Source organism: Ovis canadensis, chromosome 24 (assembly GCF_042477335.2).
Source record: "Ovis canadensis isolate MfBH-ARS-UI-01 breed Bighorn chromosome 24, ARS-UI_OviCan_v2, whole genome shotgun sequence".
Classification (NCBI taxonomy): Eukaryota; Metazoa; Chordata; class Mammalia; order Artiodactyla; family Bovidae; genus Ovis; species Ovis canadensis.
This window is the reverse complement of record NC_091268.1, coordinates 38160819-39314251: the sequence shown is the minus strand read 5'-3', so window position 1 is coordinate 39314251 and position 1153433 is coordinate 38160819. Positions and strand designations below refer to the sequence as shown.

Below are 1153433 nucleotides of genomic sequence, written 5' to 3'. Positions count from 1 at the left end.
CAATCTTCATCAGCCCTCCGTGCTATCTCTGGGACATCCCCCAGGTGAAAGCGCCTGGGTTTGATCCCTGCTCAGGGAGCTAGATTTTACATGCTGCAACTAAGAGAGTGCACGCCACAACTAAAGATCCTTCTTGCCACAAGGAAGATACTGCATGTGGCAACAAGGATCCCACGTGCTGCAGCTAAGATCCAGAACAGCCAAATAAATAAAGCTGTTGTTTTCTTGTTCAGTCACCAGGTCACATCCGACTCTCTGCGATCCCATTGACGGCAGCACACCAGGCTTCCCTATCCTTTACTATCTCTTGGAGTTTACTCAAATTCATGTCCATTGAGTCAATTAATATTAAAAAAAAAAGTGTGCTTTCATGGAGTAAATCTAAGGGAGACTCTGTCTAGGATATCAGCCCCTTAAGTGTGGGGATCTTCTCTGTCTTACTCACTGGTATCTCTCCAGGGTAGAATAACCCTCACTAATGATTTAGTATTAAATAAGTCCATCCACCCCTTCTTCCATTATTTCATCAGCCTCATGCCTTGTGACAATGTCTGCCTTGTTGAACCTTATCATAAATTTAGACCTGGCATTTATTATTGCTCATGGCCATTCAAACCCTCTAGAAGACATTGCTAAGACTCAGATATTGGCTAGTACTGATGGTCTTTCTCCCAGAGAATGAGAAGAGTGGATCGCCATGGCCCCCTGAACAGGCCAAATGGAAGAGGACCCCCAGCCTCTCCTCACTTGGCCTCCTGCCTCTTCCTGGAAGCTCACAGGGCCAGCATTGGACAGGACTAAGATTTGATTTGACACCACACTGGGGCACCGTTCAGGAGCTCAATTGTGCTGAGCAATGGAGTAGCACTTATTGGTTTCAGAGGGGATGGAAAACAATTTAAGCAACCTCTGTTCTCTTCAGCCCAGATACACACCATTGCTCTGTTGACTTAGGAGCAGCTGCTAATACTGAGCAGAGACGGGAGCTCTTTATGAAACCCATCCCTCATCTGTCTTCAGCACATCAAGGGAAAAGCTGCCTGCCCAGATCAGTCAAAATCCTTTCTTCGGACTATCCTGCTAATTCAAGTCCTGGCTGCTTTTCTCCAGGAAGGCAGGGTGAGGCTGGGTGATAGCAGAAGTCCTTGAGCCTTGAGGGGATGAAAGGCAGAGAGAATGTCAGAGTTTTTTTTTTTTTTTTCTTCTTCTTCTTTAAGGATATGAGTTAGGCTACAGGGAAAGCTGAAAAAAAAAATCTAGAGAAGTAAAGGGAGTGAAGAGATGACAGAGGGATTTTAACTTAGACTCAGTGGGTGATGTCTTTATTGCAAGCAGGAAGACACTCTGGCTCTCATTTATTTTCCAAAGTCCAAAGAGCAAAAGAAAAACAAAAAAAGCAAACAACAAAAACCAGTTCAATGCAGGCCAGAATAATATTCAGGTTGTGATAATTTTTTGTGTCAACTTGACTGAATGAAATGATGATCAGACAAATAGTAAAACATTATTTCTGGGTGTGTGTAAGGGAGTGTTTCCAGAAGTGATTAGCCCTGGAATCAGTTGATGAGAAAAGATCACCCTCACCCATGCAGGCGGGCATCGTCCAATCCATTGCGAGGAGGATAGAACCTAAAGATGGAGGCTGGGCAGATTTGCTCCTTTTTGTCTTGAGCTGGGACATCTACCTTCTCTTATCCTTAGACGTCAGTGCTGCAGGTCTATAATGAATCTGGTCCTGTCCATGTTGTCAGGAGTTCACGGTCTAGTGGAAAGAAAATAAGCTCTGATGACAAAGTGAGCTATGGGATGTATAGTGATGAAGAGGCATGGGGTGTGGTGAGTGGAGATCAGGTATGTTTACTTGAGGCTTTGAGCAGGACTTATCACAGCAAAGGCAAGCATATTTGTGTTGTTTATAACATCCTAAAAAAAAGATGACAATTTGAACGAGGGCATAGAAATAATATACCTTAAGGTCCAGGTGAGAAACTACAGCTTTCAGGGGAGGCAGAGGTTCAGTTCAGTTCAGTTGCTCAGTCGTGTCCGACTCTTTGCAACCCCATGAATTGCAGCACGCCAGGCCTCCCTGATCATCACCATCTCCCGGAGTTCACTCAGACTGACGTCCATCGAGTCCGTGATGCCATCCAGCCATCTCATTCTCGGTCGTCCCCTTCTCCTCCTGACCCCAATCCCTCCCAGCATCAGAGTCTTTTCCAATGAATCAACTGTTTTCATGAGGTGGCCAAAGTACTGGAGTTTCAGCTTCAGCATCATTCCTTCCAAAGAAATCCCAAGGTTGACCTCCTTCAGAATGGACTGGTTGGATCTCCTTGCAGTCCAAGGGACTCTCAAGAGTCTTCTCCAACACCACAGTTCAAATGCATCAATTCTTTGGTGCTCAGCCTTCTTCACAGTCCAACTCTCACATCCATGCATGACCACTGGAAAAACCATAGCCTGGACTAGACGGACCTTAGTCAGCAAAGTAATGTCTCTGCTTTTGAATATGCTATCTAGGTTGGTCATAACTTTTCTTCCAAGGAGTAAGTGTCTTTTAATTTCATGGCTGCAGTCACCATCTGCAGTGATTCTGGAGTCCAAAAAAATAAAGTCTGACACCGTTTTCACTGTTTCCCCATCTATTTCCCATGAAGTGATGGGACCAGATGCCATGATCTTCATTTTCTGAATGTTGAGCTTTAAGCCAACTTTTTCACTCTCCTCTTTCACTTTCATCAAGAAGTTTTTAGCTCCTCTTCACTTTCTGCCGTAGGAGTGGTGTCATCTGCATATCTGAGGTTATTGATATTTCTCCCGGCAATCTTGATTCCAGCTTGTGTTTCTTCCAGTCCAGCGTTTCTCATGATATATTCTGCATAGAAGTTAAATAAGCAGGGTGACAATATACAGCCTTGATGTACTCCTTTTCCTATTTAGAACCAGTCTGTTGTTTCATGTCCAGTTCTAACTGTTGCTTCCTGACCTGCATATAGGTTTCTCAAGAGGCAGGTCAGGTGATCTGGTATTCCCATCTCTTTCAGAATTTTCCACAGTTAATTGTGATCCACACAGTCAAAGGAGATCCAACAACACAGGAGAAGACTCTACACATGGACATTACCAGATGGTCAACACCGAAATCAGATTGATTATATTCTATGTAGCCAAAGATGGAGAAGCTCTATTCAGTCAACAAAAACAAGACCAGGAGCTGACTGTGGCTCAGACCATGAACTCCTTATTACCAAATTCAGACTTAAATTGAAGAAAGTAGGGAAAACCGCTAGACCACTCAGGTATGACCTAAATCAAATCCCTTATGATTATACAGTGAAAGTGAGAAATAGATTTAAGGGCCTAGATCTGATAGATAGAGTGCCTGATGAACCATGGAATGATGTTTGTGACATTGTGCAGGAAACAGGGATCAAGACCATCCCCATGGAAAAGAAATGCAAAAAAGCAAAATGGCTGTCTGGGGAGGCCTTACAAATAGCTGTGAAGAGAAGAGAGGTGAAAAGCAAAGGAGAAAAGGAAAGATATAGGCATCTAAATGCATAGTTCCAAAGAATAGCAAGAAGAGATAAGAAAGCCTTCTTCAGTGATCAGTGCAAAGAAATAGAGGAAAACAACAGATTGGGAAAGACTAGAGATCTCTTCAAGAAAATTAGAGATACCAAGGGAACATTTCATGCAAAGATGAGCTCGATAAAGGACAGAAATGGTATGGACCTAACAGAAGCAGAAGATATTAAGAAGAGGTGGCAAGAATACATGGAAGAATTGTACAGAAAAGATCTTCATGACCCAGATAGTCATGATGATGTGATCACTAATCTAGAACCAGACATCTTGGAATGTGAAGTCAAGCGGGCCTTAGAAAGCATCACTATGAACAAAGCTGGTGGAGGTGATGGAATTCCAGTTGAGCTGTTTCAAATCCTGAAAGATGATGCTGTGAAAGTGCTGCACTCAATATGCCAGCAAATTTGGAAAAGTCAGCAGTGTCCACAGGACTGGAAAAGGTCCGTTTTCATCCCAATCCCAAAGAAAGGCAATGCCAAAGAATGCTCAAACTACCGCACAATTGCACTCATCTCACATGCTAGTAAAGTAATGCTCAAAATTCTCCAAGCCAGGCTTCAGCAATACGTGAACTGTGAACTCCCTGACATTTAAGCTGGTTTTAGAAAAGGCAGAGGAACCAGAGATCAAATTGTCAACATCCGCTGGATCATGGAAAAAGCAAGAGAGTTCCAGAAAAACATCTATTTCTGCTTTATTGACTATGCCAAAGCCTTTGACTGTGTGGATCACAATAAACTGTGGAAAATTCTGAAAGAGATAGGCAAAGGTTAGAGCAGTGGTTTTCAAACCTGGCAGCAGTTTGGAATCACCGAGGATGCTTCAAAATACTGATGCTCAGTTGCCACCCCCAGAGATACTGATTTCATTGGTTTTGGAAAGGATTTTAGAATTTGAATATTGGTAAATTTCCCTGGTAGTTCAGTCAGTAAAGAGGCCGCCTACAATACAGGAGACCCAGGTTTGATCCCTGGGTTGGAGAGATCCTCTGGTGAAGGAAATGGAAACCCACTCCAGTATTCTTGCCTGGAGAATTCCGTGGACAGAGGAGCCCAGTAGGCTACAGCCCACGGAATCACAGAATCGGACGTGACGGAGCCACCAAAAGCAAAGCTCATCAGATGACTCTATGTACAGTCTGAGTTGAGAGACACTGGATGAAAAGAGCTGGTAGACATTAATGGATTTATTTATGTATGTATTTGGCCAGTCAGCACAGACTCTCAATTCTTTCATGACAGCCCTTAATTCTATTTTAAGGAATTACATCTCCCCACTGGTGGGCAATCCTGACTAGGCGGCCACATGTGGTTGAACAGGTTGTGTATTGCACACAGGAACAGGCCGAGGCTGACCTGGAGGCTAAAATCGACCCCTGGTTCTGTTCACCAACCATGGCTAAGGGAACAGAGCTGTGCCTATCTCAAACAAGGGCATTTCCCCCAAACTGACACCAGAGTACCATCCAGGCTGACAACCATTCTGATTATCAATCAAGATACCCTGCTCTCCCTTAGCCAAGAACGAGGTAAACAATCAGGTATGGCACAAGGAATCTAACTCTCCTTGGAATTTGCTTCAAGGATGGAAAGATTGTGAGAGTTGATTTGCCCTGGTGACCTGACACAATCCTATGAGCTCCTGTTACAAGAACCTCCCAAACTCCATCATCCCTGCTCTTTTCAAGCATTTCCCTCCTACCTTCCTGTTGATTTAGTACTTAGAGAAAACAGATGCAGTTTAGGGAAGTAATATGGAAAAGGAGAAAAGTACTAGTTTAGGTAGCATGGCAAACTTATTGGTAGAGGTGATACAGGAAACTACACAATTCATTTTTTATTTTATTTTTTTTGAAACCTAAGTAAAGAAAATATGTCACTGATTCCACTTTTCTCTCTTCTGTTTGCCATGAAGTGATGGGACTGGATGCCATGATCTCATTTATTTATTTATTTAATTTTAATTGGAGGCTAATTACTTTACAATATTGTAGTGGTTTTTGCCATACATTCACATGAATCAGCCATGGGTGTACATGTGTTCCCCATCCTGAATCTCTCTCCTACCTCCCTCCCCATCCCATCCCTCAGGGTCATCCCAGTGCACCAGCCCTGAGCACCCTGCCTCATGCATTGAACCTGGACTGGCGATCTCTTTCACACATGATAATATACATGTGTCAATGCTATTCTCTCAAATCATCCCACCGTCGCCTTCTCCCGCAGCGTCCAACAGTCTGTTCTTTACATCTGTGTCTCTTTTGCTGTCTCGCATATAGGGTCATCGTTACCATCTTTCTAAATTCCATATAGATGCATTAATGTATTGGTGTTTTTCTTCCTGACTTACTTCGCTCTGTAGTAAAAAATAAACCTTTTATTTTGTGTTGGGGTATAGCCAATTAACAATGTTGTGATAGGTTCAGGTGAACAGCAAAGGAACTCAGTCATGTATATACATGTATCCATTCTCCCCCAAACTCCCCTCCTCTCCAGGCCGCTATATAACATTGAGCAGAGTTCCCTGTGCTCTACAGTAGGTCTTTATTGGTTGTCCATCTTAAGTATAGCAGTGTGTACAGGCAACCATGAGTTCATTCTCTAAGTCTGCGGGTCTCTTTCTATTTTGTAAGTAAATCCATTTGTATCATTTCTTTTTAGATTCCACCTATAAGGGATACAATGCGGGAGACCCGGGTTTGATCCCTGGGTTGGGAAGATCCCCTGGAGAAGGAAATGGCAACCCACTCCAGTACTCTTGCCTGGAAAAATCCCATGGATGCAGAAGCCTGGTAGACTACAGTCCGTGGGGTCGCAAAGAGTTGGACATGACTGAGCCAGTTCACTTTCCTTTCCTTTCCTTTCACATGATCCAGTATAAGGGATATCATGCGATGTTTTTCCTTCTCAAAGCCACACAGAATTCTGATGGAGGAAAGTTCCAGGGAGGTGGGACAGCAGGAGAAAAGGCCTTGAGGTTGAATGCAACACATTTGAAAAACAGTCTCAATGACAGCAGTGAGCCTAGAGCAGGGTGAACGAGAAGGACAGGGTTAGGAGGCCCCAGACAGCATTATGGTGTGGGAGAGGATGAGACTGTGGGCCCAACCATGCTGAATTCACCGCCTTCCACCATCGTTCACATTACTTAACCTCTCTATTTTGCAGTGGGCTTTGCTCGTGTCTCAGTTGGTAAAGAATCCACCTGCAATTCAGGAGACCTGGGTTTGATCCCTGGGTTGGGAAGGTTCCCTGGAGAAGGGAAAGGCTACCCAGTCCAGTATTCTGGCCTGGAGAATTCCATGGACTGTATAGTTCATTGGGTGGCAAAGAGTCGGACATGACTGAGTGACTTTCACTTCACTTCATCTGCTAAAGGGGGCCAATAAGAGAACTTGCCCCACAAGGTTGTTGTGGCATGTTAATGCATGTCAATTGCTTAGAGAAACGTCTGGTACATAAGCACTCCATAAATGTCAGTTATCGTTGCAAATTGTGATGGAGATTTCATTTTTATTCTCAATGAAATGAAAGAATCCTTGGAGGATTTTAAACAAGGGTGAGGCACCGACTGATTCAAGGTTAAAAAGATCACTTTGGCTATTATATTAAAAACAACCTTGCGACTTCCCTGGCGGTCTGGTGGTCAGGACTTAATGCGTTCACAGCTGTGGCCTCGGGTTTCAATCCCTGGTCGAGAAACTAAAATCCCACAAGCTGAGCAATGCAGCCAAAAAAAAAGAAAAGAAGAACAGGGAGAGAACAGCCTGAATGGGGCATGTGGAGAAACAGAGATGCAGGCAAAGTGGCAGCTTACAGTCAGGTGACAGCAGTCTTTATTGTTCTGCCGCAGTTAGTGGGACCCGCTTCCTGCTGCTTCCAAAGATCCCTAGCTACAAAGGAATGCGAGGCCAAAGGTCAGGGGAGATGAGGCAGGAGAGCTAAGCACTGGTCAGATTACATAAGATCTTCACTGTGATTCTAAGGAGGCTGATCTTTTTAGGAAGGCAATGGATCCTCTTCAGAGGGCAGATGAATGACATGGTCAGATCTGCATTTCCTGAAAATCCCACTGACACTGTGTGGAAGAGGAATAGGAGAGGTAAGATTTAGAGATCAGAGATCCAGAAATGAGCATCATTAGCCAGGAGACTAGAGAGAGAATGTTCTGATCGTGACATGAAGGCGTTGGAAATAATAGCTATTTCTTGCTCCTCCTGGTGGTGGGTTAGGACTTTTAACAGGAACTTTAGGTTCCAGGTTTGCAATGGGCTGGGGCCACTAGAGTCTGGAGAATACCATCACCCATTGATTGCTTTTAAGTCAATGCTGGAAGAATTCTATAAGGAAAAAACAGCAGGACTTAATGCGTGTGGAACTAACCTCAGATTCCAGCCTCCTGGCCAGAGGTTATGACAAAGCAGCAGGTGGGCCCAAATGACTCAGACATGTTTTCTTGGCCCTCTCGTACTTTACAAATGTTGTTATGGGAATTTCATAATTATATTTGAATTTGCTATACCCCAAAATCTGGCTGACCAGGCAGGGGTCCCCATTTCCTCTGGTGGGATGGATTGAAGGCAAGGCATGGGGGTACCTGGCCTCCAGTCTGTCCCAGCCTCCATCTGGCCCATCAGTGGATTTACCCTTCTGCCCAGCCCCTGTAAGCCTTTGGGTTTGTGACCCCTGCAATGACCTGCTTTGCCTATATTCTGCGCTGAAGGGTACAACGGAAGCTGTGGTGAAGCTCAGAGCCTACCTGTAAATAGAAGTGCCTGGGGTGAGTTAACCTGTTCACTCCACCAGATAAGCCCAGCCCCCATCGCCAGTCTATGCTTTATCCCCAGCTATATTCTGGCAGTTGTCCCCAGAGCCCACTTCCCTTGGCAGCCTCATTCCCTTTCTTCACTCTACGCACCACTTGTGCCTGGCTTCTAGGCCCTCAAAATAATTGGGTCTGAGCAAGCAGTCCCTCTATAAATATTAATCTGGATATGCTTGGGATATTCTGTCTCTTTCAGATGAATTGTTAACTAGATTTCTAATCGGGAGCTTCTTGACAAGCAAAGCAAGATCTCTCTGCTGGTTTGTTCCTTTATTGGGAGTGGGGGAAGGTGGGATTCGCTAGAAATGGCAAGGATTTATTTAGGAGAGATGGAGAAGGCAATGGCACCCCACTCCAGTATTCCTGCCTGGAAAATCCCACGGACAGAGGAGCCTGGTAGGCTGCAGTCCATGGGGTCACTAACAGTCGGACATGACTGAGCGACTTCACTTTCACTTTTCACTTTCATGCATTGAAGAAGGAAATGCAACCCACTCCAGTGTTCTTGCCTGGAGAATCCCAGGGACAGCGGAGCCTGGTGGGCTGCCGTCTATGGGGTTGCACAGAGTCGGACACAACTGAAGTGACTTAGCAGCAGCAGCATTTAGGAGAGAGGAGTTATGCATGGTCCAGTTCCCTGAAGCCATAAGCACCCTGAGATTCTTCTGAACAATCTCAAGAAGACCACCCTGGCCAGAAAACCAGTGCTGGTTAGAAGGTGAAGGTGAAGTGAAAGTGTTAGTCGCTCAGTTGTGAATGACTCTTTGTGACTCCACGGACTGTAGCCACCAGGCTCCTGTGTCCGTGGGATTCTCCAGGCAAGAATGCTGGCGTGGGTTGCCATCTCCTCCTCCAGGGAATCTTCCTGACCCAGGGATCAAACCTTGGTCTCCTGCATTGCAGGCAGCTATGTTTTAGCAACTGTCAGATCATGATGGGAATTTCAGCTCTGCCACTGGATGAATTTGAGCAAGCTACTTACCTCTCTGGCCCTTGGTTTGCTCATCTATAAAGTGGGGGTGATACGATGGGTGTAACATGGCTGTAATGGGGATTTAATTAGGCAGCGTGTGGGTTGGATAATGGATAGATAAGATAAATCTTAGACCTAAGTTTCTCAGAAGAAAAAGATATATTAATGAAGGAACAGAGGATTTTAGAGCAACTTCAGGGAGGTCACTTCTGGCCACTTGTACAAACTTCAGAGCTGCACAGTTTTCCATTTTCCTGGATCCTAATTAGAGTGTGGAGGTGGTCCTGCCACACAATTGACACGTCTAGGTCACAAGTGTGTCTCACGGGAGCAAATACACCCACCCGTTCATTCTGTGAACAGTAGCTGAGTCCCCACTATGTGCCTTGCTTGGTGACAGTCCCGAAGACACGATGAGAAAGGGATGCAGAGATGGGGTCTGACAACAGGAGGGTGTTTGGGGCTGGGAGACAGGGGTTCTGGTGGTTCGCAGCACAGATCTCTCTAGAGACTACTGGGTCCACTGTGTGCGGCTGTGTGATCGTGAGCTCACAGAGGACCCCAGCTCACCAAAGCTCACCTTCTTTGATCTGTCGTGTGGAGACTGTATCTCCCACCAGAGTTGGGGATTATAGTTTCTGCTTCTATTGCTTGTCAGAGCTTTTTTTTTTAAGGTTCAAATTCAATGAGTCAATGAGCATGAACCCACTCTGCATGCTGCAAAAATGCAAATGAATGTATAGTGTTCCTCTTCGGAAAGGAAATTCACCACATTCCAGCTTTCTCAGGATTTGGACCGGGCTCACATCACTGTCGTGGGCAGCCTGCCTTGGACTGACCAGCTAGCCAGGGACCCATCCACTCTGTCCCAGCTGCTGATCAGTTTCATTTCCTAACAGGATGGGGAGGCAAGGGAGGTGGTTTGGACCAATAGGCTCCCTTAATAAGCGGTCATGTCGGAGTGCTTTCCCAAAAGGCAGAGGACTAGAGTTCAGGCATCTTCCAGGAACCCTCCCCATCTACACAGAGTGGAATTACACTCCTTAGTGAAATTCCAGGCCTTGCTACAGCACTGCCTTCCTGCGCAAAATGGCATTGGCTTGGTAACCCTTCAGGAGAAAATTCTAGACTAGCACCCCCCCACCCCCGGCAGTACAGCATAGTGTTCAGTTGCATAGGCTCTGATACCAGGCTGCTGTGCTCAATGCCTGCTCTGCCATATCTTTGGCCGTGCAACCTTTGGCACGTTACTTACCCTTTCTGGACTTCAGTTTCTTTGCATCATGGAAATACTAATGAAACCTAACAGTTATCCCACAAAGTCCGGAGAGGTAACACAGTTACCATGGCATCTGACACATAGCAATTACTCAGTTAATCCTATTATTACTTAAATGTCTACATTCCTGTTGTTTCATAGTGCCAACAATGCAGACTGGGCCTTCAGTAAGTGTAATATTAAGGTATAAAGAACTAATATAAAGTGACTGATGGTAGACAGGCCTCAATAGCTGGTGTTTCCTGTTATCATTAATATCATTTGTCATTACTCTTACTAGGAATGAAGACAAAGCTGGTGCTTGGGTGGGGAGCCTCTGTTTTTCTTTTTTCTTTTTTTCTTTTTTTTTTTTTCTTGGAGGCTAATTACTTTACAATATTGTATTGGTTTTGCCATACATCAACATGAATCTGCCACGGGTGTATACGTATTCCCAATCCTGAAGCCCTCTCCCACCTCCCTCCCCATACCATCCCTCTGGGTCATCCCAGTGCACCAGCCCTTCATCCATAGGGTGGTGAGTACTGGTTAGACTGCATCAGACAGCTCAGGGAAGGAAGGCTTCAGAGAAAACTGGCCTGGCCCAGGGGGCTGTCATCATTTCCATTTGTTTATCATCCTAGGAGGAGTTTTTATCTGAGTTTATAACAGCTTCCACTGAGGATTGCTATCCCTTCTTTGGCCAGGTCTCAGATGGACAATGCAAAGGCATCTCTCGTAAGCAGACAGAGATCACACTAAAAGTGTATTCTGCCTCCAGGGGTGTGATTAGGGGCCATCCTTAAGGTAACTGGCGATAACCCTGGCAGGAACAGCCCCTGAGGCTAAGAGCTGCTCCTCCTGCCTGCTGAGGTTAAACTTGCTTCTTCCTCTAATTGCTAAGAGCAACCTGGGCCAGCTGTGTCCAAACAGCCTCCAAGATGAGTTTTCAAGGTAAACGAAGCCACAAGGTTCTCTCTATATGAAGAGTTGACCTGAGAATAAGATACTAGTCACTCCCTCTCATCTCACTAGTCTTTGCGCTCCAAGAAGGCAGGGCCCAAGTCTGTCTATTTGTCCTCTGCATCCACGATGCTCAGCACATAGCAGAGTAGGTGTTGAGAAGTCCTGGATGGACGGGTGGATGCATAGGTGGAAGGGATGAGGGGGGAGATAGGTGGATGAGTGAATGGATGAATGAGTGGAGGGATAGATGGGGGTACATGGATGGATGGGTGGATGAATGAAAAAATAGGTGGAATGGGTGGATGGGTAGATGCATGGGTGGATGGATAGATGGGTGAGTGGGTAGATGGGGGATGGATATATGCAGGGTAGATGGGTGATGGGTGAGTGGATGAATGAGTGGGAGGATATATGGGTGGGTAGATGGAAGGATGGGTGGAAGAATGAATGAATGGGTAGCTGGGTAGATGGATGGGTGGATGCGTACATGGGTGGGTGGGTGGGAGGATGGGTAGCTGGGTAGATGGATGGGTGGGTGGGAGGGGGGTGGATGGGTGGATGAATGGATACATGGGGGTAGATGTGTGGATGGATGAGTGGAAGTGTAGACTGGTGGATAAACAGACAGGTTAATGAACCAATGTGTTTCTATACATCTCTTAGTTGCAGCACACCCAGAGCTGTGCTCCCCAACATCCACAGCCTAGCTCCCAACTCTTCCCCATAGCAGAGGCTTCATAGTCCCATCATTGCTTGGTATTTCCATAAGAGGAGCTCAGCCTCACCTGTCTTCACTGCATTGGCTGACTCCACTCCAGGCTCCTCAGGGCTAATCAGATCTTACAGATCCAATATATACTCTTTGGCAGCCCTCACCCTTATATTCCAAACACAGGTGTATTAATCAGGGTAATTTCAGTCTTAAGTTGGATCTTCATGCTCTGAATAAAGAGGGTGAACCAGGAATCTAGACCTCGATATCCATTTGCTTGCTTGCTTTGTTGCTCAGTCATGTCCAAGTCTTACAGGAGCCTGCCAGGCCCCTCTGTTCATGGGATTCTCCAGGCAGAATTACTGGAGTGGGTAGCCATTCCCTTCCCTAGGTGGTCTTCCCAACCCAGGGCTGTAACACAGGTCTCCTGCATTGCAGAGAGATTCATTACCTTCTGAGCCACCAGGGAAGCCCTCAGTATCCACTGTAAACGGCAAATGATGGCCAAGACCCTTAGTTGACCTTCCTTGCCCACCTGGATATCTAGCGTTCCATCTTGCAATACCATCTACCCAACCAATGAAGCCAGAAACCCAAGAGAAATACTTGGCTCATCTCTTTCTTTCTCAGCATACGTCAAATCTATCAGCAGGTTCTATTGGATTTTTGGATCTACCTCCAAAACATACCTTCATTTCTGTTAACTTTGTCATTTATACAGATATAACTTATACCCAAAATGTAAGTATGAAACTCCATTTCATTTTTACATATGAATGAAAAATAGTGTATACAATTTACACACAAAATTGTATATAAGTATTACACTCCTCTCATTCTTACATATGAATGCACCCGTGCTACCATTTGCAAAATACACATTTCCTGCATCTGAGATGTTTCCCCCATGTCCTTTCCAATGAATATTCTTCTAAGGTGACCACTGTGCTGACCTCTATCCCCTCTTCTTGACTCACATGTTAACAAAGGCATACAGCCTGCACTCTTTTGCAGCCGACATTCTTTTGCTCACGATGGTCTGTGTGAGTCGCATGCACGTTGTTGGGTGGCTCAGTAGTTTGTTTACTTCTTTTCCTGCTGATGGACGTTTGGTTCTCCAGTTTGGGGTTTCCATGAATAAAGCTGTTATACTTTTTTTGGTTTTGTTTTTCATTTTTCTGTGAATGTGAACATGAGCACTCATTCTTGTTGAACATATTCCCAGGAGTCAATTTCTGGGTCTGAAGATAGATGTATCTTGAGCTCCAGAAGATACCTTCAGGTAATATTTTAAATATTTACATCAGTTCGTACTCCCACCAGCAGTATGTGAGGGTCCCAGTTGTTCTACTTTTTTTTTCCATCACTTGTTATGTTACTCTCTTTGACTTTAGCCATTCTGGTGCATGTGGAGACCACCACCTTTCATCACCTCCGTTACTATCACCCTAATCCAAGGCACCACGCTCTGATGCTGCAGTAGACTTCTAACTGGCCCCTTTCTCTTCTGCTCATCAAACCTCCTTCAATCCATTTTCTACTTAGCACCCAGAGTCCTTCACTTCCCTACTCAAACCTTTCAATGGCTCCTGGTTGCCCTTAGAAAAAATCTATGATCTCACGGTAACTTTCAAGCTTCTACATCTCCTCTCTCATCATTGAGATTGTATCCCAAATGTCTCCTCAGGGACCTTTCTTGATGAACGTACATAATGTGCCCCAGGGAATCACCACCTATCAGATCCATTGCTGTTTCTTCTGCTGCTGCTGCTGCTAAGTTGCTTCAGTCGTGTCCGACTCTGTGCGGCCCCATAGACGGCAGCCCACCAGGCTGCCCCGTCCCTGGGATTCTCCAGGCAAGAACACTGGAGTGGGTTGCCATTTCCTTCTCCAATGCACGAAAGTGAAAAATGAAAGTGAAGTCACTCAGTCGTGTCCACCTCTTCGCGACCCCCTGGACTGCAGCCCACCAGGCTCCTCCATCCATGGGATTTTCCAGGCAAGAGTACTGGAGTGGGGTGCCATTGCCGTCTCCAGCTGTTTCTTCTACACATCTCTTATCACTGCCTCCGTCATTGAAGGGTTGGCTCAACTCTGAACTATTTCTTCTCACTCACCTTTAATCCCTATGAGAGCAGGACCTGGTGTTCCCTGCTGTACCCCAGCACCCAGCCCAGTGCTGGGCACACTGGAAGCCCACCAGAAATGTTTTCTGGGTGCATTTGCCTCTATCTGGGGGTGAGGTGTTAGGAGGCCCCCAGTGCATGCTCTTGTAGCTGCTTCTGTTGTCATCAAGCCACTATATTTCTCAAATCAATCTCAAATTGTGGTAAATGATATAAAAGCATCAGGACCAGATGTTCAATTCCAGGCAGGTGGCTCTGATTGGAATTCAGCTCAGCAAGAAGTTTCTGACTCAGACGGACCAGACCCACAACTCGGCAGCCCAACCACCCTCACTCAAGGCTTTTGACTTGTGCCTCCTTGAAACATTCACTGACTCCCCAGTCTAAATATCTTCCCATCTCTGAACATGCCAGCCCTCTCCCTCCCCGGCACCCTCCCCCACAGCTTCTGTAAAATCCGCCTTCCAGGGGAACTCTTGGAGATTTACTCTCCCCTTCCAGAGTCACCTGTGAGGGCAAGAAAGGCATTATTATTTGCTCCATTTTTCACTTGAGCAACCTGAGGCATGATCTAATGGAATCTCTCTCTGTTCCCTGCTCCCTCCTTCCCAGGATAACCTGGAGGCCTGGCCACCTCGCTGCAGAATTGAGATGGGCTGTGGAGTATCCTCCTACCTCTCCGACACCGCGTTTGAGAGAGCAGAAACAGAGAAGAGCTGCTTTTAGTGGTTTGGGGAAAAAAAATGAGGTCTTTTCCTAAGCAATTTCTAGTTGTGTGGAGGACTGACGTACCATAAAACAGGTAAGGTAATCACAGCTCTCAGGATTAAAAACCCCTGCCAGGAGAGCACAGATCCCCTGGGGTGATGGGGGTGCTAAGAGCTGCAGGAGCCTCTGTGCTGGGCGGTACTCCCCCGCCGCCTCTCTCTACCTCTCTCTCTGTCTCCTCTGTCTCTCTCGGACTCACTTTCTCTTTCTGACTCTTCTTCCATCCCGATTTCTCCCTCCTCACTAGCCCCAGCAACCACTGCATGCCCACGTGGACCTAAAGTCCAAAACCCAGAAATCGTGTCTCTATCCCCCTTTGCCTTAAGTGCATAGGTACCTCTGAAAGGAGAATTTTCAGAGACAGCTCGCAAATGTTTCTCTCCTACACAGATTCACAGATAAACATACATGCACACAACAGCTGGTGCACACCCACTTGCATGCACACAAACATACCCACACATGTACCACACCCGCTCTTATGCCCCCTCTGCCCATATGGAGCACCTCAGTCTCTTTCACTTATTCCTTTCCTTTCTAACCTCCAGTCTCCTGTCTCCTTCCAGTACCTTAGATGTACACAGACCCCTGAAACAACCTGCCTTGGAATCCTCATTCTGGATGCCTTGGTTTCACTCTGTCTCTAGATGTAGATGTTCATGTATTTAGACACGCCCCTCTCTTCTCCTCCTCCTGCTCGCAGGTACTTACTCAAGCATCTGTGCACAAGCAGCCTTCACATTCCTGCCCCACTTTGCTCCTGAGTGGAGCATCAGTGAATTCTTTCCTCAGTATAGCTCTTCCCTGGACGGACCATGCACGGTGGTGACTTTCATTAGCTTCTTTGCATGGTGTCACCATGATTGATGGCAGTAACAGATGGTCCTGGTGTCTCTCCTTAGCGAGAAAGGATGCACAGCAGCATGGCAACAGCCACCTGCAGAGGCGCAAGGACCCCTGCAACTGAGATCAGCGGAGTGGGGCCTTAGTTTAGCCCCCAGTCTCCTCTCGCTGTGCATCCATAGGCCAGCTGTTCTCCTTTAAGGACGCCAGTCTCTTCCACAACTTGAGGGTAGCACAGAAGTTATTTTTTATATTCACCAATGGCCTATTGTTTATCTTTTTTTTTTAACTTGTTTGGTATTGACTAAGAAAAGCTTAAATAATCAATGATCTTCTTACAGAAAATCAATTAATCCTCTCTGAGTTCAAACAGCAAGAAATCAAGGACAAAGGGCCTAAACTGTGCATGCTTTGTCCTTGAATTATCATCTATCTATACATCCATCCAACCATCCATTCATCTACCCATCCACCCATCTATCCAACCATCCAGTCAACCACCCACCCATCTATCCATCTACCCATCCATCCTTTCATCCATCCATCCACCTCTTTCCGTTTCCACATTCATCATCCTGGTAAAAAGCTAATATCGTCTCTATCTTGCACTACTACAGTGTCCTTCCAGCTGTCACCTGCTTCCATTCTTTGCCACCCTTCTTGCAATCTAGTTTCCAATTTTAGCCAGAGTGATCTTTAAAGGATATATAAACTGATTCAACTCACTTGCTATCTAAAACTCTCTAACGACTACCCTTTGTTCTTAGCATATAATTCAAACTCCTTATTTAATTCAGGGTTCAGAAGGATCTATCTTCTCCCCACTTATTTGATGTCCTTTAGATCCCTATCCCTCGGTGTCACTATGCTTTAGCTACTTGAGAATTCTTTCAGTTCTTTTCTCACCAAGATCCCACTCACATAAGGTGTTTCTATTGCCACTTAGATTTCTGTGTCCCGGGAGCTGTCCCATAGTCTTTCTGCACATCTATAAATGCCAATACCTGACGAAATCAGAGTTAACCTTAGTTCTGGGATGCCCTGCTGGGCCATGTCATAGCTGGGTGCCATTCTCAGCTGTGATCATACACAAATTCTCTCCGTTTTCTCCTTTCATTAGCCCAGGTTAATGAACTTCCATCTGACATAATATATTCATATTATGACACTCTTTGATTCAAATTCAAGTCACACTAAACCCTTTTGGACTCAGAGCTCAACAGACAAGATATGACATCCAGTACCTCTTCTTAATATAAATAATGGTGTGATTCTATAACTAGTCTCCAAGGATGACAAGGTCTTCTATATGAAGGGCAACTGGCTTTTCTTCTAAGTGAAGTACATCTGGCCTTGACCTGGCCAAAGCCAGGGGCTTGGACTCTGTGTCCTTGCTGATTTTAGAATTCCATCACTAATTCTCAGCTGCATGTTCAGCTTTTCATATCAATACCTCGGATGTAACTTCTCAGCTCCACCTAAGCTTATTAAACCGCTGTTCCTGCAAAGTAACTGGGTGATTTTCAGTCCATTCACGTGGAGATTTAGTGCAGCATGCAAGCGGCTGGGCGGCTGTCAACTTCTGAATCGTGAGCAGCCATCTGGCCCCAGCTTCCCCTGCCCCTGCCTCACCCAAGGGCTTCCCCTGTCTTGGTTTGATGGCTGAGATGTCTTCGAGGGCTGCTGGACCCTGTGCTTTTCTGACTCCTGAGAATAAGGTACACAGGAAGATCAGAGGTGGCTGAAGAGGGGCAAAGGGGAAAGATTTTTCTCCTGATCCTCTCCATCATGTGGAAAAAAAAAAAAAAAGCCTGGGAGTTAGGAAACCTGGGTCCTACATGAAGCTCTGCCCCTCCCTTCCTGGATGATGGCTCAAACTGTAAAGAATCTGCCTGCAACGCGGGAGATCTAGTTTCTATCCCTGGGTCAGGAAGATCCCCTGGAGAAGGGAATGGCTACCCACTCCAAAATTCTTGCCTAGAGAATCCCATGAACAGAAGAGCCTGGCGGGCTATAGTCCATGGGGTCGCAGATTGCTGGACATGACACCTCACTTCCTGGGTGAAAGCCAGCTCACCTTCTGTCTCTGGGCCTCAGCTGGGCCCCAGTCTCCTCACTTGTGAGAAGATGATTTGAAAGAGCAGTTCTGAGTCTATTGTACTTAAAGGTGGATCAAGTCCTTGAGCCTATGACCTGCCAGCTGCCCAGTTCAAGACTATGGCAAGTCTGACAAGCTAACCAAATAGTGTGTAGTGTGTGTGTGTGTGTGTGTGTGTGTGTGATTTTTTTTTTTGCTAACTCAAAGAGGGACAGAATCAGCTTCTAAAAAATTGTCTGCAGGGTGTTGGGTTATTAAAAATACACATAAAGGGACTTCCCTGGGGTTCCAGTGGTTCAGACTTCACCTTCATCTTACACCTTTCCAGTGTAAGGGGTGCAGGTACTATCCTTGGTCAAGAAACTAAAATCCCACATGCCTCAGGGCCAAAATAATCTAGAAACATAAAACAGAAGTGACATTGTAGCAAATTTAATAAAGCCTTTACAAATGGCCCACATTAAAACATATACATATTATTCCTCCTCAACGCACAGAACTAGTGTGTTCTCTCTCTGTCTAGTTTTCTGTCCTTCTTCCTTCTTTCATTTCCTCTCAACAGATATTTATTGAGCAGTAATTCCATCCCAGGATGCTTTTTATAGGCACTAGTAACGTAATGGTGAGCCAGATGCAGCAATGGGTGCTCATGATAATGGGTAGAACATGGCAAGTGGAGGGGCTAGGAGGTGCCCCAGGTTTACTGGTTATTAGCAGTACATAGGTCTAAGTAAATTCAGATGCCTCAGCATGCCCTTATGATTGGAAGTCTGGGGGACAATGAGAGTCATTTCCTTTTGTCAAGCTCAAGCAATATGAGAGGCTCAATCATTTGTAGATCTTTGCACCAGGATGATGTTATAACCTGGTTGTCTGAAGAATGGGCTCTGGAGGCAAACTGCCCAGGTTCAAATCCAGGCTCTGATGTCCACTAGCTGTGTGACATCAGGGAGGTTGTTTAACCTTTGCACGTCTGTAAAACAATAACAATAATAGAAAACCTCCCTCCTATGATTATGAGTATTTAATGTGTCAATCGTTAAAAGTGCCAAGAGCTGGACCTAGTCAACTGCATATGCTGTTAGTGCTGGTAAACTGAATTTCTCTAACTTTTATGTCTAAAAGCAAGCACACTATCATTTTATATATAACAATCTCTTTCATCTGTCTTCCCTCTTTCCACTAATGATACCACCTTGGTCCCAAACTCCCAAGTTCATTTGGAATCCACACTGGGTATGTTCCAGCCCTGTCCTGCTGGGTCTTTGATGAAACAGAGTGATGGAAACGCAACTCTCTGGCGAGACTCTCAAGATCCCCAAGGCTCACCTCTGTAATGAATCAACTTCTTTCCACCACTTGGAGGCTGAAGATATTCAGTGACTCCTAATCAACAATTCTCCAGCTTAGCATTTTACATGTGTTTGGTTCTAGCTACCTGTTAAGCCTCCTGGAACACCTCTTAGAGAGATTCCTGATCGTCTTATCTTCCTGAACTAAGTCATTCCTTCCTCTGTCATTCCCAGGCCTTTGCTTGCATTATCATTCTTATCAAGCAGGTGTCCTCTTCTTTCTCTATCCAACTAAGTGCATCCTTTCCTTCAAGGGCCAACACGCTGTCCCTTCCGCTTTGTAGCCTGTCCTGAGTATGAAGTCACCCCCAGCAGTGGTTTGCTCCCTCTCTGAACCTCCAGGTGGAAATATTTGAACCATGTTCAGTAAAGATCACATTCTGGTTTTGACTCTGGTTATCAAGGAGATAATTGATCACAGGCATTACTGGCAGAGATTCTGGGGTCAGAACATCCTGGCTTCGTCCTCTCGTTTTCCCACTTACTAGGGTTGAAACTTGGAGAAGGCGATGGCACCCCACTCCAGTACTCTTGCCTGGAGAATCCCAGGGACGGGGGAGCCTGGTGGGCTGCCGTCTATGGAGTCGCACAGAGTTGGACACGACTGAAGCAGCTTAGCAGCAGCAGCAGCAGGATTGAAACTGGGCTTCCTCGGTGGCTCAGCAGGAAAGAATTGAACCTCAGGAGACACAGGTATGATACCTGTGTCAGGAAGATCCCCTGGAGTAAGGCAAGGCAACCCACTGCAGTATTCTTGCCTGGAGAATTCCATGGACAGAAGAGCCTGGAGGGCTACAGTCCATAGGGTCATGTCGCACAGAGTCAGACATTACTGAAACGACTTAGCATGCATACAGGCACAGAGTTGAAACCATAGATGAATTTTAGCTTCAAGCCTCAGTTTTTCTGCCTTTGGAATAGTAAGACTAGTGCCTGACCCTCCAGACCTCCTATCTAGTTCTCTGTACTTCCTGGTCCTTGCAGTTCATCCCCCTCTCTGCAGCTACCATAATTCTTTGCAAACTTAATGTGACCCCTCTGATTTGAAATCCTCCAAAAAAAATTTTGTTTATTGTCATAAGAATTAAATCCCAAGCCTTTCCCTGGGCCCATAAGACTTCTCTGGCTTCATTTCCCACCCCTCCCTCCCTCTGCTTCAGCCTCCTGACTGTGTTCCTTGGACCATGCAAACATGCCCAGGGCCTTTACACTTGCTGTGTCCCCAGTTTAGAAGCTTCTTCCCCCAGTTAACCTTATCACTCAGTTCTCTTTCGTTCATTCTTTGGGGAGACTTTCTCCGAGCTACTCACTGTAAAATGTCACTTTCCCCTTACTCTGCATTTTATCAAGTTACTACCTCCAGAACTTATTACATGCTTTGTTGTCTATCTATTTCTTATTTGTCTGTCCTCAACACCACCACGGAGTATCTAAACCCCATGAAGGTAGGGGACCGTGGTTCACTAATTTATTCCAGGTCCTGGAAACAAACAAACAAAAAGGGTCTTGGCCTACACTTGGCACTCAAGTAACAATTAGTCAATAAATGAGTGAGGCTCAGCCCCCTGCCAGGATCCAGGTGGGCTCTCAACCTGCACCCACCATTATTGTTGCTAACTCTGTCTTCCTGCTGCTTTGCAAGATCTTCAAGGGCAGTGACTGTCTCATTCATCTCTCTATTCCCCCAGAACCTAGCACAGAGCAGGAGCCAACCCGTGCATGTTAATGTCAAACACCTCTGCAGACATCAGCAGGCAAAACTCACACACACAAAAAAAGAGTGAAAGTCAGGGTGAACAGGACCGGGGAACACTGCATCACTCTTTTATCTGGCAGCAAAGACAGATGGATGGAATGGAACAGGAAGAGCTTCAAGGATGACGCTGGGTCCGGGCTGTCTCCTGCGGGGTCTCACACCTTCCAGGAGGAGCCCACGCAGGAGTAGCCTCAGCCCTTACCCCGCCTACCTCCTTGCCTTCCTTTCCTTCCTTCCTGCAGGAGTTGTTTCCTGACACTCAGCACCTGGTTCTGCTGTCCCAGACTCTGCTGGAACAAAAACAGACTCCTTCCTACATACGCCTGAGTCCCTCTCCAGGAAAGAACCGTGGCAACGTCCCATCTCAGAGTGTCAGGAACCCAACACCTGGAGAGCCTGGGGTATTTTCCCCTAATTCTGTGTTGAGCTGTGAATGTTATTAAAGTGCCCTATTTATCAGAGTGGAAAAAAAAATCCCAGCTTAAACCACACACATACAGGATTTCAAAATACAGGCTGTGAAAGCAATTTCCACGGGAGCCTGATGAACTAGTAAAGGGAGGTGATTTATGATTCTCCCGGGGGAAAAACAGAAGGCAGGCAGACACTCAGAGGTGATTCTTTGCTCTCCTCCAGTCCAGCCCATACCACCCCCCTTCCCTGTTCCCTGTAGTTTTTGGAGCAATGAAGTTCCCAGCAGAGAGCTCAGCTGGTGATGCTGCCGATTGAGGGGGGTGATGATCCTGCCAGCTTCAAACATCTGGAGCATCCCCAGGTGTGTTTACTAAAGAGAGAAGGAGCACCAGGTAATAAGTAAGTAAGTATAAGGCTGCTGATTTAAAAAGAAAAAAAGATAGATAATGTGCATCCCTGTCCCAAACTTGTCATCCATGCAATGGAACTAAGCAGAACTCAGCATAATGAAAATAGCCCCCCTCTATGACTATTTTCTTGGAGAAGGCAACGGCACCCCACTCCAGCACTCTTGCCTGGAAAATCCCATGGACGGAGGAGCCTGCTTGGCTGCAGTCCATGGGGTCGCGAAGAGTCAGACATGACTGAGCGATTTCACTTTCACTTTTCACTTTCATGCATTGGAGAAGGCAATGGCAACCCACTCCAGCGTTCTTGCCTGGAGAATCCCAGGGGTGGGGGAGCCTGGTGGGCTGCCGTCTATGGGGTCGCAGAGTCGGACGCGACTGAAGTGACTTAGCAGCATGACTATTTGGTATGTTCCATGTGTTGGACTCTGCCCTATATGCTTCTTTTGTGTTACTTTATTTAATCCTCACAACCAGCCTGAGGCAGACATTATTATTAGTCTCCTTTTCTAGATAAGAAAACTGAGGCTCAGAGAGGTTAAGAACTTACTCAAGGCCACACAGCCTCCAGGTGGCAGGTGGATTTGAAGGCAGACAGATTTCTTTGATGGAGGGGAATGCCTGGATCCCACTGCTGCTCTAAACGTCACCCTACATTTGAACATTTGTTTTGCACTTTCTTATAATACTCAGAATAATGATGTGCCATGTGTTCAGTCATGTCCGACTCTTTGCATCCTCATGGACTGCAGCCCGCCTCTTCTCTGTCCATAGAATTTTTCAGGCAAGAATACTGGAGTGGGTCGCCATTTCCTACTCCAGGAGATCTTCCTGACCCAGGCATCTTCCTGAATCTGTGTCTCCTGTGTCTCCTGCATTGCAGGAGGATTCTTTACCCACTGAGCCATCGGGGAAGCCCCAATGATAATAATTAATATTCACTGGTGCCCAGCAAGTGCTGGCCATAGCACTTCTCTTGTGCTGCCTCATTGATTCCTCACAACCCCATCTTTCAGATACAAAGACTGAGGATCAGGAATGTGGAAGGATGAGCCTAGCATCTCATGGCTGAAAGAGAAAGAGCCAGAGGCAAACCCAGGCAGTCTGACCCCAGAGCACATGTTCCTGTTACAGTCTGTGCTCTCACAAGCACTTCAGACACAAGAAGAGATTCTAATTCAAAAGGCAAAGCTTGTCCCTTTACAGACAGTTTCAGAATAGCTCCAAGAGTGATGTATGTGTTGGAGGTATGCATTAGGTGGCACACGGAGGAATCCTCTTCATTTCCCCATGATTGTATTATTTTGACTGTGCAATTCAGGGGAAAGGTGCAGGCTCAGGCACACACTGGTCATGTGAACCTGTGCAAGTCATTTATTTTCTCCAAGCTTCAGCCTCTTCAGTTTCATGCATGAAATGGGAACATTAAGACCTACCATGTATAGAAAAGAGTTTGAACAAGTGTCTGAGGGATAGGAGGACTTCTGTGTGGAGGGGAAGAAGGCAAGATCCAGGGAAGGAGGAGGAATTAAGGGAGACAGAGGGAAGAAAAGGACAGAGAGGAGAAGGGAGGGGGTTAGGGAGAGGAAGAGGGGAGGAGGGAGGAAAGGAAGGAAGAAAAGGAAGAAATGAAAGCAGAGAAGGAAGAAATGGAAGGAAGGAAGGAAAGAAGACAGGGAGAGAGGGAACAAGGAAGAAAGCAAGGGAGAGGAAAGGCAAGATGGACTACAAACTGATGTGCAGTCCTGTGCATTTAAAAAATATCTTTAAGTCCTAATAACCCTTTCAATGGGTACTTGCTCTGAACCAGGCACCATTTGAAGGTGTTCACGTGTTCTCATCCTTATCCTATGATGTAACTAACTTTCTCTCCATCTTGTAGATGGAGACACTGAGGCCCAGAGCATTAGATATCTGCTGACGGTGGCTTTGCTAATACCTGGTACAGCTGAGACTTGAGCTCAAGCAGCCTGGCTGGAGTCCATGCTGTTGACATATGGCTGTTCCATCCAGGGGTGAGAGGCAGTTGTGGTCAGCCTTTGCCAACAGAAAAGCTGACTCTGTTCCCTTCCGGTGGCTGAGTTGGCCCATGGCCTCCACACTGGGCACTTGGCAGGGACCTTCAATTAATTCTGCCATGTTAAGATCTTCATCACCTGTGAGCCTCGCATTGAGAAAAGAAGAGGATGAGACAAGTAAGTCCCGACTATCTCCTGTGCTGTGCTCAGCTCTGGCCATACCCTCTTCCATGCAGATTGCCTGCAAGTGCAGTCCGAGTACCACTGAAGTAGCATATGGAGGGATCAATCAGTCTTTAAAGTTATCAACTATTTTAACGTGTGTTAGGAAAGACATTGTTGGTGAGATTTGCAGGATGTGCTTCATAAGGTCATGGATAAATGATATTCAAGTTAAGAATAGAATAAGGTCAATTTAAAGTGAGAAAATTAAGGAACCCTTCTCCCTAGAGGTGCAAGTACATGAAGGCAAAATAAGAATGATGGAATTTGCTTTGTTTCATCAAATTCTCTCTATAACACTGCTTTGTTGTTTTGGTGTTTAGTCACGAAGTCATGTTCGACTCTACTGCAACCCCATAGACTGTGGCCTGCCAGCCTCCTCTGTCCATGGAATTTCCAGACAAGAAAACTGAAGTGGGTTGCCATTTCCTTCTCCAGGGGATCTTTCCACCCAGGGATTGAACCTGTATCGTTTGCATTGGCATACAGATTTTTTTTTTTTTTTTTTTTTTTTTTTTACTGCTGAGCCACCAGGAAAGCCATGACCCTGTGGTATGAGTTGGTTATTCCCATTTTATAGATGGGGTTTAAATCAACCAAATAGCTTGTCTAAGGTCTCAATACATGAAATCAGCAAAGTGGAGCTTGGAATGCATGTGCCAGACCCTTTGGGGATTCTCTCCATGCCCTCTCAATGGTTTATTCTTTCTGCTACACTTGCCCTTGAGATCCAGACCAGACAGCCTCTCTCCCACCTCCATCCCTGACTTCCCTTTCTGTCTCTTTCTGCTACACTTGCCCTTGAGATCCAGACCAGACAGCCTCTCTCCCACCTCCATCCCTGACTTCCCTTTCCGTCAAAGAACCCACTGAAACTTGGAAGAGTCACTACAGCCAAGAGAAGTGTGTTTATTTAAACTGTCAGGATAAATTAACTTTTAGAGTCCCGTTGGAGGAGTCCTGCAAGCCTGGGCTGGGGGTTGGGAGCCGTGAATATGCAAGTACACACAGCCATTGAATTAGGCGGCTGCAAACATGTTTGGAGGCAGCTGCTCATTTAATAATCTGGGACAACCACAGGAATAGACAACTGGTCGCTCTGGCCCATTTGCGTGGGTGAAGTGATAATTTTATAACACATTTGCAGCAATTAGATTTCCCCAGACAAAGCCAGGGGAACACCAGTCGGGAGCAATCTTGGGTGTAGTCAGCCAAAGCTGGCTGCATCCTCACCCCAGCTGTCAGACAGAGCAACCTGTTTCTGTAGAGGCAGACTGGTGAAGGGGTAGGGAGCAGGGTGCAGGAGCCAGACAGAGTCAGGTTTTGACTCTGCTACCTGTGAACCATGTGGCCCCTATGCTTGCTAAGTTGCTTTAGTCATGTCCGACTCTTTGCGACCCTAAGAACTGTAGCTCACCAGGCCCCACTGTCCATGGGATCCTCCAGGCAAGAGTACTACAGTGGGTTGCCGTGTCCTCCTCCAGGGGACCTTCCTGACTCAGGGATCGAACCCACATCTCTTATGTCTCCAGCAATGGCAGATTATTTACCGCTAGTGCCACCTGGGAAGCCCTAGCTGATTGCCTAATCTCTCTGGATCCCAGTTCATTCATCTCTGAAAGGAGATACATTGGTACGTTCCTTTAACAGGTCACTATAAGGATTAAAAATGATCAGGTATATAAAGTCTTAGAAACACTGTCTAGAACAATGAGTCTCAAACCTCTCTGAATACCAGATCACTGAGAACTTTCCAAAAATTTATTGATGTCTGGAACCCACTCTAGAGATTCTAATTTGAGTATGACTCTTCTATTCTTTTAAAATATTCCACCAGGGGAGGGATAAATTAGGAATTTGGGATTGACATACACATACTACTATATATAAAATGGATAATAAATACCTACTATATAGCAAAGGGAACTCTACTCAATATTCTGTAATAACCTATATGGGAAAAGAATCTGAAAAAGAATGAATATATGTTTATGTTAACTGAATCCCTATGCTGTACACCTGAAACTAACACTATAAATCAATTATACTTCAACAAAAATTTTAAAATAAAATATTCCAGGTAATTCCAGTGCATTGCCAAGACTTAAAAATCACTTTCCAAGTACAAAAGTGATGCTTACTTGCCAGAAGCTAGAGTTATTTCCTCATCATTATACTTGCACTCATGGGACAAATACAAAGCTCCTTTCTCACTTCTAAGGGGAATTGAAATTTATTGGCAATTCGTCCCTTGTCCTCATCCCAGATCTGGTCAATGTCTGCTCTTCTTAGAAGGGGAGAAAAGTGGGATATGGTTGGGATAGGGAAGCATAGCTTTGAGGAGAACTGGGTGATAATGAGTCATTACCTCTCAGTACATTTTCTAAAAGTAGAGTTTTTAAATAGTCACTAAATACAGCCACTGGGGCTTCTCAGGTAGCACTAGTGGTAAAGAATCTGCCTGCCAATGCAGGCAACAAGAGACACAGGGTCAATCCCTGGCTCAGGAAGATCCCCTGGAGGAGGGCATGGCAACCCATGCCTGAAGAATCCCATGGACGGAGGACCATGGCGGGCTACAGTCCATAGGGTCACAAAGAGCCTGACATGACTGAAGCAACTTAGCACGCACACACACAACCACGATGGGGTACAGTGTGGAGGTTACTTTAAAAACTAAAAACAGAGTTATCACTGTTGTGGTTGTTCAGTTAGTCAATCATGTCCTACTCTTTGTGACCCCATGAACTGTAGTACACCAGGCCCTCACTAACTCCCGAAGGTTGCCCAAGTTCATGTCCATTGCATTGGTGATGCCATCCAGCCATCTCATCCTCTGACACCCTTTTCTCCTCCTGCCCTCAATCTTTCCCAGCATCAGAGATTTTTCCAATGAGTCAGCTGTTCTCATCAGGTGACCAAAATACTGGAGCTTCCGCTTCAGCATCAGTCCCTCCAGTGTGTATCCTGGGGTTGATTTCCCTTAAGATTGACTGATTTGATCTCCTTGCTGTCCAAGGGACTTTCAGGAGTCTTCTCAGCACCACAGCTCAAAGGCATCAATTCTTCGGTGCTCTGCCTTCTTTACAGTCCAGCTCTCACAACCATACATGACCACTGGGAAGACCATAGCCTTGACTATACACACTTTTGTCTGCAGAGCCATGTCTCTGCTTTTCAACACACTGTCTAGCTTTGTCATAGCTTTCTTGTCAAGAAGAAACGGTCTTCTGATTTCATGGCTTATCATATGAGTTATCGTATTTCATGAGTGATCGTATGATCTAGTAATCCCACTCCTGGGCATATATCTGGAGAAAACTATGGTTTGAAAGGATACATTCACCTCAATATTCACGGCAATGCTGTTTGTAATCGTTAAGACATGGAAGCCACTTAAATGTCCATTGAGAGAAAAATGGATAAAGAAAATGTGGCACATATATAAAATGAAATACTATTCAGCCATAAAGAAGAATGCAATCATGCCGTCTGCACCAACATGAATGGACCTAGAGATTGTCGTACTGAGTGAAGTAGCTCAGAGAAAGACAATATTGTGTCACTTATATGCAGAATCTAAAAAAGATGATACAAATGAACTTATATACAAAACAGAAATAGACTCACAGACATGGAAAACAAACTATGGCTGCCAAACGGGAACGGTAGAATGGAGGGATATACTGGAATTGACATATACATACTATTATATTTAAAGTAGACAAGCAACAGGGACCTGCTGTATAGCATAGGGAACTCTGCTCAATGTTCTATAGTAACCTAAATGGGAAAAGAATCTGAAACAGATCAGATATTTGTATACGCACAGCTGAATCACTTCGCTATAACCTGAAGCTAGTACATCGTTGTAAATCAACTATGTATGTGCCGGCTCAGTCGCTTCAGTTGTGTCCAGCTCTTTGCCACCCCATGGACTATAGCCCACCAGGCTCCTCATTCCGTGGGATTCTCCAGGCAAGAATACTTCAGTGGGTTTCCATGCCCTCCTCCAGGGCATGTTCCTGACCCAGTCTCCTGCATCTCCTGCACTGCAGGTGAATTCTTTACTACTGAGGAAAAGAGGAAGCCCAAAGTGACTATCAGTTCAGTCAGTCAGTTCAGTCGCTCAGTCGTGTCTGACTCTTTGCGACCCCATGAATCGCAGCATGCCAGGCCTCCCTGTCCATCACCAATTCCCAGAGTTTACTCAAACTCATGTCCACCGAGTCGGTGATGCCATCCAGCCATCTCATCCTCTGTCATCCCCTTCTCCTCCTGCCCCCAATCCCTCCCAGCATCAGAGTTTTTTCCAATGAGTCAACTCTTTGCATGAGGTGGCCAAAGTACTGGAGTTTCAGCTTTAGCATGAGTCCTTCCAAAGAAATCCCAGGGCAGATCTCCTTCAGAATGGACTGGTTGGATCTCCTTGCAGTCCAAGGGACTCTCAAGAGTCTTCTCCAATACCACAGTTCAAAAGCACCAATTCTTCGGTGCTCAGCCTTCTTCACAGTCCAACTCTCACATCCATACATGACTACTGGAAAAACCATAGCCTTGACTAGATGGACCTTTGTTGGCAAAGTAATGTCTCTGCTTTTGAATATGCTATCTAGGTTGGTCATAACTTTTCTTCCAAGGAGTAAGTGTCTTTTAATTTCATGGCTGCAGTCACCCTCTGCAGTGATCTTGGAGCCCCCCAAAATAAAGTCTGACACCGTTTCCACTGTTTCCCCATCTATTTCCCATGAAGTGATGAGAGCAAATGCCATGATCTTCGTTTTCTGAATGTTGAGCTTTAAGCCAATTTTTTCACTTTCCTCTTTCGCTTTCGTCAAGAGGCTTTTTAGCTCCTCTTCACTTTCTGCCATCAGGGTGGTGTCATCTGCATATCTGAGGTTACTGATATTTCTCCCGGCAGTCTTGATTCCAGCTTGTGTTTCTTCCAGCCCAGCGTTTCTCATGATGTACTCTGCATAGAAGTTCAATAAGCAGGGTGACCATATACAGCCTTGATGCACTCCTTTTCCTGTTTGGAACCAGTCTGTGGTTCCATGTCCAGTTCTAACTGTTGCTTCCTGACCTGCATACAGGTTTCTCAAGAGGCAGGTCAGGTGGTCTGGTGTTCCCATCTCTCTCAGAATTTTCCACAGTCGATTGTGATCCACCCAGTCAACTATAGTCAAATGTGCAATGAAACTTTTGAATTATAAAAAAGCACCAGAGACAATGCATAGAACTGTTAAGGGTGTGGTGGACAGTCACTGGAGAAAGCTGCTCAAGCAAGACCATGGGACACATAGACAAAGTGGTCGAAGTATGTTATCTTTTTTATAGAAATTTATTCATTTTAATTGGAGGCTAATTACTTTACAATATTGTATTGGTTTTGCCATGCATTGATATGAATCCACCACAGGTGTACACTTGTTCCCCATCCTGAACCCCCTCCCACCTCCCTCCCCATCTCATCCCTCTGGGTCATCCCAGTGCACCAGCCCTGAGCATCCTGTATCATGTATCGACCTGGACTGGAGATTCATTTCACATATGTTAGTATACATGTTTCAATGCCATTCTCCCAAATCATCCCACCCTCTCCCTCTCCCTCAGAGTCCAAAAGACTGTTCTATACATCTGTGACTCTTTTGCTGTCTCACATACAGGGTTATCATTAACATCTTTCTAAATTCCATATATATGTATTAGTATACTATATTGGTGTTTTTCTTTCTGGCTTACTTCACTCTGTATAATAGGATCCAGTTTCATCTACCTCATTACAACCGATTCAAATGCATTCATTTTAATGGCTGAGTAATACTCCATTGTGTATATGTACCACAGCTTTCTTATCCATTCATCTGCTGATGGACATCTAGGTTGTTTCCATGTCCTGGCTATTATAAACAGTGCTGCAATGAACACTGAGGTACATGTGTCTCTTTTGATTATGGTTTCCTTGGTGTGTATGCCCAGCAGTGGGATTGCTGAGTCATAAGGCAGTTCTATTTCCAGTTTTTTAAGGAATCTCCACACTGTTCTCCATAGTGGCTGTACTAGTTTGCATTCCCACCAACAGTGTAAGAGGGTTCCCTTTTCTCCATACCCTCTCCAGCATTTATTGCTTGTAGACTTTTGGATCGCAGCCATTCTGACTGGCGTGAAATGGTACCTCATTGTGGTTTTGATTTGCATTTCTGTGATAATGAGTGATGCTGAGCATCTTTTCATGTGTTTTAGCCATCTGTATGTCTTCTTTGGAGAAATGTCTGTTTAGTTCTTTGGCCCATTTTTTGATTGGGTCATTTATTTTTCTGGAATTGAGCTGCAGGAGTTGCTTGTATATTTTTGAGATTAGTTGTTTGTCAGTTTCTTCATTTGGTATTATTTTCTCCCATTCTGAAGGCTGTCTTTTCATTTGAAAGTATGTTATCTTTTAAGAAGCTCATCCCCATGCTCCCCGCTCCCCCTAAACAAACAATGCTGCTGAACCAAACTTCTTACAAGGTCTTCAGCCAGTGCTGTGGCTTGTTCTTCTGGGAGAGGCATGAAGCGTGACCCTAACCCCTGGGCATCTACGTAAGAAACAAGCTGTAGCACCCTGTCCATGGCCTTTGTTCTGGCCCTCTGTGTTTCCTGCTGCATTTCCCTGATAAGACTCAAATCCACCCCAAATCTAACCTTATTGACTGAGTCATTCACCTCATGCCCAACCCTACCCTCTCCTGCCTCTGACATCTTCCTTTTCATCTGGGCTGTTCAGAGTCGTGGTCACATGTTGGTAGAATACCCGAGAGCCATTCTCAGCTGCTTTTGCTGGCAGGACCCCCTTCTTATCCTGGAAAGCCAGATGCACTCCCAGACTTCTTTGCTGTCAGTGATGGCCAAGTGGCCAAGTGCTGTCCAATGCCATAATAGGGAAAGCATCTTCTGGGAGACTTTGAGTTTCAGAAAGCAGTGAAGTTACTGATCAGCACAGCCTTATTTCACAAAGAATCAGCCTTCCAAGTCTTTGAAACTATCATAAGGGTCTTAGGAAGTCTCCCGTCTGACCATAAAATAATAATGGACTCCAAAATGCCCACTAGTGATCTCATGATCTGACAGTTAAGCGTGGTGATAATGGATTATTGCCCATGGTTCATGACCTGACCATGTGACTACTCCTTGCCTTTGAAAACATTAAGACGGGAATTCTCTATTCTCTGATCTAAAGATAGCAATGACGCACAACCAGAGCTGGCTCCCTGTTGGTGGAATCTGGGATTCTTAGCTGATGACTAGGGTGGCCTAGTGAAAGCTCTCTGGAACCCCTGGAGCACTGATAGGGAATATTATGAACATCCAGTTGGATTATTGAATTAGAAAGCGCAGATGCTTGAATATGGGGCTGGATTACTCCTAAGAATATCTCTTGAAATATTTCTGTTTGGAGAAAAATAAGACCTACAGATGATTAAGGTCACTGCTACGGATTGAATTGTGTGCCCCAAAAATTCATACGCTGAAGATTCTTATGATAGTTTCAGATGTAGAGCACCTGCTCTCTCTTTCCTTCACTTTCTTTTTTAAAATACTCATTTATTTCTTTGGCTGTGCCAGGTCTTAGCTGTGGTGCACAGGATCTTCAGTCTTGGATGTGACATGAGGGATCTTCTGCAGCAGGCCAGCCCTAGTTGCGGCATGCGGGATCTAGTTCTGGGACCAGGGATCAAACCCAGGCCCCCTGCACTGGGAGTGTGGAGGGAAGTCCCCCTTCTCTCCTTTTTTTTCTCTCTCTCTATCATGTGAGGACACAGCAAGCAGGTAACCATCTATAAAACAGATGGTTTACACATTTTTAAAAATTTGTTTCTACTTATTTTTAATTGGAGGATAATTGCTTTATGATGTTGTGCTGGTTTCTGCTGTATGGCAACGTGAATTGGCCGTATGTATACATATATCCCCTTCCTCGTAAGCCTCCCTCCCCCCACTCCATCCCACCCCTTCTAGGTCATCACAGAACACCAGGTTGAGCTCCTTGTGCTATATGGCAACTTCCCACTAGCTATTTTACAAACTTCCCACACTATTTTACTCATGGTAGTGTATATATGACAGTGCTACTCTCCAATTCGTCCCACTCTCTCCTCCCCCACTGTGTCCGTAAGACTGTTCTCTATGTTGTGTCTCTATTCCTGTCTTGCAAGTATGTTAATCAGTACCATTTTTTCTAGATTCCATATATATATATATATATATGTATATATATATATGTTAATATATGGTATTTGTTGTTCTAGAAAGAGAGCTCTTATCAGGAGTCAAATGGACGGGCACCTGACCTAGGATATCTATCCTCCCGATCTATGCAAAACTAAGTTTCGGTGTCTAGGGATGCCAGTCTGTGGCATTTTGTTATGGCAGACTAGCATAGCTACATGCCAAATCATTCTGTTTACTTACTTACAGAAAGATCTAATGGCCTAAAAGAAGGACAGGCCCTTCTCTATGTTAAGGAGAACATGTCCAGCGGGCAGCTGATAAATGCCTGAGCTGACTCTCTGAGGGCCCACTTCCCTGGGCTGTGGTCTAGTAAGTTGCCATCTCCTTGTACACTTTTTGATGTGCTGGACAGAAAAGATACAGAGCATTTTCTAAGAAGTTTAACTGGTATCTCCAGGCCTCTAATGTTCTCTTCTATCTGCTGAGACCAGAATTAGTGGAATCTTCATCACACATCTGTCAGCCCCCTAAGAATCCCTTCTGTCTTTTTGCGGGTGTGATTTTCTACACAGTCTGGAGAAGTACGCAGAAGTCCTATGTGGGTGTGCTCCACTACACTGTGGCAAAAGCAAATTAAAGAAGTCTGGATTTTACATGCAGGAAAAAGAAACTCATAGAGGTTATTTAACTCATCCAAATAAGTGGTGGAACTAAGACATTAAATCTAAGCCCTGGCATAGTCTTAATCACTACTCAGTGCTGGAAATGAAGTGCAGTGTCAGTGAGGAAGTAAAATTACCCTTCCTCCTATAACCCAAAATGATCATAATTGTTAACACTCTAGTCTATTTTTCTCCAGCTTTACAACTTAGGATCATATCATATATATTCTCTATTTATTTTTCACTCAACCTAATATAAATATTTCCTATGTCATTAAATCAGTCCATGGGGTTGCAAAGAGTTGGATACAACCGAGTGACTGAACTGGACTGATGACATTAAATATTTTTCTAAAACATGAAAATAAGAGAACTGAATGGAAGCTTCTTTTTCAGGGATATGTGTAAATATTTTATGTTCCATTTGATGAAGAGAATCCTGTGCACAAATCTGGAAACTGATTCATGTTGATGATCAAGGGCTGTGTTTCACATGTAGACACATACCTTAGGAAATCACCATGAAATGGGTCTTTATCTTAAGAGGATGGGACAATATGTAACACCTGTTCAGTTCAGTCACTCAGTCGTGTCCAACTCTTTGTGACCCCATGAACCATAGCACTCCAGGCCTCCCTGTCTGTCACCAACTCCCAGAGTTTACCCAAATTCATGTCCATTGAGTCAGTGATGCCATCCAGCCATCTCATCCTCTGCTGTCCCCTTCTCCTCCTGCCCTCAATATTTCCCAGCATCAGGGTCTTTTCAAATGAGTCAGCCCTTTGCATCAGGTAGCCAAAGTACACAGGCCTAAATCTCATCACTTTCAGCTATGATTGCCACTGTGTTTCTGAGAAAGAACATATCCCCTGCCCTTAGGGGGACCTACACGCCACAGACTAACTGGATGGTTGGCTTGACTTCATCTGCTAACATCACTCTTCCCTCATCAGTTGAAACCAAACTCCACCAAACTCCAGTCTGGAGTGGAAGTGAGAGAAGAGGTCTGTCTATCATCCACTATGGCATAGGAATTTCTGTCTAGCTGCATGCCTACCTTGTAAGGTAGTTTCACATTCTTTGATGTTCTTTTACATTCAGTAAAATATGCATAGTTTTTTTAAAGAAAGAATAATAAGCTTTCTTATTATCAGTTGTGTTTTCTGTTATTTGTAGCCAAATAAATACAGCACCAGTTAATATAGACAATAAGGACCTTTCTTATTTTCTCTAAGGAGTCCTCACATCCATTCAGCCAATCTCAGCTACTCCTGATTTTCTCCATCATGGATTTCTAGGATCACAGGAACATAAACTTATTTGACTAGAATAAGAAATCCATGATAAAAGGGACCAGAATAATGCCTGGCACATGCAAGTGCTCACTGGTGTTCACTGAAGGGAAGGTCTTCTTAGACCCCTTCTACCGGAGTGTCTGTTTTCTTGACTGAGAGTCAACCATTCCTCATCATTCTTCCATCCTTCATCCTTATTTGCACTCCTGAGAGAAGTGAAGAGAGGCTAAGGAAGTGGACAGGCAAGAGAAAGAGCACCGAGCTAAGAACCAGAGGAACTGAAGGTCCAGTTACCAGTTGGGTAAGTTGCTTAATTCTATTGAGCCTCTTCTGCTAAATAATAATGATGATAATGACCATTGATAATCTTTGAACTGATTCATTCAATGCTAAATCATTGAGTTGATGACCCGCAGATGACTAGTGTGATGTTTTGCTAAATACCCTCTTTGGAGCTAGCACTCTTTCACCAGGTTCTGGGAATATTGGCTGTCAATGGCTCAGCTCTCTGCACTAGGGATCTGACTTCCTTGCCAAGACGATGCCCCTTCTCTGGGGTGAGCCCAGCCCATGAGTGACAGATTTGCAGACACAAAGGACCAGCCCCCTTGTGTCAGTTAGGGATAACTCTGAAGGACTTCCCATTCCTGAGTTCCCTGTGGGAGTGTCGGAGTCATCAGTTGCAGCCACGTGGCAGGTCAGTTTCCTCTTCCGCCCAATCCCAGCATCTCCACTTTCTCCTAGGTGTGTCTCCAGAGAGTAACCCCAAGTAAACCTTCTGCCTGCAATTGTCCATCTCAGAGTGTGTTTCCAGGAAACCTTCTCTAAAACAATGCTAAGGACAGGGAGGATAATGATGATAGTTTATCCAACAGAACTGTGGGAGTCTGGGATGATTTAATGAGTGCTGAGAGGGCTTGGGAGCTTCCAAGTTAGTGCAGTGGCAAAGAACCTGCCGGCAAATGTGCATACATAAGATATGTGGGTTCGATCCCTGGGCCGGGAAGATCCCCTGGAGTAGGAGATGGCAACCTGCTCCAGTATTCTTGCCTGGGAAATTCCATGGACCAAGGGAACCTGGTGGGCTACAGCCCATGGGGTCGCAGAGTCAGGCACGACTGAGCGACTGAGAGCGAGCATGAGGGTGAGAGGGCTTGGAGTTGCTGCTCTCCGAAATACACGAGAGTTAAATCTGAACCTGAAGTTTTTCTCCAGCAGAAAAAAGATGCCCGATTCCCTCGAGAGGCATTCGGTGTGATTTATTTATCCCTGTGCTGTCGTCCCAGGAGGCAATCCATTAGTCTTTCTTTTCTAGCCGTTACTGTCCTGGGTGCCCATGGGGAGTTTCTCCACAGGGTGGGGCCATACCCTGTAATATGCTCTGAGTATTTGGTGTTCTGTATGCTGTAAATGCCTCACTCCCTCTGGGTGCCTCCGTCAGAATCCATCCCCACAAGCTACCGACATCCCCTATCACCTCCTCTCTTAGCTTCCAAGAGAGCTAATCCCCTGTCTAGTGCTTTATCTGTCTATTGAGAAACACCCGGAGAAACCTGCCAGTCTAAACAGAATATAGTGTGGGAAATCGTATTAGACCTCCCTGTAATTCACCAAACATTGCAGGCAGTAAAGTTCTAATACCACACTGATTCCTTTATTGTAATGAGAATAGAAATTGATGCAATGTCAATCCATCCTTATTGCAGTGTTAAGATTCTCCTAAAATACTACTCTGAATTCCAACTCTGGGGAAATCCCCTGCTAACCTACTCAAAACTGCCCTAGAATCAGCCGTAGATTGTTCGGAATTTTCAGTCTGATGATACCAAGAGAGAATTGCGGTTCTTAAAAAAAAAAAAAAATCTTCCCCACTGAGATCTCGAAAGAGACTCCTAGAAAATTCAGTAACGGAAGAGGGACTGATGAGATAGACATGCAGACTGACAACTCGAGACATCGCCCATGTGAAGGGATGTTGGTCTATTTTTATTATTTTCCCCGGATAGCATCTTCAGGCCTTCCTGCCAAAGAAGAGCTCAGTTATGGCTCCAGAAAAATACACAATCAGAGATAGAACCTGGGTGGGGGAGGCAGGTAGATGGTGATAGGAAAAAGAACACACTTCCAGGCAAGGTGAAGTAAATGGAAAGATGTCCAGGACAGTGACACCTGTATGACTTCAGACACATTCACATTTCATAGAAGAACCCGAGAGAATAATCAAGGGAAGGTGGCAGCGTGTGATGGTACCCACTTGACATCAGTCCTGTTTCTTTTTGGTTTCAAGAAGCCTCGTTGTGATCAAGTAGCAAAGTCCTGAGCACCAGGGAATGTGTCAAATCTCTAAGCCAGTCAGAGTGATCTGTGGCTGGTGGACTGTTTCAGGGCAAGTCTGTAATGAGCCAATTAAATGAAACAGAGATGTTGCTGAGGCTTGTGGGAGAGACATTGTTCCATGGAAAGACAAAGGAGATCCCTATTACCCTGCTATTCCACTCTCAAGTTATTCCAACACATGTGCATTTTACACATAGGCACTAAAATACACACATGGGGAAGCATAGCAGCAGTATCCATGATCTACACAACTTGGAAGCAACTCAGATAACTATAAACAACAGAATGAATACGTTCTCGTATATTTATGCAATGGAACGCCATGCAGCAATGACTGTGAACAAAATATGCTCTCAACTAAGTAGATGAATCTGTCATAGCAAAAGAAAACAGCTGCCTGAAAGCACATGCTGCAGGGTTCCCTTTATATGAAGATTTTAAAGGAAGGCAAACCTTGTCTATAGAGTTTGAGGTCAGATTAGCGATTTACCTCGGGTACCAGCTGAGATTGGAAAGTAGCCAAGGGTGCTTATAGGTGCTGGTGATATTTTGTATCATGGTTTGTGTGCTTTGTTTCATGCCTGGATTTACTACCTGAAAAGTCATCCAATGCACACTCTTGACTTATGTACTGTCCGTTGATTTCAGTTAAATATCAGCGGACATTTAAAGTTAAAGGGGGGGGGGGACTTTGGAGAGAACACTCTGTTACTGCTACCCACCCCCTTGCTTCCTCCTTTGATGCTGTTGGGTGAAGAGGCAATGGCTGGAGCAGCAACAGCCATTTCATAACCACAAGGAAACACTCATAAGGGCGAAAACCCAATAGCCAAAGAGGGTGGAGAAGAAAGATTAAACGCTCCAGTCTTGGATGGTATGTCTGAAGTATGGAATTATCCTTAGCACTGTTCACCTCTGGACTGGGATTTAAGAGTAAAACAAACATCTTTGTGGTTCATGCCACATTGTTGAGCTTTCTGTTACTTGTAGCCCACAGAAGTCTGATTCTAAGAGTGGAAGATATATTATATAAAACCCTTTAGGCAAAAGGGACTTGGCAGGATCAGAGAGAGGTTTGGGGTAGTAGCTTTGTAATCTGAGCTCTAAATCCAGTTGATACTGGGCTTGGTGGGAAACGAAGGGAATACTGAGATTCACTGGTGCCACCTCTTTCAGATTAAATCATAATTCTCCAGCACAATCCTCACTCAGACCAAGTTCTTTGTATTGAGGCTATGACTGGACTTCTTGTCTTTGTTCAGAACTGGCTCAGGGATTAGAATAAAACCTCTAAGGCTGGGGGTAGGGGGTAGGATATCAGTGACCATTCTTGGGAGGGACTTAGACAGGGTCTACACACAAAGCTGCATTTATTTTCTCTCACTTTGCATGTTAGGTTTCATTTTCTTTTCACCATGAAAGTGTGATTTTTTGGAAAATCCTGTGTCTTTACTCTTCATCTTCATCCCTAAAAATCCCAACCATCATGTATGAGTTCATTGCTTGGCAGAAGTTCCCCTCCAAAGATCTTACTAGAAAAGCTTACAAAGGCAGGTCACCTTCTCTTCCCAGGGCTTTTGAACAAGGTAAGCACCTTTCCCTGCTGACCTGATAATTAAGCTCCCGGAGCTTCAGGAAGGAAGGGGCCCTGCAGACATGGCTCAATCCTGATGTCACAGCCTCAGTGAGCTACAAAGACTTCCCCCTCCCACCTGTTTTGGAAAGTGCAGGTCAGCCAAGGGGTGAGGGAGAACCCCACTGGCTCCTGTGTAAATCTCACCTGTGGTTCAAACTGGGTTCTGGCAATAGCCGGGAGGCAGAATTTGTAAAGGGGTGTGAAGGTCATTATCCCTGGGAAGGTAGCAGCTACAAGGTCACCTGATGTCCTATCCTCTCTGCCTGGCTCATCCTCTCCTAAACATAACCTTTCTGCAATCCAGAGCTAGATTCTCACACAACAATGGGCACCAGGCTTGGAGACCTTACGAAGTGAGGGGCTTCCTTGGTGGTGCAGTGGTTAAAAATCCACCTGCTAATGCGGGGGTCACAGGTTCAATCCCTGGTCTCTGGAGATTCTGTATGCCGTGGGGCAACTAAAACCTGTGTGCCACAACTGCTGAGCCCGAGTGCTACAACTACCCAAGCCTGTGTGCCCTAGAGCCTGTGTCCTGCAACAAAAGAGGCCGCTGCAGTGAGAGGCCCGCGCTGCAGCTAGAGAGTGGCCCTCGCTTGTCACAACTTGAGAATGCCTGCCTGCACGCAGTAACCAATACTCACTGCAGCCAAAAATAAATAAATAATGATAATAAAAAAGAAACCTGGACCTCTGTCCTTCCTCCAGGAATGGCTTAAGGACCCACCGCAAGGCACAATACTGATGATGGCAGCGATTTTCATAGCACACACACCATGTGCCAGTTACTGCGGGAAGCCTTCTTATTATGGCATGCATTGCCCATGACCACCCTTTTGTCACCTCTTATTTACAGAGGCATCATTCAAGGTCATGGCCTAACTTTCCCAAACTCACACAATTTAGTAGCAGAGCTGGGGTGTAAGGTGAGAGGAGAGAACTAGGGACTGCAACAGCAGTGGGAGTGTTGACCTACTTCTGGGCCATTTTTCTGTAAGGAACTCAGCAAATGTCTTTCTCTTTTAACCACTCAGCCCCTACCTGGGAAATAAGGGCTCTAAATAAGGCCCTTGTTGGGGAGCTTTTTAGCTCAATCTCCTAGAAACCAATGATTTGATAGTGGAGAGTGTGCTCAGGACCACACAGAGGGGAGCGTAGAGTGTTACAACAGGGAGACCAGAAAGTCAATAGGAAAAAAAGTCAATAGGAAGTGTAGGGTCAAGAAAGAAACTTGCATCCATTAGCTGTATTGTAGCCTGAATGATGCCCCCCTCCCCCGGTGTATTCTTTCCATTTCTTCTCAATCTCCTCTATTTCTATTAGGTCTGGGTGAGAGCCAGACATCCTGGAGTGTGAAGTCAAGTGGGCCTTAGGAGGCTCTGCTGTCAATACAGCTAGTGGAGGTGATGGAATTCCAGCAGAGCTATTTAAAGTCCTGAAAGATGCTGCTATCAAAGTGCTGCACTCAGTATTTCAGCAAGTTAGAAAAACCTAGCAGTGGCCACAGGACTGGAAAAAGCCAATCCTCATCCTAATCCCCAAGAAGGGCAATGCTAAAGAATGTTCTAACCACAAACAATTGCACTCATCTCTCTTGCTAGTAAGGTTGTGCTCAAAATTCTGCATGCTAGGCTTCAGTGTCGCATGAACTGAGAAATTCCAGATATCCAAGCTGGGTTTAGAAAAGGTAGACAAACCAGAAGTCAAATTGCCAGCGTTCACTGGATCATAGAGAAAGCGGGGGAATGCCAGAAAAACATCTACGGCTTTTTCATTGACAACACTAAAGCCTTGACTGTGTGAATCATAACAAACTGTGGAAAACTCTTAAAGAGATGGGAATATCAGACCATCTTACCTGTCTCCTGAGAAACCTGTATCCAGGTCAACAAGCAACAGTTAGAACCTGACGTGCAACAACTGACTGGCTCAGGACTGAGAAAGGAGTGCGACAAGGCTGCTTATTGACACTCTGTTTATGTAACTTATACACAGAACACATCATGTGAAATGCCAGGCTCGATGAGTTACAAGCTGGAATCAAGATTGCCAGGAGAAACATCAATAACCTCACACATGTGGATGATACCACTCAAATGGCAGAAAGCAAAGAGGAACTAAAGAACCTCTTGACCAGGGTGAAGGAGAAGAGTGGAAAAGCCGGCTTAAAGCTAAATATTAAAAAAAACTAAGATCATGGCATCTGGCCCATCATTTTATGGCAAATGGATGAGGGAAAAGGTGGAAGCAGTGACAGGTTTCCTCTTCTTGGGCTCTAAAATCACAGCAGGTGGTGATTGCAGCCATGAAGTTAGAAGGCAATTGCCTCTTAACAGGAAAGCTATGACAAACCTAGCTGCTGCTGCTAAGTCACTTCTGTCGTGTCTGACCCTGTGCGACCCCATAGACAGCAGCCCACCAGGCTCCCTCATCCCTGTGTTAAAAAACAAAAACATCACTTTGCTTACAAAGGTCTGTATAGTCAAGGCTATGGTCTTTCCATAGCCTTGTATGGTTGTGAGAGCTGGACCATAAGCAAGGCAGAGCACTGAAGAACTGATGCTTTCAAACAATGGTGCTGGAGAAGACTCTTGAGAGTCCCTTGGACAGCGAGGAGATCAAACCTGTCAATCTTAAAGGAAATCAAACCTGAGTACTCATCAGAAGGACTGATGCTGAAAAAGAAGCTCCAACACTTTGGCCACCAGCTGTGAACAGCCAACTCATTGGAAAAGATCTTAATGCTGGGAGAGATTGAAGGCAGAAGGAGAAGAGGGGGACAGAGGATGAAATGGTTGGATGGCCTCACTGATGCAATGGACATAAACTCGGGCAAACTCCGGGAGATGGTGAGGGACAGAGAGGCCTGGCATGCTGCAGCCCTTGGGATCATGAAGAGTCGGACACGAGTGGTAAAGAACCCACCTGACAATGCAGGAGATCCAAGAGACACAGGTTTGATCCCTGGGTTGGACGATCCCCTGGAGAAGGAAATGGCAATCCACTCCAGTATTCTTGCCTAGAGAATTCTATGGACAGAGGAGTCTGGCAGGCTACAGTCCATGGGGCTGCAAAGAACTGTACATGACTGAGTACCTCACAGCCCCAACTGACATGATGAAATCCTAATCCCCATTCCTCAAATGTGACTGTTTGAAGACAGGACTGTTACATAGATGATTAAGGTGAAATGAGAAGGAATGGCAACCCACTCCAGTGTTCTTGCCTGGAGAATCCCAGGGACAGAGGAGCCTGGTGGGCTGACATCTATGGGGTCTCAGAGAGTCGGACACGACTGAGCGACTTTGCAGCAGCAGAGATCCTGCAGGAAGCAGACGACACAGACCAAGGGGAGGGCATGTAAAGACACCATGAGAAGGTTGCCCTCTTCAAGCCAAGGAGAAGGCCTCAAGAAGAAGCAAATCTGCCAGCGCTTTGCTCTTAGACTTCCAGCCTCCGGAACTGTGAGAAAATCAATTTCGACTGATTAAATCCCCAAGGACATGGTATTTTGCCTCAACAAGCCGAAAAGACAAATACAAGATGCTACCAGATGTTGGGAAATACATCTTCGCTATACCATCTTGCATATTTTATCTGTGTAGTCATTTCCAGCCTTCCTTATGCATCAGAGTCACTTGGGACATTAAACAATGCATGTGTTCAAGGCTTACTCCCCAAGGCCCTCATTCCTGGGCTGGAGGTGATCCCCAGGTGATGCCAGTGAGCAGCTAGGGCCTAGAAGCATCTCCCCAGATTATCAAGTCATTGTCTTAGCATTCAGGTCTGGGCTACACGGTCACAGGGAGCCCTTCCCTACACCCTGTGAACACCTCATCCAAGGCAGTCACTCTCTCCAAACTGTTCCACTTTCTTCAGAGCACACGTCACTCTGTAAAATGACTTTGGACTTTTATGTTTATTCCTGTCTCTCTCTATTTCTCTAGAAACATAACTTTCATAAGATCAGAGACCTAGACCATCTTCTCTTTTAATTCTGACAACACTTCTGTTAGTTACATCCTACAATGCCTATTTGTGGACAAGGAAAGTAAGATACAGAGAAATTACTGACTCACCTCCTTGCTCCATCACACAGAAGTGGTAGAATTTGGGTTTGTTCCCCAAAAGGACTGAATTCAGAGCCACCCCACCAGCCCACTTACACATGAATGATTTCCTTATATAATATTTTATAAACTGTTTCTCCCACCAGAGAATCTCATTTACTCTCACAGTGGAACGCCAATGTAGGAACTATCACTAACCCCATTTTACAGATGAGAAAACTGAGGTCTACAGGGGGTTAAGTGATTCACTCATGATCATAAAAGCTCAGAGTGGGAGGGATCACACTCTGTCCACAAATTCCATGGTTTTCTGTGGTCTTCCCTCACCTGCCTGTCAAATTTTCTTTCCTTCGTGAAGAAGTAGCAGCTCTCCTGGGCAGACACATCAGGACAAGGAACAGCCCTCCAAGGAGCCTCCCAGCAGAACTGCTCCCAGCAGCGAGCTGTGCCTGGCTTCTCCCTGGCAGGTCCACCAAGCCAAAGCCACGTGCTGCCATGTCACTGCTGAATTAGAAAATGGTAAGTTTCGGGGAATGGAATTCACTGTTGGCCCCGTGGTTAGGACATGGAACTTTCACGCCCATGGCCCAGGTTCAACCCCTGGTTGGGGGACTAAGATCCCACAAGCCGTACAGTGTGGCCAAAATAATAATAATACTGTTAGAACATTCTAGAAGGTAAAAGGGATTACAGTCTCAGTTCTCCAGGTCTGCAAAAACATCAGTGGGAATCAAATGGCAGAGAGCTTGTGAAAACAGAGGGACGAGAACTGGCATTTACTGGGCACCTGTGGTGTGCCAGACACTCGCCACACATGAGTTCATTTCATCCTGAAGTGGCTCCGGGGGGTCTGAACAGGACGTGTGGGAGTTGCCATTGATGGCTTCCTCTCCCCACTGCCCAGATTCTGCTCAGCAAATCATGTGACAACCCCCTCTCACGTTGTCTTCTGCCCCCATCCTAGGGCATGCTTCCATCATTTCCTCACAAGTTGCTTTTGACCCGGTCTCTCAGCATCCTCTCCCCTCCAGTTTAGTACCCTGGCTATAGCCAGAGGGATCGCTTCAAAGTGCAAATGGGAGCGAGTTTTTCCTCTGCTTACAGCCTTTGATAGCTTTAGCTTTTGCCTAAGATAAAGACCAAATCCTGAACAAGGTCCTTGGTACAAACTCCTGGAGGATCCACTGTCCCCCAGCCTTCCCAGATTCCCCTCGGTGGGCTGGTCCTCTTGCCTGTCTTTCCTTTACCCTGACACTAGCACCTTCCAGTTACCAGCCTTTGCACCTGCTCCCTCTCCCGGGCACACTCGCCCCCTCCCCCTGCCCTTGTGATAAACACCTGCTCACCTTCAGACCCTGGGCCAGTCTTCCCTCTCTTGAAGCCCCTGGACCAACACATGGCCCTTTGTCACCCTGCTTCCTAGCCTGACATGCATTCAGGAGAGCCACTGAGTTTTTTGTTGTTGTTGTTAACGTTTAGTTTGGTTTTATTCTTTATAACAACGTTCTTGAAAACAGAGACTCCACCTGCTTCTGCCCCCCGATCCTCTTCCCACGCCTGGAAACTAGCATACTTCTGGGCACAGAAAAGGCTCCTGGTTAGTGTCAAAATGCAGCAAATGTATGGTTTCATTTTCCAAGAGAAAATAGGGGCTCAGAAAGCCTGGATCACTTGCCTAAGGATGCCCAGCAGAGCTGATTCACCAACTCCTCAGCGTCAGAGACAGAGCCTGGCTCAACCTGCAAATATGTCAGTCGAGGAGGAGGGGTCTCTGCTGGGGGTAAGAAGGGAAAGGCGGCTGGGCATTTCAGCTCCTGGGAAAACAAATGGGTGTGGAAGCCCATCTCCACTCCATCACCGGCTACTTAAGAGGTCGGGCTCCTCAGAGCCACCCTCAGCTGTGAGGGAGAGACTGATGGTCCCTAAAGACCCATCTCATTATCCCAGGGGCCAAACTGGCACCCGGTGAAAGGCTAACAGGCTCATAAATAAACCCCACTAATTTTGCTGCTGCACAGGGCAGAGACACTGACCAAAGGCCCACGGATGCGGCCTCTCTGCACCCTCCCATCTGGGCTGATGGTAATTCTCAGAAAATAAATCGAGCCCTTCCCCAGCGCCCAGAAGCCATTTGCTATAATGTGGCGTGACCGTCTTAAGTGAGCGCCTGATGAACTAACGGGCCTGGTAAGCACAGTTCATTGTGCTTCTCGGTTCACAGGCGGTGCGCGCCGGTCGGGCGACGGGCGACGGAGGTGTTTGACAGACCGGCCGGCAGCTGTTAAATCTGGACTAAAGCAGGGCGCGGCCACGTGTGCGCGCACATCTGCGCATGGAGCCCCGTCTGCAGCTGGCCTGCGCCTCTGCAGGCATGTGCGTCTGCGTATGCACGTGCATGCAAGCATGTTAGAGCGTATGTCGGCATGTGGTGCCTGCGTTGCCTGTTCTGAGCCATACACCTGTACGATCACACCAGTCACGCCGCCCTGCTTTATTAAGCAGTGTTTCTCCACACTCCATGGCATGGTTCATAGGAGTTACTCAATAAATACGGGTTGTTTTAAAGAATAACAAAGACTACTTACTACTACCATTATACTAATAATGCTACTACTAATAACAATAACATAATAAACAGAGAGAATGAAGTATTTCTAGACAGCATGAGAAAGTTGGAACATTCTCAAAGCCATTAGCTAGCTATGGCTATATGTCGGAGAAGAACATTTTTCTCCTCTGATCCTCGGTTTCTTACCTGTCAAAGGAAGGCTTCAATTAACATAGCGAGCAGAAAGTTGAGAGAACTGATGCCTACAAACCTATCTTTTCTTGTAAGAGGCAAAGCCATTCCTCGAGAAAGGGATGGCTAGAGGTCCATGGAAGGGGATTTGAGGACAAGTGGCTAAATCTTGGAGGATTTTCCCAAGATAAATAAAAAGATGAGATGGCCCAGGTCTACGAGAATAGTCCTGAGACGCTCTGGGGACCTGGGTGAAATTTTACTCTATGAACTAGGGAGTGGGGGCACCATCGTGCATTTTCAGGCGCATTTGTAGGTCTGCATAAAGGACAATACAGGGCAGTGAGGATGCTGGGGGAGGGGGTGAAGTGATTGCCCTCGGGGTCTAGACTAAATGAGGTAGGAAGCCAGACCAGGAGAACAGAGAAAGGAAAGGCTTAGGAGCTTTCAACCTGCTGGTGAAGCAGAATTGGCATAAAGAAGTGAAGAAACTATTTGGACAAAAAGTTGTGGGCAGGGAGGTCAGAGGTGATGGTTTCAGAGGTAGGGCCAGTGGGGTTGATGCTGGGCTAGTCCTCGGTGAAAGTGGATGTCACTGAAGGAGAGGGGTTAGAGCTGGAGGCCTAGGGCAGTGACTGGTTCTTTCTAGGGGAACTGAGGATCCTGCAGCTCTTTGATAATCTTATAAAAATTATAGGCCTTTTCCCTGTGGAAATGCCATTTTCTCACATAACACGCAAAGACCTCTGAAGCTGCTGGATCAGCCAGACCCCTGGTCCATAGTATATACTAGCTGGCTGGCTGAACCCAGCAGCATGAAGGCAGGGCTTGGAGGGTAAGGGGAGACCGGGAAGCAGGAGTCCAAGTCCGTGTGGAAGGCAAGGCAGTGATGAGGAAGTGAAGTGACAAGGAGGTGGAGGGTGCTGCCGCAGGGGCCGCGGCTGAGACGCCTGGGTGGTCAATGGGCCTCACGGTTCCGCATGGAGCTCTGACACAGTTTCCCTGGTGGAGTTACAAAGAGGCACTCTTGGGCCTGACTTACTTACAGCTGCCATCTCTTGGTCCATGTGTCTCGGACAGAAAGAATGAGAATCGCAAGAATGGTCCCAAGATCTCTTTCCCACAGCTGCTGCTTTCTCATTTCCTTTTTTCCTTTGAGCATGACTTATTGCTACTTTCTTAAAAAAAAAAAAAATTCCTGCTACTTCTATTCCAAGATCTGCCTCCAGCTGTCTGTCTGTCACCTCTGAGTGCTTTGGTGTCCTTACCCAGCTCCCTTGGCAGTGCTCCCAGCCTGCCCATCTTCCCTGGGGTCACTGAGCATCTCTCCTTCTAGGAGCTCCTTCTTTGCTCACCTCGTACCTGGGGGGCCCTGGCTACATTCGCAGCTTCAAGCCCCTCTGCCCTCCTTCCCTACTGGACTTCGGTTTGCTCCTTCCACCTTCCCAGAGCACATCCTGACACACTTTAGAATCTATAGAAATAAATAGTGGTTCATTTTCCCTCTCACTGCTTCGAGCAGTACCAGGCTGCTCAGTGAGCTTGCTCAGGACTCAGAAAAGTCAAACCTTGGCCATTCACCAATGATGCGCATGAGAAAAACACAGAGGACTGCTCTACAGCCAGCCTGACCACAGGAAGCATATAACCAAGACTTTGCCACTGAATGGATGGCGTCAGTGTCCATTAACCATCATCCTGAGTTTCCTTGCTGCTCCATCAGAGACCTCACTCAGCCCAAGGGTGGGGAGGAGCCAAGAGCTGAAACAGACAAGAAGGACAAACTAGGAATCTGTGGGTACAACCGAGCCAGGCCTGGCAAAGCATTTCTGGAGGAGTCTGAAAAATTTTTTATTCTCTAAAAGGTAAGGATGAGGGAGGTTCAAGAGGGAAGGGAAGTCTGTATATCTATAGCTGATTCATGTTGATGGATGGCAAAAAACAACATGATATTGTAAAGCAGTTATCCTTCAATTAAAAATAAATACATTAAAAACAAGTGAAGATGAGGATCCCAAGGATGTCTGGGTTTCTTGTCTTTGTCCCAAGAAGATGTTAAGGATGCAAAGATGGGTCATGAACCCCCAATAGCTCAGGCACAGTCCTGGGAGCCCCTACACTTGCCAGCACTACTTTATACATGGTTCACACCCTAGATGTCCCATTCTGTTTTAGAATTGCCTGTTGACCAGTCAATTTTCTCATTAGACCCTGATCCCCTCTTGAGAATATATTTTGTTCACTATTGTACCTCTAGAGTCCAACACAGGGCATGGTGGATAGCACGTTCTCAGTGAGTGTTTGTTGATTGAATAATGAAAGGCAGCTATGCTCACCACTCTACCGCCAATGCCATGGATGGATTAATGAGTGGAACAAATGATGGAGGCTCTAATCCATAATTCATATCCTGATAATGCACTCAGGAAGAATTCGATGTTGCGGACCACTTCATTTAAAATCTGCAAATGGCTAGAATTCAGTGGTGAGAGAATGGTCAACATTGTTCCCAATTAGAGTTTATGTATTCAGTATCTACTATATGCCAAGTTCAAGGTGCTGAATTGCACAATGAGTCGACCAAAGTTTGGAGCATATAAGAGCTCTGCATGGGAAAATGGCGGAACATTTGCAAAGTTTATCTCAAGAACTTCCAGAAAAGTCTGAAGTTCAAGTCTGAATTTCCATGACACCTATCAGACCCAAGGCTGGCATACAGGACTGAACTGGAGTTCATGAATTATAGAACACAGCTTGGATTAAAAACTTGTGCCATAGTCGACAAGCTGATAGGAAGCATTAAGCCTTTATCTTCCTAGAGAAATGTTTTTTTCATTCTTCCGACTATATCTCAAATGCAGAAGTCAAGGAAAGTGGAGTTGAGAGACAGCTTTACAAAAACAGTAGGGGCATTTTTGCCACCTTGCTGGGCAGAATAATTCAGTGTTAAGACAGAGCCAATCAAGACAACGAGACCAGGGGCATCACTGCCAGTTTTTCAATTTACATAGCAAGGGATGGTGTCAGGATCAAGGAGGAGGTGTTCTTCTCTGTGAAATTTCCTTTTGTTACTCCTGGTTGAGGGTCATCAGCGGCTGCTCAGAAAGAGGCCAGGATTAACAGGCCTGAGTGGCAAATGCTTGTACAGGAGCAGGTGAAATGAAATTGTTAGTCATTCAGTCATATTTGACTCTTTACAACCCTGTGGACTGTAGCTCACCAGGCTCCTCTGTCCATGGAATTCTCCAGGCGAGAATACTGGAGTGGGTTGCTGATCCCTTCTCCAGGGGATCTTCCCAACCCAGGGATCGAACCCAAGTCTCCTGCTTGGCAGGTGGATTCTTTACCATCTGAGCCAAAGACAAGATACAAGGTGACACCAGATAATGAGGTGTGGGAAACTGAGGTGTCAAGGTCATTGTTCGTGGTGCAAGGCTAAGACACAACATGAAGACAGATGACGACGCAGGACAGGAGAGCAATAGAAAGCGGGCTTGATGCAGTAGGTGAGTGCCTGGAATCTCGAATCAGGTGGTACTTTGGCCACCTCATGCCAAGAGCTGACTCATTGGAAAGACTCTGATGCTGGGAGGGATTGGGAGCAGGAGAAGGGGACGACAGACGATGAGATGGCTGGATGGCATCACCGACTCGATGGGCGTGAGTTTGAATGAACTCCAGGAGTTGGTGATGGACAGGGAGGCCTGGCGTGCTGCGATTCATGGGGTCGCAAAGAGTCGGACACGACTGAGCGACTGGACTGAACTGAACTGGGACTTCCATGGCATTCTCACTCTGAAAACACAGGTCATCTTCTTTGTCTCTTATTTTAATATTTATTTATTTGTGGCTGTGCCAGGTCTTAGTCGCAGCACTTGGGGACCTCTCCAGTTACGGCACGTGGGCTCCAGTGCACACGGGCTCTGTAGGCTATGGCACATGGCTTCTCTACTTGAGGCGTGTGGGCTCAGTAGCCCTATGGGAATGTGTGATCTTACTTTCCTGACCAGGAATCGACCCCACAGCCCCTGCATTGGAAGGTGGATTCCACTGGACCACCAGGGAAGTCCCTCCCCCCACCCCCGCAGGTTATTTTCTTAACATCACTTATAAAATGGATACAAGCACATTTGCCATGTGAAGGAAATGCCATCTATATGAAAAAAATGCCCAATTCATTCATTCCTTCATTCAACACAGTTGCAATCAAGGATGATAAACTAGCGCTTGTCGGGTGCTTACTATGCACCAGGTAATGTTTAAAGCACTTTATATGTATTAGCTCTTTCAATCTTTAGAATAACCCTATGAAGTAAGAATTACTATCATTATCACCATTTTAGAAATGAGAAAAATGAGGCACAGAGAGGTTTAGTAACAGAAGAAAGGTCCCACAGCAATGAACTTCACATCTACAATCTGAACCCAGGACAGGTATCTATGAAGACCATGTCATTTTTTGTTAATTGAAGTATAGTTGATTTATAATATTGCGTTAGTTTCAGATTTATAGCAAAGGGATTTGGTTATCCATATGTCTATATTATTTTTATTCTTTTCCACTACCATTTATTATAAGATATTGACTATAGTTTCCTGTAGTATACACTAAGTCCTCATTTATTTCATTTGTGTATGGTGGTCTGCATCTGTGAATCCCATACTCCCAATTTATTCACCCTCCCCACTCCCCTTTGGTAACCAAAAGTTTGTTTTCTATGCTGCTGTTTTATGAATAAGGCCACACTCTTAACCACTATGCTTACTAATGATGGGAATGACTCTAAGCATAGGAGATACAGTAATGCATAAGACAGTCAGTGCCCCTATTGTTAATAGCACAAATGTTACAGCGGGGGAGAGAGATGGCGAACAAATAAATGAAGGAAGTAACCGCACCTAATGCTGAGAGCCATAAAGAAAATATTAGTAAAACAAGCTGAAGCGATTGGTGACAAGAAGGGCTATTTGCGATAAGTCAGGTTCTCTGAGTAAATGAAATTTGAGTTAAGTTGAGATTCCAAAGGCTAGAAGGAGCCAATCGGATAACGACTTACAAGAGAAGTGTCCCCAACAAAAGGAACAGAGGGAACGAGTCCCCTAAGTGGGAACAAGTTGAGAAATGCCAAGAAACAGAAAGAAAAAAAAAATCACAGCCATCCTACCATCCTAATAGATGTGAGGTGAAATCTCACTGTGGTTTTGATTTGCATTTCCTTGATGATTAGTTATTTTGAGCACTTATCCATGCACCCGTTGGTCATTTTTACATATTCTTTGGAGAAATGTCTATTCAAATCCTGTTGGTAAGGATATGGAGAAAACTCGATTCCTTGTATACTGTTGGTGGGAATTCAAAATGGTCTGCCACTGTTGGAAACCAGGTGCATGTATGCGAAGTCTCTTCAGTCATGTCTGACTCTGTGCAGTCCTCTGAACCCACCAGGCTCCTCTGTCCATGGGACTCTCCAGGCAAGAATACTAGAGTGGGTTGCCAGGTCCTCCCCCAGGGAAACTTCCTGACCCAGGGATCAAACCCACATCTCCTATCTCCTGCCTTGCAGCGGATTCTTTACCACTGAGCCACTGGGGAAGCCCAGAAAACAAAATACGTTAAAATTTTTTTTTTTAAAGTGTGGGTATGACATCAGCTCAGCTCAGGCCAGTTCAGTCACTCAGCTGTGCTGACTTTTTGCGACCCCCATGAATTGCAGCATGCCAGGCCTCTCTGTCCATCACCAGCTCCCGGAGTTCACTCAGACTCACGTCCATCGAGTCAGTGATGCCATACAGCCATCTCATCTTCTGTCGTCCCCTTCTCCTCCTGCCCCCAATCCCTCCCAGCATCAGAGTCTTTTCCAATGAGTCAGCTCTTCACATGAGGTGGCCAAAGTACTGGAGTTTCAGCTTTAGCATCATTCCTTCCAAAGAAATCCCAGGGCTGATCTTCAGAATGGACTGGTTGGATCTCCTTGCAGTCCACGGGACTCTCAAGAGTCTTCTCCAACACCACAGTTCATAAGCATCAAATCTTTGGCACTCGGCTTTCTTCACAGTCCAACTCTCACATCCATACATGACCACTGGAAAAACCATAGCCTTGACTAGATGGACCTCAGTTGGCAAAATAAGGTCTCTGTTTTTCAATATGCTCTCTAGGTTGGTCATAACTTTTCTTCCAAGGAGTAAGCATCTTTTAATTTCATGGCTGCAGTCACCATCTGCAGTGATTTTGGAGCCCCAAAAAATAAAGTCCGACACTGTTTCCACTGTTTCCCCATCTATTTCCCATGAAGTGATGGGACCAGATGACATGATCTTCGTTTTCTGAATGTTGAGCTTTAGGCCAACTTTTTCGCTCTCCTCTTTCACTTTCATCAAGAGGATTTTTAGTTCCTCTTCACTTTCTGCCATAAGGGTGGTGTCATCTGCATATCTGAGGTTATTGATATTTTTCCCAGCAATCTTGACTCCAGCTTGTGCTTCTTCCAGTCCAGCGTTTCTCATGATGTACTCTGCATAGAAGTTAAATAAGCAGGGTAACAGTATACAGCCTTGAGGTACTCCTTTTCCTATTTGGAACCAGTCTGTTGTTCCATGTCCAGTTCTAACTGTTGCTTCCTGACCTGCATACAGATTTCTCAAGAGGCAGGTTAGGTGGTCTGGTATTCCCATCTCTTGAAGAATTTTCCACAGTTTCTTGTGATCCACACAGTCAAAGGCTTTGGCATAGTCAATGAAGCAGAAATAGATGTTTTTCTGGAACTCTCTTGCTTTTTCCATGATCCAGTGGATGTTGGCAACTGGATCTCTGGTTCCTCTGCCTTTTCTAAAACCAGCTTGAACATCTGGACATTCACGGTTCATGTATTGCTAGGATCCAGCAAATCCACTTCTAGGCATTTATCCAAAAGCACTGAAATCAGGTCTCCAGGAGACAGTGGCACGCCCATGCTCACTGCATGATGCACCACAACCAGGGTGCGGAGGCGACCTAAGGCCGGTTAGCAAAGGAATGAGTGAGAAACGCATGCTATATATTCATAATGGAACATTAACCTTCAAAAGGGAGGAGATCCTGCCATACTCCACAACATGGATGAACCTTAAGGGCATTGTGCTAAGTGAAATACGCCAGTCATAGATGAGAAATGCTACATGAAACTCATCTGAGATGTCTTAGACACTCAAACTCACAGAGGCAGAGACCAGAATAGGGACTTCCCTGACGGGCCAGTGGTAATGACTCTGCCTTCCAATGCAGGAGAGCTGGAATTGCTCCCTGGTCAGGGAATTAAATCTCATGAGCCTCGGAGCAACTAAGCTGGCAAGCCACACCTACAGAGCCTACACAGCTAGAGACGCCTGCACTCCGCAACAAAGACCCAGCACAGCCAAATTTAAAAAAGAGCAGGAAAGTGATTGCCAGCATCTTGGGGAAGGGGGAAATGTAGCGCTGTTAAAGTTTCAGTTATGCAAGATGGCTAAGTTCCAGAGATCTGCTGTTTGACATTGTGTCTGCAGTCAACAAAGTTGAACTGTCCACTTAAAAATTGTTAAAAGCTAGATCTACTAGGTGTTGTTGCCACTGCTGCTGCTAAGTCGCTTCAGTCGTGTCCGACTCTGCGCAACCCCATAGACGGCAGCCCACCAGGCTCCACTGTCCCTGGGATTCTCCAGGCAAGAACACTGGAGTGGATTGCCATTTCCTTCTCCAGTGCATGAAAGTAAAAAGTGAAAGTGAAGTCTCCCAGTCGTGTCTGACTCTTAGTGACCCCATGGACTGCAGCCCTCCAGGCTTCTCCATCCATGGGGTTTTCCAGGCAAGAGTACTGGAGTGGGTTGCCATTGCCTTCTCTGTTTTTACCACTAATGGGAAGGGAAAAAAAAAAAAAAGATAGAAACTGAAATGTAGTGAGCATACGTAAGAAAACAATAGTCAGATCAAGTAGGTCAGGACAGGAAGTTGGATGGACAGGATAAGAAGTCAGATTTTTCTGAATGCAAAGGAAATACCACTTGAATAGTCTTTAACAGAGAAAAAAGAAAAATAGGATGCTACTTTTAAAAAGATCACTCTGTCAGATGTGTCAAGAACGGATCAAGCTCCTGCCTGGCAGAGTTAAGCACTCAGTAAACAAACGTTCCCTCTGCAGGCTGGAAGGTGTCTGGAGGAAAGACTGGGATGCCAGTGCAGCGCAGTAAGTGTGTCTCTCAAAACCCTTTCTCCTCCAAGAATCAAGGATCCGATAGACTCCTGTAGGGGAAAAGGGCTGTGAAACTATTTTGTTTTGTCCTGTACTTCAGACACGATATCTTGCAGAGAAATGAGGCGTAACCTTTGCCCAGCTCTATCTGTTCAAAAACCTCTTTCCTTACCCATCTTGGCCTTGTGTGGTGAGTATCTGCTAATGTTACCCAAACTATCCAGTCCTTTCAGAGCAATATTCTTGCACCAGTATCCCAAATAGACCAATCAATTTGGCAGAGGGCAAAGGCAGTAACTTTATGCCCACTGACCATTCAAGGCACCTCTAATCAAAAGAATATTTCCTCAGATTGGCTGCTGAGACATTAATCCCTAATATTGATGCTTGAAACTGTTTTCTTCTTCCTCTGGACCAAGAAGGCTGACTCATTCTTCTGGTTGCCAAAAACAAGGATGACAAAACCAGTTTCTTGTTTATAAAGACAGAGAGGCCATGGATTTTATAGGAAACAGTTCACTCCAACAGGAAAATAAAGTGTGTTAGAGGTGGTCAACCCAGAGATTCTGGACCCTCTACTTCACGTACAACATCTTCACACCATTTTCTTTTATCTTATTTTTGAATAGCTCCCCACAGAACCAGATGGATCCATAAAGGTCGGAGCTCAACTATATGCTCAGAAGCCACGCACAGATGTTAGTTCTTCTAACAAGTAATGCCCAGAGTATTCTCTCAATTTCATCAAGTCTATGCAGTATCCATATGGAGACCTGGCATCCTGCCTGGTAAAAGAATCCATAATGGCTACCCTCACACACCTGGATGATGTCACAAGCTTAAAAGCGGTAACAAACAGCTGGTGACAGAAGGCAGGCATTGAATGTCAGTGCAGTTCTCCTGGTGAACAGAGTGAAACAAAACCATTGCTCAAAGCCCTGTTTTCCTCTACTTGAAACCATTACATTTCTAGATAAAATAATTTCAAACAAATAAGATAAAATCTGTTATCCAAGCCAAGAAAGGTGATCCCCGGGTAATCTAAGGATGGTGAGGGACAATAAGGGCTCAGTGGAGAGGGGGATCTGTACCTCTAAAGTGGAATGTTGATGCTGTCAGAGAAACTGTGGTCCAGGGAACACTGTAAGGAATAGGAATGGGGAGGCTTGGAGACATTAGGGTGCCGGGAAAGATGCTAAGTCTGTAAACAAGTAGGAGAAATTACCTTCCAGCCCCATGGCAAAGCCCAGAAGTGTACGTGTTCCCCGGTTGCTGAGAGACAATGAATTACTGATGAAGTGTTAGGACCGTGGATGTGCATGGGATGTAGATGATAAACCTGAGTTCTAAATCCTCACACAGACATATCAAGTAAACCTGAGAGCTAGCCAGGAACTGCAGAGTCTCTGGCAGAGGCAACTCTGAAACCAGACTGTGGTATTCCTCCCAAATGTGCGTGTGCACAGCCCCTGTGGTGACAACTCCTACTGAAAGTGGCATCATGGGCAAAAGAATTACAAAATAAACTCTGCTAAAAGCTATACAAGAACTAGGGGAATTTACTACCAGAGAGAATACTTGCTGAAAGAAACTCTAAACACTATAACCTAGCAATAGAATAATTGAATCCAGGTGGAAGAAGACAGATGCAAGAAGCAATACAGAGCAAAGAAACAGAAATGAAGGGAAAGAAAAAAAGCAAAGTCAATATGGTTCCTTCTTGGCCAGACAACTGCCAAATTAGCAAGCGAGCACAGATCTGGCTTGAGGGTGCTCCCTGATAGATAGGGGAATACCACAGAAAGCAAAGCTATGCCAAATCTAGACAGCATATTAAAAGGCAGAGATGTTACTTTGCTGATAAAGGTCCATATAGTCAGAGCTATGGTTTTTCCAGTAGTCATGTACGGATGTGAGAGCTGGACCGTAAAAGAAGGCTGAATGCCAAAGAACCGATGTTTTTGATTTGTGCTGGAGAAGACTCTTGAGAGTCCCTTGGACTACAAGGAAATCAAACCCATCAATCCTAAAGGAAATCAACCCTGAATATTCATTGGAAGGACTGATGCTGAAGCTGAAGCTCCAATACTCTGGTCACCTGAGGCGAATAAGTGATTCACTGGAAAAGACCCTGATGCTGGGAAAGATTGAAGGCAGAAAGAGAAGGAGGTGACAGAGGATGAGGTGGTTGGATGGCATCACCAACTCAATGGATATAAGTTTGAGCAAATTCAAGGAGACAGAGAAAGACAGGGAAGCCTGGCCCACTGCAGTCCATGGGGTGGCAAAGAGTTGGACACCACTTAGGGGCTGAACAACAACAACAAGAAGCAAGAGGAGCTAGGTTTCCAGCTATTCATACATTTTCTCTTGGACTGCTGGCTGCTCATTGTCTCTGGAGCCAGGAGCTAGTCCTGGTTTTCCAGCTCCTAAGTTTACTCACAACCTCAGTAAGTACGTTTTCACCAGAATGAATAAGTAGAAGAAAGCAAGATTTCCCTGACCAATGTAACATTTCGAAGTGTGGCTTGATGCATCCACCTGCTCCTCTGAACAGACCTAAGTACATCATTGTGTTTGGTCCATTAAGAAACTTAAGTAAAGAGCCGTTTTCTTTTTTCTTGGTTTTCACTGCAGTATCTGCTGAACTAAGCATGACCTCTCATGCAGCACGTGTGAGCCAGCGATGGCAATGGTAGACAAACCACATGATGTCAGCACTCACCTATGCATTTGGATGTGAACCTGTTGGCAAATTACAGCCTGTCACTCTCCAATGAGTGAGCTGAGATGGAAAATGTCAATTTGAACAGATGCCTTTATTCCTTTTTGAGCTACAATTTAAGGAGGTGGCACGAATATCAGAAAGTGCATGTCTAGTGGATGAGCTTGAAATTCAATAGTGAAAGAGGGAAGAGGTCGAAAGGGGGTGACAAAAGGATTTTTATGAGCAATAAACATGGGTAAGAGGAATAACACAGACTGACAAGATCAGCTCTTTTCCTTTACTTAGGGAAGATGCAATGGAAAGGACCAGAGCTTGGTTTCAAAGGCAACCTAGCCAGGACAGAAGAGAGATCTTAGCAACGTGTCTGCAGGAAGCTCACCCCAAGTTAACGAAGTGTCGTGGTGCCTGGGGCTACCCCAGTGACCTTGAGAGCACAAGCGAGTTTCCAACACGGCAATATGTCTGCAGGGGGGACCATGGTATGTGGTGAGGATAAAGTCCTTTTGGGTCCCTTTCGAATCCTATGATATTAAGACTTAAGGAAAAGCAAATTCTGTATGTTGAACTCCTCAGAGCTTTTCAAAGTAAAGAAGCTAGGTTCTGTTTACAGTTTCTAGCAAGCGGAGCGTAAGACAACAATGTTGTTTATTTTCTGAAAGGATTATTTCTCCCTGCCGTGGGCTCCAGGCATGTGGAGCAAAATATAAACTTCAAAAGACAGCACAGTAAGCAATCACTGCATTGAGGTTCTTACTTCTCCTTGGTTCTGGTTCAAGAAGTGGAAGGTTCAGGGCAGGGGTCAGAGAACATTTGAGGTGAAGTGAAGTCTCAGACTTCGTCACTATTTTTTGCCCAGGAAAGCACAGAGTTAGGGACAAGTTTACAAAAGGGGACTATGAAGGGGATTTGGGGTGAACTATATTGGGTACCCAGATAAAGAGCAGAGGATATTTCAGATTGTTTTGACCTGCATTTTTCTCCTTTTCCCCCTCTCTGGACAGTGTTTCCACAGCTTTCGAGCATCCTATCTCGGCTTCTCTTTTATACACTTTGACAGCCCCAAAGTACTCTGAGCTGGAATCTTTTATCTTTCCCCTATTTGATGTGAGTGTTGGTAAGACATATAAAGAAGAAAAACAGCAGCTCACATTTATTAAACAGTTACTAGGAACCAGAGGTTAGCTTACTTCATCCTCACAACAGTCTTCATAGGGAGTGCTAACATTTCTCCGAATTAGTTGTTGAAACTCAGATTCATAAGCTCAGCAAGAGGTTGGGCAGACTCTGGAAATGTAGGCTTACCCATTGCTCCATAAGGTAGGCCGTCTAAACAGTATACAGACAGTCAAGCAAGTCTTTATTTGAGACTTGTGGCACCCTCTCGTGGGGGGCAGGTCCAGAGGTCAGACTGGAGGGGTGGCTTACACAGCCTACTCACCCTTTTGGTGGTGCTGTGCCCAAGGCGTGTACGCAGGGCCTGTTTTTGCTGTTAGCTTCTCAGAAGTGGCAGGTGGGATTTTGGTCATTTTGCTTGAATTTCTTGTCTGGCCTCACCAATTTCTAAACAAGAACCCTGGTTGTTACCAACAACTTCCTTCAAATTCATTAGTATTTCTGCTCAAAGATTTCATTTGATGACTGAATCATCATCACTTTTTTATAGTTTTTGTCACCTGCCAACAAAAGAGTTGCCGTTGTCATTGTGATCAACTTTTGCTGATAATTTGCCCCAATATTGCTGCATGCGTGCAGTTATTTTTAGTCCCTTATAGTTTCTTTGTATTTTGTTGCTCAAGAAGACGTTTGTCCAGATGCAAGCATTGCAGAGTTCTAGAACCTAGGTCCCAGTTGGTCTCAGTTTCATTTCCAAGGTCTCTCTGTCCCTACCTGATGGCATCCTGGGCTAGGAATAAGCTATGGATTATCTTAGTACTTATCACAAACTTAAAATTTAAAAAACTAATAGATTTCATTTTTAGTACAGTTTTAGTTCCACAGGAAAACTGAACAGGGTTCCATATACACACTTCACCTCCCTGCCACCATCTCAGAGCGTCAATTCCCCTACCATGAATACTTTGGTGCACTTGTGTGTTGCATTTGTTACAATTACTACACATTATTATTTACTAAAATCCTTAGTTTACTACCTTAGTTTAAGGTTCTTTCTTTCTGTCGTACAGTTCTATGAGATTTGATAAATGTGTGTACCTACCACTATGGTATCATACAGAATAGTTTTATCACCCTCTAAATTTTCTATGCTTCATCTCTTCATCCTCCTCTAACCTCCTTCTGAACCTCTGGCAACCACTGATCTTTTGACTGTCTCTGTTCAGTTCAGTCACTCAGTCGTGTCCGACTCTTTGCAGTGCTGTAGACTGCTCCATGCCAGGCTTCCTTGTCCATCACCCATTCCCAGAGCTTGCTTAAACTCATGTCCATCACCAAGTCCCAGAGCTTGCTTAAACTCATGTCCATTGAATAGGTGATGCCATCCAACCATCTCATTCTCTGTCATCCCCTTCTCTTCTTGCCTTCAATCTTTCCCGGCATCAGGGTCTTTTTCAATGAGTAAGTTATCATCAGGTGGCCAAAGTATTGGAGTTTCAGTTTCAGCATCAGTCCTTCCAATGAATATTCAGGACCGATTTCCTTTAGGACTGACTGGTTTGATCTCCTTGTTTTATCTTTTTCCAAAATGCTATCTAGTTAGAATCATATCCAGACTAGTTTCTTCCACCAAGAAAAATGTATTTAAGTTTCTTTAAGTCTTTTCAAGGCTTGACAGCTTACTTCTTTTTATTGCTGAATAATATTCTCTTATACAGATACATCATGGATTGCTCATTCGCTTGTTGAAGAGCATCTTGGTTGCTTCCAGATTTGGGCTATTATAAATAAAGCTGCTATAAAGCTGTGTGCAGGGTTTTCTGTGTACGTAAGTTTTCAACTATTTTGGGTAAATACCTGTGAGCATGACTGCTGCCGCATATGGTAAGACTATGTTTAGCTTTGTATGAAAATGCCATTCTGTGTTCCAAAGTCACTGTACCAGTTAGCATTCTTATCAGCGGTGAAAAATCTTTCCTGTTGCTCTGCATCTTTGTCAGCATTTGGTATTGTCAGGTTTTTTTGTTTGTTTTCCCTTTTGGGATTTTAATCATTCTAATAATTGTGTAGTAATACTTCACTGTTGTCTTAATTTGTGATTCCCTAACATATGATGTTCAACATATTATCATATGCTTATTTTTCACTTGTGTATGTTTTATGAAGATGTATATATCAGATCTTTTGCCCATTTTTAAAAAATTGGGTTGTTATTCTTCTTAATGTTGGGTTCTAAGAGTTCTTTGTAAATTTGGGATAAAAGTCTTTATCAGATATGTGTTTTGCAGATATGTTCTCCCAGCCTCTGGTTTGTCTCTTAATTATCTTAAGAGTGTCTTTCACAAAGAAAAGTTTTTTATTTTAATAAGGTCCCACTTATCATTTTTTTCTTCTATAGAGAGTCCTTTTTTTTGTTGTATCTAAAAACTTATCAACAATCTCAAGATCACCTAGATTCTCTCCTATATTACCTTCTGGAAATTTTTGATCTGCAATTTATACTTAAGATCTATTTTAAATTAATTTCTGTGAAACATTTTTTAAACATGCAGATGTCCAAATGTTTCAGCACCATTTGTTTGAAAGGCTATTCTTCCTCTACTGAATTGTTTTTGCTCCTTTGTCAGAGATCAGTTGGCTATATCTGTGGGGGTCTATCTCTTGTTCTCCATGCTATTCTATTGATCATTTTCTATACTTTCGCCAATCAGGTGTGTCATAATTATTGCACATTTATAGTAGGTCTTAAAGTCAGCTGGTGTCAGTCCTCCGACTTTGTTCTTCTTCAGTGCTGTGTTGACGACTCTCTTGCCTTTCCGTACAAACTTTAGAATCAGTTTTTCAATATCTACAAAATGAAATTGGGATTGCTTTGAATCCATAGATTAAGTTGGGAAGAATTGGTATTGTAACAATTCTTAGTCTTCTTATTATGAATATGGAATAGCATTTATTTAGCTCTCTTTGATTTTTTCTTTCTTTTTGGTGTTGAACCAGCATTATATTTTGTTTTTTATTTCAAATTACAATTGTTAATTTTTGATAGCCAGGGAAATTGACTTTTATGTATTAATCTCATATCTTATAACCTTGCTATAACTGCTTATTAGTTACAGAAGTTTTTTGTTTTTGAGTCTGCTTATTCTTTGGGACATTCCTCTGAGACAATCATGTCATATGCAAACAGAGATAGTTTTATTTCTTCCTCCCTATACATTTAATTTCCCTTTCTTGTGTTATTGCATTGGCCAGAACTTCCAGTACATGGTTGAAGAGGAGAGGTGATGGGGGAAATCAGTTCCTAGTTTATGATCTGAGGGAAAAGAATTTACTTTCTCACCATTAAGTGTCATTTTAGCTGTAGGATTTTTTAAAATAATTTTTAAATTAGTTTGGATTCCTGTTTTCTGAGGTTTTTTTATGAGTGGGTGTTGGATTTTGTCAAATGCTGTTTATTTTATTGGTATTATCATATGATTTTTCTGTTCTTTTTTTTAACCTGTTGGTATAATCAATTACATTACTTGATTTTCAATGTTGAACCTCTCTTGTAATCCCAGAATAAATCCTGCTTGGTCATGCTATATAATTCATTCCCTACCCTGTTGAATTCTGTTTTCTAATGTGTTGTTGAGGACTTTTGCTTCCGTATCCATGAGATATATTGATATGCAATTTTCCTTTTGGATAATGACATTACCTGGGTTTTGTATTAAGCTGATGCTGGCCTCATAAAATGAGTTATGAAGTGTTCCCTCCACTTCTATCTTTTGGAATGTATTGTATAGAATAGCTATCATTTGTTCTTTTAAATTCTTGGTAGAATTCACCAGTGAAACCATTTGTGTGGTTCTTTCTTTCTGAGGAGACTGTCAACAATAACTTCATTTTATCTATAGATATAGGACTATTTATATTTTCTATTTTTTTTTTTTGCATGAGCTTTGGCGGTTTATGTCTTTCAAGGAGTTTATTTAATCTAATCTAGAGACACAGAGATATTCATAATATTTATTTATTCTCCTTTCAATGTTGCTGGAACCAGTAGTGATGTCTCCTTTCATTTCTGATATTAGTAATTTGTGTCTTCTCTGCTTTTTTTCTTGGTTACAGGAGGCCCAGGGTCAGGAAGATCTCCCAGAGAAAGGAATGGCTACCCACTCCAATATTCTTGCCTGGAGAATTCAATGGACAGAGGAACCTGGTGGGCTACAGTCCATGCAGTCACAAGAGTCAGACACAGCTGAGAGAGGAACACACTGCTGTTTCTTGGTTACCCTAACTAGAGGTCTGTCAATTTCACTGACCTTTCCAAAAATCGACTTTTCATTTCATTGATTTTCTCTATCGATTTCTTTGTTTTCAATTCTACTAATTTTTGCTCCAACTTTCATTATTTCTTTCTTTCTGTTTTAGGCTTGAATTGCTCTTCTTTATCTAGTTTTTTTTCTTTTAATGAAAGCTTAGACTCTTAACCTTTTTTGTTTTCTTTTCTAAAGTATACATTCCATGCTATATATTATGCTCTACACTGGCTGGGTGTGGAGGTTGGAGGACCCCAGCATTCTTGGTTAGATTCTGATATTGATTCTGCTTTTCTGTAATACTAACATAATAGGAAATTTCAAAAACAGGAAAATTCAGCTGGAATCCTTCTCTCCTAAAAACACTGCGGTTACATTTTGGTTAGCTTTTTGGGTACTTTCTTTCCTTTTTCATCCTTTGGCACATCTTTTTGTGTGTGTTTGTGTGATAGGTACACAAAACATAAGGATTCCCTTTGTAACCATTTTAAGGTGTACAACTCAAGGATGGTACATTCACAATGTTGTGCAACCACCACCAGTATCGTGTTTTAGAACATTTTCATCCCCCCCAAAAAGAAACCCCATATCCATGAGCAGTTGCTTCATCTTCTCCCATTTCCTCTAGCCCCTAATAACCATGATGTCTGTCTTTCTGTCACTAGTAATTTGCCTATTCTGGTTATTTCATGCTGAATAGCATGTTTTTAAGCTAAGCTTACTTGTAGAATATAGGATATTTAGTTTTATTTTCAATTTACTATTATATGTTACATAGTCTTCCATATAGTCATTGCAATCATCATGTTTGGTCCTGCATAATATTCTACTGAGAAAATTTCATTACTGACTTAATCCTTTCTTATTTTGGTTTTGTTGCAAAATTTCTTTGGGGTTGAGGTTTGCTGCTATAGCTATCATCATAATGAACATCCTTATGCATATAGTTTCTTTCCAGGTTGTAGTTATTTCTTTAGATTTGATCCATTTGTGGAATTCCTAAATGGAGGCATGAAGCATGTTGGTATTTTTAAAGTTCTCTTTGAACATCTCCAATTTATTTTTCAATAAGATTATTTTAATTTGAAATATTACTGGCTATATCTGAGATACTTGTTTCATCATACCCTTGCTACAAGTAGCCACAAATAATTTTTTGCTGAATCTCCCTGGCTTGTGACATATAACTTTAAAAACAAAGATTTTTTAGCTCCTCCATTCCCTCACCACTGGCAGAGTGATTTTCTCCAAAAAACTGGCATATCAAGCCAGATAACATTTCCAATTTATCGCTCCCATGAAAGTGGCTGCAGGATAAGAACAAATACAGTCTGTGTTCAATCTATTCAATTAGAACAGAACAAGGAATTTATTTCAACACACACAAATCAGCATATCCCATTCTGGTTGAATCCCATTTAGCATTTATGTAAGCTTAATTAAATCACCAATGGGGTTTCTTACAAGGAGAACAGCCTTCAGGAAATATGCTTGCTAAATACTCTTCAATAATGGTTGGGGGTAATAAATAAGTGATATGGTCTGGTTCTCAGAGATCCTCACATCTCTTCCAAGTTTCAGATCTCTGCTGGAGCCCTGAGCTTGTAAACAAAGGAGTTAAAGCTCGGGTATGGGGTAAGGGAGCATTGTGTAGCTAGATTTATAAGCATCAGGCTCTCTGCCAGCCCCTTTGGGAGTAAGCATGTATTCTAACACAGGGTTATTCCTACATAAGCAACCCAGCACCCATCAAAGTGAAGGGTCAGGCAGGAGGGAGGGAGAAGGAGGCCACTGGCTTACTCAGTGCCTATTACCTGGCTGGCTTTGCAACCAAGTACATTTTTCAAATGCTCTCTCTCTGTCTCTGCTCTTGGGAAGCACCCAGTACAAAGTGGTGAATGACACAACTTGTAGGTGACGTTTCCTGTGCTTCTACCATGCAAGCCGGGATGATAACATTCTGAGAAATTCAAGCGGTTCTTGGCCCTGTGGATTTCATCCTTGGTCAGCTGAGCATCTCACTGTCTTTCAGGCATGCAGCTAAATTGACATGGATGTGTTGGGTCACACTGAAGAAGGGAAGTGCAGTAATTACCTTCATTTTAGAGGAAGAAACAGGGTCAGAAAGGTTAAGGGATAGAAATTAGAGACAGACCTTTCTTGTCTGGTTTCTGAGGTCAAGTTTTTAACTAGTAAACTCAGATTACATGGAAGGGAAACTGAAAGATGCCTTTCTCAAGTGCAAGTCTCCTGTGTGGAGCTCCAGGAATGAACCAACATAATTGCCCATGACTGTTCTTTTCTGATAAAGCTTGGGTTTCTGTGTCGTAAAGCATTTGGAGAACCCAGCAGCTAATTAGACTGGAGGGTGACATTCAACATATTAATAGGTAGGCAGAAAATGAGTATTTTTTAAATTGTTTCGATTAGTCATACCTTCTCTCCCAAATTTCTTTTTATCAAACTTTCAAGTTCTAAGAATTTTGAGGTCTATTTGGGGAAAATTACTGTAAATAGATCCCATCCCAAGAAGGCTAGCGGGGCCTTGGAAGCACCTCAACAATTCCCCTCAATTTATAGATTAGGACCCCAGAAAGGAAGTCATCTTGTCAGGATCACACAGAGCCAGAGCCAGCTCTTCGGTCTATATATACCCTCTGCTCACTGTTCCTTGAAGGAAAGCAATGTCACTTGTCTTCTCTTTGAAAGGCAGGGGATGGCATTTCCCTGGGATGGATGAGTTCCAACTCCAGCAATGCTTATATACAAAGATGCTAACTCCATTTGCTTTGCTTTTCAGGCCTCAGGTGGTAGTGATGGGATAAGTTAATAGCCTTTTTGAATATGAAGAGATGTGAATTGGAAAGCAGCTGAGTGTAATAGAAAAATAAATTTGAGAGCTGAAGACTAGGGTTGGGATTCTGGTTCTGCTGCTTGCTACTTGTTAGATCTGGAGGAGCTCTATGATCTCGCTCCAGCTGTACTATTCACCATGGTACCCAGGGTGTCTATGGTGGAGCCTCACATATATTAGGTGACACCCACATACACGCAAACATAACTAATCCTTTTTTAAAAACGTCATTGAATAATTATTAACTTGGCCTCGGTTACCCAGCTGCCTGGCTCATCTTTATGCTAAATCTGTGACCCTAGGTAGAACATCATTTTTATTGTTTGAAAAATAAGGGTGGATCATAGGATCTATTCCAAAGGCTTGTTGAGAAGACTAAATGAGAGTGCAGGCAGCGAACCTGGCAGCTAATAAACTCTCAATTATCTTTCTAGGTACATGCGGGGAGAGATGGCCAGAGATGAGAGTTCAGAAGGGACTCTGTTTTGAATGACCTTGAATGTTACACTTGGAATCGAACTTAAGAACATCAAATTTTATGGAACTAATTCCAAATTGTGCATTTCTATCATGCTAGAGATGTGTTCAAGACAAGCGTATCAGAAAGGTTTCCTTCCCTCCTTCTTTCTTCATTCTCCTTCTCTCCTTCCCACCCCCTCTTCCTTCTTCAGCCTGGACATCAGATCATTGTTGTTGTTCAGTCACCAAGCCATATCTGACTTGTTGCCACCCCATGGACTGCAGCATGCCAGGTCTCCTTATTCCTCACCATCTCTTGGAGTTTGCCCAAGTTCATGTCCATTGAACTGGTGATGCCATCCAACCATCTCATCCTCTGTCACCCTCTTCTCCTCTTGCCCTCAATCTTTCCCAGCATCAGGGTCTTTTGCAATGAGTCAGCTCTTCACATCAGGTGGCCAAGTATTGGAGCTTCAGCTTCAGCATCAGTCTTTCCAATGAATATTCTGGGTAGATGTCTTTTAGGATTGACTGGTCAGATTTTCTTGCTGTCCAAGGGACTCGCAAGAGTCTTGTCTGACACCACAGCTTGAAAACATAAATTCTTTGGTGCTCAGCCTTCTTTATGGATATCAGATGGCAGGTCTCACTTGCAAACTTTTCTCTTTTGGTTGCCAAATCCCCAGTTGGCTGCCCCTCCCAGAAGCAAATTACCTAACCCTGAGTGGGTGGTGAACACAAGGAGAAGTTTAAATCCATCCCAGTTAGCAGAAAAGCAAAACCCCCAAATCTTATTATAATCTCCTGTTCTCTCTTTCTGTTCCTTGTCACCAAGGTAGTTGGAACCTCTGTCTTCAGCCTCCTCCTCCTTCTCCTCCTCTCATCCTGTCTGATTCATGTGTTGATGTCTCGATTCTGAGCCAGCTGCTGCAATGAACTGTGATATCATAGGCAGGATTTATTAGTAGCAAAAGCATCTGTCAGGAGAAAGCAAGAGAGGCTGGAGAATGCACCACAGGGAGACAGATGGGCCGAGCATAGACTGGACAATGAGTGAGGCCTCTGTACACTGTCATTTACTACTAATAAAGAATAACCTATGTACTAAATGCTTTTAAACACATTAGCTTCCGTTTTCTAAATATCTTAATACTATGAAGTATGTACTGCCATACCTGTTTTATAGATGAGAAAACTAAGATTCAGAGGCATTTAGTGGCTTGCCCAAATTTGCATATCTAGTCATTGATAAAGCTAGGGTTAAATGTAGGTCTGAGGGAGTATGGGCTTCCCAGATGGCTCAGTGGTGTCTCTGACAAGTAGGAGACATGGATTTGATCCCTGGGTCAGGAAGACCCCCTGGAGGAGGACATGGCAACACACTCCACTATTCTTGCCTGGGAAGTCCCATGGACAGAGGAGCCTGGCAGGTTACAGTCCATGAGGTCACAAAGAGTCAGACACAACTCAGTGACTAAACAACAGCTGAGGCAGTATAAAGTCTGTCTCTAACTTGAACTTTCTCCCACTTGAAGTCCTTCCTCTAGCAGGAAAAAAAAAAAAAAGTGAGGGACTATTTTCTGCAGGGTAAGAACAAGGATCATATATTAAGACCAGGAGAGAAATGTGTCAGAATAAGCACGTGGTTTATGCAGGAAGCAGATAAAATGCACTGGCTGGGATTAGGCAGAAGATTTACCCTATAGGTTAGAACAGGTACTGATAAATCAATCTGGCTGCAAACACTGACCTCAGAGGTGCAAGTAAGCAAGTAAAGTCTGGTGTTAATGCATAAACTTAATTCCACACATCTGTAGATTGTAGCAGGCCCTAGTAGTACAGAAGTCAAGTGAGCAAGCAGGTAACCCCACATGGTGACTCAGTTCTGGGAACAGCAGCAAAAAGATTAGACTTTAGCTTTGATAAGGAAGGCTGGCTAGAGGCAGGCAGGGCAAGGAAGTCAGCACCATGCACAGCGGTAAGGGCCATGAGGTAAACATGGCAAAACTTAGGAGCAGGGCTCAATAATGTTCAGGGCCAGTCCTGTACAAAACAAAAGAGGATCAAGGGTGACATCCATGTACTTGAGGGTTAGTCCACAATCCACTAGTAGATAATTGCAATGTAGCATGACACATGCTAGCTATCATGCGGAAGCATGTATTCCCATGAAGGGGCAAATACCTCAGCTTGAAGCGGTGATATCAAAGAAGGCTTCATGGAGTGAGTGCATACTGCCATCTAAGCCAGGAGAAGAAAGCGATGGGAGGTAGAGGGGAGTCTGAGCAGAAGGAGCAGCAGATGCAAAAGCTTGAAGGTGGGAAACTTCCTGGTGCATACTGAAAATCAGAGTCAGATTCCCATGACTGGAAGGTGAAATGCAGATAGGGGTGAGAAGAGAGAGTTTGGAAAGATACAGAAACACAACCTAAAAGAGCTTTGAAAAACCTGATGAGGAGTTTGAGAAATTATAAATACCAAGGAACCCTAGATATCTGGCTTTTCTTTCAAAAAGAGAAGAAAAGAGCTTTTAACACCTAGACCCATTCTGCTGCATAACTTGGAGATGAAGAATAGCTGTCCCATGTAGGATGTTGAATGTACCCCCATTTCCCATATCTTCCTTCTCCATACTCTAGCAAGCTTGGTAGGACAGTTTTATTTTGAGTCTTTATTTCAAACAGGAGAAGAATGTGATCTGATCTCTACAAACATCAGGCTTCCCTGGTGGCTCAATGGTAAAGAATCCACCTACCAATACAGGAGACGCAGGTTCAATCCCTGGGTTGGGAAAATCCCCTGAAGAAGGAAGTGGTAACCCACTCCAGTATTCTTGCCTGGGGAAATCCGTGGGCAGAGGAGCCTGGTGGGCTACAGTTCATGAGGCTGCAAAGAGTTGGACACAACTTAGCAACTAAACAACAGCAAATTATAAACACCACCTTTACCTCTTGAGGAAGGAGGGCATGAAGGGAGAATTATCAATTAGCTAACCACATTCTGTAGGTGACAGATAATGGTGACCTGGATCATGATGGTGATGGAGATGGAGACAAGGGTGGACGGAGCGATAGGTAGGTAGACAGATAAATGGAAGGAAGGAAGGAGGAAGGGAGAAAGAAAATGAGAAGGGGAGAGGGAGAGGGAGTTTTTAAGGAGGTAGCCCACTTGCACAACAGCTGAGAGTGGAAAGTCCAAAAGTTGCAGAGTAGACCTGCAGGCGGAAGACTCGGGGAAAAGTTGCAGTTTGAGTCTGAAGGCATATTGGCATATTACCTCCTCCTGGGAGGTAAAGCCCTTTTCTTTTTTCTTTTTACTTAAATCTTTAAGTGATTGGTTTAAGCCCACTCACACTCTGGAGGGTTCTTTGATTGACTTAAATTCTACAGCTTTAAATGTTAATTTCATCTAAAAACACTTTCATGGAAATGTCTAGAATAATGTTTGACCAAATACCTAGGTATTGAGACTGTTGCCTCGCCAGACTGATACATAAATTTTACCACCACAAAGAGGAATTCTTCAAGCGTGTCAACATCACTTGCTAAAAATTCAAGTGGAAAAGGAAATGACAACCCACTCCAGCACTTCAGTATTCTTGCCTGGGAAATTCTATGGACAGAAGAGCCTGGTGGGCTACAGTCCATGGTGTTGAAAAGAGTTGAACATGACTTAATGACTTAATGACTAAACAACAACAGAAATTCAAGACTGAGTATCATATAGGTTAGTGACCAGTGGTATATACGACCCCTGAGCCAAATCTTGCCTGCCATCTGCTTTGGTAAATAAAGTTTTATTGAAATACAGTCACATTATTCATTTATGTACTGTCCACGGCTGCTTTCATGCTGCTGCTAAGTCATTTCAGTCGTGTCCGACTCTGTGCGACCCCATAGATGGCAGCCCACCAGGCTCCCCCATCCCTGGGATTCTCCAGGCAAGAACACTGGAGTGGGTTGCCATCCTTTCATGTTAGAATGACAGTTTAGTATTTGTGACCAAAACCACATGTGTGTGTTAGTCACTCAGTCGTGTCTCACTCTGTCCATGGAATTCTCCAGGCAAGAATACTGGAGTGGGCTGCCATTCCCTCCTCCAGAGGATCTTTCCAATCCAGGGATCGAACCCAGGTTTCCTGCATTTCAGGCCGATTCTTTACCATCTGAGCCACCGGGGAAGCTCAGACAAAAACCATGTGGCCTTCAAAATTGAAAATATTTACCACCTGGCACTTTATAGGGAAAGTGTGCTGTTTCCTGACAAAAAAACAATCAAAGAGACGTGTCTGGAGTTCAACTTTCAGAAATGAATTAAAGATGGGGAGGTAGAAGAGAGTGTAGATTGGAAATGGGAGGACTATCTGGACAGGTTTCTGAGGTGCCCTAACATTTCGAGGTCAAGCAGAGAACTGTGAATGCAGAAAGGAATCTGAAAAGTGAGACTGAAGGAAAACCGGAAGAATGCAGTGTTACAACAGCTCAGAGAGAAAGCAGCCTCAAGAAGGAGGTGAGCTATGTCAAATTCTCCCTAAATACAAAGTAAGATGTGGATCCCTGGACTTGACAACATGGTGAGGAGGAGGACATTGATGGTTGTTTGGTTATATCAATGAATTTATGAAAAAGACACTAGATTGGAATAAAATGAAAAGGAAAGGAAACATGGGCAAGTTGATCTATCAAGAATAGACAGCGTTTCCAAGAAGTTGTGCCATGAAAGTAGAGAAATAAGATGTTATAGAAAGGGGGTCATGTATTTAAAATTACATATTTTTGTTAAATTATTACTCAGCCACTAAAAAGAATGAAATAATGCCATTAGCAGCAACATGGATGTACCTAGAGACTGTGATACTAAGTGAAGTAAGTCAGACAAAGAGAAAAGTTGTATGATATCCCTTATATGTGGAATCTAAAAAGGAAATGATACAAATGAACTTATTTATAAAACAGAAACAGACTCACAGACTTAGAGAATGAACTTATGGTTAGTAGCAGGGAAGGGTGGGAGGAAGGGATAATTAGGGAGTTTGGGATGGATATGTACACATTGATATATTTTAAATGGATAACCAGCAAGGACCTCCCGTGTAACACAGGGAACTCTGCTCAACCATTATGTGTCAGCCTGAATGGGAGTGTAGTTTGGGGGAAGAATGGATAGATGTATGGCTGGGTCACCCTTCTATGCACTTTAAACTATCACAACATTGTTAACTGGCTATACTCCAACATAAAATAAAAAGCTTAAAATTTTAAAAAGTATAACTTACACAGAAGGAAGCATAAATCATAGACATGCAGATCAAACATTTTACAAAAAGTGAACATACTGTGTAAAAGACTTCTTAGATCATTAAGCAGAACATTAGCAGCATTTCAGAAGCCGTCTGTTAAAGACTCTGTGTTGGTGTCTCCCGAAAATTTATATGCTGAAATCCCAACCCCCAATGCGATGGTGCTTGGAAATGAGACTTTGGAGATATAATTAGGTCATGAGGATGGAGTCCTCATGATGGGATAATTGCCCTTGTGAGAAGAGAAAGAAGAGAACTTGCTTCTTCCTCTGCCATGCAAGGAAACAAGAAGATAGCCACCTGCAAGCTAGGAAGAGAGCGGACCAGAATGCACCCATTCTTTCACCCTGAACTTGAACTTCCCAGCTTCCAGAAGTGTGAGAGATGTATTTCTGTTGTTTAAGCCATTCAGTCTGTGAACTTCTGTGATGGCAGTCAGAGCAGAATAAGATGCCTTCATTGTGCACCTTACAGTCTCTGGTGTGACCTGCTCTCGAGATGAATTTGCAGGTTTTGTTTGCTTGATGTGTCTTTATTTCACCTTCATTTTCAAAGGACATTTTCATAAGGATTACAATTCTTTTCTGTCAACACTCAGAATAAATCATTATATTTGCTTCTGGATTCCATCATTTCAGCTGGGAACCGGACCATCGTGTTACTGTTCCTCCTTTTAATGTGACCTCCCCCACCATGCTCTCTGCTAGCTGCTTTTACAGTTTCCTCTCTGTATTTGTTTTTGAGCAGTTGTCTACAATGTGCTTGGGTTTTATGTTTGTTTGCTTTGTTATCCTGCTTGGAGTCTGTAGTGATTCCTGAATCTGTGGGTTTCATTGATTTTGAAAAAAAAAAAAAAATATATATATATATATATATATATATATATATATATAATCTGTTTTCTCTCTAATTTCAGTTTGTGTCTCTGTCTTGATCATTTTTCTCCTTCGGAGATTCCGGTTACACACATGTTAAAAGCATTTCATTTTGCCCAATATGTCTCTTCAGCTGTTTTCTTTATTTTGAGTCTTTTTCTCTCCTTTTTTTTGTTACTCCATGGTGGAGCATGTGGGATCTTAGTTCCCCCACCAGTGATTGAACCCACTCCTCCTACAGCGGAAGTGCAGAGTCCTAGGCCCTAGATTGCCCGGGAATTCCCTTTTTCTCTCTTCTTAATATAGTCTGTATTTTTTTTAAGTCCTATTTTCTAGTTCAATGGTTTTTTTTCCTTCCATTGGTTCTGATCTATTATGAAACCTTTCCATTGAATTCACAAAACTAAGATCATGGCATCTGATCCCATCACTTCATGGCAAATAGACAGGGAAAAAATGGAAAAAGTGACAGACTTTATTTTCTTGGGCTCCAAAATCACTGTGAATGATGACTGCAGGCACAAAATTTTTTAAAATGTTTGCTCCTTGGAAGAAAAGCTATGACAAACCTAGGCAGAGTAAGAAAAAACTGAGACATCACTTTGCCAACAAAGGTCCATATAATCAAAGCTATAGTTTTTCCAGTAGTCATGTATGGATATGAGAGTTGGACCATAAAGAAGGCTGAGCATCAAAGAATTTATACTTTTGAATTTTGGTGTTGGAAAAGACTGTTGAGACATCAAGGAGATCCAACCCATCAATCCTAAAGGAAATCAACCCTGAATATTCATTGGGAGGACTGATGCTGAAGCTGAAGCTCCAATACCTTGGCCACCTGATGCAAAGAGCCAGCTCATTGGAACATACCCTAATGTTGGGAAAGATTGAAGGGGAGGAGGAGAAAGGTGTGACAGAGGATGAGATGGTTGAATGGCATCATCGATTCAATGAACATGAGTTTGAGCAAACTGTGGGAGATAGTGAATGACAGGGAAGCCCGTTGCGCTTCAGTCCACGGGACTGCAAAGAGTTGGACACAACTGAGTAACTGAACAAGATTGAATTCTTAAGGGCTTCCATGGTGACTCAGAATCTGCATGCAATGGAGGAGACTCAGGTTCTATCCTTGGGTCAGCTGGAGAAGGAAACGGTAACCTACTCCAGTATTCTTGCCTGACAAATCCCATGAACAAAGGAGCATGGCAGGCTACACTCCATGGGGTCAGAAAAGAGTTGGATATGAGTTAGGGACTAAGTGACAACGACAATTGAATTCTTAAACTTAGCTTATTTTCTTTCTTATAAATTTCTTTATAAATTTTTCAATTTATGATTTAAAACGTTTAAAATATATATGTCAGTTCTCTGGTAAAGTTCTCCACCTTCTCGCTTATTCAATTAAACCTACTGACCTACCAAGTTATTTTAACGTCTGTGCCCCAAGATCCAATATCTGAATCATCTATAGGTCTGTTTCTACATAGCTCTTTCTTTGGTTTGGTGTCTCTTTATTTATTTGGTAATTTTTTATTGTATGCTGGACATTAGATATGAAAAATTATGAGTCTATGAATGAAGTTATTTTCCTCCAGAGTATTTAGTTTAGCTACTCTAACAGATTGAGGTAGATCACCTTAATCCAATCAGGTATTGAGGTAATTTAAGACTGGGTATCAGAATTTGTAAGGTCCTAAGCCCTTGGACTGCAAGAAGATCCAACCAGTCCATTCTGAAGGAGATCAGCCCTGGGTGCTCTTTGGAAGGAATGATGCTAAAGCTGAAACTCCAGTACTCTGGCCACCTCATGCGAAGAGTTGACTCATTGGAAAAGACTCTGATGCTGGGAGGGAATGGGGGCAGGAGAAGAAGGGGACGACAGAGGATGAGATGGCTGGATGGCATCACGGACTCAATGGACACGAGTCTGAATGAACTCCGGGAGTTGGTGATGGACAGGGAGGCCTGGCGTGCTGCGATTCATGGGGTCACAAAGACTCGGACACGACTTAGTGACTGAACTGAACTGAACTGAAAGTCTACCTTTATTCCCAGAGTATAGCTCTTTAGGAGTGCCTACTAGACTCCTGAGTGTTTTTAGGGCCCTGAAAACAAAAGCCTTACTTAGATTCTAAGCCTCTTAAGAGTAACTTATATTAAGTTTCTTAATCTTATCCTGTGATGTTTCTGAACTGGCAAATGCCTTTGGGGTGAAAGTGTCACACAGTTTAAGGCTTACTTCTCACTGGCATCTTGTCCCCTCAATTTCTGGCTGCCTTAGGAACTTAGAATATAAATTTTCATTTTCCTAGTTCCAAAAGACTACTGGAAGTCTGTTTTCTGATTCTCCAGTTATTGACATCTTGACCCTTGGTAATTAAGAAATATTTTCCTTTTTCTTTTTTTCCAATGTTGTCCTCAGAGGCTCTTTATTGATGATTACATCCAAGTGGAATGTGAGTCTATTCATAAACATGTTTTGTTCAGGCAACAAACATTTTTCTTATGATAAACTATATATAGCATAAAATTTTCCATTTTAACTACGTTAAAGTGTACAGTTCAGAGTAGCACTGACATATATGCCTACTGTGTGCAAAATGGATAGTGAATGGGAAGCTTCTGTATAGCGCAGGGAGCTCAGCTCAGTGTTTTGTGATGACCTAGATGGGTGGATGGGAGTGGGGAGGAGGGGCAGCTCCAGAGAGAAGGGTATATGTATCCATGTAACTGATTCACACTGTTGTACAGCGGAAACTGACACAACATTGTAAAGCAATTATATGCCCATTAAAAATGAGTAAAATAAAGTTTACAGCTCAATGTATTAGGTACACTCACAATGTTACAAAACCATTACCAACATTCATCTCCCCCAATTTTTTATTATCCCAAACTGAAACTCTATACCCATCAAACTTTAACTCCCCATACCCGCCTTCCCCCCCGTTTCCTCCATCTTTACAGGAGGAAAGTCTAAGAAGAGTATGAATATGAGTAGATTAGTGGTGAGGTAATGGAAAATTTCCACCATTGACTTTTATTTTCTCAAAACACATGAAATCTGATCAGTGTGAGAGAATAGCATAGAAGGCATGGAGAATTAGAATGAAGTGTGTGAAGAGACCAGAGAAATGAAGTGGTTCTCTAGAAGATAGGAAGAAGTCTTGCTGGAGAAACCCTGTAGAAGGGTGGAGCATCCGTGTGAGGTGTGTGGTCATGAGTTTTAAGCAGAACTGGTTGGTCTGTCTCTTTCAGATTTTTCCTCAGCGATATTTAGCTAGTTAGAAGAATTTAGTCATCTGAATGAATGAGATGAAAGGAAAGAGAGAGAAGGGAGTTGCCATGTTTTCAAGGGAGTATTTCTAAAAATGGGTCATGACATCTCACCCACATAAGGAGACAAGCAAAGATAGGAGAAGACTGATGAACAGTGGAAAGATAATTGGGGTAATGGACTGGAGGATTGTGAACAGGGAAGAATTGTTACATTGAGGGTTCTGGCAAAGGTGAACAGAACTATTCAGTGATTATTTAAGACTGAGTCCTTTTAAATATGTTTTAGATGTGCAGAAGGGGTACCATTACTGGTAGTGCAAAGTTCAGGGTATGAACCCTGGAGTGAATGATAGAGGTGCATAGAATGAAAGGTTATTGGAGGACAGTAAGTCAAAGAATGAAGTGACTTAATTACATGAATTTTTTGACCACTGAGAATGATAAAAACAAGTTGGATTATGAAGAAATGTTGTGAGCCAGGAGTTAAAATACACAGTGAATACAGAAATCCAAGGGATAGCTGCCTCCACTTTTGGACATACAACCTCTCTCTCTCTCTCTCTCTCTCTCTCTCTCTCTCTCTCTCTCTCTCTCTCTTCAATCAACTCTGTCAGAAGTCATCCAGTGGGGACTTCCCTGGTGGTCCAGTGGTTACGAATCTGCCTTGCAGTGCAGGGAATGAGGGTTCCATCCCTGGTCAGGGAACTAAGATCCCACGTGCTGTGGAGCACCTAAGCCCATGTGCTGAAGATTGTGGGGTGCACCCAAATTAATTAGTTAATTAAAAAAGAAGGCATCTGATGAACAGCAGATCAAACCTCCTACACTTTATAATAGCTTTATTCCACCCTGAGATACCATTTCTGTCCTTTATTGAGCCCATCTTTGCATGAAATGTTCCCTTCGTATCTCCAATTTTTTTGAAGAGATCTCTAGTCTTTCCCATTCTGTTCTTTTCCTCTATTTCTTTGCATTGATCCCTGAGGAAGGCTTTCTTATCTCTCCTTATTATTCTTTGGAACTCTGCATTCAGACGCTTATATCTTTCCTTTTCTCCTTTGCTTTTCACTTCTCTTCTTTTCACAGCTATTTGTAAGGCCTCCTCAGACAGCCATTTTCCTTTTATGCATTTCTTTTCCATGTGGTATAGACCTAACAGAAGCAAAAGATATTAAAAATAGGTGGCAAGAATACACAGAAGAACTGTACAAAAAAGAGCTTCACAACCCAGATAATCATGATGGTGTGATCACTCACCTAGAGCCAGACATCCTGGAATGTGAAGTCAAGTGGGCCTTAGAAACCATCACTATAAGCAAAGTTAGTGGAGGTGATGGAATTCCAGTTGAGCTATTTCAAATACTGAAAGATGATGCTGTGAAAGTGCTGCACTCAATATGCCAGCAAATTTGGAAAACTCAGCAGTGGCCACAGGACTAGAAAAGGTCAGTTTTCATTCCAATTCCAAAGAAAGGCAATGCCATAGAATGCTCAAACTACCGCACAATTGCACTCATCTCACACGCTAGTAAAATAACGCTTAAAATTCGGCAAGCCAGGCTTCAGCAGTATGTAAACTGTGAACTTCCAGATGTTCCAGCTGGTTTTAGAACAGGCAGAGGAACCAGAGATCAAATTGTCAACATCTGCTGGATCATGGAAAAAGCAAGAGAGTTCCAGAAAAACATCTATTTCAGCTTTTGCTCAGAGATTAAAGCGTCTGCCTGCAATGCGGGAGATTTGGGTTCAATTCCTGGGTTGGGAAGATCCCCTGGAGAAGGAAATGGCAACCCACTCCAGTATTCTTGCCTGGAGAATCGCATGGATGGAGGAGCCTGGTGGGCTACAGTCCACGGGGTCGCAAAGAGTCGGACAAGACTGAGAGACTTCACTTTCACTTTCACTTTCTGCTGTCTTGACTATGCCAAAGCCTTTGACTGTGTGAACCACAATAAGCTGTGGAAAATTATGAAAGAGATGGGAATACAAGACCACCTGACCTGCCTCTTGAGAAATCTGTATGCAGGTCAGGAAGCAACAATTAGAACTGGACATGGAACAACAGACTGGTTCCAAATAGGAAAAGGAGTACGTCAAGGCTGTATATTGTCACCCTGCTTATTTAACTTATATGCAGAGTACATCATGAGAAACGCTGGACTGGAAGAAACACAAGCTGGAATCAAGATTACTGGGAGAAATATCAATAACCTCAGATATGCAGATGACACCACCCTTATGGTAGGACATGAAGAGGAACTAAAAAGCCTCTTGATGAAACTGAAAGAGGAGAGTGGAGAAGTTGGCTTAAAGCTCAAAGTTCAGAAAATGAAGATCATGGCATCTGGTCCCATCACTTCATGGCAGATAGATATGAAAACAGTGGAGACAGTGTCAGACTTTATTTTTTGGGCTCCAAAATCACTGCAGATGGTGACTGCAGCCATGAAATTAAAAGACGCTTACTCCTTGGAAGGAAAGTTATGACCAACCTAGATAGCATATTCAAAAGCAGAGATATTACTTTGCCAACAACGGTCCGTCTAGTCAATGCTATGGTTTTTCCAGTGGTCATGTATGGATGTGAGAGTTGGACTGTGAAGAAAGCTGAGCACTGAAGAATTGATGCTTTTGAAGTGTGGTGTTGGAGAAGACTCTTGAGAGTCCCTTGGACTACAAGGAGATCCAACCAGTCTATCCTAAAGGAGATCAATCTTGGATGTTCATTGGAGGGACTGATGCTGAAGCTGAAACTCCAATATTTTAGGCACCTCATGTGAAGAGTTGACTCACTTCAAAAGACTCTGATGCTGGGAGGGATTGAGGGAAAGAGGAGAAGGGGACAACAGAGGATGAGATGGCTGAATGGCCTCACTGACTCAATGGACATGGGTTTGAGTGAACGCTGGGAGATGGTGATGGACAGGGAGGCCTGGCGTTCTGCGATTCATGGGGTCGCAAAGAGTTGGACACGACTGAGCGACTGAACTTGATCTGAACCCTGAGATAACCTTCAGAAATTTACCTGGATTTCCATGTGTCTCACTTTGAGAAGAGATTATACATACTGGAAAAGGCAACATTAAAGTACTTTTGGAATTTAGTTTGTACCTGCTCAAGTTCTCTCACATTAAAAAAAAAAGAAAGAAAGAAAAGAACTATTAAGGCCTGGAGAGAAAATAACTATATAGGAAGTGTTGGCTCCTTCCCCAATATCCATTTATCTTATTAAGAAGTAGCTATGTGGTTTGGGTGGAATTATTCTCCTCTTTGGAGAAGGAAATTGCAACCCACTCCAGTACTCTTGCCTGGAAAATCCCACGGATGGAGGCGCCTGGTAGGCTGCAGTCCATGGTGTGGTGCAGAGTCGGACATGACTGAGCGACTTCACTCTCTGTCTATCTACCTATCTATTCTCCTCTTGTGAGGTCTAGAGTGGCTCAGAGGTTAAAGTGTCTGCCTGCAATGTGGGAGACCTGGGTTCAATCCCTGGGTTGGGAAGATCCCCTGTGGAAGGAAATGGCAACCCACTCCAGTATTCTTGCCTGGAGAATCCCATGGACGGAGGATCCTGGTGGGCTAGAATCCCATGGATGGAGGAGCCTAGTGGGCTACAGTGTACAGGGGTGCAAAGAGTCGGAAACAACCGAGCGACTTCATTTCACTTCACTTCATTTCATTCTCCTCTTAGTTTAATCAGCCTAATGTCATTCCCACGGACATGATTGACTTAGTGTTAGGCAAACAAACTAAGTTTTACCGATCAGAAAGAAGCTCAGAGTTTTGTATGGTTGTGAAGAGGAGCTTTGGCAGGGTCTGGAATGAACTCTACACCCACTTTCAGCTATTTGACTCTCATGAGGACAAAGCTGAGTGGGCAAGCCTGGAGACTGACAGAAATTGAAGAAGAATCCTGATCAAACAGTGACTGAAACCTAATGACCCTAGACTTCTTTTTTTTTTTTTAATGTGAACCCGTAAAATTCTATTTAATCCAGTTTGTTTAGGTGTTCAGTAAATTGCACTTGAAAGCATCCTTACTAATACAGAAATACTTGACACGCTCCCTTCTGCGCCTATACGAAATACAGCCGAAATCACAGCATCTTCGGATGGATGCTCATATTTAACCAGGGCGGAAGCGTGACCAAGGCCCACACTGATAAGCTCACGCTTTGTTTTCTGCCACACTTTTGGCGAAAGTTTTCCATTGGGAGCTCTCCAGTGAAATAACCAAATGCTGAGTGACCTGAAGATTTCATCTGAATTCAGATGCACGTGTTCACAGGAACACCATTCGCATGCCCACAGGGTCTCTGGCTTGGTTCCAGACAAGGAGCAGATACTGTGCTAACACACTTGCCACCATCACAAACATTCTTCTCTGCATACGCAAGCTTCCTCCAACATTATTTTTTTCTTCAAGTCTTTGCTCCTTGATATCGGAGCCGGTTTAAGCTGTTAGATTGTAAAATACAGTTTGCTCTGATGCCCTGAGGGAACTCAGCAGAGAGACCCCTGGCAGCTGATTAGGTCCAAAATTCAGCCGTATCAAACATGCCTATCGACAATCTAACTTGAAAGCCAAGAGTCTCCCTTGCCCATCAGGCTGCTATGGTTGGCCTCATCGCTGTGTGCACATAATGAGGAAAAAGACTCAGAAAGTGTTTGTGGAAGAACAGTACTTCCTCCTGAACTGGCAGCCGCGCTTGTCATTGCATAAAGAACCATCTGATTTACCTACTGGAGGGAAAGTTGGTGTTTAAACAGCTTGCAGAATCCAGGGAAGAAAACAGTCTATATAGGCTCTCTTTTAGAAACCTGGGCTTATTGGACTGAGGAGCAAGCAGAAGCCAGGAGAGAATGTGTTAGCCTCTTTGCCAGGGTTTTACTTAATAAGAAATAATTCTGATTTCCTCAGCTCCATTTGGCTGCAGGTGTTTTTTTCAACTTTGCCATGCAGAACAGACCTTCCAAGAAACTAAGACACTAGGTAAGGAGTACATCGGCATCTTCAATTGCATCCTTTGTCCAGGAGTAGTATTTTTGACACAGGTCTATTTTACAGACTAGGAGCTAAAGCTGTAAACTTATCCAAGGTCACAGATCCAATAAATGTTGCAGATTAAATCTGACTTTAGCCCCTCTGCGAGCAAACCTTTTCTTTATCAGAGATTCTCAACTTAGGTTGCACATTAGAATCACCTAAGGACCTTTTTAAAAATTATCAATAATAAGATCCTACCCAAGTTTCCACCCAATTTGTCAGAATATTTTGGAGTGGGGCTTGGACACCAGTGGGCTTCCTTGGTGGCTCAGAGGGTAAAGAAGCTGCCTACAATGCAGGAGACGTTGGTTTGATCTCTGGGTCAGGAAGATCCCCAGGAGAAGGGAACGGCAACCAGCTCCAGTATTCTTGCCCAGAGAATCCCATGAACAGAGGAGCCTGGTGGGTCGCAGTCCATGGAGTCGCAAAGAGTCAGACATGACTGAGAGACTAACGCTTTCACTTTTACTTTTCTTGGATATCAATATTTTATAGTATCATCCCCAAAGAGTTTAAGTTGCTGGTGGAGATAAGGAAAACTAGGGCTATCATGGAGTATCTTAAACTTTAAAATGCAAATCATGCGGGTTATCAGTAATATGTAGATCCTGATTCAATAGGTCTGGGGTGGGACCTGAGATACTACGTTTCTAAGAAGCTCCCAGGTGATGTTGATGTTAATAGTTGGGGACAACACTTTTAGTAGGAAGGCTCTGCAACAATGTTCCTCAAACTTTAATGTGTATAAAAATCTAGAACCCTAAGAATAAATACATAAGCTCAGATTTGTTGCTATAGAATAGGACCTGGGCCTCTGTATTTGTAATAAGTTCCCCAGAGTCAGTTCAGTTCAGTCCAGTTCAGTCGCTCAGTCGTGTCCGACTCATTGCGACCCCATGAATCGCAGCACGCCAGGCCTCCCTGTCCATCACCATCTCCCAGAGTTCACTTAGACTCACATCCATCAAGTCCATGATGCCATCCAGCCATCTCATCCTCCGTTGCCCCCTTCTCCTCCTGCCCCCAATCCCTCACAGCATCAGAGTCTTTTCCAATGAGTCAATTCTTCTCATGAAGTGGCCAAAGGACTGGAGTTTCAGCTTCAGCATCATTCCTTCCAAAGGACACCCAGGGCTGATCTCCTTCAGAATGGACTCGTTGGATCTCCTTGCAGTCCAAGGGACTCTCAAGAGTCTTCTCCAACACCACAATCCAAAAGCATCAATTCTTTGATGCTCAGCCTTCTTCACAGTCCAACTCTCACATCCATACATGACCACTGGAAAAACCATAGCCTTGACTAGATGGACCTTAGTCAGCAAGGTAATGTCTCTGCTTTTGAATATACTATCTAGGTTGGTCATAACTTTTCCTCCAAGGAGTAAGCGTCTTTTAATTTCATGGCTGCAATCACCATCTGCAATGATTTTGGAGCCCAAAAAATAAAGTCTGACACTGTTTCTACTGTTTCCACATCTATTTCCCATGAAGTGATGGGACTCGATGCCATGATCTTCATTTTCTGAATGGTGAGCTTTAAGCCAACTTTTTCGCTCTCCTCTTTCACTTTCATCAAGAGGCTTTTTAGTTCCTCTTCACTTTCTGCCATAAGGGTGGTGTCATCTGCATATCTGAGGTTATTGATATTTCTCCCAGCAATCTTGATTCCAGCTTGTGTTTCTTCCAGCCCAGCATTTCTCATGATGTACTCTGCATAGAAGTTCAATGAGCAGGGTGACAATATACAGCCTTGACGTACTTCTTTTCCTATTTGGAACCAGTCTGTTGTTCCATGGCCAGTTCTAACTGTTGCTTGCTGACCTGCATACAGATTTCTCAAGAGGCAGGTTAGGTGGTCTAGTATTCCAATCTCTTTCAGAATTTTCCACAGTTTATTGTGATCCACACAGTCAAAGGATTTGGCATAGTCAATAAAGCAGAAATAGATAATCATGATATTGTGATCACTAATCTCGAGTCAGCCATCTTGGAATGTGAAGTCAAGTAGGCCTTAGAAAGCATCACTACAAACAAAGCTAGTGGTGGTGATGGAATTCCAGTTGAGCTGTTTCGAATCCTGAAAGATGATGCTGTCAAAGTGCTGCACTCAATATGCCAGCAAATTTGGAAAACTCAGCAGTGGCCACAGGACTGGAAAAGGTCAGTTTTCATTCCAATTCCAAAGAAAGGCAATGCAATAGAATGCTCAAACTACTGCACAGTTGCACTCATCTCACATGCTAGTAAAGTAATACTCAAAATTCTGCAAGCCAGGCTTCAGCAATATGTGAACCGTGAATTTCCAGATGTTCAAGCTGGTTTTAGAAAAGGCAGAGGAACCAGAGATCAAATTGCCAACATCCGCTGGATCATGGAAAAAGCAACAGAGTTCCAGAAAAACATCTATTTCCCAAGAGTTAATGATCCATCATATAATGCATTTGATTCTCAAACTTTCTGCACATTGGAATCAGCAGGGAACTTACAAAAAATGATGCCAGGTCTCACCCACAGTGGTTCTGCTTAGGTGATTTGGGTTGAGAATACCACCAGTTGTGCAACATTCTACAAACTTGCCTTCTATAAGAAGAACTGGGTCCCTTGGCCACATTCCAGGCGTTCCTTGCAAATTTAAACCCATGGAAGGTGAACCTGAGAAACTATATTTTTAGCAGTCATTGCAGGGTCTCTTTCATTCAAGTAAGGTTTAAAAAGAAACACTAGATATGATCAAATGACTGCAAGAATGTATAAAGAAAACATTTTTCATTTTTCTTTGGAATGAATCACATCACTCTTGCTGAATCTCAGAAATTTAGATTACGTCTTCTTAAACTTTCTTTCTTTCTCAAAGAGAGCTTGCTTGGGTCATTGAGCTTGAGAATAAAACCAGCATTATACTAGAACTGGAAGTTCAACAAAGAAACCAAATTCTGGATATATTGTTTAGCCCCTGGATTCAGCCATGCCTGAAGAAGCCCCCAGCTGATTTTCTGTAATGTGAGCCAATCTAGATTTTGCACAAGCCAGCTTGTTGGAATCAAAGGAGAGTTTACTGATGTAGTTGGTATTTAGAAGGTGACTCAGGTATACTGCACAAGAATAAGGAAGCTGACCTAAAACCGCAAAGATTATACATTAAAAACTGGTATGTTAACAGAAAAAGCTATCTCTGATGGATTTTTTTTACCACTTAATAAGGTATTAAGAGGCAAATAAGAGAGCGGTTTGCAAAGGTAGCTGCATTACATAGTAAGAGACAATTTCCTTTATCCATTATTAGAATATTTGAAAAACCCAGAGACCTCTCCCTAGAATGGTACTGACTCAGTACCTTAAATCAGATCACTTAATGGTCATCTGATGACTGCAAGAACTGTGAATTTTTCATATTTTTTAAAAGATTCATCACAATTTTTTCAAATAATAGAACTAGCATATACCATTTTACCAGTTATTAATAAGGACAAAGCTCTCCCCAGGTGGTTCAGTGGTAAAGAATCCACCTGCCAATGCAGGAGATGCAAGAGATGTGGGCTTGATTCCTGGGTCAGGAAGAACCCCTGGAGAAAGAAATGGCAACCCATTCCACTATTCTTGCCTGGAAAAGTCCATGGACAGAGGAGCCTAGTGGGCTACAGTCTATGTAGTCATAAAGCAACAGACTTGACTGAGGGACTGAACACACACACACACACTCACACACAAACACACATAATAAGGACAAACGTGTTTTTTCCCACTAGAGCAATGGTTCTTAATCAAGGGCTATTTTTCCCCTAGGAGAATTTCAGAAATATTCGGACTTCATGGGTTGTCACATGGTGGAAAGGAGGTGTTGCTTGCATCTAGTGGACCAAGACAACTAAAAATGCTGCTAAATATTCTATCCTGTACATAAAAGCCTTCAAATACAGAGCTATTTAGCACCAAATTACCATAGAACTGAGGCTGAGGACCCTCAGTCAGCTTGAGGTCTGATTATGTTTGCAATCTTTCACCTAGGTTAATCATGGTTGAATCAGCATAGGAGAGGCTCAATATCCAAATTTGTTTTTATTTTCTACCAAATTAGAGAATCCCAATGCACTATTAAATATTGCTGAAAAGCGTGTAAAATATTCAGTAGCTTTGTTACATACCAAGATGTCTTGACTGCAAATAGACCAAAAAAGCTGTTCAAGAACCAAAACAAATCAGGATACTGTTTGCTTTCTCTAATCCATATGCCTTTGGTTGAATATTTTTCATGGCACTTGTCTTTTGTCTTCACCTGTTCCAGTCCTCTCTCCTGTTGGCTGGCTAATTCCCAACTGAGACTGATATATATACAGTACTGTATATGATGAATGAGGACCTATTGTATAGCACAGAGAGCTCTTCTCAGTGCTCTGTGATGATCTCAATGGGAAAGAAATCTAAAAAACTATACGTGTATATATAACTGATTCATTCCACCATCTTAAATGTCCTTAAGATGAGAAAATTCCAAAATTACAACTCATTGCTGAATAACCATCAACAGGAGACTGTTGGATCCCACAAAAAATATACCCCAAGGGCAAAGGAGAAACCCCAGCAAGATGGCAGGAGGGGCACGATCTCATTTAGAATCAAACCCCATATCCACCTGAGATGCTCAGAGGGCTCAAACAAAACCTTGTGCACACCAGGAGACTCCACAGAGACTGAGCCAGACCTGCCCTTGAGTGTCTGAGTGTCTCCTGTGTAGCTGCAGGTCGGCAGTGGCCTACTGCAGGGGCAGGGGCTCTGGGTAGAGCAGACCTGGATATGGCATAAGCCCTCTTGGAGGAGGTGGCCATTAACCCCACCATAGAGCTGCCAGAACTTACACAGGACTGGGGAAACAGACGCTTGGAGGGCACAAACAAAACTTTGTGTGCACCAGGACCCAGGAGAAAGGAGCAGTGACCCCACAAAAGACAGACCCAGACTTGCTGGTGAGCATCCGGGAGTCTCCAGCGGAGGCATGGGTCAGTACAGCGGTGGCCTGGCACGGGATCAGGGGCACTGAGTGCAGCAGTGCATGCATGGGACCTTTTGAAGGAGGTCACCATTATCTTCATCACCTCCACCATACTTCGGCCTCAGGTCAAAAAACAGGGAGGGAACACAGCCCTGCCCATTAACAGAAAATTGGATTAAAGATTTACTGAGCATGGCCCTGCCCATCAGAACAAGGCCTAGTTTCCCCCTCAGTCAGTCTCTCCCATCAAGAAGCTTCCATGAGTCTCTTATCATTATCCATCAAAGGGCAAACAGAATGAAAACCACAAATACAGGAAACTAATCAAACTGATCACATGGACTATAGCCTTGTCTAATTCAGTGAAACCATGAGCCATGCCGTGTAGGGCCACCCAAGACAGACGGGTCGTGGTGGAGAGGTCTGACAAACTGTGGTCCACTGGAGAAGGGAATGGCAAACCACTTCAGTATTCTTGGCTTGAGAACCCCATGAACAGTATGAAAAGGCAAAAAGATAGGACACTGAAAGATGAACTTCCCAGGTCAGTAGGTGTCCAAAATGCTACTGGAGATCAATGGAGAAATAACTCCAGAAACAATTAAGAGATGGAGCCAAAGCAAAAACAACACCCAGTTGTGGATGTGACTGATGATGGAAGTAATGTTCGATACTGTAAAAAACAATATTACATAGTGAACAATCTAAGCTACTCCATTTTGTTAACAGAAAAACTCCATTTTGTAAGGTTCCAGGAAAAGAGCCTTTGGAAATCCCCTGACCTCACCCCACCACCCACAAGCCATTTGGACCCCAGACCAGAATCTCCTGACTCAACGTTCAGGAACTTGTGGTCTACCTAGGTAATAGGGACCAATAAAAAACCAACACACAACCCTTCGTAGGAAAGTGACCAATCAGACATCCCCCTACCTAGAAATTCTTTTTTTCATAAACACTCCCTATATAAGCAATGTAATCCAAAACCTGGGGCTCCTCCCTATAGCCGCTGCGTCGGTAACGGTGGGAGCCCCAGCTCGAGCTTGGTAATAAAAACTCTCTTGCTTTTGCATCCGATATCAGCTCCCTGATGGTCATTGGGAGATTTTGCGACTTGGGCATAACAATAGGAACCTGGAAGGTTAGGTCCATGAATCAAGGTAAATTGGAAGTGGTCAAACAGGAGATGGCAAGAGTGAACGTCGACATTTTAGGAATCAGCAAATTGAAATGGACTGGAATGGGTGAATTTAACTGAGATGACCATTATATCTACTACTGTGGGCCAGAATCCCTTAGAAGAAATGGAGTAGCCATCATAGTCAACGAAAGAGGCTGAAATGCAATACTTGGGGGCAATCTCAAAATCGACAGAATAATCTCTGTTCGTTTCCAAGGCAAACCATTCAATATCACAGTTATCCAAGTCTATGCCCCAACCAGTAATGCTGAAGAAGCTGAAGTTGAATGGCTTTATGAAGACCTACAAGACCTTCTAGAACTAACACCCCCAAAAAAAAAGATGTCCTCCTCATTATAGGGGACTGGAATGCAAAAGTAGGAAGTCAATAGATACCTGGAGTAACAGGAAAATTTGGCCTTGGAGTACAGAATGAAGAAGGGCAAAGGCTAACAGAGTTTGGCCAAGAGAATGCACTGGTTATAGCAAACACCCTCTTCCAACAACACAAGAGAAGACTCTACACATGGACATCACCAGATGCTCAACACTGAAATCAGATTGATTATATTCTTTGCAGCCAAAGATGGAGAAGCTCTATACAGTCAACAAAAATAAGACTGGGAGCTGACTGAGACTCAGATCATGAACTCCTTATTGCCAAATTCAGACTTAAATTGAAGAAAGTGCAGAAAACTGCTAAACCATTCAGGTATGACCCAAATCAAATCCCTTATGATTATATAGTGGAAGTGAGAAATAGATTCAAGGGATTATATCTGATAGACAGAGTGCCTGAAGAACTGTGGATGAAGGTTCATGACATAGTACAGGAGGCAAGGATCAAAATCATCTCCAAGAAAAAGAAATGCAAAAAGGCAAAAATGATTGTCTGAGGAGATCTTACAAATAGCTGAGAAAATAAGAGAAGCTAAAGGCAAAGGAGAAAAGGAAAGATATACTCATGTGAATGCAGAGTTCCAAAGAATAGCAAGGAGAGATAAGAAAGCCTTGTTCAGTGATCAATGCCAAGAAATAGAGAAAAATAATAGAATAGGAGAAACTAGAGATCTCTTTAAGAAAATTAGAGATACCAAGGGAACATCTCATGCAAAGATGGGCTCGATAAAGGACAGAAATAGTATGGACCTAACAGAAGCAGAAGATATTAAGAAGAGGTAGCAAGAATACACAGAAGAACTATACAAAAAAGAGCTTCACAACCCAGATAATCACGATGGTGTGATCACTCACCTAGAGCCAGACATCCTGGAATGCAAAGTCAAGTGGACCTTAGGAAGCATCACTAGGAACAAAGTTAGTGCAGGTGATGGAATTCCAGTTGAGCTATTTGAAATCCTGAAAGATGATGCTGTGAAAGTGCTGCACTCAATATGCCAGCGAATTTGGAAAACTCAGCAATGGCCGCAGGACTGGAAAAGGTCAGGTTTAATTCCAGTGCCAAAGAATGTTCAAACTACTGCACAATTGTACTCATCTCACATGCTAGCAAAGTAATGCTCAAAATCCTCCAAGCCAGGCCTCAACAGTACGTGAACTGTGAACTTCCAGATGTTTAAGCTGGATTTAGAAAATGCAGAGGAACAAGAGATCAAATTGCCAACATCCATTGGATCATCTAAAAAGCAAGAGAGTTCCAGAAAAATATCTATTTCTGCTTTATTGACTACACCTAAGCCTTTGACTGTGTAGATCACAACAAACTTGAAAATTCTTCGAGATGGGAATAGCAGACCACCTGACCTGCCTCCTGAGAAATCTGTATGCAGGTCAGGAAGCAACAGTTAGAACTGGACATGGAACAACAGAACGGTTACAAATAGGAAAAGGAGTACATCAAGGCTGCATATTGTCACCTTGCTTATTTAAATTATATGCAGAGTACATCATGCAAAATGCTGGGCTGCATGAAGCACAAGGTGGAATCTAGATTGCTATGAGAAATATCAGTAACCTCAGATATGCGGATGATACCACCCTTATAGCAGAAAGTGAAGAACTAAAGAGCCTCTTGATGAAAGTGAAAGAGGAGAGAGAAAAAGTTGGCTTAAAACTCAACATTCAGAAAACGAAGATCATGGCATTTGATCCCATCACTTCATGGGAAATAGACAGGGGAACAATGGAAACAGTGACAGACTTTATTTTTCTGGACTCCAAAATCACTGCATATGGTGACTGCAGCCATGAAATTAAAAGATACTTGCTCCTTGGAAGAACAGTTATGACCAACCTAGACAGCATATTAAAAAGCAGAGATGTTACTTTGCCAACAAAGGTCCATCTAGTCAAAGCTATGGTTTTTCCAGTAGTGATGTATGGATGTGAGAGTTGGACTATAAAGAAAGCTGAGCGCTGAAAAATCGATGCTTTTGAACTGTGGTGTTGGAGAAGACTCTTGAGAGTCCCTTGGACTGCGAGGAGATCCAACCAGTCCATCCTAAAGGAAATCAGTCCTGAATATTCATTGGAATATTATGTATAACTATTATGTGTGTGTGTGTAGATAGATTATGAGATAAATAATAATTGTAAGTGTGTTATACATGGGTTATGCACATATATTTCCCAGTTCTGTCTTTTGAGATGCATCAGAAATAATGACACCTATGTAGCACTGAGAAAATTGTAAAAATTTTAAAAAGAAAGGTGATCGTCCACATCAGTCTCCATGAGTATATACATACAAACACATAAATACATGCTTGGAAAATCACTAGTGTTTGCTTTAAATAGATTATACTAAACACATCTCTTTGCATATTCTTGTCATTTAGTTGCATAATATCCTATGAAAATATGCATATGGCACCATTTAACTGAACATTCTTTTCTTGATAGACATTCAGTGTATCATACTCTGTTTTCAGTATGTCCCACTGTCTCGCTCCATAAACCATGTCTGTGATGTCCATGTTGATGCTTTGGGCTAGAAATTTTCGTGGATGGTTTTGTGATCCCCTCCTGACAAAAGGTATATCTTCTCTTTTTGTCTGTTGCAAATCCTTTTCTCTTTCCTTCCGAACAATGGCACATTCTGAAGGGTTGCCCACATCTCTGGTTTTGGATTCACTCTTTACCCTCTCAAGCCCTCATCTGAAAAACCATTGTCCCTTGTGCGCTGAGGCAAGAGGCATTGTACGTTGCTCAGCAACACAGGGGCAGTGAGAATAAAAAATAGGAGAGTGAGTGGAGATTGGTCAGAAACACATTCACAGGCCAGGAGGATGGGATGAGGGGAAATTTGGAGCAGGTCTGGAAGAGACAGTGGATAGTCCAGGTTCATCATATTAAGTGGTACCATACAGTATTTGTTCTTCTGTGTTTGGCTTACATCACTTAGCATAATGTCCTCCAGATTCATCCATGTTGTCACAAATGATAGGATTTCCTTAATAAAGAGGTTAAACAAAGAACTGTCTCCTAATAGAAAGGATGGATATTTCATTTCAGGGTTGAAGACTCATCTATCCTGAACTGTTTAAACAGATGTGGCAAAATAATAGTTAATCCAGTATTTAGTGTTTCCCCAAAATCTTACATATTCTGTAGAATTCTCAGAGCAGGTATGGAAGTAGGAGGCAGTCTCACTGCCTGGGTGCTTTGCAAAGCACCGGGGCCCTGCCATGTGGTCTAGAATTCAAGATGAAGTTCTTGGGAAGTAGGCAGGCAATAGTGTGTATGAAGTACAGAAGCCCAGTGTGGACCTTTGATTCTATGAACTGGGCAATCGCAGAGATATGAAGCTCTGTGGGTTCCTTTTGTTGCTGTTGTTTTGTTTTGGGGGGGGCATTGGGGGTCTGTTTGTCTGGTTTTGGCTGTGCCACACAGCATGTAGCATCTTAGTTCCCTAACCAGGGATTAAACCTAAGCCCTCTGCATTGAAAGTGCAGTCTTAACCACTGGACCACCAAGGAAGTCCCCAAAGGTCTGTGGGGATGGGGACAGCATTCATCTGGCTCATCCTTGTGTCTCCAACACCTGTACTGCTCCTACACAAATAAATCTCTCAATTATTTGTTGAATTAAGAACTGGATATTGGAATGAATAAATAAACCAGTACATGCATGCATGCTAAGTCCCTTCAGTCTTGTTTGACTCTTTATGACCCTATGGACTGTAGCCCACCTAGTTCCTCTGTCCCACAGGAATTCTCCCAGCAAGAATACTGGAATGGGTCGCCATGCCCTCCTCCAGGAGATCTTTCCAACCTAAGGATCAAACCTGTGTCTGTTTTGTCTCCTGTACCGATCACTCCTGCTACCTGGGAAGCCCAAATAAACCAGAGGGGAAGTTTTTGCTTTTGCTTCTAAACAAACATGTAGTTTTCATCTTGAAGGAAAGGGGCCACCTGTCCTAGAAATCTCAACAGCTATACTTCACCTCCTGATTCCCAGGCTTCAGTGTGGAGAATAAGAATTAACATCCCGTTTTTCCTACCTTTTCCTGAGAACAGCAACAACAAAAACACCCTGAACCTGGACTTTAGTAGTCTTAGCTGGGTATGAGTGAAACCTGTAGGCACAAAGCCACCTTAGGGTAGTTAACTCCTATAGCAAGTTACAGAGAAGCACTCATACTTCTACCCATAGATTGGCAAGTATTAATGCCTTAAAAAAATTTAAATTATGAAAAACAGTGGTGAGACTATGAAGAAACAGTGACTTTCAAGTACTGCTGTTACGAAAGTAATTTGGCAATACTTTTTAAAATCAGAAGTGCTCTAAATGATTCCATGATTGCTACCTGCCCTGGAGACACCCTCCCATATGCACTACAGCATAACTTACTTTAGTGAAAAGGTAGGAGCAAGTTAATATCTATTAGGAGGGGAATAGTCAAATTAAATCAAATAAAATGGCATAGAGCTATGAAATGGGATATGTTTGAATGAAATAAAAAATCTTCAAGAATGATGCAGAATGATAGCATTAATTTAAGACACACAGAGAGACTCTGTTTGTATAATTATAGCAAATTCTTCCCAGGCTGATGGTAACCACTACCTTTGGGTATGGGAAGAAGAGACAGAGATTGGGTTAGTGATCTAAGGAAACATTTCCTTTATATGAAAAATTTTAACTTACTGGGAGAGTGAATATAAGTTCAGTGTAGACAGTGGTTAACTAGGGGCATCAACTTTTTAAAATTTGATTTTTTGAATCCTGTCTTTGCCACTTACTGGAGAAGGCAATGGCAACCCACTCCAGTATTCTTGCCTGGAAAATCCCATGGACGGAGGAGCCTGGCAGGCTACAGTCCATGGGGTCGCTAAGAGTCGGACACAACTGAGTGACTTCACTTTCACTTCTCTTATTTTTTTTTTCAGCTGTGTGACCTTAGGCACCTTGGTTAACCTCTCTGTGCCCCCATTTTCCTCATCTGTAACATGGTCTCATCATCATATCTGCCTTCTAGCGCATTAAGGAGATTTACAATGTTAATACAAATAAAATAATTAGAAAGGTGCCCAGCACATAGTAAGCTATCAGTAAATGTTACTCATATAGTTAAAGTCAGCTAAAATATTTTTCAGGCTATAAAAGAAGGAAAGAAGAAAAGAAGGAAGGAAGAAGAGTTTATGCTACTCTTTCCAAAGTAAAGACAGCCTTTGAGCAAAACAGTGTGTTTGCAAAACAAAATGTCCTCTTGAATCATTCAGAAATGTCATCCTCTTCCTCCCACAATCGGGGTAATTATCACGGCTGGGAGCTATTTCTTTAACACATACCCAATCATGATGCGGCAGCCCAAGAGTTCAGAGACAGGGAAATGTCTTTCTCTCTCTTTTTCTTTTTAACATAATCTAAATTTAACAAGCCCATTAAAGCAAATGTTTCAACAGTCGACATTGAACTGATTACAATATTTAATAAATCCTACTCCCAAATGAGGGCTTTTAACCGCCAACCAGAAACCAAAGTTGTACTAAGTTCATCCCTTTTGTGCCAAGATTTTGTGGGAGTGTGCTATGGGGAACCCCCTTTGTGCTCCATCAAAGCGATGGAAGTAATTATGATCACCTTTTAAAGTGCCATTTATAGGTCCCAATTGACTTCACAATGCTTCAGAAAGCTGGGATCTAGGTGTTTTTTTCCCCCCCATACAGCAGAGTAAGATGCTATTTTGATGGAAAGGAAACAAAATCTCACCATTCTGAGACCCTAAAACATGGCCAAGGATATTTAGTTCCCACCCTGGATCTGTGATGTGAGGGGAGCCACCTTGTCTTTCTAGACTTGGCTCAGCTGTAAAACAAAAGGATTTGATCAGATGAGGATTTTGCTTTGCTAGTTTATGCTTCTGTGGTTACAGTTCCAGAGTCACTGCCTTTTGCTAAGTGACTGAAGAAAGACACATTCCCCATGGAGCTTGATTCATAGCCTCTCTTTCCCCTATGCAGATATCTTCCTGCACACCGAGGTCCTTGCGTCATCATTAAGCTGCTTCCTGCTGGGATCTGCAAGGGAGAAGCCTGGCTCAAAATTAGTGTGGCAGATGGGGTGGGGTCTCCATGCTGAAGGAAAGGGGGTGCTTTCCTTCCAAGGCCCAAGAGTGGGTTCTTGTCTATCACCCGGAAATTAATTTTTTGAGGAGACACACATGCTGGCCATGGAAGAGACTTTATCAGGAAGGGGTTCCCAGAGGAGAGAAAGAGAACTGCTCTGCCACGTGGCTCACAGTCTTGGGCGCTATGGTAATTGGGTGCATTTCCAACCCTGGCCAATCGTTCTGACTCAGGGTCCTTCCTGGTGGCTGTGCGCATCTCTTCCAGGATGGATTTCCACGAGGAGGATTCTGGGAGATTGCTTGGACATTTGGACTGGAGTTTCCTCTCTCCTTTTGACTGTTCTTGAATTCTTCCAATTGGCGGTAGCGTGTTAGCTCTGCATTCTTTACCACAACCTCCGATTTAAGGTCTCTCATGCAGGTGTTTACAATGGTGTCTGGCCAGGGCAAGTGCTTTTGGTCAATGGTTCCCCTAACACCCCCATTCGGGAAAGGTCAGTCCTGCTTTGAGGAAAAGTGGAGTGTCTGCAGACCGGAAACAAGAAGCGAGGGAAAGGGGGATCCCAGAGGCATCTGGGACTGTCCTGGAAAAGAATTGCATCTCTCAGATCATCTTTCTCTCACAGCACTTGAGGGTATCAGTGTCACCAAGCCTCTGAGCATCTTAGTTTCTGACTCTTGCCCACATCATTTTCAGGTAAGACCCGATCCTCTCAGGTATGTATGTCTATCTCCAGTTTTGGTTTTTTTTTTTTGTCTCCCAAGGGGCAGCTTTTTGCTTTTCCTTGGGGGCATTTATCCCTTGACTGTTAGTGCCTCGGTCTCTCTCTACATTTCCTTCTCTTTTCTGTCTTTTTTTTTTTTTTTTTTTCTTTTTGGCCTGAAATTGACTGACCTTTGTGGCTTTTGGGCTTGTGTCTAGAATAGTTGAGGCTGTTAAAGATTCAAAATTTACAGCCAGATAAAAGAAAAAGGCAGCCTCTGAACATTCCAGTACGAGGTACCAGCCCAAGGGTAAGTGCCCTTGACAGCCAGCATTCGCAGCCTTAGGGGAATCCTTCTCTCAGAGGCTCTCAGCTGCAGGCCCGATGGGAAACACTAAGATGAATCAGCCTAGCCCCAGGTTCCCCAGGGGGAGGGAGAGAAAGCCGGAGAACTGTGTATAATCTGTATTTTCCTGACTCATAGCTGTGGGCTGCTTAGAAAAACACCCAGGGAGGTCCTTATATCAGATGGGCTGCTGGCCTCACGCCCCTCTGATTCCCAGGGAAATCATGCTTTGGCTGATTGTAGGATATTTTTTGGAACACTAGCCTGGGCATCAATACACACCAGAAAGGCGTGTGTCCTCCTGGAAGATGGACAGGATGTTCTAGAGGCTGGCAGCCAAGGAGATCTCTCCTTCCCCTTCCCTCCTCCAGCACCTGGCTGCATCAGGGAAGGGCAGGAGGCTGAGACACAGAAGGATGGTGCCTGCTTAGGCCATGTGGTCCTCCCAATTAGCCACGGCTGCACTGTGCCCGGGCCCAAGGTCACATGAGGGTATGATCTGGTTTGTACTATAGGGTCTAATATGATGCTTGGCACGCAGTCAGGAAAAATATCTATTGGCTGAATTTGTAAAAGATGGTTTAGGCCCTTGAAGCAGGTCTCAATTCTAGCAGAATATTTTACAGCGACCCACCCCCAACCCCACACCCATCACCCCCCACCCCAATGCACCCCCCAACACACACACTGTTCCCAGCCAGGGCTGCCTCTTCTTGACTCCCCTCGTTTTTCCACCATGAAAAAAGCAGAATGATAGATGGGAGAAAAGTAAAGTGGCTGCTTCCAAGGAGGAGCTGGGACACACTGATGAGGGAATTGTAGCCTCTGTGAACCAGTGCCGAATCGAATCTCAAAGACAGAGTTTTAGGGAGAGTCGAAAAGACTAGCTTTACTGCTCTGCCAAGCAAAGGGGGAGCAGAGCAGACTCACGCTCTCAAAACTGTGTGTCCCAACAGGGGATGGGGGAGCAGGAGGCTTGGTGAGGAGTTTTATAGCAATGGTTTAGGAACTCAAGGGAGGGGCTGCTGATAAGGATCAGGGTGTGTGCAGGGCCTGAATTCCTTTAATCTGGCCTCAGGTGGTCTTTTCATGAGCTGTGGTTTTCCAGGTTATCAAACTGTGAACTTCTGTCTGGAATGAGGAATGCTTCATTAAGTAGTTAACATCTTCCCTTTACTGGGGGTTTTAGTTCTGCACAGAGCTCAGTTCAGTTCAGTTTAGGTCAGTCTCTCGGTCGTGTCCAACTCTTTGCGACCCCATAAATCGCAGCATGCCAGGCCTCCCTGTCCATCACCGACTCCCGGAGTTCACTCAGACTCACGTCCATCGAGTCAGTGATACCATCCAGCCATCTCATCCTTGGTCGTCCCCTTCTCCTCCTGCCCCCAATCCCTCCCAGCATCAGAGTCTTTTCTAATGAGTCAACTCTTCACGTGAGGTGGCCAAAGTACTGGAGTTTCAGCTTTAGCGTCGTTCCCTTCAAAGAAATCCCAGGGCTGATCTCCTTCAGAATGGACTGGTTGGATCTCCTTGCAGTCCAAGGGACTCTCAAGAGTCTTCTCCAAAACCACAATCCAAAAGCATCAATTCTTCGGTGCTCAGCCTTCTTCACAGTCCAACTCTCACATCCATACATGACTACTGGAAATACCATAGCTTTGACTAGATGGACCTCTGTCAGCAAAGTAATGTCTCTGCTTTTGAATATGCTATCTAGGTTGGTCATAACTTTTCTTCCAGGGAGTAAGCGTCTTTTAATTTCATGGCTGCAGTCACCATTTGCAGTGATTTTGGAGCCCCCCAAAATAAAGTCTGACACTGTTTCCACTGTTTCCCCATCTATTTCCCATGAAGTGATGGGACCAGAAGCCATGATCTTCGTTTTCTGAATGTTGAGCTTTAAGCCAACTTTTTCGCTCTCCTCTTTCATCAAGAGGCTTTTCAGTTCCTCTTCACTTTCTGCCATAAGGGTGGTGTCATCTGCATATCTGAGGTTATTGATATTTCTCCCAGCAATCTTGATTCCAGCTTGTGCTTCTTCCAGTCCAGCATTTCTCATGATGTACTCTGCATAGAAGTTAAATAAGCAGGGTGACAATATACAGCCTTGACGTACTCCTTTTCCTATTTGGAACCAGTCTGTTGTTCCATGTCCAGTTCTAGCTGTTTCTTCCTGACCTGCATATAGGTTTCTCAAGAGGCAGGTCAGGTGGTCTGGTATTCCCATCTCTTTCAGAATTTTCCACAGTTATTGTGGTCCACACAGTCAAAGGCTTTGTCATAATCAATAAAGCAAAAATTGATGTTTTTCTGGAACTCTCTTGCTTTTTTGATGATCCAGCAGATGTTGGCAATTTGATCTTTGGTTCCTCTGCCTTTGCTAAAACCAGCTTGAACATCAGGAAGTTCACGGTTCACATATTGCTGAAGCCTGGCTTGGAGAATTTTGAGCATTACTTTACTAGCGTGTGAGATGAGTGCAATTGTGTGGTAGTTTGAGCATTCTTTGGCATTGCCTTTCTTTGGGATTGGAATGAAAACTGACCTTTTCCAGTCCTGTGGCCACTGCTGAGTTTTCCAAATTTGCTGGCATATTGAGTGCAGCACTTTGACAGCATCATCTTTCAGGATTTGAAACAGCTCAACTGGAATTCCATCACCTCCACTAGCTTTGTTCATAGTCATGCTTTCTAAGGCCCACTTGACTTCACATTCCAGGATGTCTGGCTCTAGGTGAGTGATCATAGCATCATGATTATCTTGGTCGTGAAGATCTTTTTTGTATACTTCTCCTGTGTATTCTTGCCACCTCTTCTTAATATCTTCTGCTTCTGTTAGGTCCATACCATTTCTGTCCTTTATCGAGCCCATCTTTGCATGAAATGTTCCCTTGGTGTCTCTAATTTTCTTGAAGAGATCTCTACTCTTTCCCATTTTGTTGTTTTCCTCTATTTCTTTGCATTGATTGCTGAGCAAGGCTTTCTTATCTCTTCTTGCTGTTCTTTGGAACTCTGCATTCAGATGTTTATATCTTTCCTTTTTTCCTTTGCTTTTCACTTCTCTTCTTTTCACAGCTATTTGTAAGGCCTCCTCAGACAGCCATTTTGGTTTTTTTGCATTTCTTTTTCTTGGGGATGGTCTTGATCCCTGTCTCCTGTACAATGTCACAAACCTCATTCCATAGTTCATCAGGCACTCTGCCCATCAGATCTAGTCCCTTAAATCTATTTCTCACTTTCACTGTATAATCATGAGAGCTCAGAGATATTTTTATATATGTCTCTTGAGGGGAATCAGGACCCTGCCCCAAGGCTGCACTATTGTTTGTTGACTGCTCCTTCTTCTTCTCTGCATCCCCTCTCTTCCCTGATTAGCAACTGTGTGAACCTTTAGAACTCAGGGAATGTCAGGAAATGGGGGACACAGAAAGTCTCTTGTGCCCAAGAGCCCCATGGGGTCCTGCTCAGCCTCAACATCAGGGGTCGAAAGGAGACTTAATTTAACCTGTATAAAAATTATCTTTGACTTAAAAAAAATCATATACAGGAATTGTCCTATCAAATATTAATATTAGTTTAAATTTTGAATACATAATATAATACTGCACATGGCAAAGCATTTGAAAAGTACCATGTGTGTATGTTTTAGTTGCTTAGTCATGTCTGAGGCTTTGCAACCCCATGGACTGTAGCCCACCAGGCTCCTTTGCTCATGGAATTCTCCAGGCAAGAATACTGGAGTGGGGAGCCATTCCTTTCTCCAGGGGATCTGGCTGACCCAGGGACTGAGCTCAGGTCTCCTGCATTGCAGGCAGATTTTTACCTTCTGAGCCACCAGGGAAGCCCTTAAAAGTACTATATCCATTGACAATGAAGTTTCCCATTGACCCTTGCAGTTGACCTCCCAAGAGAGGTCAACGTCCTGCTTCTTGCAACCTGTGACTGTGTCACCTTCCATGGAAAATGGGACTCTTCTGGTGTGATTAAGCTCAGGATTTTGAGTTGGGAAGGTTTTCCTGGATTATCCAAATGGATCCAGTGTAAACACAAGCGTCCTTTTCAGAAGGAAGAAGGAGGGTGACAAGCAGAGTCTGAAAAAGAGATGTGATGACAGAAACAGAGGTAGAGAGATGCAGGGCCATGAGCAAAGCAATGTGGCATCTCTGGAAGATGGAAAAGGCAACTGCATAGGTTCTGCCCTAGAGCTTTCCAAAAGAATGCAGCGCTCCCCACTGATTTGAGGACTTCTGACATTGAGAACTGTAAGATAAAGTGTGTTGTCTTAAACCGCTGAATGATGATTTGTTAAAGCAGCAGTAGGTAATTAAAACAACCTCTGACTACTTAGATCCTCTTCCCAGAGGCAATTTATGCCCCCCTGTACCCCTGTCTCCTTCAAGAAACAAGATACACTTGACCCTTGAGCAAGGTAATGGTTCAGTTCAATTCAGTTCAGTCGCTCAGTCGTGTCCGACTCTTTGCGACCCCATGAATCGCAGCACGCCAAGCCCCCCTGTCCATCACCAACTCCCGGAGTTCACTCACAGTCCATCGAGTCCGTGATGCCATCCAGCCATCTCATCCTCGGTCGTCCCCTTCTCCTCCTGCCCCCAATCCCTCCCAGCATCAGAGTCTTTTCCAATGAGTCAACTCTTCACATGAGGTGTCCAAAGTACTGGAGCTTCAGCTTTAGCATCATTCCTTCCAAAGAAACCCAGGGTTGATCTCCTTCAGAATGGACTGGTTGGATCTCCTTGCAGTCCAAGGGACTCTCAAGAGTCTTCTCCAACACCACACTTCAAAAGCATCAATTCTTCGGCACTCAGCCTTCTTCACTGTCCAACTCTCACATCCATACATGACCACAGGAAAAACCATAGCCTTGACTAGGCTGACCTTAGTCGGCAAAGTAATGTCTCTGCTTTTGAATATACTATCTAGGCTGGTCATAACTTTTCTTCCAAGGAGTAAGCATCTTTTAATTTCATGGCTGCAGTCACATCTGCAGTGATTTTGGAGCCCCTAAAAATAAAGTCTGACACTGTCTCTACTGTTTCTCCACCTATTTCCTATGGAGTGATGGGACCGGATGCCATGATCTTCGTTTTCAGAATGTGGAGCTTTAGGCCAACTTTTTCACTCTCCTCTTTCACTTTCATCAAGAGGCTTTTTAGCTCCTCTTCACTTTCTGCCATAATCTGAGGTTATTGATATTTCTCCTGGCAATCTTGATTCCAGCTTGTGTTTCTCCCAGTCCAGTGTTTCTCGTGATGTATTCTCCATAGAAGTTAAATAAGCAGGGTGACAATATACAGCCTTGACGTACTCCTTTTTTATTTGGAACCAGTCTGTTGTTCCATGTCCAGTTCTAACTGTTGCTTCCTGACCTGCATACAGATTTCTCAAGAGGCAGGTTAGGTGGCCTGGTATTCTCATCTCTTTCAGAATTTTCCACAGTTTATTGTGATCCACACAGTCAAAGGCTTTGCCATAGTCAATAAAGCAGAAATAGATGTTTTTCTGGAACTCTCTTGCTTTTTCCATGATCTAGCGGATGTTGGCAATTTGATCTGGTTCAATTCCTGGGTCAGGAAGATCTGCTGGAGAAGGGATAGGCTACCCACTCCAGTATTCTTGGGCTTCCCTTGTGGCACAGCTGGTAAAGAATCCGCCTGCCATGCAGAAGACCTGGGTTTGATCCCTGGGTTGGGAGGATCCCCTGGAGAAGGGAAAGGCTGACCACTCCAGTATTCGGGCCTGGAGAATTCCAGGGACTGTATAATCCATGGAGTTGCAAAGCATTGGACACAACTGAGCAACTTTCACTATTCACTGTTCATTAATATAGATAATATACATGTCATATCTATGAAATACAGATATTTATTAAATATATGCATCCAGATATTAAATATAAAAGCCATAAGAATCCATGCTCAGATACATATGTATGCTTGCTTTATCTTACACGGAGTTTGTACCATACGTCTTTCCTCATCTTGCTTTCTTCTCCTAACAGTGTAGCTTGGAGACTTTTCAATATCAGTGCACACAGATATGCTTTGTTTCTCCAAATAAATATTTTAATAGAAAAAAATCAGCAAGAAATTCCTTGAGACTGGTGTTTTGATTTCTAGATTCTCGCTCCATGGATCAGCTTCCTAGGTGCTCCTTCTTTAGTTCCCTGAAGGGCTTTAGTGATGATTCAGTGGGTGGTGATGGAGAGGAAGAAAGCTGTCTTTTTTCTGATATCCTATCCACTTATTTCTCTCTGCCTCCCCCCACCCCCACTCTTCTCATAGGGAAGTGCCTTCTTCTAACAGAAAGAAAACACAGTCAGGCCAGAAGAATTGATGTAAGTGGTGCCAGAACACAGTGTGTTTATCCCATAAATGGATTTAGTCCATTTCAAAATCACCAGCTACTTATTTCTCTGAAACCAGGGAGTCCTGGTTTCAAATTCTGTCTGAGCACTTACTACGGTTGTGAACGTGCCCTGCTGTTTCATCTTGGAAGACAACCTCTGTGCATATCAGGTTCAGCTCTTAGTGGCATTGAATATCAAATTAAATGAGACACCACAAATAAAGAACCCAGCACTATGCCTGTTTTGGAGGTTCCCAAGACTACCTTTGGTTTTCAGGATTCTATAGAAAAACTCAGAAAAGCTGTTATACTCACAGTTATGGTTTATGACAGTGAAGTGAAAGTCGCTCAGTCGTGTCCAACTCTTTGCGACCCCATGAACTATACAGTACATGGAATTCTCCAGGCCAGAATACTGGAGTGGGTAGCCTTTCCCTTCTCCAGGGGATCTTCCCAACCCAGGAATCGAACCCAGGTCTCTCGCATTGCAGGCAGATTCTTTACCAGCTGAGCCACAAGGGAAGCCCATGACAGTGAAAGGATGCATATTAAAGGCAGCAAAAGGAATAGATATGGAGAGTAGAATCCTTCCATTTGTGTTCTCCATAAGGAGAGAGCTTAATGCTCCCAGCAATGACATGTGACAATACTCGTGAAGTATTACCAACTAGGGAAGCTCACACAAGCTTTGGTGTGCAGGGTTTTTGTCAGGGGTCAGTTACATAAGATGGAGCATCCCCACATTTCAATGTCAAATTGATACATCATGCTCCAAAGCTCCAGGCATAAAAAGTGATAATTTGCCCTACATCACATTGCTAGTATAAACAACCAGGCATGACCCAAAGTTCAGATGTCCAAAGATTCTTTTATCAGGCAGACTATTTCAAGGATATTCACAGGTCATCTCCCAGGCACTGATCAAGGACCAGTCTTGAAAAGCTCTGTAACACACTGGTTTTGGGCAAACAGTGTCTGCTGAGTTAAACCTTTCTGCACAATAGTCATCATCACAGTAAATAAAGGCTTGTTTCTCTCTCCAAATCCCTACCTTCCTTTCAACTCAAAGACACCAAGTTCTATTGTCGCACAAAACAGTTTGTTCAGCATCATTCTATTGACGTCCACAGTGGTTTTCAGTGGTATCATTTGTTTTCTATTTTACAGAAGATGAAACCAAGCCCAGGGAGCTTGAGTACTGTTTCTAACCTCACATGCCTACTGTGTTCAGGGAGAGGATTCAAGTCAAGCCTCTGACAACACAGCCTATACTATAATCACTTCTGCTTTACCCACATTTACTAAAATGGAGACCAAACAGGTGACTGACATGGCACTTTGCATGGAGGCTCAGCAAATTCATGATGTTTTCTTCATCTTCTTCTTAAACATCATTTCCCCGAGAAAGACTTCTGTGGATCGTCAAACTTAATTCAATCTACCCATCAGTACAGTCATAAGCAATTTGTACTAAGGACAATCAGGAAGAAATGGAGTTTAAGTCATGAAAAGAAGTGGATGAAGACAGGATATCTCATTTGCTGCCACGGGTCATTGTTCACCCTGTCCTTGGCCGAGAGGGTAGGGACCACTTCCTCTGTCAGTTGTCAAGGAAGCTCATCCTGGACAAACACCTGATTGCTCCCATGGCAGGGGAAGTAGCAGACTTTGATGTTTGTAAGAGAGGCATTTGCCGAGGGAGAAAGGGCATGACATTTGTACAGTCTTTTAAACCATTATTTTAAATGTTAAATGTTTCCATTTCTTGGCCTCTGGGCCAGATTCCCAAATCACACCATTATTTAAAAGCTTGCATAGTGGTGCATTTTAACGCGGCTTTGAAGTACACAGGAAAACTGTAATAACAATTATTTTAAATTCATAATAGCTATTTTTCCTATTATGTATTGTAAGTTGCTTGCAAGCAAGAATCCTTTCTGACATATTCATCAGTACTATCAATGTCTACAACAATGCAGGATGCTTAGACTTTCAAGAAATACTTGATGAATAAGTACATGAATAAATTAATACAGTGTAATAAGAAGTATGTTCTCCTTATAGATAGTTTCTTACACCCTCTGGGAGCACTGACCTCTTGGGGATAAAATGCTCTTTTGTTAGTATAGGCAGAAGGGCATATAGATTGAATTGTGTATCCCAAGAATTCTTATATTTAAGTCCTAATCCCCGGTGCAACTGTATTTAGAGACAGTATCTTTATGGAGGTAATTTATGTTAAATGAGGTCATAAGGGGGCTTCCCTAACGACTCAGCAGGTAAAATATCTGCCTGCAATGCAGGAGACACAGTAGACAAGGGTTTGATCTCTGGATCAGGAAGATCTTCTGGAGTAGCAAATGGCAAACCACTCTAGTATGCTTGCCTGAAAAATCCCATGGACAGAAGAGCCTCGTGGGCTATTGTCCACAGGGTTGCAAAGAGTCAGACATGACTGAATGGCTAAGCACAGATGCACGCGTGAAGCATAAGGAAAGAGCTCTGATCCGATAGAATTAGTGCACTTGTGAGAGGAGGCCCCGGAGTTCTCTCTCTCGCCAGCATGTGAGGACAAAGTGAGAGGGAGGCCATCAGCAAGCAAGAGAGCTCTCACTAGAAACCACACTGGTCAGCACCTTGATCTTGGACTTCCCAACATTTGCAATTTTAAGGAAAAAAATGTCTGTCATCTAAGCCACTCAGTCTATGTTATTTTATTATGGCATCCTGGGTAGAATAATACAAAGGCTGTAGAAGTTAAGGGTACCTGCCTAGAATACAGATTTGCCTGAATTCAATGCCTATCTCTGCAACTTTCTACCTCTGTAAGTCTTATCTTATTAATGATCCTCTCCGTGCCTCTATTTCCCTACCTATATGATGGTGATAATAGCATTAATCTATCTCACAAGGTTTAGAGGATTAAAGCACTCGCTGTTACATTGCAAGCACTTAGAACAGAACCCAGACATGACATGAGCTATATGAACAAGGCAGGTTGTGTTTCCAGAGATGGTCGGAGCAAGGTCTCATTCCACACGCTCCTTTGTCACGAGATCTCATAACTCATTCATGAAGAAAGAGGTGGAGTTTGTGTTCTCTTTGCTTAAATCTGGGTTTCCCCATGACCTGCTTGAACCAACTCAATGTGGCAGGGGAAGGTGGTTTAATTTTAGGCTTTAAAAGATCAGCTTCCATCCTCATCTCTCGGAACATGACTTTTTGGAACCCAGTCACTATGCTATGAGGAAATAAGCCATGAGGAGGCCCAGATGCAACAAAACCAAGACCCCAGCTCTAAGTGGTATCTGACACCAAGTGTCAGCCATGTGAATGAGGTCATCTCAGCTTTTCCAGAACCTCAGTCATACCATCTGAAGCAAGAATACCACCACCCAGTTCAGTTCAGTTCAGTCGTTCAGTCGTGTCCGACTCTTTGTGACCCCATGAATCGAAGCATGCCAGGCCTCCCTGTCAATCACCATCTCCCGGAGTTCACTCAGACTCACGTCCATTGAGTCCGTGATGCGACCCAGCCATCTCATCCTCAGTCGTCCCCTTCTCCTCCTGCCCCCAATCCCTCCTAGCATCAAAGTCTTTTCCAATGAGTCAGCTCTTCACATGAGGTGGCCAAAGTATTGGAATTTCAGCTTTAGCATCAATCCTTCCAAAGAATACCCAGGACTGATCTCCTTTAGAATGGACTGGTTGGATCTCCTTGCAGTCCAAGGGACTCTCAAGAGTCTTCTCCAACACTACACTTCAAAAGCATCAATTCTTCAGTGCTCAGCTTTCTTCACAGTCCAACTCTCACATCCATATATGACCACAGGAAAAACCATAGCCTTGACTAGACAGACCTTAGTTGGCAAAGTAATGTCTCTGCTTTTGAATATACTATCTAGGTTGGTCATAACTTTTCTTCCAAGGAGTGAGTGTCTTTTAATTTCATGGCTGCAGTCACCATCTGCAGTGATTTTGGAGCCCCCCAAAATGAAGTCTGACACTGTTTCCACTGTTTCCCCATCAATTTCCCATGAAGTGATGGGACCAGATGCCATGATTTTCATTTTCTGAATGTTGAGCTTTAAGCCAACTTTTTCACTCTCCTCTTTCACTTTCATCAAGAGGCTTTTTAGGTCCTCTTCACTTTCTGCCATAAGGGTGGTGTCATCTGCATATCTGAGGTTATTGATATTTCTCCCGGCAATGTTGATTCCAGCTTGTGTTTCTTCCAGTCCAGCATTTCAGATGACCATTATATCTACTACTGCAGGCAGGAATCCCTCAGAAGAAATGGAGTAGCCACCATGGTCAACAAAAGAGTCCAAAATGCAGTACTTGGATGCAGTCTCAAAAATGACAGAATGATCTCTGTTCATGTCCAAGGCAAACCATTCAATATCACAGTAATCCAAGTCTATGCCCCAACCAGTAACGCTGAAGAAGCTGACGTTGAACGGTTCTATGAAGACCTACAAGACCTTTTAGAACTAACACCCAAAAAAGATGTCCTTTTCATTATAGGGGACTGAAATGCAAAAGTAGGAAGTCAAGAAACACCTGGAGTAACAGGTAAATTTTCCCTTGGAATGTGGAATGAAGCAGGGCAAAGACTAGTAGAGTTTTTCCAAGAGAATGCACTGGTCATAGCAAACACCCTCTTCCAACAACACAAGAGAAGACCACCACCCAAAACCCCACAAAGTCATGAAAATAATACAGTGTTATTGTTTCAAGACCTAAAATTTGGAGTAGATTTAACACAAGAGGTAATCAAAACAAAAATTAGTACCAAAAGCTGTGTCCTGTGCAAAAACAAACAAAAAAACAAACAAAAAAACCTAAAGGTATGGCACTAGCTTGGCATTGGAAGACAGCATAAATTGAAGGACAGTGAGGAGACAGTTAATAGGGGCTGGAAAGGTGGTGAGAAAATAGTTATTGGTGGTTTGAGAAAGGGAGACCCATGGTAGGTAATAGCACAGTATTTGGCAACACTTTACCTATAGCAGAGACTTCCCTGATGGCTTAGATGGTAAAGCGTCTGCCTGCAATGCGGGAGACCCAGGTTCAATCCCTGGGTTGGGAAGATCCCCTGGAGAAGGAAATGGCAACCCACTCTGGTACTGTTGCCTGGAACATTCCATGAACTGAGAAGCCTGGTAGGCTTCAGTCCATGGGGTCGCAAAGAGTTGGGCACGACTGAGCAATTTCGCTTTACCTATAGCAAGGTGACAGATAGAAGATATACCTAATAAATCTATGGATATGACTAAGATGGTTTTCTGAATAGTATTGAGATTACCAAATGTTTTTTTTCCCCCAGATGCCTATAATAAAGTATGGGCTTCCCTGATGACTCAGCATATAAAGAATCCACCTGCAATGCAGGAGACCCAGGAATGTGGATTCACTCCCTGGGTCAGGAAGGTCCCCTGGAGGAGGAAGTGGTAACCCGCTTCAGTATCCTTGCCTGGAAAATCCCATGGACAGCAGAGCCTGGCAGGCTACAGTCCAAAGATTTGCAAAGAGCTGGACACGACTGAGCAACTGAGCATCCTGCCCACCAGAATAAAGTATGTGTGTGTGGCAGGGGGAAGATAACCTAAGGAAAGAAATTGTCAATATTCAAGCAGAAATTAGAGAACATTTAGACTTGCATATTTAGAAAATAAAATTGTTTCTATTTCTCAGGTTCTCTATGCAATCAATCCTAAGTTAAAAAAAACAACAACAACAGAAATCTTCAGGTAAAGATCAAATCTAGGATACTGTCACTGAAGCATGCTGCTGCTGCTGCTACGTCACTTCAGTCGTGTCCGACTCTGTGTGACCCCATAGACAGCAGCCCACCAGGCTCCCCATCCCTGGGATTCTCCAGGCAAGAACACTGGAGTGGGTTGCCATTTCCTTCTCCAATGCATGAAAGTGAAACGTGAAAGTGAAGTCGCTCAGTTGTGTCTGACTCTTAGCGACCCCATGGACTGCAGCCTACAAGGCTCCTCCGTCCATGGGATTTTCCAGGCAAGAGTACAGGAGTGGGTTGCCATTGCCTTCTTCGGTCACTGAAGCATAGCCTCAGGTCAAGATTAAGCAAATGGTTTGGCTATAACATTCTTTGTTAAAGCCTCAGAAAAATGTGAAGAGGTACGTCCCAGACCTCATCACTAGACAAAAGGACTTCAAATAGCACTGTTACAAGTTCTTGCCTACACCTCAAGGTAGAGAGATGTCTTTGCCACAGAGATCTGTGGAGGGTTTTTTTGTTTGTTTTGTTTTGTTTTTTGGTCTGATATTATGAACCTCAACAAGATTCATAGAAAACAACAAAGTTTTACAGAGAATTGCGTTAATGGGAGTGACATCAACTTGAATTAAAGAGACAGAGACAATTCAAAAGGAACAAAAAAGACCTCTGGGCTCCCAAATTTCTATAAATAGGGAGCCATAGGCAGCATGATGCTAAAGCTGAAACTCCAGTACTTTGGCCACCTCATGCAAAGAGTTGACTCATTGGAAAAGACTCTGATGCTGGGAGGGATTGGGGACAGGAGGAAAAGGTGATGACAGAGGATGAGATGGCTGGATGGCATCACTGACTCGATGGACATGAGTCTGAGTGAACTCTGGGAGTTGGTGATGGACAGGGATGCCTGGCGTGCTGCGATTCATGGGGTCGCAAAGTCGGACACAACTGAGCGACTGAACTGACTGACTGACTTACTGATAGACAGCAAGCAACTCAGCTATAAAAATACTTAATGGAAAGGAAAACAGTTACTCAGAAGGAAAACACTAGAGGTCAGAGACCACAGTCAAAAGCAACTGAGAATGATTCCAGGAGGCAGAAGTGGATCTTAATGATTATATATTCTCTGCCTGCAGAGTAAGGAGAACTGGCCACAGGCACAATGGATTTCAGAAATGCTATGGACCAGCGGCAACCATGAGCCTCTCAGTCACACTGCTTTCGTTGTTCTGTTTTTGCTGAACTTGTGGAATCAGATGGGTTGTCTTTTTGGCTCATGGGCCTCATCATCTGAGGAACTATACTCAAAGAACTGAATCCAAGAATCTTCATTCAGGTTTAGGTGACTAGATCTTGAACCTCGAGACTGAGCCTGAGGCCATAATGAAATGGAAATATTAGTGGTCTTGGGAGGAAATGAATGTAAGTTGCATACCAGAGGAATACCGATTGTGGCCATAGGGTAGACTGTGCTGGACCTTTTTTAATAGGTTCAGCCCTGCCTTTCATTCCACGTGCCCTTTTTTAACGAAGGAAGTTGGGACAGTGACAAATCAGAAACAACCTAAGTGTCCGGCATCTGGGGATGGGCACATTGCAGCACAAGGCATCAAAATAAAGGAACAGTTGCATATTTCATGGCATAGAGCAAATAATGCTCATGACAAAGTTTTTAAATAAAAAGGGCAGAGTACAAGTCAAGTGTATATGTAATATATATTGCACTGGGTCAGCCAAAAAATATGTTTTTTCATAAGATGTTATAGAAAACCCTGAGCAAACTTTTTGGCCACTCCAATCACATATTATATGTGTGTGCTAAGTCACTTCAGTCACATCTGACTCTTTGCATCCTTATGGACTATAGCCTGCCAGGTTCCTCTGTCCATGAGATTCTCCAGGCAACCATACCAGAGTAGGTTGCCATGCCCTCTTCCAAGGGATCTTCCAGACCCAGGGATTAAGCCCACGTCTCATTACGTCTCCTGCATTGGCAGATGGGTTCTTTACCACTGTGGAGCCCAATAATGCATTACATATGTGTATACACACACACACACACACACACACACACATATGCAAAAGCAGCACCCTGACACTGTCATGCTTCCTGGATTTTTGGATTTCACAGCTCATCTCCTTCTAGTGGAAGTTCTGAGGGGTCAAGGGTGCAAATTCCTGTCACTGAGCCTTTATTTCTTCATCTGAAAAATCTGAGCTGACCCTATGACCAATGGAGTTTGGTGGGAGAGGGCCATGCAACTTCTAAGGCTGGACCTGAAGAGTGCTGTGGGCTCTGCCAATGTCTCTTGGAACACTGACCTTGGTGCTCAGGTGCCATACTGTAAGGAAGGCAAGGGGCCATGTGGAGAGGCCCCCATGGAGGAGAACAGAGGGCGATGTGCCAGCTGAACTCCCAGACATCAGCCACCACCACCTGCTCACAACATGCATGAGGCCATTTTTGACCTAATTTGTCTGTGCTGCCCCCATCAACATCGCATGAAGCAGAGGAACCACCTAATCAAATCTCAGAATTGTGAGACATCGTCAGTTGCTGTTTTATGCAACTATGCTTTGCTGTGATTAATTACCAAATAAGCAATGCTTACTTTTACTCTCATTTAAAAATATATATATATTTCCAGGGCTTCCCTGGTGGCTCAGTGGTAAAGAATCCACCTGCCAATGCAGGAGACATGGCTTTGAGTCTTGATCTGGGAGGATCCCACATGTCACAGAGCAACTACGCCCATGAGCCACAGCAGTGGAGTCTGTGCTCTAGGGCCTGGGAGTCGCAACTATGGAGCCCACATACCCCAGCTACCAAAGCGCACATGTCCTAGCGCTGAGGCTCTGCAAGAAGAGAAGCCGACACAACGAGGAGCCCGGGCACCACAGCTGGAGAGTAGCCCCCACTTGCCGCAAAGAGAGAAAAGCCTGCAGAGCAAGAAGGAACCAGCGCAGCCTAAAAGGAAAAAAAAAAAATATATATATATATATACGTATATATATATATATATATAATTCCACGTTGTCCCATTGTTGCTTGCCTTGGTTTAGGCCCGTACTGGATTTAGTGGAGAAATAGGCACTCACTGGATGCAGCTGTCACTCAGTCTTTGCTTGCAATGAAGCAACTTCTCAAATCACCTCTTAACACAGCCTGCTGGAACCCAAATAATGTCACCGATCGGGATATGCCAGCATGACACAGATACCTGTCAGACAATATGATGAAGTTTAACAACGATGAATGCCAGGCCTTGAATTTGTATGAAGAAGCCAGGTGCCCAAGGTCATGTGGCTTAGCAGAAACACACATACAAAAACTCAACCTTTTTGTGTGTGTGCATTAAGCTTATAAGTATTGCAAGAGTGATGAAGCTGCCAAAAACCCTGCTGTGATTGTAGACTCTCTTAATAGAAGTAAAGCACCCAGAATAAGGAAGGCTATACACTTACTGTAATGGGGTCAGACTATGTGTAAAAGATTCAGTGCTGCCCAAAGCTTAAAAAGCGAGATGGACAAACTTGAGTAAATTCAGGAGAGAGTGGCAAGACAGTCTGCAGTACTCAAGGAGACACATCTTACTCTCAATTTCAAAAATACCTTGAATTAATGCGTGTAGAGATGAATAAGTAAATGAGTAAGTGAATAAGTTTTAAACACTGAAAACTAGCAACACCATGTCTAGATTTCACCTATGCATTGAACAAATACTTACTAAATAGAAACTGAATTATGAGCATTCTTCTAAGAATTAGAGAGAGAGCAGTGAGTTCCCTGCCATCTTAACCAAGTAAACCAACAAGGTTATTTGGGAGCAGTATGTGTGGATTGGGTAAAAGAGAGAAAAAAAAAAAAATCCCCATGGGACCAAACATCTCTATGTTGGTTATTTAAAGAAAATCTCTCCAAGGAAATGACATTTGAAATGAGATTTAACTAATAAGAAGAAAGTTGTGTAAAAGAACTGAAAAGTATCTTTCCAGACAGTAGGAATAGGGATACGAAGTGGAAATACCCTAGCTGGCATGTTAAAAAGAGACAAAAAGTCAGTGTGGTTGGAGCCTAGAGAGAAGAGGAAAGTTGTGTGAGCTGAGATTAATCAAGTGGGCATGTCCATCTTTCTTGAACTCAAATATTGTTCCACTGTCCCAAAGAACTGTTGACCCACCCGTATTTTGGGGCTTGAAGTCAGATCTGAGGCTTGACTAATACAGAAAAGATATATATAGTACCTAATACAGAGAAACAGCCAGAGGAACAGTCTAGTTCCCATAAAAGCCATCATCAGCTCTCTGGAAGGCGGGCATGCAGAATTCAGGTAGGAGTTGGGTCAGAGTTTGTATGTCCCTGAGAGGTAGCACTGTGATGTCAGTCGATGGAAACTACAGGGGGTGGTTCAGCTCAGCAAAGGCAGCATTTTCAAACTCATACCCATACCCAATGACAGACTCTGCCTTGGTGGGTGATGGGTTTCTTATCACAGGAAAATTCCAAGTGAAGCCTGGATATGCACTGCCTTGAGGTTACAGTAGCTGTAAATCAGTAATTGATGTTAGACTGAAATTAGCATTTCCAAAGGGTGGGGTGCATGCCAGAGTTGGCAACATAGATGTTACGCATACATACAATTAAATAACAGAAAATCAAGCAGTAAAGAGATTATTCCTTTTCCATTTACTTTCAATTATTCCAATTTTGTCAAGGAGAACATCTCATTTGTCTTTAATACCCAATGCTTGCTTTGTAGCCCTCTTTTTAAAAAGGAAATAAATCCTTAGATGAAGACTCTTTTGCAGGCAATAGTATCTTGCAAGACTTTTTAAACATGATCTTGTCCTCATTATAATTATTTATGTAAGCGTTTATATATGCTTCCCTTATGGCTCAGTGGTAAAGAATCTGCTTGCAATGCAGGAGACCTAGGAGATGCGGGTTTGATCCCTGGGTTGGGAAGATCCCCTGGAGTAGAAAATGGCAACCAGCTCTAGCCTTCTTGCCTGAAAGATCCCATGGACAGAAGAACGGTGGGCTATAGACCAAGGAGTCACAAAGAGTCGGACACAACGGAGCATGCACACACACACAAGCATTTATATTTTTAAGGTAAGTGATGTGGGATTTATATTTATGGGAATATAAAGATTGGGACTGGATGCCATGACCTTAGTTTTTTGAATGTTGTATTTTAAGCCAGATTTTTCACTCTTCTCTTTCACCTTCATCGAGAAGCTTTTTAGTTCCTCTTCACTTTCTGCCATATTATCTGCATATGACTCAATGGACATGCATTTGAGCAAACTCTGAGAGACAGTGAAAGACAAGGAAGCCAGCCTGCTGTGCTGTGTTCCATGGGGTTGTAAAGAGTCAGACACAACTTAGTGACAAGCAACTGAGCAACAACAACGTAAATATTACTTTTAAAAGTAAATGATGTTAGTAAAAGATAATATTTATTTAAAGAAGAACACCATGCATACTAGCATGGATATTTTATATGATGGACTGTAACTATGGGAAAAGTCATTAAAGTGTTTAGAAAATAATTGAAATTTAGAAAACTCTGGTTAGACTTTGAAGTCTTTCTCAATCCTAAACTCTTTAGGAGGGAATAAAATTGGGCTTAAACTGCTTTGCTAATTTTGTTGAACAAAGGCAGCCCTTTTTAAGCAGGCACAAAGCCAGTTTACAATTATGCGTGCTCAGTTAAGGGGAGGAGTCACCTCTAAGGATTATTAGCCCCATGTCAACCTTTTTCAATTGCAAGGTTCAGAAACCCAAGTACGATAGTTAAATTTGCGTCAACTTGGCTAGATTATAGTAACTGGTTGTTTGGTCAAACATCAGTCTAGATGTTGCTGTCAGGGTATTTTTCAGATGTGATTAACATTTGTAATCAGTTGACTGTAGGTAAAGCAGATTAGCGTCCATAATGTGGTGGGCCTCATCCAATCAGCTGAAGGTCTTATGAGCAAAGATTGAGGTTAGCACCCACCCTACCCCCTGCACATGCACACAAAGACATTCTGCCTCCAAGACTGAAATACGAGAAATACGACTGAGTTTCAGCTTTCAAACTCAAGACTGCAACATCAACTTTTACCTGATGTCCAGGCTGCCAGCTGGCCCTATAGACTTCAGATTTGCCACCCGCCACCCCCCCCCCCATAATCATGTGAGCCAATACCTTAAAATAAAATTTTCTAGATGGATAGAAAGATAAATAAATGTTAGGTAGACATAGGTAGCTAGCTAGTCAAATAGATATAGTATTTATCTCATAATTTTTGCTTTATATATATACATACATATCTCTAGATAGATACATATATACTTACAAAAATAGACATATCTTTGTATCTATATTAGATAGATATGGCTAGCCAGTTAGCTAGCCAAATAGATACAATATCTGTTATATAATTGCCTCTTTATGTATATTTCCAGATAGACAGATGGACAGATAGATAGATATAGATGTGACTGTAACAAAAACATTAGGGGTATTCACTGTTTTGTGTTATTGATAATACAGAGCTGGAATCTCCAGGCAACACTTGATCCAGGGCCTCAAATGATAGTGTGAAGATTTACCCACTTCTTGGCTTCTAATTGTAGTTTTATCAGCAGGCTTTACAAGATGGTCTTTGGCAGCTCCAGGCTTGCATCCTTCAAAGGTCAACTACAAAATGAAGACAGTATCTCACCTCCCAACTGTTCAAACAATTGTCACAGTCCTCAGGCCTATGCCCTCAATTATCACACATTGCCTCACTCATAGGCCTGAGGGTAGAATGGGTTGCCTCCCAAAAAGAAAGAATTAAGGGCATTATCAGAACTAAGGTGAGAGGATTTGAAACAGGAATAACAGAGCTCCATTGCAGCATTGCTTCTCAAACATTAATGTATGCCAGAATCACCTGGGGATTGGTTAAAACAAAGATTGTGATTCATTAGGCCAGTGATAGGGCTGGAAAATGGCATCTCTAATAAACTCCAGATAAATCTGATACCACTGGTCCAGGGACCACACTTTGAGTCCTAAGCCATTATAATATATGTTAATACATCCCAGAGGCTGGCTGAAAACCATTCCTAATTACAGTAACTAATTGCTGTAAGCAAGGAGGGAGATTCTGCTTCAACACAGCATATTGTCAACCACTGCTCACTACTGCAATAAAGACCTTGGCTTTCACTTCTAGTGGGAGCCTGCTCTTCCTTAGCTGCTGGAGGCATGAACAGAAAGGTGGTCAGATACATACATCATGTAACATGAGCCCCTGAGGCTGCTCAGTCATGCACAGGGTACATGAGGACAGATAGAGATATCCCTGTTACCTGGATGCCTTTGTATAGAAGCCTGAAATCCTCGGGATTTACACAATTCACCAGTTGGATCAGAGAAACAGCCCAGAGCTGCTGTTTGTATTCTATGAGTGAGATTCACTGGAGAAAACCAGAGGTCAAGGTAGAGTCATATAATTTCATGGTTGAAGACTTTAGCCCATACTGCATACTTCTCAGATAAGGTGTTTATTGCTGTAGGGGAAATTTGAACTTTGTTGGACAAAGGAGACCAAAGTCTTTTACTTTTTAAATACCATGTTAGTCTTTCAGCCAAAGGCTTACAGTCAGCCTTCTCTGTCTGAGTTTTAAAGAGGGTAGGATTGGGGAGGGATCTGACATGACAGAGCCTCTGAGCCTGAGAGAAGATGTCTACAATCGGATCAACCAACTGTTCCAAGGTATATGCCAGATAATCAAGAGCTGATTCAATCACAGATTTTAACTATAATGAGAAATAGTTATGTTTGTCATTAGGGGGCATCTGATTAATCTTTTCATAGCTGGTGCAATATCAGATTCAGATATTGGCCGCAATGTTTATCAAGCCGATAATCAAAACAAACACACACAAAAATTTCAGTATTCTTCAAGAAGTTGTGATTATATCACACAGGATGGTGATATGACTTGTAATAGTCATTTCTTGAAATAGCCACATTTCATAGAGAGGCAAAATATTGCTCAGCCAGGTCAAGGAAACTTGAGTTCATGGTATGAGATAGAAGCTGAGTTTCAAGCCATATATCCCAGCTTCTTTGCACATCTGAATGAGTCTGAAAGCAATCTCCCATGTTGAAAATAAATTTGAAATGATGGAGATTTATTTCTAAAGTATCTTACTTCATTTCATCTAATCATTTGATTTTTAAATTCATCCTTGTGTTCCTATATTGCTTTCCAAGATAAAATCAAATCTATAATGGAAAAAATAACCAGGAATATGTGAGTATTTTCCTTAACTGAATAGACTTCCCATGAGGACAGAGAAAGTAGGTCTTGTCCAACATAGATCTCTATCACCCAGCACAGTGCCTGGCATGTATAGGGTGTTTGACTGTGTTAGTAAATGAATGATACAATATCTAACTGGATTAAAGCATCTAGAAAGATGCGTTTTTCCTCTCACAGGGTTGAATCTGGTGGGAAGATGAAACTGTGTAAGGAAATGAAAATGTGTGTGCAGAGAAACAGAGGCATAAAATTGCATGGGTGCTTCAAAATAGGCAAAGATTTTGATACAAATAATATGAATGGCATGGTAGGGAAAGGATAAAGGTTAAGTAAAAAGTAAAAAGGGAAGGGGAGAAGATTATGATGTTTCTTTGCCATGTTCTTTCAGCTGCAAGTGGCAAAATACAATTAAAATTGGCTTAAGCATAAACTAAATTATATTGGCATATGTAACTGAAAAATCCAGAATATCTGGATTTAAACATGGTTAGATCTAGATGTTCAAATGATGTCATTAGTTATCTCTCCTCTATAACGCTCTCTCTCTGTATATATATCAGTTCAGTTCAGTTGCTCAGTCATGTCCGACTATTTGCGACCCCATGAATCGCAGCACGCCAGGCCTCCCTGTTCATCACCATTTCCCGGAGTTCACTCAGACTCACGTCCATCGAGTCCGTGATGCCACCCAGCCATCTCATCCTCGGTCGTCCCTTTCTCCTCCTGTCCCCAATCTCTCCCAGCATCAGAGTCTTTTCCAATGAGTCAACTCTTCACATGAGGTGGCCAAAGTACTGGAGCTTCAGCTTTAGCATCATTCCTTCCAAAGAAATTCCAGGGTTGATCTCCTTCAAAATGGACTGGTTGGATCTCCTTGCAGTCAAGGGACCCTCAAGAGTCTTTTCCAACACCACAGTTCAAACACATCAATTCTTCGGCACTCAGCCTTCTTCACAGTCCAACTCTCACATCCACACATGACCACAGGAAAAACCATAGCCTTGACTAGACAGACCTTAGTCGGCAAAGCAATGTCTCTGCTCTTGAATATACTATCTAGGTTGGTCATAACTTTTCTTCCAAGGAGTAAGCGTCTTTTAATTTTTATATATATATTATATATATAAATATATATATAATATATATATAATATATATAATATATAATGTATATATATATATATATACACTCACACACATATATATGAGTATATATACATATATATGTGTACATGTGTATTAAGTTGCTTCAGTCATGTCCGACTCTTTGTGATTCTATGCACTGTAGCCCGCCAGGCTCCTCTGTCCATGGGATTCTCCAGGCAAGAATACAGGAGTGGATAACCCTTCTCGAGGGGATCCTCCCAACTATATGTTTAAATCAACTATACTCCAATTGGATGGCATCACCAACTCAGTGGACATGAATTTGAGTAAGCTCTGGGAGTTGGTGATGGACCGGGAAGCCTGGCATACTGCAGTCCGTGGAGTCACAGAGTCAGACACGACTGAGTGGCTGAACTGAACTGAACTGAATTGAACTGATACTCCAAATATATCTACATATAATTGGTGTATAGTTGATTTACAATGTTGTGTTACTTTCAAGTGTACAGTGAAGTGATTCTATTTGTAGCAACAGGAACTGACCTAGAGGTTATCATACTAAGTGAAGTAAGTCAGACAGAGAAAGAGAAATATATGATATTGCTCATACATAGAATCTAATTTTTTAAATGATGCAAATGAACTTATTTACAAAACAGAAATAGACTCACAGATATCGAAAACAAACTTATGGCTGCCAAAGGGGAGGTGTGGTGGGGAGGGATAAATCAGGATATTGGGATTAATATACACATACTACTATATATAAAATAGATAACAAAGGCATACTCTCTTTGTAAATATTTTGGTTCAGTTTTTGTTTTCATTTTCATTCCGGCTCTCTCTTAGGGTTAAAAGGGTGAGCTTCAGTGGCCTCAAGCTTTCATCCTCTTGGTTAAGGAATCCCACTGCAAACAGATACCCCCTTACTCATGGTTCAAAGAAGACGCCAGAGTCTGATGCTTGTTAGCTTTGGTCCAAGAGGTTAGGCCACAGGCTCATTCTTTAGGCAATCAACGGAACCCAAGGAATATGATATTCTCATTGGTCATCCTGAATCATGGTCTTATCTCTGTCTCCTGGAAGTATGATCTATCCAATCCAAATGTCATGGATTAAATTTGGAAGAAATAAGAATTTTTAAAGAAATACTAGATCAAGTTGAGAGTACCAGACCAATAAAAAAAATAGCACATTGTATAACCTGAATTATAAATTCTGCAAAATGCAAACTATTAAATAATCTAGAGTGATATAAAGAAGATCAGTTGATTACATAGAGGAGGAGTAGACGAGAGGAATTACAAAAAGGTCAGGGGAAACACTTTTGAGGCGATGGATATATCCATGATCTTGAATGATTCTTAGGTATATCCACATGTCAAAATTTATCAAATAGTACACTTTGAATGTATTATTGTATGTCATTTATACTTACATGAAGGTATAACACATTTTTTTTTTTCAAAAAGGAAAGGATAAGGGCCAGGCAAAACAGCCGACTATGATAGTAGACCACAAAGCAATAAGGAGTGGAGCAAATCTTTAATCAGAAGAGTAATATATTTGTGACTTTTGAGATCTTTATGGAAACTGATGAGAAACTGTTAGAGTGACAATGGTTAGGAGAGGAACAAGAAGATCCATTAAGAGGTATGTTGGATATTTCTCATGTCCTGTCTTATATCTCTCACGGCTTCTTGTACTTGAAGCTTTGGTTTTGCAGCCAACTTAGCGCAAGTGTAGCCTGACAGCCCCTCACCTCAGCTGTACCGTATCTCTCATGTTCTGCCCTACATCTGTTACGTGGCCAAGGCTAGCCAGCCTGCAGCATCCATCCTGGCATTCAAGTATGATTCTACCCTGGAAGTATATGGGAGCCAATGCCCCATAGAGGGCGAAAGTCAAATGAAAAATGCTCCCTCTTCTGTCACCTGGATGGATCGTTTCTTGTCATGTTTTAATCACCTCCTCAGAAGGCTTTGGGCTTCCCCAGTGGCTCAGCGGTAAAGAATTTGCCTGCAATGCAGATGCAAGAGATGCAGGTTCAATCCCTGGGTTGGGAAGATCCCTTGGAGAAGGAAATGGCAACCCACTCCAGTATTCTTGCCTGGGAAATCCCATGGAGAGAGGAGCCTGGCGGGCTACAGTCCTTGGGGTCAAAAGAGTAGGAAATGACTGAGCATGCATACATGCATCAGTAGGCTTCAGCGGGACCAAGCCCGAGTTGCCTACAGTGATGACCAGCTTATCAAGTGCCCTCTTCTGCTGGTTTCTCTGTCACCTCTTTCACTCTCCCCAAATTGCTTCCAATGCTGAAGTACCTGCATGAAAATTGCAATCTCTGCTTTCCAGGGCTTTATAAAACTCGGACAGGATGATAGGTGAATGGGATGATCTAAGTGAAGCTGGGAGTCTGAACTAGGGCACTGGTTTGAATGGAGAAGCAGGGAAATATGTACCAAAGCGGAAGTGATAGGACGCAGTGATTAGACTTAAGGACAGTTGGCGAAATTGTATGCATCTGTCTTAATTCATCCAGGAAGTCAGTGAAAACCAGAGGAAACCCTATGAAAAGAATGATCATTTCAAGAAGAAAAATACAGTGTCAGAATTATCTAGGATCTATGATTCCAAGAAGGAGTTAATATTTCAATCTGATGAACATTTAAATTGTGGATAATTTGATTAGATTATTTTTGCAACACTACAGTGATTGGTTATCAATGACCCCAAGACATTAAACAAGATGCCTTTTTGAACTGACTGGTTCAAAATTGGGAAAGGATTATGACAAAGCTGTATATTGTCACACTGCTTGTTTAACTCATATGCAGAGTACATGTGAAATGCCAGATTGGATGAATCACAAGCTGGAATCAAGATCATGGGGAGGAATATTAACAACCTCAGTTATGCAAATGATACAGCTCTAATGGCAGAAAGTGAAGAGGAACCAAAGAGCCTCTTGATGGGGGTGAAAGAGGAGAGTGAAAAAGCTGGCTTAAAGCTCAACATTCAAATAACAAAGATCATAACATCTGGTCCCATTACTTCATAGCAAATATAAGGGGAAAAAGTAGAAACAGTGACAGATTTTATTTTCTTGGGTTCCAAAATCTCTGTGGACAGTGTATTGGAGAAGACTTTTGAGAGTCCCTTGGACTGCAAGGAGAACAAATCAGTCAATCCTAAAGGAAATTGGTCCTGAATATTCGTTGGAAGGGCTGATGCTGAAGCTGAAGCTCCAAAACTCTGGCCACTGATGTGAAGAGGTGACTCACTGGAGAAGTTCCTGATGCTGGGAAAGACTGAGTGCAAGAGGAGAAGGAGACAACAGAAGATGAGATTGTTAGACAGCATCACTGACTCAATGGACATGAGTTTGAGCAAACTCTGCACTGCAGTCCATGGAGTCACAAAGAGTGGAACATGACTTAGTGAATGAACATCAACAAAAACTATACTGAAAAAGGATTCCCAGGGAGAAGTAACATTCGTGTTCAGGTCAAGAAGGTATGAGCCAGGAATTTTCAAGTAGCTAGAATAGGAAGAACTTTCAGGGAAAGGACATATGTTCTGTGCTGTGAGTGTGGAAAAGGACTCAACTATCCAGAACTCATCTTTTCCTGGGGTAGGATCAATTATGTTGACATTGTTCGGGGTCCCTGGAGCAGTAGGAAAGTTGATAAGTGAGACAAAGGATATTAAAGGAAGGCTGTGTCCATCTATCTACTTGCTGGGGACCCGCCCTTCAGGAATTGATATTGTGGCCAGCACCAGAGGAAGAAAGAAGGAATTAAATTTTATTTTTTTTAGGACCAAGTCAATACCATTGCATTCAATTGTCTATTCCCAAGGCAGCTGGCTACTATAGAGAGCAGAATTGGGAAGAGTGGCAAAATTTAAGGCAAATGATTGAAGATCAGCAAGTCTGCCTGCAATAGCTTACTATTCCCTCTATTGCACCCTTGACCCTACTTCTGATTCGTTAGAAGAATGCAGAAGTTAGAACTGAATTCTCTGTGGGAGGTGAGGTCTTGGCATTTGGCTGTATGTGATATCAGCCTATTATTTAGACTTTTAGAGTTTGCCATCAGAAGAGCTTCAAAGATAGTTACACAGTCTGATTGCCCGTCTAATAATATGGTTATTAGGAACATTTAAGTTACCTATGTGGATTGCATTGTATTTCTACTGGAACACATTGAACATAGGATTAAAGATGTATCACTTTTAAACTGCCACATTTGTGACAATCTGTTATTGCAGTAATAAAAAATTAACACACAATTCCATATGTAGTGTGACATTGATAAACCTCTATCAAAATACAGGGTCTATGGCCCCTTGATTTGACTACAAACAGATTTCTGTGGCTCTTTCAATCAATAGAATGATACTTCATGACTTACTGTCTCCCTCTAAGGCTGTGGGACCCAGCCATGGTGGGGGGAGACCCCCAGCTGATAGCCAGTATCAACCGCAGACATGTAAGTAAATGAGCAAACAGATGATCACAGGCCCTGGCCTTGGAGTCTTTCAGATGCGGCCCCAGCTAACATGGTACAAAGACAAGCCATCACCAGTGTGCTTGTCCAGATCCCTCCATCAGAGCCCATTTTGCTATGATCGTTTACTCCTTTTTCTTCCACCCTAAGATATTACTACATTTTCCAGAGAAAAGACTATGCCATTCATCTCTTTATTCTCTGCGATTATCACAAAGCTTTTGTTTTCCATAGTAGACATTCAGTCATGGGGGCTTCTTTGGTTCACTGAATAGAGGGAAGCTAATTGGCCCATATGGGCAAATAAATGTGCGACGTTGGCTTTATCTCCTTGAGCTTGGAGACGAGATTTGCATGCTTTTGTTGTCCCAGGTCAAGGGAGCCACATGCACTTCAAAGGACTAGGGTTGACTACAGGGATATTTGACTATATAGCTCTATAGCTAGATAAAGGGGACCTATTTGTATACTGTGAGATGGGAATCAATGAAGTTCCTGGCCTCTTTGACTTTCACAATAGTCTTTCCCAGCAGAAAGAGAGAGCCTCTGGGAAGGTGATTAATGTGAGATCCTGCTGAGGACTTCAAATTGATCTTGGCAAACAAAATGCCATTTCTCTGCCTGTCCCTTGGGTTCAGAGAGAAAATATGGAGAGTTTGAAACAGACAGGAGAGGATACACAAGATACCTTCAAGGGAAGCAGTGAGGCTATCCTAGGGTAAAATCAAATGCATTCATCAACTCAATAATTAAGGTCCGTTCCAAACTACACTGCCTCCATCCACATCGAGTTGCCCTGTTGATTATTATCATTGTTGACAATGACACACCTGACCTTCTATGTGATTTCTGTTCATTTTTTCATGTACTAATAACGTGCACGCTATTTGCCTGACAGTCCTTGGTTTTGAGGAAGGAGAAATAAATGAGACATGGTCCCAACACTGAAAAGTTTGTATTCTAGTACAGAAACATATATCAAAACAAGAAATTATCATCTCCTGTCAGATATGTTCTAATAGCTTTAACAATGAAACACATCAATGATAGAAAAAAAAGTATTTACTTTTTTTGGTCACTTTGTTCACTCAAAGCATGTATATTAGCAATGACTAGGTGGTGTAGCAGGCTGTGAGATTAGAGCAGTGAAAAGAACTAAGTTGCTAGTTTGAAATGTCCCTAAGATGATAAATGGGTTTCCCAGGTGGCGTTTGTGGTTAAAACAAAACAAAACACACCTGCCTGCCAGTGCAGGTAGATGTAAGAGATGCAGGTTCAAACCCTGGGTCTAGAAGATCCCCTGGAGGAGGGCATGGCAATGCACTCTAGTATTCTTGCCTGGAGAATCCCATGGACAGAGGAACCCGGCAGGGTCGCAAAAAGTCAGACATGACTTAGTCAACTTATCATGCACACAAGTTGAAAAACACTTGGATTGTTCAAAGATCTGAAGAGATAAGAGTGTGGCTAGAGCTTAGAGGTCAAAGGGCAGAGTAACACAAAGTGAGGCTGCAGAGCTGGGTCCTGTCCTGAAGGGTTTTATAGGAAATGCTAATAAATTTGCTTTTCATGGGTTTTTTTTCCTAGATGAAGGTAAACAGGGAGTAACAGAATATGATTTTTACTTTTCCATGATCATTCTGACTGCCAGACGGAGAATGGATTTAGGGTGGTTGAGGATAGAAGAAGTCAAACTTTGAAGCAGAGAGATCAGTTGGGCAGTAGTGGTAGTTGTTTAGGTGAGAAATCATGGCACATTAGACTTGGAAATGACAGTGAAGATGGAGAGAAGTAAACGGGTGGGAAGACATTGTTCAGACATACAGAAAGGCAGGGATGAGCAAGAGGAAGCCAGGAAAAGGGGGAAATGTGCAAAAAATATGGAGGCAGGACATAGCTCAGGGAACTTGATCTTTTCCAGCGTCATCGATAAGGGTGTAATCACACCAGGAACATCACGGCCACCACCACCGTCATCCCCTCATCACCACCAATCACAATCATTACCATTATTCCCATCACCTTCATCAGCTTCTTGCAGAATACCATCATAAGCACATATGTGGAATTTAGAAAAATGATGCAGATAAATCTGTTCCCAGGGCAGGATTGAAACGCAGAGGCGCAGAAGGGATATGTGGCCATTGACGGGTGCAGGGGCTGGAGGGGAGGGTGGGATAAATTGGGAGACTGGGATTGACATATATACAGTTCCATGTGTAAAACAGACAGCTAGTGGAGGCCTGCTGTAACACAGGAAGTTCAGCCCACTGCTCTGTGAATAATAATTTGTAATGCACAACTGATTTAGTTTAAAAAATGAATTTTCGTCTTGCGTGAATTCATTTGGATTTCTCAAGTTGGCGCATCAGTTTTGAGTTCCCAGTCTCCAGCTGCAACTTCCTTATTTGAAACCTCTTTTCCCAGCGCTCCATCCCTTGTCACTGGCTGTTCAGTTCCTATACACCTCTCCTTTGTCCTAGAGCTCCTCTCCTCTATCTTCTTCTGCCTTCCTTCCTAGTTTTATCATTTGGTCAGACATTCCAAAATAGTCTGTTACAGCCCTGTAGGTTTAATCATTTGCTTGAGATCTCTCACATACTCACCAAGTTCTTAAACTTGGATTACACGAGTATTCAATTTTTCTAATCATGAATATCACAAAATATTGAAGAAGGAATTATAATTCAAGTTTCTTTTTTTAATCTCCTCAGGAAATACCTTTCACTTTTGAAATCATCTCCACATCATCCAAGCCTTGATATCATCTTGATCCCTCTCTATGCAGCAGTCAACTCCATGGAGAAAATCACCCCATACGTCAAAGAAAAGACAGAGAAAACCTTCAGGCAGGTCCCTGGACCTCCTCTACCCTGCACCTTAAACTCTTTCTTTAGATCATTCTTTCTGTGATTTTGACTTATCTTTGTGTCCAACTGTATCTTTTCTCAATGTCACTAATAATAGGTAACAAACTAGTTACCTGATTTAGTTCAGTTGAAACTCTATGAGCTGCTCATCAGAACAAACTGTCTTTTGAGGGCTTTGAGTTCTATTTTGACCAAATCTTATATCTAGATAACATCTGCCTTAATGACAGTTCAGATCACCATTATTTTATTCTCTCTACACGGAGTAGAATATAAGGACTTGATTGCTCACTCAGTTCTCAGCTCTGAAGTGAATGGAATATTGAGCTGTCCTTTTAGGTTATCACAGAAAAAAGTGGGATGCCCTTTTAGTCAGGGATGTGTCCTGTTAGATCTCCCTGCATCTCTGCATCCCAGAAACCTAAGTGCTCCCCCTGCAACCTGGACATTGGCCTGTTAAATCAAAACAATGTGATTTCAAATGACACCAAAAGGAGCTGATCTGTTTTCTCATTGCCACCATAAAATACTCTTGAACTCAACTCAGTAATTTCTGTTAAGAGAAATCCCATATAGAAGGTTGTTTAAAAGCTATAGTCCATGATGTTGGAAATTTCAAAATATCTTTTTGGACAAAACCAAGTCACTAGACTGCTGAGAACCTAGATGACAGATTCCTGAAAAATTGCTTCTTGCAAAATTATACTCTGATGAGATAACCTCAAACTCCATTGACAATCATTATTAATAATGATTAATCAAAAGTGTTGCTGAGTTCTCTGTTCTTGACATCACAAAGATCTTTTTTTATGAAGGGTAACAAAAATAAACTGTAGTTATCATATAGTTAGCATGACTAAATCAAAATTCCCCTTGGAAATGGGAAAATAGTTTCCAAAGAATGTTAAGCCCGCTGTTGTTGTTCAGTTGCTAAGTTGTGTCTGACTTCTCGTGACCCCATGGACTGCAGCACGCCAGGCTCCTCTGTCCTCCACTATCTCCTAGAATTTCCTCAGATTCGTGTCCATTGAATCAGTGAGCTATCTAACCAACTCCTTCTCTGCCACCCTCTTCTCCACCTTCAATATTTCCCAGCATCAGAGTCTCTCCCAATGAGTCGACTCTTCATATCAGGTGGCCAAAGTTTTGGAGCTTCAGCATCAGTCCTTCCAGTGAATATTCAGGATTCCTTTAGGTTTGACTGATTTCCTTTAGGTTTGACTAGTTTGATCTCCTTACTGTTCAAGGGACTCTCCAGTATCACAATTTGAAAGCATCAATTCTTTGGTGCCCAGCCTTCTTTATACTCGCCTAATGCCATGCTTATCCATTATAAACAGAAGTTCTGGGGCACAGAGCACAGGATTTGGGTTCCCTGCAGCGGGAGGTTCAAGAGGGAGAAGACACGTGTATAGCTATGGCTGATTCATGTTGATGTATGGCAGAAACCTGCACAATCTTGTAAAGTAATTATCCTCTAATTAAAAATAAGTGATTTTTTTTTTAAACTGGGGCAGGACAGTGTGGGTTTGAATTTTAGTTTCTGTTTTAGTTCAGTCTCTAAGTCATGTCTGACTCTTTGCGATCCCATGGACTGCAGCATGCCAGGCTGAATTTCAGTTTAGCCACTTACTAACACTGTAACATTGGAGACCTTATTTGACTCTTTCATTCTTCGACATCATCATTTCTGAAATGGGAACATAATACTACCTGCCTTATTGGGAAGCCCCTCCGTGGCTCAGTGGTTAAGACTCTGCATTTCCAGTGCAGGGAGCATGGGTTTGATCCCTAGTCATGGAAGTTCTGCATGGCTTGTGTACACGGAGGGGGCGGGGTTTAAAAAGTGCATAAATGGACGGTAGAATAGTATCTGCCGCATACTCAGCATGTAGTAAGTTTCTGTTGCTAGAATATTGGGATACAATTTATAATTCCTTTTCACAAGTAAATAAAGTGAGAAAGTTGACACATTTGACATTTAACACATGCTCAAATTCAAATGACACGTGATCCAATGTTGACATATGTTCAACATTCAACACAGGTTGACATTTGACACGTGTTCCCTATAGCTGGTGATGTTTCCGTTATGCATGCCTGTGTGGTGTGAGCAGTCATTCCTTACAGATGTCGCCCCTAGGTCATCTATGTCCTTACTATACAACTCCGAATACTATAAAGTACTCCTTTAAGGGTTTTCATTAACATGGTTAATAGGTCTTCCTTTGACCTCCAAAGCACCAATAGGTGGCGGTTACTAGAAATCAATTTCAGAAGAGCAAAAGCTGGAGGGAGTTAGTATTTTTAAGACTAGTTCTTTCTAGTTGAGATAGTCAGTTTCCAGTGCTCAAATAGTAAACCACCTAGAAGAAGTGAGAGAGAATGGGGAGTGCAGAGCTGAAAATGTGCCATAAAACCCAGGTAGACCTAAGGGGATTAGTGGGAGATGAGGTACAGAGCTGAACAGGCATCAGAGGACCTCTAGTCTTAAGGGGAAAGACCAGAGGACTATATAATTTTGCAAAAGTTATTTAATCTCTTCTAAACCCAGTAAGGGCTTCCCTGGTGGCTCAGGTAAAGTGGTAAAGACTCCACCTGCCAATGCTGGAGACGTTGGTTCACTCTCTGTGTTGGGAAGACCCCCTGGCATAGGAAATGTCAACCCACTCCACTATTCTTGCCTGGAAAATCCCGTGAACATAGGAGCCTGGTGGGCTACAGTCCAGGGAGTCACAAAAGAATTGGACATGACTTAGTGACTGAACAACAACAAACACAATGAAATGCAAATGAAACAAAAGCGCACGTAACCCGAAGAGATTATATTCAAATTATGCACTTACCCACATTTTTAGAAAAGGGAACACTCCCGACACTGTCGGTAGGAATGTGTTTGTAAAGTCACTAGGGAGGTTCTTCATAACACTAAAATTAGAATTGCCACGTGATCCAGCATTCCTACTCTCGGACATATATGCAGATAAAAATCTAATTCAAAAAGATACATCCACCCCTATGTTCATAGCAGCGCTATTCACAATAACCAAGAAATGGAAACAACGTAAATGTCTATCGACAGACGAATAGATAAAGATGTGGCACGTATATGCAATACTCTATACACACACACATACACATCAGCCATTTAAAAAGAATGACATAATACCATTTGCAGCAGCGTGGATGAACCTAGAGATTATCATACTAAATTAAGTCAAAAAGGGAAAGACAAATACTATATGATATGACTTGTATGTGGAATCTGAAGTATGACACAAAGGTCCCTATCTATAAAACAGAACAGACTTGTGGTTGCCAAGGGAGAGAGGATTACAAGAGGGGATGTAGTAGAAGGCTGGAGTTAGCCGATGTAAGCTATTATATATGGGCTGGATAGACAACGAAGTCCTACTGTATAGCAAAGGGAAACATATTCAAATATCCTGTGATAAACCATATGGAAAAGAATATTTTAAAAGAATGTATATAACACTTTGCTGGACAGCAGAAATTAAGAAAACATTGTAAATCAACCACATTTCAATAAACAAAATTATCCACATTTTGCTTGTTTTTATTCTTATATTTTTGCCATTGCATACAAATCAATGAGTTTGGGGATAAGTACACACTCTTGAAACCATCACCACTATCAAAGCCATAAGCATATCCATCTCTTCCTAAGGGTTCCTTCTGTCCCCTTAATTATTATGATTGTGATTATTGCTACTGCCACTAATTTTTTAGGTGGTGAGAGTGCTTAGCGTAAGATCTACTCTCTTGGAAATTTTAAGTATATAATACAGTATTGTTAGCTATAGACACCTTGCTGTATATTAGCTTTCCAGTATTTGCTTTTCTTGCACCCTTCAACCGTTCACCTCCATATTTTCCCCTTTCCCCAGTCCCTGGCTACCACCATGTTACTCTCTGCCACTTTAGATTTCACACATAAGTGAGACAATGTAGTGTTAGTCTTTCCGTGTCCAGATTATTTCGTTTAGAATCATGTCGCCCAGGTACATCCATGTTGTCACAAATTTCCATGGCCACTTCTTGGCACCCCTACTAATCTGCTCATCTCTCCCTCAGCTTCATTCATTTTTCCTTTGAAAATGTCTATTCTTCCCTGTTTCAGAACCTTGCATTTGTTTTTCTGTCCTAAGCTCTCTTTCTCCACCTGTCCCTGGCTGGCTTCTTCTCATCACTCAGATCTCAGCTAAAGACTGTCCTTGTCATCTGCCCTCTACATCTCCCCGTTGCTTTCCTTCACTGCTCTCCTAGAATCAGTGGTGGTGGTTGGTGGTTTGGTTGCTAAGTCATGTCCAGCTCTTGCGACCCCATGGACTGTAGCCTGCCAGACTCTTCTCTCCATGGGATTTAAGGCAAGAGTACTGGAGTGGAGTGCCATTTCCTCCTCCAGGGGATCTTCCCGATCCAGGAATAGAACCCCAGTCTCCTACATTGCAGGCAGATTCTTTACCAACTGAGCTAACTATGGAAGCCCCAAAACTTGTATTTTATCCCTTTATTTCCTTGCTCAATGAGCACTCTTCTTCTAAAGAATGTGAACTTTATGAGGGCCAGGTCATTTTACATTTGGTTTCTCATGGCCTGTCTACTCCCTATCATGGAGTCTGGAACACAGTGAAATCTTAACGTATAGCAAAAATAAAAATAATAAACATTAATGGCGTCTTTGTTGTTGTTCACTTGCTAAGTAATGTTCCACTCTTTGCGATCCCATGGACTGCAGCACAACAGGCTCCTCTGTCCTTCACTACCCCCTGGAGTTTGTTCCAACTCACATCCATTGAGTTGGTGATGCTATCTGACCATCTCATCCTCTGCCATCCCCTTCTCCTTTTGCCTTAAATCTTTACCAGTTTCAGGGTCTTTTCCAGTGAGTCAGCTCTTCACATCAGGTGGCCAAAGTATTGGAACTTCGGCGTCAGTCCTTGCAATGAATATTCAGGGTTGATTTCCTTTCGGGTTGACTGATTTGATCTCCTTGCTGTCAAAGGGACTATCAAGAGCCTTCTCCTGCACCACAATTCAAAAGCATCAATTCTTCAGCTCTCAGACTTCTTTATGGTACAACTGTCACATATGTATATGACTACTGGAAAAACCATAGATTTGACTATGCGGACCTTCGTCAGCAAAGCGATGCCTCTGCTTTGTAATATGCTGTCTAGTTTTGTCATAGTGTTACTTTCATGAAGCAAACATCTTTTAATTTCATGGCTGCATGGAGTCCTTATACCTGCATGATTCTAAGTGGCTTTCACATATTTATCCTCACCAAAATCCAAGGAGTTTGTTGTTGTTGTTAGTATCATCATTCCTATTTTATAGATGAGATAGCAAGCTCGGGTAAGTCAAATGCCTCGCCCAGAGTCACACTGCCATGGAGGGGCAGAACTGGAATTCTGCCTCAAGATGTATAGTTCTAGAGCCCAAGCTCTTGGCTGCTGCCACTCATATCCTCAATCAGGTTGATATAAGGAAAAAAATTAATGATTATCCTCAAGATTATTGGGTGTCCTAGGACTCAGATGGTCTTTTCTGACTTCTCAGCCATGGTTTGCACAGGTTAGAAAAACTCACTAAAAGGAATTGAACTGGGGAGGCTCAGCACCAAGTGGACTCAAGGCTTTGGGTCCATTTATTTTTCTAGGGAAGCACACCCACCATGGCAAGCTGACTCATCAAGCTGAATCCACATCGTGTGATGGGAGGATTACACTTCCTACAACTATTGTTGTTATTAATGACTGGGTTCAATCCTCAGGGGCTTGACAAAGTGTTAAAATCAGAGTTGCCCTTTGAAACTCTCAGTCCTTGCTTGCTCCTCTGAAGTGTGAGAGCAGAGTCAGAAACAGCCCCCAGACTTTCTTCTTGTTTCTTTTGCCTTCTAGACAGTCTCTTAACATAGCAAGAATGAAGGACGAGGTGAATTTTTGTGTCCACGTGTGGGACGGTCTGTTTTATCATCTTGTCATAGCACTTTCCTAAATGTTTCCCGAACACAAGTCTAAACACTGTGGTCGGGCGGGCCCCAGGAAAAAATGAGCTCCTTCCATTTTCAGGTCTTAGCAATCTTATTCCAATAGTGTCATCAATATTGATTATGCATCTACTCTCTGCACAATGAAAATACTAATGACTTGTATTTAGATAGTCTTTGTAAATCCTCAAGGTTTCAAAGAAGCTTGAGGTCATCAACTTTAACACAGCAGCCCCTGCAACCCCCCTTGCCATTTACTCTCAGCATTGATTTTATCTTTTTCAATCCTCACAACTGTGAGAGGTAAGTTACATTTTTGGTTCTCCTTTAAAGATGGAGGGAGGCAGCAGGAATGACTTACCTGAGGTCACACAGGCATCAGTGACAGAGCTGCTGCTCAAACCACTGTCCTTGTAAAGTGACATGATGTGACGGACATGACCATCTTCTGACTCTACCTGGCATGTATTGGCTAGCTTTTGCTATCTGACAAACCTCCCCTAAATGTAGCGGCTTAAACAGCAGTCTTTTGATTACCATGAATTGACAAATTAGCCTGAGATCAATCAACAGGGTGGCATTTTGGGCCTCGCTTGGGCTCTCTCAGGCAACTGTAGTCAGCTATTGAGTCAGCTGAGAGCTGCCGGCCTACAATGGCCTCAGCTGAGATGGCTCATCTCTAACGGTTTCATCCTTCAGCAACCTAGCCCAGGCTTTCAAGAATGACTGGCAGAGTTCCAAAATGCAAACTTAAACTGCAAAATCTCTCTTGGCCTTTAAGTACAAATATAAGAAAATAATGTTAAAAAGTTGAATTTAATGTATGTAAATGATACCTTAATAAAATATGTAAACACAGAGAGACTGATCATTCTCATCTATAAATATTTTAATATTTATCTTACTAGAAAACTTGTGTTTTAATGTATTTAATAACAGATCTAATTAGTCCAGCTGGAAAAAAAGTCAGTGGTTTTATTCTCAAAAGGGTCTAAAAAGCCATCAACTTTGGAATGCTAGTGAGTTTTAAAATGTTATATTCAACTCATGACTAATTTTTCTCAATAACAAAAGCTATAAGATCTCTGTTTGCATATTTCTGCTTGTGAATATATATATAGATATATGTACTTTTTAGATGTGTGGTATTTTTCTGCCTCTGGATGGTATAACCAAAATTAATTTTAAAAGAGCTGTATTTAATTGGTTTAGAATTAAGCACGTATAAATTAAGTATTCCTAAAGTTCTCAGAAATACAATGAAAGACAACCCAAATGGTTTCCATGAGGTTTACATGAGCTGGGAAAATACTAATTATTAAAGCTAACAAATTTGTCAGTTTCATTAAAATAGGCATGTCTTAGAGTTATCAGCATTAAGTATAAAACTTTTAATCTATCAGGTTTTCTAGTCAAATAAGTTCACGTTATCTCACTTACAAAATCTGTCAGCAAGAAAAATAACCTGGTATGATAAAATTTTTATGTCATAATTTTTTTAAAACAAATTATTTAAATGTAACTGAGAAAAGAGTTCTTAGGTGTAATAATTATGCCTTATAATATGTGTACTTAAGCTTTCAAAATCTTCTGGTAACTTAACTCTTTAGGGTTTTGCCAAGTTAATGATAACAACATACTGATATCTAGATTATTTTCAAATGGTATAAAATATTAAACACTTCAGTTCAGTCATTCGGTCATGTCTGACTCTTTGTGACCCAATGGACTGCAGCACGCCAGGCTTCCCTGTCCATCACCAACTCCTGGAGTTTACTCAAACTCAGGTCCACTAAGTCAGTGATGCCATCACACCATCTCATCCTCTGTCATCCCCTTCTCCTCCTGCCTTCAATCTTTCTCAGCATCAGGGTCTTTTCCAATGAGTCAGTTCTTTGCATCAGGTGGCCAAAGGATTGGAGTTTCAGCCTCAGTATCAGTCCTTTCAATGAATATTCAGGATTGATTTTCTTTAGGATGGACTGGTTGGATCTCCCTGCTGTCCAAGGGACTCTCAAGAGTCTTCTCCAACACCACAGTTCAAAAACATCAATTCTTCAGCACTCAGCTTTCTTTACAGTCCAACTGTCACATCCATACATGATTCCTGGAAAAACCATAGCTTTGTCTAGACGGACCTTTGTTGGCAAAGTAATGTCTCTGCTTTTTAATACACCATCTAGGTTGGTCATAACTTTTCTCCAAGGAGCAAGCATCTTTTAATTTCATGGCTGCAGTTACCATCTGCAGTGATTTTGGATCCCCCAAAATTAAGTCTGTCACTGTTTCCAATGTTTCCCTATCTATTTCCCACGAAGTGATGGGATCAGATGCCATGATCTTAGCTTTTTGAATGTTGAGTTTTAAGCCAACTTTTTCACTCTTCTCTTTCATTTTCATCAAGAAGCTCTTTAGTGCTTCTTGGCTCTCTGCCATAAGGGTGGTGTCATCCGCATATCTGAGGTTATTGATATTTCTCCCAGCAATCTTAATTCCAGCTTGTGCTTCATCCAGCCCAGCATTTCTCATGATGTACTCTGTCTGTAAATTAAATAAGCAGGGTGACAATATGCAGCCTTGACATGCCCCTTTCCTTATTTGGAACCAGTCTGTTGTTCCATGTCCAGTTCTAATTGTTGCTTCCTGACTTGCATACGAATTTCTCAGGAGACAGGTCAGGTGGTCTGGTATGCCCATCTCTTGATTAATTTTCCTCAATTTGTTGTGATCCACACAGTCAAAGGCTTTGGTATAGTCAATAAAGCAGAAGTAGATGTTTTTCTGGAACTCTATTGCTTTTTTGATGATCCAATGGATGTTGGCAATTTGATCTCTGGTTTCTCTGCCTTTTCTAAAACCAGCTTGAACATCTAGAAGTTCATGGTTCATGTACTGTTGAAGCCTGGTTTGGAGAATTTTGATCATTACTTTGCTAGCATGTGAGACGAGTGCAGTTGTGCGGTACTGTGAGCATTCTTTGTCATTGTCTTTCTTTGGGATTGGAATGAAAACTGACCTTTTCCAGTCCTGTGGCCATTGCTGAGTTTTCCAAATTTGCTGGCATATTGAGTACAGCACTTTCAAAGCATCAAAAAATGTCACTTCATTATAGGGGACTGGAATGCAAAAGTAAGAAGTCAAGAAACACCTGGAGTAACGGGCAAATTTGGCCTTGGAGTACAGAATGAAGCAGGGCAAAGACTAATAGAGTTTTGCCAAGTGAACACACTGGTCAAAGCAAATACCCTCTTCTAACAACACAACAGAAGATTCTACACATGGACATTCCCAGATGGTCAATACTGAAATCAGATTGATTATATTCTTTGCAGCCAAAGATGGAAAAGCTCTATACAATCAGCAAAAACAAGACTGGGAGCTGACTGTGGCTCAGATCATGAACTCCTTATTGCCATATTCAGACTTAAATCGAAGAAAGTAGGGGAAATAAACCACTAGACCATTCAGGTATGACCCAAATCAATTTCCTTATGATTATACAGTGGAAGTGAGAAATAGACTTAAGGGATTCGATCTGATAGAGTGCCTGAAGAACTATGGACAGAGGTTCATGACATAGTACAGGAGGCAGTGATCAAGACCATCCCCAAGAAAAAGAAATGCAAAAAGGCAAAATGGTTGTCTGAGGAGGCCGTACAAATAGCTGAGAAAAGAAGAGAAGCTAAAGGCAAAGGAGAAAAGGAAAGATATACCCATTTGAATGCAGAGTCCCAAAGAATAGCAAGAAGAGATAAGAAAGCTTCCTCAGGGATCAATGCAAAGAAATAGAAGAAAACAGTAGAATGGGAAAGACTAGAGATCTCTTTAAGAAAATTAGAGATACCAAGGGAACAGTTCATGCAAAGATGGGCACAATAAAGGACAGCAATGGTATAGACCTAATAGAAGCAGAAGATATTAAGAAGAGGTGGCAAGAATACACAAAAGAACTGTACAAAAAAGAGCTTCACGACCCAGATAACCACAATGGTGTGATCACTCACCTAGAGCCAGACATTCTGGAATGTGAAGTCAAGTGGGCCTTAGGAAGCATCACTAGGAACAAAACTAGTGGAGGTGATAGAATTCCAGTTGAGCTATTTCAAATCCTAATTGGACACTAATTATGGAAAATAGGTTAATCTGCTTTTGGCTTCTTATTACAGAGGGTTTGGGTTTGGGTTAAAGATAAACTTGTGTTTGTTAGTGACCATGTCTTGTGCTTTATGGAAAAATTGTACCATGAGAAACATGTGTGTCTAGAAATTATTTTAAAAATACTTATGAATCTGCCAAAATGCTAAATTAAAAGTCAGGTTTTAATTGCTTACTTCTTAGCTTTTACTAAAAATTAAGATTTTTAAGGGTTAAGAATTCTAATTAATGTGTACAATTAAAACTACTGAATTTAATAAGAGAAACATCTTGATATACAAGAAAAATAAAATACACATTTTTGGTAAAAGAAGGAGTAAAAAATAGAAATGCATTTTTTTAAGGGAAAATAATTTTGTCTCAGAAAGAGGCTAAAAGGAAGGAAAGCTTTCGACAAAATCTGAATGTGTATAGGAAATTATAAAGATGTGTGGGAAAGGAGTCTTGAGAAAAGAGCTTTAGACATAGTAATGCTGACTATTTGAAATAAGTTTAATTAAGTAAATGAGTTTTAATACCAAAAGTAAGCTGCTGCAAAATTATTCAATAGAATCTGAGTTTTCTATCTGCTAAAAGGACAAACTATAAACATAAAAAGTTGAAGAGAGAAAGTAAAAGAGAAAATCTTGCATAGTCAAGTTGACTAAAATGGAATTAACATATGCATTTTTTAAATTAAGCTTTAATACCAATAGAGTATTTCTGTAAAACTAAGAACTCAATTTCTTTCGTCTGCTAAAAGAACCAAGTTTCTTTGGTTGCTCTTAATAAAGAGATTATAAAATCTTTCTATTTATTTTTGAGAACTCTGTCTAAAAAGCAAAGATTTTGTGTTTTATCAAAGTAACTTCCTGTGTTGTTTATATCAGATCTTTTAATTACCAAAGAAAACTTGACCTTCTCTGTTATAAGAGCTAAGTTTTACTTATAATTACTTGACCTTCTGTATTTACCTGTGAAGTTTCTAATTGTTACCACAGTTAAATGAATAAGTAAATATTGTTTTATAGTCAGTAAAGCATCTGCCTAAAATGTGGGAGAACTGGGTTCAATCCCTGGGTCGGAAAGATCCTCTGGAGAAGGAAATGGTAACCCACTCCAGTACTCTTGCCTGGAAAATCCCATGGATAGAGCAGGCTGGAAGGCTACAGTCCATGGGGTCACAATGAGTTGGACACGACTGAGTGACTTCACTTACTGACTTAGTCACCTATAAACCAATTTGACCAAGTGTTTAAAAACTTTTTGATATTTCTGATGAAGTGAAGTAGTGTGAAGTATAAGTCACTCAGTTGTATCTGACTCTTTGTGACCCCATGGACTGTAGCCTGGCAGGCTCCTCTGTTCATGTAGTTCTCCAGGCCAGAGCGCTGAAGTGGGTAGCCATTCCCTTCTCCAGGGGATCTTCCGAAACCGGGGATTGAACCCAGGTCTTGCACATTAGAGGTGGATTCTTTACTCACTGAGCCACCAGGGAAGCCCAATATTTCTGATAAAATTCCTCAAAATAAAATTCTAAATAAAGTCTTTTTGACTTGAATATATTTGTAGGATTTTCCCATTTAACTTACATGCAGAGTGTATCATGCAAAATGCCAGGCTGGATGACTCACAAGCTGGAATCAAGATTGCTGGGGAAAATACCAACAACCTCAGATATTCAGATGATGCTACTTTAATAGCAGAAAGTGAAGAGGAACTAAAGAGCCTCTTGATGAAGGTGAAAGACAAGAGTAAATAGGCTGGCTTAAAACTCAACATTCAAAAAAACCCTAAGATCATGGCATCCATTCCCATCACTTCATGGCAAAGAGAAGGGGAAAAAGTAGAAACAGTGACAGATTTTATTTTCTTCAGCTCCAAAATTACTGCAGATGGTGACTGCAGCCATGAAAGTAAAAGACACCTGCTTGTTGGAAGAAATCTGTAACAAACCTAGACAGCGTGTTAAGAAAACAGAGACCTCACTTTGCAGATAAAGGTCCATGTAGTCAAAGGTATGGTTTTTCCAGGAGTCATGTATGGCTGTGAGAGTTGGACCAGAAAGAAGGCTGAGTGCTGAAGAATTGATGCCTTAGAGCTGTGGTGCTGGAGAAAACTCTTGAGAGTCCCTTGGACAGCAAGGAGATCAAACCAGTCAATCCTAAAGGAAACCAGTCCTGAGTATTCATTGGAAGGACTGATGCTGAAGCTGAAGCTCCAATACTTTGACCACCTGATGCAAAGGGCTGACATTGGAAAAGCCCCTGATGCTGGGAAAAATGAGGGCAAGAGGAGAAGGGGTCGACAGAGGGTGAGATGGCTGGATGGCATCACTGACTCAATGGACATGAGTTTGAGCAAACTCCAGGACATAGTGAAGGACAGGGAAGCCTGGCTTGTTGCAGTTTATGGGATCACAAAGAGTGGGACACAATTTAGCGACTGAACAATAGTGCTCCTGGAAAAATCTCAAAAATATTTTCTCTCTCCCTTCGTAGAACAAAAATATTAACCTAATCACACATATATGGTATGTTGAATTATGCAGGAAGCTCTGTCAATTAAGAAGTAGTGCTGCTGCTGCTGCTGCTAAGTCACTTCAGTCGTGTCCGACTCTGTGCGACCCCACAGACGGCAGCCCACCAGGCTCTCTCCCTGGGATTCTCCAGGCGAGAACACTGGAGTGGGTTGCCATTTCCTTCTCCAATGCATGAAAGTGAAAGTGAAGTCACTCAGTAAGTGTCCGACTCTTCGTGACTCCATGGACTACATGGCCTACTAGGCTCCTCCATCCATGGGATTTTCCAGGCAAGAGTACTGGAGTGGGTTGCCATTGCCTTCTCCAGAAGTAGTGCTAAACTTTCATATTTTTATATTTTAGGCATGTACTTATTCTAGAAATTATATGAAATTCCTAAAAATCTGATAGGTTTTAACATAATGTTGTCATCATTTTTATCTTAAAATGTTGTACATCACAAAATAACTATACTTCCTTATGAAATAAGCTCTAACAATGGACATTTTTTAGTCTTTCATCATTTGCCAACAGTTATTGTGGCTGAGCTGGTAAAGAATCTGCCTGCAATGCGGGAGACTTGGGTTTGATCCCTGGGTTGGGAAGATCCCCTGGAGAAAGGAATAGCAGCTACCCACTCCAGTTTTCCGGAGAAGGCAATGGCACCCCACTCCAGTACTCTTGCCTGTTAAATCCCATGGACGGAGGAGCCTGGTAGGCTGCAGTCCATGGGGTCGCTAGGAGTCGGACACGACTGAGCGACTTCTCTTTCACTTTTCACTTTCATGCATTGGAGAAGGAAACGGCAACCCACTCCAGTGTTCTTGCCCGGAGAATCCCAGGGACGGGGGAGCCTGGTGGGCTGCTGTCTCTGGGGTCGCACAGAGTCGGACACGACTGAAGCAACTTATCAGCAGCAGCACTCCAGTTTTCTGGCCTGGAGAATTCCATGGACTATATAGTCCACGGAGTGGCAAAGAGTCAGAGACGACTGAGCTACTTTCACTATTGCTTTACTCAGATGCTTTTACAAAAGCTTCCTGCAAATTTGTTTCATATTTAGAGAATTTCATGGAAAGAAATCTAATAAATACTCTAGAATAAAAGTTTCTGATAACCTTTAAGCTATACCACTGAGCTGGGTAAGAATTTACATAATTCTAATGGAAAAACGCATGGCTTCATAAACCTTCTAAGAAAAGAAGACTTAATTACATAGGACTAAATGAACAAAGAGGATGATTATAATCTTTATGACATTTATTTAAAATATTTCTGATTCTTTAATTTCTTGTTTTCCAGATATAAAGAGGCCTTTCCTCTTAAACTAATTAAACTGTAAGAATTTGGTAAATTATACCTTCATAAGTAGAATTAATACATGTAAATTTTTCTCCCTACCTGATCCCTCCAGAACTTGCAAACTTGTAGTGAGTATTCTTATTTTTGCGGTAACATGCTTATTTACACAAGTCAGTAAGACTCTCTTCTCTATATAACAGAACACAATTAGAAATACTGACTGTATTACCAAAGTTTAGGGATGTAATATTTGCAAGAGACACGGGTTCCCTGGAAGCTCAGTTGGTAAAGAATCCACCTGCAATGCAGCAAAGCCTAGTTTGATTCCTGGTTTGGGAAGATTCCCAGCAGAAGGGAACAGCAACCCACTCCAGTATTCCGGCCTGGAGTATTCCATGGACGGAGGAGCTGGGCAGGCTACAGTACATGGTGTCACAGAGTTGAACATGACTGGGCGACTTTCACTTTCTTCACTTGCACTTTTCTTTGTATAGATTCAGATATGACCAAACAAATTTAACAAACTAAAGTTGACTTATAGAGAAAAGAAAAGTCCTTTGAAAAACAGCCTGGTAGCTTGCTCACAGGATTCCCAGCAGCCTTATCAGGTGAATAAGGGAGGTCACGTCCTGGCAGGTACAGAAACCTCAAGATATTTTAGGGACCTTAAGAAGGAAGGAATTCCCACAAACGTAGAGATATTGCAGATGGTTCTCATGAATAATTCTTGACTTGGCTTCCTGGCCTCAAGATGTATTTAAAATTTCTATTTGAAATTCTTTATGAAAAATTCCACAAAGCAGATTTAAAGAGCCTATATGTTCAATCACTAATGTGATGTAAATAAAACGTCAAAATTCTTTGAAACTAAACTTCTTTTGTAAGCAAATTACACTTAAGTTGGTTATCTTTGGTAAAAATGAGGGAAAGAGAGAATGATTATGTATTCACCTGTATGGATATTAGATTCTAGTGCTTAGGACTGGCTTTTAAGGTTCTGTTTTCTACCTGTAAACTAGACCGGATACTGCATCCTTCTAATTTTCTCCTGTATTTGGCTACAACTCTTCAAAATAAAGTTTCCAATTTATTTTCTCACCCTTTTGACTTGGAATCACTAAGAACTACAAGTACCCTTTTTTTCTGAAACCTTGCAAACCAAACTGGAACAACTTGATATGAACTGGAGAAAAATCACCACAATTGTTCATGTACACATAATCTTCATGGGTTTGCTATATTGGGCCACTCAGAAAAGATCACCAGGTACCTTTGAACCCAAGTCTAGGAAGATCTATTAGTTTGCCACTCCTGCCTCACTCCATCTAAAGATGTTTCAAGCTGGACATCTAGAAATCTTCTCAACTGCCTCTCTTCAGACCTCAGAACCTAGGATTATGGTTCGCTTCAATCATTAACAGCTTATTAAACACCTGATTGCTTGCATCATAGTAATACCAAAAACGGCCTCTGCACCAGTGCTGAGTCAAACTTGGAGACAGAGTTTTGGGTGAGGTAGAAAAGAATAGCTCTATTGCTTTACCAGGCAAAGAGAGACACAGTGGGCTCAGGTCCTCAAAATGATGTCCCCCAACCTGGGGTATTTGATGAGGAGCTTTATAGTAATTGGAGAAGGAAATGGCGACCCACTGCAGTATTCCTGCCTGGAGAATCCCAGGAATGGAGGAGCCTGGTGGGCTACAGTCCATGGGGTCGCTAAGAGTCGGACACGACTGAGCGACTTCACTTCACTTCACTTCACTTCACTTCACTTCACTTCACTTCACTTCACTTCACTTCATAGTAAGGGGCTTCCCTGGTGGCTTAGCTAGTAAAGAATCTGCCTGAAATGTGGGAGACCTGGGTTCAATCCCTGGGTTAGGAAGATTCCCTGGAGAAGGGAACAGGGAATGGCTACCGTTTCCAGTATTCTGGCCCTGGAGAATTCCATGGGCTATATAATCCATGGGGTGGCAAAGAGTAGGACATGACTTTCATTTTCATTTTACTTTCACTTCATAGCAATGGTTCAAGGACTCAAGGGAGGGGTTGCTGATAAGGATCCGGTGTGCACAGGGCCTCCATTTCTTTAATCTGGCCTCGGGTGGTCTCCTGATGAGCTTGTGTTGTTCGTCCTTCATTTATTAGGGATTTTAGTTCTGCAGAAGAGCTCAAAGGCATTGTTGTACGTATTCCTTGAGGAGGAATCAGAACATCGCCCCAATTTACACTATGGTTTCTTGGCTGCTCCTCCCTTGTCTCTGCATCTCCTTCCTTCCCTGATTAGCCACTGTTTGAACCTGCCATTTGGAACTCAGGGGAGGTCATGGAAGCTGGAAACTTCCTTACAACAAGGGAGGGACACAGTAAGGCTTCTGTGCCTCGGAGCCCCACACCACCCTGCTCAGTTTCACCTACGATACTATCACATCAAATGAGATTAAATAAATTGGCCTACTGTGAGGAATGTGGTCCACTGGAGAAGGGAATGGCAAACCACTTCAGTATTCTTGCCTTGAGAACCCCATGAACAGTATGAAAAGGCAAAATGGTAGGATACTGAAAGAGGAACTCCCCAGGTCAGTAGGTACTCAATATGCTACTGGAGATCAGTGGAGAAATAACTCCACAAAGAATGAAGGGATGAAGCAAAAACAATACCCAGTTGTGAATGTGACTGGTGCTAGAAACAAGGTAAAGAGCAATATTGCATAGGAACCTGGAATGTCAGGTCCATGAATCAAGGCAAATTGGAAGTGGTCAAACAGGAGATGGCAAGAGTGAACATTGACATTCTAGGAATCAGCGAACTAAAATGGACTGGAATGGGTGAATTTAACTCAGATGACCATTATATCTACTACTGTGGGCAGGAATCCCTCAGAAGAAATGGAGTACCCATCATGGTCAACTAAAGAGTCCAAAATGCAGTACTTGGATGCAATCTCAAAAACGACAGAATGATCTCTGTTTGTGTCCAAGGTAAACAATTCAATATCACTGTAATCCAAGTCTATGCCCCAACCAGTAACGCTGAAGAAGCTAAACTTGAACGGTTCTATGAAGACCTACAAGACCTTTTAGAACTAACACCCCAAAAAGATGTCCTATTCATTATAGGGGACTGGAATGCAAAAGTAGGAAGTCAAGAAACACCTGGAGTAAGAGGCAAATTTACCCTTGGAATACGGAATGAAGCAGGGCAAAGGTTAATAGAGTTTTGCCAAGAGAACGCACTGGTCATAGCAAACACCCTCTTCCAACAACACAAGAGAAGACTCTACACATGGACATCACCAGATGGTCAACACCAAAATCAGATTGATTATATTCTTTGCAGCCAAAGAGGGAGAAGCTCTATACAGTCAGCAAAAACAAGACCAGGAGCTGACTGAGACTCAGGTCATGAACTCCTTATTGCCAAATTCAGACTCAAATTGAAGAAATTGTGGAAAACTGCTAGACCATTCAGGTATGACCTAAATCAAATCCCTTATGATTATACAGTGGAAGTGAGAAATAGATTTAAGGGACTAGATTTGATAAATAGAGTGCCTGATGAACTATGGAATGAGGTTCATGACATGGTACAGGAGACAGGTACCAAGATCATCCCCATGGAAAAGAAATGCAAAAAAGCAAAATGGCTGTCTGGAGAGGCCTTACAAATAGCTGTGAAAAGAAGAGAAGTGGAAAAAGCAAAGGAGAAAAGGGAAGATATACCCATCTGAATGCAGAGTTCCAAAGAAAAGCAAGGAGAGACAAGAAAGCCTTCCTCAGCGATCAATGCAAAGAAATAGAGGAAAACAACAAAATGGGAAAGACTAGAGATCTCTTTAAGAAAATTAGAGACGTCAAGGGAACATTTCATGCAAAGACGGGCTCAATAAAGGACAGAAATGGTCTGGACCTAACAGAAGCAGAAGATATTAAGAAAGAGTGGCGAGAATACACAGAAGAACTGTACAAAAAAGACCTTCATGACCCAAATACTCATGATGGGATGATCACTCACCTAGAGCCAGACATCCTGGAATGTGAAGTCAAGTGGGCCTTAGAAAGCATCACTACAAACAAAGCTAGTGGAGGTGATGGAATTCCAGTTGAGCTATTTCAAATTCTGGAAGATGATACTGTGAAAGTGCTGCACTCAATATGCCAGCAAATTTGGAAAACTCAGCAGTGTCCACAGGACTGGAAAAGGTCAGTTTTCATTCCAACCCCAAAGAAAGGCAATGCCAAAGAATGCTCAAACTACCGCACAATTGCACTCATCTCACACGCTAGTAAAGTAATGCTCAAAATTCTTCAAGCCAGGCTTCAGCAATATGTGAACCGTGAACTTCCAGATGTTCAAGCTGGTTTTAGCAAAGGCAGAGGAACCAGAGATCAAACTGCCAACATCCGCTGGATCATGGAAAAAGCAAGAGAGTTCCAGAAAAGCATCTATTTCTGCTTTACTGACTATGTCAAAGCCTTTGACTGTGTGGATCACAATAAACTGTGGAAAATTCTGAAAGAGATGGGAATGCCAGACCACCTGACCTGCCTACTGAGAAACCTATATGCAGGTCAGGAAGCAACAGTTAGAACTGGACATGGAACAACAGACTGGTTCCAAATAGGAAAAGGAGTACGTCAAGGCTGTATATTGTCACCCTGCTTATTTAACTTCTATGCAGAATACATCATGAGAAACGCTGGACTGGAAGAAACACAAGCTGGAATCAAGATTGCCAGGAGAAATATCAATAATCTCAGATATGTAGATGACACCACCCTTATGGCAGAAAGTGAAGAGGAACTGAAAAGCCTGTTGATAAAAGTGAAAGAGGAGAGTGAAAAAGTTGGCTTAAAACTCAACATTCAGAAAATGAAGATCATGGCATCCTGTCCTATCACTTCATGGGAAATAGATGGAGAAACATTGGAAACAGTGTCAGACTCTATTTTCTGGGACTCCAAAATCACTGCAGATGGTGACTGCAGCCATGGAATTAAAAGACACTTACTCCTTGGAAGAAAAGTTATGACCAACCTAGATAGCATATTGAAAAGCAGAGACATTACTTTGCCAACAAAGGTCCCTCTAGTCAAGGCTATGGTTTTTCCAGTGGTCACGTATGGATGTGAGAGTTGGACTGTGAAGAAAGCTGAGCACTGAGGAATTGATGCTTTTGAACTGTGGTGTTGGAGAAGACTCTTAAGAGTCCCTTGGACTGCAAGAAGATCCAACCAGTCCATTCTAAAGGAGATCAGCCTTTGGTGTTCTTTGGAAGGAATGATGCTAAAGCTGAAACTCCAGTACTTTGGCCACCTCATGCGAAGAGTTGACTCATTGGAAAAGACTCTGATGCTGGGAGGGATTGGGGGCAGGAGGAGAAGGGGACGACAGAGGATGAGATGGCTGGATGGCATCACTGACTCGATGGATGTGAGTCTGAGTGAACTCCAGGAGCTGGTGATGGACAGGGATGACAGGACAGGCATGCTGTGATTCATGGGGTTGCAGAGAGTCAGACACAACTGAGCGACTGAACTGAACTGAACACACCGAACAGTGCTATTTGTGGGAAAGCCACTTGGACTTGCTTAGTCTTAGTGTTCTAAAGCAAGACAGGATGCTAGCTCTTATGTAACTAGGAAAATTGCCTGAATTTTATTACTGGTCTTAGTAATAAAATCTTGCCGAACTCTGTGGGGCTCCTGGACACAGAAATTTTTCTGTGTCCCCGTATCTTGTTTGTAGGTCAAGGGGTACAGATAACAGTATATTTGACCTTTTCTGCACAACTAAAACCTCCAACAAATGGAAGATGCTAACTACTTGATGAAGCATTCTTCAGAGAAGATCAGGAGAGCACTTGAGGCCAGAATAAAGGAGCCACAGAAGCTCCTCAGGACATCACCTGAGGCCAGACCAAAATAATACAAGCCCTGAACGCAACCTGATCCTTATCACCTGCCCTTGAATCAATCATTGCTACAGAACTCCTCACCAATTCCTCCCTCTCCCCCCACCAAGTTGGGACACACAGGTTTTGAGGCATGAGCTGACTGTGTCCCCCTTTGCCTGGCAAAGCAATACTCTCTTCTACTTCAACCCAAACTCTGTCTCTGAGATTTAATTAGGCATGGTGCACAGTCACCTAGCTTCTGGAATCTGCATCAGCTCTTTTCCAGTGTTGACACACAACTCATGATCAATAGAAGGTAGTGATTATTGTTAGGTTGCCTGTTCTGAGCTTGCTTATTCTTAGATGGGTTTCTTGCCCATCCTTTGCTCTGTTCTACGTTTCAGGGGGGACTTCCTGTATGCAGCTGCATTTCCTAGGCTTCTGAAGGTGAGCAGAATGTGACACCCCAAAATACGCTTCTTTAGCATAAGAATTATTTTGAGCTGGTTATTTTTAAGACAGCAGAAAAGCTCTAAAATCCAAGTAAAAGTTACCCTTTTATAAAAGATATTTACATTCATAATGATAATTTCTATTTATAAGAGTGTTGTTACCTAAAAACTGGGCTTGCCTCTTGGTAGTGTTATGCACCGAGCCCGTATCTCCGAACCGATCGAGAGAAAGCAAGTCCTCCACAGTAATGCAAAAAGGCAGGTAAGGGAGTTTATTTCTAGCGCGCTAGGGTCCGAGTCTCATCTGACACAGCGGAATCCGACAGGGACCCCGAACAAAGGGATATGGCAGTTTATATACAGTCAGTTCTTTGTCTCAGTTACAGGAGTAGCTGGCGTTACATGATTGGCTAGACAGGATGAGCGCATGTCCTGTCTCTTTCTGGTTGGTGTGTACGGGAAGTCTTCCTAATTTGGTCAAGGAATGCTGTTTTTTCTTCCCAGCTAAAAGGAAACATGACTCAGGTCTCTGGTGCTATGCACCTCACTGAGCTGTCCAGCCTGCCTGACAGTAGGTGTTAAGCTGATCAACTTGATCAATCCAAAGTGTGGGAGAAGGAAAAATGTATTATGACTTGCAGCAAGAAAGAACACTTTCCCAAAGCAGTGTCTCCCCAGCAGCAAAATTAAGGAAGTTTTAAGGGAGTGGCATGGGCTTCCCTAGTAGCTCAGTCGGTAAAGAATCAGCCTGCAGTGAAGGAGATCCAGGTTCGATCCCTGGGTTGGGGAGATCCCCTGGAGAAGGAAGTGGCAAACCACCGTAGTATCCCTCCTTGGAAAATCCCATGGAGAGAGGAGCCTGGTGGGCTACAGTCCATTGGGTTGCAAAGAGTAAGGCACTACTGGGTGACTAACACTTGATGGGAAGAAAAGGAAAAAGTGGAGGAGAATTCAGCTTAGAATTGGGGCAAAGGTCAGAAGATTGGAGTTAGGAGGGTCAACATCCTCATTCCATTTGCCATCTGGGTGGGGGTCTCAGTTCCTGCAGAGCTCAAACATGCATATTCCTTGAGGAACCAGGGCCCTGTACCAAGGCTGCACTGCTGTTTCCTGATTGCCTCCTCCTTCTCTGCTTTCTCTCTCTTCCCTGATTAGCACCTGTTTGAATCTGCCCTTTGGAATTCAGGAAAGGTCTAGGACTCTGACTGTAACTTATTTCCTACAAAGAAGAAACAGGGGACTCAGAGAGTATTTGTACTGGGAGCCCCTCAGGGTCCTGCTTGTTTTCAATGTCTCTTTTTCTGTATCACTGGAGAGGAAGATGATCAAATCTCTAGCAACTTATCAATAAAGATGGAAGTAAATTAAATCTGATTAACAACCTTTCCCTTGTTTATTGTGCTTTTCCTGGTCACCTCCCATTTCTTCCCTTCAAGTGTTAGTCACCCAGTAGTGCCTAACTCTGCAACCTTTTGCCTGCATCATATTTTGGTATTTAAGGTGATGGCCTTTGGCCATTTCAACTAAAAAGATGCACAACATGAGAGTTGTGAATTAAGTTTTACTGGGGGCAAAATGAGGACCGCAGCCTGTATGACAACACCTAAAACAGCTCTGAGAGACTGCTCCAAAGAGGCAGTGAGGGGAAGGCCAATCTATGATTTTGGTGAAGTGCAATCAAAAACTTGCTTTACAAAAGGTTTTCTGCTCTTCACGTGGAGCTGATGTCATCATGAAAGGATTTAGTGATTTTCTAGATGTGAAGAGATACAAGGATTGGGATCATGAAATCAGTGCCTGAAAATACCTATCTAAAAGCGTATTCCACCAGTTTCCCTGGAGCACAGAGTGCCTCACTCTCCACCCTGAATTCCCCTCAGTGGGTGTTGAAGGTTGGCAGTTACAGGAGCACAGAGTTCCATCTCCGGCAGAGGCAGATGGCAAACGTCCTTGTTGTCGTTGTTCATGGCAAATGTTCTTGGCAAGTGCCAATTTGTCACTGACAGCCATTTGGGGGAGTTACTATTTTTCTGGATATCTCCCAAGTATACATGTTATTAAACTTCTTTTTGTTTTTCTCTACTTAATCTGTCTTGTATTACAGCAGGTGTCTCAATCAGGAACCTAGGTAAGATGGAAAATTATTTTTCCTCCTCTGTGCTTCTAATGCAGCTGAATTCCTGTTCAGCTTGGTCAAAGACAGGCGCTGGCAGGATATGGGGAAAGGAGACGCAGGTTGCTTCCCCGTATCTGCTCTGTGTAGATGGCTTCTGAGACAGGAGCTGTGTACCTTCCATGGCTTCCTCTCTTCCCAGGCAGATCCATCATGGTTCTGGATTCTGCCAGGTGCCCCTAAATTCTGGTAACACCACCTCTTCTTTTTGCCTCTCTGGCCTAGAGTTAGGAGCAACATCCTGCTGTCTCTCATCTCTGGGTCGCTTCACCATCTTATGTTCGGTCTCAGCATCTCTCGTCTGCATAAATCCCTCCATCTTATTCCTTCTGTTTTAAATGCTTCAAGTCATTTCTGTCTTCCTGCTTAAACACAGACTAATAATTGTATTATCATCCTTGAGTTTTTAGGACTCTCAGTTCAAAAAATATGGATCCAATTTCTGACCCCTAGTTCATCATGGATTTACTTGTGTGGCCTTGGCCGAGGCAATGAATAGTACTGTTCTCCCAGTTGTAAGAAAGAGGTGTGCAGAGGGCTGCTATTGCACTAGAAGCCTGCTCCCAAGACTTGGACTCATTCTTTTTTTTCATCATTAGTCTTGCTAACATATATCTCCATTCTCTGTACCACCGGCATCTGCTTGCATAGTTTCTCTAGGTGGCTAAGCCAATTACAGAATAAGCTGGACTGGATCCAGGTTGTGGAGAATGAATGGAGTGGCTGAGCAAGGCGGAGGCGGCCTCCTCATCCCATGCCTAGGGGAAGACCAGACAGAGAGGGTCCTCAGACCACACACACAAGGCTTGCCCCGCACTTGGAGAGGTTGCCGGCTCTTCGTTCCGCTACCCTAAGGCGCACAGCCAGCAGCCCTGCTGGCTCCGTGAACAACACAAGTTGAAAATCCTAGAAATAGGAACACTCCCGCCTGAGTTAATTAAGATTTCAGCCTCCAGCAGATGCTTCTGTGACTATGGAAAAAAAAACCCCAAAACCCAGTTTTCTTATTCCTGAACTCTTCCTTCCCTTCCTGTAGATACACTGTCTTGAGACTCTAGTGGAAGGAACACTGATTCTGACTCAGCTTTCACCGACCATCATAACAAGCATGGACCACTTATAATCATAACAATAACATTATTAACAACAATAATAATCCAAGCTGTCACTTCCTAAATGTCTCCTATGTTGCAGGCACCTGGTCAGGTTCAGTCAAACTAAACACCTCATTTAATGCTCACTACAACCTAAAAGCAAAAGGAATCCCATGTTCCGCACTTTCAGGAGAAACTCATCTTAGGAGTAGTTATGACACTGCTCAAATGCTTGTCACCTTATCAAGGAGAATTCCCCTGACCCACCTTGTCTGAAATAGAATGCACTCACATAGAAGCACATGTACACAGAGGTAGTTTTCACCTCATCTGTTCTATTTCTTGTCAAAATTTTCATCATTAACCAACACTTACGTTCATTTTTTATTGTCCATCTTTTTCCATTGGAATACAGATTCTGAGAAGCATGGGGTCCAGGCACAGACCTGATGGAATCAAACAAGAGGAGAGCTGTCTATTCAGAAATGTTTACTGAGCACTGACTCAGTGGTAAGGTTTGTCAGCTACAAATTGGCACTTGCCATGCACACTTGCCATCTACCTCTACAAGGATTAAATCCAATGCTGCTGCAGCCGCTGGCGTGCAACACCCCCTGAACAGAGTTCAGAGTGGAGATAAGGAATGAGGGCACTGTTTGTGCTCTGGAAAAACTGGCAGAGCAGGTCTTCAGCTAGTTATCTTCAGGAGCTGATTTTATGAGCCCAGTTCTGGCATCTCTTCATATCTAGAAAAGCACTAAATTCCTTTGTGGGGACGTCTGCTTCTCATGACTTAGCAGAAACTTTCTGCAAAAATATGTACGTGATTACACGCATTCCCTCTTCACTAAAATCACATATATACTGAACTTCGCTTACGTCTTAGGAGCAGTTTCTCAGACCTATCTGAGATGCTATCTCCCAGGCTATAGTCCTCATTGTGCCCCATGTAAAACTTAACTTGCAGCTCTTACATTGTGCTTTTTTCTTTTCTTTTCTTTTCTTTTCTTTTTTTTTTTTTTACCTCAGCAGTCTTATTTCAGGTGCTAGAGATCAGCAGGTAAAAGGAAGATGACATCGTCCCTGACTTCACCAAACTCTCACACTGTGCCCAAGGTCCTGAAGCCAGGACGTTAATACAAGCCCATTTGAGCTCCAAGCCCATGTATTTCCAAGGACATCAAAAGAGGAACTCCCCAGGTCATTAGGTGCCCAATATGCTACTGGAGATCAGTGGAGAAATAACTCCAGAAAGAATGAAGGGATGGAGCCTAAGCAAAAACAATACCCAGTTGTGGATGCGACTGGTGATAGAAGCAAGATCCGATGCTGTAAAGAGCAATATTGCATAGGAACCTGGAATGTCAGGTCCATGAATCAAGGCAAATTGGAAGTGGTCAAACAGGAGATGGCAAGAGTGAACGTCGACATTCTAGAAATCAGCAAACTGAAATGGACTGGAATGGGTGAATTTAACTCAGATGTCAAGAAGTCAAGAAACACCTGGAGTAAGAGGCAAATTTAGCTTTGGAATGCGGAATGAAACAGGGCAAAGACTAATAGAGTTTTGCCAAAAAAATGCACTGGTCATAGCAAAACACCCTCTTCCAACAACACAAGAGAAGACTCTACACTTGGACATCACCAGACAGTCAATACCAAAATCAGACTGATTATATTCTATGCAGCCAAAGATGGAGAAGCTGTATACAGTCAACAAAAACAAGACCAGGAGCTGACTGTGGCTCAGATCATGAACTCCTTATTACCAAATTCAGACTTAAATTGAAGAAAATAGGGAAAACTACTAGACCATTCAGGTATGACCTAAATCAAATCCCTTATGATTATACAGTGGAAGTGAGGAATAGATATAAGGGACTAGATCTGATAAATAGAGTGCCTGATGAACTATGGAATGAGGTTCATGATATTGTACAGGAGACAGGGATCAAGACCATCCCCATGGAAAAGAAATGCAAAAAAGCAAAATAGCTGTCTGGGCAGGCCTTACAAATAGCTGTGAAAAGAAGAGAAGTGAAAAGCAAAGGAGAAAAGGAAAGATATAAGCATACGAATGCAGAGTTCCAAAGAATAGCAAGAAGAGATAAGAAAGCCTTCCTCAGAGATCAATGCAAAGAAACAGAGGAAAACAACAGAATTAGAAAGACAAGATCTCTTCAAGAAAATTAGAGACACCAAGGGAACATTTCATGCAAAGATGGGCTCGATAAAGGACAGAAATGGTATGGACCTAACAGAAGCAGAAGATATTAAGAAGTAGTGGCAAGAATACACAGAAGAACTGTACAAAAAAGATCTTCACGATGCAGATAATCATGATGATGTGATCACTAATCTAGAGCCAGACATCTTGAATGTGAAGTCAAGTGGGCCTTAGAAAGCATCACTACAAACAACGCTAGTGGAGGTGATGGAATTCCAGTAGAGCTGTTTCAAATCCTGAAAGATGATGCTGTGAAAGTGCTGCACTCAATATGCCAGCAAATTTGGAAAACTCAGCAGTGGCCACAGGACTGGAAAAGGTCAGTTTTCATCCCAATTCCAAAGAAAGGCAATGCCAAAGAATGCCCAAACTACCGCACAATTGCACTCATCTCACATGCTAGTAAAGTAATGCTCAAAATTCTCCAAGCCAGGCTTCAGCAATACGTGAACCGTGAACTCCCTGATGTTTAAGCTGGTTTTCGAAAAGGCGGAGGAACCAGAGATCAAATTGCCAACATCGGCTGGATCATGGAAAAAGCAAGAGAGTTCCAGAAAAACATCTATTTCTGTTTTATTGACTATGCCAAAGCCTTTGATTGAGTGGATCACAATAAACTGTGGAAAATTCTGAAAGAGACGGGAACACCAGACCACCTAACCTGCCTCTTGAGAAATCAGTGTGCAGGTCAGGAAGCAACAATTAGAACTGGACATGGAACAACAGACTGGTTCCAAATAGGAAAAGGAGTACGTCAAGGATGTGTATTGTCACCCTGCTTATTTAACTTCTATGCAGAGTACATCATGAGAAATGCTGGGCTGGAAGAAACACAAGCTGGAATCAAGATTGCTGGGAGAAATATCAATAACCTCAGATATGCAAATGACACCACCCTTATGGCAGAAAGTGAAGAGGAACTGAAAAGCCTCTTGATGAAAGTGAAAGAGGAGAGTGAAAAAGTTGGCTTAAAGCTCAACATTCTGAAAACGAAGATCATGGCATCCGGTCCCATCACTTCGTGGGAAATAGATGGGGAAACATTGGAAACAGTGTCAGACTTTATTTTTTGGGGGCTCCAAAATCACTGCAGATGGTGACTGCAGCCATGAAATTAACAGACCCTTACTCCTTGGAGGAAAAGTTATGACCATCCTAGATAGTATATTCAAAAGCAGAGACATTACTTTGCCGACTAAGGTCCATCTAGTCAAGGCTATAGTTTTTCCTGTGGTCATGTATGGATGTGAGAGTTGGACTGTGAAGAAGGCTGAGCGCCGAAGAATTGATGCTTTTGAAGTGTAGTGTTGGAGAAGACTCTTGAGAGTCCCTTGGACTGCAAGGAGATCCAACCAGTCCATTCTGAAGGAGATCAACCTTGGGATATCTTTGGAAGGAATGATGCTAAAGCTGAAATTCCAGTACTTTGGCCACTTCATGAGAAGAGTTGACTCATTGGAAAAGACTCTGATGCTGGGAAGGATTGGGGGCAGGAGAAGAAGGGGACGACCGAGGATGAGTTGGCTGGATGGCATCACGGACTCGATGGATGTGAGTCTGAGTGAACTCCGAGAGATGGTTATGAACGGGGAGGCCTGGGGTTGCAAAGAGTCGGACACGACTGAGCGACTGAACTGAACTGAATATAGATGGCAGCACACATGTACATACTTTTGGACAACAGTGCCATCTGAGGATCTGAAAGACTAAAAGATGTATGCAACTTCACACAGCTCATCAGTGCCCCATCCAGCTTCAAGATGACAAGTGGTTATAGTGAGCTAGTATGTGGTTTTCACTGAGTTAACACTTCAGACATAGGGAAGAACAAGGCAGGTGTGGTTCCTCGAGGAGAAAACAAGCCATCTCCGCCTCTCCCCCTCCTCCTTTCTACTCACTGAACCAAAACAATTCATTCCTGGGGTTCTATCCTTGACAATCTGGAGGCATATCTACCACTTTCTTCTCTTCTTGAAATTGGAGTGGACCATTTTGTGGGTATTTACATTCAAATATATAAGTGTGTGTATATATATATATATATGTGTGTGTGTGTATATATGTGTATATATATATGTGTGTATATATATATGTGTGTGTGTGTGTATATATATATGTGTGTGTATATATATGTATATATTAGGGCCTTGCTCTTGAGACAGTCTCTCAGAGTGCTGCTGCTCTCGTTCATATTGCATTTCTCCATAAATCAGAGAAGCCAGAATTGCTCCTGAGGAAGAGGGCTCTCTGCTGGAAACCTCAGCCTCCAAGTCCCCCACTTCTTAAGCTGAAGTCCACTTTCATGACCCCTGCCCCAACACCTCAGTTTAGATCAGCCCTGAAATTCATTCAAGTCATGGCCTCTTTCTTCCAGGCTTTAGGACTTAGACTCTGTAAAGCCTGCTTGTTCTACCACACCCTGGAACCTTCCTCTAAGTCAGACTTGACTCATTCTTCCCATTTTTCAGGTAGGTAAACTAAGGATCCCTGCAGTTTCCTGGCTGAGCCATGGTCAATCATCCAAGAAGCTGGACTCTGATTCTGATCCATGCTTAACTTTGTCCTAAAAGTATTTTTTCTCGTTCACTCACTAAGTCATGTCCAGCTCTTTGCGACCCCATGGACTGCAGCATGCCAGGCTCCTCTGTCCTCCACTATCTCCCAGAGTTTGCTCAAATTTGTGTCCATTGAATCAGTGATGTTATCTAACCATGTCATCCTTGCCATCCATTTTTCCTTTTGCCTTCAGTCTTTCCTAGTATCAGGGTCTTTTCTAATGAGTCAGCTCTTCCCATCAGGTGACCAAAATCCTGGAGCTTCAGCTTTAGCATCAGTCCTTCCAATGAATATTCATGGTTGATTTCCTATAGGATTGATTGGTTTGCTCTCCTTGGTGTCCAAGGGACTCTCAAGAGTCTCCAAGATTTTCAAGAGTCTTCTCCAACACCACAGTTCAAAAGCATCAATTCTTCAGTGCTCACCCTTCTTTATGGTCCATCTCTCACATCAGTACATGACTGCCCCAATAAAACCCATAGCTTTGACTATACAGACCTTTGTTGGCAAAGTGATGTCTCTGCTTTTAAACATGCTATTGAGATTTGTCATAATTTTTCTTCCCAGGAGCAAGCGGCTTTTAATTTCATGGCTGCAGTCACTGTCCACAGTGATTTTGGAGCCCTCCAAAACAAAATCTGTCACTATTTCCACTTTTTCCCCTTCTATTTGCTGTGAAGTAATGGGACCGAATGCCATGATCTTTGTTTTTCTGAATGTTGAATTTCAAGCCTGCTTTTTCACTCCCTTCATTCACCCTCATCAAGAGACTCTTTAGTTCCTCTTCACTTTCTGCCATTAGAGCGGTATCATCTCCGTATCTAAATTGCTGATATTTCTCCCAGCAATCTTGATTCTGGCTTGTGATTCATCCACCCTAACATTTTGCTTAATGGACACTGAATATAAGTTTAAAAAGCAGGGTAACAATATACAGCCTTTCCCCAATTTTGAACTAGTCTGTTGTTCTATGTCTGATTCTAACTGTTGCTTCTTGACCTGCATACAGGTTTCTCAGGAGACAGATAATGTGGTCTGATATTCCCATCTCTTTTAGAATTTCCCACAGTTTGTTGTGATCCACATAGTCAAAGGCTTTTAGTGTGGTCAAGGAAGCAGAAGTGGATGTTTTTCTGAAATTCTCTTGCCTTCTCTATGATCCAGTGAATGTTGACAATTTGGTCTCTGATTTCTCTGCCTTTTCTAAACCCAGTTCATACGTCTGGTAGTTCTCGGTTCACATACTGTTGAAGCTTAACCTGAAGGATTTTGAGCATCACCTTGCTAGCACGAGAAATGAGTGAAATGGTAGTCTTTTGAACATTCTTTATCCTTGTCCTTCTTTGGGATTGGAATGAAAACTAAACTTTTCCAGTCCTGTGGCCACTGTTGAGTTTTCCAGATTTGCTGACATATTGAGTGCAGTACTTTAACAGCATCATCTTTTAGGATTTGAAATAGCTCAGCTGGAATTTCATCACCTCCACTAGCTTTGTTCATAGTAATGCTTCATAAGGCTCACTTGGCTTACACTCCAGGATGTTCCGCTCTAGGTGAGTGACCAGACCATCATGGTTATCCAAGTCGTTAAGACTTTTTTGTACAGTTCTTCTGTGCATTCTTGCCACTGCTTCTTAATCTCTTTTGCTTCTGTTAGGTTCTTATTGTTTCTGACCTTCATTGTGCCCATCCTCACATGAAATGTTCTCTTGGTATCTCTAATTTTCTTGAAGAAATCTCTATCTTTCCCTTTCTTTTCCTTTCCTTTATTTCTTTGTAATGTTCACTTAGTAAGGCTTTCTTATCTCTCCTTGCTCTTCTCTGGAACTCTGAGTTCAGTTGGGTGTCTTTCCCTTTATCCCTTGCCTTTCACTTCTTTTCTTTCCTCAGCTATTTGTAAAGCCTCCTAAGACAACCATTTTGCCTTCTTGCATTTCTTTTTCTTTGAGATGATTTTGGACACAGCCTCCTGTGCAATATTACAAACCTCCATCTGTAGGGCTTCAGGCCCTCTGTCTACCAGATCAAATCCCTTGAATCTATTCATCACCTCCACTGTATCATCACAAAGGGATTTGATCTAGGTTTTTGACTAGAAAGAGGGCTTTTGTTGGGGCTAAATCCCTAGATGTTTTCAGGTTGCTGGATGCTTCAATCCCAAATCTGGGATACATGAATCATTTAAAAAGCATTAATAAAAACAAAAATTAGGACTTCATCTAGCTGAGATACCTAGCCAGTCTGTCTGGGCTTTTAGCTGTAGATCACGGGAGGAATAAAAGAAATATCTACTTTACATCCCCCAAAGTGGAAGTCTTTTTAACCCTTTAAATTAAGTACTAACTCAAGTCCTGACTCTCAAATTCTTCAATAATCTGATCCCTACTCACCGTTTCCAATATTATCCTCCACTCTTCTTTATATGTACGCTTCACTCTCTATGTAAAACTACTTACTTGCGGGTGGGGAGCTGGGTTTCGAGTCACATCATATCACTTCTTTTAGATAAGATATTTGTAAATATCTTATCTAAACTCCTTTGTAAAATATTCTGCTTATGTGTGACATGTGCTCGCTCAGCCATGTCCATCTCTTTGTGACCCCATGGACGGCAGCCTGCCAGGCTCCTCTGTCCATGCTGTTTTCTCAGCAAGAATTCTGGAGTGGGGTGCCATTTCCTACTCCAGAGGATCTTCCCAACCCAGGGATCGAACTCAAATCTCTTGCACCTCCTGAACTGCAGGTGGATTCTTTACCACTGTACCATCTGGGAAGCGCAATTTTGCTTATAAGCTGATTTAAACTGGAGTTGAAGGAACTTCTGAAAGCGTCCTGGTACTATGAAACAGAAACCAACAACAATGCATCAGAACCATAGTGTGACTCTTGCTTGTGTTCAGTCCTGGTTCCTACATTACCATTCAGGTAACTTGTGCACGTTATATGACGATAATAGGAGCACTTACCTTTTAGGGTTGTTATGAAAATTAAATGAGTCAATTTGTATATGTACTTAGAACAGTACATGACATAGTAAATGGTATATATTAGATTGCTAAAGTAAAAGAAAAATCCTAAGTTAGACCCCCAAATCAGAATTTCTGGGAGCAGTCTTGGAAACATGCCTTTTAACCTTGTGCACATTCAAGACCGGGAGCTCTTGTACTAGCCCACCTTACCTTGCCCTTCAAGGCAAGCCCATCATTCTACATGCTATTTTGTTTTGGTTGTGATTTCTAGAGAAAGCCTTTATGGAGTTTACTCTGTTAACATTTTCTATCCCAGACTAATCAATTTTCTTGCAGTCTGATTAAAACTTCATTTGTTGCAAATTTACCCTTTTTTTAAATGCCTAAAGTTGGTGCTTTATAGGGAAAGACCAGTGAGAATTATCTGTATGTTCACTGTGTATGCTCATTCTTTTATTCATTCATTCACTCACCCAGCAGCTATCTAATGAATCATATCCTGTTCCAGAGCTTCCCTGGTGGCTCAGAGGTAAACAGTCAGCCTACCGATGCAGGAGACTAGGGTTGGATCCCTGGGTCAGGAAGATTCCCCTGGAGAAGAAAAAAGCAACCCACTCCAGTATTCTTGCCTGAGAAATACAATGAACTGAGGAGTCTAGCTGGCTGGGCAGTCTAGCTGGGGTTGCAAAAGAGACAGACATGACTTAGTGACTAAATGATAACAATAACTCTGTTCTAGATATATATGTGTGCATGCAAGTGTGTGTAATTACATTTCTTTCTGGAGTAGGCAAAGTCTTTAATAACAAATAGAGTGAGTGAAAGTTGTTCAGTCATGTCTGACTGTTTGTCTGACCCCTTGGACTGTAGACTGCCAGGCTCCTGTCCCTGGAATTCTCCAAGCAAGAATACTGGAGTGGGTTGCTGTTTCCTTCTACAGGGGATCTTCCCAACCCAGGGTTCGAACCCAGGTCTGTTGCATTTCAGGCGGCTTCTTCACAGTCTGAGCTATCAGTACTCACAGGAGTACAGAGAAAAAAAAAGGAAAGCCAGGCAGGACTTCCCTGGTGGTCCAGGGGTTAAGAATCTCCCTGCCAGGGCTGGGAACACAGGTTTGATCTCTGGTCCAGAAGTTCCCACAATGCTAGGGGGCAACTAAGCCCGTGCACCACAGCTACTGAAACCTGAGCTCTCTAGAGTCTGTGAGTCTCGAGTCTTCTCTGCAACAAGGAAGTCACTGCCATGGGAAGTCTGGTGCCCCACGAGGAAGAGGAGAAAGCCCAGGCAAAACAAGGAAGACCCAGTGCAGCCAGACATTGAATTAAGTATCCCAAGTAACTAAAGACAGTCTTCCATTCAGAAAACCTTCCAGCCTCAACTCTTCTCTGCTACGGGTGAGGAGAAAAACTGCCTTATCCCTCAATTCAGTGCTGCAGCATAGTGCATGACTAGGCTATAGTCACAGATGCTGGTTCCTTAGGAAACAGAAATTCCATGTCAAAATTCATTTATGCTGCAGGGTGGAGCTGAGTGGAGGAGGCAAGAGTCAACAGGAGGCAGAAGGACGGGGGACAAAGTGTACCCTTTAGCCATGTACCGAGGTGACTAACATCCTGGGGCAGGGAGCCAGACAGACTTGTGTTCAGATCCTTATTCTGCCAACTACTGGCTGTGTGAACTTGGGCAATTCCTCCGTAAAATACAGGTGTAGAGTCAAGATGTAAAATAAAGTACAAGTAAAATTGCACTTCCCTGAAGGGATCTGGGGAGATTACTGACATGATGCTTATAAATATTTGGGCTTCCCAGGTGGCTCAGTGGTAAAGAAGCTTGCTGCCAGTGCAAGAGATGCAAGAGATGCAGGTTGAATCCCTGGGTCAGGAAGATCCCCTGGAGAAGGAAATGACAACCCATCCAGTATTCTTGCCTGGAGAATTCCATGGATGGAAGAGCCTGGCAGGCTACAGTTCATGGGATCACAAAGAGTTGGACAGGACTGAGCACACACAACTTGTAATTTTCTATAACTTCAGGGAGAAATCCTGTCCAAGGCTAAAGTGAAATTTTGCCTAATTCAATGATTTCTAAGTTCTCAATGATGAGTTCTAAGGGATCTGGGAAGATTACTGATATAATGCTTATAAATATTTAGCCCAACATCTGGCATCTCATTTTTTAAAGAAAAGTAGCTGACATGGGTGGGTTTTCTGACTGATAATGGTAGAGCCGGGTATTTTTGTTTGTATCTGTTTTGTTTTTATTTTTTATTATCAGAGTAATGAATGTAATACAAGTTCATTAGCAGGCAAGAGAATACCAACTGCTTATGTTTCTCCTGGGCCCCTTCACCTGCCCATTGAAGGTACCATCACAACCTACCTAGGACTCTACTGACACAGCTGAAAACCAGTAATGTAGACAAATGAGGCCTTCATGATTGAGTCAAGAAGATTCTGAAGTCTCTCAAACAAGTCCCTCCCTTCTTCCTGTCCCCTGAGGAAGGAATGGCCTAAGAGCCTCATGATGGAATTTGCTGTTTGTCACTAAGTCATGCCTGACTCTTTGCGACTCCATGGACTGCAGCACATCAGGGTTCTCTGTCCTCCACTATCTCCCAGAATTTGCTCAAATTCATGTCACGTCAGTGTTGCTATCTAACCATCTCATTCTCTGCTGCCCACTTCTTCTCCAGCCCTCAATCTTTCCCAGCATCGGGGTCTTTTCCAATGAGTTGGCTCTTAGCATAGATGGTCAAAATATTGGGATGAAACTTAATTAGGAGGTGATTGCTCTTCCAATCAACCAGGAATATATCCTGGTTCAAGGACAAGGTGTTTCTTGGGATTGGGCAGAATGTGAAGATCCTGCTTGACCGGTCTCTCTTGAGCTTTCAGTGCAAGGCAAGCCTTTCTCTATCAAGTCCTGGAGAATGCGTAAGCCCTTTTTAGAGCTCTATAAAACACCAGCAGTTCATAAACTGTGGTCTCAGAGGCAGCTGAGTGCCATCACTTTCCATTCTTCAAGTCTGCTCCATTCTTTCTGCCCCAAGCAACATATACAACATTAGGAGTGATTAGGGCACTGGAAGGCTCTCGGTGTATCAAGCAACAACTGATCACTGAGCACCTACCATTTATCATTTTCTCAACAGATATGCAGTGTGTGTGTGTGTGTTAGTCGCTCAGTCGTGTCCAACTCTTTGTGACCCCATGGGCTTTAGCCTGCCAGCCTCCTCTGTCCTTGGGATTCTCCAGTCAAGAATACTGGAGTGGGTTGCCATTCCCTTCTCCAAGGGATCTTCCCAACCCAGGGATCAAACCCAGGTCTCCTGCAACAGATAAGTTGTGATGGGTGGGAATTAACCAAAAGCAGCAAATCTTTCTACAGAATAGAATGCGCATACGTAAAGATCAGAGAGGAAGTGTAGTGTCAAGGTTAAGGTCAAGGACCAGCATCAGAGCATTTGGCTCAAATTCTAGCTCATCCATGGGCTTCCCAGGTGGCACTAGTGGTAAAGAAGCCACCTGCCAATGCAGGAGACCTAAGAGATGCAGGTTCCATCCCTGGTCGGGAAGACCCCTTGGAGGAGGGCATGGCAACCCACTCTAGTATTTTTGCCTGGAGAATCCCATGGACAGAGGAGCCTGGTGGACAGCAGTCCATAGAGTCACATAGAGTCAGACATGAGTGAAACAACTCAGCACACACACACACGCTAGCTTATCCTCTCACTACCTGGATGCCTGGGTAACCTTAGGATGCTGACAACCTCCATGTGGCTTATCCTCCTCAGCTATAAACACAGATCACATTATTATCATGAAATAATTCTGTATATTTCACCAGGGTGTTGTGAAGACCAAATTAAGTTCCTTTTTGCATCTACCTGTTTAATTTTTATAAACTCAGCTCACAATTGCCCTGATACAAGATATCTCTGGCAACAGTGCATTTCTTTGTGAAAGTTTTAGCCACATGGACCCCCACAGGTTCTTGAGCCTCAGACTTGGGGACAAAAGAAACAGGGCAAAGAATTACAGAAGACGAGAAGAAAGATCTCTTGGAGTCTATTTAGGAGTTTCCACATATAGCAAAGAAATTGGTATTTGGAAAAACAAGAAATCAATGTGCTGACTGAATCACTCGATCGGTTCACTCACTTATTAGCGCACCGTCTTGCCTCTTGGCATTTGGGAGGGGAATGGATTTTTATTGCTTAATTCCCTGTGAGTGAAGGACTAGTGGATTGTAAAATACTGTTGCTTAACATGTAACATTAAGTATTGAACTAGCAAAGAAAAATCAATTCCAGGTTTGGTTGCTGATTAGCTTTTCTCAGGGAATTGAGAGTAAAGTGCCATTATTGCTCTTCTCTTTAATTCATAAAACACTGTGTGTGAGACACCTTAGCAAATGCTTGCTATCCTAGAGCACAGTTTGAACTCAGTGGCCAGCATGCTACAGGCGGTTCACAGGCTCCCTGATGACGGGGGTCCCAGCAGCTGCTCTGGATGACCCAGAGTTTTGGAGAAGAGGGGCTGCTCAGTGTGCCTGTGCAGGGATTCCAAAACTTTAGACATTCTTCGCAGGGGCTCTCCTTTGAGCATCAGTTCCCTGCTGTCCTCAGGCTCATTTAACTGGTTGTCTAACCACTGGATGCAGGCATTCAAGGCAATAAAACCCCTATCCCCGAGGGGATGAGGGGATAAATGTATACATATAACTGACTCCTGTTGTACAGCAGAAACCAACGCAACATTGTAAAGCAATTATATTTCAGTAAGAAAATTAAAACAAACTGGAATTCTATGAGTCAAACAACTACGTAGCCTCTTACTCCCTACTTGTAATAAAGACTAAAAGCTGGCTTAAAAAAATAAAGAAAAGAAAAAACCTACCTCTGCCTGCAGGTGGTATCTACAATCAGGTTTGTCTCCATCAATCCTGTGTTGTCATACTGGAACTGTCTGACTCCTGCCTGCCACTGGGCCTGGAGTCCAGCTGTATGGCAACCCATTTGGTCTACTTCACTTGGGAAATGTTTCATTTCTTATTCAGCCATCTATATCAAGAGAAAGCAAAAATCAATATTTCTGTGATATTGTTTATTTTCACTTGTTTACATGGATACAGCAACAATTTGGAGCCAAACAGTCCAAATTCAATCAGAGTAGTGTAGCTTTTGAGATAAGACATCCTGCCAGCCAAGAGTTTTTTCTTTCCTTCTTTCACAGACCCTTCTCCATTCTTGAAGCATCTCTTCTGTAATTTTACTGATTCAATTCATTTTTGAGAGACTCTACTTTTCCAGCTTTCTCGTTTTAAATTGCTCGCACAATTTCTGAGTTACTGCAGCCAAATTGCTGCTTGCGCTAGTCTGTCCTAGAGAATCCTTCTTTTTCCTCCTTTCTACCTTTTTCAAAAAGAATAATAATGTGTTGAGTATATCCTAGGCCCTGAGTTTGGAAAATGAGCCAGAAAGCAGAACTCACAGGCGAGTGGAGTGGATGGACAGATGATCAGGATGTTATGATACAGCCTGGAAAGCATCATAGGATTCAAAACCAGAAAAGGACTCTCCAACTCTACCCTAGGCAGGGTGAAGAAGGCTTTTCAGAGAAGGTAAACATCGTGGTAAGTCTTGACAGATGAGAGGGAGGAGACAAGGGCTTAGAAGAAGTCATTAAGGAAGGTAAGATACATTCAGGAGATTACAAGTCACTCATCGTGGGATATGACCTAGAAATTGACCAACAGGAGGCGAGGGAAGTAGGCAGAGCAGTGCCCAGCTCTAAAGGGGGCTTGTTTTCCACACTGATGCTTGATCCTGCTGTGACTGGGCCATGCAAGATTCCCAAGTTGAGAACGAACATGTTTGGGTTTGCTTTGAAGAAAGTTGTTGGACTGCCCTGCCGGCTCAGTGGTAACGAATCCAGCTGCCAAAGAAGGAGACACAGGTTCAATCCCTGATGCAGGAAAATCCCACGTGCCATGTAGCAGCTAAACCTGCGCCCCGCAACTGTTGAGCCTGTGCTCTAGAGCCTGGGAGCCCCAACTATTGAGCTCATGTGCCGCAGCTACTGAAGTCTGCACACCCTAGAGCCTGTGCTCCAAAACAAGAGAAGCCATCTCAATAAGAACCCTACTCAGCTGGAGAGTAGCCCCTGCTGGCCGCAACTAGAGAAAAAAACGACAGCAACAAAGACCCAGCGCAGCCAACAAACAAACAAATATATATATATTTTTAATAGAGAGTTCTTTTGGCAACAGCATAGAGAATGGATGGAAGAAAGGGGACAGGCTAGAGGCAAGTAGAGAAGGTGGGGAATTAACAGGGTGGTCTGAACCAGGACACCAGCTGTAGCGATGGAGAGGAGGCAGTGGATCTGAGATGAAGGTAGAGGGAAGAGTGTCCTCCCGGTGCCTAATCCAAGCTGTCCTCCTTTCTCACCTGGGTCACTGCAGCAGCCTCCTTCGTCATCACCCTGCCTCCAGTCTCTCCCTTTCCAATCTATCTTCTACCAGAAAGGTTACTCTATGAATCAGCATGGATCCAGTTTACTCAAGTCCTTCAAAAACTATGCCATATTAAGGCTTAGGGCTTCCCTTGCGGCTCAGCTGGTAAAGAATCCTCCTGCAATGCGGGAGACCTGGGTTCGATCCCTGGGTTGGGAAGATTCCCTGGAGAAGGGAAAGGCTATCCACTCCAGTATTCTGGCCTGGAGAATTCCAGTCCATGGGGTCACAAGGAGTCTGACATGACTGAGCAACTTTCACTTCACTTCACTTCACTTCAGCTATATCGTGCATGTGTGCATGCTGTCTCACTTGAGCCGTGTCTGACTCTTTGTGACCCCATGTTCTGTAGCCCTCTAGGCTCCTCTGTCCATGGGATTCTCCAGGTAAATAAACTGGAGTGGGTTGCCACGCCCTCCTCCAGGGGATTTTCCCCACCCAGGGATTCAACTCAAGTCTCTTAAGCCTCCTGCATTGGCAGGTGGGTTCTTTACTACTAGCGCCACTTGGGAAGTCCATCAGCTATATCAGTGATTCTCATCTTGTCCCCATTGTGACACTTAATACATCTGGAGATGCACTTGGTTTTCACAACTGGGGGCAGGGTGCTGCCACTACCATCTAATGAATGGAGATCCAGGATGCTGCTAAATATCCTAGAACTTCCTACAACAGACTTATCTGGCCCAAAATGTCAATGATCTTGAGATTCAAATATATTGAGCTGTAGTGTAAAACCCCAAGGTCTCTGTATGATATGATAGAGTCCCAAATTACTTATTTCTCTCCAGTCTCATTTAATTTTTAGGGGATTTTTTTAAGATCTTACTGTCCTTGCTCACGCTCTGTGCTTTATATGAAATGCCTTACTTTTCTACCTGAGGAATTTGTTCTCTTCTTCCAAGATCTGTTTCAGACAGCCTCCTCTCTGAGATCATCCCGGTTTCCCTTGGGCGATGTTAATATCTACATTCTTATACACCTGAGACATAGCCCTATCATAGGCCATCCATTTTTTTTCTCTTTTTCCTGTGTATGCTTTAAAAAATACATTAAACTTTTTCATGTTATTCAAGTGCTTTGATTGAAATAATCCAATGCAAAATTGTATCTATGCAATCCGTCATTTCTGTTTTCCCACTTCTCTGATCTCTCCTTTTCACTTTCACAACCCTTGACATGATAGAATGTGTCAACTTTTCTTCTAAGTTATACAGCTATACATCATCATATGTATATGACTGATCTAAAATTTTTTTTGCTGTTTATTTATATGTTACTGTGCATAGTAACATATAAATAAACAGCAAAAAAAATTTTATGCTTGACAATCTTAAAAGTCAATAGATATAATCTTTTTACTAATTTGCTTATGCATATATATGCAGATATCTGTAGCAAACCAGAAAGGATCATATAGTGAGTGGGGAGTTCTATTTTTCTCTCAGAATTGTTCTTTTCTGTCCCACTCCCAAGTCCCATAATTGTATAATCTGCACTAAAAAAACACCTGAGAATTCTTCTCTGCCTTTCTCTATTTCATGTAACTATTTGAAAACTTACAAACACACACACACCTTTTTTGCCATTGTTAGCTTAATAAAATAGTATCATAAACTCATTTCTATATCTTTCTTTTCTTACTCAACAATACCTCATGGAAATCCTTCTGCTACACCTGTAATTCACTTTTTTAAGCAGTTGCAAAATGTTCGATAGAATTATACAGATTTTTCAACTCTTTCTTTGTTATTGGCACTTATTTTTTGCCACTCCACACAATGCTGCTATAAATATCCTGGTATCTGTGTCCTAATATATTGATGTTTTTATTATTAAGGGTGAGATTCTCAGAAGTGGAATGGCTGGGTTGAACAGCATGTTATCCTTTTAACTTCAAAAGATATTGCCATTTTACTTTCTAAAAGGAGTGTAAAAATTTATACTTTTTTCAGTAACCCTTGAGACAATAGTTTGCCCCTTATGCCTACCAGGAATATGCTAGATTTTCCAATTTTCTCCAAACTATTGAGAGCAGAGTGATATTTTTTATTACATAGACTTAAAATTTTCTGGCTATAAATGAGTCCAAACCCCTACCTCGCATCATATAAAAAATAAATTCTATACCCATACCAAGACTTCACAGGAGCATTCTTAACAACATTCTTCATAATGGCCAAAAATTATCCATCAACTGGAAAATCAATCAATTTATAAATGATTTCATTTATAAGATGAAATATTAGAAAAAAGTTGAAGAGACTACACCTACAAATTCTTAGGATAGTAAAGCCTTATGAAATGGGACAGGCAGGACTAGTTTCCCTGGTGGCCCAGTTGGTAAAGAATCTGCCTGCAATGCAGGAGACCTGGGTTTGATCTCTGAGTAGGGAAGATCCCCTGGAGAAGGGAATGGCTACCCAGTCCAGTATTCCTTCCTGGAGAATTCCATGGGCAGAGGAACCTGGTGGGCTACAGTCCATGGGGTTGCAAAGAGTCAGACATGACTGAGTGACTAACACTTTTACTTTTGACACAAGGACTATGGAAGGATATATAAGCAATTTGATTGAGTATAATTTTATGATGTTTACATATTAAAACAAATTTTAAACAGAGTCAAAAGGCAAATACAGGTTTCAAGGACATTTGCAACAGAGATGATGATGTGTGCTCAGCTGCTAAGTCATTTTCGACTCTCTTGTAATCCCATGGATTGTAGAGCATCAGGCTCCTCTGTCCATGGGATTTTCTAGGCAAGAATACTGGAGTGGGTTGCCATGCCCTTCTCCAGGGAACAGAGATGATATGCAATGGCTAAAAATCTACATTAGTGAATGAACTCTTCCATGTTGAAATAAAGAGGCCAATAATAACAGAAAAAATGGCAATGTCTGTCAAATCATAGAAAAGCAAATACAAGTGGCCAGGGAAAACAAGTATTTTTACTAAGTTGGCTTAAAGCTCAACATTCAGAAAACGAAGATCATGGCATCTGGTCCCATCACTTCGTGGGAAATAGATGGGGAAACAGTGGAAACAGTGTCAGACTTTATTTTTGGGGGCTCCAAAATCACTGCAGATGGTGATTGCAGCCATGAAATTAAAAGACGCTTACTCCTTGGAAGAAAAGTTATGACCAACCTAGATAGTATATTCAAAAGCAGAGACATTACTTTGTCGACTAAGGTCCGTCTAGTCAAGGCTATGGTTTTTCCAGTGGTCATGTATGGATGTGAGAGTTGGACTGTGAAGAAGGCTGAGCGCTGAAGAATGGATGCATTTGAACTGTGGTGTTGGAGAAGACTCTTGAGAGTCCCTTGGACTGCAAGGAGATCCAACCAGTCCATTCTGAGGGAGATCAACCCTGGTATTTCTTTGGAGGGAATGATGCTAAAGCTGAAGTTCCAGTACTTCGGATACCTCATGCGAAGAGTTGACTCACTGGAAAAGACTTTGATGCTGGGAGGGATTGGGGGCAGGAGGAGAAGGGGATGACAGAGGATGAGATGGCTGGATGGCATCACTGACTCGATGGACGTGAGTCTGAGTGAACTCCGGGAGATGGTGATGGACAGGGAGGCCTGGCGTGCTGCGATTCATGGGGTCTCAAAGAGTTGGACACGACTGAGCGACTGAACTGAACTGAATCTATTTTTGACTGTGCTGGGTCTTTGCTGCCGCATAGGTTTTTCTCTAGTTGCAGAGAGCAGGGGTGACTCTAGTTTCCACGCACAGCCTTCTCTTTGCAGTGACTTTTCTTATTGTGGAGAACAGACTCGAGGTGCATGGGCTTCAGTAGCTGCAATTCCCCGGCTCTAGAGCACAGGCTTGGTCGTTGTGGTACACAGGCTTAGTAGATACACGGCATGTGGAATCTTCCAAAACAGGGATCAAACCCGTGTCTCCTGCATTGGCAGGCAGATTCTTTATCACTGAGCCCCCAGGTAAGCCCGAAAACAAGGATTTTTAGTTAATCACAAAATGAATGCATGATTATTATTGTGGACAATGAAAACAATGACCACTAGGAAATGTTCATAATGAAAAGTTAAGCACCTCTTGATGAGACAGGGTGGTGGCAGAAATCAGAAGAGCCGCTCCAGGGGTTTAACTGGAAAGAATTCAATTACGGTGCAGTATGCGGAGCATGTGGGCAGGGAGAAGGAATTGCCAAGGCATGGTGAAGGACTAGGCCCCACCAGCAGCCCGAGGCTCTTGACGCATGAGGTTGAAAGTGGCCAGGAAGAGTTTTAGGTCAACAGTCGGACCTGTGGCATCAAGGCCAAGCTGACGGACAGAAGCTGTGACCGCAGAGGAAGGCAGGCTCTACAAGAACCACAGCAAGGCAGGCAGGGTTGGGGAGGACACACCCATTCTCCTCTCTCCTCCTGCCCTCTGATCTAATGTTGCTGATGCCCATTTGCCAAAACCAACTGGAAAACAGAAGGCAAGAGTATCCTAAGAATCCGTTGCATAGAGTCCAACCTCCTGAGGCACAGAGCAGGATAGGAAAGGGTGGAAATTGGTCAGGTGAGGGAGGCAAGCAGAATAAGTAGATTGCTTTGTACCACTTATCCTGATGTCCAGAGTTGGAATAATGATTACTGATGAGCTAGAGTTTATTCTACCAGCCTGTTTTCTATGCACATTGTTTAATTTTTTATTTTGTATTGGGATGTAGCCAATTAACAATGTTGTGATAGTTTCAGGTTTACAGCCCATAGACTCAGCCATTCATATACAGGTATCCATTTTCCCACAAACCAACCCTCCCATCCAGGTTGCACATTCTTATCACTAGTTTTTTAATGTATTTGATATGTAAACAAACTTTGTGGGTCGATAAAGAAATGAAAACAAGAACACCCAATAGAAAAGAAGGAACATAAACTGACTCTTCACAAATGAAAAAATACATATGGATCATATAAGGCTAAAAGAATCATCTGATTTTGTAATCAAATACATGCAAATTAAAACAACAATAAGATGCCATTATTCATCTATCAAACTGACAAAGAGTGAGATTATATATGGAATGCCTCTTGTTGTTGAGTGTGGTGAAATAATACATTCACTGATGGTAGGAGAATAAATTGTTTTATCCTTTCTTGAGGGTAATTTGGCAAGATATATCAAAAGGCTTATGCAGGTGTTTAGATTCTCTCCCTTAGTAATTCTGTTTCCCGGAATGTATCCAAAGAAAATATTCAGAAATGCACATGTGATATTATCACAGCAGTATTTATCATAGTGATAAATTTTAAAATTATTCACAATAGGAGATTTGTGAAATAAATTATGGTATGGACATACAATGAAATATTATTAAGGCATTAAAAGCACATTGCAGAGAATATTTAGTAACACGAGGTAATGCATATGGTATTTTATTGTGCAAAATATCTGAATGTAAGCTAGGATATATTGTATATTCTATAATCTTAATTGTGTTAAAAACAAAAAGTGTGTGTGTATATGTGTATATACTTATGTATATATATGGATACTCATGTCTATTATATCTGTATCTACATGCAGAGAGAGGAAGGTTAGACCCTATAGGGAAATATACTAAATATTGACAGAGTTTCTGTTTGTGGAGTAAGATTTTAGAAATTTTTGTATTCTGTATACTTGGTTTTCCACAATGAACACGTTTTATTACCTATATAAATTATGTGGAGGTAAGCATGGGCATTCCACCAAGTCACCTTCTATTTGGGCAACATCCATTTCTCCCATATATGTCTACTGAGTTGAGTTATGTTAAATGTCCAAATAAGATCTATGAAGTTCCTAGAATTTTTTTTTTACATAATTACTTTTATTTAGTTAGTTAGTTTTGGTGAAAACATTTAAGTTCTACTCTTAGCAACTTTTGATTGTACAGTATAATGTTATCTATCAACTTTGAGTCACTTTGTTAGACTTCAGGTTGGCAGACCTTTTTCATCTCACTACTGATTGTATCTTTTTTATCAACCTCTCTCTACTTCCCACATTCCTGAGAGCCACTTTTCTTTTGTTTCTGAGTTTGTAAAGTTCCTAGAATTTGAAGAAGAATTGTCAGTGCTCTTCAAAATCGGTTGGGATGCCAAACTCTATCAGGTTAACTGTTTGGATGATTTTCCTATTGATACAAAACTAAGCAGTTGGATTTTTAAATATTTATACTCTGAAAGATTAAAAAAAAAAAACTTCCCTTTGCATGTAATTCAACCTCAGATTTCTGTGTTCTCCTGGCTCTCTAAACTGTGGTTGCTAATGAATAAACTGTCCCTAACAGAAAGGATTTGTAGGAGAGAACTTGGATGAGAGCATCCCTCTGTGAAACCAGTTTTAACTTTGTGGATCTTGGTTTGCAAGAACACAGTAAGTCTGTGTGCTACAGCATGTACCTGGGGGAGGCCATATCTCCCAAGCTCGAGTAGTATGCTGCACATAAGGCAAAGTTTTCCATCGAAACATATTTATTTCTACCATGATAAGGTCAAAAAGAAAGTTAGAGTTCCTGCAAAAGAAAAGTCTAGTCATTACAGTGGCAGAGCTCCTACCATACATTTTTTGAGACCCCAGGTCTGATGACAGCCAAGTAGGCACCAACCACTAATCGAGTATCACAAAGGCTTCTTTCTGGCCACTGAAGGACCAAATCATGGGAATCAGTGGGTGGGACTGAGATCAGGTGTCTTTAGACTTTCAGTTAGAGAACTGAGCTGGGCCAATATGCCTCAGCAGGCATATTGCCTGAAATGCAGGATATACAGGAGATTCCGGTTCAATCCTTGGATCGGGAAGATCTCCTGGAAGAGGAAATGGCAACCCACTCCAGTATCCTTGCCTGGCAAATCCCATGGACAGAGAGGCCTGGTGAGCTACAGTCCATGAGATGACACAGAGTCGAACACAGCTGAATGACTAAGCTCATGCATAATCAGAGCAAAATCTGCCAATACCAGGTTTGGAAAAGGGAGCTACTCAAATTACTATAGGCTTAGGGAGCAGAGTAGCTCTCGCTCTGTATGAGCTGAGCTGCACGGACCACCTTCTGTGAGAGGGCCATATACCCAGCACATGTCTTCATCCACAGCTGGTTTCCTTGCTGCCATTCTCAAGCCCCTGACAGCTTTCACCCCGAAGCTGATGAGCAAGGAGACAGGCAACAGTAGGAAGAGGTGTGTCATCTCAAAATATGTGCATATGGCGGTGCACAGTCCCCAGCTTAGCTGCTAACCTGGGAATGTGACCATCTTACAAGTTAATATGATGCCCTGATCAAGGAAGTACTCCTGATGCCTGGATCCCACATACTGGTGAAAAAGAAAAGTGAAAGTGTGAGTTGTTCAGTTGTGTCCAACTCTTTGCAACTCCATGGACTGTAGCCCGCCAAGCTCCTCTGTGCGTGGGATTTCCCAGGCAAGAATACTGGAGTGGCTTGCTATTTCCTTCTCTGGGGGATCTTTCTGACCCAGGGATTGAATCTGTGTCTCTTTCATTGGCAGGCAGGTTCTTTTACCTCTGAGTCACCAGAAAACTCCTGTCTTTTGATACTATTCCCTAAATACATTGGAGTTTTTTTCAACATCTTTTTCTAGCAATGCTTGAAGAGTTATATTATTATTTTAGTCATTTCTATGAAATAGATTTATTTTCAATAGTTTCTTAGTGTTGAAAACTTATAGGTATTTTAATCTGAAAACTATCACTAGAATAAGAACAAAAGATCCATATAGTCAAAGCTATGATTTTTCCAGTAGTCATGTATGGATGTGAGAATTGGATCATAAAGAAGGCTGTGCTGTGCTCAGTTGCAGGCTGAGTGCTGAAGAACTGATGCTTTCGAATTGTGGTACTGAAGAAGGCTCTTGAGAATCCCTTGGGTTGCAAGGAGATCAAACTAGTCAATCCATAAAGGAAATCAACCCTGACTATTCATTGGAAGGGCTGATGCTGAATTTGAAGCTCTAATACTTTTGTCAGCTGATGCAAAGCGCTGAATCATTGGAAAAGACCTTGATGCTGAAAGATTGAAGGCAAAAGGAGAAGAGGGCGGCAGAGGATAAGATGGTTAGACAGCATCACCAACTCAATGGACATAAGATCGAGCAAACTCTGGGAAATCGTGGAGGACAAGGAAGCCCGGTGTGCTGCAGTTCATGGAGTCACAAAGAGTGGGACATGACTTAGTGGCTGAACAACACAACAAGAACAAATGTTAAGATAACCCCCTTCACTTCTTTAAAAAGAGTAAAAATCCATTCAGCTGTCATTGAACACTTGGGTCTCACAGGTGGAATCTCGGTTTTGAGGGATGCCGTAGCCTACAAATTCTAGTCTGCACTATAGCTTCTGTGTCACTCAGGCCTCAAGGTCATTCTCTTTGATATGACTCCCTTCTTTCCAAGGTATTACTTTTCTGAGAATAATCTGAAATGGCCACCTTCCCCCTCATCCTCTAAGCTTTGGCAAGATAGTATCTGTGTATCATTTTCTTTTTCTCCTTTTATGTAGCCAACAAGCGTGAATGCTCACTCTGTGCCAACAAAGAATTTTACAAATGTACAAATGTATCCTCATAACAACTTTATAATGTAAATTTCAAATGTGGGGCAACTAAGAATCAGAGAAGTTACTTTGCCCAAAGTTAGAAAGTAACAGAATCAAGATAAGAAGACAGTAAAGTTCTTTTCCTTTCCATGTACTTTCACTGATGGAAAAGTGTGAAAATTATCATATAAAAATAGCATAAACCATAGACTCTGAGGTGTGTGTGTGTGTGTGTGTGTGTGTGTGTGTGGTGTTTCCATAAGAGAGTGATTTTTTTTAAAGATATGAGAACCTCTTCATCCTTATTTTCTGGAATGAAATAATCACCAGCCAAGACAGTGATGGAACCTAAGGGGCCAGCAAGGTGTGACTCTAATAGTCTTGCTTCATTTAAAGGAACCATATCCTTTCTGTTACAGTATCCAAACAAATTAGGACTTAACCTTTCAAGCCTGAGAGAAAAGGTCAGCTTTAACTGGAGAATAAAAAAGAGCCTGCATTTGAAGGGGGTGCAGACTTTCCCAGTCTCAGCTCCCCCATTTTCCCCTCAGTGCTGAAAATTCAGCTGCCCTTGGAGGAATCCAATTCCTTCCGCAGATTACACAGAGATTATCAAAATTGTAAACAGCAGAGTATTTGCAGAGATCGATGGAGTACAACAAGGCTCATATATAATGAGAGAAATAAAAGGATAGGAGCTTCTGCAGCCAGTGACCGAGAAGTATAATGTCACATCGTCAGGCTGAAGGTGAAGATGTAATTGGAATCAACATGATAGTACAATGAGATGATGTGTCCTCCAGCTCCCCTGCACTTTGAGAGTGCAATTCTGATTTCATATCTGAGCAATTCATTTGCCTTAAGCAGCAAGATTAGAAGGGTTTGTTTACTATATTGCCTCTCCCTGATGTTTGAATTCAGTTAGATAGTGGCAAATTAGGCCATCTTTCAGGAAGCCAGATGATGACAGATTGTTCACAAAATCACTGCATCCTCATACTCCCAGCCAGAGATTTAGGAGTTGAGGCCAGAGGCAGGATTCTATAGAAGCGGCAGGCATGGACTTTGATGCAGTCAAGAGGTGGCCTCTGGCTTCATTCCCCCATGTGCTCCTTGGGTAACCCTAGGCAACTCACTTGTCATCTAGATGTAGGCTGTTGTTGTTAGTTGCTAAGTCCTGCCTGACTCTTCTGCTACCCCAGGACTGTAGCACACCAAGCTCCTCCGTCCATGGGATTTTCCAGTCAAGAATACTGGAGCGGGCTGCCATTTCCTTCTCCAGGGGATCTTCCTGACTCAGAGATTGAACCCACTTCTCCTGCATTAGCAGGCAAATTCTTCACTGCTGAGCCACCAGGGAAGCCCAGATATAAGCTACTTCATCTGTAAAACTGGGTCTTCTTGGCAATTAAGTGGGTAACACATGATTGGCTTATAGCAGGCACTGATCCACGTTATCTAGATCTTGTTCCAATACAATGTATCAAACCATCATCCATGACATCTCTTTCAGGAAGCCTTACTTAATATTCAAAGCCAGAAATGATTTTCCGACTCTGAGTGCTCTTCGCACTTAATTGTTTTTATTAGCAATTTTATTGAGGTATGGCTTACATATCATAAAATTAATTGGTGTTAAGTATATACTTTAATAGGTTTTAATAAACTTTCTGGGTTGTGAAAGCATCACAATAATCCAACTTTAAAGCACTTTTACTAACATCCCAATAGCATTCCTTATGTCTGGTTAGAGTTCAACTCCATCCCACTCGCAGACCCATGGTATGTCCATACAGCAAAATACTATTTGACCATAAAAAGGAGCATAATATTGATATGTGCAACAACATGGAAGAAACTTGGAAACATAATGTTAAGTTAAAGACATACATTGTATGATTCCACTTATAAAATATGTCCAGAAAGGGCAATTTCCATTTTACCCTCTTTTGATCTTTGATAAATTTGAGTCTCTTTTTCCTTTTAATTGACCTGAAGGAGGAAATCAAACCCATCACTATTCCCCCCATGATGTATAATGAAATGCCTGGTAAGGTGCTCAGTTAACTTTTAACATCTGTTGAAAACTTAGATCAACAGGAAACTAGCTAAGCTTTGTTGCCTACAAATGCAGCATTAGTGTTGAAGGTATTTCCTTTTAACATTAAGAAAGCACACTGATTTTCCAGGGCTGGTCAGTTCCTGGAGGAAGGACCAGCAGTGGGACCACTGGCCCAGAAGGTGGGAGCTATGCCCATTTTGGGGTACCACTGCTTCAAGTAACTATTTCCTGAGGTTCTCCCATGTATTAGGAAGCATTGGGTGATTTCCTTTCTGTTTTAACTCTTATGGAAGCCTATGAAGGTGAGCATTACTACTGCTGTTACTGCTATTATTGCTGGTGAGGAAAGCAAGATTTCGAGAGGATAAGGCATTTGTGCAACATCACACAGTCAGTAAGGATGGAGATAGACACACGTCTTAACCAAAACTGTGGCAGCCATGGTTACCTTAACTCTGCACAAAAAAGGTAAGAAAATGGTGCTGGACTATTCACAGTAGTCAAGACATGGAAGCAACCTGGATGTCCATCCACAGATGGATGGATAAACATGTGGAACATATACAAAATGTAACACTACTCAGCCAGAAAAATGAATGAAATAATGTTATTTGCAGCACAGATGGACTTGGAGATTATCATACTGAATCAAGTGAGTCTGAAAGACCATGCCATATATCACTTATATGTGGAGACTAAAATATGATATAAATGAACTTATCTATGAAACAGACTCAGAGACACTGAGAATAGACTTGTGGTTGTCAAGGAGGAGGTGGGGATGAGGGAGGATGGAGAGGGAGTTTGGGATTAGCAGATGAAAACTGATAAACAACAAGGTCCTAGTCTACAGCACAGAGAACCATAGTCTATATCCTGTGATAAACCATGATGAAATGACTCAGGACTCTGCAAAAGAATGTATCTGTGTATAACTGAATCACTTTGCTGTACAGCAGAAATTAACACAACATTGTAAACCAACTATACTTAAAGTAATGTTTAATACATTTGAACATTATTGATGTTAAATACATTTAAACGTTATTGATCTTGATGTTATTTTTTGGGCTCCAAAATCACTGCAGATGGTGACTGTAGCCATGATATTAAAAGATATTTGTTCCTTGGAAGAAAAGTTATGACCAACCTAGACAGCTTATTAAAAAGCAGAGACATTACTTTGCCAACAAAGGTGTGTTTACTCAAAGCTATGGTTTTTCCAGTAGTCATGTATGGATATGAGAGTTGGACTATAAAGAAAGCTGAGTGCCAAAGAACTGATGCTTTTGAACTGTGGTGTTGGAGAAGACTCTTGAGAGTCCCTTGGACTGCAAGGAGATCCAACCAGTCCATCCTAAAGGAAATCAGTCCTGAATATTCATTGGAAGGACTGATGCTGAAGCTGAAACTCCAATACTTTGGCCACCTGATGAAAAGAGCTGACTCATTGGAAAAGACCCTGATGCTGGGAAAGCTTGAAGGCAGGAGGAAAAGGGGACGACAAGGGATGAGATGGTTGGATGGCATCACCAATGCGATGGACCTGAGTTTGACCAGGCTCCAGGAGGTGGTGATGGACAGGGAGGCCTGGCATGCTGCAGTCCATGGGGTCGCAAAGTGTTGGACATGACTGAGCGACTGAACTGAACTGAACAAAAGAAGAAAGAAAATCATACTGGAGTAAGCACACTTTCCTAGAATTACATTTCTATCCATAACTTTTTTGTAAAAGACAAAAGCAAACCAAAAGGCAATAGTAATGCCTAATATTCATGTAGTGTTTACCACAAACACCCATCATTCTAATGCTTTACAAATACTAACTGTTTGATTCTCATGGCAACTCTATGAGGTAGGCACTGTTATTATCTACACTTTACAGATAAGGAAACCGAGGCAGAGAGATGTTAAATCTCTTACTCAAGTTTCTCCATCTAGTAAATGAGGGACTTGAGGTTTGAACCCAAGCAGTCCGGTTCTAGAGTGTGTATCCTATCTTGTCCTCTTAAAGAAGAAGCAGTTTAAGAGTGGCATTCACACCCCTTGTTCCTCAATCCATGCATATGGCATGTCCCAAAGAGGCAAAAAATAAATGGGAAATTTTCCCAGAAAATCATTGTGAAAGGGCAGTTATTCACGTGGGAAGTGAGGAAATGGAATCCTCTGGGCATCCCTAAATAGAGCCTGTGTGTGCTAAGTCACTTCAGTCGTGTCTGACTCTTTGCAACCCCATGGACTGTAGCCCACTAAGCTCCTCTGTCCATGGGATTCTCCAGGCAAGAATACTGGAGTGGGTTGCCATCCCCTCCTCTAGGGGATCTTCCCAAGCTAGGGACTGAACCCACATCTCTTATGTCTCCTGCATTGGGAGCCAGGTTCTTCATCACTGGTGTCACCTCAGAGGCCCTAAATAGAGTTTAGAGGCTGAAATGAGTATAGGGGGTAGCAAGAATGTGTTAATCCTGAAAATCAGAAGACTCAGTTTCTTTTTTTTAATATAAATTTATTTATTTTAATTGGAGGCTAATTACTTTATAATACTGTAGTGGTTTTGCCATTCATTGACGTGAATCTGCCACAGGCATACATGCATTCCCCATCCTGAACCCCCCTCCCACCACCCTCCCCATCCTCCCCATCCATGACCCCTCTGGGTCATCCCAGTGCACCAGGCCTGAGCACCCTGTCTCACGCATCGAACCTGGATTGGCGATCCGTTTCACATATGATAATATACATGTTACAATGCTGTTCTCCCAAATCATCCCACCCTCACCCTCTCCCACAGAGTCCAAAAGACTGTTCTATACATCTGTGTCTCTTTTGCTGAGAAGACTCAGTTTCTATGTTCAGTCTTGGCACTAACTTGCTTTTCATCCTTCATTTACCCATTGTTTTATTCAACACACACTAACTCAGCACCTACTATGTTCTAGGCACTGATTTGTGTCCTGGGAATACAGTAGTGTGCAAGCCAGGCCTGATCTCTGCTAGTTGCAAAGGAAGAACATGATCATAAAGATGATGAAGGTTATGAGAGGGCAAGTGTATGATGTCAAGTGTGTATGAAGCAAGTGAATCTCCCTGGTCAAGGGGTCCAGCATAGGGCTTCATGAGGAAGTGGCTTTCAGATGAGGCCTGAATGAGAGCAAAAGAGGACCAGAGGGAGAGATGAAGGGAATTTAGTCCAAGCTCAGAAAATCAAAGGAGCCCCATGCCAGTGTTTATGTTCAAATGGCAACCGACTTGAGTATTCTTGCTTGGAGAATCCCATGGACAGAGGAGCCTGGCAGGCTACAGTCCACGAGGTGGCAAGAGTTGGACGTGAATTAGCAACTAAACCATCAACAATATTGCTGGTCAGTAAGTGGAAACATACAGAAAGGATTGAGCATATGTTTATTCTCTGAATAACTGAAGAAATAAATGATCTTTCCTTTATTATCTGCACATACAGATATTAGCAAGCTTCAAATTACAGAAGTTGAAACCTTCAACTTGGGTTTGAATTTCACTTCTTAACATGACCACTTTTCTTCTCTAAGCTTCTCTATGACAACTGCAATCTGGAAGCCAGGCTAGAACTGTGTGGTTTCTTCCACTTTGGTAAGTTTAAAAATCTTATGTCTCTAATTACTTAACTGCAGCCTATGGTATCTCTCTTGGATCCACAGATCAGGTTTCACTATCACCTGGCTGATCTCAAATCAGTGATTTGAGATATTTTACCTAAATTGGCTACAAATCTAAGCAACATCTAAGCACGAAAGTGTGGTTTGTAGGTTAGTCCTCCATCTTGAAGCAACACGGTGCCTAATCAGTAGAGCCATTACCTGTAATTCCCTAATGGCCTTATCTTCTACGATTCCCACCATATTGAAATGGACTCTGAAACAAGGACAGAGGTTACACAAATATAGATAGATAACCACTCTGGATGGCGACTGCAGCCCTGAAATTAAAAGACAGTTGCTTCTTGAAAGGAAAGCTATGACAAGTTCAGTTCAGTTCAGTTCAGTCACTCAGTCGTGTCCAACTCTTTGCGACCCCATGAATCACAGCACGCCAGGCCTCCTTGTCCATCACCAACTCCCGGAGTTCACTCAGACTCATGTCCATCGAGTCCGTGGTGCCATCCAGCCATCTCATCCTCGGTCATCCCTTTCTCCTAATGCTCCCAATCCCTCCCAAACCTAGACATTATTTGCCAACAAAGGTCTATTTAATCAAAGCTATGATTTTTCCACCAGTCATGTATGGATGTGAGAGTTGGACCACAAAAAAGGCTGAGGACCGAAGAATTGATTCTTTCAAATTGTGGTGCTGGAGAAGACTCTTGAGAGTCTCTTGGAATGCAAGGAGATCAAGCCAGTCAATCCTCAAGAAATTAACCCTCAATATACATTGGAAGGACTGATGCTGAAGCTCCAATACTTTGGCCACCTGATGTGAAGAGCCGACTCATTGGAAAAGACCCAGATGCTGGGAAAGAGTGAAGGCAGAAGGAGAAGGGGTGGCAGAGGATGAGATGGTTATGTGGCATCACCGACTCAATGGACACCACTTTGAGCAAACTCTGGGAGATAGCAGAGGACCAAGGAGCCTGGCATGCTGCAGTCTACGGAGTGGTGAAGAGTCGGTCATGACTTAGCAACTGAGCATCAGCAATAATACACACATACATACATATCTCCATATACATGTACACACACACACATATACATTACATGTATAAAATGGGAACTAAATGTATTTTCATATATATTATATATATAGGTTTATATTGTTATGATTCTCTAACTTATAGAGTTAATAAACCACTTTAATTTTTCAGCCATTCTGTCTATGAAGATCCAACCATGTTTTGTAAGTGGGGTCAGGAAGATCCCCTGGAAGAGGAAATGGCAACCCACTCCAGTACTCTTGCCTGGAGAGTCCCATGGACAGAGGAGTCTGGCGGGCTGCAGTCCATGGGGTCACACAGAGTTGGACAGGACTGAAGTGACTTAGCACAGCACTCAGATGAGGCTTAGACAGTGGCAAAAGATATATTTCAAAGAAATTTATATGAGTCCAAGCTATAGGTTTCTCATGGTCAACCTGAGAAGTTCCAGATTACCCACACCTATGTGTTTGGATCGTGGAAATCTTCCTCTATGTTCAGCAAGTAAGATGCTTGGAATTTGGGATACTCGAAGTCAGGCAAGCAGTAGAGCTGGGCTCCGGGTTTTTGTACAAAACAAAGGGTTCAGGCCAATAATAAGAAGTAGGACCTGATTCTTAGGTCCAAAGTTCCAGGTAAGTGGAGATAAAGATATGTAAGAAAACGATTTAATGAGACACCATTCTATCTCATCAGACTGGCAATATTGAAAGAAAAAGTCTAAAATTCTAGTGGGTGGTGAGGATGTAGCAGAACAAGATGTCTTGTTCGTGGCTTTTGGCTGTATAAACCGTTACACCCACTTAGGAAAGGGTCTGTCACTTACATGATAGAGTTAAGCATGCATACCGTCAGGGTCAAGTGATTCCATTCACGGGTATACATTCTAGAGAAACTTTTCACGTGTGTCCTGGGAAACAAGTTCAATAGTGTTTTACAGCAGCAGCATTTGTAATAACAAAAGAATAGTATTCCAAGTGCCCATCTTCAAAGGAATTATAAATAAATTAAGGTGCAGTTGTATAGTAGAATGCTATGCAGCAATCAGAACGAATGAACTACAAAGCCACATGTATGGATCTTTAAAAAAAATTTTTAAGCACAAACAGTAAGCTATGAAAGACTGATTTACCTATGATTCTTTGTATATTATCTAAACCAGGTAAAACTAGTGTTTGGGAATGCATACTTCTGTGGAAAATCTATAAAGTAAAGCAAGTAATGAATAACACAAAATCTGAGGAGCATTTGCCTCTAAAAAAAAAGAGGACGTGATCAGAAAGGGACACAGGGATGACTCTCAAAATTCTGATGTTTAATACTCTACTTCTCAAGCAACAGCACAGATACATAGATATTCGTCTCAATGTTATTTCAAATTACTTTCATTAAACATATATTTTTATTAAACTTTTTATTTTGTATTGAAGTATGGCTGATTAGCAATGTAGTGATAGTTTCAGTAGGACAGCAAAGGGACTCAGCCATACATACGCATATATCTGTTCTCCCCAAACCCCGCTCCCATCCAGGCTGCCACATGACTTTGAGCAGAGTCCCACGTGCGATATTGTTGGTCCTTGTTGGTTATCCATTTTAAACATAGCAGTGTGTTCCTGTCCATCCCAAACTCCCTAACTGTCATTTCCCCCCATTTTCCCCTCTGACAACCATAAGTTTGTTCTCTAAGTCTGTGAGTATGTTTCTGTTTAATAAGTAAAAACTAATTAAAAATAAAGTGCAGTTATGTATCTGTGAAGGAAGGAGGTTGGCTTTCAAATATCTCTCATAGCACCAACCAGGAGAAGATGGGAAAGGTAAGATTTATTCCACAGTGTTAGGAGAACATCCAGCCATTCCTTCATAGCCATAAGTTTTCTAGCACAGTTTTTCAAATCCAATATTTGCTGATAGTGGTGGGAAATAGTAGAGAATCTTGCATTCTTTTAGGAAGAACTGAAGCCATTTCATTCCACTAGTAATAAAAGTAAGAGCTAATTAGTTGAGCACTTGCTGTAATCCAACCACTCTCCTAAATGTCCTAATCTGTATAAGAATTACTTCCTTTAATCTTCACAATAGTTTGCTAGACATATTTTTCCAATGAGGAAACTGAAACTAAGATGGTTGTTTGAAATGAAGAAGCTTGAAAGGGATAGAGCCTGATTTAAAACCAGATACCATTTGGACCCAAATCCTTTGTTCTAAACAGTGATGCCAAACTGTCTCCCTGAGTTTCATATGATTGTATTTAAACATAAGAATCTGAGTTCAGGACTTCCCTGGTGGGTCAATGGTAACGAATCTGCCTGCTAATGCAGGGGACATGTATTCAATCCCTGGTGCAGAAAGATTCCACATGCTACGGGGCAGCTAAGCACATACATCACAGCTACTGTGCATGCGCTCTGGGGTCTGACACCTGCCACTACCAAGCCCATGCCCCCGCCAGCGCCCATGGTGCCCTAGAGCCCAGTGCTCCCCAGCAAGGGAAGCCACTGCAGTGAGAAGCCCTGCCCCACAGCTGGAGAGTATCTCCTTCTCGCCACAACTAGAGAAAGTCCCTGCTCAGCAGCAAAGACCCCATACAGCCACAATGATCAGTACATTAAAAAAAAAAGAATTTGATTTCAGAAGTTTCCATTTAGTCCTCTCTCTTTCTCTCTTTATTTTTACAAAGAAATAAATGCATTCACCCTCCACTCTTTTGGACCTTTTACTTTAATCACTAGCTATATGTTGCATAGAACAAAGAGTGATGGATTTTGGTGTATGATTCCACTCATGTTCACTCTATTTTTGATGGTAATTCTTAGATGTAACAGGAAAGGCCGACTGAGAGAGGCCTTCTGGGATTTCTTCTAACAACCTATTACTAAATCTATTATTATGAGTAATAACTTTCTCTCTATTAGCTTTTCAACAGGCATTTTTTTTTGCATTATTTAGAAGATTTAAAAAATAAGTCTATATCCCCTAATTAGTTTTATTTCTAGGTATTTAATCAAAGAAATAGCCAGACAGGGGTATTATGGCGTCATTTTGAGTTGTCCAGCATCCTTTCCTTTATTTCTAATTGAAATTCTTGATTTTTAATTTGGGAAATGATTCTGTCTCTTTGTGACTTTGGTAGGACTGTAGATAAAGATGCCAGGTGCTCTTTTTGGCCAAATGGTGGATTTGGAGCAAAGTAAACTTTATGGTAGAGAAGGAAATGGCACCCCACTCCAGTACTCTTGCCTGGAAAATCCCATGGATGGAGGAGCTGGTAGGCTGCAGTCCATGGGATCACTAAGAGTCGGACACGACTGAGTGACTTCACTTTCACTTTTCACTTTCATGCGTTGGAGACCGAAATGGCAACCCACTCCAGTGTTCTTGCCTGGAGAATCCCAGGGACGACAGAGGAGCCTGGTGGGCTGCCGTCTATGGGGTCGCACAGAGTCAGACACGACTGAAGAGACTTAGCAGCAGACTTTATACACCTTATTCCCTAGACTTCAGTGGAGGTGACTCAAGGTCAGAAAATACTTGAAGTTGATTCATGTCCATGGCCATGGCCTCAATAGCCTTTCCTGCTGCTTTGATCTTCAGAGTTTCCCAGATATATCTCCTTTCTGATGTCTAGTCATTTAGTTTGTGATGCAAATTTGTAAGTCTGTAAATTTGTAAGTTACAAATCATTCCAGCAAATGCTTCATGCTTTCCAGCTAGCCATGATTGACTTCTGTTCCTTAAAGCTGAAGGATCTTGGTTGAAATATCAAAAAATACATTGCAGGAGACTTATCACTGTATTGTTCATAATAGTGAAAAAAAAAAGAAAAAAAGGAAATGTCTTACTGTTAGGGAATGCTGGCCAAGACTGTCCACCTTGGCCAGGCACAGTGATAAATCCTTGCTTGAGTTGTTTCATAATAGGAGGTTCTGATAAAGAACACAGCTCTGTGTTCTTTAACTCCCTGTGCAGGTAAATTTGCATTTTCACTGTGAACACATTCACGGTGTTCTGAAAACTAACCAGGAAAATTTGGGCAAAAAGGAGGAAGGAGACACCAGTTCATAGTTTTGTAAAACTAACCTGAAAAATTCAGGAAAAGCCAAAACGAGGGGGGAGGAGATGGTATGTCCTGGCAACCTCCTAGAAGCCCTCACACTGGTATCCATCTAGGCTGAGAGATACATGTGCCATCAGGAAGGACCCTGAGTCAGACAAAATAGGAGCCAAGAAAGGTGACTGGCCAGAGAAAACCCAGAAACTAACCCCATTACCATAAACCCTGATACTGCGAGCCACATGGCAGAGCGGTTCTCCTGGGTTCCCTCACCCTGTTTCTCTTCCCCCGGGGCTTCCCTTTCCAGTACTGTCTCTTGCTTTTTCAGTATGAATGTCTCCTCAGATAATTCATTTCTGAGTGTTAGTCAAAAGCCCCCTTCCTGGCCCTAGAAGGTGTCCCCTTTCTTGAAATACCTCAACATGAGAATAGTTAAATAAATAAGGATTTATTCAAATAATGAAACGTTCTATACTCAAACTGATGATGTAGTTACATAATTGTTGACTCGAAAAATGTTTGCAACATATTGTTAAGTGAAAAGGCAAGTTATAGAACAGTATTTATAATATAATTCATTGCACAACATCGTTATACACCAATGTATTAATGGTAATCATTCCTGGGTAGTGAGGTTATGAAGGTTATATTGCTTCACTATATTTGCTAATAGTTCTTAGGTGTATTTGCATCTCTCAAGAGGAAAAATATATTTTAATTTATGCTCATTTGAACAAATACATTTTTCTAGAGGAATTTTCAAGCTACAGATCTAAGAAATAAAAATGAAATTCCCAAATATATTATTGCTAAGTGTTCCAATGAAACACTACAGATTTTCATAGAACTAGATTCCTGCCCCATGTTTTTGACAGTCTAAGTGATGCACCAAATCAGAAACAGTGAAAATTACTTGAGAGAATAGTATCAGTGGCTTAAAGAAGGGAAAGAGACTACTGGTCAGCTTTATCACAAATCGGAGTGTGATTAGTTATCCTTTAAAATGAGTCAGAGCTATGTAGTGGGAAAGGCACTGAACTGGAGACAAAAGAAATGGGTTTCACCCTGGATGTGTCACTAACTAGCTCGATATCATTGGACAAGTCGCTTAACCTTTTAGTCCTACTCATACATAAAATGAGAGGCAGAAATAGATTATCTGTGTAGTTTCTCTAGAGCCCGAGTCCTCAATTTATAAAAGGGTATAGAAACTCATTTTTATGTCCAACCTGTTGCATTATTTATCTAGCATCTTCTCTGGTTATAGGATCTGATGTTGAAATGGGAAGCCAATTCAATCAAAACCCATCAGGTGTTAATCAATCAGACATTGTCAGTAAGCTTGTTCTGGCTAGTGGCAAGATAGTGGTTGGTTCATGTATCGCTATAAGCCCCAAATATCCCCACTGACATTTCCAAGGTGGGTTGAAAAAGAAACAGTTCCTTTCTTCCAGGATGGATAAAATTGCAAAATAGTGTCCCTTGGATTCATCTTTGTTACCAGAAGAGGAGACCATAGATAAAAATTATATCCGTAGAGAAGGAATTAAATCAAAGATGAGAAAAAGCAGAAAATCCTAATATTATCACTTGAACAACTGAATCCAACCTTTCCTGAAATCATTCTGATAGCTAATCAATTAACTTCCCTTTTAAAAGCTTCAGTTCAGTTCAGTTCAGTCGCTCAGTCGTGTCCGACTCTTTGCGACCCCATGAATCGCAGCACGCCAGGCCTCCCTATCCATCACCATTTCCCGGGGTTCATTCAGACTCACGTCCATCGAGTCAGTGATGCCATCCAGCCATCTCATCCTCTGTTGTCCCCTTCTCCTCCTGCCCCCAATCCCTCCCAGCATCAGAGTCTTTTCCAGTGAGTCAACTCTTCGCATGAGGTGGCCAAAGTACTGGAGCTTCAGCTTCAGCATCATTCCTTCCAAAGAAATCCCAGGGCTGATCTTCAGAATGGACTGGTTGGATCTCCTTGCAGTCCAAGGGACTCTTAAGAGTCTTCTCCAACACCACAGTTCAAAAGCATCAATTCTTCAGCACTCAGCCTTCTTCACAGTCCAACTCTCACATCCATACATGACCACTGGAAAAACCATAGCCTTGACCAGACAGATCTTTGTTGGCAAAATAATGTCTCTGCTTTTGAATATGCTATCTAGGTTGGTCATACCTTTCTTCCAAGGAGTAAGCATCTTTTAATTTCATGGCTGTAGTCACCATCTGCAGTGATTTTGTAGCCCAAAAAAGTAAAGTCTGACACCTTTTCCACTGTTTCCCCATCTATTTCCCATGAAGTGATGGAACCAGATGCCATGATCTTCATTTTCTGAATGTTGAGCTTTAAGCCAACTTTTTTACTCTCCTCTTTCACTTTCATCAAGAGGCTTTTTAGTTCCTCTTCACTTTATGCCATAAGGGTGGGATCGTCTGCATATCTGAGGTTATTGATATTTCTCCCAGCAATCTTGATTCCAGCTTGTGTTTCTTCCAGTCCAGCATTTCTTATGATGTACTCTGCATATAAGTTCAATAAGCAGGGTGACAATATACAGCCTTAATGTACTCCTTTTCCTATTTGGAACCAGTCTGTTGTTCCATGTCCAGTTCTAACTGCTGCTTCCTGACCTGCATACAGGTTTCTCAAGAGGCAGGTCAGGTGGTCTGGTATGCCCATCTCTTTCAGGATTTTTGGCAGTTTATTGTGATCCACACAGTCAAAGGCTTTGGCATAGTCAATAAAGCAGAAATAGATGTTTTTCTGGAACTCTCTTGCTTTTTTGATGATCCAGCAGATGTTGGCAATTTGATCTCTGGTTCCTCCGCCTTTTCGAAAACCAGCTTGAACATCTGGAAGTTCACGGTTCACGTACTGCTGAAGCCTGGCTTGGAGAATTTTGAGCATTACTTTACTAGCATGTGAGATGAGTGCAACTGTGCTGTAGTTTGAGCATTCTTTGGCATTGCCTTTCTTTGGGATTGGAATGAAAACTGACCTTTTCCAGTCCTGTGGCCACTGCTGAGTTTTCCAAATTTGCTGGCATGTTGAGTGCAGCACTTTCACAGCATCATCTTTCAGGATTTGAAATAGCTCAACTGGAATTCCATCACCTCCACTAGCTTTGTTTGTAGTGATGCTTTCTAAGGCCCACTTGTCTTCACATTCCAGGATGTCTGGCTCTAGATGAGTGATCACACCATTGTGATTATCTGGGTCGTGAAGATCTCTTTTGTACAGTTCTTTTGTGTATTCTTGCCACCTCTTCTTAATATCTTCTGCTTCTGTGAGGTCCATACCATTTCTGTCCTTTATCAAGCTCATCTTTGCATGAAATGTCCCTTGGTATCTCTAATTTTCTTAAAGAGATCTCTAGTCTTTCCCATTCTGTTCTTTTCCTCTATTTCTTTGCATTGATCTCTGAAGAAGGCTTTCTTATCTCTTCTTGCTATTCTTTGGAATTCTGCATTCAGATGCTTGAATCTTTCCTTTTCTCCTTTGCTTTTCACTTCTCTTCTTTTCACAGCTATTTGTAAGGCCTCCCCAGACAGCCATTTTGCTTTTTTGCATTTCTTTTCCATGGGGATGGTCTTGATCCCTGTCTCCTGTACAATGTCATGAACCTCATTCCATAGTTCATCAGGCACTCTATTTATCAGATCTAGGCCCTTAAGTCTATTTCTCACTTTCACTGCATAATCATAAGGGATTTGATTTAGGTCATACCTGAGTGGTCTAGCGGTTTTCCCTACTTTCTTCAATTTAAGTCTGAATTTAGCAATAAGGAGTTCATGATCTGAGCCACAGTCAGCTCCCGGTCTTCTTTTTGTTGACTGTATCGAGCTTCTCCATCTTTGGCTGCAAAGATCATAATCAATCTGATTTTGGTGTTGACCATCTGGTGATGTCCATGTATAGAGTCTTCTCTTGTGTTGTTGGAAGCAGGTGTTTGCTATGACCAGCACATTTTCTTGGCAAAACTCCACTAGTCTTTGCCCTGCTTCATTCCGCATTCCAAGGCCAAATTTGCCTGTTACTCCAGGTGTTTCTTGACTTCCTACTTTTGCATTCCAGTCCCCTAGAATGAAAAGGACATCTTTTTTCGGTGTTAGTTACAATAGGTCTTGTAGGTCTTCATAGAACCATTCAACTTCAGCTTCTTCAGCATTACTGGTTGGGGCATAGACTTGGATTACTGTGATACTGAATGGTTTGCCTTGGAGACGAACAGAGATCATTCTATCATTTTTGAGCATCCAAGTACTGCATTTCAGACTCTTTTGTTGACCATGATGGCTACTCCATTTCTTCTGAGGGATTCCTGCTCACAGTAGTAGATATAATGGTCATCTGAGTTAAATTCACCCATTCCAGTCCATTTTAGTTCGCTGATTCCTAGAATGTTGACATTCAGTCTTGCCATCTCTTGTTTGACCACTTCCAATTTGCCTTGATTCATGGACCTGACATTCCAGGTTCCTATGAAATATTTCTCCTTACAGCATCAGACCTTGTTTTTATCACCAGTCACATCCACAGTGGGGTATTGTCTCTGCTTTGGCTCCATCCCTTCATTCTTTCTGGAATTATTTCTCCACTGATCTCCAGTAGCATATTGGACACCTACTGACCTGGGGATTTCCTTGTTCAGTATCCTATTATTTTGCCTTTTCATACTGTTCATGGGGTTCTCAAGGCAAGAATACTGAAGTGGTTTGCCATTCCCTTCTCCAGTGGACCACATTCTGTCAGACCTCTCCACCATGACCCCCCCGTCTTGGGTTGCCTCAAGGGCATGGCTTAGTTTCATTGAGTTAGACAAGACTGTGATCCTAGTGTGATTAGATTGACTAGTTTTCTGCGAGTATGGTTTCAGTGTGTCTGCCCTCTGATGCCCTCTTGCAACACCCACCATCTTACTTGGGTTTCTCTTACCTGGACGTGAAGTATGTCTTCACGGCTGATCCAGCAAAGCACAGCCGCTGCTCCTTACCTTGGACAAAGGGTATCTCCTCACCGCCACCCTTCCTGACCTTCAAAATGGGATAGCTCCTCTAGGCCCTCCCGTGCCAGCGCAGCCACCACTCCTTGGATATGAGTTGCTCTTCCCAGCTGCCGTCCCCGTCCTCGGGCACCGGCTGGCTCCTCCAGACCGTCTCCCCTGACCTCAGACGTGGGGTGGCTCCTCCCGGCTGCCACCCCGACCTCGGACGTCTTAAGCCCTTTTAAATTGAGTTGCTATAATGATTAATTTTATGTGCCAACTTGATTGGGCTAAGGGATGCCCTGATAGCTGGTAAAACATCATTTCTGAATGTGTCCGTGAGGGTGCTTCCAGAAGATTAGCATTAGAATTGGTGAACTGAGTAAAGCAGATTGCCCTCCCCAGTGTGAGTGGGCACCATCCAGCTCTCTGAGGATCCAGACAGAATAGAATAGGGACAAAGGGTTAATTTGCTCTCTCCTACTTGAACTGAGACATCCATCTTCTCTTCTCCTGCCCTGGGACAGTGATGCTCTTGTTTTTAGGCTTTCAGATTCAGATAGAGACTTACATCACTGGTTCTAGCCTCTGCCCCCTCCTTGCTCCCATTCCAGACCTTAAACCACCAGCTTTCCTGGGTCTCCAACTTGCAAATGGCAGACTGTGGGACTTCTCAGACTCTATGAGCATGTGAACTAATTCCTATAATTAATTAATTAGTTAATTTATTATCTTGTTGGTTCTGTTTCTCTGGAGAACCCTGATACCATTGCCATACCAAAAGGGTCATGCTGCTGCTTCTGCTAAGTCACTTCAGTCGTGTCCAACTCTGTGCGACCCCATAGACGGCAGCCCACCAGGCTCCCCCGTTCCTGGGATTCTCCAGGGAAGAACATTGGAGTGGGTTGCCATCTCCTTCTCCAATGCATGAAAGTGAAAAGTGAAAGTGAAGTCGCTCAGTCGTGTCCGACTCTTAGCAACCCCATGGACTGCAGCCTACCAGGCTCCTCCATCCATGGGATTTTCCAGGCAAGAGTACTGGAGTGGGGTGCCATTGCCTTCTCCAAAAAGGGTCCTATTTTATACTATTTATTTCTAGGTTTACAAACTTCTTTATGAAGTAAAACTGCATAATATTTATTCTAAAAACCAAATCTGTAACAACAAATTTGCCTGCATCAGTTCAGTTCAGTTCAGTTGCTCAGCCGTGTCCAACTCTTTGAGACCCCATGAACCGCAGCACGCCAGGCCTCCATATCCATCACCAACTGCTGGAGTCTACCCAAACCCATGTCCATTGAGTCAGTGATGCCATTCAACCATTTCATCCTTTGTTGCCCCCTTCTCTTCCTGACCTCAATCTTTCCCAGTATTAGGGTCTTTTCAAATGAGTCAGCTCTTTGCGTCAGGTTGCCAAAGTTTTGGAGTTTCAGCTTCAACATAGGGAATCACTAATTGTGTCCTCGTTCTCACAAAAATCTGAGAAAGTAGCTATTATCTTTGTTTTATGGACACGGACTATGAGGTTTAATGAAATATTAATAGTTTGCCCAAGATAAGGGAATCAGTTTGTCTTCCTCTGAGAAGAATAAAGAATCACTAGTTACTGAAAATTTTTGGATTACTTATTTCTCATGGGATTTGTTTACAAAACTGAAATATAGTTTCCCTTTCCTTTGGGCTATCATCTAACATTTATATTGCATTCTGGCAAAAATGTTGCTTAGTTTCAACAATCTATTCTATACAAACAAGTGTGTGTGTTAAATGTCAATAGTTGACCCCACTCTTTCTTCTCCCACCTCACTGGTAATGGAAACACAATCACATGGAGGAAGGAAACGAAATTTCCCAGCTTTCTTTGCAATTAAGTGTGGTCATTTGACTAAGTCCTAATTAATGGAATGTGATGTATCAGTGTCATGTGGCAGCTTTCTTAAAATAAAGTGATAATTTACCTTCATTTATCCATTTGCTGCTTGAAACATGAATATGCTGTGTGGAGATCTAGGCATCATCTTGGGTCACAGTGGATATGCAAGAGGAAGAGACTTGGGTCCCTGAAGATTTTGTGGGACAGAAGTACCATACCAGCCTTGAACGGCCTTCCTCTTCATTTTACACAAGAGAGAGAAACTTCATTGTTTCTCTTTGGCTGCACCAAGCAGCTTGTGGGATCTTAGTTCCCACAACCAGGGACTGAACCTGGGCCCCTGCAGTGAAAGTGCCAAGTCCCAGCCACTGAACCACCAGAGAATTCCCAAACTTCCATTTTTAAAGCTACTTAAAAAAAAAAAAAATCTTTGTCACTTTCTATCAAGCCTAATGCAAAGTGATCCAGTTTATTTGATGGGACAATTGACATACCATAGAACTGTAAGATTTCAGTGCTGTAAGGAAGCTTTCAGGTCATTAAGTTCTCTATCTACATTTCAGAAACAGGGACCTCAAGCCTTTAAAACAGGGGAGTGCTCTTTCTTTAAAAGAGGGGTGTGCTCTTTCAAAGATGATTCAATAATCATTTTAGTTCTCGTTCCCTTGATATGAAAAATGCACCTACCATTTTAATCCAGTGGCATACATTTCATGGCACCCAAATTTCTCTGAGTATTTAGCCAGTATGGTTTTATCTTCCTTAAGGAATAAATTTTTGTTATTGTTCAGTTGCTAAGGCATGTGTGACTCTACGCGACCCCATTTACTGTAACTCACAGGCTCTTCTGTCCTCTACTATCTCCCAGAGTTTGCTCAAATTCATGTTCATGGAGTTGTTGATGTTATCTAACCATCTCATCCTCTGCCACCACCTTCTCTTTTTGCCTTCAGATCTTTTCCAGTGAGTTGGCTCTTCACATCAGGTGGCCAAAGTGTTGGAGCTTCAGCTTCAGCATCAGTCCTTCCAATAAATATTCAGGATTGATTTCCTTTAGGATTGACTGGTTTGATCTCCTTGCAGTCTGGGGAACTCTCAAGAGTCTTCCCCAGTACCACAAATAATCAAAAAAAAAAAAAATAAAACATAAGCTTTGATTTCATATACTCATGAATTTAGATCCCAATATTAGCCACTTTTTGACTCTGGAACTTCCTAGTCCTTACTCAGTTCAATTACTTGTACATTTCGGTTGATAATACCTACTTTATATGATTTTTTTAAAAGATGAAATAAGATGATTTAATGTCTATGGAAACACCAGTGTCTAATGCATAGTAGGAGATCAATCAGTCTTATTTTATTCTTTCATATTATTCCTTATATTTTATTCTTTCACAGTTTCACTTTATGGTTTGAATAGTGTGTTATGATGTAATAACTATTTATTTGAAATGGAGACACAATCTGGGTTTGATTCTATTGCCTCATCCATTAGGTATATGAGTCTGATGATACTTAACTTCCTAGATTCTTATTTTTCAAGATTCAAAATAGGTTTACTTATCATGTGAGATGTGACAATGATTAGATGTAATTGGTCCAAAGAATCTAATATATAGTCAGTGTTCAATAAACAGAAGCTGTTATTAATATTGTGGTCCCATGGGACTCCCTGAAACGTACATATCTTAATATAACAGAAGTTTCTGGATTCATTGTGTTAATGAGAGGAAGATTAACCATAGTCTTACTTGGGGGTCTTCAAAAATTTTTATTGAATGATGACACGATGAGATAACTCAAGTTCTTTTTAAATACATTTAGAGGTGCATCATTCATGTGAATGCATGGCAAAAACCACCACAATATTGTAATTAGCCTCCAATTAAAATTAAAAAAAAATTTTAAGTAATTTGAATTAGCGTGAGCCCTTTTGGTTATAATGAACACGTACATGATCACACACCCCAGAAAACTTATTGTTACATAATTGAGAAATTCAAGGAAGCCCTAGCCATAGCTGAATCTACATATTTAATCTGCACGTCATTAAGATGCCATTACGCACATTCTCTCCCTTCCCCTCCTCCTAATCATAGCCCTGCCTACATCTATTTTGGCTTTTTTGCTAGTTAAGCTTTCCCCACATGATGGAAAAGATGTCAACCAATAGCTATAAACTTCCATTCTCTCAACTTAGCCATCTAGTAAAAAGAGAATGTCACTCCCTAACAGTGTTTGAAAATTAAGTTAGTAGAAAAGAAGTAGATTATGAAGACCTTTGTGTGCATATCAAGGAGTGTTGACTTCACCATGAAAGCCACTGAAACCACTGAAAGTTTTCGAACTGGAAATATTATTTCTCCATAATGGCTTCCCAAGTGGCTCAGTGGTAAAGATCTGCCTGCCAGTGTAGGAGATGCTGGAGATGTGTATTTGACCCCTGGGTCAGGAAGAGCCCCTGGAGGAGGAAGTGGCAACCTATTCCGATATTCTTGCCTGGGTCACTTCCATGGACAGAGGAGCCTGGCGGGTTATAGTCCATGGGGTCACAACGAGTCAGACATGACTCAGAAAGCACACACAATTTCTCCAGAATAGAGAATGTAAGAAGGTGAAAAGGGAAACAGAAAGTGTTAGTCATTCAGTCATGTCCAACTCTGTGACTCCATTGGTGGAAGCCCACCAGGCTCCTCTGTCCATGGATTTCTCCAGGCAAGAATAGTGGAGTGGGTAGCCATTCCCTTCTCCAGGGGATCATCCCAACCCAAGGACTGAACTTGGATCTCCTGCACTGCAGGTAGATTCTGTACCGTCTGAGCCACCAGGGGAGCCGAGAGGATAGCAGGAGTAAAAGCATGGACATGAGTTAGAAGGTAGTTGCATAAATTAAAGTTGGGCATTATGTCATGAGTTATAACCATGGCAAGGGAGGCAGAGAAGGTGATTCTGAATCCAGAAATAGTTCTGAGGTCAAATGATAGAATGTGGTAACTTCTACAAGAAGGAGAAATAGAGAGAGTGATTCAGGGTATTTCTAAGTTGAGAAAATTAGATCCTAGTGGAGTTTCCTGAAACTGATCATCTAAGAAGAATGTTGGTAGGAGGAAGTGAGGAGTTCAATAGACAGTTTGAGTATGACATGTCTCCATAAGCAGAGATGTTTATAAATAGAAATATGTCCAGAGCACTGTAGAAATATGAAGACCAGAGATGTAATGTGATAAAGAATTGAAGACAATTCTGAGTCACACTTCAAGCGGATAATTGACAAAGTAGAACAAATTCAGGGAAGAAAGACATGACAATTGGGTGCATGAAAGTTATTAGTAGGTGGCCAGATGCTTTATGTATCTGCTTCTTAGTATTATAGTGAATGATTAAAGTATTTCAATGAGTCCAGGACTTTCTCAACATTACTAAATACTAAGTGAAAGAAAACTGTTATTAAGAATCAAAGAATGAAAGAGTTGCTAAAGTTTAAAAGCAGATAATAAAGCTACTAAAGGATTAAGTGATACACAATTACATGTATAGGGTTTCTCTCATGGCTTAGTCGGTAAAGAATCCACCTGCAACTTGCGGGAGACCTGGGTTTGATTCCTGGGTTGGGAAGATCCCCTGGAGGAGGGCGTGGCAATCCACTCCAGTATTGTTGTCTGGAGAATCCCCATGGACAGAGGAGCCTGGCAGGCTGCAGTACATGGGGTTGCAGAGTCGGACACAACTGAATGACTAAGCACAGCACATTACATATATATGTATATCAAATCATTGTACTGTACACTTCAAATATGTTATAATTTTCTCAATTAGGCTCCAAGAAAGCTAGGAAAATTAGAAGTCATTAACAACTATTTTCAAGGATTAGAAAAAGAAATTCTCTGCCTATAGGTAAAGAGCATCCTGAGAACACTCCCCATGACTCAAGAAACCCTGCTCATGACCTTTGGGACTTTGTAGAAATACATTTCAGAGGTAAAAGAAAAGCAATGTCTAACAATGTGCATTAGACCCAGAGAGAATTGAAAAATATAATGTCAATTGTCCTCTATTTGCAATTGAATACCTTCTGCGTATGCCTAGTGAGGCTTGTCAGGCTAATGAAATTTGGCACTTAATCGCATTTCGATGGGAAATGAATCAGAAATTAGACTCACAGAAATTTTAGTACTGTGAAGTGCCTTAGAGATGTTTGGTACAACCCACTTACTTATAAATGTGAAAGTGAAGCCCAGAGAATTCAAACGGCATCCTCAAAGCCTTGAAGCTAGTTTTAGTGAAAGAGTTAAGTGTCAGAACCAAGTCATCTGGAAGACGTCTGTTCTCTTTCACGCTGTAGAAAATATATAGATGTTAGTGCCAGTCCATGGGAATGATTTACCTTCCCATGAGGACACACATAAAAAAGAAAATAATGAGTTGATTTATTTGTAAAGGGATAGCTTTCCTTTGCTTTTTTTTAAGTTTGCAGAAATGTGAAACATTCAACTTTTCTCTAAAAATCAGTAATAGGAAACACTCTTTTCACCAAGTAAGAATTAAAGAGCTTGTTTGGAACATTCAAACAAGCTTGTTTGGAACCCTGAGAAAGAAAGGCAGAGACCAAAAAGAAAAGACAGAGAATCAGAGAAAGAAAAAGACATTTGCTAGGGTGTAATAAGGAATAGGGAAGGTAGAAGATGAAGAGAGAAAAAGCTCAGAAAAGAAGCAGAGAAGAACAATAAGGGAAGAAGAGAGGAAGCAATTGAGAGGAAAATTTGAAAACCCAAATGGAAACCATGAAACTTAATATTAGGAAGAAAATGAGCAAGTAAGGGGAAGGATACTCCAAAATCAGAGAAAGACCACAGCGGGTATAAAATGAACTTACTGGATCCTGCAATATTGTATTAAGAGTTATTTTCTGGCCATACACCCAGGAGACTACATTAGAGAAAATCATGGCCAATTAACAGTATCTTTTGGATTCAACCCACTTGTATTTTATATCTATCTGTTTTAGTATTTCCTATTTATCATTAATAAGTATAGTATTTCCTATTTATCAATAATAAAGATTAATATCTACCATTTTAAAGCTCCTACTGTGTACCAGGTGCTCTACAAGGGTCAGTGCTAACCCTCAAAACAGGATGCCAAGCATTATCATGTTTCCTGATCAGAAAGCCAAGGTCTTGAGAAGTTAAGTAACTTGCCCAAACTCATCAGAAAACAACTTTCTTCTTTTAAAGTGTTATTATATGAGGGATAAAGCTAGTTTCTTCTCCAAATGGTAACAAGAAGATTTTACAAATTACAAAGGAAGAACTTTGATTTTAAAACTCTTTTCAGCCTGTAATTTAGCACCAAAAATTATTTTTGGAATATTTTGGGTATTCAAGCCACATTTGTTGAATGAATAAACCAGTGGATGGATGGATGGATTCACCAGTATTTGTTGAGAATTATGCATCCCATACTAGACATTGATGATTCAGACACGACTACGTATATAAGCGGGCTTCCCAGGTGGTGCTAGTGATAAAGAACCTGCCCACCAATGCAGGAGACACAGGAGACTTGGGTTTAATCCCTGGGTCAGGAAGATTCCCTGGAGAAGGAAACTGCAACCCACTCCAGTATTCTTGCCTGGAGAATCCCATGGACAGAGGAACCTGGCAGGCTACAGTCCATAATGTCACACAGAGTCAGACATGACAGGCACAATATATAAGCAATTCAAAGGTAGTGTGATGACAATTGAGATTGTGATTAGAAAACCCACATAAACCAAACAGAGCAGTTTTTAGGGTTCTAGACCCTGAATTTTAATTTCTTAGAGATGAGAGGATTATAGTGTAAAATTTTCCCCAGGTAACTCTTATACACATTGTTGATAACCACCACAGATTCAGGATTTCTTTGTCCAATCATACAATCCCTGAAGAATAAGTATACAAGTTCAGTGTCCCAGCCCAGACCAAGAGAATCAGCATATCTGGGGTTACTGTCAGTATCTTCGTATCTTGGTCAGCTGGGGCTTGCTGAACATTTGATAAATTGCAGAAAGCCAATGAAATATTGTGGGAGTGAGTATCTCTCAGTTATACTGAGGACAGCCCTGATTGCAATTTTCTTCTTCAAAATGACGTCTGAACAAGAATTCCTAATACAATCATGATAATCTTTAATTAGAAACTTTCTCTCTGCAGGGCACTGGGCTAAGATCGTTCATTTCAAACAGCATCTCATTACACTCTCACCACAACAGGAAGAGGTCAACATTCTTAGCATACACTTGTTAGAAATGGGGAAACTGAGAACTTGGGAAACATTTCCAAGATTATCTAGCTAGGTCTGAGAGAGACAGAATTCAAATTCAGGTCTGACTCAATGGAACTCTCCATCAGCAATGAATACAATCCTCTATTGACCACAGTTTTGTTTATTCTGCTCCCAACCTCTCATCTGCCTGGGTTTCCACATTTTCCCTGGCTTTCATAAAACCAACCTCCCTAGGAACATTTTTTCCCCCAGGCTAACCATGACCTTTAGCTCCTGATGAAATCTGCTAGGCTATGTTTGCTTTGGGGTGAAGCTGGACTAACAGCGGAAGTTGGGAGGCTAATTAGGAAGTTGTAGGATCATAGGTAAGTCTTGTAACTGCAGGCAAGTCCCTGGTTATTTTATCTGTCAAGTACGGATATTGAAGTATACCTTGCTAGGGTGCTGTGGGAATGAACCAAATAACATAAATAAAGAAACTGGCACATGTCTGGCAGGGCTGTGACAGATATTAATTCCCTCCCCTTCTCCAACTGCTGGAGCTGAACTTCACACTAAATCTGAGTGGCAGAAAGTTCTATTGTCACCGGGAATTAGCTTGTGAGTGCAAGAAGGCTCACGCTCACAGAATGCTTGAGGTCTATTTTAAGTGTGTTAAAGACTATGACCTTCCTCTCATCCATCTATATTCCACTCCCCTCCCAGTACGTGGAGCTGTGTCTGGCATACAGCAAGTATCAAATGAATATTTGAATGAAAGACTTTGCAATGAACACATGGCAAGTCTGGTTACATCCACCATCTATCTTAAGTTTTCTTGCAAGTGTGGAGAGCTTAGCCTCGAGGTTTAAAGCACACGGAGGCTTGAGTCAGAACACCTGAGATTAAATCCTGCCTCCTCCATTCACTATCTGTGTCACCTGGAAAAAGTCACATAATGCCTCCGTGTCTCAGTTTCCTCATCTGCAGCAAGGGGATAAAATACCAACATCTTAGTGTTGTCATGACAACATAATGAATTAATATTATTTAGAACAATGCCTGGCAAGCGGTACATGTGATAAACAATCAGTTCTTGTTATAATCTCTGCATCTTATGGACAAGAAAGCTAATGCTCAGAATGTTCCTATGACTCGTCTGCAGTCATAAAGTGGGTCTGTGACAAAAACAACCATCTTGGACATCTGGCACTAGGCTCTGGCCAATAATCTGGGCATCTCAAGTTTTCCCTTGGGATTGGAGAAGTGCTGTGGAGAGTGGAAGGCAGGAGAGGAAAGCAAAAGTCAAGCATTTTCCAGGAGGGAGCAAGCCCCCTTACCCCTTATCCCTGGGGAGTTTTTAGCTCTCCCCCATCTTCCTCGACCTCCTGCCCCCATAGGCACATCACAAGCTGCTATTCTCACAGTTGGCAAGTGATGGGATGCTCAACACCCACTGAAAGAAGTGACCTGTACTAAGCACCCATGGTCTTAACACAGCTTTATTAAAAACTAAGTTGCAAATTATCACACTCACAGGGAAAGACTTGCTTTCCTCCCAATTACAGCTAATAGAAGAAATTTAATGTAGCAATTAATGTGGCTGTTCTTGCAGTCCAAAGTAAAGTGTGCAGGGCCGGAGTCCCCTTTCTAACCATAGCCTGATGGAAGAACGAGAGCCTGGAGCTTAATAAAGTTTTGCTTTGCCTGCGTTTAAACTCTCAGGCCATAACTTACTTAAGAAACACACAAAAGAAGAGATTATTTAACATTTTTAGAGGTTCCCGTGAGCCATAAATCATTTTCACACATGCCATATTTGTTGAAAAGGACAGAATACATTCAATTTTACAGTATATTAAGCTTCATCTAATTTGAACGTAAGAAGAGACCAGCAAAATAAATGACCAATTTCTGAAGCAGAAATTACCATTTGGTTGGTGCCATTACAGAGCTGCTGGTATTTTATCATGTTCTTAACATAATATTGCTTGTCTAGCGATGCATAGTTATAATGCTATTCCAAATTAGAAGGCGGTGAAAGAGAAGAGCATGCTTTTTTTTTTTTTAATAGGCGTCATTTGTCAGATGTTATTCTGAGGGCTTTGTGCTGATGATAATATGCAGATTAAAGAAGAAGTAAGTCAGGAAGAAGGAGCCACCACCAGGAGGAAAGAAGTCCCATCTTTTGGGCTTCTAGGAGCCTCAGGTATCCGGGAGAGAGGGGTGGCCGCAGTGCCATTCACAGATAGCAGTAATTAATTTGCCCTGATGATGTCCAGGAAAAGGAGGCTCATGCTGCTGGACCAAAAAAAAAAAATGCCCCCCAGAATTCCACCATGGGGGTCTTAGCTTGGGCAGTAGCGATTGTAATAACTACTGGCAGGGTGGCAGGTCATTTTGAGATGTTTCACATTCGTTATCAGGCTGGATGGTCAAAGAAAGCTCCAGAGGTTATCACTTCATTCCCTAATTAAAGCTGGGAAAAGCTTTATTTTCTTGGGCTCCAAAATCACTGCAGATGTTGACTGTAGCCAGGAAATTACAAGATGCTTGTTCCTTGAAAGAAAAGCTATGACCAACCCAAACAGCATATTAAAAAGCAGAGACATTACTTTACCAACAAAAGTCCATACAGTCAAAACTATGACTTTTTTCTGTAGTCATGTATGGATGTGAGAGTTGGACCATAAAGAAGGCTGAGTGCCGAAGAATTTATGATTTTTAACTGTGGTGTTGGAGAAGGCTCTCGAGAGATCCTTGGACAGCAAGGAGATCCAACCAGTCAATCCTAAAGGAAATCAGTCCTGAATATTCATTGGAAGGACTGATGCTGAAGCTGAAACTCCAGTACTTTGGCCACCTGATGTGAAGAACTGACTCATCGGAAAAGACCCTGATGCTGGGAAAGATTGAAGGCAGTAGGAGAAAGGGACAACAGAGGGTGAGATGGTTGGTTGGCATCACCAACTCAATGGACATGCATTTGATCAAACTCCAGGAGTTGGTGATGGACAGGGAAGCCTGGTGTGCTGCAGTCCATGGGGCGGCAAAGAGTCAGACATGACTAAGTGACTGAACTGAACTGAACTTGGCAAGAGAAAAGAACTTGCTGGAGTGGTCACAGCTAGGAAAGGCAGGGCAGGGAGGCAAAGCCTGGCTGCTCAAGTTCTATTCATCAGTTCAGTCATTCATTTGACAAATGGTAAGGTGCCAGGCTCCATGCCAAGTTCTATGAATAATAACAGAGTTTGGACTCCAATTTTCTGAAAAGGTCATGGTTTAAAGAGATCTAAACTAAGCACATAAATTAAATGCATGTGTTTGGAATTAAACTGCCTGGATTTGAATCCCAGGTTGTCATTTACAGCTGTGTGATCTTAAGGGGATTACTTAACCTCTCTGTGCATCACTAGTCTTATTCAAAGAGAACTTACTATTACTACTGAGTACTATTAGTACTACTAAGAACTTACTAGCGCCACTTATAATAGACTTGTAGAAGTGAAATCAGCTAAGTTGTGCTTGGACGGTGCCCAGCTCACTGTTATCTGCTTTATATCACACCAGTAAACTCTTTGTCACTGGCTAATCCAGGTCACATCATCTCTCACCTGGAGTTTCCTGCATGCAACCTGGTCTTCCAGGCTCCTCCAGTCAATTTTGCATAGAGAAATTCTCTGGAACTTTGTAGAGAAAAAATTCAATCTTGTTGTGCCCTCTTCCCATTTGCCTTTGGATGAAGTCCAAAATCCTTTATCCTAGCTGGAAAAGGTCTCTACTGCCAGACCCCTGCTCAACTCGCCAGCATCTTCTCTTACCACCCACCCCCACCAATCTATGGTACTCCCACCATACCAAATGATTAACCACTCCAGAGTTTTCTAACTTCTCTCTCTGATTTCTTTGATTTTTGAAAAGGATAATCCTTCTTCCTAAAAGTCTCATTCATGTTTAAGGTTAAAAAGCCCTCCTCTGGAAAGCTAACACTCATGTTCAAGACTAGCTTAGATGCTGCCTCTTTCCCCACCTTGGGCTTCCCTTGTGGCTCAGCTGGTAAAGAATCCACCTGCAATGTGGGAGACCTAGGTTCAATCCCTGGGTTGGGAAGATTGGGAGAAGGGAATGCCTACCCACTCTAGTATTCAGTCCATGGAGTCACAAAGAGTCAGACATGACTGAGCAACTTTCACTTTTACTTCCCCACCTTGAATTTAGTTCCTGGACCTAATTCCCACATGTATGCACAGGCTTCATACTAGCAGAAACCAGCAGAGTGTCCAAGAATTCAACTCAACTCAATTCTGACACTATTTACCCAGAGGTAGAAGCAGATTCCCTGGTGGCTCAGACAGTAAAGAATCTGCCTGCAATGCAGGAGATCCAGGTTCATTCCCTGGGTCAGGAAGTTTCCCTGGAGAAGGGAGTGGCTACCACTCCAGTATTCTTGCCTGAAGAATTCGATGGAAAGAGGAGCCTGGCGGGCTACAGTCCATGGGGTCTCAAAGAGTCAGACATTACTGAGTGACACACAATTTCAGAAGCAGATTCTACAGGTTAAGGACTCAATCCCCTAGTCCACTCTCAACTTCAGATGCCAATCAAAAACCCAGCTTGTCACCTGTAATTGATCCCTTTCTTGAGTTCCATTAATTTACTAGAATGACTCACAGAACTCAGGAAACCCAGTTGCTCACTAGAGTATTGAATTATTACAAAGGATATTAAATGATAGAAATCAACAGCCAGAAAAAGAGATACACAAGGCGAGGTCCTAGACAAAGGAGCCTCTGTCCTCGTGGACTTGGGGGCTTGATACAGTGGCACTGAGGCAGAGAGATCAATGAGCCCCAGGCTGAGCAGCTAGAGCCTGTCCTCTGTGGACAGACACTTCAAAATAGCAGGAGCAAGAGAGGAACTGACCCCTGCCCAGATATAAGTTGTTGTCATTGTTCAGTTGCTAAGTCATGTCCAACTCTGTGATCCCATGGACTGCAGCACGCCAGGTTCCTCTGTCTTTCATTATCTCCTGGAGTTTGCTCAAACTCATGTCTATTGAGTCAGTGATGCCATCGAGCCATCTCATCCTCTGTCACCCCCTTCTCCTTTTGCCCTCAATCTTTCCCAGCATTGGGGTCTTTTCTAATGAGTCAGCTCTTCGCATCAGGTGGCCAAGGTATTGGAGCTTCAGCTTCAGCATCAGTCTTTCCAATGAATTCATAGTTGATTTCCTTTAGGATAGACTGGTTGGATCTCCTTGCCATCTAGGGGGCTCTCAAGAGTCTTCTCCAAGATAAAACTTAGAAACCACATAGTTCTCATTTTCAAGGGTCAAGAAGCCCTTCCTGACTCTACATATGTAGAAAGTCTCCTTGGAGGTCAAAAAAGCAGTGATGTCAACCTACCCATAGGCCTCTTCACTAGAATCCATCTTGGCTAGGAGATGCTCATGAACACATGGGAGGATCCTTTGCCAGGCAAAGCAAGATGATTGGTCACAGGAAATCTGGAAGAAATGCCCCGTATAAGTGATTTAGACTGCCATGAGGGCACGACTCCCTCTCCGAGTCTGCTCATGTGTCTATCCAAATGTACTCTTTTTCCTTCTAATAAACACTTCACTTGTTCACTTCATTTGTCCACCATTTCTTAGTGGAAATTCATTTTCTTCAAAGGCAAAAGGCCAGAGCCTTTCTCACTGGTCACTGTTCCTGGTGATCTAGAGGCTAGGGTTCAGTACTCTCAGCCTGATTTCAATCTCTGGCCAAAATCCCGCTTCAAGCTACTGCCAACTGAGGCCACCGGAGATCAGCACATGGAAGGGTTCTGGTTGCCCAACATGGAAACTCTCAGAACCCCTTCTTTTGTATGTCTATGGAGGCTTCATCATATAGACATGATTGATTCACTCATTGACCATTGATGACTGGTTCAACACTTTACCCCTTTCCCTTCCTGGAAATGAGGGAGTAGACTGAAACTTCCAACCCTGTATTCACAGTTGGTTCCCCTGGCAACTAGCCCCCAACCTCAGGTGCTTTTCAAAAGTCACCTTCATGACATAAACCCAGCTGTGGTGCAAAGGGGCTTATTATGAACATTCATTTCACCTTTATGGCTCTAAAGTGTTTTCAGCAATTGAGGACAAGAGAGCAAATATTATAACAGATACCCCCATTGTTCTTACCACCCAGGAAATTCTAAGGGCTTTGGGAGCTGTAAGCCAGGAACTGTGGGTGAAAAGTAACTACATATGAGAAACACCTGTTGGTCATCTGCATGACCAAATATGTGTATTTCTTAAAATCACAATATTGCACTCCCAAGGCACCTTGTATAAATGCTAAGTCACTTATATCCCAAGAACCAAGCACAGAACCTGACACAAGGAAGGTTCTCAATACTTGTTGGTTGAATAAATGATTGAATGAATGAGACCCCAGCAGCCTCTGAGCTTGGACCTTGATCTTATCCTTTGTAACATCCACAGTAAAGTGAGAAGGGGCTCAGGGCTGGTGCTGTGCCAAGGTGTGCCAGGCTGAATCAGAGCTCCCCGCAAGCCTCAGATTTATGCCCTACGCTCCTGTCTGTGGGGCCAGCCTCCCAGATCACATAAATCACCAGGCAGCAATCTGGCTTCTGAGCTGGGGAGCCTCCTAAGCTCATAGCACTTTGCAGAGGAGCTGCTGGAATTAGGCATAAATCCACCTCTTGATTGAATAAGCAAACACCCTACTGCTCAAAATGATTTACTAAATTACAGTGTACAATGGTAGGCTTGGGGGATTCGAGCATGGACCAGCCTTGCAATCAGACCTCTTAATGCTATGGCTTCTCCCAGCTCTGCTCCTCTCTGGCACCACCTGTGACTTCTCTCCACCCACTTGCATGATCAACATTCATGGAGCCCTGACATCTCACCAGGTTAGCTGCTTACATATGAATTAGTTCATTTAAGTTTAATCTATGCAGTGAACCCCTGAAATTTGGTATCATTTTTTTCTCCCTCTTTTCAGCTGAAGGAACCAAGATTCAGAAAGGTTAACCAACACTCAATATCACGCAGCTAGTAAGAGGCAGAATTGAGATTCAACCAGCAAGACATTCATCAACAAACCCAAGAATATGTCTTCTGCAGACTGGATTCTGTTGTCCTGTTTCTTCTTCTTTGTTCACAAATGCCTCTTTTCACTTCCTCTTTTTTAAATATTTTTTCTGTTTCTTGTTTTTCCCCATCTTTACTGGGAAAATTATCATTGCTCTACAAAAAAATTGTGCAGAATTAATGTGTACACTTTGAAGAGTTTGGACAGAGGTATATAGTTGTATTACCACTGCTGCAATCAAGGTAATAAAAATAGCCACCCCCTTCAAAAGTTCCCTTTATTGTTTTTTTAATTGTTTGGGTTGTTTGTCTGTTTCAGGTGGTAAGAACATTCAGAATGAGATCTACCTCAAGAACATTTTAAATGTCCAATAGTCTATTATTAACTATGTATGTGCATGTGTGTGTAGTTGTGTCTGACTCTTTGCAACCTCATGGATTGTAGCCCTCCAGGCTCCTCTGTCCAGGCGATTTTTCTGGCAAGAATACTGAAGTGAGTTGCCATTTCCTTCTCCAGGGGATCTCCCCAACCCAGGAATCGAACCTGCATCTCCTGCCTGCCTCCTGCATTGCAGGCAGATTCTTTACTGCTGAGCCACCCGGGGAAGTATGCCCCTCATACCGACTAGGGGCACTATGTTATACAGCAGATTTCTGGAACTCACCCATCTGTTTAACTGTAACTTCATATCCTTTGAACAATAACCTTTCATACCTCCTCTCTTATCCCCCAGTAACCACCATTGCATTAGCTACTTTTGTATGTTAGATTATTTTGGACCTTTTATGTACGCAGAATTACGCAGTGTCTGTCCCTCTGTGACTGACTTATTTCACGTGGCATAATGGCTTCCAGTCTATCGTGTTGTTATTTTCCTTTCTCTTCTACGTGCCTATGTCAGGATAGGATAGGTTATGCCGAAGTGACAGTATGTCCGCATCTTAGAGGCTTAATATAACAGAGGCTGTTCTATTTCTTGCTTAAACTCCACGTTTAATGCAGCAAGCTCTGAGTCTTTGTTCCATATAGCCACTCAGACACGTGGGCTGACAGTCTCTGCCCCTCCGGAGGGCATCATTTGGAACACATTATCGTATTGGCCACTAGACAGAAAAAGAGAAAGAGTGAAAAGCGCAGCACTGGCACCCAATGGCTCTGACTGAAAGATGCGGCCAACCCTTCTGTCCTAGAGCCACTTGGCATAACTAGTCACGTGGCCCCACATCCCCACAACAGGATTCAGACGTGGTCTTCCATGTGCCTTAAAGGGTATGATAACCCCTTATGGATGAGCACTATACAACATGCTTCTTCCCCTCCTCTTGTTCTCATTCACTTACAAGGTGAAGCAAAGCAGACATATCCCTGCACCCAAGAGGCTTACTTTATGACTAGGGACACATATACTAATTCAATAAGCATGCAGGTAAACCAGTGTCCAGTTCTGTGCAAGATAAACAAATGGTTTTATGGAAATCTCTAACAGTATTGTGATCTAACCTAGGAATAAGGGGAAGCTTTTTGTTCCAGTAAAATTTTTGATGACAAGCTTCCCTGATAGCTCAGTTGGTAAAGAATCCACCTGCAATGCAGGAGACCCTGGTTCAATTCCTGGGTCGGGAAGACCCACTGGAGAAGGGATGGGCTACCCACTCCAGTATTCTTGGGCTTCCCTGGTGGCTCAGCTGGTAAAGAATCTGCCTGCAAGGCAGGAGATCTGGGTTCAATCCCTGGGTTGGGAAGATCCCCTGGAGAAGGGAGTGGCTACCCACTCCAATATTCTGGCCTATATGGTTTGCATAGTCCATGGGGTCACAAAGAGTCAGACACAGCTGAGTGATTTTCATTTTCACTTTCATCTCTGGCCAAATTAAATAGACAAGAAATGTAATCAGAGGATATTGGGTAGATCATAGACTTAAATCTACACAAGTCCTCATTCTCTCAATTTGAAATCTGGGACACGGACTTTTGTTTGGTGAAGTGATGTCTCTTTTCTGGCTCAAAGAAATCCTGGAAACAAAAGTATCTGGCTTCTACAGATGCCAAAAAAGAATGACTAATGTCCACTGCAGCTCCCCTGACAGTGTAACAGTGGAGCTGAGACTTAAAGGAACAGCAGGAACTAACGAAAGGATTGGAAAGGGAGCAATAATCTTATACTTACTGCTCCCATCCGAAGAAAGTCAAATGCATGCAAAAGCAGAGAAGATAATATAGTGAAACTCCATGTACCAATCACTTTGCTTCAACATTTATGAACTTCATATGGTTTTATTTATACCCTTACTCTCTTTCCCTTATGAATTGCCTGAATTCTGCAGTTAGGGAGGTCATGGGAAAAAGTAATTTCCAAATATTAGATAGGGCTTAGAGTCAGAAAGATTTAGACAATGGTGAGATTTTGTTGGAATTGCTGCTTTTGTTATCGTTTTTTTAATCAAAGTCTTGTTGACATACTCGCCTAGAGCCAGACATCCTGGAATGTGAAGTCAAGTGGGCCTTAGAAAGCATCACTGTGTGAACGCATATACACCCGTGCTGGATTCATGTCAATGTATAGCAAAACCAATACAGTATTGTAAAGTAAAATAAAGTAAAAATAAAAATTAAAAAAAAAGAAAATTAGGGGGAAATATCCCATTAAATTGAAAAAAAAAAAAAGAAAGCATCACTATGAACAAAGCTAGTGGAGGTGATGGAATTCCAGTTGAGCTATTTCAAATCCAAAAAGATGATGCTGTGAAAGTGCTGCACGCAATATGCCAGCAAATTTGGAAAACTCAGCAGTGGCCACAGGACTGGAAAAGGTCAGTTTTCATTCCAATCCCAAAGAAGGACAATGCCAAAGAATGCTCAAACTACTGCACAATTGCACTCATCTCGCACGCTAGTAAAGTAATGCTCAAAATTCTCCAAGCGAGGCTTCAGCAATACGTGAACCATGAACTTCCAGATGTTCAAGCTGGTTTTAGAAAAGGCGGAGGAACCAGAGATCAAATTGCCAACATTTGCTGGATCATGGAAAAAGCAAGAGAGTTCCAGAAAAATATCTATTTCTGTTTTATTGACTATGCCAAAGCCTTTGACTGTGTGGATCACAATAAACTGCCACAAATCCTGAAAGAGATGGGAATACCAGACCACCTGACCTGCCTTTTGATAAACCTGTATGCAAGTTAGGAAGCAACAGTTAGAACTGGACATGGAACAACAGACTGGTTCCAAATAGGAAAAGGAGTAGGTCAAGGCTGTATATTGTCACCCTGCTTATTTAACTTCTCTGCAGAGTACATCATGAGAAACACTGGGCTGGAAGAAACACAAGCTGGAATCAAGATTGCTGGGAGAAATATCAATAACCTCAGATATGCAGATGACACCACCCTTATGGCAGAAAGTGAAGAAGAACTAAAGAGCCTGTTGATAAAAGTGGAAGAGGAGAGTGGAAAGGTTGGCTTAAAGCTCAACATTCAGAAAACTAAGATCATGGCATCTGGTCCCATCACTTCATGGGAAATAGATGGGGAAACAATGGAAACAGTGGCTGACTTTATTTTTTGGGCTCCAAAATCACTGCAGATGGTGATTGCAGCCTTGAAATTAAAACACGCTTACTCCTTGGTAGGAAAGTTATAACCAACCTAAGTAGCATATTCAAAAGCAGAGACATTACTTTGCCAACTAAGGTCCATCTAGTGAAGGCTATGGTTTTTCCAGTGGTCATGTATGGATGTGAGAGTTGGACTAAAGAAAGCTGAGTGCTGAAGAATTGATGCTTTTGAACTGTGGTGTTGGAGAAGACTCTTGAGAGTCCCTTGGACTGCAAGGAGATCCAATCAGTCCATTCTGAAGGAGATCGGTCCTGGGATTTCTTTGGAAGGAATGATGCTAAAGCTGAAACTCCAATACTTTGGCCATCTCATGCGAAGAGTTGACTCATTTGAAATGACCCTGATGCTGAGAAAGATTTAGGGCAGGAGGAGAAGGGGATGACAGAGGATGAGATAGTTGGATGACATCACCGACTCAATGGACACGGGTTTGGTAGAATCCAGGAGTTGGTGATGGACAGGGAGGCCTGATGTGCTGCGGTTCATGGGGTCTCAAAGAGTCGGACATGACTGAGCAATTGAACTGAACTGAACTGAGTTGACATTCAATGTTGTGTTGGTTTCTGCCATACAGCAAAGTGATTCAGTTTTATATATGTATGTTGTTGTTTAGTTGCTAAGTCCGTGTCTGATCTTGTGACCTCATGAACTGCAGCCCACCAGACTCCTCTGTCCATGAGATTTCCCAGGCAAGAATACTAGAGTGGGTTGCCATTTCCACATATATATTGTCTTTCATATTCTTTTCCATTATTGTTTATCCCAAGATTTTGAATATGGTTCCTTGTGTTGTACAATAGGACCTTGTTTATCCATTCTATACATAAAGGTTTGCACCTGCTAGTCCCAGACTGTCAGTCCAGCCCTCCCTTCCTCCCTGCCCCTGGCAACCACAAGCCTGTTCTCTGCAGACACTGATGTGAATGTGCTCTCATTTGTAATCACAGAATAGCAAACCCAGGGCATGTTGTTGCTCATGCTTTCCCTGTGTCCTTAGACTTAATGCCCTCTCTCTACAAGTTTCCTTTCTTTGTGACTATAGTGAACCTAATCAACATCATTAAAGGAAATGAAACTATAGATCTGACAGTCACTGGCAGTCTATACTGCTGCTAAGTCACTTCAGTCGTGTCCGACTCTGTGCGACCCCATAGACGGCAGCCCACCAGGCTCCCCCATCCCTGGCATTCTCCAAGCAAGAACACTGGAGTGGGCTGCCCTTTCCTTCTCCAATGCATGAAATTGAAAAGTGAAAGTGAAGTCACTCAGTCATGTGTGACTCTTGGCGACTCCATGGACTGCAGCCTACCAGGCTCCTCTGTCCATGGGATTTTCCAGGCAAGAGTACTGGAGTGGGGTGCCATTGCCTTCTCCATGGCAGTCTATAGGTGACAGCTAAAATATTTTGCATTTAACCCCTTCCTCAGTTCAGTTCAGTTCAGTTGCTCAGTTGTGTCCGACTCTTTGAGACCCCATGAATAGCAGCACACCAGGCTTCCCTGTCCATCACCGTCTCCTGGAGTTCACTCAAACTCACATCCATCAAGTCCATGATGCCATCCAGCCATCTCATCCTCTGTTGTCCCCTTCTCCTCCTGCTCCCAATCCCTCACAGCATCAGGGTCTTTTCCAATGAGTCAACTCTTCGCATGAGATGGCCAAGGTACTGGAGTTTCAGCTTTAACATCATTCCTTCCGAAGAATACCCAGGACTGATCTCCTTTAGAATGGACTGGTTGGATCTCCTTGCAGTCCAAGGGACTCTCAAGAGTCTTCTCCAACACCACAGTTCAAAAGCATCAATTCTTCAGTGCTCAGCTTTCTTCACAGTCCAACTCTCACATCCATACATGACCACGGGAAAAACCATAGCCTTGACTAGATGGACCTTTGTTGGCAAAGTAATGTCTTTGCTTTTCAGTATGCTATCTAGGTTTGTCCCCTTCCTACCTGATATTTAATTGAATTTGGGCTCTGTCAACAGCTCAGAATCTGGCAGTTTAATTTATTAGACATCTACATAGTAAGAATTGCCCTCAAGCAATTGATGTGGCAGTCTTTATCCTTTCTCTTGCAATCTCAATGATGGTAGTGATTAGACCGATTCTTTTCATATCTTTATTTTCCCATAAGGTTGCTAGAACAGTAGCAGACCCGAGAAGATGCTCCATAAATACTTCTTGTTGATAATAGGGTTTAATTTTTTTTTCCTGTATCCTATGCCTTTTTAAAAGTCAAATAACCAGTCAAGGACCAGGTGCATGTAGAAAAGCATAAAAGTGCAAGCGTTAGTTGCTCAGTCATGTCAGACTCTTTGAGCCCATGGACTGTAGCCTGCCAGTCTCCTCTGTTCATGGAATTCTCCAGGCAGGAATACTGGAGTGGGTAGCCAATACCATCTCCAGGGGATCTTCCCAACCCCGGGATCAAACCCTGGTCTCCCACAATGCAGGTGCATTCTTTATCATCTTGTTGCAGGGAGAAAGCCAATTCTGACTCCATGTTGGAAACTGTTTCTTTGACTTGCTTTTCACTGTTTTTATTATTATAATCATCCTTAGTGGCTTGCCTGGAGGACCCTGCCCCCTGCTTGACTGTAAACTAAAGTGCCTTGGTTCATCTGGTGCAGAGATAGTTTGTCTCTGCCCACCTGTGAACAGAAGAGATTAATACACCTCTTGTGAAGGCTGGACATTCCCTTGGAGATGTTTTGCAAACCTGAAGACCCTTTCACTTTACTTTCCCACTGCATCTCCCTCTCTATTCTGCCTTTTGACTTTAGTCCTCGTTGCTTCTTTCTCTCTGATCTAGAAAAGAAGCTGACATCCAGACCCCAATATGATGGTTATTTTGAGGCACTAGCCTGCCATCTTCTCAGTCTGCTGGCTCCTCAATTAAAGTCACTTCCTTGCCTCAATACCTTGTCTCTCAGATTTACTGGAGTATGGTGCAGCGAGCAGAGTGAGTTTGGACTTGGTAATAATCTGAGCCATAGAAAAGTATGGTCTCAAGTAATTCACTGTAAATTCAGCGTCTTTCCCACCTGCACAGAGAATTTGCTTACTCAGCATTTTGGTCTAGAACACAGGGATTTGCTGGGACATTTCCACCAGTGCTGGTGGCACTGGCCAAAGCAGATGAGAAGCACAGACTTTCTTCTATTTTATGTAATTTTTCTTGTCCCCACTTGACCTCTTTGACACATTGCGATCTACTACTCTGAGTAGCATGGCAGCTCCATTAAGCTGCAGCTGGATTTTCATTCTGTGCCCTTGGGGAAGAAGCGGTAGGGGTGAGAAGCGGTCATCCCCACCTGGAAAAACTGCCAACATGTTTGTGGTTTTCCTTATATTAGTCCAAGCTCTCATCGTCACAGTCAAATGGAAGGAATAGAGACAGACTGTCAGAACAAGGCCAAATTATTCAGTGGCTCAGATGGTAAAGCAATCTTCCTGCAATGCGGGAGACCTGAGTTCATTGCCTGGGTCAGGAAGATTCCCTGGAGAAGGGAATGGCTATCCACTGCAGTATTCTTGCCTGGAGAATCCCATAGACAGAAGAGCTACTGTCCATGGGATTGCAAACACTCAGACACGACTGAGAAGATTAACACTTTCACTTTTCAGCAGTTTCTTTCCAACAAGACTTTCACTTTATTTTTATTTGGTTCCCAAATTAGCCTGGCATTTCAACATTGTTACCCCCATTGCTCAGTTCAGTTCAGTTCAGTCACTCAGTTGTGTCCGGCTCTTTGCGATCCCATGAATCACAGCATGCCAGGCCTCCCTGTCCATCACCATCTCCCGGAGTTCACTCAGACTCACATCCATCGAGTCCGTGATGCCATCTAGCCATCTCATCCTCTGTCATCCCCTTCTCCTCCTGCCCCCAATCCCTCCCAGCATCAGAGTCTTTTCCAATGAGTCAACTCTTCACATGAGGTGTCCGAAGTACTGGAGCTTCAGCTTTAGCATCATTCCTTCCAAAGAAATCCCAGGGTTGATCTCCTTCAGAATGGACTGGTTGGATCTCCTTGCAGTCCAAGGGACTCTCAAGAGTCTTCTCCAACACCACAGTTCAAAAGCATCAATTCTTCGGCACTCAGCCTTCTTCACAGTCCAACTCTCACATCCATACATGACCACAGGAAAAACCGTAGCCTTGACTAGATGGACCTTAGACCCCCATTGTGCAGATAAGAAAATAAAGCTTATCCAGGCAGTGATCATACAGTTCCATTCCAGATCCTCTTGACATCAAAGACTGTGAGCAGGGTCTTCCCTGGTGGTTGAGTGGCTAAGAATCTGCCTGTCAATGCAGGGGACACGGGTTCAATCCCTGGTCAGGGAAGATCCCACATGCCTCAGGGAAACTAAGTTCATGTTTTAGAGCCCATGAGCCACAGCTTCTGAAGGCTGCATGTTCTAGAACCCATGCTCTACAACAAGAGAAGCCAGCGTGTTGAGAAGTCTGTGCACCACAAGGAAGAGTAGCCCCTGTTCACCACAACTAGGGAACACCTGTGCACAGCAACGAAGACTCATCTCAGCCAAAAAGGACTGTGTACTTTTACCACCATGAATGCAGCTCTTCCCTGTTTGTGCATTTCTAATCCCCTCTAACCTTCAGTTCAATTCAGTTCAGTCACTCAGTTGTGTCCACCTGTTTGCAACCCCATGGACAGCAGCACACCAGGCCTCCCTGTCCATCACCAACTCCCAGAGTTTACCCAAACTCATGTCCATTGAGTCGGTGATGCCATCTAACCATCTCATCCTCTGTCATCCCCTTCTCCTCCCACCTTCAATCTCTCCCAGCATCAGGGAGTCAGCTCTTCGCATCAGGTGGCCAAAGTATTGGAGTGTCAGCTTCAACATCAGTCCTTCCAATGAACACTCAGAACTGATCTCCTTTGGGATGGACCTCTAACCTTAAATTAACTTAATTACAGGAATGAGATCACTAAGCATGCATGCTTGCATGCTGTCACTCAGTCCTTTCAGACTGGCTCTTTGCGACCCCATGAACTGTTGCCCACCAGGCTCCTCTGTCCAGGAAATTCTCCAGGCAAGAATACTGGAATGGGTTGCTATGCCCTCCTCCAGGAGTTCTTCCCCACCCTGGGATCAAACCCCTTCTCTTAAGTCTCTTGCTTTGGGAGGTGTGTTCTTTACCACTAGCACCATCTGTTTAAGCTAACTCCTGACTATGCTTTCCTGAATGCCCACCATGCCTTGTCTATCTAACCTGTGGATTCTTTTCCTAGATAAAAAGAAGAATGAAGGATTAAATAATTAAACAATGACTACCTCTCTAAGCCCTCTCTATGAGGGCTTCTCTCATAGCTCAGTTGGTAAAGAATCTGCCTGCAGTACAAGAGACCTGGGTTCGATTCCTGGGTTGGAAAGATCCCCTGGAGAAGGAAATGGCAACCCACTCCAGTATTCTTGCCTGGAAAATCCCATGGACAGAGGAGCCTGGAAGGCTACAGTCCATGGGGTCACAAGAGTCGGACGCAACATAGTGACTCAAGCAGTAAAGCAAGCACCTCTCTATACCAACAGCCTCCAAAGGAGTCCTGCAGGCAGATCACACAGGCAAGATGAGATCAGAAGAGAGAGACTGAGAACCAATCTGCAAGCACTGAAGACTGATGCAGATCCCAGCCTCCTGCCTCAATGACTCACTAAGCTTCTTGCCTCATTGTTTTTCCTTTAAAGTGTCCTGGCTGAGCAGAATCATGGGAACTGGTCTCTAGACATGAGTCCACCTCTTCCCCAGATGGCTGGCTTTTCTGATTAAAGCAGCTTTCCTTTCTACTGACACTTGCTTCTTGAGTTACTGGCTTTTGAGTGGCGAGCAGCCAAACCTGAGTTCAGTAACAACCTCTTGTTGCTGCGATCCAAGCTCCAATGACACTTCCTCCTTCTCCGAGTAAAGCCAAAGTCCTCAAGGTGACATCCATGGCTGCTCATTGTCAGCATGACCCCCTCCCTAGAGCTTGCTTTACTGCTGTATCCCAAGTGCCTGCCATGTAGAGAACACTCAATAAACATTTGTCCGGTGAAGAGTAAATGAAGAAGTCCCTTGCAGGAAGGTAGGCTGAGATTAACATGATAAGGAATAGTTTTCAGTGATTCTTGCCTCCTGATGTTCACATCTTTGTATAATCTCTTCCCCTGGAGTGTATGTGAGGCTGTGACTTGCTTCAAACCATTAGAATACGGCAAGGGTTGAAAGGTTGTTGCTGAATCATGCAAAGATGCCGGGATCCTTGGCCTCTGGAGGAGAAGAATTCAATCTGGGGCCAGAGATGAGGCTTGATCACACAGAGCTTTTGTGCAGTAAAGTTTTAGTAAAGTATAAAGGAGATAGAGAAAGCGTCTGACATAGACATCAGAAGGAGGTAGAAACAGTACCCACTTGCTAGTGTTAGCAATGGAGTTATATACTCTCCAATGAATAAGATAACGGGATTAGACAGAAGGTTTAATCCAGAGACTGTCCTCAGGCAGGATACATAATCTTAAGGAATGTATAGGAAAGAAAAGTTTGTCCTTTCCTCCTCCTTGAGAATCCCAGACCCCTCTCTCCTTGGGGACCCCTAGACTTCTTATCAACCTGCCTAGGAAATGATTCTCTCAGGGTGATGAAATGTATGTGATGGTGTGTACGTGATTATATACTGAGATTTTAGTGTTCACCTTGCTGAAGGTCTCTCTCTTTCTCATACCCTGTTGACTTTGAATAGCAAATTGTTATGTGGTGGATTACCAGTGTTGAGAGGTTCACATGCCAGGAACTGAAAGTGGCTTCTAGGAACTGAAGGCGACCCTGGTAATTAGCTAGCTTCTAATCAGTCTCATAATCATGAAGAATCACAACAGCCCAACAGAGGCAGTTCTTTGCTGACTGAAGCCCCAGCAGACACCTTGTCTGCAGCATTATAAGCATCTTTATGAGCAGGGGATGCCCCTAAGTCATGCCCAGCTCACAGAGCTATAAGATGAGAAATGCATGTTGTTTTCAGCCACTGAATTTTTGATATAGTGTTTGCAGGAAGAGAAAACCAACACAAATCGATTGATGCTCATGGTCTATTATTCATCATATGAAGGATTCTAGGTCTGAGATAATGTATCAGTTAGCTTTCACTGTGTAACAAGCCATTGCAAGAACTCAGTGTCTCAAAGTAACAGCATAGTTAGTTTATGACTCTGGGTTAACTGAGGGTTTCTTATGGTCTGGCCAATAGGATTAATTTCTGTTTAATTTCTGATTAATTTCTGTTCAACTCTCCCATGCATCTCTGGGCAGCTGGCATTCAGTAATAATTTGATTTCTTACAATGAACCAGAACTGAAATAATTAATTCTTTCATTTATCCAAACCATTCTTTCTTATATATAATCTTTTTAATACATCTAGCACAGACATACAGAAGCATGTACCTGTGTATACAAACATACGTGTTCTTATAGACCTCCCTCTTATTCTTCTAGAGTTTCTTCATGCTAGTCAAGTGGATCTTAAGTAAAAGAAGCCTTTCAAAACTTGCTATTCACGTCCAAACTTGCTCTGTGGGAGAGAAGGAAGCACTAGCAAAAGAAAACATTCTGGAAGCCAGACTTCAGGGGGCAAAGGTAAGGTGTCCACTGTCAGCCACCCTTTGTAACATCCAATGTAGAGAAGTCTGTGCTATGTCCCTTTTCATGGCAATATGAAGAAGAAAGAGATGAGATTTTAGTAGGGTCTTAAATTTTTTATTTTCTCTGGAAAAACTGAGATTTTGGTTTCCCACAAGACTTTTTTGAAGGAAATAACCATTGAGATTAATAAATAAATCTTTTCAACACAGAGGTACTCTGTACCTCCTACATGCCTGGCACTGGGCTGGCATCCCAGGTACTGAGAGTGGGTGGAGGAAAGAAAAGATCTGCCCTTGTGATACTCACACTCTAGTGAAAAGAGATCCATATCTCACTAGTAAACACATAGATGCATAAGATACTCTCAGTAAGTGTTATTTGGACTTTCCTAGTGACTCATACAGTAAAGAATCCACTTGCAAAGCAGGATACCCAGGTTTGATCCCAGGGGTGGGAAGATCCTCTGGAGAAGAAAATGGCAACCCCCTCCAGTATTCTTGCCTGGAGAATCCCATGGACAAAAGAGCCTGGTGGACTATAGTCCATAGGGTCACAAAAATTCAGACACAACTAAAGTGACTTAGCATCCATACGCACACAAGTCTTATTTTGGACAGAAAGTAGGATAAAGGGGTAGAGTGTGAAAAAAGGAGAGGCTGGTGTGGCTGGTTTTGGTAGGAGGTGCCTTCCATGTTTCTGGAACCTACCCAGAACCTGCTTGTGAAGTAGGACAACCCAAGCAAGGAGACTAGAGGCTGTCAGGTGGGATCCACAGTGAGAAGAAAGGCAAGAGTGAAAGAGATAGAGCTAAGACATGTGGCTAAACAAAGTCCAAAGTCAAGGATTAAAGTTTGAGGGGTGATGGGGGATTGGGAAATAGAGGAATCTCAGCAGAGATTGTCAGTGCTGGTTTCCTACTGGAATCACTGGGAAACTTTAAAATATAATAATATTTGAGCTCCCAGCCCCAGTGAAGCTGATGCCATTCGTCTCAAGTGGGGCCAGGGTATCAACTTGTAATCAATGCTCCTCTGGGGATCTTACTAGGCAGTCATGGGCAAGAAACACTGGGTGAAGGAACACCCCAAAGGTTTTTTTCTTTCATGACACAACCCACAAAATTTTGAATTCTCAGCTTTCTTCCCACAGTTTTTTTTTTTTTTAGTTAATTTTTATTGAAGTAGAGTTGATTTACAATATTGTGTTACTTTCTACTGGACAGCAAAATGAATCAGCCATGTTGCTGTTGTTCAGTCACTAAGTCATGTCTGACTCTTTGCGACCCCTTGGGCTGCAGCATGCCAGGCTTCCCTGCCCTTCATCATCTCCTACAGTTTGCTCAAATTTGTGTCCATTGAGTTGGTGATGCCATCTAACCATCTCATCCTCTGCCACCTGTCATATATCTCCTCCCTTTTGGACTTTCTTCCCATTCAGGTCAACACTGCATTAAGTTTAGAAAAATGGTATCAGTTCAGTCATTCAGTCATGTCTGACTCTCTGCGACCCCATGAATCGCAGCATGCCAGGCCTCCCTGTCCATCACCAACTCCCAGAGTTCACTCAGACTCACGTCCATCGAGTCAGTGATGCCATCCAGCCATCTCATCCCCTGTTGTTCCCTTCTCCTCCTGCCCTCAATCCCTCCCAGCATCAGAGTCTTTTCCAATGAGTCAACTCTTTGCATCAGGTGGCCAAAGTACTGGAGTTTCAGCTTTAGATGACCATATTCACAAAGCAGAAATAGAGATACAGATGTAGAGAACAAATATATGCATACCCAGGGGGAATGAGGTGGTGGTGGGAGGAATTGGGAGATTGAAATTGACACAAATACACTTTGATAATACTTATAAAAGAGACAACTACTGAGAACTTACTGTATAGCATAGGAAACCCTACTTAACCCACATCCTTTTCTTAATTATCCTGTTATTGATCTTGTTTCCCTGACTCCAGCATTGACAGTCCATCCTAGCCTCTGCTCTCGGTAAGTTTTACCCATGTACTGCAGGCAAGGGTCCCAGCTTTCATGCATAATGCAAGGTTGAAATACAAGGAAGAATCACAACATGATGGAAAGAATACACGATCTAGTGTCACAGAATAAGAATGCAACAAGGCGATGGAAAAGCCAGCAGGGGGATTCGAATGATGCAGTGCTATAGAGATATTTGGTCCAGGGACGACAAGGCTACCCATTTCAAAGACCTGAACTAGAGTAATTTATTCCAGTACAGTAGTTCTCATAGTGCCATTCCCAGACCAGCAGCAGCGTCAGCATCACCTGGGAGCTTGTTAGAAATACAGATTTCATACCCTTTTAGATCTACCAAATTAGCATCTCTGTGTGGGAAAGGTAGATTGCAGGAATCTGTGTTTAGCCATCCTCCAGATAATTCTCAGGCAGATGCAAGACTGAGAATCATTGTCCTAGTGGCTGTTCAAAATAATGGCCATGCAAATAATTAAATTATGCGTTGAGAAGGTGATGCATGCATGATGCAGGTTAAACAGATTTCCACCAACATATATTCAGTCTATGGGCTCCCAAGGCAGCTCAGTGGTAAAGAATCAGCCCACCAAGCAGGAGACATGGGTTTGATCCTTGGGTTGGGAAGATCCCCTGGAGAAAGAAAGAGCAACCCACTGCAGTATTCTTGCCTGGGAAATCTCATGGACAGAGGCACCTGATGGGCTACAGTCCATGGGGTCACAGAGTCAGACATGACTGAGCAACTAAACAACAATCTTCAGTCTACAATCCCAAGACAGTGATAAAGATTCTCTCCTGTTTACTTGACCTATACTCAGTTCTGTTAATTCATTCAGTCAGAAATTACTGAGCACTGACTTCGTCCCAAGCACTCAGTGATTGCCCTCTCTTGGTGGGGAAGATGTGGATAAGTCATGATGGCACAGGACTGCAGAAGTCACTAGACCTTGACCATGTCTTTGAAGCCCAGAGGAGGGAGGAGCTGCCTGGAACACCACAGTTCCCAGACAAAGTCTGCTTGACCTGGGTCTTGCAAGGGGGCAGTCATTCCCCAAACTCAGAGTGGGGACTGGGAGCCCAGGCAACAAAGGGCAGAGACAGAACAGAACGCTGCATCTCAAGGCATCCCTGGCCCCTCGAATGTCAAGGGTTGCCACCTTCAGAAATGGGATGGGGAGGCTAGAATTCTGGGATCTGGTGAACACAAGAAAATGTTTTTAATCAAGATTCTGCTGCAGTAGAATTTTGCAGAGGTAAAGTATAAACTTTTCTATCTGGGTTCACCCTCTCCTACCATTGGATCCTTCAGCAAAAACCTGTCAGCTCCTGAGATCAATATTTCTGTTTCTTCTCCTTAGCCTGTCTCCCAGTTTCTCTTATCACTGTGCTTCAAACAGGGCCTGTATCTTTCTCAGCTCACGCTTGTCAGTGCTTGCTAGAGAAGCATGAGTCTGTTATGGAAAGTGGGCCAAGGCCTCAGAGGTGCACTTCTTGGACTGTGTGTGCGTGTGTGTATGTGTGTGTGCATGTTTTTATGTGTGTGTATGTATATGTGTGTGGGGGTGGATGCACACACGTGCACAAATATGGAACAGAGAAGAGGCCCTGACAATTCCAGTGACTGTCATCATGGCAAATTTTACAGCAAGAAAGTCACATAAAAAGCATCTTTCTGCAGTAAGTTAAAAATATGTATATATATATACACACATTAAAGAATGTTTGTGTATCTATAAATGAATTACTTTACTGTACAGCGGAAATTAACACAACCTTTTAAATCAACTGTACCTCAATTTAAAATTTTTTAAAATAAATATATAAAGGACCCTAGTGAGTTCAGTGATTTTCCAAAGTCAAACAACAATAATCAAGTGGGTAAACAGCATGGAATAACACTAATCACTATGTTAGTATTAATAATAATACTAACAACTATGGTCTCCCATTTAACTGTGTGTTAAAAAGTCCTGGGAATCTTTTAAAAAATAGATTGTTAGGCCTCTTACACTGGTGTAATTAAAAGTGTTAAGAAAATCTGTGTTTTTTATGAAGAAGCTCTCTAGATATTCTAGAAAGCCAGGTCTGGGAGCCAGGATATGGGAGAGAAAGCAAAGGAATTGGAATGTGGTATATTAGGATTATTTTCTTTCCAAGTTCTTAATTCATACTGGCAAAAGTCAACACTGAGATTTATTATTCATAAAACTAATTTCGAGATTAACAGTTTCAGGCATGGCTGGATCCAGGGGCTTTGAATAAAGTCATTTGTGATCTCTCATCATCTCTTAGCTCTGCTTCATTCTCAGCTCTGTTCTTTTCCTACAGTGACAGAGACCATCACTAATGTCTCAGAGTTTGAGTTTTATCTTTTTAGTAACCCTAGCAGAACAAGAGCATCTCTTTCACAATTCCATCGAAACTATCTGGATTAGGTCTCATGGCCCGGCCAGTCTGATGCCATATGCCCCTTCCTAAATCAATCACTGTGTTGGTGAAATGCTCTAATGTTCAGGACTAAACCACATTCCCAATCCTGGATCCGAAGATTTGTGGACCATGTTCTATATATTATCAAAGAAAAAACTGAGGCTACTGGAGAAAGGAAGGTAAGACTCAGATCAATAAAATAATAAGATATTCACTACCCTTGTGTCCAAGTTTGGGGGCCATAAATTCTAGAAATGGGACTGGAACTCAGGTTTCCTGAGTAGGATCTTTCGCTACAATATCAGGAGGTAAAATGCTTAAATATCACTTTCTATCATCATCACACAAATGATTATAATAATCATTTCTATCATCAGCAGCTCTAAGTGTTGTCCAAGTGATTGATTCCTGACCACTTGAAATAGATTGGAGCACAAGCCTCAGAAAATTCCAGTTGTAGGTGCTGCTTCATAGCTTTGTTTGAAACAGATTGTTGGTTGTTTCCCACTATCCAATCTGTTTTACAATGCCATTTCTGCTGGACATATTTTCCAGATTCCCTTGCAGCTATGTGTAGTCATGTGCCAATAAATTAGCCACTACTAAACTAATTGGCTCCCCTGATCTCCTCCTTTTTAGATGGGGGGAGGGCAGAATGGAGAAGCTGATCTGAACCACAAGAGGAAGTTTCATGTTAAGGATGTCACGTCAGCCTGCTCAGTCTTTCTGCCACATATACCTCTGAACTGTTCTGTGAGAGAGAAATGAAACTCCATTTTTTTAAGACACTTGAGCTTGGAATTTCTCCACTATAGCAACTCAGCCTTCTCCTTACTAATAAATCATCCTTGTAGTTCATCCAAATCATTTCCCTTTTCCTTTCAGCTTACTGATCTCCATTCCATCCTTCTCTGACTTTCTAATCCACTTACCATTTCTTTACCTTAACTCACAATATGTGCCTCAGGACCTTGGCACTGAAGGTTCATTTTCCGCATGGGGATAATGACCAAAGTCATATAAACATTTGGTGTTAGACTGAGGAACAAGACATAGATTCCCTGTCTCCTACTAGTTCTTGGAATTCAGAATTCAATTCTAAATAAGTTCCCCAAGACATGGCATTCACAGACACAGGTGTCACATGCTCATCAGGAATCCTCAAAACATAGATAAAATCTCTCCCTACTTAACACACAGGGAGGGCATGTACACCCCAAGGCAAAATCAGCTGATTTAGCCAATGTTCTCTTTCAAGGCTTTTCCACGCAGTGGTTCAGAGCGTGGAGTATATCAGCTGGGTCTAAGGGATTTCATGAACAAAAAAAGAAGAGAGAAGAGAGGAGGGGAGGAGAGAGGGTAGGGAAGGGAGGAGAGAGGAGGGAAAAGGGGAGGGAGCAGAAGAAGAAAGGCTATTACAGATAACAGTCTAGAGAAAAATCTTTGTACATAAAGATATTTTCTTTTTCTGGATTACATTTAGAGAAGTTTTTGAGGACATATATGTAGATATATACATATATATGTGTTTGTTAGATCGTAAAGAAGGTTGAATGCTTAAGAACTGATGCTTTTGAGCTGTGGTGCTGGAGAAGATTCTTGGGAGTCCCTTGGACTGCAAGGAGATCCAACCAGTCCATCCTAAAGAAAATCAATCTTGAAGATTCACTGGAAGGACTCATGCTGAAGCTGAATCTCCAATATTTTGGCCACCTGATGTGAAGAGCTGATCATTGGAAAAGACCCTGATACTAGGAAAGACTGAGGGCAGGAAGAGAAGGGAACAACAGAGGATGAAATAGTTGGATGGCATCACCAACTCGATGGACATCTCTGGGAGATAGTGAAGGACAGGGAAGTCTGGCACGCTGTAGTCCATGGGGTTGCAAAGAGTCCAACAGGACTGAGCAACTGAATACAAAAAAAAATATATATATATATATATATAAATATATATATACTTTTTACTTTCTTGAAGGAAAATATTAATTTCTATTGCCTTTGAACATATTATACAAAATATATTTTAGTATCCATAAACAATGTGTCTATGTACATGTGTGTGTGCATGTGTACACACACACATAAATACATACATGTAGGTAAGTCATCAGTTCAGCTCAGTTCAGTTCAGTCGCTCAGTCATGTCCGACTCTTTGCGACCCCATGAATTGCAGCACGCCAGGCCTCCCTGTCCATCACCAACTCCCTGAGTTCACTCAGATTCATGTCCATTGAGTCAGTGATGCCATCCAGCCATCTCATCCTCTGTCGTCCCCTTCTCCTCCTGCCCTCAATCCCTCCCAGCATCACAGTCTTTTCCAATGAGTCAACACTTCACATGAGGTGGCCAAAGTACTGGAGTTTCAGCTTTAGCATCATTCCTTCCAAAGAAATCCCAGGGCTGATCTCCTTCAGAATGGACTGGTTGGATCTCCTTGCAGTCCAAGGGACTCTCAAGAGTCTTCTCCAACACCATCATTCAAAAGCATCAATTCTTCAGTACTCAGCCTTCTTCACAGTCCAACTCATATCCACACATGACCACAGGAAAAACCATATAAAGCTGACTAATTGGATATCTTTTTATTCTGTTGAGAAAGAACCTTTGTCTCCCATGTTCATTACAGTTTATGTTCCCTGTCCTAATGACAACGATGATTGTAAAACCCACAATAACCATAACAGATTAGATGGATTGAGAGCTTACTGACATATATTAGGTTCGACGCTAAGTTCTTTTTAGACACAGTCAAGGAGGTACAATTATTAATTCCAGTTTAAAAATCTAGAGACTTGAAATAAATAGAAGTTGAGTAACTTGCTAAACTGGCAAGAGTAGAGCCAGAATAGTGCCCCATGTCTGAGGCGAAAGCTCTACCATGGGAAACAAAGAATAAAAGAAAGAGTCTTGGCCAGGTTTCTTCCACACAGACAAATTTGCAGACACCTCTCTGGTGACTTAGATGGTAAAGATCCTGCAAGGCAGGATACCCGGTTCAGTCCCTGGGTCAGGAAGATCCCCTAGAGAAGGAAATGGCTACCCACTCCAGTATATTCTTGCCTGGAGAACTCTGTGGACAGAGGAGCCTGGAGGGCTACAGTCCATAGGTTCACGACTAACACTTCCATTTACTTTTTTCAGGGCCACTGTGGAGATGCTTCGTTGGCATTCTTTTATGAAGCCAATACTTCCTCTGCCAGAGGGCACTCCTTAGGTTATTAAGGGGGTAATATATCTTCTTCAACATTGGGGTACCCATTGTTTGTATGCCCTGGGCTAAGTTACTTTCTTGGTTATCCCTTTTCCTACTGTTTTTTATCAGTTGAAGTACTGGAAGCTTTAACGCAGTAGTTCTCCAGTTTCAGCTGTTTCTTGCATATCCCCAGTATGATTTAGCCTAACTATGCAGTATCTGTTCTGTAATATTAATATTACATTAGTTAAATTAACTATGTAATATAAATGTTAGTAGAACATGGATGCCACTTATTGAATGCTTATCAAGCTTACCATGTATTAACTCACTTCAAATTCACCACAATCCCATACGATAAGTACTGCCCATCCCTATTTCTAATATGAAGAAACTAGAGGCACAGAGTTTAAGTCACTTGTCACAAGCCACAGGGCTGAGACATGGTAGGGCCTTGTCCTTGATTGTTAAACCCAGTTATGATCATCTACTCCATTTGTCCTAAAGTAACTTTTTTTTTCATTTTTAGTTATCTATCTCCCTCAATCTCACACTGAACTCAAGATTCATGAACCACTGGTTTGATAGGTTGGTTATATATTTTTTAAAAACACATTAAAATAAATGCATAATTATGACAATAAAAATTACCTCCATAAAGTCAATTCATCCACCTGCAGAAGTGTGAGTGCCCACTTTAGAGAATTCCGTTGAGCAGAGAGAGACCTCAACCTTACCTTAACATCCCACATTGAAGCCCCGAATTTTCTACCTGCTGAGTGAGTGAATATGGGGGCCTCTTCACCTTCCTGTACTTGAGGCTCCCTGAAGATTTTCTTCTATAAAACGGGAATTGGATCACTTACCTTTGTGAGTGGGGACTAGGAGTGATAATATTTATACGAGAACCATGAAAACAGCCAATACCATGCTTAGTGCGTAGTGATTAAGAAAAAAATGTTAGCGTGTAGAGTGTCTGTTCTGTGCCCAGAACTAAGGAAGGCATATAAATGCCTTTTACTTTGTTTTCATGTGGACCATTTTTAAAGTCTTTATTGAATTTATTACAATATGCTTCCGCTTTATGTTTTGGTTTTTTGGCTTGTGGGATCTTAGCCCCCTGACTGGGGATTGAACTTGTACCCCTCAACTGGAACACAAATTCCAGGAAAGTCCCATGCCTTTTGAACACACACACACACACACACACACACACACACACACACGTATTCACATCCTCATTCTCATAGCAGACCTTCAAGATATACATTGCATTTTAAAAACAGAAAAATAGAATCTAAGAAGCTAAGAAACTCATCTATAATGACACAGCCAGTGAATAAGGTAGTCAGGACTTGAATCTGAGTCTGCTTGTATCCAGAGTCTGTATTCTTTATTATTTCCAAATTACATTCTGTTCGTCTTTTAGATATTTTTTTAAACAGCACAAATGAGCATAATTGAGCTGTGTTCCAGACGCCAAACTAGGCACTGAACAGAAAATAATAAGATATGTACTTTGCCACTGGGGAGTGCAAAATTTGATGTCCGAGACAGAAGGATAATCAAATAAGCACAGTGTCGAGTGGTAAGTCTTGTAAATGAGATTTTCACAGGATGTTTTGGGGCCCAGAGGTAATAGCTGGGCTATTGGAACTCAACAGAGACAGGAGGTGGAAAACACTGCTCGGGGTTTTAGCTGTTTCCTAGACTGGACCCCAGATGGTCTTTACTGGGGTGGGGAACAGGGGCAAGGGGTCTCTTTCGGCCGGTGGAGGCTGGATCCAGTACAGGTTGACAGACACTGGAATCCTCAGCTCTGCTTCTGTTTAGCATCTAACTGAGGAGGATCCATTCAGCAAACAATATGATACTGATCACCTGCCAGTGGAGAAGCAACCTCTTCCAGTGAACAGAACATTGCAGTCCTCCTGGTCCCCACATTCACTGCTGGCCTCCATGTGCCTGGCCCTGTGCTGGACCCTGGGGTCTCAGAGATGCTCTGGGAGCTTGTGGGAAAATGTAGTACAGCCAACCCTGAAAAACTGCAGTGTCACCTGGGGTCAGGATGTAAATGTCCGGAGAGCCACACTGTGGAGTAAGGTGGGGGGAAGGGGTGCATATCTTCCAGATAAAGGGAGCTCTCAGAGGGTATTTTTTTAAAAAGATTTCTTGATGTGGACCACTTTTAAAGTCTTTTGAATTTGTTACAATATTGCTTCTGTATTACATTTTGTGTTTTCTTTGATATTTTGACCATGAGGCATGCGGGATCTTGGCTCCCAACCAGGTATCAAACCTGTACCCCCTGCCCTGGAAGATAAATTAAAAATATATATTTATTTATTTATTTATTTTTGGCTGTGCTTGGTCTTCGATGACGCAAGGGTGTTTCTCTAGTTGCGGCGAGAAGGGGCTACTCTGTAGTTGCCACACATCGGCTTTTCATTGCAGAGGCTCCCCTGTTGCGCAGCACGGGTGCTAGGCCACTCGGGCTCCCATAGCCGCGGCTCCCGGGCTCTAGAGCACAGGCTCAGTAGCTGCGGAAACAGGCTTAGTCGCTCCAGATCAGGGATCCAACCCAGGCACCCTGCACTGGCCAGTAGATTCTTTACCACTGAGCCACCAGGGAAGCCCGGAAGGCAAAGTCTTAACCACTGGACCACCAGGAAGTCCCCTGAAAGGCTATTAAATAGAAAGAGGCAGAATCTCCATGCTTTATAAAGACCCTTCCGGGAGAATTTTGGGGAATGGAGACACATGGTTGGGAGCCCAGGGGTCAGGGAACCTGGAGAGTTCACCTGTTTCAATTTACTTTCAAACACCAGCAAAGTTGGCAAGAGACCAGATTCAAGTTTTCTTTACTCTGAGAAAGAACTAGAAGTTGAAAAAATATAGCTGGAAAAAGTCAGGTATTTTTCCAGTTGCAAGTGGTGGAAAGCCAATCCAAATGGACTGCAGCCAAAAGATAGTTCTTAAAATGTGCAGGAATAAGGGACTTTCCTGCTGATCCAGTGGTTACGACTCCATGCTTCCAGTGAAAGGAGTGCAGGTTCAATCCCAGGTCAGGGAACCAAGATCCCACATAGCTTGGGCACGTGTCCCCCACCCCCCAAAAAATTTAAATTAAAAAAAATTTTTTTTTAATGTGCAGGAATGATTGAGCCTTGGGCAAAGCTTCATCCAAAGGGTCAGACAATGTCTCCAGGAATCTAACTGTGTCAGCACCGTTTTCCTCTGCACTAGACCTATTTCAGGCAAACTTTTTCCTCATGTCAACAAGATGGTCAAAAAGAAAGACCTCCACCTTTTTTTTCTTTTTTCTGAGCCCCCAGCAGATTTTGGAATTCTGCTTTCTAGTGCCTCAAAGATAGTTTTCTTTGGTGTAATTGACCCACCTAAACCAAATATTCCGGGAGAATGGGTGAAAAGTAGTTACAGAAGGAAAATGAGGGTAGTGATTTTTTTGTTTATTTTGGATTTTTTTGTTTTGCTCTGTTTGCTTTGCTTAAAAGAAAAATGGATCCTACCTGATCAAAATCAATAGATGTAGCACTGTAATAGTGCCCCTATTCTATAGATAAGATGGCTCTAAGTCAGTGATTCTCAACCAAGTGCAATTTTTCCCATCCCAGGAGGACATGAAGCAATGTCTGAAGACAATATTGGTTATCACAGTCTAGGAAGGGGGTGGTATCACTAGTATTCAGAAGTAGAGACCAAGGATGCTGCTAAACATTCAGTGATATATTGTGCAGTCCCCTGCGACAAAGCATTATCCAGCTCAGAGGGGTAATAAGATGTTAACCTAAAAATAACACGCCATGAGATAGCCATCATTGCAAAGGGAGAAAGAGTAGCGTTACGCTGAACAAACCTGGCAGGCCCAGCCTTCAGCACATGATCAAAGTCAACATCACCAGCAGGGAGATGAGTAGACCTCTTGTGCCTCTGAATACGATGCACCGAAGAGAACATTATGGCCCCTGGATGGCATTTCTGCCAAAAGCACAATGTCTGAATCTGCCATGAAGAAACATCAAACAAACCCAAGTTCAAGGACATTCTAGGTAGTAATGGACGAGTACTCTTCAAAAATGTCTGTGACATGAAATGCAAAGAAAAAGTGAGAAATGATTCTTGGTAAAGGAGACTGGATTTAAGGTATAATCAAGGATTTTCTTATTGTAAGGACATCTGGGGGATAATTGATGGAATCTGATGACTAAGGTTTGTACTTAAACAATTTTGTGGCACCAGTGTTAGTTTCCTCATTTTGTAAAAGATTAAGCAATAAAAAAGGAGGGGAAAAGTAAGTTGAATATATACATGTAAGCTGATATATATATTACATATATATATAAGTTGCAGACTATATAAAAGTAAGTTGTATATTATATATATATTCTACAACTTACTTTTTCTCCTCCTTAATTATTGTTTGGGGCTTCCCAGGTGGCACAATGGTAAAGAATCTGCTTGCCACTTGCAGGAGATACAAGAGATACAAATTAGATCCCCAGGTCAGGAAGATCCCCTGGAAGGGAGCATGGCACCCCACTCCAGTATTCTTGCCTGCAGAATCCCATGGACAGAGGAGCCTGGCGGGCTTTCAGTCCACAGGGTTGCACAGAGTGGGACATGACTAAAGTAACTTAGCATGCGTGCATGTATAGAGATATACAAGGTAAGAAGCATTAAAAATGGAATCATCCAACCCAAAATATCAACAGTGCTAAGATGGAAAAGCCCTGAGATAAGTGATAAGTGATAAGCCTTGGCATGTAGAGAGCTCCCCAGCAGGAAAGGTAACCAAACAGAAACTGTTTGGCTCTTCATCTGGAGATGCTGCATTAAAAAAGTAAGGTCTGATGGTCAGACTACACCAGAATGTCTCATCTCTTAGTTCCTCTTTGGCATAGCATACAGGCTGCAGGGATCCTTCAAGTGGCAAATAACATAGAATTCCTATGGAACTACCCTTAATTTTCCCCTCTCGCTCCCACTAAAGAAAGCATAGCCTACGGACTTCCCTGGTGGTCCAGTGGTAAAGTATTCATCTTGCAATGCAGAGGATGTGGGTTCGATCCCTGGTCGGGAGACTAAGATCCCACGTGCCAGCTAGCAACTAAGTCCACAGGCCACAACTAGAGAGTCCATGCACCACATTGAAAGCTCTCCCCCTGCCCCATAAGGCAATGAAGATTCTGTGTGCTTTAGCGAAGACCCAACACAGCCAGATAAATAAATTTTTTTAAAGACAGTGTAGCCTATGCCTATCTGGACAGCACTTTATCCTCTTCTCGTCCTTATATACAGCTATAGATTGGTTCTTCCTCACAAAGAAAGCATCTTCCCAACCAGACTTGGGAATCACTGACATTCTTATTATAAGATGCCTCTAGTCCTGACATATCATTATTTGAGGCATTGAAGCCTTCAAAAACGAAAGCAGTCCTGGGGGAACAAGCTAAACAAGGGGAGACTGTAGGACTTATTTATACATATATTCCTTCATCAAAAAACTTACCAAGCACTATTCTAGGTGCTGAGAAAGAAAAATAGGAAATAAGATATGTATTTACCCAGCTCTCATGAATATCCAGGTTTCATAGGAGAAGAATATAAACAAATAGAACAGTAATTATAAAATAGGATGATGAGTATTTTGATAAAGTTATATAGAATATGTTCCAGAAGCACAAAGCAGGGTCATCTGAGCCAAACTTGGGTTTAGGGAAGGCTTTCGGGGAGGTGACATTTAAGTGAAGGATATGAAAGAGGCTTCCAGTGAGAGTGCGGGAGAAGGGCCAGGCAGAGGAAGCAGCTTGAGAAAGGGCTCGGAGGTGAAAAAGATCCCAGCAGTAAGCGTTTGCCAGCTTGAAAATCTGCACCACCATGCATAGGCTGGGCAGGACAAGGTGCTGGATTTGATGGTTCTCTGGGTGAATTGTCCAGGAATTCGGTTTGGGGCCTGACCCATCTGTCTTGACATTTCCATCCCTCAAGAAGTGAATCATTTCCCACTCACTTCTGGGGTGACATTTTTCCTCGCAGACCACAAACTGTAAAATGAAATGTCTCATGCAGCCGTGCTCTCTGAAAGGAAGGCAGCGTGTTCTGAGCCTGGGCTGGAAGACGTGTGTGTTTCTGTCTTCTTCCAGGAGAGCTGGACGGAACCCAGACATGGCAACTGCCAGAGACATTTGGGAGGAAATAAGAGGGTGTGAAAGATGCTGGGGTTTTTGTACGGGATAGGCTTACAGCTCTGATGCCTTGGGTATGAGAACATTCAGAAGGCTAGTGAGGAATTAGAAAGCTAATAATGAGAATCCTGCATATTTCATAAATTTAATATGGCAAACACGACCCTTGATGATCCAACTTCTCTTTGCTTCTTCTTCCTGCTGTCATGTCACTTTCACGGCCCCCAGTCACACTGAAATCCTTTTACTTCCTTCAAGCCACCATGCTGTCTCTTGATCCCAAACCTTGTTCTCCCTGTTTAAAGAATAACGGAATAGTCTTCCTCTGTGTGACTTTACCAAACCAGCTCTCCTCACTCAAATGGCCTTTTCTGTACCAGCCTACCTTTCAAAAGGAGATTATATTTCATAGTATAATTATTTATCCTGAAAGAAAGTGAAACTGTTAGTCACTGAGCTGTGTCCAACTCTTTGCAACACCATGGACTGTAGCCTGCCAGGCTCCTCTGTCCGTGGGATTCTCCAGGCAAGAATACTGGAGTGGATTGCCATTTCCTTCTCTCGGGGATCTTTCTGACCTAGGGATCGAATCCAGGTCTCTTGCATTGCATGCAGATTCTTTGCCATCTGAACCATCAGGGAAGCCGGCAGCTTATTTATCCGAGCACCATCTTTATTATATAGCACAACGATGTCTTTTAAATTTTCCATCTATCCTTCCAGATTATACATTCCACAGGGACAAGATTATGTGTAACTTGCTAACTACATATAGCTGACAAGAAATAAAGTATCTTATACACATTTTCAATAAATATTTGATGAATAAGTAAGCAACTGAGTGAATATGTGGAGGGAAAATTTAGAGCTAATAAAAAGCACATCCTCTCTTTCCGACTTACTTCACTCTGTATGACAGACCCTAGGTCCATCTACATCACTACAAATCACCCAATTTCATTCTTTTTCATGGCTGAGTAATATTTCATTGTGTGTATATATATCTATATATAGAGATATATATAGATATATACAGATATATATCTCACATCGTCTATATTCACTCATCTGTCATTAGACATTTAGATTGTTTCCAAGTCCTGGCTGTTGTAAAGAGTGCCACAGTGAACACTGGAGTACGTGTGTCATTTTGAGTTATGGTTTTCTCAGGATACATGCCCAGTAGTGGAATTGCTAGGTCACATGAATCCAGACTCCAAAATCACTGCAGGTGGTGACTGCAGGCATGAAATTAAAATATGCTTACTCCCTGAAGAAAAGCTACAACCAACCTAGACAGCATATTAAAAAGGTGAAGAATTGATGCTTTTGAACTGTGGTGCTGGAGAAGACTCTTGAGAGTCCCTTGGACTGCAAGGAGATACAACCAGTCCATCCTAAAGGAAATCAGTCCTGAATATTCATTGGAAGGACTAATGCTGAAATGGAAACTCCAATACTTTGGCCACCTGATGCAAAGAACTGACTCATTGGAAAAGACCTGAAGCTGGGAAATATTGAAGGAGGTAGGAGAAGGAGACAGCAGATGATGAGATGGTTGAATGGCAATCACTGACGTGAGGGACATGAGTTTGAGGAGGCTCCAGGAGTTGGTGATGGATAGGGAAGCCTGGCATGCTGCAGTCCATGGGGTCACAAAGAGTGGGACATGACTGAGTGACTGAACTGAACTGATGAATGCAGAGTTACAAAGAATAGCAAGGAGAGATAAGAATAGTGCAAAGAAATAGAGGAAAGCAATGGAATGGGAAATACGAGAGATCTATTCAAGAAAATTATGGATACCAAGGGAATATTTCATGCAAAAATGGGCACAATAAAGGACAGAAACAGCAAGGACCTAACAGAAGCAAAAGAGAGGAAGAAGAGGAGGAAAGAATACAAAGAAGAACTGTACAAAAAAGCTCTTAATGACCAAATAACCATGATAGTGGACTTCCATGGTGGCTCAGATGGTAAAGCGTCTGCCTACAATGCGGGAGACCTGGGATTAATCCCTTGGTGGGGAAGATCTCCTGGAGAAGGAAATGGCAACCCACTCCAGTATTCTTGCCTGGAAAATCCCATGGACGGAGGTGCCTGGTAGGCTACAGTCCATGGGGTCACAAAGAGTCGGACATGATGGAGCAACTTCACTTCTTTTTCAACCATGATAGTATGGTCACTCACCTAAAGCCAGACATTCTGGAGTGTAAATTCAAGTTGGACTTAGGAAGCATTACTAGAAACAAAGCTAGTGGAGGTGATGGAATTCCAGCTGAGCTATTTCAAATCCTAAAAGATGATGCTGTGAAAGAGCTGCACTCAATATGCCAACAAATCTAGAAAACTCAGCAGTGGCCAGAAGATTGAAAAAGTTTAGTTTTCATTCCAATCCCAAAGAAGGGTAATGCAAAAGGATGTTCAAACTACTGAAAAATTGCACTCACTTGACATGCTAGCAAGGTCATGCTCAAAGTCCTTCAAGCTGGGTGCTTCAACAGTTCATAAACTGAAAACTTCCAGATATTCAAGCTGGTTTAGAAAAGGCAGAGGAACCAGTGATCAAATGGCCAACATCCATTGGATCATAGGAAAGGCAAGAGAATTCCAGAAACACATCTACATTTGCTTCATGGACTATTCAAAAGTGTTGGACTCTGTGGATCACAACAAACTGTGGAAAATTCTTCAAGAGATGGGAATACCAGACCACCTTACCTGCCTCCTGAGAAATCTGTATGCAGGTCGAGAAGCAACAGTTAGAACCCAACATGGAAAAACAGACTGGTTCCAAACTGAGAAAGGAGTATGTCAAGGCTGTCACCATGTTTATTTAGCTTATATGCAGAGTACATTATGCAAAATGCTGGGCTGGATGAATCACAAGCTGCAATCAAGATTGCTGAGAGAAATGTCAATAACCTCAGTTACACAGATGACACCAGCCTAAAGGCAGAAAGTGAAGAGGAACTAAAGAGCCTCTTGATGAAGGTGAAAAAAGAGAGTGAAAAGGCAGGCTTAAATCTCAACATTCCAAAATTAAGATCATGGCATCCAGCCCCATCACTTCATGGCAAATAGATGGGAAACAATGGAAACATTGAGAAAAAGGCTATTACAGAAGAAGGTGTCTGATCAAACACAATGTTAGGTAAGTTAATTTTTGTCAGTTCAGCCTCAGACTCCTTCCTTGTATCTCTGTAAACTTCCCAAACTTCCAGAATAGGTCCATCTCCTGTTTCCTCCCTGGCTTTCTTCACTGTATCTATTTCAGATATAGATAAGTCAGTAGAAACAGTGTCAGCAATTAGTGCCTCAAGTTTAGTTCCAAAAGATTCTATGAGACAAGGTTCCATGTCAGATAAGGAAATCACAATGTAATCAACACTAGTTCTACCATCCAGTATGTTTTTCTGATCTAAAGGTATACTTATGTCTTCTGGATAGTCTAGACTGCTGCCTATTGATGAAGAAATTTCCTGCTTCTTGGGATCCAAAATCATTGCAGGTGGTGACTGCAGCCATGAAATTCAAAGAGGCTTGCTCCTTGAAAGAAAAGCTATGACAAACCTAGACAGCAGAGACATCACTTTGCCAACAAGGTCCATATAGTCAAAACTTCGGTTTTTCCAGTAGTCATGTATACTACTGGATGTGAGAGTCGGACCGTGAAGAAGGCTGAGTGCAAAGAATTAACGATTTCAAACTGTGGTGCTGGAGAAGACTCTCGAGAGTCCCTTGGACAGCAAGGAGATCAAACCAGTCAAACTTAAAAGGAATGAACTCCGAATATTCATTGGAAGGACTGATGCTGAAGTTCCAATACTTTGGCAACCTGAGTTGAAGAGCTGACTCATTGGAAAAAACCCTGATGCTGGGAAAGATTGAAGACAAAAGGAGAAGGAGGCGTCTGAGGGTGAGATGGTTGGATAGCATCATCGGACTCAATGGGCATGAATTTGAGCAAATTCTGGGAGATAGTGGAGGACAGGGAAGTCTAGTGTGTCCATGGAGTCACAAAGAGTTGGACAGGACTTAGGAACTGAACAAAATCAAGCAATGTGCTAAGTGCTATACCAACATCACCTCAATCAATCCTCATCACAATCTTACAAACATGGGAATATTGTCATTACATTTTCTAAATAATGAAGCAAATTCTCAGATTTAAAAATGACACTTGAATAAAGGGTCCAGTGGCTATATGTTAGGGTGTTCTTAGGTAGTGTGCCTTACTGATTTAGTGAACAGAAGGAGGAGGGGATAATTGGAAGGTAGAGGGACTTTCTGGTTGAAGTCTTTTACTCTAAGATAAGAAGTCTGGATCCAATTCCATCAGGAATTAGGGGCCTTTCTAAGGTAAGGAACCATAACCAGATTTGCCAATTTTTCTTGTTATCTTCTAGTGTGCAGATGGATGTGAAGGGTGGAGAGATAAAGTTAGGATAAAGAAATTAAAACGTTTGGAGGAGAGAAGATAGATTTTTTTCAAAAAAAGTGGTAGTAGAGATACAGATTTGAGTAGGGATTTCTGTGATTTGAGGGAGAGGGTTTAGACTCATGAAGAGGACTCAACAGATAGTTGGATAAACAAGAAAATGAACTCCCTAAAAGGGAAAAATAAACATGCTCAGCCTCTAAGAGTCAGACTTTAGCACACAGCATGGAAAAGTACACCCAGGTCTAGTTACCCCTCTTTGTGAAAGGCAGAGCCAAACTGTCACACATCCAGAGGAGCCTGCCAGCCCTGTTATTCCAACTCAGTGAGAGAAGGCATCCACCCGCTTGCTCAAGGCACACTCCCTCTCCTGCCTTCTTCCCACACTCAATTAGTCATAGCGTCCAGCCTCTTCTGTCTCTACTGAAGTCTCCTAAATCCCCCTGCTCATTGCCATGCCCCTGCCATGGGCAGACAGGATCACTTCCTGCTCAGATGGAGGGCTCTTGCATCTTCTCTTGATGGACTTGAAATTAACATCTTTCAAGAGTTTCCGAATGTTCTTACCCTAGATCCGTAAGATGATGAACAAGGGCCTACCTGATCTCTGCATTTAACTCTGCCTTACCTCTCCAGCTACTTTTGATTTTATGTATTTTGGTAGAATTTCAAATTTACAGAAGAGTTGTATGAACTCCCATGTTCTCACTCAGAGCGATCAATTATTTCCATTTTGTCCTATTTGAATTACATTTTCTCTAGATAGGTAGAAGAGAGCTAGCTATCTAGACAGGTGTTAGATAAGTAAATATCTATAGAACTATTTCTGTTCTGGGAAATGATGTGCTTTTCCAGGATCTCTCAGAATGAAAACATTCTCTTACATGGCCAGTTATCAAAATCAAAAATATGTTGATGTTTGGCAGAAACCAACACAATTCTGTAAAGCAATTATCCTTCAATTAAAAACTAAATAAAATTTAAAAATATTAACACTGATCCAACAGTATTATCTAATCCTCAGCCATATTCCAAACTTGTCAATTCCCCCAATATACCCAGTTAAGCTAATTTTTAATCTAGGATCTAATCCAGAATCATGCACAGGATTCAGTTGTCAGGTCTTTTTTCTTCTCCTTTAATCAAGAACAGTTCCATGCCTTTGTGTGTTTTGATCTTGACATTTTTGAAGAGTGCAGCCCATTCTATTTTGTAGAGTGTCTCTAATTTTGAGTTTGCCCCATGTTTCCTCATGACTGGATCTGGGTTAAGAATTTTGTCAAAATTCCACAGAAGCGGTGTTGTGTTTCTCCCAGCACATCATCTCATCAGGAGGCCCATGATTTCAGGTTGCCCATAATCTGCAATGCTAACTTGGATCGACTGATTAAAATGATATCACTAAGTTTATCTATAAAGTTTCTGTTTCCCCCTCCTTTTTTTTAGTTTATCATCTTGTGAGAAAGTATATAAATATCTCATGTCTCAGAAACTTTTACCCACAAATTTTATAATTCATTGATAATCTCCCAAATCCATCATCCCTTCTATATTTATTATCTGTACTTTTCTGTAAGGAGGAGCTGTCCTTTCTTCTAGTGGTTATGTAGATATTTATTCATCAGCTTATGACAGAGTTGACTTACTGATTTGTATTTCACTGGATGGATTACGATCTATTCTATAATAATTTATTTTGATGATCAAATTGTCCCTTATTTGACCAAGGGTAGCCATTTATTTATTTACTTATTTATCTATTTATTCATTTATTTTACTGAAATATAGTTAATTTACAGAGTTGTCTTAGTTTTAGGTGTATAGCACAGTGATTCAGTTATAATAACATATATGTATATTCTTTTTCAGATTCTTTTCCCTTATAGGTTATTACAAAATATTTAGTACAGTTCCTCATGCTATATAGTAGGTCTTTGTTGGTTATCTACTTTATATACAGTATATATTTATATAGAATATATGTTATAGTATATGTTAACATATGTGTGTATGTTAATCCTAAACTCCTAATTGATCCCTGCTTCCCTCCCATTTGGTAACATTCCTGGGCATATATGCAGAAAAAGCTCTAATTTGAAAAGATAAATGCACCCCAATGTTCATAACAGCACCACTTAAAACAGCTAAGACATAGAAGAGACCTAAATGTCCATTGACAGATGAAATGGATAAACAAGATGTGGTACATATATATAATGGAATATTTCTCAGCCATAAAAATGAATGAAATAATGCCATTTGCACCAACATGGATGAACCTAGAGATTATCATACTAACTGAAGTAAGCCAGACAGAGAAATAAATGTTATATAATATCACTTATATCAGTCAGTCCAGTTCAGTCGCTCAATCATATCCAGCTCCTTGTGACCCCATGGACTACAGCACGCCAGGCTTCCCTGTCCATCACCAACTCATGGAGCTTGTTCAAACTCATGTCTATCGAGTTGGTGATGCCATCCAACCATTTCATCCTCTGTTGTCCCTTTCTCCTTCCGCCTTCAATCTTTCCCAGCATCAGGGTCTTTTCCAATGAGTCAGTTCTTTACATCAGGTGGCCAAAATATTGGAGTTTCAGCTTCAGCATCAGTCCTTCCAATGAATATTCAGGATTGATTTCTTAAATGAACCTATTTACAAAATAAACCAACAGATGTAGGAGGTGGCACCTTAGATTTGTTCCTAGACCCTTCAATATCTCCTTATCTTTCTGAGCAACTTATCATTTATGAGGCACAAGATGTCCCAGCTTAGCCAATACTAAACTTCTGTCTAAGATAATCTCTTACCAGGTCATGCTGGGCGTTTTTCCCATTTCTTTAAGCAGTACAAGCTCTTCTTTTTGCTGTATGGCTTTTTGCATGCTTGTCCAGCTATCTACATAGCTTTCCCCCCCAATACGTCTTTCAGATACACAGTAAGAGTATGATAAATGGAATTGACTAAATAAAAGTGTGAAATAAGCACATTTCTTTTTGAGTTCAGAAGACAAAAATATGGACACATGAGCAGCAATTACAGCATCAGGATTCTACTCTGTCCAGCAAGGAACTTGGGAATATATTCAAGCAGGTTCTTTTGACTTCTTGCTGGCAACATCACAGAAAGAAAACTTACTCCATGGGAAAAGAAAGGAGTAGAGCAGATGACCGCTGAGGTTGTTCCGATTTTAAGAATTTGTATTTCCGGTATTCTACAAAATATGCTTAGGCAAACATTTTCAGTGTCTCTTAGAGCCCAGCATGTAGCTGGATTTCTAACCTTCCTTTTCTTCTAGCATTTTCTGAGATTCTTGAGCAGCGTGATGATTTCAAATGCAGATTTTTCCATTGAGGTTGTCATCAGTTAAGAGACATTAACAAGCATACTCAGGAAGAATTCAGTTGTAGCAATTTATTCTTTCCAACTTTGGAAGGCATAATTACATGCCTTTCAACGGGCGGAGGGGGAGGTGGATGCAATCACTAAGAATCTTTTGTCCTAGAAATCAGGGTAGTTTGGAGGGAGGGCAGCTGGACTAGCGATGAAGAAAGTGAATTTGTCTTATAGATTCCATGCCTGCTGGTTAAGATTTTAGGTTGAGTTAAGATGAGAATCTTAGCTTAACTATCCAAGAAGTGTGGAAAATTTATAGTGCTCCAAGTCAGTGAACCTCAATTTCTTCATTTACAAAATGGGCAAATAAAGTCTGTCTTTCTATCAGGAATGCTGTAAAGATAAAGAGATAATATCAGTGAGAACTTCCCTGGTGCTCCATCTGTTAAGAATCCATCTGCCAACGCAGAAGACATGGGTTAGATCCCTAGTCTGGGAAGATTCCACGTGCTTTGATGCTACTGAGCCCATGCACCACAGCTACTGAGCCTGTGCTCTAGAGCCCAGGAACTGCACCTACTGAGCCCAAGGGCCCTAGAGACCACGCTTTGCAATAAGAGAAGCCACCAGAATGAGAAGCCTGCACACCACAACTAGACAGTAGCACCCACTTGCTGTATCTAGAGAAAGTCCTCACACAGCAACGAAGACCCAGTACAGCAAAAGTAAACGAATAAATAATTTTTTTCCAAAAAAGAGACAATACTGGTGAATCAACTGGCAAAGAGCAAAGTACACACAGTAAGGGCCAAAAACATAAATGGTTGCTGCTGTTACATAAATGACATTAAGCAAGTTGCTTAAGCTCTTTGAATTTCACTCTCTGCATCTATTACACTGAATGGTCATTATAGTCAGCCCTCTGTATTCACAGATTCCACTTCCATAGATTCAACCAGCCTTGGATCAGAACTGGTGGATAAAGAGGGCTGACTGTAGTCTACCTTTCTATGTAAGAGACTTGAGAATCTCCAGATTTGGGTATCTGCAGGGGTCCTGGAACCAATTCCTCATGGACACAGAGGAACAGCTGTATGCTTACCTTGTGAAAAGAAAGTGAAAGCATTAGTCGCTCAATGGTGTCCAACTTTAGGTGACCCCAGGGCTTCTCTGTCCATGGGATTCTCCAGGCAAGAATATTGGAGTAGGTAGCCATTCCCTTCTCCACGGGCTCTTCCCAACCCAGGGATCAAACCCAGGTCTCCTGTATTGCAGGCAGATTCTTTACCATCTGAGCCACCACGGGGTTTTATTAAGTCTTCACTGCTCTAGAGTATGTATGAATTCCCAGCATACTGACAGGCTCTAAGCAAATGCTCTGAAATGTTGGTTAAAATTTAATCTGATATATAGCAACCTATACAAGAGGAAAGTTAAGAGTTTAGCAATATGATGTTCTTTAATCAAATTCTCAGACCAAAGATTGGCAAAATATAATTTTTCCATGCAGCCTTTACATTTACAAATTTATACCAGACAGGACTTAATTGAAAAATACCTCTCTCTATTTGGTTTCCAAAATATAAAAGTAGCTGAAAAGGCTATGACATTTTAAAATATTTCACGTCTCCCTGAGAAAATATATTTCAATGCAAAATACTTTGGGCTTCTTACTTTTACTAATGAGACTGTATAGGTGACAGAGATGGGGGGCAAGTCCAGGGCTGGCTGTTCTGATCAACTCCTTTTTAATTTCCTGGTCCTACTCTGTCCACACACAGTGGATAATTCACCAGGAAACCCACAATTAGACTTTGGGTTCTATATAGTGTGGGCGGCATGTGTACTGTAGGTGTGAAATACTCCTCTCTTTGTATCTCACGTTACTTGACTTATCATCCTCTGGAATGTCCATCACCACTGTCTCTCTACTCATCCCAGTCCTCCCAGAAAACCCCTACTTTGGTTTCAAATTCTAGCCCAAACAATTAACAATCTCTGTGTGTGTGCTCAGTTGCTCAGTTGTGTCTGACTCTTTGCGATTCCATGGACTATAGCCCACCAGGCTCCTCTGCCCATGGGATTTCCTAGGCAAAAATACTGGAGTGGCTTGCCATTTCCTCCTCCAGAGGATCTGTCCACCCCAGGGATCAAACCCATGTCTCCTGCATCTCCTGCACTGGCAGGGAGATACTTTGTCACTGAGCCACCTGGGAAGCCCAACAATCACTCCATGGTTCATCAAACTAGAAGAGGTGTTTCAAATAACCTGTTTGAGCAGACAAGAGGCACTAGTAGAATTACCAGGAACTCTGGGATACAGTGAAGGACAGGGAAGCCTGGCATGCTTCAGTCCACGGGGTTGCAAAGAGTCAGACACGACTGAGTGACTGAGCACACACAGAGAGATTGTTAATTGTTTGGTTAGGAGAAAGAAAAGAGGGAAGAAAGTTTATGATAGGTGGCACAAGAAAACAACTCACCATCTACACAATGAGAGGGCAAAAAAAGTATAAAGTTGATAAATAAAAAACTATACAATAAGAATATTACCTTAAAATATAGAGGTTACCACCTAGAGAGCTAAGAATGATACTGGTTAAAAGTGGAGATTAAAAAAGGGGGAAATGATTTAGCAAATGACTGTTGCTTTTTTATAGGTCTATTCTATTCTTTTATACTTTTAAAAATCCATATTCATATATTGTTCTGATACGATAAATTAAATTGCTTTTCTCATGTGCCTGGATAGTCATTCCTGAGTATCTCTGGGATCCCCAAATACAGCAACACATTGTTTACAATTATGTTTTTATATTTAACTCTTTTTATCAAATACATGTTCCTCATTGGCAGGTATTAATACTCTATCTTAATTGTCTCAGTTACCCTAATGAGTCCGGCACACAGGAAGTACATAGAAAAAGATGGTTGAATGAGTTCCAGGGAATTGGGATTGGAGAAGGAAGTATATTGACATGAAGCTTTCCATTTAGAACTTAATTAAATCATCATGTTCAGTTCAGTTCAGTTCAGTCGCTCAGTCGTGTCCGACTCTTTGCGACCCCATGAATTGCAGCACGCCAGGCCTCCCTGTCCATCACCAGCTCCCTGAGTTCACTCAGACTCACGTCCATCGAGTCAGTGATGCCATCCAGCCATCTCATCCTCTGTCGTCCCCTTCTCCTCCTGCCCCCAATTCCTCCCAGCATCACAGTCTTTTCCAATGAGTCAACACTTCGCATGAGGTGTCCAAAGTACTGGAGTTTCAGCTTTAGCATCATTCCTTCCAAAGAAATCCCAGGGTTGATCTCTTTCAGAATGGACTGGTTGGATCTCCTTGCAGTCCAAGGGACTCTCAAAAGTCTTCTCCAACACCACAGTTCAAAAGCATCAATTCTTCAGCACTCAGCCTTCTTCACAGTCCAACTCTCACATCCATACATGACCACTGGAAAAACCATAGCCTTGACTGGACAGACCTTAGTCGGCAAAGTAATGTCTCTGCTTTTGAATATGCTGTCTAGGTTGGTCATAATTTTTCTTCCAAGGAGTAAGCGTCTTTTAATTTCATGGCTGCAGTCACCATCTGCAGTGATATTGGAGCCAAAAAAAAAAAAAAAAGTCTGACACTGTTTCCACTGTTTCCCCATATATTTCCCATGAAGTGATGGGACTGGATGCCATGATCTTCGTTTTCTGAATATTGAGCTTTAAGCCAACTTTTTCACTCTCCTCTTTCTGAAATGTAATATTCAGTCATACTGAATATTTAGTAACTTGGGAAGCTTCCCAGGTGGCACTAGTGGTGAAGGATTCACCTGCCAAAGCAGGAGACATAGGAGAAATGGTTTCCATCCCTGGGTCAGGAAGATCCGTTGGACAAGGGCATGGCAACCCACTCCAGTATTCTCGCCTGGAGAATCCCATGGACAGAGGAGACTGGTGGGCCACACAGTCCATGGGGTCACAAGGAGTCAGACACGGCTGAAATGACTCAGCACACATGCAAGCAATACCAAACTGACAATAGTGCTCTGATGAATAAGGATACAGCTCTGGGAAACGGTGAAACAAGGGACCTGAGTTAGGCTAGTGGGGGTGACGGGGTGGTCAAGGAGGCCATAGAGGTCTTAAAGGATGATGTTCTGAAAACTGGCACTAATGGGTTGAAATAAATCAAGTATAGTCACTTGTAAGAAGGCAACAAAGGATAGTCCAGGCTTTACATTCTGCTTCTGGTCTTATTGCAACTTAATGACTCTGGAGAAAAAAAGGAGCTTTCAGCCAGATGTTTTCAGAGTTCAAGCCAGAGAGAGTTCAGGAGCCACAAATGTTGAAAGAGAAAAGGACTGCCATAGGAAATGGTATAAAACACACCATTCAGTAAAACGGGGAGGGAAATGGTGTTTACAGCTGAATACGTTGTGATTTCTCCCATTAGAAAAATGAAAGTTTTGATGCCCCTTCAACTGCTAGCTTCTGTCCTATTTCTTTTGTCTCTTTGGCAGGAAAATGTATGCTATTCTACGTTTTCTACCTCTAATTCTTCTCTTCCCTTTCTCTTAAATGTGCTCCATAAAAAATTCTCTTTTTTTTTTTGATCAGTAGTGACCTCTAAGTTACCAAATCCTGGTATGAATGATTGGTCTCATTAGACCTGAACTCTCAGGAGTACTTCCCATCATCATTCATTCCATTCATCAGATGTTCTTTCTTCACTTGACTTTTCTGGAGTTTCCTCCCATCTCATTGGTTCTCCTTTTTGGCTTATTCTGTAGATGCTCATCTTTCCTTAACCTCTTAACATTGGAGGATCAAGAACCCAGTCCTCAGATCTCTTCTCTATTTGCACACAAACCCTTGGTTTCATTCAATGTCATGACTATTTCTGGTGACTCTCAGTTTCGTATCTTCGACCCCGAATTCACTCCTAATCTATAGACTCATCAATCAGGCTGCTTAGTCAGTATTTCTGTTAAGATGTCCAAGAGACATCTCAAACTTACCATGTCCAATGCTACACTCTTGGCCTCCCCAAATCCTGCTCCAAATACAACCTTTCCCATCTCATGTTAAGGTTATCAGTGTGGAGGACAATGAGCATGCATCCTTATCTAACACTATTCAAAAAAATAAAATAGATCACGAACCAAAATGTAAAAGATAAAACTAAAACGTCTAGAACAAGAGAGGAAAAAGATACCTGTGATCTTGGGTTAGACAAAGATGTCATAGAATAGAACACAGGAACTCGAAATCTTCAATGATTTGAAGGAACTGCTTCTGTTGCAATTACTCAACAAAAATGCTTTCTAATTCAGTCTCCCAGAAAGCTGAAGATGCAGGTAGGCCTGAGATATGAAGGAGGGGATCGTCAGAAGGCTTTAAAGAAAACATCAGCCCCACTCAACGGTCCTTACCACCTTCATCTTTATCCACTCAGTTCAACTCAACACATACTTAAACATGCCAGCGTAGAGCTGGTACTCTGCCAAAAGGGTAAGCACACATCAGAATCACCTGGAGGGCTGGTTAAAACACAGAGTGCTAGACTCTAGACTCCACCTCAGACTTCCTGATAATGGAACTTTGGGCTGTGGGGCAGGGGTGGGGGGGGTGGGGGGGGAGAATTTGCAATTCCAAAATTCCAACACTCTCCTCTGTGATTCTGTGATGCTAATGGTGCTGTTCCTTCTCTGGGGACTTCACTTCCAGATCTGCTGCTCTAAGCTAGGAATCTGGAATTGAAGATACAGTTTTTAAAAATGAAAAATGCTATTTCAAGAGAAATAAATGTATATAACTTAAAAAACAAAAGAGTTTGTAATTTCTTGTTAGATCGGTGATATGATGGAGCCAGCTTCTACTGGCTTGCAAGAGCTGATTGATGGCTTGAAATCTATTATGATGTGAATATTTACACCAGAGAAATTGTCAGACTCTACAAATGAGGACTTTGGTTTGTTTCCTAGAGAGCTCCTTGTTGACACTGGCCAACATGCTGATGAATCAGACAGAACCACCCAAGGTCAAATTCTAATTATCCTGTGTCTGTTAATATGTGAACCTGTTAGCAAGGCACTTAATGTCACTAAGCCTCAGTTTCCCCATCTACAAACTGGTTTACTTACCTCTACAGTATTGTTGTAAAGATTAACTGAGGATAACATGAAGCATTTAGTACATGGCACATTTCTATGCTCCAATAAAAGAGCCATTATTTCATTATTAGTGGGAGCAGACTGAAATATAAATGCAAATAGGCAAGTTGGATACACGTCCTCACAGAAGGATGCACAGAGGGTCATCAGGGTGGTACGAAAGAAGATTGCAACTTCCAGATTAGAAGGGGATGGTCAGGGGCATCTTCCTTAACCATTTCTTTAAAATCCAGTAGGATGGATGTATGAAGGAAGGAGAAGGGAGGGACCCAAGAATCTGGCTATCGGGGAGGAACCTTATGAAATTAGATAGGACTTGATTCCCACCCAGTGAAATCCAGGTTCTGCACATTGTTAAAAATGTGTAAGATTCAGTTTGCCATCCCTTGATCATGTTGAGAGCCCTGCTCCTGTTAGCCCAAACTTCATTGCTGGTTGCTTTGACATTGGAGCTGTCTGCTCAAGACTTTCATGATGAAAATGAATGGGGTTTATGCAATACTTGACAGTTTACACAGGATCTCCACTTCCTTATTTCATTTTCACAAACAATGTGATAAGAAATACAGGCTTATTTGTTCATTCACCTATTTATTCAGAGACTGTTCAATGGGCACTGATATTGTGCCAGGCACTACACAACACCCTTAACACGTTGTAGTGAATACGACCAATAGGATCCTTGCCAACATAGAAAATGTGGTTTTAACCCACTCTCCATTCATTTCCTAGTTTAATTATCATCAGAAAAATAAAATATGAGCTTATGATTAAGAAACACAAAGTCTGAGAAAGTGACATTTACCTTGATATCTAAAGGATGAAGGGGAATTAGCCAGTGATGTTGGGTAGGAGATACGTAAGAGGACTGCATGCTCAGGGACAACTTTGTACCCAGGAAGCAGCAGAAACCGGGATTGTTGTTGATGTAAAAGAAGGGCAATGTGGCTAGAGATCAGGAAGCAAATAGGAAATGCATGACATCCGCCTGAGAGAAATACCACGGTACCAGTTATGCAGGGCCTTACAAGCCAAGCTAAGGATGTGGGTCTTTATCTTAAAAAAATTAAGGATGCTAAGCAGGAAAGAGCAACATGATCAGATCTGCATCTCTGACAGCTCTCTGTAGAAAAGGGAAAATGTCTGAGACAAAGTTTGGAAGGATATTCTGCAAGATTTCTTGATTCTGTGGATGTAGACGCTGAGAAAGGGGGTAAAGTCAAAGATGAGTCCTAGATTTTAGATGTGGATATCCAGGTGGGTGGGATGCTCTAGATGGAAATGAACACAGGAGGAATTCAGTTTGGGAAACTGGGGTTGCTGTGGGGGAACTTGGGACCATGTGCAGTATCTGGATAATGACCCCAAAGCCAGCAGATATCTGGGAATTGACCTCTGAGAAAAGATCTGGACTGGAATGATAAACATCCAGAAAAGTAAAAGTGTATGTTGCTTGGTTGTGTCTGACTCTTTGTGACTCCATGGACTGTAGCCCACCAGGCCCCTCTGTCCATGGAATTCTCCATGCAAGAATAGTGGAGTGGGTACCCATTCCCTTCTCCTGGGGAATCTTCCCAACCCAGGAATCGAATCCAGGTTTCCCGCTTTGCAGGCAGATTCTTTACTGTCTGAGTCAGCAGGGAAACCCAAACTTCCAGAGTTACCAGCAAATAGATGACAATGAAAGCTGTGAGTGTGAATGTTCTCATCTGGAGGCAGGGAGGCTGGTGGAAGAAACAGGGTCTGGGATCTCGCTCTAAGTAATTACAATGAAAGAGCCAGACAAGGAGAGTCAGAGAAGACAGAGAAACATGATGGGGAATGTGATGAGAAATCAGCCAAAGAAAGAAAATTTTTCTAGAAAGAGAAAGTGGTCAATAGCCCACATCAGTTAACCTGTAAGCAGTAAGCCAAGCCAGGAATGGAAAGAACTCCTTGGACCTAGCCCAACGGAGTAATTAGTAAAGGAAAGAAACATCTGGGGGACTGCTGAAGGCAGGGGGCCAGATTTGAGGAGATGGATCTCAAATGAAAGTGAAGAGGCATCAGTGAATTCACTCAGACATTTCCTTTGAGTTCTTTGCTATGAAAAGGAAGCAAGAGAGGGTCAGTTGCTAGAGTGAGAGGTAGAGGACATTTTTGTCTTACATTCCCATTTTGTGCCCCTGAGGATGCCTCTCTGCATCAAGTAACAATGGCAAATCAATCAGCGAATTGATTTTTTTTTTTTTTTACAGTTTGATTTCAGATGAATTTCAGTAAATTGACCTAGAGCCAAATCCAGAAGTCCAAGTCAACTAAAAAAAAAGTTTTTTTTTAATGGAGTATTTTCTACACAGCAGGCTCCCCACTGGGTCAGTTCTCCACATTATCTCATTAATTTCTCACAGCTCACTAGGAAATCAAGTTATTCCAGTCTCCATTCACCAGCCAGGGAACAGAGGCACAGGAAGGGGTCTGAAACTTGCCTAAAGTCACCCAGCTGGTAAGGGATGGAGTCTAAATTCAAGTTGGACCTGCCTGGCACCAAGCCCAGGGCTCTTCGTTGCCATGCCTGGGCTCACGTCCAGCACACGGGAGAGGTCTGGAGTGCTATGCCAAAAACTGTCATTCTGAACCATTAGCAACAAGGGACAATAATACTTTAGATCCTAGGGTAAGAGTTTGAGCCTCAAAAAGCATTACATAAAGTTTTTCTCTGATAACTGGGAAAGGTGGGCTTAAACTGAGGAGGTCCTTCTTCTTCCCTGGTGGCTCAGATGGTAAAGAATCTGCCTGCCAATGCAAGAAACCCAGGTTCGATCCCTGGGTGGGGAAAACCCACTGGAGGAGGAAACGGCAACCCGCTCCAGTATTCTTGTCTGGAGAACCCTACGGACAGAGGAGCCTGGTGGGCTACAGCCCATAGGGTCGCAAAGAGTCAGACACGACTGAGTGACTAATACATTCACTTTTCCTTCTCACCTTTACTTAAATATGCTATTTCCTCTCTCAGATTTCCATGTAATTGTCGCTTTTCTCACTAAGTGGGGTATTTCTCTTTATGACGTGGCGTCGCATAGCTCTGCATTTCAGTCGCATAGTCGCATTTCACTGCATTTCAGCACTTAGAGTTTTCGTGTGATGTTGAGATGAGTAGCATCTAGCTTCCCCACCACTCTTAGAAGTTAGATTTATGACATCAGGGAGTCTTCTGTTGCTCCAGCACACAGCAGAGTCCTTAAAACGTATCAGTGCTCCATAAACATTCATTGAATTAATGGATTGTGGGAGCATCTCAGCAGGCTAATGGGGATGAGGTATTATCACAACCTGTGCCCTTGTTCTGGATACCCTACAATGCTGAGGTGAGCAAGATGTGTGTTCCCTAGGAGACAGTCATGAGGTTGGGAAAGAAGATGGTGGCTCAGGTACTTAGGTCTAGAGATCTATCTTAGTAAATCAAAGAGGCCAAACAGCTAAGCCATGCTTTAAATCCCATGCTGGGGACTCCTGGCTGATGAAATTTGCCTCTGGATCAAAAGGACATTGAACTGGAATAATCAGATGTTTCTGCTGTGCTTTTTATATGAAAGGCTTTTGGTGTATACGGCAGACTGTGTACAAATGTCAAATCAGTCTTGATGGGTGGGGACACCTTCATCAGGATGTCCAATCAGCTCCTCCATTCATTCTAGAATTCTCCCTGGCCCCGCCATCTCCTCCTTCTGCCTTCCTCTACAACATATGCTCAGACTCATAATTACGGAGTTGTTACTGTTGTTGTTGTTTAGTTGCTCAGTTGTGTCCAACTCTTTGCAACCCCATGGACTGTAGCCCACAAGGCTCCTCTGTCCATGGGATTTCCCAGGAAAGAATACTGGAGTGGGTTGCCATTTCCTTTTCCATAATTATGGAGTCTTCCATATAAATCTCTCCCTAATTTGTCTTCCCCTCTCCAATCTCATTGCCCTAATTCAGGATCTCACTATTTCTTACCTAGACTTTCATTTCAGCCTATTGATATCACCTACCATCCCTTCACTCAGGAGAAATGATCTTTGTCAAACATCAGTCGGCTCATGTTACTCCTTTTGTAAGGCACATCAGCAGCTCTCACCCTACAGTCGGAGTGCATACTCTCCAGGCAGGCGATGATGTCCCCTCCCCAAAACCAAAGTTTCACTGGATCCCTCCCACTCCATCTCTGGCCCTTTCTCCTGAAGGAGAACGTTTGCTTTAGTCATGGGAAGTCCCTGGCATCCCCGATTATGAATATTTAAGTCACCATGCCTGTGAAAAGGCCACTTTCTCCACCCAGAAAGTCAGGGCCATGTGGCAGAGTCCTGCTTGTAAGAGAGTTTGGGGCAAGGCAAAGGTCAAAGACGACCTCAACGGAGACAGGTTACCTTTTCTAAGGCAAGGAGGGGCGACAGTTGGCCTGGCAACCTGACTGAGGCCCCGAGGGAACAGAGAAGCCCTTATGTAAGGAGTGGTTTGCAGAAGTGTGAGCAGCTCAGAAAGTTTAGTCAGGCTTGGTGGTTGGAATGTTCTAACTGATGTGGCAATAACAGTCAAGCTACACCCAGAGGGTGGGAAGGGGGGCGTGGTTATACTGGGTAAGTTCAGGGGATTTTCTGAAATTTCCTCTTCCGGGTCCAGTGGGCACCTCATTCCAGACCCTGAAGTCATAAAAGAGATGGGAGTGGGGGCGTCGTGTCTCTCTGGCTACTTCCTGCTGAACAGGGGCGATGATCTGGGTTCTGGAGCAGAGGATCACCCTAGGGCTCCAGATCCTTCTTATCTAGCAAGGAGGTGAGGTTTGGAGGAGAAGCACTGTCTTAACTTGGTCACGGGAGATGACTCTAACCCGGTCTTGGAGGAACCTCTGAAAGAGATTGAACGTACAGGGTCTGAATAAGAGAAGTAAGATGATGAATACGAGGGGCCGTAAGAGTGGGGCTAGCCAGGTCCATTCTCCCAACTGTTTAGCCCATTAGTCGAGTTAGGGTCTCGGTTACTATGCCTGACTGATTGGCATAGTAGCAGCATTCTTCTGACAGGAAGACACAGGTTCCACCTTGTTGGGCTGTTAACAAGTCTAAAGCCCTTCTGTTATGCAATACCACTGAAGCCAGGGAATTAACCTGTTGTGGGAGAGAGGCTGCCTTTTGGACATCTCAGAAGTCCTGGTCTGTATGTTCAGCTAGGCTCTTTAGGGAAGTCTGTGATATTCCCAATGTGATTGCTCCCAGGGCTGTGCTCCCTGCTCCCAAGACTGTTAGGAAGGTTAGGATCACTGTTGGCGACCACCGTGTCCTATGTGGGTAGGCTGTTCTGACAGGGAGAAGCGTCTTGTCTCCCGGGTATATATTGATGTCTGGGACCAGGACTGCCAGAGGGCAGGGGGTATCAGTGGGCTCTATTACTTTAAAGATTCTCTGGGGGCATAGAAAATGGGTGTTGTTGGGGACCCCTGTGGTTCTGTTCATTGTTAAAGTGTTATTGCAATCCCCTGGGGATGGGGTCTGTTAGGTCATTGGTAGAGTTGGTAGGGTTGATGCAGGTGGCCCGTCCTACCAATTCTATCTGGGTATTGAAGAGGCAGGTAGAATTGGAAGTGAACGTGGACTGATTTAAGTCAGTAATGACATATCCAATGGCCGAATAGCCCCATCCTTGTAAGGGGATGCAGAGCCAGCAGTCCTGGGTAATATTAGATCCTGTTGTCTTGAGCAAGGAATGGATCATATTTGCTATGAGAGCGGGGTGTAGGGGAGGAAAAAGAAGGGGAAGTTGAGGGGGGGCGGTGATGCTGGGATGCTGAGGGCACAATGGTCCCAGGCTATACCGTAACACTGTGTCTTTGGTGGGGGGTGGGAGGTAGGGATGAAGATATTTTTAATGGTAAATTTTTGTCCAGGTCTTGGCCTCTCCTGAATATGTGGATGCTTACCTGGACTCCAGAGAGCCAGCACGTATGGTGAGGGTCTTTAATGGTATACGCTACTGGATTACATTGATTAGTGACACAATTGTGTTTTGGTCTGAAATGGACCAGTGGGGAGCTCAGGTATCCTGAATATGCCATGGTACAGCTCCATGAGGGGCAGAAATAGTGAGGGGGTTCACCACTTGCACAGTCTGAATTGGAGCCCCACTGGAGATCTTTTCAGCACAGATATTTGGGGTTGATAGCATACTGCCTTTCCCACTGGAGGCTCTCACAGGAGCCCCAGGTGTTTCTGAGGTTAATGATTTGGCATGCATCAGAATAAAGGGTTACTTGTGACCCTGGTGGGACTCTGGTGGCTCAGAGGTTAAAGCGTCTGCCCGCAATGCGGGAGACCCAGGTTGGATCCCTGGGTCCGATCCCTTGGTTGGGAAGATCCCCTGGAGAAGGAAATGGCAACCCACTCCAGTATTCTTGCCTGGAAAATTCCATGGACAGAGGAGCCTGGCGGGCTACAGTCTATGGGGTCGCAAAGAGTCGAACACGACTGAACGATTTCACTTTCACTTTGTGACCCTAGTAGGATGGTCTGATTGATGACTTGTTGGTCTTTGGAAACCTGAAACGCCCAGCAATTGGTGCAGGTGAGATTAGTTGGGAGAGGGGTAACAATTGAAACGCACATTAGTATGGAGAGCTGAAAGAGCATGTTAAGAGATGTTGGGGGGGAGAGTGATGTTAAGGGATAGCGCGGAAGGCATAGCACCCCTGGAGTAGGGCACTGCTGAAAAGATAAGAGGCGATGAGGAGGATACGGGTGGTGGGAGACCAGGTTTGAGGGGTTGTGGCTATTAGGCCTATGGCGAAGGCTATTGATAAGAGGATGGCCATGGAGAGGTAGAAGGGGAGGGCCCAACTGAGGTGGGGGTAGGGGCTTTTGGGGTTGGGAGTGACCTTAGCCAGGGAGAGAGGAATGTTCATTAGGGTGTAAGATGATCCAGAGGATGAAAGTATAGAAGTTGATCTCATCTGGGCTTAGGTTATGGAACATCCCCTGAAGCCAGAGTTGGGAGACCAATGTGGTTAGGTCCTTGAAGAAGGTTCCCACTGGGGCGCTAGTCCAGAGGTCCTGTAATAGCTGGGTCAGGAACAGCTGTAGGCTGAGAGTTGTCCAGGTCATTCAGTGTCCTCTTAGATGGTCAGCAAAGGCTGTTTCTGAGTGATTTTTAGAGAGGTGGGCCCTGTGAGGGAAACTTGATAAGAGTTACTTGGGGACGATGGTTTGGGTTCAGTGTTAGCCCTTTTGAGGCACATGAGGTGTATCCAGGAGGCAGTTCCCTCAAGTTTGGCTGCAATGGGGGTGAGGAGAATGATTTTGAAAGGTCTCTGTCATTTTGGAGTTAGACCACTTTGGGGGTTTTCAGATAAGACAGATAACCATGTCTCCAGTTTGTAGGGGAGTCAAAGGGGCTTGAGGATTCCAGAGTGCATTGCAGAGTTCGGCCAACAGTTGGGGGTGTATGGTGGTCAGGAGAATAGAAGGTTCAGGGAGAACCCTGGGTGTGACTATGGGCCTTCCATACATGATCTCAAAGGGACTCAGCTTGAGGGGCTTCCTTGGCAGGGTTGTACTTTAAGAAGAGCAATAGGTAGGAGTTTGGTCCAGTCCAGGTGGATTTTGAGGGTTAATTTGGTAAGGGTTTCTTTGAGTATCCTGTTCATCAGTTCCACCTCTCCTGAGGACTGGGGGTGGTATGGGATATGGAACTTCCAGGGGATCTGTAAGACTTGAACGATCTGTTGTGTGATCCTAGAAGTGAATTCTGGGCCATTGTCTGGAGGGACGAGGGTAGGCCAAATCTGGGGATGATTTCTGCGAGAAGAATTTGAGCTACAGCTCGGGCTCTTCTATTGGCTGTGGGAAATGCTTCTAGCCATCCTGAGAAGGTGTCTATGATGACCAGAGGATAGCTGATCCGTCGAACCAGGGGCATATGAGCAAAGTCTATTTGCCAATCTGCTGCTGGAAGGCTGCCTCGCATCTGATGAGTAGGGAAGGATGTGGGTTTGAAGTTAGGGTTAGTGCGTTGGCAGATCTGTCAGGAGTGGGAGTGATCATCTAGATACTGTCCGTCTGTGGGTGATGTGTGGATGTGGCTTGGGATTAACTGTTGGAGCACCTTGGTGGAGGGGTGGAAGAGAGAGTGTAGATAGGAAGGAATCTGGTTGTGGGTGAATCAGTCAGGGTTAGGGTTAAGACAGCGGGGGATTGGAGGGAGGGATGGGCTAGGGCTACTTCTTTGGCTTTTTGATCTGCAGCATTGTTGTATGTTGATCCTGAGCCTTGGATCAGGACACTTGGTAACCCTAAGGGCCTAAGGCATTAAGGAGTTTGGTCGTATATTGGAGACAGAGTTCTCAGGTCGGACTGCAGAGAAGGAGGTCATCTACATATTGGAGGAGGTGACTGGGTCTAGGTTAAGCGATTGTAGGTCCTTTTGTAAGGGTTGTCCGAAGAAGTGGGGACTATCCCAGAATCCTTTGGGGTCCCCTGCAATGGAGGATGGGGGCTGTCTTAGGTAGGAGTGCAGCCTCTAGGAGCTTATGGATGAGGTCAGAGTTGATGATAGGTGACCCTTTTGGGGTAAGGTATCCCCTTTCTCTCCTAATTAGAAGATTTGAATGGAGTATGTTGCAGGCATATTTAGAGCCAGTGTATATATCGACTTGCAGGCCTTTGGCAAGGGCAAGAGCCCGAGTGAGGGCTGTTAATTTTGCCTGTTGGGAAGTGGCGTGAGGTGGTAGGGGCAAGGCCTTGATGGTCTCTGTCTAGGGGATGAGGTGGAGGTCACCTTGGATTATGGCACATCCTGCTGCAAAGGGTGGGGACTTTGGGGAACTACCATCATTGAACCAGTTAGGGGTATCAGGGTCTAGGATATGTTGGTTTGTTTGGTGTTGGAAGGGGTTTTGACTAAGGTCGACCATTTGGCTACAGTGGTGTGTGGGTTGGCTCCTGTTAGAGGGTGTGGGCAGTAGGCTGGCAGGGTTGAGTGGGGTACCAGGGGAGAAGGAGACCTGGGGGTCAAGAAGAAAAGCACGTAGGATCTGTACCCAAGCTGGAGGAAGGGAGAGAAAAGCCTGGTGTGACAAGAGATCTCAGAGTGCGTGTGGGGAACAGACCATTAGGGGAGCATGTCTAGAGAGGTTATTAGCCTCAGGTACCAGGATCGCAATGGCAGCGATGGCTCATAAGCAGGGGGACCACCTGTTTGTCGCCACGTCAAGCTGTTTCGATAAGTATGCTATTGGAGCCCAGATGTCCCCAGTCTGTCGGCACAGGAGACCCAGAGCTTGGCCTTTGTTGATATGAGTAAAGAGAAAAAATGGCCGGGTGTACTCTGGCAAGTGGAGGGTTGGCACTAGGAGGAGGCTCTGTGTGAGTCAGCATATGGGAAAGGCCAGTGAGGAGGGGCTGGAAAGGGGTTCATCTAAGGGCCCCTCTGTAGCTTTGTACAGTGGCTTAGCGATGAGGGAGAAATTGGGAATCCAGATGCGGAAAAAGTTTAAGAGGTCAAGGAGAGACAGAAGCTCTCGTTTGTCCAGGGAGGAGGAGAGTCAGTTAGGGCCCGAATCCTATTGGGCAGGCTAGTCTGTTGCTGGTGTGTCAGGGAGAGCCCCAAGTAGGTGGCGGTTGTCTGGGCCCCCTGAGCCTTGGATCAGGACACTTGGTAACCCTAGGAGCCTAAGGCATTAAGGAGTTTGGCCGTATATAGGAGACAGAGTTCTCAGGTCAGACTGCAGAGAAGGAGGTCATCTTCATATTGGAGGAGGTGGCTGGGGTCTAGGTTAAGTGATTGTAGGTCCTTTTGTAAGGCTTGTCCGAAGAAGTGGGGACTATCCCGGAATCCTTGGGGGAGAACGGTCCATGTCAGCTGCTAGGACATTTGGTTCTCAGGGTCTTGCCAGGTGAAGACAAAAAGGGGTTGAGACTGGGGCTGAGGGGGATGGTAAAGAAGGCATCCTTAATGTTTAGAACTGTAAAGAAGGTCACAGCCGGAGGAATGGTGGACAGAAGGGTTTAGGGACTGGGGACCACAGGGAATGTGATTACGGTAGCTTCATTGAGTTTTTGGAGATCTTGGACCAATCTCCAGGAACCTCCCTTCCCTACTGCCAGGATAGGGGTGCTGTGAAGTGAATGGGTGGGAACTGTTGGAGAAGGCACATGATGATGGATTTAAGTCCTTTATGGGTTTCTGGGGTAGGAGCATGTGTTGTTGGGTGCCTGTTATCGATGGGTCTTTTAGGGTGACTAGGACGGGGGGGGTGGTCAGCTACGGTGGGGTAATCGGTTTCCTAGACCCTGAATGCATGGTCGGTAGATCATGAGGAAGTTTGGGAGCTGGGGTCTGGGAGGATCCAGGTGCCACCTGCATACAGAGCATTGAGACTGAGTTGAGAGGAGGTATAGTAATGCTGTCCACACCCTTAGTTTGGACAGTAGATCCTTTCCCAGGAATGGGATTGGGCACTGGGGCATTATAAGGAAGGAGTGTATAAGGGTCAGTTTTCTGAATGTGCAGACTAATGGGGGACTTATTTTAGGTCCTATGGGGGCTCCAGAGACTCCGTTTATTGTTACTTCAGATATTTGGGTCAGACCGGAGAAGGAGGTCAAGAGAGAGAAGGCGGCTCCAGTGTCTACTACAAAGGAGATCTTTTGCCCAGCCACCACTCAGGTCTGGGACACAGGCTGGGGGGCTGGAACCTGGGCCCCATCAGTGGAATAGTTCTCACAGGGTTGGACTGGGGGTCCAAGGGCAAGCATGGACCTCCCCAGGGGTGCCAGGGTGTCCCTGTGGGCAGTCCATCTTCCAGCGTCCCCACTGGCTGCAGGTTGGACAGGCTTTGGTGGGTTTGGGGATGCCTTTGTCCAGTGCCCCGGTTGGTTGCATCAGAAAGAGGGTCCAGGAGGGGTCTTAAGCCCAGGTCAGGGAGGGTTTTGGCCGGGTTGATCCTGTTCTCTTATTGCTGCTGCCAGAAAGGCATGCTTGGCCCTTCTCTTATGGTCTTTTTCCTTTTTGGCTTCATCTTCTCCGTTTTTAAATACTTTGAAGACCACCTCTAGGAGGTCCTTTTGGGGAGTCTCGGGTCCCTTCTCCAGTTGTCTAATATCTGGAGCAGACTGGCTATTAAACTGGACACGGAGGCAGAGGATCCCAGTGGGAGTAGTGATACCTAAGTTAGTATAATTTTGGATAGCCTCCATGGCGGGCCAGGAACAAGGCAGGATTTTCATCTTATCCCTGAGTGACCTCTCTTACCTTATTGTAACTGACATGGGTATGGGCGTTTTTCTGCAGGCCCTCGACGGGGCAAGAGGTCATGTGATTGAGCCTCCAGGTACCAGGGTCATCAGGCTGGTATGTGCACTGAGGTTCAGTATGTGGTACCAGCGACTGGACTATGTTGGTCCTGGTTGTATAAGCAATCGGCATGGGCTCAAGCTGCTTGCCACATGCGGTCTTTCTTGGCAGGAGTGAGGGTGGCATTAAGGATACAGTATATATCACTCCATGTGAGATGACAGGCCTGAGTAAGCCTCAGGAATTCCTTTTTATACTTGCTAGAGTTTTCAGAGAAGGATCCCAATTTCTCCTCTATCTGGCTCATGTCCGATAATGAAAATGCTCGTGGACTCGAGTGTGGCCCTCCAGTTCTGCTACCTCTATCAAGGGAAACGTGTGTTGGGTACGTGATCATGTGGTGGGGAGCAAAGGAAGGGGGGAAGGGGGTCTTGGGGAGTGTGGGGAGGGGGCCTCAGAGGAGGCCCCAGAGTTGGGGGAAGAATCAGGGTATGTAGGTCGGCGGCCTGGAGGAGGTGGGGGAGGGAATGAGGGCATGAGCGGTATGGAGGGGGTTCATCTACGGGGTCAGACTCAGGGGGTGCAGAAGGTCATGGTCAGCTGCTAGGTGCGGAGGAGGGTGTCTTTTTGTTTAGGAGGCAAGGTGCATAAGAACCTCGTGAGTGGAGCAGCTTTTGCATAAGGAAGGTCTACTCCGAAGAGCCCCAAAAGCTTGGGCATGACAGACCTCCAACCACTTGCCATTCTGTTTGAGGAAGTTGGTGAGGTCTTGGAGAATGTCGAAATCAAATGTGCCAAATTCAGGCCAGTGGTTTTGGTTATCCAAATGGTATTGAGGCCAGATTTGCATGAGAAGCCGCTCTAGGTGATTGGCCTTGAGTTCAGTGAGTAAGAGCAGTTTGAGATTTTTGAGGACACAGGCCAGGGGAGTCTTTTGGAATAGATTGGCCAGACCCCATGATTGGTAGGCAAATAGAGGTTCCTATTGTGAGTCTGGATCATCACCCATGGTCAGAAGAGGAATGTGTAAGATTTCTGTATCGATATGGGGTGTCCCCCACTGTTGATTACAGAGTGGCCGAAAAGCTGGAGGTCCCTGGGACCCAGAGAGGACCTCTAGAATATGTCTGGATCTTACCTCAATTTGGGGGTCGGTGGGAGTGGAGTGTGGCGTGAAGAGCAGTCAAATGGCAAGAGTTCCCCGTTCCGGGGGTCGTCAGAGGAAGAGGGGGAGAGCAGTGAAGCTGAAAGCCTGGGGGTACGCAAGCCACCGATAAAACCTTAGAACAAGACTTGCACCAGTCACGTAGGCACAGGGCGTCCCCAGAGGGAACTTAGGAGCCCAGGCAAGAAATGAGGTCGCGGGTAGCTGTGCTCACAGGTCTCTGAGTATAGAAAGAAAGGGAGAGGGGAAGAATAAGGGAGGGTGCCTTGCCCCAGTCCTGCATTTCGGCAGCAAAACTGCTGACTTATCAGAACTCAAATCAAACATTTAAATCTCCCTCAAGCCATCCCCCAAAGCCTAGGATAATTCAGCCTTATGCAGCTGACACTCAGACAATAATCCATTGTCTCTGATACCCCTGAAATTTTACAATGATCTCATAACTCTCAACACATTCTGCTGCACTTATCTGCATGTCTGCCTCCCTCACTAGACTCTGGGAAACTTCGGAGGTTTAGGGAAATACAGGCTGTGGTCTCATAAAGTTCTAAGTTTAAATCTTGGTTATGTCACAGCGTGGCCCTGGAGTATTTATTTACCTTTACACTTGAGAAATTTTAGTCTGTTAAATGGGCCCAATAGTTACAAACTTGTGTTCTTTCTGTGATGGGGACTGTGTACAGAATGCTTAGCAACATCACTGCTTGGTTTAGCGTATCGCACATAAAGCCCACAGAGGTAATACGATGAAAATGATCAAGACACGTTTCATGTCCATTCATCTTCTCATCCCTACAACACAATGCTTGGAACAAAGGAGGTATTAAATATTGTGGAATGAACAAAGTAAGCTTTCATAGTGAGGTGTGGGGACATACCCACGTCTTCTGTCTGTACTCATGGACCGGAATTTCACCATCCAACTTTGTGTTCATCCAGGCACAGAAATTGGAGATTTGATATTTTCTCAGTCAACCATCCTTTAATCCTGTCTGTACTTCAGGTTACTGTGTTGTATGCTTTCATGTGTAAGCCCCATATGAGCTCCTCCTTTTGTATTTTTTTTGTTGACCATGTGACATGCGGGAATACTAGTTCCACAACCAAGAATGAAATCTGCGCCCCTTGCATTGGAATTGCAGAGTCTTAACCACTGGTGTTGGAGAAGACCCTTGAGAGTCCCTTGGACTGCAAGGAGATCCAACCAGTCCATTCTGAAGATCAGCCCTGGGATTTCTTTGGAAGGAATGATGCTAAAGCTGAAACTCCAGTACTTTGGCCACCTCATGAGATGAGTTGACTCATTGGAAAAGACTCTGATGCTGGGAGGGATGGGGGGCAGGAGGAGAAGGGGATGACCCAGGATGAGATGGCTGGATGGCATCACGGACTCAATGGACGTGAGTCTGAGTGAACTCCAGGAGTTGGTGATGGACAGGGAGGCCTGGTGACCTGCGATTCATGGGGTCGCAAAGAGTCGGACACGACTGAGCGACTGAAGTGAACTGAACTGAACCACTGGACATCCAGGGAAGTCCCCAAGCATCCCCATTTATAAATAAGAAAATAGATGCAGTGAAGGTAAGTAAGAGGTAAGAAGCACTGGAAGGGCTTAAACCAGGATCTGCCTGATTCCAGATTCTAAACTCCAGCTCCTCTAGTTAGCGGTAGCAGGATTTTTCCCAATTGGAAAGCTCTCCAGGTTTCCCAGGTGGCCCTGGTGTTTCTTTGCAGAAAAAGATTCAGAGCATAGTCCATTATGCCGAGGCTGTTGCCTTGAAACATAAATAGTCACTCACTGTGGAACTGTTTGTTATGAAGAATGTGCAGACTGGAGAGAAGTGAGACATAAAATCATTATTTCATGCAGAAAGACATTGCCAAAAGGATAGAATTACTATATTAATTCTGTCCTTCAGCCCCCAGCTCATCTCTCTGCATAATGTCTTAGTCACAGAATGTATTGTTGGGGACTTTTCCACGCTGATTTTTTTGCAGAAATTGAATCATCTAAGACTTCCCGTTCTATTCCCTTTCTCTCTATCTCTCTTCTGTTGGTCCTTCAAATCATCTCCCTCCACTCCACCCTATTTCACCCTACTTGTTAGTCCCATTTCTTCCCACCAACCTCCCTCCCTTCCTTCTACTACTCACTTCTTTATTCCTCTTTCTCTTCCTCCAAACCCCTCTGTTAACCCTCCATTTCTTCTCTCTCGTTTTTCCATCTGCCAAAGGTCATCTTCTCCAGTAGGCTGGAGAAGCTCCCAGTGGAAATTCCACATTAGCCTTAAAAATGGTACTATGGTGAGGGTGCACGTAGGGATCATTTAGAGACTCATCCTATAGAATCACCCTCTGGAGTCAACCCATATATTCATCACGTAAAGCTATCCTAGAGAACTATCCTAGAAAACCATCATGTAGAGGCTTCATACAGCATCTCAGAGTTAGAATAACAATGACTAAGAGCAGGGAGGTAAACAGCATCTGTTTACCTCTGTGTTTATATATCCATGAATCATTCTTAATCCAAGTCATTCTCTCTCTCTCTTTTTTTTTTTGCCATTTCATTTTTTTTAATTGAAGGATATTTGCTTTATAGAATTTTGTGGTTTTCTGTCATACATCAAGAATCAACCATAGGTACACCCTTGTCCCCTCCCTCTTGAAACTCCCTTCCAATCCCCTCCCCACCCCACCCTTCTAGACTGTCACTGAGCCTTTGTTTGAGTTCCTTGAGTCATACAGCAAATTCCTATTGGCTATCTATTTTATATATGGTATTATAAATTTCCATGTTACTCTTTCCATACATCTCACTTTCTCCCTCCTGCCCTCTCCCTATGTCCTTAGGTCTGTTTTCTCTATCTGTTTCTCCATTGCTTCCCTGAAACTAAATTTATCAGTACCATCTTTCTAGATTCCATATATATGCATCAATATATGATATTTGTATTTCTTTTTCTGAGTTACTTCACTCTGTTTAACAGGCTCTATCATTCTTAATGGCAGAACATGATAGACATTTCCAATTCAGTTAGAAATCCAATAGCTTGAGCTTCCCTGGTGGCTCAATGATAAAGAATCTGCCTGCAATGCAAGAGACCCGGGTTGGATCCCTGGTCTGGGAAGATTCCACATGCCACGAAGCAATTAATTCAGAGTGCCACAATTACTGAGCCATCATTCTAGATCCCGTGAGCTGTGATTACTGAAGCCCATGTGCCTGAGCTCAAGCTCTGCAGCAAGAGAAGCCCCACAATGAAAAGCCCTCGCACCACAACCGGAGAGTAGTCCCTCCACGACTAGGGAAAAGCCTGCCCAGCAACGAAGACCCAGAACAGCCCAAAATAAAGAAGTAACAATAATTTTATAAAAAGAAATCCAGTAGCTTTCATTTGATGTAGTTGGATGGATCTGGCAGGAAGTGTAATGCAGGTCTGAACAATAACAAAAAAAAGAGTTAAAACCATAATATTCCAAGTTGGATGATGTTTGCTGTCCTGTGGCCTCACTTCAAAAGATTTACGGGCTAATTGTACCAGGTGCATAGAGAGTTGTCATGTGGAAGAGGAATTTTCATGGTGGTCTAGCATGATCACGATTATCTAATGCTGTTCTACAATTTCTTTTAAATTAACACCGACTCTTCCCATCACGAGTTGAACACCTGGTGTGTTGGGCACTGCTCTGGGAGTTTTAAATTTACCACCTCATTTAACCGTCACGGCATCTGTGAGAGGCAGGGCTGAGCATGTCCAGTTCAAACATTAGCAGAGGAAGCTCAGAAAGGGGAAGTAATTTTCCCAATGTTACAATGCTATGAAATATAAATAGTAGTTATAACTGTTGCAAGGAGGACACAAAATCGTCAAGATCAATAAAATGAAAATGCTACAAATATTTACTGAGAGTTCATAAAAGTAGACTGAAAAAACTGAGCCTTACTATGTTTTTGTCTCGCAAAATAATATTTTAAAACTATTAACTCTAACTTATGAGTGTAAACAATTTCAACCCAAATCTGAATAATTTTTCATATCTTAACAAAGTGATTCCTAAATTTTAAAAACAAACCTCCTGGAGCAGCTAGAAAAATATTAATAAACAGTGAGAAGAATGAATGTAAGTATAAACTAATAAACCAATTTACTAACAGAATGTGTTGCTGTTAAGTCGCTCAGTCATGTCTGACTCTTTGTGACCCCATGGGCTGCAGTACACCAGGCTTCCCTATCCATCACCATCTCCCAAAGCTTGCTCAAACTCATGTACATTGAGCCAGTGATGCCATCCAAACATCTCATCCTCTGTCATCCCCTTCTCCTGCCTTCAATCTTTTCCAGTGAGTCAGTTCTTTGCATCAGGTGGCCAAGGTATTGGAGCTTCGGCTTCAGCATCAGTCTTTCCATTGAATATTCAAAGTTGATTTCCTTTAGGATTGACTGGTTTGATTCCTTGCAGTCCAAGGGACTCTTAAGAGTCTTAAAAGCATCAGTTCTTCAGCACTGAGCCTTCTTTATGGTCCAATAAAAAATCATTACATATAACAATGTAAAGATATGCTAATGAATAATGTGTATAGATTATAATACTAATAAAACTAATATACTTTTTAAAGCATTATGGAACTGGTTCAAGAATGGATGCTTTGATCAAAGAAAAAGGCAGAGATGGCCCATGAAGAGATCAATATATATATGAATACATACAATATGATAAATATGTCATTTTCCATTCACAAGAGAAGGAAGACTCATTCTATATATGGTCCATCCACGATACATTTTAAAAACTGATAACAGTAAGAAGAAGAAAGAGAAGCAGAAAGGAAACATTGAATGGCTGCTTGAATATATTAAACAAAATAAATAAGTCGATTAAAGCATTGTAATTTTGCAAGCAAAGGAGGAAAGGAGGGAAAGAAGGAAGGAGTGGAAACTAAAAATAATGAAAGATCCTCTGGGTAATCAAATGTGGCATAGATAGGAAGACTTTTTAGTGTAACTCAAAAGGAAAAATAAAAGAATATATTGACAGATTTGATCACCTTAAACATTTTTAAATAAAATACTTATATCAAAATATCATAAAACTGAAAGACTAATTACAAACTGTGATTGTGAGAAAGGTTTTATAAAAGAAGTAAGATAGTTAAGTTTTTTTAACGTTTAGGTTTATTCCATTACCATTTATGTAACATTTTAAATATGCAGAGCTCTTACAAATCAATAAGAAATTATTGATAGGAAATTACTGATAGGAAAAACAGTCAAAGGGTATGAACTAGCTGTTCCCAGGAGGAAAAAAAATACTTAATAAACACATGGAGTGTTGGATTCACAGCAGTTAAACAAAAAGCAAGAAATGATTGTGAACCGTGTTTCACTCATTGACTTGGAAGTGAATTAAAACCACTGTTGATGAGAGTGTAAGGTAAAATACATGTTCATACAATAATGAAAATGGGCAAGGAGCTATGTATCAAAAGCCTTAGGAAACGTACATAACACTTGACCCTGCAGTAGACATACGTGTAGTCCAACTTAATGAGTCTCCTAGAAAATGCATTCCAAATAAGCAACATGTACATCAATATGTACTTGGATGAAGATATCTCCAGCTAAGGGTGTAGATATTCACATCAACCCGTGGTAGGCAGCTTCTGACATTCAATTACTCTATCTTCTACTATTTACATCACTGTATCACCCCTCTAGCCCCTTGCACTTAGCCACTTGCTTCTATAGCAAATAGAATATAGCAAAATGATGGGCTGTATCTTCTGTGGTTAAAGTTACAAAGACTGATGTCTGTCTTGCTGGCACTCCCTTCTCCCTTTTGCTTTCTGGATTGCTCTGATGAAGCAAACTACCAGGCTATGAATTATCCCATGCAGAGGTCTGTGTGAAACACGGACTGAGGGAGGCCTCCAGCCAATGGTGAGGAACTGAGACACTCAGACCACCAACTCGTACAGAACAGAATCCTGCCGACAACCACATGCATCTGTAGGAAGTGGGTCCTTCCCAGTCAAGCCTTTAGATAAGACCAAATCCCCAGTCAAAGAATCAAGGGGTTCCTTGATTATAGTCTATGAGGCCCAGCTAACCCATGCTCAGATTCCTGACCACAGAAACTGTGAGATCATAAATGTAGTTTTAAGCTACTAAACTTGGGGATAATTTGTTATATAGCAATAGATGGAATTATCTATATCTAGACACAGTTTTATTTATAGTGATACAAAACTGGAAACAATAAAAATGTTCCTTGAGAAGAGACTGAGTTAACTATGAAGGATCCAGATAACCATATACTGTGATTATATTAAAATTTTATTTATGGCTACAGGAAAAAGTTTATGACATACAGTCAGTGAAAAAGCAAGCTCCCAAACAGTATATGCGATAGGAAATTATTTTTATAAACTCAATAAATCTGTATGAATGGAAACATACGGAAAGAATACACAAAGCTTCCCTTATCCCTTTTGGTAAGACTATAAATCTGTGGGTGGCTGGAAGGTAGCAAAACATAGACAGCAGGAGTCTCATTCATTCCTTAATTTCCATTTAACAAGCTACTGTGGGTTAAACGGTGAACACAAAAAAAAAAATCCTTATCCTCGTGAGTTTTAGATTTTAGAGAGAGAGACAGTGAACACATCTGTCCATAACATAAAGGCATGGGTTCAGGAAGGGATAAGTTTATGAAGTGGAGTGAATGATATAAATAAAGGGGCAACTTTTCTTGCTGGTTCAGTGGTAAAGAATCCACCTGCCGAGGCAGGAGACACGGATTCGATCCCTGGTCTAGGAAGATCCCCATTTTGACTTCTTGATTTTTTTCCCCTCCTTCCTTCTTATCTCATAGTGTCTGAATTGGGGTGCTTCTTGGTTTTTGGAAACACATCCAGCAGAACTGTTTCCTGACCCTAGAACTCCTCTACACCACCTGCAGTGCTAGCCTCCGAAATGGAATCTGCCCCTCATCCCAACAGCATCCCAGTCAGGCCTGGCCTTCCTCATCCATGCTGTCCCCTGCTAGGAAATGATGGAGGCCAGTTGCAATCAACCTGTAAAGTGATGAGTACCTGAGGGTGACCCTATGGATGACGTGGGATACTCAGGGCCTCTGCTCTGGGTCCCTGTGTACAGCGTGTTCAGTGTATAACCTAGGGAGCTTATGAGGTGGCCCTGCATCTCTTAGTGTAAGTTTTGGTCTAAAATCCACTGGTTTCCCACCCAAACCTAGGCTGCACAGCAGAATCACCTGACATCAGAGAGAGAGAATAGAAAGACAGGGAGAGTGAGCGAGAGATGCAGCAAGGGAGGAGTGCAGAGAGAGAGAGAGAGAGAGAGAGAGAGAGAGCGGGAAATCCCCGAGTTTCACTCCAGACTCAGAGAATGGAAATCGGAGAGCAGAACCTGTAATCTTTATTTTTAATAAGTATTTCACAGAATTTTCAAGAAGCCTCTCTATGTCAGACATTTCCTTTGCCTGAATGGATTGTGGGCTCTCCTGGTGGCTCAGATGGTAAAGAATCTGCCAGCAATGCAGGAGACCCTGGTTCAATCCTTGGGTCGAAGACCCCCTGGAGAAGGGCATGGCAACCCACTCCAGTGTTCTTACCTAGAGAATCCTGTGGACAGAGGAGCCTGTGGCTATAGTCCTTGGGGTCGCAAAGAGTCAGACACAACTGAAGCGACTAGCATGCATGCAAATGTGTTATATCTATAGCACCGTTCAGGTGATCACACAGGTGAATCCCAGGTCCTAGGGCTGATTGTCCAGGAGGTGAATTATCCAGTCTCCCCTTCATCCTCCTGCCTTCATCACAGAGGATGGAATTTCAGACATGGTCAGTGAATCTGTGGGAGGTCGTGTGAAAGACCGTGGAATTTTCTCACTGGGGATGACCACTGAGCAGTCTATTGGCTGCGCTCCTCAGCCACTCTTGTTTTTGAGCCCAGCCAGGCCTGAATTAATTTACTTAATCCATGTAACTCATAGACCGTAACAGTGTGCTAAGTCTGTGTTACAGGCTTCATGATGTTCCCTCAAAATCCATGTTAAAGTCTTTACTCCCATAAGCCCCAGTACTTGGAGATAGTGCCTTCAAAGAGGTGATGAAGTTAAAGTCCAATATGCCAAGGCGTCCCTGGTGGTCCAGAGGTTGAGAATCTGCCTTGCAGTGCAGGGGACACGGGTTCAGTCCGTGGTTCGGAAAGATCCCATGTGCTGCGGGGAAACTAACCCCAGGCCCTGCAGCCTCTGAGCCTGTGATCTAGAGCCCATGTTCCCCAATAAGAGAAGCCACTGCAGTGAGAACTGGGGAGTAGCCCTCACTCGCCAAAGTTAGAGAAACCCTGCGCACAGCAGCAGACCCAGGACAGCCAAAAAATAAAACAAAATCCAATGCGACAGATGTCCTTTTAAGAAGAGAAGACGTAGAGGATGCAGGCACACAGAGAAACGACCCCACAAAGAGGCAGCAAGCGGGTGGCCAGCTGCGAGCCGAGGAGAGAGGCCCAGAGGAAAGCCAGACCTTGTTCAAGCTCCCCTGTCCCTGATTCATTGCCAGGGCACGCTGGGCTCATTGTCTAGGGCTGCCATAGGCAAAATGCCACAGACTGCCATTCCCCTGAGTGTCTGTGTCCTAATCTCACCTCCTTTTAAGGACATAGTGGATCAGGTCCCTTAGGACCTCATTTACCTTAATCACCTCTTTAAAGATACCGTCCTCCAAGTTCTCTCACCTTGTGAGGTCCTGGGGATCAGAACTTCTACATATGAAACTGAAAGGGATACAATTTAGCCCATAACAGAGACCTTAAGAAAGATAAGGAAAAAAACAGGGACTTCCCTGAGGGACCAGTGGTTGAGATGCCACCTCCCAAGGCAGGGGATGTGGGTTTGATTCCTGGTCAGGGAACTAAAATCCCCCATGCTGCAGGGCAAATAAAGGCTGCGCCACAACTACTGAGCCCACATGCTTTTTGCCCGGACACTGCAACTAGAGAGAAGCCAGCAACAAAGATCCCACATGCAGTAAGTAAGACCTGACCCCACCAAATAAATAAATAGTTTAAAAAAGAAAGAAAGAGAAAGAGAAGAATACTGGCTTCTCTGGATAACGTGCTTTGGCCCAAACGCTGTACTGGGTGCATCCAATTCTTGCAAAAGCTCCAGGAGGGAAACCAGATGATCTCCCTTTTAAAAGCGAAAGAGCTGAGTCGTGGAGAGTAAACATCCGCTCACCTCCAACCCCAGGTGGGCAGGGAAGGGCTTGCCTGGTCTGAATTTCTTCACAGGGCAGCCCTGGGTCACCTAACCAGCCTCATCTCTAGGCTTTCACAGCTCCCCACCAGAACCAATTTTTGTAGAACTGGCCAGTCCCAACTGGGAAACTAATGGGACCGAGCTCTTAGGCTCGCAAAGGCCTGAGATTGCCGTGCAGAGCACTCAGCGAAGTGCTCAGACCTGGCAAATGCTCTAAACAGTGATGGCTCTGCTCATCACGATGATTATTTTGTAGCCTCGAAAACTCTGAGTGCAAGAAAAGAGGTCATCCAATTGGTGATTTTACCATCTGCCTCTAGGTACCTCGGCCGACACAGAGAAACTGAACTAAGGATGTTTTCACACACATTAGCAGCCCTGGGATTGCAGTCCCTGGGGTCTCAAAGAGACGGACACAACTGAGTGACTGAACTGAACTGAACAGCCCTGGGAAGGAGGCATCGTTATTATATTCTGTGTAGCGATATCCCTAAAGAGGCCCAGATGAAAGTGCAGAAGTCCAAGCTTTGTCAGCTCACTTGAAGGGGCTCATCTCAGTGGGACTGACCACCAGTCTCAGCCGCTGCCACACCTCCACCCCTTACGCCTCACTGTGCTTACGCTCTGAGCATCCACATCCCTGAGATGTAAACCCCAGCAAGTCTCTTCTCAGCCAGGGAACACAGGACCTCATCCTGTGTCGCACCTGACTCCTCCTTCCAGTCTTCGCTAGTCAAAGCTTCTCGGTCTTAAAAGGTCATCCCTGCAGGTCCGTTCCTGGGTCTTTTCTAGTCCCCTGAGGAATCTTCCATGTTGAAGGGTAGAGGAGAAATATTTAGTGGATATTAGCGCTGAGGATGGACCCTTCACACCCCATATTCTTTACTGCTCCTAACTGGGCCAGACTTTAGGGATGAGGGAGGTCATAAAAATGTTCATATATTTTTTTCTGTGTTTAATTCGTAAGCCTCCAACCCACCATTACCAATAAGGAAACCGAGAGTGGTCTGGTGAGATGCTAAGGTCAATTAGCTCCTGAGATGAAGCCAGGATCAGAAATGAGTTCTTCTAAGTCCAGAGGTCCAATCAAGGATCATTTATGTATTCAACATAAATGAATGGAGCTGAAACAAAGAAGCAACCTCAATCCATTGATGGATAAATAGATAAGCAAAATGTGTTCTATACATGGGACAGCATATTATCCAGGCTTAAAAAGAAATCCTAACATATGCTGCGACATGGAGGGACCTTGAGGACATTATGCAAATGAAATAAGCCAGTCATAACTGGAAAAATACTGTGTGATTCCACTTGTATGAGGTACATAGATTAGTCCAACTCATTAGAGACAGTAAGTAGAATGGTGGCTGCCAGAGTTTGGGGAAGTGGGTGATGGGGAGTTCCTATTTAATGGGCCCAGAGTTTCAATTTTGAAAGTTGAAAAGAGCTATAGAGATGGAGGGTGATAACGCTTGGATGACATCATGAGTGCATTTAATACCAGTGAACTATACATGTAAACACAGTCTAGATGACAAATTTTATGTTATGTGTATTTACCAGAATTAAAATATCAGAAAAATACATGGACTAAGCCCCTGCTGTGCCCTAGGTCACCTTCTAGTCACTGAGCATTTGGTCTCATCCCTGCCTTTCTAGTGGGGGGGGTGGGGGGTGGGGGAGGGTAATGTGAATACTATGTTAAGAGGTAGGGAATGTTAAAAAGTTGGGGTGAATGGTGGAAATTTTATTTTTTTGTTTTTTGAGATTTTTTTAAAATCTTTTTAAAGTCTTTTAACCTTTTTTAAAGTCTTTGTTGAATTTGTGATGATATTGTTCGCTTTATGTTTTGGGTTTTTGGCAGTGAGGTACATGGGATCTTAGTTCCCAAACCAGGGACTGAACCTGCACCCCTTGCATTGGAAGGTGAAGTCTTAACCACTGGACCACCAGGCAAGTCCCATGGCAGTTTAAATGTTTTGTTTCTGGCTATACTGGGTCTTCAGATGCTGCTTGAGCTTCTCTCTAGTTGTGCACAGGCTTCTTATTGCAGTGATTTCTCTTGGTGTGGGGCGCCGGCTCTGGGGCGCACGGGCTTCAGTCAGTGTAGTTCCTGGGATCTAGAGCACAGGCTCAACACTTGTGGCACACAGACGCCATTGCTCGGGGCCACTTGGGATCTTCCCAGATCAGGGATAGAACCTGTGTCTCCTGCATTGGCAGGTGGGTTCTTTACCACTGAGCCTCCAGGGAAGCCCCCATGGGGCTTCCTTCCCGGCATGAATAAGAAGGCAACCTTTGAGCTTGAAGGAGGAAGAAGAGCGAGGCTGTGGTTACCAGCATGAAGAGCATCCCAGACAGAGCAAAGACAGAGGATGAACAGGGCATCGGGGCACACTAGCTTGACACACAGCAAGAGGGGCAACAAGAGTAAAGCAGAGGCTGGAATAGATGATGACAGAGAGGATGATGAGTCATGAAAACCACTGGAAAGACAAGGCTTTCTAATATGAGAAAGACAGGAAAGTCCATATCACAGACTCCATTGTCCCCATGGACCAAGCTGGTGATGTCCCCCCAGGATGGCGCAGGTGGGACTGTAGCAAACCAGAGTGCTTCCTCATCTGAATGGTGGAGCCCCTACTCATATTCATTACAAATGTCCCCAAAGGAGAAGGCGAGCCTGGTGTTGCCTGGTCTGCTTTTCAAAAGAAGCCAGAAATCTGGATTTTTATATGAAGACTCCTGATTTTTTTTTTTTAATGTTAGCAATGAGTTCCTTTTTGTCAGAGCACCGTGTCTCCCCCTGAGAAACCTTTGATTATAGAATTGCAACAAATTGACCCAGTTTGAGGTCTTTGCATTATACAGGGTTGCCATGTGACCCTCCATCACCAGACCTGTCTGATAGATTTTAAAGCATTAGAGAAGAATCAGGCCATTATACTCATCTGTATTCAGACATGAGATTTAACCTCTGTCCATGCAGCTACCGGAGAAGGCAATGGCAACCCACTCCAGTACCCTTCCTTGCCTGGAAAATCTCATGGATGGAGGAGCCTGGTAGGCTGCAGTCCATGGGGTCACTAAGAGTCGGACATGACTGAGCGACTTCACTTTCACTTTTTACTTTCATGCATTGGAAAAGGAAATGGCAACCCACTCCAGCGTTCTTGCCTGGAGAATCCCAGGCATGGGAGAGCCTGCTGGGCTGCCGTCTATGGGGTCGCACAGAGTCGGACATGACTGAAGCGACTTAGCAGCAGGAGCAGCATGCAGCTATCTCCCTGTGTTGCAATGATCTGTGTATATGTCTGTTTCTTGTACTAATTTGTGAGCTTGTCAATGTCAGATACTGGGCTTTCCTTGGTTTTGCACTGCTAGAGGAAAGCCACACCCATAACAGGAGTCCAGTAGAATTTTTTGAATAAAACCATAACGGTGAACGTAAAAATAGCTTGCATAGGTATTGAGCATAGAATGGAAAGAAAAGACACAAAAATAAAATGTGGATTGTGTTAGAGGTTGGCACGCAAGGAATTTATTTTCTTTTGTTTCCCAAATTCCTCACAATGTTATTACACTGATTTTGGAACTGTTAAGGGGGGAAACTGAGATGGTTGGATAGCATGACTGACTCGATGGACTTGAGTTGGAGCAAACTCTGGGAGATAGTGAAGGACTGGGAAGCCTGGCATGCTTCAGTCCATGGGGTTGCAAAGTCAGACACAACTTAGCAACTGAATGACAATAACAATGACAATGAGAGAAAATGTTACCAAAAAAAAAAAAAAATCAATTAGTCTTCCAGGCCTCTCCTTCCAGAACTGCTTGCCTTGGGATACAGATTCTACTGGGGAGAGTTCTCTACAACATCATCCTTGCTGGCTTTAAGCACTTGCTCACATCACTGAGCTCAGAACCAGTACAACATTATAGTTGTATGTATAGAATTCATAATCCAGCCCAGCCCAGATAATTCTCACTAAATTTCAGGGATCTTTCTAAGAGAGGTTGTATGTAAGAACTACTGGTGTTTCTGCAGTGAGGACAAGCCTGGAGAGAAGCAGGGTCTGGGTGATGGGACATAAAGAGATGACATGTTGACCTCATAGATCATAGTGGATGACCCGCATACCATTTCTTAAGAGGTGCGAGTAACTGTGTGGGAAATCAATTCAGCAGGCAAGGCATCAAAGAGCAGAAGCCAAGTGACAATTGAACACTGGGGACAAAATACATAATAAACATCCATCCACTTCTTTTTGAGTCTACCACTCCATGTACTCCATTTTGGGAAAGGGATGTGATTTGGGTATTTATAAATGTGCCATCATAGGCAGATCGATGCACTGTGCCTGGGCGGGGGGAGGAGGGGGTCCATGTAGGCTCTGAAGTGTAAACAAAACACTGGTATAAGAGGCAGCAGAACTGATCAGTCCTAATTGAAAGGACCTGTTTACTAAATTGTCCTGTGGATTAAACCAATAGAGTGAAGAGGAAAATGGAAACAACTGGTTACGATGGATTCTGGTACTGAAGACTCAGCTCAATCCTGCTGATCAGGTCTGACTACAGAGAATAAAGAAACTAGTAGTCAGGTGAGAACTCAGCCAACGGCTTTATGAAAAGCCAAGTCCCTCCTTGACCCCCTTTTCTCCACAGTGGGAGGGCATGGTTTGAGACTGATCCTAGAGAGGAGGTTTTCAATTCTACTCCTGATGTTTAGGGATGATGTTGTTCTGTATAGCAGACCCAGAGATTTCCATTCCATGACTGAATGGAAGGATGCTGGGGAACTGAGTTAACTCCTCCTCCAATAAGAGGCAGGTCCAAGAGATCAAGATCCAAGATTCATGTGAGCAGCGACTAAATCGATAGGCAAGTACTTTTCAGCACATGATATGCTCTCAACAGTTACAGTGGCTACTCTACCTCCCATGAGAAAAAAACAAGGAAGATGGGTGGAAGCTCTCCTTATATCCTTTCTTGAAAGGTTGGAAGCTTTAAACAAACATTCCTCTTTCTGTAGAGACACAACAAATGAGGAGGAACATACCTACTGTGGATTAGACAGTGTCCTCTCTGCTTTGCAGGAATGCTACCATGTATCGAGGGGCCTCCCTGGTGGCTCAGCAGTAAAGAGTCTGCCAATGCAAGAGACATAAGAGATGTGGGTTTGACCCCTGTGTTGGGAAAATCCACTGGAGGAGGGCATGGCAATCTACTCTAATATTCTTGGCTGGAGAATCCCATGAACAGAGGAGCCTGGCAGGCTACAGCCCAGGGTCACAAAGAGCTGGACCCTACTGAAGCAATTTAGCATGCATGCACCACGGATCAAGTCCTTTCCAGTGCTCCAATGTCTTTCCATATATTCTCTCATTTAACCCTCCAAACAATCTTATGAGGTAACTAAAATGAGATGAGTCCCAGAGAGACCAAATGATGCAGTTAGGAAGTGACCAAGCCAAACCAAGAACCAAGGACGTCACACCAGAGTGTGGACCCTGCTTTGGAGCTGACGCATGCAACCCTACACCAGCCCTTTGTCCTGTTTGACAGGTTAAACTTGAGGTTTGTCCCAGATGCCAAAGAAAGCTGGGTCTAAACTATATGCCTGCTTGAACCCAGAGCATGTTCAAATACATCGTAAAAAGATTGCTGCATGTAAACAGGCATAAAACCTTGACAGTCTTGTTTTGGATGGACAGGTCAAAACTCACTCGAGAAGATCCCACAATTCCAGTTGAGACAATGCATCATGGTTCAGGCCTGTTATTTAATCTTAAACTCCAGTCAACTGATTGCACATGAGACCAGAGGAAGGCAGAAACTAATGTGCTGTCTACCTCTCTGGTCTGGAAGGTGTGAGTCTGCAGTTGGTGAGGGTACAGGCTGTCCTGTCACCCACAGTTGCACATTAGAACCACCTGGGATAAATGTTTAAAAGCATTTTTTTCCCACATTTCTTTAAATTTATTTATTTTTAATTGAAGGATATTTGCTTTACAGTCTTATGTTGGTTTCTGTGTGTGTGTGTTTGTCGTTCAGTCGTCTCCTACTCTTTGTGACCCCATGGACTGCAGCCCCCCAGGCTCCCCTGTCCCTGGGATTCTCCAGGCAAGAACACTGGAGTGGGTTCCCATTCCCTTCTCCAGTGTTGGTTTCTACCAAATATCAGAATGAATCAGCCATATGTCTGCAGGTTCCAATGTAACTGAGCTGAAGTAGAGCCCTGGCATAAAGGCGTTTTTTATTTAAGTTCCCCCATGGGATTCTAATGCACAGCAATTGTAGAGAAACACTGGGCTGGGAAATACATCCTAAACTGACAATTAGAATTAAAATCTTTCCCTAACCTAAACTTCATCTAGGATACCTGGGGCTTGACTGAGCAATGACACTTGAAATGGAAACCATCTGCCATTATTTATGGAGTTTAATTTCAGCTCATGATACTAATGCTGGAATCTGGGAGGAGGGCTTGGGAAGGGGAACTTGGGGGGAGGGTGAAATTGAAGGATGAGGCCATACATATGGGAAGAGAACCAGCAATGCACTGCCCTTGTTTAGCAAACACACCCAGTGCTTAATGGTGCCTAATGGTGCCTGTAATTGATGTCTAAAGTTATTTAAAAATAAATTTACTAGAAAATAATTAGCAATTTTATAGTTCACTACTTCCTCATTTTGTGGATAAAAATTTCAGTGGTTTTGAAAAATCAGGCACCACGATACTGCAGTGCTGTGAAAACAGTTGCCCAAATGGAGGGAGACATGGATCCCCTAAAGAGATAAATACACTTAAAAATTGCTTGATTAGCTATTTTCATTCATTGGAATGTAAGCCTATCTTTCCCCCCACCACCACTCCTACCCTGCCAATCTCCCATTTAAATCTGTAATGAATTATCCTTAATCAACATCCAGGGAAAGTTGTAGGAAGGCTGTTTGGGGATGGCTTAGCTTTGACCTTGGGAGTTCTTAACCTTAGCAGAGGGAGTAGAGAAGAAAATTGTTTTCTCATTAGGCCAGACACATCTTTCCTTAATGAGCTTGTAGGAATGTTCATTACCCCCCATTAGCTTACCTCGTCTTCTTTCTGCCCAGCTAGCCCAGGGCTGCAAATAGAAATGGAAAGACAGAAATAAATCTACTAAAGATTTTGTTAAACATTTTACTAAAGACTTTTCCTGGACATCTCTTTCTGGAGCCTTCTGCTCCCAGCCAATGGGGAAAGGAGTTGCTATTATTTTCAGTTCAGATAGAGGCTCTCCATGTCTTTTACAGACTTTCTGTGAGTACCACTTTCCACATCTGTGAAATGGGTGAGATAAGTCTTTCTTCTGCTTGTTCCTAAAAGTTTGGTCCATGGATCTGCAGTGTCAACATCCCTGGAAGCTTGTTAGAAATGCAGAATTTCATACTCCTCAAACTACTGAAAAAGCATCTCCAGAGATGTGGACTAGATATTCACATCTTGGTAAGTTCTCAGGTACTTACGCATGCTTGAGTTTAAGAACCAGTGCTTTACAGGAATGCTGTGAACAACAAATAAGATAAATGAGAATATACTCTTGAAAAAAAATTGAAAGATGCTCTCAAGATTCTAGTTATTACTGTTTCTGCTCATATTACAAAGTGTAAATGTCAAAAAAATATTAGGAGGTTTAGGTCTAGAAGATTTATTCTGTAGCTTCTTCAAAATCCTCTATGTTGTTAAACTGAAACTTTTAGAGGTAGATGCACACCCTAAAGCAGGCTAATGCAAGACTCTAAGGACAAGTGGGGAATGGGATGAAGTAGGGACACATACCCTTCCCAGGAGCACTCCAATTCTGTATAGAAACCATGGAATTGTATAGGCCAGAGACAGTGGTTCTGCAAGCTGAATTTGGTCTGAGGACTAGTGATTTGCATGGGATAAATGTTTGAACTGTGCAAGAAACCTGTGTTCCCATTATTCTTTTTATTGCTTTTCTTCAATTTTTGATATTATAGAAATCACATGTTTAGGAATCTAGTGGGTGTCAGTCCAAAAGGTTCTGCCTCGTATTAGGTTTCCCGATCATTTAGTTTTATTTTCATATGACTGTTGGTTAGCTGTGTTTCACTGAATATTTTCATTTGTTGGATATCAGTTGTTGGAAAAACAGTTAAATATGACACTTTTTTACTGAATGTATTGTGTTTATGTCTGGGTATTTACTTATGACTTATTTTTGTTAGGAAAATATTATGGCTGCAATATTAACTTCTTTCAGCATTAACATTGTGTTTGAAATGTGAACTAAACTGTTTTAAAGTATTTTTTTCCTATTTTAAAATCCACTACGGTATAATGTAGCAGTTAAGATTTGAGTTTTAGAGTAAGACAAGCTTGGGCTCAAGTAGTAGTTCTGTATACAGTAGTTCTGTATCTGGTTGTGTAACTCCGGAAAAATAACAACTCTTTATGCTCAGTTGTATTATCTGTAAAATGAGGTCAGTAATTGCTACCTTACAATGCTGTTTTAAGAATCAATGAAACCATGTCCCTTGCCAAAAAATAAATAAATAAATAATCAGTGAGATAGGAGGGACTTTCTTCTCAGTCTGGTGGTTTTTGCCTTCCAATGCAGAGGGTGTGGGTTCAATACCTGGTTGGGGAGCTAAGATCTCGCATACCTTGTGATCAAAAAACTAAAACATAAAACACAGAAGCAATATTGTAACAAATTCAATAAAGACTTTAAAACTGGTCCACATCCAAAAAAAATCTTTTAAAAAAAGAATAAATGAGATGAAAAATGAGTTCAGTTCAGTTCAGTTCAGTCGCTCGGTCGTGTCCCACTCTTTGCGACCCCATGGACAGCAGTACGCCAGGCCTCCCTGTCCATCACCAACTCCTGGAGCTTACTCAAACTCATGTCCATTGAGTCGGTGATGCCATTCAACCATCTCATCCTCTGTTGTCCCCTTCTCCTCCACCTTCATTCCCAGCATCAGAGTCTTTTCAAATGAGTCAGTTCTTCCCATGAGGTGGCCAAAGTAGTGAAGTTTCAGCTTCAGCATCAGTCCTTCCAATGAATATTCAGGACTGAATTCCTTTAGGATGGACTGGTTGGATCTCCTTGCAATCCAAGGGACTCTCAAGAGTTTTCTCCAACACCACAGTTCAAAAGCATTAATTCTTGGGCCCTCAGCTTTGTTTATAATCCAGATCCCACATCCATACGTGACCACTGGACTAGACAGACCTTGTTTGGCAAAGTAATGTCTCTGCTTTTTAATATGCTATCTAGGGTGGTCATAACTTTTCTTCCAAGGAGCAAGCATCTTTTAATGAGTTAGTATCATGCTATATGTGTCATTTGTTAGTATCATTATTAATTTTAAAATTTACATAGTATAATATCGCTGCTATGTTTGTTCTAGGAACAGTATATTGTATCGGCAGATGATATCTGGTAGGAGAATGGTTCCTTATGAAATAAACCAATTTTGAAAAAGAAGCTAGTGGAGTCCAATAGTTTTCCTAAGTGACAGATCATTTGAGGCATCTCCTCATGGTCTAATAAGATCACCTGGGAGAAGATGTTATCATTTCCCTCTGAGGAAGGGGGCTCTGTTTATTCTTTCTAGACACAAAGTACTTTGTAAGATCAAAAATGCAAAGGGGTGAGGGGGCTGACTAGAGTAAGGTCATCTGGGGGAGGCTTTCCTCAAGGTCATCCTTAGTAACACTGGTTAACCATGAAGAATAGTCTTTTTATTTGTATGAAATATAATAATACAATGGCCATTTAAAAAAATAAAAAGAAAAAAGGAGGGATTTTGCAAATAGAATAATCCGTACCCAGCAAGTTGGAGAACTATGAGGAAATTCATTTCTAGCAAAAATGACAAGTAGCCTTGCATACTCTGGGGGGCGGAAGGCCTTGGTGTAAGTTCCTGTGCTTCCTGCCTGCTTCCTATGTGGCTATAAGCTGTTCACTGCCTGCGGAGGCAAGCTGGGAAAAGGAAACTAGACAGAGTTGGAAAACTTCCTCTGCGGCGGATCGCTTAACCTCTCTATCTTTTGTTTCTTTCTCTGCAGAATGGGAATCATAACTGAAATCTGAGTCCGTGGATGGAAAAACAATCTATAACCTGTGAAGACAAGAAGTCAGCCCCATAACTCATCTGTGTCAGTCCAGCAATAGCTCAGTAAATCTCTTTCCTCTGGGGTCCACATGGTGACAGAGAATGGTTGGTCTGGGAAAATGTTGCAGTAAGAACTTGAATGTAAAATCTCATCTTGGCTTTTCTAGAGGAGCCTAGAGATTCTCCAGAGGGAGATGCTCAACTGGATCCTGGGTGGGATTCTGGCACTGCCACCTATTAGTTACATGATCTTAAAGTGACCTCTTAACCCCTCTAGGCTCCAACTTCCTCATCTATAAAATGGAACGATATGACTACCTACGTTATAGGGTTGTTTCAAGTACAGAATGGCAACCCATTCCAATATTCTTGCCTGGAAAATTCCATGGACAGTCCAGGTGGGCTACAGTCCATGGAATGTGCCGGTCGCAAAGAGCTGGGCATGACTGAACATGCACGAGCTTAGGGTTGTTAGGTAAAGTTAAGTACAGTAATCTATGTGAGGTGCTAGATATGTCTTCATTGGCTTGGTGAATATTTATTGAGTGCTTACTGTATGCAAAGCACTCCTGTATTTCCAGGCGCTCAGGACAGAGTGGTAGACCACATCCAGGAGGGTCTTTGCCCACCTTCAACGCCACCCCCCACCACTGGGTTAGGTTCCAGCGGACGAGACAGAGAGTGAGCAATCATGATTGTTCATCATCACCAATCATGGTGATGTACACTGTCATGTAACAACAGGCACTGAAAAGTGCTATGTACAAAAATAGTACAGGTTAAAGGCACACAACCCCGAGGTGGAGGGGTTGTGACTTTAGATAGACTGGTCAGGGATGGTCTTTCTAAGCTAGGGATCTTTGAGCAAAGACCTGGTGGAATGATGCCATGGGTCACGCAGACATCAGGCTAACGAGCATTCCAGGTGGCGGCAACAGCACTTGACACTTAGTACTCAATGAACACTAGTTTAAAATAAAGGGAACAGATGGCATCTCATGCTTGTGCTCAGTTGCTAAGCCAAGGACTGGAGCCCGCCAGGCTCCTCTGTCCATGGGATTTCCCAGGCAAGTATACCAGAGAGGGTTGCCATTTCCTACTCCAGGGGATCTGCCTGACCCCGAGATCAGACTCACATCTCCTGCATTTTGGCAGGTGGATTCTTTACCACTGAGCCACCTAGATGGCATTTTGTCAGACATAAATGTGGGGATTTTTATCCATGATGATAACATGCTGAAAGGAACATTGATTGAGGTCTGGCGTCTCCAGGGCCTTGTCTCCAAAGAGATAAAAACTGTCTGGACAGTTTACCTTACCTTTTGGAGTCCTTAATGATGTTTTCAGAGGGAAAATCAGATGCCCATCCAAACCTGGCAAAATACACAGTGGAGATGTGCATAGCTCTGCTCTTTCATTTTTTTCACCCCTTCACAAGAGAGCAGTACGCTCAGTGGATAAAGAAGCAGCAATAGGAAAGTGAGATTAAGAGAAGGTAATGGGCCTGTTCAAAGTCAAATATTGCATATTAACACACATGCATGGGATCTAGAAAAACGGTACAGACGAAACTGTTTTCAGGGTGGGAACAGAAACAGAGATGTAGAGAAAGGACACGTGGATGCAGGGGACAAAAGGGAGGATGAGACGAGCTGGAAGATCAGGTGTAACGTAAATACACCAGGCTTCTCAGGTGGCACCAGTGGTAAAACACTGGCCTGCAAATGCAGGAGACCTAAGGGACATGGGTTCGATACCTGAGTTGGGAAGATCCCCTGGAGGAGGGCATGACAATCCACTCCAGTAGTCTTGCCTGGAGAATCCCAAGGACAGAGAAGCCTGGTGAGCTACGATCCATAGGGTCACAAAAGGTGGTATGCAACTGCAGCAGCTTAGCATGCCTGCACAGGACCATGTGTAAAATGGAGAGCAAGTGGTAACCTGCTGTAAAGCACAGGGAGCTCAGCTTGGTGTTCTGTGATGACCTAGAGAGTTAGGACGGAGGGTGTGGGAGGGAGGTCCCAGAGGGAAGAGATGTACGTATACATATAATTGATTCACTGCATCGTACAGCAGAAACTAACACAGCATTGTAAAGCAATTATATTCCAATAAAAAAGCCCCCCCCAATAGATAATTGTGGCAGGGAGTGCACTCAAGTGAACTCAGACGAAGGCTGAAATCTCTTTGCCTGGTGCTCTCCTCAGTAAATAACATGTTTACTCACTCATTACACTCTTCATTCATCCCTGTGTTCAGTATTCACTATATCAATCCTAAGATGCGGCATCAGTGGAAAAGAGCTGAATGAGACATTCCTACCCTATCCCCCCAAATGATGGCTCAGAGAAATAAATGATGGGCTCTCCATGGCATTGTAGAGCATTTAAAATGCAGAAGATGGTATGGCCAATTCAGCAAGGGACTCATGGAAGGAACATTTCCATCAGGTCTTTAAGCATGCATACCATTTTGTAGGAAAAGAAAGAATCGTTGTAGGGAAACTATCACAAGTCCACGTAGAGCAGAAACTGTGTGGGATGATGACAGATCAGTGTGGCAAGACCACTGAGCAAGCAGTAGCCGCCGAGCAGCAGACTGGAGGGCATGGTTTGGGAACAGACTGTAAAAATCTTTATGTGCTAATGAGGAACTTGGAATCTATCATGAAAATGAGGCACCAATAGGGAACCATGAAAAACATTTTATCGACTCGCCCGAATCTCCTTTTGGAATAATTCTCCCCCTTTCAATAATTATGTTTTCCTAATCATAAGGGCCAGGGGCTGGCTCTGTTTGGTCCCCAGGTGGGACTTAAGCCAGGCTAGGAGAGCGCTTTAGGTCCTTCGTCACAGTGATTGGTTCCCGAGTGGCCATGTGACCCATTTTTGATGGCGTTCTTAGGAAAATATGTTTTCTGGGGAATCGTTAAGTGTTATGTAGGTTGGACTGCAAGCAGTCATAGTCATATAATGTGAAAAGACTCTGAGAATAAGACTCTTAGAAGAGATCCGTGAAGGTGAAGGCAAAATATCAGAAAACAGAGTGAGTGAAGGAGAAAGGGTTGAAAATGGTGAAACTCACTGATATTATTCAACCCTTGAATCTCTACCTTAAGCCAACACATTTTAGAAATCTCAGGTTCAATGAGCCAGTAAGTTCCCCTTAGTCTCTAATCTCATTCGAGTCATGCTGTCTGTCACTGCCAGTAAAAGAGGACTGACTAATGTAAGAGGCAGGAGTAGTTTATTAGTTGTTGTTCAGTTGCTAAGTCATGTCCAACCCTTTGTGACCCCATGGACAGCAGCATGCCAGGCTTCCCTGTCCTTCACCATCTCCCGCAGTTTGATCAAACTTACGTCCAGTGAGTCGGTGATGCCACCCAACCATCTCATCCTCCACTGTCCCCTTCTCCTCCTGTCTTCAGTCTTTCCTAGCATCAGGGTCTTTTCCAGTGAGTCAGCTCTTCGCATCAGGTGGCCAAATTATTGGAATAGGATGTTATCATTGGTTTCCCTTGTCAGCTTACATAGCTCCAGATTCAGAACTGATTATAAATAAGAAAGGGACTAAATTAGTGGAGGGGTGACCACTGATGAGAAGACTTCAGAAGACCATAAGGGAAATGTAAATTTTGAGTATAAATATGTCTTATGCAATTATTTGCTAAATCTGATAGTCCTAAGTGGAGGTGATGAGAAGCAGCTGAATTCTGGATATACTTGCTTTTAAAGTATATGCAAAGGATAGAAGGAAGAGAAAAATGAGGATGAATATAAGTTTGGGGCTTGGAAAGACCAAGAAGCCATTTACTCAGATGGAAAGACATTGGGGGGAACGGTAGCGGCTGGGTTAAAACATCTGGAATTTGACTTGAGTGCATTATGACTGAAACACCTTTTGTAATCCCCAAATGGGCAAGTCAAGGGTTTGTTTGATGTAAGAATGTGGAGTTTGATAGAGAGATCTGGGCTTAAAGTGTGGGATTGAGAGTCACCAGCATAGGGATGGTGTTTGAAACCATGAAAATATATGAGATCATCTGGAATAAATGTAGATGGAGAAAGACTAAACCCTGGAAAATGAGGAACCAGAAAGTAAATGTGAAAAGCAGCCAGCACTGTAGAGGGAAAACATAGAAAGTCAGTGATGTGAGACCCGATGAGGAAGGTGCTGTATGGACAGATGAGTGATCAGCTACTGAACACTGCTTATAGGTGTAAAGGGATGAATATACAATTACTCAAAATACATTAACTATCACTATTCTCAATATTTGTCCTTAACTCAGGATAGAGATTTTGGGAGTTGTTTACCCTAATGGGGGTTGTTGACATCCTGACTGGGATTTAATAGGATTCCTCTAACTTAGAACTAGAAAAATTGATGCTTTTGAACTGTGGTGTTGGAGAAGACTCTTGAGAGTCCCTTGGACTGCAAGGAGATCCAACAAGTCCATCCTAAAAGAGATCAGTCTGAGTGTTCATTGGAAGGACTGATATTGAAGCTGAAACTCCAATACTTTGGCCACCTGATATGAACAGCTGACTCATTTGAAAAGACCCTGATGCTGGGAAAGATTGAAGGCAGGAGGAGAAGGGGACAACAGAGGATGAGATGGTTGGATGGCATCACTGACTCAATGGACATGAGTTTGGGTAGACTTCAGGAGTTGGTGATGGACAGGGAGGCCTGGCATGGTGCAGTCTATGGGGTCGCAAAGAGTCAGACATGACTGAGCAACTGAACTGAACTGAATATGCAAAAAAAAAAAATTATTTATAACTACAAGTGTCTCAAGCCCCAGTGATGTTTGGAGGTAGGTAGTTACAGGGTTACATGATTCATCAGATCAATAATGCCAAGAAAGAGCCAGGCTCTTTTCTTGAGTCCTACTCCAACGTCCACATGTTGGCTATGCTTGTACTCATGGTAACAGTATGGCTGCCACGACTCTAAATCTACCATCCTTTTACAATAACAGTCAAAAGAAGAAAAAAATAAATTGCTATCCTTCCTTATCCTATCACTGGCCACTTTTTATTTTTAATCTTTAGAGATTATATTTCTCAAAAGCCCTGAGCTGTCCACTGCTCAGTTCTCACTGGCCATAAGTCTCCTTGCAATGGGGAATTAAATGAGCATAATTGCTTATATTGGTCATGGTTCATTCCTTGAACCATGTTGCGGAAGAGGTCCACTTTCTATATGTATATTGTCACATCTTTCCAGAACAAAACCAGGGTTCTATTATCAAGAAAAAGGGGACTAGAGAGTTGTTGAATAAGCTATCAACAATGTCTGTCAAAATAATTATGGCCATTGGCCCCATAGGTTTGGGAGCTAGCTTATGACATAGTTGGAACAATGGGAGTAAATGAAACCATGCAGAACATCCACATAATGAGAAATGGACCAAGGATAGCAACCTCCACCATTAATGGGGGAAAAAGAAAGAAGAGGAGGCACCTATGAAGGAGAAAAAGAAAGAGGCGGGAGAAGTTTGAGAGAGACAATATGGAAGATAAAGCAGGAGTGCTCATGGAGCAAAGGGATAATCAACAGTGTCAAATATTAAAGAGAGATTGAGTAGATAAAGGTTGAAAATACCCTCTAAACGTGGCAATTGCAAATTTTACTTTTGCTCTTTATGGGTTGCAAAGAGTCAGACATGACTTGGTGACTGGACAACAACAACAGAAGCTGATAGCAGAGCTCAGGTCAGGGGTGTGAGAAGAGGAAAGTGCGAGAATGCAGAGGGTAGAATCTACTTTCCAAAACTTGAGCTCCAAAGGTAGGATGGTGCATGGGGTCTTAAAAAAGTGCTACAGAATGTTTTTGCCTTTAAATTAATGATGGTACCATCTGTTTTAGATTGACATTAAATGTAAAGACCAGGGAAGAGGGGGGTGAATAAATAAGGTACATGATCCCAGAGGTTAAGAACTGGGAATTCCAAGGAACTTCCCTGGTGGTCCACTGGTTAAGACTCCAAGCTTCCACTGCAGGGGGTGCAGGTTCAAACCCTGGTTAGGGAACTAGATCCCACATGTCACGTGGAGCAGCCAAAAAATTAAATAAATAAATAAATGAAATTAACAAAGGAAAAAAAAAAGCTTTTAAAAATTGAACAATAAAATAGAAAAAGAGTTAGGGATTCAAGGTAAAAGTAGGACATGAGTCTGGAGAAGGCAGTGGCACCCCACTCCAATAGTCTTGCCTGGAAAATCCCATGGACGGAGAAGCCTGGTAAGCTGCAGTCCATGGGGTCACTAAGAGTTGGACATGACTGAGCGACTTCACTTTCACTTTTCACTTTCATGCATTGGAGAAGGAAATGGCAACCCACTCCAGTGTTCTTGCCTGGAGAATCCCAGGGACGGGGAAGCTTGGGCTGTCGTCTATGGGGTCGCACAGAGTCAGACACGACTGAAGCAACTTAGCAGCAGGACATGAGTCATGGGTGGAGGAATTAAGAATTCATACCGTAGCTAGCAATCATAATGATAATAATAGCTGGCTTACTGAGCTCTTTCTTCCCTCCAGTCCCTCTTTTAAGTCCCTTAACCGTGTCATCTCTTAGTCTTCACTCTCTCCTTTGAGGTAGGCACAACTGTTGTTTCCATGTGATGGATGAGGGAAGGCAAGACCAAGAAGAGGCAGGGAAAGATGACCTTGACTTTCTCCATGACATCCACTTTCTTGACCAATCGAACACAGGGGAGGGGAATAGATAGGGAATAGAAAGTTTGAAAAAAGGTGGAAATCTCTGAAACAAATACAAGGAGCCTGGGGGAAAAAAAGTTATCCAGGGAGAAATAAAGAAATGAGTAACAGAACTGAGAACCTAACTGAGATTAGAAACCGGGAGTTATAGAGACCCCCCATCTGCATTCTTTGCCAAGAGCTCCAGAGCAGAATATATAGGTGGTGGGATTCATCCTGGCTGGAGGACTGGTCTGTGAGTCTATGATTTAGACTCAGTGCTCAGATGTGCTGCCTGTGGCATAAACAGTTCCCATTTCATTTTTTTTTTTTTTTTTTTTGCTTTTTCTTTCCTCTCAGCAGGATGGCCAGAGTAATGAAAGCTCTTATTTCCAGAGCCCTTCCCCCAAGCATTCCCAGAAGCAGATCCTCTCCCCTGGCACCCTTTAGAAGCCCTTCTACTGGGATAAAAATGAAGAAATCTTTTCTTCCTGAAATGACAGAAGAGAAGCTATCTCCTGCTCCATCACACAGTCTTGCCTTTGATCGTTGAAGCCACGGTAGAATCTGTAGCCATCATCTCGAATGTTACTTGCTCTTTCCTCTTGGGATAGAAGGAAGCAAAGTGATTGCTAAATATGGCTTTTTCCATGAGTTATCAAAAAGAACACACACAACTTTTTAAAAAAATACCATTTGTTGGAGTTTTTAAAAATTTTTTTATCATTCCCAAGGCTGTTCCCATGATCTTAGAAACAAAAGCTCATCCCCTAAAGACATGTACATTGAAGGGGAAATATCCTTTATTACACAGACACTGGTGTAATCGAGTTGCTAGTAAAGATATGGCAGAGGCAGGACTGCCAAGGGGATTGGGGTTCTTGAATTTTTTTAGGGAAAAAATGACTAACTCCTTCTATCCAGCACAGAGCTGAGTGAAGGCTCCTCTGTACTGTCCCGTTTTTGCCTTGGTGAATCCACTCTCAGGGTGTGCAGGACATGAAGTGAGAGGCTTTTAACCTTTCAAGAACTGCCATCTGTCATTTTTCCAACCTGGTTCTAACCTAATCCTGCAATTCCAGCTCTTCTCATTCTCTTTTCTCCACCAGGATATTTTGTGTTTCTTCCAGGCAGGGAAAAGTTAAAAAAAAAAAAAAAAGTTAAACATGTCCAAAAAGCTTCATACCAGCTCCTCTCTTGAGTTGAAGTTTAAAGGAAGGACATATCCAACATCTTCTATAGCCCCAGAGGCCCTTAATAATCAAATTCCAGAACTTAACGTCCCCCGGGAAGCCATTCCAGCCCTTCTCACTTATTGACTGGGTGGCTCTTGTATCTTTCCAGACAGATGGACTTCTCCTTCTCCTATTAAAGCTTCATGAGGATAGGTCACCAGACTTCCTGTTCACAACCTTTCTCTTAACAGCTAGCACAGCTATGAAACAAATTCCTGCCAAGGGATGGAATGGAATAAGTGGCGGGGATCTCTCAGCCTACTTGGCTTGCTTTTTTCAGTTTTTAAATTTTATTTTTTTTAATGTTTACAGTGTTGTGTTGGTTTCTGCCATACAGCAACGTGAATCAGCCATAATTATACATATATCCCCTCCCTCTTGAGCCTCCCTCCCTTCCCCCATCCACCCCTTCTAGGTCATCACAGAGTGCCAGACTGAGCTCCCTGCGTTATACAGCAACTTGGTTTACTTTAACAACTATCACTGCCTAAAACTCCCCTCTTGAGACTAATTCAGTGGATTGGAGATAAAGCTGATTCCCTGTGGTCTCCTTGGGACTTCATCTTGCTCCTTATCCAGAGGTGCCTCTCCTGGTTGACAGATGAAACGTAGACTTGACAAAGAGCAGTGGAAAGATGTGTGCACTGGTAAAACACACACAGGTCTAGGTCCACACAAAGGTGTGTTCTTTGCAGAACTCTAGAACACTCTCATCCCTGCATCATTAGTATCTTGGAAGGTAGGGCCTCTTACTTTGGCAAAACCATTAAGAAAGTTTGGACTGTATCCCAACAAGGCAAGGTGGGGGCACATTCAGAATCAAGCACAAACTCAACCCTTGCTTCCTGAAAAAGTCTCCCTGTTAATATCTGTAGAAGCACCCACTTCTGAGAGTCATCTGTCAGACAAAGCTACTTTTAGTACCCTTGGTTGGTCTCCTTAATCTCTAATGTGAGGGTGTGGAAAGTGCATTGGGCTACAAGTCAGTACATCCAGGTTGGGAGAGTGGCTCTTCTGTTACCCTAAGTTAAGCAATGCTTGCATGCATGCTAAGTTGCTTCAGTCATGTCTGACTCTGCGACCCTATGGACCATAGCCTGCCAGAATCCTCTGTCCATGGGATTCTCCAGGCAAGAATCCTGGAGTGGGTTGCCCATTTCCTCCTCCAGGGGATCTTCCCAACTCAGGGAATGGACCCTTATCTCTTACATCTCCTGCATTGGCAGGTGGGTTCTTTACCACTAGCGCCACCTGGAAAGCCCCAAGTGAGACAGGATGCTCCTTAATTTTGCATTGATAAAGTGAAGACTTAAGACAAGATTCTCCACAAATTCTCTCCAGAGAATTCTCTCCAAATTTTCTCCAGAAATAGAGACAAATTTCTCTGTTGGCCTGTACCTGGAGTCCCACATTACCTTATTCTAGTTCTCAGAGAACCCTAAAGGTTTTTCCTAACTTTCTATTGCCTTTCTTCTCAGAATAACCTGTCCTGCAGCTCCAGGATCCAGGTTCCCCAGGCACATGGAATAGATAATCTGGCATCTCTGCAAGGGAAGGCTTCTCTCAGTAGAGACAGTGAGATATAAGGGTGCTGGAAGATGAGAGCCAAGGATGAAAAATTAATTAGGGGAATAAGCTGTCCAGGAAGGAGCCATTCAGGACACCTGCTAGATAGTACTTCCTGGGGCCAGGCAGCTGAGAGGGGGATCAGCTGCTCTGGGTGTCACTGGGAATACAGATCATGTTTTCCCTTAAAGTCACCATCAAACCTGTTTCAATATTGCTTCTGTTTTATGTTTAGGTTCTTTGGTCCCAAGGTAGGCAGAATCTTAGCTCCCCGACCAGGGATCAAACCCACACCCAGGGAAATCCCTAGATCTTTGCTTGATCTTGGACCAAGGGGTGGGAAATGAGTTCATGATGCTTGAGACTGGCTAGAGAGGTGTTAACCCAAACGAACTCTTTGTCTCACATTCAGCCCTACTTATATCCCACAACTGTCATAATAGCAGGATGTCATGGGTCCACTCAGAGCCAGAAAGAAGCTGTGATGAAGAGCTTCCTGACCCCCAAACACACAGATTGTTCTAACTCTTGTCTACTCACGGCCTCAAGGATGAGCACTGACTGGTCATTCATTTTAAAATCATCCTTTTCCAAGTTGTCCAGAATGATTAGATGGAATCAGAGCTATTCAAGGAAAGCTGCTCAAGCCCAGGAGAGGTCTTTGAGAAGAGATTACAAAAATACGCTTTGAAACATTTCCTGCTTTTCTTTAGAACAGGCTGTGCTGACACCTTCTCTCCCATAACCCACCAGGGCAGCAGCCTGTGTTGTGGTCTTACTGCAGTCATTACGTTGATATGCAACTTTGGGAATGTCCCTTAAATTCCCAAACCATCATAATTCCCATCTGCAAATTATAAGGTAAGACTTGTTGGTCATCCCCAACCTAGAGGACAAGTCTGTATCTAACTTAAAATGTGTGAATGTGTGTGTCTTCATTTTCACTATAATTGATTAACACATTTTCAGAAAAGTTGGATTTCTACTGATTTGAAGTCTTTCTTCCTATGTGAATCCACAAGTAGCCAATATCCCAGGAAAGAGGGGCACCATTTGACCTTGGACTTAGGCAATGCCAAGGTGGTGGTGGTGGTGGTGGTGGGGTCTCTGGAAGGACTTGTGTTCCCTATTAACGGCTTGGTTATGGTCACTTAGAGATACACAACTTTTCTTCTACCAAAGATTATCTTTCATAGCAATGTTCCTCATGCATACTTTTCTCTTTTTCCCCCTGGCCCCCCAACCCCTGCCAATATCTGCCTTGTAGCTTTCTTAATTATCCAATCTTGTATTTTTTACATTTTATTTTGCTAGTGTTACCTCTTAGTGTGTTAGCCTAACTCTAAAGCATAAGAATAGTTTTACAATTTGAGATGAGGCAAAATGCTGCCAAGTAGGGTCTTAGATGGCATGAACTTAGTGGTCTTTCCTTTGCCTTAGTTATCACCACTACCCCTATTTCAGATTTCCATAGCACCGTGTGTACCCCCTTGCAACAGTACAAACCTATGTATTTCATTTTTCCCATATCCATCTTCCCCACTAGGCTGGGATCACTGTCAAGGCAAGTCAGCTCTGCTATCAACTGCCCCTTGGTTACTCTACACATATTTGTGGAATAAAATCTGAGTGAAACATGGTTGTCTCCGGACCACAATTGGTTTCCTGAATCCAGGAACACTCAGGATGGTTGGCCATCTTCCATTCTGGGACTCACATTTCATGCATTTTCTTGGCCTTTATTTTTTGCCCTGATGGTGGATGATGTACTATTATTACCTTGAAATAACATATTTTCACAATTTAAATAAGTGGTTTCCAGTATCTCTTATGTGTGGAAATGACACATCTTCACTCCCTTGATAACCTGGAAATCACATGAGCTCATCTCCCCCCCACCAGCACCCTAGTTTGTTACACAAAGAAACCGAGGAGGTCTCCCAAGCCCGCTTTCTTATGAGGCTTGCTCCCAAGCCTCTGCCCTGATTCTCAGCCATCTTCATCTTCCAGGTAAAGTCTTAGGAGTCAGAGTTCTAGGCACAGAATTCATAGCTTGGAAGCTTGAAAATGTCACCCCCATTTCCATCTCAAAAGGATCTGTGTGGCCCTTTGTGAATGAGCCTAGGAGTCTTGAAGCATCTAAAAGAACCTTTTAGAGTGAAGAGCAAGAGAAAGGCCAGAGTGAGGTGGCCCCATCTGGGTATGGAGTGGTGGCAGAAGGGGCCTGACCTGGGTAGGGGGAAGGTTTCTCATTTAATTGCCTGAAATTCAACCAGTTCTGAGCTATTTATAGAGGATTTTTTTTTTCTTTTGACCTCAGCTCACAGCAAAATCAGTGGTGGTTCTCTTCCTCCTAACATTCTTGTAATTTTCCCGTCTAAGTAAAGATACACCCTTGAAGCACTTGTTGTTCTAGAAGGGCTATCAGGAATCCCCTTTCTCTTCCTCTTCCTGCTCTTCCATATTCTTCATCTTCTTCATAATTATCATCATCACTACGATCAGTATCCAGTGTTGCCAAGGAAGCATTTTATTCTTTTCAAATACCTTCCCAGCTGTTGATTCAATTTGGCCCTCACAGTCACTCTAGATGATATTCCAGTAGGGATTCAATATGCCCATTTTCAAGGTAGGAAAACTAGAGTTCAGATGGGGAAGGCTACTTGTCCAAGATAGAGGCAAGGATAAAACCTGGCTACCTCTCTTCTGAAAGTAGTGAGACAGAAGTTTTTTTTTGTGGGGGTGGGATGGTGAATAAGGAGGTGGAGGATGGGCAAACGAGAAGGGGCAGGTCAGACCAGGAAGATCTAGAAGGCAGAACCAAGGGACTGGAGTTTTAAAGATGTGAAACTCAGATGAAGACTCCTAGTACCATGGAACTGAGAGGACCACTCTTTACAGAACTTAAAATTGGGTCTTGTTTAGTTGTTAAGTCATATCCAACTTTTTTGCAACCTCAGGACTATAGATTACCAGGCTCCTCTGTTCATGGGATTTCCTAGGCAAGGAAACTGGAGTGGGTTGCCATTTCCTAATCCAAGGGATCTTCCCAACCCAGGGATTGAACCTGAGTTTCCTGCTTGGGAGGTGGATTCTTTGCTGCTCAACCACCTGCGAAGCCCTAAAATTGGGTCTGAGAGGCTCATAATGGTGCAGGGAATTTCCATCAAATGGCCACATCCTTCCAACTTTGAAGTGAGGGCTTCCATAGACAGTCTTCAGATAAATGGGGCTCTTGAACGTTTTTGTTATTACTGCTGTTGTGTTTTGAGCTGGGAGGTATCAGTTAAAAGGTCAAGGCATTCATACCTTTCAGGTACAAACTATTATGTGCAAAAAGCAATGAACACGAGAACAATGCCAGCCGCACTATTTGGAAGGATGGATTCTCCCTTTCTCATCTCTGAACCACTCGCAGCCCCCTTTCCAGAGCTGTGAATCATCCATTCAAGGGAAGGGAGGAGAATAGAATGTTAAATACAATTTATGCTTTGCTAATTGAAACCAAATGCAAAATTCAGTCTCCCGTGAGTTGCCATGCTCATGTTTAAGTAGGGTGGAAGTGTCATTAACCTGAGACCGTTTTCATAGGCTGACTTAGCTTTGATGGATAGGAAGCAACTCCTTTGTCAAGTTTCCCCACCAACGAAGGGGATGTGGCTTGGTGACTTGTTCCGAGTCACAAGAATCAAGCTTGAGCAGACACTGCCGAAAAGAGAACTCAAACGTGCCAAGTTGGCATTTCTCTTCAGAACCACGAGCTTTCACCCATATCATCAAACAGACGCTTAAAACAAAAATTCTCCAAATATCAAGGCTTAGGCCTCTGCCTAGTTCTCCAGAGAACTTAAGCCTGCTGCTCTATGCAAGAGGGATAAATACTTAGGAAGAGTTTCCTACTTTGATTTCCCAGGTCAGAATGGTTTAACCATGGCTAACCATTTAAAAAATGGATTTGCTTTTCCTAGCTAAGTGAGGATGCATACTCACTAGATTTCTTTTTTAAGCAGCATTTGAGGGCTTCCCTGGTGGCTCAGACAGTAAAGAACCTGCCTGCAATGTGAGAGACCTGGGTTCAGTCCCTGAGTCGGGAAGATTCCCCTGGAGGAGGAAATGGCAACCCACTCCAGTATTCTTCCCTTGGGAATGTCATGGACAGAGGATCCTGGTGGGCTACAGTCTATGGGGTCAGAAAGCATTGGACACGACTGAGCGACTAACGCTTTAAGGTCTTGACATTCTGGGTTTATAGGGATAGGTAGACAGCCAGGGAGGTGGGACATGGACAGCGGTGTGACTGAGGGGCTGAGCTAATGTGTGGCCATCCACTATTATAAGAGGTGCAGTGGGCTAGAGCAGTGGGCATTCTCGTGGGCATGCATGCACAGGCTTAGTCATGTTTGACTCTTTGTGACCTTATGGACTGCAGCCTGCAAATCTCCTCTATCCATGAGATTTTCCAAGCAAGAATATGGGCGTGGGTTGCCATTTCCTTCTCTAGGGGATCTTCCTGATCCAGGGTTTCCTGAATTGGCAGGTAGATTCTTTATTGCTGAGCCACCGGGGAAGCCCACTGGTCATTCTTAGCTCATGGAAAAATATCTTTAAAGTTTTCCTACCATGAGCTGCTCCTTTGACCTCCTAAGTTATAAGATTGCCCCTTACTTAGTTGTCATTGAACTCCAAAAGAGACCTATTCCTCCAAGGAAGCCATCAGTCCTAGGCACCATTTCATTCAGAAGTGATCCTCACAAAGGCATGAAAGCAGAGGAGGAAGGAGGATGAGAGGGACAAAGAAATACACAGGTGAGACTTCCCTCATTCTCAATCCCAGCTTCCATAACACTATTTTTGAAAGGGTAGATGTCTGAGCCCCACCCGAGAGAGTCTAACCCTTTAAAAATTCTGCAATGCAGCTTAGGACGTTGTAGCTTGAATATACCCCCCACAGCTGCCTCTAATACATAATCAGAACCACTCCTTGCTTTGCTCATGAAGTTAGTTACTCAGTGTTACTCAGTTTTGTTGGACTCTGCAATCTCATGGACTGCAGCCCACCAGGCTCCTCTGTGCACGGAATTCTCCAGGCAAGAATACCGGAGTGGGTTGCCATTCCCTACTGCAGGGAGATCTTCCCGACCCAGGGACTGAAAACTGCATCTCCTGCGTTGCAGGCAGCTTCTTTACTATCTGAGCCCCCCGGGAAGCCCTTGCTCATAAAACAAGGCTCCAAATCAGTCATCCCACAGTACACTCTTCTGATCAAGCAGGCCCTGTCTTCTTTCAAATAGGTGTGGATGTGTACGTGCGGCACAGTTTTATTTGTATCTTCTTTTACTTTGGTGGTTTAATCACTAAGTCATGTCTGACTCTTGTGACCCCATGGACTGTAGCCCACCGGGCTTCTCTGTCCATGGAATTTTTCAGGCAAGAATACTTGAGTGGGTAGCCATTCTCTTCTCCAGGGCATCTTCCCGACCCGGGGATGGAACCCGCCTCTTCAGCATGGCAGGCAGATTCTTTGCCACTGAGCCACCAGGGAAATCCTTTTTACTTTTGTAGTAAAGGGATATATGCTGCCTTCAACTCAATAACTATTTTTTTAATCTGGAAAAAAATTGTCAGATTGTTTCTGAATCTTGCACATCAGTCTGTTCCTTGCCAGGATGGGTTAAGAGGGGAGGACACTGCACCCTTTACAGAAACTGCTTCCTTTGTGCTATTTCAAGAATCATCCTGCCTCTGCAGATAGGATTCCCTAGCAGAGTCGATAACCTGGGCCGTCCTGGCTATCCCAGAGAAGGGATACTCCCAGAATTCAGGGGAGTGGAGGTGGGAATGGAGGTAACCAATTCAAACACACCATGAAAATCCATCAATCAGATTGCATTAAGCTTTATAACAACACAGTTTCCAGTTAGTGGGAGAAATGACAGTTTAATAACAGTTGAACAGATTTCACTCCCTCCCCCCACTCATACATATTTCCAATTTTGCTAGAACAGTTCCTGGTTCTGAAGATCTGTGAAGAGTGTTTTATGTCGAATGCTGCATTTTAATGGAATCAAACTAATGGGAAGGGACATTTGACGCAGCAGCCCTTGATGGGGGTGTCCGCAGACAGCCCTTACCCTCCCCTAGCCCCTGACACTGGGTCTGACAAAAGGAGTCAGCCTTCTTGTTGCTGCCCCAATATATGCCATCTCTGAATCGAGCAAACGAAGCATGAGACGACCACGAAGGGGAGATGGTGGGACAAAGAGAGAGATGGTGATCAATCCCCTGTGGGTTGGGTTGCTAAAGGTTATTCATGACAAAAGACATGCCAGCTCTCTGGTCCCTGCCCCTCTGGGGACCCTAAAAGACAGAGTCCCTCCAATAGCTTGTCTCACATCCATGCTGCTGAGGGTCTCAGAGATGGAGACCTCCCACCAAGAAGACTGGTTTTCTTTTTTCACTCCCAGAGATGGCTTCATCTTTCCCAACCTCAGAGCTCTGGGCTCGGCTGCAACTCCCTTGTTCTAGAGCAGTCCTGTGAGCCTGATTCTAAGGAGGGCCTAGGCTAAGCTTCTTTACCACCCAGGATACTCATGAAGAGAGGGACCCAACTGCCCTTCGAAGGCTCTTAGAAGGAAGGCTTCCAGGGATGTCAGCTTTTTTTTTTTTTTTTTTTTTTGGTGAGGAACGTGCATGCCTCTGCCTTCATCAGATGAGGAGTGAGGAAGTCAAAGGGTTGTAGGATGAGACCTTTAAGGAGAAGGCTTGAGACACCTTAAGAGGGAGGGTCTTGCTCCCTAGGAGTTCTGGAGCAAGCAGCCACAATTAGTATTCTGGCGAAATGCCAAAGCAGAGGTTGATCGAGCAAGGGGCCTTTGCCAGATATGGGGCTAGAACTTGGGCTTCTCAAATTAAAGTGAGAGGCCCCTGCCCAAAGTAGACCTTCCCTTCTTCCTTATCATTTAAACAAACATTCATGGCACTGTATCTGACCTTGACAGCTATTTATCCTGTCTTCAGACTGGATTAACCAGCAGAAGACAAGAATTAGCAGTGGATTCTGGTGGCCAGCTGGTCAACCAGATGCTGCTACCCAGGCAGGCCTGGTACCCTATCAGCATGCCAGGGGATCCATCTCTCTGCTTAAGCCAACAGCCTTGGAAGCAATCCTGACTGGACAAAGAAGGAGATCTACTTGGCACCCCAGCAAGGCTGAGGCTGCAGACCCTGGGGGATTCAGGACTCGGGTCAGGAGCCTCCCTAGCCACTTGCCAGCCTTCCCACCACATCGTGAGCCTCATTTATCACCCTCTTCCTGTTCCCACTGGAAATCTTGACCAGTCATTTGGTAAAACATCATGTTGAAGGGTTTGTAGAACTTCCGCAGTCTGTGGATCACATCCGGGTCAATGCGAGGATGAGTCCGACCCTTGCTCTTGCCTAAGCACCTGGGGGCACTGCTGTCTTCTGGCTTCTTTAAGCAAGGGAACCCCTTGGTTTTGTTGAAATAGAAATGTTTCTCAGTCACAACACGCTTGAGGCCTAGAAAATCCTGTACTTTGGCCATTTCCCCGGCGGGGTCCACTATGAGTCGCTCACCGCTGACGAAGAGGATCTGAGAGAGGGGGAAATACTGGAGCCAGTTTTCCAGATGCAGAGCATAGATCCCTATTCGAATGGCGCTCCAGGAGGCGTCGATCAGCCCTAGGGTCCGATTTTTGAAGGCCAGCACTTCGAAGGTGGGGATCTCGGGTTTCTTTGACAGTGTCTGGGTGTAGTCGGAGATGGCCCTGGTCACGGGGTTCCTCACCACCACGATGAGTTTGATGTCCTTGGCCATGGAGTGGATGCGCTTGGGAGCCTCGTTTGTCACAAAGTAACTTGGCGTCTTCTCCATGGTTAACTGTCCATCCAAAGTCTTGGGCATCACATTTCTAGAAGAAGAAGGAAAACAAAAGAGTGGTTATTCGTATCCAGAAATAACTGAACTTGTCCCGTGAAACATATATAAACAGCTCAATGGGGGAGCTACCAAATAAAATTCATATACACTCGGAAGTTCTTTTTAGACATGTTATTTGCTCAGTTGTGTCTGACTCTTTGCGACCCCATGGACTATAGACCCCCGAGCTCCTCTGTCCATGGAATTCTCCAGGCAAAAATATTGGAGTGGGTAGCCATTCCCTTCTGCAGGAGATCTTCCTGCCCCAGAAATTGAAGATGGGTCTTCTACACTGCAGGCAGATTCTTTACCATCTGAACCACCAGAAAAGCCCTTTTTAGACTATATGTCCCACTACAGTTCTGATTAAAGTATTTTCATAAAAGGCAGCAAAAAGCTTGTGCATTCATCCTTGGGAATGTTACACACCTGGCGTTTAAATTGCAGCTCTATCTCTTGCCAGTTATGTTTAACCTAGTTGGACTCTTAATTTCTCTGTGTATTAGTTTTATAATCTCTGAAATAAAGATAATGATAGCACCTACTTCACATGGTTGTAAAAGGATTAAAGGAGATAATGCTTTTAAAGCATTTAGCACAGAAGCTGGCATGTGTAAGAGCTTAATAAATCAAGGATAGGATTGTTGTAGTGGCTTTCAGAAAGTGTCTGAGCTCAGCAAGATCTCAGAGGTGATCTAGCCTAAGGGTGGGCAAACTACTACCTGCCTGCTGTTTTTGTATGGCCCACAGGTAAGAATGACTTCTCATCTTTAAAGTGAAGTGAAAGTGAAAGTCACTCAGTCATATCCTACTCTTTGCAACCCCGTTGACTGTAGTTCAGATGGGGGAAAAGCAAAAATAATAAGACTAATGCTTTGTGGCACATGAAAATTGTATGTTCACATTTCAATGCTCATATATAAATTGTCATTGGAACATGGCCACTCATTCCTTTCTGTAAAGTCTGTGGCTGCTTTCTGCATCTACATCAGCAGAGCTGAATAGCTGCAAACAGAGACCATATCACATGCAAATCTGAACATATTTTCTAACTGGCCCTTTAAGATGTCATCTGCTGACCCCTAACCTAGATGAAAAGGTCCATCTCGTCAAAGCCATGGTTTTTGCAGTAGTCACATATGGATGTGAGAGTTGGACTATAAAGAAGGCTGGGTGCCAAAGAATTGGTGCTTTCAAACTGTGGTTTTGGAGAAGACGATTGAGAGTCCCTTGGACTGCAAGGAGATCAAACCAATCAATCCTAAAGGAAATCGACCCTGAATATTCACTGGAAGGACTGATGCTGAAGCTGAAGCTCCAATACTTTGGCCACCTGATGTGAAGAGTTGACTCACTGGAAAAGACCCTGATGCTGGGGAAGATAGAAGGCAGGAGGAGAAGGAGACAATAGAGGATGAGATGGTTGAATGGTATCACCGACTCAATGGACGTGAGTTTGAGCAAGCTCTGGGAAATGGTGAAGGACAGGGAAGCCAGGTGTGCTGTAGTCCGTGGGGTTGCAAAGAGTCAGATATAACTGAGCAACTGAACAACAACAAACCTAGCCAAAGGGTTTCCGTGGTGGTTCCGTGGTAAAGAATCTGCCTGAAATGCAGGAGACTCGAGTTCAATTCCCAGGTCAGGAAGATTCCCTGGAGAAGGAAATGGCAACCCACTTGAGTATTCTTGCCTGGGAAATCCCATGGACAGAGGAGCCTGATGGGCTACAGTTCGCGGGGTAGCAAGTGAGTTGTATACGGCTGAGCGACTAAACACACAATCGTCCAACCTAGTCCAAAGGTGTCTTTATGCAAATGCGGAAAATGAAGCCCAGAGACTGGGAATCAGGCAGGTTTTGTGACTTCAGCAAGTTGAATCACATCCCTGAGCCTTACTATCTTCATCTTCAAAATCCTGAAACTTACCTCAAGTTCAGCTGAGAATGAAATGAATGACATATATCATTATTGTGACATAGAGTGTGACAACATCTGGCACAGACTGGTTTCATACATGGGATTTCTTCCTTCTTGGCTCCCAAGTTTGCTCAGTAAGGCCACGATAGGTCCCACGAGTGTGTGCTCAGTTGCTTCAGACGTGTCTGACTCTTTGTGCATTGGACTGCAGCCCACCAGTCCCCTCTATCCATGGGATTCTCCAGGCAAGAATACTGGAGTGGGTTGCCATGGCCTCCTCCAGGGGATATTTCCAACCCAGGGATTGAACCCACATCTCCTGTGTTTCCTGCATTGCAGGGGGATTCTTTACCGCTGAGCCACTGGAGAAGCCCGATAGATCGCACACCAGGTCCCATATCTCTTGGTTTCCTTCCCAGGGTTGCTTCTCAAACCCATCCCTCCATCCCTGTTCACCTTCACAGTGGCCTTGTCTTACTTGGGAGCTTCAAGGGACTAAAGGAGTTTGATGCTATTGGTCCTCCAATACCAATGTGGCCGGTGTATCAATGAGAAAATGAGGCTCAAGATCCTATTATACAGTCAATTTTCTGTAGGCGTATGTGGACTAAAGTTAATTGACGATAAACCCGTTCTATACCTGTTGGTACAGCAGGCCATCTGCCATCTTGTACTCCATTAAAGTCTATTCACTTCTGAGCCTTGCACCAAAGTGGTACATTTAGGATTACACAAGACCTCTTTGTTATGATGACACGCTTTTAAATGTCTCAGCTAATAAAACTTAATACAGACGAAGATCCCTCAGCTTCCCCTACCATAATTAAATTTATTTACTATCGCCTGTGTGGAGAAAGAATGACTTTTCTTTTATCTCTAATTCACATGCTCTGTCAATAATTAATTGCTACTGGGTTTTGAGCTTTCTCGGCAAGCACTTTTATTAGGCAAGAGGAATGTGCCTCTTGTCTAATGCAGAGATAGTCACACGGAGTTTGATGTCGTTTGGGTATCATGATTGGGCAGTGAGCAGTTTTCAGATCAAAGCAATAGCTCTGGCCATAAGTAATCATACTCATCTCGAACAGACATCATCTCCCCAGTGTTTCAAACGTCTTCACACTTGTGTGTCTCTTTGGTTTTCGTCAGACTTAATTATGTTGCTTGGAGGGACAGTGCTAAGGAACATAGTTTTGGGGGAGTCACACTTGTCTGATTTCAGAGTTCTGACTACCCATATTGCCTTGATGAAGTGACTAAACCAACCAGTATTCTTGGGCTTCCCTTGTGGCTCAGCTGGTAAAGAATCTGCCGACAATGAGGGAGACTTGGGTTTGACCCCTGGGTTGGGAAGATCCCCTGGAGAAGGGAAAGGCTACTCACTCCAGTATTCTGGGCTGGAGAATTCCATGAACTGCATGGTCCCTGGGGTCACAAAGAGTCAAATACAACTGAGCCACTTTCACTTTCACAAACCACTCTGACTCTCCATTTCCTCATCCAAAATATAGGGTTAATAAGTGAAAGTGTTAGTCACTTACTCATGACTGACTCTTTGTGACCCTATGGACTGTAGCCCCCCAGGCTCCTCTGTCCGTGGAATTCTCCAGGCAAGAATACTGGAGTGGGTAGCCATTCCCTTCTCCAGGGGAATCATCCTGACCTAAGGAGTGAACTTGGATCTCCTGCATTGCAGGCAGAGTCATTACTGTCCGAACCACCAGGGAAGCCCAGGGTTAATAAGAGTCCCTCTTTTATAGGACTGTCGAGAAGATAATACAGGTGATTCACTTTGAATTGTGTCCAACGAATGCCAGAATTTTAAAAGCTTAAGCCAGGGGCACACTATCATTGGGACAGCAATTATTAGAGAAGAGTAAGGAGAAAATATTTATGTTTAACCAAATGGAAAAGTTGAACAACATGGAAACTAAGGAACTGATATAGAAAAATAAAAAAGAATATTCTGATTCAAGCCCATATCGTCATACTTCCTGATCAGGGGAGCTGCTATTAGCTTAGCTGGAGGTAAAGGAATATACTGATATCCCACTTTTATTCCAATTAAAGAGATTCTCTTAATTATGAAACTCATGTCATAGTATAAAAATACTAAATAAATGTTGATGTAAAAAATACTAAAGATAGATATTTTTAATACATGGCCTTTTCAGAATTTTGCCCCTCAGTATACATACATTGCTCTTTTATTTTGTTGCTTTTTTTTTATTATTAAGCTGCTAGGGTTTTCTTCTCATCTGGTCTCTGCTGTTGACTTCTTAGAGCTCAGTGTTTATCTTTACACTGACCTCGTTCAAATTCATCTCCTTCACTTCAGCTAATTGCTGCAGTCTGTCAAGATCTTTGTGGATCTTGAGTTTTTTATCTGAAGCATCTGAGATAAATGGTATCCATCCTGTAAGCCAGTGTATATAGGGGAGTAAGTGTGTGCCTAGTTCAGTGATCAATGCAAAAAGAAAAACAAAACGGTATCCAGTCCTTATGGCTGAGATGGTAAAGAATCTGCCTGCAAAGCGGGAGACCTGGGTTTGATCCCTGAATTGAGAAGATCCCCTGGAAGAGAGAATGGCAACCCACTCCAGTATTCTTGCCTAGAGAATTCCACGGACAGAGGAGCCTGGCAGGCTACAGTCCATGGGGTCGAAAAGAGTTGGACACAACTGAGCGACTCACTTTTCTTTTTCAAGCCAGTGTGTATATAGGGAAGGAAGTGTGTGCCTAGCTCAGTGATCGATGCAAACAGCCATGAGAGGAGGGGGCTAGAGAAGGCAACAGAGAGAGGAGTGGGGAACAGAGATGCCTAAATGGCTTTGATTGTCATGTTACAGATGGATACCACCATGCATTTGAGAGTTCCCGCATTTGGGGCATACATGGGAAAACCGTCTCATTTGTGGAATCTAGAAAAAGGGTACAGATGAACCTATTCCCAGGGCAGGAATAGTTACACAGACATAGAGGACTGATATATGGACAGGGGGTGGGGGGAGGGGACGGTGGGATGAATTGGGAGGTTGGAATTGACATATATACACTGTTACGCGTAAAAGAGCTAGCTAGTGGGAAGCAGCTGCGTAGCACAGGCAGCTCCGCCCAGCGCGCTGTGACGACTCTAGAGGGGTGAGATGGGGGTGGGAGGTGGGTCCGAGAGGGAGGGGATATAGGTATACTTACAGCTGAGTCACTGCAGAAACTAACACAGCGTTGTAAAGCAATTATACTCCAATTTTTTAAAAAGATACAACTATTGTTTGTGAGATATACAGGAATTTTTGCCAGTAACAAGGTATCCAGTAGATGCTCAAAATCAATGAAGTAGCATCCCCCCTTTCCAAAAAAGATTCTGAATCAGTTATATTCATTCATTCATTCCGTAAATGCTCGCATCCATAAATGGCAATATACTAGTGAACACAACAGACGAGGCCCTTCCCCCCACAGAGCTTCCAGTATAACTGCTACCTCCGATAAAAGGAGAGTTCTCTATAGTATCACGTAAATAACTATTTTGATCAAAAGAGCAGGTATTATTACTTTTCACTTTTACAAGGAAGGAACCAGACTCAGAACCTGAAGATACTTTTTCAAAGTCTCACTGGGTGAGCTTATTCTTGGCTCCTAAGCTCAACGGCCAAGCAAATATCTACCCCAGCTCCTGACAAATAGCATGTGCTCGGTAAATATCTGTTGAGTGAATAGATGAGTAAGCCATTAGGCTCCTGTTCTAAGGCTTTGTTGTGATAGGTTTTGCTGCCCTAATCTCACCAATTCTCAGCCCTTATCCCCTCATCAATCTACTCACCTGGGTCCTTATTTCAGCAGCAATTTCTTTACCTAGAAATAGCTAGATATTTCTAGATATCTGTCTGTCTATCTATCTAGGTATTTCTAGATACCAGCTATTTCTCCATCTAGAAATAGAGCCTCCCTCTTCCTAAAAAAAGAAAATAAAAAAACAACTAAAGGAGACAGCTCTCTAAGGTGTGAGACCAACCCCTCCCCACATGGGCTTTGAAAATTATCTCAGGATAATTTGAAAATTCTACCTTCTCAGGAATTTTTCATCCCAACTTTCCTTCTCTCTCCTGGTTTTAGGTAAGTTCTTTTCGACTGGATCTGACATTTCACTCTGCCCTTGCTCTCATATCTTTATGTGCTTGAGGAATGGGGAGGTGACCAGTCGTGCCAGAGGGGAGTGAGCAAAGGTAAGGAAGTAAGAAAAAAAGGCCAGGGGGTGTGGAGGAAAAGACCATGAGGTTGGGGGTGCTGGTTCTTATGGGCCACGGGCAAGACACTGGGTTTTATTCCATATGTGACGAGAAACCATTGCAGAACATGAAATAGGAGAACATAAGCTTTACATTTTCAGAGATCTTTCTCCAGCTGCTTTGCTGAGAACACACAGGTATGTAGCAAGAGCAGTAGGAAGACTGCCTGCTAAGAGGCCATTGCTGGAGGGCAGGTCGGAGATGAGGGTACAGGGCCGCAGATGGAGAGGGCAACCTGGGAAGTAGCGTTCAGAATTGGGATGTCTTTAAGAAGTAGGGCCAACAGTCCTTTAGGATGGGTGGGATGTGTGTGAAAAGAGAGTGTCATAGAAGACTCCAAGACTGTCGGCCTGAGCTGATGATTAAGTAGTAGTTTATCAAAGTGGAGAACACTGGAAAACAAGCCAGTTTCAGGGGAAGAAACCACGTCTAATTTTGGACTTGTAATCTGAGATACTCACATGGAGGAGTGGATACTGGAGTCTGAAACTCAAGGGAGGTTCCAGTTGGAGGTGGACATTTACATGACATGTTCACAATCTACTTGCCTGAAAAGCAGGGTGAAGGGATGTCAGAGTCTCTTCACCTTCACTAGGAGAAGGTGGGACATGACCTTTGCCTATCTGGGGTGTCCTTCTGAAGAGACACAGGAGACACGGGTTTGATCCCTGAGTCGGGAATATCCACCGGAGGAGGAAATGGCAACCCACTCCAGGATTCTAGCCTGAAGAATTCTACGGACAGAGAAGCCTCGTAAGCTACAGTTCAAAAGGCTTGCAAAGAGTCGGACATGACTGAGTGACTAAGCATGCACCTGAATAGGAAGTGTTTAGACACTGATGTGCAAAAATAAATTTAGCTCCATCACCAAGATTTTCACCAACTCCTTTGAATTTCCAGGGTCCCTGATAACTTTCTGTGTTACACAGCTTAAAATAATGTCATCATATGGTTAGGATAATGTCATAATGAGAGAAGGAAATGGCAACCCACTCCAGTATTCTAGCCTGGAAAATTCCAGGGACAGAGGAGCTTGGTGGACTACAGCCCCAGGGGTCCCAAAAGAATTAGACATGACTAAGCAGCTGAACCACAAACACCATAATATGGTTGGTTCCCATGCCCTCCATGGCTAAGCTCAGTTTCTGGAAGACTTGGGCAATGTGTCATTCACCTGTCTATCCCCAGTGCTTGACACAGTCCCTACTGCACAGCAGCTGCCCCATAATGATGTGTGGTTGTTGGACAAATGAATGAATGACATACGAATGGAAAGATGATCCTTGGAAGTCAGGAGAACTGGGGCAGTTTGGAGGGCTCCTCTAAGTGGGTTTCTGGTACATGGGGTTCAGTGTTTCTGAATTCCACGTCATCTCCTGTCTGAAGCACCCTGCACTGCAGCATGGCCCATATGGTGAGGAAACACTGCATCTGTGCTTGGAACGGCTTGTTAACAGTATCTGGGGTGCCCAGAGCAGCCGTGACATTGGCATCAACACACCATCCGGAAGCCGAGAATCATCCCGCAAGATCACGCAGTTGCTCTCACAGGGCCAAATGTTTATGAGACACGAGCCAACACGCTCTCCAAGCTCCTCCACCTCCGCTCTGCTGGTGGGGGGACTGGGCTGAGCACAAGCCCCATCTGGATGCAGGTCACCATCTGGGACAACAACTTTAACAACAGAGATCCCACAGTAGTTATCAGATGCTGTTTACTAAGTGCTGTTTGGAGGCTGAGAGTTCAAATTCTGACACCAGATCGAGGTCTCCAAGCACTTTCAGACACTGGGCTCTACAGCCTGGTGGTTAAAAAGCACAGACTCCAGATGAACCGAATCTGGATTCACTTACTATGACAGAGCAGACCCTTCCCAGGACAGACCCTCCCAATATCCTTTGCTTTAGCTCTTCTCTGAAGTCCCTAGATAATAGTAACTGATGCACATTTCCTGAGTTGTTTTACAGATGCTAAAATTCCCGCCAAATTAGATGTTAACTATCAATACTAGTTATCTAGTTATCAATACTAGATAACCATGAGCACACAGCCCCCAGGCTTCTCAGAGCCTAAGGCCTGGTAACATTAACGCCTGTGATGCCACCATCTGACTGGCTGATACTTTACCATCAATCAGAGAATTGTGCACAAGCGATCACATACCCTGTGGTCTCCTTCCTTCTCTTGGCCTTTAGAAATGCTTTCCTGAAACCTCTCTGGGAGCTTGGGTGTTTGGGGCTCTAGCTCTCATGGACTCCCTGTGTGCTGCTGTGCAATAAGCGTTGCATTTTCCTTCCCCACAACTAGCAGCACCTGGTGTCAGTAAGTCAGTTTTATTTTTGGTGGGCAAGCGGACCTAAGTTTGGTTCAGTAACGTTATTAGCTGTACGACTCTGGGCAAATTACTAACCTAATATTTTGTGGCTCCGTAGCATAATCTGGGGGGGAAAAAAAAAGCCGTCATACTGATAACACCTATTTCTTAGGGATTTGGGGAAGGTTATATGAGTTAATGGGCTTCCCCGGTAGGGCTAGTGGTGAAGAACCTGCCTGCCAATGCCGGAGATGTAAGAGACACAGGTTTGATCCCTGGGTCGGGAAGTTCCCCTGGAGGAGGTCATGGTAACCCAGTATTCTTGTCTGGAGAATCCCATGGACAGAGGAAACTGCAAGGTTACAGTCCCTAGGTTTGCAGTCTGAACGACTGAAGCGACTTAGCACCCACGCATATGAGTTAATATCTGAAAGAGTGCCTCACAGATAGCAGATTCTCAATACATTAGTTGTGAATTTTTATTTTTATTATTTTTTTTCCATGTACAATTGATTTTTATTTATTTTTTATTTTTATTTTTATTTTTTTTATTTTTTTAATAGTTTTTTATTTTTTAAATTTTAAAATCTTTAATTCTTACATGCGTTCCCAAAGTTGTGAATTTTTAAAACAACTTTCTCAAAAAGGTACTACTATCCTCCCCACTTCAGAGGTCAGGAAACTGAGACTCAGCGAAATTAATCTGTTAGTCCAAAATCACAAGAGGTGGAACTGCAATTCAAATCCCAGGTCCATCCTGCACATTAGCCCAAGCTCTTAGTTACTGCCTAGCAATGTTTCACCAAACAACAGAGGCTCAGCAAAGTTACACGACTGGCCCAAGGTCACACTGCTGGTAGATGGCAAAGCTGGATTTTAAGCCTCATTGTATGTGTTGTAAAGGTGGGCTGTCACTGACTCACCACTGGGAGTTGCAAAAACCCAGGCCAGAAGCCCCAGAAATTCTTGCCAGATCAAACTCCATCGTTTAATTTGTGATATCTCTCTCTGGGGTGTCATCAATTGAAGCAAATGGACACCATCATGGATGCCGAGGGAGAAGGTGATCACCCGTTAAGATGTAGAGTCCATTCTCTCTGGAAGGGTCAGCAGCTGAGCCTGCTTGTGCCTTGCCTGAATCAGATGTACACAGGCACCTCACATTTTCCCAAATGCATTATCCAGTGGGATAAATGGTGCATAAATGAGCAATATGTTCTGAGCCCTCCTGATAAACTGTAACTCAAGAGAATGCTTGTTAGAGCAAGGGCATGAGGCAGGGCTGTCTCCTCTGCAATGAAGAAAGAAACTTAGAAAGTCAATCAGGTACCTGCTACTTGCCCAGCACTGAGCCAGGCAATTTCACATATTATGCTGGCCCAACCTCATCAGTGCCATATGAATCCCTGAGCCCATTACAGAGATGTGGAAACTGAGTCCAAGAGACAATAAACCCTGCTCCGGACCACAGAACTAGACCCTTTTCTGCCTCATCCTGTTGAAGTTCATGCTACTTTTCAAAGTCAACTTTTAGGAATCTTGAAGATAAAAAGTCAAACCCTTGGGAAACCACATTTCTTATAAAGAAGACCCAAGAAAAGCAGCCTTTGCCAGGGCCATGTGGCTAAGGGCCAAATTGAAGCTGAGAAAGAAGGGATCCTGAGTGGCAGCTCTGACTTAAGAACTAACTTGCCAAGTGGGCTTAAGACAGGGATTTTTCTGTTTCTGGACCTGTAACATGAAAGGGCTTTGCTAATACAAATGCTCTCATTGATTACATCCAGCTTTGCTGGTGCTTAATATGTCAAGTATACAGTGATGATAAAGCAGGCACAGTACCTGCTTGGCAACAGACCACGAGTTCCTTGAGGGATACACATGAATTTTCCACTTAAAAAAAAATTATTTATTTATTTATTTATTATTTTTGGCGGCTCTAGGTCTTCATTGCTGCACACGGAATTTCTGTAGTTGCAACAAGCGGGGACTCCTTTCCAATTGTGGTGCACGGGCTTTTCACTGTGGTGGCTTCTCTTGTTGTGAACCTCAGGCTCTAGGTGCACAGGCTTAGTTGCCCCGCGGTGTGTGGAATCTTCCCAGACCAGGGGTGGAACCCATGTCCCCTGCATTGGCAGGCAGATTCCCAGCCACTGGACCGCCAGGGAAGTCTGAGTTTCCCATTTTTGTAAAGTGACCTGTGGTTCAGACGCAGCATCTCTGTTGTGGGCAGAAGTCTCTTTTTAGACAAAATTGCATCTGCCTCCAAGAGAGAGAAGGGGCTGAGAGAAACAGTGTGGGTAGAGGGGAGGAGACGGGGTAGAGAGGAGAAGGGAAGGATGAAGGTGATTAGGAAGGAGAAGAAAGAGAAAGAAAGACAAGAGAAAGGGAAGGAGTGGGGAAGGAGGAGGAGGAGGTGCCTAGGCGGCGAGGAAAGGCAAAGAATGTAACTAATTGGAGAAGAAAGAGGAAAGCGTTCCAGTTTTGAATGACACACAACCCCCATGGTGGGACACAATAGCATACCCAGATCTCAGGAATATTTGTGGTTTCAAAGCTAGTGCCAGTCAGATACAGATATGTTAGGATTTATGAAAGAAAAAGACAGGAAACCATTTCATTAATTTGGCCACTTCTTGTGCCAACTCTGTGCCGAGATCAAGAGAGAAAGTGAAGATCGAGATCTTGTCCTGAAGAAGCCTTCGTCTTCTAAAATAGCCAAGACAGTCTAGGAGGCCAATCCTTGCGTCTCAGGATTCACAGAGGTCCACGAGTTTCAGAGAGGGGAATCATTGATGGAGGGCTGACTTGATTCCAGAGTCCACAATCACCGTCTTCAGACGCTCGTCAGCAGGTGGGCATCCTGACAAAGGTGGGTGACTCAGTGTTCAACTTTGGGGTTCCATCTCTGAACCACAACTCACTTTGAGCAACATGTTTCATGTCTTTGAACCTCAGTTTCATCATCTGTGAAATGGGTGTAATAACACCTCTTCCTCGTTCACAGGAAAAGGTGCCCAGCACAGTGCAAATACTGGTCAGTGTTCCCCCTTGTTATTACTGCTAGCATAACATAGCACATGGTAGATGCCAACAAGCCTGTGTGTTGAGTGAGTGAAGAAGACGAGTCCTGCTTAAATTCCGAATCTAAACACCTATAATTGGTTGCCTAATACATATGTTGTTGTTTAGTCGCTAAGTTGTGTCCGACTCTGCGACCCCATGGACTGTAGCGTGCCAGACTCCCCTGTCCATGGGATCTCCCAGGCAAGCAAACTGGAGTGGGTTGCCATTTCCTTCTCTAGGGGATCTTCTTGATCTAGGGATCGAACTTACGTCTCTTGTATTGCAGGTAGATTCTTCACTATTGAACCACCTGGGAAGACTCCATAACACATATACTACTCTGTATATAATGACCTTCATCACACAAACTGACTTCTCCAATGGGCATTGATACGACCCATTCTGAGAGCAACAAAAAGCTTCTGTTTGGCATAGAATCCAGGGAATTTGTAGAAATCTCATTTGCTGTGCCATCCCAGGGTGCCCAAGCACTTGGGAAGCTTCAGTGATAGACAGAGCTTGGCCACTTCATAGGGCCCATGCCTCAAACTGCACGAATCACAGGCTTGCTTCCATTTCTCCTTGTCATCTCTCCCAGTTCGCCCACTGGGCTTTAGCATCAACAGACCATCATATGACAGAAGTTGAATCGCTCACATGGTCTGATTTCAGAAAACACATATGGACAAAAAGCAACTAAGAAGTCAACAATCCCTTAAAATGAATTTGTGACAGAGTCTTCACCAGTGAATCTACATTTTTAAAAATTGGCTATATGTGTGCCTATGGGGTTTTTAGATTAAGTTGACACTTACTGATTAAGTGTTTGGTATCTCCAGGGATGTGAAGGTCCTGTGCAATAATTTCCGAGCCCACAGGTTAGGAAGCAGGGCTCTACAACCTAAGCCTTTGCTTACTGACAACCTCAGTTCCATCAGCGTCTTCTTATCCACAATGCTCCCTCCAATCCCTCCTCTTTCGTTAGTGGCCCATCTCACTCCAGAGATTCGAAAGCAAGATGCTTCCTGATTTTAAAGGAACAGGATTATGGCTCAGTTCACCTGCCCCTGCCTGGGGACGCCACCCAGAATGTACTTCTCTGCTACTTTACTCACACACATTCAAAGAGGGCCCCGCCGCAGAACGTCACACACCAACTTCTATCAGCTGTTTTATTGTGGCTTCTTTCCTCGGGCTCAGCGTTTCCAAGGGCAGGTGCCACGATTCACTGATGATTACACAGATGTCAGCATTGCCTGTCCGGGCACGGTGTGCTCACGATTTAGCAGACGGTGACGGGAGAAGGCTCCTCTCAGGAAGGCGGCATTCCAGGTCTCTGCACCTCACACTCCCAGCTGTGTGTCAGCTCAGCACTGCCTCGGGGATTCTGCCAGCACTGCTTCCTTCTCACCAGCATCCTGTGGCTGAGCCAAGCCCTGCTTGCTCCAGCTGAGTCCGCCTCCCTCACCCTTATTTATGCACGTCTGAGCCCTGCTGCCTGGCTCTGCCATCCTCACACTAAAGGACTTTGGGCTGAGACTTCCCTGGCAGTTCAGTGGTTAAGACTCCACACTTCCAATGCAGGGATGCTGGGGATGTAGGTTCCATCCCCGGTCTGGGAACTAAGATTCCATGTGCTGCATGGCGTGGCCAAATAAATAAATCAATGATAAAAATAAATACAGGACTTGGGAAACCTATTTTACCACCTCCAGCCTCATTTTCCTCAGATGATGAGGATCCCAAGCAAGATCTATCTCAGAACATGTCAGGTTGAAAGGGCTGGTGCTTATGATACTGCAGTAGAAGGAGCGTTTGGGCCCCGCCCAAATCACATGTTAAGTCCTCACTCGAATTGGGATGGAATATGGGAGTGTGGCCTTTCAGAGGGGATTAAGTCATAGGGTGGTGCTCTCATGGATAGGATTAGTGCCCTTGTAAAAGAGACCCCAGAAAGCTCCCTCCCTACTTCTGCCAGGTAAGTACATAGTGAAAAGATAGCCCTCTCTAAACCTGGAAACAGGTCCTCAGCATACAGTGAATCTGCCAACACCTTGATCTTGAAAGTCCTAACCTTCAGAACTATAAGAAAGAAATGCTTAAGCCACCCAGTCCATGGTACTTTTGTTACAGCAGCTCAAACAAATGAAGGCTTAGCACAGTGCCTGGAAGGAATCAGCTGATCAGTACACGTGTTCATTACTGTTTCTGTATTTATGAACCCTGTTTATTCACTGTGCATTCACAGAGAATGCCATCTTTGGGACTTGTGCTGACGGTAAGGTTATTTCATGTTTACCTCAGGTGCACCTTAAAACAAACTTTGTTTTTGTAAATAATTTGTACACATCTCTTCCTTGTTGATGCAAGGAACCAGATCAGCTAGAGGGATAAGGCTCAGTCAAAGCACTCGATGTTTTATTGGTGGAGATGTTGCTCAGGTCAACTCATGCCTGGCCATGGACATTTGTAAATAACTTGATCAAGATAGAAGCGTCCATCCTTACTTGACAGGTGTGAATTGTGCTGGGAAGAAGAGTGCTTCATCACATGGCCAGGCACCAGCTCTAGTCTTGAAGGAAACTATTCCCTGTGATGAGAGACTGCAGCCCAGAAACCCTTTTTCTCTACGTTTGGCCAGAATGGCAGGACCTCCTATCCTACACACTGCCCAGGTAAGAACCTTCCATGAATGTCCTTCAGATATGTCCTTCATAGAGTTGCATCCCCAAATCAAGATCTCTAGCTTCAGTGATGCACAGCACAATCATTAATTAATCAGTGCACCCTACCAGGCCTGTACTTAGACCCGACTTTCACAGCTTGGGGTGCATGAAATACTAAACAGATTTTCAAACCCATCCATCCGATCATATAACAGATGGAGAAATGACAGATAGGAAAGAAGATCAGTGCACATCTAGAAAGATATACACAAACACACACACAATGCCTCAAAGATTCTAATATTAGATCATCAGATATTCATGCACACCCATCCCTTACAGAGTGTTTCTCTCTGTTTCTCTCTCTCTCCCTGGCCCCCACCACCCGCCCCCCGCCACACACACACCCCTGCTTTTCCCATGACTGGCCCCTTCCCATTATTCAAGTCTTGGCTCAAACATCCCCAACTCAGAGGGCAATCCCCTTACCCAGGCACCATCTAAATCACTCTGCTTCACACTGGCCTCTTTTGTTCACTTCCTAGGGCTCCTTGTTATCTGACATTATCTTGTTTATGTGTTCATTTTCATGTGTTTGGTATGCCCGTCCTAAAGGAAAGTGAAATGAAAGTCACTCAGTCGTGTCCAACTCTTTTCGGCCGTATGGACTATACAGTTCATGGAATTCTCCAGGCCAGAATACTGGAGTGGGTAGCCTTTCCCTTCTCCAAGGGATCTTCCCACCCATGGGTCGACCAGGTCTCCTGCGTTTCAGGGGGATTCTTTACCAGCAAGCTCCAAAGAAGGAAGACAGCCTGGCACTCGTTTATATTGCTGAATCACTCAGCATCTCACTTAGTGCCTAGAATTGAGACACAGGTCACAATAAATATTTGCCCAAGAATTGGAAGAGATAAAGAAAGGAAGGAAAAGACAGAGCCCAGTTGGAAAGATGAGAAGGGAGAATAAAGGAAAAGAGGAAGGAAGAAAGGAGGTTCGGAGAGAGGGAGGAAGAAGGGATGGGAGGTAAGAATGGAGAGTTGGCTTCTTGTCATCATTCAGATCTTATATTAAATGCATGACTTTGGGCTGTTGTGAAAGCCATGAGTCACATGGAAATATTTAAATGTAAATTAATTAAAATTAAATTGAATTAAAGATTTAATTTCTCAGGGACAGTAGCTGTATCTCAAGTGCTCAATAGCCACAAATGGCCAATAGCAACCGTGTTCGAAGGACAGCTCTAGTACATTCCATCATCACCTAATTGGTATTGGATGACACAGGTCTGGTCCATCAGCTATAATTTTTGTGACATCACATAGCACATAAAATTCATCTCTCAGAGAGGCTCTTCCTGATCATTCTACCCCAAATCATGCCTGCTCCATGTCACTCTCTATCCCATTGTTCTGCTTTCTCTTCTTCGTCACACTTTGTGGCATTGGTCAAGATTTGGAATTATCTCCTTTACTTTTTATTGGTTCACATGATTTCTGATGCCTTTCTATCTGAAACTGAACTCTTCAATGGCAGAACTTTGTCTTGTTCGCTAGGTATTATCTTTAATAAAGCACGGTATATAATAGGTACTTAATAAATAACAGGGAATAAATGGGTGGCCCCTCTGAATCGGCACATTCGCTTTCTCACACCCTTTACACTCATTTCATGCATCCACACAGCGGGACAAGGGAGGTGAAGTAAGGGCTAAGTTGGTGGCAGGTGGGCCTCCATCTCTTCACCACTAGTTAATGCGTCCATGCTTATTTGCTCAGTAGTGTCTGACCCTTTGTAATCCCACAGACTATAACCCGCCAGGCCCCTCTGTCTGTTGGATTTTGCAGGCAAGAATACTGGAGTGGGTTGCCATTTCCTCCTCCATGGATCTTCCCAACCCAAGGATCAAACCCTTATCTCTTGCATCTCCCACATCTCCTGCATTGGCAGGTGGATTCTTTACCACTGAGCCACCCGGGAAAGTGAGAAGGTAGAAAAGGCTGAGTGCTCATACCTGCTCTTGTCCACAGCCCAACTTCCTTCACTGAGGCTCTACACAGCTTGCCAGACTCTTCAGGGGCCGGACTCAAAGAGTCCTCACCAGGCTCTAGCACCTGGGGGAGGGAATCTTGGGATGATCCAGGTCCAGGGTGTGGAATCTGTGCTGCTGGCTGGACAAGGAGGGGCATACACAATGTCACAGCCTTCATTTCACGTCTGATCAATTGCCTGCAAACTTCTTCCTCTCATATCTATCTACCATGATCAGGCAGTCACTATATCAATGTGTTAAGATAGCTCCAGTTTTGGAGAATGTTCTCAGGGGGAATAAATATTCCCTTGCTGTTCTCTTTCTATGCACCTACCGAGACCCTCTCACGAAAGTCCCAGCAGAGTAAGAGTCTGCTTTTGCCGAAAGATCCCAGCGAAGCACGGCATGGCCCTCAGATAATTGTGAATCTCATCTTCTGCTTGGACTCACTCTGCCTGGTCTACAGAATTTCTGGTCCCACTCTGGAGCTCAGCACACACTTGGTATGCTGCCTGGGGAAACAGGCTTCCCTTTTGCTTGTCAACCTCTCTGGATATGTTCTTTTTCAAAAATTTTTATTTAGTATTGGGGAATAGACAAGTAACAAAGTTGTGATAGATTCAGGTGTGCAGCAAAGGGACTCGGGCGTATATATACATGTATCCATTCACTCCCCAACTCCCCTCACATCCAGGCTACCACACAACATTGAGCAGAGGTCCATGTCCTGTACAGTAGATCCTTGCTGGCTGTCCATTTTAAATGTAGCCGTGTGTACATGTCCATTCCAAAGTTCCTAATTATCCCTTCCCCATAAGTTCTTCTTTTCTAATAACTGTATTTATTTATTTATTTATTTATTTATTTATTTATGGCCATCTGGGCCTTCGTTGTGGCATGGGCTTTTCCCTAGTTGTGTCAAGCAGGCGCTACTTTCCAGCTGTGGTGAGCAGGCTTCTTTTTGTGGCGGCCTCTCTTGTTGCGGAGCTTGAGCTCCAGGGCATGTAGGTTTCAGTAGTTGCGGGTCCTGAGCTCTAGCGCACAGGCTCAGTAGCTGTGGCACATGGGATAAACTGTTCCACGGCACGCGGATCTTCCCAGACCAGGGATCAGATTCATGTCTGCTGCACTGGCAGGCATATTCTTTACCACTGAGCCACCAGGGAAGCCACCCTTATGTTCTTGTGACAGTATTAGTTGCTTGGTCCTGTCTGACTCTTTGTGACCCTGTGGATGGTATCCTGCCAGGCTCCTCTGTCTGTGGAATTCTCCAGGCAAGAATACTGAAGTGGGTGGCCATTCCCTTCTCTGGGGATCTTCCTGACTCAGGGATCGAATCCAGGTCTCCTGCACTGCAGGCAGATTCTTTACCACCTGAGCCACCAGGTAACAAGCCGCAAACCAGGGTGCCTTGAGCTGGGATATGTACGCTACTCTGATTCCAAGGGAATCAAATGTCTCCCTGTCCAGACCCAAATGTCTGACTTGAGAAATATAAACACCATTGCCTCCTTTCTGGATAGATGCTTCCCACCCCCTAGCACTCCCCATCTGCCTGCAGCCACCCCTGACCCTCTTGCATCATTTGTCTCATAGCTTAGCCCTCCTGCACAGACCCCTGTGTCTCCAGGTGAGCATGTACACACGTGGGAGTATGCTGACACAAACAGTATCCCACCCTACGTAGCATTCTAGAATTTAGGCTTTCTACTCAAGAATACTTCTTGAGATCCTCCTTTATCAGTTCACATCCCATTTTTCAACGGATGTTGCATTCTGTAGCATATGCAAACCACAACGTGCAAACAAAACACGTTTACTTCGCCATTTCCCTGTACAGGGTCTTAAATTTTCATCAATTTTCCACAACAACAAATAAGGCTAAAGTGAGTACCCCTCTGCACATGCCTCTCTTTCCATGTACTTGTATATTTTCCTAACAACAGCCCTACAGAAGTCGGATTGCTGAGTCATGGGAGTTTGAGTCTAAAGGTCTTCATAGATACTGGCACATTGCCCTCCATAATGGTCATGTCAAATCATGCTTTCAAATTCTGTGTAAGGGCCTCCCGGATGGCTCAGTGGTCAACACTCTGCAGTGCAGGAAGTGTGGATTTGATCCCTGGGTTGGGAAGATCCCCTGGAGAAGGAGCTGGCAATCCACTCCAGTATCCTTGCCTGGAGTATCCCGTGGACAAGGAGCCTGGTGGGCTACAGTCCATACAGTCATACAGAGTCTAACACGACTGGGCACACACACACAAACTGTGTAAGAGTACCCTGTCCCCTCACCTAATTTCCAATTCATTTTCACACAAAGGAAAACTGAAAGTCAATGTTTTTGGATTAAAGCTCATGGGTTCATTTTTTTTTTCTTTTGTATGTGTCCAGATTCTAAATACTCCTGATGTGCACGCTGACCATCTTTATTTCCACCATCCTGGTGGAAACTACCCTTCAGGACTCAGCTCATACGTGATGAGACATCTCCCTGCTCTGGACTCAGCTGCCTGGTCTGTTTCTACCATTGACCCATCACACCATATGGCATGTATGTATTTCCTTGTCTTCTTTATCAGACTCTGAGTAACTTGGGGAAAATGCCAAAATAGGCTCTCAGGAAAAGATTAACACCCTGCTCTGTCCAGATGCTACAATAGGTCTTTGCCAGGAATACGTGTGCCCCTGGCGGCACCAGGAACAGGTGGAGTGTCATGTGAACTTTGAGCATTAAGGAATATTGATGGGAAAAGAATTCTTTGCAAGAATGAATGTGACTGGATATAAGTGAGCAGAAACAGGACTTCCCTGGGGGCTCAGACGGTAAAGCATCCACCTGCAATGCAGAAGACCCAGGTTTGATCCTTGGGTTGGGAAGATCCCCTGGGAGCTCAGCAGGTCAAGAATCTGTCTGCAATGCAAGAGACCCTAGTTCGATTGCTGGGTTAGAAGATCCCCTGGAGAAGGGAAAGGCTACCCACTCCAGTGTAGAAATGTCCCACATATATGTATATATCTATATACGGGAAATAAAGAAACAAAGCATGCAGCTCTCTGTCCTAAGCACAGGAAACTTAGCGTAGAGGTCCTGGGGTAGGAGTGTTCTTGGTGTGCACAGAGTCAAGGCGGAGGCCAGTGGGGCTGGAGACCACAGCAGATGAGATCAGAGAGGGAATGGGAGGTCCAAAGATGAAAATTCATTCTAAGTGTGACAGTAAGTCCTTGAAGTTTTTTGAGCAGAAGTATCACGATCTGAATTGTAATCTTCCAGGACCACGTGACCCGATGCATTGGAAGGGACTAAACAAAGATACAGAAGCTGGGTAGCTCTGAGGAAGTGACTGCAGCAGGCCAGATAAGAGATGGTGGTGGGGGTGATGCAGTGGGAAGACTCTGGGCATCCTTGGAAGAAAGAGCTAATACAATTTTGTAGATGGATGATACTTGGATTGTTAGGGAAAGGGAGGTATCAAAGTCAACAGTCCTAAACAGTGGGGCTGGAGGATTGAGAGAAGATTTGGATATGGAGTGGGGGGAGATCAGGAGCTCTGCTTCAGATATGTTATCCTCAAGATGCTTTGTAGACATCCAGATGGAAATGTCAGGTAAGCAGTGAGTCCAGAAGAGATCTGGGTGGAGAAATATTTAAAAGTTGCCATATACAGATGGTATACACTAAAGTATATACAGAGATGAGAAAAGGTCCAAGACTGCTCTGGGACATTTCTACACTGACCTCACAGGTTGGGGGTGTGGGGAGATGGACATGCCAGGAGATAAGCCTGGGAGGTGTCTCCAAAGGGACAGGGCATTTCTCCCCCAGCTCTCCGCCAATTTTTGCCTCCCAGAACTGTGATCCACTGCCAGGGTACCAGAACCATGCCCGGTTGCTCCCTCCCCTCTCATCCTCTACCCTGAAACGAATTACTGGCATCAGTTAATGTTTGCTCTGGCTCATAAATGCATAATGCCTACCACACGAACCTCAACTGCCTGTAATTGAGACTCACACACATGCAGAAAAGATTGTGTGCATGGAAGATATAAATGACGCTGTCGCCCGAGGTGGCTGCAGGAAACAGGGCCACTGACATGGAAATTGCATTCCGCATTTACTACCTAAACAGCCTGCCTCCCTTTGCCACTGCCACCCTGGAAGGTGGAAGGAATTAGTTGTAAATATTTTACAGTTGGTAATTTGCAGGAGTAAATCACAGTTCGTTTTGCCAGAGAGTGAAGGGAACAAGCATGAAATTTTTTTCCTTTTAGGGGTTATTTGTGATGTCATCGTCCTGATTTCATCCTGCATTTAATTTAGTCCTCGGCATGTTTATGTCTTTTTTAGGGCTTCCCAGGTGGTGCAGTGGAAAAGAATCTGCCTGCCAATGGCACCCCACTCCAGTACTCTTTCCTGTTAAATCCCATGGATGGAGGAGCCTGGTGGGCTGCAGTCCATGGGGTTGCTAAGAGTCGGACATGACTAAGAGACTTCACTTTCACCTTTCACTTTCATGCATTGGAGAAGGAAACGGCAACCCACTCCAGTGTTCTTGCCTGGAGAATCCCAGGGACGGGGGAGCCTGGTGGGCTGCCGTCTATGGGGTCGCACAGAGTCGAACACGACTGAAGCGACTTAGCAGCAGCAGCTAACGCAGGAGAGGCAAGAGATGTGGGTTCAATCCTTGGATCAGGAAGATCCCCTGAAGTAGGAAATGGCAACCCATTTCTTGCCTGGAGAATTTCACGGGCAGAGGAATCTGGTGGGCTACAATCGATGGGGTTGCAGAGAGTCAGACACAACTGGGCGTGCGTGCACACACATGCACACATGTGCACATACACACATAGTGTGAGTTATTCTGTTTCTTTTTTATGAGCAGGAGGGGTAAGGTAGGGGTGGGGTGGGGACGGAAGCAGGATTTCTCTTAGTGCACCAAGACTGAGCCCCACTGGGTACCAATGCTCATCACCGAGCAATTTATTCATTCATTTACTAAGCGATTTCTCATTGATCACTAGATGGTCTGCTAAGTCCTAGAAGATGAAGATCAATACTACTGGTCCCTGTCATCAAGGAGTTCACAGTCTATTTGGGAAATCCCTGGTAATACCTAAAACTTACTCATACCCACAATTGTTCAGTGTTACTATTTATTGAGATCTTACTGTAAGTTCCAAGTGCTTTACAATATTAAACCCATTTCACCCTTACAACAGTCCTCTGGAGTGAAAATTACTTTTATCCCTATTTTACAGATAAGAAAATTGAGGCTCCGGACAGTTCAGTGACTGGTCTGAGGTCACACAACGAGCAGGATTCCAACAAGGCAGCTCCCTTAACCCCATCAATGTTTCCATTTGATATGTAAACAAGTAAGAGGAGGAGGTTAATTATGATTAAGCATTCATTTCATTTGCTTTATGATGTAGATCTGTGCTTGGTGATTTCTACAACAAATTATTTAATTTCTAATTCTGGAAAATAAGCTCTATGATTTTATCCATCTTACCAAAAATGAGGCTCAGAGAGTAACCCCCAAGGATATCCAAACAACATGCCACCAGGCTGAGATTTGAAGCCAGAACTTTCTGACTCTACACTAGGCTCTTTTCATTCTTCCGTGGGATGAGGGCTGCCGTAGACAAAGATCTTCAAGGCACCGTGGAGCAGGGAATAACTAACCCGTGAGAGTCTGGGGGGATGGTGAAGAGCAGTGACCTAGTCTAAACTCTGAAGACAAAAAAAAAAATTAGATAATCAAGGCTGTAATGGCAAAAGAGGCAGTGACCAGCAGGAGAGCAGCACATACCGAAGTGAAACATCCTTGCTGGCTTTCTTTGCCTAAGTTCTTGCACACGAGGCACTTCAAATCCTTCTGCCCCCAGCAGAGGAGATGACACAGTGAAGGCTCAGGAGAGAGGCTTGGGAACAGTTCCCATGAGATCTCTCTCTCCCTTCACATCTGTGCTGGGGGACCAGCACCTGAACAAAGTTAGCCGGTATCTGGTGCTATTCTTTTCTGCTTACATTTTTGTTGTTTCTGAGCAGGTCATTGGTCTGGATTTTTACCTGCCGTCACTGTTGTTAACTGTTGTTTCTGTTCAGTCACTCAGTCGTGTTTGACTCTGCGACCACATGGACTACAGCACAACAGGCTTCCCTGTCCTTCACCATCTCCCAGAGCTTGCTCAAACTCATGTCCCTTGATCAGTGATGCTATCCAACCATCTTGTCCACTGTCCTCCCCTTCTCCTCCTGCCCTCACTCTTTCCCAGCATCAGGGTCTTTTCCAATGAGTCGGCTGTTTGCATAAGGTGGCCAAAATATTGGAGCTTCAGCTTCACCATCAGTCCCTCCAAAGACCACTCAGGGTTGATTTCCTTTAGGATGGACTGGTTTGTTGTTAATTATATTCCCGAAATTATCCAAAGGCAGGGGCTGAATGCACTGTCCTTGCTCTAAACAGAGTCTTGGTCTGAGTTTCATGATCATGAATGAAGCCCCTTCGGTTATTTAAACTTCACACCCTTCAACATTCAACTCTTGGCTTTTCCTTCAAGTTATGTAGACTTTTTGGTTTATCATTTAGAACACTTATTTTCAACAGGAGAAGTTTCTGGCTAGCTATCATAAATAGGAAATTTACTCAAAGTATGTATGAGGTGATTCATAAATAATAGCTTGTGAATAGGCTTGGAAATGGTAGGAAATGGGGAAATTTGAGAACACAGGCTATAGGACCTGATCTATAGTTTTTGTGTTTTTTTTTTAAGGCATCACCATAGGCTTGGGATAGATTCAACTGTCTCCCTTTCTCTATTTGATTCTCCTTTTGTTCCTTATTTATCTCCTCTCCTTCTTCAAAACAAAAATCTTCTTTTTAGGCTTCACCACAGAGCCCCTGGGATTTTAGTTCCTTGACTAGGAATCAAACCCCAGGCTCTTGGCAGTGAAAGCCCCGAGGCCTAACCACTGAACGGCCAGGGACTTCCCTTGTTCTTTATCTTCCTCTTCTTCTCCTTTTATATACCAACCCACTAAAGATCCAAAGTCCTGGTAGAAAACATCTGTTGGCTCCAGTTTATCATTCAAATGGGTGACGGTCCCAAACCACATACAATGCAATAGAGGCAATCCTCTGAGCGCAACCTGAGATCCCTTAAAGCATATGACAGGTCAGAGGCAGTATCTGAATAGGGTTACAGAAGAAGCCTGGTTGTAAGCCACATAGAGGAAGGTAGAGGAAACAGACCTTGCAAAATTCTGGGGTGAACGTGTGTCTGGTGTGTTCAAGGAGGGAGGGGGCAGAGTGACTAAAAAGAAGTGTGAGATTGAAAGAGTGGGAGAGGATCAGGGCAGGAAAGCAGCGGGGTCCCGATAATGTAGAGCCTTTAAGGCCTTTGTAAGATCTTTGGATTTTGAGTAAGCGAGGAGCCTGGACCTTGAACTGCAAAAAGCTCAAACCAATCAACCCTAAAGGAAATCAGTCTTGAATACTCACTGGAAGAACTGATGCTGAAGCTGAAACTCCAATACTTTGGCCACCTGATGCGAAGAACTGACTCAATGGAAAAGACCCTAATGCTGGGAAAGACTGAAGGCAGGAGGAGAAGGGGGTGACAGAGGATGAGATGGTTGGATGGCATCACCGACTTGATGGACAGGAGTTTTAGCAAGCTCTGGGAGTTGATGATGGGCAGGGAAGCCTGGCACGCTGCAGTCCAAAGTCAGACATGACTGAGCAAGTGAACTGACCTGGACTGAACTGAGGAGCCTGGAGGAGGGCATGGCAACCCAGTCCAGTGTTCTTGCCTGGAGAATCCTGTGGACAGAGGAGCCTGGTTGGCTACAGTCCACAGAGTCACAAAGAGTCGGACATGACTGAAGCGACTTAGTACACATGTACGCAAGCGGGGAGCCAGTACATGGCTTTGAGGAGAAGGACTTGGTCAGCCTTACACATTGGGAAGATCATGGGGATTCCTGTGTTGGGAAGAGGTTCTGGGGTAAGTACTGAAGGAAGACCAATTAAGAGGCTATGGAAATCATCACAGTGAAAGGCAATAGAGGCTTGGGCAAAAGAGTTGTGAAGACATGTGGCCACAACATCAGCCTTCACTTATAGATTGAATTGAAGGCATGCAAGAAAGAGAAGAACCAAGGATGACTCTAAGATTCTTGTCCTGAATAAAAGGAAGAACAGAGCCAAGGTTTTCTAAAAAGAGGAAGAAGACTCAAGAGGAGTGGAGTTTGAAGAGTTGAGAAACAAAGAACTTGCTTTTGGACATGTTAATTTTGAGGTGCTTCTTAGATATCCAAGTGTGAATGTTGAAGAGGCAGTTGGATTTACAAATCAAGAATTAATATATCTGGATTGAGAGCTGTCGGGTGAAAACCAGCATACAGGAAATGCTTAAAGCTTTGAAAGTGGCTGAGCTCATAAAGGGAGCGGTGAAAACAGAGAAAAGTTCTGAGAACTGAGTCCTGGGTTCTCCATGAGCTCTGACTGAGCTTTCAAAAAAAGAGATCAGCTAATTCTTTAACAAGTGCTCCCAGCCCCCAAAACAGTCATGTCTCAGTCATTTATAGAGTCAAAAGAGTGAGGCTAGGGAGACTTCATCTTACTGGCATATTGACCTTTGTCAACCAAGTCAATCATGAACAGCGTTAAACCTGGAGACATGTAGAGACTGGAATGGGTTGAGAGAAAGTTCTCAGGCTTTCATGAAGACAGTCTGGTCCCTGACATATTTAGGGAGGGTGACTGGTTGCAGTTAGGGTACCAGAAGAAGGGACACCTTCATACAAGATAATGCTTAGGTCTACAGATGGTTTAACTGAAGCTAGTTCATCTAAATCTTAATGAGCAACCCACCTAGTGGTCAGGTCATAAAATTCATACTTCCTTTGAGGAGTTCTAAAGCTAGTCAAACGTATTAAAAAAAAACAAAAACCCAAAACCCTCATTAACAGTGCTTTAAGGTCTAAACGATATACTTAAAAGCATTCCAATTTAGCTTTGTGTTTGTAGTATATGTTTGTGTGTGTGTATGTATTTATCAAATTTGCACATTATATGAAAGTTGGGCTTTCTCTCTATTGGTGTGGGCACTGTCTTATATTTTATCTACTTTCAAACACTTCACGTAGTTTTTAATGACACTGATAAAAACTCAATTTTTAAAATTTGGCTTCCAGGGTAAAGAGTATAGGATACACAAATGGATGCCCAACACTCAAAGGTCTTGAGTTTTAAAGGATATGGTCGTTAGGTGAACTGATTGCTTCATAAAATAGCATTAGATTAATTGAGCTGGGAAGGTTTGGGTTAATCATGTACCAAAGGTCTCATTCATGGAGATCAAATAAAGTAGTCAGACAGATTGTTTGAAGGAATAAAGTGAATGTATTTACAGAGACAACATCTGGGGATATAGGAGGTAGGGTAGGTAGATAAGAACTTCCTAACCAAGACGGCAAATGAAACTCCTGTCTATCTGTCCAATGAAGCCAATGGGGGGGGAGGCGGGGGAGATTACTCTCCATTACAGCTCTTGTGGCAATTTCAGTGAGAGCCAGAGTGAGATCTGTAATTCCTGAGAAGAAAACTGAGGTGGAGTCACACAGATCTAAGTTCAGATCTAGATCCTACATCATATTAATGGTAGCAGCGGTGTGCTCTCTTGCAGTTTACATCTTGGGCCTCAGTTTCTTCACTGATGATGGTGATGATCAGATTTCTTTGCTATTGTGAGGATTAAACAAGGCAATTATGTAAAAACAGCCAACTTTGGGTGGCGCAGTTAGGCTAGCTACTGCCCCAAACTCATTTTCTCTTTCTTCTGGGCAGATAACTAGGGTGCACTTCTCAGCTCCCCTGACAGTTAACTGTGGTCATATGACTGAGTTCTGGCCAAGAGGATATAAGCTCAAGTGGTATACTCACTGCCAGGTCTGCCCCCATAACAGTTCCCCACTCATGATGTCCATGGTCCTTCTTCTCCTGCCTGGCGGATGTTTACATCCTAGACTAGTCTTAGCAGCTACATGTTTACCGCATCAGAGCCTCTATGAGCCTGAGCTCCTGAATCACTGTGTGGAGGAAACCTTTTCCCCTCTCGCCCAGTAATCTACAATCCCTTGACTGCTGTTGTAAGTATAAAATAAACTCCTATTGTATTAGCCTGCCCAAACAGAAACAGACAGATTCTGACACCTAGTAAGAAAGAACACAAGCAAATGAGCAAAAACCCAGAGAGAGTAAATCACCGAACATTATACAACAGAGATGGCAGGTTGACATAACGCATGGCGATTGTCGGGTGGAGGTGCGGTGTATTTGTTTCGTTTGTACCAGATCTTGAATGGGATAATGAGCCTCATGCTGCCCAAGGGACAGCTGTTTCAAGGAATGGTATTTTGCTTTGCTTGATTTGTTACCATGTGAGGAAATGGATAGGAAGAAAATGGTAACAGCAGGGGATAAAGAAAGAAAGAGGAATGGTGGTGGGACCCACAAGAAACCCAGAGGCTTTTCCCTGCAGCAACACAGAGAATTCAAAGAACCACCATGTGTGAGCCTGGAGGATCAGTGACAAATACCCCAGCAGGTAGGGAATATCAGAACTCAGGATCCTAGGTGATGATGATGTCAAATACCTTGGAGGCCTTCTTGACAGAAAAATCCTTGCAAGACTGAGCCAAGATTATACAAACTGGATTTTTGCATGACTTTTGGCTTTCAAGTGTCATAGGCCAGTTTCAGAATTGTATATTGACCCATTCACCCTGAATTGAACCACTGTATGTAAACTAAGAGCGCTCATAGATGCAATATGCATTTGTACTACACAACTGGTTTTACTTATATCCTTGGAAGAAGGGAGCAGATACCCAAAAAAGGTAATACTTTCCAAAAAACCCATGGTATTGTGGTAGAGCCCCTCCAGTAGGGGTCACAGAAGAATCTCTGGCTTGTTAAGAGAATACAGTCTTGAGACACATTTCAAAAGGTGATAGAATATTGCAAAAAGGAAAAGGGGCAATCACATAAAGAATATAGCTTGGGGACTTCCCTCGTGGTCCATTGGTTAAGAATTCACCTTCCAATGCAGAGGATGTAGGTTCAATCCCTGGTCAGGGAACTAAGATCACACATGCCTTGGGACAACTAAGCTTGGGTGCTGCAACTCCTGAGCCTACACACCACAACTAGAGAGAAGCCTGTGTGATCTAACAAAGAGCCTGCACACCGTAACAAAAGATCCCGTGTGCCACAAGGAAGATCTCACCTGCCACAGCTAAGACTTGATGAAGCCATAAATTAAGTAATTAAAAAACAATATAGCTTGTTCTACACGTGTATACCTGTGGCGGATTCATGTTGATGTATGGCAAAACCAATACAATATTGTAAAGTAATTAACCTCCAATTAAAATAAATAAATTTATATTAAAAAAATAAACTGGAGGAAAATCTGAAAACAAATAATATAGCTTGGTTATTTGGTTATAAAAAAAGAAAAAAAATCTATGAGATCACAAAGTAAAAAGTATATATCCATCTTTCTATCCATCCATGCATGCCTCCATCCCCACATCCATCCAATAACCATTAATTGAAGAACTTCAATACCTAAAATGGGCTTCCTTGGTGGCTCAGTTGGTAAAAAAAAAAATCCACCTGAAATGCAGGAGAGTGCCTGCAATGCAGGGAACCTGGGTTCCATCCCTGGGTTGGGAAGATCCCCTGGAAAAGCAAATGGCAACCCACTCCAGTATTCTTGCCTGGGAAATCCATAGACCGAGGAGCCTGGTAGGCTGCAAGATCGGGGTTCAAGATTGGACACGACTTAGTGACTAAACCATCAATACTTAAATACTATGCATATAATCACAAAAAGTATCAGGACAACTAACCAGGAATCCTATGGAAAAGAAGACAATGGGACATAATGATTAATAATATAAGTAACCAACATAATGCTTCATTTCACCTATATGTTTGAATTCATGCATGTATTCCACAAGCGTTTACTAAGCACTACCCAGATTCTGGGCAGTGTGATGACAGCCACATTCTCACCGCCACCGAACCTACTCTCCAGAGGTGATAGGATGCGTGCGTTTCAGACCACAAACACAGGTAAACACATCACAAAATAAAAGACTAACGAATTATAAATTTTAATGAGGGAGGGGTCAGGAAACCTATCTGCAAAGGTGACATATTTAAGTTGAGATCTAAAGGAAGAGAAAGGGGGTCACAAAGAGCTAGACACAACTAAGTAACTGAACTGAACTGAAAGGAAGAGAAAACAAAGCCCAAGAACAGTCAGAGGCAGTAGCATTCCAGGTATAAGGAGTAGCATGTGTTTGGGCCCTGAGTCAAGGATATAAAAAGTAGCCAACTGGCCACAGCATAACCAGCAGGAGAAAGGGTTGTGACGCAAGGCTGGAGGGGAAGGTGGGGTCCAGGTAGGGCCCAGGAGTCTGGATTTCATTATGATTTGGGGGCGAGTTCACTGGAAGCAAGACCCCAGTCCTTGTCTTCTTTGAAGGAAGAATTCAGCAAAAAATCCCAAGACTGTGAAACAGAAAAAGGGTTTATCAGAAGCAAAGACAGGCTTCCCTGGTAGCTCAGCTGGTAAAGAATCTGCCTGCAATGCAGGAGACCTGGGTTCGATTCCTGGGTTGGGAGGATCCCCTGGAGAAGGGATAGGCTACCCACTCCAGTATTCATGGCTTCCCTGGCGGCTCAGCTGGTAAAGAATCTGCCCACAACGTGGGAGACCTGGTTTCGATCCCTAGGTGGGAAGAATCCCTGGAGGAGGGCATGGCAACCCATTCCAGTATTCTTGCCTCGGGAATCCCCATGGACAGAGGAGCCTGGCAGGTTACAGTCCATGGGGTGACAAAGAGTCGGACACGACTAAGCGACTAAATGCAGAAGCAAAGAACGTGTGGAAGGGCACTCGGGTGAACTCAGAGGGCACTGTGCCCAATAGAAGTGGGCTGGGTTGCTTGCAGGGGTTGTCTTCTGGGCTGTCTTTGGCCAATCACCTTGCTTGTGCCCATATCTGGCCTGACTCAGAGACCCTTCCTGAATGTTCCTGTATATCTCTCAGCCGAGATGAATTCCAGCATGAATGTTTCCACGAGGTTGGCAGGACATAGTATGGGCTGGCAGCTCCTCCCTCCTTTGGCCCCTTACCTCCTCTGAGGACCTTTTTTTGCATGAATGTGGGCTGAGAAATCCCCTGGACCACAAGAATGAGAAAAATGTGATCACTTTGTCTTTGACCCAATCAGCGCTCTGCTGCTGCTGGTCTCCTATCTCAAGGGTCAGCGGGAGACTGGATGCAGCAGCTCAGCCTGGGATCCATCTATCTCCCACTTCAAACAGAAAGCCCTTAAAGTAAAAGGATGCCTTGAAGTGGGTCAATTTTGAAGAGTCCACTCAAGCTTCAGTTGTGGAAATGGACTGGAGACGTGGGGGAATTTGAAAATAGAAGTGAGAGGCTATCTAAGGAGAAAGATGGCAGCTTGATCTTGGTGGTGCTGTTTACACAACTGGAAGATGGTTAGACCCAGCCCTCATCTCTTGCCTTTAGCCCTGACTGAGCTGGGGAGCTCCTGCTGCCCTATCTGCAAAATGGGGATAATTATATCTCCTTAAATAGCTCCTAAAACTAGTAAGAAGCTCTCAAGAAATAATGGGGTAACAATGAGAAGGCTAATGTAGCAGTTGTGGGAAGAATGAGGCTCTCCACAATGCCGCGTGGTGGTTCAAGTACATTTTTTTCAAGACCTGTCCAGATGATTCCAGTCTAGTTGCGGAAATTTATGAGGCATGAAAATAACACAAGGGGATTCATTTTCAAAATCAGAGAGGAAAAGTTTTCTCCTTGTTGTATGGTTGGACCACGCATTGGGAAGAAGTGGAAGTGAAGTGAACGTTTGTGACCGCATGGACTTTATAGTCCATGGAATCCTCCAGGCCAGGATACCAGAGTGGGTAGCCTATCCCTTCTCCAGGGGATCTTACCAACCCAGGAATCAAACCGGGATCTCCTGCATTGCAGGCAGATTCTTTGCCAACTGAGCTATTAGGGAAGAGGTGGGAGGGAAGGTGAAAATGGGTGACTCAAACATACCATAATGAGCCCTGCTCTCCTCAAAATCTAGGGCAACTAAGTCATGTTTAGATGCCTTGGGGAACCATGCACTTGCTCATGGGCATGGATCTGGAGCATCTGAGAGGGCATTTGCGGCTGAGGGTAACCAGACTCTTCCCAAATGTGCTGCCACTCTGTGGGCTTGGAGCAAGCACCCACTGTTAAGTAATCACACCTTTTCACACATAACACTGGGGACGATAATGTGTTATGGGTACCGTTGTGGTGAAGATGACATGATATAATAGATGGGAATGTCCTTCCCCCAGATATCTACCTGGCCCCTCCATAGTCTTTGCTCTTTCCACTCAGGGACACCCCATTCCTTTCTCCACTGAATTGTTGTTGAGTCCCTAAGTCATGTCTGACTCTTTTGCGACTCCACGGACTGTAGCCCACCACTCCTCTGTCCATGGGATTTCCCAGGCAAGAATACTGGAGTGAGTTTCCACAACCCAGGGACTGAACCTGCATCTCCTGCATTGGCAGGCACTGAACCACCAGGGAAGCTCTTTTTCACTTTCACTTTCCATCACAGGTTCTAGAGTCAGCACCTAGAGCTTCTACCCCACTAGACCTACTGATAATCAGGTAAGATACCCTGGGGTAATGGTGATTCACAAAGAGCAGTGGGAGTCACTCTGCTTAGCTGTGGCTGCTCTCCTAGTGATAGCCCCATGCTTATTGGTTGATCCAATTCACATCACTTCACTCTGTAAGCCAAATAGAGCTGGGAATTGTCCTGTGGAGAAACTTCTTATGGCCAATTCTCCACCACATTTTTGTTTTTGGTTTTTTTTTTCCCTGCCAAGGGAAATGCAGCCATGAATAGGATCAAGAACAGGACAAAGATGTCCCTGAACAATAATATCTCAGGAGGAGGGAGGAACCCAGAGGTCCAAAAGTATAATGTCCTGTGCCTACCCTATTCTGTTGAATTTTGAGAAGACTCTGGTTTCCCCATGCAATGATGCTCAGAACATGTAAATAATCATCAAGGACCTCAACTCAGCATTTCCAGATTTTATCCAAAACCTTTGACCTCCCACGGCTCTATCACTTCTAATTCTATAACATGCGTGCATGCAAAGTCACTTCAGTTGTGTCCAACTCTTTGTGGACTGTAGCCCACCAGGCTTCTCTGTCCATGGAATTCTCTAGATAAGAATACTGGAGTGGATTGCTATGTCCTCCTCCAGGGGATCTTCCTGATCCAGGGATCAAACCCGTGTCTTCTGCACCTCTTCCATTGTAGGTGGATTCTTTTACCACTGAGACATCAGGGAAGCCCTGTCTAACATGGACCCTCCAGTAGAATTTAAGCTCCATGAGGGCAGGGGTTTTCATCTCTTTGTTCACGACTGTGTCCCCAAACCCAGAGTGGTACTTCTGGCAGATGCTCAACACACGTTTCTTGAAAATGAATTCTTGAAATGTTTGCTTTCTGGGTCTCGCTTAGATTTGGAGTCCTTGGTTTGAATTCTATAAAATTCTTGGCGCATGATGGAAACTTTGTCAACACTAATGCCTTCTCTCCTTCCTTTCTACCTATTCTTGATATTGGAATTACTGGCTGGGATTACTGCAGTTACTCGTTGGGTAGCAACCCAAATATTCCATTATTACCTTCATTTTGGCATCTCCTTAGGACATGCTATCTTTCTTTTGCACCCATATCTGTGGCTTAGTAGCACCTCCTTCAGTTTGTTCTTTGCACAGGGGTCCCCAACAGCAAAGTGGAACAAAGGCTGGTCATCATGTGCACCTAAGGTGTCAGGAAACCAATGCCCAAGGACATGAACGATGGGCTTCAATAACAAACACCACCTTGGAAAGGCTAGAAGCAGGTGGCCATGTTCTCTGCTGCTCTAAGAACAAAACTGTATGTGGATCTGATCAGGTATGATTTCTATCCAGCAAGCGTTCATTGAATATCTCTGTGTGCCAGGTCCTATGCTAGAGGTTTTCATATCTGTTGATTAATCCACACAACAACACACCTGACAACATCTACTGAAGTTATAGAGGCTTAATATGACCATAGATCAAGAGAAACATTTCATACTTCCCGTCTATTCCTCTTCTTTATTAGGAATTGGTTAATTATCCAGAAGGCAGAGTGATTTAAATGTGCAGACATCTGCATATAGACATTGCTTTTGCTTCTTTCTTTAGTTAGTTTTGTGGTTCTCAAACTTTAATGTGCCTAAGAAAAACTTTACAGGGTTGTATAATAAAACCTCATAGACTGTGCTTTAAGGGTGATTTAAGGAATTCTCCAGGGTAATGCTCACTCTGGATGTTGAGCGAGTCTCACGTGCTCACACTAGAAGCTAGCCTAATAAATGCAACTTGACTCCATTCTGTGACCTCATCTTTAACACAGGCTCCTCACAAGTTCCCTGATGCATTCTTAGGGCCAGGGGAAGGGGGCCCAGGCTGGCGGAGGATCCATCAGCTCTTTCTGGCACCATTCCACTATTCTTATAACTCAGTGTAACTGATTCTTTTTGTTGTTGCTTGGAGGTCTGGCATCTCCAAATTAAGATCTTTTACGACTATGATTGCACACTTTTTGGATGGTGGTACCAATCTTCTACACTGCTCCCCAGGCTCTCCATGGGGAGGGATGCCATGTGGCAGTGCAGGACCCTCAGGTTCCTTTTATGAATCTTGCCACTTTTATGTCTTTATGTTGGCATTTTGGGTGTCTTTTTACTGATTCTCGAGGATGCTTCTTTTCCTGGAGGAAATTAGATGCACCCTTTCCATGTTCCTCTGCAGAATGAAAAGAATGGGCTGTTCTCTAGGTAGGGCCCTGAAGGCTTTATAAACAATCATACCCAATATCTTTCAGCCCATATACCTCGGGGAATCCTGGCCAACGTGGACACAGCTCAATGACTAATGACTCCTCCAGGATGGATGAAAGGATCATAAACATCCAAATGCTGGGAGGTTTCATGTGATTTATTCAGTTCTTCTTTTCAAGGAGAACTCTGGAACTGCAAATGGCTTCTAGGCAAGTCTTGCTCTCTGCATGCTCCAGTTGTGTGATCTAGGGAAAGTTTCTCAACTAACCCAACTCTCAGTTTCATTTTCTGTAAAATTATCCATAAGAGAGTTGTGAAAATTTGGAGAAAGGAAAAGAAGGGACTGACATTCAGTGATTTCAGTGTGCCTGCTACTCAGATAGAATTTCATGGAAGGACTATTAATAAAATTATGAAAGTAGAATTAATAATAATAATGAGAGGGGGGATATTTACAATGAACCTAGTACTAGGCCAACTGTTCTCTGTGCATTTTCTCATAGGGTTCACAGGGTCCTATCAAGTAGGCAGGGCTATTTGTCTGCAGAGAAACTGAAGCACAGAGAGGTTAGGCAACTTGCTCCAAGTTGCACAGTCCAAACCGTGGGGATCCAGGATGCAAACTACCAACACACTGGCACAAAAGCCCACATGTGCTATCTTCTCTCCGAGTATCATTGTTCCAATTTTTTTGCATGTGGAAAATAAAACCATGAGAGACAAAACAACTGGCCTCCAGCGACACGGCTTGTAAAAGGCCTATCCAGGGTCTGCCTGATCCTGAAACATGCTGCCTCTAGGATTTTCTGAATGGTTTTTATTTATCTTTGGCTGTGCTGGGTCTTCATCGCTGCACAGGCTTTTCTCCAGTTGCAGCAAGTGGGGGCTACTCTCCAGTTGTGGAGTGTGGGTTTCTCATTGTGGTGGCCTCTCCTTGCAGAGCACAGGCCCTACAGGGAGTCGGCTTCAGTAGTTGCAGTTTCCGGGCTCTGGAGCACAGGTGAAATAGTTACGGCACATGGACTTATCGCTCTGTGGCATGTGGGATCTTTCCGGACCAGGGATTGAACTCGTGTCTCCTGCATTGGCAGGCGGATTCTTTACCTGTGAGCCACCAGGGAGGCCTGCCTCTAGGATTAATACACCCATATTGTCAAAGCCAGTGAAGAAGGAATTCATAGGGCCTGGACTCCATCTTAGGCCTGTTCATGCTGATCATGCTCAGCCACCTTTCCAGTGGACTCTGAACTCTGTGTTTAGTGCCTATGAAAACAACAACAGAAGGGTAACAGCCCCTCCAGACAGGGGAACCTTGAAGATCGTATCTAGGTTACTCATCGCCTAAGAGAAAACATACACTATCACCCCTTCCTCCAGACAGGCCATAAATTTTTCTGTATCTATCGGAGTGTAACCTCGGGTTTATTGATTATTGGCTAATTGTTTGACTGTTTGAGCACATGAGCACATTGCACGTGAATGATGGGGTTATTGGGATTGTATTTTCCTTGGTTTATGTTAAGTCTCAAGGAATTTGGAGTGGTGGGTTCAGACACGTACACAGGGGGTATAAAAGATTTTCACAAATGCTGGTTGGGGTCCTTGGCTAAGAGGAGACTCTGCCTTGGGCCCGCCGGTGTAATAAACTGCACTCCACTATCTGCACTGTCCTTCTGAATGAGTTTGTTTCCCGGAACGCGTGGCTACAGCACCAGCAGACCAATCCCCGGCATGAAGGAAGCAGTCAGCACATGCGAGCAGCCTTGCCACTTCCCTTCAAGTGTCCTTGTCCTTCTAGCTGCTCTTCAGACACTCTCTGCAATGACACTTGGTGAGCTGTCCCTCTTCACAGACCTGCCGTAACCTCTCTGGCTTGGTCATCAAGCCCTCATCCTCCACCAGGCTTGACAACAGCTTGCAGAATCAGGCTGGATACACCTTCCGTCAGGTCTGACAGGTGGTACCTGCTCCGCTCTCAGCTGCCGCAGGCTGGGAGCTGCCCTTCCACCTTTCAGCTGAAAGAAGTCACCCTGCACCATCTGGAGATGCAGACGGTCCTGCTCTGATTTCTAGGGGTCCTTAGGCTGCTTCCTCATGTGCACCTTCTCTGAGAGGTGCTGAGAGGTTTGGATAAAGGTCTTCTAGGATGGAGAGTGGGGCTAGGACCACTCTGTTATACCTGCTGAGAAAAACTCCCAATTCTAGGGACATGTGTGTGTAGGTGTGCATGTTTGTGCACACACACACACACATTTACACAGACCACACACATAGACACGGAGCCTCTGCAGAAACCCTGGAGGAAATCTCCAAGCAGGCAACAAACAAGAGAAGACAGATCCTCAGGGCAGACCCATTCAGAAACAATTTGGCTTCCATTACTGGTGTGTCTTGACTACACCAGAAGAAAATGGCTGGATGTATTTTGTGGATTTACAGGATGTGTTTTGGATGGTTTGACATGAATTGTAGCCTACATGGCCTAAGAATAATTTATGATTTGGGGATGCTTGTAGAGATCCCAAATAGAAAGAGAGTTTTGCTCCAGAGCAACTGAAACAGAGAAAGTGAGAGGCATGTGTGATGGCTAATTGGAGAAGGCGTGGCATCCCGGCTCACCCACCCAGGATGGATGAAAGTGCGATTCCCCATCTGATCTGAAGCCCCTAACCACAGGGGCTGGTTTTTCATGTGCAGCCTCCGCCATGATGACCTCACACTGTAAACTCCTCCCTCATTCAGTCATTGAGCATAACTGACATGGATGTGTTTGGGGCGTTGTACCTGAAGTTGGAGTTGAATGAACTCATCAGCCTCCCATTCACAGCACAATCAGCCAGCCAATACCATCACAACCAAACAACCCAAACATAATCCACAGTATCACTAAATACCATCATAACTAACCACACACCTTGACAGCCACTCAATCATGTCATCCAATCAAACAGCACAGCACAAAACCAGCCATCACCACGGTTGGTCACTTCCTCAACCAACCATCTACTACAACCAACTAGACAAGATTGCAAACAATCACAACAATCCATCAACCACAACCATAGTTAATCAAAGATCATCAAAGCTAGTCAATCATCTCAACCAACTTCTAACACAATCAACCACCAACATAAACAACCAATCAAATAGTCACCCTCACAACCCAACACCACCACAGTCAACTGACAGCTAGTACATTCGGCAGCCACCACTATTAGGTAACTTTTATTTAGCATTTATTATATGCCAGGAGGGCTTCCCTGCTGGCTCAGATGGTGAAGAATCTGCCTGCAATGCAGGAGACCTGGGTTCAGTCCCTGGGTTCGAAGATTCCCTGCAGAAGGAAATGGCAACCCGCTCCTGTATTCTTGTCTGGGAAATCCCATGGACAGAGAAGTCTGGCGGGCTACAGCCCATGGGGTCACAAAAAGTCAGACACGACTGAGAGACTAGTGACTAACATTTGTACTTCCCATGCCAGGAACTGTGTTAATTACTTCCTGTGGGTTGACTCATGTTATCCTACCTAACCCAGTAGCTTAGACATTACCGCTGTTGCTGCTACTACTACCACTAGTATGATATTACATCCTAATAGCTATATTATCCCCTGAGGCAGGGATCATCACAACCACTGATGCGGAAGGTGTGCTGGAGAGGTTAAGTAGTTTGCTCAGAGTCACACGGCTAGTAAAGGGCAGATCTGGAGATGGAATTCAGGTGCACTGGCTTGAAGCTGAACACTTCAGCACTAAATAAAATTTCTTTGAATGCTAGGCATTGTAGATAGACTGGGCACCTCCCCAAAGACCAGGGCTATGCACTGCCACTCCACAAGAGGTCTGTCCTCTTGGTGGGGACATCTCTTGTCAACACCATGTGGCTGCTGAGCACTCCGCTAAGTCCTGGGAGAGGCAGCCCATCACGTTCCCTGGTGAACCCTGCATGTTCTTGCTGAGAGTGCCAAACCACCAGACTGCTCTGATACTGCTCAGGTACTGAGCCGTTTCTCCAGCTGGTCACACAGGCAACTTAGTAGGTCAAGGCAACCATGGACCTGCTCGCTCTCAAGGGAGGGCTGAACCTCGTTCACGCTCGCTTCTTATCATGCTGGGCTCTTGGCTCTTGGCTCCTCAGTGGTAAAACTGAACGGGCAGCATTTACTTGGGGAGTGAGGGAGCCAGAAGCATAGGTAGGTCTTGGATTTGGGATTGGATCAGCAGAATGACAGGTGTTCCTTGGTTCCCTTAGGGAGCCTGGGTTCGGCTGAATCCCAATTCTGGTACCAGCTTGTCCCTTATGGGGAAAGGAAGGGTCCCTGGTGAGCAGGTGGTTTATTATGCAACTCTCTGGGGGCAGCATGGGGCTTGTTCTAACCAAATCCAGGGGATTGAAATCATAATCATTGTAAGTAAATACATCTAGCCCCTCAGAGGTGCCCACTCTGCATGGCCAGCATCGTGCCTGCCACTGACTTGAATGGTCCAATCACATAAGCTCGAGCTCGAGCACCATCAGGCATTTGTGAAAGAGACCCTGGCACACCTTTCATGATCCTGGCCCTTCCCAGTGTCACAAAATAAACAAGTGTGGAAACTGGAACCCCCAACTTGTTTAAAGAACAGTTAGTCAACATGTTCCACGTTAAAGGCTTGGGAAAACATGCCTGTACAATTGAGGTGGTCTGGAGCAAGAAACTGGGTGCTTGACAGTGACAGCAGAGGACGAAGAAGGCAGGAGAGAAGGAAGCAGCGGCTGCTCTGCATCTGGTCCAATATGTGCAGATGCCTGAGACCCAGCTAAACTGTGGTCAGGTTATCAGAAAACACAGGGAAGAAAAGCTAAAGACACAACTGAAGATTACTTGATGTAGAGAAAAGTGAAGGAAGGAACCCATATTTTTCAAAGGTCAAGGGCTTCCTGCATTTCATTCATTTGGCTACGAGTCAGGCATTGTTCCAGATGTTTGGAAAACAGATGGCAATCCTTATCCTCACAGTGCCAACGATCCAATGGGTGCATCAGACAACAGAAGAGAAGCAAATAAATGTGATGCACTTGTTTGTAATTATAAGGACTATAAAGAAAGATAAAACAGAGTATCGAGAGGGAGGGTTCAATGAGGGGGTGACATTTGAGCAGAGGCCCTGAGTGACGTGAGGAAACAGGCATTGGAATTAACTGGGGGAGTCAGCATTCCAGGCACGTCTCAGATTAATTCCATTGAAAGTTCACGACCTGTTTTATAAACTCATTTTACAGATGAGAACGTTGAGGGCCAGAGAGATGAGCTGATAGTTCTGGAGTCGGAAAGCTTGTAATTGCCAAAGCTGAGACTTGAACCTGCACTGGTCTGCCTTTCCATCAGCTGCTCTTTCAGCTACACTCAACTGCCTGTCTGCTGTGACATTTCATTGAGGCTTCTATCAGTGTTCAGTTCCTCAAATAACCAAAGATAGATTCTATTTTGTTTGTTCAGTTGCGAAGTTGTGTCCAACTCTTTTGTGACCCTGTAGACTGTAGCCCACCAGGCTCCTCTGTCCACAGGATTTCCCAGGCAAGAATACTGGAGTGGGGCGCCATTGCCTTCTCCAATAAAGGGGAGTAGAGATGGACAAAACATCGATCACAGAAGAGAGGAGAATGGATCTCTATTCCTAATTTGACTTACCCAGAAACCCTCCATGTGCTTCACTTCTCTATATTATGAAATGTAGGTGCCAAGGTTAGGAGAACATTGAGTAGATTGCAGCTGTAAACTAAGAGTTCAATCAGTGACAGCTATGATGACGGCTACAAACCTCCCATGTGTTCTTTGAGACCCAAGGATCACCCGCCTTGTTGAGATTTTCTGGATCCCTCCAAGCAGAATTCATCTCTCGTATTCCTGTTTTACAATTCCTCATTAAAGTATTTATTTATCTTTAAATAGATACATAAAGTATGCTTTTTGGAGGATGAGACTAAAAACTTTTATGTGGCTTTAAAGGCCTCTGCTATACCATGTGGAATTTTAATCATTGTCTTCATGGTTAACATATGATATACACTCTAAGATGCCCTAAGAATTCTCTTGTATCAGCATATATGAAATTCTGAAGAAAAAAAAGAAGTATCTGGAACATGAACTACAGGCTTTAAACACTCATTATAATAATTAAAAAGATTCTGCTCCTACCCCAGAAAAACAAGACCAAATAAAATAAAACCAGTGCTGAATACTCAAACTCTGCCTTCCAAGGTTTTAACCAGAATAAACTTGCTTTCTAACCTGCACAAAGCCATAAGTTACAGCATCTGGAATTCCACCATTCTTTCCGCTGTAATTGAGCAGCATACTTTATTGGTTACGAACATGGTTTTAGAGGCAGGTTGATCCACCTGAGACCCAAATCCTAGCTGCGGTCCAATAGTTGTTTTTCCTTTTCATTAAATATTTTATTCTTCTTCATTTAAAACTATTTGTTAAGTACAAAATTATATAAGAAGTGAAAAATTTTCAAACACAACATACAACAGCAAGAAATACATAGTGGGAAATTCACCATTCCCATAGCAGTTGAGGAGGTAGACTAGTTTCTGTCATTATTAATGTTGAAAGCTGGAAACCACCTTCATTTTCTTTGTGAAAAGGTTCATATGAGAAACTGGGCAGGCAGGAAGAAGAGAAAGGGAAGCTACAAAATTGAGAATTAAAAACTACATTTTTTATGCAATGGATCAAAGAAATTACTACCAGGAAACAAAATCAGACCCCCAAATTATTAAAAAATCAAACTACAGGCAATCCTAGATTGATACAAGGCAAAAAGAAATGGACAGTTTTGGGCAGGATGAAGTTTTAAAAGATGCAACGAAGCTCTGTTAGAAAATGATGAAAGAAATGAATTCAGAAAATACCCAAAATATTAATAACTGGTTAAGTTTAAGAGGAAAAAAATGTCTAAGAAGGAAAGCCAAAGACTTACCGGATTAGAAATCTATTATCTGTTGACCTTGGGTTAGTTGCACAGCTTTTTAGCGTCAATTTTCTGACGTCTAAAGTGATGTCTAAATTAGGACTAATATATATCTTTTTCATAAGGACTAATGAGATCATTTATATATAGCACAATGTGTGGTTAAAATAGCATTCAATAAATGGCAGGATATTATTATTTCTGCCCAGAGTGTGGGCCTCATAAAGGCAGTACCTGGGCCTGGTACTATTCACCAGTAATCTATAACACCGCTAAATCTCTGGATTCCTACACAGGGTCTGGTATATACAATACCCTCAATAAGTGCTTGCTGAATGAATAAATGAATGAAATCACTTTGAAAGATGCTACCTCATCTTTACACAGTCCTGTGAGATGGGTATCACTGATACGGTTCCCATGGTTTGTTGTTGTTCAGTTGCTCAGTTGTGTCTGACTCTTTGTGACCCCAAGGACTGCAGCACACCAGGCTTCCCTGTCCTTCACGTCTCCTGGAACTTGCTCAGACTCATGCCCATTGAGTTGGTGATGCCATCCAACTATGTAAAGAGACAAGATAATAGAGGTTTCCAGACAGGGGGAAGATAACTTGCCCCAATTACAGAATTGCTAGGGAAGAATCAGGACTTGAATCTAATTTTTCTGAAGCTAAACTCTCGCCTCATTTCACCTCACTGAATTCCCTCCAGAAAATGCCAGGATGCTGAATGGGAGAGGAGCTAGTGAAGACAGGATTCTCATTCAAAGAGTCCTATCTGGAAGGCCAGGAGCTGTGTCCCACTGGGTGAGCCACTGATGCAGGGTCTGTAGGGAGTATAGCAAAGGCATTAACAACCGGGACTCAAGGGATTTATAAAGAACACAGAAAACTATGACAAACTCCGGTCCTTTGAATGGCAAAAGGAGGATCTTAGGACATTTTAATAAAGTGATGGAAGCAAGATCCCTGTTCAGACCAGGGAGCATTAAATACTTCAGTCCCAATAATCTTGCAGGAGAAAGAAATGGGAGATTAACTGTGGTGTGAGATTTGAGACTCGACTTCAGAAAGCAAAGCAAAAGGAAGCAGGGCTGGGGAAGTGAATTCCAGTGGAAAGGCTATTTCTAAAGGTCCCTGGTGGCTTGAGAAAGACAAATTCTCTAAAGTCTCCACAGAAAGCTCTTGGCTGGAGGCACTGAAGTAACAGAGAGGGATTAAAGAAATTAAGTCTGCTTAGTTTGGATAAGCTGAAGGGGAAGTATAATCACCACTCACCAACATCTTAAGAAAGGAAATGCCTGGTGGGGATAGGGGCAGATATTGGGGATCTGGCCAGGAACAAAGGAATGAAGCTAAGCCAAGGGAAATTGGAGCATCAGGGCAAAGTTTAAATCTGGCAGGGAAGCCATCACTCCAGGAGCTATTATCCTGAACATACAATGTCTGTTCCTGCCACAGGACCTTTGCACTGTCACTCCTCTGTAATTCTGTATTTCTTTGTAATTCTCTCTTCCCCAGATCTGCAAGCTCATCTTATTTGTTCGCTCTCTCAGAGAGGCCATCCTGACTTCAAATCAAGTTAGCCCTCTATCCTCCTCCCAGCAACCATCAGATGGTTTTCTCTTACTCAGGGCACTTGTCACATGTGAAACTGTTGCCTTTATTTAACTCTCTATGGGATTATTTTTATCTTATCTGCACCAGAATATAAGAATGTAAGCCTCCATCTGTCTAGATCAGAGATTTGGCCAAGTACTGACCATGGGCCATATCTGGCCCTTCACTTGCTTTTGCAAATAAAGTTTTATTGGAACACAGCAACACCCATCCACTTACATATCACCTAAGGCTAGTTTCACTTCATAAAAACCAGGTTGGGAAGTGTGACAGAGACCTTATGGTCTGCAAAGTCTAAAATATTTATTACCCAGCCGGTTACAGAAAAAGTTTGCCAACCCCTGGCCTGGATAGCACTGAATACTCAAGTGCGTGAGACAGATTTTATAGAATTGATGAATAGAATGAAATCAAGGTGGGAAGAGGACAAAAGTCTATGATGCTCAAATCAGAAATATTCAAATTAATGCAGCTCACTCAGTTTAATACTGGAGAAGGCAATGGCACCCCACTCCAGTACTCTTGCCTGGAAAATCCCATGGACGGAGGAGCCTGGTGCGCTGAAGTCTATGAAGTCGCTAAGAGTTGGACATGACTGAGCAACTTCACTTTCACTTTTCACTTTCATGCATTGGAGAATGAAATGGCAACCCACTCCAGTGTTCTTGCCTGGAGAATCCCAGGGGCAGAGGAGCCTGGTAGGAGGCCGTCTATGGGGTCGCACAGAGTCGGACACGACTGAAGCGATTTAGCAGCAGCAGCAGCAGCAGTTTAATACATTTTTCCAAACACCCACTCGAATGCCATGCACTATGCCTATAGCTGGGGAAGAAATAATAGAAATATTAATAGATAGTGTTTGAGGGTTGGAGATTCTAAGAGTTGCTGTTGAGGAGAAACTAACAAATTGGCATGATTCTGCATGGTGCAGAGGTACAGAGGATGTGTGGTCAGAGGGCAGAGGAAGAGTAGGCAATTACTCAGGCAAGGGAACAGAAACAGGTGAGAGAGAGCATCACTGAATCCATGTCCTTTCACCTTGGCCTTGAACATCATGCATAATGGCTTCTATTCACTGAGCATTTCCTTTGTGCCAGGCACTGTATAGAGTCTTATCGCATTCAGTCCTTACAATAGGTTAGGTTATACTGCAGTGACCACCGACGCCATGATTTCAGTGTCTTAAAGTAGCCAAGGTTGATGTATTGTTCATATGACTAATGCAATACTGAGGGGATGGGGCTGGGTTGCAGTGTGAAGTCAGCACATAGGACTCCAGGGTGTCAGACACGCCACCACCTAATGAAGCGACAATTTTAACATGAAGCTCCAGTTTTGCTACCCCAGGGTAGGAGAGGATGGAGAATCACATACCGTTCTTAAAATCTTCTGTCCAGAAGTGGCATGAGCCATGTTTCATTGGTCCAAACAAGTCACATGACTGTGCCTAATGTCAAGGGTGCTTGAAGTGCACCAGAAGGAGAAACGGGAAATAATGGTTGGGCATTAGTGATGTCTGCTGCTGGTGCTGCTAAGTCGCTTCAGTCGTGTCCGACTCTGTGAGACCCCATAGATGGCAGCCCATCAGGCTCCCCCATCCCTGGGATTCTCCAGGGAAGAACACTGGACTGGGTTGCCATTTCCTTCTCCAATGCATGAAAGTGAAAAGTCAAAGCGAAGTTGCTCAGTCATGTCCGACTCTTAGCGACCCCATGGATTGCAGCCTACCAGGCTCCTCTGTCCATGGGATTTTCCAGGCAAGAGTACTACCAAAGTGTTAATCTACAAATGATTAAACCACAGCACAGCGAGGTTCGGTAACTTGCACGAGCAAACACGACTAGCGAGAATGCAGTCTGGATTCAAAACCCAGTCTGTGTGATCCTACCACGTGTGCCCTTGACCAGGATGGCTAAAATGATCCTAAAGGTTGGACAAGAGCTTCTCAGGGACAGAAGGGGAAAGTTAAGACATCTTTAAGTTATCATCATCAAAAAAAAAAGGGTAAAAATCAGCCAGGCACTGAGAACTGATGGAACATGGCATGTGTGCCGAGTCACTTCAGTCGTGTCTGACTCTGCGACGCTATAGACTGTAGCCTGCCAGGTTCCTCAGTCCATGGGGATTCGCCAGGCAAGAATACTGGAGTGGGTTGCCATGCCCTCCTCCGGGGGATCTCCCCAATCCAGGGATCAAACCTTCGTCTCATACCTCTTGCATTGACAGGCAGGTTCTTTTACCACTAGCGCCACCTGGGAAGCCCCAGAACACAGCATAGCCATCACTGAAGCCTGGAAATGAAACTTCATGAAGAACAATGGCAGTGATGTCAAGGCTTAGAGAATTTTAATGGAATATAGAGTGATTAACAGGATGCTCAGAACTCATCTCCTTAAAGGCAATGCTATGCAGACCCTATGGAATACGAGTTCTGCTAGTTTCTACCTCCCTCCCACTTCAAAGAATGCATCCTCTGAGTTAAATGGCGTCTGCTCTACTGGCAGTTCCTAAAAGACTTGGTGTCCACTTCTTGGCTCCCAACTCTTGGTTCATGGCATTTCCCCTCCCTCAGATATTCTTCTGATTGTTTTCACCTGGATCAGTCCCCCTGGCTTCAAGACGCAGTTTGGACACATCCTCCCTTGGAAGCTGAGCAAAGTGTGTGCCCCAGAGTGGACCTCCTATGACACCGTAAACTTACTTTAATCAACAGACCTAGGGCACAGGATCTGCAATGCCTCTTAAGCTCCTCAAGGGCCCAGACTGGGACTTATCCATCCTGGGCTCCTCTGCACCTAGCGGAGTGCTTGGCACTCTTGAGATGCTCAATAAATGTCTACTGAATGAATGACTATATTTGGAAAGAACCCGGTTACCACTGCTTCCCAAACTTTGATGTGTATACTTATTATTTAGGGATATTTTAACACCACATTTTGACTTAATAGGGTTGGGTTGGTGCCTGAGATTGTACATTTCCAATAAGCTCTTAGGTGATGCTACCTGATAGGTGTGGGTCCATAGACACACTTGCATTGGACACTCACACAAGGCTGTAGGGATGCTGAGGGTACCCAACCATATCCTCTCATCTCATTGTTTCCACAGACGCTTAACTGGGCAGAATGCAGCTGCCAGCACCTGCAATTTTTTGCTTGAGGTCTTTCTCTGGCTGCCGGACCCCACTCAGCCACATAGGGGACAGACTGGAAGTGGCTTAGAATGAATACCTCCAGGAGAAGCCATCAATTGGTGACTGATGGGTTGGTGAATAAATACCCCAGCTCTCTCATCCTTGGTTGGAGGAGCCCTGATATGTCCTCCACGGTGTCTCCCAGGGTTGCCCTGTGGAACTGTGCTTGTGTTGCCCACACTGGTCACCTGCCTGATCATGGATTAGCCATTTGCCTGCTTTGCTTCTGTCCTACGCCACTCCTAGTGTTTCCTAGAATAACTGCCCAAATGAACCACTTGTGGGTCTCAAATGAACCCTCATGGTCTCAGGAATGCTTGCAGAGCAAACCAGCTTAACTCAGATCTCTAAAACTCTAGCTATCGGCTCTCTCTGGCCTTGGGCTTCTGTTAGGTACTCATTCATTCATTTATTCCACAAGTAGGCGGTAGTGAAAGATCAATCAGTAGTTGGGGAGAGGGAATAAGTTTGTTTTTTTTCCTCATGTTCCCAATTCCTAGCAGAAAACCAGACAAAAACATGTTTCCAGAAAATGTCGGTTGGTGAGGGAAGGACAAAAGGGAGGAAAGAGCTATTTTGCTCTGACTTCTTGGCCATGGTGGATGGTGCTCTCCAAGTATGAGGAGTGAGGCTGTCAAGTAGATACGTTCAATTTTCTCTTCTGCCAATTTCTCAAAAGGAACTTGAATTCTCTGCTCTTTGGTATCCTCATCTTTAAAAGCAAGTTATCAATAGGATTTATTTCTCATATAGTTATCATTAAGATTAAATGAGATAATGGATGAATATCAACTCCCCAAACCAGACCACCTAACCTGCCTCTTGAGAAATCTGTATGCAGGTCAGGAAGCAACAGTTAGAACTGGACATGGAACAACAGACTGGTTCCAAATAGGAAAAGGAGTAGGTCAAGGCTGTATATTACCACTCTGCTTATTTAACTTCTATGCAGAGTACATCATGAGAAACGTTGGACTGGAAGAAACACAAGCTGGAATCAAATTTGCCAGGAGAAATATTAATAACCTCAGATATGCAGATGACACCACCCTTATGGCAGAAAGTGAAGAGGAGCTAAAAAGCCTCTTGATGAAAGTGAAAGAGGAGAGTGAAAAAGTTGGCTTAAAGCTCAACATTCAGAAAATGAAGATCATGGCAACTGGTCCCATCACTTCATGGGAAATAGATGGGGAAACAGTAGAAACAGTGTCAGACTTTATTTTGGGGGGCTCCAAAATCACTGCAGATGGTGACTGCAGCCATGAAATTAAAAGACACTTACTCCTTGGAAGAAAAGTTATGACCAACCTAGATAGCATATTCAAAAGCAGAGACATTACTTTGCCAACTAAGGTCCATCTAGTCAAGGCTATGGTTTTTCCTGTGGTCATGTATGGATGTGAGAGTTGGACTGTGAAGAAGGCTGAACGCCGAAGAATTGATGCGTTTGAACTGTGGTGTTGGAGAAGACTCTTGAGGGACCCTTGGACTGCAAGGAGATCCAACCAGTCCATTCTGAAGGAGATCGGTCCTGGGATTTCTTTGGAAGGAATGATGCTAAAGCTGAAGCTCCAGTACCTTGGCCACCTCATGCGAAGAGTTGACTCATTGGAAAAGACTCTGATGCTGGGAAGGATTGGGGGCAGGAGAAGAAGGGGACGACCCAGGATGAGATGGCTGGATGGCATCACTGACTTGATGGACTTGAGTCTGAGTGAACTCCGGGAGTTGGTGATGGACAGGGAGGCCTGGCATGCTGCGACCCATGGGGTCACAAAGAGTCAGACACAACTGAGCGACTAAACTGAACTGAACTGAAACATGCCTGACACGGTGCTCAGAAAGCAGTAGATTCCATGATGTCATTATAATTAGCTTCATCCCAAAAGTCAACTCTAGTGCTACAGCCTTTATGCTGACTATATTGTCTGAAAAAGTCCGAACAGAGGCAAGAGGCAAAGCTTGATATGTGGATGCTAAGAGGAAGTTCTCTTCCCTCCACCTGAACATAAATTGCTTTGCCTATCACAGTGGAGGTCCTGGAATTAGATGGACAGACCTGCATTCAAACCCCAGCTCTGCTACTGGTGATTCTGGACAATTACAGAAGCCTCTCTGGACTCAGTTACCTCATCTGTCTAATGGGCATAGTAATAGTACTCACCTTAAAATACTAAGATATTGTGATGTTTAAATGGCGTCAAGCATACGAAGTACCTGATAGATTATAAGAGTTGGTAATGCTGCTTACATTATCATCATTTCTGTTATTCATATCAGACCCCTGGGCGTGACGGGGCTTTTAGTTCAGCCAGCATTTGCTCTTTTGTAAATCCAAGAGTCCAGGCTGGACTGGTTCTCCTTGCCTGCCAGCTTCAAAAGAGCGCTTTATTTTTCAAAGGATAGGTTTGTTATGTTGTGAATTTGCATGCTGCCCAAAGCCCCCTGTGGCGCCTGTAAATCCAGATTATTCTGTTTATTCCTCCAGTCCCAGCTGCCGTTGATCATGTAGCGGTATCTCATTTATTATGTCTCCGGCTTCCCAGGCGCCTGCTCAAGGCAGCCTTTGTGAACTCCAGCTGCCAATGCTGCCACCGAGTGATATGTTGACGGCGGCACCCGCGGTCCTGGTCAAGGGGCCTGAGAAGATGCCAGGGCTGAGACGTTCCCAGGAAAAGCCCCTTCGTTACATCCTGCCGGGCACCAGAAGCCACAGAGCTGCCTATTTCACTATCATTTCTCCGAATTAGTACCAACAGCTGCTTTCATCCTCATACAAGACAAACATAGTCGTTTTCCTGTTTTATTATTAACACATTCTGGCATAATTGCTTGGGCTCTCAACTGTGACCTGTTAGACATGCACTCAGCTGTGGAATTTTCAAGGGGAATACGGCATCGTTGCTAAAGACAGCAATACGCCTGTTTCCCGACCAAATTTATTCGCTTGTAAGCCCCCAAGTCAAATCTCTTGTTGAATTTGTTCAAACATAAATTAATAGTTGAATTTACATAGATTTAATGTCTCATAATCTTTCTGGTCTGGGAATCTATATTCAAGACTTGATGCATCGGCTCAGAGAGATCGCATTTAAGGCTGGAAATAATTTTAATCCCTCCAAAGCCCAATCCTTTTGCACATTACTAAACCAGAATAGCCAATCCTTTCCAACAAGGCGCACAAAACCCGCTGCTGCCGAAAAGTAAATACACATTTCTAGGATTTGGGCCATGTGCATGTATCTGTTTTTTAAAAAAGAAAAAATTAAAGTACAAACAAGTTTTGCAAGGGAAATGTGGTCACTTGTTATTCTTGTTTCCCCCCTGCCCCAGCAAGTGATGCAAACAGTGTTCATCATTGAGGGGCATTCAAAGACACAAATGTCAGCTGAATGAAAATTCATGTGTGCAACCAGTATTCATGGAGTCTGACATGTGCCAGTTCCCGGCCTGGGTGCTGAACGCACAGCAGAGAACAAACCCGATGAAGGCCCTGGTTTCCTGTCAATGGGGGAGGCAGACAAGCAAACCAACACAAATAAATGTGTGAGACGTGGCAGGTGGTGGTAAGTGCTCAGAAAGTAAGTACAGCAGAATAAAGACTAGAGTCTTTATTCTGGTGGGCAGGACATGGTGGCATTACAGCTTATTGGATGAAGGTGGCCAGCCTCCTGCAAAGGCTGCGTGAAATGGGCAGAGAGCCATGCAGACAACCAGAGGTTGCAGGCGCTGATCATCATGGCCCTGCATCAGTCAGGCCTCACAGGGACCACACCGTTGTGTAACATCCATGTTGCTGCTCCTCCCAGCAAGAGGAAGCATCTATGTCCCCTTGCATCTGGCCTTGCAATTTGTCAGAACAAGACATACTTGCAGGCCTGCCTTCATTTACCCTCTTGGAAGCCTGAGACCACCGTGATGCAAAGAAGTCCAAGCTAGCCTCCTGGAGACCTAGGTACCCCAGCAGCTGGACAAATCAGTGAGGTCACCAAGGACCATCAGAGGATTGCAGCTGCATGGATGATCCCAGGTGAGAGGAGCGGAAGAACCACTCAGGTGCCACTCCACCAAAACACAAGAAAGCATAAAGCAGTGTTGTTATGCAGCATTATGTTTTTAGGTATTTGTTATGCAGCAATAGCTTGCTGCAACAATGGAGGGAAAGTATCCCCAGAAGAGGCAGTAGTCATGCAAAGGCCCTGAGGCAAACTCTACTTACTGGTGGTGGTAGGGAGATAGGGGTGGTTCAGAAAACCACAAAACGGCCAGAGTGGCTAGAATGAAAGGTGTAAGGATTCTTAACCATTCTGAGTAATTTCCAAGGAATACAGAGTTCCAATTCTATGAACCTACCTATAAAAGCAGTGGCTACTCCTGCCTCCTGCCATCCTCATATTTCAATAACAAGTGCTGCTTGAATTGAGATACTTTCTTGATAACTCATTTAATTCTCACAGCATCTTATCTGGAAAATCTCATTATGCCCATTTTAGAGAGGAGAAGTTTTATATCCATGTTGGCTTAAAACTCAACATTCAGAAAACTAAGATCATGGCATCCGGTCCCATCACTTCGTGGCAAATAGATGGGAAAACAATGGAAACAGTGAGAGATTTTATTTTCTTGGGGCTCCAAAATCACTGCAGATGGTGATTGCAGCCATGAAATTAAAAGATGCTTGGTCCTTGGAAGGAAAGTTATGACCAACCTAGACAGCCTATTAAAAAGCAGAAACGCTACTTTGCCAACAAAGGTCTATCTACTCAAAGCTATGTTTTTTCCAGTGGTCATGTATGGATGTGAGAGTTGGACTGTGAAGAAAGCTGGGAGCTGAAGAATTGATGCTTTTGAACTGTGGTGTTGGAGAAGACTGTTGAGAGTCCCTTGGACTGCAAGGAGATCCAACCAATCCATCCTAAAGGAAATCAGTCCTGAATATTCATTGGAAGGACTCCAATACACTGACCACCTGATGGGAAGAACTGATTTATTAGAAAAGACCCTGATCCTGGAAAAGATTGAAGGCAGGAGGAAAAGGGGATGGCAGAGGATGAGATGGTTGAATGGTGTCACTGACTCTATGGACATGAGTTTGAGTAAGCTCCTGGAATTGGTGATGGACAGGGAAGCCTGACATGCCATGGTCCATGGGGTCACAAAGAGTCAGACACAACTGAGCAACTGAACTGAACCGAGTGAGTGGAAAAACCCAAAACGGATCTAACTCCAAAGGCTGTGTTTTGAGCACGATGCTTCCCTGGTTCCTAACCAGGCTCAAACAGTAGGGTAACCTCCTCCAAACTCACTGCCTTGACTGCAGCCATTCTTACAGTAGGAGTGAACATGAGATGCTCTTCCTCAATCCAGTACTTCAATTGATGCCAACACCTTTAGCCTATTAGAATGTGATCTCTGGGGTAGAGAAAGCCCATTCAAGCCAGAGTCACTGTTCTAACCATGTAAACCTCAACATTATGCCCTACTGGATTCCTGGGCTACCCCTCTCCTTCCCTAGCAAATCCACACAGATATAAGCACAGACTTCTCTCTGCCAGTTCCTGAGCTTGGTCTCTGCTTGCAAGTGCTATTGTACTTTAACAAAGCTTGCAGTCTTAAGCTACAGCTTCTGATACAACCAAGATTTCTAAGAAGGTACTATAATTTAAAGTAGATCCATAAAACTGGCTGGTCTGGGACCAATAGTAAAGGTTGAAAAGAGGGAGATTTTTGGTCACTGATGGAGAAATAGATTATACTCAGGAATAAGGGCTGAGGATAAACTACTAAATTTCGAGATGACAATATTTAAGCCTTGTGAACATCCCAGGGAGGAGTGTTGGCACCAAACTGAAGATACAGAGAATTATCTCAAAAAAGGAAGTGTCCCACAGGAACACTTCCCAGAGGAAGATAAAACATTCTTTTCCAGTAGCGTAAAACCAAGCTGGCATCAATGAATAACGAGTGTGTGAAATAACCTGAGGATGCCCTTTGGGAATGTATTAGGCAATATATTTAAGAAAAATGAAATTTCAACCACATTTATATCCCAATCAGTTGAGAAAAGTATCCGAGGCTCATGGTATATTGTTTCCTAACCACTTCAGTCCACTTCATTGCCATGTTCCCAGAGGTCCATGGGATATTTGCATAAAACTTCACGAGACCACAACCTGGGATGGGGCATGCAGGTCTCCAGTTAGACTCATAAGTGATAACAACAAATTCCAATTGAAAGTATTCAGTTATTCATTCTTTGTTAAAATTTTATTGGATGAACACCGCTAAGTATTCATTCATTCTTTTAGCAAACCTTTGCTGAGTACCTATCATTGATCAAGCATAGCACTGTGTGCTAGAAATACAATGTCGTCCTTGTTCTCAGGGAACTATTATCTGCCATTAGGGGAGAGAGCATGTTAATGATTGGAATCGAGTGTCCACCTCAATGTTCACTGAGCCCTATTTACTACAGCCAGGACATGTCCATCAACAGAGGAATGGATAAAGAGGATGTGGAACATTCACACAGTGGAATATTACTCAACCATATACAGGAACACAATTATGTACATACACACAGTGGAATATTACTCAACCATATACAGGAACACAATTATGTACATACACACAGTGGAATATTACTCAACCATGTAAAGGAACAAAATTATGTCATCTGCAGAGATGTTAAATGGAACTAGAGATGGTCACATAAAATGAAGTAAGCCAGAAAGAGAGAAAGAAATATCATATATTAATGCATATATGTGGAATCTAGAAAAATGGTATAGATGAACTTATTTGCAAAGCAGAAAGAGAGACACAGATGTAGAGAACAAAATCTGGATACCAAGGAGGTAACAGGGCATGGGATGGATTGGGAGATTGGGATTGACATGTCTATGTGCTGTGCCTAGTTGCTCAGTCATGTCCAACCCTTTGTTTCATGAACTGCAGCCAGCCTGGCTCCTCTGTCCATGGGGATTGTCCAGGTAAGAATACTAGAGTGGGCTGCCATGCCCTCCTCCAGGGGATCTTCCCAAGCCATGGATTGAACCCAGGTCTCCCACATTGCAGGCAGATTCTTTACCATCTGAGCTACCAGGGAAGCCTGTGTGTGTGTGTGTGTGTGTGTGTGTGTGTGTGTGTGTGTGTACATATATATGTATGCATATATATATGTGTGTGTGTGTGTGTGTGTGTGTGTGTGTATATACTATGTATAAAATAGATAACCAGAAAACTAAAAAAATAGATGTGTGTCCCTTTCCTTTCTTGGAAGGAAAGCTATGACAAACATAGACCATGTATTAAAAAGCAGAGACATCCCCTTGTTGACAAAGGTCTGTATAGTCAAAGCTACGGTTTTCCCAGGAGTTACATATGGATGCGAGAGTTGGATCATAAAGAAGGCTGAGTGCAAATAATTGATGTTTTCAAACTGTGGTGCTGGAGAATATTGTTGAGAGTTCCCTGGACAGCAAGGAGATCAAACCAGTCAATCCTAATGGAAGTCAACCCCGACTATTCATTGGAAGGACTGATGCTGAAGCTGAAGCTCTATACTTTGACAATCTGATGCAAAGAGCTGACTCACTGGAAAAGACCCTGATGCTGGGAAAGACTGAAGGCAAAAGGAGATGGGGCGACAGAGGATGAGATGGTTGGATAGTATCACTGCCTCAATGGACCTGAATTTGAGCCAACTCTGGGAGACAGTGGAGGCAGAGGAGCCCAGCGTGCTACAGTCTATGAAGCTGCAAAGAGTCAGACATAACTTAGCAACTGAACAACAGCAGATGAGAACTAACTGTAAACCACAGAGAACTCTACTCAGTGCTCCGTGGTGGCCTGAACAGCAAGAAAACCTAAAAAAGAGTGGACACATGTATATGTGTGGATACATGTATATGTGTGGCTGATCCATTTATACGCATACACGTATACGTATAAACATGTATACGTGTGGCTGTTCATTTGCAGAACAGCAGAAACTAACACAACATTGTAAAGCAACTGTACTCCAATTAAAAAAAAAAAAAATTAAAGAGTATCCTAAGCCCGGGGGCAGAAACAAGCTAGTCTTAGGCAGTCTCCCTGGAAGTCAGCCAGCTCACGCTGTGAGGGAAAGAGTTGGGGGGAAAAGATAAACTGGAGAAGTTTCTTGGACTTGGTAACATGCTTTTTGAATCTTAAACTATAAGAGTTAGTCAGACAAAGGAAATACGGACAGGCATCCTTCCAAGTGAACTCAGAAGCTCCGCATTCTCGCTTGAAGCTCAGAGTCAGCTCTGAGCTGGCAGAATATATATGGGGAACATGATAGTTGATGGACAGTGGGCAGGGGATAATATTAGAAAGTGAGAACACGCACATTACAAACGGCATTATATGCCAAATCTAGGAACTAAAGCTTTTTTTTTTTCTGATTCCAAATGTCAAGAATTCATATAATAACAATTAAAAAAAAAAGATATTCAGCTAATAAACCATGGCTTTTAGGGACCCAGCCTCTTTCTAATTTTCTTCCATCACTCTCAGCCAGTTGGCTTTCACCTTTGTGGGCTCTCATTGTCAGATGGCTACCCAGCTCCAGGCATCACATCAACGTTCAAAATGGGAAGAAGGAGGGAAGGAGGTGGTACCCTTCCTAAGTGTCCTCTTAATCAAAAGCCAAAAGCATTCCGGGAACTGCCTCCACAGATGTCTATTTACATCTCAGTGTCCGGAAAGTGCCACGGGGCCCCTAGCTTGTTGCCACGAAGGATGGAAATGTCTGAGCTTTTCCAGCCACAAAAGTAAACAAGGAGCCGTTTGAGACTGGGCAGGCAGACAGTTGTGTCTGATGAGGAATTTTAAGCAAAAAATTTCATCTGTGGGAGGCAAAAGCAAAAAGTGTTTCAGAAAAGAGAAATCTCTGGTAGTCTAGCAGTTAGGATCTCCTGGTTAGGTTCTCATTGCCAAGGGCTGGGATTCAACCTGTGGTTGGGGAACTAAGATCCCATAAGCTTCTGGGCACAGAAAAAAAAAAAAAAAAGTATTTCTGGAAGATGTGGAGAAGCCACAAGTTTCCTGCCCTTAGGTGGTCCTGAGAAGTGAGGTGGAGTAGGAGAGAGGGGCTACAGTGATACTTCACATTAAGCGAAGGGCATTTAGTTTGGAAACTAGAAGGCTGAGAGGAGACTGCTGAAATATTCAGTAAAAAGAATCAAAATCGAGAAACTAATGCAAGTTGCCTACCAATTTCTATAATTTTTCATAATAATATCCAGACAGTACATGAGCACATACAACGTAAATAGTTACGCTTTATCTTGTGACCCCTCAGAGGGAGAGAAAGCTAGGGAATCAGACTGAAAGTGCCAAAGTATCCATCTCAGGTGATACAAGTAACAACTGGCAGAAGTTGTCTCACCCAGGATTTTGGGCACCACAACCCTGACAACAGCTTATCTCTTCAGAAGACCATTAAAGAAATTTTAATGGTACCTAGAGTATGTGTGCGGAGAAGGCAATGGCAACCCACTCCAGTACTCTTGCCTGGAAAATCCCATGGGCGGAGGAGCCTGGTAGGCTGCAGTCCATGGAGGGGAGTCAGACACGACTGAGTGACTTCACTTTCACTTTTCACTTTCATGCATTGGAGAAGGAAATGGCAACCCACTCCACTTCTTGCCTGGAGAATCCCAGGGACAGAGGAGCCTGGTGGGCTGCCATCTATGAGGTCGTACAGAGTTGGACACGACTGAAGTGACTTAGCAGCAGCAGCAGAGTATGTATGATGCTTTAAAAATAATTTAGATTTTAAGAGCACAGGTTCTAAAGTGAAAAAGCATTGTAAGTCTCCATATCTGTATAATCCTGAAGCATTTGCAAGAATAATTTTGACTCTACACAAATTCCACCCTCGATGTTGACATCAGAACCCACTCTCCCCGTAGAATGGGACTGAACTGTTTCTAATGGCGGCTGTAAAATACAAAATAAAATAGTTCATGTAAAGTCCTCAGCACAGGGTCTGGCATAGATTTAGGGTCCCATAAATGTCTGTTGAATACATAATGAACAAAATAGTAAGAACCTACATAAGTAAGAACTAAGATCTTATAATTGCAGAACTACTAATAGGCACTGAACACTGTTCTAAGTCTTTGCAGATATTAACTCATTTAAGCCTCTGAGATAAGTGGTGGTATTTTGCCCCATTTCATAAAACTGCTTATACAATAGTGCCTCTGATGGACAAGAAAATGATTTATTATCTCTTGGGCGCCATCTTCAATGTCTGAGGACACCATCACACAGATATCCCTTCCAACCATGGCAGGGGCTCTAGAGACCACTGGTTTGATGTGGGTATACATTCTGATGCTCCATGTCCCATACTAAAGACACCACCAGCTCATCAGCCAAGATTCTTCCTGGCAGGTGGAAGAAGAGACATCCATCTTCTAGACCACTCTTCCAAAAGCTAACACCCCCATCATCCAGAATCCCAGGCAGTCAGAATCAGAATGGCTCTGAGAAATAACCCATTCAGGTTTTTTTCTGAGAGTTAGAAACACTGAGCCCCAGAAAGGAAAGGCACTTAGACAAGGTCACACAGTAAGTAGCTGGCCCACCTGCATCCAGAATCCATTCCTTCTGGTGCTGAGGTTTCCACACTGCTCTGTGCTGACTTTCTCAAATGATCCTTTCAGGTTTGATGGTCCTTCCTCCAGTTATGTCAAAACCCAAGGACAGAAGATGGGGCCCCTTGGAGGAAAAGGTGGGAGGGCAATTGGCCCAAGTCACACATCTCTGATTGGGCTTCTGATGAACACTCCAAATGAGATCATGCATTCAGCACTGGTGATATATTAGCATGACTGAAAGAAAGGATGCATTCCAGGAGGGCAAAGATGAGGGTGAGAACCATGAAGTGCCTAAAGCACCAAGCTGAAGGGGGCTCCATCCTGACAGTGGGTTTTTCTTAAATTTTTCCCACTTCAAGCTTCACTTGCATCACCCTAGTTCTGGTACTGGAGCATCCTAAGCTTTAAACCTGAGTCCTGGGACCAGCTTCTGGTGTACTTCTAGGGAACACATTGAAAAATAAATCTAATTACCTTGGGAAGAGTATGACTATGTTGCATCCTATTTTCCTTAACAAAAGTTTTAAATGTAAACATTTGATAAATGTCACCACTCATCACCATTTTGACAGTCCATGTTTTAATGTAGCAAAATCTCAAAAAAAAAAAATGTAAGTGCCCCCAAGGGTCTCAGAAATGGAGACATTTCTAAGTTCAGAAATACTTTCTTTTCGCTCTGAAACCTGTTTTTGGACTCAGACGTCCTGACTCCTGGCTCCCTGTCTGGCCTCCCTTTTCTATTCTGACACATCACTCAAACCATGCCCCTCTCACCTCATCCCCCCACCACGTGACTTCTCTCTCTCCATCCCTTCCCTGACCGCCGCTCTCCCTCACCCCTCATCTAATCCCACTGATGTATCTCTGTTTCATGTGCCTCCTCCTCAGATCACAAAGAATTTCATCCCCAGGGTTTGTGGAGCTGTGTGTAGGGACGCCTATGGGGCTTCATGCATAATTAATGACGATTCAGCTACACATGTTTTCTATTAGCAATTCAGGCTCTTTTAGGACTTTTTAAAACATACTTTGCAATTCACCAAAATTCTGAGAGGCATTTAAATAGGAAAAATCCATAAAAGCACAGAATGTTGGAGGGCTCTGGAAGGAGGCTTTAATGAAGAATTTCTCCCCAGAGGGACATTTCCTGAAATGCTTTTTGCTCTGTACCACAAGTTTCTCCAGACGAGTACAAGACTAAATCGCAGATCTTCTCAAAAACAATGTCAATGGAATGCATTTTTTTAAAAAAATGGTCCCAGGTTACCATAACAACCAAGGTTCCAACATCCTGTTGACTAACTGCAAAGTGATATGATCAGGAAGACCAGAGCAGAGAACAAAAGTATCAGGTTGCTATAGCAACTGGATATACAGAAAATGGAGTTGTTTCAATAGGGAAGTTTTCAGTGCCAAAGTAAATGTACAGCCTCCTTCCAGGGTGAATGATCACCCAGGCAATTTTTAAATTAGTCAAGTGTTAGTCCATCATTTTGTTTGGCTACCAAAGCTGTAAGGCAGGAATTTTATCAGCTAGCTATTGCTGCATAACAAATAATCTGAAAACGCGGTGGCATTAAATAATAAACCATTTCTTTTTCCCATGAGTCAATGGGTTGCCTGGGGAGTTCTGCTCATCTAGACTGAGCTCAGGTTATCTGTTTCAGGCTCATCTGATTTCAGCTGGGCTTGTTTAAAAGTCTGCAGTCAGCTAGCAGGCCAGCTGCAGGTTGGTTAGTCTAGGAATGTGTCAACTGGGATGACTTGCTTTGTTCCTTTCTATCTTCACTCTTGAGCAGGCTGTCCTGAATTTGCTCTCATGTTGGAGCCATTCCGAAAGAAAAGCAAATCTTAGAAGACTTCTTGAACCCTTGAGTCAGAACGGGCAGGCTACGCCTTCTACCACGTTGTATTGACTAAAACAAAGCACAAGGGCAGCCAGATGCAAAAAAGTACAGAAACAGATTCCATCTCCTCATGGGAGAGCCTGTAACATCTCATTGTAAAGGGTGTGCATACAGGCAAGAGTGGAGAATTGAAGCCCTTTTTGGAAACAATATACCAAGATGCCAAATTTTACAAATGCGTGCATACTTACTTCTGTCTGACTCTTTGTGACCCCATGGACTGTAGCAGGCCAGGCTCTTCTGTCCGTGAGAATATCCATGCAAGAATACTGGAGTGATTACCATTTCCTCCTCCAGAGGATCTTCCTGACCCAGAGATCCAATCAACATCTCCTGTGTCCCCTGCATTGGCAGGCAGATTCTTTATCAATGAGCCACCTGGGAAGCCGGTCAACTTTTATATATAACATACCCTTAAAATCTGAAGAAGGAAATGGCAAACCACCCCAGTATTCTTGCCTAGAAAATTCCAGGGTCAGTGGAGCCTGGTGGGCTCCAGTTCATGGGGTCACAAAAGTCAGTCACAACTGAGTGCACATGTGCACACACCCACACACCCTTAAAGTCACTCACAAAAGTTGAACATACAAAAGCCAAACAATCCACCTACATATCAAAAGTCATTTAGCTTCCATAGAGCAAAACGATATTATAAAATGCCAAATTATAGCTTGTGCATTTACACAATTTTTGACAATATATTTTTGCTCTTTTATTTCATTCCCTCCCTTCAAAACTGAGGAGAGTCAAGTGACCACCTGAGTCCCAGAGGGCATGTAATTGAAGCTGGGTCTGAGATTGGCTGAAATGTTCATTCATCAGCTGATGGGAAGAGACAGTTTGGTGACGTGATGAACACATGGGCTTTGGAGTCAGATTAGTAGTAGCAGTGTTAGTCACTCAGTCGTGTCTGGCTCTTTGAGATCCCACAGACTGTAGCCTGCCAGGCTCCTCTGTCCATGGGATTCTCCAGGCAAGAATACTAGAGTGGACTGCCATTCCCTTCTCCAGAGGATCTTCCTGACCAGGGACTGAATCTGGATCTCTGCGTTGCAGACAGATTCTTTACCATTTGAGCTATAGGGAAGGCCCTTACAGTCAGATTCAGTTCAGTTCAGTTCAATCGCTCAGTCGTGTCTGACTCTTTGTGACCCCATGAACCACAGCACGCCAGGCCTCCCTGTCCATCACCAACTTCCGGAGTCTACCCAAACCCATGTTCATCAAGTTGGTGATGCCATCCAGCCATCTCATCCTCTGCCGTCCCCTTCTCCTCCTGCCCCCAATCCCTCCCAGCATCAGGGTCTTTTCCAATGAGTCAACTCTTCACATGAGGTGGCCAAAGTACTGGAGTTTCAGCTTCAGCATCAGTCCTTCCAATGTCAGATTGTGTGGGTTCAGATTTTCTCTCAAACTCTGGTTACATGAACTTGGGTAAAATAACGCCATAATTCCCAGTACTCTCAACTGTAAAATGGTAGAATATTTTGTGGGTTCTCAGATACACTTTTCACATATTCAGTTCAGTTCAGTTCAGTCGCTCAGTCATGTCCAACTCTTTGCGACCCCATGAATCGCAGCACGCCAGGCCTCCCTGTCCATCACCAACTCCCGGAGTTCACTCAGACCAACTCCCGGAGTTCACTCAGACTCACGTCCATTGAGTCCATGATGCCATCCAGCCATCTCATCCTGGGTCGTCCCCTTTTCTTCCTGTCCCCAATCCCTCCCAGCATCAGAGTCTTTTCCAATGAGTCAACTCTTCACATGAGGTGTCCAAAGTACTGGAGCTTCAGCTTTAGCATCAGTCCTTCCAAAGAAATCCCAGGGCTGATCTCCTTCAGAATGGACTGGTTGGATCTCCTTGTAGTCCAAGGGACCCTCAAGAGTCTTCTCCAACACCACAGTTCAAACGCATCAATTCTTCGGCGCTCAGCCTTCTTCACAGTCCAACTCTCACTTATCTTTGAAGTTGAAGTCGGGGTGCACCATATAACTGATGCCATGTTAAAATCACACATGAAACTGTTGTGCATCCAACGAATGGCATCTTGGTGGCGGCATGTGAGGATCAATGGCATCATAGTCATCAATGGTGACTATCGTGGTGCCATCTTCAAAGAGTTGAATTAAGCTAAGCTGACTGACCACAACAGTGTCCATCCCCAGTAAAGGCCACTAAATGAGAGTTGCGAGGAGGACGAGGAGAAAAATCCACATCTGGCTAACATGTTGGAGGTTTAGGGAAGCAGACATACAATTATGTACAACCAAGTTGTGCATGGTTTGAGTGCTTGAAAGGGAAGGATGGTCTGAATCTGCTCTTCTGTAGTATCTTTTCAGGAGAAGTGAAGAAACTGAAATTCCCTGATGATGGGGTGGTGCCAGCAGCAGTTTTTCCTGATTGCACAAAACTGTAACATCAGCCCTGGGAGGACAATATCGTCTTCCCATTTTACTGAAGAGGAAACTGAGAATCAGCGAGGTGGGAAGCAATGTGCTTGGGGTCATAAAGTCAATTAGTGGCAGAAAGACATTGAACTGAGATTTCTCTGACTCTAAATTGCCTTCGGTCATCTCCCCCCACTCCACCCCATCCCCGGGACAGAAAAAAGCAGAAAACGGAGAATGGAGGACTCCATTGTTTTGGTGCTTAGAATTACTGTGTTTACTGTCAACTGGGGCAGTAAGTCACTGCGGATTCAGAACCTCTCTCTAGGACTCAGAGGCAATAATTTGGTTGGAAGTGGGGCTGGTGATTTTGTGTTGTGAACTGAATATTTGTGTCCCTCTCAAACATTCCTTTTTAACATTCAAAAAATGAGGATTATAGCATCTGGTCCCAACACTTCATGCAAATAGATGGGGAGACAATGGGGAGACAGTGACAGATTTTATTTTCTTGGGCTCCAAAATCACTGTGGATGGCTACTGCAGCCATGAAATTAAAATATGCCCGCTCCTTGGAAGGAAAGCTATGACCAACCTAGACAGCATATTAGAAAACAGTCATCACTTTGCTGACAAAGATCCACATAGTCAAAGCTATGGTTTTTCCAGCAGTCATGTATGGATGTGAGAGTTGGACCATAAAGAAAGCTGAGTGCCAAAGAATTGATGCTTTTGAACTGTGGTGTTGGAGAAAGCTCTTGAGAGTCCCTTGGACTGCAGTGAGATCAAACCAGTCAATCATAAAGGATATCAGTCCTAAATATTTAGTGGAAGGTCTGATGCTGAAGCTGAAACTCCAGTACTTCAGCCACCTGATGCAAAGAGACAACTCCTTAGAAAAGACCCTGATGCTGGGAAAGATTGAAGGCAAAAGGAGAAGGGGCTGACAGAGGATAAGATGGTTGGATGGCATCACTGACTCAATGGACATGAGTTGGAACAAGCTCTGGAAGATGGAGAAGGACAGGGAAGCCTGGGGTGTTACAGTCCATGGGGTGGCAAAGAGTCGGACACGACTGAGTGACTGAACAAAAACAATGAAAAGTATATGCTGAAATCCCATACAAGGTGAAGACTTTGTGAGGTAATTAGGTCCTAAGGGTGGGCCTGTATTTATTTAACTTAGATGCAGAGTACATCATGCAAAATGCCGGGCTTGATGAAGCACAAGCTGGAATCAAGATTGCCGGGAGAAGTATCAACCACCTCACACTCAGATGACACCATCCTTATGACAGAAAGTGAAGAAGAACTAAAAAGCCTCTTGAGGAAAGTGAAGGAGGAGAGTGAAAAAGCTGGCTTAAAACTCAACATTCAAAAACTAAGATCATGGCATCTGGTCCCATCACTTCATGGCAAATAGATGGGGAAGCAATGGAAACAGTGACAGACTTTATTTTGGGGGGCTCCAAAATCACTGCAGATGGTGACTGCTATCATAAAATTAAAAGATGCTGGCTCCTTGGAAGAAAAGCTATGACCAATCTAGACAGCATATTAAAAAGCAGAGACATCACTTTGCCAACAAAGGTCCATCTAGTCAAAGCTATGGTTTTTCCAGTAGTCATATATGGATGTGAGTTGGACTATACGGAAAGCTGAGTGCTGAAGAATTGATGCTTTCAAACTGTGGTGTTGGAGAAAATTCTTGAGAGTCCCTTGGACTGCAAGGAGATCCAACCAGTCTATCCTAAAGGAAATCAGCCTTGAATATTCATTGGAAGGACTGAAACTGAAGCTGAAACTCCAATACTCTGGCCATCTGATGCAAAGAACTGACTCATTAGAAAAGATGCTGGGTAAGATTGAAGGTAGGAGGAGAAGAGGATGACAGAGGATGAAATGGTTGGATGGCATCACTGGCTTGATGGACATGAGTTTGAGCAAGGTCTGGGAGTTGGTGATGGACAGGGAAGCCTGACATGCCGCAGCCCATGGGGTCACAAAAAGTTGGACGTGACTGAGCGACTGAATTGAACTGAACTGAAGGGTGGGGCCCTCATAAAAAGGATTAGTGCCCTCACAAAAGCAGCCTGAGAAAGCTCCTTGTCTCCTTCCACAATACGAAGTTACAGCAAAAAGACAGCTGGCTGTCTAGGAAGCAGGTCTTTACCAAATACCAAATGTGCTGGCACCTTCATCTTAGACTCCTCAACCTTCAGAACTGTGAAATAAATTTCGGCTGTCTATATGCCACTTGGTCTATGACATTTTGTTACAGAAACCCCAATGGACTAAGAGAGTCCGGAAATAATGTCTTCAGAGAAAACTTGTGATTTTTTACTTAGCTTTTATGTTATTTTCAGGGTGGTTTGGAGGTGTCAGTTAATAGAGATAATGAGGGACAAACTACTCCATCAGAACCATATTTCAGCCTGTCAAATGCTACTCAATACCCTCTACCTGCCAGATCCACGTGCTTACAAGGAGCTTCCTACCATCCCTGGTCCTTAGTACCGACTTTACCACTAACTGTTTACTACATTAAATCTCCTGATGCCCAAGTAATTTTTCTGGCATTCATTCTATCTACAGGCTTGAGGTTGAAGCAACAAATGTCCCTGAAGTTCACACTGCAAAGGAACCTCTTACCTTTGGACACAGAAAGACTGTAGAGTGAGACTCTCATTCCTAAGTGAGAAGCAAGAAATTACTTGCAATTTTGCAGAGCCAGTGAGGCAGGAGGAATTCAGCACTGTACTCCCACTGCACTGATGCAGGTGTACAGACAGTCTTCTGTTCATTAACCTTTCACATGCAGAAACACGGCAGCTGCTGGTGGCGAGTCTCATATTGGCTAGATTTCCATTTATCCGAGGGATAGATTTTTCTGCTGGGAGCCCATCCAGGTTTCTTGCAGATGTTCAGTAAGTAGAAAGAGAGAGACAGGAAAGGACAGAAGGATCCAGGAACAAAAGGGAAGAACCTGAGTGCACCAAAGGAGAATGAGATGAAAACGTTTCCACTTTAGTTCATTTTTAATGTAGGAGAGATTCATTTCCTGTTAACAAAGATAATCCAAAATGACACAAGGATAATATTCTTCCTCTCCAGGGGACTGTCTTGTTCAGTTGGAGCTGCTCTAACAAAGTGCCATAGACTGGGTGGCTTATAAATAACAGAAATCCATTTCTCATAGACCAGAAGTTCAAGATCCAGCATGACTGGTTCCTGGTGAGAAACCTCTCTGGTCACAGACTGCCAGCTTCTCACTTTATCCCCACATGGTAGAAAGACAGTGAGCTAGCTTCTGTTCTCTTCTTTTAAAATAATTTTTTAAAGTCTTTATTGAATTTGTTACAACATTGCTTCTGCTGTTTATGTTCTGTTTTTTCTGTTGTTTGTTGTTGTTGTTTGAGAGGTATGTAGGACCTTAGCCCCCTGATCATGGATAGAACCCACACCCCCTGCATTGAAAGGTAAAGTCTTAACCACTGGACCACCAAGGAAGTTCGAGTCCTCTTCTTTTAAGGGCAGTCATCTCATTTGTGAGGGCTCTACCCTAATTATTTCCTAAGGGCCCCACCTTCCAACTCTGAACATTCATTGGAAGGACTGATGCTCAAGCTCTAATACTTTGGCCACCTGATGCGAAGAGACAACTCACTGGAAAAGACTTTGATGCTGGGAAAGAGTGAGGCAGGAGAAGAAGGGGGCAACAAGAGGAAGAGATGGTTGGATGGCATCATGGACTCAAGGGACATGAGTCTGAGCAAACTCCAGGAGACAGTGAAGGACAGGGAAGCCTGGCATGCTATACTCCATGGGTCACAAAGAATCAGACATAAGTGAGCAACTGAACAACAACCACCTTCTAATGCCATCACATTGGGATTAGTTTCAACCTGGGAATTTTAAGGGGACACAAACATTCAGTTCATCACAAGGATCACATCTGCTAAAATGTTCCCTATCTCTTGCAGAAAGAACACCCTTTGCCCCATCTCCTTTAACAAATTAACTTTGAGGTTTAGGGGCAAGAAAAGGAAGTTTTATATTATGGGCAAGTGTAATTTCCTGATCTCACAAATTTGCTCACTTCTCTCAAATTGTTCATGAGAACCCTTCAACCTCTCTGCCATTGCCCCACACAAAGGTGGTTGTCATAAGCAGCTCACTATTCAAGCAAACCTCCTATTGAGAGGGTCTTCCTTGCATCTTGCATTTTAGGGTTCATAGTGGAGACCACCCTCTATCTTCTTTATGAGATTGTAATGACCTGGCATGTTATACCCAACACTCAATTCGAGTGGTCACATAATATCCTCAGGAAAGTCATCTCAAACACACCCTCCAGACTTTGTGAAATTCCACTCAGCTGTTTACAACGGACAGAAACATATTTTATTAATGTAGATGAGCTATAGATTGTTGTCTTATTTTATTGTCTTATTTTGTCCTTTTGCAACATAATGAAAAAGCTAGAGCAAAGCTTTTTTAGCACTTGGTATCAAACTGACTTCTCTCTGGGCTTCGTTGTATCAGGCTAGGATCTGTATCCTATTTATGTTTGGTCTCCTGTAACTGGGCTTCCCTGGTAGCTCAGCTGGTAAAGAATCTGCCTGCAATGGAGACCCCAGTTCAATTCTTGGGTTGGGAAGATCCGCTGGAGAAGGGATAGGCTACCCACTCCAGTACTCTTGGGCTTCCATCATGGCTCAGCTGGTAAAGAATCCACCTGCAATGCGGGAGACCTGGGTTCGATCTCTGGGTTGGGAAGATCCTATGGAGAATGGAACAGCTATCCAATCCAGTACTCTGGCTTGGAGAATTTCATGGACTACATATAGTCCATGGGGTCCCAGAGTTGGACACAACTGAGCGACTTTCACTTTCACTTCCATATAACTAGGCTGGTGTGTAGAACTTAGAAACTGGGGGTCTTCAAGATCTGTTGAAATACATGGGAAAATTTTTCCCTCGCCTCCTTTTTTATTTCTTGCCTTATGGTTTAGTCTATGCTGACTATCCAATCTTATTGCACTGTTCTTCTTTTACCAGAAAATATGAATTTTATTATTGACAACAAATACTGTCGGTAGTTTTCTTTTAAGCTCAGGGCTCATTTTGTTCAATTTTGATAGGTCATCCTGATAACCAATTCTGAATAATCAGAGTTTATTTCTCAGTTACTCTTTTAGATAAAAATGGGGCTCCAAGAAAACAATGGCTAGTTCAGCTCACAACAGGGAAGAGCCAAACTCAAGGTGAGGTTCATGGAACTCTAGAGTTCCCCGGGACATTTCCGAGAGTTCACAAAATCAAGTCTAATTTCTTTTTTCTTAAATATAAATTTATTTATTTTAACTGGAGGCTAATTACTTTACAATAGTGTATTGGTTTTGCCATACATCAACATGAATCTGCCACGGGTGTACACATGTCCCCCATCCTGAACCCCCCTCCCACCTCCCTCCCCGTACCATCCCTCTGGGTCATCCCAGTGCACCAGCACCGAGCATCCTGTATCCTGCACTGAACCTGGACTGGCGATTCACTTCACATATGATATTATACATGTTTCAAGTCTAATTTAACAACATCATTAAGACGTTATTTCTCCCCCACTGTGTTGGTCTTTTTTACTAATGGTGCAAAAGCATCAGTGGATGAAACTCTCGATAGTTTTGCAGTAGTCACTTGTAGTTATATTTCTCACTTGCAAAAGAAACCTTTAAAAAGCCAGTAAGTTGATAATTTTAATACATGTCCACCCTTGGGTACTCGTCTTCTTAATACTCTTGTGACCAAATGGGAGGTGTGCAAAGAGAACTTAGACTACATACCGATTTTCTCAGGGGAAAAGGCGGGGAAAAACTCGCACACCATGTTTTAAATTCAACCTGAAGTTCCCTTTACTACTGGGCATGAAATAAATTAGCTCAGAGCTCAGCTGTGTCCCATCCGACTCTGTGACCCCGTGGACTGGAGCCCACCAGACTCCTCTGTCCATGGAATTTTGCAGGAAATACTACTGGAGTGGGTTGCCTGCTCCGGGAGGATCTTCCCGATTCAGGGATCAGACTTACATCTCCTGCACTGACATTTATCACTGTACCATCTGGGAAGCCCATGGAATAAACAGCCAAATATATAAGAATATATATATATATATATATAAAATATATTATATATATATATATTCTGGCTGTCATCTCTGTTCCTAGGCTTTCCCTGCTCTTTCCTAACTTACATCCTCCACTGGATTTATTCCCCAGATCCTGATGCTAACATACAAGGATTCCCCACGGCCCATGAATCCTATCTAAACTACTCTGTCTGACTTCAAGCCTCTTTCTTACTTAGCTCTTCTTACCCTGTGTTCTTCCCGTCAGTCCTCAGTCCCTCCAGGCCATCACATGCCTCACTCTGGCTACTGAAACGATGCTCAGTCCTGCTTCTGGGTCTCTGTCCATGGCCCACCCACACCTGGGCTGCCTTCTGTTCTCTCCTATGCACCCTCAAGACCTGCTCTAAACACTAAGACAGGTGTTGGAAACTTTTTTTTTTTTTTTTTCTGCCAGTGATTAAAAATAGCCAGTATTTTAAAACCAAGTTTAGGAACTTCCCTGGTGGTACAGTGGATGGGACTCTGCCTGACAATCAAGGGACATGGGTTCCATTCCTGGTTCACGAAGATCCAACACGCCATGGAGTAACTGCGTCCTGGCATCATAACTACTGAAGCCTGCATGCCTAGAGCAACCAAGAGTCACCCCTACTCGCTGCAACTAGGGAAAGCCCACTTGCAGCAACAAAGACCCAGAGCAGCCAAAAATAATAAATAACGTTTCTAAAAACTGAGTTTAGTTTACAAATCCAGATTTCCATCATCTCTTGGAAGAGTAGGAGATTTGGCTACACTGGTTTTAACTTCCTGTATGACAGCTATTGGTGGGAGCTGAGAAGTGGCTGGTTTCTTAAAAAGAGGACTGCATTGTCTATGGACCACAGCCCCCATCACCCTGATGTGTGCGTAAACAGCAGCCCTGGTTTCCCCATGTACTTTATCCACCTAGCTTCTTATTTATTTCAGTACTGAACCTCACTGAAGCCATAAGACCTAATTTAAGGTCATTATCTCCATAAGGTAAATCTTAATTGTGTTTTGTTTTCCTGTAGAAGTATGGGGTATCAATTGCCAATGGAATATTCTAATTTACTGGGGTTGATTAGTCAGCCAAAGTTTTGTTGGGGTCCAAAATCACTGCAGATGGTGATTGCAGCCATGAAATTAAAAGATGCTTACTCCTTGGAAGGAAAGTTATGACCAACCTAGACAGCATATTAAAAAGCAGAGACGTTACTTTGCCAACAAAGGTCCATCTAGTCAAGGCTATGGTTTTTCAAGTAGTCATGTATGGATGTGAGAGTTGGACTATAAAGAAAGCTGAGCGCTGAAGAATTGATGCTTTTGAACTGTGATGTTGGAGAAGACTCTTGAGAGTCCCTTGGACTGCAAGGAGATCCAACCAGTCCATCCTAAAGGAGACCAGTCCTGGGTGTTCATTGGAAGGACTGATGTTGAACCTGAAATTCCAATACTTTGGCCACCTGATACGAAGTTTTGACTCATTTGAAAAGACCCTGATGCTGGGAGAGATTGAGGGCAGGAGGAGTAAGGGACGACAGAGGATGAGATGGTTGGATGGCATCACTGACTCAATGGACATGGGTTTGGGTGGACTCTGGGAGTTGGTGATGGACAGGGAGGCCTGGTGTGCTGCAGTTCATGGGGTCACAAAGAGTTGGACACAACTGAGCGACTGAACTGAACTAGAGGTTCATAACCGGCTTCCAAACAACCCTCTCTATACCTGGCCCCAATCACACCACTAGCAATTTTCCCATAGGAGTGAAGCCAAATCAGAGGACCTCTAATGTCTTTTCCAGTGCAACTCAATATGGTGCTGTGAACATCTCACCCACTCACTTTCTCCTTATCACATCTCATAACAGGGCTGAGCATGGGCTTGTTAGCCAGAAATGGCTAGGCCACACAGGGAAGAGCCAGGGGCTAGTCAGTGAACTAAAAGGATTGGGGAAGATGTTCCTGTGATGCAGATGGAGCTCTAAGCTATGAGAGGAAGTTAGATTAACGAGAAAGCTCCAGAGAGTATTGATAAATTCATGGGAAAGTTCAGTACGGGGTAGAGGGGAACCCACAGAGCATGATGCGTGGCATGAAGATGATGCAGAGATGGGACAAGTATTGCAGGTAAGTATCAAAAAAAAAAAAGTGGGATAGGGGAAGGGGTAGTTAGGGAGTTTGAGATCGAAATACACAGTCAAAATATACACACTGCTATATTTAAGATGGATAACCAACAAGGACCAACTATATACCACAGGGAACCCTGCTCAACATTACGTGGCAGCCTGGATGGGAGGGGAGTTTGGGGGAGAATGGATACATGTATATGTATGACTGAGTTCCCCTGCTGTTCACCTGAGACTACCACCACATTGTTAATCAGCTATGAAAGTGAAAGACTGCAATATAAAACAAAAAAGTGAAAAACAAGTAGACTTGCAGGTCTGCCGGCACATAGCCAAAGTTCAGGCCTAACAATCTCATCCTTGGAGAGAAAAAGAGACAGATAAGAGCAAAGTAGGTCTTCCCTGGACTGACAGCGCCAAGAAAGCTATCATGATAGAAATCTGGAAAGACCAAGCCAGACCCCCATCTGTTAGAGTTTCCTGTACACCAATGCCTGTGCTAAGCAATGTACAAAAGCCACTACTATCCCCATTTTAAAGATGAGAAGACTAAGTTCCAGAGGCATTAAGCAGCAAATTAGTAGTGAATCCAGCAATTGAACCAAATCTTATTCCTATGCTGTTTTCTGTAACTTCTCTGAACTGGATCTGAGAACTTTAGTGGGATTTGGACTTGAGGATCCAGCTCTGAGACAGAAATCTAACGGTTGGATAATAGACACACGCTCTTTTAGCCACTCAGTGTTCATTAACCTCTGACTCCCACTTTTAGCCCATGTGATTCAAGGAGAATTCCATTATCAATTCCAGAAGGTAGAACACACGAGCCGGCCTACGAAAGTTCGGTCTCCTGGCCACAGGATGATTTGTTCAAGGATGAACGTGTGACGTGAAACAATCCAAATAGGGATGAATCTCAAGAATTATAGAATTTTGAGAGAAAGGGAAAAATGGCACCTTTTTTCCCATGGGACCTGAACCTTGACAGAATTTGAGACTTAAGCCGCTGCTTCCATCTTGTCACCATAAAATCAGAATTGATCAGAGAATAAAGGCAGCACACACAGAGATCTGAGCCCTGAGATGGAAGAAGAAAGAGAAACTGAGAAACAGTTTTGATGACATTGTTTGAGGCTGAGATCAAACTGCATTTGAAACCAGAATGACTCTTACAGTCTTCATATTTCTGAGCCAACAAGCTCCTAGTTGCTTAGAACAATGTGGCCAGATTTTCTGCCACTTACGACAAAAAAGTCCTACCCAAAATCTGGGTATGAAGTTAAGTTAAAAGGATGCCAAGCTCCCAATGATCTGGCCAGGAAGTCTTCAATCCACCCTCCCTCTGGTCATAATTGTTCCCAGCTGCTGGTGTGCAGCCAAGACGGTAGGCGGAGGTCAAGGAGAGCTTGAAGAAGGAAGAGCGGTGTGGAGACCTGGAACTGAGTGAGTGTGGGTATTCTCTACCAGGGACTAGGCGTGCACTCTGAGCCAGGGCCACACCACACGGCTCAGCAATTAAGTACACACTGTGCAATGAACCGCCTCTTATTAGAGAGAGACAGCGCCGTATCTGCAGTCAAGCTCAGCCAATTTATTAGTGTTTTTTGACATGGCAAGTAGGCATCTGGCTAAAGGAGTCTGTGGAAATAATTTAATTAGACCCCAAAAGGAGAAAAGACAAAAACCTTTGGCAAATTCCCACATAGAAAGCTGTTCAAAACACTGCATCACCATGGGACAGGGGTGTGTGTGTGTGTGTGCCTTTTCCATGAATAGAGAATGTGCTCAGAAAATAAAAACAGAGAAGAAAACAGGCTCTTGAGAGGATGGGGACATGTAATAAATGGTGCTCCTCAGGAATCAATGATAGCACTTGTGTTACTGAACATCTTTATGAAACATCGAAGATTCATTGTAGAGTAGAAAACACCATTACATGACTACTAGAGAATTCTTCCAGTTAGCGAGGGGCCAAAGGGAAAGGAGAAAGAATCCCAGTGGAATTCTCAGACACTCAGTAATCAATGACAGATCAGCTCATTACAAATCCAGTCTGATCAGTTGCAGGGGGGGTTTTGAATCTACTCTGCTCTTATGGACTTTTCTAGACTAAAGAGAATTAGAAATTGCCTCCTTGTTTCCAATACAGTATCTGCTAGAAGGCTGAACACATAGCAGGTGCTTAATCAATATGTGTCAGCTGTTATACCAGATCTCAGATAACAAATATGCTGTTACTCTGTGTATCTTCCACCTTGTGGCTAATTAGAGAACCACGTTGAGACAGAGTCCCAGGGCCTGTCAGGGCCAAGCGTCAGTGTTATGATTGATTGGCAATGTCTGCTATGAAGGGAGAAGGAAGCAGAGGGCAGTGCAAATTTGTTGAGTGTCTGAAGACAGTACAACTGAGCAATCTGAGAGCAGGGAGCAAGGTACTCAGGTGAGAATGAATTTCAATGACTCAGTGACCACCAGGAAACTCTCAGAACAAGCATGGAAGATAACAGCAGTTGCGGAGCAGAAGTGGAGTCTACTCAGGTAGAAAAGTTTCCAATTAAGTGCCATTGGGCTTCCCAGGTGGCTCAGTGGTAAAGAGTCTGCCTGACAAGCAGGAGACCCAGTTTGATCTCTGGGTTGGGAAGATCTGGAGAAGGAAGTGTATTCCGGTATTCCAGAAAGGAAATAGATTCCAGTATCTTGCCTGGAAAATCCCATGGACAGAGGAGGCTGGTGGTCTACAGTCCGTGGGGTCATAGAGTCGGACACAACTGAGCAACTAAAGAACAACACTGTGTCACTGGTGTCTACCCCAGGTTACCAGCCACAGCCCCCGCCGAGACTCCAATAGGAGAGCATAGGTTAAATTCAGGCTCCTAGTACCTCTTACAGAGTTTGAGTAGTCATGCAGTCTTTCCATGGAGGGCAGGACGGGGTTTCTCTACATTGGCCATAAGGAAAACCTACTGCACAGACTCAGGGCTCAGACAACAGTCAACACAATCACAAGTAAAAGAACAAGGATAACGGTAGAGCTTTGTGTTTTATGGATTTCAGAATGCAATACGTTCACTTGCCTCTTACTGTTTAGTCACTAAGTCATGTCTGACTCTTTTGGGACCCCATGGACTGTAGCCCTCCAGGCTCCTCTGTCCATGGGCTTTCCCAGGCAAGAATACTGGAGTGGGTTGCCATTTCCTTCTCCAGGGGATCTTCCCAAGCCAGGGAACAAGCCCAAGTCTCCTGCACTGGCAAGTGGATTCTTTACCACTGAGTCCCAGGGAAGCCCTCACCATCCTAGACTAACTCATTTAATCCCATCAGAATCCAGTAAGGTGTCGTCACCATCATCACCATCTTTGCAGCTGAGGCCTGGAGTATTTATGTGTTGCCTGCCTCACATAGTGAAGAACAGAGCTGGGAGCCTATTATATAGTGAGGCATGTTCGTGAATCTGTAAATGAATGAAGGAATTGGTTACTGAAGCCAGCCTTTCTGATCTATGTTTAGCACCTTGCCTATTTTTCCAACACTGGTACCTAAAGGATTCTCTCCGGTTCACTGTTAAGATAATGATTTGTGAAAACAGTTCTGCCTCTTTGGCCTGGTAATTTTCTGTAAGAAAGCCAGATCTCACATCTTACGGATAGTATTCAAGAAAAAGCGAAAGAGGGGAGAAAAGAGAGACAGGGAAGGAAGGAAAAGAAACAGCCAGATACCCCAATATTCATCATCCCAAGCCCATCACTTTGACAAGGCCTTTCATTGCCTTTGGATTATCTAATGCTGCCTTTTCACACATTCTGAGGTTCTGGCTGGCTATGGCTTATTTTTTAAACTAGAGTCTCAGGACAAGCTGATCTGAGGATCTTCCCTGAAAGTCCTGACTTGAAATCATTGCACTGTCTCCACCTCCCTCCAAAAGGTCTGACCCACGACTTGCTCCCTACCTCGCAGGCTGAACCCAGACGATGGATGGGGGTCAAAGGATGCTCCCCTGGCACAAGTTCATTTGACCTGATTGTCAGAACACCAGGGTCCAGCTCTACAGTTCTGGTTCTACGACCTCCCTCATCCCCCCTCCTTCTCTGAGCCTCAGCTTCTCCACCTGGACCAAAAAGGGGCTGAGTGAGACATTCCATGAGGATGCTTCCAAAGCCAAGATTCTGGAGTTATCTGCCTTCATGTGGAAGAAAGCAGAAGCAGACAATGTAAGAGAAGCAATTTCCAGCCCCACCCTCAACCCCGATTCTACCTTTGGGAGCAAGAGGGCCAAGCAGAAACACAGCAATTCTTCAGCGCTGCTCTGAGGCTGAGACGTGATAGACAGGAAAGAATCCTGTAATCACCGAGCAGGAGAGCACGCAATCCATTAAGACCTTTTAGTCAGAGCCGCCACCAAGCTGTCCACCTCCTGCTACGCCCGTGAGTGCTGTCACTCCCCGGGTTTGATGGCTGAGGGGCGTGCTCCTGCTGACCGCTTTAGCTGACTTGTGTCGCCACCCTCCCCAAAGCCCACATTTAAGCCGACCAAAAGGTCTGCATGAAGCAACACAATCAAAAATACTACCATCACTTGGGAGCCGATTTCTTTCTCTTCCTTTGACAAATGGAAAATCTCCAGGGGTTGCTCTGAGCTAATGCCCAGATAACACACCAGCAACCGGCATGTGTGCAGCTTCTAACACGGCCCCTTTCCCCTACAGATGAGGAAACTGGGCTTCAGAAAGGTGTGGTGGTTGATACTTCCTTCACGGTTCAGTGGTTAAGACGTCCCCTTTCAATGCAGGGGCTTCCCTGGTGGCTCAAATGGTAAAGAATCTGCCTGCATTGCAGGAGACCCAGGTTCAATCCCTAGGTCAGGAAGATCCCCTGGAGAAGGAAATGGCAACCCACTCCAGTAATCTTGCCTGGAGAATTCTATGGACAGAGGAGTCTGGTGGACTACAGTCCATGGGATCACAAAGAATCGGATACGACTGAGCAATTAACACTTTCACTTTAATGTAGAGGGTGTAGGTTTGATCCCTGGTGGGGAGTTAAAATCCCATCTGCCTCGTGGCCAAAAAGCCAAAAGGTGAAAAAGCAGTAACACTGTAACAAATTCAATAAAGACTTTAAACATGGGTCACATTTAAAAAAAAAAAAATCTTGGTTTTTTTTTTTTTTAATTTGAAAAAAAGAAAGGTGTGATAGTTTCCCAGAAATCACACAGCCAAATTATACAGCTCAGAGAATCACTATAATTCAAGCTCTCATAGGGCCATTTTTCTGCCCTGACACGTGTGACTCTCACTTTTCATGGTACAGTTTTCTCCTCCATCAGGACCTGACTGAATGCCCCCTTCTCAAGAAGGACTTCTCAGATTGCCATCCCTCTCTAGTTTAACTCTCTCTCATACTTTCTGGGCAGGACTGTGCCCTCTACCTTGGACCCCCTCTGACATGTCCCCTTCTTCTCCTCTGAGACACCCCATGATACAATGGAGACCCTGTTTGTTTCTAGGCTTCTGCATCTCTCCTCTTGACACAAACAGACTGAAATACGTTACTTGATCTTCATGAGCCTTGGTTTTCCCATTTATCAAACGGGGATAATATCAACTTCACAAGATCATCTTCAAGGTTAAATATGACAACATACTGGGAACAACTCAATAAAATACACTTAATGCTAAGTGTAAACAGGAACACATCTTATGATATGAATCATAACACATACGTTGAACTTGACATCTGTGAGTACATGCATGCAGAGAATGCCAAGTTGATAAGCTGATCTTTGTTATCACGAAAGTTAAGAAAAAGCAATCAATCAATAAATGCCTGTATCACAGCTCATTATTGGGTGAAACACAAGGATATCCATTTGTGATTTTTTTAGGGCACTGGGTGCAGGGCATTGGCAGAAACTCAGTTTAGTGAATAAGGGAAGAGCCTTGAGCTTCAAAGAGTAGAAACACGTGGATAAAGAACATGCTGTTTTGTTGCCCTGAGATGGATGTTGGAGTATCTCATAGACTTGACCTTCTCACTATGCATTCATGGAACCCATGACCACATTCTCCGTCCTCAGCTCAGGCTCCTTCTGGAGACTTTGGATTCTGATGGGGTCTCCACCTCTAAAACAATGACCTGGTGCTGATCCACTTTGACTCCCATTCTTATCTTTCTATCTCATTTGGGTGGAGATGGCGACTCTCCTTGTGGCTCAGTGGTAAAGAATTTGCCTGCCAAGCAGGAGATGTGGGTTTGACTCCTGGGTTGGGAAGATCCCCTGAAGAAGGAAATGGCAACCCACTCCAGTATTCTTACATGGGAAATTCCATGGACAGAGGAGGCTGGCAGGCTACAGTTCATGGGCTCACAAAGAGTCAGACATGACTTAGCAGCTAAACAATGAGCCATTCTTCTTACATGACCCCTTTCCTGATCACTAGCTCTCAAAAATTTCCCGCTTGGCTCATTGGCTTCAGTTCTGACCATTCAACTGCCCAGCTTTCCTGGCCCCTTAATAGAAATTGACAAAGATTTGCGGAAGAGAGGCATTTAGCCCCTGCAATGGTCGGTAACCAGAGTCCACTTTCCATGCTTGAAACGGGCAAGAGTTACCATCCTTCTGAAAAGTAAGAGATCTTGATGCATATTCTTCTCTTTCTCCCTCTCTCTCAATGGTGAGGAGACATTAAGATGTAAATCTATTCTGTCTGGTAAGGTATTGTGTTTACACTCCTAGGAGATATTTATTAAATGTCCAGTGAGCCTGAACAATGGAGATAGACAAGTCAGGCTTTTTAGAACTCTGGGCCCAAACCGTAATGCTTCCTGTCTATATGAATCAAATCAATCAGACGTTTAGCATGTAACGTCTTTCTGTGCATATTCAGCTGTTGTGAATTACAATCTATTAGGATGGCATTCAATTTAAGGACACTGAAGAGGAAAGAAACAGAGTCTCCATATACACCCTCACCAAATGGCTCTACAAAGTAGAAGGTGTTTAGCAAAGGGACAGTGACAACTCAGAGGATTTTCTTATACATGAAGTTTTTCTTCAAATCCTTAAGTTTTGGGGTATATTTACAGCCTTATTTCCAACCCCTAGAACTTAGGTAACCCCTAGAACACAGGCCACTTCTAGAAGTTAGGTAACCCCTGGAATGTAGGTAACCTCTAGAACTTAGGTAACCCCTGGAACTAGGCTGTTGCCATTGATCTGAAATTAAGGCTGAGACTTCCCTGACAGCCCCTGGACCACCCAAATCATCACACTCCCCGGCCCCCATCACCATGACACAAAGACAGTGCCCAGGTTTCTCCTAAATCATCATCATCAATGGTCCCATGCCTGCTATGAGCTAGGCAAAGTATGGTGCTTTACAATGGTCACCTCCCTTACCATCATAACTGGGAGCTGAGTTTCAGAGAGGGTAAATAACCTACCTGAAGCCACAGAGTTTCTCAATGCCAGAGCTGCAAGTTGGGGCTGGGCCAGTCCAACTTTAAATCTTCTTGGATCTCAAGAAGCTAGGAGCCCCATCTCTCTTATTAGTGATTCACCTTAAAGGGTAATCTTGAATGAGCCAAAAGACCAGCTCATAAATTTAAGAAAGGATAACAGAGATGTAGCAAAACCAAACTGAGTGACTCTGAATTCAACCTCAGGAACAAAATAGAACAATGCAATCTAATCTTCATCAAGTCCTTAGAGAACCTCTAGCCCAGGGGTTGGGAATGCATATGACTTCAGGGGTCAGCTATGAGATATTAAGGAGCCCAGATTCTCTGCTGAGTGGGAGAACAAACACCTTTCTGTGGTCAAAGATAGAGCCTTCATAAATATTTGCTTCTCTTGCCCTGCACACACAGCAGAATCGCATGTCTTCACCTACTGATCCTCCCTCAGACATGATTGCTTTGACTAATGAAGTGTGGGAAGAAGTGGCATATGTCGTATAATATCCAGGGAATCTCCTGACACACTGCCCTTTGCTGGATTTTGTGGTAGCAGATATCTATGTTTCTAAGATGTCAGCATCAGCTTCCATCCCTGAACCGCATTTCCGGCAAACACCTGAGTTGATGGACGACAGACATATTTTCTGAATGAGGAATAAACACTCTGAATTATTGATATTTCTGTTGTGATTGTTACTGCAACAGAGCCTAACTTATATTGTTATACTTGCCCAAACATCCATAGTAAATGCTAATAATAGTAACATATGAAAATTTATATATATATATATATATATAAAACTATATTGGGAAAAACAGATATACATGTAAGATTCTGATTTTCATGTCTCTAGGCAAGTAAATTGGGTCCAGAGAGGTCCATACCTGACCCCAATGGTGCATAGGAATACACATAGCAGTCTCTAATCAAGATCTTCTTGTCCTTATTGATTAGGACCACACTCTCTAAGTCCGATTTGGGTCTTTCTGGGAAAGAATAACCCATGTTCCTTTTGTCATTGTTGTTCAGTCACCTTGTCAAGTCCAACTCTTTGTGACCCCATGGACTGCAGCACACCAGGCTTCCCCATCCTTCACCATCTCCCAGAGTTTGTTCAAATCCATGTCCATGGAGTCAGAGATGCCATCCAACCATTTCATCCTCTGCTGCTCTCTTCCCCCTTTGCCTTCAATCTTCCCCAGGATATATCTGGTCAATCCTTCCCAGACCCTTTCTCAGGGTCTTTTCCAATGAGTCAGCTCTTTGCATAAGGTGGCCAAAGTACTGGAGCTTCAGCTTCAGCAACAGTCCTCCCAGTGAATATTCAAGGTTGATTTCCTTTAGGATTGACATGTTCCCTTACATCATTGCAAAGTCTGCTTCCTTCCTAAGATGCAACTATTTACATCTTCTGGAAGCAGATATATTTATTGTCCTCACCATGATATTTCTATGACTTGGGAGGTTCATGCTGGATGATAAAGCCACAAGTGTTAACATTCATTAGTTGATCTCAGTGCTGTGATGAACATTGAAAATGACTTATCTCACTTAAACTTCCTAAATGAGAAACCTCAAACTTCCACCTGCTCTCACAGACCACCGCAGAAAGATGAGTCTGTCCACTTATGTGAGAAAGTGGGTTTTTGAGGGGTGTGCCTTATGTTGCCATGATATATTATACATGTAGAGGGCTTCCCTGGTGGCTCAGAGGTTAAAGCATCTGCCTCTAATATGGGAGACCTGGGTTCGATCCCTGGGTCAGGAATATCCCCTGGAGAAGGAAATGGCAACCCACTCCAGTATTTTTGCCTGGAGAATCCCATGGACAGAGGAGCCTGGTGGGCTACAGTCCGTGGGGGCAGAACTGGAAAGATGCCAAGAGAGTATCATTCAGAGATGGGAGAATAAAGCCCATAGAGGGAAAAGGGCTTGCCCAAGGTAACACAGCAAATCAGTGGCTTAGGACTTGAGCCTAGGAATCCAGTCTTGTGGTCTGTTTCCCTTTCTCCAACAAACCTCACAGAATCATCTGAAGGCAGCTAACAACGTGTGTTATATAAGATGAAGAGAGTTCAAGAAGGTAGACAGAGCATATTTTTAGTGAATCAGAAGTCCTAGCCTCAAATCAAATCATCTGCAGAGATAAAGGTCCCTACAAGGAAGAGAAGCAGCACAAAGAAGGACACAGAAATATCATCTGGTTTCAGGGTTCAGGAAACGTCAGAAGTAGCAGGGACCAACAGAAAGTGCAAGTCACGTCGTCTTCACAGTTGCACACTCCAGCTGCTGTCACCATAGAACATACTGCTAGCGTCACATCATTTGAGTTTTTTCAGAATAAGTCACAATTCTGGGTCTTGTTTTTTTTTTTTTTTTAAATATACACTGTCTCCTGACTTTTAAATGTGACCCCTCCCCACCAAAAGAACATTGTGCAAACCAGAAAACTTTGGCGACATTTGGAAAGCAGGAGTCTGGGCGAGCAAGCTCAAGGCAATGGGAAGGGGGAGAGGTAGAGGACAGCGTACTCCTGTCCCACTGGCTCACAGCTCCTTGTCAGCACGTGGAAGGTCTCTCTACCTTGGCCTACAAAGCTGGACGCGATCTGCCCCCAGCTGTCTCCTCTCTGAATGCATCTCCCCCAAGTTTCCCCATTGCTCACTCAGGCCCAGTCCCAGTGGACCTTCTCACTATCCCTCAAACACAACAAACTCATCCCCACCCAGCACTGTGATAGCTCAATGTTTGTTTTCCCCCCACATTCATATGTAGAAGCTGCAACCACTCATGCGATGGCACTTGGACATGGGGTCTTTGGGAGATTATTAGGTTTAGATGAGGTCATGAGGGTGGTGCCCCCAGGAGGGAATTTGTGCCCTTAGTAGAAGAGGAAGATACGCAGAGCCTCCTATCTCCAATGAGAAGGCGGCTGTCTGCAAGCTCAGAAGAGCCTTGCCCAGGAACAAACTGGCCAACATCTTGATCTTGGACTTCCAGCCTCCAAAACTGTAAGAAGTAAATGTTGTTTAAGCCACCTTGTCTGTGTTGTTGTTGTTGTTGTTGTTGTTACAGCAGTCCAAGGGTAGTAATACAGGCACCTTTGTGCTTGCTGCTTTCTCCACCTGGAACTCTCACTGGGCAGATTCCACAGAGTGCATTCCTTTATCCTCTTCATATCTCAGAACAAATGCTGCCTTTACAGGGAGGCCTCCACTGGACCTCCGCTTGAATGAGACTTCCTTGCTGTCACTCCTCATCACCTTGACCCTTCCCTGAACTTATTTTACATGCTCGTTTACTTGACATTATTTCTGTTTTTTTTTTTTTTTTCTCATCTGTCTACCCCAGCAACAACGTAAATACGTTGAAGGTGAAGCATGGCAGAGCTTTTCCATTTCAGCATCTGCAGTGCTGAGACGAGCATCCATGGGTATCTCATTTATATCTGTTTAAGCAAAGAGGAAAAGAAATCAAAGAAGAAAGGCTGGGAAGAAGAGAGAAAGGAAGAGAAAACGGATAACAGAAAGAGAGGGGTAAGAAAAAAAAAAGAGGCTACAGAAAGAAATCTGTCCACTGCAATCTGAGTGATCCTGGACATGTCATTTCATATCTTTAAGCCTCAGTGTCCTCCTAGATAAATAAATAAACACAAGAATACTGAATTAAAAGAAATACCCCAGGAGAAAAATACGAATAGATTTACTCGCCTGGGAAGGTAGATAAGATTTTGTGAAATAATGCTCACCCTCGTCAGGAAAGCTTGTGGGAAGACAGCTGTGTTACCCTTGTGGAGGGGGCCTAGGCAACCTACACAGGGCTCCAGTGCTTGTCAGTCTCTGCCTGAGGTTTGCCGGGTAATTAAAGGTACAGTAGGCAGGTGTCATTAACTTGTTAACCTGAAGTTTTCTCCCATCCCCGCCCCACTGGAAGAGAGCTTGCAAATGGGTTCTCGTGAACCCAGTCTGACTTAGATGATTTCCTTTCAATTATTCTCCCCAGAGCTCTGCATATTTGTTGCGCTCATTATTAAAATTCAGGGGATGCGTTGTATTAATCTGCAATACCTTTTTAGATGAACACACTGAGGATGCCAGACTCCTTAAAAGTAACTGTTCCCCAAAGGAGATCCAGGACCTGCAAACTGCAAGGTCCCCTCCGTCCCAGCTCCCTGCTGCAGAGAGGGACCCCCCGGCCTGACATTTCCAGCTGAATTGTCCAAGTCAGGCAATTAGGTCTTCTGAGAAGCTGGATCTTTTGCAGGCTTCTGAGTGAGGGCTGGAAAGGCAAGGATTCTCTTAATGGCGCATTGGAAATACAGAATGCAAGGCTCATGGTGAGAACGCTGACAGTGTACTGCCCCACAATTTGCAGAATGTGTTGGTATCTCTTGTCTCATGTATCACCAGGGTGGATATTTGGGGTAGGTCTTGGCTCTTTCCACATGGAGGGGAAAAGAATGCTCAAAGGCTCAAAGAATTCAAATCACTTAACCAAGAGACCATGGTGAGGAAGAGGGGCTGTAGGCAGTCACAGGCAATTCTCTGACCTCTTAGCTGGGACCCTTTCTGTTTTAATTTCTGATGTAACCATAGCATCTTGCACAGGGCATGGTAAAAGGAAATGACTCAATAATTTTTTTGGAGTATAATTGCTTTAAAATGTTGTGTTAGTTTCTGCTGTACAATAAAGTGAATCAGCCATACACATGAATATACATACATATATATCCCTTCCCCTCCACCAGCCTCCCACCCCTCTAGGTCATCACAGAGCACCAATGAGCTTCCTGTGCTTTACAGCAGGTTACCATAGCTATCTATCCTACGTGGTAGTGCATAGTTGTCACTATGCACTTCAGATCATCCCACCCTCTCCTTCCCTCCCTGTGTCCAGAAGTCCATTCCCTACATCTGTCTCAGTTCCTGCTCCGCAAATAGGTTCATCAGTACCATTTTCTAGATTCCATATATATGTGTTAATATATGATATTTGTTTTTCTCTTTCTGACTTACTTCTATGAATGACAAGGCTCTAGGTCAATCCACAAATGACCCTATTTCATTCCTTTTAAAGGAAAGGAAAGGAAAGTCTCTCAGTCATGGCCGACTCTTTGTGACCCCATGGACTGCAGCCCTACCAGGCTCCTCCATCCATGGGATTTTCCAGTCAAGAATACTGGAATGGGTTGCCATTGCCTTCTCCAGGAGATCTTCCCGACCCAGGGATTGAACCCAGGTCTCCCACACTGTAGGCAGATGCTTTACCTTCTGAGCCACCAGGGTTCCTTTTAGTTGCTGAGTAATATTTCATTGCAGAGTATTCCAGGTGGCCCAGTGGTAAAGAATCTACCTGCCAATGCAGAAGACGCAAGACACAGGTTTGATCCTGAGTTGGGAAGGTTCCCTGGAGTCGGAAATGGCAACGCACTCCAGCATTGTTGCCTAGAGAATCCCATGGACAGAGGAGCCTGGTGGGCTGCAGTCCGTGGGGCTGCAAAGGGTAGGACGTGACTGAGCACACACATGCAATTCATTTCCAGGAGTCTATGCACCACATCTCCTCTGTCCGTTTATCTGCTGTGGAGCATTTAGGTTATTTCCGTGTCCTGGCTATTGTACACAGCGCTGCTATGAGTATTGGGGTACACGTGTCCTTTAGACTGATGGTTTTCTCAGGAAATACGTCCAGTATTGTGATTGCTGGATCGTATGGTAGTTCTGTGCTTAGTTTTTTCAGAAAGCTCCATACTGTTTTCCACAGTGACTGTCAATTTACATTCCCACCAACAGTAACTTGTGCTGATAACCATTTCCAGAAAAACAAGCAGAATTCATGTGATTATGTAATTTAGAGTATGGATGCAGTCAATTCTGTTTACAAAGAGAAAACACACACAGAGTCAATCTTCCTAATTCATCCTGGTTGATGGGGGTGATTTCAAGGTATGAGAAAACACACCCATGCACATACACACACACAGGTGCCCCCTTCAATATGTGCTCAGGCACGCGCATACACACACATACACCCCTACAGGCACACAGGTCCCCCTCCAACACAGACACAAGCACACACATACATACACACACATTCACAACTACATCCTTCCGCAGATGCTTTTCCCAGTAGTTATCACCATTCTCCTTCTTCTTTTGCCTTGCCTCAGTCCCACAACCATATTTCCCAGGATGCAGGCTTTTGCAGTCCATTTTCTTCACTTTTGCCATGGCTTATAAGAATTAGCCTATTTTTTCCCCAAGATTTTCTTTAAATCCATCCACTTTAAAACAATCTTGGCTGCCTTTAGGTAATAAAGGAAAGTTTTCTATGATTATTGCTAGTGGAAGACCAGAATCATCTGTCACAAATGAAAGGCAAGCATAAAAATTAAAGAAGATGAGAACAAGGGAATTCTCAAGTTTGAACTGGATTCCATTATCTTCCAAGGTTCCCAGTCTTCCTCTTGGTTCAATAGGAGATGTTAGCAAATATCAGAGAGGTGTGAAAGGCATATTAGCACCCACGGCAATACTCTTGCTGATAAACTGGAAGAAAAATGAAAAGCGAGTGACTTTGTTTTGGTGGGTTGTGGTTATTTAGTCGCTCAGTCACGTCTGACTCTCTGAGACCCATGGACTATAGCCTGCAAGGCTTCTCCCTCCATGGGATTTCCCAGGCAAATCTACTGGAGTGGGTTGCCACTTTATTCTAAAGGGGATCTTCCCAACCCAGGGATCAAACCCGCTTCTCCTGCAAGCCTCCCACATTGCAGGCAGATTATTTTATCATTGAGCCACCAGGGAAGCACTTTTAGTGGGAGGCAATGTTATTTAATGTTGGATCCTAGTACCAATTATAGTGTCACACACCATCACATTTGTGGATGTGTTCACACACAATCAGGAGTATGGGTTTTATACAGTGAAAAGGTGATCTTGAGGGAGGGAAAGAGACCAGTTGGCAAAAAACTAGATTGACCCTCACCAACTTCCCACTGAGATACTCATGGAAAAACGCAACAAATGCAGATTTGCAGACAAAGAAGGCCAAGCCTTTCTGCAGCAACTTCTCAGTCATAGAAACTTAGGGCCCAGGGCCTTGTATCAGCTAAAAGCAGGAAAGCTCCCTGCCTTGCATGAGAGCTATCTCAGGAGGTGCCCATGTAGATGCTGTCATTATATTCCTCGAATCAGTGTATCCCTTGCTGTACCCATTTAGGACTATGATGCTCAGTTGGAGAACTCAGCCATCTGTCACTTCTTTTAAATGGGAAAGGAAATAACAGGCAAGAAAACCAAAGCAGTAGAAAGTGTTTTCCATTCTCTTTCAAGAAAGGAATGAAAAGGAAGCATATCATAGTAGTTAAAAGCACAGACTCCAGAGCCCCTTTCTTCAGCTTTGAATTCTGGCTCAAATACTTAATAACTTTATGGTCTTGGGTAAATTATATTGACTCAGTTTTCTCATCTGTAAAGTGGGGATAAGATTATCAACCTCATAGGGTTACTCTGCAGATTAAATAAATGTAAAAGGCTTTGAAATAATGCCCAGTACCACCCTACTGTTCATTGGAAGGACTGATGTTGAAGCTGAAACTCCAATACTTTGGCCATCTGATGCGAAGAGCTGACTCATTTGAAAAGACCCTGATGCTGGGAAAGATTGAAGGCAGGAGGAGAAGGAGACGACAGAGGATGAGATGGTTGGATGGCATCACCGACTCAATGGACGTAAGTTTGGGAGTTGGTGATGGACAGGGAAGCCTGGTATGCTGCAGTCCATGGGGTTGCACACAGTTGGACAGGGCTGAGCAACTGAACTGACTGACTGACTGACCACCCCAGTAAGCAATGTGTAAAAGCAGAGACATCATTTTGCCATTGTGCTATCTGAGGCACCAGGGAAGGCATAGCATAAATAATCTACCTGACCCAGATTTGATCCCTGGGTCAGGAACATCTCCTGGAGAAGGGAATGGCTACCCACTTCAGTATTCTTGCCTAGAGAATTCAAGGCACAGAGAAGCCTGGTGGGCTACTGTCTGGTGGCAGGGACGGGCGGGGGGGGGGGAGGGGGGGCGGGGGGGGGGGGGGGCGGGGGGGGCGGGGGGCGGGGTTGGGGGAGGGGGGGCGGGGGGGCGGGGGGCGGGGTTGGGGGAGGGGGGGCGGGGGGGCGGGGGGCGGGGTTGGGGGAGGGGGGGCGGGGGGGGAGGGGGGTGGGTCTCAAAGAGTCAGACATGACTGAGCAACTAACACTTTCACTTTCTTGGTTTTTCTAGTAGTCATGTAGGGATGTGAGAGTTGGACCATAAAGAAGTTTGAGAACTGAAGAATTGATGCTTTTGAATTGTGATGCTAGAGAAGACTCTTGAGATTCTCTTGGACTGCAAGGAGATCAAACCAGTTGATCCTAAAGGAAATCAGCCCTAAATATTCATTGGAAGGATTGATGCTGAAGCTGAAGCTCCAATACTTTGGCCACCTGATGCAAATAGCCAACTCAATGGAAAAGACCTGATGTTGGGAAAGACTGAAGACAAAAGGAGAAGGGGACAGCAGATGATGAGATCATGAGATAGCATCACAATTCAATGGACATGAATTTGAACAAACTCTGGGAGACAGTGAGGATAGAGGAGCCTGGCGTACTGCGGTCCACTGGGTTGCAAAGAGTCGGACGTGACTTAGCAACTTACGTTTGTTAAATAAACTATGTGTGTGTGTGTGTGTGTGTGTGTGTGTGTACATACTACACAGACACATTTCTCTGCTTAAAGCATAGATAGAAAATTCCTCCTGAGTCTTAAAAAACCACATTGGCTGAAAGTCTTCCAAGACGCCAGAAATTCAGCTCAAGGTGGTATCACTGAAACAAGAGAAAATCTAAGAGCAACTGGAAGTGCCATGTGGGAAATACAAATGAATCCACACAGCTAACCTGGGGAAACAACAGGCTTGAAGAAGAACTCTTCTTGTCTTTTCATGAAAAACTATCTTCTAAGTGCTGCCAAAACTTACACAGCAAGAAACAAAGATTTAGCATTCACACTCATGGAGCACCAGCAGAAAATGCCCATGAAGAAGACATACTCTAGGCAACAAAAGAAAATTTCTGAAAGCAAAAATGTGTTAACGCTCTCTTTAAAGTTTCAAAACCATACACTCAATGAAATCAGAAATAAAGCAAAACCTATAAAACAAATAACTTCAGTGGAAAGCACTGTTTCCGATAAGCTAGAATGGATGGAAAACAAGAATAACATCAGAGAATTAAAATGTGCATTAGGCCTGGTAAAGGAGCAGGTCATCTTCGGTGGACAAAAATATAATCATTAATGTGAGAGGGCCATCGGGATGTCATAAAGGTGCCGAGAAACAGCAAAAGAAGATGAAAACACTGCAAGAGATGGAAAATTCACAGATGAACTTCTTTGTTCCTGAAGAAAAGGGCAAGACACACAAAAGCAACATTCACAGGTTTAGGAGGGCACCGTGGTGAAATGTTAGACACAAAGCCTGCATTAGCAGAGCTCACCATCCAGTATGGGAAGATCCTGGCAATGGGGTAAAAACCAACAGGGACAGTCTACACTTTTCATCATTCTTCAAGTTCTACTGTTCTACTTCTGCACTCAACTAAATCAGTATTTTCTGAACTGAATCTCGGGGCAGGGCTGTGTGGACAATGCTTGCGATGCTACTGGCTCTTCTGAGTAAAACCAGTACTCTGGTCAAAGAAATTTGGACAAGAACATGCTAAATTAAACTAAAACCACATTCTTTACTGCATAGCTTTAATGCTGAGACACATTATGAATTTTGAAGACAGTGCAATATGATGCCGCATTTTCAAAATTCAGAAAAGGAAGAGGTCATTTTTGGCTGATTCTTTGGACCATGATGCCACCCCTCTGCCATCTTTTTCATCTCTTGTAACAGCTACTGACATCTTCTAGACACGGCTCAGAAATGCCAAGGTAGATAGACCCTTAGCAAGGAAATGCCAGGATCGTAATATGTCAGGCTCTCACGGACGTGCCCTCAACGCTACACCCGCAGCCTTTAGAGAAGCTTGATATACAAATTACACATCCACACAAGCTGTCGGTGTGATTTTGCAAAAATGGTTGGGGAGACCACTGTCAGCCTCGCAGGAGAACACTGAGGTCCACAGACTGGTCAGCCTGCAATCCTGTCCCAGAACTTAAGTACCTCCATTTGTTTCTCCTGCCACTCTAGCACTGATACCCACAGGCCATGGGAAAGCCCGGAGCTGCTGCTTCTGCCTGCCTGTAGCTTCAGTGGGACATGGGTGATGTGTCCCGACGGTGCTGCATAAGCATCGTGTCTACCTGGGATCTTGCTCCAAACCAGCAGCCTCTGCTCCCACTAGAATCCATTTATCGTGTCTGTGTGTGTTCAGTCACATCTGACTCTTTGTGACCTTACGGATTATAGCCTGCCAGTCTTCTCCGTTCATGGGATTCTCCAGGAAAGCATACTGGAGTGGATTGCCACGCCCTCCTCCAGGGGACCTTCCCCACCCAGGGATGGAACTGTGTCTCCTGCATTGCAGGCAGATTCTTTACCACTGAACCACCAGGGAAGCCTCCGAGCATCATCCCAATTTGTAAACTTCCCATATCCAGCCCCACCCACTGGGCTGGATCGTGGAATGCTGAAATGGATCTGAAATCCTCCTTTCTCCATCTCTAGTCCAGCCTTCCTCCTTTCTGTACGTGGTCCAAGTCTGCCTCTGAATAGCACGTGATGATGCCTTGAGGGTCTCCCTGCCCCCTTCCCCAGAAACTCATTTCTCGATTTCTGCCTTTCCGCCTCTTCTTGCTCTCTTCCTGTGGAATGATGTGGTTGCTCCTTGGAGCCCCTGCAGAGTCCATGTAACAATTAGAGCAGCTCTGATGGAACATCTGGTGAGAAAGAAACAGGACTCACTTGGGGTGCAATTACCAGATGTAGGAAGTCTTGCTGGGTTTCTTCATCCAAGTAATACACTGTGCCCAGAACTCTGAGGCAGAGAGGAGCAGAGACCTTAGAGCCGGACTGCTTGGGTTGGATCTCTTTGTAACACCACTGACTAGCTGTGCGAATAGGGGCTACTCATTGAATCTCTCGGCTCTCAACTTCTTGATCTATAAATTGGAACTAGTAACAGATCATGAGGACAACCAAACTGAAGACGGTGAAACTGGTTAAGTGATTCTTGCATTAATCCAAGCAAAAAGTAATAAGGCCAGGATTTGAGGCAGTGACAGAGAGGATGAAGATAAGGAGGCAGACTTTGTAAATTACTTAAAGGAGGTCAAATGGCACAATGTGGTGATCAAGTGACCATTGGCGGGGGTGGGGCTGTTGCTGCAAGAAGCAGAGGTGGGTCAGATGAGAACGAAACAATTCAAGTGTTGTTTCTAATTTTATAACTGGGGTAGTTGAGTAATAGTGTTAGTCGCTTACGTATCCTCAGTCAATCAGCTGTGTCTGACTCTTTGCGACCCCATGAACTGCAGCCCACCAGGCTCCCCTGTCCATGGGATTCTCCAGGCAAGAATACTGGAATGGGTTGCCATTTCCTTCTCCAGGGGATCTTCCCGACCCAGGGATTGAACCCCAGTCTCCTGCATTGCAGGCAGATTCTTACCATATGATCCACCAGGGACCTGGGTGTTAGTAACCAAGGCAGTTCATAAAAGAGATTCATATTTGCTGTGTGTGTGGCGGGGAGTAGTGTATTCCCAGGAGTTCTGTTGTAACCATGATTATCTTCTTTCATTTTTCTCACCATATTGTGGTTACAATCCTCAGTAGAGGAAACTGTGTCTATTACCTTCCTACTCCTCAAACCAGCTCCAGGAGGAAAATGTTCTCTTACTTCAATCATGTAACAAAAACTGAGCATCAGAGAGGGAAAGCAACTGGCCCACAATCACAGAGCACATCAGCTAGGATTTATTTATTTAATTTTTGGGTGATTTTTATACATTACTTAGTTTTTGCTTTCCAAGCTCTTTTTGATTTAAAATTTTTATTTTTATTTTTTATTTTTCATATTTAAATAATATTCTTGCAAAATTTGAAATAATGATCTTTTATAATATAATTCTTAATATCTATTTTCTTAGAGTAATTAAGAGAGTCCTTAGAATCACTTTATAGGATAAAAACTCATGATATTTGCTCAGATCCCACAATTTAAAATTTTTATTGACGTATAGTTGGCTCACAATGCTGTGTTACTTTCAAGTGTATAGCACCGTGATTCAATTTTATCTATCTATACATGTTGTTGTTTAGTCATTAAGTTGTGTCTGACTCTTTTGCGACCCTATGGACTGTAGCCCACCAACCTCCTCTGTCCATGGAATTCTCCAGGCAAGAATATTGGAGTTGGCAGCCACCCCTTTTCCAGGGAATCTTCCCAACCCAGGGATTGAACCTGGGTCTCCTGCATTGCAGGCAGATTCTTAAACATTGGAGCCGCCAGGGAAGCCCATATCTATCTATCTACTTATCTATCTATATTCTTTTTCAGATTCTTCAGTTGGGATTTCAACCCAAGAGTGAGCCTCCTTGAATAGTCAGCCTTCCAGCATTACACATCGCCTCTCAAATACACTCTACCAGAAGAGTCATTCTGAATATTATCATCTGTGCCATCTTCCTGCATGAAATAGTTCAGAGTCCTCTACATAATTTTGTTTGAACCCTTCCTTGTATAAGCTACCACAAAGGTGTTTTACGTAGTATGCATTGGTCACAGCTATTTTACAAACCTGTGCGAGCAGGATGTTTGCATGGTGTGGTTTCTATGCCTAATGACAGTGTTGAAAGCTTCAACATGCACAGATAGATATGTATACAGGAACACATAGCAATACCATTTTAACATCAAAGTACACATGCCTTAGAAGAATAGCCTATTTTTAACTCTCGGGCACTATTTGCTTAGCTGATAGCTAAGTGAAATTGGGGAGTGTTAGAAAGCTGTGAATACTGTTCAATATTAATATTATAGGTTACCTGGGAAAAGGGGATTTTATGGTATAAAATGAGACTACCCAAATCCAGCTAAGGGCTTAAAAAGTCCAAACCACTCTAAATATTGATTTGACTCAATTGTGCAATTTAAAATATTCCTATTTCCCCGGAGAGGAGTCATTCCTGAGGAAAATTGTGAAAATGGAATGTAAAAAAGAAGAGAGGCGAAAAAGTAATATTGCAGATCTGCCGCAGACAGAGTTCACTTTCATCTTTGGGGAAATATCTTTCTACCTCCCAAAAAAGAGAGTCGCAAATAATGGTTCTCCCAATGAAGCCATCCCAGCTGGATCATGCTAAAAAGCTTTTAGGAGGGAAGCAGTAAGTAAATTCAACTGTTCAGATGCATTTGGATGTAATCCTAAGGCAGTAGCCCGGGTAATCGCCAAGCCATCAACAACTAAAAAGACTGAGACTATTAGATGCGGACAACAGAGAAATAATGGATGTTAAAGAGGTCGGGAAACAGAAATGATTGCATTCACCCACCACATAGCTCTAAAGCTGACGATGGGAGAATTGAAGCTCCATTTTCTAACCACTGAACTATTAAAACACACACACACACACACACACACACATACACACACACACACACACACACAAATGCCAGCATCAGTTTTATCCTGTAGGTGGTTGAACAGTTCTTCACTGTTTTGAAATAGAAGAGGACTTTGGTTTTTTACTCGTCTCAGAGTAGAAGGATGTCTTTCTTTTCTGCCAACAACTCAGATTCGGAGGACTGGATGCTGGGGCATCAAAGGTTCCAGAACCTTGGAGTCAGGATGCTGGAACATATGGCAGGCAGGGACACACAAAATGTCTATCCATGATCTTAAAGGATTTTTGAAGAAGAGCCTGTTCTGCTTCTCCAGTCAAGCTTCTGCTACTTGCCAGGAACATCACGCTTCAACAGATCTGGGATCTTTGCAGTATGGACCCATAAAGGCTGCCCACATCAAATCATCCCAGTGTCTTGTTGAAATGTAGACTCTCAGACAAAGGTCTCAGTGTACCAAGGCAGAATTGCTTGATTTAGGGCAAGGATTCTTATGCCTTTGACCTTGAGGATTACCACAGTCATCAGTGGCATCAGAAGTTGTGGTCTGAGTGGGACAATATTAAATTCCAGGCTCCTTGAAGTTATTATGATATAGAGTAAGGGTCAGCAAACTACTGCCTCCTGGCCAAATATGACTGCCCCTTTGGCAAATAAGCTTTTAATTGGACCAGTTATGTTCATTTAATTTTGTCTTTGAGTAGTTGCCACAGAGACCACATGGCTCACAAAATCAAAAATATTTACTATCTAGCCCTTTACAGAAAAAGGCGGCTCTCCTCCAGGGTAGATCAATGCTTTTCAATCATTTCTATGCATCAAAATCATTTACAGATTTTTTTTTAATGTCACTTTCCCAGATCTATTCCCACAGATTCTGAATCACCTCACCCGGGGCTGGAATGGAATAGAGGTATTATTTAGAAGGTGGTTCAGATGATTCAATGCACAGACAGGATGAGGACCACTGCTATAAAAGGAGACTGCACATGGTTTGTAAAAAGGTTGAAAACAATTTGTTCCACAGTCCCACCTCCCCACAGCTGAGTGTCTTTGGGTAGCCTATGTAATGTGTGTGTCTCAGTTGCCTTATCTATTAAAAAAAAAAAAGAGGTTATCAATGATCAGTTGGTTGGCCAAAGTGTTATGAAGATTAGAGACAAGGAATACATACCTCCCAAGACACAGCTTAGCACCTAGGAAATCTACATGAATAGTGGTGGTGATGAAAGTGATGGTAATGATGACAACTGTGATGGAGGGTGATGCCTAGGGCTTTAATAATGCAATTATGTGTGCATTCGTTAAGCACTAGCTGTGTGTTTAGGAAGGGGAAACCGAGATAAGTAAGATATGGTGATGACCTTCTGAAGGAGCTCACAGCTAAGTGAGCCAAACACATGTATAACACTATAGCAGCAAAGAATATGGGCAGACAAGTCACAGAAGAAGAGAAACTCAGTTCCAATAAATATACACAAACAAGTTCAACCTCAGTAATAATCAGGGAAATGAGAAATAAAAGGTGAGACATTTTCTCCCAGGATACATACAAATATTAAAAATACTACAAATATTAAAAATACTGCAAATATTCTGTTTTCATGGAAGTGTAATTTTATAGACTTTTGAGAGGGTGAATAATCAAGTTAATATCTATCTTCTTTTTAAATCCTCTATTTCTCTTCTAGGTGTCTCGTCTATAGGAATATATATGCATTTGTGTGAGTACATTCACTGTGGCATGGTTACAACAATAGAAACCATCCAAATAGCCCATAAGATGGGGAATGGCTAGCTAAGTCATCACTCTATATAATTTATTGAGTTTTTTTTTAATGAGGAATGCATACAGGTTTAAAACAGACAGTCACCCAAAGTATTTTATGGTGACGTTGCGAAGAATAGAAAATGCCAAAGCACACATACCTACACACAAAACAAGACTTAACATTTTTATCCTCTTGTGCGTATGTAAATTCCCGGACAAGATTCCTTCTGGGAAAGAAAGGTAGATTTAGAGTAGGACAGAGAAGATCTTTCACTTTACCTCTATTTTTTGAATATTTAATAATGTGAATGAATGCATTCATGTACTTCTTATATACATTTTAAAAATAAACAACAGGACAATAATTCAATATGGTAAGCATTATAATAGAAGTGTGTGTAAAGTATGATGGTGCTACCAAAAAATAAATTCTGATGGGGTGGCCGGGCAAGCAGAGATGCCACAGAGCCAGGATAACATTGAGTTAGGTTTTGAAGGACGAGCCATGTGAGAAGTTGATGGTAGGCATCCCAGGCAGACAGGGGACCATGAGCAGGAGCTCTGGGCCATGAACATAAACACTTCCATTCATTTGTTCATTTATTCACTCAACATACATTTGCAGTATCTCCTCTGAGCTCCAGAACATTTTGATTCTGGACATACAGTGGGAAAAAAACAAAAACAAAAACAAAGGTCCTTGGTTTCATGTTGCTTCTGTTTTAGTCAGTCTAGACATTATTCTGTCTAGACATTCCAGGAATGCAAAGTCAAGTGGACCTTAGGAAGCATCACTACAAACAAAGCTAGTGGAGGTGATGGAATTCCAGTTGAGCTATCGCAAATCCTAAAAGATGATGCTATGAAAGTGCTGCACTCAATATACCAGCAAAACTGGAAAATTCAGCAGTGGCCACAGGACTGAAAAAGGTCAGTTTTCATTCCAATCCCAAAGAAAGGCAATGCTAATGAATGTTCAAACTACCACACAATTGCACTCATCTGACTAGCAAAGTAATGCTCAAAATTCTCCAAGCCAGGCTTCAAAAGTACATGAACCGTGAACTTCCAGATGATCAAGCTGGAGGTAGAAAAGGCAGAGGAGCCAGAGATCAAATTGCCAACATCCACTGGATCATCAAAAAAGCAAGAGAGTGCCATCAAAAAAGCAAGAGAGTTCCATCAAAAAAGCATAGATGTTTTTACATCTATTTCTACTTTATTGACTATGCCAAAGCCTTTGTGTGGATCACAATAAACTATGAACAATTCTTAAAGAGATGGGAATCCAAGACTACCTTACCTGCCTCCTGAGAAATCTGTATGCAGGTCAAGAACCAACAGTTGGAACTGGGCATCGAACAACAGATTGGTTCCAAATCGGGAAAGGAGTACGTCAAGGCTGTATACTGTCACCCTGCTTATTTACCTTATATGCAGAGTACATCATGAGAAATGCTGGGCTGGAAGAAGCACAAGCTGGAATCAAGACTGCTGGGAGAAATATCAATAACGTCAGATATGCAGATGACACCACCCTTATGGCAGAAAGTGAAGAAGAACTAAAGAGCCTCTTGATGAAAGTGAAAGAGGAGAGTGAAAAAGTTGGCTTAAAGCTCAACATTCAGAAAACGAAGATCATGGCATCCAGGCCCATCACTTCATGGGAAATAGATGGGGAAGAAATGGAAACAGTGACAGACTTTATTTTGGGGGGCTCCAAAATCACTACAGATGGTGATTGTGGCCATGAAATTAAAAGATGCTTACTCCTTGGAAGAAAAGCTATGATCAACCTAGACAGCATATTAAAAGCAGAGACATCACTTTGCCAACAAAGTGATCCATCTAGTCAAAGCTATGTTTTTTCCAGTTGTCATGTATGGATGTCAGAGTTGGACTATAAAGAAAGCTGAGTACCAAAGAAATGATGCTTTTGAACTGTGGTTGGAGAAGACTCTTGAGAGTCCCCTGGACTGCAAGCTGCTGCTGCTGCTAAGTCGCTTCAGTCGTGTCCGACTCTGTGCGACCCCAGATGGCAGCCCACCAGGCTCGCCCGTCCCTGGGATTCTCCAGGCAAGAACACTGGAGTGGGTTGCCATTTCCTTCTCCAAGGACTGCAAGGAGATCCAACAAGTCAATTCTAAAGGAAATCAGTCCTGAATATTCATTGGAAGGACTGATGGTGAACCTGAAACTCCAATATTTTGGCCACCTGATGTGAAGAATCAACTCATTGGAAAAGACCCTGATGCTGGGAAAGATTGACGGCAGGAAGAGTAGGGGATGACAGGATGAGGTGGTTGGGTGGCATCACAAGACGTGATGGACGTGAGTTCGAGTAGGCTCTGGGAGTTGGTGATGGACAGGGAAGCCTGGCATGTTGCAGTCCATGGGGTCGCAAAGAGTCAGACACAACTGACCAACTGAACTGAACACAGATGGCCAAGATAGAATCAAACAAGTAAAATGCAGAGTGTGATGGTGAGTGCTATCCGGAGGGAAAGGTGATGGGAAGTGCTGGTGTAGAAATGGGGTCTCAAGTTGGCTTAGAGCTCAACATTCAAAAAACGAAGATCATGGCGTCTGGTCCCATCACTTCATGGGAAATAGATGGGGAAACAGTGAAAACAGTGTCAGACTTTGTTTTGGGGGGCTCCTAAATTACTGCAGTTGGTGACTGCAGCCATGAAATTAAAAGACGCTTACTCCTTGGAAGGAAAGTTATGAGCAACCTAGATAGCATATTCAAAAGCAGAGACATTACTTTGCCGACTAAGGTCAGTCTAGTCAAGGCCAAGGTTTTTCCAGTGGTCATGTATGGATGTGAGAGTTGGACTGTGAAGAAAGCTGAATGCTGAAGAATTGATGCTTTTGAACTGTGGTGTTGGAGAAGACTCTTGAGAGTCCCTTGGACTGCAAGGAGATCCAACCAATCCATTCTGAAGGAGATCTGCCCTGGGATTTCTTTGGAAGGAATGATGCTCAAGCTGAAACTGCAGTACTTTGGCCACCTCATGCGAAGAGTTGACTCATTGGAAAAGACTCTGATGCTGGGAGGGATTTGGGGCAGGAGGAGAAGGGGATGATAGAGGATGAGATGGCTGGATGGCATCACGGACTCGATGGACATGAATCTGAGTGAACTCCGGGAGATGGTGATGGACAGGGAGGCCTGGCGTGCTGTGATTTATGGGGTCACAAAGAGTCGGACATGACTAAGTGACTGAACTGATCTGAACTGTGAAGGTGCTGGGAGGCACCATATACAGAGAGCTGAAGGAGCTGGGAGAACTAGCTATGGAGACAATTAGGGGAAGAACATTCCAGACATTAGGACATCAGGTGCGGAGGACCTGATGCAGGGCTGAGCTTGAGTCCCGGTGACAATGAGAAGAGCACGCTGGGGCAGACCCGCAAGAGGACTGGGGGTCAGAGGGCAGACCGACGCTGGGGCAGGTCATGTAAAGCTTTGTGAAATGTGACAAGGACTTTGGATTCTTCCTGAATGATGGGGTCTCTGGAGGCTTTTGAACAGAGCAGTGGCTTGATCTGTTACACGTTTTAAAGATTCCTCTGGCTGCTCTGCTGAGAAGATTCCAGGGGCAAGAGTAGAAGTAGAGAGACCCATTGGGAAGGTCCTGTATTTGTAGGAGCTGCTAAGGGTCTGGACAACTAGGTCTGCAGGGACTGGATCATCCGATACAAGTGTGCGAAAGAGGATCTCGGCAGCCTGTGGACATTGTTAGTGCCTCTTTCTTTAGGTGTGTGCACGCGTGCTAAGTTGCTTCAGTCATGTCTTACTCTCTGCAACCCTATGGACTGTAGCCTTCTAGGCTCCTTTGTCCATGGGATTTCCCAGGCAAGAATACTGGAGTGGGTTGCCGTATTCTCCTCCAGGGGATCTTCCTCCCCCAGGGATCAAAGTCGTGGCGTTTATGTCTCCTGCACTGGCAAGCAGATTCTTTACCTTAGGTATCAGATCCCTAATCCTCTTCAACAAACCTGCCCATGACATTGCAGAACCCAGGGTAAGAGTACAAACCAAGACCTCTATACCATATGCCAAGGCATTTGAAAGTTTTAAAGCCATCTCATGGCAACCCACTCCGGCATTTCTGCCTGGAGGATCCACATGGACAGAGGAGCCAGGTGGGGGATCGCAAAGAGTTGGACATGGCTGAGAGACTAAGCACAGCACATTACACAATTATAAAGCGTGCTCATTATAAAAGGTGTACTATTCTTGATGACTTCATGATGACCTGGAAGACCAAGTTCACACTTAGAATCCTCTGACTTCTCAGGCTCCCTTGCCAATATAGGACAGCATGAGGACAGCTGGTGCCTGGCTTATGGCTCCTGGATCCCTACCCTCAGTCTGCCCCCCACTTTTCTTCCTCCAGCCAGCTCTGTGCCCCAACCCCCACCCCCCCACCCCCCAGCTGTAGTGGCTTTTTGTGCATGTGTGGGCACGTTGCAACCTGCACATTAAAAATTGGTAGACACCTGGCTTTACATTCCCTCTGGCTTTGGTATGCAATGTGTCCTCAGGAAGACAGATCCAGGGAAGAGACAACTTGGGCAGGGAAATCCAGGCTCTCTGTTACCAAGGGAATGATCCAGGAGGAAAGTGCAGGCTGTGGTGAGCAAGTGCCATTGCCCCATGGTCTTCTTATCCCATGGGAAGACATGCAGTGGGAGAAGGGCTAAAGTGGAGACCTCTCCACTGAGAGGTACAGAACCCAGGGAAAGGATACTTCTTGCATGGGCATCTTAATCAGGATGGTGAAGCTTAGGTCACGGCTTTTTATACCCCAGGGACACAGGATCCTTTGATTGTTAACCCTACTAAGAAGTCACCCAGTGCAAGGGGAGTTCCTAGGAACTTGAATTGTGATGGGAGAGGCTGAAGGAAAAGTTATGGTGCTGGTTTGTACTATCCACTGGTTCTTGAAGAGACTATGTCTTAACTGCTATTCTCTGGAATATTGGAGGTGCTCTGGTTCCAGTCCTTTCTTAGGACTCTTTGCTCAGCTATGCCTTCCATTCTGTGAAGTTTCCCCAATGCATTGCTTTCAAGGCTTGTATGGTTCAAGAGGTAAGTATGGTACCTGTAACCAAGGCACCCTACGAGATGCAGGTCATGTTACAAAGAATTTCATGTGTGAAGACTTCCCTGGTGGTCCAGTGGTTAAGACCCCGCCTTGCAATGCAGGGCATGTGGGTTTGATCCCTGGTCATGGAACTAAAATCCCACATGCTGCTGAGCAACTAAGCCCTCGTGCCACAACTAGAAAATGTGTGAACTGCACTGAAAGATGCCGCGCGCCGCAACTAAGACCCAACACAGCCAAGTAAGTAAATGAAAAAATAGTTTTGAAAAAAGAATTTCATGTGTCACATGACAGTAGGTAAACTTCAGCCCATCGAAAATTGCAGGCTTTTAAACAGAGAGGTTGGAGAAGGAAATGGCAGCCCACTCTAGGATTCTTGCCTGGAAAATGCCATGGACAGAGGAGCCTGGCATGCTACAGTCCATGGGGGTGCAGAGAGTCGGTCACAACTGAGCGACTAGCACAAACACAGAGGGGGCCTGGGCTTTTTTTTGTTGGTGATGGTATTTGGTTTTCTTTTCAATGTTTCTGGAGAAACACGGAAGGCGGATGGGAAGGGAAGAAAGTATGTCTGGCTTTCCTATCTCCAGCCGCACTTGAATCAGTGTCATAAAGAGAGGCGTTCACGACAAAGTACAAGCTGCACCTCAAGAAAGAGAGAAGAAACACGCAGGTGAGAAAGATGCCAGGAGATTAACGATGGGCTAATGAGCTCATTTTCAGACAAGACCTAAGAACACCAAGCTGCCTCCCTGGACCTACAGATTAGGCAGCGTAACATCAAACCCCAGTTCAATTCTAGAAAACATTGTGGAACAGATGGTTTTTGAGCAGAGAGAAGCCAACAGAGGTTCAGTGTGACCCAGCCATGCCAGACTCCTGTCAGCCCCAGTCTCCCCTGTCCTGTTTAGCTGTACAAACTGAAACGCTTTAGCAATAGGCCATGTGTTAGATGCCTCAGCCTCACTAGCTACTGTGCTCTTAATGGGGCTGCCATGAACTTGGAAGACATGCTTTGATTCCATTTAGCTGAAGCTTTTCCCTAAACCTTTCAGGTCACTTAGTCTCTTGCTGGAATCAGTACTTCAGTCCACCCGCATAGGGTCATGAAATTACGTACCACTTATGAAGTTATCCCTTTGAGAAATTCTCCCTGAGGGACTGCCCTTAGGGGGAATGTCTGCTGTCTTTACCTGGCCAGTATCCACTTCCCCTGAGACCAGTAAAAGCCCTGTATTTGACCTTGAGAAAAGACCCTTCCTCCAGTCTCAGTTCTCATGCTCAGTGGAGTGGGAGCCCGGGGTGGGGGTGGGGGGTGGTTGTTGACTTTGCCTCCATCTCCAGAGCTTCATATTTGTCATCTGACAGGAGATACTACTGGTGAGTATTAGTCCCTGGTAGCTCAGCTGCTAAAGAATCCACCTACAATGCAGAAGACCCTGGTTTGATTCCTGGGTCAGGGAGATCCCCTGGAAAAGGGATAGGCTACCAGTCTAGTATGCTTGGGCTTCCTTGGTGGCTCAGATGGTAAAGAATCTGCCTGCAATGTGGGAGACCTGGGCTCGATCCCTAGGTTGGGAAGATCCCCTAGTAGAGGGCAGGGCAACCCATCCCAGAATTCTTGCCTAGAGAATCCCCATGGACAGAGGAGCCTAACAGGCCACAGTCCATGGGGTTGCAAAGAGTCGGACACGACTGAGTAACTAGGCACATGAGGACAAGGTCAATGGCAAGATGATGGGTCAAGTGTGCACTGGGGAACATCCCTGAGGCTCACTCCGAGGAAGAGGTGGCATGCAACGAGACCAGTTGGGAGACTGTTAAGAGTTTTGAGAAAAGAAGATGGCAGTTTGGACTAACATACTGGCTGGAGTAAGAAAAATAAATTGACTCAAGGTACTTTTAGGAGCTAAAATCAACAGGCTGGTGATGAATTGTATATGGGAGACTGAGGGAGAAAGAGATGCTGCAAATGACCCAAGCTTGAGTTTTGTGCAACTGAATGGAGGCTGGTGACGTCGCCAACAGAGGGAAACCTCTGAAAGAGAATCAGACTTGAGGAAGGGATTCATGAGCAGCAGATTTGGAATATTCTGAAACTTCCTTAGAGGAAGTGTTAACAGGTAGGTGGATATACAAATATGGAATACTGAGGATGTGTCTGGGTTGGAGATATTAACTTGCCAGTCTGTGTACATAGTGAAAGATATGCATAAGGGAAAGTGAGGAGAGAAGACAGAGACCAACTTGGTAACTGCCCCCTCTGTGTTTACTCTGATAACTCTTTCTTTCCATGTTACGTGGATGCTGTTGGTTTTCCTCCCTTTCAAAAGGTGCCTACCCATGACTTGCTCCTACTTAATTCAACCTTATCATCACCACGACTAGCTTCTGGGGATAGCAGTTTGACTTCATTAACTACTTTCCATGGCACAATTATAACAATGTCTCGCATAGGAATGGCTTAAGAGATCTGACCAGATGATAAGGCTAATCCTGCTTTTTTTTTTTTTCTTAAATTGCTTCTCCTAATGGAGAGTCCCTCCATCTCCCACCTCAAGGAGCATCACCAGTTTTGAGATTACCTATCAGGGCTGAAGTAGACAAGTTAGGTTATGTCTTGTGGATAGGGATCCAGACATAGAACATCTTGGAGGCATTCAGGATGGAGAACAAGTTACCCTGGGGATATTAGTGAGAGGACCCACTCCAGTGTTCTTGCCTGGAGAATCTCAGGGACGGGGGAGCCTGGTGGGCTGCCGTCTATGGGGTCGCACAGAGTCGGACATGACTGAAGCGACTTAGCAGCAGCAGCATTATCGAGAGGATTGGCAAGGGAAAAAAACTGATTTACTCTGTTCCTCTGTGACCCATAGAATGAGAGCAGGATCTACGGCTTACATCTCTTCTGTTCTTGGACCAGCTGAAGTCGGGTACAATAAACTGGTGTCAAATGACTCTGTGGATGATGACGAATATATGAAGCAGTGATGCAGCTTAATTGAGGATGCTGAAGATGTCATTCGGGCATTCCATGCACACATCAGCCTTAAAAGCTGCCTGGTGGCTGGCTATCTGCATTTAACACTCAGCAGAGTCCTGCCCTTGATATCATGATATCCATGGTATCCATATCACGACCTCCAGCCAGTCCCACTCTCACACTGCCCTCTTCCCTGGAAACTGTGGAAGCCAGAGTCAGACAGCAGGGACTCCAGAAAGATCCCAGGGAAGAGACAAAAAGGTGAGACTCAGTCATCTATTGCAGCTCTCCCTGTCTTTTCTGAGATCACCCAGAGCCGAAATCTGATTGTGGAGCCTAGGACTCCAGACAGTGGGGCCAAGGATGAGAGAATATTTATTAAGCAAGACAGTATGCAGTGTTATCTTACCAGCCCCTTCTCCTGTCTTTGTCCATGGACACTCATCTTACAATGGGATTCTCACCAGCTTCCTTTAGAGGTGAGGGAGTGGAGGCTCAGAGAAGCTGGGGTCAATCGCCCAGCCTATATGCTTCAAACTCCAAGCCTGTGTTCTTTCCATTAGACTTCGCAGCGTCTCTCCAAGCTCCTAATGAGCAGGTCTCATCTCCTATGTGGATGTGAGAGTTGGACCATAAAGAAGGCTGAAGAATTGATGCTTTTGAACTGTGGTGCTGGAGAAACTCTTGAGAGTCCCTTGGACTGCAAGGAAATCAAACCAGTCAGTCCTAAAGGAAATCAGCCCTGAATATTAATCAGAAGGAATGATGCTGAAGCTGAAGCTCCAAAATTTTGGCCACCAGATGGGAAAAGCAGACTCACTGGAAAAGACCCTGATGCTGAGAAAGATGGAGAGCAAGTGGAGGAGGGGAACATCCTCAACAGAGGATGAAATGGTTGGATGGCATCATTGACTCAATAGGTACGAGTCTGAGCAAACTCAGAGAGCTAGCAAAGGACAGGGAAGCCTGGTGTGCTGCAGTCCATGGGGTTGCAAAGAGTCAGTGACTGAACACCACGACCACCTCATATACACCCTCCAGGGAATGTAAAGAGAACACCTGAGCTCAAGTCACTTTTTCCCAATTTATGATGAGGCTACTTTGGGTCAGAAAGCAAGTCAAGGTTCAAACCACTTCTTACTCTATCTGCCTGGTGGATTCAACCAAGAGTCCACTATTGACGTGCTTTCTAAATGATTACTCTTCCAGCCTTTTTTTTTTTTAATTCAGGACCAATTTGCTTCTCTCCGCTTGCTGAGGATCTAACACTAGCCTAGCTGAAGTGATGTCATGATAGTCAGTGTTTGCCTGTGTACAGCCTGTTCCTGGAGTAAGCCTTCCCCAGCTCCCCACCTGGCTGGAATACAAGCTTCCCTGTGTAAGTGAAGTCCGACCGTGATTCATTCATTTCTATCAGAACAGGTGATTCTAAACCTTTTCTGCTAGAAATGAATGAGACATCTCTGCCCCTACTGCTGCATGGCTGGGAGCTGCCAAGATATCTGTAGATATCTGTATCCCCAGTTCTACTGGGAGGTCCATGTGCCTGGGTCTATACTTCGGTTCCTCGGCCCCTCATCTCAGCATCAGATCCCTATGCTCCATTCCAGCAGCAAACCTGAACAGGACTGCCAGTCCCTGCTCCAAATGGAGCTCTTGGCTGGACCCTCAGTATTCCCACCCACCTGCCTTCATAATATCCACAGCTGTCACCTTCCCAAGTCTGCAGTGTAGGTGCCCATCTCCACGCTTGGCACTTTGCAGAAAACATGTTACTTCATTCTCTCAATAGTCTTTTCCTTCACAAATATTTACTCTGCATTTCCTGTGTGTGAGGCATGGCCCAAAGGGAGGCAGCAATGAACAAAAAGCAGGCAACTCTCTACTCTTCTGGGGCTCGTGTTCTTCAGTGGGCGAGCATCACTTTATTTTTTAAAATTAATTTATTTATTTTAATTGGAGGCTAATTACTTTACAATATTGTGATGGTTTTTGCCATACATCGACATGAATCAGCCATGGGTGTACCTGTGTTCCCCCCGTCCTGAAACCCCCTCCCACCTCCCTCTCCACCCCATCCCTCTGGGTTGGCCCAGAGCACCAGCTTTGAGTGCCTTGCTTCATGCATCGAACTTGCACTGGTCATCTATTTTACATATGGATATGCGTGTTTCAATATTGTCCCACCCGCGAAAGCATCTCTTAAATGGGCTTCCCTGCTGGCTCAGACAGTAAAGAATACGCCTCCCAGTGCAGGAGACCTGGGTTCAATCCCTAGGTCAGGAAGATCGCCTGGAGTAGGAAATGTCAACTCAACCCGGTATTCTTGCCTGGAAAAATCCATGGACAGAGGAGCCTGGCAGGCTACAGTCCATAGAGTCGCAAAGAGTCAGACATGAGTGAACACACACAGACACCTCTTTAAATGGTACTGTAATCCCCATTTTTAAAGAGAAAATAAAGCTCAGAGTTTTCATAACTTGGAACCTCACATAGCTGATAAGTGTAAGAGATGGTACTCAAGCACTGGTTTCTAAGACTAAAACCCACCTTCCTTCTATTACATTGGACCATTTCGTGCTCATGGCAGGTCTTACTTCTTGAATCCTATGACTGAGGGTGTGAGATAGGATATAACAGCTTATGCTTCAGTTTGTACAGCCAGCACATTGCCAGTGAAAGTATTAGTCACTCAGTCATGCCTAAGTCTTTGCAATGCCATGGACTGTAGCTCACCACGCTCCTCTGTCCATGGAATTCTCCAGGCAAGAATGCTGGAGTGGGTAGCCATTCCCTTCTCCAAAGGATCTTCCTGATTCAGGGATGGAACCCAGATCTCCTGCATGGCAGGCAGCTTCTTCACCATCTGAGCCTGGGAAGCCCCCAGGCATGTTCCCAGGAAAGTTGCAAACTGGTTCTGATTGACTCTAAAGGTCTCTGACTTAATCAGGTTATGCAGAGTGGAAGAGCATGATAATTCTAGAATACCTACAGCAGGCCTCCTGTGCGCATAGGCAGGTGTTGCTTCGGGGGCTTTATTTGCATTGATTCGTTTTCTCTTCATAAGTAACCTACAAATACAGATACTTTTAGGATCATTTCCTTTTTACAGCTGAAGAGTAAGGGATAGAGTGTGTGTGAAACATTTCCCAGAGACACCGAGCTGGGAAGGGGCAGAACTGGGTGTGACCTGAGGCTGGCTGGGCCCAGGGCTAGTTCCTGGGCACTCCCGGCTGCGTGAAGATGAGACACAGCTGTTGTCGTGTTGAAAGAAGTCTGGATCCCCAGACGTCCCTCGGGCCATGCTAGCACATCACCCGCTCTCAAGCTTGGAGGCTCTTGATCTCATAAAGAATAAGAGATTTGAAGGACCAGGAATCTCATTTTGACAGACAGGCAGGAAAAAGGTGTACTTGGCAAAGAGGACAGTGTGAGCCAAGGTGTAGAATGCATCCAGATTTCTTAAACAGACAAGTCGGAGGATCATCACACCTTTGGTCCCTGGACATGGAAACGGGGTCACCCAACCAGGAAGAGCTCCTCTCTGGTCAGTCCCTTCAGGCCAACATCCTTCTTCTCTTAGGACTGGGGCAGAGATAGACCAGGGGACTCTCAAAGGCAGAGGCAGCTACCTACTTGGCAGGGCCCCAAAGGGAAAATGTGGGGACCTCTGTCAAAAATTATTAACAATGTCAAGATGGCAATAGCAGATTATTAAACCAAGAGTGGGGCTCTTCTAACTGCAGGTCACAAGGACTTCCCTAGTGGTCCAGGAAAACACTCCTCGTATCCAATGTAGGGGGCCCAGGTTTGATCCCTGGTCAGGGAAGTAGATCCCACAACTAAGTAGATGCCACAACTAAGACCCAGCACAGCCAAGTAAATAAACAAATGCAGGGTGCAGTGGCCCCAAGCCAGGCCTGCCCCCGCGTCTCTCTGAGCTACAATGACATCATCACCTCCCTTATCTTTTCCTCAAGGCAATTCTTGGAAATGAATATCATCACATTCAAGTTCCAGGTGAAGAAACTGAATCTCCAAAGCCAAGAAAGATGTGCTCAAGTTCTCAGAATTAATGAGTAACTGCATCAAGATCAGAATAATAATGAAAAGATAACCAACAGTTAACGTTTGTGGAGTTTCAGGACTCAAAGCCATTTCTCTAAGCCAACATCCACATTCATACACACACATTGCCCACTCTCTCCAGCCTAGAGCTCAGGGCTCCTGTGTCTAATGAAGAGCTGAGATAGTTTCATGTCTGGATTATAAAGTCTGGCCTAGACCACTTTGGTTTTTGCCCAGAGATGGAATCAACACATGTATTAACAGCTGTCCAGTGCCATGAATACCTTCCCCAAAGCTGGGTGAAGAGTCCCAACAGGAGACAATGGGTAGCATCTTTATTAACTGCTGTTGCTGCCAAGTCAGCCTCAGCCTCAGACTGGCACAGGGACCAGGCCATCATACTGCATCAACACAGAGTTGGAGGGCTTGCCTTTCTTGATAACTAGACAAGCTTCAGTTAGAATTTTCTATTTAATTATCACAGTTTTTTTTTTCTTCCCTGATAGCACAGTGGTAAAAGAATCTGCAATGCAGGAGACCTAGGGAAATGTGGGTTCAATCCCTGGGTCAGGAAGATCCCCTGGAGAAGGAAATGCAACCCACTCCAGTATTCTTGCCTGGAGAATCCCATGGACAGAGGAGCCTGGTGGGCTACCATCCAAGGGGTCACAAAGAGTCAACCACGACTGAGTGTGCACGCGCGCACACACACACACACACACACACACACACACACACATACACATCACAATTTATAAAGCGAGTTTAAAAATATAGCCCCTTAATCATACTCATTCTGCTACCCTTTCAGTCTATTTGGTCCAAAACTAAGACTCTTTCTTATCCAGATCATTCCTTTCCTGTGTGGTGCAATCTGACCATACCCTTAGATGAGTAATGTGTTTAACACCAAGGAGTCAGGCATAATTGAACTTAGGTCCACGCCCTGGTTTTACCAGATGTGTCTACTCAAGCAAGTGTTGCTGTGTGTGAGCTCAGTTGCTCATTCATTTCTGGCTCTTTGTGACCCCGTGGACTGTAGCCTGCCAAGCTTCCCTGTCCATGGGATTTCCAGGCAAGAATACTGGAGTGGGTTGCCATTTCCTCCTTCAGGAGATCTTCCCAACCCAGGTATGAAACACACATCTCTTGCATTTCCTGCATTGGCAGATGGATTCTTTACCACAGAGCCACGTGGGAAGTCCCAAGCAAGCATTAAACCTCTCCTAAGCCTCACTTCATGGGAAATAGATGGAGAAACAGTGGAAACAGTGTCAGCCTTTAGGTTTTGGGGCTCCAAAATCACTGCAGATGGTGATTGCAGCCATGAAATTAAAAGACGCTTACTCCTTGGAAGAAAAGTTATGACCAACATAGATAACATATTAAAAAGCAAAGACATTACTTTGCCAACAAAGGTCCATCTAGTCAAGGCTATGGTTTTTCCAGTGGTCATGTATGGATGTCAGAGTTGGACTGTGAAGAAAGCTGAGTGCCAAAGAATTGATGCTTTTGAACTGTGGTGTTGGAGAAGACTCTTGAGAGTCCCTTGGACTGCAAGGAGATCCAACCAGTCCATTCTGAAGAAGATCAGTCCTGGGTGTTCTTTGGAAGGAATGATGTTAAAGTTGAAACTCCAGTACCTTGGCCACCTCATGTGAAGAGCTGACGCATTGGAAAAGACTCTGATGCTGGGAGGGATTGGGGGCAGGAGGAAAAGGGGACGACAGAGGATGAGATGGCTGGATGGCATCACCGACTCAATGGACGTGAGTCTGAATGAACTCTGGGAGATGGTGATGGACAGGGAGGCCTGGCGTGCTGCAATCCATGGGGTGGCAAAGAGTCAGACACAACTGAGCGACTGAACTGAACTGAATTGAAGCCTCAGTGGAGAAGAGAGGAGCCTGGTGTGCTGCCGTCCATGGGGTGACAAACATTCAGACGTGACTAAGCAACTGAACAACAACAAAGTCCCAGCTCTCCAAGTCTGCTGAGAGTAAATTCATAAATGTGTAAGTTTGTGGTGATTTCAAGAAGTACATCTGATGGATATTCAAGTCCTTCCACAAGATCTGCTTTGAGGTTTGAAAGCTGCAAACACTCAAATAAGAAGTCACATTTATTATTATTTTTTTAATTTTAATATCTTTAATTCTTACCTGCATTCCCAAACATGAACCCCCCTCCCACCTCCCTCCCCATAACATCTTTCTGGGTCATCCCCATGAACCAGCCCCAAGCATGCTGCAACCTGCGTCAGACATAGACTGGCAATTCAATTCTTACATGATAGTATACATGTTAGAATGTCATTCTCCAAAATCATCCCACCCTCTCCCTCTTTAATGAGTGCTTGCAATATGCAAGGTACTGTTCCAAGTGCTTTATGGCCTATTTCTTTATGAAGCAAGGGCCATCTTCATCATCCCCATCCTACAGATGTGAAAACTGAGGTAAAGAGATGCTAATTCACCAAAGATGGCAACACCTTGAGGGGACTGGATTTAGGTGCAGGCAATATGGGTTCCATCATGGTTATCTAGGTCATGAAGACTTTTTTGTGTAATTCTTACGTGGATGCTTGCCACCTCTTCTTAATACTGCTTCTGTTAGGTCCATACCATTTCTGTCCTTCATCATGTTCATCTTTGCATGAAATGTTCCCTTGGTATCTAATTTTCTTGACGAGATCTCTAGTCTTTCCCATTTTATTGTTTTCCTCTATTTCTTTGCATTGATAGCTGAGGAAGGCTTTCTTATCTCTCCTTGATATTTGGAACTCTGCATTCAAATGTGTATATCTTTCCTTTTCTCCTTTGCCTTTAGCCTCTCTTCTTTTCTCAGCTATTTATAAGGCCTCCTCAGACAACCATTTTACATTTCTTTTTCTTGGGGATGGTCTTGATCACTACCTCCTGTACAATGTCACGAACTTCCATCCATAGTTCATCAGGCACTCTGTCTATCAGATCTAATCCCTTGAATCTATTTCTCACTTCCACAGTATAATGGTAAGGGATTTAATTTAGGTCATACCTGAATGGTGTCATGTATGGATGTGAGAGTTGGACTGTGAAGAAGGCTGAGCGTCAAAGAAATGATGCGTTTGAACTGTGGTGTTGAAGAAGACTCTTGAGGGACCCTTGGACTGCAAGGAGATCCAACCAGTCCATTCTGAAGGAGATCAGTCCTGGGATTTCTTTGGAAGGAATGATGATAAAGCTGAAGCTCCAGTACTTTGGCCACCTCATGTGAAGAGTTGACTCATTGGAAAAGACTCTGATGCTGGGAGGGATTGGGGGCAGGAGGAGAAGGGGACGACCCAGGATGAGATGGCTGGATGGCATCACGGACTCAATGGACATGAGTCTGAGTGAACTCCGGGAGATGGTGATGGACAGAGAGGCCTGGCATCGGACACGACTGAGCGACTGAACTGAACTGAACTGAATGGTCTAGTGGTTTTCCCTACTTTCTTAATTTAAGTCTGAATTTGGCAATAGGGAGTTATGATCTGAAACACAGCCAGCTCTTGCTCTTGTTTTTCCTGACTGTATAGAGCTTCTCCATCTTTGGCTGCAAAGAATATAATCAATTTGATTTCGGTATTGACTATCTGGTGATGTTCATGTGTAGAGTCTTCCCTCGTGTTGACAGAAGAGGGTGTTTGCTATTATCAGTGCATTCTTTTGGCAAAACTCTATTAGCCTTTGGCCTGCTTCATTCTGTACTCCAAGGTCAAATTTGCTGTTACTCCAGGTAGCTCTTGACTTCCTACTTTTGTACTCCAGTCCCCTATAATGAAGAAGACATCTTTTTTGGGTGTTAACTCTAGAAGGTCTTGTAGGTCTTCATGGAACTGTTCAACTTCAGCTTCTTCAGCGTTACTGGTCAGGGCATAGACTTGGATTACTGCGATATTGAATGGTTTGCCTTGGAAACTAACAGATCATTCTATCGATTTTCAGATTGTATCCAAGTACTGCATTTTGGACTCTTTTGTTGACTATAATGGCTATTCCATCTCTTCTAAGGGATTCTTGCCCACAGTAGTAAATATAATGGTCATATGAGTTAAACTCACCCATTCTAATCCATTTTAGTTCACTGATTCCTAAAATGTCGATGTTCACTCTTGCCGTCTCCTGTTTGATCACCTCCAATTTGCCTTGGCTGATGCACCTAACATTTCAGATTCCTATGCAATACTGCTCCTTACAGCATCAGACTTTACTTCCATCACCCATCAGATCCACAACTGTGTGTTGTTTTTGCTTTGACTCCATTTCTTCATTCTTTCTGGAGTTTATTTCTCCACTGATCTCTAGTAGCATATTGGGCACCTACCAACCTGGGGAGTTCATCTTTCAGTGTCCTATCTTTTTGCCTTTTCATACTGTTCATGGGATTCTCAAGGCAAGAATACTGAAGTGGTTTGCCATTCCCTTCTCCAGTGGACCACATTCTGTCAGAACTCTGTGCCATGACCCATCTGTCTTGGGTGGCCCTACAAGGCATGGCTCATAATTTCATTGAGCTAGACAAGGCTGTGGTCCATGTGATCAGCTTCATTAGTTTTTCTGTGATTGTGGTTTTCATTCTGTCTGCCCTCTGAGGGAGGGCAGCATCGTGTCGGGAGAGACTGACTGATGGGGAAACTGGTCTTGCTCTGATGGGCGGGGCCATGTTCAGTAAATCTTTAATCCAATTTTCTGTTGATGGATGGGACTGTGTATCACTAGGAACATCACTAGAACAAAGCTAGTGGAGGTGATGGAATTCCAGTTGAACTATTTCAAAACCTAAAAGATGATGCTGTGAAAGTGCTGCACTCAATATGCCAGCAAATCTGAAAAACTCAGCAGTGGCCACAGGACTGGAAAAAGTCAGTTTTCATTCCAATTCCAAAGAAAGGCAATGCCAAAGGATGTTCAAACTATTGCACAATTGCACTCATCTCACACGCTAGCAAAGTAATGCTCAAAATTCTCCAAGACAGGCTTCAACAGTACATGAATTGTGAACTTTCAGATGTTCAAGCTGGATTTAGAAAAGGCAGAGGAACCAGAGATCAAATTGCCAACATCTGCTGGATCATCAAAAAAGCAAGAAAGTTCCAGAAAAATATCTACTTCTGCTTTATTGACTACACCAAAGCCTTTGACTGTGTAGACCACAACAAACTGTGGAAAATTCTTAAAGAGATGGGAATGCCAGACCACCTGCCTCCTGAGAAATCTATATGCAGGTCAGGAAGCAACAGTTAGAACTGGACATGGAACAACAGACTGGTTCCAAATCACGAAAGGAGTACGTCAAGGCTGTATATTGTCATCCTGCTTATTTAACTTATATGCAGAGTACATCATGTGAAATGCTGGGCTTGATGAAGCACAAGCTGGAATCAAGATTGCCAGGGGAAATAGCAATAACCTCTGATATGCAGATGACACCACCCTTATGGCAGAAAGTGAAGAACTAAAGTGCTTCTTGATGAAAGTGAAAGAAGTGAGTGAAAAAGTTGGCTTAAAACTCAACATTCAGAAACCTAAGATCATGGCATCTGGTCTCATCACTTCATGGCAAATAGAAGGGGAAACAATGGAAATGGTGAGATGGCGGAAATGGTGGAAATGGAAATGGCTCCAGATGGTTACTGCAGCCATGAAATTAAAGGACTCTTGCTCCTTGGAAAAAAAGCTATGACCAACCTAGACAGCATAATAAAAAGCAGAGACATAACTTTATCAACAAAGGTCTGTCTAGTCAAAGCTATGGTTTTTCCAGTAGTCATGTATGGATGTGAGAGTTGGACTATAAAGAAAGCTGAGTGTTGGAAAAATTGATGTTTTTGAACTGTGGTGTTGGAGAAGACTCTTCAGAGTCCCGCGGACTGTAAGAAGATCCAACCAGTCCATCCTAAAGAAAATCAGTTGTGACTATTCTTTGGAAGGACTGATGCTGAAGCTGAAACTCCAATACTTTGGCCACCTGATGTGAAGAACCAACTCACTGGAAAACACCCTGATGCTGGGAAAGATTAATGGCAGGAGGAGAAGGGGATGACAGAGGATGAGATGGTTCGATGGCATCACTGACACGATGGCCATAAGTTTGAGGAAGCTCTGGGAGTTGGTGATGGATAGGGAGACCTGGCATGCTACAGTCCATGGGCTTGCAAAGAGTCAGACATGACTGAGTGACTGAACTGAAACTGAATGTGGGTTTCAGACTTTGGGTTCTTGCACACTGTAGGCAGATTCTTTATCGTTTGAACAACCAGGGAAGCCCATTGGGTTCTTAGTCAGAGCTTTTTATCCTTTAATGTATAGTACACACAGATCATCTGAAGATCTAGCTAAATCCAGCTTCTAGTTCAGGAGATCTGGGTGGGGTGATATACATTGCTAACAAGCTTCCAAATGATGATGCTGGTCCATGAACCACACGTTGAGGGCTGTGTGTGACCTCAGTCATGTCCGACTCTTTTCAACCCCATGGACTGTAGACTACCAGGCTCTTCTGTCCATGGGATTCTCCAGGCGAGAATACTGGAGAGGGTTGCCATTTCCTTCTCCAGGGTATATTCCTGATTCAGGGATCAAACCCATGTCTTGTCTCCTGTGTGATTCTTCAGAGTAGCCTCAGTGACAAAGTCTCATGGGAGCTCCTTAAAAATGCCATTCATCAGGTCCCATCCCAAACCTGAAAGTCTGGGGGTGGGTGCAGTGATCTGTGTTCACCAAGCCCTCCAGAAGATTCCAAGGAAAGCTCATGTTCTTAGAAATGCCAGGCCTCAGTCATAAGGCTCCTACAGACCCATCCTTTCTGGCATCCATAGCTTGGCTATGGGAACACTCAGAGTGAGCCTTCCTTTTGTCTCAGGACTTTGATTCTTGCTTGAACCAGGGAGACACAGCAAAGGGTGCCAATGACCCTGAGTTTATAATTCGTGGAGCCCCCCTAAAGGACAGTACTTCCTTAAATAGAAGCCATAATGTCTCTGTTATACACATTTAATCTTCCACTCAGATCAAGATCAAGTGAGATAAAATTATCCCAGTTTGACTCAAGTCACCACTTTGATTCCACTACCAATTGTCAAAGGTGACTGCCACTGTGTTCTCTGGACTTGACATCCCTTCTCAGAAGTTCCCCACATCCTGGGCTTCAGGGATTCATAGACTTTGGGAGGATAAGGCTGGTGGGAGCTGGGTGTAGTTGGAGGGGGGTGTCGGGGGAGTAAAGACACTGCGCAGCTGTTATCTGGAGCACCAGAAGTGTTTTGACAGTTTTTGAGATGGACATTAAATCACACACTGGAGAGAGAGTGAAGTGGGTGTCAGTCAGGCTGCGGATGGGGGTGGTACAGCTGGCGAGTAGCAATTGCAGTGACTGTGATGGGACTTAGAATGAGAATCATAAATCTTGATTATTCTCTGTCTCAGCTGATTTGATCCAATGCCGCAGACAGGGAGAGAGTTCACATCTCGCTGAAAACTGCAAAAAAACTGATTAAATGTACAAACTGATATAAATAGCCCTCGATCCATGTTAATGTTCAAACTGTCACCACCAAGGAAAAGAGGTTGCATTTTGCAGATCGGGGATCTGTTTTGCTAAGAAGAGGCATGCTGGATCCCTGGGAGCCAGAGGGACCCACCACCGTTTCCCCGTGTCTTCATTCTAGTCCCAGGAAATAGCTAGCTATCTCCGAGTTGCCAGAATGCTAGCTGCTCTTATAACGAAGGCAATTAGTACAGCCAGCCCTCCTGATTCTGAGTGCCCTCCTGTTAAAATTAGGCACCCTATAGAAAAATGGAAATGCAGCATCGTTACCATAAAGCAATAATTAAGTAAACCATTCAATTATGGATGAAAAAAGGCACTTGGATTAATAAGAATATTGTATGCTTAAGAGCATTAAAATACCAGCGTATTACCATTTCTGCATACATAATGAATGAACTTGGGAGACCAGAATGATTAGAATATAAAAATACTAAATCATGGTGCCCTTCCTCATAAACCAATGTTGCTGCTTGGGGTCTAGGGGTGGGGAGTGGGGAATGGTGTGAACAGCACAAGACCCCTGGACATTCCCACCATTGCTTAGAAATAGGGATTGAGGGGCAAGATGGGAAAAGAGATGAAAAAGAGAAATTGAGTAGCTGGCAGCATCCACTTGCAGGATGGGGCCGCAAGAGTTGTCAGCATCCAGATGACAAGATGAAAGGTAACTGTGTGGAGCAGGGGTTGCAAAGTCACATGCCCGCAGGGGCCAGACAGATGATACTAACAGGTGAACTGGGCCAAGTGAAACGTAATGAGGGTGAGGTGACTTAATGAAAGTCAACGACTCTCTGCTACTCAGCTCCTGCCATTTTTCCGCCACCAGGAAGCATGGGTTCAATGTTGCCAGATCATCTGACTTTCAAGAGAACTTAGAAAAGCTGATGTTTGCCTGAAGTCTCCCAAGTAAAACGCTATGTGCGTGACACATCACATTGGTGAGGACCGGATATGGCTCCCGAGTCACCAGCTGTGATCCTCAGTGTAGTCTCAGGTGCTTAAACATAGAGGGTAGGGTCAGGAAATTGTGTCCTTTCCTGACCTTGTCAATGAGAGTTGAGTGTTGAGGAGTGTTGAGTGTTAGTCACTCAGTCCTGTCTGACTCTTTGCAACCCCCATGGACTGCAGCGCGCCAGGCTCCTCTGTTCATGCGATTCTCCAGGCAAGAATACTAGAGTGGGTGGCCATTTCCTCCTCCAGGGGATCTTCCTGACCCCGGGATCAAACCCGGGTCTCTTGCATTGCAGGCAGATTCTTTACCGTCTGAGACACCACGGAAGCCTTATCATTAACTGTCTGTGTTGCTCTAGAAAAATTGTATTGCCTCTCTAAGACTCAGTTTCTTCATGTGTAAAATAAAGTCTCCTAGACTGTAAGTGCTCTGAGCACAATTATAATGTCTCTTTTGCTCACCTCAAAACTCCCAAAGTGTAGCAGCATGCCTGGCATCGAGCAGGTGCACAGAAAATGTCTGTTGAATGACCGAATGAGTGAAAGAATGATTGAGAGTCCTGCATCTGGTCTCCTGGGTTCTTACCGCCAGTTCTGACCAATCCCACTCCCCTAGCTCCTTGGCCTGATCAAAATACAAACTCTGGCCCCTGACTGTGTAGCAATCTGTGAAATCTTCAGGCAGTCTCCTGTTTCTGGGTTAGGTCCTGTGCTGGGCACTGGGCACAGAGAGAGGGTGATAGCCCTGCTCTCGAACAGCATCCAATCTGGAGAGCTCAAATATCAAGTGAGCTTCAAAACAGAACACAGCGAGATCAGCTCTAAGATGGAGATGTGTGCAAGGCACCGTTTTGGTTTACTTTTTTGATCCAGGAGTCAAACTTGCCCTACTTCGGAAAAAGGACTCCAGAATCCTGGTGTTTCTACCTGACTTCTGAAAATTCATATTGGAAGTTCTTCTCTGCTCCTTCCTGACAGTCCTTATCAGCATAACCCTGACTGCTCTAAATCTTCCCTTAGACCCATTTGTAGGAGTTTCCTTTCCTTCCAAATGCCTTAAAAAAAAAAAAAAGGCTCTTGCCTCCTTCCACTCTTCAGAGCTAAACATCCTAAACCTAAATCTATATCCTAGCTTTATTCATCAAGGGACTGTAAATTCAGTTGCCTGAGGATACTTTCCACCTAGAAGGTCTCATAGCTCTGATCTCAGATAAACTCCATGAAGGGGTTGATGGCTTACAGGAAGAAGCATCTTCCTGGTATCATAAGACTTTCATTGTGCAATAACTCTTCAACAGAAAGTCTAGCTTTGACACAGCTCTGCCATAAAAGTGTTTCTACTTTTGCCCGATCTGCACACCTCCTGTTATATCACTATGCAAATAATTTCTGGAATTTCAACTGCCTTTTATTTCTGACTGCAACCTGGCCAGTCTTTTTCTAGCTCATGGATTTCATGCTATATATCACCACGTGCAGCCGATATCAACCAACACACAGTACTGATGTTCTATTTTCCAATTCTTTTCCTGGAGCAACTAGTTAAGCAGGCACCCTGGCAGTCTGTCTCTCAAGTATCTATCATGAGACAGTTTGACCCAATGTGGACCACTGCCTAGCAATGATCACCCTGCTAACAGCCTCTCATAGTGTCCCCATCCCTCACCTTCCGATTGTTGAGCTGTTGTTTAGTCACCAAGTCATGTCCAACTCTTTTGTGACCCCATGGACTGCAGCCTGTCAAGACTCCTCTGTCCAAAATTCCTCTAGAGTTTTCCAGACAAGAATACTGGAGTGGGTTGCTATTTTCTGCTCCAGGGGATCTTCCTGATCCAGGGATTGAACCCATGTTTCTTGCATCTCCTGCACTGGTAAGTGGGTTCTTTACCCTAGTGCCGCCTGGGAAGCCTGTCCTGTATGTTTTAACAAGAGTTCTAATCCAAGATCTGGTCTCCTTTTTCTGACTTCTTCAAACACATTTGGACCTTTCCTATGAATTTCTTATCTGATGTATTTATTCAATGAGCATTTATCAAACACCTGCTAAATTGCTGGCTCTTGAACAGGCACTGAGAATACAAAGAATGTAGCCTGACCTCTATACATGCTGGAGTGTGGGCGTAGAGACAAGTGCAAAATTATAATGCACTATTTCAAGCCCTGAAATAGTGCATTTCACTGTCTCATGTGACTTCCACTTGTCTTCCCAACAGGGATATGTCAGCAGAGGTTGTGATGTATGAAATCTATTGCTAGTGTATCTGGACATTTTCATAAACAATGGAAAAATATTAGCAGTGTGTGAGGAATAAAAAATTACAGTGGTAGAATTACACATTTTAAGAAGTCTTCAATTATGCTTAGAAAAGACTTTGCTAACCAAGTTTTCTCACCTTCTCGAATCTTGATTTTTTTGTTCCTTGATCTTCCCTCTTTATTCAAAGCTCTGGCTCATTGAATGAGACACAAACTCTCCTTTTTTTTTTTTTTTTTTTTTTTGCTACTGTTGTGTGTTATATTCTTTTCTCTCTGCTCCTCAAGTTTATACATTGGACAGGAGTCTTTTCCCCACATGCCACATGAGAGGAGGTTAAGACATGAATCTCTGCCTCCTTGTTTTATGGTAAAATAGGATTGCCTGTGAAAACCACGCCCTGCTGGCTTATCTACTGAGACACAGGCCCTGTTGCCTTGGTTGATTAATTCTTGAGATTGACTTGGAATTTGTACATATCTCCTTCATGACCATTAAAGAGACATTAATTGATTTTTCAGGTGTAGAATCTACTCTGTTCTCCAACTTTACAGCCCTCTCAATCTTAGCCAGAAATTGCAAGGGCCGTTTGGCCCTGGCACGGTTGTCATTCATCTTGGCTTGAGCAATACATGGGAAAAGAAGTCTAGAGTTTAGGCTCATGTCTGTAACTTATATATCCACCTGCTATACGCCTGATAATATTGGGGTGGCCCAAAAGTTCGTTCAGGCTTTCCTGTAACTTCTTATGAAAAAAAAAAACAACAAAAAAACCCACCTGAATGAACTTTTTGGCCAGTGCAATATCTGTCCTAGATTAGTAAAACACAGATTTCACTTTCCTTTCCATTATACTCTCTGCTTGGTCTCCACTCCAACTACATTTCCTACACACACACACACACACACACACACACACACACACACACACACACACACACCAACACACGTCAGAATGTGACCAGGCAGTCCATCAGCCAAGCCCAGCCTGAAGTCATGTTTTCCTGTGCCTGTTCACGTATTTTAAACAGCTTGGTCGAAATGCTTTCAAGTCATACAAGGGCTCTCCAGTAATGGTGGGTACCAGAGATCCCATCAATCTTTATTCTCCACTTTCATTTATATATCTCATCTGTGTGGCTGCTGGAGGAATCTGAATTGACACTCCTCAGCCACAGAAAACTACTTCCAAGTTCCTAAGTATGCCATGCTATGCCTTCACTTGATGCCACTACACATGCTTGGAGACGGAAATGGCAACCCACTCTAGTATTCTCGCCTGGAGAATTCCATGGCCCCAGGAGCCTGACGGGCCAGAGTCCATGGGGTCACAAAGACTGAGACACGACTGAGTGACTCAGACACACACACATGCTGATAGTCATGCTTGGCTTTCCTTCCTTCCCAAGCCAGGACTAAAAGCTGAGAGTCTGGTACAGGCAGGTCACTCTGATAAGCATTCAAAAGTAAAGAGACTGCTGGCATCCCATCTTATAGAATAGGAAACTTGGGGCTCCAGAGACTAGGATAATTGTGTAATATCATGAAGCTACTAAACAGTAAATCCCAGATTAGAAATCAGACCATCAGCTCCCAAACACATCTTCCTTTCCAACAAGTTATCTCAGTCATGCTGCCTTATTCTTCAACACTCAATTCAGATAATCCCTCCTCTGGGAAGGCTTCTTTGAGTTCCCATGGGCAGAATTAGTTGCTCCATCTAGAGCATCCCCACAAGATTATACATAACGAGTCTTTGTGAAGTTATCACACTTGGTTGCATTTGTTTGATTTCATGTAAGTGAAAGAGGAGAGTGAAAAAGTTGGCTTAAAGCTCAACATTCAGAAAACGAAGATCATTGCATCTAGTCCTATCACTTCATGGGAAATAGATGGGGAAACAGTGGAAACAGTGTCAGACTTAATTTTTTGGGGCTCCAAAATCACTGCAGATAGTGATAGCAGCCACGAAATTAAAAGACGCTTACTCCTTGGAAGGAAAGTTATGACCAACCTAGATAGTATATTCAAAAGCAGAGACATTACTTTGCCAACAAAGGTCCGTCTAGTCAAGGCTATGGTTTTTCCAGTAGTCATGTATGGATGTGAGAGTTGGACTGTGAAGAAAGCTGAGCGCCAAAGAATTAATGCTTTTGAACTGTGGTGTTGGAAAAGACTCTTGAGAGTCCCTTGGACTGCAAGGAGATCCAACCAGTCCATTCTAAAGGAGATCAGTCCTGGGTGTTCTTTGGAAGGACTGATGTTAAAGCTGAAACTCCAATACTCTGGCCACCTCATGCAAAGAGGTGACTCACTGGAAAAGACTCTGATGCTAGGAGGGATTGAGGGCAGGAGGAGAAGGGGACGACAGAGGATGAGACAGCTGGATGGCATCACTGACTCAATAGACATGAGTTTGGGTGAACTCTGGGAGTCGGTGATGGACAGGGAGGCCTGGCATGCTGCAATTCACGGGGTGGCAAAGAGTCGGACACAACTGAGTGACTGAACTGAACCGAAAGGCTTTGGAGGGTGGGAGAACACATGAGGCAGGGTGCATGAGCAAAGAGCACAGGACAAGACTTCATTAGTTTAAAGAACTGAAGGAAGGTCAGTGACATGTTATTAAGACCAATTTGGAACTTCCCGACTTTCCCTGACCACCAGACAAGATGGAAGCACTGGCATTCTATTTCAGTGCAGTTAAGTGAGACAGTGCGTGTGAAATTACTTAGGACCTGGAAGGTTCTAGAACCTAGTAGGTTCTTCACAGATTCCAGTTAAGCCTGATCAGCAGGATGTACCAAATTTTTGACTTCCTTCTTTTTCCCCTTTTATTATCTTCTTTCCTTTCCTTTATTTTTTTTCTTTCTTTTTGCAATAGAAACCCAATATCTAAATGCCTTGGGTGCCTAAAGTTTATGTCCTTGGAAGGAAAAGAAAAAAGCAGTATGGTGAAGCAGTTTCCCTGGATATGGCCTCATAAACCCCCATCCCTATTCATAATTCATGAAAACAAAGTGTGAAGTCCCTGCAGGACATGGTCACGTGATGGACAGAAGCTTTGGTCTTCATTGCCTGAAAGTGCAAATTAGAAAGAGAGGAGATGGCCTAGTCTCATGCCTGCACGCCTTCTGAGAAGTGGGGACATGAAAAAAGGGGGATGGGGTAGCAATGTTTTATTAAGTTCTAGGGCACTTTCAGATACTGCTTCCATAACATCTCTAAATTGTACCTGGCAACATTCCCATTTTGCAGATGTGTACAGAGGCTAAACCAGCCAACAGATGGAAACTGAGACACACAGAAGCCCCAAAGCTGGTAACTGGTCAAACTAAAAATCTGAATCCAGATCCAACGGACTTCAAATCTTCCCCAGGGTAAGACTGGATTATGCAAATTTAAAGCAGAAGTAATAAAAGCAAATACCTCCAGGAGCCTGTGCAGGGCAAATGAGGGAGAAGCAGCCTCAGAGAGGGGGCCTCGTGAATATATGCTTTTGTTAAAAGCGGCAGCTATTAATTGGCTTCTATAAGTTATTGTCATGAGGCAAATGAGCACAGATCTTCCCATACTTCAACAGAATCCTCAGATCCAAATAATTATGTAAAATCTCCAAGCTGTTAAAATGCTAGCATCTAATAGAGAAGGTGTACTTCCTATGTGGCTCATGGTAAAGATTCTGCCTCCCATTGCAAGAGACACAGGTTTGATCACTGGGTAGGGAAGATTTCCTGGAGTAGGATATGGCAACCTGCTCCAGTATTCTTGCCTGGAGAATCCCATGGACAGAGGAACCTGGCAGGCTATACAGTCCATGGGGTTGCAAAGAGTCAGACATGACTGAGCACACAATACAGATAGACAGATAGACAGACAGATAGATAGATAAACAGACGGTTAGATAGACAGACAGATGGATAGATATATAGACTGACATATAGATACCCAGCCTCTGCAGAGACCAAAGCTGTATTAAATCCTCATTTAACCCAGTGGCTCTCAACTAGGTGTGGGCTCCCAGGGAACATCTTCCAATGTCTGGAGACTCTGAGTTGTCATTACCGTGGGCAGGTAATGCTCTGTATTCTGGTTGATAGAGACGAGGGATGTTTATAAACACCCTGCCATTCATACAACAGTCCCCCCACCCCAAGAATCATCCAGCGTCAAATGGTCAAAGCACCAAAGTTGAAAAATCCTGAGTTAAATGGAGTCCCTGAAGCTCTGATCTCTGGTTGAAAGGTTTCTTTACCCAGCTAAGTCTTCTCTAGGTTTCATCACCCTTCACGGCAATCCTACGGCAGGGATGGCATGATATTTACTTGCTTTTCATTTGTTTTGCCTTGTTCCAGATCAGGCTAATTCTTATTAATGCTGAAGGTCTTCAGCTATACTTGCAAATCCAGCTTAATGTTCAAGTGTGTAAGAAACGGGAGCAATTCAACTCCAGTCAATAATGTAAACAAAGCCTGGTTTAGATAAACCCTATTACCAGGCCTGAAGTGGCCCAGGGCACCTCTGCTACTGCTGATTAGCGTAAATGCTAAACACAAACCAATTAACACACTCTAAGGCTGCTTATCTCCTGTCACTTAGCGCAGAAATAAAGCCCAACGCTAAATACACATATTGATTTAGCCATTAAATCCAACATCACTCAAAATAAAACTCATTATATTATTGAGTAACAACAAAGTCACTTCAGTTTTCAGGATGGGCCGTATTACTAAGAAATTTCACTTTTCCACTTTTTGATTTCTCAAACTACCTGAGTACTTCCTCCCAACATGGGTCTTAACCAGCTCTAGGACAAACATTGGAGAAGGCAATGGCACCCTACTCCAGTACTCTTGCCTGGAAAATCCCATAGACGGAGGAGCCTGGTGGGCTGCAGTCCATGGGGTCACTAAGAGTCGGACACAACTGAGCGACTTCACTTTCACTTTCATGCATTGGAGAGGGAAATGGCAATCCACTTCAGTGTTCTCGCCTGGAGACTCCCAGGGACGGTGGAGCCTGGTGGGCTGCCGGCTATGGGGTCGCACAGAGTCAGACACGACTGAAGTGACTCAGCAGCAGCATCCAGACAAACCTAAAAGGGAGAGCTTTGCATTCCCTTTAACGGGTGATCTTTGCTTTTAGCCCTAAAGAGGTACCTTCAGAAGGGAATCCTTTTCCTTTAAAATGCTATTTCAGCATAGACAAGGAAATTTTATGCTTGAAAGAAAGGATATTAAATGGGAAGCTGAACTGGGATATTAAACAACAAATACAAAAACCACAGGCATTATAATAAAAATGAGTTAACTTTGAACATTAACCATAAGCACTGATCCGATGCTTGCGAGAAAAAAAAAAAAAAAAACAACCTGCAGAAATATCTTCCTAGTTTAGATGCCCACAGACTTAGGCATCTGAAAAACTAGTCATGAAATCAATTTGAACAGGCATTTTAATTTATTCTGTATCAGGTGCCAAAAGCCCTGTTCCATGTTCTTTCATTTTCACAGTCGTCACCTTTTACCAAAATGATTTAAATAGTGGGGGACCAAGCCCCAGTGAATGCTTTGTTTTACTGACCTTCATATGCCATATGATAGCTCGGAGTATTGGCATGCAGAGGACACTGTTCCTTATAGGTAACACAGAAGACATCAGTCCTGAGTTATCTTAAGAAATACCTGCTTCTAGAAGTCCCCAGTGGCACTAGTGATAAAGACTCTGCCTGCCAATCCAGGAGACATAAGATGCAGGCTCAGTCCCTGGGTCAGGAGAAGATTCCCCTGGTACCCACTCCAGTATTCTTGCCTGGAGAATCCCATGGACAAAGGAGCTTGACCGGCAATGGTCCATAAGCTTGCAGAGTCAGACATGCCTGAAGCAATAGCGTACTCAAGCATAGAAGTTAAGTGTCTGTTTTTTGGGTTGTATTTTCCTATAGATTTCATTTGTGACTCTTTTACCTTTATGTCTGACTGACAGGATTGGACATATGATCCTAGTCCTTGTAAATATCTCTCTATCGGATGCTGTTCTTACCAGAGCATCCTTGTAAAGTAGTTAATAACCAGTTCATTCATCAGCTGGTCTTAACACATGGCTCTGGTGTGTTACAGATTGATGGTAGAGAAATAAGTACCCTTACAGTTCAGGAAGAACACATAATCCATTGTATCTCCTATTTATCCAACACACCTTATTGATGGAGATCTATTATACCCAAGAACCTTACTTATGAGGATAGCAAGAAGCCCTGTCTTTAGGGAAAAAGAAAACACACACACACACACACACACACACAAAACCTTCCATGGGGACTCAGAATGATAAGCTGGAGTGAATATATGCATTTATCCCCTTTCCCTCTAGAAAGACCATTAAAATGACAGTAAGTATATGTTAAACCCCACTTTCTAGGTTTGTTAAATATGTATAGAAATACATACGGACAAAAAGAACTGGAAGGGGACAACAGTAGATGAGGAAACTGACGTGTCAGGATGGAAAAAAATTGGAACTGAGCACCCTCACCAGCAGGCATCAAAAAGAGGCAAGAGCATTTGTTCCAAGGAAACTTGGGAAGCCCAGAGCTTGGAGGTTCCAGGCAGAAGGTGTGGGCACAGGGCATGGAGCTACCCACAGCACTGCTGGTTGAAAGTCTACGCCCTGTGCTGCAGTGCCAGGTAACTCGTCTACCTCACTCCATCCCACCGCCAGATGCCAAGCTGAAAACACCTCCAACGCGAAAGAAAAGGAATCAAACACAGTCTGTGGCTTCAAAAGGGAGACACAATCAATGCAGTTCATCCGACTGTCCATAGTGACCAGTTCATGGGTGGGCATACCACAAAGTCGTTGCAAGGAAAGTGACCCTTGGAAGGTTTTGAATTTTCTTTTTTTTTGATGCGGACTATTTTAAAAGTTTTTGTTGAATTTTGTTACAATAGTGCTTCTACTTTCTGTTTTGGTTTTTTGATCACGAGGCATCAAGGCCATGAGGGAACCAAACCCACACCCCTTACTTTGGAAGGTGAAGTCTTAACCACTGGACTGCCTGGGAAGTCCCACCCTTGGAACTTTTACTGGAAATATTAAGTAAAAGATGCATTTGTTCTGTTGGGACTGCTAAACTGGTAGCATGCAAGCCTTCAGTTTCTGGGGGGTCATCTTTCTCCCAGCAGAGACTGCCTGAAAATAGTCAATAGGAGCTGGTTCACAAAATGAGAGAGACAGATTCATGATGAGTATTGTTTGAGCACCAGGATCCAGCCATACCTGAAGCTAGTTATCCCTGGATAGAAATCAGCAAACACTTAGTGAGCAGTTACTATGTGTCAATCTTTCTTCTAAGAGATTGACTTAGTATAAACAATTAACCCTCACCACAGCCCTGTGATGAAGGAACTCTGATTATCTCTGTTTTACTGATAAGAAAAGTGTTTGAACAAGTTAAGTAAATAGGAGCTCAATGGTTCTAACTCAGGAGGTCTGGTTCCAGAGTCAACAAATTGAAAGCATATAACCCCTGGTTGTTATCTCTGGGAGTCAATAAATTCCTATAAGTCAGTTGGACTTTGATTTCTGTCTCTTTCAAATGATAGAGACTTAACCAATCTACTGTCTTGTCTGATGGGAGCAAGAAAGAAATCTCTTCTGATGGGAGCCTGCCAAGTATGTAAACATTATTTGTGTAAAAGGCCTTGATTTACCCTTCTCCTGTGAACTGTTTTCAAGTAAGGAATTCTAAGGATATTTCTGGAAATCCAAAGTCCTTTATCTGGAAACACCAAATTATCCAAATCTTTCTAAAGTTCAACTGTTCAGTAGCTCTTGTTTCTGGATTTTTCCTAAGATCTAAACCCACTGGTGTTGGAGAAGACTCTTGAGAGTCCCTTGGACTGCAAGGAGATCCAACCAGTCCATCCTAAAGGAGATCAGTCCTGCGTGTTCACTGGAAGGACTGATGTTGAAGCTGAAACTTCGGTACTTTGGCCACCTAATGCGAAGAGCTGAGTCATTTGAAAAGACCCTGATGTTGGGAAAGATTGAGGGCAGGAGGAGAAGGGGGTGACAGAGGATGAGATGGTTGGATGGCATCACTGACTCGATGGACATGGATTTGGGTGGACTCCGGGAGTTAGTGATGGATAGGAGGCCTGGCATGCTGCGGTTCATGGGGTCGTGAAGAATCAGACACAACTGAGTGACTGAACTGAACTGAAACCCACTTTTCCACTATTCCTCTGGGTTTGTCAGCTGATCAGATTTCTGGTCAGCAAGGAATTTAGCTCTTAATCCTTTCCACTATTTCTGGTTTACTTCTTCTTATAATAAACAAACTAGACCTTTGCCTGACTTTGTCCTACTTGGTCTCATGAGATACATTTTAAGTGTGGTGACTATTTATTGTCCCAAGTGCTCTAGAGTTATCCTTAAAAAACAACATTTACAGGTTCCTACGTTAGTACCCTCCCCCCTTTTTTTCTATGCCTCCACTTTTCCTGAGTGATCTCAGCCATTTGCAAGGCTTTAATGACCAACTACACACTGGTAATCCCCAAACTTCACAGGGAGTTTTGACTCTTCTGAACACTACACCTCTGATTCCAATTCCCTACTACACACGTGCACCTGGAAACTCCATGAAAACTTCACCAAAATAATTTGTTCCTTCCATGCTGTTCTAGAACCCCATTCACCTGCTCCTCTACTTACATTTCAATTCTGTTAATGGCACTATCATTCATTCAAGATTCTAAAACAGACAACTTGGTTTTTTTTTTTTTTTTTTCATCTTTCTTGCCCAGGACTCCTTGTTCAGTTAGTTACCAGGTCCCGAAAACCCTCCTTTAAGATATCCCTCAGAGAAAAAGAAACCCTCTTACACTGTAGGTGGAATGTAAATTCGTGCAGCCATTATGGAGAACAGTATGGAGGTTTATGCCAAAACCAATACAGTACTGTAAAGTAAAAAAAATAAAATAAGATAACAACAACAACAAAAAAAACTAAAAATAGAGCTACTATATGATCCTACAATCCCACTCCTGGGCATATACTGGGTTGGGCAAAAAGGTTGTTTGGGTTTTTATGTAAAAGCTTATGGAAAAAATCCTAATGAACTTTTTGGATAGCCCAATATCTGGAGAAAATTCTAATCTGAAAACATACCTATACCCCTATGTTCAGAGAAGCACTACTTATAATAGTCAAGACACAGGAGCAAACTAACGTCCATCAACAGGTGAACAGATAAAGATGTACTACATGTATACAATGGAATGATCGTATCCGACTCTTAGCGGCCCCATGGACTGCAGCCCACCAGGCTCCTCCGTCCATAGGATTTTCCAGGCAAGAGTACTGGAGTGGGGTGCCATTGCCTTCTCCAAATGGAATGATACTCAGCTATAAAAAGGAATGAAATGATGTCATTTGCAGCAACATGAATGGACCTAGAGATTATCATAGTGAGGAAAGCCAGACAAATAACGTAAGATATCTCTTTGCGTAATGTTTAAAAATGATAAAAACGAACTTAGTTACAAAAGAGAAATAGACTCACAGACACAGGAGACAAACTTATGGTTACCAAAGGGGAAAGAGCTGGAAAGGGATACATTTGGAGTCTGGGATTAACATATATACATTGCTGTATATAAAACAGATAAACCACAAGGACTTACTGTATAGCACAAGGAACTAAATTCATTATCTTGTAATAACCTACAATAGAAAAGAATCTGCAAAAGGATAGATTTATATGTATGTAAACGGAATCACTTTGCTGTACACCGGAAACTAACCAACACTCTATATCAGCTATACAGTTGAAATAATAATTAAATGAAGGGAAAAAAGTAAAAAAAAATATCCCTCAGAGACGTCCTCTCTTCTCTCCCCTCACTATTTCTTGGCTGAGCTCTTGCTAGTAGCCCCCTCAACCTCCCCACACCCCTAGGTCCTTTTCATCCTAATCTGCCCTCCTCACTGCAAACAGCACAGTCTCTCTTCAAAAAACATTTCGGGGCCTTGGAAAAAAAATGGCACAGTAGGTGCAAGCAGTCAGAAAACCCTTTCTTGAATGCCTTTAAAATGCCCTCAAACAACCAATAAGAGGATGGTGTGGTATCTCCACAAACAGGATAAAATCAATCAAATTCTGAATCAGGGCCGAGTTTATATTAATTGCAGTGTCTTTCAAAATAGGTTTTAAAATGTATCTTATTATATCACAAGCTTGTTGAAAAATATCAATTACTTTGTTACTGCCTAGAGAAACATAAATCCCAATATTTTTTAGACCTTTTATTCGGAAGCAATTTCAAATTTAGAAGCTGCAAGAATAAAAACAGCACAAAAAAACACCTGTACTCAGATTCACATATTTTTAACATTTTGTCTCTTTTGCTTTATCATCTGCTCTATATAAATATTCACACAGACACACAGATTGATATTTTCCACACCAATTTTAGAGTACATTGTACAAATCATGGTCTTCAACCTTTAAATAGTTCAGGGTCTATTTCTAAGAATAAGAGGTGTTTTTATACATCCACAGTACAGTTATCCTCTTCACTAAATTTAACACTGTTTCAATATTTTTTTATCAAATCTACCATCTAAATTCCAGTACTATCAACTGACCCAATGCTTTTCCATTCCCTTTAGTACAGGACCTAGTCAAGGATCAGAGATTACATTAATCCGTAACGTTTCCACAACCTTTCTCTATCTTTTATAACTCTGACATGCTTTGAAAAAATATAGTCCCCTTTTGTCTTTTGAACAGAACTTTCCTTCATTTGGGGTTTGTCTGACGTATCCTCATGATTAGACAACCACTCCCCCATTGAATGCCATGTACGTATACCCTGCCCTTCTCAGGGTAATATGCCTGAAAGCCCAAACATGTCCAATGTAGCATTCAGGGTCTTTAAATTCTGACTCTCCCTAGAGTCCACATACCCATTGAACCCTGCCTGGCTGACCTCCCAAGGACTAGTCTTTGGAGAATCTTATCTGCCCATCATCCATTTCTTTGAGGAATGCCCTCCTTCAATTCCTGATGAATCTTCTTTATTTTCAGACCCTCCTTCTCTTGTTTCAGAAATACCATCTGGGACCAGGAATGGACAACAAGGTCCTTCCTCTCCTTAGACACAGAAGTGCAATCAAGGTGGGCACGTATCACTATGGAGAACAGTATGGAGGTTCCTCAAAAAACTGAAAACAGAACTGTCATATGATTAAGCAATCCCACTCCTGGGGTATATCTAGAGGAAACTGTAATTCCAAAACAGACACGCACCCCAGTCTTCTTAGCAGCACTATTGACAATAGCTGAGACATGGGAACAATCTAAATGTCTATCAACAGATGAATGGATAAAGAAGATGTCGTACATATATAGGATAGAATACTGCTCAGTCATAAAAAAGAATGACATGATGCCGCTGCAGCTATACAGATGAACCTAGAGATGACCACAGAAAGCAAAGTAAGACACAGAGAGAAAGACAAATATCGTATGATATCTCTTATATGTGGAATCTAAAATATGACAGAAATGAACTTATCTATGAAATAGAAACAGACTTACAGACACAGAGAGCAGACATGGTTGCCAAGGGGGTGGGGGTTGGGGGAGACAAAGATTGGTAGTTCAGGGTGAGCAGGTGAAAACTATTACATATAGAAAAGATAAACAGCAAGGTCCTACTGTACAGCCCAGGAAACTGTATTTAATATCCTGTGACAAACCATCATGGAGAAAAATATTAAAAATAATATATATGTATAGCTGAATCATTTGCTGTATACCTGAAACAATCACAACACTGTAAGTTAACTGTATTTCAATTTTAAAAAGGATGGCACATATCCAAGTTAGGCCACCCTGGACTTTCTCTGGACCTCTGGGACATCTCTTTCCTTTGAGCTTTGTGAATTGTGAGGAGAACATATGTTCAGCTCTTCTAAGGAAGAGCATTTTATCACAATACAGGGAGACTATTCCTAGAATGAGGGAAAATCAGCTGTAACTTGAAGTGAGTATATGAGAGAGAAAGAGATAAGTGATGGCCTCATTTAGGAACCTGATTCCTACCATACCTTCATCACCCAGGACTTCCTGGTTACATGAGCTAGTACCTTCCTGTGTTGCTTAAGATAAGAGTGAGTGTCTATATCTTGTAAGACGCATTAGCCTGACTTTGTCACCTTTTCCACACTCGTCTGTGTTGCTGATGTGCAGCATGATAACAGATTGAACAATAATACAAACCTTTGCTTTTGTAAATCTACCTACAGACTAGATCAGCATTTCTTAGACTCTGTGTTCACATATTGCTCTACAGACTGTTCAAACCTGCTCATGAGCAGTCTGATAGAAGAGACAAGTACATTACTATCTGAAATTATATTTTAAACAGAAAGTTCAATATGAATTTTTGAAAGCCCTTAGGATGTGTCTAAAGCAGTTCTCAGAGGAAAACTCATAGTTCTAAATGTTATGAATTTTAAACTATACACAGGAAAATAAATTACACTTAAGGATCTAGAAAAAGAATAAGATAAGTACAAGGAAAACAGATGGCAGCAATTTAAAAAGACAAAAACAGAAATTACTAGATTACAGAATAGAAGAAAAATACTTGAAATGATGAATACAATCCCAAACATAGTTTTCTGAAAAACCATCTGTTCACCTAATCAAAAGAAGAGAAAAATGCAAATTCACAATATTGAAGTAAGAATGGAGAAACAGTCTCAGATGCAGAAGCAATTTCATTATGCAAGAAAGAAATATATGTCCAGGAAGCTTCAGGAGTGAATTATATCATAACTCTAAGGAAAAAAAGAAAAGAAGTCTTGTGCCATTTAACATGTTACAGAACGTTCTTTCAAAAGCATAACGTGACAGATGCTTAGAGAGAAATCTTAAAAAACTTACCAGGGCATTTCAGTAGGAGCATTTTGCTAGTTCTCAAAGTTTGACTATGGACTCATCAAATGGACAAGAGCAGAAAGTACACCCCAGACAAGGAGAATTTGGGGAGAAAGACTTGGATTGTGAACATGCAGAGGAAATAAGTAGTCGTCAAATGGCACAAGCCTGGGAAGAGTGGAAAAATGGATTAAATGTAAGGACCAGGAAAGAAAATCACTCTGATAATCTGGAGTGTTTTATAATGGAGTTGATTTCTAATGGTATCTAGATACACTACTGATAAGGCCAGGAAAGTAGTCAGACCTGTGATATCAAGTATGCAGCACTAACTCATTATGATCAGAAATAGGATGTGGGTAGCAAACATGTGAAGTAATCTTAGGTTACACTGCGGAAGTATCTGCCTGGAAAGAAGAAGATGACAGTCCGAATCTGCAGTGCTCTGGTCAATACATTTTGATATATGTTTGGTTACACAGTATTGGGTTTTGTATAAAAAGAGAGAACATATCCAGAGGAAGACTGGGATAATTAGTCACTTGATGGAAATTATTGTTTTGCTTTTTTAGGATAATTAGTCACTTGATGGAAATTATTGTTTTGCTTTTTCTCATTCTTTGAGGAGAAATAATTCATTTCTCCTTTGGGAAGCATTTGCCATCATCCCCCTCCATACACATATAACACCATCCTTAGCCCTTGTCGGGTCTTAAAATCAGGCAGGGCAATGGGAACATGATCCAGGCATGCCCAGCCACTCTTGTCCTCCTGGGGAAAAAAAAGGAAATGATTAGTTTTTAGGCTCTTGATCACCAGATTAACTCAAGATTTGAGTTGGAACTATTAGAAAGATACTCACTGGGTTTGCTGAGTTGAGGGGACATAAATCTGAGGCTACTAGGGGTCATTGTGACCATGAAGCCAGTGAGGAAAATAAAATACACAAGAGACGGAGAGAGAACAGTTCCTGATGCCATTGGTGAGAACCTTGGTCCATTCAGTATGAACTCTGTGTGTCAGTGACTCAGTCGTGTCCGACTCTCTGTGACCCCATGGACTGTAGCCCTCCAGGCTCTTCTGTTCATGGGATTCTCCAGGCAAGAATACTGGAGTGGGTTGCCATTTCCTTTAATATGAACTCTACAGCTATACAAATCTAAAACGTTCTTTTAACTAGTTTTAGTTCAGTTTCTGCCATTCACCACCAAAAGATTTCTGGCTAATTCAGCATGCCATCAGAGAAATGATTAATGGAACTGTTGGTTCTGAACTTGAAATGACACAGGGAAACCATGACTGCCCTTTTTAAACTCAAAAACAATGTCAGTGAAATCAAGACAAGGTAAGGATGACCTGCATTCATAAGCATTTATTTTGCACTTTTTGAGGTTTAAATAATACCATAAGACAAAAAAAAAAAACAATTAATTTCTGAACTACTGGATAAAAAGAGGATTTTTTTTTCTCTTTGGTGATATGATTATCATCTTGATAAATCATTTTGATCCAACAAGGTGGTTGAATCAAAGACAAATACACAAAATCAATATATTTTCTAAATCAAGCACTAATTAGAAATGAAAATTTAAAAAATCATAAACATGATAGGAGAAATACTTAGAAATGCATTAAACCCAAAGAATGTGGTTTATATAAAGAAATCTATTAATATAAAACTGTATTTAAGAATATCAATATACATATCAATAGATGGGAAGTACAGTAGGTCCATAGATAGAATGACAATATATTAATATTAATATATCAATTATTTGAAAATAACCGTATTAATTCAATGTAATTTCAATTGGATAACAAAGTTTTGCTAATTTTATAAAATGATATTAGGTTTTACATGGAAGAATAAATTTCCCAGAGCAGTCAAAAATATCTGTTAAGAAGAATAGTGAGGAGTGACTTCCCTTGTAAGATATGAATACTAAAATATACTATAAAATTAGCATAATCCAAACAATGTGGTTTTGAAACAAAGAAATAGATGGAAGGTGGCAGTGATGAGTAATGTAATATATATATGATATATATATATGTATACATATATATGTATCTCCAGTAATGAAAGCAGAGTTTTACTTAATAAATAGTGCTGACACAACTGTCTATTTTCTGGAAGAAAACAGAACCTATTATCTTATACTGTATATTAAATTTTTGATAGATTATATTTTCTAATGTAAACAAATAATAATATAGTTAAATTCTAGGTTATAATTTAAAATTGTATGTATATTTCCAGATACTTAAACCACACAAAATACCCAGAAGTTCTAAAACTCTCTCCTGACACTTTTATCTTGTCCTCAGTCTTATCCCAGACCTCTGGTGGAAGAAGATGGATACAAAACAGCCATAAAACAAATAGATGATTCTTAGAATCTATAAAGGTATCAGGGGATAGTGTTGTCACCACCAATGCCTGCAGTGAATTGCTATAATTAATAATTAGTAGGCATTTGGTCCCAAATCCTATCTAGTCTCTAATCACATTTCTCTGCTAGTTCTCAGCCAAGAGGAAAATTTCCTGTATCATTATTTCTACTGAATATCTCCTGGTCCATCTTATCTACAAATATACCATTTTTTATAAGGAAGACAAACAAATCAACTGAAACAAATGTGCTTCTTAACAAGGTGCCACACAGTCAGTTTCAAATGCATAATCCTGGTAGAGTTAGGGAAAATGGAAGAGAGGCATCAGAAGAAGAGAGAAAAATTTACATTGACTGTTCACCTACTATGCGTAAAATATTTTCAATATCCAAAAAAAAAAATCACAAAAAAACAGAACAAAACAAAACAAAAATCAGTGCATGTCATTATCCCTATCTTATAATGAGGAGACCCAGCAAGTTTAAATAACTTGTTCAAAGACTGTGATAAGTATTCTGATGTGTCTTCCTGCCTGTTCTCTCCTTTTAGCACTCTGATTTCTCTTGGAGAAATCATCTACCCCCATTCTCAGTCCTTGTCTATCCAGGGATGGGCACACGGTTGAGGCACAGACAATCGCTTTGTTTCATCTCTTTGCCACAGTGATTGGGATAGGCATGGGACTCGGGTCAGTTCTACTAGAATTTAGAGCAAATTTTAAAATTTTGCTGGATTTGTTGAAAAACATACATTTATTTCCAGCTGGGTAGCTGAGCTGGTAAACTATACGGCTAGAGCTGCCAGACATTGCCCTGTGGACAATGACAACCTAAGAACTGAACTAAATAGATGAAAGCATTTTTAAGAACTAAGGCAAGAGGCAGAGTCTTGATTCTACAGTTTAAGCCCCTGGATCCAGCCATACCTGAAGCAAATGATGACTCTGGATTTTGCAAGTAAAAATATCAATAGATTCCTCTATTTACTTAAATCACTTCATGTTGGGCTGCTGTCTCCTGTGCAGAAAACATTTTGATTAATTGGGTCACCATGGAGCTGACTGAACCAGGATATAAATGTCTTTCTTTCTGACTCCAAAGGTCATAATCTGTCCACAGGGCTATGCTTTCTGGAAAAGCACTATTTATTAACTGGAGGAAAATAGTACAATTCACAAAATAATCTTCTGTGATTCCTGACATGCACTTAGCCTGCTGTGACACTACACTGTCTTTGATGAATGGGATTAAGGAAAAACATTCTGGGAAAGTTGTTAATGGGATTTAAATGGTATTGAGAAAAAAAAAAAAAAACAATGAAGCTCATTTCCCAAGGACTTGGCTTTATTCAATAGGTAGGTGATACTCGGGTAAAAAGCACATGCTGAAGTAGAAAGAAGGATGTAGTCTGAGTCAACAGAACAGAAAGGTAGTTCTGGTTTCACCATTCAGCTATGCGATTTTAGGCAAGAGAGGGTAGTTCTCCGAGCCTTAATTCTTTCTTGTTCTTCTGGCAGAGATTTTGTAAAACAAAAATAAGACTTTAGCTGTTAAAGTACTTTTATTATTATTATTTTTAATTGCAAAGGGCTATAGAGTAATATTATTAGATGTTGCTGTGGCATTTGGGTACAGTTTAGATTGCCGGTGCCTTTATTACAACATATAATAGTGAATTTTAGACTCAGCATTAAAAACAAATAACATAATTAAAGAAATGAATATTGGTTAAAAAATAAATAAGTAGGATCAAGTTAACTGCATTTACTAACAGAAGACATTGGCTCAAAGGCAGCATTGGAAAGATAAAAATGGTGACTCACAAACAGCATATATAATATTCTCATTCCATAAAGTACTGTATGAAATGGTAAGATATGTAGATATTGTCAAAAGATAGAATGGGCAAATAAAGAGACTAAATAAATTATAATAAGATAGAAAAAATAAATTTAAAAGATTAAAAATACCAAACAAGACAATGCAGAATAAAAATTAAAACGTAATTAGGTCCTAATAGGGAAAAGAGGTGTGTATTATAAAGCTTAAGAGAATTAAGTAAAACAATATACAAAGAGGAACAGAGGGATTCTAAAGCAGAAAACGACCTGGATCTGTACATTTAGTGAGTCCATCATATGTTTGAAAAACTAGGCATTTTATATTAAGTGCCTCATTTGTCCTAATGGCAACACTGCATTTTACCAACAGGGAAACTGAAGCCTGGAGTGGCTAACGGAGGCGCAGTGGCCTCACAGTAGGTGCCAGTGAGCTTAGATGGGAGCTCTTTTTTTTTTTTTTTTTTAATTATTTTATTTTTTAATTTATTAAAAATTAAGTAAAAAAAAAATATAAAAAAAAAATAAATAAAAAAATTTTTTTTGTGTGTGTGTGTAATTAAGTTTTATTAAAGTATAAAGGAGATAGAGAAAGCTTCTGACATAGGCATCAGAAGGGGGTTGAAAGAGTACCCGCTTGTTAGTGTTAGCATTGAAGTTATATACTCTCCAGTAAATCCAAAGAATGTCTGGATGTTGTAAAGACCTCACCAGACCTACTCCGATAATTTACATTTTAAGATAACAGAATTAGCCAGAAAGTTTAATCCAGAGACTGTCCTCAGACAGAATACATTGTTGTTATATAATCCTTGTAAAGAGCAGGTCTCCTCCCATAATTTACAGAATTAGCCAGAAGGTTTAATCCAGAGACTGTCCTCAGGCAGAATACATTGTTGTTATATAATCCTAAGGAATGTAGAGAAGAAAAAACTTTGTCCTTTCTTCCTCCTTGAGAATTCCAGACAAGTTTCCGTTTCTAAGGTATACTTTGCCCCACACACTGCTTCTGAAACAGCTGTGGTTACATTTCAGCGCCCCCGCAAAGGCTGTTCCTAGGTGTCATTTGGATTTCAAGACAGAATTGATATCGTTCGGGTGTGAAGTAAACGCACAATGGAGCCCAAGGGCCACCCCACCTTACTCCAGTAACCACCCTATTCTTCCCTGGGGAAACCAGCCGACCGCAACTCTCAGCGCATCTCATCTCTGGGCGGAGCGCTTAACCCAGGCCTCAGCCAATCAGGTTATCGCAGTCTCTTCCCCAGCAGGGATGCCTCCAAGGCGGTCAGCTGACCCAAGCCGGGCCAACTGGAGCTGCAATCTCAGATTACAGGGCTTCCTTTTGAACTCAGAGTATTGGATTCTTGTCCCCACTCACCCCACATCACCTAGCTTGAATTAAACAGAACGTATGACCTGGTATGGTATCCACCCCAGAGGAGGGCCTGCCCAATCATGGGGCACACAGAATGTGCAGGGCGGCGCAGTGGAGAAAGAACGACAGTGGCCTCGCGGCACTGCTTTTCCCTCAGCCACACCAGCCATGCAGCAAAATCTCCTCCATACTTTATAAGCACTTGAACTAGTGTGCCTGAGGGTTTCTCTTCAGTTCATTTCAGTTCAGTTGCTCAGTCGTGCCCGACTCTTTGCGACCCCAAGAATCGCAGCACGCCAGGCCTCCCTGTCCATCACCAACTCCCGGAGTTCACTCAGACTCACATCCACCGAGTTGGTGATGCCGTCCAGCCATCTCATCCTCTGTCATCCCCTTTTCCTCCTGCCCCCAATCCCTCCCAGCATCAGAGTCTTTTCCAATGAGTCAACTCTTCGCATGAGGTGGCCAAAGTATTGGAGTTTCAGCTTTAGCATCATTCCTTCCAAAGAACACCCAGGGCTGATCTCCTTTAGAATGGACTGGTTGGATCTCCGTGCAGTCCAAGGGACTCTCTTGCTGCTGCTGCTAAGTCGCTTCAGTCGTGTCCAACTCTATGCGACCCCAGAGATGGCAGCCCACCAGGCTCCCCTGTCCCTGGGACTGTCTTACTCACAGCTTAAAACTTATAGCAACATCAACCGGAAGCCTTACATCCCTATTGTGAGAAGCCATTAAAGTAACCAAAAACATTTCTCACCCCTAGCCTCAAAGCCCGGACAAGATACTGACTCTAACCCGGCACGGTGGGTGTCACAGTCAGATTGCTATGGTCCTAACTGGGAGCTCCCAGGGAAGATTCCCTGGAGAAGGGCATGGCAACCCAACTCCAGTATTCTTACCTGGAGAATCCCTATGGACAGAGAAGCCTCGTGGGCTACAGTCTGTGGGGTTGCAAAGAGTCAGACATAACTGAGCGACTAAGCACAGCGGAGCACAGCTCAGCACAGCACACCTCTAATGACTTGGATGTTTCCTTTGAAGATTATGTGACTAAGAAGATAACAGATTCCCTTTTGTGTAGGTTTCAGTAGAAAGAGTCAGATAATCCTGGATTCAAATATTGGCTTTGTCACATACTAGAAGCATGCATGATTCACAGAAAGTTAGTGGCATTTCCCTCCCCCTGTGCCTTGATACATATTCCTCTACCTGGAACATTCTTCCATCCCTTTTCCACCACCACCTCCCTTTTGCCTGGATTAGCACTGGTCATCATCTAGATCTCAGTTTAGACATCACTTCCTCCAGGAAGCCTTCCTGGACTAACGTCTAAATCAAGTTCGCTTTATCCTATTCTCAAGGCACCTCCATTCTTTCCTTGTCTCTGCACTTGTCTCCCTATAATAATCATAATCAAAAGATAAATATCTGTCTCCTAGCAGGACAGAAGCCCCATGAGGCAGGGAGTGTGCCATAGTACTCACCACTAGATTCTCACAGTCAAGGAGAACAGTGAAAAAGTTCTGATGAATGAACAAACGTCTTAGTCTTTCCATTTTCTCCTTTGTGTAATGGACATCATTATAGCCAGAATTATAGGATTGCTAGGAGTTTTAACTCTGGATGTAGTTAGCCCATCAGATTAACTGGCACACACTGGGTGTTCAATAAATGTTAATCATCTTCTACTTCATTTACCTTTTTCAAGAAATTGATTTTTTATTAATTTTTACATTAATTTTTATTGAAGTATAGTTGCTTTACAATGTTTTGTTAGTTTCTAGTTTACAGCAAGTTGATTCAGCTATACATATATCCCCCCTTTTTTGGATTTCCTCCCCATTTAGGTCACCAGAGAGCACTGAATAGGGCTCCCTGAGCTAAAAAACTAGGTTCTCACTGCTGTTGTTCAGTTGCTAAGTTGTGTCTGACTCATGCGATCCCATGGACTGTGGCCCACCAGGCTCCTCTGTCCGTGGGGTTTCCCAGGCAAGAATACTGGAACAGGTTGCCATTTCCTCCTCCAGGGGATCAAACATGCATCTCCTGTATTGGCAGGTAGATTCTTTACCACTGAGTCACCAGGGAAGTCCCAGGTTCTCAATAGTTATCTATTTTATACATAGTATAATAGTGTATGATTCGATACATAGTGTAATATATAATAGTATACATAGTATAATATCTATTCTATACATAATACATAAATAGTTTAAATGTCTCAGTTAATTCCATTCCCTCCCTCCTTTCCTCTCTTGGTGTTCATGTATTTGTTCTCTACATCTGTGTCTCTATTTCTGTTTTGCAAATAAAATCATCTATATAAGAAATCTGTTTCTTTTGGAGTCATTCTTTGCTATTCACTCATTTCATCTCCTTGAATGTCAGTAATAAAATCCTCAGTATTTCTTCAGAAATCTATAACATCTCAAGGGTTAATAATAATCTTTCTCAGCATGACAGTAATTCCTGGGTCACAATCACCACAGAAAGCTCTTTTTTCCTCTTAGTAGCTGTCAACATGGAAATAAAGTGATTAAAACTGCTAAATATCATATATAATAAATGGCACCAATATAAAACTTAATGCCCCTAATATTTCCTTTGAGTTGCTACCTTTCACATTAATTGAAGCAAGAAATGTTCCACTTAGTTAAAATATCTACTTAGTATCCTGCTCATAAACACCTCTGCAGCCCGAGTTCGCTGGTTCAGTGGGTTTAAATTAGTTGGTATCAATGTTATTGATGATCCGAGGATTCAGGGAGCATGCTGAGGCCGTAATTAGGAGGGCGATGCTCTGGGTTTTCCTATTCTTCACAGGCATGGACATAGTTCTGCAGACATGTGTGGGTGAGCTGACCGCAGCGCCTTACAACAAAAGTTACAAGGCTTTATGGAGACACTGGCATCCTAATAGAGCCTTTGCAAAAATGAATGGAAACTTCCCTGCTATGTGCTGGTGGCAGAACATTTTTATTGAATGGCTATTGCCATACAAGGCAATGGGCATCACAGTGGTTAAGGGCGCTGATCCCAATCAGCAGACTTGGGTTTGAATCTGTCTCTGCACTCCCTCTATATCCTTGAGCCCAACACTTAATCTCTCTCATTGGCTGTTTCTTTATCTGCAAAATGGAGATAAAATAGCACCTGAGTCATGAGGTTGCTGTGAGGATTAAATCACTTAGCATAGTGACTGGCACATGCCAAATGTTAGGTATTATCATTATCATAATACTTGTGTGATGCAGTTTCATCTTCACATGGATCCTGTCAGATTGTATTATTATCGTACTAGAGGGCGCAATGGATTTAGAGCCAAACCGTGTGGGTTCAAAAGTTTAGAATGATCCAAATCTAGAACACAGACAACACGCAACGCCGACCAGGACGTGGAGCGATGGAAAGTCTCATTCATAGCTGGTGGGAATGCAAAACGGTACAGCGACTCTGGAAGGCAGTCCCAACAGCTTCTTACAAAACGGAACCACTCTTACCACACAATCTAGCAGTCACACCCCTTGGTATTCTCCCAAATGAGTTGAAAGCTTATGTCTACATGAAGACCTTCACCCAGATGTTCACAGCAGCTTCTGTCACAATTGCTGAATGTCAGAAGCCACCAAGATGTACTTCAGTAGGTGAATGGATAAATAAGCTATCGTACGACAATGGTATATTATTCAGTTCTTAAAAAGAAATGAGCCAACAAGCCATGAAAAGACATGGAGGAAACGTAAGTGCATTTTACTAAGTGAAAGAAGCAAAATCCGAAAAAGGTGACATACTGTATGATTCCAACTGCATGACTTCCTGGAAAAGACAAAACTATGGAGATGGTAAAAAGAACAGAGATTGCCAGGGGCTGGGGATGGGGGAGGCAAAGGAGATGAACAGACAGAGACCTGAGGATTTTTAAGATAGTGAAACTATTCCGTACAATACTACCATGGCCAACATGTGTCATTATAAATTTGTCCGAAACCACAGACTGTACAATAACAAGAATGAGCTATATTACGAACGTTCAATGATTGAAAAGAAAAACATCCAAGAGGTTAAGTAGCTGTGTCACCTTAGACCATATATTCACTCTCTCCAAACCTCCATGTTCCTATCCACAAAACGGGAATAAACAACCCAGGTGAGGTCAGTATGCATTTGAATTGGTCGTGCATCAGAAATCCTCTCGTTCAGGATAGGTGATCAACAAGTCAGTACTAGACTCAAAACTAAAAAGCATTGGGGATTCCACGTGGCCTCAGCTTGGGGGAGGGGCAGGTTACCAGACGCACAGTCTAGGATGGTGGGGGCTGGAGACAGGCACCAAGCCAGCACTGACTGGAGGAAGCCAGAGTTGTTTACATTCCTAATTACAGGAACCAAGGCTTCAGCACAGCCAGGTGTCATTCCAACAGACAAGGTTAATAGGATGTGAACGGGCCCAGCTGCTGCCACTCTGTTCACGGACGTCAGGCGTGGAGGCGAAGTCAGATGAATTAGCCGGCAGCCAGGCCACGCCGGTCAGCTTCAGAGGCTTGGAGGCACAGGTTAAAATTCAGTCTTGCAGATCCTGAGTTTGTCCTACAACCTCCTCAAGGTTGCTGTAGGTCTGTTTCACAAAAAGGCACTGCCACCGGGGTGGAGGGCCTTAACCAAGTCAGACATTTGGCCGCTGGCTTCCAATATGGTTCTCTTTCCCCTCCAGAGGTGAAGTTTAGGGAGGAGAAACACAGGTGGCCATTAAGAGCAGCACAAGGTTCAGGGTCCAAAGCCTGGGAGACATCCCCGCTCCGCCACCTTCAACTTGTATGAACAGCAGCAAACCATTTAACCGTTTCGAAATTCAATTTCCTCATCTATAATAGAGGAATAGTCCTTTTAGGGTTGCTGTGAGAATACGCTGCTTACAGCCACATAGCAAACGAGCTTAATAAATATTAGTGAAAATTATTTAGCAGTAATGCTTTAATGGGCTACCTGGGCAAGTTCTGAATCTGGGCATCCATCAATCTACCATCCTTGCCCTGCCAGCCGGCAAGATGCTTTAACCAGCCCGATTAACAACCTGTTTCTGATCAATGATTTATGGCTTATGTTTCCCTGTTAATGAAATGTAATTGCCAAGCCTGAGATGTAACGCGGTGGCAAAACAAACCGCCATCTGAAAATTACATCCCAGGTCCCAGAAGAAAAGCTGCAGCAACAGGCCGGAATGTCTTATGATCAGAGGCGAGCGCTGCCAGGCCTCGCCTTCCAGGCGCCTGTTCTGTTCGAAGGTGGAAGAGACACTCCTGGCCAGTGCATTACTCTCCATAAAAATGAACGCTGTAACAGGACGCCAAATGGCTTCGGCTAATAGGCTTTTGAATGAGGACTAAATTTTATTCATAAGCATCCATGTCAAGACTAAAACAACATTTTTATGGACACCGGGAGCATAAACAGCAGTGCTGACTCCACCAGGTCTGTTACTGAATTGACTTGTTTGCCTCCGTGTGGCTGTTCAGACAGCGGGGGACTGGAAACCAGAGAGCCCTGGGCTGGGGTCCTGCCTCTGGCCTCTCCTGTTTTGAGATATTGGAGGCAAATTAACCAGAAACAAAAATGCAAGCATACCACCCCTGACCTTCAGTCTCATCATCTAGAAACGGGGGTAATAATCAAACTCACTTTCAGAGAGATGCTGCAAATATTAAGCTCACTTATTCATTCATCCATTATGCTGCTTTCCCATCTTGGTTCTGGGCACCCGACAGTCATCAAAATAGAAACAACACTGATCTCATGGAACTTACATTCAGACAGAAGAAAATGAGTAAGTATAATGGATAGTATGCTAACGAGAGGTCATTGCTAGTGAGAAAAATTAAACAGAAGAAGGAGATTGGTCATGCCAATGGGGGTAAGGATGCAGGCAATTTTAAAGAGGATCATCAGAGAAGGCCATCCTGAGAAGATGACACTGAAATAATTCTGAAGTGGTAGGTCTATAGACATCAGGACTCGAGCAAAGAGCCAGACTCACACAGTAAACAGTCAATAAATGGTAGCCACTGCTGTTGTTGTTACTGGGAGAATGGTGTGCAAATACATGTGTGAAAGCTTTCAAAACATCAAAGAACCATGCAAACCAAGTCAATGAATTTGTGCATGTAGATGTCCAGGTAGAATTTTGTCTCCCCTCCCTGACGTAGAGATTGCCCTTAAGATGGGTGCCCTGGGCAGGAAAAGCTGTCCTTGACCCCAGGAAGCCCCAGATCTCCTGACTCACTTGTTTATCAGTGGCTTACCTCTACTTCTGAGAGAATACCATATGGGATATTCAGATATTTGCCCAATGACTAAATGAGGCCAGGAGATGGGAACAGGCAGGGAGGAGCCATGGTTTTTCAATAACTACCTGAATTCTTGAGGACTTTGGGGGATGGGAGGATATGCTACCTTGGCATGTGACCCCTTGAATTTCTAGAGAATCCTAAAGTTATAAATTCTAGACTGTGATTTCCCCTTTCTGGAATCAAAAGACCAAAATTCAAATCTGCTCTTTGAAACTTAACAGTGTAATATTGGAAAATATCATGTACCCTAAAACGTGCATTGAAAGAGTAACTTATGAGGCTCAGAACCAGGACAGGGGTAGAAATGGGATGCAAATGCAGGTTTTCTTGACTCAAAATCCCCTGCTCACATGGATTTAGGATGGTGAGGGCATCCCTCTTTTAAAGGCACAAGGGAAGATGCCACGCAGTTTGACCCTGCCTTAGCTATCTAATTGCATTTCCTTCTAACAAAAAAACTTTCTGATAACGAGAAGGCCGTGAACTCGGGATTCCGAGAAAGTTATACTACGTAAGTGATTTGCCTTCGTCTGAGAAGAAGGAATCAGAGTGTTCTTATGTCACTGAGCAGATTAAAAATTATGTCGAGAGACTTCCCTGGTGGTCCAGTGATTAAGAATCTGCCGACCAGTGCAGGGGATGTGGATTTGACCCCTGGTCAAGCAACTAAGATTCCATCATGGGGCAACTAAGCCCTTGAGCCACAACTCTGGAGTCTGTGTGCCTCCACTAGAAAGAAGCCCATGTACCGCAACAAAGATCCTGCATGCTGCAATTAAAGGCCCAACACGCCCGAAATAAATATTTTCAAAAATAAAATTAAAATTATGTTGAACAATGATTGAGCTAAATATGACACTACCTCAATGCTAAGCACTTTGGGGATGTTACTGGCTTTCATTCTTGCAGAAAGAGTATTATTACCCCCATTTTGCAGAATAGGAGACTGAGCCTGGCAAGTTAAGATTTAGCCCAGGGTCATACAGTTAGAAAATTAGGGTTAAATCCAAGCATTCTGATGCCAGAGTCTATGCAACGGCATGCCCTACTCCAGGGGATCTTCCTGACCCAGGGATCAAACCCAGATCTCCTACATTGCAGGTGGATTCTTTACCACTGAGCCACCAGGGAAGCCCTTCCGGGTATTCAGTAGGTGCTTAATCAAGAGACACTAGTTCTCATCTTTCAGTAAAGTCAAACCCTATCCATAGTGTCTACACAAACTGCTCCTCCTCTCACGCCCAGACCTTTGTTTAGAACAGTCTTCCTGCCTGAAAGGCTTCTCTCCCCAACAAAACAGCTGTACTGTTTATCACACTTAAAGGGAAGATCCCCTTCCTTGTGAAGCCAACAGAAATTGTGAAGGGATGACTTGGTCCACCTTAAACTCCAAACTTTCTACCTGCAGTGCAAGTACAGTGTAAGGTTTTTGTTTTTGTTTTTTTGCCTGCCTATGTCTCTTTTCTTTTTCTTCTAAAAATAAAACAAATTTTACTTTGAGGGAAATTTCACATCCAAATTATCAGTCCAAGTTCAGATTCAATTTAGTTGCTCAGTCGTGTCTGACTCTTTGTGACCCCATGGACGGCAGCATGTCAGGCCTCCCTGTCTATCACCAACTCCTGGAGTATACTCAAACTCATGTCCATTGAGTCACTAATGCCATCCAACCATCTCATCCTCTGCTGTACCCTTCTCCTCTCACCTTCAATTTTTCCCAGCATCAGGGTCTTTTCCAATGAGTCAGCTTCACATCAGGTGGCCAACGTATTGGAGCTTCAGCTTCAGCATCAGTCCTTCCAATGAATATTTGGGACTGATTTCATTTAGGATTGACTGGTTGGATCTCCTTGCAGTCCAAGGGCCTCTCAAGAGTCTTCTCCAACACCACAGTTCAAAAGCATCAGTTCTTCGGCACTCAGCTTTCTTTATAGTCCAGCTATCACATCCATACATAACTACTAGAAAAACCATAGCTTTGACTAGATGGACCTTTGTTGGCAAAGTAATGTCTCTGCTTTTTAATATGCTGTCTATGTTGGTCATAACTTTTCTTCCACGAAGCAAGTGTCCTTTAATTTCATGGTTGCCGTCACCATCTGCAGTGATTTTGGAGCCCCCCAAAATAAAGTCTGTCATTGTTAATAAAGTTAGACCAAGTGGTTTATCAGAAATAACTCCAACCCCAGGCTCCACATCACCCAACCTGGGTCACCTAGTATACCCCAGAATGTTTACTAAAACTGTATTGGGATACATACAACTTTCCTCTGGGATGTCCAGTCTGGTAATGTGTCAATCCTGGAGAGGCTCATGCCCATCTTTGCCCTTACTGAGGAAAGGCTTGGTAAGAATTAAGAATAAAACAGAAGGAGACAGGTATCTGATGGTAGTGCTTGAACTCCTTGATCCAGCCATACCTGAATCACTTAAATGATCCTATACATCTTTTTTTTTTTCCTAAAACCATTTCAAATTGGGTTTCTGTCACGTGCAACTAAATGACTCTTAATACACACACATCTTTAACATTTTAGCCTTATGGTTCATTTTTTTTGGTAATTTTTATTACCAAAAAATGAATACTATTACTTGTAAGAGAGTTAAGGGTTCTTAGTGCCTGATCACATTAATTAGAGTAACCTATTTAGCAGCCTTGGATTTTGATGCTTATAAATCTATGGTGTATGGGCAGAGATGAGGATATGAAGTCAAGTTCTAGAAGTTTACTGTGGGACCTTTCCAAAGTCCATTCACCTATCTACGTCTCAGTGCCCTCATAAAAACTGGAGAAAATAATAATGTCTAGGAAGTGAAAGTCACTCAGTCGTGTCTCTTTGCAACCCCATGGACTGTAGTCTACCACACTCCTCCATCCATGGGATTTTCTAGGCAAGGGTACCGGAGTGGGTTGCCATTTCCTTCTCTAGAGGATCTTCCTGACCCAGGGATGGAACCCAGGTCTCCCACATTGTAGGCAGACGCTTTACCATCTGAGCCACCAGGGAAGTCCAATGATGTCTAGGACATTGGGTGTAAAAGTGAAGTGATAAGATGCATTTCTTGAGAAAGGCAAGCAGCTTCCCCTAACTCTGTCTCTATCTACACAGCCATATGCATCTACTATTCCAGGCAAGTAAACAAGTAGAAATTAATTTATCTAGACAGACATGTCAGCTCTGCTTGGAAACACAAGGGAAGCCTGTTGGGCTGGCTTATACCACAGGAACAGGAAAAACACCACCCGTTACCTACCACAGGGCTCTTGTGTGAATTATATGAAGCTTGAGAAAATCCTCTGCAAACTGCAAATCACTGCATTAACGTGTACCAGGAGACAAGTGTGAAATTCGCTCAGTCGTGTCCAACTCTTTGTGACCCCATGGACTATACAGTCCGTGGACTTCTTCAGGCCAGGATACTGGAGTGGGTAGCCTTTCCTTCCTCCAGGGGATCTTTCCAACTCAGAGATTAAACCCAGGTCTCCCGCCTTGCAGGTGGATTCTTTACCAGCTGAGCTACCAGGGAAGCCCTAGACCCAGGTAACCAAGGAATACAAACTTTCTGGAAGTCAGCAAGGGGCTATGAATCCTTCTCAAAGTCCAAACAAATCCCTGAGATGATGCTTTCTTTTACGGGGCAAATAAAGTACAATACAATGTAAAAAAAAAAAAGATTAAAAATCACAGAGTGCCTTCTATTGGACATTACACTGAACTTTAATACATATCTCTAATCATCACAATTCATTCAAAAGACAGGTACTGAGCCCTTGTTATATACTCCTTAACAAAGGGATCAAAGAGATTTTTAAAAAGAGAGATTAAAGAAATTGTCCCCAGAAACTTGGGTTTCCCAGGTGGTGCTAGTGGTAAAGAATCCATCTGCCAAGGCAGGATATGCAGAGACGCAGGTTTGATCCCTGGGATGGGAAGATCCCCTGGAGTAAGGAATGGGAACCCATGTCAGTATTCTTGCCTGGAAAATTCCATGGACAGAGGAACCCGGCAGGCTACAGTCCACGGAGCCACAAAGAGTCAGGCATATGATTGAGTGACTGAGCATACACATACACACCCAGAAACTCAGATCCGTGTTTGGAAAGAACGTGAACAGCCACACAAGGAGAGAGTCTTGTCTGGGGAACTGAATGAGACCCCCATGTAGTAGACACTGTCAGCCCTAGTCTGTATCCCTGGGACCCACTAGTAGAACCAGTGTCTGATGGGAGTTAATGCACAAATACCCCAGCTCCCTCAACCCTTGAGTGGGATGGGCTTGAAGTTCAAGCTCAACATAGGCCTCCAGAGTTGCCAGTGGAATTAAAACCCTACAGTGGTAACTTACCCATTATTGGATGTCTTCCCTATCTTCTTGCCCTCCCCTGCTTCCCTACCTCTGTCTCCTAGAATCATTCTCCAAATTCACTATTTGCACTTGAGCTACTGTCTCAGGTCAGCTTCTGGGATAACCCAAACCAAGACATCTTATGAGATGAGAATCACTGCACCTGCTTTATGAGCCAAGGAATTGAGACGTAAGGTCATATGGGTGCCTCCCCAGTGCCCTCCCAATTGGATACTGGTGTCCACACCAGGTCATGTAGCTACATGCACCTCAGGCAAAACAATGGGAGGTCTTTCCTGAGATTCTCCACCATCCCAGTGTTGGCTACCACTGCTCATTTCTCTCCTGCTGATGAAACACCAGGTGGCATTAAGTGGTGAATAATTCTTCACTCATCTTTATTAATATGTACTGAGGTCCACTGAGTGCCAAGTGCTGACCTATGCCACGCTATAAATATTAAATCAGGACAAGGACATGGTCCATTATTTCAGAGGCTTGGTTGTAGAGATGGAAACAGATTCTTAACGCCAGATCATAGCTCTAGGAAGCAACTCAATGGAGTCTGAGAATGATATTTAGAAAGAAAGAGGGCCACAGACTTTCCTGGTAGTCCAGTGGCTAAGACTCCGAGCTTCCAATGCTCAGGGGCCCAGACTCTACCCCTGGTCAGGGAACTAGATCCCACATGCTGCAACTAAGAGTTTACATGCCACAACTAAAGATACTGCACGCTGCAGCAAAGGCTGACGATCCCAAGTGCCACAACCAAGACCTGAAGTGCAGCCAAATAAGTAAACAAATACAAAGTTTTACTGATAAAGATTTACTGAGCATGGCCCCGCCCATCAGAATAAGACTCAGTTCTCCCCTCAGTCTCTCCCACCAGAAAGCTTCCAAACTAATACTAAAAAAAAAAAAAAAAAGAAAACAGAAAGAAAGAGGGCCAAAAGGCCAGAAGGTGTCATCCCCAGCTCTGGCAGGTGGTGTCACTACCCTTGTCCACCAACCTGTTTTACTTCTATTACTTCTAATACTAAGCTGCCTGGAGCAGCAGACGTGCTCAAGAAACATTGGACGGTTCCTGTTCTAGACTGTTCGGGCCGCTGTCACAAAATATCACAGACTGGGTGACTTATTAAAAAAAACCAGAAAGCTATTTCTCACAGTTCTAGAGGCTGGAAGTCCAAGTTCAGGGTACCAGCAAGGTCAGGCTAGAACCTCCTCTTGGATGCTGACTTCTCGTTGTGTACCCATATGGTGGAAGAATGAGGTGGTTATTCTAGACTTATAAGAACACTAATCCTATTCCTGAAGGCTCTACCCTAGTGACCTAATCCCCTTCCAGAGGTCCCACCTCCTATTACCGTCACTTTGAGAGTTACAATTTCAACTTGTAAACTCCAGGGGTGGGGTACAAACATCCAGACCTTAACACTACCATCATCATTATCATCCCGTCATCATCCTCACCACCACCACCATCACCACCATCCTCATCACCATCACCACCATCACCACCATCACCATCTTCATCACCATCATCACCATCACCATCACCATCATCATCATCATCACCACCATCCTCATCACCATCACCACCATCGCCACCATCACCATCACCACCATCCTCATCACCATCACCACCATCGCCACCATCACCACCATCATCACCATCACCATCTTCATCACCACCACCATCATCACCATCACCACCATCACCACCATCATCACCATCATCACCATCACCATCTTCATCACCATCACCACCATCACCACCACCACCATCATCATCATCATCACCACCATCCTCATCACCATCACCACCATCGCCACCATCACCATCACCACCATCACCACCATCACCACCACCATCACCATCACCACCATCATCACCACCATCATCACCACCATCATCACCATCACCACCATCACCATCACCATCACCACCATCGCCACCATCATCACCATCACCATCTTCATCACCACCACCACCATCACCATCACCACCATCATCACCATCACCACCATCACCACCATCATCATCATCACCACCATCATCACCATCATCACCATCACCATCTTCATCACCATCACCACCATCACCACCACCACCATCATCATCATCATCACCACCATCCTCATCACCATCACCACCATCGCCACCATCACCATCACCACCATCCTCATCACCATCACCACCACCATCACCATCACCACCATCATCACCACCATCATCACCATCACCACCATCACCATCACCATCACCACCATCACCACCATCACCATCACCATCTTCATCACCACCACCACCATCACCATCACCACCATCCTCATCACCACCACCACCACCATCACCATCACCACCATCCTCATCACCACCACCACCACCATCACCATCACCACCATCATCACCACCACCATCGCCACCATCATCACCACCACCATCGCCACCACCACCACCATCCTCATCACCACCACCACCACCATCACCATCACCACCATCATCACCACCACCATCGCCACCACCACCACCATCCTCATCACCACCACCACCATCACCATCACCACCACCATTGCCATGACCATCATGACCATCATGACCATCACCACCATCACCATCCTGACCATCATCATAATTACTGTCATCATTATCATTATTATTTAACAATTCCTACTATGAAGTAGCTTCTGTAATATGGGTAACAAACAGGGATGTGTTATCATATTTAAACCCCAAAACTGATCCTTTCAAGATGAAACTCAGACCCCCTATTCCTAGGCCCTCATACTGGCTAAATTATTTTATTGATTTCCCAGTTTCCTTATGATGTGATTCAAAATTTCTGACTTGCTGTCTCAGGCTTCTCCCACTCTCTCTGTGTCAGCCACTCTGGTTCTCTTTAAGTTCCTCAAAACCCCCTTGCTTCCTCCCACCTCAAGGTCCCTACAACTGCTGCTGCTGTGTTTGAAAGGCTCTCTCCCTTTCTGTGCCTCTTAGTCCCTGAGTTCTCTGTCTGAGCTGTGCTCAAGCTCTCAGCTTTTATCTCCCTAGCTGACTACTGCCCTGCCTGGACTCTCAGAATACATACTCATCTCTTCACTGCACCTTTCCTACAGCTGATTTTCTTGATTTGTTGATACTTTAATTTCTATCTCCCTCCATGAATCCTGATCTCCATGAGGGAAGAAAATACGAATGTCTCCTTTTATTAAACATTTTAAGCACCTTGTTGGGTACACCATCTTTTCTTTAGAACCCCAGCAGCACCGCACAACACTACTGTATGCATGAGGCAAAGTTTAGTATCCATACAATTTTTTTATTTCTTGGCCATGCCGCACAGCATGTGGAATCTTAGTTCCCTGACGAGGGATTGAACCCATGGCCCCTGCAGTGGAAGCATGGAGTCTTAACCACTGGACTCCCAGGGAAGTCCCCCATTATCCACAGTTTTAAAATGAAGGAGTTTAGAAAGGTCAAGTAACTTGCCCAAATCACACAGCTGATAAATGGCAGAGCCAGGACTTTTACTCAAGCAGTGTAAAGCATTAAGGTCTTCAGGCAACCCTTGGACAAAAAAGCATTGCCTGCCTCAGGCCTATACTGTCCCCCTTTCTTGATAAACCGGAGACCACAGGAAGTACTTTTCTCAGACTTGTCTTAAACATCTGTTTCTTATATAACCCCAAACCACAGGATGTAGGAATCTATTTGCCCTGGGCTTACTTACCTTGGGTCATCTTTTCTGTGAACTAAGAATAGGGAATGATGGAACTCCCCTGCTGGTCCAGTGATTAAGAATCGGGTCATGCAATGTAGGGGATGTGGGTTCAATTTCAGGTCAGGGAACTAAGATCCCACATGTCATGGAGCAACTAAGCCTGCATGCCAAAACTAGAGAGACCATGGGCTACAAGGAAGATCCTGCATGCCGCAACTACAGCCAGATGCAGCCAAATAACTGAATAAATACTAAAAAAAAAAAAAAAAAAAGAGAGAGAGACAGAGAGAGAGAGAGAGAACTAAGCTCTAAAATGCACTTCTCTGGATAGTAGACTCTCTGTTCTAGAAACTGACAACAATGACCTAATCTTACTAGAACTGCATTTCCTGCTTTTCAGTTCCCATCCTTGTGAACACATCACATCTCTCATAACTGTCGGGGGTCTAGCACAGTGTGAATTTTAGACTTTCTCCCCTGCTGTAGTGGAAATGAAGGTTTTGCTTTTCCCACCTGTTTGTCTGGTGAGTTTACTCTAGGACAGTGATTCTCAACATATGACGCTGGACTAGACCCATCTGCATTCCCCAGAAACTTGTTGGAAATGTGAGTTCTTGGGCCTCATTCTACCTACTGCATCAGAGACTCTGCAGGAGGGGCAGGCAATCTGTGTCTTCATAAGCCCTCTGGGTGATTCTGGTGGAGGCCAAAATTTGAGACCATCGACTGGCAGACAGATTAAACCCCATCCCACCTTCCCTCCAGAGAAGGCAATGGCACCCCACTCCAATACTCTTGCCTAGAAAATCCCATGGATGGAGGAGCCTCGTGGTTGCAGTCTATGGGGTCAAGAAGAGTCGGACACAACCGAATGACTTCACTTTCACTTTTCACTTTCATGCACTGGAGAAGGAAATGGCAACCCACTCCAGTGTTCTTGCCCGGAGAATCCCAGGGACGGGGGAGCCTGGCGGGCTGCCGTCTATGGGGTCACACAGAGTCAGACATGACTGAAGCGACTTAGCAGCAGCAGCAGCACCTTACCCCACAAGAAAAGCTTTCAGAAGGGAATGAGTCAAGTTACAGCATCAATAACAAGGTGAGAGCTCACACTGGTCAGACTGATCAAGATCAAAAAGTCTACAAATAATAAATATGAGAGAGAGTGTAGAGGAAAGGGGACTCTTCTACACTGTTGATGAGAGTATAAATTGGTGCAGCCATTATGGAAAATGGTACAGAGGTTTCTTAAAAAACTAAAAACAGAACTACCATGTGATCCAGAGATCCCACTCCTGGATGTATATCTGGGAAAAAATGAAAACCCTAATTCCAAAAGATACATGCAATTCAGAATTCACTGCAGCCCTATTTACAGTAGCCAAGACAGGAAAGCAACATAAGTGTCCATCAGTAGATGAATGGATAAAGAAAACGTGGTACACATATACTACGGAATATTAGCCATAAAAAACAATGAAAAATGCCATTGGCAGCAACATAGATGGTCCTAGAATTATCATACTAAGTGAAGTGAGGCAGCAAAAACAAATATATGTCACTTACATCTAAAAAATAGTACAAATGAGTTATTTACAAAGCAGAAACAGACTCACAGGCCTAGAAAACAAACTTAGTGTTACCAAAGATGAACGTGGGAGGAGGGATAAATTAGGGGTTTGGGATGAACAAATATACACCACTATATATAGACTAGATAAACAGCAATGATGTGCTGCATAGCACAGGGAGCTATATTCAATAACTTGTAATAAAATATAATGGAAAAGAATAGGAAAAGGAATATATATCTATATTCTGTAAAATGTTATGTGTGTGTTTGTGTGCTCAGTCACGTCTGACTCTTTGTGACCCCATGGACTGCAGCCAGCCAGGCTCCTCAGTCTGTGGAATTTTCCAAGCAAGAATACTGGAATGGGTTGCCATTTCCTACTCCAAGGGAACAACCCAACCCAGGGATTGAACCTGAGTCTCCTATGTCCCCTCCACTGCAGGTGTATTCTTTACGCCTGAGCCATCAGGGAAGCTAAAAATATGGGAAAATCTAAACAAACATGTTGGCCAACAGATATATATATGGCTTCTCTGGTAGCTCAGCGGGTAAAGAATCTGCCTGCAGTGCAGGAGATCCTGGTTTGATTCCTGGGTTGGAAAGATCCCCCTGGAGAAGTGATAGGCTACCCACTCCAGTATTCATGGGCTCCCCTGGTGGTTCAGATGGTAAAGAATCTGCCTGCAAAGTAGGAGACCTGGGTTCGATCCCTGATTTGGGAAGGTCCCCTGAAGGAAAGCGGGGCAACCACTCCCGTATTTCTGCCTGGAGAATCCCCATGGACAGAGGAGCCCGGAGGGCTACAGTCCATGGGGTTGCAGAGTCGGACGTGACTGTATCTACAAGACAGCTCACAGGATATGGCTCAGAATATTACCTAGAGCCCTGGCGAGGAACTAAAGATCCTTGACTTTGCTTACTGACGATTACCGCTTTGTCCTGTCAGACGGCTTTTCTTTCTTTTTGCATCTTGTCACTTTTCTGATTAAACTTATTCTTTGGCTAAAGTTTTTCCACAGACAAAAGGCAGACAGAGGACATGGAGGGCAAGGACCAAACGGTCCTGCTCCGCTTCAGCACCGCTTACCTCCCTCCACTGGAATGGAAGCTCTGTGAGGGCAGGGTTTTTACCTGTTTTCTTCACCCTTGTCTCCACGGGGCCTAGAACAGTGCCACCTACCTGGTGTTCAATAAATGTGTGTGTGTGCTCAATCGCTCTGTTGTGTCCAGCACTTTGTGACCACATGGACCACAGCCTACCAGGCTCCTCTGTCCCTGGAATTTTCCAGGCAAGAATACCGGAGTGGGTTGCCATTTCCTTCTCCAGGGGATCTTCCCCACCCGGGGATGGAGCCCATGTCTCCTGTACCTCCTGCATTGGCCGGTGGATTCTTTACCACTGTGCCACCTGGGAAGCCCATTCAATAAATAATTGCTGAATAGACAAGTGATCCGGAGAAGGCGATGGCACCCCACTCCAGTACTCTTGCCTGGAAAATCCCATGGACGAAGGAGCCTGGTAGGCTGCAGTCCATGGGGTCGCTAGAAGTCAGACACGACTGAGCGACTTTACTTTCACTTTTCACTTTCACGCATTGGAGAAGGAAATGGCAACCCACTCCAGTGTTCTTGCCTGGAGAATCCCAGGGACGGGGGAGCCTGGTGGGCTGCCGTCTATGGGGTCGCACAGAGTCAGACACGACTGAAGTGACTTAGCAGCAGCAGCAGCAGACAAGCGATCGTTGCAGCCTAAGCACCAGGACTTCCAGCAATGGACACAGGTTTTGAAACAGAGAAGTTTTATTTTAATAAGAGACCTGTGGCTGGGGAGGCTTTTGGCCCCAGGAAGTAAAGCTGGGCACCTGTTCATGACAAGGGAGCAGAGGGCAAGGCAACAGAGGGTCAGGATGATCCTACACATGTGACCATATGTTCCTCCAACCTGAGGCCTCTGAGCAATCGTGGCCCCATCTCCTGCTTGGGGCTTCTGGAAGGCACAGGGATGGCTATTTGTCCAAGAACAGTAAGAAGTTGGGAAGTGAAGAGCAGGGAACACGGTGAAGTTGGAATGGTTCATTCATCTCGCGCTAACATCCTCCTGCAGCATAGCTAGGTCCTAGGCCAAGCGGAGAAGGCGATGGCACCCCGCTCCAGCACTCTTGCCCGGAAAATCCCATGGACGGAGGAGCCTGGTAGGCTGCAGTCCACGGCGTCGTGAAGAGTCAGACACGACTGAGCGACTTCACTTTCACTTTTCACTTTCATGCATTGGAGAAGGAAATGGCAACCCATTCCAGTATTCTTGCCTAGAGAATCCCAGGGACGGGGGAGCCTGGTTGGGCTGCCGCCTATGGGGTTACACAGAGTCGGACATGACTGAAGCAACTTAGCAGCAGCAGCAGGCCAAATGAGATGCTCTTTACTTTCCTGAAGGTGGCAGGTGTAGGCACAAACAAGGGCCATGGGGTACGTGGATAGAAATCCCATCATATATGTACATGTGTGTATGGATAACACAGGCACGCTGGCATGCACTCATGAAATATCTTCTACATTCCCCATGGAACATAACTGCAGCTGTTGATAAGATTTCAAGGTACCAGAGGCCAGTTTTTGAGCACTAGTTACAAGTCACAACCATGGTGAGTATGTTCCATTTATTACCTATGTGATAGGAATTACTGTCATGTCCCCATTTTTTCTGTAAGGAATTGAGGCTCCAAGATCAGGTAGTTCTCATAAGCGGAATCAAGCTTTGAGGCTGCACTACCTACCTTCAGGGCCTACACCCTCAGAAACCACACATACAGCTTCCCTGTAGAGGCTTGGAACCTCCATTTCAGTCTTTCTTGAATGATAGGGCATGGTTACCTATAGGATGAGGTGGCAGACGAAACCTGCAGACCCACTCCTGTCTACACAGCAACCCTAGATAGATCACAGGTGAAAGCTCTCTGCTCCCTGGGCATTTATGACCTTCCTGAGTGGGCCTGGGACCCTGTCATAGAAACCAACTTTTCTGTCCTGTAATAATTACTCTGAATAATCACCACCAGAGTGCCACCCACCCTGAATTCTCCACTTAAGAGAGTGGCAAATTACAACCTCTAAGCCATTTCTTGTTTATGCAGAATTAAGTTTTATTGGAAATACACCCACATCTATTCATTGATGGGTGCTCTATAGCTGCTTAAAGGCTGTGACTACAGAGACGAGTAATTGCTACTAAGACTGTTTGGCCACTGTAGCCTAAAGTATTTATCATTATGCCCTTTAGGGATGGTTTACTAAGCCCTACGCTACTGCGTAATTTCCAAGGCTGGCTGAAGAGAAGAATGAGCCAATATTTTTGAGCACTTACTATTTATTTAGCCTTTAAAAACTCCTGAGAGAGTTTTTATTTCTTTTACTTAAAGTAAAAGTAACATTTCTATTCAGATAAAGTTCAATGTTGAAAATTCAAATTTTAAAAATCTGAGATTATATCTCTATCTATCTATATTTGTGTTTATATAAAATTACTACCATCTGAATTTCCACAATGCAGTTAAATATTATTAACATTTGTTGAACAGCGTTTCAGGCACACAGAGATATTGTATTTGTGTGTATGTATGTGTAGATTTACTAGGCTTCCCTAGTAGCTCAGAGGGTAAAGCATCCGCCTGCAGTGCAGGAGACCCAGGTTTGATCCCTGGGTTGGGAAGATCCCCTGGAGAAGGAAATGGCAACCCACTCCAGTACTCTTGCCTGGAGAATTCCATGGACGGAGGAGCCTGGTGGGCTACAGTCCATGGGATCGGGAAGAGTTGGACATGACTGTATGACTGTCACTTTCTATGTGTAGATTTATGTGTGTGTGTACTTAGACAAATAAGATCATGCTACACATGAGCTTTTGTAACCTGATTTTCACATTTAATAATGTATTTAAAAACTCTATGTGAATGAGAAATCAAATCAATCAATCCTAGAGGAAAACAACACTGAATATTCATTGGCGGGACTGATGCTGAAGCTGAAGTTCTAATACGTTGGTACCTGATATGAAGAGTTGATTCATTGGAAAAGGTTCTGATGCTGGGGAGGACTTGAAGGCAAAAGAAGAAGCAGAAGAAAAGATGGTTAGATAGCATCACCATATCAGCGGACACGAATTTGAGCAAACTCCTGGAGATAGGGAAGGGCATGTGGCACTCCATGAGGTCGCAAAGAGTCAAGCACGACTTAGCGACTAAACAATAAAACTAAACAATAACAACGACATACGGGAATGGATATCGATACAAACACAGCAAATAAAAGCCGAAGAAAGGAATTACTAAAACAGAAAGAACATTTTAACAAACTAGAAAAGAGAAGAATGATAGTGTTGGTAATCTCATATATTCATTTAAAAAAGTATTTTGAGTGCCTACTATGTGCCAGACTGAGACTATGACACAGAGGAATACATCTACACTTCAGCCCGATGTGGGATACACACGCTTATTCTAATAACCCCATATTAAATCAGCTATCTGATGAAGAGATATCATGTACTATGTATGATTAAGAGTCTAACTGGAGAAGGGATTAGAGCTCAGGGCTGAAGTATGGGTAGGCGTATTGAGCTTGTTTTTTGATGTTTTGATAAGTTGGGGCCTTGCTGGCACTAGAAAGGATTGCTCCACCCAGGGTAACTGATTCCTAGAATTAGCAAACAATTCAGCCTAAAGCCTGCCTTTCATATGCAAACCAAGCAATCTGAAGCTCACATCCCTCAATGAGGTCCTTTCTGGGCTCTCACCTGCCAGGCCTTTGTCCCTCTGTTCTAACCACCCTAAGGCCAGGTACCAGGTGACTAGGGACAATCGCTGGCCACAGAGGATGTGGAAACTATTCAAACTAGCCTATCCTAAACCTGCTTAGCCTGCTTCCCATACCTCGCTCATTCCTTCCTAGCGAAGAGAAAGTTGTTCAGTCGTGTCTGATTCTTTGCAACCCCATGGACTATACAGTCCATGGAATTCTCCAGGCCAGAATACTGCAGCAGGTAGCCTTTCCCTTCTCCAACCCAGGGACTGAACCCAGGTCTCCTGCATTGCAGGCAGATCCCTTACCAGCTGAGCCACAAGGGAAGCCCAAGAATACTGGAGTGGACAGCCTATCCCTTCTCTAGCGGATCTTCCCCACCCAGGAATGAAATGGGGTCTCCTGTATTGCAGGCAGATTCTTTACCAACTGAGCTATCAGGGAAGCCCATTCCTTCCTAAGGAAACCACAAAAAAAGTTGTTTTTCTTTCCATTTTTACAGTCTTTAATGAATTTGTTATAATATTGCTTCTACTTGTGGGCTTTTTGGCATCAAGGCATGTAGTATCCATTCTCCCCCAAACTCCTCTCCCATCCAGCTGCCACGTAACATTCAGCAGAGTTCTCTGTGCTACACAGTAGGTCCTTGTTGGCTATCCATTTTAAATATAGCACTGTGTACAAGTCCATCTCAAACTCCCTAACTATCCTTTCCCCTCATCCATAAGTTGAAGGGAACCATACATTCATTCTCTAAGTCTGCAAGTCCCCTTCTGTTTTGCAAATAAGTTCATCTGTACCATTTCTTTTTAGATTCCACATAGAAAGGATATCATAAGATATTTTTCTTTCTCTTTCTGAATTACCTCATTCAGTATGACAACCTCTAGTTCCATGCATGTTGCTGCAAATGGCATTATTTCCTTCTTTTAATGACTGAGCAATATTCCATTGTATATAGGTACCATATCTTCTTTATCATCCCTGTTGATGGGCCTTTAGGCTGCTTCCATGTCTTGGCTATTGGAAATAGTGCTGCAGTGAACACTGGGGTGCATGCATCCTTTCGGATTACATTTTTCTCTGGATATGCGTCCAGGAGTGAGACTGCAGGGTCATATGGTAGCTCTGGTTTTAGTTTTTCTTTCTTTCTTTTTAAGTTTTTTAAGGAACGTCCATACTCTTCTTCATAGTGGCTGAACCAATTTACATCCCCACCAACAATGTAGGAGTGTTCCCTTCTCTCCATGCCCTCTCCAGCATCTACTGTTCATGGATTTTTTTAACGATAGCCATTGTGAATGATGTGAGGTGATATCTCACTGTAGTTTTGATTTGCCTTTCTTTAATAATTAGCAACGTTGAACACCTTTCCATGTGCCTTCCATAGGGGAGTTTAAATTAGACTGTCAACTACTGTAACATCAGCTACTGCTTTAATTAAAAAGTAAACAATACCCTTTCTCTTTCCTTCTATAGGCCAAGTATAGGACTGAGGATTTGAATTCCAAAGAAGCCAGCAGCTTGCTGTGATGGTAACAGGGTAATATTGGGGAATGGGTTTTTCAAATTCATTCAAGGGAAATTCAGACAACTTGAACGTGATTCTATAGGGGGGAACTATTGACATGTACACCCCATGATATTTAAAACAGATAACCAACAAAAATCTCCTTGAGCACAAGGAACTCTGCTCAACATTCTGTAAAAACCTAAATGAGAAAAGAATTTGGAAAATCACATATATATATATATACACACACACAAAAAAAAACTGAATCACTTTGCTGTACAACTGAAACTAACATAACTTTATCAACTGTGCTCCAGTATAAAATAAAAATAAAATAAAAAGTGAAGAACAATTAAACAGGTAACGAAGTTAAATAAAAACAAAAATACTTTGGGTTGGAGAATATAATGATGAACATATAAAGATCTCTTCGGTCTCAAGGCTCTTTTAGTTTTATTTATTGTCTCAGAATTTAGAGGAAACCAGTTGGGCTATGTTTAAAGGATTAATATACAGAAGGTGATGAGAATTGAAATGTGAAAACGGGCATGGTGTGTTCAGAGAACTAAAAGGATTTCAGTCTACTGAAACACCCCGCAAGCAGTGGGGAGCAGTGACAAGCTATTTGCATTTACACAGGGCAAGAGAAACAAAAGCATTAAATATCTGTGATGTATCAAGGATGTCCAGGCAAATTAGATCATCTTAGTCATGCTCCAACAAGTATGTAAGATGAGAATTAGCCCTTATTTTAAAAATGACAACTCTGATAATATATTACAAAATTGTATTAGTGTAATAAGACTATTAATTATATGTGCTAAACTCTTAGTCTGTGCCAAACAACAGGCAAAGTTATTTACAAATATTTTCTCGTTCAGTTGGCCCATAAGGGAGCCAATTCACTAGGACAGGGGTCAGAAAACAGTAGCCCATGGCACAAATCCCACCTGTGAGCTAAAGATGGTTTTTACACTATTAAATAATTTTATTTAAAAAAGGAGATTTCATGAAATGTGAAAAATATATGAAATTCAAATCTTAGTGTCCATAAATAAAATTGGTTAGAATACAGTCACATTCATTCATTTCCATGTGTTCTATGGGTGTTTCAGCACCACAGTGGCAGAGCTGAATTGTTACAGAGACAACATGGCCCACAAAAGCCAAAAATGTTTACTGTCTCTAGTCTTTTAGAGAAAACGTTTGCCGGCTCGGGCTCTGGGAGATGGGGCAGGCAGTCTTCCTAGACCCATTTTACTGGTGGTAGAGTTTCAGCAAATTCTCTCTCTGGCTAGCTTTACATAGCCAGGATACAGGAGAGCCATGGCTAATTAAAAGCTAGTCCTCTGATTTCAGACACTGTATGTGTAAATGAGACTCCACACTGCCTCCAACTAACTGCCCCTTCCCAAATATGGATTTATAGGAAACCCCAAAACTTTCCTGGAGTTTCAGAGATGAGGCAAGTCAAGAGATAAACTGATACTCTTGCAGAAATTAAGGCAGAACACACAAACAGACACTTCATGCATGATCAATAATAGTTAGAAAAAAATATATATGAGGACTTGTAATAAAATAAATGTGCCATTAAAAACAGACATAATGTTTAAAATGATAAAGCTGGGATACAGGAAATATTTGTAAAATTCACTGCTGTTGAGGGTATAGTTTTCAAGATCCTCAAATACATATTTGGTGGAAATATAAACTAGGACAAAGTTTCTGGAAATTAAACTGGCAGCTTTATTCAAACTTCCCTCATGCCCTGATACAACTGGAGAGTTTCTTTTATTTAGTTCCTTTTATTTAGTAACTCCACCTCTAATCCATCTTAGGGACTTCCCTGGTGGTCCAAGGGTTAAGACTTCACCTTCCGGTGCAGGGGTGAGGGTTTGTTTCCTGGTCAGGGAGCCAAAGTCTCACATGCCTCCCGGCCAGTAAAGCAAAACATAATCCAGAAGCAATGTTGTAATGAACTCAATGAAGACATAAACAAAAAAAGAGTGCATCAGATAAATCCTATGAGATGCATAGAAAGATCATTGTTCACAGGTATCATAGTACACTGTTCATAAAACTGGAGGGGGGAGAAATCTATCAATAGGTAAATAAATTTACTGGCATATCACATTATTTAGCCATACTAGCCATTTTTTTAAATCACGTTTTTGAAGAATACTTAATATATGGATTTTATTCTGAGTGAGATCAGAAGCCACAGAGAGATTTGACAGAGAAGGAACCTGCTTGGACTTAATATTTAATGATCTCTCCACCACATAAAAAATAACTCAGAGGAAGGGTGAGATGACTGATGAGAAGGCTACTGCAGGGAATCCCTGGCTATTCAGTGGTTAAGACTACACACTTCTGCTGCAGGGGGCATGGATGCGAGCCCCGGTCAGGGAAGCAAGCTCCCTCGTGCTGTGTGGCACTGTCAAAAAAAAAAAAAGAAAGAAAGAAAGAAAAAAAGGATACTGCAGTATTCTAGATGAGAAATGATGCTGCCTTAGGCCAGTGTGTTTATGGTAAAAAGAAGAATTCATCAAGATATTTTTCAAAAATAAGAGATGACAAGACTTGCTGACTTGTTACTGCACGTAACTGGTGAGCGCAGAAGTGAAGGATGATTCTAGGGTTTCTGACCTGAGCAACAGGACAAATGGAGTGGCTGTTTACCAAGATGGGGAAGCCAGCATCGGAGGAGGTTTGGGAGGAGATAAATAAACAAGAGTGTGGTTTGGATGCATAAAGCCCCAAATATTAATAATCATTGCGGCAAGTTAATGTGATTCTGTAATTTTTTCTAAGGTTTTTTTTTTTTTTTAATGTGGATCATTTTTAAAGTCTTCATTGAATTTGTTACAACACTGTTTCTGTTATAGGCTTTGGTCTTTTGGCCACGAGGCATGGGGGATCTTGGCTCCCCAGCTGGGGATCAAACCCACACCAATGCATTGGAAGGCAAAGCCCCAACCACTGGGCCACCAGGGAAGTCTCGCTTTTGTGATTCTGAATGTCAGTGATCTATGCCAAGTTATTAAAGGACCGGAAGTATACTATATTTTAATGACATTTTTCTAATTGTACTTATTGTAAAAATTATAAAACAATGCATTCATTAGAGAAAATGTGTGAAAATATATACACATAAAAATTAAAATTGCTTATAATTCTCCCTGTCACAGATAACCACTGCTCTCTGTTGACTTCAGATCACAGATTTCATGCTATACTCTTGAAGCATGGTCCTCAGCCACTGCCAAAGGGGAGTTTCTTAGCTATCCTGAGCTATACAGCAACTTCCTTTGGTGGCTTCTCCAACAGGATATGTTTCCATCTCCAAAATCGGATGAAAGGACCCCTCTGGAGGAACTTACATCATTTAGTTTCTGAGCTTCAATTTCAACATCATGTTCATGTTATAACAGAGGCCTTCCTGAGATGCTGTGCTGCAGAGTGGCTCACTAGCTCAGTGCCTGCATGTCCTGTAATGCTGTCGGAGACACTGCAAGGCGGAGTTAGAAACAGCTTCAGAGGCCAACAGCCCTGGAGACCACGGAGGGCCAGCTTATGTCTCCCAAAATCCAATGTCAGAAAAAATAGGAACAACGAATTAGTTGATGACTGTCAAAAAGGTATTAAACACAGCTCAGACACATGTAAAAGTAAATTCTTGAAAAGGAAGATAGACAGATTATGGAGAAATATGGAGAAAATATAAAATTTAAACTCCTCCCATCAGGTCATAAGTATATATAAGAACCTTCTCTGGTCAGACCTGAACAAGAAACTGAAGTAAGTCTTGCCTGCTCACTGTCCTTATGAGAAAGTTGTCTTGTACAGCTAATGCTCAGGCAGACATAAAGTCTCCTCCTTTTTTTCTGATTGTTTGTTTGCAGAGAGGGAAGGGCCATTTCTTAAGTTCTTAGGCACTGGCACTACAGTAGAGGCACTGGGGCTACAAGATCAAATAGCCCAGAGAGATGTTATGGGGAGGGAGGTGGGAGGGGGGTTCATGTTTGGGAATGCATGTAAGAATTAAAGATTTTAAAATTTAAAAAATAAAAAACTAAAAAAAAAAAAAAAATCAAATAGCCTGCGGTTTTGCTCTGTAAGTCATTAACCTTTCAAGTCTCAGTTTTCTTATCTGTAAAACGGATATAATAAAAACCTACAACACTGTTGCATTCTTAAAAAGTACTCCATAAGGGTGGCCATTTGTGTATGTGTGTGTGATTGTCGAAGTATTCAAGGTTAGAGAAACCATCCCAATGTCAGATGAGGAAAATGAAAGGCAGGAAGTTCAATGGCAAGCCCAAGGTCACAGAACTAAGCTCTAGGTTCAGACTCAATGAGCCCCGAGTCCTTGGGATTATTTCCTAGTAGCCAAGCAGGACTTAGATTAGGAGGAAGAAAACGGTGCTCTCCTTACGGAGAAGGGCCTTACAGAAGAAACAGCTGGTTTTCTTACACTGGATTTTCTTCTATTGGACTCTCATGACCAAGAAAGATTATCTCTTTTCTGAGCTTTAATAGGTAACTTCAGAGCCTCTGGTCTTGTCCCTTCCTTTGCAGACTATTCACTTATGCCTATAACATTCCCCAGTTTAAAAATCCTTCGTGACTTCCCACCTCATAGGAAATGGACTTCAAATGCCTGTCACAAACTGGCAGTAACCTAATTTTCTAACCTTCAACTGTCCTGCTTTCCAGCCAGTCTGAACAACTGCTAATCCCTGTGCGCGCCCAGGGCCTTCCAGTGCTGCATCTCTGCCCTCCCCTGACAATACAACAATCATTTTCTACTCTGTGGTCTTTACTTTTTAAATGAATATCCCTCCCGTGGTAGAGCAGGAGCTCTTTGAGGAAGGACCCACTTATAATTCATCTGCTCCTAGGGATCCTTCTAATAACTCCCAACAGCAAAGAAGAGGATGACGATGTAGCAGAAAGCTTAATAAATATTTGCTGGAAAAACAAGACATAAATAATAATATTAGTAACAATAATCACTAAGAGTTTTTAAGTGTTTTTAACTATGTCCCTGATACTTTTAAAATCAAGGATCCTCAGTCTCTAGGATCGAATGCCTGATGATCTGAGGTAGAGCTGATGTAATAATAGACATGAAGTGCACAATAAATGCAATGCACTTGAATCATGCCCAAATCACTCCCCAACCCCTAGTCCATGAAAAAAACTGTCTTGCATGAAACTGGGCCCTGGTTCCAAAAGGTTTGGGGACCACTGCTCTAAATGCTTACCATGCATGACTCATTTAATCCTCACAACCTCTGTGATGGCAGCTTTAGACATACTCTCAAGAATCCTCCCATCCTGACATTCACACCCTGTATAATCCCCTCCTTTGAGTGTGAGCTGGGCAGGGAGACTTAACTCCTGTTGTAGAGAATACACAAAAGTGATGTGGTGTCACCTCTGAGGTGAGGTTACAAACAACTAGGGCACCTGTCTTGTTGGCACTCTTTTTTCTCTTGTCCTCTCACTTGGTCTCTGTGATGCACCAGGCTGGCATGTTGTGAGCTTCTTACACAGAGATTCATGTGGCAAGGGACCAAGGGAAGTTCCTGGCCAACAGCCCTGAGACCTGTAACTCAGATCCAACAACCCTCAAGGAATTAAATCCTGACAGTACCCTCTTGAGTGAGTCTGGAAGTTGACTACCTCTAGCCTTAAAATAACTGGAGCTCCTACTCACACTTTGATGACAACTTTGAGAGTGGCCCAGAAGCAGGACACCCAGGAACACCACGCCTAGATTCTTGACCAACAGAAACCATGAGATGTTGCATGCATGCACACTAAGTCACCAGTTGTGTCCAGCTCTTTGTGACCCTGTGGACTGTAGCCCTCCAGGCTCCTCTATCCATGAGATTCTCCAGGCAAGAATACTGAAGTGGACTGCCATGTGTTTCTCCAGGGGAATCTCTTGGACCCAGGGATAAAACCGACATCTTGTACATCTCCTGCCTTGGCAGGTGGGTTCTTCACCACAAGCGCCACCTGGGAAGCCTCTATGAAATGATGATAAATGCCATCTTTTCAAACCACTAAGCTTTGGGCTAACTTGTTACATAGCAATAAGTAGCTAATACAACCACTTAGGTACTCTTACTATCCCATTGTATGGTTGAGTAAACCAAGGCCTACGAATGGCTCAGGAATTTCATGTAAACTATGAAGCTAGGAGGCAGCAGTGCCAGGATATGAACTCAGGCAATCAATCAGGCTCCATAATCTTCACTCTTGACCATGATGCTGTAAGAATAACAGGGGATGAATGGAGGAATAAACAGGTGCATGGTTTTCTCCCTTCCCTCGTTGAAGTGGTGTGTTCCTCTCTCCTGAGATAGACCTCACTACTAATCTCATTAAATGGCACTTCAGCCCCTGACAGAGTGCATTACTAAAAAGTAGCCCTTGCAAGAGTGTCTAGTCTTGGTGAAGGAGGTGTTTGTGTGGGAGGGATGAGAACAATGCGTGGAAACAGACTGCATGTGTTGAGGAACAATGCAATTATCCAACAGCTGTGAGTTTAGAGAAGGCTCCCAACAGATATATCACTTTATCAAGTCTAGTATGTTATAGGTAACAATTTTATTTCTCTTGAAGGCTGTAACATCGTCAAGTGAAGTATTTGGTGTTATTAATTTTTGTATTCCCAGTGCTTCTAAAAAGGGTGTCACCCTTTGAGGAATGAATGAGTGAATAAGTCAAGGGAAAATATGAATGGATGGATGGATGGATGGACAGATGGGTGGATGGATGGATGGATAGATAGAATGAATTTATGATGATTAGCATATGGATTACTAATCCATATTCTTTAGCAATCCAGATTTTCTTTAATACCTAATTTAAATACAAAATGATTATTCAAAAGTCAAAACCTTCCCTTCACTCTGAAACAACCAGAAGAAGGGGAAAAGGAAGTAATATATATTGAGCACCTATCTATTCAGGACAGGAAATCACCCCTGAGCTTTGGGTTCCAAACACCTTGGGGCCGCCTGAGAGCATGAGAGAAGCGTTAAAATAACACGAACTCAGTCATTAGCAATTCAAACACTGGTGTGGCAGGTATATACTATACAAGATGACTGGTGGTACTAACACTGATCACTGGTAGGCATCATTAGCTTCCGTTGGACAGTGACTAACTCCAGACACTATTTCGTGCCCCTCACTTGTATTAACCTATTCATACCTCCCAGCAACCTTGTTTCATGAATTTTAAAGTTGAAGAAATACAATGCACAGAGGGGTTAAAGAAGCAGGCCAAAGTCACACAACCTGTGAGGGGCAGAGGCAAGACCTAAACCCGAGCAACTGGGATTTAAACTCTATAGTCTTTATTTTTCTTTATTGAAGTATAGTTCATTTACAATGTTGTATTAGTTTCAAGTATATGACAAGGGATTCAGTTATACCGTGTTGCTGTTGTTGTTTAGTCACAAAGTCATGTCCGACTCTTGGCAACCCCATGGACTGTTGCCTGCCAGGCTCCTCTGTCCATGGGACTTTCCAGGCAAGAATATTGGAAAATGTTGCCATATATATTTCCATTATAGATTATTACAAGATACTGAGTAGTTCCCTGTGCTATACAGTAGGTCCTAGGAATCTATACTTTTGAATACTACCTGACACCATTTATCATTAACAGGAATATGGGAAGGAGCCTGTATGTAGGGCAGTTCAGTTCAGTCGCTCAGTCGTGTCTGACTGTTTGTGACCCTATGGACTGCAGCACGCCAGGCTTCCCTGTCCATCACCAACTCTGGGAGCTTGCTCAAACTCATGCCCATTGAGTCAGTTATGCCATCCAACCATCTCATCCTCTGTCGTAGGACAATGGAACACAAATGAAATAACTGACACCTGCTATTCATCCTCAGTGAATGAGTAGGGGTAATGGGGAATTGGAATGCTCAAGCCTCATCTGGAAGGGCAGTCCCTGTCCATCTTCCGCTGCCAGCAGCCTGCAGAGGAGATGGCTACTGTGTTTCCAGACATCTTGCTTTTCCAGAGTTGAGGGGAAATTTCCAGATTTTAAAATGTTGGGGCGGCACCAGAACACACCTGCAGGCCCCAAGCACCTGCACGCTGCCCGTGTGCCACCATCCTCAGCTCTCAGGCCGTGAGCCCTCCACTTCATCAGGCAACCCTTCCAATTCTGACTGTGGGATCGCTTCCCGAACCTGAGTTAAAATCCGCCCCTTCCAGTCTCCATCCCCTGAAAGAGCCTCCCACTTCTCCTATAATCACTGAGAGATTAATCTCTCTTCCTTCTGTCAGCCACATATTTTGATCATTGGAATGATTTCTGAGCTGACATAAATCTTTTCCCATCTAACAGGGATGATAAAGCTGTGTACCATATTCACAGGCGGATTACAGCAGCAGAGGGTCACTGCCTCTAGGGCAGCCCACCCTGGCCCCAGGCCCACCCCCCCTCCAAGGCAGGCACAGAGGCTCACAGCCACAAACTCTCCCCAGAGGCTCCCAACCCCATCAAGGGTCAGATATCTCAACCTTATCTTCTTTCCCTTCTTACCGGAGTCCAGGAGGTAATTCTCAGATTAACTCACTGAAATTAGGGCAAACTGGTGAAACCCTTATTATGATCTGAATCAAGAAAAGTCTCAAGAAACACTCATAATGGTTATCTCTTACTAAGAGATAAGATTGATGGGCAAGTTTTCTTTTCCAATTCCTAATTTTTCTAAAAGGCCTTCCCTGGAGACTTAGTGATGAAGAATCTGCCTGCCAATGCAGGAGATGTGGGTTTGATTCCTGGGTCAGAAAGATCCCCTGGAGAAGAAAATGGCAACCCACTCCAGTATTCTTGCCTGGGAAATCTCATGGACAGAAGAGCCTGGTGGGCTACAGTCCACGAGTCACAAAGAGTCTGACACGACTTAGTAACTAAAAAACACAATTTTTCTAAAAGAATACTTTACTTTTTATATCATAAAAGTAAAATATTATTTCAAATGTCTGATTTTAAAATAACTATAAAAAATACATTTCCTGCTCTGGACCAGCAGTCCTCACGCTTGAACTTGCCCCAGAATCATCTCGAGGACTTGTTATAGCTCAGATTTCTGGGACTCATTCCTAGAGTTTCTGAATCAGCAGGTCTGGGGAGGTGCCCAGAAGCTGTTTCTAGCAAGCTTCTGGAAAATGCTAAGGTTGCAGGTCCAGGAAGCACATTCAAGAGTCACTGTTCTAGAACATTCTGAATAGATTTAAAGTTAGGTAGGGTACTGTTTGTTTCCTGGGTCTGCCAGACACTTTAGTTCAGAATTGGAGGCCCATGAGCTTTTCTTCTACAGGGTTCCAGGCAACTTGCTCCAGGGACATCTCGTCCCTCCTTCACTGCCCACCAGCACAATTTCATATTCAGGAAGAACTGGGCAGGCATGTGTGTTTCCAGCCCATCTCCCTGCCAGCCATCTCCACCTTCCCAGAGCAGAGCGGGAGGACACGGATGTAATTCTCACTTCTACTCGATGTGCAATTTCACTGGAACTTTCAGATACTCATCATGTGGTCATTCCCTCGTCAAACATCAACCTGCCCAGCTGCTGGCCCATACCTGCAGGGGCTCATGCTACCAGAAAAACAGAGAATCCAGTGGCAGGCTACAGAGCACCCAGGTCCAAGGCTGTGGTGGGATACGAGGTACAGTCTCCCAGGGAGGAGAAGGCTTGATGCTTGAGTAGAGCCTTGGTAGAGCCACTCCATTCAGCCCTGCCAGGAGTCAGAGCATGGTTTCATAGGTTAATACCTGAGAAATATACTGGTCCCACCAGCTTTCTAGTGGGGAAGAATTATCACATCATCACACAATGAAAAGAGACGTACAGCCCAGTGGAAAAGCATGCAGACACTTAAGTCACAGCTGCATAAATTCAAATGCCCAGCTCTAGTATGTGATCCTTGTGTGACCCTGAACATGTCCCTTAGCTTCCCCCAACCTTTGCTCCTTCCTCTGTAAAATGGGTATAATAACCCTGCCATCTTAATAGAGAACTATGAAGATTAAGGGGCTTCCCAGGTGGTTCTCGTGGTAAAGAACCTGCCCTGCCAATGCAGGAGATGGAAGAGATGCGGGTTTCATCCCTGCGTCAGGAAGATCCCCTGGAGAAGGGCATGGCAACCCACTCCAGTATTCTTGCCTGAAGAATTCCCATAGACAGAGAAAGCTGGCAGACTATAGCCCACGAGGTCGCAGAGAGTGGGACACGACTGGAGCGACTTAGTATGAGCACACGTGAAGATTAAATGAGATCCTCTGGACAGGACACTTGGAATAGTACCATAGCACCTGGGAGGCGCTCAGGAAATGCTAGCTACCACTTTCCAAAATAAAGACACAATATTAAATAACACGCACAAGGGGGGGAAGCACTTAGAATCAAGTATTTGTTGTTATTGTTTAGTTGCTAAGTCGTGTCTAACTTTTGCGATCCCATGGACCGTAGCCTGCTGGGCTCCTTTGTCCATGGGATTTCCCCGGGCAGGAATACTGGAGTGAGTTGCCATTTCCTTCTCCAGGGGATCTTCCCAACCCAGGATCAAATCCACGTCTACACTGGCAGGAGGATTCTTTACCACTGATTCTTTACCAGGGAAGCATAATCAAGTATATGCGCAAATATTGGGCTGGCCAAAAAGTTCATTCAGGTCTGTCTATAGCAGCGTATGGTAAAAACTGAATGAACTTTTTGGCCAAGCCAGCATTTTGTTCATGATGATCCAGGATAAAGAATAAAATGCCTCAAGTTAGCCTAGCTAAGTGAGCGTGGTGTGGAGAGTGAGGAGGAAATGTTTCAGCTAGCAACATATTTGAAGACTCAGGCACGATGAAAAGGAAAGGACTTGCAAGGAAGAGTTTTGCACAAGACAGTGGTGGAGTTCTAAGCGCGAGGGTCAGAGTTATCCACAGAAGGAAATGTACAAGCCTATGGACTCAATAACTCTTGGGCATGAAACATCCCAAGCTGGGAATTCACACTACCTGCCCTGACTGTTAACATCAGTGTGTGGAAGGAGTCTGGCCCTGGAGGCAGCAGAGTCCATCTGCTCACAGCTTCATGAGTGGACTTGCCTCCCTGAGGCTCCAGGATGCTCAAGTTAGCATCCCGCCACCCCCGCAGCTCCTCCACTAAGAGGAGCTGACCTCCCAGACATGCAGCGTGGGGGTCCTCCCGCCTCCAGTTCTCCAACCCCTTTCATACACAGAATAATTGGTACATATCTCTTGAGTTAAACCTATCACCCTTTTGGGAATGTTTTTATTTTACTGTAGGCAAAGGCACATAATATAAAACATACTGTTTTAACCGTATTTAACCGTGCAGTTCAGTGACACTGAGTACACCCTCATTCTTGTGCAACTCTCACCATCACCTATCTCCCCGACTTTCCACCTTCTGGTGGACATCAAGGGGGGTGGGCTTGGATGCAGTTCAGTATTTAACCGTGCAGTTCAGTGACACTGAGCACACCCTCATTCTTGTGCAACTCTCACCATCACCTGTCTCCCCGACTTTCCACCTTCCGGTGGACATCAAGGGGGGTGGGCTTTGATGGATTGGGGGTCGGGATTGAAGCAGGTACGCAACTTCGTGTGAAGTGGGTGACTGGTGAGCGCCTACTGTGCAGCAGAGGCAGGAAGAAAAAAAGAAGTGCGATCTGTTTGTAGGACATGTGTTAAGTTAACCTTAAAAATGCATTCCAATACATAAACACTGTTTGACTCCACTTATACGAGGTATCTAGAATAGTCAAATTCATAGAGTCAGAAAGTACATTGGTAGTTGCCAGGGGCTGGGGGTGGAGTGGGCAGGGAGGATGGGGAATTAGTGTTTAATATGGATTCACCACGTTCTTTGATCTGTTATGATGTCCCCGGTGACCTTGTCAATGTCTTTAGAATAGAGACTCTGCCCAATTCATTTTTATGTTGACTAGTGCTTAGCCTATTGCCTGGCACATAGTAGCTACTTTCAAATGTTTGTGGAATACTTGAAATAAAATTAATAAATGGTTAAGGAAAATGATATATACGGAACATCACATCATTTGATAATGTATCATCATCAAGATAACTGGTAACACAAAATAATATTGATAAGCTAATGCTACATAAAATGATAGGCAAAGAGGTGACAGGTATGTGAGGACTGAAGTAACGGGAAATATTTACTTCTGGACTGAAACTGGAAAAAAGTAAGAAGTGTTGCACTAATTATCCTTTACTGAGTGGCAGAACCCACGGGATTAAGAGTGCGGGCTCTGGAATCAGGTTGCCCGTGATCAAAACCACTCTACCATTTCCTAGCTGCGGGATTCTGGACAGGTATTTAATATGCCTCACTTTCCTCTTCCACAAAATGGGGCATCATAGGGCTACAATAAGCACTGTATCAGTCAAAACACATCAAGCACTTAAAACAGTATCACATGGTAAGTACCCATTGCTGTATATAATTTCATGATGAGGAGATGTTTGACATATTTTTTTCTCAAGGTTCTTTAATTGTGTTGAGTGGTCCATATTCAAGAGCACCCTTTAAATGCTGTCTACAGAGCCCACCAAGCTACCTCACCAGCTCCTCCCCTCCCACCAGTCAGCAGCTCCCAGCACGGCTGTCCTGAGTCAGTCAAAAGACCTCAGGTCTGCAAAGGACGGGGATGTAGGGCTAAAATGGAAGGATGATTGCCTCCAGCATTACAGCACTAAATTCTTTGATGATTTCCAGAATAAAATGCTGATGAAATCCCTATGGGAGTACATACTGGAGTGTCAGAATCATTGAAGATATTCGGTCTGTCTAGGTAGGGAAATTCATAGGGCAGGCAGAGATAATAACAGCATCCCTGGGTAGAAGTCAGAAGGGCAGGCCTGAGGTCTAGCTGGACCTATAACTGGCTGAGGTTTCTTTTATCAGAATGTGGTATGAATAGTTCTGATCTTCCTGGGCTGTAAAATATGCCAAGATTGTCCACAGGGGGCGGCACTTTAGAGAGTCAATCTAAGACAGTAATTAAGGAGGGGGTGGAAAGTGTAGGGGCTTTCTGGGTGGTGCTAGTGGTAAGGAACCCACCTGCCAATGCAGGAGATAGAAGAAACTTGGGTTCAATCCCGGTGATAGGAAGATCCCCTGGAGGAGGGCATGGTAAGCCTCTCCAATATTCTTGCCTGGAGAATCCCACGGACAGAGGAGCCAGGCAGGCTACAGTCCATAAGGTCGCAAAGAGTTGGACACAACTGAAGCGACTTAGCACGCGTACACAGAAAGTCTAGAAACTGGCAAAGATGAACTGGTACAGGCATGGACATACAGCGGGAGCACGAAGAACCTGAACTGGGCAAGGAAGGGCAGACATGGTCAGCCTTGCCTGGGGAAGGGCACTGCTTCATGGCTCATGAACAAAATCTGGCAGCTGAAGATTCAGACTGTGCTGCACCTCTGCTTACAACTTGGGGTACAGGGACGACGCCAATGTAATACCAAGTACGGGATTCTGCATTTGTTCAGAAGTCCACATTTGCTTTAGAGAGCGCACCTGATCTTTATTCCTCTTGCTAACGCTGCCCCAGAATTTCCCCCCGCATCCTCCCTGATTTGCTAGGACTACACTTTTCTCTGCATCTTAGGTGGGAGGAGGAGTGTTGAGGAATAACAGCGGCTATGGTCACAGTATCTACTGCGTGCTTATTCCATGCTGGACAGTGTTTTAAGTGACTGTACACATGTTAACTGATTTAGTCATAGCAACCACGTGAGACAGCGCGGGAGAGATTCTTAGGGTTCACCATCGCCTCCTCCGCATCTCCCAGCCCCCCTGGGTTTGGTCAGTCACGCATCTCATTCTGAACGGAGTAGGACAATGTGTTTCGCTCCAGGCTGAGGTGCTCAGTGTCTGTCCTGCCTTCCCCATGTTTTTCCAGCCTGGATTTCAGGGCCAGGAATTGCAGAGCAATAGAACCAAATGATGGGCACAGCTGGAGCCCTGAATCACTACTTGGAGAAGAGCCTTCCTGGAAAGATATGAGACCCTCATCAGTCTGTATGAGGAAGAAATGTTTACTGTGGGGAGGCACCGATACTGGGTGTGTTTTCATGGGAAGCTAGCATGAACTGTTGACTGATGAAAACAGGTAGAGACTCTTATCGTGTCCACTTTACAGATGAGAACACTGAGGCAAAACAAAAAAAAAGGATACACAATATGTTTAAGATAAAAAACCAGTGGCTGGTTTGAGCTGTGATTGAACTCATTTACTGAGCTCTAAAATTTGTACTCTTCTTTTTTTTTCCATGATGTTCATTTTTTTGTGGCCCTCTTTACCTTTTCCAGGACAGACATCATCTTGCACCAGTGCCAACACTTGCAACAGAGGGGAAAATCTCTCCTTTCTCCAGGATATTTGGGAATAAAATTCATGATTCTCTAACTTTTGTCTTCCCTGGGTGTACATGAGAGCTACCCACACCAGAAGATGCTACTGAGTGTGTTCAAGAACCATTTTTCTGTAATTCCCTTCTTTTTTATAATCTCATACTACAATCACACCCGGCTAAAGAGAGAATTAGTGACCAATAACCTTGCAAATTATCTCAAAGCCTAACGAGTTTTATTTTCTAAATAGCACTACCATCATATCTTGCAAATCTCTTTCACACTTTGCCGAGCAAATATGCATATATAATTGGGAGCACGAAGGAGGTACAGCCAGAAAGTTAATGTCATGAACTTTTTAAGTCAAAGAAAACAAGTTCTTTGTCTAACTCTTTCATTTACTCCCGTGTGACCAGACGTAAGTCACATAATCCATGCATCAATTTATTCCTTTTTAATAAGACGTTTATCTCACCAGATTGCTTGAATAATACAATCAATAAAGCTTTGGACTTTTAGGTTTGAATGAAGACTAAGCTGAGTGAAAAAAGGCAGTGTACACAGACATATCACCCTTCTCCTAGGTAAGAAACATAGCCGGGTGCTTGTGTGCGTGCTCAGTTGCTTCAGTTGTGTCCGACTCTCTGCAACCCTACGGACTGTAGCCTGCCAGGCTCCTCTGTCCATGGGGATTCTCCTGGCAAGAACACTGGAATGGGTAGCCATGCCCTCCTCCTCCTGACTCAGGGAATGAACCCACATCTGTTTATGTCTCCTGCCTTGGCAGGTGGGTTCTTTGCCAGTAGCACCACCTAGGAAACCCATCAACTGTGTGAGGGAAAGTCGCGCAGTCCTGTCCAACTCTTTGCAACCCCATGGACTATACAGTCCATGGAATTCTCCAGGCCAGAATACAGGAGTGGGTTGCCATTCCCTCCTCCAGGGGATCTTCCCAACTCAGGGATCGAACCCATGTCTCCCTCATTGCAGGCAGATTCTTTACTAGCTGAGCCACAAGGGAAGCCCATATCCTGCATAGTTATTGTGAAGTCTCATTTTCATTATTTCTTGAGGGCAGGAAACACATCATGGACACCATGTGGAGGGCACTGCCTGGTTACAGTCAGCTCCAGTGAAGAGCTAACACTGATCTGCCCGCCTTATGAGTGAGACCATCTTAGAAGCATCTCCTGCAGCTCCAATGAGCTGGCTCAGCTGATGCCGCATAGATCAAAGAAAAATCTTCCTAACTGCCTTCTGCTTGATTTGCAGAATCATAAACCAAAGTATGATTGTCACTGAAGCCACTAAATTTGGAGGTAGTTTGGCAGCAAACATAGCCAAGACTGCCCATGGCTTCTGCCCCATCAGAGTGGTTATTATTCCGAACATTGACTATGGTCTCTTTAGGGGTCTCTCCCTAATTTGACTGTCTAGGATTTGCTCCCTGTGGAGTACCCAGAGTCCAGAATGGTGCCTGGCACATGTGTGTTAAGTAGCATCAGTTGTGTCTGACTCTTTGCGACCTAATGAACTATAGCCCGCCAGGCTCCTCTGTCCATGGGATTTTTCAGGCAAGAATACTGGAGTGGGTTTCCATGCCCTCCTCCAGGGGATCTTCCTGACCCAGGGATCAAACCTGCGTCTCTTACATCTCTTGCATTGGCAGGTGGATTCTTTACCACTAGTGCCACCTGGGAAGCCCTGGCACACAGTAGGCATGCAAAGATTCCTCGCATGAGGAATCTGGACTGTGACTTTGAACCAGGCTGTGCTCTGTCTAGCCCGCAGCCAACACACCTGCAGTGAGGCTGCCTGACTGCACACAGAAGGAGGCTCCGATAGACTCCATCTGTCTCCACAGCTACCTGCATCTCAGAATTCACAGCAGCTCCCAGAAAACACTGAACTGAGCCAAACGACGAGCTCTCTTCCTTCACGCAGTTGTTTGGCGACATAAAGTGCTAGCGTTAAGAGGGCTGTGGAACGTTCGCTGATTTTTCATGGGCTACGCAGCTGCAGATAAAATTTAATTAAACAGATCCCTGCAGTCACATGCTCACCACCCCAGATCGAGTCAATTATTTTCCTTTCCTGGCCTTTCCGAGAGAAGAAGCAGGGGAAGGGGCTCAAGGTGGTGATGTGCAGTGTGACTGAGACACAAGAGGATTTCCTCCCCAAAGGAGGAGCCAGGGTAGGGGAGGAGATCTGTAGGAGAGCCAGTAGTGGGAATCCTGGCCAGCTCTGACCACAGAACACTCCAGACCCCTCATTCTCTGATCTCCTCCCATCCTCACCAACACTAGCCCCGTGTGGGCTCTAATGGTCTCTCTGCAGAAATACTGCCATAGCCTCGTCTCTAGTTTCACCCAGATCTCCACCACCAAACCCACACTTAAATCAGATCCCTTGTCTTTTTATTTATTTTTTACTTTTTAAGACAAACTTAGCCTGGCGTGCTGCAATTCATAGGGTCACAAGGAGTCAGACACGACTGAGCAACTGAACTGAACTGAATCATACTATCTCTTGCTCCTGGAAGGCATCCACAGGAAATTAAAATCTTTCATACTCTGGCCTTGCCATTTCCTCTTCACACCGCGTAGATCTAAGGTGAGGGGGTCAGGTGGGGAAAACTGGCCAGTGAGACTTCATTGTTGGGTTCTAGGAAGGGTTTGGGGTGTGCTTGTGTGTGTGTGTGCTCAGCTGCTTAGCCATGGCTGACTCTTTGCAACCCCATGGACTGTATAGACCACCAGGCTTCTCTGTCTATGGAATTCCCCAGGCAAGAATACTGGAGTGGGCTGCCATTTCCTCCTCCAGGGCATCTTTCTGACCCAGCCATCGAACTTGTGTCTCTTGTATCTCCTGCACTGGCAGGTGGATTCTTCACCACTGTGCTACTGGAAGCCCCAGGGAAGGGTTTTATCCCATGAAAAAGGAAACAGGGAGGTGGCCTGTCTCTACTTCATGCCATGAGCATGGTTTTGAGAGAATGTGATGTTCCAAATTGGGGTGGGCATCAAAGGACCGCAAGGCAACAAGCCAGCCATCCCAGGGGGAAGCGGATTGGAGACCCAGGCAGAACCCTCACAATGGATGATAATTTCTCAGTCACTGGACCAACTCTGCATTAGACTAAGAAATATGTTTGTTGTCCATGCCTCCATGTAAATATGTTGTTGCAATGAAACCTTTACTACCACTATCAATAACAATAACACATATAATGTACTGTGTGATGAATTACTTAACCAAAGAAATGGGCTACCATGCTGGCTTGGATCAACCAAGTTTTATCACCATGGCCTGACCTCCCAGAAATGTTGCCCTTTCTCCCCAGATAGGGTTGGATAAACATGGAGAAAAGGAGAGCAACTTTTGGGTAAACTACCAACACAGTCTGCCACAGACTCCAAATATGAATAAGATTTTGTCAAGAACAGTAGAAAAGATAATGTGTCTAGGCAGAGGCATTAATGTGAACAAGAGGATGGGACTGTGTGAATTGTGGAGAGAAGTTTAGTGCTTAGGGGAGCACAGGTGGGTTGCTGCTTCTCCAACCCCTCCAGATGAACTTGGTTATACTTTTCTTTATTCAACACCTTCAAGTACATATGTCATTTAATTTTTTTTGTTCTATTTTATTTTATTTTTATTTTTTCCTTTACAATACTGTATTGGTTTTGCCATAGATCAACATGAATCTGCCACGGGTGTACATAAGTTCCCACTCCTGAAACCCCCTCCCACCTCCCTCCCTGTACCATCCCTCTGGGTTATCCCAGTGCACCAGCCCCAAGCATCCTGTATCCTGCATCGAACCTAGACTGGCGATTCACTTCTTTAAGTGATATTATACATGTTTCAATGCCATTCTCCCAAATCATCCCACCCTCTCCCTCTCCCACAGAGTCCAAAAGTCTGTTCTGTATATCTGCGTCTCTTTTGCTGTCTCGCATACAGGGTTATCGTTACCATCTTTCTAAATTCCATATATATGTGTTAGTATACTGTATTGGTGTTTTTCTTTCTGGCTTACTTCACTCTGTATAATCGGCTCCAGTTTCATCCACCTCACTGCGTCTATTTTCCCCCAAGACACTGCAAACTACAGTACCATGCCCTGTTCACCTTATTCCTGCTGGTATCATCTTCTACTGTCCAGTGCCTAACACATACTAATCACTCCAATAAATGCTTGTTGAATAAATACATTAAATAACATTATCTCATTAGAAGTGCCCTGGAAGTGAAAAAATCAGACAGAGGAAGACAAATACTCTATATTCTTCACTTATATGCAGAATCTAAAAACAAAACAACCACCAAACTCAAAGAAAAAGACAGCTTCAGGGGGTGGAAGAAGGGAAATAGGAGTAAGGCAGTCAAAAGGTATAAATTTCCATGTATAAGGTAAATAAGTGTGAAAGTCTTAGTTGCTCAGTTGTGTTCAACTCTTTGCAAGCCTATGGACTATACCCCATCGGGCTCTTCTGTCCATGGGATTCTCAAAGCAAGAACATTGGAGTGGGTTGCCATGTCCTCCTCCAGGCGTTCTTCCTGACCCAGGAATCAAACCCATGTCTCTTGCATTGCAGGTCGTACCTACAAACGAATCAGACTCTAGATCTCGCTCTCAGAATGGAACTCATTTGTGTGCAGGGCACCTACTACATATACTATGAGTTCTCATCCCAGGAAGACTAATATTTTTTTTTCTTTTTAGTGTATCTATATGAGATGATGGAGGTTAACTAAACTTACCATGGTAATCATTTCACAATATATGTAAATCAAACCATTATCATGCTTACACGTGAAACTTACACACTGATGTATGTTAATTATTCCTTGATAAAACTAGAAGAAGAAGAAAAAGAAAAAAAGCTCCTTGGGAATATATCTATCACTAGACAGCCTGTGGGCAAACTCTTTGAGTCCAGGGACTAGGGGGATGCCTGAACAGGAGATAAATATACTTTGCATACTCATCTATTTACAGAGCCATTGTAAAGATTCCTAGTGGGAAATGCACTGTAAATGCTCAAAGCAAAGGCAATTGCTCACAACTCTAGGCTTGTATGAGTTTCCTAGGGAAAAACTATCAGTAAATGAACACTTGCACAAAGAAAGAAAGGATGTTTGCCCATGGTGGACTGGAAATGCATTCTGAAGGCTATGAAGTTACAGACAAAGTTCATTACAACTTTAGGACAGTGTGTAGAGCCTGTCTTGACTAGTCTCTCAGCTCAGTGCCTTGGCCCTCTATAACACCCATGACCATTGGCCAACCAGCCTGTGTTTGAACAACTGCAGGCGGGGGGCAGGGGTACCTACAAGGTTAACTGGCCACAGGTTCAGCAGATCAACAAGAGGAGCTTTGACTGGCAAGGGAGGGAAGGAGCAGGCTTTCCAGAAATTCCTTGTTCTGAGTCCCTCTCATGGGGACCAGCCATTACCTGGTCTGGCCTGGGCCTTACAGACTTTCTAGGAGAAGAGCTGATCCTGTCCTTTGCTATGGGCCGTGGACTCAGCTCCTCATGTTGACTTTTTATGAAAATGATCTATTTTATAAGCACATTCACAGCTTCATCCCACCCCAGGTTTCTGTCTTTGCCAAGACTTGGGCTCTCTGGTGTTATACTTCAAACATTTATAGAATATGATTTCTAAATTTTTCCCACAGCCCAGGGACTAAAACCTGAAGAACTGGAGGGACTTCCCTGGTGGTCCAGGGGCTAACCCATTCCCACTAGGTTTGATCCTTGGTTGAGTAAAGAGATCCCATGTGCCACAGGTAAGACCCAGTGCAGCCAAACAAATAAATATTTTTAAAAAAAAGAAAAAAAAAAGAAAAAAAAAAAAAGAGCTGGAGGACTGGAAACAGACTGATCAGGATTGAAACCTTGACCTTTCCTTTCATTTTTTCTCAGTTATTCCTCCATACAATAAATTTTTTTGGAATGCTTGCTAGGTATCAAACACCCTACTAGGTGCTGGGCATGAAACAGGTCAGAAAAGGTCTTATAACTTTGCCTGTGTGTGAGGAAGGGGGGAGGGATTGAGTAGACAATAACAAACAGACTCTAATATGATGCTGAAGCTTCACCACCTGATGTGAAGAGCCAATTCATTGAGGTGACTCATTGAAAAAGACACCGATGCTGGGAAAGATTGAAGGCAAGAGGAGAAGGGGAAGACAGAGGATGAGATGGTTGGATGACATCACTGACTCAATGGACATAAGTTTGAGCAAACTCCAAGAGACTGAGAAGGACAGGGAAGTATGGCATGCTGCAGTTTACGGGGTCACAATGAGTAAGACATGATTTAGCAACTGAACAACACTATGTGGTAGCTATCTTTATGACCATCTTAATCATCACCACCATTACTTAATGCATCATTTAGTATTAGGCTTGGCTGTGAATGATTGAAAACCCAACAACGGCTTAAACAAGATAGAGGGTTTTCTTTGACCTAAACTCTAGAGGTCAGCTGTCCAAGGCTGGTGTGATGGCGCCATCATCAGCAGGAACCAAGGCACCTTCTTGGACTTTGCTCACTTGACTCTTGGTCTAGAGCAGTTGTTGCCAGTGCCTCTGTATCCCAAAAGCATTCGATATTTCAAACATGCTAACAGTTGGTGACTGCAAGCGTCTGAGATTCTCAGGGTGGTTGGTCCACATATGAAAGCCTGAAAGTGCTGGAGAAGTTATGCCCCCAAGAGCAGCCCTCAACCAATGGCAGACAGGTGTTGGTGTATTAATACCCCAGCTCCCCCACCTTTCATGCAGAACGCCCCTGATGCGTGTGCTTCCCAGTTTCCCTGAGTTTCCCAGTAGGATGACCCACCATAACTGGCTCATGGACACACCATACACTAGCTTCCTTCCCTCCTGTTTCACTTTCCCATCCCCATCAGTGTTTCCTGGGATCACTCGGCACATTAACTCACTCTCAAATTTCTGATAGAATCTACTCTTCTGGGAGAATCTCATCTAAGACATGGCTTAAAATGGTCACTTATGCTCCACCCATTTCGTCCACATTTCAGCCAGCAGGAAGGAAGAAATAGTGAAAAGGGATGAGCCCCTCCCTTTAAACAAAATTTCCTGGGAATTCCATTGGATACTTTTGTTTATACCCCATTGGCCAGGATCTACATGGCTTCTTTGGGTAATGAAGGAAGGTGGGAGGTTTAGTTCTTATTCTGAGTGGTTTCAGTTCCTGCGAGATAGTGCATTTATTACTAAGGAAGAAGGGGTAAAATGGTTCAAATAAGCCAGCCTGTCAGTGTCCAGGGGATAGGAAAGGCAGAGTTGTGTTGTAGTGTCAGCTGAGGACCCATGAGCAGGTGTCTGGGTTCCTGATCAACCATAAATAGCATTTCACAAACACCTTGGTGCCTGCCTCCTCACCTGCTCCCCAACACGGTCTAAGCGGAACTTACTTGATCTCTCCAATCCTGGGAGAAAAGCCAGAACTTAGCTACATCAAACCATGCCAGGATACAATTTGTATATTAAAATCACTCAAGCTGGTTTTTCCTTCACCTTTATTTTACTTTTTAATTAATTTATTTACCTGGAGGCTAACTACTTTACAATATTGTAGTGGTTTTTGCCATACATTGACATGAATCAGCCATAGGTGTACATGTGTTCCCCATCTTGAACCCCTCTCCCACCTCCCTCCCCATCCCATCCCTCAGGGTCATCCCAGTGCACCAGCCCTGAGCACCCTGTCTCATGCATGGAACCTGGACTGGCGATCTGTTTCACACGTGGTAATATACATGTTTCAATGCTATTCTCTCAAATCATCCCACCCTCACCTTCAAGTGACACACAAGACCCCAGACCTCAGAGGGCTCAGATGATTCATAAAGAGGCACGACAAGTGCACTAAAAGGATATGGGATTACTGTTGTTGTTTAGTCACTGAGTCATGCGTGACTCTTTTGCTACCCCGTGGCCTGTAGCCCACCAGGCTCCTCTGTCCATGGGATTTCCCAGGAAAGAATCCTGGAGTGAGCTGCCACTTCCTTCCCCAGTGACTCTTCCCGACCCAGGGTCAGACCCACGTCTCCTGCATTGGCAGGCAGAATCTTTGTCACTGGGCCACCAGGGAAACCCTAATGAAGCATGGTAGGTGCATTAAAAAGTTGTGGGATGACATGTGCCTAATGACAAGGGAGTGGTCCAGGGATGAAAGCCACAGAGAACATCAGGGATGCAGGAAATGGGGCAGTTTAAGAAAACACCCACCACACGCTTACCACATGCAACAAATCCACCGTCTGAAGACATTTAAACCCCCAACCACTCCAGGAGGTAGTTTTCACTATTGACAATATTTTAAAGAAAAAGCGAAGGCTTTGATAGACAGGATAGCCTGCCCTCAGTCTCACAGCCAGGAAGAAAGAGACTGAGAATAACAGTTCTTAAATGCAGATAACAATAATAATACACATTTTAGCTCTTTTTTGTGTGCCAGGCACAGGGTTGAGTACCTGCCATGCTTTTGCAATCAAAGCCTCATGAGAGCATCTGAGGTAAGTACAATGATTATTTCCATTTTACAAATGAAGAAACTGAGTTAGAGAGAGAGTTAAAAGCTTGAAAACAGTCACACCAGGGTTTAAGATACGATCTTGTCCAACTGCCAATCAGATGTCTGAATCCCCTTCGTGGACATGTCTGCCCGTGGGGCTAGCATGTCAAGTTCCCACTTCAAGTTCAAGGTCTAATTTCAAGGTTAGCCTGCAAGCTGAAGCCTAGAATCGAAAGTAGAACTCTTATAGCAAGAGCCCATATATCCTCGCTAAGCAGATTGAACTTCTTATAAGTTGCTATTGGGGGCGTAGTACCACATGACAGTTCCTGGGATTAGCAGGCTAGTGTTCTATTGCTGCGTATCACCAGCATGACACAGGAAGGTATTATTATCCCCACTTCACAGGTAAGGAAACCAAAACTCAGAGAGGTTAAGTGTCTTGCCAGTGTCCCCCAGCACGTAGCAGGGATTCACATGCAAGATTACCTGATGTGTCTAAGCATTGCGGATCCTGCCTAGGATAAACAGAGACTTGAAGCACAGTCAGCTTTGCCCCTGGAAAGACTGGCAGTGGCTCCAAGTTGGTCTGCTGCATAGTCACTGCTTCAGGCCTGATCTAGGAACATCGACCGCTGACATCTGTCTCTAACCTAAATCCCCTCTCAGCTCCCAGTGCTACTCAGAACCAAGTAATGCTGGAAGGCCTCTGTCTTAGCAGCAGGTGGGTTTCAACCTTACAGAGGGAGGGATTAATTAGAAGACTCAACGGGATGCCCCTTGTATAGAATCCGAGCTTCCTACAAAAGCAACTTGTGCTGGAGTCCACGTGCTGCTCAGGACAAGCAGTGCCTCCTGGGGGGCAGGGGTGGGCAAAGGAGTTGACCCATAGGCAGTGCTGTCAGTAATAATGGCAAGCGTGATCAAAGCAGGCATGGTGGAGGACCTTTCCTCAAGCTGGGCTTGGGTCAAGAGGCATCACATGTATGATTTTACTTAATCTTCAAGACAACACCAGGAGGTGGGTTTTACTGCACTTATTTGCAGATGAAGGAACCAGAGCTCAGCTGATCAATGCATCACGCTGAGCACGACTGTTGACTCCAAAGTCCATGCCCTTTTACCTGCTGGGCTCAGGAATGCAGCTCGAAGGTGTCAGTCTAGATCTTAGCCTTCTCTGGCTTACAATGCCTCAACAACCATTGACCGGGATAAGTTTGAAATGACCCAACAGAACTGGTTTAAAAATCAACATTTCAAGGGGGGAATGGGCAAGGTCAGGGTATGGGATGAAGAAATACAAGCTATTATGTGTAAAGCAGACAAGCAACAAGGATATTAGACAGAACAAGGAAATAAACCAATTATTTTGTAATAACTTTAAATGGAGTATAATCTATAAAAATATTGAATCACTTGAAACCAATATAGTATTGTGAATCAATGGTACTTCAGTATAATTTTTAAAAGTATTTACATAAGGAAAAATTTTTTTAAAGTAAACATTTCAGGCAAAGAGTAGTGGAATTCATACAGCATCAAACCAAGAAATTTGATAGTCATCATTCATTTGTTTATGCATCTGGTCATCCATCCATTCATTCATATATCCACATACTTGGTGATCCATCCAAATAATCAATTATTTATTTAAACATATGATCAATATTGCCCAGGTGTCCCCTATTCAGCTGCTACTCTGCAGGGCCCAGTGGGACTCTTGGGCACAAGGTGTTTGTCTTCCCTATTTCTTTGATTAAAGGAAATAGCCACAGGCAGGCAAAGGGAAGCAGGAACCTGCAGACAGACAGAGAACCACCCGTTTTGGGTGATAAGAGACCAGGTAGCATAGGGGACAAAGAGTGGGAAAGGCGGGCATCTCCTGTGTCCAAATGTATGCATAAACTTTTGCTCACTGCGCTCTCATTACCGTAACATCAGACTTTCAGATAAGAAGTGCTCATCGTGCACTGATGCTATGACACTTCTGATCTAAGCGAAGTAAGGTTAAAAAAATGCCTCCTCCCCTGGGGAAAGTGGAGCTGGGATGAAAATCGGGGAAGATGATCCCCAAACTCTTCCTTCCCCAGTGAATATTCCACCCCTTGTCTATGACCTTCATAACCAGCTTGCCAAAGAAATCTAGGGCAGCAGCTCTTCACTTGCCTGCCTGCTCTCCCTCTGACAGCGTATCCTTGCTTAAGTAAACTCTCACTTGACTTTCTTAACCTCTTCGCTTTGTCTCCAAATTCTTTCATGACATAGGAAGAAGCTCAAATTCACTGGCAACAGTAAAACAAAGGTACTTTGTAAGGCTGTAAAAAGTTCTTCATTAGAATTGTCCTCCAAAGGGATACGCACTAGAAGGCGTTGGTTTCTCTGGGGTTACTCGAGACTCTGATGACCATCCCCATGTGCAAGATTCCCTCCTTGACCAAACTTGGGTCAAGCTGCCCACAGCTCCATGTTGATAAGACCTAACCTTGGGCTCTATCCTTGGCTCCTTGGCTCCAGTCTTAGCAAGAATCTCCCACCTTTGATATCTGATTGGATGTCCCCTGGACATCTTATTACCCCAGCTTGTCTTCGGCAAGAATCCTGTTGAGTCAGTTTTGCCAGAATGGCACTTACCCCTGATGTTTCCTCTAGTGATTTTTCCATCCACTAACCCCCACCTCGATTCTTGGCTCTAAATCCTTACTTGTCTTTTGTTGTGTTGGGAATGGAGCCCAGTTCATATTGAAGTTTCTTCCCCTAATTCAAAGGTCCCTAAATAAAACTTGCTTTCCCCTCTAAGTTCTATCTGGCTCTGGTTGGCTGTAACACATGGATGCCATGGAAGAAGGGTCCACGTGAAAGATTCATTTGTTCTCTCAAAAACAACTCACTAGGTAACACCTGTTCTGAAAAGCAATGTATCTCAGTGGTTGTGAGTCAGGGGGAGTAACAAACACCATCTGGACATGGAAAGTCTTTGGGCTGATTATCAACTCAATACTCTCATTGTCAGCGTCTGGCTTTTAATAACTGGCAAAGTCGTAAATCTTTCTTTGTTCCAGGTTCTTCATCTGTAAAACAGACCTAGTAACAACATCACTACAGACAGACCTGAAGATCAAGTCAGTTGATGAGTACCTAGCACAGTGGCTGACACCCTGCAATGCTCAACAGATACTAGCAATGATAACCATCACTGATAATGGTACCTACCACTATTAGTCATTGATATCCAGTATGAGAGAAAGGACTAGGTGATGGATGTGTATACCATTTGAATCAGAGGACATTTATGGAGTGCCAGGAATTTTATACAATCCCTAAACTCAAGAATCAATACAAGTAATTAGAACAAGAGGGTAGAGTGCTCAATGCAGTGATAAGGCAGCAGCAGGAGAAATTATTTCCAGGTTGGGAGATAACAGGTCTTCAAAGAATGAGGTGATGTTTGGCATCAGGGCAAGACTAGAGTTTATCCATGAAGAGGGGTCTGGAGGGCATTTTTTAAAACTTGAGGTCTTTTTTTGTGTGTGTGGCTGCTCTGGGTTGTAGTTGCAGCACGTGGGATCTAGTTCCTTGATCAGGGATCAAAACCAGACCATGCATTGTTCTCAGACCATGTTCCCAGACCATGCACTGGGAACATGGGGTCTTGACTTCTGGATCACCAGGGAAGTCCCTGAAAGGAACTTGAAGAGCAGAGCACAGCACACACCCAGACACCCACAGATACACCATGTTTCAAAGCTAACATTGGCCATCATCCTTTACCCCCACAAGCCTCAAATCTAAAATGCTCTGAAAACCAAAACACATTTATAATGAATTTTTGTGACAAAACCTGAGCTGATGTGATACAAAAATGTTTATCCTTTTTGTTTTTCCATTTGGTGTGAATGATCATATTTCATGACAGAATGTTCAAGACTCTGGTTATCAGTTGCTGCCCTAGAACCCATTGGGGATGTTATATATTTATCACAAGGAGTGTGTATCACGTGACCTTTCTAAAATTGAAATAATTCTAAATTTCAAGATAAGTCTGGTTTTCAATAAAATGGTATTTAAATTAATCCTCCTAATGCAGGTAGCTACTGTTATCTTTTTTTTTTTTTTGCATGAATGAGAAAATTGATATATAAGGAGGTTACTAACTTGCCTGGACTCAAACAGCTAGGAAGTTTCAAAGCCAGGATTCAAAGCTGTGCTTTAAACCTTAATTCTTAAATACCACCCTCAACCATCTCTATACACCATGATTAAGTAAGAGCAAGTGTGGTTAATTGTATTATTTTCTCATTATTGTTCTTTCCTTCCTTCTTTCTCCTCTCTTTCTATGCATTCCCCAGAAAGACTATATGTCCCACTGCATTGAGGTTGGCTTTAGCAATGAAATATTATATTAGTAGAGATTACAGGAGCAGAGGCTTTAAATGTGGTTCGACTTGGCCTCTCATACTCTCATGATTTATTATGGAAAAAGCCTGATCCAAGTAGCTAATGAATCTCAGAATAAGGAACAAGTAGCCAGTTCAGAGCATGAAATAGAACTGTCTTAGTCAACTCACAGACTCATGAAGGAGGGAAAAAAAAAAAATGCTTGTTGCTGTGAGCCCCTGAGATGTGAGGATTGTTTGTTACCCATCATTATCATAGCAGTAGCTGACTCATTTTAATTGCCGAGCATGAGATGGATAAAGCAGCATTTCTTGAGATGGGAATTTAAAGTTGATATTAGCCATCCTTGGAAGAAAAGTTATGACCAACCTAGATAGCATATTCAAAAGCAGAGACATTACTTTGCCAACAAAGGTCCGTCTAGTCAAGGCTATGGTTTTTCCAGCAGTCATGTATGGATCTGAGAGTTGGACTGTGAAGAAAGCTGAGTGCTGAAGAATTGACGCTTTTGAACTATGGTGTTGGAGAAGACTCTTGAGAGTCCCTTGGACTGCAAGGAGATCCAACCAGTCCATTCTAAAGGAGATCAGCCCTGGATGTTCTTTGGAAGGAATGATGCTAAAGCTGAAACTCCAGTACTTTGGCCACCTCATGCGAAGAGTGGACTCATTGGAAAAGACTCTGATGCTGGGAGGGATTAGGGGCAGGAGGAGAAGGGGATGACAGAGGATGAAATGGCTGGATGGCATCACTGACTCGATGGACATGAGTTTGAGTGAACTCCGGGAGATGGTGATGGACAGGGAGGCCTGGCGTCCTGTGATTCACGGGGTCACAAAGAGTCGGACACGACTGAGTGACTGAACTGAACTGAACTGATCATGGGAAAAATCCTAAAAATAATGCTAAATATTTTGAATCCCATCCTGAAAGCAAGGAAGAGTCTTCAAATGATTCTATGCAGAAGCGTACCACGATATGATTTCTGTTATCTAGATTGCAGCAGTCATTTCCTGAAAATACACAATGAGTCACTACCTTATCCCCCCATCACCACACATTTGTTGTTGTTGTTTAATTTCTAAGTTGTGCCTGACTATTTTGTGACCCCAGGAACTCTAGCCCACCAGTCTCCTCTGTCCATGGGATTTCCCAGGCAAGAAGACTGGAGTGGATTGCCATTTCTTCCTGCAGGGGATCTTCTCAACCCAGGGATCAAACTCAAGTCTCCTGCATTGGCAGACAGATTGTTTATAACTGAGCCACCAGGGAAGCCATTACCTACACATTCATTTACTTAATACCTGCCAACAGCTTTCCATTGATCTTAGGATAAAACCCCCAATCCTTAGCATAATCCAAAGTCCTTGGGTTTGCTCAACTTCCAAATGCATCTTACGTAAGTTTCTTCTCCACCTGGCTCCACCTCCACTGTCCTTTTATCAGTTCTTTGAGTGTCATCATTCCTTCTCACCCCAGGACCTTTACACCTGCTTTTCTTGCTACTAGAAAAGCTCTTTCACTAACATTTTGCCTATTTAACTCTCAGATTAACGGTCACTTCCTTCCAGAAGCCTTTCCTGAGCTCTTTGTAAGTCAAACTTCCCTGATACAGGTGCTCTTGAGCCCCATGCATTTCTCTTGTATTTCACTTAGACAGTTGTAGTTTCACAATTGCTCATAAAATTTGATAAGTGTCCATCTCAGCCACTAAACTGTCACCTTCTTGAAAGCAGCGGCTGCAGCATCTTTTTCTCCCAGTTACCTTTGCACCCCCAGGATTAGCACAGCACGTGATATATGGCTGATGCTCAGTAAAATTCACTAAATGAAAGAATGCTGTCGGATGATAGCTCAGATACCAGTGAGGACAAAGGCTTATTGTGGTTGCCTGAAGCACGAGAACAGAACTAATCCTTCTTCCTTCCTTAGCCCTTTCAACTCCCTCTTGCATTCTCTGAGACCTGGCCAAGACAGATCCCTCACAGAGCAAGAGTGCAGTGGGAATGCATTATTAATCTGTTAGGATAAACTGGGAAATAGGACCTCTATACAGTGCGATATGATCTATCTATGTAGCAGGTGTTCATCGTGTCTTCCCCAACATCACCTCGTAATCTCACAATCCCAAAGACTCTGGTAATTGGATGAGGATGAAACATCTGGATGCTGCAAACTCCCTCGACAGGCTGTCTACACCATCACCTTCAAAATCAATGCCCAAGAAATGAGAGCTTCTGGAGCAGCAGAAATAGTGGCTGGCATCAGAACATGCTGTTTAAATCCCTTCGTGGCATTAAGCAAAGATGACCTGGATTTCCTTTCGGAGTGATGGGAAAATGAGATCTGGCAAAAAAAAGAGGCCATGGGTAAGACAGATGATGACTTCATTTCAAATGTGTCTGTGCTTGGGGAAAGGACATCCCTGTTATTCACATAATATCTGTGAAATGGGGCTTCCCTTGTGGCTCAAACAGTAAAGAATCTGCCTGCAATGCAGGAGATCCAGGTTCAATCCCTGGGTTGGGAAGATTCCCTGGAGAAGGGAATGACTACCCACTCCAGCATTCTTGCCTGGAGAATTCCATGGACAGAGGAGCCTGGCAGGGTCACAAGAGTCCATGGGGTCACAAGTAAATAAATGAACTGAGTAAATAATTAATAATTACTAATAATTAATAAATCATATAACTAATAAAATAATTAATCAGTACCCTAGGATCATTCTGATCATAAGACGGAAGACTGTATCTGAATAGAGGTCAACAGAGGGGCAGTTAAGGGTGGGCATGAAGGCCTCATAGAGAAGCTGGGACTGGAAAATGGGCAGAAAGCAAAGAGAGTGCTAGGAACTATGATATAAATTTGCTATGATTCAAAAATCGAGTGCAATGGCACCAAAGAGAGAATCAATTTGAGAGAGCATAAAAATCAAACTGGTGATCTCAGGATCGACAGGAGAAGAAACTGTCTTGACTGTTTTGGAAGGCACTCGGGCATTATATTTTAAGAATTGAGACATACATACATTTGCCGTACAAATCTTCTCAGTATATTCCTAGAGAAACATTCACCCAAGTGCAAAGGAAGGCAAGGTGATGGGAAGTTCACTACAACACGTTCATCACAGCAAAAACTGGGAGCAACCCAGCTACCCAAGTATTAGAGGACTGAGCTGACAAACTCATCTATGCGGTCATCTATGGGATATTAGGTAACAATGAGAAACACGTTAATACAGGTAAACATTTCTACAGCAGCACTATTTACAACAGCCAGGACAGGGGACTGACCTAAATGTCCTTAGACAGATAAATGGATAAACATGTGGTACATATATACAATGGAATATTACTCAGCCATAAAAAAGAACAAACTCGGGTCACTTGCAGAGAGGTGGATGGATCTGGAGTCTGTCATGCAGGGTGAAGTAAGTCAGAAAGAGAAAAGCTATTGTATATTAACACATATATACGGAATCAAGGAAAATGGTATAGATGAACTTTTTGCAGGGCAGGAACAGAGATACAGAAGTAGAGAATGGATGTATGCACAGTGAGGGAAGGGGAGGGTGGGACTAATTGGGAGATTAGGATTGGGCACATGCACATTACTAAGTACATAATAGATAGCTAGTGGGAATCTGTCATAGAGCGCAGGAAGTCAGCTTGGTGCTCTAAGACGACCTAGCAGGGTGGGACATGGGTGGGTGAGAGGGAAGTCCAAGAAGGAGGGATATATGTATACAGATTGCTGATTCACTTCACTATACAGCAACATTGTAACATTATTATTTTCAGATTAAACCAGAAATCCAAAAGATACTGTAAACAAGGTGCCAAATGACATAGCTAGCTTGTTACAATTATCCTAAATATACATATCTAAAATAACAATACTCTATATTGTGCATTTTTTGCTGACATATGTATGTGTGCAATGGAGTAGCAGGTGGCCCAATAAATGACACCCCAGATGGATAACAGCAGTCATCTTTGGAAATGAGGCGGGGACTGGAATTGAGTGCAGGGGGTCGTCAAGATTTCAGCACTGTGTATAATATTCTGTTCATTTCACAAGGAATAACAGAGGCAGACTAAACCAGTAAAATTAAACTTTTTTTTTTAACCAACTTGTTCAAAAGTATAAATGTGTAATAAAGAAACCAAGGAACTGAGCTGAGTGAAATTGCACTTGAAATTGCTGCCGAGAGAAAGGGGAAAGTTGCTGAAGTTTCTTGATGCCTCGATGTGGTTCTGAGGCCTTTTATTGATGGCTGGGGTCTCTCTGTGGATATTCTCAGCCCCATGGTACCTCCGGGTATTAAGGAACTTCTGACAAATGTGGAAAAGGAGACTGTTTCGTTATGGATCAGCAGCTTGGAGGTGGAGGGGGCGGGGGTGTGTGGAGAACAGAAGCCAAGGAGGAGGGAAATCACCAAGCCCTGAGATCGAGAAAGGTTCCCCAGGCACCTCTGCTGACACCGGGCTTACTGAAAGTTTTTATGCATCATCTGAAAGGGATTTAGAGTTAAATATCTAAAACTACAAAGTATGTTGGAGCTCTGATGAAGGAAAATACCACACAGATAAGGATAAACAAACTACAGAGCAGAAATGACCACAGGTCTGACCCAGTCTAATAATTCTCAACATCTCTCAGAGTTGTTGTTGAGGATTAAATAAGATCGCTCATGAATGCCCCAGGAAAACTGTAAAATGGCACACAAATGTTGCTTATGACTGTGATTATGTCGTAGCTGGTTTTACATCAGAATTTGATAACAGAGCTAAAAACAGAATCCTTAATGGAGTCTGGGATTCTATTCAGCCATCCACCCTGACTGGGAGTACTTTATAAGAATGATTTGGCTTTTACAAGTAATCAGCCTCAGTTTTTTTTTTTTTTTTTTTTTTAAATAAAAATGCCGTATCCAAATTTAAAAGCTGGGGAAAGAGAATAAGGAAGAAAAAAGCCATCCATCGCCTCAAAAGGCCCTAATGTCACCCAATATTTGTTGTGTGAGTGATGGAATGAATGAAACAACGAACCCAGTTTTACCATTTTGTACAGTCCTATCAGTTTGCTGCATGAACTCACGCACCCTACATTGGCAACGTGGAGTCTCAATCACTGGAGCACCAGAAAAGTCCCTGGCTCTACATTTTTATAATCTGCACGGTCCATTGGCATCAGAGACAGTGCCTCATGGTCCTTCAGAGCCTTCAGAACCATGCAGTATTTCCTGGATTTGATGCACTATAATGTATTTAGTTCATCCTTGTTAGAACAGTTGACAAACCCTCCATATCCCTTTCCAGGGATTATCTTTGGACGAAGTCTTCTTCTACTCTTTAGCCAATTTCCTGGTGCTAGGGAATTATATTTAATATCTTATAATAACCTATGATGAAAAGTTTTATATACACACACACATATATATATGACTCTCTTTGCTGTGTACCTGAAGCTAACACAATTTTGTAAATCAATTATCAGTTCAGTCGCTCAGTCATGTCCAACTCTTTGTGACCCCATGGACTGCGGCATTGCAGGCTTCCCTGACTATCACCAACTCCCAGAGCTTGCTCAAACTCATGTCCATCGAGTCAGTGATGCCATCCAACCATCTCATCCTCTGTCGTCCCCTTCTCCTCTTGCCTTCCATCTTTCCCAGCATCAGGGCATTTTCCAGTGAGTCAGTTCTTCACATCAGGTGGCCAAAGCATTGGAATTTCAGCTTCAGCATCAGTCCTTTCAATGAATATTCAGGACTGATTATACTTCAATCAAAAAAAAAGAGAATACCCTGTGCTTAGAATATGGTTGATGGCTGGTGGTTGGCAGGGGCTCCATTTCACAGACCTTATCATTAGTGTTATAGTCCTGGTTATCGTTACCATTTTGTGTTAGTGAAGTGGATTGTCTTCTGAACTGCTTGGTTTATTGATTTAATGTTTAAGCTAAAGAAAGAAAACACTCTCCAGGAACTATAGAGTTTATGGTAAAAAGGAGACAGGGCAAAGAACACATGTTACCATAAATTTCAATATGAAATATTCTCCACAGAAATAACTCTATGGACAGACAGATGATTCAAAGGATGAATCAGCCTGGAATGATGAAAAGCTCTTTCAGTACTATTTGAGCAAAGATATGGAATAGCAGATGGCCCTTTTCCCTGAGGCCATCACGGAGCAGCAAATACAATAAGACGTGTGACTGTAATCCTGTGATACTAATTGCCCCCAAAATATACAGAATGTGTTCGTTTGTTCTTGACTTCCTTCTTCCTAGAATTCTGCTATTGGCCAGGTTTCTCAAGATCCACTTTATATTGCTCACTTTGTGATGAATAATCTATCACCTCCTGTTTCTTCTCCTCCGATTCCCAGGTGTGGGGCCTCAGGTCCTATACTACTACTGAGTTTTGGAGTTCATCCACTGGAACAGTCCCCACTACATAAGACTTGCTGCCAAATAATTATGGGACCAAGTTACACATGGGGATTCCCAGGCACTAGTGGTAAAGAACCCACCTGCCAATGCAGGAGACATAAGAGACGTGGGTTTGATCCCTAGGTCGAGAAGATACCTTGGAGGAGAGCATGGCAAACCACTCTAGTATTCTTGCCTGGAGAATCCCATGGACAGAGGAGCCTGGAGGGATACAGTCCACAGGATTGCAAAGAGTTGGACACTGAAGCAATTTAGTGTGCACAACGTTGCACAGGGGGATTCTATTTATATCTTGAATTCTTTTGAATAGGCTAATGGTGTCCATTGGACCAGCCTGCTATTTGTTTACTGATTCATTCAGTAAACAATGATTCAACACCTATCGAGTACCATGCATTGTTGCAGCTCTGAAGCTACATGAAAGAACAAAGATCCTGCCCTCAGGGAATTCCATTCTAGGGCTGGAAGATGCACCATTAAAAAGGGAATCAATAAACAATGCAAGTACACACAGAGATGCCATGAAAGACACAAGACAGGGTATTGGACTGAAAGTAACAGGGGATGGAGGGAGACTGCTTTCCTGTGGACGGTCAGAAGAGTGAGAGAAAGGCTCCACAACAGAAATGAAGCAGATGTGTTCAAAGAACAGAATGGATGCCACAGGTTGGCTTTTCTGGTTAAAGTTTAAAAGGCAAGGGGGAGAACAGCAGGAGGTGAGGATGGTGAGGAGGCCAGAAAGCAAATAACTTAGGTAGTAAAGGACTTGATAAAGAGTATAATATTCATTAAAATGAAAAGCTTTGGCTTTGTTCAGCACTTTGATCCATCTGGTCAAGCTACCTTATGCTCCATTATCCCAAGAGAGCTGGAGTTTTCTCCTAAACCCTTCTTCCTATATTTGTTTAGAGCTCTTATATTTTTCCCTAGAGGATTGCCTCTGCTCTCCATGCTTCTAATCAAGACTTGCAGACTTGCCTAAAAAGGAGTCCTCTCCCAGCCCAAGGCACAGTGAGATCTGGTTCTAACCTTCTGGTTCTCTCTGTAAATCTCTGCTCATAGCAGGGCTTCTGAACCATGTCTAATTCTGTTTTGCCTTTTGGACTTGACACCTTGGGCATTTTGAAAGCAAGTAAGCACACCCTAAAACCCATATCCTCTTCCTACCAAATGGGGTTCTACTTGGTCCTGTGTCCTTCTTCCTCCCCAGTGGCCTTGGAGTCGATCTTAGCGTGCCTTGTCCCAACCATGCTCTTGTTAAAGCTTAACTGCACATCACAGTGCTCCCCAAACAGTACTGTTAAGCTTAATCATCAGACTAATTCATTCGACTTAGCTCCAAATAACTGTTGGCTATTTCAAAAAATCAAATATGTAGATTTGTCATAATTGAGGACAGTTAAAAATTTATGTTCAGACTCTGATAGCAATTTTCAAAGAGCAGTTCCCAGAATAGCTGGGAAATTGCCATGTAATTGGAATAAAGCTATGACCCCCTCAGGGGTCCTCTTGGAAGAAGGTCCACATCCAAGTGGATGCAGAAGAATCAATGAATTTGTTAATAATTGGCCTCATTACCTACCTACCACCCATATAGCTGTGGTTGTAACTCTTGTAGTACTTTAGGGTCTAGATTATTATCTGGTAAATTAGGTACAAAACTGGGACAGCCAGGGCAGCAAAGCTATGTGAAATAGTCCTATTAAATATTCCCATTTTGGGTAACTGCTCCTTTCATGGCTTCCAGACATGAGTTTGGGTGAACTCCAGGAATTGGTGATGAACAGGGAGGCCTGGCGTGCTGCAACTCATGGGGTCGCAAAGAGTCAGACACGACTGAGCAACTGAACTGAACTGAACTGAGACCCTTCATCATGTGGCTGCTCCATTTTCACCTGTAGCATTCAATAAACCTTTGTTTTTTTATGTTATGAGGACAGAATTCTCTCCTCCAGTGCAGTCTGAGCAGTGCAAAGAGGCATATATACTGACCTTTTATCCAGAGAAGGAAACCCAATCCCCACAGGACCAAGGGCAAGCTCCTACATGTGACTACTTTGATCAATACAGTGTCTACTTTAAAAACAATATTGCCAACATTAAAAAATTAGAACTGGGTCTTCCTTGGAGGTCCAGTGGTTAAGACTCCACACTTCCACTGCAGGGGACATGGGTTCCATCCCTGGTCGAGGAAATAAGATCCTGCATGCCGTGTGGCATGGCCAGAAAAGTAAATTAGAAGGAAACCCACAAAGTCAAGAACTTCGAAGCTTTCTAAACAATATTGCAAGTCCTATCCATACTGAGTCCACAAAGTTGCTTGGAAGGCGACCAACAGCTAATGTACAACAGCTAAAGCATCTGCTTCTTTTTGGTCAAGATAGGAGCTCCCACTATACCACTGCCCCACTTGGCCCAGTAAGGTGTATGCGTTTCTGATCTCTGCATGTAGGTTTCACAAGCCGAAAAATTCACAGCAGCAAACATATCTGATCTGGAGACAGAAGGGTCCACTTGATGCGTCCCTGAAATCACCACTGATCATTCATTAGGTGTCAGATATCACACTAGACTCCGAGGATACAGTTATGAGCAAGAAGACACAGTAGTTACCCCTGCAGACTTCCAGTTTAGCCGGTGGTGGGGGCGGGGGGTGGGGCCGGCAGGGAGGGCATAAACAAACAGTTACCTGCTATTCCTTGTTAATAGCAAAGGTGAGAACGGTTTTCAAGAAAAACAAGACAGCACCACTGAAACAAATATAAGAAAAAAAAAAAAATCTGCTTTCTCCAGGGAATCTGGGAAGCCTTCTCTGATACAGTGACATTTAAGCTGAGGTCTCAAGGACAAGGAGAAGTAGACAGGAAATGTGATAAATAGAGGGAGGAGAATTCTAGGATGAGAAAATACCAAGTACAGAGGCCTTCAGGCACGCAGGAGGTTGGTCCATCTTGGGAATTAAAAGAAGGTTTTCTTTTTGTTTTCATTTTTAATACTGTAGATAAAACCTGGGGAGGATTTTACCACTGTTTCTTAAGAACAGGTACCAGCTCCCTATCACAACAACGATCTTTCCAATATGCTCCACTGAGCAAGAGATAGGTGTGCGGGCTCCTGCCTGTGTCCTCACACACGAATGCATGAAACCCTGGCAGATGATGTGCACTTCTTTTTTTTTTTTTCCCTAAAAAGACAATGAAATATATGTAACTCATAAGTCCCCAACCTCATCAGCCCATGACTACAAAATGAGATTATGCTCTTCTTTCAGAGGCAAATTATTATGGCCTGAGGCCTTCCAACTGTCTCCCAGCTGTTTCTGAGAGCTTCCCTGGGCCTCCTGTGTGTCCAGAATTATGTTTTTAGTTTCAGTTTGCTCTGAGCTTCTTGTCTTGCTGCGCCCATCTGTCCTCATTGGCGACTAATGCTGATGGTGTTCTCGGCTTTAAGGAAAGGGTCTGTGGTTTAGGTCCAAAGGGACCACCTTGGTGAGCTTCAACACTTGCTAGGGCAATCTGAAGTGAAGAAGGAAATGGCAACCCACTCCAGTATTCTTGCCTAGAGAATCCTGTGGACAGAGAAGCCTGGTGGGCTGCTGTCCATAGGGTCGCACAGAGTCGAACACGACTGAAGCGACTTAGCGTGCATGCACGCATTGGAGAAGGAAATAGCAATCCACTCCAGTATTCTTGCCTGGAGAATCCCAGGGACAGAGGAACCTGGTAGGCTGCCGTCTACGGGGTTGCACAGAGTCGGACACGACTGAAGCGACTTAGCAGCAGCAGCAGCAGGGCAATCTGAACGCAGAAGCATCTTTGAAGCTGCAAAACTTGGCCAGAGCTGCTTCCAAACATCCAAGCTGCTTCCAAACACCCCCAGGAAACCCAGGCTGTAGTGATGCTTTCTTCCTTCCCATCCCCTTCTGCCTCCTTGTGGCCAGAAGGCCGCTCATTCCCTCCATGGGCCCCTCAATACTGCAGAGCTGAGATTCTTCACTAGATGCTCATGTTCGTGTTCAGTCGCTAAGTCATGTCCGACTCTCTACGACCCCATGGGCTATAGCCCACCAGCTTTCTCTGTCCGTGGAATTTCCTAGGCAAGAATACTGGAGTGGATTGCCATTTTCTCCTCTAGGGGATCTTCCCAACCCAGGAGTCAAACCCACATCTCCTGCATTGGCAGGCAGATTCTTTACCACTGAGCCACCAGAGAAGCCCTCTTTACTAGATAATCTTGCGTAATTGCTCAATCTTTCTGTTCCTAATTTTGAATCTACAAAATGGTACACTCACCAATTTCACTGTGTCCCTAGGGGAACAGAACAAGCAAATGACTATAGAAGGATTCTGTACAACCTGAACAATATCCATGGAAGCCTCACACAACAGATCCGAGCTCTGCCCAGGTAAAGCTGTAATTATCATCTCAGTACCAACCAGACAGCATGGCACAGTGTAGCCCAGGGGGTCCTTAAGACTCACCATAATCTAGCCTATCGCCTCTTTCTAGCTGCATCGCCCACTGGAACCTGGTGCAAACCCACTGGCACACACCACTCAGATTTCATGAGCACACAATGCTTCCGGTGCCTCCGTGTTCCACACATACTATTCTTCTGCCTAGAATGTCCCTTCTCTCTCCACATGGGCACATAAAATTATATAGGATTTCCCAAATTTGAAACTGAAGAGATCATTCAACTCAAAGTCATATAAGAAAAGTAAAAGTGAATTGACAGGTTAGTTTAACTAACCAGTCCGTGTTTAACTAGATCTGGGGCTTCCCTGACAGCTCAGTTGGCAAAGAAAACACTTGCAATGAAGGAGACCCCAGTTTGATTCCTGAGTCAGAAAGATCTGCTGGAGAAGGGCTAGGCTATCCTCTCCAGTACTCTTGGGCTTCCCTTGTGGCTAGCTGGTAAAGAATCCACCTGCAATGCGAGAGACCTGGGTTTGATTCCTGTGTTGGGAAGATCCCTTGGAGAAGGGAAAGGCTACCTACTCCAGTATTCTGGCCTGGAGAACTCCATGGACTGTATAGTCAGTCCATAGGGTCTCAAAGAGTCAGACATGACTGAGCAACTTTCAATCACTCAGGGTTCAAGAGAGAAGGAAATGGCAACCAACTCCAGTATTCCTGCCTGGAGAATCCCATGGACAAAGGAGCCTCGAGGGCTACAGTCCACAGGTCACAAAGAGTCAGACACAGCTGAAGCAACTGAGCACAGCACAGCATAGGGTTCAAATGATAGCACTGGGCAGAATTTCTCTTTGCTGCTCATCTTTTTCCCTGATACTGACTCTATTCTTACCCTCTATAAGAACTTACCACCCAGATCAGGCAGCTTCTAAATCTATTTTCTCTTTTGTTGGACAGATGTTCAACTTTCCTATTAACCTAAAAAGTAGTCCCATAAAGGTAGCACCTTGTCCCTAATTAGTCCAACCTGGATGGCCAGCAGAATGCCCTGAATGTGCATTCCGCCTGAGATGCTGCAGCTGAGTTAACTTCATGAATAGCACAAGCTCTGAGAGATTCCCATAATTTCAGTGCCGCATGCCAAATACTGGGGGCAAAAAGCACAAGGATCTACTACTGCTACTCTTACAACGGTACTCTCCATTTTTCTTGTGAAAAACTCCTCATTGTGCTTCAAAACCCCATTCTGTAAAAAGTCTGCATCACAAGGAAAAAAATTGCAACCATGTATGGTAGCAGCTGTCAACTAGATTTATAGCAGCAATCATCATGACATGTATTACAAATATCAAGTAGCTATGTTGTACATCTAAAAATAACACAGTCGTCACTCTCTATTTGCAGAGGGGTGGTTCTAGGACCCCAGCCCTCCAGGATATTAAAATCCAAGGCTCACACCCCTTATATAAACTGCCATAGTATTTGCATATAAACTATGCACAATCTCCAGTATATTTTAAATGATCTACAGATTATTTGTAATGCCTGAAGCAACATGGGCTTCCAACGTGGCTCAGTGGTAAAGAATCTGCCTGCCAATGCAATGCAAGAGAATTTGCCTGGGTCAAGAAGATCTCCTGGAGGAGGAAATGGCAACCTGCTCCAGGATTCTTGCTCGGAAAATCCCATGGACAGAGGAACCTGGTGGGCTACAGTCCATGGGTTGCAAAGAGTCTGACATGGCTTAGCAACTGAGCACGCAGGCGCTAAAGGAACATAAATGCTATGCAAATAATCGTAAATATAATGTAAATACTATTAAGTTGGCAGGGTGGCAAATTCAAGCTCTACTTTTTGGAATGATCTGGAAATTTTTTCTGAATATTTTGCTCTGCAGTTGGTTTAAGCCTAGGATATGGAAAATGTAGATACGGAAGGCTGACTGTATAATGTTATATGTTGATTATACCTCAATTAAAAACAAAAAATCATCTACCAAAGCTGGCACTGTATATTCTCGATTCCCATAATCCTCTATAGGGATCTTTTCTGTAGAATTTATCCCACTGGATAATAAAATATCCAAATCTGCTGCTGGGAAAGCCTCAAATGCAAAGGTGTGGCCTTATTCATCTCTTTATTCCCTGCATGTGGTATGTTCCTGGACTACTGAAAGTGTTTAGTAAGAGTTAAACAATGGATGATGATCTATATATTTTTGGCCCGAGTTTTATTATTATTATTATTATTATTATTATCAAATCGCTGGTTATATTCATCTTGTGGTCAAACAAATCTTCCTAGCTCTGATCCTTTCACCCCTTTTATATGGACACATTCCAAGTTTGGTGTTTCTTCTCATTTGGTGAGAAGAAATGCATATTGGTGAGAAATTCAATTCATATTTCAGACCTAAACACCAGACTCTGCCTTGTTGTTGTTCAGTCGCTAAGTCATGTCTGACTCTGCAACCCCATGAACTATAGCACACCAGGCTTCCCTGTCCTTTACCAACTCCCAGAGTTTGCTCAGACGCATGTCCATTGAGTCGATGATGCCATCTGCCTTAGCTCCTACTAAGTTTCAACTTCACTGGTGTGTCTCTCATTCGCCAACTTGATCAGAGAGTCCTGAGTCCTGATTTCATCATTCTTCCTAATAACTATTACACTTGGCTTGGTGTCATCTGTATATCTGATTAGTAGACCTTCTAGGTTCTCATCAAATCACTGATTAAAATGTTTACTAGGGCAGAACCAAACACAGAGGATCATTAGTGGACTCATGGATCATGAATAGAAGTCTTTCTCCAGGTGCAAAAAGAACTATTCATCACATTTCAAGGTTCGGCCAGCCAGAAGTCCACAGAATGGTGTCATCACTATCTTAATCATCAGGGACATACAGAGATGCTCCCTCAGTCATCCATCAGAAGTCATGACACCCTGGTACCCATAGTGCTTTGTTGGTGCCATAGATTGTTTTTAAACTTGACTTAATTTTTTTAATGTGGGAGATTTCACATAAAGGTCTCTATTTCTGGCTTTTTAAAAAGCCCCCAAGGGCCTTTCCTAATGGTCCAGGGGTTAAGAATCCACCTGCAGGGGATATGGGTTCCGTCCCCGGTTGGGGAACTGGGATCCCATATGCCACGGGGCAACTAAACCTGCCTGCCGCAAGGAGAGAGTAGCCTAAGCCGTGGCGAAAGATCCCACATGCCACAACTAAGACCTGACAAGGCCAAAAAAATAAATATGAAAAAAAGAAAGCCCTCCCAAACCCAACACCATGGGGCCCAGGGCACCAAACTGCTGCCACCGACTAGAGCTCGGTATTGCAAGAAAACGTCCTTCAGTCTGCCACAGTCCACATCCAGACTCTTCATTTACCTGCCTGGCCCTCACTAGCATGGGAATTTACAAGCCCTGGCCCTTGGCATTCCTCCAATATGCTCGACCAACTGCCAAGGGCTTGCGAGAACACCAGGTGCAGACTCCCACGTGGGGACCTCCTTCAAGGCTCCAGCTGCAGAAGAGAAAAGAGCAAACATTCCCAGTATTGAAAGCCCACCAGGCTGCAGTGTCGACTCTTTCTTTCCTAACAGTTGATCATTAATGTTATTTTTCATGGGCTTCCCAGGTGGCATTAGTGGTAAAGAATCCACCCATCAATGCAGGAGATCTAAGAGACCTGAGTTTGATCCCTGGGCGGGGAAGATCCTCTGGGGGAGGGCATGGCAACCCACTCCAGTATTCTTGCCTGGAGAATCTCCTGGACAGAGGAGCCTGTTGGGCTACAGTCCACAGGGTCGCACAGAGTTGGACACAACTGAAGCAACTTAGCACACACACACGCACCCACATTCTTTCTCATGAGAAGGTAAAATCTTCCCCTCAACCTCCCTTCTTTCTCCATTAGACTGGATCTTATCCTCGGGCACCATGTTGGAAATCACGACCACCTCTCCCATTCACCAATGCCTCTATATTTTGAGGACTCTGCCTTCTGTCTCCCCCTGGTTGAGTGAGTCTTGTCTTTTCCCATGTAAATAACCTCAGTTCCTTCATCATTTTTATGGGTAACAGTTTCTAGATCCTACTTATATGCCTAATCATCTCCTCTTAACCCTGTGAATATGTAGAAGTCTTCAGAGGGCAGAATAACATCAAAAACCAAACAAGGAGCAGACCCTTAGAAACAAGTCAAAAAGGTATTTATCTGAAAGGCAAGCACCTCCCGCCAGGAATTATCACAGACTCTCAAGGTTGGAAGGAACCTAGGCAATCACCCAGCCCTTTCTAAAATAAATGTGAAGATGTCACAGCCACAGAAAACCAGGTGTGATTCACCTTCCTTGAGGTGATCAGAAGAAAGAGCGGATGGACTTGGACAACAAACAATCTCCTGATAACTGCCAGAACATTCACCACAGCAGCTGATTTCTTCTCTGCCCTGAAAAACAGGGGAAATAGGGATTTTTTTTTTCCAACTGTGCTAACCCTCACTTTCAATGCAACTGAAGGTGGAAAACCAATGCAAGATGCCTCTGTTCAAGATGAGGCTTCACCTGAGAACCAATTACCAGCAGGAAGAGTGTTAGAGAATTAGGGAAACTAACCTCTTCTAATCCGCTGTCTAACAGGAACGTCTCGGCAGCCAATCAATAAGGGCTGCGGCGGAGGGGCACCTGAGGTCCCTCTTTGCGCCTTCACGTAAGTAATTAAAGCTGGTTTAATGAGACTGCCCACGAGCTGGGTGTCGGAGAGCAGGAGGGGAAGACAGCAGCACGAGCCAGAGGGAGCTGGTGGGTGTGAATCACCCTGGAACCTCGCTGGCAAAACGCGATGAGGAGCGCAGGAAACAGGCCCCTGAATTAAACAGAAAGGCTGTGATTGCCTGCTGCAGTTGACAGCTGAGGGAAGGAGAACTTGAAAAAGAATCCGCATTGTCTGAGATCTGCTCTCCCATCCCCCGCCCCCATTCCCATCTTTGCAGAAAACTTCTCAGCTCTGAAATTTCACCGACCCCTATGGAATGGTGGAAAGAGTCTAGATGTAGAAGCCAGACTGCACCAAGTTGAAAGGCCAGTTCTGCCAGTTCTATTTGGAGTAAGTCTCTTCTATCATAATCAAGTCCTTTCAGTTTCTTAGGCCTTAATCGCCTCTCCTGTAAAATGGGATCATAACAGTACATACCTCTGAAGGATTTCGTGAGGGGTAAGTGGGATCATGCATTTATTTATGAAACAGAGTCACAAATGTAGAAAATAAACTTATGGTTACCAAGGGGTAAAGCGGGAGATAAATTGGAAGATTGGAATTGACATATCATGCTACTATTTATAAAATATCAATAAATAACTAATAAGGACCTGCTGTACAGCACAAGGAATTCTACTCAATACTCTGCAATGATCTATATGGGAAAATGATCTAAAAAAGAGTGGAGATATATATATATATACACGTTGTTCAGTGGCTAAGTCATATTCAACTCTTTTGTGACCCCATGAAATGTAGCCTGCTAGGCTCCTCTGTCCATGGGATTTCCTAGGCAGGAATAGGGGAGTGGGTTGCCATTTCCTTCTCCAGGGGATCTTCCCAACCCAAGGATCAAACCTGTGTCTCTTGCACTATAGGCAGATTCTTTACTGTTGAGTCACCAGGGAAGCCTGTCCGGAAGATAACATACTACTTTAAGGGATGTTTCATAAAAAGAGTTCCAGGTATTTTCACTACTGCTGAGCCACCGATCAAGTATACTTCAATAAAAATTTTAAAAATCGAAATGAAAAAGTGCCAAGCACAGTGCCTGGCTCCAAGTGAGCATTTGCTCCATCACGTATGGTTATCATTATGGTTATGTTTCCCTCTTTATCTCAGGCTCCTCACCCTGGAAATAGGAAGAAGAACATCCCACACCACGATAATGTTAGGTTGCTACAAGATATAGTGTATGAAAGGCTTAACTAGACCCAGCAGGAAGCAGCCACAAAAAACAGCAACTCCTATTCTTTCTCTAGGCTAAACACTGCAGATAGAACATCAGCAAAGAATTACTAGGTAGAAAACTGCTTTACAGAGTGCAAACACTGCAAATTTTAGGGTGGCAGGCAGAGATCAGGGGAATGAACTTTCAATACGGTGTTCTGCTCCTTTCCTTTCAAAAATCTCCACTCAAGGGAAACACAGCCTTTGGAAACCAAGTCCCATCCAGTAGAATCGTGTCCCCCACAACCCACCCACTGGAAGCAGCGAGGCGGCCTCAGCCTCGACATCTCTCAGAAACGGAAAGCCTCGAAGGCAGAGCAGCTGCAGCCAGGGGTGCTGGCAGCTTCCAGGCAGAACCATCTGGCTCAATACACGTTCCACATCAATTACCTTTTGGCACTAAGCTAAACAAAAGAACTGAGAATCCTCCTGCATCTGAATAACAGCCTCCCTTTCTGCAGCATCCTCTCCCACCAAACAGAATCTATCTGCATATGCTGGGGCCACATGCATTCTGATCAGCTGGCCTGTGATTTAAGACCAGTTATTTCTCATCTCCATCCTGCATAATGAAGTCAGTCACATTTTATTGCCAAACGGCCCTGGTAATGCCTCTGTAACTGCCCATCAAGGGTGCTTTGGCTTTCGGGAATAAAGAACGCATCTGAATTTCACCAGGATAAACTCATGAGCAGGTCAATACATCAGATGGTTATCATGGGTGCGTTGTACTTTATTTTTAGCCTCTGTTCCTACAAGGAAATAAAAAAACGTTATCACCCTGAGTATTTAAAAGCTAGGGGCCTAAGGGAGAGGATGTGGAGCATTTGGGAACTGTTTCTTTGTAAGGGGGGGAACAGACAAAGCAGGCCTTCACTGCTGGTAGGAAAAAAAAAAAAAAAGCAGTGGGAGGGGAAGGCAATAAAAAGAAGAAAAAAATCACTTACTCCAGCACCAACTTTGCACTTTATAAGGCCTTTTCCCTGCCATGGGTGACAGTCAATCCTCCAAGAGTCTTGAACAATGAGTTTCATTTTACACAAGGGTAAACTGAGGGCCCTCCAGTGGAAGGGGGTGTTTTCAAGTCCCCACGGAGATTCTGGAACTCAGATGGGAGCCATGTTTCCAGTTCTCTCTCCTTCTAGACACATGGGAAACTCACACTCCTACCCCTTTCGGAGTGAGGTGTGACCCATGACTTATTTTAGACCATACAGCTTGAGCAAAGGGAAGAATTATCACCATTGGTAGAAGCTTGGATAGCCAGAGTACAATTCACGATTCTCTCTCTGCTGTGATCAAACAAATATTCCAGATGGTGGCCACCTGGCAACATGGGAGTGAGAGGACATGAGGCAGAGCTCCAGCCTAACCATGATGGACACGAAAAAAGTGAGGAAGAATACTTTGCCTTTTCTTGCCCCCATGACCCTGGTGTTGACTGTTACTGCAGCACAACTGAGCCCATCCTGACTCTCAACTCCTATGCTAAGCTCTTCCCTCCACTAAGTAAAGCCAGAAACTGAGCTCAGATCTCCCACGTTAAGTTCTCGATTTTTCTTTGGTCTTCTTTCTTCTATTAGGAGATCTTAATTTTTTATCCCTACTTTGCAGAATATGAAATTAAATTTTGGAGAAATTACTTGCCTGACAGCACAGTGTGGATGAGTAGCCTGATGAGGTCTGCTTTAGCAGCAGAGCTTCTCTCAGCATCCTCTCCTTTTACTTTCTGGTCCCCACCTCCTAGGAAATCCCTTAGTCCAGGGATTAGCAGCACAGGCTGTGAAGCTGGATTCAAATATGACTTCGGGCAAGTATCTAATCTTTCTGAGCATTCGTGTCTTCATCTGTATAAAGAGTACTAATAGTAACAGTATCTACCCCATGGGGTTATTGCAAAATGTGTAAAAGTGCTCTACACCCGTGGTCACCAACCTTTTTGGCACCAGGGACCTGTTTCATAGAAGACAATTTTTCAAGGGACCAGGAGGTAGGGATGGTTTGGGGATGATTCAAATGCATTACATTTATTGTGTACTATATTTCTATTATTATTATATCAGGCCCACCTCAAGATCATCAAGCATTAGATCCCGGAGGTTGGGGAGCCCCACTCTACCCCATTCATAGCAAGCATTAAGTGCCCAGTGTATGCTTCCCCTCACTCTCCTTCATTCAACAATACCATGCTTTTAGAGGATGCCAGCTTCCTTGGGGCACAGTTACTGCCAACTCAGTTCTCCCACTGCGTACACTCCCACCAGCCTGTTTTGCTGAGATGTCTACAACTCTGCCCTAAACCTCAACAGTGCAGAAAGGGGACCCCGTTCACAATATGCACCCGAGGGTCCACGAGCAGATGGCTTCTGTCTGTGGGCCAAGGTTGCCTAAATTCTGTCCTCTGTTGCTCACTCAACTTCACAAACTATTGATATAATCATCTGTCTTAACACTGTTATCACTACTTCAGGTCTCTAAGAACTTACATTCCTTTTTCTTCCATTTTCATTCATTACTCAGGGAGTCCCTGCCAGGTGCCAGGCATGGTGCTAGGTAGCTGGAATATAAACGGTGATTCAGACACAAGCCCCCAGGATTCACGGTGAAGCAAGGGAGGCAGACCCCTAGGAAAGCAAATTGAAAACACTTTGATCAGCACTTTTGATAGCAGATGCATATGGGGTCCTGGAGACATACTGCTTTATTCAACAAACATTTACTGAGCACCTATTCTGTATGTGACATTTTGTTCAACACTGAAAACACAGTGGTGGAAAAGCCAGGAACTATTTCTTCCCAATATTCATTGGAAGGACTGATGCTGAAGCTCCAATACTTTGGTTACCTGATGCGAAAAGCCGACTCATTGGAAAAGACTCTGATGTTGGGGAAGGTTGAAGGCAGGAGGGGAAGTGGATGACAGAGGATGAGATTGCTGGATGGCATCACCAACTCAATGGACACGAGTTTGAGCAAACTTCAGGAAATAGTGAAGGACAGGGAAGCCTGCATCCTGCAGTGCACGGGGTTGCAAAGAGTCAAACATGACTGAGTGACTAAATAACAACAGATTTCTTCCCACATGGAGTTTAGGATCTAGTATATGCCCCAGTATCTCTTCTCCCCAAATCCTCCCTATGGCCCGTCTAGATGGCTTAGGCATGCCTGACTCTGCTCTGAATCCAAGGATGGGTTTGTAATCAAGACTTGGCTGGTGGGAGTTTGGTCACAGTTACTGGTTCATGAGTAGGCATATGATCCCAGTGTCCACTGAGGGACAGCACCTAGACGTTTGCTGGAGCTACCAAAAAAAGAGGTCATTTCAATTTGCTGGGATTCTTACATCGGCAGGATTCAAAACCTGGAGCAACGAATATGTCTATCAATATTTAGGGAGGACCAGGCTAATGGCAAACCACTCCAGTGTTCTTGCCTGGAGAATCCTAGGGACAGGGGAGCCTGGTGGGCTGCCGTCTCTGGGGCTGCACAGAGTCGGACATGACTGAAGCGACTTAGCAGCAGCTGCAGCAGGCTAAGGCTGAAACCAGAAGCCAGGAAAAGAGATGAGGAGAGAAGGTCTTTGTTGACATCCTCTTAGCCAGTCATACTGAATGGTGCTGAATCTAGCCATCCCTGAACACACTATTACATCTCGATCTTATAGCTAACTGAGCACTTTTTTACTTCAGCCAGTTTGAAGGGTTTTCTGTCACTTGCAAACAAAAGAATTCTAATTCACTAGACAAAGAAAGAGAAAGTATAAGATCCTGCGAAGGGAAAGCAGCATTTCCCCGCCTAGGACTTGCAGATCTTCTATCAGCTGGAGACATGTGGAAAGAGAGGTTCGAGGGGCAGACACTTAGTCTTCCAGCGATTCCACTGAATGGGGCTCAAGCACCAAAGCCAGAGGTTACAAACTGGTCCACGGACCAGATCTGACCAGCAAACAGGATCTATCATTTGTCTACATGTTTCCAGTTGTCCAGGCAAGACAAAGGCTTTGCCTCTTCTGTTCAGCTATATCCTCAGCACAATGAGTATGCTCACATAATTAATGTTCAATAAGCATTTACTGAACTGCTAGGTAAATGGATACTGGAATTGTGTGATTTTCAATCAACATTCAGACTTCTAGCTCCTTTGAAATCTCAGGAAAAACACAGGAGAAAAATAAGCTGGGGCTGAGTTACAGCTACTCCCTAAAGACAGAAGCCATTCCCTCCACAGTCCTCACCACTCTCTTTTGTCTCATTCTAAACCCACTTCATTTCTATACATCATTGCTGGCATGTAAGCATTTGTGTTGTCTGATCTAAGCCATTATGAGAATTTTCCCAGTTAAGTCAACTTAGTCCCTAAAGAGGGCGCAGCCAGACAGTCTGGTTATCACTTGCCTGACTAGTAAGAGAATCTATGGGTCTTAGGAAGTAAAAAATGTCACAGACTCATCCCATATTTTTCTTTGCTTCCAACATTTCCAAAATGGGGAACATGAATCCTTCAAAATTCAAAACAACCTAGCTCAGTTCTTTTTCAGTAAGACCATGGGCAGTTTTCTTTCTTAAAAGATTTACAAATGCTAGGTTGGTTATTATTACTGCATATTCCACTGGACCACTGTCTGCAAGGAATCAATGGGGAAGGCAGACACATAGTTAACTGAACAGAGCAAGAAAATCAAATGGCTTCTCATTAAATTATTTGAAGACCTTATAGAATTCTGAGTGGTCCCACTCCTGTCATGCAGTGGGGGGGGGGGGGCACCCATTGACCAAATCACAAATTAAAGTCTAAAAGGTACCGACCTATTGAGATCCCAGGAAATGCACTAGTGTTCTTGTGGACACACTATCAGCAGCTGGGAGGCACTGCAGTTTGATGGTTAAGGGTATGGATTAACTGGGTAAACAAATCCAGGTTGGAGGTCTGGCCCTGTGGCTCAGTGTTAAAGACTCTGCCTGTGATGCAGAAGACCTGGTTTGACCCCTAGTTCGGGAAGATCCCCTGGAGAAGGGAATGGCTACTCACTCCAGTATTCCTGCCTGGAGAATTCCATGGACAGAGGAGCCTGACAAGCTACAGTCCATGGGGTTGCAAAGAGTCACACACCACTGAGCAACTAACTTACTGCAGTATTCTTTCCTGGAGAATCTCATGGACAGAGGAGCCTGGCAGGCTACAATCCATGGGGTCACAAAGAGTTGGGTACAACTGAGCAATGAACACTTTCACTTTTTTGTGTGTGTCACTGACTATCTGAAAGTTCTGAGCTTCTCAGCCCCAGTCTCCACAGTTTCTGTAAATGACAATAAGAAGAGAAAAAACTTCTTCAGTTGAAGCGAAGTTTCAATAAGGATCATGAGGTTGCAATGTTAATGCAAACACTGAGCAGAGCTTCTGGCACCCAGGAAATGCTGAGTACACATTAGCTATGCTATTTTAAAAAACAAATGGCATGAAAGTTTTCCCCGGATCAAGCAATAAACTCAGGCTCACTCATATATAGACTGATCTATTTGACCTGCCATTAGCAGGCATTCCACTAAGACCCAGGATAAGGAAGTGATGTTGGTATTTAAAGTCAACTTGGAGAAACACACACATGAACAACAATTACCAGACCATTTTACAAGTTCATACAAAGGATGTTAAGAGCCTGGAGGATGAAATGACTCTGCCCGGGAGAGACTGAAGTTCTTAGGCAAATCTAAAGCAGCAGAAAGTAGATTAGTGGTTGCCTGGGGTAGAGGGTAGGAATGGGGATTGATTACAAACAGCATGAAAGATCTTTCTGGAGGATAATGAAATGTTCTAAGTAGAACTCTGTGATGGTTGCACAACTAGGTAAATTTGCTAAAATCCATTGCGTTGCACACTTAACTGAATTTTAGTAAACTATATCTCGAGAGAGTGTTTTGTTGTTGTTGTTGTTGGAGTAAAATTGCTTTCATCTCTCAGTTGGGAAGACCCCCTGGAGAAAGGAATGGCTACCCACTCCAGTATTCTTGCCTGGAGAGTTTCAGTGACAGAGAAGGCTGGCAGGCTACAATCCATGGGGAGCAAAGTCAGACATGACTGAGCGACTATCACTCACTCATTCATAACTGCCTGACAATGTTGTGTCAATTTCTGCTGTACAGCGAAGTGAATCAGGTATATGTATGCATATATCCCCTCCCTCTTGGACCTCCCTCCCACTCCCCCTCAATCCCACCCATGTAGGTCATCACAGAGCCCTGAGCTGGGAGTGTTTTTAAAAAAAGAGTTCACAGAGGAAGTGTCATGTAAGCTAAGGCTGCAGGATGGGTAGGATTCACTATACAGAGAAGATTTAGTTTCCTCCCAGGTCCTGGCACAGAAGCAAAGGCAGAGAGACAGCAGAACTCAGCTGATCAGGGACCAGCAACATGGCAAGTGGAGGGAGAGATGGGTGAACAAGCAGAATGAGGTATCCCATTGAGGGCTGAACTGTGGGACAGCAGGCTTCCCCGGTCACAGCTGTATTCTCCCAGCCTCGGCAATGACCGGCCTCTGCTATTTCACCTTCGATCTTTCGAGATAATAGGGGACTCTGCCCTAAGCCAAAAAAAGAAAGAAATCCATGCTGACTGAAACCAGAAATCCCCTCACAGGACAGGAGAAGAGAGTCAAGTGTTTGATTTCGCTGTTTCCCCAGTTGAAGCTTCCCCTTCACTGGTACTTGGGGGATCTGTAGCTTTGTGGAAATGGCACAAGAGGTTTCTCGGCCGAATCCCCAGGTCTCCAGAGTCTGGGCTGCATTCAGCTTCTGTTTCAAGAGCGCCATGGTGAAATGTGACACCAGGCTTCGAGCTCTCTGTACAGGCAGCAAGCAGGAGGAAATCAAGGCGCTCAGGAAGCTTTTCAAGATGAGGAAGCTGAGGCCAAAGCAGCACCTGAGGTCAAGATTTCTCCTCAGACCACAATTTCCTCTCTGGAAGCCCCACCTGCCACCTCCGCAGATGGGGTAACAGTCTCTGACCCCCACCCTCCTAACCTATGGTGATTGGTCCCAGCTGGGACAGTCACCTGACCTCATCAAAGGATGGAGAACCAAACTGATGTGCGGGCGTTGTTCTGGGCGGGTCAGTGGACCTGCACCCATGAGAAACTGACATCTGCCCTGGAGACTGATGGGAGTTCACCTTTCCCCCCCACCCACCCATTCTGACAGCTGTCTAGTTTCTGAGTCTAGTTCGCCCTGAGGTTTGGGTTCAATTTATGACACCCCTGGGATTTATTAGACGCTCTCGATGCTTCCAGTAAATTCTTATATTTTGCTTACACAAGTCAGAAATGGATTCCTCTCACTTGAAATCAGTGTCCTAACTGAGTTAGAGAGTGGTGGGTCCAAATCACAACGCAAAATTAACACCCAGATTCCTTCTCTCCTGCCAGACCAGGGATCTTGGTGTTCATTACCCAAGATGGTAGAGGTCAACTGCTCATCAGGTCTGGGCACCACATAGAATTCACATGATTGTTTCCAGAAGCAAGTCCACCTCAAGTAAGACCTGAGAAGGGACTGCATTTTATAAGAGGGAAAGGTTGTAGTGAGAAATCACAAATAGAAAGACAAACCGGGAGAAGAAAGTAGGGTTTATCCTCGCCGGACTTTACATACTGCAACAATTTTAGTTCTGCAGTGGGATGATACAAGGAAACGGGCCAAACACAGGACAGTGTCTGGTACAAAACAAGTGCTAGTTACTATTGAATAAGAATGATTATCCTAAGGGTAATGGGGAGTATGGGGCTTCCCAGGTGGCTCAGGGGTAAAGAATCTGCCTGCCAATCAGGAGACACAGGTTCTATCCCTGGGTTGGGAAGATCCCCTGAGACTGAAATGGCAACCCACTCCAGGATTCTTGCCTGGGAAACTTCATGGACAGAGGACCCTGGTGGGTCGCAAAGAGTCAGTCACGACTTAGCAACTAAACAACAACAGCAGGAAGCACTTGAAAGGTTGTTAACAGAGGTAATAGCTCTTTTAGATTTTGCAAGGTCCCCTGGATTTGGGGGGGAGGATGAACTGATCAAGAGCTTCAGAGGGCCGAGGAGGCAGATGGAAGGCTATTGTCATCCCTACCATGTGAGAGGACAGTCGCTTTAACTAGAATGGTGTCAGTGGAGGGAAGCGGATATGTTAGAGACATGCTTAATGGGTAGAATTGACCAGACTGGGTGACAGACTGTTGAGAATAAAAGCACGCACTTTAGAGAGGGCTCTCAGATTTCAGACTGAACAACAGACGGCTTGCTCATGTCATTTAACTGAGACAAACAGTAGAAGAAAACTAAGTTGTGTGGGGAGGTGATAAGTTTCATCTCTGGGCACTTTGAATGTGAGATGAATGTGAAATAGCCAAGTGAAGATGTCAAGTAAGCATCTAGATATTGATGTCTGAAGCTCAGAGGAGAAACCTAAAAAAGGAAACATTCTGAGTCACTATTATTGCAAAGTGGGAGCCAGGAGTATGGATGAGATGTTCCAGAGGGGGTGCCCAGGGTCACGTTCCAGCAAAAGCCAATGAGATCTACTTAAGCATGTGGATACTGCAGCCTGCAGAGCCCCGCCCCCACCCATGCCTCAAGCCCCAGTCCAATCAATAGTTACTTATTGAATAAACAAATCAGTCAATCAATTCATGAGTGGGACTGAAAGCTGGAGCAGCATATTAGATCCTTCTGTGGAGACAGTAAGAGAGAACCATGGCCTGGAACCAAGTCTTGTGGTTCTTTTTTGTTTCTCCCATTTTTACTGGTAAATAATTGGCATGCATCACTGTGTATCTTTGAGGTGTACACGATGGTTTAATTAACAGATATTGTGAAATGATTCCCACAATAGGTTCAGCTAACATCCATCTACTGAGATGGATACAATAAAAAAAAAAAAAAAGAAATTTTCTCCTTGTGATGAGACCTCTCAGGATTTAGTCTCTCTCCTATACGTCATACAGCAGAATCAGCTAGTCATCATATAAGATACACCCCTGTACTTACTATAACTGAAAATGTCTAGATTTAGTCACTCTCCTCCAATCCCCCCCCCCAATTTTGATAACCACAAGTCTGATCTCTTTCTACGAGGTGTCGTAGTTGCTATTTTGTTTAAAAGAGTTCTCTATCTGTTGGCTGCGGTGGGTCTTCATTGCTGCGCTTGGGCTTCCTCTAGCTGCAGTGAGTAGGGGCTGCTCTTCCTTGCGAGGCTCTGGCTTCTCATTGTGGTGGCTTCTCTTGCTGCACAGCACTGGTTCAAGGTGTGTGGGCTTCTGTAGCTGCATCACGTCGGCTCCTGGGCTTGGTTGCTCCCTTGCATGGGGAATCTTTTTGGCGAGGAGACTGAACCTGGGTATTCTGAATTGGATAGGATTCAATAGGATTCTTAACCACTGGACCAAGCCTGATTACTGTTTTGTTTTATTTTTTTAAGATTCTACATGTAAGTGATATCATACAATATTTGTCTTTCTCTAACTTAGGTCACACAAAGAGTTGACTCACTGGAAAAGACTCTGATGCTGGGAGGGATTGGGGGCAGGAGGAGAAGGGGACGACAGAGGATGAGATGGCTGGATGGCATCATGGACTTGATGGATGTGAGTCTGAGTGAACTCTGGGAGTTGGTGATGGACAGGGGGGCCTGGCGTGCTGTGATTCATGGGGTCGCAAAGAGTCAGACGCAACTGAGTGACTGAACTGAACTGAACTGAACTAAACTTAGGTCACTTAGCATAAGACCTTCAAATGCCATCATCCATGTTGTCTCAAATGGTAGGAGTTCTTCATTTTTAAGGTTGAATAATATATATATATATTTACATACATATTCACCACATCTTTATTCATTCATCCATCAACCACTCAGGTTGGCTCATGGCTTGGCTATTGTAAATAAAGTTGCTAAATAAATAAAGATGTAAATAGCTTGGCTATTGTAAACAAAGATAAACATGAGAGTGAGGAAATATTTTGGAATTAGTGTTTTCATTCCCTTTGGATATATTCCCAGAAGTGGAATTGGTGGATCATATGGTAGTCCTATCTTTCTTTTTTTTTTTTTTTTTTTGGTGGGTTTTCCATAGTGACTGTAGCTGTAAGCAATGTTTATTTCCTGAATTCTAGGCTCTCTCTCTCTCTCCCTCTCTCTCTCTCACACACATACATACACACACAAAGAGCCATGTCTGATTCTTTGTGACCCCATGGACTATATAGCCCATTAACCTCCTCCATCCATGGGGATTCGCCAGGCAAGAGTACTGGAGTGGGCTGCCACTCCCTTCTCCAGGGGCTCTTTCTGACCCAGGGATCGAACCCTGGTCACCTGCACTGCTGGCAGATTCTTCACCACTGAGCCATCAGGGAAGCCCATATATAATATACATACATATATATATATATATATATATATATATATATATATATATATATATGTGCATATTAAGATAAACACAGATGCAGAAGTTGCAGGTAAATGAAACATATCTGAAGTCTCTCTCTCAAAAAGAACAAAAAAACCCCAAACTTGATTATATTGTAGAAATCTGTTCATTATCATTCTTCCATTACTGTCTTTCTCTTTGATAGATACCTTAGGTTTCACGCACCAGAATTCTGAAAGTGCCAAGCTCTGAGCATTCCAGCATGGACAAAGTGAAACAGAAAAGAATCAGGCAAGCCTGCCTGGGAGAAGACATTAATAACTTTGTTTCATACAAAGGCAGAAAATAGCCTTGAGTATTGTACCTTCCAACTAACATCAGCTTTCTCTCTTAAGTCCAAAAGCTCTTAAAAAAAAAAAAAACCTGCCACCTCCTCAAAAGAAATTTCAGAGAAGAGTTAACTGATTCTGAAGCATGTCACCCCAAAATGCCTTGGTTAAAATTCATGCACCTTATGGATTTGTGCAATAGTAGTGAAAAAAAAAATGGAAGAAGCAAGAATAATAAAAACAAAGTCGGTGAACCCGATGCAGCGGAGTCAGAAAACCTAATTTTTTTTTTTTTTAATAGAAAACCTAATTTTTAAGGGTGGCTGCTATGGTCATCCAGCAAACGTGTTTCTATCGAAAAAGTTTATATTACATTCTAGATGCTGCCACTCCAATGGGCCCTTCAGAGGAAAACTGACTGATGGCCTTGGCCTTCTTTCATAGCTGAGTGGACCAGGGTGAGACCTAGCCCGAGGGCAGCCATTCTATACGGCAGCAGCTCTTAAATCTTAATGTGCAAAAGAATCACCCAGAAAATTTGCTAAAATACAGTTTTTGAGATGCATGCTCTGAGATTGGAATTCAGTATTGTGTATTTCTCTCAAGCTCCTCTGTTGTGATGCCGATGCTGCTGGTACCCAGGACAGGTTGCAAGCATTGTGCTTAGCAGCTGCTATTTCTGCCATGGCAGGGATGCTCAGGTATCCAGCATAACTAGAAGGGTGCCAGGCCACACGAACTGCTCAATTAAATATTTGTTGACTACACAGTTCTCTCATAAGGAGTTGCATTATTTAGACATAGCCAGTTAGCAGATAAGAGAAAGACCAAAAACATAAATACAGAAGGTGGTAGAAGCCATAAGACAACCAAAGGCGTAGGCTTGCATGTGGCCATATATGAGCCAAACTTTAGAGAGAGGAGGAAAATTCATCAGCACTGTCTAGGGTAACAAAAGCAAAGCCTAAAGATTCATCGACTTTCCTACAAATAGCAAATGCTGGAGAGCATGTGAAGAAAAGGGAACCTTCCCACACTATTGGGGGGGAAGTAAATTGGTACAGCTACTATGAAGAACAGTATAGAGCTTCCTCAAAAAGCTAAACATAGAGCTACCATATGATCTAGCAATTCCACTTCTGGGCATGTGCTATGCTCAGTCGCTCAGTCACGTGACCTCATGGACTGTAGCCTGCCAGGCTCCTCTGTCCATGGGGATTCTACAGGCAAGAATATTGGAGTGGTAACCATAACCCTATATGCGAGACAGCAAAAGAGACACAGATGTATAGAACAGTCTTTTGGACTCTGGGAGAAGGCAAGGGTGGGATGATTTAAGAGAACAGCATTGAAACATGTATATTATCATATGTGAAACAGATTGCCAGTTCGCTGCATGAGACAGGGTGCTCAGGGCTGGTGCACTGGGATGATCCAGAGGGATGGGATGGGGAGGGAGGTAGGAGGGGGTTCAGGACGGGGAACACATGTACACCCATGGCTGATTCATGTCAATGTATGGCAAAACCACTACAATATTGCAAAATAATTAGCTTCCAATTAAAATAAATAAGTTAAAAAAAAGAATACTGGAGTGGGTTGCCACGCCTTCCTCCATGGGATCTTCCCAACCCAGGGATTGAACCCAGGTCTCCCACATTGCAGGCTGACTCTTTACCATCTGAACCACCAGGGAAGCCCAAGAATACTGGAGTGGGTAGCCTATCTCTTTTCCAGGGGATCTTCCTGACCCAGGAATCAAACCAGGTCTCTTGCATCGCAGGCGGATTCTTTACCAGCTGGATGAAACTATAATTCGAAAAGATGCATGCATCTCTAAGTTCATAGCAGCACTGTTCACAATGGAGGCAACCTAAATGTCCATCAACAGATGAATGGATAATATGGCATATATACAATGAAATATTACTCAGCCATTAAAATAGAATGAAATAATGCCACCTGTAGCGTCACGGACGGACCTAGAAATGATCACGCTAAGTGAAGTAAGTCAGAAAGAGGAAAACAAATGCCATATGATATCATTTATACGTGGAATCTAAGATGTGACGCAAATGAACTTATTGACAAAGCAAAAACAGTCTCACAAATATTAAAAGATAGACTTGTGGGAGGGATGGATTGGAAGTTGGGATTAGCAGATGCTATTATATACAAGAGAGATAAACAACAAGGTCCTACTGTATAGCACAGAGAACTACATCCAGCATCGTGTAATAACCATAATGGAAAAGAATATGAAACAGATACACACACACACGTATATTCATACATAACTGAATCACTTTGCTCTACACCAGAAACTAATATAACAGTGGAAATCAACTATGTGCTGTGTGCTGTGCTTAGTCGCGTCAGTCGTGTCCAACTCTGTGCGATCCCATGGACTGTTGCCCACCAGGCTGCTCTGTCCATGGGATCCTCCAGGCAAGAATACTGGAGTGGGTTGTCATGCTCTCCTCCAGGGCATCTTCCCAGCCCAGGGATTGAACCCAGGTCTCCCACACTGCAACCAGATTCTTCACCATCTGAGCCACCAGGGAACCCCAATAATACAGGAGTGGATAGCTTATCCCTTCTCCAGGGGATCTTCCCAACCCAAGAACTGAACTGGGATCTCCTGCACTGCAGGCAGATTCTTTACCAGCTGAGCTACCTGGGAAGTCCAAATCAATGATACATTAATAAACATTTTTTAATTAAAAGAAAACAATGATGAACAAGGTGGAAAGAGGAGCAGATCTCATAATTACATGAAGCAGAAGGCTTTGATCCACATCCTTTGCCTTACAGATATTTAGCCCCTGGTTTCACTGATAGTGAGAAGGAACCGGCCCTTTTACTTGGGTTCCTTTTATAACAAAGCTTCTCGGAAGACATTTATAGACTGAATTTAGTTCCTTTCCTCCCTTTCATTTTTCAGTTCAGTTCAGTCACTCAGTCGTGTCTGACTCTTTGCAACTCCATGAATTGCAGCACACCAGGCCTCCCTGTCCATCACCAACTCCCGGAGTTCACTCAGACTCACATCCATCGAGTCCATGATGCCATCCAGCCGTTTCATCCTCTGTCGTCCCCTTCTCCTCCTGCCCCCAATCCCTCCCAGCATCAGAGTCTTTTCCAATGAGTCAGCTCTTCGTATGAGGTGACCAAAGTCCTGGAGTTTCAGCTTTAGCATCATTCCTTCCAAAGAAATCCCAGGGCTGATCTCCTTCAGAATGGACTGGTTGGATCTCCTTGCAGTCCAAGGGACTCTCGAGTCTTCTCCAACACCACACTTCAAAAGCATCAATTCTTCAGCCCCCTCAAATATGGATTCTTTCCTCATCACTCCTTTACAATGATTGACAATCCACAGGGCACATTTAGGGCCTCACCTTCTCACACCTCCCAGTAGCCTTCAGGCACAAGTGGCTATGCCATCATTTTGAAGGCTATCCGTTCTCAATGTGGGTGGCACCAGTTTTCCTAATCTCCCACCCAAATCATCTGGCCGCTCTTTCTCCTAACCTGGTCCTCATAGTCTTCTTACCATGTTGAATCTGCCAGGACTCAGGCCTGGACCACTTCTCCCTCCACCCCATCTCCCTAAATGATGTCCTAAGTCCCATGACCTGCAAAACCAATTATTGCCAGTGACATCCCCAATTCACTGATATTCTGATCTCAGGTTGACACATTCCAGTGCGTTCTCAACCACTCCATTTGTCTACTAGGCATCACACACTTAACATATTGAAACAGAATTCTTTTTTAAAAAAAATTAATCGGAGGATAATTGCTTTACAATGTTGTTCTGATTTCTGCTGTACATCAGTGTGAATCAGCAGTAAGTATACATATATCCCCTCTTGAGCTTCCCTCCCATCTCCGCTATCCCAGTCCTCCAGGCCATCACAGAGTCCTGAGCTGAGCTCCCTGTGTGCTGAGTCTTCACTGCTACATGCAGGCTTTCTCTAGCTGCGGAGAGTGGGGGCTTCTCTCCAGCTGCCTGTGCAGGCTTCTCATCACAATAGCTTCTTCTGTAGCGAAGCATGGGCTCTAGGCTGGTGGTCTCAGTAGTGGCGGCACACAGGCTTAGTTGCCCCGAGACATGTGGGATCTTCCTGGGCCAAGGATGGAAACAGTGTCTCCTACACTGGCAGGTAGACTCTTAACCACTGGACCACCACGTATCTTAACCACTGGATATGGATTGCTGGATAGATCAAGCCAAACCATGAGGTAGCATACCATTTTATTACATTTTTATTCTCCAGGAGACAAAGATGATTCTACTCATGTTTTTATCATTAGCACCTGGTATAAAGTTACTAGCCCATGAATGTGTGTTGAATTGAACTGCTATTATTATTTGCCCACAGAAAGATCAAAGCAAAAGTTGATAGCAGCTCCCCAGTCCACAGTTAATGCGCCTACCCATCTGTCTCAGAAAGATGCTTTGACTTCATCATAAGGTTTGGAGATCTTAAAGTCAGCATGTTTGGGGTGAATCAATACATTTACGGCCCAGGGCAAAAGGGCTTTTCTGTGGATAATTTTTTACTCTGAACAAGTTTGTTTCTTACCTGTTTGTTTTGTCTTTGGAAAGGCATCTGAAGTTTATCAATAAAGGCGATGTTCATTACTTGGAGGCTTAGCCAGCAAAAGAAAATAGCTGTAGATTATTAGAAGTCTGTTTTCACCCAAAGATGTCAAATATTTACATCTCATGAACAACAACAGTTAAAGCTAAGTTATACAATGATGGGGAGGGGATGCCCAAAGCTGGTCCATGGGTGTGGACAATATAAGGATACCCACATGTCCAATAAGCTCACCCCCATGATGCTCCAAGGCACATGTGCGAGTAACCCATATAGATTCAGTCTACACAGCCCATCTATGGTTCCCCAATCTGGTTCATAGCCTGGAGTGATTAGAAAAGTGTGATAATATGCTGCGTGTTTACTGACTGCCAGAACTATGTGCCTACTATGTGCCCTGCTATGTGCCAGAACCAAGTGAGGCGTCTTCTCAGCTCATTTAACCCCTACCTAGGAGGCATTGTTCTCTCTTTTTAGAGATGTGGAATTGAAAGTTCAAGTAGGTTAACCTGCCCAAGATCACAAAATTGGCCAACAATGAATGGCTGTGGTTCCTGTATTGAAGAATGGATTCAAAGAACAACACAGCAACCACAAAGGACACAGTACATTTGACACAGGTGCATTTCAGAGACTGTGAGGCCCCACAGAGGATCAGATAGCTTCGTGCTTTCTTCTTGAGCCGGCATGGCCATATCTCAGCACACAGCACGACACTGCTGAAGAAGTATGTGTTTTGGGCTCAAGGTCTCGATTTGAGTTCTTCTGCTACTGACAAGCTATGTGCTGCCAAGAGATGTGCCCCTCTCCACCTCTGATCAGGCGATCACATGCTCAGTGGTTGTCTGGCCGATAACAGATCCGGAATGAATGATATTTCCACTTTTTCTCCTTCCTGCTTCAAGGAAGGCAAGATCACTATGATGTTTACCCTAAAAAGTGACACTAATAACTTCTCTTTCTTTTTTTTTTAACATGTCAGGCACCTAGCTAAGCCCTGGAGAGGTTAAATAGTTTACCCAATCTTAGTAATCTACCTGCAATGCAGGAGATCTGGGTTCTATCCCTGGGTCAGGAAGATCCCCTGGAGAAAGGAATGGCTACCCACTCCAGTATTCTTGCCTGGAGAATTCCACGGACAGAGGAGCCTGGCCGGCTACAGTCCATGGGGTTGCAAAGAGTTGGACACAACTGAGCAACTAACAACAACAACAACAACAACAAAATCTTAGTAATGGGGCAGGACTCTGACTTGAACCCTAGCCTATTTTAAGCTGGAGCACAAACTATAGAACCACCATGTTACACTGCCTCTCTCCCTACTCTCCAAGACAATAAGTACTAAGAAAGCATATGCTTTTTTTGTTCATCTGTATTTTTCACAATAATATTCCCCTAACCAGGCATTCTGTTTATGCATAATCACCAGGAAAATGTAAAGGTAGAAAGATCAGGAGACATCAGCTCAGGCTGTGTAAAAATCAGCCAGCCCGATCTGTTATCACAATGGACAGGAAATTACGAGAAGTTCAATATCATCTGTGGGGGTCTACTTTGGGTATTATGTTACATTAAAAAGTATCCTTAGAACTCCAAACACATCCACAGACGTTAACGACCTGAAATTTTCATGACATGATTGTATTTTCCTTGACAACTCCTCCTGCATAAAGAAGAAGGAAAGGGCCCAGAAATGGAGAGAAGAGGCCAATAATTCTGTTACTTTTAAAACAGAATTGAGAAGCAGGTGCATTGTGCTCTTCTCACTCCAGGCCAGGCTCTCCTCTCCTCGCTGTGTCTTCGGAAAAGCAGCAAAGCAGATCGATCTGGCTCAGAGGTGGTGCTCTTCACAGAACCTATTCCAGGCATCTTGCGGGGCTACTGAATATTTGAAGGATCCAGGCCTCCACGGAGAGAATACAAAGAAGAATGAAACATGTCATGCTTTAGAGCAGCGGTTCTTAACCGTGGGCTACTTTGCACCCCGGAGGACATCTGACAATATCTGGGATCATTCTTGGTTGTCACAACTAGGGGAAAGGATGTTCCTGGCAGCTCGTGGAGAGACGCAAATAAATATGCTGCAATGCACAGGATGGCCCTCACAAGGAAGAGTGATTTGGATGAAACGTCAACAGTTCCAAGTGGCTCAATGATAAAGAATCCACCTGTAAATGCAGGAGACACGGGTTCGATCCCTGGGTTGGGAAGATCCCCTGCAAAAGGAAATGGCAACCCACTCCAGTATTCTTACCTTGGAAATCCCATGGTCAGAGGAGGCTGGCAGGCCACAGTCGATGGGCCGTAACAGTCGGACACAAATTAGCAACTAAACAACTACAATGTCAACAATGCCCAAATCAAGAGATCCCGATTTAAGGAAGTGTCTCTGTGTTTTAATTAGAAAAAAAAGAAAATACCTGTGGCAGATTCATGTAGATGTATGGCAAAACCAATACAATATTGTAATTAACCTCCAATTAAAATAAATATTTATATTAAAATATATATATATATATAATTGGAAAAACAAGTTACCGTCAGCCTGTCAATGAAATGGTCTTTGTAAAATATACTCCTTTCGATTACTTCCTAAAGAGACTACACGGCTCCCTGCCTCAGCCTTGCAAGGTCTAAAGCCCTCAGCAGAGTGCGCAAGAGTCTTCACCACCCTGACTGGCTACCTTCTCTGTCCTATCCCAATAAGAGCCAAATGAGCTGGGCTTCCTGCCATCTCCCAGAATCGCCGTGAACCTGCAGTACCCCCCATGTCTCTGCGCACCACTCTCCCTCAGCCTGGGAATCCTTTCATCTCTTCACCTCGCAAAACTCGATTCATCCCTTGAGGCTTCGTGACGCCACCTTCTCCACCTTTCTGAAAACCTTTTTCACCAAAGCTCATGGACCAAGAGATCAGCATTACCTGGGGATTTATTAGAAAAGTAGAATCTCAGGCCCTCATCCCAGATCTAGTGACTCAGAATCTGCCATTCAACAAGACCCCAGGTGCTCTATTTATACATTTAAGGGCAAGAGAACTGTTGCAGGGAATGTGAGCTGTCAGCCACATCCTCTACACTCCTCTGTTCATTGGAGTTTCCAGGCAAGAATACTGGAGTGGGTTGCCATTTCCTCCTCCAGGAAATCTTCCTGACTCAGGGATTGAACCCGCAACTCCTGCGTCTCCTGCATTAGCACCGTGCCATCTGGAAAGTCTGTCTATTTTATTTACCTTTGTATCACTGACATCAAAATACAAGGGACACAGAGAAGAAAACCAATGTATGACTCCTTAACAAATGAATAGCCTACCCATCCATTCCTCCTCCATCCCCGCTGGATGAAAAGCCTATATCCTTCTGCAGACTGCTGAGCCCAGCGTAGGTCCGGGACCAGCCACAGGCCTATGAGGACACCCTCTGCAACCCACCTGGTGGTTGTTGCTGCTCTTCAGTCATTAAGTCCTGTCCGATTCTGAGATCCTATGGACTCCAGCACACCAGGCTTTCCTGTCCTTCATTATCTCCCAGAGTTTGCTCAAATGCATGTCCATTGAGTTGGTGATGCCATCCAACCATCTCATCCTCCACTGCCTCTTCTCCTCCCACCTGCAATCTCTCCCAGCATTTGGGTCTTTTCCAGTGAATCAGCTCTTCACATCAGGTGGCCAGCTCTTCACTTCAGCTTCAGCAAAAGTCCTTCGAATGAATTTTCAGGGTTGAATTCCTTTAGGATGGACTGGTTTGATCTCCGTGCTGTCCAAGGGACTCTCAAGAGTCTTCTCCAACACAACTGGAAATCATCAATTCTTCAGCATTCAGCCTTCTTTATGGTCCAACTCTCATATCACACACATGACTACTGGGAAAACCAAAGCTTTGACTATACAGACCTTTATCAGCAAAGTGACGGTCTCCGTTTTTGAATATGCTGTCTAGATTTGTCATGGCTTTCCTTCCAAGGAAAAAGTGCAATACTTAGAATTAACAAGATGCAGAACCCACTCTGTAAAAATGCACTGAAACTTACTGTGTACCAAGCCCTATGCTTGGCAGTGGAGACACAATACCAAAGAAGACACACCTGAAGAGCACTCACACCAGAGTTCAGCTGAGTTATCAATCGGTGCATGCATGTGAGAAGCCAAGGGATCTAAGTCAGGGAGGGCACCCTTTGAAAGGATTAGCTGGAACCCTATATGTTAACCAAGGTCAAAACAGTGCCTACTCCATCAGCAAGACCAGAAAACGATTATGGAGTACTGGGTGGAAAGCTCAGCGAGTCTACCCTCAATAGTGTAGACTAGTTAGCCCTCAGGTAAACAATGTTTTAAATACTCAACTACCCAAAACATTTAGCAGAGACATGGAAGACACAAAAGCATAAATCACATTTCCAGCAAGGAAAACTACAATGTCTAAGATCAAAATTACACTGGAGTGGATTAATGGCAGATTTTATATCCGTGAAGAAGAAATTAGTGAACTAGAAGGCATATGAACAGACAACCCAAAATGAAACACAGAGAGGGAAAAAGGAAAAGGAAAAAATCACTGACCTGTGGGTCAACTTCAAGTAATCTAATATACGTGTCGTTTTAGTTCCCAAAGTCAGGTGGACAGAAAAACACTTGGAAAAATAATGGCTGAAAGGTTTCCAAATTTGATGAAACATGTAGACCTAGAGAACTGGGGCATCCTGGAAATCCCTAGCAAAGGAATAAAGAGCCCTGGAAATGCAAGGAAGGAAGGAAGGAGGGAGGGAGGGAGGGAGGGAGGGAGGGAAAGAGGGAGAAAGGGAGAAAGAAACAAGGGAGGGGGAGGGAGGGAAGAAGACAGAAGCAAGGAAGGAAGGAAGGAAACACCTGGTCCCTAATTACTGGGGGCTAATATTCTGGAGAGGAGATCAGCAATGAACAAGGCACCTTAGGGCTGTCTCAGGTGGTGCTTACCTGGGCTTTCTTCCCTCCCTTATCCCATCTCCTGCTCCCCAGTCCCTGGCAGAGTCCAGAGAAGGTGGACAGGGTTGGAATTCTCCAGACCAGGATACTGGAGTGGGTAGCCTTTCCCTTCTCCAGGGGATCTTCCCAACGCAGGGACTGAACCCAGGTCTCCCACATTGCAGGCGGATTCTTTACCGGCTGAGCCACCAGGGAAGATGGTGATGGGCATTACTTTCTTTGCTTGACTAGTGCTTACTTTCCGAGCTGGATCTGAGATCTTGTCGAACATCAGCCCTCTTAGCCAAGACTGGTCTAGGTCTACCCTTTCTAGGCTCCTTAGAAGGCCAGACTGTGCTTTTCCAAGCCTCATCTTTTACCTGTTTCCTGTTGCATTTAGACAGGTGGCTATCTCTCACTCATTCATGCACTCGGTATTTTTATTTTGAGTCCTTCTTTATGTAAAGTCCTGGGGACAGAGAGGTGAATAAAACAGATATAAAACAAAACCAAACCCTGTCCACCTTCTCTAGACTCTGCCAGGGACCGGGCAACAGGAGATGGGGATAAGGGAGGAAAGAGCGCCCAGGTAAGCTCCACCTAAGACAGCCCTAAGATGCCCCACCTGCCCAGAGACTCATCTCCAGGGCACTCAGACCTTCCCACCGCCCCTTCTAGTCTACCGTGGTGATCCCCATTTCTGCACACCCCCTAAATAAATGGGGTGGTGTTTTCTAGTAATTTGGCTTGTGTGATTCTTTAAGGAGCTATCGGGCATGGAAAGCGCCCGGACGGAGCAGCCTCCTGTGACTGATAATACCTGTCTGGGTTCCTCTGTCTCAAGGAGATTCATTCTGTAATTTCTGGGGCCTCAGAGGGAATGTCTTCGTATTTCTCAACACAATAAAATACAGTCACTATTCATTGGCTCTAACAGCTCCACTATCAAAGAGTCCAATATTATTACCAGGCATTAAGTTTCCTACAATTATTTTGTTTTATTCCCTATTTTGGTGAGATAAGCCATGCAGAATGGGCAAGTTGGGGCATCATTTGCAATTTGTTTGTGAGCTCAACAGAGCTCCATCTCCAGCCTGGAGCCTTATCTAAACTTCTTCCTGGGCTTTCTCACTGGACCTCTTGCTGCGCCTTCTATTTAGTAAGAACATTATAATAATGTTCTATCCCAGGGGTCAGCAAACTATGGCCTGCGGCAATTCTGGCTGCTTCTGCAAATATAATTTTCCTGAAAAATGGCCACATCTGTTTGTTTACGTACGGCTTGTGCAGCTTTCATGATAAAACAGTAGGGCTGACTAACTGCAACAGAGATCTCGGGCCGGTAAGCCAAAAATATTTACTATCAGACCTTTTTCAGGAAAAGATTGCCAATCCTTGTCCAACAGCTTAAGAGTCCAGTGTATAAGTCCTGAGCAAAAGTCCTTTATGTGGTTTGCGTCTTTTAATCCAGGGGTCCCCAACCTCCAAGTGTGTGCATGCTTGTGTGCTAACTCACTTCAATTGTGTCTGATTCTTTGCAACCCTACAAAGTTGAGAGAACTGTAGCCTGGTGGGCTACAGTCCCCCAGGCTCCTTGGTCCATGGGATTCTCCAAGCAGGAATACTGGAGTGGGTTTCCATGCCCTCCTCCAGGGGATCTTCCTGACCCAGGGATCAAACCTGCATCTTCGTTACCACTAGTAAAGTCGACTATACTGACAGGCGACTTCCTTACCTCTACTGCCACCTGGGAAGCCCTGCCACGGACCAGCACTGGAGTCAGATCAGTGGTGGCATTAGATCAGAAATACAGTGCACAATAAATGTAATGCTCTTGAATCTTCCTGAAACCAGCCCCCCAACCCCTAGTCTGTGGAAAAACTGTCTTCCATGAAATCGGTTCCTAGCGCCAAAAAGGTTGAGGACCACTGCTTTAAGCCACGTAAGAGCCAAGTTTACAGATGAGACTCTCGAGGCTGAGAAGTGATGGCCTCAGGGTCCCAGAAGTGCTACATAGAAGAGACAGGATCCAAGCCTTTGCTGCATCAGCTGTGTCTAACTGACATATCCACACGCCTCTTGAGATCTGAACTTGCACTGACCTTCACCAGCTAAGGGACCCTGTCAAATGAGGCAACTAAATTACGTTGTCTCACTTGGCACATTATTAGTTCAAAGAGGCCCCTGATAAAACCTAGTGGGCTGTTTGGATGAGGTACAGTAGGTAGAAACACACTGAGTCTTGCTCAAACATTCCAGTTGCTTCCCAGGTACGTATGTCCACCTGCAGATAGCAGGCTGTGTTCCCTGATGCTCTCCAGCTGGACACAGTCTGATAAGGCTCCTCCGCTCCTTCGCTTCTCAAACCGTGGCCTGCAGGCTACTTGGGAGCATGCCAGAAATGCAGAATCTCGGGCCCCACCCCAGACCTACTGATTCAGGATCTGCTGGCCAACAGGATCTCCGGTGTCTTGGTGGGGATCCGAATTCTCTTTTTTAACCCACACCCTGCTGAAATCCTGATAACACTGTCAGCCTCAGCCAATGTCAGGGACTGGAGCATCCCCCCAATATCACCACACTGGCCAAACAGACTTCTGTCTGGGCTTCCTCTCTTTAATCCTGTCCAAAAAGGGCACCCCAGTCTGTCTCCCAAGATGACACGGTTGGGCTCTGATGCCTTCCTGGGGGCTTGCGGGTCTCCTCTCCTAAGAATTCGCCCCTTTACACCTCTCCCGATCTCTTCCATACCTGCTGTGCTGTGGTTCCTGACACTGAAATGAGAACACACTCCTGGCATTGAGTATGATACTCCATCATGCTGGGCTGAGACAGGCCCCCTGGACACTGGTAGAGATGAGCTGATGCTGTCTCCCTACTTTCTTGACCTAGAGGGCTTATCCACAGCCTGGCTCATATTCCTGATGTCCCAGTAGCCTCATACCTGGGATGGGACACTCAGGAATTCCTCATGGGCAACGCAAAGGATATACGCCTTCACCTTAGGGTGGGCTGTCTCATCCATGAGGATCTGGAACGTGCCTCACAGAGCCCCAGCTTCCAACACAAGGTCCAGCAAACAACATACCCTCATTCGTGCCCTGATGACTAACCAACCAACTTCCAGAATCTATGAATCCCAAAGCTGTATTTCTGACTGCAGGCCTGCCATCCCTTGCCTCCTCCATCCATCTCTCTCAAGCATATAAGAAAGAAAGGAGACTTCCCTGGCAGTCCAGTGCTTAAGACTCCCATGCCTCCAGTGCAGAGGGCATGGGTTCGATCTGCGGTTAGAGAAGATCTCACATGCTGCATGGTGCAGCCAAAAAAATAAATAAAAAACAAACTAGGAGACTTCCCTGGTGGTCCAGTGGCTGGGAATCTGCCTTCCAATGCAGGGGATATGGGTTCAATCCCTGGTTGGGGAACTAGGATTCCACATGCTGCAGAGTAACTAAGCCTGCATGCCGCAACTATTGAGCCCGCATGCTGCAACGAAGACCTGACATAGCTAAATGAATAAACATTAAAAATGAATTAATTAATTGATGTTTTCAAATTGTGGTGCTGGAGAAGACTCTTGAGAGCCCCTTGGACTGCATGGAGATCAAACCAGTCCATCCTAAAGGAGATCATTGGAAGGACTCATGCTGAAGCTGAAGCTCCAATACGTTGGCCACCTGATGTGAAGAGCTGACTCACTGGAAAAGACCCTGATGCTGGGAAAGCTTGAAAGCAGGAGGAGAAGGGGATGACAGAGGATGAGATGGCTGGATGGCATCACTGACTCAGTGGACATGAGTTTGACCAAACTCAGGGAGAAAGTGAAGGACAGGGAAGCCTGGCATGCTGCAGTCCATGGGATTGCAGAGTCGGACACCAACTTTTAGTGACTAACACTTTCACTTTCACAAGGCCCACAGACTGTAGCCCACCAGGCTCCTCTGTCCATGGGGACGTTTCAGGCAAGAATATTGGAGTGGGCTGCCATTCCCTTCTCCAGGGGATCTTCCCAACCCAGGGATGGAACCTGGGTCTCCTGCATTGCAGGCAGATTTTTTTTTAAATCTATTTACTTATTTTAATTGGAGGCTAATTACTTTACAATATTGTGGTTTTTGCCATACATCGACATGAATCAGCCACAGGTGTACATGAGTCCCAGATTCTTTACCGTCTGAGCCATCAGAGAAGGCTGGTGCATGCCTCATGATGTGGCCAAAAAAGTAAATAAAGTAAATCAGTTACAAATAAATTAAAATAAAATAATGAATGGTGAGTTAGCACTACAGCCAAGTGAAGCCAGAAAACACATCACCCTATGAACTTGACCTCATCCCTGCCCTGTCATCTGGTATCTCGGCTTCCCAGGGACTCAGCAGTGGCGAATGACACCAGGTCCAAGCAGCCCCAGCCAGGCTGAGCCCACACTGTTTGCCAACCTCCTAAAATCAGTCAGATGTTCCGGCACAGACGCCAGCCGGTTTCTCATCTCTCTCCCCACACCTATGATTCATCCTCCTCCTCCCCTCTTCTATCACAAACACACATCTGTTCCGACTTAGGATAACTAAAGGAAAATTAAATGAATCTGTTTTGTGTGCCTCCAAGGTTATTTATAGAAGACTTTAATACAGGCTGATACAAAAAGAAAGAAAGGAGAGAAATAAAAATAAGTTATCTCCTCGGGAAGCCAAGCAAAGTTCAAGGAAGAGAAAAATAAGTCATGTCCTTCGGGCTGATGAAGCTGTATGCGTCTTTGGCTTATCACAGCCTTTCTTCCAGGTCCTGGGAAAATCAATGAGGCCTGTTGGATTTGGAGGGATCAATATTAAAAAGACGCGCTTTGCAATGCAGAACATGTACGCGGCGTGTGTGTTTCCAGGGGCCGCGTGCTGACGGAACCACCGTAATCCAGCGCTGGGAGGAGTGTAAATATTGACTGTGGGGATAAGGGCATCACAGGTCCTTCTCCGCGCTGTCCCTTCAACTCGGCACACTGGGTGCTGTCGCGGTGGCCAGTGGCCCAGGCTTTGGGCCATTGATGAACTTCAGTTTTCTTTAGTCCCTGCTTGTGAGGACATCTTTCAGAAATCAGCCAGAGATGAGATTTTATAATATTTTTTATTAGATTATAACCTATAAAAATGTTGAATGACTATGCTGTACACCTGAAACTAGTACCATATTTTAAGTCAATTATAAATAAATACAATTAGGTGAAAATGCTATTAGGGTCCTGCATAGCCTTGGGGACCCAGTATATTGTTTCCAAACAAGCACTTTCTGAAGTGCCATGTTAATGAATGAAAACACAGCATCGCTTCTTTTCTTTCTCATGGTGGGAGATACAAAACTAGCCAGAAATGGTGTGTGTGTGACATTAAAGAACACAGAGAGATGGTTCCTGGACATGAACAGAAAGAGATGGTGCCTGGAACCCTACAAAGAACCTTCATGTCTGACTCTGTGCGACCCCATAGACGGCAGCCCACCAGGCTCCCCCATCCCTGGGATTCTCCAGGCAAGAACACTGGAGTGGGTTGCCATTTCCTTCTCCAATGCATGAAAGTGAAAGTAAAGTCGCTCAGTTGTGTCCGACTCTTCGTGACCCCAAGGACTGCAGCCCACCAGGCTCCTCCATCCATGGGATTTTCCAGGCAAGAGTACTGGAGTGGGGTGCCATTGCCTTCTCCATCATGTACAATACCAGACAATAAACAAGTATGTAAGTACCTCTTCTAGAAAGACAGAAAGAAAGAGAGAGAAAGACAAAAATAAAGAGAAAGAAAGAGGTGGGGAGGAAGGAAGGAAGAAAAAAAGAAAAAGAGGGGAGAGAGAAAACTATAGGCCTCAGAGGAAATGACCAGAAGGGCTTGATCAACATTACTTTTAATCTGGGCGAGTAGGTACCGTGTCCACCCCTAGACACTTTTCACTCACTTCCCTCCCTCCCTGCACCCCCAGAACCATCCTCTGCTCACCAAACTTCCCTCCTGTCTGCTAGAACCAGTCCCCAGGTCCGGCTTCTCCACCTCTCCAGTACGGTCTTGGTTTAATCCCTGTCTGCCATCTTCCACACAGTCACCAGCAGATCCTTTACGAAGACAGGCATCTTACTGTGTTTCTCTAGAGCTTGAAACCGAACACTTCTGGCAGTTCATTAGGAATCGATTTGATTTTACCTTCATCGGGAGCTATTCCCAAACACACATCCCCGACACCATCACTCGAGGTGTCTTGGGTTTGCACACCTCCGTGCAGTTGCTCAGTAAACAGCTAGCTGTTGACGTGCTCTTGCAGGACCTTCGCTCTGTTCTCATTTCCTGATTTTCTTCGGCAGGTATAAATGTGTGTTTTTTTTCTCCTGATCCCACAGGATCCCTCCCCTTCAGTGTTTATATAATAATATTATCATAGTATTACTGTCATATTTCATATTTGCCTGTCTACCTGTTTCACTGTCTTCCCCACTGGAATACAACCTCTCTGAAGACAGTGATTTTGTCATGTTTGTGGCTGTAACCCCAACACCCTAGGATTACTTCCCAGCACATAATAATCACTGAAAATAAATTTGTTGAATGAATGAATACCTGAAAGTCTACCCCCGCCCCCAGGGGGATGAAAGGATAGATTGTGAGTTCACTGAAGTCAGAATTTCTCATTCATTTCACATTCTGGGTACAGGGTCTGGCACAGGGTAGGAATTCAAAAATAATGTTTGGCTGAATGGAACTGGCTTGAAAAGCAACTTTGCAGGGGGGAACTTACTAATGGGGTCCTCAGAACTGCTTCTCCGTCTCTTTGTACAAAGCCAGATTAAAAGCTAAAAACTGAGACTACCTTCCACACAAAGAGAAGGAAGTCTTCAGTGAGGCTCAAGGACAAAAGATCCCCAAGTCTCAACACCCCAAATTGGCAATTATGCTTCTCAGGCTTCACAGTTCTATTTATGAACATAAATCCTCACCTTATCTCGAGGAAACATACTGCAATGTCAACTCGATTTTCAAAGACCTTTATAGTCGCCACAACTTTGATATATACATTTTATTGTGGCACCATTTGCACTGCTAAAGTTAAGGTTGAGTCAGCACTTCTAGAAGGAAATCCATGTTCTGGGGATTTATAACTCAGCCATAAACACTTAGCTTTGGCTCTGGTGATAAAGAAAACAAAGTCTGCCCTGATGTGCAAAGATGTGTAAGTGAACCCAATGTATTCAAGGAGAAACCATGGATGTCCCTTTTTGGAGCTCTAATTCTAAATCAATATGAAGGAGAAATTATCACTAATGAGGAATATGAGCTTCTTCCATTTCTAAAAAAGCAGAATCCAGTACATATGTGTGCTCAATTATGTGGACATCCTAACTCCTAATTAGTTATAGCCCTTTCACCCCACACCCAGGTGGTCACCATATCCTAGTGGGTCTACCTGTGAATCAGCCAGAAATCTTGCTGGCGTGAAGCCTCAGTTTGAGCCTGAAAGTATGTACTTCCGGTTTTTTTATTTTTTTATTTTTGGCTGAGTGGCATGGGGGAATCTTAGTTCCCTGACCAGGGATCGAACCAGTGCCCCCTGCAGTAGAAGCACAGAGTCTTAACCACTGGACCAGCTGGGAAGTCCTGAGTGCCTTTCTAACAAGATCCCAGGCCTTGTAGATGCTGCTGCCCCAAGGACCAGTCTTAGTGAAGACCAGTATTAGAGCCTCCAGTATGTCCTTGGGCTTCGCAGGTGGCGCTAGTGGTAAAGAACCCACCTGCCAATGCAGGAGACCTTAAGAGATGCGAGTTCGATCCCTGGGTTGGGAAGATGTCCTGGAGGAGGGCATGACAAGCCACTCTAGTATTCTTGCCCAGAGGATCCCATAGACGGAAGGGCCCCACGGGCAGGCTTACAGTCCATAAGGTCACAAAGGATCAGACACGACTTGATGCTACTTAACAATATGTCCCCACCTTTGCACCACCCCCTTCCTTAATGCAGACCCTTCTCATTTCACATCTGGTCCATTTAACACCTGTCGCTCTATCTACTTTTCTGCAGCCCCATCTGCCTTTATTTTATTTCATCCTTCCTTATGCCACCAAGGAAGTTTTAGAGGAAAAACCAAAACCCTATCACTTCCCAGCTTAAAACATTTTATCATTCCACATTACCGTCCCTACATTATTAGGCCAGAATTTCTTAGCCATCCCCAGCCACGCTCCGCATCTCCCCCACAGAGAGGGTGATTCATTCTTTTCCTGGTCCTACCACTTCCCACACTCTGCCATTAAATCTGTCAGAGTTTCTAATTATTGACCCACGTGTCTGTCAACCCCGACTGACTGCGAGGTCTCAAAAGGCAGGAAGCACATTTTACTCAGCTCAGGGTCTGCCAGTCAATAGGAGTTCAATATGTGTTAGATGACAGGAGGAATTAATAAATTAGGGGCTTTATAAAAAGAGCTATCATTTATTGAGCACTGCCTATTTACCAGGCTCTGTGCAATAGGCTTTACATTTATTAAGCCATGGGCTTCCCTGGTGGCTCAGCGGTAAAGAATCCACCTGCCAGTGTAGGAGATGCAGGTTTGATTCCTGAGTCAGGAAGATCCCCTGGAGGAGGGCATGGCAACCCACTCCAGTATTCTTGCCTGGGAAAGCCCATGGACGGAGGAGCCTGGCGGGCTACAGTCCACGGGGTCGCAAAGAGTCAGACACAACTTAGAGACGAAACAACAGCACCAAATGCTTGGAACAACCCTGAGAGTTAAATACAGTGCAGTCTACACTATGCAGGAGAAAGCTGAGGCTCAGAGAAGCTACATAACTATTCCAAAGATGCACAGCTGCTAAGGGCAAAACAGAATCCAAACTAAAATTCCAAAGTTCTTTCCCTTAATTGCCAAGCTATCATCAAAGACTGATGGCACAGACAAGTGAAGACAGGAATGAAGTCATGAATGACCTCTGTTACTCATTTTGTTTTCCTTGGGGAGCTGTGAAGCCAAGCAGCTTTCTTCTCTCCCACAAGTCAATGAAAGTACCCGGCTTGGATGACCAAGTGCTTATATATAAGAACAAAAAAAAAGGTGACTTATGCCTCTGGTTTACTGCTCTGACCTCTGGCAGCTCAAAATAAGATTTGATTTTTAGAAATCAAATGGCTCTACCTGTTATTTCAGCTCCTTGACACCGAGATGAAGGACATGAAGATGCTTGACCGATATTCCGGACCCAAGGATATTAACAGAAGTGAATGCTTTACCTACACATATCACTAAGGTGTGAGAGGCCAGAAATACCATACGTCATTCACTCACTCATCCATCCATCCATCCATCCATCCATACATCCTTTCATTCACTCATCTTTCCATTCATTTCATTTTATTCACTTATCTATTCTTTGATCCAGCTTAATGTTGATTTTTTTCATTCACTCAATATTGATCACACCTTAGTGTGTTTCAAGAACTATTTAAGTCTGAATATATGGTAGGGCTGGAAGGGAGCTGTCAAAGGAATTTTCCTACAAAATTACCTCTCACCTGATACTTGAAAGATACATAAAAATTATTCAGGCAAATAGGTGTATGGATTAAAGTGTGTTACATAATGGAAAAGGAAGGAATGAAGGTAGTTCTTGACATAAATAACAACATGTGTGTGCAAGCTGTGCATGGTGGGTGGGGAGAGTCCGGCATGCTCAAGGCATGGAAGGAGGTTTGGGATAGCTAAGCAGAAATCAGAGTACAGAGCACCAGGAGGAAGGGAGAACGATGAGATACAGAGATGTGGGGGAAACGAGCTCAGTCCTCTCCTTTGCTTCTAGTAATTAGAGGATGTCAGTAGCTCTGTGGCTCTACAAGGGGTGCCCTGAGAAAGGACTATGTGAAGTTGGAGGGATCTGATATAACCACATTCATATGTACATCCATAGCCTTTGTTGTTGTTTTCGTTGTTTAGCCGCTAAGTCGCGCCCAACTCTTTTCCAACCCCATGGACTATAGCCCGCCAGGCTCCTCTGTTCATGGAATTCTCCAGGCAAGAATACTGGAATGGGTTGCCATTCCCTTTTCCAGGGGATCTTCTTGACTCAGGGCTCAAACCTGTGTCTTCTGCATCAGCAGATGGGTCCTTTACCGTTGAGCCACCAGGGAAGCTCGTCCATATCCTTACAGATTAACAATTAAATGAAGAATCAGATGTGCATATAACACTCATATATAGAAGTATAAATACACACCTATACACATGTGTATCTATATCTATGTTTGTCTATGTGTCTACCAATCATTTTTGTCTTTCTGTAAAGCAACTTCAGTTCTGACCCTAAGCCTTTATCATATAAACAGAGTATAGCTGGGGGGTGGGGGGTGGGGATATCCCAGGTTCTTCCTGATGCCTTTCCCTGACCTAGAAGTCCAAAGCCACAGTGCTGGAAGTTTGAGCATAAGATGCTGATGACTCCGGTGATCTATCCAACCAGTGTGGCTGTTTTAGCACTGCCCTGCTGCCTCGGAGGTTCTCTGCTACGCCTGCAGCAAACTCAGCACGTGAAATATGTTTAAAGCTGCCTGGGACCTCAGTTGCCTAGAAGTTCCATATCGACATTTTCTTGTGGAGTCTGATGGTCTTGGCACCCAGAGAGCTCTCTCTCTCTCACCGCTTGGCACTTATTCTCCACGTAGATGGGCTGAAAGGAGTGACTCTCTTTCTGGGATGGTAAGGCCCACTCTCTCCCCTTAATGCTACTTCATATCCCAAATCCCTGCTTCAGCTTCTGAACACAAAAGCCACAAAGAAAGTGTGGAGCAGGCAACACTGGTTTTCTTCCTATCAGATTCCCTCCCCCTTTAAGCAATGAGTACTGAGTTGAGTAGCTCATTTACTGGGGCAGGACCAAGAGAGAGAAGAAAGAAAAGGCAAGACACTTGCAGAAAAAAGAAACATAACTGAAAACCATATTACCATAAACATGTGCTGTGGAGATGAATACAGATCAACCCACAGTGATAGAACCAGTAGATAGCAGACATATGCAGAAGATAAGATAAAAACAATGTTAATATGCTTGTATTTCCCATCTTCTAATCCCTGTAGGCTAAACTCATTTTCCCCATTTTCCCAAATTCTAAGGAAGCTCCTGCCTAGACAGACAGTTTGAGGGGGAGTTTTGTAATGGAAAAAATGATAGCAGGAGGCAGAGGACAAGAAAAGGCTGAGGGCAGAAAGGGCAGAAGAATATTGCTAGCTGGTTTACCAAGAGAGGTGCTGAATCAGCTCTTCTGTGTGAGACTAGGAAATAGAAGGGGAGGGAAATGAATGGAAGGGAAAGGAAAGGAAAGCATGCTGCTGAGCATTTCCTACCACACCATGGAGCTGGAGGTGGGATACTGCGCTGCCAGCTCCCATGGGGTTGGTTAAGTTTCTGCAGACGCTGAGAGCCTCACTCGGATGACTGTCTGTGGCCCTGGGACCCCATGGAGCCACAGTGAACATCCTGAGGGTAGAAATTGAGAAATGTGACTGAAACAGGAGAAAATGGTGCAGGGCACAGTCTTTAAAAGAATGACATCGCATCAGTTCAGTTCAGTTCAGCCACTCAGTCGTGTCTGACTCTTTGTGACCCCATGAACTGTAGCATGCCAGACTCCCTGTCCATCACCAACTCCCAGAGTTCACTCAAGCTCAGGTCCATCGCGTCAGTGATGCCACCCAGCCATCTCATCCTCTGTCGTTCTCTTCTCCTCCTGTCCCCAATCCCTCCCAGCATCAGGGTCTTTTCCAATGAGTCAGCTCTTCAAATGAGGTAGCCAAAGTATTGGAGTTTCAGCCTCAGCATCAGTCCTTTCAATGAACACCCAGGACTGATCTCCTTTAGGATAGACTGGTTGGATCTCCTTGCAGTCCAAGGGACTCTCAAGAGTCTTCTCCAACATCACAGTTCAAAAGCATCAATTCTTTGGCACTCAGCTTTCTTCACAGTCCAACTCTCACATCCATACATGACCACTGAAAAAACCATAGCCTTGGCTAGACAGACCTTTGTTGGCAAAATAATGTCTCTGGTTTTGAATATGCTATCTAGGTTGGTCATAACTTTCCTTCCAAGAAGTAAGCATCTTTTAATTTCATGACAAAAACTGGTTAGCACCAACTAGGTCCAAGATAGCATAATATTTGACTTGCAGTGGACCCTGGACCTCATCACACGTTCACTGTAACATATCAGCTAATTGACACACTCAAATGCACCACAACAGTTCTGAGCCGACCATCAAAGACCAAAAAAGTGGGCAGTGGCTCAATTCCTGGAAATACCCATCCCTTCCACGAAATAGTTGGAATAATCCTCACACTCATTAGCCTATGAAATAACGCAGTCCATGAAAACTAACCACCCCATATTTCAAGGCCACTCTCACCCTTCTGAAATGGCCCAGACTGTCTGCCAAGTGTTTCCCTCTGAACAAATCCACTTCTTATCTATCACTTTGTCTCTCTGAATTCTTTCTGTGATGAGTCTTCAAAAACCTGAGCTTCATTAAGTCTTGAAACCAGGTGTGTGATATTAGTTAAAAGACCCATGGGTTCAAGTTCCAATCTGAGTTACATGTGTTCCAGTTCAGGGACAGAGATGAACTTCAACTCGGGTTTTTCATCAGGATCCAGAAGGGGAGGAGGGAAAGTAACTACTAGCCATGGAAGAATGAATGCATATGGGCTCAAAGAAGCAAAGAGACTCTCCTAACACCACAGGGGCACACACCCAGCTCGTTCACTCCAGGGATGAACCTTGGGGTCCTGGTACTGTCTTCTAAGAAGAATGGATCAGTTTTCAACAGTAGGGTACCATAAGGTCCTCCCAGATGGCTCAGTGGTAAAAAATCTGCTTGCTAACCAGAAAATGCAGGTTTGATCCCCTGGTCAAAAAGATCTCCTGGAAAAGGAAATGGCAACCCACTCCAGTATTCTTACCTGGAGAATCCCATGGACAGAGGAGCCTGGCAGGCTACAGTCCACGGGGTTGCAAAAATGTCGGACACGATTTAGTGTCTAAACAACAATAAGAAGCAGGTATCATTCAGGTAATAGAGTAGGCAGAACAAAACATCCAGAGTGTCACAGGCTGCATCTTCAGTCTTCCTGAATCTGCCCTTCCTTTGGTAAGAGCTACATCCCAGTGTTGCTGTGTTACATCAGTCCACACACCTAACTCACTTGGCACATAAGAGGATCTGAATCCTCCCTGTCTCCCTTTACGGCCCCCCTAAAAGCTCAATAATATACATTTTCATGAGCTCGAATAAATGAAGTTGGAAAAAATAAAAACAAAATACAGAAAAAACAACAGAGCCTCATCTTTTAAATCCTAATATAAACTCTAATAAAGTTGTGAAGTGAAATTGGCATAGAAACCCATTTCTGCAAATCTTCCTGCTGATAAGTTATTCATTCATTTATTCACTCATTTCACTTTGATCAACCACCAGAATTATACCATAGGGTGAAGGATGCTGGCTCTGGGAGCCAGACAAACACAGAATTTGAATAACTATCAGCTGTTTTCACTGATAATAAAAGTAATAAACACTACCATGCTCCAAGCCCTGTGTGAGTGAGGGGATTATAAAGATAAACACTCTGTATCTATCTTAGAATTGCTCAACATCCAGCCAGGGATAGAGATCAGTAAAGAAACTCTGTTAGAAATGTTTTCAACTACACGTAATAGAACTTATAGTTAATTGTGGCTAAAACCATGAGGACATTCCTAATTTATTTAACAAGAAGATTGAAAGTAGGTGGCCCCATGCTTGGTCTGGTAGCCCTGTGATCTCCCAATCTGATGTGTATCTTTGCACTCCTGGCTTATTATCAAGAGGTTATTAGCTTGATAGAAACTAAACAAAATCTGGGGTTTCCCAGATGGCTCAGTGATAAAGAACCCACATGCCAAAGCAGGAGACACCGGTTCAATCACTGAGTCAGGAAGATCCCCTGGAGGAGGAAATGGCAACCCACTCCAGTATTCTTACTTGGAAAATCCTATGGACAGTGGAGCCTGGCGGGCTACAGTCCATGGGATCGCAAAAGAGATACGACCTAGCAACTTAACAACAAAAACAAAATCTTGGGACTGTGGGGATGATGAGAAAGACTGGAAATGTTTAGGAAGAAGAATCGGCCGTTCTTGGTGCAACAGACGTCAGGGTGAATGTCCCCTTTCTCTCTGCTGAGGCTGGAGGCTGCCTGAGACCCAGGCTCACTGTAGCACACTGCCTGGTCTCCCTGCAGACTGACTCAGATAAACACCAGGCACACAAGATGAAACTCCCCAAGCACATTCTGTCCCTAATGTGGTGCCTTGTCATTTTCAGAGTATCAGCTGTCACACATAGCGAGAGTTCTGCTGAAATGAGAAAGAAGGGAGGAAAAGGGAAAGAATCTGAACATAAACTAAAAAAAGTTCCAAAACCTTGGTCTGAAGAACATATCATTGGCCACGGGGTCCTATTAACAAGACAGCCTCTCCAGGAACACACCTCATATCTTCCCCAGGCAGGAGGAAGGGGGAGGGAAGAAGCCTGGGCTTCCCTGGTGGCTCAGTGGTAAAGAATCTGCCTGCAATGCAGGAGAATCAGGAGAAGGTTTGATCCCTGGGTTGGGAAGATCCCCTGGAGGAGGAAATGGCAAACCATTCAAGTATTCCTGTCCGGGAAATCCCATGGACAGAGAAGCCTGGCTGGCTACATAGTCCATGAGACTGCAGAGTCAGACACAACTGAGCAAACACACATAGGCACACCTCTCCAGCAACTTGCCCCCACCCACCAATACCGCAATCCCCATCTAATTCAGCCCTCATCAGAGTCCTGTAAAAAAAAAAAAAAGGCACAGAGGAATTACAGATTGCCAGCACAATTGTTGTCACACAACAACCAAAATGTGACTCTGGGATATGAATCATATTTGACCAGCCTATGTTTTTCCCAAACTGTATCTATGGGCCAATATTTAAGAAAACCCAAAGAGTGAGCTCAAAATTCGCAACATTCAACAGTATGTGAACAGAGAATTTCCAGATGTTCAAGCTGGTTTTAGAAAAGGCAGAGGAACCAGAGGTCAAATTGCCAACATCCACTGGATCACAGCAAAAGCAAGAGAATTCCAGAAAAACATCTATTCTGCTTTATTGACTATGCCAAAACCTTTGACTGTATAGATCCCAACAAACTGTGGAAAATTCTTAAAGAGATGGGAATACCAGACCACCTTACCTGCCTCCTGAGAACTCTGTATGCAGCTCAAGAAGCAACAGTTAGAACCAGACATGGAACTATGGACTGGTTCCAAATTGGGAAAGGAGTACAACAAGGCTGTATATTGTCACCCTGCTTATTTAACTTATATGCAGAGTGCATCATGTGAAATGCCCGGCTGGATGAAGCACAAACTGAAATCAAGACTGCCAGGAGAAATATCAATAGCCTCAAATATGCAGTTGACACAACCCTTACGGCAGAAAGCAAAGAGGAACTAGAAAACCTTTTGATGAAAGTAAAAGAGGAGAGTGAAAAAGCTGGCTTAAAACTCAACATTCAAAAGCTAAGATCATGGCATCCGGTCCCATCACTTCATGGCAAATAGATGGGGAAACAGTGACAGACTATTTTCTTGGGCTCCAAAATCACTGCAGATGGTGACTGCAGCCATGAAATGAAAAGATGCTTGCTCCTTGGAAGAAAAGCTAGGAGAAACCTAGACAGCATATTAAAAAGCAGAAACATTATTTTGTCGACAAAGGTCCATCTAGTCAAAGCTATGGTTTTTCCATAAAAAACCATACATTAATGGATGGATCATGTATGGATGTAAGAGTTGGACCATAAAGAAAACTGAGCACCAAAGAATTGATGCTTTTGAACTGTGGTGTTGGAATAGACTCTTGCGAGTCTCTTGAAAGGAGATCAAACCAATCAGTCCTAAAGGAAATCAATCCTGAATATTCATTGGAAGGTCTGATACTGAAGCTGAAGTTCCAATACTTTGGCCACCTGATGAAAGAATTGACTCACTCGAAAAGACCCTGATGCTGGGAAAGACTGAAGGTAGGAGCAGAGAGGAGGACAGAGGATGAGATGGTTGGATGGCATCACCGACTTGATACACGTGAGTTTGAGCAAGCTCTGGGAGCTGGTGATGGACAGAGAAGCCTGGCGTGCTGCAGTCCATGGGGTTGCAAAGAACTGGACATGACTGAGCAACTGAACTGAACTGAAAGAGAGCAAAATGAGGGCGTGAAGGCTAGTAGAACCCTGGAGCACTATTTTTAACCTGACTATGTTGACTCACCCAGGACTCTTCTCACTTCACTTCTCTCTAACCTAGTCTTAGCTTCTTTTAATATTTACATAGATAGCTGGGTGGCAGATTTAATAAGCAAAAGGACCCTGGAATCAGATGACACTAGCTTCAATCCCAGGAGAATCTCTAAGCAGGGACTGAGATTCTGTTGGTCAGGGGTGGGGCTAAGAAGAATTGGTGGCAGGGGACAGGTGGTGGGGGCTGAGCCTAGCCCATCACTTCCTATTCCCTGAAATAAGTCACTTCATCACTCCCCATGGGTGTTGATATTATATCTACTCCATCTCCCTTCCTTTCCCTTCCCTTTATCTCAGCCATTGCTATGGATGGAATGTTTACATGCATGCAAAGCCACTTCAGTCATGCCTAAGTCTGGGCAACCCTATGGACTGTAGCCTGCCAGGCTCCTCTGTCCATAGGATTCTCCAGGCAAGAATACTGGAGTAGGTGGCCATGCCCTCCTCCAGGGGATCTTCCCAAAGTAGGGATTGAATCCATGTCTCTTGTATTTCCTGCATTGGCAGATAGGTTCTTTACCATTAGCACCACCTGGGAAGCCCAGTGGAATGTTTGTGTCCATCCAAATTCATATGTTAAATCCTCATGCCCAGTGTGATGGTGTTTGGAGGTGGGTGTTTGGCAGGTTATTAGGTTGAGGGTGGGGCCCTCATGAATAGCATTAGTGCCTTTACAAGACGAGAAGCATGAGAGATGATCTCTTTCTCTCTGTCTCTCCCTCTCTCTGTCTTAAGAGAAGACAGCAAGAAGGTGATTGTGAGCAAACCAAAAAGAGAGTTCTCACCAGACGTTGAACCAGCCAGCACCTTGATCTCGGACTCCTCAGCCTCCAGAGTTGTGAGAAGTAAGTTTCTGTTGCTTAAGCCACCCAGTCTTAAGTTTGTAGCAGGCTGAACAGACTAAAATAGCCACCATCTCAGCTGGGGTTTTCATCCTTCTCTAGTCCACTGCTTGCTCATCCATCTCCTGTCACTGGTCCCTTGACCACCCTAGTCTCTGCCCATGCTCTACAAATTCATCAGAATGATCTTTCTAAAACACAACTCGATCATGTCACTGCCCATGATTGAAACTCTCAATCATTCCCCACTGCCCTCATATACCGTGTCCAAACCTAAATTATCTGATCCTTGTCTACCAGCCAAGCTTAATATCTGGCCACTGCCCAGCTATTCTTCCTCCCAGTCATATCTGAACCCACATTACCCTGTTCTCTCAGGTCCTGCTGACTTTCTTTGTATACAATGTTCCCACTGCCCAGCGTGTGCACACACACACACACACACACACACACGTGCGTGCGCACCCTGCCTCCTTGATCCATCCTTCTTCTCACAGCCCCAGTCTCAGATACCTCCTAGAAGGATTTCCACTAGCATATACTCTTATTCTAAATTAAGTTTTATTGGAGTATAGTTGCTTTACAACGCTATGTTAGTTTCTACTGTACAGGAAAGTTAATCAGGCATACATATACATATATCCCCTCTTTTTTTGGATTTCCTTCCCATTTAGGTCACCACAGAGCACTTAGTAGAGTTCCCTGTGCTATACAGTAGGTTCTTATTAGTTATGTATTTTATTCATAGTATCAGTTCTGTATATTTGTCAATTGCAACCTCCCAATTCCTTCTCCAATCCCACTTCCTTGCCATTACTGATTCTCTTCTCCGTCTTCCATCCTAGAGTCCAGGAGACCCATTTGCTCCTTCCTATATCCCTACTGTCCAGTACCTGGCATGCAGTAGGTACTCAACAGATGCTTGCTGAGTAAATGTATGTCTATGAAACACAATAAAAGCCACACCAGAGGAAAACAAGGTGGTATGGGAGAAATATTTCTACAACTTTGCTCCTGTTAATAAAAAAGAGGCCCATCCATGACAGGACATCACAAACGTTACAAAGAACCCAAAGACCCCCAAGGAATATGTCTTCCTAGTAACTCTCATTCTGCTTTTTTAAAATTACTTTAATTGGAGAGTAATTACTTTACAATATTGTGATGGTTTTTGCCATACATCAACATGAATCGTCCATAGGTATACACGTGTCCCCTCCATCCTGAACCCCCTCCCCAACCCCATCCCTCCAGACTGTCAGAGCACCGGCCCTGGGTGCCTGCCCCATGCATCGAACTTGCACTGATCAGGTTGCTTTTTGTTCAACTGGTCTCCCCCATATTGATATTTATTGACTAGCGACTTCTCTGTTTAGAGCTGGAACAACATCATTTGCATATTATACTGTTTTATTTCAGCCTAAATCAGGTTTCAAGTAAGAAATGACTCCTGTGAAACCAGGAGTCCCCTCTCCATTAGGACATTCTCGAGGCTCGTGCCTCGAGAGCTCAGGTTTGCCCTGAGTTCATCTGAGAGGCCCCGAGAAAAAGCCGTAAAAGTTTCCTAGCACCCTTTCACAGGCACTCAGTAGTTGTTGAATGAGCAGACTGTTGATAAGCTAACGGGAGAACGTGCAAATTGACTTAGCTGCTGGGACACTTGACTTAAATACAGTAATTGGAAAATATTTTGCAAAAAAAAAGTCTCGAGGCATCAACCCAAGAGTGTCCATCCTTGCCACTATATTCCCTACAGAAAACCTGATGACATCCCAAGAAAAGCATCCAGAATGGAAAAGAAACTGTGACCTAGGTAGAGAAAGGAATGAACTGTGGTTATTTAGGGCAGAAAAATAAATATTTGAGATGTTATGTTGCCATTCCCTTCAAAAGGGCTACATGGAATGGAATTTGGGCTCACCTGACAGGCTTCAGAAGGTAGAACAAGAACTCATGCAGGTGAAGACTGCCCTAGTTTAAAATCTGGAAGAAATGCCTTGCCATTCAAGCAACTTCCTAGTGGCTACTCTGGTGAATGATGGTGAGATAATCCCTGGATATCATTGAATTTGCTCAGAGATGGGATGTCTACACCTCAGTAATTCCATGAGGGGCACAGAGGACATCTATCACTTTTGCCTATGAAATACTCATCACCCCATTTGCTAAGTGTACCCATAATTTTCATTTAGGGAATTACCCTTTCATTCTCCATGGCTGGGGCTCCAGAAGTGGGTATGGGATTAATTCAAAATACCACATCATCACGGCCACAGTGATTGGCCCAATGAGTCTGCATGCTACCCAAGGCTGACCAATGAGATCCCTCCCTGGGACTTTGTCTGGAGGGTTTGCTAACTGGAAAGGATGTCAGCCTGAACCCAAGAATGTCCCTCTTTGCCACCACATTCCCTATAAAGTAGGAACAGTGAGCTTTTAAAAAGCTGAATAAGAATAAATATTTCCCCTACTTTAAAATCACCAATGGCTTCTCCTTACACTTAAAACCTAAACTCCTTCTCATGGCCACAATCCCTGAACCATCGGCCTCTCTCACTTATGCTCACATGACTTTTCCCTTCGGTCACTAAGTCCCAGCCATAATAGCATCCTTTTAGCTCTTCAAACACAGGAAGGTCGTCTCTGCCTCAAAGTCTTTGCAGGTGCTGTTCCTTCTGCCTACAACACTTTTCCCTGCATCAAAACATAGCAGGCTCCCTCTCACTGCATGTGAGCCTTCTTACAGGTCAACAGCTCAGAGAGATGCTCTGGGATCATTCTCTGCACTCTCTCTATCTCTGTATCCAGCTTTATGGCCTCCATTACACCATTCACTGCAATTATACACCCATTTCATTTGTCTACCACAAGTCTCCTGCATACAAACTTTCAAGATGGGAGCTTTCAAAGATGTGAACACAAGTCTGTATGTCCAGTCATGTAAGTTACTTCTATTTGAGGAGGCATCGTTAGTTTTTGAGGCCCAGGACTCAAAGGCAGAATAGAACACAAAGGTTGCAGAAGCCATTCAGAATGCAAACTAGTGCTGCCATGTCATCTATAATGAGAAAAAAGAGCTACTATCCAGACATCATTGAATTTTTTTTTTCAAGAGGGTAGATAGAATTGAATCCAGCAAGGAACCAGAGCCATCAAGTAACTCTTCCTGTCTGTTCACTCGATGTCGGCCCCTGGATGCCAGCTGTACTGCACCACTATACTTTTCAAGGTACTGTACTGTAAGATTAAAAATGTTTTTCTCCACTTTTTGTGTGTTTGTTTTTTCATGCATTACTTGTGTGAAAAGTATTATTAACCTATTACAGGACAGTACGACATGGCTGATTGTGTTAGTTGGGTACCTAGGCTAACTTTGTTGAATTTACGAACAAATTGGCCTTACAAACATGCTCTCAGAATGGAACTTATTTGTATGTAAGGAACGTACTGTATGTATTTATATCTTTCCCCCTATGGAGATAAAGTCCATGAGATAAAGACTTTTCTGTCTCATCCATTGCTGTACCCCCAACACCTAGAACATACCTAGTGCAAACGAGCCACTAGTATTTGATGAATGAAAGAATGAATGGATTTAGTCCAACTGAGAATAGGGACAAAATTTTTAAAATAATAAAAAAGGAAAGCAACTTTGGAAAATGGAGAGACAAGATTCCTAACCACATCTTTGAACACGTGGATCAAACCACGGTTATCTTTACCTGTACTTGTCAGTTAAGCAAGCAAATAAATTCCTTTTTCAGCTTAAGCTGGCCTGAACTGGGTTTCTGTCACTTGCCACCAAAGAACTCTGACTTATACCCAGGGGGTACATATAGCTAGTGGTGGAAGCTGATCATGCAATCACTCTCTTCTGTTTCGACTCATATATTCCCCAAAACAGATTCGGACAAGTTTTGAGCACAATGGTTTAGACCTGTTTCATCTGTCACCTGCTGATAATTTTACATGGCTTAGACCCATGCCTTCTACCTGGATGTAAGATGAGACACCGAGGGGCTTACACTGAGAAAGGTGAAATGAAGTCTGGCGGGGCCAGGCATTTATTCGATGCAGCAGAATCAGACCCTGTATTCTTTGTGTGTCTGGGGGCAATCTTACTCCTTTAGGGGCCATTAGCCCCCATACCTGCCTCCCCTTAAAAGAGAAACCCCATCTCAGAAACCCCAGTTCTGATCCAAAAGAGAAACAGTTAATCAGCTCTAGTCCCACACTGTATGCCAGTATTAGCACCTACTTCTTGACAGTCAGCCTGACGCTTGTTTCTTGGTTTGAGTTTCTGAATGTTCCTGGCTGGTTCCCTAAGCCTGAGTTTCTGCCTTGGAACCCTTCTTAGTGATTATAATAATAGTAAACACTTGCCTTTAGTTTACTACATTCCAGGCTCTGTTCTGAGTACTCTTCTTGTTCTTAGTTCTTTTAACCTTCCCAACAATCCAATAAGATAGATATTGTTAGCAGTCCCATTTCCTGGGAGCAGGGAAAGTTTAAATGACTTCCCCATCATCACACAGCTAGTAGGTGGTGGGGTCAGGATATAAAGCCAGGCAATCTGGCTCCAGAGCCTGTGCTATTAATATGCACACTGCAATACTTTAGTTAGATTGTAAACACCTGTGGCAGATTAGACTCCAAAAGGATGACACTTATCTGACATTGTCACTCTGACATCCCTCTCACAGCAGTCAGGCATGTGTTTCCTCCCCTTGAACCTAGAGTATGTGACACTATGTGACTTTGAGGCTTGATAATAAAAACACCATGCATTTCTGCCTTGCTCTCATGGGACACTTAGTCTTAATCCCTAGCACCATGTTGGCTTTGGGAGCCTAAACTGCCCACATGGAGACACCACAGGGAGCTATCACTTGTAGGTGTTCTGCCTGACATCCCAGCTCTGGGCCCAGGTATAACCAGTATCATCACTAGACATATAAGTGGAGATGCCTCCAGATGGTTCCTGCTGTGAGTCACTGAGCTATTCCCACCCTTGAGTCTTCTGAAATGAGGACCCAGACATCAAGGGGCAGAGACAAGCCCACCAAATTCCTGACTCACAGGACATGTGAGCCTAATAAAATAGTCGTTGGATGTCCCTAGGTTTTGTCACGGTTTGTCACATAGCAATAGTATTCAGGATATCACCTGCAATCACAACCTTGTATGCACTGCCCCTAGAGCACCACCTCTGAACAGTATCCGGCTCAGTTCCTAATATCCAATGACAGGTTCACCATATTCTGCTAGCCTGATATGTCACCCCATCATTCCTTGTTGGACTTCCTGAGTGCCCACAGCCACTCTCAATTACCTCTCTTGTCTCTAGCCAGATCTTCATGACACCAAGTGTTACCAGCTAGACTGAACTTGCTCCTACTTCCTGACCTCTCCGAGCTCGTCCAGACATCTGTTTTCTGTCTCATTCCCTCTCTCATTCAGGCCCATCCGTGTTCATGTGACTCAGTCATGGTTTAGAAATGAAGATAATCCAGTTTCTCCATTTGAGAGATGCAAAAACAGAGGCCCAGCAAAATAGTGGGGACTGATCAAGGCGGCAGGGTAGGAAGATGGGGAGCTCACCGCCTCGCATGAACAGATCAGATAAAATCTACAAGGTGGAACAACTGACTGTAACAACAACTAACTGTAAACTAGCAGAATGACTCCTCTATAACCAAGTCTGCAAGAAAAATCCACACGGAATCCAGTAAGAAGGGAAGAAGGGCAATCAGGTCAGGGGAGGGCGCTCCGAGGAAAAGGGAGATGATTTGGTACCTCCCTCCTGGGGTCTAGTCTGGGGAGGTGGGGCCTCTTGGCTGGTCGGAGGACCACTGGGGCTAACAGGAAGGCTGTCGGAAGCCTGGACTCCACCGTGAGAAGCGTGTGCACTCATCTGCCCCAAGCAGAGCCGAGAGGGCAAACAGAAACCTCACAACCGGTTGGCTCGTTTCCCACAACTGCCTGGAGCCATGCCCCATCCAGAACCAAGGAAAGCCTTCAGCCCCACAACAGCGCAACACTGGATCTCAGATGACCAACCAGGAGAGAGACTCGACTATGCACACAGAGGTGACCTGGTCCTGGGGCAGAGCCTGGGCAGGACATGGACTTATTCACACAGGGCATCAGAAGCAGCCCAGTTCTCTGCTGGCAGCTGCTCCGCCATAGCTCACGCCCTGATACACATCGAGGGGCAATGTGGGCCCCGCCTGCCCTGCAGTGTGGCTCCGAAACACAGTAGGAGAGGCAGCAGCTGTGGGGGCGGGTTGGCTGTGACGGACAAAGAGAATCTGGAATCGGGACACATCTGAGCAGAGCAAGGGATGCAACGGAGTCAGCTCAGACCTCTGTCTGCAGCTGACACAAGCTGAGAGCTGGCATAGCTCCTCACCCTCACCGTCCTTTGATGCTCCCTCTCTCTGGAACAAGGATCCCAGTGCTGGGAGAGGAGAAAACACACACTTAAGGAGAACTGAGTCACTTTGGGCAGAGAGAAGACACACACTTAAGGGTAACAGGGTCACTTTAGGCCCAACCCTCAAAGCTTGTGCTCCAGCAACTTGGGATAACCCACACTGATAAGGTGCTAACAGCCACTGAGCAGAGGGGAAACCCGGTCTCATATCCAAGTCCAGTTCTAGCCTCTCCATCTCCAACCTCACCCCACCAGAAGTGAGAGCTGACAGCAAACCCTGGGGAAAGACATGACTTGTGTCCATGTCAAATCCAGCTTTCCCACCGAAAGCACTGGGAATGCAGTATGTATGGGGACACTTTCACATAAGAACACCCTTTCAAGACTCTACTAGGGAACTGCCTCACCTAAATTCACGTGGGCTCAGTCACTCAGTTGTGTCTGACTCTTTGTGACCCCATGGACTGCGGCCTGCCAGGTTCCTCTGTGCATGAAATCTTCCAGGCAAGAATACTGGAGCAGACTGCCACTTCCTAATTAGAGGCAGAGTTAAGCAAAATGAAAAGGTAGATAAATTGGTCTCAATTAAAAGAGCAAGAGAAAATTCCTGGAAAAATAAATAATGAAACAGAAATAAATAATTCATCAAATAAAGACTTCAAAACACTTGTAATAAGAATGTTACCTGAACTAGGGCAAAGAATAGATGAATAAAGTGAATTTTTTTAATACGGAACTAGAAAATATAAAAATGCCCCAGAAATGAAGAATTCAATAACCGAAATAAAAATAAAACACTAGATGGATGGACGGGGGAGCCTGGTGGGCTGCCGTCTATGGGGCTGCACAGAGTTGGACACGACTGAAGCGACTTAGCAGCAGCAGCAGGACTGAATAGCAGGCTAAGTGATACAGAAGACAAAAGTGATCTGGAAGACAGAATAAGGGAAATCACCCAATCGGAATAGCAAAAAGAAAAACAAATTCTAAAAAATGAGAACAGTTTAAGAGATCTCTGGAATAATAATGAGCATGTCAGCATTCACATTATAGGAGTCCCAGAAGGAGAAGAGAAGGGGATCAAAATGATTTGAGGAAATTAGGGCTGGAAAATTCCCAAAGCTGAAGAAGGAGACAGATATTCAGGTACAGGAAGGACACAGAGTCACAAAAAGATGAAACCAAACAGACCCACACCAAGACACATCATAATTAAAATAGCAGAAGGCAGAAAATTCTAAAGACAGTAAAAGAAAAATAAAGAGTTTTTCCTTCATATGCAAGGGAATCTCCCAAAACATTATCAGCTGATATTTTTGCAAAAACTTTACAGCCCAGAAGGGATATATTTTAAATGCTAAAGGGATAAAACCTGCAACTTAAGATACTTGGTCCAACAAGAATATAGTTTAGAGTTGAAGGAGAGAGAAAGAACTTCCCAGACAAGTAAAAACTAAAATAATTCAGCAATATTAAATCTATCCTAAAATAACTGTTAAAGGGTTTTTTTCTAAGTGGAAAAGGAGCAAAAATCCATAGGAAGGGGAAAACCCTACTAGAAAGGACAAATATGTAGTAATCAACCATTTAAATAAGGCAATCAGAAGATTAAAATTAAAAAATTCTAATAGCAATTATAAATACAATAAACAGTTAAGGGATAACATGAAGATATAAAATATAACATTAAAAATGTGAGGGAGGGGAGTAAAAGTGTAGAGATTTTAGAATGTGTTTGAACTTAAATTGCTGTCAGTTTAAAATAAGATGATATAGGTCAACATACATGAACTCCAATGGTAACCACAAATCAATAAACTACAGTAGACAAAAAAAAAAAAAAAGAAAAAAAAAGAACAGACAAGCATACTACAAAAGAAAATAATCAAAATGCAAGGGAAGAAGTGAAAAGAAGAACTGAACAGAGAGGAACTGTGAAAACAACAGGAAAACAAATAATAAAATGAGAGTAAGTACGTACTTATCAATAACTATTTTAAATATCAATGGACTAAATGCTCCAATCAAAAGACACAGAGTGGCAGATTGTATAAAATAATCCTAAAATCCATAACCACAAAAGACCCTGAATTGACAAAGCAATTTTGAGAAAAAAGAACGAAACTAGAGATTTGCTGAGATTCTCTCAGACTTCAGACTATATTACAAAGCTACAGTAATCAAAACAGATAGCACTGGCATAAAAACAAACATAAAGACCAATGGAACGGAACAGAAAGATGAAATATAAACCCATACACCTATGGTCAATTAATCTATGACAAAAGAATAAGAATACATAGTGGAAAAAAAAGTCTCTTCAAAATTGGTGCTTGGAAAACTGGACAGCTACATGTAAAACATAATGAGATTAGAACATTTCTTCACAGCATATACAAAAACAAACTCAAAATGGATTGAAGACCTAAATGTAAGACCTAAAACTATAAAACTCCTCTAAGAGAACATAGGTAGAACATTCTTGGACACAAATCATACCAATATTTTTTTGGATTTGTTCTCCTAAAGCAAAAGAAATAAAAACAAAATGTGGAATCTAATTTAAAAGATTTTGCACAGGAAAAGAAATCATCGACAAAGGAAAAGGACAACCTATAGAATAGAAGAAAATATTTGCAAATGATAAGACTGACAAGAGGTTAATATCCAAAATATGTAAGCAGATCATACAACTCAATATTAAAAAAACAAACAACACAATCAAAAAATGGGCAGAACATCTAAATAAACATTTTTCCAAAGAAGACATACAGGCAGATAACAGGTACATGGAAAGATGCTCAACACCACCAATTATTAGAGAAATGTAAATCAAAATGAGATACCACCTCACACCTGTCAGAATGGCTATCATTAAAAAGAATACAAAAAACAAATGTCAAGGATGTCAAAACTGAAAACATTATGCATTGTTCATGGAAATTCAAATGGGTGCAGCAACTAGGGAAAAAATTATGGAAGTTGCTCAAAAGAATAAAAATGGAACTATTAATATGATCCAGAAATCCCTCTCCTGAGTTTATATAAGGAAAAAACAAAACCACTAATTAAAAAAGATACATGTACTCCAATGGCCAAGAGGCACTACTTACAGTAGCCAAGACATGGAAACAACTAAATGTCCATCAACAGACAGATGAATAAAGAAGATGTTGTTATATATAAACAGTGGAATATTATTCAGCCATAATATAGAAAGAAATTCTGCCATTTGCAGCAGGGTAGATAAACCCACAAGATATTAATGAGATAAGTCAGATATAGAAAGATAAACATCATGTATCATTTATATGTGGAATCTAAAAAAATTAAAACACATGAACACATACAGCAAAACAGAAACGAACTGGTGGTTACCAGTGGGGAGAGGAAAGTGGGAGAAGTAAGACAGGTATGGGATTAAGAGGTACAAACTACTATGTATAAGAGAGATAGACAACAGGATATATTAAATATTATACAGCACAGGGAATTAGAGCCTTTATTTTACAATAAATTTTAATGGATCTGCTGCTGCTGCTGCTGCTGCCAAGTCGCGTCAGTCATGTCTGACTGTGTGCTTCCCCATAGATGGCAGCCCACCAGGCTCCCTCGTCCCTGGGATTCTGCAGGCAAGAACACTGGAGTGGGTTGCCATTTCCTTCTCCAATGCATGCAAGTGAAAAGTGAAAGGGAAGTCGCTCAGTCGTGTCTGACTCTTAGTGACCCCATGGACTGCAGCCTACCAGGCTCCTCCGTCCATGGGATTCTCCAGGCAAGAGTACTGGAGTGTGTAGCCAGTGCCTTCTCCGTTTAACGGAGCATTATCTTTAAATGTTGAATTATTATGTTGTGCACCTGAAACTAATATGATATTGTCAATCAACTATACCTCAATAAAATAAACACTCCTGGGACTTCCCCAGTGGTCCAGTGGCTAAGACTCCACACTTCTAATGCAGAGAGCCTGGGTTGGATCCTTGATCAGGGAACTAGATCCTACGTGAAGCAACTAAGATCCAGTACAGTCAAATAAATAAATAAAGACATTTTAAAAATAAAACACTCCTATATGATATAAAGGAAAGTTCTTAAGAGATATGATCCTAAGAGTTCTCATCACAAGGAGAAATTTTTTTCTTTATTGTATCCATATGAGATGACGGATGTAAATTAAACCTATTGTGATAAACATCTCACAATATATGTAAATCAAACCACCATGCTGTATACCTTCAACTTACACATTGATGTATGCCAAATATTCCATTTATGAAATCCCTAATGTACATTACTGAATTTAACCCTCATAATTTAACTTATGTAATTAGTAATACTGCTGATCCCATTACACAGAGGGCTCAGAGACAGTAAGTCATTTTCAGTCATGCAGTTGTGTTAAGCTGCCTTGGTGTCCCCTGAGAGGTTAGATCTTGGAAGGTAGAAAACAAGATAAATTATGGATTCCAAGATGGAAAAACCACTGAGTTTTTCTCCAGGCAGAGAAAGAATCCACTTGATATTCCAATAAGTCTGGTCCAGATTTCCTCTACTTTAGAAATACACCTTTTATCCTAAATATATCTAGGGGAAAATGGTCCTTCCTCCTGAGTTGCTACAGTGGGTGTGGCCAAGACAGAGGATTTATGTTGGCCAGAACCCTCCAGTTTCTATTTCTCTGTGTCACATTCCAGGGCCCTTATAGTATGATATCCACCTTTGATGAGTGTACAATGGCTTCTCATGTTCTTTTAGGATGGCTTTTAAAAGAACACGCTTTTAGCATCAAACAAAGATATATAAACACAGGTCCCACTGTTCGGCAATAACAGTCGTGTGACCTGGGGCAAGCGGTGGACTAGGTAAGTTTCCATGCTGTCATCAGCAGAGAGGGATAAGACAACCCATGTCATGGGGTTGTTGTGAGTGCTAAGTGAGATAATGTAGAGAGCCTAGCACATAATACCCTTCACCCCAAAAATGACCATTACAGTTGTTATTATACACGGAAATGGAATGGGTCACTATCAAACAGAAATAAGCACGCTTAACTATATTCTATAAAAACCACCAAATGATCTCAAACTACAGTATTAATAATCCCTAAAATCCCATAAGCATTTCCCAGGTAGCTCAGTGATAAAAATCCCCTTGCAACGCAGGAGACACGGGTTCAACTCTAGGTCAGAAAGATTCCCTGGAGAAGGAAATGGCAACCGAGACCAGTATTCTTATCTAGGTAATCCCACTGACAGGAGCCTGGCAGGTTATAGCCCATAGAGTCGCAAAGAGTGGGACTCGACTGAGCAACGAAACAACAGCAACAAAAACTCCCACAAAGAAGCAAGCAGGCCAACTCCCAGATTCCCAAGTCTTTACCACACAATTCCAGCCCCTTGTTGCTAAGAAACACTTTACGCTCATCATTCCCTGCCATCTCAAGACACTGATTACTCCATTTCAATCTTCTCTGGTCAGTCTAGGGATTGGAAGACCCAGTGTCTGACCTAGGGGCTGGAGGTGGGAGCCTTGACCTTCTTAAGTTCTGGTCTAAAATAAAAGAAGAAAATTTAGGCAAATGATATCAGAGTTCCACCCTTCTGCCAGACAGGAAAGTCCATAAAAGCCAGTGAGAAAAGATTCAATTGTAATCCGACTAATGCATCTCCAGAAGGGTTGCTATCCGCTGCAGAGCACTCCCCATTAAAGAAATCGATTTAGCATTCGACTTCTCCTGTGGCACATATTGAAGTGGGATCTGACAAGGATGGAAAACAGATTTGTGTTAAATACTGCCAATAAAGCTGGTAGCTCAAGGTTAGAGCAGTCAACAGAAATCCAGTGCTGTGGATACCCAGAGACCCTCATCTATCAGCCAGATGAGCCATATGTCTCATTCAGGAAGGGGGACACTTAACAAAATTGGGTCTGGGGGCGGGGGCATAGTAGCCTAAGATGCTGGTTTTGCATTAGGTCCTTAGAGCCTGAGCTTCCAGGTCTCCAAGGATCTTGCTGGTTGCTTTTTCTTGGTTGCAGAGGAAAGCTTTTATTTCCGCTTGAACAGCATCCATTCAACTCCTTTACTATCAATAGCATCCACTTTATCTCAGGGAACAGCCCCTTTTCTACTTCTAAGTCCATAAGATTTGGGTGGGATTTAGCCCACCTTTAGCTCTAAGGGTAGGCAAACATGTTAACTCACCTTGTCCAATCAGAGCTAAACAGCATCTTGACCCCAGTGAATGCTTCCAGGATGCACACTTGACCCACAAAGATCAGTCAGGGTCAGAGTGACTTGGTCTTGAAATTTACTGTTAAACAAAGTTTAAATAAGTCTTCTTTCCACTGAAGTGGGTGGGAAGACAGGAGGAAAACTTAAAAGCTTGTGGAAAATCATCTTATTATCATAAGAGAACAGAATCAGCCCAGAGAAAGACAGAGATAAGAGATAGAGAGACATAATCCAAAATCTGATTAGGTCACTGGAGCTCCTAGAATCAAGCTGTATGTGTGAGTAAGTCACTCAGCCGTGTCTGACTCTTTGTGAACCCATGGACTATAGTCTGCCAGGCTCCTCTGTCCATGGAATTCTCCAGGACAGAATACTGGAGTGGGCCGTCATTCCCTTCTCCAGGGGAATCTTCCCAGATCAGGGATGGAACCCAGGTCTCCTGCATTGCTGGCAGATTCCTTACTGTCTGAGCCACCAGCGAAGCCCGTGAAGATCATTCCCTGGATTTTCCAAGTCCAAGATCTGTATGCTGGATTTTTCTTGGTTTTAAGCCAATTCCATTTAAGTTTTCATCACTGCAAGTAAGAAAGACCTCATGACTCCAAGGTCACTGTATGTTCGAGATGAGGCAGATTTGTTTGGACAGCATCAGCTCCCTGGGGAGCCCAGTTGAAGGCCACACTCAGCAGTCACATCCTCAAATCAGATTCAACTTTTCAATATATTAAGAATATACAGGCACACTGTGGAAGACTGGACGATTCCTGGGAGAGCAGGTGTGTGTGTGTTTGTGTGTGTATGTGTGTGTGTGTGTAAGACTGGACGATTCCTGGGAGAGCAGGTGTGTGTGTGTGTGTGTGTGTGTGCGCGCGCACGCGCGCGTGTGTGCTCAGCTGTGTCCAACTCTTTGTGACCCCACAGACTGTAGCCTGCTGGGCATGGAATGTTCCAGGCAAGAATACTGGAGTGTGTTGCCACTTCCTTCTCCTGGGGATCTTCCTGACATAGGGATCAAACCCACATTTCCACCATCTCCTGCATTGGCCAGTGAGTTCTTTACCACTGAGCCACCCAGGAAGCTGGGAAAGCAGATACAATGTCCCAAACCAAGAGAGCAGGTGCTGGTGATCCTCACATACCCTCTCAAACTCCCCACCATGTCCATGCAATCCATTCAGACTTCCAGCAGTCAGAGCCTCCATCTTCCTGTGAAAGATGTCCCAGGCTTCAGAATCCTGCTTTCCCAAGCCCATGACAACGGAAGTGCCTGGAATTGAGCAGACCTTCCTCCGCCATTTACCCGCTCTTTGGTAAGGCTGATTCAGGGGCATTTTTGTTATGTGAACCATTTTTAAAGTCTTTATAGACTTTGTTACAATATTGCTTCTGCTTTATATTTTGGTTTTTTGGTTGTGTGGCACGTGGGATCTTAGTTCCCCAACCAAGGATCAAACCCATACCCCTTGCATTGGAAGAAGTCTTAGCCACTAGACCACCGGGGAAGTCCCAATTTGGAGGCATTTTTGACCTCATTTACAGGATTGAGTTTTAGGCCCCCAGTGTGACAGCTGGTTCACGAATGCACCCCAATCAGTTGCCTCCCCTTCCTCATCATCTCCCTACCCCCTTGGTGGTGTCCCCACAACTCCTAAATCACCTCCATGAGCTCCATCACTGTCACAGTGCTGCTTCTGCCTTGGGAGCAGAAATGTCATCAAATCTCCCACCAGTCACCTCTGTTATTGCCCTAATGGAAATTCTACCCGCAAAAGCCTTTTTCTCTTGAGCTGCCCAATCTTTTACAAATTCCCTTTTGTGAGCTCCAGAAACTCATCTTTCCCCTCAGCCTGCATATCCCACGACACAAAACAAAATGCTGGAAGCTCTCATACTCCTCCCTCCCATCTCAAAACTTATCAATATATGCATGCAGAAAAAAATAGATTTCTTCTAGAAGGGAATATTGTGGCCCCCCAAACAGGATGCATAAATACCAGTGCAGAGGCAGCAGGAAGCACTTGGCTGCTGCCAAAGCTGAAGTCAAAAGTTGGGGAGCCTGGCTTGCTGCTTCATCAGGGTCCAGTCTGCCCCCCACCCCGCAACTCACCTCTCACCACCTTCTCATCAGCATTTTATGTGGATCCAGACACACTGAATCAACTACTTGTGATTTCCCTAAAATAGGCCATGCTGTCTCTTTGCTTCTGCCTTGTTAAATGCTGTTCTATCTGCCTGAAATATCCTGTCTTCTCAGAGGTTCCTAAGGACTTGATTGCTTGTCACTCCACTCAGACTCCATTGTTCTAGGACCTCCTCACCCTAAAGAGAGACAAATCTTGGAACAGGCTTCATCAGAAAACTGAGCTTCCTTCAGAACAGATGATCAAGATGGGTCTGAAGATAACTTGGCCACGTGTTAGAGACAGGACTGCAGATTTGGATAACGAAGTGGTTCCCAGTGTTCTGGGCAAACAGAGCGATTATTTCAGAGGTTTTCCAGATTTTGTTAAGGGATGCATAAATATGCTGCTAAATCACTTCAGTCGTGTCTGACTCTGTGCGACCCCATAGACGGCAGCCCACCAGGCTCCCCCATCCCTGGGATTCTCCAGGCAAGAACACTGGAGTGGATTGCCATTTCCTTCTCCAATGCATGAGAGTGAAAAGTGAAAGTGAAGTCGCTCAGTTGTGTCCGACCCTCAGCGACCCCATGGACTGCAGCCTTCCAGGCTCCTCTGTCCATGGGAGTTTCCAGGCAGGAGTACTGGAGTGGGCTGCCATTGCCTTCTCCATACATAAATATAGCAGCCGACTATTAAAACACACAGCAGAAAACACACTCCTCAAATTTCCTCCATTCCTTCTGATAACTTTAAACAAGGAAAGTCTAATGATCGTTAATCATATGTCTTTAACACCTAATATTTATTAATCTCTCATTTTCAAAAGGCACAGCATTAATAATATTGTTTTCCTCTCATATTATATTTATAATTTCCCTTCTACTTCAGGTTCGTGATACCTTCGGTTTCTTTTCTATTTATACGAATGATGTAAAATCTTCATTTAAATGCAGACTCAAAATAATTAGAGATATTAAGTAAATGTTCCCAGGTAACACTAGTGGTAAAGAACTCGCCTGTCAATGCAGGAGGAGTCAGAGACTCGGGTGTAATCCTTGGATCCAGGAGATTCCCCAGAGGAAGGCAAGGCAACACACTCCAGTATTCTTGCCTGGAGAATCCAAAGAACAGAGGAGCCTGGCGGGCTAAAGTCCACTGGATTGCAAAGAGTCAGACACAACTAAAACGCATTAGCACACTGCATGCACACAAATAAGTGTCAGATATGTGCACCAGTAAACGCACAGATATTTACACATATATGGGTAATACATTTCTATATTACACATATAACATAAAATAATATTATACATATCGTTTCCTATAGTAACTGCAGGTGGTGCTTGGATATGAAAAAAATCTGTGAAGTTGGCACCCAAATAAGTCAAGTTTAAGGACAAAACCTAGAAGGAGCTGGAGCAGCTGACTGTAAGATGCCCTCCTTCCATGATACCCATGAAGGGTTTAGTAGGAGGAACCCAAGGGCAAGTGTACTTTAAATTCTCCAAAGAAGCATTAATTTGTGAAATGGGCTGAAGCTTGTCTTCCGCGCTTCATAAAGGGCTTCAGAAACCAGCTAATTTGAAATTTCCAATTCTCCCTCCTCTTAAGAGCGTCTTAGCAGAATTTTCACATTCGTGGATTATTTCAGAAAAGCTACTGTTTTAGCTACATGTGGCTCCTCTGAAGTTCAAGACCAAGGAAGTTCCCATCCTGCCAAATCCCAACTGTGAGGCAGGACAAAGGCTCCACTGTCTTTGATAAACAAATGAAGCTAAACATTAAAAGGTGCTCTCTGATCCTCACTTAAAGAGGCAGCGCCAAAGCCAGCCAGCCAGACCTTCCTAAGCAGCTTCTGATGTCCAGGTTGAAAAGTAATGAGTGGTTAAGTTTGTCATTTTTATTCGGAAATGTGGTTTAGAGATACCCAAGATGGGGCTTTTCTCATCCTCGTCTTTCTGATCACTCCTTCTCACTCAACCAAACTCATTCAAATACATTTATCGAGCAGGCTTTCCTGAGCCCTGCACCATTCTAAATACCAGGGATAAACAAGGGGTCACAAAATACCTGTGCTCCAGAGGGCCTCGAAAGGGGAGACAGACAGCAAACACATATGAACATCAATAAATGAAAAGATGATCTCAGAGGAGGTAAGGCTCTTTAAAATATAAAATTTTGTTGTTTAATTGCTCAGTTGTGTCCAACTCTTTTGCCATCCCACAGTCAGTAGCCCTTCTAGGCTCTTTGGCCAGGCAAGAATAGTGGAGAGGGTTGCCATTTCCTTCTCCAGGGGATTTTTCAGACCCAGGGATCAAACCTGAGTCTTCTGTACTGGCGGGCAGATTCTTAACCACTTGAACCACCAGAAGTGAAGTGAAGTGTTAGTTGCTCAGTTCTGTCTGACTCTCTGCGATTCCAAGGACTGTAGCCCACCAGGTTCCTCTGTCCATGGGGTTCTCCAAGCAAGAATACTGGAGTGGGTAGCCATTCCCTTCTCCAGGGGATCTTCCCAACCCAGGGATTGAACCTGGGTCTCTTGCATTGCTGGAGGATTCTCTACCATCTGAGCCACCAGGGAAGCTCAAAAGAGAAGTCATCAAAATATGTCCTAGCAGGTGTATGTGTGTGTGTACACGGTGGGTGATTAGCTTGATGATCGATGGTGATCTCTATAATATTTCGTTCTGAAACTTGAATAATGAAAGGACCCAACCTTAAAAGATACGAGGGAAGAGCACTCCTGGTAAAGAGAGACACAGGTACAACAACCTTGCATTGAGAGCCCTTCAATTTCTCTCGTTTTTTTTCCTTTCAACTTTCCTCAAGTATTGACCCTCCTCCATTCCCTCCACTTCTTTTCCCATGACTTAAAAATATGGCTCTCAATAGTTTTGATTCTTAGTCCCATCACTAAAATTAGGCTCAGTTTTCCCATTCATAAAATGGGAACAATAACACTTAAAGGATTGCTGTGAAAATATGATGGTGGATCTAAAATGCTCAGTTGAGGGACTTCCCTGATAGTCCAGTGGTTAAGAATCCACCTTACAAAGCAGGGGATGGGGCTTTGATCCCTGACTGGGGAACTGAGATCCAACATGCCATGGGGAAACTAGGGCCACGCACCTCAATGAAGATCCTGTGTGCCACAACTAAGATTTGATGCAGACTGCTGTTCAGTTGCTAAGTCATGCCCGACTCTTTGCAACCCCAACTGCAACATGCCAGGCTCCCCTGCACCTTCACTATCACTCGGAGTTTGTTCAAACTCATGTCCATTGAGTTGGTGATGCCATCCCACCATCTCATCCTCTGTCACCCCCTTCTCCTCATGCCCTCAGTCTTTCCCAGCATCAGGGTCTTTTCAAATGAGTCAGTCCTTGGCATGCAGATAGCCGATAAAAAATAAAATTAAATTAACATATAAATATTTAAAATTTAAATAAAATGCTCAGTTGACTTCCTGGGTAAACTCGACAATGGTTACTCATCACTTTAGTCTCTTTCCATTGCTTTCCTTGAACAAGCTTCAGAACACACTGAGGTTCACACAAACTAAAGGACTAGTTTTTTGCAAATGCTGACCTGAATTTGGATTCTGAGTCTCTTCTAATGAATTTGAAACTGAGGATTGTGTAATAGAACCTGATGTAAATTTTATTTGAATTTTTATGGTTCCTGGTATTTTCTGTTACCCTTTCACTATCTAGAACATTCTATGCTCACTGTCTTCCCTATAGAGTTTTTTTTTTTTCTTAGCAGGGATCCAAGGAGAGAGTCAGTTTGGCCTTTGAGGTTCAAAACATTCCTTTGAAGCTCAAGGCAAGGACTACAGTCTTGAGAAAACAAGGCTTTCTGAGTTTCAAGAGCCTATGTCCTTTGCGTTTCAAAAAACCAAAATCCCATGCTAAACAACAGACATAGAAGAATATGCTCATTGATCTGTGAGAATGAGGTCTTCTTCTGCCACAATAAAATCCCACAGGCTGGGGAGAAGTAGCGGAGAAGACACATAAGGATTAGAATACGGTCAGGGTACCTATGGAAGCCAAACCCACTGGAATATAAAAGGAAAAACGCTGCAGATACGAGAGAATAGGGGCAACTCTTCCCTCCCTCCCAAGTGGAAGCCAGGAAAGTGAAAATGAAACCAAGCAGGACCCCATGGGGCTCCTGAGCACAGACACCTGTCTGTGTCCCCTTCCCTGAGTTTCAAAAAGCAGGTTCAAACAGCCATCTAATCCGGGAAGGGAACAGCTGCAGAGACAAGAAGGAGCAGTCAAGAAACAATAGTGCAGGCTTGGGGCAGTTAGTCAGTACCCTTGGAGAAGGCTTGTTCAAACTACCGCACACCTGCATTCATCTCACACCTAGCAAAGTAATGCTCACAATTCTCCAAGCTAGGCTTCAACAGTTCATGAACTGAGAATTACCAGGTGTTCAAGCTGGACCTAGAAAAGGTACAGGAACCAGAGATCAAATTGCCAACATCCGCTGGATCACGGAAAAAGCAAGAGAGTTCCAGAAGAGCATCTACTTCTGCTTCATTTACTATGGTAAACTCTTTGACTGCGTGGATCACAACAAACTGGAAAATTCTGAAGGAGATGGGAATACCAGACCACCTTACCTGCCCCATGAGTAATCTGTATGCAGGTCAAGAAGCAACAGTTAGAACTGGACATGGAACAACAGACTGGTTTCAAATTGGGAAAGGAGTATGTCAAGGCTGTATATATCACCTTGCTTATTTAACTTATATGCAGAGTGCTGCTGCTGCTAAGTCACTTCAGTCGTGTCCGACTCTGTGCGACCCCATAGATGGCAGCCCACCAGGCTCCCCTGTCCCTGGGATTCTCCAGGCAAGAACACTGGAGTGGGTTGCCATTTCCTTCTCCAATGTATGAAAGTGAAAAGTGAAAGGGAAGTCACTCAGTCATGTCTGACTCTTAGTGACCCCATGGACTGCAGCCCACCAGGTTCCTCCATCCATGGGATTTTCCAGGCAAGAGTACTGGAGTGGGGTGCCATTGCCTTCTCTGTATATGCAGAGTACATCATGTGAAATGCCAGAGTAGATGAAGCACAAGCTGGAATCAAGATTGCCGGAAGAAATATCACTAACCTCAGATATGCAGACGCACTGCCCTTATGGCAGAAAGCGAAGAACTAAAGAGCCTCTTGATGAAAGTGAAAGAGGAGAGTGAAAAAGTGGGCTTAAAACTCAACATTCAGAAAACTAAGATCATGGCAGCCGGTCCCATCACTTCATGGCAAAACAGATGGGGAAAGAATGGAAACAGTGACAGATTTTATTTTCTAGGGCTCCAAAATCACTGAAGATGGTGACTGCAGCCATGAAATTAAAAGACACTTGCTCCTTGGAAGAAAAGCTATGACCAATCTAGACAGCATATTAAAAAACAGAGACATTACTTTGCTGACAAAGGTCCATCTATTCAAAGCTACGGTTTTTCCAGTAGTCATGTTTAAATGTGAGAGTTGGACTATAAAGAAAGCTGAGCATCAAAGAATTGATGCTTTTGAACTGTAGTGTTGGAGAAGACTCTTGAGAGTCCCTCGGACAGCAAGAAGATCAAACCAGTGAATTCTAAAAGAAATAAACCCTGCATATTCATTGGAAGGATTGATGCTAAAGCTGAAGCTCCAATACTCTGGCCACTTGATGGGAAGAACTGACTCACTGGAAAAGACACTGATGCTGGGAAAGATTGAAGGCAGGAGGAGAAAGGGACAACAGAGGATGAGATGGTTGGATGGCATCACTGACTCGATGGACATGAGTTTGGGCAACTCCGGGAGTTGGTGATGGACAGGGAGCCTGGCATACTGCAGTCCGTGAGGTCTCAAAGAGTTGGACACCACTGAGACAGAACTAACTTGGGGCAGGGTCCCAGCTTCCCTCAGCGCTTCTGAAAAACTAAAACTCCCAACAAATGGAAAGTGAAAGTGAAGTCACTCAGTTGTGTCCGACTCTTTGAGACCCCGTGGACTGTAGCCCACCAGGCTTCTCCATCCATGGGATTCTCCAGGCAAGAATACTGGAGTGGGTTGCCATTTCCTTCTCCAGGGGATCTTCCCAACCCAGGGATCGAACCCAGGTCTCCTGCAATGCAGGCAGACGCTTTAACCTCTGAGCCACCGGGGAAGCCCAACAAATAGAAAGTGTTAACAACTTGATAAAGCACTCCTCATTCCAGAGAGAAGGTCAAAGTTCACCCATCATCACCTGACACTAGATGATGTTTGGATTGAAGCCATGTGGGCCCTGCATGCACCTTGATCCTTATCAGCATCCAGCCCTGGCTATAAGTCTTCTCACAGCCTCCCCCGGGTTAAGACACACAGTTCCGAGGGCATTAGCCTGCTGTGACCCACTTGGCCTGGCCAAGCAATAAAGCTATTCTTTTCAGAAAAAGTAAAAGTGTTAGTCACTCACTTACATCTGACTCTTTTTGACCGCATGGACTATAGCCCACCAGGCTCCTCTGTCCATGGAATTCTCCAGGCAAGAATACTGGAGCAGGTAGCCATTCACTTCTCCAGGCGATCTTCTCAATCCAGGGATCAAATCCACATCTCCTTCATTGCAGGCAGACTCTTTACCATCTGAGCCACAAAGGAAGACCCCACCCCAAACTCTGTCTCTGAGATTTATTTCAGTGTCAGCTTATAGGGACTGGGTTTGGCATCAAACAGGATTCAAGTGTTCTCCAGCACCGTCCTGAAGGTCAACATTGGCCCGGTGTCATGGATCAGGGCAAGAAGCCAGGGTGCCTGGATCTGGAGGCTCTTTGGGGATAAAAGCTGAAGCCCGTGTCTGCTTTCCCCAATCCAAGTGAGCACTAGGCCTCACCATGTTAATGACTCTTCTCCTGGACATCTGGTAAGAACAGCAGCCAGCATCCTGAATAAAAAGAAACCTGTCTCTATCCCAAGACTTGGCTTAGCACCATCTGAATCACCTCACGTGGACAAATCCCCTTTACAACGGCTCAGAGTAGTCATAAGCCCTCAAGATGGAATGATGGCTCTAAAAATCAAGACGAATCAGCCTCAGCATTGATACTTCAGTGGGAATGAAAGGACCCCTGGTGAGTTTCCCCTGGAGCTAGAAGGACACTAAAACACGTCTTCATTATACAGTTGCAATCAAAAGAGATTTGCTGGAAAGACAACCCACCATCAATAAACTAATGGTCTAGAGAAAAAGCAGCTAAAAACTGCCTGATGTGAAGTTGGCATAGCTCTCTGCTTTTCCCTCTTTGTTCATTCACCTTCTCTCCTAGAACTGAAATGAAATTTCAGGGACATAAACTTCTGCAACCTAGAGTTAGATGGAGGGAGAGTTTCCCAAGCTCATTCCTTTCAGTAGCTGGACTCTACGCTTCAGAAATTTTTCATGGGATGCTAACAACTAACTGGGACAGGGATATGGCAGCCCACTCCAGTATTCTTGCCTAGAGAATCCCATGGACACAGCAGACTGGCGAGCTACGGTCCATGGAGTCCCAAAGAGTTGGGCACAGCTAGCACACAACAACTAACTTGACAAAGCAAGGATGGAGGAAAGGTTCTCAAAGGTGTATTCAGTCCAGGGACAGGCCTCAGTCCTGCGCTGCCATCTGAGCCCTGAAGCAGACGAAACACAAGCTGCTACTATGACTGAGTTTACAATGACTCTAGGTAGATTCACACCAATGACAGTGAGAGACAGAAAGTAACTGTCTCTGTCTCCCCAGGGAGACTTAGGTTTGTGGAACCAAAACAACCTGAAGATGCTAAAAGCAAAACATCAATACAGGAGTAGGGCAGTGGGAGGTACAAACTGTTGGGTGTAAGACAGGCTCAAGGATGGCTTGTACATCAAGGGAATATAACCAATATTTTGTCGTAACTGTAACATGGAAAGTAACCTTTTTAAATGTTATGCATAAACAAAAATAAAATGGTATAACGTAAGAATGTTTGACCAACTAAAAAAATAAAAAGTAAAAATAAAATTCCACCAATGAGAAAAATAAAAGCAAATCATTAAGAAGCAAAAGGTTAATTGGCTGACTCTACTCAAAAAGTAGAACTTTCCATTAAAACTGCCCCTAAAAACCACTCTTAGAGACCAGATTCAGACTCTGAATCTGAATGACTTTTCTTATAAATGTTCATAAAATACAGTGCACAGTCAACGTGACTTGTACTCAACATGAACAAGCCCTCCGGGTCACTGGGTTTGCTGAGGTCTGAGAATGCAGTTGTTCTAGAGCTCCAAGGTTCTAGAGCTCCAGGAAGCATTACTGCTCCTGTCCAGATGTTGGCACCCCAGTCCCACTCCCCAGGCCAGCCCCACCCAGCCAAAGGGAGCTTGGCAGAATGAAGGCAGCCCAACACCTGCCTTCTAGCAATGTATCCTAAGGATATAACCATGCATCTGTGTGGAGGGTTAACTACAAGGATGCTCATCACAGAATCAATTAAAATAATGAATAATAATAAGTGAAAACTGTAAATAACTGAAATACATGACAACAAGGTAAGGATTAACTACATTGTAAGATATCTATGAGGTTCGTGACATTGTACAGGAGACAGGGATCAAGACCATCCCCATGGGAAAGAAATGCAAAAAAGCAAAATGGCTGTCTGGGGAGGCCTTACAAAGAGCTGTGAAAAGAAGAGAAGCGAAAAGCCAAGGAGAAAAGGAAAGATATAAGCATCTGAATGCAGAGTTCCAAAGAATAGCAAGAAGAGATAAGAAAGCCTTCTTCAGCAATCAATGCAAAGAAATAGAGGAAAACAACAGAATGGGAAAGACTGGAGATCTCTTCAAGACAATTAGAGATACCAAGGGAATATTTCAGGCAAAGATGGGCTCGATAAAGGACAGAAATGGTATGGACCTAACAGAAGCAGAAGATATTAAGAAGAGGTGGCAAGAATACACAGAAGAACTGGACAAAAAAGATCTTCATGACCCAGATAATCATGATGGTGTGATCACTCATCTAGATCCAGACATCCTGGAATGTGAAGTCAAGTGGGCCTTAGAAAGCATGACTACGAACAAAGCTAGTGGAGGTGATGGAATTCCAGTAGAGCTATTTCAAATCCTGAAAGATGATGCTTTGAAAGTGCTGCACTCAATATGCCAGCAAATTTGGAAAACTCAGCAGTGGCCACAGGACTGGAAAAGGTCAGTTCTCATTCCAATCCCAAAGAAAGGCAATGCCAAAGAATGCTCAAACTACCGCACAATTGCACTCATCTCACACGCTAGTAAAGTAATGCTCAAAATTCTTCAAGCCAGGCTTCAGCAATATGTGAACCGTAAACTTCCTGATGTTCAAGCTGGTTTTAGAAAAGGCAGAGGAACCAGAGATCAAATTGCCAACATCCGCTGGATCATGGAAAAGGCAAGAGAGTTCCAGAAAAACATCTATTTCTGCTTTATTGACTATGCCAAAGCCTTTGACTGTGTGGATCACAAGAAACTATGGAAAATTCTGAAAGAGATGGGAATACCAGACCACCTAACCTGCCTCTTGAGAAATCTGTATGCAGGCCAGGAAACAACAGTTAGAACTGGACATGGAACAGCAGACTGGTTCCAAATAGGAAAAGGAGTATGTCAAGGCTGTATATTGTCACCCTGCTTATTTAACTTCTATGCAGAGTACATCATGAGAAACGCTGGACTGGAAGAAACACAAGATGGAATCAAGATGGCCAGGAGAAATGTCAGTAACCTCAGATACGCAGATGACACCACCCTTATGGCAGAAAGTGAAGAGGAACTCAAAAGCCTCTTGATGAAAGTAAAAGAGGAGAGTGAAAAAGTTGGCTTAAAGCTCAACATTTGGAAAATGAAGATCATGGCATCTGGTCCCATTACTCCATGGGAAATAGATGGGAAACAGTGGAAACTGTCAGACTTTATTTTTGGGGGGGGCTCCAAAATCACTGCAGATGGTGACTGCAGCCATGAAATTAAAAGACGCTTACTCCTTGGAAGAAAAGTTATGACCAACCTAGATAGCATATTCAAAAGCAGAGACATTACTTTGCCGACTAAGGTCCGTCTAGTCAAGGCTATGGTTTTTCCTATGGTCATGTATGGATGTGAGAGTTGGCCTGTGAAAAAGGCTGAGCACCAAAGAATTGATGCTTCTGAACTGTGGTGTTGGAGAAGACTCTTGAGAGTCCCTTGGACTGCAAGGAGATCCAACCAGTCCATTCTGAAGGAGATCAGCCCTGGGATTTCTTTGGAAGGAATGATGATAAAGGTGAAACTCCAGTACTTTGGCCACCTCATGTGAAAAGTTGACTCATTGGAAAAGACTCTGATGCTGGGAGAGATTGGGGTCAGGAGAAAAAGGGGACGACAGAGGATGAGATGGCTGGATGGCATCACTGACTCGATGGACGTGAGTCTGAGTGAACTCCGGGAGTTGGTGATGGACAGGGAGGCCTGGTGTGCTGCGATTCATGGGGTTGCAAAGAGTCGGACACGACTGAGGGACTGAACTGAACTGAAGATATCTATGGGATATTACATTGTCCTTAAATGTTCTGTTTTGAAGAATATTTAATAAGGTAGAGAACTGCTTAGGGTAAAACATTATTAAAATTATATTACTGTGAATATGTACAAGGTTTGCAAATATTCACCATGTATAAAGAAGTTCACCAGAATAAAACAGCAACTCTCTTAATGGCATCATGGCTGTATTTAAGCTTATTACCTGTGAGGGTTCAGGCCAACTGCAAAGTTTGAGGGCATGGTCCCCAAGACTGCTCCCATTTCTGCCATCAACTATAAGTTTGCTGGGTTGCTGGGCTTCAGTTATCCCCAGGTCATGCACACTTTTAATTTTATTTGCAAGAAACTGTGATTGAATTTTCACTATAGTATCTAGTTCTTTTGTTTGTTTGTGATTTCAAAAGGGGAGAGAAAAGACACAGACACATAGTGGCTAATTAACAATGTTTCTTTTATTCCTTGTTCTAGAGCTAATTACTCTAAAACTGTGTGGTAATGTCAATTAGTGTATGTAATTGTTCCTATTCTTTTAAATAAATTGAGTTATTGATGAAATTTAAAAAAGAAAAGCAAAAAACAACCAAAGAAAACAAAAACAAATAAACCTATCACCAGCCTCAGTTCCGTTCAGTCGCTCAGTCGTGTCCGACTCTTTGCGACCCCGTGAACCGCAGCACACCAGGCCTCTCTGTCCGTCACCAACTCCCGGAGGTTACCCAAACCCATGTCCATTGAGTCGGTGATGCCATTCAACCATCTCATCCTGTTTCACCCCCTTCTCCTTCTGCCCTCAATCATTCCCAGCATCAGGGTCTTTTCAAACGAGTCAGCTATCACCAGCCTAAGGTTGGGTAATTGACTAGAAAAACCTCACACTTACTGAAAGCTGGAATGCCCATGGTTACAGATGATACAGGGAAAGAATACAAACTAAGATCAGCCAATCAGAAGAGATGCCAAGGGCAGAGTCCAGGAAAAGTGCCAAAAGGGAACCGTCCATTGCTTTCTCTCCACAGAATAAGGCTGCGTTACTCTGGGGGCATCCAGGTGCAACAGCCCTCATGGCATAGTGTCAGCCAAGAACATTCCCTTAGCCTCAATGTCAGCTTTTTGGTGGTTCCATTATGCAAGCATGACTAACGGCCCATGCCACTCATCTGTCTCCCATCTCTGCTGGGTACGACCCAAAGCCTCCGTCCCACATCACATCACATCACACTGTTGGTCTTTCTGGCATGACTCATCCTCATGCGTGATCATCCCTCATCCTAAATCATATTGTTAGACCATCCTGTGTGACCCAAGGTCCCAAGCAAACACATTCCATTAGCTCACCTCCCAGGAGTCAAAAAAAAAAAAAAAATCAAGAGTAGACTTCCTAAGCAAGGTTAAATTCTTCACTATACACTACAAGAAATATAAAGTCACTTAGACAATAATATCAAGGAGTATTCCTGTGTTAGGGAACTAGTGTATTTGAAATCCGATCCTGAACACCCAGAGATGCCAACGAGCTAGTCTGAGCCCATCCTTACCACCTGGACACTGTCTAAATAGGTCTCACCTTTGTTTGGTTACACTTTTAAATCTTCAATGGGGCTCTGACCCTCTGCCATCTTGTTGTTGCCATTTTTATTCTATTACAATTTCAATAATGCCAAAGGTACTAAATAGCCATCACTGCTATCCTATATTGATTCCTGACAGTGTTCCAAGATGGAAATACATTTTTAGCAGAAGCAATTAAATATTTTCACCTGAGAATCTGTTCCGTATGTGCTATTTTAGCCCCATTTTGCAGATAAGAAAACTGGAGAATGAACCGGTGAAGTTCTGCATCCAAAAATCTCACTGCTAAGAAGAGACAGAGATTAGATTCAAACTCAAATCTGTCTCATTCCAAGCGCCCTTGAGTTTGCTGTTGCACTCACAGCCCCCGCCCTGGGGATCACCATTCTCTGGTTCACAGTCCCCTCTAGTCCTTCATCAACCCAGGATGACCACCTAGGAAGCCAGGCGGCCACCCACCTGAGGCCAAAGATGAAGCTTCTACCAGCCACAAGTCCTTCGTGCATAACAAAAGAGCCCCTCGCCCGTAACAAAGCCCAGGAGACTTCTGTCTGGGTGCTGGACACCAAGAAAGATCTCCTCCTCCACTACACCCAAAAAACCACTTCACCTGGCCTCAGATCACCCCCAGAATTCCATTCCCTTCTGGGTGTCTGTCCATTCATCCATCTATCCTTTGCTCTCAGTCTCTGACACCTAAAGACTAAGGAAATAAAACCAATTTGTTGAAGGACAATTTCATCACAATTTTACATGTCTAATAAACACTGAACAAATCTCAAATACATTCTCATAATGTTCTATATGCTGAGGAACTTCTTTTTCAGGTTACTTTTTTTTAACTTTGACTCTCTAAAGAGTCAAGTTGTGGTTAAGTTCCTTACTCCAAAATGTGTTTTAATTTGTGCTGACAGATGAAAAGATATGAAAACACACAAAAAGGAGTGGAAAGTCTTGGTCATAAAGTGAAAAGTGAAAGTCGTTCAGTCGTGTCCAACTCTGTGCAACCCCATGGACTCTCGAGGCCATGCAATTCTCCAAGCCAGAATACTGGAGTGGGTAGCCTTTCCCTTCTCCAGGGGATCTTCCCAACCCAGGGATCGAACCCAGGCCTCCTACATCACAGGCGACTTCTTTACCAGCTGAGCCACCAGGGAAGCCCCATGAAGTGAAAAGGTTTAGACAAATTTGGCTGCCAGGGGCTTTCATGAAATGAACTGGTCCTCACCCCTGTCCCCTGACTTTGGCTGTTCCTATTTATTTCTCTTTCCCACTAGAGGAGCACCTATGTGCAGCTCCTGCTTGTTTTCAATCATTGCCCCAAAGGCGTTTTCCAGTCATTGCTTTGCTCCTGCTCCAGAAGCCAGCTGTTTCTTCTCACTTACCTTCTTGACGGGCAAGCCGTCTGTACCAAAATCAGAGCCGAAGAAGACAAACTGCCCTCATTCCACAGGACTTCAGGCAGAACTAGAGGAGACCACCCATCAAATACAGCCACCGCCTCCTCTCTCAAAAGCACCAAGCTAGCCCAAAGTCTATAAAAATCCATTCTTGCAATCCTAACTCGAGTCATGCTCTTTGTTTAAGAGACATCCAAGCAGAGCAAACCTCTGTATCGGGATGTCTCTATTCATTCCACGTGCCTGTTCCTATTTTCACTCTATTATTTCATCTATTAATTTAGCAACCCAAGCGTTCTGTGAGTTATTTAGCAATTACTGGGGGACGCACAGGAAGAGAAGGTTGACAAACACCCATTAGCACAGGGCCCACTAATGGCCCCATAATGCTGCCTTGCACTTAGCCAGATGAAAGCAGCTATACATTGTAAGGAATTTGAAAGGGTGTCACCAACCCTAATTAATTCTCAGTGCTCTGGGAGGAAAGGATTTACGCCCATTTGGGACTCAGGGAACGGCGCCCAGAGATTGTTGCATGTCAAAAGAAATAAACCTTAAATCAAATTTACCTTCCAGTCTACTGAAGTGGTTTCCAGTCCATTCGTGTCTGGGGCCCTTAGCTCATTAAACAAATATTTACTGAGTTGTGAGCCACGTGCGAAGGGGCAGGGTGCTAGGCTGTAGGGGAGGAAAGGCAGCCGAGAAGACATGATCCCTGACCACATGAAACTGAGTCTCAAGAACCAAATCTATTTCATTAACTGGTTAATTACACAAGCATCCCTCTGAACTTGATGGAAGGCAGGAGGAGAAGGGGACAACAGAAAATGAGATGGTTGGATGGCGTCACTGACTCGATGGACATGACTTTGGGTAAGCTCTGGGAGTTGGTGATGAACAGGGAAGCCTGGCGTGCTGCAGTCCATGGGGTGGCAGAGTCAGACACGACTGAGCGACTGAACTGAACTGAACTGATCCCTCTGAGCTATATACAGAAAAGTCACCTCATGCTAAGAGAGGAGCCGGGTGTAAGCCAGAGTCTCCCGTAAGAGAGACCTGGGTTTGAGGAATCATAGGGCTTCCCAGGTGGCACTAGTAGTAAAGAATCCGCCTGCTGATGCAGGAGATGCAAGAGACACTGGTTTGACCCCTCGGTCAGGAAGATCCCCTGGAGGAGGAAACGACAACCTGCTCCAGTATTCTTACCTGGAAAAATCCACGGACAAAGGAACTTGGTGGGTTACAGGCCATGGGGCCGCAGAGAGTCAGACATGACCAGGCAAATAAAAGGATCCATTAGTAGCCACATGACCTTAGACTGCTTTTCAACCTCTTTTAGACTCAATTTCCACATCTACCGAGTAATGTTCACATCAAAATTCTGTTCAAAGGATTAAGTCAGTCAGTGCATGGTACCTGCCCCAAAGTAACTGCCGAATCAAAGTGAGGAGGTATAGTTATGATTACTGTTCTCCAACAACCACCAAAACTGAGGATTCACTGCTCATTCAAAGACACACCAGTTAACCTGGAAGAAGTTTCTGAAATCTTTGAGAACTAATTGGACTTCTTGTGGTCCGGTTGCTAGGTCATGTCCAACTCTTTTCCTGCCAGGTAGCCTGCCAGGCTCCTCTGTCCATGGGATTTCCCAGGCAAGAATACCAGAGTGGGCTGCCATCTCCTCCTACTGGGAGTCTTGCTCACCCAGGGATCGAACCAGCGTCTCCTGCATTGCAGGCAGATTCTTTACCTATGAGCCACCGGGGAAGGTCTACTAAGTGCCTCTGTGCCTGGAGTCAACCCCAGGGAATTCGGCTTAGATTTTTGAGGCAGCAACAGTCACCCATCCTCCTAGGACAGGATCCTCACCTGAGGTTCTTCTGAAAGCAATGGCCAGGAAAGAGCAGCAGTGCTCTCTCAAAGCCGAGGATGGCTGATTTCGGGTGCCCTTTCTGAAGCCACCAGGAGGGGCCCCAAGATAATACCAGAGTGGAGTCCTCACCACTTAGCCAGAAGGGAGGGTGGTCTCAGCCTGTGGCCCAATAGTGAACATTTTTATCAAGGGCTTGAATAAAGGCTGACAAAAATCTGCATGTGATACAAAGCTGGGACTTTACCATGTGGGCAATATGCTACATAACAGAATTAGGTTCCCAGAAGACCTCCACCAGCTGGTGTGAAGACTGAATTACACAGCATGAAATGTATCAGAGATCAATGCAAGGTCCTGCCCTCTTCCAACAACCACCTGGACAAGCTCTGAATGGGAAAGCAGGTGTGAATGCACCTGACTGGTATTCATCACCTATAAGCTCAATATGAGTCAGCAGTGTGAGGTGGTTCTCAAAGGGCACTTTTGGTTGCATCACTCGAAGTCAAGGTCTAGAGAAAGGGAGGTGATATTTATGTTCCACTCCGCTTTGCGGTATAGGATTGAATGTTGTTCCCCTACATACTGAGCTTCCCTGGTGGCTCAGTGGTAAAGCATCTGTCTGCCAATGCAGGAGATGTGGGTTCGATCCCTGGGTCACAAGATCCCCTGGAGAAGGAAATAGCAATCTACTCCGGTATTCTTACCTGGAGAATCCCATGGGCAGAGCGAGTCTGGCTACAGTCCATGGAGTCACAAGAGTCGGACGTGACTTAGCGACTAAGCAACAACTCTTAGATATGAGCACTCTTGAGCACCTCTGGAATAAATGTAACCAGGGAGGCAATGGGGACATCAGATCACATCCTTTGTGGCTGAAGAAACCAAGAATGATTAGCAGACAGAGGAAAAGACTTGGAGTTGCACAATCATTATGTTCAAATTTGTAAGATGCTATAAAAACAGCAAGAGATTTGGGCCAGGTGATGGTCTGAACACTTGACATGCAACAACTCTTTCCATCTTCATCACAACTCCATGTGACCCCCAACTGAAAAAGGAAATTGAGAGTGACATGGGTTAGGTGAATATTTGCCCAAGATCATACATCTGCTGAGCAGTGGAGCTTGGCTATGAGTTAAGTCTTTCTGAGTCCGGATTCAGCACATTAACCAAGATGCAGCATGTTCTATGGAAGATACCCCTCTGGGAGACACGTCATAGAATAAGGCTGATACATGGGATGCCTATGTGCCTGCTCCTTTGCCAAAAAGATCCTGACCATACAGGCCCTGACTTGGCCGTCATCACTTCTGTAGCGCCCAGAATGTAGTCATATCTGATAAATGTGTGAGGAAGAATGAGTGAATTAATGAACAAAGGCAAGCTGCAGGCTTGCATAAGGAATCTTGCTATTCTCGACAGCGAGAATCATCACTACTGGATCCCAGGGCTGTCGTAACAAAGCTTCACAAACTGAGTGGCTTAAAACAACAGGAATGTATTCTCTCGCAGTTCTGGAAGCTAGGAGTCTGAAACCGAGGTGTCAGTTGGGCTCCATTCCCTCTGCAGGCTCTGGGGAAGCATCTGTCCTGACTTTCTGGTTTCTAGCAATCGCTGCTAATCCTTGGGGTTCCTTTACTTATAGCTGCACCTCTCCAATTTCTGCCCCTGGCTCTGTGGTTCCTCCAGTAGTCATGTACAGATGTGAGAGCTGGGCCATAAAGAAGGCTGAGCACCAAAGAATTGATGCTTTCAAACTGTGGTGTTGGAGAAGACTCTTGAGAGTCCTGTGGACAACAAGGAGATCAAACCAGTCGATCCTAAAAGGAATCACCCTGAATATTCATTGGAAGGACTGATGCTGAAGCTGAAGCTCCAATACTTTGGCCACCTGATGTGAAAAGTCAACTCCTTGGAAAAGACCCCGATGCTTTTCCAATGAGTCGGGAAAGCAAGAAAGATAGAAGGCAGGAGGAGAAGGTGGCAACAGAGGATGAGATGGTTGGATGGCATCATTGATTCGATGGACATGAGTTTGAGCAAACTCTGGGAGATAGTGAAGGACAGGGAAGGCTGGTGTGCTGCAGTCCACGGGGCTGCAAACAGGTGGACACAACTGAGTGACTGGGCGACAAGCACTCTGGGGCATTCTCCCTTCTGGCCCTGTGTCCCTAGAGCTCTTCTTATAAGAATCCAGTCTTCGGTTTAAGGCTCCCTTTAGTCCAGTCTGTGTGCATGTGCGCTCAGTCATATCTGACTCTCTGTGACCCCATGGACTGTAGCCCACCAGGCTCCTCTGTCCATGGGATTTCCCAGGCAAGGATACCAGAGTGGGTTGTCATTTCCTTCTCCACGAGATCTTCCTGACCCAGGGATCAAACCTGTGTCTCCTGCACTGGCAGGAGGATTCCTTACCACTGAGCCACCTGGGGAGCCCAGATACGACCTCATGTTAACTAATTCCATGTGCAAAAGTCCTGTTTCATGATAGGGTCACATTTACAGGTTTGGGGTGGACATGAATTTGTGGGAACACTAGTGCAATCTTTGAATAAGATGAGCAATTTTTACTAGGTACAGGATGGCTCCACAATAGGAAAGATTAGGCAGAAGTTTTTTAAATTTAATCATGAGGACTCAGGTTGCAAAATTAAAGTTCTATCTAGAAGATCGCCCTTTCATTCAGTAAACATTTACTAGTCCCAACTGTCTACCTAACACAAAGTCAATGTGGGTGAATTAGCTCAACATGAATAAGGCACCATGGATCCCTTGATGGGTCGCAAAGCCTGGTGGAGGAGATAGCACACAAAAGCACAACCAAAATATAACAGGGAAGTCTGTTCTGAAGACTTATGAAAGCACGGAAGTTTAAGTAATTATTTCAGCCTGAAAAGAAGATAGGGAACTAAAGCGGCCGTTCTCCAGGCAGAAAAAATATGGCAAAAAAAAAGAAAGAAAGAAATGTGTCTCCAGCCCAAGTTCCATTCTTCTTTCCTCCTTCTAGTGAAAACACATAAATTTCCTCTGGGAAACCACCCCTTCTCCACTCTCATCACTGCTGACTGAGTAGACTAATCTCAACCAAGGCTCCTGGAGTTTCAGGCCAGTCAGTATAGCCCATGTTTTTGTCTAATCAGAGCCAATAAGAGACAAGGAGACAGTGGCTGAGGATGAAGGAAAGAGAGGTTTGGGTCGCACTCATTCGGTGCTATAAGAATATGAGATTTGCAGCCTCTGGAACCATCCTGCAACCTACAGCAGAGAATCCAGAAGCTGCCAAGTAAAACAGCAGATCCTGGGAATGGAGCCATTCACAAGAAGCACAGCCAAAGGCTGGTCCTGTTAGCATTATTTATGCCCCGAATCTAACCGTACCTGAAGCTAGATCTATCCATGGACCCTTTATTACAGGAGTCAATAGATATATTTCATCTTGCTTAAGTCTTTGTGACACCTACAGCTGAATGACTCCATTGAATCAGCAGTCCCTGATGCAAAAAATGGTATGTCAGAAGTTACAGAGGCCCAAATAGCGGGTTTCTTTCTAGAAATGGTTGTGAACTTAGTGAGGTTGGTAAGTGAGCAAAGAGATGCTGGAGGTCTCATCAGAAGGGACTTTAGGTCCAGTGGGGTTTGGGTTTCATTGGGAAATTTTTACATCCCTTCCAATTCTGAAATTCTTAAATTTCTGAGTCTGCGTTTCAGAAATGTTTGCAGGAGAAAAGGAACTTCAGCCCAAGGGTAGTAGCCTTTCCTGAGTTACAGCCTCAGATCTGAATGTGCCTGTTATTTGGGCATTTTATCTGTATCCATCAATCTACAGGGAAGCAGGGAGTCCAGGGTAAGAATTAGTGCCCAGGGCCCCTGGAGCTCATGACCCTGAGTATGCTGATCACACACGTGGCAGTAACCTTCACAGACTGCATGTGCTACACCTCTATGGCTAAGTCTCCCCCATCCTCAGGTTCCTGCAACCCAATCACACTTAGGGATGCTGGACATTTCCACTTCTGGGCTCCTGAGCAATCACAAGAGTAAGCAACAGAGCTGAAGCCCACAGTCACATCTTAACATTCACACAGTCCCTAACCCTCATACCAGGCTTAGCAGCTGCAAGTTACCCAGGGATCACCAGGAATTTATTCCAGCCACTCCACACAGGATACATCTGTCTGTGTCTGGGGAAGAGATGGGACTCAGAGTCAGCACCCAGCAAGCAGACTGGACTGGGCACACAGACACCAGGAGATTGCTTGGCATTCTCATTAGTGGGTATCTAAGAATCAATGACAGGGACAAGGGGACAAATTCAGGTAAAAGTAACACTGTGAGAGTCTGCTTATCTGGACTTGTTTTGGTTACCTGGTTATTTGCCAGATAGTTACCTGAGTAATTCACCAAAATGTAGGTTTCATGACAGCAGTGACCTTGTCTTTTTTTGATGAACACTATATCTCATTTTCTGAGTGATGATAAAGCAATAAAACTCCGGGGGTGGGGGGCGGGGCACAATGGTCAAGTGGTAGTCTCAGTGTGTGTGTGAGACAGGGAGAAAATGAGCTTTATCCTTTCAATAATCCCAGGAGGTAGGCACAATCATTAACCCCTTGGACAAGTGAGTAAGCTGAGACAGAGGCTGGATAACTTGCACAAGGTCATGTGACTAGGGTTTCAAGCCAATACCTGAATCCAAAACAAAATTGGCCCCAGGGTCCACGCTCCCCTGATTCCTATGCTTATACTGCTTTCCAGCTGCCTGGAATGTTCATTCAACAAGTACTAACAGACTATTGATGACAGTCCAGGTACATTTCTAGCTTCTGGGGATTCATCTATGAATAAAAAGAAGTCAGGAGTTCATGAAACATTTGCTGGCTGGATGGATAGATGGATGTAGAACGGATGGCTAGAAAGATGAATGGATTGATGGATGAATGAGCTGATGGATAGGTGAAGAACATGGTGGAAATTAGAAATATGAAAAGGATCTGTTGACTATTACAGGTGAGCCATCAATAAAAGAGACCATGGATCTCTCTTCATGCGTCTTTTTTCCTGCTTTTGACAGTAATTTGTCAGCAGAATGTATCATGCAGCGCTAGGACCAGAAGCCTGGCTCCATTCCTCTACCATCTGTGTCATCTGGAGCAAATCACTTAACCCCCGGACCTGTTTCCTCACTTATAAAATGAGAATAACCCCAGCTACTCACACAGTTGCTGTGGTTTAAATGTTATTGCTATTGTTTGGAGCCCAATGCAAATGTTATCTCTTTCTCTGTAGCTTTCAATTCAAGTCAATTCAATGTTTATGAAATGTGTCCTCTTTGCAAACATTGTGCTGGGGGTGAGGATATGACAGTAAATTAGAGAAATATGGTCCTTTTATTCGAAGAAATTTTAGTTCAGCAGGGAAAACAGGAGAAAAACATATCAGATGAGCATTAAGAAAGGGACACTGTGGGGTGCTAGGGGATTGTTCAGTCGGAGTAGAATTAGTCTCTCCTTGATGCTCCCATATTATTTCACTTGGTTTGGCTACTAGCGTACACATCATCTCACCTGTCAATCAAGGCTCTTAGAGAGAAGTGTACACAACCCTCAAAGAGGAATCAATTGTACCAAATGCACGTATGGATGGACGATGAACAGATGGAGGGGTAAATAGGTGAATGGAAGGAAGACAGGGAAGATGGGTAGATGAACTGATGAATGGAAGGAAGGAAGTATTGACCTATGGATGGATGGATGAATGGATGGAGGGAAGGAAGGGAAGGAAGGGGTGGAAGGAAAGCAGGAGGGGAACACTGAAGTATGGATGCATCGATGGATGGATGGATGGATGAAAGAGAGAAAGGAAGAGAAGATAGATGTATGTATGCATGGAAGCATGGATGGACAGATGGGCAGAAGGAAGCTGAAGCAACAGCCCATAATCACAGAACAGTCAGGACTTCACAAAAGCCAAGTCTGCGGGCAAAGCACAGTCTACTCTGAGCCAATGTCCACATATTTGAAACTTGAATGGAACAAGAGGCTCAGATGTAGATCTGGGGCAAAGCCAGAAACTTCAAATGATGGCACGGGGAAGATGAAAAACAGGGTCCAGTAGCAGGAGATGATATTGGCAAAAAGAATTCTTTAGATAGCGGGATCTAATGGGACATGCGTAGAACACGACAAAAATGGCCACAAATGTCTCCCACCCTTACAGAGGCTGCCCTTCCCAGTATGACTTTGCAGCTCCTCTCATCAAGAGGTGGAATTTTTCATCTGCACCTTGAGTCTGACCTTGCCCATATGGTCAGTGGGACTTTAGCAAACGTGATACTAGCAGAAGCAGAAAAGCCCTTGAACTGGAATTCACTCTCTCACTGCTTTGGGAGCCCCATGGTCACTAGGCACCAACAGGCTCACTAAACTTGCTGGAGAAGATATTCGCTTCTGTCTCAGCTCACTAAACCTGACTCATGGCTGAGTCATGCCCATCACCCTGGCTGATACGAAGCCAATCATCAGGCATGGATGGGACCATCCTAAAGAGGCAGTTATCTGGTGGGTTGCCATCTGACTGCAGACATCAGGTGGCGGTGACCCATAAGTAGAAGAACCACTCCCACCAGCCACAGAATCAGAGAAAATAATAAAATAATGACCCTTTCAAGCCCCTGAGTTTGGGATGATGTGCTATGCTCTGAAAGTTCACTGAAATACAGGGAATCATGAGTAGCCACGGCCACCCCTGGACACTCTGCAAACGTGTGAATGAGGTTGCTCATTTCTATTTGCTGATCCTGGGAGCCAACGGATAATTTCAGAAAAAGCCCTTCTCATTGGCTCGAGCACATAAGCTGACCACTTCTGGAATTCAAGAGGCAGCTGTTATGGATGCGTTTATTCCATCACTTAAAAGAAAATCCATGTATCTGTTTCTTTATTTATTTACTTGGCTGCACTGGGTCTTTGTTGCCGCACACGGGCTTTCTCTAGTTGTAGCAAGTGGCGGGGTGGGGGGCTACTTTTCATTGCAGTGTGCGGGCTACTCATTGCAGTGGTTTCTCTTGTCGTGGAGCATGGGTTCCGAGGCACCTGGGCTCAGTAGTTGCTGTGCAAGGGCTTAACTGCCCCATGGCATGTGGGATCTTTCCAGATCAGGGATTGGACCGGTGTCCCCTGAATTAACAGGTGGATTCTTAACCATGGGACCACCAGGGAAGTCTCTCCATCACTTTTTAACTGTTGAATAATTTATTCAGCAAACATTAATGGAGAGCCCATAAGAGTAAAGCTCTGCAAAGAAAGGGAGGCAAGATAGACATGGGTCACGCCCCGACATGGCTGGGAGCCAATTTTTATCAGGGAGTTTTGAGCAGAAAGGGGGCATGATGACATGCCCCCTTTGTCTGGCCTGATCCTGGACCCTTAGCCAAAAATAAAATCCATCTACACCCTGCCTGCCAGCACCCAGGGAGGAGGAATGACAGTTGTCCTCATTTTGTCACGGAACGGTTAACACGACAGTCTCCCCTGTATGAGTCTGGATTCAGGACTCACTGCATGTTAATTAATTTCCAGGAAAAAGAGAGCTGGTAATAGTCAGTAGTTTATAGGGTTTTTGCAAGGATTAAATAAGGTACACCTAGAGTACCTGGTCCTAGGCACAATATACGCTGTTTTTAAAATTTTATTTTGTTGGAGTATAGCTGATTCACAATGTTGTGTTAATTTCCGCTGTTCAGCACAGCGATTCAGTTATACATACACATACATCCTTTTACATAGTCTATTCCGGTACAGTCTATCATAGGACATTGAATAAAATCCCCTGTATTGTACAGTAGGGTCTTGTTGTTTATCCATTCTTGATATAATAGTTCGCTCCTGCTAGTCCCAAACTCTCAATCCATCCTTCCCACACCCCCAGCCACCATGGCAACCAGAGGTCTGTTCTCTGTGTCTGAGTCTATTTCACAGATAAGTTCATTTATGTCATATTTTAGGCTCCACATGTATCTCATTTTTCTTTATTACCCTTCTTCCCTGTCATCCTATTCTCACTCTTCACTCTATGAAGCTCCTGACATGTGGCTCTGACTTTTTCACTCAAAGATGGATTTCCTTCCCTACTTTAGATCCTGGGAAACCTCTTTGAGGCAGCCGTGAAACTTTCCCTCTCCAGTCCACTGCTGTGGGAACGTAACTGATAGATAGTTCTGGTTTCAGGACGCTCCACTGGTCTGGCCAGATTTCTATTAGAACTGTGTCAGTGACAAGTTCTCCCAGCCCTCTTTCTTTTCCTTGCCCCCTGCAGGCAACAGACCCACACTGCAATCTGAAAATTCCCCCTGCCATCTCCATCTGCCTTGCCTTTTTCCTCCACACACTCCTCTAAAACTCCCTTATGTCTCATCATCTGACATCTGCCTCTGCTCCTTGCACGAGCTTCCGTGCTAAGTCGTTTCAGTCATGTCCGATCCTTTGCAACCCTGCGAACTGTAGCCTGCCAGGTTCCTCTGTCCAGGAGATTCTCCAGGCAAGAATACTGGACTGGGTTGCCATTCCCTTCTCCAGGGGATCTTCCTGACCCAGGGATCGAACCTGCCTCTCTTACATCTCCTGCATTGGCAGGCGGGTTCTTTACCCACTGAGCCACCTGGGAAGCCCCTTCTGCTCCTTGGGAGGATCCAAAGTAACACAGCCTTTGACACTATATCCTACCCAAGTTCTCTGATTTCCTCTGTTTATTGCTACCGCAGGCAACAGCCTCCCAAACAACTGGAGTTCAAGACCTAGAGCATCCGGGAGAGATGTGCAAGAGTTAGAAGCATCAGATCACCTCACAGTCACATCTTATCCCCTCTACCTTAAAATACAGCTGAAACCTGACCACTCCCCCCACCACCGTCTCGGGCAGATGCCATCCGCTCCTGTCTGTGTGCTGCAGCAGCGTCCTGAGGCTTCCTGTCTCTGCGCTAGACTCTCTGTTAGAATGAACACACCACTGTGTATAAAACAGACAACCAACACGGCCCGACTATACAGCACAGGGAACTATATGCAATGTTCTGTAATAACCTATACTGGGAAAAAAGCCTGAAAAAGCACATATATTTGTATATTGTTGTCGTTCAGTTGTTCAGTCGTGTCCGACTCTTTGCGACCTCATGTGTAGCCTACTAGGCTCCTCAGTCCATGGGATTTCAAAGGCAAGAATACTGGAGTGGGTTGCCATTCCCTCCCGTGGGGATCTTCCCCACCCGGAGATCGAACCTGCGGCTCCTGAATTGCAGGCAGATTCTGTATCACTGAGCCACCAGGGAAGCCCATATGTATATATATGTGTGTATATACACGTGTGTGTGTATATATATATAAATGCGGGCTTCCCTGGTGGCTCAGCAGTAAAGAATCTGCCTGCAATGCAGGAGACCTGGGTTCGATCCCTGGGTCGGGAAGATCCCTGGAGAAGGGAATGGCAATCCATTCCAGTATCCCTGCCTGGGAAATGCCATGGACTGAGAAGCCTGGTGGGCTACAGTCCATACTAACACACAAACATATACATATTCAATATGTTTAAATATAAATAAGTGTATACAGTGAATCACTGTACTGTACACCTGAGACTAATGCAACACTGTCAGTCAAGTATACTTCAATTTTTAAAAATTAAAACAAAGACTGTATGTTCCTATTCAAGTGGAGTCAGATCATGGATCCCCTCTGCTTAATGTCTTCTGACAGCTAGATCTCACAACTTAGAACAAAGGTTAGAGTCCTCACCATGTTCAGACAGGCCCTCCCTGACCTGCTCCAGCCCAGCCACATGCTCATTTGACTATATTTACATTTTTCCTCTGATGTTTCCACCTCAGGGTTTCATCACTTGCGGTTCCTCTGTCTGTAAGTTTCCTTCTGAAGACACCATTTGGTTCAATTCCCTCTCTTTACTCAAATGCCACCTTCTTAGGGAGACTCTCACTCTCCACACTGCCTGAAATTCCACATTCCCCTCCCTACCCTCTTGCACCATTTTCCCCACAACATTCCTCATTATTTAACACAGTTTATAATTTAATTATCCTGTCTTGGGTATGGTGGATCTCTCCCTAATAAAATGTAAATTCCAATGACTGCAGGTAATTTTGTCTGTTGACTGTTGTGTTCACAATACCTACTATGGTATCTGGCACATAAGGGAAGGAGGGAGGAAGGGATGGATGGATGGATGGATGGATGAATGGATAAACGAAGGGAGAGCCAGAGATGGATGAATAGATGGAGAGATGAATGGAGGGAGAGATGGAGGAATGGAGGGAGGGACCCTGGAGGAGGGTAAGGGGTGCTGAATGAATAGATTCAACAGAGATGCAGGGAGGGAAGGAGAGAGGTAGAGTGAGGTAGAGGAGGACTTGAGGGAGTGATGGAGGCAGGGGTGGAGAGATGGAGGGACAGAGGAAAGGAGAGGAGAAAAGAAGGGGAAGAGAGAAGGAAGTATGAGAAAGGGCCAGCCAGGAGCTGGAAGTACCACAAGGCTCATCAGAGAAAAGCAAATTGCTACCAGCAAGGACTTAACTGATGCCCATGGAGACTGAACCCATGCATTTACCCTGAAAAATCTTCCACTCTGACCTAATGTCATTCATCCTTCAGGCCCTGATGTGAGTGTGATAACAAATTGGATGGCCTGGGACTTCCGCCTGTTCATATCCCAAAGATGGAGATGAACATGGCAAGAAGATCTGAAGCTTTACAGTGAGACAGACCAAGATCTGAATCCGGATCCTGTGCAGTCATGGCCAAGTTCCTTAACTTGGCTGAGCCTTATCTTCTTCCTCTCTAAAACTGAGATAACAATACATTTATATCAAGATAACAACAGGGATATTCCCAGAATTAAATGACACATATAAAAAGCTTGAATAATTCCTGGTGGCTCAGATGGTGCCTTCAAAGCAGGAGACCTGGGTTTGATCCCTGGGTCAGGAAGATCCCCTGGAAGAGGGCATGGCAACCCCCTCAGGTATTCTTGCCTGGAGAAGCCCATGGACAGAGGAACCTGGCGGGCTACAGTCCATGGGTTGCAGAGAGTCAGACAAGACTGAGCAACTAACACACAGATATTAAAAGCTTAACACAGAGTCTGGAATCTATTAAATGCCAGTTACTCCCAAAGACAAGTTATTCTGTGTCTTAGATTCCCCGTAAGAAAGAAGGGATTAATAACACTACCAACTCTGACACTCAGGCTTCCCAGGTGGCGCTGGCGGTAAAGAACCCACCTGCCAGTGCCGGATACATGAGTGACATGGATTCGATCCCTGGGTTGGGAAGATCCCCTGGAGGAGGGCATGGCAATCCACTGCAGTATTCTTGCCTGGAGAATCCCATGAACAGAGGAGCCTGGGTAGGGGGGAGGCCTATAGTCCTCGGGTCATAGAGGCAAACACAGCTGAAGAGAATTAGCATGCATGCACTATTAGAGTCGCTATGAGGATGACGCAAGCTGACTGTGGGCTCTGAACAGCTAACAACTCAATAAATAAGCACCGTATTGCTGCTTCTGTTGTTAAAGATGATAGGCTTTGCAGATCTGAGATGTGCACCCAAGGTCCTGCAGATACTCTGGAATCAGCCACCCAACTCCTGAGCCCTCCCTTGTAACTACCAGATTGGCCAAAAACTGCATTCAGGCTTGTCCATAAGATGCTATGTCCATAATGCTATGTCCGAACAACTTTTTGGCCAACCAAGGCTCACAGTCAAAGGACTTGCCCAAAGCCCCAGAGTTTACAAGTGGTGGCACCAAGATTAAACCCACAGGTGAGGCAGGTCAGCCCTCAGCATCTTCACCCCCCAAGTCTCCCAGGCCATTCTGACCATCCCCACACGCAGGGGAAAGTTGCCACAGTCCATCCTTCTCCACTTGTTCAAAGACCGATATTATTTCACAGTCCAGACTCTCTTCTGCTCAAGGGGAATCAGTGAACTTGTACCATCCGTGCTGTTTCTCCATGGAGAACCAATCACCAGCCTGGACTCTGGTGCTGGGACTCAATACAAGCCCCGCCTGCTCCCCAGGAGCAGATGGCTGTCTCTAAAGCCATCGTTCACTGAGCTCCTTTCTGGTACCCTAGGAGCTTTCAGTAATTACTGCTATTATTCTTACATCCAATGAGTCCATAAAATCAGAATGCCAAAGGTACAGTGGAAACACTCACACACGGCGAGACACACAAGCACAAATAGAGACACACACAGACAGAGGCACTTAGATGCCACAGGGATTCTTAGAGGCTGAGACACAAAGAAGTTCCAGAAGCGGGCATCATTCTACTGGCGGGTCTGTCTACACAGAGATCTTTTCATCTTGCTTTCTCTTCCAGGCAGATGCAATGTTTATTAACCACCTTATCCACAACATACCTGCAAGGAACGTGGCAGGGGGGCAGGCAATGACCACGGTTGACAAGGGTAATCCCTGTTTCTCTTGACTCCTAACCAGTTTTTAAAGCGGACAATACTACAGCACTTGCTCCTTAAGGAAATGACTTACAAAGAGTTTAGCCTCCGGATGAAATGCTCGGGTTTTCTTCTGTTGGTTTGAATTCTGAACCTTTTCAAAGTGAGGGCTCATCAACTGGTTTCTGTTGATGAAGTCTTTTCCTCTCCAACCTAAACAGGGGTTGCAGTTCTTTTTCTTTTGAGACGACCCAGCAGGCTGTCCCTCTGTGTCAAGGTGCCGCTGGACATCTGCTACAGGCTGACAGAAGGACATCTGTTTTCAGGGCCAGGGCCTCCTGCGGAGGGGAGGGGTGAGGCGAAGAGAGGAGCCAGTTGAGATGCCTGCTGTTCCAACCAGATTTAGTGTCTTACAAAGAATCTTCAATTTGTAAGAAAAAAAAAAAAAATCAGCCTCTTGGCATAGAAGTCATTGCGGCCGCCCAGGTTCTAAATCTGTTCCATTCTCTTTTTCAGGCTTCCCAAGAAAGTGGTCCTTGCGTTCTCCATCCTGGCAGCATCCATACCTCGTTCAAGCTGGATGCAGAGGCAACAGGAGCAACAAGACAAGGACATGATTGTAGATTCTGATCTAGCTGATTCCTGTGCATCAGATACAAACCGTCTGAGGATCTTTACTGCTTTATTCTTCTGACATCTCACAAGAACACAGGCTTCCCGGGTGGCTCAGTGGGAAAGAATCCACCCGCCAATGCCAGGAGACTCAGGAGACACGGGTTCAATCCCAGGTGGGGAAGAGCCCCTGGAGGAGGGTGTCTCAGCCCACTTCAGTGTTCTCACCTGGAAGATCCCACGGACAGAGGAGCTTGGTGGGCTACCATCCACGGAGGTGCCAACAAGTCAGACATGACTGAGCAACAGAACATGCATACCAAAGAACACGCTGAAGGAGATACATACAAACCCGAATCTACATCCCTACCTGTCTGTCTATCTACTTTTCTGTGTGTACATTCTGAAAAAGTGAAAGTGTTAGTGCCTCAGTCGTGTCTGACCCTTTGCTGTATTTTACAGCTGAGTAAACTGAGGCCCAAAAGATACTTACCAAGCTCCTGTTGCTGGTCATGCTCTGCAAGGTTTAAGCAACTTGCTTGGATATGGGTGAGTGGAGATCCACTCAACTCTCCCAACCTCACTCCCAATGTTCTTAAGCAAGATCCTGCTGACTTGCTAGTTCTTAAACGATCTCAGCATTCAATCAATCTAGATTTACTGAGCATCTAATATCTGCCAGGGCCTATGGCTAGTGAAAGAGATACTGGCTGAGTCCTAGGGATTAAAAGCCCCACAGAAAATGCATCAGTAGGCCTGTGTGCGTTGAGCAGTGTGTGTGTGTGTATGGGCGTGCGCCTACATGTAACTGCTCAAGGTGAAGATGGATGATACACAAATCTAAAGCAAGGGACTGCACTGTTCTGTTACATGAAAGAAGTCAGTCCGAGGAGACGTTCCTGCTGGTCCAGTAGCCAACACGCCATGCTCCCAATGCAGGGGGCCCGGGTTCAATCCCTTGAGAAACTAGATCCCAAATGCTGTAGCAAAGATCAAGGATTGTCAGTCTGCAACTGAGACCCAGTGCAGCCAAATAAATAAATAATATATTTTTCAAAAAAAGGAGTCAATACTACTCGCACAGGATCCTAAAGCCACACAGAGGGTACTATAGGATCAGCAGGCTGCGGAAGTATCCAATCTAAGGGGTGACTTAATTTCTTCCCTTCCAGCTCTGCCAATTCAACAACACAGGACAAATGACAGCTTGGCTCCTCCATCAATAAGGTTGTTTTTTTGTTTGTTTGTTTGTTTTAAATTTATTTATTTTAATTGGAGGTTAATTATTTTACAATATTGTATTGGTTTTGCCATACATCAACATGAATCTGCCACAGGTATACACGTGTTCCCCATCCTGAACCTCCCCTCCACCTCCCTCCCTGTACCATCCTCCTGGGTCGTCTCAGTGCACCAGCCCCAAGCATCCAGTATCATGCATTGAGCCTGGACTGGTGATTTGTTTCATATAAGGTTGTTAATGGCCCCATCACCTTCGTTCACCCTAACCCTGTCCCGTGATTATCCTCTGTGAATCCTCCTTAAGCCTTTGTGGATTTCCCTAAAGCACTTCAGGGCTCTATAACCTGGGCCCCAGAATCCAGGCTGGACATAAAGTTTAGGGTTTGACAAGTCTTCTTTACTCTTGGTGGAAGGCAGGATTTGAAGGATGGGTTTTATTTTAAAGTTTGTTTTAACTCTACAGAGAAAATACAGCCCGAGTTGGATATGTTACCTGCGACTCTGTGGTCGGGTAAGAATAGGTCCACTCCTTCCCTATGTGAAATGGATGAGTGAGCCTTCTGAGGAACCAGAAATCCCTAAATATTCATAAAGCAGGAATATACGGCTCAGAGAAACCAATGAGATGGATGTTCTGACCATTAAAATTCCTCTGCATGATCCCAGTGCATGGAAGAATAAACCTTACTGCCTCCTCTGCAATAAATGTTATCTTTAATATAGAAGAATAAGCCCTCTAAACACAAGGCAAGTCTCTAGCCCTTGAGAGAGATCTGTGAATTACTTAGAAGTACAAGTGAGCTCACATCAATGGATGACACATAAGAAGTTTCAGATCATTAGGCTTTGTTATGGACTGAATCACGTCCCCTCAAAATTTATATGTTGAAGCCCTAGCCTCAATATGTCATAATGTGACTGAATTTGAAGTTAAGGCCTTTGGAGAGATGATTCCATTGAAATGAGGTCATCGGGTAGACCTGGATTCAATGTGACAGGTGTTTTTATAAGAAGAGATTAGGGCACTCAGAGAGACACGGGGGGTTGCGTCCTGCACAGATGACCATGTGCAAAGGAAGCAAGACGACGGCCCTCTGCAAGCCGAGGCGTTGTTGTGTTAGCCGCCCAGTCGTATCCCACTCTTTGTGACCCCATGGACTGTAGCTCACCAGGCTCCTAAGTCCATGAAATTCTCCAGGCAAGAATACTGGAATGGGTTACCTTCTCCAGGGGATCTTCCCAGCCCAGGGATCAAGCTCGGGTCTCCTGCATTGCAAGCAGATTCTTTACCATGTGAGCCACCAGGAAAGCCCTCAAGCCAAGGAGAGGCCTCCAAATAAAGTCAACCCTTAATCTGGGACTTCTAGACTCAAGAAGCGTGAGAAAATAAATACGTACTGTCTAAGCCCCCCAGACTATGGTGTTCTGTTTTGGCAGCTGGAGAAGGCTAACACATGAGTCCAAACATTGGAGATCTTGCATAAAATGAGGATGTACTGGAGGAAAATTTTATGCACAAAGTTTCTATGTTCAGGTGACTTTAAAAGGAAAGAGATTTTTAAACCTCTATCTAGCTTAAATATGTCTTTCCAAATGCATCCTATGGCCCTTGTCTGTAAAATCAAAGTGATGTTTAATTTTAGTGGATGGCTTGATCTTTTAAACTAGGATAGAATATTTTAAAAATATATATCCAACTGGTCAAAATTACAAGACTTTTAGAGGATCATATAAGAGAATACCTTTGTGCTATCTTAGTGGACAGAGAAACTTCAATAAAAACTAAGAAGTTCAACTTATAAAAATAAACAATAAGAACTTCTGATTAAATTAAAATTAATAAGTTCTGTTTCTCATAAAACATCATTAAGAAAGAGAAAAGTCAAGCCACATGGTGAAAAATACACCTCAAACACACAAAACAAACAAAGGATTGACATCCAGGATACAGTATAAAAAGAAAACAGGCTACATAAGAGAAAAATGAGCAAGATACAAGAAAGAAAAATATCTAAATAACCAAAAACATAGTTCCCAGTTCCACTAGAATTAGGGAAATGTCTAACAAAAGTGCAATAAACTACCACTACACATTTTTGGCAAAGAAGAAAAATTCAAACAATATCAAGAATAAGCAATATGAAGTAACAGGAACTCTCATACACTGCTGCTGAGAGTAAAAATGGATAGAATCACTTTGAAAAGTAGTTTTACATTATTCTCTGAACTTGAGGATACAAATACCCAATGAACCAGAAATTCTACTTTCAGAGAAGTACTCTAGAGAAACTCTTGAATACACATACCAAGTAATGTTTCAAAAACACTCATAGCTATTGTGATATTGTGATATAATAAGAAATAAATATTTTGGTCTTTATGCTCAGCTCCTAGCCAGAGCTTCATAACCTTTATAATTTGGGGGTATTTGTATAGGGAGGTTGCTTGCTTGTTTCATTATTGTTGTTTTTTGTTGTTGTTGTTAATTCTACCTGGACAAGACAAGATTTATATCATGGAATATTATCAAAACATAGAGCTCAAAAAGTGGTGGGCATTCATAAGGGCAGGTATTCATAACAGAAGCCAGATAGTCCTGCTTTGTTTTCTTGTTTTTGTTTTTGGTTTTTTTTTAGGTTGTTAAATGTTATCAGAGAAAAAAAACAATGTGGCTGCTTAGAGGAAAGCATTTGTAAGGCACATCAGAAAAACTGATTATGAAACTGATTTTGTCCTGACCCTATACAAGGCAAATTTTCTACTTCTCTGAGCCCTTGGTTTTCTCAGTTATAAAATGGACATCATTATATAGCTACTGTACAGTACAGTCAAGAAAATGAAACAAGATTAGGGGCATGAACTAGCTTGATAGAATATGCGTGCTCAAATGCCCAGTCGCTTCAGTCCTGTCTGACTCTTCTGTAACCCCAATGGCCTGTAGCCCGGGTTCCTCTGTCCATGGGATTCTCCAGGCAAGAATACTGGAGTGGGTTTGCCATTCCCTCCTCCAGGGGATCTTCCTGACTCAGGAACCCATCAGACCTGCCTTTCTCACAGCTTCTGCCCTGGCGGCTTCTTTACTACTGGCGCCACCTAGGAAACCCTGAGAGAGTGTGCCCTTATTTAATTACTTCTTGTTTGCCACTATTCTTTTTTAGAAGCTTGCGAAGAATTCCATTGTATCTGTGCTATCTGTCTCAACAAACTTTTGTTAAAACTGCCAATCCATTAGAAATACACATAGAGATGGAATTCATGTGTGATTTTAGAACAAGCGTCTTTTTTCTCCAAAATTCCAAGCAATGCCGAAAAACACATTTTTTAAAGAGTAAGTTCAAAAAGTCGAGGAATTCTGACTGATCTATTGGGCAAAATGCTGGAATAGTCCCCAAATTGCAGGAAATGACGGTGTTTCGGAGAAAAGAGTGGTTGACACCTTCCAAACCTAAAATGAACAAGTACAGAAAAATATGAGTCTCCAGGGATATTCCAAGTTGAAAAACTAGGGAGTAACATTCAGAGCTGCCAGACAAATAAAGAGAAGATACATACACAGCATTCAGAGGTCTGCAGAGGTGGGGGAGAATTTTTAAAATTACATGAAAGCACTATGTAAAATTTATAACAATCCTGAAAATCCATGCAAAATGAATTACTTCATGGGAAAATATCATTTCCTGAAACTGACTCAAGAAGAGGTGGAAAACTCGAATAGACTAATAATTATTGAAGAAATTGGAAATGCTGTCAAAAAACTACTCAAAACGAGGAACTGGTGAAAGCAATTTGGAAGTAGCTATTAAAATTAAAAACACACATACCTCTCAACTCAGAAATCCCACTCCTGGGAATCTATCAAATAGAAATGAAAGTACCAGTACACAGGATATATGTTAGGGTTGTTAATGCAGAATTATTGGTAGAGGAGAAAAGCAGGGGAGAAAGTGAATGACCTACATGGAAAATTGTAGAGTCATAGAAAAAGTGAGTTAGATTTTTATCAGCTGATTTGGGGCAATCTACAGAATGTATCAGGGGCTTCCCTAATGGCTCAGATGGTAAAGAATCTGCCTGCAATTCAGGAGACCCATGTTCAATCCGTATAGATCAATACAAAATATACTGATAGAAGAAATAGCAAGACACAGGAAGCACATATAAGTGTATTCTGATTTTGCAAAACAATCATCAAAACAATTCCCTGTGTGTGTGTCTGCATATATATCTATTTGCATATTTTATAAACATAGAGAAAGTTCTGGAAATGTACATAGCAGGCTGTTAAGCATTGGTTATAGAATGAGGGTCAGGGAATGAGTTGCTAAGGAAAGTTGAGGGAAATTTTTTAAAAAGCAAAAAAAAAGAAGAAACAAAAGATTACATGTAAATTAAGGATTCCATAACAAAACGTTTTCATGCTACGACTCTTTTGATATAGCATTAGATATACGTGTGTTAGATATATGCATGTGTGTTTAAGTTGTGTGTATTCATCAGTGCAAAAAGTGAAAATAAAAAAACACAAAAACATGATAAATGAAAAAGACACTAACACAAGCTTTTCACAGGCTTCCCACACCTTTAAGATACAATAAAAAGGCCTACAATTTAAAAGGAAGGAAGCTTCTTATTCTTAACTCACTCTGTGATTCCTGATGGCAAAGCTGTACAAACAGGATACACAAACCAATGGAAAACAATAGCCTAGCCTAAGTGGGTTTCCCAGGTGGCACTAGCGGTAAAGAACTTGCCTACCAATGCAGGAAATATAAGAGATGCAGGTTTGATCCCTGGGTTGGGACGATCCCCTGGAGGAGGCAATGGCAACCCATTCCATTACTCTTGCTTGGGAAATCCCATGGACAGAGGAGCCTGATGGGCTACAGTCCATGGGGGTGCAGAGAGTCAGACATGACTGAAGTGACTTAGCATGCATGCAAAGCCCCACTGGTGGGCAGAAAAGCAAACTCTGGGGTGATCCTCACCAGAACTGAATGGAAGAACGCTGTGGCCATGGAGGACTCATTCAAACAGCGAGGAGACTTCTGGCTTTAGTTCCAGCAGATAATGAAAGTGATGGGCATGATGGGACCTTGGAAGTCATCACACCCATCCATCCAAGAAGAAAAAGTTGAACAAGTGAAAAATCAATGACTTCTCCTGGATCTATCAGAGAAGTGAAGTCATAAGGCAAACCTCCTTGTAATGAACAGGTGAGTCAACAAAGTTACGGTCAAGATCTGCTTGTCTGGAGCAATGGTAGGAATACTTACCATTTTGACAAATTGCTGGAGGCCAGGTATGGCCTCATGTGAGAGTGAGAGATTCCTGGGGACTCCAGTCTTAGGAAGTCTCTGATTCTTTAACACCAACTGGGTGTCCAAAAATTCAACTTAACTGTGACACTAACTACCCAGAGTTAGTGCAGCCTCCACAGGTTCATGGGCTTAGGCCAACAAGACAGCTCCATGTAAGGTATGGCCACAAATGGGGTGCTCAGGCTACCCACACTTTTGCCAGCCAAATACAAATTTGATGGTTCCTATGACTGCCTTCTTAGATTCTATAACTTGTTAGAACAAGCCACAGAACTCAGGAAAACACTTTATTTACATTTCTCAGTTGATTACCAAGGACAGAACTATTATTATATTATTATGACTGCCTTCTCAGATTCTATAATTTGCTAGAACAAGTCGCACAACTCAGGATAACACTTCTGCTTACCTTTTATCAGTTTATTACAAAGGACAGGACCTCCCTGGTGGTACAGTGGGTAGGAATTTACCTGCCAAGGCAGGGGACATGGGCTTGATCCCCAGTCCAGGAAGATTCCAAGGAGCAACTAAAGCCTGTGCATCACAACTACCGAGGCCTTGCTTTAGAGCCAGTGCTCCACAGCAAGAGAAGCCACTGCAGGAAGAAGACCACGGACCGCAACGAAGAGAGGCCCCCACTTGCCGCAACCGGAGAAAGACTGCACACAGCAACAAAGACCCAGCACAATCAAAAATAAATAAACAAACATTATAAAAGACACAGCTCAGGAACAGCCAAGTGAAATGGATGTGCAGAGCAAGGTATGGCGGTGACGTTTCCACGCCCAGTTTGGGGGTGACACCCTCCCAGTGCCCCAATGCATCCATTAACCCAAAAGCTCTCTGAACACCATGTATGTTTAAGGGTGTTTTGGAGGCTTCATTACACAGCTATGATTGACCCCTGGTAACTCAATCTCTACCCCTGCTTCCCTCTCCCGAGGTTGGAGTGTGGGGCTGAAAGTTCCTATAATCACGACCGGGTCTTTCTGGAGATCAGTCTCCATCATGATGCTCTCCAGGGGGCCCCTGCCAGGAATTATCTCATTAGCACACCAAGGAGAGTAAACTCCAAGGATTTTCAGAGCTCTGCACCAGGACCTGAGAACAAAGAATACACATTTCTTTTTTAGTATACCACAGAGGATATAATACTACCGGAAACCCCAAGAGCATCTTACAATGAGGAGCTGAGAAAAATCAGTTTGCGGTTCAAATAGCGGGGGAAGAAGTGGACCTAACCACAGTAGAATGTGTCCAGTGTGTGTGTGTGTGTGTGTGTGTGTATATATATGTACTCTCAGTCACTCAGTTGTGTCCAACTATTTGCGACCCCACGGACGGTAGCCTGCCAGGCTCCTCTGGCCATGGGATGTCCCAGGCAAGAATACTAGAGCAGGTTGCCATTTGGTCCTCCAGGGGATCTTCCCGACCCAGTGATCAAACCCACATCTTTGGCATCTCCTGCAATGGCAGATGAATTCTCTACCACTATGTCACTTGGGAAGCCCGGATGTGTCCAGAGCATGTACGTAACATAGGACAATTTTCTGGGGATGAAGCTGTATTTGAGTTTTATCCCACCTGGGAGAAGGGCATTCTCGCACTCCTAGACTTTGAAGCCCCTGACACCTACAGCTACAACAACGTTAAGTACAGCCTAGCCCATAGTCACATTAACATAAAATTTCACACTAAGGGTCTATTCACCTCAGTTCCTATGCTGTGTTGTGCTTAACGTTCAGTCCTGTCCGACTCTTTGCAACCCCATGGATTGTAGCCCACCAGGCTCCTCTGTGCATGGGGATTCTCCAGACAAGAGTACTGGAGTGGGTTTCCACGCCCCTCCTCCAGGGGATCTTACCAACTCAGGGATCAAATCCAGGTACCCCACATTGCAGGTGGATTCTTTATCAGCTGAGCTATCAGGGAAGCCCATCTCAGTTCCTACTATCGTGTCCAACTTTCAACAAAAAATTACAAGGCATGTGAAAAGACAAAGAATGAAAGAACAGATGAGCTTTAGGGATTCTATTCCTACCATTCACTACATTACAGCTTAAGAGGAAGCGCATTTGATTATTTCTATAGACAGTGGAAAAGCATTTCATAAATTTCAGCCTTTATTTTGTTATGGAAATTCTCAGAAAAGTCTTTCCCAACTCAAGAAAGTATATCTACCACAAGTCTATAAAAATTGTCAACATTAAAAAAAATACTCTTGGGAATTCCCTGGCAGTCCAGGGGTTAGGGCTCCACCTTTCCACTGCAGGGGGTACAGATTTGATCCCTCGTCATGGAACTAAAATCTCGAGGCCAGGCAAGTGTCAGTGAAACATGGTGCCTGCCATATCAGTCAACAAAGGATGCTGGAGCAGCAAGGCACTACAGGCATCACTGTAATGTGGTCAAAGTGAAGTCACTCAGTCGTGTCTGACTCTTTGCGACCAGATGGACTGCAGCCTATCAGGCTCCTCAGTCCATGGACTTTTCCAGGCAAGAGTACTGGAGTGGGTTGCCATTTCCTTCTCCACGGGATCTTCCCGACCCAGGGATTGAACCCAGGTCTCCCGCATTGAGGGCAGATGCTTTACCATCTGAGCTATCAGGAAAGCTCTCAATAACGTGGTGAGCCCTGAGGGAATTCAGGTTGGGCCCAATGTCAAGCCCACAGCCACCGCACCCACCCCCAATGGTGCACCCTGAGGGGACTCAGGATGGGAAAAAAAAAAAAAGGATACTGGCCCAAGATAGCTAGGCTGGGCATAAAAGCAATAACTTCAGTGAGCCCAGACTCCTGCATCTTCCCATATATAGAAAAGTACTGAATTCCTTAACTTGAGATATTGGGTTTTCTTTCGATATTTTGACTACCGGCTTTTTTTTGTTGCAAAAACTCTGTAAACTGGCTCCTCCCTTACCTCTTCGGAGCTGCCCCTCAGAGCTATTTCAGGGGCTACTCTGAGGATGAACTTTTCAGTGAGTAAAGTGAAAAATCACTCAGTCATGTCTGACTCTTTGCAGACCCCATGGACTATACAGTCCCTGGAATTCTCCAGGCCAGAATACTGGAGTGGGTAGCTGTTCCCTTCTCCAGGGGATCTTCCCAACCCAGTGATCAAACCCAGGTCTCCTGCACTGCAGGTGGATTCTGCACCAGCTGAGCCACCAGGGAACTTTTCAGAAAGTCTGCCAAATAAAACAGAATTTTCAACTTTTAGGTCATGCATTTTTTTTTTTAGTTGACAAAGGAAGGACAAAATTCCTGAGATCATATTTGCTATATAATGTTATTCTAGAGTTTGAATGAAAGCAGTAAGACCTTTAAAGGAAATGAAATATTGGAAGAAAAAAAGGCGAGAGTCACTATTAGTAGAAAATATGACTGACTTGCCTTGTTAAATGAGGAAAAGCAAACAAACAAACAAAATAAAACATTCAAACTAATAATACAATCTTGTTAGGTGGTCAGATACTCTATAAATATACGAAAGTTGTTTCCTGTTCAGTCCACAAACAACAGTGAATTTAAAAGATTAATGATAAGATGGATCTTCTCCAAACAAATGAGATATACAGGAAAAACCAGGCAAGATAAATATAAAGAAAATTGTGTAAATTTATAGAAGTATCTTAAAAAAGATCTGAATGAATCAATAAGGCAAATAATTAAAATCATCCCCTGAAAGTATGTATTAGTTCAGTCCCCTATAAATTAAATTATCTACAGGATTTTAATCAAAATTGACAACCTATTTTTAAAGGAAATATTTTTAAAAATCATAAAAATTCGGTTAAAAAAAAAACAGCGGTAGAAAGATACTCTGTGTGCAACCAAAACACATGAGAAAATTAAAGTAACTTAATAAGTGTTTTGAAAGTCAAAGTGTTAGTTGCTCAGTCATGTCCGATTCTGCAATCCCATGGACTATAGCCCACTAGGCTCTTCTGTCCATGGAATTTTCCAGGCAAGAATACTACAGTGGGTAGCCATTCCCTTCAGGGGATCTTCCTGACCCAGGGATCAAATCCAGGTCTACTGCACTGCAGGCAGGCTCTTTACCTTTTGAGCCACCAGGGAAGCCCCAGTAAGCGTGTTATTGACATAAAATTAGATAGCTTAGCAAAACAGAAGAGAGTCCAGAAATACAGTCATGACTTGAAGGAAAGTTTGTGAGCCATGAAGGTGATACTGAAAATCAGAGAAAGCTCATAGAACCGACTTCAAAACTGGGGTTGGCATAACTGACTGTACATTTGAAAAATTTTACTGATATTCTTCCTTCACGTTACACACACACAATTAAACTGCAGACGGAACTTCCTTGGAGGTCCAGTGGTTAAGACTCCGAGCTTCTTTTGCAGTGAAAAGGAAAAAAGAGGAATGAGTTTTTCTTTTCTTTCCTGAGAACAAAGAAGGTAACAGGGAGCAGATCTGACCACTCCCAGTCTTCACTTTAACTGTTCCTAACCTGAAACCCATAACTCGTTTTGCTCTGGGGCCCCCAGCTCTGCATGAGCTACATTTTGCACCTATAATGCTTTGCCTCTATGCTAATTACACCCTGTATCTGGTGTTCCCCTTTACAGCACTCTCTTTGCAGACCACCCCGGGCAGTTTCTCTCTTTGAGCATTATAGAAAGGCCTCAGTACAATACGCTAAAGACAATGGACCCAACTACTCTCCTACAGGACTGCCAGACTCAATTACTGGGTTACCTGATGCCAGACTACGACTATTTTTGAAAACTACGCAAGAGAAAGAATACAAGATCCTTATACCTTTGTTCCTCATCACCGACCCCTGACTTCAAGCCTTCATCTTATATAAGCCCCTAGATCCCTGGTGGCTCAGAGGGTAAAGAATCAGCCTGTAATGCAGGAGACCCAGGTTCGATTCCTGAGTCTGGAAGATCCCCTGAAGAAGGGAATGGCTACCCACTCCAGTAATCTTGCCTGGAGAATCCCACGGACAGAGGAGCCTGGCGGGCTACAGCCCATGGGGTCACAGAGTCAGACACGACTGATCCACTAACATTCTCACTTTTCATACTCCTCGTGGAAGGGGCAGCAGAGTGCTTGAGACAGGAGCCCACTGTGTTCTCCCCCGCTGCCAGCTGAGGATTAAAGTCACCTTTCTATTTCCTCCAAACTCTGTCTCCGTATTTTTTATTCCACTTCGGTGGGCAGAGAAAGCCAAGCTTTTGGCAGCAACACTTTCAATGCAGGGGGTCTGGGTTTGATCTCTGGCTGGGGAGCTACGAACCCACATGATGAGTGATGTGGCTGAAACAAAATATAAACTGCAGATGCATTAGAGACTTGAGCATTAAAAGCTCGATTAGAGGAAAATAAAGTATAATACTTTTATAATCCTGGGATGGAAAAATATTAAGCTGTAAACAAGAGAAAGAATAGAGGGAAAAGATAATTGATCTGACCTTGTGATAAATACAAAACGTCTGTTAGACCAAAGTCTCTGTAGGGAAAGTTGCAAGGTCAGATTCAAGGACAAATTATTGCCATCATATATGACAGAGACAGGACATTGAAATCCATAATATTTCAGAGCTCTTACAACAGATTTTTTTAAAGAAAAAACAAAGACTACCCATTTTTTTAATGGGGGGAAGATACATAAGAAATTCATAAATGAAGAAATATAAATAGATAAATATTTGAACAGATGTTCAAGTTTACTAGTAATGATGGAAATGGACTTGACTCTCAAGCCATTGGAATGGAGACTGTTTAATATCATCAACAAGAAACGCAATTTGTTCCTATAGCTAGGCCCCAGAACTGGCTGGTTTCCAGTCTTTCTGCCATCTTTTTATTCAATGTGATCTTTAATCCCACAAGCTACACCGTATCTTTCCACTGTAGTTGTCCTTATGCTTTCTAGGTATATCTTCTGTTACTCACAACCTTCCTTAGATGACAGAGACTTCAAAGAATATTTGCTGCTAAGTCGCTTCAGTCATTTCCAACTCTGTGCGACCCCATAGACAACACCCACCAGGCTCCCCCATTCCTGGGATTCTCCAGGCAAAAACACTGGAGTGGGTTGCCATTTCCTTCTCCAATGCATGAAAGTGAAAAGTGAAAGTGAAGTCGCTCAGTCGTGTCTGACTCTTTGCGACCCCATGGACTGAAGCCCACTGGGCTCCTCTGTCCATGGGATTCTCCAGGCAAGAGTACTGGAGTGGGGTGCCATCACCTTCTCCACAAAGAATATTCGGCAGTTCAAAAAGCCACATTTTCTACTTGTATTATTCCTGTTGTAATGTGGAAAATTCTGAAAGAGATGGGAATACCAGACCACCTGACCTGCCTCTTGAGAAATCTGTATGTAGGTCAGGAAGCAACAGTTAGAACTGGACATGGAACAACAGACTGGTTCCAAATAGGAAAAGGAGTACGTCAAGGCTGTATATTGTCACCCTGCTTATTTAACTTCTATGCAGAGTACATCATGAGAAACGCTGGGCTGGAAGAAGCACAAGCTGGAATCAAGATTGCCGGGAGAAATATCAATAACCTCAGATATGCAGATGACACCACCCTTATGGCAGAAAGTGAAGAGGAACTCAAAAGCCTCCTGATGAAAGTAAAAGAGGAGAGTGAAAAAGTTGGCTTAAAGCTCAACATTCAGAAAACTAAGATCATGGCATCTAGTCCCATCACTTCATGGGAAATAGATGGGGAAACAGTGTCAGACTTTATTTTTGGGGGGGGGCTCCAAAATCACTGCAGATAGTGATTGCAGCCATGAAACTAAAAGATGCTTACTCCTTGGAAGAAAAGTTATGACCAACCTAGATAGCATATTCAAAAGCAGAGACATTATTTTGCCAACAAAGGCCTGTCTAGTGAAGGCTATGGTTTTTCCAGTGGTCATGTATGGATGTGAGAGTTGGACTGTAAAGAAAGCTGAGAGCTGAAGAATTGATGCTTTTAGACTGTGGTGTTGGAGAAGGCTCTTGAGAGTCCCTTGGACTGCAAGGAGATCCAACCAGTCCATTCTGAAGGAGACCAGTCCTGGGTGTTCACTGGAAGGACTGATGATGAGACTGAAAATCCAATACTTTGGCCACCTCATGCGAAGAACTGACTCATTGGAAAAGACCCTGATGCTGAGAGGGATTGAGGGCAGGAGGAGAAGGGGTCGACAGAGGATGAGATGGCTGGATGGCATCACTGACTCGATGGATGTGAGTTTGAGTGAACTCCGGGAGTTGGTGATGGACAGAGAGGCCTGGTGTGCTGCGATTCATGGGGTCACAAAGAGTCAGACATGACTGAGCGACTGAACTGAACTGAATAAAGTATCATGAATTTGATGCCTTAAAACAACAGAAATTATCATCTCATAGTTCTGGAGGCCATAAGTCTAAGTCAAGATGCCACTGGAGGGCCTAACTCCCTCTGAGCCCTGCAGGGAAGGACTTTGTCTTTGCCCGTTCCTGGCTTCTGGTGCCCCTGGAGTTCCTAGACTTGTGGCAGCGTCACTTCAATCTCTCTGTCTTCATCTCCTCCTGGCTGTCTTCTCCCTGTGTGTTCTCTGTGTCTTCCTTTGCTTTATATAAGGACACGAGTCACAAGAGGTTAAGGACCCACCCTACTTTGCAATGACCTCATCTTAACTAATTATATCTGCAAGGACCCTATTTCCAAACGTTGCATTCAGAGGTACTAGGGAATAGGACTTCAACAAATATTTTGGAGGGGGGACACCAAACAAATATTTTGAAGGGGGGACTCCATTTCTCTGCAATAAAGAGAATGAAGTATAAATACACACAGACATGGATGGCTCTCAAAGACATTATACCATTAGACTATTAAAGGTCACATAGGCATGGTTCCATTGATAGGATATTCTCAAAAAGATTGAACTTCATGACAGAGAACAAATCCATCAGTGGTAGGAGCTGGGGGAGAATGGGACAAGAAATATTTTTTGGTGGGGTGTTACAGAACTATTCTGAACCCTGACTGTGCTGGTGGTCACATAAATCTTTACATGAGTCAAAATTCACGGAATTATATACTATAAAAGGTGACTTTTACTGCATGATAATTTAAGAAATAAAAATTTTAAAAGCCACAAGTTAGAGTTCTGTTAGACCTTCAGACTGTACTCCCAGAGCAAAAGGCTGATGCTTTGAGGATCATCCAAATATTTAGACTAAAATCATACCCTGTGTTGTTTCTGCCTCATAAAATCAGCCCCAAGCAGAACTAAATGATTCTGACATATTCCCAGCTTTACATGTATAGCCCAGGATTTGATAGTTTTTCTTCCATTGAGAACTGTAATGCAATATTGTTTACTCATCACATACCTCACAAATTGATGATTATAGAGTCAATCCTACAAAAACCATAGAAGTTCTTTTTAAATAAAGAAAAGGAATAATGGAAACTGAGATATTGTGATGTAGTTAATACAGCTCAGATGCAGAAGCTGTTGCTATAGACAAATTTGTAATTATCTGAGCATTCCACTTCCATCAGAATTACTGTCTTTAGTCTTGCCCAATGATCGTGTTATTTTGCTCTTCCCACAGCAAAATACCTGCCACATTACACATAATGTGCATTTCTTCTTGATTCAGTCCCTATTGATACGTAGACTTATGTCCAGAGCAATGTATGACTTTTATGGGTGGTACTGTGCTGTGCTCACTTGCTCAGTCATGCCTGACTCTTTGCAGCCCCATGGACTGTAACCCGCCAGACTCCTTTATCCATGGGATTCTCCAGGCAAGAACACTGCAGTGGGTTCCCATGCTCTCTTCCAGGGGATCTTCCCAACCCAGGGATCAAACCCAGATCTCCCTCATTGCAGGTGGATTCTTTACCGTCTGAGCCACCAGGGAAGCCCAAGAATACTGGAGCGGGTAGCCTATCCCTTCTCTAGGGGAATTTCTGACCCAGGAATTGTACCAGGGTCTCCTAACTTGCAGTCAGATTCTTTTACCAGCTGAGCTATCAGGGAAGCCCTTTATGGAAGGCATGGAGGCCTATTCTTGGTTTTCATACTATGGCATCTGAACAATTTCCGCCCATCATTCACCAAAGTGCACTGAGCCCAAAATGTGCCAGTATATTAGCATGGACATCATCACCATCTCTATCAGCAGCAGCAGCAGCAGCACCTTGAAGAACTGGCATTTCTTTCTTTCTTACTCTCACTCTATACCCATGGGCTAGCTGGCTGGCTGGTTGCTGAGTTCCATGTCTCCTCTTTCCAGGAACCAGCCTTCTGGTCACTTTTGCCAAAAAACTGAGGAAGAGTCTGAACATCACAGGTGGGGTCATGGGGGATGTGCCATTGGAGGAAAATTGGCAGCAGAGGCTAATGGCTAAGAATGGTCTCTAGATTCATACCACCTGAATTTGAATCTCTGCTCCATCACTTCCTATCTCTACGACCCTGGAAAATAAACCTCTCTGTACCTCATGCCCTCATCTGTATAATGAGGGTAAATAACAATAACTACTTCATAGAGTCGTGATGATACAGAGAACCGATGCTCAACAAATTACTGTGTTCTATGTCTGATACATTCTTAAAAGCGATGGAGACCACTTGGGACTTGAACTAAGGCGTAACAACATCTGCCTTCATTGCTTTCAAAACAGAACTCATTCTCGCTTTGCTATGGAAAATGAATGGAAGGGGGGTACAGTGGGTATCAGGTGGACAATGAGTCTGCTGTCCTTCCTTATATGCTAGGGTGGTTAGGCAGTGGAGGCACCTAACGTGGATTTCAAGTTTCTATGAAGAAATTTCATTAATCAAAAGAGTTACCAAAATGTTGAGCTGAGGATTTGTGAATCATCCTGACAGGAGCACCCAGCATATGTGTGTCACTACAGTTAGGGAAAGGTGTAGCCTGTGGGTATCAACGTGGGACAGTCAACATACAGATTCAAGGGAGCAGAGAGAGGTGATCATAATTCAGAAAGAGTCTGGTGGAGTAAGAAGTCAAGGCCAGCAGTCTGTAAGGACTTTCCGAGGGAAAAGATTCAGAAAAGAGATGGACAAAGGATTCAAAGAGGAAAAAAGGGAAACTAAAGGGATTATTTCTCTCGTTCAGTCACTAAGTCATGTCCGACTCTTTGTGATCCCATGGACTGTAGCCTGCCAGGTTCCTCTGTCCATGGGATTCTCCAGGCAAGAATACTGGAGTGGGTTGCCATATCCTCCAGCGGATCTTCCCGACCCAGGGATCGAACTCACGTCTCCTGCATTGGCAGGCAAGTTCTTTACCCTTGAGCCACCTGGGAAGCCCCAATCTAAAGGGAAGTAAGAGCCTATTTGTCATGAGAGGCCCTGCTGGTTTTCTCATCTCACCTTAGCAGCACTGATTCAAATCCCAGCTCCATCACCTACTTCCCTGGCTGTGGATGAGTCCCTTACGTCACCATCCTCATCTGTAAAATCAGGTAACACAGAACTCACCTGACACCTCTGTCGTGGACCATTCACGAGTGTGTAAAGTGTACAGATGAGAACACGTAGCCCATGGTCCCCAATTGCCCACCATTGTTATTATATTATCAAGGCCAGACCTTTTAACAACCTTTCTGAAGTGTCAGGAGTTATTTTTTATATGAGATTGTATGTCACCATCAAAACCAAACTGAACAGTACCTTTTGGAAGCATATCAACATACGATAAAGTTCTTGGTTACTGACTAGGTCTAGCATGAGTGTTTCAAGCATGCTAGCTCCTGATCTGCCTGTCCATACCCCACAGTTCTCCCACTCAACCCCACTCCCTTCTATTGAAGCAACAGAGACTGTCCACCCAAGTCCTCTGACTGTGCCCCACTAACTATGCTCCAAAGTTTTCTTTCAAAGGAAACTGAGTTTCAACTATCTCTGGGTCACTGGGATATGGGGAGGTGGGAAGGGGATATGGCAGTTTCAAGAGTAACCACAAAAATAACAGTGATGGGAATTATGGAGCTCGTGCAGCAAGGACAATGGAAGCTGGCTCTCAGTGGCAGAGGAGAAATGAGAGGCTCTTTCCTCAGTCAGCCCAGTCTACAATGTCATACGAGCATCCATGCTCACAGAGAGCAGAACAATGGGAAACGGTCACTTACAACTGGCCCTTCTGCATGGAATCAAGGATAGTGAGCAAATAATAAACATGAAATAAAAGGGGCATAGCACCCAACCTGCGAGGCACCTGTGTGGAAAAGCAACCACATATTAGAAATCCCCAATGCAATCAAGTGCGAGTAGGGATGGGGCAGAAAAAGGGGAAGGTTTGGCATTATTTATGAGGGCCACAATCCTCGGCCACGTTCCAGGTTCCTTGGAAAAATATTCCTTGAGGGATTTCTCTGAGTTAAGTTCCCATTCTTTAGGAGTCCAAGGATTACCAGTTGTTCAACTCTAGGAGTTAAATGGGAAATTACTAGGTAAAAGGTCCAAGCTGAGTCCAAAGACTTTGTAATGGGCCAACAGACTCAGCATCTCTTTTTGTAGGAAAAGAGGATTTCCACATGAAACACTATACCTTCTTCATCCTCACCTATCACCAATTCTTGTTCCATCCTTAATAGATAGAAAAACAGTAAAGTCCCAAATGACCTACTAGTAAAGTCCCAGACAGGCCTAGTTCTTTCCTGCCTTGGTGCCTCTATATGAAATTTCCTTTTCTTTCTTCACTTTGAAATTCTTCTGCATGCAGCAGGCATATGGCTTCTGACTACTCAGGAGACCCCAGGTCTCTGCAGGGGGTGTTGAACCAAGAATAACAGTTGTAATTGTTTCTAGAGGAGGCGCTGGGAGCAGAAAAATGGAAATAACCAAGAAAATAAGATTTTTTTTTCTTTTTCATAAATCCTAGAGAAAGTTAGTTGAGCTAGAATTTAAATGTAATAAAGTGACAGAAATAGAAGAGAGAAATCCACCTATACTCAGGGCTAAGAATTTCTAGAAAGGTTTCATATGTGAGGTGATATTTGAATATCATCTCAAAGGCGGAGTAGGATTTCTCAAGGCAGTCAAGATGTGAGGTTTTTTCCAACTGATATAGAATTTTCAAATTTCTGATGCCATACGGAGAATTTTTTAAAAATATATACAGAGATGCTCCTGACAAGAAACATACCTGGAACAAAGTAACTCAGAAAGATTGAAAATAAAAGCGCAAAATGTCAGCTAAATAGAAAAAAAGAGAATGGAATGAGTAATTTAAATATCAGAGGGGAAAAACAGAATTCAAGATAAGAGACATCATCAGGGACAGAGGAAGATATTTTATTAATGAAAGATGATCAGGTAAGAAGCTACAGAAGTCGTGGAAAGTTATTCATCAAACAAAAGGACTTCAACATAAATACACGAAAATCATTTGGCATTTCAGGGAAAGACTACTTTTCCTGCTCTGATTTTCATCGATCAAAAGAAAAATATAGAAAGGATTTCAAATTAACAAGTCTGGGTAAGCAGAGATATGTTCCTATAAACGCTTACATGTATATATATATGATTTGGACTCTTCTCCAAATTATTTTCTATTAGTTATAGTTGTTGTTCAGTTGCCCAGCTGTGTCCAACTTTTTGTGACCCCATGGACTGAAGCATGCCAGGCCTCCTTGTCCCTCACCATCTCCTGGAGTTTGCCCAAGTTCATGTCCATGGCCTTGGTGATGCCATCTAGCCACAGCAGCCCCTTATGCCCTTTTCTCCCTCTGCCCTCAATCTTTCCCAGCATCATGGACTTTTCCAGTGAGTCAGATGTTTGCATCAGGTGGCCAAAATATTGGACCTTCAGCTTCAGCATTAGTCCTTCCAACGAGTACTCAGGGTTGATTTCCCTTAAGATTGACTGGTTTGATTTCCTTGCTGTCCAAGGGACTTTCAGGAATCTTCTCCAGCACCATAGTTCAAAGGCATTAATTCTTCGATGCTCTGCCTTCTTTACGGTCCAGCTCTCACAATCTTTAGTTTAATAAAAACTATAGTATTTATACGCATATTTTAATATGTTGTAGAGAAGGAAATGGCAACCCACTCCAGTATTCTTGCCTGGAGAATCCCATGGACAGAGGAGCCTGGTGGGCTACAATCTATGGGGTTGCAAGAGTCAGACACGACTTAGTGACTAAACCGCCAAACCACCATGTATGTAAATGGACTTCCCAGGTGGCGCTAGTAGTAAAGAATCCACCTGCCAGTGCAGGAGACATCACAGACACGGGTTCAATCCCTGGGTAGGGAAGATTCTCTGGAGGAGGAAATAGCAACCCACTCCAGGATTCTTGGGCTTCCCTGTGGCTCAGCTGGTAAAGAATCTGCCTGCAATGCGGGAGACCTGGGTTCAATCCCTGGTTTGGGAAGATCCCCTGGAGAAGGGAACGGCTACCCACTCCAGTACTCTGACCTGGAGAATTTCGTGGTCTGTACAGTCCATGGGGGTCGCATGAGCGACTTTTCACTTCGCTTTTGGAGAAGGAAATGGCAACCCACTCCAGTATTCTTGCCTGGAGAATCCCATGGACAGAGGAGCCTGGTGAGCTACAGTCCACTGGGTCGCAAAGAGTCGGACATGACTAAGCAACTTCACTTTCCAGGATTCTTGCCTGGAGAATCCCATGGACAGAGGAGCCTGGTGGGCTACAGTCCATGGGGTCACAGAGTCAGACACAAATGAGCAACTATGCCGTAAAGCAGCGAGGATGTATGTAAGTACAATTGACCCTTGAGCAATATGGTGGCTTGGGACACTGATCTTCCCCCACAGTAAAAATCTGCATATAAATTTACCATTGGCCCTGTATATCCAAGTTTCCACATCCATACATTCAACTAACCACAGATCATGTAGTAATGTAGAATGCACTTATTGAAAAAAAATCCATGTGTAAGTGGGCCTGCATCATTCACACCAATGCTGTTCAAGGGTCAACCGCATGCAGGTCTCAACTCTACACATACACATTGTACCCAGAAGACATACATCCTTTAAAAATAAATTTACCAAAACTTTTAATGTTTTTTTCAGGCCATAAAAAAAATCTCAAATTCAAAAATAGCCGAAACTATTAAAGGTGCATTGGGGAATTAATGTGGTACATTTAGAAATTATTAACAAACAGACAAAGACTAAAAGTAAATACCATCATCACCAAACTATCTGTTTTGATACTGAACACTTTTCAGAATAACTCTTGGGTTAAACAGAAATCCTAAACTGAAACTACAGTCTGCTTAGAAGAATGGATAAAGAAGTTGTCTACATATGTGGTAGAATATTACTCAGTCATGAAAAGGGATGAATCTGAGTCAGCTGAACCGAGGTGGTTGAACCTACAGCCTCTTACACAGAGTGAAGTAAATCAGGAAGATAAAAACGAACATCATATATTAACACATATATATGGAATCTAGAAAACCGGTACTAATGAACCTATTTGTAGGGCAGGAACAGAGACACAAGCAGAGAGAACAGATTTGTGCACACAGTGGGGGAAGGAGAAGTTGGGCAGCACTGAAATATACACATCACCATGTGTAAAACAGCTAGAGGGAAGTTGCTGTGTAACACGGAGCTCAGCCTGGGGCTCCGTGATGACTCAGAAAGGGGATGGGATGGAGTGGGAGGGAGGCTCACGAAGGAGGCTGATATGTATACACATGGCTGATTCACACTGCTGTACAGCAGAAACCAACACAACATTACAAAGCAATTATTCTCCAGCTAAAGATTTAAAAATGCAAAAAGAAAGAAGTGAACAGCTAGAGTGCTTTGTATCTAAATGATGGAATATCGCAGCACTGAGGAAAATCTAACAGTAAACGCTTGTGTTAGAAAAGACACAAGACTGGAAATAAATGAACTAAACACTCAACTGGGAAAGCTGGAAACAAAAACAATACAAAATGGAGATGCAGACATAGAGAACAGACTTACGGACAAGGGTGGCGGGGGAGAGGGTAAGACAGATGGAGAGAGCAGCATGGACGCATACACACGAACACATGCAAACAGGGATTCAATGGGAATTTGCTGCATCACTTAAGGAAGTCAAACTGGGGCCCTGTAATAACCCAGAGGGGTGGGAATGGGTGGGAGGTGGGAGGAAGATTCACGAGGGAGAGGACATATGTACACCTATGGCTGATTCATGGTGATGTATGACAGAAAGCAAACCAATATTGTCAACCAATCATCAATCAATTAAATATAAATATTTTTTAAAACGGAGGAGTGAAAAAAAATAATGTTTAAATATAAGAGTAGGAATAAATGAAATAGAAAACTAAAGAAAAATAGGAGACTGCGTAACGAAACTAGAAGTCAACTTTGTAAAAAGAGCAATAAAATAAACAAACTTCTAGCAAGACAGATCGAGGAAGAGAGCACAGAGAACTTCAAGAATGATCAAGGGTATCTAACTAAACATGTAAGGGATATTACTATATATATATATAAACTAGATATAAACTTACATCCATAAATCCATAAATCTGAAAATTCAAACTAAATCTTTTATTTGTTGTTGCTGTTTAGTTGCTAAGTTATGTCCAATACTTTTGAGACCCATAGATTGTAGCCCGCCAGGCTCCTCTGTCCATGGGATTCTCCAGGCAAGAATACGGGAGTGGGTTGCCATTTCCTCCTTCTAAGATCCCTCTTAGGGGGATCTTTCTAACCCAGGATCAAACTCACATCTGCATTGCAGGCGGGTTCTTACCGCTAAGCCACCAAGGAAGCCCATTTTATTACTAAGGATGGTTAGCTTACCAAAATAAATTCAAAAGCCTTTTCAAAACACCAAAGATAAATTTTTAAAAATTAAAAGTCAGCAAAATTACACTCCCAAATCACCAGACCTAGATAGTTTTATGGATGAGCCCTACCAGCATTCTCATAGCAAATAACCTGTACTTTATTGGGACAAATTTAGACCACTGAAAAAGACAGAAAGCTTTGCAAGCCATCTTCAAAGACAAACTTAAAACTGTAAGCCAGAAAGAAAAACACCAATACAGTATACTAACACATATATATGGAATTTAGGAAGATGGCAATGACGACCCTGTATGCAAGACAGGGAAAGAGACACAGATGTGTATAACGGACTTTTGGACTCAGAGGGAGAGGGAGAGGGTGGGATGATTTGGGAGAATGACATTCTAACATGTATACTATCATGTGAATTGAATCACCAGTCTATGTCTGACGCAGGATGCAGCATGCTTGGGGCTGGTGCATGGGGATGACCCAGAAAGTTGTTATGGGGAGGGAGGTGGGAGGGGGGTTCATGTTTGGGAATGCATGTAAGAATTAAAGATTTTAAAATTTAAAAAATAAAAAACTAAAATTAAAAAAAAAAAAAAACTGATACAGAAACCAAACTGTATTTCACCAGAAACAAAAAGAACAAACCAATTTAATACATAAATATAAACGCCAAAAATTAAAACAAAGATCAGTGGTCTTAATCTATCCATGTCTTCACCAATAATGTAACAGGATCAAGTAAGAGATTTCTCAGGAATACTAAGATGATCCATCATTAGGAGCTGAAATTAAACACTTTCATGAAATGAAGAAGAAACCCTATCTGACCATCTTGAAACACACCAATCACTTTGATAAATATCTATTTAAATTCCCAAGAAAAATTCACAGCAAGCTAGAAATGGAAGGAGATTTTATTTCACCTGATAAAGGATATCCAGCAGAAATCTATCAGAAACACCACACTTAGGAGTGAAACAATATAGGCATTCCAATTAAGATGAAGGATTACATTCGAAAGTTTATTACCACTGTTAGTATTCACAATTCTTTGGGATATTATAGACATTGCACTTAGTAAAAAAGGGGGAAAAAAACCTCAGAGGAGTTAAAATTATCAAGAAAACCACAAATTGTCCTTTTTTGCATGTGTTTTAATATCTGATCTAAGGGGGAAAATCTACTAAAATCAACTTATTTTTTTTAATTAATAAGAACATTATAAAGTGCCAGCAAAAAATCAATAGCTCTCCTCAACACCAATGAGAATTTACAATGGGAAGAGATCTGATTGTAACGAGAGCAGTATGGAATACCTAATTATACGCATTTTTCTTCTGTCGCTCAGTCATGTCCAACTCCCTGTGACCCCATGGACTGCAGTACACCAGGCTTCCATAACAATAGTAAAAACAACTATGGGGTGAAAAAAAATTACACGATTTTACTGAAGTACGTTAAAATACTTAAAAGGTTAAGTATTAATCTTTTATTTTACTTATTTTATTAAATATCATTTTAATGCAACCCCATGAAAAAAAATGTGTGTAAATGAAACTTAATAAACTGCTTATAAAATTTATCTAGAGAAGCAAATAGAGAATATGCCAAGACAAAAATCTGGTGTTAAGAGGCGGTTGGCACAGGCAAAGGCATTTGCCACTCTGGGCATTCGTATTAGCACATACAAGAAGCTGTAGTAATTAAAAGAATATGGTTCCGGGAGAGAGATGAATGAGTGGAACAGAATGGACAACATAGAAACAGATGGAAAGTTTGATTATGGTGTGAGAAACTCACTATCCAGAGAGTGACATTAGCAAGATGGGGGGCTAGGAGGTCCCCCAACAAAAACAGTGATTTAGCAAGTGTTGTCATTTGTTTGTTGTTAAGTGTGGCTCGCTAAGTTGTGTTCAAATATTTCACAACCCCATGGACTGTAGCCCAGCAGGCTCCTCTGTCCATGCGATTTACCAGGCAAGAATACTGGAGTGGGTTGCCATGCATACCCTCTTCCAGGAGATCTTTCTGACCCAGGGATCAAACCCACATTTCCTGCACTAGCAGGTGGATTCTTTACCACTTGAACCACTAGGAAAGCCCAATGTAACAAGTACCCACCAACAAAAACCATTCTGGAAGAGCTCTGGAGTAGAATTAAGAAATGGTAGCAACCCAGCCAAGAAGCACAGAAAGAGGATGACTGTGCAGAAAAGTGTAGATAGCATTTCACTTGTATTATTTCATCCCCTGGCTGGCACAGCCCAGTATCAAAAGGGATCTCCTTGGACACAATTCCACCCCATGGGAGAAAAGGAGAGCGGGAAGACTCCAGCAACCTTCTCTGCCACAGAATTTCAGCAAACCTTGCCACACTTCAGATGCCTTGCCTTCCCTGCGGAGAGCCCTGAAATCCTGGCCAAACACCCACACTGACCCCAGCTAGTAGAGGTGCCTACAGTCCACGGCTCTGGGAGCCAGAGCCCCAGTTGCCACTGCTCACCCCAGAAATGAAGCTGGGGTGAGCAGTGGCAACTGCTCACCAAACAAGCACCACCATACGTTCTACCCAGCCCATGCCCCTGCGCTCATTCACAGGTGAAGGTCTTTCCCCACAGAAGCCAATCCAAAAAGTCTGGAAGGAATAAGTCCTCATTCAAATGCACAAACATAGAAGCAAGGCTACAAGGTACATGAAAAATCAAGGAACATGATACCACCAATAGAACACATTAGATTTTCAGCTGTTATTCAGTCCCTCATTCGTGTCCGACTCTTTGCCACCCCATGAACCTAGCATGCCACACTTCCCTGTCCTCCACTATCTCCTGGAGTTTGCTCAAACTCATGTCCATTGAGTCGATGATGCCAGCCGGTAACCATCTCATCCAGCAACTGACCCCAAAGAAACAGCCCTCTGTGAACAAAGAGGGGCTTCCCAGGTGGCACTAGTGTTAAAGAATCTGCCTACCAGTGCAGGAGACATAAGAGACATGGGTTCAATCTCCAGGTCAGGAAGATCCCTGGAATAGGAAATGGCAACCCACTCCGTTATTCTTGCCTGGAAAATTCCATGCACAGTGTAGCCTGTCAGGCTACAGTCCATGGGGTTGCAAAGAGTCGGGCATGACTGAGCAACTACTGAGCACAGGAACAAAGAATTTGGAGTAATTATTTTAAAGACGCTCAGCAAGCTACAAGAGAAAGACAAGTCAGCAAAATCAGAAAAATACAAGAAGTTCAACAAAGAGTTAGAAATCACATACACACACACAAGAACCAAAGAGACATTCTGGAGCGGAAGAAAACATTTAAATTTTAAAAAATGTAAATCCCTGTGAGCCAAAAGATACTGGAAACTTCCTTAAGTATTTCCAAACTGATGACAAACGGGGAAATGGGACTTAAATAGCAAATAACAGGAGGTGTTAATACCAAAATGGTAGGCATTGTTGGTGCGTTAAGCCAACTCCTTATCAATGCCTTTTGACTCTTCCTGTTTTCACTCCAGCCATTATAAACTTCCTTGCAGATTTGAGGAAAGCTGTAGCTTTCTGATAAAAAGGACAGATGCCACTGGCACGAATATTTTGTAATCAAGAAGGAAAAAACAAATCACACACAGAAAAAGAAAAAACAAAAATCCAAGAGACCCCACTGCTGACAAGACTGAGCCACAGAGCAAAAGCCAACAGCTGTACACCTCTAGGCTTCTTGTTGCATAAAAACACTCAACCCCTATCCCTTAAAGTTACTGTTAATCCGGTTCCCTGTTCCTTGCAGGGGACATTTTCAAATACCGGCAGTAACATAAAAGGAGCATAATAGGAATCACTAAGATAAAAACAAGCCAACAGAAAAACAGGCAAAGGCCAGAACTGGTCATTTAAAGGCAAAGAGAAACAAATGCGCATTAAATTCTAAAGATTAAACTCATAACAAAGGACAAAATAAACAGTGAGATGGCATTTTTCAGCTTTCAGATTGGCAAAAATTAAAGAGAGAAATATAGTATCCAATGTTGTCAGAGCACAGGGAATCGCTATCATTATTACATGCTATTCCTTGGCACAGCCACTTTGAGAGTCAATTTTTCAGCATCATTTCATCAAAATTTTAACTAGGCTTTCTTTTTGACCCTTGACCCAGCATTTCTACTTCTTAGACTCCATCTGACAGAAAGAAAAAAATGTTGTGTGTGTGCCCAAAGGTACATGTTTAAAAAAGGTCATTGTTGGGTTGTTTAAAATATTTTTAAAAAATGGAAATACTAGGTGACCATCGTTAAAGGAAGGGCGAAATGAACAATCTCATTCAGCAACTGAACAATGTGAGGACAACTATATGTATTAATGCAGAAGAATGGTTGAGATATGTTGTTTAAAAAAAGAAAGAAGATTTCAGACCTACTGGCACTCAGCAAATCATTTCTGAACCAATAAACATGGATGTCTAGTTGAATGAACAAATGATCCTAACTCGGTTTAATAAGCAACAAAACTGTAATATACCTTTGTAAGAGAACAGAAAGCAGTCTAGGAGGATGGACGACGTGGTATTCAAAAGGAACACATATAGGGAGAATAATTAATGATGGGCCAGAGTGGAGATGAGGCTTCTTGCTGCAGATAAGCTCAGGGATATCAATATAAAACTTAAATTGGAGGAAAATACTGTTTCAAGAATCTAGTTTCAAACTTCAGGAAGCTAGGCCACCTTGGGAGGAGAAGACATTCAAAACCCATGTATAGAACGGACTTTTGGACTCTGAGGGAGAGGGAGAGGGTGGGATGATTTGGGAGAATGGCACTGAAACATGTATACTATCATGTAAGAAACGAATCGCCAGTCTACATTTGATACAGGATACAGGATGCTTGGGGCTGGTGCACGGGGATGATCCAGAGAGATGGTGTGGGGAGGGAGGTGGGAGGGGGGTTCAGGATTGGGAACTCGTGTACACCCATGCATGGCAGACTCATGTCAATGTATGGCAAAACCAATACAGTATTGTAAAGTAAAATAAAGTAAAAATAAAATAAAAAAAAAAGAATACAAGTAACAATTGAAAAAGAAACCCATTAGAATGAAATTCAAGCAGTGTCACCGCCGATCAACCTCGCATCAAGCAATCCGCATTCTTCAAATGATATGCAGTCCAAGACTTGCATGATAATCGGAGAATCCTGCATACGATGCCACACGCTGCTGCTGTATCAGTAACAGGACTCGCTAATAGCCGTGACTGAAAGACTGAAGTTGATTATAGTTGTTAAAGGTAGACGATCATCTGACAAGCACCCCCCCACCACCACGATGTTTATTTCCAGACTCTGCCAGAGGAGCTGAGCTCACTTTGGTAGCTCATCTCGAAAGATAACCTCCTACCCCTCCTTCCCCCAGAAAAGCATGTCTCCTGGTATTCACACTCGGATGTAGCTTCCTTTACTCAAATCTGGGCTTACCCTGGGATTTAGTTTTGACAAACAGAATACCGTGGAAGTGATGCAGGTCTAAGACTAAGTCAGAGAAATCCTGAAAATTTTCTTGGAATGCTTCCTCTTAGGACTGTTCCCTGTTAGAAATTAGCATTTTAACAATCCTGCAGATGTATTCTTGGGCTTCCCAGGTAGCTCAGGGGTAAAAAATCCTCCTGCCAGTGCAGGAGACATAGGTTCAATCCCTGGGTTGGGAAGATCCCCTGGAGGAGGAAATGGCAACCCACTCCAGTATTCTTGCCTGGAGAATTCCATGGACAGAGAAGCCTGGCAGGCTACAGTCCATGGAGTCACAAAGAGTGAAGACATGACTGAGGACTAAACTACAAGAAATTAACTGTCCTGGAAATGGACTACTTTCTTGAGACAGTCATAAAAACTCCAAGCCGTATGGAGAGGACATGTATAGGAGGTCTGGCAGAGAACTCCCAGCTGACAGCCAGTACCAACTGCCAACAGAGTAAGTGACCCCAGACAAATCTTCAGAAGCCACCATGTAGGCAGACAGGTTAGGGGGTTCCTGGAGAAAGAGAACCAGGAATGGCTTTCTTGACATAAGAGAACCCATTTTGTTCTAAGTCATTTTGTGATCTAAGCTTGGCCACGATGCTTGCCCTTGAATAAATCTCAGTAATTACTGATCTGAAGGGAACAAAGAAATAAAAGAACAGGGAAATGGCAGTCAAACAGTGGTAGGGTCCTGGTTTCTCCTGAAGGGGATACACATAATAATACATCTTTGAGTACTGCAGGACCTAAGGCTCCGCCCCAAGTGAAGGATGCAATGATGTTGACCCTCCTGACTTTGATCAAGTAAAGCTTGGGTTCTGTCGACCTTTGCCCCAATTCTATGCTGAATTCTCTTCTGCTCAAAATTCTTTCATGAATATGAATGCACATGTTCCGTTCAACTCTTTGTCCAACTCTTTGCAACTCTATGAACTGAAGCCCACTAGGCTTCTCTGTTTATGGGATTTCCCAAGCAAGAATACTAGAGTGGGTGGCCACTTTCTTCTCCAAGGGATCTTCCCAGCCCAGGGATTGAGCCCGCATCTCCTGCACCACTGAGCCAACAGGGAAACCCGGAATATGCATGCACTCTTCCCTTAAAACTTGCCTAATATTACTGTTGATGAGACAGTGTTTGGGGAAACATCCCTGGAGTCCTCCTTACTTGCTGCCAAGAAATAAATCCTTCCTTCTTGCAATCTTTGGCTTGGTTGTGTCTACTGGCTTGACATCCACCAAGAGGCAAATCCAGTTTTCTGGTATCAACTATTTTAGAGGAGCTGCTTCATAGACCAAAATGAGAACTGCCAAGCTAAGGCAAATCAATCCACAGAACTCTGAGAAACAATGATAAATTGTTGTTTTAATCCACTAAATTTGGGGGTACTGAGGACAACCATTCACTTTCCAAGAAGACAACGGTCCTGTAAGAGGAGGGAATGAAAGTTCTGCTGGGGAATTGCAGAGAGGCCTCCACCCTTCTCATCAAGACTTAGCCAATGGCTGATAGTAATGACTCCTGCTGCTCATCTCTTCCTATGCTAATTTCAGGAAATCCACTACTTCATAGATAGATACCATTCTGAAAGATTTTTTTAATTTAATTAATTAATTAATTTTGGCTGCATCATTTGGCAGGATTTTAGTTCTCCAACCAGAGGTTGGAGCTGTGCCCCCTGCAGTGGAAGCATGGTGTCTTAACCGCTAGACAACTTAGGAAGTACCTGGTGATACTATGATCAGCACCATTTTCTAGATGAAGAAACTAAGGCTTTGGAGACAGAATAACTTGTTGCAGGTACTACAGCTGGCAAATAGTGGCGCTAGTACATTCAAAAGTACTGATTTTCTCAGGAAATACTAATAGAACACCTATGCGTAACAGAACTAATACAACAACCTAAGTTGCTCCAGTTTGTCTGACTCTTTGCGACCCCAAGGACTATAGCCCACCAAGCTCCTCTGTCCACGGGATTTCCCAGGCAAGGATACTGGAGTGGATTGCCATGCCCTCCTCCAGGGGATCTTCCCCACCCAGGGACTGAACCCAGGTCTCTTATGTCCCCTGCATTGGCAGGCAGGTTCTTTACCATTAGCGCCACCTGGGAAGCCTGAGAACACCTATACGATAAGGTATATTTACAAAATGGCACTAAGCCTCTTGAGCACAAAATAGTCATTGGTCCCTGCAGATTCTGATTCCTAGGATTCTGGCGGTAGAATTATATTTCAATGACTTCCTAATTTAAAGAGGTTTAATAAAGCAAAGACACAAAGAAGGTTTTCAGGACTCAATTCAATGAATTTACGGGGTATCCAAAATGTGCCCATCCAGGTCCTATGTTCCGGGAATAAAAAGATGAAAAAGACACAGTTTCTGCCTTCAAAAATATCCCAGCTCATACTAGGGTAAGCGCGAGAAGGAAAAAAGAAAACCTACAGTATAGCATGAGACATACAGATATCAAGTCGTTCAAAGTGTTTTTAAAGTAGAGAAGAAAAAGCCCACATTGTTTCAGTGTATCCATTATCCAAACTTCTTTTAACATAAACTCAGCTCTTTGGGTGTGAAATTGTTAGATTTCTACAGCAACACTGCAAGTATTTCACTCAGCCTAAAAGAAGTGCTTCACAGCGCCATATGTAACCCCCAAACTTAAGCCAAAGCCTCAAGACTCCTGGAGGTGACCTTTTCTTCAACAAAACCCAACCTCATCTGAGCCACTTCCCGGCCCACTAGAAAAGGGCATGGTGTGAAGCTGAACCTGCCACATGACGAAGATTCCAAAATGTCAAGGAGCCATTGACTTCCGTATTTGTGCCAACGCATCACAAATATGGTTTCTTATAGTGGTGGGGCTGGGCTCAGCCCCAAAGTGCCAGATGGTCCTGAGTACTCAGAATAAAGCCATCTGTAGAACAATGCCTTCTACGGCCGTTACAATTTGTACTGATTATAAGCCTCCATCAGAATGTGTTTAGAACTCTTATCTATGGATAATCCTGAGCCTCTTCATTACAGCTCTGGGTTTAAGACTATACTTTCAGCTGTAAGAATGGGAGAAACACATTGCATGAATATTCTGCTTATCACCCACTGAGGCAGGTCCTAATGTGCACTGCACCGCCTTCATGGGAAACTCAAGACGAGAGGACGATTTAGACCCACTCATGAAAGCTAATCTAAAGATACAAGATGCTACATGGGAGTAACCCTGGTTTCGAATTATATGTGAAGGAATAAAACGTTAGAAGAAGTAAACAGTGGGTTTTATTTGGCAAATGATTAGACTCTTCTGTCTAGGACAAAAAGCCTACTTGGCCACGGATGGCCTATGGATTGGGAGCAGCACCATAAGCTCACCCATGTGTAATATTTACATGGGTGCTGCCTGTAACAATAAAAACTCTTCACTGTTTATTTGATCCAGGACATTAGGATGTGTAATATCTAAAATAAGAGGATATTCCCTAGGTGATGAAATCCTTTTCTGAATCAATTTTGGCCCCAGTAGGTTGATACATTATTTCCTCACCATGCTCAAAGCATTAAGGTACTCATAAAATGAGTTAATGACCCATTTAAAAATGCCCTTTATGGAAAAAAATCACTTTTCTATTCCAGGAAGCTGACATTACATTATCTTTATCATTACAATGTGATAGCATCTGAGAACTATTTACACGAAGGCACTGGCTAGGCTAGAAGTTACATGATGACCAACAATGTATTTGATATTGGGAGTAAAATAAAATATGAAAGTTATTTAATGTAACCTATCAAAACACTCTCTAACGGAACAGTTGAGACGTCATGCTGACTTGACAGAACCATACCATGGAGGGAGACTTCTGGGTCAGAGATGATTGCTTCTCAAAATGGCAAGAGGAGTCCTAAGCCAGTTGGAAATTTCTGTTGTAATAACCAAACCTTTCGGTCCAATATTTGCAACAGAGGGCTTCTCATAAAGATTTTTCGTATATTTAAGGAATTCTGGACAAGAGTCTTTTCTTAACTGTCTACCTTACACCCCTCATATTCCAGTGAGTTATCAGGATGAAAGGGACGATCAAGACATCTTATGTTGCTGTAAAAAGATAGCAACCAAAAAGGACATGCTGGTTTCTGTTGATCAACACACCATAGGCAGTGTAACTCAACCATTTCATTCTGGACTGAAGCAATGTCTTATATGACAAATATTTCATACAGAACCAATATTCCAGGTTTAGCTTCTTCTCTTCCTGGACTTTTCTACCTTTAATTAGTAGTGTTTGCCTTTTCCTTGTATAGGACTAGATCTGCCCTAAAACTCAGCCCAGGATCCCCAAGGCACATAAAGCTCAAAGCACTGGTTGGCTTTTGTGATCATTCCTTTATCAATAAAGTTGGGGGACAGGACAAGGACAGAAACCCTTGTCTAAGACTTCCTAAGGCTGGCATTCTAAACCCTCGCTCTGCCAACTCATCACAGACAAAACAGCAGAGTGTTGAGTCCTGACCACAGCGGCTGTTCTTCAAGGTCGCTGTGTTTTAACAAACATGAGATCAAAGCATAAAACCTTCTTCCCAGAAAAAACATCATGCAAGTAACCAGGGAAGGATCTCTTGAACGTCAGAGATCACTGAATCAGTAATTTTGTGCATGGGCCTAAAGACTATCATACTGAGGGAAGTGAGTCAGACAGAGAAGGAGAAATATCGCATGACATATCCCTTATGTGTGGAGTCTGAAAAGAAATAATAGAAATGAGCTTACTTGCAAAACACAAAGAGACTCACCACCCTGGAGAATGAACTTATGATTGCTGGGGGGAAGGATGGGGAAAATGGATAGATAGGGAGTTTGGGATGGACATGTACTAACTGCTAAATTTTAAATGGATAATCAACAAGGACCTACTGTATAGCACAGGGAACTCTGCTCAAAGTTATGTGGCAGCCCAAATGGAAGGAGATTTGGGGGGAGAATGGATACATGTATATGTGTAGTTAAGTCCCTTCGCTGTTCACCTGAAACTATCACAACATTGTTAATCAGCTGTGCTAAGCTGCTGAGTCACTTCAGTTGTGTCCGACTCTGTGCGACCCCATAGACGGCAGCCCACCAGGCTCCCCCGTCCCTGGGATTCTCCAGGCAAGAACACTGGAGTGGGCTGCCATGTCCTTCTCCAATGCACGAAAGTGGAAAGTGAAAGTGAAGTCGCTCAGTCGTGTCCAACTCTTAGCGACCCCATGGACAGCAGCCTTCCAGGCTCCTCCATCCATGGGGTTTTCCAGGCAAGAGTACTGGAGTGGGGTGCCGTTGCCTTCTCCGAATCAGCTGTACTCCAATACAAAACAAAAAGTTTTTAAAAATTAAGCTAAATATAATAATAATAATTCTGTGCATTTGCATCTGTGGGGGGTGGGGGGTGGATGGGAAATGAGAGGGAGGTGTTTTTAATTTTGCTAAAAACCCCTCATAACTGCTGAGCAACTACTACTAATTGTCCTAAGGTACAAAACGCTGGAAAAAAAATATTTAGAACTAGAGGAAGTTGGGGGGAGGGAGGTCTAAAAGGGAATGTTATTTTTTTTCATCCCTTTGTCTCTCATGAAAAGAAGGCCATGGTAAAAGGAGAAAGAGTCTTGTTTTGCAAGATTTCCTTTCTTGTCTGGATGATGTCTTGATCCACCCAGATATTTCCAAACAGATGCATAAATAATATATTCCATTAAGTCATTATCTTTGTTCCAAGAAGTTAATCTTTAAAGATCTGTTTTTAAAGGATCAATACCAAAGAGGATATTCACAGAGTGCTGGATTTACACGTGTCAGATACTTTAATTTTCCAAGGCTCTTTGTGCAGGGTTCGTTCCTGTCTGGTAGCCGGTCATTAGGTTACTTGACAACCTCAAAGTGAGGATGTACCTAAACCGGCCAGACCCCCTTAACCGATGGTCACATTTCACAGTGCCAAGGCCAATCTGGTTCCACTTTATTTATGTAGAGCAGTGACACCTAGTGGCAGGGAAGGGAAATCACATCCGAATTCTCTGGTGATACCTCCCCATCCCTCAAGGGATTCTTCATTTCTTGTTGGGATTATGGCGGAAAAGTGGCCCCAAAAGGGCTTGGGTATTTTATTGGTTGAGTACTGGTATGATTTTGAAGATATCCAGTGACTTATGACAACAGAGGATGAGATGACTGGATGGCATCACTGACTGGATGGACGTGAGTCGGAGTGAACTCCGGGAGTTGGTGATGGACAGGGAGGCCTGGCGTGCTGCGATTCATGGGGTCGCAAAGAGTCGGACACGACTGAGCAACTGAACTGAACTGAACTGAGTGACTTATGATTCAGGGTAAGCTCAGTTGGCTCGACCTATTCCAGCTTCTCCAGGAAAATGCAAATCCAGGATAGTGCTCAGAAATGGGAGGCTCCATAAAAAGACACAGAAGGCACTGGTGTTCTAAAGAAGGACCATGAGCAAATAGGGCATCACAGCTCTTCAACAGCCCACCGAGAGTACTGGATGATTATCCAGAGATTCTGGAGGGAACGGCACGCTGAGGACATTTTACCAGTACACAGAGATGAAGCACGCACGAAGTATGAATCACCATCACGGACTCATTGGTTTTCTGCCATTAGGCTGTGAGTTCCCTGAGAGCTTAAACTATTATCTTCTCCTTTTGTTAAAACCAGCTACATGTGTCTGACAAATAGCAGGTAACAGTAAATGTTGGAACGAACGAGAAGAGCGATAAAGAGAATGAATCAGTCAGCGAAGTACTTCTGGGAAGACTGCATAAGATAAGAAGCCTGCAGAATATGTCCACTAAAGCTGAGACAGCTTTTAGCAAACTTGATGCAGTTAAGTCATAGTACTAGCAGTTGATATGCATGGAATACTTACCATACACTATTCAAATGTATTCTCCTCTTGGCCTCCCCATTTAGCAGCTGGGAAGCCAAGCACCCTTCATTCCATCTAGGGAACTGAAGAGTTGGGATTCCAACCAGGCAACTGGCTCCACCAACCGTGCTCTTCCCCATGACACGATACTGCCTCTCTTCAACAAAAGTGATTCTTTAAGCTCTAAAAGAAGCGTTTCACTTAAAATAAGACTTCTTAAAGTGTGAGATCCATTATTGCACTGAAAATATGATATACATAGATTACTTCTGCAATGAATCTGTTATATCAAAGGAATCAACCCTTACATACACCATGCAATGTATGGGCTATCCTGCTTGTGCAAGCTCAGTCACACAATCGTGTCCAACTCTTTGTGACCCCATGGACCGTAGCCCTCCAGGCTCCTCTGTCCATGGGATTCTCCAGGTAAGAATACTGGAGTGGGCTGCCATCTCCTACTCCAGGATCTTCCTGACCCAGGGATGCAAACCTGTGTCTCCTGCATTGGCAGGCAGATGCTTTATCACTGTGCCACCTGGGAAGCCTGGAAATCCTGCCTGGAACATACACACACCCCCTTCAGATGGAGCCCTCCCCTACCCAAAGGCATTTGTGTTTTTTTTTTTAATAACAAACAGATTTTACAAAAGATAAGTTCTTCCCTTCCTTTGCTCTCCCCTGCCTCAGACATTTTTAAGAACAAGGTTATATCATTTCTTAAGAGTTCCTGGAAAATGTCTACAAACTGAACCTCATAGATTTCTTCCTTATTGAAAAACTCCGACTCCTGAGGCCACACAGAACCCCAGCTTGTCTACTTAAGGCATTGTTCATTCAGAGTGAAAGGAAAGCAGGATATGGGTTTACTTCATATTCAGAGTTCATACGTGTCGCATTTGAACGTGAGTGAACTGCGTGGCATCCAATGAGTTTTCTGATTTGCTAACATTCTGCAGTGGAAAGATCTTAGTTGGCCTCAGTTCCCCAAATAAGGTCAGCTGTTCAAGAAGGAAATATAGTATCTCCCAAGCTCCATCTGTAATCATCCGTGAACTGAAGATTAGAGAATCCATCAAGATTGGCATCAACCCATACTGAGTGGAGAAGATCTGAGGTCCCCAAGAGGGGCCATGAGCACATAGCCACATAGCAACTCCAAATTCTCTTTCTCATTATTATTGTACCCAGTGTTGCTGAAAAATAGCTCTTAGATACATTTGGGGGTGCACTTAGAGACCAAATCAATAGTCTCAAAGTCACCTTAACTATAAATTGTGCAGCCTTTCTTTCATCTGAATTCTTGCTACCTTGGGTTTTCTGTTCCCCGAACCCTTTATTCAAGAATTATGCAAGGCTATAGTCTAGGCCTATTGTAATTTAGCATTTACAGTCCACGGTGCCTTTGGGACTGGATTACCTCCCTGCGTGATATTGTTTTTCATTTCTATGCTGACAAATACACCATTTCAACTGTCACTTAAGCAACCAGTTCAAGCTCTACTGTTATTTTAGCTCCATATTGTCAACCAGGTGGATTTATAAATGTGTTACCTGAAGGAAACGTTCCCCCAAATAGCAGAAGTGGAGACTTTATTTATTTATAATTATTTGTTAGATTTGTAAAAATGTTCCTGTTGCTGGAAAGCCTCTGGCTAAATACAAATTAAAACACTTTTGAATGTAGCAAAAAAACAGCAGTGGCATCATTTTAATTACCCATTGGGGGATGGCAGGCAACAAAGATGTATTTATTTATTTCTTCCCTTGTTTAATGTGACTGCCTGCTTAGGGATATGAACTTCCTGTCTGCGTGTCTGCCACACTGACTGCGTTGCCAGCATCCATTTGCCTCTTCTTAATTGCATCCTTTTTTTTTTATTTTTATTTTTGTTTGTTTTGGTGGGGTGGTAGCAGGGAGGAACAGATTATTCTCTCTTATTTTGTAGCTTTGGGAGGAAAGGAATTCAGGATGACTCCCTCCCAGAAGAGGAAACTAGCTCTTCCTTCCTCCTAACCTGAACACAGTTGTGGTTTTTGCTGCCCAGCCCGCCAGAATATCCTTCCATCCATTTCCATTTCTTCAAGTCTTCTTTTTCATTCCTCTCGATGTTTTCCCACTAAGTTCTCTTCTGTTTACATGAGCCAACATCAATTTTTATTACTTGCAATCAAGAAACTCGACTTACACAGGAGGTTAAAACAAAAAGAAAAACAGCATGGACCACCCTTTAGCGCAACAGACAGTGTGTAGATTTATTTCAAACCCTATCAGTCTTGGGCCGGTTGGGAAACCACATTGTTCTTTAAAGATCACAGAGAACAGTCATTGACGCAAGGTTTTACCTTCATAAAGATCAGATTTTGACTTCTGACTTTGCCCATGCTGGACTTGAACAAGCTCCCTTAAACCTCTCCAAACCTCAGTTTCTTCATCCATCAAATGGGGTCACTCTAACGGCTACACGAGAAAATGTGCAGAAAGCACTTCCCTTCTGAGATAGCAATAAATAATGCTCAATAAGTGTTGGCTCATTTGATTTTTTTCATCATCTGTCAACTGAGGAATAATAATAGCCACACTCACTTGCAGAGTTATTTTCAGGATGAAATGTGTGAGACAATACTTTGAAATATATAGAGTCTACAAATATGAATCCAGAAAAAAAATAGACAAGCTGCCCTCTGGCTCGTGCACAGAATTGAACTGACTCATATAGCAAGGCAACACTAGCCCAGCGATTCCTTTGGTAAGAAATGTTTAGCAAGTAGCTGGAAGTTTTCATGCTCCAACAAAGGTGGGTAAAGGGGAATTTGCCCTGGGGACAAAGAGATATATTTTACGGAAACTATTTTTTTCCTCCCATTGAGTCTTCTTATCCATAAACATGGACTATTGTTACATCGATTTCGTTCTTTTTTATTTTCATTCATGAGTTTTGTAGTTCTCCTTGTAAAAGTTTTGCACTTATCTTGTTATATTGACACCTAAGTATTTCTTATTTTGGATGGAAATGGCACTGTGGTATTTTCCATTTATTCTTTAATTGGAGTATAATTGCGTTACAATGTTGCATTAGTCTCTGCTGTATAACTACATGAATCAGCTCTATGTGTACACATATCCCCTCCCTCTCGAGCCTCCCCCAACCCCCACTCCCATCCCACCCCTCTAGGTCATCACAGAGCACCAAGCTGAGCTCCTGTGCTACACAGCAGCTTCCCACTAACTATCCATTTTACACATGCTAATATATATACGTCAGTGCGACTTCTCAACTCGGCCCACCCTCTCATTCTCCTCCTGTGTCCACAAATCCACTCTCTACACCTGCGTCTCTATTCTTACCTTGCAAATAGATTCATCAGCACCATTTTTCTGGATTCCAGATATACAGAAAGCTTCTCTTTTTAAAATTAGTTGATGATGGTACATTTTAGACATTCAAACATAAATAATAATTTAATGAAAACCAACATGCCCATCACTCATCTTAAGAAATAAAACCTTGCTAATAGTGATGAAATTGTTCGTGTAGTTTTTCCAATCACATTCCTTACCCCATCCCCTAATTTTTCTACATATGCATTCATCCCTGAGGGCTTCCCCAGGGGCTCAGTGGTAAAAAACCTGCCTGACAAGCAGGAGATACAGGTTCGATTTCTGGGTTAGGAAGATCCCCTGGAGTAGGAAATGGCAACCCACTCCAGTGTTCTTGATTGGGAAATCTTACAGAGAGAGGAGCCTGGTGGGCTACAGTCCATGGGATGGCAAAAGAATCATATGTGACTCAGAGACTAAACAAAAATCCCTAAACTATATGTAACTGTACACACATATAATTATTTTTGCAAATTTTAAAATTATAAGTAGAGGTGATATACTATCTGAATTCTTAGGAGACTTGTTTTTTTTTCCCTCTAGCAACATTTTTTTGTTTCAAATTTTATTGCATTTGATTTACAATGTTGTTAATTTCTGCAGTGATTCAGTTATACACATATATATTCTTTTTATGCTCTTTTTCATTATGGTTTATCACAGGATATCGAATATAATTCCCTGTGCTATCCAGTAGGACCTTGCTGTTTATGCCTTCTATACATACAATAGTTTACATCTGCTAATCCCAAACTCCCAAGCCTTCCCACTTCCACACTCCCCACCCTTGGCAACCACAAGCCTGTTCTCCTCAACGTCGCTTTTGAGATTCAATCTTTGTCTGGTTTTGTTCAGCGCTGAACTGTATGATTTCATAGGAATGCATCATAATGATGGTGATGCTCATTTGGATCATTTCCAGTTCCAACATCCTCTCATCCATCTCCTTTGTGCTTCAGTTCCAAAGTCTCTCTGGTCTAGTAGTTCTGAAACTTGAGTCCACCAGCATCATCTGGATGGCTTCTTAAAACAAAGGCTTCTGGGCCCCTCCCCCAGATTCAATAAATCTGAGATGAAACTCAAGAATTAAAACAGTACGTACACAAGCCCTCCTGTCCCTGTCCTTTGAAGGAAAGGGCTTTGGCTTCGTCTCCAGATCTCCCTTAAGTTTCAAAAGGCTGACTCCAAGAGTTAAAGATTCAGTTCAGTTCAGTCCCTCAGTCGTGTCTGACTCTTTGCGACCCCATGAATCGCAGCACGCCAGGCCTCCCTGGCCATCACCAACTCCCGGAGTTCACCCAAACTCCTGTCCATCGAGTCGGTGATGCCATCCAGCCATCTCATCCTCTGTCGTCCCCGTCTTCTCCTGCCCCCAATCCCTCCCAGCATCAGAGTCTTTTCCAATGAGTCAACTCTTCACGTGAGGTGGCCAAAGTACTGGAGTTTTGAAGATTAAGAATGTGAAAATGTAGAAACAAAGAATAGCTGTTGTCCTGGAAAACTAGTAACAAGTTAGACTATAAATCTCACACATGGCAGAATCACAGAACTCACCGGTCCCTGAAAGGAATAGATAAAGACCAGAGACACATACCTAAGTTGTTTTTATAGGAAGTACACCCCCTCCAGATGAAAACAGCTAACTGCAAGAATACAGACCTCAGACTGGTTGAAACCATAAAATTGATGATAACTGAAACTTTGACTTTGATCCACCTGATCAGAGAACTGTGCCTGAACTGATCATGCGGCCTGCAGCCACCACTCCCACCACCAACACCCTCCTTTAAAATGCCATCCCCAAAAGCCAATGGGGAATGTGGGTCTTTTGAGCATGAGCTGCCCATTCTCCTTGCTTGGCGCCAAGCAATAAATGCTCCACGCCCCTTCACTACAACCCAGGGTTAGCAGATTGGCTTTAACACACACGAGCAAGACAACCCAAGTTTGGTGAAAGTGAGAGTCGCTCAGTCATGTCCGACTCTGCAACCCCGTGGACTATACAGTCCGTAGGATTCTCCAGGCCAGGATACTGGAGTGGGTAGCCGTTCCCTTCTCCAGGGGAGCTTCCCAACCCAGGGATTGAACCCAGGTCTCCTGCATTGCAAGCGGATTCTTTGCCAGCTGAGCCACAAGGGAAGCCCCAAAAGTGCACTTTTAACAAGTTCCTGGGGAGGCAGACATTGCTGGTCCAGGGACCACACCCTGAGAACCATTCCTCTGGGTTGTATTTAACAGGGGAAGTGGTGGGTCAGAGAATATAAACACCTTCATTATATTTAGGCATTCCCATTCTCCAAATTCTCATGGACCCTGGAAAAATACCTGTGTCATTTTTTTTTCAAAGTTGCCAATTAGTGTTTCCCGCCAGGCAGAAAGTGTCTCATACTGTATTAGCTTCATCAGACCTAGCACACAGCACACTCCAAAAAGTGGGCTACGAATGGATGAGTACTTGGAAAGCCTCCAAGTTCACCCAGACCATCTTTACCCTGGAGGCAGAGAAAACCCCCGTGTGTGAGGCTAGAATATCTTCCGTGACAGGGACATGCTTGGTGACTCTATTAATTTCCTTGGATTCCAAATTCTGCATTTTCACCCAATAATCCTCTGTATATAACCCAAATGAAGCTCATGCTGGCCGAGTTTCAGCTGTTCTTCAGGGTTTGTATTACGTGAGTCCTCCTGCGGTGGGGGTGAGGGGGTCTGTCCTCAGGGAAGAGGTAGGAACCCTCATGTACTGAGATTCCACTACGTGTCAGGCACTCGATCTTGTTTAATTTCCATAGAAGTCTATGTTGCAGGCATCATTATCTCCAACACGTATAGCTACAGTGGTAATAATAATAACATCAGGTACAGTTATGGAGTGTATCCTATGTACAAAGCCCTCTTCGAAGCTCCTTGTATGGATCAGCTCATTTAATCCTCACCACAGTCCACAGTATGATGAGCAATGGTTTAGAGCAATTAAATAATTTGATCCCAGGTGCATCCCTAGTCAATGAAATCCTAATCTGTTTGACTCCAAGATTACCGTTCCTTCCCTTTTTACCATCAGCATCAGCCAATTCACTTGTTCACACAAAAACGGAATCCCAAGTTTGGGGAGATGCAATCTCAGCTTTATTTCTTTCTATCAATTCAGTTGAAATTAGTCCCAAGGATCCCAAGCCATTAAGGGGAAACACACAAAGAGTTATTTGAACAACCTTTTCTTCCCCTCAAAGGAAACTAGCTAGTTTCAATGGACCAAAATTCCAACTGGACAGCTATTAAGGATGGCAGAAAATAAACATGAAATTTAATTTGAAAATATATTTACCAGTACCCCTCTGTCAATCAGATGTCCACCTTGCGTTTGCAAGGGTCTAACAGCTGTGAACTCCAACTGAAGAAAGGCTCTCTGTACCAGTCAAAATTACTGTATCACAGACCATTCACATGCAGAAGCTGCTGCCTTTCCTGCAACTTTTTTTTTTGTTTTGGAAAATACTGAGAGTTTTTGCTACAGACTGTGCTATCAGACAAGATGAATGATCATCAAAATACAGTCAGCAAAATTTTAAAAATATGGATAAAGAAAAGATATTAATATCCTTTCTAAGGTAATCAGTACTTTTTGTTTGACAAAGAAATTGCCCACTGTTTATGGTTTATGCAAATAATATATGTTAATGTCAAAGCTGCAGAGTATATAGCTTTGCATATACGTGTTCGTGGAAAATACATGCCAATACATTTTAAACGTTTCCTCATATAAATACAGCGATTTCATAAATATACAGTACCTTGTTTTTAAAAACATTTATTATAATTTTATGCAATGCAAATCACATTAGAATAAATTATTTTTTGCTAAAATGGCAAAGTCAGCAAAATTACAGGGGAGAATAAAGTCCCCGCCATTATGTGCTCTTCAATTACCTTAAAATGAGTGCAACACCAAGATGAACAGAAGTGGGGAGGGAGACAAACAACTCAGTCAAAAACCGGGCAGAAGACCTTAATGGACGTTTCTCCAAAGAAGGCATACAAATGGTCAGTAGATTCATGAAAAGATGCTCCACACCACTACTTATTGGAGAAACGCAAGTCAAAACTACAGTGAGGTACCACCTCACACCTGACAGAATGGCCTTTACTTAAAAAACCTATAATTAACAAATGCTGGACAGGGCGTAGAGAAAAGAGAACTCTCCTACACTGTTGGTGGGAATGTAAGTTTGTGCAGCCACTAATGAAAAATAATGTGAATGCTCCTCAGAAAACTAAAAACAGAATTACCATATGACCCACCAATCCCACACCTGGGTATATACCCAGACAAAACTATAATTCAATACAGTATATGCACCCGTATGTTCATAACGGCCAAAACATTCACAGTAGTCAAAACATGAAAACAACTTACATGGCCATCTATAGATAAATCTATAAAGACGATGCGGCATGTGTATGCAATGGAATACTCCTCAGCCATTACAAAGAATGAAATAATGCCATGTGCAACGGCACAGACGCAACCAGACATTATCAAGTGAAGTCAGTCAGAAAGGGAAAGATAAATACCATATAACATCCTTTCTATGTGGACTCTAAAATAAGGTATAAAAGAACCTATCTATAAAACAGAAACAGACGCACAGAGAGAACAGACCTGTGCTTGCCAAAGGTGTGGGGAGAGGGATGGATGGGAGTTTGGGGTTGTTAGCTGCAAACAATTCATTACAGAATGGATAGACAACAAGGTCCTACTGTATAGCACAGGGAACTATATCCAATCTTATGGGATAGACCACATTGGAAAAGAATGTGTGTGTGTGTGTGTGTGTGTGTGTATGTGTGTATCTGAATCACTGTGCTGTATAGCAGAGACTGGCACAACCTCCCATACCCTCCCAAACAGCATTCACTTTGATGCTGTCAGCCAGCAGGCTTCTCAGTTAACCTAGGGATTCTCTGTGTTCATAGCATTAGTCTTGCCTTTGCTGCTCAGTGTATTTGAGAACCAACATGCTTTATTATGGGCTTCCCAGGTGGTGCTACTGGTAAAGAACCTGCCTGCCAATGCAGGTTAGATGTAAGAGACGTGGATTTGATCCCTGGGTCGGGAAGATCCCCTGCAGAAGGGCATGGGAACCCACTCCAGTATTCTTTCCTGAAGAATCCCTTGGACAAAGGAGGCTGGCAGGCTACAGCCCATATGGTTGCACAGAGTCAGACACAACTGAAGTGACTTAGCATGCATTCATGTGCTCTATTATGGATTGATAGTGAAGACTTTCAGCCAAGATAACTCGTGAAGATGTGAGAATCAACCCTAATTATTACAGATGGAGGAAGAACAGGCCCTGATAGAGATCATTCTAACAGGGCCCCAAAGAAAGACCTAAGAGAAAAAGATGTATGTAACTGCAGAGAGTCACTAAGGTGAATCCTAACCATTTCTTCATTCATGGATCCACACATGTATTCATTCAGCAGGTAATTAACTGTGCCCCTAATATGTGCCAGATATGCTTCTATCCTTGGAGATGTTGCAATGCACATGTCAGAAAAGGCCCATGCCCTTGTGGAATTTAGAGTCTAGATGCAAATGAGTGAGCAAATGAGGACATGTGATTATTTCAAAGAGTGATGAGTAAACGTCCCTATCACGGAAGACACTCTTGATGGGGTGATGCGGGGACACTTCTCTGAGGAGGTGACATTTGAAAGAAAATCAAAATTAAGAAATGCAGCCAAACATAGGATGATCAGAGGAAGGTACTCAAGGTCTAGCCAGAGCCAAGGCCAGAAGGATGGGAAAAGTCAGAGTGGCCGACACAGAGAGGGGACAAGAGGGAGGGAGGCAGAGTACAGGCTGGGGAAATACCGGGGCCATGCTTGGCGGAGTCCCGGAGGCCATACTGCAGACTTCAGAGTTAATCCTAAGTGTGCAGGAAGCTCCTGAGCGCCTACCCTGGGCGCTGACACTTTCTGAAATGTCACTGTGTGAAGAATGACATGAGAAGCAGGACGGGGGGAGCCTGGATAGAAGGCCATTGCCGTCTGCAGGATGAGAGATGGAGGTGGGCTGGACCAGTGAATCAGCAGTGGGCTGAGGACATGTGGACCGATGCAGGATATATTTGAGAGATAAAAAGACAGAACTTGCTGATGGATTGAAGGCAGAAGGTGAAACAGAAGAAGGAATCAAGACTGACTCAGTGAGTTTTTTATATTAGCAGGTCAGAAGACAGGGGGTGGGCATTTACTGAGAAAGGATTAAAAATAAAAATGATAAAAGGAAAGAAACCAAAAAAAAGAAGAAAAATAACACAGAAAGACACAGGTATGAGGGAAAGCAAGACATCCATCTGTCTCCCCCTTTACCCATCCACAAATGTCCCATGACTGCCCTCATCTGACACTCCTTGGTCTTTATTCAGAACTCAGGCCCAAAGAGAGGGATGTAATTTATTTACTGTCCACCCACCCCACCCTGAAGATCCCCACAGGCACCCTCAAGTGCATGAAATGCTCCCATCAACTTTACACTTTCATTCCTATGATCTGCCTTCAAGAAGAGAAAACTAGTGTTCAGGGAGGTTAATTACTTATCCAAGTTCACAAAACTAACCAGTGACAAAGCTTCTCTGAATCGGCAGCTTCTGAAGACAATACTTGGTTGAAAAGCCAGCTCTACCGATGGCAAGTTCTGAGGGTTGCAATGAGTTTCCTCATCCGTTAAATGGAGGTTAATAACGTCACAGCAAAGTACTGTGAAGATGAAATGAGATGAAAGTCACCAGTCAACCTGGCACGTCGCAGGGCAGGTTTACTCTTGAAAGCGGTGCTTGCAGATTAATTTTAAAACTTTAAAGTTACCCGATACAGGGGAGAAATCAAAATAGACTACATGCATCTTCAGAGATATTTGTTCTAAAATCTTTAGTTGTTTAAATCTGATTCCTTCAGTAAAAGAGTTCCACTCAGACAGAAACAAAAAGTCTGCTTTTTGATGAAGAGTATATTTTATGTTTGTTTTTTTTTTTTTTTCCAATGACAATTAATAGTAAGTTTCAAAGAAAAATCTTCAAAGGGATTTGAGGAACTGCAGTTGATTTCATAACTGTCAGTTCACATTTTGGATGCCCAGACTCCACTTGAACGATGTCTGTGTCTGTCTTAGACGTTCCTGGGGGGGTGGGGGGGGGGTGGAAACGGGGCATGGATGACCATCACTCCCTGTATTGCTTGAATACAGGAGACACAAGCTCTGAGACTGTTGTGAGGCTGACCCCACACTTACATGATCAGAAGAAAGCCAGTCTCTAGGGCCGTGTGGCTCTATGTGTGGCTTCAAGAAAGAGACTGAGAGAGCAGCTACCTTGGATCTCAGTGGCTTTCTAACTCTTGGTTCTGGTCCCTCATTCCTGATGAGTTTCCAATTTCGGATTCTAGCCTCCCAAGAGGTCTAGCTCTATTTCTTATTAAGTTCTACGTTACATCTTTGAATCCTTATAATAGATCTCCCTTTCATTTTCCCTTAGCCTGCTGTGAATGATCTCCTGTTACCTGCAAATAAAGGCATCACAAGAGAGGCAGCTTTCACTAAGGTGGGAGCTAAAATCGTGGGTCATCACTGTCTTGAATGGCGCATATTCTGGAAGGCTTGAAAAGGGCAAGCGTGTCTATGCTTTATAAAGAGACAAATGGCTGAGAGAAATTATGTATAATGGAAGGTATTGAAATCACTAACACAATCACCCCACTCTACAACAATGGCTTACCCATCCCTCCAACTTGCCTATTCAACTGCTTCCTTCATGACCCCCTTTGGCTTTATCAAGACATTATGTCACTGGTTCTTGTACTATCTTCCCTTTCTTTTTGTGCCCCGCCTCCCACTCATACTTTCATCTCTGTCTAGTTCCACAGTCCTGGGTCTTATTTCTGCAATTTTCTTGATAATATGCTTACTACCCTGTCCTTTCTCATTTCCCTACATTCACCAAGACAAAAATCCCAGCCCCAAATGAACCACAGTCTCCCCTTTTCCATGTATCACAGCCTGAACAGTGTTCCTCCCAAAATTCATGTTGAAATCTTAAACCCCAGCACTTCAGAATTGTGACTGTATTTCGAGAAGCGTCTTTAGAGAGATAGGTAAACTGAGACCCCGGAGGTAGGTCCAATCCAATATGACCGGTGTCCTTAAAAGAGGAGAAGCTAGGACACAGACACACAAGACAGACAGACTATATTAAAAGAGAGAAAAGATATCCATCTGTAAGCCAAGGAGCAAGACCCTCAGACAAAACCACCCTGCCAACCCCTTGACCTTGGACTTCTAGTCTTCAGGACTATTAGAACTAAATGTCTGTTATTTCAGCCGCCTCACCTAAGGTACTTTGTTATGACAGCCCTAGCAAACTGATACACAATCCAAGTCCCTGAGCATCTGAGAGGTGCTGGAGAAAACTACACAACTGGGCACTATCAACTTATGATCACCGCCAACCCTCCCTGGAATTCTGCTACAGTTCTGAGTAACTTGCATTTCCACTCTCCTTAACGTATATTTCTACTTTGTCTCAGATCTCCAAATATCCCCCGCTACACTTTCCGTCCCTCTTCATGACAACATTCATTCCTACTGCACACTCCAACAAGAGTCAGGAGCAAATGCATTCAACTTCCTACCTGTGTAGCCACAATCTCACCTACACCCTGCTTCACTCATGCTCTGGTTCCCATGGCACCCCCTACCCCTGCCTTCTTAGAATCCTCTCTGCTTTCAGTCATTCTACCTCAACCAGCTTCTCTCCATCAGTATCAATAAAAAGTGCTCAAGTCTCTTCCAGATTATATCAGTCTCCCCGACTATGAAGTGAACATAATTACAGCTCCCTTAAATAGCTGTTGTGAGTGCTATGTGCAAATATCCAGCATATGCCTCGAACACCATAGAAACATATGATCCTGCTTACATTCCCATCAGAATGGCAATGTCTCTGTGTCTCTCTCTATCAAACACACACTGTCTCTCTCTCATAGAGAGAGAGAGAGAGAGAGAGAGAGAGAGAGAGAGAGAGAGAGATTTATATTATATATTTACATACACACACACACACACATTTGGGGCTTCCCTGGTGGAGTTAGTGGTAAAGAACTCACCTACCAATGCAGGAGACATAAGAGATGCAGGTTTGATCCCTGGGTTGGGAAGATCCCTGGGTTGGGAGAAGGGCATGGCAACCACTCCAGTATTCTTGCCTGGAGAATCCCATGGACACAGGAGCCTGGTGGGCTGTAGTCCATAGGGTCGCAAAGAGTCGGACACGACTGAAGAGACTTAGTATGCACAGTTCAGTTCAGTTCAGTTCAGTCGCTCAGTCATGTCCGACTCTTTGCAACCCCATGAATCGCAGCACGCCAGGCCTCCCTGTCCAACACCAACTCCCGGAGTTCACTCAGACTCACATCCGTTGAGTTGGTGATGCCATCCAGCCATCTCATCCTCTGTCATCTCCTTTTCCTCCTGCCCCCCATCCCTCCCAGCATCAGAGTCTTTTCCAGTGAGTCAACTCTTCGCATGAGGTGGCCAAAGTACTGGAGTTTCAGCTTTAGCATCATTCCTTCCAAAGAACACCCAGGGCTGATCTCCTTTAGAATGGACTGGTTGGATCTCCTTGCAGTCCAAGGGACTCTCAAGAGTCTTCTTCAACACCACAGTTCAAAAGCATCAATTCTTCGGTGCTCAGCTTTCTTCACAGTCCAACTCTCACATCCATACATGACCACAGGAAAAACCATAGCCTTGACTAGATGGACCTTAGTTGGCAAAGTAATGTCTCTGCTTTTCAATATGCTGCCTAGGTTGGTATTTCTCTACTGATTTATGTATGTACATATATATATATATATATATATATTTACACATTATATTATATATGAAACCTGTATGTCATAGATTTTGCATATAAGGTAGAAGAAATCCCAGTAGGTATTTAAAGTTTAAAAATAATTATTTTTGGCTCTAAATTCTGACACTCTGATGTAGACTGTGCTTGATGAGACCCCTAGGGAATAAAACACATTTTGTGTTACATGAAGAGGGCAGAATCAGCTGTTTAGCATAAAACCAGTCAGGTTGCTGGGACTGCTTCTAGTGATGTACAAGCAGAAGCTGACACTATAAAGAGAATGCTTCCTTGGTTAAAGTAAAGCACAGGTCCTTTTCCAGACAACAGAGAGTGAACACAAGGACAAAGGATGTAGGAAGCACCTCCCTGGGACAGTCAAGCTGGGGAGGATACACTCTGGAGTATAAGTATGAGCAAAAATCTCCATTAGAGTTGCTGCTCTGGGATGGAACCACCAGTCCCACAGCCTGGATATCATCACCATGGAAACAACATTTGAACCCCCCTGGGCATCACCATCAAGAGAACCAAAATCACCAGCATATACAACTGTCACTGCGGATGCTCTAATCCTTGTCATCGGACAAGAAGGACCATATGCCCTTTGTCATCCATCATTACTGCTCTGACCTGGGTCCCTTCGCTCCGAGTCCAGTGTGCTCTGATACCCAAGGAGGAGGAAAAACCATTGGTGCTTGCTGAGCAGCTCCTGGAGAAGCTGTGTGGCCAGCTGTGTGTTCAAGAATCTGGTGGGCACAAGTTCTGCAGATGTTCTTCGAAGTCAGAGCTATGTCTCAAGACAACACCAGGCTGATGGTGGTGATGCAGTTATTCAGCAAATCGAAGGGCTCCTCATCCACAATGGGCATGTCTGCAGAGCTGCGGAAGGTGGGCCTGTGTCAGGGTCCCCATCACTGTCAAGCTGGCAGTGTCCTACATCTGACCGTGGATAGGACATGGGAAGACTGAATTTGCTCACAAAGTATGCAGGCCAAGCCTGGGCTCTCCTTGGAAGGGTCCTGAGTCTGTCTGAGCTAGGTCACCTCATCAACAGGCCTCTCTGCTATTGTCTGCCGTGCAGGGATGTGTGGCTTATCCAGGGCCCTCCCAGCCCCACCCAAACTCAGTGAGTTTCACTCTCCACTCAGCCCTGTTTCTCCCAGGGCTGCCAAGACACCACCAGGCCACTCACATTCTGTTACCAGGAACAGTGCTACTTCACGCCACCCTTGTTCCTTCCCAAATGGACAGCAAGGCATTCTATTCAAGGCTTCTACTGTTTTCTAGACTGTGTATAAATCTGATTATTTTCTAATTTAAACAAACACTGAGCAAGCAGACTTCCCTGGTGGTTCAGTGGTTAAAGACCCACCAGCCAACACAGGAGAGCTGGGTTCAATCTTTGGTCCACATGTCATAGAACAACTAAGCCACCCGGGTGCCACAACGGTTGAGCCTGTGCACCAGAGCCCAGGAACTGCAACCACTGAGCTCAGGTGCCAAAGCTACTGAAGCCCAAGGGCTTCACAACAAAAGAAACACTGCAATGAGAAGCCCGTGTACTGCAACTAGAAAGAAGCCTGTGCAGTATCGAAGACCCAGTACAGCTAAAAATTAGTAAATCAATAAAATTATTTCAAAAAACTGAAAAAGCAGAAGTACATAAAGAAATAAATAGTAGCCTTAAAGGCGATTTCCTGGAAGTCTTACTAATCCGATATATAATGAATCATCTCAAATGGTTAAAGGAAAGTCTAGACCGGGAAGAGTTGTGTAACGAGATTCCCACTTCATTCCTGTGTTTCCTTTCACCTGTGGCCCTTCTTCCTTTTGGACAGGTTAACACTCATTGTCAAGGGGTGGTTAATCAGAGAGAAGCATGGAGTTCTTCTGCTTTTGCCTTTGAAAAGTTTAGATCTTTGAATTATGAAAACATAAGCCCTGAGGGAAATCAGGAAGCAGAAAGGACAACGTGTAAGCACATCCTGTGAAGAGAAAGAATTCCCTGGGCTGAAAGAATCAAGGGCACAAATAGGACCACTGGTGTAAATTTCTAGGAATCTTTTTTCGACAAAGCAGGGATAGGACTAAATGTCACAAAGAAACGGGATCTGAAATGCAAGTCTTCTTGAGAATGCAACTTGTTAGGAAAGGGAAAGCAGGTACTTAGGGGAACACCATCAGGCCCACTTTCCCCTCCCCCATGTGGAGGAACAATTATTGAGACACAGGCACACCGTGGTGGGGACTGGAGGGAGCTCTCTAGCCCAGTGGTTCGTAGCAGGGGATGGCTTTGCCCCTGAGTGAACACTTGGCAATGCCTGGAGATATATTTGGTGTCATAAGTGGGAGGGAGGTGTTGCTACTCACATCTAATAGGTAGAGGCCAGAGATGCTGCTAATGACTCAGCAATGCACAGGTCAGCCCCCAACAAAGAACCATCTGAACTGAGATGTCAGTGGCAGGATTCCTAAGGAGAACGAGCTGCATAACTTGCAGGGCCCAGTGAAAACTAAATACAGATCCAACCATGTTCAAAAATGTTAAAGTGGTGATGGCAGAGCAATAAACCAAACACAGGTCTTCCGACGCATGTGGACCTGAGAAAGGATACTGGCTGCATAACCATAAAGCTAGCCCTGCTGCTGAGAAGTTTATACAGACAGCCCTTTCATCATCGAAGGGCCAAGAGGCCACGCCCCTCGAAGAAGGTTTGGGAATGGCTGGGCTTCCCAGGGACAGCCCTCTGACCTACAGAAGCTCCAAAGAAAAGAGGGGAACTGGATGTATCATGTACCAGGAATGCAGGGGAGGACAAAAACCAATACAAGTAGATTTAGGAAGCCAGACTATGAAGCTTCAAATTCATCCAGTTAGAGAAGAAATATCAAGTATGCAAAGCTCCCCAACTGTGACCGCAGAAGTGAAAGTATGTTTCTAAAAGCAATTACAGAGAAAGAAATCATATTTAAAAGATTGATGGATTTAATCACATGAAAATACAAATCACCTATAAGCTAGTAAGTAGCCTTCAAAAGGAAATGACAGTCAAGGGAAAACCACTTATGGCTGATCAGCAGTTGCAGAGACAAGAGTAGTACTATGTAAAGAGTTCCTAGAAATCAATAAAAGGAAAATGCATTAGAAAAAATAGGCTATCAACCCCTCCCCAAACTGTAAATGTCATAATCAGAAATGATTTAGTACCACTAAAAATTTTAAACATACAAAACTGATAATAAAACATTTTTTTATCTATCATTTTGAAGAAAGAACAAAAATAATTATAACCCTGAGTTTGGTAGAAGAAAAAGTAAGTAGAATACTTTTCACACTCTGCTGTTAAGTTTATATATTGATATTATATATTGATAGGAGTTTTCTGGATGGGAAAAATACAATATGCATCAAAATGCTAAAATGATAGACTCTTCCTTCAGTAATTTCATCCATGTTCCTTAGCCCTGAGGAAATCGTCAGGCAAGTGAATTTAAAAATCAGTTAAATAAGAGGTTTCCTAACTTGTCTAAATTCTTTCAGCTCCTAAATAGCAGAACAGATATTTGAACCCAGACAGACCTGCCTTCTCTAGAGGAAGGTACATCAAAAATAAGCGGGTAAGAGATGACACAGACGGTCGATAAGCAAATCTCAGTGAGTCAAACTCAGGGCCTGGACCATCCCTCTCTGCACATGAGGTCAGAATCATCATGTGGGATGCGAGGATGGTACACTTCTAGGGATCTAAACATTCAGCAGGAAGAGGAAGATAACTCAAATCCTTCTTACACAGTGGGCATTTCCTCAGGACTCCAGGTCAGGATCAGACTTTGTGATGAATACTGAATCCCTTGACCTGTCCATTCTACAAACAGCCAATCTACAGTGTGAATGAAAAACATCTCTCCCATTAGTAAGAGGCTTCAAGATATGAATGAGAAATCACATTCTTTCAGAGCACCCCCAGAGCACATGTCCAGTGGAGCTGAAATGACATCCGGGACTGCAGCTGAGTGATGACTGGATTCCATGGATGAATTGACCGTAGAATCACCAGCATAAAACAGATGGGCCATGCGTTTCCACAGGCAGAAGTAACTCTGATGATGCCATCAGAATTAAGAACGAATGGACGCAAGACTTTCAGGGGGAGACTCGTGATCCTTTAGCGCCTTTCTTTTCTGGAAACATGCCTCGCTACAGACCACACATACATCACCAGAAACTGCCCAGGTCTCAGCCAGACCATGACTCACTGTGGTTTGCGACACTGCCCTGGGAAACTCTTGGATGTCATGTAAAAGCGAAGGCCCAGACTCCAGTGGGTTGATGGAGGAAAACCTTCTGTGTGAGAACATACTGTTCACGTGTGTGCATGTGTGTGGTGTGTTTTCTGGTTCTTCCCAGCTCTGCAGGATTGCAGCCTCTGCAAAGTGCAAGTGTTAGCCACTCAGTCGTATCTGACTCTTTGGGAACCATGGGCTGTAGGCCCGCCAGGTTCCTCTGTCCCAGGCATTCTTCAGGAAAGAATACTGGAGTGGGTTGCCATTCCCATCTCCAGCGGATGTTTTCGACCCAGGGAATGAACCTGGGTCTCCCGCATTTCAAGCAGATTCTTTACTGTCTGAGCCGCCAGGGAAGACCTGGAGCCCCCACCAATGGATCAACCTTACCATGTTTCTTAAGCCAAATTCTCCTGGGAAGATCATGGTCCTACCAACAGCTGGGGCCTGGGTGACCCTGGGCCGATCTCCTCTGACTTCTCCTCTCTGCCTCAGTCCTCCTGCCTCATGCAGGCCGTGCAGAGTCTGGAGTCCTGTAGGGATCCCCCTGTCTATACGCCTGTCCAGTTCACGCCCTGCATAGTTCTCTGAAGTGACCCATGATGGAGGTAAGGCTGACTTCCATCCTCTAATCTGTGCCCTCTTCACACCCCCAATGCCAGCACGGCCTTGTCTTCAAGGATCACCACCCCTGAGAACAGCTCTGGATGAGAAAGACAAAGGCAGAATGTGGGAGTGAAAACAGAAAGAAATCAAGACTTAACAATCAGAGGCCAAATCGGGAGCTTTTACAGCATCACGTGGTGGCTAAATGCAAACACCCAGCAAGTTCTTTTCCCTCTCGCCTGTATTTTCTTTCTCATTTCTTTACTGAAGATCTTTAGAGCAGCACTGTTTATTATCTTGATACAAAACTGACATCTCTCACAGGAAATAAGCATGCTCTCTCCTTGGCCAAACTAAATCACATGTAAGCCAAAAAAGATGCTTGCCACCTACATACTTTGGGCTGGTAGAACATTTACTCTACAGGTTCTGTGACATTTTATAAACATCAAGTCATATGTCCCACCCAACATTGCTGGATCCATATTTCCCTGGTGAAGAAATGTTGGCCAGGAAAAGTTAACTGACTTCCCCAAGATGGTAGTGAGTACCAAGGCAAGGGTCTTTATGACTCCCAAGTTCCAGGCATCAGCTGGGCAATATACATTAATTCCAGCCTTCATGCACCAGTCTCACCAGAGAAAAGAATTAATAACATCACAGATGCATAATTATAAACCATAATAAACAAAACTGGAGTTCTATCTCCAGCAGCAGAGGAAAAGCCAAATAAACAATGGTTCATCCATATATAATAAATTATTGTAGGCAGTAAAAATGAATATGCATAAATACATTTATGTATTTACAATATGTCCTCCATATGTTGATAAATAAAAAGAAAATAGGGTATTGAATGGGTTATAAAATGTGTTCCTACTGTCATTAAAAGAAAAATAAAAGACAAATATACATAGTCCAGGTTTTTATTTTTATTTATTTGGCTGCACCAGGTCCTAGTTGCAGCACGCAGGATCTTTGGTCTTCACTGAGGCATGCAAGACCTTTAGCTGTGGCCTGCGGGACCTGTTTCCCCAACCAGGGATGGAACCTGGGCCCCTGCACTAGGAACACAGAGTCCTAGCCACTGGACCACCAGGGGAAGTTCCCGTCCAGGCTTTTAACTGCTATCTGATTCTGCCCTCCCTCAGGTACAGACCATCCTGTTAGCCCACACCTTAGTACAGGGATGAGAAAACCAAAACCATAGTCCATGGACCATATCCACCCTCCTGCCTGTCGCTGCAAATAAAGTTTTATTTATTTATATATTGTCTGTGGCTCCTTTCACGCTACAACAGCAGAGTTGATCAGTTGTGGCAGACACTGCATGATAGCAAACCCTAAAGCATTTATTATCTGGCACTTCACAGAAAAAAACTGCCAACTCTTATACTAGTTTATCCAGGAATCTGGGGGGGGTGGTGGTGCATACACTGAAATTATAGCATCTGAATTCCATCTAAGTGCTGGTCCTCCTGTGAGAATTTTGTAGGCATCCCTCACTTTATTCTCTCAACAACCCTATGTGTTGTTATTAACCTGTTATTAACCTCACTTTGTGTAATAAGGCAGAACAAATATGACTCCATATTAGATCTGTTTCATTGTAACCTCTGTATTCTTACTGCTTTTACAAGTTAAGAACATCACCTATAGCCTGAAATATACAAGATAGGCCATTCTCAAGGCTCTGGGCTTTAAAGGTATTACACTTATCCATTCAGAAATAAGAAGTTGCAGAATAGAGAATAATATGTTTATTGTTGGAGGTTTGTAGAAACCTTATGACTGGACCTACTTGGACAACTGCAAAAACAAAGGATTCCAATGCCAAGAAGTTTGAAGTAACTAACCATGCCCCTCCTTTTACTATAAAACAAGCCTGAATTATAACTTGGAGAAGAGGTTCCTTAGACCTCTATCAACCATTTTCTCAGTCTGCTGACTTTCTGAACAAGGTCGCTCTTCCTTGCCCCAAAATCTCATGTCTTGATTTATTGGCCTGTCATCCAGCCAACAGTAACTATGACCATAAACTCAGTAACATTTGCAGATGAGGAAACTGGAGTTCGTGGAGGTTAAGTAACCCGACCAAAATTGCACTGCTGGTAAAAGAAGGAGCTGAGACTCAAACAGCTTTCACAGGCAAGGACGGGCTGACTCCAAAATTAGCTTAAGAGAGATTCATCCTCTTGCTTCTCCTCCTTACCTTTTTGTTCCAGCCTCTGGCTTCATAAATAGAGCCACTGTCTAACTTTATCTCTGCCTGAAGTCCTATAAATCTGTCATTATCTCTAACTTTGGATATAAATGATTAATAATATTAATCAGCTTGGACATCAATGGGAAGGTTATGATACAGTCACAGCAAACCACAAGTCTGGATGGATGTCAGAGGTACAGAGGGCAGTGGTATTGATCACCACTGGAGCAGTCAGCTATCAATGGAAAGTTCTGGAGGGGGTGAGATGAGGGTCACCATCTGAGCCTTGATTCTGGAGGATTTTAAAAGATAATACAGTGGGGGAAAGGCAGTCCAGAAAGAAGGTATAGGGCATGCTAAGAGCAGAGTTGTTAATGGTTTCGTGGAATGCTTCCCAACAGTAAAGGCACCAATCCTTGCAGGACAGTGGGGAAAAGGGGAGGATAGAAAATCATAAGTATATATTTAGCCTTTTGGTAAAGTCATGAACAAGCATTTACACAGTGGTATGTATATTACTGTATAATAAATTCTTTACATTTTTATTTCTCCTTTATATTATAATTAGGTCATACTGATTTTTTAATTATCCATGTGGATGTGTTACAATATCTATGAATTTCATTTCAGGGGGTCTTACAAATTATTTTTTATAGAAATGGAACATTGAGTTTCAAATAGATGTTGAAAACCAACAGCCTAGTAAACTCAAGACTGAACTGAACTGAGTAAACTCAGGGAGGAGTGGGAGTTCCATGAGGCTGGAGCTGCGTGGAGAGGTGAAGATACGAGCTCTAAGGGGATGCACTGAATGAGACAGGAAGGAAGCAGATTATGGGAAAATCCTTAAGCACAGAGTCCATTTTACCTTGAAGCCAGTGAGGCAGAAGCTTTGGTTAAGTCTGCAGATGCTTAGGGCCAGTCCAAGACCTTGGGAGAAACCCTACAACATGTTCAGATGGTCATTTTCTTTTTTTTTTTTTTATTTTTTATTTTTTTTTTAGTTTTTTATTTTTTAAATTTTAAAATCTTTAATTCTTACATGCATTCCCAAATATATTTTAGTTTCCATGTTGCTCAAAGGGGGGCCTTCCCCATAATTGCATATGGAGGGCCCCCAAAACTCTAGACAGCCTTGCTTGGATGGCATTCATGCTTCAACAATGAGGAACAGGGACTTTCCTGGTGGTCCAGTGGCTAAGACTCCATGCTTCCAATGCAGGAGGTGTGGGTTTGATCCCTGGTTGGGGACCAAGATCCCACATACTGTGCAGTGTGGCAAAAAAATATAAAATAAATAGGTAAACATATTAAAAATAAATAAAGGAGCTCTTTTAAAAAACGGGGAACACAGAGGTATGTTTAAGCAAAGTGACATATTCCACGATGCAGAAAAATCACTGGGCACTCTTCTCTCAAGGAGATAAATGTTCTTATTTCCCATTTCCCGTTCCAGAGCAGTGAAACAGGCAATGTGGTTCAGATTTGCCTTGCAACCATCCACATATGGACCCAGATACATCAGTGCATGGTCACTGTGGTCTCTCCACCATCAGGCTCCATCCATCAAGTCCTGCATGTCCATCTGTCCTAGGCACACTTCCCTCACAGGACAAATGAACTACTCCTGGACTGGAGGGAGGAAGACCAGGCTTTGCACCAGTCCTAGCAGTCGCACACATCTATGTTTCTCATGCCTGTGTGTGTGCTAAGTTGCTTCAGTTGTGTCCGACTCTTTGCGACTCTATGGAATGTAGCCCACCAGGCTCCTCTGTCCATGGCCCATTGGATTCTCTAGGTAAGATCTGGAGTGGGTTGCCACGCCTTCCTCCAGGGGATCTTCACAACCCAAGGACTGAACCTGTGTCTCCTGTGACTCCTGCATTGCAGGTGGGTTCTTTACTGCTCAGCCACCAGGGAAGCCCATGTTTCTCGTACCTTTCTGAATGTGTGGCTCCATAACCTGGGTAAAGGAACAACTCCACCAGCGCCCATTGCAAATTACAAACCATTCACTCTACTCCTGCCGCACCCCAGATTTTGTGGTAGATGCCAGAAAGATGGTTAACAAGGTGGTTCCTGTGCAGCTTCCGGCATCTTTGCACACCATGCACTAGTTAAGGGAACTTGTGCATGATGTGAAATGATTTCAAATTTGTCTTTACCATAAAGCAAAAATGGTGACAGTGAGAATCTTCTGTTTCTGTCTGTCTCACAAGTTTTTCTCTTTGTTTAATTTTCCACTGTATTACCTAAGTATTCTATGAAGTAGAGTTTTCATAGGATAAGGCACAGTTCTTAAGTGTTTAGCTTGATGGGTTTGGACAATTGTGTTCTTCCAAATACACCCCACTGGGAAGAAGACATGGAACACTTCCATCACCCCAGGAAGTCCCTTTAGGCCCCTTTCAGGTCAGTCCCCTAGAAACAACTGCTGCTTATTTCTATGACTATGAATAAATATTTTCATACATGCATCTTTCATGCCTGGCTTCCTCTGCTCAATATCATGTTTTTTGAGCCATATTCATGTTGTCATGTATATCAATTGCTTGCCTTATCATTGTTGTTGAGTGGGATATATTCCATTTCCTCTGCATATCCACAATTTATCTATCCTTTTCCCCAATGATGGACATCTGGGTTATATCCAGAGTTAGGCTATCGTGAATATAGCTGCTGTGAGAAGGGCTGGGCAAACCTTTTTGTGGCCACATGATTATATTTCTCTGGGTAAATATCCAAGAGGGGAATTTCTGGGTCACTGGGTAAATTGATGCTTAACTTTATAAGAAATTAACAAACAGTCCTCTAAAATGGTTGTAACATCTGATACTTTCCCCAGCAAGCAATGTAACATTCCAGCAGCTGCTCCAGATCCTAACACTTGTTTTGCCAACTTAGGTTTCTGTTTTGTTTGTTTTTGCTATTCTAGTGATCCTAAAATGTTAATTCATTGTGGTTGGAATTTGTATTCCTTGTTGAGTAACAATATTGAACACCCTTTCCATCCACTTATTGGCTATCTGTACATCTTTTACAAAGTGTATGTTCAAGCCTTTTGCTCATTTTAAGGTGTGTATCTGCACTGTAAAAAGGGTCGGCATTCTTTATATATTGTGTACATGAATTCTTTGTCAGATAGCTGTAGAATAAATATTGTTTATCCAGTCTGTGGGATGAACCATAAATGTAACTATATCTACCACCAGGAATTTCAGTGATATGAACCAATAAAATCCTGCTTTTTAAAGGTCAACTAAATTGAGTCTACGGACTCTGTCGTTTGCAATTGGGAGTTCTGATCAGAGACATTGAGAAGTACTTACCCTCAAGGAGTAGACGTGAGGATTAAATGAGACAGTATGATAATACATAGAAAGTGTTTAACACAGCCTCCAGCACATAATAAACTGTTTTTTTTACTAATATAAAAAACAAACAAAAAGCAGCCCTTTCTATTATCAAGAAAATAGTATTTCCATAAGAGGAGAGACGCCAGAAGAAACTATGAGAATCCATGGGATAATCTTGTAATCGGCCATGAAAAGTCATGTCAAATAAACTTTCCAGCAAAAGACTGGAATATTATTAGGCAATAGAAAGACTTGGAAAGGAAGATGGCAGAGGGGATGCAGTTTCTAGGCAAAAGAAAGGGTAGGTCAATAGGATGAAAAAAGCTCAACAGGATTCAAAAACCTGCAGCATTCAGGTAAGGCTGCACTGTGTCGAGCAGGCTGGAACATGATGGGAGATGAGGTTAGGGATGTAGGTGAGGTCAGATTATTGAGAGTCTTTGCCACACAGCGTTTGTGTAGACACCTAGTTTCTCAAAATGCATCCACAGAGCAGCATTATCAACACCAACATTACCGGGGAGCTCACTATTACTGATCAAATCGAAACTGAAATTTTAAAACATTCCATGTGATTTACATTCAAATGAAGTCTGAAAATCACTGTTGTAGATAATGAGAGTCATCTGAAGATTTGACCAGGAGAATAATTTGATGAGATTTACAGGTTAGGAATTTGGAGGCACCATGGAGAATGGTTTGAAGGAGGCTAGATCACAGACAAGAATATCATTTAAGAGCCCACTGTGGTTAGAGCTCAGCAGATCTCAGGAGTTAGTGTTATTTTTGGTTGAAACACTTTCAGGACTCAACTTATATTTCCAGCATCCCTCCAGTACTGTTTTCTATGAACTTCCTAGAGACATTGACTAATATTCCCGTGGGAACCTGTGTTTGTCACTCAGTCGTGTCAAACTCTTTGTGATCTCATGGACTATAGCCTGTCCATGGAACTCTCCAGGCAAGAATGCTGGTATGGGTTGCCATTTCCTTCTCCAGGGCATCTTCCCAACCCAGGGATTGAACCCGGGTCTCCTGCACTTCAGGTGGATTCTTTACCATCTGAGCCATCAGGAAAGTCCTCCTAATCCCTACTAGCAATGATCATCATCATAAAATTCAGGGTTGTTTGACAGGTAATGAATAATCCCGGGCACTACAAAGGGTACCCTCTGCATGTTACTTCCAATCCTCACAGCAACCTTGAAACGTTGGCAACTATAATAGACATGCATTTGTCTTCCTCTCCTGCGCTCACTTTCCACTTAAGACCCGGAAAGACCCCCAATTTTCAGCCAAGTGGTTCTACCGGGACTGACACCACCCTTAGCTGGAAACTTAATGGTCAGTGGACTGGCTTCCCTAATAGCTCAGCTGGTAAAGAATCTGCCTGCAATGCGGGAGACATGGGTTTGATCCCTGGGTTGGCAAGATCCCCCAGAGGTATAGGCTACCCACTCCAGTAATCTGGCCTGAGGCATGGGGTGGCAGAGTTGGACTCGACTGAGCAACTTTCACTTTCAATAGTCGGTGGTAATTGGTTCAGGGACAGTCATGTGATCTAGTGAAAGCCAATGAGAAGCAAGAACATGTCTGGGGGTCTTGAGAAGGAGTTCCTGTTGGAGCTGCCCAAGGAGATGCTCACCTTGTCTATGTAAACTGTGATGGGAAGGTGAGAACCTGTGATATCTGGAACAATGGAAGTTATTTACACTACCAAGAGGGAAGGCACTCCGAGGTTAAAACTGCCACTGAAGACCACAATTACAAAAAATCACAAAAAATACAGCTAGATTCTCTAATGAGAAAATGAAGCCAGGACTGGTCAAGACACACCTGGGATGAGTTACTCCTGAAATTTTCTGCTAAATAAACCAATTCTTTGTTGTTATTTAGGCCAGCAGTTCTGTCAACTGTCACCAACAGTTGCCCAATTGACAAAGTGCCATCATTTTCATTTTCCAACTAAGAGGCTGAAAATTAAAGAAGCTAAATTATCTGTTTGATCGCACAGCAGATATTTAAAATCAAATTTGTCTCACCCAAAAGCCCATGCTCTTTCAACTAAGTTGTGATCCTTCTCAAACTTAACAATTTTTGAATTAACATGAAAAAACATAAGAGGAATAAGATTTAATTGAAAACTATATAATGCATAATTTATACAACCAAGGGGGGAAAAAATCACAGCTTGAGAAAGTAAAGTATTTTCCATCTTTCACTCATGTAATTATTTAATTTTAACTTGCTAAGTCATTTGGGGAATATCTGCTGAAAGCCTATATTATATGCGGGCACTGTATTATAAATAGAAAAATGAATGAGAATGACCTTAAACACGCACTCACCAAACAACAAAGCCTTAAAAAAAATAAATAAATAAAGACAGATTTTTTTAAAAGGAAAAACAGACAAATCTGTGGTTAGAGTTGGTCGCATTAACACTCCAATCTCAGCAAATGATAGAATTACTAGACAGAAAATTAGCAAAGAAATGGAAGTTCTGAACAGAATCAGTCAACAGGTCCACGAACACATATAAAACATTCCATCAAACAAAGCAGAATGTGTGTGTATATATATATATTCACTAGATACATAGATTTATTTAATGAGAATATATATTCTTCCAAGATAGATCACTGTCTGACATAAAATAAATCTCAACAAATTTTAAAGAACTGAAATCATACAAAGAATTTTCTTTGACCACAATAAAACCAAACTAAAAAGTGATAATAGAAAGATAACAGGTAAAGTCTCTAAACATTTGGGAAATATGCAACATGCTTCTAAACAATTTATGAGACCAAAAGAAAGCTTCAAAGGAAATAAAAATTATATATAACTAAATAAAAATACATCAAAATATTTGGGATGCAGCTAATGCAGAACACAAATCTATAGTATTAAATGCTTACTCTAGAAAAATGGGAAAATAACAAATCAAAAGGCTAAACTTCTACCTCAGGAAACTAGAAAAAGAGCAGAATAAACCTAACGCAAGCAGAAGAAAGCTATAATAAATATAAGAGCAAAAGTCAACAAAACTAAAATAAGAAAACAATGGAGAAACCAATGAAACAAAAATCTGTTTCCCTGGCGGGGGAGAAATCCATAAAATTGGTAAAGCACAGGAAAAACTAACAAAAATAAAAATAGAGAAGCTACAAGTCAACAATATCACAAATGAAACTGGGGATACCACTATAGATCCTAGAAGCATTAAAATGATAACAAAAAAGGAACAACCACATACAACATTACATTCATCAACTTAACAATTCAGAAGAAATGGACAATTCTTCAAAAACCAAACTACTGAAATCAAGGAAGACGGAAAAGAAAGTTTGAATGGTCCTATAACCTTTAAAGACATTGAATACATGGTTTTATCACTACCAGAAGAGGAAATCTCCAGACGCAGGTGCTTTACTGGAGAATTCTAACAAACATTTCAAGAACAAAATGCTAACTGTACATAATCTCCTTTCAAAAATAGAAGAGGAAGAACCACTTTTCAAATCACTTCATGAAGCCAGGATTATCTTTCTAAAAAAAGATAAAGACAATACCAAATAGAAAAACACAGATCAATATTTCTCATGAATTTAGATGCAAAAATGCTTTAAAAATACTAATATGACAATATATAAAAAGAACTATACACCATAACCAAGTGGAATTTACTTCAGGTGTGCAAGGTCAATTCAAAAATCAATCAGAAAAAAAAATCAATCAGTACAATTCATCATAACAACAAACTGAGGATGAAAAAATAAATGTACCAAAATCATTTGACAAAATGCAACGCTGCTGGCTCAGTGGTCAAGAGTCTGCCTGCCAATGCAGAAGATGCAGGTTCAATCCCTGGGTAAGCAAGATCCCCTGGAGAAGGACAGGGCAACTCACTCCAGTATCCTTTCTGGGAAATCCCATGGACAGAGGAGCCTGGCGGGATATGGTCCATGGGCTCGCAAGTGAAAAAGTTAAAAAGTAAAAGTGTTAATTGCTCAGTCGTGTGCAATTCTTTGCGACCCCACAGACTGTAGCCCGCTAGGTTCCTCCGTCCATGGAATTCTCCAGGCAAGAAAACTGGAGTGGGTTGCCATTCCCTCCTCCAGAGGATCTTCCCAACCCAGGGATGACAAGAGTCGTACACAGCTCAGCAACTAAAACAACAATACCATTCATGATAAAAAACTGTCAGCAAGTTAGAAATAGAGGGGAACTAGATCAACTCGCTAAAGATCATCTACAAAAAACCATAGCTAACATCATAACTGCTGAGAGAAATACACGCTTTTTCACTATTATCAGAAACAAGGCAAGATGTCCGCTCTCAACACTCTCATATGACATAGTACCAGAAAGTCTGCTGCTGCTGCTGCTGCTGCTGCTAAGTCGCTTCAGTCGTGTCCGACTCTGTGAGACCCCATAGATGGCAGCCCACCAGGCTCCCCCGTCCCTGGGATTTTCCAGGCAAGAACACTGGAGTGGGTTGCCATTTCCTTCTCCAATGCATGAAAGTGAAAAGTGAAAGGGAAGTCGTTCAGTCGTGTTCGACTCTTCGCAACCCCATGGACTGCAGCCTACCAGGCTCCTCCGTCCATGGGGTTTTCCAGGCAAGAGTACTGGAGTGGGGTGCCATTGCCTTCTCCTACCAGAAGGTCTAGCCACTGCAAAATGGCAAGGAAATAAAAATAAAAGCTAACTAAATTAGGGAAAAATAAAACTACCCCTTTTTGCAGACATGACTGTCAACATAGAAAATCCCAGGCAATCTACCTCCAAAAAACTTCCAGAACTAATAAATATGTTCCTCAAGGTTGCAAGGTACAAAATCAACACACAAAAATCAATTGAATGTTCATACTAACCATGAATGTGTATAAACCAAAATTTTAAATAAAGTATCATTCACAAATTCTCCAAAGAAAATAAAACACAGAATTATAAATTTAAGAAGACATGCACAGGATTTGTATGCCAAAAATTATAAAATACTAATAAAAGTAATCAAAGAACATCTAAATAAATGAAGAGGCATATCATGTTCAGGAATTGGAAGATTCTACATAGTAAACATGTCAAGTCCCACTAGTTGATTTGTATATTTAATGAATTCCTGTCAAAACCCACACAAGGTTTTTGTAGAAGTAGACAAATACACTCTATTTGTTTGGCAAATTTATTTGGCAAAACACAAGCACTGAAATATTTAAAACAATCTTGAAAATAAAAATATAGGAGGAGGAATCCCTCACTTTAAGGTTTATTATAATAATCAGGACAGTGTGTATTAGTAAAAGGTGAGACACACAGGTCAATGAACGTAATAGAAAACTCAGAAATAGATGCAAAAAGAAATACGCCCAATTGATTTTTGTCTAAAGTGCAAAAGCAATTCAAAGAAGGCAAGGAAGCCTTTTCAACAAATGATGTTGGAGCAATCAGAGTTTGTATAGGCAAAAACCTGAAAATGGACCAAAACCTGAAACCTTAGAGGAAAGTTAACTCAAAGTGGATCATGGACTTAAGTGTAAAATTATAACACTTTTAGAATAAAGACAGGAAAAAAATCTTTGAGGCTTAGACAAAGAATTCCTTTGAGATCTAGGTTAGACAAAGGATTTCTTAGACACCAAAAACCCAACTCATAAAAGAAAATTTTGATAAACTTCACCTCATCAAAATTACAACTTTTGCCCTGCAGAAGACCCTAGCAAGAAGATAAAAAGACAGTCTACAGACTAGAAGAAAATATATGCAAATCACTTATCTGACAAAGGTCTAAAAATCTAGAATTTATAAAGAACGTTCAAAACTCAGCATTAAAAATCAAGCAATTCACAGTCAGAAAGGCATGAACTGAAATTTCATTTCATTATTAGCAAATAAGCACATGAAAAGATAATCGACATCATTAACCATCAGAGAAATGCAAATGAAAGCCACAATGAGGTGTCACCACACACCTATCTTAAAAAACAGAAATGACTCAAAATGTTGGTGAACATGCAGAGACACTGGATCACTCACACATCACTGCTAGGGATGTAAAATGGTACCACTCTGGACAACAGTTTGACAGTTTCTTAGAATACTAATCACCTGACTATCATATGGTTCAGCAACTGCACTCTTGGACCGTGAGGCCAGAGAAATGGAAACTTACATTCACACAAAAACCTGTCCATGAATGTTCACAGCTGCCTAACTGTAAACAGCCCAGAAGTCTTTAAACAGACGAACAGTCAAACAAATTGAGTTATAGCCATACCACGGAATACTGCTGAGCAATATAAAAGGAATAAATTGTAAATATATGCAACAACTTGGATGAATCTCCAGGGAATTACGTGAAGTGAAAACAAGACAACCTCAAAAGGTTACATGCAGCATGCTTCCATTTATGTAACATGCCTGAAATGACAAAGTTCTAGAAGCAGAGAGAACAGGAGCTGCCAGGGCATTGTGGGGAGTGGTGCTAGAAGACACTGGGTGTGTCTATAACAGGGCAACATGAGGGAACTCTTGTGTTGCTAGGAACTCTGCTATCTTTTGGCTGTGGACTCACAAATCTGTACATGAAATAAAACTGCATCAACTAAACATTTATGCACCTATGAATACACGCACACACATGAATGAGTTCAAGTGGAACAGTAAATCTAACTAAGATCAACAGATTTCATCACTGTCAGTATCTCAGATGGGATATTGTATTACAGTCCCTGATGGCTCAGATGGTAGAATATCTGCCTGCAATGCAGGAGACTCAGTTTTGTTCCCTGGATCAGGAAGATCCCCTGGAGGAGGAAATGGCAACCCACTCCAGTATTCTTGCTTGGGAAGTCCTATGGATAGAGGAGCCTGGCGGGTTACAGTCCATGGGGTCACAAAGAGTTGAACACGACTGAGCGACTAACACTTTCACTTTTCACTGGCAACATGCTACCAAGCTTCCATTTGGGAAAACTGCATTAACTGTCAGGTGTGATCTCTCCCTATTATTTCTTACTATTGTCTGTAAATTCACAATCATCTCAGAATAAAAAGTTTGATTTTTTTTTTTAAGTGAGTGATCAGTCTCCACTCACTCATTGTGCAGGAGGTGGTGATCAAAACCATCCCCAAGAAAAAGAAATGCAAAAAGGCAAAACAGTTGTCTGAAGAGGCTTTACAAATAGCTGAGAAAAGAGAAGCAAAAGGCCAAGGAGAAAAGGAAAAGTATATCCATATGAACACAGAGTTCCAAAGAATAGCAAGGAGAGACAAGGAAGCCTTCCTCAGTGAACAATACAAAGAAATGGAGGAAAACAATAGAAAGGGAGAGAGTCTCTTCAAGAAAATTAGAAATACCAAAGGAACATTTCATGCAAAGATGGGCTCAATAAATGACAGAAACAGTATGGACCTAAGAGAAGCAGAAGATATTAAGAAGAGGTGGCAAGAATACACAGGAGAACTGTACAAAAAAAATCTTCATGACCCAGATAATCACAATGGTGTAATTACTCACCTAGAGCCAGACACCTTGGAGTGTGAAGTGGGCCTTAGGAAGCATCACTACAAACAAAGCTAGTGGAGGTGATGGAATTCCAGCTGAGCTATTTCAAATCCTAAAAGATGATGTTGTTAAATGCTGCACTCAATATGTCAGCAAATTTGGAAAACTCAGCAGTGGCCACAGGACTGGAAAAGGTCAATTTTCATTCCAATCCCAAAGAAGGTCAATGCAAAAGAATCTTCAAACTACTGCACAATTGCACTCATTTCACATGCTAGCAAAGTAATGCTCAAAATTATCCAAACTAGGCTTCAACAGAACATGAATGGAGAATTTCCAGATGTTCTAGCTGGATTTAGAAAAGGCAAAGGAACCAGAGATTAAACTGCCAACACTCATTGGATCACAGAAAAAAAAAACAGGAAAATTCCAGAAAAACAACTACTTCTGCTTTATTGACTATGCTAAAACTTCTGACTGTGTGGATCAAAACAAAGTTTGGAAAATTCTTAAAGAGATGGGAATACCAGACCACCTGACCTAACTCCTGAGAAACTTGTACACAGGTCAAGAAGTAACCAGAACTGGACATGGAACAACAGACTGGTTCCAAATTGAGAAAGGAGTACAAGGATGTATATTGTTACCCTGCTTATTTAACTTGTATGCAGAGTACATCATGCGAAATGCCAGGTTAGATGAAGCAAAGGCTAGAATCAAGACTTCAGGGAGAAATATCAATAATCTGATATGCAGATGATACCACCCTTATGGGAGAAAGAGAAGAGTAGCTAAAGAGCCTCTTGATGAAGATGAAAGAGGAGAGTGAAAAAGTTGGCTTAAAACTCAATGTTCAAAGAATGAAGATCATGACATTGGGTCTGATCACTTCATGGCAAATAGATGGGGAAACAATGGAAAAAGTGACTGACTTTTTTTTTCCTGGGCTCCAAAATCACTGCAGATGATGACTGCAACCACAAAATTAAAAGACACTTGCTCCTTGGAAGAAAAGCTATGACAAACCTAGCTAGCGTATTAAAAAGGAGAGACATTATTTGATGACAAAGGTCTGTCTGGTCAAAGCCATGGTGTTTTCAGTAGTCATGTATGGATGTTAGAGTTGGATGATAAAGAAACCTGAGTGCTGAAGAATTAATGCTTTTGAATTGTCTTTGAGAAGGCTCTTAAGAGTCCCTTGCACTACAAGGAGATCCAACGAATCCATCCTAAAGGAAATCAGTCCTGAATATTCATTGGAAGGACTGATGCTGAAGCTGAAGCTCCAATACTTTGGCCACCTGATGCAAATAGCCGACTCACTAGAAAAGACCCTAATGCTGGGAAAGATTGAAAGCAGGAGGAGAAGGGGACGACACAGGATGAGACGCTTGGATGGCATCACTGACTCAAGGGACCCGAGTTTGAGCAGGCTCCAGGAGTTTGTGAAGCACAGGGAAGCCTGGTGTGCTGCAGTCCGTGGGGTCACAAAGATTCAGACGCAACTGAGCAAATAGACAATAGTCTCCACTCAACAGAAGCTCATCGTCTTAGAAGAGGACAAACATTTAAAGAAACAGCTAAACGAGTGTGATAACTTTCAAGTGTGTGTGATCAATGAAGGGACGAAGTGGATGTGACTCTGACAGGTGAGCTGACACTTTATGACATGTGAAGACATGCGGGGGAAACAGAACTGGAAGGATAAAACTAATGTCCTGTCTCCACTGCGGACACGCACTCACACACACAGAAGAACTGACCACACAAGCATCATGAAGGGGGGATTTTGCCCAGATAATGAATCTAGCGAAAGGTGCCACTGACTTGTCAATACTTTTTTAAAAAGTAAGGTGATATACACTATAGACATAAGGACACCAAAATAAATGACCACAGACCAGCTCCTTTCTGGAAAGTATTGGTAGCAAGATATAATTTGAGGCAAATTGAATAGCACCCCATAAGGGCTCTCTTAGGACAGGAAGCCCCAATTCAGTAACCAGTAAGTAACATCACAAAAGGAGCCTAATTCAGTCATACCACTTTGCCACCCAGCCACCAAACAGACAGAGGCACCAGAACTTTAACAGAGAAGCTGCTGACTGGACTGCCTCAGTCCCCGAAGGACCTCTGCATCCTACCTGAGGCTGTGGTCTCTTTGACTTTCTGATGCCAACTTCGATCATCCTCTCCCCCAGCTTGAGAAAACACTATAATAACAATAACAGCAAGCATTGGGCTTCCCAGGTGGCACTAGTGGTAAAGAACCCACCTGTTAACGCAGGAGATGTTAAGAGACTGGGGTTTGATCTCTGGATCGGGAAGATCCCCTGGAGGAGGGCATGGCAACCCACTCCAGTATCCTTGCCTGGAGAATCCCGTGGACAGAGGAGCCCGGGAGGCTACAGTCCATAGAGTCACAAAGAGTCGAACATGACTGAAATGACTTAGCATGCAGCAGCAAGCATTAGTCAATGAATGAAACTCATTTAATGCATCATTTCACTTCATTATTCATGTTACGTGATCAAAGATAAGAATCCCAGAGGACATAAGGGCAAACAGAAGAAAACCCTGGAAAAATGTTGTGAAACTTTGGGACAAACAGCAAACTGGAACATGACTGTCCACATTCGAGGACAAATTTAAAAGAGAATGAACACCACCTCCACCACCACAAGAGGCTTGTGGAAAGAACGTGGAACTTTGAAGGAGGATTTAAACATAACATACAACAAGCAGAGGGGGATCATATTTTCAAGAGAAACTGCTTGGGAAATTTTAGATACCATCTGCTTTTCGCTCTCAAGGAAATCACAGAAAACACAGACTTGGTAAAAGAAGAAGAAATAATAAGGCAATTTACTGCAGGAAAAATAAAAGAGAATGCTGATAGAGTTAGGGGATTAATTCCAGAAAAGAAATAATGGTTTGCAGAATTAAAACATTAAAGGGGCTGAAGAGCTGCATTGACAATACAGGAAACGTCAGCACCTTGTTGAGCAAAACAAATTGAAGAAGCTCTTTCTGAATGCACAAGAAAAAGGAAAGGAGATAAAACTAATTAGAAATGACTTTCATAGTGATTCCTATAGATATGTTGATGACAATGATGCAAAATAGAGACCCTGAGGGAGAACACAGGATGGATGGGATAGAAACTATCTGACCACAGCCAGAACGATACAGTCGGTCCTCACTTCATACTGATGAGGCAGACACTTTTTATAAGCTACATTCTATAGACAAGGAAATGGCAACCCACTCCAGTACTCCTGCCTGGGAAATCCCATGGACAGAGGAGCCTGGTGGGCTACAGTTCATAGGGTCGCAAATAGTCAGACACTGAGCAGTCGAGCACACACAGACGAGGAAACTGAAGCCTTAATAACCTAGGTACCTGCTTAGGATTATGAGGCTTAGGAACACAGCTGAAATTCACAGCCAGAGGCTAGTCTGCCTTTGGAGAAGGGACAGGGAAACAGAGAGAGCAAGGCAGAGGAAGAAGAGAAACCAGAGGCACAAACAGAAGGAACTCAAAAACTACAAAATGGAAGGGCTTGTTTTTTTAATCATAGGAAAAAAGTGAAAACACAGCTCCATCTGGACACACCTTGATACCGCATGAGTTGGTTCCAGGACCCCCACTACAGATACACAACAAAGCAAATAAAAGCTTTGCTTTCTGAACTTTCTGGATCCCTCTCCTACCCACCCAATCTTTCCCCAGCTGAGGATATGGAAGCTGCAGATGAGGACAGGCAAGGAGTGATCATACTCTGGAGAAACTCTTGTGCCAGGAAGCTAAAATAAATTTTGGTATGACTTTTCTGGAGAGTAATGAAAATGCATCAAATTTTATATGAGCATGCCCATTTAGCAGCAATTCCATTTCAAAGAAATTGTTTTACAGAAAGGCCTGCACAAATACGGTATCCAGACAAATAGGAACATGGATTTTTGATGCATTGCTATCATAATAATAAAATTACAACAACTTAAATGCCCCTGATATAAAATTAGGCTACATCAACACCATGGAATAAGGTGTGTTTTGTTACATACACTGGTCAGTCAGAACTACATGAATACTATCTGTGATAAGCTGGGCAAAAGACAGGAAGTTACTGAGCAGTATGGTCATCTTATCTGCACGTGTGGTCATGTATGGATGTGAGAGTTGGAGTGTGAAGAAGGCTGAGCGCCGAAGAATTGATGCGTTTGAACTGTGGTGTTGGAGAAGACTCTTGAGAATCCTGTGGACTGCAAGGAGATCCAACCAGTCCATTCTGAAGGAGATTAGCCCTGGGATTTCTTTGGAAGGAATGATGCTAAAGCTGAAACTCCAGTACTTTGGCCACCTCATGCGAAGAGTGGACTCATTGGAAAAGACTCTGATGCTGGGGGGGATTGGGGGTAGGAGGAGAAGGGGACGACTGAGGATGAGATGGCTGGATGGCACCACTGACTCGATGGACGTGAGTCTGAGTGAACTCCAGGAGATGGTGATGGACAGGGAGGCCTGGTGTGCTGCGATTCATGGGGTCGCAAAGAGTCGGACACGACTGAGCGATTGAACTGAACTGAACTGATACAACAATTGGTCTCAACTTGTGGTTCCCCAGGGCAGCATCGTCAGCATCACCTGAGAGTTTGTCTGAAATGTTAATGCTCAAGCCTTACCCCACACCTACTGAACCATAAACTTCAGGAATGGGATGCAGAAATCAGTGTTTAAACAAGCCTTCCAAGACATTTTGAATGCACACTAAACGCTGAGAAGCAATAGCAAATTTTGAAAGACAGACACCAAACTGTATAGAAAAACTGCCTTGGGGTATAGTTTCAAGGGAAATTTCATTTTTCCTCTTGATATATTTTGATATTCCAATGATGCATACTGCACTTAAAATTAGGAAAATTATTTCTATCAGAGAGAGAAAGAAGGGAAGAGAGAAAGACAGTGGGAAAAAGATTAAGAGAGAGACATATGACTAACCAATAGAAAAATGGACAAGAGATTTAAATAGGTGGTGAGATTCCCACAAAAAGGCCAAAAAATTTCTAACAAAGGTATGTTTTACACACTCAATTTGACTAGAATTAAAAGAAATCTTTATTAAAATGTAGCAGTTGTTCCCATTTATCTGATAAGTATCATTAAGAAAAATCCTAAAACTGAATGAATTCATAGCTATAGTGGACTCAAGAGGCTTCGGGCAAATAAGAAAGTACGGGGGATTTATAGCAAAAAGTGTACAACTGGTCATGTATTAGACCCAGTAACCCAAATTCTAGGGATTTCTCCTAGTTAAACATTTGAGGGTATATTTTTCAATAACAATAAAATATTGAAAGCATTCTAAATATTCTACCATATAAAACTGATCAAAAGAACCATGTTATACAGTGCTATTGTAACAATTATTTCATCAAAAAGGATGGCATGACTATAGATATATGGATATAGAAATATAATAATATGTAGACTATCCAGAAAAAATATACCTGTCAACATTAAGAATTTAATATGTTAGGAGGTATTCTAAGAACTTTGTAACGGAATAATTCACTCAATCCTAACAATCATATGGGAAAGTAAAACCACCACTTTACAGCTGAAGAAATGCATTTGGAGAGTTGGAATAACCTGCCTAAGTCCACCAAGATATGAGTAATGAGGCCAGCTTGTGCTGTCAGCATCCACATATAACGCATGGAATACGATTTGTGTTGTTGGTGATGATTCACGGAGAAAAGTCTGAAAGGTTAGCCACTAAAACAAGAACAATGGTTATCTCTGGGTCACAGAATCAAAGGTAATTTAAATTTTGTTTCCTTCCAGTTTATCTTTTGTCTCTGAAGATTATATAAGACTTGTGATAAATATTTAACTGGGAATTTTTTTTTTTTGGTATATTAACAGAAAAGAATGAGTAAGAGCTCACTATGAGGGCAAGCCCTACAAAATCCAGCCAGCAGAGAAAGAACCTTTGAAAGGCATAGAGTTTTAAAAAGAAATGGTACTTTAAAGTAACAATGAGGCTCTGAATGTGGGTGGCATGGAAACCACTTATAACACCATCAGCTCACTTCAAGACTGCAGCTACCAAAAAAAAAAAAAAGTAAAGCTCAGGAAAATTGTGGTTCCAGGCTGCTGTGTGAAAATTAAAATGGCAATGTATCCTCATTGAAGAGACTCCTACAATTGGGGTATTCAAATTGCATAGGACCTCTCTGTTCTATATATACCACCACCAAGATTATACTTGGATTCTTCCTGAAAGCTTTTATTTGCTCATTCAAGAGCTCACATATGTTAATACCTGTGCAATGGAATCAACACTCTCAACTCAATGTCCAGGGAAATGGTGAAGGAGTAAGACAGGTGAGCATTCCTGATGCATACAGGTCTCCGCATGAGACTGTATCATACACAATCACGGCTCCAAGAGAGGACTGGAGGCAAACATCTGAATGATTGGGATGCTTCAGAACCTCATATGGCTCAGCGCTTCCCAAATGTCAGCAGTCAATGATCAGAGTTCTCCAATCAAGCCATCCTAGGGCACCCAGTCTCCTTTTTTGTGGGTGAACGTGTCCTTGTAGATTATATGATTGCTCAAAGTTTTCACTGCCTCTCCTGTGGAAGGCTTATTTTTCTCCACCCCACTGGCATCGGGCTTCCTTGGTGGCTCAGATGGTAAAGAATCTGCCTACAATGTGGGACACTGGGGTTCGATCCCTGAGTTGGGAAGATCTCCTGGAGAAGAGATTCCAGTGTTCCTGACTAGAGAATTTCATGGACAGAGGAGCCTGGTGGGCTACAGTCCCTGGAGTCGCAAAGAGTGGACACAAATGAGCAACTAACACCACTGATGTCAAAACCGTCTGTGTGACTTTCTTTGGCCAATAAAATAAAAGTAGAAGTTTCACATAAACACTTCCAATCAGAAACTTTAAGGCCCTGAGTACCTACAGCATTCAGCTGCTATGTCCTCTTTGCTCTCTGCCATGTCCTCTTTGCTCTCTGCCATAAAACTATTGATACAGCAGCTCTCTCAGCCTGAATTCTAGAGCAAATAAGTTATGTAGCATAATTACAGGAGACCCAAAATGGACATGAAGTGTGAGAAATAAATCTTGGTGGTTGTTAAGCCAGGGACTTTGGGGCAGTTTGTTACTGCAGCATATCTCAGTATAAACTGACTTATACATTATCATATCCATTCCATACTTGGAGATGCACTCAACACCAAGACTCACTTCTGTCTGCATTGTCAGAGATTAAAAAAAGCTGGCCTGTGTGCATCTTCTGTGTTGGAATTGAAAGAGTTTTGAACTCTCCTTTGAATTTGATGGTTTATGTCACTAGTCCCACTCTGGCACAAAATGGCAGGCTGATGTCCTTGCCCCTTCCATCTAGCCCAAGCTCATCATGCAATTATACCAAAAACCTCTCCTTTCTCTCAGGATGTCACACACCCTCTGTCACTCCTGTGATGACAGGATATGAGATGCAAGGGACAGCTTCCCCAGCAGAGAATGACGTGGCCTTCAGACAGCAGCCAAAAGATGACAAAACAGGAAATCCCTTGTTCCAGCCAATATCCTCGAGGGCCTGTGGTTTCTCCCACCTTGCAAAAAGAAATTTACAGTTTGAGTAACACTGTTTTCTAGGAATCTAGGATTCTGGCTGTTATTCATGGTTCTACCCATTGACAACAAAGCATAGTTGTCACTGGCAATAAAATGCAAGCATCTGCTTTCTGAATGGTTTTTGAGCAGTACTTTTGGACCTCTACAAACCTATCATTGACTATTACATCTGGGAAGACTTGGAAGAAAATGAAAATATAGGGAGCACTGGGAATGGTCAAGAAGCACCAGTTACAACAACAGGAAAAACAATAATAAAATGAGTATTAAATATAACACCTAATAATAGGTCGTGTTGGATGGCACATGGTGTTCCAAGGTCCCCACGTGCATTAGCTCTTTTGCCATTCCTAACTTACCTGAAAATAAGGTACAATTTATTATCCATACTTTAAAGATGACAAAATTAGGATATTAAAAAGTAACTTGCAAAGAATCATATCATAATTTAATGAAATATTTTAAATTTGAATGTGGATCTCAGCATCAGAGTCTGAGAACCAGTTCATCATATTATACTGCCTGAGATTAAGGTTACAAATAAATACCGATACTTGGGCATTCTTCCTTATCTAGAATCTTCTTTCAAGAAAAGTAACGAAGATGAAGGAGAAAAATTTGCTATGTAGATGGCTTTGAGTCCAAACAATGTACTTTTCACTGCATGATCCTGAATAACCCATTTCATCACTTCTAAAAGATGTTACCTCATTTACAGAATGAGGAAAATGATTCTCATTTTATAATATTGCAATGAAACTAAGAACCGGTAATGAATGGGAACAACTATAAACTCCAAAATGCTAGTCATTTATAATACATAGTTCATTTTTGCAACGCCATAATTGGTTGCTTAGTGGCAGAAACGAACTGATATTGACCAGCACTATTAAACCAAAGGCAGGACATCTGAGTATAATATCAAATTCAGAGCATCCAGTGTCTTCTAAACTGGAGGAGCTTGTAAGAGACCAACAATCCCATCAAGAACAATGATAAAAAAAATCAGTAACATATCAAAAGTCACTTGCTTGAAAGCATCAGTGTTTCTGTGGAAGCCAGAATTTAAAATCCAGACCCCAGAGAACAGGAAAGCTCACTGAGATGAGCCCATCTTTCTGAATGCTGATGTTGACAGGACATCTGTCAGTTCTTGCCACAAGTTAGGAAGCAAAAAGGATAAGCAGGTTACAAGGGATAGAAACCAAAAAAGATACAGGTAATTGTACAGGGCTCTGGTCAAAATAAGCTGGAGTTGAGGGTTGCCAAGTTAGCCAGAACTTGAGGAGCAAAGATCAGAGACAGAAGGAAAGAGCAGAGATCTGAGACCCATACTCAGTATCAGTTTTCTTCCTGAGGCATTTATCTATAAATGTCACAGCACAGAAGGTTAAGAAGCCAAACTAAAAGAGATACTCCTCTCACAGTGCTAGAGAGACAAAAATTAGATTTGAAGACCTGCCAAGGGGACCAGTTCTATGAAATGTGATAAGCTCTAAGTTGGGACCCTAGCATTGAGGTTGAACAAAAGGTAGATGGGGCCTTATAAAGAATTCAATCCAAATTCAAGTCAGCTCTAACCATGATGGTATGAGATGATCTGTCCCCTGCTGCCTGCTAAAGAAAAAGGTGAATCTTCTCTGAAGAGCGGGAACACCATCCAGAAATTCTACAATTTGACATCCATAATAACCGACATTTAACTGAAATCACCAGATGTATCAAAAAGTAGTAGCCATGGGAAATAACTAAGCAATAAAAAGAATAAGACTCAGATTTTAAACTGTGATCAGAATGCCCAATAAAATAGATGAGATGTTAGACAAGTTGACCAAATAACTGAAATATATTTTTAAAAGTAAAATAGAAACTCTAGAGCTGAAAACTACAATAACTGAAACTTAGAACACAGAGGGCAGGTTAAATGGCAGACGGGACATAAGTGAGGAGAGCTGAAAGACACAAGAGTAGAAGTACTCAAAATAAAGCACAAAAAGTAAAAAAAGATGACAAGTACATAAAAGAAAATGAAAGATATATCTATCTATATCTACATGCTCAGTCATGTCCAACTCTTTGCTGCCCCATGGACTGTAGCCTGCCAGGCTCTGCTGTCCATGGGATTTTCTAGGCAACCTGGAGTGGGTTGCTGTTTCCTCCTCCAGGGGATCTTCTCAACCCAGGGATCAAACCTACATTTCCCATGGCTTCTGCATAACCACTGAGCCACCTGGGAAGCCTACAAAAAGGATTATCGTGTATTGTACTCGAGATCTAAAAGAGCAAAATAGAGAGAACAGGCCCAGATCAATATCTGAATAGTTAATAACTCAGAATTTTCTAAAACTGCTGAATGGCATTGAAGTATGGATTAAAGAAGTCATACAAAGGACACCGACAAAGAAAACCACACCTACGTATCTCATATATAAACGGTTGAAAACGAAAGAAATCGAAACTCTCAAAGCATGCAGTTGAGGGTACATCTTCACAGGAGCAAAGTTTAGACGAGCTGCTAATTTTCCAATAAAACAGTGAAAGCCAAACATACACAGTAGAGTGCCACCTTGAAAATAGAGAAGGAAACAACCGTCAACCTAAAATTTTATACTTAGAGAAAACATTCTTCACTAAAGAATTGAGTGAAATACATGAAATGAATTAACTGTATAAAGGTAAAATAAAAATATTTCCAAACATACAACACTTCAGAGAACTTACTGCCAACAAACCTTCACCAAGAAAATACTAGAAGGAATTATTCAGGAAGAAGGAAAATAATTTCACACAGAAACAAGAAATGCAGAAAATAATTTAAAAGTTTAAATACAAGAATTAACTTATTGAAACATGTACAAAAAGTATAGAATTTTGTAGTATATGTCATATGATTCACTTGCTCAGTTGTATCCAACCCCTGTCCATCGAATGTTTCAGGTAAGAATACTGGAGTGGGTTGCCATTTCCTCCTCCAGGAGATCTTCCCGACCCAGGGGTAGAATTTGCATTTCCTGCACTGCAGAAGGATTCTTTCCTGCTGGGCCAGAATTAAAATACATGACAACAATAACATAAAAGGCTAGAGGGGTAGAAGACGTTAAAGTATTCCATAATCCTAGCATTATTTGTGAACTGATTAATATTAGGCTATTAACAATTCAATGATTCATGTTTAACCCCTAGGGAATCCATAAACTAACAGAAGGGGCAAATGCGATATTTTTGGAAAATGTTGAGCTAACGAAAAAGTAATCAAACACAGAAAGAGAAAGAAATATAAAACACTGGGAAAATTAAATATTTATGTAAAAACAGCATCTCAGTAATTAAATTAAATATAAACAGTTTAAATGCACTTCTTTAAGGTATGCTGAATTAAAATAAAAAACTATACACTGATTTTATGAGATATACCTTTAATATAAGAACACATAAAGGCTGACTATAAAGGGCTGGAAAAACTTACATCTTGCAAACACTAAATCTTGATGTAGCTATAGTTATAAAAGGCAAGGTAGACTTTAAAGCAAGAGATGTAACTAAAGATAAAGAAGTATATCTCACACAAATAAAATGACCAATCCTCCCAGAAGACATAAACATTTTAAATTAGTCTGCAACAAACAGCATAACACCAAATATGTAAAGCAAAAAATATATACCTAAAAGAAGAAATAAGCAAACACATAAATACAAGACTTTAACAAACTCTTTCAGTAACTACCAGTAAATAAATAGTAAAACAAGCAAAGCAAAACACCAGAAAAAAGTTTTTAAAATCTTAACATGACTAACACTAGTTACCTAAATGAAATATACAGAATGCTTCACTTAACACTGACATAATAAAACAAAAAATTTTCAAATGCATGTGTTTATTAAAATGTATCATATTCTGGATCATAAAGTAAGTCCAAGCAAATATAATTCGAGTATAATGTTTGACTACATTAGAATTCAGCAAAAAATCAATAATTAAATAAAATCTAGGAAATTAGAAATGCATAAGGACCATGGTGAAAGAACTTATTAACATAGAAATTAGAAAATAGTTTCCTCTGAGTCTTAATGAAAATAAAATTGGCAGAATACAGCTAATGCTGTAATTAGAGGGAAATTTATAATCTTAAATGCACCTACTAGAGAAGAAGAAAAGCTGAAAACAATAATCTATAATTTAGTTCAAAAAAATTTTTAAAGAGCCAAGTAAACTAAAACAGAAGAAACTAAATAATAAAGGCAAATTTAATACTAAAATAGAGGAAATCAAAGAAGAAGGTAGTTCTTCAAAAACAAAACAAAACAAAAAAATGCAAGTTCACAAACACCTAACAGTCAAGAAAAAGGAGAAAGAGCATCAATTACAGTATCAAGAGCAAAAGGAGCATCAAGCCACAAAAAAATAATAAAACAAATTCAGTAGTACATTAAAAGGATCATACAACAAGATTAAGTGGGATTTATCCTACATATGCAAGGATGGCTCAATATCTGCAGATCAATCAGCGTGATACACCACATTAACAGACTGGGGAATAAAAGCCATATGATCATCTCTATAAACCCAGAAAAAGTTTCTGGCAAAATTCAGAATCCAAATTTGTGATTAAAACTCTCCAGAACGTGAGTATAGAGGGAATATACATCACTGTAATAAAGGATATGTATGGTAGGCCCACAGCTAACATCATATTCAAAGGTGAAAACCTGAAACCATTTCCTCTAAGATCAGGAACAAGACAAGAATGCTCCTTCTCACCACTTTTGTTCAACATAATAGTGAAAGTTCTTGACACAGAAAATAAAATATTTAAAAGGAATCCAAATTGGAAAGGAAGAAGCACAACTCTCACTGTTTGCACATGGCAGGATATTATACATAGGAAATCCCAAAATATACCACCAAAAAACTACTAGAACTCATCAATCAATTCAGTCAAGTTGCAGAATGCGATATTAATATACAGAAATCTGTTGCATTTCTATACACTAACAATAAACTATCAAAAAGAGAAATGAAGAAAGAAATCCTATTTACCGTAACATGAAAAGAATAATATAGCTAAAATAAATCTTAACTAAGGAGGTAAAAGATCTGCAGTGGGAAAACTACAAGATGCTGAAAAAAGAAATTAAGGACAACACAAAGAGATGGTAAGATAAACTGTATCCATGGATTGGAAGAATATTGTTAAAATAAGTATACTACCCAAAACAATCTATGAAATGCAATGCAACCCCTACCAAAATGTCAATGGCATTTTTCACTAGAAAAAATGTTCAAATGTTTCATTTGTTCACTAGAACTAGAACAAATAACTCTAAAATTTGTTTGAAAACACAAAAGATTCCAAGTAACCAAAACCATCTTGAGAGAAAGCAAAGCTGCAGATATCACACTCCTTGACTCCAGGTTATACTGAAAAGGTACAGTAATTAAAACAGTATGATTCTGGCACAAAAACAAACATAGATCAATGGAACAGACAGAACAGAAATAAACACATGCACTTATGATTAACTAATCTATGACAAAGGAGGCAAGAATACACAATGAGGAAAAGGCAGTCTCTTCAATAAGTGGTGCTAAGAAAACTGGACAGCTTCACATAGATGAAATTAGAACATTTTCTGACAACATATATGAAAGCACATGTAACTGTAAGGCCAGAAACCATAAAACTTCTAGAAGGGAACATAGAGCATTCTTTGACATAATTTACAGTAATATTTTTTTGAATCAGTCTCCTAAGGCAAAAGAAGTAAAAGTGAAATAAACAAGTGGGACCTAATTAAACTTAAAAGATTTTTCTTCAGCAAAGGAAACCATCAATAAAACAAAAAGACAAGCTGTTGAATGGAAGAAAATATTTGTAAAGAATATGACCAATGAAGGGTTACTGTCCAAAATATATAAATAGTTCATACAACTCAATGTCAAACAAATAACTCGTTCTTAAAAAATGGGTAGAAGACCAGAATAGACATTTTTCCAAAAAGATATACAGAAGACCAACAGTCACATGAAAAGATCTCAACATCAATCACTAATAATCAGAGAGATGCGAATCAAAACTGCAATGAGATGTCACCTCACAGCTGTCAAAATGGCTATCATCAAAATTTCTACAAGTAACAACTGCTGGCAAGGATGTGATAGAAAGGGAACCCCTGTACACTGTTGGGAGGAAACATAAATTGGTGCATAACAGTATGGAGGTTCTTCAAATAACTAAAAATAGAATTACCATGTGATCTAGCAATTCCACTCATATATATATACATATATATATATATGTATATATATATATATATGTCTGAACAAAACAAAACCACTGGTTTGAAAAGATACATAAACCCCCAATGTTCAGAGCAACATTATTCATAAGACATCAAGATATGGAAATGATTTAAGTGTCCACTAACAGATGAGTGGGTAAAGAAGATGTAGTGTGTACATATATAATTCCATATATACACAGATATATATAATTCCATTTCCATATATACATATATAAATATATATAATTTCATATATATTTATATATATATCCATATCCACATATCCATATATATTATCCCAAGCAAGAATACTGGAGTGGGTTGCCATTTCCTCCTCCAGGGGATCTTCCCAACCCAGGGACTGAACCCAGGTCTCCTGCATTGCAGGCAGATTCTTAATCATCTGAGTCACCAGGGATGCCATATATTATATATATGTAATGTGTATATATAATATATATGTGTGTGTGTATAATATATATGTGTGTGTGTATCAAACATATATATGTATATATACATATACATAATATATATATAATTATATATAATATACATATTATATATAGAATTTCATATATACATGTGAAGAGGGAAAGAAAGCACGATAAGATGGGATAGAGGATTAAGAGGTAAACTAAATTGTCTACATGGATATATAATACAGCACAGGGAATATAGCCAGTATTTTATAATAACTTTAAATGAAATTTAATCTATAAAAATTCTGAATACGTGTACAACTGAAACTAACATAATACTGCAAGTCAATTATACTCCACTAAAAAAGCAAAAAACAGCAACAGCATTAAAAATCCTACAGACATTTAAAAGATATTGTGAGAATATTAAGAACAATTTGAGAATTCAGATTAATGAAAACACTCCTAGAACAACAAAAACATGAAAACAAGTCTGTGACATTAATTAAGAAGTCCTCAGCTAAAATTGGGGACGTCCCACATGGTGCTAGTGGTAAAGAATCCGCCTGCCAAAGCAGGAGATATAACAGAGGTGGCCAGATAACCTGGGTCAGGAAGATCCCCTAGAGAAGGGCATGGCAACTGACTCCAGTATTCTTGCCTGGAGAATCCCATAGACAGAGGAGCCTGGCGGGCTACAGTCCGTAGGGTCAGAGTCTGACACGACTGCAGCAACTTAGCACGCAGGCAGCTAAAATTAGAGACCAAACAGGCCTGCAGGGAAAGTTCTCATACCCAGCCATACATTGACAATTACTTCAAACAGGAAAAGATTTAAGCATACAAGCATGCAACATACATCTCCTACAAGAAGATGCTGTCTACTTTACTATCCAGCCGGAAGCAAACTCTCTGACCAAAGACAGCCCAGCCAATCGGAGGCTGCGGCAGCCCAACCAATGAAAAGACTCTATACTTTGAACTTCCTGCTTCCTCCAATAGACTCTTTGGTTACTGCAGCCCTTGCCAATGTCCTCTTTTTCCCTGTAAATTAAAGTTCCCCTACCCTGATCTCTTGGTTTGCCTAGCTCTGCCTTAGTTCATATATACTGAATTTCCTACTGGCATATACTAGCATTTCCTCTGGCTAGTCCCAAATAAACTTGGTTTTGATAGTAAAGTGAAAGTGTTAGTCGCTCAGTTGTGTCTGATTCTTTGTCACTTCATGGACTGTAGCCCACCATGCTCCTCTGTCTATGAGGATTCTCCTGGCAAGAATACTGGAGTTGGTTGCCAGTGAAATAACTGGCTATTTTATTACTAATGTTCACAGATTCAAGAAGAAATGGTAAATCTGAATAGTTCTATATCAATTAGGAAGTTAAATAGAAATTAAAACTTCCAAATATAGAAATCTCCAGGTCCTAATAGATTCATCAGTGAATTCTTACAACCACCTATATAATTAACGTATTACACAAAACCTTACTGAAAATAAAAAGAAAAATCAAAAACAAACAAACAAAATCAGGAGTACATGCCAACGTTTTAGGCTGCTGCTGCTGCTGCTGCTGCTGTTAAGTCACTTCAGTCGTGTCCGATTCTGTGCAACCCCATAGATGGCAACCCACCAGGCCCCCCGTCCCTGGAATTCTCCAGGCAAGAACACTGGAGTGGGTTGCCATTTCCTTCTCCAATGCACGAATGTGAGAAGAGTTAAAGTGAAGTCGCTCAGTCGTGTCCAACTCTTAGCGACCCCATGGACTGCAGCCTACCAGGCTCCTCAGTCCGTGGGGTTTTCCAGGCAAGGGTACTGGAGTGGGTTGCCGTTGCCTTCTCTGGAACTTTTTAGGCCAGCGTTACCTTAAACAAATATGGAAATCTAGCATTACAAGTACAAGAAAGGAACATTACAAAGCAATCTAACAGGCATGGATGTAAATATACTAAATAAAAATTATCAAATGTATCCAACTAATTAACATAATAATATATCTCAATATGTTTTTTAAAAATCAATGCAACTCACCACATTAATGGAAAAAAGGAAAATCATAACAGATGTATAAAAACTTTTTGCTGAGATACAATACCCACTCATGATTATTTATAAGGAAAGTACTGATATATTTCCTTTATCTAATAAAGAACAACTTAAAAACCCTACAGCAATTATCATAATTAAATTTGAGATGTTGAAAGTTTCCTCTCTGAAATAAGAAATAAGAACTTGCTATCCCCACTGTAATCCAACAATATGTAGGAGATAAAGTGCCTTTAGACAAGAAAATGAAATAAAACGGTCTTATTCACAGTTCACTGGTTCATATACATTAGAAATCCAAAGTAAGTAAGTAAGTGAAGTCGCTCAGTCGTGTCTGACTCTTTGCGACCCCATGGACTGCAGCCTACCAGGCTCCTCCGTCCATGGGATTCTCCAGGCAAGAATACTGGAGTGGGTTGTCATTTCCTTCTCCAGGAGAATATACAAATTACAAGAAATGAAACAGACTTTGGACAATATCCAAAAAATCTACTGTATCTCTATATATTAGTAACAAATGATTCGAAAATGAAAAACTTTATTAAACATACCATTTGCAGTACCAGCAAATACTTAACGGCCAAACCTAGCCAAAGATGTGTATAACCTGTACACAGAAAATTAGAAAACATTACTGAGATAAATTAAGACATTTGAAGAGATGGGAAAATATACCACATTCATGGATTGAAAGAGTAATCAAAGTTGCCAATTCTCCCACAAATCAGACCATAGATTTGATGCAATTCCAATCAAAATCAAATATGTTACTTTTGTGGGAATTGATGCAATGATTCTAATATACATATATATGGAAATACAGTGCATGCGTGCTCAGTTGCTCAGTCGACACTGACTCTCAGTGACCCTATGGACTGTAGCCCGCCAGGCTACATACACATACACGCACACGCACACACACACACACAAATATATATTTACACACATATACATAAATATATATATACATACCACATATATATGTATATGTATACATATATACACATATATACACATATACCACATCATCTTTGTCCATTCATCTGTAGGATAGCTTTTTGATGGAATTATGTGACAAAAAGGTCAAAATTGCCATTGATATTGATAACTAGCGAACACAATCCTTAGCACTGCTATTACACTGTGAGATTCTGCCCAAGAATAAAGAAAAAACAGAGAAAAGCAGAAATGATGATGTTGATGACAGACAGACAAGAGATGACAGAAGGAGCCACAGACAGACAACACACAAATGACAGAAGGACAGAAAGACAGGATAAATAGATTATTCGTAGAGCCTGCCTTATGATGACATATTTCTAAGAACCTGGATATAACCACATCCAACTTGGACTTTTCAGTTTTGCCAGCCAATAAATTTCCTCTTTGGCTTGAGGCAGTAGGTTGGGTTTCTGTCTCATGCAGCCAAGAACCCTAACTGTTAGAATTTTCAAGGCCACTTCCAGCTCTAATTCCATGACTGGGACAATGCATTCCAAAGTTTCCCAAATAAGCCTCTTTTATGGCCTAAGGAGAATGAACAACAGATTCAGGATTCAACCCTTTCATTCACAAACTTGATGGTTCTTTGAAGTCTCAAATATTATTTTTTAACAAAGAAAATCATGCAAATTTTCAAACCTATTCCATATTTTGTCTTAATATTAAAATACTTCCTCCATATCACGTTGTGAAATCAGCACACCAAGAAGATGCACCATATTATTTTGAAATTATCCATGTAACCCATACAGTACCAGGTACTCCTAGAGGTGGCATATCCCAGGCTTAAAAGAATAGACATAGGGAAGGGTTTCAGAGTCAAATTCCTGACGGGTCAGGCAGGTAAGAAAACGGGATACAGAAGAGAGTGAATACAAGCCAGCCAAAGTGGGACACTCAGCTTCACTCCACTGTTGCTACCAAGGAATGTCTTTCCAATCCTCACATGGGCCAAATACATCTGCAAAATGAATGAAGTCTGGGCACAATCCCTTCCCCACCTCTGATTTTGAACACATGTTGTTCTATTTTTTCATCTAAGACTCAGGCAATACTTACACTGTTGCTAACATCTGTTCTCCAAACACCCAATATTTTTCTTCTTATAAAAGATATTTCTTTCAAACAGAGATAAAGCATAGAAGCTTTGGCATATATTTATTTAGTGAAACTATATTATACTCTCTGAAAATCAGATGGCTTTACCTATGCGAATTCTAGAAGGAAAATTACCCTATTCCAATAGGCACCTTCTTATTTTATGTGACATTTTTAACAGCCCCGAAGTTTCAACCTCAACCAGCAATGTTTGAATTGCTTTTAATTCAGCAAGCATGGAGAAGAGAATAATCTGGCAGCTCCTTCTTGATACGTGTCAGAGGCGGGATCTTCTCAGGAGAATGTGGCATTCATAAAAGTAATTTTTCCCATTCATTCTGCTGAGAGCACCCTCTTACAGGAGTCACGTGGCTGTCACTCTTGAGACAGAAACCAGCCTCTGAAATTACGGGTTTTGGTTTTTTTTTTCTCTTTTTGGATAACTTCATGTAATCAAGAATTTGATCTGAACTATTAATGGAAAAAAATAAATTAAAACTGACACCCATGACCTTTACAATTATATATTGTGGCTCTTGTACAACACGCATTCAAAGGCGACTGTTTGCCTGATTTATCTGTAATACAACGTCCTTTACGGGGGACAAGATCGCATTGTTCAAGGAGTCCATTGTTAAAGTCAGGAAGAAGGTTTAATTGGTACATACTGAAAAAGTAAAGAATTATCTATCCTGTCTGCTGGAGGTCCTCCAGTATTTTCGTTACAAATCATTTCAGAATAATAACAATGGTGATAATGATAAAGATCTAAGTAGATTGAGTACTTAACATCTGCAGAACACTGCATTAACTGCTTCACACACATTTTTTATTTCTCAGTGCTTTAGGGCAGGTATGGATAGTAGCCCTTTGATCCAAGAGGAGACTGAGTGAGACTCAGAGGACAGGCTGGAAGCTGCCAGAAATTTCAAAGCATGGGCTCAAGTCCATGTCTGACGCCTGAGAATGTTCATGACTCCTCAACCATCAGATTATGAAGCTGGAGGGCCCTTCAGAAATCAACTACCCAACGCTCAAAACACTGCACGTTAATACCAACTTCCTGATCTTTCTCCCCAAGTCTTGCCATTTTCCTGCTGACCCTCCCTCAGCTATTACCGCCTCCCATTTAGCTGCTCAAGCCAGAAAACCTAGAGACATTACTCACTCATATTCTTTCCCCCTCCCTGCCCAAGTTCAATGCAGCTCCAAGACTTGCTGACTCTACCTGTTTAACAGCAACTGTTAAACCAGTTCACTTCTCTCGCATCTACACCACCAGCAGCTTTATCCAAGCCACCGACATTTCTCCAAATAATACAACAACCTCCACCATCCATTCTGACCTGTGTTCAATTTGTTCTTAGTATGTCTGACATCTTGAAGAAATACAAACACCATACTTCCTGTTTAGGATAATTTGATGGTTCCCTAGTATTCTCAGAATAAGGACCGCAAACCATATCTGGCATCACTAGCCCTGGGCCCTGCCTGCAGGAACCCCATCCCTCCCCACTTGCCTCGCCCACTTCCCCTCTTCCTACCTGCGTGTCAGAAGTCATACCAGAGTCCTGGGTTTCTCAAAGCTCTGTGCCCTCCCTCCGATCACAACTGTCGTGCATGCTGTTCCCTCTGCCCAGAATTCTCTTCTCTTCCTCTTTACCTGGTTAATTTCTCTATGTCCTTTAAGTTCAACTCATTATCATTTTCCCAGGGAAGCTGACAGAGGGAAGGTTGGACCAGATCAAAGCCCTCTCACAGAACAATGGACCTCTCTGGTGAAACACACTTACCATAATTACAATGTTATATTTGTATGTGTGACCACATGATGCCTGGCCCAATTACTGAACTCATTAGAAACAAATTCTTTCTGAACTTCCGAATTAACAAGCAGTCAGAGGCAGGTTGGTGGAATGGTCGCCATCCATGTGTCAAGGTCAGGGACTGATGGATGTTGTGACTCTACTTACCAGCTGTGTGACTTTCAACAAAACACCTGAATTCTCTGACTCTCCATTTTCTCAAATACAAAATGAGGATGGTGTCCAACACCTACCCCTTCTTCCGACCCATGATGGTTGTTAAGATCAAATGAGGCAGAAAGATGGAGATACTAGCTCATTGATCCCACCATGAGGTAAGGACTCAACTAGCATTTGTTTGAAGCTTACATATAATTTTGGATTCGTTCCCAAGAAATCAGTTCAATTCAGTTCAGTCACTCAGTCGTGTCCGACTCTTTGTGACTCCATGGACTGAAACATGCCAGGCTTCCATGTCTATCACCAACTCCTGGAGCGTGCTCAAACTCATGTCCATCAAGTCAGTGATGCCATCCAACCATCTTATCGTCTGTCATCCCCTTCTCCTGCCTTCAGCTTTCCCAGCATCAAGATCTTTTCCAACAAGTCAGTTCTTCACATCAGATGGCCAAAGTATTGGAGTTTCAGCTTCAGCATCAGTCCTTCCAATGAATATTCAGGACTGATTTTCTTTAGGATGGATTGGTTTGATCTCCTTGCAGTCCAAGAGAGTCTCAAGAGTCTTCTCCAACACCACAGTTCAAAAGCATCAATTTCTCAGCACTTGGCTTTCTTTATAGTCCAACTCTCACATCCAAACATGACTACTGGAAAAACCATAGCCTTGACTAGATGGACCTTTGTTGGCAAATTAATGTCTCTGCTTTTGAATATGCTCTCTAGGTTGGTCATAGCTTTTCTTCCAAGGAGCAAGCATCTTCTCATTTTATGGCTACAGTCACCATCTGCAGTGATTTTGGAGCCCCAAAAAATAATGTCTGTCACTGTTTCCATTGTTTCCCCATCTATTTGCGATGAAGTGATGGGACCAGATGCCATGATCTTCGTTTTCTGAATGTTGAGCTTTAAGCCAACTTTTTCACTCTCCACTTTTACTTTCATCAAGAGGCTCTTTAGTTCTTCTTCACTTTCTGCCATAGGGATGGTGTCATCTGTGTATCAGAGGTTACTGATATTGCTCCCAGAAATCTTGATTGCACTTGGATGTGGTTGTGAAGCTTGTGCTTCATCCAGCCCAGCATTTTGTATGATGTACTCTGTATAGAAGTTAAATAAGCAGAGTGACAATATACAGCCCTAAGGCACTCCTTTCCTGATTTGGAACCGGTCTGTTGTTCCATGTCTGGTTCTAACTGTTGCTTCCTGACCTGCATACAGATTTCTCAGGAGGCAGGTAAGGTGATCTGCTATTCCCATCTCTTTAAGAATTTTCCAGTTGGTTGTGATCCACACAGTCAAAGGCTTTGGCATAGTCAATAAAGCAGAAGTAGATGTTTTTCTGGAACTCTCTTGCTTTTTCAATGATCCAACAGATGTTGGCAATTTGATCCATGGTTCCTCTGCCTTTTCTAAATCCAGCTTGAACATCTGAAAGTTCACAGTTCACATACTGTTGAGGCCTAGCTTGGAGAATTTGAGCATTACTTTGCTGGTGTGTGAGACGAGTGCAATTGTACGGTAGTTTGAACATTCTTTGGCATTGCCTTTCTTTGGGATTGGAATGAAAACTGACCTTTTCCAGTCCTGTGGCCACTGCTGAGTTTTCCAACTAAAGAGCCTCTTGATGAAAGTGAAAGAGGAGAGTGAAAAAAAGTACAAATTGTAGGTGGTCAAGAAGTACAAACTTCTGGGACTTCCCTGGCAGTTCAATGGTAAAGAATCCTCGCTTCCAGCGCAGGGGGCAAGGATTCAATTCTTGTTCGGGGAACTAAGATCCCATGTCCTGCACAGCATGGTCAAAAAATATAAATAAATTTGTACTTTTATACAAACTTCCAGTTAAAAGATAAATAAGCATTAGGGATATAATAAACAGTAGGATGACAATAGCTAACACTGCTGTATAGGGCTTCCCTGGTGGCTCAATGGTAAACAATCCACCTGCCAATGCAAGAAACGCAGGTTTAATCCCTGGGTTGGGAAGATCCCCTGGAGAAGGAAATGGCAACCCACTCCAGTATTCTTGCCTGGGAAATCCCATGGACAGAGAGCCTGGCAGACTACAGACCATGAGATCCCAAAGAGGGAGCATTTGTCTTAATGACTAAATTACAACAATGGTGTATTTAAAAGTTGTTAAGAGAGTAGATCCCAGGAGTTCTCATCCCAAAAGAAAAAAAAAACTTTTTTTCTTTTTTTAATACCTATATGAGCCAGTGGATGTTAATTAAACTTACTGTGATCATCATTTCATGATGTATATAAACCAAATCATTACACTGTACACCTTAAATTTACACAGTGCTGTATGTCAATTATAGTTTAATAAAACTGGGGGGGGGGAAAGCAACTTGCTCAGCCATACACACAATATAATAGCATTTCTGTTTAAACAGCCATGAAACAGGGCTAGAGAGTACAATATCTATGGAGAAAAAAAGACTAGACTAATATAATCTAAATACATTACTGGGATGGAGTTTGAGAGAAGGCTGGCAATGGAGATCAAAGTAAGAAGACTGGCTTATTTTTCTGAAAAGGATAACGTACTAATATGTGTGTATTAAGTAAATGAGATGTAAATCACTCCAACCAACTCCTAATCTATGAGCCTTGTGTCTTTCTAGTTATCACTATACCTATAATGCAGCCTACATTAGCAAAAGCACTCAATAGATACATGTTAAATGATTTAAAAAAATACTGAAGGATAGTTGGTGTGCAATGTTATATACGTTACAGGTGTACAATATAGTTTCACAATTTTTAAAGGTTATACTCCATGTATAGTTATTATAAAATATTGGCTATAGTCCATATGTTTTACAACATATCCTTATGACTTATTTTATACATATTAGTTTGTACCTCTTAATCTCCTAGCTGTATATTATCCATCCCTCTTCCCCTCTCCCCACTGGTAATCACTAGTTACTTCTCTGTGAGACTGTTTCTTTTTTTATATTTACTCATTTGTTGTATTTTTAGTCTCCATATATTAAATGATATCATACAGTATTCATCTTTCTCTGTCTGACTTACATCAGTTAGCATAATGCCATTCAAGTCCATCCACATTGTTGCAAATGGCAAAATTTCATTATTTTCATGGCTAGCAGTATTCCATAGTATATATATACTGTCTTCTTTATCCATTCATCTGTTGATGGGCACTTAGGTTTCTTCCATATCTTGGCAATTATAAAAAATATATTTAAAGAATAAATTAGAAATATATAATGATACAAAAAGTGCCTTAAAGTTGTTTAACAAATTTGGTCATCCAAGTAGTTCAAAATCTCTGTTATCTATATAAGTTCTGAAAATGGCTAGTGATGTTGGTTGTACAACATTGTTAATGGACTTAATGCCTTTGAATGAGACTTTTAAAACTGGCAAATTTGATGTTAGGTATATTTTACTAACAACAAAAATGTTCACATGTATCTTTCTTCTGAGTGTAGAAAAAATAATTCACCTCCATGTCTGGATTACCACAAATTCTTTTATTAATCACATTTTTCACTCTCACCTCGCCCTACCCTTCAACAGAATAAATTTCTCCCTGAGAGTAGTTGCAGCTTCAAAATGGCTCCAATGTCTGGAAATCAGGAAACTGTCATCATGCCACAGGCAGAAAAGAAAGCTTAGAACTGGCTTGATTGCCAAAACTCTGGTGGAAAGCAGGGATGTGATTCTCAGTGGCAACCACCAACAATGGAGTTGATGTTAAAACCAAGGGCAGTCAAGCCAAATCTCCGTGGTTCTAATTGCAAAAACTAGAAATATGGGCAATCCACAGCAGCTTTAAAAAACGGAACCATTCTGGAAAGTCTTAGAAGGTTTGGAAGAGAAGTCACAAGCTATAAATAAAAGCCGCAGTGAGCTAAAGAGATAATTAGATTGGTGGAAAGAAACACAGTGGAAAATTGAAAAACAATCCTTTCACCAACAATGACATCTTCAGATGTATTTGAAGCCTACAAAATATGAAGAAAAAAAAGAAGAATAGGATTCCTCTGATATAAGAAATTGACTAAATAGCTCCCAATCTTCCTCTTTTTTTTTTTTTTTTTTGCAAAGAAAGCAGTAAGATGAGAGGTGGATTACATGTTCTTTGTGTTAAGTGGAGAAAGAAAATGCTGATGACAATGAAAGCATCTGACAAGAGACCCAATACCATTGAAACAGACAAGCTATTACCACAAGAGAGCTAAAATCTATGAAAAATATTTCTAAACTGCTAAGCCAATAAGACTGGCAGTTTGATTTCATAAACTCACGTTTGCAAAAATACATGGATCAATTTTATTTTCACCTATTTGGATCTTCTAATTTAATAAAATCTCATTGATTTTAAATGAGGTTAGAACATCAACAAAAAACTAACTGATATTTGATTTGCTTGCACTTGATTATCCAACATTTTCATTCAAGAGCAATGAACTAGCCAAGCAGTGACAAGGCTCATCCTTCCTTAACTATCCAGCACTTTCTTAATCTATTTGGCTTTGAAATAATCCTGGGACAGTAGATATATATGTAAACAGATACAGAGGGTATGCCATATAAACTGATGGAGTGTGATATATTCTTCTTATAAACTGAACCCAAAACTAGACTATTAAGGTGTGACAGTGGAGAAAAACCTAAGTGTGAGCTGGAGAGAACTGGTGTGAAACACACAGAAAGGGCAGGAGTCACAGAGACAGACCCTGAAAGGGGAACTGGGAACCACTGAGACCAAGGGTCTAGTTCCAGGATGCTGGACCAACAGACACCAGCAAAAGATGGGGAGGTTTCTGTTTGGTGGTTGAGTTTGGTTCTGTTTTTCTGTATAGTGAGCTCTTTTTGGAGGGAGAAGCAGGAGGGAAGGAGACCACTAACTGAAGATGAATAGAACTTTTTTCAGCCTCATTCAGTTCAGTTCAGTTCAGTCGCTCAGTCGTGTCTGACTCTTTGCGACCCCATGAATTGCAGCACGCCAGGCCTCCCTGTCCATCACCAACTTCCGGAGTTCACTCAGACTCACGTCCATCGAGTCAGTGATGCCATCCAGCCATCTCATCCTCTGTCGTCCCCTTCTCCTCCTGCCCCCAATCCCTCCCAGCATCAGAGTCTTTTCCAATGAGTCAACTCTTCACATGAGGTGGCCAAAGTATTGCAGTTTCAGCTTTAGCATCATTCCTTCCAATGAACACCCAGGACTGATATCCTTTAGAATGGACTGGTTGGATCTCCTTGCAGTCCAAGGGACTCTCAAGAGTCTTCTTCAACACCACAGTTCAAAAGCATCAATTCTTCAGCGCTCAGGTTTCCTCACAGTCCAACTCTCACATCCATATGTGACCACTGGAAAAACCATAGCCTTGACTAGATGGACCTTTGTTGGCAAAGTAATGTCTCTGCTTTTGAATATGCTATCTAGGTTGGTCATAACTTTCCATCCAAGGAGCAAGCATCAGCCTCATTACCCTCCCCCACAAAAAAGCCACCAAAATATACATAAAAGAAGAAAAAGAATTATACATAATCTTTAGGCATCTTCTCTTAGACAATAAAGGAAAACAAGAACACTAACTTTTTAAGTTGAAAGTATGACTCCGGTGGTCCAAACTTTGGGCTGTGGGGTCACAGGACCTGGATTAAGATCTTGACTTCATCACTGGCTAGATGTGAAATCCTGAAGAAGTTATGTGCATACCCAATAGCTCAGGTTCTGCCTCTCTCAATGCAGATAGTAACAGGTCCCATTCCACCAGGGTAGAGAAAGAAAAAAAGGAGTTTGTGAGGAAATTCACGTGTCTGCAGCTCAGATGGAAGCCATTTGCGAGAGAAGTTTCTGTTCAAGAGAACTACTTGGAAGGAAAAATGGAAGCTCAGTGGAAAAAGGATGGAATTAAGAACCTGCCTTCTTAAGGGTGGAAGAAGAAGCTGTAGGCGACAATGCAGAAATACAGATGCAATTACTGCCATCCAGAAAACTGCTGGTGAGAAGGCTTCAGCAATCCTTAAAGCAACCGTGAGAGGAAAAGACTGCTTGAAACATCCACCAGTTCCAGAAAGGAACAATACCAGCTCACAACAGTTCCGGTCATCCTCCCGCCTCCCCCCGGGGCCCTTGCCAACCCTGAAGAAGGCAGGAACTGACCAAAATGATGAGCCAGGAGCTAGAGGCTGGCCGCCCCCCTTTCATGATGCTCAGCTGCCTTGCATGTAGCAAGCCCCAGAAACCAAGTTCAAGATGTCAGCAATTGCACTGGGTTGGATACTTTAGTTACTGATGTACATGCTGCTCAATTGTGCAACTTACAGAGGCTGTGTGCACACGTGCTAAGCAACTTAGCAGTTGCTTCAGTCATATTTGACTTTTTTTTGACCCTATGAACTGTAATACTGGAATGGATTACCATGTCCTCCTCCAAGGGATCTTCCCAACCCAGGGATCAAACATGTGTCTCTTATGTCTCCTGCATTTGGCAGGCAAGTTCTTTACCACTAGCACCACCTGAGATTTCCACAGGGGCTGTAGGACCTTCAGTTACTGAATAGGTACCAGATAGTCAGTAGGACCTTTCAGAATTTTCATCCAGAGGCAGCCACAGAACTAGCCCCACTGACTGAAAGTAAAAGTGAAAGTCTTTCAGTCCTGTCAGATTCTTTTTGAGACTCCATGGACTATACAGTCCATGGAATTCTCCAGGCCAGAATACTGGAGTGGGTAGCCTTTCCCTTCTTCAGGGGATCTTCTCAATCCAGGGATCAAACCCAGGTTTCCCACACTGCAGGCAGATTCTTTAGCAGCTGAGCCACACGGGAAGCCCAAAAATACTGAAGTGGGTAGCCTATACTTTCTCCAGCAGATCTTCCCAACCCAGGAAATAAACCAGGGTCGCCTGCATTGCAGGTGGATTCTTTACCAACTGAGCTATCAGGGAAGCCTCCACTGACTAAATCTAAAGAAACAAAACAATGCACAAATAAAGTCATTTTTAAGATGACACCACACAGATCATGCTTATTTAACATAGTGGTGAAATGTTTGAAGGTACACAGTAATTGCTAAAAATTATTGTGTCGAATTACTGAAATTAAAATTAGGAGGAATCAATAGCAGAATATCTTAAGCATAAGAACAAATCAGTGAGCTGAAAGATAATATTGTGGAAACTTCTGAAGAGCATAATAAAGTAAAAAGAATGAATAGAGCTGAGGATATTCTCAGAGACCTCTGGAACAATATCAAATGCACCAACATTCGAATTATAAAGAAGAGAAAAAGAAAGGGTATGAGAAAATTTTTGAAGAGATTATAGTTGAAAATGTCCCCTACATGGAAAAGGAAATAGTCAATCAAGTCCAAGAGGCATAAAGAGTCCCATACAGGACAAAACCAAGGAGAAACAGGCCAAAACACATACTAATCAAACTAACAAAACTAAACACAAAGAATATTAAAAGCAGCAAGGGAGAAGCAACAAGCAACATACAGGGAAACCCCACATATTTAACAGCTTATCTTTCAGTAGAAACTTTGCAGGCCAGAAGAGAATGGCAGGATATATTTAAAGTATGAAAGGGAAAAATCTACAACCAAGATTACTGTACCCAGCAAGGATCTCATTCAAAATTGATGGAGAAATAAAAAGCTTTTCAGACAAGCAAGGAAAAGGCACTGGTGATCCACTCCAGTACTCTTGCCTGGAAAATCCCATGGATGGAGGAGCCTGGTAGGCTGCAGTCCATGGGGTCGCTAAGAGTCGGACACAACTGAGCACCTTTCCTTTCACTTTCCACTTTCATGCATTGGAGAAAGAAATGGCAACCCACTCCAGTGTTCTTGTCTGTAGAATCCCAGGGATGGAGGAGCATGGTGGGCTGCCGTCTGTGGGGTCGCACAGAGTCAGACACAACTGATGTGACTTAGCAGCAGACAAGCAAAAGTTAAGAGAATTCAGTACCACCAAACAGATGTTAAATGGACTTATATAGTCAAGAAATACAACAGAAGAAAAAAAGATCTACAAAATTAACCCCAAACAATTAGAAAATGGCAATAGGAAAATATATAACAATAATTCCTTTAAATGTAAATGTATTAAATGCACCAACCAAAAGACACAGACTGGCTGAAAGGATACAAAAACAAGACCCATATATATGCTGTCTTCAAGAAAACCACTTCAGACCTCAAGACACATATAGACTGAAAGTGAGAGGACGGAAAAACATATTCCATGCAAATGGGAAGCAAAGGAAAGCTGGAGTAGCAATACTCATATCAGACAAAAGAGATCTTAAAATAAAGAAGATTACAAGAGATAAGGACGGACATTACATAATGATCAAGGGATCAATCCAAGAAGGCGTAACAATTGTAAATATCCGTACATCATGAGAAATGCTGGACTGGAAGAAACACAAGCTGGAATCAAGATTGTCGGGAGAAATATCAATAACCTCAGATATGGAGATGACGCCACCCTTATGGTAGAAAGTGAGGAGGAACTAAAAAGTCTCTTGATGAAAGTGAAAGTGGAGAGTGAAAAAGTTGGCTTAAAAAACTAAGATCTTTCTTAAGATCTTAAGAAAACTAAGATCATGGCATCTGGTCCCATTACTTCATGGGAAATAGATGGTGAAACAGTGGAAACAGTGTCAGATTTTATTTTGGGGGGCTCCAAAATCACTGAAGATGGTGACTGCAGCCATGAAATTAAAAGACGCTTACTCCTTGGAAGAAAAATTATGACCAACCTAGATAGTATATTCAAAAGCAGAGACATTACTTTGCCGACTAAGGTCCGTCTAGTCAAGGCTATGGTTTTTCCAGTGGTCATGTATGGATGTGAGAGCTGAACTGTGAAGAAAGCTGAGCACTGAAGAATTGATGCTTTTGAACTGTGGTGTTGGAGAAGACTCTTGAGAGTCCCTTGAACTACAAGGAGATCCAACCAGTCCATTCTGAAGGAGATCAGCCCTGGGATTTCTTTGGAAGGAATGATGCTAAAGCTGAAACTCCAGTACTTTGGCCACCTCATGAGAAGAGTTGACTCATTGGAAAAGACTCTGATGCTGGGAGGGATTGGGGGCAGGAGGAGAAGGGGACGACAGAGGATGAGATGGCTGGATGGCATCACTGACTCGATGGACGTGAGTCTGAGTGAACTCCGGGAGTTGGTAATGGACAGGGAGGCCTGGCGTGCTGCAATTCATGGGGTCGCAAAGAGTCAGACATGACTGAGCGACTGAACAGAACTGAACTGATGCACCCAACATATGAGCCCCTCAATACATAAGACAAACACTAACAGACATAAAAGGAGACATGGACAGTAGCACAATGATAGTAGGCGACTTTAACACCCCACTCACACCAACGGACAGATCATCAAAACAGAAAATTATTAAGGAAACACAAGTCTTAAATGATACATTAGATGAGATGGATCTCACTAATATCTTCAGGACATTCCACCCAAATGCAGAAGAATACACCTTCTTCTCAAGTGCACATGGAACATTCTCCAAGATAGACCACATCTTGGGTCACCAATCAAACCTCAGTCAATTTATGAAAACTGAAATTGTATCAAACATCTTCTCCAACCACAATGCTATGAGACTAGAAATCAATTACAAGAAAAAAAAACTGTAAGAAACACAAACACATGGAGATTAAACAACACATTTCTAAATAGCCAACAGGTTACTGAAGAAATCAAAAGGAAAATCAAAAAATTTCTAGAAACAAATGACAATGAAAACACGACAACTCAAAACCTATGGGATGCAGGAAAAGCAGTTCAAAGAGGGAAATTTATAGCAGTACAATCCTACCTCAAGAAACAAGAAAAACATAGAATGGACAACCTAACTTTCCACCTAAAACAACTGGAAAAAGAAGAGGAAAACCCCAAAATTAGCAGAAGGAAAGAAATCATAAAGATCCGAGCAGAAATAAAGGAAAAAGAGATGGAAGAAACAATAGTAAAGATTAATAAAACTAAAAGCTGGTTCTTTGAGAAGATAAACAAAATTGACAAACCTTTAGCCAGACTCATCAAGAAAACAAGAGAGAAGAATCAAATCAACAAAATTAGAAATGAAAGAGGAGAGGTTACAACAGACAAGGCAGAAAAAAAACAAAGGATTATAACAGACTTATGAACAACTATATGGCAATAAAATAGATAACCTGGAAGAAATGGACAGATTCTTGGAAAAGTTCAATCTTCCAAGACCGAACCAGGAAGAAACATAAATTATAACAACCCAATTACAAGCACTGAAATTGAAGCTGTGATCAAAAATCTCTCCAAAACACAAAAGCCCAGGACCAGATGGCTTCATAGGAGAATTCTATCAAACATTTAGAGAAGAGCTAATGCCTAGGCTTCTAAAACTCTTTCAAAAAATTGCAGAGGAAGGAACAGTTCCAAACTCATTCTATGAGGCCACCATCACCCTGATACCAAAACCAGACACAGACAATACAAAAAACTAAAACTATAGGCCAATATCACTGAGAGACATAGATGCAAAAATCCTCAACAAAATTTTAGCAAACAGAATTCAGCAACACATCAAAAAGCTCATAGAGCATGATCAAGTTGGGTTTATTCCTGGAATGCAAGGATTCCTCAATATATGCAAATCAATCAATGTGATACACCATATTAACAAATTGAAAGATAAAAACCATATGATCATCTCAATAGATGCAGAAAAAGCCTTTGACAAAATTCAGCACCCATTTATGATTAAAACTCATCAAAAAATGGGTATAGAAGGAACCTACCTCAACATAGTAAAGGCCATATATAGGAAGCCTACAGCAAACATTCTCAATGGTGAAAACCTGAAAGCATTCCCCCTAAGATCAGGAACAAGACAAGGGGGTCCACTTTCGCCACTATTATTCAAAATAGTTCTGAAAGTCCTAGCCACAGCAATCAGAGAAGAAAAAGAAATGAAAAGAATCCAGATTGGAAAAGAAGTAAAGCTCTCACTGTTTGCAGATGACATGATACTGTACATAGAAAACCCTAAAGATAGTAACAGAAAATTACTAGAGCTAATCAGTGAATTTAGCAAAGTTGCAGGATACAAAATCAATACACAAAAATCACTTGCATTTCTATATACTAACAATGAAAAATCAGAAAGAGCAATTCAGGAATCAATCCCATTCACCACTGCAACAAAAAGAATTAAATATCTAGGAATAAACTTACCTAAGGAGATGAAAGAGATGGGAATATCAGACTACCTGACCTGCCTCTTGAGGAACCTATATGCAAGTCAGGAAGCAACAGTTAGAACTGGACATGGAACAACAGACTGGTTCCAAATAGGAAAAGGAGTATGTCAAGGCTGTATATTGTCATCCTGCTTATTTAACTTATATGCAGAGTACATCATGAGATGTATAGGCAAGAGTACTGGAGTGGGGTGCCACTGCCTTCTCCTACCCATGCTCCTATGGGTACCTTATTTTTGACAAAGGAGGCAAGAATATACAATGGGGCAAAGACAGCCTCTTCAATAAATGGTGCTGGGAAAACTGGACAGCAACATGTAAAAGAATGAAATTAGAACACTTCCTAACACCATACACAAAGATAAAATCGATTAAAGACCTAAATGGAAGACCAGAAACTATAAAACTCTCAGAGGAAAACATAGGCAGAACACTCAATGACATAAATCAAAGCAAGATCCTCTATGACCCACCTCCTAGAGTAATGGAAATAAAAACAAAAGTAAACAAGTGGGACCTGACTAACTTACAAGCTTTTGCACAGCAAAGGAAACTATACGTAAGGTGAAAAGACAGCCCTCAGAATGGGAGAAAATAATGGCAAATAGAACAACTGACAAAGGATTAATTTCCAAAATATACAAGAAACTCATACAACTCAATACCAGAAAAAACAAACCACCCAATCAAAAAGTGGTAAAAAGACCTAAACAGACATTTCTCCAAAGAAGACATACAGACGGCTAACACACACATGAAAAGATGCTCAACATTGCTCATTATTAGAGAAATGCAAACCAAAACTTCAATGAAATGTCACTTCACACCAGTCAGAATTGCCCTCATCAAAGTCTGCAAACAATAAGTGCTGGAAAGGATATGGAGAAAAGGGAACCCTCTTGTACTGTTGGTGGGAATGTACATTGATACAGCCACTATGGAAGATGGTATGGAGATTCCTTAAAAAACTAGGAATAAAACCACCATATGACCCAGCAATCCCACTCCTAGGCATATACCCTGAGGAAACAAAACTGAAAGAGACGTATGTATCCCATTGTTCAATAGCTAGAACATGAAAGCAATCTAGTTGTCCATTAACAGATGAATGGATAAAGAAATTGTGGTATATATAAACAGTGGAATATTCAGTTCAGTTCAGTTCAGTCGCTCAGTCATGTCTGACTCTTTGTGACCCCATGAATTGCAGCATGCCAGGCCTCCCTGTCCATCACCAACTCCCAGAGTTCACTCAAACTGCTTAGCCATAAAAAGGAAGACATTTGAGTCAGTTCTAATGAGATGGATGAACCTAAAACCTATTATACAGAGTGAAGTAAGTCAGAAAGAGAAATACCATATTCTAACACATATATATGGAATCTAGAAAAATGGTCCTAAATAATTTATTTACAGGCCAACAATGGAGAAACAGACAGAGAACAGACTTATGGACATGGGGAGAGGGAAGGAGAGGGTGAGATGTATGGAAACAGTAACATGAAAACTTACATTACCATATGTAAAACAGATAGCCTATGGGAATTTGCTGTATGGCTCAGGAAACTCAAACAGGGGCTCTGTATCAACCTAGAGGAGTGGGATGGGGCGGGAGATGGGAGAGAGGTTCAAGAGGGAGGGGATATATTTATACCTATGGCTGATTCATGTTGAGGTTGGACAGAAAACAGCAAAATTATGTAAAACAATTATCCTTCAATAAAAAATAAATGTTTTTTAAATGATTGTGTTCATTAGACATTTACTAAATGCCAGAGACCGGGGTCAATGCTTTCCAGGCCGCATCCCATTTGACCTTCACAACAATGCTCTGAGTGAGGGTGTGGTTGGAAGAGGAACCGTCATCATCCCTATTTTACAGAAGACTCGGCCACAGTCATATTAATTAGTGGCATATCCGGAGTTTCTAGCAACTGTGCCAATTCTCTGCTTTTCTGGTCTTTTAAGATGACTACATAATACAATAAAAATAATCATTCTCATTTATTTAGGGTTTACCCTGTGATTTAATTGGATTAGCTCAAATTTCTCTCCACAGGAACCCCCTATGAACGTACATGCTTTATTGATGCTAAAACCAAGGTGAAGAGAGTAGGTGACCCAAGCTTATCTACCCTGCGAAGGCTAAACGGGGATTTGAACACAGACAGCTTCCCAGGTGGCGCCAGAGGTAAAAGAACCCACCTGCCATTGCAGGAGACACAGCTTCAATCCCTGGGTCAGGAAGATCCCCTGGAAGAGGCCCTAACAACCCACACCAGTATTCTTGCCTGGAGACTCCCACGGACAGAGGAGCCTGGCTGGCTATGATCTATGGAGTCCCAAAGAATTGGACATGACTAAAGCAACTGAGCAAGCAGAGATGCCGCTGGGTTCCAAAATCCAGGCTTTGAAGTACTGTGATCTACCTCCTCTCTAAAAGGAGGAGGTATATTTTATAGTTTTACAAACAATGAAATGCTCCCTGAATGTCAAAAGGGACCATGATCACTATTATCAGCTTGGCCATATGGGGACAGCAGTTTTTGAACTGATGTACAGTAACAGGGGGCTTCTCAAGTGGCTCCGTCCTAAAGAGCCTGCCTGCCAATGCAGGAGCTACCGGAGAAGAGGGTTTGATCCCTGGGTGAGGAAGATCCCCTGCAGGAGGAAATGGCCACCCAACCCAGTATTCTTGCTGGGAGAATCCCGTGAACAGAGGAGCATGGTAGGCTACGGTCCATAGGTTTGCAGAGTCAGACACGACTGAGTGACTGAGCATGCACACACAATAACGGAGGGCACATCAGACAAAAGCAAGGGCAAAGGCCCAGAGGCAGGAGCGAACGCGGCACGTTCTAGAAGCAGCGAGGACAGGGCTGCTCTCACAGCGGAACTCATTCACGGGGGCAGGCAGGAGAGTGAATCAAACAGCGAAGAGACAATAAATCCATGAAACAACTGTTCACACTCGTAGGCTCGCTTACCTCCTAGGACACCCTCATCACTCACGTAAAGAAGAAATGGAGCAATAACCAACCCGGGGACCTCGGGAGGAAAGGAGTGGAAATGAACCCCTCCTTTGGCGACACCCGAGCCATAAATCCGCAGCCGCCAAGATGCCGAGCCAGCTCCGCGCTCGGGCGCCGTCCATCTTCCTCAGAGCCATCAGGAAGACCTCTTTTTTTTTGTAAGCTGCGGTGGGTGTTGCTGTCGTTATTATTGTTCTCTGTCTGACTTCATGCGGTGAATTGGAAACAAGTGAACTTGGTGGAAAAAGAATGTGTACTCATCTCTGAGGACCAATCTGGATTTGAATGCCCCTGCTCTGAGAAGCTCAAGGAAAGCAGATCTTGTTCAGAATATCTGAAAAATGATTTCTAGCACAGGACGTAGTTTTTTCTCTTGTGAGGGATAGTTTTAAGGTCAGATGGTTTGGATCCCTCAGGGTCCAGCACAGTCTATGCCTGTCAATAGAGCTGACTTTTTGCAACCCCATGGGTAGAGTCCTTAGAATTCTCTAGGCCAGAATACTGGAGTGGGTAGCCTTTCCCTTCTCCAGGGGATCTTCCCAACCCAGGGACCAAACCCAGGTCTCCCGCATTGCAGGTGGATTCTTTACCTGCTGAGCCACCAGGGAAGCCCAGGAACACTGGAGTGTACCCACTTCAGTGGCACGCCTACCCCTTCTCCAAGGGATGTTTCTGACCCTGGAATCAAACCAGGGTCTCCTGCATTGCAGGCAGGTTCTTTACCAACTGAGCTATCAGGAAACCCAAGCAACAAGTAAATATTAGCTTAATGTGGGCTGTTTGGGTAGTTGATTGCTTGATGAATGAATAAGTAAATTAATTAGTGAAATGATCTGTACAGAGGAAAGAATATAGACTTTAAGATCAGGCCCCATAGGCATGGATCCTACTCAACCACCAACATCCTGTTTGACTCGGATCAAGTCACTTAAGCTCTCTGAGCTTGTCAACAGATTAGTAAAAGGGAATAATGTTAGCTCCAGTGATGGACTTGTGTTCTCTGCCTTGTTTTGTTTCTTTCCCACCTCCGTTTATTTTACTTCTTATAAAATAAATTTGGTGACCCATCCCTCTCCCATCCTTGGTACTACCCCACTCCAGTACTCTTGCCTGGAAAATCCCATGGATGGAGAAGCCTAGTAGGCTGCAGTCCATGGGGTCGCTAAGAGTCGGACATGACTGAGCGACTTCCCTTTCACTTTTCACTTTCATGCACTAGAGAAGGAAATGGTAACCCACTCCAGTGTTCTTGCCTGGAGAATCCCAGGGACGGGGGAGCCTGGTGGGCTGCCATCTATGGGGTCACACAGAGTCGGACACGACTGAAGTGACTTAGCAGCATTAATAACTCTACCCACAGCCAACAGGAGTGAATGTATAACCGTAGGCTAGGCCAACCAGTGGGTTCCATTCCCATCGAGAAAGTCATTGTCTCAGGGAAAGGACCAGGACTCAAGCCAGGCTAATCACAGCTGTATTAGTCAGGGTTCTCCAGAGAAAGAAAAACAATAGGGGGGATATATAAAGAAAGAGAGAAAGACATGCATTTATATAGACACGGTGCCATGCCATGCTCAGACACTCAGTCCAGTCTGACTCTCTGCAACTGCATGGACTACAGCCCACCAGGCTCCTTTACCCATGGCATTTTCTAGGTAAGAACACTGGAGTGGGTTGCCATTTCCTACTCCAGGAGATCTTCCCAATTCAGGAATCCAACCCAAGTCTCCTGCATCTCTGCATTGGCAGGCAGATTCTTTACCACTGTGTCACCTGGGAAGCCCAGACATAGTACAGACAGAGAATATGATAGAAATGGAGGTGGACACAGAGATGGAACTGAAGACAAAGACAGAGAAGGAGACAGAGACCGATTAAACTGATCTGATGAAGCCCACCCACGTTGTGATGGGTAATCTGCTTCACTCAAAATCTACTGGTTTAAATGTGGGATGGATATGTACATACTGCTGTATTTAAAATGGATAACCAACAAGGACCTACTATATAGCACACGAAACTCTACTCAGTATTGCCAGCATGGATGGGAGGGGGGCTTTGGGAAAGAATGGATACATGTATATGTATGGCTGAGTCCCTTTGCTATTCACTTAAAACTATCACAACATTGTTAATCAGCCATCAGTTCAATTCAGTCGCTCAATCGTGTCCGACTCTTTGAGATCCCATGGACTGCAGCATGCCAGGCCTCCCTGTCCATCACCAACTCCCAGAGCTTGCTCAAACTCTTGTCCATTGAGTTGATGATGTCATCCAAACATCTCATCTTCTGTCGTCCCCTTTTCTTCCCGCCTTCAATCTTTCCGAGCATCAGGGTCTTTTCTAATGAGTCAGCCCTTCATATCAGGTGGCCAAAATATTGGAGCTTCAGCATCAGTCCTTCCAATGAATATTCAGGACTGATCTCCTTTAGAATTGACTGGTTTAATCTCCTTGCAATCCAAGGGACTCTCAAGAGTCTTCTCCAACAACACAGTTCAAAAGTATCAATTCTTCAGGGCTCAGCTTTCTTTCTGGCCCAACTCTCACATCCATATATGCCTACTGGAAAAACCATAGCTTTGACTCTACAGACCTCTAATCAGCCATAACCCAATACAAAGAAAAAAGCTTTTTAAAAATGTTCATCAGATCTTTAAATATTTCTCATCCCTGCTGTATTTGAGTCAAAAAGGATTAAGAGCAGAAAACTCAGGGCAGGAGGTCCAAGGCTCACAGGGAGGGCAGGAGACAAGACACTGGGTTTCGAGCTCAGGAAACCAGCCACCGGCCATGCAGACCAGACAGGCTCAGGACTGACTGTCCCAAGCCATGTGGCCAAAGTCCCTGGAGAACTTAGGTGATGCCAGGAAGGAAATCCCTCACAGAGATGACTGTGCAGCCTTCTAACTAGTCTATCTTTCCACCTTTGAGCCCATACAGTCTGTCCTCAATACAAGAGCGAGAGTAATGATGTGAAAACATGAAGTTAATCATGTTTCTCCACTTGAAACTCACCAGTGTATTCCCACCTCACTCAGAATAAAAGTCACAGTCTCTCCACTGACCTTCCATCCCCTACGCAATCTGCCTCTGTGATGAAATCCATCAAGCCCTCTTCCTCCTCAGGGTCTTTGCACCTGCTGATTTCTCTTTCTGGAATGTTCTTCCCCCAAATATCTGCCAGGCTTCTTCAATCACCTCCACTGTTCTCCACAGTACTCTCATCTTCTCTTCATAGTATTTCATTTAGTGATGTGTACAACAGATCCACTGTACATACTTGTACTTTCTGCTGTATCCCTACTGCCTGGAGCAGTGCCTGACACAGAAGGCAAACAATAAATATTTGCTGGGGCGGGGGGGCGGGAATCAGTGATTACTGAATCCTGGCAAAGCTATGGAGGTGTGAAGGGTATTGGCAGGTTTTGCGTAACGGATTCAAGAAACAAACAAAACAAAGCAGGGACAGGTAATGCTAATGTATCAGCTGCGTCCACTGCCACGTGAGTTCAGCCCGCCAATGTGGAGACCAAGGTGTTTGTGTCAACAGAGAATTCTGCCCCACACTACAAGGGCACATCATAGAGACACAATGCTCCTCAGAGAGGAAGAGTACAGGATGGCACTGATCCAGAGGGACACAAACTAAAATAAGGAAAACGAGAATTTCCCCGGTGGTACAGTGGTTAAGAATCCATCTGGCAATGTAGGGGGCATGGATTCACTCCCTGGTCTGGGAAGATCCCACAGGCCACAGAGCAACTGATCCCTGGCACGGCACCTAGAGCCAGTGGTCCAAAACAATGGGAAGCCCATGCACCGTAATGAACAGTAGCCCTGCTGGATGCAACCAGAGAAAGCCCACACACAGCAGTGAAGACATGGGCATGCTCAGTTACTCGGCTGTGTCCAGCTCTTTTCAACCCCACGGACTGTAGCCTGTCAGGCTCCTCTGTCCATGGGATTCTCCAGACAAGAATACTGGAGTGGGTTGCCATTTCCTCCTCCAGGGGATCTTCTCGACTCAGGGATCAAACCCAAGTCTCCTGCATCTCTTGAACTGGTAGGCAAATTTTTTACCATCCCGCCACCTGGAAGACCTGAGGTGCATGTATCACTAAAATTATGGTTTTCTCTAGATATATGCCTCAGAGTGGCACTGCTGGACCATATGGTACCATGAACTCATCTTTCATTTCTCTAATAAGCATAAGGCTAGGAGTATGCCAGGAATTCAAAGACAAATGGCTTCTGCCATCAAGGAATATGAACTGGGGTGCTTAGTTGTTCAGTTGTGTCCAACTCTTTGCAGCCCCATGGACTATGGCCCACCAGGCTCCTCTGTCCATGGAATTTTCCAGGCGAAAGTACTAGAGTGGTTGCCACTTCCTACTCCAGGGGATCTTTCCAACCCAGGGATCGAACCTGTGTTTCTTTCATCTCTTGCCTTGGCAGGCAGATTATTCACCACTAGTGCCACCCAGGAAGCCCCATGAACTGGTAGAGAGACGGAACCAAAAGTAAGTGAATCCATTATCATGTCAGAGAAGAGTGTGGCGGATGAAAAGATGGCAAGTAATTTGGTTTATGGATCTTGCAGAGGGCTTCTGCAAAGGAAGAATTATCACATCTGAGTTTTGAAGGATAAGCAGGAGTTTGCCGTTGGAAAAAATGAAGAAAGGCATTCCATTCAAAAGGAAGAGAATATGCAAAGGCAAGAGCTATAAATGAATATAAAATATCTGCAGATAAGTCCAAAAATTCAATGGCAAGTGACCACGGGGTGGGTGCCTATATGCATGCATGCTCAGTTAGGTACAACTCTCTGTGACCCCATGGGCTGTAGCCCACCAGGCTCCTATGTCCGTGGGATTTCCCAGGCAAGAATACTGGAGTGGTGTGCCATTTCCCCCTCTAGGGGATCTTCCTGACCCAGGGATCAAACGCATGTCTCCAGTGCCTGCTGCATTGGTGGGCAGATTCTTTACCACTGAGCCACCAGGGTACATGTGGTGAAAAGGGATGGCTTTCTGGATACAGCTGGAGATGGGGTGCCTAAGACTGCAAAGGTTTTATGTGCCATGCTGCAGACTTTAGGGTCGATTTTGCACCTAACAAATAGCCAGAGGAGGTCAGCAAGGAGGCAGGTAAGATGACTGAACTGGTGTAAAAAGCACTTTTTCCCACTGAACCATCTAACAAGCCATGATGTTTTTTAATGGCAGAATCGGCATCCTTTCAGCAACATAGCACTCTGCAGTCATGTGCTGCCTTCTTTTGTGGGAGGGCAAGAGCCAGGCAACAGCTACTCATCCTGCAGACACACGCCAGCTACACTCATTGTCCAGATCCATTCTCTAGAATCTTCGGTATTGACGTCCCGTGAACTGGGGGCCCATAGCAAAACCATCCTCCAGTATATCAAACAGACAGGGTGGCCAAGGCCTTCACAGAATAACAGAATAAAATGCTCTTCTGCTTCTGGAATCCTTGATGAATCAATCTGCCAGTTTGCAAACGACACATAAACATGGTGGGTGCAACAGCAGCTTAGCCACCAAGGTCCCTGCATAAATAACATCCTATGTCATCAGCGCTAAAAGAGAGATCTCTGGGATGTATTGTCTTGAAGAAGGAAAATAATAAAGACACCAGATTTTTAAGCTACGAGCCAGGGCATTATGCAGCAAAGGTCTGCGTGTCCCTGGAAAGTCAGTGCTGCCCGGGAAAGGGATGGTGGGTGAAAACCACATTGTGATATGCAAACAGACTCTGCTGTCAGCCAACTGGCCCATCAGGAAGATGAATGCCAAAACTGCACAACAAATAGATCAAGAAAGTATCGTGTGCGCATGGAAGAAGCAGCCCTCCGTAATAATAGTAAATGCCTGCACAGCGCCCGCTGTATGTCAGACACCATTTGTGGCACTTGACATGTATTACATCATTTACTTCTCATAATGAGGTAGGAAGGTATCATTAATATTCGCTTTACAGATGAGGCATTAGAGACACAGAGAGGTTAAGCCACTTGTCCAAGGTCACACAGCTTACAAGCCACAGAGCTGGAAGCGAAACTCAGTCCGGAAGCTTGCCTTCAGAGTGCATAGTCAAAACCAGCATGGCCACAGCAAGGGAAGAGACTATTTCCTGCAAGTGGGAGACCTGAGTTTGAATCTTAGTCCCTTCAACGCTCTTTGTCTTTGGGAGAGTTGCTTAATCTTGTGAACCTTGATTTTCCCAACTGGGAGATGCAAACCCTGGTAGTGCTGATCTCCGAAGGTCTTGAACCAACTGAATGAGAGACTGGCTCACAGGGCACAGCCAGTGGATGTTGGCTAACATCCAGCTAAGAAGCTATCCAAAGGGCTCTCCCTGTGGCTGCTTATTCTAATTTATGAGTTCACCCAATGAGCTTGAGTCACTTCCCAAAGTGACTCCTTTAACCTGTTCACCTTGCCCTCCAATCACCCTGGATCAAACCTCCTTCTTATCTACATAATGGCCATAACTATTACTCGTCCACAGTGTCAAAACCTTCAGATCCTGGTGTGCTCCTTAAAAAGTGGCTCCTTTCTCTAGGGCTCCCATGAAAAACACCCTACAAGACTGATATTTGGAATGACAGCGCTGCCAGCGATAAAGCCAATCACAACAGGTTTTGAGTCACTTTTTTCCTCACCAAGATGCTCTGAGATTCATCAAAGACTTATTAGCAGGGCTGGTTTAAAAGCCTGGACCACTTAACTTTGAAGTCATCACAAAACTTTTACTTTGCAGACTGCCAGTATTTCCTAGACATTTTCAGTATATCAACTTGCACACATCTCCACATTTATAAATAATTTCCTATTTACAAATTCAGCAATATGTATCAGGCTTTTATTAAGCACCTGCTACCATGCTAGGTCCTCGAGCTGACAGAATTAATAAGATATGGTCCCTGTCTTCAAGGAGATTTTAATCTCTTAGGGAGACAAATTCACAACTAAAGTCAACACCACATTGCAAGTGTTCCTTGAAAGTGAAAGTGTTAGTAGCTCAGTCATGTCCAATTCTTTGCGACCCTATAGACTGTAGCTCACCAGGCTCCTTTGTCCGTGGGATTTCCCAGGCAAGAATACTGGAATGAGTTTCCATTTCCTTCTCCAGGGGATCTTCTCGACCCTGGGACCGAACCAGAGTCTCCCACATTGCAGGCAGACTCTTTACCATCTGAGCCACCAGAGAAACGTTCTAGGGTATTATAAACAAAATGCTGTGGGGCTGGACCGGAAGTAGCATTTCTATCTGCCTTGGGGAGGGGCCAGGTCATGGCCACAAGATATGAAAGATCACCAAAGCTCAGTGGTATAAATCATGAAGATATTGAAGCTAAGGAGCCTGGAAATCAGCTTGGACCAAACAGAGACATTTTTGAACATTTGCAGAGATGCTGTCTGGGAACAGAACTGGGGAAATGTGGGCAGATGCGGGAACTGACAGTTCTCTGTGTGACATTTAATTGCCCTACACCATATGCACGTAGTTGCCGAACGTGTAAACTTTTGGTGTGTGGTGTGCATAGACATATTATGGCGGGCTAATCCAGTCTTTTCTCCTTCCTGATGGAGAGTCTCAATTCTTACTCCTTCTGGCCCCAGAACATTTCATAAGAGTCCCTTTGATATCTTGTAGGTATCAGATCTACCTGCCTTCAGGAGCTGAGCACAGCGTCTCTGCCCTGGCCTGTCGACCGCTTACCCTGCCGCTGCCCTTTTTGTGTCCTCTGACGTCACAGCCTCCTTTGAATCCTAGGCTTGCCTTAGACTTGTAACATTACAGGTGTGAAACTGAAAATGCCAAAATTTTCTCACTCTCTCTCCAAACGAATGGTGAGACGGTTAGAAACGATGAATTCCTTAGACTGAAATGTCTCTCACTTTTCACAAACCTTCTAGAATTCCAAAGACAGCGGGGCCTCCCTGGGCTCCGCTGGCTTTTGCAGTTTACATTTCCATGTTTCGGTTGAAAGGTTGAGCTTTTGGATAAAAGTCTGCAAGAAGACAAAGTAACTAGTACTTACGCCAACTCTATTATGTGCCTGAAACACACTAAATATTTTCTGCCCATTAAACCCCTACAAAGTAAGGATGAGGATTGAAGTGACAGAACTGACAAAAGAGAGGATCACAGAGGCTCAGCAATTCACCCAGGATCACGCAGCTCAAATGCAGAATTCGAAACAGTTGACTCCAAAGCATAAGTCCTTTCCAACATAACCTCTGGTAAAACGATACCTAAACGGTACAGAAGTGATGTATTCAGGGTGACAGATACATGACATCAAGCGCATAATCTTTTCTTCAAGGTCTTGTTCAGTCAGTAAGTCATGTCTGACTCTTTGCGACCCCATGAACCGCAGCACGCCAGGCTTCCCTGTCCTTCACTATCTCCTGGAGTTTGTTCAAACTCATGTCCACTGAGTCGGTGATGCCATCCAACCATCTCATCCTTTTGCCTTCAATCTTTCCCAGCATCAGGGTCTTCTCCAATGAGTTGGCTCTTCACACCAGCGGCTTAGGCACCTAAGCTAATCTTGTCTGTGATAAGAGAAATCCAAGTACCACCTGGCAGTATTTGTCATGACAAGAATACTCCAGATCGGGGACCAGTGAGCCACGGCCCTGTACCACATCTAGCCTGCTGCCATGTTTTGTCAGCAGAGTTTCATTTCATGCTACAACAGCAGAACTGAGTGGTTGTAACAGAGACTGCACAGTCTGCAAAGTCTAGAAAACTTACTATCTGTCCCTTTACAGAAAAGGTTTATCAACTGCCAGACTAGAAACATCATTCCGTCTTCCACTATAAGCTATTTGAAGCCAGAAGATAACAAAGGAGGAAGAGAGGGAGCGGAATGATGGAAAACCATCATTAAAAATGCACTAAGTACTGTGATGGTTAATTTCATGTGCCAACTCAACTGGACGAAGGCAGGCCCAGACATCTGGTAAAGCATTATTTCTGGGTGTATCTAGGATGGTGTTCCTGGAACAGACCAAATCAGTAGCTTGAGTAAAGAAGATCCACCCTCATCAAAGTGGAAAGGCATCATCCAGCCAGTTGATGGTCCTGAAGAGACCAAGAAGAATAGAAAGTAAAAGTGTTAGTCGCTCAGTTGCCTCTGAGTCTTTGTAACCGCAGGGAAAGTAGGCCACCAGCTCCTCTGTCCATGGAATTCTCCAGGCAAGAATACTGGAGTGGGTTGTCTTTCCCATCTCCAGGGGATCTTTCCAACTGAGGGATCGAACCCTGGTCGCCTCACGCATTGCAGGCAGATTCTTTACTACCATCTGACCCACCAGGGAATCTACATAAAGGTTAGACAAAGGGTGAATTCTCTCTTCTTGAGCTGGGACACCCATCTCCTGTCCTCGGACATCAAAGCCCCTGGTTCCAGGGTCTTCAGACTCAGACTGAATTACGGCCCCTGCTTTCTTGGTTGTCCACCTTGCAAGTGGCAGATGCTGGGACTGCCTGGTCTCCATAAACGTGTGAACTAAAAATCAGTAAACAAAGGATGACGCAGCCCTCGAGCCATCAGATTATAGCCGCCCCGGCAGTGAGCCCTGGGGGAACTCAGGATGGAGGCAGGGTCTGCACCCCCATCTAGCAGTCAGAAACTGCAGCCACCCCTGATAGTGCACCCTAAGGAGACTCAAGATGAAAAGCACAGGATACTGACCCCAGAGAGCTGAAGTGTGTATCAAAGGAATGATTTCAACGAGCCCAGGCTTTGCACCTTCCCATACATAAAGAAGTGCTAAATTCCTTAACTTGGGAGTTCTGGTTTTCTTTGATTAACAGTGATTTTTTTGATGTTCCTACTTCCTGATCTTTGCTGCAAAATCTTTATATGGTGCCCCCATGCCCTTGCCTCTTCAGAAACAGTCTCTCAGAGCAATTGAGATGCTGTGTCCCAGGCTTAAGCCCTCAGTTTTGTCTGACAAATAAAACATAACTCTTAACTTTTAGGTCATACATTTTTTTTCAGTTGACATACATGAGAGCCAGTTCTTAAAATAAATCTCCATTTACATGCATCTATAAAGGCCCTGTTGGTTCTGTTTGTTTCATCCAAAACTGCAGTGGCTCAGACGGTAAAGAATCTGTCCACAATGTAGGAGGCCCAGGGCTGTTTATCTGGAAAGCCTAATCAAGCACCAAATACAAGTGACCTATCAGAAGTGCTCAATATGACTGCTGCTGTGTTGCAAGCTGGGAACCAGCAAGAGAAGGACTCATTTACTCACTCAGCAAATATTTACTGAGCACCTACTATGTACTGGATGTTGGGGTGGGGGCTGGAGAGACAATGATAAACAGAAACTGCATATTCTAGTGAGATACATACCTCATAATTTCCACCTCCAAGAATTTACAACTGTGTGAGCTATATAAATGAGAATAACACAGTGTAAGGAGGCTAATAAGAGTCTGAGACACTGGGCTTCCCTGGGAGGAAGGAGGAAGAAGCAACTAGATTTTTTTCCCCCAAAAGATGAGGAAAGCTTTTGGGGGTAACATCTGACCCAGGTGCTAAAGAATAGTTTGCTAAGCAGAGAAGAGGAGAAAGGTGTGCCAAGCAGTGAGAAGAGAACATGCAAAGGTCCCGTGGTAGGAAATCACCAAGCACGTTAAACCAACAGCAAGGAACCATCCTGGGGCTGCAGCAGAGGCCAATGAATGGGGCAGAGCAGAGAAGAAAGTTACAATATCATGGGCTGTCTGGCACGTTCTGCAGACAAGCTCCACAAATTCAATCTTAACTATCCATCCTGGTTCACATCCTGGCTGTAGGCTCACAGTCGGTGACTTCCATACTCAGCTCCCAAAGTCACTGTGCGGGCCAATCTGAAAATGCATTCAAAGCACTTAGAACTCTCCCTGATATATGAAAAGCACTGAATTTTTTCACTTCTATTGTTAATATAATCTTGTGGGGCTGACTCTAAAGGTCCTACAAACTAAGCTTCATAAATTGCAACATTCAACCTCTACTGATCTTCAACTAATGGAGAGGAAAGTATCAGGAAACAGTAGCGAGATGAAAGGTATCAACACAGACTGTAATGTAAAGGTGTGTTCCGCTTAGAATAGGCAGAGCTCAAATCCAAACAGCATCATCCACACTAGGTGGCCTGAGAGAGGTTAGCTAACCTCTCTGTGCCTTGACTGTGCCTCTGGCCTCTTGATTCGTAAGCTAGGGATGCTAACAGAACCAACTCCCTCTGTAGTTGGTGAGGACTGCAAGAGACGGTCAGGGAAAGCACAATGCAGAGATGTAGGGAGCAATCAATAAATGTTAGCTATTCCCTTACCATCTTCAAGGCCATCATTACACAAGGGAAACGAGCATACATTGTCTTCTTCACACTCTAGGAAGCCCTGATGGCAAAGCAAGGGCTTTTACTCATCTCTTGGCAAAACCACTTTAGATTCCAGACATCTCTAAGAAGAGAGAACAGTCTTCACGAGGTGGGAGGCAGTGATGAATCCTGAAATTCCTAAGTTCCATTTTAATAGTCAACGCTGTCTCATCATCTTTACTGGAAATTCCACTACATAAAACAATCAAATAATACTACCTTGTCTGTGTTTTGCTTTTAGAAGTGGGGCCAAAAAAAAAAAAAAAAAACAACTTATAGAGTAATGACAAAAATATGGCAATGGAATTAGACAGAGAATTAGAGGCAGGAGGGAGTCTGCATTGAAAGGACTGGGGAGAGGAGAAAGAAGTCCATCTGTAACTGCTTGGCATCTTCTCCCTGCCCCCCACAGTTGTCAATAACCTTGTAAACGTTAGGTCTGTCCCCAGGCTAGTGAGGAATTACCCACAGATGGCCCCTTTCATGATCTAGGAGTGGAATCAATTAGAATGTTGTTTGCTTGTTGGAAGAATATAATCCAGCCTGTACTTCAAGCATCAACAGTTAAATACGTGCTGATTTAAAAATCAATCTGAAAGTCAAGGTTTCCTTTTCAAATCCTTTCCATAGGAGGGCAGTGGTGGCGGAACAGAGGGACAAAGCTTTGATTGGTACCACCTGCTGAATGCCTGCATCTCAAGGAGACTGCTACAGATTTCAGAGCATCACAAATGGAAAATGATTGTGAGAGGGGAACAATAGGCAAAATGCCAAGATCACCAGCCACTAAGGGGTCATGCCATGAGCCAGAAGATGCCTGGTCGTCCCTGAATCAAATAGCAAAAAGTCGCTTCACCAAGCCTTCGAGTCAGTGCTGAAGACTACACGGATAACCACCAAGTAATCTGAAAGATTGAAACAGACACGACAAGGATCAAACCGGCATGACATGTGCACACACAGAATAAATGCAGGCGTGTGCGCACACAGAGGGCTTTCCCGGCGGCTCTGCAGTAGAGAATCCGCCCACAATGCAGGAGCCGCTGGAGACACAGGTTCAAATCCTGGGTCTGCAAGATCCCCTAGAGCAGGGCATGGCAACCCACTCCAGTATTCTTGCCTGGAGAATCCCATGGACAGAGGAACCTGGCGGGCTACTGTCCATAGGGTTGCAAAGAGTTGGATATGACTGAAGCGACTTAGCTCATGCTCACACACACACACACACACTCAAAACAATACAGAGCTAAACAGGCACACAGACACACACACACAGATCTTATGCCAGATGCAGGTAAAATGGAAATGGATCTTGAAGTGAAATGATTCTGCCAGGACTTGCTTTGTTCCTGAGAGTTATTACCTGTTTGGGAAGAGCTAGTGCTCTGATTCTTGCTGGTTTTCGCTGTCAGTCCACACTGACGGCAGATGAGAAGGAACGCCCCTTTTGTGTTCTAACCCAACAGAGATTTCAACCTGGGATCACACATTCAAATGGCTATGGGAGCCTGAAAGAGCACACTGGTAAATGAAATGGGCCAGAGATCAACCATAGGGAGTGGTGGGGACTGTGGCAAAAATAAAGAGCACCTAACCATCTACAGGGATTGCCACCACTCAACACCAGCAGACCACGACTGGGTAAGAACATAGGCCACGTGTTTCCCACCGTTTACTATTTTTTAAGAAGACAGAAACCCAAATTTTTATGTGAAAACTCCAATTTTAAAATATTAGACATGGATTCAAAATAGTCTTAAAACCCTGAGAGCTAAACAAAGCAAACCCTTCACCAGGCTGGCAGGCCAGGTTCCACTTCACATCCAGTTTGCAAAATGTTTCATCCACTCCCTCCAGCAACATTCTGGCTTGTCAACTACTGGTCTGCTCATGCCCAGTGGGACCCCCTGCCCTGAATTCCTACCACCCAGGAGTTGGTCTTTTGATCACTGTGTTTTTTCAGGAAACAAGAGAAACAGAGAGAGAGGTAATACAGCTACCCTCCTAGGGCCATGGGATCGGTCTGATTTTCCCAGGAGACACGCTCCTCTTTCAAGTAAATAGCAATGCTGTGATGACTGGAAAAGGATGAATGACACGGGAAGGGTACGATCCACAGGAAAGTTATATATATATATATATACATGTGTGTATGTATCTATATATCTAATACATATGTGTATATCTATTTATATATCTATCGCTAGATAGATAGACACATATATGGTGTTTTGTCCACTAATTGTTGGAACTCTTTTGTGACCCCATGGACTGTAACCCTCCAGGCTCCTCTGTCCATGGGATTTCCCAGGCAAGAATGCTGAAGTGGGTGGCAAGTTCCTTCTCCACAGGACCTTCCCAACCCAGGGATCGAACCCACATCTCCTGCATTGGCACTTTACCACTGAGCCACCAGGGAAACACATATATATATATATATATATATATATATATATATATATATGGGTGTGTGTGTGTGTACATGTACCCATATATATATATGTGTGTGTGTGTGTGTGTGTACATGTATATACAGTATGATTTCATCTCTGTTGACTGAAATGTGCATGGGAAAAAAAAAAGACAGGAAAGCCAAAAGTTTAGAGTTTCAGAAAAAGTGTAGGCTTTTGGACGGGAGGGGAGTTTGGGGGAGAATGGCTACATGTGTAGGTAGGGCTGAGTCCCTTGGCTGTTCACCTGACACTATCACAACATTGTTAACTGGCTATACCCCAACACAAAATAAAAAGGCATAGAGATGGCTAATGAAAAGATGTTCAACATCACTCATTATTGGAGAAGTGTAAATCAAAAATACAATGAGATATCACCTCACACTGGTCAGAATGGCCATCGTGAAGAAACCCACAAACAATAAATGCTGGAGAGGATGTGGAGAAAAGGAAACCTTCTTGCACTGTTGGTGGGAATGTAAATTAATACAGTCACTATGGGAGACAGTATGACGATTCCCTTAAAAACTAGGAATAAAATTACCATGCATGCGTGCAAAGTAGCTTCAGTTTGCAACCCCATGGACTGTAGCCCTCCAGGCTCCTCTGTCTGTGGAATTTCCCAGGCAAGCATACTGGAGTGGGCTGCCATTTCCTTTTCCAAAACTACCATATGAGCCAGCGATCCCACTACTAGGCATATACTCTGAGGAAACCAAAATTGAAAAAAACGCATGTTCCCCAGTGTCCATTGCAGCACTATTACAATAGCTAGGACATGGAAGCAACCTAGATGCCCACTGACAGATGAATGGATAAAGAAGTTATGATATATATACACAGTGGAATATTACTCAGCCATAAAAAACATATGCATTTGAGTCCGTTCCAATAAGGGGAATGAACTTAGAGCCTGTTACACAGAGTGAAGTAAGTCAGAAAAAAGAAAAGCAAATATCATATATTAATGCATATATATGGACTCTAGAAAGATGATACTGATGAATCTATCTGCAGGGCGGCAGTGGAGACACAGACATAGAGAACAGACTTACGGACACGAGCAGGGGGAGGAAGGAGAAAGTGGGATGAACAGAGAGAGCAGCATGGAAACAGAGACACTGCCACATGTAAAATAGACAGTCAATGGGAATTTGCCGCATGACCCAGGGAACTCCAGCTGAGGCTCTGTAACAACCTAGAGGGGTGGGAAGGCATGGGAGGGAGGTTCCAGAGGGCGGGGACATACGTACACCTAAGGCTGATTCATGATGATATATGGTAGAAATCAACACAAGGCTGTAAAGCAATTATCCTTAGATTAAAAATAAATTGATTTTAAAAAGAAAAAGCATAGGCTTGAAAAACCTAGTTCTGCATCCGATTCCACCTCCCATGTGTGACATGGACCTGGTCCCTTCATCACCTATGTCTCTGCTTCCTCCCTTATAAAATGAGAAGGCTGGGCCTTAAGCTTTAAATGTCTAATCTCTACTGTGAGGTCCACGGTGACATGGATGTGATTCTATTTGTCCACATACCCTCACGGTGAAGGCACAGATCTGCTCAGACACCATAAGAAAGTAAAGACCAGGCAACGAGAGTCTGAGTGGGAGGTTCATCGCTTCCTCGCTGTGCAGCCCTACATGTGTGACTTAACCTCTCTGAGCTCCTGTCTTCACTGAGAAGCGTTTATTGAGCATTTGCAATGAGCCAGGACACGACTGAAGTGACTTAGCAGCAGTAGCAGCAGGCACTGTTAAGTACTCGGGCACAAAGTAGGTACTTTGAGGAAAGCAGCCGTCATTGTTCTACCGCCAGTATGCAGTAATCCAGAGATCGAAACCTCTCAGCCTATGACCCCAAATGCCCTGGCCCCCAGGTGTGTGTGGGTTGGCCCACACTATGGGTTTTGCTTCTTTTTGTTGAAACTAAATTAAAATTTAAGTTCAAGAGAGTACACAGACGGGCTTTCCTGATGGCTCAAAGGCAAAGAACCCACTTGCAGTGCGGGAGACAAGAGAGACATCGGTTCAATCCCTGGGTCAGGAAGATCCCCTGGAGGAGGGCATTGTAATCCACTCCAGTATTCTCGCCTGGAGAATCCCCATGGACAGAGGAGCCTGGTGGGTCCACTGGGTCACAAAGAGTTGGACATGACTGGGCAACTAAGCACAGCACATAATACTATACAGAAACTTTTCATTGGTGTTTTTCTTAAATTAGAAGCACTGACAATATTGAGCACCCTGAGCACCACCCCCTGGGTGGGAATGGACGGAGTAGAGTGGTGGCCGCCCCCTGGAGGGTGGTTCACTCTCCGGTCCCCAGCATCCTCGCCAGGCTCCCTTCACTCATTTTGACACCTCTTCGTTCCCACTGGGCATTTGCTTTGTGGTCTCTGGACTCATCCAACAAGAAAGGACGAGAGTCATCGAGAATGCACAGCTAATGTTAAAGCAGAATAAGACTATGCACTTGACCGTGGCATTATATTATCTCTAAGGATACATATTTGCCTGGCGTTAGGAGAAGCTGAAGTGACCTGAACCACTCCGAGAAAGTGCGCTATGGGAATTTAAAGCCAGCTATGAAAATAAAAGTAACGGAGTGAGCTATTTTTTTCCTCCTTTGCCATTCACGGAACTTCTTAGGGTTGATTTACAAACTTTTATTTTGAAAACTTTTCTCCTTTTTTCTGTCATTTCATATTTCTTCCTTCCGCTGGGAAGTTACATGATGGAGAAGTCCATAACAGGCAGGATTTGGAGTCAGCAGGCTCTGCCCCAGACTGGCTGTGGCTGCCTGGTGAAATTGATCCCCCCCACACACACTGCAGAGCCTTACCTTCCCTACCTTTAAAATGGGATGACAAAGCCCGTAAGAGATGCTGCGAGGACAAAGAAGAGGATGTACACAGAAGCCCATCACAGTGTCCCTGTTTGCAGTGAGTCTGCTTTTACGGATCATCTTTTACACCATCATTGCACTCCACATGTGAGCTCTCTGAAGTCAGGGGGTTCGTTTTCTTAGTCACTGGATTTCCAGTGCCTGGCACATAACAGGTATCCAATAACTATTTCTTGATGAAATACATGACGTGTGTGTCCACAATGACTATAGGTGGAATGATGAATATATGATACAGAGGAAAAAAGTGAAAGTGTTACTCATTCAGTTGTGCGTGACTCTTCGCAATCCCGTGGACTGTAGCCCACTAGGCTCCTCAGTCCATGAAACTCTCCAGGCAAGAATATCAGAGTGGGTAGCCATTCCCTTCTCCAGGGGATCTTCCTAACCTTGAACCTGGGTCTCCTGCACTGCAGGCAGACTATTTACTCTCTGAGCCACTGGAGAAGCCCCATGATACGGAGAAAAACTGGGTTAAATGATTGAGTAAGAAAGATAAAGAGAACTGTCACCACTACTACCATCCATCTCTCTCCACTCCGGACACTGATCCAGAGTTTGGCCACAGTCTGCCAAGCTTTTTTATCCACAATTACTAAAATCTTTACACATGTTATGCACCTGGGTGGACACACTCATGACAATTCATTCCACACTGAAAGGTCACTTGTAAGTGACCTCGACTGTCGGGACACTAATGTGAAGATGTGACTCCGGATACCAGGAGCAATGGCAGGCATCATCTTCCCACCTCATCCTCATAACCCTGGAGGTGGGTTCTGATGTTCTTCCAGCTCACAGTGCAAGAGATGTGAGGCTCTGACTGATTCACTGAACTCCCCAAGACCACACAACTATGAAGCAGGGGTGCCTATTTCTGAACTCTGCCATTTGATTCAAGTTCAGAGATATACCCACCACCATGAAAGAATAGTCCAGATGAGCCTGGGAGGGTCTTTGCATCATGCTGGGATTCTTGACTTGCTACTCAACGCATGTCTTATTCTGGTCCCATTTTCTAAGCACAGCAGCTGAATAACACATCAATCTGTTACCCAGTCTGGTAACTCTGAGCCACCTTTTCTCACAACAAGAGAGTGTGCCTGGGGCCAGTCAGTCATGGTTTAGCCACGTCCAACTCCCCCCTCCCATCATGGTGCACTCAGCAAAGTAACAGGCTTTGTCTGAGTTAGTCACTGATCAGTCTAGAAGGGGGACTCTACTTTTATTTTATTTTTTTTTGATGGACGTGTTTTATTTGTTTTATTTTTAATATAAATTTATTTAATTGGAGGCCAATTACTTTTTTTTTACTTTACAATATTGTATTGGTTTTGCCATACATCAGCATGAATTCGCCATAGGTATACACGTGTTCCCTATCCTGAACCCCCTTCCCATCTCCCTCCCCATACCATCCCTCTGGGTCATCCCAGTGCACCAGCCCAAGCACCCTGTATCATGAATGGATGTGTTTTAAATGAAGGGAATCTTTAAACTATGTGTACTATATCAAATCACCATGATGTACACTTTAAATATCTTACAATTTTATATGTCAATTACACCTTTAAGGGGTTCCCTGGTAGCTCAGACGGTAAAAAATCTGCTTGCAATACAGGAGATCCCGGTTTGATCCCTCGGATGGAAAGATTCCCTGGAGAAGGGAATGGCAATCCACTCCAGTATTCTTAACACACACATATACACACACCTCAATAAAGTAAAATAAGATAACCCTTTTAAAAAGATAAATCCACAAGTTGGCCCACAATTACCAGGAGGCTTGCTATAGAGGGTTCCATCCACCAGGGGGCAACAAAACTTGGTTAAGCCAATGAGGATGTGCCCTCTGGACAAGCAGAGCAAATTTACAGAGATGCAGAGAAGCCAAGAGCCAAGGCAGGATCTAAAAGGGACCTGAAGACTGCCACAGACCTTCAAGTTAAGATGTTCCAGTCCTGAGTCCTACTCACAGAAGAATCTCACTGTCAAAGCAACAACAGCCTTTCTTTGGATCTGACTTAGAATCCGACCCATGTGCTCTAGGATTTCCCTGGTGGCTCAGTGGTAAAGAATCCGCCTGCCAGTGCAGGGGCTTCAGAGACACGAGTTCAGTCCCTGGGTTGGGAAGATCCCCTGGAGTCGGACGTGGCAGGCTATTCCACGAGGTCACAAGAGAAGGACACAACTTAGTGACTAAACCTCCATCACCTTGTGCTCTGATTCCAGCTCTAAACCCCATCTGCGTTGGCCCTTATTTCGGGGACCTTCGGGAAATCAGCATTTTCTGTCCCAGCTCAATTCTAACAATGTCAAAGGCAACCAGCTCCTCACGAATGGGTCTCGACAACCAGAGTCCCTTGGAAACACCTTCTGGGTGGCATTCCTGGATTTTCCCCAACGCCTCGGCACACTAAACAGAAGCATCTTGCAGAATAAATGACTCTTTGCCAACTCGTCGCCACCCCAAAGACTATACAGTCCATGGAATTCTCCAGGCCAGAATACTGGAGTGGGTAGCCTACCACTTCTCCAAGGGATCTTCCCAACCCAGGGATCGAACCCAGGTCTCTGGCATTGCAGGAGGATTCTTTACCAGCTGAGCTACAGGGAAGCCATTAGAATAAATGGTGGAACAGAATTTCACACCAGAACTTGTCTCCTTTACACACACACACACACACACGTCTGCTTCCAAGGATTAAAACATAGCTTTTAATAAGATGACGGTAGCCTCTGGAAGCCCAGTGCCTGTGGCCTTGTCCTCTGCTATTTCACAGACGGTTTCTCACGATCCCACCGTGTCACGCTTCACAGACACGGCTGTGCTACCCATCGCTGCTATTTATTTCTTCTCCCTCTTCCATCTCTTCCCCTTAAGCTATTTCTCTTCTTTTATGTCTCAGCTTTTTTTCTGGGTAAAGGAGAGAACTGGCAGGATCAGAAGGTGGCCTTTCGCAAGGTTACTCTTACCTCAAATAATTCCGCAGCAAGTTCATGCGCACACAGCGCCGAGCGGAAATACGTTCTGATCTCTGGTTCTTCAGTCGGAAAGTGATTTTACCAAGACCTACGTTCATGGCCACGGCAGCTGCCCATATGGCAGGGTGCAAAAAAGAACTTGCTACATCTTGCGTTCACCACTCGTGGCTACTTTATTCTCCCTGAGCTTTCCGATCCATCCAGCTAGCACCGATTTGAGTCCCGAGTTTCTGGTATCGGTGTGCCATCCCTTTCTAGGGGCCGTCAACACTCGATGGCCCATAGAAAGAAGCCAATGATATGCGCCAAGTTGGCAAAGGCAACTGTGATATTTTCAAACATGGGCTGGCACAAGCAAAAGCAATGACAGGATTGCTTCTTGGGGAAAACACACACACACAAAGGGTGCCGTTCTAATCTTGGCTTGGATACGGAGCCATGTGTGGTCTTAGCCTGATGTGCCTCTGTTTTCTCACCTGTAAAATGGGGTTATAGTATGGATTTTAAAGAAAACGACTTCAATGAAAGTGCCTGTTCCAAGTAGGGACTAGCCTACCCTTTCTCACCCTCCCCTTCTCTGGCAGCTCTGCAGATCAACTCCAGCCCAGATCAACTGCTGGGCTCAGGGTCTGATTGCTCGCGGGCACCTCCCTTCGATGTCCCAACACGTCCTCAAGAGAATCCATCATCTTCCCCCACACACCTGCTCATCCTCCTGTAGTCCCTGCATCCTTCCCATCCCTGCATCACTGCCCAGGACCACCTTCCGCCCAAGCCTGCAGTCAGCCTGGAATCCGCGCTCTCCTTCACGAGTCCTTTAAAATCTGCCTCCTATTTCCTGATCCATTTCTCTCCATCCCTGCTTGTCTCTAATGCGATCCAGGCCATTACCTAGATGCGCTTTCTAACTGCTCTTCCTGTATCCTTCCTTGGTCTATCTCATCCATCTCTAAGCCCACACAGCTAGAGTGATTTCTCCAAACATTCAAATCTGAACAAGTCACTCCTTTGCTTAGAAATCTTCAGTGGCTCGTCACTACATAAAATACAGTCTGTTTACCGCCCTAGTTTAGGAAGCCCTTCGCTGTCTGACCTTCTCCCTCCCCCTCTGCAGCCCTACTTCTGGCCCCTTCGAGGCACAGAAGACGAGTTTAAGAAATGTTTATGGAGTGAGTAAGCAAATTCTGCCGTTTTAAGATCTTGACAAAGTGAATTTTTTTCTGTCTCCTGAATGCACTCTTTAGAACTCTGAATATGTTCCTTCCCTCTGCCTACAAGACCCCAAGTTCCTCTCCCAACCACACCTCCTCATCTGGCTAACTTCTCATCCTTCCAATATTTGACCTAGACCTTGTCTGTCCTGTCTGTGCCTATATCCCAGCACCCATCACAGTGCCTGGTACTTGACAGATATTTGATAAATGCATATAAAATGTGACGCTCAATCAGAGATGGCAGCAGAATATCTGTTCTGGGCCCCTGAGGGCCTGGGCTGGGTTTACCTTTGCCAAGTCCATTCTCACAACTGGCTGAAGCCTGTGGGGAGGAGACCTGGGAGGCTGCTATCAGATGGCATCTCCTATTGCCTGGGCTGTCTTCCACCCTGCAGAAGCAGCTGAACAGAAAGCAAAACAGCCTTGGAGATCACAAATGCTGTAATGTCCCGAAGGGCAAGTTTCTCCTTTAAATCTGAAGTTTCCTCCCATAACTCCTGGGACTCGGATGACCTTGCCTGAGGTCAGAGCAGCCTTCTTAGGAGGTAGCTTGGCTTCCTGAGCTTGCTGTTGCTCTAAGATGGATAAGGTATGGCTGCCAGTGGGGTAAGGGTGTAGGAAGTGATGAGAAGCAGGTACAGGAGGCCGGCTTCTCAACTTTCCCCATCTCCTCTGCATCTTGGGCACCTGGGTGTCTGTTCCTGTCCCCACCATGCATTTCACGACCCTATAGGTTTATGAAAATGCAGAACAAACTCTGCATTTCACCATCGGCTTCTCCCAGGCTTTTGCTTGCGTTAAATCCCTTGGCAGATACCTGCAGATGCCATGCCCACAGCATCCTCCTCACTCCGGCTCATCTTGCAAGCGGCAGCATCTCTACAGCCAATCAGACGTGCTCCTTCTTGCCTTATTCTTCGTGGAATGCACCCCGGCCTCCACCCCTCTCCTGCACCCCCTCTCCAATCAGACCTCCCAAAAGGGAACAGTGATTATGAGCGTGGACTCTGGAGTCAGACTGACCCGGGTTCCCATCCCGCCTCCTCCAATGACCTGGGCAAGTCAGCCAACCTCTCTGAGCTCCACTCTCCTTGACTATGAGAAAAAGAACAGTTACCTCATTGTACATACGGTAATGTACACGCTTCAGTGTTATTCTCTCAAATCATCCCACCCTCTCCTTCTCCCACTGAGTCCAGAAGTGTGTTCTTTACATCCGTGTCTCCTTTGCTGCCTTGCACGTAGGACTGTTGGTACCATCCTTCTAGATTTCATATATACGTGTGAATATACAGTATTTGTCTTTCTGACTACTTCATTCTGTATAATAGGCTCTAGGTATGCCAAAGACAGTACAATATTGTAAAGTAATGATCCTCCAATTAAAAGAAACAAATAAAAAAAATTTTTAAAGGTATATGGATAATAGCTACCTCAGAGGATTGCTGTGTGGATTAAATTAATATATATATAAAGCATGAGTAGCTGGCACATGGCAACCACTCGGTAAATAGTCTAATTAGGTAATAACGATTATGCCAGTGGAGCACAGCGGTGATGCTAGAACAGAGGCACAGGGTAGGCATTTAAGAGATACTTATTGAATGAATAAGTAAACTCTGCCCTTTGTTTAAGATACTGGAGAGCAATCTCCCCGGAGCTGGTTCCCTTCAGCCTTTCGGCTCAGTCTTCATATCAAGCAGATATGGACAAACTGCTCCACGCAACACAGGCAGCTCTCAAGAACCACCCCAGCCCTGGTTCATGGAGACCCCAAGACCCCAGCTTCTTCTTGGATGATCCGCCACTCAGTTCAGATCCAGGCTGCACTGTCCAGGTCTGCCGTATCCAATATGGTAGCCACCAGACACACGGGACCTTTTAAATCTTTTTCCATAGCCCCCAAAATGAACTTTAATGCATCCTTCACTCCACAAACAAAAAAATAACACAATTTATCATGCATTTACATTTGCATTTTCCGTGTAAGTAATAACGTTTAGTATCTTTTCAGATGGCCATTTGCCATCCATATGTCTGTTTCTAGTAAAGTTTTATTCAAATTTAGGGAATTCCCTGGCGGTTCAGTGGTTAGGACTTTGTACTCTCACTGCCGACGACCCAAGTTCAATCCCTAAGATCCCATCAAGGTAAAAAAAAAAAAAATTAAACTTAAATTCATTAGGCTAAATTAAAAGTCTCAATCCCATTCACTAGACACATTTCAAAGGCTCAACAGGCACAGGGGACTGGTAATCACTATGTCTGAGCGCACAGAGAATATGTCCATTGCGGCGGAAGGTTCTGTTGAACAAGGCAGGTGTGGGGCCATCTGAGTTAGATGGTGACTGCGGAAGAATGCACAGTGATGACCTGCTGAGCGAGACGGACTGCAGGAAAGTCACCAGAGGGAGCCTGGCCAGGCCCTGCTTTCCCCAGGGCCAGAACTTCACCTGGGCTCTGACCCGCCTCCCTCTGACTCTGCTCTCTAGTCTGGAGAACACTCTGCGTGCGTCCAATCATCCTGGCAAGCCATAAAAGCCCCTGCCCTGTCTGGCTCAGCTTCCTGTCCCAAGCCCCGTAGCTGGGAGGTTCTGGAGTTCGTCCATCTTGTCCCTGAGTCAGCACCACCTCTACAGCCGGCTTCCACAGACTATCCTAAGCCCTCTCTTCAGGGGAGGGTCACTATGATGGGCTGAATTGTGCCCCATACACAGAAGGGGCTTCCCAGGTGGCACTAGCGGTAAAGAACCCACCTGCCAATGCAGGAGACACGAAAGAGACGTGGGTTCCATCCCTGGGTCAGGAAGATGCCCTGGAAGAGAGCACGGCAACCCAGTCCAGTATTCTTGCCTGGAGAGTCCCATGGACAAAGCAGCCTGGTGGGCTGCGTCCATATAGGGTCACAAAGAGTCGGAAGAAACTTAACTTCTGCTGAAGCAACTTAGCACAGCACACACTCTACAAAAATCCTTATCAGGCTGAAGCTCTGGCCCCTAGTTACCAGAATATAACTGTACTGGGTTGCTGCTGCTGCTGCTAAGTCGCTTCAGTCATGTCCGACTCTGTGAGACCCCATAGATGGCAGCCCACCAGGCTCCGCCGTCCCTGGGATTCTCCAGGCAAGAACACTGGAGTGGGTTGCCATTTCCTTCTCCAATGCGTGAAAGTGAAAAGTGAAAGTGAGTTGCTCAGTCGTGTCCGACTCTTAGCGACCCCATGGACTGCAGCCTGCCAGGCTCCTCCGTCCATGAGATTTTCCAGGCAAGAGTACTGGAGTGGGGTGCCATTCCCTTCTCCAAGGTAACTGTACTGGGTTACAGGGACTTTAAAGAAATAATTAAATTAAAATGGGGGTGATTAGGGTGGGTCCCAATCCAATATGACTGAAGTCCTTCTAAGAAGAAAAGATCAGGACACAGAGAGACAGACAGACACAGGCACGCAGAGACCAAGGGACATTCACGTGAGCCCACAGACAGAAGGTAACCGTCTTACAAGCTAACGGAGACAGACCGCAGGAGAAACCAATCCTGTCGGTACCTTGATCCTGGGCTTCCAACCTCCAGTACTATGAAAAACACATGTTTCTGCTATTGAAGCCCCCACGGTATGCGGCATTTCCTTAGGGCGGCCCAAGCTGACAAACACAGCTGCCTAGCAGGGAGTACCAGTCTCTTTCATTTACATCACCTTAGGCGGCTTTCTGAATCGCAGCCTGAGTTTTCCTATTTATAAAAGATGGAAACGCCCATCTGCTGTTTCCATTGGTTTCCGTTCCTCCAACTTATCACTTTTGCTCCATGTCTGTTTCCTCTACTTAAGGGAGTCTTTCCCTCCCTCCCCTCTTCAGCCACCAAACCTTTGCCTCCAGATCTCAGTTGACCAATCACTCCCCAACTTTCCATCAAAGGCCTGTTCTAAGCATGTAGCTCCTGTTGTCAGCTCAGGCATGGCCCTCTCTTCGCCTAACACCTGTTCTCAGTGTCTATGTGGTTAGTTCATTAACATCGATTCGCACAGCTAGACTGTAACCTATAAGACAAGGGCCATGTTTTCCTGCTCATCTTAGCATCCTTGGACCTTGTACTGTGTCTAGAACATGGCAGACACTGTTGAATGAACAAATAAAAAGGCTACTGGGAAAATCAAACTAGATAGTCCATACAAGGCACTTAACACAGTGCCCAGTGCAAGGTAGGCACTTCCCAAATACCATCTGCTGCATCTTGGTGAATTCTTCAGTGAACAATGCTCTGATCATCTGCTAGTTAACTGTGTGACCTTATTTAGCCCCTGGTTTCCTCTTCCTAAGCATCATCTCTGAACCATGATGACCTTTTTCCGCACCTTGTTTATACCAAAGGCCCCTCTTCTTCTCTGGCTACAACTATTTGGAGCCAGACAACCAACTACTATCATGCAAACCGCCCACTTTATCTGCCTTCATACAGCATCAAAAGCTCTGTAGAGGTGGCTGCCGCCCTCCCGGCTGAGGTGGCAGGGGATGGAGGATGAGCAAATGGATGATCCCTTCCGAAGTTCAGCTAAAAGAGGAAAGCCAGGCCCATGTTTGATCCAGACCCTCTTAAGGACCCTGGTAGTTATGCCCACATGGAAAGAAGAAATGTGAGAGAAGCAGGCTTGACCTAAGGACAGAGGGAAAGATGAGACTGGGTGCCCTCGAAGAATTCTGATGACGGGTGAAATCTACCAGGCAATGGCGGTCTGAGCACAGGTATTGATGGCAAATACAATCTGCTAGCACCCACCTGGTGGCTCAGACAGTAAGGAATCCGTCTGCAATGCAGGAAACCCAGGTTCGATTCCTGGGTCGGGAAGATCCCCTGGAGAAGGGAACAGCTACCCACTCCAGTATTGCCTGGAGAATTTCATGGACAGAGGAGCCTGGTGGGCTACAGTCCATGAGGTCCCAAAGAGTCGGACATGACTGGGTGACTGCACTTTCATTTTCACTTTCACGATCTGCAAGGCAGAGACCATTATTAACATCTGTAATCAGAAAGATTACAAAGAGGATCGATGATAAGATCGATCCTGGTATAGGATTGGAATGGTATAATGATTAGAGCACAGACACTGTGGAAAAGGGTGAGAAAGAGGAGGGAAGCGCCTGCTCTGTTCAGAATTTCTTATTCCGTGCTCACTCGGGATGGATAGAATTGGGGAAGATGTGAGGAGGGTTCTCCAAGGAGGACTGTATTACAGTGGCCAAGAAGTTCGTTTGGGGTTTTTACACCATGGAAAAACCCGAAAGAAAATTTTGGCCAACCCATATCTCTCCTAGTCCATCTGGGGTCTGGAGAATCTTTTCCCGGCATCATGGAAAGGCTGCAAGCTATTCTGGGAGCTCAGGGGAGGCGCAGGGGAGACAGAGTGCAGGGACTGTATGTGCCTTAGATTATCTCTGCGGAACAGACGCTATCTTCAAGGTCCCCACCGGGAGCATACAAATTAAACTTTTATTCTGAAATTTCAACGTTCTCAACAGCATAACAGGGGCTGGAAACTCAACAAGACAGGTTCAGTCCTTGACTCCCCCATGGTTTTGCTTCTGCTTTTTCTCCACCTGAATAGATACCCACACCCAGATGCTCTCCATCTTAGTGTCTACAAAGAAAGGCTGAGGAGTCTGAGATGCCCCCTACATCAAGCACTTTAGGAAATGGAAAGAAGGAATCCCATAACATAGGACAAGAGTATAATGGTTAGATACAAAACTAAATTCAGAAGGATGTCCCGCCTGTTATATAACACAGCGATCTCAGCCCGGTGCTCTGTAATGACCTAGAGAGGCGGGATGGGGGTGGACAGGAAGGAGGGGCCATTCTCCAGGAGGGGACATTGCTTTCCAAGCTGTAAAGCAATTATCCTCCAATTAAAACTAAGTTTAGAAAAAAGGATGATCCACATCATATGTCATCAAGGAAATGTGAATTAAAGAAGCAGAGAGACCACCACACACCTATCAGGATGGCCCACATCTGGAACACTGACAACACCAAACGCTTGCAAGGATGTGGAACAACAAAAAAAGTTCCATTCACGGCTCGTGGGAATACAGAGTGCTGCAGTCCCTTTGGAAGATGTTTTGGCAGTTACTTACAAAGTTAAACAGCCTCCTGGCATAGGATCCAGCAATGGTGCTCCTCGGCATTTATTTACCCAGTGGAGTTGAAAACAAATGTCCACACAAAAACCTTCACATAGATATGCAAAGCAGCCTTCCCCACAACTGCCAAAACGTGGGTGGAACCAAGATGCCCTTCAGTAGGTGAATAGATAAACTGCGGTTCCTCCATACAACGGAATATTACTCAGTGCACAAAAGAAATGAGCTATCAAGCCATGAAAAGACATGGAGGAACTTTAAATGCATATTATTAAATGAAGGGAGCCAATAAGGAAAGGCTATATATACTGTATGACATTCTAGAAAAGGCAAAACTCTGAAGGCAGTAAAAAGAAGATCGGGGGTTGCCAAGGGTTGGGGACTGAGAGATGACTAGGCAGTGCCCAGAGGAGTTGGGGGGCAGTGAAAAGATATTATACAATATTATAATATCAGATGCATGGCGTTGGAAATTTGTCCAAACCCACAGAATGTACAGCATCATGAATGGAAGCCTATGGACTTTGGTAATCATGGTGTGTCCCTGCAGGTGACATAAAGGTACTATTACACTGAAGTTGTAACAACGGTACCATTCTGGTCGGGGGATGCTGACAATGGGGGAGGCCATGCGTGTGTGGGGAAGGGAAATCGCTGCACCTCCTCAATTTTGCTGTGAATATGAAGTTGCTCTTAAAATGTCTGATTTTTAAAAGATGCAAAAAATGGCAATCAGTACATTTTAAAGTATAAATGGCAAATTAACTAATCGATTAATTAAAGTAAAACTTTAAAGTATAAAAATAAATGTGTGTGTGTCTTAATTTCTTTTTTTAACTATTTTTTTTTATACTGGAGTACAGCCAGTTAACAATGCTGTGATAGTTCCTGGTGCACAGCAGAGGGACTCTGCCATATATGTACATGTATCCATTCTCCCCCAAACTCCCCTCCCATCTAGGCTGCCACATAACATTAAGCAGAGTTCCCTGTGCTATACAAAAGGTCCTTGCTGGTTATCTGTCTTAAATATAGCAGTGTGTACATGGTGGTTCCAAATTCCCTACCTATCCCTTCTCCCTATCCTTCCTTACCCCCAGCCCTGGCAACCATAAGTCTGTTCTCTAAGTCTGTGTGTCTCTTTCTGCTTTGTAAATATGTTCACTTGTATTATTTCCTTCTTAGATCCCATATGTAAGGGAATAAACCTTTAAAGTATAAAATTAAATATATTTTTATACAGAGTAGGACTCTACTACTATTCTTTTGGGAAAAGAAGCTCTTATGATCTCCTGCTTCAATGGCTTGAACTGGGATTACTTCTTTCTAGTCTTTTCAAAACCCGATTGGCAAGGCTGATGTACCTTCCCAGGTGGCTCAGTGGTAAAGAATCTGCCTGTCAATGCAGAAGACACAGGCAATGCAGTTTCAATCCCTGGGTCAGGAAGATTCCCTGGAGGAAATGGCAACCCACTCCAGTATTCTTGCCTGGGAAATCCCACAGACAGAGAAGCCTGACAGGCTCACAGTCCATGGGCTCACAGAAGAGTCAGACATGACTTAGCAACCAAATAACACAACAATGTAGCATGTATCAGTCATCCAACTAACTGAAAACCTACTGTGTATCAGTCCCTGAGATCTTCTCAAGGCCCTACAGAGCAGGGGGCAAGTTCAAGGGAGGATATAAGATCCTAAACCACCAAAACAAGCAATATTTTGCTCTCAGAGTTAAAATAATCATCTTCATTGTGCAATTACTATAGACCAGATATAGCATCAAGTGTTTACCATAGCGAGAGCTGGCCTTTATAACACCTACTATGTGCAGCCCTCTCTCCTACACACTTTACATATATTCACCCATTTAATCCTTGATAATTCTATGATGTGCTATTATCATCTTATCTTTTGAATGATAAAATGACAGCACAGATAGTTTAGTGAGTTTTGTCAAAGTCCCTCAACCAGAAGATGGCAGAAAGGTGCAAACCCAGGCAGTCAGGCCCCAGAGCCTAGGATGAAGGTAGGTATCACAACTGTATCTCATTTAAAGGTAGGGAACATAAGGCTCAAGGTAGTTAAATGTCTTGCCCAAGGTCACAAGCCCATAAGTGTTTGATATTTGAACCCAGGTTTCAAATGAAGTTGGAGGAGTCACACTTCCCATCTTCAAACATACAACAAAGGTACAGCAGTCAAAACAGTGTGGTATTGGAATTAATTTAATCTAACAGGGCTGCTTGAGTGAGTGAAGTCGCTCAGTTGTGTCCGACTCTTTGCGACCCCATGGACTGTGGCCTATCAGGCTCCTCCGTCCATGAGATTTTCCAGGCAAGCGTGCTGGAGTGGATTGCCATTTCCTTAGTCATGTGGGGCTGAACAGGGCATACATCTAGAAAGCATCATTTACCTTGGGTTCTAGGTGAAATGTCCTCCTAGAGTTGTGCAGGGCACAAGCTGTTCAATCTTACATGACGACCCTGAATATACAGGAAAATGATTTTATTAAACTATAAACACAGGTAAGGGTTTGCTAAACTAACATAGGAAACACATGGCTAGGTAGCTACCCTCAGGTTATTCTTGATCTTATTAAATCGATTAGACATACTTTCAGGACAAGAGTTGAAGGAGCTATTCTAATGAACTTTTTGCTCCACTTGTTTCAATGAAACATGAAGTTTCACAGACTTTCACCATCAGGTGCAGAAAAGATAACATCAAAGCAGTTTCGCTTCTTTGCTGTGCTACGTTGTTAGGTCCTTTTTTAAAAAACCCGTGTTTTCCACTCCAGTGTAATTCTTTATCTTTCCTTATCTTTCTGCACCAGCACCAGTAATATCTGTTTCACTAAGAATCATCTTTATTAACAAAACTGCTTCACTATAGGGAGAGAGCATCGGTTTTGAGAGGCTGCAGGTCTCTCTGCCTCCACAGGAAGGTTTGTGGTCAATATTGAATCTGAAGACCTGAGATGATCTTTGGGGTGAAATGAGAGAAGGAAAAGGGGTACAACTGGTTGCTATGTGACTCACCCCTTACAGGTTCCATCTCAGTCTCTCATCTTGCCCTTGCTCTCAATTCTTCCTGCCGCTGACTTACTCTCATTCAGACCCACCTTCACCTACAGAGTTGGAACACCCTTTCTATTTGTAGATTTGTCCAGCATCTTCCTCTCCAACTGTAATCATCATCAACCATCATCATCAACAACCACATCTGTGTCACTTCTCTGCTTAAAATTCTTCCAAGATCCTGTGGCTCCTGCCTGCAGTAAGGGTTACAGACTCAAATGTCTTTCAAGAGCAAAGAGGTCACACGAAGGAAAGAAACAGGCAGGCATTTGGGGGAGAATGGATGCATGAAACCACCACAACATTGTTAATTAGCTATACTCCAACAGAAAATAAAAAGTTAGAAAAAGAGAAAGAAACAAGCAGGGGTGTGTGTGTGTGTGTGTGTGTGTGTGTGTGTGTGTGTGTGTATCTATGCCACCCAGAGCTGTATCTTTTCCACACTGACATACTTTGTTTGCATATTAAAGATGAAAGAATATTCTCCACTTCCACAAAGAAATATGTTTTCTCCCTCTCTTTTCTTAAAAGAGACAGACCTCTCAGTCTAGCTTTTGTTTTCCTACTTTTTAATAGAGACATAAGGAAAGGAAATATTTTACTTTCCTCTTTCTTCTCAGACAAACAACAGTGCAAGTGTGATGACAAAAGAAAACTGATATTCAGCTTCAATGTGGGGGATACGGTTTGGGAGGGCAGGACTGATGCAATGTGGAGGGTGTGTGCCCGGCGGAAAAGAGCAGCCTTGACTGGACGGTCATCCCAAGGTGGACCCAGCATTGCTGGATTTTCTGAATTTTCCAAGAGAAGCTAGAAGTCTGGAGATCTGTGTATGAATCTCCTAATTAAAACTGGGAAATGGGATTTATTTTTGAAAATCTCCATCCAGGCTGAACGAAGCAGAGCGGCAGGTCAAGTGTAACCTGTGACTTTCATTTTATAACTTCTGACCCAGAACACAAACGTGTCCTCACCTCCCCACACGGCATAGATTATGGCACCAAATTGTGGGTGCCATAGATTTCCTAAAGGAACTCAGTCCTAAAGGAAATCAGTCCTGAATATTCACTGCCAGGACTGATGCTGAAGCTGAAACTCCAATACTTGGGCCACCTGATGTGAAGAACTGACTCCTTGGAAAAGACCCTGATGCTGGGAAATATTGAAGGCAGGAGGAGAAGGGGATGACAGAGGATGAGATGGTTGGATGGCATCACCGAATCGATGGATTTGAGTTTGAGCAAGCTCCTGGAGTTGGTGATGGACAGGGAATCCTGGCATGCTGCAGTCCATGGGGTCACGAAGAGTCAGACACAACTGAGCAACTGAACTGAACTGACTGAATGGGTGCCGTGGTTTACCCACCTTTGCATCTTCACATATGCACTTTCTTCTTACTCCTTTTCTACCTGGGAAAACCCCCTTTTCTCCAAAGCAGGGGTGTCACCTCTTCAGTGAAGTCTTCCCTAATACTCCTGGCAGAGTTCATCACTGCCTCTCTAGGGCTCCCTTAGTACGCTGAACATTATGTCGTGTACACACTTTTTACATTGTTTATATTAATTTCTGTCTTTCTCAATAGCACGCAAACTTCTTAAAGGCAAGAATCGTGTCTTACCCATCTCTCTGGCTCTGCTAGCGATGGGGCTTGTTGTAGAGTAAATCTGCGTGAATATTGCTTGGATGGATGGGTGGCAGGCTGGGTGACTGACTGCCTGGCTGGCTGGGAGGATGGGCTGGATGACTGGCTGGCTGGGAGGATGGGCTGGATGACTGGCTGGCTGGGAGGATGGGCTGGATGACTGGCTGGCTGGCTGCATGAGTGGGTGGGTGAGTGGATAGATGGATGAGTGGGGGGGGCGGTGAATGGATGGATGAATGGAGTATAAATGAAGGCTCCTCACCAGGACCTTAGGAACAAAAGACAGGATTAGTCCAGACACTGACTTTATTTAAGTCCCTCAAAGTCACCAAGCTCATTCCCTTACCAAGGACTTTGAACTTGTTCTTTCTCTAGCTCTTTCCAAAATGAGCTCCTTCTTACGATTCAGGCTTCAATTCAGATGAAACCTCCTTTGAAAAGCTTTTCTCAATCACCCCAATCATAAGAACCACAACAAAGTCAATAATTATTACACTATTGTGCTTGTTAGTAATTCTCACTGAATAAAATTTGCTTTGCGTATATTTTTGTTTACCTGTGTTTTTTATGTCTCCCACCCACCTCCTTTAGAAAACTTCATGAAGATATTGCTATAGATTTATGTCCACCATTGTATCTGAACATTGTAGATGCTGAATAATGTGAATAAAATGATTACTAAGGGAGGAAATAATCAACTGACTGAGTAGAACCCACTTCTTTGGTGCTTTTAACTGGCCTTTGTGGCAAAACAAAACACAAAAACAACCACTGGGAGTAAGAAATCTCTTGTCTTTATTAAAATTTTCTCTAGGAAGCCGTATATTATAGCTGTTGAGAGTCTGGGGTTTAGAACCTGAGGACAGATTTAAGATTGAGAAGAGGACTTGTCTCTTATCATCACTAAGTGACCTTGGGAAAACCACTTAATTCACTAAACCTAAGTTTCCTCATCTGTCAAACAGACATGATAATAACAACACAAACTCATAAAGTGCTTCTGAGGATTAAATAAGATCGTTGTGCAGGAAATGCACAGAACACAAAGCTGCCTAACACAACACTCAACGGAAAGGCAGCATCACCACGGGAGAAGAGCCTGTGAGGCCATGCTGCCCACTGAGCGCTACTGTCACAAGACCTGGCCTGTAAAACTAAGAAACCAACACCTGACTCCTTCCCAAAGCACCTTACTTACTGGGACTTTGCAAACCTCCACATCTCTGTGAAACCCCGTTGGTCTGGACAAATGCCTTGAATCACCCTCTGCACTGTTCATGAGATTCAGGGGTCCCCACCCCCTGTCCGCTGCAGCCGAGGAGGTAAGGAGTCCACACCCAGTGCCAGCCTGATCAGAAGCAACCCGTGCCAGGACGACACTTGTTTCTAGGCTGACTTCCTCTCGGCGGTGCCATCCTCCTGGGGGAATGTCTCCCGAGCCCCACTGCCTCGGAGGTCAGGCCATCATATAAATGAATCTTCTCTGTGAGCCTGGCATATGTCAACATGGTATTTTGCTAAGAAAACTCATAAAGAGGATTGCCGGCTGCAATACGACACTCACTCTGTAATACCGTCAGTCTAATTGTTTCCAGAAGCAAACAATTAAATGGTTTATGAGAAAAACTCTATCTGTAATTGTGTGGCCCCCGCACAGCTGCTTCCTAAGTGAGGCAGTTGGAGCGGAGTTGGTGCAGATATGAAAGTACAGTATGTATTTAGCAATATGGCACCTAAATGCATCACAGAAGACCTATCGGGGAAATAAACAGCGTTCAAGTGTATTTTGGGAAGACAAATACTCGATACTTCATTTAATGTATGGTTTGCAGTTAGTGGTTAATCTCAAACAATGAAAAGAGAGCCTTGTTTCACGTGGCTATTGAGGAAATGCAGAATTGATTGTGAAGATGATTGAGGATTCTGAAAGAGCCCAATTCCCAAGCCAGCAATGCCCTTTGTTGCTTTTTTCCTCCTTCTTTTAAATTTGCCTATAATCCATTCAGACAAATCCTTTTATCAGGTTGATTTCCTCTCCTCATTATAACCAATGTGATTAATTGCTAAACTTTTCTCTCATTCTTGCCCAACTCTAAGATCTCATTTTTCATGTGCAGAATGGCCTTTCTTGTCCAAGTACACATATCTGCACACCCCTCAAAGAATCTCTATTTTATGTCTCCAGGTTATTAATAATGGTGTTCAATTGGCCCATTCGGCTGGTCACTTGCAAATGTGAAATATATCTAGAGTGGGCTGAGTGATGCTGGAGAAGAGCCCAACACCTTGATTTGATAATTAGTCTGCGTAATTAGTGACCGTGACCCTCAGAGTCTCTCATGAAAGTCCTCTTTTCATGACATATTTATTCACAGAGTAAAAGGAACTGGGATGGCCCTTCCTAGTCCAATCTCCACCTGCATTTCCCGAAGCTGGTCTGAATTGCTCCCTGGCTTGGAAGCTTCCAAACAACCCCAGATCAAATCTTAGGATAAAAAAGAAAATAAAAGGAAATGGAAGCAGTAGAGCAGATTTAAAACTTACATGAGCCACGGAAACACAGTGGGGAAGCCATTTTTTTTAACAATCGAATGCATAACAACTTAGGGACTTCCTTTCAACCACCAATGGCAGCAGAACCGTCTTTTCTCACTCTAACCTCCCAGCAAACAGTCTAATCCTCATTCCCCACAAACACTACCACTGCGGGTAAGCCAAACAGCAGTGGAAAACATGAAAGGCAATTAGATTGAAATCTAGTCCTGCCTACTCCCCACAAGTTCATTTCTTTTTTTTCCACTAAGAGGCTCTTCAGTCTAGTAACAAATATGATTCCTGTTTAGCACAGTGTGAAGCAGGAATGAAATGCAGGTCTGTTCGCACTATTCAGCTAACTTATGACATTTCAAACTCCTGAAAGGGAACTCGAAACACAGATTCCTAACAAAAACCCAGAGCGTTTTGCAATTATTTCTATGTGCATAATCAACGTTGCTCCGGCACTCCTGGAGCTTAATTCCTGGCTTTGTGTAACGTTCTCTGACATTCTGTGAGTCAGATTACAAGGATCCTCAGCTCGGTCTCTGCCACCTCCTGCCTTTGCCCAGTGATGGCCACAGTGAACGAACATCTCCATGACTGGAGAGTACAGAGGGGAAAATGAATGAAGCCAGGCACACGTGCACCAGCATCCACCAGCATCCACACACACTTTCAGGGAAAAGCCCTCTTCTCAAGCGGGCAGAGATGGCGATGAGCCATTTCAAACCAGGCTCTGGCCAGGACCCACGAAACACCTTCCTGTAAGGTCCTGAATCTCGGCATGTGCAGACACAAGGGATGGGGGGGGCGGGGGCAGCTTTAAGCATCTTTCACCAATTCTTTATGTATCGCAGGCACATCAAGTGGCAGCCTCTTGGCTCCTCTTCAGCGGCCTTCCCACCACAGAACAGGGACTCCCTGCAAATTAACATTCTTCTCCTCCCGCCTGCCCTGCCCTCAAGTTTTCAAACATAACAACAATCTCAATGAAATAATGAGAGAGGTTCATTCGAATGCTGCGGAGGGAACTGCTTTATTGCTAAGGCAGCAAAGAGAACTAATTGAATCCACTGGAAAGAAAGAATTAGAAGGAAAGAGGAGAAAAGGAGAATGAAGTAGTAGATTGGAATGATGAACACACACACACACACACAAAGAGGCAGGACAGGTGAGTGGCAACCTAAATACTCACAGAAGAGAAAGTGTGCATGCGTGAATACAAAGAGCTTCCAAGACGGCAACACTGCTGAGAGCTGGGCTCACGAGTACTGAGAAAGTTCCTCAAGCACTGAACAGTCTGAGCTGTCCAAGAGCCACACCATATTAGCTGGAGCAAGTAATAGTCTACACCCAGACACAAAGGTAACTTCAAGTCCCAAGAGCATGTATGGTGGCTAGAAAGCACTGCAAAGTGTTTCGGCCTGCTGCAAAGCCTGTGACACTTGTTTTGTTTCATGGAAAAGGGAAGTCAGTCCGGGTGGGCTCATCACCTTTGACCCCTGGACAACAAGGTGATGCTATGTGACTTCCATGGTCATTAAAGACTATGAGGCTTCTGTGTGCGTGCTTAGTTGCTCAATCGTGTTCGACTCTGCGACCCCATGGACTGCAGCCCACCGGGTTCCTCTGCCCATAGGATTTTCCAGCCAAGATACTGGAGTGGGTTGCCATTTCCTACCCCAGGGAATCTTCCAGACTCAGATATTGAGCCTGTGTCTCTTGAGTCCCTTGCATTGGCAGGCAGGTTCTTTGCCACTAGTGCCACCTGGGAAGTCCTTGGGGGCTGCTACCTCTGTCACTAAAGGGCTCAGCCTGGCCCTGAGCAGAAGTGTGAGGAATCTGACTACCCTGAGGTCACCATGCTGTGCGGAAGCCCACATGAGGGCATCGTAATCAACCATCCCAGCTGAGCCCAGCCTTTGTGACACACCAGCCCAGGCCGCAGATAAATGAATTAAGAGGCCTTCAGAGGACTCCAGCACCAAGCTATTCAGGTTCACCCAGCTAAGGCCCCAGGCACTGTGAAGCAGAGACATGCCAACCTTGGGCATGGTGCGTTCCTTCCCAAAGAGTCCACGAGCCTAATAAACTGCCTCCTGTCACACAGTACAAAATTCTGAGTTAGTCAAACCAGAATAGCATGTGTTTATTCTCTCGGCTTCTTTGGAAAATAACCCATTTCTACGTTATTAGCCTTAATGTCAGCAACTGGAAAACGGAACTAATAATGTCTAAAGTTTTTTGAAGAGCCACTAAAATATCATAATAACAACAGGAGTAACCATAATAATAATAACCTATCGACAATTGTTTAGAGCTTCTTGTGTTTCTAGACCCATGTTACGTAATTTAATTCTTTTAACAACCTCATGCAATACAAAGTTGTTATTAACCCTTTTAAAAATGGGAAACTGAGACAGAGAGAGAAGAGCAGCCTGCTGAAACTCACACATTGAGAGACAGAATATGAATTCAAAACCAAAGCAGGCTTCTTTCAGCTTCTTAATCACTCTAAAAAAACTGCTTATAGATAAGACAAGCATGAAGACAGTGCCTGACATGTATTTAAACTTGAGTAATGCTTTATTGGTGTAATTAACATTGTTGTTGCTGTCACTGTTGTTTAAGAATCTGATCATTAATAGACACAGACACAGGAAATACCAAGATGGGTTTTCCTGCTTGCCCTGTGTTAGCATCTACAGGTGAATTTGGCAGCGGTTTGTCCACTGTCTATAATCTGCCCCCTCCACAGAAAATGGGAAGAACTATTCATATGGTACATTTCATATACCAAAAGAATTTCAATTTCATGCTGTACTGAACCTTACAAATGTCCCCCCTTAATCCTGTTTTTATCCTAAACCAATATAAAAACTTTAATATTTCCTAATGGAGTGTACATTTATTCATTCCTACCAACCTAATGGCAATTCCTGAGAAGTCAGGCAATAGATAGCAAGATAAGCTTGACGCTTTGGTTCCAAAAGTTCAATCAGTTAACCTAGGACAGCAATCACTTCCTCAGAATGAATAATGATGTGGAATAATATTTGGATGGAGATAAACCCTTTTTGCATAGAAAATTGCATTATCCTGGGCAGTATCTCAGCTGGATATGTAAGTTTACCAATAAGGATATTGCTTCATGCATTTTTATCATGGAGCTTTTTGATTCTGAGATTTCCAGAGGATTCTGCCTTGAGAGAGGAATCCTTAATGTCTGTATAATGTGTGATGCTCTCTGAGCTGTAGGTGGGAGGGTGGGAAGGCAGGAGCCGGGCTCTGCAGCTTGTGAAAAACTGTGCCACCACACTCTCCCAGGGGTTCTTCATTCCACTCAGCAAGAGGGAAAAGCGAGCAAGGCACAGAGAGACAGAGTTCTTTAAAGAAACAGCACTGAAAATAACCATCATGTCAATTTCAGCTAATGGGGCACAGTATGGGCTCATTTTAAAGCGAGGAGGAGTGGCATGCAACCATTAAGAAAGAAATGCTTATGCCATATGTAAGCACACCCATCCAAGCAGAGCCAGGAGTTCTCTGGGGAGAACTCAAACACATCTCTCCCACAGACTTGGAACTTGACCTCCCACTGACCAGAACGCAGACCATCATTAAGGAAGCATAATTACAAATGAGATTAGTGAAATAGCAGCCAAGGTTTTTTCCACTGGAGCTTCAAAGACTCCTACTGGCAAGAGAGAGAGAAAGGGACTTAATTCCTGAATTTCACTAACTTCCCTTTCACAGGTGCAATCGCTAGAACATTAAGATGCATACACCTGCTTGCCAGCTGACACATTTATCTGTGAGCATCCTTTCAAATTCAGGAGGAAGCAAGCTAGGAAAAACCCTCTTGCCTTCCACCACTCCTGGCTATTACTGAGCTGGCTCAAGCAAGATTTCAACTATGAATTATCTACAAAGCTGGTGCCCCACTGAGAAGATACCCATGCCTGGGCATCGGATGGAAGTTGGAGAGTTCCACAAGACTCTTTTAGTGCTGGCTGGAAGACAAGTGTAGTGGCTCAGAGCACAGATACTGGTGTCAGGAAAACCCAAGCCTGAGTCCTAGACCTGCCACCCATCTCTTCTCTGTGTGCCTCAGTCCTCTGTAAAAATGTGGCAAAAATGACATCTACCTGAGTAATGAGAATTCTATGGGGAAATGCAATATCCCTGGGTTAACGAGGTACTTGTTACTTTTTTATTTGGAAGCATAAATGCTCTGGATCACAGGTTTAGGGGCTTATCCTGCGCCATGTCCTGCTTGGAGACATGCAGACATGTTAAATATCTTAGTCTCTTGGCCTGTTACTGTTTAGTTGGCTCAGGCATGTCTGACTCTTTTGTGACCCTACGGACTATAGCCTGTCAGGCTCCTCTGTCCATGGGATTTCCTCAGCAAGAATTCTAGAGTGGGTTGCCATTTCTTTCTCCAGAGGCTCTTCCAAACCCAGGGATCAAATCCATGGCTCCTAAACTGGCCACTCTACCACTGAGCCAGCAGGGAAGCCCCTATCTTGACCTGTAGAAGGCAGCAAAAGCTCAACTTTGCAATAGGTGCTGTCCACAAGCATGGTGCTGAAACAGATTTCTAGTTTTACCTTCAGGACTAGCACTCAAGGCTGTCTCTGACTATCGCGTTCATAAGACTCTACTTGGCCCGAAATCAATGGAAAGAGGACTTATGTGAGTGTCAAGAATAATGCCCAGGGTGTTTTTCCATGTCAGAGACATACTTCTCTCCCTCCTTTCGGATTATTTTAGTAAGTATTCATCACTCAGTCATGTCCAACTCTTTTTGATTCTATGGACTGTAGCCCACCAAGCTCCTCTGTCCATGGAATTCTCCAGGCAAGAATATTGGAGTGGGTAGCCATTCCCTTCTCCAGGAGATCCTCCCAACCAAAGGATCAAACCCAGGTCTCCTGCATTGCAGGTGGATTCTTTACCACCTGAGCCAACAGAGAAGCTCAATGGTTAACACCAACTTTTGGTTCACAGTTTGATCCCCTCCTCACTTTCTATACACCTCATGCTCTGATCACTTGTAACTCTTCTTTCCTCTTCAAGCACCTCACATTCACTCATAACTCCATGCCTTCTGCTCACATGGACTGCTTTACTCACGCTGCTCTCACCCCATTCTTTGCCTAGCAAAATTCCTTCAAGGTCCAGATGACAATTTCTACAAGTCATTCTCTGAACCTCCTCAGCCATATAAACCTACAGCACTTTACATCAAATTATTGCACTTGCAACACCATTTTGTGTTCATTTAATCACTTGAAAAAACAAAAGGTATTGTCACAAAAAGCAGGTACTGGGGATTCAATGATGAGCAAGGAATAGACACTGCCCTTAAGAAGCTCACTGTCTAATTAGAGCAGACTTAGAGTAAGCTTAGAACCAACAGGTTAAATCCATGAAACAGTGAAGTGTATAGAACAGGCATATCTGATGCATGACAAGAGGAATGAAGAAGACTTTTCAGTGGAAATGAAATCTACATTAAGATCCAGAGAACTACTTAATTGAAAGTAATGAAAGGATGAAAAGGAAAGGGAAAGCCAGTATACAGTGGAGATTTATGTCTCAAAGTTTGTCAAATATAATAACTGACAAATTGTCCAATGATCCTATAGACACCAGGCTAAGATTAAATAATAGTTAAGTCAGCACTTCTTTTCACTGAAATCACATAGATTACTGCATATCAAATTTTAATGGTATACAAATAACTATGTATTATATAGTCTTATATAAAATTCTAGACAGTTCAGTTCAGTTCAGTCACTCAGTCATGTCTGACTCTTTGTGACCCCCATGAGTCACACGCCAGGCCTCCCTGTCCATCACCAACTTCCGGAGTTCACTCAGACTCATGTCTATCAAGTCCGTGATGCCATCCAGCCATCTCATCCTCTGTCGTCCCCTTCTCCTCCTGCCCCCAATCCCTCCCAGCATCAGAGTCTTTTCCAATGAGTCAACTCTTCACATGAGGTGGCCAAAGTACTGGAGTTTCAGCTTTAGCATTATTCCTTCCAAAGAAATTCCCAGGGCTGATCTCCTTCAGAATGGACTGGTTGGATCTCCTTGCAGTCCAACGGACTCTCAAGAGTCTTCTCCAACACCACACTTCAAAAGCATCAATTCTTCAGCACTCAGCTTTCAAGGCAAACATAAAACTGACATAAATTATATTTCTTAGGAGGGGACAGCAAAGGAACACAAGGAAACTTTCAGGGTGATAGAAATGTTCTATACCTTGATGGTACACATGACTGTACATATTCATCAAAACACGACAGCTTAACACTTGCATTTTGTGAATGGTATTGACTGGAAAGTATACTTCAATAAAATTGATTTTAAGGGCATAATAAAATATTTAATGTGTATAAAAATATAGGACATGGCCCAGGATTCTGCATCTTTAATAAGCATCTCTAGCAAATTGGATACGGTGTACGAACAACCCTTTCTCAGAATGCTGATGGAGTACTCATCTACTCAGAGTCATATTCCGGACGGTCTCTGGTTGTGCAACACGTGACCAAGTGCAACACGTGACCGAGTGACTTTGTTCAAGGTGTTATCAACAACATATCTGTGGCCAATACTGTCGGTTGCCCTCTAGTCTTTCTTCCACTTTTAGCACTAGAATTCTCGTTTTTATTTGGGTACATAGCTCCCTAGCCAAAAGACTATTTCCCAGCCTCTCTTGCAACTAGACATGGCCATGGGATTATGTCCTGGCCAATGAAATCTTCAAGATTTCCGGGAAGACTCCTTTAAAAGAAAGAAATGTGTCCTGTATTTTCTCTCCTCTATTCCTCCAACTTAGAGTATGAATGCAATGGCTAGAGTCACAGCAGCTGTCTTGAACTCTGAGGCAACATATTAAAGACAGAGAAACACCTGTTAAAAGGAGCCTGAGTCCCTGATGGCCATGGAGAATTTGCAGACTGTGCTACAACAAGCTCAACTCTGGGATTTCTTTCATGTTGAAGAGAGAAACAAACTTCTGTCTTATTTTAAGTCACTGCTATCTGGGACGTTTCTACTATATGCACCTGAACCTTTTCTGTCTCATATATGCCATTTATTAATTTTGTATTTCAGTATTTCACACCAAGCTTGTTTCATTACCCAGTGTGCTGGATGACAGAATCAAATTTCAGGCAAATCCCTACACCCACTAAAAATACAACTATAAAAAATATCTGGGGTGTGAAGAAAAAGGAAAAGGAACCCTCCTACACTGTTGGTCCAAATGTACATTGAAAAGAACTATGGAAATTCCTTAAAAAGCTAAAAACAGAGTTACCATATGATCCTGCAACCCAATTCCTGGGCATATATCTGAAGAAAATTCTAATTTAAACAGATACATTCACCCCAATGTTCACAGTAGCACTATTTAGAATAGCCAAGACATGGAAGCAACCTAAAGGGCCATTGACAGAGGAATGGATAAAGATGTGGCATACATAATGGAATATTACTTGGCCATAAAAAAGAAACAGTGCCATCTGCAGCAACATGGATGGACACAGAGTTATCATACTAAGAGAAGTCAGGCAGAGAAAAACAAATATCATATGATATCACTTATACTTAGTCACTCAGTCGTGTCCGACTCTTTGTGATCCCATGGACTGTAGACTGCCAGGCTTCTCTGTTCGTGGGATTTCCCAGGCAAGAATAGTGCAGTGGGGAGCTATTCCCTCCTCCAGGGAATCTTCCCAAACCAGGAATCAAACTCCTGCATTGCAGGCAGATTCTTTACCGTCTGAGCCACCATATCACTTACAGATATAATCTTTAAAAAATGATACAAATGAACTTATTTACAAAACAGAAACAGATGCACAGACATGGAAAACAATCTTATGGCTACCAAAGGGAAAAGGAGGGAGAGGGATAAATTAGGAGCTTGAGATTAACATATACACACTAGTATATATAAAACAGATAAAATAACCAGGACACACTGTATAGTACAGAACTATATTCAGTATCTTGTAATTACCTACAATGGAAAAGAACCTGAAAAAGAATATGTGTGTGTGTGTAACTGAGTCATTTTGCTGCATACCTAAAACCAACATCGCATTGTTAATCAACTACACCTAAATTAGAAAACATGGTTAAATAAAGATACCTCGTCAAAACTGGGACAAATGGAAATGTCTGCTGGGAATCCTAGTCGACCAAGGGCTCATTTTTAGTCAACTTTGTGATGTAGATAATTTTTTTAAAATAGATTCAATGTCAAATTAATTCGTGGATGCAAGGAGGTAGAGTATAAAGGACAGAGAAGATGAGCCTTCTAAAACAGGCATTTTAGACAGTAGATGGAATATTGAATTTATTTTTGAACATTTCTTTTGAAGAAGAATGTTGACAAAACTGAGGTGATCCAGAATGGAATAGAGAGGATGGTCAAAGGCCTAGAAAATGTCAACTAGATATTTAGACTACAATTTGGACTATCTAAACTGGAGAAGGGAATAATGGGATGGGATTACACAAATGATGGGGAAAATCTGCAAAGCTACCACGTTCTAGACTCATTCCAAGTAGCTAGAGAAGAAGGGGGTAGAACAGCATGTGAGAGTCAACGGAAAAGAGTACAAGACCCATCAAACAAACAGAAAAAGATTAACCGCCTTACAAAATATTGACTTCTCTGATATGCTGATTGATTAATTGATTTACTCTTCACCTTGTGCCCAAAATAAATATCTAACATTTTAAAATGATTATGTGATAACACTCTTCTGAGCACTTTATATGTATAATTCATTTGATTCACACAACACTCTTAAGTAGTTACTATTATTATCCCTATTTTTATGGATGAGCAAACTGAGAAAGAAAAGTTCAATAACTCACCCAAGGTCACAGAGACAAGAGGATGGATTCAGCAGCCAAGATTCAAAGGCAAGTGTACTGGCCCTCCAGGCCACGTGTTTATCATCAGACAGCTCCACTGCTTCTTCCTTGCTGAAATATGCAAGGCTTCCTATGACTGTCCTGTTACAGGAGCAGATCATAATAGTTAACTGCCTGGAATGCTAAGGTGATAGCTGGGTACTGTGGACCCCTGACACCTTCAACGACTTGGGATTTGGGGAAGCCCAGTGGGATTCCATGGAACTGTGGATATGCTGCGTGTGTAACGTGGAGAGTTTGATGTGAATGTAAACCTAACTGGAGGGTAGTTCAAGACAAGCATTAGAAATCAGAGGCACACATGTGTCACAAATATCAAGGCTAGAGATAAACGATCTGAAATCCCTCTTTGGATATGTGACCAAGGAAGCCGTGAAGCACTCACATCTGAGAAGGTAGAAAGCAGAGACCAAGGGAGGAAGATGCTAAGGCTTAATCATGGATTAAGCCACGCCCTGCACACAGAGACAGGAAAGAAAAGCCAACAGTAGCTAAGCATGGAAATAGCCTCAAGCTCCAGAAGACAATACAAAAGTCTTTGAAACACTGGGAAGTGAGATCTCTGTTGCTGTTGTTTGCCTGGAATCCATCCCCTCTTACTCTTCCAACAGCTCCCTACATTTTTCCTCTGGAAACCATCCCTCTCTGTCATCTCCTCCTGGTGTGGTTGACCCCACTCCTTGGGGAATACAAGGTTGCCCGTATTTCAAACCTGGTCAATAGGAAGAGTCTTTGCCCTGATTCCCCAAAGTTGGTTGAGAGCAAACATAAGACCCAAGTGGGTCCAGTGAGAATCAACACTGAAACATTTGTTGGAAATAGTAGGAAAGACATTTTCCCTTTACTACCCAGGGGACCTAAGCCAGTAAGATGAACCCATGGAGCTACCAGGACCATCCTTGCTGCTCTGCAGAGAGCTTGTCCATAAACAAATCAGCATGAAAGTAAAACCAAAGGACTGAGTGGGATGGAGAGGGAGGCATTTGTACATTAGATTCTGTTATCTGAATATTTACCAATATTCTCTGGATTTTTTTGGTTATGTGAGCAAATAAATTCTCCTTTGCAGTTGGTTTCTGTCATTTTCCACTGAAAGTGATGGCCAGTATACGATCTGTTTCAGAGACCTCTTTCTTTATGTACCCATGCCTCTCTCTGCTGTGCTGTGCTGTGCTAAGATGCTTCAGTCGTGTCTGACTCTTTGCAACCCTATGGACCATAGCCCATCAGGCTCCTCTGTGCATGGGATTCTCAGGCAATAATACTGGAGTAGGATGCCATGCCCTCCTCCAGGGATCCATGCCTCTCCGCTACATCAGAAACCCCTTGAGAGCAATAAATGTGCTTCTTCACATGGCAGCACCAAGCACAGGCCCAGGCACATTCTTGGCAAGAACAAACCTCACTGAATGATTCTGAACCAATTACATGAAATAATACTGGCAAGAGGGTGCTATAAGCCACAGAGCATTGTTTTTAACTATTATTTCAAAAAAAAGATGATATAACAGCTTCTCTTTATTTTTTAAGCTTACTGAACCTGAAGTTCAATCCAGTTCATTAAGAAGTGGTGCCCTCAAAGTATCTGTTCAGCTACATGTAATTCTACCCATCTTGGCTCACTGCCTTCCCCCACTCCCTTCTTTCTGGAATGCACCCTTTAAGGAAATGGAGAGCTGGTACTTAAAATCAAATCTTGGCAAGGTACATGCTTTCTTTTATATAAAAACAAAACAAAAAAAACTGAGGAGTACATCATTTAAAGTAATAAAAAAACAATTTATGATCCATCTCTGATGTTCAAATGCAAAATGGGATGGAAAAATGTCTGTGTATAATGAATTCTGCAACATTTGCTAAAGTCCTGCAAGAGAAGGAAAGAAGACAAATGATTCAAAAATAGAAATCTCCTCCATTCAAACACTTTTCACAAAAGGAAACCACACACACACAAACTGTAGAGAATAATCAGAAATGTAATAGTGACAGGCTCAAGACAGAAACTAAGAACCTATGATAGGCTCAATAACGAGAAACTCTCACCACATCTTTCAACTCTATTCCCTCATACCCTCTCTTTCCCTGGATCTGAGCAAACAGAGATTAAAAAGTAAATAATGAGAGGGAAGGAAACCCTATCCACTATAGCAATTAAGAATGCGGGTTTGGCTATTATGTATAAAATAGACCAACAACAAGGTCCTATTGTTATAGCACAGGAACTACATTCAATATCCTGTGATAAACCAGAATGGAAAAGAATACAAAAAAGGATGTATATGTGTGTATAACTGAGTCACTTCACTGTACAACAGAAATTAACACAACACTGTAAATCAACTTTACTTTAAAGAAAAATGTGGGTTTGTGAAAGCAAGGAATATGAGAGTCCCTGGCTCTGGCACTGTGACCTCAGACAAGTCACCCCACCCCTCTGAGCTGGATTCCTCATCTATACAAGGGTTAAAACTAGCACCCTCTTAGGTTGGTGGGTTAGAGAGAAAATGGCATGGAGAGTGCCTGAAGTTAAGTGAAGGTCGCTCAGTCGTGTCCGACTCTTTGCGACCCCACGGACTATACAGTCCATGAAATTCTCCAGGTCAGAATACTAGAGTGGGTAACCCTTCCCTTCTCCAGGGGATCTTCCAAACCCAGGAATCTAACCCAGATCTCCCACACTGCAGGCAGATTCTTTGCCAGCTGAGCCACAGGGAAAGCCCAAGAATACTGGAGTGGGTAGCCTGCCTATACCTTCTCCAGTGGATCTTCCCGACCCAGGATCGAGCCAGGGTCTCCTGCATTGCAGGTGGATTCTTTACCAACTGAGCTATGTGCATACCACAAAGGAATTCTCATTCTTTACATCATCCTTTCATTGTGCGTGGCTTAAATCAGCCACCATGACATCAACAAGCCTTCTTTACAGGAAGGGAGCCCCAATCGAACACCTGGTTGCCAACTGTGGCTCTAACTATGTATCCCACCTTAACCAAGTTAAATTCACCCTCTTACAAAAGAGTCACTCAGAACCTAACATCTTTGAGGCTCATTCCATCTAAGAGGCTCGACCTGTTCAGAGCAGCCAAGTATTTATCTTATGGGAAGTGGCAGAAATGTTTCGTTGGCCTAGAAGGAGCCCTGAGCACTAAACAGTCTCTCCTGAGTCTCCTCTCTTCCTTTCTGAAGGAAGAGGTGCTGATACTTTAGTCACCTCAACCACAGGAAGAGGCCAATGCATCTTTGCTCCCCTGTAATCAAAAGGTCGGTGAACTCACACTTGAAATCTCAAAGAAAGCTTAAGTGGAAAAGACATCTTTCAATGACCAACATCATAATCCTCCCACGTCCTGCCATCCCAAATAGAGACATCCAGGGAGTCGTGGGCCAGAAAGCACTTTTCAGGAGACAATCAGCTTAAGACATCACCCATCCAATTCACTTTGACAGTGGTGAGCAACGACACTGTTCCTTACAAAACAGAAACAGGAATGGCAGATCGTCACTACGACAGCCATCTAACTATTGGCGAGGCATTTGAGTCGCTTCTTTTTTTTTCAAGTGTGTCATCACCAAAAAGGAGACAGGGAAAGTGGGCAAGTTAAAAACAGCTCCCTATCTAATCGGAAGCTCGAGGTAATTAGCAGACAATTCTGAGACTTCATTCATTTGCTCACTTATTCAATAAATACTTAAGTATGAGGTTCTGTTCTGGATGCTGAGGATAGAGCAATAAACAAAACAGGTGAGAGCCTTGCTCTCAACGTATATGCTAATTAATTAAGTAATTAAGTAAGTAATAATACCAAAATTAATTAAGTAATAACACTGATCTTTTCCTATCCGTGTTTTCATTTTCTCTGGCTAAACATCTAAGAGTGATATTTGTTAAATTGCTGGATCACACAGTAATTCTATTTTTAATTTTTTGAAGACCCTCCATGGAAGCAACCTGAGTGTCATGTCCATCAGCAGATGAGTGAATAAAGATGATGTGGGGGGTATGTGTGTGTGTGTGTGTGTGTGCATACACTCAAACGTAAAAAAAGGAATGAATTTCTGCCATTTGCAGCAGCATAAATGGACGTGGAGGATACTGTGCTTAGGGAAATGCCAGAGAAAGATAAACACTGTACGTTCTCAATTACACACGGAATCTAAAAATAAAAACAAACAAATATAACAGAAGAGAAACAGACCCACAAATACTGAGAACAAACTAGTGGTTACAGAGGGGAGATGGGTGGAGGGGAGGGGCATCACAGATGAAGGGGATCAAGAGGTACAAACCACTAGGTATAAAATAATTTACGAAGATGTACAGGACAGCACAGGGAATATAGTCAACATTATATGGAGCACAATCTACAAAATCTGCAGTCCTGATACTGTACAGTTGAGACTAATATAATTTTGTAAGTCAACTATACTACAAGGAAAGTAACAATGAGCAGGTAAACAAACAAGATAATCTCAAGCTCTGACAATTACCGCAGTGGGGATACACGAAGCGGCATGACAGAAAGTGACCCGGGCTGGAAGGAGCAGGGCTACAGCCAAGGCAGGCAGGTAGGCTGTGCTCTGAACACTGCTAGAAGATACCATTCATTCTGCGACTGAGTGACAAGGGAGAGAGAGCCAAGAAAAGTCAAGGGCAAAAGCCGCTGATGTCAGGCTTTCTCGAAGGGAGTGCTGTCGGCATTTGTGCGGGATTGTTTTCCTTGTGTGGGTCTGTCTTGACCACTACAGGACATTTAGCATCCCTTGAGCCCACCCAATATCTTTTTTTTTTAGTTAAATTGAATTAATTATTTTTTGCTTCCCCAGTGGGTGCAGTAATAAAGGGTGCAGTAATAAAGAATCCATCTGCCAATGCAGGAGACAAAAGAAGTGCGGGTTTGATCCCTGGGTGAGGAAGATCCTCTGGAGAAGGAAATAGCAACCCATTCCAGTATTCTTGCTTGGAAAATTCCATGTTCAGAGGCGCCTGGAGGGTTATAGCCCATGGGGTCACAAAGAGTCAGACACGACTGAGCGTGCACACACACACACACACACACACACACACAAATACACATCAACAAGCTGATTTACAATGTTGTGTTAGTTTCAGGTGTACAGAAAGTGATTCATGTATATATATATACACACACACATATAAACACCTACAAATGTGTATACATATGTGAATCTATGCATATATATATTCTTTTTCAGATTCTTTTCTCTTATAAATTATTACAAAATACTGAGTAGAATTCCCTGTTTCCTGTGCTATACAGTAGATCCTTGCTGCACAGAAACTTCTTAAAAAAATAATAATAATAACAGCAAAAGCACCTAGGCCTCCTGAGAATTCATTGTAACTTTTTTTTTATTGTAGCATAGTTGCTTTACAATGTGGTATAAAAGAGTTAACTAACGAGAACCAACTGAGTCGCACTGGGAACTCTACTCAATGCTCCGTAGTGACCTAAATGGGCAGGAAATCCAGAATAGAGGGGAATCTATGTAAACGTACAGCTGGCTCCCTTTACTGTCTACCACCCACCCAATAGCTATAGGGTCCCCTGTGTAGTCACCGGTGTAGCAGAAAAGGTCCTCACTCCTTTCCCCATAGGAAGGGCCATCACTCCCCTTGTTGAGAACCACTGATACAGCAGAGAACAAAGGCCAGGGCCCCCAGTTAGAAAGAAGCCTGGGCTGTATAATGAACAGGGAGAAGGCTGGCGTGCCTGGCACATAATGAGTGATGGGGAAAGAGGCGAGAGCTGACTTTATGGCCATAGACACTTAGCTGCAGCAGGCTGAGTTTGCTTGCTGTCAGCTGGGGAGATTTCATGTAGGAGAAAGAGGATGAGCCGAGCACAGAAGTTACCCACACACTTTCTGAACCACATCAGAAAAGGGGACATGATTCTATGGGCAATTAGATAACAGTCTGCTGCCCCAGTGCTGCAATTAGCAAAGCTGGGAGGAGCAGAGGAAGTTGGGCAAACTACCACAGTTCATTAATCCTAAAATGTATGTTTTTAATTCACATTTTAACCTATCGGAAATTAAAATGTGTGTCACAGACATCATCACATATTGTCACTTCTCGAGCCTGTGCGTCAAAACCAACAGCAGCCTGCAAAAAAATTTCTGGGGACAAGGATGGAGTGCTCTTTAAGAAATGCTGCCAGGGCAACCGCCTGGGTGAATTAAGAACTATACCACAAGGAACATGCCAGAGAAAGACATTGCAAACTGAGGGTGGCTGAGACGGGTCAAACTTTGAATAGGAAATGTTAAGGAGTCCATGGACCAATTTATTTCATTTGTTTTTTCACTGCCATATGAATGCAGGAGACTTATGAATGATAAATGTTTAAGCATAAGGATGCTCTTTCCAATACATACACAATTTTAAAAATTCTAAATGTAAAAGTACTACTGTGATGGTTTAATTTGCAATGCTCTATTCCTAGTGATCCTAAGGGTAACAGTATACAGGACAGATTCAAGGAAATCTGAGAACCTTTATTGAACATGCAGTGGGTGCCAAGAATTTTATATATGCTATACAACACGTAATCTCATAGCAACTGTCCCAAATCCACACAATGAATTTCGCTTCACAGACACTAATAAGCAACTTCCTGTGGTGTGCTTTCTTTTCTCACTTCAAATGAACCACGTCCAATATTTAAGGGGCCAAGGGTACTCTGCGGGGACAAGATGACCAAGAGTGATCATATCTTCAAAGACAGGTTCTAACATCATTTTGGATCATCACTCCAACCAGCCTTCTCATTCTGCCTTTGTGATGGTTCATGTTAAGCATCAACTTGATTGGGCAAAGGGATGCCCAGATAGCCAGTACACGATTTCTGGATGTGTCTGAGTGTGTTTCCAAAAAAGACAAGTATCTGAATCACTAGACTGAGCAAAGAGAAGCCACTCTCAGCAGGGTGGGAGGGTATCATCCATTCTTTTGAGGGCCTGAAAAGAACAGAAAGATGGAGGAAATGGACTTCCCTAGTGGTCCAGTGGTTGGCAGTTAGCCTGCCAGTGCGAGGGACATGGGTTCAGTCCCTGGTCTGGGAGGATTCCACATTCTGTGGAGCAACTAAGCCTGAGTGTCACAACTACCGAGCCTGCCCTCTAAAGCCCAGGAGCCACAACTCCCGAAGCCCAAGCACCTGGAGCCTGTGCCCCGCAACAAGAGAAGCCCGTGCACCATAAATAGAGAATAGCCCCTGCTCGTCGCAACGGAAGAAGCCCAGTGCTGCCAAAAATAAATAATTTTTTAAAAAAATCTGCTTTAAAGAAAAAAAGATGGAGGGCAAAGCTGCTCTAGGCTTGAGCTGGGATGCCCGCCTTCTCCTGCTCTCTGACAATGACACTCCTGTTTCTTGGGCCTTCAGCCTCAGAATGAATTACACACCACTAGCTTTCCTGGGTCTCCGACCTGGAGGTGGCAGATCATGTGACTTCTTGACCTCTGTAATCACATGAACCAACTCCTATAATAAATTAACATCTTCCTGTAAGTGACGTACAGACACAGATACACATAGCACCGAAGAATTGATGCTTTTGAAGTGTGGTGCTGGAGAAGACCCTTGAGAGTCCTTGGACAGCAAGGAGAGCAAACCAGTCAATCCTAAAGGAAATCAGCAGGGGGGCAGTGGTGCAATGGATAACACATCTGGCTACTGATCAGAAGATTCTAAAGGAAATCAGCCCTGAATATTCATTGGAAGGACTCATGCTGAAGCTGAAACTCCAATACTGTGGCCACCTGAGGCGAAGAGCTGACTCACTGGACAAGACTAATGCTGGGAAAGATCGAAGGCAAAAGGAGAAGAGGGTGGAAGACGATGAGATGGTTAGATAGCAACACCTACTCAATGGACATGAGTTTGAGCAATCTCCAGGAGATAGTGGAGGATGGAGTTGCCTGGCATGTTGCATTCAATGGGGTCGCAAAGCATTGAACACGACTTAGTGACTGAACAACAACAAGCAGGCATAGTTAGAGAGAGGGAGAGATCGAATACTGTTGGTTCTGTCTCTCTGGAAAACCTGAATACAGCTTTGGAAAATATCCTTTGATCTCTGCTCAGACACCACGGGGAGGTGGTATCTCAGAGGCCACTCTGAGGCAGGAAGGGATGCAACCTGCACTCGGACAGATGGAGAATGTTTCCTAAGAATCATTGCAAACTAGAATGGAACTTAATGATTAATAATAAAAAAAAATTCAACTGTTACATAAAGATCTTAGGCAAAGAATTTGACCCATTAAAGCCTCTCTGCCTAGGTTTCATTCCTCGATCTCTAGTAATTAGTACCCCAACTTTCCTTTGGGGAACAGCCCTCCTTCCTCTTGTCTGTGTTGTTTGGAGCAGGATGCCTCCAGCCCAGCTCCAGGGACGGCAGGACACCTGGTCTGTTTCATCAGGTTTACAGTGATTGGTTCAGGGATGGGTATGTTACCCATCAGGGCCAATGAGAATCACCCTTGGAACCTCTGCTGAATCTTCTTAAGAAAGCCACATTCCCTCTCCTCCACTATGGGCGGGCCATCTGAAAGTAAGCCTGGAACTATTGGCAGTCACCCCATGCAGGAGGCCTGTCTGACAATGAAGCCAGCACAGAGCAGAGCAAAGAAGTAGAGACAGAGCCTGGATGGTTTTGAATCTCTGGATCCAGCTGTGCCTGAAACCACTGCAGGATGTTAGATTGTTCACTTAGTTAAACAAATCAGTTCCTTTCTTGGGGGAGGATGATGTCACCTGCAAAATTTGGAGCCCTGACTTACAAACATATAGGCATCCCTCGTTTTCAAAAGTTCACCGTATGCCACCTTGCTTTTACAAAAGACGGACACACTGGTATTGCAAAGAGTCGGACACGACTTAGCAACTGGAAAACAACAAAAGTTACCTATTTATGCTAACTGAAAGAAATTCTAAGAGGATTTTTCACTGTTATGAAAAAAAGGTAAAAAGCAAAAATAACATCCAGGGCTTGTTTTACTGCAAGTTCAGCCAGTCTAGAGGCAGAACTCATGCCCTGCAGTGAGGGGGCACCACCAACCGCCGTCCCCGGGAACCACACTCAGCATCTCAGCCTCAAACCGCCATGTCTCTGAACTGTGTCCTTGAGCACCTGCGCTTTACCTTAATTGATTTTGCGCATCAACAAGCAGAATGTGTCCTAAGGTAACTTACTTCCTCGCTTCGCACCACTTCAGTTTACAAAAAGGTTTCATGCTCTGCTTTCAGCTAGCGAGGGAATCCTGTTCACTACTAGATCCTGGAGGGCTGGTGGCTTAAATGTTCAAGCAGGTAGACTGTGTCGGCCTCTTACCTGAACTTAGGATGAGACTTTTTCTACAAGAGTGTAAGTGACTAGAGGCCATGCCCTTCAATGCACAGACACCACTGTGCACTGAACAACATACATGGAGGACACAAAGTGTATTCACTGCAATATCCTAGGAAATCAGTTACATTGCCAAGGGTTTTCTAGATCAAAGCCTGACTCAGAACTCACAAAGCACACTCCACAGTAGACAGGACTCCTGGTAAGGTCAGCCCTCCATAGCCTGGCAAATGTCCCAGGGAGAATAATGTAAGAAACAGAAAAAAACTCTACTGGGCCAATGAAGCTACCGGGCCCTTCATCACTCCCATTATAAAGCCTGAAATCCCCACCATGAGGTGCTCCCTTTGGCTTCTAGCACTCTCTCTCTCTCCCCCAAAGATTTCTGGTGGGATACGTTTGTGTCACATGGGAAGGGTCACCTGAATTCACTAGCTCACCTGTCCAGATCACACAAGGCTGCTCATTACACTAGCTGCAGCCTCCTAGAAGAATCAGAAAGGCCTGGGATTGTTGGCTTGTTTGTGGCCTTGTAAATTCCCTAAGGAAGAGAAACTGTATCTCCCTGGGCTCCACTGTACTCCAGCATCTCATATAGTGCCTGGAACACAAGCGCACAATCAATATGTGTTGGATAAATGGTTGATGGTAGACAGCCCTGAGGTGAGAGTTAGGACCTGGTTTCTGGTCCTAAACCTGCCAAGTCTACACACCCATTGATGCCACGCTCCTCTGGGGCCCTGGGTCCTCATTCCCACAAATGAGGAGGTGGGCCGCTGAGATCTGAGATCAAAGCCAGGAGTCCTGCACAGCTGGGTGTGTTTGCCCCATCATGCAATGTTACACTTTGCTAGCTACCTAAAAAGCCGGGAGATTTCATATGAAAATTCAGATTTGTGGTTTTTCTCTCAAAACAGAGGCTCTGGCAACACGGAGTCCACAGTGCACATATGGTGAAGGGCCAGCGAGAGTGAGGGTTGTGCCACCGGACGGATGGAGCCTGAAATCTGCCCCCTCCGCAGTCCCCTTGTGGTCCTGCACTGAGGCCAAAGGTCAGCTGTTCATGATCACATGACTCTGTTTTTCTTTTAGTAAATAAATATCTATAAAGATAGACCAAGAGAGCCATGTTTTACAAAATGTTTATAGAGAGAGCACGCTCCTTTGTAGGAGCAAATTTAACCTTCATATAATAATACATCCTCATACAATAACAATAATAATATATCCATCACCCAGGCAGCATCACTAGAGATGCCAAGTACCATTCTAAGCACATTACATTCATTTAACCCATTCAAGGCTTCCCTGATCACTCAGTTGGTAAAGAATCCACCTGCAATGCGGGAGACCCCAGTTGGGAAGATCCCCTGGAGAAGGAAAGGCTACCCATTCCAGTATTCTGGCCTGGAGAACCCCATGGACTGTATAGTCCATAGGGTTGCAAAGAGTCGGACATGACTGAGTGACTCACTTTCAGCACTTTCATTTAACCCATTTAGTCCTTATAGAAACTTTACCTATGAATATGAGATAGATACTATGACTATCCAAGTTTTTAAAAGGAAGAAACAGAGGCTCAGAAAGGTTCCGTAATCTGTCTAAGATCACACGGTCAGTGAGCAGCCTCTAAGCGTGGAACCCAGGCAGCCTCCTCACACCCATCATATGCCACTGCCACGTGCTTTTAAGCTGAAAGGACCAAGCCTAACCAAGGCCAGACCTGTGTACTCACCTATTAGCCAATTTAGTCTCCTCTGCTTCCCTGCCATTTTTCAGAAAGGGAAACTGAGTCTGATGGTAAGTTATTTTTTTCCCAATTCTCCCAAAAACAACAACAAAAAATTCATACCAAAAAAAAAAAAAAAAATGGGGAGAGGACAGAGGCCACAATCCAAGCCAACCAACTTCCAGCATTGCTCTTTTTTCTAATACCAGGAATTTTAGTCCTAGAGCCTAGACTGGAAATAAATTCTCATGTAGCTTCTTCAGGAGCCAAGAGAATGGAGTCATTTTAGAAAGTCACTACCTCATTGCTACACAACCAGGCTTGAGGCTCACGGACCTGAGGAAACAAGTCCAAGTTCAGGGGGCGTCCAGTGTCGCCTTGCGCATGGGAGTCTCCTGGCGGACAAATGGCTCCCAGTGAGCTCCTTGTACCATGTGCTAAGATGCTTGAGAAAAGAGAATATGTAACAAACTCAGTTATTTGAGCCCAGGCTCAAGATGTAAAGAGTCACGATTACTCAGAGGTACAATAACCAAAGACACTAAAGAGTGTCTCATATCAGCAATGTATTGGCACTTCTAAAATAATAAGACGAGGGTGCATCCATCTTGGTGACCTCTAAAATACATCATTCACTGTTTCCAGTTCCCCGTATCTTGGAGGAAGAGGAAGTCTAGGCTCTAGAAATCCCCTCCATGGGGTATTTCTCAGAGACTATCATATTATTGGGAAGGCATCTTTCATCTATAAATCTATAAGATAAATACATAAATCCTTAGCTCAGTATCAGTTTAGTATCAGAATGTAACATCTTTACTACTACTATGGATGCTGGCAACAACGTTGTCATTACATGGCTGTGTACTATGCAGCCAAGGCTTTCCTGGTGGAAAGTCTTACTAGCTCTACCCTGCAAAGTAGCGTAACTATCCAGTAAAATAGTTACTATTGTTACCCTAGTGTAATTAATTGATGAGAAACAGACTGCTTGAAGGATTAGATTATACTTCCCAAGTCCCAAAGCTAGGAAGCATCAGGAGTGAGATCTACAAGTAAAATGCATAGCCTCCAATAACCCACACAACCCTGTCTCCTTCCAGAAATCTAACTGACCTTATTCATGCAGGGGATGCTTTGGGGATTGTTATTCCATCAGCCAACACTGCATGAGCCTACTGCCAAAACCCATTTCTTAATGCCTCTTCAGGGTGTCAAGAGCCCCATGGGGTCACCCAGGCTCTACCCATCCACTATGCCACTCAGAATGCCAGCTGAAGGTCAATGGGTACCAGTGTGAATAGCCAAGGGGAAAAAAAGCTTGTTGTTCTCCAGTGCTTGTTAGCACAAAAATAATCATTCATTTCCTACTGTTTGGGTGGCAGGGTTACAAGGATCAGCCCAAAAGATGGCATATCAATGCAGTTCACCAAATGAGTCATCAGAATGAGAATATCCATTTATTGGAGCAGACACGTGTTGACAGAATTCATCCAATGTACAAAGGTAGCTGATGTAAACTGCCTCCAAAACGTACCACCTGTTCGGCAATCTCTCCTGACGTTCATCTACTGTCCAGGGTTTGAGGAGGTGGGGGCAGGAGCAGGGAAGGCAGTGAGAGAAAGGAAAGGAGAGGGAAAAGCTACAATATTTGCTTTAGAATACTTCTTTTAAAGATGTAAGCTTCAAAACTGGAAAGCCTGATCCAGTTGCTTTGACTGCCACTTATTCCCTGGATCCTAAAAGAGGGCAGGCCATCTCTAGCAGGCCTTGTGGGTTTTGCAGTGTTTCTACCCCAATCTTGGATCAGGAGAGGCCAAGTGGAAATGCAGCAATATGATGGAACTGCTCCTTTGCAAACATTATGAAAAGTTTTATCCTTCCATAATAGACTCTAACCAAATGGCCTGCTCACTGTGGGACAGCAAAGTGACAAAAGTAAACCTCCTAACAGCCTCCAAGCAGGTCTTCAGGTTTGCTTGTAATGTAGGAAAGCAGCTTTATTTTCCCCAGAAGCTTACACTTGCCTGACCTACAGTCCATGCTGGGATGGGAGTGCATTAAAGGGTTAACTCAGCAGGTTTGCAGGCCCCAAACCCTGCACACTCCAAAGAAAAGCCTGACCCTTGACCATGCCCTGGGAGGTAAACTCAACCCTTGAAATAAATACCCCACTTGAGAAGGGTCTGTATAACTGGAACATGCCAAACAGTTTATGCTAACACTGTGATTTACAGTGAACAGCTGTTTTTGTTTGGGTTATGCCAAATCAGCTGGACCTTTGGAGGGGCAGATCTTGGAGGCTGAGTAGCTATGGTCTTCACACAGGCACTCCAGGCCTAGGTGACTAGTCCCCAGCATGATTCCTGGACCACAAGCCTCGGTGAGCGTCCCTGGTTGGCACCACTTAGCACATCTGTCACTGTTGCTGGGAGAATGCGTGCTGTCTGTGCGGCTCCACTGGGAGGACACATATGGAAGCCTGGGTCTGGTTTCTCCTGGACTCTACCCTCTGTGTCTTTGTCCTTTGCTGATTTTAACATGCATCCTTTCAGGACTGTGAGAATAACAGCTTTTCTGAGTTCTATGAGTCCTGCTTGCAAATCACCAAACAGGAAAGTGGTTTTGGAGATCCTCCCAACTCAGGAAGGGAGGGAGAACACGAGGGAGGGAGGAAGGAGAAGGAGAAGAAGAAAGGAAAGGAGGAAGGGAAGGGGAATAGGAAGGGTGAGGCAGGGAATGAGTAAAATGAAATAAGAAAACAAACCAAGAACTGTTCGAATGTCAAATCTCTTACTGTTTGGGCTCAGAGTAACAACAGGAAAGAAAATACCATGTATCCAAGCTCCTCAAAAGACAAAGAAAATAGATAAAAATCAGAGGCTTCCGGAGCAACATCCAGGGCATCACCGAAGACTCCAGCAAGCAGTACCGAAGACTCCAGCAAGCAGTCATCCATCGAGACTGCTTTGTCTAACTGTTTCCCCAGTATAATGACTGACCTCCGCCTTTGGGAAATCCTGACTATTCCCTTTTGATGAAAACGCTCCACTTCAGAAATAAAACTTTCAGAAGTGATCTGGGCGAGACGAAAACAGATTATAGCATTGAATAATGCTTTTTTGTGGTCAAACAAGAGAATCAAATGGATTGCTGCCTATTTCTGCACCACCAAGGCAACTGCACGTCCACATCGAAGGCTCTGGCAAAGCTGAGGGAATACACTCCACGCCTGGACCCGATGCTGGAAATTAAGACCTCCATTCATACTCTTAACCCTTCTCAATTCATTGAAAACCACTTCAAGCAAAAATCATTTGAAAGAAATTACCTCTGTGTATTACACCATGACCAATGAAAAATGTCCCACCCGAGACTCGATGGTCCCGAAGCAATAAAATTTTTGCTGAAGTGCAAGATGTAATAACTCAGGGAAAAGAAGTCCCCATGACGACAAGAAGGGGAAGGAAATGAGTGAGAATCTGGGGCTTCAAGTCTCTCATGAGAATCTGAGGCTTCAAGTCTCTCACAATATAAGACTCCACCACTTTGTATTTGGAAATCTGTCTTTGGGATTGAAAGCACAAAAAATAATTTCCTCTCTATCGCTTTCCTGCCTGCCCAGGTGGTATTGTTAAACCAAACTACACCTCATCTAAAGAGGATGAGAATCGGGGCACCAGGACAGAACTTGCCTCTATTCTATGTTTTCTGCATCTCTCGAATCAAAATAATGCAGGTGAGTTATGGATCTGATGGCAAGACCGGTATTTCAGAGGGTTCAATGTATAAACATGAGGAAGTTGTGGGCAGTAGAGAAAACCACAGGCTTTCACACCATGAGATGTCTGGGACATTTTCCAAACACTGTGTCCCAGTTCTTTTTTTTTTTTTAAGTTTATGTTATTTTTATTTTATCACAATAATTTTTTAAAGGAGGGAAAGGCATGGTCCTAGAAATAAAAACAGTAATAGTTTCAGAGTTGACACACCTTCAATTATACTTGATCTCTTCTGTAATCCATATAATCTGAAGGAGCATTGGGAATTAATGAGTCAAAGTTTTTTGCTTTTTTAAAAGCCTACAGCACTCAGTATTCCCAGGTGGTATCCCACCCAAGTACTAACCAGGCCTCACTCTGGAAGTTTCCAAGATCAGACAAGATCAGGCATGTTCAGCGTAGTATGGCTGGAGACAGCAATGATTTGCTTTTAGAACAGGTACACCTTTCCCTGGTGGCTCAGTGATAAAGAATCCACCTGCAATTCAGAAGACGTAGGTTTGATTCCTGGATCAGGAAGATCCCCTGGAGAAGGAAATGGCACCCACTCCACTATTCTCGCCTAGGAAACCCCATGGACAGAGGAGGCTGGTGGGCTACAGTCCATTGGGTCGCAGAGTCGGACACAACTGAGGAACTAAACCACCACTGCTGTAGTTACAATATTGCAGTACTTTCAGGTATACAGCAAATTTATTCCCTGTCCATCACCAACTCCTGGAGTTTACACAAACTCATGTCCTTTGAGTCAGTGATGCTATCCAATCATCTCATCCTCTGTCATCCCCTTCTCCTCCTGACATCAATCTTTCCCAGCATCAGGGTCTTTTCAAATGAGTCAGCTCTTCCCATCAGGTGACCAAAGTACTGGAGTTTCAGCTTCAGCATCAGTCCTTCCAATGAACACTCAGGACTGCTCTCCTTTAGGATGGACTGTTTCGATCTCCTTGCAGTCCAAGGGACTCTCAAGAGTCTTCTCCAACACCACACTTCAAAAGCATCAATTCTTTGGTGCTCAGTTTCCTTATAGTCCAACTCTCACATCCATACATGACTACTGGAAAACCCATAGCTTTGACTAGACAGACCTTTGTTGGCAAAGTAATGTCTCTGCTTTTTAATATGCTATCTAGGCTGGTCATAACTTTCTTGCCAAGGAGTAAATGTCTTTTAATTTCATGACTGCAGTCACCATCTGCAGTGATTCTGGAGCCCCAAAAAATAAAGTCTGCCACTGTTTCCTCTGTTTTTCCATCTATTTGCCATGAGGTGATGGGACCGGATGACATGACATGACATATATATATATATATATATACATGACATGACATATATATATGTGTATGTATTCTTTTCCAGGTTATTTCCCACTATAGGTTATTATAAGATATTGAATATAGTTCCCTGTGCTATACAGTATATCCTTGTTGTTAATATATTTTATTTATAGTGGTATGTATCTATTAATCCCATACTCCCAATTCATCCCTCCTCTCCTGCTTTCCCTTTGGCAACCATAAATCTTTTTTTTTCCTCCTATGTCTGTGAGTCCACTTTTGTTTTATAAATAAGTTCATTTGTATTATTTTCCAGATTTCACATATGTGTGACATCATATTAATATATTTATCTTTGTGTTCCATTTCTTTTTCAGAATATCCCAGGAAAAAACTCCTAATTTCCTACTGAATTCTCCCAGCTTAGCTCCTTGGTTGTGCCCCGGCTTCTCCAGTCCTGTGGATTTTCATGATCCCCCCCAAATCCACAGTACTAAAACATTTTAAGGTTTTAGCTATCATTGCTGAGAAACAGCAGACACAAACACTGAAGATTCCTCTGGAATCTTGATTTGTATACCCATTTCCCCACTGAGTCTCTGAGTCCTTGTTTCTAAGAGATTGTTGCTGTGGGCCTCCCAGCCCTGCACAGCCCAGAGACCTTCCTTTCTTATAAGCTTTATTCAGTTCAGTTCAGTTCAGTTCAGTCGCTCAGTCATGTCTGACTCTTTGCGACCCCATGAATCGCAGCACGCCAGGCCTCCCTGTCCATCACCATCTCCCGGAGTTCACTCAGGCTCACGTCCATCGAGTCAGTGATGCCATCCAGCCATCTCATCCTCAGTCGTCCCCTTCCCCTCCTGCCCCCAATCTCTCCCAGCATCAGAGTCTTCTTCAATGAGTCAACTCTTCGCATCAGGTGGCCAAAGTACTGGAGCTTCAGCTTTAGCATCATTCCCTCCAAAGAAATCCCAGGATTGATCTCCTTCAGAATGGACTGGTTGGATCTCCTTGCAGTCCAAGGGACTCTCAAGAGTCTTCTCCAACACCACACTTCAAAAGCATCAATTCTTCGGCACTCAACCTTTTTCACAGTCCAACTCTCACATCCATACATGACCACAGGAAAAACCATAGCCTTGACTAGACGGACCTTAGTCGGCAAAGTAATGTCTCTGCTTTTGAATATACTATCTAGGTTGGTCATAACTTTTCTTCCAAGGAGTAAGCGTCTTTTAATTTCATGGCTGCAATCACCATCTGCAGTGATTTTGGAGCCCCAAAAAATAAAGTCTGAAACTGTTTCCACTGTTTCCCCATCTATTTCCCATGAAGTGATGGGACCGGATGCCATGATCTTCATTTTCTGAATGTTGAGCTTTAAGCCAACTTTTTCGCTCTCCTCTTTCACTTCAATCAAGAGGCTTTTTAGCTCCTCTTCACTTTCTGCCATAAAGGTGGTGTCATCTGCATATCTGAGGTTATTGATATTTCTCCTGGCCATCTTGATTCCAGCTTGTGTTTCTTCCAGTCCAGCGTTTCTCATGATGTACTCTGCATAGAAGTTAAATAAGCAGGGTGACAATATACAGCCTTGATGTACTCCTTTTCCTATTCGGAACCAGTCTGCCGTTCCATGTCCAGTTCTAACTGTTGCTTCTTGACCTGCATACAGATTTCTCAAGAGGCAGGTTAGGTGGTCTGGTATTCCCATCTCTTTCAGAATTTTCCACAGTTTCTTGTGATCCACACAGTCAAAGGCTTTGGCATAGTCAATAAAGCAGAAATAGATGTTTTTCTGGAATTCTCTTGCTTCTTCCATGATCCAGCGGATGTTGGCAATTTGATCTCTGGTTCCTCTGCCTTTTCTAAAACCAGCTTGAACATCAGGGAGTTCACCATTCATGTATTGCTGAAGCCTGGCTTGGAGAATTTTGAGCATTACTTTACTAGCATGTGAGATGAGTGGCCACTGCTGAGTTTTCCAAATTTGCTGGCATATTGAGTGTAGCACTTTCACAGCATCATCTTTCAGGATTTGAAACAGCTCAACTGGAATTCCATCACCTCCACTAGCTTTGTTCGTAGTCATGCTTTCTAAGGCCCACCTGACTTCACATTCCAAGATGTCTGGCTCTAGATTAGTGATCACACCATCGTGATTATCTGGGTCGTGAAGATCTTTTTTGTCCAGTTCTTCTGTGTATTCTTGCCACCTCTTCTTAATATCTTCTGCTTCTGTTAGGTCCATACCATTTCTGTCCTTTATCGAGCCCATATTTGCCTGAAATGTTCCCTTGGTATCTCTAATTTTCTTAAAGAGATCCCTAGTCTTTCCCATTCTGTTGTTCTCCTCTATTTCTTTGCATTGATGGTTGAAGAAGGCTTTCTTATCTCTTCTTGCTGTTCTTTGGAACTCTGCATTCAGATGCTTATATCTTTCCTTTTCTCCTTTGCTTTTCGCCTCTCTTCTTTTCACAGCTATCTGTAAGGCCTCCCCAGACAGCCGTTTTGCTTTATATACAGTTAATACACAAAACTGCGCACATTCAACATATGCATCTTAATGAGGTTTTATGGGATTTTTTGGGCCAGGCCATGTGGTGTACAGGAATCTTAGTTCCCCAGCCAGGGATGGAACCCATGCCCCCTGCAGGGGAAGCCAGGAGTCTTAACCACTGGACCACCAGGGAAGTCCCTGCCCCAGAGATCTTCTCAGTTCCCATGAACACCTTGTAAACAGGAGGCCTCTTTTCCCAGACAACATAAAAACAAGAAGCAGCTTTGAATTAGCCAGGCTCTACCAAGGGACAGCTCAGGGTAGGGACTTGATATAATTTTGGCTCAGATGGTAAAGGGTCTGCCTATAACGCAGGAAACCCGGGTTCAATCCCTAGGTCAGGAAGATCCCCTGGAGAAAGAAATGGCAACCCACTCCAGTACTCTTGCCTGGAAAATCCCATGGATGGAGGAACCTGGTAGGCTACAGTCCATGGGGTCACAAAAAGTCAGACACGACTGAACCCAATCAACAGTCCTATGGCAAAAGTATTATACTTTTCACTTTGTAAGATCAAAAAATAAAGTTCAGAGAAGCCAGGCAACTAGCCCAAGGTCACACAGCTGGGACCAGGCAACCCTGAGATTTAAGCCTGGGTCAGAATGATGCTAAAACCTGACTATAAATCTACTAAGGCAGGTGGTGGGGGGAAGAAGAGGGTGGAGCATATGGATAGAGTAACCTGGAAATATACATTTTAAAGAAAAATCTGATGAAAACCCAATCAGAGTAAAAGAGTAGTTAAATTCAGGCGATAAATGGTGTAAAGTGTATAACACACGTTCTCAGGGTCTTCGCGTGAAGCTAAACCTCCTCCCTTTACGCTCACCCCAGCATTTCCACAAGGTCCGTACCACTGAAGTCATCCTGACGTTGTCACTTTAAAGCGTGTGCCTCGGTGTCTGGGTATGCACATGTGCTTTTTGTCAGTTTCAGTTCCCATAAAACACTTGAATGATCAGCAACCCCAGAAGCGGATCACAATTCTAGTCATGAGGTGTACCAACTGGCATAATTCAGCTTTGAAAAGGCTCCCTCTAAATGGATTAAGTCTGACTGAATGACGCAGGTTCTCCCTGGGTGTGCTTAGGGTGGTTATGGACAGGCATTCGGAGAAATGGGGTTAATTCCTCCCAAGTGTCTACTTGAACCCCAATAGGTTTCCACCTCCCTGGGAGGACTCAGCTCAAAATTCCCAGGGGAAGAAAGGATGGGGGTGGGATAGAGTGGGAAGCTGGGGTGAGGAGGTATAGACTGGATAAACAAGGTCCCACCGTACAGCGCAAGGGTCTATGCTCCATATTCTGTGACCAACCATAACAGAAAAGAATATGAAAAGGAACATACGTATGTGTATAACTGAATCGCTCTGCTATAAAGTGGAAATTAACACACAAATCAACTATCCTTCAATAAAATAAACTTCTAAAAAATTCTCAATCAGAAACAACACAGTATCAATATTAGACAGTCGAGGTGTTGTGTTTTTCTGATAAACAGTTTTGCAAAATATCTTAGAGACTTGCTAATCTTTACTTTTTTTCCATTATCTATTTTGATTGAAGTAATACACTCACAGGATGGTGCAGTGTCAAGGATTTACTCTAAACACTTCTCTGCAGCCTGTTTTTTCTCATCAACCATAGCTCTTGGAGACTGTTCCACGTCTGTATGCACAGCACTGTCTCATTCTTCTTAACTACATTGTATCCCTTCTGCGGATAAGCCATAACCTACCCAACCAGTGTCCTCCTGTGTACACTTAGGTGGTTCTCAATCTATTGCGATTAAAAATAAAACAACTTGCACATGCCTTTTTGCTGGACAACTATTCCTCTGAACGGAACACAGAGTAGTGTTGCTCTTAACAACGGCATATACCTGTTCTTACAGAGATGCTACAATCCAACTCAAAAGTAAGGACAACACAGAAATATAACTAGACCAAGGGAAAGCAGGCTCACGTGCAATGAAGTCTGTCCTGAAGATTGCAGGGCACGTGGTTACTGCATCTATATTCTTTCTGAGAGAATCAGAGGGCCCGTGGCCAAGGACGATGGGAAGGTCTACAGAATCTAAAGAGTACTCTGCAATGTTTAAAATACACACTTCTTTTTGGAGGCACACAAGAGAAATATACATAGTAAACCTCACCTGCAGAGCACGCTGCACGGGACATTAACATATACAATTGAGACACGACAGCAATCTTCAGTCATAGAGCAGACCTTGATCACTGCCAAAAACATTTCTCCCCTCACTGTTGAATGCTCTGTGAATTTCATCTGTGATTGAGATTCTAAGTGAACTCAAAGAATTTCATTTTTATGGGTGATGGCAGGGAGAACTGGGCATCTCCAGACGCAGCTGGCGAGAGTATAAATATTTATATAAGCTTCCTGGAGGGAAATTCAGCAATGTGTACAGAAAGCTTTAAAATCGTGGTCACTTGCTCACCTTTTGACCCAGTAATTATATGTCCATGAGGACAAGTTCTCAGAAAGTGTGTGTGTGTGTTTTCTGTACCATTTGCTCACTGCAAGGTTGTCGGACCAGGGAAACACTGGAAGCAAGGTGAATGGAATGTCTGCCTGTAGGACATCAGTTAAATACATTATGATACACTCATATCATACAATAAACACTACACAGCCAGTAAAATTCATGTGGTAAAGGAGTAGTTTGTAAACTGTGGGTCACAAATCCCTAATGAGACATGAAACCAGTTTTTGTGGGCCATGGACAGCTTTTTAAAAAATATTTACTTATTTGGTTGTGTTCGGTCTTAGTTATGGCACATAGGCTTATCTGCTTCAGGGCATATGGAATCTTAGTTCCCTGACCAAGGATTGAACTTGCAGCCCCTACGTTGCAAGGCAGATTCTTAACACTGGACCATCAGGGAAGTCCTCCCACGGACAGCTTTTTAAATAGAATAGCAGAGAGCACCACACAAAGTGTCACTATGGTTTTATGAATTTTTTGAAATACATGTGTGTTTATTCTAGGTCATTATATGAAATATATCTCTTGCTGCAGGCAACCCAAGGGTTGAACCCAGCTCTCCCACATTGCAGGAGGATTCTTTACCAGATGAGCCAGCAGGGAAGCCCACTGCAGGATACAGTAAAAACAAAATTGAAAACCACTGTAGTAACAGAATTTTCTTGCATGAAAATATGTCAACATTCTATATTTAAGTGGGGGAAAAATAAGTTAAAAATTATAGAGGATAATCCCAAATCTGACAAAATACCAACAATCAAATATATATGCATATATGTGCACAGAACATAAACATCCTCTGAATAGTAATATTATGGGTGAAGGGAATTTTTCTCTGTTTTCCCTACATGCTTTTGATATTTTCTAAATCTCCTATAATGAACAATTATGATGATACAATGAGGGAATAAACAGGCTATTTTCAAGTGAGGTTTTGGTAAGTAAGTGTTTTAAGATGCTCCTAAAAATGAGCCAATGGTAACAATCAATGAAGGAGGTCACCTGGCAACATTCCATCCTGTGACATCCTCCTATAAAAAATCCTTTCAGAAATGCTACATGCCAAAGCACTGGGGCCAGCAGCCTGGTCCTATGAGAAGGTTCACAGGAAAAATAAAATGATAGCAGTTCAGAAATCAAAGCATTCTGTATCGAAGTATACACATAAGTGTTGTTTCCTTTTTAAAAAAAAAAAAAGGAAGGAAGGAAGTAGGGGAAGGGAAATGAATAGAAATGAAGAATGAGAAGGAAAGAAAGAATCAAAAATACCTGATATCTTAAAAAGAGAGAGAAAGAGATAGAATAAAAGGTTATCTTTAATATATAGTCATAAAAGATTTGACAGAACTTTCACTTTATAACTAGAGGTTTTGGCCACCAAATATCCTTCTGAGGCTAATAAATTTTTTAAATGTCCAAGAAGTCAATAATCCCTTTGTTTTAATTCATAATGAGGCAATGAAGCGGCCAATGACCTGACCTCTTTTCGAACCAGATGAGGAATTTGATAGTCAGTGCTGATTCAGGAAAACCTAGCTACCTGGAAAAAAAAGTGTGGGGAAGGGGCTTTAGTATGGGAGCATAATCATTAGTGATGCTATTTAAAATCTCCTGCTTCACCTCAGTGGTACCCCCGTCAGGCATGTGGCTGATAACATTGCCAAATACGAAACAAGGAAAAGGCAGCTTTTCTGTATGAATTCCATTTCTTCATTTTCCAAATCTTTCTCAAGTAGAGATGCGACCCTGAACTCATAATGATTCTCTTCTGTTGGGAGAAACAATGGCAGCTCTGGGATTTCTATTTAAGTAGGTGATGTAGAGGTTTACTCTGCTTGGAAGAGAATCCTTGCTGATGGAAATGACTGGTGAGAAGACTTAAAGCCACCCTTCCACATATAAGTGATATTCTACCATATTTGGTTTTCTCTTTCTGAGTTATAGGTAGAATCTAGAGAAATGGTAGAGATGAACTTATTTGCCGAGCAGAAATCGAGACACAGATGGAGAGAACAAACTTATGGATACCAAGGCGGAATGGGGAAGGGGGATGAGTCGGGAGATTGAGACTGACGTATACACACTACTGCATATAAAGAGATAACTAATGAGAACCTGCTGTATAGCACAAGGAACTCTCGTCAGGGCTCTGTGGTGACCTAATTGGCAAGGAAATCTTAAAAAGAGGGGATATGTGTATACATATAACTGATTCACTTTGCTGTACAGCAGAAACTAACACAACATTGTTAAGCCACTATACTCAAATAAAAAAGAATTCTTTTTAAGCCACCCTTCCTATTGCCACTCAGATGAGATGTGAATAACAAGATATGAAGAACAATGCGGTGACTCTGGAAGAGTGACATCACTTGTGGGTCGAAGGGGAAAAAAGCATTTCAACCCCACTAATTCTATTTTGGGAACAAGAGGTACAAAATTGTTAGACAGATGGACAAACCCATCCTTTTAGATGCTACTGTGAAACTTTGGAGCCGAACTCAAGTTGATTACATATGATTTTCAAAGAGTGTATTGGTCAAACTTATACCACTCTTTTCAAATCTTGTGATTTACTTGTGTTTTCCCAGCAATTTGCAAAGCACTAGAGAGAGCAGACAGTTATAAAGTAATTATCCAATATTAGACAAATACAGCTGCTTGATTTTTTAGTGTAATCCAGTAAGGATTTGTGAAAAGAAACAGATGCTTAAGGAGAACAACTGGTATTTAAACAAAAAAATACCAAAGGCACCTGGATTCATTTGTCTAAACTGACAGATAACTGACTTCTCATTTTTAAAAATGTTCACATTATCCACTTTGCTTTATTGTATTTCTTTTCTAGAGCTTTGCATGTGTATCTCATTTAATCCTTATAACTAACCCATAGAGTACATACTATTAATATCCCCATTTTACAGATAAGAAAACTGACTCACAAACCAGTTCAGTAATTCATTCAAGGTCACACAGCTCATACTCACAGCCAAGCTGTTGGCTCCAAAGCACACGTTACCTGACTGCTCCATATTTCCAAGGCAGTCTAAACACCTGGCACCTTAATTCTTTCTCCGCAAAACCACTTTAAATCGCTTGTTAAAATACTGTGACCTTTCCCAAGTCACTGTATATCCACATGCCCTTGCTGGGTATTGTCTGAGAGACCAAGGTAATTTCCCAGAAGGCCAGCATCATTCCTCATGAGCTGGAAAGCAAAGCAGAGTGAACCAAAAGAAAAGGAACACGAGGCATTCATTGGGCATTCTGTGAACTGGACATAAACAAAATGGTTTTAATAAAGGCCTGGCAAGTGAGAACATACATCGTCACCTTGTACCTTGGTAGACAAGATGACCCTGCGCATAGAGTCTCAGAGATATGAAGATGTATTTTATGTTCTGGCTTTTGTACCCTCCAAGACCTGACAGAGGTCTACAAGTTTTAACAAAAACAATTTGCATTGTGGGGTACACAAGGTGGCAGGCTAATTTTAGGGTGGAGTTAGTTGGTTAGCTTTATTCTCTGAAAAATCTGGTTATGTCAGCCCACTCCCAGGACAAATTTCCCAGACAGTTATCTAATAAACTCAAATTTTCCAAATAAGCCACACACTGCCAAAACACAATGCTGACAACAAAGGGCCTTTTTCCTTAGCATGGAATAAAACTGGGTGCATTAAGGCAACCTGGTCAGACAAGAGCACGAAGACACACAACGGCTCCACAACACACCTTCCTCCCAGCCTGACATTTCTTGTCAAGAGAAGGAAAACTTTCACTGTAAATATGCATTCGAATCATAAAACAAATCCACCCAGCACTTTTGCAGAGAACGAGAGGAAGACAGAGAGGCTCCAGGACAAATGTCTAAGTAAAAATTATAAAGTGTTTTTAACCCCTCTCACCTCTCTTCACAACGCCCTCCCTCCTTCTCTCCCACTCGCCTCTTGCACCGAGTGGTACGTACACTTTACACAGAATGTCAGCTGTAATTCAACAGCGTCACTGTTAACATGGAGCAGGCAGTGGCCAGAAACAGCCTCTCCAGGGCTGTCTGCAGAAAAAGACACTGACTGGCTTTGATTTTCAAGGCAGCAGTCAACTGCACACGGTCAATCCACGTGTAAGCACAGAAATTTGTTCCTGACTCAGGTGAGATGGGAATGCTAATTCATTTGGATGAGATTTGTGAAAAATATTCCTTTCAGTGAAAGAAGGGTGTATCTCACTGCTATGCAGACATGTGCCATTGGGGTAGGGGGTGCAAAAGAGACTAAGGCTAGCCCAAAAGAGGTAGTTAGCCCAAGTAAGGTAGTTCTTCAAGGCAACCCTCAATTCAGAATATAAGGGTGCCTCACGGATCACCACAGTTAGACTGCAGTTAGTTTCCAAATCCCAGTCTGTAGTAACCCACACTGAAGTCACATTTAAAGACAAGAATAGCATCACGCCACCATTAGATGTGTATCTCTCACATCTCTCTCCTCCAAGCCTCTGCATACTGTTCCTCATGCCCAAAACATTTCCCTCACCATTGGCCCTTAGCTTAAAAGGCTAACCCCTACAGGTCCCTTACTTCTCAGCTTAAGAGTTTCACTTCCCTTGTTTTACCTTCAAATGTGCCTGGCAGATAGCAGTGATGAACCGATTGTTTTAGAATAAATGAATAGGACCCATTTGTGGCCAGTGGGTATAAACAAGATACACTAGATTCTTCTAGAAGGAATTTTTCTCCTTAATGAAGGCAGGAGCTATCTGGAGAAATAGCCTTTTTGACACTTTTCCTCCCTCCAATCTTTGCAAACTCTCAGGCGAGAGTACCTAAAGCTGCGGCCATCTTCAGATCACACTGTAACAACCCATGGTTCAAAATCCAACAGGCTAATATGGCAGCATGGAAGGACACAAACAGGCTGAACCCTTTATAGCCTGGTGAACTGCTGACTCTCTCCTGGGACTGTCCCCCTGGATTTTTTACTAAGTGAAATCTAAATATCCTAAGTCAGTGGTTGTTAGAATTTTTCTCTTACAGACAAAAGGACCCAGACTGCCACATTCTGCACTTATTAACCTAAATTGCGACCGGCATTTGCTTGTCTGTCTTCCCACCTAGACCATGAGGTCCAGAAGGATGAAAGCGTCTCACTGTTTACCATTTCCCTGGCATCTACAACACTTGGCAAAGAACCAGTTGCCTTAAACATTCGTTAAACGAGAGACTCATTTTCCTCACACCCGCCTCCCCTGTTCCCAAGAACTAACACTCAATGCTGACCCATTTCTATCTTTCTGAACCTTTAGAGATGTCTTTGATGTTGGCTCTGGCATCTCTCAGCTCTCAGAATGCTATGACACATCTGAAAAAGTCAACTTTTCTTCAAGCTTTGGAGTAAGTCAAACGGATATTTTTCAGACTTCAATTTAGAAAATGTCTTAGTGACATTCAACATAGTAGATCAAGCCTTCCTTTTTAAAACCTTAGTGCCAAAACTGCATTTGCTTTCTTTTTATTGACCCAACATTGACTTACAGACTGGAAGAAAATATTTTCAAATGGTAAAACAGACAAGGAAGGGGTTAATATCCAAAATAGACAAGCAGCTCATACAGTTCAATAAAAATAATCCCCCTAAATGGGCAGAAGACCTGAACAGACATTTTTCCAAAGAAGACATATGAATGGCTAACAAGCACATGAAAAAACACTCAGTACCACTAATTATTACAGAAATGCAAATCAAAACAGTAATGAGATATCACCTCATACGGTCAAATGGCTATCATGAAAAAGTCTACAAACAACGAATGCTGGCAAGGACATGGAGAAAAGGAAACGTGTGTACACGTTGGTTAGAATGTGAATTGGTGCAGCCACCATGAAAGACAGTATGAAAGTTCCTCCAAACACTAAAAACTACTATATGATCCAACCATTCTGCTCCTGGGTATATATACAAAAACCACAAAAGCAGTAATTTGAAACGTATACGCCAATGTTCACAGCAGCACTATTCACAAATGCCAAGACATGGATGCATTTGCTTTCCTATCGTTCCCTTACACTTTTCTTTCTTTCACAAGTCCGTCTTTATTTATTCCGCACCAAATTTCTAAGCCTTCCTTTCTAGCCACCACATGCTTGCACAATCATCAGTGACCATGCTTTCAACTTTCACCTTTATGTTGATAACTCGCAGTTATACCTCCTAGCCCTGCCCTCTCCTCTGAGCTCAAGCTACATGTATCTAACTCCACTCTGATATCTATGTATAGATGTCTCATAGAGAGACCAACTCTCCAAACCTCTAATAGGTTACAGCTCTTAGTAAATGTTCAAACAGCACTCCCTTCGTTATAGTCTTTTACAGTACTGGATACTGTTCTTTCATAGTACTCATCCTGCTCATAATTTTAACTGTTTGAATAGTTATTTATTTGGCTGCGCCGAGTCTTAGCTGCAGCACACAGGATCTTCAATCTTCCTTGCAGCCTGCGGGACCTTTAGCTGTGGCATGCAAGCTCTTACTTGTGTTGCAGCATGCGGTATCTAGTTCCCTGACCAGGAATCGAACCCCGACCCCCTTCACTGGGAGTCACTGAAATACCAGGAAGTCCCTTCTCATTTTAATTTTATTTACCTTGATTGATTATACCTCTCTTCTCCACTGGAAGACAAGGGCCACAAGCCCAAGAATTGACTACTTTTACTTACCGTTGTGTCTCTAGCCCCAAGCACAGTACCTGGCACACTGAGAGGCAATCGATACGGGATGAGAAATGCCTGGAACCATTTGTGGAAAGCACGTACGTTAAAAGGAGAAATAGAGGAGTCAAACAAGTTAAAGTCCCGGGCCCACAGAAAGACAAGGTGTGTCACCTTAGACACATCATCTAGAGTCTTTCTCTAAGTTTCAATTTCCTCATCAGTAAAATACGGACAATAATAAGGATTCATAAGACGATCTCCCTAAAACACTTAATACAATGCCTGGAACACAGAAGGCAGATGTTTCCATTACTATGAAGTTTATCCAAGAACAATTAAAACCCAATATAGCACGGCTGAAGCAATACAGAAGAGTATCTCTTATCCAAAGGTTTCCATCAGGCTCCTCCAGTCCTCCTGGTTCTTCATCCTCAAGATGATGCTCTCCCTATGTGGGGCCAAATTTCTGCTCAACTCTTCCATTCGCATTCTCATCCACAGCAAAGAGCATCCTTGTAAGGACCTTCCTCTGAAGTCATACCCAGGATCTGCTCGCAAATCCCACTGGCATGAACTTAACCTTGTCAGCCACATCAAGCAGAAGGCGGGCCAGGAAACATGGTTTTTATTTCAGATTGCCACGTGCCCAGCAAAAATTGAGAGATGAATAGCAGTCTCTTTTACAGCTAGACAGTGAAAGGAAAATTCTTACACAGAAATTGGGCATTTTATGTCAAGGAGTGCCTCCATAAAAGGTGATGTGGATGAATGAGACTGCGGAAGCACCCTCCACGGAAACACATCGGGTCACAGGAATGAGCACATAAATGCATTTGTTGGATTTTAATGAAAACCACCACCACCATCCCACTATGTGAACCGTCTAAATCCCTGGGCCCCAGACTCCAGTGGAAGTATTCAGTTCTGATCTTACCCAGAAGCATCTTTCAGAGGTTCATCCTGTTGTCACTCATATAATGCCTGTCTTGAGATTTCCTCTCTGAGTGATGCCCAGTGCTAACAGGTGCCCAACTGGACTTCTCAGGGGGCTTTGGGGCAGTCTTTTGCCCACGGAACTCCCCCCTACACCGGCCCAGGGCCAGTCACCAACAGAAGGATGGTGGCTTTGCCTGCCTGACACACTGAGGGCTCCCCCACCTGTCACTAACCACCACCTTGAAAATCTAACCTTGCTTTACAGCTAAAGTAATCCTGTCCCTCCACTTAAATTCGCTTGGGAAAAGTTAAAAAACGGAATCTTTGCCCTCCCTGTGAATCCTTAAGACTGAGAGAAAAAAAAAAAAAGATTTTGCCACAGTTCAAAGAGAGAAAGGAAGTATTTACTTTTCCCTCCTTGTACGCAGAAGGGAAAGCACTGATTATTATTTTGATAATGGAAACTAAACTCTAAATAAGATTATCCAAGAAGGATAACCATATTCAAACTGCCTATTTTCTTTCATCTCATGGAAATGGTACATGGAATCACCATCCTTACTATTAAAAGCTTTTTATCAAGACGCCTGGGGGCACAAAAGGAGCTGATTTTTACTAAATCTGTAACATTACTTGGGGACGACATGGAGGTCTCTCCCAAGAAGTCAAAAATAAGATTGCTACCTGACAGCTTATCAAAATATATCAAAGCATATCAAAATTTTAAAAGTACATCCTCCTATTTTCTCTACAGACATACACATTCAAGAGCAGAAGGGTATCCTCCACAGCCTTGTTTGTAAAAGCAAAGGGTGGAAGTGACAGAGATGTTCACAAAGAGTGGAGAGGTTAATTACACATGATCATATAACCCTACTGAGAACACACAGTGTCAAGATTACAAAACACTGAACTCAACCTCTACAGGGTGTTCACAATCGGGTGAGATAGCTAGTGCAAATGCACGCCAGGAAGCCAAAAGGTCTGGCTTAATCATTCCCTTGCTCTATAAGTTACTCAAGATCTCTAAGCCAGAGGACTTCATCTGAAAAATGGGCTAATAAGAGGACCACCTCACAGGGTCCCGTAAGGATGAAATACTTAGCCTAGAAGATGGTGCGCTGCCATGGGGTATCTGCTCACTCACTACAGATTTGTGGCAGTCCTAGCCGTATCAAGGACATGTCATCAGTGTCAGCAGACGATATCAGTCTCCATATCTTCCTCTATCCTGTGTGAATCACTCAAAAAGAAGTAAACACAATCATCGGTAAGCAACGGTGCCCATCTGGGAACGAAGCTGGCATTGCAGAAAGCAAGATGTGAGCGCTGGGGAAAAGAGAAGTCTTTGGCTTTATTTTCACCTATGTGTTAGTGTTTTTTTCCTTCTAAACACCAGTTCATATTACTTTTATAATAAAGTGTTTTTTTTCTTCAAGATTGGCCTCTAAGAATTAAACGTTAATTGCATCTCTTCCTGGATGCAAGCAGAGATATGCGAAGTCCCCAGGGAAGGGTTTCTGAGTCTCAGGACCTGATGCAATGGGATTGAAAATAGTCACATATCTAAAGAAAGGATGTGACTGCCTATGGGATGGAGGTGGGGATGGCACCGAGTTCTAGTAGTTCCGGAAGAACAGGAACAGCAGAAGTGGCAGGATACCCAAGCAGCTCACAGGGGAGAGGAAGCCCGTAGACTGTTTGCAGATGTGTCCTCCGGACCCTTGACTTCACTGGATTGAACGCATCCCCCAGCCCACATTCATGTGTTGAAATCCTAACCCCTAAAACTCCAAAATATGACCCTATTTGGAAACAGGTCTTTCTTTTTTAAAAAAATATTTATTTGGTTGCATTGGGTCTTAGCTGCATCATGCGGGATCTTTTGGGGCAGCAGACTCTTCAGTTAGCACATGGACTCTCTGGTTAGGGCATGACAGCTTAGAGGCCCTGAGGCATGTGGGATCTTGGTTCCCTGAACAGGGATGGAAGCCAAGTCCCCTGCATTGCAAGGCAGACTCTTAACCAATGGACCACCAGAGGAGTTCCAGAGATAGCGTCTTTCAAGAGATAATTAAGGCAAAATGGGGTCATTAGGGGGATTCCTAATCCAATATATCTAATGTCCTTATAAGAAAAGGAAGCCTGGACACAGACACACGGAGGGAAGACCATGTGAGAACACAGGGAAGAGAAGACAACCATCTACAAGGCAGAGAGAGAGGCCTGAGAAGAAACCAACCCTGCCGACACCTTGACCTTGGACTTCTGGGCTCCAGCACCGTGAGAAAGCCCACTTCTGTTGTTTAAGCGCCTGTGTATGGCATTTTCCTACGGCAGACCTGGCAAACTAATACACTCTGTTAGTGATTCTTTTTCCATACATGAATATTACATTTTCTATGTGCAAATCCATCCATCTTCCCCTTTATGGATTCTGGGTTGTCATTTTCTTTTTTAAATCTTGATTTAAAAGGACCCTGCCACCCCCACATTACGAAGATATATCCACACCGCCTTCTTATCATTTCTGTCACTGCTACCACTGCCGCTGTTATCCTGCAGTACCTCTTCTGTGTTGTTCCTTATCTGAAATGTATTTCTGTAACTTGGGTGTGGTCAGGCCCTAACTCTGGGGTGGCCCATTCTCTATATTACTTTTGTGTTCATCAAACTATTATCGAAGTGGATTTTGGACACAAGAAAACATTCATGATACACATTTAGGTGAAAAGAGGAAATAATATTTAAAAAACACATTTTTGAAGTAAAATGAGTCATAGATACTTTGTAAGTATTGCAAAATGTATGAAAAACAGGTACTAAATTATTAGCCACAGTTATCTCCGGGTGATAGGCTTTTCATGTTTTCAGGACTTTCTAATTGACTTTACCAAAATAATATTCATTTAAGTGAAACCCTACTGTGTCTCAGATTGCTTTTGCTTATAAGGACACTAATCATATTGGATTAGGGTTCACCCTAATGACCCCAATTTGTCTTAATTACCTCTTGAAAAGACCCTATCTCCAAACAGGGTCCTATTCTGAGGCCTTGGGGTTTTAACATATGAATTGGTGGGGTGGGAGAGCAACAGTGACCATAATATAGAATCCGATAGTGAGACCCTGGGATTCAGACCCACCCATGATTGGATCAGGGTGACCTTGGGCAAGTTATTTCACTTCCCCTACCTTAGCTTTCTCATGTGTAAAATGAGTATAAGAACAGGTGGTCATAGGGCAGTCATGCAGTCTGTTGTTTGGGAAGAGAGTGTTCTTGGTGGGAATAGCACCCATTCAGTCAATGGCACTGTAATGTCCCTGCCAACTTCAAAGAAGGGCAAAGCTCCAGGAACAGCAGGAAGAGAGGCAATTCCATAGGCGTGGTCCGTGAGGTGTGGGCAGTGGAGCAAGACATAAAGCTGGAATTGAGACAGCAGCGTTGACACACACATGCTACCGTGCGCAAAATAGATAACCAGTGGGAAGCTGCTGTGCAACACAGGGAGCCCAGCCTGGTGCTCTGTGAAGACCTAGAGGGCGGGATGGGAGCGGGAGGGTGGGGGCTGGGGGAGGCTCGAGACGGATATGTACACACGCGGTTACAACTGATTCCAGCCGCTGTTCAGCAGAAACCATCACAGCGTTGTGAAGGCATATTCCTCGAATGAAGCACTAAATTTAAAACCAGAAAATAAATATGTGAAATAAAAGATTTCCCTTTGAAAAAGAAATATTAATAAAGCTGGGTTTAAGGAGGAGCAAGGATTAGGAAGGTCTTCTACTCCACACCTTGCACTTTTATAAAGACTAGGAGTATTCACGTCACAGAGATTTATAACAAGGGGTGATGTGATTACTAAAATTCCAGCCTAAGTACTGTTCAGGAAAACACTTTCCCAAAGGCAGCTGTGAACCGGGGGAAAGGGGGGGACTTTATTCATCAGGAACAAGAAGGTAACCACAATGCTCCTGAGCAAAACAGCCTCTGCCACCAGCCCCTCCCTGAAGAGACAGCCGATAACCAGAGCAGCAGGTGGGAAATACCCCTAAGCAAAATGCAGGCAAAGAGATGCCTTCCCTCCCTCACGCAGCTTTGAAATAGCCAAGGCCGAAGGATTTTTTCCCCCCTTCCCTTTCTTTTTAAAAAAATACACAACCCAGGGCAAATCTCATACCTCTGCTGCCCTGGGGAAGGGGTAGCTGAGTCACTGGGTGTCTGAAGCTGCCAGCTCACAGCAGGGCCTGGAAAATCAATACCTCTCTCTGAAGTTATCCCAAGTGCTGAGACCTTTAACCAAACTCCAGTAGGCAGACACTATCAACAGTCTTTCATGGTATCAGAAGATGCGGATTTATTTTCCCAAACAGCCTTGAAATGCAACAACAGGAGCTGTTCTCTAAGATGCAGGCATGCGGAATTCAACAGCGGAAGTGGCTTTCGACTCTGTCTGCCGACAGGAATGAGAGACAGCTGAACTGTGGATGGAACACTCTCTCAGTATCACAGCCTTCTGGCCAAAAGAGCACACCCTAAATGCCTATGCTGGCATCCTGCTCACATCGCTAATGACGTGTGTATCTTAGGGTATTGTCCTTCACCTCTCTGTGCCTTAGTGTTCACCTAGTATCAGGTGCCCCAGCTCGAAAGGGATTGCTGTGAGGATTAAATAAGAGGGACATGCAGGCACTGGGGTTTTCCTTTAATCCTATAAGCACTCCAAGGAAGTTAACAGTTGTTATTAAAGAACGCATAATATGCAAAAGAACAATTGCCAGCAAGGAGAAATCACAAAGGTTCACTTCCCCAGCTAATCTATTCGTCTTGAAATTCTGCCTTTTTCCAAACTAAGAATTTTGGAGAGGTCTTCAGACTCTCAAATCACAAGGAATCTGGACTCTTCCAGAGCTGAGAACCTGGACCCTCTGAAAACAAGGGTTCAAACACACTCTGTTAGGTGGAAAGGCTAACAGAGGCTGGATGTATTTATGGCTCTTCCTAATTCATCCATCCCTTTTACCTCCAGCAGTGTGCGTTAGTCGCCATCGTGTCTGACTCTTTGCAACCCCATGGACTATGGCCTGCCAGGCTCCTCTGTCCATGGGATTCTCCAGGCAAGAACCAGCAGACAAACCCTTACAGGGAAGTGTTTTGTGGCTTTCTTTGCTGAGTGGGGGGTGTGAATGAGGAAAGAGCTAGACTTCCATTCCCACAGATGATAGGGGAGGGATCTTAGGGGAAAATATCACTTTGTGCTAACGAAAAACCCCAGACAATACACAAGGTACCTATTTTTAAACAAAACACCACGACCCTAGATTTGACCCAAAAAAGTTTTTCCCTAAAAGGTAGGTTTATTTTCATAAGTCTTTCAAAAGCGTAAAAAATTAACACACACTTAATTCTCTAACACCGGCTTTACCTTAACTGCAAAGAGGGAAAATGACACCGAATCAGGGTTGTTCTAGAAATTCTGGGCTATCTAGTTGTTACATGAAGGCTGATGAAACGCCAAATCATTTCTCCCTCTCAACTTGAAGGGAATCTGGGCAGGAAGGCTTCATGTGATGAAACGATTTCACTTGCTATTTGAAGAATTTTCTTGTAAGATATACAATCCCTTTAAATTTTCCCAGGCAGCTGCTAGAGGTTGCTAAGGAAATGATGGAAATAGAAAATATTCTAAATAAATAATTAGTGATTTCTGAGGAGCAGGTTCTTGAGATATTTTTTCAGACTGTCACACATCATAGGCACCAACACTCGACAAGTGTCCTGTCCTGCCTTCCCTCCCTCCCTCTCTTCTCCCCTTCCTTCCTTTCTTTCTATGTTAAAGAAGATAACATAGATAACTCGTTCAGATCCCCTGTATACCCTAGCGAACTCTACTCAATACTCTGTAATGGCCTATACAGAAAACAAATCTAAAAGTGGATATATGTATATGTATAACTGCTTCACTTTGCTGTATATCTGAAACTAACAAAACACTGCAAATCAACTATATTCCAATAAAAGTTATTTTTAAAAAGAGCAGTAGAATCTTCAAGCAGTGAGCCACAGAGGGAGCTTTGGAGTCACACTGTGCCCACCTTGGTGGTAAGACACAGATGAAGACCCAAGCCCCTCAACCCCACACAAGTCAGCAGAGCACTTGCTGTATCTGTTTTATTCTGTTGTGCTTCGGCAAAAGATTATGTCTGAACAGAAGAATCTTGAAACAGACATCTGTTGTTTTGGCACCAGCATCATTTCCTTTCCTTGATAACCGAATTCTGGTTCTGCTTTGGGAAAATGCCCGCATCTCATCCTCCATGCCCCCAGGAGATGCAGCCCGCCTCTGCTCCAAAGAGGCATGTACCTCAAGCCTCACACCCGCTCTGGCAACAAGGGCTGGTGGCAGGATGTCTGTGTGTGACCCCATAAGAGGGAATGAGGCATCAGCAGACACTCTGGGGACAAAGATGGAGCATTTTCCTACTGCATTTGGGGTGAGAAGCCTGGGCTGGCACCCACTGCCATGCACAAGGGGACAGATTTTCAGAAAGCAACCAGCCACCTCAGAGGCAGTGGAATCCAAAAATGAGACATCTGCTGGGACTTCCCCAGCAGTTAAGACTCTGAGCTTCCACTGCAGGGGGTACAGGTTTGATCCCTGGTCAGGGGACTAAGATCCCACATGCCACACAGCACAGCCAAGAAACTTTTTTAAATTCAAAAATGACAGATTTGCTGACACTGTTTAAGCCCAACTTAGGCCATTCCTGGGCTTCCCTGGTGGCTCAGATGATAAAGAATCTGCCTGCAATGCTGGAGACCCAGGTTCAATCCCTGGGTCAGGAAGATCCCCTAGAGAAGGGAACAGCTATCCACTCCAGTATTCTGGCCTGAAGCATTCCATGGACAGAGGAGCCTAGTGGGCTACAGTCCATGGGGTCCCAAAGAGTGGGCCACAACTGAGCAACTTTCACTTTCACTTCCCAGTATTCTTGCCTGGAGAATTCCATGGACAGAGAAGCCTGGCAGGATACAGTCCATGGGGTCACAAAGAATCGGACACAACTAAGCTACTAACACTTTCACTTTCACCTTTTGAGGCCATTCCTACCCAGGACTTCTCAAACATATAAACCATTAAATTCCTTGTTGGTTCATGCTTGGTTCAGATATTATGTGGAATTTATGCATATTATAACCAGGAGAACCCTAACCAACAGAGTTCCACAGCTACACTTCTAAGCACTGGGAAAGATTTTCTTTAAACATGCTCTAACATATTATGATGGGGACAGTTTCTTCCTCCTGGTGGAGGAAAGGAAAAGAGACTAGAAACAGATATGATCCCAAAAAATCTAGGAGCATCAATGTCAAGAGTTGAAGGTAAACTAAAAGCAGACTCTCACATAGCAATTCATACATGAATGAGAACCAGTGAGTACTGAAAAAAATTCATATTTTATTTTAAATAAGAAACTCAGTGGTTCTGGGTAAGGTTACGGGGTTTTTGTTGGCTGAGATCACCATGCAATTTTCAGAGTCTAAATGGGTAGTAATCTATTTAATACCTGGCATATACATTATTATAATAATTTCTAACATTAAATGCCTTAAATATTTATGGAAGCATGGTATGTTCATTTTGTTTGTCCATATTCAGATATTCATCGCTAATAAGGAAGGAAAAATGCCACCTGGCAATATACTCTTTGTATACAAAAACAAATCTTAAACATTGGCTAAGAAGGGATAGAGAAAAAAGATAGCCAACTGTGTTTGAGTTTGTTTGTTTTAAACATTCTCTAAACATCTGTTTTGCCTGTTGATTGTTTACTGAATGTGAGCCTTTTATAAAGGCTCTTATTTTGCAGGGGCAAAATACGTGGGATTAGCCCACACTGGAAGCAACCTGAAGTCACTTAAACATCTTCTAACTCAGGAAAAGCCTTGCTTTGAGATCAGTCTGCGTCCCATGACCACCACCTAGTGGCGGGGTACTTAAATAGCAGGAATAGCGGACAGTTCCGGAAACATCTTTTAAATGCACCCCGGCACTGTCCCGGTCTTTTTTTTTTTTTTTTTTGGTCATGCTCATTTTGATCAGAACGAGATCTTCCCTCCAGGATAGTGGAATTAAAAACCAGGAAATTAAGAAACCAGACTCAAAGGATATGAGTCTGAGCAAACCCCAGGAGATAGTGAGGGACAGGGAAGCCTGGTGTACTGCAATTCATGGGGTTGTGAAGAGTCAGACACAACTTAGCAACTAAACAACAAGAAAACAGAAATCTGGGCAGGATCAAAATAACTATTAAGAAAATATTAATGATGACACTGTTTTATCAGCACTTTCCAATGACTGGAGCTCTTACCACTAGGAGTGCACAAAGTAAGTCCAGGTGAAAAGTGAAAGTGAAATTCACTCAGTCCTGTCTGATTCTTTGCGACCCCATGGACTACACAGTCCATGGAATTTTCCAGGCCAGAAGAGTGGAGTGGGTAGCCATTCCCTTCTCCAGGGTATCTTCCCAACCCAGGGACTGAACCCAGGCCTCCCACATTATAGGCGGATTCTTTACCAGCTGAGCCACCAGGGAAGCTCAGGAATACTGGAGTGGGTAGCCTACCCCTTCTCCAGGGGAACTTCCTGACCCAGGAACTGAACCAGGGTCTCCTGCATTGCAGATTCTTTATCAGCCGAGCTACAAGGGAAGCCCTGGTAAGTTCAGGTAGTTCAAGATACGGTCATATTGAGGAGAGACAGTTGAGCAGAGGCCCGAATGAAGGGCAGATGCAAACTGTGCAGTTATCTAAGGACAGAGCATTACAAGTGGAGGAGGCAACAAGTGCAAAGGCTCCGTGACAGGCAACGTGTGGCTTCCTGCAGCACACACAAAGCGAGGAGATCCGTATGGTTCAGGCAAAGAGACAAAGACAAGAAGGCTCTTGACTGTGGGTAAAGAGGTGGGCAGGGATCAGGTTCTTTAGGGCTTTATAAATCATGATCAGGACTTGGAATTTTCTTTTCGGTTGATAAAAAGCCATTGGAACATGTGAAGTAGGAGAGTGATGTGGTCTGCTTTATGTCCTGAAAGTATCACTTACTCTAGTCAACGCGAAGAGCAGACTACTGAGGTCAAGGGCATTAGCAGAGGGACTTCCCTGGTGGTCCAGCGGTTAAGAATCCACTTTGCAATGCAGGGGAAACAGGTTCGATCCCTGGTAGGGAAACTAAGATCCCACGTGCTGAGGGTCAAATAAGTCCAAAAGGCATAATACTGAGGCCCACACATCCCAGAGCCCGTGCTCTGCAACAAAAGAAACCACCACAATAATAAGCCCACACATCACAACTAGAGAGGAGCCCCTGCTCGCCACAGCTAGAGAAAGCCTGTGCACAGCAATGAAAAGCCCATGAGCCAAAAGTAAATTATTAATTTTAAAAACAGTGTCACCAATACAGTATATTAACACATATATATGGAATTTAGAAAGATGGCAATGACGACCCTACGTGCAAGACAGCAAAAGAGACACAGATATAAAGAACAGCCTTTTAGACTCTGTGGAAGAAGGCAAGGGTGGGATGAATTGAGAGAAAAGCACTGAAACGTGTACATTACCACATGTGAAACAGATGACCAGTCCAAGTTCAATGCATGAAGCAGGGCACTCAAAGCCGGTGGGACAGCCCAGAGGGATGGGATGGGGAGGGATGGGGAGGGGGGTTTGGGACAGGGGGACATATGTACACCCATGGCTGATTCATGTCAACGTATGGCAAAAACCACAATACTGTAAAGTAATTAGCCTCCAATTAAAATAAATTAATTAATCTAACAAATAGAAAAGAGTGTTAGCAGAAACAAAGCTAGAAGTCTACTGGGCAAGAGCCGTGTGTGGGACCAAGCCAGACTGACAGATATGTAGACAGGTAGGCAGCTACGTATGTATAAAACACAGATGTGTGTACGTACATATATTTTCATCTGGTCAAACACATTTATCTTAATGACACAGCCTTCACAGATACAGGAGAAAATTATTATTTCAATATAAAAAATCAATATAAGTACATTTTTATAGCAAAAGAAACTTAAGACTGATGTTTAGAAAAGATCAAATTCTTAACAGAAGTAGAAAATGAGGTACATTTTATGTGTCCTTCTAAAAGATCCTGTGACCTCCTAAAATAGTTCTATGTTCCACACAAAAAGCATTGCATGTGTGCTAAGTTGCTTCGGTTGTGTCTGACTCTGCAATTCTGTGGACTGCAGCCTGCCAGGCTCCTCTGTTATGGGATTCTCTAGGCAAGAATCCTGGAATGGGTTGCCATTTCCTCCTCCAGGGGATCCTCCAGACTCAGGGATCAAACCCATGTCTCTTACATCTCCTGCATTGGAGCGGGCGGGGGACAGGGAGGTTCTTTACCACGAGCACCACCTAGGAAGCCCAGCAAAAAGCATTATGCCCACTCAATTTATTTCATCCTTCCAACTGGATTCCCTTCTGGATGGAAGATAATAAAAAGAGGTCAAGTATGACCACATCCTTGTGTAAATTACTTTAGCAGATACTTTAGCAGATGACCCCAGACTCATTCTCCCCTCCTTCCTGGACCCAGAGACATTCATATTGTTCCTAGAATCCCCTGCAGTTCAATGTGGTCCTGTAGAGGAATTCTCACCAAGAGAAAGAGCAGAAGTCATGAGTGTCATTTACTCCACTTGCTTAAGAGAAAGTTACTTCCTGAACTTTGCCCGCTTTGCAACTATTTGCTGGAAGGAGAAGACTCTTGAGAGTTTCTTGGACTGCAAGGAGGTCCAACCAGTCCATCCTAAAGGAGATCAGTCCTGGGTGTTCACTGGAAGGACTGATGCTAAAGCTGAAACTTCAATACTTTGGCCACCTGATGCCAAGAGTTGACTCACTGGAAAAGACCTTGATGCTGGGCAGGTCTGGGGCAGGAGAAGGGGACGACAGAGGATGAGATGGCTGGATGGCATCACCAACTTGATGCACATGAGTTTGAGTAAACTCCGAGTTGGTGATGGCCAGGGAGGCCTGGCGTGCTGCGATTCATGGGGTCGCAGAGTCGGACACAACTGAGCGACTGAACTGAACTGAAATGGGGTAGAGTATCAGCTCTGAACCTAGGAGAAAAATCCTTTAAGGCAGGGGTTCTCAGTAAACCACAGGCAATTTTGCTCCCCAGGGACACCAGGCAATGTTTGGAGGTATTTTCGGCTGTTCAGATGGTGGGGGTGGTAGAGGTGAGAAGTTAACTATCGGCAACGGGGAAGGGCAGCAGTCAGAGGGGTTACAAAACACCCTACAGTGCATAGAGCAGCCCTCCACCACGAAGACTCTCCTGATCCCAGAAGTCCACAATGCTGGAAGCTGAACAGGTTTACTATAAAGCAACCTTCTTCAAACTGTGTGCAAAGTAACTCCCCAAGTGTCTTCTTAAAAATGTAAATTCTGGGGCTTCTGTGGTGGTCCAGTGAGTAAGAATCTATCTTGCGATGCAAGGGACACGGGTTTGATCCTTGATCCAGGAGGATCCCACATGCCTTGGAGGAACTAAGCCCAGGCGAAAAAACAACTACTGAGATCCAGCTCTAGAGCCCAAGAACCACAACCGCTGAACCCACGCGCTACAACTACTGAAGCCCATGTGCCCAGAGCCCCAAGCTCTGCAAAAAGAAAAGCCACGGCAGTGAGAAGCCTGAGCACCACACAAAGAACAGCCAGCTACTCACCGCACCTAAAGAGGGCTGCAGGCAGTATGAAGATCCAGCACGCCAAACCCAGATAAATACATCTTTCTAAAAATTGTAAATTCTGCTTCAGAAAGTTTGCGGTGGAATCTAGGGTTCTGCATTTCTAACAAGCTCCCCAGGGGATGGCAGAGCAACAAGACGGAAAGAATGGAACTTGAGTCTCTGATTGGTCTTCCTGAGCACAGTCACCCCAGCAGTCCAGACTGGAGTACCCAGGGGATGCTGCTACTCAAACATACACACCCACACACCTGAACTCACAGTTTTCAGCTCGTGTTCCTCCTGAGAGGCTGGTCTCAGGCAGCACTGATTGCTACAAACTCTGAATATTGACATTTCAATTTGAATATTGAATACTCCATTTGAATACTGAATTTCAGAGAAAAATCATCTATCTCATGTAAAGCCACTACAGGTTGGGATCTCTTTGTTGCAACAGTTCACTTTTTCCCCTAACTAGTACAGTGCACATATGCATGTTCAGTTGTGTCTGACTCTTTGTGACCCCTCGGCCTGTAGCCTGCCAGGCTCCTCTGTCCACGGAACTCTCCAGGCAAGAATACTGGAGTGAATTGCCATTTCCTTCTCCAGGGGATGTTCCTAACCCAGGGAGAGAACCTGCGGCTCCTGCACTGGCAGGCAGATTCATTACCACTGCACCACCTGGGAATCCCAGCTAGGACAGCGACCATCTGCCAACAGCCAGTGGTGACGTCTATGCTGCCGTTTGGCAAGATACCTCCAGAGCCCCAGAGGTGGTATTTTCCAGAAAAAGAGGAAAAGGAAAGGGAAGAAAAGGAACAAGATGGTGGCTTCTAGGGCGCTCTGGAAGAGTGTTTTGCTGCTGTAACAAATGACCCCAAACTAACTGGTGGCACACACTGGAAGTCAGAAGTCTGAAACGGGTCTCCGTAGGCTACAATCAAAGTGTCAAGAGGGCTATATTCCTTCCGGACCTTCCAAGGAAGAATCAATTTCCTGGCCTTTGGTGTAGCTTCTGGAAGTGGCCTGAATTCCTTGGCTCCTGGCCCCTTCTATCTTCAAAGCCAGCAACAGCGGGCTGAGTCCCTCCGGTGCTGACCTCCGTCTAAACCTCTCTCTCTCACCCCCTCTTCCATCTGAAGGACTCCTGTGATTACATGGGGGCTCATCCAGATAATCCGGGATAATCTCCCCCCTCAAGGTTAGCTGTTGGGCAATCATAATTCCATCTGCAACCTTAATTCTTCTCTGCCACGTGATGTAGCATGATCATGGGTTTTGGAGATCAGGATATAGCTATTGGGAGGATGTGTTATCATGCCTTCCACAGCTTAGAAAGTAGGCTAGTCAGGCAGCCAGAAGGTGGGACGTTACTATGCCCGCCTGGTAAATGCAGAGAGGGTGCACAGGGAAAAAGGATGACAAGCCATTTGGGAGAAAAACGAGAGAATCTTCTGGTCACTCCCGAAGCTCACCCCCTGCAGGGCAATCCTTAAAAGCACATGTGCTCTATGGCTTTTTATGTTTTTTTCAGTGTGAAAGAATGATGCCTCAGTGATCATGAGTCAGGTAAAAGAATTACGCAGACAGAGGTTCTCCAGGAATTCTCTGGATCTTCATGCAGTCTGCCTTCACAATGTTTGATATCCATGGTATATAACAGTTCCTGTAAATTAAACTTCTTAATCTAACTTTACGATAAGAGCGCCTGTCCTGTATTTCAGGGACTCCCTGGAGTGCAACATTCCAGAAAACCAATTACCTGGGGGAGCTCATGGAAACATGTGTGGATTAACAACAATTACAGGATGGGGAGAAAGCAGATGCTAGCACATCACCATTATTCTGCCCTTGCAACGTCACTCGGGGCTTATTAGAAACGGATGTTCCCATTTTAAAGATGGGAAAACAAAGGCTCAAAGGCTGAATACTCTCTAGGCACCCAAAGCAAGGTAGACACAGCACTCAGACTCCAACCTTTAATTTCTGATTTTAGGTTCAGCTTTCTTTCCTAAATATCACAGAGCTCCAAACAGGCAAGCAGCCCTAGGATAAAGGCACTCAGATTGAGGAAATGACTCACATGTCCTCAGCTCCAAATCTCCAACCCTTTGCTGAGGCCTTAACCTGGACGCAGAATGGTGGATTTACACCTATCATGTGTAACAAATCGAACACAGCCTCCACTTAACTGTTCGATTAAATGGCAATTATGTCATTTTGATCATGCATTTAGAGAAAGATAATACCAACTACTCTTGGAGCATAACAGCCTATCAGGAGTAATCCAGGCTCTCCTAAAACTTTGGCAACTATAGCAACAAAGGCCAGGAATCAAAGGCCACTTGTTAACAATGGAAAGGGGCCTAGCTTGGGAAGGCCTGTGGTGTGACCCCATGACTGTCACCTGCCCTACTGAAGTCTCATTCTCTTGATTTTGTAGCACTGGGATAAGACGGTACCTACCTCATGAAGCTGCTGTGAAGGATAAATCAGGTAATGTGGTGTGCCAGCAGGACCTTTTGGGGAGACTGTCTAGCCCACACAGCTTGTTTGAGTGGGTTTCTCTTTCTTGTACCCAAAATAGTCTTGCAAAAATAGTACGTGAAAGAACTGAGAACAATTCTTAGCCAGAGTTCCCAAGGAGTGTGAGTGTGTAATTTCTTTGCAGAGTTTTATAAGAAAATGGCAGAGAAGGTACCCCTTCATTCAATAAACTGTCACTCATTCAGAATTGGTGATGAATAAGCCACCATCATGAATTGCCTACCTGTGCCAAGTACTGCTTCTGGCTCAGAACCCTGGCGAGATCACGTGGGACAAGACCCTGCTCCCATGCACTTGATCTTCTGGGAGGGAGGGCAAAGTCATTAGGATGATTTGGGAAAGCAATACATCCCCTGAAGAAAATAAAACGGTGGAACAAGCTCAGAAGTGGAAAAAGGACTTTAAATTAGGTAGTGTGGAGAGGTCTTTGGGGGAATCTGAAATGTGAGCCAAGATCTGAAGGACAGATAACCAGACACCTGCATTGTAGTAATGGGATTGCGGGGGAGGCGGGCAGGGGGGCAGAGAATTCCCAGAAGAGGAAAGAAAGAGTTAGATTGTCCTGGAGCTTCCCTGGGGGCTCAGTAGTAAAGAATCTGCCTGCCAATGCGGAAGATATGGGTTCAATCCCTGATCCGTGAAGATCCCACGTCATGGAGCAACTAAGCCCAGGCACCGCAACTACGGAGCCTGTGCCCTCGAGCCCTCGAGCCTCAACTCCTGAACCCTGTGGGCCCTAGAGTCAGTGCTCCGAAACGAGAGATGCCACCACCACGAGAAGCACATGCACTCAACTGGAGAGTACCCCTGCCTGCCACAGCTTAAGAAAAACAGTCCTCAAAGCATCAAAGACTCAGCACAGTCAAACTAACTACATTTTTTAAATTTTAAGAATAAAATAAAATGCCCTGAAGTGAGAATGAGCTTGGTCCCAGAAAGGAAAAGGAGACACTTCCACAGTCCGTTTTGGGGGCAAACCCCCACAGTCAGCCTGTCCAGTAGGCAGGCCATGCACACATGGGAAACCAAAGGCTTCCAGCCCAGAAATTCCGGCGTTTACTATTCACTCCCAGGAAGCTGGAAGACCGCCCTTCCAGTGCAAAACAGCCTGGCGGCAAATGAAAAGAAATGCTGCGTGTTTGGAGCCAAACACCTAGGCCTGAATCCCAACTCCACATCCTGACCAAGTTCCTTGACGTCTCTGTGCCTTGGTTTCCTGACCTGTACAACGTGACTGATCACAGTACCTGTCTCACCAGGCTCTTGGAATGACTGAAACCACCGCTTGGGGCAGAGCCTGGCACCCACAATATGTGTCCACCCCTGAGATTCTTACCATGTTGCTACTATGATTCTTTCAGGTCCAAATCTTAAATCATCACCTCCCCATTTCATTAAAAAACCATCACTTGTCTGTGATTCATTTTTTGGTGTTGCTTTCTAACAACAGGAATGCACCTAAATTTACTCATTTACATCGATTCAACAGTTAATCTACACTAGGAATGATTCTTGCTGTTGTTTAATCACTACGTTGTGTCCGATTTTTGCAATCCCACCAATCTCCTCTGTCCATGGAACTTCCCAGACAAGTATACTGGAGTGGGTTGCCATTTCCTTCTCCAGGGGATGTTCCCAATCTAGGGAATGAAACCGTCTCTCTCTCTTTTTTTTTTTTTTTTTTTTTGGAACTTATTTATTATTTATTGAAGGGAAATTGCTTGACAGAATTTTGCTGTTTTCTGTCAAACCTCAACATGAGAAACCATGTCTCTTGCACTGGCAGGTGGATTCTTTACCACTGAGTCACCAGCAAAGTCCCTTCAGTCTGGGATATAAAGCAGTCAGTACCAGCGCTCTATGAGGAATTCTAACACTGTTTATGAACCTGAACAGTAGTAATTGTCTTACAATCCTCCCTTCAGTTAAATAAAAGGTAGAAAGTAAGGGAATCTTGTCTTTGAAGTACAACATTTTGGCCATGTTCATAGAAACAGTATCTTCAGACCACTCTCAAACACACCTGACCTAAACGTAGTAGCAAAGATAGCCAATAAAAAGTGGGTAGGGAAGGGAAAGAAAGAAATGCTATCCCAGAGAAAGAGGACTCCTTCTAGTTACTGTTTCCTTCTCTGACACCCCTCACTAAAGTATTAAAATTTCGTTCTTGCAAGTCCTTTCCAAGTTTTGCTAAATTTATCCCTGGTTATTTTGTCTCTTTGCTTGGTTCTATAAATAGGATATTTTCTCTCATTATATTTTCAAAATGCTTGGCATGGCCATACAGGAAAACTATAGATTTTGCATAGTAATTTCCTTACCAGTCACCTTAAAGAATTCCATTATTATTTCTAATAGTTTTATGCATGGGAGTGGAGATTGCTTATCTTAGGTCATCCAAAAAGAGATGAAACTACTAGCAACCGGTGATAATTCTATCTTCTCCGTTCTTATTCTTTTTCACCTCACTGGATTATCTATTTATTCCTGAGCAATGGTAAACAGCAATGGTGATAATGGGCATTCTGATCTTGTTCTGGATTTAATGGTGATATTTCTAGTGTTACACCATTAAATACCATGCTGGCTTTGGGTATGATCTGATTTTATCAGCAAATGTTCTTAAAATCAGGAAGAAATGCTTAGCTTTACCAGACATTTTAGCATCCACAAAATAAATAAGATTTTTCTCTAAGTGAAAAGTATGAAGAATAAACCACACAATTTTTTAGGTTTCCCAAGATCAAACCATCCCTCCATTCCTAGAATAAATGGCACTTTGTCAGGACTTTACCTTGTAATGTGATCACTTAATTGTCCATTTCTCCACCTGAGTTCTTCAATCACTGATGACTGATTTATGTCTGACACATTGCTGACATTTAATACATGTTTAATGAATAAATAACAGCACTAAAAAGTACACTCAACCTCCTCAAACTAACCACTTGTACCTTTTTCTGACTTAAAACAGTGGGAGAGATCATAAACCTTTCCCAGAGTGGATCTTCAGATGTTTACTGTATATGTGGTGTTAAGTGGTCCCTAAATCTTTTATCAACAGAACCCTTGAATATCTCATTCTTTACAGGGAAACTCTTCCCTATGGTTTCAATGGGAATAAGCCTCCTTCCCTATTCCCATCACCACCCCAAGCCAAAGGGGTGGCTACATCGCCCGGGGCCTGATGAGAGCATCACACAGATTGTTTAGGAATGGGCACATGATCCAATCTGGGTCAACAGCATCTCCAGCAATTTCTTACAGAAGCCCTTAAGAAAAAAAGTTTTCCAAAAGAATTGATAAACCAAAAAACGCTTGTCTAGGGTTGCTGCTTACCATCTTGCTTAAAGTGTGGTGAGACAACCTGAGAATGAAGCAAGGTACAGCCAACACAGAAAAGACCAGAAAGAAATGGAGACCTGGATGCAACTTGCCCTGGAGCCATCACCCCTTAGACTTTCTAAGTAATAAACCAATAATTGCCTTTCTGGATTTAAAATAGCTTAAGCTCAATTTCTATCACTTATAAAATAAGTGATAGAAAAAAATCAGGCCTAATGCATGTGCTGCTCTGTTTTCCTGCGTATGTGCTTTATACATTCTTAAATAAAGGTTGAAAGTAAAAAAGTTTTTTAAAGGAACGCGATCCTAACTAGCGTGTGTTAAAAATCAACCGCCTGCTTTTAATTAATGGCAAGATAGGCAGAAGCGCTCCCTCAGTGAATTATAATTTCAGATTGAAATTCCCAAGACAGTTATAGAAGAGCTTGTTAAACCGCAGAAACCAATAGAATCAAGAAATTACTTTAACAGGGTGGCGGTTCCATCAGTTCCAGAGATAGCATCCATTATGCAAAACCAAACCTTTAAAACTTTCTGCCGTGCAGCCCTAGCTATCCCTCATTCACCTGAAGTCTCACAGCTTCTCTCCTGACTCAATTTAAAAGTAAAAATGACTGGCATGATTCACAAAAATAAAAATAAATCAATCATGTGATGGCTGGAGAACTCCCCAGTGAAAACTGCCAAATCTCAAGACAGGGAGTTCTGCGGGGTCTGTCTGAACCATCCTGCATTCTCAGAAGCTTTCAACTCTGCTGAAAAACTGAAGACAAGCATGGCCTTAGCATCCTAAACTCCTCTATACCTATCGGGGCAAGTGACATCAATTTCTATCATAGGCTATAAAAATGTCAGAGGGCCAACCCAGAGAGCCTCACCAGCTCCCTGTCCCATCCCCTTTATGGGAGAATTTTGGCTTCACTTGCCTCCTGAAGTCAGACTCTTCTCCTTCAGCTCAAGTTACAACAGACGCAATTCTGGAATCTGGTTTTGATTATTCTCTGGAGAGCTACTTAAGAGAGGCTTCAGGGTTGGAAATCCCTCATTCGGACATAATCTTGAAATAAAAGGCTATGTTCAAATGATAAATGCATTATGGCATCTCTTTAGGGCCTTCTGTACTGATGGGAAGGATAAAAGGAAGAAATGGAAGGAAAATGAAGAAGAAAAGCAAAAAGAAGGAAAACGGGGGAAAGAGAAAAGAAGGGGAAAGGAAAATATATTATGTCATAAACTGTGTAAGGCACTTTGAATGTCATTTAATTTCATTCTCACATCATTCCCTTGGAAGGAAATACTATTGAGCCCATTCTGCAGATGAAGAACTTGAGGTTTGGTGATACTAATTCATCCAAGGTCTTACAGTGAGGATGCTGTATGACAGGTTCAGAGATACAAATACACATTCTAAAGCACATTGCTTCTAGCCAACTAGCTTCTTTCCTCCAAAGAGTCTAGACAGTTTTGTTCTAGAACCAAAATATGTTAGTGACTGAATGGACCTTACGGAGATGATAAAATCTCATCATGTAAGTGGGTTTCTCTGGTGGCTCAGTGGTAAAGAATCCACCTGCCAATGCAGGAGACATAGGAGAGGTGGGTTCAATCCCTGCGTAGGGAAGATCCTCTGGAGAAGGAAACGGAAACCTACTCTGGAATTCTTTACTGGGAAATCCTATGAACAGAAGAGCCTGGTGGGCTACAATCCATGGGGGGTCACAAAGAGTCAGACGCAACTGAGCATGCGTGCATCGTGTAAACAACAGAGAAGGAAGGAAGCAAGGAGGGAAGAAGGGAAGAAGCTATTAAGAAAACTGACATCCAATAAAATTAGTGTGTGGCAAAGAAAAACCTAGAACCCAATTTTTCTAACTCTGAAGTCTTACTCTGTTCACAGGACCAGAATCTATTTTACTGGTGCAACTGATCAAATGGATCAAATACAGGCACTCCTGATTAAGCAGTACACAACTGAGAATTTCCCCACCCTCAAGAAAATGTTTGCTGGGAACAAAAGGGAAATTTATTTGTAATTGTCTTTTTCTGCTCCATGCTCCTGTTTATATCCAGCTTCCTTTGTTGTTGTTGTCACAATATATCTGAGAGACTTCCCTCATGCTGTTGCAAAATTGGTTAAGGGGGAAAACATCTAAATTGAAAGAGCGCACTTAAGCCACAATTCTGGCAACTGCAGAGGGTACTGGTATGCCAGTTACTTTCAGAAATGAGTTTAAACCAAAGGTCACTAACCAGTAGCCAGCTGGCTGTGACCAGCCCACAGATGTGTTTTGCTTGTCCCGCAGTGCTGGCCCACATGGCACTTTTAAGAAATCTCAATCTGCTGCCAACGTTAAAAACCAGGCCACTTCACATCAAAACCCAGATTTCTAGTTTCTCTTCCCAAGTGGAAGACAGGGTTCCCCTGATGCCACATTTGCAAACGGAAGAGGCGTGGCCGGAACAGAACAGTGGCTGCCCTTTTGGACAGAGTGTCTGTGGCCCAGTTTCTCCCCACCTAGTCTATTTCACTCAAGTGTATTACCCACATGAGCCCTGAAGGCATCTGATGAGTGACCCTTGGTTTAAAAGGTTAAGCAGATGTAGATTGCAAAGCCCATAATTATTAGTCTTTTCCCAAAAACATCCCCAATAAAAGCCTCCAGTCAATGTTATGGCAGCTGTGAAGGGATATTCATTTTTTTAGAATATATATTCACTTTTATTATTTCACTTATTCCTCTCAACAACCCTGCAAGGAAGGAATTACTCAGATAAACTGAAGCTGAGTGATATTTAAGTCAAGTTATCCAACCCAGATCATTCAACTAGTAAGTTGCAAAGCTGAGTTTTGAACCCAGTTTTGCCCAGTTACAAACACTGTAGAATGCTTTGAAAATAATGCTTTGAGAAGTCATGAGGTTTGTTTCTACCTCAGGGCCTTTGCACTTGCTGTTCCCTCTGCTTGGCAACCTCTCCACTCAGGTCTTCACATGGGAGGATCTTACTCATTCACGATACTTATACCACGTCCAGAGAGGTTTTCCCTGATCACTGATAACACACACACACACACACACACACACACACGAATTACTTTCTATGCCCCTGCTACTCAAAGAGAGATCCAGAAATCAGCAGAATCAGTATCACTTTGGAAATTTGAAATTCACACTCTCAGGTCCCTCCCCTAACCTACGGAATCAGAACCTGCGTGTTAACAATACCCCCAGGTGATTTGTGTGCATTTAAAGTTTAAACAGCACTGCTCTACAGGAGCACTGCCCAGTGGAAATAAATATAACAGGAGTCACACATGTAATTTCAAATTTTCCAGTAGCCACATTAAAAGAGTAAGCCACGTTAAAAGACCTGTTTGTTTGCTGTCTCCCCTTTCCCCACTCCCACCCCACTAAAATGTCAGTTCCAGGAGATGAGGTGCTTCATCCGTCTTGTTCACCCTTGTATCCCCTACACCTAAAACAGTATTGGAAACAGGGTATCATTAAATGTCTGTATCATTAAATGCATCATTGTAAGTATCATTAAATGAATGAAAGAAGGAAGGAAGGAAAAGATTTTGCTAGCACTCTACCTACCAGCCTTTAGACAACCGCGGCTTCAAATCTCAGCTCAACCCCTGAACAGCTAAGCAACCTTGAGCAGCTGTTTTCCCCTCTGAGGGCCAACTGTAAAGCAGGAAGGCTGCTCTTTTGCTCACAGCTTCATCATGCCACCTAGATGTGGTTACATGTCTATAAAGCGTGAACTGCCATGATGACGCATGTTCAGTGCCTTACCCGGCCCTCCTTCCTTCTCTCTCTGGACACCTCATCTAAACAATGCTGTGGACTACACTCCTCTCGGCACCACAAGCAAAACTACTGAACCCGCTTCCCCGAGCTATTTCCCTCCAGCCAACAGGACGTGTGTCCTAACTGCTAGCAATGAAGACATCTTGACCTCATGGAGGGTCACTTCCCATTGCCTTACAGCTGAGAGGCTTCCAAAGCCACGAAGTCACGGTCACTGGACAGCCTGTGATCTACAAGGTAGACCACGGCTCATGGCATCTCCGCCACATTGACGAGTTCTGCCACGGCAGCCACTTGGCTTGCCACAAGGCCCCACCCCTTAGAGGACTGTAAGGTCTGCCCAGACAGTGCGTATCAGCTCCTACTGAAAAGCATATTGTAGCTTTGTCCTTTTACTTTGGCGGAGGGTGGGGGGCGGGGGTTGATCTACCCCCATTTATTAATCACTGGCCTGTGTCAATCCACCAAGTGAGGCTTGCTGTTCCATAGCTTTAACACACATCCTAATCCATCAGCCTATCTTGCCCTGCAAATCTGATGCACACATTCTAATCTCAAACGTGTTTTTAAATCACAGCAGGTCCACAGCATAGGCAAAAGCAAAACCCGGATTTAGACATAACCGAGTGACACGGAGGAAATAAAACCCAGGCTGCTTAGTTAAATGCGACGAAACTCTCGCCAGCTCTGCTGAAAGCAGCCCCAGTTTCTTCTTGCTCTCCCTCTCGCTGACATCACAACCACTGGAATCACTCGCAAAATCAGTAGGCTACTGGGAAGCATGTTGAAAAGAAAAGGAAAACAAATAATGGGAAAAGGGGATCAAAACCTTTAATTAACCTGTGAATCTCCACTCAGGCACACAGTAGAGTAAGATTTCAGATAAAACACATACCATACTATAACCATTTAACGGGGAGGTACTATAGCCATTTAAGTAGAGAAGCCACCGTTTAAAAGACTGGAACCAGGGAACCAGGAAGAAGGGTTTCTGCTACTGGTTTGAATCACTGCCACTGCTTCCCTTCTACCATATGGTGAGGATGCCATCCCCTCTTCCTACATGGGAGGGAGAGGGAGAGAGTGAGCGTGTGCTCAGCTGTGTCCAACTCTTTGCAACCCCATGGACTGTAGCCTGCCAGGCTCCACTGTCCGTGGAATTTTGCAGGCAACAATACTGGAGTGAGTTGCCATTTCCTCCTCCAAAAGATCTTCCCAATTCAGGGACCGAACCCACATCTCCCACATTGCCAGGTGGATTCTTTACCACTGAGCCACCTGGGAAGCCCGTGAAGAGAGAGGGGAGCTAAAGAGATGGAGTCAACGGAAATCCCTAACATGCCCTCAAAGCATGGCTGAATCTGTTAAGGCTGGAGAGCTATCCTAGGATCCGGAAGGTTTCTGGGAGTCTTCTCAACATCCAGATTTGGGTGGAAAATGACTCCTCGACATTAGATAGATTCTCCTGCAGTAACTGCAATCAGCATCACTAACTGTAATAAGGACTCACCCTGGGTGTGATGCTGGGGCAGCAGATGGAAGATACAGAGATATCACATGGTCCTCTTAAGTGAGGATCGAGTGAACCTAGTTCCATTTGCATCTCTTAGTCCTATGGGATGCCGAGTCCCAAATACCACCCGTGATGGCTGAGGGTACCACATGTTGGAATAAGATCTTCAACAGCCATGTCCTATGAGAGAGGCAATTTACACACCTCCTTTTCCCAGCTGCAGTGTAAAAGAATGTGGCATCTGTCAGGATCATCTATCATTTCATTCAGAGAATGCTCCCGACCCTACAATGGGACCTCCTGACATGCAGTCCACATTACACCATTCATCAACTTTATTTTAAATCATCTGAATAAAACACCTCCTTCTCCATTTCCAGCTGCCACAGAGCAACCGAAACACATGTTGGAAAGATTTGATCTTTATTCCTCCCTCTCCCCCAAAGGGCATTTGACACTTCTCACAAGATATACAGCTTTAAAATTAGAATGGGAAAAAGCCATGGTTACCCCCTTAAAGCCACCTTTACCCCACAGCAGAAACCTGAACATTCCTACAACCAACAATTTAACAACTGAAACCTTCCCAGACATCATACCCCATTTTTTTTTATTTTGCTGTTGTTGCATTAATCATCCTAACACCTTTTTAATTATAATTGCAAACTGGAAGCCATGGCTTGTGATGTTATAAATACTGATTTTCCAGTTAAATTAGGCATTTGCTGTTTTATGTTTTGATAGAAAGGGACTGTTTGAAGCCTCCTAAAACAGTGCAATTAGTCTCTCTGTTGAAACAGACAAGACATGAACAGACACATTTGCTGTTTCAGTTTAATGTGCTGGAATGTTTATGCCTAAGTGTACTTCTCTCAAGCTTTGAACGCATAAGGCATATTTTTAAAAGGCGAAGAAATCAATCACAATACACACATTTATTATATATTTCCAAAGTTAAGTTATTTCTCAAACTTCCCCAGCCTGTAATTTAAACTTAAAAAGCATGTCTCTTCTACAAGAAGGCGACCTGTCAGGAAACAATCCTTATTTTACCTATTGGCTCTGTTAAGATGATAACATCACTTTAGCTGACAAAGCCTGTGTTTCTGGTTGACAATTGCAATTAATTACTGAGATGCAGCCGAGATGCAGCCAGCCATCCAGATCTGTTTTCCAGAGTGATTAAAAAAAAAAAAAAAAAGAGGAAACAGGGAAGGGCAAGGGAGAACGCTGGTGGATTAATTTATTTTACCTACACTTAACTTACTACTTCTCCCTTCCCTCGCTGCTGGCAGACGGTGGAAAAGGAGGGATATGAACAAACAACTCACTAGACACAAGCTCCAATCTGTTGCAATGAGGCACCGGTTAGAAAGGGCTCAGGTGCAGGGCATGAAAACTCCTAGGGCATCAACTGTCATGTAGACACAGATAATCCTGATGCAAAATTAACCCGGGGTTCAAGCAGCCCAAGAGGGACGGAAAGTTCTGGAGGTGGGGGGCATCCTGAGTCTTTAGGAGAAAGCCCAAACTCGCCAGCATCATCTTTTTAACTGTTCCCGGTTCATTCTGCTCTAAACTGAAAACACTGAAGTTGGATTCCAGCCACGCAAATGCGTTTGAGGGCGATCTTGAGAGATTCCAGGAAATCCCAAAACCCTTTAGTCAATCCAGCTTGTCCAGCTCCATTCCTCGGCGTCCCCAGCACAGAAGCGCACCGCCCCGCAAGAGACTGGGTTAGGAAACACCCCGCGGACACGAGGGCTGGGGATCCCCAGACTCGGAACCAGGCAGATTCCGAAAAGAGCTCCCTGGACGAGGAGGCTGAGGCAGGCAGAGCAGGGGGACCCCTCTCTCCTCGCCCTGGAATAAAGTGATCCCTGGAGAGCATCCAGCCCTGCCCGCCGTTCCCCCCCAGGCTGCCCCGCCAGGGTGCGCAGAGCCCTCCGGGGCTCACGGCTCTCGGAACTCTGCCCAGATCCCCAAGGGCAGGGGGAGCGGCTGTTTCCCGCGTGGGTCTGTCCCCACGCGCCCATCCCATCCGCCGAGCCCGGGGTCCTACCTGTACCACTCCAGCCCCTTCTCGTAGTTCCTGTCGAAGAAGTGCGGCTCTACGCCCACCGCCCGCACGTCCGGGTGCACTCGGATGGCCTCCAGCAGCGCGCGGGTGCCTCCTTTCTTGACCCCGATGATCAGCGCCTGGGGCAGCTTCTTCTCGCCGTAGTCGGGGGTGCTGACGGCGTTGCCGCTCCCGTTGGCCGCCCTCCGGCCTGCGAGCTCCTCGTCCGTGGTGCTGGACTCCGGCACTTCCCTCTCCAGCAGCGCGCTCTGCGCCGTGACCATCTCGCCGGGGGTCAGCGGGGTCCGGAGCCAGGCGTCCCGGGCGCCCCCGCTGCCGCTCGCCAGCCCCCAGCCGTCGGCCCCGGGGGCGGCGGGCTGCCTGGGGGGCTCGGGCGGCTCCCCACGGCTCGCGTTGTCCGGCGGCGGCGGCGGCGGCGGCGCGGGCGGCTGCGAGGGGGCGCCGAGGCGCACGGGGGGAGGCGGCAGCGAGGGTGGCGGGGGCTCGGCGGCGCCCGGCGGCTCCTGCAGCGCCAGGGGGAATTGCAGGGAGCCCGAGCCGCCCAGGAGGCTGTAGCACAGGTAGGTGACGGACAGGGACAAGGTGCACATGAAAAGCAGCTTGCGCGCCGGCGGGCCCTTAGCCGAGACGCCGGGTGGCGGCGGCGCGGCGAGAGACGGAGGCGGAGGCGGAGGCGGAGGAGGTGCGGGCCACGGGGCCATCGCGGCTCCCGGCTCGCGGCGGCGGCGGCGGCGGCGGCGGCCCCCGGCGCTGCCCGGACATGGTTTCAGCCGCCGCCCCCGCCGCCGCCGCCGCCGCCGCCGCTGCCCAGCCGCCCCGGCTGCATGAAGCGACGCCGCTGCGCCCCCGGCCCTGGCCGCTGTCCCGCTGCGCCGGGGGGGAGCCCGGCCGCATGGCCCCCCCTCCCCGCTCTCCTCGCGGCGTCCGGGGGGCCCCCCACCACCCCCCTCAGCCTCTGGCAAGGGGACCGAGGGGGGCGCGCGGACCCGCCGGCTGCACCTGCTCCGTCTGCAGCGCCCCCGCTTCCCCGGCTCCGCCGCGGCTCCCGCTCCAGCTTCTGCCGCCGCCGCCGCGCGCTGTGGCGGCCCCGAGTTCCTTCCCCGCTGCTAACTTTCTGCCGGGAGAGCGGAGAGACGCGGAGGGGGCCGGGCGCGCGCCCCGCGCCGCCGAGGGAAGGGGGAGTGCGCCTCGCGCGCGCCTGTGGAGGGGGGCGCGGGCGCGCGGGCGTGCGCTCGGGCTGGGGCACCCGGGGAAGCGGAGATCGCGCCCCCAGCCCCGCGCGCCGCACGCACTCGCTGGAGGTGTTCCCCGCCCCGCCCTGCGTGCTTCCCCTCCCCTGGGAGCGCGGGACGCCGGGTTCTCCATTCCGCTCCCGGTACTTTTGAGGGTTGTAGAGCCGGACGCCCGCCGCCGGTGCAGCTCACCGGCGAGCTGGGGGACCCGAGGGCAGCGACCTCTCGCTGCCCCTTTTCCCCCGGGACTCCGAGCAAACTCGGCCCATCCCCCGACCTGCCCTTCTCTCACCCTGGATAGCCTCCTGCCTTTGGTCCAGGAGTGGTCTCTTCATAACAGCTCTCTCATTCCAACTTCCATCTTTCCATCCTCCCCATCTTATCCTGAAGCTCCTGACGGGTGGAGCGTTGACACAAACCCCCAGGTTTCTCTACCCCCAGAGCTTTCGCGTCCGTCCCCGCCACCGGGTGACTGCGCATTCTGCTCCAAAAGATGAGGCTGTTCCCTCATCCACACCCTTAACCACAGGTACACCTGCGCCCCTTGGAGGCGTTGCCACTAAAGGAGTTAGATTTCCCTGGACTGAAATAGACTGTGACCATCATCGCTCTAAACACCTTATAAGCAGAGGCAAGTTGGATGGCAGGGTGTCTGTGCATCGCTTCACTGATTTTTTTTTTTAAAGTATATTCTTTTCAGCGAAATTTCCACCCCTCACGTCCCTCTCCTGGGGAGGTAACGGTAAACATCAAAAGGCTTTGGAAGATTCAAAACTAGACTTGCTTCTCGGAAGTGGGCGAAATCGGAGTCTGCAAAGGGAAGATGAGGCAGAGTCATTAACGGAGCAGCTGTAGCGAACTCTGCGTCCTCGGGACAGGGTTTGGCTCCGCACACACCCGCGAATAGTGTCTCCCAGGGGCTAGCTCTCGGGACCCCATTCACCCTGCCAGCCACAGCCGGGTGCCTGGCAGGTCTGTCTGTTTTCACCTGGCGGCTGATCTGGTTGACATCTCCGGTTTTTGTTTGATCGCATAATAGGAACAACAGTTGAAAGAAAATGTATATAGTGTCTAAATATTAACCAGATACCTAGTGCCAGAGAGGGGAAGAAAATGTTAATCAAATAAGATGAAGAACGCGGACTTTTCCCTGAGTGAACAAAAGCTCACTGCTGCTCTCAGCTGGACACGAGTTTCCTTCACTACAGCTTTAGTTCAGATAAAGATTATTCCTTTATAATATATATATATTTTTATGGTACACGGGAGACCTCTGAAATGCAGAGTCTGGTGTCCTGTAAATCATTCCATGTAACTACTGATGCTTTTTTCAAACACCACAGGACTGTATTACTGTAATGTTAATGGGAAGAAGCCAGCTAGAGCTAGGAGAAACCACAGGCTTGATCCATCCCTCTTCCCACTGGGAGGCCCCCGTGGCAGCAAATTTTGCTGCTGCTGTGCCCCCATCTCCCTTCTAAGGCCCAGATACCAGCCTTGAAACGGATGCTCAGCATGTGGTCCTGGGCCGCCCCATAATACACGTTCCCAAACTTTTACATCTGCCGTCAGCAATCCAAATGAACCTGCTAGGCATCTAGCTTCACTAAACATGTGCTTTCTCGTTCAGAAAGGTTTTGATAAAAGGATGTTACAGTTTAACTCAGAGGTATCACACTGGTGACCAGCAAAGCCAAATGTGGCTCCCACAGTGATGTGAAGAAATTTCAACTATCTGCAATATTTAAGCATAAAGGGCCTTCCACCCCCCAAAATCTGGACGTGTGGTTTCTGTTGAAATAGCAGATCCAGCAGCTTTGGGCCCCACAGCCAGAGCCGAGAATCCCTCTATAGGTGGGGCATGTGTGCCCTCTTCTTCATGAGGCACCCGGATTGCCACCCTACATTTATGTCACTTGCCTGGATGATGCTAATGAGGAAATTTCCTGGGATCCCTTTTCCCTCTTGTCCCCAAATAGTCACATTTTAATGGAAGACTCTTGAAGGAAGAGAGCGCCGCTAGTAAGACGACAGGTCCCTCAATGGATGGGAGGAGCTGATTTGGGGGACAGAGGAGGTTTGAAGGTTTCTCACTTAGGCAGTTGTCTATTTTTTTTTTCTAGTCTTGATCCAGCTTTTCTGGGAGTGAGTTCTTGAAAAACCTCCGATAAAAAGCAGAAGCTATCTACATAGGGAGAACTCAGGCTTCATTCAGCAATTCCCAGTGGATCTGGAGACCAGATAGAATTTCTTTTTCTTTTTGCTGTTTCCACTGCCAACACCCATGCTCATTCAGGCCTATCCAAGTGTTTGCGATATTCCTCCAAATGCTCTCCAGGCCTCCTGTGAGCCTCAGGAGCGTGTTTCTATCCATCTTAGGCAACAGTTTTTCTGAGACAGAGCTCTGCAGATGCCCTGTGACTCAGAACCCCTCCTCTCACTCCCAGACTAATAAGTTCGAACCTCTTAACCTTTGCACTCAGAGTGCCCTTCCACCTTTTACATATCACACATTCATTGCCAAGCCAAACAGCACCTACCATTCAGACATGCACAGTGAATCCTCGTTCCATCTCTATGTAATCAGACAATAGAGTTAAAGCTGTCATTTGCTAGCTAAGTGACTCTCGGACAGGTCATTTCACCTCCATGAGCCCCATTTTCTGCATATATAAATTATAGACAATTAGACTCACTTCAAATGGTTTTTATAGAGAATCAAATTGACTCACAGGGCATATGCAAAAATACCTGGCTCCCAGCCTGCATGTGGTAACTACCAATAATCATTTGGATCTGAATATTGGCTCATCCATGTCAGGCTTCTTTTCCTATTAAAACCTTATTCTTGAAAAATGTGTACCTCTTCTTTTTTTATTTTTATTTTAAATTAGGAGCACAGTTGATTAACAATGTTGTGTTAGTTTCAGATGTACAGCAAAGTGATTCAGTTAGACTTATACATGTATCTACAGGCTTCCCTGGTAGCTCAGACAGTAAAGAGTCTGCCCGCAATGTGGGAGACCCAGGTTCAATCCCTGGGTCGGGACAATCCCCTGGAGAAGGAAATGGCAACCCACTCCAGTATTCTTGCCTGGGAAATCCTATGGACGGAGGAGCCAACAAGACTCCATGGGGTCTCAAAGAGTCGGACACGACGACTTCACCTTATTCTTTTTCAAAAATTTTCCCATTTAGGTTATTACAAAGTATTAAGCAGAGTTCCCTGTGCTATATAGTAAGTCCTTGTTGGTTATCTATTTTAAATATAGCAGTGTGTACATGTCAACCCTAAACTCCTAATCTATCCCCCCTCACCCTTCCCCTCAGTAACCATAAATATGTTTTCTAAGTCTGTGAGTCTGTTTCTGTTTTGGAAATAAGTTCATTTATATCATGTTTTAGATTCTGCATATAAGCAATATCATATGATATTTGTCTTTCTCTGTCCGACTTAACTTCGTTTAGAATGACAGTCCCTAAGCCCATCCATGTTGCTGTAAATGGCATTATTTCATTATTTGTAATGGCTGAGTGATATTCTATTGTATAAATGCACCACATTTTCTTTATCCATTCATCTCTTGGACATTTAGGTGTATTCCTTGTCTTGGGCTTCCCTGGTGGCTCAGCTGGTAAAGAATCTGCCTGCAATGTGGGAGGCCTGACTTTGATCCCTGGGTTGGGAGGATCCCCTGGAGAAGGGAAAGGTTACCCACTCCAGTATTCTTGCTGGAGAACTCTATGGACTGTATAGTTCATGGGGTCGCAAAGAGTCGAACATGACTGAGCGACTTTCACTTGTCTTGGCTATTGTAAACATTATGGCAGAGAACACTGGTGTGTATGTATCCTTTCAAATCACAATTTTCTCTGTGTGTACACCCTTCCTTCAAATTCAGCCGAATGTGTCAGCTGAAGTTCACTTTCTTAAGCTGAGCAGCTGCACTGATAATGCCAAGTCCAGTGCTTTTGATAGTTTTTTGGGCTTTTATAAGCAATAGAAACTAACTCCGGCCAACTTTGGTTTGGTTTGTTTTTTAAAAAATAAAAGAAAAAGAAATTGACCAGAAGGATATATAACTCACTGAGGGAGTTTTTAAACATCAACAACAAACAAAATGCAACAGTCAGCTCTGAAAAGACAATAAATGGAGTGGATAAGAGTATTGTGCCATCACCTTCATTTATCAACTATTGGTTCTCTGTGGGCCCCGGGAGGGGTGTGTTTTCTCAGCCTCTTGAAGTCAGGTGTGACTCTGTGCCACGTTGGCTAATGAAACAAGAGGAAGTGACACAGCCTCTTCAGGGAGAAGCTTTGGCAGCCAGTGGGAAATTTCCGGGTGGGAGTGATTTTCCTGCCTGGCAATTGTGCAAGAGAGGGCTTGAGGCCCTCTTTGCCACCATCTACTCAGTCTTCCACACTGAGAAAAGACAGTAAAGATCCGGTTCCTGATCTCTTGTTCCTCAATCACTAAGTCGTGTCCTGCTCTTTGCAACCGCATGGACTGCAGCACTCCAGACTCCCTTTGTCCTTCAGCATCTCCCAGAGTTTGCTCACATTCCTAACTATTGAGTCAGTGAGTATCTAACCATCTCATCCTCTGCCACTCCGTCATCCTTTTGCCTTCAATCTTTCCCAGCATCAGGGTTTTTTTCCAATGAGTCAGCTCTTCGCATCACCTGGTCAGAGTATTGGAGGTTCATCATCAGTCCTTCCAATGAATATTCAGGGTTGATTTTCTTTAGGATTGACTGGCTTGATCTCCTTGCAGTCCAAGGGACTCTCAAGAGTCTTCTCTAGCACCACAATTCAAAAGCGTCAATTCTTCAGCTCTCAGCCTTCTTTATTGTCCAGCTCTCACATCCATATGTGACTGCTGGAAAAACCATAGCATGATCACTTGTAGCATGAATGAAATATAAACCTTGCCTGTTTTCAGCTCCTGGGACATAGGGGTTGGTTATGAATACAGTACAGCCTGGACTATCTGACTGATGAAAACATACATATTATGAATATTCTCTGCTGTTGACCAAAATGACCTCCACAAGCCAATATTAAAATTCCCTTTCACAGAGGTGGATGAGTGACAGATTAGAAGTTTACACTGTCCAGTGGTGTAAACAGAAGCTTTACCTCATATACACAAAATATATTTCCCCATTTTGCCTTTTACCTGTCAACAAAAAGGATACCTGTAGAAATCCAGAGGTAAAGCTCCAGTCAAAGCAACATAGTGCCAAAAAGGAGCGTTATATTCTTGTAAAAAAGCAAAAGATTAAAAAGGCATAATAATGGTTACAAACTTATAGGACCTTGCATTGAAAAAGATCTCCCACAGAAAATCAGGAAATACTTAGAGCTGAAAGTGTTACATGACAAAATCTGGTGGATGGAATTCAGCAATACTTATAAGAAAGATTATATCTTCAATATACTTATCCAAAAAGAAGAAAGATTAAAAGGAAATGAGCTACATGTTCAACTCAAGAAGCCAGAAGAGCAAGAGAGTCAAGTAAGGAAGAACTGAAATAATAAATTTATTGCTGTGGTTTGAATTGTGTTACCCCCAAATTTATATGTTGTAGCCCTAACCCTCAATGTGGCTATATCCAGAGACAAGGTCTTTAGAAAGTAAGGTTAAAACACGGTCATACTGGTAGAACCCTAATTAGATAGGATTGTGTGGCTTCCCAGGTGGCAGGAGAGTTAAGAGATGCAGGTTCAATCCCAGGGTCGGGAAGATCCCCTGGGGGAGGGTGTGGTAACCCACTCCAGGATCCTTGCCTGGAGAATCCCATGGACAGAGGAGCCCAGAGGATTACAGTCCATGGGGTTGCAAAGAGTCGGACACAACTGAAGCTATGTGCACGCGTGCATGTGGCCTCGTAAGAAAGCCATACAGCTCAGTTTCTTCACACACATGTAAACTCCCCACCATCTGAGGATACGAAGAAGGAGACCTTCTGCAAGCCAGGAAGAGAGTCCTCACTAGAACGCGACCGTGCCAGCACCCAGATCTCAGACTTCTAGCCCCCAGAACTGTAAGAACATACATTTCTGTTAAGTTACCTGCTCTGTCGTACTTTATTGTGTTAGCCCAAGCTAAGACTTTATGGTTTGTAAATAGGTTCTGGTACCAATTCCAATGTGTGTAAGTTTTTCTCAGGGGGAGGGGTGTGGGGGGGCAATCCCCACATCAACAGGAAATTCTGTGACACCAGCTGGATGCCCTGTAACTCAACTGATTCTGACACCATCTTCCTGGAGATGCCATCAGATGCCACAGGTGAAGGGCTTAGCCCCACGAGACCTACCCCACTGCAGATGCCGATCACAAATTCAGGTTGTTGCCAGTGCTTCTGACCCACTGGCTATAAGTCAAAGGTTCCCAAAGACCCCTCCTCAGGTTCGATTAATTTGTTAGAAGCATTAGTCGCAGTCTTGTCTGACTCTTTGGGACCCCATGGACTGTAGGCCACCAGTCTCCTCTGTCCATGGGATTCTCCAGGCAAGAATACTGGAGTGGGGTTGCCATTCCCTTCTCCAGGGGATCTTCCCAACCTAGGGATCGACCCCAGATCTCCTGCATTGCCAGCAGATTCTTTACCATCTGAGCCACCAGGGAAGCCTAATTTGCTAGAAAGGCTCACAGAACTCAGACGAACATTTTACTGACTATGTTACCGGTTTATTAGGATACAATCCTACAATCACGAACAGCCAAGTGAAGAGATGCTCAGGGCAAGGCCAGGGGCAAGAGCACCGAGCTTCCCTGCTCTCTGAGTGTTCCATTCTTCCCAGGTTCACCAACCTGGAAGCTCTCCAGACCTGCCTTTTTGCGTTTTTATGGAGGCTTATGGACCGAGGAGCCTGGAAGGCCACAGTACACGGGGGTCACAAAGAGTTGGACACAACTTAGCAGCTAAGCAGCCTCAGTGCTTTACAGTCTGGACTGATTAAGTCATTGGCCATTGGCGATTTATTCAGCCTCCAGTTCCTCTCCCCTACCTGAGGCTGGAAGGGTTGGGAGGGTAGGGCAGGGACTGAAAGTTCCAATGCTCTGTGCTCGTGGTTTGTTCCCCTGGCAACCAGGCTCCATCCTTAGGCTACCTCCGGCCTTTCCAAAAGTCACCTCACTATAACAGAACAAATGACAGCTTTATTGCTTGATATCGTCATGAAGATTCCCAGGATTTTAGGAACTCTGTGTCTGAAACCAAGGTGGGAACTAAATACATTTTTTAAAAGATTTTTTTGATGTGGACTTTTTAAAAAAATCTTTATTTGAATTCGTTACAGTATTGCTTCCGTTTTATGTTTTGGTTTTTTGACCGAAAGGTATGTAGGTTCTTATCTCCCCAACCAAGGTTTGAACCAGAACCACCTGCATTGGAACGTGAAGTATAAACCCCTGAACCACCAGGGAAGTCCCTTTATTTCTTTTATGACTTACGGTATCTCAGTCTATCTCCTGGTTTTCTAACAAGGATCCCTTCTAGCTAAACAGTCATAAAATTTTTAAAAAAAGATGGGCACATTACTAGAATCCCACTCTGTCATTAATAACTGTCATCAAATAGTATGAAAAAGCCTCCCAGGACCAACCCACTCAGGTTTTCAGGCTTCCTTTCAATCTCACCGCTTTCCATCACATTCCAAAACCACAAATGGTGTCGGCAATATACGGCTTCAGCCTTTCAGGCATCTGGTAGCATCAGGCAAAGAGACAATAGCATCTCTTGCCCTCAGCCATTGGAGGTGTTACTGTAATACTACCCACTCATTGTCTTTCGCTCAGCTACTCTTTTTTCCTTTTATTTTTCCATTTTTACCCAAACTTTTCCACCTTTGGAAGGGACTGTAGTTTCAGCCACTGCTCTGGTCTGGATTGAAGGCAGCAATACTGGTCTAGCAAATGCCTCTCTTTCAGTTCCACTTCTGTTCAGATAAGTGATAGTTATACAGGCACAGAGCTAGCAGGCTGTCTTTCTCTCCAGACAGTATAGCTACGTGCCTATATGCGAACTCGCTTCAGTCATGTCTGACTCTTTGCAACCCTCCAGGCTCCTCTGACCATGGGCTTCTCCAGGCAAGAAAACTGGAGTGGGTTGCCATGCCCTCCTGCAGGGGATCTTCCCAACTCAGGGATGGAGCCCTCATCTCATGTCTCCTGCATTAGCTGGTGGGTTCTTTGCCACTAGCACCACCTTGGAAGCCCTAGTATAGCTATACGTACTATTAATTCCACTTTTGCTGGATGGGGTGAAGGCACAGCCTGCCTTATCAGGCCCTTAGAAATTCTATCTGACATAAGGTTAAAAATGTAGTTACAGTTTTTTGCTTATGAATCACCCCCATCATTGCAGCCCTGGTCCTCTGACCACTGCATCAAGGAAGCAGCAGGGAAAGTTCAGAAGACATAGGGAAGGAAAAGAGAAGTATAGCCATAATGACCAGCATTCTCCCTGAGGTCATACTGAGGTAGGAGATAGACAAGCCCCTGGGCTAGACAGCTGATGTTTGCCAAGTGGAGTAAAATTGAAATTTTGTTCTCACCCAGACACACCTAGGACACTCCTAGGATTAGCTTTAGTGGTAGAAGCTGAGCTTTGCTAAAGTAAAGAGATAAGATGACCACTCCTGAGGTCAAGGAAGACTTCCCTGTCAGTCTATGCACAGGAAGGCTCCTCAGGGATCAAAAGGGCAGGGGTACCTCCCCATAATAAGTGTGGACATACACCCATAGGCTTCTGCAGCGGGATCCATCTTAGCAAAAAGTTGTGCACATATCATGGGAAGGGTTGAAGGACAAGTCAGGTGTGAAGAAACAAACAAGATAATTGGCCAAAGGTAAACAAAGACCCGGAAGGACCATCCTGTATCAGTGATTTGTAACTGAGTGAGACGTGTGCGGTCGTGTCCCATGGACAGTAGCCCACCAAGCTCCTCCTGTCCATGGAATTCTTCAGGCAAGAATACCGGAGTGGGTTGCCATTTCCTTCTCCAGGGGATCGAACCTGGGTCTCCTCCATTGTAGGCAGATTCTTTACCATCTGAGCCACCGGGGAAGCCCATATAAGTGATTTAAATCATACCTCATCCCTTTACTGCGCTTCCCCATTCCGGAGGCCTGCACTCCTCTCCAGCTGGATATTTCTGCTTAGCTTCAGACTTACTGCGCTCCTCCTCCTTAGAGAGGATGCCCATACCCTTTCTCTCTGGGTGTGTATTTCTGCCTAGCAATACATTGTTTCTCTGTATTCTCTCCTGTACTTTGTGCTGTGTCTCTCCAAGATCAATACCAGCATCCTTCCCCACCCCCTCTTCCCCAGATCCAGCAGAATAACCAAGAACTCCATCCACTGGGGACATGCTTTTAGCTCCACGCATGTTCATGTTGAGTCTGAGCACTCTTGTGAAGGTGTTTGTTTTTATAAACTTTCTATTGGGCTTCCCTGGTGGCTCAGTGGTAAAGTATCTGCCTGCAATGCAGGAGACCCAGATTCAATCCCTGGGTCGGGAAGATCCCCCAGAGAAGGGGATGGCAACCCACTCCAGTATTCTTCCGTGGAGAAGTCCAAGGACAGAGGAGCCTGGCAGGGGTTGCAGGGAGTCAGACACAACTGAGCAACTAACACTTTCACTTTCATTGCCTAGTTGCTATTTCTTACTGATTAAAATGATAAATCATTTTAATAAATAGTTTTAATCACTTAATGATAAAAGCCTCTAATGTAGTAAGGACATCAGATTTTTCATCTTTCATATATATTCAATTATTAAATTAGCAGTTTGCCTTTATCAGTAAATTGCTTTTTAGTGTTTTTAATTATTTAAATTTTTTATTTTTAAATGCACAATCTCTCTGTTATTTCCTCTGTAGTTTCTACCTTTGGTGGAAAACCATGTCCCCAACATATGTAAATGTACATTTTCTTCTAGTACATTTTTTGGTTTATTTTCTACATTTAATGTTTAAACCATCTGAAGTAAGACCATTGAAGTCTTACATGAGGATCTAACTTTATTTTTTTCTTCGCTTTCCTAGCACTAGCTATTTCCCAACAATTTGAAATGCCAATGTCACATAATAAACCCAGAATGTTGGAGTTTTCTCATCCAGAAATGTAGACAGCAAATCTCCATTCAATCTTCTTTTATATCTCTTCTTGGACATCTGTAACTTTATTGACATAAACCCTACACACATCTTTGGGTGAGTGTTTCGACAGCCAATTCTGCTTTGTTCAATTTTATAGTTTCTTGCTGTCTTTTTGTTTCATTCATTTACTCATTCTTTCAGTTGTCATTTTGAAGAGACTAACAGCCTAGGTCCTGGATTAGACACAGGATAAAATAGTGAAGCAGAAAGCAATGTCCCTGTTCTCATGAAGGCAGAAACAATTACACAAGCAAGTTTAATAAAGCTAGGCATTTAAAAGAGAAAAAACACAAGATATTATGGAACACATTGTTGGAGATTTCTAATTAGTATGTGGGCTTCCTTGTGGCTCAGCAGTAAAGCATCGATCTGGAATGCAGGAGGTGCAGGTTCAACCCCTGGGTCAGGAAGATCCCCTGGAGAAGGAAATGGCAACTCACTCCAGTATTCTTGCCTAGGAAATCCCATGGAGACAGAGAAGCCTGGTGGGCTACAGTCCATGGGGTCACAAAAGAGTCAGACACAACTTAGCGACTAAACAATAACAACTAGAATATAGGCAACAGGAAGCCTTCAGAGAAGAAATGACATCTAAGTCCAAGTATAAAGGGAAAATTAAATTAAGCCAGGTAAAACAAGTTTATTTTTAGCATATGCAACATCTCACCCACTTCATTCATTATACATACACTTAGCAAACTAAATTGAAGGTAACTTCCCTAAGAGAAAGGAAGTTTTTTCCCTTATCTGCCAAAAACCTCCAGCAAACATTATAATGAGACATGACAAAATATTAGAGCTGAGCCTTTAACGACAGGAGTAAGACAAGTATGTCTGACATCACAGATCCTATTCAGCCTTAAATTGGTGTTCCAAGTGAATGCAATAAGACAAGAAAGAATAATAAAAAACACAAGAGGTGGGCAACCAAAAACAAATGATCATTATTTGCATACTATGTGTCCGTTAGCAAAAAAAAAAAAAAATGGAAATCTACAAACAGAAGAGATTGGCAAGTTTGCTGAATAAAATTCAAAATACAAAGAGTAATAGCATTCTAATATATAACCTGGATACAATTAGAAAATAAAATTTTAAGAGAACATAGCTTCCTTGGTAGCTCATCTGCTAAAGAATCTGCCTGGAATGCAGGAGATCCCAGTTCAATTCCTGGGTCAGGAAGATCCCCGAGAAAGGGATAGGCAACCCACTCTAGCATTCTTGGGCTTCCTTGGTAGTTCAGATGGTAAAGAATCTGCCCACAATGCTGGAGATTTGGGTTCAATCCCCGGGTTGGAAAGATCCCCTGAAGAAGGGAAAGTCTACGCGCTTCAGTATTCTTGCCTGAAGAATTCCATGGACAGAGGAGCCTGGCAGGCTACAATCCACGGGGTTGCAAAGAGTTGGACATGACTGAGCGACTTTCACTCACTCACTATTCAGAACCACAAGAAAAATCCATTTAGTACTTATAAATAAACTTGATAAAAGGCAAGCAAGTCCTTTATAGAGAAAATTATACAGCTATTTAGAAGGGCATTGTATTAGTCTCCCACATGCATGCTCGGTCCCTCAGTCATGTCTGACTCTTTGCGACCTCATGGACTGTAGCCCACCAGGCTCCTCTGACAATGAGATTTTCCAGGCAATAGTACTGGAGTGGGTTGCCATTCCCTTCTCCAGGGGGTCTTCCCGAATCAGGGATCTCCTGCATCTCCTGCATTGGCAGGTGGATTCTTTACCACTGAGCCACCTGGGAAGGAAGCCCTGTTGGTTTCCTAGGGCTTCCATAACAAAGTACTGCAAGCTATGTGTCTTAAGATTCAGTTTATTCTCTCACAGTTCTGGAGCCTGGAAGTCTGAAATCAGCTTGTCAGCAGGGCCATGCTCCCTCTGAGACTCTCACCAGAATCCTTCCTTGCTGCTTCTTTGCATCTGGTGGTGATCATCCATCCTTGGCCATCCCTGGCTTGCAGCCACATCACTCTGATCTCTGCCTCTGCGTGTCTCTGTCTTCATATGGCACTTTCCTCTTCTTATAGGAACACCAGTCATGTTGGCTTAGGGCCCACCCTGATAACTTCCATTTTAACTTACTTACATCTACAAAAGTCTTATTTCCAAATAAGTTCCCATTCTCAGGTACCAAAGGGTAGAACTTCAAAATATCTTTCGGCGAGATACCATTTAACTCACAACAGGCATAAACATGTATGCATAAACAAACCTACAGATTTCATTTGTTCATTTATCATATTTATGAATGAAAAATGCAGTACCGTAAAGATACCATTTCTTACCATTAGTCAATAAATTCCAAGTGTTTTCAAACAAAATCCCAATAGGATCACGTGTAGATATGGATTTTGTATATCTTAATAAGTTATTTCTAAATTTCACATGGAGTTATGGAAGCAAAATGACATAAACTTTGCTCTTTGAGAAAAGAAAAGAAAATGTGTAATCTGAAAAACTAGTCTCCCTTTAAGAAATAAATTTAAAGAAAAATTTTATTGGAGTATATAGTTGCTTTACAATGGTGTGTTCATTTCTCCTGTACAGCAAAGTGAATCAGCTATATGTATATATATATATCCCATCTTTTTTGGATTTTCCTCCTGTTTTGATCACCACAGAGCACTGAATAGTTCCCTGTGCTACACACAGGTTTTCATTAGTTATCTATTTATACATATTATCAACAGTGTATACATGTCAAATCTCAATCTTCCAGTTTATCCCGTCCACCCTGCTTTCCCCCTTGTCATCCATACCTTTGTTCTCTATGTCTGTGTCTCTATTTCTGCTTTGTATATAAGACCATCAGATTTTTTAATTAAACAGAAAAATGAAAATAAACTTCTTAGTCTGAAAATTATTTCATTTGTTCAGGTACTATGATATAAAGTCTTTCCATATTCTGATAAGAAAGCTAAACTGACAACCTTATGAACTAATCAAGGAGCTTAGGTTTGTTGATATTGAACTAGGATGAATTCTTAAGTAGGAGTATTGCAAGTATAAATACATGTGACTTTATAATCTGATCTCCATCATAAGTGACAGGCTTGAGCCTGTGTATTTTCTCACCCTTCCGTGTACAAAGAAAAGAAGTCCCTAGCTGTGAAGTAATTTTTATAAGAGTATGTCTTTACCTATGTGAAAGGTAAATATTTACATGTGCATGAATGTTGAAATGTGCAAAATACATTCTCCATAATTATGAGAAGCCATAAAACGTGACTCATGTAGGAGAAAGTAATGACTGTTGTCAGTGAACTCATTTCCGATGAACTCACTGCATTTTTAAAAACCTTTTTATTTTACAATAATTTCAGAATTACAGATGAGCATCAAGATAGCACCAAGTTTCCTCATACCCTTCATGCAGTTTCCCCTAAGGCCGCAACTTACATGAAACAGGGTTCCTGTGTCAGAACGGAGAAGCTAACCTTGCTACAACACTACCAACTAAACCACATATTTTATTTGTATTTCAGTATTTTTCCGCTAATAATTTTTTCCTGTTCCAGTAGCCAGTTGTGTTGCATTTTATTGTCATGTCTTCTTCATCTCTTCCGGTCTGTGCATTGAAGGAGGTCATTGAGAGTTTGTGACCACTGGTGACCCTGGAGCTGCACTCTGGCAACGGGAGGCTCCTCACCCTCATCCTTGTCCTTGGAATGTGTGTTCTGCTCACTGTTCTCACAGTTGGAGCCTTTTTCAAGGACGCAGCCTCGGGAGAGTAATGTGTTGTTGAGGCTGTCTGGAGGGTGTACATGCTGCTTAGCTGCTAAGTCACTAAGCCCAATTAGGTTCTCTATATAAACCTTTAAGATTCTAGAGGGCAGGTGTAAAGATTTACTCACATTGTGGCCACTCCAGACAATCCTTGTAAATTTCCTTGCTTAATACACCACCAATCTGGAGTGGCTGCCTCTTTCTCTGGTCTTTCCTTGCCCTCTGTGTAACGGGATTAGTTTCAAATTTCACCCCAGGGGAACTTCGGAGGCTGTGAGCCAACACCGAAGAAATTTCTCAATCTTCTCTTGTCTTCCATGACCTTAACACTTTTGAAGAACACCAGATTGGGCTTCCCAGGTGGCACTAGTGGTAAAGAACCCACCTGCCAATGCAGGAGGCATAAGAAATGAGGGTTCTATCCCTGGGTCAGAAAGATCCCCTGGAGGAGGGCAAGGCAACCCACTCCAGTATTCTTCCCTGGAGAATGCCTTGGGCAGAGGAGCCTGGTGGGGTATAGTTCATAGAGTCACAAAGAGTTGGACAGACTGAAGTGGCTTAGCACAGATGGATGTTATGTAGAATGCCCCTCGACTTGGGATGTTTTTTGTCTCATGATCAGTTTGGGATTATGGCTTTGGAAGAAGAAGACCACAAAAGTAAAGCACACTCCTTATCACACCCCATCAAGGTTTCAGGACAGCACCATGACTTCCTGGTGATAGTTACCTTGAAAACGAGATTCACATGGTGTCTGCCAGATTCTCTGCTGTAAAGTCATTTTGTTTTTTTGTAGACTCTGTTTTAGAAGCGAGTGACTAAGTCCAGGCCATGCTCAAAAGAAGAGCAATTAAGTTTCACTTCCTGGATGGAGGGCTATCAAAGATTATGCAAACATATGTTAAAACCAGCACAATAATTAATAATTATTTGGGGGGAGATATTTGAGGTTATGCAAATATCCTTTTTAAAGTTCCATCCACTAATTTTAGCATTCAGCCGTGGCTGTTACCTGCAGCAATTATTACTGTGGTGGTTTTGTTGATTTTCTATTTCTCTCATTTTTTTTAATCTTTATTAATTGGAATTTTCATCTACGGAAGACTTATCCTTTTTCTTCCATTTGTTTGTTTATTCAGTTGTTTACTTACATCAGTATGAACTCATGGTCATTTATTTTATTCTTTGATCTCACAATCAGTATAATCCTATATAACTGTAATTTATTTTGTTGTTGAAAATGTTCCAACTTTAGTCACTGGGAGTTCTTTCATGTTGACTTTCTGCGTCCTTTGTACTTGCTCTCACATTTGTTTACTGTTGTTTGACATTTCCTTACTTCTTTCTGACCACTTCAAGGTGCTCCAGGCTCACCTATCTGTCTATATATGTACGTGTGTGTATGTATGCACGTGTGTATCTATCTCTATTTGTATAGAGATATGTATGAATATAATTTATATATATGTATATGTGTGTGTGCATGCTCAGTCGCTTCAGTCATGTCTGACCCTTTGTGACCCTATGGACTGTAGCCTGCCAGGCTCCTCTGTCCTTGGGATTCTCCAGGCAAGAATAGTGGAATAGGTTATCATTTCCTTTTCCAGGATATCTTCCTGATCCAGGGATCAAAACTGCATCTCCCGCATCTCCGACACTGTAGGTGGATTCTTTACTGCTGAGCCACCAGGGAAGCCCATTTATATACATATATATATATATTTTTTTACAAATAGAGATAAATCTATATATATATTTTTTTTTTTACCAATTCAGTTCAGTTCAGTTCAGTCGCTCAGTCGTGTCCGACTCTTTGCAACCCCATGAACCTCAGCACACCAGGCCTCCCTGTCCATCACCAACTGCAAGAGTCTACCCAAACCCATGTCCATTGAGTCGGTGATGCCATCCAACCATATCATTCTCTGCCATCCCCTTCTCCTCCTGCCCTCAATCTTTCCCAGCATTAGGCTTTTTTCAAATGAATCAGCTCTTCACATCAGGTGGCCAAAGTATTGGAGTTTCAGCTTCAACATCAGTCCCTCCAATGAACACCCAGGACTGATCTCCTTTAGAATGGACTGGTTGGTTGGATCTCCTTGCAGTCCAAGGGACTCTCAAGAGTCTTCACCAACACCACACTTCAAAAGCATCAATTCTTCGGCGCTCAGCTTTCTTTACCGTCCAACTCTCACATCCATACATGACCACTGGAAAAACCACAGCCTTGACTAGACAGACCTTTGTTGGCAAAGTAATGTTTCTGCTTTTCAATATGCTATCTAGGTTGTTCATAACTTTTCTTCCAAGGAGTAAGAATCTTTTAATTTCATGGCTTCAGTCACCATCTGCAGTGATTTTGGAGCCCCAAAAAATACAGTCTGCCACTGTTTCCCCATCTATTTCCCATGAAGTGATGGGACCGGATGCCATGATCTTCATTTTCTGAATGTTGAGCTTTAAGCCAACTTTTTCACTCTCCTCTTTCACTTTCATCAAGAGGCTCTTTAGTTCTTCACTTTCCGCCATAAAGGTGGTGTCATCTGCATATCTGAGGTTATTTTTACAAATAGAGATATATAAATACATGTCATAAATATATATATTAAATATATATCTATTTTACAAATCTATTTGTAACATGAAATGAAAGTTAAACTCACTCAGTCATGTCTGACTCTTTGAAACCCCATGGACATGGAATTTCTCCAGGACAGAATACTGGAGTGGGTAGCCTGTCCCTCCTCCAGGGGTTCTTTCCAACCCAGGATGGAACCCAGGTCTCCCACATTGCAGGTGGATTCTTTACCAGCTGAGCCACAAGGGAAGCCCAAGAATACTGGAGTGGGTAGCCTATCCCTTCTGCAGGTGATCTTCCCAACCCAGGAATCGAACCGGGGTCTCCTGCATTGCAGGCAGATTCTTTACCAGCAAAGCCAGGAACAATACCCCCTTACTCAAGAAAGCATCAGTCTTTTTGCTTTATTAAGGCTTTCAACTGATTGGAGAAGGCTTGGATTAGGGAGGGCAATCTGCTTCATTCACTCTACTGATTCACATGTTAGTCTCATCCAGAAACACCCCTACGGGAATACCAAGAATAATGTTTGAAAAGATATCTGGGCACCCTGCAGCCAATCAGGTTGGACCATAAAATTAACTATCACATCACTAATGTAAAATAAATTATCCAGCTTTTATTCTCAGCTCCTCTCAACCTCTCTGTCAACCAATTCCGCATATAAACTTTGAAATTTCGGACTTATCATTGCTAAATCAATATTTTAAAAATATATCTTCTTTGCTATTACATGCGTTTTCCATCTACGTCTATATAATCACATATTCTCAATGCATACTATGCTGAACTTCAATTATTTATTCCAGTCCTTTTATATTCCCTATACTTGAGGTATTTCAGTTTGACTCTTGGTTTTCTGGAATACATTGTTCACAGGGTTTGAACTTCTAACTGGGGACCAGAACCTGGCAGAGTGCCCAATTAAATATAGTCTGCTTTCATATAAAAGACAACGATTGGTTGTTGCTCTCGACACAAGGGATTCTCCAGCCATGATTCGATCCAAACAAGTAAACAAACCCAACACACTTTTCATAAGAATATAGACATGCACCCAAATGCAATTCATTCAGCCCACCAGTAAATAACACAATTAAAACACATCTTCATGTTCTATTGTTTTCTGGTTTTGTAATTACAAAATGAAATATGAATACACAGTAGTGAATTTAGCAAAAAATAAATCCAAGAAGGCAGATGTAATTGGAAGTGTCTCTATTAACAAATACTGAGCTTACAAATTCTCATAGATACCACAAGAGAGTCTACCGCTGGCTGATGATGTGATCCTGTTTACCCTGATCCTCATGGTACCTCTCAGCCCACACTGTGCTTCCCATGCTTCTACTTGGTGTGGAGATGGTTTACAAATATTATTGAAACCATCGTATCTGATAAATAGAAAAGCAGCAGCAGGGATATTGAAAAAGTTGCCGAGAAAGGGCACATGATTAAAAAAGAATAAAAGAGATTTCTGGAAATAAAAAGCAAGAGAAGGAAGAAGGTGGTCTGTGTGCATGGCATGAATTGAGAGTGTGAGTGATTTTGAAGGGAGAATGAATCGTGCAAGAAGAGAATTGTGGCTATGAAACCTGGTGTATTCATCAAGAAGAGTGACGTTAAGTCAGAAAGAGAAAAACAAATATTGTATATTAATGCTATGTATGGAACCGAGAAAAATGGTACTTATGAACCTTTTTACAGGACAGGAATAGAGACTCAGATATAGAGAAGGGATAGTGGACACAGTGAGGGAAGGAAAGGCTGGGTCAAACTGAGAAAGTTACATTAATGTACATACACTACCCTGTGTAAAATAGCTAGCTAGTGGGAAGCTGCTATATAGCACAGGGTGGCCAGCCTGGTGCCCTGTGATGACCTGTGGGGGTGGGATTATGGTGGACGGGGAATGGGCCAGAGGCTCAAGAGGGAGGGTATATATGTGTGTGTGTGTGTGTGTGTGTGTGAGCGTGTGTGTGTCTGAGCGTGTGTGTGTGCACGCTCAGTCATGTCCAACTCTTTGTGACCCCATGGTCTATAGCCCACCAAGCTCCTCTGTCTGTGGGATTCTCCAGGCAAGACTACTAAAATGGGTTGCCATTTCCTCCTCTAGGGGATCTTCCTGACCCTGTGATCGAACCTGCATCTCTTGTATTTTCTGCATTGGCAGGGGGATTCTTTTACCAACAGTGCCACCTAGGAAGGCATATATATATATATATATATATATATATATATGTGTGTGTGTGTGTGTGTGTGTGTGTGTGTGTGTGTATTTATGGCTGATTCACGTTGTTGTATGGCTGAAACCAACATAACATCGTAAAGCAGTTATCCTCCAATTTAAAAAAATTTAAGAGCGGGCAAAGCTATTTGACTGAGTGAGAGAAAGAAGTTAGCTATCCATCCGCCTAGTGTTCACTGTTGACAAGACTTGATATGGAGAATTGAAGGGCAAAGTAAGTCTTAATAGGCCTTTCCTGACTCTTTTGTGTCACAGATTTTTCCCACCAGGGCTGAAAGCATATCTGAATCAAGACACCATCAACGTGAGTGGCAAACTGGCACACATGGACTGCAAATTGCTAAAGAATAATGTATGACACCTGCAAAGATTATGCAGGAAGAGACAAATACCTGCCTTAACAGATTTCCAAGGAAGACAAAATTTATCTATTTGGGGAAAATAAATCTGTTGGAAAATATACATGTAACAGAGAGAAGAATATGCCTGCTTTTCAAGCTTCAAAGAAATTGATTCACGTTCCTGTTAGGCAGAAACTCAGTGGGGATCACAAGTTTAAATCTTTCTTAGTTACTTTGGAGTTGAAAACATATGAGCTTACAATATCCTTTCAGAACCCAATTTATCCTGGAGTATAGTCTTGTTTTAAGTAACAATTGTTAACAATTTGATTGCCACTGGTCTCTTTTTTTTTTTTGTACACAAATAAAAATAGGATTCTACAAAAAAAATATATTACTTATCAAATTCATTTTGTCACAAAGATTTAGAAGACCTTTTAAAAGTGATTTTTTTATTCATTGTTGGCTGTGCTGGGTCTTTGTCACTGCACAGGCTTTCCTCTAGTTGGGCTGAGCTGGGGCTACTCTCTAGCTGCGGCGTGCTGGCTTCTCTTGCTGCGGAGCAGGGGCTCTAAAGGGCAGGGGCTTCATTAGTTGCAGCTTTTGGGCTCAGTAGCTGTAGCTCCTGGGCTGTGAGCATAGGCTCAATTGTTGTGGCACTCAGGCTTAGTTGCCCTGAGGCCTGTGGGTTATAAAACATTTAAACCCTTACTTATTTTGGTACTCAGTTTTCCCCAGATCTGTCCAGTGGGATCCCCTTTAAGTAGAATCATGTGTCCTTTTGATAAATCCTTGTAACTTTTTTATTTTTTATTTTTTCAGTACTTGCTTACCTCTTGGCACAATAAGATTTTCCAAGTTCTTGGATGTTCTAGTCCTGTAATTAGTACTTCCTCCAAGGATTCCTGGTCTTCTTTGGTGGGGACTGGAAACTAAGATCTGGGCTCTGGGTTTATTTGTTATCACTGAGATGTCATTGCTTTTAGGTCTTTTCAGTTGCCAGAGCTATGAAATTTTTATATTTATTTGTACATTAGAAATCATGAGTTGATACTGATACTCCCTCAAATAACAATCTAATCCTACCAAGTTCTTCCTTGCTTCTCCATACACCCCAGTGAGAACCATGGCTCCTAAAACATCAACGCACTTACTCTTTTGCACAGTCTGGCATCACACAAAACAAAGTTTCAGAATTGCCACAACCATGTACTATGGAAAACATATCTAATAATAAAATGTTTGAGATTAATTTGTAGGTTTTTGTTTCTTAGATCGACGGTCTATAGTAAAAGTGCCTGTTAAGTAGCTTCAGTCGTGTCCAACTCTTTGCAGCCCTACAAGACTGTAGCCCGCCAGCCTTCTGTGTCCATGTTCTCAAGGCAAGAATACTGGAGTGGGTTGCCATGCCTTCCTCCAGGGGATCTTCCCAACCCAGGCATTGAGCCTGAGTCTCTTATATGTCCTGCAACAGGTAACACTTGGGAAGCCCATGGTAAAAGTATTCATTACTATCTTCCTCTGTAGTTGATTGTCTTAAATTTACCAAAAAAAAAAAAAAAAAGAGTTCATTTGTATCTTTTTGCATTCAATTTAGGCTTTGCTTTTTCCATTATGATGATTAAATTTTATTTTTGAATATGTAGAGCATCCATGTTCATAACTGCATTTGTCTACAGTATAAGAATACATGTCATTTGCATACTGTTCTTTCACATGTGTCCCTTCCCTTGTTTTAGTCTTTTTGCAGTTAAATATATTATAATTATATATTATTACATTTAAATGTAATATATTTAGATTTAAATATATTTAATATATTAAATGCAATTTAAAATATTAAATGTTCACCATTAACACTTTTGCTTAAATTTTCCAGTTATCTTTTGCTTGACTGAAGTTCATGTTCAAATAGATTATTCAGAATGGGTACAAGGGTACAATATTTCCTGAATTCTTGCATATTCAAAATTTATCTACAGCAGAGGTTTTCAATCTGAAATTTTTATTGTTTTGGGCTGGGTAAGTTGACTTAAAGCTCAATATTCAGAAAACTAAGATCATGGCATCTGGTCCCATCACTTCATGGGAAATAGATGGGGAAACAGTGGAAACAGTGTCAGACTTTTTTGGGGGGCTCCAAAATCACTGCAGATGGTGATTGCAGCCATAAAATTAAAAGATGCTTACTCCGTGGAAGGAAAGTTATGACCAACCTAGATAGCATACTCAAAAGCAGAGATATTACTTTGCCAACAAAGGTCCATCTAGTCAAGGCTATGGTTTTTCCTGTGATCATGTATGGATGTGAGAGTTGGACTGTGAAGAAAGCTGAGTGCTGAAGAATTGATGCTTTTGAAGTGTGGTGTTGGAGAAGACACTTGAGAGTTCTTTGGACTGCAAGGAGATCCAACCAGTCCATTCTAAAGGAGATCAGTCCTGGGTGTTCATTGGAAGGACTGATGCTAAAGCTGAAACTCCAATACTTTGGCCACCTGATGCGAAGAGTTGACTCATTCGAAAAGACCCCGATGCTGGGAGGTATTGCGGGGCAGGAGGAGAAGGGGACGACAGAGGATGAGATGGCTGGATGGCATCACTGACTCAATGGACGTGAGTTTGAGTGAACTCCAGGAGCTGGTGATGGACAGGGAGGCCTGGCGTGCTACAATTCATGAGGTCGCAAAGAGTCGGACACGACTGAGCGACTGAACTGAACTGAACTGAAGTCTTTGTTATGTAGGACTGTGCTGCACATAGTAAGAAGTTTATTAGCTTTTTGGGGGCCTCTAACAAATAGATATCAGTAACACTTTATTTATTACCCCGCCCCTTACTACCCCCTCTTCCCGTCTTGACAATGGGAAAGTTCTTTAGACTTTGCCAAATTGTCCTGTAGGGTTTGGGAAGAAACCGCCTCAGTTGAGAACTATTACTCTACAGCCTAGACACATGAAGGACAGCTTGCTGGATATAAAGCCTTTGATCGGCACTTTCTTTCCTTGAGATCCCTTCTTCCCTTGAATTGTTTGTTGCTTTTAAAAAGTCTGATGCCAGTCTAGTTTTCTTATCCTTATAAATAAATTTGATTTTTATTTTACCTAGAAACACAAAGGACTTTTTCTTTGTCTCTGAGATTTAATAATTTTACTAGGATTGGCTTAGAATTGATTGTTCCAAGTCAGTTTTCCCAAGACCGCTGTGGTACCGTTCAAAATGAATGTTTCTCAATTTTTTCCAGAAAGTTTTCTTGAATTACTAGTTCTATTCAGTTATTTTTTCCTTGGAGAAGAAAATGGCAACCCACTTTAGTATTCTTGCCTGGAAAACAATCCCAATTTTTTTCTACCCAACTCCCAAACCCCAGAATCTCCAATTGTGTGTAGCTTGGATCTTCTTGGCCTATCTTCCATTTCAACTATTTGTTGATTTACTGCCTCTTTTCAATGTTTTTATTAAATTTTCACATTTAAATGCATTCTTGCAAGACACATTTGATTTTAATCTTTATTTCTTGAGATACCTTTTTTCCCTTAAGTTTGATCCAGTTCCTCTTTATTTCTTTATATGCTATGTCCATTTCTCTTCTTAGTATTTGGGTTCCTAATTCTAGGTGTTTTTTAAAAAACATTTTTAAATGCTTGTTGAAAATAATTAAATGTGGAGTGTTATGCTATAGTTTTTCTCCATGTGTTTGGAAGAGAGGAGAAAAATTTTATTAACTGAGATGTTTAATTTTTATTAACTGAGATGTTATGATTCACTTTATCTGTTTTCTTCTTACAGTTTAATGAAAAAATTTTCCTGTTCCTAGATATTTTATGGACAGAATTCCAAGTTTTAGAGAATCTACTTCTGACAGTATAAATAATTAAGTGCAGTTTCTTTAACCAATAATGTTACTGGGAAATAAGAAATGTACTTTGTTTCTTTTTCATATATACAAGATCCTTGCTATTCCTTTCTAGTTTCTTTACTTCTTTGTTCCTTCATTGCCACATCTTTAAGGAGTATTACCTCTTTTCCTAATTTCTGATTCTCCCATAGAACCAGTGCTTTCATGGCTGACACCTCCAGAGCCTTTCACTTTCTTTTTTTTAATCTTTATTATTTAAAATTTATTTTTAAACTTTTCATTTTGTATTGGAGTATAACTGATTAATAAACAATGTTGTGAAGTTTCAGGTGAACAGTGAAGAGACTCAGCTATACGTATACATGTATCCATTCTACCCAGAGCCTTTCACTTTCAAGCTTCTTGCTTATGGCCAATGCTCAGAACCATGAAGTCTGAGACCTGTATTTAGTATTTTAGCATTTAGTACTGAACTTATTTTGGAGGATGATTTTATCTGTGTTTCATATGCCTCCCCCATGACTCTCCTCCTTTTCATCAAGTCTCTTAAACCTTCTAATCTGCCATTGTCCTAAAGACTTTCAGTAGTGGTGGAACTGGGTTGGAATTTGATGTTTGGTTTTTTTTTTTTTTATGAACATACAGATAATTTAAAGGTTATGGTAGTCTTTGTCTTCTTGTAATACAAAGGTCTTTGTTAAATGTAGTTCTGCCTGTTCTTCTTCCTGATTATACTTATTGGAGGGAGATGACTGATGACTGTGGAGAGATTTGGATTCAGAGAGCTATAATTATCTTTCAGACCCTGAAAGCTCTTCCTATGATTTTACAAGTACCTATTTTCATGTGCTTTTCCTTCACATAATATTATCAGTGTTATTCTTCTTCCCAATATGATGGTTGAGGAGGGTATTCCATTGTCAATTTCATTTTAAATTAATGAATTCTAATGCCTTTGCCTACTGGTCATCTATATTTATTTCTAAGTATATTGTTTATTTCTATCCTTTACCTGTTTATTAATTGGGTTTACGGAGCTCCTTCTTCAGATTAATCATGTGTCTATTTTGTGTGTTGATAATATTTTTTTCTGACTCATCTTTCAACTATGTGTATAGAATTGTTACTAAATGGAATAGCATATAATGTATTTTTGAGACCTTGCACGTGAATGCAAATGTTTCTTTTTCTTTTTGTTTTCCCTCGTGAATGGGAGGAGCTTGTTTGACTATAGAATGCTTATCTCACATAATTTTGCCCCTCATCTCAATCTAAAGACATAATTTCATTCCATCCCAAAATTGCAGATGAGTGGTTTAATGCAACATGACCCTTTTTTTCCCTCTTTCTTCCTAGATACCTAGAAAATTTTATTTACTCTTTAAATTTAAAAACTTTCTCAATATGTGTTATGGTAATATTTTTTATTGAAAGTGTTAGCTGCTCAGTCATGATGACTCTTTGTGACCCTATGGACTGTAGCCTGCTAGGCTCCTCGGTCCCTGAAATTCTCCAGGAAAGAACACTGGAGCAGGTAGTCATTCCTCTCTCCGGGGGATCTTCCCAGCCTAGGGATCAAACCTGGGTCTCCTGAATTGCAGGCAGATTCTTTACTGTCTGAGCCACCAGGGAAGCCCTTTGCCTTATGACTTTTGCCTAGTATAGGATGTGTGCTTTTTTGATTGGGGGTCTTTTTAACTTCAAGAAAGTTTTTCTTTCATATCTTTAAATATTATTTTCCCCCCGTTCTCTGTTCTCTCCATCAGATATGGCAGCCGTTCTTATAGTGGGAATCTCTTCCATTTCTGGAATCTTCTCACTCATTTTTTCTCTTTTTCCTTATGTCCTTCTTTCAGAGAGAATTTCCCAAGAATTGTTTCAACATTATTGATTTCATTCCCAGGAGCAGAAGTTCTATTTTTTATTGTTTCTAAGCTTCATTTAATCTTGAGGGAAATTCATCTTTTTCAAAATATTTCCTTTATCTATTTCTATTTATTATACTTCAACCTCCCTTTTCATCTTAATCTCTCCATTTATTGTATAATTTTTTGTTTACTGGTTGATAGAAGCAAACAGTTTCCTGAAGTTTTATTTAGAATACAAACACAACTGATAGTTTACAGGGATGTACTCTTTTAAAGACCCTTCCTCTGACTCTTGATCTTAACATTTCTGTCCACATGCTGTATAATCTTAAAAAAAATAAGGCTAAGCTAAATGGCTGAGATATACGTTGTTCATATTTCTACTTCTGCTTATTCATCAAGGAACAAGAAATTTATAGCTTTTCCTCTTTGCTACATGTATAAATTTCCTCCTTAGTTCCCCTGAGTGCCCATCAGGTTGCAATGTGATCTATTCCTTCTTTCTTTTCTGATGTTGGAGAGTTATTTGATGTGCAGCCTTTGGCCACCTTTTTAGTTTAATATAGCCAACTATCATTAAACTTTCTAGTTGAAAAAGCCAATTATTCTTAAATATTCTGGTGTTCTAAAGAGGGATATTTTAGTGCTACTCCCTCATTGTCCTCTACAGTATTTAGAATTTATTCCTGAATAGAATAAATTTATTCCTATTTCTGCATTTATGACTAAAAATCTACAATCTTTACTATGGCCACTCCACAGCTCATTTCTCTGCAAATGCAGATTTTATGTCACGGCTGATGCTGTGTATGGTGACTGCAGCCATGAAATTAAAAGACACTTACTCCTTGGAAGGAAAGTTATGAACAACCAAGATAGCACATTCAGAAGCAAAGACATTACTTTGCCGACTAAGGTCCATCTAGTCAAGGCTATGGTTTTTCCTGTGGTCATGTATGGATGTGAGAGTTGGACTGTGAAGAAAGCTGAGCACTGAAGAATTGATGCTTTTGAACTGTGGTGTTGGAGAAGACTCTTGAGAGTCCCTTGGACTGCAAGGAGATCCAACCAGTCCATCCTAAAGGAGATCAGCCCGGGTGTTCTTTGGAAGGACTGATGCTAAAGCTGAAATTCCAGTACCTTGGCCACCTCATGCGAAGAGTTGACTCATTGGAAAAGACTCTGATGCTGGGAGGGATTGTGGGCAGGAGGAGAAGGGGACGACAGAGGATGAGATGGCTGGATGGCATCACCGACTCAATGGATGTGAGTTTGAGTGAACTCCAGGAGTTGGTGATAGGCAGGGAGGCCTGGCGTGCTGCAATTCATGGGGTCACAAAGAGTCAGACATGACTGAGCGACTGAACTGAACTGAACTGATGCTGTGTAAGGGCATTCAAAGGCTCTGAATACTCTAGTTAACAGTTTCCATATGAGGCTCTGATGGAAGAAAGTCCAAGTTTTTGAGATTTCTTGAAATGTTTTTCCACTAATGATTCCACCATTATACCTATGGTCTTTGAAGGTTTGACTCCTGGGTAGCCTTCCTTTTTTGCTTCAGGTCATTGTATAATATTCCTAATTCCCAGTGCTACTGGAATTCTCCATCTCCTCTTGAGTTTTACATCTGTCTGGAATGGCTAATCAGAAATCATTATATTTCTACCATCATAACTCAGAAGTAGGTTGTGATTCTGTCACTCTGCTGTTTAAAATCCTTCAAGAGTTTCCAACTGTAAGTAGTGTAAGGCATAAAAGCCTTACATGTGAATTCTTTACAATATGGCACCAGACTGTCTCTTCAACTTCATTTTTATTCACCTGCTTCTGTGTATCTTAAATTTTCAGCAAGCTAGATTATTAATCCCTTTTTCTAAATATGCCAGGTAATTCCAAACCTCTTCATTTTGATCATATACTGTTTCCTCTGCCATGCCTTGCCTCTCTTGGATCAGTGAGAAATTCCCATTTATCCTTTGGAGTGGAACAGAAATGGCTCTCTTCTTTAAAAATTTTTAAATTTTATATCAGAATATAATCAATTAACAATGCTGTAATAGTTTCAGGTCAACAGCAAAGGGACTCAGCCATAATATATATATGTATCCATTCTCCCCCAAACTCCCCTCCCATCCAGGCTGGCACATAACATTGAGCAGAGTTCCATGTGCAATACAGTAGGTCCTTGTTGGTTATCCATTTTAACTATAGCAGTGTATACGTGTGGGTCCCAAACTTCTTAACTATTCCTTCCCCCATCCTTCCCCCTGCCCCCACTCCAGCATTATTCTCTAAGTCTGTGAATCTGTTTCTGTTTTGTAAGTAAGTTCATTTGTATCATTTCTTTTTAGATTGCAGGTATAAGTGAAAATATCTCTTCTTTGTTGTGCACCCAGATGCTCAAAGCTAGATGAATTGTACCATTCTGTGGCCCCATTGCTGTGGTCTGAATGTTGTGTCCCCTTAAAATTTGTATGTTAAATCCTCACACGCAATGTGATGATACTCAGAAGCTCTGCCTGTGGGAGGTGATTTGGTCATGAGAGCAGAGCTCTCATTAATGGGGTTGTTGCTGTTGTTCAGTCACCCAGTCGTGTCCAACTCTTTGCAGCCCCGTGGACTGCAGCACATCAGGCCTCTCTGTCTGTCACCATCTTCCGAAGTTTGCCCAAGTTCATGCCCATTGCATCAGTGATGCCATCCAGCCATCTCATCCTCTTATGCCCTCTTCTCCTTCTGCCTCGATCTTTCCAAAAGCTGGCTTAAAACTATTAAAAAAAAAAAAACTAAGATCATGGCATTCAGCCCCATTACCTCATAGCAAATAAAGGGGGAAAATGTGGAAGTAGTGACAGATTTCCTCTTCTTGGGCTATAAAAACACTGCGAATGGTGACTGCAGCCATGAAATCAGATGATTGCTTCTTGGCAGGAAAGCTGTGACAAACCTAGATAGTGTGTTGAAAAGCAGAGACATTACTCTGCCAACAAAGGTCCATATAGTCAAAGCTATGGTCTTCCCAGTGGTCATGCACAGTTATGAGAGCCAGATCGTAAATAGAGCTGAGCGCCTAAGAATTGATGCCTTCAAACTCTGGTGCTGGAGAAGACTCCTGACAGTCCCTTGGACAGCAGGGAGATCAAACCAGTCAATATTAAGGGAAATCAACCCTGAATACTCATTGGAAGGACTGATGCTGTAGCTGAAACTCCAGTATTTTGGTCATTAACAGAGTAGTACTTTTATAAAAGAGGCCCGAGGGACCTCCCTAGCCTGTCTCAGGGAAATTATTTTCTAATAGAACATTTCATTTTTCCTTCTTTTTATTGCCTCTGTTCTCTGTCTTCAGAATCCCAATGAAAGAAATAGCAGGCATCCATGCAGCTTTGCATTTCTTTCATTATTGTTGTCGTTCACTCGTTAAGTTGTGTCTGGCTCTTCGTGGCCTCATAGACTGCAGCATGCCAGGCTCCTCTTTCCTTTGCTATCTCCTGGAGTTTGCCCAAATTCGTGTCCATTAATTTGGCATTGCTATCTAACCATCTCATCCTCTACTGCTTCCTTCTCCTTTTGCCTTCAAATCTTTCCCAGTGTCAGGGTCTTTTCTAATGAGTCGACTCTTGGCATCAGGGGGCCAAAGTACTGGTGATTTAGCTTCAGCAATAGTCTTTCCAATGAATATTCATGGCTGATTTCCATTAGAATTACATTTCTTTCATACATTCCATACATATTTCTTGCATGCATTCCATTATTTTGCTTTTGGCTCAGGTCTGAGAGATTCCACTGACTTTATCATCAGATCATCGACATGGTTGTTAAACATAGTCATTCTCTTCTTCAACGTGTTTTTAGTGCCAAACATATTTTTAATTACCAGGTACTCATTTTTGTTCTGATTGCTCCTTTTTCGCAGCAGCAGTCTGTTATGACTTATGTGTGTGCCATCTTTCCAATCTCACTGGAGTCCTTTGTTAATGTTTTTTAAATTGTTTTTTCCTGCATTATCTTTATTTCCTAAAAGCACAATTATTTTATTTGTGAATTTTAACATTTCTCGGGAGAAGGCAATGGCACCCCACTCCAGTACTCTTGCCTGGAAAATGCATGTGACTTCTTTTCCTCGCATGTTTGTTGACCCTTGGTTGTTGATTTGTGCTTATGAAGAAAGATCTGGCTATTAAGTAATGAGCATTTCACTTGGATTTGTATGGATCTGTTCCCCTGAAAACGTCTCCCTTGATGATTCTGTAGTAGTAGGTGAGATGTGAGAACTGGAAAACCATATTTAAGAGTTGTTGACAAGGAGTCAGTAGGCTGTGGATAGCAAGTCAGAAAAAGGGGGACTTGACTTTAGCAGTGGGTTATTTTGCTGTATTTTTGTTGAGAAAGGTTGCCTCGCCTTTCTTTTCCACTAGGTATCTAATGTGTTCCAGAGTTTTCTAGAACTCCACTTTGCTTCCCATTCATGATCTTATACTCAAATAAGGAGGCATCTCCTCATGAGTGAGACACTTTCTTTAGAATGCACAGCTTGGATTTTTAAGTGGGGGCCACAAGTTATCTGCTATATGTATTTGGGAAGAAGTCAGAGAAAAGAGATGGTATCCAGCTAGCCCAGACTTCTTAGCTTCAGTCCTTTATATCAAATGTATTCAACATTTATTTATTTAATAGTATGACCAGAGTAAAAAAAAAAAAAATACAGTTAGAAATTCTGCCTATCTCTGTCCCCATGCACCTTTGCAATGTGACTTTGGAACTCCCCCTGGCATGAGCTGGAGTCAATTTCTCCACCCCATTGAATCTGGGCTTGGCCACGTGACTTGCTTTGTTCAATAGGACTGTTAAAAAAGTGACCTGAAAGAGAGACTTAAAAATCTCTTGAACATTGGGGCTTATTCTCTCTTGCTGCTCTTGTAAAGAAGACAGATGAAAGGCCAGACAGTTAAAAATACATTCTTTTACATATGAATTCTGAGATATCAAAAGCAACAGCCCTGGGAAGAAGCCCAAGAGGCTATAAGGAGAGGCATGTGGCCCATTTGCCTTTATGACTCTGATCAATGGCCTGTTAGACATTAAGCATGTGAAAAGAGACTTCCCTTGATTATCCAACCAGCAGCCAATCCACAGCTGACCATGGATGCTTGAAAGAGTCCAGCAGAGATGAGCTGTGCTCACACAGAGAAGAACTGTCTGGCTGATCCAAATCATGAACTGAATAAAGAGTTTTTATAGGTTTCTTATTTGTTGCTTTGTTTTCACTACAACTCCTTTAAAAAGGTGAGGAACTCTTAATGGTAAACTCAACAGCTGAGAAACCGGTTGACGGTTCAATGGTAGGTGAGCGTTATTATTTAAAGCCATTAAGTTTTGGAGTAGATTGTTATACAGCAAAAGCTAACTGATACAAATGCCAAATTGTTTTAGTATTCCAGATACTATGCATACAAAATAAAGTAGGTAAGGCCTCTGCCCTCAGATGGTAATAAACAAATAAATGAGGAAGACAGTTTCAGAGACTAATATACATTATTATTATTATTACACATTATTATTATTATTATTATTATACAATACAAAGGAGCGGAAACAAGACGATGTGACAGAGTGACTGTCTAGGGTTGGAATCTAATATAGATATTGTGATCAGAGAAGAATTCTTTGAAATACTGAAGTGTGGGTAAAGATCTGAATAATAAAGAGGAGCCAACTGTGAGAAGGTCTAGAGATACTTGTTCCAGATAAAGGAAACAGCACTTGCAAAGGCACTGAGGTAGGAACACACTTCACATATTAAAAGGTTCATCAAATTCAACAAGGCTATAATAAAGTGAGCACAGGAGAGGCTGAGTGAAAGACGGTGAAGTCAGGGAAACAGACCATGTGGGAGGAGCTGGACTATACTTAATGTACAAATTACCTTAATGCTTGTGCCACATCTCATCCTTGTGCTATATACTTGTGGATTAAGAGCTTGGAGCTTTTTTTGTTGTTCAGTTGCTAAGTCGTGTCTGACCCTTTGAGACCCCATGAACTTCAGCACACTAGGCTTCTCTGTCCTTTGTTTTCTCCCTGAGTTTGCTCAAACTCATGAGTCAGTGATGCCATCCAACCATTTCATCCTCATTGGCCCCTTCTCCTCTTGCCCTCAGTCTTTCCCAGCAACAAGGTCTTTTTCAATAAGTTGGCTCTTTGCATCAGGTGACCAAAGTATTGGAGTTTCAGCATCAGTCCTTCCAATGAATATTCAGGGTTGACTTCCTTTAGGATTGACGGGCTTGATCTCCTTGCAGACCAAGGGATTCTCAAGGGTCTTCTCCAACACCGCAGTTCAAAAGCATCAATTCTTCAGCGCTCAGCCTTCTTTATGGTCCAAGTCTCACAGACTACTGGACAAACCACAGCTTTGACTATAGGGACGTTTGTTGGCAAATTGATGTCTCTGCTTTTCAACACACTGCCTAGGTTTGTCATAGTTTTTCTTCCAAGGAGCAAGCGTCTTTTAATTTTGTGGCTGCAGTCACCGTCCACAGTGATTTTGGAGCCCAAGAAAATGAAACCTGTCACTGTTTTCACTTTTTCCCCATCTATTTGCCATAAAGTGATGGGACTGGATATCCATGATCTTCGTTGTTCGAATGTTGAGTTTTAAGCCAGCTTTGTTCACTCTCCTCTTTCACCTTCATCATTGGCACTTTTAAAAGATTCCTATGAGAATGATGCCTCTTCCCGCCAGCATTTTGGGCTACAACTTCCCATGATCCATTTTCATCAATCATATCCATCTGCTTTTCTTCTTCTAGGATTTCTTCAAAATGTCCTCCAGCTGCCTGGCTTTCTAGTTTTCTAACATTATTATGCATTAATTTTTTAAAAAAAGGTATACTTGATTTACAATATTCTGTTAGTTCCAAGTGTACCCAAAAAAGGCAATTCAGTTTTATATATATTATATATACTCAATTTTCAGATTCTTTTCCATTATAGATTATTATGAGGTATTGAATAAACTTCCCTGTGCTATAGTGCAAGTCCTTATTGTTTGAATCAATTCCTTTTAAAACATAGAATTGTTGGTCTTTTGTTTTGTTTTTACATATTTAAGGATCTTGGTATACGTCAGTCAAGTCAGTCTTTAATTGAAATTCTTTTATTTCATTTAAGAATTTGTAGCTTTTTAAGCTTATCTTAATCTCTTTTTGCTATTCTTTTTTTCTTTGTTTCTTCTCCTTTCAGCTTGTCTTTAGCGTGGCTGGTCAGAGGTGAGGCCTCATCAGTTTATTTGCTCACTACCCAGTAAGTATTTATTTGGCATCTTTTACCTGCAAACAGAATTGAAGTTCTTCTCCCCAACCAGTTGTCCTTGAGGGCCTTGCTTGATTCCAAGTGACTGACAATAGCTCAGCAGAAAAATCTCATTCTGAGACACTGAGGAAACCCAAGGGTTAATTCCTCCCTGTACCTTAAGTTTCGCTGGACACTTCAGGTGTTTCATTTCCTAGGGGGTGTTGCTTTTGATACATCAGAATCCATAAAAATCCAAAAAATGTATTTTAACTCCCTGGTTTCCTTCCTATCTATCCATCTATCTATCTATCCATCCATCCATCCACCTATCTATTATCTATCTTCTGTTCATGCATTGGAGAAGGAGATGGCAGCCCACTCCAGTGTTCTTGCCTGGAGAATCCCAGGGACCGGGGAGCCTGGTGGGCTGCCATCTATGGGGTCGCACAGAGTCGGACACGACTGGAGTGACTTAGCAGCGGCAGTTTATGTAGCGCCATTAATTCTGAGATGCCATAAGTCAGTTGAGGCTGGCACACAGGATGTCCTACTGTGGAGGGATGGACCACATTACACCATTGAGAGCAGAAGATCCTTTGCCCCATAAACCGAGAATTTGGCCTTCGTTGGGTCTTTCTCAGCACTCCAAAGTGCAAAAACGGTCGCCCATTCTGCTGTTGCCTTATGGGAACTCTATTCCTTTATTAAACTCAGAATCAAGAGGCCAAACCATCTTGAAAGAGAGAAAAGGAGGCCAACATCTTCTTCTCTGCCTTGGGGTCACTCCATGTGCAATTTCTTCAACCTGGGACAGCCTTCTCCTTGCTCCTCCTCCTCCTCCTCCAAGTCTCTTACTTATCCTAAATCTTACCCTTCTGATCTCGGCTTTAAGCTGTTTGTTCAGAGAGCCTTTCTTTCCTGCTTTTCTAATTTTCCCTACCTTCCCACCCCTAAAAGTAGAGGATGCTGCTGCTGCCCTGCCCAGTTCCCCCTCACTGGTAGGGTGTGCACCCCTCAGTTGCTGTGCATATTCATTGCTAAAATGGAGCTGCCTTGCCTGGGAAGTTACTCCTGACCAGGCGAGAGTCAGTGGCCAAAGGCTGTATCCAAGCCTGGCCGCCTGGCCTCAAAGTGGACCAACCTTTCCAGGGTATTGGGCTAAAGTTGGTCTCCAGCTGAGACCCCAGCTTTGCATAGTTTTCTTCTCCTGTTTTGTCCTGCTCCCTTCACACCCCCTCTCCAGAAAGCACTCTTCCAATAATTCATTTCTACCAGGGTCATCTCAGGCCCCACTTTTAGGAATTCTTACTTTAGCCACTTGCATGCATGCGGGCTTCTCGAATGGCTCAGCAGTAAAGAATCTGCCTGCAATTCAGAAGACACAGGAGACTTGGGTTCAGTCCCTGGGTGGAGAAGATCCCTTGGAAGAGGACATGGAAACCTACTCCAATATTCTTGCCTGGAGAATCCCATGGACAGAGGATACTAGGCTATATTCTATGGGGTCCCAAAGAGTTGGACATGTGCTGAGTTGCTCAGTCGTGTCCAACTCTTTGGGACCCCATAGACTGTAGCCCACCAGGCTCCTCTGTCCATGGGGTTCTCCAGGCAGTAGAGTGGGGGCCATGCCCTTCTCCAGGGGATCTTCCCAATTCAGGGCTCAAACCCGTGTCTTCTGCATCTCCTGCATTGGCAGGTGGGTGCTTTACCACTGAGCCACCTGGGTAGGTGTCAGTCACGTAGGAAGCTTTATTTAAGAGGTTTATCTATTTACATAGCTGAAAACAAATTTTCTCTCTGACCTGTGAACATCTAACCATGGTGGAGATTCACATGGGCAGACACAAATGTGAATGGCATCCCCGGAACTAGCCACCCAGTAGCTCCCGCAGCCTGAGGTGCATAAGAGCTTCTCATCTGGGAAGTGGAGGTGGGGACAAAAAAAAAAAAAAAGGAGAGACACTGCACACAAAGAATTCACCCTGGAGGCAGTGCTGGCATTTCAGAAGCAGAGCTGTTTGTCTGACCTGATAAAAAGTGCTATTTTTTTAGAGGCTTTAGTAAAATCATTTAATCTAAAATTCAATATAAATGCTACTCTGTGTTAATCTTTGAGAACCAACAAGTCAATCCCAGATCTGTTCTTTCCCAGAAATGAAACTAATTTGGTTAAAGACAGGGTTTTGGGGGGTTTATTTACCAGAAAGTTCAAAGTTCAAAGACATGATTAAGTATCTTTTCCCTAGTGTAACCCCTCGGGAGCCACAGTAACAGCAGAAACTAATAAAACATGATGAATTCATGTTTGAAGAGCCTATGGAGACATTGACTAATGGCATGAGACCTACAGAATGGGTTAGAAATGAGTTTATATGCAAATATTGTTAAACACCGGTCCCCTGTTGCTTACATGTTCAGTACTTAAAATTTAAGACTATTTGAAAATGACTCTGAGATGTAACAATTGTGAATTTGTACATGAAGTAGCTTGGGGGGAGCACGAACTGAACTCACACATGGAACTGGATGCTGAAATTTGTAGATGGTGAATGAACCAGCTGACCATTGACCATTGACTTGGCATATATGTGGAAACTCACAAAGTGATTTCAAATCTTTACGACTGTTACTCTTCCTAATGGAAGTGCAGAGGTAGAGGAAACAAATGGTAAGTGTGGATCTGAGCAGGGGTCTCCAACCTGCAGGCCACAGACTGGCACCTCTGCTCAGATGAGTGACAGCATTAGATTAGAAATAAAGTGCACAATAAACGTGATACACTTGAGTCATCCCCAAACCATCCCCTGCCACCCCCGGTTCATGGATAAAATTGTCTTCCATGAAATCAGCCTCTGATGTCAAAAAGGTTGGGGACTGCTGATTGAGGACATCCAAGACCTAATATGGTTTTTCCAGTGGTCAAGTATGGATGTGTGAGTTGAACTATAAAGAAAGCTGAGCGCCGAAGAATTGATGCTTTTGAACTGTGGTGTGGGAGAAGACTCTTGAGAGTCCCTTGGACAGCAAGGAGATCCAACCAGTCAATCATAAAGGAAATCGGTCCTGAATATTCATTGGAAGGACCGATGCTGAAGCTGAAGCTCCAATACTTTGGCCACCAGATGCGAAGAACTGACTCCTTGGAAAAGACCCTGATGCTGGGAAAGATTGAAGGCAGGAGGAGAAGGGGACGACAGAGGATGAGATGGCTGGATGGCATCACTGACTTGATGAACATGGGTTTGAGCAAGCTCTGGGAGTTGGTGATGGACAGGGAGGCCTGGCATGCTGCGGTCCATGGGATCGCAGAGTCGGACACGACAGAGAGACTGAACTGAACTGAAGACCAAAAGTCTTGCAGCTGTCAAGTTATTACCATAGTGCATCCCTGTCAGTCACCACTGTGGCTGCTTTAGAAACTGATTTTCCAGATGTACAAATAAGGAAACAAAGGGACTAGCATTCTGTCTTAAGGAAGTCAAGATGGAGCTTAGACATCTGTTGAACCAGAATCTGAAGAGGGTCAAAGTGGCCATTTTCCCTCTGATTTCCCCAGCTTCCCGACCTGCAGTTCAAGAAGCCATCTCTTTACAGACTCAAGCAGGCTCGTCTCACCCAATCCCTTCACAGTGTATGTTCACTTTTCCTTCTGCATCTTTCTTTGTATTGAAGGCATCATCATCGTCTTAGTTGCTGAAGCTTCATACCTAGGCCTTTGGCTCCTATACCCTTATTTCTTATTCTGCTATATTATCCTCAGGGCCACTATATCCATAGTCTGTTGGCTGTGATTCCTTGACCTCCTCTTGGGATGAGACCATCACCTTCATACTACCTGAGTCATTTGCAGGCCTGGCCACACCTTGGATCTTTGTATTGCTCTGAGTCTTTCCTCGCCTAAGAGCATCATTATGGGGAACCACTGGGAGAATCCTCTACTTTGCCACTACTATCTATATTTCCCCCTACACCAGCTTGTGCTGATTTTTTCTTACCACTTGAAGCATGTAAGATTACCTGTTTTGACTCTTTTATCTTGTCTGAAGGAAAAGAACACCAAGATCTGTGTGTTTTCTCCCAGAAAGCATAGATATATACAAGGATAGAGATTTTCTCAAGGAAAAAAAAAATGTTTGCAAATCTGTTCCTTCAAGACCTATGTATTTAAAAATCATTCTGTTTTTCTATAAAAAAGATTTTTAATGCAGACCATTATTAAATTTGTTATAAGGTTGCTTCTGTTTTACATTTTGGTTTTTTTTGACCATGAAGCATGTGGAATCTTAGCTCCCTGACCACACCCTGCATTGGAAGGCAAAGTCTTAACCACTGAACCACCAGGGAAATTCCTAAAAATCATTCTTGCTAGACTTTTATCTTCCTATTAAAAAATGTATAGAGAATCTTATCCCTCTGTATTCCAAATAAGATTCAAAAAGTTTGTGTTTGAATAGGACATAAAAGAGGAGGGGACCCTGTCTCTCTGCTGCCCATGAACAAAGGCTCATCTATAAGCTAAAACAATCATGCTGAAATCTGTTCCACTGCTAAATGAACAGAAGTAGCTCTGGGGCCCAGGGCTGTCCTGATTATAACCAGAAGACAGGAATAGTGTAGGTAAGATACAAACTCCAGGACATAGTGGAGGACAGGGAATCTGGCATGCTGCAGTCCATGGGGTAGCAAAGAGTTGGACAATGACTTAGCGACTGAACAACAACAATGTTACCTGAATAGTACCTAGTATTGGGTTTGATAGATAAACCCTTGAACCAGTTTTATTCTTTTAACATCTTATCATGTTTATTTCCAGCTTCCCAGGTGGCTCAGTGGTAAAGAATTCACCTGCCAATGCAGGAGATCCAGGTTCAATCCTTGGGTCAAGAAGATGACCTGGAGGAGGAAATGGCAACCCACTCCAGTATTCTTGCTGGGAAATCCCATGGACAGAGGAGCCTGGCAGGCTCCAGTCTGTGGGGTCGCAGAGTCAGACACAACACACGAGCACGCACACACACGAACGTTTATTTCATTTCCAGCAAATGGGGTAAAGCATGCTATTGGCTGGCGAGAAGATGTAACCCTTATGTTGACCTTCCCAGGATCGAACCTAGGTCTCTGGCACCGCAGGCAGATTTCTTACCATCTGAGCCACCAGGAAAGCCCTATGTTGACCTACCCTACATTTAGTATGAATTCTGAAATCAACCCCATTGGTCATAGCTTCTCCTTCTACCTCTTTGCCTCTCTTTCCCCCTGGAACAGTCTGTCAAGCCCAGAAGCTATAATCTCACAGCTCTCTGATCTCACATGTCGTCGAGGGTCAGTCACTTCCCTGGTTCTCATGAGCATCCCCCATGCCCTTGCCTCCATGAACTTCTGTTACCTCTGCCCATTACTCATCCTGAGTACGCCACTCACCACCCCTTCAATAACTAGAATGTCAGGCCACACTTAACAAAGTCATAAGAGTTATTGGCCCTTTATCTGCTGGGTCCTTTGGTAGCTCTAACATCCTTAACTTTTCCCTGGTTGACTACATAACACATTCTTAAAGGAGTGCAAACCTATTCTACTCTGATCAAGGTACATATTCCAATACCACCTCCAGACTCTACAAAACCATCTTTTGTGGGGACCAAACCCATCCAACGTGAGTTTTCTCAAAATCTCTCTTATCTACATCAAACTTATATTTGTATTTGCCTCTCTTTTTTTCTTTCTCACCTCAAATGAAGAAATCGCCTTTGGCATTATCTAATAAGGTTGAAAATGTACATAGTCTATGACCAATTTTTTTTTCCTATCTGTCTCCTCTTTTCCTATTGACTGACTGTACTTACTTTTTGCTGCTGCTACTGCTGCTAAGTTGCTTCAGTCAACTTAGGGGTCTATGTGACCCCATAGATGGCAGCCCACCAGGCTTCCCCATCCCTGTGATTCTCCAGGCAAGAACACTGGAATAGGTTGCCATTTCCTTCTCCAGTGCATGAAAGTGAAAAGCGAAAGTGAAGTCACTCAGTCATGTCTGACTCTTCGCGACCCCATGGACTGCAGCCTACCAGGCTTCTCTGTCCATGGGATTTCCCAGGCAAGAGTACTGGAGTGGGTTGCCATTGCCTTCTCCTGTACTTACTTTTTAGAGGCTCTCTTTCTTTATTAGGGGCCCGAGACTGTAGATAGAGCTATGCTAATTTTGTAGATTTCTTTCCTCCAGAATCTAATCCTTCCCCTAAAAAGACACAGAGGGGCTTGTCTGGTGGCTCAGTGATAAAGTCCCAATGCAGGAGACACAGGTTTCATCCCTGGGTTGGGAAAATCCTCTGGAGAAGGGAAATGGCAACCCACTCCAGTATTCTTTCCTGCAAAGATCCCACATGCTCCAAAGCAACTGAGCCCGCCCACCACATGTATTGAGCCTGTATTCTAGAGGCTGGGAGCTGCACACCCTAGAACTCCTGTTCTGCAACAAGAGAAGGCACCACAAACCACAATAAGAAGCCCATCCACCACAACTAGAGTGTAGCTCCCACTCTCTGTAACTAGAGAAAACCTCATGCAGCAACGAAGACCCAGCACAGCCAAAAATAAATAAATAAACAGGTACATAAATAAATCTAAAGATCCCACATGCCACAGCTAAGCTCCAGCAGAGCCAACTTAAAAAAAAAAATCAATATTTTTTAAAAAGAGACACAGGTTAGACACTGTCATCGTGGAGGTCAGCGTTCAGTGGGGAAGGTAGTGTATCCCTTACAATGCAGCATCAGTCCTATACTGGATGTCTACTCAGGGTACGCTTGTGGCACACAAAAATGGATTAGCTCTCTGGGGGTGGAAGAAAAGCATTATAGACAAGGTATAGCTGAGCCAGGTCTTACAGAATTAGTAGTTGAGTAGACAAGACAGGGAGGTATCCATTCAATATCTGTTAGATCAGCAAATGAAGGGCACATCACATGGAGAAAACAAGCTGTGCAGCCCGAGTGACAAAGTTCACTACTTCAGTCTCTTCAGGAAAAATGCCGACTCAGGGTAGCTAAATCAAGAGGGAGGAAAAGAGTGGGAGCAAGTGGGCCTGAGAGCTCAGAAAATAAAGAGTATACTGAAGGAAAAGTTTTAGAGGAAGGAATAATATTAGTATAAGCAGAAATTATTGAAGAGCAGAAAAACAAGGGAATTAAAAACTAATTACGTTTACACCGGTGGTGGATTCATGTTGAAGTATGGCAAAACCAATACAATATTGTAAAGTAAAAAAAAAAATAATAATAATAATAATAATAACAAAACTAATTCCAGGGACTTCCCTGGTGGTACAGTGTTTTAGACTCTGCCTTGCAAAGCAGGGGACATGGGTTCGATCCCTGGGCGGGGAACTAAGAACCCACAAGCCTCGGAGCATGTAAGCCTGCTCGCACAATTGAAGAGTTCATGTGCCACAACAAAAGATCCCACATTGGGCAATGAAGATCCCACTGCCTCAGCCAAGACCTGATGCAGTCAAATAAATAAATAAATAAGTCTTTAAAAACGAATCCCAAGAGTTGTTTCTACACAGAAAGAAAAAGCAAGGAAAGAGAGGCAAGAAACAGGATGGAAAGGAAGCAGAAGTTGGTGGAGGAAGGATAGACAAAGGTCTTGCAAGTTTAATCAAGGGGAAATGGAAACTACAGAGAAAGTAAATTTACTGAAGATGTATTTACAGAGTGCTTAATACTTGCCAGGTCTTGGAGTAGCTGTTGGGAGAAAAAACAGCTGTATAAAGAGATACGTCCTCTGCCTTGGAGAAGCTGAATTTTGGATGAGGAAGTGCTTCTTTAAACATATAATTATCAGATGAAAATATAACTACAAATTGAAAGTGGTAAGGAAAAGTAAAGAGTCCAATGAGAGGTTACGGCAAGATCAAAAACTAATGTGAGTCTGGGTGCTATATCATGAAAGGCTTTTGAAGTTTTGACATTTAAGCCAAAGTCTGGTGAAGGAGAATGAGTTAACCAGGCAAGAAGCAACTGGAAAAGCAATCCAGGAGGAAAACCAGCCTGTGTGAAGGTCTTGAGGTAGGAAAGAACATGATTAAGTTCAAGTAACTGGAAACAGGTTGAGGGGTAGAGCAAACAAAGGAAGCAGAGAGTTACAAAGACTTACAGGTAGGGTGGCCACCCATTCCAGTTTGGCCAGGATTGAAGGGTGGGGGTGGGGACTTTCTGCTTCAAAACTGAGCCAGTCCCAAACTACCCTGGATAAATTGATCACCTTATTTACAGGCTTTATTCAAGATTTGGGACCTTAGCAGAAGAACAATACAGTAGTTATGGTCAAGGCAGCTGTAGTGAAGATGGAAAGACATGGATGGGTTTAAGAAATATTTAGGGGTAAACTGATAGAACTTGATGACCAAATGAGAGCCAGGGAAGGAAGCAGGAGAGAGGGAATAATCAAGAATGAACTGACATTTTTTTTTTTTTTTTGGCTTTAGAAACCAAAGGAATATGCATAATAAAGAATGAAAACACAAACGAATAACACTAAATTTGTTCACTGACATCAACTGTCAAATCAAGGTTCTCAACTCTATCACTATCGAGTTACAAAGGTATACATTTTGGCACCTTCCATCTCTTCCATTCCCTGCACTTGAAATGGAAAGGAAGCCTGATGGAAACCCAGATGTGCTCCTGAAAGAATTCAAAAGTTAGTTTCAACTTTTAAAGAAGGGGGAGTGTTCCTCACCCTGGTAAGGGGGTATGACTCAACATAATGAGAAAAGAAAAACAGGAAGCCTTTAATACAGAGTGCATTCATCTCACATTCAGATGGCATGTCAAGGAATGTATCATTCTTGCTCCTCTGCCCTCCCCAACTCTCAGACTTCAATATTTAACCCAGAGGAAATTGTAACTGAGTTATGAAGTCCTTTCAAAACTAGATATTTGACTCATCTGTTATAGAAGCCTTATAAAAAGCACACTGGATGCCTGTAAATTTTATAATTATGTTAATTCAAACTCAAAGACACTCCCATGAATTTTTAAAAAAATATTTCCAGCTCAGATCTCAGAGTTTGTTCTGCCTGCCTTTGAGATGTGGGGAATATTTGCTGTATGCACTAAATTCTCTTCTTTAACTGCCCATGTCAGGAGAGCACAGGATCTGAATGAAGATGAGCACAGTAAACCAAAGAGAGTTTATTGAACACATAGACAATCCAGGTTCAAAAGCACAGTCCCAGTGAGATCTAAATCAAGTATCTGGACAGGTGAGAATTTGCCTTCCAATACCCCAGAATCCCAAGTGGAAGGATAACGTTTTTTTTCTTTGGACATGGGAGCAGAATGCCAAGGCTGGGATGGGCCATCAAAATCATTCAGGCCAATCTTATATCTTTGGCTTATGTTTCAAGCAATTATCTACTCATTCATTAGTTTAACAAATAGTTGTTGAACATCTACTGTACATGAGACATTCTTCTAGCAATCTGGGATATGTTAGTGAAAATAGAAATCTTTCCTCTCAGTGACTTTAGATTCTGAAGGAAGGATTTAAGTAATAAGCAATAAGAATAAGCAACACACATAATGAATGAGTAAGTTATACAGTAACATCTGTTGGAAGGTGAAAGCAGTTCCATAACAACAACAAAAGAAATAGGAGGGCAGGATAACCGAGATAAGAGTGACGGTGAGAGGAGGGGCAGGTTTCAGTTGATGTAAGATGGTTGAGTAGCTCTCCTGGTGAAGATGATGCTTGAAAAAAAGATTTGAACGAGGTGAGGGAGTCAGCCATGGAGATCTTTAAAAGGAAAACCTGGTCGATTGTTGATTTCTCCAAGGTAGTCCAGAGTCATTTAAATTGGGATTTTTAGCCGAATGCACCACTAGGCTCAGAAGCTGGCTTTTGCTGAGGTCCTACCCATAAGTCACATGACCTGATCAATTTCTTCCTTCATACTCTAAACTTAGCCCACCACTCTTACAAGTTTCATGCTTCCAGAGCCTCCCCTCCAGCCCTTCCACATTTCAGCTTGATGGGATGTCATGAACTTGCCTGTTTGGATGTTAATCTACTGTACGAGTCAGTAGAGAAGCTCAGAGACTAGGGCAAATCAAGATAAACTCAGACCCATCACTTAACACTGACTGTCCTTGGGCAAGTTATTTAACCTCTACTATCTCAATTTTCTTATTTGTAAAAGTGAAATAGTCTCTATTAGAGTTATCATTAGTATTATCAGAGAAATTATAGACCACTTAGCATAGTGTTTGGCACACAATAGTGAAAGTTCCTCAGTCATGTCTGACTCTCTGCGACCCCATGGACTGCACAGTCCATGAAATTCTCCAAGCCAGAATACTGGAATGGGTAGCCTTTCCTTTCTCCAAGGGATCTTCCCAACCCGGGAATTGAACCCAGGTCTCCCACACTGCAGCCGGATTCTTTACCAGCTGAGCCACAAGGGAAGCCCAAGAATACTGGAGTGGGTAGCCTATCCCTTCTCCAGGTGATCTTTCTGACCTAGGAATCAAACTGAGGTCTCCTGCATTGCAGGCGGATTCTTTACCAACTGAGCTATCAGGGAAGCCCTAAGCATGTCATTAAAGGTAATACTTCTTGGTGGTACTCACATCAATGCCATCTCTTTCGGGCAAGCTCCCGCTCATCTTCCATGCTAGTTTACTAGTGCCCAGCTTAAAGTCTGTCATGAGTAAGTATGATTATGAGCAATGGAATCCAGTCCGTCCAAGAATACCTGGAAAAACATGCCTGAAGTCCCACTGGAGAACTCAGCCTCTGGTTGGTAAATAGCTATCCATTTATTCACCAGAATAAGAAGTTTAAACACAGAAACAGTAATTGGATTTTATCCCTCTTTTTTTTTTTTTTTTGCCCTGAATTTACTATTTTGGATAGAGAGGAATAGCCAGGTAAGGAAAATGTTTTGACAAAATTTTCTTTCCTTGTAACCGGCTATTAAAGGAGACCATTTCTTATCCAAATTATAGTATTTCCTGGTCCTCTTTCAAAATGTATTGTCTAAAATTAAAACATAATGATAATAATAAGATTAATTCTCTGGTGTGTCAGGATGTAAGATAAGGGTAGGATGTGATTCTATATATAGCAGGACTTCATAGAAAGAATCAGTTCTCTGATCCCAAATGCCTTGCAGTGTGGGAAGAAAGTTAGGTACCAAATTAAAAAGATATTCTCCAAATCTCCTTTCTTACTTCATTTTGAAGTTTCAGAATTGTAACATTATGGTGCTCAGACTCTGTTAGTAAGCATTAGTCTCTGGTGGCTAATGGGCAAAGTCCATAATTATCTGGGCCTTCTGGATGTCCCAGTGAGAGCCAAATGGTTATGACCTGCAGACATCTCTGAAGTCTCTTAAAGTTGAGAGGCTTTGTGTAGAAACCACACGCTGGGACAAGGAAAGTGGCAATGTGATCGTTCTTGCTGTGGGATGGTTTGGATACAGATGTTAAGGAAAGAGGTTCTGGTTATCTCACACTTTTCTATATCCAGAGTTGACAAGTCATGGTTTGTGGGCAAAATCCAGCCTATTGCCTGTTTTTTTAAGTAAATTTTATGGCTGGTTGTAGTGGTGGTTGTAGTCGTTATAGGGGTTGTAGTGGTGACTCCTCTGTTTACGTGGTCCCTTGGCCTGTCAAGTATACGTCCACAGCTGAAGAGAAATCGTACCAATTTTCCACTTTCCTGGTGGAAGTCCATGACCTAGAATAAAGGCTGCTGCTGCTAAGTCGCTTCAGTCGTGTCCGACTCTGTGTGACCCCAGAGATGGCAGCCCACCAGGCTCCCCCGTCCCTGGGATTCTCCAGGCAAGAACACTGGAGTCGGTTGCCATTTCCTTCTCCAATGCAGGAAAGTGAAAAGTGACAGTGAAGTCTCTCAGTCATGTCTGACTCTTCACGACCCCATGGACTGCAGCCCACCAGGCTCCTCTGTCCATGGGATTTTCCAGGCAAGAGTACGGAGTGAGTTGCCATTGCCTTACCAAACTATAATAGCCCACAGGCCAGTTCCGGCCCACTGTTGGCTTTGTCAGTAAAGTCTTACTGGAACACATACACACTCATTCATTTATGTATTATATGTGAGTGCTTTCAAGCCATAACAGCAGCATTGAGTAGTTGCAACAGGGGCCTGCTAAGCCTAAAATATTTATCATCTGATTCTTTGCAGAAAGTTTTGCCAATCCCTCATTCTGTATGAATAAAGTTTTTTGAAGAATTTGCACCCAGAGAAGCTTGTGAGAGAATTAAATCATCACCACGTATGGCAGTAGACACCTGCAGTCACACTCAGGCGAATCTGGGGACTGGCCCTGGGCCTCAAAGCAGCAAGCTTGTTGCAACAGAAAGCTATCATCTCTCACATCAAATTAAATCTGTGGTTGTGAAATGCATGGCTCTTATAGTTTTGTTTAATTTTTTCAAGTTTTTTTCATTGTTTTATAACACCGTAAGAACTAAAAGAGTAAAGAATTTTTACCAAAATGCCTATTTGTAATTTGGGAGAATGGCATTGTAACATGTATACTATCATGTAAGAATTGAATCACCAGTCTATGTTCGACGCAGGATACAGTATGCTTGGGGCTGGTGCACGGTGATGACCCAGAGAGATGTTATGGGGAGGTAGGTGGGAGGGGGGTTCATGTTTGGGAACGCATGTACACCCGTGGTGGATTCATGTCAATGTATGGCAAAACCAATACAGTATTGTAAAGTAAAATAAAGTAAAAATAAAAATTTAAAAAAAAAATTAAAATTAAAAAAAATTAAAAAACAAAACAAAACAAAATGCCTATTTGTAAATATTTAATTCACATTTGAATAAAAATGATTTAAGTGACACTAGAACTCCCGGAGAAGTTTTGTAAGGGAAGCTGTACATTCTTCAGGTTTGAGAAACACAGGGGGAGAAACTTCTCCCTCACAGCTTTGCACTGAATTCCCTGGGCTCTGTTTTTATTGATTTATTTTAGGCTGCATTGGTCTTCACTGCAGTGCATGGACTACTCATTACAGTGGCTTCCCTTGTTGCAGAGCACAGGGTCTAGGTGCTTGAGCTTAGTACAAGGGCTTAGTTGCTCCATGGCATGGAGGATCTTCCCAGGCCAGGAATCAAACTTGTTTCCCTTGCATTGGCAGGTGGATTCTTGACCACTGTTCCACCAGGGAAGCCATCCCTTCTGTTTTATCTCTGCTCTAATCTACATCCTTTAACCAGTGGCCATCAGACTTTTTCTATAAAGTATAGAGAGCAAATATCATAAATGATCTCTATTATTAATATTTAGCACAAGGCATGAACAAATGGGCATGGCTGTATTCCACTAAAACTTTATTTATGGACACTGAAATTTGAATTTCATAGAATTTTCATATGGCATGAAATCTTCTTTTGATTGATTTTCAATCATCTAAAAATGCAAAGAAACCCACTCTTAGCTGAGCCGTAAAATAAAAAGATGAGGGACTGGATTCAGTCCACAGTCCACAGTTTCCAGAATCCTGTTCTTCATTTTTAATCAAGTATCTTTTTAACAGTACATTTTATTGTATTCCTGCTTAAAATCAACACTTGATCCTGTGTTTCTTATAGGACTAAGTCCATTCACCTAAGCATAGCATTTGTTTAGGATATTTTTTTCTAGTTCCACATCTTTCCATACTCCTCCATGAAACCTATGCTCTGAACACACTGACCAAAGTCCCACATTATTCTGTTGTTGTTTTAATGTCACCTTACCTTTCTATATGGTCTCATTAGTCCAGAATACCTTTCCCTTGTTCTTCATCTGGCATGGCACCTAAATGTTTTTCCTGACTCATCTCTTCTAAACAGCATCTAACCGTATGCATAGCTAGCTGCTCCCTATACAGTACCCAGTACCCCTAATATAGAAAGCATTTACAATATTGAATTCTAATCGTTTATTTAAGGGTTTAACTACCTGGATCACAGAGCCTTTGACAGCAGGAATTATAGCAATCCCTATAACCTAACATCTAACATAGTATTCTAACACCAAGTAGATGTACTACAAAAATTCTACTTAATGAATGCTCCAGCAACTATGAATAATAGAAAAAATAAAAGCTACTATTTATTGAGTACTTATTATGCTTCTGTTATGACACTGTACTGAGTATTTTGCATATATGATCAGATATAAGTTTAATGTGCTTTTTTTCCTGCTCCTTGATTTGTTTTTATTAGGTCACACTTTTGTAATTTCGTAATATACTTACTATACACTCAACAGCAGAATTTTAGGCATCAGAGACAGGCTGATGGGGGAAATACATGGATCAGATCCCACTGGCTCTGCTTCATGATTAAGCCAATTCCATCTACTTGCTCAACAGCAGCCCCATGTTCTCCAAGGAGGAAAAGTCTCCCAAGTTCTTACTAAAGAAAAAATAAAAATAAACTGCTGACATTTCAGCAGAATGCTGCTTTGTTTTTGTGACTGGGCAAAATTAGGGGTATGTCCTGCTTTAGTGGAGTTGCTGGAACATAAATGAAGCCCAAGTTGAGTTAAAGAGGGCCCCAGGGACCTGACTGTGCATCCTCCCCCTGGCTGAGGCAAGAAAAGAGTCCCTTTGTTGGGCAGTGGATGCTTTCCAAATTTAGAGAGTCCTTAATGACTCTTCAACTACATTACATCCTAAGGATAATTAGTAACGTTGCTGCTCGGCGGTTCAGCACCAATCAATCAACGAAGATACACAGAACATGCAATAAATCCAGAATCTGAACCTGCTCCAGGGAGGAAAAGACATCTCCTTCAAGGTTCAATAAAAGAAGTCCATCCTTCTGGGAAATGGATAGAGAGGGGCAAAAATTAAATAAATAGAAGGCCCTTGTTAATTTTTGTATAGTCACAGTTTGTTTGTCTTGTTCTCCAATTGTATAGGATAAATGGCAGGAAGGTATGTATGGGGAAACATTATCGAGTGCAAAGCAGGTGAGATACAGAATTTTTCTGAAAACCTGATATAGCACCAGGTAGCATTTTTTCTAGCTACCTGTTCCAAAGCTACTTTTCAGAAACATTCTCTGTGTCCTTCCTAGTCCCTGGCATGAACTATGCTAGATACTGGGCCAACTGTACACTGACTCAAGTATAATGTCTGCCTTGGCACTGTCTAGGCCAGAAGAGTCTTCCAAAAGGTAAATGGAGAGGGGAGTTTCAACTCTTCAGGGGATGTTGCCAAGCAAGGTTGAGAAAGATGACTGTAAAGAAATGCTCAATGGATTTAACAACATGAAAGCAAAGATGAAGTTGGTTGAGGAGACTGTGGAAAGAAAAGTAATGGGGGGAAAATGGTTTTTGATAAAATTTATTGTGAAAGTGGTGTTGGAGAAGACTCTTGAGAGTCCCTTGGACTGCAAGGAGATCCAACCAGTCCATTCTAAAGGAGATCAGTACTGGCTGTTCTTTGGAAGGAATGATGCTAAAGCTGAAACTCCAGTACTTTGGCCACCTCATGCTAAGAGTTGACACATTGGAAAAGACTCTGATGCTGGGAGGGATTGGGGGCAGGAGGAGAAGGGGACAACAGAGGATGAGATGGCTGGATGGCATCACTGACTTGATGGACACGAGTCTGAGTGAGCTCTGGGAGTTGGTGATGGACAGGGAGGCCTGGCATGCTACGATTCATGGGGTCGCAAAGAGTCGGACACAACTGAGTGACTGAACTGAACTGATTGTGAAAGTCAAAACAATATTAGCTATAGTGTGCAGGAGAGGCTGAGATTCACAAGAGTCTTTTGTGAGTTTTTTTTTTTTAATAAAAGAGTCTTCTCTATTTAAATTTCAAAGTAATTCCTGTTGATAATTATTGATCTGTTTACTGTCCTTATGATTTTCTAAAATGTCATACAAATGGAATCATATAGCGTGTCCCTTCCTGAGTCTGTCTTCTTTCACTTAGCGAAACATTTCAGATTCATCAGTGCCATTGTGGATACCAATAGTTCATTCCTTTTTATTACTGAGTAGTAACCCATTACATGGATGTACCACTGTTTCTTCATCCATTCACTACTTAGAGGGCATCTGCATCATTTCCAGGTTTTGACAGTTATGAAGAAAGCTGCAATAAACATTTACATAAGTTTTCCTTTGTCTTGGGTAAATCCCCAGATATGTTATTGCTGATCACTGGATGTTCAATTTTATCATAAACTGCCAAGCTGTTTCTAAAGTGGCTACACCATTCTGCTGGATGTAATTTTTTTCAAAAATTAGTGAATGAAATTAAAATGCATAAAGCGTCAAAGACAACAACCTGGTACAGAGGAACAGAATGAAGATACAGAATAGAGTGGGGATAGGCAAATCTTAAAGATTCCAGAAAAACCAAGGGATGGGATCCAGAGAACAGAAAAAAGTGAAGGCTGGCCTTACTCAGGGAAATATCACCTTTCTCACTGTGAGAGGAGAGAGGGAGAGAAGGTTGGTGCAGACATTGACTTGTTCTCAGAGTTGAGAGGCAAGTTTCCATCGCTGAAGCAGAAACTAGCCAAAGAGGAGAGGAGGTTGAAGTTCAAGAAGACTGGAGAAAGATTTAAAGCAATCTTTGCAGAGTGTAGAAAAACAAGTTGCCTAGAGAAATGTAGTGAGATGTACAGGTGGTGTTGGGTGGGTAATCAGTGCTACCAATCTGCTTGTTTGGACAAAATGAGTTTATGATATCAGCCAGAGAGTAACTGAAAGGCTTATAATTAATCTGAAGCTGGACAGACAAGAAAGTAAAGACAGGTGGGAATGATGGATAGGAAGAAAGTAAAAGAGTTGTTTCAATTATTAACCTATTGTTTCAGCTTCTAGCTCACCTGGAGCTGGCTTTGGTACTCTGCAAGTGACATTTCAGCAAGGCCAACTGGCTTCCTATTAGCCAGTACCAACAGATCGAGAGACAGAAAGAGAGAGAGAGAGGACAGAGAGAAACAAAGGGAGATCTAGAGGGTGATTGCAAGGCTGGAGGTGGGAGAAGGGATTTGCTTGTACCTGTATGCCTATTGTTCCTCTGACCATCACCCCAGCAATGCTTCTTCATGTTGGCAGTGACACTTCCTTCCTGAAGCAGCAGCTGAAGCCAGTTCGCAGCTTTTCCAACACTCTCAGACCTGGCTTCAGAGTACCCTCTCAAAGACAGCAGTACCTGCCAACCAGTTCCCCCTCCTCAGAGATCTGGGACCTAGCACCAGGGGACCCCTCCTCCAAGCTTCTGTGTTTTAGCAATTCCAGCATCTTCTCTTTGTTTTCTCTTTTAGTGATATTAGCTGCTTCCTGCAGCTATTCCTGAAAATGAGAGAGTTTAGCCTTTTCAGTTCTTTGATACTCATTCATACTTTTTCATATTAAATTATTTACACTCAACTAAGTCACATGGTGCTTTTCTTGAATGTGCTCTGAGAGATAGAGGACACATTGAACTAGAGGCACCTAAGAAGTGCAGGAAGAGTGTGCACTCTCAAATTAGGGATTTTTAGAGCGGAAGAGTTGGAAGTGATGACAAGGTGGAGGGTGCTTTGGTCAGAATAGATGGCTGAGATGGAGAGGAGGGGAAGGGTATTAGAGATGAAGAAATCATAGACCTGACATGGATGACAAACCCATTGAAACCACCTCAGAGATGCTGGCTAGGGCTGGGATGGGAAGGAAGAATGTGTGCCAAGAATTAAATGAGTCGAAGGTGGTCAAAAGGTACAAACTTCCAGTCATAAGAAAAATAAGTACTTGAGATATAACCTACAACATGAAGACTATAGTGAAGACTGTTGTATGGTATATCTGAACACTGTTAAGAGAGTAGATCCTAAGAGTTCTCATCACAAGGGGAAAAAAGCGTTTTCTTTCTTTTTGTATCTCTGTAAGAGATGATGGGTGTTAACTTAATATGGTAATTATTTCACAATACAGGTAAGTCAAGTGATTATGCTGTGTATCTTAAACTTATGTAGAACTGTATGTCAGCTGTATCTCAGTAAAACTGCCGAAAAGATGAAATAAATAACAAAGTCCAGAATGACATTAGATGAACGGAATGTGGAGGGGATAGGAGATCAGAGTTGAGTGACTTGAACTTTAGAAGAATAGTCTGTTTTTTAATGAGATGAAGTTATAAAATTTTACTTAGAGGTCTGGGAGATGGTAAGAGACAGAGGAACCTGGTGTACTGCAGTCCATGGGGTCACAAAGAGCTGGACACGACTTCGCAACTGAACAACAATGAATGCAAAGACTTGAATAAATGAAAAACATATACCTAGAAACCTGAAGGGAAAGACTCAGTTATCTCCAATTATTTCTAATCTTAATCCCAATGGAACTTCTTTAGACTTTGATGATAAATTTCTAATCCTCATCTATAACAATAGCATGCCAGAAACAAAGAATAAAACTTTTGGGGGTGGGAGGAAGGGTAATGAGATTCAGTAGGTTCTAACATGTACTATAAAACTAAATTATAAAACGGTAAATTGATGACAAAGGAATACACAGATCAATGGAACAAACTAGAGTCTAGAAATAGATCAAAGAAAATTACATGGACGTTTAGAATGTGATAAAGACAGTATTTCATATTTGTGGTGATAATAATTTGAAGACAATTGCTTAACCATTTGTAAAAAATGTTAGACGTACACAGGTGAATGCATAAAAAAAGGGGGAGGGGGAACCTTTCTCTTTAAGTTACAGAAGTAATGTTAGCAATAAGTGGAGACTGACTCGATAACTTAAGCCTGCGTCTGCCACCTAAAAGCAGTCCCTTTGGTCAGGAATCTTAATGGGGCAAGTGACAGAAAACTAAACTCAAAGTGTCTTAAGATAAAAAAAGGTTCATATACGCAACTTAAGAGCTCAGAGATGAAACCGGGATATGGCCTCCTCGATAGTTTGAAGTTGTGTCATATGAATCTGTTTCTTACAATCTCTGACGGCCGCTCCGTTAGCTTCATTCTCCAGTTCTACCACTTGGCGGCAGGCGAGATGGAGACCAGCATTTCTAAACCCAACTCCTCTCAGCCTTAAGTATAGCAGAAAAGAGGGCAAATTCTCTTCCAGGAGCAGCTCAAAGTCTTATTGATTCTCATTGGCTCCAACTAGGTCACATGCCCATTCATGAACCAATCATTATTACCAAGAAAACACAGAGCTTCTATTGATCAGATCTGGGCTAGGATGGTGGGGTAGAGACACTTTACTCCTTTCAAGTCTCGTGGACCAAGCAAATGATGATGGAACTCAGGGGTCTATTACTAAAAGAAGAAGAAAATAATAGCTTAAAACAAATAAACTAACAACATCAACAACAAAAACAGCAAATGTCTTCTATAAAAACTAGTATGGTTGGGTTCTCCTCTTTAGTTCAGTTCGGTCGCTCAATCGTGTCTGACTCTTTGCAACCCCATGGACTGCAACATGCCAGGCCTCCCTATCTATCACCAACTTCCGGAGTTTACTCAAACTCATGTCCATTGAGTCGCTGATGCCATCCAGCCATCTCATCCTCTGTTGTCCCCTTCTCCTCCTGCCCTCAATCTCTCCCAGCATCAGGGTCTTTTCAAATGAGTCAGCTCTTCTCATCAGGTGGCCAAAGTATTGGATTTTTAGCTTCAGCATCAGTCCTTCCAATGACTATTCAGGATCGATTTGGATCTCTTTGCATTCTGAGGAATTCTCAAGAGTCTTCTCCAACACCACAGTTCAAAAGCATCAATTCTTCAGTGCTCTTATTTTTTGTCTGTTTGTTTGTTTTCCTGAACCCCTCCCTAGTGTCCTGGAGTTCTGACAACACTTGCCTGCCTGCTTACATTAGGTGTGTATCTACGACATGACTTCCCTTAGCCTCAGGTGATTGGATAAAGTACTTTATCCTTAAACATCCTCTTAAATGAGACCAAACTCTTTATCTGTAGGAACAGCCTGGAGTATTTAGATGTAATGATTCTTACTTATTCTTGACATCAGCATTCTTTCATTCAGCAAATATTTATCAGACATGTTCTATGTGTAGGAACTGAGCACACAGTGGAGAATAAGGCAGAGAAGAGGAATTCATTCAAATGTTACATTAAAACTTCAATTTGTATTGAGATGCATCACCCTTGGTGGCCAGCCTTTCTTGCCTGTTAAGAGTACCCTGTGTATCTGACATTTTGAGACCCCATGCACTGTAGCCCACCAGGCTTCTCTCTCCATGGAATTCTTCTGGCAAGAATATTGGAGAGGATAGCCGTTCCCTGGAATTCTTCAGGCAAGAATACTGGAAAAGATCCCTGGGGATCTTCTCAACCCAGGGATCAAACCTGGTCTCCTGCATTGCAGGCAGATTCTTTACCATCTGAGACACCAAGGAAGGCCATCGCTCCCTGGTTTATTGTCCTGTCTCCACTGGCCCAACTTGAAAGTTTTAGTATAAATTATCCCTGGTGTATGTAGGTATGAATCGTTTCACATCACTATGGTGAAAACGTCCAGAATACTTACTGATTCTTTAATTTTCCTTTTCAGTCTCCACGAGTCTATCCCACTCATGGACATTGTACTCCAAGCCAAGACAACAAAGCAGGTTGACTGGTTTTGAATGGAAGTCCATCTGTCAGCCACATGGTTTCAGAATGGGAGCATTCATCCCTGAAACACGTACATGGCTGTGACCAAAGGGTTGTATGCAAAGAAGCTGATGAAGAAAATGCGAGTTGAGCATACCAGGAGCTTGCCATCCAGCTGGAAAGAAAGGCATGTCCACAGCTGGTAGCACACAAGGAATAGCATAATGAAAGACAGATAGTAGCAAGAACAAGGAGTTGTGGAAATGGAAGCATCTTCTGGCTGGGTTTGGGAGGGCTCAGGATTGGAGACAGGAAGAGTTGCTTTTGGAAAGCGGGCTCCGTGAACTTGAGCTATGGAATGGCTATTGGGCTTTATCATTTATCCTAAAAGTTTTGCTCCTTCTTGTTAATTCTCTATAAACTCTGAGCTTCAGTTCCAGAATATCAACTGCCAATATACACTGAAGATAGAAAACATTCTCAGGCTAGTAGTGGTTATGTGCTGTGTAACAAATTTCCCCAACACTTAGCAGTTTAAAACAACACACATTTATCTTCTAACAGCATCTATGGGTCAGGAGTTCAGAGCAGCTTAGTTGAGTGATTCTGATTCAGGATCTCTCACCAGGTTACATTTAAGATGTCAACTAAGGCCATGGTCCCTGAAGGTTTAAAGGATACCAGAGAATCTGTTTTCAAACTCACTCACATCACAGTTGGCAGGTGGCCTCAGGCCCTTTCTGCCTATTGGCCAGATATTTCGTATCCTCACCATATGGATTTCTCCAGAGAGCTTCTTGAGCATCCTTACAACATGTAAGCTGGCTTTCCTCAGAGCCGGTTATCTGAGACAGAGAGAGTAAGGATGTAGTCACTGTGCTTTTAATAACCTAGTCTTCGAAGCCACGTGTGATCACTTCTGTTTTCTTGTATTCATTAGAAGCAAGTCACTAAATCCAGCTCAGACTCAAGGAGAGGGGAGTTAGACACCACCACTTGCAGGAAGAAATATCAAAGAGTTGGACATTATTTTAAACCACCACCATACATCCATGCCTTTGATGACATTGATGCTATGCTCTTTTGGGTAGTATGGCAAAGAGGCTAAAAACACAGGCTCTAGAGTCAAAATGCCTAGGTTGGAATCTGAGGTCTACCGCTTATCATTTCAGTATGACTTTAGGCAAATAGGGCTTCCCAGGTGGCACTAGTGGTAAAGAACCTGCCTGCCAATGCAGGAGACATAAGAGATGCTGTATGAGCCCTGGGTGGGGAAGATCCCCTGGAGGAGGGCGTGGCAACCCACTCCAGTATTCTAGCCTGGAGAATCCCATGGACAGAGGAGCCTGGCAGGACACAGCCCATGGGGTCACAAAGAGTTGGGCGCAACTGAAGTAACTGAGCTCACTCTTAGGCAAATAACTTCTTGGGCTTCAGTCTCCTTTATCTTAAAAATGGTAATAATATTAACACCTACTTCGTATGGTTGTTATGAGGATTAAATGAGTTAATACATGTAAATACCATATGTGTAATACAGACAAAGCAGTGATTCCCAACTTTTTTTAGCACCAGCGACCAATTTCATGGAAGACAATTTTTCCATGGACTGAAGGTAGAGGGGGATGTTTTGGGATGATTCAAGTGCAGTACATTTATTGTGCACTTTATTTCTAATCTAATGCTGCCACCAATCTGATAGGATGTACCAGTCTGCAGCCCAGACACTGGAGACCCCTGATATAATGTACATAGAGGGGCTTTCCTGGTGGCTCAGTTGTGAAGAGTCTGCCTACCAGTGCAGGAGACACAGTTTGATCCCTGATTTGGAAGGATCCCATATGCCTCGGGGCAACTAAGCCCCTGCAACAAGAGAAGCCCCCGCAGTGAGAAGCAAATAGAGAGTAGCCCTGCTCGCCACAACTAGAGAAAAGTCTTTGCAGCAACGAAGACCCAGAATGGCCAAAAATAAATAAATAAATAAATTTATTAAAAAAAATATATAGTACATAGAACAGTAACTGACACACACGGATTGCTCAAAAATGTTATATTGTTATTATTCACTCTCATTTCCACTTAACTCCTGTTCTTTCAAGACCAAATTTGAATGCTTCCTCTTCTTCTAAGTTATCCAGATCTCCTGGGCAAATTTTCTTCTTCCTACCTCTAAGGTACTCTAGCATTTTGATTATTCTTAAAATTGGTACTTTTCAAACTGTGTTATCACTGCTCAATTATGCCTCTGTGTCCCCCACCAAATGGTGTGGCCTGTGAGGATAGACTTAGATCTTAGAGGCAGATTCTCTGGGACAGGTAAGAAGGCAAATTATGAGCAGCCTGTGGGAGACTCAATTTTTCACCCCAGAGTTGGGGCCATCAGGAAAGAGAGGACTGAGTTTTTATGGAAAGTGGTTTCCCCACCATAGCAGCCTGAAGTTAACACCAACTGCTCCCCAGGGCGGCCTGGTAGAACATTGGCTCCGGAAGAGAATCCTCTCTATCAGCGCTCTGACATTGGGAGCCTGGGCTCTCATTATGTTTTCAAACACTTCCCGGGGGAACTGTTAGCAGGCTTCACATACAAGGAAGTGCATTTTCAGGAGCATGTGATAATCTGGAAATGTCTTTATGCAGGGGAAGAGCAAGTAAGGAGGAGGGATGACTTCAAATTTCCTGGGGACCCTTCTTTTTGCATAGTGAGGTATTAGGACTCAAATTAAATCAAAACTGTGCCCCTTCGTCCAGTATGCCACAATGAAGGGGTGGGGACTGAAGAGGACTCAGGCTGTTCTCAACAGAAAGTTCCTTGTGTAGAAGGGCTTTTATCAGCCTTTCCATCATCCAAAAATAACAGACTGTTTTGCTATTTTAAGTGATGGTTAGTGAATTCCCTGGCAGTCCTGTGGTTAGGACTCCGCGATTTCACTGTAATGGGCCAAGGTTCGATCCCTGGTTGGGGAGCTAAGACCCTGCAAGCTGTTCCTGCAGTCAAAAATGAACAAATCAATGGACCTATGGCTGTTCCAAGCTCAGACTTTCATCTCTGTTGACTCCACATCACAGATGTAACAGGCAAGTACATTTCCTCTTTCCCCAGCCAGTAACACTGTAACATTGAAAAATATAGCCTAGGACTTCCCTGATGGCCCAATGGTTAAGAATCCATCTGCTAATGCGGGGGACATGGGTTCAATATACGGTCCAGGAAGAGTCCACATGCTACGGGGCACCTGGGCCAGTGCAGGTGCAGCTACTGAAGCCCTATAGCCCATGCTCTGCAACAAGAGAAGCCTCTGCAGTGGAAAGCCTATACACCACAGTGAGAGCCGCCCCTACTCTCTGCAACTAGAGAAACTCCATGTGCAGCAATGAAGACCCAGTATAGCCAAAGAATAAATAATTTAAAAAATAAATAAAGGACTATAATCAACATAATCAAAGTTTGCTTTAAAAAATTTTAAATTAAAAAATTATAGCCTAGATTCTAGATGTATGAGGTGGAAATAACTGATGTTATTTCAATGGAAATAATTCATGTTATTATGTCCAGATCATTCTGAACATTTTCAAAAGCAGCTTTTATCTAGTTGAAGGGTGTCCTGAAGCCTCCATGTCCATATTAGGGGCCTTGTTAACATCTGTTTTGACTTGCCTACACCATCTCCATTAACTCTCCTAGGTCATAAACTGGAGTAGAGAGATGTCAGTTGATAACCCCCATAACATCTGCCTCCAAGAACGGGCATGTAACATGGACCTGACCTGTCCAATCAGAGCTTTCAACCACCAGAGCTGAGGTGAAGGATGGAGCGTAGATGTGTTTGTCCTGATTTATGTCAAACTCCTGGATCAGGTCATACCTGAAATCCACCAAGCTACACTGCAAACTCCCTGCCCTTTTTAATTATTTAATTGATTCAAGCCATTTTTACTTGATTGGATTCTTTCCCTTGAGACTCCAGACAGTACTGACTTACATGGTAGAGAAAAACAGAATAAAAAGTATCAATCACTGTTGCCCTCTTACTCTATACATCAAACATCTATCTGAAATTTTTGTACTGGAAAGTCTTCCTGACAGATAGCAACACTAATAGTTTTTAGTATCCCTTAAAACTCTGAGGAGACACTTTTATAAGTACTTTAATTAGAAGATTTTTGAAAAGTAGGTTAGCGATATATATCAAGAACCTTAAAAAAGCAACCTTGTCTACTATATCTCAAGAATTCCACTTTTTAGACATCCAGTCTAAAAAGATTATTTACTGGGTTTATGATAAGAATACCTGGGAAATTAAGAAAGATAAGAATCTCATTTGCTATACACTCCCAGTTCTCACAGAGACTAGAATGTCATTCAGGATTAGATCATTCAGGATTTTAATACTCTTATAAACCCTATGTTATCTTGACATATGCTCAGAAACATGTTGCTTCCTACCCTCTATGATGGTGAATTACTTATACTCTGTATTTAATCTATACTGTTACTGCTAAGTACCCTCTACTCATGGGCTCCCCTGATGCTCAGTGGTAAAGAATCTGCCTGCAATGAAAGGAGCTACAGGAGATGTATGTTCAATGCCTGGTTTGGGAAGATTCCCTGGAGGAGGGCATAGCAACCCATTCCACTATTCTTGCCTGGAGAATCCCATAGACAGAAAAGCCAGGTGGGCTATAGTCCACAGGGTCATAAACAGTCTTGCAACCTTTATATAAAGGACATGACTGAAGCAACTTAACACAGACGTACTCTCTATTCAGCTTCTTGTTACTCTGTAGCCTTTGCTTAATCGTGGCTTTCCACCATCTTACGGCATCATCAGCCACTTCCAAGTCTGGTGCTGGTCTCTTTCTGTGTGTCTTTTAGCCTCTGCTCCCACTACCTACTGCTGACTCTCTCTGGCTGATGTATGCTTCCTACTGACAATAGATCCTACTGACCCATGGTCCTGATGGATAAAAGGTCCTATTGAACCCTATCTCCTATAGACCTATGGCCTCTGCTGACTCATGACTCTTGCCAACTCTTGGTTTCTATAGATCCAGTTCTTCCTGACCCATGGCTTCTGTTGACCCTTTGCTTCTATTGTTTCATGGATCCGGCAGAACTATAACTTCTGATGACCCTGACTCTTGGCCGCTATTCACTTAGGTCCCCTGCTGACATATGCCTTTGCTGAAACATAGGTCCTGCTGACCAGTGCCTTCTGTTAACCCATGACTTGTAGTGGGAAGATCCAACCCTTCAGAAGATTCAGGGTTTCAGAAAACTAGATCTCAGTTCAGGGTAGGCCTGGAATTTCGACAAAGATCTGTAGGCCTGATTATGGAAACTGCCCAGTAGTGATCTGTAACACTGATTATGGAAACTTCCCAGTGGTGCATGATCCCTGCCCATACTTTTTGTGCCCTCCCCAACCCTCCTCAATTGACTCCATTGCCCATTTTCAATCATAAGGTATCTGAAAGAGACCATGCAAAATCTTCCAGCTCTAGGCTAGTGAAACTGGGCTAATTTTTGCAGAAAATCTCTAATTCAACTTCTTTAAAGCCTGCTTTCTCTGTGAAGCCCCAGAGAACCAGCTTATGCAGTGTGTGAGCACTCTAGAAAAGTTTATCTTCTATTTAAAAAAGAAAATAAGTTCCTTAAGTGGAAATACTACCTGAATAGGAAACATTAAAAAAGAAAGACAGAAAGAAACACAGATTTATAGGACTTCTGGGATGAGAGAACGCTTAAACTTTGAATCCTTCCTCTTTTGTATGAGTGTCTTTACAAGATCCTGTCTAAGAACAACCCAGTCTCTCCTTGAATGCCTCCAGTGAACACGAGCTCATTAATTCTGGAACTAGACCATTCCATTTTTGCATAGTTTTATTATGACAAAGATTTCTTACCCTGATTTCAATATCTTTCTCCCTGTAGTTAATTCAGCCCTATGGGCCAATGTGTTTTGGGAGGGATGGGGGTAGTTGAATTTCTCATATCGTAATTCTCCAAATATTTAAATGGAGACTGTTGAATCATTCACTCATTTATTCACTCACTAATTTATTCTTTAGTCCCCAACAACAAATAATTATTTGGCCCCAGATGTCAGTAGAACCCAGTTTGAGAAACATTCTATAGCCCATTCTAATATATGGAAATGTTACTGTTTCCAAAGAAAGGATTTACCTGACATGAAGGATTTTTTTCTCAAAATGAAATATGCTTTAGGATTGAAGAGAGAGAATGTCAGCCCTGAAATCATTTTTCTTTTCTCTAAATTTACCAAAGAGCATGAAAATGAAGCTCTTATCTGTCGACATCATAGTCTTCTAAATAAAGTCTTCCTAACATTGTTTTCTACCTCTTTGTACTTATTTGGATAAGGATGGTGAGGAACTCAGTGCCTGGGGGCTGCACATAAAACAAAGACAGCCCTTTGCTCAAGTCTTACAGTCAACCTCAAAAGATCCTCTGTGTATTTCCTGGCTGCCTCCTGTTTGGCCTGATTTCTACCCTGAAGGTGCAAAAGCATAGCCCAGCATGTTTGCAATCCATAACAGAGTCTGTACTAGAAGTCATGGCTAAGACTCTCTGCTTGGGATTTCTAGCCACCTGGCAAATCCTACTCAGAGAGGAAGTATTTGCTCTTTTTACTACTCTTGCTGTTAGATGGGTTGAATGCTAATGATCAGAATAGCCTTTTCTATGCATAAGATGACAAGTAAATGGGGATGAGTTTATTTTCCTTTTAATGGTAAATGAAAATCTAGGAATAGTATTTGCCAGGAAAAGAACTAGTGATGTCTTTAATAGATAAAGGACTCTGACAAATCCATAAGAAAAATCTCAAAGTCCCACTATGTAATAAAAATCAGAGTAAAACTTTTAACATTTTAATTCACAAAATTATCAAATTTTTAAAAATCAATCATTTATTTGGGATTCAGTATAATTGACCTACTGAAGGGAATGAGAATTAGCACAAATTTCTTACAAATCCAATCTGGAATTATGTATAAAGAATTTTAAAAATAATTGCTACCCTTTGGAGCAATCATTCTTCTTCTAGGAATTTATCCTGGGGAAATAACTGGAGATTCAGAGAGAGATTTATATACAGAATTTAATCAAATCATTTATGATAGAAAAAAATAGGAAGTATCTAAATTGTTGAAACTATGCGACATTCTATAATGAAAAAATATTTAATTATTAAAATTGTAATTTTGTTAATATAATAATTCAAGAAATTGCTATCAATCTTATGTGATTAGTAAAAATACACAAAATATTTTATTTAGTATGAAATTTATGTAGAAGGAGCTTGGATCCAGTGGGGAAAGAAGCATCAGATTGATAACAGAGATTATTTGGGGTTGAGGAATAATGAGTGTTTCTTTGTCACTAACTTTATCTTTATAATTGTTCTAGTACTTGAATAATAGACACGCTCCACTTTGATAAATCAAAAATTGTGAAAGATTTTTAAAATCTAGAAGCAGCAGGTCTGGAGGGAAGATCACTGAACTTAGAGAGACTGAGAATCAGAATCTAACTTCAACTTCTCAGGAAGAATGGACCTTGAGTATTCTACTTTATCCTCTGGGAACTCAGGTTCTAAGTGGGGAAAACAGTGCTACTTTACAGAGTTGTCCTGATAGTTAAGTAAATAGATGCACCATGATAGGTATGTTGAGGCTGCCAAAAATTGTTACATAATTAAAAAATTGAATCTGGGGTGTGGGGGAGCCTGATGATGAAACTTCCCTGGGAAGGAAAAAGCTTACCTAGACACTATCTTCTGCCTTTTCTAAAACCAGATCAAATCGCCAACATCCGCTGGATCATCAAAAAAGCAAGAGAGTTCCAGAAAAACATCTATTTCTGTTTTATCAACTATGCCAAAGCCTTTGACTGTGTGGATCACAATAAACTGTGGAAAATTCTGAAAGAGATGGGAATACCAGACCACCTGACCTGCCTCTTGAGAAACCTATATGCAGGTCAGGAAGCAACAGTTACAACTGGACATGGAACAACACACTGGTTCCAAATAGGAAAAGGAGTACATCAAGGTGGTATATTATCACCCTGCTTATTTAACTTCTATGTAGAGTACTTCATGAGAAACGCTGGGCTGGAAGAAGCACAAGCTGGAAACAAGATTGCTGGGAGAAATATCAGTAGCCTCAGATATGCAGATGGCACCACCCTTAAGGCAGAAAGTGAAGAGGAACTAAAAAGCCTCTTGATGAAAGGGAAAGAGGAGAATGCAAAAGTTGGCTTAAAGCTCAACATTCAGAAAACTAAGATCATGGCACCTGGTCCCATCACTTCATGGAAAATAGATGGGGAAACAGTGGAAACAGTGTCAGACTTTATTTTGGGGGGCTCCGAAATCACTGCAGAAGGTGATTGCAGCCATGAAATTAAAAGATGCTTACTCCTTGGAAGGAAACTTATGACCAACCTAGACAGCATATTGAAAAGCAGAGACATTACTTTGCCAACAAAGGTCCATCTAGTCAAGACTATGGTTTTTCCAGTGGTCATGTATGGATGTGAGAATTGGACTGTAAAGAAAGCTGAGTGCCAAAGAATTGATGCTTTTGAAGTGTGGTGTTGGAGAAGACTCTTGAGAGTCCCTTGGACTGCAAGGAGATCCAACCAGTCCATCCTAAAGGAGATCAGTCCTGGATGTTCATTGGAAGGACTGATGCTAAAGTTGAAACTCCAGTATTTTGGCCACCTCCTGTGAAGAGTTGACTCACTGGAAAAGACCCTGATGCTGGGAGGGATTGGGGGCAGGAGGAGAAGGGGATGACAGAGGATGAGATGACTGGATGGCATCACTGTCTCAATGGACGTGAGTCTGAGTGAAGTCCGGGAGTTGGTGATGGTCAGGGAGGCCTGGCGTGCTTCGATTCATGGGGTCGCAAAGAGTCAGACACGACTGAGCGACTGAACTGAACTGAACTGAGACAATGAAGTCCTTAGCTGTGTGGATGAAAATGTTGCCTGCCGTATCAGCAAACAGAAGATGCTGCAGCCATCAAGCCACCAGGCACTCCAGCTACCCTCAACAGTGCGCCCTGAGGGGACTCAGGGTGGAAAAGAACAGGATACTGGCCCTAGATACCTAAGGTACATATGAAAGGAATGATTTCAATGAGCCCAGACTCTGTGTCTTTCCATACAAAGAAAAAGCAGAAAATTCATTAGCATGAAATATCTGGTTTTCTTTCATTAACAGTAATCTACTGAAGTTCCAACTAGTACCTGGTCTCTGTTACAAAATCCACTATATATCCTGGCTCCTTCCTTATTCTTCGGAGCAGTTCCTCAGAGAAGTCCTCAGAAAGTCCACCAAATAAAATATAATTCTCAACTTTTAGGTTGTGCATTTTTTTTAGTAGACAGTTTCAGTCCTAAATTTACCACTTACTGCTCTGAGATCTTGTGCAAGTTACTTCATCTCTCTTGGATTCAGTTTCTTTATCTGTAAAATGGGGAAGAGTAATAGTACCTGCTTCCCAATATCATTTGGGTCAATGAGATAATGCATAAGGAGTTAACATCCTATAGCTTGTGTTGCAAATTGGCCCACCATATTTTTTTTTAAATAAAGTTTTATTAGAACACAGCACACCCATTTGTTTACTTATTACCTAGGGCTGCTTTTGCGCTCCAAGGCAGACTTGAGTTGTGACAGAGAGCACATAGCCCACAAAACCTAAAATACTTACTGTCTAGCCCTTTATAGCAGAATTTTGCTGACTCCTGAGATAATGTATATAAACTACCTAGAATGATGTCTGTCACTCAAAAAATGCTGCTGCTATTATTATCAGTGTTATTACTATCATTATTGATTGATTCCTCTGCTTAGAAATAATTCTGAAAAATCCAATTCCGTTTCCATCAATATTAGACCAAATGAATCCCAGATGGCTAAGTCATTCTTGCTGTCTCACTCTTTAAAAATGATTGGACCAAGGGTTTCCAAGGAATTCTTCTGCAATACATCCCAATACATATCTATCATCACCTTAGGGAAAATATCTCATCTCCTAGCTTTCCCTTTCACTGATTTTCCAATGCACATTGTATTTCCAATCGAGACAAAGAAGTTTTATGATTCTAAGTCTCTGCTGTTTACTCAGGCAGGATCTGGTCATAGGCATCCTGGGACTCCAGGAGCTCAGCCAGTGTTGACAGGGAGAGAAGGGGGCATCAAGGAAACTGACCTCACCATAGAGCTGGTCCAAATGTACTGGCAGCAATCCCAGGTTAGGTTGAGAATGATCTGAGGAGCCCAATTCAGTGAATTTGGTGAAATCACAGGAGCCCAGGCAGCAGGCAGGACCGAAAGTCAGGACAGAGAGGGGGCAATGGCACTGGCGGGAGAGCTGTCCAGTCAGCTCTCAAGTGTCTCCTGGGGAAACTGAGGCAAGAGATGCTTTATCTGGATTGGGCCAATGTGGGAGAGTAGGAGCCACCTGTTCCATGAGCCTGTGAATGCCCAGCTTCACTGTAGACTATCCAGATACCAGGTCTCAGCCCAGCTCATTGGCTTAGGATGAGATCGTAGGTGAGCCGCCAGGTGAGACATGCCAGAATTCCAGAGAAAAAGAGATGCGCAAGCGCCATCCTACACACCCTGACCTTTCCCCTTCGTCTCTCTCAGTTGTAGAACTTCACCCACCCACAATTCTTTTTTTTTTAATTAACTAATTTATTTTAAAATTTGGAATATAATTGCTTTACAATGTTGTGTTAGTTTCTGCTGTACAGCAATGTGAATCAGCTCTATGTATACATATATCCCCTCCCTCTTACTCCTACCTCCCACTCCTCCATCCCAGCATCACAGAGCACCGAGCGGAGCTCCCTGTGCTATACACCAACTTCTCACTAGCTGTCTATTTCACACACGATAGTGTGTATGTGTCAATGCTTCTCTCTCAATTTATGTCACCCTCCCCTTCCCTTACGGTGCCCACAAGCCCTGCAAATAGGTTCATCAGTACTGTTTTTCTAGATTCCATATATAAGTGTTAATATACAATAACTGTTTTTCTCTTTCTGACTTCCACCCACGAGACTTGATTGAACCTTCACAAAAATTATGGAGATCATAATGGACTTTTGATCCTGGTGAAATTCACACAAAGTTCCTCCTTCCCTCTGAAACACCTATTAAGGAATTTAGGTAATTCATTAAGCATTTAGGTCGCAGGTTAAACCTGAAAAATTATATTTTTAGCAAGCTCCCAAGTGGTATTGGGGCTTCCCTGGTGACTCAGGTGGTAAAGAATCTGCCTGCAATGCAGGAGACTTAGGTTCAATCCCTGGGTTGGGAAGATTCCCTGAAGGAGGAAATGGCAACCCACTCCAGTATTCTTGACTGAAGAATTCCATGGACAGGCTACAGTCCATGGGGTTGCAAAGAGTTGGACACGATTAAGTGACAAACACTTTCAGGTGGTGATGATGTAGGAGATAGGTGGACTCCAGGTTATGTGCTAAGTCATTTCAGTTGTGTCCAGCTCTTTGCAATCCTATGGACTATAGCCCACCAGGCTCCTCTGTCCATGGAATTCTCCATGACCTCCTCCAGGGGTTCTTCCCAACTCAGAGGTCAAACCCACATCTCTTATTTCTCCTGCATTGGCAGGCAGCTTTACCACAAGCATTTACCACGAGTACCACCTAGGAAGCCCAAATGGCCTCCTGTTTCCATTTCATGGGTATGAAGAAGTGGGCTTCACCTTGGATACTCACAACTGTTGCATTTTCTGAGACAAGAGATAGGTAGCCTCCAGTTAAGGCATTTACAATCAGCCTCCTGTTTGCCTTCTGAAATGGAAGAGACAACAGCAACAGGATAAATTGCCAGTGTTTGTCTCTTGTAAACACCTTAAGGTGATAGTCATGGCAATAGTCAAGGTAATAGTCAAGGCAATAGTCAAGGTAATAGTCAAGGCAATAGTCAACGTAATAGTCAAGGCAATAGTCAAGGTAATAGTCAAGGGAATAGTCAAGGTAATAGTCAAGGCAATAGTCAAGGTAATAGTCATGGCAATAGTCAAGGTGATAGTCATGGCAATAGTCAAGGTAGTAGTCGTGGCAAAGACAAAGAGGGGCGAAACCCTATTTGAGTAAAGGATTGAAGGATCTCTATCCCCTGCCCCCTGTTCTGGGACAAGGGAAAAACTACACATGAGCAGAAAGACTCCTTGTGGGTCAAAATTCAGGGGATAATGCCAAACCATAGCGGCTCTTGCTCCTCCCAGAAGCCTTCACTTTGACATCCATCTTGGCTGAGAGGTACATGTGCAACCTGGGGGAGGGTCCCAGGGTAAGTCAGGTGTGAAAAAGAAACCAGATAATTGGCCTGAAGAAAGATAAAGACCTGGAAGAACCAGCCTACATGAATGACTTAACCACCTCTTTACTGCACTCCTCCTCACTAGCAGGCACACCCACACCCTTTCCCTCTGGAAAACATCACTATGTAGAGAGTGCAAACGTGCAGCATCCTGGCCAAATTTTCCTGGCAGATGGATATTTCCTGGATTGCATGGTATTTTTTGGAATTTAGAATTGACTGACAAACTTAAAAGTTGGGATGTTTTTACCTCTCTTGAAAAATTGAAAGATGAGCACCACTGGGGTTCCCTCTGGGTGAGCATCTCTGCCTTGCTTCTATCTTTTACTAAAAAAACCATTTCTCTGAGTGCTCTCCCACTATGTCTCTAATAATAAGCTTGGTATCTGCATTTACAGTTTCTGCCTCTGTGATAAATGCACTTTTCACTGGGGGCAAAGATCCAGGGATAATAGCTTATAGCCTCTAGTTCTTACTGGTCTGGTGGCTAGGATTCCTGGCTCTCATCCAGGCTACCCAAGTTCAATTCCTGGGTCGAGAATTAAGATCTCACTTCATACCACCACTGACTGCTGCCTCCCAGAGACCAGTGTTAGTGCTTCTGATCAAAGGACCATACTTGGCGAATAGAACTCTAGGAAACAACTTATGTGCAAAACAAACATCCAGAGCTAAAACCATGATCTCCAGTTCCACTGAATATCAGAATCCTGAGTAGGTGCTATTTAGCCATTTTACAGGGGCTTCCCTGGTGGCTCAGCAGTTGAAAGAGTCTACCTGGACTCGGGTTCGATCCCTGGGTTGGGAAGATCCCCTGGAGAAGGAAATGGCAACCCACTCCAGTATTCTTGCCTGGAGAATCCCATGGAGGGAGGAGCCTGGTAGGCTACAGTCCATGGGGCCGCAAAGAGTCGGACAGGACTGAGCAACTTCACTTTCACTTTCACAGATGAATCAAGGGAGGTACAAAGAGATAAAATGGACTGGCTCAAGATGAAATGCTTAGGAGCAGTAATTCTCAACTAGAGAAGAAGTGGAGAGTTGAGGCATGAACCAAGAGCTGCAAACAGAAATGCCTGCAGAGACCATGCAGACAGCCTTAGTGAAAGCCTGGGAGCTGGGAGCACGTGTAGTTTATTTCCAGTTGTCATCATGTGAGAACCCCAGTGGTGCTCATCTTCCAATATTTCAAGAGAGGTAAAAACATTCCAACTTTTAAGATTGTCAATCAATTCTAAATTCCAAAAAATACCATGCAATCCAGGAAATATCCATCTGCCAGCAAAATTTGGCCAAGATGTTGCACGTTTGCACTCTCTACATAGTGATGTTTTCCAATCCTATGTGCATACATATTTCCTAGAGCCCTTTTAAAAATATAGGCTCTGATATAACAGGTCTGGGATGGACTTGAGCTTTTTAATTTCTAACAAGCTCCTGCATGATGCTAAGGCTGCTGCTCCAATGGAGTACAGGCTGAATAGCAAAGAACAGAGCTACTCAGTGTATGGTTTGTGGAAAGACAGCAACAGCATTACCGGGGAGCTTGTTTGAAATGCATATTCTCAGCCCAACCCTAGAAATACTGAATACAAATTTCTAAGGTTGGGACTTGGAAGTCTGTTTTTATTAAAACACATCCTACAGATGATTCTTCTGTGTATTCAAGTTTGAGAAGCGCTGAATAGATCAGCGGTTGTACTACTTTAGTGTGTAAAGGAATCCTTGTGATTTAAAACTACTGATGCCTACAGCCTTTTAAAATTGATTTAGAGTGGAGCTGGGCACCAGGGCTTTTAGAACTCAGTTACATTAGTCATACTGGAACTCAGTTGGAACTAATATGCAAGCAAGTTTGAAGACCTCCACCCTAGGAGTTCACATCAGATTCTTCTGTGCATTTGGTCCAAACTGGAGAAATAGAAATATATTTTTTGAATAGAGAGGTGATTTCAGCTGAAGCTTGGGAATGGGAGTTGCATTTTCATGAAGTCCATTGCTCCTGCCTGGCAGCCCACGTATCTGGGAGAACTGCTGTGAAGCTATGTAGGATAGGAGCCCTGACTTTACCCCATGTGCCAAGAAGCCAGCACCACTGCTTTCCCTGCCACTTCCAAATTCTTCCCACAGTCAAGACCTTGCTGAGAAATGAAGCTACATCACACTTGGCCAATTGGAGGGTGACAACCAGCCAATGCCTGGAGTGGCCAGGGGCCAAAGTAACTGAGCCACAAATGGCCCATCTGGTCAGGAATCGAAGCCTGGCTTTGGTGCTTTGCCTGATCGTGTAGTTATAATGCAAGCCACTCTATTTCCTGGTTTTATAAGTTAATTCATGGGCCAGTTAAGTGTCTGAAATAGCAATATTAATCACAGTGAGAATGACCATATGAATTCATCTCCTGGGATGTTGTTCAAATGCTCTGGCCTGGACTGTCTCTAAAGATTCGTTGAGCTTGGAAGAAAATGGGGCTCATACAAGGCTTCAAAACACAGAGGAAAAACTGATATCTCAGAAGGAATCCCAGAGGAAAATGGGCCTATTTCCAGTGGCCGAGGATGGAGCAAAAGGAGAGAGCAGTAAGCAGGATCATAGGGTCACCAAGCATTCAAACAGACAGAATGGGAGCTACAGCAGATAATCTACAATAGAGAGGAAATGAAACAAAGTAAGTGGGTTCTGGAGGCAAAATTTGGAAAGCATCCCAGAGGGCCATAGGATGCAGGTGGAATGCCTGCGGTGAGTTGATGGACTGGAAAGGAGATGCTGAGGACAATAAGCCTGCTTGGACAAAAGGACAATAATCCTGTTTAGACAATATCTCTCATTACCTCCTTCTACTGATACATTTTTCAGTTGACGAACAAATATTTATTGATCCCCCACTATGATCCTGGAGAAGGCAATGGCACCCCACTCCAGTACTCTTGCCTGGAAAATCCCACGGATGGAGGAGCCTGGTGGGCTGCAGTCCATGGGGTCATGAAGAGTCAGACATGACTGAATGACTTCACTTTCACTTTTCACTTTCATGCGTTGGAGAAGGAAATGACAACCCACTCCAGTGTTCTTGCCTGGAGAATCCCAGGGATGGTGGAGCCTGGTTGGCTGCCGTCTATGGGGTCGCACAGAGTCAGACACGACTGAAGCAACTTAGCAGCAGCAGCAGCAGCAGCACTATGATCCAGGCAATGGATTAAGTTGGATTGCATTCTCCACTTTCACTGGTGAATAGTTTTAACTTGAATCAGCATGTTCTAAAGATCCATTCATACATTTTACAAATGTATCTTCTGAATTCCAGGTACTGTGTTAAACACTAGAGATAAAATAGCAAAGAAATCATACCCTAAAATTGCTTCTACTTTCATGGAGATTACAGGCTAGTGGTGGAAGCAAATTATAAATAAATAAGTAAAGTGAAAGTCACTCATTCATGTCTGACTCTTTGTGTCCCCATGGACTATACAGTCCATGGAACTCTCCAGGCCAGAATACTGGAATGGGTAGCCTTTCCCTTCTCCAGGGGATCTTCCCAACCCAGGGATCAAACCCAGATCTCCCACATTGCAGATGGATTCCTTACCAGCTGAGCCACAAGGGAAGCCCAAGAATACTGGAGTGGGTACCTTATCTCTTCTCCAGCAGATCTTCCTGACCCAGGAATTGAACTGGGGTCTCCTGCATTGCAGGTGGATTCTTTACCAACTGAACTATCAGGGAAGCCAAAGGAACAAATAAATATTTTTCAATACCATGAAGAAAAACTAGAGGGTAATAACAAGAAAAGTTTTCTTTAAGAAAATCTTTCTTTTAGAGGCTTGGATAAGTTTTCCAGAAGGAAAAACATTTAGGTTGATAGCTGAGGGGAGAATGAGAGTTAATTAAGCCAGAGCTGTAATAAGACTCTGGCGAATGAAACAGAAAGTACAGAGGCCCAGGGGCAGGGAGGAGCATGATGCTTTCAAAAATGGAAAGGGGGTTGGAACATAGTGAATGAGGAGAAGGAATCAGCTCTTGCCAGGACTAGTGTGCAATGAGAAGGACTTGGAACTTCATCCAAGAGGATACCATTTAAAGGCTATAACCAAACAGCATTTCCTGAAGAGTGAATCTGGATAAATTCTTTGAGTTGTTGATGTTGATGACCCAACTGTCCCTGAAAAAAAAAAAGAATTTTGCCTGAATTCAAGTTCTCTCTTGATAGGGAGTTCTCAAAATGTCCAGGCAATGGAAGCTGTCTTTTTCCAGCAGTGAGTGCCCCTAGCTGGCAACTAAATTCAGATTTCTTAGCATCTGATCCCCAGATGTTTAGGGGGCTGCTGTACCTTCTGATCCTCTTACTCAAGATATACAGCCAGGACTAAGTGACACTGAACTCTTGGCTTCACCATGGCATAGTTAGATTTGTATTTTTAACAGTATCCCTTGGGGGTACTGTGTAGAGGAGAGATTAAAGGCTCAAGAGCAAACGCAGATCAGTGCATTTTCTCTGTGTGTTCATGTATTACAATGGCTGAAGTAGATCTGGGATATTAGTGTGTTCTTGCTGTGTGTATTTGTCTATTAGAGTGATTGAAATGTGTTCATCATCTCCTCATTCTGGTTTCTCTATATATTTGTCCGCTGTAATAGTTGAATTAGATTCTTAGTGTGCCCTCGAGGGAGGTAGGTAGATAGATAGATGAATAGATAGATAGGAGGGAAGGAGGGAATAAGACAAGTTAAGATAGGTGGATAGATAGATGGATAGCTATCAATATAGTAGATACCGATATAGATAGATATAACTCTACCACTTTCTATCTAGGAGAACCTGAGTACCCCTCTTTGCCTCAGTTTCCCCATCTGGATAAGCTGGAAATAATAACAGATCCTAAACAAGAGGGTTATTGTGAGTCAATATACAGAAACCCTTAAAATATTAGCTGGCATGTAGTAAGTGTGACAAGTGATGACCATTATTTCATGAACGTTATCTCATTTAATTGTCATAAATATCATAAATTCAAGGTGGTGAATACTATCCCTATTGTACAAATGAGTATATCTAGGTTCAGAAAGATTAAAGGATGTTCCCAGGCGCTCCTTCACTATGTTGCCAAAACTCATCACTGTTGTACTGCCTCTTCCTTATTCCTGCAGATTAGATTCATTGAACCCCACAGAATACAGCAGTGGGTTGTCATTTCTTCCTCCAGGGGATCTTCCCAATCCAGGGATTAAACCCGTGTCTCTTATGTCTCCTGCACTGGCAGGCGGGTTCTTTACCACCCGGGAAGCCCAAACCCCAACCACCCAGAACAAAAACCACGCTTGCTATAGATACATATTGGGCTTCCCAGGTGGCACCAGTGGCAAAGAATCTGTCTGCTTATGCAGGAGACTTAAGAGGCGCAGTTTCAATCCCTGGGTCGGGAAGATCCCCTGGAGGAGGAAAGGGCAACCTGTTCCAATATTCCTCCCTGGAGAATGCTATGGACAGAGGAGCCTGGCAGGCTACAGTTCATCAGGTCTCAAAGAGTCGGACACGACTGAGGGACTGAGCACATAGACGTAGGCATTGAACTTGCCAAGTTAGACTTTAGACTCCTTCCCAAGTTGGCCTCTGCACCCTTTTCCATCTACCTGGTATTCCAGTGGACCATTGTAACACCGAGTCACACAGAATTAACCGAAGAAGGAGCTTAGCATACCTCATTGGTGCTCAACTCAAGGTAGGTCATGTATTTTAGGCCCTGGTGTCAGCAGGTAGCATAAAGGACAGAGTCCCTGCCCTCTTGGTGCTTAGCCTCTACTGCAAGAGAGAGATAAGTGAAAATGTAATATAACAGGTACTAACAAGTTCTATAAAGAAAGACAGAGCAGGAAAAAAGATAGCACCATAAAATTCTTCAATTTCCCTTAAACTGTTGCTCTCTGTCTTAAAGCAATCATTTCTTGTGACCTGCCATCTGACATGCATGGTCTCTCCAAGTGGCCAAGACATTTCAGTGCAGACAAGAGAGTAACACTTAAAAGATCAACTCCATGGAACAGATGGCTTAGTTATTTCATGCCAATTAAATCAACCATTCAGCTGTCTGATCCATTGCTCGCTGATCAAGCTACAAGGAGCCTCTTAGGCTGGTGCAGATATCTGATTGAATGTAAAAGACGCTAATGGAGACAGACATGAGGGTCATGCAGACAATAGGGCATATATTGAGATATAGAAATTATACAGTGGCATCGTGGGGTGGTAGAGGAGCAAGGGGAAATTGCAGGAGGAGAGATTGGGGTTAAAAAAGCTTTATGTAAAGAGGATAACGTTGGGGGGAGATGTGACAATGGCAATTATTCAATCCATTTAGACAAATGTTATTGCAGAAATGTACTTACTTTGTGCCAGGCTCTGTGTTCAGCCCTGGAAAGCAGGACAAGGAAATTTAGAAGTACAGAAGAGGGGACTTCCCTGGTGGCCAGTGGTTAAGATTTCACCTTCAAATTCAGGGGGTGGGTTCAATCTCTGCTCAGGGAGCTAAGATGCCACAGGCCTCGTGGCCAAAACACCAAAACGTAAAAGAGAAACAATATTGTAGCAAATTCAATAAAGACTTTAAAGCTAAATAAGTAAAGACACATAAGATACTGCAGGCGTGCTAAGTCACTTCTGTCGTGTCTGACTCTTTGTGATTCTTTGCACTCTAGCCCATTAGGCTCCTCTGTCCATGGAATTCTCCAGGGAAGAACCCTGGAGTGTGTTGCCATGCCTTCCTCCAGGGGATCTTCCTGACCCAGGGATCGAACGCTTGTCTCCAATGTCTCCTGCATTGGCAGGGATGTTCTTTACCACTAGCACCACCTGGGAAGCTCCATAAGATATTATCCCTGCCTCACAGGATCTCACAGTCTAGAGTTAGAGGCAGGTTCAGAAACAGAAAGCTGTTTGGGATTCGCAGATGTAAACTATTATACGTAGGATGGATAAACAACAAGGTCCTATTGTATAGCACTGGGAACTATATTCAATATCCTATGATAAGCCATAATGGAAAAGACTATAAAAATGCATATATATGTATAAATGAATCACTTTGCTGTACAGCAGAAATTAACACAACAATGTAAATCAACTATACTTCAATTTTTTAAAAAAGAGAGAAACAAAAAGCTGTGGTGTGAAGTCCAATGATAAATAGGCAGCCATGTGGTCCTGGATGCAACCAGAGTCTATGTTTATTTTTTAAACACTCGATAAGAAATTGACTGGTAAGGAGAATGACTGGCACATCCAAAAATTCCCTGGGCAGTGACATCACATGTGATAAGAACCCAGACCCTGTGAAGTCGCTGATGCTGGACCACTGGATGGCTATCCCACAGTGGCTATCCAGAAGGCCCTGTGCTCCCACACTTTGAGTGGAGTTGGCCCAAAAGCAAACAATTCCTGCTGCGTCAGTCATCCTGGCAAGGGCTGAGTCCTTGAATATGAGGATTTGAGAGGCAGGCCTAGACTGAGATGATCTGGGAAATTTTCTGTCTTCTTTCTGTGATTATAAAATTATGAAAAGAACTGAATCTCTTCCAGGGGTGAGCACAACCTTCCCCTACCCTCTGGCAGCAGGAAAGGGGCTGAGGCAGAGTTACTGAGGAGGGCTCCGGGCATGGGTGAAGAAGGGTTTAAGTTATTCTTTCAGCCGTCCATCAGTAGGGGCTTCTCGGGTGGTGCTAGTGGTAAAGAACCTGCCTACCAATGCAGGAGACGAAAGAGACGTGGGTTTGATCCACTTGGGTCTGAAAGATCCCCTGGAGGAGGGCATGGCAACCTACTCCAGTATTTTTTCCTGGAGAATCCCATGGACAGAGGAGCCTGGCGGGCTACAGTTCATAGAGTCACAGAGAGTCAGAGAGCCGGAGAACTGCAACTACTGAAGCCCGTGGGCCCTAGAGCCCATGCTCCACAACAAGAGGAGCCACTGCAAACAGAAACACACACACCAAAACTAGAGAAAGCCCTCGTGCAGGGAGGAGGACCCAGCCAAAAAAATAATAATGATTAATCTTAAAAACAGCACAACCTGGCACTTCCCTGACAGTCCAATGGTCAAGACTACATTCTTTCAATACAAGGGGAGTGGGTTCATTCCCTGGTTAGGGAACTAAGGTCCTACATGCTGCGTGATGCACCCCAAAAAAGAAAAAGAGTGTATACTAAATAAATAAATAAAAGTTCAGTTCAGTTCAGTCGCTCAGTCGTGTCCAACTCTTTGCAACCCCATGAATCACAGCACGCCAAGCCTCCCTGTCCATCATCTCCCGGAGTTCACTCAGACTCACGTCCATCAAGTCAGTGATGCCATCCAGCCATCTCATCCTCTGTTGTCCCCTTCTCCTCCTGCCCCCAATCCCTCCCAGCATCAGAGTTTTTTCCAATGAGTCAACTCTTCGCATGAGGTGGCCAAAGTATTGGAGTTTCAGCTTCAGCATCATTCCCTCCAAAGAAATTCCAGGGCTGATCTCCTTCAGAATGGACTGGTAGGATCTCCTTGCAGTCCAAGGGACTCTCAAGAGTCTTCTCCAACACCACACTTCAAAAGCATCAATTCTTTGACGCTCAGCCTTCTTCACAGTCCAACTCTCACATCCATACATGACCACTGGAAAAACCATAGCCTTTACTAGATGGACCTTTGTTGGCAAAGTAATGTCTCTGCTTTTCAATATGCTATCTAGGTTGGTCATAACTTTTCTTCCAAGGAGTAAGCGTCTTTTAATTTCATGGCTGCAATCACCATCTGCAGTGATTTCGAAGCCCAAAAAAATAAAGTTTGACCCTGTTTCCACTGTTTCCCCATCTATTTCCCATGAAGTGATGGGACCAGGTGCCATTATCTTCGTTTTCTGAATGTTGAGCTTTAAGCCAACATTTTCACTCTCCTCTTTCACTTTCATCAAGAGACTCTTTAGTTCTTCTTCCTTTTCTGCCGTAAGGATGGTGTCATCTGCATATCTGAGGTTATTGATATTTCTCCCAGCAATCTTGATTCCAGCTTGTGCTTCTTCCAGCCCAGCGTTTCTCATAATGTACTCTGCATAGAAGTTAAATAAGCAGGGTGACAATATACAGCCTTGACATACTCCTTTTCCTATTTGGAGGCAGTGTGTTGTTCCATGTCCAGTTGTAACTGTTGCTTCCTGACCTGCATATAGGTTTCTCAAGAGGCAGGTCAGGTGGCCTGGTATTCCCATCTCTTGAAGAATTTTCCACAGTCTATTGTGGTCCTCACAGTCAAAGGGTTTGGCATAGTCAGTAAAGCAGAAATAGATGTTTTTCTGGAACTCTCTTGCTTTTTCGATGATCCAGTGGATGTTGGCAATTTGATCTCTGGTTCCTCTGCCTTTTCTAAAACCAGCTTGAACATCTGGAAGTTCATGGTTCACATACTGCTGAAGCCTGGCTTGGAGAATTTTGAGCATTAAAAGTATTTTAATGAATTAAATATTTTAATGAAGTATTTAAAAAGAATTTTGAGCAAATAAAAGTAGAGTATGTATTTTAAAGAACTTTAAAAAGCTATACCTATCACAGTGTGTATCTGGTATGTACTTTATGCATGCGTGCTCAGCTGTGTCTGACGTTTGATATGCCATGGGCTATAGCCCTTTAGGCTCTTCTGTCCGTGGGATTCTCCAGGCAAGAATACTGGAGTGGGCTACCATTTCCTCCTCCAGGGGATCTTCCCAATCCAAGGATGGAACCCTTGCCTCCTGTGTCAGCAGATGGATTTTTACCACTGTGCCATCTGGGAAGCCCCCCTGCTGAAATGCAAATATTAAAAAATATGTGTTGGAAGCGTTAGCTAGTGCCATGGTGGCAATCCTTTTGAGGTATATAAGTGTATCAAATTAACTCATTGGACATCTTAAACCTACATGCTGAAAAAATTAACCAAAGGCTTGATATCCAAATAAATAGAGATTTCTCCAAAATCAATAAGATATAAACACTAAAGCAATAGAAAACTAGGCAAATAATATAAATAGGCAATGCACAAAACAGAGAAATGCAAACAAAACAATGTTTAATCTTATGAGTAACCAAGAAAATGTAAAACAAAATAACAATATTTCCTGGGTTTTTTTTTTTCCGTAGTGAAATAGGAAAGTTTAGGCAATATTGAGTGCCTGTGGACAAACATTGCCATACAATGCTGACAGAAAATCAATCTGGTAAAACTTTTCTAGAAAGTAATGCAATAGTATATTAATCTTTTACAAAAAGAAATGCATCTGACTCCCTACCAAGAGATTTGGATGGATATCCTTGACAAACTCATGGATGCAGAGTGGTACATATAGTTGGATAGGAAGGAAATATAGATCGTCCTCAGCTTCCAAGGTTTACTTTCTGATACCCATATACATGGGTGTTCCTGCTTGCTCAGTTGGGTGTGACTCTTTGTGATTCCATGGACCACAGCCTGCGAGGCTCCTCCATCCATGAAATTTTTCAAGCGAGAATACTGAAGTGTGTCACCATTTCCTCCTCAGGGAAGTTTCCCGACCCAGGGACTGAACCCATGTCTCTTGTACCTCTTGCATTGGTAAGCAGATTCTTTACCACTGTACCACTTGGGAAGCCCCATACACCTATAATAAGTTGAATATGGCTTCCCATGTGGCTCAGTGGTAAAGAATCTGCAGCCAGTACAGGAGACACAAGAGACTCGGGTTCCATTCCTGGGTCCAGAAGATCCCCTGGAGGGGGAAATGACCACCCACTTCAGTATTCTTGCCTGCAAAATTCCATGGACAAAGAAGCCTGGTGGGCTATAGTCCATGGGATCACAAAGAGTTAGGCACAATTGAGCACATGAGCCACAAGTTGAAAATGCTGTAAGTCAAACATGCATTTAATACAGTTAAATTACCATGCAAAATTCTGGACTGGATGAAGCACAAGACGGAATCAAGATTGCCAGGAGAAATATCAATAACCTCAGATATGTAGATGATACCACCCTTATGGCAGAAAGCAAAAAGGAACTAAAGAGCTTCTTGGTGAAGGTGAAAGAGGAGAGTGAAAAGACTAGCTTAAAACTCAACATATAAAAATCTAAGATCATGGCATCTGATCCCATCACTTCCTGGCAAATAGAAGGGTAAACAATGGAAACAGTGACAGACTTTATTTTATTGGTCTCCAAAATTACTGCAGATGGTAACTGCAGCCATGAAATTAAATAACACTTGTTCCTGAGAAGAAAAGCTTTGACAAACCTAGACAGCATATTAAAAAGCAGAGACATCACTTTACTAACAAAGGCCCATATAGTCAAAGCTATGGTTTTTCCAATAATCATGAACAGATATGAGAGTTGAACCATAAAGAAGGTTGAGCACCAAAGAATTGATGCTTTTGAACTATGGTGTTGGAGAAGACTCTTGAGAATCCCTTGGACTGCAAGGAGATCCAACCAGTCAATCCTAAAGGAAATCAGTCCTGAATATTCATTGGAAGGACTGATGCTAAAGCCAAAGCTCCAATACTTGGGCCTTCTAATGGGAAGAACAGACTCATTGGAAAAGACTCTGATGCTGGGAAAGACTGAAGGCAGGAGGAGATGGGAGGACAGAGGATGAGACGGTGGGACAGTATCACCAACTCAATGGACATGAGTTTGAGCAAACTCCTGGAGATGGTGAAGGACAGGGAAACCTGGTGTGCTGCAGTCCATGTGGTCTCAAAGAGAGTGAGTAGTCAAACAACAACTGCACATCACACCTTAGCCTACCTTCTCTTAAATGTGCTCAGAACACTTACATTAGCCTGCAGTTGGGCAAAATCATCTAACACAATGCCTGCGTTATAAAAAGTGTTGACTATCTCATGTAATTTATTGACTACTGTACTGAAAGTGGAAACCAGAACAGTTATCTGGGTCCACAATGACTTTAAGTGTATGGGTTGTTTACCCTTTTGGTGACCTGGCTGTCTGCAGCTGCCACTGCCCAGCATCAGGTAGAGCACCATGTCACATCTGGCTAGCCCAGGAAAAGAGCAAAATTCAGAGTACAGTTTCTATTGAATGCCCATTGCCTTAGTACCATCATAAGGTTGAAAAACCGTAAATCAAGCCATTGTTAAATCAGGAACTGTCTGTAAACAGCAATAGCAGAACACTTAAATGATAGTGTGAATGCTATGGAGCTGTGAAACAAAGGCAGTAAATTTATAAATGTTCATCTGGAAATATCCTCAGCACGTATTGTTAAGTAAAAAAGTAAGTTGCAGTAATATGATGTATCAACATATAGTATGATACTATTTCTATTAAAAGAAAGTCGTACAAAGGCAAACTATTTTTAAAAGAATGCACACTCATTATATATTATACATATAGATTCAGATGTAGATGACATAGACACAGCTGTGGGTATAGCTTTAGATGCTGATACAGACAAAGATATATACATAATTCATGTAGAATAATTGGAAGACTATACATCAGACTGATATCAAGGGCTACCTCAAAGGTGGCAATTTGGGTGTGCGGGTAGAAGAATGAGAAAGGGAATTGTCACTTTGTATTTTGTATATATCTGCCTTAAATACACACACATGCTTTGGGTAATTATGATAAGAATGTATCTAAATAGTCTGCCACTAGAAAAAGAGGCACATGGAAGAGGCGGGGGGTGGGGTAAAGAAAGAAAGGAGAGCGGGAATAAAGGAAGGAAGGAAGAGAGATAAAGGAAGATGGATGGAGGAGAGTCTGAGGAATTTGCATGAAAGTGATGAAATTCTGCTTTTATCCCTGAATTGGGAAGAAATCACTAGAGGCTTATAAATAAGTAATGGGTATTCTGAGATCTGTAAGTCATACATGGGATCAAGTGATTCTCAGGCTACCCGGAGATAAAAAAGGTCAGAAACATGTTGGAACCATTCAAAAAGACACACGCACCCCAGTGTTCATTGCAGCACTATTCATAATAACCAATCTATGGAACAACCATCTGCAGAGGAATGGGTAAAGCAGATGTGGTACATATAGACAATGCGATATTATTCAACTATATAAAAGGAACAATATTGGGTTATTTGCAGAAACGTGGATGGACCTAGAGTCTGTCATGCAGAGTGAAGTAAGTCAGAAAGAGAAAAATGTAGAAATCAAGAAAAATGGTTCAGATGAACCTATTTTCAGGGCAAGAACAGAGACACAGATGAAAAGAACAGGCGTGTGGGCCCAGGTCAGGGAGGAGAGACGGGATGAACTGACAGGTCGGGACCGAGGTATGTGCACTGCCGTGCGTAAATCAGCTAGTGGGGGCCTGCAGCATAGCACAGGGGGCTCAGCTGGGCGCTCTGCGGTGACTGAGACGGGTGGGATGGCGCGGTGGGGAGGGAGACCCACGAAGGAGGGGATATAGGTACACAAATGGCTCATGCATTTATTGTGCATTGTGTTAGTTGCTTCAGTCATGTCCAACTCTGCAAGTGTGTGCGTGTATGTGTGTGTGTGTGTTAATCACCCAGTCCTTGTAAAGAAGCTATGCTGCTAAGTCACTTCAGTCGTGTCCAACTCCATGTGACCCCATAGACGGCAGCCCACCGGGCTCATCCGTCCCTGGGATTCTCTAGGCAAGAACATTGGAGTGGGTTGCCATTTCCTTCTCCAATGCATGAAAGTGAAAAGTGAAAGGGAAGGCGCTCAGTTGTGTCTGACTCTTTGCAACCCCATGGACTGCAGCCCACCAGGCACCTCCATCCATGGGATTTTCCAGGCAAGAGTACTGGAGTGGGGTGCCATCGCCTTCTCCATGTAAAGAAGCTATATCCTAATATAAAAATTATATTCTTAAAAAAATGATGAAGGCCTGAACTAGGGCAGGGATCCAAGAAAGCTTCTTGGGAAAAGGTTAGATTTCCAGGCGGGACAGTTTAAAAGCTTCCGATGAAGATGGGGCACAGAGCTGTGGAAAGGTAGAAGCGAACTTCAGCTTAGCACATTCTGACGCAAAAGTCCCTTCTCTTAGCATCTATGCTGAACGGTGACTTTGTTATTGTTTTCACCACTTCCTCACTATTTTGCCTAGAAGGCCCAGAAAGACTGGTGAATACTTAACAGTCACAGCTAGCATCCTCTGATTTCAAATTCTGTGCTCTTTCAAGATATCTTTGAACTGAATTGGCTTCTTTCTCATAATTCCCTGTGATCTGTTCACTTTCACTTCCATTTCACAGGAAGAAACTCACCAGGCTGCATCTGAGAAAATGTTGTTTATTGTTTGTGCTAAGGGCACAATGGTAAAAAAAGAAAATTAAATTTTCAGTCGATTGTGAAAATGTATTACTTTTAGTTGTAAAGTTTAATTCACTAGAAATAACTTTATTTTGTAATAAATATTCCAAAGAAACTTTGCTAGCAGTGGTCCAGTGGCTAAGACTCCACACTGCCAATGCAGACAGCCCGGGTTTAATCCCTGGTTGGGGAACTAGATACCACACACTGCAACTAAGAATTCACTTGCTGCAGCTAAAGATCCTGCACGTCACAGCTAAGAGCAAAGATCCCACGTGACACAAATAAGATGAGGCATGGTCAAATAAATAAATAAAAATAAACATTAAAAAATTAAATAAGTATTTCTAATTTTTTTTTTTTAAAGAAAAGGTTGTTCAATTACTGTCTGGAGGGGTTAGATTCACAACTAGGTCATTGAATGTCAAAGATCATGTTCCTCCTTACATTGCCCGTGAATCAACCTTGTAGCCTGCTACTATAACAGAATCATCGTCTGTGATAATAATAGCGTTCATGTGCCATTTATTCAATGAGGAACTGTGGTGGATGTTCTTTTGAGTGCCTAGCCAATCCATGCCTCCCTCTCTAAGAACCGTGCTCACCAAAAAGCCCTGGTCCCAGAGTCCTATCTGTGCCATGTGCTTCCAGTTCCTTATGAGTGAGTGAAAGTCGTGTCCAACTCTTTGCAACCCCATGGACTATACAGTCCATGGAATTCTCCAGGTCAGAATACTGGAGTGAGTAGCCATTCCCTTCTGCAGGGGATCTTCCCAACCCAGGGACTGAACCCAGGTCTCCCACATTGCAGGCAGATTCTTTACCAGCTGAGACTCCAGGGAAGTCCGTTCCTTAAATAGGGCTTCCAGTTCCTTAAACTATAGGTCATCAAGCTTGTCCCAAATGGTCGTGCTAAGTTTCTTTCTCACGAATGTTTAGAACTGGGGTCAGGAGCTATAGGTCATCTACCACGGATTCTCTACACGAAGGTCATGTAATCCCAGAACTGGGGGTGCTATGTTGGGGCAGCTATTGGTGATTATGTATGAGCAAGAAGAAGAAACCAGTCTGAAGAAAGGAAAGCGAATCAGACTCACTGAGAAGAGCAGAGATGAGAAGCCTGTGGGACTCCGACCAGAGAACCAGAGCATGGTGGCCTTGGTTCTTTGATGTTTTCTAGTTCATCATGGGGGTTTCCCAGGTGGCCCAAATGGTAAAGAATCCGCTGGCAATGCAGGAAACACGAGAGACACCAGTTTGATCCCTGGGTTGGGAAGATCCCCTGGAGAAGGAAAGGGCAACTCACTCTGGTATTCTTGCCTGGAAAATTCCATGGACAGAGGAACCTGGTGGGCTATGGTCCATGGGGCTGCAAAGTGTCAGACATGACTGAGCAACACACACATAATTCACTATGAGATTCAGTTGTACATGAGTTTCCTGAAATATCCTGTTTCCTTATGTGCCTTGTCCGTACATATTCCTCCATTCACCTTTCCCTTCATTTATAGAAGTTGGATCTACGCTCATCGGTTCAGAGGAGAGAGGCAACAGAGTGGAAAAATCAAAGTTACCAAATTTGTCTTCTTGTCTTGGATTTTCTTTTCAAAATCAATGTCTCAGGTACTCTCAGGCTCAGCAAAGAAGAGCAGTTCCCTAGTCTGGAGGTGGGGTTGGGGAGAGGGTGAACATAAGAGTTCATTGTCTAGGGCTCCCCAAAAGGGTCCTATTCCCTCCTTCCCAGTCACACCAGCAAGGCAGCAGCTAGACTCCAGAGAGGAAATGGCTTTGCCGTGGTTAGTTTTACCTATCAATTTGACAGGCTAAGAGATGCGCAGACAGAGGTAAAATGTTATTTCCGGGTGTGTCTGTGAAGGTGTTTCCAGAAGAGATTACCCTTTGATTCAGTAGAGTGAAGAATAGCTGCCTTCACCAAGGCAGGTGTGCATCTTCCAATCTGTTTAGGGCCTAAGTAGAACGAAAAGGTGGAAGAAGGGTAAATCCACTCTGTGCTGAGCTGAGACATCCATCTTCTCCTTCCCTCAGCCATCACTGCTCCTGTTTCTTGGGCCTTTTCGGACTCTGACCAAGACTTTAGGACCTTGCTCCCCTGGTTCTCAAAACTTCAGGTTTGTATTGGAACTACACCAACAGCTTCCCTGGGCCACCAGCTTGTAGATGGCAGATTGTGTTACAGTAAGTCTCCAACTTACAAAACTTCAAGTTCTGGGCTTTCAAAGATGTGAACGTGCATTCCATCAGTGTCAGGCATGAGTCTGCAGCTTGTCCTGTCTCCTATCGCTGATATTTCAGTTCTCCCATCTTCTACCTCCTCTCCCTCCTCCAGTCAGTAACTCTTCATTTCATGTAGAATAATATAATCTACAATAGTTCACTTTATATATATATAGTAGTTTGCATCTACTAACCCCAATCTCCCACTCCTTTCCTCCCCAGCCCTCTTCCCTTGGGCAACCACAGGTTTGTTCTTATGTCCGTGAGTCTGTTTCTATTTCATAGCTGTGTTCATTTGTGTTGTGTTTTAAATTCCATATTTAAGTGACATCAATGGTATTTGTCTTTCTCTTCTTGACTTACTTTCTTTGCTTAGTATGATAACCTCTCCTTGTATCCACGTTGTTGCAAATGGCAGTATTCTGTTCTTTTTTAGGGATGAGGCTGGAAAATCCCATGGACTGAGGAGCTTGGTAGGCTGTGGTCCATGGGGTCGCGAAGAGTCGGACATGACTGAGCAACTTCCCGTTCACTTTTCACTTTCATGCATTGGAGAAGGAAATGGCAACCCACTCCAATGTTCTTGCCTGGAGAATCCCAGGGACGGATGAGCCTGGTGGGCTGCCGTCTATGGGGTCACGCAGAGTCAGACACGACTGAAATGACTTAGCAGCAGTAGCAGCAGCAAGGCCTGCCCTATTTTTAATACACAAGTTTGGAAAGTAACTTCAAGAATACATCCAGCGGAAAGTGCGATGGTTTGAGAATCTCTTTCTTTACTTGTTTTTCACTGGTCTTGGTTTTAACGTGAATTTTGAAAAGGAAAAGAAAATCTCCATTCTTTGTTCAATTTAATTTCTCTCCAGCCATGGTGATGGGGACAGTCAAGGACAGGTTTCCCTTGGACCTGGTTCCTGAGATTCCTCCAACAGTCGGAGCTCTCTCAGGACCCAGTGACAAGGCTCAGAGCACTAGCTCCATCAGATTCCTTGGACTGACAGCTTGGGAAATCTCGGGACTTTATTTACTGAGAGTGGTCAACCTCAAAAGGTTCTCTACAAGTGCCAGTCTCCCTCAGCAAGTTAAGCCAAATGTATTCAGCAGAGGACTTGACAGAATATACTGGCCTGAATTACTGTGAACAAATTACCCGAGGCTGTTGTACACTCCATCATCTATCCACGCCATACTCTGGGAACTCGATTTTCTGTTTGGGAGATAGTGAGGGCATGACTTTGCATAACAAAGGCAAAGCGGGGTGCCGCCTGCTCTGTCTGAGCTGCTAACTTCCGTGAATCATTCATTAGCAGGGTTGGTGCATCTGAGAGGGAGAAACACCGAACCTGATTAGAAGGAGAATTTATCACTCTGCCTGGAAGAGTAAACAAAACACAGGAGCTGTCCATCACAGTGGGCTCTGACGCCACCTCGGCAGCCAACATCTGCTCCACTGGCTAAGTGTTCACCTCAGGAAGGGAAGAGCAAGCAGGCTGTAAAGCACTTTTCCAAATGGACCAGAAGTGCCTAGGGTGCTGTGAGTTCCAGAGCAGCAAGGTAGTCTTTAGGAAAGAGGCTGTGTTAGTGTTACCGACCCACCCATGTTCCTGTGCCCTCCTATACATGCCTCTCCTCGTGGGAGGGCTGTGCATCCTCGTTCCAAAGACATCAGCCTTTGTCATGTGACTAACTTGGGCCACTGAAATGTAAGCAGAAGTGATTCTTCCAAATGCAAGCTTTGAGAGAGACTGTGTGGTTCAGCACACTGCCTTTCCCTTAGCCATGCATGCCGCATGGACCGACCCCAACAGAAGCTGCTCTGTTAGCCTGACTCCGGATGAAGAGGCAGTGCTGCAAGACGGCAGCTAGCAGTGATGGACATACAACGAAAGCCAGAAATAAACATTTGTGGTTATAAGTCACTGAGGTTTGGGATCATTACTATATACTACAGTAATTTGGGATCATTACTATATCACTATCATTATCATGCTATATTACTATAGCATCTTCTAGCCTAGCCTGACTGAAAACATATCTATCTAATTTCCCTCCTATACATCTGTTTTGTGTTGCATTCTGTTATAAATTACACCAAAGTGGTGCCACTGTTTTGTAAGTTTTGGTGAAATACATCCTCTAGTTTTTATAATGAGCACAGGTGTTTCTGGGCTTCCCTGGTGGCTCAGCTGTAAAGAATCCGCCTCTGTGATGCAGAAGACGCAGGAGACATGGGTTTGATCCCTGGGTTGGGAAGAATCCCTGGAGGAGGGTATGGTAACCTACTCAGTATTCTTGCCTGGAGAATCCCATGGACAGAGGAACCTGAAAGGCTACAGTCAATAGGGGCACAAAGAGTCACAACTGAAGTGACTAAACACACACAATTGGTGCACAGGGCTACACAGGGACAAAATCTGGTGGATCCAAAAAAAATCCTTAACTGTAATCACCACATCTAGATACCGGGTCCAGTTTATCATACCTGACTTATGTTTCCAACAGCTGATCACTTTCAAAGAAGGTTTTTTGTTGTTTAGTCGGTAAGTCATGTCTGACTCTTTTTGTGACTCCATGGGCTGTAGCCAACCAGGTTCCTCTGTCCACAGGATTTGGCAGGGAAGGATACCTGGTTGCCAGTTCCTTCTCCAGGGGATCTTCCTGTCCCAGGGATCAAACCTGAATCTCCTGCATTGGCAGGCGGATTCTTTACTGCTGAGCCATCAGGGAAGCCCATTTAGGAAAGTCATCCCTAGCTAGATTTTACATTACATGTTTACTAACATTTCTTTCACATCGTGTTATGCTTACTTTTCCCATTCAATTTCTTAATCTAGTAGAGATTTTTTTTTCTTTTTTTGGTGTATAGTGTTAAATGAGAATTTAAACTTTGTTCCCAAATAGTTAACCAGTTGCTTCAGAGTAATTTACTGAAAGTTTATCTTTTTACTTATTTAAAATGCCAATAAACCTGTATAATACATAGTTATTTGTACTTAAATCTATGTCTTTGTTTTCTGTTCTGTTTCAAAGATCTGTTGGTCTTTATGTGAATGACACAGTTCCAGTAGATTATGCCTTCATAACATGTTTAAATACCTACATGTATCACATTGTATTTCTTTTTCAAAATACTCTTTGCTATGATGTTATGTCTTCTAAGAAATGTGCTGTTATTTTGTCATTCTCCTTGCTTTTAAAAACTATTTTGGTATTTGTATTGGGATGTGCTTAAACTTCAGAATAATTTTGGGAAATCAGAAATCTTTATGAAATTCCATCTTCTCTCCGAAACCTTGATAGGTCTCTTTATTATTTGGCTCTCTTTATTTTTAAGTCTTTTTTCACATCCCATAGCCAAGTTAATTTTTCATAAGAATGCCACTCTTCTATTTTAAGTTTAAACCTAGACATTTTATTTTTAGATCTTTATATGAATGGCACCTTTTGATCCATTCAATTTTCTCACTTTCTAAAGGCATATTAAAAGTTGCTAATTTTATATTATTTCTCTTGTATTTGGCCACATTACTGAGCTTTCATATTAATCTCAATAGGTTTTAAATTAATTTTCATGGGTTTTCAAGTTAGACTTAAATTGTTTAAATTAGTTTATCTTAGTAAATTTAGATTGTTCTGCCTTTCCAATATATAGACTGATACTTTCTCTTTTCTTGTTTTATTCAGTTGGCAAGAAGCTCTAGAGCAGTGTACAGTATGTTTTTCTATAACTGAATTATTTTTTAAAAACACACTGTAAAAGTTTCAAAGATGCATTGTAAATGTAGAGCCCATTGGAAAAAAAGATAATTGTGGATCTAGAGAGTTTTAGGTTTACAATTGTTTTTTGTCCTGCAAGAATTTAAAGTGTTATGCTTTCTATTTTTGTAATTATAAGCTAAAAATGCCAACTCAAAGTTGACAAAACCAGACCTAAACATTTCCTTATTTGTTCTTCATTCTACAGACTCAGCTATTTCTTGTTCTCTCCTATCATCCATGAGCTTGACTTTGAAGTTTTGACTGGTATTCAACAACCAAACAAAATAGTGCAATATAAAGAACAGTCAATCTTTAAAGCAAAGCAAGTGGGTGTCTCTGGCCTAAACAATAGCTTTTTTCTCTGCGTATGTATAGCAAGTCCCCTACATACAAACCTTCAGGTTTTGAACTTTCTAAGATGCAAACATGCATTCACACGTGTGATCACATAAATTAGTGCAAGCATCTGGCATACATTGACATGTGTGTGGTTGAGCTTCTGACTTTACTATACAGTACTGTATGTTATGTCCAGTCACTCAGTCATGTCTAACTCTTTGCCACCCCATGGACTGCAGCATGCCAGGCTGTCCTCCACAATCTTCCGGAGCTTGCTCAAACTCATGCCCATTGAGTCAGCGATGCCATCCAACCATCTCGTCCTCTGTTGTCCCCTTCTCCTCCTGCCTACAATCTTTCCCAGCATCAAGGTACCGTAATACAAGCCAGGATGTTTGGAAGCAAATATAAAGGAAGTGGTGATAAAGCTGGTACTTCTAAGAAGTGCCAGCTGATGTATTATACTATTGTACTTTTCAAGATAATGTACTATAAGGTTAAAAATGTTTTCTTTATTTTTTGTGTTTGTTTTTAGGTACTATTTGTGTGAAAAGTATTATAAACTTATTACATTATAGTACTATATAGCCAACAGTGTTAGTTGGATACTTAGGCTAACTTCATTGGACTTATGAACAAATTGGACTTAACAAACACACTGTTGGAATGGAACTCATTAATATGCAAGAGACTTACTGTGTTGAAAATGGAGATTTCGTTGTAACTTTAGTGGACTACATGGTACAAACTGTGTTCCCTAATAGTCATGTTTTATCCAATTCTTGTTATGAAATTTTATTCTTTTGTGGAAATGCCTATAATAGTGATAATTACTACCATTCTTGTCTTGCCCTTCACTGCAGTGGAAGAATCTCTATCTTACTTTATACTGTTAAGTACAATGTTGGTATTATCTGTTTTAATATGGCCAATGGTTAACAACTTCAGGTATAATATCTGTTTAAATATGACAAAGACACTAAAGATGAATATTTACAGCAAAAATAAGTGAATAAAACTGACAAAATCTTTAATGTGTAAATCTGGGGAGAATTTAATTCAGTTACAGGGTAAGTGGATCTATGGGCAGAAGTGTGTTAGTCACTCAGTTGTGTCCAACTCTTTGTGACTCCCTCGACTATAGACTGCCAAGCTCCTCTGTCCATAGAATTCTCCAGACAAGAATATTGGAGTAGACAGCCATTCCCTTCTCCAGGGGATCTTTTCGACCCAGAGACTGAACCCACATTTCTTGCATTGGCAGGCAGATTCTTTACCATCTGAGCCACCGGGGAAGCCCAGATGGATCTAAATGAATAAAAATTAAGACTTGCTTGGGTTTCTGTTTATGTTGATTCATGAAAGCCAAGGGCACCAGAAAAAAACCAAAACAACTTTTCAACAGTCCAATACTTCCCCTGGCTCAGATATGAGGTGGCTGTAACCACAGAGAACTGGTCAACCCTCCTTCAAGGACTGCCCAACGCATCCCCACATTCAATGTGAGAGAGAGTGGAGGTGGATGGAACTTGTGGAGGTGCTGTCTCCAGGAGAAAAGCACCAGGGGTGAAACAGTAAGAGTCTGATAGCAACACATGACAGCAGCTGCTGCTTTACATGTCTTTCAGCTCAGAGGTGTGTGGAAGCTGGCAGTGGGTTTAGGAAGAGGCAGTCACTTCAGAGGACAGGGCTCCATGAGGAAAGGAACTGAATACAAACAGGATTTGACAGGAGAGCTGCATCCTGCCTTTTGCTGGAAGTTTGGGAAGATCTTATCAGTTCCAATCCATCATTCTCCCTGACTTGGGTTTCTTCAGTGGCTCCCTGAGGGTCTTCCTGCCCCTTCCCTTGCCGTCGCCCATAGTCTATCTTGCAAACAGAAGCCACAGAGATTGCTTTGTGAAGTAAGTCAGAAAGACCTTGTATATTTGTCAATATAAAAATATTGAATATTAACACATGTATGTGGAATCTAGAAAATTGGTATAAATGAACTAACCTGCAAAGCGGAAATAGAGGCACAGACATAGAAAGCAAACATATGGGTACCAAGGAGAGCGCGGTGAGGAGAGAGATTGGAAGATTGGGATTGACACGTAATTGTTATGTATAGAATAGATAACTAATGAGAATCAACCGTATAGCACAGAAACTCTGCTCAGAGCTCTGTGGTGATCTAAACGGAAAAGTGTGTTAGCCACTCATTCATGTCCAATTCTTTGAGACCCCGTGGACAGTAGCCCTCCAGGCTCCTCTGTGCATGGAATTCTCCAGGAAAGAATACTGGAGTGGGAACCCATTCCCTTCTCCGAGGGATAGATCCCTGAATTTCCCGACCCAGGGATCAAACCTGGGTCTCCTGCATTGCAGGCAGATTCTTTACCATCTGTGCCACCAAGAAAGCTTTATCTAAATGGAAAGAGGGGATATGGGTATATGTATAGCTAGTTCACTTTGCTGTAGAGCAGAAACTAACACAACACTTTGAAACAGCTGTACTGCAATAAAAACTGGTTTTAACTTTTTTAAAAGTGTAAGTTAGATCATGTCCCTCCTGCTCAAAATGCTGTAGATGGCTCTCATCTTATTTGTATAAAAAATTCAAACTCCTAACCATTGTCTCAGAGCCCTAGTAGTCAAACCCCATCCACCTATGTGTCTGAGTTCCCATCCTAACCACTCTCCCCTCTCATACACTGCTTCAGCCAAGCACGCCTCTTGCTCTTCTTCAAACTCTCCAACAAGCCCTTTTCCAGCTCACGTCATTTGTACTTACGGTTCCTTCTTCCCCGGGATATCTGCCTGGGTTGTTTGTTCAGTTCATTTGCACTTCTGTGCAAATGCCAACAACTTGGGGAAGAGCAATTTACCTCTCTTCCACTCTCTTCCTTGAGACCGCTCTTCTCTTCCACAGCATATTTGTTAATGATTTTCCTCCCCCCACTAGGAAATAAGTTCCACATGAGTAAGAGCTCAGTTTCTTTTGTTTGCTGATATAACTGCAGTGTCTAGAAGAGTAATTCGTGCAGAGTAGGTGCTCAGTAAATATTTGGTGGATGGATGAAGAAATGATGGGTAGATGGGTAAAGGATTGGAGGGGATTTAGATATGTAAGGGTAAACAGTGAAAACAAGAGCTTTTAAGGTGGTGTTTTTATGAACTCCTGAGCCTAGAAAGATTTCTTCTTTTTCAAGGCTAAGAAAAGGAAAAGGGAACACGAGGGACACATTAAAAAAAATACTGCCAGCCTAATACCCTGCCTTTGTAGGTAATGGTTTTCATATAGTCTTTATGCTTATAGAATTTTTTCTTTATCCTTTAAAAAAAAGAGATAGCTCAGAGTTCTTTTTTTTTTTTTTTTTTCTGTTAAATTTGCCCACAACTAGCTGGAACCTGGCCAGTAGGTTTGGTTCTTTCTTCTGTTCAGGTGGGCTGTTTTCAATTTTGTCTTGATTATTATATAACATGCATTCTCTCTCTTTCTCCCAAGGACCAATTCTCGATGTCGTGAATCTCCATCCCGTAAGTTGTAACAGTCTTTCTCATGGCTTTCCTTGCCTTCTAGAGCTTCCTAAGTTTTGTGTCCTATCACACAGATTTAGCTTTCTAATGTCATTTAAAAGTCTACACTGTCATTATTGGTTTTCTTGTATTTTCTCTTTATCTCAGCCTAAAATTTCATCACAGACTGCTGTGATATCATCCTATCTTTCTACTTTCACTTCACAGAGAGTGGAAAGTACATGTTATCTAAAATGTGCTTCCTTTTCTTTTTTTTTTCTAAAAATATTTCCTTTTGAATCCTATATTTTCTCTCCTCTTTTCTGTTGAAATATCTTTCCATGAGTCTCAGGTTGTTTCTTTTTCTTATTTTTTAGGCTTGATAGAAGATATTTTGATCCTTGCCTAATATCTCTGAAAGATTGTGCGAACCATCTCCTTAAGTTCTCTCCTGTCCATCTGGATGCTTCAATAGCATCATGATTCTTTTCATTATCAGTTACAGGATTTAACAGACTGTACAGATTGGATGAGAATCTAGATGCTATAGAAGGTCTCTGATTTACTTTGTACTTGGTAAGGCTACTGAGCTGGGCACCCAATATCTTTTTTATAGTCTGTGAATCTTGACCACTGCTTCAAATAGGCACAGTGATTCCACTGACCTTCCCAGGTGTGCTGCCACCTCGATTGGGGAAATCATACTGTGTCATGGAAAAGTCTTGTGTCTTCCAGCATCCCATTGGATGTTGCTATCTTTGACCATGGATGCAGCAGCTTCTTGACTGATAAATGAAATTCATACGTAGTTTTCCCCTGACATACCATGATTTATCCTTCCTTGGACAGCTCTTCTCCACATTTAAAGAGCAGTGCCATGTCCTTCTAACTTTCCAAGTCTCTTGTTTACGACTTTTGCTGCCTTTCTGTAATAGCCAGGCTTCTCTGGAGAAACAGCTGATAGGATGCATATAGATATGTAAGAGATTTAGTGTAAGGGAACTGGTTCACATGATTATGAAGGCCGAGAAGTTCCATGATAGACTGTCTGCAAACTGGAGAACTAGGAACGCTGGTGGTGGAATTCGGAGTCCTAAGGCCTAGAACAGGGGAGCTGCTAGGGTAAGTCCCGAAGTCTGAAAACCTAAGAACGGGCTCTGATGGCTGAGGGCAGGAGAAGATGGATGTCCCAGCTCAAGAAAAGAAAGGATTCATCCTTTCTCTGCCTTTTTGCTTTATTTGGAACATCAGCAAATTGGGTGATGCCCACCCATATTGGTGAGAACAGACCTTCTTTATTTAGGGTACTGTTTTCAAATGCTAGTCTCTTCCAGAGACCCTCACAGACACATCCAGAAATAATGTTTAACTAGCAATTCAGGCATCTCACTGCCCAGTCTAGCTGACCCATAAATTAGCTGGCACACGTCCTTTAATCTAGTCCTAATTTCTTTAACTCTAGGAGAAATTCCCTGAAGTTTGTAGCGTTTATTTGCCATCTTCCTTAACTTTCCTTTGCACTCCTCTTTGTGTCTTCCTTGGGTCATTTTTGGCAAGACCTTGAACACTGAAAGAAAAGAGAGAGGAATTAGACCACTGTTTCTGGATCTTCACTGTTTCTGGATCTTCTGTGACTTGGTAGAAAATTAATAAATCCTTATTGGATGTGTTGATAGGTGTACAGGTCCCAAGAGATTGGGTGCTTTTCCCAAATTCTCACAGATCATCTGTGATCTGTGAGTCTGATTCCTTTCATAAGGTTCTTGTTTAGATTTTATTCATGCTTCAAAGCCTGGATTAAATATGTGTTTTTTTAACCCGGTAAAGCTTTTTCTGTTCCCCAAGGTCTAAAGTAGTTTTTCCCACACTGAGCTCCCAGAGTACCTTTCTCTGTATCTCTTTCACTACTTTGATTTTTGTGTTATATTTATTTATGGACCTTTCTTACATCACCTATACCTATACAAAATAAAAATACTTCCTCTTTAGATGGAGCAGACTTTGATACCCTCTAGCATCTTTACAGGGCTTAAGAATGGAAAAGGAGAAGCAAGTTTGAATTAAGTTAGCCCATACAATTGCCTTGCAACTTTCCCAAATGTATCCTGGAAATTCCAGCCATCTCATGAGCAACAGGACACATCTGAACTGTTGATTTAAAACAAGGGTTGGCAAGTTTTTTCTACAATAGACCAGATAGTAAATATTTTAGGTTTGCAGGTGTTAGAGCATCTGTCACAACCACTCAAGTCTTTTGTAATAGTGCAAATGAATGGGTGTGGCCACATTCCAATAAAACTTTATTTACAAAAACAGGCAGTGGCCCTTGGGCCATAGTTTGCCAACCCCTGTTCTAGATCATGGACTTCTAGGCAGGATTCTTTCTTCTCCTGTTAGCATTCACTTGGCAGGCCAGTTGACCACTGTGGAAGGAGGCAAGCTTTCCCCTACAATCCACCAAGCACCACATCTGCACGTGTGTAGCGGTCATCACCAACCCATAGCAGAGTGGGTTGAAAGTTTGCCAGAGTTTATTGAGAATTTGGGGTTTCAATGGGGTTGAAAGTGGGGTTATTGAAAGTTTGTTGTTGCTGTTGTTTAATAACTCAGTCCTGTCCGACTCTTTGAGATCCCATGGACTGTAACCCACCAGGATCCTCTGTCCATGAGATTTCTTTGGGAAAGAATACTGGAGTGGGTGCCATTTCCTTCTCCAGAGGATCTTCCCAACCCAAGGATTAAACTCACATCTCCTGCATCTTCTGCCCTGGAACACAGATTCTTTACCACTGAGCCACCCGGGAAGCCCATTGGAAGTTTCGTGGTAGCATTTAGAAGAGAGTTTGCACTTCAAATCAGATGTTATCAAATTTTGTGGAAGAAGTGACCTATTTCTCAATAAATCAGTACGGAAACATCTCATAAAACAAACTTTAGAAAATTCAACAGCAAGCACCACTCTGTGGCATATTTTAAAGAGGTCCCATCTGTGATTTTTCCCAAGCTAACACAGGTTCCAGCTAAGGCAGCTGTTTGCAGAATCTTATGACAGCTAACTCTGCAAACTGACCTACTTCTTCCAAATTCAGCTTTGGAAATTGCATGGTTTGAACAAGCCCTGTGTGTGACAAGTTTCTTTTTCAGAGACTGCAACCTGACTGTTATTTCATTATTGCCAACTTTGAAATTTCCCTTGGTGATGTCCCCGGTCTTATAGGAAATCTTAATGAAAAGATAGGCAATCAATAAAAAAATGGTCACATGCTGAACATGAATGAGGTTTTTCTGGGTTCCCATCACATCCTCCCAGGCTATGTATCTTAGAACCAGATTCATTATTAGTTCATTCAGTGTTATCCACAAATCCTAGTATTAAAAACCAGAGACATCACTTTGTCAACAAAGGTCTGTATAGTCAAAGCTATGGTTTTTCCATAATTATGTATGGATATGAGAGTTGGACTATAAAGAAGGATGAGTGCCAAAGAATTGATGCTTTCAAACTGTGGTGCTGGATAAGACTCTTGAGAGTCCCTTGGACAGCAAGTAGATCAAACCAGTCAATCCTAAAGGAAATCAGTCCTGAATATTCACTGGAAGGACTGTTGCTGAAGCTGAAGCTCCAATACTTTGGCCACCCAATGTGAAGAACTGTCTCATTGGAAAATACTCTGGTGCTTGGAAAGATTGAAAGCAAAAGGAGGAGGCAGCAGAGGATGAGATGCTTAGATAGCACCAGTGATTTTGAGTGAACTTCAGGAAATAGTGAAGGACAGGGAAGCCTGGTATGCTACAGTCCATGGGGTTGCAAAGAGTCAGACATGACTTAGGGACTGAACAACAGCAAGGACATAGAAGCTGCTCAATAAATATCAGTGCAGTGAATACGTGCACGTATGAGTGAGGATGAGAAGAAATAAGGAGGAGGACAGATAAGGAAAGTGTGGGTAGGAGGGAAGTATGCTTACTTTAGTTTCTCAGGTACATCAGCTCTATTCAATCATTTAATTATTCATTCATTGATAAATATTTATTGAGCACCTTCCTTCTGCCAAGTTATCACATGATAATTGGTTATCCTCCACCACTAACAGGGGCACAAAATCTGTTTGGCCAACACTGGAAATGGTTTCACAGAAGCCTTGTGTGGGAATTGATTTTCAAATGAAAGCTGTAAATTTGAATTTCAAAAATGACTCTTATTTGTATCCGTGACTGTGTCATTAATAAATATTAGATATTTTCATGTTATATTACTTGTTGTTGCAGATATATAGAAATATCACTGATGTTCTTCCTAACTTTAGAATGAGTTATTAGGGACATTCCTGGAGTTCCAGTGGCTAAGATTCTGAGTTCCCAATGTAGGGGGACTAGGTTTGGTCCCTGATCAGGAAACTAGGTCCCATATGTCACAAATAAGTGTTGGCATGCTGCAATCAAAGATTCTGCAAGAATGCAGTGAAGATCTCATGTACTGCAACTATACCATACACAGCCAAATAAGTAAATAAATATTTTTTTAAATATAAAAAATAATAAAATGAGTTATTAGACCTACTACAGGGCTTCTCTGGTGGCTCAGCTGGTAAAGAATTCACCTGCAATGTGGGTGACCTGGGTTCGATACTAGTTCTTATTTATTTAATATGTTAAATATGTTAAATGTATGTGTTAAAAGCACATATATTACCATATTACAGATTTGGGGTTCTCTTTGTACCTTGGTAACTGTATTTCAATATAATTAACTTCCTTTATGTATTTCATTTTATGTACTGAAAAGCACTATTTTGAGAAAGAGTCTACAGGTATTACCAAACTCCTAAAGGGGCCCATGGCATAGAAAATGGTTAGGAATCTCTGTCTTAGAATCATACAACATTTTTGCTTTAAGAATCTCAAAGCAAAGTACATGAAAAGATCTATTAATCTGCCTTAGATCTGCATGGAAAAGAGAGTGGTTAAAATTGCTATTCCTTTCAGTTGCCTTTCCAGTTTTACTAAGGTATAACTGACAGATAAAAATTGTTTATATTTAAAAAGTACTAGTTGACATTTTAAGATATATATATATATATATATATATATGCACTGTGGATGATATCACTGATTCAATGCACATGAACTTGGGCAAACTCCGGGAAATGGTGAGGGACAGGGAAGCCTGGCCTGCTGTAGTCCATGGAGTCAGGAAGAGTCTGACACGACTTGGCAACAACAACATTGTGTATAACCACCACAATTATCCATCACCTTGCGTAGTTACCATTTTCTTCCTTTTTTTTTTTTTTAATGACAAGAACACTTAAGATTGGGAATTCCCTGGCAATTCACTGGTTAGGGCTTTCCCTGCAAGGGGCATGGGTTGGTCCCCTTATCAGTATGCCCCTTCCCCCCAAAAAAACAAAAACAAACAAACAAAACACCTAAGATCTACTCCCTTGGCAAATTTCAAGTACCTACGTATCTTAAAAGTTTGTTTTAATTTGAGGTGTAGATGATTTACAGTGTTGTGTTAGTTTCAGCTGTACTGCACAGTGATTCAGTTACACGTACATATATTCTTTTTCAGCTTCTTTTCCCTTAGAGGTTCTAATATAGTGTTGTTAACGATAGTCATAGTGCTGTACATTAAATGGGAAAATGCTGGTCAAGGGCATGCAGTTTCAGTTATGCAAGGTGAATGAGTTGTAGGGATCTATTAATTTACTAAGATTTGAATGCTTTCGAGTTTTTTGAAATCTTTGGTGGTCATCCCTTAGAACCAGAATGAAGAAACCACCAAGAGCATGCAGTGGAATTCTGGATTCAATCCTGAGCTGAATTAGGGAGAGAGGTATTTTTGTTGTTTATTTTTTGCTCATTTGTAGCACATCTGTATAGTTTTATATTTTCAAAGCATTTTATTAATCACTTCTATGTGTTTGAACCAGAGAGTAGAGATCTCTGATGTCCTCTCTCTATCATGTTGCTTAGAAGTCTTCGATCCATTTTGATTCTGTTGCCAGAATGGAGTTTCTAAGAGGTGAATTTAATGGCTTCTCACTTCCAGCAGAATGAAGGAAGTGGCAAACCTGGCTTCATCCAGTCTTTTCACTTTGATGACTGACAATTCCCTTCCCTAACTGCATGGTTCAATCATATTACTTTATTTTCTCTCTTCTGATGAGTTAATATCATGAGTGAATACTTAATGCCCAGAAAAAAAGTTGTCTCTTCTTTTTAGCTTTCTGTGATGCAAATTAATTACCCTTCATCTGTGTTTCCAAGCACTACAATTAATATTCTATTAAAGCATTTACTATAGCCCACCAGGCTCCTCTGTCCTTGGAATTCTCCAGGCAAGAATCCTGGAGTGGGTAGCCATTCCCTTCTCTAGGAGATATTCCCAACCCAGGGACTGAACCCGAGTCTCCCTCATTGCAGGCAGATTCTTTACTGTCTGAGCCAATAGGGAAGCCCAATCACATGATATCCTAGACTAAATGTCTTTCTTCTCCATGTAACAGTAAGCCCCTCTAAAATATGATGATTTATTCTTTATCTTTGGAGTCCCATGACCTACTATACAATAGGTGTTCAAATGCATGTAATTTGTTGAATTACAGCTTGTCAATTCATCACTGTCTCTGAAAGCATGTTTCAGGTGTATGTTCCATTTCATTCCCTTGGGGCAGTTGATCAAACTCTATAGAGCAACAGAGAACTTGAAATAGAGTGAATTAACTTTGATTTAATTCACAGTCACATATTCTCAGGCTAGGAAGACATACTAACAGCTATGCAGTCCAATCATCCAGCCATCATACTAACATTCTCTGTAACTTCCTAACCTAGCAATCACCTAGAATTTGACATCTTCTAGTTGGCCTGTCTTTATCCCATGCACACACAGTAACAGCTGGATCTCCATTCACTCTCTGGGACCTTCCAACCCTTCAAAGTTCAACAGTATTGAAAAGGGATTTAGAGTCCAGTGGTCTCAGATGTCTTCTAGCCTCCAGTCATTCCTTTTCCAAGCTAGCAGATGATGGATGAGTTCTATTCATTTTCGACTGTAATTTTAAGAAGGAGAATTGGCTTCGCAGGTAACATTAGTGATAAAGAATCCACCTACCAATGCAGGAGATACAAGAGACACAGGTTCCATCCCTGGGTCAGGAAGATCCCCTGGAGGAGAAAATAGCAACCCACTCCAGTATTCCTGCCTGGACAATTCCATGGACAGAGGAACCTGGTGGACAGCAGTCCATGAGGTTGCAAAGGGTTGGATGCAACTGAGCACAACACGACACTGCGCCCTTCCACGCTGATTTCTTTTGTATTCTAGAAGAAGCTCCTTATCTCTCTTGTCCATGGATGGAATTCTCTCCTAGTTCAATTGCAAATGTGGATTTCAATCCTGTTTTTACATTCCTTTGATGAGACTGATGAGAATTTGAGAAAGGAGGGCAAACTGTAAGGGTTAAATGCTTGTTCCAATAAAGAAACTAGGGCAGACACTTTCTCCTACCCTCATCCTCATTCTTCCTCAGAAGGGATAAATGCTAATCATGTGTGGTCAAAGTAAAAGGTATGGACTGGGACATGTTTTCTAATGAGCAGAGGTCATACATGGTGAAGGTCATACCCCCTCTCCTTTATGCTTCTGTGAGACCGGCAGCAAGTTTACTCTGGACATCTCTGACCTTCTCATCACCTGAGCATGTTTGGACATTTTCACCTTATTGATGGAACTTCAAGATGTGAGTTTGGGGCTTTACAGGAAAGAGGGAAACCCTGTAAGCAATACCCTTGACCATATATTGTAACCCCACTTGTTAGAACTTATGAACTGATTACAGGACACATGTCCTGATGATAAGATTGAAATGGCATCTGATGTCCAATGGCCCCTGGATGGATTCCCAAGTAACTCAGTGGTAAAGAATCTGCCTGCCAGTGCAGGAGATGCAGGAGACACAGATGTGATCTCTGGGTCAGGAAGATCCCCTGGAGGAGGAAATGGCAGCCCACTCCAATATTCTTGCCAGGAAAATCCCATGGACAGAAGAGTCTAATGGGCTACAGTCCATGAGTGGCAAACAGTCAGACACGACTGAGCTACTGAGCATGGATTTACAGGCCCTGGATATAACTCCATCCAGAAGAATCTATCAGATGGCCCAGGCACTCGACCTGAATATAGCCAGGGCAGATACTACAGGCCTAAATAAATAAAGGATAGTTTCCACGTGGAGCAGTACCCATATGAAAAACTTAGAGAAGATGAAGCTTGAAAGGAGGATCCTTCAGTGCCAATGGCCCTCTGGATTCCAGTGGATGAGGAAGTCAAGGGGAAAAGTCACTAAGGCTTTCAGAAAAATCAGAAAACGTGAACTAGCTTCAGGGCTGGAGAGACCCTCATGGCAGAACCTTCACATGCTGGAATAATATTATTCTTTCCATAAAGATAATTGGTTTTTGCCTCAAAATCATCTCTCTCTATCATGCTTGCTTTGGAAATCAAAAGAAGTGAGGGTGTAATGCCCAGCACAACAAAATAGACATCTGCCACTCATGGTCACGCACCATCAATTCAGCCAAATAACTTCATTCTCCAAATGCATAATACCTCTTACATTTGGACAGCTGTCACCAAACAGACAGGGACTCAGAGCCCTTCCCAGACAAATCCTTCTTTAGCAGAGCCAGGTGGGGGAAGAGGTGGGCTCATTTGGAGAGCTGAGATTTCATCTCAGGGGATTTCACTTCAACTTTCAGAGGACACTGACCACGTGTGCTGCTCTATGTCTTTGTTTGTGTGGTTCCTGGGCATATAGAAGACAGTAAAGAACTGTGCTGGAAAGAAGACAGCTGCGATATAGTAGGAAAAAAGAGCTAGGTGCCAGAAATAAAATGAAGAGTGTAAACAGACCTGAAATGTACAACCTATTCTTGTATCATCCACAGACATGTAAAATGCAATCTCCAGATTGAAATGGACACATGCACTGGGTTCTCATTGTCCAAGTGCCAATGCAAAAAAAAAAAAATAAATTATAAAGTAAAACCTTTGAGAAAATACAGGATTAAGTCTCTAATCTGAACTGCAACTATAAAAATTAGAGGTAAAAGCCAGAGACAGTTTAAAGAAATGGTGTTCCTCCAGCTACATTCACTGTTACACGGGCCCTTAATGTCATTGAATACCAGCTCTGCACTAAGAAGCTGTGGAATCTGGCACAAGTAACACCATCTCTGCCTCTCGGTTTCCTTATGTGTTAAATGGGAATAATAAAACCAACGCGATAAACCTTAGATGAACCAATATTTCCAAATATAAGTCCAAAAGATTGAAACAAATAGTTTTGTTTATTCAAACCCATCCCAAGAGACTGGGGAATTACAAATTCTACTTCTTATCACTTGTTCCATTGTTCCATTGCAAGAGTTTAGTACTACAGCATGTGAGAGGATTCTCTCTCTCCTGGGATGAGGACAAGGATAAGAAAATTACAAATTAAAATGAAGCATCAAGTAATAAGAAGAATCCACTTCCCCAGAAACTGTATGAGGTCTTCTCAGTTGCCTAATCATTTTCCAAAGCCTGAGGCCACTGGAGGGAAAGAGTGGTGGTATGTGGCAGTGAGGAGGATGGATGTTGTTGAGGACTGGCCTCCCCAGCAAGTGGAAGCCTCAGCCCGTCATCTGAAAAGGAAAAGTGTATCATGGGAAAACTCCAAGAACAACTAATGGTCTCCTCTGTGCCACTGACTTTCGTTTTCTCTCTCTTTGGACTACATATGGAGCCACTATTCCAATTCTGCGAACTTAAATCTACCCAGCCTTTTGTGATGGACACAGTCGTACATGGGAAAGTCAGCTTTCTCACTGAATTTTCTCCCAGTTGGAGGATTCGGAATTATTATACCCAATTTACAGGTGAAGAAACTGAGATTCCAAGGAAAAATCACTGATCAATGCTATTAATACATGGGTAATAAACAGAGGAGTTGAGTGCCTCTGCAGTAGGCTAGTAGAGGTTTTGTGATTTCACGAGTCCTTTTCTCAGCCTCATTGAAATAGACATTGTGGTTATTTATTGTATCTGCTCTCAAGGTGAACCTGAGCCTGCCACTCTTCAGTAACTTCTTCAAGCCCATTTCTCCTAATGAAAAGTAGCAGCAGGGGTTCAGAAACACAATTATGAATCTCCATTTACAGATGGAAATCAATGAAGCTTAGATATTCAAGGTTATTCAAGATTCAAGAGAGAATAGGAATGAAAATATCTAGCCAAAAATGTCAAATTGAGATTCATTCCTTTTGATAAAGCTCTAATTACTAGCTATAAGATGCTGGGTATGTATCTTAACTTCTCTGAGCCCTCACTCTTAATCTGCACCATGGGAATAATACTACTAATCTTACACAGTATTCGAATAAAAATAATAAACAGTGATTATTGTTGAGGGTTACCTTATGCCAGGCATTATCTAAGTGCTTCTTACATTCTCCATCTACTGCTAAATGCAAGATTCTACCTCAAGGATGAAGGAATAAGTTTCAGTAGACTGACACTCCTACAGAAAACAGCAATAAACTCAGGACAAAATACCCCCAAGACAACCACCTGAAAGCTCTAGACCATAAACAAAGGCGAGAGATTTTGGAGGAGAGTCAAAACTTGGAAGGAACAATCGTGATAAAGTGAGCTTTCCATTGAGGATGAGGGCTTTGCTCTGATAGCACACTCCAATCATAATTTAGGGAATCTAAAACCATGAAAACCCAGTTTTCTGGTCTAAGGAACAAAGGGATGGAAACTGGAGCAACTATGACTGCTGAAGCCCAATGGAGGGAATCTCCAAAAAAGGAGAGAATCAGAGAAGAACCCTAAATTCTGTATAGAGATTCTGCTCCAAGCTGATGTATGTATGGGCTACAAAGAACCCAGCTAAATATACATTATGAAAACTGAGATTGGAGTTGCCACCTACCTAACCAAATTAATGCAGGCTATATACATTAATAATCTTTGGAGAAATATAACTGAAATCACAGCATTTACAATGTTCAGAATACAACTCTGAGCTATTCAACATATGCAGAATAAAGAAAATGAGACCCTTTCTTAAAAAAAGAAAAAAGAACTCTAAAATGGTATAAATATACTCCACAGGTAAAGGAAAGTATGCTCATAATGAATGAAAATATAGGATAACTCAAAAGAGAAACTGAAATATGAAAAAGGATTGGTTGGAGATTGTAAAACTAAAACCATAGTATCTGAAATTAAAATTTATTGGATGGCATTAATAACAGAATGGAGATTACATAGGAAAGAATCAGCAAAAGTAAACTTGAAGAGAGGTCGATAGAGATTATAAAAAATAAAGAAACAAAAAATACTAGAAAAAAATGTACAAAGATCTGCTGGGGGTAATCGAAAGATCTAATACATGGGTTTTTAGGGTTGCTGAAACAGTGTAGAAAGAACAGAGCAGAAAAAATAATTTAAAGAAATAGTGACTGAAAACTTGCCAAATGTGGTGAAAGACATACGTTTATAGAATCAAGAAGGTCAGCAAATAAAACAAATATGAAAAAACCCCAGCCTAGGCAAGTCGTAATCAGACTGCTGAAAATCTATAACTACATCCTGGGAGCAATGTCAATCTAGAGCTCATCTTTCTGTAGGAGTATGCGTCCTCTGAAACTCTTTTTGTTGTTTGATTGCTCAGTCATGACCAACTCTATGCGACCGCACGGACTCCCTCTAGTCTCCTCTCTGTCCATGGGATTTCCCAGGCAAGAACACTGAAGTGGGTTGCCATTTCCTCCTCCAGGGGATCTTCCCGACCCAGGGACTGGACCCGCGTCTCCTGCATTGGCAGGTGGATTCTTTACCACTGAGCCGCCTGGGAAGCTCATCTGTTTAATCAGAGAAATAACTTGTCTCACATATTAGCTCTACTTCTTGTTATTCTTCACGACTGCCTTAGAGACTACGATTTTTCCTGTTTTACAGATAGAGGAACTGAGGTACACACAGATAACATTCACTGCTTGGTATCACATATTAAATGCGTGGTGGGAGCAGAACTTGAACCTGACTCTAACTTCAAAACCCATACAATTAATCATCCTGATTAGGTTCCATCATGTAGGAAGTTAATAGCTGTGAAAGTATCAAGATAGTGTCTTGTGTATGAAAGTGAAACTGTTAGTTGCTCAGTTGTGCCCAACTCTTTGCAACCCTATGAACTGTAGCCCCATCAGGCTCCTCTGTCCCTGGAATTCTCCAGGCAAGGATGCTGGAGTAGGTAGCCATTCCCTTCTCCAGGAGATCTTCCCAACCCAGGGATGGAACCTGGGTCTCCTGCACTGCAGGCAGGTTCTTTACCAACTGAGGCACCAGGGAAGACCAACAGATGCCAAAAATGTTGATTACAATCCTTCCTTTCTTCCTACTGCTTCTTGGTGGCATTTGCTGCTAACATCTTCAATTAGTCAATATTCATTTATTCATAGTATAACTATTCATAAGTACCGTATTAGTTTCCTGTAGCTGCTGTAATAAACTGGATGGCTTAATACAACAACAAAAAAAGTATTCTTTCATAGATCTGGAGGCCAGAAGTCAGAAATCAAGGTGTTGGTTGGGCCCCACTCTGATTTTTTCTTGCCTCTTTCAGTTTCTGGCACCTCCAGGTGTTCCTTGGATTGCAAATATGTAACTTCAACCTCTGCTTTTATTTGTACATGGCCTTCTCCTCTGTGTCTATGTCTTCTCTGCTGTCTTTAGTACAGACACTTGTGTTAAGATTTAGGTTCCAGAATGGTCTTCTGCATTGCAGGTGGATTCTTTACCATCAGAGCCACCAGGGAAACCCCCTAGGCAGACCTTAATCTACTTTCTGGCTCATTTGTTTTGTCCTACTGAACATTTCATATAGATGGAATCAAACAATGGAAGCATTTGTGAGCAGCCTGTTTCACTCAGCATCATGTTTTCAAGGTTTATCCATGTTGCAGAATGTATCAGTACTTGATTGCTTTTTATTGCCAAGTAATATTCCACTGCACGAATAGATCAAATTTAATTCATCCATTCATCAGCTGATGGACATCTGGGTTGATTTCACTTTTTGGCTACGACAACAACACAGCTATGACCATTCACATAAAGTGTTTGTGTGGACACATGTTTTCATTTCTCTTGAGTATATATACAGGAGTTGGATCTGCTGGGTCATAGCTGACTCTGTGTTTAATTTGGAGGAACTGAGAATATGAAAGACATTCTCAGCAGTAATGTATGAAGGCTTTGGTTTCTCATATTTCACTTACACTTAACATCCATCTTTTTTATTATACATGAGTAGGTGTGAAGTAATATCTTAAAACAATTTTAATTGCATTTGACTGAAGGCTAATGATGTTGAATAATTTTTCATGTCTTTATTGGTCCCTTGTATATTTTCTTTGGAGTAATATCTATTCAGATCATTGGCCTTTCCTTAAAAAAATGAAAGTTGGCTGGTCTTTTCCACTGCATCACTTCCTTGGCAGCATAAAAGCTCTTCATTTTGATCAAATCCAATTAATTTATTTTTTTCATTCTTCCCTTTGCTGACTTCAGGTCAGGTGACCTGACCTGGGTGATCTTCAGGTCACCCATAATGCTTTCCTCACAGCTTTTATGTTTCCATGTCCAGGTGGTTCAGTGGTCTGCCAATGCGGGAGACACAGGAGATGTGGGTTTGATCCCTGGGCCGGGTAGATTCCCCAGAGGAGGAAATGGCAACCCACTCTATATTCTTGCTGGGAAATCCCATGGACAGAGGAGTCTGGAAGGCTACAGTCCATGGGGTCACAGAGATTTGGACATGATTAAACACACACACACATGTAGGATATTTATTTATTTGTAGTTATCCTTGGCTCTTTGCTCTCTCCCACTAGACTATTAGCCCTCTGATGGCAGAAACTTATCTATTGTGCTCACACTTCCATCCTCCCTGCCTAAAATAGTCCTTTCCCAAAGTAGACATTTGATAAATATTCTGCATAAATAGACATAAGATTATTTGTACTGTCCCAGCAAAAAGCAGGACTGTGAGGGATAACACATTAGCCATGAGAAAAGTATAGGGTTAAGTGGTAAGTTTGTTCCCCCCTCCACGAAAAAAATTGGTTTTAGGAACAGCCCCTGCACCCTCCTCCATCCTCACCCAGAGCCAAGGCACTGCGAAGTCTGGGGAAGCAAAGACTCTTACTCAGAGGCTGCCTGGGACAGGGCACTGGCTGCTTGCATGGAAATGAGGCTGAGCTGTGTTAGGCAACATCTGCTCATTGAAACCAGCCAAAGACATCAGCAGCCTCACACAGCTTTATTCCAAGGACTGACAGCCACTGCGCATCCCTGAAGGGCTCTCACGTGGATATGGTTGATAGCAAACCCTATAGTTGCTCAGCTCTGCAAGCTAATGGATTATTGTTAGGCCATTAGCATTGCTTACCTCCTGTACCACATTCCAGGCTCAATCCTCTCTCTGCACATCACCATCATCCGCAGGGTTTGTTTTCAGATGGTTTCCTTTCCTAGCTAACTCTGCAAAAAAGAAGGCACTTGCCCCATTTCACTCTAAAAGAAGGCTCTTCATTGGCCCATTTTATCTTCTACACATCTCAGGTCTATAGTGTCCTCTTATCGTAACAATTTAAAGGAGACTCCTGGAATGGTTTTATGTCAGAGAATATTATTGCAGATGCAATTTTCATGGAAAGAGTGATGTTAACAAAATGTCAGTCCCTGATACATCCAGGTGTGGTCAGAGGGGCCTTTCACTTCTAACCTCAGTTTGGTCCAGTCCTTTAACTGAAATGCACCAGGGAGTTCTTTGGCGGTCCACTAGAAACCTCAGCTTTTCAGTTGGTGGGGAAGGAAAGCATAGACTAGACTGCGACTGGTAGATCTGAGAAAGATCATGAAACTTGTATAGGTTGGCCTCGTCTATGATTAGTTTTCCTTTCTTCTTCTGCTTCATATTCCATTTTCAAGACAGAGCTGGTACCTTCAATCTGGTTGCTACCACCAAGCTCTAAATCCTATTCTCTTTGGGCCAGTAGTTCTCATTATGGAGACCATGCATTTGAAATTTCAAAAGCTCCCTTCAAGATTCCAATGTACTAAAGTGCTAAAGTGAAGAGCCATGCTTAGCTCCAGATGATGGCAGGTGATGTTAAGAAGGAACTGCTTTCCAATAGTACCATTGCCTACGGTTGCCTGACTTCAAACACTAGCTGATAGAAGGATCCAAATCAGTTTGCCACTCTCTTGCAGAGTGTCAGCCTGTCAGTCTCGTAGAGTGTCAGGGTCAGCCTGGGTTCATGGTGGTGCTCCCATCTTCCATCATGCCCTATCTCGGTTTACTTCTCCTTGCTACTCAGTTTCTGAGTACCTAAGTACCTAAGCTTTTGAACTGCAGTGTTGAAGACCCTTGAGAGTCCCTTGGACTGCAAGGAGATCCAACCAGTCCCTCCTAAAGGAGATCAGTCCTGGGTGTTCATTGGAAGGACTGATGCTGAAGCTGAAACTCCAACACTTTGGCCACCTGATGTGAAGAGCTGACTCATTGGGAAAGACCCTGATGCTGGGAAAGATTGAAGGCAGGAGAAGGGGACGACAGAAGATGAGATGGTTGGATGGCATCACTGACTCAATGGACATGAGTTTGAGTAAGCTCTGGGAGTTGGTGATGAACAGGAAGGCCTGGTGTGCTATAGTCCATGGGGTCACAGAGTCGGACACGACTGAGAGACTGAACTGAACTGAACTGAACTGAAGCACATCTAAGGGATCTAGACAGGCTGGGGTTGAACTTGTGGCTAAAGCTGAGTCTATGCCATTAAGTAGGATCACTGACAGGACTGTGGCATGGCCAGTCAAGCTGGAGTTCCAGTCTCTTGAATGAAATAAAAACTGGGTGGAGCCGTGTGTGCCAGAAGTGCTGCTTTCAGGCCCTGCGGGCGCTGAAAGATCACCTGGGACTCTGAACCTGATACCTAGTGACTGACTACCAGCAACTTATGTCAAGGCAGTCTTCTGCAGTGGCTTAAGCTCTTCCAGAAGTTAATGTCAGCTCCATTCTGTTATTGATAAGTCCATTCCAGGTTGAAAGAAATGTATCGGTTATAAGATAAAAAGCAGAGCAAAGAATAAATCAGTTTCTTAGATTTCTTCTGATGTCATAGGATGATGGTAGAAAACGGGGACTGGCACTGATAAAACTGACTTGGCACGGACAGGAGGACTAGATAATGTAGACAGAGCCCAGGGCTCTATGACTTCCTTCCTCAGCACTAATTCTTGGAGGCATCTGTAAAGGATGGGGAAGTGATCATTTAGGCCATGGTGTCAAGTCCAGTCAGCTGGGGAATATCTAGGAGTCAAATGGATGTGGTTACAGAAGAGTAAATAGGGCTCCAGAGAGTTATGCTAAGTTTGAGCTTGAGGTGAGCTTAGGGACTTCCCTGGTGGTCCAGTGGTTAAGAATCCTGCTTGCAATGCAGGGTACACAGATTTGATTCCTGGCAAGGGAACTAAGATCCCACATGTAGCAGAGCAACTAAGCCCATGAGCCTCTACTACTGACCCTGGGTGCTCTGGAGACTGTGTGCTGCAACAAGAGAGTCCGTGCACCTCAAGGAAAGATCTCTCCTGATGGGACAAAGATACCACAGGCTGCAATAAGACCTGAGAGTCAAATAATCAAATGCATAAATATTTTAAAAAATAAATTAATAAAGAGCATTAACAGTATTACTGAGCATTTAACAGTATTTAACAGTATTTAGAGCATTTAACAGTATTACTGGGAGGTCAATCAAGCCAGAAGCCCTGTTGCTTGAGTGGATTAAACATTGAGTGAAATTCCATATTCCAAAAGTTCTGCCTTCAATACTCTGTGGGCAACTAAGGATCTCCTGGAACTCTCAGTCCAGTGAGAGGTGTCTGATTGCTAGCAACAGAGCCTGGGAAGGAACAAGGATGAGGGAGGCAGTCAGAGGCCCAGTTATTGTGTTGGCTGTATTTTCTGAGAATATGAATTCATTCTGCTCCCTAACAGTCTGGGGGTAGAGACTATTAATAAACTCTGTGCCCCAGAGGAAGTCTCTCCGGTACTGGGGCATGTTCATCCAGTAGGTGGGAGGTCTTTGAGACCCCAAATTTGGAATCTGGGGAAAGGTAGAGGTGGGACCTACCAAAGATGGGGAGCCAGGGACAGCCAGCTCTTTCTCAGTGTGTGTGGGGTTACCCTTCTGGTCTTTCTCACCCCTTCTTTCTGAGCTCCTTTCTGTATTCAAATTCCAGCTAACAGCCAGACTCCACAGGGATGAGAGCTCTCTTTAAAGGCAAAAGTAAAGACCTCATTAAATCAGGGAATGCGGAGAATAGAATGAATAGGAATGAAGCACTTTCAGCTACCCCTCAGGAGGCCCCAGTAGAATAGCTCTTCTCAGTGGAAAGCATTAGCACCAAGCTAATTCCTTAATGGACTGCATCTCTCTCTACAGTGCCCCCAGAGGCCCAGTGGCACTGATGGGGGGTGGAGGAATTTAGACCCAGCCCTCCCCTGCCCCAACTCATTGGAAAAGACCCTGATGCTGGGAAAAATTAAAGGCAAAAAGAGAAGGGGCGGAGGTCGAGATGGTTAGATGGCATCACCAATGTAATGGACATGAATCTGAGCAAACTACAGGAGATAGTGAAGGACAGGATCCCGGCAGGCTGCAGTCCGTGGGGTCACAAAGAGTCGGATGAGACTTAGCAACTGAATGACAACAGCAACCTCCCTCACCCCCACACTCAGCCTCAGATGCAGCGCCCCAGGACTGTAGGAAAGGCCAGGCAGGGAAAGACCTGGAGAATTTGACTTCCAACCACTCACATGCTCTCCCAGAGAGCTGTGTGGAATCCTCCTAGCAGGCCGGGCTTTTTGAGTTAATAGATTATAAAAAGGAGAAGTGAGGAATGGTAAAAAGAAAAACAAAAAGGTAAATAATTTCAGTTGTCCTGATGACCTGGGAATCTAGATAAAGAAAAACCTCTGCTTGGGCCAAAAGCGCTCTTCATTAAAGAGAATGGGCTCTTTCATGTAACCTGCTGGTACTGAAATCTGGAGCCCCATGAAACCCGGGACATCAATAAAGACAGCATGATGGAGTGGGAAGCAATGGGATTCAGAGTCATGGAACCTCAGTTTGAATCCTGACTTCATCACTAAATTGCTGTGGGATATTGTTCAGCCTCCTTAGGGGTTAATAATTTTGCTATTTATAAGTTGGGGATAATAAATACCTATCTCATGAAATGAAATGATATCTATAAACATGATCAACTCTTTGCTCCAGTGAAAGGTGGACATCATCACAAGTCTGTGGCACTTTAGGTAGTGCAGGAGACCTTCCTGATAATGATTTAATACCAGATGTTGAGACTTCTCTGGTGGTCCAATGGGTAAGAATCTGCCTTCCAAAGCAGAGGATGCTGGTTGGATTAGTCTTAGTCCAGGAACTAAGATCCCACATGACAGGGGCAGTTAAGCCCATGTGCCCAGCCACTGAGTCCACGCACTCTAGAGCCGAAGTGCCCATGCTTCAAAACTAAACAAGCCTGCGTGCCACAAGTAGAGAAGCCCCCATGTGCTGCAACTAGAGAAAGCTGGCGTGCCTCAACGAAGACCTAGAGCAGCCAAAATAATAATAATAATAATAATAATAGATGAGACAGTAGGCCCAAAGTGGAGTCACTTGTACTAAGCCCCACATCAGCAAACCTAGACTCAGCTAACGTTTCAGCTCTCCCAGAAGTGGAATCTTAAACCAGCCACTCAGGAATCACATGATGAGAACTAGCTAGGTCATCTCCTGATAAACCCCTGCCATTCCAAGTAGGAAAGTAACCTTGCAATAACCAACTGCCTCTTTGTCTTATCCAACTTCCTTGCTCATTTTGCCTACAAAATCCCTTGCCTTGTACAGCTCTTTGGAGCTTCTTTCCATCTGCTAGATTGGATGCTGTCCAATTTGTGAATCGTTGAATAAAGCCAGTAAGATCTTTAAAATTTACTCAGATTAAATGTTGTTAACATAAATAAAAATTGTAATCATTTACTATATGCTGGGCCCTGTGCTCTAAATCTGCATGCATCAACATATTTTTTCCTCTTAATGATGTTATGGGTCAAGTACTCTCTTTTTATGCCCATTTACATGCTAGAAAACAAAGTTTCAGAATATATAAGCAATTTGCTCAAGACCACATACTTAGTGAGGAGTAGAATTGGGACTTGAATTTATCATATGCCAAGTACCTCTGTGCCACATTGCCACCCAGATAAACAGAGAAACAGGATACCCTGTGATTTGCCATGCCCACTTGGGGAATAGAAAAACGCCATAACCGCACAAGGAGTACACGGTGTTTAGGACTGGAATTACCCCCGATAGTCTCAGTGTCCTTGAGAGCAGCTCACCTACTTAGTGTCTGGCGTATGTGCTAAATGATATTTTTGTTTTGTTGTATTTATGTTAAATCTGTGACAGACATGTAAGGTGGCACCCAGGGATCCCCATTACCTGGTGTCACACTCTGTAGAACCCCTCTTCCCAAGTATAGGCTCAATCTAGTGACATACCTTTAATGAATAAAGTAGCAACAGTGATGGAAAGTAGGTTTCTGATATTTGCATGTATTGGTCAGCTCTGGCTGCATAAAGAAATACCTCAGAGGAGTGGCTTGAACAACAGACCTTTATTTTCCCACAGTTCTGGTGCCTGGGCTTCCCTGGTGGCTCAGAGGTTAAAGCGTCTGCCTCCAATGCGGGAGACCTGGGTTCCATCCCTGGGTTGGGAAGATCACCTGGAAATGGTAACCCACTCCAGTATTCTTGCCTGGAAAATCCCATGGACAGAGACGCCTGGTAGGCTATAGTCCATGGGGTTGCAAAGAGTCGGACATGACTGAGAGACTTCACTTCCCTTTCTGGTGCCTAGAAGACCAAGATCAGGTCCAAGCCAATCTCGTTTCTGCTGAGAGCTCCCTTTCTGGCTCACAGATGGCCACCTTCTCACTGCATCCCTTCCTGGCCTTTCCCCTGGTGAGTGTGTATGGAAAGAGTGAGCCAGCTCCCTGGTGTTTCTTCTTTTAAGGGCACTAATTCTATTGGATCAGGGTCCCACCCTATGACTTTATTCAACCTCAGTTACCTCCTTACTGGCCTTACCTTCAAGGTTGGGGGCGGGGCCGTGGTTAGGGCTTTCAAATGTGAGTCTGAGGGAGAAGGAGACACAGTCCAGACTACAACAGGGCAGAACAAATCATCAGAGAGAGAAGCTTAAAGCCACAGACACTTATTACCTCACTCTTTCGGGGCCAGGACTCTGGGGTGCAGCTTAGCTGGGTTCTCTGCTCTACATGTCATGAGCTTGAAATCAAGTTGTCGGTCAGGCTGAGTCCTTGTCTACAGATTCTGGAGGAAAATCTACCTGCAAGCTCATTCTTGCTGTTGGCAGAATTCAGTTCTTGTGGTTGTAGAACTGAGGTTCCTGTTCCCCTGCTAGCTATCATCTGTGGGCTCTTCTCAGCTGCCAGGGGCCCCCGCATTCCTCACCACCTAGCCTCTTTCATCTTCAAGTCAGCGAGAGCATGTCCAACCCTTCTTGTGCTTGAATCTCTGACTTCCCTCATCTCTGACCTTGAGACCAGCCTCCTTAAATATACATGTGGTATCTACCCTTCTAAAGACCTCCTGTGATTAGGTCAGTTCCACCTGGATAATCTCCCTATCTTTAAGTCAACTGATCTGAGACCTTAATTACTTTGCAAAACCCTTTTGGTCATATGATGTAATAGAACCATGGGAGTACCATCCCATCATATTTGCACTCCTGGGTCCTACAGGACGTGTACACCAGGGGAACGTCATATAATTCTGTATTCCATAGTCACCTCCAAGAAAACGTGATGACTTCTGTCTTGCTCACACTTTCTTTCTCTAGTTTTATTCTCATCTCCCTCTGCTGAAGCAAGTTGCTCTGTTGTGAGCTGCCCTGTGGAGAGACTCATGTGGCAGAAGCTGAGCACAGCCTCAGTCCCACAGCCAGTGAGCAAGTGAAGCCCACCAACAGCCAGATGAGTGAGTTTGGAAGAGGGCTGCTAAGTCACTTCCGTCGTGTCCGACTCTGTGCGACCCCACAGCCGGCAGCCCACCAGGCTCCCCCGTCCCTGGGATTCTCCAGGCAAGAATACTGGAGTGGGTTGCCATTTCCTTCTCCAATGCATGAAAGTGAAAAGTCAAAGTGAAGTCGCTCAGTCGTGTTTGACTCCTAGCGACCCCATGGACTGCAGCCCACCAGGCCCCACCATCCATGGGATTTTCCAGGCAAGAGTACTGAAGTGGGGTGCCATTGCCTCCTTTCCCCCTATTTGAGCCTCACGGTGAAGCCCTGACCACACCTTGACTGTAGTCTCATGAGAGATGCTCAGCCAGAGGACCCACCTAAGCCACACCTCAATTTCTACATGCTGCTACTTTAAGCTGCTGAGTTTGGGGTGGTGGGGGGGGGGGCAATTTCTTACACAGCAGTGTATAACTACTACAAGATCTTTTAACAGAAGCAATGTAATAAGCACTATGTATGTATGACCTCTATTTGGGTTATTCCCAAGAAGTTGAATGAAGAAAGAATGATATCATACCCAATAATGTTTCACAAAACATGATTTATATAAGTTATACATGAAGATACATGGCTTACCATGTTGTTGTTTAGTTGCTAAGTCACATCTAACTCTTTTTGACACTGTGGACTATAGCCCACAAGGCTCCTCTGTCCATGGGATTTCCCAGGCAAGAATACTGGAATGGGTTGCCATTTTCTTCTCTAGGGGATCTTTCTGACTCAGGGATCGAACCCACATCTCCTGCGTTGGCAGGCAGGTTCTTTACCATTGAGTCACCTGGGAAGCCCCGTTTCTGTTTAAACCAGGCAGTAAATCTTTTCCATGTCTCATGAGCGACTGCAGGGCCATATAGAAAGCAGTCAGGATTCTCTAGTCTCTAAATGGTATAATCCATCAATGATTAGCAATTGGTACCTGGGTACCATCTGGCATCTTGCAGCTGTGCCCAGAAGTAGTATCTTCATGTTGGCAAGACATACACCATGAAACACCTCCCTGGGAGAAAATAAAATTTACCAGATTTGGCTCCTTTATGAAAGATAACAATGTGAGCCCACCTCTAACATTTACAAGAGTCAAGAGCAAGAGTAAAAACATAAGACCCTTATACCATACGCTAAACAGTTACAAAAAGAAAGCCTAAATAAAATACGCTCTACTTTCATAATAACAAGGGCAAGTTCTCATGCAGAATTCTCAAACCCATTCCATGTATGGGAAAAGCCAACTCTGAGCCCTTGGCCCACCCTCAGCTCTGTTCTACACCACATGCTCCTGTATAAGCCTGTGGATACCCTAGCCTGCATGTCCAAGAACATCTACACTCTGCTTCAAACAGCCCTCAGGCCTCGAAAGGCACATACCCACACAGCCCACCCTCTGGAACACAGACACAGAAAAACTCCCAAACAGGCCTTGAATGTGAGCATGGCGCCATTTGAAGAAGGAAATGCAGGATTCTGATGAGCAGAGCATGGTCTAGGAGAGCACTCTCTCTGGATACCTATGTCCTTTGGCATGTTAATTTGTTGTTGTTGTTGTCGAGTATAGTTGATTTACAATGTTGTGTCAATTATTTCTGTACAGCGATGTGACTCAGTTATAGATACATGTACATACACTCTTTTTCGTTGTGGTTTATCACAGGATATGAAATGTAGCTCTCTGTGCTCTACCATAGGACCTTGTGTGACAGTTTTTCATACTGTGTGTGTGTGTGTGTGTGTGTGTGTGTGTGTGTGTGTGTGTGTGGTGGGGAGGGGAGGTAGTCAGAGAGGAACCAGACTGGGGCCTCCAAAGCACAGGGATCCCTTTTGCCCATCTCTGAAGACAGACAGGGTAGATTTTCCAGTGAGGTTATGTCAATAACAGACGTGGTAGCGCAGCCCAAAGTAAGCACCGCCCTGCGTGAAGTCACAAGAGAAAGGGAGATGGTGAAGGCATCCAGACAGGGAGGAAAGCCAGACTGTCAGGGAGACAGCCTCAGTCGCTGGTCAGGGAAGAGGAGCTGGAAGGAGGGGCCAAGTTCTCTCAACCCACACACTGAGGTGCCTGATGAGATGGATGAGCTTGCAGGTTCCCGGATGTGGTCACCAGGACAAAACCAGACCAGCAAAATGGGGCGATTCCGTGTCCAGTGTCCCATTTCGTTTATCTCAATTAATGGCATGCCAAACCACTGAGCTCTCCTGCGCTTGAAATCTGCAAGGTGCCACGTGAAATGCACTTTCCCTGTGAATGTTTTCTAGACCCTTCTCCAGGAGAACCAGCAGCCTTCCCTGTCCTGCCTTCTAGATACATTACTCACAGATGCAAATCCACAGAGACGGCAAGAGAGGCCAGGCAGCTAGGTAGGCAAGCAAGTGGATATTTGAATCCCAAAGATCTGGGTTCCAATCGCAGTTCCTCCATAACGTTGTGAACCTGTCTCAGCATTCGTGTCCTTACCCTTAACCTAAAAAAACACTAGTGCTCATTTCATAGGATTGTTATAAGATTTAAAGGCAGTAACAAGCAATAAGTATTGAGCCACGTGCCTGGAATATAGTAAGAGCTCAATAGGCTTTGGTCACTATTGCAGTAGAGTTAGCTCTTCACGAAACTGTCTTCCACCCTAAATTATGATCTCCTTAAGGTTAATGGCAATATCTTATATCTCCAGAATCTGTCACAGTGTTTGTTTAAAAAAAAAATGAAAAAAACTCATTTAGAGTCCATTCTACGCCAAACACTGTATGAGGCTGATAATAAGCCATGGCTAAGTATAGATTAGCCAAATCAAATAAGGAAATCAAGAGATTGTAACTTATAGTTAAGAATTTCCCAACTCTCAGTTAAGCCCACAAAGTATCTATAACTAATCTTGAATCTTCCTTGTTTGAATGTTAGGTTTTTCCCTCTCCCTTTTTAACCTCTTGGGGAAAGGAAAAAGTTTTTTTTCTTTGTTTTCAAACAACTTGATATTTTGAGTGGGTCTACAAGAAAAGACTTCCCCTTGGGACTTCTCTGGTAGTCCAGTGGCTAAAACCTCTACCTGTCAATGCAGGGGACTGGAGTTTGATCCCTGGTCCGAGAAGATTCCACATGCCACAGAACAACTAAGCCTGAGCACCACAATTACCGAAGCCCACATGCCTAGAACCTGCGCTCCATAAGAGAAACTGCCAAAATGAGAAGCCCATAAGAAGCTCATGAACAATGAGAACCAATTTGAAAGTAGCCCCTACTCACCACAACTAGAGAAAGTCTTTGCACAGCAAGGAAGAAGGTGCCCACCAGGCTCCCCCGTCCCTGGGATTCTCCAGGCAAGAACACTGGAGTGGGTTGCCATTTCCTTCTCCAATGCATGAAAGTGAAAAGTGAAAGTGAAGTCGCTCAGTCGTGTCCGACTAGTAGTGACCCCATGGACTACAGCCCACCAGGCTCCTCCATCCATGGGATTTTCCAAGCAAGAGTACTGGAGTGGGTTGCCATTGCCTTCTCCAAGGCCTAGTATAGCCAAATAAAATTAATTAATTTAAAAAGAAAAAAAATTTGATAAAAACAGTAAAAATGATATTAAAGAGAGTTCCCCTTGGACGTCTCCCATTTCCCTGATCTCATGTGGGCAAAACTGTTATCTGTCTTTCGGTTGTTATATCAGCAAAATAGCTCAGTGGGTGTAAAATCACTCCTTTTCAAGAGGCAGTGCTGAGCAGAAACATATTTATAAGAGTCACAATACATATTCACCACATTACTTCCAGCAGCATTGCCTGTGTGGAAAGTACCTCTACTGATTACCGGTAAACTGCCACCAGAATTGATTTCCACATTTCATTTATAAGCATTAATGCAGAAGGTTGAAAGATAAAAGATAGAAGGAGAAAGAATGCATTATGTTACCTGTCTCCTCCATTTGATTTGGCTAGAATGCCTCCGCCATGAGACCAGGTTGATTTCACCCCGGGATCTCAAGTTCCTAGAATGAGAAAAATACCTGGCACAGATTAGGAATTTGATAAACATTTGTTGCATGACTGAACGAATGACTAAGTAAATGAATAAATCCTGCCTGAATATTTTTACTACACTTGTCACCTTTGCTGATACCTGATCCATAGAAGTGTGATCTGCTCAGATCTTTCATGGACGTGTTCTGGTGAATTTTGAAAACATGCTCCTTTCAGAATCTGAATTCATTTTCAAACTGCTACACAGAGAATATCAACTCCTATAGCTAGATGAGAGGATGACACCTCTGGGCTGGCCTGCAGACATGGTGGAGTGTTAATTTCCTGTGATCTGCTTGCCCTGTCTGCTAGAGGTTCCTGCCTGAATGTTGTAGGCACCATGTGTATTGAATGCTCCTTTAACCTTCTGAGACACGTGGAGTTCCAGTCACATGACTGAGAAGGTTTTCTTCTGAAACAGCTCCTTGGTCCCCCTTTCCTATCATATGTTCTATATCTCTCTAATTTAGCTCTTCCCATCCCCCACTCTGGGTAGCAGAGGACCTGAGAATACGTGAGGAAAATTAGAAGTAGCAAAACCTGAAAATCATCAGGTCTGGAAGAAAGTAGACAAAGATGTATTCCAAGGATTTAAGGATAAGGTTTTCACCTTGGGAGGGGCACCTGGCTAATATCAAGAGAAATGCAATCCTCTGAGAAGAAAAGGCACATCAGTGGATGCCTGTGATGGCAAGATGTTTGTGTCAGGCTGGAGGGGAAGGAGGAGATTCAGGTTGTCAATTTCTAAAAATGCACAAGGTGAGTGTTGCAAATTAAGTTTTACTGGGCACAAAATGAGGGCTTCAGGGACTAAATTGGTGGTCCAGTGGTTAAGAATCCACCTTCAAATGCAGAGGACACTGGTTCAATTCCACGTACCCAGAACTGAGATCCCATGTGCCACTGGACAACTAAGCCACAATGCCATGACGAAAAATCCCACATGGTATAATGAAGACCCCACATGCTGCAACTAAGACCCGGTGCAGCTGAATAAATAAATAAATACTTTTTTAAAAAATGAGGACTGCAGCCCAGGAAACAACACTTCAGATAGCTCTGAGAAATTGCTCAAGGAGGCATAGGGGAAAGATCAGTATATATGTGATTTTGGTGAAGGGAGAGTACATGTGATCTTATTTTCCCAGAAGGTTTCTGCTCCTCTCATGAGCCTTTCTGCTAGTCACAAGAAACAGGTATCACTATAAAGGGTTTCAGTGCTTTTCTAGATATGAGGAGATACAAGAATTGGGCTCATAAAATTGGCTCCTGAAAATATCTAATCATCTGAAGACCTGTCCTGCCACTTCCAGCCCCCCAGCCCCTACCCTGGCTGAGCACAGAGTGTCTCATTTCTACCCTCCACCCTGAACTCCTTTCAGGGGTGTTAAAACTCAGCCGCTGCAGCAGCACATGGTTTAACCCTTGTAGCAGCAGAGGCAAGTGCCCATTTGTAGTTGACAAGGTAGAGGTAAACGGAAGAAAAGTTAGTGAGGGACTGAGCTCTGGATGCTCAAGGATCTACAGGGCTGCACGTGCTGAGGATGAGAATAAAACTTGCCTCCAGGAAGCTCAGGCGTGCGTCCTCAGTCCTCCTTGCGATCCCATGGACTGTAGCCCACCAGGATCCTCTGTCCATAGGATTTCCTGGGCAAGAATCCTGGAGTGGGTTGCCATTTCCTTCTCCAGGGGATCTTCCCAACCCAGGGGTCAAACTCATGTCTCTTTTGTCCCTTGTGTCTCCTGCATTTGCAGGCAGATTCTTTACCACTGTGCCACCTGGGAAGCCCCTCCAGGAAGTCCATCCTCTCTCACCTCCTAGCCCCAACTTGGAGTAACAAGAGCAGATGTCAGGGTGGACGACAGAAGAGAGCTAGACACAAAATGACCTTCAGAGATCAGACGAACATGGTCAGCAGGCACATGAAAAGATGCTGAACATCACTAGTCATCAGGGAAATGCAAAGTAACCACTGTGAGATATCCCCTCCCACCTATTTGGATGGCTGTCCTCAAGAAGGCAAGAGATACCAAATGTTGATGAGAATGTGGAGAAAAGGGAACCCTTGTGCACTGTTGGTCAGAATGTAAAATGCCACAAGGAAAACAGTATGGAGGTTCCTCAAAAAATTAAAAAGAGAGCTACCAGCCATTCCACTTCTGGGTATACATCCATAGGAAATGAAATCACTATCTCAAAGAGGTATCTGCATTCACATGTTCCTTGCAGCATTATTCACAGTAGCCATGATAAGAAAATGATCCATATGTCAAAGGATGGATGGATAAAGATGTGGTATATTTATACAATGGAATATTGCTAAACCCTGAGAAAGAAGGAAAACTCGCCATGTTTTATAAATTGGGAGGGACTTGAGGGCATTATGCTAAGAAAAACAAGCCAAAGACAAATACTGCAGGTATCATTATAAGCAAAATCTAAAAAGAGAAGTCAAATTCATAGATTAAGAATCTGGTTGCCAAAAGCTGGGGATAGGAGAAATGGGGAGAAGCTGGTAAAAAGAGTGTAAATTTCCAGGTATAAAATGAATCACATGGTGACTAGAGTTGAAAACACTGTATTGTATAACTGAAATTTGCTAAGAGAACAAAACTTAAATGTTCTCACCGAAAAAAAGAAAAGAAAAAATGTGAAGTAATGGATGTGTTAATTAACTACATCAGGGAAATCCTTTCAAAATGTAAATGTGTATCAAAATACCATGCTGTACACTTTTAAAATCTTATAACTGTATATGCAATATACCTCAATAAAGTTGAAATTGAAAAAAGATCCAAAAATCATTTAAGGTGGACATATTTGCTGGGATTGGCATTATTCTTTGTTTTATGGTTATGTCGGGCTTCCCTCCTAGCTCAGTCGGTAAAGTATCTGCCTGCAATACAGGAGACCTGGGTTCGATTCATGGGTCGGGAAGATCCCCTGGAGAAGGAAATGGCAACCCACGCCAGTGTTCTTGCCTGGAGCATCCCATGGACGGAGGAGCCTGGCGGCCTACAGTCCATAGGGTCGCAAGAGTCAGCCACGACTTAGAGACTAAATCACCACTACTACATGGTGATGTCACGTCACCATTGCTTGTCTTCTGACAGGTTTCTTGCTATGAGGCAGGAGAAAGAGAAAAGATAGTTTATTCCATATATCTCTCCTTAAATCTGAGCCACCCTAGTACCAGCATTAACAGATATTTATTTTACAAATGCAGTCATTTAAACAATGTGGTACATCAGTTCAACTAGACATAACAGATAGCTTAGATTATACTCCACTATATGTGAGAATTCAGTATATAATAAAGAGAGGAAAAATAGGGTATTGAATAATTTGTATTGGGATAAATGATTATGTGAAAAGTCTCTTCAATGTTATGCAATAAAACAAATTCCAAATAGATCAAAGAGCTATTTTTTAATCAAAGCATAAATAAATTATTAAAAAATGAATACTTATCACCTTCTGCAAAGAGGAGTGTCTAGATTTAGAAAAGAGTTTTAAAAATCACAAAGGAAAAGATGGGTAGATGTGGTTACAAAAAATTGAAATCTTCTGCCCATAAAAAAAAAAAACTAATCAAACTTAAAAGGAAAACAACAAACAGGGAAACACATTTGAAGCAGATATAACCAAAAGGAACCATGTACCTATACATTTGAATTACCACAAATCTTTAAGAGAACAGAGATACCATGGATAAATGGAGAGAGGGCTTAAACAGACATTTCCCCAGAGACAAAAAACGTTACTGTTTAAAAAACATGGGAAAATGTTCAATATCACTACTAATCAAAGCCATGCAAATAAAACCAATCACATTTTATGCTTTTTAAATTAGCTGGTCTTTTAAAATGGTAATAGGTATATTAACACAAGTGTGGCAAAATGAGTATTTTCTTAGCATTGCAGATCAGAGTGTAAATTGGCCCAGCCTTTTTTTAAGAGAATAATTTGTAAATGCATATCCAGTGCCTTAAAATGGTCACACCATTTGATCCAGGAATTATACAATAGAGTGCATCGCTTAATGAAGTCACTGGAAATACTGGTGGTGGACTGGGAACTGAGAAGGGGTGAATGTATGTACCAAGATTATCGGCACAACAGCATAAGTAATAGCGAGATAAATTCTTTTTTAATTTAAATGTTTCACTAGCTAATCTATGTCATAATCTTAGCATGAAACATTATGGAACTGTAAAAATGCAAAGTTCATAAAGTCTGTATAATATGGAAAATTCTTGTGAAAGTCTGTATAATACGGAAAATGCTTGTGATACAATAGACACTGAGAAAAATGCAGATAAAAATTGCATATAGGGAATGGATATAATTATGTTAAAAAAAAAAAAACTAGGCATAATAAGAGCCCAGAAGAAAAGACATTAAAATGTAAACAGTGGCTAAGCATGGACGGTCAACTTATGGATGATTCTTTGTTTTCTTTTCTATGTTCCAGGAATTTACTGTTTTTTCCAATAATATGAGAAAAAAATGCATTTCTAAACATGCAATATTTCTATTCCCTTTGGGCTCTTTGGTGGCTCAGACAGTAAAGAATCTGCCTGCAATGCAGGGGACGCGGGTTTGATCCCTGGGGTCAGGAAGAGATGGAAATGGCTAATCACTCCACAGTCCATGGGGTTGCAAAGAGTCGGACATGACTGAGTGGTTAACACTTTCCCTTCGACATCTTGGGTCATTATGGATGTCAAACATTTGTTTCAGACAAAAGGCACCTTTGGAGAGCTTTGGAATGTAGTTCACGTACAAGGTAATGCCCAATAAGACACTGAACATAAAATCTCTGTCTTAGCTCAGGCTGATATAACAAAGGTCCACAGACTGGGTGGCTTATACATAAAAGAAATTTATTTCTCACAGTTCTAGAGGCTGGGTGTCTGAGATCAGGATGCCAGTTCTGATGATGACCCTCTTCTGGGAGGTAAATTTCTCCTTGTGTCTTCACATGGCAGAAAGAGGGCAAGAGAGCTCTCTGGGGTCCTTCTTATAGGACACTAACCCCATTCATGACGGCTCCACTATCATGACCTCTTTCCCCTCCAAAGCCTCCATCCTTCCCAATGTAACTGAAAGTGGGGTCCAGCTGCTAGGTGCTCAAAAGCCAATATAGAAGCCAGGTTAGTGGAAAGGAAAGGTTGCTTTATTTTGGATGCTGGCAACCAGGAGGGTGGGGTGGGGGTGGGAGTGAACACCTGTCTGAAGGCTGACCCCCACTGCCCCCACCAAACACACACACACACACACACACACACACACACTGATGATCAGCGAGCAAGAGCTTTTATTGGATGAAGGAGGGGCCTACTTGTAGAAACAATATAGTCAGCTCCGACAGTCATCTAGAAATTAGTCATTGGTGGTCTGACCAGCAGCATCTTGACTTTCAAGTAGAGGAAATCTTCAGTTCCATGGTCAGTTTATTCCCATTTCCTTGAGGCTGATTCTCAGAATTGTGGCAGCTTATGTCATAGCTAGCTACAATGTGGTCATCATGTAGTTAACTTCTTGAACTTGGGGGTGGGGTTTCAGTATGTAAAAGACAGCTCACTGCGAATGGCTCAGGATATTATCTATTGCCCTTGAGAAGGAACTAAAGGTCCTTGACAATGCTTAATGACTACATTATTATTATTTGGCATCCTTTGACTGTCTTCCTTTGTTTCTGCACTTTTCTCACTTCTCTGATCAAATCCATTCTTTGACCAAAGTTCTCCCACAGATGAAAAGGAGGCAGAGGACATGAGGGGCAAGAACCACAGGGTCCTGTTCCATTTCCCCAACACCATCACATGAGGGATTAGAATTTTAGCATATGAATGTGGAGGGGTGGGTGGACATGAACATGCAATCTACTGAAACCTTCCAGTGCAAAATTGAGGTAGAATCAGAGTGCTGCCAGTAAAGTGATACTCAGTAAAAAGCTGTAGAATGAGCAAATCACCGAGTGCTGATAGCTAGCACTCACTGAGCACTCACTAGTACTCTCTGGCACTGTTCTAGTACCTTTATACATTTAAGCTCATTCAATCCCCCAACAACCAGGAGATACCCTTGACAAAGCTCTACAGAGTTGTTTTTGTTCAGTTGCTAAGTCATGTCTGACTCTTTGCGACCCCATGGATGTGGCATTATGCCATGTTTCCATGGCCTTCACTATCTCCTGGACCTTGCTCAAACTCATGTCCATCGAGTTGGTGATGCCATCCAACCAACTCATCCTGTGTCACTCCCTTTTCCTCCTGCCTTCAATCTTTCCCAGCATCAGGGTCTTTTCCAATGAGATGGCTCTTCCCATCAGGTGGCCAGAGTACTGGAGCTTCAGTTTCAGCATCAGTCCTCTCAATTAATATTCAGGGTTGATTCTTTTAGGATTGACTGGTTTGATCTCCTTGCAGTCCAAGGGACTCTTTAAGAGTCTTCTCCAGCACCACAATTCAAAAGCATCAATTCTTCAGGGCTCTGCCTTCTTTATGGTCCAATTGTCACATCCATTCACGACTACTGGAAAAACCTCAGCTTTGGCTACACAGACCTTTCTTGACAAAGTGATGTTTCTGCTTTTTAATATGCTACCTAGGTCTGCCATAGCTTTTCTTCCAAGGAGCAAGCATCTTTTAATTTTAGGGCTGCAGTCACCATCCACAGTGAATTGGGAGTCCAAGAAAATAAAATCTGTCACTGCTTCCACGTTTCCCCCTTCTATTTTCCATGAAATGATGGGATGCCCTGGTCTTCACTTTTTGAATGTGGAGTTTTAAGCCAGCTGTTTTCACTCTCCTCTTTCACCTTCATCAACAGACCCTTTAGTTCCTCTTTGCTTTCTGCTACTGGAGTGGTACCATCTGCATATCCGAGATTGACAAAGTTGATGCCTTTAAACAATGGAAGTTTACGCTCTCACTGTCCTGGAGAAGTTCAAAATCAAGGTGTTGGCAGGGTTGTTTCCTTCTGGAGGAGAACATACCATGCCTCTTTCGGACCTTCTGTGGCTCTGGATATCCTCTGGTTCCTTGACTTGTAGAGGACTCATTCCAATCTCTACCTCCATCCTTAATGTGGTTTTCTCCTCTGAGTGTGTCTCAAATCTCCCTCTCCTTTCTTTCATAAGGACACCAATCATTGGATTTAAAATCCACCCTAAATCTAGTATGATCACATTTTTAACCCTTAATTATATCTACCAAAACCTTATTTTCAAATCAGGCCACATTCATAGGTATTGGAGTAGGACATAGTTCAGCTCCCTACAAGGTTTTACAAAAGAAATGGAAAAGTGTCAAGAATCCCTGGAAAAAGACTAAGTGGAGGTCACTTGAGAGAATTTTTTGTGTTAAGTGCAATCTAAATTTCAGTCTCCACCACTGAACTATGAGCTCCTCGAAGGCAAAGACCTTTTTATTTTATGTTCCCCAGGGTTGGCATGTTGCCCAATGACACTCGGTTAATATTTGCTGATTTGAGCTCTTAAATCTGTTCTGGCTGTCATAACAAAATACTGTAGACGAGATGGCTTAAACAACAGAATTTTCTTTTCTTACAGGTGTAGGGGCTGAAAGTCTGAGATCAGGATGTCAGCAATGGTTGGGTTCTGGTGAGGGCTCTCTTCCTGGCTTGCAATCAGCTGCTTTCTCATGGCATCCTCATATGGTGGGGAGAAGGGAGAGAGCTGAGCTGAGCTCTCTTTATAAGGGATCATGGGGCTTCCCTGGTGGCTCAGTGGTAAAGAATCCGCCTGCTAGTGCAGGAGACATTGGGTTCAATCCCTGGCCGAAGAAGATCCCCTGGAGAAGGTAATGGCAACCCACCCCAATATTCTTACCTGGGAAATCCCATGGACAGAGGATCCTGGTGGGCTACAGTCCATGCTGTCTCAAAGAGTAGGGCATGACTTAGTGACTAAACAACAGCAACAAATCCCATCATCTGAACCTAAGTATCTTCCAAAGGCCCCACCTCTAAACACCATCATTCCAACATTATGAATGTGGACAGGACACAGACACTGAGGCTATAGCAAGTTTATAGCCAGTTGAGAGCCAGAAGTCCTTTGGAAAAGAGTACTCTACCAGCTGTTATAAAATTTTCTTCTTATGTAGAGAGATCTGAGAAATGGAGTATCTGCTGCCACATCAGTAAACAAGGATGTCATAGTCATCGGTGATTGCAGCCCTCCAATGTGATGCTCCTGATTCCTGAGGGCACTCAGGGAGAAAAGAATACCTACCATCCAACAGCCCCACTTCTTCCACTTCCTATGATGAGCCCTGAGGAAGCTCAGGATGTGAAAAACACAGGATGCTGGCCCCAGACAGCTGAGGTGTTTATCAAAGGAGGGACTTCAGTGAGCCTCTTGCATCTTCCCATACATAGAAAAGTGCTATATTCCTTAACTTGGGTTATCTACTTTTCTTTCATTAAAATTAATTTTTTGATCTTCAGACTACCTGCCCTTTGTTGCAAGACTTCTGTATAACCTGGGTCCTCCTCTCACCTCCTCAGAGCAGTTCTCTCAGGGTTAGTTGAGATGCTGTGTTCTAGGCTTGAAGTCTTAAAAATTCCTACCAAATAAAATGTAACTCTCAACTTTTAGGTTGTGACTATTTTTCAAGTTAACAGATCCATCCTCGGTGTTAGATATGGGATGAATACACTGTTGTCGAAACTCACCCTTCCTTTTCTTGTGCACATGGAAACTTTCCTGCCTTCACCCTTCTTAAGATCACTATAATCTGTAACTATACAAGATCAGAAAGATCAAGCATGCAAACACAGAGCCAGAGTCAGGTTCACATGTGGAAAGTTGTATGCAGATTCCGTGGAGCCCTATACCAAGGTCACAGGTGTGGAGCCCTGTACCAAGGTCACGGGATAAAAGTCTCTGGAGCTGACCAAGCCCCATAACAACTGTTGCCATGAGCCTCCAGATCAAAACTGGCCAGTTCCCTGACCCCATGTTAGGTAAAATGCCCACCCTATTACCCTGGGTTGCCATGCCCTACTCAGGAGAATCCTCCCGACCCAGGGATCAAGTCCACGCCTCTTACGTCTCCTGCATCATGAGGCAGGATCTTTACCACTAGTGCCAACTGGGAAGCCGATAGCATCCTAACCAATCAATCACCTGATGCCAAATTACAGGGGAATTTTCTCTCTCTTGAAGCTATAAAAATTGGCTACTAGCCCAAGAAAGGGGTTGGCTCTCCCTTGAGCTGGTCTGCTGTTCTGACAGCATCTCCCACTTCGATAAACTTTATTCTCCTCTCATTCTGCCATATGTCTGAAAGTTCTTCTCCAACTTGTGCACAGACCACTACATGTTGGTTTGAAAACCAACCCAAGATTTACATCCTAACCATGTACTCAAGTGGAATCTCAGAAATAAATGTTTAGGCCAAACAGATTACTCCAGCAGTTTTCCAGAAGGCCTGATAGTCTACATGCTGCTTTTTCAAAGCATCCACCTAACCAGAGATGATTATATTTGGACATTTCTGTTTATTGTCGTCCTCCCTACTCCAAATTGTAAGTTCTTTGGGGAAGAGAAGATCTGTCTTATTTACTGTTGATTCTCCATTCCCTCATAAATAATGAGGATCCCAATAAATAGATAACTGATGAACAGACCCACCTGATCCCTCCCACCACCTACAAGTGACGGAATAAGTTAAACGTGGTGAGAAATATGGCTAAGACACAGAGGGAAGGCCGTTCAAAAGAGGTGGCATTTGAGTGGTATAGTGCTGTGATTTGTAATGTGAAATATGTATTTGGTCTTCATCCTCAATCCTGGCTAGCAGTTCTCAAAACCCTAGGAAGTTCCTAGTTTGGAGAGTGATAAAGTGTCTATTTTTATGTTAATGAGGTGACTTCTGGACTACACCTAAGACTGTGGCCTGGTTGCCAGGGGAAACAAGATGTATTAGAGAGTTAGAATTTACAGTCCCACTCCTTGACCTCCTAGGGATGAGAAAGGGGCTGAAGATTAGTTCAGTCAGCCATGGCCCATGATGGTGATAAGGAAGAACTGACTCCATGTTGAATCTGTTTCTTTCACTTTCACTTTTGCTTCCCATTGCTTTTGTTTACTGAAAGGATACTATTTACACGTAATGGCCTGCCTCAGGGAACCCTGCCCCTCTGCCTGAATATCAAATCCAAATGCCTTTGTTCAGGACCCTGTCCACCTGTGGATGGCTACAGGAATGGACGTGAACACATCCAGTCCCCAAGGCTAGCCATTTCAGGAGATATTTGCAAGATCAATGGGCTTTTTACTTTACCTCCTCACCTCTCCCCTCTCTGTTCTGTAAAAGAACCTGGCATCCAGACCCCAATAAGGTGGCTATTTTGAGAAGTTAGTCTTCCATCGTCTCAGTCAGACTTTATGAATGAAGTCATGTTCCTTGCCTTAGCACCTTGTCTCCCAGGTTGACTGGCCTGGATTAACTAGCTTGTCATGCAGTGAACAGAGTGAGCTTGGACTCAGTAACATGATATAATCAATCATGCCTTGGTAATGAAGCCTCCATAAAACCCCAAAAGGACGAGGTTCAGAGAACTTCCAGGTTGGTGAACACATGGAGATTTGGGGAAAGTGGTGTGTTTGTAGAGAGCATGGAAACTCTGCACCCCTTTCCTAAACCTTGCCCTGTGCATCTCTTCCATCTGGCTGTTCCCGAGTTAAATCCTTTGTAATAAACCAGTAATCTAATACATAAAATATTTCTCTGATTTTTATGAGTCACTCTGGAAAATTAATTGAACCTGAGGAAGGGGTTGTGGGAACCTCTGATTTACAGCCAGTTTGTCAGAAGTACAGGTAACAACCTGGACTTGTGACTGGCATCTGAAGTTGTGGGGGACAGCAGGACTGAGCCCTTAACCTGTGGAATCTGACTATATCCAGGTAGATAGTGTTGGAATTGGGTTGTGTTGGACCCTAAGACGATGTCCGTAGATTGGCTTGTTGGATGTATGGGAGGAGCCTCCTCCACAACCTCCAACACTGGACAGAACAAAAAAGAGGGGGAGTTCTGAAGAATGAAGGGGACGCCAGAGAATGACATGGGAAACAGAGTTCTGAGCAGAAGGAACAGCCAATGCAAATGTCCCGAGAGAGACCAGTTTAGCATTTTCAAGGAAAGAAGAGGAAACCAGTGTGACCAGCGGGAGCAGAGGAGCAGCATCATGGAGTGGATGAGATGAGGTCAGAGAGACAGGTGGATGATACAGCGTCCAGGAGCTGAGGAGCTGTGACGCTGCTCCTGGTGCAGTGGGCAACTGTGTAGGGCCTGGAGCAAGGAAAGGTGGGGAGAGGCCTTATTTCTGCTTTAGAACCATTTGAGTCAGTGGGTCTCGTGTGTGTGTGTGTGTGTGTGCTCAGTCATGGTCTGACTCTTTGCGACCCCATGGACTGTAGCCCACCAGTCTCCTCTGTCTGTGGAATTTTCCAGGCAAGAATACTGGAATGGGTTGCCATTTCCTCCTCCAGGGGATCTTCCCAACCCAAGGCTCAAACCCGTCTCTTGCATGTCTTGTGTCCCCTGCATCAGCAGGCGGATTCTTTATCACTGCACCACCTGGGAAACCCTCAGTAGATCTGAACTCATCAAAATTCCACTTGTTGCTAGTTTGGTACTGAGATATGCCCTCCGATTAAAGATCACTGCATGTGCTACAGAGGCCGGCAACAGGGAAGTAACAGAGCAACAATGTGCAGAGAGCGCTTGTGTTAGAAGAAACACTGGCTGAAATCTCCCATCCTGGTCAAGCACCACAGTAGCCATTTGCATGAGCTGTTTTATGACAGGAGGTCCTGGTAAGGAATATGGAACTAACAAGCCACCACCAATCAGAATCGTTTGGGAAAAGTCAAAAGAAAATGTCACATGTCCTACCAGCCTCCCAGAATCCTCGTTGCTAGAATCCATCTTGGTTGAACCACCAGGAAAGACCCTGAATCAGAATGATTGGCCACATAGAACCTAGAAAATATAGGACCTAGAAACTAAACTAATTCTATCAACAAACTAAATCTATCTAGGTTGAACCACCAGGAAAGACCCTGAGTCAGAATGATTAGCCACATAGGACCTAGAAACTAATTCCATCAACAAAAAACCTGGGACTGCCAGCCACATGGTAGAATAGTTCTCCTGGGTTCCCTGACTCTACTGCTCTTCACCCGGGTACCCCTTCCCAATAAAGACTCTTGCTTGGTAAGCATGAGTGTCTCTTCAGACAATTCATTTCTTAATGTGAAACAAGAGATTCTTGGGCCCTGGAGAGGGTCCCCCTTTCTGCACCATTTTCAGTTGCCTTGAGTTCCCGATGCAGGAAGGGATGCTCTGAAAAGCCTTTGCGTTAAAACTCACAGAACTTCTCTGCTGGTCCAGAGGTTAAGAACCCACCTGTCAGTGCAGGGGAGCAGGGGACACAGGTTCAACCTCTGATCAGGGAAGATTTCACATGCCATGGGACAACTCAGCCCAGGCACCACAACTGCTGAGCCTGTGCTATAGATCCCCGGAAATGCAATCACCAAAGCCTGCATGCCCCAGAGCCCACGCACCACAACAAGAGAAGCCACTCCTGCAATGAGAATTCCATACACCGCAATGACGAGCAGCCCGCTGGCTGCAACCAGAGAAGGCCTGCACGCAGCAATGAGGACCCAGCACAGTCAAAAATTAATGAATGAATACCAAAAACTCACAGATGCTGTTATGGAGAGAACTGTGTTCCCTCCAGTTTCATATGCTGAAGCCTTAACCCCCTGTGTGAGTCTGGAGATAGAACCTTTATAGACGTAATGAAGATTAAATGAGGTCATAAGGGCAGGCCTCTCATCTAATATGATCCGTGCCCTTTTAAGAGGAAGAGACACCAAGGATGCCTGCAGACAGAGAAAAAGGTTATGTGAGGACACAGCCAGAAGACAGCCATCTGCAAGGCAAGGTGTGTATCATACATTTTTAAAACTTTATTCTTCTGATGCCTCCCCGTCCCCATAAACAGCCTGTGAGCACCTGCCCAGCTACACCAAAGAGATAAGGTTGTTTTGCGTCGTAAGTTCCCCTTCTCGCCCTCCTCTGAGTGGCCTAGTAGTAATGGTGTGTTAGTCGCTCAGTCATGTCCAACTCCATGCCATCGCATGGACCATAACCCGCAAGACTCCTCTATCCATGGGATTTCCCAGGCAAGAAAACTGGAGTGGGCAACCATTCTCTTCTCCAGGGGATCTTTCCCAGGGAGAGAATCTAGGTCTTCTGCACTGCAAGTAGATTCTTTACTATCAGAGCCACCAGGGAAACCCGAGTGTGACCTAGTGATGTTCAAATGCACCAGTGAACCCCCCTCATGCTTCTGTAACGCCACCCCGACCCCCAGGCAAGGTACTTCCTACAGGTCCCCGCCCCTCCCTGGCATCCTCCCTGCTTGGATGAATCTGCTCCCTGGACTCTCCTCCCATGTGACCCCCTGTACAGTATGCCGCGCCTCCCCTTCTAGTGATCTCCAGTGACCTCGGCCTGCAATGGCTTGGAGCAGGGCCTGGGTTCCCTGCCAGAGATGGGCTGGGTTGTGGCGGTAAAAGCACCAGATCCTAGTCAGTCACTAGACCAATAATCAATTACAAGGGCCCTGGCCCTTCAGCTCTGCAGAAAAGAATTTCCACAAAGATGGAAATTAGTGAAGCAAGTATTTATTGGGAGGAGAAAGAGGACAGTACATGTGGATAGACACGACAGACTCAGAGGGAGAGTTGCTGAGTTCTGTCCCTGTGGTAGTTGGAATTACTTTTCTGTGGTATTTCTTCTGGGTTTTCTTTGGCCATTCATTTTGATTTGCTTGGCTCATGGTCGATATTTGGTGTTTCTCAGGATCCTCTCCTGAGATCATCTCTCTTAGCCAAGATGGATTCTACCACAAAGGCCTATGGGTAGAACATCCCTTGTCATGACTCCCCTTTGGCCTCCAAGGAGCCTTTTCTGCACATATGTGGTTGGGGAGGTCTACTGACTTCTGGAACAAGAAATATGTGGTCAGTGCAGGCTCTAGCCTCCTCCCTTAATTGCCCTGAGATTCTTGTCTTGGAGTTTCAGTCAATAGAGAATGAATCTCCAATTGTTTTACCCTGGGTGGAGGGGGGCCCATCTGCCTCCTGCCTCACTAGCACACATCAGTATAATAAATCTAATTTCCTATGCCTAACCAAGTATAATTTCCATGGCTGTGTTGGAGTGACCCTTAAAGACCCCACAAGGGGTCTTACATCTCCAACCATAAGACAAGCAGAAAGGCTTCAGGAAAACCCAATCTCACTGACACCTAGACCTGACTTCCAGCATCCAGAACTGTGAGAAACAAATTTCTGTTCTTTAAGCCTAGTCCCTGGTGTTTTGTTATGGTGACCCTAGCAAACAAATACAGTCTCCAATCATACACACATCCTCCCCAAAGCCCAGTGTCAGCACATCTTACTTCTTCCTGGTTTGTCTGAAACTGGAGAGGGCTCCCTGAACCTGGGACTTGGGATGCTAACCCCTGGAAAGGCCCAGACAAACCAGGAAGAAGTTGGCCTCCCTATACTACCACAACCTTCCCACGCCAGGCCCTTGGGAAAGGACAGGAAAGAGAAGAGGAAAAGTTGGCTTCAGAGCCCCATGTTCTGTTGCTTATCATCTGGAACATAGCGACGACCCACCCAGACCTGTGAGCAACAATGTAGAACTTCACCTGGCCTGAAAAGGTGAAGCAGAATTTAAAGGTTTCAGTTAAGAAATATTTATATCTATTAATGCATATATATGGAATTTAGGGACTTCCCTTGTGGCTCAGTTGGTAAAGAATTGTCCTGCAATGCAGGAGACCTGGGTTTGATCCCTGGATTGGGAAGATCCCCTGGAGAAGGAAAAGGCTACCCACTCCTGTACTCTGGCCTGGAGAATTCCATGGACTGTATATCCCATGGGATCCCAAAGAGTTGGACACACTGAGCAACTTTCACATGACACATTACATTACTTGCAATCTAGAGAGAAGTTACTTATGAACCTATTTGCAGGGAAGCAATGCAGACACAGACATAGAGAACAGAATTATGGACATGAGGTGGGGAGGAAGGAGAGGGTGGGATGTATGGAGACAGTAACATGGAAACATAGACACTACCATACGTAAAATAGATAGCCAATGGGGATATGTTGTTTGACTCAGGGAATTCAAACCAGAGCTCTATAACAACCTAGAGGAGTGCGGTGGGGAGGGAGGTGGGAAGGAGGTTTGAGAGGGAGGGGACATGGGTATACCTATGGCTGGTTCCTGTTGATGTTTGGCGGAAAGCAACACAATATTGTAAAGCAATTATCCTTCAATTAAAAATAAGTAAATTTAATTTTTTTCAAAAAAAGAAATACAGTCTTCAGCACATGCCAGGTGCTCTACACACAGTGATTAGGGAATCCTCATACAACCCCGTAAGCTGGGAGCACTATTATCCAGTTTCACAGAGGAGGGAAGCGAGGTGCAGATGGAATGACTGGTGCCAGGTCACACACTGTGGCTGACGCATCACTGTGTCAAGAGTCTCAGGGATGCCTCTTTGCACGCTGGTGATGGTAGGACAGTGCAATGCATCAGTAAATCTAAGCAACCAGGGCAACCAGTGTGAGAGGTACCCTGGTTTATTCTCCACAGGCGCATGTGGCCGTGACCTTGATACTAGACAGGAAGCTAGTATCCTGCCCTTGATACTGGGCAGGAAGCTTCCCAGGGGTATCTGTCTGGCACGCCAGATTGGGTGGTATCCCAACAATCTCAGTGGTTGTTAAGAGGCTTAATGAAGACAACTCCTGCAATGCACTTAGCAGAGTGCCTGGTGCAGAGTACAGAGCATTCAGTGAATGCAGTAATAACAACAATAATGGGTTTCCCCAGTGGCTAGCAGTAAAGAATTTGCCTGCCAATGCAGGAGACTCATGTTTGATCCCTGGGTCAGGAAGATCCCCTGGAGAAGGAAATGGCTACCCACTCCATTATTCTTGCCTGGCAAATCCTGTGGACAGAGGAGCCTGGTGGGTTGCAGTCTGTGGGGCTGAAAAGAGTCACACAACTTAGCAACCAGACAACACAACAGCAATAAAAATAACCACCACAGCCACCAGCCCCTTTTCAATGTCAGTCTCTGCATTAGCTTTAAGAGTTTACTGATTTTCCAAGCAAGTATTCAAGAGCGAAGCGATCTTCCAACTCAACACCTTAGACAAATTTCAGTTGAATAGTTTCAAAAGACAAGGTCAGAGCACCCTCACACCCTGGACCAGCACTTGAGAGCAAAAAAAGCTGCCTGGTTCTCATGATGGAAAAACTCCGCCATTGATTCTGCCCAGCCCACCGGAGAGCAGTAACCTATCCCATCTCCCATTTCAGAGATAACGCCTTAGAAGCCCCCAGTTTATTTACAGCAAATGTTGAGCTGCTGGTCCTCCCTGATGTAAGTGAATTTCAAAACACTTTAAATTCAGGATAAAGCAGTGAAATGGGAAAATCTTTACACTCCAATAAGACATCATTACTGGCAAGCATATTGCACTTTCAATATCAGACTGAAAACCGCCAGTGCATGAAAGGGAATGAGGGCATCTGTGTGGGCATCGGGCAGCTTGATAGATAGGACTCTGCTGGGGAGGAAGACGCTCTGGGGGACTCCTGATGAAGGGCTCCCCCTGCCTTTCTGGACTGTTAAAAGTTTTTTTTTTTTTTTAATTTTTACTTTATTTTATTTTACAATACTGTATTGGTTTTGCCATACAATGACATGAATCCACCACGGGTGTACATGAGTTCCCAAACATGAACCCCCCTCCCACCTCTCACCCCATATCATCTCTCTGGATCATCCCCGTGCACCAGCCCCAAGCATCCTGTATCCTGCATCAAACATAGACTGGCGATTCGTTTCTTACATGATAGTATACATGTTTCAATGCCATTCTCCCAAATCATCCCACCCTCTCCCTCTCCCTCAGAATCCAAAAGTCCGCTCTACACATCTGTGTCTCTTTTGCTGTCGCGCATACAGGGTCATCATTACCATCTTTCTAAATTCCATATGTATGTGTTAGTATACTGTATTGGTGGTTTTCTTTCTGGCTTACTTCACTCTGTATAATCGGCTCCAGTTTCATCCATCTCATTAGAACTGATTAAAGATCACACCGTTTCAAGCCCACATCCTGGACCAAAGGTGAGGGAGGGGAGCGTAGCTCTTGTTTGCCTCCGTGCAGTTCTTCTAGGGGGTGTTCTGTTTATCAGTAGAGGGAGATAAAGGAGCAGGTTAGGCAGGGATCATTAGCATTTAGATTGCACAACTAAGGAACTGATGAGTGGAAGGAACAGGTTGGGAGGGGAGACCAAGAGCGCATACCACGAGTCCCTGAAATTGATCAGCTGCCCTTAAATGGACATCTCAAGAATGGGCAACTCCAGGAAGAAAGGAGGGAGGTAAGGAAGAAGGGAAGGAAATCAGAGCAGGATGGAGGGAGGAAGAGAAAACAGGAGAAAGAAGGACAGAAGAGAGTGCAAAGAAAAAGGGGAAAAGTTAAATTGAGAAGGAAAAGAAAAGGAAGGCAGTGACAAAGAGGGGTATATTGCCTGAGGATGCCAAGCACCACGTAGGCATCCTCCGCTTTATTCTGTGAGAGAAGGGTCTATTGTCTTCATGTGTTAATAAGGAACTGGAACTCAGGGAAGTTACAGTTCTTTATGGTCACAAGGCAGACTCCAATCCCACGCTGTTTGCACCCCACCATGCTGTTTGGTCTTTCTGTTTTCCCTGAGCCAAATGTTCAAGAGCACCTGCTCATTCAAGGCCATTAAGAGTAGCAGGAATGCTGACCATCACTAATTTTCTGCTCCGTGTCAGATGCTGTGCTGGATACGTTTGAACAGTGTCTCATTTAATACCATTTAATAACACTATCCCCATTTTACAGATGAGGACACAAAGCCTCAGAGAAATACAACTGAGGCCAAACAGCTACTCTGCCATGGAGCCAGAATTCTCACCTGTTGTGTCTTAATTTAGAACCACTAACCTCAGTTCTAGTAACAACTCAGCTATTTGAGTTGTCACTCTTAAGGAGTGACCGGGGGAGTTCGACCTTCATAGGCCTGTGTTCGCTGAATAATTGTGTCCTCAAAGATGTCCATGTCTTAATCTCTGAAACTTGTAAATAGGGCAAAGAGGATTTTGCAAATGTCATTAACTTGGGATTTTGAGATGGGAAAATTTTCCTGGATTACCTGGGTGGGCCTATATGACAAAAACCCTCATATAGGAAACAGGGAGGCAGAAAGGTTAGGGACCGAGTCAAGGAGATTTGAAGATGCTGTGCTTTTGGCTTTGAAGATGAAAGGGAGGGTCACCTTTACAAGCTGGAAATGGCAAGGAAACAAATTCTCTTCCAGACCCTCAGAAAGAGAGCAGCTATGCTAACACTTTGGTTTTAGCCCAATAAGATTCATTTTGAACTTACTTTGTGGCATTTTAAGCCACTAAGTTTACGGCAATTTGTTGTAGCAACAGTAAGAGGCTAATAAATGTTGAGGCAGTTCAAGCGCAGGTTAGAAAAGAATTTCCAGATGCAGAGCATTTTGGAAGGAAGTGAGTTTATTAAAAACGAGGAGTAGAGATAACGTGGGCACTGAGAGCACAGTGGGCTGACTTCCAGACAGGCCAGGGAGAGTCGACAGTTTTCATGGGTTAGTAGCCAATTTTTAGAGCCTCAAGACAAAGAAAATTCCTGCTGGAAGATTGACATTAGCTGATTGGTTAGGACTGCCCTTGTAGCTCAGTTGGTAAAGAATCTGCCTGCAAGACAGGAGACCCTGGTTTAATTCCTGGGTTGGGAAGATCCCTGGAGAAGGCATAGGCTACCCACTCGAGTATTCTGGCCTGGAGAATTCCGTGGACTGTATAGCCTATGGGGTCGCAAAGAGCTGAACATGACTGAGCGACTTTTACTTTCACTAGGGCACAGGTGACTACCAAGGTGGGCATTTCTGCCAAATTTGGAGTAAGGAAGCTTGTTAATGATGATCAGGGGGCTCTTGGGCAATGGTTACAGGGGGCTCAGTCAGCTTTGGAGGTGCCCTTGGTTCTGGGCTCTGCTTCTGTGGCCTTGGTACAAGGCTTGCACCTGTGGCCTGGGGGCAGGACTCAGTAATACAGAGCTTCCATTTTCTTATCTGTCAAACAGAAATTATAATCTTGGATCTGCCTATTCCATGTGGCTTTGATGTAGATGCAATGTCTTGGATCCTTATGTTGGCCCTGAACATCAACGTCAGTGCCGTGCCCTAGGACATCCCACAAGAAAACTATGCTGCCCATACTAACTTCGCCCTGCCCAAAGAGGGCTGTCAGCTATACTTTCCACATCTCAGTCCATATTCCTTCAGAGCTCTGTGCTGCTTGCTTCAAAAAATAACCAGCTGGTCTGCTGGACTCGGTGAAAAATAAAGTCAAACACTAAAGAAAACAGTGCCCCAGATGGAGAGAAACTGAGTCCTGATGGCATTGTTTGAGCTCCTAGATCCAGCTTTGCCTGAAGTCAATTCACGCTGGAACTTTTCAGTTAGGTAAGCCAAGAAATTCTCATTTTGCTTAAGCTGGCTTGAGTTGAGCTACTGTCACATATAACTTAAAGCATTTAGGCCATCTACTATGTCCCAGGCCCTGGACCACAAAGCTGTGATGTAACAATCCTATACAGTGGGATTTCTGCCTTTAACACGTGAGAAAACCTAAGCACAAATTAGTTAAGCAACTTGCCCAAAGTGCAATAGTTCATAAGTGAGTAACTGTAGCATTCTAATCAAAGTTTGAGTCCAAAATCTTCATTCTTTCCCCAGCACTAATTTTTAAACTTTCACTTAACTGGAACACAACTTGGGGGACCATAAAGTCAAATCGAAAATACTATTTCTCTCAGGTCTTTTACACTTGCAGTAAAAAAGAATAGATCACAGTTGTTGTTAAGTCCTACCATAGATCCTCTTAAAATCTCCACTGAAAATCTTATTAAGTTTTCTGTTCCCAATGTAATGCTTGGTAGTAAAAAGATACAAGCTCTTTGTGAAACAGTTTGTATCAGAAAATCCTTTGTAAAAGCTGTGGGCTGCCAGGTAGTCGCCAAAGGAGTCATTTTACTTAAATTCAAATAACATCTAGAACACTTAACAGCTGGAGATTTCTGTTAGGAAGGGGTTTGTTTGTTCGTTTGTTACAATGTAAGGGAGATTGAAAGTTGCAACTAGAATGGCTGGAAATATTAACGTTTAATCCACAAATCATCTCCTTCCACCTCACCTCAGAAGGTGCTTTCTGTGTTTGTCTGATCAGCTGGGTTTTTGGTTGCTTGTTTGATCTGGACCTGGGTAGGTGAGAAGGGGGTCTTTTTGTTCTTTCAATCTAATCTACAGATCATAAACTCAAGTGCCAATAGGAATATTTAGATGAGTGAGAAGCCAGAAGTGTAGTCTTTTTTCCAAAGACCCTTGATCTACTTCCTTTCTTTCTAATCTTCAAACATGGATGATTACTGTTCACATTCAAAGTAAAATATGGGTGGAGTGGTGTCACTCTACCTTTCAATGTTCTTATTTTTAAGGACACCTAGAAACAAGCATGGATGGAACCAGGATTCAGGGATGAGGAGACAAGCAGGGTTAATGGTGGGGCTGAGAGACTGTGTGTGACTGGGTCGCCAGGGATGTAGCTCTACTCTGCTCGATCTTTTGGAAATGAGGCAAAGTCAAGCCAGAAATTTGGAAGTCAGTGGGAAAGCCGCCGATTTTTCAGTGTTAACCTAAAATTATTTTTAAAATCGCATTGGCCAAACAAAAACCTGCAGGTGGCTGAATACAACTTGTGGGCCGTTGGTTTGGGGCAGTTGGTGTAGAGAGGAGAACTGAATAAAGCCAAGAACGGCTTGATGAATTTTTATTTTAAAAGGAGCAGAACTACTTCCTTGCAAAAAGAGATCTGAGATCTCTCTCCCCAAAAGAAGGGATAGCAATGGGGAGTTTGGGGAGAAACTATAGGTATCATCTACGTTATAATGTGTAAACTCTTAGAAAAAAGGTGGAAAGAGGGGATTATAAGAGGCTTCTTTTTATATCCAGTAATGTAATTCCCTTTGCTGCTCCTATAGAAGAAATCAGTATGTATTAAATTGCCTTTTTTTTTTTTTTTAACAGAGGTTGAAAGTTTTTTTGGCTGCACCACATAAGGGCTAGGTGGCCTTGGACCCAGCATGTCATACCTCTCTGTGCCTCAGTTTCATCATCTGTAAAATGGGATTCCCAAAGACACCTACCTCTTGGAGTTAATGTCGGCAAAACTCTTGGCAGTGCCTGACCCTTTCAAATTCTCAGCGTATGTTAGCCATTATTACCTCATTTACCTTGGATAAACTGTCTAAACTCTTGGAATTTCTCTTTGCTTATATTTCAGTGGGATATCTTAAGAGATCTGCCCCTTATAGGTATAACAGAATTAGTCTGTGGTACAGTAGAAATTAAAATAACATTGTGAAACAACAAAACTTCAATTTTAAAAAGAGGAAACATCTGCCCCTTTAGGAGGATCATTAAATAGCCTGGTATACAGCAGGTCCTCCCCCACTTATTAGTGGTTTCAGTTACCTGTGGGCAACTGCAGTCCAAAAATACTAAATGGAAAATTTCAGAAATAAACAATTCACAAGTTTTAAGTTGCACACTGTTCTGAGTAGTGTGTTGAAATCTGCCTGTACGGCTCTGTCCCGCCTGTGACATGAATCACTCCTTTGTCCAGAGATCCTGTCAGCTGGACACTTAATAGCTGTCTCTGTTATCAGATGGATTGCCCTAGTATGGTGCTTGTGTTCAGGGTTCAAACCCTTGGGTATAAAGTTCAGTACTCTCCACATTCCAGGTGTCTACTTGGAATCTTGGAAAGAATCCCCCACGGATGTGGTGGCAGCTATTGTATATACAGCCTTTAGCACAGTGCTATGCACGTGTAGACGCTCAGTTCATTGTTCCCAATGTCCCTGACTCTCCTCTTCCTCCTGTTTCCCTCTTTCTTCTACTCTCCTCTTTGTCCTTCTTCCAGGGAAGCTCTGCTAAAGGCTGCTTGCAAATATATTCTAAAACGTAGGCTGGGAGCAGATCATGCAGCTGAGAGTCCATGGCCATGGGTTTTATTTCAAGGTAATGTGGAGTCATGGATGGTCATTAAGTAACAAGAAGGTCTGCAACAATTGTGAGTGTGTGTGTGTGTGTGTGTGCGCGTGAAGGTGCGGAGATCAGAAGAAGGATAGGTTGGATGAACAAAGAGAATATATCTTCCATGGGAGGGGTTTGAGGAACACAAAAGCCTAAACATCTAACAGACCGCTAGAAGAGCAAGGATGGGACTTCCCTGATGGTCCAGTGGTTAAGAATCTGCCTCTAATGCAGGAAACAAGGGTTCAATCCCTGGTCCAGGAACTAAAAATCCCGCATGTTATGGGACAACCAAGCCCTTGCACCACAACTACTGAGCCCACGCTCCAAAACAGCAGGAGCCACCAGTGAGAAGTCGGAACACCGTAACTAGAGAGGAGCCCCTGCTCACTGCAACTAGAGAAAGCCCGGATGCAGCAATGAAGACCCAGTGGAGCCCAAAATAAATTAAATAAATTAGAAAAAAATTTAAAGGACGAAGTTTCCATGAAGATCATGTCCATCTTGTCATATGTCCAGTGCCTGTGGCAAGACCTGGCGTATGGTCAGTCAACACTTTCTGAATGAATGCATGAATTGATGCCAGGCCAGAATTCAGACAAGAAGTTGAGGCTGGAAATGACTATTTTAGAGTCTTCTTATATAGATCCATTAGCTGAAAGCACACAACTTAACGGGGCAGCCCAAGCAGAGAGTGAAGAGGCAGAGAGGAAAGGAGGTTCAGGGAAAGATCTTCCTGGGGAAGATGCTGACAGATGCCGTAGGTCCTTATACCAGGGTTGCTAAGAGGGGAAAGAAAAGTCAGCAAGGTGAATGTACACCAGAGAGATTATCAGAAAGTGGGCCTTCTATTCTGAGGCTGAGAACCGTTATATCAGCCTTCTGAGAAGCTACAGCTTGGAATCCTAGAAGGAAGGATGAGGGCCCGCTGGCACCTGAACAAGAAAAGAGATGCAAAAAAAGCAACAGAGTGAAAACCTCCCTGGCTTGTTAAATCCTGCTGGAAGCAAAAGAAATTCCAGCAGTTTCCAGGAAACTGTTGGGAGGAGGAATTGCCCTCCCCAAGACAGCGTGACATCCACATCCCAGTAAGGCCAAGACACCTTGCCAGGGTGTCCTGGAGCAGGACTGCCAGCAGCAGTGAAGCCAGCTTGCCAATTAAATATTGACCCCCATTGTCTCACTCTGTCCCTCCCAGTGATTCCAAAGATTTCCACATTCCCCCTGGGTCTGAGCTGCTTGCAACAAAGTGAGAGTATCCTGTTGGCCAAAAACTTTGGTATGATATTACAGAAAAACCCAAATGTAATTTTTGGCCAACCTGGTAATTTCCCACTCGCAACTATGATCTTTGCTAATCTTGCTTGGTCTTTCTTGATTGACTTTGCTCATAATTGACTCATCTCCTTGCTGTCTTTCCTGGGTTATCCCCAAGTTATTGGAGGTAGAAGGAATTTCACCCTGCTATAAACAGGGCTTGAAATTGATCTTCAGAAAACAATGCTGTTATTTCTTTTTAATTGTTGTGGATGCTCTCATGTTTCTTTAGAAAGGAGGAGGAAATATCCTTGCTGGCTCCATTGGAAGAGAGGGAGGGAGACATAAAATATTCAAGTTCAAAGATTTTCTTGAAAAAACAAAAGACTATTTTGACCTTTACCCCTGACACAATCCCTGTTTTCAGGTCCCAGAATATGGTTGTTGTTGATCAGTCGCTCAGTCATGTCTGACTCTTCATGGCCCCAGGAACTGCAGCACGCCAGGCTTCCCTGTCCACCACCAACACCCAGAGCTTGCTCAAACTCATGTCCATTGAGCCGGTGATGCCATCCAACCATCTCATCCTCTGTTGTCCCCTTCTCCTCCTGCCTTCAATCTTTCCCAGCATCAGGGTCTTTTCTAATGAGTCAGCTCTTCGCATTAGGTGGACAAAGTATTGGAGCTTCAGCTTCAGCATCCTTCCTTCCAATGAATATTCAGCACTGATTTCCTTAAGGATTGACTGGTTTGATCTCCTTGCAGTCCAAGGGACTCTCAAGAGCCTTCTCCACCACCACAGTTAAAAAGCATCAATTCTTCTGCACTCAGCTTTCTCTATGGTCCAACTCTCACATCCATACATGAGCATGAGGTCTTAGTAAATGTTTGGTCAAGCAAATTCATGCAATCAGAGGGCATTCACTCACAGACAATGCTTATTATGGGCGAAATACAAAGATTTCAGACTTCAAGGTCAAAAACTATTCTTCCAGCTGGGTGTTCTATCTCTTGGAGTGAAGTCACTATTCTCACCAAGCCAAACACCCAAAGTCATTACTGACATCCCTCCTGCTTCTTCATTTAGTTGCTCACCAAGCTATTGGTTTTTACTCCACAAATTCCTTCCAGATCTGCCCTCATTCCTGTATCCCCACTGTCACTGCCTTCCTTTAAGGTTTATCATCTGGAGCTAGATAGCATCATTACAATAATTGTGTCTCTCCTGGTTCTAGCCAGGAGGAATTTATTCTAGTAACTATACCCAATACGTTTGCTAGTTATCTTTGTCAAATACAGTTAGATGATTATTCTCATATATAATAAATCTCCTGGGAATCACATTTTTTTCCAGAATAAACTGTAAACTCCCTACAGAACTTTCCAGTCCCACCCCCCAGCTGCTTCTGCTATTTCAGTCTGTGTCCCAACCACTCTGAGCTATTCATTGCTCCTCAAATGCATCTGATGCTACAATATTTGCGTATATTTCCTTTCCTTTCTCTCTTTTGCTTGAAGAGCATTTTATCTTCTAGAATCCCCTTGCCAGTCCTTCCTGGGTCTCAGACTTGGTCTCACTCACCCTAACTCCACTTCGCTTATGTCCTAAGTGTTGAAGCAAGTGATCCATCATCCTTTGTCCTTTGGGGAGACCAAAGACATCTCTTGTATCTTGTAAGAGAGGACACAGTCCTTCTTGATGGATTCTATCTCCACTATTTCTTTCCTGAAGTGCTCCCAAAGTGGAAAAGATAAGCACTATTATGTCCATTAGATATGTGGAAGGAGACAGTCTCAGGCAGGAGTTGTCTCAGCAACGCAAGATGTAGAAAGTAGCACAGATGCACTGTCTCTGTAGCTTCTTGACTCATTCACCAAGCATATCTACAAGGAACCACATAGTAACTAAGAGTTTTTCTTACTCAGAATTCCAAGGGAAAAAAAAAAAAACAAAACAGCTCTCAGTGGGAGCCTAGGATGATCTGCTCTGTCCCGCCAGCCAGCAAGCCTGGTGATTCCTTCTAGAAAGTTGTACTGTGTGACGGCCTGTGTGTGTGTTCAGTCTGTCGGTCATGTTCGACTCTCTTGCCACCCCGTGGACTGTAGCCTGTCCATGGGATTTCCCAGGCAAGAACAGTGAAGTGGTTTGCCACTTCCTGCTCCAGGGGATCTTTTTGATCCAGGCGTTGAACCTGCATCTCCTGCACTGGCAGGCAGGTTCTTTTACTACTGCGCCACCTGGGAAGCCCATGATAGTCATTAGCCATATCCTAAGAGGCAGAGAAAAGACTTTTAGTCATTTAAGATCTGGGACTTCCCTGGTGGCTCAGACGGTAAAGAATCCACCTGCTAAGCAGGAGACCTGGGTTCAATCCCTGGATTGAGATGATCCCCTGGAGAAGGGGGAAAACCCACTCTGGTTTTCTGGCTTGAAGTATTCCGTGGACAGAGGAGCCTGGCAGGCTACAGTCCATGGGGTCACAAACCGTTGAACATGACTGAGTGACTTTCACTTTCTTCACACTCAATTAGAAATAAAGATGTAAATCTGGAGTTGCAAACTCGTATACCCACATAGGCCCATCACCACACATATGCAGAGACACACACCTGTGTTATGACCAAGCTGAGGGGAGATGTCAGGTCCAGTCCAAAGGGAGCTACCACCACTCAGTTCAGCTCCTCTTCTGTCCCTCCCGAGAGAGCTGGCCTGCTATCACAAGACTCTACATGCCTCTGGTGGCTCAGATGCTAAAGAATCTGCCTGCAATGCGGGAGACCCCAGTTCGACCCCTGGGTCAGGAAGATCCCCTGGATAAGGGAATGGCTCCCCACTCCAGTAGTCCTGTCTGGAGAATTCCATGGGCAGAGGAGACTGGCAGAGCTGCAGTGTCTGGGATTGTAAGGCATCGGACATGACTGAGTGACTAACACACACAGAGACCAATTAGAAATCTAGATTTGTATGTAAAGCTTCTTAATTTTATAAAATTTGAAAATAATATTTTAAAAAGTTAATCTTAGGGGAGCTGAAAAATGCATGTTGTTAGATTAGGTCCATGAGCCCTCAGATCTCTCTAGTCTGTTCCCCCTCCTTCTCCAAACAAAACATCCTAATACTCAGCACCGATGCTTCCAACCTAAGTAATAGAAATAAGCTAAGGTCTCCGACTTACAGCTGAAACAGGCTAGAAAGCAAACTCAGTAATGTTGAAAGGAATGTTCTGAAGGAATCTCTGAGCCTTGTTCTAGCTGTCAGAATGAGGCTCACGTATTAAGCATTCTGAGGACCTCACAAGACGACTTATAATTAAGAGCTAAATTATATATGACCAGCTGGCAAATTGAGTATGTTGGGCCATAAAACAATGATCAGTCAGATCAATTTAAGAAAGCGAGATTGCTTCATTGTCAACCCTAAAGCTGCTTCTTATCCGAGCCTTCTTAACCATTTCCTACCCACCAGGTGGTATTCTTTCCTTGATTCTTTGAAATGAGCCATGTACTCCTTCCTAAAGTACCTCAGAGGAAGCACAGAAAATCTGGGGGCTCCTCACACCCATCCTTTCCATTCCCTCTTTGAGTGGGATGTGCAAATTTGCTTCTCCTTGGAACAGCATCTTGTACATATGGCATGTTCTTGGAGGAGATGTGCCTGCATCTCGGGAACTCACTTGGGGCCAGGCTGGCACTAGCATATGGCCTTCCCTATCAGAACTGGAGCAGCAGGGCATGAGACTTCAGGTCAGCAGTCAATAGCATCTCAAATCTGGCTACTATTGTGTGTACATGAAAACGAGGATGGATTTAGATGTATTTAACCCTGATTTTTCTGTTACTATGCTGAAATGTGAAATACTGGGAGAGATCTGAAGTTTTCCATGTTATATATAAACCTTGCTGGGAAATTAAAAGCATCTCTCTGCTGCTGCTGCTGCTGCTAAGTTGCTTCAGTCATGTCCGACTCTGTGCGACCCCATGTACTGCAGCCCACCAGGCTCCCCCATCCCTGGGATTCTCCAGGCAAGAACACTGGAGTGGGTTGCCATTTCCTTCTCCAATGGGTGAAAGTGAAAAGTGAAAGTGAAGTCGCTCAGTTGTGTCTGACTCTTCGCGACCCCATGGACTGCAGCCCACCAGGCTCCTCCATCCATGGGATTCTCCAGGCAAGAACACCGGAATGGGTTGCCATTTCCTTCTCCAATGGATGAAAGTGAAAAGTGAAAGTGAAGTCACTCAGTTGTGTCTGACTCTTCGCGACCCCATGGACTGCAGCCTACCAGGCTCCTCCATCCATGGGATTCTCCAGGCAAGAGTACTGGAGTGGGGTGCCATTGCCTTCTCCGATCTCTCTACATACCCCCAACTCTATTGGCTGCCCAGCACCCATTCAATTGTCTTTTGATAATATTACCCTGATTTCCTTTTGGAAAAATTATCTCTTCTCCACTGTCTTAGGGACTATTTTTCCAAATGTTTTATCTTACCCTAGTCAGAGTGAAATACTGTGTCATTTCTTCACTGGTTCATTTCACAAATACTCACTGAGCACCTACTTTGTTTCAAGCACTGTCCTTGGTGCTGAAAATATGGATTCATAATTAATAGTCAGTGTCTTCTCACTTTTCACTTTATGAAGCTTACATGCTAGTGTACAATCTGGTTTCCTTTGACATAAGTGGGACTAATTGTCAAGCTCCCTCTATGGAATAAAGATCTTATACAGAATGACACAATAACTAAAAATGATTGGACTCATCTATTCCAATATACCTCCAATAAAACACTCTTGTTTTTGTTTGCTAGTATTGATTTTTATTGCTTGTAAGCAAAGAGGCTCCACTAATGTTGAAGCTGTTTCTCAGTCCATCTGGCCACTAAGTTGCCTTAGGTACAACATCTTACCAAAATCTGGAGTTTTTGGTTTTTTTTTTAATCATGTTGATAAAGATGATAAAACAAATTAGTCGAAAATAACTGAAGCTGGGCTTCCCTGGTTGTCCAGTTGTTAAGAATCTGCCTCGCAATAAAAGGGACACTGGTTCAATTCTTGGTCCGGGAAGATCCCATATGCCACGGGGGATCTAAGCTCGTGGGAAACAATTACTGAGCTCAAACTCTAGAGCCTCAAATACTGAGCGCCCTACACCTAAAGCTTGTGCTCTGCACCAAGAGAAGCCCCTGCAATGAGAAGCCTGTGCACCACAACCATGAGAAGCCCCCACTCACCACAACCAGAGAAAGCCCACACGCAGCAACAAAGACTCACCACAGCCCCCCAAATAAATAAATCTTTTAAAAAAACCTAACTGAATTCATGCTGTAGAGAACATTACATGCAGTTTGACACTCCCTATCTCTCTCTCTCTCGAATCCCCATAGAAATCAAGGGTATCCAAAACACAATTTTACAGATAATTGTTGGTATCTTCTCACTAGGATATCGATGCTGTCCTTAGGCAATGGAGGCTAGAAGTATGCATTCTCTAGTTCTTGCCTATCTTGGTTTCTTCCATATTTTAACTTATCCACTGTTCCATCCCTCAGTGACCGGCATCGCTTACTGTTTGGAGCATGCTTTAGTAATTGTTTTTGTATCAGTGTATGCATGCTAAGTCGTTTCAGTTGTGTCCCAACTCTTTGTGACTCGATGAGCTACAGTTGAGGCTCCTCTGTCCATGGGATTCTCCAGGCAAGAATATTGGAGTGGGTTGCCATTTGCTCCTTCAGGGGAGCTTCCCAACCCAGGGACTGAACTGTCTCTTATGTCCCCTGCATTGGCAGATAGGTTCTTTACCAGTAGCACCACCTGGGAAGCCCTCTTGTGTCAGTGCAAACATCCTAATGGCTTGTCTTTCCTTCTCTCTGTACAGTGTAGCTTCATGGGAGTCATGAAGGGAAAGTGACTCTCTGAGATGTGCTACTAATGCAGCCTGTCTCTTTCTAAGCTGAACTGCTACATGGCAGCAGAACACAGAACTTGCTTTAGTTATTTTCAGAGTCTAAGCAGATAATGAAAACAAATAAATATAGAAAGACATAGGGCACTCTAAGGTGGTGGGAGCCTGGGTATCAGAGAGTATGTGCCTTGCCTTATAGAACCAGCCACCTCTCAGCTGTTGCCATACAGAAATGCGGGGTCAGAATTGCCAGATCGTCCCAATCTTAAAAAAATATTTATCTATTCATTCATTTATCTATTTTTGGTTGCTCTGGGTCTTGGTTGCTGCATGTGAGCTTTCTCCAGTTGTGGTGAGTGGCAGCTACTCTCTATTTGTGGCGCATGGGCTTCTCATTGCAGTAGCTTCTCTTGCTGCTGAGCATGGGTTCTAAAGTGTGCCAGCTTCAATAGTTCCTACATGTGGGCTCAGCGGTTGTGGCTCATGGGCTCCAGAGCATAGGCTCTGTAGTTGTGGTGCATAGGCTTAGCTGCCCTGAGGCATGTGTGATATTCCAAGACCAGGGATCAAATTGATGTCCCCTGCACTGCAAGGCAGACTCTTAACCACTGGACCACTGGGGAAATGCAGGTCTTCCCATTGCTCAAGAGAAGTCTTGAAATCTGGACTTGTGGGTAAATCCAATTTTTTGATTTTGATGATTAACTAAATCGGAATTAATGCTTGAAGACCAAACAAGACACGTTTGTGGATAGATTTTAGTCTAGGCACTTGGTTTTCAGCTCTGGATCTTTCTTCATCTCTGCGATGCATCCCGTAATATATCAGTTTCCTGTGCTTCTGGCTACTTTAAACTTTATGCTTTGTTCTTCCTTATTCTCTTGCCTTGTTTGAAATTAATAACCTTATTCCAGACCACTTGCTTTATGGTGTCGCTCTAGGAATTACCCCACACTCTGATCCTTAGTTGCCCTTTGACTTCATTCCAAGCCTGAGGATGGTTGGCCAAGCCTTCCAGCCTCTGGCCTCTGCTTGAATGCTCTCCATGACAGGGAATTTACTACTGCCCATCAGCAGATTGCATCATATGAAGCCATATAATGTAATGGAAAGCCTGCAGATTTTGGAGTAAAATAAATACAAGTTCATCCCAGCTTGGTTACTTAGCCTGGGCAAGCCACTTTCATCTGTTAAACAAATACTCATTTGAGGAATTTAATGTGATGACATTGGGCAGCATGGTGTCCCTTTCACATAGGAAGTGTGAGGATCATAGCAGTGGTTTCCAATCTATCATTTCCTGTCCATTGGTCCCGGGAATGCCCTCCTGAGTATATGTCAAATCTCACCGTCACATTGTGGTCTTTCAAAAGTAAGACCCATGTTCCTATCTCCCCGTGTGTTTTCTAGACTCGATGGAATTGGTCACTTCAAGTGTAGAGAGACCCCATATGGACATTAACTCCAGTCATTCTTGGGTTTCACACAAGATGGGGAGGTGTTTATGCAGTCATGATTATTTGGAGAGACAGCAATGAGCAGTCCTGATGAGAGCTCTTGGTTCCTTCCCCAGGAATTGAACCTGGGTTGCCGGGAGGAAAACCAGGAATCCTAGACCACCAGGGTCTAGAGGCTAGAAGAAAATTTCCCATGGCTGTTGCCCCCATTGAAAGCAAGAAGTTTTCATAGGCAAAAACTGTAAAAATAGGCACAAAACCTATTATTAAAGACAGCATGATGTGTGGGAGAGCACAGAGAGAAGCAGTGTATATATGTAAGTCAGAATCGAGGCAGAGAGACACACCCAGTGAGAAAGTGTACGGGCACCCTCTGTAAAGAGAAGGAGCGCAGTAAGGAGGCAATTCAAATCGCTTATATAGGACGTCCTTCCGGGTCTTTGCTTACCTTTGGCCAATTATCTTGTTTATTTCTTCTCTCCTGAGTGCTCCTAGGACCCTCCCCAAGATGTGAGCATGACTTCTAGATGAACCCCACCCAAGAACCCTGTGGGTTCATATCCACACCTATTATGGGGTAGCACCCCCTCCATTTTTGACCCCCTAGAAGGCTTCCTGAGCATGTGCAGACAGGAAAGGTCTTCCTTGACCTTTAGTCATCTGATCTCTTTACTTCAGCAGAGCTCAGCTTCTGCCATTAGCTTTGTCCTTGGAGTATCTGGGTGAGAACAAAGCTTGAATTTTACTCCACTTGACAGACATCAGCTGTCCAGCCCAGGGGACCATCTATCTCCTGCCTCAGTGATAGACAGGGTCTTCTGGAAACCTGTGTGGGGGACGGAGGATCTACCAGGGGAAGGGGCTGTCTCAGGAAGAGGTTCTCAGTGGAGAGGGTTTCATTCAGTTCCAATGCTCCAATTTGAGAGGCAGAGGTAGGAGCAGGGTAAAGGTCTTTCTCAGCACAGGGGTGTGTGTCCACAGCACCTGTGGACACACGCCCAACTGAAGGCAGTGCATCAACAAATGAGCACAAGAAGAACAAAAGGAAAAGAGCTGCTCTGATTCTGTAAAACACGGGGATCCAGGGCAGGATGGTTTGGAAGCTCATGAGACTAACTGGACCATGAGGGTGAGAGAGTGTTCTCATTGACACAACCTTTGCTTCTCACCACCGCCATCCCCAGTAGACAAACCCCTCTCAAGATGAAAGGAATACTGGCTTATGCAGTGCTTTACACATGAGACTTGCAATAATTGCTATTATTCGGTGTGATGGCGTGTGGCTTATAGCGTCTGTGACTTGACAATCAAGTAATGAGCTATTGATGAAGGAAATGAGCCTGATGACAGCTGGGGCTGGAGACCATTAATGTATGAACCTTTTCCTGCTGATATTATCACCTGGGACTCTTTGATAATAGCTAATAATTATAATCACATTTATTGAGATGTTACTCTTTGTAGGGAGTGCTTTTATGGGTTATCCCATGTACGCCTCACAACAACTCTATGAGAAAATTGTTATTACTGTTCTTATTTACAGATCAGGAATCTGGGCAGATGAAAACAACACACTTCCACTCAGTGTTGGGAAGTGTGGGCTTCCCAACGTCTAGAGCGTTTAAGAGACACAAGTAGAGAAGTGACCACGTGTAATAGGGAAGAACAAATCTAATGCCACATTAGATGTTTTCTTTTACTTTAATCTTTTTATTCTATTGCTTTTGCTTTGAGTTAAGAACGCTGCCTGTAACTTGAGATACACAGGATAGTCCATTCTCAAGGCTCTGATTTTTAAGGGCATAACACTTCTCCATTCATAGAGGGATAAAAAGTTGTAGAACAGAACAACACTTGTCTTGCTGGAGGTTTACAGGAACATCATGAACTGACCTACCTGAACAGGTGCAGGAACAAAAGATTCCTGCCCCAAGAAGTTTGCAACAAACAACCACACCCCTCCCCATTTTAGTATAAAAGAAGCCTGAATTCTGACTGAGGTAAGACGATTCTCTAGGATATCCACCTGCCATCTTCTCAGTCTGCTGTCTCTTCAAATACGGTTGTTATTCCTTGCCCCAACAACTCATCCATCTCCCAACTTATTGGCCAGTCTTGTGTTGAGAAGAACAAGTTTGGACTCAGTAGCAAGAGTACCTGTGGTCCACTGAGGTCTGCTTGTCCTCAAGGAGGGCTGATGTTCAGACTGGGCAGAGATGGGCTGGAAGCATCCTAGGTGGGGAGTCCATAGAGATGGAATCCTCTACTTGACTCTACTTTCCTATGGTAATAGGGAAAGGGCAGTGTCCTTGCCTTCCAGATATTAATGTGCTTGTGAATCAGATGGGCATCCTATTACAATGCAGACTCTGAGTCGGTAGATCTGGGGTGAGGGCCAAGATCCTGCTAAGCTTAAAATCCCGTGCTGCTACTGCTAAGTCGCTTCAGTCGTGTCCAACTCTGTGCGACCTCATAGACGGCAGCCCACCAGCCTCCACAGTCCCTGGGATTCTCCAGGCAAGAACACTGGAGCGGGTTGCCATTTCCTTCTCCAATGCGTGAAAGTGAAAAGTGAAAGTGAAGTCGCTCAGTCGTGTCCGACTTTTAGCGACCCCATGGACTGCACCCTACCAGGCTCATCCATCCATGGGATTTTCCAAGCAAGAGTACTGGAGTGGGATGCCATTGCCTTTTCTAAAGCCCCTAGGGGATGCAAATTCTGCAGGTCCACAGATCACATCGTGGGTAGCAAGGATCTAGGCAACTCTGAAACAAGGGAGCCTGTGGTTAAATAACTGACCTTGTGGGGAAGGAGTAGCCTAATTCTGGTCTCAACTTATTCTGCCACTGAGCTAATTCAATTCTGCCAAATCCACTCATTGCTATATTAGCAGAGGGGACAGTCACAAGGAAATGAGACCCCACAACCACTCACATGGATCTTTCCTTAGTTCCCCAAATGAAGCTAAAATGCTTTGCCATTACACAACTTTTAAAAATTGCACATTCAATGTAGCAAAACCACAAAGTTAATAAAGCTAATTTTTTAACGTCAGTTTAATGTGATGGTAATATGTTTAATATTGTGGTAAATCAGCACCTATTAAGTGAACAGGATATAAATTACTATAGACAAATTTCTTTTCCTTTTAGCAGTGTCCCTCTGATTTTTAGTGTGAAATAACTGCAAAATTTATCTTTGTAAAGCTCATGATGATGCTGTGTGGCCTTTGTTTGATTCAAAATTATATTTTATCTGTTATGCTTACCTCTCTCATTTTTGCATTAACCTGTGACAATGAAAGTCATATGTTATTGCTTTCATGATGACAAATCAAAATTTTGTTTTAATAACATTAGAAGCCAAAGTTCTCTCTCATCAAAATGTCTTTGGATTGCAAAAAGGAATCTTTGCTTTTATTCCTGACAAAATAGTTCTAAAGGAATTCAAAGACCAGAAGATGCAAAATTATGTCATCTTGTTTGTTTGTTAATTTTGGGGTTTTTTAAAACGTTTATTTTTTTATGTCATCAAAACAGTATATTTTTACTTCCCACTTCCTCATGTGAGAATATAGATAGAGTATCAGTTCTGTTTCCATCTCTATTTCCCCAACTTCTTCTGAATTGTTACTTTCATAATGTCATATTTACAGTGCTTACATTTGGTTCTACAATGGTGATTAGCCCTCTGAACTTTATCAGCAGATTGATTCTGAAAATTGAAGATCAATAGTGATTTCATTATTATGACTGTTTAAACGTGGCTCACTACACAGCATTTCTATGATTAAATCTTCTTTCTTGTATGACTTTTCATCTGGAGTTCAATTTTTTTGGAACTAATTACTTTTGGCATATTTTAAATTTTGTTCAACCTCTTCCACAAATTTGGTATTCTATCAAGTCCTCCTGTTTCCCTGGAGAACACCCCCTGAGCCTCACGTGTCTGATAATGTCTTTATTCTACCATTTTATTTATTGATACTTTAGTTATGTACTGTATCCTAAACAGAAATGGTTTTCCCTCCAAAAGTCAAAAGTTCCTAATGTCTCGAGTTGTCGAGTAGCATAAAGCTGCCTTTTTGTTTTGAATTTGCTCATTACTTCATTGCTACTCTTCCCTGTCATTCATCTCTTGGTCAGATGTTCAGGGCTCCTGTGCTGATCTGAAGGGTTTTGGTTGTTTTGTTGTTTTGTTTGTTTGTTTGTTTTTTCCATCTCTGTGTTTTCCCATTCTACTTCTGAGATATTTCCCAGATCATTTTTCCAACTTTTCGATTGAATTATTTTCTACTCTGATAAATATATCTTTACTATCTGGGAGAAAATTTCTCAGTCTGTGTTTATTCCATTTTCTTGGCATGTGTTTATTCCACTTTCTTGGTATGTGTTTATCCCTAACCCTATGCCTAGTTTAATATTTTCTTAAATCTCTCTGAGGATGTACCTTAGAGTCTGGGTATGCTCCCTCCTGTTCTTTGCAAGATTCCTGTTCCCTCCAGAATCATGTTGTGTGTCTGCCCATTTTGATGTGGGAAGGTCTCTCATTTGAAGACTTTGAGCTCTGTAAGCTCAAGAGCAAGTCAGTTAAACTCGATGAGAGCCCTGTGGCATGAATGGACCTTGCTCATTTTGCAAGTTTGCTCTAAGTGAGATCAGGAGGCAAGTAAATCCTAACCTGGTGAGTCGCTAAATGATCAAATGTAAAAGACATTTCTCTGGAGCTTTTCAGTTTCTCCAGATGAGAATACTCCTTTTTAGATGGGGAACATGTGTATACCTGTGGCAGATTCAGGGTGAGGTATGGCAAAACCAATACAATATTGTAAAGTAACTAACCTCCCATATGAAATAAATAAATTTATATTAAAAAAAATAAAAAATAAAAGTATTGGAATGGAAGTCAAGCTTCCAAGAATTATGTCTTCCAGAGTGAAGTGGATTTCACTGTTTCATACACAGACTTTTTTTTAATGAACTTTTACATGTTATTTTGGGGCATAGTCGATTAGGCAGTTTCCTAGGTGGCTCAGCAGTAAAGAACCCATCTGTGATGCAGGAGACGAGGGTTCAGTCCCCAGGTTGGGAAGATCCCTTGGAAAACAAAAAGGCAATCCACTCCAGTATTCTTGCCTGCAGAATCCCATGGACAGAGGAACCTGGCGGGCTACAGTCCATGGGGTCGCAAAGAGTCGGACACGACTGAAGTGACTGGTCATGCATGCATAGTCGATTAACAATGTTGTGATAGTTTCAGGTGAACAGCCAAGGGACTCAGCCTCGCACATGCAAGTATCCATTCTCCCCCAAATGCCCCTCTCATCCAGGCTGCCACGTAACATTGAACAGAGTTCCATGTGCTGTATAGTAGGTCCTTGATGGTTACCCATTTCATTAATCGCCTTGTTTTCTACCCTATGATGGTAATCTTTACCCTCTTCTATACCTGATATTTCATAGTTCAGAGACCCTTAAATTTGTGGAAGGACATACTGGCTCCCTCCTCATTTAAATCTCCTTCCTCTACTTATGCTGGGCTGTGGCTTTCTGGATTCTGCTTCACTGGTTTTCAATTCTTCATATCTTATCCATCTTCCAGAAATTAGATGAAATCATTCTTCTGATGATTCTCTTTTATATTCTCTTATCATTGAATATTGAGATGTTATTTTCATTCCTATAGTAACATTTCATGGAGGTATTTGGGAGAGGGAATTTTGTCAAACAGTCAACTTCAACCAGAAGTCATTATTCTTCCTTTGACATCAGAAATGCCAGTCTACAGGCAGCCTGATCTGCTTCCCTAGATCGTTAAAGGTAGGTGCTTCCTTTAACTGGCACCAGTGATTACTTGGTGTCAATGAAATTATAAACCATATGCCAAGACAGTACTTGATCATAAGAGTATGTGTCAGTTAAGATGGTATTTCCATAAGTAATAAGTGGCCTCAACTCAATGTGTTTAAACAATAAGAAAATGTATTATCTCATATATCATTAAGTCAGGGGGAGGCAAGACCCATAGTAAGTAAAATCAGGACTCTGTTTACTTTTGTTGTTTTGTTGGCTGCTTTTCTCTGTATGTCGACTCACATTAGCTTCCACGTGGTGACAAAACGGCTTCCTGCACATACACAAGGCGATTTCGGGCATGAACACAAGATGACTTCCTGTATGTGCAGAAGGTGGCTTCCTTCATGGACACTACAGGCAACGAGGGAAACTGCTTTCCCTCTTTTGAATCCTGTGAATGAGAGAGGAGGGAAAAAAAACCTTACCCCACCCACAAAAGAGAAAAGTCATCCTGGCAGTCTTAAGCCTGCCCTACGCTGTGAAGTCACCAGGAATGCTAGTTTACTTCAATCTGTGTTTCTGAAACAAATAATTGCAAGAGAAATAGGATTGCCATGATTTGCAAAAAGAAACCAGAATCCGCTTTGAGAACGTGGGCTGAGTGAGTCATGGGCATACCTGAAGGGTAGATGGGGCTTTGTAAAATATGACTGGGAAATAGGACACAGGATGGTTCAGTACAGGGCCCACCACTGGTGGATGACCAAGGACATGCTTACACTTTAAATTATTAGTGCCGGCATGACAATGTACCATTTAAGTATCCTCAGAGAGAACCCTCAGGCACCCGACAACACATTTGTGAAATGCCTTAAAACCCTCACTACACCACACTTTCTCCAAGAAGCAGGTCTTTCCATCAGTCACTGCCTCTATGCTCCCTACAGCAAGTAGACTCAATGTGCCCTCTGAAATGAAAGTTGCCTGGGGGGTCTTTTTAAAAAAATATTGACATATTTATTTTTTTTGGCTATGCTGGATTCTCACTGTTATGTCTGCTGTCTGTAGTCATGGAGAACAGGGCTACTCTCTAGCTGCGCTATGCGGGCTTCTCATTGCGGTGTCTTCTCTTGTTACTTAGCAAGGGCTCTAAAGGATGCGGCTTTCGGTAGTCACTGCACTTGGACTCAGTAGTTGCAGCTCACGGACTCCAGAGCTCAGGCTCAGTAGTTGGGGCTCGTGGGCTTAGTTGCCACACAGCATGTGGGATCTTCCTGGACCAAGGATTGAACTAGTGTCCCTTGCACTGGCAGGTCGATTCTTAACCACTGGACCACCATGCAAGCCCTGTCTGGAGGATCTTAATTGCTGATACTGAGAGGAGAATCCCCATCAGAGTTTTGAGTCAGCTTTCTGGGAGGTAAAGCCATGATGCTGTCCCAATCCTGGAGACATTTTAAAAAGAGTGACCGTTATTACTATTCTCCAACATTACCATTCCTTTCTACTGCCTGACTTCAATTTATAGCTCATGCTCAGTTCTTGATCATGCTGCTATCTGCCTCCACCTCCTATATTAATACGGTGTGTGGGAGTAATTCATTGTCCAATGTATTACAAAAGTGTCAACCATGCTAGGTTCATCCAGGCAACATTAAAGTTCAATTAAAACAGAAACTTGCAGAGTAAGTGAATGTTATCTTACCTAGGCCCGAGAATAATTTCTCAGACTTTGAAGGTCCAAGTTCTGTTAGTAAAGTCAGAAAAAAATCATGTAACTTGGGAAAGCTGCTCTGAGCAGGTCAAATTTGAATGACTTTGCTTTTATTCATGGATTTATTCCACACAAGTTCCTGAATGTCCCCTATGAGAAAGCAGCTGGATGAGACCCTTAGGGAGACCTAGATGCTCTCCACCCACACAGTAGTGTCTTAAATTGTTGTTGTTTAGTCACTAAGTCATGTCCAACTCTCTTGCAACACCATGAACTGTAGCCTGCCAGGCTTCTGTGTCCATGGAATTTCCCAGTTAAGGATACTGGAGTGGGTGGCCATTTCCTTCTCCAGGGGATTGTCCCAACCTAGAGATCGAATCCACATCTCCTGCATTGTAGGTGGATTCTTTACCCACTGGGCCACCAGGGAAACCTCAGTGTCTTAAATAAAGTTCCTCAAAGACACAGACTACTGAGATGGAGGTCTATTAGAGGTGCTCTTGAAATTAGCACCTGTGAAACAGTGAGTGAAGCAAAATTGACAAAAAGAAGAAATTGAACAACAACGCAATTGCACCAAAGGACGGAGCTCATTTCCACAGGGAGCTCTGGAGGCTGGATGGCCTTTTATCATTATCCTGAATTGAAGCAAGGAAGCCAGCCAGTGTGCTTCATCCACTTGACCAGTCACTGGAATTTCACAGCTCCTGAGGAAAGGCCGTAACTTCTGGCAGGGCAGCTCCCTTCAGCAGAAAACAATTCTGGCAGAGTGACTCAGCTGTGAGCCATCCGCAGCCAACATTCCCAGAAGCTGAGGAATGAATGCTTTGGTTCTGAGGGGAATCTGTGCAATTGCACCCCAGGGAGTGGAGTTAAAAATGTATAGCTTGACTTCTGGTCAAGGGAGAATTATAAGGTATGTGTCTTAAAGATCTACTGCTATTCCAAACACATGGCAACAAACAACAAAATGTAGAAAGTAATTAGTGAACTTCCTTGGTGGTACAGTGGATAGGAGTCCCCCTGCCAATGCAGGGGATGTGGGTTCAATCTCTGGTCAGGGAAGATTCCACGTGCCATGGAGCAAATTAGCCCATGTGCCACAGCCAAGCTCTAGAATCCATGAGCTGCAACTACCGAGCCGGCGTGGCCCAGAGCCTGTGCTCCACAACAAGAGAAGCCACTGCAATGAGAAGCCCGTGCACCAGAACTAGAGAGTTGCCCCTGCTCACTGCAGCTAGAGAAAGACTGCACACAGCAATGAAGACCGGGCACAATCAAAGATAAACAAATAGAAAGAATCTTAGGTTTTATAAAAAGTAACTAGTAAAGATATGCTTTCATATAAGATAGAAAAACAAACATTTTAAGGATATATTCATATATTTAAAAGTGAAAATGTTAGTCACTCTTTGTGACCCCATGGACTGTAGTCTGCCAGGCTCCTCTGTCCGTGGAATTCTCTGGCAAGAATACTGGAGTGGGTAGACATTCCCTTCTCCAGGGGATCTTCCCAACCCAAGGTCTCCTCCATTGCAACTGAATTGTTTACTGTCTGATCCACCAGGGAAGCTGACATATATTTAACACGTTGCCCTAATATGAATGCTCTTCCTGGGCCCAAGATGAGTCTTCATCGCAATGAGATGACTTTCTACAGTAATTAGAGCAAAGTTTCCTTACTTGTAGCCTATGAGAGTGAGAGTGAAAAGTCAACCTCTCCTATACCCACAAAATTAAAGTCTTACCCTCTAGTGTGTGTCACCCCAATCCAAAACCAGTCAAGAATCATTATCTGTAGAGCAGAAATGGAAGGTACTAAAGGGGATCCTGGAGCAGTCAAAAGGCAGGTGGAGATTTGGCTCCTATGAGAAGATGGAGACTAAACATTCCCCACAACAGGAAGGGGACAAGAGCCAAGATTTCTGTTTCAGTGCAGGAGATAGACTCTTTTTTCCCACCTCTGAAAGCTGGAAAAGCTGAGACTTACTACAATGAGAGAGTGAGGAAGTCAGAAGGGAGTAAACACAGCCTCCCTCCAAAATTTAGAGAAGCCGCCCAGTGGCTCAGTAGAGGCATCTCTGTTAGTCCAGTATGATCAACATGTACCTTAATTCAACAATAGAAAATCTGGTTGTGGATCAGGGGTTGTGGAGAGCCAGCTGCAAACCTGGAAGCAGAGAGGAGTGAACACAGAGAAAAAGAAGAGGGGAAAAAGCTTTTCACTGCAGATGAGGCAATAATACAGAATAATGAAGTATTCACTGAGATCTAATATTAAGAAAGAGATCCTATAGAGTCCACAATGAACAATCAACAGAGTGGTGATTAATAAAAATAACAATAAGCAAATAATAGAATAACCTGAAGTTAATGTTAAAATAATGTTCCAGAGAGTGCTATCAGCATCATGGTGGCATAGGAAGCCCCTCATTTTTGTCCCCCTCTCTCCCAAACAACAACAAAGATGCAGTGGCCATCCATGGCCACAGGTATCTTCATGGAGCTGCAAGATTCAGCATCATATAGGACCTGAGAGGAGCCGTACCCACGTGCGTGGGATAACGTGTGGGTGGACCCTGGTCCTGGCTATGGATCTGCTGTGGGACGTGAACTGGCTCCAGCCCCTCTCCGTTGCAGCCCGTGAGCCCCCAGTAAACACCATCTTAGATAATCACCCACAGAGAAGAGAGCCTTTGCAAAAGTCTAGGTTTCAAGAGGAGAGGTTCCACTACACTGTTGGGGGAAAACAGATGAGATGCGATGCACCATAGTGCATAAGATGAACAATTTTATTGGGGTACACATACAGACACACATGGACACACACACACATTTGAAACTGCAAGAAAATAGTTTTTCACCATATATACAAAATTAGAAATAGTCTAAAAATGTAAAAGGCAAAGCTATTCAATCTTTTAGGATCAGTATAGAAGAAAAGTAAGGCATTTCTTAACCAATATAGAGAAATCACTAAATATAAAGGAAAATATGAATAATCACAAGTACATTAAAATAAAGTATTTTGTTTACCACATTTCACTAGAGAAATTGGAAAGGTAGGTCGTAACTTGACATTTGTATAAATCTGGATTTTATAGTCACTTGGAAATGGCAATTCTGAATTTCCAAGGATTATTTTAGAACACTATATGCTCTTAAGCAAGTTCAAGTCTTTTCCTCAAACTGGATTTATACCCTTACTTTTTTTCATAATAAGGCTTTGTATTTGTCACCATTAAAAGTCTGAATTTTAAACAGAAAAAAAAGAATATGTGGGATATATGTGTGTGTGTATGTGAAAGTGAAAGTGTTAATTGCTCAGTCGTGTCTGACTCTTTGCTATCCCATGAACTGCAGCCAGGCTCCTCTGTCCGTGGAAATCTCCAGGCAAGATTACCAGAGTGGCTTGCCAGGTGATCTTTCTGGCTCAGGGACAGAACCCAAGTCTCTTGTGCTGCAGGCAGATTTTTATCCATAAGCCACCAGGGAAGCCCCAATATAAACTCTGCTGCTGCTGCTAAGTCACTTCAGTCGTGTCTGACTCTGTGCAACCCCATAGATGGCAGCCCACCAGGCTCCCCTGTCCCTGGGATTCTCCAGGCAAGAACACTGGAGTGGGTTGCCATTTCCTTCTCCAGTGCGTGAAAGTGAAAAGTGAAAGTGAAGTCATTCAGTCCTGTCCGACTCTAGCGACCCCATGGACTGTAGCCTACCAGGCTCCTCCATTCATGGGAGTTTCCAGGCAAGAGTACTGGAGTGGGGTGCCAATGCCTTCTCCGAAATAAACTCTAGACTGATATAATTAGCAAGAATTGGTGAATTGAAAGTACTACTAGAGTATCGTAAGATGCAGACAGACAAAAATATTTTTTCATTGAACAATAATTAAGAAACATAGAGAATAAGTTGATAGTCTCTAAAATACATCTAACAGAAAAATTTTAAGTATAGAATAAAGTGAATAGCAGAGTAGGAATATTTAAAAAGACGATGGCTGAGAATTTTCTGGATTTGCTGAAAAATGCACCAAATCCAAGTAAACTATGAGAAAATGAATGTTCATCCAGACACATCGTAGGGAAATTTAAGGACATCAAGAAATATTGGCCTTTAAGTTAACAGAGGAAATAGATTACCCACAAGGGAATGACAATTACATTGTCAGCAGACTTCTCACCCACAACTATAAATGCTAGAAAACAATGGAGTAAGGTATCTTCATACTGTTCATACTGTTATACAGTTCATGGGGTTCTCAGGCAAGAATATTGAAGTGGCCTGCCATTCCCTTCTCCAGTGGACCACGTTCTGTCAGACCTCTCCACCACGACCCGCCTGTCTTGGGTTGCCCCGCAGGCATGGCTTGGTTTCATTGAGTTAGACAAGGCTGTGGTCCTAGTATGATTATTGACGAGTTTTCTGTGAGTATGGTTTCAGTGTGTCTGCCCTCTGATGCCCTCTTGCAACACCTACCATCTTACTTGGGTTTCTCTTACCTTGGGCATGGGGGTATCTCTTCACGGCTGCTCGAGCAAAGCACAGCTGCTGCTCCTTACCTCGGATGAGGGATATCTGGTAGGATACCAAAAGAGGAACTCCTCAAGTCATTAGGTGCCCAATATGCTACTAGAGATCAGAGAAGAAATAACTACAGAAAGAAGGAAGGGATGGAGCCAAAGCAAAAACAATACCCAGTTGTGGATGTGACTGGTGATAGAAGCAAGATCCGATGCTGTAAAGAGCAATATTGCATAGGAACCTGGAATGTCAGGTCCAAGAATCAAGGCAAATTGGAAGTGGTCAAACAAGAGATGGCAAGGGTGAACGTTGACATTCTAGGAATCAGCGAACTAAAATGGACTGGAATGGGTGAATTTAACTCAGATGACCATTATATCTACTACTGTGGGCAGGAATCCCTCAGAAGAAATGGAGTAGCCATCATGGTCAACAAAAGAGTCTGAAATGCAGTACTTGGATGCAATCTCAAAAATGACAGAATGATCTCTGTTTGTTTCCAAGGCAAACCATTCAATATCACAGTTATCCAAGTCTATGCCCCAACCAGTAATGCTGAAGAAGCTGAAGTTGAACAGTTCTATGAAGACCTACAAGACCTTTTAGAACTAACACCAAAAAAAGATGTCCTTTTCATTCTAGGGGACTGGAATGCAAAAGTAGGAAGTCAAGAAACACCTGGAGTAACAGGCAAATTTGGCCTTGGAATGCAGAATGAAGCAGGGCAAAGACTAATAAAGTTTTGCCAAGAAAATGCACTGGTCATAGCAAACACCCTCTTCCAACAACACAAGAGAAGACTCTACACATGGACATCACCAGATGGTCAACACTGAAATCAGATTGATTATATTCTTTGCAGCCAAAGATGGAGAAGCTCTATTCAGTCAACAAAAACAAGACCGGGAGCTGACTGTGGCTCAGATCATGAACTCCTTATTACCAAATTCAGACTTAAATTGAAGAAAGTAGGGAAAACCACTAGCCCATTCAGGTATGACCTAAATCAAATCCCTTATGATTATACAGTGAAAGTGAGAAATAGATTTAAGGGTCTAGATCTGATAGATAGAGTGCCTGATGAACTATGGAATGAGGTTCGTGACATTGTACACAAGACAGGGATCAAGACCATCCCCATGGAAAAGAAATGCAAAAAAGCAAAATGGCTGTCTGGAGAGGCCTTACAAATAGCTGTGAAGAGAAGAGAGGTGAAAAGCAAAGGAGAAAAGGAAAGATATAGGCATCTAAATGCAGAGTTCTAAAGAATAGCAAGAAGAGATAAGAAAGCCTTCTTCAGGGATCAATCCAAAGAAATAGAGGAAAACAATATAATGGGAAAGACTAGAGATCTCTTCAAGACAATTAGGGATACCAAGGGAACATTTCATGCAAAGATGGACTCAATAAAGGACAGAAATGGTATGGACCTAACAGAAGCAGAAGATATTAAGAAGAGGTGGCAAGAATACATGGAAGAACTGTACAAAAAAGATCTTCACAATCCAGATAGTCAAGATGATGTGATCACTAATCAAGAGCCAGACATCTTGGAATGTGAAGTCAAGTGGGCCTTAGAAAGCATCACTATGAACAAAGCTAGTGGAGGTGATAGAATTCCAATTGAGCTGTTTCAAATCCTGAAAGATGATGCTGTGAAAGTGCTGCACTCAATATGCCAGCAAATTTGGAAAACTCAGCAGTGGCCACAGGACTGGAAAAGGTCAGTTTTCATTCCAATTCCAAAGAAAGGCAATGCAAAAGAATGCTCAAATACCACACAATTGCACTCATCTCACATGCTAGTAAAGTAATACTCAAAATTCTCCAAGTCAAGCTTCAGCAATACGTGAACCGTGAACTCCCTGATGTTCAAGCTGGTTTTAGAAAAGGCAGAGGAACCAGAGATCAAATTGCCAACATCTGCTGGATCATGGAAAAAGCAAGAGAGTTCCAGAAAAACATCTATTTCTGCTTTACTGACTATGCCAAAGCCTTTGACTGTGTGGATCACAATAAACTGTGGAAAATTCTGAAAGAGATGGGAATACCAGACCACTGGACCTGCCTCTTGAGAAATCTGTATGCAGGTCAGGAAGCAACAGTAAGAACTGGATATGAAACAATGGACTGGTTCCAAATAGGAAAAGGAGTACATCAAGGCTGTATATTGTCACCCCGCTTATTTAACTTCTATGCAGAGTACATCATGAGAAACGCTGGACTGGAAGAAGCACAAGCTGGAATCAAGATTGCCGGGAGAAATATCAATAACCTCAGATATGCAGATGACTCCATCCTTATGGCAGAAAGTGAAGAGGAGCTAAAAAGCCTCTTGATGAAAGTGAAAGAGGAGAGCGAAAAAGTTGGCCTAAAGCTCAACTTTCAGAAAATGAAGATCATAGCATCCAGTCCCATCACTTCATGGGAAATAGATGGGGAAACAGTGGAAACAGTGTCAGACTTTAGTTTTTTGGGCTCCAGAATCACTGCAGATGGTGACTGCAGCCATGAAATTAAAAGACGCATACTCTTTGGAAGAAAAGCTATGATCAACCTAGATAGTATATTCAAAAGCAGAGACATTACTTTGCCAACTAAGGTCCGTCTAGCCAAGGCTATGATTTTTCCTGTGGTCATGTATGGATGTGAGAGTTGGACTGTGAAGAGGGCTGAGCACCGAAGAATTGATGCTTTTGAACTGTGATGTTGGAGAAGACTCTTGAGAGTCCCTTGGACTGCAAGGAGATCCAACCAGTCCATTCTGAAGGAGATCAGCCCTGGGATTTCTTTGGAAGGAATGATGCTAAAGCTGAAACTCCAGTACTTGGCCACCTCATGCGAAGAGCTGACTCATTGGAAAAGACTCTGATGCTGGGAGGGATTGGGGGCAGGAGGAGAAGGGGACGACCGAGGATGAGATGGCTGGATGGCATCACGGACTCGATGGACGTGAGTCTGGGTGAACTCTGGGAGATGGTAACGGACAGGAAGACCTGGCATGCTGCGATTCATGGGGTCGCAAAGAGTCGGACACGACTGAGCGACTGAACTGAACTGAAGGTATCTTCAGTGCTGAGGGGAAAATAACCAAAACCTATAATTTCATACGTGGGTAAATATAAAGGAAAAATACAGGTATTTTCAAATATCAGTGACTAAATTAAGTACTGCCTATAGTTCCTTCCTTTGTAACTCATCCAGTAAAGAATCCGCCTGCAAAGCAGGAGACTTCAGTTCGATCCCTGAGTGGGAAGGATCACCTGGAGGAGAGCAATGAACCCTGGTTCAATTCCTGGGTCAGGAAGATCCACTGGAGAAGGGATAGGCTACCCACTCCAGTATTCTTGGGCTTCCCTGATGGCTCATATGGTAAAGAATCTGCCTGCAATGTGGGAGACTTGGGTTCGATCCTTGGCTTGGGAAGATCCCCTGAAGAAAGGAATGGCTACCCACTCCAGTATTCTGGCCTGGAGGTTTCCATGGACAGAGGAGCCTGGCAGGCTACAGTCCATGGGGTCACAAAGAGTCAGACACAAATGAGAGATTTTCACTTTCACTTTTTCATAGGCCCTTCTGGGCACTCACAGAAAGATTGTCAAAAGGCATAGTCCAGGAAGAAAGAGATAATTTTTAAAATTGTTATTGGAATATGGTTGCTTTACAATGTTATGTTAGTTTCTGCTGTACAGAAAAGTGAATCAGTTATACACATACATATATCCACACTCTTTTTTAGATTTCCTCCCCATTTAGGTCACCACAGATCAGTGAAGTAGGTTTTCATTAGTCATTTATTTTATACGTAGTAATGTATGTAATGGAGTAGGCAATGGCAACCCACTCCAGTACTCTTGCCTAGAAAATCCCATGGGTGGAGGAGCCTGGTAGGCTGCAGTCCATGGGATCAGGAAGAGTCGGGCATGACTGAACAACTTCACTTTCACTTTTCACTTTCATGCATTGGAGAAGGAAATGGCAACCCACTCCAGTGTTCTTGCCTGGAGAATCCCAGGGACGGGGGAGCCTGGTGGGCTGCTGCCTCTGGGGTTGCAGAGTTGGACACAACTGAAGCGACTTAGCAGCAGCAGCAACAGTGTATGTAAGTCAGTCTCAATCTCCCAATTTGCCCCATTTCTCCCATTCCCCACTTGGTAACCATAAGTTTGTTCTCGACATCTGTGACTCTATTTCTGCTTTACTAATAAGTTCATCTGTACTATTTTTCTCAATTCCACATATAAGTGATATTATATGATATTTGTCTTTCTCTTTCTGACTTACTTCAGTCTGAATAACAGTCTCTAGGTCCATCCATGTCTCTGCAAATGGCATTATTTTGTTCTTTTTCATGGCTGAGTAATATTGCATATTATTGCATTATCATATCTTCTTTATCCATTCCTTTGTTGATGGACATTTAGACTGCCTCCATGTCCTAGCTATTGCAATAGTGCTTCAATGAACATCAGGGTGCATGCATCCCTTTGAATTATGATTTTCTTCAGCTATATGCCCAGGAGTTAGACTGCTGGGCTATATTTTTAGTTTTTTAAGGAACCTCCATACTGTTCTCCATAGTGGCTGTATCAATTTACATTCACACCAACAGTGTAGAGTTTACAGTCCCACCTTTTCTGCATTTATGATTTGTAGACTTTTTGATGATGGCCACTCTGATTGGTGTGAGGCAATATCTCATTGTAATTTTGATTTGCATTTCTCTAATTAGTGATGCTGAGCATCTTTTCATGCGTTTGTTGACCACCTGTATGTTTTTAGAGAGATGTCTATGTAGGTCATCCATTTTTTCATTAGGTCATTGTTTTTCTTGATACCAAACTACATGAGCTGTTTGTATATTTTGGAGGTTATTCCCTTGTCAGTTCCTTCATTTGCAAATATTTTCTCCCATTCTGAGGATTGTCTTTTCATTTTCTTTTTGGTTTATTTTGCTAGGGCAAAAACTTTTAAGCTTAATAAAGTTCCATTTGTTTATTTTTGTTTTTATTTTTATTATTCTAGGTTGTGGGTCAAAAAAGGCCATGCTCTGATTTATGTCAAAGAGTGTTCTGCCTACATTTCCCTTGAAGAGTTTTGTAGTGTCTGGCCTTACATTTAAGTCTCATCCTTTGGCATCCCCTTATCTCATCCTTTGGCATCCCCTTCTCCTCCTGCCCCCAATCCCTCCCAACATCAGAGTCTTTTCTAATGAGTCAGCTCTTCGCATGAGGTGGCCAAAGTATTGGAGTTTCAGCTTTAGCATCATTCCTTCCAAAGAAATCCCAGGGTTGATCTCCTTCAGAATGAACTGGTTGGATCTCCTTGAAGTCCAAGGGACTCTCAAGAGTCTTCTCCAACACCACAGTTCAAAAGCATCAATTCTACGGCGCTCAGCCTTCTTCACAGTCCAATTCTCACATCCATATATGACCACTGGAAAAACCATAGCCTTGACTAGACGGACCTTAGTCGGCAAAGTAATGTCTCTGCTTTTGAATATGCAGTCCACCTCTCACATCCATACATGACCACTGGAAAAACCATAGCCTTGACTAGACGGACCTTAGTTGGCAAAGTAATGTCTCTGCTTTTGAATATGCTATCTAGATTGTTCATAACTTTTCTTCCAAGAAGTAAGTGTCTTTTAATTTCATGGCTGCAGTCACCATCTGCAATGATTAAGTCCTGGTAGTTTCAATTTGGTATCAACATGGGTTGTTAAAAATGGGAATATAGAATGTGTGAACCCTCAAACCCTCCTTCCAGGGAGATTAAAGATGTTAGCCCTTTTCTGCATATCATCTAATACATCTGAATTTTTCCAGTTCTAGTTATTGACCATCTTTACATTTTGATGCTGTGGGTCAGAAACGGAGAGAGTGAAAACAGGGTAAATCCCAAATGAAACAGTGACAAACTAAAACAAAAGGGTAACTTCTGACCTTTAGTCCATTTTGTTTTCTGAAGCGAGATGTGCACATGAATTTGTTTCCCTAGCTACCACGCAGAAGATAGAAGATGTGGTATTTGGTAATTTTATGGCCATTAGGATAATAAAGTGTCACAGAAAGTTATTGCATTTTAAGACAGTATTCTCTTTCATGCACAGACTCTGGGGAGCAGGAAAAGATGAGGAAGACATTATATGCAGAAATAGTTTGTGTGTTTATGGGTCATTTTAGAAAAGGTCTGTATTACTAGGCAAAATGCGAGTCAGCAGTGGCTGTATTATTAATATATGCTATGCTCTCAGGAATTAGCCCGCAACATAGCTCCTCTGAAGGTAGATACTATGTGATAAGTCTGATACTGGAAGTTCTTCATCAAAAGCATATAAAACTGTCTGGCCAATTTGATTTTGTGTTGGAGCAAAAAACAGACAATGTAGCAAACATAGACAGGAGCTTTCAAAAGAGGTTATGAAGGACTAAAGAGTATTTGTTACTGTAAATAGTCAGGGAATGGAAATGCTTCACTTTTGTCTAGGGAACCTAATGGGTTTTACATTCCGAAAATTGCAAATTCAGTCATGGTAGTTGAATGAGAAGAAATTTAAGGGAAGTAGTTTTTATGAAGCTAAAAGTTGTCTTTACAGGTAATCCAATCTGATCCTTGGAATCCAAGTACTTCCTAATTACAATCACAAAAAGGGGAGTGGGTATGCCAACCACTGTGACAGGCTTCTCCAGGATTCTATTTGAGAACAGAAAGTCTTTCCTTGCATTCTAACGGGACTTGAGTAGATTACTCAACCCTCAACTTATCTTAGGCAATACTATAGAGAAACCTTATCAGATAAAAACCTGTCAAAGAAAATGTCAACCATGCCTACTCTTTTTGTAATCTATCTCACCACCACTGGGTAAATCTTTCTACATTTCAACATGTTGACATTGCTAATATTCTCTACCATCCACTGATTTATATCCTTAGAATATAACCCTTAGAATAACAAAACCCTGTAGAATAACAAATATGCCTCCTCCGATAACCACTAGACCATTCAGGTATGACCTAAATCAAATCCCTTATGATTATACAGTGAAAGTGAGAAATAGATTTAAGGGCCTAGATCTGATAGATAGAGTGCCTGATGAACTATGGAATGAGGTTCGTGACATTGTACAGGAGACAGGGATCAAGACCATCCCCATGGAAAAGAAATGCAAAAAAGCAAAATGGCTGTCTGGGGAGGCCTTACGAATAGCTGTGAAAAGAAAAGAGGTGAAAAGCAAAGGAGAAAAGGAAAAATATAAGTATCTAAATGCAGAGTTTCAAAGAATAGCAAGAAGAGATAAGAAAGCCTTCTTCAGCGATCAATGCAAAGAAATAGAGGAAAACAAAAGAATGGGAAAGACTAGAGATCTCTTCAAGAAAATTAGAGACACCAAGGGAACATTTCATGCAAAGATGGGCTCGATAAAGGACAGAAATGGTATGGACCTAACAGAAGCAGAAGATATTAAGAAGAGGTGGCAAGAATACATGGAAGAACTGTACAAAAGAGATCTTCAAGACCCAGATAATCATGATGATGTGATCACTAATCTAGAGCCAGACATCTTGGAATGTGAAGCCAAGTGGGCCTTAGAAAGCATCATTACGAACAATGCTAGTGGAAGTGATGGAATTCCAATTGAGCTGTTTCAAATCCTGAAAGTTGATGCTGTGAAAGTGCTGCACTCAATATGCCAGCAAATTTGGAAAACTCAGCAGTGGCCACAGGACTGGAAAAGGTCAGTTTTCATTCCAATTCCAAAGAAAGGCAATGCCAAAGAATGCTCAAACTACCGCACAGTTGCACTCCTCTCACGTGCTAGTAAAGTAATGCTCAAAATTCTCCAAGCCAGGCTTCAGCAATACGTGAACCATGAACTCCCTGATGTTTAAGCTGGTTTTAGAAAAGGCAGAGGAACCAGAGATCAAATTGCCAACATCCGTTGGATCATGGAAAAAGCAAGAGAGTTCCAGAAAAAACATCTATTTCTGCTTTATGGACTATGCCAAAGCCTTTGACTATGTGGGTCACAATAAACTGTGGAAAATTCATAAACAGATGGGAATCAGACCACCTAACCTGCCTCTTGAGAAATCTGTATGCAGGTCAGGAAGCAACAGTTAGAACTGGACATGGAACAACAGACTGGTTCCAAATAGGAAAAGGAGTTCGTCAAGGTTATACATTGTCACCCTGCTTATTTAACTACTATGCAGAGTACATGATGAGAAACGCTGGACTGGAAGAAGCACAAGCTGGAATCAAGATTGCCGGGAGAAATATCAATAACCTCAGATATGCAGATGACTCCACCCTTATGGCAGAAAGTGAAGAGGAGTTAAAAAGCCTCTTGATGAAAGTGAAAGAGGAGAGTGCAAAAGTTGGCTTAAAGCTCAACATTCAGAAAACGAAGATCATGGCATCTGGTCCCATCACTTCATGGGAAATAGATGGGGAAACAGTGGAAACAGTGTCTGAGTTTATTTTTTGGGGGCTCCAAAATCACTGCAGATGGTGACTGCAGCCATGAAATTAAAAGATGCTTACTTCTTGGAAGAAAAGTTATGACCAACCTAGATAGTATATTCAAAAGCAGAGACATTACTTTGCCGACTAAAGTCCATCTAGTCAAGGCTATGGTTTTCCCAGTTGTCATGTATGGATGTGACAGTTGGACTGTGAAGAAGGCTGAGCACCAAAGAATTGATGCTTTTGAACTGTGGTGTTGGAGAAGACTCTTGAGAGTCCCTTGGACTGCAAGGAGATCCAACCAGTCCATTCTGAAGGAGATCAGCCCTGGGATTTCTTTGGAAGGAATGATGCTAAAGCTGAAGCTCCAGAACTTTGGCCACCTCATGAGAAGAGTTGACTCTTTGGAAAAAACTCTGATGCTGGGAGGGATTGGGGGCAGGAGGAGAAGGGGATGACCGAGGATGAGATGGCTGGATGGCATCATGGACTCGATGGACGTGAGTCTGAGTGAACTGCGGGAGATGGTGACGGACAGGGAGGCCTGGAGTGCTGCGATTCATGGGGTCGCAAAGAGTCAGACACGACTGAGCGACTGAACTGAACTGAAATGATCTTTCCCCTACACTCACTTTTCCCTAGAGTACTCTCTGAGCTCATTTTACTGCACAACGTGTTTGCGGTTTCTGCGTATAAGTGAAAGTTGCTTCAATTGTGTCCAACTCTTTGCAACCCCATGGACTGTAGCCCGCCAGGATCCTCTGTTCGTGGAATTCTCCAAAGCAAGAATACTGCAGTGGATTGCCATTCCCTTCTCCAAGGAATCATCCCGACCCAGAGATCAAACCTGGGTCTCCTGGATTGCAGGCAGATTTTTTACCATCTGAGCTACCAGGGAAGCCCCATGTGGGAGCGTCTGTGTTTGAGTCATACCAAACCATTCATGCTTTTCAGGACATGCCAGTCTTCTTGGTTACCTGTTTCACATGATCCCTGAGCTAGCCTGAGGAATAGAAGAGTGTGACCCGGGCTACTCAGTCCCTTCCTAACCCGTCTCACAAGCAGATACATGCACGTCAATATTCACAGTAGCACTATTTACAATAGCCAAGACATGAAAGAAAACAAGTGATTATCAACAGATGAATACATTAAAAAAGATGTGATATGTGTGTGTGTGTATATATATATATATACATATTTATGTGTATAAACATATACACATTTGCATGTGTATATATAGACACAAGCTGGAATCAAGATAGCTGGGAGAAATATCAATCACTTCAGATATGCAGAAAAAGATGGGAATACCAGACTACCTAACCTGCCTCTTGAGAAACCTATATGCAGGTCAGGAAGCAACAGTTAGAACTGGACATGGAACAACAGACTGGTTCCAAACAGGAAAAGGAGTACATCAAGGCTGTATATTGTCAACCTGCTTATTTAACTTCTATGCAGAGTACATCATGAGAAATGCTGGACTGGAAGAAGCACAAGCTGGAATCAAGATTGCCGGGAGAAATATCAATAACTTCAGATATGCAGATGACCCACCCTTATGGCAGAAAGTGAAGAGGAGCTAAAAAGCCTCTTGATGAAAGTGAAAGAGGCGAGCAAAAAAGTTGGCTTAAAGCTCAACATTCAGAAAACGAAGATCGTGGCATCTGGTCCCATCACTTCATGGCAGATAGATGGGGAAACAGTGGAAACAGTGTCAGACTTTATTTTTCTGGGCTCCAAAATCACTGCAGATGGTGACTGCAGCCATGAAATTAAAAGACGCTTACTCCTTGGAAGAAAAGTTATGACCAACCTAGATAGCATATTCAAAAGCAGAGACATTACTTTGCCAACTAAGGTCCGTCTAGTCAAGGCTATGGTTTTTCCAGTGGTCATGTATGGATGTGAGAGGTGGACTGTGAAGAAGGCTGAGCACCGAAGAACTGATGCTTTTGAACTGTGGTGTTGGAGAAGAGTCTTGAGAGTCCCTAGGACTGCAAGGAGATCCAACCAGTCCATTCTGAAGGAGATCAACCCTGGGATTTCTTTGGAGGGAATGATGCTAAAGCTGAAACTCCAGTACGTTGGCCACCTCATGCGAAGAGTTGACTCATTGGAAAAGACTCTGATGCTGGGAGGGATTGGGGGCAGGAGGAGAGGGGGACGACCAAGGATGAGATGGCTGGATGGCATCACGGACTCGATGGACGTGAGTCTGAGTGAACTCCAGGAGTTGGTGATGGACAGGGAGGCCTGGCGTGCTGCGATTCATGGGGTTGCAAAGAGTCAGACACGACTGAGCAACTGAACTGAGCTGAACTGAACTGATGTGTGTGTGTGTGTGTGTGTCTATATTTGTAGCAACATGGACAGACTTAGAGATTATCATACTAAGTGAAGTAAGCCACACTGCAAAAGACAAATGTATGTTATCACTTATATGTGGAATCTAAAAAAGATAAAAATGAACTCATGTATAAAACAGAAACAGACTCAGACATGAAAAATAAACTCATGGTTACCAAAGGGAAAGAGTGGGGAGGGATAAATTAGGAGTATGAGATTACCGAATGCATATTATTATATATTAAAAAAGCAACAAGGATATATCATATAGCACAGGAATCTATATTCAATATCGTATAATAACCTATAATGGAAAAGAATCTGAAAATATATATATGTTTTATATACATAATAATCGATGTATGTCATTTATATGCATATGTACATATATATAACTGAATCACATTGTTGTATGCAGGAAGCTAACACAATATTGTAAATCAACTATAGTTCAATATTTTCTAAAGTCATGAGTGAATATAGGTAAGAAAGCTGAGTCTCAGAGAGGTTAAATAACTTACCCAAAGTCACAGAGAGTTATCAGTGGAACTGACTGGAATCCATGACTATCTGATTTAAGTAAAGCCATCAATCATGCAGAAAGTGCCCATTCATACTAAACTAAACTTACAGAAAGCTGACCATGTATTTCACTTCAGCAATGACAGGTCGTGTAAAAGTACTTGAGGTCGAGTAGATACTTCTCTCTAAAGAAATGTGAACTATCCAGAGGCTAAGAAAGTTTCCTGGTTTTGATTATTTTTTGAGTGTGCTAGGCCTTTTTATCTTTGAAGAAGAATATAAGGATGAAAAAGCATTCACAGGTTTTTTTCAGCCTAATTGAAATATTCTCTACATCAAATATGCTCAATGTAGTAGAAACTACAGATGTTATTGCTTTAATTTTATAACCCAATTATTCTTTTATTTCTAGTTGTCTTCAGGATAAATTAACTCTTATCAGCTATTCAAATAGGTAATTATCATAAAGCTAAATACCATACAACCTCATAATCCATGTCAATTTATAGACTAAACTGAAGTAAAATCACACTCTGGAGTTACAGGAAAGGAACTCCAGATTTTTATTATTTCTCAACATTTTATCCCAGAACACCCAAATGAAATTTAACAAGGAGATGATTTCTTTTTGTGAATAAAAGGATCTAGAATCAGTTAGCTTTTTTTACTGTAGCAAAATGAATGCTAAGCTTGAGGCAAAAGATAATAAGTTTGGATACAAGATCTATAATTTATCAGCTATATGTCTTTGGTTAAATTATTTTATCCCTTTGAGTTTCAGTTTCCTTTTCTCCAACAGAAAGATTAGGATATTTTATCCCTAAGATGATCTCTATCTATAAAATCTCATGCCCTGTGCTTCTAATAATGCTATAACACTGGCCACAATGTCTCAAGACTTAAAGCTTTGTGGTAATAATAGATGATAAGGTCGAGTCACATAATTTTCAAGAATAAAATTGTATTCATCTGCATCACCTCAGGGCAGAGCCATAATTAAGGAGAAGAAAGTGAGACACTCACATCAGAGCAAAATTTAAGGGTGCTCCCCAAAACTCAGTAATCAAGATGAACATTATTTTAATGCAATATTTTTAATCAAAATTAGTGCAAAAATCCACAATGAACAAATATCAAATATTTCAAAATAGGATCAATACTCAGAAAAAATTTGTATTAGTCAGAATAGGCTTGTTTATATTTCAGTTTTTTAAAAGCATAATTTTCATATCTCTGGTGGTTTGACTGGTAAAGAATCTGCCAGCAATGTGGAAGACCTAGGGTTCAATCCCTGGGTCAGGAAGATCACCTGGAGAAGAGAATGGCAACTCACTCCAATATTCTTGCCTGGAGAATTCTGTGGAGAGAGAAGCCTAGTGGGCTATAGTCCATCTGGTCCCAGAGAGTCGGACACAACTGAATGACTAACACCTTTACCTTGACCTTCTGATATCTCAGAGGCAGGAAGCAACATATACAACTGGACTTGAAACAACAGACTGGTTCCAAATAGGAGAAGGAGTACATCAAGGCTGTATATTGTCACCCCGCTTATTTAACTTATATGCAGAGTACATCATGAGAAACGCTGGACTGGAAGAAGCACAAGCTGGAATCAAGATTGTCAGAAGAAATATCAATAATCTCAGATATGCAGATGACACCACCCTTACGGCAGAAAGTGAAGAGGAGCTAAAAGGCCTCTTGATGAAAGTGAAAGAGGAGAGTGCAAAAGTTGGCTTAAAGCTCAACATTCAGAAAATGAAGATCATGGCATCTGGTCCATTCTGAAGGAGATCAGCCCTGGGATTTCTTTGGAGGGAATGATGTTGAAGCTGAAACTCCAGTACTTTGGCCACCTCATACAAAGAGTTGACTCATTGGAAAAGACTCTGATGCTGAGAGGGATTGGGGGCAGGAGGAGAAGGGGATGACAGAGGATGAGATGGCTGGATGGCATCACTGACTTGATGGATGTGAGTCTGAGTGAACTCCAGGAGTTGGTGATGGACAGGGAGGCCTGGCATGCTGCGATTCATGGTGTCGCAAAGAGTTGGACACGACTGAGAGACTGAACTGAACTGAACTGAAGAGTATAAGATGTGTAGGAGAAAGTGGTGATGATGTTTGTAAAGCAGTTTAAATTAATGGTGATGAACAGACTAATGGATTTTAAGTAATCTTAAGTTTTTATAAGAAATACTCTATACATATGTACGGAGAATGAAATGAAAATGTTGACACTGCAAACAGAAAGACCAATTGTGAAACAGAGTCCCATAGGAAAAGATGAGACCAAGAACTGATATCCAGAGATGGCAGGGAGCAAGACATAAGACAAAAATGTGATCGCAGTTTAGGAGTTGAAATCGAGAACATTTGGTGACCATCTAGACCTGGAAGAAATCAAAGCTTACCATGACATTTCTAACTGTAGAAATTAAGTGGATGGTGATGTTATTAGTTCAAGGTCAGAACCTAAGAAGGTGAGTACTTTATTAAGACAATGAGTTCATTTTGTTACATTAGTGGTAAAATACCTGTAGACATCTGCATGGACTTGTCCTGTGTGAGTCTGGAACTCAGTGGAGTGGGGCAGGCATTGGCTTCCTTGGGACTCAGACTTTTTCTAAGTATGTTGCTCCATGAAGGAGAAAATTACTCCTGGACTCTGTTCAGCTGCCCCTAAATTGACATTTACTCTCCTCATGAATATCCTCCAATTTTCCCTCAGTTAATTCCCCCAATTTTTGCTTTTTCTATAAATTGAAGTTTGAATTATAGACTCAAACTCCAAGTGCTCATTCTATTTGTCAAGGGCCATCTTAGGCTTACCATCTTTTTCATACCCTTCACCCAGAGGCAGTTCCTGACTCTATACTACTCAACAGTTATCCACTGCTCAAATTTGTTATCTCTCCTTTCTCTCTTCTCAATAACTCCTCAGCTGCCATATTTTGACCGCTTCTCCAGTCACTGAACTAACACTTTCCAAGGTCACCAAAGAATTCCTAGTTGCTAAATGTAATGTTGTTGTTGTTGCTAAATCACTCAGTCATGTCTGACTCTTTGCAACTGCCTGGACTGCAGCACACCAGGCTTCCCGGTCCATCACCATCTCCTGGAGCCTGCTCAAACTCATGTCCATTGAGTCAGTCAGTCATTTCATCTTCTGATGTCCCCTTCTCCTCCTGCCTTCAATCTTCCCCAGCATCAGTGTCTTTTGCAATGAGTCAGTTCTTCGCATCAGATGGCCAAAGTATTTGAGCCTCAGCTTCGGCATCAGTCCTTCCTATGAATATTCAGGATTGATTTCCTTTAGGATTGACTGGTTTGATATCCTTGCAGTCCAAGGGACTTTCAAGAGTCTTCTTCAACACCACAGTCCAAAAGCATCAATTCTTCAGGCTCAGCCTTCTTTCTCATCCAATGCTCACATCCACACATGACTACTGGAAAAATCATAGCTTTGACTGTAGGAACCTTTATCATCAAAGTGATATCTCTGGTTTTTAATACACTCTTTAGGTTTGTCATAGCTATTCCTTCTAGGAGCAAACATCTTTTAAGTTCATGGCTGCAGTCACCATCTGCAGTGATTTTGGAGCCCAAGAAAATGAAATCTGACACTGTTTCCACATTTTCCCCATCAATTTGCCTTGAAGTGATAGGACCAAATGCCATGATGTTTGTTTTTTGAATGTTGAGTTTTAAGCCAGATTTTTCACTCTCCTCTTTTACCTTCATCAAGAGGCTCTTTAGTTCCCCTTCACTTTCTGGCATTAAAGTGGTATCATCTGCATATCTGAGGCTGTTGACATTTCTCCTGGCAATCTTGATTCCAGCTTGTGATTCATCCAGCTCAGCATTTCACATGGTGTACCCTGCATATAAGTTAAATAAGCAAGGTGATAATGTACAGCCTTGTTGTAATCTTTTCCCAATTTTGAACCATCTGTTGTTCCATATCCAGTTCTAACTGTTGCCCTTGCATACGTTTCTCAGGAGGCAGGTAATGTGGTCTGGTATTTCCATCTCATTAAGAATATTCCACAGGGTTTTGTGATCCACACATTCTTTTCTATATTATAAATATAATGCAAGCATTAGAAAAGTAATAGTAGAGCTGATTTTTCTAGGTTGGGGGATATTAGGGAGAGGCCAAGAAAAGATGGATGGTTTTTACTTTGTCCCTCAAACCTACTTATTAGGATACAAGCCAGGTTGTGTGAAGGAGGCAATACCACCTCAGTCTCACTCTTGGTTACCACAAGAGGAAGAGTTTTATAAAATATGACACTATTATCCAATTAGCAGTTTCTTAAACCAGCATTGAAGGTTTCCTGAATTGAGTCAATCAAAATGGGTCTCTGAGGATCTGGAGATGAGATCATAATAGTGAAAGTGAAAGTAGCTCAGTTGTGTCCATCTCTTTGCAACCCCATGGGCTATACAGTCCATGGAATTCTCCAGGCCAGAATACTGGAGTGGGTAGCCTTTCCTTTCTCCAGGGGATCTTCTGGTCCCAGGTCTCCTGTATCACAGGCAGATTCTTTACCATCTGAGCCACCAGGGAAAGCCAAGGAAACCAGGGAATATTAGGGAAACCATAATTTTCTGGTCTAAATAGGCAAGTTTGTTGAATCAAAGAAATGCTCATTTAGGATAAGATATTGGTGACCTGTTTTCTGCTATATGAACTGGAAAACAGAAACGGAAGGGTGGACTGTGATTTTAAAAACAACCCCCTGTATACAAATGCCAACTAAAAATTGACATAGGTGGCAGAGTGGTAAAGAATCCACCTGCCAATGCAGGAGCCGCAAGAGATTTGGGTTTGATCACTGGGTCAGGAAGATCCCCTGGAATAGGAAATGGCAACCCTCTCCAGTATTCTTGCTTAGAAAATTCCTTTACAGAGGAGACTGGTGGGCTACAGACCATGAGGTCACAAAGAGTCGGACGTTGAGCATACACACACAACAATAACATCTACCTCTATTAGGGTTAAATCATGAGCTCCTGCAGCTTCCAACCTGCAATACACCCTGAAAGGAATTCAGAGTGTTCAGGAGTGAGGTGCTCTGTACTCTGGGAAAAACCAGCAGAATAGGACTTCAGATAGATAGTTTCAGGAGAAGATTTTATGAGCCCAATTCTTATAGTTCATCATGTCTAGATGAGCAGTAAAATTATTAATGGTGACATCTGCTCCTTGTGGCTAGCAGTAACCTTTACGAGACTAGTAGCAGCCTTCTGCAAAAATGTATGTTTGATTACATGTAACTGCCTCACCAAACTCACATATATACTGACATTTCCCCCACCTCTTCAGAGTAGTTTCTTAGAGCTATCTAAAATGCTATTTCCCAGGCTATAGTCCTCATTTAAGTCCCCCCAAAAGCTTAATTCACAGCTCTCACATTGTGCCTTTTTTTTTTTTTTAATCAACACAGAGGAGAGGAGAGGGATAGAGAGAGAGAGTTATAACAGTGTGTGCTGCTGGGTCTAACTGCTGTTTTGTTCTTAGTGGCTGAAGGATTCCCTAACACCCTTATGGAAAACTCTCCTTTTCAAATAAGCTAGATTGATTACGAACATAAAATTGTATATTTTTGATCAGACAATACAATTCCGTAGCTTTGTTTCTTTTTTTTAGTTAAGCAATATAATTTAGCCAATTTTCCAGGTCAATAAATATAAATCTACAAGGGCTATATTTTATTTTTTATAAACATACCATAATTCATTTAACAAGTTCTCTTTTTTTCTAATCAGTATTAAGTTTTCCAATATGCTCATTCCCACAATGAACATCATTGAACATAATTTTTAAAAAATATTTGTGCAATTATCTTATTCCCATAAATGCTTTGAAATCAGATTGCTGGCAAAAAAAAGATATTTTCTTTGAAAATTATTTACACATTGTCATACTTCCCTCCCCCCAGTTATATTACTTTGCACTTCTCTTAAAAGTGATTGTGAGATACTGTTTTTCTAAAATTATTACCAACACTAGATTTTGTAAATAGCTTCAGTATTTGTAATCTGGTGGAAAAGTTCATGTTACATTTTAAACTTTTAATTTATATGATAACCAATGAAAATGGACATCACATGACTATCAGTGATTGGTATTTCTTATTTTGTGAGTTGCCTTTTGACCAGTTTTGATTTGGGAGTTTATACTTTAATGTTGATTTGTAAGCAATCTTTACATATCAGAACTCTGTTATCTAATTTGCAACATTTTTTCCAGCTTTGTAATTTTTTTCCTTTGATTTTTGATCTTGTATTTATATATACTGAAAGAGTGAAGTTATTTTTAAAGCCTCTGTAGTCAAATTTCTCAACTTTTAATCTTTTCCTGGATTTCCTGCTTATGAAATGAAAGGCAATAGCTTTCACCCATATTTTATTCTGGGACTTTTATTTTTTATTTTTCAAATATTTGAACCACCCTAGTTTCTAACTTTTTGGATTTTCCACCCACAGCCATTTGTCCCTGAAATTCTTTCATTCTATCTCTATAATATCTTTGGAATGTATCCCCTTGTTCCACCTCCAACTTCCTTACATTGGCCAAGAACTCATTATTTTTGGCCTACATTATTGCAACAATCTCTTAACCAGTCTCTCTGCTTCCAACCTGAGAATTCTAAAATTCAATCCCAGATGTTGGCAGAGCAGTTTTTCAAAAGCACTCCTGGGGGACTTCCAGGAAAGATTTTGATTTGAGCACAGTCATTTAAGTTTTTCTTTTTTTCTGCAAAATTTCCATGGAAGATGCTAGCTGAAGCAGTTTGAACTACTCTACAATTTTCAGAGTGCAACTCTGGCCATATTTTTTAGTTTCTCAGAATTAGATTAAAATCCCACTAGGATCCCATGCTTCAGAAAAATAGGAGCTTTGGTGTTGACTTGTATTGCATCTTCTGACTTAAGACCTAAAACACTGCTGACCATTTAAGGAGCCCTCAGAGCAAGAGGGATTTCTATGAGTTTAATAATATTCCCTCCATGACAAAGAAATTTACCAAATATTTGTGAACTCCTTTGCATTTCCAAGCTTTCTTGCAGTTAGGTTTGAGCCATGTGATTGGTTTTTGTCAACAGGCTATGAAGAAATGTGAGACGTGTCATGTCCAGAGAGAAGCAAGAGCCAACATATGGTTACTCTATTTTATTTTTTCCCTTTGCCATAAAATTGTCCAGATAGAAGCACTTTATTCATCCCTTGACCGATAATAAAGATGATGTGGGTTAGAATTGCAGTTAACTCACAGTGAACTTGAAATAGGAGTAAGGATCAAATCACTGAGATTTTGACATCTTTTCCTTCTGAAGCATAACCATATTTCTAAGAGATCATGGCAGAAACTGTAGGTCCTCTTAAAGCGTAAGCTCTGAACAAAGCTTTGTCTAGGATCTCAGTTTTATCCTTGAGATGATCTTTACCCTGAGGCCATTTCTTTTATTGAGATCTTTCTGCTGTCTGGACAGTCTAGGAATGAGAAATAGTTTTACTTTTTAATTTAGAGGTCCTGGCTCCTTTGTATTGTATTGGCCAAGAACTTTACTCGGGTTTTTCCATATAATGTAACAGAAAAATCCAAACGAGCTTTTTTGGCCAACCCAATGTTTCCTCCAAATTGTTGTTGAAATTGAAAACTAAAGAGTTCCTTTTTTGGATCATCTCTTTCCGTTTGCACTTTGTTGTGTGTAGCTAAATAAAATCAACCAGTAGTTTCAACATTCTTCCTGGGACTCTTCTTAGCTGAAACTATAAATTTATTACATATAGTACAGTGTCACTTCTATATTGTTAATCAAAGAATTCACAGACAAGCTCAGATTCAAAACAGGAGGAAATGGATTGGGGAAGGTGTCAAAGAATTTGTGGTTATCTTTCATCTGCCATAATTCTCTCTCTGGCCACAAATACATTCTTCTCACATGATTTTCAACAAGCTTTGGAAAACACAAGAAACCAGTCTGAAGACCCCAACCCCACCCTGAGACACTGGCCCCACTGAGTGCCCCTGAGGTCCATGCCCAACTCGGATTCTGTCGCCGGGGCCAACTCCATGGACTCACTCACCCATTCTTTCTGAGAACTCACCTCCCAACACAGACCAAATGTTTGAACTTTCGCTCCTGTCCCATATTTAAAGATCTGGAGACCCACCAGGCCTTTTCCTTTTCCCCTGAAGAGTACAACCCCTGCCCCATAGCTCAGTCAGTAAAGAATCCACCTGCAATGTGGGAGACTTGGGTTCAACTCCTGGGTTGGGAAGCTCCCCTGGAGAAGGAAATGGCAACCCACTTCAGTGTTCTTGCCTGGAGAATCCCATGGTCACAGGAGCCTGGTGGGCTACAGTTCATGGGATCGCAAGAGTCGGACACGACTTAGTGCTATCTTTCTTTCTTTCTCACATGAAAAACACACTTATTCTCTTTTAACACCTCCCAGGTCCCACCTCTTTATGGCATTGACTCAAATTCCAAGTTGTTGTCATTTAAATCATGTCCTGGTATAGATGAGACTCTTTGAATTTGGTCATGAGTATGTTTTCTCTTGACCTGAAGGCCTACACATTAAAAAACTAAGCTATCTCCTAAATATACCTCCATGCAACAGAAAGACACAAAAAACACTAAAAATGGTGAAATTGGGGTGCACACAGAAGTTGTTTGTCTAAAGCAGTTCTGAAATACATCCAAGAAGGTGTTGTTAGTACCTTGATTTGGGCCCAAGTTTTACTTACCAGTAATGGTGTTCCACCCTTATGGCAGAAAGCGAGGAAGAACTAAAGAGCTTCTTGATGAAAGTGAAAAAGGAGAGTAAAAAAGTTGGCTTAAAACTCAACATTCAGAAAACTAAAATCCTGGCATCTAGTCTCATCACTTCATGGCAAATAGATGGAGAAATAATGGAAACAGTGAGAGACTTTATTTTCTTGGGCTCCAATATCATTGCAGATGGTGACTGCAGCCATGAAATTAAAAGACACTTGCTCCTTGGAAAAAAGTTATGACCAACCCAGACAGCATATTAAAAATTTTATGGAGACATTACTTTGCCAACAAAAGTTCGTCTAGTCAAAGCTATGGTTTTTTTCAGTATTCATGTATGGATGTGAAAGTTGGACTATAAAGAAAGCTGAGTGTCAAAGAATTGATGCTTTTGAACTGTCGTGTTGGAGAAGACTCTTGAGAGTCCCTTGGGCTGCAAGGAAATCCAACCAGTCAGTTCTAAAGGAAATCAGTCCTGAATATTCATTAGCAGGACTGATGCTAAAGCTGAAACTCCAATACTTTGGCCACCTGATGTGAAGAACTGACTCATTAGAAAAGACCCTGATGTTGGGAAAGACTGAAGGCAGGAGGAGAAGGGGATGACAGAAGATGAGATGGTTGGATGACATTACCAACTCAATGGACATGAGTTTGAGTAAGCTCTGAGAGTTGGAGATGGACAGGGAGGCCTGGCATGCTGCAGTCCATGAGGTTGCAAAGAGTCGGACACAACTGAGTGACTGAACTGAATTGAATGATTTTCCATGGTTCTTGGTTATACCATCTAAGACCATTCCTTTCCATAAGAAATTGATCAGGTATACAATTGAGTAGACTTCTCAGCCTTCTCCTGGAAAGTTGAAGACTCATAATTTTAAGCTATTTCTGTCCCTTTTGTAAGTTGCCAGTACTTCCACAAATTTAATTATCTTAAATATTATGTGAGTTTCCTATAAATTGTACTAGGCTTTACTCCATTAGACAAAAACAACACTCACGAATCTCTTCATGATGGGCTCTCTTTGGCTTCATTTTAGAGTCACAGTGCTGTGAAACATTTTAAAGATGTTTAGAAGTCTTTTTGTTTAGTTGAGAGACTGCAAGACACGCCTGTACATGTTTCCTTAGTATTAGCAAAGGATCTGGGTCTCATCCTTGAGATGATCTTTATCCTGAGGCCATTTCTTGTATTGAGACCATTTTGCTGTCTTGAGGCTTGGAAAGAGAAACAGTTTTGTTGAACCTACGGTCCTGGCTCACTTATATTTCCTCTAAATTACTATTGAAATTGAAAGCTAAATGAGTTCACCTCTTTTCCTTTGTCATTTTTTTTTATACATAGCTGAAGAAAATCAACTGGCAGTTTCAACATTATTCCTGGAAATCTGTTTTCCACATTACCCCAGGCAATAATTTTTTCATACTTTTCACCATTAAAAAGAATATATATCCTTTTCACTCCAGTCTCTAAGAACAAGTTCTTCACTTGCCTTCAAGGAGTCAACTTCACAAAGACTCCCTGAGGCTCTTCTAGTTCTTATCTACATCTCAGTCCAAAAGACAATGTCACGTACCTTAGCGAGGTTGGTGTTTTTGTTTTTTTGTGATGATATTGTTAATGACAACACCCTGTTGCAAGTGTCAATTTACGATCTGATCTTTTATTGTTCTGTCACCAACCACTACAAATCTTTCAGGCATAAAACAAAAACAAGCTTATTATGATCATAATTATTTGGATATGGGGTTCAATTAAGGTAAAACAGGGACCATTATTATTTATCTCTGCTATAAATACAGAAATAGATAATGAAGTTCTTCTGCCCTTACTCACAGTAATATGTGGGGCAGAAAACTTTTAGTCCATAAGTTTAGGGATAAAGATGTAGAGATCTTGGGCTTTGTGACTAATGCCATGATTGAATGGGACTTTCAGGCAGCCCTCTTCAGAGAGTGTGTGTATATATAGAAGGAAAGGAAGTGAATATCCATGGAAAGAAGGTGGACTGTGGAGCATAGTTTTATATTTACAATATTTGTTGTTTCTTCCTCAGAGAGGATTGTACTTCTCCATTTCATTGATACCTGATAGACCATATAACTTTCCTTGGCCACGAAATACAAGTAGAATTGAGGTGTGCCATTGTGCACAGGAATTTTACTGTTACCTTAGAATCCTTGCCTTCTATCTCTTCCCTCTGCTTTGAGAGTGGCATGTCCTTGATGAATGTTGCTTCTTCAGCCTTGGACCTGGAGTGAAAAAAAATGTGCAGCAGCTGATTCATGATGGACATGTAATTTGAGCTAGAAATCAACCTTTGTTGCTGGAAACCATTGAGATTTTGGACCACTTGTTATTGCAGGATTACTGACCTAAGGTGACTCGTATTGGAGAAGGAAATGGCAACCACTCTAGTATTCTTGCCTGAGAAATCTCATGGTCAGAGGAGCCTGGTGGGCTACAGACCATGGGGGTCACAAAAGTTGGATGCAGCTTAGTGACTAAACCACTATCACCATTTTCAAATAAATTAATAAATATTTTTGAAATTTATAAGATTCAATTTCTAATGCAGTAAATATTGATAGATATCACCCACTAAAGCAAAACTCTGAGGTCCTCAATAATTTCTGAGTGTTAAGGGATCCTGGGGGCTTCACAGGTGGCTCAGCAGTAAAGAATTTGCCAATGCAGGAGACACAGGAGACTCAGGTTCGATTCCTGAGTCAAGAATATCCTCGGAAGGAGGAAATGACAATGCATTCCAGTATTCTTGCCAGAAAAATCCCATTAACAAAGAGCCTGGCAAGCTATAGTCCATGAGGTTGAAAAGAGTAAGACACAACTGAGTGAGTGAACACATAGGCATGCTGATCATACACTGACCCTCTGGCTCTCTCTTTTCTGCTGCAGCAATCATAGAGACTGCCTGCCTGCCATGATTCCCTGTGTAATTATGGGGAGAAAAGACCTATATGGACTTTCATCAAATTTGTAATATAAATGATAACTCAACTTTTTTTTGCATTCATTACAATTCAGTTCAGTCGCTCAGTTGTGTCCAACTCTTTGCAACCCCATGAAAAGCAGCGCATCGGGCCTCCCTGTCCATCACCATCTCCTGGAGTTCACTCAAACTCACGTCCATCGAGTCGATGATGCCATCCAGCCATCTCATCCTCTGTCGTACTCTTTTCCTCCTGCCCCCAATCCCTCCCAGCATCAGGGTCTTTTCCAGTGAGTCAACTCTTCACATGAGGTGGCCAAAGTACTGGAATTTCAGCTTTAGCATCATTCCTTCCAAAGAACACCCAGGGCTGATTTCCTTTAGGATGGACTGGTTGGATCTCCTTGCAGTCCAAGGGACTCTCAAGAGTCTTCTCCAACACCACACTTCAAAAGCATCAATTCTTTGGTGCTCAGCTTTCTTCACAGTCCAACTCTTGCTCCATACATGACCACAGGAAAAACCATAGCCTTGAATAGATGGACCTTTGTTGGCAAAGTAATGTCTCTGCTTTTCAGTATGCTATCTAAGTTGGTCATAACTTTTCTTCTAAGGAGTAAGCATCTTTTAATTTCATGGCTGCAGTCACGATCTGCAGTGATTTTGGAGCCCAGAAAAATAAAGTCTGACACTGTTTCCACTGTTTCCCCATCTATTTCCCATGAAGTGCTGAGACCAGATGCCATGATCTTAGTTTTCTGAATGTTGAGCTTGAAGCCAACTTTTTCACTCTCCTCTTTCACTTTCATCCAAAGGCTTTTTAGTTCCTCTTCAATTTTTGCCATAAGGGTGGTGTCATCTGCATATCTGAGATTATTGATATTTCTCCCAGCAATCTTGATTCCAGCTTGTGCTTCTTCCAGCCCAGCGTTTCTCATGATGTACTCTGCATAGAAGTTAAATAAGCAGGGTGACAATATATAGCCTTGACGTACTCCTTTTCCTATTTGGAACCAGTCTGTTGTTCCATGTCCAGTTCTAACTATTGCTTCCTGACCTGCATATAGGTTTCTCAAGAGGCAGGTCAGGTGGTCTGATATTCCCATCTCTTTCAGAATTTTCCACAGTTTATTGTGATCCACATAGTCAAAGGCTTTGGCATAGTCAATAAACCAGAAATAGATGCTTTTCTGGAACTCTCTTGCTTTTTCCATGATCCAGTGGGTGTTGGCAATTTGATCTCTGGTTCCTCTGCCTTTTCTAAAACCAGCTTGAACATCTGGAAGTTCACGGTTGATGTATTGCTGAAGGCTGGCTTGGAGTATTTTGAGCATTATTTTACTAGAGATGAGTACAATCGTGCGGTAGTTGGAACATTCTTTTGCATTGCCTTTCTTTGGGATTGGAATGAAAACTGACCTTTTCCAGTCCTGTGGCCACTGCTGAGTTTTCCAAATTTGCTGGCATATTGAGTGCAGCACTTTCACAGCGTCATCTTTCAGGATTTGAAATAGCTCTACTGGAATTCCATCACCTACACTAGCTTTGTTCGTAGTAATGCTTTCTAAGGCCCACTTCACTTCACATTCCAGGATGTCTGGCTCTAGGTGAGTGATCACACCATCGTGATTATCTTGGCCATGAAGATCTTTTTTGTAGAGTTCTTCTGTGTATTCTTGCCACCTCTTCTTAATATCTTCTGCTTCTGTTAGGTCCATACCATTTCTGTCCTTTATTGAGTCCATCTTTGCATGAAATGTTCCCTTGGTATCTCTAATTTTCTTGAAGAGATCTCTAGTCTTTCCCATTCTGTTGTGTTCCTCTGTTTCTTTGCATTGATCGCTGAGGAAGGCGTTCTTATCTCTTCTTGCTATTCTTTGGAACTCTGCATTCAGATGCTCATATCTTTCCTTTTCTCCTTTGCTTTTTGCTTCTCTTCTTTTCACAGCTATTTGTAAGGCCTCCCCAGACAGCCATTTTGCTTTTTGCATTTCTTTTCCATGGGGATGGTCTTGATCCCTGTCTCCTGTACAATGTCATGAACCTCATTCCATAGTTCATCAGGCACTCTATCAGATCTAGTCCCTTAAATCTATTTCTCACTTCTACTGAATAATCATAAGGGATTTTATTTAGGTCATACCTGAATGGGCTAGTGGTTTTCCCTACTGTCTTCAATTGAAGTCGAATTTGGCTATAAGGAGTTCATGATCTGAGCCACAGTCAGATCCTGGACTTGTTTCTGTTGACTGGATAGAGCTTCTCCATCTTTGGCTGGAAAGAATATAATCAATCTGATTTTGGTATTGACTGTCTGGTGATGTCCATGTGTAGAGTCTTCTCTTGTGTTGTTGGAAGAGGGTGTTTGCTATGACCAGTGCATTTTCTTGGCAAAACTCTATTAGTCTTTGCCCTGCTTCATTCCGCATTCCAAGGCCAAATTTGCCTGTTACTCCAGGTGTTTCTTGACTTCCTACTTTTGCATTCCAGTCCCCTAGAATGAAAAGGACATCTTTTTTGGGTGTTAGTTCTAAAAGGTCTTGTAGGTCTTCATAGAACCGTTCAACTTCAGCTTCTTCAGCATTACTGGTTGGGGCATAGACTTGGATAACTGTGATATTGAATGGCTTGTCTTGGAAACAAACAGAGATCATTCTGTCGTTTTTGAGATTGCATCCAAGTACTGCATTTCAGACTCTTTTGTTGACCATGATGGCTACTCCATTTCTTCTGAGGGATTCCTGCCCACAGTAGTAGATATAATGGTCATCTGAGTTAAATTCACCCATTCCAGTCCATTTTAGTTCGCTGATTCCTGCAATGTCAACGTTCACTCTTGCCATCTCCTGTTTGACCACTTCCAATTTGCCTTGATTCTTGGACCTGACATTCCAGGTTCCTATGCAATATTGCTCTTTACAGCATCGGACCTTGCTTATGTCACCAGTCACATCCACAACTGGGTATTGTTTTTGCTTTGGCTCCATCCCTTCATTCTTTCTGGAGTTATTTCTCCAATGATCTCCAGTAGCATATTGGACACCTTCTGACCTGGGGAGTTCCGCTTTCAATATCCTATCATTTTGCTTTTTCATACTGTTCATGGGGTTTTCAAGGCAAGAATACTGAAATGGTTTGCCATTCCCTTCTCCAGTGGACCACATTGTGTCAGACCTCTCCACCATGACCCACCCCTCTTGGGTGGCCCCACAGGGCATGGCTTAGTTTTATTGAGTTAGACAAGGCTGTGGTCCTAGTGTGATTAGATTGACTAGTTTTCTGTGATTATGGTTTCAGTGTGTCTGCCCTCTTGCAACACCTTACTTACTTGGGTTTCTCTTACCTTAGAGGTGGGGTATCTCTTCACTCCATGCAATTACCTTAGGAAGGTTACAGCTGGGTACCTAGAGCAGGAGATAGATGGACCCCAGGCTGAGCAATTTCTTTTCTATAACAGAAACTCCATAAAAGGAGGAAGATGGAATAGTCTGAGCCCTGCTCAAATAAGAGATGAAAGACCACATACTCCTCATCCTCGAAGTTAAGGAGACCTCCCCAACTATACACGTGCAGAAAGGATCTTTGAGGGTCAAAAACAGAATGGGCATCACCTCATAGTAAGTGATGTCAGCCTACCCATAAACCTCTTCACTAGAATCCATCTCTTAGATAAGAGATGCAAACAAACACAGGGAGGAACCTGAGATATACCAAATACAGACTCAGAACCATGCAAATCAAGTGACTGATGGAAAGAAAACCTGAGGAAATGTCCCATGAAATTCAAATGCCACGAGGGTGCAACTCAGCAACTCCCTCTCTGAGCCCAGCTCTGTGTTTATCCAATGAACTATAGTTTTTTTTCCTCCTAATAAACAGTTCACTTGTTTCACTGTTTTTTGTCTCTGTGAGAATTCTTTTCTCCAAAGCCAAGGGGTCAGGGCTATGTCACTAATCACTGCTCTAGTGGTTAGGATTTGGTGCCCTCACCACCACGACCTGGCCTCAATCTCTGGCTGGAAACCAAAATCTGCTTCAAGTCACTGCAAGCCAAGGCCACCCCAGATCACTAGCATATAAGAGTCTATCTACTTAGAATTCTTTCTTCTTCTCTTTACATGGAAAACTACTTATCATTAAATGGAGGGTGAGAATGTCATTTATTTTGTGACACTTTGAGCTTCTCAGGGGAGGACATGGTGTCTTTTTTTTATTTTTACATCACTCATGCCTTGCATAGTACCTGGAAACCAGCAGGAGATTAAAAAAAAAAAAATTGAATGTTTTTGCTCCACTCTAAGCCCTTGAAGTGCAGTCAAAACAACAACTGAATAAGCTTCAGCCAGCTCATTTAAAAAGTCACGAACAGGAGATAAATGTTTCTCTTAACTTCTAACCCTTTTCCTTTTAAAACTATTGATCATTAAGTTAGTCGTTACATAAATAAATTTTCCAGGCCCGGCACCAGGGACTGGGAACACATTGGCAAACAATACACATTCCTTGCTATGGAGGAATTTAGAATCTAGTGTAATTCTTAACTGTTTGCACTTACTTTCATTTCTTTGCCTCTGAACTCCTTGCTAAATAAAGCAACGCTAACTAATGCCTCACCTTACATTTTGGACATTGATCTACAAGATGGCTTTTGGCTTCTCCACCTCCGCTGGCTTTGGACTATTCTACAGTTTCTAAGAAATTTCCATTTTATTTATTCATGTTTTAATTGGAGGAAAATTACCTTGCAATGTTGTGTTGATTTCTGCCATACAATACCACAAATCAGCCATAATTATACACACGTCACCTCCCTCCCCTGCCCCCACCGCACCCCTCTAAGTCATCACAGAGTGCCAGGCTGGGCTCCCTGTGTTATATAGCAACTTCTCCCCAGCTATATATTTTACAATGGCACCCCACTCCAGTACTCTTGCCTGGAAAACCCCATGGACGGAGGAGCCTGGTAGGCTGCAGCCCATGGGGTCACTAAGAGTCGGGCATGACTTGAGCAACTTCACTTTCACTTTTCACTTTCATGCATTGGAGAAGGAAATGGCACCCCACTCCAGTGTTCTTGCCTGGAGAATCCCAGGGATGGGGGAGCCTGGTGGGCTGCCGTCTATGGGGTCGCACAGAGTCGGACACGACTGAAGCGACTTAGCAGCAGCAGCAGCAGTGTATATATGTGGATGATACTTTCTCCCTTTGTCCTACTCTGTCTTCCCCGTACTTTGTCCACAGTCTATTCTCTATACCTGCATCTCCATTCTTTCTCTGCAAATAGGTTCATCAAGGCCATTTTTCTACATTCCATATATATGTGTTAATATACTGTATTTATTTTTATCTTTCTGACTTACTTAACTCTGTATAACAGGCTCTGAGTTCATCCATCTTCCTAGAGCTGACTCAAACTCATCCTTTTTTATATAAAGCTGAGTAATATTCCATTGTATATATGTATTACATCTTCTTTATCCATTCGTCTGCTGATGGACATCTAGGTTGCTTCTATGTCCTAGCTACTGTAAATAGTAGAGCTTTACATTTTAACCCTGGGAAATTATGAGAACACAAATGCAGCTCTCATCCTTGATGGTATAGAGGAGGTGGTGGGCGGCGGGGGTGAAGCACACACATATTTTCCCCACCCATCTTAGGTTCTCTGGCTGGGACCCTATAAATTAGACTGGCAAAAGGCAGATCAACAAGAGAAAAACAAAGAGAGATTTACTAACAGGGGCATTGTTGAAGGCACCCAGTGATGAATAGTGGAAAGGGGTGGTTGGAATTTGGGCTTTACACTATGTTAAGCTACGATTCATGGGGTCGCAAAGAGTCGGACACGACTGAGCAACTGAACTGGACTGAACTGAAGCTAAACAAAGGAGAAAGAGTTTGGAGCTCCTGAGAAGAAGAGATGGGAAGGTGATCAGGGAAATCATGGCAAACAAGGCTTGTTTGATAAGATCTGTCATGCATATTAAGTTGGTGCCATCTCGAGGGATGAGTTAAGATCTCCTCTTCTTAGTAGGAGAATGAGAGTCCTCTCTACAAATGGAAATTTCCTTCGTAAATGGAAATTTCCTTTAAAAAAGGAAAACTTGTACCCTGTTTTCAGAGCTTTCCTTGCATCTGCTGGCTCTCAATGGCTTTTAGCTCAAAATAATCCATATGCCAAAGAGGCATATTTTGAGGTGGCATATTCTGGTACCCTTTACTAGTAACCCAGTTTTACCAAACTTAGGCTTCCAGATGGCTCAGTGGTAAAGAATCCACCTGCCAATGCAGGAGATGCAAGAGGTTCAGTCCCTGGGTTGGAAAGATCTCCCGGAGGAGGAAATGGCAACTCATTCCAGTATTCTTGCCTGTAAAATCCCACAGACAGAGGAACCTGGCTACAGTCCATGGAATGCATGACCCTTATGAAAAGATTTTCAAAAAAATATATAACTATAGATGTTTCAGTTCCAATCTCTCCTATGAGTTGACTTAGTACTCAACCCACAGTAGCATTTGTATTGTTTTCTCCACTTGTGTTGGGCCCAGTAAGAATGCAATCTGGGGGTCTTACATCCAGACAATAAATTTTCAAATTGTCCTTTCCAGCTTTGCAAGTGCAAGGGAGATAGAAGACTGAGAAGAGAGGGATGAACAGCCAGAGTGAGCTGTCAGTTTCAAGAAGGTCATTGAGTTTGCTCAGGCTGCCAAGTTCCTGGGATTGTTCCCAAACTCCCACGGTGCCGCTTCGATTTGGCTCCAGACAGTATGCCATAGACTAGGATCTCTGGCTCATTCTATGGAACCAAGCCAGATTCCTCTGGGGTTTCAGATGCTCTATGGGTGTTAACTGGGCATCTCAAGAAGTCACATTCTTGCTTTCAGCCTCCTCATTGATATTTTCTGTTCAGAAACAAAAGCTGAAAATGGTTTATTATACTCTGAGTTCCATCCATATTATACTCTGAATTCCATCTTCCTGAGTTCACTCAAGCCATCTTTAAAATCCTCAGAATGGCCAGACTGACTGGACCACAGCCTCTGTTGCAGTCTCTCATGGTGTCTAATGCACCTCTAGAAGCATTACCATAGTAATAACAATGAAAAATAATAATGTTGCCACTGGTTAAGTTTCCAGCTGGATTTGGGCTGGATCATGCTGATTATATTCCAACAGAGAGCTGATTTCAAGATTCATCCTGGTTTACAAGTTGGATACTAAAAACTCTCTTAGCATATTAGCTTGATGTTGAGTGAAAGGTTCCTATTTTTCAGTGAAATGAGGCAAATGTTGAGAGAAAAGCCAGAAAGGACAACAGAACTGAAGCAGGAGGTAGATGGGCCCCCAAGGTAAAGTAATTGGAGATTCATCCCCTGCAGGACAATTGAGAGAGGAGGCTGGGCTCTATCCAGATAGAAGACAAGAGACCACACATTTTTCTAATTCTTGAAGTCAAGAGACCTCCCCTACTATATATGCACAGGAAGGTACCTCAGAGGTCAAAAGGGGAATGATGCTAACTGATGCCAAGCTACCCACAGACCTCTTCAAGGGAATCCATCTTGGCTAAGAGATGTGTGTGCACACAGGGAAGGATCCTGAGATGTACTATATACAGACTGTGAACCAGGCAAATCAAAATGTTTGGTCAAAGGAAAACCAGGAAGAAATGCCCCCATGCAAGTGATGTAAACTCCCATGACGGTGCGACTCTTTCTCTGAGCCTGCCCTTGTGTCTGTCCACACATACTGTGCTCTCTTTTTTTCCTCCTAATGTGTGCTTTACTTGTTTCACAACTTCCCGTCTCTGTGGGAATTCTTCTCTGCAGAGCTGAAGAGCCAGGGCGTTGTCACTGACCAGTGGTCTAGTGGCTAGGATTTGGTGTTCTCACTGCTGCAACTTGACCTCAATGTCTGGCCAGGAACCAAAGGCCTGCTTCAAGCCACCTGAGATCAGAGCCATGGCTTCCATGTCCCAGAACCAAAATAGGGGAGAAGGGAAAAACAGGCATCAAGAGATGCTTACATTCCCACAGAGGCCAAGTTCATTTCATAAATCAAAAAAGTAACATGAATAACTAAAGGATCATGAAGAGACCATATGAATGTTTTAGTTTTAACTCCCACATCTGATTCTGAGGCAGGAGCTAGATGAGCCCCAGAACTAGCACCTGGAGTTCATCCCCTGCAGATGGAAACTCTGTAACCGCAGGATAACTGGAGAGGTTAAGCCCTGCCCAGATAGAAGACAAGACACCACGTAGTTCTCGTTCTCAAAGTCAAGGAGACCTTCCCGACTAAAAAAGCCCTTTGGAGGTCAAAGAGGGAGTGATGTCAAGCTAACCACAGCCCTCTTCCCTGGAATCCATCTTGGCCGAGAGATGGGCACACACTCACGGGAGGATTCTGAGATAAATCAAATATGGACTCAGAACCAGGCAAATCAAAATGACTGGCCAAAGGAAACCCAGAAGAAATGCCCCATATAAGTGATTTAAACTGCCATGAAGGCAGGAGTCTCTCTGCCCATGTGTCTATCCATACCCACTGCACTCTTTTCCTCCTAATAAACATGTTTCTTATTTCACCACTTTCCCTCTTTATGGGAATTCATTCCTTCAAAGCCAAAGGGCCAGGACCTTGTCACTGACCACAGCTCTAGCACCCTCACGGTCACTGCCCGACCTCAGTGTCTGGCCAGGAACCAGAATGCTGCTTCCAGCTGATGCAGGCCAAGGCCACTGGAGATCAATTCCTCTTTCGTACACGGAAGCTAGTTAGTATTGACTTCAACAAACTGTAACTACAGAGCCATTGAAAATGTGAGGATAACTTCTTGGTTTATGGAATTGGAAGTACCAGCTCAAGACCTAGAATAGAAATTCTCAACCTTGGCTACACGTTAGAATGACACCAATACCCAATCTTCTGCTAAACCAATTACATCAAAATCTTTGTGGATGAAATCTAATCATTAATATTTGAAAGCTCCCCCAACAATTCCAGATTGGAAAGTTGAAGTTAAGTGGAGAATCTAAAATGAATAGCAGATATATTTAAAATGGATAACTGACAAGGACCTACTGTATAGCACAGGGAACTCTGCTCAATGTTATGCAGCAGCCTGGATGGGAGGGGAATTTGGGGGAGAATGGATACATTCATATGTATGGCTGAGTCCCTTCGCTTTTCACCTGAAACTATCACAACATTGTTCATCGGTTATACACCAAAACTAAATAAAAAGTTTCAAAAAATTAAAGATTAAAAAAAAAAGCGAAGTGAGCAGCAGAAAAATGGAAAGTAAAACTTAAGACAGTTAAAGATCTAAGAAAGAACAACAGAGGCTTAGCTGTGCAGGTGGGGGTCAGCTAGACTGTTTAACGGGATAGAACGAAATGAACATTGGTATTTGTAAGCCTCTGCTAAGATCCCCGTATTATTTTCTGGGTCTTACCTCACTGAGGGGACACAGAAAGATCCATTTATATTCATTCATCCCTTCTTTAAGCAACCATTTACTGTCACCTACATCACTTCCAACATTGTGGTGGATGGTGGAGCTACAGTAATTAATGAAACCTAAACGTATCCTCCAGAAGTCAATAACATGGCAGAGAAACAACTAATTATGGTCATCAGAGTAAATCTTCTGACAGACAAAATTAGAAATCTCTGTGGGAGCAGTGAGGAGGGAGTGATACAATTAAATCAGACTTATGGCCGTGGAGAACCAGAAAAGACTTCAAGGAAAAGGTAATTCTTGAGCTGAGATTTCATAAGTGAGTAGAAGTTTTCTGGATAGCAGGAGAAGGTAGAAGGAAGGAGGCAAGGAAACCAGAAAGAAAGAAAAATCATGTATATGAAGAGTTTGTTTTGACAACTGTGTCAGAGCGATTACGACACACTGTATGGGGTCAAGGGTAATAAGAGATAAGATTGAAGAGGAAAGACAGAGCTAGATTTTGGAGACCATTGACTGGAGGAGTTTGTACTTTGTGGGCAATGGTACCATTTACCAAAACATGAAACAGAGGAGAAAGAACAAGTTAGTAAATAAAATAGGCTCAGTTTTTGACATGAAGTTGCCCATCCTTCTTTCAACAATTGAAAGAAGACTCTCAACTAACGTTATTTCTCTGAAGGGTATATAAAAATAAGTCTCTGAGTTGCTTTAAGATGGAGACAGAAAGATCCTTGGGAAAGGATTCAGTTACTTTTCATGACAGCAATCTGAAACTATTAACAATGATTTTTACATATTAAATTATTTATATTTATTTAGGGTCAGTCATTGAGTTTATAAAAACCAAGGACTATGAACTCAAAGGACTTTTGGGCAAACAAGTGATGCAGATCAGGGGGTTACTAAAGTGAAAGAGAAAGTTTAAGTTCTATCAAAAAAACTAAACTCTTACTTAGCTCCAAATGTTTTTTCCTGAGCTTTAATACGGGGTCTGCATTGTCAGATCTTCGTATATTCCAAAGTAAGTCAAACTTTTATGTACATGGATTCTTATGTAAACTCTCCCATTCTTACATATTGACAAGTATTTCATTAAAAAAAAAAAAAGTACACTGTGTTAGCTGGCGGAATTCATTCATAATCCCAGAACTCTTAACATTCTTGAAGCTAAAAGTTTACAATTTGAGATAACTTTGTAAGGAGTTCCAAAAGTTTCTTTCAGTTACAAAATTAGCTCTTGTCATTGGCCTTAAGTCTCATTCTTCCAAATTTCTCAGAATCTACGCTGTGCCTGGAATTTAGGAACGAGACCCTGTTCGATTCATCCATGTCTTTTGTTATGTTGCTGATTTCAATCATAGCCCCATTCAATGTTCTTGTTTCTGAACAAATACTACAGATGAGTCTATGTTCATAGGACAGTAATTCTATAGATATGGAAAGTTTGTAGCTAAAGTTGCTACTATATCAGGCCATCTAAAATGAGTATGATATCCTCACATTGGAAGAAACCAGAGTCAGATAGATAAAATGTGTGACTCAAAGATAATAGAAAGAGTTTCTGTCAAAGTGAATTTGAGAACAAGCTTTGTGGAGTATCTCATGCCTGGGCTGAGGGCTCATTGTGTGTTTGATTAATCTGTTCTTGGTTGCAGCAGTTATCTATTTCTGCATAACATACAACCATAAAATATCAATGGAATACCTGAATAGGTAATTATTTCTCACTCATGTGTCTGCAGGTCTGCTGGAGTTCAGTTGTCTTCAGCTGCACTCTAGTGTAGAATCTAGTTCTAGAATCTAGTTCTAGATTTCAGGTCTGGCTCAACTCATCTGACATAGCTCTGCTCCCACTTCTGGTGCCCAGGCTACCTGGGAAGAATAGTGGCTACCTGAGGAGCAAGCAGAAACATATAATGCTCTTAAAGATGAGCCCAGGCTCACAATTCATATGCTATCATTTCCATCTATGTTCCTCAAGCCAGACAAGTCATTTGGCAAAACACAACTTTAACGGAGCATCAAGTACACAGCCCCGTAGAGATCTGGATGGGAGGAAGAAATGAATACACACTAAATATTAATCATATCTTTCACAGTATTCACTGAGGAAATATATTGAGCATGGCACTGCATCAAGCACTTCATTTTATTAAAAGCAATCTTCACAAGAGCCCTGTTAGTATACATAATCACCTCCATTTTAAAGGTAAAGAAATTGAGTCTCAGAGAGATTAGATAAGCTGATGAATGGCACACACACTTGCTAGTAAGTCTGTTACTAGAACAGACTTTGAAAACAGATCACCTGTGCACTTTGTAACACTGAGCTTTTTCTCTCTTCCACATCTAGAAGTCATTACCCATCTTCAGAAGCTCAACACATTTTTGAGTCTTTGAAATGTGTCACTGGTATCAATAGTTGATCTTTGCATGCTGGATAGTCACAGTCATGATCAAACCCCTGTATGGGCAAACCCCTGTGGCTACAAGACATAAAAGGAATAGAAGAGAAAGGCAGACAGGACTGTGGCAGGAAGACTGGCTTCTTACACAGGCAGCAATCCCATCCATATGTTCCTAGTTAGAACTTCCAAAAAAAAAAAGAAGAGAGAGAGAGAGAGAAAATGTAACTCTGAGCCAAAATAATGTGCAACCATTCGGTGACATGATAGCTGTTTCACATTACAGTTTAGCCTTTGAGTAGAATCATAAATAAAAGAGAACACTTATTCTCTTAAAACACAGTTCCAGAGGCCATATAAATAAATGGAACTGATTCAACGTGGAAGTTCAGATAGAACAGAAAAAAGACCATGACATTAAGTCAAATGCTATTCTCTCTCCTTTGTACTAACACAGACTCCTAACCAGAAAGGGCAAGACTTGGCAAAGGCACTGGCCATAAAAGGATGTGTGATGAATTAGATCCTGAGTCAGAGATCATTGATTCCTCTGATGTTCTTCTTCTGATAAGGAGGTAGCCTAATCTTCCTATCAGCTTTTATTGTACCTTAAATCTTAATGCTGGGTTTCCAATTTGGTCCTCATTGAAAGTTGCTGTTCTGATAATTTTCTGATTTCATTGACTGTCTCTAGAGATGGAGGAATCTCCTTAATCTAATAAAATCTTTTTCCCCGGAATTAAACCCCTGGACGTGAATTTGTTTCATTCTCTCTGTTAAGGATGACTTCCAAAAAATTCATGAAGGACCTGCTGATAGGCCTGGCTTTGCTGTCCACAAGCAAAGACTGATCAATCACTGTGCTTTCATAGAGAATCTGCATTGCTGCATCTTTTAATGTGCCAAAAGAAGTTGTATTTTTATGTAAATGGATTTTTATGTGAACTCCCAGCTGGCATTTTCATCATTAAGGGAAACTTACAAGTAGCTTCAGACTCTCAGCCCCCATCAGAGGTCAGGAGGGAAAGGGTCTAAAGATACCTAATGCCAGATATGTCAATATCAGCATCATTTTTAGGTATCTGTTCCTGAATACTGCCTTCTCCGTGGCTAGTCAGGAGCACAGTAAACAACTATGGTCTAGTCCAGGGAGTCAGAAAACTACCATCTGTGGGCCAAATTTGGCTCACTGCCTGTTTTTATAGATAAAGTTTTATTGAAACACAGCCACGATCATTCATGTTTGGTCTGTGCTGGTTTTGTACTGTAACAGCAGAGTTAAGGACTTACGACAAGAGACCATATGGCCCACAAAGCCTAAAATATTTACAGTCTGGCTATTTGTAAAAAAATGTTTTCCAATCTTGGGATTGTCCTTTGGCTATCTCAGTTCAGTTCAGTCACTCAGTCATGTCCGACTCAACAACCCCAAGGACTGCAGCACAGCCAGGCTTCCCTGTCCATCACCAACTCTTGGAGCTTGCTAAAACTCATGTCCATTGAGTCAGTGATGCCATCCAACCATCTCATCCTCTGTTGTCCCCTTCTCCTCCTGCCTTCAATCTTTCCCAGCATCAGGGTCTTTCCTAATGACTCAGTTCTTCACATCAGGTGGCCAAAGTATTGGAGCTTCAGATTTAGCTTCAGTCCTTCCAATGAACAGCCAGGACTGATCTCCTGTAGTTTGGACTGGTTTGATCTCCTTGCTGTCCAAGGGACTCTCAAGAGTCTTCTCCAATATCACAGCTCAAAAGCATCAATTCTTTGGCACTCAGCTTTCTTTATGGTCCAACTCTCACATTCATACATGACTACGGGAAAAACCATAGCTTTGACTTATACAGACCTTTGTAGGCAAAATAATGTCTCTGCTTTTTAATGCACTGTCTAGGTTTGTCATTGCTTTTCTTTCAAGGAGCAAGCATCTTTTAATTTCATGGCTGCAGTCACCATCTGCAGTGATTTTGGAGATCAAGAAAATAAAGTTTGTCACTGTTTCCATTGTTTCCCCATCTATTTGCCATGAAATGATGGGACTGGATGCCATCACTTGGATATCTAAGCAGAGAATTGTTCAGGTTCCTGAGCTGAGAATTACCTTCTGCACAGCTCACTGTCTATCAGTTTTTAGGGAAATATTCTATCTTCTAATTTGGGTGGTGATATCATGTGTTTAAAGCTTAGATAATATATCAGTTTTAAGATATGTCCTAAGATATATTTATATATCTTATATTTTACATATGCTTATATATATAAATGTATATTCTTGGACAATCTTTCCATTCAGAGGTTGGATCTGTGGCCCTTTCTCTTGAATCTAGGCAGACTGGTAACTCACGTGTAACAAACAATGTGGCAGAAGTAATTCGGTGTGACTGCTGACTCATGCTCCTGTTCAGCTGTGTCCGATTCTTTGCAACACTTTGGGCTGTAGCTTGCCAGACTCTCTCTGTGGAATTTTTCAGGCAGATTTTCAGGCAAAATACTATAGTGGGTTGCCATTTCCTTCTCCAGGAGATCTTCCCAACCCAGGGATCAAACCCACGTGTCTTATGTCTCCTGCATTGGCCGGCAGGTTCTTAACTACTGGCACCCTTGGGAAGCCCCACAGCACCATCCTGATATCTGACTACAACTGATAGAGACCACCAGCTGTGCCTTGCCTGAATTCTTGACCCACAGAACATGAGAAAACTTAAATGGCTATGTTATCTTTTATTGTGGTTTAAACAAAAAACAATAAATTTACCATCTTAACCATTTTTAAGTGTACAGATCATATTGTTATACAACAGAGCTCTAGAACGTTTTCATCTTGCAAAACTGAAATACTTATGAACCATGAATTTCCCCTCCTCAAGTCCATAGCAATCACCTTTCTGCCTTCTGTATCTATGATTTTGAGGATTTCAAAATGGATGGGAAGAATCATACAGTTTTTGTTCTTTTGTGACTGAGTTATTTCACTTTGCATAATATCCTTAATGCTCATTCATACTATAGCATGTGAGAGAATTTCCCTTTTTAAAGGTGGTATGATATTCCATTATACAGATATTCTGCATTTTCTTTATCCATTCACCAGTCTATGAACATCTGAGCTGCTTCTACTTCCTGATTATCATCAGTAACTGCAATGAACATGGATCTGCTAATATCTGTTTAAAATTCTGCTTTGAATTCGTTTGGATATATACCTAGAGGTGAGATTGCCAGATTATCTGATAAGTCAATTTTTAATTTTTTAAGGAAACTCCATACTGTTTTTCAAATTACCATTTTATCTTTCTATCAACAGTGTACAAGGTTCACTTTTCACCATATCCATGCCAATACTTGTTAACGCTTATATTTTTGATAATAGCCATTCTAACAGGTATATAATGATGTCTCATTGTGGTTTTGGTTGGCATTTTTTTATGAGTAGTAACACTGGGCAACTTTTAATGTGTGTGTTGGATATATTTTTGCATACATTTTTGGAGAGTTGTCTGTTCAAATTCTTTGCTCAGTTTTAAATTGACTTTTGTTTTGTTTTGTCACTGTTGTTGTCGAGTTATAAAAGGTAGCACATCATATACCCTTTCATATGGACAATTAACTTTCCAAGAATCTTAAGATGTCTGGGAGATCGTCTCCATTAAACAGTGAGATTTTCAAAAAACCAAGGGATGTCTTCCCACGAGAGCCTTGTAGGAAGCTTAGGGTAGAAAAATACTTATTTTAAACAGATTTGCCATGTGCCTTTTGCTAGTGGAGGAGATTATAAGTTGATATAAAGGAATTTCTTCACATTTCTAAAGGAATTGTACTAGATGTAACTGAAAAGTCAGTGAGAGCACAACATTTAAAAAGGACATTAGGCCCCCAATCTTGTATAGGAAGAAATCAGGCTAAGTGGTTTCCTCAATTGAAAACATGAACCAGTACTCACAGAAAAGGAAGAATGATCCTGAGAAAGAAGAACAAGTGTGGAAGCATCTCACTTCTTAATTTCAAACTATATTACAAAACTATAAAATAATCAAAACACTATGCTACTGGCATAAAGACACATAAATTCAATTGTAACAGAATGTGATAGAATCAAGAACCCAGAAATAAACTCATGCATATATGGTCAACAAATATTTAATAAGGAAACTAAGAATATTCAATGGGGAAAAGATGTCTCTTCAATAAGTGGTTTTGGAAAAACTGGATATTCACATGTAAAAGAACGAAGGTGAAGGTGAAGTCGCTCAGTCGTGTCCAGCTCTTTACGACCCCATGGACTGTAACCTACTAGACTTCTCCGTCCGTGGGATTCTCCAGGCAAGAATACTGGAGTGGATTGCCATTTCCTTCTCCAGGGGATCTTCCCGACCCAGGGATCGAACCCAGGTCTCCCGCATTGGAGGCAGATGCTTTAACCTCTGTACTGGGCCCTTATCATAAATCACTCACAAAGTTAACTAAAAATGGATTAAAAGCTTAAATATCAGACCTGAAACCATCGAACTCTCAGAAAAAAAACAGAAGGGGAAAAATCCTTGACATTGATCTTAGTAATGATTTAATGGATATGACACCAAGTACATGAGCAACCAAAGAGAAGTAAACAAGTGTTACTATATCAAACTAAAAAGCTCTGACAGCAAAAGAAACAATCGACAAAAGAGAAAGACAGTCTATGAATAGGAGAAAATATTTGCAAAGCATCTATTACACAAGAGTTAATACCCAAAGTATACAAGGAACTCACACAACGCAAAAGCAAAAAAAAGGCAAAAAAACCAATCAGATAATCCAATTAAAAATGGGCGAAGGACCTGAATAGAGATTTTTCCAAAGTTACTCAAACAGCCAAACAGGTACATGAAAATGTACTCAGCATCAGTAATTATCAGGGAAATGGTAATCAAACCCACAATAATATCAACTCACACCTATTAGAATAACTATTATCAAAAAGACAAGAGATAAGCGCTGGGAAGGGTGTGGGCAAAGTGAACCGTTGTACATAGTTGATGGGAATATAGATTAATGTAGCTAGCATGGAAAAACAGTATGGAGGGTTAAAAAAAAAACATAACTGAAAATAGAACTACCATAAGTTCCTGCAGTTTCACTTCTGGGTATATATCTGAAGGAAATGAAATTACTATTGTGAAGAGATATCTCTTCCCCATGTTCAGTGCAGCATTATTTTTAATAGTTAAGACCTGGAGACAACCTAAGTGTCCACTGATAAATTAATGGATAAAGAAAATGTGAACACACACACACATTTACTCAGCCATAAAAAGAAGGAAATCCTGCTATTTGTGACAACACGGATAAACTTGAGTGTGTGATAGCAAGCGAAATAAGCTTGACAGAGAAAGACAGGTGCTGGCTGATCTCATTTATTTTCTTGTTGTCCATTGTTATTTATTCACTAAGTTGTGTCCGACTCTTGCGACTCCGTGGACCATAGTCCGCCAGCAACTCTGTCCATGGGATTTCCCAGGCAAGAATGCAAGACTGGGTTGCCATTTCCTTCTCCAGAGGATCTTCCCAACCCAGAGAATAAACCCGAGTCTCCTGCATTGCAGGCAGATTCTTTACCATTGAGTCACAGGGGAAGCCCCATCTCACTTTTAAGTGCAAGCTAAAAAAAAAATTTTTTTTAAATATTCAGGAGTAGAGAGCAGATTGGTGGTTGGCAAAGATAGGAGTGGGTGGGTGGGGGCTGGGGAATGGGTGAAGGTAGGGGTCAAAGTGTACAAACTTTCAGTTTTAAGATGAGTAACTTCTGGGGATACAATGTATAGCATAGTTAACTGTACTGCATGTTTGAAAGAAAGTGAAAGTTCCTCAGTCGTGTCTGACTCTTTGTGACCCCATGGACTATATACAGTCTATGGAATTCTCCAGGCCAGAATACTGGAGTGGATAGCCTTGCCCTTCTCCAGGGGATATTCCCAACCCAGGGGTCAAACCCAAGTCTCCCGCATTGCAGGCAAATTCTTTACCAGCTGAGCCACCAGGGAAGCACGGCACATTTGGAAGTTGCTAAAAGACTGGATCTTAAAAGCTCTCAATGCACACACAAAAACTGTAGCTATGTGAGGTGATGGATGTGTTAACTTTATTGAGTAATCATTTTGCAATATATCATATATCAAATCATTATTTTATATACCTTAAACTTACGAAATATTTTATGTGAATTATATCTCAATAAAGCTGAGAAAAGAAAAACAAGGAAGACTGACTCAAAGTGTAGAAACAGAAGCTCAGAATATGAATAGCAGAGCCATGCAGAACAGCTCCCAATGTACAAGCCATTCGCTTCTCCAGGATCTCCCTGACCCAGGGATCAAACCCAGGTCTCCCACGTAGCAGGCAGACTCTTTACTGTCTGAGTCACCAGGGAAGCCACCCCCAAAGTACAAGACTGAGTGCAAGGAACTGACATTTTCCTGGCTAGAATTCAGAACTGTGATGGACTGGTGGCTGGTACATATCTGTCTCCCACACACAGCTTTTTTAACTGAATTGCCTATTGCGGTCATTTTATCCTTAGATCACCATTGTATCTTAGAAGTGCAATAAGGCAGATGATTTGTCTCTCTAAGTCTTTAAATTTAGAGGACACACCCTGACCGGGATCTACAGTAGATAACAAAATCCTGAAGTCTGAACCTGATACCAACTCAGGCTGAACTATCATCTAATAGATAGCATCAGCTTTCAGTCATGTGAGTGAGTAAACTTTGGAAAAAATAAAGCATTATAAAAAAGGGGAAGTATATTTGAAAAGGGGCCAAATAGAAATTACAGGAGAGTAGCTTCCCTGGTGGTTCAGACATATTAAAGTCTCAATGATAAGCAAAAATGGAGATTAAGGAGATATGCGTGACACCTTTGTAATTTAGCAAACTTAAAAGCAAGCTTTTTTGGACCACAGTGACATCATCTATTGTTTAAAATAGCATCAGGCAACTTTCCTTGCTTCCTGAAGGCCAACCAAAAGCTGACCTCACCACCCCACCTCACTTGTACCACATACTGAGACTGACCAATGAAAAAGTGACCCAGAGGCCACCTTTGTGTTCACTTTTAAACATGGCTCAAAGAAACTGTTAACTTCTCCACATTGTGAGTTGAAGAGCACTATTTGGGTCACCAGTTGAGCCGCACAGTCCACCATGCTCAGTCACCCTCTGATCCCAGACTGAGCAGCAGAGGCACGGGTAGGATGAAGTAGAAAAGAAACTACCAGTTTGCCAAGTTTATCTTAAACCCGAGCCTATCTTAAGATGTTTGCAACGATTCCTTTAAAAAAAATATTTATTTTAATTGGAAGATAATTAGCTTACAATACTGTGGTGGCCTCTGCCATACATCAACATGAATTAGCCACAGGCATACATGTGACCCTCCCACCTCCCTCCCCACCCCATCCTTCCAGGTTGTCACAGAGCACCTGCTTTGGGTTCCCTGCATCATACATCAAACTCCCACTGGCTATCTATTTTACATACAGTAATGTATATGTTTCAACACTACTCTCTCAGATCATCCCACCCTCTCCTTCTCCCACTGTGCCCAAAAGTCTGTTCTTTATATCTGTATCTCCTTTACTGCCCTGCCCATAGGATCATTGGTACTATCTTTCTAGATTCCATATATATGTATTCATGTATGACATTTGTCTTTCTCTTTCTGACTTCACTCTGTAAAATAGGCTCTAGGTTCATCCACTTCATTAGAACTGACTCAAATGCATTCCTTTTTATGCTAACTGCTACTGCTAAATCACTTCAGTCATGTCCAACTCTGTGTGACCCCATAGACGGCAGCCCACCAGGCTCCCCCGTCCCTGGGATTCTCCAGGCAAGAACACTGGAGTGGCTTGTCATTTCCTTCTCCAAAGCATGAAAGTGAAAAGTGAAAGTGAAGTTGCTCAGTCGTGTCCAACTCTTAGCAATCCCATGGACTATAGCCCACCTGGCTCCTCCGCCCATGGGATTTTCCAGGCAAGAGTACTGGAGTTATAGCTGAGTGATATTCCATTGTGTATATGTCCACAACTTCTTTATCCATTCATCTGCCATCTTTATCCATTCATCTGCCATCTTTATCCATTCATCTATGTTGCTTCCATGTCCTAGCTACTGTAAATAGTGCTGCAATGAACACTGAGGTACAAGTGTCTTTTTCAATTCTTGTTTCCTCAGGGTATATGCCCAGTAGTGGGTTTGCTGGATTGTATAATAAGTTCTATTCCTAGTTTTTAAAGGAATCTCCATACAATTATAATAAGAATACTTTTAGTCCAAAGTAGCGTCTGCTGTTATTTACTACCTGTGGCAGGAAGATAAACTTCTTGGTTTTGCTTTATCAAACCCACAAGAGAAAAATCAAGCCCTTGTGACTGGGGAAAGGGAAAAGGGAGGAAACTGAGATCTGGACCTAAATAGCAACCAAGTAACAAGCAGAATTAGTTGTAAATGGTATTTTACCCATGTAGCTTTTAGAAGTCATTTCAAGAGGGAAGATAGGGGACTTCCCTGGTGGTCCAGAGGTTAAGACTTCATGCTTCCACAGCAGGAGGCATGGGTTCAATCCCCAGTCAGAGAACTAATATCCTGCGAGCCATGTGGTTCAGCCAAAAAGAACAAAACAAAACAAAACTGAAATCACTGTGACTTAAAAAAAAAAAGACTGGAGGCAATTAAAGGAGTGGGGATTAAAGGCATCTTCACCTCTGTGCCTGTGTTGGGTTCAATCTTGCCAACTTTACTCACCATCTTGTATAAAATAGCTGGGACATTGTGGGAGAAAAATGAGCAAGGAGGAAGTAGGAAGGAGAGGGACATTGGCACATTTAAGGTCACTGTAATCGATGACATCACCGACTCAATGGACGTGAGCTTAAGTGAACCCTGGGAGTTGGTGATGGACAGGGAGGCCTGGCATGCTGCAATTCATAGGTTTGCAAAGAGTCAGACATGACTGAGCAGCTGAACTGAACTGAAGGAACAAGAACGAAGTAGGGATCCTGTTAGGGAATCTATTAGTTTCAGCAGTGGTTTTTGCCAAACCCATTGCCGGCCATGATCCTGCTTCCTCAGGACAATTACAAGAAAGAGCATCTGGCTTGCTTCTACAAGCAGAAGTACACCCCTGAAAATCAAGGGGGACTTGAAACTGGAAAAACCAATTATCAATGGTGATCACTATGAACCATGCATGTCTACATAGGAATGACAGTTCTCTGAAACTCAAACACCTTTGTCATTTGCACACCCAAGTCACAGGACACCATGAGCCCCACAAGCAGTGTCGTTGAATATCAAATTTTGCATTTCAGGCACCATCCTCTCAGGGGAACCAACCAACACAGAAAATATCAGTGCAGACATATGCACGGTTTTATCCAGTAGAGAAGCTTTCTACCAGTACCACAGGGTTAAGTAGCACAGCAATAGTGGCAGGACAGAGAAGATGGAAACAGAGGCAGGGCACAGAGACACTTTACCCAAGATATTAAAAGACCCAGGGAATTAATGGGGAAAAGAAAGATGGAAATGAAAGATGCAGCACAAGAAAAAAGAGAAAAACTAAATAAGTAGGAAAACAGAGAGGATGAAAGAAAGGAAGAAGGGTAGTTTAAAATGGAGAACTGATTAAAAGAAAACTATTTTCATCAGTCTCATAGTTTTCAGAGTACAAATCTTTTGCCTCATTAGGTAAGTTTATTTCTAGGTATTTTATTCTTTTTGATGCAATGGTAAATTGGATTCTTTCTCTTTCTGACCTTTTGATGTTAATGTGTAGAAATGCAATGAATTTCTGTGTATTAATTTTTTATCCTGCAACGTTACAGAATTCATTGATGATTACCAGAAGCTTCCTGGTAGTATCTTTAGGGTTTCCTATGTGCAGCAAGTCCCCTACATAAGAACCTTCAAGTTACAAACTTTCAATGATGTGAACATGTGTTTGATGTCTAATCATGTAAGTTAGTTCGTGTGCATCCTCTACAAGTGGTTGCGCTCTTATGTACTTTACTGTACAGTGCTCTATGGAGTACGGTAGTATAGTATCTTTATTTCAAGTGCAGAATGTCTGGAAGCAATGGTAATGTAGCTGGTACTACTGTACTTTTGTAAATCTATTATAGTACAATACTATGGAATAGATTGTGTTAGTTGGGTGTCTAGGCTAACTTTGTTTGACTTACAAACCAACTGGACTTATGAATGTACTTTCAGAAAGGAATTCTTTCACATGTAGGGGACTTACTTTATAGTGCCATGCCATCTGTAAACAGTGACAGTTTCATTTCTTCATTTTCAGTTTGGATTTATTTCTTTTTCTTCTTTGATTGTTGCGGCTGAGACTTCCAAAACTATATTGAGTAAAAGTGGCAAGAGTGGACATCCTTGTCTTGTTCCTAATCTTAGTGGAAATGCTCTAAGTTTTTCACCGTTGAGTATGATGTTAGCTGTAGGTTTGTCACATATGGTCTTTATTATGTTGAGGTATATACCTTCTGTACCCACTTTCTGGAGAGTTGTGTTGAATTTTGCCAAAAGCTTTTTCTGCATCTATTGACATGCTTGTATGGTTTTTATAATTCAGTTTTTTGATGTGGTATATCACACTGACTGATTTGTAGATATTGAAAACTCCTTGCATCCCTAGGATAAGTCTTGCTTGATCATGGTATATGAACCTTTAAATGTATTGCTGGATTCAGAATGCTAGTATTACTATTTTGTTGAGGATTTTTGTGTCTGTGTTCAAAGACCTTTACTACAAAAGCTAGAAGATGCTGTTAGAAGAAATTAAATATGACACCAACAGATGGAAAGATATACCATGTTTTTGGATTAAAGGAATCAATATTTTCATAGTGACTATACTGCTGAAGACAATCTAAAGAGTCAAAGAAATCTCCATCAAATTACCAATAGTATTTTTCAGATAACTAAAACAAAACATTTTTCAATTTGCATGGAGACAAGAAAGACCACCAAATATCCAAAGCAATCTTGAGAAAGAAAAACAAACCTGGAGGAATTAGGCTTCCTGACTTCAGACTATACTACAAAACCTCAGTCATCAAAACAATATGGTACTGGCATAAAAAAAAAAGATATACAGATCAATGGAACAGGATAGAAACCCCAGAAATAAACCCATGAACCTATGGTCAATTAATCTGTGACAAAAGAGGCAAGACTATATAATAGAGAAAAGGCATCTCTTCAATAAATGGTGCTGGGAAACTAGACAGCTACATGTAAAAAAGGAAATTATAACATTCTTTAACACCACACACAAAAATAAACTCAAAATGGATTAAAGACCTAAATGTAAGACTGGATACTCTAAAACTCTTAGAGGAAAACATAGGCAGAACACTCTTTGACATAAATCACAACAATATCTTTTTTGAGTTGTTTCCTAGAGTAATGGAAATAAAAGCATAAAGAAATAAATGGGACCTAATTAAACTCAAAAGTACAGCAAAAGAAACTGTAAACAAAACAAAAGACAACCCACAAAAACAGGAGAAAATAATTGTAAGGGATGCAACCAATGAGGGATTAATCTCCAAAATTTACAAACAGCTCATGCAGCTCAATATCAAGCCCCCCAAAAAAGGCCAAACCAAAAATAGGCAGAAGACCTAAATAGATGTTTCTCCAAAGAAGACATACAAGTGGCTGAGAGGCACATGAAAAGATGTTCATCACTGCTAACTATGAGAAAAATGCGAATCAAACCTACAATGAGATCACTTCACACCAGTTACAATGGCCATCATCAAAAATCCTATAAGTAAAGAATGCTGAAGAGGGTGTGGAGAAAAGGGAACCCTCCTACACCGTTGGTGGGGATATAAATTAGTATAGTCACTATGGAGCACAGTATAAGATTCCTTAAGAAACACAAAAATAGAGCTACTATATGACTCAGCAATCTCATTCTTGGGCACATATCTGGAGAAAATCATGGTTGAAAGGATATGTGCACACCAATGTTCATTAAAGTGCTGTTTATAATAGTCAAGACATGGAAGCAACCCAAATGTCCATTGACAGATGAATAAATAAAGATGTGTAAATGGAATATCACACAGCTATTAAAAAGAATGAAATAATGCCATTTGAAGCAACATGGATGGACATGGAGATTATCATACTAAGTGAAGTAAGTCAGAAAAGAAAGACAAATATATGATATTGCTTATATGTGGAGTATTTTTTAAAATTATACAAATGAACTTATTTATAAAATACAAACAGACAGACTTAGAGAACAAACTCTGGTTACCAGTGGGGAAGAGTGGGGGTCAGGGATACATTGGGAGTTTGGGACTAAATATATTTAGATACATTTCTGTATCTAAAATAAATAACTGACAAGAACCTGCTTTACAACACAGGGAACTCTGCTCATTATTGTGTCATAATATAAATGGGAAAAGAAGTTGAAAAAGTATAACTGTATAATTCAGTTATATGTATGTATGTATAACTGAATTACTTTGCTGTACACCTGACACAATACTCAATTACACTCCAAAATAAAATAAAAACTAAAAACAAACAAACAAACAAACAAAAGACTTTTAAAGCCCAGATAAGATAGAAAGAAATTTACAGATCAATGTAGAGTAGATCTAGAAATATACAATCAAGTGTTCCCTGATCTGTCATGTGTCATTAGGAACCTCATATACAAAAATTTATACAGGAAAAAATAATGAAGATGACCTAAGAAATCCAGATTTGTTTGATTCTTTACTTTGCACATAAACATCTCATTGGCCCAAAACTGTTTATTGAAAAACATTAGTCATTCTCTATTGAGTTGTATTTAACCTTTGTTGAAAAAAAAATCAATTGATTAGGAAACTTATTTTTCAAAACTGTAGTCCTTGTCATGTAGTATTGTAATTATTAGTTTATATATCTGATCCTGCCTTGAATTCAGCACAGGGAAAACTGCCTAGATCACTACTATAATTCTCACAGCATCTTTTTTTTTTTTTTAATGAGGACCATTTTTAAAGTCTTTATTGAATCTGTAACAATATTGTTTCTGTTTTATGTTTTGGTTTTTTGGCTCTGAGGCATGAGGTCGAACTTGAAACCCCTGCATTGGAAGGTGACGTTTCAACCACTGGATCACCAGGGAAGTCCCCCTCAGAGCATTCTTGAAGTAGATATTTAATGAATATGAATGCTAAAAGGGGCAGGGGTGGGGGAGGGCAGCCAAAGCTCAAAGTCTTTCTCTACTATTTAAATTTGCTGCCTTCCTCTCTCCCTCTGAATTTCACAGCCTGGAAGGCGTCCAGGCATCCATAATTCCTCCCTCTTCTTTGCCCTAATTCTCCATCACTTTCCTTGCTGACATTGCCTCCAAATGTTTCTTGTGTTCATCACTGTCTTCCCATCTTTGGTATCTCTGCCCTAAATCTTTATATGACAGTTTCATAATGCCACCTTCCTTTTTAGTTGCCAGTGTGATAAGAGCCAAAACAAGATAAATTATATCATGTGCTTGTGTCATAGGATGTAATGGCTCCTCATCACCTACAGGGCAAAGTTCAAGGACAGGAATGGTCCAATACTGGACACTGTCAGGGCTTAGCCCAGCTCCCCTTGACTCTCTTCTGCTTTCTAAGTACCTAGCCCTCCTACCAGCTTCTATAGGCTTTGCTCCTCAGGGCCATAGCTTAGACTCTCCCTGGAGGATTGTCCCTGCGTGAATGGACCCTCTGTGCCCACAGGTTGAGAGAGTCAGAAGTGACAGGGCAGTTTATCAACTGACTGAAACCAGAGTAGGGAAACCCAATTTCATTGCTTCAAGTAAAGGCCAACTTTGAGGTGTAAGTTACGCTCCAGAGCTCCTCTGCAGGATTGAGTTACGTCTAGGACTTTGCCTGATGTCACAAACCTACTTGGTATACTTGTGCGTAACAACCCCTTCCTGTAAATTAATGGTTTGAAACAACAGATATTTACCTCATACAGTATCTGAGGGTCAGGAATCTGGGAGCAGCTTACCTGGCTGCAGTCAAGCTGTCAGCTGGTGCTGCAGTTGTCTGATGGGGGTAGAGAGCATGCTTCCAAGATCACTCACATGGTTGTTGGCAGAAGGCCTCAGTTCCTTGCCAGATGGGCCTCTCTGTAGGGCTGTTCACAAGACATGGCAGCTCTCTTCTCACAAATCGAATGATCCATAGAAGGAGAGAGCTGGTAAGTAAATGAGAGAGCACCCAAAACATAAACCTAATCTCAGAAGGGCCATGCCATCACTTTTGCTAGAAGCTACTGGTCACACGGATCAGTCTTGGTACAACGTGAGAAGGGATAGCAAAAAAGGATACCAGGTAGTGGAGAATTGCTGGGGTCATCTTGGACACTGGATACCACAGATGGCTTCTCCCTCTTCTCTACCCTGCTCCAACCATTCTCTTATCAGATTTTCCTAACATTGCTTCTTAATCAGTCACTTGCAGATAAATCCTGTCCTCAAGCACTGCTTCTGTGGAAGCCAATCTAAGACTTTTTGCAAAGTCATCCATAATATCATCCTTGTCTCCTTCTCCAACTTCACCTCTTGCCAATCAATGTGGTGTCCTTAATGTAACAGCAATAATAAGATGATTCTTGAAATCATCTGTACATGGCATGCAATCTTTCTATGCCCTTCCTCAGATCTTAGTTATCTTTTTAGCTCTATCACTTGCTACAATTAGATATTTGTCAATGAATGAATGATTGAGTGTATCTTAAAATACTCTTTATCCTTAATTTGCTGTTACTGATTAGATGGAGGAAAGGATATAGCTTTGTTCTGTCACCTCAGGCAAAGCGAAGAATCTTTGGAAGTGCCTTCCAAAATGGAAATCAGAGAACCCATTCATTCATTTATTCAATCAACAAGTGTTGTTGAAAGTTTACTGTGTGCCTGGTTCTTTCCTGAGCACTGGGGATATTGTAGTAAAACAAAGTGACTAAAAGTTACTTTTAGGAGCTTACATTCTACTGTAGGAAATAGTAACAGCTAAAAAGAATTGAGTGTTACCATAACCCAGGCATTGTCATATGGATATAGATATAGGTTATAAACATAGGTATATATCTATATATCTCACTTCTTTGATTCTTACACAGCACTTAAAGAATCTTTATTTAATTCTAACACAACAGGGAGTTCTCATTATTATTTTCATTTTGCAAATAAAAAGAATAATATGCAGAGATTATGCACACCTGGAGTTCAATCCCAGCAAGTAGTACTAAAGAAAACATTGTGTAATGACACATTAAAAACTGTAAGTCAGATTTTGTCAGGGGACTGCTGCAATGGGGCTGTAGAGGGGAGAGAGATGAGACTGAAATCTGAATACAACGAGGACAAGTAGATTTATAGCTAAGGATCAGGGCAGGAGTCAGTGGGTGAAAAATTATTACAAAGAAAATAATAGGATTTTTGCTGCAGGCAAGAGTGATAAGATATGAACAATGGAGGATGAGAAATTTGATCAGGTATCAAGGGTGGGGGATTTTTCACTAAATTGTCCCAGCAGACTTCTCCCTATTCAGTTTAGTTCAGTTCAGTCACTCAGTCGTGTCCAACTCTTTGCGACGTCATTAATCGCAGCACGCCAGGCTTCCCTGTCCATCACCAACTCCCAGAGTTTACTCAAACTCATGTCCATCGAGTTGGTGATGCCATCCAGCCATCTCATCCTCTGTCGTCCTCTTCTCCTCCTGCTCCCAATCCCACCCAGCATCAGGGTCTTCCCAATGAGTCAACTCTTCACACGAGGTGGCCAAAATATTGGAGTTTCAGCTTCAACATCAGCCTTTCCAATGAATACCCAGGACTGGTCTCCTTTAGGATGGACTGGTTGGATCTCCTTGCAGTCCAAGGGACTCTCAAGAGTCTTCTCCAACACCACAGTTCAAAAGCATCAATTCTTTGGTGCTCAGCTTTCTTCACAGTCCAACTCTCACATCCATACATGACCACTGGAAAAACCATAGCCTTGACTAGACAGACCTTTGTTGGCAAAGTAATGTCTCTGCTTTTGAATATGCTATCTAGGTTGGTCATAACTTTCCTTCCAAGGAGTAAGCGTCTTTTAATTTCATGGCTGAAATCACCATCTGCAGTGATTTTGGAGCCCCCCAAAATAAAGTCTTCCACTGTTTCCACTGTTTCCCCATCTATTTCCCATGAAGTGATGGGACCAGATGCCATGATCTTCGTTTTCTGAATGTTGAGCTTTAAGCCAACTTTTTCGCTCTCCTCTTTCACTTTTATCAAGAGACTTTTTAGTTCCTCTTCCCTTTCTGCCATAAGGATGGTGTCATCTGCATATCTGAGGTTATTGATATTTCTCCCAGCAATCTTGATTCCAGCTTGTGCTTCTTCCAGCCCAGCGTTTCTCATGATCTACTCTGCATATAAGTTAAATAAGCAGGGTGACAATATACAGCCTTGACGTACTCCTTTTCCCATTTGGAACCAGTCTGTTGTTCCATGTCCAGTTCTAATTGTTGCTTCCTGACCTGCATATAGGTTTCTGAAGAGGCAGGTCAGGTGATCTGGTATTCCCATCTCTTTCAGAATTTTCCACAGTTTATTGTGATCCACACAATCAAAGGCTTTGGCATAATCAATAAAACAGATATAGATGTTTTTTCTGGAACTCTCTTGCTTTTTTGATGATCCAGTGGATGTTGGCAATTTGATCTCTGGTTCCTCTGCCTTTTCTAAAACCAGCTTGAACATCTGGAAGTTCACAGTTCATGTATTGCTGAAGTCTGTCTTGGAGAATTTTGAGCATTATTTTACTAGTGTGTGAAATGAGTGCACTTGTGTGGTAGTTTGGGCATTCTTTGGCATTGCCTTTCTTTGGGATTGAGATGAAAACTGACCTTTTCCAATCTTGTGGCCACTGCTGAGTTTTCCAAATTTGCTGGCATATTGAGTGCAGCACTTTCACAGCATCATCTTTCAGGATTTGAAATAGCTCTACTGGAATTCCATCACCTCCACTAGCTTGGTTCGAAGTCATGCTTTCTAAGGCCCACTTGACTTCACATTCCAGGATGACTGGCTCTAGGTGAGTGATCACACCATCGTGAGTATTTGGGTCATGAAGATCTGTTTTGTAGAGTTCTTCTGTGTATTCTTGCCACCTCTTCTTAATATCTTCTGCTTCTGTTAGGTCCATACCATTTCTGACCTTTATCAAGCTCATCTTTGCCTGAAATATTCCCTTAGTATCTCTAATTTTCTTGAAGAGATCTCTAGTCTTTCCCATTCTGTTGTTTTCCTCTATTTCTTTGCATTGATTGCTGGGGAAGGCTTTCTTATCTCTCCTTGCTATTCTTTGGAACTGTACATTCAGATGCTTATATTTTTCCTTTTCTCCTTTGCTTTTCGCTTCTCTTCTTTTCACAGCTATTTGTAAGGCCTCCTCAGACAGCCATTTTGCTTTTTTGCATTTCTTTTCCATAGGGATGGTCTTGATCCCTGTCTCCTGTACAATTTCATGAACCTCTGTCCATAGTTCATCAGGCACTCTGTCTATCAGATCTAGTCCCTTAAATCTATTTCTCACTTCCACTGTATAATCAGAAGGGATTTGATTTATGTCATACCTGAATGGTCTAGTGGTTTTCCCTACTTTCTTCTCCCTATAGCTGGGCTAAATGCTCCCAGGACAGAGCCCAAGGGCAAGGTCCAGTAAGAAAGAGTACTCAGAATAGCTTGACATGAGTTAGGTCAAAGGGAGAGTCCTTCAGAAGCATTCCAATCTTTGTCTACTGTAATCGGTGAGCGGAAACGAAACCTAGCAGGACCTTGTGGGGTTCCTGGGCACAGGGGCTTTTCTGTTCAGCCTCCCTGACCTTCCCTGAGTTCTAAAGGGCAGATCCAAACAGTTGCTATTCAGAGGAGGGAGGGGATGCAGAGACAAGGGAGGAGCAGCCAAGAAACAATAGCGCAGGGTCCCGGAAGGGTCCTGGTTTGCCTTAAGGGATACATGAAACAACATCCTTTAGCTCTTTATAGAAGAGCAGGCTCCCTCCCCACAAACGGAAGATGTCAGCATTCTCCATTCCAGAGACCACCTGAGGCCAGATTAAAGGAATTAGAGAAGCTCATCAAGAGATTACCTGAGATCAAATTAAAGGAGTGGAGGCCCTGCACATACCCTGAACCCCACCTTTAAACTATGGCTATAAAACTCCTCATCAAACTCTCCTGGGTTGGAACATAGAGTTTTGAGGGTACAAGCCCACTGTGACCCCCTTTGCCTGGCAAAGCAATAAAGCTATTCTTTTCTACTTCACGCAAAACTCTGTCTCTGAGATTCGATTTGGCACCAGAGCACAGAGACAAAGCCTTCATGATCAGAAAAGTATGAAAAATGTCTTGACATGGCAATACTAACTGCAAATCTGTCTGCCTATTTGGCTTCCCAACGTGTCTCTTTCTAAATTCTGAAAGGGGAAAATAATGAAACTGTGTTGAGATCTAGTTAACCTAGAATAAAACTGCCACTTGGAGCAGGAATCACCTAAGAGGCAATGCAGTGGAGAGGTCAAAGTGGGAGTCAGTAGTCAGGCTGAGCTAGAAAGAACCTGTACAGTAGTATGATCCATGTCCTCATCTGCATAAGAGAGCTGAGAAATGTGGTTCTAAGATTCTTTCCTCTGTTCCCTTGACAGCAACCTTAATGATCTAGCTCCTAAGATCCCACCACCTTTATAGCACATAACCTTGCATTATTTTTATCAGCCTGGATACTGATCTCCCCTGCTTAACAATAATCCCTGTGTACAATGAATGCTCTCTTACACACCATGATACAGCATATATACTATTCCATCTTGGTCATGTTTTCCCATAAAGAATGGGTCTGTATATCCAGGAGATTCCCTTGCAAAGGCTCCTTCAAGTTCACAGAAGGAATGAATAAAACAGTCAAGATGTAGACGCAGGCCTGCCCCATTCCAAAGCTGGCACCCTCCACGTACATCCAGTGACTCAGAAAAGAGCAATTGCTTAAATAGAATTCAGCTTGGTCAGCATATCATTCCTGATAGCCTACTTCAAATATTTATCCCTCAGAGACAAACACACTGACACACTCACTCACAAGTTCAACATTTACTTTTCAAAACACCCCAGATGGTATATTTCACATTGAAATCTGTCCTCCTGGGAGCAAGGCAGGTCCTGACCTGGATTCTCAGCTTGAAAACACCATGGGAATATACTACAGAGGATTTTAAATAACAAGATTTCACCAATATTGATACTTTAATTTCTTTAGATTCATGGCAATTCATTGTATTGTTCCTGGCATGCCTTTACATTTTAAATTGCTAAATAATTTTGAGTACAACAGGCAGGCATTTTTTCCCCATGGAAACTGGTTTCATTGAAGATTCATGTAGCTTCAACTTCCTGTGATACCTTTGTTCCCACAAGTCTACAAGGGTTGGGATTCCAACAAGAAATATAATGTACTTGGAAGAGATAAATGAGAATTTACAGAAGTGACCACTTAGAAAATAGTGGGCAGAGATAAGGGAAATTAATGAGGGTGATATGACAGTTTAAGACCAGTATTAGTGGAGTTCAGGTCTTCTGAGCACAAGCCACCTAGTCTCATTGCTTGGCCCTTGCAGTAAGCCTTTCTCTGCTTTAAAGAAAAAAAAGACTACTATTAGCAAGAAGCCATTAGCACCTTGAGTGTGAAACAGTAAGGAGAGGGAGCATGTAAGGAGACCTAGTGAGAACCGGGGAGAGATCTCCAGAGAAGAGCCCAATCTCTAGCCATCTGCAGGCTGAGCAAAGTGGGGAGGGGTAGATATCTGTCTCATCCCACCTTCCTGTCTCTTGCTGGTGCTTCCCATTGGACTTACACAATCAGGAGTTGCACATAAGGGAAAGTGGGTGATGCAAGTGCCAGGGCACAAAGCAGGGAGAAACTGAAGAGAAAGCTGGAAAAGCAAAGTGAAATTCTAGTTCAAAAGTCAACCTCTTTTGCCTGGGTCCATGCTCTTCAGAAATCAGATGTCAGAAAAGGGACAGCAGAGGCTGAATGCAGAGTGTAACCTGTCTGCTATTTTGGGTGTGAGTAAGCATCCATTTGGCTAAAATAGGAAATCTTCCTCTTCAGTAACCAATGGTTGGATGGGTACATTAGCTTTGCTTTCCATAAATAGGAAAAGTCAATCAACAATGTATAGAAGAGAAAGAAGTGAATCAAATGCTATAATTAGGAAGCATAGCATAACTGAAACAGCCATGCACTTAACCTCTGAAAATTCAAATATGTTGCAGGGGTGGCCAACGGGGAAAAAGAAACTGTAATAATGCAGGATGTTCTGCCCATCACACACCCCATAAGCTTAAGTATGGAAGTGAGAGTAAAATAGACGACATTAATCCACTGTTCACCCATCAACCTCAGTTCCCCTCAGCCCTCTCATGGTGCAAGCACTTGCCCCTCTACATTCTAGTGCATGTAGATAGTCACATATATTTTATTACATATTTAATATGTCTGTGTATGTTAATATTTATGCATATGTGCAGGACTGTACACAGAAAATCATGTGGACTATTCTTTAAAAGCAATTTGAGAAATTTTCCAGTGTCTTTGAATCTGCAATCAGCACTTTTGCAAAACTGTAAAACCCAATGAAAAGATTTTTAAGAACGAACTTTTTTTTTTTTTCTGTTCACTGACTCGCTCTTGCATAAACTATTACTCTACTGTTATCCCTTAACCACCAGATAGGAATTAGGAAAGGAGCTTCGGGAAGATCCATTGTGGAAATAGGTATAGAGAGAGTGAAAGGAGATTTTGTTATAGAACATGGAATTAAAGCTTTCTGAAAAATTTAGTAACTTAGTAACTTTCATTTCTGTATATAAACAATTTTAAATGCTTAAGAATGCCTTTAGAAGGTCACAAAAAGTAACCCTTAATTATACAAAGGGGGCTTCCCTGGTGGCTCAGCAGTAAAGAATCTGCCTAGTATGCCTGCCAATGCATAAGCCAAAGGAGACCGGGTTTGATCCCTTGGTTGGGAAGATCCTCTAGAGAAGGGCATGGCAAGCCACTCCAGTATTCTTGCCTGGAGAATCCCATGGACTGAGGAGCCTGGCAGGCTACAGTTTGGGCTGTTACAAAGAGTTGGGCGTGACTGAAGCAACTTAGCATGCAATTATACAAAGAAATTAAAAATCTAAGTATTTATTGGCCATTCAATCATAAAAACAGCTTTTTATGGATAGGACCTTTTTTTTTTTTTTTTAAGTCTTTATTGAATTTGTTACCGTATTGGTTCTATGTTTTTATTTTTGGTTTTTTGGTCACAAGGCCTATGGGATCTTTGTTCCCCAACCAGGGATTGAACTTGTACCCTCTGCATTGGAAGGCAAAATATTAACCACTGGATCACCAGGGAAGTTCCAAGGACAAGACTTTTAATATTGGATGCATTTAAGCTCCCCTAGAACATACTTGGGGTTTTCTGGTGAACTTTGATCTCAAAATCAGCATAGATTATGTGGTGCTATAGTAACAGGTATGCCCTCAAACTTCAGGGGCTTAAACAGATAAGGGCTTATTTCTCTTTTTCCAGCTTTATTGAGGTATAACTGACAAAAAGTGTGCATATTTAAGGGATGTAACATGATGATCTAATATACGTATACACTGTGAAATGATTACTACAATCAAGCTAACACATCTATCATCTTATAATTATCTTGTTTTTGGTTTTTTGATGAGAACACTTAAGGTTAACTCTCTTAGCAAAATATTATACAATACAGTATTGTTAACTATAGTCACTGTGCTATATGTTACATCCTCAGTAATTATTTATCTTATTAATATAACTGAAAGTTTGTACCCTTTGACCAATATCTCCTTATTTTCCCCCACCCCACAGCCCCTGGCAACCACCATTCTACTCTCTGGTTCTACGAGTTCAAAGTTTCTGGATTCCACATATAATTGAGATCATATGGTATGTATCTTTCTGTGTCTGCCTTATTCTACAGACCATGATGTCTAGTTCATCCATATTGTTGCAAATGGCAGCATTTCCTTCTTACCTTTGACTGGGTAATATTTCATTGTGTACATGTATCACGTCTTCTTCACCCATTCCATCCATCAATGGACACTTAGGGCTTATTTCTCACTCATTCATCTGGGGGCTCTGCTCTCTGTCATCTTGTCTTCTCTTTAAGACTAGGCATGATGGAGCCCCCCACAATATCAAACATTGCAGGAGAGTCTCACAATAGTAATCAAAGCTTTGTACTGAGTGACACATGACTAAAAATCATATCTCACTGGCCAGAATTGTTCACATGGCTCCACTCAATGGGGCTAAGAATAGCAAGTATCTGGCATCCAGAAGGTGGAGATTTCTTTTTTTATTTAAAATTGCTCAGTCAAATCCGACTCTTTGCAACCCTACCGACTGTACCGTTCATGGAATCCTCCAGGCCAGAGTACTGGAGTGGATAGACTTTCCCTTCTCCAGGGATCTTTCCAACTCAGGGACTGAACCTAGGTCTCTCCCATTGCAGGTGGATTCTTCACCAGCTGAGCCACAAGGGAAGCCCTTGTGGAGAGTCAGAAGTACTTGCTGTTTAGAATTACCAGCTACCATATCAATATAATGCCCTTTCCCATTTCCTGAGAATAGCAGGAGGGACCTGGGAATCTGAACAGAGTGGAAAGCTGGGATCATCAGATTTCATGGTCAACAAATTCAGAGTTAACCAGTTATATCACTGAACCTGTGCCCAAGTCATCAGGACAGTACCATTTAGAAGACTGACAATGTGCTTGTTGATGTCACTTGTCAGGGTTTTGGTAACTTAACCTTAGAAATACAGTCAACATTTTAAAATCATGAAACTCCATAGAAATATATGTGACATACACACACATATCTATAAACTTCTACGGTTTTTCCAATAGTTATGCATGGGGAGGGAGTTGGACAATAAAGAAGGCTGAGCACCAAAGAAATGATGTTCACCGAAGAACTGAATTCCGGAGAAGACTGAGAGTCCCTTGGACTGCAAGGAAATCAAACCAGTCAATCCCGAAAGAAATTAACTCTGAATATTCAGTGGAAGGACTGATGATGAACCTGAAGCTCCGATACTTTGGCCACCTTATAAGAGCCGACTCATTGGAAAAGACCTTGATGCTGGGAAAGATTGAAGGCAAAAGGAGAAGAGGGCAGCAGAGGATGAGATGATTAGATAGCATCACCGACTCAATGGACAAGAGTTTGAGCTAACTCCAGGAGATAGTGAAGGACAGAGAAGCCCCCAGTCCATGGGGTCGCAAAGAGTTGGACATGACTTACTGACTAAGAAATAACCACAGCATAAACTTCATACATGTACTAATGTGCTAATTTGTTATTAATATGTACATTACTGAACACAGAAATATAGACCTTTAAAGGATGAAAAAAATAAATATATGGTCTAATATTTCCCACCCAATATATTATCTCACATTCTCCTTGGAATATTTGCACTCCACTTTGGAGACTCTCTCCCTTACAGAACCGAGAGGTTTAAGCCACATTCTTAAGGAGGGGAGACTAACAAAGAAGGAGTATGCGGCTCCATAAAATTATGTGTAACCTCAGCTATAACCCTAAAATTATAACTGTTAATATCTTGGTACATTTCCTCTCTCTCTCTGCACAGCTACCCACACATGGAAGTATTTTTAAAAAGAAACTATAATGGACAAATTGCTTTGCAATCTCCTTTCCCTACAGAACACATTGTGAACAATATATTGCATATTCTTTTACATAATTTTTATAACTTTTATCATTTATTTCAGCAGCAAAACATATTCATTGTGAAATATTATTAAATGTATATAAGCAAAGGGAAAAATAAAAATCACCCATTTTCCATTACCCAGATGTAACCACTTTTGGAGCCTGGCAAGCTACAGTCCATGGGGTCACAAAGGTCAGACATGACCGAGTGACTAACACTTTTTCAACCACTGTTAATACTTTGCTGTTGTGGCTATTTTTGTCCAGTTTCTTTTCAGTATATTCATCCAGTTCCAGTTCAGTCATTCAGTCATGTCCCACTCTTTGCAACCCCATAAACCACAGCACTCCAGGCCTCCCTGTCCATCACCAGCTCCTGGAGTCTACCCAAACCCATGTCCATTGAGTCGGTGATGCCATCCAACCATCTCATCCTCTGTCATCCCCTTCTCCTCCTGCCCTCAATCTTTCCCAGCATCAGAGTCTTTTCAAATGAGTAGCATCATGTGGCCAAAGTATTGGAGTTTCAGCTTCAACATCAGTCCTTCCAATGAACACCCAGGACTGATCTCCTTTAAGATGGACTGGTTGGAGCTCCTTGCAGTCCAAGGGACTCTCAAGAGTCTTCTCCAACACCGCACTTCAAAAGCATCAATTCTTCGGTGCTCAGCTTTCTTTACAGTCCAACTCTCACATCCATACATGACCACAGGAAAAACCATAGCCTTGACTAGACGGACCTTTGTTGGCAAAGTAATGTCTCTGCTTTTGAATATGCAGTCTAGGTTGGTCATAACTTTCCTTCCAAGGAGTAAGCATCTTTTAATTTCATGGCTGCAGTCACCGTCTGCAGTGATTTTGGAGCCCCCCAAAATAAAGTCTTACACTGTTTCCACTGTTTCCCCATCTATTTCCCATGAAGTGATGGGACCGGATGCCATGATCATTGTTTTCTGAATGTTGAGTTTTAAGCCAACCTTTTCACTCTCCTCTTACTTTCATCAAGAGGCTCTTTAGTTCTTCTTCACTTTCTGCCATAAGGGTGGTGTCATCTGCATATCTGAGGTTATTGATATTTCTCCTGGCATTCTTGATTCCAGCTAGTGCTTCTTCCAGCCCAGCGTTTCTCATGATGTACTCTGCATATAAGTTAAATAAGCAGAGTGACAATATACAGCCTTGATGTACTCCTTTTCCTATTTGGAACCAGTCTGTTGTTCCATGTCCAGTTCTAACTGTTGCTTCCTGACCTGCATATCGGTTTCTCAGGAGGGATCACATTATGTGTACCTTTCTGTACAGTGTTTTATCATTTTGTATGTATCGTATATGCTTCCCAGGTGGCATAGTGGTATAGAATCTACCTGCTAATGCAGGAGGAGTGGATTTGATCACTGAGTCAGGAAGATCCCCTGAGTAAGAAATGCCAACCCACTCCAGTATTCTTCCCTGGAAGATCCAATGGATAGAGGAGCCTGGTGGGCTATCGTCCATGAGGTCACAAGGAGTTGCACATGACTGAACAACTGAGCATGCACACACATGTGTTGTTTATATGCTTCCATATAATGAAGTGCTTTCCTACAACAGCATTGGAAGGGCTCTACATGACAATGTTTCAAAAACTGCTGTTCTCTGAAGGTTGTTCTAAAAGATTCTAATAGGTACATTGAGAAGAAAATGTTCGGAAAATACTGCCTATTTGAATTGTTATAATGCACATTTGCTATTAAAGTCTCTGAAAATCCTACAACTAAAGAAAATATTTAACTTTGTTTAACATGATGTTTCTAAAATTTATTCAAGCATGACTCACTTTTTTGAGATGCTTCAAATAACATCCTTCAGAGCAGTGCCAATTACTCTGTAATTATATTCCAGTCCTGCCTTCTTAAACATACAAGTTGTCACAATTATTAACCACAAATACCTGCACTGTAATGAATACTCTTGTTCATGCCCTTCATATATTTTAATATAAGTTTAATAAAGCAGAATTCTCAACTTGAAGCTATGCAGATTTTGGAAGTTTCTTTCCTGACAAATCACTTTCCAGAAATGTTGAACTTATTTATACTCCTATTTCCATACAACCATGTCAGCACTGGATATTATCACTAAAAAAGTGAATAAATACATGCATAACTAGTCTTCCTATTTTCACAGCAATTAATGTTTATTAGAGAAAATTTTTAAATTAATATAAGAAAAGAGAGAAAGGTAAATTACCTGTAATCCACAACTCAAAGCTAATCACTGTCAACATGGGTGTCTTTTTAAAAACAAGCCTATAACTGTGCAAATTCTATATCGTACTACTTTACAGTTAATATTATGTCTACAAAATTTTATTTCTTTGCTTAAATTTGCAGTTGTTTTAGTACCAGCAAAGCAGAGCAGTTTTTCATGTTTATTATCTCTTGGTTTCTTTTAGATAATTGTTTATTCACATCTTATGTTCATATTTCTGTTGAGATCTTTATGCTTTTCTTATTGTTTTAGGGGTGCTATTTATATATATATATATATTTATAACTTTCACTATTTTTCAGGTTTGCTGTAAATATTTTCCCCAGATTAGTGTTTAGTTTTCAATTTTATACATGAAGCTTTTTCCTTCAGAAATTTCTGGTTATTTATAGCTTTTTTATTTAGACATTGGTTACATAAAGACTAGAAAAACCTTCTGTTCTTCAATATTGTATCATTTTCAGAAAATCTGAATAGACCAGCCATTAGTACAGAGATTGAAACAGTAATCAGAAACATCCCCCAAGAAAACATTCAAAACTAGATGGTTTCACAGGTGATTTCTCAAAGAAGATGTAATACTTAACTTTTCCAAACTATTCAAAAAATTTGAAGAGAAAGAAACACCTTCTAGTTCATTTTATAAGGCCAAAGTCACCCTGATGCCAAAACCAGATAAAGACAACAACAACGACAAAATTACAGGTCAATATATCTGATGACAGAGAAGGCAATGGCACCCCACTCCAGTACTCTTGTCTGGAAAATCCCATGGACAGAGGAGCCTGGTGGGCTGCAGTCCATGGGGTCGCAAAGAGTTGGACACAACTGAGCGACTTCACTTTCCCTTTTCACTTTCATGCATTGGAGAAGGAAATTGCAACCCACTCCAGTGTTCTTGCCTGGAAAATCCCAGGGATGGCAGAGCCTGGTGGGCTGCCGTCTATGGGGTTGCACAGAGTCGGTCATGACTGAAGTGACTTAGCAGCAGCAGCAGCATATCTGATGAACATAGATGGAACCTCCTCAGCAAAGTACTAGCAAGTTGAGTTCAGCAATACATCAAAAGAATACACTATTCACCATGATCAAGTTATTCCAATGATGAAAAAATGATTCAACACCTGGAAATCAATCAATGGAACATACCACATTAACAAAGGAATGTGATAATTTCAATAGATACAGAAAAAACATTTGACAAAAATCCAGCACTCATTTACGATAAAAAAAAAAAAAGCTCTCAATAAAATGGGTATAGAGGGACATACCTCAACATAACAAAGGCTGAATATCACAAATCCACAGCCAACATCACACTCCATGATGAAAATCTGAAAGCTATCTTCCTAAGATCAGGACAAGACAAGTATGCTCACTCTCACTACTCCTATTTCACATAATATTGGAAGTCCTAGCCAGAGCAATTAAGCAAGAAAAAGAAATAAAAGATATCCAAATAGGAAACAAAGAAGTAAAACTCTCATTAATTGCAAATGACTTGATTTCATATGTAGAAAACTCTAAAGACTCCACCCCCAAAAAAATCTGTTAAAAATAATAAATGAATATAATAAAGTTTCAGAGTTCAAAATCAATGTATAAAACTCTGTTGTATTTCTATACAATAACAGTGAGCTAGCAGAAAGAGAAACTAAGAAAGTAATCTGTTTAAAATCACATACACACACAAATATCTTGGACTAAATTTAACCAAGGAGATGAAAAACCTTTACACTGAAAACTCTAAGAAATTGTTGAAAAAAATTGAAAAAGACACAGAAAAAATGGAAAGATATTCTGTGTTCATGGGTTGTAAGAATCAACATTATCAAAGTGTTTTATTAACTAAAGCAAATTCTACAGATTCAGTGCAATCCCCATAAAAATCCCAAGGACATTTTTCACAGAAATATAACAAAAATTTCTAAGATTTATCTGGAGCCACAAAAGACCCTGAATAGTGAAAGCAATTCTGAGAAAAAAGAACAAAGTTGGGGATATCACACTCCCTGATTTCAAACTATGGCTAGCAAACACATGAAAAGATGCTCAACATCACTCATTATTAGAGAAATGCAAATCAAAACCACAATGAGGTACCACTTCACACCAGTCAGAATGTCTGCGATCCAAAAGTCTGCAAGCAATAAATGCTGGAGAGGGTGTGGAGAAAAGGGAACCCTCCTACACTGTTGGTGGGAATGCAAACTAGTACAGCCACTATGGAGAACAGTGTGGAGATTCCTTAAAAAATTGCAAATAGAACTGCCTTATGATCCAGCAATCCCACTGCTGGGCATACACACTGAGAAAACCAGAATTGAAAGAGACACCCCAATGTTCATTGCAGCACTGTTTATAATAGCCAGGACATGGAAACAACCTAGATGTCCATTAGCAGATGAGTGGATAAGAAAGCTGTGGTACATATACACAATGGAGTATTACTCAGCCATTAAAAAGAATACATTTGAATCAGTTCTAATGAGATGGATGAAACTGGAGCTTATTATACAGAGTGAAGTAAGCCAGAAAGAAAAACACCAATATAGTATACTAACACATATATATGGAATTTAGAAAGATGGCAATGATGACCCTGTATGTGAGACAGCAAAAGAGACACAGATGGGTAGAGTGGATTTTGGACTCTGAGGGAGAGGGAGAGGGTGGGATGATTTGGGAGAATGGCATTGAAACATGTATACTATCATGTAAGAAACAAATCGCCAGTCTATGTCCGATGCAGGATAGAGGATGCTTGGGGCTGGTGCACAGGGATGACCCAGAGAGATGTTATGGGGATGAAGGTGGGAGGGGGGTTCATGTTTGGGAACGCATGTACACCCGTGGTGGATTCATCCCAATGTATGGCAAAACCAATACAGTATTGTAAAGTAAAATAAAGTAAAAATAAAAATTTAAATAAAAAAAGAATAAAACCAATAAGCTACTATGAAAAAAAAAAAGAATTCACCACCTTTTAGCAGTGTGTTTTGGCAATATATAATAAAAGCCATAAAGTGTGAATAGACTTTGATCCACCATCCCCTTTTTAAGATTTATTCTAAAGATTAGAATAAAAGATTAAATTAGCTTTTCGGCCGGAACCGCCATCTTCCAGTGATTCGCCAAGATGACCAACACAAAGGGAAAGAGGCGGGGCACCCGCTACATGTTCTCCCGGCCTTTCAGAGAACATGGAGTTGTTCCTTTGGCCACATACATGCGAATCTACAGGAAGGGTGATATTGTAGATATCAAGGGAATGGGTACTGTTCAAAAAGGAATGCCCCACAAATGTTACCATGGCAAAACAGGAAGAGTCTACAATGTTACCCAGCATGCTGTTGGCATCATTGTAAACAAACAAGTTAAGGGAAAGATTCTTGCCAAGAGAATTAATGTGCGTATTGAGCATATTAAGCACTCTAAGAGCCGAGATAGCTTCCTGAAACGTGTGAAGGAAAATGATCAGAAAAAGAAGGAAGCCAAAGAGAAAGGGACTTGGGTTCAGCTGAAGCGCCAGCCTCTCCACCCAGAGAAGCACACTTTGTGAGGACCAATGGAAAGGAACCCGAACTGTGGAGCCCATCCCCTGTGAATTCATGGCCTGATGGGTGTAAAAATAAAGACCTGGACTGTACAAATGTTTCTCTTAATTGAGTAGAGTTGTTGTGTCCAAATTCAGTGGGTAATGTCTTTTCAAATTTAGTGTTTTTTCTTCCTGAAAGGTGTGAGATAGTTTGTTGTTCAGTATTTTTTAATAAACTGCCAGATATTATTTATAAAGTATTTTTACTTCTTGGAAAATAGCCTATTAAATCCCTGTTGGGGGGGATATAATGAATGAACAATTAAGATTATCTGTTGCATTATAGTTAAATTCAGGAAAAGTTGATTATTCCTAATTGCATCATAAATAGATGTGTTTTGAGGATCAGGAACTTAACTTTGAAGCCTGAGCTGTTTAGACCATTCATGCAGCAGTGCTCAGTGGAGTGTTAAAAACCGGAAGACCTTTTTTATTTAAACTGATGTGGCCTTCTAAACACTTAACAAAATGTACTCAAAAAACTTGGAATACGTTCAGTTTTGCCCATTCTGCATGAAAGGACGCAGAGGCATAAGTCAAGTAAGTTGCCAAGGTTATGAGGGGGGAGAGTCAGGCAAGGGTTTATTGCTTCATAGTAATAAGATTTTAAAGCTCCTTAGTGTCTTTGGAGCACATTTTGGATTCTGTTACTTCCTGGGTATTATTAATTGGATGTGGTAAACACCCAGTAGGGGCTTGACCCACCCCACTCCCTTGCCTTCAATATTGTAGCAAGCTTGTTTAAAGGGTGTTCTCTCCCCACTGTTAGAGACAAGAACCTGTAAATGATGTTAGTGAATGCTGTGAATGAGTGAAAAAAAAAAGATTAAATTAAATTTACCTAATCTTAATAAAAGATTAGTAAAACATAAAAAATATATAAAGTCATAATAATAAAAATATGATGACATTGACAGAAAAACAGATCAATAGATCAATAGAACAGAGTTGAGAGCTGAGAAACAAATCCACACATATATGGACAATTAATTTACTACAAAGCAACAAAGAATACGTAATGGAGAAAAAACTGTCTCTTTGACAAAAGGTGTTGGGAAACCTGGACAGCCACATTAAAAAAAAGAGAGAGAGAGACCCTAGATCACCATACACAAAAATTAATTCAGAGTGTTCTAAAGACTTGAATGTAAGACTTGAAACCATATGGATTAAAGATCTAAACTTAAGACCAGAAACTATAAAACTCCTAGAGGAAAACATAGGCAAAACACTCTCCGACATAAATCACAGCAGGATCCTCTATGACCCACCTCCCAGAATATTGGAAATAAAAGCAAAAATAAACAAATGGGACCTAATTAAAATTAAAAGCTTCTGCACAACAAAAGAAACTATAAGCAAGGTGAAAAGACAGCCTTCTGAATGGGAGAAAATAATAGCCAATGAAGCAACTGACAAAGAATTAATCTCAAAAATACACAAGCAACTCCTGCAGCTCAATTCCAGAAAAAATAAATGACCCAATCAAAAAATGGGCCAAAGAACTAAATAGACATTTCTCCAAAGAAGACATACAGATGGCTAACAAATACATGAAAAGATGCTCAACTTCACTCATTATCAGAGAAATGCAAATCAAAACCACAAGGTGGTACCATTTCACACCAGTCAGAATGGCTGCAATCCAAAAGTCTGCAAGCAATAAATGCTGGAGAGGGTGTGGAGAAAAGGGAATCCTCTTACACTGTTGGTGGGAATGCAAACTAGTACAGCCACTATGGAGAACAGTGTGGAGATTCCTTAAAAAAACTGGAAATAGAACTGCCTTATGACCCAGCAATCCCACTGCTGGGCATACACACCGAGGAAACCAGAATTAAAAGAGACATGTATAACCCAATGTTCATTGCAGCACTGTTTATAATAGCCAGGACATGGAAGCAACCTAGATGTCCATCAGCAAATGAATGGATAAGAAAGCTGTGGTACATATACACAATGGAGTATTACTCAGCCATTAAAAAGAATACATTTGAATCAGTTCTAATGAGGTGGATGAAACTAGAGCCGATTATATAGAGTGAAGTAAGCCAGAAAGAAAAACACCAATACAGTGTACTAATGCATATATATGGAATTTAGAAAGATGGTAACGATAACCCTGTATACGAGACAGCAAAAGAGACACAGATGTATAGAACAGTGTTTTGGACTCGGTGGGAGAGGGAGAGGGTGGGATGATTTGGGAGAATGCCATTGAAACATGTATAATATCATATAAGAAACAAATTGCCAGTCCAAGTTTGATGCAGGATTCAGGATGCTTGGGGCTGGTGCACTGGGATGACCCAGAGGGATGGTACGGGGAGGGAGGTGGGAGGGGGGTTCAGGGTGGGGAACACCTGTACACCCATGGTGGATTCATGTTGATGTATGGCAAAACCAATACAATATTGTAAAGTTAAAAAAAAAAAAAAGGCCTGAAACCAAAAACATCTACAGGAAAGCACAGGCAGTATGCTCTTTGACATCAGTCTTAGCAGTATCTTTCTATGCACATACCGTCAGGCAAGGGAAACAAAAGTAAAAATAAACAAATGGAATTACACTAAAAAGCCTCTTCACAGCAAAGGGAACCATCAATAAAACAAAACTACAACCTACTGAATGAGAAAAGATATTTGCAACGTGGCGCCAGTGGTAAAGAATCTCCCTGCCAATAAAGGAGACACAACAGATGCAGGTTTGATCCCTGGGTTGGGAAGATCCCCTCGAGGAGGAAATGGCAACCCACTCCAGTATTCTTGCCTAGAAAATCCCATGGATGGAACAACAGACAACCTGATTAAAATCGGGCAGAGGAGCTTAATAGATATTTTCCAAAGAAGACATACAGCTGGCCAACAGGCACATGAAAATATGTTTAACATCACTAATTATACAGCAAGATATCACCTCACTCTGTCAGAATGGCCATTACCAAAAACACAAGAAATATTAAGTGTTGGCAAGGGTGTGGAGAAAAGGGGACATTCATACATTGTTGGCGGGAATGTCAATTGGTACAGCCATTATGAAATAAAGATTCCTCAAAAAATTAAGAACAATAATACTACATGACTTAGCTATCCTACTTCTACATATTTATCCAAAGAATAAAAAAATACTAATCCCAAAAGATATCTACACTCACGTGTTCATCAAGGCATTATTTATGATAACTAAGATATGGAAAAAATTTAACAATATTTGAATAGTAAAGATGTTATGTACAGCTGGGACATAGAAGCAACCTAAATGTCCACTGAAAGATGAATGGATAAAGAAGATGTGGTACATATATACAATGGTGTTGAGGTCCTTTAATGGACCGGAACCTGGTAGTCCAGAGTCAATGATAAGAAAGTAAAAGAGAAAGAGAAAGAGGCTGATATTCCTTGGTTTACACAGAAAACCAATAAAGCCCTTGACACGGGGCTTGCATTGCTTCACGTAGGCACAAGGCGCCCTCTCACGAGGATCTTGCAAGCCAGGTCAAGAAAGTGAGTTCAGTGGGCTTCTGCACTCCAAATAATTAGCCTGAGACAGAGAAAGAAAGAGAGAGAAAAAAGAAAGACACGGGGACCTAAGTTCTGATGGAACAAGAGTGTTTATTCAACACAGCGTAGGTATATATACTGTCTTACAAGGTAGCTTTGTTCAGCAAAGATAAAGATCAAAAGTCCAGACTTACAAATTATCAAGGAAACATAAGGCAATCCATATCAAAGAAAGAGGGTTGTAAATAATCCCTTTTACCATATGGTTCATAAAAAGGAAGAGGGTCGTAAATAGTTACTTATCACCATATGGAAAAACTAACGAAGGAAATGCATGCATCCTTCAGCGCCAGGAGTGGTTTGAATATTCAGGAATTAATAAGGAACAGAGGATTCATGACAGATCCAAAACAGCACACAGGAAGCCTCCTGTTGAATGCTTCCTGACACAGTGGAATATTACTTAGCCATAAAAAGGAATGAAATTGGGTCATTTGTAGTGATGTGAATGAACCCAGAATCTGTCATACAGAGTGAAGTAAGTCAGAAGGAGAAAAACAAATGTCATATATTAACACATATATATGGAATCTAGAAAAATGGTACAGATGAACCTATCTGCAGGACAGGAATAGAGATGCAGACATAGAGAATTGGCATGTGGACAATGTGGGGAAGGGGAAGGTGGGACAAACTGGGAGAGGAGCATTGACATATATACAGTACCATGTGTAAAATAGATAGCTAGTGGGAAGTTGCTCTATAGCATAGGGAGCTCAGCTCGGGGCTCTGTGATGACTTAGAGGGGTGGGATGGAGGGGTGGGAGGAGGCTCAAGAAGGAGGGGATATATGTGTGCATAAAGGTGACTCACTTCATTGTATAGTACAAGCTATCACAACATTATAAAGCTTTAGTTGTACTCTAAAAAATCAAGAAGTTTTACATATATGTGTATGCATACATATATGTATATATACTGTATATATATACAATGAAATACCACTCAGACATAAGAAACATGAAATCTTGCCACTAGGACAACATGAATGGACCTTGAGGGTGTTATGCTAAATGAAATAAATCAGACAGAGAAAGACAAATACCTCATGACTTCACTCATATGTGAAATATAAAAAACTAATAAAATCAAAATGAACAAACCAAACATGTAGAGATACATAGAACAGAGTTATGGTTAACAGATGGGAAGAGGTTGGGGGGAGGGAAAACTAGATAAAGGGGGCCAATAGCATGGTGATGTACAGAAAACAGATTTTTAGTGGTGAGCCTGTTGTACCATGTCACAGAAGTATCAATAGGAATACAATGAACTGGAAAAGGTCAGTTTTCATTCCAATTCCAAAGAAAGGCAATGCCAAAGAATGCTCAAACTACCGCACAATTGCGCTCATCTCACACACTAGTAAAGTAATGCTCAAAATTCTCCAAGCCAGCCTTCAGCAATACGTGAACCGTGAACTTCCTGATGTTCAAGCTGGTTTTAGAAAAGGCAGAGGAACCAGAGATCAAATTGCCAACATCCACTGGATCATCAAAAAAGCAAGAGAGTTCCAGAAAAACATCTATTTCTGCTTTATTGACTATGCCAAAGCCTTTGACTGTGTGGATCACAATAAACTGTGGAAAATTCTGAAAGAGATGGGAATATCAGACCACCTGACCTGCCTCTTGAGAAATCTGTATGCAGGTCAGGGAGCAGCAGTTAGAACTGGACATGGAACAACAGACTGGTTCCAAATAGGAAAAGGAGTACGTCAAGGCTGTATATTGTCACCCTGCTTATTTAATTTCTATGCAGAGTACACCATGAGAAACGCTGGACTGGAAGAAACACAAGCTGAAATCAAAATTGCTGGGAGAAATATCAATAGCCTCAGATATGCAGATGACACCACCCTTATGGCAGAAAGTGAAGAGGAACTAGAAAGCCTCTTGATGAAAGTGAAAGAGGAGAGTGCAAAAGTTGGCCTAAAGCTCAACATTCAGAAAACGAAGATCATGGCATCCAGTCCCATCACTTCATGGGAAATAGATGGGGAGACAGTGGAAACAGTGGAAGACTTTATTTTGGGGGGCTCCAAAATCACTGCAGATGGTGATTGCAGCCATGAAATTAAAAGACGCTTACCCCTTGGAAGGAAAGTTATGACCAACCTAGATAGCATATTCAAAAGCAGAGACATTACTTTGCCGACTAAGGTCTGTCTAGTCAAGGCTATGGTTTTTCCTGTGGTCATGTATGGATGTGAGAGTTGGACTGTGAAGAAGGCTGAGTGCCGAAGAATTGATGCTTTTGAACTGTGGTGTTGGAGAAGACTCTTGAGAGTCCCTTGGACTGCCAGGAGATCCAACCAGTCCATTCTGAAGGAGATCAGCCCTGGGATTTCTTTGGAAGGAAGGATGCTAAAGCTGAAACTCCAGTACTTTGGCCACCTCATGCAAAGAGTTGACTCATTGGAAAAGACTTTGATGCTGGGAGGGACTGGGGGCAGGAGGAGAAGGGGACGACTGAGGATGAGATGGCTGGATGGCATCACTGACTCGATGGATGCGAGTCTGAGTGAACTCCGGGAGATGGTGATGGACAGGGAGGCCTGGTGTGCTGCGATTCATGGGGTCGCAAAGAGTTGGACACGACTGAGCGACTGAACTGAACTGAACGCTTAAAATTTACATAATGTTATAAATCAGTGTAACAGAAACAAATTTTAAAAGTAAATAAGTATTAACAGCTAAAAGAAGACTGTATTATTTTCTTACACTATTAATGGTTTTACGTCTTCGATCCAGCTGGAGAAGCAAAAAGCAGATGCCAAACCCAGGAAGATGGGATTTATGCATCCTTTGATTTACATTCAAACCTTGCCCACATGATTTAAGGTAGCATGCTATGCACAAACATCTCTCAGATTCCACCCGAGTTCTTTAACTTTTGTGGTTCCCAGAATATTAAAAGTATACCATGTCTTTCTCCTTATCATTTCTACAAATCTAAATATCCTGTTGACTGAGACGTGTTCTTTTTACCAGCAAATTCTGTCCATTAACTCTACTCAGTGAGGGCACACGCACATGCACACACACCCAATATGTTCAAGTACATATACCCTTTTAAAGAATCTCTCATCATATATCTTTTCATCGTCCTGTTATTCAGTCTAATAAATTTCCTTATTCTGTTTAAACAGATTTGTGCTGATCAGCACTACCCATCACATAGCATCTGATATAATGAATACAGTGCTTGGATGAAGTCTCAGGAGGGGAAATGGTGAGATCAGCTTTACACATTAATGAATCTGACTACATAAAAATTACAAACTTCAGCTAATAAAAAAATACAATTAAAATAAATATTTAATATCACTAATAATCAAAGATGTTTGCACTAAAATAATAATGAGAAACATTTTTCATCTATAAAATTAGTAGAAATTAAAGAATGATAACACCCAGTGTTTGCAGGGGCAGAAGCAAAGATGGGGTTGCCACAGTGGTTGGGAATATAAAAACTTACACTACATTTCTGGGGGCCAAGTGGGCAGTACCTATTAAGAGTTTTTAAAGATTATTTGTCTCAGTACTTCTATTTCTAAAATACTGACCTCTAGAAATAATCATAAGTATGCAAAGCGACTTTTGCAGAGTTTTTATTGCTGAATCATTTGTGATATCAAGGGGGGAAAAAGACAATAACGTTAGTGCACAATTTGGAGTTGGTTAAATACATTTTATGCATCTACACTGTGGGTACTGTGTAGCTATTAAAAATCATGTTGCAAAAGAAAAATTAATGACATGGAAAAATGCTTGCAATATACTGTTTGGTTAGCGATGGTGGTATGAGAGCTGTGCAAGCGAGGAGCTGATGCCAGGAAAGACACAAGGTAGTAGATGCCTTTAATGAGCTTAACTGGGCCAGTTCAGAGACAGGCTGGAGGGGAAAATGTGATATAAGGGAACAGTTTCGGAGCCTGGAGCCCTATCCTTGAGTCAGCTACAGTCAGGGTACATATAAAGAGACAGGGACAGAGGAAAGCAAGGGAAACCTTAGTGATTATTTCTTAAATTCTCTGTCACATATGAAAATTCTTCTTATGGTCAGGGAATTTTTTATTAAGACTATATCTTTAAAAAAATATTTATTTAATTTTTGGCTGTGTACTGCTTCTTGGGCTTTTCTCTAGTTGCAGTGAGTGGGGATGATATGAGCCACCAGGGCAGCCCTGGTCAGGATGTAGATGAACTTTGTTCCCATCTGTGTACTCCCCAACTTTGATTCAAGCCTCTTGAAGATTCTGAGAAGGAGGTACTTGTTGTCCTATATATAGAAACTATAATACACTGATGAAAGAAATCAAAGATGACACAAATAGGTGGAGAAATATACCGTGTTGGTGGATTGGAAGAATCAATATAATGAAAATGAGTATACTACCCAAAGCAATCTATAGATTCAATGCAATCCCTATCAAGCTACCAAAGGTATTTTTCACAGAAGTGGAACAAATAACTTCACAATTTGTCTGGAAATACAAAAAAAAAAAAAAAAAAATTCAAATAGCCAAAGCAACCTTGAGAAAGAAGAATGGAACTGGAGGAATCAATTTCCTGACTTCAGACTATATACAAAGCTACAGTCATCAAGACAGTATGGTACTGGCACAAAGACAGAAATATAGATCAATGGGACAAAATAGAAAGCCCAGAGCTAAATCTATGCACCTATGGATACCTTATCTTTGACAAAGGAGGCAAAAATATACAATGGAGAAAAGACAATCTCTTCAACAAGTAGTCCTGGGAAAATTGGTCAGTCACCTGTAAAAGCATGAAACTAGAACACTTTCTAATAGCATACACAAAATAGACTCAAAATGGATTAAATAACTGTAAGATCAGAAACTATAAAACTCTTACAGGAAAACATAGGCAGGACACTGTCTGGCATAAATCACAGCAAGATCCTCTATGACCCACCTCTCAGAGTAATGGAAATAAAAACAAAAATAAACAAATGGAGTCTAATTAAATTTAAAAGCTTTTGCACAACAAAGGAAACTATAAGCAAAGTGAAAAGGCAGCCTTCAGAATGGGAGAAAATAATAGCAAATGAAACAACTGACAAAAAAATTAATCTCCAAGCAGCTCATGCAGGTCAATACCAGAAAAATAAGTATCAATCAAAAAGTGGGCCAAAGAAGTAAACAGACATTTCTCCAAAGACAGATAGATGGCTACCAAGCACATGAAAAGATGCTCAACATCACTCATTTTATCAGAAAAATGCAAATCAAAGCCACAATGAGGTACCATCTCATTCCAGTCAGAAAGGCTGCCATCAAAATGTCTACAAACAATAAATGCTGGAGAGGGTGTGGAGAAAAGGGAACCCCCTTGCACTGTTGGTTGGCACAGCCACTATGGAGAACAGTGTAGAGATTCCTTAAAAAACTGGAAATAGAACTGCGATACTACCCAGCAATCCCACTGCTGGGCATACATACTGAGGAAACCAGAACTGAAAGAGACACATGTACCCCAACATTCATTGCAGCACTGTTTACAATAGCTAGGACATGGAAGCAACCTTGATGTCCACTGGCAGACAAATGGATAAGGAAGTTGTGGTACATATACGCAATGGAATATTACTCAGCTATTTTAAAAAGAACACATTTAAGTCAGTTCTAATGAGGTGGATGAAACTGGAGCCTATTAAACAGAGTGAAGTAAGTCAGAAAGAGAAACACCAATACAGTATATTAATACATATATATAGAACTTAGAAAGATGGTAACAATGACCCTATATGCAAGGCAGAAAAAGAGACACAGCTGTAAAGAACAGACTTTTGGACTATGTGGAAGAAGGGGAGGGTGGGATGGTTTGAGAGAATAGCATTGAAACATGTATATTACCATATGTAAAACAGATGACCAGTGCAAGTTCGATGCATGAAACAGGGCACCCAAAGTCAGTGCTCTGGGACAACCCAGAGGGTGGGTTGGGGAGGGAGGTGGGAGGGGGGTTCAGGATGGGGGGACACATGTACTCCTGTGGTTAATTCATCTCAATGTATGGCAAAAACCACCACAATATTGTAAAGTAATTAGCCTCCAATTAAAATAAATTAATTAATTTAAAAAAAGAAAATAACATCCCGTTTCACTAGCTACAGGGAGTTCAATTGTTTGCAATCAACACATTGGCTAACAGACTCTACTATAGTTGCAGTGCCCATCCTATGCTCAGTGTTTTAAATATGTTTATCTCATTTAGTCCTTCTCTACCATCCCAGTGTTACCAAAAAAATGTGAGGGGTCCGACTGCTCACTGCTCAAAACCAGTAAACAGGCCAGATTGGTGGAAAGGAAAGTTGGCTTTATTTCAGATGTTGACTACTGGGGGAGGGAGGTTGGTGGACGTCTGACTAAAGGCCAACTCCCCTCTTCGACCACTGGCAAGCAGTGGGGCAAGAGCTTTTATAGACAGAAGTTAAGGGGGACTACACGCAGAAAAATAGCACAGACAGCTCTGACAGTCATTTTCAAATTGGTCATCAGCATCGTTTTGGTTGTTTTAGGTACAGTTAGTTTTCAGTTCCAGGGTTTGCTTGTTTCCATGTCTTTGAGGCCAGTTCTCAGAATTGTGGCAGCTTAAGACATGGGTATGGTCTGGTCATCATGTAGTTACCCTCTTCCCCCTGATTGGGGTTTCTCTATCCATAAGACAGCTCACAGGATATGGCTCAGAATATTATCTATTGCCCTTGAGAAGGAAATAAACATCCTTGACTATGCTTAATGACTACATTATTATTATTTGGTCTCCTTGACTGTTTGCCTTTGTTTTTGTATGTTCTCATTTCCCTGATTAAACTTATTCTTTGACTAAAATTTTCTACAGGCAAGAGGCAGGAAGAGGACATGGAGGAGGGAACATAGGATCTTGCTCTGCTTCACCAGCTCTTCAATAAGTAAGTGGCAAAGCAGAAAATGTATCCTCAGATCTGTAAAAATGCCAAACTCATTCTCAAACCAAGAGCAAGCTTCTACTCTTCTGTAACCCTGTGTTCTAGCTACCGAATGAGCACTTTGGAATAGAAAGATCTCTGAATTTCCTCCCATGTTAAGTAAGTAGATAGCTCTGTGTCTTGGAGGATCTTGCCTAACACTATAGGAAATTCAAGAAATCTCCGTTGGATGTCTGACCTTGTAGCCATCTTTCTATCATTCTAAAAAGAAGCTGGTGAAATGAGACTAATGTAGAACGTGTCAGTGACCTGGGGACTGGACCACAAGGCCCATCAGTATTGCCCAGTACTGGACAGGCTCTGGAGTTACTCTTGCTAGCCCTAACTCACATTCCCAGGAGGTGGTTTCCCACCCTGACTGCCCTCAGCCAACCGAAGCATTGCCCTCTGAAGCATTTTTTTCAGGTGGGCTTCCAAGGGCTTTGATGAAGAAGCTGAAGCAGCAGAGTCCCGTGAATGAAATATAGGAATAGTGCTGGGGAAACAAGCTGCTCTCCCAGCCCTGTTGGGCTTCCCTGGTAGCTCAGCTGATAAAGAACCAGCCTGCAAAGCAGGAGACCCCATTTCAATTCCTGGGTTGGGAAGATCCCCTGGAGAAGAGATAGGCTACCCACTCCAGTAGTTTTGAACTTCCCTGGTGTCTCAGACAGTAAAGAATCCACCTGCAATATGGGAGACCTGAGTTCGATCCCTGGGTTGGGAAGATCCCCTAGAGGAGGGTATGGGAACCCGCTCCTTATTCTTGCCTGGAGAATACCATGGATAGAGGATACTGGCGGGCTATAGTCCATGGAGGCGCAGAGTCCAACACGACTGAGCAACTAAGCACAACCCAATCCTGTTGCCAACTGGATAATCCCCACATAAGCCATGGGACTGTTCTCAGCCTCTGTTTCCTCCCCTGAGAAATTTAGGACTGTGATTCAGACAAAATGCAGTAATGCTAGTGGAAGCTGTTTGAAAAATGAGAAAAGCATTGTACACATGTGAGGGGCTATTATTAATTCAGAGAGGAATTGAAGAATCTAAAACTGTCTTGCATTTGAATAGCGTTTCTTATTTTGCAACATGCTTTTCTCATTTTGTCTTCACAGCCACCATGTGAGAAAGTAGGGCAGTTATTATTATCTCCATTTTATAGATGAGGAAACAGAAGGAAAAGTGGCGATGCCAGCCCTGAAGCCAGGCATCCTGATTTCCAACCCCAGATTCATTCTTATATATTTGCAAGTAATTTTCTCCTATCCATCGTGCAGACGTTAGAGTACACCTGTCAGCAATGGGGTTGGGAAATTGTCAGCAAGATCTAAACCAACAGAAGGATGGTTAGCCTACATTGTTCATTTTGGACTAACATGTGAGCTTTCTATGAAAAAAGGATGTAGAGTTCTGGCTTTTCTCCATTGCAATGGAGGACAGGTTAAAAACCAGAAACAGACACATGCTGAAAGCTAGAAGAGATTCGGCATACCTTTTTTAGAACATGCACCCCACACCTGTCATCTTTCTGCCAGCCTAAAACTCAAGGGTCAGCATCAGCAGTGCGGTCTGTGTGGTCTGCGCCAGCCTCAGGCCGACCCTGGAGCCATGCCACAAAAAATTCACGTCTAACTAGGAAGAACAGGCTGAAGACTCACAGCCAAGTCTGAGTTTTATCATCTCCATGTTAACAATTATGAAGAGGACATTTTAAGTGCTTTGACTTTTAAAGGCATTTTTTAAGTTATTTATTTATTTATGGCTGTGCTTGGTCTTCATTGCCACACGGGCTTTCTCTAGTTGCGGCGAGCAGGGGCTGCTCTCTAGTTGTGTTTGGGCTTCTCCTTGCAGTGGTTTCTCTTGTTGCAGAGCATGGCTCTTGGGCACACAGGCTTCAGGGGTTTCAGCATGTGGACTCAGTTGTGGTGCACAGGTTTAGTTTCCCTGCGGCCGGTGGGATCTTCCCAGACCAGGGATTGGCCCTTGTCTCCTACATTGGCAGGCAGATTCTTTACCTCTGAGCCACCAGGGAAGTCAATGCTTTCATAGAACACTTCTGCACTTACTGGGTTTCCAAATAAGCCTGTAAGTTAGATTGATGCCACTCTTAGAAATAACTTAGTTGCAAAGAACATGCATGCTAAGGAGGTTTTATCACTTGAGTCACAAGCAAGCCCAACTGTCCTTTTATGTGACTGTGGTTATTGTCCAACATACTCCCTTGAGTACTGGCCATGTGACTGGTTTAACCTCACAAATGTATATTACAGTTCCAGACCTGAAGAAGCTCCATGTGTTTCTATTGTCCTCTTTTACTCATGTGACCCACTCCAAGAAAAGTGTGCCCTAGAAAGTGGCTAATTCAAAAAGAATGAGGAAACAAATATCATATATTAATACATATATGTGAAATCTAAAAAAAATGGTATGAAGTAAAGTGAAAGTCACTCAGTGGTATCTGACTCTTTGTGACCCCATGGCCTACATGGTCCATGGAATTCTCCATGCCAGAATAATAGAATACTGGAGCAGGCAGCTGTTCCCTTTTCCAGGGGATCTTCCCAACCCACGGATTGAACCCAGGTCTCCTGCACTGCAGGCAGATTCTTTACTAGCATTTGCAAAGCAGAAATAGAGACACAGACTTAGGGAACAAATGTATGGATACCAAGGGGGAAAGGGGTTGGGTGGGAGGAATTAGGAGATTGGGACTGACATTTATACACTATTGATACTATGTATAAATACACAACTGATGGCAACACACTGTGCCGCTCAGGAAACTCTGCTTAATGCAGGATGGTGACCTAAATGGGAAGGAATTCCAAAAGAGAGGGGCTATACATATATGTGAGTTGACTCATTGGAAAAGAATTTGATGCCGGGAGGGATTGGGGGCAGGAGAAGAAGGGGACGACCGAGGATGAGATGGCTGGATGGCATCACTGACTCGATGGACGCGAGTCTGAGCGAACTCCGGGAGTTGGTGATGGACAGGGAGGCCTGGTGTGCTGCGACTCATGGGGTCGCAAAGAGTCAGAAACGACTAAGCAACGGAACTGAACTGAACTGATACATATATGTATGTCTGATTCACTTTGCTGTGCTATAGAAGCAAACACAACATTGTAAAGTAACTATACTACAATAAAGGTTAATTAATAAAGAAATGAATGAAGAGACACATGGAGGGATTCTGCTGCTGCTGCTGCTGTAAGTCGCTTCAGTCGTGTCTGACTCTGTGTGACCCCATAGACAGCAGCCCACCAGGCTCCACCATCCCTGGGATTCTGCAGGCAAGAACACTGGAGTGGGTTGCCATTTCCTTCTCCAATGCATGAAAGTGAAAAGTGAAAGTGAAGTTGCCTATCCCAGCCTAAATGCTGATGTTCAAAGCATGGAGTCTAACCTAGCAAAACTTAAAAAAAAAAAGTCATGGATGAATAAGCATGAAATAAATGCTGGGTGTTCTAAGCCTGTACACTGTGGAATAGTTTGTTATGCACAATATTGCTGCAAATAGTTGACTGACAGAGTTGCCTTTAAATTTTAGAGTCCATGTAGATTTTTAAACAGGATTCCTGATTTTTCACTGGTGGCAGGTAAGAACGTCTCAATATATAAAGCCAGAAATGCTCTATTTCTTTATCTTTCTTAAAGCAAACTAATTATACCAGACATATATATCACCAGCCAAATGGAGAAGGGGCCAACGAGGTGCCCAGTTTTGCCCATACTCCTTCATTACTCTGGAATTCCACCAGTATTATCACTGTTGCAGGCAAGTTCAGAAGTTAGTGGTGAAATGGGAGGTTTCACTTTTTACTGATTGACATCATCCCTTACTTGACTGGGTCAGGCTAAGTGGAAAGTCCTTAGGATGGTAAGAAGAGTTGGATGATAATATACTTTAGAGAGTCTACAATGAGTCCCAATGATCTCAGGAATGCAAAGATAACTCTATGTTTCTCCATTCATTTAGGACTTCTTTGATGCCTCTCAAAGATATTTATATTTTTGTTTGTTTGGGCCCTGCACATTTCTTATAAAGTGTATTATTAAGTTATTTCCAGAGGTTCCTCATTGCCAAGGATAAATGCCAAGTCCTTTGAGTGCCTAGAAACGGTCTTTATTTTCTGACCCCTACCTCCTTGGAAGAAAAGTTATGACCAACCTAAACAGCACATTGAAAAGCAGAGACATTACTCTGCCAACAAAGGTCCATCTAGTCAAAGCTATGGTTTTTCCAGTAGTCATGTATGGATGTGAGATTTGGACTATAAAGAAAGCTGGCAGCCAAAGAACTGATGCTTTTGAACTGTGGTGTTGGAGAAGACTCTTGAGAGTCCCTTGGACTGCAAGGAGATCCAACCAGTCCGTCCTAAAGGAAATCAACCCTGAATATTCATCGGAAGGACTGATGCTGACGCTGAAACTCCAACCCTTGGGCCACCTAATGCAAAGAACTGACTCATTAGAAAAGACCCTGATGCTGGGAAAGATTGAAGGTGGGAGGAGAAGGGGACAACAGAGGATAAGATGGTTGGATGGCATCACCAACTTGATGGACATGAGTTTGAGCAAGCTTCGGGAGTTGCTGATGGACAGGGAGGCCTGGTGTGCTGCAGTCCATGGGGTCTCAAAGAGGTGGACATGACTGAGTGACTGAACTGAACTGAACCTACCTTAGCAGCCTTATTTCTCTTCCTGATGGCCACTCTTCTGAGCCACATGATGTTTCATTCATGGTGAATGACATGAATCTACTATTCTATTTCCCTGCCTTATGCTTTTATAGCTACCTCCCTCTTCGCTTTGGATATTCCTCTGACATCACCTGCTTATGCTTGAAAGTCTACTTCTAATAGCATCTCATCTTTAGTAGGGCCAGGAGTCAGATGAGGCAAGAGAGGTACCCAGGACACAAAATTTAGAGGCACTCAAGATCAGGTAAGTGGCTCCTTATATTTCATGCTCCAGGGACATCATGCACCCTATCCTACTCCTGACCCTGCTCTTTGATGCCTTCCCTGTTGTACTCCACACCTTCCCCAAGGATAGATCCTTCATGTAGACTCCATACCTTTTCATGCTACAGTATTTTCCACAGTGGATTGTATTTTCTTAGGACAGAGACCATGCTGTCTCATCTCTGTGGCACCAGCATCCTGCCTGGTATAGTATATTTTATGGATAAAAGTAAAAAATAGCCATTATGTTGTTGTTCAGTCACTCAGTTGTGTCTGACTCTTTGTGACCCATGGGCTGCAGCACACCAGACTTCCCTGTACTTCACTATCTCCTGGAGTTTGCACAAACTCATGTCCATTGAATTGTTGATGCCATTCAACTATCTCATCCTCTGTCATCCCCTTCTCCTCCTGCCTTCAGTCTTTTCCAGCATCAAAGTCTTTTCCAAAGAGTGGGCTCTTTGGATTAGGTAGCCAAAGTATTGGAGCTTTAGCTTCAGCATCAGTCCTTCCAATGAATATTCAGGGTTGATTTCCTTTAGGACTGACTGGTTTGATCTCTTTGCAGTCCAAGGGACTCTTGAGTCTTCTCCAGCACCACAATTTGAAAGCATCAGTTCTTTGGTGCTCAGCCTTCTTTATGGTCCAACTCTCACATCCGACCTGACTACTGGAGAAACCATAGATTTGACTATACATACCTTTGTTGGCAAAGTGATGTCTCTGCTTTTTATACATGAGCATTTATTTTGTACCCAAAAAGGTTCTAAGTGCTTTAGTTGAGTTGCAGCTAAACCCCTCACAAAGGCCTAAATAGATAATATTATCCCAACTTAATAGCTGAACAGACTAAAAGAAGTGAAGTAAATTGCAATATCACACAATCTAAAGCGTAACAGCTGGAATTTGAACCCAGGTCCTTCTGATGCCAGACCTTGTGTGCATAATAGAAAAAAAAATGATTCATCACTAACTTAAACTGAATAAGAATCAAAAAGGAGAAGAGCATTTTTTGGTTATGTTAATCAAGATCTAGGACCATTACTGCAAAGGGCAGTGAGGCTTGTGAGAGGAGGTGACTCTTTGACATATTGTCCTCCTGGTGAATGAAGTCCTAAAATGCTGACTTTTTCTCCAAAGGCACCAACATTGGTGGGAGAGACCATCCTAAGTGCTGGTCCCAATCTAGAAATGTAAAAACAAAACCAAGACTACTGTTTTGGATGGCATTGACCAAGGACAATTATTGCCCAGAGGAATTTGAACCCTGTTGATAATCCAGCCTTTGGCCACCTCATGCGAAGAGTTGACTCACTGGAAAAGACTCTGATGCTGGGAGGGATTGGGGGCAGGAGGAAAAGGGGACAACAGAGGATGAGATGGCCGGATGGCATCACTGACTCGATGGATGTGAGTTCGAGTGAGCTCCGGGAGTTGGTGATGGACAGGGAGGCCTGGCATGCTGCAGTATATGGGGTCAGACACGACTGAGCGACTGAACTGAACTGAACTGATAATCCAGCCAGAAAATTCTGCCTCATTGGCAGTGGATCCCTTGCCAGTCAGGAAGTTAAAGAGATATTGTGTCTCCTCCATCAACCCAAATCCATCAGCCCTGAGAGATGAGCCATGCAGCTGGTACGTCACTGCTTCGTGTTCTGTAGTGTTACTTCCTACACCAGACAACTACCTTGTACTTCTGGGTTCTCTGCTATTCACAGTGTGCAACTAAAAAACAGGTAGCTAAATCCTAGGCAGAAAAATATTCTTCACCACTATACCAGTGGGAAATTGACCAAACTAAGGATTCCAGACTCAAATACATGTAACAAGTGAATGGCCAGCTTGGGACTAGGGCAAACTAAGACCTACATGTTGTATGATCATGTCCTTCTGTTTTCTCTATTTCTGATGCTTTGACATCTTGGGAGATCCTATTAGAAGTAGTTTGCCTGTGTGCTCAGTCGCTCAGTCATGTCTGACTCCTCGTGACTCCATGGACTGTCACCTGCTAGGCTCCTCTGTTCACGGAATTTTCCAGGCAAGAATACTGGAGCTGGCTGACATTTCCCTGGGCTAGTCAGTTCCTAAAGATAGTAAAGGATTTGCCCAATAGCATGCCTTTCACATGCAAACAAACCAGTCCAGAGCTCACACTTCCAAACCATCTCCTTCAAAAGGCTCTTACATTCTGAACCACTAGTGCCCTGCACTAATCACCCCAGGACCAGATGCTAGACATCTAGGACAGTCCCAGAGACCCTTGAAAGTATTCACACTGGCTATTCCTATACCTTCTTATCTTGCTTTGCCTTGCCTTGTCTTTGCCTGCAGATACCATGATGAGCTGACTCATGTTTTCTTCCCACTTCCTCTGTCTGCTGATCAACCCTGGTGCTTCCCTGTGCGCCCCCTACCCAGTGGCATGGCGTGGAATACCCCCTCCTCTGTGTGTATATCTTTCAATGACCATTCTCTCCTAATCAATTGGCCTCACTGTATATAAATAATAATACATCACACATCCATTTTAAAACACATGCCCCTGTATAGAGGAGAAATCTCTACCCATTTCCAGCTGATTGTTGTCAAACAAGAATCTGCCCAATATTATAGACATTCTGAATCTTTCAGAAAAGCCAGAAACCTGATTTTATTTACTTCTTAAAGTTTTATTGTTTATAAGTAATTCAGACATAAAATTCTGTGTGGCTCATGCATATATTCAAACAATAGAAAGCTGAGGAAAACAAAGACAGAGGAAATATAATAGCCAGACACAGGAGCTACAGATTGTAATCTATGGTTTTCCAGGTATTGGCGCTGTGCAGACCAGAGTGAACACATAGTTTTAGCTCTGAGACATAATCTCTTTGATCATCACAAAAGTAAATATTTTTCAAGCTTTTCTAACCTGACTCCCTGTAAGAAATATATTCTACATTACAACACACACACACACGTCTGTCTATCCACCCAAAATAGAAATGTTACTCTTCCCATGTGTTAAGCACGTTGACATTTTCTATTCTATTCTATTCCATTTACTTTTATTTATGATGCTGGTTGCTACCCACTATTGCATTCATTTCACAATTTGTCAGTGGATCTTAAACTGCAGCTTGGAAAAAAAAAAACCTATACATTTAGAATATGGTGGACCAGACCACCATATTACAGATGAGGAAACCAAGATTAACAGAGTAATGGAATTTGTCCAATATTACACAAGATGAATAGCAGAGTCAAGCATGGAATTAATTACCATCTTCCAAATATGTTCATATTCCTAAATAAACAGCATAAACATGATCAGTGTGGGTATGGATATCAGTCAGGATTCAATGGGAAAAGTGTCACTAGAATATACATACACACACAATCTAATCGTACATAGCTGAAGTCAATAAACAAGTTTTGGAAGGCTATTCTGTTCATGTTTAATGCTAAGTCCACAAAGGCTATCACAGGTTAGATCTCATGAGCTCTCTGACCTCACTTCATCATGGACACACATATAACTCAGGAATGAAGGAAGATCCAGGAGAAGTCTTATCTCAAACCAAGAACTGGAGGCAGCAGATCAACATGAGCTGCAAAATGGCTGCTGCTGCTCATCAGCCCTGCACATCTCCCAGGAAAGTCTCTCTGTGGCCCACCCTCTCATTAGCAACTTAGAAAGTATATTCATGGCTCACTTTTAAAAACTGAATATCCATTTCTTCAGTTATTAAAATCAAGAATACATGGTATCTGCAGACGAGAAAAACAGCATACTTTGTTTTTATTACTCTCCCTTCTTTCTCCCAGTTAGTTATTGTCTGAAAATTTAAGCTCGAGTTTTTATTTTCAAAATGATACTGTTTTGTCAAGAGAATCATTTAAGGTTTGTTCACATTTGCATGCTGTTAGTTGACAACAATTATGTGTCTTAACTCTATGTTCAATTGATCCCATCACTTTCTGCCAGTTCTTTTAGCCTCAAATTTGCTTCTCTAAGGTTTACTTCCTTTAATTCATCAGTACATTAGATTGGTAAATTTTTTGTGGAATTTATTTATTGGCTTGATTTTAGTAAAATACTTCCCTCACCTTGCATATCTAGAAATTATCCTCCTATTGCATTCAAATTTGAGCAAGAATTTTACAACTTTTCCTCCTCAGAACTGTGTATATGGTGTGTTCTCCAAGTTACACTGTTAAGTGAAAAAGCAAGTTGTTAAAATGTATGTATACAATACTACCACTTACACAAGAAAAAGGGAGATATGAATGCACACACATGTAAACATGCAGACTCTCTCTCTAATTAATGTAATTATGTAATAAATATGGGTTGAATACATATATATGTTAAAACATGTTAAATTGTGTTAAATCACATATGTGTTAATGTAGCACTATTGACTGCATGTTGAATTATGCTAAATTAACATATTAGTGATATCATACAAGTGTTATAATAACATGTAACATGTTGGTTATATAATTATGCATATATTATGATGTGTATATTCTATGACATCATGTGCTAAATATGTTAAATTAACACATATGCATTAAGAATAGGATAAACCTGAACACTTAACATGGTTAAATTAGGAAAAGCTATGGAGAACAGTATGGAGGTTCCTTAAAAATCTAAAACTAAAACTACCATATTGGTAGCAGTATGATAGCATATTGGTAGCAATCCCACTCCTGGGCATATACTCTGGGAAAATCATAATTCAAAAAAGACATACGTATCCCATGTAAATAGTGGCACTATTTACAATAGCCAGGACATGGAAGCAACCATCCATCCACGTAAATGTCCATTGACAGATGAGTGAATGGTATATATATACAGTGGAATATTACTCGTCATAAAAAAGGAATGAAGTTGGGCCATTTGTAGTGATGTAGATGAATATAGAGTCAGTCATACAGAGTAAAGTAAGTCAGAAAGAGAAAAACAAGTGTCATATATTAGTGCATATATATGGAATTTAGAAAAATGAGACTGATGAACCTATTTGCAGGGCAAGAATAGAGATGCAGGCAGAGAATGGACTTGCGGACACGGTGGGTGAAGGAAAGGGCGGGATAAATTGAGAGAATAACATTGACATATACACACTACCATGTGTGAAATAGATAGCTAGTAGGAAGTAGCTACATAGAACAGGGAGTTCAGCCTGGTGAGCTAGATTACTTAGATGGATGGAATGGCAGGGAGGTGGAGGGAGATTCAAGAGGGCAAGGATATATGAATGCGTATGTTATATATGAACAATAACTTTAAAAAGAGAGTATTATAAACCTTTAAACTTTCATAAGAGTTTCAGAAAGCCTGTTCACACAAAATGAAAAATGCTTGCATTTTATGAAAGATGAGTTAGCCATTATTTCTAGAACTTTTCAGTGGACATATGTATTTTTAAGATAAAATATATCATGAGTTTATGAAAAATCCTTTTGTATTATTGTTATTGTTCTTTTATTTCATATTATCTGTTCATACTCCTTATACAATTTCCCTTTTAATCAGCCTTATTTGGTGAAAGTTCTAAATGGCCCTGGATTTTATCACCAAACATGGTGACTATGTTTTTCGTGAGTTCTACATCTTTCCACCTGAAAGCTTCTAAAATATGACTGTCTAATCTTATGCCAGAAGGCTGATAAAAGTAGCTCATCTCTTCTCAGTTACTAGGGGTTTTCCCCTCTTCTCCTTAATGCTTACAGGATTTTTTCTCCACCCTCATGTCCAATGTCACTGGAATGTATGTTGGTCATTTGATATCAGTGCTTCTTAGTTGATGTTGTGTCCTTCTAATTTTCAAATGTAGATTATCCTTTATTCAGGGAAGTTTTTTTTTCTATAATATTATAGTTTTGTTGTTGTTGTTGTTACATTTGCTCTGTTCTCTTTAATCAGGGCTGCCAATTACACATACATTGCAACGTTTTTGGCTTCCAAACCTTTCAAACTCTGTTCTTTTTACTCCATTGTATTCACTTATCAAACTTGTTTATGTTCCTAACTGTAATTTTAGAAATGTTAGCTCTTCTTTGTGATGCTTCCCACCATTGCTTCCCTGGTGGTTCAGATGGTAATCAGCCTGCAATGTGGGAAACCTGGATTCGATTTCTGGGTTGGGAAGATCCCCTGGAGGTGGGCATGGCAACCCACTCCAGTATTCTTGCCTGGAGGATCCCTGTGGACAGAGGAGCCTGGCGGGCTACAGTCCATGGGATCGCAAAGAGTCAGACACGACTGAGAGGCTAAGCACACTAAACAGCACCATGTATTTGATTTACTTTATGGTTTTATTTTTCTCCTCCATTTTTTTCTTAATTTCTTCTAAGTTACTTTTTCCCTTCTCTCTTTTAATATGTCTTCTTTGAGCCTTTGTATCTGTTACTTGATTTAAAAAAAAACTTTTTTTTTTTTTTTTTACTTCCTAGAGAAGTGTTTATATAAACTTCCCCTAAATTGCTACATAATTTCTCTTGGCTTTATTTCACATTTGCCTTGTATTTTATTTTCTAATTTTTCTTTATCTTTTAATGAGAATCACATTTTTCTAAAAAAGCTCTGAGATAAAGAATGGTTTGGAGGACAGGCTGGAAGGGTGAGCTATGGCAGCTGGTCACTCAGAATTAGGTATTCTATCTTAGAATGCTTTCTTACCAGTTGTGTTATTTAGCCTTCTCTCCCTTCTATCAAATTTCTCCCTTCCTTTGGTGGTATCTCTGCCTGTGTGTGTTGAGAGAGATTGTTCTATTTAGCTTGTAGTGATGTACAAGCTTGACTACTTTGTATGACATATCTTCCAAGTTTTCATCTTATGATTTAATGTTTATTTTTCTTCTCTTTCCATCTCTCCTCCTCTCTTGTAAATATTACATGTCTTCATAATTTCTAAGTCACCCCCCACCAGTGTGTGACATTTGAATGGCCTCATCTTTACAGACAACAATATTTGGCACATATATTTGGATAACTCTGCATGATGACCGAAACCTCTAGAGGTTTATATTCTCTACATGTACAGTTTTTATTTTGGCCCAATTTAACGATATTCTTCATATGTTGTAATTTGGAGCTGCAAATCTTCCCTAGTTTTATTGAACAGAGAATTCTATTTATTGCTTTTCTTTATTTTTGTTGGTTTTCTGTCGGTTTTACCCAAGAGAGTGGATTAAAATGCTTTAAATATATAAAAGATTTTGGAGAGTCTAGATTTGTATTTTAGAAAGATCACTTTGGCTCAAACAAGAAACACTGCAGAAGATGAGGTAGCAGGAAGGATGTAGGGAGCAGGAGTTTGCTCAAGACTGGAAACAGGAAAACCATTGAGAAAACTAATGAATCCATTCAAAAGAGAGAGGATGAGGTCTGAGAAAGGTCATGAGTTGAGAAAAAAGAAGTAGGCAGAAAAAGATGTAGAGCTTGGGGGTCATCAGCTTATTGATGATAATTTAAATGATAAAATTAGGTGGAAGCCTGGAGAAGTTTCATAGAAGAGAAGTGAGCTAAGACAGAAATCCTTGGAATAAACTCTTTGGAGTAAAAAATGATAGAGGATCCTACAAAAGAAAATGAGAAGTAGATGCTTGAGAAGCAAATGGAAAATAAAAAGAGGACTACTGAAAAGGCAAGAAGTGTCTCCAATCAAGCTGAGAGTTTGATAAGATAAGGTCTTAAAAGTTGACATTGGACTTAGTCACATGAAAATCATTGATAACCCTCGTGAGAGCAGTGGCAGAGATAGAAGTGGAAACTCAGTATCAGGAGGTTGAGGTGTGAATATCAGGAGGTTTCAAGGTAGGGATGGTAAATACAAAAAATCTCTCAGAGAAGTTTGATAGTAAACAGGAAGATACAGAATACAGGGTCAGCTTGAAGGAAACTTCTTGTATAGTAATACATTAGCACTAGAGCTTTAGGGTACCCCTATACCCACAATAGTTCACATTTATACAGAAGTTCAGCTCAAAGAGGTTTTTGCATACATAATCTCATTTCACATTCACCTCACTGAGTCACCTCAATTTTATTGATGAGGTAACTAAGGCTGAGAGAAATAACAATGAACTGCCTTCCCAAAAGGCACAAGAAAGAAACAACTGAATCATTGCTTTACTTCACTCAGTATGACAATATCTAGGTCCATCCATGTTGCTGAAAATGGCATTATTTCATTCTTTTTTATGGCTGAGTCATACAGAGAAAGACAAGTATCATATAATATTGCTTACATGTGGAATCTAAAAAGAAATGGTACAAATGGACTTGTTTACAAAACAGAAATAGAGCCACAGATATAGAAAACAACCCAGAGGGGAAGCTGGGGTTGGGGGGGGGGGGCGGATAAATTGGGAGATTGGGATTGACATGTACATACTACTGCCTATAAAATCAGCATTCTTTGGTAGCTCAACTGGTAAAGCATCTGCCTGCAATGCAGGAGACCCTGGTTCAATTCCTGGATTAAGAAGCTCTCCTGGAGAAAGGGATAGGCTACCCACCCCAGTATTCTTGGGCTTCCCTGGTGACTCAGATGGTAAATAATCCACCTGCAATACAGGATACCTGGGTTTGATCCCTGGGTTGGGAAGATGGGGAGATCCCCTGAAAGAGGGAATAGCAACCCACTTCAGTATTCTTGCCTGGAAAATCCCATGGTCAGAGGAGCCTGGCAGGCTACAGTCCATGGGGTCACAAAGAGTCAGACATGACTGAACAACTAAGCACAGCACCTATAAAACAAATAGCTAATAAGGACCTACTGTATAGCACAGGGAACACTTCTCAATACTCTATACTCACTACTCCTGTATGGGGAAAGAATCTTAAAAAGAGTGGATATGTGTGTGTGTGTATATATATATATATATATAATATTATATATATAACCAATTCACTTAGTACAGTAGAAACTAATACAACATTGTAAATCAACTATACTCCAATTCAAAACAATTTTTTAAAAAAAGCATCACTTTACTACATCTTAGGCACAATTCCACATCTCAAGTCCTGGATCAACTTAAGTTTCAGCATCCTTGCAAGGAGCAAAACAAAGCCAACATGTTACCTGAGCCCAAACTCACCATGCAAATTGTTTGATTGAAATCTTTACTTTTATTTACAATGGAATAAAACTGACTTCACATTAACTTCTCCAGAACATTTTCTCTGCCCGTGCAAGGTTGATACTAGTTAATTACCTGAATTAAATATTTTACAGCCTAAAAGGCTTCTCTGTACTACACGATTTATAAATATTCATTCTTCAGAAAGCAGGATGCGAGAGAATGTTGGTTTCCAGTGGCTGCCTTTGTAGCAAACTATTGAATAGTAACCCTCTGAGGCAGCTTCCATGCCTGAGTAAAATGTTTTTGGATCCTCAAATCCCTTATAAAAAAACAATTTCTTCAACACAGAACCATTTTTTGCTGAGCCACTAAATAACTTCTGCCTGCCTGTATCAGGGACAGCCTTAAGGTGATATGATAGATGCCAAGCAAATAATCGATCAATACACTGGCTTCGGTCTCCGTCTATCAGTTGGGCATTGTGTGGACTAATTAGATGATAAAATGTGATGAATGTGTATTAAACTCAGCCTCTCCCTGAAGCTCCCAGGGGTCCTTCCCCATTTTCTAGCTGACCTTTTAGAGCTCAACTTTATTGTATGTGAATGCAATTAAATCAATTTGTCAGATATTTGCATTAGTCTGGCTTGTTCAGAATTCAATTATTCAGTGCCACTTTACTGCCCTTCGGAGGCTTGTGCACTGGCTCATTTTCAAGTAGTGGATAAAGGCAGAAATGGCTAGTCTTGTCAGGATTCAAGCCAGTGAATGCCTTCCATTGGCGATAGTTCTGAGATCCAGCTTTGCAGATCCTTTCTCCTCCCAGGTCTCCGGAGAGATAATGATTGGGCTCTCAACACAGTTGAGCTTTAATTATGACTCTGCTGCTTACTAGAAGGATGACTTGAGTAAGTTATTTAATCTGTGCCAGCCTCAGTTTCTTCATGTGGCAAACAGAATCACTTTACTTTAGGTTTCCTCCAAAGTAGACCCCAAGAGTCATACTGGCATGCAAAAGGAGAAGGGGGCAGCAGAGGATGAGATGGTTAGATAGCATCACTGACTCAATGGACATGAATCTGAGCAAACTCCAGAAGATAGTGGAGGACAGAGGAGCCTGGAGAGCTGCAGTCCATGGGGTTGTGAAGAGTCGGGCATGACTTAGCAACTGAACAATGAGCAAGTTTGAGGGGTGACAGCAGCAAACACAGGTAAGGCAACAGGACAATGAGACAGGGATGGGGAGCAGCAAACGTGAGGTACCTTAGTGAGCAGGTTACTGCTGCAGCTGGTGCTCAGTCCTGCTGGGGACCTCTGGCAGATGAAGCAGAACTTTCACCAGAGTTGTCCCTCCCAAGAGCCAAGGAGCTTGGACATATCTCCACCAACTGCTGTGCATTACTGATTGAGAGCTGCTCCAGGGTGTTAACCCTCTGGCACTTCAATGAGGCTCCCCAAAATAACAGTGGCCAAGCATCCTCCTGAGATGAGTAAAAGCCCTCAAGCAGAGAGTCATGGATGCTTTCAGTCAGAAGCCGTGTGGACACAGGAATACGGTGGCTCAACAATGTCATCCACTACAGGGATATGTCCCAAAGTGGTAGTGCATGTCAAGTCCTTTGTTTTATGACTGGAACAAAATAAAGCACTTGATGTAATAGATCATTTCTGGAAATATGAAAATGTAGGAAAACAGCTTTCCCCAACACAGGTATCAAACTGTGATTTTAAGTGTATGGCAAAGGGAAAGCCACTACATTATATGCTTTCCTTGAAGGAGTAGATGGTGAAATCATGGAAGACTTTCTGAAGGACATGACATTTGTACTAGATTTTCAAGGATGAATAGGAATTGATGGAGTTCAGGGCAGGCTGCTTTGAGACATGGATTATTTTGAACTGAAGGCAATCAAGACCCAGTAGACCTAGGAAGAGATTTCTTTAACCTCTCCTTGGGTGCCTAAACAGAAAGTGAAGAGGAACTAAAGCTTCTTGATGAAAGTGAAAGAGAAGAGTGAAAAAGTTGGCTTAAAGCTCAACATTCAGAAAACCAAGAGCATAGCATCTAGTCCCATCACTTCATAGAAATAGATGGGGAAATAGATGTGGAAACCGTGAAAACAATGGCTGACTTCATTTTGGGGGGCTCCAAAATCACTGCAGATGGTGATTGCAGCCATGAAATTAAAATATGCTTACTCTTTGGAAGGAAAGTTATGATCAACCTAGATAGCATATTAAAAAGCAGAGATATTACTTTGTCAACAAAGGTCTGTCTACTCAAGACTGGTTTTTCCAGTGGTCATGTATGGATGTGAGAGCTGGACTATGAAGAAAGCTGAGCGCCAAAGAATTGATGCTTTTGAACTGTGGTGTTGGAAAAGACTCTTGAGAGTCCCTTGGACTGCAAGGAGATCCAACCAGTCCATCCTAAAGGAGATCAGTCCTACGTGTTCATTGGAAGGAATGATTTTAAAGCTGAAGCTCCAGTACTTTGGCCACCTCATGCAAAGAGCTGACTGACTGGAAAGACCCTGATGCAGGGAGGGATTGGGGGCAGGAGGAGAAGGGTATGACAGAGGATGAGATGGCCGGATGGCATCACTGACTCGATGCACATGAGTTTGGGTGAACTCCAGAAGTTGGTGATGGACAGGGAGGTCTGTCGTGCTGTGATTTATGGGGTCGCAAAGAGTCAGACACGACTGAGCAACCAAACTGAACTGAACTGACTGCCTAAAAATACCAAAGATAAATTTTTATGCCAAGAAGACTTATCTGCATGGCCTGGCAAACATTTGTTTCCCAAACATCTATCCTTCTCATCTTCCTGTGTTTTGTTGCTGTGTTTCCTTCCCTTTGGGAGCCCAGACCCCTATCCCCTTCTCCTTAGCTCATGATGGCATATAAACCTTAATTACCTGATTGCTAGGGAGCCTCTCATGTCTTGATGAAGCTCCTGTATGTACGAAATTAGATTTGTTTTTCTGCTGTTCGTCTGTTCTATGTCAATTTAATTGTCAGACCAGTCAAAGAACCTCGAAGGGAAGAAGGGAAATTTTTTTCTCCCCCACAGCATTCACCAGGCACACGTGGGGAATGCAGACATTCTAAGCAGAAGGAATGGCGAATCCGATGATGCAGAGATGTGGCAAAGTATATGTTTGGCGACCTGCTTATAGTTCAAAATGGCTAACGTGTAGGAAGAAGGGGAGTTTTACGTCTTGATGCCAGAATTCAAGTCATGAGACAAAGTTTACATTATGCATGGGCATTGTATATAGTATCCTATAAGCAGCAGAGAGTCATTGGATCTGTTCCATAAAACTTGTAATAGAGAACCCATCTGCTGATCCAAGAGACGTGGGTTTGATCCCTGGATCGGGAAGTTCCCCTGGAGAAGGAAATAGCAACCCACTCCAGTAATCTTGCCTGAGAAATCTCAAGGACAGAGGAGGCTAGCAGGCTACAGTCCATGGGGTAGCAAAACAGTCAGACACGACTTAGCAACTAAACAGCAACAACACCATGAGCAGCAGAGAGTCATTGGATCTGGTCCATAAAACTTAGAACAGACTCTTGGGTGACACACAAAGAAATCCATTTATAATAGAAATAAATAGGTTAATAAGTGTGGGTTCAAAAGATCTTCTGCACAGGAATGAGGGAAAATGTAATATTTTATGTGAAAAGTACTTCAGGGTTTTCTTTGAACCAGCATGTTATGTGACTTCAAAGGAAGGAAAAGAAAAAACAAGCTAATTCAAACTTAGATTGCCTTCATAGAAATAATGTAGGATCCAGATTAAGGGTGTGATAGAATCCTACCTGTTCTGCACCTTCTGAGAAGCTCAGAAAGTAGTTGTCCAATTTTAAATGATATATCTTTCTAAAGAGATACTGGTTACACTGGAGCAAGCCCAGCAAAGAGTGAGCAGAATGTTAGAGTCTAAAAATCATATAAGACATGGAATGGTTGAAAGAACAGAGCAGGCAAGCACAGAAGGTAGACACACAGAACATCCATGAACTGGCTTCTGTTGTGAGGAAGAGATTACATCTACCCTGTGTGATTCCAGAGCCAAAAGATTCAAATCCCATTTGAAATGTGTTTCAAGCCAGTAGAACTAATCAAAGCCATCTATTGCTGGCATGACCAGCCCTGGGAGGGAGAATGTTCTCGCTCCTGGGGAGTGGTCAGTGGTAAATGAGATGAATTATGTGTCTAAAAACTCTCTTCAGCTTTTTGAGTCTGTGGCAGGGATACCTCTCCAGGTGTCCCCTGCTGGAGGCTCTCCACAGAAGAGGGCATTTTTCAGGGCACACCACAATGACATCATTCTCAGAGGTTAAAAAAACAAAAGACATTCTGTATGAATGCACTTTTTGTTGTTGTTTTTGCATGTTCAATATAGTTCTTGTTCCTTTGGAGGTCATGGCCTTTGGATATGCACACAACCTTTGAATTGTGCTTACTAAATTATAGCAGGGGACTTCAGCACCCGAGGAATTTTGACTTTCTGGGCTTATAAGCAGTCATTTTCAGCTGTACTCCAGACTTAATTTTGCTAACCATAATTGAGCAACTGTAAAATACTGCTATATTAATGTTTTAAAGCATTGGGCCTGTCTCATTCTAACTTGTAATTAATTTTGCTTGCCAATTATCTGTTTGAAATAAATTTGTGTCTGAACAGCTATTAAAAAAAAAAAAAAAGATAACATCTCTGTGTGGCCAGCTGCAAAGTTGGATTAAGGAGAACAAGAGAAAATGAGAAGTTTCTTTTTGCTGTACAAAGGAAAGAAAAGGCATTGAGTAACAGCTATGTTCCACAAGCATGTAACATTAGTAATAACAGTAGTAGTAGCAATTGTGGTTGTTTAGTCAAGAAGTCATGTCTGATTCTTTTGTGACCCCATGGACTGTGCCCTGCCAGGCCCCTCTGTCCATGGGATTTCTCAGGCAAGAATACTGGAATGGGTTGCCATTTCCTTCTCAGAGGATTTTCCGGGCCTAGAGATCAAATCCACGTCTCCTGCTTGGCAGGCAGGTTCTTTACCAGTGAGCCACAAGGGAAATCCCAGTAGCAGCATTAGCTGTGGCCAAAATTTATCTTATATAAATTTAATTCTCATAAAAAATCTATGCACATCTAAGTGAAAAAAAGGGAGAAAAAGATCTCTGAACTTAATCACTTTACTAGATGAAACCTCTTGCTATGAACAGTATTCTGTGAACCTTGATGTGGTCCTATGAAGACCCTTTTTGGAGAAAGAAAAGGAAGTACTTCCCACTTAGCTTGTGCTTAGTCACTCAGTTGCATCTGACCCTTTTCGACCCCGTGGACTGTAGCCCGCCAGGCTCCTCTGTCCATGGGGATTTTTCAGATAAGAATACTGGAGTGGATTGCCATACCCTCCTCCAGGGGGTCTTCCAACCCAGGGATTGAACCAACGTGGATTCTTTACCATGTGAGCCACCAGGGAAGCCCACTTCCCATTTAGAGTTTGGTCTAAAAGCAAATCTTTCCTTTAGACAGCAGGAGGCACTTTCCATGAAACATTATACAACATCCCTCTGGAAACAATAATTCAGGGGATTATAATTGAATCCCTCCTGTAAAAGCATAGGTAAGCTTTTAAGCATCACTTAAGGTGTACCTGAACTGAAACTCCAATACTTTGGCCACCTCATGCAAAGAGTTGACTCATTGGAAAAGACCCTGATGCTGGGAGGGACTGGGGGCAGGAGGAGAAGGGGACAACAGAGGATGAGATGGCTGGATGGCATCACCGACTCAATGCACGTGAGTTTGAGTGAACTCCGGGAGTTGGTGATGGACAGGGAGGCCTGGCGTGCTGCAATTCATGGGGTTGCAAAGAGTCGGACACAACTGAGCGATTGAACTGAACTGAACTGAAGGTGCACCTGTTCAGAGAAGGCAATGGCAACCCACTCCAATACTCTTGCCTGGCAAATCCCATGGACGGAGGAGCCTGGTAGGCTATAGTCCATGGGGTCACTAAGAGTCGGACATGACTGAGCGACTTCACTTTCACTTTTCACTTTCATGGATTGGAGAAGGAAATGGCAACCCACTCCAGTGTTCTTGCCTGGAGAATTCCAGGGACAGGGGAGTCTGGTGGGCTCCCATCTCTGGAGTCACACAGAGTCGGACACGACTGAAACGACTTAGCAGCAGCAGCAGCAAGGTGCACCTGTTAGATCTTCCTGCTCCCTTAGCTCAGACCCTCTAAGTAATCATTCTCCTGAATCGTGGTACCAGATCGCTAAGTTACTTTGACTTCCTGCTTTGCCCATTTGGCTCATCTTCTGGATTAACCACCCCACCAAAAATGGAAGCATCTAGTGCCAGTCCCTATTCCTCTGTCCCACTGGACCATCTACCTGCAGTTCTGATGAAGCCGCAGATGCTGCACCTTTCTACTGAGGGTGGGGGGACTTCCCAACACATTCTTTTCACGAAGCTGATCTGCGTTTTCATGTACTGATGTCAGCATTTCCAGGGTAAGCTCCTTTGTGTCACTTCCACACATGCAGGTCCACCTGTTGCCCCAGCATGCTCACTGGTTTCTGTTGATTTGTTACACCACAATTGGAGATGAGCCAAAGGGCACGTGTGTCTTAATCAAGGTTCCTTCTGTTATCTCAAACCAAAAAAGGGAAATGAAAATAATGCAGGAGTGTGGCTTGGAACTGAAGGCTAGAGAGTACAGCCGAACCTCCCAACAGGGGGCTGTCTCTCTTTCTCTCGCCCTCATCCTCCCCATATACCCCTCGTTTCCCACCTTATTCCTTCTCTCCCTTCCTCACACCCTTTCTGAGGCCAGATGGCCTTTCATCTCTGCTCCCATATGCCCACTTTATTCCCCCTCGAAGACTATCTTTGGCTGACTTAGAGAGCAAATGGCCAAATGTAGCTGCCCTACAGCTTCCAAATTTGCATATTCTTGTTTCAAAATGACCAGCAAAGAGTAAATTACAATTCTAAATCCAATTCTAAGTTCCTGGGAGGAAGAATGGGCTTTCCAAGTGGAGCTAGTGGTAAAGAACCTGCCTGCTAACGCAGAAGACATAAGAGACATGGGTCTGATCCCTGGGTTCAGAAGATCCCCAGGAGGAGGGCATGACATCCCACTCCAAATCTTGCCTGGAGAATCCCATGGACAGGGAAGCCTGGTGGGCTATAGTCCATGGGGTTGCAAAGAGTCAGACACTTAGCATGCACTTGGATGCAACTTAGCACACACAGAAGCTCCATTTAAGGTCAGTGTCCATCTTATCAATGTGGCATAGGGCAGGAGTACCTGGCTCAAAAATAGCTCCTCAATTCCATCTCTGTGAGGTGGGTGCAATGGTTCTTCACGAAGAGGAAATACTGGATGGGATGGGCTTTATGCCTCTGGCTTTATATCTCAATCACAAATCATCTTGGAAAGCTGCCTTCCACTTTGGCTAGTACTCTGCGATCTCCTTAATTTATTGGCAAGCCTTATTTTAATCTCTTCTACCAGGCATTTTGCTGATTCATGGAGGAAAACAGACTCTGTAAATTAAGTTTCTAAGAGCAAATAATTTCCTAGAAGTAGATTTTCATGCTAGTAGGATGGGTGGAGAAGGAGAGGAGTTAGGAGAGTTCATGGGAGAAAGCTCAGGAAAGGTAATATTGTATCTTAGAGATTAGGTTGGTTGGTTTCCTTTAAATATTATGGAATCTAGTAAGTTAGTCTCTGTCAAAAAAGAGTGAGTCATCAACAACAACAACAAAAAAAAGAGTGAGTCAGTCAAGAGACCAGATACATGTACAAGCCTTAAAAGAGGCAGGATAGAAAAAGATAATTTTCAATGAGATATCAAATTATAACTTCTCAAGTGTGCTAGAGTCTTCAGAAATACAGAAGGAGCCTAACATAAAAAATTTGAGTATACTTCTTTCTTAGGCAGGTGAATTTTGAATTTATTTTCAATTTTTTTTTCACAGGGGCTATAAAGTGAAATCTTTGTTATATATGTTTGGGAAATGCCTGGGTGTAAGCCTGCTTACTGCTGGAGAGGTGAGACAGTGAAGAAGTTAAGGACAAAATCAGACAAATCTAGGTTCTAATCCCATGATGTAGTACTACTAACTTCTCTGAACCTCAGTTGTTATCAAAGTAATATTGTAGAGATTAAGATTGTGAATACATATCTGGTGTATGGTCAGTGCTTAATGTATCATGCCTCTAAAAAAATTTTTTTTATTTAAGTTTACTTACTTTTAACTGCAGGATAATAGGTTTATAATGTTGTGTTGTTGTTCAGTTGCTAAGTCATGCCTGACTCTGTGACCCCCTAAACTGCAGCACGCCAGGCTCCTCTGTCCCTCACTACCTCTTTGAGTTTGTTTGAACTCTTGTCCACTGAGTCAATGATTTTATCTAACCATCTCATACTCTGCCACCCCCTTCTCCTCTTGCCCTCAGTCTTTCCCAGCATCAGGATCATTTTCAATGAGTTAGTTCTTCACATTAGGTGGCCAAAGTATTGGAGCTTCAGCTTCAGCATCAGTCCTTCTAAGGAACATTCAGGGTTGACGTCCTTTAGGACTGACTGGCTTGATCTGTTTGGTGTACAAGGAACTCTCAAGAGTCTTCTCCAGTACCACAGTTTGAAAGCATCAGCTCTTCAGTGGTCAGCCTTCTTTTTAGTCCAACTCTCCATGACATTCCTAGACACTAGCATACCTCTCCTTTAGGCTGCTTTCCACCTTCATCCCCAAGTACATTCTGCCTCCCTCCCCTGGGTCTGAAATGATACTGTGCTGGTTTCTGCCATATATCAAAATAACCATAGATAAACATATGTCCCCTCCCTCTTGAACCCCCTCTCACCCCATCTCACCCCTCTCCCACCCCTCTAGGTTGTCACAGAGCACCGGATTTGAGCTCCCTGTGTCATATAGAAAATTTCCACTGGTTAAATAATTTTACATTTGATAATGTATATGTTTCCATGCTACTCTCTCAATTCATCCCACCCTCTCCTTCCCCCACTGTGTCCACAAGTCTATTCTCTATGCCTGTGTCTACATTGCTGCCCTGCAGATTGGTTCTTCAGTATCATCTTTCTAGATTCCAAATATAGGCGTTAATATATTACAATGGCATCACTGACTCAATGGGCATGAGCTTCAGCAAACTCAGAGGGATACTGAAAGACAAAGAAGCCTGGCATGCTGCAGTTGTTAGGGTCACAAAGAGATGGACATGATTTAGTGACTGAATAACAATACAATATTTTTCTCTTTTTAACTTAATCTGTATAATAGGCTCTAGGTTCATCCACCTTATTAGAACTGAGTCAAATGCATTTCTTTTTTATGGCAGAGTAATATTCCATTGTACGTATGCACCACAACTTCTTTATCCATGAATGATGCCTTTTAATTCAATTGTTGTAGTTATAATTATTTATTATCTGGAGGAAAACATTGAGCTGTACAGAATGACAAAATGTAGCCGATATTATTGTGCTTGCTTGGATCTGTGATTTCTCCAGGGCTTTTCTAATCCTTTCCTCTCCTTCCTTGTGTTTAAATATCAAAACCTAAGACCTCCTTTCTGCCTGTGGATGCTGCCAAGAAAGCATCGTTGAAGTCTTCCCCAGCCTCCACTGCCGTCATGTCTAAATCAGAGTCTCCCAAAGAGCCCGAACAGCTGCGGAAGCTCTTCATCGGAGGATTGAGCTTTGAAACAACCGATGAGAGTCTGAGGAGCCATTTTGAGCAGTGGGGAACGCTCACAGACTGTGTGGTAATGAGGGATCCAAACACCAAGCGCTCCAGAGGCTTCGGGTTTGTCACATACGCCACGGTGGAGGAGGTGGATGCGGCCATGAATGCAAGGCCACACAAGGTGGACGGAAGAGTTGTGGAACCAAAGCGGGCCGTCCAAGAGAAGATTCTCGAAGACCTGGTGCCCACTTAACTGTGAAAAAGATTTTTGTTGGTGGCATTAAAGAAGACACTGAAGAACATCACCTGAGAGATTATTTTGAACAGTATGGGAAAATTGAAGTAATTGAAATCATGACTGACCGAGGCAGTGGCAAAAAGAGAGGCTTTGCTTTTGTAACCTTTGATGACCATGACTCCGTAGACAAGATTGTCATTCAGAAATACCGAACTGTGAATGGCCACAACTGTGAAGTGAGAAAAGCCCTGTCTAAGCAAGAGATGGCTAGTGCTTCATCCAGCCAGAGAGGTCGAAGTGATTCTGGAAACTTTGGTGGCGGTCGTGGAGGTGGTTTTCGTGGGAAGGACAACTTTGGTCGTGGAGGAAACTTCAGTGGTCGAGGTGGCTTTGGTGGCAGCCACGATGGTGGCGGGTATGGTGGCAGTGGGGATGGATATAATGGATTTGGTAATGACGGAAGCAATTTTGGAGGTGGCGGAAGCTACAATGATTTTGGCAATTACAACAATCAGTCTTCAAATTTTGGACCCATGAAAGGAGGAAACTTTGCAGGAAGTTCTGGCCCCTATGGTGGTGGAGGCCAATACTTTGCCAAACCACGAAACCAAGGTGGCTATGGTGGCTCCAGCAGCAGCAGTAGCTATGGCAGTGGCAGAAGGTTTTAATTACTGCCAGGAAACAAAGCTTAGCAGGAGAGGAGAGCCAGAGAAGTGACAGGGAAGCTACAGGTTGCAACAGATTTGTGAACTCAGCCAAGCACAGTGGTGGCAGGGCCTAGCTGCTACAAAGAAGACATGCTTTAGACAATACTCATGTGTATGGGCAAAAAACTCGAGGACTGTACTTGTGACTAATTGTATAACAGGTTATTTGAGTTTCTGTTCTGTGGAAAGTGTAAAGCATTCCAACAAAGGGTTTTAATGTAGATTTTTTTTTTTTTTTGCACCCATGCTGTTGATTGCTAAATGTAATAGTCTGATCATGACGCTGAATAAATGTCTTTTTTTTTTTTTAATGTGCTGTGTAAAGTTAGTCTACTCTGAAGCCATTTTGGTAAACTACCCCAACAGTGTGAAGTTAGAATTCCTTCAGGGTGATGCCAGGCTCACTTGAAATTTATTTACAAACCTGCCTGGTGGAGAAGCTGCTGTCTTCAGAACCTTGGTGTAGTTGAGCTGACAGTTACCGTGTTGTGACCTGGAGTTCACCACTGAAAGGGTCACCCATGCAAAGTCATGGAGCTTTGTTAATTTTTTTTGGTTATTAATGATTGTTGGCACATCCTATGCAATAAATCTAAATTGAATTATGGTACCAGATAAAGTTATAGATGGGAATAAAACTTGTGTATCATCCATTATCATGTGTAATCAATAAAAGATTTAATCCCCTCTTGAAATAAAAAAAAACAACCTAAGACCTAGAGCCTAATCTCTCATCATTGCCCAAGTGACTATTTATAAGACAAATTAACCATATTGGCCTCAAGATTCATCCTTCAGTGACTCTCCAAACTCCATAGTATGGGACACAAATTACTTCAAGATCTACCTATTTCTCTAGCCTCACTTCCTCACGTCTTCACAGTTTATACTCTTGCAACAATACAGTATATAATAATACCTTGATCACATTATGTTCCTTCATATTATACTTTCACACATGCAATTCACTATACTTAAACAATGAGTGGCAACTGACATGGGATTAACTAGTTCAGTTCAGTTCAGTTCAGTCGCTAAGGCATGTCTGACTCTTTGCAAGCCCATGAGTCAGAGCACGCCAGGCCTCCCTGTCTGTCACCAACTCCCAGAGTTTACTCAAACTCATGTCCATTGTGTCGCTGATGTCATCCAGCCATCTCATCCTCTGTCACCCCCTTCTCCTCCTGCCCCCAATTCCTCCCAGCATCAGGGTCTTTTCCAATGAGTCAACTCTCAGCATGAGGTGGCCAAAATATTGGAGTTTCAGCTTTAGCATCAGTCCTTCCAATGAACACCCAGGACTGATCTTCTTCAGAATGGACTGGTTGGATCGCCTTGCAGTCCAAGGGACTCTCAAGAGTCTTCTCCAACACCACAGTTCAAATGCATCAGTTCTTCAGCACTCAGCTTTCTTCACAGTCCAACCCTCACATCCATACATGACCACTGGAAAAACCATAGCCTTGACTAGATGGACCTTTGTTGGCAAAGTAATGACTCTGCTTTTGAATATACTATCTAGATTGGTCATAACTTTTCTTCTAAGGAGTAAGCGTCTTTTAATTTCATGGTTGCAGTCACCATCTGCAGTGATTTTGGAGCCCCCCAAAATAAAGTCTGACACTGTGTCCACTGTTTCCCCATCTATTTCCCATGAAGTGATAGGACCAGATGCCATGATCTTAGTTTTCTGAATGTTGAGCTTTACTCCAACTTTTTTACTCTCCTCTGTAACTTTCATCAAGAGGCTCCTTAGTTCCTCTTCACTTTCTGCCATAAGGGTGGTGTCATCTGCATATCTGAGGTTATTGATATTTCTCCCAGCAATCTTGATTCCAGCTTGTGTTTCTTTCAGCCCAGCATTTCTCATGATGTACTCTGCATATAAGTTAAATAAGCAAGGTGACAATATACGGCCTTGATGTATTCCTTTTCCTATTTGGAACCAGTCCGTTGTTCCATGTCCAGTTCTAACTGTTGCTTCCTGACCTGCATACAGATTTCTCAAGAGGCAGGTCAGGTGGTCTGGTATTCCCATCTCTCTCAGAATTTTCCACAGTTTATTGTGATCCACACAGTCAAAGGCTTTGGCATAGTCACTAAAGCAGAAATAGATGTTTTTCTAGAACTCTCTTGCTTTTTCCATGATCCAGCAGATGTTGGCAATTTGATCTCTGATTCCTCTGCCTTTTCTAAAACCAGCTTGAACATCTGGTAGTTCATGGTTCACATATTGCTGAAGACTGGCTTGGAGAATTTGAGCGTTACTTTGCTAGCGTGTGAGATGAGTGCAATTGTGCGGTAGTTTGAGCATTCTTTGGCATTGCCTTTCTTTGGGAATGGAATGAAAACTGACTTTTCCAGTCCTGTGGCCACTGCTGAGTTTTCCAAATTTGCTGGCATATTGAGTGCAGCACTTTCACAGCATCATCTTTCAGGATTTGAAACAGCTCCACTGGAATTCCATCACCTCCACTAGCTTTGTTCATAGTCATGCTTTCTAAGGCCCACTTGACTTCACATTCCAGGATGTCTGGCTCTAGGTGAGTGATCACACCATCGTGATTATCTGGGTCGTGAAGATCTTTTTTGTACAGTTCTTCTGTGTATTCTTGCCACCTCTTCTTAATATCTCCTGCTTCTGTTAGGTCCATACCATTTCTGTCCTTTATCGAGCTCATCTTTGCATGAAATGTTCCCTTGGTATCTCCAATTGTCTTGAAGAGATCTCTAGTCTTTCCCATTCTGTTGTGTTCCTCTATTTCCTTGCATTGATTGCTGAGGAAGGCTTTCTTATCTCTCCTTGCTATTCTTTGGAACTCTGCATTCAGATGCTTATATCTTTCCTTTTCTCCTTTGCTTTTTGCTTCTCTTCTTTTCACAGCTATTTGTAAGGCCTCCTCAGACAGCCATTTTGCTTTTTTGCATTTCTTTTCCATGGGGATGGTCTTGATCCCTGTCTCCTGTACAGTGTCATGAACTTCCATCCATAGTTCATCAGGCACTCTATCTATCAGATCTAGTCCCTTAAATCTATTTCTCACTTCCACTGTAAAATCATAAGGGATTTCATTTAGGTCTTACCTAAATGGTCTAGTGGTTTTCCCTACTGTCTTCAATTTAATCTGAATTTGCCAATAAGGAGTTCATGATCCGAACACAGTCAGCTCCCGGTCTTGTTTTTGCTGACTGTATAGAGCTTCTCTCTCTTTGGCTGCAAAGACTATAATCAATCTGATTTCAGTGTTGACCATCTGGTGATGTCCATGTGTACAGTCTTTATCACACAGCTCTAATAATTAAGACAACTTGATATTGGTTTTAAAAAATCAATAGAATTCAACAGTGTTTCAAACAGATCCATGTTTATATGGAAATTCAGCTTGAGTTAAAGGTGATACTTTATACTCAATTCATCGTATTGGGACAATGTCATTTCTTCTTTAGAAAGAAATTTAAATTCTCATCATACACACACACTACATATAAATATAGATCCCAGATAGAAAAAATGCAGTGTGAAAAGTAAAGCTATTGAGATACTACCTGAAAATGCAGAAAACTATGTTTGTAATCTCAGAATCCAGAATGACTTTTTAGGCAAAGCCCATAAAGAAAGATTTACTGTTTTGACTAAATAAAATTTAAAACTTTTTAAAGTCAAAGGAGAGTATAAACTAAATTTTTAAAAAGACAAATTTCCTCCTCCAAAGGATCTTCCCAACCCAGGAATCAAACCCGCATCTCCTGCGGCTTCTGCGTTGGCAGGCTCATTCTTTACCACTGAGCCACTTGGGAAGCCCAGTACTTAACGTAGTCATGGGGATTTCAAATATGAGTTGGCTCCTGTCTCTTAGCAACACTCGATATCCTTGGATGTCTGACAGCCACAACCCTAAGTCCAGGCTGGATTCTTGTCCAATTCTACAAATAGGTCCTCATATGTAAAGTGTTCTGCACAGTACCTGATGCACAGTTAGAGCTCACCCAGTAATAGTAATATGCATATTATTATAGTTTTGGTACATTAAGTAGCCATTAAAATAGAAATACGTTCATCCATGAGAACTGAAATGAAACGACCTTTTGAGACTCTTTTTTTAACATCAAAGTGAAAAAAGAAAAAAAAAAAAACCTGCATAGACCTCAACTTCTGGCCAAAATGGAATACCAGGGACCACATTTATTCTCCTACCAAAAACAACTGAAAATGTACATCACATATGAAACAACAGTTTGTAAGACACTGACCACCTAGCAGTGAAGAATGGTGAATCCAAGAGAATGGAAGCAAAAGCGGTAAGAATCTGTGGGCTGCCCCTAAAGCAGAAGTACTAATGTTCTATTATTTTTCTGAGTTACTAATATTCTAACATTAGTTACTAATACTGAGTTACTAATGTTCTAATAAGATTTTATTATTTTCTGTGTTACTAATATTCTAATATTTTTGCCCAATATTCTCAGATCATTAACTATATGATATGTAAAACCAATAATAACGATTGCATGTGTGTGTGTGTGTGTGTGTGTTAGTTGCTCAGTCATGTCTGACTCTTTGTGACCCCACAGCAGACTGTAGTCTGCCAGGCTCCTCTGTCCAAGAGATCTCCAGGCAAGAATACTGGAGTGGGCTGCCATCTCCTTCTCCAGGGGATTTTCCCAACCCAGAGACAGAACTCACATCTTTTGTGTCTCCTCCATTGGCAGGCAGATTCTTTACCACTGCGCCACCTGGGAAGCCCTAATAATGATTATGTTGATGCAAAAAAAACAAAAAACAAAAAAACCCAGCACAGCCTAACACTTGAGAGTAATGCTTTATTTGTTGGACAAAACTTTGTACTTAACTCCAGGAAGAAAGTTAAGAGTTTGTACTTAACTCTGGGTTTGGAAGAAACTGCTTCCAAAGAGGTAAGGGAGGAGCCAGGATATACAGAAGCTTTTGCAACAAAGACCAGGTAGTAGTAAGAACATCAAAATATTACTATTAATTAAAGAAAACCAGGTATCTCAAGGTAAGGAATATAGTGCTTTTCTATGTATGGAAAGATCCAAGAGTCTGAGCTCATAGAAATCATTCCTTTGCTATGCATCTTAGCTTTCTGGGGCTAGACTCCGGTGTTTTCTCATCCTGATTCTCCTCAGGGTGCACTGTTGGGGGTAGCTGCAGTGGCTGATGGCTTGATGGTGGGCATCTTGTTTCTATTCTGAGTTCCATCAGGGCTCATTACTGGGGCCGCTGTAATGTGATGGCTTGATGGCGGCAACATCCTTTGTTCACTGATATGTCAGGCAATCTTTCTTATTCACAATTATAAAGAAAAACACAATGATTATAAATACATCATGAAGACTGACTAGGCATTATCTCATTTAATCCAGAGAACTCAGGTGGTATGTACTATGAGTATAGGTTAGGAAAGTGAAACTCTGAGAAGTTAAGTTACAACTGGCCCAGTGCTACACACCTAGGAAGATTCAGAGCCAGGATTTGGATCAACTGACTCTACATAGAAGTTGGTTTGTGGAGACAGCATGAAGATGGAGAGACAGGTTCTGTAAGTCAGGCACACAAGCTGGAGCAGGTCTAGAAGGGTCCTTTGAGGCCTGTGCTTCAAATTGTACTAGGCATGTGTTTCCCTGGTGGCTCAGCTGGTAAAGAATCCGCCTGCAATGCGAGAGACCTGGGTTCGATCCCTGGGTTGGGAAAATCCCCTGGAGAAGGGAACAGCTACCCACTTCAGTATTCTGGCCTGGAGAACTCCATGGACTGTATAGTCCACGGGGTCACAAAAGTCAGACATGGCTGGAGCGACTTTCACATGGATTTAAAGAACAAGGAGAACAGCCCTGGGAATAAGAATGAGTTGATACTAAGCCAAAGATCTTGTGAGATAAAATTTTATTCAACATTTCATGGGCAATGCTGACCTCAGGGTATGAGCAAAAATAAACCAACAAGAAGCAATTGAAATTACTGATCACATTAGAAGATAGGAGGAAGGGGACAGCAGGAAGCTAGTATGGTAGCACTTGCGGTGAGAAGAGGGTGGTGAGGTGGGATGGCATTTTGATAAAAGCCCAGTATCCTGACAATTAGCCCCATAGTTAACGCAAGATAGCCCTAGGGAGGACGCAGAGCTGATCTATAGGTGGAATTGTGAATCCTTGTTTGGAAATGGAATGCAACCATAGAGAGAAACAAGGTCATCAAGAAAGGTCATAAGAACATAAAGATGTCATTTTTCCCATCCTTATGTGCTGTTGTTTAGTCGCTTAAGTCATTTCCAATTCTTTTGTGATCCAACTGACTATGATGTGAGGCTCCTCTGTCCATGGGCTTTCCCAGGCAAGAATACTAGAATGGGTTGCCATTTCCTTCTCCAGGGGATCTCCCCTACCCAGGGATCAAACCCATATTGCCTGCATTACAGGCATGTTCTTTACCGCTGAGCCACCAGGGAAGCCCCTTCTCTATGTGTACCTGAGTTCCATCCATAGATCCCTTGAGGGTCCATAGGCCTCAGATTACAAACTCTGCTTTAGCTCCATAACACCCCAGAATACCTCCAAGTCATTTGTTTCAAGACCACAAAACTGAAATAAGCCTATTCCTGGAGCTCCATGAGGGTAAAGTGAGGGTAAAGATCTCATTCATCCTTGGATCACTGGTATCTGAGAGTTCTCAGGTATACAGCAGGGGCATAACAAAGGGTACCAGATATACAATGCATGCATTGTTCAAGATGCTAATGGGACATGAACAGGATACCCCAATTGGGTTTTATGAAGACTAGAGTTAGGATATCAGCAACTGAAGCCACCAGAGAAATGTCAAAATCTGCCTCATGGGACAACAGAAAAGGCTAGAGGTGGAGTTGGGGGAGATCTAAAGCCTGAATGAATCCAAAAAACACAGTCCTAGGGGATGGAAGACAGAGTCAGTCAGGATACTCCTCCATGGATCACTCCTTGAGAAAACTCAGGGATCCTTCCTTATTTGTAAGCCTTCATGTGACTTAAACACAAGCTTCTCAAACACAACTAATGTCTGAGAAAGCAGGGTTTCTTTCCCATTAAAAAGTCTCCATTGACTGCTGCTGCTGCTGCTAAGTCACTTCAGTCATGTCCAACTCTTGCAACCCCATAGACGGCAACCCACCAGGCTCCTCCATCCCTGGGATTCTCCAGGCAAGAACACTGGAGTGGGTTGCCATTTCTTTCTCCAATCCGTGAAAGTGAAAAGTGAAAGTGAAGTCGCTCAGTCGGGTCCCGACTCTTACCGACCCCTTGGACTGCAGCCCACCAGGCTCCTCCGTCCATGGGATTTTCCAGGCAAGAGTACTGGAGTGGGGTGCCATTGTCTTCACCATTGATTCTATTGCTTTGCAAATAAGATCATCTATAAACACAGACAGAGAGAACAACAAATGTATGGATACCAAGGGGGAAAGAGGGATGGGGTGGAAAGAAATGAGAGATCAGAATTGACATATAGAAAGGGGGAAAAGATGGCGGAGGAATAGGACGGGAAGACCACTTTCTCCCTCACAAATTCCTCAAAAGAACATTTCAACGCAGAGCAAACTCCACAGAACAACTTCTGTAGGCTGGCAGAGGACATCAGGCAACCAGAAAAGCAGACCATTGTCTTCAAAAACAGGTAGGAAAAAATATAAAAGATGAAAAAGGAGACAAAGGAGGTGGGAAGGGAGCTCCATCCCGGGAAGGGAAGCCCGTCCCGGGAAGGGGATTTTAAGAAGAGAGGTTTCCAAACACCAGGAAACACTCTCCCTGCCGAGTCTGTGGCGAGCCTTGGAAACACAGAGGGCAGCATAGCAGGAAGGGAAAATAAATAAATAATTAAAACCAAGAGATTGCAAGCCCAACAGTAACTTCCCCAGCGGAAAAGCAGCACAGCCGCCTGCATCCGTCATTGGGAAGTAGGGGCAGGGCAGGGACGCGCGGGAGGCGTGGGCTGCAGTGCTTTGTAAAAATCCGGCAGGAACACCCCACGCGCAACCAGAACGATCTAACTTGGGCTAGCAAACCAGACTGTGGGATAGCTACCACGCGAAAAGCTCGAACATAAGACACCGCCAGGACCGAGCACAGAACAAAGGACGGAACGGAAAAAGCTGGCTGCAGACCATCCCCCACCGGGGACAGGCAGCCAGAGCCGTAAGGACTGGAAAGGGGCAATTGCAGACCCGGAGAGACTTTACTTACCTAACTGCAAGCAGGCTTCTTTGCTAAGACTTCTGGGGGTGCTGGACAGTCACAATCTGCCTCACGGGGGGCGCCAGCGGTCCACCCAGAAAGCTGAGCAGCAGCGGCAGAAAAGGTGACAAGCCGCGGTGATTGCGCTCACCAAACTCCTGGGCTACTCGTACCTGGGAAGGGCACAAAGCACAGTCCCAGCTGAATCTGTGCCTCTGAGGGCTGCCTGAGCGCCGAACCTGAGCGGCTTGGAACGGGGAAGTGCACGCAGCCTAGGGCCGGCCCTATACGGTTCCCGGCTGAGCATTGTAGAGCCGGAGCGGTTTGTGCGCCGCGAGAAGGGACAGGTCAAGCGGGGCTGAGACACTGTGTGCACACGACAGTGCTATTTGTTTGCAGCATCCCCCCTCCCCACAGCGCAACTGAACTAGTGAGCCTAAAAAACCAGCAAACAGAAGAAGTTAAACAGAGGGAACCACCTTGGAAGTGATCCCACACGGCCCACAACATCAGAGAAGGGCCAGAAATATTTTTACTATTTTTAAAATCATTCCTTTTTTTTGTTTGTTTGTTTTTGTTTTTTTCTTTTTTCTTTTTTTTCTAACTTTTTTTAGTTGTTAAGACCTCTATTTCTCCTCTAATTTGTATTTCTATAACTTACTATTACTATTTAAAAAAAAAACTTTTTTTTTTTTAAGGCAAACACCATATATAGTCTTTGGATGGTTGTTGGTGGTTTTTGGGGGTTTTTTTTGGTTTTTTTTGTTTGTTTTTTTGTTTGTTTGTTTGTTTTTTAATAATTCTTGGTTTTTTTGGTCTTTCTTCCTTTTTCCTTCTGCTTTTCTTTAATATTGTATCTTTGAAAATCCAACCTCTACTCTAGATTTTTAATCTTTGCTCTTAGGTTTTTGTTGTCAATTTTGTACATTTAAAAACCCAAACTTCACTACCCAAGTTTACCTGAGAGCGAGATTACTGGCTTGACCACTCTCTCCTCCTTTGGACTCTCCTTTTTCTCCACCAGGTGGCCTCTGTCTCTTTTCTCCCCCATCTCTTCTCTATCCAACTCTGTGAATCTCTGTGTGTTCCAGACGGTGGAGAACACCTAAGGAACTGGTTACTGGCAGGATTTGTCTCTCTCCTTCTCATTCCTCTCTCTTATCCTCCTGATCACCTCTGTCTACTTCCTCCCTCTCCTCTTCCCCGTATAACTCCATAAATACCTCTGAGCGGTCCAGACTATAGAGCGCACATAAGGAAGTGACTACTGGCTAGCTTGCTCTCTCCTCTTTTGATCTCACCACATCTCATTCCAGTTACCTCTAATTACCCCCTCCATCTTCTCTTCTCCTTGTAACTCAGTGAACCTCTCTGAGTGTCCCTCAATGTGGAGAAACTTTTCATCTTTAACCTAGATGTTTTATCATCAGTGCTGTATAGATGGAGAAGTCTAGAGGCTACTGTAAAAATAAAACTGAAAACCAGAAGCAGGAGGCTTAAATCCAAAGCCTGAAAACATTAGAGAACTCTTGAATTCAGGGAACATTAGGCAATAGGAGCTCATCAAATGCCTTCATACCTAAAACAAAACCAAGCTCCACCCAAGGGCCAACAAATTCCAAAACAAGTCATACCACTCAAATTCTCCAGCAACACAGGAACACTCCCCTGAGCTTCAATATACAGGCAGCTCAAAATTATTCCAAAACATTTGATGTCTCATAACCCATTACTGGTCACTCCACTGCACTCCAGAGAGAAGAAACCCAGCTCCACCCACCAGAACTCCAACACAAGCCTCCCTAACCAGGAAACCTTGACAAGCCACTGATAGAACCCCACCCATAGTGAGGAAGCTCCATAATAAAGAGAACTCCACAAATTACCAGAATATAAAAAGGCCACCCCAAACGAAGCAATATAACCAAGATGAAGAGACAGAGGAATACTCAGCAGGTAAAGGAACAGGAGAGTTGCCCACCAAACCAAACAAAAGAGGAAGAAGTAGGGAATCTACCTGAGAAGGAATTCCAAATATTGATAGTGAAAATGATCCAAAATCTTGAAATCAAAATAGAATCACAGATAAATAGCCTAGAGACAAGGATTGAGAAGATGCAAGAAAGGTTTAACAAGGACCTAGAAGAAATAAAAAAGAGTCAAAATGTAATGAATAATGCAATAAATGAGATCAGAAACACTCTGGAGGCAACAATTAGTAGAATAACGGAGGCAGAAGATAGGATTAGTGAAATAGAAGATAGAATGGTAGAAATAAATGAATCAGAGAGGAAACAAGAAAAACGAATTAAAAGAAATGAGGACAATCTCAGAGACCTCCAGGACAATATGAAACGCTCCAACATTCGAATTATAGGAGTCCCAGAAGAAGAAGACGGAAAGAAAGATCATGAGAAAATCCTTGAGGAGATAATAGTTGAAAACTTCCCTAAAATGGGGAAGGAAATAATCACCCAAGTCCAAGAAACACAGAGAGTTCCAAATAGGATAAACCCAAGGCGAAACACCCCAAGACACATATTAATCAAATTAACAAAGACCAAACACAAAGAACAAATATTAAAAGCAGCAAGGGAAAAACAACAAATAACACACAAGGGGATTCCCATAAGGATAACAGCTGATCTTTCAATAGAAACTCTTCAGGCCAGGAGGGAATGGCAAGACATACTTAAAGTGATGAAAGAAAATAACCTACAGCCCAGATTACTGTACCCAGCAAGGATCTCATTCAAATATGAAGGAGAAATCAAAAGCTTTACAGACAAGCAAAAGCTGAGAGAATTCAGCACCACCAAACCAGCTCTCCAACAAATTCTAAAGGATATTCTCTAGACAGGAAACACGAAAAGGGTGTATAAACCCGAACCCAAAACAATAAAGTAAATGGTAATGGGATCATACTTATCAATAATTACCTTAAACGTAAATGGGTTGAACGCCCCAACCAAAAGACAAAGACTGGCCGAATGGATACAAAAACAAGACCCCTCTATATGCTGCTTACAAGAGACCCACCTCAAAACAAGGGACACATACAGACTGAAAGTGAACGGCTGGAAAACGATATACCACGCAAATAGAGACCAAAAGAAAGCAGGAGTGGCAATACTCATATCCGATAAAATAGACTTTAAAACAAAGGCTGTGAAAAGAGACAAAGAAGGCCACTACATAATGATCAAAGGAACAATCCAAGAAGAAGATATAACAATTATAAATATATATGCACCCAATATAGGAGCACCGCAATATGTAAGACAAATGCTAACAAGTATGAAAGGGGAAATCAACAATAACACAATAATAGTGGGAGACTTTAATACCCCACTCACACCTATGGACAGATCAACTAAACAGAAAATTAACAAAGAAACGCAAACTTTAAATGATGCATTAGATCAGTTAGACCTAATTGATATCTATAGGACATTTCACCCCAAAACAATGAATTTCACCTTTTTTTTCAAGTGCTCATGGAACCTTCTCCAGGATAGATCACATCCTGGGCCATAAATCTAAACTTGATAAATTCAAAAAAATCGAAATCATTCCAAGCATCTTTTCTGACCGTAATGCATTAAGATTAGATCTCAATTACAGGAGAAAAACTATTAAAAATTCCAACATATGGAGGTTGAACAACACACTTCTGAATAACCAACAAATCACAGAAGAAATCAAAAAAGAATTCAAAATATGCATAGAAACGAATGAAAACGAAAACACAACAACCCAAAACCTGTGGGACACTATAAAAGCAGTGCTAAGAGGAAAGTTCATAGCAATACAGGCATACCTCAAGAAACAAGAAAAAAGTCAAATAAATAACCTAACTCTACAACTAAAGCAACTAGAAAAGGAAGAATTGGAGAACCCCAGAGTTAGTAGAAGGAAAGAAATCTTAAAAATTAGGGCAGAAATAAATGCAAAAGAAACAAAAGAGACCATAGCAAAAATCAACAAAGCCAAAAGCTGGTTCTTTGAAAGGATAAATAAAATTGACAAACCATTAGCCAGACTCATCAAGAAGCAACGAGAAAAAAATCAAATCAATAAAATTAGAAATGAAAATGGAGAGATCACAACAGACAACACAGAAATACAAAGGATCATAAGAGACTACTATCAGCAGTTGTATGCCAATAAAATGGACAACGTGGAAGAAATGGACAATTTCTTAGAAAAGTACAATTTTCCAAAACTGAACCAGGAAGAAATAGAAAATCTTAACAGACCCATCACAAGCACGGAAATTGAAACTGTAATCAGAAATCTTCCAGCAAACAAAAGCCCAGGTCCAGACGGCTTCACAGCTGAATTCTACCAAAAATTTCGAGAAGAGCTAACACCTATCCTACTCAAACTCTTCCAGAAAATTGCAGAGGAAGGTAAACTTCCAAACTCATTCTATGAGGCCACCATCACCCTGATACCAAAACCTGACAAAGATGTCACAAAAAAAGAAAACTACAGGCCAATATCACTGATGAACATAGATGCAAAAATCCTCAACAAAATTCTAGCAATCAGAATCCAACAACGCATTAAAAAGATCATACACCATGACCAAGTGGGCTTTATCCCAGGGATGCAAGGATTCTTCAATATCCGCAAATCAATCAATGTAATTCACCACATTAACAAATTGAAAAATAAAAGCCATATGATTATCTCAATAGATGCAGAGAAGGCCTTTGACAAAATTCAACATCCATTTATGATAAAAACTCTCCAGAAAGCAGGAATAGAAGGAACATACCTCAACATAATAAAAGCTATATATGACAAGCCCACAGCAAACATTATCCTCAATGGTGAAAAATTGAAAGCATTTCCCCTAAAGTCAGGAACAAGACAAGGGTGTCCACTTTCACCGCTACTATTCAACATAGTTCTGGAAGTTTTGGCCACAGCAATCAGAGCAGAAAAAGAAATAAAAGGAATCCAAATTGGAAAAGAAGAAGTAAAACTCTCACTGTTTGCAGATGACATGATCCTCTACATAGAAAACCCTAAAGACTCCACCAGAAAATTACTAGAGCTAATCAATGAATATAGTAAAGTTGCAGGATATAAAATCAACACACAGAAATCCCTTGCATTCCTATACACGAATAATGAGAAAGTAGAAAAAGAAATTAAGGAAACAATTCCATTCACCATTGCAACGAAAAGAATAAAATACTTAGGAATATATCTACCTAAAGAAACTAAAGACCTATATATAGAAAACTATAAAACACTGATGAAAGAAATCAAAGAGGACACTAATAGATGGAGAAATATACCATGTTCATGGATCGGAAGAATCAATATAGTGAAAATGAGTATACTACCCAAAGCAATTTACAAATTCAATGCAATCCCTATCAAGCTACCAGCCATATTTTTCACAGAACTAGAACAAATAATTTCAAGATTTGTATGGAAATGCAAAAAAACTCAAATTGCCAAAGCAATCTTGAGAAATAAGAATGGAACTGGAGGAATCAACTTGCCTGACTTCAGGCTCTACTACAAAGCCACAGTTATCAAAACAGTATGGTACTGGCACAAAGACAGACATATAGATCAATGGAACAAAATAGAAAGCCCAGAGATAAATCCACACACCTATGGACACCTTATCTTTGACAAAGGAGGCAAGAATATACAATGGAGTAAAGACAATCTCTTTAACAAGTGGTGCTGGGAAAACTGGTCAACAACTTGTAAAAGAATGAAACTAGATCACTTTCTAACACCGCACACAAAAATAAACTCAAAATGGATTAAAGATCTAAATGTAAGACCAGAAACTATAAAACTCCTAGAGGAGAACATAGGCAAAACACTCTCAGACATAAATCACAGCAGGATCCTCTATGATCCACCTCCCAGAATTCTGGAAATAAAAGCAAAAATAAACAAATGGGATCTAATTAAAATTAAAAGCTTCTGCACAACAAAGGAAAATATAAGCAAGGTGAAAAGACAGCCTTCTGAATGGGAGAAAATAATAGCAAATGAAGCAACTGACAAACAACTAATCTCAAAAATATACAAGCAACTTATGCAGCTCAATTCCAGAAAAATAAATGACCCAATCAAAAAATGGGCCAAAGAACTAAATAGACATTTCTCCAAAGAAGACATACGGATGGCTAACAAACACATGAAAAGATGCTCAACATCTCTCATTATTAGAGAAATGCAAATCAAAACCACAATGAGGTACCACTTCACACCAGTCAGAATGGCTGCGATCCAAAAATCTGCAAGCAATAAATGCTGGAGAGGGTGTGGAGAAAAGGGAACCCTCCTACACTGTTGGTGGGAATGCAAACTAGTACAGCCACTATGGAGAACAGTGTGGAGATTCCTTAAAAAATTGCAAATAGAACTACTGTATGACCCAGCAATCCCACTTCTGGGCATACACACCGAGGAAACCAGAATTGAAAGAGACACATGTTCCCCAATGTTCATCGCAGCACTGTTTATAATAGCCAGGACATGGAAACAACCTAGATGTCCATCAGCAGATGAATGGATAAGAAAGCTGTGGTACATATACACAATGGAGTATTACTCAGCCATTAAAAAGAATTCATTTGAATCAGTTCTGATGAGATGGATGAAACTGGAGCCGATTATACAGAGTGAAGTAAGCCAGAAAGAAAAACACCAATACAGTATACTAACACATACATATGGAATTTAGAAAGATGGCAATGACGACCCTGTATGCAAGACAGGAAAAAAGACACAGATGTGTATAACAGACTTTTGGACTCAGAGGGAGAGGGAGAGGGTGGGATGATTTGGGAGAATGGCATTCTAACATGTATACTATCATGTAAGAATTGAATCGCCAGTCTATGTCTGACGCAGGATAAAGCATGCTTGTGGCTGGTGCATGGGGATGACCAAGAGAGATGTTATGAGGAGGGAGGTGGGAGGGGGGTTCATGTTTGGGAATGCATGTAAGAATTAAAGATTTTAAAATTAAAAAAATAAAAAACTAAAAAAAAAAAGAATTGACATATATACACTACTGATACTATGGATAAAATAGATATCTAAAATCAATAACAATAAATAGATAATGAGGAACTACTGAACAGCACGTGGAACTCTACTCAACGTGTGACCTAAATGGGAAGGCAATCCCCAAAGGAGGGTATATATGTATACATATGGGGCTTGCCAGGTGGTGCTAGTGGTAAAGAATCTGCCATCTTATGTCTCTCTTATGGAGACATAAGAGACGCAGTTTGATCCCTGGGTCAGGAAGATCCCTGGGTCAGGTCTCTTGCTTGGAGGATCCCGTGGACAGAAGAGCCTGCTGGGCTACAGTCCATAGGGTTGCAAAGAGTCGAACATGACTGAAGTGACTTAACATGCATGCACGCACCCACATGTGGATACATATAGCTGATTCACTTTGCTGCACAGTAGAAGCTAATACAACATTATAAAGAAACTATACTCCAATAAAAATTAATCTTAAAAAATAGCCCCTGTTGGCATCCACTGAAAGATTAAACTCCGATGTAATTCTCTGCAGGAGTGACTTGCATTTCCAGTCTTGCAGGCAGGAGGTCAAGTGTCCTCCTCCCCCAGTGCACTACACCTCAAAGGTCTTGAAAGTGCCTTGTTTGTTCTGAGACAAGATCCCCCCACCCCCACACCCACGCTCTGGAAGCCGCAGCTTCTTAACTTTATGCAGATTACGCCAATAAGTAAAAGAGGCTTCATACTAAGTGTGTTGCTTCCCCTTCCCAGGGAGAAAGTACATTCTTTCCGCACTTCAGTAGCCCTGGACCCAGAAGGCATACTTCTTCACAGTGCCCTCTAACTGTGTGGGGAGCACTGAAGTGGTAATTACCTTAGAAAGTGCTTTTTCCATGTCTTTGGCTGCAGAAAAATAACACACTGCCTCTCTTTCCATGCATCTCACGGAATTATGCAAATAGACCCAAAGCAAACCAGTTTAAATGATTATAAAATGGATTTCTAAGTGATATGTTACCAGACAAGAATACTAAAACGCTCTGCTCTTTCTCAGCCACCAAGATGAAAGGATAAAATATTTAGTAAGGGGTGCTTCTCGGATGGATGATGGCTTCTGCACGAGGGGCTCCTGGGGCTTTGCTGACTCGATCATCAAGGACCCAAGGATGTGTGAGTGATGCCTTCCCCAGGCTCTGACCACATTTCGCAAAATGACTGAAGGAAGAAAGTTGATCTAGAGAATGTGTAAGGGACTCACCAAATGGAAAATGATTTTCAAAATTGAGCACACACAAAAGCACATGAAAGACTATTAAAATGGGATTCCTGATTCAGTGTGTCTCAGTTGGATCTCAGAAATCTTCAGGCTCCCTGGTGATGCTGGTGGCCCATAGACCACACTCTGGGTAACACTTGCTTAGAGGAAACAAAGACAGATTTCAGCCCAACATTGGCAAGTTCCTTGCCCCATACTCTTGAGGATGACCTCTCACCAACTCCCAGACTTGTGAAAATGGAGGCCCTGCCTTTATAGACCTCAGCTTTCCAGTCAGTATATCTTGTCTCACCAAACACAGTGATCGTTCCAAAAGTGGGCTGGTGACCCATTAGAGCCCCCATGGATGCTGGAAAAGCGATATTCTTTCCTTCACTCCAAGATCTTAGATACTATGGACTGCGTGATTCTGAAGCTACACATATCTACTCTATAGCCAATTGGAAAGAGATTGTCTAAAACTGAAAGAATCTGGGGGTTGAGGGAGGGGGTAAAGGAATGAAGAAGAAGGAAGGAAGAAAGAGAAGGAGAAAGATCTGACAGTGTTATCTAAAGCCCTGGATCCAGTCTTGCATAAAAACTAGCTGACATAATGGACTTTGCTGGTGAGTCCAGAAACCCCCCTCCCACCTTTTTTGGACTTAAACCAGTTTGAGCTTTCAAAAGAAAGTTTCCTCACAAATATATGTTCCTTTCAAAGGCTATAGAAACCTTAACTTAGGGTGTCTGCCAAAGACCCCAGCATTGAGTGAAAAGAGACCACATATCCTGACTTGGGTGACTGTAATCACATGAATAATATGACCCACCAAGTCCAGCCTTGTTCATCTCAGCTCAGATAGCACACAAGTGACCATGCTCGTGCCTCTCACCTGTTGAGTTTTAAAATTACTCTCCTTGAGGGTGTGGAGAAAAGAGAACTCTCCTATACTGTTAGTGGGACTGTAAATTGGTACAGCCAATTTACAAAAAACTAAAAATACAGTTACCAAATGATCCTGCAATCCCACCCCTGGGCATACATCTGGAGAAAATTATAATTCAAAAAGATACAGGCACCCCAATGTTCACAGCAGCACTATTTACAATAGTCAAAACATGGAAGCAACTGAATGTCCCTCAGCAGATGAGTGGATAAGTGATAAAAATATGCAACAGAGTATTATTCAGCCATAGAAAATAATAAAAGTCTGCCATTTGCAGCAAAAATGCATGGACCTAGAGATAAACTTTGTCTCTCTGGCATTCGCACAGTTTAAGTTGCTATGTCATGTTCCTGCCCTCAGAGTGTCCTCAGGGCTTTCAACTCCGGTCCTTACCCTAAGGACCAACGATGAAGCCCGTGCCTCCGCACCCAGTACACACTCACTGCAGGCGGATGCAGCGTGTGAGCTGCTTCTCCACTGGTAATTGCCATTTGGCGCGAATTCTGTGGTGATTTTTTTTTTTTTTTCTGTTTATGCTGCCCTCTGAGATCCCAAAACTCATCACTGACCCAACCTGTGATAGGGTTTCCTATTGTGAGGAAACTTCTCCTCATTCACTACTCCCTCCCCAGGAAGGATCTCCTTTCCTGAATTCTTTGTCTTTCTTTTCATCTTTATCTTTTGTCCTACCTCATTTTGAAGAGATTGGGTTGCCTTTCTGGGTATCTGAAGTCCTCCACCAGCATTCAGAAGTTGTTTTGTGGAAGTTGCTCCACGTGTAGATAATCTTCTGATGTATTTGTGGGGGAGAAAGTTGTGCTCCCTTGCTATTCCTCCGCTGTCTTGGTACCGCCTCCTAGAGATTATCACACTAAGTTAAGTAAGACACAAACGTTGTATGATATCGCTTATATGTGAAATCTAAGAAAGATACAAATGAAATTACCTACAAAACAGAAATAGACCCACAGACATAGAAAACAAACTTATGGTTACCAAGGGGGAAATGGAGGGGAGATATTAGGAGCTTGAGATGAACATATACACACTACTATATATAACTCAGTATTCTTGCCCTGAGAACCGTATGAACAGTATGAAAAGGCAAAATGATAGGATACTGAAAGAGGAACTCCCCAGGTCGGTAGGTGCCCAATATGCTACTGGAGATCAGTGGAGAAATAACTCCAGAAAGAATGAAGGGATGGAGCCAAAGCAAAAACAATACCCAGCTGTGGATGTGACTGGTGATAGAAGCAAGGTCTGATGCTGTAAAGAGCAATATTGCATAGGAACCTGGAATGTCAGGTCCATGAATCAAGGCAAATTGGAAGTGGTCAAACAAGAGATGGCAAGGGCGAACGTTGACAGTCTAGGAATCAGAGAACTAAAATGGACTGGAATGGGTGAATTTAACTCAGATGGCCATTATATCTACTACTGCAGGCAGGAATCCCTTAGAAGAAATGGAGTAGCCATCATGGTCAACAAAAGAGTCCAAAATGCAGTACTTGGATGCAATCTCAAAAATGACAGAATGATCTCTGTTCATTTCCAAGGCAAACCATTCAGTATCACAGTAATCCAAGTCTATGCCCCAACAAGTAATGCTGAAGAAGCTGAAGTTGAACGGTTCTATGAAGACCTATAAGACCTTTTAGAGCTAACACCCAAAAAAGATATCCTTTTCATTACAGGGGACTGGAATGCAAAAGTAGGAAGTCAAGAAACACCTGGGGTAACAGGAAAATTTGGCCTTTGAATATGGAATGAAGCAGGGCAAAGGCTAATAGAGTTTTGCCAAGAGAACGCACTGGTCATAGCAAACACCCTCTTACAACAACACAAGAGAAGACTCTACACATGGACATCACCAGATGGTCAACACTGAAATCAGATTGATTATATTCTTTGCAGCCAAAGAGGGAGAAGCTCTATACATATAGTCAGCAAAAACACAACTGGGAGCTGACTGTGGCTCAGATCATGAGCTCCTTATTGCCAAATTCAGACTTAAATTGAAGACAGTAGGGAAAACCACTAGACCATTCAGGTATGACCTAAATTAAATCCCTTATGATTATACAGTGGAAGTGAGAAATAGATTTAAGGGACCAGATCTGATAGATAGAGTGCCTGATGAACTATGGACAGAGGTTCATGACATTGTACAGGAGAAGGGACCAAGACCATCCCCATGGAAAAGAAATGCAAAAAAGCAAAATGACTGTCTGAGGAGGCCTTACAAATAGCTGTGAAAAGAAGAGAAGTGAAAAGCAAAGGAGAAAAGGAAAGATATAAGCATCTGAATGCAGAGTTCCAAAGAATAGCAAGGAGAGATAAGAAAGCCTTCCTCAGCAATCAATGCAAGGAAATAGAGGAACACAACAGAATGGGAAAGACTAGAGATCTCTTCAAGAACATTAGAGACACAAAGGGAACATTTCATGGAAAGATGGACTCAATAAAGGACAAAACGGTATGGACTTAACAGAAGCAGAAGATATTAAGAAGAGGTGGTAAGAATACACAGAAGAACTCTATGAAAAAGATCTTTATGACCAAGATAATCACGATGGTGTGATCACTCATCTAGAGCCAGACATCCTGGAATGTGAAGTCAAGTGGGCCTTAGAAAGCATCACTATGAACAAAGCTAGTGGAGGTGATGGAATTCCAGTTGAGCTATTTCAAATCCTGAAAGCTGATGCTGTGAAAGTGCTGCACTCAATATGCCAGCAAGTTTGGAAAACTCAGCAGTGGCCACAGGACTGGAAAAGGTCAGTTTTCATTCCATTCCCAAAGGAAGGCAATGCCAAAGAATGCTCAAACTACTGCACAATTGCACTCATCTCACACGCTAGTAAAATAATGCTCAAAATTCTCCAAGCAAGGCTTCATCAATACATGAACCGTGAACTTCCAGATGTTCAAGCTGGTTTTAGAAAAGGCAGAGAAACCAGGGATCAAACTGCCAACATCTGCTGGATCATGGAAAAAGCAAGAGAGTTCCAGAAAAGCATCTATTTCTGCTTTACTGACTATGCCAAAGCCTTTGACTGTGTGGATCACAATAGACTGTGGAAAATTCTGAGAGAGATGGGAATATCAGACCACCTGACCTGCCTCTTGAGAAATCTGTATGCAGGTCAGGAAGCAACAGTTAGAACTGGACATGGAACAACAGACTGGTTCCAAATAGGAAAAGGAGTATGTCAAGGCTTTATACTGTCACCCTGGTTATTTAACTTATATGCAGAGTACATCATGAGAAATGCTGGGCCGAAAGAAGCACAAGCTGGAATCAAGATTGCCGGGAGAAATATCAATAACCTCAGATATGCAGATGACACCACCCTTATGGCAGAAAGTGAAGAGGAACTAAAATGCCTCTTGATGAAAGTGAAAGAGGAGAGTGAAAAAGTTGGCCTAAAGCTCAACATTCAGAAAACGAAGATCATGGCATCTGGTCCCATCACTTCATGGGAAATAGATGAAGAAATAGTGGAAACAGTGTCAGACTTTATTTTGGGGGCTCCAAAATCACTGCAGATGGTGACTGCAGCCATGAAATTAAGAGACGCTTAGTCCTTAGAAGAAAAGTTATGACCAATCTAGATAGTATATTGAAAAGCAGAGAGATTACTTTGCCAACAAAGGTCCGTCTAGTCAAGGCTATGGTTTTTCCAGTGGTCATGTATGGATGTGAGAGTTGGATTATGAAAAAAGCTGAGCACTGAAGAATTGATGCTTTTGAACTGTGGTGTTGGAGAAGACTCTTGAGAGTCCCTAGGACTGCAAGGAGATCCAACCAGTCCATTCTAAAGATCAGTCCTGAGTGTTCTTTGGAAGGAATGATGCTAAAGCTGAAATTCCAGTACTTTGGCCACCTCATGCGAAGAGTTGACTCATTGGAAAAGACTCTGATGCTGGGAGGGATTGGGGGCAGGAGGAAAAGAGTACGACAGAGGATGAGATGGCTGGATGGCATCACGGACTCGATGGACGTGAGTCTGAGTAAACTCCGGGAGTTGGTGATGGACAGGGAGGCCTGGCGTGCTGCAATTCATGGGGTCGCAAAGAGTCGGATACGACTGAGCGACTGGACTGAACTGAACTGATATATAACTAACAAGATGTATAGTTATATATATAACCAACAAGAATCTACTGTACAGCATAAGAAACTATACTCAATATTTTGTATATATAGGCTTTCCTGGTGGCTCAGTGGTAAAGAATCCACCTGCCAATGCAGGAGACATGGGTTCAATACTTTTGTTGGGACGATCCCTGGAAAAGGAAATGACTAAACAACAACAACTTACATATATATGCAACAACAAGATATATATGTATGTATGGTGATGGTTTTGTCACTAAGTTGTGTCCAACTCTTGAGACCCCAAGTAGCCTGTGAGGCTTCTCTGTCCATGGGATTCTCCAGGCAAAAATACTGGAGTGGGTTGCATTTTCCTTCTCCATATATATGTATATATACCTTTATATATATATATAAAACAATATTATGTACATATATATGTACATGTATCTGAACCTCTTCACTGTATACCTGAAACTAAATAATTCTCCTTTTAAAGGGCGCCCCTATTTGTCAAGCTGATGATCCCATTTGCTCTCTGGGCCAGTCCTCTTACACATTGTCTTAATTTTTCAGATGATCAGAAGTGAGATCCTGGGATGCCACACTCCTGTTCTCTGAGGAATATGACACCTCATCCATCCAAATAAGCTCATCTTTTCAGATAGATCTGGTTCACCACCTTCTGCAGAAACCAGTGGTTTCTACAGGACTCACCTTAGGAGGAATTCATTGAATTCCTTTTAATGCCAGAGCATCATCCCAAGGAAAACACTTCTAATTGTACCTGCCCCTGCCAACTCTGGATCAAATTTCCAATGTGAAGATAGGAGTACCATTATGTTTCTGACACCGTGGGTCAACCTTTTGGAAAAATTCCACAAATGCTTGCTATCACTCACATTACTTGGCTTATCTTGCTGTTACTCTCTTGAGAGCCTCTTCTTTCTGCCCATCCTACTTGTCCCCTCTTAGCGTAATTTCTCTTTGTCTTTCCTCTAAAATGCTATTATATCATCAGTTTCACTTCTCCTTCTCAGACTCCTTCCATTCTGTTCTGACCTTTCTGCCACAGTCAACTGCTTAATCAGTTATTTCAACCAGACCAACCCCACTCCACACTTTAGAGCCGGACCTCAATCACGTCCATAATCCAAACCTTGTGAATCAATTTTCTTAGCCCTTAAGGTACTCCCAGGCTAATGTGTAGTGGTTAAATGTTTGGGCTCTGAAGTCAAACTCCCAGCGGTCAGTGCCCAGCTTGACCCCCTCATTCATTAATTAATCTTCCTGGGTTTTAGTTTTCTTCATCTGTGCAAGGGGTATTATGACAATAATAGTAAATGCTTTGTAGGTTTGTCATAAGTATTAAGTGACAATGAAAGCAAAGCATTAAACAGTTCCACGTGCATAGGAAGCATTCCATGTAAGTATTAGTCTGTAGTACTAATACAGATATAGAGAGAATATCTCACCTTCTTAATCAGTTAGAAAGTCATGCTCGATTATCATATTTTACACACTGCTGTAGAATTTAATCTAATACTTCAAGGTTGAGATTCCATTCTGTCCATTCTTTTAACTCTGATATGCAACCCTATGCCTGATACATTGTAGGTACTCAATAAATATATTCAATGAATGAATCAATTAATAATAACTACCATTTAATGAGAACATACTCTGTACCAAGCACTTCACATATTTTATGTAATCAAGAATAGATACATGCATATGTATGTCTGAGTCTCTTTGCTGTCTACCAACTATCACAATATTGTCAATCAGCTATACTCCAATAATAAATGAAAAGTTAAAAAAAAAAAAAAACCTGTGAAGTAGGTGCCACTTTCTCAACTTCAGTTCAGTCGCTCAGTCATGTCTGACACTTTTCCACCCCATGGACTGCAGCACGCCAGGCTTCCCTGACCATCACCAACTCTTGGAGCATACTCAAACTCTTGTCCATCAAGTCACTGATGCCACCCAACCATCTCATCCTCTGTCGTGCCCTTCTCCTCCTGCCTCCAATCTTTCTCAGCATCAGGGTCTTTTCAAATGAGTCAGTTCTTTGCATCAGGTAGCCAAGATATTGGAGTTTCAGCTTCAGCATCAGTCCTTCCAATGAATATTCAGGACTGATTTCCTTTAGGATGGGACTCTCAAGAGTCTTCTGCAACACCAGAGTTCAAAAACATAAATTCTTTGGCACTCAGTTTTCTTTATAGTCCAACTCTCACATCCATACATGACTACTGGAGAAACCATAGCTTTGACTAGACAGGGCTTTGTCAGCAAAGTAATGTCTCTGCTTTTTAATATGTTGTCTAGGTTGGTCATAGCTTTTCTTCCAAAGAGCAAGCATCTTTTAATTTTATGCTGCGGTCACCATCTGCAGTGATTTTGGAGCCCCCCCCCCCCCAGAAATAGTCACTGTTTCCATTGTTTCCCCTTCAAGTTGCTGTGAAGTGATGGGACTGGATGCCATGATCTTAGTTTTTTGAATGCTGAGTTTTAAGCCAGCTTTTTCACTCTCCTCCTTCACTTTCATCAAGAGGCTCTTTAGTTCTTCATTTTCTGCCATAAGGGCAATGTCATCTGCATATCTGAGGTTATTGATATTTCTCCCAGCAACCTTGATTCCAGCTTGTGCTTCATCCAGCCCGGCATTTCACAGGATGTACTCTGCATATAAGTTAAAGATGAGTAAAACTGAGTTTTGGAAAGGTTAAGTAACTTGAAATCTAGTTAAGCCGCTCAGTCGTGTCTGACTCTTTGCGACCCCGTGGACTGTAGCCCACCAGGCTCCTCAGTCCATGGGATTCTCCAGGCAAGAATACTGGAGTGGGTTGCCATTTCCTTCTCCAGGGGATCTTCCTGACCCAGGGATTGAACCCAGGTCTCCTGCATTGGAGGCAGATGCTTTAACTTACCCAAATATAAATGTGAGAGCTGTTACCATTACATCAGCTTTTTCCAACCTCTTTTCAACTCGTGGTGGTGGTGGTTTAGTCACCAAGTCAAATCCGACTTTTGTGACCTGCCATGGACTATAGCCTGCCAGGCTTCTCTCTCCATGGGATTTCCCAGGCAAGAATACTGGAGTGGGTTGCCATTTCCTTCTCCAGGAGATCTTCCCAATCCAGGGATCAAACCTGTGTCTCCAGCATTTGCAGGCAAATCCTTTACCGCTGAGCTACCAGGAAAGCCCTTGATTCATGGACCCCTCTCATAAATAAATATACTACTGTAAACCCTTAGGGATTTTTAATCATTTAAGCATTTATACATGTGTCTTCTTTTAAAAAAAAAAATTGGTTCCTTATAGGGAAGTATTATTAAGCAGCATGCTCTAAAGATAATGCTACAGTCTTTATAACATTAAAACAAGTGTTGATTTGTCCCCATTTAACTTGTAATATAAAGCTGGCAGATTTACCTTAAATTATTTATGAAAGAAAAAAATAAGTCAACTTCAGAACAGAGTTTTACTATGTTGCAAGGCATCAACAAAAGACAGAAACTCCTTTTATGAACTGATGTTTAGAATTCTAAATTTTATGCTGAATTTTGAAAAACATATAATTGTTGTTCTAACCCATACGCCACAAGAAAAGGTTTCCGGCTGATGTTTGCAAGCACTTCTCTGCAAATAACACATTGCAGGTGTGGAGAGTCATTATTCTCAATAAATGAAAGCGAAATTGTATATAATTGTCACTATATTTTCTATTTTTTAACTGTAGTTTTGAAGGCTATTTTGGTGCACCATATCAGACCTTTATCAGATGAATATGACTTGCAAATCTGGTGAAGATCAGTCTGAAGTAGGTTTTCTGATGTATTATCATATCTTTCTTCCTGGTTAACTTGCTGCATTTCTGTATCACCCTGCTGTATACTTCCTCCTGTCGAATAATGGAGTATGCTACAGGATCTATTGCCTGGATGCAAACAGCCAAATCATCTCAGCGTGACCCTGAAGCTCAGCCTGGATTGCTCGGTCAAACAGATAACAGGGATGATCAGGCTCCCACTTCTCTTGGTGGGAGGGGCTGCAGCATGGGACTAATGGAATCTTCCCAACCCTGGAAGCTGCTGCTGCTGCTAAGTTGCTTCAGTCGTGTCCAACTCTGTGTGACTCCATAGACAGCAGCCCACCAGGCTCCGCCATCCCTGGGATTCTCCAGGCAAGAACACTGGAGTGGGTTGCCATTTCCTTCTCCAAGGCATGAAAGTGAAAAGGGAAAGTGAAGTCGCTCAGTCATGTCCGACTCTTAGTGACCCCATGGACTGCAGCCTACCAGGCTCCTCCATCCGTGGGATTTTCCAGGCAAGAGTCCTGGAGTGGGTTGCCATTGCCTTCTCTGAATCCTGGAAGAAAGTACTACAATTTCTCGTGGGCCTAGATGTCTCCAAGGGCTGAGAGCTTGCATTACCAGACAAACTCTGGCAGTGCCTCATGGTCTATTAATTCCCCCACTGATATGACAAAAAGAAGGCAGGATGGACTAAGAGACTGTCATACAGAGTGATATAAGTAGAAAGAGAAAAGCAAATATCATATATATGTGGAATCTAGAAAAATGGTGTCAGTTCAGTTCAGTTCAGTTCAGTTACTCAGTCGTGTCTGACTCTTTGCGACCCTATGAATCGCAGCATGCCAGGCCTCTCTGTCCATTACCAACTCCCGGAGTTCACTCAGACTCGTGTCCATTGAGTCAGTGATGCCATCCAGCCATCTCATCCTCTGTCATCCCCCTCTCCTCCTGCCCCCAATCCCTCCCAGCATCAGAGTCTTTTCCAATGAGTCAACTCTTCTCATGAGGTGCCCAAAGTATTGGAGTTTCAGCTTTAGCATCATTCCTTCCAAAGAACACCCAGGGCTGATCTCCTTCAGAATGGACTGGTTGGATCTCCTTGCAGTCCAAGGGACTCTCAAGAGTCTTCTCCAACACCACAGTTCAAAAGCATCAATTCTTCGGCGCTCAGCCTTCTTCACAGTCCAACTCTCACATCCATACATGACCACAGGAAAAACCATAGCCTTGACTAGACGGACTTTAGTCGACAAAGTAATGTCTCTGCTTTTGAATATGCTATCTAGGTTGGTCATAACTTTCCTTCCAAGGAGTAAATGTCTTTTAATTTCATGGCTGCAGTCACCATCTGCAGTGATTTTGGAGCCCCCCAAAATAAAGTCTGACACTGTTTCCAGTGTTTCCCCATCTATTTCCCATGAAGTGATGGGACCAGATGCCATGATCTTTGTTTTCTGAATGTTGAGCTTTAAGCCAACTTTTTCACTCTCCTCTTTCACTTTCATCAAGAGGCATTTTAGTTCCTCTTCACTTTCTGCCATAAGGGTGGTGTCATCTGCATATCTGAGGTTATTGCTACTTCTCCCAGCAATCTTGATTCCAGCTTGTGTTTCTTCCAGTCCAGCATTTCTCATGATGTACTCTGCATAGAAGTTAAATAAGTGGGGTGACAATATACAGCCTTGACGTACTCCTTTTCCTATTTGGAACCAGTCTGTTGTTCCATGTCCAGTTCTAACTGTTGCTTCCTGACCTGCATACAGATTTCTCAAGAGGCAGGTAAGGTGGTCTGGTATTCCCAACTCTTTCAGAATTTCCACAGTTTATTGTGATCCACACAGTCAAAGGCTTTGGCATAGTCAGTAAAGCAGAAATAGATGTTTTTCTGGAACTCTCTTGCTTTTTCCATGATCCAGCGGATGTTGGCAATTTGATCTCTGGTTCCTCTGCCTTTTCAAAAACCAGCTTGAACATCAGGGAGTTCATGGTTCATGTATTGCTGAAGACTGGCTTGGAGAATTTTGAGCATTACTTTACTAGTGTGTGAGATGAATGCATTTGTGTGGTAGTTTGAGCATTCTTTGGTGTTGCCTTTCTTTGGGATTGGAATGAAAATTGACCTTTTCCAGTCCTGTGGCCACTGCTGAGTTTTCCAAATTTGCTGGCATATTGAGTGCAGCACTTTCACAGCATCATCTTTCAGGATTTGAAATAGCGCAACTGGAATTCCATCACCTCCACTAGCTTTGTTCATAGTGATGCTTTCTAAGGCCCACTTGACTTCACATTCCAGGATGTCTGGCTCTAGATGAGTGATCACACCTTCTTTATTATCTGGGTCGTGAAGATCTTTTTTGTAGAGTTCTTCTGTGTATTCTTGCCACCTCTTAATATCTTCTGCTTCTGTTAGGTCTATACCGTTTCTGTCCTTTATAGAGCTCATCTTTGCATGAAATGTTCCCTTAGTATCTCTAATTTTCTTGAAGGGATCTCTAGTCTTTCCGATTCTGTTCTTTTCCTCTATTTCTTTGCATTGATCGCTGAGTGGGGCTTTCTTATCTCTTCTTGCTATTCTTTGCAACTCTGCATTTAGATGCTTATATCTTTCCTTTTCTCCTTTGCTTTTCATGTAGATGATCTTATTTGCAAAGCAGATATAGAGACACAGACATAGAGGACAAACGTATGGATACCAAGAGGGAAAGGCAGGTGGGAAGAATTAAGAGATTGGGATTAACAGACATATATTATTGATACTATGTATAAAATAGATAACTAATGAGAGTGTTTTGCTCAGTCTTTTCTGATTCTTTGTGACCCTATGGACTCCTATATCCATGGAATTCTCTAGGACAGAGGAATACTAAAGTGGATTGACATTTCCTTCTCCAGGATATCTTCCTGTCTTCCCACATTGCAGGGAGATTCTTCTCCATCTAAGCCACCATGGATGCCCTTAGTTTTGTAAGAAACCTCCAAATTGTCTTCCAAAGTGGCTGGTACCATTTCAAATTTCCACCAGCAACAAATGAGAGTTCCTAGTGCTCTAAATCCTCACTAACATTTAGGGTTGTCAGTATTCTGGATCTTGGCTATTTTAATAGATGTGAAATGGTATTTATTGTTTTTTAAATTTGAATTTCCCTGATGACTTATGAAGTAGAGCTTCTTTTTATATGCTTATAGTCATCTACATGTTACTTAATTTTTAATGCATAAAACATTTAATTAATTTTTAAATGAATACAAAGGACAGATGCAAGGTAAATACAGAAAAATAAATTGTATTACCACACACCACTAGAAAAAGAAAAAGAAAAAAAGAAATTCTATTCAAAAAGAACTTCAACCAAATAAAAACAGATAAATGAATGAATTTTATTCCCTCCAAAAGGTGCTATTTATAAAACTTTATTCCTAGTTATGAATAAATAAACCTTATAAAGTGAAGGTATGGGTCATAACCCTGGATAAGAAAGCTAAAAATACTGTGAAAATGTAAACTTACAACAAATTAATGTGTAGAAACAATGTAGTGATTATCCTTACATCTCTTACAATGACAGATGCTTTCATTATTCTTGTTGTTCAATGGGGAGAGCTGATGCTTAGCGATGTTAAGTAACTGGCTAAAGTCAAAACAGCCAGTTAGTAGGAGGGCTGGATTGTCTAACACTAAAGTCCTTAAGAAATCTGCCATATTGCTTTCCAAACTCAAGTAACATCCAAGTATAAATAACATTCCAATGAGTTTTTTTTTTTTTAGTGCAGAATGGCATAAAAATGTTAAAATGTAATCTTGGAGAACATTTTTAAAAGAAATCTAACATGAGATCAACAATTAGTTCTACCAAATAATTAAAATATATTGCAGGACTACAATAATTAAATAGTATAGTATGAATGGAAGCATGAATCATGGATTGAAGAGAGGCCCAATTACTGCCAAGACCTAACTGAGAGTCAGCAGGGGGCCCATTCAGACTGTGGTAGGACAAAGGCCATCAGAAGAATTCATTATACAGATGGTCGGGGAGGGTGGATCAGGTTAAAGACAGAGGACAGAAAGAGAGAAGTTCATCAGGAGAATTAAGGTTCTTGCCCCAGTTAATATCTGAAGGTAAAGCTAGTTGTCCAAAATTGCTCAGTGGCAAAGTGAAAGAACTGGGTTGAAAGATGATGAATATACTCTGAGAGCTACGAAAGAATGGGGACCAGCCAAAGGCTTTCATGGAGACAATACAAAAGAGATGGTGGTGCTCCACAGTGACTCACTTTGGCCTCTAAAGCTTGTGTATCTAAAGGGAAATAGCTTACTTTCCAATAAGCACAGGTAACTGGGAGTCCATCAAAGCTCATCACAAGTTGAAAATGAGATGCCATGAATGCCTCATAGTTTTTTAAATTTTTATTGGTGTATAGTTGATTTATAATGTTGTATTAGATTCAGATATACAGCAAACTGAATCAGTTATACATCTACATACATCCACTCTTTGTTTTTTTTTTGTTGTTTTGTTTTTAATCCTTTTCTCATATAAGCTCCTACAGAGTATTGAGAAGAGCTTCCTGTGCTACACAGCAGGTTCTTACCAGTTACTTCTTTTATGTGTAGTAGTGTGTATATGGTAATCCCAATCTCCTAAGGGGGGAGGGATAAACTGTCTCATATTTAGACTTTTGGCCTTCTTTCAAAGTGAGGTAAATAGACAAAGACTCAGAAATAGGCAATGTTGACCTAAAGCAGATAGAATGCCAGATATTTCTTCACCAGTGGGTTTGAGATTAGCAGAGAACTGCAGTCTAGAATCTGCCACTCTGGTGAGCCACAGGCAAGATGCCACTCAGCAAGGGAAGAACTCTTTTATAGAGAGGAAAAGGAAGTTGGGAGTGCTGTATTAAATAAGAAGTTCATAGCTTTCCATTGGCTGAGTCTTTGAAAAGGAAGAAGAAGAGTCTTTCTTCTTCTTGTTGGGCTCTACTATTGGCACAGGATGTGAGAGCTTCCCTTCTGGCCTCCCAGCTCTCTTGTATATTAACTTTTTACAGGGAACTAAGTAAGTAAGTGAAGTTGCTCAGTCGTGTCCAACTCTGCGACTCCATGGACTGCAGCCTACCAGGCTCCTCCATCCATGGCATTTGCCAGGCAAGAGTACTGGAGTGAGTTACTATTTCCTTCTCCAGGGGATCTTCCTGACCCAGGGATTGCACCCAGGTCTCCCGCATTGTAGGCAGATGCTTTACTGTCTGAGCCACTAGGGAAGTCCTACAGGGAACTGATAGAGTGCAAATGTTTATTTTTGAATTTTAAAGTTGTTTTCTGTGCTGGATTTCTTATGTGCTCCTGTAGATCTTATTTTCCCTTTTCCCTCTCATCTTGACTACAAAAGGCTAAGCTATATAGACCTCATTATACATACTCCTACCCAAGGTTGGGACTAGGATGAGGGCAGTGAGGAGCTGAGAGTACAAAATTTAAGGAAGCCCACACTATCAGGGCTGTGCAAGTGCTCCAAGCCCAACCCTGAATTTTCACAACCCTATGAGTGAGTGCAGTCTCAAATGTTGACCCCTTGATGCCTCACTTTCCTTACCTTAATCTCAGCATTAGAAGTGAGTTCCGCTAATGAAGAGTCCTGGAAAGAAGTCAGAAAGAGGATGAAGACTTTCCTGGTGGCCTAGTGGTTGAGAATCTGCCTTGCAATGCAGGGAACAAGGGTTCAATCCCTCATCAGAAGCTAAGATCCCACATGCCATGGAGCAATTAAGCCCATGCACCACAACTAGAGAGTTCATGCATTGCAGTGAATAGCCAAATAAATAATAAATACATATGTATATGATTAATTCATCACCCATACTTCAATGTTTAAGAAGCAAAAAATGAAGAGGATGGACAGCAAGGTCATATCATTTATCACCTGGATCTTGCCCTTAGAGGTCACACTAGGCCAGCTATTGTACTGACAGGTCAGCACTACAGCCAGGGTGACTTGCTCTCCAAAGCTCTGCCTCCTTCCACTTTTCCATAGGATGCTAGAGACAGAAAATCAGCTGAAACTAGCCCAGATGGGAGGACTGTCTTTCATGGTTCCCTTACATTCATGCATGCATACAAAGTCAATTCAGTCTTGTGAATTGTCCCAAAGAGTCATGTCACTCTGTGACACTATGAACTGTAGCCCACAAGGCTCCTCTGTCTATGGGATTTTCCAGGCAAGAATACTGGAATGCATTGCCATGCCCTCCTCTAGGGGATATTCCTGCCCCAGGGATTAAACCCTAGTCTCATGTTGCATTGACAGGTGGGTTCTTTACCTCTAGCACCACCTGGGAAGCCCTCCCCCTACACCCACACATCTATAAATCATCCCTTTGTAACTAAACTCTCCTTGAATAATCTTATTCTGAGTATGTCATTTTCCTGTTGAGACTCTGTCTAATATATGTTCCTCACTCAAGCTCTGCTCTTATAGTGTACTATAGTGTACTATGAATTAATATTTTATGAACCTTTTCATTATTTTGTGAACCTTGTAATTATTTTGTGAATAATCCAATGATATTGCATTGCACATTTTTACATTAAAAGCATTAATTATGTAGACAGAAATATTTCTTTTTAAATGCCTCATTTTTTGCATGACTGTTTTCATCTCAAAAAATAAAAGTGGTCCTGTGCTTTCTTAATTTCCATGAGATCCTAATCTGCAAAACTTTTTCCAACAACAGTGACACATCACGATTCAGAAAATGGGCTTTGGGGTTAGATTCAAGTCCCAGCTCACCTCCTTGCTAGCTGAATGACCTTGGGTTAGTCACTTTCTCTAGCAGCCATGCAGGCTCCAGTTGGTCCTTCTAAATTTGAATTTTTCCCTTTGATAATATTTCCCATCTCAGTATCTGAGCCCAGCCCCTGTATTGAGTTGTGGCTCCAGTTGGAACAGCACCCTACTACTGTGATATAACACACTAAATCTTGTCTCTTTAAATTGAAGTTCTCAGGGACTTCCCTGGTGAACTGGGACTTCCCTGGTAGCTCAGACGGTAAAGAATCCGCCTGCAAGGCAGGAGACCCAGGTTCAATCCCTGGGTAGGGAAGATCCCCTGGTGAAGGAAATGGCTACCCACTCCTGTATTCTGGCCTGGAGAATTCCATGGACAGAGGAGTCTGGCAGGCTACAGTCTATGGAGTTGCAGGAGTCGGACACGACTTAGCGTCTAGTCTACTGGCTAAGACTCTGCACTCCCAAAAAAGAGTACCCAGGTTCAATTCATTCTCAGAGAACTAGATCCCACATTCCGCAGTGAAGATTCCGCGTGCCACAACTAAGACCCAGCGCAGTAAAATAAGTAGATAAAAATAAATTTTTATTTAGAATAAATTAATTGAAGTTCTCAGCTCCAGGGAAAATCACACACACCATCAGCTTCCATATTTGTTCGCTGGCACCTTTCCTTGCCAACTGACAGCAAACTTGATACACCTGAGGGAAGCAAAGTTGGAGACAGATTCCGGGGTGGGGGCAGGGGGCAGGCCGGCTGAAACAACAAAACAGGAGTTATTTTTGAAATGTTTCCTTTGCAAGCCCTCCCACTCACTGTAATATCTGGCTGAGGTGTGAGTGGCTGATTCCAGCAGGTATCAGTAACAGATGGAGCCGGCTAATTGTGTCTCTTACATGTGAGTAGAGATAAAGGCGTTAATTGCTAATTGTACACGTCTCCCGTTTCCCCACCGCAGGCCACTGGGGCAGAGGCCACTTCCCAAACCAAACACAAACATGGCCTGTGCCTGTGGCTGAAGAAGAGAGTGGAAAGCAGTTGGAGAATGGCATCCCCGAGATGGCCAGCCCTTCTCTAGACTGGCAGTGAAGGAGCAGAGTCTTGAAATGAGAAGAGGCCATTTGCATCTCCCCATGCCCCAGGGCCAATGAGGACCCAAACAATGAAGGCTCAGCTAATGAAAGCTCAGCATGGAGGTGGCAAAGTGCTGCTTCCCCACCAGGAAGTGACATCTGGTAATTGTAGCCAGTGTGCTTTGCAGGGAACTTAGCTCCTTGAGAATCCATGTAGTACTGAGGTCTCTACACACCAGCTTGCATGCCCCCCTTGACGGGATGCTGAAATCACTGCCATCTTGAATCTCCTTCCATCTTCTCAGCCTCAAGGCCATATCCACTGGTAGTCCCAGGATTTTCATCTGCTGGTTGTCTCTTTCAGGGAGTCATCCTTGCCTTATTTTCAGTAGAAGAGATTTGGATTGGTGGCCGGATCATATACCCCAGTGTGACAGAACTCGCCATTCTAGACACAATGATTGGCCCAGTAATGGTCACATGGCGTGAGTTCAGCCAATCAGAAGTACTCCCAACACTTGAGTTGAAATTCTTGAGCCGAAATGGTCTCTGGGATTGCTATCCTTAGAGATATTGTAAGCCACTAGTGGCCCCAGTTTTTGGTTTGTTTTTTTTTTCCCACCCTGAGTGCAGCAGATGCTGTGGATGCCTGCATCATATTCCCTTGGCCCACTGGTGTTACCTACAGCTGTGATGGGTTGTCTCCCACCTCAAGCTTCTGAATCTTTCTCCTTCTCATCTGAAGGCTTTTCCCCGTACCCCAGGACAAATCTCTGCAAACTTGGAGTGTGAGAGAGCTGATACAGTCTTCAGCCAACAAAGACTGGAAAACAGTAGATAAACACCCTAGTGTCTCCGCCTCTGGTGGTATGATCCTGAGCATGCCCCACATGGTCTCTACAAAAATCCCAGCACAAGTTGCTCACAGCGGTCACCTGCTCATCTGTGCCCCCTTTATTACCTTTTCTCCTGTCTCTTTCACCTTCCCCATGGCCTCACTTGTGCTTCCTCAGATTACTTCCTGTGTTAGTCCTATGCCTTGGAGAATCCACCTGCCAATGCAGGAGACGCAAGAGATGCAAGTTCAATTTCTGGGTCAGGAAGATCCCCTGGAGTAGGAAATGCAACCCACTCCAGTATTCTTGCCTGGGAAATTCCAAGGACACAGGAGCCTGTTGGGCTGCAGTCCTTGGGATCACAAAAGAGTCTGGCATGACTTGGTGACTGAACACACACACGCACACACACACACACGCACACACACACACGCACACACACACACACAGTTTATAGGAGAAAACAGAGCCAAAGGTCATCATTGAGCACCTAGATCCAGCCATTCCTGAGGCGCTAACCCTTTGAATGATGCTGTTAATTACAGTATCACATTTTCCTTTTTTGTTTGTTGTTTTTATCTTTGTATCGGATATTTTTTAGCTAATTAGCATTGGGTTCCTGTCAATTGCAATAATAAGGATACTGACTGACTTGTGGATATCAATTATACCTAGTGTTGGTGTGAAATTCATTTTTCTTCCTTTGGAATTCTATGGCAAGCCTTGACCATCTCCCTCTCCTTACCCAGAATAGGATGGCAGAGATAGAACTAAAACCCATCAGATTTGTTTTCCACTTCAGTCCCCCTGGGCTTCTCTTGTTGCTTAGCTGGTAAAGAAGCTGCAATGTGGCAGACCTGGGTTCGATCCCTGGATTGGGAAGATCCCCTGGAGAAGGGAAAGGCTGCCCACTCCAGTATTCTGGCCTGGAGAATTCCATGGACTGTATAGTCCATAGGCTCACAAAGAGTCAGACATGACTGAGTGACTCTCACTTCACTCAGTCCCTCTACTTGCACTGTGCCTGCCCAGAGCCCAGTGCTTGGGTGCAATAAATCCTGGCTGAATTGAATGAAATTACTTAAATGTGACTTACTATAAACTGTTACTGACCCTGCACATGTGGACTACTGGCAAAGCTGCTAATTAATCCAACAATCATTCAAAGGCAATCAAGTGTCATTAACATGGGTTCTGGCCTCATTTCTAGAAGCGCATTTGGATTGACAACTGTGGCCTGGCAGCTGGAGCAGACTCTTCTGGCCAGTGAAAGGTGATGCTTCAGGGAAACTCCACTCCCTGGCAACTTAGGAGGCTCAGTCAGTGCCCCTTTCCAACCAGCCTTCTCTACTCACAAAGAAAAATTCTGTGCCAAGGTTTCTGTCTGTCTTAGCAGCTTGCTCACCTGAGTTCTCCCCAGCCAGCTTCTTCCGCAGTTTTACAAAGGGAGGCAATTAAGCCTTGTGTGTTTCCACTCTTCACCACCAACTGCAGAACCTGAAAGCAAAGTTCTGGGCAAAAGATGGATAAATATGATTTGGACACAAAAGTTAATTATTTACAGTTCAAGATTAGTGATCTTTGCTTTTCAAAGGTAGAAGTGAACCTGAATAAGGAGTACAGGCATTTTTAAACTATTTTTGCCATTTTTCTATAAAATTAAAATACATAAAAGTTTTAAATACTGAAAAAAAAAAAAGTTCAGCCCATTCCAGTACTCTTGCCTGGAGAAGTCCATGAACAGAGGAGCCTGGAGGGCTACAGTCCATAGAATCACAAAGAGTCGGACACTACTGACTAACTAACACTTAATTCCTGTCACTGATAGTGATTTTTCCCTTATATTTTAAATATTCTTTTGGCCATTTCAATTATTTGAGCCATCTTGAACTGCAGATCTCACAAGAAACCATTTAAAAACCATTCACCAGTGATTGGAATTTAGTTTCTTATCCATACTTCAATATGGGACCCAATCCTATTTCTAGGCACATGAATCATATCCAGACTTTCATTCCAGGAACTTCTTGATCTGTTCTTGGCTTCTTGCTGCCACTGAACAGAATAACTTCTCTCTCTTTATTTTAAAGTATGTGCCACTAATAGTCCACTTATTAAGAAATAAGCATTTTTGCCCAGCAGGACTTATTCTGAGCCTCTGAATGACCAAGTATTTCCTGGTGGTTCAAGTTGAAGCTCAGCCAACCTCTCTAAGTAGTCTATGACAGCTCATCTTTCAAGAGGCTTTTCTTGTCCCTTCCCCTAAAGTGATTTTACAGAATTCACTGCAGTTTTGGAATGTCAGATGTATTATGTGGACTGAAAATAACAAATATACAGGTAGTGAACACTATTTTTTCAGGAGAACACATTATCTTAGGTGGGCAGAGAGAGGAAGGGTCTCCCTGCCTTCCATGCAATCATCCATTTTTTGAAACAAATACTTATTTAAGAACCTGCACTGTGACAAAAATTGTTCAGGACACACAGGGTAGGAATAAGAATCATCGTCTCCATCCCTGATTCATATTTGTCATGTCAGGATTTCCCATCAAGGGTTATAGATATTCTGAAGTTTAATCCCCTTAACCATCAGGGCAGCTAGGAAGGTCTTGAGGTGGGTATAAGCCTTTCAGCTGGGTCATCTTAAACACAAGCAGCCTCAACCGTTTTCCCCAGGTACTGTAAAAATCAGATCATTTTCCATGTTTCCTATGACATGGTAAGATTAAGAAATGCTAGAGAAGTCAGAGAATTCAAGAGATAAAGCCAATTTTCTTTTTTCCCCAGATTTATTGAAAAATAATTGACTTATATCACTGTATAAGTTCAAAGCATAGAGCATGATGGTTTGATTTACCTATATTGTAAAATTATTAACCACAATAAGTTCAGCTAATGCCCACCTTCTCATAGAGATACAATGAAAAGAAATGAAAGAGGAAAGGAATGGAAAGGAAATGGCAACCCACTCCAGGGACAGAGGAGCCTGGTGGGCTGCAGTCCATGGGGTTGCAGAAAAGTCGGATACGACTTAGCAGCTAAACAACGACGTGATGTCTGTTCACAGGTAAACCATACAGTGTACAATATTTACTTTGTCTTTTCCAGTGCATTTTGTTTTCCCTGGAATAAAATGATTTTCTGGTGTTTTTTTATTGGTTTAATTTTCTATTTAAGTGAAGTGCGCGAGTGAAGTCACTCAGTTGTGACTCTTTGCGACCCCATGGACTGTAGCCCACCAAGCTCCTCCATCCATGGGATTCTCCAGGCAAGAGTACTGGAGTGGGGTGCCATTTCCTTCTCCAGGGGATCTTCTCAACCCAGGGATCAAACCCAGGTCTCCCGCATTCAAATCCAAACATTTCCCCAATTTTGTAAATCTCTTTTCAAAATCTTCTGGTACATTGGGTATTGTGTTAAGTGCTCTCAAAGAAATCACTCCTGAGGACTTCTCTAACAATGTGTGTCCCATGCTCTCTTGGCCTGAGTCCCCATTACTGTCATCCTCAGGATTCCTTCTGATTCTGTCTTGTGTTGGATCTTCTGAATCTTAGACCCCCTGAATGTATTTATTTTATTCAAAAACCACATTTTTTGGTAAAGGACATTGTCCAGTAGTTTTCCAATAAAAGGAGTTTAGGAGATGAAAAAAAAAAAAAAGGAGGAAAGGAAAATGGAAAAAAATTTTTGTTAATCATTCTGTTTATAACTCTTAGTACTCTTTTTTATTGCTCTTTTAGACCCTTATATTTATTTATCAAGTGAACAGTGCATTTAAAAATCATCATTGCTGGCTGGTTCATGTCTTTGTATGGCAGAAACCAATACAACATCGTAAAGCAAGTAGCCTCCATTTTAAAATTAATTTTAAAAAAATAATCATTGCCCAAAACTCTTAGTATTATTTAACAACTTTCCCATATCTTTTGCAGCAGTGTTAGCTAAATGCTTCATGTCATACATTACATCCCTAGTACTTACTACTTGAGGTTTATACCTTTTGACCACCTTCACACATTTTTTTTTCACTCTTGATTCCCTGTCGCTGGCACCCACCAATCTGTTTGCTGTATGTATGAGTTCAGGGTTCGTAATTTAAGATTCCACATATAAGTGAGATCGTATGGTATTTGTCTTTCTCTATCTGACTCACTTCACTCAACATAATACCCTCAAGGTCTATCCATTACTGAATAATGACAACTTTTATGAGTACTTACTATGCATTCGCGCTTCCCTGGTGGCTCAGATGGTAAAGAATCTGCCTGCAATGCGGGAGACCTGGGATGGGAAGATACTCTGGAGGAGGGTATGGCAACCCACTCCAGTATTCTTGCCTGGAGCATCCCCACGGGCAGAGAAGCCTGGCAGGCTACAGCCCGTCCGTGGGGTCACCAAGAGTCAGACACGACTGAGCGAATAAGAAGAGCACAGTACACATTCCCTTTTCTTTTTCTTAATTTATTTTTGGCTGCACTAGGTCTTAGTTGCTTTTGTGCAGACTTTCTCTAGTTTCAGAGAGCAGGGGCTACTATTTACAGTACATGAGCCTCTCATTGCAGTGGCCTCTATTGTTGCAGCGCACGGGCTCAGTAGTTGTGGCCCACGGGCTTAGTTGCTCCGAGGCATGTGAGATCTTCCCAGACCAGGAATCAAACCTGTGCCCCTGCATTGGTAGGTGTATTCTTATCCACTGCATCACCAGGGAAGTCCCGTATTCATTTCTAATCCAAGGACTTTACACATATTACCTTCTGTTCTCCTCATAACAACCCTATAAGTTGCATAATGTTATTCTCATTTTTCAGACAAGGAAGCTGAGACAAAGGTTAAGTAACTTTCTCAAGTTTACACAGCTAATAAGTGACAGCTGGGATTCAAAGTCAGACTTTCTGGTCCTAGACCTGTGCTCCTTATCACCCCACTGTACTGCTTCTGCAAGATTTAATCATAGTGCATGACGGTAAATTCTGTAACTTACTCATGCCTAAAACGCTATGAGTACACAGAAGAGGGCTTAAGCATCTCTTTCTGGGAGAACTGAAAACTTTACCATAACATCCTAAATATTGGCTGACAGAACTTGACACTGAACAACATTTACTGGATTTCAAAACAAGACTTTAGAAAACAGAATTAAAATTTTTTCTCTGATTAAGGACCACTGTGATATAATTATAACATGAATCAGACTAACTTAAATGTAAATAACAGCAGGACCACAATGCCAAGAGCTATGAAATCAAAATGTCGACACAAACCTTTCTTGAACAAAAGCTTATAATCCTGATAGTCAAACCACGTACTTCTTTCTGTCCTCATGTAGTACATGTGTGTTGTTGACCTTTGGTGCGAAGTTTTGTCTGCATTTAATTTTTGGATTTCTGGGACATGATTTGATCGATTTTTGTACTAACCTATTCCCAAGTACTTATCAGAAATTTCGGTCAGGATTTGGTGAATTTTAAGATTAAGAAATATCCTGCCTTGTTTTCTTATACTAGTCTCTTCTTCACTGCCACTTACAATAATTTCCTGACATGAATAAGTGACCCATCAGCTTGAAAACCTTCAGGAGTCCCACACCACTCACAGGGAAAGTCCAAGCTCAATTCGTTATTCCACGGGGAGAAGAACTAACATGATCCTGGTTATCTTTCCAGCCTGGTTTGCCATCATCTGCACTGACAAATCCTCGTCTTCAGCCACACACATTTTCTTCCTATTCCAACATTACAGCCTCCATTCTTACAAGTTTCTACAGCTTTTTATATGTTATCTGCTCTGCTCAGTGTCTTTCCCTACAGATCCAGCTGAATAACACCTATTGCCTATTCTTACATCAATACGAAGCTCGAAAGAGAAGCTTTTCATGATCCTTTGCACTCCAAGTCTTGAGCAAGTTTCTGTTAAATATTTCTCTACGGTCCTTTGCACAGTATATCTATATCTTATCTATCTATGTGTCTGTAAATATATAATGTATCTATATTTCTATTTAAATAGATGATAGATCTGTATAGAGATCTACATATGTATATATCTATAGATATAGATAGATGGATAGATATATAGATAATCGATAGATAGATATTGACAATCTTTTAGGACACTGTGGGCTTCTCTGGTGGCTCAGCTGGTAAAGAAGCTGCCTGAAAAGCAGGAGACCTGGGTTTGATCCCTGATTTGGGAAGATCCCCTGGAGAAGGGAAAGGCTACCCACTTCAGTATTCTGGCCTGGAGAATTCCATGGACTGTATAGCCCATGGGGTGGCAAAGAGTCAGACACGACTGAACGACTTTCACTTTAGGATACTGTATTTGCATGATTCTGAATTCTTCCTGGAAAAAGCTTCCCACAAACGCATCATCTCTTAGCACAGGGGTTGATATGGAGAAGACATCGATGTTTGTTGAATTAACATTTCTAAGAAAGTGTGACAGGAGGAGAGGAAAAATAAAACATTGTTTTCAAATTTTTTAAAAAAAGGAAGCGTGAGACCTGAGCATCACCAGAGGAGGAGAACTCGAACATAAACTAAGAAGAATTTCCTGAAAGCACGAACAGTGAGCTGTCCAAGTGAGAGAGCCTGTGAAAGGCAGAGAGAGGAGAACTTATGCTACTAATCTTAATGCAAGCCTGGGGCAGAATAAGGAAGATTGCTTGGATGTCAGGGAGAAGGTGCAATTCTAGTAACAAAGTGAAAGAAGTCTGGCTTTGAAACAAGGGATCCAGAGTGAAAGAAGAATTAAAATATTTATAAGGATAAAAGCAAATGTTGTATTATACACTAACCAACAGGCCACCCAGCCTCTGAGCACATCTCCAAGGCAAGGCTTCTGAAGTTCTCTCTGAAGAGGCAGAGTGTGTACATGTACAGCTTGATACACCATCTCTCTCCCCAACAAAACTGGAAAGTCTCCTTTATCACAGCACATATTTGTCCTTGCTGTATCCAGCAAAGTCTTTTTCTGCTGAGCTTAAAAAAAAAAAAGAACGAAAAGAAAGAAAGGGGGAAAAAATAGGAAAGAGAAATCCTATTTAACCAACTTGCAGAGGTTATCTCCTGATAATTGAGCTTGGAACGAAGCAAGCTGCCTTCTCTTTGCCAAGGTCATGCATGACTCTTGGCTAGGCATCAGGCAAGGGGCAGGAGTGCAATGCAGGGTAAGTGGCTTTCCTCAATCATGGCTGCTTCAGAGCCATTTTAAAGAGAACGCTTTCCTTGTGGAATGCTTAATAATCTTTGCAGCCAAGGGGATGACAGCTAAGATTACAAACTCAGAAAAGAATCCAAGAAAAACCAGCCTGCTCCAGCCCCGGTGATTCTGTAGCCATTAATCGCAGAGACATCACCTGGGGGAGGCTGGTGCTCGACACAACGAAAAGAGAAAACCAGGCCCTAGAGTCCTTTATTGGAGAGCTGGATGCGTACAAATGAGGCAAATCTGGGGTAAAATTGCAGAAGAACCAGCCCAATGATCTGGTAGCTTCCATACTGCATTGTCCTCCCTCCCCCCACCCATTCACAGGTGGGTTGTTGTGAAAAGAAGGAATATAATGTTCCTTCAATATTTACCAAAAGCCCTAGGGACTTGGATATATTTTATTTCATTTCATTCTCACAATAGTCCTGTCAGATAGGCATGGTTATCTTCATTTTCTAGTTGAGAAAATTAAGTCTCCAAAAAGCTACCTTCTCAAGGCTGTGCACCTAGGGAGGAGAGGGGCTGGTTTCAACATAGACTTCCTCATGGTAAGAAATATTTCTTCTCTATTTATGTTATACTGTCTAGATCCTGAGTTGGATAATAGGGATACAGAGGCCAAAAAAAAAAAAAAGATACCAGTTTTAAGCCTCAGGGAACTTAACAGTCTGGAAGAGAAACAGGCATATGAAGAATTACATTGCAATGTAGTAGACCGAGTTAAAATTGAAACTCGGTACTAAGTACAAAAAAATGAGCCAACCTTCTGCGAGTGGGAGCCTGAAATGATACCAAAATGAGATGACTCCTAAGATGTCTCCATCTTACTGTTAAGTTCTAACCTAAAATCTTGGACCTTTCCATCAAGAATATGTGAGTACCGAAGAAAACAAACACATCTGACGTTTATTGAGCACTTACTCTGAACAGAGAAAGAAATGCCTGGATGTCATCCTATGTAAGTTGGACCCCTGGTCTCCCTTTTGGAAGAGAGATAAGAGAAAATGCCACCATGTGCGCCATATCTTAGAATTGATAAGGATAAATTAGGATGATTAAATCGTGTAGAAATTCCACCAGGAGGACTCCCCTGTTGATGCAGTGGCTAAGAATGCGCCTGCCAGTGGAGGGGACGTGGGTGCAATCCCTGGTCTGGGAAGATTCCACGTGCCACAGAGCACCTAAGCCCATGCGCCACAGCTACCGAGCTGCCCTCTAGAGCCCGCAAGCCACGACTACTGAGCCTGCGTGCTGCAACTACTGAAGCCCACACACCTAGAGCCTGTGCTCTGCAGTTAACAGAAGCACTGCAATGAGAAGTGGGTTCATTGCTGCGAAGCGCAGCCCCCACTGGCCACAACTAGAGAAAGCCAACCCACAGCAACAAAGGCCCAGTCCAACCAAAAATGAAAGCAAATAAATAAATAAATGTTTTATAAATTAAAAAATAATAATAACACCAGAAATCCCACTAGGAGATTAAAGACAGAAAGGGCACTTTAAGGGAGTTTGGGAGATTGTTGTAAGCTGACGACCACTCAAGAAAAGAAGAATCCAGTAGCCTAGCAACCATCAACACTACCTTGAAGAAGACCAGGAGCATTCAACCACCAGGGACACTGAAGTCACAAACTCTCATAGTTATAAAATACAAGACAATAGAAATGGGGCCTGAATCTCATTACATGAAGTCAAGGGGTTAAGGGTCCTTGAAGAATAGCATTTCTACACATAGCCAAGGTAGGAATATAGGTAAAAGGGGAAAGAAACTAGGTGAAAGAGGGCATTATACCAAAACCTGAGATGAATTACCATATTTTACTGTTATCACCCTGCTAATATATGCATGATTTAAACAGTGCTGTGACAGTCCTGGTTAGACCATTCAAAGGAGGAGGAATTAATGATGTAAGCCTAGACAACTGCCCAAAAATGAGAGGAAAAGGTGGTCTTCTCCCCTCTCCACTTCTTCTCTGATTATGAAAGGGTAGCCCACTTTGTTCCTGGGGCTGTGGTCCCTTGCTATCCTATGCTAATAAACTCACTCATTGCCTGACACTGTCTCACAGTGAATTTCTGTGTCCAGTCTAAGAACCTGAGGTTCAGTAAATCCTGACACCAAGTGAACAGTTTCAATTAAGAGCCAGCAGGCTTGAGTCCCCTCCTAAGTCAGGGATTGTGGGTTCACGTCCCAGTCTGAGGTGCCCCTGGGTTCGAGTCACATCTGAGAAGCAGTGTGGTTTCAGAATGACCACACCCTCTAGGACCTGATCAAATGTACGCATACTAAAGAGTATCAGGACATCCACTCTTTTCTAAAGGCAGGAGAACATGGGAAAAACCAGGACTGGAGTAGACTTACCATCTCCTAAAGTACCCCCAAAATGGAAAGTTTCTATTGTTTGGGAAGTGAGAAGGTTAGGATAGCTATTATATTGAGAAATGTGAAAATTAAGAGATGGTGTCCGAGGACAAAGTTTTAGCAGTAAATTAAAGTAAGACCAGTGAATCCCATGGCCTCTGGCAGGTCTGCAAAGTCTTTCTTCCTGAGGAATAATGACCTCAGATGTTTCCCTTACTACCTGTGAAGGAAACATTGCAATCCTCTCTTGTTCAAGGTTTCGTTCCAATAACTAAGAGAAAGAGCGGGAGATGAACAGGATAGACTGGAACACTCCCTGACCAACTGAACCTCAACTCCAGCTGAACCTTGCCCAGCTGCTGTGACCTCTGTGCCTGGTTTACTTCCTGACCTTTCTCCCATTAAATCCCTCTCCTCAGCCCAGGCTGGAGCTGCATGGAGTCTAGAGTGAAGTGATCATTTCCCAATGTTATTACTTATGGGCTATGTGACCACAGAAACTTATTCAGCCTCTTTGAGCCTATGTGTCCTCATTTATAAAAGGAAATTATTTCAGTTAGCCTCTTTTGCATCCTTAATATAATACACCAAAAACACAGCAGCTTAAAAAAGAAAAAAAAACCCGCACAGCCATTTTGGGACTTCTCTGGTGGTCCAGTGGTTAATGAATCCATCTTGTAATGCAGGGGACATGGGGTCCATCCTTGGTTGGGTAACTAAGATCCCACATGCCGTAGAACAACCAAGCCCATGCACCACAACTGCTAAGCCCACAGCATGGCAACTAGGGAGTCTGTGCACTGCAGTGAAAGATCCCAAGGGCTACAAGGAAGACCCAAGGCAGCCAAATAAATAAATGCTCTTAAAAAAAAAAAAAAACCTTCTTAACTCATGGTTATAGGTTGGTAACTGGGGTTAAATTCATCTGGACAATTCTGGTCTGAGAGGTACTCACTCATGCATCTGGGGTCAGCTGCCAGCTGTTTGAAATTGGCTGGTGGTCAGGTAGGACAATAGGAGCCACTGATCTATGAATGTCTCATCACGGAGCAGCCTGGCCTGCGCTTGTTCACATGGCAGCTCAAGTTTCCAAGAGGAGCAAAAAGGCAAGTCCTGAAGCATCATCACTTCTCAGGTCTCTGCTTGTACCCAGGCTATCAGTGACCATTCGTGAGAAGAGTCACATGACCAAACCCAGAATCGGTGTGGGAGAGTGCTACCCAAAGGCATGAGTATGGGGCAAACATACAAAAATCATGAGGCCTAAACCCACTGGGGCCACCTCTGAAATCAATCTACTCCCAGGATAATTATAGGACATTTAAAAGGAATAAATATCACAAGGCAAGACAAAAAATTACTCCCAGTTTCTGGTACATAGTAAAGGCTCAGCGAATGTTATCTATCATTGCTGTTGCTGCTGGGGTGGGAGAGGGGTGGTGAGAAATACTGCTCAAATTTTTGTAAACAAGAGAAGATTTCCATTCTGAATTACAAAAGGAAGGAATTTTAAAAGAATAATTTCCTGTCCTCTTAACACCCTCACTCCTTCCCAAGAAAGGGGGAGTGATTTATCTAGTGGTGAGCTTCATTTCTCTGATGGGTGGTTCTCGATGTCATGGCCTGAAAAGGGAACCATAAACCCTGCTTGACTTGTAGATTAACTGAAATGACATATGTAAGCATGATTCGTAAAGTGTCAATCATGATATTAATACAAAGTGAGGTGTAAATGCACCATTGCAACATGGCATAATAATCCCAATTACCATTTGTTGAGTGTTTACTACGTTCAAGACTTTTACAGGCATCATTTTGTTTTATCTTCCTGATCATCTTGGCTAAAATACATCTTCCTTTAACCTTAATTTATGACATAATTGAGCCTCAGAGAGCAACTCACCCAAAATCACACAGCTGGCAAATGGTTAAGCCAAGCTTCAAATTAATTTTGCCATCATCATCACCTCCCACCCACCCACCACACACACACACATACACACACACACACACACACACAGTCAATGTCTGGAGACATTTTCTCATCACAATTGGTAAGAGGGTAGAGATACCAACATCTAGTGAATGGAGGCCAGGGATGCTGCTTAACATCCTACAATTACAGGGCAGCCCCCACAGTGAAGAATTGCCTAACTCAACATGCCAGTACTGCAGAGGTCAAGAAACCCTGCTTTGATTCCTTATTATTGATGGAGGATAGTTTGGCAATGAAATTAGTAGACTCCTAAACTACATTGCTTGACTCCTCTTACTGTGTGATGCTGAGCAAGACATTTAACAACCCCATGCTTCAGTTCCTCACCTCTGGAACAGGGTTAACAAGAGTTCCCACATCACAGGAGTATTGTGAAGATGAACTAAGTTACACATGTATTTGGGATAGTGCTTGACATTTAGCAAAAGCTCGATAAATATTCACCATTGATGGATTAAGAAGCCATGTGCATTGTAACCTCTCTCTCCGGCCCATCTCTTCCCAACCCTGCTCACACTTCATGCTCATGATGACTGAGGACTCTGAAGTCAGACAGCTTGGATTTCCTGGTCGATATCCTGACTGTTAATTTGATAGCTTAGGGAATGGGATTGTAAGTGGTCAAGATCAGATAAGGTACACTTTCTTCAAATAACCTTATGAAACTGGTACTATTTCACAGATGAAATTTTGGAGGGTTCATTCATTTGCCCAAAGATCTAGTCAATAAGTGGAGAGTCAGGATTCAAACCAGATCCTAAAGCTGGTACCTGCCACCTCTTAAGGAGCTGCCACCAAAAGCTTTCAGTGCCATCACTAGTGGATTTAGAGTCGAGCCCTGCCTCTCCATCTACAGAGAGAACGAATCTGCAGGCGTAAGTCAAACGCGGTGCTGTCACTTAGTAGTGAGAACTTGAGAAAATAACATAATCTCTCTGAGCTGTCCTATATAAAAAGATCTCAACTTTGTTGATTGTTGATGTCAAGCACTATTTAAAGACTTTGAGGAGATTTTAGGAAGTAGATGTCCCCTTAGAATGCCTTAGAAAATCCATCTGTGAAGCTGGATTTAGTGGCTTTGAATAAAGTATAAATGGTCATTTAGCAATCCTTGAAATTCCTCCATTTCTAGTCTGACCTTGCCCAGTTATGGGGGTTTATGGAGCAGGGTTGATGGGCATGCATCTGAAAAATGCCATATGGCTACCCATGGACCATTCAACTGTGTCTGGGTCATAGCACACAAACGTGAGAGGAGAGGAAAGGTCATTTAATAGGACTATTGCACTCTCAACTTTACCGGTTCAATAACTTCCTCAGCATTCTCAAGAAACTAATATTCCCCAGCTTGCTCTCTTCACTGAACTTTTTCGGTAGCTCTGACCTCTTAGCTGTTTCTTGGAGACTGCAGGTGAACCTCACTTATTCCTCCCATCTTCCCTGTGAGCCTGTAAATTCTCCTTGATTCTCCAGAACTGTGCAACTACAGATGAAGCACTGCTCTCAAAGTAAGAATTTCTAGGCGTGAATGGGCCTGATGGGGTAACTCTGGAAAAACGACTCAAATTCTCTGAGCAGTGGTTCCCTCATTCATAAAGCAGAAACTAATTATATCAGTGTCAAGAGCAATTGGAGAATAAAATTGGCTTAGTTATTGTTAAAGTGCTTTATAATGTGTATAAGGTATAATATGCTATGATTATTTCTTATGTAGGTATTGCTTTTGCTGTCATTTATTAAGCCTTGCTGATATACCACGAACTGGAAAAGAACTTACATGCATTAGCTCATTTATTCCTCACAAACAATCCTACTACATAGGACCCATTGTTGGCCCCATTTTAGGGCTAAAGAAAGCAAGGATGGAAGAGGTTGAATAATTTCTCCAAGTCAGTAAACGGTAGGACCGGTACTTGAACCTGGTCTCTCATAGTTCAAGTCTCTGCTCTTACACTATGCTATAGAGTCTCTGGTTCTCTCCAAAACAGAATAAAAGGGTGAAAAAAATGGAGGGAACCAAAGTTATTGGCGCTGAGACAATTGTTCTTTCTTTTGGGCTTTAGGAAAACTATATGTGGTGAAGTAAACAGACAATGTCTACAGACCACTGAGTTGCAAAAGAGTTTATAATCCTCAGCTTTATAAGATAAACATCCTTTTTTGACACCTGGCTCAGGGGTTTAAGAGATGTGTCTCCATATCATAGAACTAGTAAATGAAGTAACCAAGACTTGGACCCAAGTTTTCTGGGACAAATTCCTACCATCTTTCCACTATTCTAGAATGGTTCAGCCGTTTGCCAGTTGTGTGACATTGGACAAGTTACTTAAGCTCTCTGGGCTTTCCCGGTGGCTCAGTGGTAATGAATCCGCCTACAATGCAGCAGACTTGGGTTCAATCCCTGGGTCAGGAAAATCCCCTGGAGGAAGAAAATGGCAACCCACTCCAGTGTTCTTGCCTGGAAAAGCCCACAGACAGAGGAGCCTGGTGGGCTACAGTTCATGGGGACACAAAGAGGTGGACAGAACTGAGTGACTAAACAACAGTTAAAGAAAGGCATGTCATCAAGACCAGGACCATCAAGAAGATAATAAAATGATGCACGTAAAGTTTTTGAAGGTAGCGAGCACTCAAAAAATGATTGCTGGAAGTATTATACCACATCACTTCAATGTGTTAGTGCCTCATTTTTGTATCATGATTAATGATATTTATACATTATGCTGAATTTTTTGAACCTTTTTATTTTTAATAGTTATTATGTCATATGGTTCACATTGCATATGCACAAATCTTCCAGCTTTATTGAGATAGAACTGATGTATAATATTGTGTAAGTCAAAGATATATAATAAAATTATTTAATACATGTATATATTATGAAATGATTATTGAAATAGGGATAGTTAGCATCTAGCACCTAAAAAGTTACTTATTTTTGTATGTGTGGTGAGAACTTTTAAGATCTACTGTCTTAGCTGCTCTCATATATTCAGTACAGTATGGTTAACTGCAGTCACCATGCTGTACATTACAATACCAGTAATTATTCATCCTATCGTCATTGTTCAGTCACTAAGTCACGTCCGAGTCTTTGCAACCCCACAGATGGCAGCACGTCAGGCTTCCCTGTCCTTCACTATCTCTCAGAGTTGGCTCAAACTCATGTTCATTGAGTCAGTGATACCATCCAACCGTCTCATTCTCTGTTGCCCCCTTCTCCTGCGCTCAATCTTTTCCATCATCAGGGTCTTTCCCAATGAGTCAGCTATAGCTGGCACTTTTTACATTTTGACCAACTCCATTCATTTTTGCTACACGCCCTTGCCCCTGGCAATCAGCAATCTGCTCTCTGTTCCTATGAGTTCAGGTTTTTAGATGCCACATATAAATGTTTCAAACATAAATGATCGTGCACTGTTGTGTTTCCATCTCTGACTTGTTTCACTTAGTATAATGCCCTCAGGGTTTATCCAGGTACTTGTAACTGGCAGAATTTCCTTCCTTTTATGGTTAGGTAAAATTCAATTGTGTGTATATACCACATTTTCTTTATCCATTCATCCATGGATGGACAAACACTTAGATGGCTTTCATGTCCCAGCTGTTGTGAATAATGCTGCAATGAGCATGGAAGTGCAGATAGCTCTTTGAGATGGGGTTCACTTCCTGTGGATATATATCAGAAGTGGGTTTGCTGAATAATATGGAAGTTTTAGTTTTAATTTTTTTAGGAACCTCCATGGTGGCTGTACCAATGTACATTCCTACCAACAGTGCACAGGGGTTCCCTTTGCTCCACATTCTCCCCAGCACTTACCTCTTTTTTTTTTAATCATAGATATTCTACCAAATGGGAAGTGATATCCCATTGTGTGTGTGTGTGTGTGTGTGTGTGTGTGTGTTTCTTTGCTTTTCAATTCCAACCATAGATTTATTGTCAAGGATAATAGAAACATAGGGAGAGGGCCTACAGAACCTTTCCAGTACCCCCTGAATGCACACTTAAGCCCCCTAAAAAGCTGGCCCAGAGAACCCATTATGAACAGCACAGGGCTGGGAGTGAAGAAAGTCTGGTTTGGTTGCCACTCAACCATGTACAAACAGGAATTTAATGAGTCACACTGCCTGGGTCCCAGTTTCCTCACTTGTAAAATAAAAGTCTTGAGCTAGTTGACTTCAACATCACATCCAGCTCCAGCAAGCTGGAATTCTGTGATGACAGCACCTTCCCAGTGGACCGTATGATCATCTGGATTTTGAAGAAGTTGCCCGCTTGTCACAGTACCGTAAAAGACTTCCTGGCAAATCCCGAATGAAAACCTTTTACTCTCCCCTGGAACCTCCCCACCCCTCAGCTCCCCTTTATCCCTGAAGGTAGAGAGCATGGCCCAAGGAAACATTTAGCTCCAATTCCATATATGTATATATAGATAGATAGATAGATAGATAGATAGATAGATAGATAGATAGGTTGGTTGCTTGACTTCTCATAGAATTACCCCATTTGTTCTGTCTACAAAACTAAGCTCTACACTAATGACAGGATTCTTTTTTAACATAAAGAACTAATCATGTTCAACTCCTGCTCAAACATCTATCATAGTTGTTTATCACCTACTGTAGCAAACACTGTTGATTGCCAACTCTGCAATCGTTTGTCACCTTTCCCTACTTTCTCTCAGGCCCGATTTTGCTCCACTATCCTCTACCTGGCCATATACTTCAGAATTGGGTCTGTCTCCCTCCAAGGGGCGAGTCAAGGTTAGAGTGAGCCAGTCATGGTGGTTGCATTCCCCTTGCCAGTGAATGGTTTAGGATTGGGCATATCATGCAGTTTTGGCCACTGAGCCATGAGGATGGGTTGATGGGGGCTCCTTACAAAAGCTTTTCCTCACTGATTAAATAGATACATATCAACAAACAAACAAACCTCTCCTTTTCAGTCATCTTCTGATCAGGAGAAGAGCGTGTCTGAGGATAAACCATCATACCAAGGATGGCAGAGCAGAAAGGTGTAAGGAACCTAGGTCCTTAATGCTAAAGTTGACCATTGTGCTTTGATTTGCATTTCCCTATTCGTTAGTTCGGAGAAGGCAATGGCACCCCACTCCAGTACTCTTGCCTGGAAAATCCCATGGATGGAGGAGCCTGGTGGGCTGCAGTCCACGGGGTCGGTAAGAGTCGGACATGACTGAGCAACTTCACTTTCACTTTTCACTTTCATGCATTGGAGAAGGAAATGGCAACCCACTCCAGTGTTCTTGCCTGGAGAATCCCAGGGACGGCGGAGCCTGGTGGGCTACCGTCTCTGGGGTCACACAGAGTCGGACACGACTGAAGCGACTTAGAAGCAGCAGCAGCATTCGTTAGTTTCTTGAGCAGCTTTTGGCTACCGGTTGGCCATTTGAATATCTTCTTTGCAAAAACATCTATTCAGACATTTTGCCCATTTTTTTTTTCCAATCAGATAATTTGTGGTTTTGTTATTGAGTTCTTTATATATTTTAGAAATTAACCCTTTATCAGATAGATGGTTTGAAAATATCTTCTCCCACTCTGTAGGTTGATGATTGTTTCTTTTACTGTGCAGAGCCTTTTTCGTTTGATGTAGTCTCACTTGTTTATTTTGCTTTTATTGCTTGTGCTTTTGCTGTCATATCCATAAAATCATTGCCACCACCAATGTCAAGAATGTTTTTGTCTCTGCAACCTTCTGGGAGATTTATGGTTTCAGATCTTGCATTTAAGTCTTTAATCTATTTTTAGTTAATATTTTATGAGTGGTGTAAGATACAGGTCCAATTTCATTCTTTTGCATGTGAAAATCCAGTTTCCCCGACACATTTTTTGAAGAGACTACTTTCTCACCATTGAGTATTTTGGCTCCCTTGTCAAATATCAGGGGACATTAGTTGATGCATGAGTTTATTTCTGGGTTCTTCATTCTGTTCCATTGGGTCCTCTTTGTATCTCTTTGTTTCTCTGTCTTTCTCTCTCTTTTGTTAGTCCAGGTAAGAGTTGTCATCTTGTTTACTTTTTCAAAAGTAATTAACCTCCAATGAAAATAAATAAATTTATATTAAAAAAACTTGACATGGTTTTATTAATCTCTTCCACTGTTTTCCTATTTTATAGTTTACTTATTCTTGTTCTAATTCTTATCTGTTCCTTCTTTCTGCTAGCTTTCAGCTTAGTGTATTCTTCTTTTGTTAGTTCTTTGGGCTATAAGATTACAGTTGAGCAAATCTGCAGAGTGGGTTCCACAGTCACTCCTGGCTGGGTAGCATCTCAGGCTGTTCTTCCCAGGAGGCTATTGCCACTGGCTGGACTCTGTGTTCAGGCAGGGCTGCAGGCAGACCAATGCAGTCAGATAAGACCATAGGCTGTGCTCTGCAGTCTGGCAAGACCACACGCTATGCCTCAAAGTTGGGCAGGACCTAGGCAGGGCTTCATGACCAGGTGGGCTGCCTGGCTATGCTCCACTGCTATACAAGGTGACTGGCTGGAATCACTGATTATGAGGGTCCTCTGTATACTGCTTCTGGCCAGGGCTAAGGACTCTGCTCTGTAGTCAGGCAGTGTTGCTGTTGCAGTACAGTCTCCCTCATTAGGACTGGATCATGTCACTGGCTGGGCTCCCAGTACAGGCAAGGATGCAGTGTGTGTTGAGCTATGCTGTGGGGCAGGGCTGTAGACTGAGTTCTGCCTCTCTATAGTACTGTAAGCTGAGTTCCAAGGATGCCTAGGATCACTGCCCAGGGCCCCTGGTTGTATAGGATTAGAGACTATACTTAACAGTTGGGTAGGGTCTCTGGCATAGAACCTGCCCAAGCATAGCTGTAGAGTGGGCTCTATGGCTGCCTGGGTTGTGTGGCTAAGCTTCCTGGTTGGGTAGAACTGGAGACTAGGCTGAGAAGTTGGACAAGGCTGCATATTTGCTTTCCTGTCGGGGCAGAGCCATAGGAGAGCTCCACAGCCAGGAGAGCTCATTGACTGGGAACTCAAATCAGATAGAACTGCCAACTGAGCTCACTGGCCAGAAACGGTCATCAGCGTGGTTCTGCAAATGAGCAGAGTCACTGCTCATGATCTCTGCTCAGGTTTTGCTCAAGCAAGTATATGAAGATTGATGACTATAAGCCTTGTCCCCCTTCTCTGCCTCTATCTGATCCCTGATAACTAAACCCTGCAGATTCTCCTGTGACCATCATGAGTCAAGACACTGGTGGGCCACCTGGGAGATGCCCCACTATACTGAGAGAGCTGAGTGTCCACCTTGGGTTCTCTTTTTCCCACTTGAGAAGCCAGAAGCCCAGAGGGACCATTAGGTGTGGCAATGTGCTGGCCTGGGAGAGGAGTGGTGTGGTCTGAGTGTAGTCACTCCTCTTACTTTCTGATGTGGTCCCTCTCTGTCTCTGTGATCTAGAGTGTCCTTCAGATTCACGCCCACTTCTAGGATTTTCACAGTGCTGTCTTGTCTATGAATCTTCTTAAGAAACAGATTGAAGTCAGGAATTGACCTACATTGCCATCTTGATGAGGTCACTTACACATTGTGCTTAAATACATCATTTCAGTACATCTATGTGACAAGCTGGGGTTACAGCTCTCTTTTTCAGATGATGACATTGAGGTGGTAAATAATAATGACACTTTTTCAAATCACACAAATGGTAAGTAAAGAATTAGAGATGCAACCAGGTCTTCTGATCTCAAATAAAGAATAATTCCTATTGTACTGTGCCAGGCATTGAATACAATGTACACAACCTCTTCATTCATTTATTTACTCAACAACTATTGAGTTATCCCTCAAGTTTGAAAGTGAAAGTTGAATTCAATTTTCTTCTCACATGGGGTCACCTTTTCCAGTCACAAAATTGAATTTCTTATGGGTGATTGAAGCGATCTCTCCAAGAGGCAAAAATACATTTTATTCATTTAAGATATTATTAAGCACCTACTGTATGCTGAGAAATATGCTGTCATACATGCTATGATATAAGTGCTGTGAGTGTGTGTGTGTGTGTGTGTGCTTAGTCACTTCAGTCATGTCCAACTTTCTGTGACCCCATTGACCAGAGCCTACCAAGCTCCTCTGTTCATGGAATTTTTCCAGCAAGAATACTGGCATAGGTTGCCATGCCCTTCTCTAGGGGATCTTCCTGATCCAGGTATAAAACCCATGTTTCCTGCATTGCAGATGGATTGTTTATTTGCTAAGCCACCTGGGAAGCCCCAGTATAAGTGCTTTGAGGGAAAAAATAGAGTCACCATACCAACCTAGAGACATCAGGAAAGCATCCATAGAAAATGATATCCAAATTGACTTGTGAATGATAAGTAGAAGTTAGCCAGGTAGTAGCTTTTCAGGCAAAGGAAAGCATGTACAACAGAGAAGTGTGGTGCATTAGAAGAAGCGGCAGGAATTCCTGGAAAGCCAGATTACAGAGGGGAATACAGAAAGCCAGGCAAGAGAGGAAAGATAGGGGAGGAACTTCGCAGATTCGCTGTATAAGGTATGCCAAGGAGTTCTTACTTTATTTGAAATCCCTTGGGAAATCATTTGAAGATTTTTAAGGCAGAGGTAAACAAATCAGGTTACTGATCGACTTCCTGATAATTTAGAAATATCACTGAGGCTGTCTTGAGGATGGTTGTGCTAGAGCAGGGGAAAGACTAGAAAGGGTAAGACCAATTAGCATTGTTTGCAATAATCCAGGTGAGAGATGATAGTGGCCTCTGAGTAGCAGTAATCATGAAAAAAAAAAAAAAGGATGGATTCCTGGGATATTTGGGAAACAGCATTGACAGTGTCTAGCAAATTAATGAGTTAAACTGATCATTTCCTCCTCTCTGCTACTGTCTCAATATTTGCACAGGCAAATGAGTAGAGCTCAGCCCTGCCAGATCTGAATTTGGAGAGCTACCAGAAGATAGGTGGTGGGGTCAGTTCTGAGGATCCTTCAAAACGGTGAGTTTTGACTGCTGAGCATCTTTCCCATAAACATACTGGAAAGTCTCCTAGCTAGGGGGCCAGTGGAAAAAGTATATAATGGGGGTCAAGGTCTCCTTGGGAATGACAGTTGATATATCAGCACTCTTATAGCAATGGGGCCAGCAATGGCCCACAGCAAACTCCTCCAATCTGGAATTGGCTAAATTGGATGCCTGACAGCTTCAAACTCAGAGACAGAGACTGCATCTCAAACAGAAGAAGGAGAATTGTCTAAACGCTTCGATTTTTGTAATTGAAGCAATTGCATGTCATTTTACATGCCAACTTGCTGACAGGATAACCAGTTTGAGCTGAGTGTGGGAATTCAATTATGTATCTTCTGTCTGTATCTTGGAAAGAAAGCCACCCGACTGGCCTGTCAAACAGCCAGCATATTTGCCTGTTGGAAATTGCTATCTCTTCTTGACGCAAGAAATGTCTCCACAGAAGAGAAACCTATTATATTTTACAAAGCTAGCATACCCTATCACAAAACTTGACAAAGAAAGCATAGAAAAAGAAAACTACAGGCAAATTTTATCTATGAATATAAATGCAAAATTCCTAAATAAAATACAAGCGTATGAAATACGGAAATATAGCACTAGAGCTTTTCCATTAAAAACTGAAGCAAGGCAGTATGTTCACTATGACCTTAATTATTTAACATTATTCTGGAACGTCTGGCCAATGCAATAAGACAAGAAACATAAATAAAGTTTATAATTGTTGAAAAGGAAGTAGTGAAATTTTGCATTATTTTCATATATCTATCTAGAAAACTCAAGCAAATGAACTGAAAAGCTGAAAAAATTTTAGCACTCACAAGAGTTAATTAATTTCTCTTCTTGGAATTTAATCTGAAGAAATATTCAGAGATTCAGAGCTTAATAATAGAATCTTATCCCAGCATTATTTTTATTAGTGACAAAAATTGAAAATAATTCAAATACCTAATCAGGGCATGATCAAATATTTTAAATCCAGATGATGAAATATAAAGCCATTAAAAATTTTAGTTGAAAATAAAATAAAATATTAAAAAACTTATTCTTTAACAAGTATTTAACAACATGAAGAAATGCTCATTATCATGAAAATAAGAGTAAAAATTAGAGAAAAATAATACAAGCCTAAGTTCAATGTGATTCCTCTTATAAAGTAAGTAAATATGTATATACATATATCTATATAGAAAATATATTGGAAGGATGGAATATAGAAATGGCATTACAGTTGTCACTGGGGTTTTTCAACTTTTATAGAATTTACATGAATCAGTCTCACAAATTACACTATATATATGCTGGTGGTTTAGTGGCTAAGTCGCGTTCAACTCTTGCAACTCTCTGCCAGGCTACTCTGTCCATGGGATTCTCCAGGCTAGAATCCTGGAATGGGTTGCCATTTCCTCCTCCAGGGGATCTTCCCAACCCAGGGATCGAACTCAGGTCTCTTGCACTGCAGGCAGATTTTTTTACCAACTGAGCTACGAGGGTAGCAAAGGAACTTTTGGTTTGGTGGCAGTTTAGTCACTTAGTCAACTATACACTCTCTCTCTCTCTCTTCCTATGTATATATATATATATATACATATATATACTATAAAACACACTATAAAATTAGGAGATTAAGTCAGATGATATTAATGGTCCCTGCCCTTCTGTTCTTGGCATTAATGTGACAATTTTCTATGGAAATCTGACGCTTTAAAGCATAAAAGGATCTGTGATCTTATTATCCCCTATCAACCTGTATTGGACTGTCACATAACATCAATTAACTTCTCTCAGAGATTCTGGGCGTCTGGCCTTCCTGGACACAGAATCAACGTTCAACCTTATCATTCACAAAGACCTTTCTTACCTAGCCCACTCTGAGTTCAATTTGTTACACAAATCATTGTTTGCCATACTTGGCGCTTCCCCTGGGCCCCTCTCACCAACCCTGATCAAAACCACATCTGAGATGAGCTTCCCAGGTGGGCTTATCTTCCAGCATCATTATATCAAGAAGCACTTGGATTCCCAGGTCAGGACCCTCCCCTGGGACATCTACCAACTGCAGGGCTCTATATTTACTTGGGATCTCCCTTGATAGATTTCTTGTCTGAATTTTCCCTTGTGGTAGATAACAACAGACCCTGCATGGACATCAACCTAACCGACCAATACTAAGGATTAAGTGCAAAGGATCTGCTCTAGTAGAAATATTTTACCTGCTAAAAGTGTCCTGGAGTAGGAAAACCTTGGGGATTTACTGAGCCGAGTAACTTTAGAGAAACTATCCAGAGACAGTAGCCATGAATGTCCCATCCACAGGAGGACAGCAACACCATAAACCAGAGATGAAATCAAGGATAAAAACAAGACAGAAATTATGCAGAAAAGCCTGGACACGGCTGCAGACCCAAGACTCAGTTTCAGCCATTAGCTGTGGACATGTTGTGATAGATAAAAGCAAGGGACACAGGAACACAAACTCAAATGCCCAGTGAGTCCAGGAAGTAATCTGAAAAAATGAAGCAGGTCACCAGAAGAATGCATGTCTCTATGTGGTAATTTTGATTTACTGCTACCAGATCTGTTGGGGTTTTTTCCTTCTTTTTTTAAAATAAAAGCTGTGTGCTGTGCTGTGCTTAGTTGCTCAACTGTGTCTGACTCTTTAAGACCCCGTGGACTGTAGCCCACCAGGCTCCTCTGTCCGTGGGGATTATCCAGGCAAGAATAAAACCTAGAGCCCCAGATATGTGTGTAAAATGCTTCCCAGGTGGTGCTAGTGATAAAGAACCCACCTGCCAATGCAGGAGATGTAACAGACGTGGGTTCGATCCTTGGATTGGGAAAATCCCCGGAAGAAGGAAATGGCAACCCACTCCAGTATTCTTGCCTAGAGAATCCCATGAACAGAGGAGCCTGGTGGGCTATGGCCCATAGGGTCACAGAGTTGGACACAACTGAAGCAACTTAGCGCACACACATGCTTAAATTTTTAAATGTTGCCAGATAATATTGTGAATATTATATAAATAAAAAACAAAAAAATTTGCAGACTTGATTAGGTCATTGGAGCTCAACTTATGACTTCTGATTAAAAGTTAGAAAGTTGGAAGGACATAAGGAATTGATTTTTATAACATTGGCATATCCTCAACTAAACCCAACTAAGAAATTTTCCTTCTTAAGGGTGTAAGAAAGGAAAAATCATGGTTTTATTTGTTCCAAATAATGATCCATCATGCCTCAGGGTGTTGCAAGGCAGAAACTGTCACCCACCCAGCCTGAGCCCCACCTATTCCCCCATACCTAGCCATCTGGTCAGTTCCCAAGGATTGAATATGCACACCTAGGGAAACCAATTTTGAGGACTTAGAGGTACAGCAGTAGTGACAGCAGAAATCAGAACGTCATCAGACTTCTAATAGCGTCTGACCCATTGATAGCTTCTTTGATCTTTTCTAGCCACAGAAGATTTCTGACACTAACAGTATGGGGTTTTTTCCCCTACACCAACAACCAATTTTCCAACTTTCCAGACACCAGCTGGGTGTCCTAGAATTTAACTCAACTGTGACACTAACCACCTGGAATAAGCATCAGGAGAAAGCAATGGCACCCCACTCCAGTACTCTTGCCTGGAAAATCCCACGGAGAGAGGAGCCTGGTGGGCTGCAGTCCATGGAGTCGCGAAAAGTCGGACACGACTGAGCGGCTTCACTTTCACTTTTCACTTTTAATGCATTGGAGAAGGCAATGGCAACCCACTCCAGTGTTCTTGCCTGGAGAATTCCAGGGACGGTGGAGCCTGGTGGGCTGCCGTCTATGGGGTCACACAGAGTGGGACACGACTGAAGCAACTTAGCAGCAGCAGCAGCAGCAGCAAAGGGCTCACAAGTTAAGATCTCAGCCCCAAAGACTGATGCTAGTTGCACCAGGACTTTTGATGAACTGGGTATATATTCAAGGAGTTCCCACAACCTCCTTTTCATGTTCAATCATTTTCTCTAACAGCTCCCAGAAGTAAAGGAAAGCACCTTACTTACATTTACTAGCTTTTATAAAGAATAAAAATGAAGAGGAATAGAGAGCAAAGTCTGGAAGGATCCTGACCACAGGATCTTCTGTCCCATGGAGTTGAAGTGCATGACCCTCCCAGCACTTGAAGCTCTCTGAGCCCCATAGTTTAGAAGTTGTTAATGGAGGTTTCATTACATAGGCATGATTGATTAGATCTCTTGCCATAGGCAATTAACTCAATCTCCAGCCTCCCTCTCCTCCCCAGAGGTCTTCTAATCATGCTTTGGTCTTTCTGACCACCAGCCCCAATTGTGAAGTTATTTAGGAACCCCAGCCACCAGTCATCCCCTTAGCATACAAAAGGATACTCATCACTCCAGGGACTCCAGGGGTCTTAGAAGCTCTGTGTCAAGAAGACCAAACATTTATAATAATGTATGTTCCTACCATCCTCTATCACTTGGAGGGTTTTAGGAGCTCTGTACCAGGAACTGGGGACAAAAATCAAATATATATATATATATTTCTTATTATATTATGATATCACTAGAGCTAATCTGTTGGACTAGCTCTAGGTGATCATTGTCTATTAATATGGGTCTCCAGGGAATGTGCACTAGTCCAAGTCAGAGAGATATGTCCTCACTGAGAACTGTGGGTTTGTCAACTTTCAAAATTCCCCGTCTAACTCAAGTTTCAGATGTATATTGACCAACACATGGTCCATAATTTATCTCAGAGGCCTTCTGATCCTTTCTTGGAAGCTTAAGAAATGTGCAAAGCATATATCTCCATGTTGTTGGCATGAGTAACCTCTATATATATATATATATATATATACACACACACACACACATATATATGTGTGTATATATATATGTATATATTTCACCTGAAATTTCTTCCAAAAAGGGAAGCCAAAAACCAGATATAATTAAAGAAATCATAAATTTCTCCAAAACTGAAGGACTTGAATTTTCAGGTTAATATACCCTCCTGGCACCCAGCACTAGGAGTGAAGACTCACATCAAAGCTTATTTTGATGACATTTCAGAACAATAGATAAACTGAAGATCTTTCCAGGAAGGGAGAAACTAAGACATTTTCCTTCATTAGGAGTGTGGGAAAGGAAAAATAGGTTGTATATTAAAATACGAACATTACAAAGACATCTGGAAGCCAGAACACTCTAGAGAAACACTTAAAAAATCTGAGGAGAAATAATTTCTAACCTACAATTTCGAGCTAACCTAGAAATCTATTTGTGAAAGTAAATAAAAGTCAGTTTTAAATATTCAGAATCTCAACCAGTTTCCCTTCTTTTCACATTTTCTCAGAAGCTACTAAAGAAAATATACCAAGGAAAAAGAAGACTTAAAGCCCAGGAAAAAGGTGAAACAAAAAAAGATGTCAAGGAAGTTTCCAAGATGGTGGTGAAGATTCAGGATAGCATCTGTAAAAATGGTCGAAGGAATGATGATCAAAACTGGAGCAAGAGATGGAAAATTCCTGGGGTCACAAACACAAGAATCTGGAAACTTACTGAATACAATTGATACTAAACGAGTTTTTTAGAATTTGTTGAATAATTTGGAAAGGAATAAGTATGTAGAAAACTAAGCAGATAAAGTTTAAAAGGAGACAATTATTAACTCCTGGAAAAATTAAAAGTAAGGAACTATAATCATAGGATGACCATATGGTCTATCAGAGAACTGTATTTTTATAATCATGATTATATAAGAAACTATTTAACATAAAATTTTGATATAACCATATTGAGAGAGTGAGGGAAGAGGAAGGCAACAAAGCAAGGATTGGAGTAGTATAAGAAAGCTAAATTCTTGTGTCCTGGGGTCTTGCAAAGCCAAATATTATTTTTTAATTAAAAATCATTAAAAATCAAGAAATGGCAGAATAAGCAGATAATTTATAAATATGAAGGTTCAGTTCAGTTCAGTTCAGTTGCTCAGTCGTGTCTGACTCTTTGCGACCCCATGAATCGCAGCACGCCAGGCCTCCCTGTCCATTACCAACTCCTGGAGTTCACTCAGATTCACGTTCATTGAGTCCGTGATGCCATCTAGCCATCTCACCCTCTGTCATCCCCTTCTCCTCCTGCCCCCAATCCCTCTCAGCATCAAAGTCTTTTCCAATGAGTCAACTCTTATCATGAGGTGGTCAAGGTACTGGAGTTTCAGCTTTAGCATCATTCCTTCTAAAGAAATCCCAGGGATGATCTCCTTCAGAATGGACTGGTTGGATCTCCTTGCAGTCCAAGGGACTCTCAAGAGTCTTCTCCAACACCACACTTCAAAAGCATCAATTTTTCAGCGCTCAGACTTCTTCACAGTCCAACTCTCACATCCATACATGACCACAGGAAAAACCATAGCCTTGACTAGACAGACCTTAGTCGGCAAAGTAATGTCTCTGCTTTTGAATATACTATCTAGGTTGGTCATAACTTTCCTTCCAAGGAGTAAGCGTCTTTTAATTTCATGGTTGCAGTCACCATCTGTAGTGATTTTGGAGCCCAAAAAAAGTCTGACACTGTTTCCACTGTTTCCCCATCTATTTCCCGTGAAGTGATGGGACCAGATGCCATGATCTTCATTTTCTGAATGTTGAGCTTTAGGCCAACTTTTTCACTCTCCTCTTTCACTTTCATCAGGAGGCTTTTTAGTTCTTCTTCACTTTCTGCCATAAGGGTGGTGTCATCTGCATATCTGAGGATATTGATATTTCTCCCAGCAATCTTGATTCCAGCTTGTGATTCTTCCAGTCCAGTGTTTCTCATGATGTACTCTGCATAGAAGTTAACTAAGCAGGGTGACAATATACAGCCTTGATGTACTCCTTTTCCTATTTGGAAGCAGTCTGCTCTTCCATGGCCAGTTCTAACTGTTGCTTCCTGACCTGCATACAGATTTCTCAAGAGGCAGGTCAGGCGGTCTGGTATTCCCACAAATATGAAGGTAAATATTAGCAAAACAGATTTTAAAGTGATTGCCTTTCATAGACTAGTCTCAAATCTGAGATAAAGGTGAATGGTAACCACCATGTTTTGTTAAAATGTTTATAATATTATATGACTTTTTGAATTATGTTTGTATGTTGCATTGATAAAAAATGTTAAAGTTTAAAAAGATATTTGAATAAGGAATATAGTCTTTCTTACATTATGATTCTCAATTATTACCTAAAACATCTCTACCCATAGCAAATATCCTATTATTTATTCCAGTACTGGTCAAGACCACTGAAGCCCTAGGTCTATCACTGACCTTTCTGCCTTTCGGTCTTACAAATTTTACTATCACTAAAATGCTCATAATAATCTTCCTTCTAAAACTCTCTTCTTCATCTGGGAAGAAGTTAAGGGAAAAATGTTGGAAGAGAAATGCAAAATAGAACAAGTTGGAAAGATGACGAGAATGATGATTTAACTTCAAAACAGCCAACCCATTAAATGTGGTATAAAACTGTGGAAAATTTGCTGTTGTTTAGTCATTAAGTTATGTCTGACTCCTTTGCGACCCCATGGACTATAGCCTGCCAGGCTCCTCTGTCCATGGGATTTCCTGGACAAGAATACTGGAAAGGGTAGCCATTTCCTTCTGCAGGGGATCTTCCCAACCCAGGGATTGAACCAGGATCTCCGGCACTGGCAGGGAGATTCTTTACCACTGAGCCACCTGGGAAGCCCTTGGAAAAATTTGCTAGTTGCCAGAAAGTATCCATTTTCCCCTCCTTTAGCAATAGAACTTGATTTTTTAAATTAATTTATTTTTTTATTGACATATAGTTGATTTACAACATTGCATTAACTTCTGCTGTACAGCAAAGTTACTCAGTTTTACAAATACATATGCATTCTTTTTTATGTTCTTTTCTGTTATGCTTTATTCCAGGATATTGAATATAGTTCCCTGTGCTATACAGTAGGACCATTAAATCATTAAACTAGCCATTAAACCATTGATGTCTTTGTTGCTGACTCTGGCCTCTTCTTTAGGTCTTGAAACTGGACAAGCACAGTCCTGACAGGCCTTTGGGGTGCAGCCCAACAGTATGATAATCCCTAGTTGCATCCAGGTCGCTACAGATGGCAGTATTTCATAGAATTCAATTTTATTTGGAGTGGCAATGCCTTCTTTCAAGACTGCTTTTCCCCACCTCCCTTGAGGCCAGATGTGACCCTACAATCGCATTCTAGTCAATGAAATGTAACTGAAACTGTGGGTTGGAGAAAGGCAGCTCTCTCAAATAGGCCATCCACCCATTTGCCTTCCTTTTCTTCCTTCTCCCCACTGCCTGGTGATAATTAGAGCTCCCTCAGGCATCTTTGACCATGAGGTGCCCTTCATAATAAAAGTCACACACTGGAATGGCTTATATGTACCAGGAACATAAAAGGAGCTGAATCAATAATGAAGATGTCTCCCCAGACTTGAGTGTTGGCCTCCAGACTTCTTTTACATAGGAGAGAAATTAACTTCTCTTTTTAAATCAGTTTTAATTTTAGCTTCCTGACACATGCAGCCAAACCTAATTCTAACTGATACAGAAATGATATCAAGTGTATGTTTAATTCTTCTATAAATGTCTCCAAAGGGACTGTATTCCTTTAAGAAATGTTTCTAAAGCAATTTTTATGGGAGGCTTCTAATATGTGAACTGAACTCAGCTGCTAAGAAAAACTATCATGGAATTATACAATGTATCAATAATCTCTTCTAGGAACACTAAGTTCACTGGAAAAAGTTATTCAAGTAGAGAAAAAAGCTGAGGCAAGTAAAGCAAGGGGAAAAATTCTCTTTGGATGGGTAAAAGAGAGAAAATAAAGCTTTTGACATTGTAGGGAGGAAGAAACGCTATGTTCTGCCTAAGCAGGGGCTCTTGCATTTTTCTTTCTCCTGAAAGCTTTGATCTTAAAGTCTCTGAAAAGAGGTTAAAGAAGGAAAGACAGATAGTGAAAGTGTCAAAGATCTGCTGACTGCGCAAGGAAGTTCCAGGCAGTAAAAGAGGGAAATCTCACTAGTATGCTCAAAGCTATGAGCAACTGACGGGGGAAAAGAAAGGGGCAAAACACCTGGGAAAGTGAGCCAGTGGAAGCTACTAGGAACCTTTGGTAACAACCTTGCCTGTCTGATGGAAATCTGAGTTAGTCCTGGGAAGCCTGGACACCGGGTAAGTGTTCATTGCTGTTGTTCAGTCCCTAAGTTGCATCCGACTCTTTGTGACCCTAAGGACTGTGACTCCTCTGTCCATGGAATTTTCCCAGGCAAGAACACTGAAGTGGATTGCCATTTCCCTCTGCAGGGGCTCTTCCCTACCCAGGGATCAAACCCAAGTTTCTTGCATTGCAGGTGGGTTCTTTACCATTGTGCCACTGGGCAGTTGATAAAAGAGTCTACAGTTCCCTGGGTGAGGCCTAAGCTGCAGATGGAAATACTTAGGACCCACTCAAAGAGATTTTGATGTAAAGATTCCCCAAGTAGCTCCAATGTACAGCTAAGGTTAGGAGTCCCTGGAATTGTTGTTGTTCAGTCACTCAGTCGTATCCAGCTCTTTGTGACTCCGTGAGCTGCAGCACAGCAGGCTTCCCTGTCCTACACCATCTCCCAGAGTTTGCTCAAATTCATGCCCATTGAGTCAGTGATGTCATCCAACCGTCTCATCCACTGCCACCCCTTCTCCTTTTGCCTTCAGTCTTGCCCAGCATTGGAGTCTTTTCCAGAGTGGGCTCTTTGCATCAGGTGGCCAGAGTATCGGAGCTGCAGCTTCAGCATCAGTACTCCCAAAGAATATTCAGGGTTGATTTCTTTAGGATTGACTGGTTTGATCTCCTTGCTGTCCAAGGGACTCTCAAGAGTCTTCTCCAGCACCACAATTTGAAAGCATCAGTTCTTCGGCTCTCAGCCTTCTTCCTTAGGCTTCCCTGGTAGCTCGGCTGGTAAAGAATTGCCTGCAATGCAGGAGACCCTGGTTCCATTCCTGGGTTGGGAAGATCCCCTGGAGGAGGGCATGGCAACTCACTCCAGTATTCTTGCCTGGATAATCCCCATGGACAAAGGAGCCCAGCAGGCTACAGTCCATGGGATTGCAAGGATTTGGACAGAACTGAGCGACTAAGCGCACATACACAGCCTTCTTTATGGTCCAGCTCTCACATCCATACATGACTACTGGAAAAACCACAGCTTTGACTATGTAGACCTTCTTCAGCAAAGTGATATCTCTGCTTTTTAATACGCTATCTAGGTTTGTCATAGTTTTTCTTCCAAGGAGCAAACATCTTTTCATTTCAAGGCTGCAGTCACTGTCTGCAGTGATTTTGGAGCCCAAGAAAATAAAATCTGCCACTATTTCCACTTTTTCCCCATCTGTTTGACATAATGTAATAGAACTGGATGCCATGATCTTCATTTTTTTAATGTTGAGTTTTAAGCCAGCTTTTTCACTCTTCTCTTTCACTTTCAAGAGGCTCTTTAGTTCCTCTTCACTTTCTGCCATAAGGGTGGTGTCATCTGCGTATCTGAGGTTATTGATATTTCTCCTGGCAACCTTGATTCCAGCTTGTGCTTCATCCAGCCCAGCATTTTGCATGATGTACTTTGCATATAAGTTAAATAAACAGGGTGACAATATACAGCCTTGATGTACTCCTTTCCCAATTTTGTTCCATGTTCGGTTCTAATTGTTGCTTCTTGTCCTGCCTACAGGCTTCTCAGGAGATAGGTAAGGTGGTTTGGTATTCCCACCTCCATAAGGATTTTCCACAGTTTGCTGTAATCCACACAGTCAGAGGCTTTAGCATAGTCAGTGAGCAAAAGTAGATTTTTTTTTTTGAATCCCTGCTTTTTCTATGATCCAACAGATGTTGGCAATGTGATCTCTGGTTCCTCTGCCTTTTCTAAATCCAGCTTGTATATCTGGAAGAAGTTCTCAGTTCACCTACTGTTGAAGACTAGCTTGAAGTGTTTTGAGCATAATCTTGCTAGTGTGTGAGATGTGTGCAATTGTGTGGTAGTTTAAACTTTCTTTGGTATTACCTTTCTTTGGGATTGGAATGAAAACTGACTTTTTCCAGTCCTGTGGCCACTGCTGAGTTTTCCAAATCTGCTGGCATATTGACTGCAGCACTTCAACAGCATCATTTTTCTTAAACTGCTCTCAATGTGCTTTGCACAACACAGCAACCAAGTTCATCTATTGCCTATCAAAATAAAAATATTCATTTTGTTTAAAGTTATGTTTATTGTTGTTATGTGTATGACATAATTACAGCTTACAACAAGTTTCTCTACACATTATCTTATGTAATTAGCACAGCATACTTATAGAGTTATCAGGAAAGTGAGACTCAGAAGGTTAAATGATTAGCTTAAAGCCCAGGATACATCTTCTGTTTTCAAATATTGGACACATAATTTAGTATGCACTCCCACTAACTGATGCTGAGTCGGGACTAAATATGGAGAACTGTGATTTTCTGTTTCACTGGTCAAAAATCAGTTTCCCCCAACGTGATGTATAGGTATGAACCAGGAGAGAAAATAACCCCATCCGAGGTGACTTTCCTAGGATACTAGTGAAAATAAAGTGTAGGGTTCATTTGTGATTGGTTAGGTGTGTCTGAGAAAAGCAAAAGTAATTTTTTTTTTTTTTTTTGTCTCCTGCTCCCCTGCTAGAGCAACGTCCACAATACTGGTTAAATCCTCAGTCTATCCTCCTTTTCTCTCGCCATTTAGTTTAAGATTATTGTTTTTATAAAAAAGAGAACTATCTTTTCCATCACTGCTCACAGAGAAACTACTGAAATTTCTTGTCATTTCAAAACCATTTGTCTACTTCTTCAGCCCTCATCCAAGTCAAGTGTGTCATGAATTCTGGCAGCTGGAAGCAATCTCAGAAGGACTGACCATCAAGATTAGATTCAGAGCAAGTTATATATGTCAGTATTGTAGTTTATAAAGTATCTTCCATGTGCTCTATGTAATTTGAGCCTCAGAATAATCCAGCATCACAGCCATTAGCATTATCCTCAGTTTGTGTCTAAGAAAACCAAATCTGAGAGAGTTAAATGCCTTAAGACAGAAAGTAATGGAGCTGGAAATTAAACTTAGAAATTTTTTTCTTATCCCAAACTGCAAGCTTATACTACAATACTACATTAAATTAAAATGTCTAACTTGTCTCTATATTAAATCAGTTAAAGCCAACTGTTTAACCACAATGAAGAAGATACTTTTTATTTTTTATTTGCCCATGTTATATAAACTGTTTCAGAGATTTAAAAAATAAATCCTCAAAGGCAAGAATTACATAGAAAATATAAAATACTTTATAAATATTAAAAATACATAGAAATAATATTCTTACTACATAAAAATCTTTAAAGATCAAGAAAATATTCTAATTCCATTATAAAAAAGCAAAGATCATGAAAAGGCAACTTGGTATAAGAAAAATATAAATAAACATGAATATTCTATGACACTGATAATCAAATACATTTTTAGGGACATGTGGTCATCTTTTACATTTGGAGTCTAATTACTGAGTAACTGACCAGGGCCTATGAAACCATCAGGTACTCTGATGGAAAGGTGAAAGTCCTCCCGTAAACTATCTTTTGGAGTGTACATTGACACAGTGGTTCTGAAAGTACAAAATAGCCTGGAAATGTGTGGTAATATGGGTCAGTTCAGTTCAGTCACTCAGTTGTATCTGACTCTTTGTGACCCCATGGACTGCAGCATTCCAGGCTTCCCTATCCATCACCAACTCCCGGAGTTTGCTCAAACTCATGTCCATTGAGTCAGTATGCAAGTTACTCTAAGCATCTCATCCTCTGTTGTCCCCTTGTCCTCCTGCCTTCAATCTTCCCCAGCATCAGGCCTTTTTGAAAGAGTCCAAAAACACTAATACCAAGAAATTTGGGGTTAATATTAGCACCCCCTAAATTTTTAAAACTCCCCAGTACACATAAACTAGGATTGACAATTAAGCTGCTATCATTATGTCCTTTTGTAAGGGAAAACTGGCCAGTGAGTATTAGACTCACAAATCTGGATGTAAAATCAGCGATGGACCCACTGTCCTAAGGCAACAACAGAGCCTCCAAGCTGTAACTGACACTTACAGGAGGATATTTGGAAGGAACGGGAAGACTGCTGGCACACAGCTGAGAAGACAAAGCACTGACCTGTCTCATTATATCCTGTTAGGAAAGGGTTAAATATGGAACAACCTTTAGATGATATTTTCCATGAAGATTCTAAGACTATAAACATGAAAATGGATGAGGGTGAAAGTCCTTTCTTAGCACATTTGTACTGGTTCTATACCTTATGATCATGAATGGCATACTGGCTCGTTTATTGGAAGTTCCCTAAGATATCATGACTTCCAAAGTTGTATTCTTTCAAATGTTACCCCCAATCCTGAGACAATACATAGGTCTACCTTGGGAATTTTTTTGTGTAATGTTTATTATGTGAAAAGTTCATTTACCCTGAAGTTGCAATGTAACATCGGCATTATAATTGACTCATTCTCTATGACCTCATTGAGTTAATTTATAACATCATTTTTAAGTTATTTAACTTGGCTTACAAATCAGAAAACATCAAGACAGCACTTCCTTGGTGGTCCAGTGGCTAAGGCTCCTCCCTCCCAAGGCAGGGGGCCCAGGTTCAAACCCTGGTCAAGGAACTAGATCCCACACGCTGCATCTAAAGTTTCTGCATGCCTCAACTAAGACCCGGTGCAGCCAAATCAATAATTTATCTTTTATAAAAGGAAAACATCAAGACATACATGTTTACTTTCTTCCGTAGACCTACTGGAGGGAAGGGAGAGAATTCTAAGTTTTATTTCTAGATAAGCCAAGTAAATTTATGTTCTTTCTATATATGATAAGAATTATGGAAGATTTCTGAAAAAAATCTGCTGTTACCAGAAGAAATTTTGGAAAATGTCCAGCAACTTTAAAGTGGCCAGAAGTGCAGGGTTAGGCTAAACCAACACCTCAAGGGTACCGAGGCATCCAGCAAACAGGCTGCCAAATCACAAGGAACCCACCAGTCTTTGCAAATGTACAACATACACCTAAAGCCAAGGCTTCCCCAAAGAAATCCACCTGCCAACGCAGCAGATGCAGGAGTCATGGCTTCCATCCCTGGGTTGGGAAGATCCCCTGAAGGAGGGCATGGCAACCCACTCCAGCGATCTTGCCTGGAGAATCCCATGGACAGAGGAGCCTGGTGGACTACAGTCCGTGCGGTTGCAAAGAGTCAGACCCAACTGAATCGACAGAGTACACACGCAGCTAAACCCAGTCACGTGCTTGTATTCCACATATGGCATTGACACCTAAGCTGAAACCACTGTATTCTAACCAAGGTTAGAATTGACACCTAAGTTCAAACCACTGTATTCTAACCAAGGTAAGCTTCAACTTCCTTAGGAGACACTCTTGTGATCAAAGAAATAGAGTCTTGTCCCACTGTGAAATTTGCTTTGGGGTGTCCTTACCAAAACACCTCAACATTTCCTTGGTTACATTAGAAAGCCTCAGGTAAATCTAATATGATGCTGCTCATCACCTTGACCTTAATATACTGGATCACATCTGTGTATTTGACCCACCTGGGTCAGTCAGAATCTTTCCTCTTGGCAACTGGGAATAGGATTAAGACTCCCATCTCTGATGACTAAGTAGCGAAGAGCTATCAGCAGTGATTATTGCCAATCCTATATGTGTTATCTATGGCTAAGTAACATATTAACCCCAAACTTGACAGATTAAATAGTAAACGTGTTATTTCACAGTTTCTGGGGATCAAGAATTCAGAAGGTGCTTAGCTGTATGGTTCTGTCTCAGGGAGTCTCCTGAAGTTGTAGGCAGGATGTCAGCTGGAACTGCAGCACCAGAAGGTTGAATTGGGGTGGAAGAATCAACTTCTGAAATGACTCACTCACATGGATGTTGGCAATTCCTCCCCATATGGACCTGTCCACATGGCTATTGACATGACATGACATGACCTCCCCAGATCCATAAGAGACCAGCAAGGAAGCCATGATACCTTTTTGGTCCTAGGCTCCTAAGTTACAAAATATCATTCTGCCACATTCTATTCATTCAAAGTAAGCCACTTAAGTTCAGCTCACACACAAGGGGTGGGGAACTAGGCTCCACCTCTTGTCAAAGAACTGGAGGACATATTTTCAACCCCCCTCCCACCCCTACCGAAGCATATATGTAGAGAGAAACAGAAGTGAGTAAATGAGAAGTCTGCTGGGTTTCCTGACTCTAGTCTACTTCTGAGACCAGCTGCACCTGTGCTCTTGGGTTTTATAAAACACTGCTGCATTTTTTAAAATTTTGTTTATTATTTATTTTTGACTGTGCTGGGTCTTCACTGCTATGCACAAGCTTTCTCTAGATACAGTGCATGAGTTTCTCATTGTGGTAACTTCTCTTGTTGAGGAGCACTGACTCTAGAGCTCATAGGCTTTAGTAGTTGTAGCTTATGGGCTCTAGGGCACGGGCTTAGTTGCCCTGTGGCATGTGGAATCTTCCCCGACCAGGGATTGAACAGGTGGATTCTTAACCACTAGACCACCAAGGGAATCCAACACTACTGTATTTTTAAAGACAGATTTTCTTCCTGAAGTTATCTTGAAGTGAAAATGCTAGTCACTCAGTCGTGTCCAACTCTTTGGGACCCCATAGACTGTAGCCCACCATGCTCCTCTGTCCTTGGGTCGCCATTTCCTTCTCCAGGGGATCTTCCTGACCCAGGGATCAAACCTGGGTCTCCTGCATTGCACGCAGATTCTTTACCATCTGAGCCACTAGGTACCCTCCCCGCTGTTATCTTAGATTGGTTTTAATTACTTTTCAACCAACAGAATATTAATCGCTAGATGGATCCCACCAATTAAAAACTTTGATTCTTTTGTCAATTCTGCTTCAGCTACTCTGCTCACTCACACAAAGACCTGGGCATTGATTTTTCACAATGGATATACCCAATGCCTCTTATCGTTCTTCCAAATGACCCCCACCTACCAAAAATTGCAATAACCACGTGTACCCTTCTTCCAGCCCTGCCCCTACCCTGTTCTGGATGCCACCTTGTATTATAAGAAGAGAGAAGATAGAATAAAATAGCAGAATGGAAGATCTTCCAGAGCACATGTGGTCTGGACAGTAAGAACAGGATTTCTGAGAAGGGCGTGTCCCTGAAAGCTTGAGTTCAAAGTCACCTGCTACCGAAGGCAATAACAACATTAATGTCTAATGAATGACCTTAGTCTTTTGCTAAAAGTATCTCTCTTTACTCAGTCTCAGCTCTCTGGGCCATATTTCATTAAGTATATTGCTGGGAAAAGAAGAGAGGTCTCCAAAATCTCCAAGTAGGAAAAAATATGGTTAAAAATATAGCAGTACATACTGATATAAGAGAAAACCCTCTCATTACTTACCTGCCGAGAGGTTACAGGTTCTGGGGTGACAGACAAAATAAATTGGAGATTAAGGCTTTATGATCGCTTGTTTTGTACTACCCGAGGCAGAGAGATGTTTCTGGTGGGTGCCAAGATTCTGGTGATTGGGGAGGTTCGGTGCAGCATGGATAGGGAAAAACATCACACTATATCAAAGTCATTGACAAATATTTCTCAAGAGGGAGGAAAGGAAAAGGATCAATATTCCTAGATACCCTCTGGTATGGTTGACATTTTGCTAAGTAATTTTACGACTGCCTACAGACCTAGTACTTTGGCCACCTCATGCGAAGAGTTGACTCATTGGAAAAGACTTTGATGCTGGGAGGGATTGGGGGCAGGATGAGAAGGGGATGACAGAGGATGAGATGGCTGGATGGCATCACTGACTCGATGGACGCGAATCTGATTGAACTCCGGGATTTGGTGATGGACAGGGAAGCCTGGCGTGCTGCGATTCATGGGGTCACAAAGAGTGGGACACGACTGAGCGGCTGAACTGAACTGAACAGACCTAGAGTGTGTATGCATAGTAAATCCTGGGGGAACACAACCAAGATCTCCTCTTCCAAGCCAATAAAGGGACTTCCCTGGTGGTCCAGTGGCTAAGACTCTGCACATCCAATGCAGGGGGCCCAGGGTCAGTGCCTGGTCAGGGAACTAGATCCCACATTTTGCAACTAAGAGTTCACATGCCGCAATTAAAAAAGATCCTACACGCCGCAAGTAAAATCCCACCGTGTGTAAAATAGATAGCTAGTGGAAAGCTGCCATCTAGCACAGGGAGCTCAGCTCAGTGCTCTGTGATGACCTAGAGGGCTGGGATGTGGGGTGGGGTGGGAGGGAGGCTCTAGAGGGTGAGGATATATGTATACATATAGGTGATTCACATTGTTGTAGAGCAGAAACTAACGCAACACTGTAAATCAATTATGTTGTTGTTGTTCAGTTGCTAAGTTTTATCCAGCCCTTTGCCACCGCATGGACTGCAGCACACCGGGCTCCCCATGTCCTTCACTATCTCCCGGAGTTTGCTCAAATTCGCGTCCACCGAGTTGGTGATGCTATCTAATCATTTCATTCTCTGCTGCCCCCTTTTCTTTTGCCTTCAGTCTTTCCTATCATCAAGGTCTTTCCCAATGGGTCAGCTCTTTACACCAATTTTAAAATAAATTAATGAATAAAAGAATTTTCATGTAAGTTTTTTAAAACAAATACCCGCCTGCTGCAATGAAAATAAAAGATCCTGCAGGCCACAGCTAAGACGTGACACAGCCAAGTAAGTAAATAAATAAATATTGGCGGGGGGGTGGGGGGGGGCAAAGCAGTCCACCTGGGAATATAGGCTGCTGGAGGCTCACAGTTGTACCTCTTACTAGAAACTGCGATTAGTTACAGGGAACTACATCACCCAAGGTCACACACCGTCCCAGGGGACGGCATTTGGCCAATAATCCTTTGGATCAAGGGTTCAAAGGCTCTTCATCTCTCTCTCAACGTGGGACTCTGGAAGTCTGTCCCAGGTCAAGTTCTTGTCCAAGTTCTGGAGGCCTCAGCTGCAAGCACATTGCAGGTCAGCTCACCCCTCTGCCCACTTTTTCACAAGTGTATCTCCCCAATAAGCCTCTACCTTCAGCCGTCCATCTCAGAGTTTCCTTCCAAGGATACTACCTAAAGCGGTACTGTGATCTCCATTATCCAGATGAGGAAAACTGAACTGCAGAGTTTCATCCACATGCCTGTGGTCATGCAGCTGATGCTGGAGCTCTGATTTGACCTGAGACTGTCTTGTTCTAAAGTCACATTGTTCCCAGGTGAACTCTCCACCAATCATACATTTAATATCTTTTCCCATTTTTCAGCTTTAATGACCAGAAGACATCCTGAAGATTAGACCTGAAAATTCTTATCATTGCAGTGGTCTGCCGGCTTTGTTGTAACAGTCAGTACAAATTTTGTTTGTATATTAGTCTTGATATATCTAGACAAAACGAACCTGTCTCTAAAGGGATCCCATTCTAAGGGAATGGAAAAAGCATTTTGTCACTTTGAGGTCTTGCCTAAGGATCTGCCCACCATCACTGCAGCTACTCTAGTCTTCTATATAATTTTGCTTAGTAGACTATATATTTTTCCATTTTTCCAGCAGGACCAAAGCAAACCTCTGTATTCTCAATTGCAGTAAGTTATTTCTGGGCACTTAGGGAAACGGAGAAGGAGGAGCATCTCCAAAGCATAAAAGGGAGACATGTGGAGAGGAATGTCCAGTTCCAGATTCGTCCAGCCCAACCCATCAGGGTTGTAAGCAATGGGGATGAGGACCAGTGGTGTCTGGGGAGGCATAGACACATTGAGAGTTGTGTCTCCAAACATTGAATTTCTAATACACTGACCAGCAGAGTGATTTATTAGACTGACCTCACAGATCTATATCAGACAAATCTCACCTTCACATTAGGATCAACAAACCCAGGAATTGCTTTAATATTAGAGAAAAAAATGTATACTTTTTATGGCTGCCTTTGTGAATCTCATACAACCAGTGACAGAGAAATAGTTCAGTTTTCTATCAGAGAAAATGGAAAGAGATTCTCTGCTTGGTCTTATCTCCATTTTAAAGTGTCTTGGTTCTTTTGGTTTATGTTTATTTTCCCATTACAAAAACAAATACCATGGCCAGTTGTATAATAAAACAGAAGAATATAAGCTAATAAGTAAAAGTTCCCTTTTCATTATTTTCCAAAGCCACTCCTTGTTTTACCAAAAGTTTTCACTTTCGTCTCGGGTTCAAAGGATTTGTTAACGAAATAAGCCACTCGTTCTATACAAATTAGTAATACCAATATTTGTTAGAGAATTATCTAGGTTACTTTCAATATAAAAGAAAAGAGAAATAGGAAGAGCAGAGGATACATCATCAAATTGGGTTTTGACCAAAATCCAGATTCAAACAACGCTGGGAAGTTCTGTGTCACAGCACATCTGGAGTCTCAACTGGGAAAAGGTCCCAGGCAGCAAATCTGCTCTGTGGATGAGACTTCAGAGAATGCAGTTTGGTGCTGGTTTATAATCCCAGGATGCAAATTGATATCATCATCAATCTGTGAGCAAATTACAGCTCTGGTTTCATGTTAATGCTGTTTGTTTTGTCTTGTAAAACTTGGAATGTTGTTATGCACTGCGGTTTGGTTGGCCAGGGCCCCGCCAAGGGCTCAACAATTTCAAGGTTTGTCCCCTGTCTTATCCATGGTGCAGCAAGTCTTGCACTGCAATGAAGCGTAGCCCCTGCTCACCGCAACTAGAGAAAAGCTTCCATACACCAAGGAGACCCAGCACAACCGAAAATCAAATCAATAAATAAATATTTTATAACTAGAATCATATTATACACCGTGTTTTACCACATTTTTCTCCCTGAATGTATCATAGAGACCCTTCCAGGTCAATCAATTGAGATATAATTTTGTTGTTAATTTTTTTGTAAATTGCTATACAGTAAAACCAACATTTTTAGGAGTCTGCAATTTTATGAAGTTTAGCACATCTATGCATTCATATAACTAACCACTGCCACAGTAAGGATATACAACATTTCTATCACCTCAAAAAGTTCCCTTGTTCTGCTTTGTAATCACCCTGCTCCCTGCACCCCTAATCTCTGGCAACCACTAATTTGTTTGCCAGCTTTACAGTTGTTTCATTTCAAGATTATATCAATCACATTGCATGTAACCTTTCAAGTTTGGCTTCTTTCACTCAGCATAGTGCCTTTGAGATTCATCTAAGTTGGTGTATGTATCAATAGTTCACTTCTTTTTATCACTGAGTAGTAGTATCCCACTTCAGAATTCTTGCCTGGAGAATCCCATGGACAGAGGAGCCTGGCAGGCTACAGTCGATGCAGTCGCAGGAGTCGGGCACAACTTAGCTACTAAACCACCAGCAGTATCCCAGTGTACAGAAACACTAGCTTATTTATACTCTTTTTTTTTTTTCTGTGCTGTGCTGTGCTGTGAAGCCTGTAGGACCTTAGTTCCTTGAATGGGGACTGAACCCAGTCCCACGGCAGTGAAAGCTTGGAATCTTAACCTCTGGACCACCAAGGAGTTCCCTATACTTATTCCTTTTTAATGACTGTAATAGATTCCTCAGTGGGTACAGAACAATGTATTCAACCAGCCTTATCTTGAGGAATATCCAGACTGGTTTTGAATTTTTCCCCAAAGATTTGAATAAAGATCCTTGAACATCTATTTTAATATAGAAGCAATTTCTTTAAACAAGATGATTCTTAAATGTTGGGTTGCTAGGTAAAAAGTGTGTGTAGTTTATTTTTAACAAATATTTTATTTTTTCCAGTATTACTTCTTGTCACATCTCCTATTCCCACCAGAGATACATGAAAGGATTTTTTCCCTCACATTTTTGTCAGCTTGAGATGATTTCTCTTTTTAGCTCTTTTTCCCCAATTGATGGTTTTAAAAAACAAACAAAAAAAAAGTACTATCTTGTGTTAGCTTTAATTTACATTTCCTGAACCTTTTGGATTCCAACTGGTCATTTGGAGACCTTCATTTGGAGACTGGTCATTTGGTAAGAGGTCTAATTATAGTCTTTTTGCTGAATTTTCTTTTACATTTACCTGTTTCTTCTTAGTTTATAGGAGGTCTTTGCATATTAGGAATATTAATACTTTTCTACCATATGTGTTATTGAAAAACTTCCTCATCCTATTGTTTGGCCTTTGATTTTGTTTTGTTCTTTTGCTGTATGTTTGGTTTGGTTTTTAATATAGTCAATGGGTCTATCTTTTTCTTCTTGGGTTCTGGGCTTATAGTCTGGTTTGATTGGAAAATCATCCTTTATCCAAGTTTTTTTAACGTTTTAAATATTTTTCCCCAATATTTATTTCTCTTAATGTGTACAAACACCTTAAGAGTGAACTATTATCATTTCCATTCCTCTCTTACAGATAAAGGGTCCTGGGCTTGGAGGGATGGTGTTACCTGCTCAAAGATGCACATCAAAGAAGGTGCAAAACAGTGACTTGGACCCCAGCAGTCCCAGAGAGAGCCCAGGGAACTTAACCACCAAGCTTGCCCTCTCCTTCATCAGCTCCAAGTCAGATGCCAAACTGTCCTTAGGAAATGTTGTCCTTGGTCTTCTACACAGACCAAGAAAAAATAAGTAACAAAGCTGAGTGCTGAAGAATAGATGCTTTTGAACTGTGGTGTTGGAGAAGACTCTTGAGAGTCCCTTGGACTGCAAGGAGATCCAACCAGTCCATTCTGAAAGAGATCTGCCCTAGAATTTCTTTGGAGGGAATGATGCTGAAGCTGAAACTCCAGTACTTTGGCCACCTCATGCGAAGAGTTGACTCATTGGAAAAGACCCTGATGCTGGGAGGGATTGGGGGCAGGAGGAGAAGGGGATGACAGAGGATGAGATGGCTGGATGGCATCACTGACTCAATGGACGTGAGTCTGAGTGAACTCTGGGAGTTGGTGATGGACAGGGAGGCCTGGTGTGCTGCAATTCATGGGGTCGCAAAGAGTTGGACACGACTGAGCGACTGAACTGAACTGAACTGAACAAAGCGAAAGGAGTAGGATAAGAGCCCACGGCCACTCAGCGATGCAGCCAGTACCTCTGATGTCAAAACCACAGCTTCAGAAGGTAACAGCAAGGACAGGACCTGTGCGAGGGCAGTGGGAAGAGAAAAGGCAGCTATTCATTTGTTTTGGGGCTTGGGGAAGTCATGTACACCAGCGGTCCCCAACCTTTTTGGCACCAGGGACTGGTTTCATGGCAGACAATCTTTCCCTGGAGTGGGGTCAGGGGATAGTTTCCAGATGATGCAAACGCAGTCGGGTTCCCACTCCTATGAGAATCTAATGCCACTGCTGATCTAACAGAAGGTGGAGCTCAGGCGGTAATGTGAGTAATGGAGAGTAGCTGCAAATACAGACGAAGCTTGCTCACCAGCCCGCTCACCCCCTGCTGTGCACCCCTGCTGCTAACAGGCCACCAACTGGTACCAGTCCATGGCCTAGGGTTGGAGACCCCTGATGTACACAGTGGAACCAACACAAAGTTTGGAATCAGACAGACCTGGGAGAATAGCATTTCTGCCTCTTACTAGCTGAGTGAACCAGGTCAGGTCAGGTTACTTCATCTTTCGAGCTCTAGCTTTCTCACCTATAATATGGCAATAATATTAATAGTATTAATATCTGTTCTCTGAGAGAGGGTATGATCCTGTCATGATGCATGGCACATAGTAGGTGATTAAAGATGTACTTTTCTCTGTCTTTTAAAGCAAACACTGACCCTGGCTCAAGCAAGGACAGCCTATCTTGCAAACCACACTTTTCACAAGTTTAAGGAAGCAGAGTTTTGAATCCAAAAAGCACAGGGCCATGTAGACCTAATAGGCATACAGCCTTTAGGCATAATAGCAGTTAATACTTACATACGCTTGCCTTGTGTCTTGTACTTTGTCAACTCATTTAATCTTTATGACAATCCTGTAATCTAGGTACAATTATTTCTTCACATTTACAGGTAAAGAAACTGAGTCACAAAGAGATCAGGTAACTTTCTCCAGACCATGTAGTCTGTAAATGGAAGAGCTGAGATTTGAACACAGGGAGTCTGGTTCCAGTACTCACAATGTAGTCAACATGCCATGGTATGCACAGTCCTCTATATTACACCATACCACACCATCATATCACACCAGACCGTACTATACCATGTGTGTGTTAGTTGCTCAGTCATGTCCAACTCTACAATCCCATGGACTGTAGCCTTCCAGGCTCCTCTGTCCATGGAATTCTCCAGGCAAAAATACTGGAGTGGTTCGCTACTTCCTCCTCCAGTGGACGTTCCCTACCCAGGGTTGAACCTGAGTCTCCTTCACTGCAAGCAGATTCTCCATCTGAGCCACCAGGGAAGCCCAAACTACATCATATGTCTATCCAAACGCAATACCAGAGCCTCGTGATGAACTAAGGAGGATAAACTGAATGAACTGGGGAAATGGGCTAGCTGACGTATGAGCTGAGAATGAAAACTGGGCATTGAGGTCTCCAACAAACTTGAGCAAAGATTATCCTGTGGCCTCCTGTCCTGCTGAGTCTAAAGTGTCCCTTTTCATTTCAAGCCGCGTGAAAGACCACTCCTCTGACAGCTTCCTGTGGAGCAGAAGCATCTGTCAGGATATTCTGTAAGCAAGCGGCAAAAATCAGCTCTAGCTAATTTAATAAAAAGGGAATTTAATGGAAGGATTTATGGAGAATCTCTGAGAATTGAAGGAAAAACTGAACAACCAGAAACAATGTGAATTGGAACCATTCTGGGTGTCAAAGTATCAAGAACTAAGGACTAATCTCTTTTGGATCCCAACATGAAGATGAACAGACTTGTCATTTCCCAGCCCCTGTGTTACTCTTCTCAAAATCCCAGGAAGAGGGCATCTGATTGGGCCAGCCTGGGGCTTGTACCCACTTGTGGTGAGAGGAGGACGTGGCACTAAGAAGCTGCTGCTGGGAACCCTGACAGTCCAGCAGTTAAGACTCTCATAGTTCCAATGCAGGGGCTGTGCGTTCAATGCCTGGTCGGGAAGCTGAGGTCCTGCATGCTGGGTGGTGTGGCCAAAAATGTTAGAAAAACAAAAAAAACAAAACAAAACCCTGCTGCTAATAACTCACAGCATCTTATTCACCTAAGTTTGTCTGCAATTTTGGTAGACAGTTGCCAGCCCAGGAACAACATCTCATCTCAAGATCCTGAGTCTCCCTTTGACTCTCAAACAACAGAGATAGAAGTCAGAGGATGCCCCCCATTGCTAGCACCCAGTGGGATGACTCTGAAGCACGTCTCCGGTGGGACTAGTCCTCATTACCCAAAGCGGTAATCTACTTATTTGCGTACTGATACTGTTTCTTTACCCTTTCCTAGTCTCATTTCCCCTCCTCCCCCCCCCCCCCGCCTTCTTCAAAAGCGCACCTAATTATCATTTTCCAAATATCATCTTCCATATCTACCCAGGGTCTGTTTTGGCAGAAACCCAAATCAGTACAAGTACCACATTTGACAGCCCAACAATACAGTGTATAGTGCAGGGAGGGTAGTTACCCTCCTCCCAAAAAAGCAGGGTGCTCTCACCAAAAGAAAAGAGAAAAGATGTTGGAAAGAAAAACAAAAGGCTCGAAGCTCAGGCAGGAAGATCTTAGCTTTCTCTACACAGACACACCACTTCAGAATCATCACCCAAATCTCTGTCTGCCCAACAGAGTCCATGTGAATCAATTCCTCTTTGTTCCTCTTCAAAATCCTCAAGGCCAGAGCCGAGATACTCAGACAAAGGAAAGTCCGACTCAGACACTTTAATGCAAAAGAAGGCCCTGGAGACCTGTAAATCAGGAGGCATTACTGTTGTCATGGACAGTAAGTGGGAATGTATCTGACCATCTCACCTTCTATGATGAGTAGACATCAAATTGCTCCTTGTCACTGTGCAGACCCTTAGATCATTCTGTAGCATGTCCTGGGTACTGAGTAGCCGGGAGATTGTCCAGCCTTATAAAGCACAGACTACACTTAAGAATTCATGATGATAAGAAAAGAGTCATAAAATCAGGACCCAAGGGAGCAAACTCTGAAATCCTTAGGAATTCATCAGGAATCTGACTTGGCTCCTGGCTGATTATTCAGTACATAGAAGCTGAGGCTGCTAATGAGACCTGAAGAAGCCTCAGACCTATTCTAGAAAGTATTCAGAGGGCCCATCACTTACCTGGATCATAGATTGCCCTTAATGTGCAGAAATGTTAACACCCCTTGCCCCCAAAGGGCTCCATTGTTGTTCTTTAGTTGCTCAGTCATGTCCGATTCCTTTGTGACCCCATGGACTGTAGCCCGCCAGGCTCCTCTGGGATTACCATGGGATTGCCATGGTCCATGGGATTACCCAATCAAGAATACTGGAGCAGGTTGCCATTTCCTTCTCTAGGGGATCTGCCTGATTCAGGGGTCAAATCTGCGTTTCTTTCATTGGCAGGAGATTCTTTACCAGTGAGCCAACAGAGAAGCCCCAAAGAGCTCCATACAGACCTATAAACAAACAATTATGCCAGAAACAATATGCATTTATTCAATGAATACTTATTGAGTTTATATTTATGTTAAATTTATACTAAATTTTTGCTCACCCATCTGTGGGTCAGTTGGGTTTCAACTGATCTAGGTTGGGTTGGATTCAGGTGTGCTGAACTTGTCTCTCCTTTTCTCTGGGATGAGCTGGACTCTTAGGACACTTTTATCCCATAGTAATGACAGGAATGCAAGAAGGCCAGTCCTAATACACAAGTGCACTCCACCCCTGTGCCTATACATGTCCACTAACATCTCTATGGTCAGAGTAACAAGGTCAAGAGCCAGGAAAGTGAATCCCAGCCCCCATGAGGCCATGATAGATGGATAAATAATACTATTACAAAGGAGATGAAAATAGAGGCTAATAATTTAATTTATTGCAGCCTTGTGAAGATCAAAGGAAATGAGCTGTGTCTAGAATCACCCACAGGTAACAGAAAGAGCCAACAGCCATGATGAGGTTAGAGAAACACACAAGAGGGGTACCCAATCCAGCTTACAGGGGTCTGTGTAGCTTTTCATATGTCACAAAGGTTCTCCTACACTCCCTACCCTAGTAAAGACCTACCCTCAAACAGAATGAGACAGTTACAGATGCCAACTGCTGGACAAAGGGAGTCAAGGGCTAATATTCTTTATTCTCTTTATTCTTTAATGTTTTATTCTTATTCTTTATTCTCAGATAAAGCTAGGAAGACATTGGTGGCCACCAAAGGAACAACTTCAAGCAAGCAAGGAAAGAGTTGTAAGCAAGCAGTTGGTGCAGAAACCAGGCCACACGGAATGAAGATTTTAAAGACATAGTTCCTATCTCAAAAATGTATAGATACTTATTCTGAAACTTACTGGAGATGACAAAAGAGAAAGAAAAAGAAGAAAAGGTAGAAGAGTGTACCATTCCAACCTCAGGGCGTTTATACATGCTTTTCCTTCTACCTGGGATGATTTCCCACCGGATCTCTCAGAACTGATTCCTCCTTACCCTCTAGATCTCAATTCAACTGGCGCCTCCTCAGACTTACCCTGACATCTCTCTCCCCATTTAAAGCATCCCGCCCCACCCCGTCACTCTCTAGTACACACTGTTTTCTTCATTGCATTTATTAGTACCCATATTCGTGTTTTGCATTTTGTTTGTTGACTTGCTTATTTTCTGTCCTCCCCATTAGAGTGGGTTTAGATACCTTTGTTCTGTCTTATTCACTGTACCCCAGTGCCTTCAGTAGTGTCTGGGATATAGTTTCTCATAATAATTGTTGAGTGGATAAGTTGATGAAATAATCAATGAATACCTCTGAAAATAATGAAGAAGAGACGAAAGTGGCATGAAGCAATAGATGATATAGATAAAGAAACAACAAATATTAGAAAAGAAATAAAGAGAATATAGCCAAATTGAGAAACGCAAAGAAAGCAGGTAAAGAAGGAGAAAAAGAAATTTATGACTTCTCTGGCAGTCCAGTGGTTAAGACTTTGCTCTCCAATACAGGGGGTGTGGGTTCAATCCCTGGTCGGGGAGCTAAGATTCTTCATGCCTCACAGCCAAAAAGTTAAAACATTTAAAAAAAAAATAGAAACAATATGGTAACAGAATTCAGTAAAGACTTCAAAAATGGTCCACATCAAAAAAACTCTTTTTAAAAAAAGGGAAGGAAAAGAACTTCAGAAGAAAATTGCAGAGGGAACAAAAGAGTTAAAATCTGCAGCTGATGCTCAGATGCTCGGTGTCTGAACAGGATGATCAAGGGGAAGAGTGCTGAACAAGGGTCTTGCGTCTCATTTGCATCCCTTTATCCATCAAAATCTGACCAGGAAGCAAAGTGGGAAATTGCTACACATGTTGCATTCTTGTTTGTGCTAAAAACTATTACAATAGCTCAGAACCAGCCCTGCAGGAATAGAAAGGTCAAAAGACAATCTGTTTCTTGTAAATAAATAATAATAAATTACCATGTTTGAATACACTCAGGAAACCCACTGTGCGGCAGTGCCATTCTGGATTAAAATCTCTTGGTGACAGCCCAGGGGCTTGGGGCCCAGAAGGCCCCTACTGTTTGCCTGAATACCATCCCCCATTTTCATTCTGGCAAATTACCACTTCCTCTCCATTTATTCCTTTTCTCCTTCTGAGATTCCTACCAGAATTCTAATTCCTAACTTTTCTCTTTTCTCGCAAAGATGTATCCCTGCCAAATGCTTTATGGTGACTTCATTGGCTGAATCCTTCAGTTCACTAATTTGTTCTTCAGCTGTATTCATTCTGCTGTCTAACTTACCCATTGACAATATATTTTCCATTTTTTTACAATATACTTTTCATGTCCCAAATCTCCAAATGGTTCTTCAAAACTTCTTTTTTTAATTTATTTTATTTATTTATATTTTTGGCTGCACTGGGTTTTCACTGCTACTCACAGCCTTTCTCAAGTTGTTGTTCAGGGGCTTCCCATTGCAGCGGCTTCTCTTGTTGTGGAGCACAGCCTGTGGGGTGCTAAGGCTCAGTAGCTGCAGCTCAAAGGCTCTAGAGCACAGGCTCAGAAGCTATGGTGCACTGCTTTAGTTGCCCTGTAGCATGTGGGATCTTCTCTTAGCAGGGATCAAACCCATGTCTGCTCCATTGCAAGGACCACCAGGGAAGCCCTCTTCAAAATTTCTTATTCCTAGTTTATGTTCCTAAGATCTCTGCTTATTCCTATCAGGTTATTGGTTTCCCTTATTTAAAAAAAAAAAAAACCTGTCTAATTCATTATTTCTGCTTCTTATGGCATAGATTATAGAATCTAGTGTCTTGTTATATTTTCCTATGAGATCATATTCTTTGGAACTATCAGGTACTTTGGCTGTGACGAGTAAAGGGAGGGAGTAGATGGGGTTGGTGGCAACATCCTTGACCCCACTCTGTATTTTTTCTGGTAAACAGGGTTGTGGGAAGGATATTTCAGGTCAGAGAGGCTGGTGTAACAATTCCTTCACAGTCCTTTCCTTTATTGCCTCTATCCCTCTCCTCTCCTGGGAATGGGCCAGGTTCTAGGCTGCAAACAATGCTGCTCCCCACGAGCAGCCACCCTCTGTTGGGAATATCCAGAGGCCAGCCAGCTCACCAGCAGTCCTTGCCATCAGCATTCCACCCCCACAGAACTCCAACCATGTCTGGCTATTATGCCAACTGCCTCAGGCTAGCCCTGGGCTAAGGCCCCATTTCCCTGCCTGCAATAGCTAAAAGGGGACCAACTCTTAAGTTCTCACCTTGCCTACCTGTCATCTGTGGCATCTGAGCCTCTTTTAGTACCAACCCTCTATCACTTTCACCCTCTCCAAATGATTCCATAGTTTTAATTATGTTCTAGGACCCATGATATGAGAGTTGGACCATGAAGAAAGTTGAGTGCCAAAGAACTGATGCTTTCAAATTGTGGTGCTGGAGCAGACTCTTGAGAGTCCTTGGACAGCAAGGAGATCAAAGCAGGCAATCCTAAAGGAAACCAACTCTGAATATTCATTGGAAGGACTGATGCTGAAGCTGAAGCTCCAATACTTTAGCCACCTGAGGTGAAGAACTGACTCATTTGAAAAGACCCTAATGCTGGGAAAGATTGAAGGCGAAGGGCACAGCAGAGGATGAGACAGTTGGATGGCATTACTGACCCAATGGACATGGATTTGAGCAAACTCCAGGAGATAGTGGAGGACAGAGGAACCTGGCATACTGTAGTCCATGCAGCCACAAAGAGTTAGCCATGACTTAGCAACTGAACAACAACAACAGGATCCATGAATCTCTCTCTCACTTCTGCAACATCTCCGGGATTAAATTCAGAAAGGAGTGAAAAGTCTTTATCAGTTCCCCATCTTGGCTAGTCTGTTCTTCACTCGGAGACCAACACACACACACTCAATAAAGCGTAATAGTTGGGAACTCAGGTAAGCATATTTGCAGGACAAATTTTCTGGAAATGGTGCAACAATAAATAGACTCATCTTAAATTTTGATAGAAATTGTTCAAGTGCCTTCAAAATGGTATACCAATTTGCCCTGTCAATCTCAGTGCCAATTCCCCTGCAAAAACTGTATACATGGAGTATCACCAAACATGTCAACGTTTACAACAAAAATATATAGAAAAAAGCCCTTGTTCCTTCAATGTGCTGTACTTCAGTAATGAGGAAAATTGGCTGTTTTTTAATATATTACAGCATTTCTTATACTAGTTAGAAAGAGCGCTTGACCTAAATATCATCTAAGTGGCTTGTTAAGTAATTTGTGGAATATTCAACTTATAGAAAAAATAACAATGATGAATAAATATAAGGAAAAATACTCTAACTATAAGTAAAGAAATAGGAAATAAAACAATAAATATGAAACCGTTATTTTTAACCTCATACAATTGGGAAAGATCTAAAAATGTAATTGCTTCCATGGTTGGCAAAGTCCCAGTACTGCTTCTGCTAACACTAATTCAAATAAAAGTGATGAACTCTGTCATATACTTTTGCCCCAAATCTTGCCTTTCCTACTTTCCTACAAGCTACTGAAAAGGTAGCATTAAAATCTTTTCTACCACCTATTTTCTTACTATCTCTGAACTTGACACCCATACTCCCTAAACTCTTGATGAGAAACAAGGTAAAGAGAGAAAGAAATCAACTAGAATTCCACTTGCCAAAGTTTAGTCCTCCAAGCATTTGACACACAAGAGATTACCTAGTGTCATTTTTTGTAATTTTTTATTGAAGTATATTTGGTTTACAATGTTGGGTTAGTTTCTGTTATACAATGAAGTGAATTAGTGATATGTATACATACATCCCTTCCCTCTTCAACCTCCCTCCCGCATCTAGGCCATCACAGAGCACTGAGCCGAGCTCCCTGCGCTATAATGCAGGTTCCCACTAGCTATTTATTTTATACATGGGAATGTATTTGATGGAGAAGGAAAGGGCAACCCACTCCAGTGCTCTTGCCTGGAGAATCCGATGGATGGAGGAACCTGGTGGGCTATAGTTCATGGGGTTGCAAAGAGTCGGACACAACTGAGTGGCTAACACACAATGTATTTGAAAGTAGCTTAGTCATGTCTGACTCTTTGCAACACCATGGACTGTAGTTTGCCAGGTTTCTCTGTCCAGGGAATTCTCCAGGCCAGGATACTGGGTTCCCTTCTCCAGGGGATCTTCCCAATCCAGAGATCAAACCCAGGTCTCCCACACTGCAGGCAGATTCTTTACCATCTGAGCCAGCAGGGAAGTGGTAGTGTATTTATGTCAATTCATCCCATCCCTCCCTTCCCCCTTCTCTATCTGCATGTCCATTCTCTGTGTCTGTGTCCCTATTCCTGCACTGAAACTAGGTTCACCTATACCATTTTTCTAGATTCCATATACATCAAAGGAAACCATGAACAAGACAAAAAGACAAACCTCAGAATGAGAGAAAATATTTGCAAACAAAGCAATAGACAAAATGCTCAATATTAAAACAAAAAAGAAGACATACAGATGGCCAACAAACATGAAAAGACTGAAGTCGCTTAGTCGTGTCCAACTCCTTGCAATCCCATGGCCTGTAGCCCACCAGGCTTCTTGGTCCATGGGATTTTCCAGGCAAGAATACTGGAGTGGGTTACCATTTCATTCTCCAGGAGATCTCCTCGACCCAAGGATTAAACCTGGGTCTCCCACATCATAGGCAGATGCTTTACCATCTGAGCCACCAGGGAACAACCTCATTAATTATTAGAGAAATGTAAATCAAAACTACAATGAGGTATCACCCCACATGGTCAGAACGGCCATCAAAAAAAATCACAAACAATAAATGTTGGAGAGGGTATAGAGAAAAGGGAACCCTCCTACACTGTTGGTAAATGGATACACTATGGAGAACAGTATAGAGGTTCCTTAGAAAACTAAAAATAGAATGAACCACCTAGTGTCTTAATATGGTCCCTTTGAAGGCAGTGATATCTGAGGACTTGAGTACTTACTTGGACTGTAACCCCTGGAAGCAACAGTGAGTGGGTGATGAGAATGAGGCAGGAAAAGGATAACCATCCCAAAGGAGCAGTTCTGAGCTGGTTAATGCTGTGAGCAGCTGGGGGTCAGTCCCACTGTGGCCTTGTGAGGAACAGTGTTGCACCTCAGGATTGTCTCTATGAAGGAGAGGTGGCAAGGCTCTTTGTTCACTGCCTCCCATCCTTTATCCTTTGAGGGTTATCTAGGGGCTCACTAACTTTCCTGCTATTCCAGGCTATCACGTGGCTTCAGGAAAATATACTGAGGTGTGAGCGTGGAGATGAGATATTAGCAGAATGTTGGCAGCCTCCATGGGAATGGACCTCCAGCACCAACTCTGCAATCAGTGGTGAGCCAAGGGCATGGAGCAGATGCACAAGGCCTACCCTGGGCCTCTTGTGACTGTGATTAAGGAGGAGCTCATAGTGAGGAAAGTTCTTCCAGCTCTTAATAAGGCCTTGCCTTTTCCAACATGGCTACTCCTAAGGTAGCTGAGACAACCTTGGCTCAAGAAAAATACAAGTATCTCTAACCAAGACAAGAATCGTTGCTGTTTCAGTTCCTGGAAAAGTCTTCTTGACCCCCTAGTGTGACTCTGTTCTCTCCCTAACTCCAGGCCCTGAGTCTGAGGGGCTCAGCTAAAGTTCTGCTGAAATTACAAATAAATGACTTAAAATGACTCAAAACCATCTGTGTCCCAATTTCATTCCTTTTATGGCTGAGTAATATTTCTTTGTGTATATGTACCACAACTTCTTTATCCATTCATCTATCCAGCCATTTAGATTGTTAATTGTAGAGACCTGGATGGACCTAGAGTCTGTCATACAGAATGAAAAAAGTCAGAAAGAGGAAAACAAATATCACATATTAACATATATATGTGGAACCTAGAAAAATGGTACAGATAAACGTATTTCTAGGGCAGGAATAGAGATACAGACCTAGACAACAGACCCATGGACACGGGGTTTTGGGGGAGGGTGGGATGAACTGGGAGATTAGGATTGACATATATACACTATCATGTGTAAAAAGGGACTAGATCTGATAGACAGAGTGCCTGATGAACTATGGACGGAGGTTCGTGACATTGTACAGGAGACAGGGACCAAGACCATGCCCAAGAAAAAGGAATGCAAAAAAGCAAAGTGGCTGTCTGAGGAGGCCTTACAAATAGCTCTGAAAAGAAGAGAAGCAAAAAGCAAAGGAGAAAAGGAAAGATATACCCATTTGAATGCAGAGTTCCAAAGAATAACAAGGAGAGATAAGAAAGCCTTCCTCAGATCAATGCAAAGAAATGGAGGAAAACAACAGAATGGGAAAGACTAGAGATCTCTTCAAGAAAATTAGAGATACCAAGGGAACATTTCATACAAAGATGGGCTCATAAAGGACAGAAATGGTAGGGACCTACCAGAAGCAGAAGATATTAAGAAGAGGTGGCAAGAACACACAGAAGAACTCTATAAAAAAGATCTTAACGACCCAGATAATCATGAAGGTATGATCACCCACACTCACCTAGAACCAGACATCCTGGAATGTGAAGTCTAGTGGGCCTACGAAGCATCACTACAAACAAAGCTAGTAGAGGTGATGGAATTCCAGTAGAGCTATTTCAGATCCTGAAAGATGATGCTGTGAAAGTGCTGCACTCAATATGTCAGCAAATTTGGAAAACTCAGCAGTGGCCACAGGACTGGAAAAGGTCAGTTTTCATTCCAATCCCAAAGAAAGGTAATACCAAAGAATGTTCAAACTACTGCACAATTGCACTAATCTCACATGCTAGTAAAGTAATGCTCAAAATTCTCCAAGCCAGGCTTCAACAATATGTGAACCGTGAACTTCCAGATGTTCAAGCTGGTTTTAGAAAAAGCAGAGGAACCAGAGATCAAATTGCCAACATCCGCTGGATCATGGAAAAAGCAAGAGAGTTCCAGAAAAACATCTATTTCTGCTTTATTGACTATGCTAAAGCCTTTGACTGTGTGGATCACAATAAACTGTGGAAAATTCTGAAAGAGATGGGAATACCAGACCACCTGACCTGCCTCTTGAGAAATCTGTATGCAGGTCAGGAAGCAACAGTTAGAACTGGACATGGAACAACAGACTGGTTCCAAATAGGAAAAGGAGTACATCAAGGCTGTATATTGTCACCCTGCTTATTTAACTTCTATGCAGAGTACATCATGAGAAATGCTGGACTGGAAGAATCACAAGCTGGAATCAAGATTGCCAGGAGAAATAGCAATAACCTCAGCTATGCAGATGATACCACCCTTATGGCAGAAAGTGAAGAAGAACTAAAGAGCCTCTTGATGAAAGGGAAAGAGAAGAGTGAAAAAGTTGGCTTAAAGCTCAACGTTCAGAAAACTAGGATCATGGCATCTGGTCCCATCACTTCATGGGAAATAGATGGGGAAACAGTGGAAACAGTGCCTGACTTTATTTTTCTGGGCTCCAAAATCACTGCAGATGGTGATTGCAGCCATGAAATTAAAAGATGCTTGCTCCTTGGAAGGAAAGTTGTGACCAACATAGATAGCATATTAAAAAGCAGAGACATTACTTTGCTAACAAAATTCCATCTAGTCAAGGGTATGTGTTTTCCAGTAGTCATGTATGGATGTGAGAGTTGGATGATAAAGAAAGCTGAGTGCTGAAGAATTGATGCTTTTGAAGTATGGTGTTGAAGAAGACTCTTGAGAGTCCCTTGGACTGCAAGGAGATCCAACCAGTCCATTCTAAAGGAGATCAGTCCTGGATGTTCTTGGAGGGCCTGATGTTGAAGCTGAAACCCCAACACTTCGGCCACCTGATGCGGAGAGCTGACTCATTTGAAAAGACCCTGAAGCTGGGAAAGATTGAGGGCAGGAGGAGAAGGGGACGACAGAGGATGAGATGGTCGGATGGCATCACCAACACAATGGACATGGGTTTGGGTCAACTCTGGGAGTTGATGATGGACAGGGAGACCTGGCGTGCTGCAGTTCGTGGGGTCGCAAAGAGTCGGACATGACTGAGCGACTGAACTGAACTGATGTGTAAAATAGATAGCTCGTGGGAAGCTGCTGTATAACACAGGCAGCTCAGCTTGGTATTCTGTGATAACCTAGGGAGATGGGATGAGGATGGGATGATAGAGAGTCTCCAGAGGAAGGCGATATATGGATACATATAGCTGAATCATTTCATTGTACAGGAGAAACCAACAGAACATTGTAAAGCAATAATATTCCAATTTAAAAAAAATACAAAACAAAACTCTGTGTCTACAAAGTAAGGTGCTAGAACTCAGATAAAAGGCCTCTGTTTTTCACCTATACCAAAATCATCCAATTACTAAGACCTTCTGCTTCCAAGAGCTGACTTTGGCCTTGGGGGCTCCATCAGTAGCGCCTGTTACCCCACATTGTTCTTTTCCTCAATAACTAGTCCTTTTGTGGAATTATCTTCATTTATTTTTAATAGTTTCTTTTTTACCCTTGTGTGGAAATTTTAAGACTTCCCAGACAGCTCTCTATATGTTGAAAATTCAGGGATGTCAGTCATGCCTTTTCCTTCCCATATGGACTCTAAGCAATTTGAGGAAAAGAAGCAAAGATCCAGGAGAGGATCAAGAGAAGGATGGGTTTTTACTTACAGAGTTGAATTGGAGAGCAGGACATGGCTCCCCTCATAAATCTGCATGACCTACATGGTCCAGTTTTACCCACCTAGTTACAGGCTGAGACGCTGCAGCAAACGCAGAAGAGGCTGCCTGGTCTTTAAAAGGAGAAAGACATTCAAGTAAATAAAATCTTTAGAAAAGAATATGAAGGACTTCCCTGGTAATTTAGCGGCTAAGAATCCACCTGCCAATGCAGGGGACACGTGCTCAATCCCTGGCCCAGGAATACTCCACGTGCTGAGGAGAAACTGAGCCCAAGGGCTCCACAGCTACTGAGCCTGCGCCCTAGGGCCCGTGCTCCACAACGAGAGAAGCCAGCACAATGAGAAGCACACGCACCTCAACCAGAGAGCAGCCCTCGTTCACACCAACCAGAGAGCAGCCCTCGTTCACACCAACCAGAGAGCAGCCCTCGTTCACACCAACCAGAGAGCAGCCCTCGTTCACACCAGCAGAGAGCAGCCCTCGTTCACACCAACCAGAGAGCAGCCCTCGTTCACACCAACCAGAGAGCAGCCCTCGTTCACACCAACCAGAGAGTAGCCCTCGTTCACACCAACTGGAGAAGCCAGAGCACAGCAATGAAGACCCGGTGCAGCCACAAAGAAAGAAGCAAACATTTTTAAAAAGAACGGGAAGAAAAGCAAGTATTAGAAAAAAACGGAGATATTATTTTCAAGATATTTTGCTTCTCTACCAATCAATTTCTCACTTGATAAGTGAGCATCTACTTACTATCCCAAACATGTGTTTCAGTGACTGCTAGAACAATCCAGCAGCTACAGTGAAGACTAGATGTCCCTCCTCTGAAATGTCAAATATTTAAATTGATTACCGAACATTTAATAATACAATTCCAATGTTATTACACAAAAAAGGAGAGGGGGGAGAAAGGCCAACATGTGTGGTACCCGGGAGGAAATAGGTCCCAAAAAGGAAGGAAGAGAGATGGAAGGAAGCAGGGAGATTCATAGAGAAGAAGAAAGAGAGGGAGAAGCGGAAGGAGGAAGACCATGGACAGAAAGAGGGAAGGATGGAAGCCTGCCCGCTGGAATGCCCAACAGGAGGTGAGCCCAGGCTTGCCCAAGTGCATATGCTTCCTCCCCACACTTATTAAAAAGCAAAAGAGTCACCTGAGCCACCTTTCTCTACAGGCTACAGGCCAGAATAGAGAAAATAGGAATGGTACCCACTTAGAACCTGCTGCTAATTTCCTTTAGACCTTGAACTTATACTAGTTAGGATGTCTGCTTCAGAGGCTAAAGAAAATCACCAACATTAACAGAAGGTTTCATATGCAGAACTTTTGAAATACCAATAATCCTAAGAGGTCCCCAGTAAGCTCTCTCCTCACCGCACTCCTATATTTATACAAAATGGGGCATATTCCCTATTGAAAAAACCCAGGCCTCCTTGGACATCTCCAGGCATGTCTACCCACCCGCCCCAATTCTGAGCACCAAAGGCTGCCTCTGAGAAATCATTATTTATTGCACACCCATCAGTGTGAGAGATTTGTCACGGCTGCAGAAACACTTGCATTCTCTGCACATCTTCACACCTTTGGGAACCCTGACCACAAAATGAGTTGATTTTAACTGTGTCTTGCGGGGAGGGTACCTATTTTTAGCAATTATCTTTGGAGTCCCTGAAATAAAAGCTTCTGAAAATTAATGATTTTCACCAAGGTGTTGGCTTCTTTATATGCAGAGTTCAACTGCACAAGATCACAGTAAAACCAGGCAGATAGTATTAAAGGAAGAGTGGTTTTTCCAAGAAGAGGATACAGAGAAGGAGATGGTACAGGATAAAGAAAAGAACTAGGGACACAGACTTAGGAAGTGTTAGTCACTCAGTCATGTTTGACTCTTAGTGACCACATGGACTGTAGCCCAAGTTTCTCTGTCCATGGAGTTCTCCAGGCAAGAATACTGGAGAGGGTAGCCATTCCCTTCTCTACTAACTAAATACTAAATGACCACGGGTGAATCACTCCCTGTCTCTGACTCTCGGTTGTCTTTTTTTTTTTTAATGGAGAAATTATATGTGAAGAAACAAAAATGAGTCTCCTTAAAATTTGACCTTGGAATTTCTCCTAAGAAGAGAACTGATCTAACTTTTCATAAGATCATATTTCAGTAGGTAGTTCAGTGTATAAAATGAGACATTCTATCCCTGGGGGGTCCAGGGGTTAGAACTCTGCCTTTTCACTGCTGAGGGAGAGGACTCAATCCCTGGTTGGGGAACTAAGATCTCACAAGCTGCATGGCACAGCCAAAAAAGGAGAGCAAGACATTCTAAGCAATACAGATTCATCAGGAGCAAAGGGGCACACCATTGTGAGACACAGAGTTTCACTGTTACAGTAGTATAACCTAGTTTCTTCTGGGTCTCCTTTCCTGCTTCTAACATAAGTCCCCTAACAACTTCTAGAAAAAAATGGGTTTCCACCACATACGGGATTGAGATTGGTGCTGGTCCCATTTCACTCTCTTCACTGCTCTTTCTGTGCTGAGGGAGTAATGACTTCCGCAGATCGAATCCCCAGGTATCCCTCACCTGTTGGATAGAAGCCGCCAATAGGAGGTGACAGCAAGAGCTCAGAAATTGAGGGGAAACAGATGGTGGGGGATTTCCTCCTGGGCCCCAGCTGGGCTCTGGTTCTGCCCACCTACCACCACCAATCCTGGATGGTTGGCCCCCTCCCACCCGTAGCATTTCCAGGTTCTAGTAACACTGCTTCTCCCCACATCCATCCCCCACAGTGGTGATGTCTCCCCACTGTTACTGTTCCTGTGTGCCTCACCCCCTGTGATTGGCTCCTTCCTCCTGCCCGCACCTCTGTAAAGATAGGGTACCATTCCTCTCTCCAGGAACTCTGATGTTTACAAGGCCAACACCAATTTTATTTACACTTCAGAGGACGAGGTGAACCTATTGTGCTGAAGGACATAAGAATACCCAGACAATCGAATACAAATAATGACTTTAAAAAATTATATTAAAGGGCCTAGAACATAGGATGTATGGTACACATATGGGTCTGAATTGAAGATATAAAGCTTTTGTTTCAATGAGACATCTGAGCACATCATATCTGTCCATTTCACACTTGCCTTAAAAGAGCTGTCGGTCCTTAGTTGGCATAGGCTATATATGGAGGAGATTGTCAGTATCTCCTTAAACAAATCTCTTGTAGATTTCATCTCAGCTTTAACAGAGGCTCCTTGGGATGGGGTTGCAGGGAACTTGAGGTGACATTTATTCTTTTTACTTCCCTTACAAAATCTCCTAAATAAGAGAACAGATATCCATCAGGCCCTTCCATCTCTTCCCTTTCCCTGCACAGGTCTCACATTGCCCCACAGAGAATGTGAAAATCTGCATGCGTGCTAAGTCACCTCAGTCATGTCCGACTCTTTGCAACCCTATGGGCAGTAGCCCAACAGGCTCCTCTGTCCATTGGATTCTCCTGGCAAGAATAGTGGAGTGGGCTGCCATTTCCTCCTCCAGGGGATCTTCCCAACCCAAGGATCGAACCAGTGTCCCTTAAATCTCCTACATTGGCAGGCAGGCTGTTTACCACTAATGCCTCCTGGGAAGCCCATAAAAATCTGAGGGCTTTCTTTTTCTGATATGTTATTATTTTCCTGGATATCACTTTTTAAAAATTTTATTGGACTGCTTAGTTGATTTACAATCTGTTAGTTTCAGGTGTACAGTAAAGCAACTCAGTTATACATATACATATATTCATTTTTTTAAAGATTCTTTTCTTATATAGGTTATCACAGAAGACTGAGCAGAGTTTCCTGAGCTTTCTTTTCTTCCCTCACTCAGACACTGAATCAGGCACCTACATAATGAGCGGGCAGCATCTAATAAAAGCGGAGAAGCCAAAATGCTGTGATTTGGTATAAGCATAAATTAGATACCAAATCATGTTTGATGAGGTAAGAGTAGACTTGAGGATCTAATCATTGTCAAGGAGGCACGCTAAATATTGACGGAGTAATTCACGAAGCAGTCTACAGGAAAATGGGAAACTGATTCTAAAGGTAAGAGTGAGGTATGTCAGTACAAACAGCAACTCCAGAACTCATCCCTCAAATAGAATAAGATGTGAGTGATGTCCCCTGCAGCCTGCAGTATAGGGCACTCATTCCTCCAGAGTCTAGAAGACAACTCAGCAAAGATGAATCCTTGCAGTTCTTTGGGAAACTCTGGTGGCTACCTCTATCCCTTCACAGACATTCATTCTCTTGTTGGTTTTAAAGACATAGTCCTCTAAGCCAGGCTTACGATGGGCTGGGCTGTCCTTCGATGAAGTGGGGAAACCTAAGAAGAGCTGCCACACCTTCAGATGGCCCATCCAGCTAGGACTGTTAAACAAATTTGCTCAGTCCTGCTGCTCTCAGTGAGGCCAGACAGAGGGAAAGAGTGAAATGTATTATCCTTTCTGACATAAGTGACTTTTTTTTAAGGCTGTAATTTTTTTTATTGGCATATAATTGATTTATAATATTGTGTTAGTTTCTGCTGTACAATGAAGTGACTCGGCTCTGTGTACTTATATGCATATATCCCCTCTCTCTTGATCCTCCCTCCTATGCCCTCCCTCATCCCACTCATCTAGGTCATCACAGAACACTGAGCTGAGGTCCCCGTGGTATACTGCGGGTTCCCACTAGCTAGCTATTTTACACATGGTACTGTATTTATGTCAAACCTAATCTCTCAGGTCATCCCACTCTCCTTGCTCCACCCCGTGGACATAAGTGACTTTTTGATAGAATTTACAAATATCCAATCTAATGTTTGGGGCAACCCAGAACTCTCTTTGAACACAGGACTCAGATCATTAACTAGCTATTAGGCATCAAGAGATAGGAGAATGTGATGAGAGAATAGCATCAAGAGACATAATAACATACTGTCTAAATAACACCATAATGTCTGAGACCCAAGTACTTGGGTATCAGCCACCAGTCTGTCACTTGTTAGCTGGGAGATCACTTCACTTGGATGAATCATTTCAGTCCTACGCCTCGGTCTCCCATGACTGTAAAGTAGGGAGAATAAGTAAGAATCTTCTTCATTAGATTGTTCTCTATATTAAATGAGTTCATATCTTTGGTGTCTAAAATAATGCATAGCACATAGTAATAACAAGTTCTTAAGTACTTGTTATTTTTAACTCTGGATAGCCCATAGGCAACTCAAATTCAAGTGTTCAAAATGGAAATCATCTTTTCCTTTCCTTTCAAAACACACAACATTTATTCCAGGCATTCTGAGTTACTGATCTTATGAATAATTTCAACATTTCCCCAGGACCAAAACTCCACCTCTTGAGACTTCTTCCCCTTCTCCTCCTACTTCCCCACAACTGGTAACCAAATACAGCTAATTCTGTCTTTGATACCGGGAGAAATATCAATAACCTCAGATATGCAGATGACACCACCCTTATGGCAGAAAGTGAAGAGGAACTAAAAAGCCTCTTGATGAAACTGAAAGCAGAGAGTGAAAAAGTTGGCTTAAAGCTCAACATTCAGAAAACGAAGATCATGGCATCTAGTCCCATCACTTCGTGGCAAATAGATGGAGAAACAGTGGAAATAGTGTCAGACTTTATTTTTCTGAGCTCCAAAATCACTGCAGATGGTGACTGCAGCCATGAAATTAAAAGACATTTACTCCTTGGAAGAAAAGTTATGACCAACCTAGACAGCATATTCAAAAGCAGAGACATTACTTTACCAACTAAAGTCCGTCTAGTCAAGGCTATGGTTTTTACTGTGGTCATGTATGGATGTGAGAGTTGGACTGTGAAGAAGGCTGAGCACCGAAGAATTGATGCTTTTGAAATGTGCTGTTGGAGAAGACTCTTGAGAGTCCCTTGGACTGCAAGGAGGTCCATCCAGTCCATTCTGAAGGAGATCAGCCCTGGGATTTCTTTCAAAGGAATGATGCTAAAGCTGAAACTCCAGTACTTCGGCCACCTCACGCAAAGAGTTGACTCACTGGAAAAGACTCTGATGCTGGGAGGGATTGGGGGCAGGAGGAGAAGGGGACAACAGAGGATGAGATGGCTGGATGGCATCACGGACTCGATGGACGTGAGTCTGAGTGAACTCTGGGAGTTGGTGATGGACAGGGAGGCCTGGTGTGCTGCGATTCATGGGGTCGCAAAGAATCGGACACGACTCAGCAACTGAACTGAATTGAACTGAACTGATACCTGTCCTATCCTTGCTGTAACCTTCTACTCTAGCCTCAGTTCAGACCCTACACTGGACCACTGAAATGACCCCGCAATTCACTTCCCTGTTTTCGGTTTCATCCTGATCATCATCCCCATCCCAATCCAATCCTTCCCACCACTCCTGAAATCAAGTCCCTAAAGTGCAGATTTGAGTGTGCATGTTAGGCAGGTTAGGTTAGGCTGGGCTACATAACAAACTCCAAACCACAGGGGCTTAACACAGTGGTTTATTTCTCATTTACATACCTGTCCAATGTGAGTTGTAGGGTTCTTCTCAGGGTCCCAGGCTGCTTCTCTGTTTTAATTATGTCATCTGCAGCTCATGGCCTGGTAGATAACAGCTAAGCCTAGACCCCAGTGGCTCAGCTGGTAAAAAACCCACCTGCTGATGCAGGAGACACAAGAGACAGGAGTTTGATACCTGGGTCAGGAAGATGCCCTGGAGAAGGAAATTGCAACCCACTCCAGTATTCTTGCCTGAAAAATTCCATGAACAGAGGAGCCTGACTGAGTGCACACACACACACACAAGCCTAGACCAGTAATTCTCAAACTGATCTCAGGATCCCTTTACAGCCTTAGAGAAATTTGTTCATGTGGATTAAAACTAGCAACTTTTACCATATTTGAGATTGAAACAGAAATTTAAAAATTTTCTAATCTATTTGTTCATTTAAAAATAACTAACTCATTACATAGTAATAGAGTAAAATACTTTTTATGAAGAATAAAATAAAACAAATAAGTAAATAGAACATTTTATTCCAAAACAAAGCAGTTAGCAAGAAGAGTCATGTTGCTTTGCATATTTTTTTCAAATCTTTTTAACATATGATTTAATAGAAAAGAGTGGAATTCTCATATCTGCTTTTGTGTTCAATCTGTTGTGATACGTTGTTTTGGTTGAAGTAATAAGGAAAATCTAGCCTCATACAAATGTGTAATTTAAAAGAGTATTGTAATAATGTTTTCAGATAATTGAGGATATTCTTCTTTGAAACAATCCTCGAACTTGACAAGTGCTTATTTTCTTAAGGGTTATTTGCAATATAGACAATGAAATCCTATCAATGAACTTTTCCTACTCTGCTACATAAAATATATCGGTCAATCATACAGTCTGAAGAGTCTTTTACTTGCATGGTTTTGCAACATCATGCATTGATCATTTGGAAACTATTGGTTCACTAAACTACGCAGAACTTCAAAAAATGACACATATTATTATGCAACATTTAAAAAATTACATCCCTTAACATCACCCATTTCATCAGAAATGTCTTTAAGAATTGGGAAGCTGTTGAGCTCATGTTGGCACATACACATTTTTCAAAACTCTAATTTTCTCTTGGAGGATAAACTTTATGATCTGCTATACTGTCAGTTGCTTTCCCTGAAGTCATAGATTTCATTCATTCTCAAGAAATACCCATATCTGAATAACCATCGTTTATCTGTCATTGTTTTTCAAGAAAAAACGGAGTTACATTTAAAAGCAACTAGATCATTTTTTTTTCCTAAGCTGTATTTTGAAATCAAAAATTTAGCAAGAGGAGTGGCATTATTTTCCATCTTGAAAAGTCTCTTTAATGTTGGGCTTGCAGATCAATTGCATAAGCACCTTTTCTCAAGACAACCATCTTACCTTAATTGGCAGCAGAAATGCTTTCTACATTCATCCCATTTCATCACTGAGAATAATTAAGAAACTCAAGCCTCAAGAACTTAATAAAATTAATCACTTTTACTACTACCCCAAGGATATTTGCAAGTGAAATTGGCATTCTTTATAATTTAGGTGGGTAGCGATGAAGAATACAGTGACTACTGATAAGTGTTTGTGCCACTGCTTTGAGTTATCTGAGTGCCAGTTTTATTATGAAATAGTTTTTACATCAGTATGACTATGAGATGCCCTGGGATCAGTTTTCCACACTTTGAGAACTCTGGCCTAGTCCACTCTGATTAATACAGTATTTTATATACATTCCTGCCTAATCAGCTTCCCATCCCCAACAGCAGTGCTGCTCAGAGTTGTTTCATGAACTGGTGTCGGTCCACAATGCACAACGAAATGCAAAAGTTGAGAGTGAGCATTTAGAAACTTTTATACTAGATTTATGTCTATAGAACCTGACCCTCCCCCCAAAAAATACAAGGATGTTTTGTACACCTTTGTTTTTTGTTTTCTAACATTTACTCTTATTATATTTTACAAAATATCTATGACAAATTAAAATTTTTAAAGCTCTTAATTTCCAAGTAAGAAAATAAAAAATTTTTTTAATCCCATTTATAACAAAGCCAGTACCATACAGTCTACATTATTGGGGCTATGTACAAGATCTTCATATCAGGAAGTAATTCCTCCTACTTTATTCCTTTTTAAAACTGCTTTAGCTCTTCAAACTTTTTCCTTTCTGTGTAAATTTTAGAATACGTTTGTCTGTCATCCGCAAAATATATTTCTGCAATTTTGAGAGAAGTTGTGATAAGCCTATCAATTTGTGGAGAATTAACATCTTTACTGTGTTAAAGCTTTCAATCAAGGAACATGGTATGTATCTACGTTTATTAAATCTTTTATTTCTTTCATCAGCATTGTGTAACTTTCAGTGTACAAGTCCTGTACATGTTTATTATGAAGTATTTTATTTTTGAGAGGTTATAAATGGGATTGTAGTTTTAACTTTAGTCCCCACATGTTCACTGCTAGTACACAGAAACATAATTTTTTATGTTTTTAAATGTTTATCTTGCATCTTGAAACCTTTCTGATTCACTTATAAGTCCTAGGAGTTTTGCTTATTTGTAGATTTGTAGGGACTGTTTATTTTTTCTTTTCCAGGTTGTATACATTTTATTTCCTTTTTTACCATTGCATAGGCTAGCTCTTTTGGCATTATATTGGTTTCTAGTTTGATTCTATTTTGATTGTAGAACACAGTCCATATTATTTCACTCAAACTTGTAAAATGGTGATACCAGTAGACTGTAGTAAGTTACGTATATATACTGTAATACCAAGAGCAACTACTAAAAGACTATACAAAAGATATGTACACCAAAACATTACATATGAATAAAAATGGAATTTAAATAAATCAAGAAGACAGGAAAAATAAAATGGAGAAATAAAAACTGAGGGAACAACCCAGAAACAACAAATAAAAAGGTAGACTTAAGCCCAACCTTTCCCTTCTCCAGGGGATCTTCCCAACCCAGGGATCAAACCCAGGTCTCCCGCATTGCAGGCAGATTCTTTACCAGCTGAGTCACAAGGGAAGCCCACATTAAATGTAAATGATCTAAATGCTGGAGAGGGTGTGGATAAAAGGGAACCCTCTTACATTGTTGGTGGGAATGCAAACTAGTACAGCCACTATGGAGAACAGTGCAGAGATTCCTTTAAAAATTGCAAATAGAACTGCCTTATGACCCAGCAATCCCACTGCTGGGCATACACACCGAGGAAACCAGAATTGAAAGAGACATGTGTACCCCAATGTTCATCGCAGCACTGTTTATAATAGCCAGGACATGGAAACAACCTAGATGTCCATCAGCAAATGAATGGATAAGAAAGCTGTGGTACATATACACAGTGGAGTATTACTCAGCCGTTAAAAAGAATACATTTGAATCAGTTCCAATGAGGTGGATGAAACTGGAGCCTATTATACAGAGTGAAGTAAGCCAGAAAGAAAAACACCAATACAGTGTACTAATGCATATATATGGAATTTAGAAAGATGGTAATGATAACCCTGTACACGAGAGAGCAAAAGAGACACAGATGTTTAGAGTGGACTTTTGGACTCTATGGGAGAGGGAGAGGGTGGGATGATTTGGGAGAATGGCATTGAAACATGTATACTATCATGTAAGAAACAAATCTCCAGCCTATGTTCGATACAGGATACAGGATGCTTGGGGCTGTTGCACAGGGGTGATCCAGAGAGATGATATGGGGTGGCAGGTGGGAGGGGGATTCAGGATTGGGAACTCAGGTACACCTGTGGCTGATTCATGTCAATGTATGGCAAAACCAATACAGTATTGTAAAGCAAAATAAAGTAAAAATAAAATTTTTTAATTAAAAAATAAATAAATAAAATAAAATAAATGTAAATGATCTAAATATACTAATAAAAGAAAGAGATTGGTAGACTAGACTTAAAAACATGATCCAAGTTCAGGTGAAGTACAGAAAACTTACCTTCCTTTACATTTCATTTCCTTCTATGATTTGCAAATGTTTTAAATATTTCCTTGATACATATTTAGAATTACATTCAGTTGTGTTATATTTTTGCCTCAAATGTGAAACATGATTTAGAACACCCAAGAGAAGAATGAAAATCTATTGTATTTCCTATATTTTTTCTTACTTCTTTCTTCCTTGCTGGTATTCTAAGAGTCTTACTTTTATCATGTCCTTTCAGTTTAAAGAATTTCCTTTAATCATTATTTTAGGGCAAGTCTGCTGGTGACAAATTCTCTTTGTTTTCTATCATCTGAAAATGTCTGATTTTACTGTTATTCATGAGATGGCTGGATAGCATCACTGACTTGATGGACGCGAGTCTGAGTGAACTCCGGCAGTTGGTGATGGACAGGGAGGCCTGGCGTGCTACGATTCAGGGGGTCGCAAAGAGTCGGACACAACTGAGCGACTGAACTGAACTGATGAAATATACTTTCGCTGGGTATAGGATTCCAAATTGCCAGTTACTTTATTTCAGTACTTTAAAAATGTTATGCCACCTCTCTCTGAACTCCATGGTTTCTGATTAGAAATCTACTATCATTCAAATTCTTTTTCCCCTACAGGTAAGGTATCTTTTCCCTCTGGCTGCTATCAAGTTTTTTCTTATGTCTTTAGTTGTCACAGATTAACTCTGCCATGTCTTGGCATGGATTTCTTTGGGTTTAACCTTTGGCGAGTATATTCATCTTCTTAAATCTGTAGGTTTATGCCTTTTGCCAAATTGGACAGTTTTCAGTCGTTATTTCTTCAAGCACGTATTTAGTTCCATCCTTGTTTTGCTCTATTTTTGGAACATTATTAGATCTTTTTGCTATAGTCCTACAGGTTCCTGAACCTCTATTTTTTTCAGTACATTTATCTCTGTTCAGATTGGGTACTTCCTATCATTCTATCTTCCAGTTCACTGATTCCTCCTTCTATCTCTTCTACTCTATTATTAACGCATTTCCTGAACTTTTTACTTCAATTATTATGTTTTCAAGTTCCATTATTTCCATTTGGTTCTTCTTTATGTCTTATATTTGCTAGGACTTTCTATTTTTTATTTCTTTCAAGCATGTTTACAATTTTTGTTGAAGCATTTTTATCATGGCTGCCTCAAAATCTTTCTCAGATAACTCTAACATCTCTATTATTTCCGTTTTGGCATCTATTAATTTTTCATTCAGTCTGAGATCTTCCTGGTGCTTGGATTGATGCATTATTTTCAATTGAAACCTGTACGTGTTCATATTATGACACTTCAGATTTTAAACCTTCTATTTTGATTGGATTTTTTCTGATACCGTTTTGGAAACAAAAGAGGGCATGCCCCTCAATTCCTGCCAGATGGATATGTAAATGCAGGTTCTCCTCTTGGTCTTTGGGTTGACATCCATGTATAGGTTTCCTCATTACTGTAAGGGGTGGGAGTAACTGCTCCCCATATGCTCTCAATGGACACCTTGGTGGGAGTGGCCTTGTTACTTCTGATCAGTGATAAAGATTTAGGCCTCCTCTGGCACCACCCCAGAGGGTACAGGAAGAGGAGCATCATTACTGTCAGATGAGAGTGGAAGTTCAGACTCTCCACATGGTCTCCATTGATACTACAGGATGAGGATGGGGGACTTGTTACTGGCTGGCATAGATGAAGTCCCAGCTTCCTTATCATCCTTCTCTGATATTACCCACTGTGGGAGCTGTGGTACTAACTAGAGTCTCACAAAAGTCCAAACAAAGGCTCCCCACTCAACTTTTGCCAGTGTGGTTGGGCCACAGTTTTGTGGTGTTTGGCTGCACCAGAGCACTTATTATCTAAAGTTCAATCTCTTGGAACTTCCCTGGTGGTCCAGTGGTTAAGACTCCGTGGTTTCAATGCAGGGGGTGTGGGTTTGATCCCTGATTGAGCAACTAAGATCCCACATGCATGCAATGTGGCTAAAAAAAGTTATAAATCAAAATAGTCTTATCACTTGCTGGGTTTCTCTTTTCCTGAGCCTTTGGCTAGAGAGATAAGGCTTTTATTCAGGTGTGTTTTGTTTTCTTTTGTTTCTTTTTCTGCCTCACTAGAACTTCTGGATTGCTGGTTTCTTCAGCTCCAAGTCTGGGATGTGGGGTGAAAATAAAACCAAGTGAACTCACCAATATGTTGCTCCCTGGGTCCTCAGCCAATCTGGTTTTTTCTCTCCACTTTTCAGAGTCTTCTGATACTTGTTTTATATATAATGTCCAGGAATTTTAGTTTTACTTAGCAGGAAGATTAGGGAAGAGTACCTCTACTTAATCTTTCCAAAAGTAGAAAATCTGAAACCAGTTTTCTTGGGAGGAAAAACCCTTATGAAAAAGAAATAGTCTCTTTACACTCTCTCCTTTTCTCCCTCCTTCCCACTGAAGTTGTAAGATCCTGGATATAACCTTACAGTCTTTATTTATACTCTTTTAAACATTTACAAATGCACAATACACACATGAGCCAGAGTTTTGTCATGGTTTTTGCAAAAAACAAAATCATATTCTATATATTTTTTATGTAACTTGAAATTCTCTTTAATAATACATAATGAACATTCTTTCAGGTCAATAGTTATTCATCTAACTCATATTTTTTCATAGTTTTGTTAAATTACCTAATATTTCATGATATGGAAGGATCATGCTATCTATTTTCAATTTTATTGTCTCAATAAATAAAATTTATATAGGATAGGTTACCAAAAGCAGGGCCAATTAAAACAAAGCAAATGGTATGTATATTTTTAAGTTAAACAAATATGGCATGGTTATGGTGCCAAAATAACTCATGATTTGCATTTTCACCAATGATACATGAGAACACATATTTCTTCCAGCATCCTCACCAGCTCAAGGCACTTACCCTCATTTCAGATTTTTGCCTGTCTGCCATGGGTAAAATAGTATTAATACCTTATTTTGACTGCCATATATTTATTGTCCACTTGGATGGTCCCATTCGTGCTTTTTTCTATTTTTCTGTTGGCATTAGAATATTGTTCATCAGTTTGTGACAGCTTACTCTACAGTCTTAACTGTCATATGTATTACAGATATGTTTTCCTAACTCTAACCAATTGCCAGAGCACTTGTGAACATTTTCCTTATCACACTTACAACATTGCATTTTCCTTCTCTGACAACTGCTGCCTCTGCAAAGGCTGTGCCCCTTAAACTAAGGACCATTTGCTCAAGTCTGTAGCCCCAGTCCTAAGCAGTAATCTGTGCATAGTAGGTACTCTTAGGATATTTAAATTGTTGAATTTAAATTGTTGAATTTAAATTGTTGAATTTCCATCTCAATAAAAGTATCCCCTCATGTTCCCTCTCCTTTGTGCCACCTGAGTGACACATTAATTACAGATGTTCCATTAAGTGTCACCCTAAGCCTCAACAATTACAACCTGAAGCAAACAACCCAGACAAAATGACAGCATGCTCTTCCCCAGAGCTGCACTGTGGACAGGAGGAAGGACAAGAAAATTGGACAATCTGCTTGAATTTAGATGGAAGAAATCAGTTCATATGGGGCACTGTGGGAGAGGGGAGGGAATGTGCTTATTTGTTATTCCAGGTTATAAAGCCTGTTTTGGTGTTATGTGTCATTTAGAGAACAATCTGACATTCAGATGGTTCAAAGCTTTTATGCTGAGTGATCTGCTTCTGGCAAGGGAGTGAGATAAAGGAGGAAGCAGTAATTTCTCCTCAGTCTTATGGACTATGCTCCATCCTCCAGCAAAGGGGGAGACTCCTGGTCAGCCAACACTGCCAAAATAAAGGGTGACAAAAAGCGGAGGTTGGACGAATGATGAACGGAGGAGGCAGGGATGTGTGGAGAACGAGAAGCAGACAAACAAGACTTCCCTGGTGGTCTAGTAGTTGGGAATCCACCTGCCAATGCAGGGAACACAGGTTCGATCCCTGCTCCAGGAAGATCCCACATGCCTCAGAGCAACTAAGTCCACGTGCCTCAGTCACTGAGGCCACACTCTAGAGCCCACAATTCACAACTATTGAGCCCCCATTCCTACAGCCTGTGCTTCACAACAAGAGAAGCCACTGCGATGAGAAGCCCACACACCGAAACTGAGAGTAGCCCCCGCTTGTCACAACTAGAGAAAGCCCATGGGTAGCAACAAAGACCCACTGTGGCTGAAAGTAATAGAATAAATACATAAGAAGAGAGAAACAAAAATTATTTTAAAAAAGAAGTTGAGGAAGATGTGGAAGAAATAGAGGGGAGATGTGTTTGAGGGACTGACTGGACAGCAGTTCGTGGGGATCACCCAGAGATAGAAAAAAAGAACCCATTCTCCAAAGTGGAACACATATCAGTTCTAATCTTACCTGTGTTACTTACTTATCCCCTTGCCATGTGGTCCAAACCAACTGGTCACCTAAACGGCACATGAACTCACAGCTGCGGGCACCAGACCCTCCTCCGTCTCACATTCCTGTGTGTTGTTGACACTACGCCACTCAGACAGGATTCAAATCCAGCCGAAAGTCAGACTGGGACTTGAACCCACAGGCTGGGACTCAAACCCACCATCTTTTAATTAGAATCACTCACTTGGTCTCAGGTTCCTTATGAAGCTCAGGTTCCTAATGTCTCAGTGTAAAAGGAATTCAGTGAGAGAGAAAGTAATAGGTAAGAAGTGGATGTATTTGGAGAGACACACATTCCATCAATAGAGTGTGGTCCATCTCAGCGGAACGGTGAGGGTGGCCCTGGAAGAAACACACTGCATAGAGTGTGGGCTGTCTTAGAAGGTGAGAGGCCCAGAAATAGGGAGTGGTTAGCTTTTATGGGCCGGGTAATTTCATAGGCTAATGAGTGGGATTCAAACTATTTGGGGCAAGGGGTGGAGACTTATAGGAACTGAGCCACTGCCCACTTTTTGGTCTTTTATGTCAGCCTCAGAACTGTCATGGTGCCTGTGGGTGTATCATTTAATTAATGTTTTACAATAAGTATATAATGAGGCTCAAGGTCTACTGGAAGTTGACTCTTCCACCATCTCGGGCATAATTGGTTCTAACCACTTTATGTCCTATCCTCAGTGGCTATGCTCAGTGCTGAAGAATTGATACTTTCAAGCTGTGGTGCTGGAGAAGAATCTTGAGAGTCCCTTAGGACAGCAAGAAGACCAAACCAGGCAATTCTAAAGGAAATCAGTCCTGAATATTCATTGGAAGGACTGATGCTGAAGCCGAAACTTCAATATTTGGCCACCTGATGCGAAGAATGGACTCAATGGAAAAGACCTGAAGCTAGGAAAGATTGAGGGCAGAAGGAGAAGGGGGCAATGGAGGATGAGATAGTTGGATGGCATCACTGACTCAATGGACATGAGTCTGAGCCAATTCTGGGAGACAGAGAAGAACAGGGAACCCTGGCATGCTGTAGTCCATGGGGTCACAAAGAGTCAGACACGACAGTGATGGAACAATTCACTGGTATGTTATTCTTTTAAAGGTTGTGCCCTGCCCCCTTCTCTCCTGTTTCATTGCCACAGAAAATCTCTCTGTATTCCATTCCACACCTGATTGTTTTGTGTGCTTGACTGCTGTTGCTGGAGTAGAGTTTTCTGCTAGGCTGGCCTCTTACGTGGAGCAAGATTCAGCCTTTGTTTCTGGAGGTCACTCAAGTATTTAGGATAAAAAGTCCAGTTTTTCCCAATTCCATTTCCATAGCAGATCCTTGCCTCTGAGATCCTGATGTTAGGAGAGCCCAGATGGCTGCATAATGCAGCCAATCCCAGAGAGGCCATGCCTGGCCTTGCCAGGGCATCCCCTATCGGGCTAATTAAATGTTCACAGGGAGCAGAGACATGCTGCCCCTTATGGCGGCTCCTGCAACAACCACGTGATTTGAGTATAGTGGGCAAAAAGGGAAATGGTTCCAGGCAGAAACACTGTTCAAAATGAATGTGATTCACGTCTCACAGGAAAGTGAAATGAAGATAATACTCATAATACATGTTATCTGGGAAAACTTTTAATTAAAAATATGCAAGAACTGGAACTTCCCTGGTGGTCCAGGGGCTAAGACTCTGAGCTCCCAATGCAGGGGGCCCAGATTTGATCCCTGGTCAGGGAACTAGATCCCGCATGCTGCAACTTATAGTTCACCTGGCGAAACTAAAGATCCCTCACGCAGCAACGGAGACTGAAGATCCTGCATGCTGCAACTAAGACCAGGAGCAGCCAAACAGATAAATAAAAATATTTTTTTTACTGTGAAAGAGCTATATAGAGAAAATATCAAAAAAGTAAGTGAGGAAATTGAAATACTCCCAATTAGGAAAAGTCACTATTTTAAATAGGTGCCATTTCTGCCTGCTTTGGAGTGAATGTTTGCAATACCCCTAAAGTCATAAGTTGAACTCTGCTTTCTTGTTTTTTGTCTTTTAGTCTTGTCTCTTTTTTTTTCCTTTTTCCCCCACCACACCATGCAGCATGCAGGATCTTAGTACCCTGACTAGGGATCGATCGAACTCATGCCCCATGCAGTGGCAGCAAGGATTCCTAACCACTAGACCACCAGGGAAGTCCCTTATGTTGAAGTCAATCCCAATTTTGATGCATTTGGAGGAGGGGCTTTGGAGAGGTAATTGGGAGTAGGTGGTCCTCATCAAGGAATGAATGCCCATATATAAAAAGGAAGAGAGAAATGAGAACTGTATTTCTCCACCACATGAAGCTAGCAAGAAAGTGGCCCATTTCAAGCCAAGAAAAGGTCCTTCACCAGAACCAGACAAGGCAAGTACCCTGATCTTGGACTTCCAGCCTCCAGGACTGTGAGAAATAAATTTCTGTTGTTTGAGCCACCCAGTCTATGTTATTTTCATATAGTAGCCCAAGCTAACTAAGAAATTCCCTTAATCCCTATAGAATTGTAAGTATTAAGTTAGAATTGAGTCCTGGTATTTTTGGAACTTAGTAACTTAATAAAAACCTTCACCTGGGGGAAAACATATGCCTAAGAATAGCCAAGAAATCTTGAAATAGAAGAACAATGTTAAAGGACCACATATCACAACAGATTATGAAGCTGCAAGAATAAAACAGCAAGATACTAACCCAGGAATAGGCCAGTGGATTAATAGAACACAATTTGAGTGCCCCAAAATGGACAGATCAGAATTCAGTGTGTGGCAAAAATGGAATTTCTCACTGATGAAGGCAATAAATGGTGTTTGGTACAACTGTCTATTTATTCAGGAAAAAATTAAGCTAAATTCCAACCTTACACCAGACAGAAAAATCAATTGAAACAGTATTAGAATCTAAATAGACAAAATAAACACTAAATGTACCATAACACATTTACTTATTACAACAGTCCTAAAGGTTAGCTATTTGATCCCCATTTTGAAGATGTAGAAACTCGGGCTATGGACAGATCAAGCTGCTTATCTGAGGTCACACGAGGTCACATGCCAGCAGTTCATGAGAGAATCACAGACACTTTTTTCTCCAAATGAACCTATTAGGTGAATTCACCTTACAATTGTCTTTTGATCTAGTTCCTAACAATCATTTGGAGGTGGCAAATGATTGTCACCTCTAGCCTAAGACAGAGCCCAGGCAAAGAACCTGATGAGACCTCAAGTTCAAGAGAAAATTCAGGGACTTCCCTGGCAGTCCAGTGCTTTCAATGCGGGGGCATGGGTTCCATCTCTGGTTGAGGAACTAAGATCCCACATGCTGCACTGTGGCCAAAAGAGAGAGAGAGAGAAAATTCAGGTAAAGACCTCCAGTTTCAAAACCGAGGTTTCTACCCAGTGAGGGAAATGAACAGGAGCCATGGAGAAGAATGGGGGGATTTTGAATCAGAAATAGTAGTCTTCAGGTGCTTTAGCATTGTAGTTTAGTGATCTGAGTAGAGATTGTCCTCCGGGAAGATGAGCAGGTGCCTCCTAAAGAGACTGAATTGGGTGGGGGTGGGGAGACAGGGAGGGGCCAGAGGGCTGCCTCCCAGCCCATTCATTCTTTACAGAGAGTTTCTCCCATGGGAATGGAGACTCAGTCACTGCACACTTCTTCCACCTGTGGCCCAGGTCTGAGAGAAGAGCTCACTGATTACAGAAGGCCAGTGACACAGCACCCCATGTGTTCAGTGCTCTGTGAGGGTCTCCAAGGGGTGCTGTAGAAGACAGAGGTGTATACCAACTGACTCTCCTCAGCCCTAGCTTCTACTGCCTCACAGCTGTGTCCACACGCGTGCATGTGTGCTGAGTCACTTCAGTCATATTCAACTCTTTGCAATCTCTTGGACTGCAGCCCACCAGGCTCCTCTGTCTATGGGATTCTCCAGGCAAGAATACTGGAGTGGGTTGCCATGCCCTCCTCCAGGGAATCTTCCTGACCCAGGGACTGAACTTGTGTCTCTTAGGTCTCCTGAATTGGCAGGCAGGTTCTTTACCACTAGTGCCTTCTGGGAAGCGCCCAATCTCCTCTAGGCCCTCATATGTCTCCAATACTTCCCAATTGCCTGTTTTCGTTTCCATCCTATCCTGGATTACCTCTAAGCCCCTCCCTGTCTGCCCCTGGCACACAATTTTCCACAGTCACTCCCCTGAGCCTCACATTCAAAACAGTCTCCTCATGTCTCTTCTACTTGCTACCTAATTCACAGAAGAAAGAACTCCTTTAAGAAGGGCTCAGAAAGATATGTATGAGTTTTCCAGGCAGAAGATCAGAAAATGGAATTCCAGGAAAAATTGACAGGGAGAGAACAGAGGGTAAGTGCTCTGTGGACAGTAAACATTCAGAAGTGTCGACTGGCATGGAGGTCTGCGAGGTGGACACCAACCAAGTTGTGAAGGACCTCGTATTCTGTGCAATCAGGAGTTGAGCTTCATCCAATAGGAAATGGATAGTCATTGCAAATGAGGTTTTAGAAGGCATGAGCCCTCTCTTCTACTGGATTTACAAGATACAAAGGACATCCACACCAATCGCCTGTCACCACACCAATGGCCTCTCATCTTGAAAACCCTAAAGATGTAAGGAGTCTAAGACCCTCAACAGCAGGTTACTTCAAGTGATTTTGGATATAAGGTTGGTGTTATCTGTGTGTGTGTGCACGCTCAGTCATGGCCAACTCTTTCACAACCCCATGGATAATAGCCTGCCAGGATCCTCTATCCATGGGATTTTCCAGCAAGAATACTGGAGTGGGTTGCCATTTCCTCCTCCAAGGGGTCTTCCTGACAGGGATCGAGCCTGTGTCTCTTGCACCTCCTGTATTGGCAGGCAGCCTCCTTACCACTGGGCCTCCTCCACTCCTAGGAATCTCTATTTCGGGTGACTCTGGACAGCCATGCTGCCAATCAGTGCCTCGCATGCTGCTCTCTGGATACTGCTGCTGTCTTCAGATTTATCCTCCAGGCGCCCCCCTAAGACAAACGAGGACCTCAGCTCCTGCCTTTGCTCAGGACAAACTTACCTCCATCACTGATCCATGGCAAACACTGCTCTCATATCCTGACTTTTCGACCCACTGCTCATTTCAACTCTGACAAAGATAGGAAAGCATGGCAAACAATATTCCTCTCTCTCAACCAATCTCTTTCTCAATCCCTGTTTATTTCTCTCTCTCTCTGACTCACTAGGGCTCACTCCCATCTAAGTCTCTCTAAGTTTCTATGTATCTCTATTTCTGTCTCTGTCTCTTTCCTCCTCCTCCTCCTCCTCCTCCTCCTCCTCCTCCTCCTCCTCCTCTATTCCTCTCCTTCCTTCTCTCTCTCTTTAATCTTTTTTCTTTTACACACATGTGCACAGAACATTTTTCACAGTTTCATTATTTTAATTCAGTTTGTGATGGGTTGATTTTTAAATTACTGGTATAGATAATCAATGCTAAATAAAATTGATAATAGCTAATACTGCACCCAGCACAATCTGTTACTGACTAAAAATTGACAGAGGAATCAAACTTTATTTTTTAAAAAATTTAGATCTGCAAATTGTGAGCTAGGGGGAAAATGGACTTAATAGAATTAGGACTATTACACAAAATAGAAGCCAGAATCTGTAAAATTTGCTATGGATAATACCTAATCAATACATCAAATTTTGTTTCAAATTTTAAATGGAGAAGAATTGATCCAAATGAAAATAAGTTCAGTGAGAGTTAACATTTCTGGAAATGGTTTAACTTGTGCTGTGGAGAAAATTGATAAGGGATTAAATTGGCTTAATAGAATTTACTCCAGAAAACACTTTCTGGATGAAAAGTCCATCTGAGTTGATATAATGCTAATTAAAAGTCTTGGATTCAAAATGCTCTCAGGTCAAAAGCGCAGGAGCAAGTCTCTTAAAATCAAAACAAAGGGGTCGTAACATCCACTGGTATAGCAACAGACTTACAGGGACACCACCCCACGCTACTTCATTTTGCCTGGAAGCAGACCTTTTGATCTCCTAAAATAATTTTAAAATGAAAACCATATGACTGAAGGAATAAGTTAGTCACATGGAAACATGTGAGCTTCTTAGGTGCCAGAAATATTAGCAGAACAGAAAGTAACATGTGAGAATATGGAGAACAACATTTGTAAAACTAGGATCATAGAAGGACTACTCAGAGATGAGAGGATCACGTAAGACAATCCCTAAAATGCCTTTGGCTTCCCAGGTGGCTCAGTGGTAAAGAATCCATCTGCCAAATCAGGAGCCTCAGGAGACGCGGTTCAATCCCTGAGTTGGGAAGATCCTCTGGAGAAGGAAACGGCAACACACTCCAGTATTCTTGCCTGGGAAATCCCATGGCAGAGGGGCCCGGTGGGCTACAGTCCACAGTGTCACAAAGAGTCAGACACAACTGAGAACTAAGCATGCAAGCAAACTGTGTTTAACTCCAGACCAAGTAAGACAGCAACAAGCGCTAGCTCTGTGCCAGTATTAACAGCAGCATAGTAGTCATAGTCCAACTGATGGCATTATTGGAGAAGCTACACAGAAGATTTACATATCAGTCCTAAAACTAGGTTCAATTTAGGGAAATTTCTTAGACTTCCTGCTCTCCTCCTCAAAATCAGCTCCAACCAGCTCCTTCTCATTTCCCAGTGCTCATCCAGGTGCACACAAAGGCACACACCCCCCAGCACATGTATATGCAAAGCTCTGCTGTGGTCTCTTTGTTCTGGCTGTTCTTCCTGGAATGCCCTCTCTCTCTCATCCCTACCTGAAAAATATTCCTGTGTCCTTCACAACCCAGCTCAAAGGTCATTTCTTCTATGAATTTTCTATTGGCTCTTCCACTATGCTCCCAGAGCCTTTTATCCATATTTTATCAGCTCATATTTTAAAAATTAAGTTGCTATTTCCCCCTTAAACTGAGTTCCTTGAACGTCTGACTCTTCTTGGGTCCCTGGCAGCTGACACCCAGTAGACACCCAGGAAATGTTTATTTGGGCCAGATTTACTGATAACACTCAAATTAGGATAAATCTTCCCTTTAGAGAGATTCATTAGGGTAACCTGGCCTATTTGGCAGAGAGAATTAGATTACAGTGCCTTCAAATAGGAACACCTCTGACTAGTAAGTGATGTTCTGATGAAATGCCCATCTAATGCTAAAAGAAAGGTTCCAGAACATTCCACAGAGCTGTGCAGACATTTACCTGTGAAGGCTTGTGACCACTGTGTTTGCAAGAAGTTTCCCAAGTCAGCAGAGATCTCCTCACTGACAGAGTCAAGGAGACGCGGGGGCAGTGCCCCCTCAGCCCCCCACCCTCGTGCACATAGCCTCAGAAACCCTGGAGAATTTCACCACATTGACATCCAGAATGGTTTGATGCCAGGTGATACATACTATTCCGAATTACCATTGTGGCAAGATAATTTATTGAGATGTTAATGTGTTGAATTGCAAGAACAAAAGTGTGTTTTGTGCTTTGGAATGTGAACTTCTTCCTCTCTTAGTCTAAGAAGGCAGCCAGGCTTTTGTTATTTTTTTCTTCAAAGTGTTTTCAGAGCAGAAAGTCAAAGTTCCTGAAAGACAACATCTCTCTCTGGCCTTTGTGAAAGCCTCAAATCACGGAGAAGATGATGTTGGCCATTCTGGAGGAGGATGGGAGGATGATGAATAAGAGGAAGCACTGAAGGAGAGTGATTCCAGCACAAGAAAGAGACAGGATCCTCAGCAGTGGGATTACCAATCTACATCCCCATAGAGCCTGAAAGACTTGGTAGAACTTCGTGTGGTACATCAGGGGGGCTGGGCTTTGAACACCCCCAGACTTTCATCTTTCAGGGATTAACAAGCTCTTTGGCCACCTGAGGTGAACAGCCAACTCATTGGAAAAGACCTAGATGGTGGGAGAGACTGAAGGCAAAAGGAGAAGAGGGTGGCAGAGGACAGGATGGTTGGATAGTATCACCGACTCAGTGGACATGAATTTGAGCAAACTTTGGGAGACAGTGAAGGACAAGGAAGCCTGGTGTGCTGCAGTCCGTGGGTTTGCAAAGAGTCAGACATGAATTAGCGCCTGAACAACAACAACAACAACAGACTTTCAACCCCAATGAAGATTTTCATGTGAAGGCACAACCCGGAGGCTGAATGTCCCAATTTCAAGGTGCCATTTGAGCTTATTATTACAGATGAAGAGTATTGACTAAGATTAGAAAGAACCTCCCCAAACACATTTACTATAGCCCACAAGGCTCCTCTGTCCACGGGATTTCCCAGGCAAGAATACTGGGATGGGTTGCCATTTCCTTCTCTAGGGGATCTTCCTGACCCAGGGATCAAACCCACGTCTCCTGCATGGGCAGGTGGATTATTTACCACTGAGCCACCTTACTCCACCTAATTTTTTGCCTTCAGGGAAAGTCAGAAGAGTAAAGTCACTCTCAGTAAAGATAACATAGAGCTTCCCACCAGCTAAGCAGATTGCTGGTTCAGCAAGGAATTTAAGAAAATAAAGAGGAGTGACATTTCTTGCATAACCTGGATGGTGCTTGTGAATCATTAGCTACATCATATGAATGCCTTGATGGAGAGCACATGCAGCACCTGGCCTCTTACACTGGAGGCGCCTCCTAGATGTGTTCTTTCTGACAAGACAGCTCCTGCAACTTCTCAAGGGCATTGCAAACATGTCTGTTTCCTCCTGGCCTGGAAGCTGCTATGTGGATGCTGACTTCCCTTGAGCGTGTTACAACTGGACCCACATCAAAGTCCTCAGTTTCAGAACTTCCCTGGCAGTCCAGTGGTTAAGACTGGTTTGGTTCCTAGTTAGAAAATTAAGATCCCACATGCCGCAAAGCCCAAAAACAAAAAAATAAAAAATTTAAATCCTCAGTTTCACACCCAGCATTAAGATTTAAGGAACTCATCGGTGAGTGCTAATATTTAAAGCTCCAAATCTCCTCAGCTTTTTTCATTTTTCATAAAGTTTTCATTTTCATAATATAGTTCATTTGACCAATAAATATATATTTAATGCTTATTGTGACTCAAGCACTGTGCTAGGCCCAGAGCAATGGGGCACAGCTATTTCTAAATAACAACACATTCTATTGTATTCTCATAGGGGCTGAGTTAACAACTGATTCCCTGGGAATTGTACATTGTGTGTTTATAGCAACAAAGCAAAAGGAAGGAGCTCTGTCTTTTGGTCCAGATATTTTGAGAACTTCATTTGTCAAGGGCGGTGACGGCTATCTCCCCTGAAGTGGATGACTTCTGAAATCATGGTGGAAAGTTAGAGAGAATATCTATACTATATCAGCACATGACATCACTGCCTACCTGGTCCTCTGGCTCCCAAACTGGGTGACATGTGATTAGAAGAATCCTGAGGGAGTTTTTTAAAATATATTGGTTTCCAAGTCCTACCCCAAACCAATTAACTCACAATCTGGGGCCTGCCAGACTTAAATGTATTAAGCCAGCTCCCGAGTGATTCCAAAATACTGATGTCTGGATCCTAATTTAAATCATTGGTATGTGGCCTGATAAGGCATTTTTTATGTATAACAACATAAAAATTTTATTATTTCATTGAGTGTCTTAGTTTCTTAGTATCACAATGGAATGACGAGAAAACAAGAATAGCTCCCCCCCCAAAAAAAACCACATGAGTCTTCAAATCTGACAAAGAGCAGAGACTTCAAGGCAAGTGATGGGGAGAGAGGGAGAGGCTTCACAGAAATGCCGTCACAGTCCCAGCGTCATGCCTCTCCAGAGCCAGCTGGGCTGGAGGCGGGCAGGTGGAATGGTGAGGAGGTGGCACTGTTGCAGCTGTCCTTGGCACTTCTGCCTGGTGGCTGATACACAGGTGCTAATCGGGCATTTTAAAAGCTCTCTTCTTGGACTAAAATGTGGCCCCTGGATTGACAATATCATCTGGGAACCTATTCAAAAGGCAAATTGTCAAACCTCATCCAGTAGTCATGTACAGATGTGAGAGCTGGACCATAAAGAGGGTTAAGTGCTAAAGAATTGATGCTTTCAAACTGTGGTCCTGGAGAAGATTTTTGAGAGTCCCTCAGACTAGCAGGAGGTCAAAACAGTCAATCCTAAAGGAAATCAGCCCTGATGCTAAAGCTGAAGCTCCAATACTTTGGCCACCTAATGTGAAGAACTGACTTATTGGAAAAGACTCTGATGCTGGGAAAGATTGAGGGCAGGAGGAGAAGCAGGGGACAGAGGATGAGATGGTTGGATGGCATCACCAACTCAATGGACATGAATTTGAGCAAACTTCAGCAGATAGTTAAAGGACAGGGAAGCCTGACGTACTGTAGTCCATGAGGTCACAAAGAGGTGGACACACCTTGGCGACTGAAAAACAACAGCAAACCCCACCAGCATCAGAAACTCTGAAGGCAGGGTTCAGCAATCTGCATTTTAACAAGCTTTCTAGGTGTTTCTGAACCATGCTAGAGTTAGACAACTATTGCTAACAGTCGCCCAAGCCAGAAACCTGGGAGTAATCCTCATTTCTTCTCATCCACAACCTCCCCACATTTAGCTGAGCCTATCTATCCTAATCAAAAACGCATCCCAAATTCTAATCTTTATCACCACTGTTCTGGTCCAGATGGTCATCATCTCCTGCCTGGGCTGCCACAACCTCCCAAAGCAGTGGTTCTCAACACTCGCTGCACACTGATGCTACCTCATCCCACAGGTTCTGTTGAAATAGCCTGGGGGCAGAGAAGCAGCTGGGCATCAGTGTTCTTTAGAGATCCCCCCACCTCCTGCCACAGGGGTGTGTAACATGCACCCCGGGGGGAAACCCTCTGTCTGAAATGGTCTTCCCCTCCCACTTCTGCCTTTCTAGAAGGGCTATTGCCAGGATCCAAGCCCAAGGGGTACCATTCACAACGCAGTGCATATAAAGGATATCTCCTGGGTGGTGCGTTGGGGCAGCCCTATTCTCTCCTAAAGGTGGCTCAGTGGTAAAGGTGGCCTGCCAATGCAGGAGACACAGGTTCAATTCCTGGGTTGGGAAGATCCCCTAGGAAATGGTACCTCTCACTCCAGTATTCTTGCCTGGGAAATCCCATGGTCAAAGGAGCCTAGCAGGCTACAGTCTATGGGGTCGCAAAGGAGTTGGACATGACTTAGACACTAAACAACATTCTCTCCTAAGCAGGAGGAAGGATCTTCTCAAAACATAAATCTTATCAAGTCTCTTCCCTGCTTAAGCCCTTAAGTCTTGCCGTCAAAGTCTTTATCAAGGTCTAAATGCCCTGCACCTTCTAGCCCCTACCTGCAACCTCATCTCCTCTCCCAGCACTGTTCTCTCCCCAAACTGGCCTTAATCAGTTCCTGAAATCCACGAGGTCTTTTCCTACCTAGATCTCTTCGTGCAGCTTGCTCCCTCTGTCCAGAATGTGGTTTCTCCACTGGCCTCATGGCTGACATCTTCTCAGCCCTTGGGTCTCGGGTCCAGTCTCCTGTTCAGAGTCACTGTCTTTGGCCCCTGCCCTTTTTTCTCAATTATTCTTTGTGTCAGTCCCATGGTTATCGTGATTTTTTTTTTTTTCGGACGGGGCTGTGCTGCATCTTGGTTGCTGCGTGCAGGTTTTTGCTAGTTGCAGTGAGTGAGGGCTACCCTCCAGTTGCACTGCTAGTGCTTCTCACTGTGATGGTTTCTGTTGCTGCAGAGCACAGTCTCTAGAGCACTCAGACTTCAGGAGCCGTGGCTCAAGGGATAGCTAGAGCATGGGGTCAATGATTGTGGTACATGAGCTTAGTCGCCTGCAGATCTTCCTGGACCCGGGATCGAACCTATGTCCCCTGCATTGGTAAGTGGATTCTTAACCACTGGACCACCAGGGAAGTTCTGCTTGTTGTCTTAGAGCACTTCACATAACTTTTAATTGATTCATTTATCAATTTAGTTACTTGTTTCCTGTCTCTCTCTCTCTTTTCTCAGCCAGCCTAGTTTAGATTGAAAGATCTGTGGAGTCAAGGATAATTCTTGTTTTGTCCACCTAAGCACACTACCTGACACATAGTGTACAAGAAAAATTTGTTCAAAGAATTAATCATCCCTACTTAGATCTCTTCATGCAGCTTGCTCCCTCTGTCCAGAATGTGGTTCCAAGAAGTGGTAAGTCCAAAAAAGTTTCCGAAGTCTGGACCTCCACAGAGAACACGTATTAGAAACAGGAAACTGGAACCCTAAATAGCCTGAGCACAAATTCAGGAAGAAGGACCAAGGTGTGATTCCAATATTGCAAACTAAGGCTGGAGAAAATAGCCCTAATATGTGGATATTGAACCCTTTGTTGTTCAGTTGCTACACTGTGCCCAACTCTTTGAGACCCCATGAACTGAAACATGCCAGGCTTCCTTGTCCTTCACTATCTTCTGGCATTTTCAGAAACTCAGGAAGAAGGGCCAAGGTATAATTCCAATCTTGCAAACTAAGGCTGGAAAAAATAGCTGTGATGTGTGAATATTGAACCCTACTGGTAGAAAAATAGAAGAAGAGAATAAGAAACTACAGCAACCTAGGGAACCATAGAAACATCAGTAGATATTTCTGGGAACAGAAGTTACAGCTGCCCAAGCAATGTCAAACTCCTCACAACAGGGACTGCATGTGTCCCGGGACTGAGGGGTTTGCAGAACTGCTATTCCCACAATTTCCCTAATACACATGTTGAACACCTTCTTCTATGTGCCAGGCATATCATAGATGCTGGCTCAAGGGCCATGAGAAAAACGGACAATGCACAAGCAGAGAGTCTAACAGGAAAGCTAGATAACAAACAAGGAATTTGGGTATAAGAAATTCAAATTTTGTGGGGCTGGAAGTTTATATAATTCGGGGAGGAAGGAATGTCCTCTTAAAAAAATACAAAACTACAAAAACAGAGGCAGATGCAAAAGTAAATATCTATATATGTGTCAAACTCACAGAACTATGCAGCAAAAAAGCATATGTAGGGACTTCCCTGGAGATCCAGTGGTTAGGAATGTGCCTCGCAATTCAGGGGATGCAGGTTTGATCGGGGAGCTAAGATCCCACATGCCTCATGGCCAAAAAACTAAAACATAAAACAGAAGTAATATTGTAACAAATTCAGTAAAGACTTTAAAAATGGTCCACATCAAAAAAAAATCTTTTAAAAAACCGTATATGTAAATTAAAAAATAAATTCTGAACCAAAGCAAATATCAGTGTATGGCAGAGAAACGCACGCAATAAATGTTATGTTGCATTACCATCTCCAAAGCAAAAGGCAAGTATGTACTAAGAATGAGTAGAGAAATCACAACAATTTACAAATTTTTCAGTTCAGTTCAGTTCAGTCACTCAGTCATGTCTGACTCTTTGTGACCCCATGAACTGCAGCACTCCAGGCTTCCCTGTCCATCACCAACTCCTGGAGTCCACCCAAAACCATGTCCATTGTTTCGATGATGCCATCCAACCATCTCATCCTCTGTCGTCCCCTTCTCCTCCTGCCCTCAATCTTTCCCAGCATCACGGTCTTTTCCAATGAGTCAGCTCTTTGCATGAGGTGGCCAAAGTGTTGATATTTCAGCTTCAACATCAGTCCTTCCAATGAACATTCAGGACTGATCTCCTTTAGGATGGACTGGTTGGTTCTCCTTGCAGTCCAAGGGACTCTCAAGAGTCTTCTCCAACACCACACTTCAAAAGCATCAATTCTTCGGTGCTCAGCTTTCTTTACAGTCCAACTCTCATATCCATACATGACTACTGGAAAAACCATACCCTTGACTAGACGGACCTTTGTTGGCAAAGTAATGTCTCTGCTTTCGAATATGCTGTCTAGGTTGGTCACAACTTTCCTTCCAAGGAGCAAGCATCTTTTAATTTCATGGCTGCAATCACCATCTGCAGTGATTTTGGAGCCCCCCAAAATAAAGTCTGACACTGATTCCACCGTTTCCCCATCTATTTCCCATGAAGTGATGGGACCGGCTGCCATGATCTTAGTTTTCTGAATGTTGAGCTTTAAGCCAACTTTTTCACTCTTCTCTTTCACTTTCATCAAGAGGCTCTTTAGTTCTTCTTCACTTTCTGCCATAAGGGTGGTGTCATCTGAGGTTATTGATATTTCTCCCGGCAATCTTGATTCCAGCTTGTGCTTCTTCCAGCCCAGCGTTTCTCATGATGTACTCTGCATAGAAGTTAAATAAGCAGGGTGACAATATACAGCCTTGACATACTCCTTTTCCTATTTGGAACCAGTCTGTTGTTCCATGTTCAGTTCTAACTGTTGCTTCCTGACCTGTATACAGGTTTCTCAAGAGGCAGGTCAGGTGGTCTGGTATTCCCATCTCTTTCAGAATTTTCCACAGTTTATTGTGATCCACACAGTCAAAGGCTTTGGCATAGTCAATAAAGCAGAAATAGATGTTTTTTCTGGAACTCTCTTGTTTTCTTGATGATCCAGTGGATGCTGGCAATTTGATCTCTGGTTCTTCTGCCTTTTCTAAAACCAGCTTGAACATCTGGAAGTTCACGGTTCACATATTGCTGAAGCCTGGCTTGAAGAATTTTGAGCATTACTTTACTAGTGTGTGAGATGAGTGCAATTGTGGGGTAGTTTGAACATTCTTTGGCGTTACCTTTCTTTGGGAATGGAATGAAAACTGACCTTTTCCAGTCCTGTGGCCACTGCTGAGTTCTCCAAATTTGCTAACATGCTGAGTGCAGCACTTTTGCAGCATCATCTTTTAGGATTTGAAATAGCTCAACTGGAATTCCATCACCTCCACTAGCTTTGTTCGTAGTGATGCTTCCTAAGGGCCACCTGACTTCACATTCTAGGATGTCTGGCTCTAGTTGAGTGTGAGTGATCACATCTTCATTATTATCTGGGTTGTGAAGATCCTTTTTGTACAGTTCTTCTGTGTATTCCTGCCACCACTTCTTAATATCTTCTGCTTTGGTTAGGTCCATACCATTTCTGTCCTTTATTGAGCCCATATTTGCATGAAATGTTCTTTTGGTATCTCTAATTACAAATTCTTAAAAACTGACAAATGCCACAAACCACAAAATCCAGAAAAAAAAATGTATATTTATTTCTCTATGTATTTCACCTCAAACTCTTTGGTTGTTTCTTTGTATGAAGACAATTTTGTATAATTTTCTACAGAAAGACTAGGAATTAATTTAGCATTTCTTCCAGGATGGTTGATTAAAACTTATTTCTTAATTAATTGTTTCTTTAAGCATCATCATTTTTTATTGGCATGTTCAGTAAATTTTGAAAGCTGTTTGTCTTAAGTTGGAAGACTTCTAATAAGTTGCTTTCATGTGTAAGTTATAAGATTTGGAAGACTCCTCTATAGAAGAGCTTTTATCAGTGCACATTTCAAACTTGGTTTCTCATTCATTACCCATATAATTCTGGTGCCAGGTACTAAAGGGCACATTTCAAATACTGATTTAGTCCTGGCTCTGCACTATCATGGCGCATCAGCTGTGAGTTGTTACAGTAGGCAGTAGAAGTACACTTGAAGGAAATGCAATGGAGAGGGCAAGTCAGAGCAGACACAGACATGAGTCTTAATGAAATGCACTTAAAATATTTTACTATTGGGCTTCCCTGGTGGTCCAAATAGTTAAGTATCCACCTGCCAATGCAGGGGACATGGTTTCAATCCCTGGTGTGGGAAGATCCCACATGCCACAGGGCAACCAAGCCTGTGCACCACAGCTACTGAAGCCAATGTACTCTAAGGCTGGCAAGTTGTATCTATTGAGCCTGCATGCCTAGAGCCCATGCTCCACAACAAGCGGAGGCTCTGCATCAAGAGAAGCCACCACAATAAGTCCATGAAAAGTGGATAAAGAACTAGGATTCGGAGAATGTTTGGCTTTGGCTTGGCTACAGCCTCCAGGCATTCAAGCCCTATTTTCTGAGGATCTCAGAGCTGCCACATTGAGGATGGATTGAAGGGGCCAACAGCAGAAGCTGTTGCAGTAATCTAGCCTAGAGGTGATGGTGGCTTAGACCAGAAGGGGCTGGATTCCAGGTGTATTTTGAGGGCAGAGTTGACTGCATTTACTGCTTGGATAGGAAGAGAGAGATCGAGCCCTGAACCTTTGGAGTGGGAGTACTGACTCCAAGACCCTAGACTACCAGAGAACTAACCCTGAAGTGAAGTGAAGTCGCTCAGTCGTGTCCAGCTCTTTGCAACCCCATGGACTGTAGCCATCAGGCTCCTCCGTCCATGGGATTTTCCAGGCAAGAGTGCCGGAGTGGATTGCCATTTCCTTCTCCAGGGGATCTTCCTGACCCAGGAATCGAACCTGGGTCTCCCGCATTGCAGGCAGACGCTGAGCCACCAACTAACCCTAGGGAGTATCAAATAGTGAGAACTCACACACATGAAACCACCTGAATACAAGACCCAGCATCACCCAACCACCATAGCACCTGTGCAGGATGCCTCATCTAAACAACAAACAAAACAAAAATACAAACCAAATCATCAGCAGACAGGATTACCACCTCACTCAGTCTTGCCCATCAGAGGAAAAACATACAAAAACTCAGCACAAATCTCACCCTATATGAAGCTTACACAAATCACTGGACCAACCTTAGGAGGGTAGAAACCAAGAGGAAGAAAGAATTCAACCTTCTTAAAGGAAAGAATTCAACTTTCCTTGAAACCTGGGAAAAGGAAACCTCAAACACAATAAGTTTTTTTTTTAAAGGCAGAGAAATACTGCACAAATGAACAAATAAACTAGAAACACAGAAGTCCAAATAAATGAAGAAGGAATAGGTAAACTACCTGAAAAAGAATTCAGATTAATGATAGCAAAGATGATGAAAAACCTTGAAAACAAAATGGAGAACATGCAAGAATCAATTAACAAAGACCTAGAAGGATTAAAGAATAAACATACAGAGGCAAACAACACAATTACTGAAATTAAAAATACTCTGGAAGAAATCAACACCAGAAATCTAAAGCAGAAGAACTAATCAGTGAGCTGGAAGAAAAAATGGCAGAAATAACTTCTGAAGAGCAGAATAAAGTAAAAAGAATGCAAAGAACTGAGGATAGTCTCAGAGACCTCTGGGACAATATCAAATGCACCACATTTGAATTATAGGGGTCCCAGAAGAAGAAGAGAAAAAGAAAGGGTATGAGAAAATTTTTGAGGAGATTATAGTTGAAAATTTCCCAAACATGGAAAAAGAAATAGTCAATCAAGTCCAAGAGGCACAAAGAGTCCTATACCGGATAAACCCAAGGAGAAATATGCCAAGACATATACTAATCAAACTAACAGACTAGACATAAAGAAAGAATATTAAAAGCAGCAAGGGAGAAGCAACAGGTAACATACAAGGGAAACCCCATACACTTAACAGCTGATCTTTCAGCAGAAACTCTGCAGGCCAGAAGGGAATGGCAGGATATATTTAAAGTACTGAAAGGGAAAAATCTATAACCAAGGTATCTGGAAAGGATCTCATTCAAAATTGATGAAGAAATAAAAAGCTTTTCAGACAAGCGAAAGGTAAGAGAATTCAGTACCACTAAGCCAGCTTTACAACAAATGTTAAAGGAACTTATATAGTCAAGAAATACAAGAGAAGAAAAAAGATCTACAAAATCAACCCCAAACAATTAAGAAAATGGCAATAGGAACATATATATCAATAATTACTTTAAATGTAAATGGATTAAATGCTCCAACCAAAAGACACAGAGTGGCTGAATGGATACAAAAGCAAGACCCATATACATGCTGTCTACAAGAAACCCACATCAGACCTAAAGACACATGTAGACTGAAAGTGAGAGGATGGAAAAATATATTCCATGCAAATGGGAAGCAAAAAAAATCTGGAGTAGCAATCCTCATATCAGACAAAATAGACCTTAAAATAAAGAAGATTATAAGAGATAAGGAAGGCCACTACATAATGATCAAGGGATCATCCAAGAGGAAGACATAACAATTGTAAATATCTATGCACCAACATAGGAGCACCTCAATACATAAGACAAACACTAACAGACATAAAAGGAGAAGTTGACAGTAACACAATAACAGTAGGAGACTTCAACACCCCACTCACACCAACAGACAGATCATCAAAGCAGAAAATTAATAAGGAAACACAAGTCTTAAATGATACATTAGATGAGATGGATCTCATTGATATCTTCAGGACATTCCATCCAAATGCAGAAGAATACACCTTCTTCTCAAGTGCACATGGAACATTCTCCAGGATAGACCACATCTTGGGTCACAAATCAAACCTCAGTAAATTTAAGAAAATTGAAATCATATCAAGCATCTTCTCCAACCACAACACTATGAGACTAGATATCAATTACAAGAAAAAAGCTGTAAGAAACACAAACACATTGAGATTAAACAACACATTTCTAAATAACCAATAGGTTACTGAAGAAATCAAAAGGGAAATAAAAAAATTTCTAGAAACAAATGACAATGAAAACACTACAATTCAAAACCTATGGGATACAGCAAAAGCAGTTCTAAGAAGGAAGTTGATAGCAATACAATCCTACCTCAAGAAACAAGAAAAACATTGAATAGACAACTTAACAACTGGAAAAAGAAGAACAAAAAAAATAGTATAAGGAAAGAAATCATAAAGATACAAGCAGAAATAAATGAAAGAGAAATGAAAGAAATAATAGTAAAAATTAAAAAAACAAACAAACTAAAAGCTGGTTCTTTGAGAAGATAAACAAGATTGACAAAACTTTAGCCAGACTTGTCAAAAAAAAAAGAGAGAGAGGAGAATCAAATCAATAAAATTAGAAATGAAAAAGAAGAGGTTACAACAGACAATGCAGAAATACAAAGGATTATAAGAGACTATTATGAACAACTATATGGCGATAAAATGGATAACCTGGAAAAAATGGACAGATTCTTAGAAAAATTCAATCTTCCAAGACTGAACCAGGAAGAAATAGAAATTATGAAAAATCCAATTACAAGCACTGAAATTGAAGCTGTGATCAAAAAATCTTGCCCCCTCCCCAAAAAAAGCCCAGGACCAGATGGCTTCATAAGAGAATTCTATCAAATAGAGAAGAGCTAATGCCTATCCTTTTAAAACTCTTTCCAAAAATTGCAGAGGAAGGAACACTTCCAAACTCATTCTACAAGGCCACCATCACCCCGATACCAAAACCAAAGACAACACACAAAAAAAGAAAACTGCAGGCCAATATCACTGATGGACATAGATGCAAAAATCCTCAACAAAATTTTAGCAAACAGAATTCAGCAATACATCAAAAAGCTCATACACCATGATCAAGTTGGGTTTATTCCAGGGATGCAAGGATTCTTCAAAATATGCAAGTCAATCAATGTGATACACCATACTAACAAACTGAAAAATAAAAACCATATGAAAATCTCAATAGATACAGAAAAAGCCTTTGACAAAATTCATCACTCATTTATGATTAAAACTCTTCAAAAATGGGCATAGAAGGAACCTACCTCAACATAGTAAAAACCATATATGATAAGCCTACAGCAAACATTATTCTCAAAGGTGAAAAACTGAAAGCATTCCCTCTAAGACCAGGAACAAGACGAGGATGTCCACTTTAGCCACTATTATTCAACATAGTTTTGGAAGTCCTAGCTACAGCAATCAAAGAAGAAAAAGAAATAAAAGGAATCCAGATAGGAAAAGAAGTAAAGTTCTCACTATTTGCAGATAACATGATACTGTACATAGAAAACCCTAAAGATTGTATCAGAAAATTACTAGAGCTAATCAGTGAATTTAGCAAAATTGCAGGATACAAAATCAATACACAGAAATCACTTGATTTCTATATACTAACAATGAAAAATCAGAAAAAGCAATTAAGGAATCAATCCCATTCACCGTTGCAACAAAAAGATTTAAATATCTAGGAATAAACTTACCTGAGGAGACAAAAGAACTGTACACAGAAAATTTTAAGACACTAATGAAAGAAATCAAAGATGACATAAACAGATGGAGAGATATTCCATGTTCCTGGGTAGGAAGAATCAATATTGTGAAAATGACTATACTACCAAATGCAATCTACAGATTCAATGCAATCCTATCAAATTACCAATGGCATTTTTCACAGAACTAGAACAAAAAATTTCACAGTTCATATGGAAACAGAAAAGACCCTGAATAGCCAAAGCAGTCTTGAGAAAGAAGAATAGAGCTGGAGGAATCAACCTTCCTGACTTCAGATTATACTACAAAGCTATAGTCATCAAGACAGTATGGTACTGGCACAAAAACAGAAATATAGACCAATGGGACAAGATTGAAAGCTCAGAAATAAACCCATGCACTTATGGATACCTTATTTTTTTACAAAGGAGGCAAGAATATACAATGGGGCAAAGACTGCCTCTTCAATAAATGGTACTGGGAAAACTGGAAAGCTACATGTAAAAGAATGAAATTAAAACATTTCCATTTCCTAACACCATTTCCTACATTTCCTAACACCATACATAAAGATAAACTCAAAATGGATTAGAGACCTAAATGTAAGACCAGAAACTATAAAACTCTTAGAGGAAAACATAGGCAGAATACTTGATGACATAAATCAAAACAAGATCCTTTATGACCCACCTCCTAGAGTAATGGGAATAATAACAAAAGTAAACAAGTGGGACCTGATTAAACTTAAAGGCTTTTGCACAGCAAAGGAAACTACAAGCAAGATGAAAAGACAACCCTCAGAATGGGAGAAAATAATAGCAAATGAAACAACTGACAAAGGATTAATTTCCAAAATATACAAGCAGCTCATACAACTCAATATCAGAAAAACAAAACAACCCAATCAAAAAGTGGGAAAAAGACCTAAGCAGACATTTCTCCAAAGAAGACATACAGATGGCTAACAAACATGTGAAAAGATGCTCAACATCACTCATTACGAGAAAAATGCAAATCAACCTAGAGGGGTGGGATGGGGAGGGAGATGGGAGAGATGTCCAAAGGGGACATGTTGAAGTTTGACAGAAAACAACAAAATTCTGTAAAGCAATTATGCTTCAATAAAAAACAAATAAATTGAAAAGAAAGAAGTCCATGCACCCCAACAAGGAGTAGCCCCCACACATCACAACTAGAGAAAGCCTCCATGTGGCAATGAAGACCCAGAACAGCCATAAATTAATTAAGTAGCTTACTTTTGCAAATTTTCAAAAAGCTTATGCAAGTAAAGGGGCCCTAGTCTAGCAAGTACTGGGGTTGATGGAAATGGTTACTGTTGTATTATATGTTCAGCATCCTTCCTCCCTTCCTTGAACTGAATCCATCTTTCCAGACAAGAAAACATTCTTCTAGGTGATTTGAAGTAAACATGTGAACTAGGCAGGCAAGCCAAGTACAAATACCCCATGCCACTGGTTACAATAATTGGTACAGGGACAACCAATTGATCTGAGAAATGTCAATTAGGGCCTTCTCTAGTTTGACACATGGTTCTGGGAGAATGATGTACTTACTGTCTCTGTGATTGTGGGCTATAAGGTTACTGTAAACTAGAACTAGAACTTCAGTGGTACAAAACGCCAAAAGGAAGAAAGGGGGAAAGAAGGTGGAAGGAAGGAAAGAAAAAGAGGAGGACTTCCCTGATGGTCTAATGGTTAAGAATCCGCCTGTCAATGCAGGGGACATGGGTTCAATTCCTGATCTGGGAAGATCCCACATTCCATAGAGCAACTAAGGCAGTGTGCCAAAATTACTGAATCCCGTGTGCCCTAGAGCCCGTGCTCTGCAACAAGAGAGGCCAGCACAGTGAAAAGCTCATGTACCACAACTAGAGAGTAGCTCCCATTTGCCACAACTAGAGAAAACCCTCTCAAAGCAATGAAGACTCAGAGTAGCCAAAAATAAATAAATAAATAAATTTTTTAAAATTTTTAAAGAGGAGTGAAGAAGGAAATGGCAACCCACACCAATATCCTTGCCTGAAAAATCCCATGGATAGAGGTGTCTGGCCAGCTATAGACCATGGGGTTGCAAAGAGTTGGACACGACTTATCGACTGAGCATGCATGCATACTCAGTTGAGTTTCCCAGTAAAAAGCTCTGTGTTGTGGACTTTGATCAGTGTTCTCATCTGATCTTCAAAACTCTATGAAATAAGGAATGCTTTTGGCAATTAATTTTTTTAATTATAAAACACATACTAATTGCACAAAAAAAATTGTTTGCACTGCTGGTAGTTGGCAGATCCAGACTCTGAATGAGTCTCTAACTCCCAGGACCAGAATTGTGCCCTAGTTTCCTTTTCCTGTCTTTTTAGTGGCCCTGTCTCCTGCCCATTCCCAGCTCTGTTGTACCATTTCTCTATCCTGTCTAAGCCTTTGGTTTCAGCTATGAATAGCGCCTACTTCAATCATGAATAAGTGATGGCTTAAAATACTACATTTTTGCAAATAAAACTCAAAACTGAGAGCTGATTAAGGGCAAGAATACATTGTTTTATTCATCTTGGGATCCCCCAGCACTTAGTATGGCTTCTGATTTAGAGTAAATGGAGATTAAAAAATGTATAAATGAATAGACATTAAAAAAAGAGGAAGTGGATGGAGATGGGGGAAAAGAGGAGGAAGAGGAAGAGGCAGTAGTAACAGTTAAGGTAAGGAAAGATGGAAGACAGACAAAACGCATGACAGAACTTCAGCTCCAATATCCACCATAGTTCTATCCATGAGGCCCACAGTCTTCTTTCTGCGTGACTCAGGAAATTCCCTCTCTGCTTAAACAAGTTTGAGTAGCTGCTCCTCACAAGGGAAAAGGATCTGACCATTCAGAGTGTGCTGCAAGGGGAGTTAACCTAGTCTATGGAGTTGGGAAGGAGCTCCCTAAGAAAGTGATCGTTAAGCTGAAACTGGAAGGGATGGTGGGCAGTAACCTCCAAACCATTCTAATTTTCAAGTAACCCAAAGCTGCCAGGTTGGCTTCAGAATAGAGGATGAGGTCTGATGGATTTAATGAGATCTCTGCTCCCTTCGAGATGAAGAGAGCCCAAAATAGTGCAGGAATTCTTCTCCTCCATACATGCAACTTTGCACATGGACATTCACTAGAGCTGAGAAGTAAGACAGTACCCTCCAAGGTCAGGCTGTGTTTCAGCATCTAAGCTTACCTGAGGCTCCAGCCTCTACCCTCAGTCACTGGAAAGTCGTGGTCCTGATGCGATATCAAGGACCAAAACCAGAGGATAAGGGGGGTCTGGAGGGATAAAATGGGAGGTTGGGATTGACACATACAATAAAATAGATAACTGATAAGAATCTACTGTACAGCATGGGGAACTCTATTCAATATTCTGTAATGGTCTATATGGGAAAAGAATCTTTAAAAAAAAGAGTGGATATTTGTATATATATAACTGGTTCACTTTGCTATACACCTGAAACTAACAACATTATAAAGCAACTGTATTCCAACAGAAATTTTTTAAAATAGATAGAAAAAAAGGACCAATTCAAGGAACACCATATAGAATCATAAATTAATGGCTACTACCACAATAGTGATGAAAATAAACATGATGCATATTTTACAACGGTTCTATGCTATTCCCAGGGAGAGTTCTACTCATATATTATTATTTTCCTATAAGCATAATAACCTTTTGTATAGCTCTTACTTATAATTTGTATAAAACTTTTGTATACAGATCTTTTCCCCACCAAAAAGGCAAAGAATTACACTTTCTAGTCACTTTTCCTGTGATATCATTTAAATTTCTTATCCCCATTTTGTTGATGGAATATCCCCTGTTTATTGATAAGAAAATGAAGGTGCAAAGAAAACCAGAACTGAAAATATGAGAAGGTCCAACAAAAGAGAATAGTTATGTGGCATGAGAATCATTC

General features: G+C 42.7%; 2 protein-coding genes and 1 pseudogene across 2 annotated transcripts; 2 read left to right on the top strand and 1 right to left on the bottom strand.

Moving 5' to 3' along the window:
- Window positions 1–287226: 287226 nt before the first annotated feature.
- Window positions 287227–766586, bottom strand: HS3ST4 (heparan sulfate-glucosamine 3-sulfotransferase 4). Its single transcript, XM_069570383.1, has 2 exons — window positions 765868–766586; window positions 287227–287863 (listed from the first exon to the last, which is right to left on the bottom strand). The coding sequence occupies exons 1-2, from the start codon at window positions 766584–766586 to the stop codon at window positions 287227–287229; spliced, it is 1356 nt and encodes a 451-aa protein (XP_069426484.1).
- Window positions 766587–988718: 222132 nt separating this feature from the next.
- LOC138428662 (large ribosomal subunit protein eL21-like) lies at window positions 988719–989275 on the top strand. The gene has a single exon (XM_069569388.1). The coding sequence runs from the start codon at window positions 988746–988748 to the stop codon at window positions 989166–989168; it is 423 nt and encodes a 140-aa protein (XP_069425489.1). The 5' UTR covers window positions 988719–988745; the 3' UTR covers window positions 989169–989275.
- Window positions 989276–1023470: 34195 nt separating this feature from the next.
- LOC138429764 (heterogeneous nuclear ribonucleoprotein A1-like) lies at window positions 1023471–1024670 on the top strand (annotated as a pseudogene).
- The last annotated feature ends 128763 nt before the right edge of the window (window positions 1024671–1153433 follow it).

Excerpts from the sequence above, each read along its gene's own strand:
- LOC138428662 (XM_069569388.1), top strand. The coding sequence starts at position 988,746 with ATGACCAACACAAAGGGAAAGAGGCGGGGCACCCGCTACATGTTCTCC.
- HS3ST4 (XM_069570383.1), bottom strand. The coding sequence starts at position 766,586 with ATGGCCCCGTGGCCCGCACCTCCTCCGCCTCCGCCTCCGCCTCCGTCT. Across the intron at positions 287,864-765,867 it reads AAGGGGCTGGAGTGGTACAG|AAATGTGATGCCCAAGACTT; the intron begins GTAGGACCCCGG and ends TTCTTCTTCTAG.